The sequence below is a fragment of the Sminthopsis crassicaudata genome, chromosome 2 (assembly GCF_048593235.1).
Source record: "Sminthopsis crassicaudata isolate SCR6 chromosome 2, ASM4859323v1, whole genome shotgun sequence".
Lineage (NCBI taxonomy): Eukaryota > Metazoa > Chordata > Mammalia > Dasyuromorphia > Dasyuridae > Sminthopsis > Sminthopsis crassicaudata.
The window spans coordinates 274120936-275222886 of record NC_133618.1 but is presented as its reverse complement, the minus strand read 5'-3'; the positions used below and the strand labels follow the sequence as shown (position 1 = coordinate 275222886).

The window sequence follows — 1101951 nt, the reverse complement described above, 5'->3', positions numbered from 1 at the left end:
CAGCAGCCCTCTGAGCTAAATGCTATCACTCTCTCTGGTTTTCAGATGACTAAACTGAAGCCAAGAAAAATCAAGGGGTCTGGCTACAGCTTTTCGGCTACGGGTTTCTAGGGCTACTATGAGGAAGGATTAGAACATTTACCTCATCTTGGACAAGTTCCTTCACCACTGGCTTCCTATTTTCTCATCTGTAAAGGGGACTAGACTGGACAGTCTTGTACATTTCCTTTCATCTCTAACAAACATCCCGTGATTCTCTACCAAAAAAAGGTTACTCTGTTTCTTCTAAATCTCCAAGGAAAATGACAACCCAGGTTAAATCGCTACTAAGATCTAAGGAGGAGTTAGATGAGGATGCTAAAAAGAGAATACTCTTTTAGCAATGGCAGAGAGATTTGTGAGTTGCCTTAAAGAGAATTCATCCTTCAAAAGATGGAAGAAGCAACAAGAGAACTGTTCTTTTTGGTCTAACTCCAACCAACAAGAAGTTGGTTGCTGAAGTAGAAATTTCATAGTTTAGAAGAAAGATGAACAAGGATCCAATGACCTAGTACTTTGTGGGGGAAGTAGACACAAGAGGGATGATAAACTTTCAAAAATCAAATTTCAAACTCATAAATAGAAATTGTTCTAATAACAGGAAAAATGGGGAACTACCTAAAGAAGTCATCAACAGCTTCAGATTATAAATAGGCATTTAAATAAGACACAATAAGCAAAGGAAAGTAACCGAGGATAAATATGAAAGGGTAGCTTGATCTTTTTTTCTTTTGTAATTATTTCATTTTTTCCCGAATGACATGTAAAAACAAATTTTAAATCCTTTTTTTTTTTCAAATTTTGAGTTCCAGGAGTGTCTAGATGGTACAGTGGCTAGAGTACTAGCCTTGGAGTCAGGAAGAATTGAGTTCAAATATAGCCTTAGAAACTTGACACTTACTAGTTGCATGACCCCGATTGCATTAGGGGAAAAAACTGAGTTCCAAATTCTCTATTCCTCCCTACCCCCAACATCATTGAGAAGGCAAGTAATTTAACCTAAGTTATACATGTGTGTAGTCATGCAAAACTCATTTCCATGTTAAGTTATATAGTGTATCCTTCTAAGAATTGCATGAATAACACTAAATTCTGAATAGGTTAAAAGCTGGTGATGAACGCTGAGAGCAACAACAAAAGAACTTTTAAAAAGGCATTTTGAAGCCAAGATAAGAATCAAAGAAGGAATAGAACTGAAGGCTCACCAATTCTTTTGTTTGTTTTATTTTCTAAGTAGAATGGCTTTTGATCTGAGAAATACAGAACAAAAAATTGTTAGCAAAGAGTGGAAACCCAAGACAAGTAAGGTCACTGATAGGCAAAATATAAGTCATCAGATTCCCAAAAACTACTTCTTATGCAACTAAACAACTGGCAGATATTATTGAGTTTTTACCCATGGCCTTTGAAAGATCTTAAAGAATTTTTTATTAAAGCTTTTTATTTTTCAAAAGATATGCATAGATAGTTTTCAACATTCATCCTTACAAAATCTTAAGTTCCAAATTTTTTTCCTCCCTTCTCTCCATTCCCTCTCCTAGATGGCAAGTAATCCAATATATGTTAAACATGTGCAATTCATATATATATATATATATATATATGTATATATATACATATATATATAATATATTTCTATAATTATCATGCTACACAAGAAAAATCAGATCAAAAAGGAAAAAATGAGAAAGAAAACAAAGTGCAAGGAAACAACAAAAAAATGAAAGTTCTATCTTGTGATCTACACTCAGTCCCCACAGTCCTCTCTCTGGGTGTAGATAGATGGCTCTCTTTATCACAAGACCATTGGAACTGACCTGAATCACCTTTCTGTTGAAAAGAGCCACTTCCATCAGAACTTGCTGTTTCTTTGTATAATGTTCTCCTGATTCTATTTACTTCATTTAGCTAAGTTTCTCCAGGCCTCTCTAAAATCATCCTGCTGAAGATCTTAAAGAATTAAAGAGGTACTTCAGGACTGTACAAAGGCAAATGTCCCAATTTTCAAAAAAGAACATAAAACAAGCTTTACTTGTATTCCACACAAACTTCTAAAATATATTGCTAAAAGAGAATAGTTTGTAAAGATTTAAGGAAGGGGAGATGATTAAAAAGCCAGCAAGATTTCCACATGGAAGGTTTTCAAGCAGAAGCTAGCCACCCCTTGATTAGTAATGTTATGGAAAGTATTTTTTTAATTAATTTTTATAATTATAACATTTTCTTTGACAGTACATATGCATAGGTAATTTTTTTTTTACAACATTATCCCTTGTACTCCCTTCTGTTCTGAGTTTTTCCCCTCCTTCCCTCCATCCCCTCCCCTAGATGGCAGACATTTCCATACATATTAAATATCTTATAGTATATCCTAGGTTATGGAAGGTATTCTTAATCATCTGTAGGTTGGATTTAATAATCTCTGAGCTCCTGTACAACACTGAAATTCTGATAAATGTTCTGTTATGAAAGTCAAAGTTTAACTATTCAGGGAAGATTAACAAAGATTCAACTTATTGTTGAATCATATCTGACTCATATTGCCATTTGAAATTTTCTCAGCAAAGATACTGGAGTGGTTTGTTCTTTCCTTTTCCAGCTCACTTTAGAAGATGAGAAAATAAGACATATAGGGTGAAATGATTCCCCTAGAATCACACAGCTAGTGCTTGAGGTTGGGTTTGAACTCAGAAAAATTTCTTCTTGATTCCAAGCCCAGCATTCCATACACAGCATCACCTAGCTACCAAAGAAAATCATTAGGAGATAATATAATCATTGTTTTTATTTTTTTATAACAGCTGTTGTTTTTTTTCAAAATACATGCAAAGATAGTTTTTAACTTCCACCCTTGCAACACCTTGTGCTCCAGATTTTTTCCTCCCTCCCCACAAATCCCCTTCCCTAAACAAGTAATCTAGTATTAGTTTAAACATGTGCAATTCTTACAGATAATAATTCATAGAGATAATATTTTCTATTAGCCCATTTCAGAATTCAAGATAGTTGTTGATTGTTGTTGCAATGCCTAAAGTTATAAATTAAGACATCTCCTAATACTGTATAAACTTTTTCAAAACTTCTAGAATTCTAAACTCATGACTAAGTTGATTCCTAATTTGCCTAGAAATACTAGGAGATACAGCATTTTTTTTTATTTTAATTTTTTATTTTTAACAAATAAGGCTCTGGCTATTGTCATGGAAAAATTTTTTATATGTTTAAATGTAGTAGAAATAGTCCTGAACAATAGTTTAAGAGACCCAAATTTTAGTCCATAGAGTAATTGGAGACACAATAACAGTCCTAGCTTTAGAATTAACTATGTGACCAAATAAATCATGTAACCTCCAGTGTCTTTAGCTATAGGGAAGGACTTTGATTATCTGACCTTTAAGATCCCTTCTCATTCTAATTTCTTATGGTTTTATAATTTAGACTTTGATCTTTTATCTTAGAAGTTTATGTACCATAGAAGACACATAAACAATTAAATATACATATAATGAAATGTTTAGACCATAGAAAAAGATTTTATCATTTTATTTTTTGTCATGCTTTACTTTGATTTTCAGTCATGTAATGGGTGAGTGACTATCGTAAAGAGATTACATGAAAACATTTTATGGCTATTATTTTTCAGGTTAAAAATAAGAGGGCCAAAAAAGTAGGAAGAGAGGGAAAGAAACCAAAATTTAAAAAGAGCACAAGAAAGTCTAGATAGATGGAGTTCAACCTAGTTTTCCAGAAAAGGCCAATTCAAATTGACAGAGAAACCAAAAGGTTTGGGAAAAAAGTATAATGATTTCAGAGGCTTTTGTGGGAACTTAAAGGTATATACACTTGGATTTTTTGGTAATACCTCTGTAACAATGACAAGTTTTGAGGGCAGAGCCATAGAAGAAGAATGTGAGTGGGAGAGGGGAACTAAGACAATGCTTATGCAATATAATTAGAGAAGTTCAAAGAACCTGCTTGCCAAAAAATTCCTGTTTCATATTAAACTGCTATAGAGTTGAAATTCCTACAATGACACTCATTCCTTTTGAAGAAAGTATTACATCTCCTGAAAACCAATGTAGAAATACAATTTTTTTTTTTACAAGACCCATTAACTCACCAAGAAGCAAGCCAGTCTCAGGAGCAGGATGACTTTGGGTTAGCTGTATACTCTGGGTAAATCACAAACTCTCTAGACCAAAGGTTTTTTCTTAGAGGAAGTTTCCCATCTAGAAATTTCATGTATAAATGAAATCATAGTCTGCTCGTGAAAAAAATTAACTCATTAGCCAGGATATGCTTGATAAATATCCAACAATTTGGATATGGGGCCTGAGAGTGAGGAGTTTAGAATGACTCCAAGGTTGCAAACCTGAGAAAGTGGGAAGATAGTTTTTCCCTGTACACTTAATATTGAAAGGGAGTGGGATAGTCGAAGAGTTCAGGAGGAAAAAAGAATTCCATATTAGTCATCTTGAATTTAAGATGTCTTATGGACATCTAGTTCAAGATGATAGATTAGATTGTATTACTAATTAGCAATGATTAATTTATTGTATTATTTGTTACCTAAGATCAACACCTTCAGTGGCACTGAACTGGTAAATTCTGATGGCTAGAAAGGTCAAGGACCTAGACAGGGGATGGATAACATGGAGATAACTAGGTGCCTAATCTGATAAGTGTAACAAAATGGGTCCAGATCATTGATTTAATAGAAAGTTCCTTAGTAATCTATCACTTGGTAACTTTTTGCTGCAACTACCTAATAGAATAGGGAAGGATTCCCTTCCAAAAACCCTGGGACTTTGGTAGCCAGAAAACCCTTATAAATGCATAATATGCTCTGGAGAGTAAAAAAAATAATAATCATTTTTGTCCTCAAAAAGCTTATACTATATTGAGGGAAAGGGGGATGACACAGAAGAATTGTAGTGGAAAGGATAGACCTCATATTACAGCCTAGTGTCTGGAATATTCAATCTGGTTATGGAACAAATATTTAGTGGAGCACAGATCATGACTTTTTTCCACCCTACCTCTTTCTCATTTCCTTCTGATGCTCCCCAACTTTTCATCAGTCTTATAAGTAACATCAGTACATCATAACAAGGTCATGAGGAGATAATCTATAATTAATTACTTCCAATTGTGAATGAAATTGCATTGGTAGCCAAAAGGACTGAAGCCGGAACAGTCTTGTCAATTCTTAGTAATATAAAGTTCCAATTTGACTCTCTTCAGAAATTATATAAGAAAAGGAAATGGCAAACCTCTTCAGTATTTTTGCCCAAAAAAATCCCAAGAGGGGTCACAGAGTTGGACAAGACAAACACCTGACAACTTACATGACAAAGGATGTTGTGAGGATTAATAAAATGATGTACATAAAGTGCTTTGTAAAAATTAAAGCTATTATGGAATATTATTGTTCTATAAGAAACAACCAGCAGGACGATTTCAGAGAGAGAGGCCTGAAGAGATTTGCATGAACTGATGCTAAGTGAAGTGACCAAAACCAGGAGCATGGCAACACTAAGATTATTCAATGATCAATTCTGATGAATATGACTCTCCTCAACAATGAGATGATTGAGGCCAAGTCCAATGGTCTTGTGATGAAGAGAGCCATCTACACTCAGGGAGAGGACTGTGGGAACTGAGTAAGGATCACAACATAGTATTTTCACCTTTTTGTTGTTTTTGCTTGCATTTTGTTTTCTTATTTTCTTTCTTTTTGATCTGATTTTTCTTGTGTAGCATGATAATTGTGGAAATATGTATAGAAAAATTGCATATGTTTAACATATATTGGATTATTTGCTGTCTAGGGAAGGGGATGGGGGAAAAGGAGGAAAAAATTTTTGATTTCAAGATTTTGCGAGTGTGAATATTGAAAATTATCTGTGCATATGTTTTCAAAATAAAAGGCTTTAAGAAAAAATTTTTTTTAATTTAAAGCTATATATATGTGAGTTATCATTACCGGTCCAGGCCACATTTTCTCTATAAAATAGAACTAAGCTAATATAAGAATATTTCAGAAAGGAGTAACAAAGCTTTTCAATGTCTTATCTGGTATAATTAAATAATATTTATTAATTTTATTAATGCTAATATTTAAAAATTAATGTTAACATATAATTAAATAACATTCATAAGCATCCCAAGTTGGGAGACAAAGATCCAGAAACATGGCCCCTGCCCTAGAGAAGCATTTTCTAAGGGGAAAGGGGACACAGAGACAACCTGTTAACCACTTTGTGCATATAAACCTGAAAAGAAGCTCCCTCTCTCATGCTGAGCTGAAAACACCTCCTTCCTAGAATTGCAATCAGCAGTAGTACATTCCACTGAAATAATTTTCCCAATATCTGTTTTTATCTAAACTGGCTTGGCTGTTATCTTGTGACTCTGGGTATGCTGTTTTACTCTCAGACCTAAGTTTCTTTACCTATGAAATGAAATGTTTGTCTCTTAATTTCTTAAGGTCTCTTAGTGCCCCAGCAGCCTGTGATCCATAACTACACAACAGAATCTTTAATTTGATAAAAGAAAGAAGAGGTTTGGCATTTACTCACCCATTAACAATACTTGTCCAAAGATGGAAGGAGGTCTATATTTACATTTAATTAGACAGACACCATTAAAACAAAACAAGTCTATTCATGCTTCCACTCAGCCCTCCACAATCAGACTCCAATCTGTTATCTCAAATCATTGCCCATTAATGTTCTCCATATCCACTAGATAATAACCCCCCATTTCCACAGTGATTTAAGGCTTTGTCGGCCCTTTGTAACACTTCTTTCCCTCTCATATCCTAGTTCTGATCAAGTAATAAAAATAAGGCACATTTCAGTTTGTGTTAAGGTTTACAAAGCTTTATTCACAACAATCTATGATTTATGAAGACTAAATGTAAACAAAATTGAATTGTACATGTCTCAGAATAAGGGTAGCTAGCAGGTTCAATGGTTAGAATGCTACATGACCGGAGAGGAAGAATGTGGGGTAGTCACAGAGCCATGAGTTCCAACCCATCCTTTATCAGTAAATTAAGCATTTTATTAAGCATCTACTACGAGTCCAATGCTGATAAACTCTCAGCATACACAGACAAAAGTAACGGTCTCTAAGCCTAGCCATTCCAAAAAAGGAGAGAGCATGTATGCATATATCTATATATGTTCATGGACAGACACTGGGCTATGTGGTGCAATGGGTAGAGTGACAGGCCGAAGTTAGGAAGACTCATCTTCCTGAGTTCAAATCCCAGATACTTACTAGCTGTGTGATCTTAGTCAAGTCACTTAACCCTCTTTGCCTCAGTTTCCTCATCTGTCAAAAGAGCAGAAAGAAATAGCAAACCATTCCTGGTTTTGTTTGTTTGTTTGGTTGGGGTTTTTTTGTTTGTTTGTTTGTTTGTTTGTTTATTTTACCAAGAAACCCCAAATAGGGTCACAAAGAGTCAGACACTATTTCAAGAACTGGACAAATGAGAATAATGTAGCACCCAACTCTCAGAGGAGTTGTGACTCTCAAAGCTGCTTCACACATTGTAAAACACTACATAAATGTTAACTATTATTATGACACTTGCTAATGCTAGACACTAGTTCTGCAAAACCAAAGCAGGTCACTTAACCTCTTAGCCTTACCTGTAAAGTTTCCTTACCTGTAAAATGAGCTTAATAATGGCACCTATGTTCCAGGATTGTCCTGATGCCTAACTATATGGGATGCTGTGTCAAATGCCTAACTATATAACTGCTAGCTCTTATTATTATAAAGATTTGTTGAATGAATAAAAATAAATATACCAAGTTTATCACATTACTCTGTTATGAGTTAACAATTCTGACTTGCTTTATTACTTTCCAGGGACTTTCATGACTAATGAATAACATAAGGAGAGTGAGAGCACATGCAGTTTCACTTTCTGTATCCCTAACGTAGTGCTTTTCACCTAATAGGTGAATAATATTAATTCATTGATTTAGTTTTAATTAATTAATACTTAGGATGAGAGATTTAAACGCAGAAGGGACCTTAGAAGTCAGAATCCAACCCCTTCATTTTACAGATGAGGTATCTGAGAGAGGGGAACTGATATGCTCAGGATTTCACAGTAAATACATGTCAGCACAGCATTCAAATCCAAGTTTTCCTACGCCATGCTACCCTATATTGAATGAATGAACATACATAGACACAGAAGCCTTAAAAAGGGATCTTTTAGGACCTAAAAGAGATAAATTGATGAAATATAATAAGTATCTGTTTTTGGCCAATGGTATCAATCCAGCTTTTAATTCAACTTTAATTCAATTTTAATTCAAATTACCTCAATGTTATTTGCCTAACATAAAAACATATGCCTTAGTAATAAGCTCTGATCTATATAATACTTTAAGGTTTAGGTAGCACTATTACTTCATGAACAGAAAACTAAATGAAGCAGAACATACATGTTCAAAACCTGTCTTAGACACTTAGTACCTCTGTGAATCTGGCTAATTCACTTAAGTTTTCTTAACTTTATTTTCTATGTGTAAAATGGGGATAATAATACTACCCACCTCCCAAGATTGATGTGAGAATAAATAATATGTATAGTGCTTTGTAAACCTTAAGGAACTTCTTGTTATCTTAAATAATCTTCACAATGTTAGCCAACTTCTGTTGAGTTAGGCAATAATACAAACATGAATTTATGTATTACTTAAAATTTGTAAATTCCTTTATATATTTTATCTCATTTTTTAAGATGAGGCAACTTTGACTCAAAGAGGTTAATTTATCTATGTTTATCAGGCTTTTCTATGTGCAGATCAAGAGATGTATCTGCTATTTCATGATTGTTGGTGATCTTGAGATGCCGCCTCTTCTTTTCCCTCTGAAAATACTAATGGAAAAGGCTTCGGATTTATTATCTATCCACAGGGAAATCAATCCAAAAGTTGGATACATAGGTATTATTTTGAAGAAAACTACTATCTCCATACCATTACACATCTGTCAGATTGGCTAAGATGACAGGAAAAAATAATGATGAATGTTGGAAGGTGTATTGTGATATTAAAGGAAAGTTCGGATTCGCCTGTATAAATAACGCTCCACACACGTGAAATTGAAAAGTGAAAGGAAAGAAAAATATTTTAATTAGATAGGGCAAGGTATAGACAATTTAGACTTACACAACAAAAAAAATAGAAATAAGAACAATTAACAACATGACAATTATAGCAGATAGAGGAAGAGAATACATCACCAATTCAAGGGAACCTCAAAAACTCAAATGCCTGGGAGTCCCGTTTCAGCCTCAATCAATTTGAATTGTGTAAAGATTTTTCCGGGCGAAGGGTCCTCCCCACGGATGAGACTTGGTCATAATATGGGGCACTGACTTTTTATATGTCTTTAGACAAAGAAGGATTTTTACCAAAAAATTATATAAGGGTTTGGCACATACATCTGTGCAGGTGCGGGGTACGGGAGGGCTTCACTAGTTGACTCGTTCCGTATCGTCTGTATCTTGACAGTTCTTTATTAATTGTCTATGCTCAGGGAGGGAGCCACTCCTCTCTGAAGCACAAACATCTCTAGGAATGGCTAGTTCCTAGCATCTAGTGTCAAAAATATACAGAGTTCATGGAACGGTCAAGTTCCCATAATTTGGAAGTCTGTTAGATTTGAGTGAGCTTATAATTCTCATATGAAAATTTTAATTTCTTATTCAGAGGGGATGTGGGAAAACAGGGCACTGATACATTGTTGGTGGAGTTGTGAAAGAATCCAACCATTCTGGAGAGCAATTTGGAATTATGCCGAAAAAGTTATCAAACTGTGCATACCCTTTGACCCAGCAGTACTACTACTGGGCTTATATTCCAAGGAAATACTAAAGAAGGGAAAGGGACCTGTATGTGCCAAAATGTTTGTGGCAGCTCTTTTCATAGTGGCTAGAAATTGGAAACTACGTAGATGCCCATCAATTGGAGAATGGCTGAGTAAATTGTGGTATAAGAATGTTATAGAATATTATTGTTCTGTCAGAAATGACCAGCAAGATGATTTCAGAAAGGCCTGGAGAGACTTACATCAATTGATGGTGAGTGAAATGAGCAGGACCAAGAGATCATTATACACTTCAACAAAAATACTATATGAAGATGTATTCTGATGGATGTGGCTTTCTTCAACAAAGAGAAGATTTAATTCAGTTCCAATTGATTAATGATGGACAGAATCAGCTACACCTAGAGAGGAACACTGGGAAATGAGGGTGAACTGTTCGCATTTTTGTTTTTCTTCCCAGGTTATTTTTACCTTCTGAATCCAATTCTTCTTGTGCAACAAGAGAACTGTGCAGATCTGCACACAAATATTGTATCTAGGATATACTTTGACATGTTTAACATATATGAGACTGCTTGCCATCTAGGGGAGGGGGTGGAGGGAGGGAAGGGAAAAGTGAGTGCAAGCGATAATGTTGTAAAAAATTACCCATACATATGTACTGTCAATAAAAAGTTATAATAATAATAAAGAAAGAAAATTACTATCTCCAAATAGCTCTTACTCACAGAAGTGCACATTTTCAAGAAAAGTAAAGGAAGTTCTCCACATGTCTCCTGCTTGTTTGTTTGTTTGGGTTTTTTTCTTTCCCAGATGAGACTGTATCCACAGCTGTGACAAAAATAACTTGGTTAAATTATAATAGAGAAGGAAATCTGGGGGCAAGGTATTAGTCAAGTCTTGATTAGATGGGGAGGGCCCATCTGAATCTGAAACTGTCACACACCTGGATTTGTTTACACAGATACTACAGAGCAACAGTCGGTTAACTGCTCTCTCTTTTTTTTTAGGAAGCTTCTGCCTGTACAGGAAGCTTCAACAGCACCAGCACCAACAGGAAGCACTATCTTCTTCAGAGTAACTACAAAAAACCTTGTCTAAAACAGCTTAGCAAATTACTTTCAGAACCCTGAAATTCATTGTTTGGCTCCTTTCTCAAAATTATTAAAGTTACATTTATTTAGTATTTAAAAAACAAAACAAAACAACAACAACAACAACAAAAAAAAAACAACAAAACAGCTGAAAAGCAATTAGCTGAAGGTATTTAACCAATCACGATTTCTGAGAAAGTACATTTCCCATTTACTTGATTTTTTTTTTCTAGTTCAGATTTCTGGCCCTACGTAATAGAGTGGCCATACCCCCTAGCATACATGAATAGCTCTAGACTGCATCTTAATATGAAAAAAAAATCTCATTTTATTTCTCGCCACAGAAAAAAAATTAGTAATGTGTGGAATTTCAGCTGAGTACAAAGCTTGTAGTCACAAGAAAAAGCAGTTAAAAAGAAGTAGATTGTCTTCAGGTGGAGCTGTGGGTTTGATTATTTCCTGGCTCTATATATCTATTTCACTTATATCTTTAGGCATCTTCTTAAATTCAAATCTGGCCTCAGACATTTACTAGCTGTATGACTCTGGACAAGTCATTTAATCCCATTTGCTTTAATTTCTTATCTATAAAACGAGCTGGAAAAGGAACTGGAAAACCACTTCTTTATCTTTGCTGAGAAAACACCAAAAGGATATGACTTTAACAACCGAACAATAACAACATCTAGACACAACTCTCCATTGCTATTTTTAAAAAGCATGTTAAAAAGCATAATTAATGCAAAAGCCTTTTTTGAAAGTTAAAAGGATATGGCTTCCAGGCTCATTTGAGTAGTAGAAAGCACTGGTTAGAGATAGTGAAGCAGAAAGCATATTTCCCTGTGCCAGAGTCATGAAAATTAACCAGTTCTTCATAGATGCCTATTCTGTAATGATGGTTCCACCATTGCTAAAGTCAGGAACAGCTCCTCCTCACAATTCTATTTGTTGAATTGTCTCAATGCATCCATAACTTTTCTTCCTTCAAAAATGGCTCTCATTCTCTGAGGTACCAAGGATAGAGGGAACTACAAATTCTCCCTTCCTATCTCGTTCCAAACAAGCATGGACTTTGGTGTGCAGCTTCTAGTATAATGGAGAATGTAGGATTTAGAGTTAAAAGATCTAGGCCATCCCAAATCACTTAAATTTTGCAGGAGATTAGATAATCTCCAAGATTCCTCCTAATCTAAATCCTATGACCCCATAGGTTCTAGAGACCTCTTATTCTCAGGACACCCCATTTTCAGTCATACAAGTTTTTCCCCTATTTCCCACTACAAGGTATTTATTATCCCCTAATTACATTCCTATATTCCTACCAAAATCTCATGAGCAGGGAGTGCTGTTTCTTTAAGGAGAGAACAGAGTGTGGGATTGAGAACCTTTAAAAAGCTGGGAGCCAAAGCAGCTCTGCCCCAGAACAGGTGTTGCCATGGCTGGATGTGGTCAGGCTCTCACTAACAGCCAGGCTGTAAGTGGGAAGGGCAGAATAAAAGCTCTCTTAATTTCTTCTCATTGATAATGGTTTCACCGCTTCTTGTACTAGCAGAGAAGTGCCATTCAGCACCACCTTCTTCTTCCTCTATTACCTTCTCAGGATACCTTGGGTTGGTGAGAGCTATAGTGGACAGAGTTGCCCTCAAAGCCAGGAAGGCCCAGGTCTAAGCTCTGCTTCTGACAGACCCTGAGAACTTCACCTAACATTTTAGTGCTCTAGGTGTTCTCACTTTCTAAATTACAGAAAAGGTGATGACTTATATTGGTAGAGAGAATTTTCTAGTTCAAGAGTTCCCCATATAAATTTACTCAAAGGTCCATTTCCTAGGGCAATCTTGAGTTGAAGGTTGGAGAATAAAGCTTATTTATTCTAATCAACCATCTTCTCCCCATCCTCTCCCTCCTCAAATTTGAACCCAGGTTCTGCTGACTCCAGGACCATGGTAGTTCTTTCTTTTCCTTCTGCCCTGAGGATATGGTTAATGGTCCACAGAGACTGTTTCTTTTAGGCAAAGGCAAAGAGTTGCCTTTTTGGGGTGTTAAGCAACTTCCTCTCAGCCTGGCATCTCTCCTGGATGGGACCTGACTCTTTTCCCACTGGGTAGGGGTTTAATTTAATCCTCTGGTAGAAGAAGGATGTCCCTAAGGGTCTGCCCTGTCATAGGTCTTAAAGGATTACTTTTTGGAAAATGAGAGTCTGCCTGTGGAAGAGACAGCAGTTGAGGCAGTCAACCCATTTGACAAAATGGATTGTAACACAGGTATGCTGGGGCAACACATAATGTCAAGACGAAAAGCTGGGGGTCAAGGAATACACTAGGAGGAAAAGGATTGTTGGGGCAGCTGGAACTGATACCCAATTAAAGACACTATCAAGGTTTTTTAGGTGTGGGGAAGAGATGACGGATGTCTTCTTTCTATTTAGAAAGAAGACAATAAAAATGTTTGAAACGGGTCAGGTTTAGGGTATTTTAAGATAGTTAAATATTCAAGATATTTATTCTAAGGAGTTGTTTATATGCATGGGACATTCAGAAGAAGTGATTATCTACATAATGCAAAATATTTTGTGTATTAGGACATTAAGGATAGATTAGGGTCAGAAGCAGGCTGTGGTGGGAATAACCAGAAAGTAATTTTAGGCTGGGATATAATGACCTTCCTCAATCAGAGCTCTGAGCTGCCCTTTCTCTAGGCTCAAACTTAATGGAGCAAGGACCAGGCAAACCTGTTGGTCTCCAGATCCCTGAGAAGGCTAGCAGAACCCATGAGGAAGAGGACACCGAAGAAGAGGAAGAAGAGGAAGAGAATAATTTGGGAGATCCAGCAGTACTCAGTGCTATCCATACTGCCCAGGTGCTACTAGGGGAAAGGATCTTGTGTTCTCCCACACTCCCATCTCACTCTCATTTCTCTGTTAATTTTCATTGGCCTCAAATACTACTGAATTATACTAATAATATTTTGTTTAGGGGGGTAAGAAGCTATTTCTACTTAATTTTGACATTCATATCACCTTTCTGATCCATTTTTGTGGCTTGTTTTGCTTTCTGTAGTCAATAAACAAGAAAAGCATAGGAGAAGGGAAGATGGCACGGAGTTCCCAAAAAGGAAATTAGGCTCTTCGGATCCTACAGAGAATCTAAATTTCTTTAAGCCTGTCTTTGCATTTCCCTTCTTGTTCCCTGATTAGAAGGATAAAACCTGGATAAATCTGAAGTTTTTTATTTGAGGGAATTACCCAAGTAGTTCTCTTATAAGAGGGAGGATGATTCTTTTTGAAATGGACTTAATGTGAATAAAACTGGTGGGAGCAGTCAATGTCTGGCTAGCCTTTTCACATCCTGAGGAAATGAGGTAGACCTTGCAGAGGATGACATAAAGGTCCCAAATAAGAGTAGATTTTATTCTTATTATAGAGAGGACTCAAGAGCTCTTCAAGACTTAAGACCTCCAACATGCTTGGAATGTCTCCAGTATCCTTACACTTTCTGTGTCAGGTAAGTTAGCTACATTCTCAACCTCATGAAAGAGTTGGCTGAGTGCCTGAAAGAATGAAAACCTTAAACATGTTCAGCTGCTCCCTATTTCTGTAGCACTGAGTCTCCTGTGATCCTTGCTCTGGAGAATAATAGTTAAATTGGGTGACACACCAATGAGTATGCAGAGATAGATGTTCCTCTATCCTATTCCCAGTTGTTTTTCCACTATAATGAACTAACTTTGCAGTGAGGTGTGAGAACTGAAATAAAAGTAGTGGGAGAGAATCCTACTTCTAATTTCATTTCTATGTCGTATTCATTCCTTGAATTTAATAGTATTAGATTTAATAATAGAAAGGGAGGCCTTTAGGTTGTTGGGATAATACCTTAGGGATATTATTGTCTAAGAGATGGGGGACCTGACAGAAATACCTGGAGAACTATAGAGGAAAGAGGCCAGAGAAGCAGTAACCTTTCAGCTATGCTGAACAAATGACAAAGCAGCTGGTGTGACAAACAAAAGGGTGGGGAAAGAAAGAAAGGAAGTGAAAGGAGTATGCTCACTCTTGTTGGATTAAAAAAGGGGGGGGGGGAGAAAAAAGGATCCTGAAACTGGGAAGTCACATGGAAGGGACATAGACAAGGGCTGACTCACTGAGGTTAACAAGAAGAGAAGAAAATAACTATGAATGGAACATCTTATGCTGGTGAATTGTTATATCAGTCTTAGGAGTATTTATCTAGAAATGATTGTCAACTCTATTTCCCCTACACACCAAAAAATGAGTAGAATGGCATGTGGAATATCTTCCTGATAATGTTTTTTTTTTTTCCCTTAATTATCTTGAGTTTGTTTGTTTGTTTTTTTAAGATGTATAAATTTCCGGGGGAATTTATAAATATATTAAAATGATGTATAAACTCCTAGGAGGAAATGCTGTTTGAGATATAAAGTCTTGGGAAGATATACATTTCCCAAGAAAAAGAAGTCCATGAGGATGGTCTGCAAATTTTAAAACAAGAACAACCAAAAAAACAAAAACAAAACAAACAAACAAACAAACAAAAAAAACTACTTAAGGGATGAAGTGAATAGGAGAAAGGCTGGAAGACTTGGAATGGAAGTATGTGGTCAAATAAGACCCTTCTTTCCTAAGTCTTTAAATCTTTCCTCAGACAACAGATTGTTTTTCTCCAATTTCTTTCCGGTCTACACTCCCAAGTGCCAGTTCCCCAGCACGACATTTTGGACTTCAGCTGTCCTCATCAGACCCATCTCTCTTCTACAATCTACCAACATCGAGGCCCCTAAAATTCAGGTACTTTAGATTTTGGACATTGCCAGAACTTTAGATATGTCCTTCCCATGACTAATTCTTAGGAGTACTAGTTGTAGCTAAGATCACTGTATCCTTTGAAAAAAGAATTAAAATTAAAACTAGAAAGTGTGCTTGGGAATCTTTTCCGAATCCCTTACTTTTTGAAGCCTAGAGAACTCTTTGCCTAAGTTTACATGGCTAATAAATTATTGGCAGAGCTGGGGTTTAGACTTAGGTTTCCTGAATCCCAATCGTGTGTGTGTGTGTGTGAGAGAGAGAGAGAGAGAGAGAGAGAGAGAAGCAAGCGTTTGTGTTTCTAAACTACTGTATTGGGTGCAGAGGCTCAGGGTGCACACACCCACACACCCACACACCCACCACACTCTCCCTCCCTTGTATCTCTCTACTTTAAGACTGGGATAGATTCAAGTAGGAAGGGAGTTCATCTGGGACTTTGGAAGTTCTTAAAATCCCATTTAAGATCCATTCCTGTAGTAATGTTTTTAGATGCAAAAATACAGAGGATTACAAAAGAAACAAATTACATTGAAATAGTTGTTAAAATGTTAAAGAAAAAAAAAGTTCACAGACCCCAAATTAAGATCATTTATAGCTTTTTATTTTCCAAAATACATGCAAAGATATTTTTCAACATTCATCCTTGCAAAACCTTGTGTGGCAAATTTTTCTTCCTCCTTTCCCCCATTCCTCTTCTCTAGATAGCAAGTAATCCAATATAGGTTAAACATGTGCAATTTTTCTAAACATATTTCCACATTTATAATCTTGCACAAGAAAAATCAGATCAAATGAAAAAAATTAGTTTAAAAAAAGCAAGCAGGCAAACAATAACAAAATGACAAAGGTGAAAATACTATGTTGTGATAAGATCCTTTATCTTGAAGGAAGTTCTGGTAAATACTACCATAAGATAGCTGCTAAGAACTTGCTTGCTACCTTATCTGAGTTTTCTTTGTAGCCTTCCCAATCGTGGGACCCAGCTGCATCCCCAGCACCAGCGGATCTTGCAGAAGCAGCAGCAAGAACAACAACGGTGTGGTTCTAAACACCAGAGGTAACATTAGGCGGAATACAGGATAGAGAGATTTGGATGTGGGAGGTCCCCCCTCTGAGGGGTAATATGAACCCAGAATGTCTGCTTGAATTGGGCTCTCCCACCCTTGTCACCCTGTCCCTGCCCCCATCCTTCCCAGCGAGTTCTACTCCCTTCCCAGCCTCTTTTGGGAGAGTGAGGGGGCTAAGAGAGGGCCAGACATCAAAAGAATGTTCTTCCTCACTTAAAGTTCCCGTGTTGGGAAACTGTGGTCCCAGAAGCCAGATCCCTATGCTGGTCTCATGAATCAAAGGGAGAAAGACTGGGTGATCAAGGTACAGATGGTCCAGCTGCAAAGTGAAAACCCTCAGCTGGACGATTACTACTACCAGGTAAGTGGCCTAATTGTGTAGGAGTGGAGTGCAGTGGCAAGAATGTTAGATTTGTAGATGGAAGAGATCCAGATTCATGTCCTGGTTTTTCCACTTATTATTTGTGTGATTGAGCAAGTCACATCTCCTTTCTGGGCTTCACTTTCTGCATATATAAAATTAAGAATTGGACTGGATCACCTTCTAAAGTTCTGTCTATCTCCAAATCTATGATCCTCTGAAGTAAGGATTAAACAGGTGGAGCCCTGTCTTCATGGTACCAACTTGGATATGATCTTGTTTCCTAGTAGCAGAAATTTTAAACCAGGGGTTAAAGGATGAGGAAAAAAATTACATTTTTATTTTCACTAACTTCTACCTGAAATTTAGCATTCTATCTGATCACAAGGGTAAGCAACAAGCTAGTCATATTAGTAGTACCTGTAATTTTGTGAGCAATAGAAATCAGAGGTCTTTTCACATTATAGTTGTTATAGATGTCTTGAAATATTATTTCTGCTCATTACTACTTCACAGTGACAATAGTTGTTGGAATCACCATTATATCATTATCACAGTCTTCATTTCTATAGAGTATATTTTAATAAAATTGGTTTCTTTTGTAACCCCAATTTATTTATTTAAAAACATTAATCTGAGAAGGTATCCACAGGTTTCATCATGATACATACATAGTATCATTCATGATACTTAAAAAAGGTCTAGTATTCCTGCCTTAAAACATCTAATTAATGCATTTTTGATTGATAATCTTTCAATCCACTGTACAAGAAATGCAACAGGACCTTCATCCCTAAATTGACTTAGTTTATAAGTGAATGAACATCAGAAGGTACTGAATCAAAATGCCCGAAACTGAATCTTGGAACGTGATCTCTACCAATGCCCTTTTTGGGTTGGCTAAGGAAGAGTCTCTATTTACAAAATTGAATCACTTTTTGGTACCCTGTGACCTGTTAGGTGATGACAAACAATGATACCCCTCCTTTTTTCTCCGAGGCAAGTGGTATCCCAGCCATCTTTTTGCCCAAAATTATTACACTGTCTCCTCTCATTTCCCTAACCTCAAAACCAAAAGTCCTATATTTTTCCCATTACTATTTATTCTGAATTATTTCTAGGTCTTGATTTGCTTCTCACTTTCCACTTCTCTTGCCCGTTTTCATTTTTCATGCTAAAAGGAATCCTCCCTCTTTGGAATTAGGATATAAGGAAATGTTTTGACCCACTTGCTTCCCAGTCAGACATGGAACATAGTCCTATGTCTTTGTTTTCCTTCCCATCCTTCTGTATGTTCTTCCTGCACTCCCCTTGCTCTCAGGAATATTACCAAAGGCTAGAAAGAAAACAGGCAGATGAGGAGCTGCTTGGTCGAAGGAACAGGCTAGAATCACCTAAATTGGTGACCCCTTACATTCAGAAGGCAGAGGACTATGAATCAGGTAGGAGTAGAACTTGCCATATTGGCAAGGGTGTACTTTCAAGCCTCCTGGGAGGGATGGGCAGTGGTTAGGTATCATCTTGTTTGTTTTTTCCCAGTGGTTCGAATTGAAGGTTCCCTAGGGCAGGTGGCTGTATCTACTTGTTTCAGTCCTCGCAGAGCCATTGATGCAGTGTCACATGGTTCACAGGAGCAGGTAGGCTTGTTGTGTGCTTATAGCTTCTCCTTCTACTTATTATATTTTAATGTTTGGCAAATCTTAGTGTTAGTTCCTTAAACTGAATTCAAAAGTCAGGCCAAACCCTAAAATTGAGTTTTTTATTCAGAATTTACTTAAGATCCTAGGCTTTTTGATTTCTGGAAATCAGATCAGTAGCCAATATCCTTTTCTCCTCAGGACACAGCTATATATAATCAGAAACTTCAAGTACTATATCGGATTGAGAAGGTAAGACTGCTTGTTTAGCTCTTTATCAGCTCCTGAGGGATGAAGCTATGGGCTTCAAACAAATCCTCCACCAGATATTTCTAAACCTTTGAATCTGCCTTTTCACTGATTTCATGTTCTGGCCTACCTCAGCCTAAAAATCTTCCTTCCTAATAAAGTATGGAGATCCAACTATGATTTTTTTTTCTTTTTTCCCCTGAGGCTGGGGTTAAGTGACTTGCCCAGGGTCACACAGCTAGGAAGTGTTAAGTGTCTGAGACCAGATTTGACTCGGGTCCTCCTGAATTCAAGGCTGGTGCTCTATCCACTGCGCCACCTAGCTGCCCCCTGATTCCCCCCCCCCCCAGTAGTCATTCCTATTCATGCTAGTGCATATGGAAAATTTAGGGAGGGAAGTTTACCTGCAAGATGGGAGTATTCAGGGATTTATATTTCCCCTTCCTTCAGATGTTCCTTCAGCTGCTTAAATTGGAGGAGAATCAGAAGGATAAACCAGCAAAGTCCTACTTCTATGAGCTGCAGAGCAAACAGCTAGAGAAGATCTACCAGGCCTTGAGGACAGATGATGAAGACAATTCAGAGTAAGTACATTTGACCCCTCTTCATTCACCCTAGGACTTGTGGGATAGTTAAGAGTATTACCTACAATTCTGATGGATGGAACTCTATTCCACAATGAGATGATTCAAACCAGTTCCACTTGTGCAGTAATGAAGAAAGCCATATATACCCCGAGAAAGGGCTGTGGGAACTGAATGTGAAGCACAACATAGCATCTTCACTTTTTCTGTTGATGTTTGCTTGCATTTTGTTTTCCTTCTGTTTTTTTCCTTCTTTACCCGATTTTTCTTATGCAGCTAAATATGTATATATAGATATTGCATTTAATATATGCTTTATCATGTTTAATATATATTGGACTGCCTGCCATTTAGGGGAGGGGTGGGGAGAAGTAAGGAAAATTTGGAACAGAAAGTTTTGCAAGGGTCAATGTTGAAAAATTACTCATGCATATGTTTTATAAATAAAAAGTTTAAATAAAATTAAAAAGAGTAGGTAATAGTCCCATTCTGGAGTATGTAATAGTCCCATTCTGGGGGAAACCATACTTGGCTCATTTCTCTAGAATATCCTTCTTGACAATCATTTCTACAAACCTGAGGTGCTTGGATCTGAATCCTCATTCTGGTACTTATGAATTTGGGCAAGTCACATAATTTAAGAGCTCCATTTTGCTCTTCTGTCAAATTAAGAACTTGGACTAGATAGATGGCTGTTAAGTCCCATTTAGCTCTCAATTCTGTGTCCAACTCATTTGTAGGGAGACAGCAAATGGACTTCTACAAGTGCTATCTGTGAGGAAAGGAAAGGTCCTTGTAGCCCGGCTACTACTACTTCTCCCACGCGATCAGGCAGTCCACCTTGTCCTGTCAATCACCAGTCACTTGCCCTTCCTCATTCGAAGGGATACACCTGATCAGGTACAGTGGGGTTGGGCCGAGTGCCTAACGTGTTAGAGATCAGTGATGACAATCTTTTCGGGTGGTTTTCTAGAGGGATACTTCCATGGATCTGTATTTTTCCGTGGTAAGGACCATGGATGGGGAACCTTTTTTCTGCCACAGGCCATTTGGATATTTATAACATTCAAGAGTCATACAAAATTACCAACTTATAGAACCAAAACAATGGGAGGTTGTTGTACCTACCTTTCTTTTATGCCCTCCTGATGTTTCCCATCTTTGGTACATACCATAACTCATTCATGCCTTTATATAGTATAATTCTTATCCATGACCACCCATCAATTCTTCATTTCATGTGCTAAGGATTTTCATCCAGATCTTATGAAAAGAAAATATAGCGGTAATTATTCACCAATGCTATTTAGTTCTTTTCATGAGTTAAGGAATTAAGAACACAAATTCTGATATGATGGATCTAGTTAAGACACTCAGTGACAGTGCCATGATGTCTATATGCACAGAGTTGGGTAGGAAAGTCATGCCTGTAGTGGTAAGCTCCGGTTCTTCTTTCCTTTAAGGCATCATGGAAGAAATGGGCTTGGTGGGGGTGGTGTGGACGGCAGTCCTAGGGCTGGAGGAGCCTAAATGATAACAGAATTGAGTTGAAAGACATCAGGAATGGTAGCCAGCATAACCCAACTACAAAGAGCTAATAGGAAGGATAAAAAGGAGTAAAATGGAGAAGTTTAAATAAGTTTAGTCATGGAACAATGCCTTTTGAAATCTGTTCTTCCTACAGGCCCTACATATGCTGTTCAAGCCCATGGGAAAGTGTATCAATCTGTTGGCCTTTAGTGAGCTTCTCCAAGGACTTCAAGGGCTCATGGTACTACAACCTGGATCCCAAGAGCGGCCAATCACTGTAGTCCTTCAGAACCAGGTATTGCAGCTTATAAGCTAGAGAGACTTGCCTGAACATAGGTCATTTCTAATTTTAGTGACCAGATCCCGTTTAAGTGAATACCTCAGTGCCCCGGGCAGTAGTCACAAATTGGATACTTATGAATAATAAAATATCCTCTAAGTCCTTTTCACAAACTCCATGTTCCAGTCACACTTACTAGCAATGTGACCTTGGACAAGGCACTCTGTCTGCTTGAGTTTCTTTCATCTGCAAAATGGAACCAGTAATAGCACCTTCCTCCTAGGGTAGCTATGAAGATAAAGTGAGATATTTGTAAAAGACTTTGCAAATCTCAATGCATTATATAAATATATAAAGTATTATTATCTTGGAAAAGACCAGAATTTCTTCGGTTCTTGTAAAATCCTGACTATTTCCATAGAGGTTAAATGTCATTAGAGAGAAAACTTCCCTTGAGTTAGACAAAGGAAGAAAGGTCTTGGGAGCCATTGACTACCCAACATTATTTCTCATCTTTGCTCCATTTCTTACAGTTTGGGATCTCTTTGCTCTATTCACTTCTGAGCCATGGGGAACAGCTGGTGTCCCTGAATTGTTCCCTGAAGCAACAACACAGCAGCAATGATCTTGCAACTTGGTGAGACACACTATCGGATACAGCGGCTTCTTTAACACTGTGTTATCTTTGTTCTGGGTTGGATAAGATTTTTCCTGCCCTTATATTCTCTAGTCTGCGTAAAGAAGAGAGGAAGTTTGAGTGAGCTCAAGGTAGCTTATCTGTAGTACCTGAAGGATAGTGATAACTGATGGTCCCTTCTGTTTAGAAAAGTCTTTTGTTGCAGCAGACCAAGATACTAAGAGTAGGCAGGAGAGTCACTCTTGGGTCTGTATCCCAGAGATTATAAAAGAAGGAAAAGGCACCACATGTGCATAAATGTTTATAGTGGCATCTTTTTGTAGTGGCAAGGAAATGGAAATTTAGTAGATACCCATCAATTGGGGAATGTCTGAATAAGTTATGGTGTAGAAATGTAATTTAACATTATCATTCTATAAGAAATAGTGAGCAGACTATTTCAGAAAAGCCTGGAGAGACTTACATGATCTGATGCTGAGTGAAATGAGCAGAACCAGAGAAACAGCAAAATTATGTGATGATCAACTAGCTCTTCTCAGCACCATGGTGATGAAGACAATTTCAGTAGACTTGGGAGAGAGAATGCCATGTGTATCCAGAGAGAGAACTATGGAGACTGAATGTGGATTGAAGCATACTGTTTTTACCTTTCTGTTGTGGTAGTTTGCTTTTTTTCCTGTTTTGTTCTGATTTTTCTTTCACAATATAATTAATATGGAAATATGTTTGAAATGATTGTGCACATGTAACCTATGACAGATTGCTTGCTATCTTGGGAAGGAGGGGACAATGAGGTGTAGGGAAAGAGGAAAACAATTGAAACTCAGTATTACAGGAGATAATGTTGAAAACTATCTTTATATGTAGTTGGAAAACTAAAATTATTGAAACTTAAAAAAAAAAGTAAGCATGGGTCTTTAGGTATCTGTTGGCACCTGAGAATTTTAAATTTTCTTTGAGTGAATGAGTGATAGAGGCTTGTCCCTGGTTTGTTTTCCTCAAGTATACCAGGCTCTGGTTAGGCCTACCTTACTGAGAGCTTTCTTTTCTCTATAGGACAGACATGGTGGTTCTGATCGCCTGGGAGATATCCCACATGGCCACAGCTTCTTTGGCAGAGCCACTCATTGTCCCCAGCAACCTCCTCTCCCTGTTCTGCCGTTATGTGGACAAACAGATAGTACAGCAATTAGAAGCCAGAATGGAGTAAGTGGAGAATGAAGTGACATAATAATCTTTATTTAAACCTCAACACAGTTTATATTCCATTTGCCTCCATACTCCCATTTCTCCAGAGTTTAAGATGGGCTGGGAGCACTTGGCTATGAAGTAGAGTTCCACAGTACAATATCTCTGCTATTCTAACTCTTGTTCTATTCTATTTCCATTGTTCTCCAAACTATAACTTTACAAGAAAAAATGCTTCATCATGGGCATTCCTCATCCCAAGGGATTTCTTGAATTGGCAGGCCTTTTGCCATATACTTAGTACATGTGTTAAAGACCTAACTTTTGCCTCCCAGGAATTTAAGCCTTATGAGAAGTTTATGTAAAACATATTTAGGATTCTTATGGTTGCACCAGAAATTGAGTTAGTGGATCAGAGACTGTCCACAGATGGTTTTGTTTTTCTTTTTGCAGCTATGCCCCCATGGCTACCACCTGATTTGTTGGGGAAAATTATCCAGCCCACCTACATATGAGTCTATTAAAGCTGAAGTAGAAGAAGGGAAAATTCACTGAAGGAGCTGTGCCCTTGACAGTCGTATGAAGGCTTTTTTGATTTTCCTCAGTAGATGCAATGGAGATCCTGGGGTTTTTTTTTTACCCTTCTCCTAATGAGCACAGTAATTTAGAACCTTCAGGAATGGAGGTCTGGATAGTGCATGATTTAATTAAAGTGCTCATATAAAACTGGAACAAGTGGGTGTTGAAATATTGCTTTGATAAAGGTCATATTTAGCCCTACCTCTATTTCCAAAATAGCCTTTTCCTTTTTCTTCTGCTAAACATCTTTACTAGGGATAAATGATATAGTTTTTTTGTTTTTTTGTTTTTTGTTTTGTTAAATGAATGGGAATATAATAATAGTAAAGGGGTTTTCTCAGTAGTGCAGTGTCCTGACAAATAAAAACATGAGGTATTTTTCTCGTGATCATCTTGTCTTTTTCCTTGGCTTTAAGTATTAGTCTTCTTTCAGAGAGAAGTCATTTCCCCTAACAATTATGAAATGGATAAAATGGTTGGATATAATACCATAGGTCCTAGACTGCTGAAGTATTTTTTTTCCCTTACAAACAATGGGAAGAATTTTACTTTGTACTTTAAGGTTTGCAAAACATGTTGTCATAACAACTGCTAATTGTTACCCCTAGAAAGTGGGTGCTATTATTATTTCCTTTTTACAGATGAGGAAACTGAGGAAGTTAAATCCAGTGTCTAAGGCCAGATTTGTACTCATCCTTCTGACTATAACAATATCCTATAACACCTAATTATCTCTATTTACTTTTTATTAAAGCTTTTTATTTTTCAAAATATATGCATGGATAATTCTTCCACTTTAACCCTTGAAAAACCTTGTGTTCCAATTTTCCGCCCTTCCCCCCACCCCTCCTCTAGATAACAAGTAGTCCAATATGTTATACATAGTAGAAATATGTTAAATCCAATACATGAACACATATTTACACAATTATTGCATAAGAAAAATCAAATCAAATTGAAAAAAAAGTATTATTTAAAGGGCTTTCCTTCCCTCTTTATTCCAGCTCTGGTTTTATTAAGTATAAGTATCATAACACATTTATATTTCATCTTATATAAATCTATACATAAAGGTCTTCCAAAGAGACCCAGTGGTCTCAAGGCCTTCCTTTTATGTCTTGTAATGACACTTGTGTCCATCTATTTTATCCTTTGTTACAGAATAATATGCTATCCTTTCTCAACAATACATTTCTTAGATACTTATGACATCTGCTGAAGTTATTGTTTATTACAAACATTGTTTGTAATATTCTGAAGCCTGATACCAGTCACACACCTCTATGGTCTTCTGAGTTACCTATAACTTTCATTCTTCAGGGGTCATGGTGATAAATGACATTGCGATCTCTACACTATACTGACCTTCAATTACCTGGAAGGTAGTTAATTTATATGGAGTGTAATGGAAGGTTTTGTTGCTTGGCTGGCTTATGTAACCTTCCGATGCTGGGGAGAGTGCTGGAGGATGCTTTGGAGAGTAGTGGAAGTCTGCAAAGGCATAGGACATCTCATTACATTGCTAATATTCTCTCAGGAGAGCCTGAATTTTAGGGCATAGGCTGGTGTATTTATGCTAATCCTATTTAACTTAATTAGGGAAGCCCAATAGAATATGCCGTGTATATGCTTGTCTTTTCTTCTTGAAGAGGACCAAAATGACATCACTATATTAATCAATTTATGTGTGTTTGACAGTGGCTAATCAGACCAAAACATGCTTGGAATGTTCTAACACAGATTGGGCACAAATAGTCCCTGTGAACATTTGGGATAGGTTCTGTAATATATGTATCTTTATAATATATGTTTATGTATGTATAAAATATATATGTATAATATATAATATATATATAACATGTATTCTCATATGTGATATATATATGAGAATCTATCACATGTGTAAGTACACACCTAGAAACTGAAACAGAAATTATAGGGATAGCTGCTCCATTTCTCTCCTGTTCCCCTCCTTGCTAATTTGAACATCTACATTTCCCAACTAATACTCTTTGACCTGATTTATTATCCTTGTAACCTTTGTCTTTATATGCTTTGCTTGCTTTTCTTTCTCCTCATATTTGCTGACAAATCTCTTCAAAGACTTATCTTGCTTTCACTTTAAATTTGACATTTGTATAGGACTTCTGTTCAATAGTTCAATATGTCTTTTTTTTTTTTTTTTTTTTTTGCTATCTACCCTTAAACTACTTAGTTTTACATCTGCCAGTGTTTCTTAATAGCAAAAATTTATCTGTTGTCAATGATTTTGGCAGAAAATGACCTTCATTGAAGAACAGAAACTGAGTTATTGGATGGTTGGGGATATAGAAAAGTCAGTACAATGTGCTCCCTGCTCTCATACGACTTATCATTAGGTAAAGCAAATAAAGAGGAAATATGAGAACAAGAGAGAAATGGAGCTGGAAGTATTCTTAGAAATTCCTTATTTTACAGTCAAAAGTACCTGGGCTATGCCCATCCAGGTGACTTTCCCAAAATTATACGTAGATATCAGGTTCTGTTAAGTCCACATTTTAATAGAAAAATCACAGGATTTGGAATAGGAGCTGAGTTCAAATTTCTGCTCTGATGCTAACCTACATGACCTTGGGAAAGCCCACTTTCAATGGCTCTGCACTTCTACCCACACCATCTCTAACACTTCTGTTAACCTTGGATTAGGGTTAATTGTGTAACTTGTTTTCTCACCTCTTAGAAAAGGGCTATTCAACTGGAGAATCCACAGATAGATTTCAGGGGTGAATAGGTGGTATCTATGAACTTGCATTTTTTTTATTATAGCTTTTTATTTACAAAATATATGCATGGGTAATTTTTCAACATTGACCCTTGCAAAGCCTTCTGTTCCAAATTTTCCCCTCTTTCCCCTTACCCCCTCCCCTAGATGGCAGATGGTCCCATACATATTTAATATGTTAGTCCAATTTATGTACGCATATTTATACAATTATCTTGCTGTACAAGAAAAATTGCATCTAGAAAGAAAGGAAGAAAAAAAAACACCTGAGAAGGAAAACAAAAGTACAAGCAAATAGCAACAGAGTGAAAATGCTATGTTGTGGTCCACACATTTCCCATAGTTCTCTTTCTGGGTGTAGATGGCTCTCCATCACTGAAGAAGAACTGATTTGGTTCATCTCATTGTTGAAAATGGCCATATTCATCAGAATTGATCATCATATAGTATATTGTTGTTGAAGTGTACAGTGATCTCCTGGTCCTGCTCATTTCACTCAGCATCGGTTCCTGTCAGTCTCTCCAGGCCTCTCTGAAATCATCCTGTTGGTAATTTTTTACAGAACAATAATATTCCATAGCATTCATATGCCATTCTCCAATTGATGGGCTCACTCAGTTTCCAGTTTATGGCCACTACAAAGAGGGCTGCCACAAACATTCTTGCACATGTAGGTCCCTTTCCCTTCTTTAAGCTTCTCTTTGGGATATAAGCCCAGTAGTAACACTGCTGAATCAAAGGTATGCACAGTTTGATACCTTTTCGAGCATAGTTCCAAATCACTCTCCAGAAATGTATTCACAACTCCACCAACAATGTATCAGTGTCCCTGTTTTCCCTCATCCCCTCCAACATTTGTATGAACTTGCATTTTTTTTCTATGCTTTTAACATTCTGAAAAGGGGCTTTAGACTTTACCAGAATGGGACTTATCATATTAAAAAGGTTGAGTTCCTTTCTAGACTATAGATTGACTCCCACTCCCCCAATATATTTTATTCACTTTTAATGGTGCAGATTAAACTTTTTTCTTTTTTTTTTTTTCAGCTTTAAAAATTTTTTAATTTTTAGATTATACACATTTTTTTTTATCTATTTCCATGAGTCATGTTGGGAGCGAAAAATCAGAACAAAAGGGGAAAACCAGGAGGGAGGGAGGGCGGGGAGGGTGAAAATACTATGCTTCAATCCACATTTAGTCTCCATAGTTCTCTCTGGATATGGATGGCATTTTCCATACACAATCCCCCCACTGTGTATTTTACATATCTTGTCTCACTTCACCCCGGCAATGTGCTCTCCCATACACATAGAGCAGCTCCTTTTACAGTGTGGCTTCAGCTAAGAATGATGGTGTTGTTGAGGGTGGTAGCCCCTTTGGTATTCCTTGTTTGATCTCCAACTCCATTTGGGACTTGGACTTTGATGTGGTCAAACTAGTTGGGCTATCTGAGCTGGCTGGGGTTTTACAGCCCCCCCATTCTAATCTGTTCAGATAGACCAAATGCCATCAGGAAATTCCTTTTGGGAAGAGACTTCTGTCTCTACTCAAAAGATAAGAGAATCCTTATCTTATTTACATCACTCTCAGGAACCTCCTTACATCACTCTCAGGAACCTCCTTACATCACTGCATAAAAGAGGGAACTCAAAAAATCTATTCTTTGCAAACTGGCCTTGTACCATGCAGCCATTTTGCCCACCGGCTCTCTGGTGTTTCCATTCTAATCAATAAAGACTATGTTTCCATACAGCATTAAGTAGCAAATTCCTTTGCTGCCAAACCCGCCATTGGTTACTTTGGGGAAGGAAGGAGAGAGAGAAAAGGAACTGACCCATCTCTGTTTAGACCTCAGTTTACTCCTCATCAGTGTAACGTGTTATCTAGGGCAGGAGGTGGTGCTGAGGATGAGTGCTGGGCCTGGAGTCAGGCGGGTCTAATCTAGCCTCCCAGACTGTGACCCTGGGCAAGTCACCTAACCCTGTCTGCCTTAGTTTCCTCCTCTGTAAAATCAGTGGGAGAAGGAAATGGCAAAAGCACTCCAGCATCTCTGCCAAGAAAACTGCAGATGAACAAGATTGTGATGATCAGTTCTGATGGACGTGGCTCTTTCCAACAACGAGATGATCCAGGCCAGTTCCAGCGGTCTTGTGATGGAGAGAGCCATCAGCACCCAGAGAGGGGACTGTGGGGCATTTTGTTGTTTGCTTGCATTTTTTTCTTTCATTTTTTAAATTTGATTTTTCTTGTGCAGCAAGATAATTGTATGTAAATTAGATGTAACACATTTTTTGCCATGTTTAACATATTGGATTACTTGCCATCTAGGGGAAGAGGTGGGGGGAAGGAGGGGAATTGGAACACAAGGTTTTGCAAGGGTTAATGTTGAAAAATTATCCATGCATATGCTTTTAAAATTAAAAAGCTTTAAGAAAAAAACCCAACAACTGCAAATGGGGTCATCATGACTCTGACTTAACCAGTAATTTTTTTTTTTTTTTCAATTGTCTGATCACCAGCAAGCGAGCTAGGAGGCCTTATCCCCATTCTTCAAATTAAGAAACTGAGGGTTTCTAGTGAGTTGCTGAATTGCCCGAGGTCACAATGGATTTGAACTCGGATCTTTCTAGACCCCTAGATGCAGCCTACCAAACCACAGCTCTCGGCCAGCTGGCTAGTCACGTGACACCCTCTGTTTACAAGGCCCGGGGCAATAAAGTCCTAGGAAAGCCGGGAGAAGCTAAAAGGATCTTTCTTAGGCCCTCAGCCAGCCTTCCGGGAAAACACAGGCTTAAAAAAAACAAAACAAAAAAAGTGGGTGGGTCTAAAAGGGCTCCGGTTCTGTCACTGCGCATGCTCATCTTGCTAGGCTGGCTGCCAAGATTCCAGAGAGGCATGCGTCTTTCAGCTGACTGAAAGGGAAGGGAGTTCCTTTAGCAACATGGCGGCGCAGGAGGGGGCCGGAAGTAGCTGCGACTCCGGTACTGCTCCGAGCGGGGCTATGGAGAGGGTGCTGCCCGTGTTGTTGGTGCCTGTCCCCGCCGAGACCAGAGCGGGGCTGGGGCCCCGGGCCCAACTACACCGCGAGCAGGGTGCGCTGGGCAGCCTCACGGGCTCGGGCAGCCTCCAGCTTCTGTCACTAGCTCCCGGCGGCGGCGGCGGCGGCTGCAGCCTCGCGGGCCCCTTCCGGCAGTAAGTTGGGGACCCTGACGCCCCTCCTGAGGATGCCTTGGTTCGAGGCTTCCACCAGGCTAAATGAATGGGAGTTTTTGGGGGGTAGGAATTGGTACACAGTAGGTGCTGAATAAATGCTTGTTAATTGATTAAATGCCAGGAACACGTGCCGACTGGATAGTAGCGTCCAAGCCCCCACCCTTTGCTGTCACTCACCCCCTCACACGCGCCCTTTGCTCGCCGCTGACCCTTTTCCGGGCAGTGGGAGTCGGAACGGTGGCGGAGATGGCCGCCACTTTGGAGAGTCTCCCCGAGGCGCAGGTTTAAGCGTGATTTAACACCTGTTCCCCCGAGGAACTGCTCGGGTCGGAAAAGAGGCCCTGCCTCAAGGGGTTATGTTCTAGTGGAAGTTACTACAGTAGGTTCTCCTACTCCAGAACTTCCTGCAATGAAATACGCGCAGAGCCGAGTTCTAAACACACACGGAATAATGTCCAATCACGTTAAATGACAAGCGCCGGTTTGCTTTCTCTTTCTCCCCACTGCTCCCATTAGTCACAGTTTCCAGCTTTAGATGCCAAAATGGATTTCCTTTAATGGCATCTTGTCCCTTTCACCTGCAGGGGCCAGTCTCTTCATTAAAAGCATAGAGCTGTCTGTGCAGAGTCCAAGCCCACCTTTGGGATTGTTTTATGATTGGGCAACGCATTTATTTCTTTATTCCCAGTTCTGCCAAAGAGAATCCGGCTTGCGGTCCAGATCCAGTCTTTTTTTTTTTTTTTCTTTTTTTTTTTCTGAGGTTGGGGTTAAGTGACTTGCTCAGGGTCACACAGCTAGGAAGTGTTAAGTGTCTGAGATCAGATTTGAACTCCAGTCCTCCTGAATTCAAGACTAGTGCTCCATCCACTGCGCCATCTAGTGGCCCCCTCAGATCCAGTCTTTTAACAAGAATTTGTTTTTGTGCTAAATGCGAAGTGAAGATACCAAAGAAACTTAGAACCATTCGGGAACCTGCTAGAGTTTGTGAACCCGGAGAGGATGAAGGATGTAACACACTTGTATAAAAATGTATATATCTAAAAAAATTTTCTTGATAGTATTTTATTTTTTTTCCAATTACATATAAAGATAGTTTTCAGTATTCATTTTTATAAGATTTTTGAATTTAGATTTTTCTCCCTTTCCTTTTTTCCCCCCAAGACAGCAAGCAATCCGATATAGGTTATACATGCAATCACTTTAAACATATTTCTGTATAAAAACATTATTAATGGAGAAACAAGTGAAAATTTTACAAGTCTGAATCCAGTCTTAGCATTCATGCTGTGTTTTGGGGAATGTGATACTCAGCAAATGAAGATAAGATCATTTCATTGTTTTTAAATGTTAAAACTTTTTTAAATTTTGGATTTATTTTTAATGGGGGTATCATTGCTGGATACCATTTATTTCATTATCTTGATCTCTCTAAAATGAGTAGTAGAATTAAATAGTAGGAATCTATTCACAGCCCTTCTTCCTCTTTCTTCCAGCCTTTCCCTTAACTCTAGTGTTCAGTAAGTAAACTCAGCATGCTGTGATTTTCTTTAGCTTTGTTTGGGAGAATTCCCAACCCAGTGACCCACCCACAGACAAGCCTAAACTTCTGACTCTCAGTGATAATCATGAACTGCTTGTCCATGAGTTCAAGATGAAGGATGGAAGATGTGATGTTACCACATTATGTAGCTGCAGTGGGGAGATGTTAAAAAAGTTAATTGAAGACAAAAGCATTAGTAAGTATGTACTGGCTCTATAGCAATGCATATTTATGACAACAACCATGACATTTTATACTTTACAGCTATGAATCTGCTCCCTGCTGTAAGTAAATGGGAGTGGGACCAAGGGCAGAAGCTCTTTGGAGAATGCCTGCAGAGTGGCTAGTGATGGTCCAGATAGATTGCTGCTCAGAACAGATAATGGTATACTTAGATCAGGCATTTTTTTTGATGTAGTAGCAAGAATGCTACTTTTTTGGGGGTTTGAATCATGGCATTGACACTGTGGTCACAACAAATTATTTTATGTCTCCGAGGCCCATTTTCCTCACATGTAAAATGGAGTTATTGATATATGACCCACCACATAAGGTTTTTTTAATTAATTTTATAATTATACATTTTTGACAGTATATATGCATGAGTAATTTTTTTTTATAACATTATCCCTTCTATTAATTTTTCCAAATTTTCCCCTCCCTCCCTCTACTCCCTCCCTTGGATGACAGGCAATCTCATACATTTTACACGTGTTACAGTATAACCTAGATACAATATATGTGTGTAAATCCAATTTTCTTGTTGCACGATAAGAATTGGATTCTGAAGGTATAAATAACCTGTGTAGATAGACAGTAGTGCTCACAATTTACATTCACTTCCCAGTGTTCCTTCTCTGGGTGTAGTTGTTTCTGTTCATCATTGATCAGCTGGAAGTGAGTTGGATCTTCTTTATGTTGAAGATTTCCACTTCCATCATTATACATCCTCATACAGTATTGTTGTTGAAGTGTACAGTGATCTTCTGGTTCTGCTCATTTCACTCAGCAACAGTTGATGTAAGTCTCTCCAAGCCTCTCTGTATTTCTCCTGCTGGTCATTTCTTACAGAGCAATAATATTCCATCACATTCATATAGCACAATTTGCCCAACCATTCTCCAATTGATGGACATCCATTCATTTTCCAGTTTCTAGCCACTACAAAAAGGGCTGCCACAAACATTTTGGCACATACAGGTCCCTTTCCGCTCCTCACTATTTCTTTGGGATATAAGCCCAGTAGTAGTACGGCTGGATCAAAGGGTATGCACAGTTTGATAACTTTTTGGGCATAATTCCAGATTGCGCTTCAGAATGGCCAGATTCTTTCACAACTCCACCAACAATGTATTAGTGTCCCAGTTTTCCCACATCCCCTCCAGCATTCATCATTATTTGTTCCTGTCATCTTAGCCAATCTGACAGGACCACATAAGGTTTTTGTGAGAAAAACAGTTTGTAAACTTTAAAGCACCCTTGTTTATAACTTATTGAGGAAAAGGAGGATTTGAACCTAGTCTTTTCACCCCAAATGTTTCCATTGTTGCCCTCAGGTTCAGATTTTAATTACACTGCTTATTGTAAGTCACTTTTCTGGGTCTCTTTTTTTCCTCATATGTAACACCTCATCTGATGTTTAAATTCATGGTCTTTGAGATCTCTTATAAGCAGAAAGACTAATAAAGACAACTAGCAGATACTTGTTTAAAGGTAATAATACATTGATGTTCCTGGTATCTAAAATTCTTTCCAAATCTAAAACCAGTTCTGCAATAGTATGATTGCTTCTGGGTTGCTGTAATAACCCCTGCTGACATGCAAAGGGAAAGAGCACTTTTTTACTCTCTGTCATCTTTTCCAAAGGCATGAACACATATAATACTAGTACTGAGTATTTAATATGATACTTTTAAATTCAGTTAAGCAATTTACATATCACAACTCAGTTATTATAACTCATACTGGTTAGTTGGTCAAAGGATAGGTGACATATTGAGCATCATATAACTAGCATATGTTTGAGGAGGATTCAAACTCAGGTTCCTAACTGCAAGACTAGCATTCTTTTCTCTTTGCCAAAATGGCATGATGAATAAGGATATTTAATTTGTTCCAACTGAGTGAAATATGAATCACACTTCTGACCTAAGTAGAATTGTCATGAAATTTGTCTTGTTTTTGTCTTCTATTTTTTCACAAAAGCAAAATGTTACTAAACTTAGAAAGTAAAGATTAATGAATAACTTTCTGTTTTTCAGGAATTTCTTCTTTACTGTGCCTAAAAATTCTATCATTTCAAAACACCTCGTCATTGCTGCTCATCAACAGATGTATTGTCCTACACATTGCATTTCCTGAGAGAGATACTGAGGTCAAAACCCTCAACTGCTTCAGTCTGGCCTTACCTCCTCAGGTCTTGGAAAGGATAACTGATTCACAACTTTGCAGAGGATTTCTTTTTGTTTTAGATAGTTCTGGATGGATTTGTATCCTTGTTAATGGAAATAGCTTTTGAATAGTAAGGAAAGAATATTCTGAAAGGTGTTTCATTTTCTTAAGTGTTTGAGATAGCAGCATGGGAGTACTCTCTACAGCAGATCTATATATAGACTATTAGCAAAATTATATTAAAATTAAAAATAAATAAAATTAAAAATAAAAATATGTAAAAACTGATTTTTTTTAAAAGTGCTACAAAATTCTGGATAGTTGAATAGTAGTAAAGAATGTCAGCAATATATCAGATTTCTCCATGTCACTGTCCTGTTGTCTGTCTCAGTTTATACTTTTTCTCTTATCTATGAATGTCATTTTAGAGAAAAGAATCTCAGCCTTTATAGCTTTATCCTATTTTATATTTTGAATAGTTTATTAGATTTAGAGCAAATATTTTCGTTAACCCAGGCCCAAAGACGTTTTTGATGCTGCAGATGGCACATATCTTGCTCAGATGGATCTAACCCTTCATCAGACTAATATGTGTGATGATCAGCCAACTAACATATCTTCATTTACTACCATGAAGGTATCTCAGGAGCTTGATGTGGTAGTTGTTATCAGCTGTTCTGGTTCTGCAATTGCTGTTGACTTAAATGTCTATTTCAGGTAAGTGGATTAAGATTTCGTAGTCTAAAGGCACATTCCAGTCATTGATCCTGATGGGTCAGATTAATTTAATTTAATTTATTATAAGTATTTCAGATTCATCATGTCTAAGACAGAACTTTTGAATCTAAGCTCCTTGCTGTCAGGGACTGTCTCACTTTTGTATTTGTATCTCTAGCACTTGGTATAATGCCTGTTACATAGTAGATGCTTAATATATGCTTACTGATTGGTTAATGAAGCCATCTCCTCAGAATACTTATGACATGTCAGAGGGAGCATACAAACTACTGAGCCATTTTGGAATATTGAAGTATGTTTATATGTATGTATTTCCATGTACAGAAACATTTAGGAGGTTAAACTTCTAGGATTGTTAAGCACTTAAGATACTATTAGCTCTTCTTTAAGGTTGATAATGAAAGGAAATTCTGAATCAGTTGAGAACTAGTTTCTTTGCTTTGTAGAAGTACTGTTGATAATATAGTAGTAGCAAAAGATAAATTTTATATAGTCCAGGTATCTTTTTTATGATTATCCTAAATTCAGAGAAATTAATTTTCATGTGGCCATTAGAACTTAAAATCTTTGACATTTCCTTTGAATTGAATGGATTTTTGATGATGTATATCTGTGCAAGGTTGATGAGCATATTTGTAGATCATACACCTCTCTAAGGAGAAGCAGATTTCTGATCTGCTGCAACACATACATGTGATGGACTTTGCTAGGCTTGAGTCATCCATGAGAAATGTGTTGTGGGAAGCAAACCATGTTGGTGGGGAGGGCTGATATACTGTGCTTTCTTGTCCCAGTCCTTTAATTGCTTTAGCAAATGGATTGAAAAATATTTGAATAGGGACATGGGCACGTTTATTTGTTCTCTATTTCATCTTCCCCTGGATGGAACCTTACCAATCCCCTCCAACCTCCTCATTTACAAATGAGAAAACTAAAGCCAAAGTTAGGCCATTTAGTAGAAGTTACTTAGTAGAAGTTAGTAGTAGAGCTGTGGGACTCGCTCAGGTATCCTCATTCCTAGTACAATGCTCTCTTTCCTTTCTACCATACTGCTTTGGTTTCTAGTGATTTACAAAATGCTGCCTCTTCACAGGTAAATATGATGAGAATTAACTAGCACATTGTTGTTTTTTAAAGTGGTTCAGAAGTCTAAGTACATTATGTAAAACTGTTCAATCAAATATGGATGTGAAACCTCAAAAGACTTATTTCCACAACTGGGTTTTTGTTTATGTTTCCTTTGCTTTTTGTACCCTCTTATTGCTATGTTGCCTATTCAGATCCTACTTCTTCAAACTCAGCTCAGTTTCCATTTGTGAAAGCCTTTTCTGAATCTGTGAGATCTCTTTCAGCTTAAAAATTCCATAATCATTCCAGGAAATCTTTTAGCATAGTGAGAACCATAAAATTTAGCATTTAATTATCTAGGATCCCATTTTATTCTCTCATTTTTTTTTCCAACTACATCTAAATTATAATAAGTTAATAATAATTATAAGATTATAGTAAGATTATGTTTTACAGAGCCAGGACTAAGGATGGGCAAAGTAAATAGCCATCAAGGACACATCCTACAAGGATCCACTGAGGCACTTTAAAATATGACTTTTTATATATGTGTATATTTTCAGTGCCAGAAGACTCTAAAAAGCATGTTGGACTTTGTTTTGTGTTGTTGCTTATGTTTAGTGTAGGTTCAAAGCCTCTGGTAAATACACAAAAAGTATAATTTTATTTTTTTAATTAAAAAAAAATTTAATAGCTTTTTATTTTCAAAATACATGCAAAGATAATTTTCAACATATGCGTTTGAAAACCTTGTGTTGCAGATTTTTCTCCTTCCTTTCCCCCTCCCTTCTGCCCTAGACACTAAGTAATCCAATATAGGTTAAACATGTGAAGTTCTTTTAAATATATTTCCACAATTATCATACTGCACAAGAAAAATCATATCAAGAAAGGGAAAACAAAGCAAGTAAAAAAAGGTGGAAATACTATGTTGTGATCCACATTCAGTCCCCACAGACCTCTTTCTGGATACAGATGCATCACAAGTCTATTGGAATTGGCCCAAATCACTTCCTTGTTGAAAAGGGCCTTCAGAGCTGACTATCATGTAATCTTGTTGTTCCTGTGTACAATGTTCTCTTGGTTCTATTCACTTCACTTAGCATCAATTCATATTAATTTCTCCTGGCCTTTCTGAAATTAACTTGCTGATTGTTTCTTATAGAACATTATAATACATTTATATACAATAATTTATTCACCCATTCCCCAAATGATGGATGTCCACTCAATTGCTAGTTCCTTGTCACTACAAAAAGAGCTGCTACAAACATTTTTTCACATATGGGTTCTTTTCTTTCTTTTATAGTTTTTTTGGGGATACGGACCCAGTAGAGACATTGTTAGATCAGAGTTTGATAGCCCCAAAAGTGTAATTTTAAAACTTTGCTTAACATGTTTAATCAATATGAGATTGCTTGCTGTTTAGGGGAGGGGAGAAAGGAAGAGAGAGGGAGAAAAATTTGGAACACAAGGTTTTGCAAGGATGAGTGTTGATAACTATCTTTGCATTCATTTTGAAAAATAAAAAGCTATTAGTATTAAAAATAAAAATTTGTTTAGTTGGGCCAGATTCATCTTTTACTACTTTCACTGTTGTGTTACTAATAGTACCTATAGTAATATTGAATCAGTTGATGTATTATAAAGCAGAGGTCATCAAAACCTTTTGGTATTGGCTAAGAAATAGACTAGTTGATCAATGGAATAGGTTAGATTCAAAGGACAAAATAGTCAGTATCTATTGAAATCTAGTGTTTGACAAACCCAAAGACCCCAGTTTTGGGTATAAGAATTCACTATTTGACAAAAACTTCTGGGAAAATAGGAAACCTAGTATGGCAGAAACTATTCATTGACCCACACATAACATTGTATACCAAGATAAGGTTAAAATGGGTTCATGATCCAGACATAAAGAATAATATTATAAACAAATTAGAAGAACAGGATAGTTTACCTCTCAGATTTGTGGAGGAGGAAGGAATTTGTGATCAAAGAAGAATTAGAGATCATTATTGATCACAAAATAGATCATTTTAATTATATTAAGTTAAAACATTTTTGTACAAGCAAAACTAATGCAGACAAGATTAGAAGGGAAGCAATAAATTGGGAAAATATTTTTATATTCAAAAGTTCTGATAAATGCCTCATTTCTAAAACATATGGAGAATTAACTCAAATTTATAAGAAATCAAGCCATTCTTCATTTGATAAATGGTCAAAGGATATGAACGGACAATTTTCAGATGAAGAAATTAAAATTATTTCTAGTCATATAAAAAGGTGCTCCAAATCACTATTGATCAGAGAAATGCAAATTAAGATAACTCTGAGATAGCACTATACACCTGTCAGGTTGGCTAAGATGACAGGAAAAGATAATAATGAATGTTGAAGATGTGGGAAAACTGGGACACTGATGCATTGTTGGTGGAACTGTGAACAGATCCAATCATTTTGGAGAGCAGTTTGGAACTATGCTCAAAAAGTTCTCAAACTGTCCATATCTTTTTGACCCAGCAGTATTTCTACTGGAATTATTTCCCAAAGAGATCCTAAAGGAGGGAAAGGGATCCAAATGCAAAAATATTTGTGGCAGCCCTTTTCATAGTGGTAAGAACTGGAAACTGAAGGGATGCCCACCAGAATTGCTGAATAAATTGTGGTATGTTCTGTAAGAAATGATCAGCAAGATGATTTCAGAGAGATCTGGAGAGACTTACATGAACTGATGCTAAGTGAAATGAGCAGAACCTGGAGATCATTATACATGGCAACAAGACTATATAACGATCAATTTTGATGGATGTGGCTTTCTTCAACAATGAGATGATTCAAACCAGTTCCAATTGTTCAGTGATGAAGAGAGCCATTTATACCCAGAGAGAGTACCATGGGAACTGAGTGTGGATCACAATTTCTTTTTGTTGTTTGCTTTCATTTTGTTTTCTTTCTTAGGTTGATCTTTTTTTTTTCTTCTTGATCTGATTTTCTTGTGCAGTAAGATGACTGTATATATGTGTATATATATATATATACATATATATATATATATATATGGGGCTTAATATATACTTTAACATATTTAACATGTATTGGGTTATCTGCCATCTAGGGGAGGGGTTGGGGGGAAGGAGGAAAAAATGTAGAAGAGAAGGTTTTGCAAGGGTCAATGCTGTAAAATTGCCCATGCATATGTTTTGTAAATAAAAAACTTTATTTAAAAAAAAATTAAAAATTAAAAAAAATATTGAATCAGTTGAAATGTTCAGTAGTTATTTGTTCACTCATTGATCTTGATTAACCTAACTCATGGTTTTTAAGCACTTTTGGTGTGAAGTTATTCCTATAGTTATGGGTATCTATGCATTTGGACTGAATTGTCCATATAGGCATAGTCCTTTTTGCTGCTGGTGCATATTTGTGAAATAGAAGTGATGGTTGATGATATTAGGGTTTAATTTGTTGATATAAAATAATGTTTTTCTAAGAAATCAAACTTACAACCTTGACTTTCTTAGTATTATGCTATAGATACATAATAGTAGGCCTAGCTAAAGAAAATTAGTTATCTTGATGTTCCCTATGATTTGCTTTTTTTTTTTTTTTATGGAAATAACAGTGACATGGCTTTGTGAATGGAAAACAAATGGGAGAATATTTATCATTATATTTGAGGTAAACATTATTACTTTTACACAATGACTATTGCTCTGTTTTAAAATATAGGCTATATCCGGAACACATACTGTGTGAGAGAAAGCTAGAAAATCTTCCCATCAAAGTACCTGAAGGAATGGATGAAGATGACCCTGCCAATTCAGTTTACAACATGAAACTGACCAGGTTTTCATTCCAGGTTGATAGGTATGTAGAAAAACTTTTTTAAATTTATATTTTATTTTGATGTAGGCTAAATTTCCTGTTGTATGTTTTTCTCTCCTCCCAAAAAAACATTTCAGGTAACAAAGACTTTTTTTTAAAGAAAAAATAAAAAGGAAGAAGAGGAAAAATAAAATTACAAAAACTAACAATACATTGAATAAAACTTATATGGTATGCAATGTGGTATGGGACCTTCAAAAAAATTTTTGTTGTTCTGTTGTTACCTTTTTTAGCCTGGAAAAGAAAAGACAATAATCTGTGATGTTTCTCTTTATTCTTTTCTTGGCCCAAAAGGATAGTAGCCTAGGACTAATGATTAGAAGTCACACATCAATTAACAAGTGTTTATTAAACACTTACTATGTGCCAGATACTATTCTAGTCCCGGTGGGCCTAGAATAAAATATGAGAAGCATATTTTGACTCCAAGTAAGAATAAACTTCCTAATGACTAGAGCTTTGCACAAGAGAAATAGTAACTTTCTTATCTCTGATGGTTTTGGAATAAATATTTTGATGGTTACTTGTCAGCATTTCATAGAGACAGTTACTGTCTCAGGCAGGAGGTAAACTAGGTGACCTTGGAGTTCTCTTTTAATTGTGAGATCCCATGATTTATTAAATTGATGGGGTATCTTTTCTCTGAAGGACTGTCTCAGAATAAGGTTTTAACCTTATTTTAACCTCAAAAAGATCCATAATTTTGCCCACCAATATAGGGATTTTCTTCTTGCCTTAACAGAAAGTTTTTAAGTTGTTATAATCCCAAAAGGTTGCTCTTTGCTGGCAATTCTAGCAATAAACTTTTCTCAATTTAGCTATCCTTATCTCTCATATCTTATCTTTATATCCATCCCCAGGCCCATGTTCAGATGATAGCCTTTCTGACTCTGTATAGGACTTGCCAGAAGGCCTGCTTCACTAGCATTATCTTCAGAAAAACATGATTTCTTTCATGCTACAGAGAGGCATTCAATGAAAGGCAATTCCTATTCCTACTATGCTCATTTCTACATTTGAGAATGGCTGAATCAGAAGAGGGATTTAGTGAAGGAAGAAAAAGTATTTTTACAGAGTCTGCAGATAGGGACTGGATCTGGGATTTCACTAGTATAGGGAGCTCTTGGGTGAAAAAGCTCTCCCCACCAGTACAGATTAGCACCTTCTCTGCAAAATAGAGGCTTATTAAGTTGCATTGGACAGTGAGAGCTTAAATGGCTTATCCACAGTCATGTAGCTAGTATGTAAGCAGCAGGAGTAGAACTCAGATTTCTCTGACCCCAAGGCTGGCTGGCTATCTACTATACTATGGTACCTCTTATTAAAGAGAAGAAAGTTGATTGTTTTTACTCAGTGATTCTTACTGTAAAGAGTTTCTTCTTTTCTTTTCCCAGATCCTGGAAAACTCAGCTATCAGAATTGTACAACTCAACAAAGAAGCCCAGGTTAGAAGTTGTGAGTTGTGTGCCTTGGTTCCAGGATCTTCTTCATTTTGACCCTTCTGAATCTAGTGGCCATCCTACACAGGAACAGATTTGGACCTTCATTCCACAAGACCTAACTCGTGTCCAGCACAGCCACCCATGGAGGGATCATGTTAGGTCAGGTGATATAAAGAAGTTGTGGAAGGTAATGCCCATTGGAGAGCAGGAGGGAGTAGCAAAACTCAAGTGTGTGTCCGTGACAGGATTCACTGTTCTTTTTACATGGTTAATAGAAAGTACAGGCTGGACAGTTGTTCTGTGGGACTTGGAGACACAGAATGTACATCGTGTTTTCCTTGGCAAAAATTGCATTCCAGTGGACTGCAGTGGAAACCAGCAATTGTGTCTTGTTTTGACAGGTGAGATCAATTTTCTTTGATCAAATTGTCAAGTTGCTAAAGTCTTTGCATTCATTCCTTGCACTGCTATGGATGGATTTATGCTTCATTCAGTAAACATTTTCTTATGTACCCACTGTGTTTCAGGCACTGTGCTTAGCACTAGGGATACAAAGAAAGACAAAAAAATAGTCTCTTGTCTTTAGGAGCTCACAGTCTAATGAGGGAGACAGCATGTAAACAATTATGTATAAACAAGCTTGATGAGGTTAAATTGGAAATAATCAACAGAGGGAAAGAATCAGAATAGATTCATCCTGTAGAAAGTGGGATTTTCTCTAGGACTTAAAAGAAGATATAGGACAGAAATGAGGAGGGACAGCATTCGAGGGTCTGGGGCAGGGAGGACACCCAGAAAAAATTCCTGCAGTTCTGACAAAAAGCCACTGGAGTTTGTTGAGTAAAGGTGTGGCATGGTGACATGGTCAAACTTTTAGAAAGATCACTTTTGACAGCTGTGTTGAGGATAAAGTGGAATGAGGCTCTGAATTTTATCTAGTATAGCTGCCATCCTTCTGTTTACTTCTTTTCCAAATTATATTCCACATAGACATCAAGTTAATAGTCCTTTTTTTAAAAAGAAAATTAGTATCATTTTATTTTTCCAAGTACATGCAAAGATAGTTTTCAACATTCATCTTTGCAAAAGCTTGTGTTCCAAAGTTTTCACCCTTTCCTCTGCCTTTCCCCTTTCCTAAGACTATAAGCAATCCAATGTGGTTAAACATGTACTTCTTTTTACCATATTTCCATATTCGTGCTGCACAAAGAAAAATCAGATCAAAAGGGAAAAAAACACAAGGAAAAAAACCAAGCAAACAACAACAAAAAGGTGAAAATACTATGTTTTGATCCACATTCATTTCCGTAATTTTCTCTCTGGATGTGAATGACACTCACAAGTCTATTGGACTTGAATCACCTCATTATTGAAAAGAGTCAAGTTCATCACAGGTGATCATCACATAATCTTGTTGTTGCTATGTACAATGTTCTTTTGGTTCTACTCATTTCACTCAGCATCATTTCATGTAAATTTCTCTAGGCCTCTCTGAAATCATCCTGCTCATCATTTCTTATAAAATAATAATAATCCATAATTTTCTTGTACCATAACTTATTTAGCCATTCTCCAACTAATGGGCATGCACTCCAGTTCCTTGTCACTATAAAAGAAGCTTCTACAAACATTTTGCACATGGGGTCCTTTTCCCTTTTTAATGATCTCTTTAGAATACAGGCCCAGTAGAAACATTGCTAGATCAAAGGGTTCTGCAGTTTGATAGCCCTTTGGGCATAGTTCCAAATTACTCTCCATATTGGTTGGATCATTTCACAGTTCTACCAGCAATGTATTAGTGTCCCAATTTTTCCACATCCCCTCCAACATTCATCATTATCTTTTCCTATTATCTTAGTCAATCTGAGAGGTGTGAAATAGTACCTCAGAGTTGTCTTAATTTGCATTGCTCAAATCAGTAATAATTTAGAGATTTAGAAATGGCTTTAATTTATTCATCTGAAAATTGTCTGTTCATATCCTTTGACCATTTATCAATTGGGGAATGGCTTGCATTCTTATAAATTTGAGTCAATTCTCTATATTTTAGAAATGAGGCCTTTACCAGAAATACTGACTGTAAATGAAGTTAATATTTCTAAGACAAAGGTCTGCCTCTATCAGGACTTGCCTTTTCTAAATAGATTCTAGGCTCCCTATTGTATCTAGGATTAGAAGCAAAGTCTACATTCTACCATTTGAAACCTTTGATAATCTGACTTCAATCTCTCTTTCCAATCTTGAATTATATTACTTATCTTTTATACATTTTACATTTCAGATAAATTGACTTACATTTAGCTTCTTGGCATTCTGTCCCCTATCTTTGTCTTTGCACAATTCTGTTATGCTATCCAATCTCACCTTAGGCTTCTAGAATCCTTTATCTTCCTTCAAGATTTAGTTCTTGTTCCACTTCCCTGATTCTCCCAGTTTTTTGTTTTCTCTCTCAAGTTATTAGCTTTTTATTCATCTTTGTGCAGGTTATATTCTCTCTTTTCCCTGCCCTGTTGAAGGTAAGTTTTTTGAGAATGAGGAATATTCCATTGCCTTGCACATAGTAGCACATAAATAACGAATTGAATTAGAAAACTGAAAAAGATAAGGTGACATCAGATCATGGAGAACCTTAAATTCCAAAAGTTTAAACTTTATTTGGTAGGTAGTAGATGCCATTGAAGGGTTTTTGTTAGATGAGTTTATCATCATCATGAGTTTTGTTAGATGAGATAGTTTATTAGATAAGAAAAAGTCTAGCCACATGTCAGGAAAACCTGTCAGGCAGCTATTGTACTAATTAAGGTAGAGGGTATTGAGGGCCTGTGCTAGAGGCAAAAATAACTGCAAGATAAATAATAGACATGGATTTGGCAGGACATTATCCCTGGATTATGAGAAACCATGTCCATAATCCTAGAGGGAATTAATCCACTCAGCTTTGGAATTTCCGCCCTGGGGCTGAACTGGTTGAATGGTGTGTGAGCCTTCTATCTCTTAACTGGCCAGGCCAGACTGTAACATGCCTCCTGGCAATTACTATTACCAGTCTGTCCTAGGCCCAATAAAGTACCTTTGACCACTGACCTTTGCAGTGTCAATTCCACCAGGCTCGCCTCCTCTGAGGCCTTCAAAGGTTTCTGGCCACGATTTCTTGAATAGTAGTTTAATAACCGGTAACACACTCAAGAACAGCCATGTGTAATCTTAAAATCCTTTATTATACCTATTCACATAACGCCCTGACTTGTTAACTCCTTAGTGAACACCTGGTCTGAAGACCCACGTGTTCACTACCAAACTCCTTACCTCTCTCGGCTATCCATCAGCTTGGCTCGGCAACCCCAGGTTAGGGAGCCAGGTTAAAGAGCATGACTTGCTGCCTGCACTGGGCTTTTAAAGGGCCTGTGAGGTCACACACACAGCCAACCTGCGAGAGAGCCATCACCCATGATGAAGCTATCTCAATATGACCAGGATCCCACCCACAGGGCAGTCCTATGTCCACAGAGATTACTTCTGGGCCACTCAATCTCCTGTTGCACCGTGGCTGCCCATTTAAAGGACCCTTAAACCAGACCATGCTTTACTTCTCGTCCATCAGTTCTCTCAGGCCATCTTGACAGTCAGCTGCCAAGCTACCATGTCTGGTATTAGGATGATGTCATCTACAAAGATGAACAGTTAGAAAAGTTTTCTTTTATTTGGACCTTATGAAAATAAAGAAATACCTTTGCCTAACATAAATCTTGCATAAAGTTAATAGTCATTGAATTGTTGAACAAGTGATCTGAGTACCTGCTGTGAGCGGAATCTTGTGTGACTTTGATGTGAAACATGCTTTTTTGGAGCAAGGTGTTTTAAGGCTGCATTTTATTTTGCCAAGCCAAATCTTCTAAACTGTCAATAAACAATAAATAGAATGGGACTTAATTCTTTATTTTTAGCCATGTTTACAATTTTAAAATGTCATCCACTATAGAAAATTATCTCTGATAACCTGCCTGCTCTCATATTCAATTGAGAATGCTTTAGGTCATTCTCATAAAGGTTTTATAACTTCAATCCTACTTCAATGCCTTATTTGTTGGTGTTGAAGTAACCCAAGGCTTTCAAAGTTTCTTGCCAGTAGACTAGCTCTGACAAGGCTCTACTATGTCTGAAAGACTTCAGGTATGACCCTGGTAACATGCTGAGTTGTTTGTTTTTTTAGCTAGGTTCAGCCTTGTTAATTATAAAAAGTTACTTGTATTGTAATATTCAGTTACCTGCACACAAAGATGAGCATAGAATAAGATGATGAAAAATATGGTTTAGGTGCAAAGAATAAAACATGCCAAAAGCTAGTCAGCTGCTCTGATGCCTTGTGATTTTATATTGTGAATGCTCTGAAAAAAGTGTTAATAGGCCCTGGACCTTAGTGATCACTGAAAGACAAAAAACACAAAATTAACTCTTCTACCACACAAAAGTTATTTTTAAAAAAAGTGTTTGCAAGCTTTATTGTCATTTTGGAAGTACTTATTCTACATATAGGCAGTTCATCAGTTGGTTAAAGTAAAGATCAAGCTCATTAATCAGTGTTCACACAACACTATCACTAGTGTTAGGTTGTTTGCATGTACTGGTCATGTGCATGATAATCCTTCTGACTTTTAAAATGGTATTGGCAAAATAATTTGTCACATAAGTGTATGAGCTTCGTTTTGATGTATTTTACTAGAATGTGAGATCACAAACCTAATACATTGTTAGCACTTACTATGAAGTCATGTCATATCCAGCCAACAACATGTAAGGCTACTACATATCAGGCACTATCTAAATGTCAGGGAAACAGAAACTGCCAAAAACATGTTCTTGCTCTCAGAGCTCACAGTCTCATCAGAAAGACAGCATGCAAACAACTATGTACAAACAAGATCTATAAATTGGAGATAAAGCCCAAATCAATCTTTAATTGAATGTTGTGTTCTGAGTAATCTTTTAATTGTAGTGGGTATATAATTGTATCCCACTTGAATTTAATTATGAACTGTGTTGAGTAAGGTATAATTATTACTACATATTATTGATAGTAGAATTATGACAATTTGTAAGCAAGTTTTGGAAATAAGTTAAAATTTTGTACAAATATCAGTATTTTTTCCATTTAGCCTTTGCTAGTTGGCCCAGAAAATTAAATCATTCTTTACTTATTTGGCATGGACAAATAATAAGAATGTTTTAAAATATCATTTTATCTGAGACATTTGTCATCTTGTCTGAATTTGGAAATAATAAAATGGTTATGATTTTTGTGTTTTCAAAAAGTAGTTCTGGTAACCAAGTGACAAATGTTTAATTTTCTTGTTAAGATGATTTTTGCTTAGTTTAGACACAAAATCTTACAAATAATACAGTGATAAAAAAGATGGGGGTGAATTACATGGTGAGTTCTTTTAAGATCTCTAATTGGGTTTTGTGATTTTTTAAATTTTTATTTCAGTCTGTATCTTATCTCTGCAGTTACCATTAAAGCTGGAACTAGGGTTATGAAATGTAGGCAGCATCTGGGACCATGGCAAGAGACTGTTTGTTATTTGTTGCCCTTGGCACACAGGTGTTTTGTGATAAAAAAGTTTCCATTGAATGATCAAAAATTCTTGGAAACAAAGGCAGCCAGTTTCTATATGATACCTAGAGTACAAATATGCTACCAAATGTTTTGTTTCTACTGTTTTTCATGTTCTTCCTCTTGTGTACGTATATTTGGAATCCACAAATTCCTATGGATTAGAATTATACAGTACAGCAAACATTTATTAAATGCCTCTTAATTATGGAGAATTGTGATAGGTGATGGGGAATATATGATAATGCTAATAAATGTTTAAATGTTTTTCTTCCAGTAAACTTAAAAATCCATTATTTGTATAAATGTCTTACTGCCTTAGTCATTCATTCCTGAAGATAATAGAAAGTAGAAATATGAAAATTTATTAAGATATATTTGTGATGACAAGAACACATCTCTTGGCAAAGTTCTTTTTTTGGGTGTGATTTAAGAATAATTTTATTTCAAAATTGTTGGAAATTAGATTGATGGGTGACAAGTTCATTAGTGTATAGCATTATGCCATATACATAGCCATTTCACTGTTGATTATTATTGAAATATTGAATTATGTATTGAAATATTATTATTGAACTATTATATGAAATATCTATTGAAATATGAAATAATATTGAAATTATTATTGAAATATTAGACATCTTGTTTAAGCCAAAAGCAACCTATTAATGCAAATATGTCTGTTTTATTTTTAATAGAAAATGGACTCTCTCTGATTTTGTTTGGTTTGACTCAAGAAGAGTTCTTAAATAGACTAATGATCCATGGAAGTGCCAGCACTGTTGATACTCTTTGTCATCTCAATGCTTGGGGAAGGTGTTCAATCCCTATACATGCATTAGAGGTAACCTTGACAGTCATAGCAGAACCTTCATGTTAGACTTTTATAGGACTTGTTTGATTGAGCTCTACAAGATATTCATTTCACATGAATATATGAGGAATTTATCAAAATAAACATTTAAAAGGAGTATAATTTTGACTTAAATCCACAACTCCTTCCTACTAGCAACTACTTTTAACTCTACAGAGTTAAAAATTCTTGCTTTAAAAGTTATGGGAAGTTAAATGAATGATAAAAAGCAAAGGAAATGGAAACAGGGAAGCATAGGACACAATCACTGTTCCCTTCCCCCCCTACTTTTCTATTCCAGCCAACTAGGGACCATATATGTGATCACCTACTTTTAGTTGGTATTTTGTTACTTGTGACAGATACTGACTATTGTAAATTGTTTAAAAGGATAGAGACTAAATTGAAACTGGACCTCTGACTTCTTGAGTATGGGAAATTCCCAGGTGAAGAAACTCTATCAATACTGACATCTGCAAATTACAGTTTTAGAGAGTTTAGTCAACCAGTGAGAAGTTAACTGACTTGCCATTGTCACATACCCAGTTAGTGTATGATGCAAGGCTTGAAGCTAGCACGTCTTCTTTTCTTGGCTCTTTATTCTCTGCCACACTGCCTCTCAAGTAATTTACCATTTTTAAAAATTCTCGTCACTGGTGAACTCCATCAGTGCATATGGGCAACTCTTCTACAATTTATAGTCTTGGATAGATGTTTTGATCACATAGTTGTAAGCTTGAACCCAGTTTTTTCTGACTCCATGATTAGCCTTCTGTCCACTCTACTGTGTGCCCTTCAGTATTAAAATACTATATAGAATTTTTCCTCTTTAATAAAAAGTAAGCTTGATCATTCAGCAATCTGTTTCAACTTTATAAGAATACCTTAAAGCTATTAATTTTGATTTTCCATTGCTGGCTTATTTAAAACTAGCATTACAGTTATTTGTTTATATATGCCATAATATCCATATAACATTATAAGCTGTTTGTGTTTGTAGATTTTTAAAAATGGTCTTTAACAATTCTACCACCACTGATTTTTCAAAATCTAAGTGGCTTTTCATATATTTAGATGCAAAAAAAGAGAACCTAAAAGTAATCTAGTCTCCCTAGCTAGTCTAGCTCCACATTTTTTTCAAATATAGAAACTCAGGCTTGAGGTTTGATGGCTTGCAGAGGGCTTTTCAGAGGTGTCAGAAGTTTTTAAAGTAATAACTTCTCAACAATATGGTGATCCAAAGACAATTCTAATAGATTTGATATGGAAAATACCATCCATATCCAGAAAGAGAACTATGGACACATAGTATTTTTTTTTTCCAGTTACAAAATCTTTATTCTTTTTTTTTTTTTAATAATAGCTTTTTATTTTTCCAAATATCTTTTCCAAAGATAGTTTTCAACATTCACTCTTCTATAACTTGGTGTTTCAAATTTTACTCCCTCCTTCCTTATCTTCTCTTCTCTCAGACAGCAAGTAATCCAGTATAGGCTAAACATATGCAATTCTTCTAAATATTTCCACATTTGTCATGCAAAACATATTATTTTCATCTTTTTTTGGTTTATTTTTTTCTTACGTGTTTTTTCCCTCTTTTTGGTCTGATTCTTCTTGTATAACATGACAAATAAGGAAATATGTTTAAAGGGATTGAATATTATAATCTATATTAAATTGCTTGCTGTCTTGGTAAGGGAGGGAGGGAGAAAAAATTTGGAATATAAAATCTTATAAATATGAATGTTGCAAACTATCTTTACATCTACCTATCTTTACATCTACTTGGAAAAAATGCTTTTGAGGAAAAAAAATTTTAAATGAAAACTATCCCTTGTCTTGATTTAATGATTCCTTCCTTTGATCATTATTAGGTCTGTAAAAAAAATTTTTTTTTTTTTTGTTCAGGCCGGGTTAGAGAACCGTCAGCTGGATACAGTAGACTTCTTTTTGAAGAGCAAGGAGAATCTTTTTAATCCCTCTTCCATTTCTTCTGAACCCGACCACTCTACCAGGCTTCCATCTCACTTATATTTGAAAAGTGAGTAAAATCATCCTGATTTTAATTTTGCCATTTACCATTTATTCTTTTTCATAATTTCAGTGCTTGGGTCCAGTATCCTGAGTTATTCAGTCGGCATTTTGGGTTATTGTGTGAAGGACTTATATCAATATTTTAAGATTTTTTTTCTTTGTTGGCTATGTATTCCAACTGTGTGATTAAGATATATAATCTTTCAAAGTGGACAAGAGAGCAAAGCAGGTAAAAAGATGCTTTGAGAATTCCTGAACTATGTGTTGATCCTATTAAAGGAATATAACTATTAAGCTATGATTTGGAACTTATATGAATTTTGAGCCTGATTGCCTGCTTGCTTATGGGTTAGACTCCCTTTCCTAAGGCTTTGGCTTCCTCTTCTGACAAGTGGAGAGAATTTTACGTATCTGTTTTGTAAGAATTACTAGTAAAAAGAATCACGATAACCAGTGGAGAAGGTCTTTAAGCTCTTTGAATAAAAGTGCACACAAATCAATTTGACAATAGTAATATTCTAGTTTAAATAATCTTGTTAACTAGCCAGTGTTGATAAACATGCTTAACTCCTTCTTTGGGTTAAGTAGCATCAGGTCCCTAATTCTTTAGGGTGTTTGTGGTGGTGGTCTGGTGGTGGTGGTGGTAAAGAAGTGTGTGTATACATATCCTATTTGGGAACATTTAGGCCCCAACTTGAAGTTGTCTCCTATCTTCCCTGTCCTCCTCTCCTCTGATTATTTATTATGGCATACTTTTTTATGCCCAGTAATTATTCCTAGAGTACATAAGCATAAAAATGAATATTAAATTACTTTGTATGCCCCTGATCTACATCTTTTATCTAAAACTATTTATCTGGGTTCTTCTTAGGCGTGAAAGAATTGATCCCAGCTTTGGATTTGCTTTGTTCAGCTATACGAGAGAATGATTCTGAAACCCAGAGCAAACACTTTTCAGAACAACTGCTGAAGCTCACATTGTCTTTCCTCAACAAACAAATTAGAGAAATCTTTGCCCACACTGAAGGTAAATGTTACAAATATTGTCGCCTTTGCATCAATTCTGTGTTAAGTTAAGGGACTCTGACTTCAGAAATCTTGTGGGCATGAATGACAGTGAAAAAGCACATAGGCCAAAAGAAGTCCTTGGGTTAGAGTTGAGCAAAAGTTCATATATCATAGGACGGTTATTATTTAAGTGAATAAAAAAGATCTGATATTGAGATTCACAGCCCCAGGACATAGAACCAATTTTTACCTAAAGGGATAATAAAGTTATCAAAGTGCAGAACTGGTAAGAGATGATAAAAAGAGAAGTTTTGGTATTTCTGTCTCTAAGATTTTGCACAACTATTAAATCAAATAATGTCCACTGATATGCCTTTGCTTTTATTAAATTAGTTTATTCATTATTTTTGTAGAGTTAGATGAACACCTGCAGAATGGTGTGGATATATTGACCAACTACATTATTGAACTTCGAACCTTCATGATAAAATTTCCTTGGAAACCAGCTGATTCTATAAATGTATATATTGATGAAGATATTCCCAGAATAAATGATAATGAAATGTGGAGGAAGCTCACCCCTAAGGTAAATATATATGCTTGGCTTTCACTTTTCCCCCTTAGTTTACAATATTTGGGAAAATAAAGGAAAAGTAAAAGTTATGAATCTGCGTACCCATTATATTGAGAGTTGGCTAGTACATTCAGTGTATCATTGTACTGGCTATCCCTGAACCAAGACGAGGACTTTAGATGTTCTGTTGGCATTCAAAGTATTTCAGAGTAACCCACGTTTCCCGCTCCCCATTCTTTCCCCCTTTCCAGTCCCCATTGCAGATTGGGTCCAATGACCAGGACTCCTGGCTGTTTTCAGGAACAAGACCCCTCCATTTCCTTGGTTGTCCCCTACCCCTTTGTCTAGAAAGTTCTCCCTTCTCTGCTGCAACTGCTGACCTCCCTGGCTTCCTTTAAGCTCCACTAAGATCTCACCTTCTACAGAAATCTTCTCTGGCCCCTTTTTAATCCCAGTGCTTTAATTATTTCCTGTTTATCCTGTTAATACTTCATATTAGCTATAGTTTAGCAGCTTGTCAATGCTCCCTTTTGATTGACACATAACATACTTCTATGTCAGCTAGGCTCTACTTATCCCACCAACCTAATGATCGGTAGTTCTCTTTAGTCATTTGGAATTGTTGCCATTGACTGGACTTTAAGGCAACTATTTGAATCCTACTTCAGGTGCTAATCACTTCACTTCTTTCCTTCTCTTACATCCCCTATCATCATTTTCTAAATGTAGTTAGAGTAGCAAGAGGCATTGTTGTCAATTAGGAGATGAGGGTGACTTGAAAAGAGAGTAGAAGTCCTAATGATATGGAGCAATTCCTTTGATGCTCTCTACCTATATCTATTACCCTGGAGCACTACAAAGATTAATGTCAACATAGCTGAGCTGGATATCTAAAAGAGTAATACTGTGGTTGCATTTAAGCACAGCTCTGACAGCAGAAGTGATGTTCTAACGAATAGACTAAGTGGAGAAATGACAGATACATACCTTTCTGTTTTCCTAGATCCACACCAAAACATTTGGATTTATGTATAGGCACAGTGAACAATTCTGGTCAAAAGTAGCAATGAAAAAACAAACAAGCACAAAAAACTTAACCTTTTTTTTTTTTTCAGCAAGTTATTGCCAATGCCATTTTAAACAACAAAATACCAGAGGCTCAGACCTTTTTCAGGATCACTAATCATGCTGCTCAAAACCTTGAAGAACTGATTCAAATAGGATTACATCTCGTCTTTGACAGGCTGCTAAAGAGCAATATCAAAGAAGCTTCTGAACTCTTAAAGAATATGGTGAGTTACACCAGTCTGATTCTAAAGTCATTGAATCTAGGAGGAGCACTGGGTTTATTTACAATAATTTTTTCCGATATTTAGGGAGATATTAGTCTTACCATTGGACTCATCCCTGGACAGACCACATCTTGAGTATTGTGCTTGTATTCCATGTGCCATATTATAGGAAGGACATTAACAAACAAGAAAAGTTCTACAAGAGGATAACTAAGATCATGAAAGAGCTGAAAAAAATTGCCCAGTGAGGTTCAGACGAAGTAACTGGGAATGTTTAATCTGGATAAGAGAGCATTTAGAAGGGATGACTTTAAGTCAAGTCATAGCTGCTGTGTGGAAGAGCTATTACATATATTCTAACCCAACAGAATGTGAAACCCAGAAATGTGAGCAAGGACTAGAAGTTATGGAGGACAGATTTCTGATTGATGTAAATAAAAGCTTCTTAATAGAGGAATACAGATTTGGAATAGTTTGTTTTTGAGGAAGGGAGGTGCCATGTTATTTGAGAGTCTTAAAGTGGAGGCTACTTACTGTAATACAAAGAAGGAACACCTATTCAGATACGGTGTGGAATAGATAATTTTTGAGGTTCTTCCTACTTCTGCGATTTCTTAAGTTTTTCTACTTTTATGGCAAATTTATTTGGAAGTCATAAGTCAAAGTCATTTATACAAAGTATTCTCAGGACTGCTCTTAAGAAGAAAACACATTTTTGTAAAATGAATTTTCCTGAATAAACCTGCTAGGTATATGGGGTTAATCATCTTTTGCCCATTTTTGGGGAATGAGGAAGTTAGGATTCTAGTCCTTATTCTAATGCTAATTGCTTATGAGTTTAGGCAAACCATTAGTTTCTTCATTTATAAAATAAAGGGACAGGATTAAGTAGCTTCTGAGGCAATTGTGTGCTGGCAAATAAGTAACAACTGACTCTTCAGGAAAAAAAAAACAAACAGGATTCTTGACACACTTTTATGCTTAATCTGCATTATTAACATTTTCCCCCTGGTTTTTAAAATCTAGATATTGAATACAAAACCCCAATTTGTAGGGCTTGCTTCAGTTTCTGAGGTGTAAACACAATAAAAATTTAGCATCTATTTCCTTCTCAGTGGGAAGGGGAGAGGGAAGAGGAGAAACAATTCAGAATTGAAAATAAATTTAATTTTAAATTGAGAAAAGTTCATTTAACAATTGACTATTGCTAGCCTGTATTTATTGATCCTATTGATGAGGAGTAAATTGAGGCTCTAAACTGAGGTGGATTAGCTCTTCTCCCCCTGGGTCTGATGAAACCTCTCTCCTTCCCCAAAGTAACCAAGGGCAGGTTCGGGTAGCGAATGAATTCGCTACTCAATGCTGTATCAAAACAAAGTCTTTATTGATAGTAAAGGGATAGACTTGCATTTGGCCTCCAGGAAGGCCAAACTGCCTGGCAAAGGGACGCCAGGTGGCGGGCACAAGGCTGGTGTAGACCGAGTGTGAGGATTCCATTTTTTAGACCTTCCTTTTATACATAACTAGGGTCATCAAAACAACATTTGCACAGAGATGTTATCCAAGAGGTACCGGAGATATTTGTAAATAAGACAGGAATTTTTATTAATCATTTTGTATCTCAAATTATCTCCTTTTACCCCTCCTCAGACAAGAATTTCCTGTTAATTATTTTTATCTTGAACTATCTCTTTTTCGACCTTATCACTATCACACTTATGCTTTTAGTCCTAATGCTTTGATTCCTATGATTATTTAAAGAATCTCCATAGTTTACAAAATTTTAATCAGTCACTCTCTCTTTCTCCCTCCTTGTCTGTCTCTGTCTCTTTGTCTCTGTCTCTTTCTGTCTTCCTCCTTGTCTCTCTGTCTCTGTCTGTCTCTCTGTCTGTCTCCCTCCCCCTCAAAATGTTTTTCTCTCTCTTTTCCTATTTACTTAGTTTTACATTGAAGTCACCAGTTATCAAAGTATATAGTAATAAAATTTGAAGGGTCTGTGAATTCTGTTCTATGAATAGAATCTCTACTTTTTCATCTGCACAACATGTAGTTGGAACATAAATTGTAATTTTTAAAATAGTATTGTTGAGGGCGGTAGCCCCTTGATATTCCTTGTTTGATCTCCAACTTCCTTTGGGACTTGGACCTTTGATACAAGATCTGGTCAAACTAGTTTGGGCTATCTGAGCTGGCTGGGGTTTTACAGCCCCCATTCTAATCTACTCAGATAGACCAAATGGCATCAGGAAATTCCTTTTTGGGAAGAGACTTCTGTCTGTCCCCAAAAGATAACAAGATAATCCTTATCTTATTTACATCACTCTCAGGAACATCCTTATATCTGTAGCGTGCTGTTGTCTCCAGAAGCTGCTGATCGCTCTCTGGGAAGAGATCTGCTGTGTCAACTCAAATCTCTCGGACAGATTCTTCTTCCTGTAGAGAACTGTTGTCTCCAGGCAGTTGCCCTTAACTCTTGTCCAGAGAAGTGACTTCCCTTCCTGCAGAGAGCCCCGTCAAGCTTGATGTAGTGCAGAGACTCCTCCTATCTCTGGAGTGGTGTCCTCTTTTATCCTCCCAGAGAATGGGCGTAGGATAATGCAAGGGCTTCTGGGAAGAAGTACTCCAACCAATGAGCTTGCTCCTCTTAGAATTCCTAAGGTGTAAACTCCATTTAAAGGCCCAAGCCAAAGGTCTGAGCCAGAGAACTGTCAAGTCAACCTGAGTTCTCACCTTGTAATTGTCCAGACAACCTGAATTCTCATCTTATCACTGTCCAGACAACCTGAGTTCTCACCTAGTAATACTAACATCTCCCCCTTTCTTTTGATTTAGAACATAGGATATTCATGACCTTGAAACATAAATCCATCAATATGGGAGGTATTACACACAATTACATAAATTACATAAGCACTTAGTAACATAGTAACATAATACATGCTAGAAGTATATAACAAATAACATGATCAAATAATCATAAATTGAAAATTTATAAATGTCCATAAGTCCATTGTCCATTAGTCTCATCTTGTGTTAGGAAGTCCAATGATTCCTGCTGGTTTTTAAAGTTCTTTAACAGTCTTCTTATTAGCCATGCTCTTTCAGTGCCAGATGTTTCTTAGATTTTCTCCTTTATTTTGAGGTCTTTCTCTTTTTCTGTCTCTCTCTGATGGACAAGGCGAATACGACTCATTGGCACCCATCTGATTCCTTCTCCTGCTGAAGAAATACAAGCAAACCCTCTCCCCCAGGCAGTTAACCTATCTGGTCCCTTCCATTCAACACTTTCTGGATCTCTCCACATCACCTGGCGATTATTAAGGACAGTGGAGATGCTCGCACTGGACACTGCCCTTCTGGTGGGTTATAAAACCTGTCTGCCGGAGCCAGTGCATCTTTGTCAAAAATTAGAAAATTAATGGTATAGAGAACTAAATTTAGAAGTTCCCTAGGGCTACCTGTGGCCCCCCCTTTCTTTTGTTTTTGGAGGAGTGTCTTAATATCTCTGTTTCTTCTCTCTACTATTGCCTGCCCTTGAGGATTAAAGGGTATGCTCGTGGTATGTAAAATCTTATACTGTGCACAAAAGTGTGTAAAATGTTTGGACATATATGCAGGTCCATTGTCTGTTTTTATTGCTTGTGGCACACCCATAATTGCAAATGCTTGTATAAGAATTCAGTGACCACTCGGGCTGTCTCTTTTGCTGCTGGCATTGCAAATGTGAATCCTGAAAAGGTGTCTACCACGACATGAATAAAAGATAGACGACCAAAAGATTTATAATGGGTCACATCCATTTGCCAGATTTCATTGGGTCTCAAACCTCGAGGATTCTTCCCTGGAGGGAGTGTAGGAGCGTGGAAAGGAAGACAAGCTGCACAGCTTTTTACTATGCTCCTAGCTTCCTCTCTTGTGATTCCAAATTGTAAATGTAAAGCTCAAGCAGCCTGATGATATTTAGAATGAGATTCTTGTGCTTCCTGAAATAAAGGACTACTGGCTAACATGGTTAGAAGGCTATCTGCCTTTGAATTTCCATCAAAAATAGGACCTGGAAGTCCACTATGTGAGTGGACATGCAAGATATAAATCTTGCCTGGATGTTTTCTCACTTGCTCTTGAAGTTCCTTAAAGAGCTGATAAATATTGGAGGCTGCAAATTTTATTTGGGCTGTGGCAATTCTTTGTACTACACCTACTGAATAGGCTGAATCAGTAATTATATTTACGTCTCCTGGGTAATAAGTAAGAGCTAGCATGATAGCAAATAATTCATTCTGTTGAGTGGACTGAAAAGGAGTCCTGACTACTCTCTTTATGGTTAAATCATGAGAATATACAGCACAAATATTTTCTTTGGAGGCGTCTCTAAAGATTGTTGGTCCTTTAAGAGGAACCTTAGAAACCTTTTCTTCAAAAATCCATCACCAATTATGTAGTAGCCAGGTTATCTTTAATGGAGATCCATGTGCAAAATTTGGAGCGGTGGCCAATAAAATTTGCCATTCTGGGATGGTCTCACAGCATACATTAATTTGTGCATTAGTATAGAATGTGTATATTTTTTCAGGACTTATTACAGATAATTGTGTTACTCTCTTAATAGCTTTTAATAAAATCCTAGCCACAAGCACTGGGTAAGGAGTAAGGCTTTGTTCTGGTTGTGCTGGGAGGTTCACCCACTCAATCACACTGTCTTCTTGATGAAGGACTGCTGTGGGTGCCTCTTTTGTAGCAAAAACTGATATTTCCAAAGGTTTTTGAGTGACTCTTTCAACCACATTGGATAAAGCCAGTTCAACTTCTCTCAAAGCCTCTTGTGCTTCTTTTGTAAGCTGGCGTGGTGAATTTAAAGCACTGTCTCCCCTTAAAATGTCATATAGAGGTTGTAGTTGATTGGTAGGTAAGCCTAACACTGGACGCATCCATTGGATATCTCCTATTAATTTTTGAAAGTCATTTAAGGTGTTCAACTTCTCTGTTCTTAAAGCTTTTGTATTGTGAGTGTCTTAGGATATACTTTATATCCTAAATATTGAAAAGGAGCATGTCTTTGAATTTTTTCTGTAGCTACAAGCAGTTTGTAGTACTTTAGTGTTTCATGGTCTTTTGTAGACATGCTTCTAACATTTGTTCCTCAGGTGCACATCCCAAAATATCATCCATATAATGTAACAATATTACTTTTGGAAATGTTTTTCTTATTGGAGCAAGAGCAGCAGCAACATACATTTGGCATATAGTAGGGCTGTTTTTCATTCCCTGTGGCAAAACTGTCCATTCATATCTTTTATAAGGCTCAGCCAAATTAACACTAGGCACTGAAAAAGCAAATCTTTTCATATTCTCCTTATCTAGAGGGATAGAATAGAAACAATCCTTAATGTCTATAACCCATAGAGGCCATTCTCTTGGCAACTGAGTAGGAGATGGAAGTCCAGGCTGAAGAGTTCCCATAGTTCCCATCTGTTCATTTACTCTTCTTAGATCAGTTAACATCCTCCATTTCCCAGATTTCTTTTTCACCACAAATACTGGGGAATTCCAAGGACTTAGAGAAGGCCGCAAGTGTCCTTGGTCAAGTTGTTCTTGCACTATGTCTAATAAGGCCTGAATTTTATCACTTCTTAAGGGCCACTGTTCTATCCACACTGATGATCAGTCTTCCACTGAATAGGAATTGGTGAAAGTGCAGGTAGGCCTTCAACAGCAGCCCTGCCTAAAAAGCCGAAGTGCTTATTTGTAATCCTATCTGCTGTAAAATGTCTCTTCCCCACAGATTGATGGGGATTTTTTCAACCACAAAAGGAGTAAAAAATCCTGTTTCTCCTTCAAATAGCCATCTCAAAGGCCTAGCACTAACTTCTGCTGCTATTGATCCTCCCACCCCAGACATGTAGGTGTCTGCTTTAATCTTTGGCCAGTGACCAGGCCAATTGGCACCTCTAATAACTGTACGATCTGCACCCGTGTCTACCAATCCTTCAAATGGTATTCTGTTTATATAAATAGTAAGCATAGGTCGGTCAGCTGTCACAGCTGCTGTCCAATATATTCCTGGATTTTGTTCATTGGAGTCAAAATCTAGGCGACTATCACCAGGTTGCTTATTAGGGGTACGTAACAATAAACCTGATGCTACTACTTCTCCTGGTTGATAAATCACACATTGTCTGACTGTGTTAGTGACTGGGATATTAGCTACACGTTCTCCAGTTTCCCACATCAGTGTATGGATGGACACTGTTTTGTAGGCACTCTCAGAAGGTGAAATGGTCAAGCCTACTGTGCCTGGAGGCAAAGGATCCATAGGCTCAACAGGAACAGATTTCACTTCTCCAGGGAGTATCTCAGTAGTCTGTACTGCACATAACTCTATTTTTCTTAATTTCAATCCCTTTCTTCCATCTGATTGCCTTTTGGCTGATTGATCGTGTCTTAAAATTCTCTGGATGTAACCTCGGCTGCCATCGTGCCCCACTTGGGGGGCTGAAGCTGGGCCCCACCTGTCATTTCCCTAGGTCAATCTACATTTGGAGGCCCTTGTGACATTTAGGACATGGAGTTTTAGGTCCTCTCTCACCCTGTCTTCTCACTGTATCTCCATATCTACACTGAGCTCTTAGATGCCCAATTTTTCCACATTGAAAACATCGCCGAGTTTCTCTAGAAGTCCCTTGCCAGGAAGGACACTGTCTTTCCACATTTGTCATTGTCCGGGTTTAAAAAGCATTTGTTCCCACTGTAGCACAGTGTCTTATGATCTCCTCTAAAGGAGCATCTTTGTCTAATCCCCATATAATTCTTTTGCAAATTTCATTGGCATTTTCCTTAGCCAGATGTCGTCATTATTTCTGTAGCTGCATTTTTTCCAATAGTTCTTTTGACAGCAATTTGCAAATGTCCCACAAAATCTGCAAAAGGTTCATTGGGACCTTGCTCTATTTTAGTGAAAGCCTCTCCCCGATCTTTCTGTCCAGGAAGGACACCCCAAGCTTTTATTGCAGCCTTAGCAATTTGCTCATATATTGTCATGGTATAATTAATCTGTTCTGAATTCTCTCCATACCGACCTTCACCAGCTAAGTGCTCAAAAGTGAATTGTGTGTTAACTCCTATTTCCAAATTGCATCTGACTTGGATTTTACATAATCCATGAATCTCCGCAAGCCATAACAAATTTTCTCCAGGTTCCAGGCATGTCCTTGCTATGGATGGTTAGGACTTCATAAGACAAACCATCTAGTAACATTTTAACATAAGCTGATGTAGCCCCATAAAGGGTACAACCTTTTTTCAAATCCTTAATTTTATTCAAATCTAAAGGTGCATATCTTCTCCTTTTATGACCTACAGAGTCAATATCTTCAATCACAGGATATGCATGTATAAAATCACTTATATCCTGTCCTTCGCTCTTAGTTTTAACCAATGCTTTTTCTAATCTTGTCATAGGCTTAGGCTGCTTCACAGGCAATTCTGTTTGTGTTTCTGCCTCTTCCCCTCCTTCTTCTTCCTCCACCTCTGAAGGTGGAGTTGATGTGGGCCTGTCAATAATCTGCTCTCTAGGCAGGGTTGAAGCTTCTTCAAGAGAATCATACCCTAATTCCTCATTTAAATCCCCTTGCCCTTGGGCAAGATCTTGATCTTTCCTTTTTTCCTCACACTTCCTCCTCTGTTCATTTTTAAAACTTTTCCTTCTCCTACAACTTGCTTGATAGTTTAAGGCTAATTGAACTATGTTGTAGATATAAAATACTTCTGCAGAAATTGAATGAGGCCCATTTTTTGCATGAAATTCTTTCATTTCAAATCCCACTAGCTTCCATTTATCTACATCTATCTTTTCTTCCTCTAAGAACCAAGGGGATGTGCGTCTTAATGCAGCCAAGAGTTTAGCAATCTGTACCCAGGTTACAAGTAAACTCTGCTTCTCAATTATCTTAATTATACTCTCTATAGTACCACTCCTGAATGGGGGTGGAGCTGAGGTTGCTTCTGGGGCTGGGGTTGAGTCGGCTGAGGTCCAGGGATTGAATATAGCTAACATCTGCCCCATTTCAGCTATGAGAGATTGCTGGTTTAACCCTTAACAAGTTAAGTTCCTTATTTATCTATGAGCACGCTCACTTAATCTTTAACAAAGTTTCCTTGTTACTCACGGTTCTGGGTCAGAGAGACTGAGATCTGGATCAGAGGCTTTTCCACTGGAATCAGGATTGTGTCGGTCCCTGTTCAGGCGCCAAATTGCTATGGTCCAGTCTAGCTCCTCTGAAGGGCTCAGAATAAGTCCTTGTCAGGATAAGGAAAAGTCCTGGCCCCACGTGTGGACGCCAATTGTAACGTGCTGTCGTCTCCAGAAGCTGCTGGATCGCTCTCTGGGAAGAGATCTGCTGTGTCTTCTACTCAAATCTCTCGGACAGATTCTTCTTCCTGTAGAGAACTGTTGTCTCCAGGCAGTTGCCCTTAACTCTTGTCCAGAGAAGTGACTTCCCTTCCTGCAGAGAGCCCCGTCAAGCTTGATATAGTGCAGAGACTCCTCCTATCTCTGGAATGGTGTCCTCTTTTATCTTCCCAGAGAATGGGCGTAGGATAATGCAAGGGCTTCTGGGAAGAAGTACTCCAACCAATGAGCTTGCTCCTCTTAGAATTCCTAAGGTGTAAACTCCCTTTAAAGGCCCAAGCCAAAGGTCTGAGCCAGAGAACTGTCAAGTCAACCTGAGTTCTCACCTTGTAATTGTCCAGACAACCTGAGTTCTCACCTAGTAATACTAACAACTGCATATGAATGATTGTGCTCTTGTATAAAAGAGAGAACTCAAAAATCTACTCTTTGCAAAATTGGCCTTGTACCATGCAGCCATTTTGCCCACCAGCTCTCTGGTATTTCCATTTTAATCAATAAAGACTATGTTTCCATACAGCATTAAGTAGCAAATTCCTTTGCTGCCAAACCCGCCCTTGGTTACTTTGGGGAAGGAAGGAGAGAGAGAAAAGGAACTGACCCATCTCTGTTTAGACCTCAGTTTACTCTTCATCATTTACTCCTCATCAGTATTTTGTTTTTTCAAATACATACAAAGAGTTTTCAACATTCACCCTTGAAAAACTTGTATTCCAGATTTTTCTCCCTCCTTCCCCACCTCTCCCATTAAATACTATGTTGTGATCCACATGGAATCTGTCATTCTTTCAGGAAGCTTTTGTTTTGACTTTCTGCAAATATTTTGAGCACAAAAAACACTGTTTTATAAGATGTTTGGTCAATTTGTTACTTCAGCTGTGTAATAAAAAGCAACTCTGCCAATTTCTTCATTTGCTTTTTCAAGAACAATCTGTAAATCTTCCATTTAGCTGCAACATCTTTTGTCTTTTGAGCACACTCATAGTAAGAATGTCAAGATTACTATAGTTTCTTTAGAAGACTCTTATCAACAATTAATATTTACAGGTGATCTGAAATCTTTGTGATTCTTAGTCCTCCCTGCCTCCTTTGACACCATTCTGATACTTTTATCATAAAAGCACAAATTGGGGGAGCAGTAAATTTTGAAGAGGAATTAGGATCTGAAATGAAATTCATAGGAAGCCAGTGATTTTAAAAGGAGAAACTAAGGAGAGATCTTAGGTAGGCATAGAGATAGGAGATGGAATGTTTTCTACTCCTAATGCATGTGAAGTGGAATGTTATAAAACAAGTCTAGAAAAGTAGTAGGAGTTATATTGTAGAGAGATGAGACTCCTTTTTTCCTTAGAGGTAATTTTTGAGGAGGAGAGAAACATGGCTTAACTTACAACTTAGATATAGTATTTTTGTCATATGCATAAGTAGATTGGAGAAAGGGAGAAAATGGAAGAAGAGAGATCAATTAGGATTGTTAAAATAGTCCAATCAAGACTTGAAAAGACCTTGCAATTGTGCAAGATTATACTTTGCACAATAATTAAGGTAATTGTGGTATGAGTAGAGAAAAGGGGATTGTATGCAAAATATATTATTCAAGTGAACTGTTAAGATTTGGCAAGTAATTAGATGTGGAATGAATGAGAATGAAGGATTGAGGTTGACTCTTAGGTTAGGAACCTAAGTGTATTGGTTAGGGAAAGTTAGGGAAAGAAGAGACTATTTTAGGGGAAATATGAATTCTTTTTTTTTTTTTTAATTTAGTTTGAAGTACTGATGAGGTGAAGATGTTCAGCAAGTGGTCTGAAGAGAAAGCACTTTGGAAACTATGTAGTAATGAATTTGTAGCGAAATAGGATTTGAGCTGGGAACAATACCCATTAGATCCTTTTGTTGTAGTCTTTATAGTATGGTGATTTTTTGGAGTTGTAAAAGGACCAGGCCTAGAATGTGCCTTTGATCCTGAATGAATCATTTAATTAGTTCTACTCTACTTTAGTATAATACAAACACATCCTCTTCCTTTGATTTTTTTTATTTTTTTGGTTGAGTCAATTGGGGGTCAAGTGACTTGCCCAGGGTCACACAGCTACGAGTATTAAGTGTCTGAGGCCTGATTTGAACTTAGGTCCTTCTGACTTCACTCTTCTTTTGAATTTTAAGTGTTTATATGTATAAGAAATAAGAGGATGAATTCTTAGAAGTCTCTAAGTTTTGAGATCTTTTTTGATTTCTGTCATGATATCTGGCTATAATAGAATGTTCCTATATCTAGCCAATAGAAATTCGGGAATTCCCAGTATTGATTGTGTGTGTTTTGTGTATATTTTACAGGGCTTCAATGTAAAAGAGGAGTTACACAAAATATGTTTCTATACAGCTGAGAAAAACACACGGGACTTTTTGGTAAGTAAAGATTTTGAGAATCTCTAGCTAATAAGTCTTACATTGAATGATACTTTAATGTAAGTGTGTTCCCTTCCATTCATGTTATTACCTTTATGTTTATAGCATTCAGGCATGCACACATACACAAAATTTGAATTTTAGCTTACATATTCAATGTGCATAACTCGTTTGGCATTTCTGAATTTTGTGTCAAGATATAAAATGATTTTGATTTTGTAGCACCAGTTATTTAATTTGTATATATTTGATTCAAGGTTGGCATTTTGAAAGAAGAAAATTATTTTTCTGAAGAAGAGAAGAGAACTATAGAGTATGTATATCAGGTTGAAAAATTGTATTCAGGACCTCTCAAAGAAAATATAAAGACCCAGCCTAGCAGGTAATTTTTTCACCATCCTCATACTATTAATATTAACATTTTTTTAGGAAATTAGGTTTTGTTTAGTGTATTTGATACTTAGTTGTCAACATCCAGGATTTTCTGTAGTCAATAATTCTAAGTTTTTATTCCCCATGAATATAAAATATACTCCCAAAGGAGTACTCCTCACTAAAAAAGTTCTAGAGCTTTCCTTTATCTTGATATTTTTATAGTCATTTAGTCAACAAATTTTTTTGAATACTTTATGTAAGATGTTTCAAGCAAATAGATATTGTTAAAATATTGCCAAATTGAATATGTTGAATTGGATATTTTGTTTTTTTTTAATTTAATTTTTTTTAATACTTTTTATTTACCAGATAAATGCATGGATAATTTTACAACATTGACAACTGCCAACCCTTTGTTCTAATTTTTCCCCTTCTTCCCCCCCAGATGGCAGGTTGACCAATACATGTTAAATATGTTAAAGTATCAATCAAATACAATATATGTATACATGTCCAAACAGTTGTTTTGCTGTACAAAAAGAATCGGACTTTGAAATAGTGTACAATTAGCCTGTGAAGGAAATCCAAAATGTAGGTGGACAAAAATAGAAGGATTGAGAATTCTACGTAGTGGTTCATAGTCATCTCCTAGAGTTCTTTCGCTGGGTGTAGCTGGTTCAGTTCATTACTGCTCTTTTGGAACTGATTTGGTTCATCTCATTGTTGAAAATGGCCACGTCCATCAGAATTGATCATCATATGGTATTGTTGTTGAAGTATATAATGATCTCCTGGTCCTGCTCATTTCACTCAGCATCAGTTCATGTAAGTCTCTCCAGGCCTTTCTGAAATCATCCTGTTGGTCATTTCTTATAGAACAATAATATTCCATAGCATCCATATACCATAATTTATTCAGCCATTCTCCAATTGATGGGCATCCACGTAGTTTCCAGTTTCTGGCCACTACAAAGAGGGCTGCCACAAATATTCTTGCACATCCAGGTCCCTTTCCCTTCTTTAAGATCTCTTTGGGATATAGGTCCAATAGTAGCACTGCTATTTCAAAGGGTATGCACAATTTGATAAATTTTTGAGCATATTCCAAATCGCTCTCCAGAATGGCTGGATGTATTCACAATTCCACCAACAATGTATCAGTGTCCCTGTTTTCCCACATCCTCTCCAACATTGCCATTATCTTTCCCTGTCATTCTAGCCAATCTGAGAGGTGTGTAGTGGTATCTCAGAGTTGTCTTAATTTGCATTTCTCTGATTAATAATGACTTGGAGCATCTTTTCATATGGCTAGAAATAGTTTCAATTTATCATTTGAGAATTGTCTGTTCATATTGGATGTTTTTTTATAAATGTTCTTAAGCCAAAGAGAACAAATTTCCTTTTCACAAACCTAAAGTTACTATTAGTTTCAGGAGCTGGAGAAAGGAAGACGATATTTTAAAACACAGATCTGTTTTAGACTTCTTGAAATTCAGTGAAAAAGATGAAATTTATAAGCAAGAGCATAGAATTATACTAAGCTGGGCTCAGTGGTGGGAATCTCCAACCCGAGAAACCATTCTTCTTCCCAGGAGATCTACAGAAGGTAAATGTCACATGGTTTGAAATATGAGAAATAAAGTGTTCTGGATGAGTTATTGTTGTAGAAAGGATAGTTAATACATACATATATATAAAATCATGCTATGTTTTTATACTTATAATAGGATAGATATCTTGATTTTATTTTTTTTCAACAAGTAATTATCAAATTGTTTTCAAGCACAAATCATCTTGTTATCAAATAACCCAACTGACCCATCCGCAAACATTTATTAAGCACCTATAAAGTATTGAGCATTATGCTAATTAGGTACTTGTGATACAAAGACAAATCAAATAAATCCTGTTCTCAAGGAAGGTAGTGTTCTATTTGAAGAGAGAGAGAGAGAGAGAGAGAGAGAGAGAGAGAGAGAGAGAGAGAGAGAGAGAGTGTGTGTGTGTGTGTGTGTGTGTGTGTGTGTGTGTGTGTGTGTGTGTGTGTGTGTGTTCAAAAGAAATTTAAGTAGTTTAAGTTTAAGTAGTTTTTTGTGAGGAAGATCTGAGTATCTGGGGGACCACTAACAGGTATTATAAGGGTAATGAGAATAGCTTAAAGAGATATCCCATGTCAGGACTCTTTTTAAGGCAGTTCTTGCAGCAAAAGATAAGCAGAGTTTAGATAAAAGGAAGAAAAGGAAATAGCTTGATGAATAATATTTGAACCAGATAAATGATCACTGAATGATAAAGTTTATCTACAAAAATCATTCATTGCTAATTTAAGTATCATAATGAATTTGATGTCTTTTTTATTCAGAACTCAAATCTTGTTCTCCTCAAGTTCTCTGGATGTATATCACAGCTCGCCATGACTGTTTAAGCATTTTCTCATGGATGGAGGAATTGAAGATTCAAGATGGTTGTGTTTCACTTCAACAGGCTAAATGGCCTCATCTGACAGTAGATATTATTGATCAGCATACATGCTGCAATAACTATCTGAGGAATGAAATCTTAGATAAACTGGCCAGGTATTGTTACTAGTAAAGGAATCTCAGTTTAAGAGAAAGAACTAAATTTGGGGGTGTCAAAAATAAATGCACATTTTTTTTCTTCTAAATAGTGTTAACTAGAGTTAGTGCTTGCTGTATATTCTGTTGTCTGTATGGGAAAAATGCGTTAAAAATTACAAGTCATTATATCTTGCCATAAAGCTGAGATTTTACTTGTAGTTTTATATATATATATATATATATATATATATATGTATATAATTTTATGAGACTAGTTTATGATATGGTTATAATAATGTTGCAATTGATTGTCTTTCAAAGTTTGGGAAGATTCTATAAGATTTTATAGAGATTTTTCCTGGACTATGTAGTTAAGTTGAGGTCAAGATTCCTAACTTTCCTCCCCTGTATTGTGAACTCATAAATTTCTCTTATTCTTTTCTATTTTTATTGCTATATATGTGTGACTAAAATGAGCCAAAAAGAAAGTTGGTATATGAAATAATAGAAATAAGGTAATTTGATAAAGTTAAACAGTGTAGTTATCATGTGCTTCCTTAGTACTTTTGAGTATCCTGTGTTATCACTGGGGAGAATATTTTGTTTAAAAAAAAAATTAGACCTTTGATTGAGGAAGAAACTCAAGATTCTTAAAAGGACTGTAGTTTTCCCAAAGTGATCTAGTCTGCCCACTTTGTGGTATTCAACTCTTAAGTCCAACTCATCTGATTTACAGGAGCAGACTTGATTCTTTGAAATACAGAAGAGCTTCTGAAAAAAACAAGTTAATCAAGTCAATCCATTTTTGAATTAGTAAGATTTTTTTTTATTATAAAGCAGATAAATTGCATGACACATAGAAAGTGTAAAAGATTTGGAGTTTGAGCATCAAGTTTGAATCTGGGCTGCCAATGATTGTCAATATAGTTGTGGCTCAGTCACTTTATACACTCTCTGGGCCTTGGCTTCATCTTCTTTAAATTGAAGGGGTTGGACTAGATCAGGGCTTCTTAAACTTTTTCCCCTGTTTGCCCAAGAAATTTTTATGTTATCCTGGCTTTATAGATATATAAGATAGGTATACAAATCAAATATTTATTAATAATAAATCATAATTTTGTGATCCCCATATTTACTTACAATACCCATTGTGACCCATAGTTTAAGAAGCTTTGGACTAGATGGTTTCTCAAGTGCTCCCAGTTCTCAATCTTCAGTCCTCTGGTTCTAAGGGAATTTATTTAACTTTTTCAAAGAACTTTAATCTAGACATATATATTGTAGAATGGTATTGTACTTTATCCTTATATTTTGCAGTAGGTGTAGGGGTGGTGCTGAAGTCCATCCTTTACTCTGCATCAATTCATTTAAGGAAAAAGAAACAGATCTAGAGATGCTGTAGTTTACTTAATACCACACAGCAGATTAGTGTCTAAGCTCAAGATAGAACCCAGGGATGCTCTTGTCATCTGATTCTTCCTTGTCCTACCTACCTTCCATTCCTCTTTACTATGTGTTGAAGGATCATCTGAATTGAAGGTAGATGCATTTCTTCTTGTAATTCTTCTAATCAGGTGTACCCTGTGTTCTGAGAGCCTTCTTCTGGCTCTGTTAACATTAGTAAAAATACTAGTGAGGCATCTGGGTTTTCTCTATCAGTAATTCCTCCCTCTTGCCATGTAACCAGTCCAACTTTTTTTGTTTTGTTTTTGTGGAGCAATCAGGGTTAAGTGACTTGCCCAGGGTTAAGTGGCAAGTATCTGAATCCTATATTTGAACTCAGATCCTCCTGACTCCAGGGCCTGTAGTGTTCTATCTAGGTGTACCACCTGGATGTCTTGGGTCCTTTTTGCTAATCTTTCTGATGACATGTCCTTGGCTACTTTGTTTCTTAATACCTGTTTCTAAATGCTTTAAATTTGTTCAGTATAATATGATCTACATCAAACACTTTTTTTATAAAAATTTTTGACAGTATATATGCATGAGTAATTTTTTTTATAACATTATCCCTTGTATTCATTTTTCCAAATTTTTCCCTCCCTCTACTCCCTCCCCCCGATGACAGGCAATCCCATACATTTTACATGTGTTACAATATAACCTAGATACAATATATGTGTGTAAATCCAATTTTCTTGTTGCATGTTAAGTATTGGATTCTGAAGGTATAAGTAACCTGGGTAGATAGACAGTAGTGCTAACAGTTTACATTCACTTCCCAGTGTTTCTTCTCTGGGTGTAGTTGTTTCTGTCCATCATTGATCGACTGGAAGTAAGTTGGATCTTCTTTATGTTGAAGATATCCACTTCCATCAGAATATATCCTCATGCAGTATTGTTGAAGTGTATAGAACTGGTTCTGCTCATTTCACTTAGCATCAGTTCATGTAAGTCTTTCCAAACCTTTCTGAATTCCTCCTGCTGGTCATTTCTTACAGAGCAATAATATTCCATAACCTTCATATACCATAATTTATCCAACCATTCTCCAATTGATGGACATCCATTCATCTTCCAGTTTCTAGCCACTACGAAAAGAGCTGCCACAAACATTTTGGCACATACAGGTCCCTTTCCCCTCTTTAGTATTTCTTTGGGATATAAGCCTAGTAGTAACTGCTGGATCAAAGGGTATGCACAGTTTGATAACTTTTTGGGCATAATTCCAAATTGCTCTCCAGAATGGCTGGATTCTTTCACAACTCCAACAATGCATCAGTGTCCCAGTTTTCCCACATCCCCTCCAACATTCATCATTATTTGTTCCTGTCATCTTAGCCAATCTGACAGGTGTGTAGTGGTATCTCAGAGTTGTCTTAATTTGTATTTCTCTGATTAGTAGTGATTTGGAACATTCTTTCATATGAGTGGATATAGTTTCAATTTCATCATCTGAGAATTGTCTGTGCATATCCTTTGACCATTTATCAAGTGGAGAATGGTTTGATTTCTTATAAATTAGGGTCGGTTCTCTATACATTTTGGAAATGAGACCTTTATCAGAACCTTTAACTGTAAAAATATTTTCCCAATTTGTTACTTCCCTTCTAATCTTGTTTGCATTAGTATTATTTGTACAGAAACTTTTTAGTGTACACCAAACACTTTTTATTTGTCATCAAATTGATCCTCTTTCACTTTGTAGAAATGGAATTTTCCTAAAATCTGAACTAGAAGACTTTGAACTCTTGCTCTTAAGACTAAGCCGAATTGGGGGTGTGATGCAGGACCCATTTCCTGTTCAAAATTATGCATCCTGTGACGGTTTAGATTTCCATGCTCGCTTTCTTCTATATTGTTTAGAGCATAATCTGCAACATCTGCTCTATGTCTACCTTGATTATTACAAGTGAGTACTAGTATTTAATCTGTCCTGCATGATTTCTTAATGTTTCCTTCAACATGAATATAACTTTTTGGAAATGTTGACATTCATTTAGATGATGTTGATAATTCTGAAAGTAGTTTTCTATTTATTTGTACCACATTTAACATAGTGCCATGCACAAATAAGCGTAACAAATAGTTTTTGCTAGCACTGATTTTGTAACAAATATTTCTATTAACCCCTTAAAATACAAACTCAAAATTAAAGAAAGTGTATAAAAAAATTAATTTTTTAAGCAGAAGAAAAACTATAAAAGCTCAACTGAATTCTAGTACTTTCTGCTCTTTTAAGTAAATAAATGTTTAAATAGGTTTAGTTGTATTGTATTAACTACTTTTATAAATTTTTACCTGTATAAATGTTTCATTTACATAAAGCCATGTATCCATGATAACAATTATATTGAGGCAATAAGTTATATCTATTGATTTAATTGTTTTAACTCTGTGACATGTGGTTCTGAGGTTAGGACAGTCAGATATATTTGTGGCACATAGCAGTAAGGTTTACTTAGATATAGAAGAACTTTTCTCAATTCTGCTAGTTAAGAGAATTGAAATGTGATTTTTTTTTTTTCAGGAGTTAGTCCTGGACTTGGACTCTTCAGTCTGAACTTATTTAAAAATTGAGAAAGGATGTTGAAATTATATCTTATTAATTCTGTCAATCAAATTTTGAATTTCTTAGTTTTCCTTTTTTTAATTTTAAAATCATTTGAAACCTAAGATATTTTTTAAAAGTGGAAAGCATCATTTTTTTCAGTGGTAAAATTTCCTTTTGATTTGGGTTGACTGTACAGCTTGGTATATTTTGAATTTCCTACTACTCTTGATTCTTTCCTAACCTATTATCTGAACATATGTATCTGTAATATATCACATATGTTCATCATGCTAATCATTGTCATTTTTATCTTACTTTTAGACTTAATCCTTTGAATTGTCCCTCTTTGGAGAAAAAAGAATTGCATGAAACTTATCCTTGGTTTGAATTTTTGGTTCGGTGTCGACAAGTTACTGGTAATCTGACAGGTAGGAGTCTATTAAATAGGAAAACTTTGAAGAACTAATTTCTCTGTTGATGTTCCTTTACTTTAAAAAATATTTATCTTATTTTTTTGATACCTTTTGTTTTTTTATCACCTTCATTTCTGTGTGTGTGTGTGTGTGTGTGTGTGTGTGTGTGTGTGTGTGTGTGTGTGTGTGTGTACCTATCTTCCTTTCTTTCCCAGGGAACCATCCCTTATAACAAAAAAATTTTAAGAGATTATTTTCCTTTCTTTTCTCTCTTTTTTCATTTCTTCATTTCTCCCTGAGTATTGTAGAGGAGAGAGACATACAGAAATTAAGGTGTTTGGAAACAAAAGATTTTAATAGATTTTTTTTTTAAAGGAAAAAATATGTCCTACAAAGTAAAACTGACTTTGTCTGACAGTAGATGTAATATTTCACATTTGTAATCCTCTCCTACAAACTCAGCAGTGATTTCCCTTATTATTTAGTTCATTTAACTAGAGACAAATTGATAAGCTTTCAAACTTTATCCTTATTTAAGATGCAGGTTATGTGTATTTAGAAGGCCAAAAAGTGTTACTCTATTCCCTGTCAGAAAGAAATCAGGCAACTTGAAAAGAATGGTGGGTATGTCTTCTGTCTCTAAAGTAGCCTGTTTTCTTTGTATTCTTCTTCTTCTTCCTCTTTTTTTTTTTTTAATTGTAAAATCAAAAAAGCAAAAATAATTCTTGAGTGTAGAGTATATCAGAAAAGAAGAAGAGCCATTAAGATGACAGGAAAAGATAAATGTTGGCGGGGATGTGGGAAAACAAGGACTAATACATTATTAATTCAACCATTCTGGAGGGCAATTTGGAACTCTTCCCAAAGAGCTTTCAAATTGTGCATACCCTCTGTATCCCAAAGAAATAATAAAAGAGGGGAAAGGACCCACATGTGCAAAAATGTTTGTAACAGCTCTTTTTGCAGTAGCAAAGAATTGGAAACTGAGTGGATGCCCATCAATTGGAGAATGGCTGAATAAGTTATGGTATATGAGTGTTATGAAATATTTTTGTTCTATAAGGAAAGATCAGCAGGATGATTTCAGAAAGGCCTGGAGAGACTTACATGAACTCTTGCTAAGTGAGTAGAACCAAGAGAACGTTGTACACAGCAGCAAGGTTATGTGATGATCAATTCTGATGGACATGTTCTTTTCAACAATGAGATGATTCAGGTCAATTTCAATAGACTTGTGATAGAGAGAGCCATCTGCATCCAGAAAGGTCCATGGGGTCTAAATGTATACCTTTTTTATTGTTTGCTTGCTTTTTGTTTTCTTTCTCATTTTTTTTTCCTTTTTGATTTGATTTTTCTTATGCAGCATGATAAATGTGGAAATGTGTACAGAAGAATTGCACATGTTTAATCTATGTTGCATTACTTGTTGTCTGAGGAAGGGGATAAGAGGGAGGAAGGGAGAAAAATTTGGTACACAAGGTTTTGCCAAGGGTGAATGTTGAAAACTATCTTTACATATATTTTGAAAATAAAAGGCTATTATTTAAAAAAAAAAAAAAAAAAAAAAAAAAAAGAGGAGCCACTTCTTCCCTTTGCTTCAACACATTAAAGGACCATCTAGTCAGCATTTAGTGGGATTCATGATCAGGTGGTAGTAGGAAAAATCCATAGTATTTTTAACCTCAATAACCTAAGGCTTTGCAATTGTACTGATGATAAAGTACATATTTGTCTGGTGTCATTCCAAATATTCAGTAAAGAGTATGGTCTGGGAAACTATCCAAAAGAAATCTGCAATAAATTTTTTTTTCAATAGGGAATTCTCTGTGCTGATATATAAACTTGTTAAGAAGAAGGATTTTGATTTTTTTAAAAATCATTTTGCTTTTCAAAAATTATTTTCATCTAATTCCTAGTTTAGAATAGTTTCTTTTTTTTAAGAAAATAATTTTACTGACATGTTTTGTTTTTAAATCTAAGCAATTTAAAAACAAAAGATAATATTTTTTTCAAAGAATAGACTATCCCAAATTAGGATTTAAGTGAAAATATAAAGCAAAATGTAGCTTTACTTTCCCCTCTCCTAGAGATAACAAAGAATATTTTTAAAAGAAATAGAGAGAAGCAGATAGATGGCATGGTGAACAGAGTACTGGCCCTCAAGTCAAGAGGACCCAGAGTTCAGATCCAGCCTCAAGATACTTAATAGCTGTGTGACCCTGGGCAAATTACTTAATCTCAGTTGCCTTGCCAAAAAAAGAAAAAGAATGTTAAAAGAAACAGAGAAATTAAAGGAAAAAAACATTTTGATTCTATTTAATACAGTGGTGGTGGTACTTGGTGTTTTAAAAAAAAAATTTTATTCCCCAAATTCAAAACATTCCAGTTGTAAAACATTGAATCAGTATGTAGAAAAAAGCTTGAAAGCTTAGGAAATATTCCACATCTCTCAACCACTCATCTTTGCAAAAGAGGTACTTTCTCATATCTCATTATCTCCAGTGGATGCCACACTGACTTATTCTTTGTAATTTTTCAATTGTCATATTTACTTACCTTGCGGCAGTTGCTCTGTTTATATTGTGTTCATATATACAGACATAAACATTGTTTTCTTGGCTTATCTTCACTCAGCATCTTTTCATATAAATGATCTTTCCATAGCCTTTGTATTTGTTTTTTCTTATAGTACAGTAATATTCCATTATATTTCAATCCCATAATTTGTTTAGGTGTTCTCTAAGCCATAAGTATCTATTTGGTTTCTAATTCTTTGCCATAGAAAAAGTGCTGCTAAAAGGATATGTAGGATAGACTTTGTATTTTATCAGTGATTTACTGGGAATATATATATATGGAGAGAGAGAGAGAGAAGAGAGAGTGTGAGAGTGTAGTGCCATCTCTTAATCAAAGGATATGGACATTCTAATCACTTTATTTGCATATTTCTAAGTTGCTTTCTAAAATGATTCTATTGTTTTATAACTCTATCAATGATATACAACACTAGTGTGCCAATTTTCCTACAACCCTTTCAGCATTGGGTGTTAATATCTTTTGTTGTTGCCAGGATAGTTATTTCTTACAGAGAAAAACATGTTCTTTCTTTCCAGATTCCAAATTAATTTTCCAGGCCAGTCTCGCTAATGCTCAGATTCTGATTCCCAGTAACCAAGCCAGTGTGAGCAGTATGCTGTTGGAAGGACATACCCTCTTAGCCCTTGCCACAACAGTGTATGCTTCTGGAGGCCTCAGCCAGGTAATTAGCTATCATTTTCACCAATTCATTTTGAGAACAAACTTAGGTCAAATAAAAATATCTTGGCTTCTCTGGTCCTCAGTAGAATAGAAAAACTCAAATACACAGACTTTTAAGTACCTTTATAGATTACACAACACAAATTTTCTATTTTCTAATTTTATTTTCTCTAGATTGAAATGTTATTTAATTATTTTTCCCCCTTTATTTTGTTTCCTAATAATCTATTTTTAAGCCTTGTGACTTAACAGTTAACTGTTACTTTTTATATGGTTAGACAGTTTATGTGTGGGTTATGAGGAACCACATTTACTGCTGCTTTTGGAAATTCTGGTTAATGACCTAAAGGGAATTTACCCCATTTGCTTTGTGAAAAATTTGAATAATTAAAGGAAATTTTTATGTTTAAAACTTATCACTTCAAAAATTTTGAATTTTGACAAAGTTTTACATGGGTTGTTTGATTCTGTAAGCTACAGGGTCTTTTTTGTTTGTTTCTCCATAGATATAACTCATCTGTACTTTAGAGTCTGTAAAATTCGAGACCACCAAGAGTTAAGAGATGTTAGGTTCTTACTAAGTGCTAATGAGATAATGAGATATTAGGTTCTTACTAAGTGCTAAGTCAGTACTTAACAATTCTCTGGTCTTTACTAGGAGTTCAACCCCTTTGAATTCCTGGGGAAGAGCTTGCATGCTTAGGAGGAGCAAGTTCATTGGTTGAAGTAATTTTTCCCAGAAGCCCTTGCATTATCCCATGCCCATTCTCTGGGAGATAAAAGAGGACAGCTCTGGAGGAAGGAGGGAGTTTTTTCTGGACAAGACTTGAGGCAGCTCTCTGTAGGAAGGGAAGTCGGCTCCGGAGAGATTTGAGTTGACACAGCAGATCTCCTCCCAGAGAGTGATCGGCAGCTTCTGGAGACAACAGCACATTACAAAGAGTTTGCTTAGGTTCACAGTTTTTGTCAGAGATAGGACTTGAACTCAAATCTTGCCGATTCAAAGGTTGACTCTTGGTGCCCCTGAGGCCAGACTCCCTTTCTATAGCATTAGTCATTAATTTTATTTTTTTTTTAATTTTTGACCTTACTACTTGCCAGAAATTAAAGTCAAGAATTAAAGAACTTAAACATATCTCTTCGTTTTATAGGTGAGGAAATTAATGCCTAGAAAGATGTCACGTGACTTGCCCAAGGTCACACAGCTAGTTAATTGCAGATCGTGGTCAGAATCAGATCTCCTGACTGTGATCCACTCCTACTTTTTCACTATGTTGTATTACCTTCCTAGTGTCCTCTAATATTTGTTATTAAATAAATATTGTTTCACAGGAATGCTGAGAAAAAAATATTTGAAGATTTTAAGAAGGGAAGGTAATAGTTATTTGTTTTCCTTTATACTTAGGTTGTTCAGAAAGAAGAAGGGGAAACCTGTTTGGGGAAGGTGGATCCCCAGCTTCTAAAGATGGCCTTAACTCCTTACCCCAAACTCAGAGCTGCACTCTTTCCGCAGAATGCTGTCCCTAGTATCCTGCCCCATGACATCACCCTCTACCACCTTATTCAGGTGTGTAATTATAATAGCCTATTGTCTGATAACCAATGACAAACCCAGTTTAATTAACTATTATTTGGATAAGTTTTTAGTGTAAAGTCTCCCTGTTTAAAATCAGTTGACTTGGTTTACTGTATAGGCTGTCACAGGCAATGTCCCTGTTTCACTCTCCCTTTTGCTATCTTTCTGCCTTTACCCATCAGGTCCACATTTGGGTTTCAGATCAAAGCTACTCTTTCTTTAACCTCAGAAAGTCATTCTTTGCTCCCTTGGCTTCTTTTTTAAATTCCCCTTCTATAGGTCAGACTTTTCAGTGTTCCTAGATAAATTTCCCTCAACAATTACTTTTCACTCTCACACCTTTTCTAGATTGCATGCCCTTAATTAGTATTGTTTCACTTTTTTATTGTACCATCTGGCCTCAGTCACATTTCTTTGCATTTTTATTTTGTTTCTCAGACAGCTTTCTTTTTTTTTTTTTCTTTTCCCTCTTTATCATGTATCTTGGCAACTTAGCTTACATACCCATTGTGGTCATATTTCTTAGTCTTATTAATTCTCTTGTCTATCCCACCCAGCAACATTTTTTTTCTTTTCTTTTTTAAAATTAATGTGTTGATTTATTTAAAACAAATTCAGAATAGAAAAAGAAAAAAAAGCATTATCATGTGCACAGCACCGCATAAGGGAGGACTTAAAATCCAGCAATATTTGTAAAGCTTAGTTTTTTATCTTATAATTATGCTTGCCTTCCACAGGCAGAGCTGTAGGGTGATAAATCTGTGTTTTGGGAAGAGAAATTTTCACCATTTGATTATAACAAAATAAAAATGTGTTTAATACTGTTTTTTTTTAAAACTTCATTCTATTAGAAAGTCATGATAATTAGATTATTTTCTCTGAGAATTAGATGTCTGTTGCCTTAGTGTTTCAATTCTTAAATTCATTCCCTTGAATTTAATTCCACAAATATTAACTGCCTGGTTTCTATAAGGCACTGAGATTCAGAGACCAAAAAACAGCTTCTGCCCCTTGAGGACCTTACATGCTATTATATGAAATTGAAAACTTGTATTGGCTAAAAAATTCTTAAATTACCAAAAGAGAAGCGTTTTTAGGAACTCTGGTATTAGGTAAGCAGCTTGTCCCTGAAGCTCTTTTATAAAATACTGTGTTTGTATTGTTTTATAATTTGCTTATTTTAAACTTTCTCTCATTTGTCCATTTGTCTCTATTTCAGTCCTTGTCTCCCTTTGATCCCAGTAAGCTATTTGGCTGGCAGGCCACCAATACTCTTGCCATTGCAGGTAAGTTGATATAGGCAACCCTTACTTTAGAGAGATAGACATATTCTGACATAATTAATTCTAAGGTGATTTTCAATAAAGCACATTCTAATTTCCCTTTTTTTTTTTTTTTTTTTTTAAAGAAAAAATTCAGTCTTATAGAAAAACACATCCTTGTTGAGAAAACATTTTATAAGTTCAGTTCAGCAAGTATTTATTCAGTATCTACTATCTGCAAGCCCCTATGCTTTATATGAAAAGCAGCATAGCCCCACTCTCAGGAGACTGAAATATAAGAGACAAAACATAAATAACTTCATATGACATAAGGTAGAAGAATGTAATGGAGCAAATGAACAATTTAGTCAAGATTACACTAGAAAATTTGAGAAGAAAAAGGTTACTTTCATTTGTGGAGATCAGGGGAAGTAGAGAGTGTAAGTTCCCTTAGGCATAAAAACTTCTCCTTTTCCTGGGGATTTCTACTCTTTACTAGGGGAACTGTACTCTTCTATTTCTCCTTTTTCTCTGTTATCTTTTCCATTTCTCTTGTTATTAGTAAGTTCCATTTTGTTCTTTTTTTAAAAATTTATTTATTTAAAACTAAATACAAAATAAGAAAAAACAAACTAGAAAATAAGAAAAAACAAACTAGAAAAAGAAAGAATGACAGGGGGAAAAAAGGAAAAACAAAACATTGTCATGTCCAGCTGAACATCAGGGAAGATTTAAAATATGTAACAATAAATTTCCTTTTTCAAGAAAGCATGTACACTAGCAAAATAACTGTATGGATATGTATACATTTATTATATTTAACATATACTTTAACATATTTAATATGTATTGGTCTACCTGCCATCTGGGGGAGGGGGTGAGGGAAAGGAGGGGAAAAATTGGAACAAAAGGTTTTGCAGTTATCAGTGCTGAAAAATTACCCATGCATATATCTTATAAATAAGAAGCTATATTAAAAAAAAAAAGGAAGAAAGAAATTAAGAAAGAAAGAAAGAAAGAAAGAAAGAAAAAGAAAGAAAGAAAGAAAGAAAGAAAGAAAGAAAGAAAAAGAAAGAAAGAAAGAAAGAAAAAGAAAGAAAGAAAGAAAATTTAAGAAAAAGAAAGAAAAAGAAAGAAAGAAAGAGAAAGAAAGAAAGAAAGCATTTACACCAGCCTGAAATCGGGAGGACCTGACTTCAAATCTGGCCTCAGACACTTAACACTTCCTAGCTGTGTGACCCTGGGCAAGTCACTTAACCCCAATTACCTCAGCCAAAAAAAAAAAAAAAGAAAGAAAGAAAGAAAAAAAAAGCATGGATAATAATAGAAGATATTATATTCATGTCTGTCCATCTTTTCTTTTCTTCCTTATAGGTTATTCTTTTATTTTCTGCTGTGCACTTCTTACTTTATTCTTTTGTTCCCTTTTCATTCCTTTTACTTTGCCCAAGCAAGCTATAGTTAAACATATTTATGTATATACATATTTATATTTATGTATATACATACATTCATACCTATTTACCTACCTGCACACATATTTATATACTTTTGCATTTACACATACATAGACATTTATCTATATACATATACATTTAATACACATACATAGACACATCTAAAACAGAATTAATATGTCTGACATATACTGTAGATTTCTCTCTTGACTGAATCTAGTTTGACTTTGTCTGAGATCTGTGATTACTAGTCCTACCTTTTTTTCTTTTCTAAAAAATTCTACTACTGATCCTTGTTATTGTAGATCTTTTACTTCCTATCCCTGCTAATTCTACTAGTTCTACTCATTAACTTCCCTTGCTATTACTTGACTTCCCTCACACAGGATGCTTCCCTTATCTTCCTCCAGACCCTTTCCCTCCCTCTTTATCCCATTCCCTTTAATCTATATACTTTATCCCACTGTTAATCTAACATCTTCTATTCCACATCTTATCTTACTCCCTCTCCCCTCTATTTCTTTATAAGTTTTGGAAGGTACTATATTCTTCATGGAGTATATATATGTGTATTGTTCTCTATTTATTACCAATGTTGAGTAGGTTTTCAGAACTAACAGCTTCCATCCCTTCTATAATACCTCTGTGTCAGTTCTTCTGTACCTCATTTGTATAAAATAATTACTATTTACACCTTTTCTTAGGCGGTTTTGCTTTTTAGAGTCAGATCATACTCAATTCTGTCCCAATCTTTCTATTGGACTACCCAATACTGATATTAATCTTGGACATATTTACATCTCCAGATATAAAACATAAACAGTGTGTCCTTGTTTGATCCCTTGAAATTAGTCTTTGATGTTGGCTCTTATATGTTAAATTTTCTATTGAGTTTGAGTTTGGTTGAATCAAAATTCTGAAAATCTTCAAGTTCATTGAATATCCAATTTTTTTCATTTAATGTTATGCTTAATTTTGTTGGATATAATATTTTTGGCTTCTGGTCTATATAGATTGTCAATATATAAGATTATAGTTGCTGATAAATCTTTAAAAATTCTAATTGTAGCTCTAGCATATTTGAATTTGTTTCTTGCAAAATTTCTCTTTGATCTGGGAATTTCAAAATTTAGAAGTAATGTTTCTATGTATTTTCCTTGTAGGATCTTTGAGGTAGTGAACACTGGATTTTTTTTTTTTTTCTATTTCAACTTTCCCCTCTCATTCTCTCACTTCAGGATAAATTTCTTTTTTTTTTCTTTTGTGAGGCAATTGGGGTTAAGTGACTTTGCCCAGGGTCACCTAGCCAGGAAGTGTTAAGTGTCTGAGACTAGATTTGAACTCAGGTGTTCATGACTTCAGGGCTTGTGCTCTATCCACTGCACCACCTAGCTGCCCCTTTTTCTTATTGTATTGTGTCAGGGTTCTTTTTTGGCCACAGCTTTCAGGTAGTCCGATTATTCTTATGGTTTCTCTTTAAGTTCCATTTTCTAATACAGAATTATAGTCTGTTAGTGCTAAGATAGACTTTAGAGATCATCTAGTCCCATCTTCTCATGTTATGAATAAGGACACTGAGGTCCAATTCAACAAAGTCAGCAAACTCCATGTATAGCACTGGAGATTTAAAGACTCTCAAAGCTTAATGGTTCAATGACTTGCCCAAAATCATGCCCTGAGTTATTGGCATAAGCCAGGAATACAGGATTCCTGCCTCCCAGTTCAAAGTCAAAAGACTATTTGCAAATTGATAGTAAACTGTCTTCAAACACATACACACACACACATATACATAAATGTCCCCTCAGTATTAAAACAATCAAACTACAAACCCCAAATCAGGTTCTTCCAAAATGCCCCCCAGTATTAGGGAAGTGGAGTTAGGAAGGGGGTGGTAGACTCTGCTCTAATCTTCCATCTTCTAGGCACCTTAGTGACCTTAATTTATCAGATAATTATTGTGTGTCTGCTGTATTTAAAACCCTGATAGATGCTGAAAGGGACAAAATAAATAAAATACGATTTTTGTGTTGAAGAAACTCAGAGTCTCACATTAGATTCAGTCTTATTATGAGAACTCATTTGACGTTGTTTAACTGCCTACTGTGGGAAGTATAGGATACATGTGCTAAATAAGATTGATCATCATTGCTCAGGATCCCATTTGTGCCAGTTCAGCTCTTTGCTTGTCCCCAAGATTTGACTCAGAAACTTTTTCTTGATTTCCTTCTAGCTTTCTGATTACAAAAGAAGACATTGAGGTCTTAAGGATTTAAGTGACTTGTCCAAGAATACTCAGTTGATTATTTGCAGAGCCAAGACTAGAACCTCGGACTCTTGATTCTCTTGTCTAATACTCTTTTCACTGTATCCCCCATGTTTTACCTAATATTAGAGGCTTCAAGTTAATCTTTAAGTAGACTGCTATCAGTGCATCTGTGCAAACTGAATATCGATTATCAGACAGCATGGAGAAAAAAGATGGAAACTAGACCTTTGATTTCTTTGGTGGAGAGAATTCCCTCTCCCAGTGCATGTCAGAACTATCTCCATGCTCTACACTTGAAGAGAGTTGACTGGTATGCTTAAAAGTTAAGTGACTGACCCAGGATAGTCACAGAGACATTTTATGTTTAAGTAGGATCTTGTAATCAATCAAATATTCTTAACTCCAAGGCCAGCTTCTGTTCCACTAGCCAGTCCTGCCCCTCAGTCTTCAGGAAGGAAATTCAAACTGAGGTTTCTATATAACTGAAATGCTGAGTTTATTGAATCACATTTTGATGAAAGGTTATAGTATTATTATGAGGTTTCTTACCTTATCAGACCAATATTTCAAATATAAATGGTTTCATTAAGTTGTGTACTTCTTTTCCTAATGAAGATTAAATACCTTTATTCCTGAATCAATTCATCTTCATGAATTGCTGTGAGAAAAAGAATTCCTTCCCTTGAGGCCAATCTTCTGATTTACTTTCTTGAAGTTAACTAACTTAGATTTTAGATGGGTAATATGTAGTCTGTCATCAGACCCAACTTTTGAAGCCTTTTCATTTCAGTAGAATCTCCCAGAATGTCATTAGCACAGCTCTGTGGAGGAAGAATAATAGAGTATATATTGACCATCATTTAGCTTGGTCTGTTCCTGATTACTTATGGTTTTCAACATGAATACTAGTCATTATACTGAGCATGTATGTCGCTATAGTTCTAGATGCATATAGTATTGGATCAGAGTGTGAAAAGGCTACAGATTCTAGAGGATATTTGAAAATTTTTAAAAGCTCCTGGTGTGTCCCTTGGTCATCGGAGCTAGATATAGACCTGGAGGGTATTTTGGAGCACCTCTGGGTGGCATCTGAGTTTGAATCCTCTCTCAAGATCCTTACTAGCTGTCTGAGACCAATGTACCAGTCATTTAACCTCTCTCAGGCTTTGTAATCTGTAAAATGGAGAGCATAGATAAAAATATTATCTATCTGCCAGTGTGGTGGTAAGGATCAATGAGATAACATGTCAGGAGCTTCATAAGCTTTTATATGTTTCTAATAAAAGCAAAGTACATGAGTAGCTACTTAAATGAGTTCCAAGGCAATGTCATATAACTTTCATTAAATAAACATTGTCTGTCAGTAGAGTTATTACAGAAGCTCTGTTACTTACTAGCTTTGTGATCATAGATAGCTCCATCAGAGCTTCAGGTTCCTCATCTATATAATTAGGCTAGATTAGCTCTCAACTCCTATTTCTAAAACTTTTTGATTCAACAGTATGGAGTGTATTATGCAGGATACACCTATCAGAAAGTACATATGGTTCAATCTGATATCTTTAATTATAAAAGTCCTTTGCTTTTCAGTCAACATTGAACTTTAGAGATAGTTAGCTCTTTCTTAGAGTTTGGGATCCCAGTTTCATGGTTCTGTATTTTTTGAGGTTTTGTAACAGACCTTATTCTATTGTAAAAAAATACTATCCCAAGATCCTAGAATAAAATTTTAGCTAAGAAAAATTGAAGTCATTGTTTGTGAGATTCTTATCCTTAATAGACTGAGATCTGGGTCAGTAGTTTAAATATTTGACAAAACATAGGAAAAAATATGAGAAATTAATATTCTACTCCTTTGAGACAATTGCTATTTTCAAGTGAAGATTTATTAACATTAATGTTTCTTCCCATTTTTTCAGATACTTCAAGTGATCTTCTTCATTTCTCTAGCTCTGACCTTGTAAACAAATATGCTATAATGGAACGTCTGAATTTTGCTTATTATTTACGTCATGGTCGACCATCATTTGCATTTGGTACTTTTCTTATTCAGGAATTAGCCAAGAGCAAGTCTCCAAAACAACTGTGAGTATTTACAGAGTAATAGGAAGTAAGCTTGGTAAATGTCAAAAGAGTTATAAAGGGGATTACACAAATATCCTAAATTTTGAGGTTCATATCTATGTAACAAAATTAGAAATATTACTTGGAGATAATCAGTGAGTGCCATAGAAAATGACTTTTGAAATAAACTTCCTAAAATATTTCAGTAATAATCTTGGACCAAGGACCAAGTCCTTCATTCATTGCATATGAAGGTGCTGACTCTTGTTTCTGTTCTTGGGGAAGAAAGGGACAATATGCTGTTGAGTATGAAGAAACTCTTAAAAACATTCAGAAGACAGTGGCAAGAAAATGAAGTGAGCAAAATGCTAAAGACCAACTTTTTTTACTTTGTACTATGACTGGCAGCTAGTTGGTGAAGTAGTAGGTAGAGTGCCAGACTCTACTTAGAAGTTAGAAATATTTATCTTGGTGAGTTGAAATCTGGTCTCAGACACTATTTGACCCTAAGCGAATCATTTAATCCTGTTTACCTTGGCTCCTCATCTATAAAATGAGCTGAAGAAGGAAATGTCAAATCACTCCAGTACCTTTGCCAAGAAAACCCCAAATGAAGTCATGAAGACAAGATTGAAAAACAATTGAAGATCAGATATTGTTTAGGGCTGTAAAGAATGTGATAGGTCATTTAGTCTAATCCTCCCACATCTCTGATTTTGCAAATTAAAAACACTGAGGCCTGGTGAGGTTAAATGACTTTCTTAGGGTCAGGAAGGTAAGCAGATGGCAGCAATTGAATTCAATTCATCTGACTCCAAAAACAGCATTCTTTTCATCAGCATGTACTGTCTTCCATCTTAGATACCCCTGAGAGCCCTCTGTGTGCTTACGTTACATCAGTGATTTTCCAGTGATGTGCTGTGAATTTCACGAAACTCAGCCTTGAAAACAAGTGCATGTGTGAGTCTTCTGACTCATTGTATAAAACACCATAATGTGCCATGAGCACCAGGGTCCTCAGCAATCATGATTTCCAGTGTGCCTATCTAATTTTGATATCTATTTTCTGTTTTAGGATCCAGCAAATTGGAAATGAAGCCTACATGTTGGCACTTTCCTTTTTTCATATGCCTTCAGTAGGGGCTGCTTGTGTGTGTTTCTTGGAATTGCTTGGTATTGACAGCCTTAAACTTAGAGTTGATATGAAAGTGGCCAGCATCATTTTGAGCCACAAGTGTAGAAATGAAGAGGCTCAGCACAGCTGTATCAGGGAATCCTTGGGTAAGACATCTTCTCTGCATTTGGATAGATTTATGCAGTAGGAAAGGGACTTATTTGTAATACTGAATCAAGAATTTGTCATGGGGGAATGCAGACAGGTTACTATTATGCCTCATTTTCTGGATTCTTCATTAATGAGCTCATAAATGAAAATGAAACATTGTAAATAGAAACATGTTCTCCTGAAGACATTTCTTTTTTATCCCTTTAATTTTTGAACAATAAATTTTTGTTACTATCTTTTATTTTTCCATTATCTAGACTCCTAATATTCTCCCCCTTTTCCTTCTAAGAGATCCATTCTATATAATAAAGATATTTGTTAAAGAAAACAAGGAAGAAGAAAAAAAAATCAAAAATCAGTGCTTTGAAAAAGTCTGAAAATTGGCAATGTTACACAGTGTTGGACTTCCTACTTTTGCAAAGGAGGTGGAGGAAGTGTATTTTCAATTCTTTTGGGGGGCCATATGTGTTTTTAATAATTTTTCAACATTAACTTTTTACTATTTTCTGGTGGTGGTTCTTTTTATTTATGATTAGAGTTATTGTACACACTGTTTTCTTGGCTCTACTTCCTTTCCTGAGCATCACTTTATCTAAGTCTTTCCATGTGTAGTCATTGTCTTAAAGCACAATGATATATAAATTTCTTGGTGTATCTAAGTTTTTTGTTCTTATCAGAAACCTCCTTGGAATATATAACCAGGAGTTATTTCTTTGGGTCATGAACATTTCAGTCACTTTATTTTCATAATTTCAAATTGCTTTCCAAAATGATTATATTGATTCTTAGCTCTGGCAAAAGTGTACTAGTGTGCCTATCTTCCCATAACACCTCCAACTCATATGAACTACTTCCATTTTTCATCTAGTTAAGTGAAGTAGATTTGCATTTCTCTTCTTAGTGATTTGGAGCATTTTTTCACATTGTTGTTAATAATTTGCACTTCTTTGAAGAAATGTTTGTTCATATTTTTTGATCTATTAAAGAATATGTGTATGTGTTTTCACAAATATACATGTACATATACTCACATATATAAACATATATGTAATAGAAATAAATTAGTATAAATATGTTAGATATCCAATGTAGAAAAATTTGTTACAAAAATTTTTCCATCTAATCATGTCACTTTTTATCCTAGATATATTTTCTTTCTTCAGAAGCTTCTGATTTTTATTTAATCAGAATTATCTTTTTTTATATAAAATTGACTGTTCTTTATTTTATTAAGAATACATCTCCTTATGATTATATCAATAGATTCAGAAAAAACATTTGACAAAATACAATACCCATTCTTATTAAATATACTAGAGAGCATAGAAATAAATGGAATTTTCTTTAAAATGATAAATAGCAGAATACTTCTTCTACTCATAGTTTTCTGCTTCTTTTCTAATTTTTTCATGGAATTATCCTTAATATTAAGGTCATCCATTTATTTTGGATTTATTGTGAGTGAAAGCCTAATTTTTGTCAGATTGCTTTCAAGTGTTCCCAGCAATTCTTCTCTTTTAGGAAATTTATTCTTTACTAATTTATGTTTGGGGGTTTATTAAACACTGAGTTATTGAGTTCCATTGCTTCTGATTCTCTTATCTATTCTGACTCACCTACTACTTCCCTATTTTTTTTAATTTAATTTTTATTTTATTTTATAATTATAACTTTTTTTTTGACAGTACATATGCATTTTTTACAACATTATCCCTTGCACTTACTTCTATTCAGATTTTTTCCCTTCCTCCCCCAACCTCCTCCCCCAGATGGCAGGCAGTCTTATACATGTTAAATATATTCAGTATATTCTAGATACAATATATGTGTGTAGAACCGAATTTCTTGTTGCACAGGAAGAATTGGATTCAGAAGGTAAAAATAACAGTTTACACTCATTTCCCAGTGTTCCTTTTTTGGATGTATCTGATTTTGTCCATCATTAATCAATTGGAATTGGATTAGCTTTTCTCTATGTTGAAGATATCCACTTCCATCAGCATACATCCTCGTACAGTATCATTGTTGAAGTGTATAATGATCTTCTGGTTCTGTTTGTTTCACTCAGCATCAGTTGATGTAAGTCTCTCCAAGCCTCTCTGTATTTCTCCTGTTGGTCATTTCTTACAGAACAATAATATTCCATAACATTCATATACCATAATTTACTCAACCATTCTCCAATTGATGGGCATCCATTCAACTTTCAGCTTCTAGCCACTATGAAAAGGGCTGCCACAAACATTTTGGCACATACAGGTCCCTTTCCCTTCTTTAGTATTTCCTTGGATATAAGCCCAGTAGTAGTATGGCTGGGTCAAAGGATATGCACATTTTGATAACTTTTTGGGCATAATTCTAGATTGCTCTCCAGAGTGGTTGGATTCTTTCACAACTCCACCAACAATGCATCAGTGTCCCAGTTTTCCCACAGCCCCTCCAACATTCATCGTTATTTGTTCCTGTCATCTTAGCCAATCTGACAGGTGTGTAATGATATCTCAGAGTTGTCTTAATTTGCATTTCTCTGATCAATAGTGATTTGGAACACTCTTTCCTTTGAGCGGAAATAGTTTTAATTTCATCATCTGAAAATTGTCTGTTCATATCCTTTGACCATTTATCAATTGGAGAATGGCTTGATTTCTTATAAATTAAAGTCAATTCTCTGTATATTTTGGAGATGAGGCCTTTATCAGAAGCTTTAACTGTAAAAATGTTTTCCCAGTTTGTTACTTCCCTTCTAATCTTGTTTGCATTAGTTTTGTTTGTGCAGAAACTTTTTAATTTGGTGTAATCAAAATTTTCTATTTTGTGATCAATAATGGTCTCTAGTTCTCCCTTAGACACAAACTCCTTCCTCCTCCACAAGTCTGAGAGGTAAACCATCCCATGTTCCTCCAATTTATTTATGATTTCGTTCTTTATGCCTAAATCTTGGACCCATTTTGATCTAATCTTAGTATGTGGTGTTAAATGTGGGTCCATGCCTAGTTTCTGCCCTACTAATTTCCAGTTTTCCCAGCAGTTTTTGTCAAATAATGAATTCTTATCCCAAAATTTGGGATCTTTGGGTTTGTCAAACACTAGATTGCTATTTTTATTCACTATCTTGCCCTGTGAACCTAACCTATGCCACTGATCAACTAGTCTATTTCTTAGCCAATACCAAATGCTTTTGGTGACTGTTGCTTTATAATATAGTTCTAGATCAGGTACAGCTAGACCACCTTCACTTAATTTTTTTTTCATTACTTCCCTTGAGATTCTCGACCTTTTGTTGTTCCATATGAATTCTGTTGTTATTTTTTCTAGGTTATTTAAATAGTTTCTTGGAAGTCTGATTGGTATAGCACTAAATAAATAGATTAGTTTAGGGAGTATTGTCATCTTAATTATATTCGCTCAGCCTATCCAAGAGCACTGAATGTCTTTCCAATTATTTAAATCTGACTTTATTTTTGTGGCAAGTGTTTTGTAATTTTGCTCATATAATTCCTGACTCTCCTTTGGTAGATATATTCCCAAATATTTTATACTATTGACCGTTATTTTGAATGGAATTTCTCTTTGTATCTCTTGCTGTTGGATTGTGCTGTTAATGTATAAAAATGCTGAGGATTTATGTGGATTACTTCCCTACTTTTTAACCAATTCCAAATTATTGATTGACGTTTTGAGATCTGAAAATACTACTTATTTCCTAGGGGGAAATCGCTTTACTATACTATGCTTTAATTGTAATTTTTTACAGCTGAAAAACTAGTTAAAGTGGCAAATGGTAAAAAAGCAGCAACTGAAGAATTGCTTAGTCTCTTAGAAGAAGGCATATGGGATAGTATTCAACAACAAGGAATATCAAGGTTTGTTGTGTTTTGGTGCCTTTTTTTTAAAGGCAGTGATTGTGTCAATTTATGTTTCTCTAACTTTTTTTTTTTTTTTTTTTTAAAGAATTCAGACCACCTCAAGTGTTCTCATTAATTCTCACACTACACTTTGTTATGAAGGAGGAGCATGGTTGGCTCTTCCTCTTCCTAGGATGAAATAATCCAAACAGAATGAATGTTTTTTAAGTATGTCACAGTGTATCATTTAAGCAAACAGAAAAGAGGAACCGGTTGGCTATTAAGTTGATTTCTGTACATCCTGCTCTGATTCTGCCTGTTAGATTTCAATTATATCATTCTGAGAGCATGAGCTTAGGAAGCCTTTTCCTTTCCCCAATCAATCTCTTAAAGTCAAGTTCATTCATTATAATCCTAAAAGTCTGATTCTTCTGTGGTTATACCTGCTCATTTCCCTCTTCTGAACCTTTCCCCTGGGTCTAACATCCTAATCCAAACACTAAAGATGAGCAGAGTTTCAGGAGTATAGACAAGGAAGCCTGCCTGTCATGCTATTTTCATTCTTTCTCATGTAAATGGAAAAAGTCTGTTTTTTCCTATGTGTGTTGGAGTGTCTGTGTAGCAAAAGTACCATCTAGCCCTTGACCTTGGGAGATCAGTCACTCTTGTGAAGCACCAGACAACAAAAGCCTTCATTTGACCAGTCGTCTCAGTCTCTCCTGCCTCCAAGTGTCCCATATCAGACTCCTGGCTCTATCCTTCAATAGGCATCCGAGTTTTGACTATTAAAGTTAACTTTTGTTGCTTCGTACTAGTGTTCCAGTACTGTGCCTCTGTGGCACATACGTATACATAAAACAGTGTAGGTTACCAGCAGTAGGTGCCTGATAACTGCTTGATAATTGTTTGAATGATTGTGTTAAAGTAAAGAGATATACTATGTTGTGGGGGAGGTTAGTGACAACAAAAAAATTACAGACTTGTACTTGCTATTTATCCACAAAGCTTATTAGAAGTTGAGTAGCAGCCTGGATTCACTTTTACTGAATAGTTTTTCATGTCATCACAGGTCTGTGGGATTTGTAAATTTTTGTTCATTTGTCATTTTCGAACTATAGCTATATCTAATAAGATTTTATTTTTTCCATTTTTAATGTCAGGACTTCCAATGAATCAGGTCGCCAGTGGGCATTGGTGGTGCAGTTCTGCAGGCTTCATAATGTGAGGCTGAGCACAGCTTACCTAAAAGAGTGTTCTAGAGCCAATGAGTGGCTACCGTTTATTGTGCACAGCCAACTTCACAACTACCCCCTGGAGGAAGTAAGTAAACTACTGACCATCCTCAGATTTCTTAACACTGGAAAATGGGTGTTTTTCTTAGAGTTTTATAATGCAGATTATTAAACTTTCCTTTGAGGTAATATCATTATTACCTAGATTCTATTGGATCTGCTGAGGAGGTGGTAGTCCTGGTCAGACGGCATCCACAGGACCATGTTCTTTTGGTCTAGGCCCTACAGTTCAGCAAGCATGTTGATGATCTGGAGAATCTTCAGAGGAGAGTAGCTTAATTGGAAGGGCTTTAGAATCCTGCCACATGCATGATGATCATTTGAAGGAAGTTAGTATGGTTAGCTGCCAGAAGAGAAGATTGGGGGAGTGGGCTGGATAATAACTATCTTTTAAGTATTTTAAGAGCTGTCATGTGGAAGAGGAATTATACTTGTTCTTCCTAGCCCTAGAAATAAGAACTAGAAGGTAGAAGTTGTAAGATGACAAATATCTACAAAGAGAATCTAAAAGTAGCTTCTTTCTTATTGGAGGTCTTTAAACAAAGATTGAGTGATCCCTCCAATAGTACACTATAGAAAGGATTCTTCTTCAGATGGTAATTGATCTGGATGATTCCTGAAGGCCTTCCCTATTCTTGAGTATTTTTCGATACATAGTAATTTATGCAAAATAAATGAAAAAAAAAATCTATTAAAAAAGACTTATCCAAGCATTTGAAAACTAGTGATGAGCGTGGAAAACAAAAATGAACCCTATTTTTCGTCTTTTGGTAAAGAGATAGGGAGCCATGATAGTTGAACTTTGCACACATTACCAGATATGGGCACTTAGTGGGTTCCCCCTTCATAATGAGTTTTCTTTGGTTACTATGTTCAGTTTTTGCAGTGGTGATGGAGACTGGTCTAAAAATGTCTATGACATAAAAACAAAAAGCATCCATTAAAATTTACTTTTTTAAAATTCAGTGGATGGGAATAAAAGAAGGGGCTAGTTTTTAGATATAAAAAATATTTATGGCTAAAAATAAGTCATTGAAACACTGGGTATATCCAATGGAAAGGCAAAATGCAAAATTATATGATCTCCCCTGAAACAACTTAGTGTGAGAGAGAGCCATTTAGTCAATGCTTTTGTGTTTTTCCCCTTTCTGTAGCTTTTCTCTGACAATTATATTTTTTCTAAGTCAGTTAATTTTTCTTTTCTAGGTCAGGTCCCTCCTCTGCTACTTCAGCCCAATCCTTCGGGACCACTTGCAGTTGGCTTTTGAGAACTTGCCTTCATTTCCAAACTCTAAAGTACATGATAGACAGACTTGTGACAGACCCCTTCAAGAGACTCAGAGGAGACAAGAGGGGATCTCCATTGATTTATTTCAGATTCTGCTTCAGTGTCCTGAGGCACCAAATTCCTGGCGTTACCTTCTGGCTGAAGCCATGAGACAACGGGCTCCCATCCTGAGCATCCTGGCCTCTTGTTTCAAGGTTAGTAGGATACACAGGCTCAGAAACATGGAAGGAAGATGCTGCTGCTGTGGGGAACACAATATGTAACTTTGCTTTACCTCTGGTAAACCTTTTCTTCTCTCCTTCTTGAGAGGATGATGGTGATTCAAGGAGACTGAGAAGCAGTTGCTGTTCTCTGACCTCTCCACTGAGAGGCAGTTTCATTGTCTGACCTCTCTCCTCTTCCCTCTGCCTCCAATTTATTTTTCCAGTCCACAAACAACACCTGTGTCAGTAAAGGTTGTTTTGCAGCACCTTCAGATGTTCACAGTTGTGGAAACTCTTGGAGAATTGGCCTGCCTCTTAAAGTGCATGTAGGCCTGGTCCTTAACATGATACTAAGCATTTTTTTTAAATCCCCTCTCAGGTCATCCTCAGCCTTGTTTTAGTAGGAAAAGTCTCATTTTCGTGACTTTGTTGTCTATCCCTCATATTAACTGGGTTACAATACTTTGAAGGCACAATAGCTGATCCTGCTCAGCTTTTGATTCTGCTCCAGAGACATCTCTCATCTTGGCGTGTATACTTACCAGCTCTATCCCTTTTTAAGACCTTCATCCTTATAAACTTCCCTGCCTCACCTGTGAGCTTGGCCCTTCATCAAGGATGGACTTGCCAAATAGGCCCTGAGAAAGAGAGAGTAATCCACTGACTTCATCGTTCTCTTTTCATATCTCTAATTTTCTATCCATTCAGATACTTGTGCATGCCCTGGGCATAGTTGGGAGCTTATTTTGTCTTTAAATATTTTTCACATCAATTTAGCAAGTTTGGATCCATTCTGCACATCATTGTATCAAATATCAGATTTTCTTTGAACCTTCATCTGGGTCTGTTAGGCATTCTAAGTCCCATTTGGCTTTATTTTAATAGTGTTCTTTTCCAATTCCAGGATGCTAATGTTGTTCCATGTCTGAGTGTTTGGATCATCACTTCTGTGGAGGATCGTGTTGCTGCTGAAGCAACAAGTCACATTCAGGGCTCTGTAGAAGACCATGAATGGGATCTGGAGGACCTTTCACTTATCTGGAGAATGTTGGTAACAAGAAAAAAGAGTAGAACTCTTACCAGAAGTTTTCAACTTTTTTTGAAGGTATTTACTATCAATTTGATGCATTCAAATTTCAGAAAAGCATCTGCGTGGTATTGCTACTAGACAGGCTTGGGAAATCCTATTTTCCCAGTACTCCCATCCCAAGCTCATGAGCTGAATTTCCTCTACAAAAAGTGAGAAGAAAATGCAGCTTCCTGCAGCTAACCATATGTAGATCTTTCGATAAAAACAGGGAATTATCCAGGGAATGTATAAGAACATTTCCTAGAAGTGATGATGGTGCATATAACTGCCTTCTGGAATATTTCAAATCCTACTTTTTGGGCCATGGGTCACAAATAAAACAGAAAATGGAGAGTTGAATGTGTGGGAGCTCTAGTTTCAAATTCCGCTTTTCCCAAAAGAAAATGAAACATGACATTAAATATGCATCTGTTGTTTCTAACATTATTACTGGAGGGTGGGATGGGTGAGAAGGTGGGAGAGGTGGAGGTTAGATGTTCTTTTATCCCTTCACTTTCTTCAAAGGATTCTGCTTTGCTGTTGATGATGGAGATGTATGAGCTGTGTATGCTCTGGAAGAACTACAAGGGTGCCAAAGCCAAACTGCTAGAGCTCCAAAAAAATCTTGAAATGGTAAGCTAGACTACAACCTCCTGGACTTTGTGGGGATAACCTGTTGCTGGTGATGGGGGAAGTGACAGCAGAGAAGTCAGGTGCTGTGTGACCCAGGGCCGGGCTCTTCAGGAGGAAGAGAGACAGAATCAGAGCATCAGCTGGTGAGGACCCAGAGTAATGGATCGTGAGCAAAGTTGCAGTGGCACAGAACACAGATGGGGACTTTAGGGGTTTTTTATATGATCTTGGAGATTACAGTTTTGATTAATTATGATATCAAACAAATATGGCCTTTTTCATCAAGTCCCTGATGAAATTCTCTGGTTGACTCTAAACCATTGGGCACTGATGTTGTCTATTTAACGTGTTCAGATGCTTGGTAAGAAATGTAATAACAGTTCTATCTTGGTCAAAATATATTGGTTTGTGTTCAGTTCTGTGTGTCACATGGTAGAATAGACACTGGTGAGCAAAAGAATAGCAAGAGGAGGATGGTCAGCTTAAAGAAAGGTCTCGAGAGCTTATCAAAGGAAGATCATACAAAGAACACAGGGCAAGAAGAGAAGGTGCAGGAAGAACAAAATCACTGTCTTCAAATATTGGAAGGGCTATCACATAAAAATTCTGTTCTGCTTAAGCCAACAGGGCAGAATGAGCAGCTGCAAAGAATAGACAAGAAACATTTATTAAGTGCCTAGGTATATACCAAGCATTTACATTCACAGAGTTCCAGTTAGATTTGATGTCAGGAAAAACTTATATTTAGAACTCTCCAAAAAGTGTAACAGGATCTCTGGTTGTGAATGTTGTGAATGGGCTGTCATTAGAAATCTTCTAATGAAGTCTGGGTGACCACTTGTCAGACTTTTATAAGGGAAATTTTTGTTCCACTGTGGTTTGGTGTCCATGGCCTCCAAAGTCCTTTTCAAATTCAAGATTCTGTTTAATATAGGACTTGTATAATGTAGTACTGGAATTAGCTGGGGGGAAAAAAGATGCTAAGCACATTTGTCTTAGATTTGTAATCAACACTGGTAGTATTTATTTAGCATTCTGAATTTTTTTTGTACATGCTTTTATCAGTTTAGGTACACTCTTCACAGAAGTCCAATTAGTCATTAGCCATCTCTCTCTCGGGTGTGTGTGTGTGTGTGTGTGTGTGTGTGTGTGTGTGTGTGTGTGTGTGTGAGAGAGAGAGAGAGAGACAGAGAAAGAGAGAGAGAGACAGAGAGAGACAGAGACAGAGAGAGAGAGAGGAAGAGGAGGGGGAGGGGGAGAGAGAGGGGATAGAGACACACAGAGAAAGAGTGACAGAGATGGAGAAAGGGACAGAGAGACAGAGAAAGGGAGGAGGAGAGAGTAGGGAGAGGAGAGACAGAGGGAGAGGGAGAGAGACACACAGAGAGAGGGAGGGGGAGAGAAGATAGAAGGAGAGAGACAGAGAGAGAGACAGACAGAAACAGAGCAACACCAAGAGAGAGACAGAGACAGAGAGGCAGAGAGAGAGAGATCTTTACATTTGAACTTTTCAGAAAAAAGCAGAGAGGACATCAAGGACAGCACCTAGATTGTCACTGTCCTTTCCCCTACCAGTTTTGCACCCTTCTACTCTTCTCTCTTCTGCCTTTATCTATGGAGTAATACAGCACCTGAACAAAGATTACTACATGTTACTCCATTCAAAATATTTGCTTAGCAAAAGAACATTGAGCCATGGGAAGATAACCCCTACCAGATACAAATTTTAGATAAGATACAGTCATGGGATAAAATTTGGGGATTCCTCAGTTCCCTTAATCCCAAACTGGTGTTTTTTTAATTAGCTGTTTGAGCAAAATCACTCTCTGTAACCCTCTTCTTTTTTTGTTTAGATTGAAAAAGCAGATAATACCGCCACTCTTGCTATACCTGTGCCATGGCTAAAATGTCAAGTCAACTTGCTTTGGAAGCTTATGTTGCAGCAGTGCAAGACTCAGTATGAGCTACGTAAACTGTTACAGTTGTTTTCCGAAATAGGTCATTTTACTGATGGTAATAATGTTTGTGATAGCTGAGTTTCTCTTTTGCTTTTTTATCTTCATATCACTAATTCCTAACAGTGCTTTGCCCATAGTAGGTGCTTAATAAATGTTATTGAATTAAATTAAGTTAGCTTATAGGAGAATTGGATGGCTTTTAAGCCCTTGAAAAATCAGCTCTTAGGGCAGTTAGATGGTGCAGTGAATAGAGCACCAGCCTTGAAGTGAGGAGAACCTGAGTTCAAATGGGATCTCAGACATTTAACACTTCTAGCTGTGTGACTCAGGGGCACGTCACTTAATCTCAATTGGCTCAGCAAAAAAAATAAAAAATAAAAAATCAGTTTTTTTATTCCTTCTCAAAAAAAAAAAAGATATCTGAAAATGTATACATAAAGTAATTGGGTTTGTTTTTTTGGGTTTTTTTACTATCCTTAATTTTAGTAATTTTCTTTCTATTGTGGCACTGCATTTTTTTCACCTTTCTTGTATGGTCTTTTTGTGTATGTTATATATCTATCTGTAGATAGCACATGTGTGTGAAAACTTCAAACAGAAAATAGAGAGGGAAAAAGAATACTTCTTGTATAACAGTACCAAGCTAAATACTATAAGGCAGCTATTCTATTTAAAAAAAAAGGGGGGGGGGACAGCTAAGTGGCACAGTAGATAGAGCACCAGCCCTGAATTCAAATGTTGTCTCAGACACTTAATACTTCCTAGCTGTGTGACCCTGGGCAAGTCACTTAACCCCAGCCTCAAAAAAAAAATAATAATAATAATAATGGAGAAATGCTCATAACAAACAAAGGAAAAAATACAGGTGTCCATATCCAAATGCTCAAAGCATGATACGCTACAGATGATGAGCAAGGTGAACTAGAAATCCTAAAGCAGGGTGACTTCCAATGTAGTTGGAACTTGCTAGATTGCAGTTGTGACTAGAATATGACTCTGAAAGGATAGGCTTTATTTTAAAGTAACAATAAATAAAAGCAGGGAAGGGGCAAAATAGTATTATTATGTATTAAGTACATTAATTCCTGTGTGGAAACCTAGGGGATTTCCTAAGGAAAATTTGATGGATGACATTTGGCTGAGGAATAGTGGAGGGAGAAATAGAAGCAAGATTATAATTAGAATATATCACAAATCACCTGAATAGGAAGAGAAAATGGATGAAGATTTTTAAGAATTGGATCACAAGACTGGAATGTCGACATGATACTAATGACAGTTTTTAGCTGTCTAGATTTCTGCTCAAGCTTACTTTGTCTGCCAGAAGCAAAGGAATTAATAATTTCTTGACTTGCCTTTTTGATTTCTTCAAAATGTGGAAGAAGCAATGAAGAAAACTGAAATTCTGATTATGAAGGTTGATCACATATGTGGGTCTCATCGCTGAAATATAAACTTTGGAAACTTTGGAAAAAAGTGATCCCATCCATGTTTGAATTTTTAATAAAGAAAAAGAAAGGCAGAGTCTGATATGCACTGTAGTTTTTGGGAGAAAGCTACAGCAAACTGTTCTATCATCTAGTTCACATCTTTCCATAATTACAAGAGAGAATTTTTCAAATGCTTGGGCAAAATTCAGGTAAAATATATTGGTAGTGTTCCCTTAATCTCCAGCTTAGTAACCCTGTTAGAAAAGTAAATGAACTTAATCTGGCATGAATTGCTCTAGCTTTTAGAGATCACCATATCCCCTTTTTAAATGTTTATAAATTAGGCCTTTAATTAATAATACATCCTAGAATTTTTCCAGGAATCAAATGCAAGTCCATTAGACTTTGATTTGTAGATTTCATTTCTTTAACTTGAATTCAACAAGGGAAAATTGCTCAAAAATTCAGAGAAAGGTAGACTCTGATGTCCAAAAATTCAACAGCAGTATGTTGGCCACAGACGGGAGGAGAAGTTCCTAAGAATGAAATTGGGAAGACAAAAGGAAAGGAGCATTTCCATGAGGGGAACAGAAAAAATATTACAAGAGCCTCATGATTGTCCAGGAAATTTACTCAACAACTTAGGTTTTTTAAAAATATGTAATAGAAGAACCATACAAGGGTACATAACTAAGAATGAAGGCAGAAGCATGGTATTCTCCTGTAAGAATGCTCTGTGAGCCATGGTATAGAGTGGGCTAAAATGGGCGAGGAATTCTAGAGACAAGAAAAAAGTTAGGTTTAGCTTTGTAGAAAAAAAGAGGAGCCAAGAAGAGACTGGATCTGTACTCAATGAGATACAGAGTTGGTAATGTGGTGGAAAATTTGTAGAAGCACTGAATTCTTGTTTTTCATCCATTTTCTCTGCTGAGTCTCTTTGGATCAGAAAGAAAAGAACAAAAGTGGCTAACTGGAAGATGGAAACTCTAGTTAAGAAACAAGTGTCTCCCTTCCCTTGCTTGATGATAAAAGGGACAGTAATAAGCTAGAGAGTAACTATAAAACAGCTGTCATTATAGCTAAGACAGAGCAGACAAGGAGGATCAGTGGAGGGTTTTAATACTTATTTTAGAAAGGAAAAAATTTAAGAGAGATGCCAGCCAAATCCAAGTATTGGGAGGACTTTTGTGAGCTAGATGTATTCTTCTCAGGTGGTTGTGTCAGCTCAACATTGGAGAGGCAGATCTGGGCTTAGTACATTGAGGAAAAAGTACCTAAAACTTAGAGCTGTCCAGAGAGAGGATGACATTCCTCAGGGAGGAACTGCTCTTCCCTAGTATTCTTTAAGCAAAGGCTGGTTGAATACTGGGCAGGAATGTCAGACTGACTAAGTTGACAGGAAGAGACAATGATGAATGTTGGAGGGGATGTAAGAAAACTGGGACACTGATACATTGTTGGTGGCATTGTGAACTGATCCAATCATTCTAAAGAACAATTTGGAACTATGCTCAAAAAGTTATCAGACTGTGCATACCCTTTGATCCAGCAGTGTTTCTACTGAGCTTTTATCCCCAAAGGAGGGGGGGGATCCCCCCTTAAAGGAGGGAAAGGGATCTGTATGTGCAAAAATGTTTGTGGCAGCCTTCTTTGTAGTGGCTAGAAACTGGAAACAGAGTGGATGCCCATCAATTGAGGAATGGCTGAATAAGTTATGGTACATGCATGTTATAGAATATTATTGTTCTGTAAGAAATGACCAGCAGGATGATTTCAGAGAGGCCTAGAGAGAGACTTACATGAACTGATGCTGAGTGAAGTGAGTAGAACCAGGAGATCACTGTACATGGCAACATCAGTATAATAAAATATTATAAAATTCTGATAGACGTGACTCCAACAATGAGATGATTGAGGCCAGTTCTAATAATCTTATGATGAATAGAGCCATCTACACCCAGAGAGAGAACTGTGGGAACTGTATGTGGATCACAACATAGCATTCTTTCTTTGTTGCATTTTGTTTTCTTATTCATCTTCTTTCCTTTTTGATCTGATTTTTCTTGTGCAGCAAGATAATTGTATAAATGTTTACACATATTGGATTTAACATATATTTCAACATGTATAACATATTGGATTGCTTGGAGGGAGTGAAGAGGACTAGGGGAGGGAGTGAAAAGAAGGAGGGGAAAATCTAAAACATAAGGCTATGCAAGAATCAGTGTTAAAAAATTATCCATGCATATGTTTTGAAAACAAAAAACTTTAAAAATTTTTTTAAAAAACTGCAGTTGAGTTCAGGCTATTTGGTATGATTATTTTTAACAGTTCTAATGTTTCAGAATTATGAGGTTCCTATTTTTTTTTTTTTTTTTAGTTTTCTGCTAATTACATTCTTGAGTGATTAACAATATAAGCAGGTTCTACCTCCAGATTTCACATTACTGTATTCAATAAAATGTTTGCAATCCTTGACCCCAATTATCCTCAAATGCTATAGTGGTGTCCTTAACTCTCTCCTTTTTGTTTTACAGGTCCAGATGTAAAGAAATTGTGTATGCTCAGTGAGATTTTGAAGGACACATCCATAGCTATTAATCATTCCATTATAACCAGTTACAGCACTGAGAACTTTCAGGAGGAATGTAGATCCATTGTGGAAAGACTGCAGACAGAAGGGCAGTTTGCCCTAGCTAGGAAGGTCGCAGGATTAGCTGAATTACCTGTGGACAGTTTGGTTATTGAAGAGGTAAAGTTAAGTTGGTTAGTTATGAATAAAAACTTGTATTTTTAGATCAACATTGACTAAGGCAATACTTTTTTAAAAGTAAAATTAATTCTGTAAAACAGAATCATTCTAAATTCCATCCAAAAGTTGAAATGGAAACATAGCCAAAAACTTTCAAAAGAAACTTTACACAAATTAATCCATGGGATAAATCTTTTTTTTTTTTTCCTCAATAGTATTTTATTTTTCCAAATACATGTAAAGATAGTTTTCAACATTCATTTTCATAAGATTTTGTGTTCCAAATTTTTTCTCCTTTCTCTCTCCCATGGGATGAATCTTAAGGGCATTGTTCATAGAAAGGTCCTTGATACAAATTCATCAAGAATTGTTTTTCATGTTTATGAATGGACTTAGACCGTAAGATAAAAACTCAGATATAAGGAAAAACTTTTTAGATAAGGGAATTTGGAAACTAAAATGAACAATTAAAAAGTAATGTGAAATCTCTTCCTGATCATTCTTTTAAAATAGTTTAAGTGTACACTTTTCTGGGATGTCAGAATGAATGGATTAGATGACCTTTTCTGATAGGGATCTTCAAATTTCTATAATTCTGTTTTTCTTTTATTTTCAATGTTATACTGCTCATATTTTTCTTAAGAATTAGTATGACTAAAGATCCTTTTTAAAAAAATATTATGGTAAAACCTAAAGTAGCATTTGTATTTATTTTACAGATAACTCAGGAGATGCAGACCCTAAAACATATTGGTCAGTGGTACCTGAAACAAGCAAGAATTGAATTCTGGAAAAAAAGTCATGAGAATTTTAAGAAGAACACCATTTTAAAAAAAATAGCATCTGATTTTTTTTTAGCCCAGGCTACTGTGACATCTGAGTCCTCAGTTGATAAGAAACAGTGCAACATTATGGAAAGACATTTGCTGCTTACTCTGGCAGGCCATTGGCTTGCCCAGGAGGATCCTGTACCCTTAAGAAAGCTAGAAGAGCTGGAGAAGCAGATCTGGCATTGTCGTATCACCGAACAAATCCACTCTAGTGACCAAGAGGTGGTTGAATCAAGGCTTTCTCGACAGATATCAACCAGTGGTGACCTTACCTTCGATAGCTTAGCTGCTGAATTTTCCTTCTCCAAACTAGCTGCCCTGAATGCCTCAAAATACTTAGAGATTAATGGCTTTCCCTCTAAAGAAGCCTCTGAGAGTAGACTGGATAAGAATGAGGCAGAGTCACTAAACTTTCTAATTGGACATCTGTTAGATGATGGTTCTGTTCATGAAGCAAGCAGGATTTGCCACTATTTTCATTTCTATAATCAAGATGTTTTCTTGGTGTTGCACTGTAGAGCATTGGCCTCAGGAGAAGCTAATATAGATGATTTGCACCCAGAAATCCAAGCTATCCTTCGAGACGCTGAGCTGCTGCTAGAGAAGGAAGAGGAGCAAGTTGGAGTTCCAATTAGGAGGTTTCAGAGCAGTACGTAACTTGAACCTACTGTCTCCTGAACTTAGTATCAAGCACTGGAGAGCCCCTGCCCCATATTTCAAACTTTATCCACTCCCAGGGGAAAAAAAGAGAGTTTCTAATCTTATTCTGGGAATCCCAAGCTAGAATCCTAAAAGCAAATCATAATTGTTTAGATCAAAATTATTTTTCATGGGAAAAATGTTTTTGAATTCTAAATTGACTTAAAAATGAACTTATAAAATCCTAACTTTGATATTTTGACTTTACTCTAGATGTCTGGGATGTCTTTCTTTTATTTGATTAGCCATTCTCCTTTTGACATTTAGTATGAGGAGGGTTATCAGTATTACCTTGTGTTTATCTCATATAAAAATGAGAACTGGGTCTGTTTCTGATGAATTTATAAGACTAAGTGGAAAACAACATAATAAAAAGTACAATAGCTCAGGCCAGAATTGTTGGAGAAAGGATTGGAAAGGCATATGGATTTTGACTAATGAGATGCCTGGAAGTATATGAAGGAAATTTGGGAGCGGGAGACAAAGAACTCCAGGGTCACCAGGTGAAATGGCTTCTGTGTTTTGCTGTTTGTTTCCCTCATGTTTATAAATTGCTTCTAGCCTCAAGTCTGGATAGTCAGTCTTTCGTTATGTTCACACATGGTGATGAGATTGCACTCCATTTGGAGACTTTGATAAGCAGATGTCTTCATGGAAAGAACTACTGCCGGCAAGTCCTTTGTCTGTATGAACTTGCCAAGGTATGTGCACATAGTGCTCGTCTGTGTGGGGAATGAAGTGCGGAATGAAGGGAAAGAAGTGGAATTCAGGTTAGCTGCAAGGGAAGGGAAGGACAAGGAAAGTAAGCTAGAAAAAGAGTAAGGATTGACAAGGAGAAAAAGAATAGGGAATAGAGAAGAGTGCTTGGTAAAGCATGAGTTGACTTGGGGAAAAAAGGCACATGCTATGCTTCTAGTTTTTTAGGGAATTTAAAAAACTCACCTATCTAAAAAAAATTATAAATAACTCCTTTCCTTGCCCCTTTCCGAATGAAAGCTTTTTTTTGTCTGTTCATTTGGCTTGAGTTTGGGTCCCTTAGTGAAATACTACAGAGGAGAAACTTAATCCTTTTGGCTCAGTCTTCCAAAGATTCCTGCTTAGTCCCAATAGCCTGAGCTTATTAATGGAGAACTCTTTTGGGTCATATTTCCCTGGCATATATGTCTCAGCCTCAGATTTCACTGTGTTCTCCTTATCCCACAGGAGCTGGGCTGCACTTACCGGGAAATCTCTGTCCAGGACAGTACTGCTGTGCTCCAAGCCATCCTGGCCTCCCAACAGCCTGACCGCTGCAAGCGGGCCCAGGCTTTCATCACAACCCAAGGCCTGATGGCAGATCAGGTGGCTGAACTTGTGGCTGATGAGGTGATGAGGGAGCTGCTGGCTGCCTCAGCAGAAAAAGGTGAGGGAGGGTCCTGCTGCCTCTGGTGAGGCACTGGTGAGGTGCTGACACTTAGAGGTGTGACCTAGAATGTTTTTCAAACTCATATCTTGTGATTATTCCCCCATAGTTATTCTCTTGAATCTTCTTGAAGGATGACTCTGGGCTCTTGAAGTCTGGACCAGTGGGATATCAGTTTTAGCAGGTCCTAACAAGAGGTGGTTTTTGAATATACATCCCCACAATTGCCTGTCATGAAGACCAGCCTAACCAACTTTTAAAAAGCTCATCACCAGGCCAGCCACAGATGATAAATTTAGGGTCATAGCCTCTTATGAAAAGGTCTGATAAGGTGTGAAAGAGTTCTAATCTGCATTGGTGGAGGAAAGTCCTATAGTGAGGAAGTCCTAGATGTTTTGAAATAGTTAAACTTCCAGTTGAAAAATTCATGCTGTCTTTTGCAGAAAGCTGGCTACCTTAGATGAATTTTCATATTTGACATTGAAACTCAGTGCTGAGATTGAATATGCTTGATAGCTTCTAGAACTTATTCTAGGTATTAATTGCCTTTTTCCTGTGCAAAAAAACCTCTCAGAGTTCATCTCTCCCTCCCTCCCTATAGAGAAGTGCCATCCTGTTAGCTGTGCTTAGCTGGGGCCTTGTGCGTTTTTTCCTCATATTTACAAACAATAATTGTTTTTTCCTGTATCTGAACAGGGCAGAAACAAGTATCCAGTCCAGCAGAGGAAGGCCTGATGTTTCTCCAGCTGACAGCTCTCTGCCAGGATCGCACCCTGGTGGGCATGAAGCTGCTAGATAAAATTTCCTCGGTCCCCCCTGGAGAGCTGGCCTGTAGTAAGTCAGTGCTAGGTAGTTCCTGAGGACTTGGGTGTGTATGTGGTCTTGTGTTTGTTTGCCTGGAGGTTCATCACCCATTCCCCTACCTCCCTTGCCCCCACTATTTCATCAGTAGGACCAGAAGCTTTCCAGTTTTTCATGACTTACTGTGCAGACTCTGGAGGAACTGCAGACCAGGAAATTCTGGATACTTACACCCATTTCTGCTGCCTGGCTCCTTTGTTTCTGCTCTCCCATTTTTGGCCCATGGGGCCTGGATAGAAAGATAATTATGCTAACAAATAGCAAGTAACATTTGGCTAGGTCCTAGGTATGAGGACAGAGCCTACTGGGATTAATTAACCTTCCTTCTTTGCAATTTGTTTCCAGAGATTGGGTTTAGAGCTTTAGAAGATAGTGTGGCACATTGACCATCAAAAAGGCCACCTAAGTTTTTAGTTTGGTCTCTTCTCTACCTGTGTGACCTTGACTAAGATATTTTAAATTTTAGATCTCAGTTTTTTCTCCAGTAAAATGAGAATGTATATCAGAACTTCAGGATCCCTTCCAGCTCTAGATCTTGTGAATCTACAAAAAAAAATAGATTTTCCAAATTCCCATCTGGTGAAGTTTCCTTCCTGTATCTAAGATCCTTTGTGGAATCATTCCGGCCAAGAGAGCCCTAAAGTAGTCTTTTTAGAAAAATTAATTTTCCTTCTTAAGTCACCTACTTGTTATCTTTAGACATTTAATAGCAGATCTGACTATCTGATTTGTAGAGCCAGCAAAATCAGGGCATTCATTGAAGTAGCTAAAGAGATCACTAGGGTAAAATCCCTGTGTCCAGCATCTTCAGCTTTTTATTTTTATATTAGTCATGTTGTAAAAAGAAAACCAGGGGCAGCTAGATGATGCAGTGGATAGAGCACCAGCCCTGAAGTCAGGAAGACCTAAGTTCAAATCTGATCTCCAACACTTAACACTTCCTAGCTGTGTGACCCTGGGCAAGTCACTTAACCCCAATTGCCTCATCAAGAAAAGAAAGAAAGAAAACTAAGCAAAAATGAAAGGGGAAAATTTTTTAGATAGTGTGCTTCAATCGATCTGCATTCAGACTCCATCAGGTTTTTCTCTGAAGTTGGATAGCATTTTTCATCCTAAGTCCCTCAAATTATTGTACTACTGAGAACAGCTAAACACCCTTACCCTTTTCACTGATCTGTAGCCAAGGAAACATGAGCATCTCCATTCCCAGCTATCTCAGCAGCCTCTCCTCTCTTCTGTTCACAGCCACAGAGTTATTGATCCTGGCCCATCAGTGTTTCACTCTGACCTGTCATATGGAAGGCATTATCAGAGTCCTGCAGGCGGCTCGGCTGCTCACTGATAACCATTTAGCCCCTAATGATGAGTACGGACTAGTGGTAAGTAAACCCCCTCACAGCTACCTTGAACGTAGCTCAGGAGAACAGAAGTTCCATAAATTAAGGACTTGTCCTGTATAATTTTATATCTCTAAGTATCCAGAACAGTATTTTCCCATGTAGTAGTTATTTAATAAATTGTTTTTGCACATAATTTTTAAACTTAAGTCAGAAGAGTCAGACATGACTCAGGAAAAGGAAATGAGCCTCAAGTTAAAACCTAATATGATTTAAGGAAGCTTTGGGGTCATCTTAATTCAACTGATGACATTCCAGTACCATTTTAATACAACACAAGAAAGCAGGACCTATGTAATAGGAGCTTTGCTTTCTTTAAGGTATATTTCTATAAGAGTTTGGAATAGGTATAACTCTGATAGAGAAAAGAAATTCTCAGCACTCCAGCAGTTCATTTTAAAGGCTACATCTCCAAGCTTGATTGCTACATTCCCTTTAAAGTACATTGTCTTGAGATCTGAAAGCTGTGATCATTTTGTCTCTCTGCTGATGTTTATCTTTTGATTTTTGTTCTTTTTTTTTTGTTATTATAATTAACATTTCTACATCTGAGTCAAATAGATGGGTGAGGGGGAACTTATTTTTACTCCATTGTTTAATGGTGTAAGATTCTGTTTCCCCACAAGAAACAAAGCTAGTTCTTAATTTTGATCATATTAAAGACCATTCTATGCCTACAGTTTTTAATGTAAACGAGTACTATATTTTGGCAATTTTTTTCTTCATGTATTTAAATAATCATGGGTTTTGAACCTTTATTTTTGATTGTGTGCTAATTGTTTTATTAATGTTAACCCATTATTGTATTCCTGGTATAAAACAAATTTGGTCCTAGTGAATTATTTTGGGGGTATATTGCTGTAGTCTCTTTCCATTGATTATATTTGTAACAAGTGTTTGCATCAGTATTCATTAGTGAAATTGCTTTGTAATTCTCTTTCTCTGCTGTTTCTTCTACGGAGTATTTATATATCTTCTTATAAAAGATAACTTTGGTAGAGTACTTTCTGTTTTTAGAATAATTTTGTAGCTTAAATATTAATTTTTGTATGTAAATGTCAGTTTCCTTTAAATTCTCTATATGTTTACATATAATAATTTCTGGTGATTTCTTTTTATTTATTCTGAATTTACCTTGTTCATATTTTTATTTTGGTAATTTGGTTTTCCTCTTTTGATTAATTTGGCTAATAATGATGAATCTAATTTCTTATTCTCTTCAAAAAAAGTAGTTCTTAGCCAGTTTTTTGTAAAAAAAGAATTTTACTTTTTTTTTTTTCTCCTGAGGCAATTGGGGTTAAGTGACTTGCCCAGGGTCACACAGCTAGGAAGTGTTAAGTGTTTGAGACCAGATTTGAACTCAGGTCCTTCTGACTTCAGGACTGATACTCTATCCACTATGCCACTTAGTTGGTCCTTCTTTTATTTAAGGTTGCTGACTGATTTAATTTTCAGTCTTTTCAGTTGAATGCTCAGTTCCTTCTTCTGATGGATAGTATCCTCTACCTTCTGTCCACTAAGAGTGGATGTTCCTACACACTCTATCTGTCTTGGTCCTGGTTGACTTTATTCATTTTCTCATGCTGATTTCACCTGTTTCTTGTGGGTTCAACTATTATCCCTAAGTAGATGATTCCAGATTTATATATTTAGCCTGATAACTCCCCTAAACTTTAGTCATTTTCATTTTTAAACTTAACATGCTCCAAACAGGATAGATTATCTTATTTCCTAAGCATACCTTTCTCCAAATTTCCCTTTTTTTAATAGTGGGCATCTGCCACTTTCTGGTAACCTAAGTTTGTAACCTTGGTATCATCTCTCATTTTCCTTCCTCTCCTCACCTAGTCAGCTGTCACATATTGCTGATTTTCTTTCCACAACATATGTTGCATCTGTCCCTTTTACTTCATTTACACAGCTGGTTCAGACCTTCGATACCTCTTGTCTGGACATTTCTAATGACTTCCTAATTAGCCGCTGCAGTTTTTCTTCTCTCCCATTCAGTCTTCTCAAAGCTACCAGAAAATGTTTCCTAAGGCACAGTTCTGATCATGTCACTCTCTTTCAAAGATTTACCAATTTCCTCCTTATTACTTTAAAATGAAATACCAAACTCCTCAACCTGACTTCTTAAGCCCTCCACAATATGGCTCCCTTGTTTTTCCAGCCTTCCTTCATATTTTTCTCCTTTCTTCATTTTGATCCTGTCAAACTGAATCATTGTAGTGACAGTCTCTGTCACCTCTGTGCCATCCCACAAATCTCGTCTTCTCTTCATTTTCCAAGCTCAGCTCAGCTTCATAGAAGTGAAGCACTTCTCTGATTCACTCGGTTGCTGATTCAACACCCATCCTCATAGGACCTTGTATTTCTTTATTTACCGCATTATACCATGGATGTTTATTTCCCCTGACCACCTACCTCTTCCCCCAATAGGATGTAAGCTCTTTGAGGAAAGGATTATTTGAGGTTGTCTCTTTTCCCAGCAGCTTACCCAGACTAGATATTTCACAAGTGGTGAACCGAATTGGTGTGCCTGGAGTCTTTCAGATTGACAGGGCCTAGAGAATGAGTAATTCTGATGAGGTTTGCCCCCTTTCTCAGGTACGCCTCCTGACGGGCATTGGAAGATACAATGAGATGACCTACATATTTGACTTGCTGCACAGGAAACACTATTTTGAAGTATTGATGAGGAAAAAATTGGACCCGGTAGGTTCAGGGTGACTGTAAATTACATGTTTAATACATTCAATTGATACTAGAATTTTTAGGATGGGAGTGGTTTCTGCCTCAAACAAAAGTGGATCCTTTATTGAGTAAAAGGGGGCAGAGGATAATCTGGATTTTGGCCTGTGTGTGTCAGGGGTGGGAACAGCTGGCAAGCGTGCTTGGAAATATTTTGGTGGGTGGTACTTAAGATTTCTTTTGTAAAGGGAATCTCTGGATAAGGAAATTCTGCAATCACAATTTGGCCCTCTGTCTGCATTTGATAGTTTTGGAGAGTTACTAAACAGAGCCCTGAGAGGATAAATAACCAAAAGTGCAATGCCACACAGCCAGATATGTCAGAGGCTGTACCATGGTTCTGAGGCTGGCTCTTAGTCCTCTACTAGGCTGAAAATAACCCTCAATTCTTCACCTGGTTTCTTCTGATGGGTTTCCTGACTTGGCTGAATGCTATGAACAGTTAGTTCTGGTATCTCTCTAAGTGGTTGAGAGTACCAGGCTTTATTAAAGCTGTAAATCTGGTTTTTTGGGAGTCCCTTGGTTCATCCATGACCCTGAAAGCACAACTAAAATAATGGGTTTGTCTGAGTGTCTCCTTAAGAAAGGTTTCCTGCTGAAGGCATCTTGTTCCTTCTGAGCTCCCTAGTCTGCTAGCTACTGGTGACACAAAGGAGAATGAGGTAGGACTGGGAATCCTGCTAGAGAGGAGCACTCCTCTTGTGTGCTAACACTAACCAAGCCTCCGGACTGCAGGGCAAGGTTCTGTGATCGGGGCATGCCTCCTTCCCTAGGCTGAGGATGCTTGCCAGGCGTAGAGAGCATCTGGGTCTCGAGATAAGGGCTGCTTTCATTTGCTGGTGGTTCAGTGTGGCGGACAAAGTGCTGGAGCTCCCTTCCAAAAAAGAAACTTGTTCAGATGGTCTGGGGTTGTGAAAACAAGCAGGTAGCCAAGAGCTGGATTTGTTTTGGGATCAGCTCAGCTGCACAGCCATTTATGAGAAGGGTTCAGAAACACTATCAGTATTGACTTGGGCTAACAGACATTGGTGATCTATGTCACTTTTCTCTGACCCTGTGTTTGTAGGTACCATTTGACGGAAATTCTTTGACCCTTAGTAAGAGAAGTATAATTCAATTTCTGTGAGCTTAAGCTTTATATAAATAAGGGTAGGATTTTTAATCCAAGAAGAAACCACTGTCTTTTATTGTTCCCTCCCACCCCCACCTCCAACACAATTTGGCTTAAGAGCAAGCTGGCCCTGCCCTTGTTGGGATCTCCTGAGGGCTGAGCACATAGGCTCCCATGTGGAGTATTTCCATAGTACTTTTTTTGTCACATTTCAGAGTTAGCACTGATTTAGAGGAATGAGATTGGACAGTAGACTTATGGGAAAGGACTTGCTAATGCCAAAGTCCTCAAATCTCACCACAGTGGTTTTGAGATTCCCCTACAGCTTTTTGATCAAAGAACTCTGAAGCGAACGAGCTCCACGTCATTCTCTGTGCCATTTGATCCCTGAATTTACCCTTTCTTTCCCCTGGCAGAGTGGAACATTAAAGACAGCCTTGCTAGACTACATCAAGCGCTGCCGCCCAGGAGACAGTGAGAAGCATAATATGATTGCTCTCTGCTTCAGCATGTGCCGGGAGATTGGGGAGAACCATGAGGCAGCTGCTCGTATCCAGCTAAAGCTTATTGAGTCCCAGCCCTGGGGTAAGCAGAGGCCAAGGGCAGCACCCACACAATAGGGCAGTCTGGATGCTATCCTGGAGGAATCCTGAAAAGCTTCAGAGCTTAGCTGTTGCGTAGGCATAGGCTATGTTACAAGACCCTAAACTGGACTGTATCTATGGGATACTGTGGGAGTGAAATTTGGAAATCCTGTTCTCAGGGGAGCTATCACCTGTATTCATAGGACACTTTCAATCTACAGATAACTCAAACTGACTCAGCCCCAAGACTATGGTATGATAACCATCCTGGTACATCCGCAAGGGAAGAAGAAAACTTAAGTTACTAATTGGGAAGCTGAGTCATAATCACAGTAGAGTGTGGGATTCCCAGCCTTTCTACATTTCTGGCCAAAGGGCCTTTCTTGAAAGCACGAGACATTCTTATTCAGTCAACCCAGTGAATGAGGGCTAGGGCTTGAATATTCTCAAGATATTTGTGAGGTATCTTCCAAATTTTTCCTGCTGCTGTCCAGAGGAGGTGGTTGGTTCAGCATTAGGTAAGATAGAAATGATACTATGGAGGGATACTTTGTGGGTAAGATCAGATGATTTTGATCTTTCAAATCCAGAGGTTTCAGGAAAACACTGAGAGCCAAGGCAAAGGGTAATTCACAAGTCCCCTTTTCTTTGTCCAGAGGAATGTATCAAGGATGGGCCCCAGCTGAAACAGCTGCTGCTGAAAGCCCTGACTCTGATGTTGGATGCGGCGGAGAGTTATGCTAAGGTAACCACATGTGGCCCAACCCAGGCGAGTCTGAGAGCTGCCTGATGAAGCTCAGGACGGTCAGGGAACAGAGCCAGGGAAAGGGTTGTTCACTGAAGGACACACAAGATGTGATCTCTTTAGAATACCATCTTTTCAAGTCAAATACCCTCCATTTAAAAACTCACCGATTTCTTTCTCTCCCAATGCTGCATTTGACTCCAGGATTCCTGTGTTCGTCAGGCTCTGCACTGTCACCGGCTTACAAAGCTGATAACATTACAGATTCATTTTCTAAATACTGGCCAGAACACGATGCTCATCAATCTAAACAGACAGAATCTGACAGACTGTATCATGGCTCTGCCTCGATTTTATCAGGTGAGGGGGGGAGGTCAGGGAAACTTCAGGGTCTTCACTGCCATAATTATTGTTTAGTATCAGTATAGATCATGGCCAAGATGGTCATTTTGTTTGGGCTGAAATCTGTAATGAGTAGGACAATTTGCTTTGTTCTGAGCAAAAGTTCCAATGAGGTTGCTAGATATTGGTTAGATAAGGATGCTCATAAGGCTAGTTTGAGGTCTTAACTTTTCCAGTGCCACAAGCAATATTGGTGGGTTTGTCATTCCAACACCTTATGCATGTTGGTTTCTGTACCTCTTAATCCTTTTCCCCTTGTACCTTGACTTGCCCTTCTGAGACACCTTCCTTTTAACTCTCCCCGCCCCCCCCCCAAGCACTTAGTCCTTGGGGATGTGGAGATTTGTTGGTATCTGCTAAAATTGGCCTTCTGCAATTACAAACCCGAAAGATGGGGCATGTGCAGAGCTGGTTCTGGTCTAATTAGGAAAAATCTAGGCCTGACACTGGGACCTTAGAATCATCCTTCTTAGAATATGGAGTTCTCTCTAGCTACAGGGGGGATATTCCATCTGATTACCCAGTGTTGTTCTTGTACCCAGAATATCATTCCACTCTGACGTGGAAAAATATGAGGGGCCCCATCTGAAAATATTGCTGTTGTGAGGGTAGGCTAGGGGCATTTGCAGAGATTAAACTTGGGGGGCTTTCATGCCTTGTACAGGATGAACTGTTCCCAAAATTCTAGAACTAATCCAGTTTTCTTGGATCTCTTATGTCCTGTCTCTAAATCTATAAGCCTACAATTTGTTAAGCATTTCATTCTGAATTTATTCTGGGGGTAATTGTAACTCTTGTCCAGGAACCAAAAAGCATGGATTACAAGTCCTTTGCTTTTCCTTCTTTCCTAGTCTTGATATATCACTGCTTGTCTATACTTCCTGCAGAAAGAGATGAATTTTGCTGCTTAGCAATTGGACTAATGAGTAGGAAAGATAGGAAAAAGCCTATTGGATCAAGTAAAGCTGTGTTTTAACTTCTCTAGGGACCAGAAGTAGATCACCTTAAAGAAAGAACTAAAAAGGAATGTTAGAAAGTTCAACTTTGTTTTACACATCAAGAAATGAAATGACATTGAGGCTTTTATACTAAATGGACAAGCTAGAAGAGGGAAATCCAGTTATAGCTTATAAGTTTTAAAAGCAATCCACTATTTAGTGTCAAAATTATATGGGATAAAAATATTAGAATTGATTAATCTTTAGTTCTATACTTTTGATTTTTTTTTTTTTTTTTTTTTTTTTTTTAGGCCTCTATTGTGGCTGAGGCCTATGACTTTGTCCCAGATTGGGCTGAAATTCTTTATCAACAAGTGATTCTAAAAGGTGACTTCAATTACCTGGAAGAATTTAAGCAGCAAAGGTTATTAAAAAGCAATATATTTGAGGAGATTTCTAAGAAGTAAGTATTATAAAGCAGGCTGCCCTGTTGGTCTCAAAACAAATAATTAACAAATTATTTAAAAATATTCCTTTTGAGGCAAAGGACAGAAATTTGCTGAAAGAGCTATGATCTAGACTATCAAATATATAGCAAGTATTATGAATTGCATCTTGTAATTCCTTGCAAACAAGTAAAAACATTTTGTACTTAAAAATTAGGCAGTTTGTTGGCAAAGATAACGAACTGCTGCTAAATTATGTTAGTAATGGTGATTTTATCAAACAAATTTTAATTAAAGCCCATTTTCTAATTGAGTTGAACATTTTAGGTATTGATGGCATTGTCACTAATTTTTAAATGAAATCCAAGTGACCTTGTTAGTAAAAAAATACAACTAGTTTTCTCTTGATTGTGAATTTGTGAAAACACACACGTTACTCTTTCTCTTTAGATTTAAACAGCGGCAGCCAACTGAGACAGTCACAAAAAACATGAAAAGGCTACTCTCATACTGTGAAGATGTCTACCTGCATTATAATTTGGCATATGATCACAAGTTTTATGATGTTGTAAATAAGCTTCTCAAGGAGCCACAGACTGGATGTTGTCTGAATGACATGTTGGCAAGTTAAACCAAGGACAAGAATGTTTGTGTTTTGCAGTAGGCCTGTAATGGAAACAGGTTCTTTACAGATACAGGTGGCTTACCTGGAACTGCCCTGGTATGTCAACACAGAACAGTTTCTGTCATTTATATATATATATGTATATATATAAATATATATATATATCTCACTAATAAGACAGACACTTCTAATAATTAAGTTTTTATTTAAAGGTAAATTGTTCAAGTTGGGTAGGTATGCATCTTTGTCAGAATCTAGGAAAAACTATTTCCAAGAACCAGAGGATGTTTTATAGAATGGATCTAATGCTAAGACCCACAAACCATGTTTAAAAGGTACAATACTGATTAAGAATCTGTGTCTGCTGTTCAAAAGGTTTTCATACCTGTGAATAAATTTTATTCAGCTGAAAACCATCTGTACCTTGTATTGGAAATTACAGTTTCCCCGCAAAGACTAGAATGTCTTCCCATTTACTGCATCCTCTCACCCCATGTCTTAGGAGAAGCATGGGCAATGGTTTTCTTCATATCTATTTTACCAAAGGTAAGTCCTTGGCTCAGCTAGTTTTAAGGAGGAGTTCATAACCAAAAGTATTTAATAACTATTTATTTCAAGTTTTCTTTGTAGATACTTTCTGAGAAAACCATGTTAAGTTCCACCAGAGGGCCATAGGGTTCCATGACAAAAAAACAATTATAAACCCTTGCCTTAGAAGCTGGACTGTTATGGTCTCTTCCTAGTACATTTTGAAAAAAGGCCAAGTATGAAAAAAACATTCCTCCTGATACTTTCTATTCCTGTGACATTATAAAACCTAGAAACAACAGAACTTTTGGGTTCTACCCCTTGTTTACAAAGCTGTATTACAGTGAAACTCAATTCAGTACCACTTTGCTTCAATGGCTATAAAAAATACAGAAATTAAGCTTCTATCATAAATGTTCTTAGGCATTTAAACACTTAAATCATCCCCACAAAGACATGCTCATCCTTGCTGAGAGCTTCAAATTTAAGGGCTCCATGAAAGAATGCTTCTTACAAAATAGTAGAGACAATATTTAGGCATTTAAATTCTCCAACGTGTCAGAATATGAACAAGTACCCCACAACTGTAGAATTTTAATATCATATTAATGGCTTGATTCCATAACAAAATTGAGCCCCTCGTAAAGCAGCAGCAAACAAATCTTTGTTGGGCTTCTTTAACTACAGAAGAGAAATCTGTTCCATCCTCTCCACTTGATATACTTTCTTCAATCAAAAGTTAAACTCAGGTTGAAAAATCATCAGCATCAGGGCACTTAAGTGTTTCCTGGGAGTTCACACACAAAATGAAGTCCTCACAATAGTGATTTTATTAAATTAGTTGCTTTATAAAACATTGCAGATGTCATAATTGTTAACATAACAATTTACCAAACTGTAATAGTAACTGTTGCAGTTTGCTAAGCATGTTTGTAAGGAAAGGAAATGCCAAAACCCTGTGAAAGTTGTTCTGTTTCAGCCTAGGAGAACAAAGAAGGTTTTGTTTCTCAGACATTTTAAATCAGGCAAATAAAACAGGTCAAGAATTTCCCCCCCTCTTAAGAGCTGCATCAGTAGAAATATTCCGGTAAATATAAACTAGACTGTTTATACACTCGAAATACCTCAAGTTGGATTTTGTCAAATGCAATAATGGAGACATTACCTCTGCGGCTTCAAAGTTGGTAGTTTTTGGTCATTTAATTTTTTTAAAATGTCAAACTAGTAGCCATTTGAGGCACAGTATCCTTACTCTGAAATAAGCAGTCTTCTTTGCAATGTAATTTTAAAATCCTCACGCTCTACCTTAAGACAAAGCAATTTTAATACTAGGTGCACACCCACATGCCCTTGTTGCAAACTGCTTTTGTTGACAAGATATGAAGTAGTTCAAGGAGGTATGGTTAAGGCTGTATTATTGAATGGTGCTGGTAAATACTACACTTTTTTTTTTTGTCACGTTGCAACTATTGTTTCCAATTTAGTGACTCTGCTGCCCTGGAACCAGATAGCAACAATGACAACATTATTAGGATTTCTTTTACTGTGATTTAGTAGCAACCGAGTTTCCCGATTTTAACCCCTTGGCAACAAGAACCTAGTTCCCCATTGCATTAGCACCTAAGTGTCAAGGGGTTAAGTAAACCAGCACAAAGATACTGCACTTTTGATTGTAGCATTTGGCAGAACTGAAAGGAAAGGAAGTTGTGCTACATGTTGAAGGGACTGTGGGCAACAGAAGAAGACAATGGGGAGAAGATGAAATGTCACATGAAGTCTTCAAAGTCTTGCACATATCCTCCATCATAGCCACCATAGTCTGCAAGATCATCTTTCATTGTAGCCTTTAATCCCCCTCCAGGAACCACACCTTTCTTCTTCTTTTTGGCTTTGTTTTGCTAAAGATGAGAGAGAATTCAATTAGCTAAGTATTTGTTTTATAAGAATTCACTCAGAGGCAATTTCTACCCACCTATGCCCCAGATGTCTGGGGAAAAACTTAAGAGTCACAAACCCACAATTACCTAACAAAATACACTCAAACCCCATAACTATTCCAATTCACAAAAGAATGCCAGCTGCCATAAATTTGGACAATTTCTATTCATTAAGACCCTTGAAATATGTGCAATTTATAACAGAAGGCAGGCATTTACATTATGTTTTGATGCTTAGAGCTGTTAAACAGATACCATCAGGATATTTGAACATACAAGGAATTTCTGGCCAAAGTACCGGACTCAGCCATACCTGTAAACCAATTTTTACCAATATACATAGACTCCATACCACGGTAATAAACTGATAGAGAGCCTCTTTCCAATTTAAGACTTTCTGTTTTTATTTCTGGAAATAAAATTTTTTAACTGTTTTTTAAATCTTTAAGCATGTAAGAATTCAAAACTGCTATAATCCGTACTTTAAAAAAAAAAAAAAAGCTATCATTTTACTTACCTTTTCTTGTTTCTGTTTTTCACTGCATAGCACTGTCAATGAATTAGTAATCTTTTTCAAATCATCAATTTCCACTTAAAAAGAAAAACGAAAACAAACTTAATTTCCCCCAAAACTGAAGGTCTGAACAAGAAATGTCAAGCTAGGCAGAACAAGATACATACATTTTTGGATATGGTCAATTTGAGAACTTGAATGTTAGAAGAATTTTCTTTTGCTATTGTTTGAGGGGAAAAGTGCTTAATTATCAAGATCAAACTGGATACGAACAGAAATTATGTGACTCAGAAACTAAATCTCAGTCTGATTGTCTTTGAGGCTTCTTCCAATAGCATTAGAGAAAGTCTTCCACGCTCAGTAACTAAGTCTGCATCTTTCCTAAGCTAAAGTGATCAAATGTTTTGTGTCTAAAAGTTTGTTTCCAAAACAATGACTTATTTTATCTTATTACTTTCCTTTCTTCCTAAAAATCAACACAAGAGGCACAATTATATAAAAAAATAAGCACAATATTTTATTAGCTACTATGACAGACACCTAAATTTCTTTTCAGGAAGCAACTGTAAAACATTACTAACAAGTTGGCCTCAACAACATGTCACAAATATAGCCACCAGTTGCTCCTGGGTGTGTTTGTATAAGATTCCCAAAATAATCCCCTAACCAAGTCAGTTTTAAGTCATCAAAATCACTTCTATATTTTCATGCTACTGCTGTTTGATTAAAATCATTTTAATGTGCCAAAGATGTTACTTACATGAAATACACACATCTCGAACTAATGCTTCCAAGAAACTGGCATAATATAGAGATTTTTCATACTGTGTAATTTTATCTTTTAGTAACTTGCCAAATTCTGTGAAGTCATCTCTTGAAGAGGGGTTCATGGCATCTATACCACAGACTGTGTTATTAACACCTGTAAGAGAAAAGAACAGTGAAAATGCCAACTTGAGGAGCTGTCAGAAAAAGCTTGTCAGTTGCATAAACTCCAAATTAGAGGGAAAGGTTTATTCACATTGACTGAGTACATACAGCCCAAGATAAAAAAGGTAGAGCTAAAGCAGATTTTTTTTTTTAATTTATGGAAGAAGCATTTCCATAACAAAAGTACAATAAAAAAGATGACAACATGAAAATGCAGAATTGCTCTTCCTTTCATATATACAATGAAATTATGAATTTCTTTTTTTCCTTCCTTCCCCTTGCCCTAGTGATGGCTACCATGGAACACAAATAGTAATATGTAAAATTATGTTATATATTCTTCTATTTATCAGTTCTTAGGTAATAGGTTTCAAAAAAAAAAAAAAATTAAGGCAAGATCTTTTTTGCCTGTTCTCTGAAAACAAATATTACTTTTTCTAAAAGCTAAACAAGTTAAAAAAAAAATGGGAGGCAGAAGTGAAGACTATCATTTTATTTATTTAAAATTAAGAATGTATGAAATGACATAATTTGTAATCATTATTGTAAGCGAACATTTAAAAAGCTTTCACAAAAATTGCAATTTTAAAATGACAGTGGTAAATGGTAAATGTCTGACTACTGTACTAAATGGTTTTTTCCTACTATACCTCCCCATGCCTCCCTAAAACACCATACTTAGTGTGGACTTTTTTTTTTTTTTTTTTGCCTTTTACCTGTACCCCACCCCCTCAAAAAAAAAAAAAAAAAAAAAAACCCAAAACCCCAACATATTAGCAATCACTTTAAAACACAAAAATGCAGTATTCCTCAAGCCTCTATGTAAAACAATGCTGTACCCCTGTAATTAGATGGCGTTTTAAAGCTGCCACCCACACCATGATTTATAGTAGAGGTGTCAAATGAAGCCTAGTTGTGTCCTGAAACAGATTAAAATGTAATTGGGAAATCTTTTTAACAAAATAAAAAATCAACAACATAGACAATACTAAAGTGGAGTGTTCTTTTTCTTATTTTAAATAATTTATTATTAAAATATATGCAAAGATAGTTTAACATTCACTCTTGCAAATCCTTGTATTCCAAATTTTTCTTCTTCTCTTCTTCCCATCCCCTCTCCCTAGAGAGTTAGCAATCCAATACATGTTGAATATGTTAGAAAACTCTTAAGTCAGTATGCAGCCCACAGGGATCTTTAGTATGGCTTACTAGTCTCCATTTCTATTGGAGTTTTGACACCCCTGGTTTACAAGAATATCCATAACAATTCAGTTTAAATTATTACTTAATGAAGCATTTTCTATGGAAAAGAGATCAGTGACTGGCTCATCAACACCCTTTGCAAAATTCATGGTGTTATGAGAGTCAATAATTGAAAGGTTAACACTCACACAGCTCATTTATTTCATCCCTTTATTTTACAAAGAAAAAAAAAAAAAACTAAGGCTATGAGAAAGAGAAGTAAAGGTAGTTGAATGCCAGTTATAGAATTTAATCACAAACCTAGATTTCACTTCTCAACTTGATTCAAAATCCAATCACTGCTAGCCTCCAACTAACAAATCTTAAAGAACAGATATAAAAAGGGAGTGGGAAGGAGAGATATTAAGAGTAACAAGAATCCTAATAATGTACCTCATCCCACACTTATGGTGTGAAATTCCACATTAACTCAGCTAGTCAATTCAGCAACCATTTATTAATAAGTACTATCTATAGAGACAAAAATGAACAACTTTTATAATTTAATAAGAGGGGGTAGTAAGAAAATTCATTTTGTTTTACGATAATTTGTATGTGATAAGAGTTTCACAGAGGAACATCTCTGAACAATTCTTCTATTATCAAGACCGGTCAAATTCTTAAAAGTTTCAACAGGTAGAGATTAGGAAGGGATGTGATTAGGATATTAGGTCTAGTTTGGATAAAAATGTTTGAAGAAGAAAAATATGAATTAAGAATGGAAAGCTAAATTCAGAATCAAATTGAAAAAAGCAGTGATATATAAGAGAGACATAAAAGAATTTCCCAACTGATTATCTATAGAAGGTGAAAGAGAAGGGACTAAAAGATGATTCCTTTATTTTGGGCCACAGTGATTTGGTGGAAATCATTAGCAGAAACTCAAAAGTTCAAAGGGAAGTTTTCAAGAGGAAAATGACTTCATTTTTAGAAATATTAAGCCTGAAGAGATAATATATTCTCATATAATCAAATGAACTGCTTAAACTAGGCATACAGGTGGTGAAAACCTGCCCACAAGCTACAAGTGAGAAAAAAGGGAAGTAGCTGATTCTATAGCTGTTTGTTAATCTTATTCTTTCTATATTTCAATTTCCTATGCAGTTTGTTACAACAAAGGAATATAGGGAGCAATTCTTCTATAGGTTCCTGGACTATGACCAGTCACACCCGTGCCATATGGATTTGAATATTTATCTTCCCCTACCAAAAAAAAGCATGGTTAGCAAAAGGAGTAAGCAGAATTAGTAACAGAAATGGGTCAGAGATAAATTTCCTGAACTAATGGATTTTCATGTATTTTTCTTTCCCAGAAAACACAACAGAACAGGCTTGTTGACAGCTAAATATTTAAGACTTTAATCTACACACCTTCCATTTCATATATCTGCAATTTTAAAACAAGTATACAAAAATGAGATCAAAGCACACAAATCACTACATTTCAATCCTTTTTACTTCTTTCATTTGGTACACAATTAATTTGAAACTAGAGCACTAAATCTAAGAGATCTCAAAAAGTAGGCTCAACCTTTAGCTAATATTTAAATAAATTAGTTTCAAGTGCCCAAAGAAAGGATTGCTTCCATATATCACTATGTAAACGTTACTTGTTTTCCCTAGCATTATATCTAGTCTGATAACATGTAGATATATGCCACCAGCTTACCAAAGGTTTCTTTTGCTAATTCAAGGTCTGCCTCTTCCTGCAATTTCTTTAGCCGTAGTTTATCTGCTAATTGTTCTTCTGGTGTAAGCTCTTTAGATTCTTCAGGCTCTTCCAACTATGATGCAGACAGATGTGAAAGTATTATTTCAAAGAGTTCATATCATCCATGGATATCTATGCATCTATGGTTTACAACTCTTCAATTCAGAAAAGTGTCCTAGAAACACAATTGCAACATTTTGTTGCTAATGGAGCAAAGCAACAAGCCATAGGCAACTAAAATAAATTAGAAAATCTGAATATTTAATAATTTAATGATATTCAGTTATGCCACCGAGTGGGCCTGTCTAACTGAGTGGAATATAAAAGGTATTTATGGAGACATATAGTTGTAATCGATATGAAGTGTGTGTGTGTGTGGGGGGGTACCTACAAAGAAAGAGGGACAAATAATGATTCCACAACACCTGCTAGGGATTCTGAGCTACTTTTAAGAGGTAAGAGTATCTCATCCTAATTTAACAGTACAATCAGATTAAAAGTTCCTTCAGCATGTACTGTGATAGAGATGACATAAAATATCACAATAAGTTGGTTCTGACCTCAATGATGAGATGTTATGACTTTCTTCATTATTACATTACTTATTACATTAACATAGAGATAGTGCTAGAAATATTTTAGAAATGCTTTTGCATAATGACCAAAGAATAGCTACATCAATGTACATTCATCACAGAAATGGGTGCCTTTCACATTCCACTCAGCAAGCACAATGTAGATAATGAACAGTAAATGCTAGAACTACAGACAATGATGGCAGAGACCACTGAATAGTTAGTCATGACTTTTCCAAAAGGTCTGTAACAGGTTTAAATGTTTGATTCTGTGTTTTTCCAGAACTGATAACTGAGTTCAAGCAAATCTACTATCTAAAAGATCAACTTCAAATAAAGGGCTCTTTGTTTTCCTTAATTCAGTAGACATTTGAAATGATAGGAAAAATTTTGTTCTATAATACCAGGACTTACCCTTTTCTTAATTTCTTCTTGTCTTTTCTTCTGTTGCCGTTCTTTCTCTTTGATTTTCTCTGCTATTTTCTTCTTTTCTGAAACTTTTGTTTCTAAAAACAACACAAAGCTTTTATAATCAGACAATTCTTAAGTTTTAGAAATGTATACTATAGTATTATAAATACCATAATTTTCATTATTTTCACCCACACTGGGCACTATTCAAAATCAAGAGCCTAAAACCCTCTCCAGGCCCTAAGGATGAATTTATATTAAATGAAAATGTGGGGGAAAAAAAAAAAAAAAAACAACAACAACAAACTTGTTTTTCTGAAAGAATCAAACATCAAGCATTTGGAGAAGATGAGATTATTAGCAAGAAAGAATGGTGAGGAGATGGAGGGGGGGGGGAGGGGAGGAGGCGGCAGCGCGCTCCAAGAAGTGGCTGTTGTTTATATTTTTAGATTTTAAGGTTTTCAATTGAGTACTTTTTATTACAAAGTCAGTAAACACTGGAAGATCACCAAGACACCTCACCAAGAATGGAAGGGAGCCCCAATGGCTCACCTGGTTTTACCTCTGTCTCCTCTTTTTTTTCTTCATCATCATCATCCCAGTTTTCCTAAAGAGAAAAACCTCCATTAGCTGAATTATTAAGCTATGACATGACAATCAAACCAAAGTTAACAATGTCTCTTGAATTGATTCAATAGGTATTAAATCTTAAGAACCCAAACAACTTGCCTATCCCTAAAAATTCTGAAAATCAATTATGAACTTTTCATCCCATTAAAAAAAAAAAAAAAAAACCTGACATTTATACAGCCGACTGGACCAAATTCCATTATACCAAATCACATACACATCCCCTTCCTTAAAGAAGTCATTTCCAAATACTAAGCAATGATCATTTATTCAAAATATTTTAGAGGCTGGATATGTGCAGTTTCAATAAGTTCAGAGAAAACTTCACCAAGTTGGTCAGCTGGTGGCAATATTTTTTGGCTACAGCAACTCTCAAGGTGGGGGGGGGAGAGAAGAGAGACATTTTATATAATATAATTTGATAAAAAAGGTTATATTCTTCAAACTTTTAACCTATTTAAAAATAAATACTTAATTTGAGCTTGTGGTAGTATTTAAGGTCATACTATAATGCCAAAAGCTATTCATTATTTAAAAAACACTCCTAAACATAAATAGGATATTGGAAGGGCTCTTTGAATCTGTCACTTCCAGTCCCAGGATAGTCACTAAGCAAGCCTAGAACTAAAAATAGCATCATTATCTGACAGAATTAGGAGAAAAAAACCTGCTACAGAGAGCTTGAAGAACAACTATTAGTTTATACCATCTATTTCCTTGCTTTGTACCACCCCCCCAGCTGGACTTCTGATTCTTCCAACTTGTCCCCAGCAATACCATTTTTGAGAAATATTATCCAAGAATAAATCTAATCAAGCCTTAGTTCTCACACCTCCATCAGTACCCTCTAATTGAAGAATAGAGCCATGTACTTCTAGTAATCTCATCACTGGGATATAATAGCATCATCCAAGAAGATATCTAATCAGCCTTGGTACAAATTTCATCAGAACTGACCAGTGAAGCCTTGTATTTCTAAATCTCCATTTAGGGGGCAGTTAGCAACAGAAGAAAGAGCAACTAAGCTTGTTAAGACATTTTAAAATTGTATCCAACCTGTGATCTCATTTGCCATTTTCTTCACAGGGATACTGGAGTAGTTTGCCATTTCTTTCTCAAGCTCATTTTATAGATGAGGAAATGGAGGCAAATGCAGTTACTTGCCCAGAATCACACAGCTTGAAAGTTTCTAAGGCCAGATTTGAACTCAGGGAAGTTCTAGATTCCAGGTCATAAATAAAACAACTGAACAACATAGACATTTCATCTCCTACCTGGCTACCCTCCTTTTGACTCCCAGCATATTCCCAGAAAGCTTATCATTGAAAAAAGTAAACACAGGCATCATCAGTATCCTCTGCCCCAGAGACAAGAACTCCAAAAACCTATTTCTTACCCCCTTGTCTCAGCTGATTTTATTCCTCTACTGCTTTGATTTTTTATCATGCTATCCATCTTTTCTCTTTCCCCAGTAGATCCTATGCTTCTTGAGGACAGATTTTCTTTTGTGCATTAGTCTCAGCTGCTTTAATGTTTATTGACTAACTACAAAGTAGGCAAGTCTGTAAATGACCAACTTTCAAGCTGAGCAAACAATGATAAATCTAATAAAGTTAAGGAAGGTGAAGGACAAGGAATGGAAGGTACAATTAGCCAGTGTAAAAAGACAAGGGTAATTACTGGTAAAGGCTTAAACAAGCAATATGCTGCAAGTATGACATTAAGCTTGTTTTATAAGACAACTAAAAATCTAAATGCATTCTTGGAAAACAAGCCAAACAAGAGGAACTCCTTTTTCAAAGCGAGAGTTGGATGATCAAATAGTCTGATTATGAGTGGATGCCATTCAATTGTGGTGTGCTCAATTTAGAGGTCTAGTTTTATACTTTGTCACAAAAAGTCTAGTTTTGACAGATTTCAAAGCAAACTACTTGACCATTATTTAAACTACCCACAACATTCCACCTTTATATCACCCACTTTGTGGTAACTTCAGCTTCTCAAGGGCCCAAACTAGTATCCATGAGACCAAAAACAACTTAGCTAAACAAATCATACAATGAATTTAGGCAATGTCAATATGAAGAAGTTACATTTACCTCTAAGGGTTGCTAACATAATTTTCTATATATTACATTAATCCAAGGGCATAGGATGTGTTTGGGGAAAACTAATACCTCTGGGGTGAGGGCTGATGAGCCTTTTACAAGGCTGTTTTCCATCTCCGATGTCCACCTGAGGTTCCAAGATGTAGCAAGCACAGAGGCCATATGGGTCCCAAACTTTATGGTGAATTAGGGAGATGTCTACGCCTAATCATGTAAAGACTTCCCCTGGTGGAATGAGTGGATGGCAACAATTTTATTTCCAAGATATGAATCAGGTGTTGTGGAGCACTTAGATATAAGCATCAAAGACACCAAGGTCATCCATTGCATCTCAAGTCACTACCAGTCATCTTGTCTTAGTTCTACCAACTGGACAGTGATGGCTCTGGAAGAGAAAGTGAGGCCGACAACTTCATGCAACCCTGCCTCACTTAAATCCAATTTATGCATGAATCAAAAGACACCCATCCAAAAGTAAAGTTCTCCAACACCTTAAATAACTCAAATTCTGAATAGCCACTAAACCTTATAAAGTTCTTATTGAAGGATCACTGCAAACAAGTCCATGATGTCTCTTCTGAAGCTTAACTGGACACCCACATTTTATTGAAGATCCCCTGGCTTCACTATGCACTCTCTAGTTACAACTCCTCTACCCCATACAGTGTTTTTAAGTTTTATAGTAAGGCAGAAAATGGTTCATGAATCGGAAACCTTATTGGCACATTTCTGCTCCTTTTATTTAAATGTTAAATTGTAATTTCTATTTTCCAGATTTTAAGATTGGAAGTACCCACTGAACAGCACAGACAGTACAGATGGTATGTCCCCCTCCTTCTGGTGCCTCAGTCCTTCTATGTCCTCACAAATGTTAATGTCTCTAGCATGGATCTCTCTTTATTGATATAATCTAATTTCTATCCCCTCTATAAGCACTTCAAGTACTATAATATTAGGGTTCTAGTAAGATGGTTACACTTTTTTTTGATGGAGAAAAGTTTAAAGCAAAAGCTTTTGCAAATCTTTTCCATTTTCCATTTGTAGTCATCCTTCCATGTTTAGTCTTGAAAGTTCATGGAATGTTTTTGCTTAGTTGAATATCCTGTCACACTTTATTAAGCTGGGTTTTTTTTTTTAAACTCTCCATGCTTCTGTTTTGAGATAATAATGCTATAACTTTTAATTCTTCATAAACTCTTGTACATGAGTTTATATTCTAATCCAATTTGCTTTTGATAATCATCAGTTACTAATAGGCAAAAGTCAGATGTTTGGCTGTCTAAAGCACTTTCTTGACTTGGTCTTCTTGTAATAATTAACTTAATATTGGTTTAACTTCTGGATGAAATTATTACAGGTCAATATTAGTATTACTGTTGTCCATTTTTAAAATTTTCAATAGTTAAGTAAGGTTTTTGGTTTGTTTTGTTTTTTTTAAACAAATGCTGATCTTAGATCTGATAAGTCAAGGGTTTGTTATACACAGACACCTGGTTCAGGGATCAACTCCCACATTTAAAAAAAGCAAGTTCTCTTCATCTTTTAGAAGACCTCTTAACAAAAGAAATAATCCTGTTTAATGTACTTCTGATACTACAACATTACACAAGGTATAAAACAGAAATGTGTGTTCATTAAACTTATTTGCCACTGGTTTGGAAGAGATCCAGCAGAGAGTCCAGGATTAGGAAGAATTCCCTTTTGATAAAGTCCTTCAGATGTTAGTATTTGAGGATGAAATTATGATGATTATGCAAAGCCCTGGAATCCTGCAAAATCCTTGAAAGAGATCAGCTGTCCAACCACAAGTAGACAACATATGTCTACTGCCCAGATTTCAACACGCACCTTAAAAAAACATTTTAAAGAACTTGGGCTGGAGAGCTTTTGGGAGACTGCAAAGTTCTTTTACTAACATCAAGCTTCCCATGAAAGCAAAGGCTCATACCAGCATTTCATCAGTGGCACTGCTATTTAAGTAATGCATAGAACAGCACTGCCTCTGAAAAACTGAAGAATGTCATACAAGAGGCCCATGGTGAGCATAAGCAGGTCAACAGTATGACTAATGAGGTACTCCAAAGAAAAGGACATCATCAAGCAAATGTATAAAAGGAAGAGAAAATGATATCATCACGTGACAAGAGCAAAAGATTACTGATGCACAGTCAGTGCTTTAACCTGTGTGATACTAAAAACGAAGAAAGCTTCCAACCAAATGAGTGGATACTCTATGGCAAAGTTTTGGTAGAAAAAAGTAACAATCACAAAGGATGGACAAGCATGGATGGAATCTGTACTGCTGGAGAAAATTCCAAATGGATGAGATCACAGAACTATTTGAGTATATGAATTTTATCTACATGTGAGTTACAAGAACAGTTTTGCTGTACTGTGTACAAAGTGCACAAGAGTGTACTCTGTGAGTGCAAGGAGAGTAATACATACCAAGTCTAAACTGAGGTTGTCTAGTGTTTTAAATGCCAGGAATTTATATTTTAACACAGAAGAAAGAGGGAGTCAATGGAGTTTCCAAAGTAGGAAAAAGATTGTGTGACAAGTCAGACTTGCATTTTGGCAGGTATGTAGAATATTGATTGGAGTCAGGAAAGATCAATTAGGAAGCCATTGAAATAATACAGTTGTGGTATGGCAATAGCTGTTTAACAGGGGGGAAAAAAAGAGGAGAGATGCCAGAATGTAGAAACAACAAAATCTGGAAACTATTTGGATTTATGGAGTGAATGAAAGTGAGAAAATAACACTGAGGTTGCAAACTTGGGTAACTATAAGGATGGCAATGTCCTGGACAGAAATAGGAGAGTTCAAACAGGGGAGGTTTTTGGAGAAAGATAACAAGATCTGTGACACAGATTGAAATCTATCCATGACTGCTCATCTTGTTTAACTCACTGTTCCACTCAAAAATTTTTTATTTAATATTTTAATTTCCCAATTACATTTAAAGTAATTTTTACATTTATTTTTAAAACTTTGAATTCTAGATTTTCTCCCTTATCCCCACCCTCAGCTTCCATTAAAGAAAGCAAATGTGAAGTTATACAAAACATTTCTATATAAGTCATGTTGTAAAAGAAAACAAATCCCCCCCACTCTAAAAAACAATCCTCAAGGAAAAAAAAAAAAAAAAAAGTGACATGGGAGAAAGAATGTCTCAATCAGTTCTTCCTCTGGGTATAGATAGGATTTTTCATCAAAAGTCCTTCAGAATAGGCATGGATCATTGTATTGCTGAGAAAAACAAAGTCATTCACTTTGCTTGAGTTCACAGAATAGTTTTTCCGAGCGCATCCTGCTCTCATCATTTCCCACAGAAAAATAGTTACATACCACAATTTATTCAGCCATTCTCTAGTTGATGAACATCTCCTCAGTTTCCAATTTTTTGCTTTATCTACTCAAAATTTTTAAAAGGGAGGGGGTGTAGGGGAAAGGAGCTAGATTCTTTACTCACTACTCACAAAGAAAGCACAAAGCTAGGAGGATATATACAGACATGATAAAAGGGAATAGAGGGTAAATGGAGTGAGGCAATTTTTCTTTTTTTAACCAATCAATGAGGCAATTTTTCTAATAAATCTTTGGCAACTATGGCTATGAGTACCTGGATTGGGTATTAGAAAACCACAGCTCCTTTCTCAGCAGCTAATTCATTTCATCCCCTGGGCCTTATCTCCATTTAATATTCTACACTTCTATGTCAATTCAGACTTTATCCGCTTTTTATCAGGTTATATTATTCCACAGTGTGTAACAACTGAGATAACCTGCTTCTATATTTTCTACTCCAACAATTCCTTTTAAACAAATAGTATTGGTGGTATGTCCAAAATTTGCTGCTTAAGTCATAACATCATCCACCATCAATAGGCACAGCTATCACCTACCACTACTCACCCTAGGAGAGTTGTCCTGAAGTCTGTTTAAAGGATAAGAAAGAACAGTGATGATGGTGAGGGGCAATTTGGCTCTCCAATTCTGAACATAAGATTCAATCACTCTTTTTGTCTTTTTAAGTCAGCAGGTACAAGAAAGGATTTTTAAAAATTGAAACGAATGTTCTTTCTTGCTCTTACTTGGGTAACCACGATTTTAACTGCCCTCTTTTCTCTGGGACCCAAGATGAAGCTAAACCTGAAAAGCACTAAAAAAACCATCATACTGAAGGAAGTCTTCTAGAAGGGAAGGGTCAGGACAAGCCTGGACCTCTAACAAACTTGATTTCTTTCTTTTTCTTTTTTTTTTTTTTTGCTAAACCAATTGGGGTTAAGTGACTTGCCCAGGGTCACAGCTAAGAAATATTAAGTGTCTGAGGCAGATTTGAATTCAGGTCCTCCTGACTTCAGGGCTGATACTCTATCCATTGCCATCTAGATACCCCAACTTGATTTCTTTTTTCTCTTTTAAAAAATTTTATATTTTAATGAACAAGTATTTACTTTCTCTACGTTCCAGTTCACCTCTCCAATAGAAAAATACAAAACTTCTATAACAAATACACACATAGTAAAACAATACAAATTCCCACTTTGTCCACATCCAAAAAAATCTATCTCTCATTTGGCCTCTTGAATCCATCATTTTTTCTCAGGTTTAGGATGCTTCCCTATTAGTTCTCTGAATTCAAATAAAAAATCTTAGGTCTATCAAGGTTATTTGTCTTTACAATAATGTACCATATAAATTGTTCTTCTGATTCTGCTTAATTCACTCTGCAGAGTTCATGTAGGTCTTTCCAGGTTTCTCTGAAACCACCTCCCCTTTTCATTTCTTACTGCAAAATAGTTTTCCATTATGTTTATATACAATGATCTAATCCAGCCATATTCAATTGATGGCTTACCCCCCTTTTAGTTTCCAGTCTTATCACATCAAAAAGTGAAGATATATTTTTTGTACATAAGAGTCCTTTTCCTTTCTTTAATCTCTTTCAGGGTATAAATTGAGTAGATATATCACTGGATCAAAGGGCATGCAGGTTAGTTACTTTTCGAGCCCCATTCCAAATAAGTATCTTCACTTCAAAACAAAATGCTGTTGCTTTCCCTATTGTGAACTTATATTTTCAGAATTATTTATAACTATGCTGACCAGGAGGAGGTAAAGGAGCATTTCCCTTAATAAATTCTCTACTTGTAATTATTTCAACAAATACGTATGGAACTCCTTCCACATGTAAAATGCTAATAATATTAGACCCTAGGACTGCATAGTGTTCTACAATGGCCTAAATTTCTCACAAAAATCAAGTCAATGAACATTATACAAGTGAAATGTTTGAATAGGCCAGAACTGAAAATGTGATAGGTAAATACTGGTCCATAAAAATTTAATTTGAAATTTGGCTAAAGTATACTTTAAAATTATCTGCCTCCTGGCAGAGTGCCCAACCTTCCCTAGTATTTCTAGGTAATCTCACATTTCTCTGAAACACATCCCCCCCCATTTTCTTTAGAAACTTTAAAAACCTTTAAAATTTTTCTAATTCTAGCAACTTTAAAATTACAGGCTAATTGGAGTAAGGTTCTTGATTTGCAAAAGAGTTTAAGACAGACAACCAGAAAGAATATCTTATCCAATTCTTCATGATTACTTTAAGTCTTATTAAGGAAAAAAAGCACAGTGCTTGAGATGGTTCTATACACACAGGATAAGTTTTCCTAAATTAATGGTGGGAAACCAAATTTCTTGGGGCAGGGTAGACGATGGGGAACCTACTACTACTCAATAGACAGCAGATCTGCTGATTAAGAAGGCAGAATAAAGCACCTATCCTATCATACACCCACTCTATCAGCCAACCTACTCATCCACCTAGTCCCAGAAATACTGACCAAATCTCAACGACACATGTTAACCTGCATTTTTCTCCCTTGCCATCAAAAGATGGAATATGATCTTTTCTTCCTGGCCAGTAAAGCCCAGATGGCAGACATCAATGCACCAAAAATTTTGCATAAATGTTAAAAGGACCACAAGCTTTCCCTTTGTGAGTGAGACAGAATTCCACAGAAGTCTACAGGCAGTTATATGCAGAATAGGTTTTAGAAAAGACCAGACTAATATAATTTAATGTCTACTGTTAAAGCTGAGAATATTACCTACAAATCCCCAAGCTGCCTTTCTCAGGATGTTACAAAGTAACACTTAAAACCCCACATAAATCTATACTGTTAAACCCTAATTCTTCAATTAATAGTTCCAGTTTTACTACAGATGTTGGTTTAGAGGCCCATTTCACCAAAAAGTTAGGTTTTCCATATTTTAAGGATTATAATTTTCTACTCTACCAACTTAGCATTTATACACTTAGTCAAAAACTTACATTATACTTAAAAAAAAAAAAAAAAAAAAACCCTGGTTACCAGCAGAACCAATTACCTAACAGTCTTCAACTCTACTTTAATATTAGCAATAACCCTTATTTTTTCAGAGTGTCAATTATTTTCAGAGTAAAAAAAAGTCCAATATAAATGAGTGTATAATATAAGGACTATGATCATAAAAGTCCTAGATGCTCTTAAATGAGAGCTTGGCAAATTCTGTGAATTAGGTTGTCAAAAGCATTTAGCATACAAAGACATTTCTTTTACTAAGGTCAACAAAATCCAATGTCATTTCAACATTGCATAAAAAAAGGCCTATGATTTCTTCAGTAAGTGTGGGAAACTCCCTCCACCAACGCAGCGATCCATCTATAATTTAAGAGTCTTAGGAGAACGATTTGCCCAGTCAGGAGGCTCTAAATGCAGGTTTAACTGGAAAGTCCAATATTTTCTATCTCTGCTTTTCTATGACAGTCATGTGGGTTTTAAAGTCCTGTATCAACTCTGGGGAAAAATAAGCTAGTTCAAGGACATGCATCATTTTGTTTACTTCTCATTTTTTCAATTTTTAACCTTTATTATTCTTCTGACCATTCTTAAAATTCTTTTTTAACTCTTTGCTAACCTTGCCTCACTTTCACTGCTTAAAAATTTTCTACATTACTACATTGCAGAGTTAAATAACAGTAAAAAAAAAAAAAATCTTACAATATCTTTTTTAAGCGTTCTTGGCCATTTGGGGATATGTGTATGTGTGCACCACAGTGAACCTGAACACTGAAAAAGAGAGAAGCCAGAGAGTTCTTTATCAAGTGTATGCTTATTATGTTTCAATTTTTAAGGTCTGCTGAGAGGTAATGGGGAAACACTTAACTTTCAATTTCATACATATATAAAAATCTGCTAAAATATTTTAAGAATTCCCCAACTTTGTTAAGTTTTAAATCCTTGCCACTCTGGACATAAGAATTAAAAGCTTCAAAATAAAATACTTGGGATAGCTTCCTAAAACCACATGACTGGCCTCATGATTAAAATGGCACACTTTTCAGAAACCACACATCTGGTGAGAAGAGACAAAAGAAATTCAAATATATCTTCCTCACTTAAAAATCCTCATTGCCTTTTCAACACTCCAATATCCAAATAGCAAATGTCTTCATTCCATCTGGGTTTTTTTTGTATTTTTCATGTGTAGTGATAAATAAACCCTCCTGCCAATTCTCCATTTCTTTAGTTGCTCGTGTGGATTACTTGGAGCATTTACTACTTCTTCCAGCTGCTTGTATATTTCATTGCTAAATTCCTTCACCAGAAAAGTGGGTATTTTTTCATCTTAATGTTTCTAAATACTGGTGAGTGGATTGTCTAGGAAGAGAGGAAAGCTAACCTCCCAAAATGTCTTCATATATGTAAATTCATCGATCCCATCAGCTGCTCCTTAGAATCTGCTGCTAATACTATGCACCAACAGGACAGAACTGGAAACTTCAGACACCCAGAAGTGAGTCACAGACCGCGAGTGTGCAGAAAAAAGGCCAGGTGAGGACTGTTCCCCGGGATTCCCAGATGGAACATGTCCCGGGCCTCAACCTTCCAACCAAGCCCCTTTCCAGAAAGCCATTCGGGAGCAGATGTGTGGGCCGGGCTGAATGGGGAGTGGGTCACCTCCGCTGGCCCTGGGCGGGCGCCAGACACCCCAGGCCGAAGTGAAGGGCACTCGGAGAGATGGGGCCGGGAGGCCGCCGACCCGGACGCCAGGGCTGATGATAGAAGCAGGCCGCGGCCGCGTGCTTCTGGCCGGGGTGTCCGGGAATGAGAGGGGAAAGGACAGACCGGACGGCGCTCCCTAGCCCGAGATGGGGGCCTGGAGAGGTAAAGGCGCCACTACCCGGAAACGACGGCCCGCCTTGCCAGCAGGCCGGGAGCGGAACTCCACGGCCCAAAGGGACGGGGCTCCTCGGTAGCCCGGGTCTGGGCCTCCACCACACACCTCTCCCCTCCCCCCGCCGTCCCGCCCGGCCTCGCACCCACCTTGACGTCGTCATCTTCATCCTCGCCCTCCCAGCGGTCCCCGCCGGCCGCGCCCCCCGCCTTCCGCACCGGCTCCTCCACCGAGAACGTGTCCGCGTCTATGGAAAGGAGGAAGAGAGAGCCACGTTAGGGACTAATAGCGTACGGGCAAAGGACACTGAGGCACCCCCTCCCCCCACTGCCCTCCACCACTCAGCACGTCCCCTTACCCCAGGAGTCCGAGTCCCCCGCCGCCGCCGCCATCTCGGGCCGGGTGTATGTGAGTGCGGGAGGGAGAGAAGAGGAAAGGAGAGCGCGAGAGGGCGGGTGGTGAGTCACCGAAAAGCTTCTCGCTGGCCAGCGCGGGGCACGCCGGGACGGCGGCGGAGCGTCTGGCCCGGGCCCAAGACCCCGCCCGAGGCTCCGCCCCTTACAAGCCGCGGGAATTAGGCGCGCCGACCGGACTGAGCTCCGCCTCCCTCCTGACGCCACGGGGAGAGGGCGGAACCAGGCCGCACGGGAACTGAAGGCGGAGGTGGCGGGACTTCAGGTGGGCCAGGTGGACGAAGAGATTGAACCGACCAATATGCTATAGGGAGAGGGCCCGGGAAAGAGGAGAGACGTCACTGGAAACGTCCCTTTATCTATTCCACACGCACAGGAGGCTTGAGAAACGTCCTCTTGCACTCTTACAGTCACAAGGAATGACTTTTGCACCACATGCACGAGAAGCACTGCTTTCTTACACCTCCTCTGGTCTCTGTCCAGAACATGTTCACATACATACACACTCACTCACACACAGACAAACCTTTGCAAAGGAGGAAATACACCCCCATAAACACATTTTCACGTCCCTTACACATCTCTCTTTCTCAAACGCTCCCTCTTCATGAGAAACACCATACGCACGCACAGCCTTACTCGGGAAGAATGCCATCTCCGTCCCCACCCCAACCCCGTCTATACACATATACACCTACAGAGCCATGTCAAGGAGGACCAACAGACATCCACTTCACACACAACGTCGTCACTGGGAAGCCTGTCGCATCATATACACCCACCTCCATACCCCACAAGCTAGCCTACCTAGCGCTTGCAGTCTCGTTGTCTCTGTCTCTGTCTTTCTCTGTGTCTGAGTTCTGTGTATCTGGATCGGTCTGTCTCTCTGTCTCTCCTTCCTTCCCCCCCGCGCCTCCAAGGGGACGCCCCTTACACACTCTGTTTTAGGAAACGCGACCCTTCCTCACTCGCACAATCCCTCTTTCTAGGAAACCTCTTTCTCACACACTTGTCAAGGAGAGGTCCCTGGCACACACGGTCACCCTGACTGCTCCCCCGTTTTCCCACACGCTTAGTCCTCAGGAAAAATGACCTCTGTCTCTTACACACTCTTTTAACACGCCATTTCTCGAACCTGGGTCACCAGAGAATTTCCAGATCCTCCACATACTTTTACACATACACACACAAACACACACACACATTTTCGCATACGTGTCAGCAAGGAACTCTTTGGTCTCACGCACACATACCCATACACACCCTTTTTTTAAACTTATAGAACAAATGTCACCAGCGAACACCTTGCTCGTACACCCAAATACAATACACCTCATACACACACATACACACAAAGCTTGCACACAAAGCACTGGTACTTTCTGGCCTTACACACACACACACACACACACACACACACACACACACACACACACACACACACACACCCGTCACCCAGACCCTATCCTCTCCTTCGTGCATTCATTCGCTCATGCGCACGTAGTGCCCAAAGCAGCCGAAGGGGCTGGAGGTGTGAATGTTCTGAGCTCCAGGGCTGCCCCCTCACTCCCAGTCATCTCTTCCCTCTTGTTCCTCACCTTCCTCCTGGCTCCTAGACTCGCGTCCTTCCCACCGATTCCAGGCGGGAATAGAGAGAGAGCACTCCTTTTCTCCAGAGGTAAATCGAAGCAAAGAAGGGGTGGCAGGAGCATCGGCGCCGCTCGGGCCCGGCCCCTGTGCTGCTCCCGGGCGAAAGGCGCCGGTCCTGAGTCCGGCCAAGGCTCCGCCGGCTCTCCTGCGGGGTCCGGAGCGCAGTCACAATGGGGACCCGCGCAGAGTCATAAATTGGAATCCTCGGAGCGCGCTGCCTGGCCCCTTCACCTTTTACAGAGGAGGAAACTGAGGCCTCGAGAGAGGAAGCGACGTGTCTATCCTAAGTCTTACAACTGGGGTTGGGAAGGGGGGACGGAGAAGAAAACCCAAGTCTTCTCAACTCCTTGTAGTAGGTCTCTAACTGAAAGAGACCTCGGAGACTATCCAGTCCTACCCCTTCATTTTACAAGGAAGAAAACGGAGGCTGAGGTTGATGGGATAAGGTCAGCATTCAATTTAAGTCCTCAGATTCCAAATGCCGAGCTCTTTTTTTCCTTACAGCCTTCCACCTGATGCCCAAACAGCACCTCTAGTTTAGTTAACCAATGTACAAAAAGGTCCTGTGGTATCAAAACTGTGGAGAAAAATAGAAATTGACAGTCTGGAGATTGAATATACTGTCGCATTCATTATCTGTAATAGAATTTAGTAATTTGTCTTATACAGGGATTCCCTGCTACCTCCTGCCTATTACAGTTCTAGCCTGTATCCACCTTCAGGGTATTTCAGTTTCCAGACATGAAATCGAGAAACCTACGTTTGTTCATTTTCATTTATTTATACAATGATTTTAAAAGTTTCTATCTTTTCCGGGTCAGTGTATGAATACTATGTATCCTTGACTAGATCACAAGTTTTTTAAAAGCAATGCTTGTCTTCCACTGTAGTTCTTTGTTGGATAAATTTGCAATAGTTAGATACAAAATCATCCTTATTCAAAACACCTTTGACACATACTCTTTCTTTAATTAACATGTATCTTAAGTAGACCAAATACTGTATGACCCAAGTATCTAAAAAATGGTGTCATGAATTTTTTTCCTAACAGATATAAAGCAATGCTATTGGCAGATCACTATTGGGGGAGGGCTGGCAGGTATTTATAAATTTTGATAATTGATTTCTAATAATAAGATAGGCAGATGTACTAAACTAAAAGCCCCTGAAAATTATGTGCAGCTGTTTTGGAATAACATAATAGAGAAAATTTAACTTTTTCCCTTACAGTTTGGGTTAACTTATATTACAGAAATCAATGCAAGCAATCTGGTAAAATGTAGCTTAGTCTAGAGTCTAGAATGAGTTGAAGTTGGAGAGCTGTGTTGGAATTATGCTTCAGGGTTAAAATTGTAGGCATATCATTTAGCCTTAGTTTTCTCAACTTAAAATGGAGATAATACTTGCAACCACACACCAAAAATGAAACAATCTCTGCACTCAAAAGAGCAAAGAAACCATAGGCATACATATTACTAAATCCTTTTCATAAAATAAATACAAGGTTATTTCTTTAGGGGAGGGAAAGGAAAATATCAAGATGGGCCTCTCGTGGAAAATAGCACTTAAACTTTTTCAAGGAAGGTAAAGATTTTAAGAGATAGAGGCGAAGAGGGAGTGTATTTTAGTCTAGGGAGACAATTTATGCAAAGTAAGAGAAACAAAGGACAGGAAATAATTATGTAGTTATATAGCACCCGTGTGGTAGGTATTATGCCAAATCTTTTATGTTTTGTTTTGTTTTTTGTTTTTTTTTTACAAATTTTAAACAAGAGATGGACTGAACAGTAAGAGGAGACTAGTTTGGCTAAACCATAGATGAAAGGGAATTTATTACAATTAGTCTAGAAAGATAGGCTGAGCCAGAGAGTGAAGGATATTAAATGCCAAACTTGTGAGTGCATACTTTATCCTAGAGGTAATAATAAATAGGAAGCCCACTGGAGCTTCTTGGCAAGGAAATGTTATGGTTACACCTATGCTTTAGGACTATTACTGTGACAGTTGTGTAGAGGATAGATTGGAGAGGAGAAACCTGAATCAAGATATTAGGACCTCGATGTTGTAATAGTTCAAATAAGACCCTGATGTTGACCTGAACTAGAGTGGTTTGTCTAATATCAGAGAAAAAGAGAGGGTTAAGGGAGATGTAAAAGTATAATGAATTAAAACTTGGAAATTAATTATGGGGTAAAGAACAGTTACAAATTGAGAATAATTCTATGATTGTGAAACTCATTGACTGGATGAATAATTGGTGATACAATCAGCAGAAAGAGAATTTCAGTAGAGGGATGGGATGGGTTTTTGGGAAAAGATAATGAATTCTATTTTGGACATCGTTTTTGTGATGTCTATGGAAATCCAGTAGGAAGTGTCTAGTAGGTAGATGAAGATACAAAACTCACACTCAGAAGATAGTAAGAGGAGACTAGAGAGACTCCCAGAAATGTAAATTTAGGAATCATCTGCACATAGATGGTAATTAAATTAATATATTATGAAATTATTAGCTATTTGGTTTTAGGCAGAGAACTTTAACAGATTCTTGGATCAAAAAATCAAGAATTTTTGGATTTAGAAGGTAACTGAATGGCCATCTAGTCTAATGATACACTTGAATAGAATGCCAATATAACCAATCTGGTCATTCAACCCCTTTTAATACAAATCCACTTCACTTTTGGATAGCTCTAATTGTGAACAAGTTTTTCCTGACATCAGATCTAAATTTCCCTTTCATCTTGTGTTTTTGGTTTTTTCCAATGAAGCTAAATAGATTGTGTCATCCTTATTTCCCATGAAGTGCTTTAAATTTCCCTTTACATCCTTGAACACAGCTTTCATGTTCTCCTTTATTGTCAAACATTCCCAGTTCTTTTAACCAAAATTTATATGATTTGGACTAAAGGCCTTTCACCATCCTCTTTACCTTACCCTATGCCACCCTCTTTATCCTGCCCTATATAGTTTTTGGGCACCTAGTTGGCATAATGGATAGGGCACTGGACAGTCAGGAAGACCTGAGTTTAAATCTGACCTCAGATACTTACTAACTATATGATCCTGGGCAAGTCATTTAACCCTTTTATTTCAGTTTCTTCATCTGGAAAATGAACTGGAGAAAGAGATGGAAAACCATTTTAATATCTTTGTCAAAAAAACTGTAAATCAGGTTACAGACAATTGAACCCCAACTAAACCACAATATACTCTCCAGATTATCAGTGCTTTTGTTCAACTGTAGCACTCTGAATTGAACAGAGTCTTTTAGATGTAGTTTGGCTATGGCAGAGTATAGCCAGACTACATTTAAAAGACTGTTCAATTCTATTGAATATTGAATAAAACTATTACTTCCTCCTCCTGAAAAAGAAATTAATCTTTTCAGTACAGCTCAAAATTTCATTAGCTTCTTTGGATGCTATATCACTCAACTGATTCATTACAAATTTGAAATATACAAAATCCCTCAGATCTTTTTCAGACATAGATGGGAGATGATGTCTTGAAATTGTTTTAATTTGATTTTTCTAATCAATAATGATTTAGGGCATTTTTTCATATGAGTATGTAGTTTTGATATCTTCAAAAAACTGCTTGTTCTTTTGACTATCAATTGGAGAATGACTCATCTTCTAAGACTTTGACAAAGTACTCAATTTGTTTGAGATATAAAGCCTTTTTTTCTGAGAAATTATCTATAAAAATTTCCCCCCAGTTTTCTGCTTTCCTTCTAGTCTTGGCTACATTGGTTTTATTTGTACAAACTTAAAATTATTCACCCTTTTCATTTTGATACTAGTGATTTGGTTTTATTCTCTTTAAAAAAAACATTAGCCAATGGTTTATTTATTTTGACTAAATATAATTTAATTAGATTCACTCATTGCTTTAGCCTATTGAGATGTTATTGGATCTCAATTCTGTTATCCTGTATATAGGCTATGCCTTCCATCTATTTTATACAAAACTTCAGTGAACTTTTTACCCAAGTCTATGAAAAAAATGTTAAACAGCCTGGGGCAAGCACACATTACTGGGAAACTTCTCTAGATATTTGCCAAATAGATGTTGAAACTTTAACAATTAATTTTAATCTGTTCTAAATCCATTTAATTATATTATACTCTATTTTACATCTCTCTATATTAATACAAGAACTATTTTATCAAATCCTTGCCCTTCTCCCACAGACATTGAGCTTTGCTGACACTGCCTTCCCATTATTAGGGAGGTCTTTTTGCCTGCTGCTAGATATCTTTTTAGGATCTTCTGTCCCTTCCTGCTCAGTCTAGTGCTACATAGCAGAAACTGATCATTGAGTACACATCTGTGTAATGACCCCTGAACTCTCCTTCCAACCAAATTGTTATTTAAGTTTTTTATTTGGTTTAAAATTATTCCTTCATATATACTTGAACTCCACTGGTACTATTAACTGTGTGTCCCTGACATTTGCAAATATGACAGAACATCTTTGCTCTCTATAATTGCCAAATCTCCAAATCTGTGCGCTTGGGGCCTTGTGTAACAATGTAAACTGTAGTCAACACTCAAACACTTTTGAAGGTTTATTGATAAGATAAACCCTGGCATAACAGAGGAATGGAAACAAGTCATGAATAAAAAAAAAAAAAAGTTTTACAATTCAAAAAAAAAAAAATACTTTCAGGTGCTGTAAATCTACCTGATTATTATCCCTGTAAAACAACAAGGGACATAAGATTCTGTTAGGACCTGTTCTTAAGGAAGCTCTGTTGACTATTTGTGATACTGACTTCTTTTTCTGGTTGTTCACTATATTTTTAATGATATTTTCTACAATTTTCCCAGAAATAAAAGTCAAGCTCATGACTTAGAGTTGCCAGACTAGGTCTCTTCTGTTTTTTTGAAATTTGGAGCATAATTTGCTCTTCTCTAATCCTATGACACTTCTCCTGTTTTTCACAATCTTTTAAAATTAGAAAACAATAAATTTTTAAAATGTAGCATCCAGAACTGGACACAATACTCCAGATATATAGCTAATCAGCTAATAATCTGGTCCTTGATCCCATATTTCTCAGCACATCCCCAAATTGCATATCTATGGATATACATATGTAGGTATATTTATATTTCTCTCTATGTATGTATGTGTTGTATATCTATACTTACATACATAAATAATACATGTATGTATTAGGTATGTGTATACACATATATTATTTGCCTAGTGTTTTAGTTGACCAAGACTTTTTAAAAAATTCTGACTGTCATCCTTTATGTTAGCTATCCCTCCCAAATGTGTTATCTGCAAATTTGAAAAGCCCATCTATGACTCCATTCAAGTCACTCGTAAAAATATTAAATGGCACAGAGCCAAAAAAAGATCCTTGGGACAATTCACTATTACTGGAATACCTCCTTTCAAATTGACACTGAACCAACTCTAAACTCATCTAGCTCACATTTTTTCATCTTATCCAAAAGGAATAGCACAGGAAATTGTTGCTTTGCTAAAACTTGTGCATGTTTTTATTAAAAATAAGTTTTTATTGATGTCTTTTGTTATTTTTTTTTACATTGCTATGATTTTCTTCAGTATCCTATCCACTTTAAGAGAGCCACTCTATACAAACAAATAATATTTTACATATAAAATTAAATTTTAAAAGGAGAGGGGAAAATTGACAAAGTGAATGAATGTATCAAAAATATCTAATGTACAATGTTCCATTCATGGATCTTCCACCTCTTCAAATGTGCCTTCTCATATCTCTTATTTCTGGCCATGCTTGTTATTTAGTTCCTTGAGGAAAATAGCTGTTTGTGCATTTATGCATAGAATTTCGCAACATTCATTTTTTATTTTTTTATTTTTATTCTTTATATTTACATTGCTTTAGTCATTGTGTATATTATTTTCTTGGCTCTGCTTATTTTACTCAATCAATTTACATAGAATTTTACATGTTTATATATAGTATGTTCATCCTTTCTTATATTACAATAATATTTTATTATATTCATACATCATAATTTGGTTAGCCATCTTCCAATTGATGGACATTTACTTTGTTTTCAATTCTTTGCTTTCACAAAAAGTGATACCATGAGAGCTTTTTTCTTATCAATGGCCTTAGAGTATAAGCATAATAGAAGAATCTCTATGCTTATAGATATTTTAGAATCTTTAGAATTATCTGCATAATTCCAAATTGCTTTTCATAATATTCAGGTTCCCAGTTTACCAGTAAGGTACTAGTGTCCCTGTTTTTCTTACAAGCAGGTAGATAGAAGATAAAGTGCCAGGCCTGGAGTCAGGAAGACCTAAGTACAGATCCAATCTCAGACACTCATTAGCTCTATGACTATGAGCAAGTTACTTAACACTTTGAAATTTTCTTCTCTAAAATTAGCTAGACAAAAGGCAAACCATTCTAGTATCTTTGCTAATAAAACCCCAAGAGAAGTCATGAAGAGTCAGATATGACAACCACTACCACCACCCTATTTTTCCACATTCCAGTATTAATTATTCCTATATCTTTTGTCATATTTGCTGATTTGTAGAGTGTAAGGTGAAACTTCAATTTTCTTTTGATTTTCCTATCTCTTATAGATGATTTAGAACATTTATTCTTGTGGTTTTAAGTTTTTGTAATACATGCACACATATGCATAAATACTTATAATGTACTTATGTACACACCTTTATATTTTAAAGAACTATTTGTTCATATCCTTCCACTACTTAGCTTACTGGAAAATGATTTTTCATCTTATATCTATTAATTTTATGTCTTGAATATTAAACTTTTTATCAGAGAAATTTGAGATTAAGATTTTTTTTTCCCCAGGAACATTAATTTTGGTTGTACAGTAGTTTTTCAGTTTCGCATAAGAAAATTTAATTATTTTGTCTTGTAATTGCTGTTATCTCTTGTTTTGTTAATAATGTATATTACTTTATGATATTGATCTATTTTCTTCCATTGCTTTATAATTCCCTGATTTAGATAATTATATTAAGATTTTATAAGAAATTGTATTAAGAACTCTCATGTTCTATGATTTGGGTATTTTACATTTTTGTAAATAATACTTTTCCTTTAGATTCTCAATTTTGCTAATATGTATTTCTGTACAACAGATTCTGTTTTTTTTTTTTTTTAAGATTTTCTTTTCTATATTTATTTGGGTTTATTTTTTATTTTTAAAAAATGCCTATTTATTTCATTAATTCTTTTTTCTATTTTGTAATATAAGTTCTCAGGGATATAATATTTCTTCTTAGCATTATCCCAGAAATTGTGAAATGTTGTCTCAAAATTAGCATTCTCTTTAACATAGTTGCTAGTTGTTTCTAATTTCTTTTTTTACCCACTTATAATTCAGGATGTCATTATTGAGTGTCCATTTATATCTGTCTTTTACTTGTGTGCTCATGTAAATTACTATTTTTATTGCATTGTGATCCACAAAGGATTTATCTGGCATTCATACTTTGAATAGTTACTCTATGTCCTAGATCTGTTTTTGTGAGGGTAACAGGTGGTATTGAAAAAAATATATATTTAGTGTCCCACTTCAAAAAAGATCATAAATCTTTCAGCTTTAAATTCTCTGCCAGTTTACTCATAGAACATAGATCTAGAGCTGGAAAGGATTTTTTTTTTTTTTTTTTTGACTAGGTGGAAGAGTCCTTTTTTTTTTTTTTTTTTTTTTTTCCTCAACTGCCATCTAGAATTAATCATTGAATGGGTATAGCCTTAGTCAAACCCAAATCTGTTAATGACTGTCTTAAAAAGGTCAAGCTCTCCTTAGTTTATTAAAGACTGAATTATTGAGTCCCAGTATTTCTAATTCTTACTTATTTAGTCCATTCTTTTGATCTACTTTTTTTTTTTTTTTAAAGCAAATATCAGACACTTTTGATGATTGGTGCTCTGTATTGTAAAGATAAAGAGAAGTGTCATTCCCCTTTTATCTCTACTGCTTTTCATTATTTCTTTTGATATTCCAGTTCTCTTATGTTTTTTAATGAATTTTGTTACTTTTTATTATTTTATCAACTTCTATGAAGTGCAATTTTAACAATTTGATTAATGTAGTATTAAAAGTAAAACTTTGGTAAGAATATAATTTTTATTATGTTGGCATCATTTACCCATGAACATTGAATATTCTTCCACATATTCAAGTTGTTCTTTATTTAAGGAGCATTTTGTAATGTTTACATAGGTATTTTCTGTGTTTTGGTGGATTGATGCTGAAATTTTTTAAAATTATTTTTTATTATATATATTTTTTATAATATTATCCCTTGTATTCATTTTTCCAAATTATCCCCCCCCTCCCTTTACTCCCTCCCCCGATGACAGGCAACCCCATACATTTTACATGTGTTACAATATAACCTAGATACAATACATGTGTGTAAATACCATTTTCTTGTTGCACAATAAGCATTAGATTCCGAAGGTACATGTAACCTGGGCAGACAGACATTAGTGCTAACAATTTACATTCACTTCCCAGTGTTCCTTCTCTGGGTGTAGTTATTTCTGTCCATCATTGATCAACTGGAAGTGAGTTGGATCTTCTTTATGTTGAAGATTTCCACCTCCATCAGAATACATCCTCATACATTATTGTTGTTGAAGTGTACAGCGATCTTCTGGTTCTGCTCATTTCACTCAGCATCAGTTGATGTAAGTCTCTCCAAGCCTCTCTGTATTCCTCCTGCTGGTCATTTCTTACAGGATGCTGAAATGTTTTATGAATTCTGTTATTGGGGAAGAGATTTTAATTTCTATTACTGCTTCTTCAACTTTGTTATTATTATATCTATAAATGTGTTTTTTAAAAGAATTGGCATTTACTTTTAGTGATCATTTCTCTGTTTTTGGTTTCCAGTTTATTTCTTTTTAAATTTTTATCTCCACTTTTTATGCTTATTTTGTTTGCTTATATGATTATAAGCAACTGAACTGATTATGTTATAGTTTATAAGGAATGTTTTGTTATGTCTGCTTTTTTATATTTGTAATATCTGTTTCTTAATACATAGCTTTTGTAAAAATCTCAGCTGGTGCTAGGAAATATATTTATTCTTTCTCCACTATTTTTCCCAGTAATTTGTTCTATATCTTCCCTTTTGTTTATCTTTATATTTTTCCAAAACTAAGAGAGGAACATTAAATCTTGCCACTATTGTATTATTGTCTAAGTATTCTTGTAATTTATTTTTCCTTTATGAATTTGGATAATAAGGCATTTAACATATATAAGTTTACCAATTAAATTGCTTTGTAGTTTACGGTTTCTTTTTGACAAACTGTACTTTCCTTCACCATTTCTTTTTAATTTTAAATTTTTGGTTTTGTATTGTTTAAAAGCATAATTATAATTCCTGCTTTTGGAATTCACTTGATGCATACTTGTTGCATCAACCTTTTCTTTTTATTCTGTATATCTTTGGTATTTAGGTGTAATTCTTGGAAGCAATAGATGTTTTGTTTTCTTACCCAATTTGTCAGTCCTTTATTGTTTTATTAGATATTGTCATTATTATATACATTGTTCTGCTTCTGTTCATTTCATTTTGCATCAGTTTATATGTCTTCCCAGGTTTTTCTAAAACTATCATCTTAATCATTTTTTAGGGCACAATAGTATTCCGTCACATTCATATATTATAAATCCATCAGCAATTCTCTAATAATGGGCATCCTTTCAGTACAGAAAATTATCATTTTTGTTCAATGGGTTGTTCCTTTTCCTCTTTAATTTCTTTGGGGTCTAGAGGTAGGTGGGAGGGAAAATAGCATTTTATTTAAAAATAATTCATAAGATATAATATATAATAATTCACATTTGCATTACCCATTAACATTTATAAAACATTTTCTACACATGATCATGTGAATTAGATGGCCTAAAAATGTTATCTCTATTTGATAATATATCAGATTTCTTGCTGAATTGGGGTGGGGGGAAGTAAGGGAAGCAGAAATAAAAATTTAGAACACAAAGTTTTACAAAAATGAATTTTGAAAACTATCCTTACATCTATTTGGAAAAAAAATACTATTGGAAATGAAATAAATATTATCATCTCTAGCTTACAAATAAGAAAACTATGATTTGAATGAGGTTAAGTGACTTTGCTGTAGCTATAGCTTTCTTTTTTTCTTTTCTTTTTTTTTTTTTTTTTTTTTTTTTTTTGCTATAGCTTTCTGTCTGAAATCTGAACCTAACCAGACCCAAGGCTCTTTCCCCTACACATAATTTTGGAAAAAATTTGGGATGATTCTAATTGACTCAAAGACAGAGTTTGAACATAATCCTTTTTTTTGGGGGGGAAACATTACTTCCTATTACTTTCCTCTGAAAAATTGTCTTGTTTTATTAGATCACTACAAAGCAATTCTTTTCAAAATGTCTCTTATTTTTTCAAATGTGGCATCAAGTTAGTTTTATATGTAGATAGAGCCTCTTGTATTTTACAATTTTCCCTAAATGCTAAAGATGATTGATGGAAAACTGATTTATTCAAATCTTGGATTGAAACTTTATTTGTGAGGAAGCATACTGCTTCAGCATTTTAAAGAAAAGAACTTAAATGACTCCAGAAGATTGATGATGAAACAATCTACCCACCTCCTTTCAGAAGGGGTTTCATATACTTGACAAGGCAAATGTATGTATTTGTTTTGCTTGGTTTTACTTATTGTTACAAGGATTATGTTTTTCCTTCTTTAGCACGAAGGGGACAGGAGCAGAAAAAATAGGAATTAGACATAGTGTGATTAAAAAAATAAGTAAAAGAGACTTGTCAAAGCTTGTTTAAAATGAACAGAAAGAAAAAGATGACAGTTGAGAGGAAAATACAAACAGATAAGAGAGCTTTGAAAGTAGCAGGTTCCTCCTCACATCTCTCAGATTGACTAAGATGACAGGAAAAGACAATAATCAATGTTGGAGGGGATGTGGGAAAACTGAGACACGTGGTAGAGCTGTGAACTGACCCAGTCATTCTGGAGAGCAATTTGGAACTATGCCCAAAGGGTTTTAAAACTGGTTTTAATTCAGCAGTGTCATTATTGGGTCTGTATATCAAATAAAAAAGGGAAAATGACACACATGTGCAAAAATGTTTGTAGCATCTCTCTTTATGGTGGCAAGAAATTAAAAATTGAGTGGATACTCATCAATTGAGGAATGGCTGAATAAGTTAGCCTATATAAATGTAATGGAATATTATTCTCTAAGAAAATATGAATAGGCTGATTTCAGAAAAACCTGGAAAGACTTACATGAACTGATGCTAAATGAAGTGAGTAAAACCAAGAGAACATTGTACACAGTAACAAGAAGATTATTTGATGATCAACAATGATAGACTTAGCCCTTTATGGCAATGCAAGATCCAAGACAATTCTAATGAATTTGGGATAGAAAATGCTATCTGCATTTAGAGAGAGAACTATGAATGCAGATCAAAGAATACTATTTTCACCTTTTTTTGTTTGCTTTTTCTTTCTTGTAGTTTTTCCTTTTTGTTCTATAGAAGCCTATTAGAAAGTTCTTGTTCTTTTCTTCCTTCCCATCTCTCTCCAAGAGCTAGGAGTTATGGGGACAGATATAGGTTGAAAGAGCTAGAGATCCACATGGGTCTCCAGGATCCACAGTTCAGAAACCAAGACCTGGGATGGCAGCTATGAGAAATAGAAGCAGCAAGAGCAACAGAGGAGGCTTCATTCTCAACTTTAACTTTGTAAATATGTTGAACAGATAGGATTACATCAGCTGCATGGGGCCCATCAGGGCATCTGGTAGCACAGAAATTGGAGTACTGAGCTCAATCCGCTGATGAAAGATGACAATGTTGCAAAAAATCTATTTTGAAGAGAGCAGTGATTGGGAAAATTATTCCAAAAGATTGCTTCAAGCACATTAATGCATGTTGCTAGAACTCAATATTGGTCTGATCATTCTGAAAAGCAAATCATTAATCTACTTGTGTGACCCAGTGATACCACGATTAGGCATGTACCCCAGGAAATCAGAGACAGAGGGAAAAGACATGAAGATATATAAAGCCTATCACAGCTATATGGAGATTATATTTATAAATCTTTACAACGGTACTGTTTATAACATTACTGTAAACAAAATATATATTCATCAGGTGGAGAATGATTAACTAAATTGAGGTGTATGAATCTGATATAATTTTATTTCATTATAGGATAGGAGAAATATGATATTCAAAGAAAATTTGAGTGATTTGTATAAACAGATTCAGAGAATCAAACCAGAACAATTTACATGACGACCACAAGAATGTAAACACAACTCTGAAAGATCTCATAACTCTGTATGTGATGACATATGAAAAATATATTGATTTGTTTCACTTTGTTATGAAGAAGGGATTATGTATGGAGATATTAGGGGGGAGTAACAGGCATGTAAAACACATAAAGCATTATAAAAGATACACAAAGGGAAGGGAAGAGTGGTGCAGAGGAGAATCACTTAGAGAACTTTGTGATTATATATTTTTAAAAAAATTCTAACTAAAGAATTTCATGGTTTCTGGAATAATCTTTCCTTTTTATGTCTTAAAATGTTTATAACTGTTGAATTCACAAAGAAAAGAAAGATAATTGGCTATGAGACTGACATTAAGATATTGATCAAGACAAAAAACAAAAACAAAATCAAGATGGAAGATGGGAGGGATGAGGTTGGATTTCGGTGTCCTTTTTTGGTCTATAGGTGATTTCCTCCCAGTTTTGTTTTGCTCTCTCTCCTAATTTGTTCTTGAGACCTTCTATATGAGTGATTGGTTGGAGAATGTCCTCTATCCCTCTGTCTGACTGCAGCTACTGAGCTAGTAGTTCATGCTGCCATTCTGTTAAAGTTCCCACCAATGAATACAAAGAAAATGGAAGAGGGTAAGGGTCTAGTATGCAGAAGAGATGGCCTTTCAGACCAGTTTCCTCTCAGATGTCTCCAGACATCCAATATCCATATATGAAGATACTTGGACTATGTTCTTTGGAGACTTGTTAGAAATTGCTACCCCATTGCATTCAGTTGTGGACCATTTGGATAAAGAACTAAATCCTCTAAATTTAGAAATCCCATTAATATAATCCTTGATGGTTGCTTAGATTCTGAACTATTTTCTTAAATCACAGTTTTGCAGGGACATTTTCTCTTGGACAATCTTCCCGTGTGTGTGTGTGTGTGTGTGTGTGTGTGTGTGTGTGTGTGTGTGTGTGTCTGTTTTTCCTTTTTAATAATTTTGGGTCAGCTCTCTGAACTGTTAGGGTTCTTTGTTACATGTGTTACAGATAAAGAGCTTAAGGATGGGCTGGCCAGTTTAAGTTCCTAAAGAAAAAAAGTGCCCGAGTTGTTTGCCTCGTTACATGGATGGATGAAGGAAGAGCCATTTATGAAAACCCCCAAATCAGTATTCTACCATGAGTAAAGCAACATCCCTACCTCTGTATTTTGGATGACAGTTGGTATAATAAATTGGAAACTTCTAGTCAGTCATTCTTTCTGGCCCAAAGTTGCACTAACCTAGCATCTTTAGCAAATGGAATGTCACCTCACATAATTTATGCTAGCCACCAGCCAATAATGAAATTCAGGTTCCACTTATTCCCCTTTTTGCACAACAAATCAGATGCTGTTGATGACAAAGGTAGAATAAGTAAGTTATGAGTGTGATGAAGCAACACAAAATAAGTTGGCAGAGTCGTAAACTTGGAATTGAGAAGACATGAGCTCAAATCTTGCCTTGTATACTTAATTAGCTGTACCATCTTGAGCAAGTTGTTTAACCCCTCTGTTTCAATTTCCTTATCTATAAAATGAAGAATTTGGGATCAATGAATTCTAAGGCTTCTTCCAGCCTAAATCTATGATCCTATGATGGTATTTGGAAAAAGTGATAAATTCTGATTTAATATAATACAAGAAATTAAACTTCTTTACCTTCCTCCTCCCTTTTTTGTTCTTCCAGATGAATTTTTGTTGTTGTTGTTGTACAAAATAATTCTTTGGCAGTTTGATTGGTATGGCACTGCATAAGTAGATTAATTTAGGTAGAATTGTCATTTTTTTATATTAGCTTAGAATACCATGACCAGTTGCTATTTTTCAATTGTTTAGATTTGACTTTGTGTGAAAAGCGTTTTATAATTGTGTTCATATAGTTCTTGGGTGTGTCTTGGCAGATAAGACACCCAGATGTATTGTCTACAGTTATTTTAAATGGGATTTCTCTATCTCTTGCTGCTGGGCTTTGTTGGTAATATATAGAAATGTTGGTGATTTATGTAGGTTTACATTACATCCTGTAATTTTGCTAAAGTTGTTGTTTGAAGTAGTTTTTAGTTGATTCTCTAAATATACCATCATATCATTTGTAAAATCATATCATTTGTTGTTTCCTCATTGCCTGCCTTAATTTTAATTTCTTTTTCTTCTCTTATTGCTAAAACATTTCTAATACAATGTTGACTAATAGTGGTGATAATAGGTATCCCTGTTTCATCTCTGATATTACTGGGAATACTTTCAGCTTATTCCCATCACATACAATGCTTGCTGTTGTTTCTAGATAGATTCTACTTATCATTTTAAGGAAAACTCCATTTATTCTTATGCTTTTTAGTATTTTTATTGGGCCTGGATATTTTATTTTTTCTTCATCTATTAATTTAGAATTAATTTCTAGTTAAGTTTTAATCTATTTTTCCACTGGCCTTTATTACATGTAGTTTTTGTTGCATTATGATTTGAAAAGAATGCAATTACTGTCTTTCTACATTTGATTATGAGGTTTCTATGCTTTACAGTCACTTTATGTGTATATACTATATACCACTGAGAAAAATGTATATTCCTTTCTATTCCCATTCAATTTTTTCCCAGAGGTCTATCATACCTAACTTTTCTAAAATTTTATTTACCTCCATAACCTCTTCATTTTATGGTTAGATTTATCTAGTTCTAAGAGAGGGAGGTTGATATCCCCTAATTTTGCTGTCTATTTATTTCTCCAACTCATTTAACTTCTCTAAGAATCTGGATACTATACCACTTGATGCATATAACTTTAATATTGATTTTATTATCTTTGGTACCCTTTTAATATGATGTTTCCTTCCTTATCAATTTTAGTTAGGTTTTTGCTTTTGCTTTGCCTGAGATCAGGATTGCTACTCCTGCTATTTTACTTCCACTGAAGCATATAATGCATTCTTTTTTTTTCCCCCCCTGAGGCTGGGGTTAAGTGACTTGCCCAGGGTCACACAGCTAGGAAGTGTTAAGTGTCTGAGATCAAATTTGAACTCAGGACCTCCTGAATTCAAGGCTGGTGCTCTATCCACTGTGCCACCTAGCTGCCCCCAGAAGCATAATGCATTCTGCTCCAGCCTTTTACCTTTATTCTATGTGTCTGTCTGCTTCAAATGTGTTTCTTGTAAACAATGTATTGTATGATTCTGTGGATTAAAAGCCACTATTAATTTCCACTTCATGGGAGAGAACATACCATTTATATTCACAGTTTTTACTTTTTATTTCCATCCATCCTATTTTCCCCCAATTTATACTTCTCCTTTCACCCGGTCCCCATCTTCACTAGTGTTTTGCTTCTGACCTCCCTCAAACTAATCTTTCTTTTAACAGTCTTCCCTCCCATTTTTTTTTTTTTACCTCTTTCCCCTTCTTCTGTCCTCCCTTCTTTCAATCCTCCCTTTCCCTTTCCCCTCCTACTTCACTATAGAGTGAAATAAATTTCTATATCCAACAAGGTGCATATGTTATTCCTTCTTTGAGCCAAATCCAATGAGATTAAGGTTTAAACAACGCTCACCCCTTCCCTTCTTTCCCCCGTTATGTCTTTTGTAACTTTCTGATGTAATTTGCCCCATTTTATCTCTCATTTCCTTTTCTCCCAGTATTCCCCTTACTTCTACTCTTTTTATATCAGTCAACTTATACCTTTTATTGTATATCCTTCTACCTGCCCTAACAAAGATATAGTTTTCAAGTGTTACAAGTATTATCTTCCTTTGTAGAAGTGCAAACAGTTAAAACTTTTAAATTAACTTTTTTTTTCTTTTTCTGTTTATTTTTTTCATGCTTCTCAAGTCTTGTATTTGAAGAACAGATTGTTCAGATCTGGTCTTTTCATCAGAAATGATTAAAAATTCCTTTCCACTGAATTTCCATCTTTCTCTTGAAAATTAATGCTCAATTTTCCTGGGTAGTAGATTCTTTGTTGTAGTTCAAGTTCATTTGCCTTCCTGTTATATCATATTCCTTTGATCCTTTGATGTGGAACCTACTAGGTCCTCAGTAATCCTGATCATGGCTCCGTGGTATTTGAATTGTTTCTTTCTGGTTGCTTACAACATTTTTTTCCTTGACCTGATAATTCTGCAATTTAGCTACAATATTTCTTGGAGTTTTCATTTTGGGGTCTCTTTCATAAGGTAATAAATGGATTCTTTCAATGACTTAACTTTATGGTTCTAGAATATCAGAGCTATTGTCCTTGATTTTTTGACAGATATTGTCCAGGTTTTTTTTTTTTTTGTTTTTTTTTAATCATGGGTGATATATATATTTTAAAAACTTCATGTTCAATGCTATGGAATTTTGATGTTTGTTTTAGCATTACTATAGGTAATATAAGTGTAATGAAAATTAATTAGGTAAGAATTCTACTTAGCAGGAGCAATTTTGTCAGATGGGCACCTTTACTTGTTTACTTTCAGTAACAGGCACATTTGTTTTTTTAAATCTTGATTAAATGGATTTATGGCTATTAACTAGTTATAACTAAACTAATCCTAACAAAATAGATGACTTTTTTTTTAATTAAAGCTTTTTATTTTTCAAAACATATGCTTGGACAATTCTTCAACATTAGTCCTTGCAAAACCTTGTATTCCAATCCCCCCTTCCCCCATGGCCTCCCTTAGATGGCAAGTAGTTCAATTTTATTAAACATGGCAGAAATATGTTAAATCCAATATATGCATACATATTTATACAATTGCACAAGAAAAATAAAATCAAACCAGTTTAAAAAAACAGAAGCAAAATAAAATAAAAAAACAACAGTAAGAGTGAAAATGCTGTTGTTCCACACTCAGTTGCCACAGTCCTCTTTATGGATGTAGATGGCTCTCTTCATTACTGAACAATTGGAAATTGTTTGAATCATTCCATTGTTGAAGAGAGCCATGTACATCAAATAATCTTGTTGTTGCCATGCTCTTGGTTCTACTCATTTCACTCAGCATCAGTTTGTGTAAGTTTCTCCAGGTCTCTCTGAAATCATTCTGCTGGTCATTTCACAGAACATAATATTCCATAACATTCATATACCACAATTTATTTAGCCATTCTCCAAGTATGAGCATCCTTTCAGTTTCCAGTTTCTTGCCACTAAAAAGGGGCTGCCATAAACATTTTTGCACATGTGGGTCCCTTTCCTTCCTTTTAAGATTTCTTTAGGATATATGCCCAGTAGAAATACTGCAAAGGGTATGCACAGTTTGATAACTTTTTGAGCAAGAGATGACTTTCTCAAAAAGACTTCCTGCCAAAAAAAACCCAAAAAACAAGAAAAAAAAAAAAAAACCCTCAGATCGAAGAGAATACTAATAATGGGAGCACAAATAAGAAAATGACAGAGGACTGACAAAATAAAAAGTTTAATTAAATCTGACTATCCAAAAATAACACAAAATTATGACAATTGGTCAAAATGTGAGTTTACACCCACTATTGTTATTCATGAATCACACCTTAAGTATAATACTATTTAAAAAATGCTTGTTGACTAAGTATATATTGTGCAAAGAGATATTATTTAATCTAGAGTGCTAGTGGTATGATATGTTTTAAATAGCATTTACATAACAGTTTTAGATTTGCAAAGAACTTTTCATGTTATCTAATTTTGATTCTGGTAGTGTGTGGGGATTAATTACTCCCTTTAGCTGCCTTCCCAAACACTTTCATGTGAGGGGGTCTTCTTCCTTAGGGCCATAATTATTTAGTCAATACCCTTAACCAGCTCACCACTGCTCTAACTTTTCTCAATATTTATTTCCTATTATTAACCCTGCAGTTGGAGACAGAAAAATGCAAAAGGTTAAATTATGCTTAGTCTTATTTTGATTCTCTTAGGATCTTTAAATCCTTAGATCTAGAGGTAGTTAGGTGGTAGAGTGGATAGAGCAGTGGATCTGTAACCAGAAACACTCGAGTTCAAATCTAGTCTTGAAAATTTACTAGTTATAGCTGGACAAGCCATCTCTATTTCCCCTCAGCTTTCAACTGCAAATTAGGAATAACACTGACCTCCAGAATTATTTTGAGGGAGGAGGAGAAATGAGATCTCACTGAATGATATATTAAAATATGCCTGGGCACTTTATAAATGGAGACCTAATGATTAATATGTTATTCCAATATCTGTCAGCTCAGATTGAAAACGTAAGATTTCAGTCCACAGAAAGTAGTCTGATCCAGAGTGAAGTCTGAGCTCTGCAATTTCAAGTTTCAGGTTTGAATGTGAGCAAAACAACTATGAGCTTCATCCTACTTGGAGATTCAGTAGACTGCTGTTAAAACCCAGCCACACAAGGAACTCTGGAAACTGAGTGGCTGCCCATAAGTTGGAGAATGGCTGAATAAGTAAGTTATGATATATGAATGTTCTAAAATACTATTGTTCTGTAAGAAACAACCAGCAGGATGATTTTAGAGAGGCCTGGAGAGACTTACATGAACTTATGCTAAGTGACCAGAACCAGGAGATCATTATATATGGCAACAATAAGACTATACAATGATCAATTCTGTAGGAGTGGCTCTTTTCAGCAATCAATCATCTGATTGAGGCCAGTTCCAATGATCTTGTGATAAGGACAGCCATCTACATCCAGAGGGAGGACTGTGGGAACTAGGTGTAGGTCACAGAATTTTCACTCTTGTTTGCTTGTGTTTTATTTTTTTCCCTTTTTGATCTGATTTTTCTTGTGCAGCATAATTATATAAATATGTATACATATATTGGATAACTTGCCATATAGGGGAAGGAGTGGGGGGGAAACTTAGAATACAAAGATCAATGTTGAAAAATTATCCATGCATATGTTTTGAAAATAAAAAGATTTTCATTATTGAGCACAAAATAGATACTTTTGAGATTATATTAAGTTAAAAAGGTTTTGTACAAATAAAAATTATATAGATTAGAAGGGAAGCAATAAATAGGGAAAACATTTTTACATTCAAGGGTTCTGATAAAGGCCTTATTTCTAAAAAATATAGAAAACTGACTCAAATTTATTCAAGCCATTCTCCATTTGAAAAATATTTGTGGCAGCCTTTTGCGTAATGGCATGAAACTGGAAATTGAGTGGATGCCCATCAGTTGGGGAATGGCTGAATAAGTTATGGTACATGAATGTTATGGAGTATTACTGTTCTATAAGAAATTATCAGGAGGATGATTTGAGAGAGATCTGGAGAGATTTACATGAATTGATGCTAAGTGAAATGAGCAGAACCAGATCATCATTGTACATGGCAACAAGACTATATGATGAATCAATTCTGATGGATGTAGCTTTTCTCAACAATGAGATGATTGAGACCAATTCCAATGATATTGTGATGGAGAGAGCTATCTAACCATATGAGTGGGAATCCACAACATAACATTTTCATTTCTTTTGTTTGCTTGTATTTTATTATTCTTTTTTATATTTTTTTTGCAGCAAGATAATTGTATAAATATGTATGCACATATTGGATTTACATATAATTTTACCATGTTTAACATATATTGGATTACTTTTCATCTAGGGGAGAAGGTGGGGGGAAGGGGCAAATTGGAATACATGGTTTTGCAAGGGTCAATGTTGAAAAATTATCCTTGCATATTTTTTGAAAAAAGCTTCAATTAAAAAATATTCAAACCAGTTGGAAATCTCTGAAGATCTAGAGTAAAAGAAATGTAGTTTCCTCTTTGGTCTGGGTTTTTTGCCCTGGTCATTCCACAGCAAGCTTCAAAGTAAGCTAGATATCCTGCCCTGCACCCAGGCTTAGTAACGTATTCATCTGCTTCTGGATTTGTTCCTTGTTCAGCACAAGCCTTAAAGCCTGCAGCTGTTCCTTGACCACCATCATCCCTAGGTGTAGCTCCTCTTAGTCCACACTGAACCTGAAATTCAGCATGAGGGAATGAGTAATATGGTAGCAGGGACCAGTTCCTGCTCCCTGAACAAGATCAGGTCCCTCTGGGATCTTTTCTTTTCAGGTGCACCCATATTGGAAGTCTCCTGAGATGTAGGTTTCCAGTTTGACCATGTGCCAAATATCTTAGACCCCTTGTGTCTCTGTGCCAGTCTGGTCTGGAAAAATGATTCATTTTTGGTTGGTTTTTTTTCCTTGGGTTTTCTGATAAGGATGTAGTAGGATACATTTTTTCAGATCTTTTGTGAAGTAGTTTTGGCTTGATAACCGTTTCCTTAAATTAAAAAAAAAATCTTTGTTTTTCAAAATATATGCAAAAAGTTTTCAATATTCATCTTTGCTAAACCTTGTGTTTCAAACTTTTTGCCCTCTCTTCCCACCTCCCTTCTTTAAACAATAAGCAACTCAATATAGATCAAATGTGCAATTCTTCTATACATATTTCTACATTTATCATGCTGTATAAGAAAAATCAGATCAAAGAGGAAAAAAAAAAACAATAAAAAAGGTGAAAATACTATATTGTGACCCATTGATTTAGTCCCCATAGTCATCTCTCTGGATGCAGATGGCTTTCTTCAACACAAGTCTATTGGAATTGCCTTGAATCACCCAATTGTTGAAAAGAGCTAAATTCATCACAGTTGATCATCGTATAATCTTGTTGCTGTGTATAATATTCTCTTGGTTCTACTCTAATCAGTTCATGTTGGCATTTTTGAAATTACCCTGCTGATCATTTCTATAGAACAATCATATTCCATTACATTCATATACCGTAATTTATTCAGCCATTCTCCAACTGATTTGTATCGCTCAGTTTCCAGTTCCTTGCTGCTACAAAAAGGGATGCCACAAACTTTTTTTACACATGTGGGTCCCTTTACCTTTTTTTATGATCTCTTTGGGATAAAGACTCAGTAGAGACACTGCTGAATCAAAGATTATGCACAGTCTTGATAACCCTTGATAATCACCTTGGCTGGGTTTACTTTTGAAGGATAAAATAACTATTAAAGCAACTGAAGAAATTATCAGTTGTTCAGCTAGCTATTAAAGAGTTTTTAGCAGATTTCCTAATAGCTTATTTATTCATGACAGATGTAAAGTTTCTGCAACTTAATTCCGCATTCAAACTGGGCAATCTGGGAGATATTACTGGTAGCTACATATATATGCATACACATATATACACAGAGATACACACACATATACAATGTTAAAGCCTCCATTAATCTTCAGTGAAATGCTCTTTTATCTTCTCTTTACAGGAATCTCTTCTTGATGTGCAATTACTATTCCATTTCTTTAATCTGTTGTTGAAAATTTTTGTTTTGCATCTACCCAACCAAGTTATCAGTGAGATCTGTGTGATCTACTACTTAGGTTTAATATGTCTGGCTCACTATATTAACTATATTGTTTTCTACATACTACTGGGTTTTTCCAACAATATGCTTCCTGTATAACTGTTACATACTGTTATCATAAGTTACAGTAAAATCTGGCATTGTACTAATAGAGTTTCCCATTCCTCATCAGTTTAATGTCATCTTGATCAGTGGTATAGTGGAAAAAATTAAGACAGAAGCCCTCAATTCATATCACTCCTGGCACTTACCGTGTGGCTGTAGGCAAATTTTTTAGCTTCCTTGGGCTTGTTTTCTAATCTGAACTTTAAGAAGGCTGAATTAGATGGTCACCTAGTTTCCTTCCAGCTAAAACATATATATATATATATATATATTTCTTTGAACTGATCAAAAATGTGCCCGGTAAGAATCTGGATAAATATATTCTGTCCTTGTTTAAATGTATTCCAAAACTTCTTACCCACACCTTCCTCACAACATCTCTCTATATTATGGTGTGGGTACAGACATTTGAATCTTACTTTCAAACACTTTCCTTATTAAGCAGTTCACATTCCACAAACACCTCTCTATTCTGAAGGTCCTACACTTTTAGTCACAAGCATTGGTGGAAACATTATCTGTGACTTTAAAATCTTGCCCCTTCAGTATCAGGTCTAAAGACTTCATGATTCTATACTTAGGCTCTTCACCATATATAAAATATTTCATTGAATTATTCTCATTAAAAAAAACAGAGGAAACAAGTTATATTAAAATTGAAAAAGAATTCTCAGCAATGAAAGATGAAACCATCAGAAGTTATTTTCCCTAATTATATGCTGACAAAAGTGCTAGATTAAGGAATGAATATTTACAAAAATATATTCCAATTAACAGAATAAAAGGCAACTTAATATTTAAAAAAAATTCAAAACCCACCCAAACTGAATATGAATCATAAACTTCTAAAGAAAGATTTGTAAATGTAATTTACAGGTGCATTCTGTAGATAGTCAATGAACAATTCTTATATTACACAAAATGTTTGCAAAAACAAGAAAGATGCTTCCAAATTCTGTAATATATATTCTTGATATTTAAACAATGGAGAGACAAATCGAGAGAAAATTAAACCATCAGTTCTCAAAGTATGGTCCCTGACATAGTATTTTTTATGAAAACTATTTTTAACATATTATTTACCCTTTAGAATATTCCTCCCTTTTCTAACTATATATCTCTGAGCCTGATTTTCTTTTTCTGTGATCAACCAACATATTACAACAGATTGAATGCAGAAACAGATGATAATCTAGTCATCTTCATGAAGCCAAGCATAGTTCCCTATAGTTCTCTTTTTAATAAAGTTTGATAAAACTCTACCATAGATGAATATCCCTAATGAATATTCATGTAAAATATTAAATGAAATATTAGCAGAGCCTATAACAAAATATTTAAAAGGTTATACATGGGGGCAGCTAGGTGGTGAAATGGATAAAGCACCAGCCCTGAAGTCAGGAGGACCTAAGTTCAAATTTGATCTCAGACACTTAACATTTCTTAGCTGTATGACCCTGGCAAGTCACTTAACCCCAATTGCCTCAGCAAAAAAGCAAAAAAAAAAAAAAAAAAAAAAATACACTATGATCCAGTTGAATTTATACCAGGAATCCAAAGTTTGTTCAACATAAGGAAAATTATAAACATAATAGATCATATAAATAACAAAAATCACATAACAATAGATACTGAAAATGATTGTGATAAAACCTAACACCCATTTTGGCTAAAATCAAAACAACATACTAGAAAACATGAGAATAAATGGATCTTTTCTGAATATGGTATGAGACTTAAATTCTTCCTAATAAGATCAGTGTTAAGTAAAGCCAAGATATCCAATATCACCAGTATTATCTGATATAGAGAAATGCAAACTATAACAAGTTGTCAAGAAAAAAAGAGGAATAAAGACAGGATAAGAGGATCTGCTTTCCACAGACGATGTAATGGTCATAAAGAACAAACTAAAAATTTAATTGATATAATTTCATCAAAGTTGCAAAAATTAATCCACATAAATCAGTATTTTTGTATGTTATCAACCATGTCAAGCAGGATGAAGAGAAATTCCATTCAAAATAACTACATAATATATAAAATATTTGTATCTACCAAGAGAATACAACTACAAAACATTCTTATGTAAATACAGATCTAAATGTAGAGGGTTGAAACTCTGAATCTCTTAAGAGAGCACTTAAGGCTACCTATTTGATGTGAGACAATGATTCTATTAGCATATATTTGGATAATTTGCTTTCCTCACCATTAGTGCTTGCTGAATGTTTGGTAATCATATAATAATATGATAATCATAGGCAAGGATTGGAGGGTGGAGGGAGAGAGTCAGAAGGACTTGGTGGCAGGACAAGGAGGAGAGAGGCTGGTGACTCCAGACTTGAAAATCCATGCAAGATCTTTGGCAAGCCTCGTGGCAGCTTGCTTGCCCCCTTCACTTCTTCACCTAAAGATCAAGGATTTTATTTATCCTGACTCTGGTTGATCCTGAAGCCCTCCAGGGAGCTGGCCTGTACTTTACACCTAAATAACTGGAAAAAATATTACTTATAGGTAGGCCATGCCATTATAATGAAAATAACATTGTCCGAATGTTCTGCCTGCTTCAAATTTCTCCCCATTCTTAATTCATCCTCCATTCAAACTCTAAAGTAATTTTTCTAAAGTGCAGATGTGAAATACGCCAGTAGCTTTCTACTATGACCAGGAAGAAATGCAAAATGCTTTGACATTTAAAACCTTTCATAACCTAGCCCCCTCCTACTTTCCAGTCTTCTCATGCTTTATTTTTCACTATGTATTCTTTGGTGGTTCTTCTGGATATTCCGTGAACCAGATATTTCATTTCTCAGTATTTCCTCTGGTTGTTTCCCACAATTAGAATGCTCTTCTCCTGTTTCCAAGTAATGGACTGCCTAGTTTCCTTTAAGTCCCAACCTTCTATAAGAAGCCTTCCCTCTGTTAAGTATTTCTTCTTTGTTTACATAGCTTGCTATTTTATATTTGTTTGCCCACAATGCCTGATATACAGTAGGTGCTTTAACAAAGTTTTATTATTTAACTTAATCAGTACCATACCAATCTACAAAAGACCAGAGAACCAGAAAAAAAAATAATAAATTGCATCTGTAGGAACAAAGTCAAGAATTTCAAAAGAATAAAAATGTGGGTCCAACAAGACCAGATCTTGAACTATTCCACAAAACAGTAATTCATCAAAATCATTTGGTACAGGCTAAAGAAAATAGGAAAGATTATATACTGAAGCCAACAGACATAGCATGGTGTTTGATAAATCAAAAGATTGCAATTCTTGGAGGGAAATTTGAATAGGTTCAATAAACACTCCAAGATCAAGTATAAAATATAAACATAAAAAAAATCATTTCTGTTGGGTGCTCCTATCCCATAACTCCCCTTCTCATCTCTATCCCTCCATCTTTCACAATCTTCTGTAATTTTGTGTCTTGGCCTTCTTGCTATTTGTCACAATCTACTTTCCAACTCTGCATCTTCACTGGTTATCTCTCAGGCCCTAAATTTTTTCCTTTCTCATTTCTACCTCCCCTATTCCTTCAAATCCTATCCACAGATTTTTCCTGATCTCTTAATGCTCGTACCTACTTTCTGTTGATTCTCTGCAACTTACCTGTGCATATCTTGGTTTTGTAGTTTTCACCTTCAATTAAAATGAATTTGAGATCAATTTATTTAGGGATGGTGGGGATTATGCATTTCATATGCTTAGCACTGTGCCTGGCACTCAGTAGTAGGTTCTTAATAAATGCTTGTTGACTTTCTGAAAAGCAAATTAAGAAACTCATACCATCAGACTGGCAGAAATTTAAAAAAAAAAAAAAAGGAAATGTTGAGCTGTGAGAAGAGAGGCATATTAATACACTATTGCTACAGCTATGAATTTATCCAGTCATTCTGAAAAGCAATTTGAAATCATGACTAAAAAGTCATACGTACCCATTCTGACACAGAGATGACACATCTAAGTTTATACTCAGAGATCGAAGAAAACGGACCTCTATGTACCAAAAATATTTATATAAATTCTTTGTTATGGCAAAGTACTAGAAACTAAGGTCGTATTCTTCACTTGAGGAATGGCTAAAACAGTTATGGTACATATAATGAATTATTGTGTTAAAGACAAAAAGCATGGTTTTGGAGAAACCTTGGAATAGTATTATAAACTGATCTGGGTTGAGCAGGGCCAAAACAACTTATATAAACACTATAAAGACAAAACAACTTTAATATAATGATCATTTTCAGTTAACCAGTGATGACAGGTTGATTGACTTAAAATAAATGAAATTTTTTAGATATGGTCAATGTGGGAATTTATTATGCTCGCTCAGTTGCAAATTTTTGACAAAAAGGCTTTTATTTTTATCTTAATTTTTCAAACTTCAGAGCTCCCATTTTGGGGTCTCTTCAGCTCCTTTCCAATTCGTTTTTCATACAGACCTTCCTGTTCATCAGGAGGACCCCACTGCACTGCCTTTTCTCTGCTGTACACTTTTCCCCTTTATTCCCTGAAATTGTGATTACTTTATTAGCTTATTTCTTTCACATCACAGAAGTGACTTTGGATTCTTGAAAGCTCTGCCAGCAGAACACAAGCTCTTGAAATATAAGCCAACCTAGGAAGGCTTTACGTACTGACCAGTGACTTGGCTCTTGCTCAAAAAATCCCAGGTAACATGGGGAAGTTCACCAGCTTGGATAAAGGAAAATGAATTTTTCAACTATAACTCTTAAAAGCTCTTTCTTACCCTAGAGAATCAACTGAAAAACTATTAGAAGTAATCCACAATTTTAACAAAGTTGCAGGATACAAAATAAATCCATATAAATCATCATCATTGTTATACATCACCAACAAAATCCAACAGCAAGAGATACAAGGAAAAATTCCATTTCAAATAAGTCGATAGTATAAAATATTTGGGAATCTACCTGCCAAAGGAGGGGCAGGAACTATAAGAGCAAAACTACAAAACACTTTCCACACAAAGTCAGATCTAAACAATTAGAAAAATATCAAGTACTCTTGGATAGGGCGAGTGAATATAATAATGATGGCAATACTACCTAATCTATTTAGTGCTATACCAATCAGACTCCCCAAAAAACTATTTTACTGACCTAGAAAAAATAACAAAATTCATCAGGAAGAATAAAAAGTCAAGAATTTCCAGGGAATTAATGAAAAGAAAAGCAAATGAAGGTGGCCTAGCTTTATCAGGTCTAAAACTATATTATAAAGCAGCAGTCATCAAAATTATTTGATACTGGCTAAGAAATAGAGCAATCAGTGGAATAGGGTAGGTTCACAGGACAAAATAGCCAATGACTATAACAATCTAGTGTTGACAAACCCAAAGACCCCAGCTTTTGGGATAAGAATTTTACTATTTGACAAAAACTGCTGGGAAAATTGGAAACTAGTATGGCAGAAACCACTCACAGACCCACACTTAACACCATACACCAAGATAAGATTGAAATGGTTTCATGATCTAGAAATAAAAAATGGCACTATAAACAAACTAGAACATAAAGTAGTTTACCTCTCAGACCAGTGGAGGAAGGAATTTGTGATTAAAAAAGAACTAGAGATCATTATTGATCATAAAATAGATAATTCTGATATTAAATTAAAAAGTTTTTATACAAACAAAACTAATGCAGACAGGAATAGAAGGGAAGCAATAAACTGGGAACACATTTTTTTACATCCAAAGGATCTGATGAAAGCCTCATTTCTAAAATATATAGAGAACTGACTCAAATTTATAATAGTTCAAGCCATTCTCCAATTGATAAATGGTCAAAGGAATGAACAATTTTCAGATGAAGAAATTGAAATTTATAGTCATATGAAAAGATGCTCCAAATCACTATCCATCAGAGAAATGCAAATTAAGACAACTCCGAGATACCACCACATATGTCTCAGATTGGCTAAAATGACAGGAAAAGATAATGATGATTAGTCAATGTTGGAGGGGATGCTGGAAAACTGGGACACTGGTGGAACTGTGAATGGATCCATCCATTCTGGAGAGCAATATGGAACCATACTAAAAAACTTACCAAACTGTGCATACACTTTGACCCAGCAGTGTTAATACTGGGCCCAAAGAGATCTTACAGGAGGGAAATGGACTCACAAGTGCAAGAATGTTTGTGGAAGCCCTGTTAGTAGCAGCAAGGAGCTGGAAACTGAATGGATGCCTGTCAATTGGAAAATGGCTGAATAACTTATGGTATACAAATATTATGGAATATTATTTTTCTACAAGAAATGATCAGTAGGAAGATTTCAGAGAGGCCTGCAGAACCCAGAGATCATTATACATGACAAGAAGACTATCTGATGATCAATTCTGATGGACATGGCTCTCTTCAATAATGAGAGAATTCAAATCAGTTCTAATTGTTTAGTGATGAAGAGAGCCATCTACACCCAGAGAGAGGGGCTGTGGTAATTGAGTGTGCATCACAACATAGCATTCTCACTGTTATTTGCTTGCATTGTTTTCTTTCCTCAAGTTTTTTTTTTTCTTTTTGATCTGATTTTTCTTGTGTAGCAAGATAATGTATAAATATGTATACATATATTGGATTTAACATATATATTTAACATTTTAAACATATATTGGACTACCAGACCAGCTAGGGGAAGGGATGGTGGGAAGGAAGGGAAAATTTGGAACAAAAGGTTTTGCAAGGGTCAATGCTGAAAAATTACCCATGCATATATTTTGTAAACAAAAAGTTTTAATAAAAAAAAATATTACTATCACAAAAGATTATGTCAGTGGAAGTAACCTTTTTTTGATGAAATCATAGATCCTTTTAAGTACTGCCCTAGGCAATTCCAATAGACTTGTGATGAAAAGAACCATCTTATCCAGAGAGAAAGACTATGGAGGACTGAGGGTGGTTCAATCATAGCACTCTTTTTGTTTTTCTTTATTTCCCCCATTTTTATCCGATTTTTCTTGTGCAGCATGACAAATGTGAAAATTTATTTAGAAAAATTGCACTTGTTTAACCTATAGCTTGCTGCCTAGAGGAGAGGGTCAGGGAATAGGGAGAAAAATTTGGAATGCAAGGTTTTGCAAGGATGCATGTTGAAAACTTATGTTTGCATGTCTATTGGAAAATAAAAAAGCTTTTAAGTACTGTCCTAAACAATTTATGTATATTTGTACACATTTATAATACACATATTTTGTGGCACATGACAGCATAGACATTTCATTTGTTGTTGTTTAAATGTTGGATTATTTATAGAAAACACTGGGAGTCAAACTTAGGGTCATAATATCACTTCTATTAATTGCTGTCTAGTTTAGAATGGTTGTGTCTTGATCCAACTGCTAAAATTTCACATTCATGATCTCAATCCTGTAGATACTATACTCCTTTCAACAATGCAGGTCACAACCTATTTGTGACTTGTGTCAACATCCTGTGTAGCTTGTTTAAATCGTCCCATAAAACAACTTTTCTCTATCTTGATACTGTACAGGTATCAATGGAGCATTCAGGTCATCCATCCGAGTAACCCATAAAATAATTTTTATGTCTTACGATCAGCTTTGTAAAATATATCATGGCTAAATAAATAAGGTTTTCTTGCTTCATGGGAAAATGGCTAAATCATCTTACTAACAATGTTAAATAAAAACTGATACTAAGAAGTCATTTTGCTATTATTTATCTACATGGAGAAAAGCAACAGTTACTTTAGTACACTAACAGTCCCATGAAATAACTCAAATTTATTCTTTTTATTACTGCATGAACTAGAAAGTTCCTCAGATTTAGTCTATAGTTATATCCCAATTTATTTTTGTACTAAATGTATGTGAGTTTCGGGGCAGCTAGATGGCACAGTGGATAGAGCATGAGCCTTGAATTCAGGAGGACCCGAGTTCAAATCTGTTCTCAGACACTTAACACTTCCTAGCTATGTATGTGATCCTGGGCAAGTCACTTAACCCCAGCCTCAGAAAAATAAAAAAAATAAATGTATGTCAGTTTTATATAAACCATAAAAAAAAATTCCAAGCCATTTCTGAATTTCTTTTTGCAAATGGGCCAGAATTTAGGGTTTCATTGTTATAGATTCCATCTAAAAAGTAAAATCTTTGATGATAAAGTAGTTTTAATGTCCCTTTTCTCAAAGTACTAACTAACCTTTTATCTTTTATTACTTCTACTCAAAGCAACCCATTTCATTTAATATTTATATACCTTCATACGTATATAAAGGCTTGGGATAACTTAATGTAAAAATTCCTCAAAATATCCCTTCAAAATAGGTTGAAAGTTTTATTTTACAGATAAATATGGGCATTGAAATAAGTTGCTAACAGATAACAATCTTTAGCAAAAATACAGTCCAACTATCTAGTGTAGTACTTCAATCTCAAGTTTCACAAATGCCTCTCTAGTTCCATAATGTAATACTTTTTTTTCTGCCTATCAGTCATCAAAGAACTCAAAATGTTTGCATAAAAATCTTATTTATTTGAACATCATCAGTGTGAGGCAGAGTGACTTGAGGCCTTAGTTAATAGAGAAACCAACAAACAGCATGCTGTTTGCACCATGGAAAGTGTTGGCTCTGGACCCAAACTTCCGTTCAAATCCTACAGTTAACACTTAACTGCTCATGTGACTTTGGGAAGATCATTTAATCTCCTAGGGCCTAAATTTCTGCATCTGCAAAACAACAGGGGCAGAGAAGTAGAAGATTGTTCTAAATGACCTCTAACGTTCCTTTTTGATTCTAGACCTAGGACAACAAATCAATCACCATTATCTCTTACACAGTAAATAGAAATCTATGATTTTGCAGTGACTGATTTGAAAATCTACAGATGATGTACTGGTTAGTTTTACTGAACTGTTCCCCCCCCCCTCTTATTATTTTGTCAGAAGGGATGGTCCACTAGGTATGAGGAATAAGGATATATCCAGAAGTGAAGGTGCTATAAAAATGAAAAACTTTATCATTTTTAAAAAAGAATCTGCCTTTTCAAATAATACTGTCTTGCAAGTCAATAAAGATTTGTGTGCGCCCATGTGCATGACATGTCTCTTCAGTCAAACAAAAAGTCAAATTTTCAGAGTAAATAATGAAGACATAATCTAGAGCAGAAGTTCATAAATTATGGCACATGAGCCAAATCCTGCCTTTCACCCACTTTTTATATGGCTCTGATTTGGCCATTGAGCTGTTGCTGACACTCCCAATTAGACAACTGAAGCAGAAAGCTGAAGTTGCTATGTCAAGTTCACTTTTTAAAAACAAAAAGGCAGCAAAACAAAATGATATCACTTTAGACAATTGAAAAGATAAAGTAATTTCATTGGTGTATTGTTACTACCACCACTAATGTAGGCAATCTTTCCACATTTCATGTGGTAACTTGAAAATTTATTCCCAAAGATACGTCTTACCTTTAAACTACTTAGACAATTTCTATAACTATAACTCGGCCTAAAATCAGAGCCTTCCCAATTATCTACCTGAGCTTCCAACTGGCTTAAACTTAAAGAACTTAGGGTTGCCTCCCCCGATCCCAGAAAACGAGGCACTGGGTTGGATTTCAAGAGAATAGTCACAGTTTATAAAAATACACTCATGAGTTTCAATCTATTGCATGAAATGAAGTAGCAAATAAATTTATGCACTTGACTTTTGTAGTTATTGAGATCAGCTCATATTTTGAACATATTTCTATTAGTTTTCAAATAACAGAATAATTATGAAAATTAATGACATTTAAGGACACATTTAAAAAAATATTTCACTAGAATGTCTTCCCACACACTTTTTGCATTCTCTCCTGTTAGAATCAAAGTCACTGAGTATGAAGTAAACATTGATTACATTTGGATGGTACTGAGTTCTTCATGGAATTTCCACTTCCATAATTTCTATAGCTATTGGTTCTTAAGCAGCAGATGGCCAATGGAGCTAGATCAAGAACTGAACAGTAAAGAAGAGTGAGCTGAAATGCCACTGGGGAATTGTAAAGTTAGATTTAATGACTTGAAGTTTCTTTCAAGCAAAGGTCCATCTGGGGAAGGAAACTTTGTGACATCAATATTCTTCTGGTGATGCAAGTCATGAAATACCACAGACCAATTCCAAGAAATGAGAGTTGAGGGTCATCCAAAGAACAATGGAGACATAGAGAAGTGCATGGTGTAGTAGTAGGTTGCAATATATTACCATTGAAGAACTGCGCAGGAAGAGCAGTGTGAAGGATGTCTTCAAACAGATTTATTATCAAAATGGAAGGTGAGTAGTTGAGTACCAAGAGCAAAGGATAAGTGATGGAAAGCCCATGAAGTTCCACATGTAGTTCTCCACAAAACACCAGAGATCCAGAAGGTTCCTCCTATTGTTCTTTATATTCTCTTTGAATCTACTTAGATGAGATCTGGTTCTTATTAAGAATTCTCTGCTTACTGGAAAGTGTTTCATTATTCCAATAAATCTTAGGTCACAAATTGGTATTTACTGAATAGCTTGAATATAAAAATCACTGAACTTGATAGTCAGACACATGTGTACAAAAAGTTATCTGAAAAAAAAATCTCTAGATTTTAAACACATAATGGTTTTCAACATTCTATAGGAACTGGTGTAAGGTTTGAAGAATAAAACATATCAAATCAGAAATAGAAGGAACATAAAAGGAATACATATGTAATCTGTCAATAACAAATTAATCTTCCTGTGAAAATTGGCATTAAACGATAAATAATCAAAATTAGGAAAAGATTTACCATTTTACTAAATAAAACACATTCTAGATAATAAAATACTATCTGGTGGTTGAGATTTGTCATCACTTAAAATGTCTTCTAGGTTTATGCAAATTACATGGACAGAAATTAAAAATGCAACTTTGGAGAAAAAACATTTTCTAACAAAATTACAAAATTTTAAAAGACTGTACTGAAAGTCTAAGTACATGAAAAATGTGTTAATACATATTTTAGAACATTACATTGCTAGGCATTAATGAAATATTTTTTCCTGGATTTACAGTAGCTCAGGATATAAAATCTCAGATATTCTGCTAGTGTAAGACAAATTTAAATCTATAAAACGTCTCCTTTGGCTTTGTTAAAAATCAACAAGTTATTGCTTTTTGAAAATGCTACAAAGCAAAAACTGAAGGGGAAATTATATTAAACAGGCCATAGAATTTTTCAAAGGCCCTTCCAAATTTCCCTTGAGTCATTTATTCATGGTAACTCACTGTGCTTGATTTATTGGTTAATAATTTTAAAAGTATTTCCTACTGTATTACTAGACAACATATAGTTTTACCATGAATAGAGGGTGGTTAATTAAAAATTCCTATTTTAAGTGCTCAAGGTTTAAGTTATTTTTTCCCTTTTGTTATTGGAAAGCCCTTAGAGAAATCCTTCATTTAAAAATTACAAACGTTTCAGCAACGACATCAATGCATGCTAATCAGTTTGAAGTCTTTTTTTTTTTTTTTTTTTTTCCTTTTCCACAGGGCTTCCTTTGATTGTGCTGCTTAAGAATAAAAAGAACAACAGGGAATAATATCACCAGGTTCACAATCTTGCAAGAGCATATATAAAGGTAATGTTATGTACATTTTATTTCAATAAAGACAGAAGACAAACAGCGTAAAGATGCCCAGATGCCCTAAGATAAATACATTTCAAAGATTCTCATTAAAATGAATCTGTAGTATCTTTTCCTGCAAGCAAAATACCTTTCTTTAAATACAAAAAAAAAATCAGTATTCTGAATTGCAAATGCTTTTGCTTTTTTTGCAGAAAATCTGCCATGATTTTTTTTTAATGAATAAAGATTTTCCACAAAACAGGCTTTTTCTACATGCTAAATTTTAAACAGTTCAGTGACACAATGTGCTAACTACATACACAACAGATAATATAGTAAGAAAACACTCAACCTGATGAAAAGTTAAAATCTTCATTAATACACTGAAAATTGACATAACTCATGCCTTTAAAATCAAAAAATACAAAAATTAAATGTTTTCCTAAAAAGATTTCCTTATTTTAAGGACTCATTTGAAAATGAAGCTGCATGTAATTTGTACAATAAAGTTGTACAAGTAAACAGGTAATATACATAAAAAATTAATTGACATACTTCTCAATTATCAGTTGTCCACCTTTAATTTCCAATACTGTACTTTCTTAACAAGCATACAAAATATCAAACTTCTCTTTAGAAAAAGTGCCGTTCTTTGACATCCTTTACACAAAAACAGTCTGAGCCCATGGCATGTTAATGCAGTCGAGAGGCCATGCATACTAACTTTTACAAATTCTACCTTCCATAAAAAGCCTCCTTGAAAAGGAGATTACACACCATTATAAAAATATCAACCTCTTATGGTAGCTGCATTAGAGAACCAAGGCCTGAAGACTCTTTCCATATAACATAGAAAACCACTATGATAGCATATGCACAGCACTGGCAGCATGGGGGTGCTCTGCACCACAGGAGTGTGCAGAGCTCCTGTGAGGTACCGAGACTGTTACACAGGGTTTGAACTGATTGTTACCAATAGCATAACAGAGGTACTACCAGTCCATGCAAAACAACTGAAAATACTGAGCAACTGTGCAGAATACTTCATTCTTGGAGAAAACCAAAGGCAGCAGTAACCAAATTGCATCAAGCCCAATAGTTGACCAAACATATTCTCCTCAAAGATTTTTGTGCACAGCATAGTTTGAGGTATGACTTATCCAGTCACATTATGTGCCACTGCAAGATATTATCAACTGGAATACATGCCATCACAATGGTTTAAATCTTTTGAATATTAGTCATTCATATATTCTTATCTACCAGTCTCTTGATTTTTGAAAAGATTTCAACTACAGTAGAATATTACAGAAACAAAGTATAAATGCAGGTATTTCTAAATGAAACTTACATGGACTAAAACTAGAGAATATTTTTAAACAAATATACAGTATGCAGGCAGACAAAGCAGGAAAACGGCCATTCAATTGTATAATAAAAAACTAAAATTTGGCTATTTCCAGAAAACTATGAAGCGCCTCAACTAAAAGGAATGCATAATGAAATTCTATTCTAATACAGGTCAAAAATGTAAAAAGGTTATAAACCTTAACAGGAAAAATAAAACAACTTTTACTGGCCATTCCTGTTGAAATGAGAATCTTAAAGTAACAGAAAAGTGGCTACAAACCCACTTAGAGCACCAAACAGAGAGAAAATAAAAGTCCATTTTCATCTCTGTTATTATCATAAAATCCTGTGTTTCTACAGGTCAAACTGCTGGTGGCAGAAACAGAATTCTTTATAAACTGCAGATGTCCTGGACATAAAAAAAATTTCACTGGAGTTGCACTAGTTCTAAAGACTTTTCTGTTCTAGCCTACCTACTGTATGTATTCAATCTGAGATAGATATATATATATAGATATATATGGCTATATATGTATATATATATATATAAAGTCTCTTTCTGTAACCCTTGATTATTGTTGGGCACCAAAGATAAGAAAAGCAAGACGGGGTACAAAAATGCAAAATTTCAACAGTAATGGCAATGTTTTTGTTTTAGTCCATAAGGGTCCTGCATTTTCTCCCCCTTCAGTGATTTGAAAAAAATCTTCTTATTTAATCTGGGGGTAGCAAGTCATGCAAGCGAAATCTGTCTCTGATGTGAGGTCGAACATCCTCATTCTGCAAAAGAAAAAAAGAGTGTGTTTAGAAGCCAGAGAGCTATAAAAGGAACAAAACTTTGAAGGTAAGGTTTTCACAACTTCTATTTTATTATGTAAAATGAAAATGGCAAATGGCTTTCCCTCATCTAATCATTTGTGCTTTAATATTTAGAAGCACCACTGTTAATTTTCAAATTATAAAAGCCAAAGGTATCTGAGAAATGTGGAAGTTAGGGGAATTCTATTTTTCATAGTTAAGTTTTCAAATCAATAACTCTGTAAAATGTCAGAAGAAACCTCAGTTTCAAAAATGTATTTCTGAATTATGTAAAACATCAATGATTTTTGGTTTCTATGCAAATAACTAAATTGCCCACATTTTTTCCCGTGTTTTTGAGCATGTTTTGCAATAAAAAATATTCCATACTCGTTTAAAACTAAATTTTCCATTGAATGCTGAAACTCTACAATAATATTGAATATGACAAATCAACCTATAATTTATCTTGAAAATAAATAAGCACAATTTTCTTATTTACAAGCTTTGAAAACAGCAATAAGGATTTTTAAAGATTTTCCCCTATCTACCATACAATAAAATGCTGTTTTTTCTAATATAGAAATGGCCAGTTTAATTTAAAAAAAAAAAAAAAAAAAAAAAAAAAAAAAAGTTGAGCAGTAACTTTTAAAAGTATTTCTTTGTTGGGGCAGCTAGGTGGCGCAGTGGATAGAGCACCAGCCCTGAATTCAGGAGGACCAGAGTTCAAATCTAGTCTCAGATACTTAACACTTCCTAGCTGTGTGACCCTGGGGCAAGTCATTTAACCCCAGCCTCAAAAAAAAGAAGTATTTCTTTGTTAAGAAAGGCTTGTTCTAGTAATATTCAAATATTAGATGAAGAAGAAAAAAAGATGTATGATAGGATATACTCACCAGTTCTACAAGTTTTTCCAGAAAAGGAATCAATTTTAAGAGTTCATTGTCATTTTTATCCATGAACCAGCTCTCTATAGGGATTCCATTAGAAAGCTAAAATGATAAATACAGTTCTCTTATGTTATATTAATATATGACTTCACTTGGAAAAAAGCTCAAAGCAAACTAAATTTTTAAAGAATTATTCATAGATTCACAGGAACCCTCTTAAAAGGCAAGAAAACATGAATTTATATGTTATTTGACATTGCTAAATGCCCCAAATGATTAAATATTTATGCCTAATTTACTTTTAGCATAGCTTCTACTGTGTATTTTATGACTCAAACAAATGTAGTTCATCAAATCTGTTAAATTATTTATAATGTAATAATGATAAATCATAAGAACATAGCTACAGAGATTGGAGGTTTTCTAATCTGATTCACTTATGTAGCAGGTAAACAAACAGCCCTAGGAAGGGTGTGATTTGTCAATCACAAAGGCATAATCTGAATCCAGATCCTATTCCAAAGCCAGTTCTGCTTCTATTGTATCATGCTACTTTCTGAATCTCTCCCCAAATAAAAATGTAATCATTAAACAAATATTTATATGCATGTATTATAGGAAATTTATTATTCTAGGTCTTAGAATATGAAGAAAAATTAATCATTTGATAAGTATTAAATCTCTGAGTTACTGAGAATCCAAAGATTATCCAAAAGGCACTTCACATAAGATACATAAAAAATAATGTAGAATCAGTGATTTTCATAATAAATTGAGTCTAATAAATATTTCAGTGCTAGTTGAAAGAGAATAAGAAAATATAAAGTGCGTCATAATTTAAAAAGCAGGTAAATTGTTAGCCATCTAGGCTCTCCAAGTCATGTAATTGTGAAGCCTATGTGAAGAATGAATGTTAAAAATCTTGGGTTAGGAGCTGAGGAAATTATATAAAATAAATAAATAAATTATATTTAAAAGTCAAAATAAAATTCCATAAACTAAAATGAATTATAAATGTAACAATGAATAAAGGCGTACAATATGAATGGCATAGGTATTTATAAATCACACAGGAAGTTTCAAAATATTCATTTTAAGGGATTTATCTCTATTAAAGCTATGCTTCCAGGTAATATTAACAAAATTAAAACAATTGTTTAGGCAAATGTTTCCAAATGTCAAAATAAATAGTCCAGATGTATGTTGATCAATTTTTTAAAAGATGAAAAGATTAAAGTCAGCCAAAATAATTGGCTATTACACAAATTTTACATCCCTTAATTCCTTCATCTTCAAATCCTTAGGGTCTTTATGAAAGCTTATTTTCTATATTCTCAATATCAACTTAGCTCTTTTAAATTTACATTACAACCCTTCTAAATTGAACTAAAGTGACAATTTCCCACCCATAAAACTCATATAAAATTTATGTTTTTTTGCACAACTGTTTTCTACTTTAGATAAATATTTCCCAATTTGTCAAGTATCCTTCCAAACAGATTTTCCCCAATCTCAGTCTAGCAAATTTTAGACCTACCTGGTAGGCAAAGGCTTGTGGTGAATTGTCAATTATGATAGTTTTTGAAAGATCTCTTCCAAGGATGTTTAAGTCTTTTATGTAGTTTCCTTGTACACACACGCAATGTTCACGGAAAAGTCGGTGCCTAGGTAGAAAAAAATATAAATAGATATGTCAGAGAATCTAAAAAAGGATACAGACTGAAATATATACATTTTAAAACCTTAATTCTTCTTTCCCATATTAGGAAATAATGAAATATAAATATGGGCTTTTTCCTGTGGATCATCTTTTTTACCATCAAATGCTAAGCAATTAGTTAATATACATCTAAATATTACCATGCCTTTGTCCCAAACTGCTTTAATGTTTAAATTAAAAAAAGGGATTTAAAAAACTTGGTAAATTGTTTTTGTAATTTATTTACCCAGGAAAGCTCAGCTCAGATGCAGCATCTGGTTGTCAGCGAGGTCCTGCTTTTTAATCAATTTTCCAGTTGGGATGACTGAGGCACAAGGAGGTCAAGTGACTTGCCCAAGGTCCCACAGTAAGTCAGTGGTTAGCCCCGCATTGGAACCCAGGATCCTCCTGGCTCCCAGTCCTTTGATCTAACCAGTAGGACACACTCCCTATCCCTGTACATGCCAGAATAGAAAATATAAGAAGGAATGTTTCTGTGTTGGCATTTAAAAAAAGGTTTTGTTCTGTTTTTTAAAAGTTTCTCTTACAATTTAAGAAAAAGCGTTGAGGCCAAAACATTCCATCACTTCAACTTTTCTGCCCAATTCCCCTATTTCCTTTGAGTTGAGATTATTTGAATAACAGGGATAGAGCAAAAGGTGACTTTTGATTAAAGTATAAAAATTCAACTATTTTTTAAACCAATATGTTGGATACTAATTAACAATGAAAATACCTTGTAAGCATAATAAAAGATTACAAATATACCAGGATTTTGGTATTACTATGTGTTTTTTTTTCTTATGTTATCATTTCTCTCTAATTCTCAAAATTTTGCTTTGTTTTTTTGACATCATTTTTTTTGGACATTTCTGTCAAATTTTTAAACCTTTTTAGTCTTCCATTCTATGCCTTAAGAGACGCTATTTGGCTTCCTTGTGTCTTAATCCCATCACAGAATCTTTCAAGAAGAGCCAGGACCTATTTCTAATTTTAAACTCACAACTTGAAGAAAGGGACATTTTCTATATCTCACATCTCTTCTGTTTTATAGAAAAACTGCTAATCACAATAGAGACTGATGGTCAAAACCAATCCCTTTGCTTATGGGTGTCTATCCTGAGCATGCTCCAAAATTTCTCCTAATACTTAGTACTTTTTTTTTTTTTTTTTTTTTTTTGCTTATCAATTCAAAAGCCTACTGACGATATTTTCCCCAACTTGAATAGATAATATTCACTGTTATTAAACAGTCAATTTTTAAAAGCACAACAAGCAAAAGGCAAAAACAAAATTCAAATCTTAACCTTTTAGACAAAAACAGAGATAGAACTGATACAATTAAGAATATTTTTTTCTTCCCTTAGTTGAGGTATAGAGAGAGACAGGGAAATAGGAAAAGATTTAACAGGTAATAGAGAAACTAAAAATACAAACATTCAAGATTGATCTTTAACAAATCTGTTAAATACTATGCTTCGTGTGACTTCTGGTGTTCCTGAAGGAATATGGGTGAAAATCCTTTTGCAGAATCAAAAAAGTAAGCCAATTTCTAGGGTTTTCACAAATATTTTTCTTTATATAACTATATTATCTTTACCTATATATAGCTATTGTATTGCAAATATAAAGTCAACTTTAAAGCTGGTCAAACTGTAACACAATTTGTGAAATAAATGCTAAAAGTAATAACAATTATATACATATACACATCAATAAGGCATTGAATAAGTGTTTTAGAAGACTTCTGCAAAGATAGTAAGGATATCTAATACTGTATACATTAAATCACTGTGATGATTATACTCTTCAGAAGATTTAAACACAATTCTGTTTCAAAAGAAGCTAGACAAAAGAAGATGATCATAGGATCTTTCCTAGTATACGAAGTCTCTGATTTAATTTCTACAAATATATAATTTACAGATATTAGGAGGCACATGGTATAGTAATATAAATGTTATTATACTTCCCCTTTCTATTAGCAGCAAATTCCCTCAAATAAGACAGAAGACAGTAAGTGCAAGTGAATATTTATATGTAAGGTACTTTAAAATATTCTTTTCCCCCCCAATGGGTTTGAGTAACAAGCATTATTCTGAATCATTTTGTTGGAAATTTAATTTAATTAAAAAAAAATTCCTATTTCTAAACAAGTATACCTTTTTGAATTAAATTTCATAGATATTGGATTAAAAAAATAAACAAAGTTTGTGGCAAGGATTGAATAAGTGTGTCAGCATCATTTTTCTAACAGCACATGCTTATACATTCTGTTTCTCTATGTCACATTTTGGTAATTCTTGCTAAATATTTCAAATTTTTTCATTATTAAATAGTCATCTGTGACTAATGACCTTTGATGTTATTATTATACTTGTTTTACAGGGCCACAAACAGTGCCTTTATAAGACAGGCAACTTAACTGATAAATGTTGGTGTGTGTTCTGACTATTCCAGGAACCTGGTCCTTACCCTATTTCTCCCTATTCCCTGAGACACAACATCACTGAAATTATCCCAATTAGTCTATAATGGCTTCTAAATGTTCAAATGAAAGGAAGAATCAATCTATGAGGCAAACTTCATTGCTGTCTTATTTTAAGAAATTGCCATAGCCATCCCAACCTTCTGCAACCACCACTCTGATCAGTCAGCAGCCATCAACACTGAGAAGACATTTTACTAGCAAAAAGATAACTTGCTGAAAGCTCAGATGATAATTAACATTTTTAGTAACAAAATATTTTTTAATTAAGGCATGTGCGCGCGTGCGCACACACACATACACACACACATTCTCCCTTCCCCAAGATCTCATACTGTACAGCACACATAAAAGACTATAGTATAGGATAAATATAACTTTCATTTGCACTGGGAAACCAAAAAAATTCATGCGACGTGCTTTATTGTAATATTTCCTTTATGGCAGTGGTCTGACACTGAAGCTAAAATATCTCTGGGGTATGCCTGTATACATTTTCAATTAGAGGCTATAAAGGATTCTAGGAGTTTATCTAGTCACTGACAAAAGATTGACTATCCTCAATAACAATTACTAATTGTAACCAGTCTGTCAATGAAATAAAATTGTCCCTACAAAATCTTCCAGAACAAAATTGGATATCTTTAAACAGATCAATGTAAACAGCAAATTGAATGTGTTAAGAAGAATTTTAATGAAGGTTATAATTTAGGTTACTAATTTAATGGTGGTTTTTATAAGCTACCTACACAAATCAGATCTAAGTTAATCAAAGAATAATGGCTCATGCTTTAAGTCAATTCAGTGTCAATTACTTTAGCTTGATTCATGATATAACATGCTTGCACACTAAGATTATTACTTTTAAAGAAAAGTATTATTAAACTTCAATCTATTTTTGTGAAGAATAAATGCCAAAGAGGCAGGTTGCAAACTATGTTTGCTCCTGTAACTTCAGATTAAGGAGGTAAAATGAAGTTTACTTGTTTCTAAATCAAGTCAAACTATAGATATAGGTTCTAAGATCACAGTCATGGGTTTGGAACCATTTAGTACTATCCCCTTTTATAACAGAGGAGGAAACTGAGACCTATGGAGGTTAAACCTTATCCAAGGTTACAGAAGAAGTTTCAGAGACAGGATTTGAATCTCACAGCCAATGTTCTTCCCTCTGTCACGCTGCCTCCATATATAAAGATGAGCAAAACTAATTCTTTTAGTTAATTTCCAAAGAAAAAAGGAACACAGCATAGTCTCCTCAGAAAAATTAAATCCACAGATTTTTAAGTGGGAAAAATCTGAAAACTTGGGCAATATCAGAAAGCAGCTACTTGCACAAAAGCTCAAGCTAAATACCCAAGTGTATAAATAACTTATTTTTAATTGCCTTTTGAATCATAACTACTTAAAAGTATATACCATATATATCATATATCATAACTAACTTTGAAACTGTTTCTAAATTGTGCCAATACTTGCACCTAACTAGGAACACTTCATAACTGGTAGTTCAGGACAGAAGACAAAGACCTAAGGAGAATGATTTGTCTGTGACAGAAACTTTGTGACTGATAAAAACATCCTAGTGTTACTGAATCAAATCAAATTCGCTTACTATTTTTTATTAAAGGATAAACTTATTTCTGAAGAAGCAAAAAGATTAATTTGATCTTTTCTGCCAAAGAAAACTTAATTTTACTCTTAGTGTAAAAGATGACAGCATGCATTCAATAGCTCAGGGACATGTAGTGAAAACATCATGCACACAAATGAAAATTCTCTCTCCTCCCCAGCTCCCTTCTCCCAAAGAAATGGAATATACAGATGTCACAGTAAATATATACATTTTGTAGCCTGAAAAGAAAGTCTGTCTGGGGTTATTACATTGTTAGAGTTGCTTAAAGACTTTGAGGAATTAAGTAAATTTCATTCATTCCACAAATACAAATCTATATACATAGCCGTCTTACAAAGTGGCCATTAAAAATGAAATAGAATCAGACTTTTAATAGTAATTTCATAGATCAGTGTGACAGACATTTCCACTATTTTTAATCAAATTTACCTGACCAGCTGCTTTTTAGGGTCTAGTATGTTCAGTAACTTGTCTGCATACACCTTCTTAGAAGCAGTAAAAAGAATGATCTACAAATTCAGGGGAAAAGAAGTAATCATTATACATGATCTAAATATGGGTATTATACTGAATAAAATAAAACAAAAATGTAATCAATTTAAGCATTTTTACCTCATAAATTTGAGACATACGTTCCAGGAATTCCCTGAAGAACGGTCTTAATCGCACATAAACCTAGAGTAACACAAAGAAGGGCTTAAGTAGATGATTACATTTGGCATGAAAACATCTCAGTAACAAGATTCAAGCAGTTAATGATGTTATAACCAAAATAAACACATACAAATGTTGGAAACTATATATATATATATATATTAAAAAAAAAAATATATATATATATATATATATAAATATATATTTATCAAATAAGCGAAGTTACTTTTGAAAGCGTAACAATAGCTATAACCATTTTACTCAATAGTTGAATAGTTAAAATAGTAGGACACACTATAATTAGAAAATAATTTAATGAAACATTTTAACTAAAAATGGAAGTTTTCCCTCAGATTTTGATCCACCAATTAGCTCCATCTTCCAGCCAGGTAGTTTCCATCCAACTATAAGAGAGTCTTTGTGTAGATCTCTAGCTGATCTGTCTCAATGACCATCCTCAATAAATATTTGGTATTTCTTCTTGACAATTAACTTGCTAATAATATTTTATGTTACTGGCTAATTTGAATGAAAGGGGATATCTACTTTGGTGTATTTAACCAAAAATATTTCAGAAACTTTAATGTTACTTTTCCAATATATAATTCAGAAGTAGCATCTACATCAACCTAGGTAAGATTACTTTCAGACCCAGAAAAGCAAGTTACCATATACCACAGTACTTAATAACCCCATTACTATTAATATTAAAAAAAGGCTATGGGGTATCTTACACAACTTTTTTTTCCTCTTTGCCCACACTAAAAATAGCTTAATATGAACACACAGCATCCAAGAGCCATGGAACTTCAACTAACTTCTCCCTTCCCTGAACTATTTCTTTCTAATGTGGCTTTATGAGGGGGTATCATATGACTTCCCCAAAATTTGTCCATTCATTGATAATTCTTACAGGCACTATAATTTCTGTGAATCTTCTTTAACAATAGAGACTGTAATCCCTTTATATGATGATTTGGGGGAATTCTTGTGATCAGAATAATTCATCACTCTATATCCAATCTGGCAATGCATCTTTTGGATTTATTGAGTTCATTCTATTACCTATACCTTATACTCCACTGGCATAGTCTTTGAACATCTAGGATCATCTCCATGACACAGGTAGGATGCAGAGGTTTCTTTGCTAGTGTTGTAAAAAAGAGAAAGCCTTTGGAACCTATCTATGAAAAGATGAGATCCTAAAAGTTATTAGTAACAATAACCCCTCACCCCACCACCAAAAACAAAACAAAACAAAAAAAACTTTAATTGGCATTTACTGTGTTATATAAGAAAAAGTGGTAACTGCAAAATCAATAAAAAAATAGAAATGCTGAATACAGCATAAATTTCTCACTATGTAAGATTTTGTATATGTAATAAATTCTTTCAAAGGTGAAACAAATTCTACACCCTTGACCTCAAAGACTGGAAAGGATCTTTCAATGTTTACAAACTTTGTAAGTGTCTTATTACTTTGGCACTTGCATGGTGACTACAACTATCTTATAGGGTAGATGGTCAATAAATAGTAGTTGAATCAACAAATGAAATAGTACCCTAAAAGCTGAGACGGGTTCTTAGGACAACTGACTATTTGTTGTAGTTATGCAAAAATGTTTTTATTTAGGAAGTTTTAAAATTTCATACAAGTTCATAAAACGTTCCTAGGTTTGCTGCATCAAATGCTGAGCTAAGATGATGACAACAGTTTTGAGGTGAACTGCCATTTTCTCACTATGAAAAGTTGAGTCAGATATTCGAAAACTACAGTGATATATTACTGAAATCTGTGGAATTAAATGAGTGGACAATTTCATTAGTACAACCACTCCTCTGACCTAGTAATTACTACAGATTATTTATATTCATGCTCTAAATATAAAGAAATAAATTTACTTGTTTCTCAACAGTCAAAATATGATACCTCATCTGGATTTTATCTCCTTTCATTACGACTTTTCATTTTCCCCTGTGCCCTTCAGTCATCTAACCACAAAAGTCCAGATATTTAATCACTAGTTTTATATTTGTGGCCTCATTTTTCTCTCTCTTATTACTGTCTAAAATAACAGGAAAAGTTGGCTAAAGCTTTCAAGGCAAACACATTTAATCCTATTCCACATCTACTTCCCTCACTATTAATTCTTATCTGTACAAATCTTAAGAAACCAAACACTAGCACATTTCTGGCCAGAAAAAAAATCAGTGTAACTAATGTTACTTCTCCCCCCCCCCAAAAAAAAAAAAGATCTGGAGATATCTACTGTGTAGTCCAAGAACATATTCATCTTAGTTATGTCACATCCAATTCTTTATAGCCTCTCAACAAATAAGACTGTTCGCTGATAATGCCTTATCACCATTAACTAAAACATCCTGCTCTATTCCCTCAGACCTTATTTATAGAAGGATGGACATAATTGAGGAAATATATTATCTATTGTCAGTCTAAATAATCACCTCGGAAGAAAAAAGTGCCACTTAAAATGTAGGAAATTGAAATGGTCTCTTAATAGAATTTTAGCAAATTCAAAGCACTATTCAATCTGTTCTAAGAAATATAGCCCCCTTCTAGTCAATTCAGTCAACTAGTATTTATTTAATGTTTACCATGTACCAATCATCATGTTAACTCTCCAGTATAGTATGTTCTTAGAGTACACTTTAGTAACAAGATGGTTAAAATCATTTGTTTTTGTTTCCCCCTGCCTTATATTATAGATTGTACTAACAAAATCATCTCATGATGAAGTAAGAATCTTCTTACTAGTAATAGATCCCTGGTAACACATTGACCACGTAGCCAATAATTTCAACCTGCATTCTTAATTACATTATCTCTGACAGTAACATAACAATGTCCTACAAAATCTCTGCTGTTACTTGCATTCCGTCAAAAACAACAACAAAAAAAACCTTTTCTTACATTTGAATCAATATATTTTTTCAAATTTTTTATGTGTCTGTGTTATGCTGGCAATGGATGAACTGCTTGAAGGGTGATAGACAGAAATGCTCTTATTTATATTTTTTACACTACACAGCATTAAACTTAGAAATTATTGAACAAAATCTTATGCAAAAAATTCTCAAAAGGAATATATTTCACAGATGGATCATTCAATTCTATAAATCAATTGAGCTTTCTTTTTTTGACCTTAGATAGCGTTTACTATACCTCCTTAAAAGAGTAATCTATGGATAATGTTCAATAATTAACAAAACTTTTATTTCAAGTGCCTACTATGTAAGGCATTGTTCTAGATGATACAAAAATTAAAACAAACTCAGTCCCTGTTCTTAAGGAACTGACATTTTTGACAGTGATCCATTTAATAGTGACTTTTCAAATTTTTAAAAAATAAAGTCAATTTTTCCAATCTCTATTGGGAAAGATGTACAAATGTCTACTGTCTATTCTCTTTGACTAATTAGAATGTATGTATCAGGATCAACTTTAAATTTGACACATTTTTCGAAATTATAGTTTGTATTTCTTAATTTAGGGATTTTGCATATTACTGAGGATGGGAAAGAGGTGGAGAAGAGGAAAGGTTGTTAAAAGTGTTTCTTATGAAAAAAGGTGGAATGTTGGCTAGGATGTGAGTTTAGATGCTTCAAAACTTTTTATCAGGTTAGATGGCACATATGATTTTGTAGAGGATATAGGTTTGAAATAGATGAACAGGAAGTGAGGGGATATAAAAGAAGAGTTAAGGGGAAAAAAGTTGGATTGTTGAATGAGATCATAGAAGATCTTTAAACACAGAAGGATAGAACAGAAATCATGAAGAGCATGGGAAGAGATAGAGGCTTGAAATAGCAGGCTTTGTTTAAAGCAAGAAGAGATATACTTGGTGACAACAACAGAAAGAAACAGAGATAAGGTAAGTATTATTGGTCATCAATGAATAAGAACTAGTTAAGGAAGGAATTTGGAAGGAGAGGCACACCTGGATTTGTGAGACAATGTTTGAGACTGTAACCATTTATTAAACTCTAATTCTCATAGGTTAATCACAAAAAGAAAAACAATTCTGTTGTACATTAGGTCCATGGCCTCTAAATGCTTTATACCCCTAGAGTACTAATCTCTGTTTTCTCTCACTTACTTTAACTCTGAGCTTCAGCTGATTGGCTTCTCTCTATTCTCTTCTGATACTCTTTTTCACTCAACAGTTCATATTCTATCCAACTACTTCTAATTTACATCTCTTTGAAACGATGTTATCCTTTCCCAAAAGAAGCTGAGATCATGTCTCAGGATGGGAATTTAATTACAGTCATAATCCACCAATTCCCATAGAAACTACTTCCTTCAAAATATTTTTATTCCCTCCCCAATAAAAGTCAACACATGTGGGAAAATGTCACATTTTATTAATAGCTAATACTATTAAGTATATCCCCCCCCCCAAAAAAAGACATTTTCACTAAATAGATTTGATTGTTAAAAGGACAGGAGTTTCTGAAGGCTACTGTTAGGACTTCTGCTTCAATATCATTTGTTGTGTTTATATCAGTAAAAGAATATTAGTAATAAGGTGTCAACTGAGATATGGATGTAACATAGTTATGTAGAATTGACTGATATGATGGTAGTCATTAAACCTGGTTTTACTAAGATTTTAAAAAGAATAGGTTGATGTCTGTCCTGATTACTTTAAACTCAAATTCATTAGTCTACCGGACAATGGTTGGATTTCAAGCAATATGGCTGCCAATATCTGCTAAAGAATTAGCCCCCAAAAAGTAATTTGTCACAGAAAATATTTCAAACAGGTCTAGCTGACATGCCTAAAAAACTTTAAATGAAAGAAAATAAATAACCCAATAATTTTTCTACAAAGTTCAACTACAAGTTCTATGAGATTCAACAAGGTTCAAGGTTTATTAGAAATAAAAACTAGCCAATATTGGCAAGATGAGAAAGAAGGGAGCGGGAAGAAGTGACTTTAACAAGAGAAGAGCATAAACACAATTTCTAGGTGAATACATACATGGGTAATTGATATTAGAGTAAAATAAGCAGGATATTGAAATACTGGAGATATTAATAATATGACTGATCCAATGTTGTCAATTGCATAAGCCTTGGTATAAAATAGTCACCTCAGGCAATTAAAAATTAACTCAGATGGGATGTAAAAGAGATCCTATAAAGCTAAAGCAAACAGCCCCAATCACATAATAATAATAATAATAATAATAATAATAATAATAATAATAATAATAATAATAATAATAATAATAATATAAATATAAATATAAAACTAATGAGCAGGTTCTCTAAAAAGCTTAAGATGATTTTTTTAAAAAGTAGGTATAAACCTATATAATTCAGAATTAAAAAAATATTTTAATGAAACTAATAAAACATTTTTTATAGTATAGTTAATCACTAAGGTTCCAAATACGTAAAACATTAAACAAATTTAATAGTAAAAAAGTCTCACACAAGATGCTACTGCCATAAGTGTCACTAAGTTTAAAAGACAGATTCTTTCAAAAACAATAATCTTCTACAAAAACATTTTTTAAAAAGAAAAAGCCTAACATTTATACTTTTATTTTTGAGTAGATTGGATATCATTTTGATTTTAAGAAGATGTGTAATGGCTTGATTTGTTTTATTCATGCAACCAAATAATTATAAAGTTAAAAAACATAGATGAAACAAAAAATTTCAACATCAATAGTTATTAGTAAATATAGGGAAAACTTATTTCCCCTAAAATTTAGTTATAATTAACTACAGAAAGTTTGTTCCATTGAAATATTATTCATTTCTCTTCCTTACTTCCATTTTTCACAGCTTGAAATTGCCATTTCTGTGACCTGAATATTTGTTTACAAAATGAATTTAAGTCAATAATCCAATATTAGACATTTATATTTCAATTAAAATATGTGAGCCTTCAACATTAATCACAGAATGAAAGAGGCGCAAAAAATCCTTCTAGACTTCTTATAAATCCTCAATCTATGTTATGTTTGGACTATAGTGCATTCTCTTTAAGCAAAAATAAAATAAAATAAAACAACTAACCCTAATAGGAGTGACTACAGAGAAGAAACAAAGGCCAATCACTTTTATGTACTATGCTATTATCAAAATTATTCCAAATTGTAAGATGCTTATGCCCAAGAGGCAATCACTATATCAAGCAAAGAACAAGAAGTTGACTCCTGAGTGTGGCTCCCAGCCCTCCCTTTACCCCAACTTAACCCCAAAGTAACTTCTTCTAACAAAATAGATGAGTTCAAGAATAAAAAGCTTCCTCTTAGCAAGTAGCTCCCTATTGGATCCTATCTCTCCTTGAATGTGCTTACCACAATCTGATTTCTGGACAGCTGACCCAAAGTTTGTTGGTTTTACTGTTCTTCAGAAAGCCACTGGCTAAAGTCTCATTGGAGAACAGAGCCCAAAATTTCTGATGCCCCTGTCACACTTTACAGAATGAGAAGTTGGACAACAACACAGTTAGCTTTGGTTGCATTGTGGTAGAACATATGAGGCATCTTCTTTTTTTCTTCAATCAGCCACATGATTGGACTAAATAGCTGTAATACATCTTCAAAAAACAGAGCTCCAGTTCTTGATGGGAGAGAGAGGAAGGTCATTGAGGAGGTGGTTCAGCTCAAAAGCTGATTGAAAAATCTGTCTTTATATTCAATCAATCCTGCTTGTGGATAGAAGTCATCTTCTGGATGGAAGAGGGAGTGAGATGACCTAGAGTCTTGAATTGGTGGATCTGCAGGAACAGAAACTAAATACAGTGGAGACCTCTTAACTGAGTAACACCACGAGATGGATTTCCTGATAATGTGCCAATCTAAGTTAAATATAAATATGTGCTTTGGAACTTGAACATGCATTTCCATTTTCCAGATAGTGAATGCATTTATATAATCATGAATAAGCACATTTTCCAATTACTAACTAGGTAATCTGTTTTTTGAAAAAAACAATAAATACTGAATTTAAGAAAAAAACATGAACCCACCCAAATAAAACCCTATTATTACTTTTTTCCTTGGTGTGCTATATCTATACCTTGACTTTAAAAAGAGAAATACAGGCTTAATTCTGAATGATTTTTATTCCATAGATATTAATAATAATTCTACAATTTGACTGACTTAAAGCTGAGCTGGTCCACAGTACTGTCTGTAGCACATGTGTGGTATTTATGTTTGAAAAGGACCATAAAGGTCTCTTGCTCTCTGGAAGGAGAATTAAGGACTCTTTCAAGTTAAAGATCTTAGTTGGGCTGTTATTTGCTATTAAGCATTACCCTGCTAATCAATTCTAGTTTAAAAAAGAAAAAGAAATAACCTGAAACATACTCCTACTAATCTACCACAAAAGAACAGAGCATAGGGCAGAGTAATTTTTAAATGTTAATTAGCCATTTTAGATTTTCCTAAGAGTAAAGGGCTGCAAGACTACTTCTGAAAAGACTAATGAAGTCCACTAGCAGCTGGCTATAGAACTATTCCTGTCTCTACTTCTGAATAAAAGCTTTGATGAAAATGTGTATTTTATTTCCTTTTGTTTTAAAGGTGTATAAACTTATCTTTTTAAATTACATTTTTAAATAACCCCTTTTGGAAAGAAGAAAAGAAGGAAAGAAAGTGTATAGATAAAGTTAAATGCAAGGCAATATATAGAGTTTGGATATAATAAACTTAGAACAAGAATAAAAGGAAATTAATTTCAAATAGCAATCTACAATGTTAATACAGCTTTAAAAATCTAAATCAGAGGAAGAATTTAGTTGTATTTCAATACTATTTAATTTCAAACAAACTTCTGATTTATATGCAAAGGCATAGTCCTTCAATATAAAACTAACAAATTTCCATGTTGCTTATTTCTAATGGGCTATACTGTATTATAGTTGTTAAATATTTAAGTTATATCTTACCTAATAATGTGGTTTCTCCAAATTCTCCTAGATCATCTCACACCCTTGTGTATATTTTCTTCTTTGCCAGCAGATGGAGACAACACCACTGAAAGTTTAAAAGACATCATTCCCTGTTTAAAGGGAGCTTGCTGGTCTGAAAATTGTGGGGAACCCTAGCTCAAAGATTTCTCCAAACTGGTAGCTAAAAAACTAGGTGTTTCAAAAAGCAAATAACCTGACTACATCAAAACTGTAAAAATCAAGAGAAAGTACAGAATGGTCACTATGAATATCCTGAAAATATTTCCAAAGGGAACTCTACACATGAAGTAGTAACTAAAATAGTTACCGTTCAAAGGCTGCCAACCTCTCTAACTTTTTAAAGAATCAAGTCTCCAAAATTCACTGTTCCTACTTCAGGCAGAATATTTATTTTTTCAAATTTGAAAGCTCCTTAGTACACACTCAATTCGAAGGAAAATCTCTTTAAGAATGTCTAAAAAACCAATTATCCTTAGGGTTACATTGAGACAGGAAAGCAATCTTCAGATTTTTTTTTTGCAGTCATTGCTTATATTCACTTTCAGAATCACATCCAAAATATGACACAACATCCATATTCACACGGAATAACCTGAACTTTATAAACGTAGGAGAGGGGAAAAGATAGTTAAAGCAGAAATGGTAAGAGAAAAGAGACTTCAATTCAGATGTGTGAAATATAGAAAAGAAATTGAGGGGGAAAAGAGAGTCAAACTCCTCTACTTTCTACTTTCACTATTTCACCACTAAAAAACACACACATCAAAAATTACAATATTCTAGAAGGTCAAGATACAATGCAAAGCAACATTAACTCAAGTTTTTCAAATTAGGACCTTATTTTACTACAAATCTAATAAAAACCATAGTCAATCACAAAGAAAGAAAATTAAGCCACTCCTATGACATTTATCTCAACATTTCTTTTCTGGAAACATACTAACCAAAACCAATACCAACTGTATCAAAATTAGCTTATCTATTTGTAACTTTAAACAAAGTTTCATTTGCCAGATCTAAGGAACATCAGTTTAAAAAACAAACAAACCTTCAAAGGATCTCAGGACCTCAAAGGTCCTTTTTCCATTTCCAAAAACATCAGTAGTGGGCAATTCAAATTAAAAAAGGTTGCCATAATACCTAGGAATTATTTTAATATCAAGTACAATAAAGTAGCACTTGAAACAATTGATAAAATAAATCTTATAATCATTCCATGCTGTAAAGGTTTAGCAATTTCTGGACCAAAGTCTATTTAACTCAACCAATGAAGGATCTACTTGTGACTGTGTAAATAACTAATCAATTTCTGATCATGTATTATGTGTAAATAGCAATAGCTTCCCCCCCACCCCCTCAGATTAGGCAGCCTTTCTCCTGCTGTTAAGCATTACACCTGAGGTATCTTTTACACTTCCCAAGTCCATTAACTAGTACATACTCAGGGAAGGTTAATCCATTTTTAATATCACTTTATAGTGCTTCATCGTTTTCAAAATGTTTATAAATTTAATCTGAACTCCCAAACCAAATGCAGACAATTGGTTTTTTCCCCCCACACCATCAATGATCTCTATCACTAATACAGATGAGGAATATGTATCTATTTACAAAAGCCTTAAACAAACAAATCACTGACTACAAAACATACAATACCATAGTTAAAATTGCTAATTTAGATAATCACAGCTTCTAAAACTATATCACAGCAGTTTAAATATACTGACCAACAAAAATTATTATATTATTATTTTTTATATTTAGGGGATTAACAAAACAAACAAAACCAGGTATATTAACCTGGTAATTTTCTCTCAGGGGATCTATAATTTCAGTTGCTCCTGCCTCCACCTGCTGGCAAACAAGATTATAAAACTAAGCATAGGACACTGGTAAAAAAAAGAATGTTAGCATTTTTCTCAACAATTAATGGTTTTATATTACTATTTAGCAGTATTCATTTTTTAGTAAAGTGTTGTAAAATTCTTATGCAATCCAAGTCATAACACGCAGTTGTATACCGACCAATAATGTATTTCTCTTAGGAAGAATTATAATAAAACATCTCTTAATTCAATATGTTGTCTAAAAGGTCAAAAATAAAATAATAATTTAGAAATATTTTTAAATTACCTGATAAATAACATCTTGGAAAAGGACTGGAAAAGTGAGTGCAGCATCTTCTAGTTCATTTAGACTACAGTGCACTAGTGTTTCATCCTAAAAAACAAAACACATATATTAAACAAACCAAGAAAGACCACAAAAAAATTTTAATGTATTTTTTCATTATCACCAAAAATTAGCATTTATTAAACTACTTATAAATATGTAGAATTATTTAATTTGTAATTCTTGGTTGCAGAGTTTAAAAACTACTAAAGTTTTGCAGAAGTGGAAGTCTTTTTCAATAAGTAAGAATGTGTATGTGTTTAGAAAGTACATATGTACTTAATATATGTGTACTTTATCTGAGTAAACTGTAAATCACAAATATTTCTAGATGTATGATAAAGAGGAAGAAAGAGCAATGTGGATCAAAAGCCAGGTGACCTAAATTCTAGTGGTGGCTCTGCCACTAAGTAATTTAGCTGTGGAATTGAGTAAATCACTTTTTTGGTTGCAGTTTTCTCAGAAGGGAAGGAGAAAAGTAAAAGGCACTGAACTAAATGTTTCAAAAATATCTTCTAATTAAAAAAAAAAATCCTATGGTTATGTAAATTTAACAGTCAAAGTAGACTCATAATCTTGACTCTTAATTCCTTTCTGCTCAATGAAAGAAAAACGGATAAGGTTAAGATCCATTAATATTAAGACATGAAAATTTTCTTTTTTTCTTAAAGTTCAATTCTGAAAGATGAAAATAAGATTCCCCCCCCCACCAAGATACCATATGGCTATTCCACCCCCTTTTAAGTAGAGACAATAATCATAGGAAAAAATCCTTTAATGACCTAAATGAATTCCAACACTAATGTTCATCTTTTGATTACATGCAAGATTAGCTGATATATCCTTGTTAATTTAAAATCAACTGAATAAAGACAAATGGGGGAATTTGCTTAGGCTATTAACATTTCCTATCCCTATGACCAAATCATGACCCAATTTTGTTGCTTCTTCATCCACAACATAATCCATTCTGTTCTATCATCTTCTGAAAAATTAGCAAATTACCAAGTATAAATATCTTAACAAAATATTTCAAAATATTTAATAATTTTGCTTTTATGACCAAATAAGTTCTTACCATAAAATCACCTTATAGCTTCTATCTCCTAAGAAGTCTTGTATTATTCATGTCATTTAAAAATTCTCCATATATTCTCAGTCCTATCATTCCTACCTTCTCATCATTCTAGTGAAATTATTATTTCTTGGTGGATATAAAATTTTTCAAGCTATTGGACTTCTTCACTCCATCCCTTTAACACAACTGCCCACAACAAATTCTATTTCATATCCAATAGCTAGCTTCAAAACTTTGATCTACTTGTATGCCTTTAACAAGTCATTTTTGCCCACTATATGGCAGAAGTAAATAAGAATAAAATTGTTCGCCAAATTCTGAAATCTAGACTATACTAACAAAAAAAAATTTGTATCCCCTATATATGAAGTTTGTAGAAGGGCTAAGTCATGTCTTTTACATAATTCTGGGCATCAGACATGCTGTGACTTTTTAAGAGACAAATAAATGAAAACCTTCCTAACATACTGTATTTTGTTTGTTTTCCATATAGAAAAGATGGAAAGTGACTGCAATGACTTTATGAAAATAAGATTTGATCAATAATAGTGTGTTTGGGGCTATATTAGTTGTGGACTATCTTCTTATTAAAAAAATTAAAGTTTTTATTCATACCAAGAGAACATATGAAATATCAGAACATATGAACTGTCAGAGCAATGGGGTCATGTTCTGGGCCTCTATTATTAAACTCTTGGTAATACAAATTTCTTGGCATTCAACACTACTTAAAAATAAATATAGTGAGATGGATATAACCTTACATATTGAGTTTTACTAAGATAGGTTCTATATGGTTCTTGCAAGGAAAAATGATCTTCTCTAAAAAGAAGAAATCCAACATCTAAAAATTATGATTAAATGAAAAGAATAAAGTTAAAATTTGGGTGGAAGGAAAAAACTGGATTTTAGGGATAGGATTTAAACATTGACAAGAAACAAATATCTGAATGTTAAAAAGCTAAGACTCCTATTATCATGGCATATTTAGGTAAAGTTTCAGTACACTAGTAGATAGCTCTCTTATTTTGGGAAGTATTTTCATTTTAAGGAATATCAAATGAATGACCCTTTCCCTCTTCTAGAGATTATATACTCACCAAGTCTAAGACTAAGGAAAATTCTGGTGTACTCCTTGTTTTCAAAGGAAGAGCTGGCTTCCTATTTAGTTGTTCTTCAGTTAATGGGGGAACATGCTTGATAAAATAATAGCTATAAGAAAAAAATTTACAAGAATTATATCAACATTCTATTTGTACACATTTTTAAATAGGTAACTAAAATTTATACTTAAGTGAAACATAGTACATTAAACCTAAGAAAGAATTTAATCTGAAAGACAACTGATTTAGCAGATAAATAGGAGCTTTCATGCTTCAGTAAAATCATTTATACTTACGGGTCAAATACTTCCCAATCTTCTTCATAGGTTGCTTCTGCATGGGCTGAGGAATAACCACTATCTGGAGACACAGGTGCTAAAATTCAGTAAAGTAAAAAGAAAACCTTTTAGACAATGTTTAAAAACTTTAATAAAAGTAAACTTTATTTTATTTATATTTGCTGCTTTGGAACTTCTATATATAAAGTCTTGAAGCATTTTTCATTTTTAGGAGTTTAATTTTTAAGTACAAGAAACAATTTGTAAACATTTTAAAACAAATCAAATAGTATATTCTTATTTCAGATACCATGATATGATGAGAACAATATTTAAGCACTAATCTGGCATTAGTTCTTAGGATAGACTAGAGAGTTAGTAGAGACTGGGATCAAAGAGGCCTCCTGAGAGACTGTTCAAATCTGAAGTGATGACAGTCTGGATATAGATAGTAAAACTAGGAAAGGGTAAGAAAGGACAATTATAAGCCTTTCAAAGGACTAAACACACTTAGTAATTCCCCCCCCCCGCTCCCCCTTTTCTTCATACGGGGCAAGAGAGGCATAAAAATGAATATAATTTTGGGTAAATTGATAATTCATTATATTAAATTTAAATTCAGGATTATAAATAGAAACTATTCTATGCTAGTTACATATTGCCTTAACTGTATAAATCTTTTATAATTCAGCTGTGAGAAAAAAAAAAAATCATTAAACATCAAGTTAGTTTTGTACTTGCATTAAGTCCAAAATCAAATAATTTCAAACCCAGAAAAATACATTAGTAAGAAAATGTCTCAGTTCTATTTGAGAGTTTTATGTAAGTCACTGAAATTACGGGGCCGTCTTACTACATATCAGGTCCTAAGTCTGATTATTTCAGTAATAACTACTCATACTTTAAGGTATAAAGTTATCTTCACCCAAGGGACACCATTTTTGAAAGCAAATTTCTTGCTGGGACCCAGCTTATTTTTCCCTTTCCTCCCTAATCTTGAACCAACTTCGATAAAAGTGCTGGAAGCCATCACCTAAAACTTTGGGTTGGGGTTACACTATTTTTGTGTACTGTTTTCTTCCTTCCTACAGCTAGGTAGCAAAGCCCTTCAGTTTAATTCTGGAATCCCTGAACTCTTTTTATCTAAACTCTTACTGTTTTAGATACAAATTTCTTTTTCTTGATATGTACTCCTGATTTACTTCAATCTTATACCTCTCCTATGTCCCAATTGTCTATCTTTTGTCTCATTCCTTGAACTGGAAGCCTGCATTCTATTCCACTATAAGCACTTCATCTTATACTCCTACCTCCTCTTTTATTGTTTCTTTTCTTTTAAGCCTACTCTGTCTTCTTCTCTCCAAATACTCTTCCTTGGCTTCAGTTAACACATTTATAAGGTTGACTTATAAATCTTTATCTCCAACTAACCTTGAACCCTATGGTTCAACTAGAAGAGATTCCTTCCAACCCTAGTGCTATGATATCTTCTTCTTAAAGCCTTTATTTTTTCCTAGATTATATACATTTATGCTGATTGCATTACCACTCTCCTAGGCTTACAACTTTCAAGTCATCCTTGGCATTTTCCAACATTAAATCAATGACCATACCTTGTTAGTTTTATCAATGCAATATTCTTTTGTGCTTGGATCCTCTCCTTACCACTCCTGCTATTAACCACTGCTTTTCTTGTACTTTTGCTTTTAACAATGCAAATGAACTCCTACTGAAAGTCTGCTTCTAGTCACCCTTTCTCCAGATCACTCTTCACACTATCATCAAACCAATTTCCTCTAATGCCCAAATCTGATCTTGCCCTGTTTAAAAAACAGTAACAACAACAACTTTCAGTAGTTTTTCAATGTCTATAAATTAATTTATAGACTAATTAACTAATATGAGGTTCAAAATCCTCCATGTTCTGGACCTAGTGGATTTTTCTAGCCTTATTGGTACTATTCCCCTTTGTGAACTCAAGTTCTAGCCAAACCAGGCTATATCATGTTCCCCAGTTTATTCCAATCTTTTCCTATGCTTTTGTAATCTCTTCATCCCCTCACTCCTCACCCCACCTGCTTGGAATGGATTCCATGTCTATACCTTCTCTACCTGATAACATAATTAAAGTTTTTAAAATACTACTTCCTTTTAAAGAATTTCCTGATTCCACAATTAGAAATGATCTCATACCTTCTTTAATCACTTAAGACTACTTTATTTTTACTTATATATTCTGCATTCTCTTTATCTCCCAAGAGTTTTATAAAATTTAAAGTTAGAAAGGCCTTTGTAGAAATTTTAGTTTAATTTCTTCATTTGGAAGCTGAAGATTATAGAGGTTAAATAACCAAGGTCACACAGTTAATATAATGCACACTCAAGACTTGAACTCTTCTGATGATCTGAAATCCCATACCTTTTCTACTTTATTTCACTGCCTACTTTTAAATATTTTCCAAAATGAAGTTTGTATACAGTCTCATTTTCCTATTAAAGGACTATTGCTTTTTACTTGTACTCCCAGTGTCTACCTTAATAATGCTTTGAACTAATAATCAAGAAAAGGAAATGAGGGAAGGACAAATTATGTCTACACGAACAATGAAGAGGAGTTTGTAGTTATTTTTACAGTGATCCTAAGAGAAAGAACACTTTTTATAGGCCTAGTGAAGAGTTGGGCATGTCCTGATTCCAGTTATGCCACTCCTGAATTGCATTCTTTCCCTACTAGGACCCTTGGCAATCTCCCAAATTCTGTGGTAAACACTTTTTTTCCTTCTATTTTTGAAGCATGTCTGTTCAAACTTCTGTAGCCATACAATCTATATTCCTTAATGTCTCCATGCTTCTAAAGCTGCAGGAACCGTTTAACAGAACAGTCAAGGTCCTAGCAAGATTTAGTCTGAGGAAGGCAGTCCTTTCACTCTCTATTAAGAAAGCTTTATTTAGCAATTTAAAGTACTTTTAAAAATGTGTGTACTCTAACAGGCTCAGCTTGGTCCTGGAGTTCATATATGCCAAGTAACTTTAAGAAGTGTTCACACACGTATACAAATATATCTAGAGGCTCAGAAGTATTAAAACAATACTCATCAAAATATAACAGTGATTATGAAAATATTTAATTAGCAAGGTTGATTTTTATCACCAATTTTTAGCCAAGTATTATTTTTCAGCTGATAAAAAGTTTTCTAGATTAGTTACAATATGACTTCTAAAGTGACAACTTAAAATCTTCCTCTTGAAAAAGTATATACATTTTCTTGTTTACTTTAAAGTCTAGGTATCATTTGTTCTCTTAGAATTTGTAGTTATTTAAGGGATGTTTTTACCTGTAAGAGGTGGTATATCACGATTAGTTGCTTCTTCCACTTCTTCTAAACCATTATTTATTGTAGGTCTGACTTGGACTGCTTGATTTGAATAAGCTGTTCCATTTGTTGATGTCGTCGTACTGGTAGTGATTTCATCTACCTGTTCCATATCAAGTTGTTTTACTATTTCTTCGGCTTCCACAGCTTGTCCGGGGGAATCTGATCCTGATGTTCCTGAAATTATGATTCATTAAACTAAAAATCATTATTTTAAAAATTAAATTATCCAAAAAGATTATAATCTAGTTTCTGGGGCGAGAAAAGATATGAGGGAAAACACACTGAAATATTGTAAAATCTCGTTTCTGGTAATAGGTTTGATAAACAAATCCTTTCTTCAAAGAAAGTTCAATATTTTAACTCAATGATAGAGCAATTTAAAAATACCTATCAACAAAAAATCTCTTAAGCACTTAAAAATATTTTATTGGGATGGACAGAAATAACTACACCCAGAGAAGGAACACTGGGAAGTGAATGTAAATTGTTAGCACTACTGTCTATCTACCCAGGTTACTTATACCTTCAGAATCTAATACTTAATGTGCAACAAGAAAATGGTATTTACACACATATATTGTATCTAGGTTATATTGTAACACATGTAAAATGTATGGGATTACCTGTCATGGGGGGAGGGAGTGGAGAGAGGGGAGGGATAATTTGGAAAAATGAATACAAGGGATAATATTATAAATTTAAAAAAATATTTTATTGGTCTTTAAAAAAATAAGCATACATATATACTTATTTCCTAATAAATACTGCTCCCTCTCTGAATACAAATACCCTTGTAACAAAGAAAAATATTAAAGAAAACTGGTCAATTGTTTTCTGAGACCAATAATGGTCATTATAATTAGTCTACGTTTACCTACATTTTATTATTTCATATATATTATAATAGTCACTATATATAGAGGTACCCAGCTACACAGAAGAAACTTAAATACAACAGAAATAAAAACAAAATAATTTATATTGACTTAGTAAAGCAAATATAATATTTTAGTCAGCCCGGTAAGTTAATTAAGCTTGGCAAAATGATTTCCTTTTTTGAAAGTTATGCACATTCTTTAATCATTTATCTACTGAGAACTGGGATTTATATTTGTGAATTCTTATCATTCCTTATATATTTTAGATTCTGTTATCTATCCCATTAAACTTATTTTGCCAAACTGTTTTTCCTTCTAATTTTATTATACAGAAATTTTAAATTTTAATATAAATAAAATTTAAAATATAATAAAATAAATAAAATTTTATATAATGCTTCTAGAATAAAGGTTATTCTATTTAATAAATTATCTCCCCTACATAATTGATATATGATTTTACTTTCTTCCATCATTTTAAAGTATATTTGTATTGATAGCTTTTTTTATATCACCTACATTTCCCAGTATACTCTTCTCAGTCTCTTCACTGGAAACCATTCCATAAAATAAAAGATTGTATTTAAAAAAGAGGGGAGAAAAAAGGCCAGCAAAACCAATTAAAATGATCAAAAAGGGCTGGTATTATATGCAATATTTTATACACATAGTCTCCTATGTTTGCAAAGAAGTGGAGGGTGGGGTAGAACACTGATATGGGTCTTATGACTTTAGATCAGACTTGATCATGGCATTCAACGTCAATTATATTTACAGCTGTTCATTGCACCCACATTATCAAAGTAATTGTGTAGACTATTTTTCTGGTTCTGCTTTATAATGACTTTGCATAAGTTCACAGAAGTTGTTTCATGCTTCTTTGTATCATATTCATATCTTGCAGCAAAGTAACATTTTATTACATTAAAATACCACAATTTAATTAGCCAATCCTCAGTCAATGGGGATCTATACTATTTCCCAATACTGAACTGACTTTCTGTTCCTCACTCACAATACTTTCTTCCTATTTCTGTGACTGTTGTACTGACTTATCTCCCATGCCTGGAATTCACTACCTCCTTATCCATGCCTCACAGAGTCCCTTTCTATTACAGTATATAGTTAAGGCACCATCTTCTGCATGAAGTCTACTCTGATCCCTCTCAGTACTAATGTTCCCCCTTCTCAAACTATTTTATATTTACAACAACTTGTTCTATTGCTATTAATCTTATTTTTATAACATATTTTTATATGTACTTTTGTTAGTTGACACTAAGGACTATCTCAAGTTTTTGTACTTTATCCATAGAACACAGAACTAAATGTATCTAAATATAGCAATTAATAAAAACTTCTTTGATCAAAATGATTTATCATTTAAAAATGTTATGATAAATTATTTTATGAATATAAAAGCTTTCTTTCAATGATCTCTCTAAAGTATATATAGCAGTGTAATCTCTGGGTCAAAAGAATGGATGAGTAAGTCAATTATTTGCGTAACTCCAAACTTTTCTAGAATAGTTTCCTATATCATCTGACCGAATTCCCTTTTGTGAGATGTGTTTCTAAATTCATTTCCTACACAACTGTTACCATATTCTCTACATATTTGCTAAATAATGAATCCTTTTCCAGATTTTTCAAAGACTTGGAAAAAACCTCTCTAATCTTTTTAATGTATTTGATTAGTATCTGATATTCCTCTTCTATTTCACTGATATAACTTTTTTTAAACTAAGAAATAGTAAAATCAGGATTTTGATATATATATATACATATATATATATTTATTTAAAAACTGGATATCTGTAAAAAAAAATTATAGCAAGGCTATATTAGAGGTCTTTCTGATAAGATCAGCATGAAACAAGGGTGCCCATTATCATCCATATTACTCAATATTGTATTAGAAATTATAACAATAGTAATAAGAAAATGAAACTAAAGAATCACAACGGGCAGTGAAGAAATAAAACTACCTCTTTTTCCAGATGACATGATGATCTACTTGGAAAATCCTAGCCATTCAACTAAAAAGTTATTTGAAATTGTATTTAAACTAAACAGCAGGATATCAAACAAACATATAAAAATCATCAATATTTCTATATGTCTATATTGTAAATTGTATAGGATACCTGGGAATTTATCTACCAAGACAAACCCAGGAACTAAAGGAAAATAAACAAATAAAGTCAATATTTAAATAAATGGAGAAAAATTAATTGTTTAGAGATGGACAAATATAATAAAAATTTACCTATTTATTCAATATCATTATAATTAAATCACCAAAAAATTATTTCATTGAGCTAGAAAAAACAAAACAAAACAATTTATTTGGAAGAACAAAAGCTCTAGAATACCAAATTAATTAATGAAAAATATATAAAGGAAGAAGGTTTAAGCAACACTAGATTTTTAAACTATTTTAAAAGGCAAGGATTATCAAAACTATATGGTATGGGCCGAGAAAGATGAATCAGTGGAATAGAACAACAGATAATGCACAATAGCAAATGATTACAATAACCTTGGGTTTGATAAATGTAAAGATTTAAGCTTTGGGGACAAGAATTGACTATTTGATAAAAACTTGGGTTAACTGGAAGGTAATCTGGCAGACATTGGTGATTTACATCATTTACCAAGAAAAGATCAAAATGGATACATGACCTAGATATATTATTAGAAATTAGAAAACTATTAAGAACATAGAACACAGACTTATGGATTTGAGAATTTGTGAATAAAGAAGAGATAAAGCACTTATGAGAAAGAAAGTGTATATAACACTCCAACTCCATACCTTTGCATGGCTTTTCTTCATGCATAAAACTTTCTGTCCTTTGACAATAGTTTAGTTCCCCCTGGTATACATTTAAGTCTCAGTTCAAATCTCACATGTGTAGAAGGGCCTTCCTTCCTCAGATTACTATTCATCTACTAGATATATGTTATTTATATATAGTTATTTGTTAGGATTACAAGGTGAGAACTCAGGTTGTCTGGACAGTTCTCTGGTTCAGAATTCACCCCTTTGGTTCGGGCCTTTAAAGGGAGTTTACACCTTTGGAATTCTGAGGGAGCAAGTTCATTGGTTGAAGTGTTTCTCACAACCTGTTGAGTTCTCACTACAATCTCTGTGAGGATAAAAGAGGGCAGCATTGGGTCTGGAGAGTTAGTAGAGTCTGGGCCAGAGTTGGGACGACAGGCTGGAAGAAGAGAGTCTGGCTGGGAGATAGAGTTGAGACGGCAGTCCTAAGGATAACTTAGAGACGACCAGACCTTTACAATTCAGGACCCTTACAATTTGGCGCCCAACGTGGGGCAAAGACTTTTGCTTATCCTGACAAGGACTGACTCTGACCCTTTCAGAGGAGCTAGCCTGGACCTTGACATTTTGGCACCCACAACGTGGGGCAAGGACTTTTGCTTATCCTGACAAGGACTTATTCTGAACCCTTCAGAGGAGCTAGCCCGGACCTTCACAGTTATTTATATGCTATATTCCACTTTAGAATGTAAGATCTGTGATGGGCTACGATAATGTTTTTGTCTTTACTTCCCTAATGTTTATCAGAGTGACATTACAAATAAAGATTATGAAATTCTAGATAAGAAACAAATTTCAGTGAATCAGATACTATTTTCAAAAATTCTTCAAACTAAAAGTATTCAGTATTAAAAGGAAAAATTTGAAGTTAATAGCTGGTTAAGGAGATGATGGTACACAAATTAAATGATAAAAAAAATAAAGCAACAAAATTTAATGTTGACAGATTTATGGAGAAACAGGAATAGTCATTTATTGCTGGTATAATTGCAATCTTTTTAACAAATAAAAATTATAATCATTTATCTTAACCCAATAATTTCATTGAGGTTTAGGCTGTAAGGAATACTTTGTGGGATACAAAGGACTGAGTTATTTCCACTACAAAGAATACACTGGCTTTCCACTTGTGTAGTCAATGAGAATAATTTTCATGCAACAAAATGTTAATTAGGAATCTTGGCTGTATTGAAATATAGAAAACAAAATATGTGTCTCGGCAAAACTGTATTATGTAACTTTATTCTCCTTATAAGCTATGAACATGCCCTCCTAATAATTAGTCATTTGAATATTTTTTAGCAATTTTTACTACCATGTTCTACCTTATAGTTGTTTTATAGTTACTGAACTTCCTGCTATGTCCTTTATGATGCCCAACACAATGACTTATACACAATAGGTATTCAATTAAAATGCATCCCATGGAAAAAAATTTTACAGCTACCATTTCTGATAAAGGCCTCATTTCTAAATATATAGAGAACTGACTCAAATTTATAAGAATACAAGTCATTCCTCAATTAATAAAGTCAAAGGATATGAACAGACAACTGTCAGATGAAGAAATTAAAGCCATTTGTAATGATATGAAAAAATGCTCTAAATCATTATTAGAGAAATGCAAATTAAGACAACTCTGAGGTACCATCATACAACTCTCAAATTAGCTAAAGTGACAGGAAATGAAGATGACAAATGTTGGAGTGAATATGGGAAAACTAGGACACTAATGTGTTGTTGGCAATTATGAAATGATCCAACCATTCTGGAGAGCAATTTAGAACTATGCCCAAAGTGCTATAGAACTGTGCATAACCTTTGATCCAGCAGGTTGTCTACAGAATCTATATCCCAAAGAGATCACAAAAGAGAGAAAAGGACTCATCTGTGGAAAAATGTTTGTAGCAGTCCTTTTTTGTAGTGGCAAAGGGAATTGGAAACTGAGTGGATGCCCATCAGTTGGGGAAATGGCTGACTAAATTATGACATGAAATGTTATAGAATATTATTGTTCTTTAAGATAAGCAGGATGATTTCAGCAAAGCCTGGAAAGACCTATGTGAAATGATTCTGACTGAAGTGAGCAAAACCAGAAGAAAATCGTACATAGTAAAAACAAGATTATATGATGATCAACTGTGGTGGATTTGGTTCTTCTCAGTAACAAGGTAATTGAAGGCAATTCCAATAGACTTGGGATAGAAAATGCCAAAGAAAGAACAACGGAGACTGAATGTGGATTGAAGCAATGTATTTTCACCTTTTTGTTTATGTATTTGTTTCTTTTTTGTGCTTTTTCTTTTTTCTTTTTTTTGCCATCTGATTTGATTTTTCTTGTACTACATTAACAAATATAAAAAATATCTTTAAAAGGATTGCTTGTTTTTAACCTATACCAGATTGCTTGCTGTTTGGGGGAGCAGAGAGGTAAGGGAGGGAGAGAGAAAAATTTGGAAATTCTACAAAAACTTTTACAAAGTTTTATAAAACGTTTATAAAAGTTTACCAAAATATATGTTGAAAACTATCTTTACATGTATTGGGAAAAATAAAATACTATTAAAGAAGAAAAAAAGATTTATCACATGAATGCACTGGAATCAAATACAGTTATTTGTGTAGATAACAAAGTCAATGAAACTAATGTACTTTTAACAGATCTTTTACCTTAAGCAACATGGAAGATGCCACCAACCCAGACTGTGACTAAGTATGATTGTCTATCCCATGCAACTTTAATCCATGTCCTCTAATAAATTCACTTCAAGAAGTCAAGCTAACATGCTAAAAGACTTGCTCGTTATCTCCTGATTTCGTGAAGCTACCAGGCAGAGTACTATAATTGTCAGTCATGCTTTTTCCCTCAACATAAGACCAGCCCACCTTTTATTTCTATCATAAAATACTTTGATAACATCTTTTATTGCTGTTCCTATTTAATTTAAGCTGTAAAAGATGCAATTAAAAAAAAAAAACATATTTAAAAGTAAAAAAACTAGAAAAAACACCTGAAAATATATACTTACTTAATCCAAATTATCTTAAAATATTTGATGCTTACCATTTTTATTTGCTGGTGAGAAAAAGTTGAAGACAGGCGAAAAAATGGTCCCCAACAACGTAGTCCTTGGAGGACTCCCAGTGGCAGGATTATCTTCTAGTTTTCCATTTTGTTTTACATGTTGATTTGTCATTTCATAACTACCAGCTTCTGAGGAAAAAGAATAAACAAAGCTTCATAAACTATGCTGAAAATAAAAATACTGCTTTTTACAAAAGTAACTTAAAATTATAAAGGTAACACTTTAAATAAAGGGTTCTGTGTAAAACAGGTCATTTAAAGTATTTCAGAGCACTTGCATAAAGAAACATTGGGACAAAATCTTAGATAAAAGTGAATAATGAGGAATTTTTTTGTTTCAATTTATTTTTCTTGAAGTGAGGGTACATTTATATTTAAGATTCTTAAAGAAATAAAGATTTACCAAGCATACAACATATAAAAATGTTCAGCTTCTTAAGTTTCTCTGGATTCCTTCAGAACCAAATTCAAAGCAAAAAACCTTTCCTGGTTTTCTCAGATATGAATATCTTTCTCTTTCAAATCATCTTATACCTTGCATGTATTCAGTTATTTACAAATTGTTTCCCTTATTAGGGAAGACAGGAACTGGTCCCCTCCCCCTTTCTTCCTATCCCCAGAATTTAGCCAGTTCTTGGAACATATTAGGAGCTTAATAAATGCTTGTTAATTATTAACAATTTTAGCAAGCAAACAAAACCAAAAACAACCCAAATAATGAAACAGATTTTTCCATAACATAGGACAAACTTGATGACCCAAGATTTAGTACAAGTCATTCATATACACTTAAGGATTCTATTTCCTAAACATTCCCTGCAGTAATTATTATAAAGAAGGAACAAAGATTTAGCAGGACTCATGGGATTAAATGGACTTGACCATCAAGTTAAAATTGAGGCAAATTGGCAAGAGGCTTAAGACATTTTATAGGCCACAAACAAATCTGTGATAGAAATTTATGAATAAAATATTTTATTCTAACCACAGATAATGCCAACTTAAATAAATGCTTAAGCTAATTACATAAATTAAATTAGCATAAGTGCACAGAGTTGGAAAACTTAAGGATAAAGTAAAATCAAGTTAAGGGAGAATTTTTAAAGTTATTAGTGTCTGTTCCTGTGAAACAGATCTATATTCTTACTTCCTACTGGTTTCCTCACTATTTTAGCTCTTTAAAGATTTTCCTCTCCTTTTTTTTTTTTTCTTTGCCTGTGGTTTTTTTTTTTTTTTCTTTCTTGTCTGTTTTTCCTTTTCCCCTCTCCTTTGGTTCCCACCAGCACGAGAGGTACAACCTTTATTCGTGAACTTTTAAGATACTATAAAAATGTTGCTAAGATTGTATTTTTTTAAGCAAACTCTGAGGACAAATAAGTTATATCTCTAAGACAATAGGAGGGGATCACTGTGGTCATGTGTTTTGTACTGAATATCATCTCTTTCTGTTATACAAATAATTTCATTCTTGATCAAGAACCACAGATATAAATATACATATACCAGTGAACAAATTTTAACCTCTATAAAGGTTTATGAATAATTTTTGGAATCTCCATTCAATAAGTCATTATAATTTTGAATAAATGATCTGTTTGTCTAAGCAATCAAAAAAAGAAGCAGCAGTAAATATGATTGACCAATAGCTTTTAAATAGAGACCTATAGGTATCTAAGACCCTTTATCATCCCTTTCTGTTATACAAATAATTTCATTCTTGATCAAGAACCACAGATATAAATGCAGCAGTAAATATGATTGACCAATAGCTTTTAAATAGAGACCTATAGGTATCTAAGACCCTTTCTGAAAGTCAAAATTATTTTTATAATAATAATAATGCAAAGATATTTTAATTTCCAATACAGCACATAATGATAAATCCACACAAAAATTCTTACAAGGGGATGAGAGGAGAGTCCTCCATAATTTTTAAGAGTGTAGAGTCCTAAAGCAAAAAAAGTTTGGTAACTGCTTAGACAGTGTATGGGGGTGTTAGAAAACAAACCCTAAGAAGCTGTGGCTTCCGGCCTACCTCAATTAAGTTATACTACTAAGGAAAGACTTATCAGTGAGTGAATGAAAAACAAACAAACACATAAAAAACCACAACAAAAAAGCCAAAATAAAAATACTTCTCAAATTCAAAGTAGCAAATCTATGGAGGTAAATAGTAACAAGAGACACTCACAGTGCTTTTAAAAGTCTGCATAGTATTTATAAGTAATCTCAAAAGGTGAGAGAATAGCAGAAGCTAAATGAATTGCCCATGGCCAAAGTTTCTTTCTAATACAAATCCAGTGTTGGATTTGCCACGGTCTCTCTCATATAATGAAAGATACCTGAAATCTGAAATTAATGAAAACAAACTGGAAGTAGAAAGCACTCAATACTTTTTACAAAACTATGTATCTTTCTTTTCTAGTATGTCCATGAATATTATACTGAATGAGCCTTAAAGATTTACCAAAAATGACCTGGGGGGGGGATGGGAAATCTTTTTAATAAAAGAAAGGGAAAAGTAGTTGTACTGTTTCCTTACATTTCTTTCAATACTAAACTTTTGTGATTCTGGCAGCAAATTTAAAACAAATTTCAATATTTGATTTAAGCAATACTCTGTTTCAGGAAATTAAAACTTTGCTAAATAATTTAAAATGTTGGTCTGAATGCATTTTTAAGCCAACTCTAAGAGGTTATAATTAGTTTTTCCAACATTATTCATTTAATTAATTTCAACAAGCATTTAATTAAGTACTTCTTATGTGACAAGCATTAAGGAAACAGTCAAAAATGGAAATAGTCCTTATCTCTCAAAGAGGTAAAAGTGTATTGGGGGAAATTAAAGAATTCTAAGAATGTTAGCATGTTAGAGTTGGAAAATATTAGATTATATGTCAATTAATATTTCTCTCTCATTTTAGATATTAATCAACTTCTCTAGCCACAAATCCAATGCAGTCGATATATTTATTTAAAAGAAAAAAGTAATTTAATTACTTAGGGAACATTATAAAATTTGTCTTCTTGATCACAATGTCAATATCATTCTATGAAACAAAACAATAAATTCTTAAATGATTTCTCGTGTCCCCTTAAAAAAAAAGTCAATGATTTCCTCATCCTGACAAATGCAGGGTAGCCTGGAAGCTACTATTCTTATTTGAGACTCACAGAAATGTGGAGATTCATAGACTAGTAGAGCTTAAAAGGACCTTAGAAATAATCTAGTCCAATCTTCTCATTTAAGAATGGCACTATATTCTTTCATGCTCACATCTTAGATAAACACTGATATATTGAAGCAATGCATGAATTTTAAAAGGAGTATTTTAGCATCTATACGCAATGAACTAAAATTGGTATATAATGTAGAAATATGTTCATATAGGGTTTCATATTTTTTCTTTCAAAATAAATGCTCAAAAAATCAGGGAGAGCTTTCTATGATTCATTATAAGATCCGAAATCTCAAACTAGAAAATCATTCATGCTCCTTTTTTTTTTGTAAAGAAAGATCAAATATTTTAGACAAAGGAATAGAATTTCTTCAGTTTGGTAGATCTTCCCACCCATAAATTAAATATACAAATATAAACAAACCTCCATTTACTTGACTTTTCCGTCTTACTCGAGATATCTGTTTATTGGGTTTTTCTCCTGTCCGAGGTGTTGATGTAATCAAGTTGTTATCTATATCTCGTTCTATTCTACTCCTTTTCGAAGGATTTTCTCTCTCTTCCTTAAAAGGTAAAAGGAAAAAAAAAACTTACATTAATTAGGAAACTAAATTAAAGTGTGTATAAAACTATAAATCCCCTTTTCTGGTTTTCATTTACAAAAGAATTAATTAACAGACAAAAGATAGAATTTTCTTAATTCCACGTATAAGACAAATGCAAAAAGTAATGAATTGGTGAGACTTAAATTATTATTATATTAAAGCTATAATTACTACTATTAATAAAGTTCACATTACCATTACCTCTTAATAACATTCACATAGTCACCTCAATAACAATCTGGCTCTAATGAATGCCTCAATCTGGCATGACAGAAACACTAGGTTTTCCAAGACATAGTAGAGGGTCATTTCTGACAGGTTTGACAATGCCGGAAACATTAAATGTGTTCTCTGTTCTTTTTAACAAATTCTTTTCACTGTATTCTTTATGATTTCAAAAAAACTAAACTGGATGGTTATATACAGGGCTGGGAAAGGCACCTGAGGGTCCTGAGTGAGCTATAATGAAGCACTAATGAAGAAATAAGAAATAGAAACAATGAAAAGGATGTCATTAGAAACATGTAGTGGATTGGAAAACAAAAGAAGTCCACCAGAAAAGAAGGTAGATAGCCCTTGGCACCACAGTGATAGTTTACATGCTGTACTGGGTATCCATGCAATGCTATGAAATCTAACTAAAATCTCCATTATGTTGTATGGAACTGCTGTGGAGAATTTATTGGAGAATATGGACGAGGGATACAATAAAAGAGATGTCGAATGATTGAGATCAACACCATTGGAAACAATGCCTACATTGATATGATCATGGATCTGTTTAAATGTAGAGTACATAAAAAGGAATATGTTCGCTGCAAAAAAACAAAAAACAAAGAAACTGTGCACATTTTTAGTCTAGCTAAGTAGAAAAGTACTTGTCATCAGTTGATGCCTCTGGATGAGATTTTGTTCATAACAATTCATGAAACAAAGATTTAAAAGTGATGCTTAAGACTATGGCTACCTTTTGCTTTTGTAGTGACAATGAAAGAGTAGCACATAAAGGAAAAGAGGGTCCTCAAGATCTCACAATTCAATACCATCTTTTAACTTACTAAACAATCTGTTGGTACTGGAAATGAGATCTTTGTACAAAGAGCAATAAGTTAACATATTACCAAAGAATTTGGATCATACTAATATTGACATCTTCATTATAAAAAATCCCCAAAATATATTAAGAAGTTGCCATTAAAAGGTAGGTTGTCTCACAGGTTTTTCTGAAAAAACAAATATGCAGGCTGGTAAAATGTATCATTGTACACAAAAGCAACAATAAATATACCATGGAACATTTGACTGTCTTATTAAAAACAAACAAGTAAATAAATCGCCACAAAGGCAACTCTGGTTTATGTGCCAACCTATTCTACAAAGGAGAAAAGAGAGAAACCTACAAAGAATTCCATTAAGATTTTACAAATAAAATCAATAATATGTTAATATTTAATGACTTTAATGTAAAGGTAGAAAATGTAGAAAAAATATGGTTCAGGGTCAAGAAACAAAAGATGACAAAGATTATATATTACACACAAACATCATACCTATATATTTTAAATAATATTTTTAAGACAAGTGGAAAGTATCAAAGAGGATGAAATCCAAAAATACTAAGAGAAATCTATTACCTTTTAATAGACATTAAATAAAGTGACTATTGATGTAGAAGCAATTTTGGAATGAATTGTCTGAAAATAATATTTAGCATTCAATAGGTGCCCTAATGTTTGTAAAGTACTTAAGATATCATCTCATTTGATCTTCACAAAAACCGAGATAGGAGCTATTATCATCTCAATTTTAAAGAACATGGTGAAGAATCAGGGCCAATCAAATCATAGGAAACAAATAATTTTTACAAAAGAACACATTATATATTAAATGTTTTTTTAATTCTAAGATTCAATGCATAAAGCAATAATCATTTTATCACAAACTCTACAAAACAGAAACTGCAATCATCCATGTGGCAATGGAAACACCTGTGAAAGGCATAAATAGGCTTTAACACATTACCAATGACATCTTACACACAAGAATTATCATTAAAGATATCCAGAAACATATGGTTGAATATGTATACTTGGATCAAGTTGTTTTAAGGCCAAGGGATGAGAGTGAGTACAGAACTGATACCCATGTAATATAAAAGACCTAGAGAAAACTCTCTTAGAACACTAAAACTTTTTTGAAAGACATGGGAAGGAATTACACTGAATGAGAAAGTATGGATGAGTTTCCATTTGCATCTCAGGATACGTGCCCTATGAACCCACGGAATGAGGGGTGTGTGCGTTTTCTCACGTGTGTGCGCACACATAGGTACCCAAGGTCACACAGCTAGTATTGTCTGACGATGAATTTGAACTCAGGTCTTCCTGATGAGATTAAAAAAATATGAAATATGAATGTATAATGGATCCAACTCTCAGTTGCACTCAGCATCACTGAGTAAAAGCAACAGAGTAAGACATATATATGAATGGCTTAAAGTTGAGATGAGGCAAGCCAGTAATAGAAAGGGTAAAGAATAGTATATAGTTAAAGTTGTCAACTATAGATTCACTAGGAAATAAAATTACAGCAAAGATGACATAATATTATATTAGAGAAGAAAGGCTGGAAATGAAATCATATACAGGAGGACCAAATAACAAAGAACACAGAGTAATAATAGCCAATTAACAGTCTGGGAATACTGGTGATAAAAATAAAAAATAAAAAAACTGTATTCTGAATTCAAATGGTCAACTGGCTATTTGACAAGACAAAGGAACATGAAAAAAAAGCTATATCTGAGAAGGTAGAGAGAGATATAGTATGAAGAGAGGTTTCTACAAGAACAGAAGAGTAATCAGTCAATAAGCATTATTATTATGCTTGTACCATGTGTCAGATACTGTAGTAGATGCTGGGGATATAAAAACAATGAAAACAGTCTCTACTTGCAGTAACTTGACCTAATAAGGGAAAGAGAAAATAAACCTCAGAATATATATAGAATAACTACAATGAGAATATAAATATATTCAAAGTAATTAAACCCAACATAGTTTGGGAGGAAAATTACTATTAGTAGTTGGGGAAATCAGAAAGGGTTTCATGCACAAGTTAGAAAGAATGTAAGATGAAGAAATGTAGAATGAAAGGGAGTTTAATAACAATAGGACTAAAGTTCTAGATGATTCAACAGAATGTAAAGGCAGAGGAAGACAAGATATGGTTGTATATAGAATAGGCAAAACACAGCCCAGGAAAGGTAGTAGGAAAAATTTTTTTTTTACCTTCATATATGGGGGCTCAGTCATAGAGCTTTAACAAGTTTGAAATCTCATCCTAAGAAGTAATCTTAAAAGAGGAGAGAGAGGGATGTACAAGAGTATGGGTAGAGGAGAAAGATGAATTGCCCAATATCCCACAAGTAATGAAAAACAGAGTAACAGATTCAAACCCAAATCTCCTGTCTCAATTCTGTTGTGTTAGTGGTTTTTTCCCCTCTAGTCATGTCTGACTCTTTGTGACTCTATTTGAGGTATTTCTTAGCAAAGGAGTGGTTTACCTTTTCCCCCCCACTACTCTAGCTTCTTTTACAGATGAGGAAACCGAGGCAAAATTAAGTAAAAGTGCCCATAGTCACAGCTAATAAGGCACTGAAACTAGATCTGAACCTAGGAAAATGAATCTTCTTGATTCCAAGCTCACCACTCTATGCTCTATGGTGCCACCAAGCTGCTCTAATTCTAATTAATTGTACTACTTTCTTAGCTGTCAAAGAGGAATAATAATAGCTATGTGCTAGTTACCTCTCAAAGCTGTTGGAATAAAGGTACTTTATGGATTTCAAAGTGCAATTAAAATGTGAGCTACTATTATTTAGTAGCAAAGGAAAATGAACAGTTATTTTGTTCCTTTAATTCCCACCAGGCTTGTTACCAAAATCCACATAACTCCCAAACATCCCCAGCATGAAAGATTAGGAAGGATGCTATAAGTAGGCTTACAAATAATGGCTTCTCTCTTATTTTCCAAATTTATGAAAATCAGTTCAAAACAATTATTTTCCTAACCTCATTGTGCTACCTTGGATAAATAACTTTGGGTGAGCTTCACTTTCTCTTATCTCTAAAGGAAATGTAGAATAGATGCTCTTTATGTAGCTCTTTACTTCTGACAGGCCATGACTTTTCCTAAAAATGGCTGCTGTCTTTTATTTCTCTTAGGAAAAAAAAACAAAATAACAAAAAAAAACCCCAAAAAACCCCACAACTCCTATAATATGAACACTATGAACTCCTATAATATGCAACATTTAATGATTCTCCACAAGTTTAATGACTTAATCAGATATGATGCAGCTGCATGAAAATGAACCCCACAAAAGATACACTCTATTGATATTTTACCTGACAAAGAATCTCTGCAAATTATGCAAATAACATTAACTAAAATTTATTGTTTACTCAAAATCTCAATGACTAAGCAAAACACTAATGAAATCTAAGATGAAAAGACAAACTTTAAAACATTTTCGATGATGGTAATATCCACGAAATTAGATAATGATAAAATAGATATTTACATTTTTTTTTGAAGATTAGAATACAGTTTAACATTTTCTGATAATGATCAAAGAATAAGTATTTTCAACATCAACCTTACAAAACAAGTACCAATTGTTTTTCTTAAAAAGCACCTATACAACATTTTCTTACAAGAATTAGTTGTGTGTAGAGATATGGGGACCTTGTGGTTTTTAATTAAGTTTTAAGTACTTTTTATATAACCTAATAGAAGTATAATAGTTCAAACACTTAGAAGTTCATGAGAATTAAAATCTAAGAAAACAGTTAGCAATAAAACCCATGGTCCCAGAAAATCAAACACACATGCACAAATCATAACCAATAAGCAAGATGAACTAGAGATCCTATACTGAAAGAAGACAAGTTTGACTTGATGAGTAAAAAACATGAATTTGGTGAAGTGAGGCTTATCATTCATAAACAGAATATGGAATGGAAAGTTGATCTATTAAAAAAAAAGGACTGAATAGCACTGAATATTAAAAAATATTTTAAGTGAAGAAATCCTTGGATAAGGAGTTATTTACCTACTATTTGCTAGGCAATGTCATAAGCACTAGGGATAAAAAAAAAAAAATAAGAAAAGGAAAAAAAGATAGTTCCTGCTCTCAAGGAACTTACAACACAGAGAACCATGGTAAGAGATTTGGAATAAAAATTAAAGGAGGTAGAAACAGAAATAATTATGTTAAAAGAATATGCTGCAGACAACCAGTAGAAACTAGAATAGGCATGATATAGAAGTGTGGTAAAAGAGTTCAATTATCCAGACATCAGTCCAGGTCTGCTTCTCTCTCTTTCTCTGTAATTTCTTGGCTTGTCAAAATGATAATTTTCCTTCTTTAAAAAATAGACGACATACTTTCTCTACTACAAATCTGATTCTAGTAAACAGTTAAGAATTAGGTGCTGAGATGGAAACAATGGGAAGCTGTGGAGGAAGTAAACACTTTTATCTTAGAAACTGTGATAGAGTAAAGCCTGATATAAGGTGGCATGACCCTAGATTGGGGAGAAGAGATTTCCAAGGGTACAGGGAAAGGAAAAGTAAGAGCATATATACTAAAAATCTTCAAGGGAATTCAGAAAAAATGGCAAGCTCAAGAATGAAACTGGGAGCACATAAAGAACAGCAGTTCCAATGAAGAAGAAAAGGACAGTTGACTAAAAATAGACCTCCACTCTGTCTAAGAAGAGGGGAAAGGGGAGGGTAGGATGGGCAAAAGGAAAACTCATCAACCAACCTAGATTTAAAGTACACATGAAATAAAAATTGGAGCCAAGGGCAGACAACAGTATAAAATATAAAAGTGTGGCATAGTCCTTTAAGAATAGTATCAGGAAACACGCTAATCTAGAAGAAACAGTTAATACACTGGATCAAAGTTGAGATTCATAGCATTCAATCAGTATAGGAATAAATATTAAAGTTTTACATTAAAAAATCAACTTTATAAATATAAAATGGAAAATGGCTAGGTTCTGAAAAGGACTGTAAGCCCAATATTTTAGTGGACTGTAAGCCCAATAATTAATTAACAAAATTAATTAATCCAATATTAATGGATATGTGATATGGAAGAAAAGGAATCTTATCTTAAGTATACATAAATGAATATAAATATATCCAAAATGCTTAGTTCTTCATACAATGTTATTTATATGAGGACAATGACAGCTAGGAGAAAAATCTCTAAACTCATGGTATATGAAAACTAGTTAAAAAACAACAACAACAACAACAACAACAACAACAACAACAACAACAACAACAACAACAAAAAACCTGGTGTATTTAGCCTGGAGAAGAAAAGACTTGGGAAGGGACATGATAGGCTGCTTCAATTATTTGAAGAGCTGCCACATGGAATTGAAGTTTTTCCAACTGGTACCAAGGTATAGAACTTGGCACAATGGGAAGCTGCAAAACTAAATTTAGGTGTGAAATATTCAAAGTAGTGCAACAGATTATGTCAATAGAAGGTTTTCCCACATAGTCTTCCAAGATGAATGGTAATTTGCTGGATATATTGTGAAGAATATCCCTTTTCTGATAGAGATTGGATAATATTGTCTCTGAAATTTCATTCAACTCTGAAACTTTGTGATTTTGTATAATACTAAAAGAATGATTCTGTCACTACAAATATTGGGGGGGAAAACTAATTAAGCTGTCTTTTCGACTTTCAGTGATGCTTTATTCAGAAAATTTAAGTCTTAGGATTGTAATATCAGAAAATTTGACAATCCAAAACTGTAGAAGCATAATAACATTTTCAAGTTGAATTTTTATTCAGGGAAAAAGGCAGAGTCTAATACCCAGTGTGTAATAGATACGTATTAAGTGCACTTTAATGTGAATGTAATAAAATAGATTACAACTAATTAGGAAGCAATTTAAAAGGGAATTTCAAACAGACTTTCTGGTAACATCACACTATAAGAATTCAAATTGATAAAGTTAGAATTCAACAGTGAGTAAAAACACATTTTCCTTACATTTTCCCAAATCTCAACAACTTATCCTTCATAAAGAGGTCAATCTGTATGAATCTACTAGCTTAAAAAAAATACACAAACCCCAAAACAATGAATAGTAGAAAACACCTAGGAAATACCAAGGAAATGATGCCATTTACAGGCTTTTAAAAAGGATTATGGGCACTAGAATTTTTCATCAATATATTCATATATGCCAAGAACATGTATGTACACACACACACATGTAGATAAACACACAAAAAAAACCCAAAACACTGAGAAAATGGGGGGAAAGAGAAGTGAAGTATAGGGGAAAATCAAAGAAAGATCTACTAGGCAATATCTAGATTGTGAAAGGATATTAGGGATTTTGAGGTAAAGGTGAAAAGCAATTTCAGACAATGGCGTATCATTTGTACAAAGGTTTGGAATATAGAACATATTGTGTATAAGAAACAGTTGGCAGATCATTCAATTAAGACTGATTCTTTAGTAGAAACCTTCATTAGTTTTAATGAACAAATTAGGTCATACTGGTCTGTTACCCCTTTTCTGGATATTATGTACTGTAAGTTAGTGTCCACCTTAAAATGTGATATATTCAGAAAAGAACACATTACCTTATATGTGGCCTGAATGATGAACCCTAAAATTGTATAAGCTTTTAAACTGCTATATCACACTTTGGGTCATATATTAATCCGCTGTTTAGTCAACCAAAGTTCCAAAGTTTTTCCCCTCATTTACTACTATTAAAATGGAGTTTTCCTTTATCCTGTATTCTGGTTAATTTTTTTTTTTTTTTTTTACCAGAAATCTCCATTAAATTTCATTTATCTACTTAGAAACTTCCTGATACTGAATCAACTATATAAATTACACTTAAATCTATGACAGTTAAAGAGATTGCCAACCAAGGGAGAAAATTCCCAGAGAGAAGAAAGGGCCTAGGATATAATCTTGGGAGATAATTACATTTACTATATATGAGAAATTAAAGGAGATCAGATAAAGGATCATCTACTGATCCAGTAAGGGAGACTGAGGAGAAGTCAGGGAACTAGGAAAAGAATCAAGAAAGCCATGAGTCATTTCTATCCTTTAAAAACAAAGTCATCATTTTTATTTTTACAAATATTATTAAATTATTAACCAACACCTCTGTACATCTCTTTATGAGATGCAATTACAAAGGCCTTATATAGGATACTATTCTTGCTAAGGCAGTTCATTTGCATATAAAAGCTTCTAAATATTATTTTCAAGGCCTTAAATTCAATATCTCTCTTCTTTCAAGACACAGTTCAAGTATACTACCTTCTACATAAAGCCCAACTTTTTTCAACCACTTAAGTTCTTCCTCCAAAACTACTTTTTATTTACCTTGTATTTTTCTCTTTATCATATACATATGTAAAATATACACCCCACCCCACCCCAGCATTCCCTATTATAGTAGTTCACTGTGAATAGGGATTATTTCACTTTCTGTATTTGTATCCAACGATCTAGAACAGTGCCTGAGTGCCTGGTATACTGCTCAACAAATCTTTGTTGACTGTTTGATATGTAAAATGATTGCAAATTTTCAAAATGAATCACTAATTTTTAAAAATACCTTACATGTGATTCATCATAAAAATAATGGTAAAATTATTCAATGTTAAAGTTGCTGGGCTACAAAACTATTTTTCAAGGCTGCTATAAGAGTTCTGCCAAAGTCTGAATAAGAATGACTTTTAATAATAATAATAAAAAAATAAATGAAAAAGGTTCCAGAATAGCATTCTAAAAATATGAGAAACTGCAAGTATAAACTGAAAATAAAACTATTCCTCTATCACTCATCAAGAAGCAAGAGAAAAGATGCAATTGGAACAGGAAAAGAAAATGTCAAAGAAACACATAGAAATTTTGATAATGTAGCCATAGAATCTTAGAGCTGACTTGTCAAGACATGACCCATTTGACATGGCTGCCCTGACAGAATAGACACACTTGAAGACTACGCATAGCCTATGCTTCAATTACTTTCATACCAATCCAGATCTAAGGAATTCCTAGCATGCTTAATTTTAACTCAAACAAAAATGGTACAGACTCTCATATTCCAAAGTAACTCAAAAGTTTCTCCATTTCCCCAATGCTTGGTCTTATCCTCCTTAATCAAAGGGTAGAACAAAAATTACAGATATTCCTTGCAACTCAGTAGCAGACTTGTGGCACCAAAGGTTGAGGTTCAACATGGCTGTAGCCCAACCCCTGCCTAACAATAGATAATCAAGAAGCCTGAAAATGATGCTACTGGGAAATGGCTACTTTGGTCCCTCCCTGCTCCCATCCTCCAGGAAACTTCTCTGTGTTTACCTCCAACATCCAAGAAAACTTTCTACCCTTCTTCCATCAATCATAAGACAGTCCTTCACCTCTGAGATAAAACAAAAGCAACATGACACACCAATGCCAACACACACACCTAAGAGATTATGATCATTCCAACTCCTGAACAAAAACCAAAACCAAAAAGAAATTAAAATTTGGTGACTCAAAGAACTTTGGCAATTTAAAAAACTTAAAGGATAACCTTTCTCCTCAAATACAAGGTGAAAGATCAATGGGGCAGGAGGAGGAAAAATTCAAATTTAAAATTAATTTTAAAAAATATTCATGGGGAGAGGAAGTACACACACATATAAATCCTGTGAATAGGTTTTAAAAGGGAAAACAATATGGGCTCACAGAGAAATTGACAACATGTTTTCCTTTTTTGATCAGAATTACTAGAAATCAAGTCAGGAGGATATCACAGATGCATGGTACCTTCATTTTACCATTGCATCTAACAGTCTTCAATGTTATCTTTTTTGGACAACAGAGAAATACCACTGGATGACAGTACAGTTAGACGAAAGATTTTTAGATTAATAATAGTATCCAAAGATCACTTAAGATCTATTTCAACCTGAAGAGAGATTTCTATTCCACAACTCTCTCCTTGGTCCTGTTAAATGATTCTTGTTCATAAAACATAAAAACACAAAATCGAATCTAAATTTACAGATGATGCTATTTAATAGGCTCAACAATGGACTAACAGCCAATAAGATGAAATTTAACAGGGATAAATATTTGATAAAAAAAATTACCACAAATGTGTGATTAAAAAAATTACATTGGAGGGAAATCCCATCTTAATAGTGATTTAATAACAATTAATGAGAAAATAACTCAAATTTTGTTGATTCTGGAAACTGAGTGGATGCCCATCAATTGGAGAATGGCTGAATAAATTGTGGTATATGAATGTTATGGAATATTATTGTTCTGTAAGAAATGATCAGCAAGATGATTTCAGAAAGGCCTGGAGAGACTTACATGAACTGATGCTGAGTGAAATGAGCAGGATCAGGAGATCATTATATACTTCAAAAACAATACTATATGATGATCATTTCTGGTGGACGTGGCTCTCTTGAACAATGAGATGAACCAAATCAGTTCCAATAGTGTCTATGAACCACTACATAGAATTCCCAATCCCTCTATTTTTGTCCGCCTGCATTTTTGATTTCCTTCACAGGTTAATTGTACACTATGTTAAAGTCCGATTCTTCACATGCAGCAAAATAACTCTATGGGCATGTATACGTATATTGTATTTAACATATACTTTAAAATATTTAATATGTATTGGTCTACCTGCCATCTGTGAGAGAGGGTGGGAGGAAGGAGGGGAAAAATTGGAACAAAAGATTTTGCAATTGTCAACACTGAAAAATTACCCATGCATATATCTTGTAAATAAAAAGCTATATTAAAAAAAAAAAAAGAAATTTCATTGATTAAATTGCAGAGCAATATGAGTCAGAGTGTGACACAGAAATTAAAAAGCTTACACAATTTTAGTGCTCATTAGTCAAGCTACATTCAAGGTGGTGTGTTTCATTTCTAGGTGCCACATTTTAAAATGATGTTAAGAGCACAAGATTTCCAAAAAAGAGTTAACAATATGATGAGTCTATGTCACATGAGAGTCAACAATAGAAAACAGGAGGAAGAAATGATCAGGAAAAAAGATGTTCCTCATACTCTCTCTACTCTAAAGTTGTCAGGGCTTTCTCCATTTTAAAACAATGTACATACTAAAGTTATATATATCATATTATTTTTCTTTCTTTTCGCATCCCCAGTGCTTCACATAGCAGGCCACTTAATAAACTATTCCTTCCCCCCCTCCCCCCCCTTGTGTGACTCAGGGTCACACAAGCTAGGAAGTGTTAAGTGTCTGAGATCACATTTGAATTCAGATCTTCCTGACTTCAGGCCTGATTCTCTATCCACTGCGCCACCTAGCTGCCCCATTAATAAATTCTTAAAGAACTGAATGATAAGAATTACACCAAGTTTCAAATAACTGAAGACAGAAGCTACAACCAGATCTCAGTTGATTAGAATGGGGTTGGGGAGAAGATTGATAGACTTCAAGTCAAGGGCTTCTGGGACAAAGGAGGAAGAAAAAGGTCAATAATGATTGTTTAAGAGGACGCCTAAAAACAGCACATGCAGATCTCACCATTATTACTAGTCAAAAAGTGGGGATGCCTGGACATTTCTTCATTTCCATACCAAGACAGCTGTCCTCTCAATAGTGGACTTTTTATTTCAGATGGATAATTAATTCTAGAGCTCTCTTCACCAAAGGTATTTGACTAAGGCTCAAATAAATGTCTAACTTAATAATAAATGGGTAAGTTTTCAATAGGCAAAAACAAACAATTAAGAGGATTAGTTACAAAAATAAGTAAAAGTATCTTACAACCTTCCATCATCATGTTATATAATAAATATTTGAAAGAGCTTGAAATGTTTAACTTAAAAAAGAGAAAACCAAGGGAGAATATAACAGCTGCACTTAAAAAAATGAATTGTGGGGCAACTAGGTGGTGCAGTGGATAGAGCACCAGCCCTAAAGTCAGAAGAACCCCAGTTCAAATCTGATCTCTGATAATAAATGCTTTCTAGCTTTTTGACTCTGGGGAAGTCACTTGTCTCAGGAAAAAAAAAATTGCTGTTTCATAAAATCTTAAATCTTAATTTCACTAAATCCAAAAGGCAGAACACCAGAAAACAATTTTAAGAAAGCAGGTTTGGGATCTGGGTAAAGAAAAGCTTCTTAAAAATCACAGATTTTCAACAGGGAACACGCTGCTTAATAGAGTACTATTTTTGATATCATGACTTTGGTATAGACTGGAAATGTAATATATATTCTAGGAGGGAATTCCTTTATTAGGTGGGAAATTAAGCATAATATCCTTTCCAATTCTAAGACTGTGCAAGAATACTATAATAATGGACAAGAAGTTATAAAAATGGCTATCAATCTCTGTTCCACTTAAGATTGTTTTAATATTTTTTCCTTATCCCATATTATTTGAGAAGTCTACTGGTGGCCAAATAAATTATACAGAGGGCTCAATATTACAAAAAGTTCTTAAAAAGCACATTTCCAAGTACAGAAATCATGAAACACTAGTCAAAAGATCTCTTAATGTCCAATTCAACCACTAAATAACTGAGTAATCCTGAGCAAGTCACTAAACCTCTGCTGGCCTAAGTTTCCTGTTTGTAAAATGAAAGAATTAGATTACATGCTCCCTTTGGCTCCCTCAGATTCTTCAGTTTATGTCTTTGTACACATGCATGCATAAACACATAACACATACTTGCATACATGTATGCATCTTGTTACAACAAAATCTGCTTCCACAAATAATTCAGTTCTCTTCTTCAGGTTTTGTTTTTGTTTTTTTCATGAAATAACTTCTCAATATAACAGAAAAAATGCAATGCACCTGAAATATTTACTTAAAAGACTACTTCACTCAAAACTTTGAAGTCATTAAAATAAAATCCCATGACTGTGAAGCAAAAATCAAAATGCTTTAATTTGTACTATAAGGAGAAGTGATCAGTAATATCATTAATTGTATTCAATACTTTTGTCTAAAACTATACAAATAATGTTACCCTCTTATTTTCTGCATTTTAAAACCAAGTATCATTTTAAATTAAGACTTGAAACCATACCTTGGGTGTGCTTCCCTTAATGAATTTTTTAATCGATGATAATAAGCCAGTTTCATTCTTCTGTGTTTTTTCTACTCCCGAAGGTAAACTATCTTCAATCTCTGAATGTTTCCTCTTTGCCTTGACTGCACGTTGTGTATGTATTTGATTTGATTGCTGAGAAGCTTTCCGAGTTCTCAGCCTCATCTTTTATGGGTGCCACATGTAAAACTATAGTGGGAAAAAAGAGAAAAAGTACAGGTTACTAAAATTAAGAACAATCTATTTAAAAATCACAATACTTAAATGACATTATGTCTGATTTAGGTCAAATTTTGATGCCAAAGAATATCACTGCAATAAAAATCTCTAAATAACATATATTTCCTGATCTCTATCACTTATTTCAAGAGAAGTAGCAAAGCAAAAAAAAAAATTTATGACCACTCCTTGTAGTTTAGTGTAAAGGTCATTTGGCTTTTTGAATGATATTGACTATGTTTAACTCAGGCAACACTATCTCTTAAATGGCATATTGCTAATATTGGAAACATACCAAAACAAAAATAGAACACTATTAAGTAAAGGATTTTTTGAAAACATATTACTATTAAGTAAGGATGTAGTTAAATAGACTATAAGCTTTCCAAAGAATCACAAATTTGCTCTTCTGGCTACATTCTAGAGCCAAATCAACTCTGTCTTAAGCACTAAAAATAATTTACAGAACAGAGGTTGTCAATCTTTTTTGTGTTATGGATCTCTGGCAATCTGGTGAAAACCATGGACCCCTTCTCAGAATAATGCTTTTAAATGCATAGGATTTACAAAGGTAATGAATTATACTGAAACAATTAGCAAAGTAGTAAAAAGTAGTTAACATAGGTTAAGAACCTCAGAGCTAGAAACCACTAGGAAAAAAAATGAGCTAAAAGGTTTTGCATATCTTTATGAGGGTAGTTTTTAGAAAGGAGAAGCACATAATAGTTAAGCAGACCAGATAAAATGCCTCATAGGACAAATGTACATTAATAGTCCATTAGCACAACATCAGGCCAAGGACTATGTAGTCACAGAAATTAGAAATCTAGAACTGGAAGACAACACTTCAGAAACTCCTCATTTCATAGATGAGGAAACTGACTCCCTCCCCATGGAGGTTATGTAACTTGCCCAAGGTCACACAGACAGCAAATATTAAAGATAGATTATGGACCCAGGTCCTTTGACTACAGGAATTCAAAGGCTATACCACAATATGTGAATGCCTTTCTCCAATTCCCTGGCTTGTAGTCTCTAATGTTGCTTATTATTATGATTTTTAACGATAAAACACAAAACACAAAGCTCTGACCTCCACTTCCCCAATCTGCCTTCAGAAACACTCATACAAGGTTTTTAGGACTACTGAGGTAAATAGGGGATGGGAAGTTTGACTATTCTTAACCAAGTTCCAAAGGGGGATTTAAGGTGCTCTGTTAACCTCTAAACTAGAAAGAATTTAAAAAATGTTTTGAAACCCAAATATCAAAAACAAATTGTGAGGTGAGGTTTTAGTTTCCTCTTCAGTAATTCATCTACAAAGAGAGTCAAAAATATATGTCACTCTTATCAGAGTGACAAAGGCCCTGAACATAACAAAACAGATATTCAGAAGGAGTAGAAGTGACAACAGGAGAAAATAATTATCAATAAGGGGGGAATCCTCTGTCTGGCACATCTTTATTAGAGCTTGTAATCAGACTAAAACAACTCTTAAGGTATTTCCTTAAATTTAAAATACTCAGGGAAAGATCTGGGTAACTCTGCAAGAATATCCTAACAAGACTTTAGCTGAGGACAGGAACAAGGTCCCAAGTACAACAGCAGGAGCTATCCCATTATTTATTTAGTTTATTTATTTATTTAATTTTAAAAGAATTCTTATGTGGAAGCAAGGCAAGGCGACTACCATTTTAAGAAAAGCTCTTAGGAGACTCCCTTGAGAAAATTCTTCATGCTGAACTGATACAATGGGAAAAACTCTTTGTCAGGGTTACTAAAGTTTGCCTGACAGAGAATACATAATGTTACCTTTTCCTTTAACAAAAAAAGCTTTTCATCTGATACAATGTGGCCAATGACTTCACACAAGTGAGGAATTGATACCAGCCCACAAGATTCTGCAGGGTTAAAAGAGTTTCCACAGATTTCAGGGTGGAGATTAGAGCCAAAAAGCAATTACCACCTCTATTTCTCCAAAGAAAAAAAAAAAAAAAAAAAAAAAAAGAACATAAGCCCTTAGTTCCAGGAGCATCTGTGCCAACATGGGGTTACACATATTTACAGATTTTGCAGTGCAGAGTAAGGAACAATGGACTAGAATCAAGAACCTTGGCTTAAATATTTAAATTCTAGTTCTTTTATTAATTATCAGCACTGTCACTTGCCTCAGTTTCCTCACCTGTAAAAGGGTGAAAACTATTACTTCTGAGGTAAGCAGAACAAAAAACAAGAAAGGATGAAAAGTGCAAAGCCTATGCAAGTAATCAGCACTTCATATTTAGGAAGATTTCAGAGAAAGGGGTAGATCATTGAGAGAGTTCCAAAATAATACACTTATATACAATGCCAACTCTTCTTAATATGTCTGAGCTCCTGGGATGAAAAAATCTTAACAAGACAGGATTTCAATAAAACAACCAGGAGGTCAGTAAAGTTATAGTACTGGTATAAAAAATACAACTGCAAAAAAATTAGAGGTTTCCATGCATATATTTTCACTTCAACTATAACTCTTATTGCTCCCCCCCCCCCCCCGGACATCCAAAAATCTTTTCTAGATTACTATCCTTCTCTTTTCTGGATCCCAGCTCAGTCCCAAATAATCTGATTATATAACCATGTTATAGCCTCTCCACACACAAAAGTCATTTTTTCTTTTCATTTGTTACTATCAGTTCCAAAAGGATTTGTTATTTAAAATCTTTTCATTTTAAACACTGCATTCTGGTCTATAATTTCAGGTAAGTTCTTTATTCAAGATCTGGCTTATACAGACAAAATCTTTAAGATAGGGTAGGGTATACTTTTTTTTGTGTGACCATGGTAAGTTTTTTCTGATTCCCAGCCCTCCTCCATTTCTAGTTTTTATGACATCATTATTTAATATTTTTATTGTTAGATATAGTTTTATTCTCTACTAAAAAACCCAGACTCTAATGCCTTATAATATGGAGGTGACATGGTTTTCTTATTTAAAAGATTTTCTTACAGTAATGCCTATAAAAGAGAATTTGTATAACAAGGAATTTCATAGCCTTTTGGGAAAACTTATATTGGGTTACATATCAGCCATGCACTATAATGAGCTCAATTTTTTGAGCTCCTACTAAACAGCAAGAAGTCAGTGTTCACTTAACTGTCAAAGAGATGCCTAATTTTAGTTATCAAATATTCTATTTGTATCCTCAGAAATAACTAGAAATGATGGCCAAAATCTCTTTTGGGTAATATTTTTATAATTCTATAAGTGGTAGGAATAGATTTAATTTTTCATTTAATGCATTTTTCCAACTACAGGATACACTCGTAAAATGGCCTATCTTTGAAAGAAATTAAATGCTTAGTTATATAGTATAAAACAAAACCAATCTTAGGCCATGATTAGGTTTTTATAAAAGCTAGATTTGAGGAAAAAGGATAACTTATGTTCATACTAACAAAGTAACTATAGTAGTTTAAATATTTTATTAACTTTGATTAAAAATAATTTAGAATTATGATTGTTTTATTGTTGTTGAGGGGTGGGACACAGACCTGTGATTTCATTGTGAGGAAACTCCTTCCAACAAAGATCTGCGAATGCTCTACAATTTATAATCTTAAGAGATCTGCCTAGAACACTGATTATTAAATGACTTGGCCCATCAGAGAGACCTTATGTGTCAGAAGCAAAGACTTTAATTCAGATTTTCCCAACTTCAAGACTAGCTTTCTACCTACTACACTAGGTTGCCTCTCATAAGGGCTGATTATTGAAGAAAAATATCCTAACAATCAACGTTGTTTTAAGTAAATGTGTTTTGGGTGGATATTATCCACCTAATACATGTGACAAAAATATTCCCCCAAATATCCATGATTAACCTGTTGAATTGGAGATGGTTCACCTCCCAATGACTTCACATGTATCTGCTTCAATCAGCTTTGGTAAATAAAATAACCAAGTCATCCCGCTCAGATTTCTGATGCAGCTGCAAGAGTAATCTGAAAAAATAGCAAAATAAGTCACTGCTTTAAAATATACAGTGTTTACCTCCTAAAATAAAATCCTAAATCTATCAATTGTTTACAGAATACATATTAAAATTACATGAAAAAAGATTCTATTTTCCAATTAAAAAAAAGTTGATAAATTGAATCTGCCCTTGTGATTTTATGTCAACATAATTTAAATAAAATCCATGCTGGGTAGCCCATACTTGAACTTTTAGAATAAACAAAATAGCCAAAATATAAACTATAAAGAACACGTACAAGTGTACACAATCTATACATGTGAAAAAATACTATAAGTATTCCCCACTCCTTCATCTACATAAGTTCTAGAACTTAAAAGGCTTATTTTTACTTCATGTCTTCAACCAATTATTCCATGATTTCTATAGCAGTGACAGGATATCTTATTTTAAAATTTAATATAACATGTTTCCAAATAATCAACATTAAACACTCCCGAATTAAGTAGTTTGAGTATCTCTTCCTATCCTACAAACCTCAAGGGTGTAACTTACTATATTAGATTGCCCTTAAGCATTTGGGAATAGCAAAAAAAAAAAAAAAAAAAAAAAAAGATGACAAGGAAGGTTCAGATTCAAGAAACCCTATGGCTCTCCAAGTCCTTAGATTTTGAAGCCTCCAAATTTTAAGATATTTTTAGTTTATTTTTAAATAATAGGAACTTACATTCAAATAACAATTTGTGACTTATCCAATACTATTATAATTTTTAAAAGAATGAATGGAATTGAGAATGAAGCTATCCCCCCCCCCCCCAGGCTGGGGTTAAGTGACTTGCCCAGGATCATACAGCTAGGAAGTGTTAAGTGTCTGAGACAACATTTGAACTCAGGTCCTCCTGAATTCAAGGCTGGTGCCACCTAGCCGCCCCCGGGAATGAACCTAAGGACAAGATGATTATTTTGAAAAAATCTACAAAGTTTAACTGGAGGCAAAAGGACTGTAGAGGTCACTTTATTTGTCTTCAAATATTTAAAGGGTTTTCAAATAAGAAAAGAGATAAGATTTGTGCTTGCCTTAGGAAACTAAAAATTTCCTAAATAAAAAAGTTATTAAAAGAAGAATGGGCTGCCTAATAGGGCAATATGTTCTTTATCAACATTACAGATCTTCAAATGGAAGTCTACTTGTTAGGGAACCTATGACAGTTGGACCAAATGACCTGAAATCTTTTCTAACTCTTGTTGTAAACAATTCTCCAGATTCTCTTTGCTTTTTCTTTAAAGAAACTATACTTAAAATTTGAAGAAATAAATCCTATTCTAAAGTGGACTAAAGTTAAAATTTCTGTATTACTTTGCTCTCAAGAGAAAGCACATATTGTCAATAACTAAAGTATTCAAACTCACAAAAAATCAAAGATAGAAATTAAATTGTGAAGCACTAAACTGTATCAAAATCTTACCAAATTGGCCAAAATAAAGAAAAGCAGTAAATTTCAGGGTTGAGGAAAAATAGGTACATTCAGCCATTGTTAATGGAATCTCAAACTAAAAGAATTTTTTTAGTAAGCAATCTAACAGTAACAAAATTAAAAAAAAAAAAACAAAACAACAACATTTTTTGACCTACTAATCATATAATTATGCTATATATATAGTAGTAAAAAACAAGAAAAAAGCTCTCTTTAAAGATTTTCACAGCGATATAATTTTTAATAACAAAAGTAGAATTAATCTAAATGTCTAAAAGCTAAAAATTTAAAATGTATTCATAAAATGGAATACAATAATGCAACTAAATATGATGGGAAAATTGTATTTTTATGAATAATGCAAAATGAGAAAAAGAACGAAATGAACAACACACATGAAGATGAAATAGAAGCCAAGGAAAAGTAAATTGATGCTGGAGACTGAGGGAGGTGCTATAACATTTTGTGCATTGAAATTAATTTAAATGCAAATAACTATAAAATAGGTTTCATTTCATTGATGCTTGTAAAAATATAACAGCTAAGCTATTATGTATGTATAAAATTGACTTCAATTGCATTCAGAGAGACAACAATGGAGATTGAATGTGGATCAAAACATAGTATTTTCATCTCTTTATTTTTTTCTCCCCTTTTAGTATGATTTCTCTTGTATAACACGACAAATCATCTCAGAAGCATCCATCTCCCAGCCTACTATTTATCATATGCTGGTATCCTCTTATCCTTCAATTTCCCTGGTACTATATACTTGCAGACATGTATCACTTCAGGAGAAAGCAAGATCCTTGAGGGCAAGAAACCATTCCATTGGGGGTGTGTGTGTGTGTGTGTGTGTGTGTGTGTGTGTGTGTGTGTGTGTGTGTGTGTGTGTGTGTGTGTGTGTGTGTGTGTGTGTGTGTGTGTATATATATATATATATATATATATATATATATATATATATATATATATATCAATGCCAAGCACATTATTTTATACACAAGGAGCATATCCCTGTTCATTAAACTGAATTTTTGGGAATTTAAACAATAATTAGAATAAGATAATATGCAAAAATACTACTAAATTTTATTGGCCCCAGTACATAGTTATAGGTCAAATTTATGACAAAGTGAGATCTGTGATACTCATGTGTTTGTATAACATTATGTATGATAAACAAGGAACCCTTGTATGTGTGTCATGCATTTATGCTCACATTACAAATTTTGAAGTCGTTTTAGCATTTTTATTAATTTTAGATACATATAGTTTTATTTTCCTAAACATATAATGACATAAAAGTAACCTTGGGATCTCAAAGATCATGCCTACAGAATACAAACTTTAGTAGTATTACTCCAGCCAAAAAGAGGAAGTATGGGTTCAATAATGGACCAACCTTGCAAGGTTGTCAAATGTCAAATGCAAAATGTCAAAACTGCAAAACTACAGATTAGCTTATTATTAGAAGGTCTAAGATGAAGTGATGAAATATTTCAGCCAGGGCAACTCATAAAGATGATCATTTATGATATGAAAAAATTAATTTTCTATACTATTTGAAGAATAACCTTTATTTTGTGATTTAAATTACTGTTTTCATATCATTGCTTTTTGTGACATCACTTCTGTCCATATCTATTCTTTATATGATGTCAATTTCTTGGTCAGGAACTGCACAATCATAACAGTTACTATAGGAAAATACCTACTATAAAACATGGTTTAATACAACATAAAGCCACAAACAGTATGAACTGCCTACATATGGATGACTTATTTTTAGGGTACCAGATTTATATAAGTATGATCTAGACTGGTATTAGTTTGCATTCACTTAGCACATATCAACTGTTAGTCCAAAATGGCATTGGATATCAGGAAGGAACTAGGCTAAGAATATCACTTGACATATGTATTTGACAAAGCAGAAAATGCATGGATAAGTGAGTTAGTTATATCCTTCAAAATTCACATAGTTATCCAATAAAAGTTTGGGGACTAAGATTTAAAAGCCTAAAGTTCAAAAGGAAGAATAGAGACAATGTCCAAGTAATTAGATTCAGTTGGGTGCAATGGGCAAAAAATTCATTGTCTGTACAACATAGAACAAAGTGCAGTTTAAAGCCATTTGAAGAACATACAGAGGAATAAAATGAGGCCAAATTGCATGCTTAATCTAGCTATGGCATGGAGAACAGACTGAAGGGAAAAGGAATAAGGAAGTGTGAAGTCTTTAAGAGAGAAAATTATTTCCCCCTCATTCAAGTTTTGAAGCCAGTACCTGATTTACCACTTGTTAAAGTTGGACTAGGGCATCTTAAAGTTCATTCTATTAAGTCAATAAGCATTTGTTAAATAATTCTGCATTAAGTGTACAAAATGAAGCAAAAGACAGTTCCTGTTCTCCAGAAGCACACAATCCAATGGGAAAGACAACAAGAATACAAATATGCACTCATATGCTATGTAGGAGACAAAGATGGAAGGCTCTAGAATTAAAAGTGATTAGAAAGGGATCTGAAAAATAAAAGACAAAAAAGGAGAAGAGGGAGCTTACAACCAACGAACTCACTTTTTTTCTGTAAAATATGAGGCAAGGTTCTCTACTAAGACAGTGGGAATATGAGAACAGAGGAGAGGAATAAGCTGCTGTGGAGAATGTTACAGAGTGCTAAGGAAGACGGAGAAAGATTGCCAACCATCAGTGGCCCAGTTGAAGTGTGACAAGAACTGTACTGAACCCAGAATAGTCTTGTGATTTTCTCCACCTTCATTCACAAGCATGTGTTTTAGAAAAGCAAAGTTGGTGGGCAGTGAGAGGGACCCAAAGCTGACCCCTGGCTAGGCATAATTGGCAATATAAGAGTGAGGGATTTGAGAAATGACAGTGTAGAACTGAACTGGTGCCATGAAGTCAGGAAAAGAAAAGGGTAAGTATGGCTAATGCATGGTTAATGGAATTGGGAAAGAACTGAGGGATCATGGGACTGGAGGTCATGGTGTAGACAAAGAATAAGATTTGGTGAAGGAAAGGAGAAATGGCTTTTCCCCACCATAAAGAAATGTGGTTTTTTTTCTTTTCATTAATGTACATGGATAACCAGAAAAAAGTGGAAAAAAATATTAACTATATATGCAAAACTTACTTTCATATCAACCATGATGCAAAACAAATAAAAAATAGCAAGAAATATGGAGAAAATGAAAAAAGCATAATTCAATCTATACTCGAGAGTTTATCAGTTCTTTCTTTGGAAGAACTTTTCATCAAGGGACCTTTAGAATTGTCTTGGATCATCATATTAATTAGAGTAAAAGCTTTTCACAATTGGTCATCTCAAGTGGGGCTGTTTTGTTGTTGTTTTTTTTTTTTTTTTTTTTGCAACAGTGACTAATATGAAAATTTTTCCATGACTTCAGATGTATAAGTATGCTGCCTGCTTTCTCAATGGGTGGGGAGGAGTGAGGGAAAGAATTTGAAACTCAAAATTTAAAAAAAAATGAATTTTAAGAAAAAAAAATGATGAGAAAATCAAGACAAAACAGAAAAGAGAACTGAGAAGAGTAGGAAATATATCAAGATGTCAAGTGGAAGACTGGATATTTTAAGACATTGAGAAACAAATTGGGCATTTTAATCTTACTTGATTATTAATTATTACTTAATTTTACATTTTCCAGCTCAACGTAGTTTTTCCCAGGTTTATAACTTGAGCTAATGGACAAAATAAAGTCAATATTATTTCTTTTGCTTCAAACAAATAAGTGAATGGCTGCTTATAGGCTCTTAAATATTTAAATTGTCAGGAAATAGACCCAGGTTTTGCTTTACCATAGAAGTTTTTAAAAGTCAATAATAAAATGTTTAACAAGAGCTTTTTATAACCAAGAGTTCATGATGCTGGGTAAAGATGATTTCCCAAACAAAGACTGAGGACACCAAGCATAAACTCCAGAGATTCATTCTTTCCATCAAAAAAAGCTTAATTAACCTAGATTTGGGGCAAATTCAATTCAACCTACATTATTTGTCTAATATATGACAAACACTGTATTAAGCACTGGGGAAACAAATACAAAAAAGAAAAATCTTCAAAGAGCTTGCTATAATAAAATAGGGACAACATATAAAAAAGAAAGATTAAAAAGGATGGGGAGGAGGAAAGAGATAAGAAGGGCAGAGTAGAAGGATCAAAGATATCCAAAATTAGTGCAATATGGGTCAAAGACAATATGAGTTCTCTTAGATGGAAAATGAGATATATGAGGAGCTATTATTACACCTGCATTCTCTCCTTAAATGAAGTTTCAGAGTTCATGGTTCCAGTCTCCAATCTTGTCTGTATATTGTTGTTTTCAGGTTGCCTCTCCCATTACATTACGAGCCCCTTGAAAGCAGAGATTTGTCTTTATGTCCCCAGCAGCCAGTCAGAAAGAAAGTTCAAATTCTAAGGAGTCACAGTTGGGATTATACAAGATTTGGCAACTATCATTATAAAGAAGAGAGTTTGGAATATGCTGTTCTAAAAGGCAAAAGATAGTCACACAACCAAGAACAATTTGTGAAAAACGGTGACCTTCAATGAAACAGAATGCTTAGATTTCCTAATAGACCAGATTAAGTATTAAGAAATGTTAAAACAGTAATCAAGAAAAAAAATAAAAATAAAAAATATATTTGTGCAATTGGAAAGAACTTTATGGGTCTACTCAGCACAGTGATAGCCTGTCTTGCTCCACAGTGGTCAGCTTATGATACTCAATACTCGGTAACCAAGTCAAAGAGACTTGCAGTTGGCACTGATCTTGGAAGCAGTTATTCCTGTGTGGGTGTTTTTCAACATGTAAAAATGAAGTTCATTGCTAGTGAAATAGGCCTATCTCAGACCACATTAGACTTTCATAGTGGTTAAGAATACAAGAAGGCCTTAGGTTCAAGCAGAGTACAAAGGAAAGACACCCAAAGTTTCTATTCAGAAAAAGAAGCTTCTGTGGATTTGACCAAGATAAAAGAAATTGCTGAAGTCTACCTTGGGAAGACTTCAATGATTTTTAACATCAAACCACCAAAAATACTAAACTCATAGCTGCTCTCAATGTGCTCCAAATCATCAATAAACCAGCTATTGTTAATGCCGCATACTGCTGCTACTGCTTATGATTTGGACAAAAAAATTGGTGCTAAGAGAAATTTATAGATCTTTCATCTTAGAGAGGGGTAATTTCAATATCTTCATTCTCACCACTGAAGATACCATCTCTGAAATTAAGGACAGCCACTTGAATTGAAAAGGATTTTGATAATCATTTCAAGTAAAAGCACAAGTCAAGACAAAGGGGTTGTTCATTACCTACTCAACGCTTGCAAAGTTCACATTCTCTTCCAGTACCCATGCCAGTATTGAGATTAATTCCCTTTATGAAGGTATCAACTTCTGTGCCCATTTTGAAGAGCTAAATGCTGAACTCCTCCATGACACACTGGATCCTATGGAAAAAGATCCTAAGAGATGGCAAGCTAGATAAATCAAGATTCATCATCTTGGTGAATACTTGGATCACCCAAATTCAGAAGCTTCTGAGCACTTCAACAGCAAGGACTCTGCAAGAATATCAATCCTGATGAGATTGTTGCCAATGATGCAGATGTCTAGGCTGCCATCTTTTCTGTAAATAAATCGGGGAATATGCAGTATATGCTCCTATAAGACATCACTCGTGGATCTGAAATTGCTGGTGAAGTTGACATTTCTAATCAAATGCTCAGTACCACCCTCATCAAGCAGAAACAGACTTATCCCCTACTCAAAAAACTAGTCTGGTGTGCATATTCAGGTTTATGAAGGTGAGAGAACACTGATCATGAACAACAACCTGCTTGGAAAGTATGAGGTCAGAGAAATTTCCCTGCCCACAGAAGATTCAATTAACATTTGACACTTATTCAAATGATTTCTCTCTGTGCATGAGAGCACAGTAAGGAGAATAAAATCACCATCACAAATGACAAAGGTTGTCTAAGCAAAGAAGACATTAAGTGTATGGTCCAGAAGGCTAAGGGATACAACACTGAAAATGAGAAACAAAGAGACAGTGTCGTCTTTCAAGAATTCTCTTGATTCTTATACTTTCAACATGAAGACTACCATAGAGGATGAAAAACCCAAAGCAAAATTGGTGAAGGTAAACAAAGGAACTTGACAAATGTACTAAAATAATCCACTGGCTAGATAAAAGAACCAGACTGCTAAGAAGGAAAAAGTTGAGCATCAGCAGAAAAAACTGGAACAGGTCTGCAACCTTATCATCACAAAGTTGTAGTAGAATGCAAGGGGTTATAACAGTCAGATTTCCAGGGATTAGAGCAGTCCCATCAGGAGGTCCTTCTTCTGGGCCCATCAATGAAGATGTCAACTAAATGCCCAAGAAAAAAGAGCATTCCTTTACAAGAACAGAAAGGAATTTACCTCAACGATGCAAGGCATAACTACAAAAACCAATCATAAAAACCTCACAAACTCAGAAAAGCAGAAATATTAAACATATCCTTTATTGACATGATTAAAATTATATTCTGTAAAGGTTACTGAAGAAATTATTTTTTAAAAATTAGTGAATCAAAGAACAAATTATGGAAACAATAATTTCATCAAAGAAAGTAACAATGAATCAACACAGCAACATTTGTAGATTGTGGTCAAGTAGTTCTCAGGGGAGAATTAATAAACTTATCAATAAGAGAGTAAATAAAAGTCAATGAATTAAATATATATTTAAAGATATATAAAAACAGATATATACTTAAGATTAAAATTCTGAAAATCAAACAATAAAATTGAAAATTAAAAACAAAAACATCTATCCTGGTAGTTTTAGACATTTCCAGGACATTTCTCTTTCTTCCTCAACTCAACGAGTTCAGTACATGATTCACAATCTTTTCCTTGCTCTTCAATTCTTGCCCACATTTTCGGAGACTCTGACATACATTAATAACTCTCCCTTACATACCTTAAGGTCCCAGAGTTACTCAATTTACTCATTTTCCGTGACTTACTCTTCCAACTCACCTCACACAAAAAGACAGTCATTCTTCTGATCTTGCTATCATCTTCATGAGCTCTCAAAATCCTTTATCTGATCACAATACACTTGATTTCTTCTACTTCTGCTTTCACTATTTTTTTGTTTTCTACACCATGAGCTTTATTCCCTTGAACCTTCAATTCTCTTCCAAGCAGGTCACAATACCATGTACTAGCCACACTCCTTTCCTAATCTTCAACCCTTTGTGAATCAGTTTAATTCCATACTGACCTTTCCTCTTTAGAGTCCCTTCTCCCTTTTATATACTAGTTGTGCCCTGCCAAAACCCAGCCATTCATCACTCCCACCATCTGTTGCCTTACTCTTAGCAAGTACTGCTGATTGAAGGCCCCCCCCCCCCCAATCACATAACTGATCTGACTAGGTACACTACAAATCTGTAATATAACCTCAAATGGGCCCTCACTGATGCTATGCAATTCTTTATAACTTTCTAATTAATTCACAATCCTACTAACCATAGAGCCATCCTAATCCAGAGAGAGAAGTATGGAGGCTGAATATGGATAAAAGCATAATATTTTCACCTTTTTTGTTGTTATGATGTTTGCTTGTTGGGGTTTGTTATGATGTTTGCTTGTTGGGGTTTTTTTCTTTCTTGTCATTTTTTCCCCTTTTGATCTGACTTTTTTTTTTTTTAAACAGTATGATAAATGTAGAAATATGTTTAAAAGAATTGCACATGTTTAACCTATATTGGATTACTTGCTGTATAAAGGTAGTGGGAGGGCTGGGAGGGAGAAAAATTTGGAATATAAGATTTTACAAGGATAAATGTGGAAAGTACCTTTGCATGTATTTTGAAGAAGATAAAGCTGTTATTGTCATTTATTAATAATAGTAAATATAAACTAACACAAAAACATTTAAGAACTCTGCTCAATGAAACAATTATCCATCATTCCAAAGCACTGTGCATTTCCTAAAGGAGAGGTGGGACCCAAGATACAGAATGAGACATGCATTAATATGGCTAATATGGTTATTTATTTTGTTTGACTGAATATATTTGCCAGGAGTTTTGTTCTGTTTTGTTTTCTCTCTGCAATCAAGAGAATGAGGGAGTTGTAAAAAGCAAAGAAAGGAAATACTTGCTAAGAGAAAAAAGTTCACAAGAAAGATTACAATTGAATTTGAGTGTTGGTGGTAGAAAGTGAGACACACACAGTGCATATAATGCAAATTAGTTTTTAAATACAAGACACAAAGTAGCAGAGATGAGAGGAAGTGATCACATAAAAATTAGGACATCTTTAATGGAAGAAGCAGCAACTGAGTTGGTCCTTGGAGAAAAGAAGTTGTCAATACAAAAAATATTTGGAGAAGAGGGAATTTCTTTTAGAAATAGGGAATGGAATAAGCAAAAGCAAAGGAGAGGCAGCAATTAACTGAGGAAATAGTGAGTTTAGTCCAACAAGAGAATGCCTGAAGAAACTAGAGAGCTCAAATGGGAGGCTGCTACAGTATTATTAGGTGGAATCTCCAAATAGGCAAGTGATCAAGAAAGATTCATCTGGTCAAAAGACATGAAAAGTAAGTTTAGGATATTTCTTTTGAAAACTGTTAGACATCACATATAAGACTGCTATACTACTAAAAATGAGAGAAATGCAAATAAAGCTCTAAGGTTTTAGTTCACAGAACAACAAACTGGAAAAAATGGTAAAAGAGAGAAATAATCACTCCTAGAGAAGCTCCAGAAATTTCTCCAATACAAACTGTAAAGTAGTCCAACGATGTTAAAAAGCAATTTTTGGATTGATGTTAAAAAAGTGACTATAACATTGCTATCTTCTGAACCAGAGATCTTACTGAAAAGCTCAAAGACTAAAATTAATATTCCATACATACCAAAATATTAAATATGGCATTTTTTTGTGGCAGCCAATAAGTAGAAACAAAGTACATATCACTGACTGGAAAAAGTTACACTGTGGTACATGAATATAATGAAATATTGTAGTGTAAAAAGCAACAAAGAAGAAAAATTCAGAGACATGAAGTGATGGCAAAATGAAGGAAGCAAAATAGTAAAATAATATGTAAAATGACAACACAAGCAGAAAAAAAAGAATAAAATAATTATTGTGCAATTACAAAGATTGATTCCAGAAAAGAACTACAAAAAATGCAACTCCCTGTTTCTACATTGAAGTTGGGGAAGATGAGTATATGGATATAGAAGCAAATAGATACTGTCAGGAACATATTGCTTGGTTTTTTTGTTTTTTTCTTCCTTTTAAAGCTTTATTTTTAAAAGAAAGCTCAAGATGTAGAAAAGGGCTTTATAAAGGTCTTATGTTGTAATAAATGTGATATAAAAGCAAAACATAGCCATAAAATTTTTTAAAAATATGACCCTGGGAGGCAGCTAGGTGGTGCAGTGGGTAGAGCAAGAGCACTGAAGTCAGGAGGACCTGAGTTCAAATTTCATCTCAGACACTTAACAAGTCCTATCTGTGTGACCCTGGACAAGTCACTTAACCCCAATTGCCTTAAAAAAAAAAATAAAAAAAAAAAAAAGAAAGAAAGAAAAATATGACCCTGAGGTCACTTAAACCCAATAGATTCAGCAAAAAAATAAAAAATTGTCCTAGTACAAAGGAAGGTCTGAACCAAGTTGACTGCTCTGTAATTAAGAAGATATGATGGAAGGTGGAACACTAAGTGGAGAGAAAGGCATAGATTTAAAGCTTCTGAAAGAGAGAGAACTGACATTTATTCAATAAAAGCATTGCCATTAAAATGTTATTTACTTAACAATATTACTAAGTTTGGGACCAGTTTCTATTAATACTCCTCTTCATTCTCAACTCCTTTCTCAAGTCTGATTTTTTTTTTTTAACATTCCAATACAAATTTCATTCAAGATTTCAAAATTTCCTCAAAGCATAAAAGTAACACTTCAAAACCTTATGAATGGTATATTTCAAATGATATCAATCATTTTGTCTTTAACAACTAAGAGTCATCATTATGAATGCCAATTATTATTAAAATACTATCCTTTAGGTTTGGGATTTGTAGGATTATTTATCTTTATATACTAAATAGGTTCAGATTGTTTTTATTTTATGAGTTATTGTATCTATTTTTATTAGTTTGTTCCTCTCTTTGTTCTTGCTGTTGTCACTGTACCTGCCACTAGCAATCTTTCCTCATAATTTTCTAAGTTGTTGGTTTTAATCTCTTATAAATAAAAACACCAAATAACTAAATTATTTCTATACTTAAGTCCCCAAGAACTTTAGTATGTATAAGGAAAACAGCTATATTGACTTCTCAAAGGCTTTTTATTTTTAAACTTAAAAAAAAAATTTTTTTGGCCTTGTTCCACATGGCAGAAGCTAATCATTAAGTGACCTCCAGATGAAATAATATTTTTAAAAATATAAAGTAGCAAAGTTTATTTTTGTCATATTTCTTTACTCAAATTTTTTTTGAGGGTAGCAAAGATATCTTTGTCCTTGTTTACTGTTTCCTTGTACAAGATAAAAAAGGAAGAGTAATGACCACTCAATATTTATGTGATGTGAAATACAATGGACCGAGAATTATTCCTTTATTTTATAACTATGCAACTGTGAAAGTAACAACTTCAAAGAGCCTCATTTTCTCTCATTTATAAAATGGGAATAACACACCATATTATAGTATAGCTTTAAGGAAAGAATATCAATAGATTGTTATTTTATATTAGTTTTCCTTTTTATACATCAAGTCCTACTCCAGCATTTCATAGGTAAATACCCTTGAGTTTTAAAAAATAATGCCAGCCAGAAACTAGGCACTGACCCACACTTAACACCATTCACCAAGGTCAGGTCAAAATGGGTTCACGACCTAGACATAAAGAATGAGATTATAAATAAATTAGAGGAACATAGGATAGTTACCTCTCAGACCTGGGGAAGAGGAATGAATTTATGTCCAAAGAACTAGAGATCATTATTGATCACAAAGTAGAAAACTTTGATCATATCAAATTGAAAAGTTTTTGTACAAACAAAACTAATGTAGATAATATCAGAAGAGAAACAATAAATTGGGAAAACATTTTTACAGTCAAAGGTTCTGATAAAGGCTTCATTTCCAAAATATATAGAGAATTGACTCTTATTTATAAGAAATCAAGCCATTCTCCAATTGATAAATGGTCAAAAGATATGAACAGACAATTCTCAGATGAAGAAATTGAAACTATTTCTAGCCATATGAAAGGATGCTCCAAGTCATTATTAATCAGAGAAATGCTGATTAAGACCACTTTGAGATACCACTTCACATCTGTATCAGTATGAATATATTAAAATTTATGGAAATACAAGTCTTTAGAGAAGAAATAATTGCTAATTATTTTTAAAATTCAGAAGATTTTCAAAGGAATGAGAAAGGAGTTGAGAATGAAGAGGAGTAGTAATAGAAACCAGCCCCAAACTTAGTAATACTGATAAGTAAATAACTAAATCATATGAAAGAGTGAAGTGCTTATTGTGTGTCAAGCACTGTACTAAACAGGAAGGATACAATTATAAAACTGAGATTAGTCTTGGCTCTTAAGAAGCATTCTATTGTAGGAGGTGATGCATGCATATAAAGGATCCAGCTGAAAACCTGAGAGTAAGACCCATAGATCTTTATAATTTATTGTCAGGACAAATGAATGTCAGTTCTCTCTCTTTCAGAAGTTTTAAATCTTTCTCTCCACTTAGTGTTCCACCTTCCATACAGAGCAGTCAACTTGGTTCAGGCCTTCCTTTATACTGGGACAATTTTTTTATTTATTTTTTTGCTGGTCTATTGGGAATTAAGTGACCTGCTCAGGGTCATATTTTTCTTTCTTTCTTTTTTCTTTTCTTTTTTTTTTTTTTTTGGCAATTGGGGTTAAGTGACTTGCCTAGGATCACACAGTTAGGACTTAAGTGTCTGAGATGAAATTTGAACTCAGATCCTCCTGACTTCAGTGCTAGTGCTCTACCCACACTGCACCACCTACCTGCCCCCCAGGGTCATATTTTTACACATCTGACAGATTGTCTAGAATGACAGGGAAAGATAATGCAGAATGTTGGAGAGGATGTGGGAAAATGGGGACACTGATACATTGTTGGTGGAATTGTGAATACATCCAGTCATTCTGGAGAGCAATTTGGAACTATGCTCAAAAAGTTATCAAACTGTGCATACCCTTTGACTCAGCAGTGTTTCTACTGGGCTTATATCCCAAAGAGATCTTAAAGAAGGGAAAGGGACCTGTATGTGCAAGAATGTTTGTGGCAGCCCTCTTTGCAGTGGCCGGAAACTGGAAACTGAGTGGATGCCCATCAATAGGAGAATGGCTGAATAAATTATAGTATATGAATGTTATGGAATATTATTGTTCTGTAAGAAATGACCAACAGGATGATTTCAGAAAGGCCTCGAGAAACTTACATGAACTGATGCTGAGTGAAATGAACAGGACCAGGAGATCGTTGTACACTTCAACAACAATACCATATGATGATCAATTCTGATGGACGTGGCCATCTTCAACAATGAGATGAATCAGATCAGTTCCAATAGAGCAGTAATGAACTGAGACAGTTACACCCAGTGAAAGAATTCTATTTAATTAAGAACATTATTTAATACTTTAAATGATTTCTCACGTATCCAAAAACTAGTTAAGAACAAAATAAAGAATAATGAAAAAAATTGAAAGTCTGATTTTTTTAAACATAAATTTCATTCAAGATTTCAAAATTTCTTCAAAGCATAAAAGTAACACTTCAAAACCTCATGAATGGTATATTTCAAATAAATTTATAAGAATACAAGCTATTCTCTAATTGCTAAATGGTCAAAGCATGTGAACAGACAATTTTCAGATGAAGAAATTAAAATTATTTCTAATCCTATGAGGTGCTCTAAATCACTATTGATCAGAGAAATGCAAATTAAGACAACTCTGAGATACTACTACAAACCTCTCAGATGGCTACAATAACAGAAAAAGACAAGGACGAATGTTGGAGGGAATGTGGGAAAACTGGGACATACATTGTTGGTGGAACTGGGAATGGATCCAGCCATTCTGGAGAACAATTTGGAACTATGTACAAAGAGTTATCAAACTGTGCATTCTCTTTGACCAGTGTTTCTACTGGGCTTATATCCCAAAGTGATCTTAAAGGACAGAAAGGGACCCATATGTGCAAAAATGTTTGTTTCAGCCCTTTTTGTAATGACAAGAAACTGGAAACTGAATGGATGCCCATCAGTTGGAGAATGGCTAAATAAATTACAGTATATGAATGTTATGGAATGTTACTGCTCTAGAAGAAATGATCAGGAGGATGATTTTTAGAAAGGCCTGGAGAGACTTACATTAACTTATGCTAAGTGAAATGAGCAGAACTAGGAGATCATTGTACACGGCAACAATAATATTATACGATGATCAACTCTGATGAACGTGACTCTTTCCAACAATAAGATGACTGATGCCAGTTTCAATGATCTTGTGATGAAGATAGCCATCTACATCCAGAGAGAAGACTATAGGAACTGAATGTAAATCACAATTTAACATTCTCACTCTTTTTTTTGTTGTTCGATTGCATTTTGTTTTCTTACTCATTTATTTTCTTTTTTTGATCTGATTTTTTTTGCGTGTGTGTGCAGCAAGAGAATTGTATAAATATGTTTATACATGTTGGATTTGCCATATGTTTAAACATGTTTAACATATTGGATTGCTTGCCATCTAGGTGAGGGGATGGGGGGAAGGAGGAGAAAATCTGAAACATGAAGCTATAATGTCAAATTATCCATGCATGTTTTGAAAATAAAAAATTCTACAAAAAAAACAAAAAAAAGCAATTAAATAATGTAAAAAGACAGCAAAACACACACAAAAAAAGAATTTTGAAGTTTCTCTGATGGTCTCATTTCTCAAACATATAGTGAACTGAGTTGAAATTACCTAAAAAACAAAAAAATCCCCTAATGATAAATGATTAAAAGATATGATCTATGGCCCAAAGATTTATATGCATGAGTCCCAAAAGAAAAAAAAAATTTTAAAAAACAAAAAACTAAAAATATTTATAGCAGCTCTTTTCTCCAGGCAAATAACTGGAAATTGAAGGGATGCCTATTAATTAGGGAATGACTAAATAAACTATGCCATCTGATTATGAAGGAATATTATTGTTCTATAAGAAATGATGAACAGGATACTATCAAAAAAATCCTAGAAAATCTTCCACAAATTCAAGCAAAATGAAATGTACTACGTACATAGTAATAGCAAAGTTGTGGAATGATCAGTTGAATGACTTTGCTATTCTCAGAAATGCAATAATCCAAGACTACTCTGAAGGACATGCTATCCTTACACAGAGAAAGAAGTGATTGTGTTTGAATACAAACAAAAGTATAATTTAAAAAAAAATTTTTTTCTTGAGGTTTTTTGGGGGGTAGGGTGGGGTGGGATATATGTTTTCTTTTGTAACATGATTTTATAGAAATGCTTTGCACAACTTCACATGGGCCTTCTCAGTGGGAGAGTGAGGAGGAAGGAAGAGAATCTTGAACTCAAAATTTTAACCAGATACTGGGAATACAAAGAGAGAAATGAAATGGTTCTTGTACTCAAAGAACTTATGTGGGGTAACAACAAGGAGGAAGAGGAATAAAATTAATAGAGGCAAGTAAATACAGTATCACAGTTATTGGGTTATATGCAAACTAATGTTTGACTAATTAGGACACAGCTTAAAAAAAAAAAAAAATTTACACCAAATTCTAAGAATGAAGATGTGAAGGCACTGAAAACTGCAACTACATCAACTTGACCCCTTCAAATGAGCTACTAATATGGAAATTTTGAAATGAAAATACTGAAAAATGGGGAAAAAAAGGAATAGATGCTGACTTTATCATTTCTTGCAAAAATTTAACAAAACCAAAATTAGAAAGTCAATAAACTACTTTAGCTAATAAACCACTGATCTCTTTGGAAAACAGAGTCAGTTTCATTTTAGAATACAAATTCATTTGTTCAAAACAAAACAATGGACAAAGATGGCAGGTTATAAGTACTACTTTAATGGAGTGATGATATATCATCTTTGATAATAAGTACTTCCTTTAGTAATATAGAATGCAACACACACTGTCTTATGTTTTTCTTGTTCATTTCTTAACAATAAATCAAGAGGAAAACTCAATGGGCTGGAAGGCCTTCGTTTTGTTTTCTTGGTAATTTTTTTGATACCACTGGAGCACACAAGCTATTCAATTCAGTACTTCCCTTTCCCTCTCAATATCAAACTAGTCCTTCTCTCCTCCCTACTTCCTAATCATACACCTCACTGACAACTGTTACATGATTCTCATATGCAAGTCTTCGTCTGAAATGTGTTGCAATCGGCTTAAGCCCCTTCTATGTATCCCTATTGCCCCTGGGATGAATAATATGCTACAATTCATTTTTGTTTAAAAAATGGGGCTTTATTAACTGGAGAATGGCTAACTATACTGTGGCACATAAATATAATAGCATTTTTCGTTCCTGAAAAAGAAACTAATATGGAGAACAGCAAGAAGTATAGAAAACATAAAGAACTGGTATAAAGTAAGCAGAATCAGAAAAACAACATACACAAAAAAATACCAAACAAACCCCTGAAATTGATCATAGTGATTGTAAGTTTGTCTCTGAAGACATGTGAAAGTGCATTTTCTATTCTTCTTTGCAGAGATAGAGAATACTGCATAAACTGCCAGAAATGGTTGATATGTTGGTTTATTTTTGTCAGTCTCATTTGTATTCACTGTTATGAGATGTAAGATGTTATAAGATGTTATCTTGGTGTAAGAGAAGGAAAGCACACACACACACACACACACACACACACACACACACTCTCCTTATTTCAAGGAGAAGTTTATTATTGAAAACACTGTATTAATTTCCCAAAGTCAATCCAATCTTATCTCCTGTTCAAATTGTAATTGTGCTTTACTGTTCACTTACTGGTCTAAAATTTACACAGCACAGTTTTTTGCCTTTCTTTATATCCCAGCAATTAGCAATGTGCCCAGTGCAAAGTAAGCACATAATAAATGCTTGCTGACTTGACTGAATGGATTAGTCCTTGGCAATTTGTATTCAATTGCATATCATAGTCTTGATAATACACCTGGTCTTTTTCCTGTATGAATACTTAAACTAAACCCTTTTGAGTGATTATGGAACTCATTTAGGAGGCCCTAAAATATTCAGACACTGTGGTGCAATGGATAGACCTGGAATTAGGAAGACCTGAGTTTAAACTAGGTCTCAAAAGTTACTAAAAATAATAAACCTTTGAGCAAGACTTAGCCTCTGTATGCCTCAGTTTCCTCATTTGTAAAATGCTTTACAAACATTAAAACACTAACATTATATGATGTAATCAGAACTATCATGTGCAAGTGAAAGGATCTAAAATCAATCAACCAACAAGAATTTATAAAGTATCTAGTACTGAGCTGAGCATTGTGCTATGAGCACAAAAAATAAACTTCCTACTTGGAAAAAAGCTTATATACATATACAACTATCCATTAACTATATATATATATGTTACAAAGATGATGTATAATATGAATAAGATACTGTTCTGTATGTATGTATAGTATATTGTGTGTATCTTATTCATATTATACATCATCTTTGTAACATTATTCCAATACACTCCCTTCTCTCCTCTACTCTGCCACTATTCTTTCTGGTATAGGCCTGTATCATCTCTTACCTACATCATTGCAACAGTTTGCTTGGCAGGTCAGTCCTACCTCAAGTCTTTTCCCACTCCAATCCAATCTACTTTCCAAAAAGGCAAATCTAACCATGTCACTCCACCCTGTACTCAGTAAACTTCAATTGCACCTCTGTACATACAAAAATCTCTGACATTCAAAGCTCTTCATAACCAATGCCCTCCCCATACTTTTTAGCTTTCTTACATCTTATTCTCTACCACATATCCTTGGATCCAGTGAGAATAGCTTCTTTGCTATTCTGCAATCTAGACAACCTTTCTCGTGAATCCAGATTATTACCTCTGGATATTGCCCCTACATGAAATGATCTCTGTTCTCATCTCTGCTTCCCGAATCCCCTGGCTTTCTTCACATCAAAACTAAAATTTCATTTTCTACAGGAAGTCTTTCACAACTTCTCTCCATTCTAGTGCCTTCCCTCTCAATTATTGCCTATTTATCCTGCATATAGCTTGTTTGTACATATCTATCTTCTTGTCTTCCCATTATATTGTGTGCTCATTAAAGATGGGCACTAACCTTTTCTCCTCCTACACTATTGTCAAGGTTAGTATAGTGCCTGGAACATAATAGGTGATTAATAAAGGCTTATTGATATATTTAGCACATATTAAGCACTTAGTAAATGTCTAGTCATTAACTGACCTCATCCAAAAATCAATGTTGAAGAGACAAAAAAACACATTGCTGGTAGAGTCAATTATACCAATAAAGCAACTAAATGTTAATGTCCTTTAACCTAGAGATTTCACTTATTGGCATACACTCAAAGTAGTACAATTACAAAAAGATCCCATAAATACCAAAATATTTTGACAACACTTCAAGTAGTAGCAAAGAACCAGAAATAAGGTAGAGCTATTAATGAAGAAATGATTAAACAAGTTATGGTACATGAATATAATTCAATGTTATTGTGATAGAAGAGACAATAAATAAATAACTATAAAGAAGTATGGAAAGACATGAATTCATGCAGAATAAAGTAAGCAGAATCAGGAAAACAACATGCCTGTGCATGTTTGTGCATGTGATTAGTTATGTAAATGGAAAAACTACAATAAGGAAACAAAAAGGAATGCTATTAAAATATAAACTTGGTCAAAAAAGAGAGAACTGTGAGAACATAGGTGTAACAAACTATATAACTGATACTGTTAGATAAATTTTTTTATGTCCCTATTTTTCTTTTGTAGTATTATTTAAGATGGCTCTCTGGAAGAAGGGAAATGTAACATAAAAAATATTTCTATCAATAAAATTTTGCTAAAAAGTTATTTTCTTGTTTTGTTTTTTTTAAAGTTATTTTCAGTCATGTCCAACTCTTCGTGACCCCAGTTGGAATTGCAGTTATTTTATACTAATTATGAAGAAACATTTTGAAACCGCAAAATCTGTATTTAGGAGATTCAACATTATAGTAGATTAATCTTATTTTTAAAAACAACAGAAATTAAACAGAGCAACTATATGGCACAGTAGATAGAGAGTGGGATCTGGATGCAGGAAGACTCAACTTCTTGAATTCAAGTTTAACTTTAGATACTTAGCAGCTGTATGATCCTTGGAAATTCACTTAACCCTGTTTGCCTCAGTTTCTTCATCTCTAAAATAAGCTGGAGAAGGAAATAGCAAACCACAAAGAGTTGGACAAGACTGACAGACGACATCAAATAATTAACACTTCAATATTCTAAAAATATCCCTACTCTTTTTCCTACAAATACAATACTTTTTCATTTTCATGGTATTATCAATAACTGCCCTTATCAAACTTTCAGAAGAGGTTGATGGAGTATTCTGATAGCTGTTAAAAACTACAATGGCCGTACCTGGCTTGCAACTCCCAAGATTCACCTTTACCCAGAATTTTATCATGAAATTAACTTTTTCAATGATGTAATAACCACTCCAAAGGATACAAAGCAATCACCAGGGGAATGTTAAAATCTCAAGACTAATGTTTACGTGAATTTTAACCTTCCTTTTACGTTTCTAGATTTGTAAAAGGAGAAAATGTGGACCTGGATCATAGAGTAGTAGGCCCATAGTACTTATCCTCCTCTCACAAAACAGCTATTCTAAACAGATAAGGAAAATTCACTAGATCAAATCTTGATGGACCAGAAAATGATATAGAAATCCATATGTCCAACCTAGGTCAGCATAGGGAAACAGAAGAGAGGAAACTTTGTTTCTGGTTCTTTGCAACTAAAGAATTGCTACAAATATTTTAATGTTTGTAGGGTCTTTGGGTTATTTATTGTCCTACTTTGAATATATATACCAAGCACTGAAATTTCTGGCTTAAAGGGCATGGACATTTTCAGTCACTTTATTAGTATGATTCCAATTGTCTTCCAGAATTATATGAACCATTTGGTATTGGCTAAAAAATAGACCGGTAGATCAGTGGAACAGAATTATATGAACCAATTCATAGTTTCACCACCAATGCATTATTCTGCCTTCTTGCCATAATCCCTTCAACAATGATTTTTGCCAGTTGAAAGCTGCTTGACGATTAATCTCTGACTCTCCAGGGTATAAAGATTCTTTGTAGTGGGGTGCTTTGCCACTAACATCTGATTTTACTCCTTAATAAACTTTTCTATTTTCAACTCAGTTTAGACTCCTTTACATTTTGAGAGGTAGACGTCACCTGATTGATATTTTTCTAGGTGTAAAGTCAATTAACTGCCAAGCATTTATTGCTTACTCTGGCTACATGTATAAATTTATTAAGCATCTATTATATGCCAAACTCTGCAAAGTTTTGGACAAATAAAAGTAGGAAAAAGAAATGAGTATGCTGTCAGGCCAGGTTACCCTAAAAGCACTCAATAGCTGAGGTGAGAGGTTGTGAACCTACAGAGAAGAAATCCCAGACACAAGAAAATGACAAATGCCAACTGGCAGCTTTACTACATACTAACAAGTCCCAAGTCACAAATCCAGGGAGGACTGAGAGGGGCCATGTGCACAGCACATTGAGAAAGGAGGAAATTCAGAAGCAAATACCAGAGGTAGGACTCAGATCACAGGAGCAGAGGGAGAAATTCAATTACAGTATACAAACTAATCTGCAAGAGAATAACTGGGGCAGAAATCCCAAATTAAAAGGGAGTCAAGAATCTATAATTCTGTCACTGAATCAACATAACTTCTCAGCTGACTAATGGGGCTGAGTCCAACAGCAATATAATGGTGCTCAGACCCAAATCTAGGTGAGAAAGTTTGAAGAGTTTCCAGAAAGAAAACAACCAGATATTTCCCTGGATCAGAACACTCAGGGAGGCATTGAAAATTTGCAGGTCCTCCACTGATGCATTGTTGGTGGAGTTGTGAAAGAATCCAACCATTCTGAAGAGCAATCTGGAATTATGCCCAAAAAGTTATCAAAATGTGCATACCCTTTGACCCAGCTGTACTACTACTGGGCTTATATCCCAAGGAAATACTAAAGAAGGGAAAGGGACCTGTATGTGCCAAAATATTTGTGGCAGCCCTTTTCATAGTCGCTAGAAACTGGAAAATGAATGGATGTCCATCAATTGGAGAATAGTTGGGTAAATTATGGTATATGAATGTTATGGAATATTATTGTTCTGTAAGAAATGACCAACAGGAGGAATACAGAGAGGCTTGGAGAGACTTACATCAACTGATGCTGAGTGAAACGAGCAGAACTAGAGGATCATTATACACTTCAACAATGATACTGTATGAGGATGTATTCTGATGGAAGTGGATATCTTCAACATAGAGAAGAGCTAATCCAATTCCAATTGATCAATGATGGACAGAATCAGCTAAATCCAGAAAAGGAACACTGGGAAATGAGTGTAAACTGTGAGCATTGTTTTTTTGTTTGTTTTTTTGTTTTGTTTTGTTTCTCTTCCCGGATTATTTTTACCTTGCGAATACAATCCTTCCTTTGCAACAACAACAACAAAATTCGGTTCTGCACATATATATTGTACCTAGGATATACTATAAGATATTTAATATGTATGGGAATGCCTGCCATCTCGGGGAGGGGGTGGAGGGAAGAAGGGGAAAAACTAGAAACAGAAGGGAGTACAAGGGATAATGTTAAAAAAAAAAAAATTTACCTATGCATATGTACTGTCAAAGAAAATGTTATAATAATAAAAATTAATAAAAAACAAAATAAAATAAAATAAAAAAAAGAAAAGAAAATTTGCAAGTCCTCAATCTGTTCATGAGATACTGGAATAACACAATACTCAATGTCCTAAGAGAGCAGCAATAGAACTAGAAACAGACCCACCTTTCAGAATTGCAGCAGAGCTCAGCCTTATTATCAAGTCCAAAGTCAGGAAAAAAAAAAAAAAAAAAAGACTGGAAGTTTTGAGATTAGATTCAGGGAACCAAATTGATAAGATTAGGGTTCCTGGTGGTCAGTGGCAGGTTCAGGGTTCAGATGAAGAGGTTTGGTTCCCCTAAATCCCCTTGGGATTTGGCATAAGTTAGGGAGTTGTGGGAGAACCCCCTTCTGATGGTGCAGAGGTCCTTCTAAAAGGAATTTACAAATCCAAAAAGTTAGACTGATAAAAAGAAGTTTATTTTTGGCAATGGGAAGTCAGCCTTTGCTATGCATGCTATGCAATTCCTTAGTGGCAAGGTCTGACACAGAAGTAAAGTTTCTAGTAGAGAAATCCCAAGAGAGAAGTATAAAGTCTCATTAAGGAAATAGGTGAGGATAAAGAAAGGGTAACACTAAAAGAGAACATCATTTCAGCAGGTAGAGCTTTGCTGCTATGCCAAGAATAGAGAAAGAAAAAAATATAACTTGGCATGGTATATTAGATCCTCTGCAAGGACCCAACTTGGCTCTTTTTATCTACAAGCTGGGGGGGTAGTTCTTGATGTTGGCTGGGTACAGCCTCTTTGAACTGAATTGAATATAATTGAATGGGTGGTCTCTTCAATTCAATAGGGTTGGAATTCTCCAACTCCAGACTCAACCACAGCCACCTAGATAACAGAATGACCTACTTATCTTGTTTCCTTCAGATGCGCAGTATTTACAGAGGCAGGATTCAAGGAGATTTTCTCTCTCCAAAACATTAACAAAATCTCAAATAAAAATACTTTAGCACACACAACTAGAATTATTAGAAGATTTTAAAACAAACTGCCTAAGAATTATAATGGTTCAAATAGAAGTTAACAACTCCTTAAGACAACTAAAACAAAGTCAAAAGAAAAAAAAAAACAAAACCAGAATATAAGTATCTCACAGCAAAAACAATGACCTAGAAAAAAGAAAATCAAGGAGAAAAAAAAATTTTTAATCATTGGACAATCTGAATACCATGACCCAGAGCATAGAATACCAAGAACCTAAACATATATAATTTTTATTTCTTTTTTATTATTTTTATTAAGTGTTTTCTTTTCAAAAAATATGCATAAACAATTTTTCAATATTGATGTTTGCAAAACCTTGTGCTCCAAATTTTCCCTTTCTTCTCACCATCCCCCCTTTCCCTAAATGGCAAATAATCCAATATAGATTTAACACATTAAAATATACGTTAAATCCAATATAGTAAACATAGTTATACAATTATCTTGCTGCACAAGAAAAATCAGATCAAAAAGGAAAAAAAAAATGAGAAAGAAAACAAAATGCAAGCGAACAGCAACAAAAGTAGTGAAAATGTTATGTTGTGATCCATACTCAGTTCCTACAGTCCTCTCTGTGGGTTTAGATGGCTCTCTTCATCACAAGATCATTGGAACTGGTCTTAATCATCTCTTGTTAGATACACATATTTCAAGAAAAGTTAAAGGATCACACATAATTTTGCAGGCACCATTATGAAAAAGGATAGAATTTGGAATACAATATTCCAGAAAGCAAAGGATACATACAAAGGCCAGAATAACTTACCAAGCAAACAGAGTATAAACTCAAGGAGATTGGAGGGAAGAGACCTTAGATGAAAAAGAAGTATTTCGTTATTAATGTTCTGCAAGAAATGACCAGCAGGATGATTTCAGAAAGGCCTGGAGAGACTTATATGAACTAATGCTGAGTGAAATGAGCAGGACCAGGAGATCATTGTATACTTCAACAATGAGATGAACCAAATCAGTTCTAATAGAACAGTAAGTAATGAATTGAACCAGCTACACCCAGGGAAAGAACTCTGGGAGATGAATATGAACCATTACAAAGAATCCCCAATCCCTCTATTTTTGTCCACCTTCATTTTTGACTTCCTTCACAGGTTAATTGCACACTATTTCAAAGTCCGATTTTTTCTGTACAGCAAAATAACTGTATGGACGTGTGTGTGTGTAAACACACACATTTAACTTATACTTTAACATATTAACTTGTATTGATCAATCTGCCATCTAGGGGAAGGGGTTGGGGGAAGGAAGGAAAAAATTGGAACAAAAGGTTTTGCAAGTCAATTCTGAAAAATTACCCATGCATATATCTTGTAAATAAAAAGCTATTAAAAAAAAAAAGTATTCCAAGTATTCCTAATGAAAAGATCAAAGCTAGAGAGAAACTTTAAAAAAAACCCATGTAAACTAACAAGGTAGAAAAGAACAATAACAGGGGCTAAACAAGGATGAACTGTTTACATACAAATATGGGTAAATGACTATGTGTCCTGTCCTGATGATCTTAAGAATGAAAAGAAAAGGGAAGAGGCATATACTGGGGAGGAGGGGAAAGAAAAGTTAGGGATAATTATCCCATATAATCATGACACAAAAGTATCATCTATACAAACAAGAAGAAAGGAATGGAAGAGTGCTGATGACAATCCCACTTTCATCTTAACTAGTCAAAGTGTGTACTTGCCCATGTAGTCTTAAATTACTGTAATTATGAGCTCATTTTAAATTTGTGCCACTATAATAAAAATGGCAATAATACTAATTTATGTATTTAGTGCCCAACTATCAAAATAAAACAAAGGGTTACTTTAAGAAATTTGACAAATTTAACCAGAGAAATAAATGGTCAAGCAACTGAAAGGAGATAAAAAAAAGTAAGAAGGAAGCACATTGGAGAAACATTAGAACGAAAATTATACTACAAAGCAATAATGATTTAAAAAATTTTGGTACTGGCTAAACAAAAATAGAAAAATTAAAAGTTTTCCAGATTAGGTACACAAGACTCAAAACCAATCAAATTTGATAAAGGCAAAGATGATCACTCAACAGTTACTGTTGGAAAAAGTAGAAAGCAGTCTTGAAAAAAAAAATTAGGTTTGGAACAATACCTTACACTGTCTAGTACAATAAAGTTCAAAGAAATGTATGATGTAAATATTAAAGGTTGTAATATAACAAAAAAAAAATCAGAGAAAGAGGGAAGGAGATAACCCTTCATAACTATAGTTAAAAGAATTCTTGAACAAAGGACAAGGGTCACAGAAGATAAAACGGACAACTTTGATAGTAAAAATGATTTAAGTTTCTGCACAAATATAGACAATGTGATTGGATCTAGTTATTCTTGACCTTTTGTTGCTCCAGGTGGATATTTTTTAATCTATGAAGTAGTTAACTTGGAAAACAGCAAATTTCTCTCAGAAAGGTCTGATATCCTAACTCCATGAGAAATTAATACAAATATACAAGAAAAATGCCATCATTCCCCTAAATAGTCAAAGGATAAAAAAGGAAATTTTCAAATGAACATGACATTAAAAGGAAAATGATAACTGTTGAAGGAGCTGTGGAAGGACAAAATAGTTTATTAATTAGTAGATCTGTATTCCAATCATTCTAGAAAGAAATTTAGAACTACTTATAAGAAGTCACCAAATTGTACAAATATTTAGACGCAGGAATATCACTATTAAATGAGAGGAAAAGAAAAGAAAAAGGGAAATGACATATTGGTACAAAAAATATTCATAATAGCTATTTTTCCTCTAGCAAAGAGAGGAGGTTTTAATTAGAAAGGGAAAAGAAAAATGGGGGAAAGGAAAAAGTAATGATAGTGATATAATAAAAGACATCAATGAAGCATTTAAAGAAAATGTGTAGAAAAGATTACAAGATTCAGAGATCAAGACAAGTTTTATAACTGTTCAAGTGACAGTGCTAAAAAATAACAGTAAATAACTACAATAACACACACCTACTACATGAAGAAGAGTCCCCTTCCTCCCTAGCTAGGCAACCTGGAGGCATGATCTGATTTTATTCTGTTTTCTTCAAAATACTTCTCATTTATGATTCCCACTCACTAATTTCCAATCTCTCCTTGTCTTTGCCTATTAGCCATTTCCCTGCTGAATATAAACATGTCTCCCTAATCCTCAAAAAACTTTTCCTTGAACTGCCTCCCTCCCTCTATAATTAATATCTTTCCTTTCTCTCCTCTCACTTTTGGCCTTCTGGCCTCATCATTGAAACAACATTTTTCTTTCCAACATTAATGATGATTTTTAGCCAAATCCAAAGGTCTTTTTCTCAAGCTTCATCCTTCTTAACTTCTCTATAGTCTTTGACATTGTCAATCACCCTCTTCCTCCAATTCTTAGTTTTTATCACACAGCTCTTTCCAGATTCTAATTTTACCTATTTGACTACTTCTCAGCATTCATTACAAGATTTGGTCATCCATATTATCCCTATTAATTATAGGGATAACCCAAGGGTCTGTTCTCTTCTCCTTCTACACTGTTTTGCTTTGTGATCTTTCATCAGCTCCTATGGATTCAATTTTCACCTCTACTTAAATGATACTCAGATTTCTATCTAGCTGTAAACTCTCTCCAATTCTCCTAGATCCAAGTGCCTATTAGATATCTTGAAGGGGATATCCAATAGACATCTTAACTCATTATATCCACAAGTGGACTTATCTTCTCCCTACCCCCTCCAAAGGTCCTTATTAAACATATATCAATAGTATCCTCCCAGTCCTCCAGACTCAAAATCTAGGTGTTATCTTTGACTCCTCTCTCTCTCACCCCCATATCCAAACTGTTGCCAAAATCTGCTGATATTATTTTTGTAACATCTCCTTCAATGATGGTACAACTACCCTACCCTAGTGCCTCAAACCTTCTTGCATGAACTGCTGCAATAATCTGCTAGTTGGTCTGCCTGCCCCAACTCTATCCCCACTACAATTTATCTTCCATTCAACTACCAAAGTGACTTGGTAGTCACATGTAGGGCCTTAACCCTGCCTTCAAACCCCCTTTCCAATGGCTCCCATTACCTCCAGGATGAAATGTATCATTTCCACTTGCTGGTTTCCTTGGCCTTCTTCAAAATTAATTTCAAATTCTATCTTTTAAAAGAAGCTTTTCCCTCTCATTATTTGATTGTCCTCTTATCATTACCTTCCCAGAGATTATATTTACCCTATAGATACCTTATACATAGTTGTTTTCATATTGTCTTCCTCATTATTCCATGAGTTGGATTGCTAAGATTATTTTGCCTTTCTTTGTTTCTCCAGTCTTAGCACACAGAAGGTGCTTTATAAAAATGGTTGTTGAATGACTGACAAGCCAAATGTAATGAGATCCAGTTTCCTATTCATTCCTTTCTCCCCATTTTTTGAAATGGGTTTGCTGATGTTTTCTTATTACTGTAGAGAATTCCACTATTCTTCCTCTCACCTATGTTGGCAATCTCAGTCTTACTCATTCCACATGTTCTCTATCTCCCTGACATCATCTCTCACATATCTTTCATTTTCTCTCTACTCAACTTACACAAATCACTACCACCATTCAGGATTTCATTATCTATCACTTGGACTACCCAAATAGCTTCCTATTTGGTCTTCCTGCTTCAAGTTTCTCCTCTCTCCAATCCATCTTCCACAGAGCTTCCAAAGAAATTTTACTCAAGCTTAAGTTTTACCATACATATCACTCCTCTACTCTAGTGACTCAAACACAATCAGATATAAACTCTATTTGGCATTTAAAGTTCTTTACAACCTGGTCCCTGCATTCCTTTTTAGTTTCTTGTACATCATGTCCCTCCATTCACACTGTTTCAAACAACCATCCTCATTTGATTTTTCTCATGCACAATACTCCACCTTCAGTGGAGTGCTATGGTATCATGGGCATGGACCAAACCTAAAGTAGATTCAAAGGCTTAAAAATGTAATGAATTTGTGAGACAAGATCTAATTAAAATCTAATTTTATGATACAGAGATTAAAAGCATTCAGTTTTAAAAATAAAACATCTATTAAAAAAAAAAAAACTCCCCTTTAACTGATCAGGAAACTGCCTTTTATAATTCCACAGCCAGATGCATCAAATATTAGGGAGGGCTCAGCTAAGGGACTGGTTGATTCTGCCCAATACCCAGGATATGGAATGCTATTCTATTCCTCCTTATCTTTGCTTCTTAAGAATCCTTAGCTTCCCTAAAAAATTCAGATCAAGGGCCACATTCTACACAAAGCCTTCCCCAATCACTTTAGCAACAAGAGCTCTCTCTCTCAAAACTAAATTGTGTTTTATTTTGTATATATTCTGCACATACACACAAACACAGGATTTCTTTCTCTTTACAATATAAAATACTTAAAGGGACCGTTTCAATTTTCTCTTTGCATCCCCATAATTAGCACAATGCCTAGCACATGGTAATAAAAGACTTTAATATTCCTTTCCTAGAGCTACATTAAATCAACAGAATATAAAGGAAAATATAGAGCTAGACAAATCATTGAAAAACTAAATTTGACTAAACTATGGCCACTTCAGAATAGGAATATTAAAGAACATATAGCCTTGTTAGTATATATCTCTTTATGAAACATATAAAGTTCTAGGTATAAAAGAAACATGCAAAAAAGCGGAAGAAATAAATATCCCTTACAAATCATAAAGCAACAAAAATAGTAATAGTAATAAACATGAACAAAATATGAAAACCTATATGAAGCCTAAGTAATGGCATCCTTAATGAAAGAAAAAATCACATGATCAATAATGTCAAGCTTATCAACGCAACAATAAAATAACAAACACAAACTTAGACAAAGTAGTAGTCAGAGAAAAAAATTTAAATCTATGAGAATTTATGTTAAAAAGAGGGAGAAAAAAGGATCCATGCAGTTTATAAGTATATGAAACAAAATTAAAAACTAGCAACTCTAAAACAAGTGCAAAAGAGATGAAATCTTGAAAATGAAAAGAGAAATAGAAACCTAAAAGGCCTTTGTTTTAGAAATCCCAAACAAACAACAATAACAAAAAAAAAAATCACCTGTGCAAAGGAATTTCTCTTTTTCTTTCTTCCCTCCCCCCCCCACCAGGCTGGGGTTCAGTGACTTGCCCAGGGTCACACAGCTAGTAAATGTTACGTGGCTGAGAACAGATTTGAACTCAGGTCCTCCTGAATTCAAGGCTGGTGCTCTATCCACTGCGTCACCTAGCTGCCCCCCAAATTTCTCTTTTTCTGACAAGGTTTACATTTTCTTTTAATAAATATTTAATGTAAGACTTATTTTTGGGGGGGAAGGAATCTGGGACTGAGGGCTTAGTACACACACTAAACCTGTGATTTCATCTTTATAGACATTTCTTGAAGTTCTGTTCAAAGATAAAAATATTCTTAAGAAACTACTTGAACCCAACTAATGATTTCCAAAATAGGTCTCATGCACCCTACACTCACACCCGCATCCATGAGTGCAGCAAGACAAGGGAAAAATAATCTAAGGGTAGGAAAATGGGCTACATACTAACTTCACACTAAGAAATCCAGCTGCAGATCTCGTCCCTAACACAACTACCTTTCTCTCCTCCCACTGTAGAGCACACAATCCCAGAGCCAGGCTTATATAGCCCCATCCCATGCTTTTCCTTTCAGGTGAGCCAAGATGGAACAGTCAAGGTGGATGGATTGTGATTTATATTGCAGATCACATTACATTATCTTCTACTCTCCAAATCCATTGTCTTCCCAACTCCCCTAAGTTTTTCAAGTGTACCACTATCTTTTCTATCTCCCAGATTCGAAATATCATCATCCTTGACTCATCCACTCAACTGAAACTGCTTCATTTAAAGTTACCAATAATCTTTTTTATTGATACCTTTTATTTTCATCTCCCAAATGTTTCCCTGCCCTTTCCAATTCAGACAGCCATGACATACAATAGAGAATATATTGAAAAGGGTGGGTGTGGGGGGAAAAAAAAAATCCACAAAAGTGATTAACATACTGAAAAAATCTGAAGATACAAGCAATGTTTCACACTTGTAGACCACCTCCCACTTTTGCAAAATGTGGGAGATGATTTCTCATAACTTTTCTTTGGAGTCATGTTTGTTCTTTGTAATTTTACAACATGCAGTTTTAATTTTGAAGTGGTTTTTACTTTAATTTACAATATTTTAGTCATTGAACATCATTTTCTTGGCTCAGCTTAACTTGACTGCAACCATTGCGTTTATTTAAGTCTTTCCATGCTTCTCTGTAGTCATCATATTCCATTATATTCATTTATCACAATTCATTTTGCAGTCTCCTAATTGATGAGCATCTACTTCATTTTCAATTCATTACTACAAAAAACGGCTGCTTTAAAAATTGTTATATGTGAAGGCTTTCTTCTTAAATCTGAGTCAGAGTACATACATTTTAGTCACTTTATAATCATAATTCTAAACTCCCTCCCCAAAATAACTTAATTGTTAATCAGAAAAAATTTAAAGGCTTGTTATCAGTCTTACTTCTCTGTAACATTTGTCACTTTTGATCACTGTCTCTTCCAGTACTCTGCCCCTACCCCTGAGCAAATCTCTTAATATCACCACTCTTTTCTGGATACTAAAACCTGGAAAGTATGTCACTTATAAAAACTCATATTTCCATATTTTAAAAACTTGGAAATAATCATAACCTATTAAAATTCTTCCAAATAATATAAATTCTTCCATTGCAATAGGTTTTGAATTCATTTATGAAAACTACAAAAGTTCAAAATCCTCTGATTAGTTTTCAAAAAATTATTGACATCAAGGAAGAATAGAAATTTACTAGTTGAATTTCAACAAAAACCTCTGGATAATTTGCCTATGGGAATGAAAAAAATGAGTGTCATGATTTAGAAAGCACAATAAATGACACATTTCTTCCAGCTGGATCTTTGTGGGGTTTCTTTTTCAACAACAACCATTATTAAAAACAAGTATTATAAAGTAACTTACAAATATACCTTTGAATTACTGGATCAATTTTTAATTTTTAAAAATTTTGTGATGCAGATATTAAGTTAGGGATATGTATTCAAAAAAGTCTGGAGACCACTGGCCTATGGCATTGCATACTTAAGTCACAGAGCTAGCACCTATCAAAGAGTTAAACCCAGGTCTTCTAACTACAAAGCTGACACTTCCATCCATTAGTGACTCTCACAAAAGAAATTATAGAGGACTGATTACTTATACTACAAAGACACTAAAAATTTTGATTGCTTAGTTGATGTTCTTGATACCTTACCAGAATTATCAAGCTCCTGGAATGTATTTAATCTTAGTTGTTGGTTTTTAAATAAGTTGTATTTTATTATTTCATGTAACATTCACCTTTTATTATTTGTAAAGCCTTTATTTTATTTATTTATTTATTTTTAAATTATTTGTAAATTCAGAGGCAGAGGTGTCTTGTAAAAGACATAGTTAGCCCTAGCACAGACAGGAATCCTTTTATAATATCCACAGGCTGAGGACTATCCAGCTACAATTTGAATAATTAGAATGATTGGGAACTTATGTCACACTGGTGGGGTATTTGCTGAGCCACAAAACTACTAAACTGTAAATACCCTTTCACCCAGGAATGCCAATACTAGGTTTATATCCCAAAAAGATCAAAGAAAAAAAGAACCTACATGTACAAAAAATATTTATAAAAGTTTTTTTTTATGATAGTAAAAAATGAAAACTGAAGGGACCCCCATCAATTGCATAATGGCCTGAACTGTTTATGAATATGATGGAATATTACTGTTATACTCTAAGAAATCACTATGGGGATGGTTTCAGAAAAACTCTAAAAAGACTTGGATGAACCAAGGAAGTGACAATTTATATAATAACACTGTAAAGACAATTTTGAAAAACTTAACTCTGATCAACATAATTGATTAAACTCATGATTAAAAATGCTACTCACCCCTCCTCAAACAGAAATCAATATAACGATGACTCACATTTCCAAAGGACTAGAAGTAATAATAAGAGTACAAATCAAAGCATTTCTTTTCTCTCTACTCAGCTAATGCAGGATTTATTTTGCATCACTATCTGTATATGTATATGGTTTTGTTCTTGACTTCTCTATAGGTGAGGAATGGGCAAAAAGGAAAAAAAGAATTTGGAACTGGAAATAAAACTGAATTCTATTTTTTTATTATTATTATAGCTTTTTTATTTACAAGATATATGCATGGGTAATTTTACAACATTGACAATTGCCAAACCTTTTGTTCCAAATTTTCCCCTCCTTCCCCCAACCCCCTTCCCCCAGATGGCAGGTTGACCAATACATGTTACATATGTTAAAGTATAAATTAAATACAATATATGTATACATGTCCAAACAGTTATTTTGCTGTACAAAAAGAAATCAGACTTTGAAATAGTGTACCATTAGCCTGAAGGAAATAAAAAATGCAGGTGGACAAAAATAGGGCTAGTATTGGGAATTCTATGTAATGGTTCATAGTCCTCTCCCAGAGTTCTTCCGCTGGGTATAACTGGTTCAGTACGTTACTACTCTACTGGAACTGATTTGGTTCATCTCATTGTTAAAGATGGCCACATCCATCAGAATTGATCATCATATAGTATTGTTGTTGAAGTAGATAATGATCTCCTGGTCCTGGCTCATTTCACTCAGCATTAGTTCATATAAGTCTCTCCAGGCCTTTCTGAAATCATCCTGTTGGTCATTTCTTATAGAACAATAATATTCCATAATACTGAATTTTATTTTTAATATTATCTTATTTTTCCAAACATATGCAAAGAGTTTTCAATGTTAATCTTTGCAAAACCTTATATTCCAAAATTTTCTCCCTTCCCTCCACTCAAACAGCAAGCAATGAGATATAGGTTAAACATGTGCAAGTCTTCTAAATTTCCATATTCATCAAGCTGCTCCCAGAAAAAAAAAACAAAAACAGATCAAAAGGGGGGGGGGGGGGGAAATCAAACAAAAAGGTGAAAATACTATGCTTTGATCCACATTCAGTCTTCATGTCTCCCTCTGGCTGTGGATGGCACGTTCCATTACAAGTATATTGGAATTGCCTTGAATCATCTCATTATTGAAGTGTCAAGTTCATCACAAAAACTGCATTTTAAAAAATGCAAAATGAAAAGTGAAGAGGTCATTTGAGGAAAAAAGATTCAATAAGGTAAACTGATAACCTACAATATGACAAAGTTCTCCAAGTGGAACCCTCTATTGATTATGTATCAACTACTTATTCCTGAAAATTGGTAAATTAAGCATCTACTATTAACATTTTCAAGAAATCAATTAAACCAACAAAAACTGCTCTTAAAACCAAAGGAATTATAAAGAATATGCTATAATTCAAAATTTAAATAAACTTTTAATGGCCTTATCCAAATGTATTTAAATTTACTGAAGTTTAGAATTCCATATTATTTTCGTCCTCATTTTTGAACATGAGACTCTACGGCACTTTTCAATACTGACATTTTCAGTAAACCTAGTAACAAAACAAACAAACACGTTTTCCATATATTGGCTTACTTGCCATCCAGGGAAAGAGGTGGGGAAGGAAATTAAAAAAAAATTTAGCACAAGATTTTTCAAGAGTGAATTTTGAAAATTACCCAGGCATATTTTGAAAATAAAAAGTTTTAATTAAAATTTTTTTAAAAAAAACTACACACACACACACACACACACACACACACACACACACACACACACACACACACACACACACACACGTTTTCCAGCTGAGTATATTTTGAAAAGCTCTTTGTAAAAATAATTGTTGATTTTTTATTATTGTATAGTTGTTAATCTGCCCAACTTTGGGAAACTGAACTCCAGCCTAATATTTTCACAAAAACTCTAAAACAGATTATCTAGTTTATTCCATTTCTTGGACAAAATAGGATCTGCAAATGTCCCAAAGAAAACTGTTATACATTCACACTAAAATTGGTTAACTGCTCAACCATTTGAGGAGAAATAAGTACTTAAACTTATTTTCTCTTTTCTGAAAATTTAAATAATTGTTAATTCCAATACCATAGCTAAATAAAATTTTAATTCAGCATATTTTTATTAAAGATCTATGACATATGAGATATTATATGGTATGTCAAGAAAAACAATGGGGGAAAAGTATCCTAAGCATGGGGAAACTGGAGAGGAATGAAGAGAAAGGATATAATAGGAAATGAGAATGGCTAGTAGTTTAGTGTGACTGAGAAGATAGCTATGCTTAAAAAGGAGAATGAACTAAAGCTTATAAAGTAGATTCCAGTAGGCTTGAAAAAGTCCTTAAAGGCCAGTCTAATAAATTTCTAATTAATTCTGTGGGTTAGTCATAATGAACCACTGAAGGTAAGTTAGCAAGGGCATGAGAGACTAGCACATTAGCAAAATTATTTTGACAATTATGTAAAAGGATAAGAGAAAAGAGAGACTAGGGAAATACTAATTAGTTGGCTGTAACAAGACAGAGAGCCAGAGTCAGGTCTCCAAATTTAAGTTACTTTTCCCCAAAACAGCAGAGCTCAGAGGAATCTTACAGAAATATAAATTATTTCTGAATTGGAAAAGACCTTAGAAATCACCCAGACCAAATGATACTGAAACAGGAATCCCATTTACAGTATGTGGCCTACTTACTCTTGAAGTTCCTTCAATGATGGGGAACTCTCATTTACTTTTCAAACAGGCCATTCCATTTTTGAATAGTTCCAACTGTTAATAACTTTTTCTTTTTATCAAACTTCAATATCTCCAACTTCCCATTACTCCTAGTTTTATCTTGTAAAGCTAAGCAAAACAGTTCCAAAGTCTTTTCTATAAGGTGGCCCTTCAAATACTTAACAAGATATGTCATCCTTTATATAGTCCTTTATTTAGGCTAATTTCCCCAGTAGCCTACATTTTATCTCTGCATGAATTTATTAATGCCTTACTTAAAATGTAATGCTTAGTACTGAAAACAATACTCTAGATAGCCTCTGACCAAAGCAAATACTTCTAATGTATATAGGTTGAACTGAAATGTTTACTGAATTATTGATAAATAAGAAAGAGGGCTAAGTACTGCAAATTGGGTAATCATTGTTACTTTATCCTACCAACATATATGCCTAAACTGACAGAGAAAAAAAAAATCACCTTCAATCACAAAAACATGAATTTAGAAGTAGCAGGCCATCCAACCTCCTCATATTACAGAGGAAACTAAAAACCAGAGATGCCAAATGATTTGCCCATCACCTTAAAGGTATTAAAGTGGATAGGAATTAAAACCAAAATCCTTAGACTCCAAAACCAGAATCGTCGACACTGTACCATGTTGTCCTTTAAAGTTGCTCAGGAATTGCCTAGTACTCCTTACTTTCTTGATAATGCAATAGTACTTGAAGATCATCACATAAAAGAAAGTAGATACAAGATAAAAATCAAGACAGCCATAGAAGAAAAACGAGGTAGACCAATTCATGATATGCCTCCATCAACAAATTGCTAAAAACATCAATGAAAAGATTTATCATGTTTACAATAAAGTAAACTTACTTGGGGAGAAATTTAAAGTATTGTGAAGGACTTATAAAGAAGCATGACATTCTGTCAAATAGAAATTTAAAATATAACTTACAAGTAAAAGGAGACAATTACTACTTTAAATTATTGACAATTTTCTAAAGCAGTACTGGTATTTCATAGTTGTTCTATACTGAATAATCTAAGCTGCCCAAGCAGCTCTAGTTGTTGTCTATACCATAGGCTATTTTGACGTACCCACTACTTCAAATAAATAAAAATAAAGAAGGAAGAGGCTTCTTTAATCCTCCTTTATAACTTAAAAATCATGTAAGGCATAAACAGGCTGTATTATGTAATTTATTAGCCATCAATTCTATAAGCAGGGTATCTACCTTCTTTTAAATAATTATATAATAATCCTTAATTATTTTGAAAATTTTTTAAACATGGTAAACAATAGCAAGAAGAAACATTTGTGAAATACCATGATATAGCATTTTAGGGTTAAAAATTAAATACGATCAGAAACACTTGTCAAGAATTGTTTGTTTTGAAATTTAAAAAAAAAAAAAAAAAGGCAAATAACTTCACATTTTACAGCCGTGGTCCTCAAACTTTTTAAATAGGGGGCCAGCAGTTCACTGTTCGTCATACTGTTGGAGGGCCGGACTATAGTAAAAACAAAAACTCATACTATCTCCGCTCCTCAGCCCATTTGCCATAACAAGGCGGGCCCCATAAATGTCCTCAGTGGGATGGATGCATGTGGCCCACGGGCCGTAGTTTGAGAACCCCTGGTTACAGAAATGTCTGACTCTTTCCTCTGCTGTGCCTTAGTTTTCCATATCTTAACTGGAGAGAGCTGGAATAGATTGTCTTAGAGGTTTCTTTCAAGCTTTAAAATATGATTTTCCTTCAAATGAGATATTTTTATTTACTCACAATTTGTATGAGTTCAACTCAACTCATAATGTGTTAACTGCTGGCTTACTCATGACCAAAGAGCTTTTTGAAAACAATTATAAAAAATCTGGTATTAATCAATGTTATCTACATGATAAAAATGCCCTAGCTAGTCCATTTAGTCACAGTAATTTACTCTGTCATAGTACCATGTTCCCTCCCCTCCAGTATGTTACTAACAAGCAATTTATGAAATCTTTTCAACGGGATATTCCTGGCATCTCAAATACAACCCATTCTCTCCAATCACTTACAACCCAACCTGCCTTCTGAATTCCCCTTTTTTTGTCACGGATACTATCATCTTTCCAGTTACCAAAATTCCTAATCTTGGAGTCATCCTCAGTTTTTTCACTCATCATACCCCTCCCCCCACCCCACCCCACATGAAACCACTAGCCAAGTCTTCTTAAATCCACAAGTACTCTTACATCTACATCCAGCTACTATCCTACTTTTTGAGCCCTGCATTGCCTCTCATCCAGCCTACTGCAATAGCCTTCTAATTATACTTTGGACCTAATCTTTCCTCTCTCTAAACCATTCTCCACATAGTTACTAAAATGGTATTCTTAAAACACTGCATCTTTGTGACTTCCATATTCAAGATGATTCAGTGATTTCCTGTCACCTCAAAGGTCAAATAAAATTCTTTTGTTATGTGAAATCCTTTACAATCTAGCTCTAGACATTCTATGGTCCAGCCAAACAGACTTATTTGCTGTCCCCTCTTCCCAAACATTCCATCTTCCGGTCTATGATTTTACATAGATTTTGAATGTACTGTCTTCTCACTTATCTGCCTCTTAGAATCCATCATTTCAAAGTTCAGCTCAAGCATCACCTCCTATATGACGCCTTTCCTGATCTCTCTCACCTTAATAGTTTCCACCACCACCTTAAATTTTATTACATATTTATTTATAAAATATAAGTGTTATCTCTCTGATAGACTGTATGGAACTTAAAAACTTCCCTAGCACAGTACTGGCATAGGAAGTGCTAAGTAAATATTTCTGAATTGACAGAAAAGCAGCAGAATCTTACTAAAAATATCAAAATAACAAAAATTCTTATTCTAAGAAGTGTTAATTTGCTAGCTGCAAGAGATAAGTTGCATACAACTTTACTATCACATTAAGCTTCAAAATAAATAATTACTAATAATTTGGTGCTTTTGCAATCATAATTCCTAAACACACCTGCTAAATGACAAGTTATGTAAAAAAGGGCCTAAGTACATACTAGAAAATATATGCCAACTCAAAAGACATTAATTCAGCAAGAATAAAGAAATTTAAAGGAACTAGTAACTAGAGCTCTTTTTTTTTCCTCAAAAAAATTTATGTAAAATTTTGATAACACCATGCCACCTGTTTTCACAAACTAATGTAATAGGCTTCCTATTCAAGATAACTCGAAGTAAAGATTTTTGAACATATTTGAAAATTTAGAGTATTACCAATATATAAATTAACAAGAGCGAAAGTGAACTTAATTTCAAAATTTTTCACAAAAACAAGTGTTTTCCTACTTAAGTAGTTTTCAGCTAATCTTACCAAGAGGAAAAATATGACTACTAGTTCAATATTACCTTACAAATTCATAGATAATTTTCAACTTCAATCAATCAAACGACAAACATTTATTAAGTACTTACTATGTGCCGTACACCATGCTAAGGATCCATTATATACTAGAGCAATCATCACTTCAGAGCATTAAGGTAAGCTAAAAATTATAATTTTCTATAAAAATGTATATTTAACAATGATAGAATGCTTTTAAAGATAACTGGAGTGGACCCAGGTTCAAATCCTCCATCAGTCCTTTGTGTCTTTGAGCAAGCCACTTCTCCAGGTCAGATATTCCAACCTTAAAAAGGAGAGGGTTGGACTGATGATTTCTTAGGTCTAAATTTTTGGTCATATGATTATAATAGCAAGCTATAAAAGGAAGGAAAACAAGCAACAAACATTGACCAATAATTGTTCCTGATTTAAAAAATTCTTAAAGTCATTCAAAGTTTTAGATCCTTATCTAAGTTAACAAAATAGTTGAAATAATTTTCCACTATTAAATTTCATATCAAATAGTAAAGACCAGACATATACACACATGTACTCTCATGTCTCACATTACCAGCAAAGCAAAGAATCAACCCTGCTGCTATTTAAACTAAGTAGGAGATAAGAGTGGAAATAATAGATTTAAGTAATCGACATACATAGCTATTTATATATCATATTCATAATTGAGAGACAGATGTAACTTTTTATTTAGAAGCTACATAGTACATATCTGTTATATATCAGATTCATTCTGCAGCTAGCTTAGAAAATTGAATGAAGATTTTATTTCATTTAACAAAGGTTATGAGGTTCTTGGGAAATGAATACTTGAATACTTTCTAATTCATTAGGATAATCATGAACTTGTAAAAAGGGGAAATTAGCAACTATTATCAAAAACTGATGTTTTACTTAATTAACCCAAACTTACATAGCTTGAATAAATTTTTTAGCCAAAGAGCAGCAATAATTTTTTCAAAATATAAATATTTTGCAAAAAAAAAATGACAATTTACCTCTCTTCTTTGCAGAGGTAGAAAACAACTTACCACACCAGACTTGATTCATCTGGTAATTAGTTTTACACAAGTTCCACCCTCTTTTCTTTTATTAAAAAGGAATGGGGAGGAGGTGAGACATTGGAAAATGATTAAAAGATTAGGTGATAATTGAATTTTTTTTTCCTGAGGTAATTGGGATTAAGTGACTTACCCAGGGTCACACAACTAGGAAATGTTAAGTGTCTGAGACCAGATTTGAACTCAGGAGCTCCTGACTTAAGGGCTGGTGCTCTATCCACTGTGCCATCTAGCTGCCCTGTGATAATTGATTTTAAAAACTTAATTATTTGAAAAATAATTTTTTTAAAAATTCTTTGTTACATCCTTAAATGCTTTACAAGAATAAATAGATTTAACTGGAACAACAAAAATCAACTTAAAATCTTGACTTCGTCAACAGTCTTAACCTTTTTGACTGTGGGGGGGGAGAAGATAGTGCAAGTGTGGGAAGCAGTCCTGCTTTGTTTCGGACTATTTAGAGTAAGTTAATTCAAAAAGATAAAAAACAATTATTTCAATATCCATATCATCTGTTAGTAGATATGCACTTTAATAATAATTTCTAATAAATCAAAGGAAAAAAAAAAACCACCTGGTAATTCAGTGTTTTAAGTTCACTTAAAACCTTAGCAGCTAACATTTTTAAATGGTCCACTAAACATGCATCCCTGAAGTTTATCATAGTTGATATTATGGAGAAATGATAAAAATTTCCTCTAAAGATTAATGGCTTGTATACATATATACACACTCCCTTTCCCTTCATTCAAATTCTAAGGTGAGTTGTCATAATTATTGTTATCAAAATAAAAACTCTAAACTTTTATTTTCTGAATTTTGGATAACCAGAAAACATACCTCATATTTACAACTTAATGAATTAAGAACACTGTTGTTTCATCTAATTTGTTTTCAAAGAAATACAGACATCTCTCCTGCTTAGTTTTCTATGAAACTAAAAGAAAACTATGAAAATGCAGTGTTTCATGCCTTGAGAATCATCGTGGCAGTCAAACTGTGGGACTATATTACCTAAAGCTAATACTCCTAGGCAACACTACTATATAACACTATAAATTGTAAAACAGATGTTGCATTGAAGTTTTCTCACTGGGATTTCCCTATACCACTGAGAATGGGTACAGATTGAAAAAAAATGTTATCAGGTTCTTATGGATTAAATAGGATATGTCTACATATTAAAAGTCTATATATAATCTGAAAGATGCCTAGTGTATATAGTGTATGGCCCAAAGAGATGTAAAATTAAAGATTAGGTTGTGATTATATCGAATATTAATATAACCAGATTCTATTCCTACTCCACAATTAAAATATTAACATATTAATGTTCAAAGTCTCCTTTATATGGATTTTTAATCATTTAAAGTAACTTTAAAAATGAAAACAAATTTGCCTTTGTTTTGTATTAATAATGTATGTGTGTGTGTAAAACAATCAAAAAGATGGGAAAATAAAAAGGATCCCTTTCAGCTTAATATATAATTTTTGGCTACAAAAAAAAATGTATATATATATTTATATATATAAAATATGCGCAAAGTGGTAATAGAAAGCTTTAAGGCCAAGTAGCCATACTAAGTCAAATAGCTTATTTTTAGAAGAACTTTTATCCTAGTTTTTAAACCAAGTTAGCTGGCATCCAGCTATCTTGAGTCATTCCACTGAAGTAAAACTTATATCCCTTTCCCTACTTTTAAAAAACTCACCCTTTTCTCTTCAGTCCAAGTGCCTTAGAGCCCCTGCTATTTAAGCTGTCAATTAATTTAACAAAGTTGTGTTCAAATGTGTGCCAATAAGGCACAAGGGGACTACGTGGAGACTATGTTTTAGTACAGTTGTGACCAATAATTAAAAAAAACAAACATCTTTACATCTACTCTAGGGCTTGGTACTCCTAAAAGTGTACTTCATCCCTATCTATTCATATTCACTCTGCCTACCTGTTTGGCACTGACTATATTTAATCTAAACCATCCAACCATATATATCCATTGTTATTGATACCTGTTTTTTTCCCTATAGACTTTCTTATGGTAAATGTTAAGCAAAGCAAAGGACAAACTAGAGCTGTCTTTGCACTTCCTACTATCTTTTCATCCTCAAATTACAAAGCATGTAGTAGACAACCCAGCAGAGCCATATTTTCTACTTTCCTAGAAAATTTATGTAGAGCACTTTTTGGTGAAAAACTTTTAAACCTATATAGTAAAGTGTACTTTCAAATTTCTCAATTCGTGACAAGAAGGTAAACCATGGCTTTAAAAAAATAAATAAATCCTAATCTTAACTAGATAGTTTTCTCTCAAAGGGCCATAAATCACTTTATAATTATCTCAAAAATCCTTTTCATAATTTCATTCATTACACAAGAGACAAATTACTCTAATTTAATAACTAAGGTTTTTTTTGAACAGACAAAAGTTTTTTGTTTTTTAAACATTTCATCAATCTGGCACTGGTCTGGAAGAGGAAGTCATGAACATGAAATCAGAAACTTGAGAATTCTAATGCCTTCAGCTGTGTTACAGATTGGCTGGGTGACCTTGGGAAAGTGACAACCAACCTAAAGTTCAATTTCTTCACTTACTGAATGAAGATATCCTAATCTGAAATTAAATGCCCCAGAGTTTTAGAAGAAGAGTCTCTACAAAGAACAAAATTGTCAAAGTATAGCAAAAAACAAATCAAGCTCTTTGCATTTCTGTGTAATCCAACTGAAACCAAATAATATATCCTTCGAAACAATAATGAAAAAAGATTCCAATGTGAAGAATTTAATACCTCGATGACTATGAAATTCTCAAGAGCATCATTCTACAAGTTCATTCAGCTACATGTAAAATGACATTAAGTATATGAATGCCTTGAAAACTACCTAATGGGATCACCCAAGTACAAAAATAAAGTAAATGGAATACTATCTCCACACTAGACTAATATAACTCACTTTTAAAAACTCATTTAAACTTTTTTTAAATAAACATTTTAACAAGTGGCATAAATACTTCTACTACTTACAACCATGCTAGTTATGAATAAACACAAGAATCTCAATGTTTGGAAAGGGGGAAATTGAGGTTCACTTTATTTCTAAATGACTCTAATTAACACAACATGCACCTAAAGTTCTGTCAATGACTCACCATGTAACCTTGGGCAAACTTTAACTATGAAATAATAGGGATAATGATTTTTGCCACTTCCGATCTCTTAATAACATTCCTGTAAATGTGAGGTTTCATAGATGGGCCAGATAACATATATGTTTTCATTTATGCGAGCTGACTGTAATCTGACAAATAAAAAACTAGAATCTTATCACTAATTTCAATGGCTGTAATAAAAACAAAAACAAAACAAACCCAACACACACATAGAAATCACACATCTTGATTTTTACACTGTTACAAAAGGATAAAAGTAGAAACTATGACAGTCACAAACTAGTCAGTAATACCAGTTACAAAATTCATTGTAACTTGTCTTTATGAATTAAGTTTATATACGCCCTGCTGCAATATTTAGGAACATGTCAAATAAAGGCAGTTTAATTTGCCATTTGTAGTAATAGTACAACTACAAACCAGTTTTGAAATCTGGCAAGTCTTTTTTTTGGGTAAAGAGGGAACTGGAGAAGAAGAAAATAAGCAAGAGTGAGTGAAAAGACACGAGAGAAAAACATTACATAACTTACAGGTAAATTGAAAACTATACCAATAAACCTATCATTATTCAGAGTACTAATTTGTACATGCAAGGATGGGCAGAATTTGTGGGGTGGGGACCCAGAAAATATCTGCCTTGGGGGTGACTAATTATGCTTCACAATTAATAAGTACACTTCCTTTGGAAACATCCCGGCAGTTTTTACGAAGGTTCTTAACAGTAAAGGTTTTCCTAGTCACTCCATCTACCCATTACATTTATATGTTCCTAGGACTGAGAGAGAGGTCTTATTTAGGAGAGTTTGTCTGCTTAAGGGCTCAGAGATGAATCCAAACCCAGATATTTAATGCCGAAAGGCAGGCAAATACCACCAAGCATGAAACCACAGTGTCAGTCTAAAAAGCTACCTTCCTATCCTCACTTCCCAGCATACTGGTCAATGCTATTTGGTCTCTGGGAGGAGGGAACAGGAAAAAAAGAAAGACAATCTGAGAATGGGTTCAGTAGATAAACGGACTGGGAAAAACGATAGGTCCAACCCACCTCTGACCCCCTGGGGTTATGTTTATAAAAATTGAGAAGCCGCTGAGAGCAACGCCCCCTCCTAAAGCAAGAACCACAGGAGGAATGGATACACGCACACGCGCGCTCACACACACTTTTCTCTCCTATATATACATATAAAAACACACACACACCCTCACACTCACACTCACAACACTTGGGTCGAGCACGAAAGATTATTTATATTTACCCTCACTTCCCTGAGGCCTAGAACAGCAACCAAAGCTGGGGCTACAAGAGGTGAAGGGGCCCGCACATTACACATTTCTCCCCGTCAAACAACAACACAGGCCGCAGCCCGGGGGACTGCAGCTGGCGGGAACGGAGCTTTCCTACCCGATCCCCGGGGGAAAAGTCCAGAAGCAAGCGGCTCCACACACCGGAGGCACGAGGCACTAAAGCGCCTGCCTACGGAGGCTCCGGAGCCGCAGGAGGACCCGGGTGAGAGGGGGAGGAGACCCCAGCAGGAAGGGCCCGGGAAGAGGCGGAGGGCAGAGGTTGGGGGCGGCGGCGGCAGCCGTTCCCGGGGAGGGAGATTACCTGACTGTGACGGTAGAAAAGTGTCCTCGGACTCCGGCGGCGGTCCTGGCTGCGCACCGTGTGGTGTCTCTCCCGCTTCCCCCGCAACAGCAGCAGCAGCAGCAGCAACAGCAGCTCCTTCAGCCAGTCGCCATTTCCCGCCTACCGACCTGCTGCACCGCACGGACAGAGACCCGGATGGAGAGCGGCCTCTCCGCGCAGGCGCCTTGGCTCCCTCCTCCCCCTCCCGCCACAATTCCGCGAGGTGGGGGGAAGGGTTGGGAGAGGCCGTAGCAGCTGAGGAGACTCCGGTTTCCGTGACGGGAATCAGGAGCTACTACCTCTTGAAGGAACCGGCCTAAGTTCCGGACAGTAGTTGGCCGGAGGGTCCTAGGACCAAGGGAGCGGCAGGAGTACAGGACCTAGGACGGGCAGAGGGATTTGTACGTTAGGGGCCTCCGTAGCCGGCTGTGTTGTGGTCGCGGGGGGAGTAGGGAGTAAAGCGTTGGGGGCGAGGGGGCGGGGACCGGGAGGACGGTTTTTCCTCCTGCTGGTAACGGAACTGCTGGGGCGGGGAGGGGAGGAGAAGGAGAACGCGCCCTCGCCCTGTGGGCGGGACTTAGGGGGACGTCGCGCGCCGTGGCCGGGTGGCTTCCGAGCGAGCCCACGAGCCGGGAGGTGGGACCAGAGCAGCCCCGCGGGGGTGGTGCGCTGCGGGGGCGGGGCCGGCGCCTGGCGCGCGGAAGGAGGACGCCGACTTAAGAGTTCGAGTGTGCGGGTTTGGCAGGCTGGCGGCGGGGGGCTCCTAGCTCGGTTTGGGGCTGCCTGTGACTCGCGCCCTTTGACGTCTGTCCAGCTGGGTTGCCGTGGCGTCATAATTGCTTTGGGAATTCGTTCTTGGCTTATCCACGAAGTTGCCCTCCTTCCTTCCTCTGCCTGGGCTTGCTTGGGCCCCCGCTGAGATCGCATATCCCACTCCCATTACCAACCTGGCCACCAACTGACTACCTGATGCTCGACTTGCACCATTCCATAGTTAAACATTCGGGTAAACCCGCTTCTTAATCCGCCCTTCCCCCAACTCAAAACCATCTTGGAACCCAGACTCTTGCAAGTGTGCAAACATCGGACTTTGCAAAGCCACTCTGTGTTACCTACTAGAATGACACGAAAGCCTTGCATTTTAATTTTTTTAAGCTAATAGGGTGCATTTTTTAAACATCTATTATTTCTCGTGAACTTTGCAACTACCCCCCCCCCAGGGAGTCAGGATTAGTTGAATACTTGGAATTCTTCCTCTGTTCCTCCTACGTAGACGACCTAGCTGTTCATTTGATCCTTAAAGCCTTTCATTGATTAAAAAAATAAACGCTTCGCCGAGAAACCCTGTGTGATCAGGGCATTTATTGAAAGCTTGCTGTTTCGGTAATCCTTGTTTAACAGAAGAGTCTGGAGATCACAGACTGTCAGAATCCTAGTGATGGTTCCAGAAATCAGTGTTGAAATGTTTACCAAATCACCGGTGCTTCGGGATCTAGTAGGGAGAAGTTAGGTATAGGACCTGAGTTTGAATACTAACTCTAATACCTGTACTGGATTTTTGATGTTCCTTCTGTTTCTATCTGATCCTACAATCTTATTTTCTCATTATTTCTAGAAAAAAAAAAAAGCTGCAAGTACCTATAGGACAATAAAGTATGCACTTTTTCAAACTCTTAATGACTTTCATATGGAATTTTCTTGGCAAAGATACTGGCTGAGCCTTTCCTTCTCCAGCTCATTTTACAAACGAGAAACTGCTAGACAGGATAAAATGACTTGTCCAGGATCACACAGCTACCAATTTGTCAGTACTACTTCTGGTCCAGCTCATACTACCATTTTCTCTGAAAGCAACTCCTATAGAGAAGTCTTGGAACTGCATCACTTTCACCCCAGTGCCTTCAACCATAATCCTGGGAAGAAATACCTATGGAGATGCATCCAGGCAACTACACTTGCTACAGCCACAGGTATTGAAGAGCTAGAAAGTCAAGTTCCCGCTTCCGAATTTCTTGGCATTGTGAAATAGTTAAACAGCCCAAAATATACTCCACTCATGTACTCCACATCTCCCCCAATGTCTTTCATCCATCCTCACTTGGGAATCTGTGTCTATCCCAGCCCTCTAGTATCACTTTTCTTCTATTGTATCCATATATGACTCCAGGTTTTAGCCAGGTCCATGTTTCTCTCCCTGCTCTAACTTCTCCGTCCTTGGCCCCTGACATGTCCTTGAACTGGGTCCATTCTGTAGTCCACTGATCTCCACCTATCTTCCTTCTTCCTCCTTCCCTTCTTTCCCCTGATCCTTGGGCACATTCACATTATATAAAAATTGCTTTATGTAGAAGTCTGCTTAAGAGTCCATTTATGTAAAGCAAGTTCTGGGGGACATTGTAAATAATCATTTGTTAATCAGTTAATTTGATCATTGTAGTTAGCCAAGCATTTAGTTTTTAGATACTTTTTTATTGAAAGATCCAACAACAATCAAATACTAGGCCATAAGTGAACATAGCTTTTCAGTAGGAGAAAAGTTTCTCTCTCTGTGTAGATTACTTTCCACACATCATATAAAAACAAGCAAAAAGTGAGTTTATCAACTTGACTGAAGGTATTAATACAGATATATTCCCCTTTATTTTCTTTCACATGGTTTTGCTTAATAGTTAATAAATCTTAGTTTCCTATTCATGTTTGGATACTTTTAAACTATTTTTACATGAATGTGAAGAAAAACAAGGTCAGTTTAGCTGGACTTTAGAGATCCAGAGGAAGAGTAAAAAAAACAACAAAAAACCTGAATTGTCTGGAGCCAAGTTTTGAAAGGCTTTTAATGCCATACAGAAGAGTTTATATTTGATCCTAAAGTCAATAATGGGCCACTAGAATTTACTGAGAGGGGAAGGTAGCTGGGTAGAATGTGTGATATGGTCAAGACCTGCACTTTAGGAAAAATCACTTTGGCAGAGATGTGAAAGATTGATCAGAGTCTTGTGGAGAACCAGATCAATTAGGAAGCCATTGCTTTAGTCCAGGCAAGAGATGGTTAGCCTGTGGGTGGAGTAAAGGGGACTGGTTGGAGAAAGAGAAATGAGAATTGGAAGGTGATGAACTAGAGAGTATCAAACTTGTGACCAAAAGGATGATTGTGGAGCTAGAGCTGAAAAAGTTCTTGCAGGGCATCTACATCCAACCCTTTATTTTATAAATGAAGAAACTGAAGCCCAAGGGAGTAAAGTAGCTTGCCCTGGATAATATGGGGAATATTAGAAGCAGAATTTGATCCACATCTTTAGAATTCAGAGCTATGCTTCTTAGAGCTGCCCTCAAGAGAAATACAGATAAGTTCAGACAGAAGAGGGATGTGTTTGAGGGGAGAAAAGTAACGGAATCTGCAATATATATAGAAACCTATCCATGACCATCACTATCATGTGACTCACTCCCATCCAAATTAAAAAAGTTGGGGTGCCACTACTTCAGAACTCAGAGCCTGTGCAGCTAGATGATGGGAGTTAATGGGGAAAGGGAGGAAGAAAGAGGATTATTTATTGGAACAGGAGTTTTCCTGTAGCACAGGTTCAACTACTGCAGTATATGACTGGGTCATGGTTACATTGTAATTGCCCTCAGGACAATGTAGAAGGATGGATTCAAGAACTCTTGTGCAATTTAGGAAGTGGGGAATGTTTCAAGGACAGTAAGTAAAGGGGTAAATGTGGTTGAGATGGAGATAAACTCTCCAACTGATTGTTATAGGGCCTATGAGAGGGATGCAGCCCAGCTTATTTTCCCACCATGAGAGTAGTTAATGGTATGATCAAGTCTTTGATTTCATGCTGTAATTTTCCTTTGGAGATTATACTTTGGAGATATCCTGGATTAGAGAATAGTTAAATAAATTATGACATATAAATAAAATATGACTGTGCTTTAAGAAACAGTGAATATGAAGTAATTAGAGACTCCTTGGGAAGAACCCGAAAAAAATACAGATAATGACAATATAAATGGAAAAAACAAAAAGATGAAGCTTAGTGGTATACAATTAGGTTTTTTGTCAGAATTTGTGGTATACAATTAGGTTTTTTGTCAGAGTTTGTAGGCTATACACTTGTAATACTGCATATACTTTCAAACTCAGTTGATATTAAATTGGTTTTTTCCCACTTTTTAATTTTTGTTATAAGGAATGGTGCCCTGGGTCAATGGGGTTAGAGGGAGAATGAATTCGAAAATGAAAGTCAATGAAAACAGAAGCTAGGAATAGGGACTTCATTGAGATAGGGAGCTCCCAGAGAAGGAACCACCCAATCAATGCAGGCTGGCACCATATTTGTAATTTATAATCTTAGAGAGCTGCTGGTAGCATTGAGAAATGAGGTTCACTAATACACCATGACCAAGTAGGATTTATACCAGAAATGCAGGGCTGGTTTAATATTGGGAAAACTATTGGCATAATTGACTATATCAATAACCAAACTAACAAAACCATAAGATTCACTCAATAGATGCAGAAAAAACATCTGATAAAATCCAATATCCATTCCTATTGAAAACACTAGAGAGTATAGGAATAAATGGACTTTTTCTTAAAATAGTCAGTAGCATCTATTTAAAACCATCAGCAAACATGTAATATGTAATGGAAATGAAATAGAACCATTCCCAATAAAATCAGGGGTGAAACAAAGTTGCCCATTATCACCATTACTATTCAATATTGTATTAGAAATGTTAGCTTTGGCAATAAGAGAAGAAAAAGAGATGAAAGGAATTAGAGTAGGTAATGAGGAAACCAAATTATCACTCTTTGCAGATGATATGATGGTATACTTAGAAAACCCTAGAGAATCAATTAAAAAACTATTAGAAATAATCCACAACTTTAGCAAAGTTTCAGGTTACAAAATAAACTCACATAAATCATCAGCATTTTATACATCACTAACAAAATCCAACAACAAGAGATACAAAGAGATATTCCATTCCAATAATATAAACTATTTGGGAAACTATCTGCCAAGGGAAAGTCAGGAACTATATGAGCAAAACTACAAAACACTTTCCACCCAAATAGTCAGATCTAAACAACTGGAAAACTATCAAGTGCTCTTAGATAGGTCAAGTGAATATAATAAAGATGACAATACTATTTATTAGTGCTATACCAATCAAACTCCCAAGAAACTATTTTACTGACCTAGAAAAAATTACAAAATTTATCTGGAACAATTTCCAAGGCCAAGAATTTCAAGGGAATTAATTTTAAAAAATACAAATGAAGGTAGCCTAACTGTAGCAGATCTAAAACTATATTATAAAGCAGTGGTCATCAAAACCATTTGGTACTGACTAAGAAATAGAATAATCAATCAGAGGAATAGGTTAGAATCACAGGACAAAATAGGCAATAACTATAGCAACCTAGCAAATCCAAATACCTCAGCTTTCTGGATAAAAGCTCACTATTTGACAAAAACTGCTGGGAAAATTGTAAACTAGTATGACAGAAACTAGGCATTGACCCATACCTAACACCATATACCAAGAAAAAGTCAAAATGGGCTCATGATCTAGACATAAAAGAATAATATTATAAACAAATTCAAACAACATAGGATAGTTTATCTCTCAGATCTGTGGAGGAAGGAATTTGCAACCAAAAAAGAGCTAGAGATCATTATTGATAACAAAATGGTAGTTTTGATTATATTAAGTTAAAAAGTTTTTATTCAAACAAAACTAATGCAGACAAGCTTAGAAGGGAAGCAATAAATTAGGAAAACATTTTTACATTCAAAGGTTCTGATAAAGGCCTCATTATAGAGAATTGACTCAAAATTTATAAGAAATCAAGCCATTCTCCAATTTATAAAGGATCAAAGTATATCAACAGACAATTTTCAGATGAAGAAATTGAAATTTCTAGTCATATGAAGAAGTGCTCTAAATCACTATTGATAAGAGAAAGGCAAATTAAGACAACTCTGAGATACCACTACAAACCTCTCAGATTGACTAAGATGACAGGAAAAGATAATGACGAATGGTGGAGCAGTTGTAGGAAAAGTGGGACATTAAAACATTACTGGTGGAACTTGAATAGATCCAACCATTCTGCAGAGCAATTTGGAACTTATGCTCAAAAAGTTTATCAAACCTTTTGATCCAGATCTTAAAGGAGAGAGAGGGACCTACATGTGCAAAAATGTTTGTGGCAGTCCTTTTTGTAGTGGCAAGAAACTGGAAATTGAATTGATGCCCATTAGTTGGAGAATGGCTGGATAAATTATGAATTTATTCATTATTGGAATACCAATTATATGAATACAGATATTTATATAATTGGTATATGAATGTTATGGAATATTATTGTTCTATAAGAAACAACCAGCAGGATGATTTTAGAGAGGCCTGGAGAGACTTACATGAACTGATGCTAAGTGAAATGAGAAGAACCAGGAGATCATTGTACAAGGCAAAATCAATATTATATGACAATCAATTCTAATGGACATGGCTCTCTTCAACAATGAAATGATTCAAACCAGTTCCAATTGTTCAGTGATGAAGAGAGCCATTTACACCCAGAGAGAGGACTATGGGAACTGAGTGTGGTTCACAACATAGCATTTTAACTCTTTCTATTGTTGTTGTTTGCTTGCATTTTATTTTGCTTCTCTTTTTTTTCTTGTGTGGCATGATAATTGTACAAATATGTATACGTATATATTGGATTTAACATGTATTTCTACCATGTTTAACATCTAGAGGAAGGCATGGGGAGGGGGATGAAATTGGAACACATGACTTTGCAAGGGAAAATGTTGAAGAATTGTCCATGCATATGTTTTGAAAACTAAAAAGCTTTAATAAAAAAAAGAGAGAAATGAGGATAATGCCACTAATAAATTTTAAAAGCTGGAATGCCAGCTCTCTATACCCACTTTGTAATGATGACTCTTCTAAAAATATATCAGTTAAAATGTTTTTTAAGTTTCATCTCTTGGGAATAAGTCAATTTTTTTTATTACTACTAAATAACATCTTATTAGATGTTCCACTAGCTGTTATCCTCCCTCAAGATGACCCAGTTCCATTAATCATAGCTCTTTGGATCCAGTTTTTCAGCCAGTTCTGAATATATCTTAGAATAGAATCACTTTCAAATCTTTCCATCTTGTGCCAAAGGACAGAATGAGAAATCTTGCTAATGACCGTAACCAAAATTCAGTCAGTAAACATTTTAAAACACTTATGTGCCAGGAACTACTGTGAGTGCTTATTTTGGGATAGATGTGTACATTCTTAAGTAAATATAAAATAATGTAATCTGGCAGGGAGAGGAGTAGCAAGGGAGATCAGGAAAGGTTTTATGAAGAAGTTGAAATTCAAACAACTTTGAAGGAAAGGAGGAGTTCTTAGAGAATGTAATCCAAGAAGAAAAGATCTCCTGTGCAAAGGAACATTAGCAGAGATAAGTGTCATATGTAGAGGACAGCAAGGATAATTTGGCTGGAACATCATATGTGAAGGGGAATAATTTATAATAAGCCTGTAAAGGTAGCAAGATGTTGAAAGGAACATGAAATCATTACATGTACTTTGTTGGTTGATTTATTTTAGAGATATTAGGAAACCACTTAAATTTGTTGAAAGTAAGAAAGAACTACTCTTGTCCTTTAAGAAAATCACTTTGTCAGCTTTGTGAAGGATTGAAGAGGGAAGAAGACCAATAGTCTAAGAGGAGATAAGGAGAATCTAACTAAGATGATGAGGAAACAGAGAGAAGGTAATGGATGGGGAGACATATCATAGAGATAATATCAACCAGACTTGGCAGCTAATTGTCTATGTGTTATGAAGGAAAGGAATTGAGGATGATTTGCCAACTTGAGTTAACTACAAAGATGGTAGAGACCTTACAAAAAAATATTCATTTTTTAAAGAGAGTAGGGGAAAGATAATTGTGTTGGACATGTATGTTTTGAGATGCCTATGGAATATCAAATTGGAAGACTGATGATATTCCAAAGAGACTAGAGCTTCATAAATATAGATATGTGATATATTTTACAGAGAACCGTCTTGAGGAAGGCACTCACATGGTGGGCAGAAGACACTAAAAGATTACTCACAAGATCTCTCTGAAGAATTTTGGAATCAGTTATGTAGCATGGAAGACCCTGGCAAAAGACCATTTAGCATGATGTACCTGCATTAAAGAAGTCCATGTGCTCTAAAGTGAAGTAGAATTGCAATAGCTCAAAAAAAATTGAGATACTCCAATTTAGAGGCATTTCTACTCCAACTGTCCATGTGAACTATTTATGCTCAAGTTATGGTACAGTGTTACAAGCTTGCATTGGCTTGATCAGCCATAGTCGGACACATTGTAGCTTGATTTCAACATAATGATGTCATTCTGGTTCTCTTTGAGAAAGGAGGACAGCAAACTGCTCTCTTGCTCTCTCTCTGTATATTTATACCACACGTGCAAGTTTGTACATATATATCCACACAAAGAGCACATATATGTGTGTATGTATATATATATACACACACATGTATGTTATACATACATTGTATGTGTTTATACGTATGTTTGTTTATATCCATCTATATATATTGCTGCCTATCTATATGTCTTTACACCTGGGGCATAAAATTATAATTAAATCCATAGGTGCTGATGAGGTCACCTAGAAAATTTATATCCAAGTTGAAATACACTAGTTAGTCTAGTAACTCTGATAAAAAAAGGAGGTTTGTATGGCATAGATGTAGGACTCATGCTGCCTCTAACCAGATTCAGAGGGTAAAGTTTGAGATGAAGCTTTAAATGGTAACTTGGAAAGGAGTCCCTTGGATGCCCAGGACAAATATATATGAGTTCACAATTTCTTCATCTGTGAAGATGATTCTTTAGTGCCAATCTCACAGGGATGTTATAAGGATCAAATGAAATAGTTATATGAAGTACTATATTATACTATAAGGAGTTAGCTAGTGGGTAATAAATCCAAATTGTTTAGCCTGGTAGGAACATAAAGCAGAATTGGATGAATGAACCTGATTCTTTCTCCCCTTTCAATTAAATGGTATCTCTTATGATTTTGTGAGTTATGCTAATTTTGAATAATAGACTTATTACATGCTTGTCTCTGTACCCCATATACAAATGGGACCCATCTCTGAGTTCTGTCTTATTCTTGGCTTTGTTTTCCCTATTCTGATGTCAATGTGAGTTATTTTTTGGGATGTAGTAAAGTAAAAGTGAATGGCCCATTATGGTCCAGTAAATAATTAAATTATTAGTCGAATAATTTTGTGATCTATACCTATAAATCACACCTCTGAACCTAATGACAAATTACAGAAAGTATCTGGAACTGACAAATCATAGAAAGTATCTGGAACTGACAGATACTCACAGAATGACAGAATCTAAGGGCTGGGACTAAAGATTAAAGACCTCATTGGTTTTTTAGTCCTTATCTGTGTAGAGATTCCCTCTACAACAACCCTAATGAGTGATCATACAACCTTTGCTTAAAGACTTTCAGTGAGAGGAAGCTCATTGCTTCTTAGGGGCATCCATTCCACTTTGGAATTATTTTTTAATTTTAAAGAGAGTTTTCCTTTATAATTGTGTTACAAACTCTCTCTAGCTTCCTCCTATGTTCCTATGTTCCTCCTATGTTTCTTCGGGGCCAGACAGAATAAGTCTGATCCCTCTTGCATATGACAGAATTTAGGGTATTTGTAGATGGCTATAAAGTTCTAAGTGAGGCACAACACATGGAATATTGGGTTTGAAGTTAGAAGATCTGGGTTTGAAGTTAGAAGATCTGGGTTTGAATTCTGACTGGGTCCTTTGTGTGACTTTAAACTCTTAAGGTCTTCATTAGTTTCTTCATCTATAAAGTAAGGAGTTGGAATAAATGGTATCCGACTTCCTTTACAGTTCTAAACATATGATTAAATGACCTACTATTGCTCTAGGCTAGCTCACAGTGATCACATTTACATTCTAAATGTACATTCACCATTCTTTTAATAATGTCAGAATTTTACAAGGTATCCACATCAAGGCTCTGGAATACTGGATCTTAAGAATTCACTCTATTTTTTGGAAATCAGGAATTTTCCCATCATTAGTGTTATGACATCTCTCCCATTCTTCATTTTTTGATCATCAACAGTATCAACAATACTATCAACCAGCTCTTTTAGTACCTGAATTACCATTTGTTCGGATCTAATGACTTAAATTCATTGAGTCAAGCTATGGACTTTCTTAGGCAGCCAGGTGGCAAAATGGACAGAGCACCAGCCATGGAGTTCAAATCCAGCCTGAGTCAATTACTAGCTGCGTAATCTTGTGTTATGGGCCAGAACTCTGAACTTGAAACAAGGACCTAAGTCAGTGGAATTGATAGAGACAATGGTTATCTAGTTTAGCATGGTTCAGTATGATTGATTTAATCCTATAACAAATAATGGTTTCCTAGTGATATAATGATTGGTTTAAACTCAGTGTGGAGCATATAAGCAAGGATTGAGAGCCACAGAAATCACATTAATCTCTTTGGCTAGCCCTCTCTCCCTTTCACATTTGAATAAATTGTGTTTTCTCATTTTTGTTCTTGAATATATCTCATCCTTCTTAGATTAACTTCCCATATAGAATTCTATGTTATGGACTTACAGCTATTTTTTCCTTAACTTTCTTCTCCCCAAATCTAAGGAACTTTCTCATTCTTTATTATGAAGGAATGAAGTTATTATGGAAACCAAGTCATAGAACTAGTAATTTGCCATGTTATAAAAAGCCAGGACTAGAACCCAATTATTCTGTATACTAGCTTAATTTATTTCATACATTATTTGTTAAATACTTCTTCTGTGCAAGAGACAGTATGCTATACAAAGTCCAGAGAAGACACAATCTATTGCATTTTTATGATCCTTAAGCTTAGAAGGAATTTTGTATATATGCAAGACATCCAAGATGCACAACTCCTAATTATAAATTACATTATGATTATGATTATAATTTGGTTATCATCTAGTTAAATCATATATGATATTTTTTACTCCCTTATAGCATAATGTAAAAAATACTGAATTTCAGGGCAGCTAGATAGTGCAGTGGGTAAAGCACCAGCCCTGAAGTCAGGAGCTCCTGAGTTCAAATCTGGTCTCAAACATTTAACATTTCCTAGCTGTGACACCCTGGGCAAATCACTTAACCCCAATTGCCTCAAAAAAAAATTTGAATTTCTATTCAGTTCCCTTATTTACTAATCATGTTATTTTTTGACCTTTCTGTAAATTTTTAAGTGCTTATCTTTAAAATTGAAGCTTTAACAATGACTTCTAATAATCAAATGAGATAAGATATATTAAAATTCAGGGTTGTCATATATAACTTCTCACCAAGAGACTTGATTCAGGAATTTGGCTTTGTTTTTGAAGTCTACCTTCCCATGGTCCAGGAGATCTGGCCCTGGAATTCTATCTCTTGGTTGGAACCTTTCTGTTGTTCTAGTGCTAGACAACACACTGTTGTGTTTGGATAGACATAATGGAGATTTCTATTAATTTTAGCAGCTTCTTGGCTTGTCCTTCATAATCTGTCTTGTCTAAAGTCACATTCATGCCGGATGTGTAAAATTGGGGCAGTATTCTTTTCAAAAAGAGTTTTGGCTTTTCCTTTGCAAGCTGCAGAATTGAGAAGGATAGGGTTGAGAAGAAGCTTGGTTAGACAATCATATACTATGAAGTAAATTTAGCTATATTTCTAGTCAAAATCCTGAACTGGATGACATTATTTAGAATGGGACTTTAATAGGGAGATGACCTTGATATTGAAATATACCTCAAGCATTTTATATTATTGGGAATACAGATAGGTCCAAAATTTCATGAAGTGGCTGCATATTAAAATTTATAGTGTATTTTTATTGAGCAGAAAGTATGAATTTGAATAATGTACACAGTTGGGATCTGGTTGTAAGGGTACAGGAATGGGGCACAGTATAAACACTTCAAGGAACAAACAGCCTAATTAAGGGATAACGAGACTAGTTCAGTTAATGAAGAGGGGTTCTTTGAGAGAACAGTAAGAAATATGGATAGATAATATTCTTATAAAGTTTTAAGGTTTACAAAGAGATTTCCTCAAAACATCCCTTTGAAAGAAGTGGTAGTAGGGGCAGCTAAGTGGCGCAGTGGATAGAGCACCAGCCTTGAATTCAGGAGGATCCGAGTTCAAATTTGGTCTCAGACACTTAACACTTACTAGATGTGTGACCCTGGGCAAGTCACTTAACCCCAGCCTCAAAAAAAAAAAAAAAAGTGGTAGTATTTTTATCCATTCTCTAGTTGAGAAAATTGATGCTTCCAGAGGTTAAATGATTTACATAGAGTCACATAGTTAGTGGTATTGTTAAGGCTTAAGCTTAGGATGTGGGCTTTAATACTAAGTCTAATGTTAGGATAATTTTTTTTCCCCCTGAGGCAACTAGGGTTGTGACTTGCCCAGCTGTACACAGGTAGGAAGTCTTAAGTGTTTGAGGTCTGATTTGAACTCAGGTCCTCTTGACTTCAAAGCCAGTGCTCTATACACTGCACCACCTAGCTGCCCCTTGTTAGCACAAATTTCATGAGGAACTTGAATGGAAAATCTCAGTTTATACTTATATTCCAATAGGCAATAGTGGACAACTATGGGGTTTGGAGTAGAGAATGAAATAAAATCTGTTTTAGAAAGACTTTTTGAACATCTTCCACTGAAATCCTATTCTAAAATTAATATAGGCTCTCAAAGGCTTTGCCAACACAGCACAGATTCAATTACATTTTACCAAAAATAACTGTTTCCATTGATAATAGCACCTTCTGGTTTATAAAACACTTTCCTTACAACAAGCTTGTGTGCTAGGTGGGCTAGAGAGGCTGTATGATTAGTAACATATTGGTTGTCTTTTTAAAGAACCAGTTTAGTGTGAAGAGGCTCATCATCAAAAGACAATAGTTAATATTTTTGGCTACAGCAACTTACTTGAAAGACTATTTGAAAGGCATAGAGTTTTCAGTCTGTGTCAATGGAGGGAATATCCATATTGATGAAATAGTGGAGTCTTAATATATTTCAGGTATATATTTGATAGTAGTAGTGTGATTAAGGGAAGGAGAATAAAGGGAATAAATATTAAATACATACTTAAACCAGGTGCTATATTAAACATTTTTACAAATATCTGAGATAGGTGATATTACCTCTGTTCTGCAGTTGAGGAACCTGAAAGGCAGAAGTTAAATGACTTATGTAGGGTCATACAACTAGAAAATATCTGAACCCAGATTGATGTGAACCCAGGTCTTCCTGAGTGCAGGCCTCTCTACTACGTGTTATACCACCTGATAGGAAAAGCAGTGAACAAGAAGGTAGAACTAGATTTCAGCTGCTATCCATATTATATACTAGTTGTGTGCCTTTGAAGGACTTATAAGACCTGACTCTTACTTGATTCTTCTATAAAATGAGACTAAGAGCCAGGATAGATCATTTAGAAAATATTTGTTAAGCAATTAGCAGTATCTCTGGCATATAATAGATGCTATATAAATTCCATATAAAATTATTCCTTGAAGTTCATTACAGTTCAAAGATATATGATCTTCTGTCTTTTAAGAATATGAGTTGGATTTGAATAGAGAGAAAATATGGAAGAGTCTGATTCCCACACTCTAGGAGATTCAGAGTCAAGATTTCATTCCCATGTGTTGGCTGGAGGCTTTGAATTCAGAGGGAGCTAGAGACTGAAGCTGGCTGGAGATATTCTGACAAGAAAAGATTCAAGACTTTGAAGGACACAATATAGAATCTGGATTTTAACTCCTGGCTGCATTTTGGGATTACTGAACTGAAACTAAAACTAAGGCTGGCTGCAGAAGCTCTCCAAGAGATCTGCTCCCAGAGAACAATTGTGATTTAGAGACAACAGAACAAAATGCAATTGATTTAATAAAGACAAGAAATGTTATAAAGCTTACAATTGCAATTGGATGTGCAATTAAAAAGAAAAAAGTAAATGTGAAGAGACATTAAAAAGAATCATCAGGATTGGTTACTGAAATCAAAGGAGAGGAAAAGTCAATTTTAATTTCCAAGTTTTAAGCCTGGAGAATGTGAGAATACTGGAACCTTTAAAAAAAAACTTGATTAAATTAGGAATGGAAACTAGTTTAGAGGAAAAAATGAGTTCAAATTTTCATATATGGAGTTTCAGATTGATCTAAGTGATAATTTCCAGTAGGTAGATGGAAATGTAGATTAGGTTATCATTAGCATAGAGAATATTTGAAACCGTTAAGATGATAAACTCTCTTAAGGAGTGAGTGCAGAGGAAGAAAAGTGGTAATCTTAAAGCCTATGCCTGAAGAAGTATATTAGCTGAAGACAGAAGAAAAGATGAGGGGAAAAAAACAGCAAAGCTATGTTTAAGGAGGTCAGTTTCCAGAACTGAGATTGCTCAGAGGAAGCATGTGGTTTACTGGAACTAAGAATGATAAGGTTTGCCCTAACTTCCAAGACCAAAGAATATTTTAGAGCTGGAAAGGATTCAGAGGCTTTCAGTTCAACCTGTGTCTGAATAACACTAATAGGTGAAGAGGAGTTATCAGCTGTTGCTTTGGAGACCTCCAGTGAGGAAAGAAATCTCTACTTCTCAGTGTATTCCATTCTACTTCTTTACAATTCTAATTGTAGGAAGCTTATCCTCTCATCAAACCTACACATCTCTTTGCAACTTGTACCCATTGTTCCTCATACTGACTGCTTGGTACCAAGCAATACTAGTTTTATGGGAATGGGGTGGTGAACAGTTCAATGGTGCAATGGATAGAAGGCTAGGCCTAGAATCAGGTCCTAAGTTCAAATATGACTCCAGATACTTATAGGTGTGTGCTCCTGGGCAAATCACCTAACATCATTTTTCTCATTTATAAAATGATAATAGCAACAATAACTACCTCCCAGAGTTCTGAGGATCAAATGAGATAATTATAAAATGCTTAGCACAGTATCTGTCATATATAATAAACAGCATATAATGATCAGTTATTATTACAAGATAATGGCAGAAGAAAAATATGAGCTTTTCTACTCCATAAATTGCTCCATTTAAACTTTCTTTCTAAATCATATCCTTTCAAGTCCTTCTCACATTCCAGCTTCATGAAATCTTCCTTGATTATCTCAACTAGAAATGTAATTTCCCTCTCCTTGTAGCATTTATTGTCTCTAATTTTCATGAAGCAACAAGTAACATATTCTATTATTATTTATATATAGGTCTCATCTTTATTGCCTATAGGTCAGGGGGCATATGTATATTTTAATATTTTTTCACAGTATCGTGCCTTGCTCATAGGAATTTAGAATATATCCTTTGAATAACAAATGTTAATGATAAGGAAGATGTTTTGTACTTTTGTGTGTCTAGGAGGCATCAGATGAATTATGAAATATAAACATTCTAATGATGGAATTGGGTAGGAAAGTATTAGGAACAAAGGGAAAATAATGGGCTATCAAGACCATTTTGGGAGAATTATCCTAGAAGTTATGAGTCTTTGAGCCTCAGAAGGAAGCAATGGTATCAACCTTTTAAAATTAGTCTTAGTATTTCAATTGCTATAAAAACGCACAGTGAGGAAAACCTCTTTTATAGTTTAGAGACAGCTTGAATAAACCCCCTTAACTAGTCATTCTTTGATTTTCACTATTTGCAGAAGAACATGTCTAAATCTTTGTTCTAGGATTCATTTGAACAATTCTTACTATCTAGTTTTGTTAGTTTCTCAATTCTCTCTTCTTTGCTCTACTATATTATCCCTAGGGGAAACCTGAAGCTTGGGGGTTGATCATTTGAGTTAAATTTTTATCCAATCCCAAGGTTCTTTGCATTAGAGGTTCCTTCTTGACTCAATTAGCTTTTTATCATAGTTTTCTTGCAGTAAAAGCAACTAAATCCCTGAATAATGTCAGAGGCTACTAGTTGTCACAATGGGTAGAAGGATGGGCCAGAAGTTGGTAGAACTTGACTTGGACATTTATAGCTGTGTCTCTGGGCAAGTCACCTCCTTTAGCTTAAGTTTCCACATCTGAAGAATAGGGATAATGACACCTCTTTTCCAAGAGTTGTGGAGATAAAATGAAATATTTATGAAATACTTTGCAAACCTTAAAGTGCTATATAAATGTTAAAATATTATTTCATACCCACAAAAACATTTAACTATTGAGCTGAAGGCACTTAAAAACACCCCACAAACCATATTAACAAAAATTTTCATACTGCCATGTGCCTTCTCATAACAGATTATTTTAATAAATCTTGGCCTACTCAAGTCTGCCTACAGCTAATCCGGGTTCAGTATCACCACCCTACCCTTGTTAGCAAATGAACGAAATTCAGTTCCAAGAGGACAATCTTCCGTTGACATACAAATAAACAATAGAAACTTTACTTTGCAAAACTTGAATGAAGTATTAAAATACTTTATGAAATATGTCCTTAAGTTATTATACATAGCCTTACATTGTATCAAAAGCTTTTGCTCTATATCACTTTCAAATTTTCCTCAATATTCTTTACTCTCATAATGTGAACTTTGTTCCATGTTTGCCAGATGTACTGATAAGTAACATGAAACACAGTGTGATCTTAAATTTTTTCATAAATTTCTACTCTTAACTTTCTAATCTCTTCCATTGTTATTTCTTCTGCCAAAAAAAGTACATTCAGATTTTGGTGTCATAAAAGGAAGTACTTTGGCTTATTTCACCAAGGTAAAGGAGGACAACTTGGCAAGTATTGAAAAGGGAGTCAGAAAAGCATAATCTGCCAATAATGGTGGGAGTTGATGAAGATTCCACTGTGAGTAATACAAATGCCCCAGTGGACTTTATCATCCCATTAGAGATCTGGTCAAGCACACACATATGTTGACTAGCTGTTTACTAAATGGATGCACAGGGGAGTCTAGTTTACTCACACATTCCATTTTTCAATTATGTTTAAAGGGATATAAGATTTACACAATTATCATGGATATTTATTAAGCCTTCTAATATGAACACAAAATCTGATAAAACTTGATTACAAAGACATGGCCCCTGCTCAGTAGAAATACACAATATGCTTATTTTACATAGTATAAATTAGACAAATAAAGCACAGTATGCACAAAACATTCAGGTTCTTTTAAGTTTTGTTACTATATTGGAGTTTCTTCCTTATATTTTTGGTTGTTTCAAATTTAACTTGAGAGAACTGTATTAAAAGTAGGAAGATGATAAAAGAATGAGTTCTAATAGAACAAGAATGTTGATTCTTTATTTCTTAAGAGGGATAGTCCTTTAATGTAGATACTGGTGTCAAGAAAAGAGACATGTGGAGATGTATTTATTCAAAACCACTCACCCATTTAAATGCTTAGGACATTAAAGGTCCTAATGGAGCCATGGGATCATAACAGGTATGATAAAGGCAGACAATAACATATATATCATTATTGCCATCTTTAAGTTACTGTCACACACATCCTTTTTCTTTTCCACTGCATATGGAAAGACAATTTTTTTTGTTCTGTTCTCACCAAATATGCCTTTTCTCATATGTCTATATCTACATCATCCATTTAAAATATGAGCTCTCAGAGAGCAGTTAACTTAAACTTATTTTATACTGTATAATGTACAGTACAAATCATGTATGTACATAAGCTTCCAGTAGTAAAAATTCACTAAAATGGTTTTTTAACATTGACACAATATTAGTATACAGCCTCTCTCTATTGAGCCTATTTCATAAGCATGCTTTCTCCTGGGGATATTCTGTTCCTTTGTTCTAAAGGATGCTCTATGTTGCCTAACTACATAGTTCTAAGTTTAATCACATGACTGCAAATGACACAAGAGAAAATAGATATGAAATCTTAAGATGATTCTTTTTTTTCTGGTAAAATTATTTGAGACAGCATAACAAATGTAACCTACCAAAGAAATGACTAGTTGACTGCTTAGAAGTCCGTTCCAAATGTGAGAATTTGGTTATTTTTTATTCCTAAAAAAAGGTTAAAGATATGATTGTTCACAATGTCCCTAGGAATCATTCTTCTATTTTCATTTTGTATTCTGTATTCCTTTTTATCAATTCGATATTCCATGACCTGAGCTCTTGGATACCTAGATACAACTTTTATAAATAAGTTAGTAGTTTGACTGTCATAAGTTTTGTACTAGGCCATTGATTTCTGTTTTCTCTATTCTATCAACAGGAGTACTGGAGAAGGGCTTGATACTAGTCCTTTGTAGCAATTCATCACAACTAACGATTTGACTAAGCATCTACTATCTATCTGCATAGTACTGAGTTGGGCATTGTAGGGGAAATAACTATAAGACACGGTTTCTGCTCCTGAGATGCTTATAATCTAATGCTTGGGGACATTTTCTAAGACATTTAAGAATAAAAAGTTGAAGGATAAAAGGCAGTTTGTTGATTAGGTGCTAAAATGGTATACTAAATACAATGAGACTTTAAAGGAGGGAAAGATTATGAACAGGAGTTTTAATAAGAAAAGGCTTAATGGGAAAAAGGGAATTGAATTGGATCCTTAAAAAAGAGCAGGATGGGGCAGCTGGGTAGTGCAGTAGACAGAAACAGCTCTTAAGTCAGGAGGACCTGAGTTCAAATATGGTCTTAGACACTTTAACACTTCCTAGCTTTGTAACCCTGGACAAGTCACTTAACCTAAATTGCCTCAGCAGGAAAAAAAAAAAAAAAGCAGAATTTGGATGGCATGGGGATGAACAGAGAGGATCTAAAAACAATATGAGCAAAGACATAAGAAAGGAATAAGAAAGGTGATATTGAGTTGTTCAGTTTGACTGGAATGGAAGTTTTGACCTGGAGAGTACTAAGTTATTATACTGTAGTTTTAAATATCAGGCTAAAGAGATTTCCTGAAAGATAAAGCTAAGGGAGTTTTTTGAGCGAGGGAGTAACATGATCTAAATCATGTTTTAGGAAAGTGAATATGGTGGTGCAATACAAAATGAAATAGATGAGAAAATAAACTCAAAGTGGATAATTTAGATTATAGTAATAATTCAGGCACGAGGTAATAAGGACCTTATTAAACTGGTAGGCAAAAGGGAGGGGGCACATATGAAAAAAATTGAGAGGACTTAAAATAAAGTATATAGGAGGCAATGGAGAGTCAAATATGATTCCTAGCTTTCAAGCCTGTGTGCCTGAGAGAATAATGATACCTTTCATGTGTATAGCATTTTAAATTACACAATGCTTTCGCATAAATTATATCATTTGATCCTCATAATAATCTGAGGTAGGTAGGAACGGAGACTCTGAGAAGTCCAAATGATTTGATCAAGCTTACTAAGCTAGAATGTACCAAGAGTTCCAATTTCATGTCTTTAAATTCAAGGCAAGTACTCTTTTCATTACATCACATTATCACCACAACATTGGAAACAGAAAATTTAGAAGGGCAGTTGCATTTCTTTTTTTGGGGGTAGTGGAGTGTGCATGAATGCTCAGGCATTTGCAATCCCAACTAGGCATCCAAAGAAAATGCCTATTGCTAGGTGGAAAGTCATGAACAAAATGCAGAAGAGGCTAATGAGAGAAATATAGATTTGAGGGCCATGCATAAAAAGGTGACAACTAGAACTATGGAAATAAATGAATTATTTGTGAGGACAGAAAAAGAAGAATTGGGCAGTGGGAAGTAGTATTCTTGATTAGAGGAAGAAAAATATTGTGATAGTAAAACATTCTTTTCAAAAAAGCTCTATCAATACTCTATGAAAAGATAACTCACTTTTGTTTCAGGAATCTCTGAGTTTCATCTCAAAGTATGACATGGAAAATTTAGAAGGTAGCATGGAATGAAAAAAATGGGGAAATGTCACCCAGAATAATCACTGAAGTGTTTTGTCATGATGAGCTTAAGTTATTCCAATATATATTCGTTTTCATTCTTAGAAAAAAAATGGAAAAATTCTGACCATCTCTTAGGTGATGATTTTAGCCAACTCCTTTTATCTCTGAATTTTAAACATATATTTTAGAGTAAAAATTAACTGGTATTTGGGGCAGCTAGGTGGTGGATAGAATACCAGCCCTGAAATCAAGAGAACAGTTCAAAAATCTGGCCTTAGACTATACTTAACACTTCCTAGTTGTGTAACCCTAGGCAAGTCACTTAACCCCAACTGCCTCAGCAAAAACAAACAAACAAACAAACAAAAAAACACAGGTATTCCCAGTTTCTGATAGTTTAAAAAATCTTCCGCTTTCTTTTAGAAACATGTCCCTAACCTACTTTTCATTCTCAATGCCCTAACATAACAAAACTGAAATACATATGGTCTTTTTATTTTACTTGTTTTTGTAGATATATTATTGTATTTTGTAACATTATTTCAAAATTTCAAACTGGCATTAGATTGTAGTTATTTGCTATTACATATATATCATATATATAACAATATATATCATATATATCAGAGTCAGCACCGAATAAAATGAAAAAGTGTTTTTTAATTCATTCTTAATTTAGTGTAGGACCCAAAAAGTGGTGATTGCAATAGTAAAATTTCTATCAAATTAACACAATGTGGGGCAAAAATACACAAAAAATTAAACTTTAAGGTAGAAATAAACACAAAACTAACATTTCTAATAAAATCTGTAGAATATCAATCTTAAAAGATGTGTTTTTATAGTATTGAGAAATATCAATTGGATCTAGATTTCTAGGGTTATAAAAATTTTAGGTTACTGGTAATTTAACTGTGTAAATAAATAATGGCTACTAAGATGCCAAGGTGGTGACTGGTTTTAGACCAAAGAAACTAAGGCAAATTCTCATAAGATTGTACAGTATTAGATACACAGTATTACTAGAAGTCTTTTCAACCTCCCCCAACCCTACTGTTTCTTTAACAGTATTTAAATTGTTTTATGAATTATCTCTCTCCACATCAGGCTTTATCTTATTGGTGACAAAAGAACCAATCTTGGGGTGGTACAAAAAAATCTTGTTCATTGTCTAAATTACAGCACCTTCTCCTGGTTACAAAAAGATTTCCAAATAATCTGAAATAGTAATGAAATGAGTGAGCGATCATTTATCTCTATTATTTGTGATTTAGACTTCAACCTGAGTACAGAAAGTGAAAAATATCTTTTGTTTATGTGCTATTAACAGTAGCCCTTCTGAATAGCAGTTAGGATTAATATTCTTAATTTCTCCTTTAAGTGAATAGAACTATTTCTGCAAAATTTAAAAGTGCTTTAAACCAGATTACAAAAATTATCTTGATTTACAAATTCTAGTGAGATAGAAAACCAACAATGTCAAATAAGTCAGTCAAATGTCTTAAGATATCTGCATTTCAATTAATTTTGAGAAACTGAGATTTAAATATTTATGAAGCATATGGGTTTTTTTTTTAACAATAACATTAAGCAATAGCAAATTATATATATATATATATATATATATATATATGTGTGTGTGTGTGTGTGTATATATATATATATATATCTCAGACCTCTCTAATATAAACTTTTAAACTATTTGTAATAAAACAGGTGTAGACTTAATATATTTCTATTAACAGTTTGGACATTCATCAAAAATGTTTTAAAATTCCATATATATTTATTCTGATAAGGTATAGGAAAATACTGCATTGTGGAGAATTCTCTAAAACTATTGAGAGTTTGTGAAATACTGATTTCAGGTTTTCTATGAAGCCAATTTAGCTCCATCAAAAAATGTGGCATTTAAATCATTACTCATATAAATATTATCATTCTTAAATGGAGATATGGAAAGGGTGATCATTGTTGCTTACAGTTAAATAGCACTGATATTAAAAAGTAAAATTATAGCCATGCAGTTTTTTTCCCCTTCCAATTCAATTTTTTTTTGATTGCCTGAGATAAGGCATGTATTTCTAAGTTATTCTTGCCTTTTGTCAGAACACAAAACAGCACCCATGTAAAACAAAAGGGGATAGGGAGGCGATTTTTCATACATACCAATCTCCTATGTTCCCCCCCTTTACACTTAGGTATCTAGGTGTCATTTTCCAAAGAACTCAAAATGAGCAGAGGGATGGAGCAGAACATGTATTAAGCCAATTAAGAATAAATTTGTATATAAAAGAAAGTTTTCAGCTTATTCCCACTATTCTGAATATGCTATGATCAACATATAAACTATACAACCATATTTCCAGTTTACCAATTTAAGGAAACAATTTAAACAAAAAATCTGAAATACATTAGCTTGCTTTAAATGCAAAAATTACAGTTTTTGTTTGCTTGGTTTATTGGTTCAACTACAAAAGAACCAAAAACATCTCTGGGTTTCATAATATAATATGCAAAAGTTCAAATATATACATATGTACATTTCTCTATTAAAGTTCTCTATTAAGTTTCTTCTAGTTGTTTCTTTATAGGTGATTTTAAAAATAAAAGTCAACAAACAATGAAGCAGAAAAGGTTCCATTTTACAGCAATTCAGGGTTTTTTGCAGTTTTTCTTCCAGTACAGAATTTATAGGACATCATTGAAGCGTTGCTTCCCATAGTCTGCAGGGTCCATTTGAAGTTCACGTTCTTCATCATCTGTAAGTGAAATGTTTACATATCAAAAAACAAACTCTTCAAAAGAACACTGCAGAAATTCACTTTTAAGTCTCAGAACTCTTTTCCCCCCTCAGCTTAAGGACAATTGCCTCTGCTGAATTTTTTAAAAAATTAATATAGACATACAATTTTACATCACTTCCTTCTCCACAAGAAAATGACAGTGGGAAAAAGGCAATGAGGTACTTATGTTTTCCACCATAAACTCATAGCCTTGATTTAATTTTTCAAATATAGGTAACTGATATTTTATGTTTGGTTTTAAAAGACTGCAACAGAAGCCATCTAAAAACATTTTACAGTAAAATCTCATCTGAAACCTTTGGAGGATAGGTAGTTCTGGGTAAGTAACTTTTATAGTTAAATGAAGATGTACTCTCTATACACCAAAATATCTTTTATTTTGACTATTTTGCATAGAAATCTTTTAAATTACATCTTTGTCCTATATCCAAAATAATTTTTTCTCATTGAGTAAGGGAATCAATAGACTTTTCAGGATTATTAATATGTATTTGGAAAGGACTGCATAAGTTATCTAGTCCAATATCCTAAATTTTACAGATGAGGGAAATAAGGCATACATAGGTTAGGTAACATGGCTAAAGGAACAAAGCTAAGATTCAAACCCAAGTCTCCTGACTCTATTTCCAGAGCTGTTTCCACTGTACCATATTGTCTTACCTGAAAGGAAATATCATAAAATAACTTCATAACTTGGAATAGAAATTTCTAAGAGCTATACCATTGCTTCTCTCTATGATAGACCTACCCAAACTGAACATAGACGGGTGGTTATCTTTTAAAGCAAAAGAAATACACAGACTAGATACAGTATACTTCATTTCTGTAAAGGAAAAGTCTATTAAAAAATCTCAATAATATGAAGTGGCACTTGCAGGAAAGAAAACAATTAGAAAGCTATCCACTGACTGAAATATTTTGTATTGTCTCAATTCCCTTTGCAACACAAAGTGAAATATTTTAAGTATTAAGTATGGGGTATCTTCAGGACCTTGCTAATTTATTTTTTATTTTTTATTTTTTTGCTAAGGCAATTGGGGATTAAGTGCCCAGGGTTACACAGCTAGGAAGTGTTAAGTACCTGAGGCCAGATTTGAACTCTCATCCTCCTGACTTCAGGGCTGGTGTTCTACTGCTGCCCTCATGTTGATAAATTTTAAAGAACTGATTAAAAAAAAAAAGGTACCTACAATGCATTTTTAAGTTTAATATGCATCATTGGCATTTTTTCCTTCACTCTTTTAAGTCTAGTCAATCAATAAAACAGAAAATCAGATCCTGACTTAATGTTTGCAGATTCATGAAGTATAAATGTTCACACTAAAAATTTAAGCACCTTCTCAGAGCCAACTTAAGCTAGTTTTAGTACTTTTCTCCCTATCTCCCATTAAATGGGAGGGGTGTCTACAAATGTGAATAACATTTTTTTCTGGGCTAACAGTACAATGGTTTTCCTGCATTTTCCTTCTCAAGAGTACAGGTTAACCTATATCACCACTTTCCAAAGTTATGCAAATCTGGGTGTCATACACTTCTATTAACTGTTTCTTTTTTGCATACTTATTTCTATTTTGGACTCTATCAATTAAGGTGGACAACTCCATACAATTACTGATGGAAGTTATTTTGATTTGTTTATATATTTAATGAACTGAATGAAAACAAAAGGTACATCTAAGCACTTAGTGTGAAAAACCATGAAAAATGTTGGAGGGCCATGTGTTCTTAGTCTTAGAGCATTTTGTTACAGGTTTTGTTTTAAATGATGCTGGAATCAGTTCAGAGGAAAGTAAATGAAATCTCATGTAGGACTGTTTATATCACAGAAAGATAGAGTACACAATACATTATGAGTAATTATTCTTAAATGTGCATTAAATAAAATCAGTTTTTCCAGGGAAAGGCTCTTTGTTTGGTCTCTAAGAAACACCCAGTTTATGAATTACTTACACACAAACTGTCACCAGAGTCAGTTCTAAAGATTTAGTTTCCCCTGGAATACTAGCTATTGGAATTAAAGCTCTAAGCATTGGGAGCTAAAGTCCAGTAGTGGCTGGAGCAGTGAGGGATACAGTGTTCTTGTCTCCTTTGTCAGGGACTCTTGATTTGGTACTGGCTTGGATGGAGGGAGTTCTATCTGCAGGGTTAAGGTGAGAAGTGTTGTACTCAATAGTGGTTGTGGTGATATTTCTGCTTATGGAAACTTAATGAAAGTTCAGTTCCTACTGCTGGTGCCCCTGGTATATCTTGGATTAGAATCTACAACTTTTAAAAAACGATCAGTTATTGATGATAATAGTATGTAGCATTTATGTAATGCTTTAAAGTCTGCAAAGTATTTCATAAATATTATCTCATTATAACCTCACAGCAATCCTAAGAGACAAGTGCCATTATTCATTTAACAGATGAGGAAACTAAGGTAAGTTTGAAAGTTTAGTGACATGCCAAGGCTTACACAGCTATTAAGTGTCTGAAACTAGATTTGAATTCAGATCTTATTTCCAAGTCTTGTGCCTTATCCATTATATCACCTAGCTGCCTTAATGATGGTTAAATTCCAATGCATTATTAATATTATAATTCAGCTACTTTGTGGGTCAAGTAGGCCTTTATCAGCTGACTTTGAAACCTAAATATCATTTATAAAATGGTTTCTTTTGGAAAACATATGATGATATATTTAGAGTGGAAATGGAACTAGGGTTTAGCTTTTCCAGCATTATCACTTTACAGATATGGAAACTGAGACTAGAAGGAGAAATAAACATCAGAACCAAATTCAAATTTAAGTCTTCAAATTGCAATGTTCTTTTAAACCCCAGAAACACAAAAGATTTCACATACACACACATGCATCCACACCTAAACCCACATATCCTATTTCTCTTCAGAAAGGATGTCACAAAAGCTATTAGAAATTAGTTATTCCCCATTTTTGAAAAATCACTGTTAAATTTAGCCCTATTACTAGATAAGTAGGCTACAATTTTATGCCATAACTTTCCATGCATGCCTATGTTGTATGTGGTTTATGACCTTTGACATGTATTGTGATTCAGAATATGTACACATCTATAAGAATATGGGTCTCCTTTTCAACATTCATTATAATAACGTTTAAGAAATTTGTACATATTTGTGTACAAGATACATTTTTATGATAGCCAAGACACAGGAACTTACCTGTTCTTATAACAGTGACTTTAGAAAGTTCCATCAATTACTCAAAATTATATCTAAAGAAAGATTGTGCCTTACAGTTATATGATGGCAAATGATCCCACTATTCCAAAATACTACTTCTGCCATCTTAAAAATTATGGGATTAGCAGCTTTGCCTTTTTTTTGGCATTTTGCTACTATTCCATAATGTCAAAACTACCTGCCCACAAGAAATCTGCCACAAATAGCCTAGTCTTCATATATCCAACCATGATTCTTCTTCTTGAGTGTAACTGATATCTTATAGTTCTAAATCCAAAAGAATATTATTTTACTCAAATTTTAAGAGAATCAAGTTTTATGTGATTAGAATAGCAAAAAACTTTTTACTTTTTTCAAATTTATTCAATTCCAGATGGAATTGCCACTTAGGAATACATGACTGATCATCTTATGTCTCAGCTATCTTCTGCCTAATATGATTTTAAAATCCTGAAGTTTTATTTTCTGTTCACAATTACACTGTTGGGGTAATATTAGAGGTCCTCTTAAAAATGAAATAAACCTAAAAAAATAGTATTTTAGTTACTAACATCTGTTAATGAATTTTGCAGCTGTTTTATCTTCAGGTGATAGAAGAGAGACATTTACAAGAGAGCTGAGTATTTGAATAGTGCAGGTAAACAATGGAGGGGGGGAACAGAATGGGCCTATTTCTTAATTTTGTTTAGATCCAGCTTTGAATGAATATACTATTAAGCTGAAAAGTCACTGGGCTTCAGAAAGGTAGCACAGATTATTTAAAAAAAATTGTCACTGATATATGGAACTAAATAATGGATCTAGACAAAACTCCAGAATTACTTTAGATTGTATGAAAAAATATGAAAGCTATTCAGGAACAAAGCTATAAATAGAACTAAATGTAAACAGTTAATGAAGCCAGGAGTTAATGGGACATTCAACCAGATCACAGTTAGAAGCGTAAACCTCAGTGAAATAGGAAGAAGATATGTCACTCAACATTTATTTAGTTCTGGTTAGGGGAAGTAAGTGAAGATTGGAGAGACAAACAAAAGGGGAAAAAAAATGAATTCCTGCCCTCTAGCAGCTTACAATAGGTAGGCATGCAAGAAAAATCTTTGACAATTACAAAACACAAATAACTTCAAAATAATATGATGCAATGAAAGTAGAAAAAGGCTGAAGATACAGAATATAAATGGTCAATGGGATGAAGTTAGTTAAGGTAGCTTTTCTGGAGGAGATGGTTAAAATAAAGATAGGGAGATAGAAAAAGAATTATAGCAACTGTAATAAGACAAATGAAATTTACTCCCACAAGGAGTCTTCTTTTATGCCTCTTCAAATAATTTAAGAACCATGCATCAAAGATTTTACTCTTAGAAAGCTATGGTCATATTAACAAGCATAAGCCTATGTGAAATTTGGTGGCTCAAACTTTTGTTTTCTGTGAATTGTGGAATACTTTTAAAACCAAATTTCACAGCACATTTTAAAGTTAATGGCAGCAAGGGAAAAATCAAGAGCAAGTTAAACTGACAATCAGAAAATTATAATTTCCCATGCATCAATATTATAAGACACAATAAATAAATCACACATATGCCATTTATTTTCATAATCAACTTTTGTAAGAAAGAACAAAATTCCACTGGAAGCTACACTAAATTATCAAGAACCAGAAACCAGCCCAGGCAAAATGGCAACCAAATGACATTCCCTGAAATACATACTGTATTAAAACATAGAAAGGGCAGCATGCTCCCTGGCAGTTTCTGAACTTTCATTAAGTTAAAAGTCCAGAAGTAACACTTAACAAGGAAAATCTGTTGAATCTGTGTATTACACCAAAAATTTGCTAATTTTAATGAACAGATGAGTATAAACTGTTTAAATCTAAGGGAAAGAAGCCAAATATTCTCTTATTGTTTAACAACTATGAACTAAATAGATCTTCAGTGGAAAAGTGACCCATTCCCTTTTATGTCAAAAATCCCTGTAGTCCAAGGATTAGTTAGGTATTATTTACAAATAGGTCAAATATGCATCTTCAGCATTAGAATCCTCAAAAGAAGGTTTTTGTTTGTTTGTTTTATTTTTTGTGGATTTGCCTTAATAAAGTTTAGAGGCATGTGAAAGAACATTAATTCCTATTCAAAGCTTCTGAAGATTTTAAAGTTCCAAATTGTAACAAGATCATGAAGATATTTAAAGCTATAAGTCAAAATAACAATTACTAAAAATAATTTTCAGAATCCAAAACTACATTAAAACATTTACAACAAAAACTGAACTGGAAAATTATACAAGCCTCCTTTGTATTAAGGCAGTTTTGGTAATAAATGGGAAAAAAATTCTACACAAATTCAACTCAATAAGCCAAAGAGGTGGGTTTCACTGTCACAGCATGGAGGTTAGGCCCACGCTCACCTTGGACGTCTTCTTCTCCACCATCACCATCTTCTTCCTCATTGTAAGCCAGCTCAGCCTGCTTGTCTGCCTCATACTCACCTACGTTACCATCATCCCCATTATAATCCGCCAATTTAGAGCCATGTTGCGGATCAACAGGGGATTCATTTTCATCAAAGAACCGGCCTGTGAAGTAGGCAGAGGATTAAGTCAGAAGCAAAGAGAAAAGAAAGAAAGGAACCTACATAGAAAGGCAAGGAGAGGATATGCTAATGAATACTGGAGACTTTAGGGTACTGGTTAGGAAAAAAAAAACTATTTTGTGAAGGCTTAGTTTTACTTTAGGCTCGGTTACTTGATACTACTTTAAACCAAATAGCACCATTCATTTTTAACTTTGAAGACTTTCTTTAAAATTGAAAGTTTTTCTAGCAAATACTTGGTTACTTTATTACTTTTGATAAAAACTAAAATTATAAGGAAAATTGAGTATGATCATTATTTTGTTATTAGAGCAATAGTTGCATCTTTTCCCTTTTCTATTATTTTTAGGTAGTTTAAATTAGTCTAATTCTCAAAGTGTACCTTTTTCCTCCCTGGTATTATAGATTAGGTTAGTTTGTTTTGGAATTCCAAGAAATTTCATAAATGGAAACAAAACATTTTGAATTTGGACATGAAAAAGTCTAGAAGGTATACATATTGATCTTGTTCAGAAAAAGTATACACTTTGTGAATCACTCAGAGACAAGTGCAGTTTTTTTTTTTATTGGACATAATGAAAATCCATTGAAGGAGCTACTAAATTGGTAATGACAAGACAATACTAGGCATATCAAAAATGTATAGCTGATTCAATATATATTGAGATCCACATCAAATTAAATTAGAGGGGGTATTAAAATTATTTCTTAGTCTAAATACCAATTAAAAATGAGACTAAGGACTTTTTTTTTTTTTAAGGGAAGTCTATTTGTATTATTTCTGTGTTTTCCCTCATAATGCTTTCTGATTAATTTGAAAAAAAAGTTTAAACTTTATTTCAATTTAAATGTTGCCTTAAAAAGTGGCAAAGAAACAAAGCCATACAAAATTGCAAAATACGTGTAATTCATTATAAACTAAGTTTTCTTACTAGATATATGATTTATTTGCTAATATGAAAATGAAACAAAAAAAGTTTACACTATGTAATTATTTAGGGTTATAAAAACTATGTTTGGAGAAAGTAACAATGCATTAAGGCCAATATCCATTAAAACTATCACTAAGAAAGTTGTTAACAACTGCTTTGCTTGTGATAAAGGTAAAGCAAAAATGGAAAAAAAATTGGTGACCTCAGATTTCATTTTATAGCTAGTTCATCAGCTTATTTGTATTTCTAGTTTCTGGATAAGGGAAGATAAAACTAGTAAAAATAAACAGTAAAATTTTTTTTTTAAGGAAAAAAGACATGAGAAGATGAAGTCAATTTGGAGCCTCCTCCTCAAAAAAGATGACACAAAATAGAGTGAATAAGTAATTGAACAAAAAGAGAATTAAGAAATATGACAAGATTCAGACAGCCCACTTTCAAGAAATCCAGAGATTTCTTCACAACAGCAACACAATATTTTTGGCAGTACTGACTGTTCCTTTTCCCAAGAGTTACATAAATGGTACACATGCAAGCAGTGAAAATGATAATAGTTCTAAAAAGAACCAATTATATATTTGCTTTTCTTCAACATGCAACATTTAAAATTGTTAAAACAAAGTAAGCAATATTCTTTTTAAAAATTTAAAAATAATAATAGTTTTTATTTACCAGATATATGCATGGGTATTAAGCAATATTCTTAAATCCTATTATGGAATCAGAAATTCCTTACGTGCTTTAAGTAACTAATGTGGTGGTACCAGATGCAAACAACTCTTTATACATTCTTGTTATTAAAATTTGGTCAGTTCCGTGGAGTCATTTATTTGGAGTAATTGTTCTAAGAATGTTTTGTCCAGATTTATGAAAAGGAGAAAAAGTAAGAAAAGCAGAAAATCAAGTAACAGAATCACAAAATAAAATTATATTAATGCTACTAGAAATAGTATGTCCACTCTAGAAAGAATCAAATTAGGAACAATTGAGATGTCTTAGAAAATCTGAAAGTTGAGGTTTTAAAAAAATACATTTAATTAGCCTGGATTCATTCATAAATTTGATAACACCATTCTAAGATGATTCTAATAGGCAATTTAAAAGCTAACAAATATAGAAGATAATACATTATAACACGAAGTCCCTTTACTAAGAACTAATTAGTGCTAAGATATATTCAAACTTTTCATTTTTTAACAACAGCAGCTTTAAAATTCTGCTATTTGTCTTTTTTTTTTTTTTTTTGGTTGAGGCAATTGAGGTTAAGTGACTTGCCCAGGATCACACAGCTAGGAAGTGGTAAGTGTCTGAGAGCAGATTTGAACTCGGGTCCTCTTGACTTTAGGGCTGGTGCTCTATCCACTGCACTACCCAGCTGCCCCTGACATTTGTTTTAAACATAATTCCTTTTATTACTCTCAAGCAGGATATTAAGCTTAAAATACTGTTTTGCTGGAATTAAGGACATAAATGCTGAGAACAGGGAGTTGTATGGCATTTTTTTCATTTGGGATTAATAATTATTACAAAAGAGTTTAATATTAAATATCTCATTTTTTATCTTCATAAAAATTCTAGGGGGTAAGAATCACAAATATTATCCCTATTTTTACAGATAAGGATTAGAAATGTCAAATATCTTGCCCCTGTTAGAGGTAACATTTGAACCTAAACTTCAACTGACTCCAAAGCCCACAGTGTTTCCTCTATCTGTATTTGCTTTCTTCATATTAGTTCTTTTCTTTACCACACTTGTATATACTAATTTTCTTATATGAAATTTGTGATGAGAATTTACTAGAATCCCATATTCCTTAAGTATGGGTTGTAACTGTCAGAAATGTCACTGAATGGTTTGTCTACTTAGTGGAGAATGGAAGGAGGTATACTGACTAAGTAGGTAAATTCAACTCTTTTAAGAGAAAAAAATGACACTGTTTGTCTTAGCCTACTGTCTTATTTAATTTGCAGAGACAGAATTCTTAACCCAATATGAGATAGAAATGATCATGACAGATAAAAATAATTTTGGTTATTTAATTGAAAAGCTTTTGCATGAACAAATTCAGTGTAGCTAGAAGGAAGCTTTGGATGGGAAAAATCTTTGTTGCAAATATAAAGGTCTCATATCCAAAATATGTAGGAGATTTATATAAATATACCAGAAAAGCCATTCCCCAAGAAATAGGTTATCAAAATATATGAAGAGGAAATTTCCAAAAGAAGGAATACCAACTATCAATAACCATAAAAATGCTTCAAATCATTAAAAAAATTAAAATTGCAAACCAAAACACCTAAGGTTTTACCTCACAACCATCACATTTACAAAAATGATATAGAAAACCTAGGTAATATAACTACAAAAGATGTTAAAAAATTTATCGTTTAACAAATATATATCTGTAAAGTACTTTGCATATAGTTTCATTTGATCTTTAAAATAATCTTGTGACAGAAATACTATTTTTAATGCCCATTTTATAGATAAAGAAACTAAGGCTAAGATAGGTTAAAGGATCCACCCAGGGTCACACAGCTAAGAGTTACCTGAGGTAGAATTCAAATTCTAGTACTCTATTTATACCATGCTACCCAGGTCACCATATCTCCCTCCTTTTTACTTAGGTGATAACACTGAAGAATAGTCAGAAATCTACCAGCAACAGTCTAATTTGTTATATAGTTTCATCAATACCACCATACCAAAAATCATACCTAGATTCATTTTAAAATAGCTTTTGCAGCATTATGAGTTTTTAATGCTATCAAAGAATCTTCTAATTTGTTTTAAGTAATTAAGTTTCCTTTCTAAGACAGCTTAATATGCAGTATCTGCAAAGATAAGGAAAGCAGTGTATAAAGAAATGTGGCATAAACAAAAAAGATCAAATAAAACAAAATATATAACCTTCATAAAGGAAGACAAAATAACTCTCTCTCTTTTAAGCCATATGAACTAAAGTCAAATTCCTTATTTAATAATTAAAAAATAAAATTCACTGCCTGCCCTGTCAAGGATTTCCAGTAGTTCCCTGACATCAACAGTATTAAATATACATTCCTTTGTTTGGCAGTCAAAGCTTTTCAAAGCCTGGTTCCTTCCTACCTTTCCAGTTTGCTCCCACTCCCTTCTCTTCCATCCACTAAACAGCCAGTCATACTGGTCTATTTGCAGGTTCCTCAAAGACAAAAACCCTCCATCTCCCAACTTTGAATCAACTGTACAAGAAGGAATTCTCTGCTCCCTTCACCTCTTCCACTTGATGGGGGCTGAGGTCCCTTTAAGATTCCTTTCTGATTTCCAACCACCATTACCCCCCTGCTGAAGAAGCTAGGATCTTTTAATTCACAAATCTTGGTCAAAAAGCACCCTTTTCGAATTCTAGTGATATCAGGCTTTCCCAGCCCCCACTATCTGCTCAAGTTTCCCCAACCCCCACAAACGGCTTCTTCCTTATCTAAGGACCCATTGAATTCTATTCAAATTCTACCCCTGACTGAGGCTCAGGCTAGAGACCAGCCTGGGACTCCACCCATGGGCCCCTTCGGATTGTCCAAAGTCCCCTTGTTATAAAAAGAGCCAGACTGGAGTCCACTCTTTGCAGAGGTCCCAAACATGGCATCCTTATGCTGGTCATGTCAAGGATTTCTGCCCACCGGACCCACCCTGACTCTGGTGTTTTCCTGCTTTTTAAATCTTCCTTCCAAACCCTACAATAAACCTTTTTTATCAATCTAGGTTTTCGGGCCTGTAAATTCCTTTACAGGGGACTCTGCGCTGTCACTAGACTATCCTTACGCCGAACCAAAAGGGGATTCCCCCTTTCCTAACTCTCATTATACTCAGTTTCTTCAACTTTCTTTAAAATTCAGGTCAGATCCACCTACTCTAGGAGGTTGTCCCCTTTACCCCCAGCTGCTAATACTTTTCTCTCTCCTACCTCCTTCCATCTATTCCATATAGAATTTGAGTGTATCTAGTGGTTTATATGTTATCTCCCACATTAGAATCAAGGTCTTTGAAGGGAAAGGACTTTTTTTGCCTTTATATTCTTGGTAGTTAAAATAGCACCTGGCACATAGTAAGATCTTAATAAATGTTGTCTTGCTTAATAACTTCCAAATGTCATTAGATAGTATGTTAGATATATCATAGAATAAAATATATCAAGCATGTACATTTTGACTCCTCTCATTCCTCAGAGGAAAGGAAACCTAGATGTTACTCCCCATAGAATTAAACATAGATATGAGATAGAGAGTAAGAGACCCACAATAATATCCTTGCTCTGCTTACCACCTGTGTGATCTTGGGAAAATCACTAAGTAGGTGAGATTAGACCTCTAGCTACATTCCCTTATCGATTTGAATGTATGACTGTGTGATATCATCTATCCTAAAGCACAGAACCCAAAGGCAACATCACAACATTAGTATATTAGAATAATACCATGAAAACATGAGCAGGACACAATCCACCGTTTAATTTTCACCTGAATTTTTGCTTGTCATTATTTAAAACATTAGAAGTCCTAATATAGACATCTATTCAAATTAGGAGATAAAATGTTGTTGATGGAAAGACAGAAGAGAAATACAAAAAAATTTGTTTAAAAAAATGAAAGGATTATGACAAATTTGTCATTATCAAATTTCTCACACATAAAAAACTAGTGTAGCCTATAAGAGAGAAAAAACATTTCAAAGACTATTTCAGCATCATAATACAGGCTAAACTTTTAAAAATAACTAAATGAATCATTTCACTGCTTCATTAACTTGGGATGTTTATACTGTTTTTCCAACTATATTGCTATTTTTAATATCTATTTTTAAAATCTATTTTTAGAAATTATGTCATTCTATTTAAAGTATGACCACCACTATAGTCATAATAATGAGTTGTTCTCTGAATGGTTATATTAAAATAATTGTTGTAATGATTAATATATGAAATTAAATTTCATACTTTAAATACACAGTATAACTTATTATTAAACTAAAGGCCAATATTATTCAAAAACCAAATGTACATTTGCCAAAAAAGACTTTTATTATGAAGAACTCACACAGGGCGAGTGCTCATAAGATGTTCAGAAAAAGTGATAAAAGTACACCCTCAAGGTATCTCTTAAGAACTTTAGAATTGATTTTTATGACATGGGAGATACTGGCACAAGACTGCCTAGCATGGCATGCCCTCTTCAGAGAAGGTGCTGTACTCTATGAGCAAAGCAGAATTCAAGCAGCTCAGAAGAAATGCAAGATGTACAGAGTTAGAGAATTCACCCTCCAATGTTCATAGGGACTATTTGTATCTGACCTGTGGCAGAGCATTTTGAGCTTGTATTGGTCTGATCAGCCACAGTCAGACCCATTAACTTGATTTTTAACAATGATATCATTTTGGTTCTCTTTGAGAAGGATAAAAACTAACCAGATCTTTCTCAGATTACAAAAGGGGAACACTAATTAAATGTTAGTATCCTACTATTCAAATTAAAGGACACATCCCTCCACTAATATGTTGTTGGTGTAGTTGTTAACTGATCCAATCATTCTGGAGAGCAATATGGAACTAGGCCCAAAGGGTTATCAAACTGTGCATACCTTTTGATCCAGCAGTGTTTCTAGTGGATCTATATCCCAAAGAGAAAAAAGACGGGGAAAGGGACCCACATATGTGAAAATGCTTGTAGCAACCCTTTTTGTAGTGGCAAGAAACTTGAAATTGAATGGATGTCCATCACTTAAGAGAATGGTGGGAAAAGTTATGGTATATGAATGAAATGAAATATTGTTCTATAAGAGATCAGCAGGATGATTTCAGAGAGGTCTGGAGAGATTTACATGAATTGTTACTGAATGAAGTGAGTAGAACCAGGAGAACATTGTACATAGAAAAATTTGGAATACAAGGTTTTGCAAGGGTGAATGTTGAAAATTATCTTTGCATATATTTTGAAAATAAAAAGCTATTTTTAAAAAGGACACATTCCTCCTTTTTAATAAATAATGAATTTGCTTTCATTTAGGAAATGTTTCTTATTGAGTGGGGAGTGATATTACGTGGGTGTTTGTAGAGAAATTTGTTGAATCTCAAAACATTTTATTTTTAAAAATGAAAGTGAGATTTATAAATGAGAATTCAGAAATAAATCAACCATCTCAGTATGACCTATCCTTGCCACACGCTGCATCAGCCATGCATAGTTGTTGAATAGTAATTAATTAAATTAGTACCATTCTAGAAACACTATAAAGCAGCACCAACAGTAGCTAGAGTAATTTCCATTATTCAGTGATTTCTAAATTATTTTGAGCATGCACTTTATTAGAAAATAAATTTTTAAGTCTTCCTTTCAAGCCTTCCTTATAGATGAGAAAACTGAGACAAATTAGTAAACTGACTTGCCCAAAGTCAGCCAGCTATAAGAATCTGAGGCTAGAACTGAACTCCTATCTTTCTGACAATAGACTCAGGGGTCTTTCTACTGTGTCACTTACCCCAATAAGAGGCAAATGATAGATTGTTTGGGGTTGTGGAGAGGAGATAACTCTAGATCACAATTCTTTCATGTCTGTGATTCTCTGTCCCACTAAAAACAAAAGGAAAGGGAGGTGGGTGATGGGGGGAATTGTCTCTGGGCATCAATCCATTGCTGTGAGTAGTTTTTAGCTTGGGCTATAATTGCCACACGTAGGCAATGAAGGTGGGCCTGGGAGGGTAGGGTGGAGAAGGCTGGGAATTTGATTGGCAGCCAAAAGATACTATAGGAGGGGTGAAGAAGGAAGGGGAGAATGCTAAGAAATAAGGCTAAGTGTGATTTTTGCTGGAGTCAAGCACCCAGGGGACTTTCATCTCATCTTCTGACTGGTTGATCACATATCCCTTAGAGTCTACCAATAATTTGAGATGGCGACCTTGGCCTTAACTTGAGATGATACTGGAGTATTGTACTTACTGGTCTTAAACACTTCCTATTTTGTGAGTCAACAGGATTGTGCACCTCTGCTTTCATTTGTGCCTAACTGCATACATTTGTGGTTTTACTATGTTATAGTTACTTGTAAAGAGGGCATTAAGAGGCTTTAACTGTCCCATCCCCATATTTTAAATGGAAGACAATGACATCCCTATCACCCATGATCAAATTTGTCCCTCCTATCTTCACTTATAATTCCAACTTAACAAAGATATAATATGGACAACATTGTTACAAATCATTGTCCCATCTCTGAATTTTCCATTATAATTTGTTTTTCTCCTTCAATACCCTAAGCTTTTCAACTTTTATAACCCTCTCTCCCCCTTTTGAGCTAGTGAATGTTTTCGACCTCTAACCCATCTACTTCATTAGTCTTCCTACGGACTAGGTCTTTGGCCATTAGCACCAGCCTGCTCAATTAACACCCCTGTAGTACACTATACTTCTCTTATCTTTTCAAATGTTTCTAACTGTCCAACTCTCTCACAAAAATCCCTTCTTAACCCACCCCAGTCCGTCCTTGATTACTCTGGTTTCTTCATTCCTGTGGAAATGTTACAGTGGTATCAGAGAAAGTTTTATCATCAGGTAAGATCTAGGTCATGGGATTGGTTAAAGGTGTTCAGTTGCCCAGGTCACAGATCATAATTGGTTCAAATATCCTTTCTCTTCCCTTAGAATTGAGAGATTTGAAAGCTGGAAAAGGCCTCAGATCATCTAGACTTTTTTTTGGCAGGCTGGTGAAGCTTATAGAGCCTTTCTCAGAAGTTTGCTGTTGCCAAAAATTGTTGGGAAAACTAGAAAACAGTATGGCTGAAACTAGGTATTGACCTACACCTAACACCTTTTACCAGGCTAAGGTTGAAATAAATTCATGATTTAGACAAACAGCGAGATTATAAGCAAATTAGCAGAACAAAGAATAGATCTGTGGAGAAGAAAGGAATTTTTGGCCAAAGAAGAACTGGAGACCATTATAAAAGGCAAAGTAGATAATAATTATATTAAATTCAAAACTTTTTGTACAAACAAAACCAGTGCATCCAAGATTAGACGGGAAGCTGAAAACTGAGAAAAAATTTTTACTTTTAAAGTTTTCGACAAAGGCCTCATTTGTAGAATATATAAAGAATTGACTAAATTTATAAGTATACAACCATTTTCCAATTGATAACCGGTTAAAGGATATGAACAGACTTTTTTCAGACAAAGAGATTTAAGCCATTTCTAGTCATATGAAAAAATGCTCAAAATCATTATTGATTAGAGAAATGCAAATTAAGATAACTCTGAGATACCATTTCACACCTCTCAGAGTAGCTAAAACGACAGGAAAAGATAATGATAAATGTTGGAGGTTATGTGGGAAAACTGGGACACTAGTTAATACATTGTTGGTGGAACTGTGAACCATTCTGGAGAACAATTTTGAACTATGCACAAAGGGTTATCAAATCATGCATACTCTTTGATCCAGCAGTGTCTCTACTGAGTGTCTGTCTATCCCAAAGAGATAAAAAAGGGGAAAGGACTCACATGTGCAAAAGTGTTTTGCAACACCATTTTTTTTTTGTAGTGGCAAGGAACTGGATGCCCATCAATTAGGGAATGGCCAAATAAGTTATGGTATATGAATGAAATGGAATATTACTATTCTATAAAAGAAGATCAGCAGAATGATTTCAGAAGGGCATGGAGAGACTTACAGCAAATGAAGTAAGTAGAACCAAGAGAACATTATACATGGCAACAACAAGATTATGTGATGATCAACTGTGGGGGACTTGGCTCTTTTCATCCATGAAGTAATTTAGACCAATTTCAATAGACTTGTGATGGAGAGAGTCTTCAGCATCCAGAGAGAGGACTATTGGGACTAAATGTGGGTCACAACATAATATTTTCATTTTTGTTGTTGCTTGCTTGTTTTGTCTTTCTCATTTTCCCCCATTTTGATTTTTCTTGTGCAATATAATGTGGAAATATGTTTAGAAGAATTGCAAAAGTTTAACCTATATTGAATTACTTGCTAAGTAGAGGAGGTGGGAAGGGAGGGAGAAAAATTTGGAACGCAAGGTTTTGCAAGGATGAATGTTGAAAACTATCTTTGCTGCATGTATTTTGAAAAATAAAAACTTATTAGTATAAAAAAAGAAATATGTTGTTGCCTACATTCACAATTGAAGGAAATGCTAAATTTCATTCAGAGGGTAGTTAAAATAAAGATGTAATTTTTTTCCTTCCTAATCCAGATTCACAGAGCCCTGCAATCTACCCACAACTCACCCTTGGGTAAGCAGTCTATGGATTCTAAGTCGTCGTTAAGTAATCAAACCTCTATATTTTGCAAATGAAGAGCCAGAGATTCTGAAAGGTTAAGTAATCTGCCTACAATTACACAGAAAGTAAAGTAGCAGACAACACACTCAAATCCAGATCTTATGAATCTTAATCCAGTATTGTCTCTTAAAAGAAAACTTTGAAGAGATGGAGAATATTTTCCTTTCACATAGATTTAGCCTAAAGGGAATATAGTTTCCCATATAGTTTTTATATTATTTTTCATGTAACAAATGATTTCAAAATATTTGTTGAATTCATCAATAGGAATTTTATTTACTTTTCCTGGCCACCTTTTCTAGTCCAGCCCTCTATGAGCAGTGTCCTGTTATTGAAATAATCCTTCATCCTTCAAAAACAAACCAGGTTGTATATTTTATTTCTTTAAAATCTAAAGAAGCAAACAACATGCTCAACAATATATTCTTCTGGGAAGGTTTCTAATTGTAGGTCTGAATGAAAATTATCCAAAACAACATTTTGCCTCTTGGGAAAATGCCAAAATTGAGAATTTAAGGTAATACATTAAGAATTTATTTCTTGATTCAGAAAGATATAATAATAAAATTCATATCATGTTTTCATAAAATGCGTGCACGCATACACCTGTGTGTTTGTTGCCTACACTAATGAAAGGAAATGCTAAATTTCAGTTAGATGTTAGTAAAAATGAAGATGTAATTCTCCCTCCTTCTCCATTCTAACATTCAGTTAGAATAAAGCACAAGACGATGCATTTAGAACTCAACTATATGGCACTTTAGACATACAGCAGAACTTCATGTCTGGATTGATTGGGACCAAATGTTAATTGGACATTTGTTAAATCTATCAAATGTCTGTCATTTCTTTGGTGTACCCAAAAACAAAGATCACTAGCTACCTGTAATTTATAGCCTTAGGGTGGGTCTGAGGCTTATAGACTATTAAGCAACTTGCCTACAGTAACAAAGTAATTGACAGGAAATCTGAACCCAGATGTTGACTCCAAATCCTTCATTTTATTCACTATACCATGTTACCAGATAAACTATCAATACTGATGAAAAAGTCTGATAAGTAAGGCCTAGCTAAATATGTTTTTTAAAAACTCAAAGGGGAAGAAATAAGAAGATCTGATAAGTATGTATCCCCAATTAGTTTAAGATAAGTCAGGGTTTACTGAATAGATTTCTTTCTTAAGGACAAGCCTTTAAACTCAAATCATTGGGTCTCACTGATTGGCTAATAATAGGTCTCAAGTCAAGCTACAGTTAGTCACAGTTTGAGTCCAGATTGACTCAGAGATAATGTAAATAGCAACTGCTTCCATTTTGGCCAGAACCTCTCAGAGTCTTCCCTTCCCAGACTGATTTTTTTTTCTTTTTTATTAGGAAAAAAAGATAATTTCCCTCATATCTATCTTGTCTATCCTTAATCACTGAATGGGCATTGATTGGCTCAGTCAAAACAGACTCTTAAAAAGGCCAAGGTCTCTTATTTCATCCAGGGCCATCTCTAATCCTCATCTGTGTTTAGCCACTGGATTCCTGATGATTCTAGAGGAGAAAGTGAGGCAGGTGACCTTCAACAGCCCTTCCTCACTTAAATCCAATTCATTTCCATGTCATGGCATCATCCCTCATGTCATGGTGCTCTTCGAGAAGAAAGAACAAAGGACAACAGAACACAGAAACTTGAAACTATACACAAGATGGAGCTAGATAATTAAAATGATATATGGATATATTATCAGACATGCAATGTGGAGATCTCACAGAGCAAGTAATCAATGTAATCCATGAGATTTATGGTGGAAAACCAATACGTTTGGGACATGGAAAGGGTGGAGAGGCTTGAATGTCATTGAGCATAAGGAAAAAAAGCAAAAAATTCAGCATAATGGAGAGGAACTCTTCGCTGCTCAGGAACCCTTTAACATCTAGTTAAGATCTACCTATAGATAATAGTTTGAGCTTTAAAGAGAAAGAATCTATTTTCCACAGTTGGGATAGGTATATCTCATTTTCCCAGAGGTGTACAGAACAGTGAACAAGTACTAAACTCTTATAGCAATACATGGAATGGGGAGAATAGATTAAGGCTGGAGCAGAGAATTTTTAAAACCAAATTCTCCTAATTCTCTTTCTTCCATATCCTTTTTCTTCATCAGACTAGAGGAAAAATAAGGTCATTAAAGAGAGAGTGACATTGAACTTGTGGATAAATATGTTAAAATATTGTTAAGTTTAAAAAATCTTAAAATGTTTTATTTTTCTTCTCTTTTCCTTTGTATTTATTTTTCTTAGGTATTTTCCTTAGTGAGTAATCAAAGCTGGATGAGTTTTGGCTCTAGGGATTAGCAAAGAACTGATTTTAGGATGGGGCTGAATGTTTAATGTGAAATAAGGTAGGATATTAAGGCACATTTAAGTGGCATACTTCTCTATTATTGTAAAAAAATCATTTAATTCTGAGGAAGATTTTGTTATATGGATATTTTTAGTCCTTTTCTATGGACATAGTAAAGTATTAAAATGATTTTGTGGCTAAGTATATAAAAGTAAAGACTTCTCCCTTAAATTATTTTATAAGTAAAATCTTTTTTCACACATAAAACAAGACCAAAATGAAGTCAACTGACCCTGCTTTAGTTGAATAAAAATATTCTTTAGCTTTTCACAAGACTTACAATACTTTAAAATCATAATATAGTTTTAAGAATACATAGATTAAAAATTAGCCTATCTGAAGTATTTCAAAATAAAATGTAGCTTACGTTGTTATTCAGTAACATTTTAGTAAAAGATGATTTTTAAAATATTTGTATACATTATCTCTTCAAAAAGTGTGAAGTACCAGCTAGTTTCAGCCCTCTACAAAAAAGAAGACAAAAAAAGAAAAAAAAAAACTACATTGGAGGTTAAACAATCAAATACAAAAACAAAGGCAACTCTCTAAGGCCCTAATTGGCAGAGAAGGTGCTAACCTACTTTAGGAGAAAAAATGTCCTTACCAGAAAGTTCCTTATATCAATGAAATCAGAGATCCAATCCCTAACTCTTTGGTTACTAAAAAACAAAACCATTTATCAATATGAAGACAGCAACAAGGTTTATTTAAAAAGATTTATTTACAGAAAATAATGAAGCAAAATGAAAAATTATATTTTCTTATCCAATTACTATTTGTCTACCTAGAATGTTAGTCAAACATGAAGATTTAAGTAAATATATATAGTACTTAGTCATTATTTTTACAATACTGAGAAGACAAAGTAGGCAACCACAAATACCTAGGGGCAAAAGTGGGAAGAAAGAGGATCAAATAAATGATGTTTTAAAATATTACTTTTTATAAATATTTGTAAGGACTAAATTTCTGCTCTCCAAGCTATATTATGTATTTACTTTGTGAAGTCATTGTAAGTATAAAGGCACATGAGGATATCACAAATGATCTGTTCCATCTCTGATGAATATATGTGCTTTTTACATATTATTTTGCAAAAGATTAGCATGTATAGTTTTAAAATATCAAGGAGAAAAATCTATTGAAAAGCAGAGAAAATTAGAATAACTGCACAAGCATCTGAAATCTAAAAAAAAAAGCAATTATCACTAAAACAATGGACTCATAAGGCTCACAGCTAACACTCTGTAAATACTATTTTAAAATAAAATTCCAAAGATTTAGGTCAAATCAACAAGCATCTATTAAGTGTTTACTATAGGCAGGCTCAGAAGCTAGGTGAATAGAAAAAGGCTTAGAATCAGGAAGACTCATATTTCTGAGTTTAAATCTGGCTTGAGACACTTAACTAGCTGTATAACCTTTGGGCAAGTCACTTACCCTAGTCTGCCTCAGTTTCTCTTCTGTAAAACGAGCTAGAGAAGGAAATGACCAACCATTCCAATATATTTGCCAAGAAAATCTCAAAATGGGGTCACAAAGAATCAGACACCACAGAAACAGTTGAACAAGAAATGGGCAGGCATTATGCTAAGTGGTAGTGATACAAAAGAGGACAAAAACAGTCCAGACTGTACTCAAGGAGTTTACATTCTAATGGAGAAGACAACATACAAACACAACTATGTACATGCAAGATATATCCAGGGTAAACTGAAGATAATTTTAGAGGGAAGTTCTTAGCACTAGCAAAAACTAAGAAAGGTTTCTTGCAGAGAGTAGCATTTGAGCTAGATTGAAGGAAAACATAAAATTATATCTTCAAAAAATTCTCTCTCTTTTTTTTTTTTAACCTTTTCAATTTGCCAGCTCACCAAAATTTGGTTTTCTTGACTTCAAGACACAGTTAAAAATAACCAAAAGCAACAGGAAAAAAACTCATCTGAAATAAGTACCAGGGCACTAGTCTGTTCTATCATTTCATCTTTTTTTTTTTTTTTTTCCTTTCTTTTTGCTAAGTCAATTGGGGTTAAGTGACTGACTTGCCCAAGGATCACACAGCTAGGAAGGGTTAAATGCCTGACACCACATTTGAACTCAGGTCTTCCTGGTTTCAGGGCTAGTGCTCTATCCCCTGTGCCACCTAGCTACCACTGTTTGTTTTTTTTTTTCAAAGTTTCATAAATCTTTCAATTAATGTTATACTAGTCTGAATATAGGTAGAGCTTTTTTTTTTTTCCAAATCTTGAATAAAACCTGATTTTTTTCCTCTAGTATATATATATACATTTGTTTCTTTTTAAAGAGATCTCATTTTAGAGATATAGATTATATTTGGAATAATATGATAAAAAGCTAGAAAGAACCTCAGTTTCCATTTAATCTACTCCATTATTTTGCAGGTAAGAAAACTAAAGGTAAGAAAGGTTAAGGCATTTGCCCAAGGTCACATAGGCAATTAAACGGGAGAACAGGGATTTCAATCCAGACCCTTAGATTCTAAATACAAGACTTTTTTTTTTTTTTCCCCGCATCCCATGCTATCTCTGGATTAGAAGAGGATTCAAAAATGGAATACATAGGTCAGAGGAAACTCTTATCATGAATATTAAGATGCTAAAATTGACAATCACAATGAAGGCTGAGCTTCAAATTTGTGAAGATGCTAATTAATAAAGAAATGCATTTAAGAATGATAAATGATGGTAACAAATTGACTCTTACTTTGTTTCATCTTATGGAAGTCACCAGCTCTATCCTTTGAAGCCTGCTTTAATATATCTGTCTGAAACTTGTGTTCATTTTCATTTTCCAAGTTTGGGCCAGGAATTAAACGCTGAAGAGGATTGGGAGGAATCTGCTTCAAAATATCAGAGTTTCCAATGTGGCTAACATGCAAATCTGTGGCATAAAAACATCAAATTAATTTTATATTTTGAAAAAGCCCAGCATTTACAACAACTAATTGATTCTGAAGACCTAAAGAAAACTTGACTTCTTGAAGTTGGACACTAATGTGACTCTCTCATCCAGGTCTAGTTCCTACCTTCTGGACTTCCATAACCGTGGCTATTGCCTACTCCTGGAACTCCTTGGGAGCCTGCAGCTGTGGCCGCTTGGTCCTGAAATATCCAACCACTTCTGTAGTCTTTTCAACCTGGAATATCTTTCTGTAAAACTTGTATTCTTCTCCCCTAAGAAAGTTTCTACTGGCCTTCATTCCTCTTCAGGCTCTCATAACTATTTTCCATCCCCACCTCAGATGTTCAGCTCCCTTTTAGGTGTGGTTTTCCCCTCAGATAGCAAGGACTATCTTTTCTTTTTGCTTGTATTTGTTTCTTCAATGTCAACTGGCTTCTAACCTGTGAGTGACTAGAACCAAATGGAGCAGACTAAAGACTGAAGAATCAGGAATTCAACAGAAGTATAATTTCAAAGTGAGGGAAAGGGATTGTAAGCAAAGACCCATGTGCTAGGGGCCCCACCTCTTGGAGGGAGAGGGGGGAGAAAGAGTCCACTTTCATGTGGTGTAGTGAGTTGTACCCCTGACAAGGAGGGAAAACAGCAACAATGAGAAAAGTCTGATTCAGAGTGGGGCTTCATGACCAGCACATGAACACAGCAGGTACTTTTCTGAGTTCAGAGAGTACCTGGTCCTGATCAAAGCAATATAATTTTGTCAAAGGGGAAGATCATTCAGAGGCTGAGCACAGAGAACTGTTATGCCAAACTCAGGGCACAGCTTGTTTGCTGAACCTTAGCTCCAGAAAACAGGATATTTCCCAATATATTGATAGCACACAGTAAGGGTTTAATAAATGTTTGTTGCCTTCCCTCCTTTTTAATCATTTTATTATTTCTTGAGTTATTTCTAGCTACAAATATGCTTTTAGATATTCATAGAATACATATCTATCTTATTGATTACCAAAATTCTCTCAATACCAAAGATTAACATGGTAGAATACTTTTTCAATTAATGTAAATACTAGTTCATATTTTGAAGCAAAACTCAATCTGAAAATTAGATTAAAATTACTTGGATACTAAATAAGTCATCTGTCCTGATCAGATTAAGCAGTAGTAGAAAAAAAAAGATGTAATTTTTTTCCTATCCAAATTCTTGGATTTTTTGAAATCTAAGGACCTTATGGAACCCAAGAGTTAAGTATTCAGAGGAAAGAATGTATAAGAGAAATGGGAAGAAGGCATAAAAAGGTCTTTTTTAAAAAACAATTTTAAGAGAGACTATTAAATTTTTGAAGTTCTATGGGTAAAAGAGAAGTATATAAAGTATTTTATGAATCGATGACCATAAATATCATTTTTGGATGGCCATGACACTTTGCTAGTTTTTATTTTAAAAATTACTTTAAGTTAAAATACCATCACTCTCTGACTCATCAGTGATCATGCCTTTCTTTGTTTCTTGATCTAGGTGCTTTTCAATTAAGGTGTCAGCAACGAGCAAATATATGTCACATAATTTGATGAATTAGTATAGTAAGTGGTGAAGTAAATGATCTTTTAAAACTGAATTTTATATGCTAAATAAATATTCAGTCTTCTGATTTACAAAACAAACAAATCCTATAAGTAAACAAATCCACGTTGTGGATATGGATATTCCTCATGTTTTCATTCTTCTATAAAATAGTAGTTCCAAATAATTTTTGCACACACCAAAAACCCATTATAAATTTACTACTATTTAGTCTGCTTTTAAGTTATCATACCATTAGCCAATGGGCATTTAAAAATTCTAACAGAAGATAGAAAAATGTAAATGCTACCAGAAAGTGTGCCTTAAAACATTGTGTATAATTTCTAGTTCTCAAAAAAGTCGATTTCATTATAGTTTCAAAATAGGTCATGAAATATAATTATAAAAGTAAAAGTTCATACCTGGTGCCATATTTGGAGGATGAGGTTCTCCAGTTGGAGGATGTACATTTTCTTGATGACTTTCTTGCTGAGAAACTGAAATAAGAGGCTTCTTTAAAGCTAAAGAAAACAAATAGACAAAAACTTGATTTTTATCAAGCAACTAGATATGTATCTACTGTAGAAGCATTACATTCTCAGAACTGTGCCAAGAAGCTTGTTCTCATATTAAATCTTTTTTTTGAAATTTGATACATTTCAACATAATAGGCACTTCTCAACCAAACACTGAAATATCACATGACCCCAAATACCTTCCCCTATATAATCAATCAACTGTTAACAGGAAAATTTGATATTCATTTAATTCTGACAATATTATATAGTAATGTTAGTTCAATAAATATAGTAGACAATATTGTAGTACGACACTGATTTTTTATTGAATTTTTGTTACCGCATCATTCTTTCTTTCTTTACATTATTGTACTTTTATATACATATTCTTATTTGTCTTACTTTTACAAAGCTTATAGTGGAAATATTTAAAATTGCAAAAATTTGGATATTCATGTACTCATTCATCATATCATTTGCCATATGTAAGACAATCAAAAAAAGTAAATGTTCAATCACAGTGTTCCCCAGAGATCAATATGAACAATATAAACTGAACTCAAGGTCTTTTAACTAAGCAACCTAAGAAAGTAGCATTCTTTCTTATTCGAACTTTACATGAATCCTAAATTTGACAGTCTATCCCACAATGTACTCAGGTGTTTTAATATGGCTCCTATATTAAACAGTAGGCTCTCTAAGAACAAGTAGTGGGGTTTTGTTGTTGTTTTGTCTTTCTCAGTGTCCCCAAATGCTTTGTAAAGTGTCTGGCACATGGTAGGTACATAATACTGAGCCTTCTTATTGGTCAGATAGTCACTTACAGGTGACTGACACAATGTTCAAAGAATCCTGTTGTACTCTGTTCTGGCTACATCATACCTGGAATATTATATCCCAATATGACTGGGAAAATATTCAAAGATAGCAGATGCATAATATAGGAAAGGACTCTAAGTTCATATATAGAAGAATCAGTTGAAAGAACTAGGGATATTTAATCTGAATATACAGCTCCACAACATCTTCTGCATGCAAACCCTTCTCTCTACTCAGGTTTACTTTACCATCTTAATTCAGGCATTATCACCTTACACCTATTTTTAATGAAACATTCAAATTGGACTCCTACCTCAGTTTTCTCATCACTCCAGTCCACCCTACTTAATACTACTAGAGTGATTTTCCTTAAATACAAATCTGACCATGTGATTTCCCTCTGGAGCTCTTTATTGCAAGGACAGAATAAAATACAAACTTTTTTGTTTGGTTTTTAAAGTCCTGCATGATCTAATATCAACCTATATTTCCAGACTCACTCAATGTCATTCCCAATATACTCTGTGATCCAGGCAAACTTTCCTTTCTTCTGCTATTCCTCGCACAATAACACCATAACTTCCATCTTCATGCTTTTGCATTGACTGTCCCAGTGCCTTACCTGCCATGTTGTCTCCTCACATCTGCCTCAAAGAATTCTCTTCAAGATGTTGCTCAACCACCCACTTAGATATGAAGCTTAGCCCCTTATCTGTTTTCCAGGGTTGTTTTTACATAAAATAGTTTACATTTTCTTCCGTTTTTCAGACTTTTTGATTATGTTTTTAATATTTCTTGTTATTTCATGTAGTTATTAGCTTTGATTTGCTCTATTCTAATTTTCAGGGAGATGGTTGAATGGATAAGGTTTTGTACATCTTGTGCAACACTATTCTCTTTCCAATTCTTTATCCCATAGCTCTTATATATTTTCTAATTTCTTTCCTCTAACACTCATCTCAATTGTAAAATCTTTTTACATCATTTCCAAGAATTATAGTTGAAGTTGTGGTTTGTCTGTGTGTACACAGGTCTATATGTGTATTCAAGGCTTTGCTTATAGATGTTTTGGAGTTCTATTGCATTTATTTTTTGAGTATCTCTGCCACAATAATAGCTTTTTTATAGCTGAAAATTGTTTTATTTTCTTTTCCTCTATCCTGATTCCTAATTTTGGCCTTTATGCTAGGTTTGGACTCTGCTGGAGGAGATTCCTGGGCTGGTCCTGTTGCTTAATATCCTTGGGCTACTGAAAGTAGAATTATTTAAGCATCTCAGGGATAGCTTGGGGTAAGGACCTAAAAGCTTTCAGTGCTCTCAAACTGTCTGACACAAGAAAAAATTAGATATCTACCTACCTGGCCTGAGTTTTGCTAGTTATGGACCTGGGTTTGAGTCTGAGCAACATGCTTGTGGCCTTGTCCTTCATTTGAGTTTCAATAGTTTGCTGCTAGATTTAGCCTCTGTCAGTCAGCTGAGAAGCTCTATTATTTCAGAATAATAGAACTGTAGGGTGCCCTTTGGTCTGGTATTCCTGGCCTATTGCAGATTTCAGAGCAAGCCAAAGGTTGGAATTGAGACCTTGCTCTAATCCTTCAGTTGGAGCCATACAACTGCTGCTTGCTTGGGAATGTGTTCCTTTCTCAGTACCCAGCTAAGGGCATGCAACTGCTCTTTATCCTATAATGTCACCCCTGGTGCAGGCTCCTTCTCTGGATCTTATCCCTGGATCTATGACTTGGAATTGAGATGTAAGTAACAAATTGGCCAGAGAGCAGTTTTCTCTTTATTCTGTACAAGTAACTTCCTCTATACTGGATTGGAGGGTGAAGGGGACTCTTCTTGCCCTCATACACAGCTCCTTTCTGGGCCGGAATACTTTGTGAGACCTTTCCTGGCCAGATCCCATTCTCAATGTCCACAGACTTATTTCTCTCCTTATGCTGACCAGGACTGGCAAAATGACTCACTTTGGATTTTTTTCCTGGATTTCCTGATTAGGGCATGTTCTGATGGATTTTTGAAATCTGGAAGATCTGTGGGGTTGACTTAGGCTGTACTGGTCCTCCATTATCTAGGCTCCACCATTCTATATGTAATTGGAAATGTGGAAATGTACATGTTCTCCTCATTAAAATGTAAAGTCCTTACTGTTGACTAGGTATTATTTCATTCATTGTATTTCTATCCTCAAAACTTAGCATATTGTCTGGCATATAATAGGTATTGATCACTGTCTGATCAACTACAGTAGCTAGCCCAACACCAGGCTAGCCCCAACAAAAGAAACAGAAGAAAACTAAACAACATGTAATTTAATCCAACATTATGTGTATTATTCCATGCCTATAGTACCCCATTTCTGAAATGAAGGAAGGGAATTGGATTCTCATATCTTTTTTTTCCCCCAATGAAAACATTAAAATGGCTATATTACCATCCACTTTGTTATTGCACCCTAAGGATAATGGGACTTTTTCATTTGACCTACAGCTGACATCCTCCATGTGTTGTCTCCTCAATTACAACGTGAACTCATCAAGAACAGAGGCTCACTTTTCAGCATACTGCTTTGTATACAATGGATGCTTATGCTTTTTCTTCTAGGGGCAAAGGTTGGATGTTAATAATTTCTCAGCATTTACTCATTTTTTAAAACAGTTTTTTTATAAAGTAAGTTGTGATATCAGAAGGATTGCATGTATTGTGATAAGGCTACTTACAAAATTTCTTAAGCATCAATTGATAGTAGAAACTTTGGTGCTACCTGGAGCTAATAATATGTTCAAAATCATGTTTAGCAAATAATTAGCAAAGTACTTTTGGGTTGCTCCACTTTCAGATAACATGAAGAAAATTAGCAATATATCTGAAGATTTTTCTATATATTAGTTGAGAAACTAAGATCTTCCTATTTTTTTAGTGTAAGTAGTTCAAGCTACAGATGAAGTTAAATATTTACTAACTTGTATATGCTTGATATTAAGAAGGATGTTTGGAAGTTTTCTTCCCTTGAAAACCTTTTAATGCAATGCCACTATGATGAAAAAGAAAATTTCAATATAATCAAAATTTCAATATAATCAAAAGATTAAAAAAATTAAAATGATATAATTTGGGAGAACTGTAATGGATTTTTTATTGAAGGAATTCAGTTGATATCAGGCTAATCAACAAACATTTATTAAGTAACTTAATTCATAAGGGCCTTATTCATAAAGTCCTATGTTAGGTATTAATCATACAAAGTCAAATGAAAGAGTTTCTGTTCTTAGGGAGTTTATATTCCACTAGGAGACAAAACACATACATACCCATATATGTATGTTTATAAACAAAATAAATAGGAAATAGTTTAAGGAAGCTAGATTGCAGATTATGCAACGAATAATAAGGCTAGAAAGGTAGGTAAATGTTAGGTTATAAAGACTTTCAAAGTCAAACAAAGGAGTTTATGTTTTATTCTAAAGGCAATAGGGAGATATTGGAATTTACTGAGTGCTAATGTCAGACCTAGGGTAAAGAAAAATCTCTTTAAGCAGATATATGAATGATGAATTGAAGTAGGGAGGAACTTGAGGCAGGAAGACCAATAAGACAACCATGGAAAAAATTCAGTAGAGAGAGGATGAGGGCCTGAACCAAGGTAGTGGTTTTAAGAATAGTAAGATAAGGATAGGTATAATAGATATTGAAGTTGAAATGTAGATCTATAAGTAGTAGTTTAAAATGTGGGCACACATTATGTACATACATTTTTCACATACAATCACTTGTATTAACAAATAAAAGCTTCATGCAGGTTTTAAAAATTGTTACAAGAGTAATCAACTTTGTAAAAATCAGTTTATTAAAAGGAAGGTGCTTTTCAAAATTTCTTGAGCACATAGGGATATTTCCAAGTTATAGTACAAAAGACTAGCATTCTCATGCCAAAAAACTTTAAAGGATGTTTGAGTTTAAAAAGAAATTGCCATTTTTCTTAGTTAATAATAAAGAGAAGCAAATTTATTTTGTAATCAAAGTTTCCTCCTGAAATTTGTGTAGCTGCTGGATTTTTTTAAAATGTAGTATTATAAATAAATCAAGGCATGGTCCTCAAGTTCATATGTTATTCAGAGAGATTAAGTAATTGTAATTATAATTATACAAGTATTTGTACCCCAAATGAAAGAGAAACAAAGATTTCATTATTAATAATTTGATGCATCTAAAAGTAGCAATAATGAATATATGTGCCATGTACAAATATAACACATTTGGTATTACTGTCTTAACAAGAATGATTAACATATATATTATGACAGCATTATGAAAGAAACATTTAAATCTGAAAACCTCAAAGGTGTTTGTTTACAAGTGAATAGAGTTTTCCATCTTATCAAAGAAAGGCATAAAAATTTTGCTAATGTTCATAATATCTTTCATAATATATGAAATTATATTTTTCCATTGAAGTTGTTCTAATGACAAAATGACAATCTTAATAGTTTAAAAAATTATGAAATCAAGTAACTGATAAAATGGAATGTTAATTGATTTCTGTAAACAAAATTATGAACCAGATAAAAGCTAAATATGTAAAATAAGAAGCTGTATCCCAAGTAAGGTAAAAACCTTATGAGTAACTACCACATAATTTACATACACAAAAGTTTCACTTAAGCATGCTCCTCTAAGCAACTTCCATGTGGCAGCAAGCACAAACATTTGGGTAGGGACCTTCCAGACTTGTGAGGCTGCAATGGTTCCGCCCAAACATCCTCTCCACATACACACTCCCATCCTCCAAGTAACAACACACACAGACTTTGCCCAACCCCATATAAGAAAAAAGTAGAATAGGAATCAAATGGATTGAGGAGTTACTCATGTAGCAGCTGGGTTAGGCTTAATAGAAATGTAGCTAGAAAACTAACAAGTTTGGCTTCTTCCCCACCTAAGTTATTTAGAGCAAGGGCACAGCCAACTATGTCCTTTAATAAAAGAAGATGCTAAGGCAACCCTACAACCTAGTCTTAGAAATCGTGCATGAGTAAACCAAATGAAGCAAACTAGAGAGTGAGTGATGGAGAATATAAGAAAGAGCCTAAAAGACCATAGCTATCAGGAGAAATATATTTACTAAAAAGAATAAACAAAAATAATTATCTAAAGTTTATAGATTAAAATAAAAAGAATGACTAAACAAATGTCAAATAAAGAACACAGTGAATGACAAAAGATAAAAACCATAAGGAACTAGAGATTTAGAGGGAACTTAAGAATGAAGAGAATTGAAGGTGGAAGAGTTGATATAACAATTGATGTAACACGCCACATAGTCATTTATGGAAAGGAATTGTAGAATAGGAAGTTGAATAAATGGGGATGGGGAAGGTAAGGAAGAAAGGATGTATGTATACCAAATCTAAGAGTGAAAAATGAAGGAATGGTGATTCAGCAAAGATAGGTGTTGTAAGAGAATGGAAGGAAGGAAGGGAAGGGGAGATATGAGACCAAGACCTCAGAAAGGAAGGGGAATAGATAGTTATGAAGAACGTTACCATAGGAAAAAAAAGTATGTGATTGTGGTAAGAGAGGATAACCTTGCTGTGGGGATTTAGGCTGGGGGAGTTAGTCTTCAAAATTACCTTCTCTGACAATATTGTTTATCCATGGCAGGGCAGCTAGCACTCAGAATGATAACAGGGATAAAGTGGCTGAGTTAGGGTAGCATGAAAGCATCCTCTTTGAGAAAGAATTTTATTATAATGAAGGAAGGGGTTAGGAAGGAATTGCATGGTTTAGGACCCAGAGTAACTTATAATATGTAACATTGCTCTATAAAATATATTATTTCCTTCATAAATTAATGATTCTAAAAATGAGGCACAGAAGGACAAAATGGAAAGATAAACCAAAATCTACACAGTCTATAAAATAGAAATTACATAAAAGATGCTTTAATTCTATAAGTGACATTGAAAGAACAAATAAGGATATATAAATATTTAATAAATTTATTAAAGTTTATTATTTAAGATTCAATAAATGTAACAAACTAGTTTTAATTATTTAAATTGATTTTTGAAGAAAAATTTTAAGAACATTATTTAAATATTTAAATAATGAATGAATTTAATATTTGACAAAAAGAATAAAATTATTAATAAATTAAAAATGAAAATTCAATAAATTAAAAAATTTGGATAGTTAGCAAAAAGTCAGAATAAATTGGAAATGAAAAGTGGGAAGACAAAACAAAGAAAACTTTCTTGTAAAAGAGCAAATAAAAGAAATAATTTAAAAAGAGGCTGAAAATTAGGATGATATTGTTTGAGTGGGGAAAGAAAAAGGGGCAAAAAGCTAGGAAAGACTAAATAAAAAGAAAAAATAATCAATCAAGTAAAAAATAGCTTAGGAAAAGATAGTCAAGAATTGAGGAAGGGAATAGAGTCATTGAAAACAGACAAGAGTTCAAAGCAGTTTAAGCAAAATTAGTAACAGGGACAAAGTAATAACTTAAAAGATAATTTTTTAAAAGGCAATGCTAACAAAATAAGTAGAAGAAAAAACCCAAATAATTATAATTTTATATGTGAATGGATTAGCCAATTAAAAACCCAAAGACGGAATAAGAAAACATAACTAAACAATCTTATATATAATGAACACATCTAAAAAGTAAAGGTGCATTACTAATGAAAATGAAAGGATGAAACAAAGTTTACTATGGCTCATATAAATAAAAAAAAATTGCACAGGAGGGCAATTAAACTATCAAAGCAAAAACAAAGGCACTTAACTCCTGGGGCCCTCAATATTCTCATCTTTAAAATTAAGAAGTTGAATTTCTTCTTGTTGTTGTTTGTCCTTTGAAGACCATGACATCAGGGAGATGATGCCATGACATGCAAGTGATGGATTTAAGTGAGGGAGGGATGGGCAAGGTCACCTGCCTCACTTTCCCCTCCAGAGCCATCCGGGTTCAGTGGCAAGATATAGTTCAGGACTAGTGAAGATGGTCCTGGATGCAGTGAGTGGTCTTGGGCCTTTTTAAGCTCAAGTTTTTAACAGGTCTCAGCATGACTGAAGCTACACCCATTCAGTGATTAAGATTAGGTAGCAAATGAGGCAAAGAATGGCCTCTTCCATTTAGCAAAAAAAAAAAAAAAAAAAATTCTTTTGAGCTCTAGATCTATGATTCTATGAGTAAACTGGCAGAGAATTTAGAGCTGAAAGATTCATGACTTTTTTTCAATGAAAACACTAATATATATATATATATATATATATATATATATATATATATATTTTCAGTACCATTTGTGACTCTTAGAAAAACAGATCATATACTGGGACACAGAGTAACTGTTCAAAAGCATTAATACAAAATACCTTCTTTTTAGATCACAATGAAATAAAAATAGTTACTGACTCTAGCAACACAAGTAAAAGATAGATATAAATGGATACTCAATAAGGAGATCCAGAATTATAAGTGAACAAAAAAGGAGATCATAGAAACAACTAACAATTATGTTAAAGAGAATTCTAATAATAAGACAATATTTCTCACAGTTTCTGGGGTAATGCTAAAGTGGCTATCAGATGAAATAATATATCCCTGAGAACTTACATTACAAAATTTAAAAAATCATTGCACTAAATAGTTGCTTTTTAAAATAACCCCCCTCAAATAAAACTTCTATATAGTAACAACAAAATTTAGGACAGAAAAACAGAAAAGGAAATACTATTAAAAAAATTTCAAAATACAGGAAGTATGTGAGAGTCAACCTATTAAGGGACACTTAAGATTTTCTGAAAGGTTATTAAATCAGTGCTCATGACAGAGTTGTATTACTATAGTTAAGAAGAATAAAAGATTCAGAAATTAATGAGAAATAATGAAAAAAGTAAGAATATGGAAGAGGAACTTTTAGGCTTTAAATTATACCATAAGGAAATAATCATCAAACATTTGGTACTGATTAATAAAAAGAAGATCTTTGGAAAGCACTAGAATAGGAGGAATTAGAAACAATTCTATAACCTTACTTGTTTAACAAAAGTGCTAGGAAAACTCAAAAAGCAGTAACTCAGAGATTAAGTTTAAACGAACACTTTCACAATATATTACAACAAGCTCAAAGTAGTTATATATCCTAGGTATTATGAGTCAGGTCATCTAAAAAAAAATAGAAAAAAAACACATCATCATTCACAGCTATGGCTAGGGGGAGAATTCTTAAATAAGAGATACATAAAATAAATAATTTCAATTACATTATGGAAATGTTTTTGCACTAAAAGTCATTCCATGAAAATTTATTAAGCACCTACTATGTTGCAGATACTATGCCAAACTCTGGGGAGAAAAAGAAAGACAAAAGTCTTAAGAATCACACAGCCTAAAGTAAAAGATAATATGAATGAATCAAGCAAGCAAGCAAGCAAGAAAGCATGTATTAAACACTATGTAAAACACTGCTATAAGCACTGAAAAGACAGAAAAGTAGGAGAGCTCCTTCTCTCACGGAATGCACTTTTTTTCACTTAATAGTATTTTTTTCTAATTACAGGTAATGATAGTTTTTAATATTTACTTTTATAAGAGTATGATTTCCATTTTTTCTCTCCCTGCCCTCTCCAAGACAGCAAGCAATATGATATAGATTATACATGTTCAATCATATTAAGCATAGGTCCATGTTAATTATATTGTGAAAGAAGAATCGGAACAAAAGGGAAAAACCACAAGAAATTAAAAACAAACAAAAAAAGTGAAAATGATATTCTCTGATCTGCATTAAGACTCCATAGTTCTTTTTATGGAAGTGGACATCATTTTCCATCATGAAATCTCTTGGAATTTTCTTGGATAATTGTAATGTTGAGAAGAACCAAGTCTAGCAAAGTTGATCATCGCACAATGATGCTATTACTGTATAAAATGTTTTCCTGGTTCTGCTCTTTTCACTCAGCATCAGTTCATCTAAGTCTTTCCAGGTTTTTCTGAAATCAGTCTCCTCATCATTTCTTAAAGAATAATAGTATTCTATTACGTTCATATATCACAATTAGTTCAGCCATTCCCCAATTGATGGGTATCCTCTTAATTTCCAATTCTTTGCCACAACAAAAATAGCTGCTATAAACAATTTTATATATGTGGGTACTTTTTATGATCTCTTTGTGATACAGATTTAGTAGTGGTTACTGCTGGATCAAAGGATATGAACAATTTTCTACACCTTTGGGCATAACTCTAAATTGCTCTCCAGAATTTGGATCAGTTGGATCAGTTCACAATACTACCAAAAATGCAGCAATGATACAATTTCCCTACATCCTCTCCAACATGTCATCTTCCTTTTCTGTCACATTAACCAATCTTACAGATGTAAGGTTGTACCTCAGAGTTGTTTTAATTTGGCATTTCTCTAATCAATAATAATTTAGAGAATTTTTTCATGTGACTATATATAGCTTTAATTTCTTCATCTGAAAATGGTCTGTTTATCTCTCTAACCATTTGTCAATTAGGGGAATGACTTATGTTCTTATAAATTTGGCTTACTTCTCTATATATTTTAGAAATGAGATCTTTATCAGGCTGTAAAAATTGTTTACCAGCTTTCTGCTTTCCTTCTAATCTTGGTTGTACAAAATCTTTTTAATTTAATGTAATCAAAATTATCCATTTTGCATTTCATAATGTTTTCTATTTCTTATTTGGTCACAAATTCTTCTCTTGGGAGTGCACATTCTAACAGGAGAGAAGACACATGGAAGTTTTCAGCTCCAAGTCAGATGGGAGTCCAGTGGGCAAAGCAGATGATAATGCTTCTTCTTTAATATCATTTGCCTGACAAAATCATACCAGTGTCTGATGTCTTCGTATCAGTGTCTTGGTACTTGACCATACCAAGAACACTGGTGGCAAGAACTTCCTGTCTGGCTCTTCAATAGCTGTGGATTCAGCAACTTCAGGAGCAGATATCAGATCATATCTCCATAGGTGTTTGCCTCCCAGCAAGATGACTGAGGAAACTGTCCAATTTCTTAGTTATGAAAATTAGACATGACAACAGATATTGATTGAATCATTTGCAGATATGAATACTGATAAGATATGTGACTTGGACCAACATCTATAAGAGGATGGTAAAAACTTATATATTGCTCAGACATTAGCTAGTAAGATTAAGCATGTCTAAGTAGGAAAGCCTGCTAATGGTTATAACATACTCAAAGAAATAAAAGTGATATTTATATATAGTTCCTGAGGCATGTTTATGAAGTGACATCTTTTCAATCCTGGAGTTCTAAACATACAACAAAGAGAACAGAACCATCTATAGTCTTAATTTTCTCCCTTACCCCACCATCCTCAGGTAATATACTGATAAACTAGTTCAATAATCCACTTTTGGTTCATGTATGAACCATGGCATGTATATGCCAAGACATACGATATTGCTACAAGATTACAAATTTAGGTTATCTAGTCTAACTCTTTAATTCTTTTTTTTTTGGTTAAAGCTTTTTATTTTCAAAACATATGCATAGATAATTTTCAACATTCACTGGTGCAAAACCTTGTGTTCCAAAATTTTTTCCATCCCTTTCCTTACCTACCCCCTTACCTACATGACAAGTAATACAATAAATGTTAAACATATGTAATTCTTCTATACCTATTTCCACAATTATCATGCTGCATAAGAAAAAAAAATCAGATAAAAAAATGGAAAAATATTAATTCCTTAATTCTACAGAAAAAGAAATTGAGACTTAAGATCGATTTGCTGAAAATCATATAGGTAGGAAGTGGCAGAGCCAATAATCAAACCTATGTTCTTAGGACTAAAAATGTAGTTCTCTTTTCACTATATCATAATGCCTCTTTTAAAAATCTGAACTGTATAACAAATGTGGCATTAGATATTTGAATATTATTTTCATCAACATTTTAAAAATAATATCACTGAAATAAAGGATATATAGTTTAATAACTGTGCATTACAATCCAAAATATTTTCCAGACTAGCTGGAGGAATTCAATTTTGTTTTTTGTGGAAAATGTTATGAAGTAAAATGCTTATTTTGCATGAATTGATTTCTACAGGATGCTTTCCTGGAAGAATAATTTAAATCTAAATTCACTGACTATGATGTTTTTTATAATAGGCATTTTGTCAATATGTCAAAGACATACTGTGATTTTAATGGTATGGGAACAGTCTCTTCTGAATGCAGATCATAATATATTATAAATCATAAGTATCAGTTAACTGAGGCATAAGATTAAAAAAATTAATGTTATATATTTTCTTCTAGATCTGTGATTTTACATACATAGGGAACTTCCCAATGAAGCAACTCCTTCTAACAATGAAGATCAACTTGCTAAACAATTTGCCATCTTAGAGAATTGCCTAGGATACAGAGAAATTAGGTGACTTGACCAGAATCACAAATGTATCAGAAATGGACTATGAGTCCAGGCTGATACAAATACTGGTTCTCTATCCATATCACTTCTCTAAGTTGTAACAAACCAATAGAATGGTATTTTAGAACTTTGTAGAGAATGCTAGATACATACCACTTTCCTTCTTTATAAGTACTCTATTTTTTATAGAAAGAATGTTTATAATAATGATTAGCAAAATTATTTCTTTAAAAACAAATCTATTACATTTTATCTTCCTTGATTCACTTCCATCAAGAAAAGCATAAATAATATATCTTCTACATAATTTGGTTTTCTCATTAATAGGAAGAACCAATGTCCCTAGTTATTCTAGCTCTCTTCTTTGATTTTCTGATGTGTCATTCCATTTTTTACTCTAACCCCCTTGGAGATTTGCAGCTACTCCAGTGGCTTCAACCCAATTTAAGTTTCTTTAACCCCTAGTAGGCTGATTATAAATTGTTGGCTGCAAATACTCCATCATTAAATACATGCAGGACTCTTTTTAAAAGGTTACCACTAGGGGGAGGTTTTAACCCATGCTACAAATTTCATTACTTCTCTAGAGTGGGCACACATCAAAAGAATGGAATTTCCAAATAAGAAATTATGCTAATATATATTTTCTTAACTTCTAAGAATACAAAAAAAAAGTACTCTAGGCCTGTCGAGTATTATTGCAAGCAGTCATAAAATTACACTGAGCCAGAAGATTATAAATTCATGTTCTCTAGGAAAAAGTGTGACCTTTACTTCTGAGCAAACCTTTTTTGCTCTTATAAAAGGCCTCTAGCAATTTCCAAAACAACTGTTCCACATCTTTTCCTCTGTTCTCAAATCCTGTGATGGTCCCTTCCATACCAAACAAATGATCTCTTTCATTTTTTACTGACAAGAACAAAGCCATACAACACTCGATTTATGTAATGTCCTTCAAAACTTCTGTGACTTCACATATCTTTATTTATTTATTTATTTTGGAGAAAAAAGAACTTTTACCAAGACCATCAGCTGGCTCTTAATCCCATAACCATACAAGGTAGAGTGAATTAAATGTTGACCCTTAGAATCAGAAGACCAGAATTCTAATTTTGGTTTCTACTTTACTATTTATGTGGCTAAGGTGATATCACTTCAGAGGGGAGTGATCCAAAAAGCTTCTGAGGCCTCTCCTATAGCTCCAGACCTATTATGCTACCTCTCCAGTAATTGTGACTCCTTCAATCTTTCCTGCTTCTTGTTTCTTTTTGTTTACATATAAATATAGTTGGTTTTCCCCCATTTAAAATATTCTTTTCCTCAACTCTATTGAGTTACATCATCTCTCTCTTCTCTCTGGACACATTTCTTTCTTTTTTTTTTTTCTTTCACTTCATAGCATTTAATTTTTCCCCAACTACATGTAAAGATACTTTTCATTTTTGTAAGATTTTAAGTTACACATTTTTCTCCTTCAAGATAGCAAACAATCTGATATAGGTAATATATAACTTCAAGTAAGTTAAATGTATTTCCACATTAGAATGACAATTTTCTTGAAAAATATTTTCAAACTTCACTCCTTAATAATCCCTTACAATTTGGTTTCCACCCCCACCACTTTGCTGAAACTACTTATACTGAAATTGCCTTCTAATTGCCAAATACAATGGATTTTTTTTAGTCCACATCCTATTTTAAAATTTTTTAAAAAACTTATCTACAGTACGAATACCTTCTTCATAAGACTTTATTTCCCTGTCCTTTGGGATACTAGATTCCCTGGTTTTCCTGCTACTTCATAAATTATTCCTCTTTCTTCTTTAGTGGTCCTCCTTTCTTTAGCATACTTTCCCTAAAACTTTATGCTCTAAGTTGTTTTTCCCTCCTCTAGATCTGATTTTATGATCTATACACTTACCGCCTGCTAATTCCTATGCAACTAGATTTTTCTGTATCCCAAACTTTAGGCTCTGACCTCTAGACCTGTTAATTCCAATTACTACCTCAATGTTCTGCCAAAAGCTCAAAATTCAACATCTCAAAACCAAAGTTACTATATTTACTTCAAATCTAATTTTTTTCTCTATGGAAAAATCCAGTCTTTTCACATTCCTGTTAACGGCATCCACCACTATTTTGCCAGTTACCTACATCACTCAATATTTGTTGAATTAGTTCCCTTCTTTCCATTCTACATCCTCATTCCTACTCACCTTGCCTTGCCTAGCTTAACCCAACTAACTTCTGTTCTTCTTTTTATATAACTTTTTATTTTTCCAAATACATACAAAGATAGTTTTCAATATTCATCTTTGCAAAACCTTGTGTTCCAAATTTCTCTCTTTTCTTTTCCCCATCTCCTCCTTTAGACAGAAAGCAATCCAATATAGGTTAAATGTGCAATTCTTGTAAATATATTTCCATATTTGTCATGCTGCACAAGAAAAATCAGATCAAAAGGTAAAAGAAAAAAAATTAGGAAAAAAACACAAACAACCAACAACAAAAAAGATGAAAATACTATGCTTTGATCAGTTTGAACAGTTAATGTTTATTGATTGATTGACATTATTCCCTTTCATAAAACCTATATTTTAAAAATAATTATTCTTTCTAGAACTTACCCTATATTCTGTACTTTCATGCCTTTGCATTTCTTATTCCTTCAATGTCTTTCCAATACTTCACCTGCATGCATCCCTTTTGGAATTAACATTTATTCCATACTTTAAGCCCTGGCTCAGTTGGAAAATATTTTTCCTGAGATCTCACACAGCATCCCATATTTTTCTTATGTCCCCATCATATACTGTTCTGCAGTGTAATTTCTATTATTATTAGTGACTGAAAATTGATCTTATTCTAATTTGTAGCACAGTATTTGTGAGTAGGTATCATCTTCGCCATAAGCTATTTGATGGTAGTAGCTGATTCCAGTTAAGTTTCTGTATTTCCCACCAATATATAATTAGCACTTAATGACAAATGCTTACTGAGTTAATTTAACTTTATGAATTAACATTGTAAACAGAAAGGTACACTAATTAGCCTTAAGGTTCCTATAGAATCAAAGTGAATAGTTTCAAATCTACAAAGAAATTAAAAGCAGAGAAAATGGTACATTATACCAATTATAGGCACATATATGAATTGTCCCTCGGTTCTCTTAAGAATACAATTTAAAATAGGCCAGATCTATTTTGTTACATCTGTTGTGAGACTGGTCCAAGCTACAATAGTAATATTGAGATGGTTGAAAAAAATTTTAAAAAGTCTCTCCAGAAGGTAGTTAGGTGGCACAATGGGTAGAGCACTAGTCCTGAAGTCAGGAGGACCTGAGTTCAAATCTGATCTCAGACTCTTAACACTTCCTAGCTGTGTGACCCTGGGCAAGTCACTTAACCCCAATTGCCTTAGCAAAAAAAAAAGAAAAAAAAAGAAAAAAGTCTCTCCAATAAACAGTTGAGAAGTGTGCCATGCATACCCAACACTGGGAAGTTTTACTTCTGAATTCTGAGTGAAAGTTCAGACTTGAATCATGAGGTCATGATCTTTATAATCATTTTGGACTCTGTATACACGCTATGCTGACAAAATCCTATATTTGCTGTAGAACTGTTAATTGTTGTTGCACATTCCCACTCCAACAGAGATAGAAGGAATATAATTATCAGAAAATGGGAGTGGTTTCTGGGCAGTAAATGTGCTTAAAAACTTTATAAGACAAATAATTAAGTAACTTAGAATTTACATCTAAATTTCTCTTTCTTCAATACCTGATGAATCACAAAAGAAAATAATTCAACCCAGCAACTATATAAATACAGCATCAAAATATTTTCACATAAATAAAGTCAAATCTAAACAACTGGAAAAACATTAATTGCTCATGGGTAGGCTGAGCCAATATAACAATGATGACAATTCTACCTAAATTAGTTTACTTATTCAATTCCAAATCAATAAAACTACCAAAAATTATTTTATAGGGCTAAAAAACATAACATCTTAATAATCATAAAATTCATAACAGTCAAGAATATCAAGGAAATTAATGAAAACAAATGAGAAGAAAGGTGGCCTAGTTGTATCAAATCTCAAACTGTATTATAAAAAGGGATTCAACAAAATTTCATGGTATTGGCTAAGATATAAAGTGGTGGATCAGTAGAACAAATTGGATACATAAGACTCAGTAGTAAATGATCATAATAATCTAGTGTTTGATAAACCCCAAAATTCCTGCTTTTGGGACAAGAACTCACTACTTGACAAAACTACTGGCAAAACTAGAAAACTGTATGGCAGAAACTAGATATAAATAAACGTCTGATCTCATATACTAAGATAAAATCAAAATGGGTATATGATTTAAACTTAAAGAGTGATACCATAAGTAAATTAGGAGAGCAAGGAACAGTTTGTGAAGTATTATGAAGAAGGGAAGAATTTACAACCAATAAGAAATAGAAAAAATTTATTAGGTGTAAAATAAATAATTTTATTATAATGAATTTTAAAGTTTTTGTAAAAGCAAAACCAATGTAACCAAGATTAGAAAGACAGCAGAAGCTCTTTTTGTAGTGGTAAGGAATTGAAAATTTGGTGGATGTCCATTAACTGGGGAATGACTAAATAAATCATGGTATAAGAATGTAATGGAATACTATTGTTTCATAAGAAACGATGAGCAGGCTGATTTCAGAAAAGGCTAGAAAGACTTACATGAACCAATTCTGAGTGAAATAAGCAGAACTAGAAGAATACTTTATATAGTAATAACAAAATTATGTGATGATCAACTATGACAGACTTAGCTCTTTTCAGCAATGCAGTGATCCAAGACAATTCCAAAAGACTTAGGATAGAAAATGCCATCCACATCCAGAGAGAGAAATATAAAGACTGAAATGTGGATCAAAGCATAGTATTTTCACCTTTTTTTTGGTTGTTTGCTTTTTCTTTCTTATGGTTTTTCCCCTTTTGGTCTGATTTTTCATGCATAACATATGTAATAATATATATGTAAATATGTAATAATAAATATGTAAATATTTTTAAAAGAATTATACATGTTTAACCTATATCAGATTGCTTGCTGTCTTGGGAGGAGAGAGATAAGGGAAAGGAGGAAGAAAAATTTGGAACACAAAATCTTACAAAAATGAATGTTCAAAACTAAAAAAGAAAGAAGGAAAGAAGAAAGCTGGGGAAAAAAGTTTTATAGCAAGTATCTCTGATAAAGGTCTCATTTCTCAATATGTAGATAATTGAATAAATATATAAGAATACAAGTCATTCTCCATTTGATAAATGGTCAAAGGATATGAATAGGTATTTTTCAGACAAAGAAATAAAAGCTATTTATAGTCATATAAAAATATTCTAAATCACTATTTTTAGAGAAATCAAATTAAAATAACTCTGAAATACCATCTCACACTTATCAGATGAACTAATATGAGAGAAAATGAAAATGATAAACATTGGAGGAGATGTGGGAAAATTGAGACACATTAGTCTATTACTGGTGGAGTTATGAATTGGGTATAAGTATTCTGGAAAGCAGTTTGGAACTCTGCTTAAAGGACAATGAGATTATGCATATTACTATGTCTGTATCCCAAAGAGTTTTTAAAAAGGAAGGCGGGGGGAAAGGACTTATTTGTAAAAAAATATTTATAGTAGCTCTTTTTGTAGTAGCAAAGAATTGGAAATTGAGGGGATGCTCATCAATTGGGGAATGGGGGAACAATGGGGAATGACTGTAATGGAATGTCACTATGCTTTAAGAAATGATGAGTAGGCTGATTTCAGAAAAATCTGGAAAGATATATAAACTGATGTTAAATAAAGTGAGTAAAACTAGGAGGACACTCTACACAAAAACAGCAATACTGTATGATGATCAATTGTGAATGACTTAGCTATTCTTACTAATATAATGATCCAAGAAAATCCAAAGGCCTCATGATGAAAAATGCTATCAATTTTTAAAATAAATTTTTTAAATGTTAAAAATTATCTAACTGGGGAAATAGTAAAGAAAAATAAAATAGTTCTTTGTTATGGAACAACTGACAAAGATTCTCTATAATAAATACATTATCCCAAACTATTTTGAACAACTATTATGGAAAGCAGAAGGAATCCCTCTTCAACCTGGAGACTGTACTATATATCTCCCTCTAGCATACTGGTAAATATTTTTGATAACATACATCTCCCTGTTTGTTACCTGGCCTAATGGTTATCATCAAAGAGGCTTATCAAACAATATTATTTCTGTTCTTATATCTTCCAAGGAATATTGAGTGATCTGGATATATGAAATGTATATATCTTACTATGAAAAAGCCTAAATGTTTTACCAAGTTTTATGCTCTACCAACATGTTCTGTTTTCCCAGTGACAGTAAACATTTTTTTTTCCTGAGGCAATTGGGGTTAAATGACCTGGCCAGGGTCACATAGCTAGGAAGTGTTAAGTGTCTGAGGCCACATTGGAACTCAGGTTCTCCTGACTTCTGGGCTAGTGCTCTAACCATTGTACCACCTAACTGCCCCTAAAAGTAAACTTCTTAAAGAACTGAACCATGTCTTGTTTTTCTTTTGTAATCCCACAAAGTGTCAAAAAAATCATTAGCACATAACAGGCTTTCAACAAAAACTTATCAAATGAAACTGAAAAACTATTCAACTGCTCAGTTAAAGAGTCAGAAACAACTTCATGGCATTATTTGGATGAATTAAGTTCCAGTTTTGTGGCATGCAGGGTGAATTTTGAGTAAGTTATAAAAAAAATGAAAATATCTTGGAAAGGTAGGTACTAGCATTGATGATTATGCCCAGCCAAGCCTCAGCTTTGAATCACTCCTATCATTTGTTGCCTTAACTTCTATATTTGTATTGCTGAATGAATCAAAGTAGAGAAAAATATACAACCATTCTGATTATATCCAGGACAAATTTGTTGCATAACCTCAACTTCAATTCTCCAATTCCTTCCTTAACAATTATCATAATGGTTCTTCCAAATCTTTTTTTCTCTCTCTTGAAACTTCCATTGCTCTCTAAAGATGGACAACATCTTTCATCAAAAGTCCTTTCAAATTGTCTTGGATCACTGTATTGCTGAAAGGAGCTAAGTCTATCATTAATTAATCCTCAAATAATGATGCTATTACTGTGTACAATGTTCTCCTAGTTTTGCTCACCTCACTCAGCGTCATTTCAGATTAGTCATTTCAAGTTTTTCTGAAAACTGTCTGCTCATCAATTCTTATAGCATAACAGTATTCCATTATATATAATGATTTATTAGTTTCCAAATCCAATGGTCTTTTTCCATCTTCATTTGCTTTAACCTCTCTACAATCTTTGACATTGTTGACCACTCTCTTCTCTAGATTTTCCAGGATATCCTCTATTGGTTATCTTCCTACCTATTTGGCCATTCTTTCTATGTCTCCTTTGCTAGATAATCAGAGATTACATCCTTCAATCATAGGTGTCCTAAGGTTCTTTTGGTCCCTGTTTTCCCTCTGTAATACTTCATTTGGGGATCTTGTCAGCTCCTATGGATTTAATTACCATTTCTAAGCTGATGATTCTCAAATCCCCTATCTTGACCCTATTGACTTCTAATATGACATCACCAATTGCCTTTCAGGCATCTCAAACTGGATTCCAACAGACTTCTTAAATCTAGTGTATCTCATCTGTCTCCCTAAACTTTCTACCCTCTCTGCTGCTACAGAGGCCAACACCATGCCCACTTCTCTCAACCCTGGTCCCTCATGCTTGCAATCTGGGAGTCATTCTTGGTTCCTCACTATCTCTAACCCACCCTCATCCTGATATCCAATATGCTGTCAAGTCCTGTTGAATCATCTCTGCAACATTTCTCAAATATGCTCCCTTCTCTCCTCTAGTGTTACCCTCATCATCTCACTCCTGCTTGCTTGGTGAGTCTATATGCTTCAAATTTCTGCCCATTTCCATTCATCCTCTATTCATCTGCTTCTGTGATTTTCCCAAGCACAGGGCAATCATGCTAACCTACCCTTCACCACTCAACAGACTTGAGAGGCTTCCTATTCCCTCCAGCATTTCTTCACTGGCGGTGATCTTACTGATACCAAATCTGAAAAGCAAAGCAGTAGAGGAGATAAAAAGGATGAATGGAGAGAAAGAAGCAGGAATAAAGAGGTAGGGAGAACACAGAAGAAAACAGTGAACAACCAAATTGCAGAGATTAGAAGCAGAAATAAAGTTGGCAAAAAGCAGACCTACAATCATACAAGCTAAGGAACAAGAGAAATGGAATAAGAGAAGAAAATACCTTTAACAAACTGCTGGGGGGGGGGAAGAAAAAAATTCTTTTAACCAAGATATACAGAAAATTTACACAAAGATGCAAGACCCAGAGTCATTTCCCAATTGTGAAGTTATAATGAATTTGAACAAACAACATTAAAAAGAAAAAACTATAAAGTATCAATGATTAAAACATAATATAAATCAAAGAAGAAAAATGCAAATTAAAACAGCTCTGAGATTTTACCTTAAATCCAGCAAAGGAACAAATATGGCAAAAAAGCAGAAACTGTCAATACTGAAAGGGTTGTGAGACGATGGAGCTGTGAAATGATCCAATAATTCTGGAAAGCAATCTGGAATTATGCAAGAAAAGTGACCAAACTGTAGATTGAGTGATTACACTCTTAAGCACATGTTCTGAGGAGAACAAAAACCAAACAGAGTCCTATTATATAGCAAAAAATTTCTAATAGCACTTGTATGGTAGCAAGAAAATGGAAACAGTGAAAGCCCATTAACAAAGAATGGTTGAACAAAATGTGGTACATGAATATAATGAAATATGAAATAAGAAATGCTAAATGTGAGATATTTGGATAAACAAGGGAAGATACATGTATAATCTACTACAAAGTAGAACCAGTAAACAATATACATAGTGAATGGTAGCAAGAAAATGGAAATAGTGAAAGCCCATTAACAAACAATGGTTGAACAAAATGTGGTACATGAATATAAAGAAATATTATGAAATGAGAAATGCTAAATATGAGAGATTTGGATAAACAAGGGAAGATATATGTATAATCTACTACAAAGTAGAACCAGTAAAACAACATACATAGTGACTACAACAAAGTAAATGAAAAGAAAACCAAAAGGAAGACAAACTCCACTTAACCAAAAGCTAAAATCAGTTCTGAAGAAAAGAAAATATAACTGCCTCCCTGGCACAGTCAATGCTGGGGTCAAAGTGCTATCTATACTGTCAATATGGTCACTGTATTAGTTGTTTTTGCTTAACCATTTTTAATTGTTACAAAAGAGAATTCAGTTTGATGGGAATATGTATCTCCATGTACATTTACAGAAATGAACATGAAATAAACATAAAAGGCATAGATAAAATTTACTTTAAAATAAATATTTCAAAACAGTTAGTTTATGCAGTACAAATAATGAATAATTGAAATTACCTTTTAAAACCCCTTAAAATACAAATAAAATGTAATATGTATAAAAGTCCCAGCTATGAAGAGGTTAAGAATGTCTTTAAAAGAATGCAATATATACCAGAATACAGGGGGAGCTCAAATGGTCTGACATGGTAAAAAAAATGCAAATTATAGTTTTCATACCCAGGTAAAATGATTGAACAAGAGATACACAAAAACTAAGACTTCTACTCAAAAAGTATAAAGTAAAAACCAATAAATACTTAGTTGGCTGGAAAACTGATGATAAAGGAAAATAATACTCTTAAAAGAGTCTCACATAAAATTGTGATTACATTAATGCAGGGGTTCCTATCTTTTTTGTGTCACAGACCCCTCTGCCAGTCTGGTAAAGATGATGTATCCCTTATAAGAATCATATTTTTAAGTGCAAATAAAACACATAGGAATACAAGGAGAATTAATATTGAAATAAACAAGTAATTCTTTTCCCATCTAAGTTCATGGAATTCCTGAAATCTATCCACAGAGAAGTTCATAAATTCTGAATCAGGAATCTTTGTATCAGAAGTATGATCATATCAGCAGAATGATTTCAGAGTCCTGGAGAGACTTACATGAACTAAGTAAACTTACATGATGCTAAGTGAAATGAGCAGAATGAGCAGGAGATCATCATACACAGCAACAACATGATTATACTATATGATGATCAATTCTGATGCACGTGGCTCTTTTCAACAATGAGATGATTCAGGCCAGTTCCAGTGATCCTGTGATGAAGAAAGCCATCTACACCTCTCTTTAGAGGACTGCGGGAACTGAGTGTGGATCACAACATAGCATTTTCACTCTTTTTGTTGTTGTTTGCTTGAATTTTATTTTCTTTCTCACTTTTTTCTTTTTTGATTTGATTTTTCTCATGCAGCAAGATAACTGTATAAACATGTATACATATATTGGATTTAACATATATTTTTACCATGTTTAACATAAAAAGAAGTATGATCTTATTACTATATAATTGTTCCTTCCATGAAGCAATAGAGAAAATGGTCCTCCTAACTAATCAGGAATTCTAGGAAACCAAATTAAGGCTCCCATTTTCATTAGCTCTACTTTCCTAATCACAATGAATCTCTATGACAAAGAGAAGATTGTGGAACCATACTTGGGCTAAACACTTGGAGGTAGGACAATAAAAGAGATCAAGGGAAATTTCAGGGAGGAGATAGCATTTGCACCAAGAATCCAAGAGCATCCTATGAAGAAGGGAAATCACATACAGTACCACAGTTGTGGGAAAGCACTAGAATTATTCAGGCAATAATTATTAGTTCATTTCATCAGCAGCAAAGATTAAATGAAAAAAAGGAAAGGTTGTAAGCAGACATTAAGGAGCTTTGAATACAATCTAAGACTCTAGATTTCAACTTGGTAAAGCAACAGATATCTATTCAGTTTTTAGGGTGATGTGATCAAACTTTAAGAAAGTAAATGTGGTATCTAAGTATTGGATATGATTACAGTAAAGAGAGATTGTGGACTAGGAAACCAGTTAGGCTAAAATAAGAAATAATAAAGGTTTGAACTGAATTAGTGACAAAATGAATGGCTATGAGAATCCTGACTTTATCACAATATTATAGCATAATGAAGTAATTGTTCATAAATTACATCCCTGAAACATCAAGAAAAAGTTAAATTATAATTTTTACTAAGGCAGAAAAGTATGCATTAGATTATTAAAATCCAATATTAAAAATATTAAATTTTAAATATTAAATATTAAATTACAAGAGAAGTCTAATATTCAGACTACATTTCCAGATTACACTGGATAATTATTCTTACTGTATTTATCATTAATAAAATGAAAAAAAGTATTCTATTTTTATAGAAACATACATATTCTAGCCAAATTAAACTACATATCCTTATTATCTTATCCCTTCTCTAAAACCAAATCTGTCTCTTTTTAAATATATACTGTATCAATCAACCAAATATTAATTTAAAAACCTACAGTATGATATTATTTTTGTGTCTTTGATTGTGTCCTGTATACTAGGACATACTCCTTTCCCAACTCCTTCAAACTCCCAGCTGAAAGTTAATGCAATTTGTCACAGTATTGGGACAAGACCTCTTATACTTAGTCTTATTTTGTCTTACATTAGTCACCTGTGTTTATGTCTTATTCCTTCTCCTAGATTATAAGCTCCTTGAGAACAGAGCTTACATCTTACTTTGAATTTATCTCCCACACAAAGCCTAGTATTTTTTATGTAGCAGGTACTTAATATATGAACAGTATTTATGCTGTCTGTCTCAAATTTTTGACTCTTTTTAAGTTGTCACCAAATAAAAAAGCAGACTCACCATGAAAAACTTTAATCTTTTAAGAACATGTCTAGTCATTCTTACTTACAGGTAGGAAGATCATCAGCTTTTGCAAGGTCATTCTCTTCTATTCCAGGCATGCCTGCATCACCAGCTCGTTTAATTTGTTCTGCCCAAGAAATGACAAAAATATATTTCTGTATTTTTCCAAAGTAAATTGGAAACATACGAGGGGAAAGTAACCTTCTCCATCTAATGAACAATTTCATCTGCTTCCTGATGCTCTCTTTCAATGACTTGATATTTTGGATCATTACTCCTTGAAACAAGAAAACTTCTAAATCCTAAATCCATTTACTTTTACCAGCTTTTATCAAAGGAATAATTATTTACCGTTTGAGGGGAGAGGAAGGATACGATTTTGACACAATACTGAAAACTTTACAGGTATAGAGGCATAGTGGACAAAATACAGCCATGAAGTCAGAGCTATGTGGATCCAAATTCTACTGTGACATAAACTATTTCACCACTGGTAATACATATGTGTATATGTGTCTGTGGGTAAGTATATTTGTGTTTATATGACTATATATACCCATATACACATGTGTGGATATGTATATATATATATATATATATATTTATACAGAGACATACATACACATATATACATATTTTTGAAATTGATATTTAAAACTAAATTTATAAATTTGAATGGAAGATTTATAAATGGGAAGAGAAAAAAACCATACCATTAATATATTTTTAAATACCTTTCCCAAGTGAAAGATGATTGGTTGAAGGTTTCTCATTCTTATTTGCAGCATTCTCAACTTCATCTGGAATATTTTTGGATGCTTCCTGATCTTTTGTATCCAATTCAATTACATTATTCTGCTGAGTCTTTAGGGTTTCCTGCTATTGAAAAATATAGATTTGGTAATAGGGAATATTTTTCAATTCAAATTATGACTTACTTGTTTATTTCTTATATGTCCAGAAAAATTAACTTTTTCTATATATGCCAACTTTTGAACCCTATGTATAAGAAAGTATTACATGAAATATATCATTATACATTGAATGGGACAGGGAATTAGAAAAGCTATGTTCAAATCCTGGCTTTGACATTAGTATAACCAGAGACAAATCACAGGACTACCTGGTCTGTTTCCTCATCTGTATGTGTGGGACAAGTGGAGGAGGGGTGTAGACAGAAATAATATTTAAACTACCTTCTGCTCAGGGTTATGAGGAAAATGTTCTATACACTTTAAGACACTATGTAAATGTAAATTATTGTTATTGTTTAATAACAGAATAGTATAGTCATAGAAAGTCACAAAAGAATAACACAAGTATTTTTAAAGCCTCCAGTTTAAAAAGTGGCAAAAATGTTAGTTTTACCTAATTATTCAATTAAATATGATATGAAAAAATATATTTACTTATGTGGCTATTTTTGTAAAAACAATTTTTTAATGTATGTCCCATTAAAAGAACCAAAAAGTAATGGGAAGAGAAACATTCTCTCATACTGTTAATAGAAGCTTGAACAATGAGAAAAAATGTTTACCTGCCATTACTATTTATTTCACCACCCTGTTGTATTTTTGACAAAAGCATCTATTATTTCCTGTATTTATGGAGAGAATGGTACATGTACACACACACTCACACACACATATACAATATACACACTGGGTATCTCAAAAATCTTATTGCAGTTTTAATTTCTTTTTTAGCTTTAAGAGAAAAAAGCAACTTTGTTACTTTGTGATTTTCTATTACAATGCAATTTAAAATTTTATCAAGATTTTGGGGTCACCCTATGTACATGTATCTTCTTTCCTTATCTATAGATATTAGTATCTGGATATAGTGTATGTTAAGGTATAAAACATTTTCAGACAGAATGTTTAGCCTGGATTATAATCTGTTATACTTTTTATAATGGAATTATAAATTCTTTGAAGAGCTTTCTTTTTCTTTCATCATCTGTATTCATATAGATTTGAACATACAGAGCAATCAGAATTTATTAATAATTTTCTTAACAATTATGTTTACTCTAATAAAAAAGATCACCTTCTATGTTGAACAAACAGAACAAGATTACTCAAAATCCTTTTGCCCATTAGAGGATTATTTTATAACAGCAGAATTTCAGATGACACTATGTCACCCTAAAGAGCAGCTTGACAAATTTTGTAGTTCATTTCCACAAGGTAAATTTATTATAGGTAGGAATCTATTTTAATATACATATACATAATATAAAGTCTAATTCTATATAATAAGATCATTTCTAGGTTCCAGTTTTCTATTCTAAACATTTTATTCAATCCTTTCCTAATGAAGATATATAATAAAGATAAATTATATTTAATTTTTTTTTCTATTAAAAAAAAAAGCAATATGCCTGTTCCTAACAATCAGTATCAACAAAGATCTTCCCCAAATCACGAACAATTCTGATGCTTCACTGTGGCATGATTAGGTTTCTGGGCTATGCTAACAAAATACAATCTCTTGTAGGTTACACCAAGGTGGAAAGGGTTAGGGTGGAGAACCATACTACCTAGCTTAAGGGAGGTTTAATCAACAGACTGGCTATAGGAAGATGAAGTTTTTAGTCATAGTAACTCTTCAGACTTGTTAACCAAGTTAACAGGAGAAATGTAATCTATTTACACAGGTGGAAGAAATATTCACCCTGATAAAATCAAAGATTAGTTATTAGTAAAAAGTCTCATCACCATAGGATTAGTGCTGAATTTTTTGGCTAGAAATTTGTGAAATTGTCTATTAAGGCAAGGAAAGTATTGGATCTATACTGATGGAATAAGATCATATACTGATGGAAATCAAAGGGGTTTTTGAAAAATATTAGCTATCAAAGTATATGCTATTCTTCAGGTAAAGTATTTTTGTATGATACTGGTGTCAGAATATATAATATTAAATTTTCTCAATAAAATTTAATATTTCTCCACACCTATGAACTGTACTGGTAACTGAAGGGGATGGAAAGGAAAGAGATTTTATTTATTTCTAAGCATCCTTTCCTGGGTAATCAAAAAATACTGGTAAGAACATTTATGAATCTTTATAATAAATCTTTAAAATAAAAAGAATAGACTAGATGACTTCTAAGATTACTTACATATTTAAAATTTTATGATTCTAATTTCTCATCATGAGTTTAGATTATCCTCTGGTTAGACTATCTTGACAAAGATTCAATGTCAAGGCATATAAATTGCCTGTTCCCTGTAAAAATCTCCAAATCTAAAGTGAATAACTATGCAACAAAATATCTTAGAACCCATAATTTTGCTATATCCAGCTAATATTGAGCCAATCCATCATTCAAACAATAAGCAACTCAACATTTATTAAGCCTTTATTATATGCAAGACACTGATTTAGAATACTGGGATACCTCAATGAACAAGTGAGGAAGAGGCAGGGAAGCTTTTCAAATGCCTGATTTCTAACCCTAACCTTACTACCCTCTCTTCCAAATTAACCAAAACTGCTTCTACTAGGTTTTACTTAATTCTAAAATAATATATCTGATGATTATTAAATACTGAATTGTTCCCCAAATTTAAAAGGTTTATATTCAGTAGGATATTATTCAACATATAATCTGGCAAATATATTAAAGAAAAATATTTTTAAAAAACTTATAAGGAAATTTAAGCTAATAGTGAAGTAAAATTTTAAAACTCTAGACAATTGTAGCCATGTAAATATTCAATCTACCTGAAATTTAAAGTGTCACTATAAAATTGATGTTTGAATTTCCCAAATTTTAAACAAAATAATATATTTCAGTAAGAGAAAATACTTAGAAATGATTTACCTTTTGTTCTTGCAAAAACTGATCTGCTAACTTTTTAATATTTTCTTCATGCTGTGCTCTTAGTTCCTTGATCTGTTGCCCACACTGAAAACTAAAATGGAAACAATCATTCTTTCTTGTTACACTGACTTCCTCTCCAAGTTGTCTAGAAGTGGGCACACATTTGAAAAGGTGTGTATGGTTCAGCATGGCAATAGAAATGCAGAAAGCTAGTAGTAAGAAAAGTATCAGTTAACAAGTGACCAATAAAGCAGACTTCAGAAGGAGTGAAGTGTTCCACATCTACTATTATTTTTGTACTGCACACATTTTCTATAGCTAGCCTCATTAGCAAGAGAGAAAATGATGGCAGCAAGAGATAAAATTACTACCACCAAGAACCAGGAAAGGACAAGACTCACTAGCAAAGATTTAATAAGGATTTTCAGGAGGTATCTGTTTAAGAGTTAGTACATGCTTTCATTTTTAGCAGGCCTGGTAATCTGGAAAAGAAATTTAAAAGTTCAAATTTAAAGAGAGGAATGAAAAGAGGAAAAAGGATGAGGAAAAAAGAATGACCAGGGGAGAAATAATATGAAAGAAAAATAAAATTGTTTTTACAATGATCTAATATCTAATGAGAGAATTCTTGCCTTTGTGGACTTAAGCCTAAGCTGTATAAGTGTATTTGTAGGTATATTTAGGAACAACAAGTAACGAAGCAAGAAGAGTATAATGAGATAGTTTTATTCTAGTTTCCTCTGCTTTCTTCTTCTCTTATGACCTTCAGGTTAGTTCTACTTACTAGCTTCCCTTCCCAAAACTCAGTTTTCTTTTTTTTGTCTTTGCCTTTGATCTTCCACAAAGCCCTATTTTAGTGTGCTTATCTTGGCACAAGGATGACCCTGGCTCTCCAAGGATTTGCCAGTAGAATTCAAATATTAGTAGGTTCCACAAACAATGTAATATAGTGGTAGCACTTTCCTTCTTAAGAGGACCAGCCCATCTAAATCCATATCTTTATCACCTGTGAGATGGTCAATTAATGATGAATTCTTAGGCTATGATAACCCACAAGATAAAGAAAATTACAAAATAGCCTGTGTGGCACTCTTCTTTTGAAATGATAGTGACAACGTAGCAAAAAGGGGGACAAAGAATTCAATTATCCAAATTTAACTTATTATAAAATGCAAGATCTTTACCTAGTGACTAACATGAATATGTTACAGGGAGAAATGAAACATACCAATTCTTGATATTCTTGCTAAATATAAAACTAATACTAATTAATCAAACCAATTTGTTAAATACACTTATTAAACATCTACTATGCTAAAGGCTCTGCTATAGTTGCTGGGAATAAAAATGAAGCAATTCCTGCCTTCAAGAAACTTAAAACCAGGAGATAAAAGGAATTATAACAAAATAGAAAAAAATGGCTCTCCTAGCAAAGATGAGTTAATAAAGTGAATTTTATCTTATATTCAAGGGCAACAGGAACAATCATTTTGTAGGACATTTGATTAACTTATATTACAGTATTCACAATGAGCATGTGTAAAAAAGATTATATAGATTATTGCAACTTATACACCAACATCTGTTTAGAGGATGAAATAGAGAAATTTTTTATCAATAAAAACTTCCAAATTTAATCAACAAGTACTATAATACAAAAGTGTATATTGAGGAAAACAATGAAAATGTTTTGAAAAGATGGTTCATGAGTAAATAAGGGAAATTTAAGAGTAAATAAGGAAATCTAAAGACTCATATTCTACATAAAAGTTCCATGCCTTTATGTCATTAATACATTTTTCAAAGCCAGGAGTTGCTGAACAAGGGAAATAACAAATAATACCATAAAGATAGAAGTTGATTACATTTTGATAGACAGGATGTGTGACTGGTTACTGAAGTGGATGGCACTTCTGAATACATTATGTCATTCAGTGAACTTGATAAAGATTAAAAATCAGTGCCTAATTAGAAAAATAAATGTGAGAAAACATAGTATCTAAATAATACAACGTCTACCTGATCTATTTAAATAAATTATGAGCACAAGAAAAACCAGATGGACATCAACACAGGCTATCATGTTTAACTGTTACAAATTGACTCTCCCAAAAGGAGCTCAGAGAGTGTAAAACAAGCCTCAGCCAACACACAATCCACCTCCTTACAATTAGAATAAGATGATGGCCAAGGGCAACCTAATTCATTGGTAACATTTTGTGAAGAATATAGAGTAACATTATGAACAATGCCATTTCATCACAAGAAGCAATGGAAGAAACAAAAGTTTGCAGAAAGCTTGGCATCTAGAATGAAATTGAAAAGAAGGCAATACACAAAAATTGGAAAAATTATTCAAAAATTCTAAAATAAGTTCCTCCATAAATGACGAGAAAGTTATCATATCTGTGCAGTAACATTAAAGTAGTTCCTGTATACTAAAATAAAGAAACAGTTAAATGACTTTAGCTAGGTTTTTCTGAATTCCCTTAATGCTTGAGCATTCCTCTTTGGTTATCTCCAGTTCCTATCTTGTTTACATATAGTTTGCATGTTATCTCTTTCAAGTCTTGTGAAGTCCTTGAGAAAAGTCTTTGGCCTTTCTTTGTATCTTCTAGGATTTAGAGTATTGTCTAGCACATAGAAACTACTTTAAAAAAATGCTTACTAACTAAAGAAAACAAAGATGGAAAGAATAGCTATATTAGACCAAATATTAGATTAGATTAAGATTAGACCAAAAGAGGTCTGTGCTAGAGGCAACACAAATTTCTGTTGTAGAACAATCAATAATCAAGCTATCTGATATAGAGAAGGATGTTAAACACATGGGGAGGAAATCACAGAATTTATTATCTTTAAAGAAAGGAGACTGATAAAATATCAATAACTGCCCTCCATTTATGACTATATTCTCTTTTTTACAAAATTATTTAAAATTAATTCATACAAAAACAGAAGGCATCCTAGAACAAAGGTATGAAAAAGGACTAGAGTACTTTATAAATGACCTTATGTAGCAGGCCACATCTTCAGAGTCACACCAATGACTGAAAGGTGTAGAAAATATAAGATCCTACTAGAAATGCTCTCTTTCAAAAAGGTGTTTTTCATCCATATATCAAAATCACACAAGATTTTCTGAAAGTTGTAACAGCAAAAAATATTGTTATTAATATCAAGAAAGATAAAAGACAAATATGTTTTCCCAAAGGTATATATCACTGTCATGGAAGATGTCCAGAGCACAGTATAAGTGGAAGTGAGGTCCTCCATACATTTTTACTTGAAGATGGCACTGTACTCATTGCATCAAGCCCTAGAATAGAAATAGTTTTCAAATAGGATTTATAATCATTAAAAAGAGATTACTCTACCCACAGAGGAAAAACTAAGTGAAAAATAAAAGATTTCTGTTGTCCACACTATACTATTCAACTGGAGAAATAGTCTATAGACTGTGTGTGTGTGTGTGTGTGTGTGTGTGTGTGTGTGTGTGTGTGTGTGCGCAAATATTCACATAATATGACTAGATCTGGAAAACTGTGCTTTATGGCTTTGGCTTATGAAATAATACTGTATCTGATGAATTAAAGTTGCAGGTCATTCAAAAGTAAATGGAAATGTGCATAGTGGATGTGAGTAGTCTGGAACTCAAAATCAGTGAATATTTCTATAGGAGAAGTGGTGTAAAGGACATCATCAGAGAGAAAAATGTCTAAAGAAGTAGTGGTGTGGTTATGTAATGAGTATGAGGGATAGCTAACTGACAGCCTATAGGCTTCAATAGTAAGTATGTGATGTCACAAATTTGACAAAAGGGCCCTTAACGTGGGGTAAATCCCCTGTAAGAGATTTAAAGGAAGATATGGATGAAAGTCACATAGGACTATTCTTGTAGATGAATTGAGATATTCAGTAATGAAAGATACCCACATCAAGGGGTTCACTGATCTAAATGTAAATTTTTGTCAACTACTATTTGTTAGGTCTACTAATGGACTTTTCTGACTCATAAAGATGCATATGCTATGTTTTCTGAAGGTTTTAGAATCTAAAGGAGCTTGTCAGAGTAGAACTCTTGGGTTTATGTAATATGTAATATGACTTGTTAAGACAGAGAGAACATAAATCCTATGTGATCAGTAAGAAGGACTTCACTGTTTTACAGTGTGCTAAAATGGAAATGTGTCAAATATGAATTCCAGAAGAACAAAGTCAATGAAAGGAGAGATCTGAAGGCAGAAATAAGTAGATAAGTAGCAGAAAGAAGAGAGTAGAAGCTAAAAAGAAAAGTGTATTTAGGTTTCTAAATTAAGAAATGTGGATAAATACTTCTGTCCTCCTTACCTTTCATACTCTAATCTCTTCCCAAAGTAAGTATTATTCTTCTTGTAATCGTGAAGTTGATCCTCTTGTCGAAGGAATTCTTGACGAAGCTCAGCAAGTTGTTCTAAACCAAAAACAAATAAATATAAAATAAAATGGAAAGTTCACTCTTTTTGATCCTACAACTGAAAAATTCATCTAAATTGTAGCAGGTTTTTTTTTTCACAGTATATATGCATGAGTAATTTTTTTTTATAATATTATCCCTTGTATTCATTTTTCCAAATTATCCCCCCCTCCCTACATTCCCTCCCCCCCCCGATGACAGGCAATCCCATACATTTTACATGTGTTACAGTAAAACCTAGATACAATATATATGTGTAAATACCATTTTCTTGTTGCACATTAAGTATTAGATTCCGAAGGTATAAGTAACCTGGGTAGATAGACAGTAGTGCTAACAATTTACATTCACTTCCCAGTGTTCCATCTTTGGGTGTAGTTATTTCTGTCCATCATTGATCAACTGGAAGTGAGTTGGATCTTCTTTATGTTGAAGATATCCACTTCCATCAGAATACATCTTCATACAGCATTGAAGTGTACAGCAATCTTCTGGTTCTATTCATTCACTCAGCATCAGTTGATGTAAGTCTCTCCAAGCCTCTCTGTATTCCTCCTGCTGGTCATTTCTTACAGAACAGTAATATTCCATAACCTTCATATACCATATTTACCCAACCATTCTCCAATTGATGGGCATCCATTCAACTTGCAGTTTCTAGTGTAGCAGGTTTTTAAAACAAAAATGTTGCACATTTCCCAATTAATCTGTGCATAATTTTACAGGTGATAAATGATATCATTAAAATGGTACACTGATTCTCATATATAAATGGATAATGAAATTTATTTAAATTTTTTGTAGCTTAACTGTATTAGCTCATACTAAAATAAAGTCATATCTCATTTTATGTAAAATCAAAGATATAAATGAAAATATAGTACAAATAGTTCCTCCTTCTTCACAAATTCAATAATCTGTGATTTCATCAGCAGCTAAGTGGAATAGTAGAGACATTACAAAACCAGGAGTCTGAAAGACCCGAGTTCAAATCCTACTACATATATTTACTAGTTGTATAATTCTGGACATGTCTTTTGATACCTAAATTTCTTAAGAACCAAGCCTTAAACCAAAATCAATTTGATTTTGGCCACCTAGAGGTCCTTGGCCAAGCCTCATATGATTATTGTTTAGGTCTTGAATGACTCAAATTGAATGAAAATAGCAGTCATTTCTGCTTTGGCCAAAAATCCTGAGGGTTTTCTCCTCCCAGAGACATTCATTTATTCAGATATATTTTTTTGGGGGGAGGGCACTTGGTGAAAGAGATTCTTTTCAATTGCTCCCTAACCTTAATCACAAAATGGTACAATCTCAATCAAACTGAGACCTGTTAAAGACCTTAAAGAGGCCAATGTCTCCCATTTCATCAAGAGTCATCTCCAGTCATCTTGATCTATATCTTACTACTGGATCCTTTTGTCAGGCAAAACGAATTTATACATTGGTCATGTCCAAAAAAATACTTGTCTCATTCTGGATTCTAAATATTTCACTTCTTTATCATGGGAAAGGCAGCATGTTTCAGCATCAATATTCTAGAACTATGGTTGACCAATGCATTTGTTAAAATTCCTAATTCTTTCAGAGTTGTTTGTCTTTACTATATTGTTGTCACTGTATAAATTATTCTCTTGGCTGTGTTTATTTTATTTTGCATCTGTTCAAATAAGTCTTTCTAGGTTTTCCTGAAATTGCACCTGTTAAAATTTCTTGGAGTACAACAGTATTGTCAAATTTATACACCTTAATTTGGTCATTCTCCAACTTAAAGCATACTCTCAAATTTATATTCTTTACTATCACACAAAAGAAGCTAGATATCCTTAAAGTTTATTTTACTTAGAACTAATATTTTCTTTAATCTCCTCTCTCTTCTTTTTCCTTTCTCTTCTACTTCCTGACTGAATATTTTTGTACCTCTAACTCCATGTTTGTATGTTATTTTGTCCTCCTTTAGCCAGATGAGATGAGTATCAACTATTCTTCCTCCCCACATCTCTTCTTTTTCATTGAATGTAGAGGTTTACTTGTACACCTTGAATATGTGAGATAAATTTCCCTAACTTTCCTTCCCCTCCCAACATATTCCCCTTTCCTTCTATTTCTATCCTTTTCTTAAGATAAATAAGATATAACAGAACCGCTTCCAGGACTTCTAATTGGACTCCTTCTGTGATCCTGGATAATAAGGGTCAGAGAAGACACATTATCATTTCTTCATATTTGAATATATGCAATATATACTTATTTGATCCTTTTTCACTGTTCACTTGTGATTATCTTTTTATGTTTATGTTTATATTAGCTCATGTGTTTGAACTTCAAAGTTTCTCTCTACCTCTGTCTGGCCTTTTTATCAGCAATGCTTGGAAGTCTTCTATTTATTAAAGATCCATTTTTTTCCCTCTGTAGCATTATACTTAGTTTTTATGGGCAAGTTATTCATGGATGTAAGCCTACATCATTTGCCCCCCTCTGGAATATAATATTTTAAGCAAAATCAAATGTGATCCTTACTGTGACTCCTTAGTACTTGAATTTTCTGTATTACTAATTATTTTTTTCTTTGGTCTCAAATCTCTGGATTTTCACATAATGTTCCTGGAGGTTCATTTGGGATTCCTGTCAGGAGATGATCAGTGGATTCCATTTCCACATTGCTTTTTGGTTCTAAAAGACCTGAGCTTATTCAAAAGTAAAAAAAAAAAGGTATACAGTTTTACAGCTTTTGGGGTATAGTTCCAAATAGTTCTTCAGCATGTTGGACAACTTCACCAATAGTATATTAGTTTCGCAATTTTTCCAAATCACCTCCAACATGTGTTATTTTCCTTTTCTGTCATGTAAGTCAATCAATAAGTGTGAGGTGGTACTTCAGAGTTGTTTTTGTTTTTTTGCATTTCTCTAATACAAAGGAAATTAGAACATTCCATTCTAATTTTCAAGGAGCTTGTTACTTGAGTAAGGTTCTGAACCTCTTGTGTCAGGCTGTTACTTCCCTTTGTAATTCTTTCTTCTATTTTCTTTTATCCCTCCAATTTTTCTTCTGGTGCTTTCATTTCATTGATAAAAATTTGTTCTTAAAATTCCTTCTTCACTCCTTCCAAAAGTTCTAGTTGAATTTATGCACAAACATTATTTTTTCTCTAAGGCTTTACCTGTAGATATTTTGGAATTATTCTTTTCTGAATTTGTGTCTTGAGTGTCTTGTCACTTTAATAGCTTTTTATAGTGGCATCTTTGCTGATGGCAAAGCTGGACTCTGTGTGCTTCTGAAAGGAAGGTCTGAGCCAGTTCAATTCTGTTTTCTTAGGACACTGAATATAGTGTCATTCAACTGAGGGACAACTCAGGATGGGGACTTGAAGTTTTCAATACTCCCAAAATGGACTGATAACAGGGCAAAATCTGATTGCTATGTTCCTGGACTGTTTTGCAAGTTTCTGACCTGGGTTTGAATCTGAACAAGAGACTGTTGTTGAACTAAGCTCCTATCATCCAGCTGTGAAGCCTTGCTGGTTCTGAGTGACATGACTATAATCTTCCCTTTGATTTAGATTCCTGACCAGATTATTATTATGCTGTCACAATGGCTAGAATCTAGAACTGAGATACATCTTTCCATGACTCAAGTCTGAGTTGATTCTGCTTGCTTCTGACTTTGATTTTCTCTTGGCACACTGCCAGAGCCTATAACCTATTGTTCTCCTGGAATATTACCTCTACACAGAGGTCCCTTTCTAAGTATATCCAGATTTATAGACCTGGAAAGTGACTGACAAAGTTTAGAGTTGACATTAGTTCCCATACTCTAAAAAGGGTTGGAGTGAGCCAATATGGGTCTGGAACTTTATCTTGGCCTGAAGTGTTGTGTACAGTGTGCTCCCAGTGAAATTCTTTCCCTAGTGTCTACAGACCTCTTTTTCTGTTTCCCTATAGTGACCTGAGTCAGGAAGATCTGGATTTTAGTTCTGCTTTGGACACATCCTGGCTATGATAAGTGAAAGTAAGAGGGGGATGAAGTTGAAATTACTCTACTTCATTTTACCCCTAATACCTTAATTGGGTAAGAAGACATCTCAAATGACCAATAAATTAAAAGACCATGGACAAAGTGAAAAAAAAAAGTCTCATGGAGTACCATATTTTGACAAAGCAAATTAAACTGAGACGAGAGAATTGTAAGCATGTGGCTTTCCAACACATCCTTGAGAAGGAACTGCCTCAGAAAGTAAGAGGCCTTAGCTTTGGCCTTGGCCAAATCTTTGCCCTTTTTCTCTCCAACTTTGACTGAAGAAGGACTTTGCCAGCTTTAAAGAGTCTGAAGCCATTTTCCTTACCAACTTCCAATTCCTCTGAAAGGAAAGTTTAGGGTGAGTGATCCTGTTGCTATCTTTTGGAGGAATGGGTGTTTTATTATTCTAAGACCTCAGACCTGGGAATCTACAAGCTTTCAGTATTCCCAACATGGTCTGATCTAGGTTTGTCTGATTGTTGCCATCCCAGTCTTGGCTCTGCAATTTTATAACTTGGGTTTGAATTTGAGCAAAAGTAGACTGTTTTCTGGACCTTTAGCTCCAATCAAGTAGCTGAAAAACTTTGCTAAATCAGAATTGCAGAACTGTAGATTCAACTTTGGACTGGGATTCTTGGATTCTTGCCCTGGTTATTTCTCTGCAGGCTGGGGTTTATTCTAAAAATGAAACCCTACTCTGTGCCTGGGCTCTGTGCTATTTCTGCCAGCTTCTGAATCTCTCCATTTAGAATATCAATCTTGCATAGATTACCTTATCAGTCTGCCATGGATCTGAGACCTGAAACTGGGCAGCGACAACAAAGCTGTTAATTTGTATTTGTCTCCATCATAGTTCTCCAGTGTAGATCTGCGACTTCCTTTTTAGCTAATGTACAGTCTGTTTCTCAGTGCTAGGGTGCTCCACATGTGGTGTATTTCTGGCCCAACCCTATCTCCAGTGTCAGCAGATATCCTTTTCTATCTCCTTAGGCTGAGCTGGGCTAGATAAGTGACTCACTGTAATTTTTTCTGGATTTCTCTATTAGGATTTGGTCTGGCACATTTTTTAGATCTGTTTGGAGGAATTTTTGTGAAGGAGGTCTGGGATGTACTAATTCCTACCACTTCACTATCTTGGCTATACCTCAATTTAGTATTTTTTTTTTTATTTTGCTGGAAGCTCTGGACTTTTTTCCTTTGGAGGTTTCTCAGGACATGACCAAAAGATTCTTTCTATTTCTACTTTGCCCTCTTGTTCTAAGCGATGTGAGCAGCTTTCTTTTATGACTTCTTGAAATGTGGTGTGTAGGTTCTTCTTTTGGTCATGGATTTTGGATAGCTCCATGATTCTCAAATTACCTAGCTGATTTCTACTTTAGTTATTTTTGCTGTGAGATACCTGACATATTCATCTATTTTTCCCTGTCTTTTGACTACATCTGTAATTATTATATATTACTTTTCTTTTATAATTTATTATTGCTGGTTTTTATAAGTACAAAGGCTAACAAGCCTTGTGGACCCTTCTGAGATTTGTGAAATACTATTTGTGAAATAGTGAGGATAGGGAAAAAGCACTGAATTTAGAGTACTATATCAGGGTTCAAATGCCAGCTCTACCTCTTACTAACTGTATGTCTAGGGATCAATTACTTTACCTCCTTGGAACAGTTTCCTCATGTTAAAATGAGAGAATTAAAAGAGATAACCTGAGTACTCCTTCTAGTTCTGAACCCTTGAACCCTAGACCCAGTGCAGAAACAAAAGGAGATAAAATTCAATTTCTGACTTCAAACTTCTGACTTTATTCTGGAAGGATAGATATGTATATGGCTAGGTAAAGTGAAACAAACTACATTTTAAAATAAGATTCAGGCATCACCTAGGAGATGGCCTCCAATATAAACTATACCAAAGAATGAAAACATTCCAGACCTAGAGTATGCCATGTGCAAAAGCATGGAGACAGATGATGAATGTTGTAAAAGGAAAACATCCAGTTTGGCTTATTCAATGATTGGCAAACTTTCTCTTTTTCTACTCCAAATCCCTTTCTAAAAAAAAGTTCCTTCCATTCTCCTGATCAGAGAAAAAGAAAAAATCTTTGTACCAAATATTTCTGATGTGAGTTTTATGCTCAAATTATATAGAAAACTAACATAACAACACCACCAAGAGACATTCCCCAATAGAAAAGTAGTGAAAGGATTTGAAAAACAAGTGCTCATGAAAAATACAAAAAGGATGCTCCAAATCACTAATAATGAGAGAAATGTAAATTAATACAACTCTGAAGGTTTATAAAACTCAGAAAACTGGGGGGGGGGGAAATTACAGAAGATTCAAAATGTCACTATTTCTTTCTGGAAAGAAAAGCATAAAAACATCCTGTAACAGAGTTATGAATTGGTCTGACAATACTGTAAAGCAGTTTACAATTATATTTTAAAAGTGACTACGATCTTCATTTCCTTTAACACTAAATTAAGACCACTTACACCAGCAATCTCAATGGGGGTTTCCTGAGCTTGGGGAACTTAAAAATAAAGAAACTTGATCAATTCTCTTACCATTTCAGTTCTTTTATTTGGTGGCAAATATCTTTGAAAATAAGTGATTGTATGGTAACCCAAATATCTTTATTAGGTAGTGGGAAAAGAAACTCACATACAAAACTTTTATACCCAGAATATATATTTTTTCCAGACAGTAGGAAATAGGTCTAAGGTATTGAAAGCTTCCAAATCTGTATCCAGATTGGGGCGCTGAGGAAGTTTGAATGGATTGTGGAGTACCTGAACTAAAAAAAAGTACTTACACTAATGAAACCATTAACTATTGACATAATGATATAATATTTGAGTAAAATAAAAGGTACACCTGCCCAAATCATAAAAGTTAGATCAGAGTGGCCTAGTTAATAAAGCCCAGGAACAGGTCATTCAGCTCAGTCTAAAAAGCCTCTGATATATTCTAGTTTAAAACAACATTTAGAAACACATTTTAGGATACTGTAAAGTAGGAATGATATAGCTATATTTAGTTCTAAGACATTATGCACAAGGGTTTTGCCATTTATGTTTGTATGTGGATCTGATGGTTTTATTTTTCTTATTTAACCCACTACTTCTTGGATCTTAGTTTTAGACATTTAGTACCCATTTATTTATACTAAGTCCATAGTGAAATTTCTTACCCTTTAAACGATGTATGTCTGCCATCTGATATGATATGTTGTTCTGTAATTTTACCTGAAAAGAAAAAATTTATTTTGTTTTTACCAAATAAAACATAGCTATTCATATTTACCATGGGCTTAATAATAAAAAGCAGAGCAGAAAAAGTTTTGATTTTATAATTGCACAAATTTATTTTCTGTTTACATATAAAATATTCCATTCCATCAAGTGTATAGCATACACTACAACATACATTTTAAAAAAACACGAAATTTGTAATGAGTACTGCTCAATAACTTTTTAAAAGCCCAATGAGAGGGTATACTTCGCAACTCCAAATCATGATAGGAAAGATTAATTTTGAAAGGAATTTGTATTATAATAAGATGGCACAGAGATATATTTAAAGTATCTAAAAGCAAACTAAGAATATTTAATATGAATTATGTTTTATTATTAATTATTAGTAATCCTTAGGTTATTTTAATGTGTTCTTTTTGATGAACCAATTAATTTAGAAATGTAAATGAAGATCTAAGTAAACATAATACCAATTCATAAGTAATAATAATATATAACCCATGGCTCTAAGCCTTCCAAGTTTACAAGAATTGGGTATCCTCCTGGAGACCAAACCTTTAAAAAATGATTTTCTTTCTGGAATATTGCTTCCATTCAAAGTTACTCCAGAAAAACTTCCTAGTATACTCACGATGTAGTTAATTTCTGGGTTTCTCTGACTGTGAATAAAAAGGGTTCATCATCAATTCATATATATATATATATATATATGTATATGTATATATATAAATATACATATATACATGTTTTATATATACATACACACATATATAAATAAGTACATACATATATATGTATGTATGCAAGTAGAGTGCAGTTTTTGTTTCACCCATTAAAATGAAGATGCAAAAGACTAATAGAAGCTCACAGTTTTAAAAAGCACACAAAATGCTCAACTCTGAGAGGGTTCCTGAAGAAATAAATGGAAAAAGAAAATGTACCTACTTAGTTCAAGTTAGAAAATTCTAGGATTAGACCTTTGGTGGAAAGTGTTTTCTTTTTTTTTATTACTATATCTTTTTATTTATAAGATATATGCATGGGAAATTTTTCAGCATTGACAATTGCAAGACCTTTTGTTCCAATTTTTCCCCTCCTTCCCTCCTCCTCCCACCCCCTCCCCCGGATGGCAGATAGACTAATACATGTTAAATATGTTAAAGTATATGTTAAATACAATATATGTATACATGTCCATACAATTATTTTGCTGTACAAAAAGAATCGGACTTTGAAGTAGTGTACAATTAACTTGTGAAGGAAATAAAAAAAGCAGGTGGACAAAAATAGAGGGATTGGGAATTCTATGTAGTGGTTCATACTCATTTCCCAGAGTTCTTTCACTGGGTGTAGCTGGTTCTATTCATTACCACTCTATTGGAACTGATTTGGTTCATCACATTGTAGAAGAGGGCCACGTCCATCAGAATTGGTCATCATATAGTATTGTTGCTGAAGTATATAATGATCTCCTAGTCCTGCTCATTTCACTCAGCATCAATTCATATAGGTCTCTCCAGGCCTTTCTGAAATCATCCTGCTGGTCATTTCCTACAGAACAATAATATTCCATAACATTCATATACCACGATTTATTCAGCCATTCTCCAATTGATGGGCATCTACTCAGCTTCCAGTTTCTGGCCACTACAAAGAGGACTGCCACAAACATTCTTGCACATACAGGTCCAGAAAGGATTTTCCTAATGAAACATGTTCCTCGGGTTAATGAAAAGGATCATCTACATACTTCTTGAGTAGTGTCCTATTTAAAGAGCAAGGCCAATATATATAATGTATGTCCAGGAAAAAAAGGATTGTTTTCAACAGTCCCCAAAGCATATTTACCTTTACTAGGGATTTAAACCACATGATGATACTAGGAGTTTTGAGTTTTCTGGGACTTAACTGGGTTGTCAAAGGTCCATATCAAGTTTGTGTAGAAGCACATGCAAATCTACCATGTACTTCTACAGGAATCCTACTAATGCCCCAGGAATTGTTTTCTTTTTTTGCTATACATGTACACTTAGGTGTTCAGAATATAAGTAAGCACATGTAACATCAGAAATTTCCTATTTTCTTAATAATGTTCTAGTGGGCATGTCAGTTCCATGATAAGATACCTCTTAGATGTCTCCAAAGGTATCTCTCAAAATCTTGTTGGAGATTTATGTATGTATTATTGGAGATAATTGAAGAATTCATCACAAAAATGATTCCCCTGCTCAATCTTCCTTACTAAAAGGAAGTAAGTTAATAACAATTAACATGTGCACAGAATTTCATAAAATGTTTTACATAAACCATCTCATTTGACCCTCACAACAACCATGAAGTACATAGTGTATTTCCCTGGTTTTATATCTAAGGATTAAGGTACAAAAAGGTTAACTGACTTGTACCAGGTTATAAAGCTAAGAAGTAGCAGAACCAAAATTGGAAACTAGAGCCTTTGAATCCAAACAAAGTGTTCTTTCCAATATATTACAGCTGGCTCTCTAAGAATAATTGTCTAATTTATTTCCTTAAATTCAGATGCTTCATAGTATAAGGGACATAGGTTCACAGATTTAGAACTGGAAAAACTCCAGAGATCTTCTAACCCAAATCCCTCATTTTTACAGATGAAGAAGCTGAGATGTAGGAATGTCCAATGTCACAAAGGAAGTAAGCAAAAGAGACAAGATTTAAACACAAATCTCCTAAGTCCAGACTTGGGTTTTGTTTTTGTTTTTTTCTTTGTGTACTGATTAGTCTTAAAAGTCCAAGGCCTCTTTACAGAAAAGAGACCAATAAAAAGATATTAAACTAACTATTAAGTTTCAGGCATGAAGGTGATCTCAGGGAAGCCAATCATCCCCAACTACAATTTCTTACCATTTCAAGAAATGAAGCAGGTAGCTTTACTCTCTAAAACAGGTAGATTCACAGTGATCAAAAGTCAGACTCGCCTGAACAGATTAAGTAAGGAGGAAACGGTAAAAAAAATATTTTATAGCTATATCATATCTAATTCATTCAATTATGAATGAATAGCACCTACTATGTATAAGGTAATATGACTGAGCAGCAAATGAGGACACATTTGAATAAAGACAGTTCCCTGCATGCAAGGAGTTGACAATGTTTACAATCTAGTAGGAGAAAGATACCACTATGTACATAATTACAACACTAGTAATATGTGATGAATATCATGGACATTACTAAAAAAAAGTTTGGCATTTTAGTTGAGACAGGAATAGGTAAGATTTCAATAAGTGGATATATGGAAGAGAAATAAGGCATTCCAGGCAGTAAGATACGGCATTCCAAGCAGAGCACTGATATAGGAAAACCAGCAGAATGCAATGTACAAATGACATATAAAAGATGGCAATTTGAATAAAATAAAGAGTAGTTATGGGGAAATAGTGAAAAAGAAAATAGAAGGTAGACTGGAATTAGACTAGAACTTTGAGTGACAGGGATCTGGATGCTTTTCTGTAGAGTAATGAAAATATCTGAGCAGAAGTCTATGAAACAGTATTTTAGGCAAGTTATTTGGTGGTAATATACTGTACATATATCCGCTCAATCTCATTTGCTCCTCATAGATTTTTCAATTAAAAAGGCATTTATATGTTATACATTCTTTCTTTTAACATGGTTTTCAAAAGCTCTACATACCAATTACTTATAAACTTAATACATAAAAAATCAGTTTTCCTTTTATCTGTTTCACTCACTTTTATATAACACATTTTACTCTGACATTTTTCAAGTATACATATATACAACATATGTACATATGTTCAAAGGTTTAAGCATTTCTGCTATCCAATAGTCTTTGTAATACTGATTCTCTCATGTTTTTTCCCTTTCCTTTTAATAAAATGCTGTAAGCTTTTTCTGTAGCTTGTCTCTTCTGTTCTCACAATCATTTTAAAAATGTCCCGCTTAGATGAATTCCAAGACTAAATATTGCTGTGTTTCCTTTTCTCTATACTCTTTTCTTGGACATGTACTGTCTTTTCTATCATTTCAAAGAGGAATTTGTTACGTATACACTTCTTGTATTTCTGTTTTGTCCTAGTTCTGTTATCTGCAGTCTAATGATGTTTTCATCCTCAAATGTATTGATTTCCATTTTATAAGCAACTCCCCCATAATATTTCTTTTTAAACTATTCTTGCTTTCCTTTGTATTCTTGGATTTGATATTTCCCTCTGCTGTTTTCTTCATAGGTTAATTTACAATACTAACTGCTCAATGCTCTTCTCCTAAGACAATAGTTGAAATATTTTCTAATGCCATCCTTCTTATCAGGTACAGAAAAGACACTACATCCTTGAAGGAATATTTTACTTTCAAATTTCTTTTAGGGAATACACACATTTTCAAATCTGGTTTCTCCAATTCACAATCATACTTATAAACCTTCCAAACCAGAGGACATATTTTGGACATCTATCATATATATTAAATTTTTCACCCTTACTTCTGTAAAGTCAACTACACTAATACATTTTTTTGGTGGAACTACAAAGAGGTCCAAGTATTCTGGGAAGCAATTTTAAATTATACAAAGAGAATAATTTAAACATCCAAACTCTCTGATCCAGAAATTCTACAGCTAGACGTATACTCCAAGAAAGTCAACAACAAAAAGAAAGGTATCATATAAACCAAAATGTTTATAGTAGCACTTTTTGCCCAGCAAAGTAAATGCCCATTAATTAGGGAATGGCTAAACAAATTATGGTACATCAATGTAATGGAATATTATTGTGGTATTTAAAGTAAAATCTGAAGATATGATGAAGCATGAGAAAATTTATATTGACTGATGCAGAGTACAAAAAACAGAATCAGGAAATAAAAGATATTACTATACAATATAAATTGAAAGAAAACTGTAACCCAGTTTATAACCCAAACTAAATGTTGTGAAATGACAATGTGGCCTAAAGAGGAGATATGAAAAGCCACCTCCTCTCCCTCTCTACCTTTGCAGAGTGAAGGACTGTAAGAGTGAAACAATATATGTAATGTTAAATATTTTTGATATATATTGGTTAGTTTAATAAAGTAGTTCCCCCCTTTCATTTATTCTTTGTTATAAATAATTGCTCTGGAAGAGGGAGGAGAAAATTTTCATTGGGAAATGTAGATGATATAAGGGCAAGAGAGCAATAAAATTTTTTTTAAAAATCCTACACCATTTGGGATGAGATACTAACCACCTTTTTAGAGCACTTTGCTATGTCCTTCATGTGAGAAACTGCATTCTTCAGTTCTTCTAACATAAAAATTATGGCTTGACTTACCTTATAACTATATAGACTCACTTCTCTTTCTTCATTTTTTGCTAATTCTAAGATGCTTCTCCTTTAAAGCTTTATAATTCTAATTAGTCCTTCAAAGTTTCCTTTGAATTCTCTTTTTCCCCCTTCTACTCCCTTATCCTTGTCTTTATCTTTTTACTTATATTAGATTCTATTACTTCCCTTCTGCTTCTTCAGGGCTTTGGATTCTAGACATAATGAACCAGTAATTTTTGTTTTTTCCCTCCATTTATTTTTTTAGGGTGCTTTCTCTTTTCCCATCTTTCATTTTCTGTGATCTTAGTCCAGATCCATTCCTTCTGAAGCACATATTCCCTGTTTCTTTTTAGTGACAAGCTATCTTTTTACTATTTTTATTTTGCTTCTAGCACCTCTTATAAACCACAAATTACTTTCTGACTTTTCTTTTTCTTTGGCACTACATATGGAAACCTGTCTTCTTTATTTTCCTACAGCTTCCTGACACCCCATCTTATTGTCCTTAAGAGGCTTCCCTTCATATGGACATCCATTGCAAGTTCTGTTTCATTTTCCTCTTCATTGCTGAGTTGGTTGCATAAATGTTTTTTCATAAATATGTCCAGGAAAAACCACAAAGGTTACTTGCAATTCTCTTTTTATAAGCATTGTAGGGTCTCCTTCATCTGAAAAATTAGGATGATTTTGTGAACTGCATTTTTGTCTTTGATTAATGTTGCTACATTCAATTAAATTCAATACTAAAAGGAATGACTAAAAAGAATTTATAATCTCTTGGAGGGAACAACTATACCTAAGTAAGCAAATACAGACTCCTTTATGCAAGAAGAAAACCCTAATAGCAAAGAAATCAAAGAAGATTCCATAAAGGGGTACTAACTGAGCTGATCATTGAAGGAAGGATTCTAAAAGATGAAGGTGAGATACTGTGTTCAAGGCATGGCATGTCCTACATGAAAGCATGGAGGTAAGAGATGAAATGTTAAATAGAGGAACAATCAGTTGATTAAGTTTGATTCTAACACAGTAGACTGCAGGAAAGTGTTAGGTTCTTATCCTGACAAGGACTTATTCTGAGCCCTTCAGAGGAGCTAGACTGCACCATCGCAGGAAAGGAAGCAGAATGAAATAAAACTGGTAGAAAGAAAGGTAGGTTGGAGCAGATCATAGAAGACTTTAAATACCAGGTAAGGAGTTTTCACTTTATTCTAGGGCTTTGCTGAGCCACTAAAGTTTGTTCTTGGAAGTTTTGTGAAAAATGGATTGGAGAGAAAGAGCCCAGAAGCAGAAACACCAATGTGGTCATTTGTCCTTGTTTGTGAAGAGGATCAATGACATTATGATGTGATGGGTGATATCTTGACTTGCAAGTAAACTAGATTAAATGAGGCAGAGCTACATGAATTTATCAGTGTTACTCTGTCTTCCAGAGTATTAACAGAACAGTGTACTCCCTAAGTCTCTGCAAAATGAGGAGGCTGAATTATGATTTCCAAGGTTTCTTCAAGTTCTGGAGCCATATTCCTATGTTGTGGAGAAAAAATTAATGAGACTTGGCAACTGACTGAAGATGAAGCATGAGTAAAAAAGGAGAAGCAAGATTTTGGATTTCCTTCACGGGCTCAACGTACACTATTTCAAAGTCCGATTCTTTTTGTACAGCAAAACAACTGTTTGGTCATGTATATATATTGTATTTAATTTACACTCTAACATATTTAACATGTATTGGTCCTGCCATCGGGGGGGGGGGAGGAGGGGGAAAATTGGAACAAAGGGTTTGGCAACTGTCAATGTTGTAAAATTACCCATGCATATATCTGGTAAATAAAAACTAATAAATAAAAGAATCTTAAAAACTTGAAGAAGAAAAAAAAAAGGAGAAGTAAGGATGACTGAGCTTATGAACCTGGGTGACTGAGAAACAGTGATCCCCTCAGAGAGGAAGGTCCCAGGAAAGAGATTTATTTTTCAGTTTAATGCTCGCCTGTCAGATTCACTCACTGGATAATGTCCACTTTCTCAGCAAAGAAGGTCAAATGATCTGCTCTAAGTATGAGGGGATCAGGGTCTGATTTGAGATTGAGATGTGAAAAGTTCTAGAACAGTCACTGTGGGGAGGAAGGCAGTCAAGAAAGATAGACAGAGGGTTTACTGGACAGCAGTCAGGGTTCAGCAAAGCTATTCACCACACATTTTAAAAAATCACATTCCTCTCTGAATATAGCATTCTGTTCTGTGGTATACCTTGTTTTATAAAAGGAATATCTTATTAAAATTTTTTAAAAGGAAAAAAGAGGAGTTCCAGTAAAACACATCAATCATGTCTAATAGTATATGTAATATTCCATACCCATAGTCGTCCTCTGTAAAAAGAAGACAGAATTCCATATCTTTATTAAATCAATTTGACTTCATGACTTTTTCCAATGAAACTCTGCAACTCAAAAGATAAGAAGTTATATAGTAAATCTAACACAGGGTTCATGATTAAAAGATCATGTTTTATCAGTATTAGAATGATGGTTTCTAAAATAGTAGCTAGTAGACATTAAAGTGACAAAGGAAAGTAATCAAAGCTGGTAATCTAAGTTAGTGAAACCAAAATAAGAGGGACCTAATTGATTAACACAGAAATGAGAGAATGGGAAGGATAGAAATATAAAAGGTGAGGTCAGGGTGGATTTTTTAAAAATTTCTTTTTTGGGGGCAGCTAGGTGGTGCAGTAGATAGAGCACCAGCCTTGAATTCAGGAGGACCCGAGTTCAAATCTGGCTTCAGACACTTAACACTTCCTAGCTCTGTGACCCTGGGCAAGTCACTTAACCCCAGCCTCAGGGGGGAAAATAATTAATTGAATAAATAAATAGAAATTTCTTTTTTGTTATGGAGTCAATAATACATAAACACAAACATTTCAACAAAGAAGAGTGAAAGCGGATTATTTAAAAAATCATGAGCAGTTATCTAGTTATTTTAAATTATGTATTTTAATTATATGATGTTATAATTTATATATTTTAATAATTTAAAACATATATGTACACACAAATTTAAGTAGTGTAAGAGATGATCAATATGAATACTGAAATTCACTACATAGAATAAATTCACTACAACAGGATTCACAGGAAACATTTTTGAAGAATGCTTTAGAAGTGCAGTGAATCTAAGAAGCAGCCAATCTATTCAGCCCTGAGAATCAAGGGAAACTAGAAGACTTGTCTGTTAGCATTGACAATTGAGAAGTAGGGAAAATCAGATTTTAAATGGAGGAAGCAGAAGGGATATTAGATAAAAAAGTATCTGGAAGCAAGAGAGTATAAGAATAGAATGGACATTTTCAGAGAATCTAGTACCACAAGGCTAAGAGAAGGGCAAACCCAGCTGGGTTGGAGGAGGGATAGAGCTGGCTTGAAGAGGAATGAAAATATAGGAGGGAGCGACAGCTTGTCTCTCTTTTTGGTAGGGTTAAGGGATGATATACAAAGTGCTTTACATATATTATTCTATTAGAGCCCTCACAACAATGGTATTCCCGTTTCAAAAATAAAGAATCAGGCTTGGAAAGGTAAAATGAGTTGACCAGGCTCACCAAGCTAGAAAGAATTGGGGGAAGTTTCTGAATCCATGTTTTTTGACTCTAAATTCAGCACTTTATTCACTCAGACAGGAGAACCCAAATCATCTGATTCCAAATCTAGTAGTTCACACAATCTTGCCAGGAGCTATGGTGTATACACAAAGGAAATGAGCAGATCTGGCTTAGGAAAGGGGGAAAGAGTCAAGTTCAGAAAAGGCAAATAAGGAAGCAAAAATGACCTTGTTTTCACGGGTTTAGAACTTATTATCTTGTCATGATATGTGGGACAAACTGGCCTGAGAAAACAAAAGTATTAACCTGCAACTCAGGAGTAATCATTTGGATAGCTTCTAAATGCAATGGTAGAATTACTAACATGACATATAATAATTCTTTGTGTAAGAGAAAGGGGGGGGGAGAGACAGACAGACACACACACACACACACACACACAAGGAATAGACAAATATATGAGAAAGCAAGACAGAGAGATGCAGAAAATGGCATAATTCCACAGATAGTGAAAGACAGAGAGAAAGGAGAAAAGAGAGATAGAATGACAGACACAGAGTGACAATGATACAGAAAAAGACAGAGCCCCTCCAATGTTTTGGTTTTCCAAGTCTCACCTCTGAATTCTGGTAGTTTCTTTCTTCAGGTTGTCATATATAATTTTTTTTTCAAGAAAAGCAACAAATTGTGTCATAAAGAAAAAGAAGGCACTGCATCAAATCTAAATTCATTTGCCATGCAGATAAAGCTTTCCATGAACAAAATCCCACTTCTTCATGTTTTATTGTACCCATTCATAAATGACTAAATAAACAAAAAGCATTTTTAAAATATTTTGTGCTAGACACTGTGGCAAGTAGTAGGGATATAAAAACAAAAAATAAGATAGTCCCTGTTCTCAAAAAGCTTATAATAATTAAAACAAAGAACAATATGTTATGGTGGCCAGGAAAGGGATTGTCAGGTTATCCTTTTCAGAATCAATGGCTCTGTTGATTTGGGTGCTGTGACCTGAGCAAGAGGTAAAAAGAGGTGGTGCTGGAGGAAGGGTAGGAATAGTGTATTTGAAGGCAAGATGGCTAAGGTGAACTGTTCAATAAGATATGAAATATGGTTTGATTTGTTCAGGGGCTAGCTTAGTGAAGTGTGCATTTACTCAAAACAGATCGTCTTTAGGGTAGGAAATAGAATGGTGAAACTATTAACCTCCCCAAGGATTGAGTGATTGGATTATGAAGGTTTAATGTATAGGATACTACTGTAGGTAAGGAAAGCATGGCAGAAGCAATGGAAGGGGAAATGGAAAGATAAAATGTGAAGTAGTCTGGTTTAGTCTGGTCTGGGACTGGCTAGACATAATAAGTTAGCTAAGTTTATTTTCTTTCAAGAGTAATGGGAGTTCCAAAGCTGAGGGTCACTAAGCTGAGATCAGCCTAATAATAATTATAATAATCATAATTATAACTATCACTTATATATTATGTGAAGGTTAGCTAAGTATTTTACAATTATTATTTCCTTTGATTCTTACAATAATCTTGGGAAGTAAGTAGTATTATTACCTTCATTTCAGATATGAAGAACTGATTCAGAGACTAAATGACTTCCCCATGGTCACACAGCTATTGAGGGTCTGAGATTTGAACTCAGGTCTTTCTTCTTCCAAGTCAAGTGCTCTAAGCATAATTTTAAAGTACATTACATGCATCAAACTGGCAAGATAGTTAAAATAATAACGAGTAAGTAGATACTCAATAAGAGCCTTTACCAAATAGACTCTCCAACTAAATCCAACTAATACAATCCTTTCAACATCAGAACTTCCTTGATGTCAAAAGTTCCAAAACAGTGCCAATATAAATGCTACAACAAGCTTATCAAAGATCCACTTTGATTAAATACTGGAGACAAAATCAGAATAAAAAGAATAGCTTGTTCAACACAAGGTCAGAAAAAGGTAAGCACAATAAATAAAGAAAAATTAACAAAGTGCATATGAGTTTAAATTCCAAGTAAAATTTCTATCCCTTGGACCCTATCCTAAAGACTTTCCATTTATGTGTTTTTCCATATTTCTCTTTCACTTTTTATAAAGTTTCCCTGGTGGTGCCAGGGAGTTTCCTCTCTCCTCTTTGACAGTAAAGAAGATTGGTTCCTCCTGTTCCATCCTACTCCTGGGTAACACAACAGATTAAACTCTTATCTTTTATTTTCTTGGCATTTAAGTAACACAAAGTCTTTGAACCTGAATCAATTAAATTTCAATTGATACTATATGTCAATTTTTCTAATTCTATCATCTCTTACCCAATAAGAGTAGTAAGATGAACATGGTTATTGAAGAGTACTTTTAAATGACTGCAAAATGTCAATTCTTAGATTTCTTATAGTTAGGTAAAAAGGGCTTTGACATAAAGTTATAAATTAAAACAATTGCTTAAAGACCAAGAGATCATTAAACAACAATACTCTATGATGATCAATTCTGGTGGACATGGCCATCTTCAACAATGAGATGAACCAAATCAAGTCCAAAAGAGCAGTAATGAACTAAACCAGCTACACCCAGCAAAGAACTCTGGGAGATGACTATGAACCAATACATAGAATTCCCAATGTCTCTATATTTTTGTCCTCCTGCATTTTGGATTTTCTTCACAGGCTAACTGTACACTATTTCAAAGTCCGATTCTTTTTGTACAGCAAAATAACTATTTGGACATATATTGTATTTAATTTATACTTTAACATATTTAACATATTTAACATGTATTGGTTAACCTGCCATCTTGGGGGCAGGGAAGGAGGGGAAAAATTAGAACAAAAGCAAGTGTCAATGCTGTAAAATTACCCATGCATATATCTGGTGAAAAAAATTGCTTACCCAATTTTGCCCAAAGAGGCTAGAAGGTAGACTTAAAAGGGCCATAAACACAAGAAAGGAAGTTTGCATATCTGTAGCAGAACTAACAAGCATTAACTGCTACAATGCGTTCTATAACACTTTGATCTTTGTAGTTATATATTCTTGTTCCTGATGTAATATTTATAAAAGGATATATCTAATATTAAAGACTTTAAAAACCAAACTGGAAGCCTCTCACTACGAATATAAGCAAATTGATATTATGCCATCTTCTGCATGAAGCCTTCTTTGGTTTCCCCACTGGTTAATATCTTCCCCAAGATTATGTTGTCTATATCCTGAATGTGTTTATTTATATATATATATATATATATATATATATATATATATATATATATATATATATATATATATATATATATATATATATATATATATATATATATAATTTTATGTTGTCTCTCTCTGGTCCTCTACTTTGAATTTAAGCTCTTTAAGTGGAAAAATATTTTTCTTTGAATACTAATCACCAAGCACAGTACCTGGCACATAGTATGAACTTATGAAATGCTTGATGATTAACTGCTAGAGATTGCATACATTAATATAACTGTATTGGCAAGTTAAAACCTTTACTCCTTAACATTAAAATTCCTGTGAACTTCTCTGCCTTAAATACCTAAACTGGATACAACGAGGTGATGCAGTGGATAGAGTACTGGGCTTGGAATCAGGCATCTTCCCAAGTTTAAATCTATCCTCAGATACTGTAACTGCTGTATGAACGTGGACAAATTGCTTACCTACCCTTATTTACCTCAATTCCTCTTCTAAAACATTTCTTTTTGAGAAAGAAATGGCAAACAATTCTTTGCCAAGAAATCCAAAATGGGGTCACAAAGAGTAAGACACGATTAAAAAACAAAAACCTAAACTAGTGAGAAGACCTTTCCCTGTTTTTAAAACTATAACAATGACTGCCCAAAGCAGAGTTGTTGTTTTTTAAAGTGAATCAATTTTATTATTATATAATATATAATATTATTATTAGAAAAATATTTATAAAATGGATCCAGAAATAAAATCCATTATTATATACTTTCTACAGGAAACATATAAAATATACATCTAGATTAACTTAAATATAACTAGGTTATCTCTGCAATAGAATACCTCTAATGTTGAAGGTTTGTCTGTGCCCAAAAAGTTTTTCAAAATTATACACACAAAGCTTTTCACTTATGTGACTTCTGGGGTTGAATAAACATTCAGTCTCTGAATGCTTATCCTAACTCATTAAACACATAAGATTTTCTCAAGAGTACAAACCCTCTCATATTTAATAATTTAAGAGCTGTGATAGAAGACCCTCCTATAAGGATTACATTTGAGGGGTTTCTCTCCAGTACAAATCCTATGAAATACTATACTGGATGAGCACTGACTGAAAGTTTTTTTGTTTTTTTGTTTTGTTTTTTTCCCCCCACAATCACAATTTCACAATTCACATTTATAGTGTTTCTGTCTAGCAGGACTCCTCAGGTGAATAATATCCTGTAGGCCGTTCTGAATATTTTCCTACTTTTGTTTTGTTTACAAGTGTTCTCACCTAGGTGGATTCTCTGATTTCTAATAAGTTTTGTCTTCTCAAGAGAAGTATTTTCCTTTGTACAGTCTTAGTTTCTATAGATAATACATTTTGCTTCTTAAGCAGAGATAAGAAAGATTGCATCCTATTCTTACCACCTCATCTAGTCAATCACTGGGAACTAGAAAACTGAACAATTCTAAAGTATATTAATAATAGGAACTTTTTTTTGTTTTTAAAAAGGGAAAATTATAAGTCATCCATGATGCTACCACCCAGGTGAGCCAACATCACTCCACTTCATAACATAATAAACTGATAGGAGACTGCTAACTTCTGTGCTGCCCAAATAACAAGCATACAGCTATCTCTAAAGCAATCTTCCTGAGGAATTACCATCTAACTTCCCTAATATCCATTGGGAGAGTTCCCACCTTTCCCATCTCCTCTTTTCCTCCACTGGTCAACCAGATATTACAAGCCTCTGTGGACTTAGAGGACTTGGTGTAGACTCCACACAAGACACAAAACATTCTACTTCATCTCTATCTATATGCAAGTCTGGAGATGTCTATTAACTATACAATGAATATTCTGCAATAAAACTCATCAAAATTTTTAAGTTTTAGGTCAGCAGCTAAAATTTAATGTATCTCAAAATGCCTGATTCAGAAGGTAACTGTAAATGTAAAGTAATACTGAATATTTTTCAATAATTTTCTGTACCTTCAAAGTAATCTTGAATACTTTTCAATGATTTTCTGTATCCTCAAAGTAATCCTGTCTCATTTCCAAAAAAGGGATAAGGCAGCATTAAAACAATGGGCTGTCCTAGTACTGCATCCAACCATTTTATACCCACATTCTCAATCACAGTTTTTATACAACATAAGAAAGGTAAAGGCACAAATACATGCTTTTTCCACCATTTGGAGGGTCATTCAAATTCCACCTAGCCCTAGCTTCCATGACCAAAGGCCACTCTAAGAGTAGGACAAAAATAAAGTGACAAGAGAAAGAGCAAGAAAATAAGACATTGAACAAACACGGAAAGTATAGTGCATAGTTGACTAAAGTATTATTATAATTCTGTATTAAAGATCAGTACATATTAAAGATCAAATAAAAAACAACTATTTGGAAGAAAATTCCTATTTGGACATCAGGCAAATCCAATATATGAAAAACATTTCAGTTGAGCTAATAAATATTATAGTAACTAAGCAAATAAAAATATGATATATCTATTTTTCTTTTTTGGTTTGTTTTTGCTGAGTCAATTGAGATTAAGTAACTTGACCACAGTCTTGGGTCTGAGGCCATATTTGAACTCAAGTCCTCCTGACTTCAGGGCTGGGTGCTCTTCCTATGTCATGAAGTAGGTCCTTTGAGATATGATGATGAAATAGAAAGAGTATTCTATGGATATTGAATTAGAGGGTAATACTACCTATGTGACTTCATACTTTTTTGGTCTCACTTCAAGGAGAATAGAGTAGAAGGGAGACAGACAGGTGACAAGGAAATTAGTCATGGGAGTGTTGTAGTCATAAAAATTGTATTAAAGAGTTTGACTGGGATGACTGAATAAGGAACAAGGAGGAAAATATTAATAGATATTTCAAAAGAATGGTCAGGATTTGGTGATTTACTACACAAGGAATGAAAGGGAACAATAATGTTATTCTCCAATATTTAATAACAGTATCACCGTTAGAGATGAAAAAGTTGAAAATTGGAGCCAAATAAAGTGTAGGGAGAGGACAAGTTTTAATATAACACAAGAATTTTAAGATTTGAAAGCAACTTTAGTTCAAACTAATTTTGTATTAAAAAAAAATTAAGTCTCAGAGTTAAATGACTTGCCTATGGTCACATAGTTAAAAGTAGTGACCGTGCAGATTCTAGAATTCAGGTCACACTTCCCATTTAGAGTTCTACAATTCCATACTACAGTCATCTCTTGGCATTCTGAAGTTTCAGATTGATGGTTTTGATTATTCAAGGGTTGACCATTATATAATTAAAGGGGAATTTCTAGAGATTTGCAAAGTACTGAAAAAAATCACAGATGATGCATGTATGTAAAGAAAACTAATTTTTTTTAGTAAATCTTAAATGTGTAAATATATATTATTTGTTCCAATAAATATACTTATAAATTTATTACACAGTTATTTTATTAAATATTTCAGTACACAAAAGAACTATAGGCTACACACTCTCTTTAGCAACACTTTCTTTCTACCATCCAGACTAACATGTCATTTCTCTCTAATTATGATCCCTGTTGCACTTGGAAATTGATGAAGCAGTTGCTGCAGTTATACCACTGACTCTGATGACTGAATGATGTATAAGATACTAATCTCTGTTGCATAGAAATCACAACTTTTTTAGAGATATAATGTTGTTTTGTGAGTTGAATATGATCAGAATTATTAAAAGTAAAAATTTGGAGTGGGATCTATAGGGATTCATGGTTTTTCACATTTTGGGGGGTCCTATACCCCTTGCTCTCCCCCCTCCCTAATGTCAAAGGACAAGTGTGTTTGTTGAATTTGAGATACAGTAAGACATTCAAGATAAGATACTGGAGCTGAAAATTCTGATTCAAACTGTACACTAATGGGGGGGCGGTGCAGCTAGGTGGCACAGTGGATAGAAGGCCAGGCCGATTCCAGGAAGACTCATCTTTCTGAGTTCAAATCTAACCTCAAACACTTACTGGCTATATGACCCTGGGCAAGTCACTGAACTCTGTTTGCTTCAATTTCCTCATCTGTAAAATAAGCTGTAGAAGAAAATGGCAAACTATTCCAGGATCTTTGCCAAGAAAACTACAAATGGGCTTATGAAGAGTCAAACACAGTTAAAAAAGAACTATTAATATGGATGATATGTGAGGATCCATAAAGAGAAACAAGAGATCACTAAGAACCAACACAGTTTTCATACATTATGCTAAAATAACTGAATGGACATGTATACATATATTGTATTTAACATATACTTTAACATATTTAACATGTATTGATATACCTGCTATCGGGGGGAGGGGGTGGGAGGAAGGAGGGGAAAAATTGGAATAAAAGGTTTTCAACTGTCAATACTGAAAAATTATCCATGCATATATCTTGTAAATAAAAAGTTATAATTTTTTAAAAAAGAGTACATTATGCTAGACCAACTTCATTTCTGTTTTTTGAGTTTTTTGACATGTTCTTTAGTAGATTAGAGGAGTGTTTTGATGAATTTTAACAAAGTGTATGATAATATCTTATGTTATCATTATAGACAAAATAGAGAAATATACGGTAGACAAATTATAATCTGATGGATTTGAATTAGTACAATTTGGGCCCAAAGAATGGTTAATGGATCAGCATCAATCTGAAAGGAGATCTCTAGTGAGCACTCGAGGACTCTGTTTTTGGCTCTGTTCTATCTAGCATATAATCAATCACTTTGACATACTTCTCAAGTGCACAGATAATACAAGTTAGGAGAGATAGCCAGAATTTTGGATAATAAGTCTGAGATTCAGAAAGATTTCAAGCAGGTTAATACAATGGGCTCAATCAAATAAGATTAAACTTCAAGTCCACTTTGATTCCAAATACATAATTTCATATATATACAAATACACAAATTCAGAATGCAGGAGATGTACCTAGAAAACAGTTAAACAAAAAAAGATAAAGGGAGTTTTAGTACATTATAATAAGCTCAATGAACCAATCCCATGACATAACAGCCATATAAGTTAACATAATCCTTGATAGATTCTTGACTCAAGTCTTAATTATTCTTTCTACCAACACAGACTATAATTTTCTCAAGACATTTAATCTTGTGAATTCCATCCAAATATTTTCATCAATTCTCTGTAGAGGAAAAATGGTATTATGGGAGTGTTGTAACACTGAGCTTGAAATCAGGAAGAAATGAGTTCAAATCCCAGTTCAGTCAACTAAGGACATTTGGTTTGGAGAAGAAAAGACTGCCTTCAAATAGTTGAAAGGTTGTCATATAGAATAGTAAGACTTATTTTATTCATTATGTGGCAGAACTTGTGTATTGGGTAATACACAATAGCTGTAAAGGAGATTGCAAATGAAACTCAAAACTTCCTAATAATGAGAGATATTCAGAAGTTAAATGGGTGGTCTGAGGAGAGAATAGGGTTCCTTATTAATGGATGTCTTTAAGTAGATGAGAAATGCATATTTTTAAAAGATAAAACAGAAGATAAAAGTCGGACTAAATGAATTCTGAGATCTCATCCAAATCTGAAATTTCAAAGTTGTCAGCACAAAAATAGGTGAAACCATTAAAATATTTAGCTAGAATCATAGATCTAAAGCTAAAAGAGGGCCAAAAAAAAAACAAACTTTTATTCAGAAGATAGGAAGAGACATTAGTGCCATGAAAATAAAGAACAATTTGGAGAAATATTGAATATACCTTCTAAGAAACAAATATCACTGAAGGAAGAGAAGAAACAGTTTTAAGAAGCAAATAACAGTATTAAATACTATAGCGAGATGAGTAGAAAAAAAATTAAGATTTTTAATTTGTTCAGGAGATCACTGGTAGAAGAGATCAGTAGTGGAAGAGATTAAAAAAAATCATTTTAGTAGAGCAGTGTAAAGACAAATGATGCATTCCAGGGGATTAAAATGAGAATGGAAGACAAGGAAGTAGAGGTAGTTGTAAACCACAAATTCAAGGAATTTGGTAAGAATAATAAGGAGCAGGGTCAAATGTAAGCTCTTTCTAGGAGATGAAAAAGCTGTGCTTATATGAAGACAGAAGGGGCTGAAGGGGAGGGGAACAGAGACAGAGATATGAATGATGCTAGAAAAGGAGATGACTAGGGGAAGAAAGATGGGAAAAGATCCAAAATACAATTAAAATAGTTTGCTTTTGAAAGAAGAAATAGCACTTCCTTTGAAATTCCAAAAAGCATGGTACAATAGAAAGTGTAGTGGATTCAGTCAGAATATACAGACTGAAATTCTGATTCTAATTATATATGTGTCCTTAGAAAAGTCATTTCTCCCCTCTAAATTTCAATTTCCTCATCTGTAAAGTCAAAGTAGTGAAACTATAAGATATTTAAGATCTTTTCATATTCTAAATATATGGTCCTATAATATAAACAGCAATAGATTTTTGTGAAAAACAGAAGTATAAGGATCTCAATCTTAATGTTACAAGGGGTTAAGTTATATGACAAAGAGAAGGCTGGCTTAAAAAATTATTGAATCTAGTAAAATGACATATCTACTAAAGTTTTAATGTAATATCACAGGTATAATTTGTGGTTGGCAAAAAGGATCTCATAAAGCCCATTTATTTCAGCTATGGATTTCTGCTATGTGAAATCTAAAACACAAAATTATGAAATGGTTTTAAATATTTTTAATCTTAAGTCATTTATCACTTTCAGCATAAAATATAAATGTAAATAAAATATAAAACCCAGAAAACTAAGGAGCAGAAAGTATGGTTTGCTTCCTCCCTTCCTCCCAAAATCACACTGAGAAATACTTTCATAAAATGTTTAACTAGGCACTCAAATCTTTGACTTATCCTCCATGCAAATCTAACCACCAATCTGTAAAATAACGTAGATTAAATAGATGTGGAAGAAATACTTCCAGGTTATAAGTTAGATTCTGATAATATAAAAAGATGACATTTGGAAACCACCAACATACAGTTTTGTGGAAATGATTATCGCTTAAAAGATGTCTTGTATAATAACTCCTGTGGATGGGATGAGTCTGAAAAGGTACAACAGTGTTTTGTTGTTAAAAAAGGAAGAAGGAAAGGGATTGTCTTTCAGAGTGCACTGGATAAGGATGATAGCAATAAGAACGTACCAGATTTTGCCAGTCTCTGGATTTATGTGTTTTCTAGTGTGATGCTGCCACATAAGCCTGACTATTGCCCCAGCCAGCTCAGCAGCTGATCTTGAAGAAAAAGGTGGGAGGGAACAGTCCCTCCCATCCGTACAAGTCAAGCCCAACAGGAACTATACCTACCAGATCCAATCCAGGAGGGGCCAGGTGATGGAAGACGAGAGGGAATGAGGGACGTTTTAAATGTCAGAAGTAAGGAATCTGGGGGAGCATCAGGCCCTCGGAGGTGCTGGGAAGCCAACAGCATCCGTTCCCCTGGGCCCTGAGAAAGGACCGGGAGTAGAAGGTAGGGGCGGGGAGGGGGAGAATGGAAGAGAGGGTCATTCTTACCTTCTCGTCTTCACATCTCTTCCCCTGGCCTTCCCTGGCCTGCAGCCGGCTGCTGAGAAGGCCGTAGTCGGCCTCCTTCTGGTCCATCTGCTTCTTGTGGGAGTCCACCAGCAGCAGGAGGTCCGAGTTGCGCTTTTCCAGGTGACTGCGGGCGACCTCGGTCCTCTGCACCTGGCTCTGCAGTTCCAGCATCTCCTCCTGAAGTAGGACGTGGCGGGAGGAGACCCTCAAGTAGTTAAAGGCAAGGATGGCGATCACCACCAGCAGCCCCAGCAGCACCAGCGAGGGTAGGCGGCCGGCCCGCCGGTTGGCCCCGAATCCCACCATCCTCCCGGCTCCGACGCTGGCGGGAAGCGGGTGGGGGCGGGGGCGGGCAGGTCGGCGAGGCGGCTGCGGGACAAAGGCGGCCGCAGGGCGAAAGCACCTTAGTCGGACCGCAGCCGCCGGGGGTACCTGGCCCCGGACCCCCCAGGCAGGCGGGAGGGATGGAGCAGGAGCCGAGAGAAAGGGGCGGGGCCGCGAGGGGCAGACCCGCCCCGCTCTCCTGCCCCTGGCCCCTGACTCCCCTGCCTGCTCCCGGAGCCTCCTCCCGGACGAGGGCTTAACACCTGAGGAGAATCGCTACGAGACTGGCCGGGGCCGGAGCGCCTGCGAAATCCTCTCACGTCTACCCACTAAACCCCAGTGGGTCTGAGCGAGCGCGGAGTGGGGGGGAGGGGGAAGAGAAGAATCGGAAGGGGCGGGTTTGCCTTGGGCCCCGCCCAGTTGGACAGCTCCCGGAGATTGGGAAGGGGGGGTGTTTTTCCCGGTTTCCGTCGACGCCCTTCTCTCGCGAGAGGGCGGGCGCTTTCCCCTCTGCTGCTCGTGCTCTCCGGACCCTGGGAAGCCCCGTGATTGCCAAGGTGCGGGGCTCGTATTCCCGTGGCTCAGTCGCCCCGCGTTAGCCCAGTGTCGGGAGCTAAGGATGGCTCCGGGCTTCCCTGTTCCCCGTGTGGAGTTCCACGTCGCTTCACTTGTGGGCGCGCTCTTCTCCCCGGCCTCCTGTACAGGCAGCCTTTCCCCTAACGCCGCACGCTTCCCGTGTCTGCGGGGAATGAGAACTGGACCTGAGACGTGGCAGCGGGCGGCAGCTGCAGTGGCCCAGAGGGAGCAAAGCAAGCCTTTTTCTCGTCGTTTGCATTAAAAAAAATACAAGTGTTTTAAGAACGATATCTTAATCTTTAAGATCATAGTAACCTAGTTTTAGAGGGAAAAAAAGGTATTAATAATGAAATATTTTCAATAGATCGATCATTTTTGATTATTTTTAAATAAAATTTAAGCTTTTTTTCAATCAATGAAATCATCTTAGATTTTATTTTTATTTTTTCAATTGACGAAAATTCAACCAACCTTCTCTCTATTCCATCACTCTCGCCCCCAATTTAGAAAACAAGAAAGATTAAACCCTTGTAACAAATATGTATAGTCAAGAAAAATAAATCTACATTGGCTGTATTCCCCCCCCCCCCAAAAAAAAAGGTCTCAATTTGAATCTCACCTCACTTCTTCTAGGAGGGGGATAGTAGTGTAATAATGAATCCTTTGAATTCTGGGGGTGGTCTTTGTGTTAATTAGAATTCTTAAATTTTTCGAAGTGATACGTCATTTAAGTTCTCACTAGGTAACTGGGGATAAAAAAACTACCAATAGGCTAAACAGTTCTTACCCTCAAAAAGCTTACGTTCTAATCCGGAGAGGATCTAGAAAGAGTCCTTGAATCCAAGCTTCCAAGAAAACTGCGTGTTAGTGTGGGGTTTGCTCTCATTTATTACACTTCTCATGCAGAAGTCTAGTGGGTTTTTACTAATTAGGTTTAAACAAACATTTTAAGCACAGTTTGGATTAAGCACAAACAGAGGAGCAGCAGATTGCTACTCATTAGCCCTAACTACAGTGAATTAGAGAAAACCACCCAATTACTTTATCCTCACTGAATATACCCTAGTTCTTTCATCCTCTCTATCTGTGAATAAAATCCCTATGTAAGTATAAGGTATACTACCTTAAAGGGCACTGAGTTACCTTGTTTCCAAAACCTGCCCTTTTCCTATCTTTCCCATCTTTTTTTTACACCTTATTCTCTTCCTCCCACTCAACTTCCCATCAATTCTGGTATAACTTGTAGTTCCTCAGATTGGATGGTCTTTTCCCCAAACCCTCCCCTCAAATTGGCACCCTCACCTCTGCTTTTCTGACTTCCTTCATGTTTCAGTATCTCATCTTCTGGAAGCCTTTCCCCTCAGGGCATCTTACACCTATTCCATATATCTTTTATGTACCTTGTTATTTACATTGTTTCCCCAATTAGAATGTAACCTGGGAGTCAGGATTATTTTTGTACCTGCAGCATCTGGCACACTGTAATAAAAATTTGTTGGGGCCTTTCAGAGTAAATATTGAAGAGCTTGTAAGTACCAATGCAGGACTGTCATAGTAAATGGGATGTCATTTTATTCTGTCTGACCCCAAAAGTCAGGAACAGAATTAACAGGGTAAAGGTATCCATGGTTACAGATTTTAGTGCAGATTAAGGGAAAACGTATATCCATTCTATTAACTTCTTTTAATTTCCTCTATATCTTCATAGATATGGTCCAGTCTTCTATATCATTAAGGAGATTAAAAATACCTAAAAGAGGGGTAAAGAAATGGAGAATTCCTTCAGCCTATTCTTCCATTCCTCATAACTTCTCAACAATAGCATCCGCTTCATTCATTCTCTTTGGTGATAGAAATAAGAAGTATTTCTATTTTTCCCTTTCCTCTCAGTAAACTCTCCTCCTTCAAGATCCATAAAATTGACATCTTCTACCCAATGTACACACATGGAAACATATACACATATGTACATGCAAGTGAATAATGAAGGTCTTTTTCTCCTTGTTCAAATATTGATATAATGGAAGTTTATTTTTCCCTCCCTTATACAATTTGAATTGGCATTAACCTGTAGAATGCCAAAGGGAAAAAGCTATAAGGACTGTAATTAAAGAGCTTTGAGCTTCATTGTAGAAAACAATCCAAAGCCATTCTCCTGTCATTGGCCAGGCAATTTAGAAGCAGAACTACTCAAAAAATACTTGGGCTTATATGAATTGGCTATTATCCTTTATATCCATAGAGTTTCAATTATTTCTTTTCTTTCTTCCCTCCCCCCCCCCCAGGCTGGGTTAAGTGACTTGCCCAGGGTCACACAGCTAGGAAGGGCTAAGTGTCTGAGACCAGATTTGAACTCCGGTCCTCCTGAATTCAGGGCTGGTGCTCTATCCACTGCCCCCAATTATTTTTTCCCCCAAACTCAGATCTTATGAAAAGGTCTCCCCATTTTCCTCAATCATAGATTTCATTGATAACATCTGTGATCATAGATAAAATTGTTCACTTCTCCTTTGGTAGCTAAACTTAAGTAAATTGGAAAACATTCCAGTCCGAGGTTCTCTCATCCCCTTCAGGCACTCAACTCTTCTCAAAGATCCCATTGAACAGTTTTGGAAGCAGAGGTAACTGATAATACTTTGCTTCTCTCTAATCACCATCTTGGAACCACCTGTCAATTGTACCAGAATTAGTCTCTAACCTGTGGGTAGCCAGAGGCAAAATTGAGCAGGCTGGAGGTAAGAGAGTCAGGACACAAATAGAAATTTAATTAATTTCAGAGTGAGGAAAATGATACCTGAAGGTGAAAACACTTAGATACAAGAAAAGGGTTGGCCCTACAATACAGTCATTTTTAGAACTTGAGATAGTTTTCATGGTTAGCATTTCTTGGGGCAATACAGGTGTTTTTTGGTACAATGCGAACAATATTTTCTCAAATTTTTAAGGGTCATGGCTACCCTGCAGGGCATAGAACCAGGATTCTGTGATAGAAACAGGAGTGCAGTACCTGTTAGTAACAGGGAATAGGGTTTATCTACATGTGATAAACAGCCCTGGGAAGTAAGAGGAGCTAAAGTGTTGGTCTAAGTTAGTGATATCATCCTGAGTGCAAAGGATTATTACTATGTCAAGCTTAGGCCACAGTTCTGGGCCTTAGCTCTGGGAAACAGATATCTTCAAAATATTTTGACAAACCCAAGTATTCCTAACACATCAGAAATGGAACATTTCCTATAAAAAAGGAAAATCATTTAGGAACTATTACCCCACTATCCTACACCTCTCTATCTCTCTTCAGCACTTAGCATAAAGACTGGCACATTGTAGATACTTAATAAATGCTTACTGACTTAGGTGCAAACATGAAGGTCCACACTCATGTTTTATGCCTCCTTAATATATTTAAATGCTTATACATATATAACTTATATTGCTCACTATCTTGAGGGGCCAGGAGGGAAGGGAGAAACAAAATTGGAACTCAAAGTTTTACAAATGTGAATGTTGAAAACTATCTTCACATGTAATTGGAAAAATAAAAAAATAAAGAATGCCCTTTAATGAATCTTTTTTTGAACATAAGTTTTATGTATTGGTTTTCTCCTTTTCCCCTTCTTTTGTAGAGATGCTGAGCATAATTATTCATTTGCCGACAATGTGGGAATCACAGAGGGAGCTCCCAACTGCAATGGAGTGATCTCAATGTACCAATTTGCTTAAGACTACAAAGCCAATATGTCAGAGGCAAGACTTAAATCTGGATCTTCCTAATTCTAAATTCACTCCTTTGTTACTACAACCATAGGTAGACAGAGATTTAGAGGGATCAATAGATAGTTAGATATTCCAAATGGATAAAGTTATATGGATAGAGGATAAAGGAGATCATGTTGGATGACATTTAGAAAATTGTCTCATTACCCATGAGCTCAGGTTTTTCGTTGATTTAAAAACTTCTCTTTAAAATTAATACTGTGCTGATTATAACTATATTTATGGCTATCAATCATGAAACATCATAGCCTCAGACTCCACATTACTTACTTGCTATAAAAACTGAGGTAAACATCATCAAAGAATTGTAGTAAATCAGTCAACTTATTAAGCACTTACTATATGCTAGACAAAATGCTAAGTGCTGGAGATACAAAGAATGACAAGGGATAGTCTAGGATTGCAAGAATACGAGTCTAATGGACTTGTATGATTGGAAAATGAGATGGACTGATCTCAAGAATGAGAGGCAGTAGTTGGATACACTGAGAATCACACTCAAGACATTAAAAGAACCAAAAGATACCCTCCAATATATTGAGCAGATGTTAGTCTGTGAAGAATTAATAAAATAGAACACATGGGAATTGCTTAAGATTCATCTAAGTAAATTCTTTCTCCTAATCTAATGTATTTTCAGTTTCCTAAAAGTCAAAATTATGACTATTTTGGATTTAAAAATCCAACTTTTAGGAAAAAAATCATAAAATGAAGAAATACATAGGAATACATAGTTCTATATTCTAGCATATGGCCTATAGGAAATATTTGTATAGATTAACCTTGTTTAAAAAGCATTCTAAAATGAAATAATCTATGTAAAGTATTATACAAGTGTGAAGTGCTATGTAAATATTGGCTCTTAGTAGTCCAGTGGATAGAGATCTCACCTGCAGTCAGGAATACCTGAATTCAAATCCAGCCTTGCTCTTTGTAAAATGGTATTTGTTTTATGTCTAATGTAAGATCTTTGTAAGGAAAGTGTTTTGTAAATTTTTAAGATTTTGAAAATGTAATTTACCATTGTTTTTATGTATTCCTTCCATCTAAAGAGAGCTATCCCTAAGATAATTAAATTCAATAAATGTATATTAACTAGTTATGTGCTCCTAGGCAAGTCACTTAATCCTATTTGCCTCAGATCCCTCATCTGTAAAATGAGCTGGGGAAAAAATGGTAAACCACTCTTGTATCTTTGTCAAGGAAACTCCAAATGTAGTGAAAAAGTCAGACTGAAATGACTGAACAACAGAATATAAGAAATAATGTAATTAGGAGTCTACCAATCAAATTGGCAAGTGTTACTTAATTGAATTAGATAATACAAAATTTATATGGAAGGACAAAAGTTCAAGAATAATAAATTCATATATGTGTGTATGTGTATGTATATAAGAATGCACCAAACGTTGAGTGGAAGTAGGGGAAATATATTTGGAAGTGAAGATAATAAAAATTTTTTCAAAAAAAGAGATAATTCATGCCCTTTTTTGTAGTGGCAAGGAACTGGAAATTAAATGGATGCCCATAAATTGGGGAATGGTTCAATAAGTTCTGGTAAATGCATGTAATGGAATATTATTGTTCTATAAGAAATGATGAGCAAGCTGATTTCAGAAAGACCTGGAGAAACTTACATGAACTGATGTTGAGTGAAGTAAGCAGAACCAAAAGAATATTGTACACAGGAACAAAATTATGCAATGATCAATTCTGATGGACTTGGCTCTTTTCAACAATGAGGTGATTCAAGGCAATTCCAAAAGACTTGCAGATAGCCATCTGCATCCAGAGAGAGAACTATGGATCAAAGCACAATATTTTCACCTTATTTTGTTATTGTTTGCTTTTTTTCCCTCATGTTTTTTTTTTCTTTCACTTTTTGAAACTGATTTTTCTTGTACAATATAAAGAATATGGAAACATGTTTAGAAAAATTGCACATGTTTTACCTATATTGAATTGCTTGTTGTCTATGGGAGTGGGTGGAAGGGAGAGAGAGAAAAAATTAGAACACAAGCTTTTGCAAAGATGAGTGTTGAAAACTATCTGCATATATTTGGCTCAATAAAAAGCTTTTTTAAAAAGAAATGATGCATAATAGTCTAATGGAAAAAAATCTGAGCCTGAGGTTATTTATTTTCAACTCTTTACTCTGATACCTGCTAATTATGTGACCATGAGCTGGTCCTTTAACTTTGCTGAGTTTCATTTTCCCTTCTGTAAAACAAGATGATTAAACCTGTTGTATTTAACCTCACAGGGCTAATTGTAAGGATCATATGGAATCACATGTGAAAAATGCTATGCAAACTTAAGGGTTATTACAACCAAAGTACAAGAAATTAAGATATTTCTGGCAAGAAAAAGATTATTGGATTTGAATTCTCAATGACATTTATTTGTTGTATGACCAAGTAAGCAAGTCATTAAATTCTCTGTGCTTCAGTTCACTATTTGTGAAATAGGATTTGCTCTATATCTATTGTAAGATAGTTGTGAGGAGTGTCATGTAAATCTTTAAGATTTAAGAAAATAGGGGCAGCTAGGTGGCGCAGTGGATAGAGCACCAGCCCTGAAGTCAGAAGGACCTGAGTTCAAATTTGATCTCAGACACTTAACACTTCCTAGCTGTGTGACCCTGGGCAAGTCACTTAACCCCAACTGCCTCAGCAAAAAAAAAAAAAAAAAAATATATATATATATATATATATATATATATATATATATATATATATATATATATATATATATAATTTATCACTGTTTTTATTTATTCTTTCCATGTAAAAAGAGTCAACCTTAGGATAAATTCAATTCAATAAATATGTGTTAAACACCTACTATGTTCCGAGTACTTTACTAAGCATTGGGTATACCAAAAAGGTATACCCTTAATGTTTACAATCTAATGGGGGAAGTAATAGCAAACAAATATATGCAAAGCAAGCTATATACAGAATAAATAGGAAATAATTAAGAGAAGAAAGGCACTGGGAATAAGAGAGATTTGGAAAAGTTTCCTATAGAAGGTAGGATTTAAAGAAAATCAGGGAGACTGGTAGTTGAAGGAGAGAAGGGGGCATTCCAAGCATAGAGGTCAGCCAAAGAAAATGCCTAGAGCTGAGATGGATTATCTTCTTCATGAAACAGACAGGAGGCCTGAGTCCTGGATCAAAGAGTATGTATTGGGGAGTAAGATGTAAGAATATTGGAAAATATAAAGTAAATCACTGTAGTTGCCCCGGGTGCCATGGTAGGAGAGAGGTAGAAGAAGGGGAAAACATGTTGGGCAGTGATGGGATAAGAATGGGGGAAGAAGTGAATATAATGCTATCTGATCATTTTAAAAGGCCTTGAGCGTATATATGAATTTAACCTGTGACTCTGAAATGAAGCACTGGGTTTATAATGACAGGAGTCATTCTTAGGGGCATTTTGAAGATTTTTAAAAATTGGCTTATGCCCTTACCCAGGATCTCCCCTGGAAACAACTGAATTTGGCTCATGGGCAGGTTTCCACATCAAAATGCAAACACTTGGGTTAATAATCTCCTGGACAAACACTTGGGTTAATAAACCATCAAATGTAGACTTTATTTAACCTGACAAAAACTGAAAAATGACTTGCTCCTGAGCCCACTAACAGTCAATACAATTCTCTTTCCTCTCCAGTGAGCTTTCACCTTTCATAGAGACATAAAACCAGACTAACAATACTTGTAAGAAACTGAGAGGAAAAGTTTTAGCATTGGAGAACTGATCCCTTTCTTTTATTATCCTGGCTTGATCCAGTATTATCCTTTAAGCTTATGCAATGAGGGAATTGGCATATACCTAGAACCTAAGATGGTATCCTCTATGTGGAAGAAACAGGGACCTAACTACCAGAATGGAGGACAAGGAAAGGTAGAGGCCTTCTGTATTGGTTTGCCATGCTGTTTAGCCAGAAAGGTCACTATCTTTGAAATTACTTAAGTCAGCAACTAGAGAGGTTTTCCCCTGCTGTCAAGTCTGAAGGTGAAGGACTCTCTCAGTCACAGAAGAGGGGAAACTAAAGACTATCACTTTTCCCTCATGCCTTTAAAGCCTTATAGCTCTAAGCAACAGGCTTGTATCTTTAGCCTTTTCATTTGTGCTGTTCTATTTTATTTTTAATAGTGTGTTATTTTCCCCCAGTTACATGTAAAGACAATTTTAAATGTTCATTTAAAAATAATAATAGCTTTGTATTTTTATTTTTTAAAAATAATAGTTTATTTTCAAAATAGATGCAGATAGTTTTCAGCATTCATCCTTGCAAAACCTTGTGTTCCAGATCTTTTTCCTCCCTTGTCCCATCCCCTCTCCTAGATAGCTAGTAACCCAATATATGTTAAACATGTACAGTTTTTATATATATATAATATATATATATATATATATTTCCACATTTTTCATGCTGCACACAAAAAAAAATCAGATCAAAAAGAAAAAATGAGAAAGAAAACAAAAAGATGAAAAACTATATTGTGATCCACATTCAGTCCCCAGAATCCTCTTTCTGGATGCCGATGGTTCTATTGAAGTCTGTTGAAATTGGTATGAATCACTTCATTGTTGAAAAGAGCCACATTCATCACAGTTGATCATCATATAACCTTGTTGCCATGTACAATGTTCTCTTAGTTCTATTCACTTCACTTAGCACCAGTTCATCTAAGTCTCTTCAGGCCTTTCTGAGAATCACCCTGCTGGTCATTTCTTACAGAACAATAATATTCCATAGCATTCATATACCACAATTTATTCAGCCATTCCCCAACTGATGGGCAGCCACTCAGTTTCCAGTTCCTTGCCACTACAAAAAGTGCTGCCCCAAACATTTTTGCAGGTGTGGGTTCTTTTTCCCTTTTTATGGTCTCTTTCATAATGATATTCTTTCACAGTAGAGACATTGCTGGATCAAAGGGAATGCACAGTTTGATAGCTCTTTGGTCATAATTCCAAATAGCTCTCCAGAATAGATCCAGATTGGATCATTTCACAACTCCACCAACAATGTATCAGTGTCCCAGTTTTCCCACATCCCCTCCAACAGTTATCATTATCTTTTCCTGTCATCTTAGCCAATCTGACAGGTGTGTAGTGGTATCTCAGAGTTGTCTTAATTTGTTTTTCTCTGATCAATAGTGATTTAGAACTTTTTTCATAAGACTATTTATGGCTTTAATTTCATTATCTGAAATTTTTCTGTTCAAATCCTTTGACCATTTATCAGTTGGAGAATGGCTTGTATTTTTATAAATTTGAGTCTATTCTCCATATATGTTAGAAATGAAGCCTTTTGTACAAAACCTTTTAAATTTAATGTAATTATTATTATCCATTTTCCATTTCATAGCGTTCTCTAGTTCTTTGGCCATACTTCCTTCTCCACACTATTTTGCTCATAGTATTACTCTTTATGTCTAAATCATGAACACATTTTGATCTTATCTTGGTAAAGGGGAGCTTTTTATTTTTCAAAATATATCAGATAGTTTTCAACATTCACCCTTGCACAACCTTGTGTTCCAAATTTTTCTCCCTCCGTTCCCTCCCACCCCCCCTCCTAGACAGCAAGTAATACAATATAGGTTAAACATGTGTAGTTCTTATAAACATATCTCCACATTCATCATGTTGCACAAGAAAAATCAGATCAAAAGGGGGAAAATTGAGAAAGAAAAAAAAAACAAGCAAACAATTACAATAAAAAAAAACCCAATCAAACAAACAAGTACTACAACAAAAATAGCTGAAAATACTATGCTTTGATCCACATTCAGTCCTAGTCCTCTCTCTCAATGTGAATGGTTCTTTCTATCTCAAATATATTGGAATTGCCTTCAATCACCTCATTATTGAAAAGAGCCATTCAATCATCACATAAACATAAAATATATCAAAAGTGGAAAATAGTATGTTCAATTTGTATTCAGATACTATCAGTTCTTTGTCTGAAGGAGGATAGCATTTTTCATCATGAGTCCTTTGGAATTGTATTAGATTATTTTACTTCTGAGAATAGCAACATCATGCATAGTTAATCATCCTATAGTATTGCTATAACTGTGTATAATGTTCTCCTTGTTCTGCTCATTTTACTTTGCATCAGTTTATATAAGACTTCCAGGTTTTTCTGAAATCATCTCTTATGTGCTGTTCCATTTTATAAGTAGAACATAGTTATGGGGATATGTGCAACCAGGAATCTATTCTGGATCTTGGAGCCATCCTCGTGAAATTCCTTGAAGACCATTAACTCAAGGCCACAAACTCAGCGGAAGCTGGCTTTGGACTTCAATTTGGTGGCAATAATGCCATGTAGAAATTGAGCTAAACTTTGAACCTGATTCCACTCTCCAACTGAGAAACTATGGCCAGTGGCACTGGAGTGAATATTTATACATTTATTTTTGCTCTACCTTTGTTATTTATTTCACATAAATAACACTTTATAAAAATTAATATTTAGTGGTTAGCTTAGGTTGTTATTTTAGTGTACTTGCTAATATTTTATTTAAAATGTTTGTATCAATGCTCATTAGGGATATTGGGCTATCGTTTTCTTTCTCTATTTCATCTCTCCCTAGATTAGATATTAAGACCATAGTTTTGTCATAGAAAAAGACTGAAAATGTATGTTCTTTTCTTTTTATTGAAAAGAGCTTATGTATTATAAGAATTCATTGTTCTTTGGATATTTGATAGAATTCACTTGTAAATCTATCTGGTCCTAGAGGATTTTTAACTTGGGACTTTGTTTATGACTTGTACAATTTTTTTCTCATATTAGATTATTTTGATAGTCTATTCCTTTGTGAATCTGGGTTTTTTTATTTTTATAGGAATTCATCTGTTTTCTCCAAAGATATTGGTGTTGTTAGCATATAATTGGGCAAATAGTTTCCAATATTTTCCTCTATTTCTTTTTCAATTATTGTGAGTTTGTTTGTTTTTTTTTTTTGGTTTGTATGCAATTTGGTTTTCCTGTCTCTTTTTAAAAATTATACTATTTGTTACTTGTTAAAAACAATAGCTACTATTTTTATTTATTAATTCAATGATCTTTTTGCTTTTATTGATTTCTTCTTTAATTTAAAATTTTTATTTTGTTGCTTAACTGGGAATTTTTGGTTTATTGTTTTTCAAATTTTTTTTAGTTCTATGCCCAATTCATTGATTTATTAATTTGTTGAAGAAAAAGATATAAATTCTCCTCTCATAACTGCTTTAGTTGCACCATTTAAGTTTTGATATATTGTTTTTTTATTGTTAATTCTTTAATGAAATTTTTTATAATTTCTTCTTTAACCCACCAGTTCTTTAGAATTATATTATTTAATCATCAACTTCTTTTAAATTATTTCTTCACCCTGAGTTCAAATCTGGCTTCAGATGCTTAATACTTCCTAGCTGTGTGACCCTATGCAAGTTAAGTGACTTGTCAATTGCCTTATCAAAAATAAATAAATAAATAGTTTCCTCAAGGGCCCTTTATCAAATATGATTTTTATTTAATTGTGATCAGTAAATGATGCGTTTAGAATTCAGTTTATCAAAAGGTCCAATGCATAGGTGACAATTGCATAATTTTCTTTCTAGTCTCATTAAGTAATCATCATTACTAGTTACTAATAATACACTGGTAGGTCTAATTTTTTAAAAAATTTTATTTGAATATTTAAATTTTTCTTACCTTTTGGTTAGATTTCATGAGGACTAAAAAGGGTATGTTAAGGTTTTCCATAATTATAGTTTCACTATTTCTCCAATTTGACTGACTTTTTCTTTAGGTATTTAGATGTTATACAATCTAGTACATATCTACTTTGTATTGATGCTAATTTATCTATATTATCTTTAGTAATAATGTAATTTTTCTGCTTTTTAAAAAAATCATGTTTGTTAAACTATAAGGTCCTTTAAAGTATGGATTGCCTTTTCCCTTTGTTTTTATCCTCAGCATTTAGCACAATGCCTGGCACATATTAAAAGCTTAAGAAATGTTAGTTGACTAACAAAAATGTCTACATTTACTATAACTTTATTTGAAATCATGGTTGCTGTTTCTGCTTTTTTAAGTTCAGATGATGCATAACAGATTTTATTTTATTTTATAGATATTATTTTAGATATATAGATATAGACATAATAGATATTATTTTAATTAGCATGTAAGTATTTTTTGTTAAAAATAGATCAAATTCGTTATAGTTTTCTGATTTATAAGTGAGTCTTTTCCATTATGTTTGAGATTATGATTGTTAAATGTATATTTCTTTCTATCTTGTCTTCTTGTACTTTTTCCTCTTTTTGCTTCTAACTCTTTCCTTATAAATAAGAAGAAATTAGGAGGGAATTTGTTTAATACTTGTAATGTATAATTGAAATGACCTAATTTTTTTCTGTTATAACTTTTCTCTTCCCTTTGCCCCATTCCTGATTACAAATTTTGATTCTTTTTTTTCTGTTACTTTTATTCTTCCTTCTCTCCAACTTCCAAGTTTGTTTTGCTTATGACTAATATCTTACCTAACTTATACTCTCTCTTAAAAACCTGTTTCACTTTTCCTATTTCCTTTTGAACTTAACACATTTCTGTACTGCAATCTTTCTTTTATGTTGGTGTATATAATTGTATTTCATCTTCCTTTATCTGGTTCCTATGAAAGTGAAGTTCATGGAGTGTCCATTTTCTCTATCTCTCTCCATAATTATATACTCTTCATTTTATCTACTTTATTGTGTGATCATAATTTTCCTTTCCATTTTTCCTCATTTCTTCTCTAGTATTGTCTTCTATGACTCTCATTTCTGTGTTCTTCTGAAACCATCAAAACCATCCATAGACATGCTGTCATTTTATCTTTTCCCTACATCCCCTACAGATTAAAGGTTCTGAAAGAACATTTGTTCCTTATCTCCCATTATGATATAAATATTCCATGTTATATATTCCTGTCAAGTTAAACAAATATGTGTGTCTTTCTATCTTTCCTTTGGCACCTGAGTTTCCATTTCAAAATGTCTACTTAACTCTGGCCTTTTCAGTACAAATGCTTGTCAATCTTCCATTCCATTAAAGGTCCATTCCCCCCAATAGGATTATACTTAGTTTTGCCAAGTTATGCTTGAGTAAGCTTTTTATCTTTTGTACTTTGAAATAAAAGGTAAAACTTGCTTTTCAAGTTCTTATGTCTTCTAAAGCAGCAGCTGCCAAGAATTCTGTGATCTTTACTTCTGTGACTATTTGATACTTATACTTTTTATTTTTAGCTGCTTATAGTATTTTTTTTTTCTTTGACCTGGAAATTCTGTATTATTTTATCTATCACACTTCTGGGAGTTTTAATTTTGTAGTTTCTTTCAGGAGGTGACCGGCAGTTTCTTTTTGTGTTAACTTTGCTTTCTGGTTCTAAGTGTTCTGGACAGTTTTCATTTCTTGAAATATGGCATTCAGACTTATTTTAGTCTTGATTTTCAGAAAGTCTGATTATTCTTAGATTCTTTCTCCTTGATCTGTTTTCAGGCCAGTTGTTATTGATATATTTCTTATATTTTCTTCTGTTTTTAGATTTTTAAATTTTTGTTTAACATTTCTGGTTGCCTTATTGAGGTTTTTTATGGCTCATTCTAATTTTGGGGACATTTTGTTCTTTGGGTAGGTTTTCTACTTTCTTTTCTAAGGTATCAATGCTCCTTTTACTCCTAGCAATTCCATTTTGTATATCTTGTTTCATTTCTTCCAGGTACTCTTATAACTCTTGTGATCAGGAATTTTTTTTTTTCCTGAGGCTTTACCTGGATTTATTGTAAGGTATTTATCTTTCTCAAAATTTCCTCCTTGGGTATCTCTCAAACAAAGTATTTCCTCATGATATTTTCATTGTTTTGCTCATTTCTGCAGCCTCACTATCTAGATTGTAAGTCAAGTTCCACAACTGAATAGCACAGGTAGGGCTTACATGGTCCTAAATATAATAACCAAGAATAGGGGTCCTCTTTCAACTCCGGGACTGTTCTGGTACTAGTACCAGGTAGTCAGTACCTGGGGAATCACTTTTACCCTCAGATCTTTAAAATGCTGAATTGTAAAATACTGGAATAGTCTTTGCCTAGGACTTTTTTTTTCACCTCTGGACAATGACCACATTCTTGCACTTTTCTATCTATTGATGAAAGTGTTTATAAATGTTTCTTCTAAGTACTGTTTTCACTGTACCAAGGTTTTGGTATGTTATCTCATTTTTTGAAATTAAATTATCTATTTCTATGATTATTCTTTGATAACACTAATTCTTTTTTTCCCCTGAGGCAATTGGGGTTAAGTGACTTGCCCAGGGTCACATAGCTAGGAAGTATTAAGTGTCTGAGATCAAATTTGAACTCAGGTCCTCCTGACTTCAGGGCTGGTGGATACACTAATTCTTTAGGATTTAATTACTTAATATCCATGTATGCTTTATTCTTTTCTTCAAAGACTTTTTTTTTGTTTCTTTGATGAGACTTGCCATTACAGATTGAAGTTTTCCTGTTCTGCCCATTATTTTTGCTTTCCAGGTCATAAATTCTGCTCTCATAATTCTCCTTTATCTTTAAAGCCATTCAGAAACAACATGTTGCAGTCTCTTGTTCTCCTCAAATTCTAGTGCAACCTCTGTCTCAAATTTCTGTGTTTTGTAGTATTAATTTACAGATATATGAACTTTTTTCTTAACTAAATCTGCAAGCCATATTTCCTTTTTATGTTGGTTTCCTTGTAGATTTATTTGCTCATGTTTGTTGAATTTTCTTCTTCCTGAGATTTTTTTGTAATTTAAATCTTTCCCACCCCTTCCCTTTTACTTTCCTCTGCTATGAATTTTTATACTCTTTCCTCTGTGATGATGGTTTCTCTAGGAACTGGACTTCAAAGTCCATGGTGGGCAATTAATGGTTTAAACAGGGTAGAAAAAGAAAAAGAACCTGATCAACACCAGTAGTCTATAATTAAAATGGTCTATTACTATTCTGTATTCCTCTTTTCTTCCCCAATTCTACATCCAGAGCAATGGTTCTTACATATAATTTCACTTCTTGATCTCTCCTTTATGGTCAAACTTCCACAGTTATGACTTATTTTGTTTGTACCTATTTCCTTCTTAATCTACTCTCTCTTTAAAATATGCCTCTTCTCTTACCTGTTTCTCTGTTTAGTCTAATGTATTTCTAATCAAACTCCTTTTTTTTGTTTGTGTGTGGTGTTTGTGCATGTGTGATTTCATTCTCCTTTTATTTGTTTCAGATAAGAACGAATTCATGCCAACTCACTCAACTCTATTCCATGTTTGTATATATTTGTATACTTTAGTCCATTTATAGGAAATAGTGTTTTCCTTATCTTCCTGATTTAATCTCTATTTTAGTCTTTCTTTCTCCCTTTCCTTTCTTAAAACAAACAAAATGGAAAAAACTCAGGCCTTGTGTTTGCCTTACTTAATCTCCTTTGTGCCCTTGAAAATGTTAAAAATTCTAAAAAATAAGTGTCTCTTTTCACTTCATTGCAATGTAAGCGCTATTATCATTTTGTTCCTTTCCAACTGCTCAAATGTATAGTATTTACCTAAGTAGCTTAATATTGCCTCCAATGTTTTCTTTTCAAAGTTTGTACAAACTGACACCCCATTCCTTGTATTTATCTTATTTAACTCTCTTTATGACTCTCAAGGACATAAAGATTTTGAGGGGGCTCTTGTTCCTTCTCCTACTGTAGAATGTAAGCACTATGTAATTATTTAGTGCCCTTCCAATTGTTCACTAGGTTTCTTTTGGCTTTTGTGTTTCCATTTTCTATGTTTCTGCTCAACTCTGGTCTTTTCATCAGGAATACTTTGGTAGTCCTCTATTCCATTAAAATCAGTTTTTCCTCCATGTAGGGTTATAGTCAACTTTGCAGTATAAACTGTTCTTGGTTGTAAGCCTTTATCCTTTACTTTTATTTTTTTCCCCAAAGGCATCTGGTGGTTCAACAGGTAGAGATAAATCTGGAACATACTTACCAGCTGTGTGACCCTGAGCAAGTCACTTAATTTCAGTTTCTTAACTGTAAAATGGGAATAATAATAGCACCTACCTCCTCACAGAGTTGTGGTAAGTTTCAAATGATATAATATTTGTTTAAAAAACACCTGGCACAAAGTAGGTGCTATTGTAATGCTGATGCTCTTCCCTTTTTCCTTCTTTTCTGCAAAATTGTATTCCCCAATTTTTTCTCTTTTATGTAGTTGCTGCTAAGTCTTGTATGACCTACCTCCTCACAGGGTTTTGTAAAGATCAAATGACACAATATTTTCTTTAAAAGTACTTGGCACATAGTAGGTGCTATTTTAATGTTTATGCCCTTCCCTTATTTCTCCTTTTCTGAAAAATTGTATTCCAAAATTTTTTCTTCTTTATATAGAGTTGCTGCTAGAAGATCTTGTAGAATCTTAACTTTGGTTCCATTGTACTCAAAGTCTTTCTGCTGCCTTTTTTTTTTTTAATACTGAATTTTGGCTATGATAACTCTTTCACATTTTCAGTTTGGGGTTTTTGTCGGAAGATGATCAATAGATTTTTCCTACTTTTACTTTGCCTCTGGTTCTTGTATATCTGGTCAAATTTCTATTATAATTTCTTGTAATATTGTATCAATTCTTTTCTTTGCTTATGGTTTTCAGGGAGTTTGATGATTCTTACATTATCTCTCTTTGACATATTTGCCAAGTTAGTTGTTTTTGACAGTCAATACATATGCTTCTATTTTTTCAACCTTCTTATTTTGTTGTAACATTTGTTATTGTTTAAGTAATCATTGATTTCTGTTTTCTTCATTCTATTTCTCAGTTTGTCCACTATTTGGGTGAGTTTCTACCTTCTGATCTGAACTGTTTTCCTTAATATTTTTTTTTCTCTATCCATCTGTCAATTTCATTTTTTAAAACATTTCTTTTTTTTTCTTCCTTGTCAAGGTATTTTTTTTCTTTGAAGCTCAGTTTCTATTTGTTGTAGGAGTATTTCCTTCTCCCAGATTTGCCCTTTATGCTTCTCTTAACACACTGCATTTGTTCATTGTGTTTATTTGTTTCTTTCTTTTTACTCATATTATCAGCCTTAGTTCTTAAATTGGGATTTTGTATTCTGCCAAGTTTCCTGCAGCAATCCTGGATGGATCAGATAGATTTTGGTTCTGTTCTCTCCATAGTTTGAATTATGCTACAACTATTGCTATAGATAGAGTGACTGCAATTGGGTCCCCTTCTATACCTTTGTCCTTGACTTTTGCTTTAGACCTGATGATTCAGGTTCAGATCTCATTTTGTTTCTTTTGTTTCTTCTCTTTTCTCAGTTCTCAGGAGTTTTTTCTATCCGCTTCTATGTGGGATGTCTGAAATCTTACTAGTCTAAGACTCCTAAACAGCCCTTCTGGCATCACTACTCATGTATTTACTTGAACTTGAGGCTCCTTGTATTATGGATAGTATACAACATGGTCTTCTTATATAATGACACATTGGGGCTGGCTCTGTCCCTTACTTCTGTTCTGAGAGGCTAAGGTTAGGACCTGGCTTCCGGTGTCTGATTTTGGGAGCCATTTGTGGCTTGTGATACTCTTTGTCAGAGTGTGGGTTTGCTTAGATCCATTTATGGGTTTTGTCATTGGCTTTCCAACTCCATTCACTTCTGCTACCTTCCTGCTTCCTCTCTAGAGATTATATTGGTTTTTCTAGCATGACATTTCCTCTGCCTGTACTATCTTCAATTTTCACTAGAGATGACACTTGCTTTTCAAGTTTGTCTTTACTATTAGCCTTTGCTCTCTTCTAACCATCTTTTTCTGAAGTTCTGCAAGAACTTACAATATTGACAATTGCCAAACCCTTTGTTCCAATTTTTCCCCTCCTTCCCCCCCACCCAGATGGCAGGTCGATATATATATATATATATATATATATATATAGATATATATATAGATATATATATAGATATAGATATAGATATAGATATAGATATAGATATAGATATAGATATATAGATATAGATATATATATATAGATATAGATATAGATATATAGATATATATATATTTATATCTATATCTATATATCTATATATAGATATAGATATAGATATGTACATGACCAAAACAGTTGTTTTGCTGAACAAAAAGAATCTGACTTTGAAATAGTGTACAATTAGCCTGTGAAGGAAATCCAAAATGCAGGCAGACAAAATTAGAGGGATTGGAAATTCTATGTAGTGGTTCATAGTCATCTCCCAGAGTTCTTTCGCTGAGTGTAGCTGGTTCTTTTTTTTATTATTCTTTTTTTTATAATTGTTTAAAATGTTTTTTTCTGGTGGCTTTTTAAGATACTCATTGGGGTTTTGAAGTTAGACCTAGATTTCTCTATTACCATGTGTTACTGTCTTAGCCAGAACAAGACATTGGATATTATAAAATATGGGGGTAATATGTCACACCTGTGTTTTTTTAGCATACAAATTATATAGTAGCATTTGCTGTAATGATAATGACAATAACTAATGTTTGTATAGTGCTTATTATGTTCCAGGCACTGTGCAAAATATTGCAATGATTATCTCATTTGATCCTTGAAACAATCCTGGGATTGTTTCCATTTCCATTTTGCAGATGAGAAACCTGAGGCAAATAGAAGTTGCGACATGTCCAAAAATCATATAGCCAGTAAATGTTTTAGGCGAAAGAACATAGATCTTTCTGACTCCTGATCTAATGCTTTACCCACTATACCACTAAGTTTTCTTATCAATCAATAAATATTTGTTAATGATTACTTCATATGTTGGGTTCTGAAAATACAAATGCAAAAGTGAGACAGTTGTCATTTTGAAGTAGTGTATTTTTTTTTAGGCAATTGATATTAAGTATCTTGCCCAGGGTCACACAATCAGTATATTTGAGAATTGATTTGATATTTGAACTCAGGTCCTCCTAACTCCAAGGCTGGTTCTTTATCCCCTATACTATCTAGCTAACTCAGGATTATGCATTTTAAAAGAAGAAACACAAAATTTATAGAACTGTACTACTCAGGGAAGAGAGTTTTTGTCCAATTAGTCACTGGGATTATGAATGGAGCCATAGGGAAATGGATTATCACATTCTTTTTATTTTTAAAATTTTATTCATTAGTTTTCAACATTTACTTTTATAGTATTTTGATTTCTATTTTTTTCTTCCTTCCTTCCCTCCAATTCAGCAATAAATCTGATATAGACTATATATATACAATCATTTTATATATATTTCTACATTAGTCAAATCACATTCTTTTTAGTAGCAACAATAATATTTCCAGAATATAACGAGAGATTGTGAAATCAGTAGGCGATGAAGAGAAGGAAAATGGTAGGATGTCTGCAATGGGTCGGCTCTAAATATCCAGGTGGATGTCTGGTGGGATGTGAAACATCATCTGGAGTTAGCTAGATTTAGTAGATATTAATCTAGATCCAGATCTCACCATAAATATAATGTGATATAACATCCTGAGTTTCATAGACTCAGGAAAACAACCATCTACATCAGAGCCAGAATCTTTTTCTATGAAATAGGTCTTAAATAAAGTGAGAGAATGTAGACTAGGAAATAATTTTCTAAGAAGAGTTTGGGAGCAAGAGAGGACTTATTGAGTCAGCATGACCTCCAAACCATATGACATTTCAATATTTTAGGTACATAATGTACCATATAAAAATGCATAAGAAGGATCCCAGGAGATTCCTCTGTACTATCCTATTTTCCTACTTTTAGATGACACTTAATCTTGATAGACTCATATAATATAAAGTTATGTGGTAACATAAATGCCTCTTTTATTAAAAACTGTGCTTTTTCTTCAGACTTGAGCCTGCAATAATATATACCAAAATTAATATTTTAAAAACTATAGTTGCAATAATGTTTGTTGTCTGGAAAAACTCTTTAGCAAGAGCTATGAAAAGGTCATTCAAGAGGACTTTCACTAGAGGACTAAGCTTGAGGGCTAGCAGATTAAATATTCCTTCCAGACCTTCTAGATCCCACACTCCTATAATACCAATAGAGATGTTAGGAGCCAAGAAGTTAAAACACAAACTCGGGGCAATTTGAGTTAATTTTTACCTTTAGATAGATTATCTGGGACTCAGTTGTTAGTCCTTTGGGCAAGGAGAATATAGAATCTGATCTAAGACTTTTGTGAAGAGCTCTTGAGACCCTAGAGAACTTCCAAGCTTGATGTTTTTAACCTTCTTGTTGGCAGTATTTACTTATTTTTACTTCCTATGAACTGCTTTTTTAGCCACTTAGAGAAGCACTTTTTTTCTGGGGACATGTGAATGTGACTTGATTAAGGACATTATATTTTGCCTGACTTTACATTTACAATGAGTATCATATTGCTTGCCTTCTCAATGGTGGGGAAAGGTGAGAACTTGGAACTCAAAAAAAAATGAATGTTGAAAAATAAACAAACATGATTGATTAAAGATATTGTTGATTTGTGTGATCAATTGCACCAGATGTAGAATCATGACTCGAATACATTCCCAACACCTAGCATAATATTGCACACAGCTGGTGCTTCATAAACAATTCATTGAACTGGAGGTTCTTTGCAATCTTTTTGTTAATTAAGGACTTAGCCACACCAATAAAATTACAGGTCTTCCAAATTATAAAAGTGTCTTCTCTTATTCAAGAATTTCTAATGGATCTTTACCGCTTACAATGTAGAATCATGGTGTCATAGGTTAAGTCCAAAAAGTTAAGCCTGACAGTCAAGACCCAGCATGATCTAACCACACTAAACCTATCCATATGTGATCTAAAAATGGATAGCTAGTGTTTATATATGGCCTATTTTGCATCAATGTAAGCATTTTTGCAAATATTTCATTTGATTCTCACAACAACCTTCTGAGATAGGTCCTATTATTATTTCCATCTTAGAGTTGAAGAAATTGAGGTAAATAGATGTTAATGACTTTTTAAAGTCACACAGCCAATAAGTATGGGATTTCTCCTGAGGTCTTCCTGACTCTAGGCTCACAGTGCACTATTAACTGTGCCACCCTGCTGCCTTTCTTATTATTCCTCAACATAACCCTTTTTCCAATTAGACTAATTGCTTTACATTCCCATAAAAGCATCATGTACATTTTCAACTTTAAGTATTTGCCTCTACTTTTCCTCTAACCCAGAATGTCCTTCTTTTTTCTTCCTGACAATTTAAAATTTACCCATAATTCACAATCAGCTCAAATCCCACCTTCCCTTCCCTCATCAGGCTTTGTTTAATGCTCCAGTCCACTTCTACCCAGGTTCTGAAATCTATAGCAATTATATCTATGGTATTTTGGCAATAAATGTTCTGTGTGTCTGTCTTTTTTTCTCCTATTATAAAGCAAGCCACTAAAGAGAAGAGGTTATAACTTTTGGAGACAGAAGGAGAGAGACATACATACATATAGAGAGAAGCAGACAGACAGAAAGACACACACACAGAGACAGAGAGACAGACACAAATAGAGAGAGATTTCATTGATTTCATTGCTATAGAGAACTCCCAGGTGAGGAAATTTCTTCTAACAATATAGGTAAGCACCTTCTCTGCAATTTAATCTTAGAGAGTTGTCTAGGACACTGAAAAATTAAATAATTTGCCCAGGTGTCACATAAATAGTATATTTCAGAAGCAGAGCTTTAACTCAGATCTTACTGGATCCAAGGTCAGCTCTCAGTATATAGTAGATATTCAATATCTATTTATTAAATTAATTGAATTCAATGAATTGAAAACTCAGATTCTTGGCCACTAATGAAAAAGTGATTTTGTCTGCACAATCTGAAGAAATAGGATTCTTGGGGTGAGCAAAAAAAAAATCCAAGTTTTTGTTTCCTGTGCTACAGTTTTCCTGATTTTCTGTACCTTTAATGACCATGACAAGTAGACGTTGTTCAGCAGAATAACTAAATTAAAACTTGGCTCGTATAATTTCTAAAACCTTCATTCTACTTTTCCCTGTAATAGAGTACGTGATGCAGATACCAAATTGATATTACAATTAGGCTTCCTATCTGTTACCTCCTTTTATTCTGATCCATCATATGTGTACTTTTATTTACATGCTGTTTCCTGCATTGGTATGTAAGCTCATTGAAGACAAGAACTGTTTTTGTATTCCTAGTGTTTAGCACAGAGTACCTAACTCATAGTAAACACTTAATAAATGTTTGTTGATTGTCTAATGATGAAGAACTGGAGTCTTTACAGACTGACTTTAAACAGAAAACACCACTAAATGGCATTTGTGTCATATAGAGTCTTTTAGACAGTATCCCCCCCCTCAATGTCTACACAGTTAAAGGCTTTAAAAAAACTATGTACTTTTTCACAGATATGTGTGTGAGAGTATATGTGTATGTAAAAATATATGATATATATATACATATACAAACATATATATATGTGTGTATCTATCTATCTATCTATCTATCTATCTATCTATCTATCTATCTATCTATCTATCTATCTCTCTTCAAAGAATTCAGACTGACTTTACTTCTATACTCCTGCTCACAGTTAGTGTTTTAACTTGTTAGTGTCTTAGAGAATCAAAGCATGTTCACCAAGGCTTTCTAATTGGACAGAAATCAAAATTTTATAAAAGATATTAGTGTGTGCAATGACTTTGAAATACCTGCTTTCCATCAGATTACCCCTTGTTTGGAAGCCTATCTTTATCTTTTTTTTGTTTTCTACATGCAGAATGTTTTCTGGCCTAGAATCTGGGAATTCTGATTGTTAAAAATCTATAATAAAAGTGATTGGTCTTTCAAAGCAGATTTAATAAGCCCAGGACCATAGGAAACCACCATCGCTGAGAGATTTTAGGGAAAAAGAGGTTGAAAAGAGGCTTTATTTTGCCTTCTGATAGCTGATATTTGGCTGGCCCTCTGCACTCTAGCACACATAGGGAGAGCCTTAAAATGTAAGGCTTTTTTTCAAAGCAGAAAGGCTCCTGTGAATGCTCCATTACAGGCTTATCACTGGAATAGAACCAGAAGGCAGAACAAAACTGCAAAGGAAAAGAACAAATAGAAAAATGACAAGTGAAAATGTATCAGAAGAAACTGAGGGACATGGAAAGAGACTTTGAACTACTCTGAAGCTTCAGAGGACTTGGTGTGGGAAGTGGCCAAGAAATATCTTTCACCTCCCCTGTCCCTAACTCCTATTTGCTCTGTGGTTTATCCTTCCTATTATTCACCCAACTTTAGTCTATGACCCAGAAGAGGCAGAAGAAGGCTTGGAGTTCCCTTCTTTGTGAGAAGACATCTAAGTATAGTATACCAGAGTCCAGGTGGGGTAATGATACATATAAACATAAAATATAAATTCTATCCAAAGGTACAGTGTTTGATAAGGGTGGATGTCAGTGGAAAGAATTTTCCTATTGAATTCACAGTTGATGGCAACTGAACTTAAAAATATCTATTTCAAAAAATAATCCTCAGCAACACTAGTTAGACTTGTCAGGAAATAGAAGTGGAGGAAAATTATTCTGTTATTGCTCTTTTGCATATCTATAAATTGGGCTACCTGAGTTGTACCTATTCTTTTTCCTTCCTTTGATTTTACTAGTCACCCAAAAGGCAAATTCAAGATGCAGGATGAGGGTAAACAAGCTAAACATGCAATATCTTCTCACTACTGCCTCAGTGTGACATTCTACATGAAGCCTTTCCTGTCTCTCCAACTGCTAATGCTTTTCCTTCTCAAAGTCACATTATATCTATTTTACATATGTAATGCATGTTCTGGGGGGCTTCTTTCATTCATACAGGCAAGCAAGTTAAATTCCCTGAGAATAGCTACTATATCGACTCAAGGTTCTAAATATAACCCTCAGAAGAAGGGAAGTGATTTTCTAGTACAATCAGTTCTGCTCTAAAAGGCTTATGTTTTCCTCAAAATCATCACCCTATGCAAAATAATGCAATAAAAACCATAGGTAATGGTCACAACATTCCAGCTACATATGTTGCTTTTATTTTTGTGGAATAATCTTTGATAGATTCCTTTATATCTATTTTTGGAAGCTACAGTGCCAGGTTTTCTCTGCTTTCTTTCAAAACAATTATTACTTCAAGCTTTTCTTTAATACTTAAAGCTTTCCTATTGATAATATTGCTTGACTTTTTTGAACAAATCAGTCAATAAGCATTCATTAAGTGCCTTATATATGCCAGACGCAATGCTAACTATTACTGGGGATACAAAAAAAGGCAAAAGGTAATGCCTGCCTTTAGGGAGTTCACAATCTACTATAATAGGGCAATTAGATGTACTTAGGATGTTGAATGAGAGTTTTATTTTGTTTTAATGTAGAAAAATTTATAAATATGAAAGAATAGTAAAACACAATCTTGTCAGAAAATGTGGTGAATTGAGGTAGTTGATAGATGTTTGGGGTCTGTAAGTGTATGCATCTTGTATATCTTTTGTGAATCACTTCATTTGGGTGCGGTTTTCTGCATTCACTTAGAGTTCCTTATAGAAATTATAGAAAACAAACTCAAAATTGACATTATATTCAAAGTGTTTTCCATGATCTTAAATGTATTGGAACAAATCTATATTTTCAAAACAAGAATTATACCAAAACTGACTATTGAGTTCATGAATCTTCAAGGTGTGTTTTTCCCTTCCATAATTATCAATAGAGATCAATTAATCAACTAGACTAAATTAAAAAAAAAAGTTTTGATAAGGTGACATAACAACAGTTGGTATAAAATGTCCCCCTAAAGTCTCTTAACACAGTCTAGGAGAAAATGGGCTCATGCTTAGGAGGCACATGTGAAAAAGGAGTATCCCAGAATACATTGGAGACAATTTGTATTGGCTCACAAGACCTGATTATTAAATTTTCAATGTAGTTACATCTTGGGAATGGGCAAATGCTATAAATGAGGGCTTGATTTGTTCAAACTACTGTATAGCAAGTTGTTTATGTGGTTGGTCCCACATGGGTGATATATACTTGGCATAAGCCCAGTGTTGTTTTTGTTACATAAGGGCATGAGGGTATAAAAAGGGGAAAGTCTTTGAAATAAACAGACTCCTTATTTCCTTCATCCTCAGTTTAATCCCACCTCATCACTTCTCCATTAGGACGGTATATTTTAATCACCCCCAACTTGGGGTCTCTAGTAAGCAGGACACAACATTTGGCGCCTAAAGTGGGGCTCTAGGTAAAGTCCTATACACATCAGCTCAACTAACACAATAGGCCAAGTTCAGTGGAGAAGCCCCTGTGACCCAGAAGGGAACATATAAAAAATAGGCGAGCTGGAACAATCAGTAAGGGCTAATCTAGTCGCTTTTGTTTTTCAACCAAAATGAGGCAAATACTAAGAAATGAGCCTCCCTCCAGGGAAATATGAAGCATGCTTAGTTAGGTTAGCAGAGAAGCAAGGTTTGTTGGTAATTCAGAAGCAGATCACTGAGTTCTCAGATACTTTGGAGGGCACATCTCCAAGGATTTGTAAAAAGGAGTGTTTGGAGCCAGAGATGTGGAAGTTAGTGGGAGAACAACTAACTGAATACAATTGGTTTTAATGAATCCCACAAGTTTTAAAAAGAGGAAAGATTTTAATTGGGCAGCCAGACAAGGAAGTATGAAGAGAAAAACAATCAGAGAGTTGGTGTCTGTAGCCCCAGAGGGTACAGCATGTGGGGCAGAGCTAAGGAAGTCTTTTTTTTTTTTTTTTTTTTTTTTTTAAGCATTTTACTTATTTATTTATTTTACTGCTCTAGAAGATTTACAAGGCACAGCTAGTTGGTCCAGAAAATAGTCAAGTATCTTAAGTACCATTGCTGTTTGGGCAGAAAGGAATTAAGTACCTTAATTACTAAGTACCTTAAGTACTTTGCTTATAAGCTGGCTTTTCACCTTGAAAGCTCATTTTCAATTCTGCCTACACCTGAGAATGCACCCTTAGAGTATTCCCCATCTCCTGACCCTCCTCCCTCAACACTGCCTTCACAGGCTGGAGGAGGAGGAGTGTAAGGAACAATGACATCATCAGTGCAGCAGTTTTGTTATATTCTCATTATAAGAGGCTCCAGGGCCCCAGGCAAAAAACACTTGGGGCATGATGGCAACTGCTATTACACTCAAAGAATTTTTAAAGTGGGAGAAGGGGATTGCAGATAGGGAGATTAGAGCTGTATGCTGCTGGGAATTCTGAGATAGTGCCTGAAGAGCTGAAACCTTTCCCTGTCCAACCTATAGACCCCTTGCCTCCACACACAGTCAGCTTGACCATTTAGCCTTCTGAGAGTGCTTACAAAATAGTGTTTATCCATACACTGATTTGGGAAACTGGGGAATGTGTAGCTAATACCCCAGTCACTGTCCAAAGATCATAGCAAGCACTCAATATAAGTGGCATAAGAGGATCAATAGCAGCTGAATTTAGTGCTACCCCTTTGAGATGGAAATTTGAAGAAAAAACAGGAGTTTTTATTTCTTTTGTATTAAAAAAATCCCATCAATCTATGGGGAAGAGACATCTTACATCAGTTAGGGTCAGCTTTTTAGACAAGGCTGCTGTCAAAGGTCTGCCAGCATTCGCCTGTTTCCATTCAATGGAAAACTGATACACCAGTGTGGGTGGAACAGTGTCCCTTAACCAGTGAAAAAATTCAGGCCTTATTAGATATAGTACAGGAGTAACTTAACCAAGGACATAAATTAAAAAAAAAAAACATGTTGTAGTGGACACCTTTTCAGGATTCTCTTTTGCAATATCAGCAGCAAGAGAAACAAGCCTGAATGGTTTCTGAATTCTTTATACAAGTTTTGCAATTATGGGTATGCCATAAGCAATAAAAACAGATATTTCTAAACATTTTACACACTTTTGTGCATAGTATCAGATTTCACATGCCACTGGCATACCTTTTAATCCTCAAAGACAGGCAATAATAGAGAGGAGAAACAGACATCAAGATGCTCCTCCAAAAATAAAAGAAAGGGGGAACCACAGGTAACCATAGAGAACTTTTAAAACTTAACTCTATATATTAAAAAATTTTTTGATTTTTGATGGTGATGCACTGGCTCCAGCAGACAGGTTTCATAACCCACCATATTGGGCAGAGTCCAATGCGAGCAGCTCCAATATCTTTAGATAATTTTCAGATGATGTGGAAAGATCCAGAGAATGGTGAATGGAAAGAACCAAATAGGTTAATTACTTGAGGAAGAGGGTTTGCTTGTGTCTCAAAAGATGGAGAAGGAATGTGATAGGTACCAATGAGCTGTATCCACCTTATTAATTATAGAGAGATATAAAAAGAGAAGACTATAGAAATGAAGGAGAAGACCCAAGATGGTTCCATCTCTGACTGTGCCCACCACTGAAAGAGCCTGGCAGTTAACCCTATTTGTATGGCAATTAATTCATGAACATCAAAAATAATTGGCAATGAGACTGATGAAGGACTTCACAACCTGCAGGAATCATTGGATTCCCTAACACATGAAGATGGACAATAGATTGGCTTTGGACTATCTCTTGGTTGCTGAAGGAGGTGTATGTGTGGTTGTGAACTGATAGTTCCTTCCTTCTGGGACTCATGGAAATCTTTATAATATTTTGTTTATTCATATTATTTGTCATGTTACTACTTGCTTGTGTGATATTATAACTTGCCTATGTGATTCCTCCCATAGTGATGGGTTTAACCACTAATATATACCTGCTTCAATTAAAACAAAAGAAAGGGTGAAATGTAGAGGGCCACAGACAATGAAGAAACTCTGGGTGAGGTGTAAGACCCTTCAACCCAGAGGGAATCTGCTGCCAATGTCTGGTTTGGCTCCCCATCTCCCCTAAGGGCTCTCAGCCTTCCTGAGAAATCAGGGGTGTGACAACCTGTGTTGTGATTGAAGCAGTGATACCAGGTGGCAAAGAGTGATACCAGGTGGCAATCTACATACAATAGCAAGTTATTTATGTGATCCCATGTCACAGTATATACTTGGCGCATGCCCCAAGTTGTTTTTGTTACATAAGGGCATGAGGGTATAAAAAGGAGAAAGTCCTTGGAATAAACGGACTCCATATTTCCACCATCCTTGGGAGTCTGGCCTAATCATTTCTTCATTAGGACGGTATATTTTAATCACCCCAGTGTGGGGGCTCTAGAAAGCAGGATTCAAATTTCAATCACCCTGGTGTGGGGGCTCTAAAAAGTACAGTACGTTTTGTCACTACAATTTGGGGGCCCCAGAAAGCAGGACACAACAGATATTGGATGCAAAATTGATTCAAAACTAGCTTCCTGATACTATACAAATCCCACCACCAATCCCAACAGATTTTCAGTTGCCCCTAAAGAGTTATTCATAACTTGTTTGACCATCACCCCAGAAGACAAAAGCCACTCTCTACTTCCAAGAAGTTTACATTCTACATTTCCCCAGGGAAGAGAATTAAGTTCCTATTCAAATATAAACCCTCCATCCCTGACTACATTCTTTGATATCCTTGTGGGTCCCAGCCTCCTATTTCTTCCATTTTAATTTTCTAATTAACGTTTCATTTCTCCAATTTATTGTTCATCACTCTGTGGAAACTCAAATCCCTATCCAATTCTCACATAATCTTATTGACTCTTTATGAAGAAGTAGTAGGTTATTGGAAAATGGTTCAGAATGTGAAAAATTCACAGCAGGCATTATTATAGTCACAAGGCATATTTTATTGACATGAAAAGACATATGGACAAAATCAAAGTAATTTTAACAATGAGGATTTTTTTTAAGGTCAGAGGGGAAGTAAAGGTGAAATCTAGAGAGTTAGGAAGAAGTTAGGGAAGGTTTTAGTTTTGAACAAACTCCTATGTGCTTATTTCTATGTAAATAAATGCATATAAGACAGTTGAGTTGGATATCCTAACAAGACAGTCTTAGACATTTGTCCTCTCTTTGTGTGTGTGATACTGATAAGGTTCTGGGTCTCTGGATATAACAAGCAGAGAAACCCTGAAGCACTGATAAGATTACTCTCTGAGGCAAGCAGGGAAGGGCTTACATGGATCCAGCTCCACCTTACAGGCCCACCCCCTATGGAGGTCTTGGGTACCCCTTCCTATATCTAATCAAAAAGCCAATTTAAATCTCCAATTAAATTTCCCCTATAAATTTTTCCATAGCCATGCCATCTTTGCTGAAATCTTTTGGTTTAACTCATCAAGGCATTCTGCTTTGTGGTGTTTTCCTCCTGATCGCATCTCCCCTACAATGTCTCGTGGTGTCTAACTATCTGTGCTCTGAAAACTATTTCATATTTACCATTCTATGTATCTTTTATGTCTCTTCATTTTGTTTACAACCTCTTCTCCTAAATAAATGTCCCTTTTGGCAAAGAAAATAGCCATTGTGAACCCTTCACATGACTGAATCCTAATATTTAGTGCCAAACCCCAACATTTGTTGCCAATTGCTCTCCTAAATCTCATTAACATGGTTGGCAATGGGAACATTATGGGCTCATTTAAAGTCCACATTATTCCTGACCAAGAAGACAGGCTGGATTGGTTAAAGTTAAGTTATGTACAAAATTCTTCAAAGGAATATTTTCTACTGTTCTCAAGTCCCCAACTCCGTACTGTTGTTCTTCAGTTGTATTCTTTATGACCCTGTGGACCAACCATCCATGGGGTTTTCATGGTAAATATACTGGAGTGGTTTGCCATTTCCTTCTCCAGCTTTAGCAGGCAGCGGTAACATGACTTCTCCATGGTCACACAGCTGGTAAGTGTTGGAGGTAAATCTGAACTTTTTATTTATCCACTGTGTCACCTAGCTACAGATAATTTCCATCCTATTTTATTTTTAAAATGAAGTCTACTTCATTAATCTATGTTCCTTTACCTTCTCTCCTTTATTCCTCTAAGAATTTCTGAGTTAGAAGATGCTAATTGCCTTCTAAGTCAATCATTAGCTTAATAATAATCTTCTTTATATCATACCTGAAAAAAAAAAGTCATTCTTAATATTGAGATGAAGACCTCAAGTGAGGGGAAGCAGAATCTATTTTTAGATAATTCTAACTGGTAAGCAGGTGCTTTTTTTTTTTTTTCTTCTCTTCTGATAACAAACCTAAATTTGTTTCTATACATTGCTTCTAGTACTTCTGGGGTCAGTCTTTCCTCATAAAAGATCTTCAAGTACTTAAAGATAGCTATCATTTTTTGCTTGTCCCCTCTTCCCTCAGTCTTCTTTAAACATCCACTTTTCTTTCAACTCACTTTCCTATGGAATAAAGGTAAGGCCCTTCATTATCCTCATTGTTCCTTTCTAGACATTTTACAATTTATCACTGCCCTTTCTAAATTGTTATGTTTAGAATGGAATACAATTTGCTAGATGTGTTCTGAACAAGACAGACTATGACAGGACAATCACCTCTTTACTCCTGCATGCTACGAGTCTCTTGAGATAGCTTCAGCTTGAATTAGATTTCTTATTTTAAAAATTAATTAATTATAATTATAGCTTTTTATTTTCAAAGGTAGTTTTCATCATTCACAAACACAAATCTTGTGTTTTAAATTTTTCTCCCTCCCTTCCCTCCACCTTCTCTCCAGACAGTAATTCAACATAAATTAAATATGTGAAATTCTTCTAAACATATATCCACATTTATCATGCTGCACAAGAAAAATCAAATCAAAAAGGGAATAAAGTGAGAAAGAAAAAACACAAACAAAAAAGTGAAAATATTATATTGTGATCCACATTCAGTTCTCTTTCTGGATGCAGATGGCTCACTCCATCACAAGTCTATTTGAATTGGTCCGAATGATCTCATTGCTGAAAAGAGCCAAGTCCATCACAATTGATCATCGCATAGTCTTGTTGTTGCTATATACAGTGTTTTCTGGTTCTATTCACTTGAATTAGATTTCTTATTTCTTAATATTTTATTAATATGGTACATTTACATAATATAAATAATATACTATATTAATATATAATAGAAATATGGATTTCAATGTTTATCATATTAAACTTGTAACATATCAAAACCACTAGATTTCTTTCAGAACAGATTCTGCTTAGTTATGCAATCATTATGTATCTCTGAAATTAATTTTTTGACTGAGTAGAAGAGTTCACATTTTTCCTCCAGTGTCTGTCTTCTTCCATCCTTTTGTCTGAGAAAAGGTGATTTCTTCCTTGTCAGTGTTCAATCAGAACAGATTCTGCTTAGTTATGCAATCATTATGTATCTCTGAAATTAATTTTTTGACTGAGTAGAAGAGTTCACATTTCTCCTCCAGTGTCTGTCTTCTCCCATCCTTTTGTCTGAGAAAAGGTGATTTCTTCCTTGTCAGTGTTCAATCTAGAGCCTTGACCTTTTTCTTTTTATTAATCAGTCCCCTCCTCTTTGCATCCCCAATCATATTTTTTCTACTGTTTTCTTCCCCTCTGCCTACAAATGTGTTTAGGTGTCCACATATCAATTTTTTTTTTACTTGACTGTGGTACTATTTCTTTCTGACTGTAGTGTGGTTCCCTCTTTCCTTTCATGTTCAGACTTCAATTCAATTCAATAAACATTTATTAGATACCTACAATGTATGTAGGTAGCCTTTGCCTCATAGATCTTACAGTCTAATGGGGAAGACAACATGCAAACAAATATATGCAAAATAAACTATATACAAGACAAATAGGAAACACAACTGTAGGAAGACACTAATTAAAGAGTAGTAGGGGAAGATTTAAGGTAGGAGGTAGGATTTTTGTTTGAATTTAAAGGAAACTAGGGAAGTAAGTAATCAGAATGGAGGAAGGTGGGAATTCTGGGTATGAGAGACAGAGATATATAAATATATGCTTAAATACATGCTTCCATTTCCTCACTACCCAGTTATTTCTCAATCCCATGAAATCTAGCTTTCATTTCCAAGTTCACTTATAACTTCTTAATTACCCAATCTAACAGCAATTTCTCAGTTCTCAGCCTTTCTTCTGCCTGGGATTCCATGACAATAGTTTCCTCCTATGTAAGTGGTCATTTCTCTGTCTATCAATGGTTATTCTTCCTCTTCCCATTTCCTGTGTTAGTTTTTGATGGAGTAAGCAATGATCCTGAGCCAATGATGAAGAAATGGAGAAGGCATACACTGGGAGAGAATACAGATAATTCCAGCTGGGTATGGCTATCAATGAAACAATTACTGATTTATTGTATGTCCTTATAATTTTGTCAATATAGAAAGATTAAGCTCAGGAAAGTGGTGATGCCATAAATTCATAGAAAAGATTCATAGAGTTTTGTGCTCACCTTTTTTCTTTAGAGAGCCTATTATTCCTTTGATTATATTAATTTTTTTAAATGACTGTTTCCACTAGTGTTTTTTCCCTTACCCCAATTACCCTTCTCCTTTGTTACCCTTTTCTCTTCAGTTTCATTTGTTTATTCCTTTTTATTGCTTTTATCTGATTATATATTTCGATCATTTCTTTTTTCCTCTCAGTCAAGTAGATTTCTCCATCTCTTCCCCTTCAGCTAGTCTTGTTCATTCGTTTTAAAATTTCATTATTTTGTGCCTCTTTCCAAAAAGGATTTTCCTCATTCTCTTCATTATCAATCTTCTTTTTCCTAGACTCTCATTTACTGATTGATTATCTCTATTATCACCTAGTTTCTTTCCTCTCTATATTCTTAATATAATCAGTGCTCCTACTCTGGCCTTTGCAGAGCTTATACCATGAATTCCCCTTTTTCATTGTGCCTCTCATAGGAGAAATAGTTCTTTTTTGGATTTGTGTGCTAGGTTACTGCTGCCAAATAAATCCACCACAATGCAAAAATCATAGAGGTAAAAATCTATGTTTAAGCATAGGTTTATAAGGTAGACAAATAGCCTTGAATAAAGATTAGGATTCTAACATAGACAAAAATTGCATGAGAAAGAGAGAAAAACTTTTTGACATACATCAATCTTGTATATCCTTTTAGACCATAAAAGTCAAACAAATTTATTTAAACAATCAAATCTCATGCATCCCCTAAGAAAACACTCTAACAGATTCTATAGGTAAACTATATTAGGAATATTCACAGTCATTGAGAGGGGAGATTTATATTCCTCAAAAATAATTACAGAATCAGGGTACTCCTATCATCCATAAAACAAATCAAATTACTTGGGGAAAGCTTATCTCTTTTTGGCTTCTTATCTGAGGAAAGTTTTCACAGCTCCCACAATATATTTCAACAAGTTCAATAACCTCCCAATTAGGAAAAAAGCCTTTGATCCTCAAATTAAAAAAAATGATAAAAAAGAACAATCATCATATTGTGCTTCCTTCTCAGAACAATAACAATTATTTCAAGTGCAGAGAGGGCACTATCCCATTGAACCCTCCTTTCCCTTCCCTCCATACACTACATACTTTATTGTTGACCTGTTTCCCCCTACATTTGCCTGGAAATGCCCTCCGTGTATCCATGCTATTCTACACTTTTAGTTTCTAGTTGTCTCTTCCTTAGTATAAATAGATTTTTCAGGCACCAAATCCCTCAGGCCTCATCCAGTGTAAGGTCCTTATCTCCTTTCACTAATTGGAACATTCATTAGTAGAACCCTTTCCTTCCCTCCTCTTTTCAATCTTTCCCCCTTGGGAAAATGAGGTGCTCTCCAACCACTTCTCTATAGACTCTTCTCTTTCTGAGTTCACAGAGGCCATCTTCCCTCATTGCTAGCCTTTATTTTGACGCTGTGCCTCAGTCACTCCTCTCTATTCCCTGCTTTTCTACCCCTGTCACATATTGTCCTGTGTTGTAATGTAGTCCCACAAAATAAGCATTCATCTGTAGTAGAGTATTACCAAGTTCTATCCAAAATGCTCCCAGTCTACCTCTTCACTGCTACTTCTATCAGAGTTCCATCTTCACTTTTACTTCCTTGTATATATTTAGAGAGAAATTTCTTATTGGTCATATTTATTCACTCTTCTTGCATTTCTGTTACTTGGGGTGTACAAGAAGCAAATGATCTCTTTGGTTCTGGTTTTCTTTCTTTCTTTCTTTTTCTCAATAGTATTTTATTTTTCCAAATATATCTAAAGATAGTTTTCAACATTCATTTTTTAAGACTTTGTGTTCCAAATTTTTTTCCCATCCTTCCCTTATTCTTCCTCCTCTCCAAGACAGCAAAAAATCTGATATAGGTTAAATATATGCAATTCTGGTTTTCTTAAAAAATGTTTCAAACTCTTCTTTTTTATTAATGAAATCCATCTTTTGTCCTGAATAGTCAAGCTCAGGTTTGCAGGATAGGTAACCCTGGGTTGCATCCTGAGCTCCAATATTCTTAAGAAACATTCCATTTCCTCTTTTTTTCTAGTAGGTGCAAAATAATCTTGCATTATTAGAACGTTCTTGCCTTTGTATCTGAAGGTCTTTCTCCTAAAGGCTTGCTGAACTTCTTTTTGAACTGTTAAATTTAACTTGTATCTTGAATTTGCAACCTTAAGGCTTTTTTAAAATTTTGGTTTATTAGAAGAAATCTGTGAATTCTTCCAAGTAGAATATAATTTGTTGTATTTAGAAATTCTGGGCAGCTCTCTTGTATTATACCTTTCATTATGGAGCTAGTGTTTTTATTTAATGGTGTTCTACAATCCTCGTGTTGTCTCTATATATCCTGTCTTCAAGATCAAGATGTTTTGATTGTATAATGATCATGTTTACTTTTAATGTTTTGGGGTTTATTTGCTTTTTTGCTTCTCTTCTTCTATGTTGTCCTTCACTTGTGTGTATTTTCATTCACAATCTGTTGTTCTCTCTTATTTCTTTGGTGAGGTTTGCCTTTGACAATTCAAGATTTTCTACTCTGCTTATTATTTTTGCTGTGGAGGACATAAATTCTACTCTCATAATTCTCATTTCTCTTTTAATTCACTAAGAAAGAGCATGTTGTGGTTCCATGTTCTCCTCAAATTCTACAGGGTTCTTCCTGTCTCATCAAGCATTGGATTATTTTCCTTCAATTTGTATTATTTATTCATAGATGTTTGAACTTGTTTACTAGATCCAGAAGCCATATTTCTGTTTTTCTTGTTGATTTATCTGTTTCTATTCAAGCTCACTGAGATTTGTTTTTTTCTGAAATCTTTGGTATTTTCAGTTTCCATACCTCCTAACCCCCTTTAAAAAAAACTTACTCATTTCCTGGCTCCTTCCCCTCTGATTATGGTTTCCTTGGGGCTGGGTCTCAAAAGCATCTCAGTTTCCTACCATACTTAGCAATTTATGCTTTCTTGCCTAAGTCTCTGTTCCACTAACTTTTGGGTGGTCAGAATTGATCCTGTTGAGGTTGGGAAGGGGAACCCCAAAAGTTCCAAACTGGTGTCACGAGATGTCTCAAAAGAATTTGCAGACTTGAACCCATCTCCTAGTCAAGGGACAAAGTTTTATGAGAAGTAATGGTATGCCATTACAAAGTGGACTGAATTCTAAGGGAATCCAGTAAAGAAACAGAAGAAAGTCATTTTATCCAGCTTCTACCATAGATTTGCTAATTCTATGCCTCAAGGGCTAGAGACATGCTAATTCTATAGCCCAAGGGTAGGACTAGGAAGTAGTGTCCAGATTGAGGTTTGGTCTTTGATTATCACTGACCAGATCATCAGTCAGCAATGACCTGAGAAATAGTCTGTTCACAATCAGACAGATTGGGTGTAGGAGTTTCCTGAGTCAGACTCCAAAACCAAAAGTTTTAGGATTTCATTTTACATCAGTCCCATCCGACCATCATGCTTTTCCCCTCTGGCATGGTGGAGTATTGCATAGCTACCCACATACAGGGTATTCTGTTCTGTCCTACTCCCTCTGTTCCTTAATTCGCTGGCCTGGCACCAGCAGTTCAGAGCCTGCTTTGCCTGGCACTGGTGATTCAGCACTATCTGCTGATAGTGACAGTTTGAAGCTTTGTGAAACCGACACTTCCAGGTTGTAGCCTTCAACTGTTTTTTTACTCCTAAAGGACTGTGCCCAAGTTAGCTGTTGAGGACTGAGAAAACTTACTTCGTGGAGCTAGGGTCACTACAGCAATGAAAAGGGGGTGAGGGGCAAATGGGGTACAAAAGTGGGGTTTGCTATAAGTCTGTGTTGTGTCTTTGGATCAGCTAGTATACTTCACTGCCAGTAGTATGGGAGCTGGGGGAGGGGGACTGAGTAAGCTCAGGGTCAATGATTATCAAATTCCCTGGGTTAAGATTTTTGTTTATTAGTTTGTTTTTATTTTCTTTGGGACTCTGGGTATCTTAGACCATGGAAAAAGGAGAGATTGCTTTATATTTGCAGCACATTTTCTGTTCTGAAGAGATTTGAGGAGTTGTGGGAAATAGATAAACTGTCTAGTCCACCATCTTGTTGTTCAGATGGTTCAGAAGTCTGACATCCTGTTACTAAACATTTACTATTTCTATCTTCCTATAATGCTTCCAACATTGATTATTTCTATTTTTTATTTACTAAACTTATGAGTGTGAATTTAAATCTCAGAGTTGCTTTAATTTCCTTTTCTTTTGTTATTAGTGGTTTGGAGCATTTTTTATATTGCTGGTCTTTTTGAAAAATTTACATCCTTTTAACTACTTATCTATTAGAAAATGGCTTTATATACATACATATGTGTGTGTATAGTTGCATTGAAGTCTAATATCCAAAACATGGGAAATTGGTTGTGGTAGATTCTGTGAGATATATATTTTTTTACTTTCATTAGCTCATTTGTTCCTCACAACAGTCCTGAGAGGTAGGTGTTAATAGGAAACCAATAAAGTTTCCCAAGAAGGCGATGACATGCTCAGACCTGTGGTGTAGAAATATTAATTTGGAAATGGCAGAGATAATGATTTGGGAAGTGTAGACCCTGGATATGGGGAGACCAATTAGAAGACTATTGCAATACTCCAGGAGAGAAGTCCTGAAGGCCTGAATTGGGCTAGTGAAAATGTGAGTAGAAAGAAAATGGATATGAGAGATATTTGGGGGGTTGAATTGATAAGATTTGGTAAGGAAGATGAGGGAGAGGAAAGAGTTGGAGATAAGTTCAAGTTTGTAAATCTGGGCAATTACAAGTGTGGTAATATCTTTGACAGAAACAGGCAAATTGGAAAGAGAAAAGTTTTGAGGAGAGAATAGATTCTCTCAAGGATGACATGTTGAGCTTATTATGACTATGAGACATCCAGTTAGAAATGTCTAAGCGGTATTTGGCAATACAAGATGGAGACAAAGGCTCCTTATATAGATTTTGAAGTCATCTGCACAGAGATATTAGGCTTGTAGGAAATGAAGATTACTGAGGAGTATGGAAAAAAAGAAAAGAGAAGTGTCCAAGTCAGAGCCTGAAATAGATACCTGCACTGTGGGAGGGTCACGGATGATCCAGTAAAAGTACCCAAGAAGGAGCTGGCAAGTCAGAGTAGGTCCAAGACAGAGCAGTGGTATAACAAACCAGGATGGAGAGAATATTCTGGAAGGAGCTGATAATACTGTTAAGCACTGTGGAGAAGTTAAGAAAAATGAAGATTGAGAAAAGGTCATTGAATTTACCAATTAAAAGATCATTGGTAACTTTGTGGAGAGCAATTTCAGTTGTGTGGTGGGATAACAGGAAGTGAGAGATAAGGAAATGTATGGAATGAGCAAACAACTTTTTCTAGGAATTTGGTTGTGAAAGAGAAGAGAAACAGAGGATGATATCTTGAAGTCATCTTGAAGAGTTAAGCAAAAGTTTTCTAAGGATGTGATAGATATAAATGTTTATAGGCAGCAGGGAAGGAGCCAGTGGATAAAAATAGATTGAATGTTGAAAGAAAGGGGGGAACTTACAAATGATCATGAGGTGATGGGATCAAAGTTGAGGAGTACATCTTGGTTAAGCGAAAGATTATTTGCTTCTTTGAGATTGGAGTAGAGGAGAGAATGAAGAATTTGAGGAGGGAATATGAATAATAGAATGGAAAAGAAGAGGGAGTTCATATAAGATGGTTTCTATGTTTGGCAAAGTGTCAAGTGAGTTCTTCTACTGAGAGGAGGAGAAAAGGTAGTGCCAATGACTTTAGTGGGGAAAAAAGGTTTAAAACAAATGCTACTGATAGTTGACTAGAGTGTCAATTTGGAAACGGTAAAAGGATCAGCATTCAACAATGAGGGACCATATGATATTAGAGAACAAAAATTTGTAACAGAACCAGTCAGCAAGATTGTGATACTTCTTGCTTTTTCTTTGTACAATGTATTCCTACTTCTTGTTTCACTCAGCATCAGTTCATGTAATATTTTCCAAGTCTTTCTAAAATAAATTTGTTCATCATTTTTCATAGAATAATAATTTTTGATTAATTTCTATACCATAACTCATTCAGCCATTCCCCAATTAATGAGCATTTATTCATTTACCAATTCTTTGCCACCACAAAAAGAGCTGCTACAAATATTTTTGTACATGTGCGTCCTTTTCCCTCCTTTATGATTTCCTTGGGAAATCAATCCCAGTAGTGACACGTCTGGGTCAAAGGGTATGCACAGTTTTATAGGTCTTTGGGCATAATTCCAAATTGTTCTCCAAAATGGTTGGATCATTTCACAACTCAACCAACAATGCATTAGTGTTCTAGTTTTCCCACAGCTCCTCCAACATTTGTCATTACCTTTTTCTGTAATCTTAGTCAATCTGAAAGATATGAGGTAGTACCTCAGAGTTGTTTTAATTTGCATTTCTCTAATCAATAGTGATTTAGATTTAGATTTCTCTAATCAATAGTGATTTATGCATATTTCATTATTTGAAAATTGCCTGTTCATATCCTTTGACCATTCATCAGTAGGAAATGTATTCTTATAAATTTGACACAGTTCTTTAGATATTTTAGAAATGAGATCTTCATCAGAAACACTATTTATAGAAAAATTTCCTCCGTTTTGTACTTTTCTTTTAACCATTTTTTTCTGTTGGTTTTGTTTGTGCAAAACCTTTTTAACTTGATGTATTTGAAATTGTTCATTTTGCATTTCATCATGTTCTCTAGTTCTTCTTTGATCATAAACTCCTTCCTTCTCCAAAGATCTGATAGGTAAATTATTCCTTGCTCTACTAATTTGCTTATCGTATCACCCTTTATATCCAAATTGGATACCCATTTTGACCTTATTTTATATGGGGTGTGAGATATAGGTCTATGCCAAGTTCTGACACATTTTCCAGTTTTCCCAGAAATTTTTGTGAAATAGTGACTTCTTATCACCAGAAGCTGGAATTTGGGTGTTTATTAAATACTATATTACTATAGTCATTGATTATTGTATCATGTATATCTAATCTATTTCATTGATCCACTATTCTATTTCTTAGCCAGTACCAAATAATTCTGATGACTGCTGCTTTATAATATAGCTTTAGGTCTATGGTAGGCCACCATCCTTTGTATTTTTTTCATTAATTACCTTGATATTCTTGACTTTTTATTCTTTTAGATGAATTTTGTTATGATTTTTTCTAGCTCTAGAAAGTAATTTTTGGCAGTTTGATATGACAATGAACAGTTTAGGTAGAATTGTTACTTTATTATATTAGTTTAGCCTACCCATGAACAACTGATATTCTTCCAGTTGTTTAGATCTGACTTTATTTGTATGAGAAGTGTTTTGTAATTGTGTTCAAATAGTTCTTGGGTTTGTCTTGGCAGGTAGATACCCAAATATTTTATTTTGTCTATGGTTATTTTAAATGGAATTTCTCTTTCTATCTCTTGCTCCTGAGCTTTCTTAGTATATAGAAATGCTGATGATTTGTGTGGGTTTATTTTATATTCTGCAATTTTGCTAAAGCTGTTAATTGTTTCAACTGGCTTTTTGGATGATTTTCTAGGATGATTATGGGACTTTTTTCAGTAGCAAGTAAGTACGAACAGAAAAGGCAAATGGAGTAATATACTGTTGGTGATTTCAAAAGAGCAAAATGCATTAGGATAAAAAGGCAAAGGATTTGAGGGTAGGGTATGAAATTGAACTGGTGAGTTTTGATAAAGGGAAACTTTGAGAAGAGAAAAAAGTGAGTCAAAGGCAGAGAAAATGGACTGGGAAAATCTAGGAGGCACAGATTGAATGAAAAATAAGTTTAGAAGGGTGAGAGGTACTGGGCTTGATGGAAGGATAGAAGATTATGATCAGATAAAAGAATTTCAGAGTTCTTTATTATAAAGATGGAACACTTATGAGTGTTTATGAGACCAAAGTTAAGACTGTTCCTATATTTGGCAGAAGTAGAATAAAACTGTAGGTTACAGGATTTCATTGAATTTCTTAAAATTAAGGACAAGGTTTGAGGCCGAGAAGAAAGGAGAGAAGAGGCTACATGTGTTCTAGGAAAGAGACATCTTTTCCAAAACAATGGGACAGAGACAAGTACCTATTATTTTTAAAAGATAATACACTTACTCTCAACTTGTAGATTCTGAACTTGTATTGCTTCAGCCCCTAATAAAACTACAGAAATCATGATGAACAGATGTTTTACTAGAACTAGTATAGTGGTGTCCTAATTCTAATCCTCCAGGGTTAAAGATGCTCCCCTTCCCCCCAGTTTCTTTTTGGATCATTGAGGACCAAGAACTTAGCTAGGATCCCACAGAAGCTTATCCAACATAAGCCTGGCTCTCTGTAAGGGATGGCATCTTGCCTGGACAATGTAGGAGCAGTTGAAATGGTAATTCTTTCTGGGTTTCTTCGAAGAGTTATTTTAAAACTTTTTATTTTTAACAAATGGAAAAAATAATTCTCCAAACTTAAACCTTAGCTAACAAAAGCATTACATTTGAGGTGAGTGTCCAACTCAGTTATCTCTTCATTTTCTACATGGCTGAGCTCCTCTGGGCTTAGGCATCCTGTCCCTTTTCACCTCCACACCCCTGCCAACTTTCTTTTGTGTAATATCTTTGACTATTAGATTGTAAGCTTATTGAGATCAGGATTCTTTTTTTTTAATTTCCAGAGCATACCACAGAGCCTAGCACATAGTGGATTGTTTAATCAAATAGGTATAAAAAGTGCTTTTGTGATCCTCAAAACAAAAGGAAACAGGTTGGAGGAGCAGTATGCTATAATATATAATATGCTGTTCTTTGAATTAGGAAGCCCTGCTTTCAAATTCTTCCTCTGACACTTGCTACCAATATAATTGTGTAACTTCTTTGAACTTCAGCTACTTTATCTCTAATGTGGATATAATAATACCACGTTGTTGCAAAGTTCAAATAAGTATATAAAGTAATTTGTAAATTTAAAAATTATATAAATACCAGTTATTTTTTAGATGGGTTCAAAGTATCCAATGACTCATAAATATTTCACTAATTCACTAAAGTTCTCCATAATAGGTGAGGGTCAACTTGGGCAGATAGGGTATAATGTCCTCCTGGTGTGGGGTTTGAATTGGAATACCAGCAAGTATATAATGAAAATTTAAGCCAGATGTGTTTCAAAGATGGTTTGGAGTGTCAGATATCCAAAGTGTTGAAACAAAAGGTGGATACTGGTTGCAGAAATTAAGCCTTTTATGTCAGTTGTGTGTATTTCCCCCTCTAATCTTCCTCCAAATCTGTGCCAACATATTGCTATGATCATGAATAGTTTGCCATTGAGTTGGAAGTTGAATTAAACTCCTCCTCACTCAACCATGTCAATAAAGAAATGGGTTTAGACATCTTAATAAAGATATCTACTAATAACTTCATGACAATGAATATTTTGATACACCTGACAACAGTGAGCATCACAAGCTTAAAAAAAAAACTAGAGCAGAGCTTAATTTTATATTTAATGATTGATCTGAAAGGCTAGCTTCACCTATTTGTAGTTATTAAAAAATTCTTACTCACCTGCTACCTAATTTCTTATTTAACCATTCTAATATTCCTAAAATCTTTTCCTTTTACATTTCTTTGATTGGTTTACTGTTCAGTTGTGTGTTCAGAAGCCTGTTATAGACAGCTGCATATAGCTCAAGTATGTGGTTACTTTGCAGCTCATTAATGCTATGAAATCTGTGAACCTATTTATTTAGGCAACTTGGCAGGCAGTCATTTTCATCTTCAGTGCTATCTACACCTTCAAGTGCCTGTAAGCTTGGCTACATATGGCCTCTTACACTCACACACATACACACATTCAAAATGTCTTTCTCACACACAAAAAAGAAAAAAAGCCCACAGCTCCCATTTGATCCATCTACCATCTGGCCCTTCTGATCTATCCCCACCACACAACTGAGCAAAATGCTCACTATTATATACATTTCCCTCCTTAGTCCTGATTTCTTTATGCATGCAGGGATGGAAACAAAATGGGAGTGCAAAAAAGCAGCATGTTATTTTTTACCATATGATTTCCTTTTTTTCAGTGACATCGCTGTAGTCATTACACATGAGCGATCACAGAGATGTTCTTTTGTGAATACGTAGGATGGGAGGAGGATTCAGATTGAACAATTCAGAGGGAGCATCTCAGGGGAAGAAAGTGGTGATTATGATAGCTACTGCTGTTACTGCAATCATGTGTCACTAGGTGGCAAGAGTATATGTGCTGTCTGATTCATCTGCATATGTGAATTTTAATAGTGGCCCAATAGCTGACCAGAAAGGAGGAAACTAATCAGTTTTTATTTGTTGATCTTGTATATGTTAACTTCTTTTGTGAGAATGATAATACTCATTTGGTCCTTTAAAATTAAAAGATTTCTGCTTTCAGAGGCAGTTTATTATTATCTTAGTCCCTTATGGGTTAGGATAATCTTTTGTTTTTCCTTCTATAATCAGTTTCAGGACTTCTCTCTTGAAGAATATGTCACTAGGACTAAGAAATTCTATTTTTTAAAAAAGTTGCTCTTCATTAGAATAGTAATACTTTCCAGAGAGATATATTTCATTTTACAAAATGAGAGAATTATTAGTGTATTTTCATTTGCATGTAATTTGTATTAATTAATACAGGAATAAATTAATTGTATCTCTGCAGACTCTATTCTTAGGTACTTTGCAAGCCAAATTTTAATTACTCTTCTCCTGAAAGTTCTCAATCTTATATATGAATTACAATAAGATGAGCAATTAAGTCATTGTGTCTATTCAACCTATAGACATTCTACAATCTATTCTTTGGCAATCACTTTTTATAGTCTAAATCATGAACCCATTCCAACCTTATCTTGGTATAGGTGTTAGATATAAGTCAATGCCTAATTTCTGCCATACTAATTTCCAATTTTCCCAGCAATTTTTGTCAAATACTGTGTTCTTATCCCAGAAACTAGAGTCTTTAGGTTTATCAAACATTAGATTACTATAGACATTGACTATTATGCCTTATGAACCTAACATACTGTTAGTTACTGCTCAATCCACTGACTAACCACTCTATTTCTTAGCCAGTAGCAAATAATTTTGATGACTGCTGCTTTATTATATAGTTTTAGGACTGATACAACTAGACAGACTTCATTTGAATTTTTTTTCATTCATTCCTTTGAAATTCTTGACAATTTCTTAGAGGGCAGCTAAGTGGCCCAGTGGATAGAGTACCAGGCCTGAAATCAGGAGGACCTGAGTTCAAATATGATTTCAGACACTTAATACTTCTTACCTGTGTGACCCTGGGCAAATCACTTAATCCCAATTGCTTCAGCAAAAAAACCCCAAAATAATAATTTCTTGGGCGTTTGATTGGTGATTGGCATGGTATTGAATAAGTAAATTAATTTAGGTAATATTGTCATTTTTATTATATTAGCTCAACCTACCCATGAGCACTTGATATTTTTCCAACTTATTAGATCTGAATTTATTTGTGTGGAAAGTGTTTTGTAATTGTGTTCATATATTTCCTGACTTTGCCTTGCCAGGTAGACTCTCAAATATTTTATATTATTGACAGTTATTTTAAGTGGAATTTCTCTTTGTATCTCTTGCTGCTGGACTTTTGTAACATGTAAAATGCTGATGATTCATATAAATTTAGTTTGTATCATGTAACTTTGCTAAAGTGTGGATTGTTTCTATAGTTTTTTAGTTCATCCTCTAGGATTCTGTAAATATACCATCATATCATCTGCAAAGAGTTTTTAGTTTCCTCATTATCTACTCTAATTGCTTTAATTTCTTTTTCTTCTCTTATTGATAAAGCTAAGATTTCTAACACAATTTTGAATAATAATGGTGATAGTGGCAACCTTGTTTCATAGCTGATCTCATTGAAAATGTTCTAGACTATCTCCATTACATATGATGCTTGCTGATGGTTTTAAGTAGATGCTATTGATCATTTTAAGGAAAACACCTATATTTCTATACTCTCTAGTTTTTTTTAAAATAAGAATGGGTGTTGGATTTTGTCAAATAGTTTTTCTGCATCTTTTGAGATAATCATATGATCTTTGTTAGTCTGGTTATTGATATAATCAATTATACTAATAGTTTTCATAATATTGAACCAGCCCTGCATTCTTGGTCATGGTGTATTTTCCTGGGGATAACTTGCTGTAAACTCTTTGCTAATATTTTATTTAAGATTTTAGCATCAATACTCATTAGGGAAATTGGTTTATAATTTTCTTTCTCTGTTTTGACCCTACATGTTTTAGGTATCAGCACCATATCTTGTGTCATAAAAAGAATTTTCTAAGACTCCTTCTTTCCCCATTTTTCCAATTAGTTTGCACAGTTTGGGAATTAATTGTTCTTTAAATATTTGGTAGAATTCACATATAAAATCATCTTGCCTTGAAGATTTTTTCTTAGGGAGTTGATCAATAGCTTGTTCAATTCCTTTTTCCAAAGTGGGACTATTTAAGTAATTTTTTCCTCCTCTGTTAATCTGGGCAATCTATATTTTTGTACATATTTATTTCACTCAGATTATCAGATTTATTGGCATAATAGTTGGGCAAAAATAGTTTCTAATTATTGCTCTAATTTCCTCTTCATTGATGGAAAGTTCACTCTTTTCATTTTTGATGCTATTTAATTTTCTTCTTTCCTTTTTCTAATGAAATTAACTAAAGGTTTATCTCTTTTGTTGATTTTTTCATAAAACCAACTCATAGTTTTGTTTATTAGTTCAATAGTTTTCTTAATTTAAATTTTATTAATCTCCCCTTTTATTTTCAGAATTTCAAATTTTATATTTAATTGAGGGTTCAAAATTTGATCTTTTTCTAGCTTTTTTAGTTGTATGCCCAATTCATTGATCCAATTCATTGATTTTCTCTTTCTCTATTTTATGCAGGTAAGCATCTAGAGATATAAAACTTCCTCTAAGAACTGCTTTGCCTGTATCCCATAAATTTTGGTATGTTGTTGTCTCATTATTGTCATTCTCTTAGATGAAATTATCGATTGTGTCACCCACTCATTCTTCAGGATTTGATTATTTAGTTTCCAATTAATTTTTGGTCTATTTTTCCCTGGCCTTTTATTACATTGTAATTTTTATTGCATCATGATCTGAAAAAGATTCATTTACTATTTCTGCCTTTCTGCATTTGATTTTGAAGTTTTTATACCCTAATACATGGTCAATTTTTGTGTAAGTTCCATGTACCGCTGAGAAAAAAAATATATTTCTTTCTGTCTCCATTCAATTTTCTCCAAAAATCTATCATACCTAACTTTTCTAAAATTTTATTTATCTCCTTAACTTCTTTCTTATTTTGTGGTTTGATGTATCTAGTTCCGAGAGAACTAGTATATGTTTGCTGTCTAATTCTTCTTGCACTCTCTTAACTTCTCCTCTAGGAATTTGGATGCTATACCACTTGGTGCATATATGTTTAGTATTGATATTACTTCATTATCTATGGTTCCCTTTAGCAGAATCTAGTTTCCTGCCTTATCTCTTTTAATTAAATCTTTGCTTCATCTGAGACCAGGACTGCTACCCTTGTCTTGTTTTTACTTCAGCTGAAGCATAATAAATTCTGCTCCAGCCTTTTACCTTAATTCTGTATACATCACTCTGTTTTAAATGTGTTTCTTGTAAACCACATATTGTAGGATTTGTACTACTAATCCAGTCTGCTGTCTGCTTCTATTTTATGAAAGAATTCATCTCATTCACATTCAGAGTTAAAATTACTATTTATCAACATCTCATTTTCCCCAAGTTTCTATTCCCTTTTCCCCTTTCTTTTCTCCCCAGTGTTTTGCTTTTGACTACCATCTCCCTCAAACGGCCCTCCCCTTTTATAGTGCCTTCCTCTTTTTATTCTTTTCCCTTTCTAGTTCTGTTCTCCCTTCTATTAGCCTCATCCTTTTCTTTCCCCTTTCCCCTCCTACTTCCCTACAGAGCAAGACAAGTTTCTCTGTGAAGCTAAATATGTCTGATATTCTATTTGAGCCAAATCTGAAGAGAGAAAGATCCACCCAATGCTCCTCCTCCTCCTTTCTTTCCCTCAATTGTAATAGTCTTTTTTTTTTTGCCTCTTCGTGAGATTACCTCATTTTACCTCTATTTTCCTCTTCTTCCAGTACAATCTGCTTTCCATCTCTAGTTTCTTTTTTATATCATCACAATAAAATCAAATTATACCTACACCATCTAAGTATACCCATTATAGAGATGATACTGTCCTCAAGATCGAAACATATTAATCTTCCCATATAGGGATGTAAATGTTTTAACTTTTAAAAGAAATAATTATTTTTTCCCTTTCCTTTTGACCTTTTTATCTTTTTCTTGAGTTTTGTATTTGAAGATCAAAATTTTTGGCCAGATATGGTCTTTTCATCAGAAATAAATGAAACTCACCTGTTTCATTGAATGTCCATCTTTCTCCCTAAAAGATAATGCTTAATTTTTGCTGTATAGTTGATTCTTGGCTGCAATACAAATTCTTTTTTTAAAATTTAATTTATTTATTTTTTATTATTATAGCTTTTAATTTACAAAACATATGCATGGGTAAAATCAAAATTCTTTTAAAATATCATATTCCAGATGTTTCGAACCTTTAAAGGAGAAGCTGCTAGGTCCTGGGTAATCCTGATTGTGGCTCCTTGATATTTGAATTGTTTCTTTTTGGATCCTTGCAATATTTTCTCTTTGATCTGATAATTCTGAAATTTAGCTATAATATTCTTTAGAGTTTTCATTTTGGGATCTCTTTCAGGAGGTGATCAGTGAATTCTTTCAATGGCTATTTTACCCTCTTATTCTAGGATATCAAGGAAGTTTTCCTTGATGATTTCCTGAAAGATGATATCTAAGGCTCTTTTTTTTTTAATCATGGTTTTCAGGTAATCCAATAATTCTTAGATTGTCTCTCCTGAGTTTATTTTCCAGGTTAGTTATTTTTCTAATTAGAAATTTATATTTTTTCCTATTTTTTTCATTTTTTTTGGTTTTGTTTGACCGATTCTTGATGTCTCATTAAATCATTCACTTCCATTTGTTCAATTCTAATTTTTAGTGAATTATTTTCTTCAGTTAGGTTTTTTATTTCCTTTTGCATTTGGCCAATTGAACTTTCAAATTAATTGTTTTGTTTATTTTTTTCCATTTCAAATTTGGTTTTTCAATGAGTTGGCTCCTTTTTCCATTCCATCAAATCTATTTTATAAGGAGTTATATGCTTTTTCTATTTCACTAAATCTATTTTTAAGGAGTTTTCTTCAGATAATTTCTGTTTCCTTTTCCAAACTCTCCTGCAAAGTTCTCATTTCCTTCCCCATTTTTATTCTAAGTCTCTTTTAAGATCCTTTTTTGAATTTTTCCAAGACAGCCTTGTGAGATGGGGACCAACTCATACTACCCTTTGAGGCTTCATCTGGAGATGTTTTGCCTTTAGTATTTTTCAGAGTCTGAGGTCTCTTTTTTCTGTCTCCATAAAAGCTATTTATGGTCAGACCTCTTTTTGCTTTTTTGCTCATTTTTAAAAATTGAGGTCTGCTCTTAGGGAAAAGGGGAAATTGTCCCAAGTTTCCTATACAGATGACAGTGGCTTTATGCTGCTTTGGGGCTGATGCTGCTAATTTTTTTCCTGTGCTAGATGGGGGTGGCCATATCCTACATTTTTCTGGGTTCAGGGTCTCACTATTTGCCTTTTGTAGCTGTGTTGGAGGTCTCACAGCTAATTTGCTGATCCATTGACTTCTGAACCAAGACAGAGTAGCCAATGACACAAAGATTCTTCCTCTCCAAGGAAGCCACACCACCCTGGATCCCTGTGCTGTGCCTGCATTTATCCACCTTCCTTCCTCAACTGTGCTCAATTGAAACAGAATAGAAAAAGAAAAATGAAAAAGAATGACTTTTGTGATGTTATTCCAAAAAAAATCTTCTACTGGAAATTTGTTACACTTCATATATTTGTGGGTTCTGTTACTTCAAAACCAGTTTAGAGGTTTGATCTGGTGTTGATCTGGGGAAGGGCTCAGACAACAACCTGTCTACTCTTTGCTATCTTGGCTTGGCTCCTCCTTTGGCAGTTTTCAAGACAAATGTTTAGTACTGATTCATTGAAGTTTGAAATTTCTACATTTATTTCCTCTATTTCCAGCATCCAAATGCTATTATTGACCTATGACTAAAACATGTAAAATACAATAAGAGTAAGGTGCAGCAAAAACTTAGCATTTGATAAAGGGAATGGAGAATGTTTTTATCAATCCTATTTTACTATTGTGAATATTAAAGCACTTACTACCAGAATTGCTTGATCATGATTTTAAACAAAAATTATATTTTACATAGTGACCTATTCAAGATAGGATAAAGGATATCCATACTTGGATCATCCAAACTAATCATGCCCCAAATAAAATTATCTTTTCTTCTTTGCCTCCCTTCCTAACTTCCATTTTTCTGTAATATAGCATCAATTAATAAAAAACATGCATTTATTGAGCACTTATTATGTGCCAGACACTATGCTAAGTACTAGGGCTGCAAAAAAAAAAAAAAAAAAAAAAAAGACAAAAACAGTTCCTACCTTCAAGGAGCTTGCATTTTAAAGAGACATCATATTCATAAAAAGATACAGCTTGGTCTCAATTAGTATAAATAATGAATCCCTTGAAGTGGTCTCATTATTCAGAATTCACACTGCATATTTTAATGAGCTGGAACTAATTACCATATTTTATATAATTATTACTTCAAATAGCATTAATTGGACCACTTCAGGTGATTCATAGTATTTTAAAAAGCAAAGGGGCAAGAGAAGAGCATTTCAGGAATGGGAGATTGCTAGTACAATGGTACAGAGATGAGAAATAGAGTAAGGGCTGTGAAGAACAGCAATTGGCAATATTGTTCTTTCAGTCACTTAGATTTGAAACTTGAAAGTAATTCTTAAATTTTCATTTTCATTCACCACTATATCTAATCAATGGTCAAAATGTGTAATTCTAGCTTTTCAATCTCTCTCATCCATTCCCTTTTCTCTACTCACTACAATCATTCTAATATAGGCTTTTATCACTTCCCCCCACCCAGACCATTGCAATAGCTTCTGAATTGGTCCCTCTAATTGCATTCTCTCCATTCACAGATAACTACATCTAAAGATGATTTAATCATAGGAATTAAAATGGCATCTTAGACATGAAAAGTATTAATATGTTAACAAGTTGCTTTCACAGTAAGCCCCTAGCTGTGAAGTTCTCCCCAATGGAGGTAAAAGCACATTGGCTGATGAAGATTGGTTTTATTCCTGGTTACCTTCTTAAAAAATTATTGCATTTTTTTGAGTTAACATGCATTTATTTTCTCTCCCTCCCACCTTTCCTTCTCCAAAAAAGAAAACTAAATTCTGTGTAATAAATATGCATAGTCAAGTGAAACAAATAAAATGTGTCTCACTCTGCATATTTAATCTATCACTTCTCTGTCTGGAGGGAAGTAGCATTGTTTGTCATCAGTCCTTTGGAATCATAGTAGGCCATTGTGTTGATCACTATTCTTAAAATTTTCAAAGAGATATCAAAGAAAGAAGAAAAGAACACACATACACAAAATTATTTATAGGTCTTTTTTTGTGGTGGTAAAGAACTGGAAACTAAGGGAATGCCCAGCAATGGGACAGTGGTTAAACAAATTATGGTATATGAATATAATAGAATACTATTGTGCACAAAAGAATGACAAACCGAGAGAAATTTGGATGCAAAGTGAACAGAATCTGATCACTTTTTAAAAAGTGGTTTCCTAATCTTTGTAGGGAGTCAGATTCAGAGCAGCTCTGTTGAATGATCCCCTAAATCTACATCTATGCCAGAGGGCAGAAAGTGAGAGAGGGAATTTCTTCTTTCCCCACAACCACTTCCCTTTCCCTCATCTGCTATGTTTATTGAGCTACTGACCATAGGAGTGCAGAGATACATACTCTCTAGACAGACTCAGATACAGAGAAGAGGTTAAGTTGTGCAGCATGAGGCAGAAAGAGTTTTAGGAAATGAGATTTCTAACAGCAAACAAGAGAACCAACTATAGGCTCAAGAGAGAACTTGTATAATCCTTGCAATTAGGAGTCAGTTTTGTATCAAATCAGATGCTGAGAGCTTACCTGTAACCCATCCAATAGAGATCTTGCTCCCAAGGGAAACACTATGAAGTTTCCACAGTGAGAGAAAGAACACCAAAGTCCCATAGCATCAGAGAAATGAGTTGCCTTGGCTACATCAGTTCTATACATATGTGTCTCACTATAATTGTACTTTAAAGTCATATTTACTCTTCCCATGAACACTGTATTTTGGGGTGAGAGCAGTATGGGATTATAGAAGTAATTTTGTTAAGCTACTATTCTTACAATACCGTCTGAGTAAATGCTTTTGTTTTGAATTGTTTCTTCCAATGGACTATTAAGGGGAAGTTCCTGGTGGGGATTGTGGGCTTTAGTTTTAGGAATTCAGACCCACAAACTGTACTCTTATATCTGAAAATTTGCCCTCTAGGGAGTTAGTGCAAAGGAACACTACATGTATGTATACTGTATTTATTTATTTGTGAACATGTTGTATCCTCCTAACCATTCTCCCACCACCTGAAATATAAGTTTTTAAAAGACAGGGACTTTTCTCTGTCTCTCCAATGCTTAGCAAGTGACTTGTGCAAAATAAACATTTAATAAATGTTTGTTGGTGTATAGATTGAATGGATAATTGAAGTGATATTAGTTAAAAACTTAGCTTAGTAAACACATAATTTATTGATCTTATTTTATTTTATAGATCCATTCACCTAGAAAATTCAGAATTAGACAGCTCTAATAGGCATTTTCATCCATCTTTTCAACATAAAATGCAACGTTTGTACCTGTAAAATAAAATGTGTCAGAAGTAAATTATTTCATACCCTCCTCTCCTTCACAAAGCCTTCTCATATGTTACCAGGCCACCATGAACTGTTAAGTGAAAGCAAATCCCATTATAAAGTCTGAAAGCTGCTTAATGTAATCATTTAATCAATCAAGACAGTTAGCATTTTATGAGCACTTATTGGGGATAGAACACTCTTCCCTAGATAAAGTAACTGATGAAATCCCTATTCTGAAACATTTTAAAATCAAACTCAAAATTCCTGAACTCTGGAGCCTATGATAAAAATAGAACAGAAAGTCATTTCCTTTGTTCCACTCACAGCACCACCACCCTACTTCAGGTTTTTACCCGAGGTTTTTACCACTTGCTTAGATTCCTGCTTTTGTTATTGTCATTTTCTAGTCATGTTCAATTCTTCATGATCCCATTTGGGTTTTCTTTTGAAAAGATACTGAAGTGACTCATTTTGAAGAGAAAATCCCTGAACTCTGAAAAATCCTTAAAGGAGAAAACCTCCTTCCACTCTGCCTCAGTGAGGGGACTCCACCCTAAGCACAGTTTCATTTTTGTTATCTGGGTGGGTATGGCTCAGTTCTGAAATCCATTGAATTCCATTCAAATTCTAACCCCGGCTGAAACCCAGCCAGGAGTCAACCTGGGACTGCACCCACAAGCCCCCTTCAGCTTGTAGCCAAAGCCCTCTATTATAAAAGAGCCATCCTGGAGCCCTCTCTTTGCAGAGGTTCCAAATCCCTTATCCCTGGCACCAAGGATCTCTACCCACTGGAACACTGTTTCCGGTGCCGTCTTATCTCTACCTTCAACTTTACTACCTAGACTTTAATTTTACTTCCAAACCCCATAATAAACCTCTTTTATCAATCTAGGTTTTCTGGTCTGTAAATTCCTTTACAGGGGACTCTTGAGCTGTCACTAGATCTCATTTAACTCTATCTTTGTGCCGAATCCAAAGGGGTTGCAGAAGAGTTCTATTTGACTCCCTGTACTCCCTATTGCTACTAGACCTCAATTAAACCCTAATTTCATCTAGGTACCCCAATTCTAGACATCATCAATTTTACAGATGAGGAAACAGACAAATAGGGTTGAGTGACTTGCCCAAGGTCACACAGCTAGGAAGTGTCTGAGGCTGTATTTGAACTCAGGAAGATGAGTCTTCCTAAATTCAGATCCAGAACTCTATCCACTATACCACCTAGTTGTCTTTGTCAGGCAAGTACTTCAGATATTATTATTTCCATTTTATAGGTGAAATAAAAAATACTTTTTTTGAATGCTTTCTCACTTTTCATGACCTCATTTGGGATTTTCTTGGCAGAGACACTAAAGTGGTTTGTCATTTTCTTCTCCAGCTCATTTTACAGATGATAAAACTGAAGCAAATTGGGTGAAGTGACTTACCCAATAAGTGTGTGAGGTCAGATATTGACTCGGAAAATAAGTCTTTCAGACTTTAGGATCAGCACTCTATCCATCATGCCACCAAGATGCTCAATAGATTTTATTGATGCTGTTTAGTCATTTTCAATCTTGTTCAACTCTTTGTGATCCTTTTTGGAGTTTTCTTTTTTTTTTTATTTAGAATTTTTTTTATAATATTATCCCTTGTATTCATTTTTCCAAATTATACCCCCCTCCCTCTACTCCCCCCCCGAAGATAGGCAATCCCATACATTTTACATGTCTTACAATATAACCTAGATACAATATATGTGTGTAAATACCATTTTCTTGTTGCACATTAAGTATTAGATTCCGAAGGTATAAGTAACCTGTGTAGATAGACAGTAGTGCTAACAATTTACATTCACTTCCCAGTGTTCCTTCTCTGGGTGTAGCTACCTCTGTCCATCATTGATCAACTGGAAGTGAGTTGGATCTTCTTTATGTTGAAGATATCCACTTCCATCAGAATACCTCTTCATACAGCATTGAAGTGTACGGCGATCTTCTGGTTCTATTCATTTCACCCAGCATCAGTTGATGTAAGTCTCTCCAAGCCTCTCTGTATTCCTCCTGCTGGTCATTTCTTACAGAGCAATACTATTCCATAACCTTCATATACCATAAGTTACCCAACCATTCTCCAACTGATGGACATCCATTCAACTTCCAGTTTCTAGCTACAACAAAAAAGAGCTGCCACAAACATTTTGGCACATACAGGTCCCTTTCCTCTCTTTAGTATTTCTTTAAGCCCAGTAGCAGCACTGCTGGATCAAAGGGTATGCACAGTTTGATAACTTTTTGGACATAATTCCAAATTGCTCTCCAGAATGGCTGGATTCTTTCACAACTCCACCAACAATGCATCAGTGTCCCAGTTTTCCCACATTCCCTCCAACATTCATCATTATTTGTTCCTGTCATCTTAGCCAATCTGACAGGTGTGTAGTGGTATCTCAGAGTTGTCTTAATTTGCATTTCTCTGATCAGTAGTGATTTGGAACACTCTTTCATATGAGTGGATATAGTTTCAATTTCATCATCTGAGAATTGTCTGTTCATATCCTTTGACCATTTATCAATTGGAGAATGGCTTGATTTCTTATAAATTAGGGTCAGTTCTCTATATATTTTGGAAATGAGACCTTTGTCAGAACCTTTAACTTTAAAAATATTTTCCCAATTTGTTACTTCCCTTCTAATCTTGTTTGCATTAGTATTGTTTGTACAGAAACTTTTTAGTTTGATGTAATCAAAATCTTCTATTTTGTGATCAATAATGATCTCTAGTTCTCTTCTGGTCATAAATTCCTTCCTTCTCCACAGGTCTGAGAGGTAGACTATCCTCTGTTCCTCTAATCTATTTATTATCTCATTCTTTATGCCTAAATCATGGACCCATTTTGATCTTATCTTGGTATATGGGGTTAAGTGTGGATCCATATCTAGTTTCTACCATACTAATTTCCAGTTTTCCTTTTTGGAGTTTTCTTGTCAAAGAAACTAGAATGGTTTGCCATTTCCTTTTCCGGCTCATTTTACAGATGAGGAAACTGAGGCAAACAGTTAAGTGACTTTCCCATGGTCACACAGTTAGTAAGTGTCTGAGGCGAGATTTGAATTCAAGAATTCTTAACTCTTAAGTCAAGAGCATTATCCACTGAACCATCAAGTGCAGCAGTTTTCTATTTGGTCATCTTTCTCTATTATAATAATCTTCTACATAGCTGCCGAAGTAATATTAATTAGTTATGATTATTTATTATGTATAGATCATAGGATTATTGATTTAGAGCTGGAAAGTAACTTAGAGGCCATCTATTCTAACTCCTTCATTCAATAAGTAAGGAAACTGAAGACTAGATAAGGTAAGTTTTTGCATAAAGCAACAGACAGACCCTCACAAGTGAGATTTGAACTTACATCCTTTCACTTCAGAATCAATTTTCTTTTCATTGTATCCTGATAATGTTATTTCCTTCCACAAAATTCTCTAGTAGTGCACTATCGTCTATAGGGTAAAGCTAAAATTCCTCTCTTTGTCACTTATGATCCTTCATAAATTGACTCCAACCTACTTTTCCAAGTTATTTATATATTACTTCCTTATTCAACTTTACTTTTTGGCCAAGCATGCCTACTTACTATTTTCTTTGTATATAACATCCTATTTTATTTTATTTTCTCCATGTCTGGAATGAACTCCTTCTCATTTTTACCCCTTAGAATCTCCATTTACTTAACTCAAATGCTATCTCTTATATCATTTAAGTGTACTTCCTTGCTCCTGCCATGATTTTGTATTTATTGGGTATACATTTTATATTTATTTGTGTGTATATGTATATGCATACATAGATATACACAGAAAGAAAAAGTTTCTACTGACAGAAAGCAAACTCTTAGAGGGCAGGAATGGTTTCATTTAGGGTGCTAAGCATATAGAGCACATCACTTAGCATGTAGTAGGTTCTTAAAGACATATGCTCATTGACCAAACTTGAAATTAAAATAATTTTCAGGGACATATAATTCAGGAGACAAGCAGGAAATAGGAAAAGAGGAAATAAACTTAAGTCCAAGAGAGCTGTTGAAATGGCTTTATTTACTTCCTTTCTTTTCCCTCTTTCTCTTCTGTATTTGCCTGGTATCTCATTTTCTACTTCATATTCTCATTTTTTAAATTGGCCCAATCTTACTCTATGCAGAGAACAGATTTCACACATACCTCAGAGTGTCAATGATATTCTCTTACAGTTGTTCTTTTATACATTTTTCAAATCAATATATCCAAAATTGAAGTGATGTGTGTATGTATAAATCAATATACATATACTTACTTGCATATATATATGTATTATTTAATGATTACAAAGAATACATGATGTACCTGGTATTTTTCTGTAGTGATAGGATGACTCAGTAACTCAAAATGTTTTATTTTTATAGGAAAGGAAAGGCAAGCAGTCAGAGATATATGAACCAACCTAGTAAAGCCAATTAAAAGTCCTTCTTTTATTTCCTGGCCAAGCTTCACCTCCACATATTTTGCCCTCTGCTAACCTTCCTACATGATGAGTTTGATGGGACCATTATACGAGATATGATCAAATAAGAATTGGAAAGATTTTTAAAATAATAAATAACAATTTGGCAGTTGTGTAGACTGTCAGACTTGGCCTCTTCTTCCAGCAGAAGTGGGGAATAAACAACTAGAGGTATTGCTGAAGAAATTAAAATAACTCAGGTGTCCCTTTTATCTAGTTTTCTGATGATTGGGTTTTTCATAAAATGAGCCTAAGTTGCTTACTTATTCTTTTTTTCCAATTTTAAAAACATTTTTATTTAAAGTTTTTGAATTCTAAATTCTTCCTTTTCCCTCCTCCCTGAAATGGTAAGCAATCAGATAAAAGTTATATATGTTCAGTTATATAAAACATTTCTATATTAGTCATTTTATAAAAAAGACTTAAATAAAAGGGAAAAAATGAAAGTGAAAAATAGCATGCTTCAGTCTGTATTAAATCGATATCAATTCTTTTTCTGGAGGTAGATAATATGTTTCATTATTGTTCCTCTGGGAAGTCTTAGATCATTATATTGCTGAGAGCAGCTAAATTGTTCATAGTTCTTCAATGAACAATATTGCTACTACTGGGTTTTTTTTTATATCTTTGGGATATAGGCCTAGCATTGGTATCCCTGATCAAAGGGTGTGGCCATTTTTATAATCTTTGGGGCATAGTTCCAAATTCTCTCCAGAAAGATTGGATGAGCTTCTAACTCCATCAACAATGCCTCAGCATCCCAGTTTTCCCACATCTTCTCCAACATCCAACATTTTTCTTTTTTTTGTCATAATAGCCACTCTGATAGGTATAAGGTAGTATCTCAGAGCTATTTTGCTTTACATTTCTCTGAACAATAGCTATTTAGAATATTTTTTCATATGATTATAAATAGCTTTGATTTCTTTGTCTGAAAACTATCTGTTCATATCCTTTGACTATTTATCAATTGGGGAATGAATTTTTATAAATTTGACTCAGTTCTCTATATATTTAAGAAATGAGGCTTTTATCATTGCACAATGATCATTGCACAAATTTCTCCCCAATTTTCTTATAATTTTGGTTGCCTTCATTTTGTTTGTGTAAAACCTTTCAAATTTTATATGATCAAACTTAAATATTTTATATTTTGTAATGCTTTATATATCTTCTTTGGTTCTAAGTTCTTTCCTTGTCCATAAATCTGACAGATAAACTATTACCTGGTCTCTTAATTTGCTTACGGAATCGTTGTTTATGTGTAAATTATATATTCATTTTGGCTTTATTTTAGCATACAGTGTAAGATAAGATATAATCAATACCTACTTTATGCCATACTCTTTTCCAGTTTTCCCAGGTTTTGCCAAATAATAAGTTTTTGTTCTAAAAGCTTGGGTCTTTAAGTTTATCATATAATAACTATGACAATTTATTATAAAGTACTTTGTAACTAATCTATTCCACTGAGTTACCACTCTTTTTCTTAGCCAGTACAAGATTATTTTGCTAATTGCTACTTAATAGTAGTTTGAGATCTGATATAGATAGACCACCTTTTTTTTTTTACATTTTTAATTGATTCCCTTGATATACTTGAGGTTTTCTTTTTCTAGATGAATTTTGTTATTATTTTTCTAGCTCTATAAAACAATTTTTTATAGCTTGATTGGTATGACATTGAATAAATAGATTAATTTAAATTAAATTGTCATTTTTATTGTATTGGCTCAGTCTACCTGTGACCAATAATATTTTTTCAATTATTCAGATCTGACTTTTTTATATATAAAACCTATGCATGGGTACTTTCTCAATACTGACCCCTGCAAAAACTTCTGTTTCAACTTTTTCCCTTCTTCCCTCCACTCCCTCCTCTAGATGGCAGGTAGTCCCATAAATGTTAAATATGTAATAGTATATGTTAAATACAATATAGGTATACATATTTATACATTTATCTTGTTACACAATAAAGATCAAATTTTGAAAGAGATAAAAACAACCTGAGAAGAATAAAACTAAAATGCAAGCAAACAATAACAAAAATAGTGAAAATGTTATGTTGTGGTCCATACTCATTTCCCAGTGTTCTTTCTTCGGGTGTAGCTGGTTCTGTTCATTACAGATCAACTGGAACTGATTTGTATCCTCTCATTGTTGAAGAGAGCCACATCCATTAGAATTGATTCTCATACAATATTGTTGTTGAAGTGTATAATGATCTCCTGATTCTGCTCATTTCACTTAGCATCAGTTCATGTATATCTCTCCAATCCTCTCTGTATTCATCTTGTTGGTCATTTCTTATAGAACAATAATATTCCATAACATTTATATCCCATAATTTATTCAGCCATTCTCCATTTGGTGGGCATCCCTTCAATTTCTAGTTTCTTGCCACTACAAAAAGGGCTGCCACAAACATTTTTGCACATATGGGTCCCTTTCCCTCCTTTAAGATCTCTTTGGATTATAAATTCAGTAGTAACACTGTTGGATCAAAGGGTATACACAGTTCGATAACTTTTTGAGTATGGTCCCAAATTGCTCTCCAGAATGGTTGGATCCATTCACAACTCCACCAACAATGCATCAGTGTTCCATTTTTCCCACATCCTTTCCAACATTCATCATCATCTTTTCCTGTCATCTTAGCCAATCTGACAGGTGTATAGTGGTATCTTAGAGTTGTCTTAATTTGCATTTCTCTGATCAATAGTGATTTGGAACACTCTTTCATATGAGTGGAAATAGTTTCAATTTCTTCATCTGAAAATTGTCTGTTCATATTCTTTGACCATTTATCAATTGGAGAATGGCTTGATTTTTTTATAAATTAGAGTCAATTCTCTGTATATTTTGGAGATGAGACCTTTATCAGAACCTTATCTGTAAAAATGTTTTCCCGGTTTATTGTTTCCCTTCTAATCCTGTCCACCTTAGTTTTATTTGTACAAAAGCTTTTTAACTTAATATAATCAAAATGTTCTATTTTGTGATCAATAATGATCTCTAGTTTTTCTTTGTTCACAAATTTTTCTCCTCCATAGGTCTGAGAGGTAAATGATCCTATGTTCTTCTAATTTATTTGTAATCTCTATTCTTTATGCCTTGATCATGAACCCATTTTGATCTGATCTTGGTGTGCAGTGTTAAGTATGGGTCAATGCCTAGTTTCTGCCATACTAATTTCCTATTTTCCCAGCAGTTTTTGTCAAATAATGAATTCCTATCCCAAAGGCTGGGGTCGTTGGGTTTGTCAAACACTATATTGCTATAGTTATTGACTATTTTGTCCTGTAAACCTAACCTATTCCACTGATCAACTAGTCTATTTCTTAACCAATACCAAATGGTTTTGGTGACCTCTGCTTTATAATATAATTTTAGATCAGGTACAGCTAGGCCACCTTCAATTGTAGATCTGACTTTATTTGTGTGAGAAGTGTTTTATAGTTGTGCTCATGTAGTTCCTAGATTTGTCTCAGTAGGTAGACCTCCAAGTATTTTATATTGTCTATAGATATTTTAAATAGAGATTCTGCTGGACTTTGATGGTAATATATAGAAGTGCTAATTTATGTGGTTTTATTTTGTATCCTGCAAATTTGCTAATGTTATTAATAATTTCAAGTAATTTTTTAATTAATTCACTAGAGTTTTCTAAATATAACATCATATAATCTGAAAAGAGTGATAATTTTGTTTCCTCATTGCTTATTCTAATACCTTTAATTACTTTTTCTTCTAACATTTCTAATATAATATTAAATATTAGAGATGATAATGGGCAACAACAACAATAATAGCATTTTATCCCCATTATAGATTATGCTTGCTGAGGACAGCTCCTTTTATTCCTATGCTCTCTAGTATTTCTAATAGGAATGGATGCTGTATTTTGTCAAAAGCTTTTTTTCATATATATTGAGATAATCATGTGATTTCTATTAGTTTTGTTACTGATATAGTTGATTGTGCTGGTATTTTTCTTAATATTGATTAATATACCACTCCTGGTATAAATCCTACCTTGTCATAGTGTATGATTTTTGTGATATATTATTATAATCTCTTAGTATTTTATCTAAAATTTTTGTATCAACATTCATTAGGGAAATTGGTCTATAGTTTTCTTTGTTTTGGGTCTTTCTGGTTTGTGTATCAGCACCATATTTGTGTCATGAGCAACATTTAGTTAGAATTCCCTTGTCTATTTTTTTCAAATAGTTTATGTAGCATTGGGATTAATGGTAGAATTAGCTTGCAAATTCATTTGATCCTGAGGATTTTTTTGTTAGGAAATTCATTGACAGCATATTTAATGTATTTTTCTAAGATTAAGTTATTTACATATTTTATTTCTTCTGTTAATTGAGTAATTTATATTTTTGTAGATATTTATCCACTTCATTTAGATTGTCATATTTGTTGAGCAAAATAGCACCTAACAATTGTCTTAATTTCCTCTTCTTTGGCAGTAAATTCACCCTTTTCATTTTTGATACCAGTGATTTGGTTTTCTTCTTTCTTTCTTTTTAATCAAATTAACCAATGGCTTGTCTATTTTATTGTGTTTTCATAAAATCAGCTATTATTTTTATTTATTAGTTGAATGTTTTTCTAACTCTTCATTTTATTAATCTCTGATTTTCAGAATTACCAATTTGGTGTTTAACTGGGAATTTAAAATTTGTTCTTTTTCCATTTGCATTTAGTTGTATGCTCAATTCATTGATCTGCCTCTTCCTCCATTTTATTGATATAAGCAAATAGAGATATAAAATTTCCTTTAAGTAGCACTTTGGATTGTATCCCATAAATTCTGATTTTTTAATTTTTAAAATGAAATTATTGTTTCTATGATTTGTTCTTTGATCCATTTGTTTTTAGGTTTAGATTATTTAATTAAAGCATTTAATTAAAATTTAATTAAACTACTTTTAAGTTCTTTTTCCACTGTACATTATTGCATGTAATTTTTATTCCATTGTGATCTGAAAAGGATGCACTTACTATTTCTGCTTTTCTGCATTTGGTTATAAGATTTTTATGTCCTAATAAATTTTTGTGTAGCTGCCATGAGCAGCTGAAAAAGGTGTATTCCTTTCTATTTCCATTAAGTTTTCTCCAGAAAGTATCATTTTTTAGAATTTTGTTCACCTCCTTAATTTTTTTTTCTTGTTTATTTTTTGGTTAAATTTATCTAGGTCTGAGAGGAGAAAGTTGAGATACCCCACCAGTAGTATTTCCTCTTGTAACTAATTTAACTTTTCCTTCAAAAATTTGGGTGCTAAACCATTTGCTTCATATATGTTTAGAATTGATATGACTTCATTTACCTTTCAGGAAGATATAATTTCTTCCTTTATTTCTTTTAATTAGATTTATTTTTTGCTTTTCCTTTGTCTGAGATCATGATTGCTATCCCTGTTTTTTTTTTTTTGTTGTTGCTTCAATTGAAACATAATAGATTCTGTTCCAGTTCCTTATCTTCACCCTGTATGTATCTCCATGCTTCAGATGTGCTTTTTGTAAACAACATGTTGTAATATTTTGCTTTTTAATTTATTTTGCTATCTGCTTCCATTTTTATGGGAGAGGTCATCCCATTCACATATATAGTTATAACTATTCCTCCACTCTATTTTTTTGCTTGTTTATCTTCCTTTCTTAGACCTTACCTTTTACCTCCTCACAAGTGTTTTTTTTTTTTGTTTGTTTTTTTAACTTCTTTTTAAAATACTCTCCCTTTTATTAGTCCCTCCCTTCCCTTTATCTTGTCCCTTCCCTTTTTACTTCCTTATAGGGTAAGATAAATTTCTATATCCAACTGAATTTTTGGCTCTTTGAGCCAATTTTGATGTGAGTGAAGTTTAAGCTTTGCCTACTATCTCCCCTTCCCATCACTCTACATTTCCCCCTTTATTACAGTAACTCTTTCATGATTTTCTGTTTCCCTAGTACTTAGCACAGTGCTTGGCACATAGTAGGCACTTAATAAATGCTGGTTGATTGGTTACTTTACATTGTTTTAAAATCAGCTTCTGCCTTGTTACTAGCTCTGCATTCTACGTAAAAAAAAAAAAAAAAAATAGAACCCATTTTCATGCCTTTTCTCCATGGTAGCCTTTCAAATACTTAAAGACTTTCATGACCACCCCCTTCAGAACTACTGTCTCACCAATGCCTTCTCTTCTCCAAGTGTAATACATCTCAGTGGCTCAAGAGTAGGAATCGATAAGGTTTTATCAATCAAAATGCCACAGAATAAAATGTATTACTACCTGCTTTATCATTGTACCCTAAGGATCACTAGGCACTTCTCCCTTCCTCCCTTCCTCCTTTCTCTCCCTCCCCCCCTCTTTCTCTCTCCCTCCCCCCCCCTCTCTCTCTCTCTCTCTCTCTCTCTCTCTTTTTCCCTCTTTTCCTTTCTCCTTCCCTCCTCTCTCTCCCCCTCACTTCATCCTTCGCACTTTCCCTTCCTCCTTCTCACTCTTTTTCTCTATTCCTCTCCCTCCTTCTCTTCCAATAATCATTAAGAGGCAATATTGTATAATGAATAGAGTACTGGAGTTGGAGGCAGGAAGACCTGCGTTTAAATGTAATTCAGAAACCTACTAGGTGTGTGACCCTGAACAATTCAGTCTCTTTGAATCTCAATTTTCTCATCTCTAAAATGAAGGGATTGAACAAGAGAACTTTTAAAGGCTCTTCTATCAAAAATTCCGATTCTATTATTCAAAATCATTTATTTCTTTTATGGGAATCTTCAATAATATGGGTTGTTGGATTACAAATGAAAATGGGATAGAAATGGGTTTGTTGTGGTTTTGATTAGACTTGCTTTATCATTAAGTGGTTTTTAAAATTATCAATGAAACATTGACTAGACTGCAATTAATACAGAGCAGAAGTTCCCACTATGTTTAGGTAGTTACATATTGAACTTGATGTTATTCTTTTGGTAAATTTCTGAACAAATTCACATTAACTGTTCAATTAAGGAAGAAATGAAGGAAGTGACTTTTCTATGTGGTTGATTTACATATTTTCATTCAGAATACAATACAACTTTTTGTAAGGGATGATGATGGTAGGGAGAAAAAAATTACTTACTTATGTAGGTTAGATGTCAGATAGAACAAATAGTTAGCCTTTACTTCAATAAATTAAAAGACTATATTGTGAGCAAAAAGTATATTTCCTTTGAGAAGTGTGTTAAGTAAAGGCAATAAAAAGCATTATATACAAATCACCTGAGAATTCCATTTGAAAGAGCTTTAATTTTAAAGAAAACTCCAAAAGAAGTCTAGATATAATGTAGGTAACCATTGTGTTTTTATTGAGTAATAGCCTGTATCCCTGAAAAGGAATGTGTAAAGAATTAGTTCTGACTGGGATCCAGCTGAGATAAAGAATGAGAGAAGACTTACTATCTCCACTTGGTATTTGGGAGGTTATGTATTCTGCTGTTTTTAAAGGGGTAGCATAGATCTGGATGATTTGTTAGTATTTCATTTGCCATCTAAATTAAGGAGAGTAATTAATTACCTGATGTTATTTTTTTAATTTCAAAGTAATATTATTCAAAATCCCCCTGATACAGCAGATGGATGTGTTGGGTTGAAAAAGATAATTTCTGAAGATGGGAGAAGGATGTCTGTGATCACCTTCTCCTGCTAATTCTCAATTTTAGAGCATATATTCTCTCAACAAACAGTTAATAATGAGACTTACTGCCATGTTTCTAAAAGGTGGAAGCTACTGTTATCTCAAGGTAGACAGATTGACCCAAAATGGCTGAATAACTTAAGAATGGCCTAGAAGAAACTCTTTATGTTTTTATTTTTTAATCTTAAAATAAGCTTCCTGCAAAAGTTACATAAGGGTAAAAATCTTGAAGGTTTGTAGGCTGGTTAATAAGTTACAGTATTTGTGACCTACTTTAAATAAAATCATTAAATGTTCATATGTAAATAAAAAAGATACAAAATACTGAACACAAGTATTTCTATTTAGGAAGACTATTTCCCAAAATGAGAGTTTCACTATATTCTAGGTTATGAGCAAAATTTCAGGAATTGGAAATCAGGCTCTTCTATTCATTCCCCAACATTTAGCTATGAATTTTCTCTAAATTAATAGTTATTTGGTGATTATTATCTCCATGCTAAGATAAAAATAAAAATCATTCATAATTTACACATTCTTGTGAAGGGCTGAAACTCTTGAGTCAATGCACTGGGATCGGACAATTGAGCATTTGAAACTAATTATTGATTGGACAATACTCTATAGAATATGCTTGAAAAATAGCCCTTCCCACTATCCTGTGCTGGCCCAATCGATTTGGTGTATACAGAGAATTGTGGGAGGGACTAGGAGGTCCAATGAGACTAGCCTGAGTCACCTCTGCAAGAAAGATGAAGAGGTGAGGTCACAGAGATCCTATGTGTCCACTCTCTTCACTTCTACTGCTAAAGACCAAGAATAAAGATTTTTGCTTATCTTGACTCCAGCTGATTCTAAGGTATCCAGGGTGCTAATGTGGTTGCCATACATTCTGGAATCAAAAAGTGTGACTTACTATACATACATATAAATATATATTATATGCATACATACTGTCTATGGATAAGATTGACTGCATATAGAAGCTGTCCAACTATGCCTAGGATTAGAACCTGATATGAATAGCTTATATCTTCTCACCAACTCTTAGAGTATATTCCTTTATACTTAAGAGTAAACAAGGTACTTGGGCACACTTTATTAATACACATATCATGAATAAGCTAGATAAGAATGGATATCTGTATTGGTCTAAATTTCTCTATTATCTAATGGTGATTCCTAATGAATTCACAAGTAACTCCCTGGAGCAATGTTTTGTTTCATTAATTCTTATTCATGTCACTAATATAAAAAGTAATGATTGGACTTAAATTCAAATCTCAAAACATTTATTTGGGACAAAAAAGCTAGAGGTTTTCAATAAAACAACAGAATTTGGAGTTGGAAGGATACTCCTTACAAGCCAGTCAACAAACATTTATTAAGAGCCTACTATGTGCCAGTAATTGTAATGTGGTTATACTAGCATATAAGATAATGTTTCTCTTGATAATAGCTAGATGAGTTCAAAGTTGGCTTCAGGCACTGAGGCCTGTGTGACCCAGGACCAGTAACTTAACTTTTATCTAAGTCAGTTTCTTCAACTGTAAAATGAAGATAATTGTAGACAACATTATAGGTTTTCTATGAAGATCAAATGATACATTTTTAAAGTACTAAAATAAATATATATTTAAAGTACAGTGCCCAACACAAAATAGATTCTTAATAAATAATACATTCTAGGTATCTGTTCTTTTCCATTCTTGGAGAGTCTGTAGTTCAGAATTCCTAAGTATCCATCTTACCTGGATACAAAGTCAGCTTCAGAGTTTTAAGCTTAGATACTACCTAGTCCAGTGATCAGTGGATGAATAGCTTAACTAAGCTGCTGTGGACATTAAATTTTACAGTTTTATGGAGTTCATGGCAGTATTTCACTTAACCAATCAATCGACAAACATTTATAAAGCATGTATTATGTTTCAGACACTATGCTAGACTGGAAATGGAAGCACAAAGAATGAAGCAATCTCTATACAAAAAGAGCTAACATTCAAATGAAAGACCTCGTTGGTCTTTTCAAATACTGCAATCATCCTGCATTTTTAAAATATCCTAATCAATCACCTAAGTAAACTTCTGGTGGTAGCACTGCTGTATCAAACAGGAATAAGTTCCCTGGTAGAATTGTTCCACTGGGCAAATTATATGACTGGGTGCTACAACCATGGCAGCAATAGAATGTTATAAGACGACTTTCTTTACCTACACAATACAATTTCTTTTGCTTGGAGGAGGGGATCAAAACTGACTCCTTGATTAGCGAAATATATAGATAGAGGCACTGAAGCTCCTTTCATATATGTTATATTTTTAAAACATACTTTGAAATCCAACAAAGAATCAGCCAGCCCAGCACTAGAAAAAATTGAAACAAAGGTCTATATTAAAGAATATTTCCTTTAGTATATCCTAGAAATGGTTCCCAGAAGGAGCAAGGCTTTGAGGTTCATTTTTTTCTCATTTATAAAATAAAGGAGATAGGCTCAATGACTTCTACGTGGCTGTCAATGTTGTTGTGTTGTTGTTTAATCATGCCTGAACTTTTGTAACCCTATGGATCATAACACACTCTGCCTCCACTAATTCCCAAAGCCTGTCCAAGTTCATATTCACGGCTTCCATGACACTTTCTATTCTTCACATCCTCTGTTGTCTCCTCCTTTTTTCTTCAATCTTTTCCAACATTAGGTCTTTTCCAGTGAGCCTGGTCTTTTCATTATGTAGCCAAAGTATTTAAGCTTCAGTTTCACAAGTTGTTCTTCCAATGAATTAATTTCTTTATCTATAGTCTTCTGATCTCTTTGCTGTCTATGGGACTCTCAGAGATCTTCTCCAGCATAAGTTGGAGAAGGCTCATAAGCTCAAAAGCATCAGTTTTACAACACTCAGTTTTCCTTATAGTCCAACTTTCACAACCATATATTACTAGTAGAAAACCCAGAAATTTGACTATATAGACAATTCTCAGTTTTTAGTATGCTCTTCTGCTTTTTATATGCTGTTTATATTTGCCATAGCTCTCCTTATAAGGAGCTAGCATGTTTTAATTTTGTGGCTGCAGTGATTGAGCTTTGGATTATAAAATTTGATATTACTTCCAATTCTTCTCTTTCTATTTGCTGAGCAGTGATAAGATCAGTTGCCACAATCTTAGTTTTAAGATGTTAAGTTTCAAGCCAACTTTTATATTCTCCTCTTTCATCCTAATCAAGAGACTTCTAAATTCTTTTTTTACTTTCTGTCATCAGAAAAGTATCATTTGCATATCTGAAATTGTTGATATTTCTCTGATGATCTTAATTCCAGCTTTTCATTCATCCAGCCTGACATTTCACATAATATCCTCTGCTTATAAGCTAAATAAATAAGGTGACAACATACAACTTTGTTGTATCCCTATCCTAATCTTAAACCAAACAAATGTTCCATGTTTGCTTCCATTGCTTCTTGATCTATACAGATTTCACAGGAGACAAGCAAAATCATCTAGTGCTCCCATCTCTTTGCCACATTTTATTGTGATCCACAGTCAGTGAAGTGTAGTTAATGAAACAGAAGTAGATGTGGGTTTTTTTTGGAATTCCTTTGCTTTCTCCTTAATGAATGTTGGCAGTTGGTCACTAATTCTTTAGCATAAAAGTTAGAAGACATATGAACGAGGAGGAGAATGGAAGGATCAAATGAGTTTGGTTTCAGGATGGAGGAGACATGAGCATGTTTGTAGGCAATAGGGAATAAGCCAGTAGACAGAGAGAGATTGTAAGAATGACAAAGGATGGCAGTCCTTTGGAGGAGGCAGGATGAAATGGGATTGACTGCATAGGTAAAGGGGTTAGCTTTAGTAATGAGTAAAAGACTTGTAAGACAGGGCAAAGAAGGAGATAGTGGCAGAAAACATATGAATGATGAAAGATGAGGAAGAATTGAGAAGGGGAAGCTCGTGGTGAATGGCCTCCATTTTTTTCAGCCAGATATGAGGCAGATTTTTTAGCTAAGAGTTTGAAAAGAAAAGTTTGGGGAGTTTTGGAGAGGGAAAGTAGGTTAATAAGCTTATAAGGCAATTACAGTAGTATTCCTTATTCTTGTCAGACTCATTCACCTTTGATGTATCCATAAAGTGAGCCCAAGTAACTTATTTATTCTCTATTATAAAGGAATATATTCTGAAGGTTGCTGAGAGGAAAGCAGGTTATTCACATTAGTCTCTAGTCCATATTGAGATGTACAGCTTCTGATTAGAATGAGTGTATGCTTGGGTAAATCTTTAGATCTCAACTAAAGGAGTAGTAATGCCATTGAAGTGTAATTCTTTACTCCAACCTTTGATTTGACATCAATAGATATCAAATGTAGATATATAAATTCCCTAAATATGAATTGCAGCTCTTCCTAATCATTCCAATGACATTTCTTTTCCATCTAAAATGAATGATGCCAAAGGATAGTTAAGGACCTTGAGTCTTGTCAAATAAGAATCTCTTAAAGGAACCATACATGTTTAGTTCAAGAAGAAAAGAATTATTAGGTTAGGGAGTGGAGAGACATATGATAGTTGACTTTAAATATTTTAAACGATATTATGTGAGGAGAGATTTAGATTTCTGTTTGACTCCAGAAGATAGAGCCAAGAGTAATGGGGTAATGGTAAAAGCTATAAAGAGGCCACTTTGATTTCATGTTAAAAACAACAACAACAAAAAAAAAAACTTCCTAATGATTAGAATTGTACAAAAGTGGAATGGATTTCTTTGAAGAATGGTAGATTCCCCTTCCTTGAAAGTTTTCAGGAAGAAGTGGGATGGAATATGATAGTGGGTATTCTTTCAGGTATGTGTTAGACAAAATGGGCTGCTAAACTCTCTTCCAATTCTCAAATTCTGTGATTGGTTTCTGATAAAACATATAGCCAGAAATCAAAATCGACATACTTTATAACAGATAGTCTTTCCTTCCATCAAGGATTCCATACACTTAACCTGTGAAAGTCAGAGAAACTGGGTTCAAATCCTGCCTTTGATGTTTAGTCCTTGTGTGATTTTGGAAAAACCACTTGTGCTTTCTGGGTCTCAGTTTTTTCCTCAGTAGAATGAATGGGTTGAAGTAGACCTAAGGGTTCTTTCTAGCTCTAGCTTTATGATCTAATAAACTGTTCCTTGCCTCAGACTTCGAGAGCTTTTAGCCCTCAGAATTTTGAACCCCCAAAACCTGTGGACTGGAGAGGAAAAGTCCATATCACTCAGGAGTCAAAAATGAGTGAAAATATTGCAATTAGATTCTCTTTGTTCCCTCCTATTTTGTTAAAATATGATTAAAGCAATTAGGCTGCACTATGACATTTCAGCACTAAGTGGAGCTAGATATCCTACTGCCTTACAACTAACAATCAGCCATATAAGCACCTATAAGCTTGATTGCTGTATTATAAATAATGCTAGAGAATGGTACAGCATCCACTAGGGTCTTTGCAATATTTTAGGATATCTGAGCATCAGATGACAGATGAATACAACTTTTGTGCTTCTCATATGGTTTCTGGAATACACATAAAACAAAAGTGAACAAACTCAAATTTTATGTCACCATTTCCATTACCTTTTTGTGGGGAGAGGGGATGATCTAGAACTATTATCTTGAATTGCCTCTATTCTATCTCCCCAATATTTTTCTCATGCTAAAAGCTTTCAGAGGGACGGTGCCATGATGCAGTCGATAGTACCACTGGACTTGGAGTCAGGAGAACTTGAGTTCAAATCTGGCAAGTCACTTAACCCTGCTTGCCTCAGTTTGCTCATTCCTTATAAAATGAGCTGGAGAAGGAAATGGCAAACAATTCCAGTATCTTTGCCAAGAAAACCCCAAAAAGAGACACAAAATAATCGATTAAACAACAACAAAAGCTTACAGAGAATTTTTTTTCATATTGGATTTTATGACATGATATGTTGGAAGGAAAGAAAAGTGCACATAATAAATCTGATTCTGATTAGAGCTGATTGAGAATAAGTTCACATAGAGAAGGGCCAGGTCTGTGGGAAACTCTGACAGGGTTTGATTATTCCTCTCTTTGTAGCCAGGTGTAATTTACTTTAGTTCAAATAAAGTTTTGAATCAAGCTAGGGTATCAGTACCCCTGGTGAGCTCAGCTTTGAAGTGAGAATTAGCATAGTTGCATGAACATTTCTGGGAGACTGGTCAAGGAATATGAGGAATAATGGCAGATAACTCTTATCCAGAGCATTCCTAGAGACAGCACTTACAGAGCAAAGTTTTAAATCAATGATAGTTATTTGAATATGTGGGTAATTTGTCACTTCTATCTTAGCCTCTATAACTATTAAATGAGGCTAGGAATGCTGATTCACCCATACTTGATGTCTGAGGGCCAGGAAAAGATCCTTGAGCTTAGGATGTCACTATATAGTGGCTTATATGTCAGTCAGGCAACTCAGTGATGGAATAGATGGGATACTGGGCCTAAAGTCAGGAAGATTCAGCTTTCTGAATTAAAAACTGACTTCAGATACTCTCTAGCTGTGTGACCTTGAGCAAGTCACTCAGCTCTGTTTGCCTCAGTTTCCTCATCTGTAAAAATGAGCTGGAGAAGGAAATAGTGAATCACTTTAGTATCTTTATCAAGAAAATCCCAAATGGAGTCACAAAGAGTCAGACAATGACAAGTGTGGCAAGAATTATGATAAGTTCTGGGAATTAAAAAAAAAAAAGGCAAAAGCAATAAATAAGAAATGTATCACTTATGTGCCTATCTATTTATCTGCCTGGCACAGAAACTTAAATGTTTGCTGAACTGAATTCTAGATATATGTGACTGGAGAGGGGAAGAGAGCTTTTTTGTGTTATAGTATGATTGAATCAAGACCAATCATACCAAGAAGTATTTTTGATGTGTGCTGAAGTATAAAAGTTGCAGATACTTTAAGAATTTGGGAAATTAATTAGGAAGATAAGACACATTTAAATATATAAAGAATATTTTATTATAGTATAAAATCAAGTGGTATAGGTTTTGTGTGCTTTAGAAAGGATACTATTGTTTCACAATGAGGCTTTATTCAGGGGGTTTGGAGAGGGCATATGGAAATTTTATCATTCCTTGAGTTGAAAATCAAAGCAGAAACCAATAATGATAATGGTGTCAGATGCTAAGGTTGTGTTTGCGTAGTAATTGAGATATCTTGTCAATTTGGTGTCAGGGTGAGAGAATGAGATGAAAGACCTTGACCTTGATAAATTACTGTATACCACTTCCTATTTAGTTTCCCTTTTACTGCAAAAGTTTTGGAATTTGCAGTTTATTTTTACCTCTTCTACTTCTCCCATTGTTTTCTTTTTCTAAAATCTTAAAAAAATTATAAAACCAATAATAACCAACAAAATAACTAAATAAACATGCAAATAAAGAATAAAGCTAAATACTGTTAACATTTAACTATGTAGGGGGCAGCTAGGTGGCGCAATGGATAGAGCACAAGCCCTGAATTCAGGAGGACCCAAGTTCAAATCTAATCTCAGACACTTAACACTTCCAAGCTGTGTGACCCTGGGCAAGTCACTTAACCCCAGCCTCAGAAAAAGAAAAAACAAAAAAACATTTAACTATGTAAAACCAAATGAACTAATAGAAGAAAACAACAACAAAAAAAATTTGATTTATGTTCCCTTTACCTAAAGTCTTATTTCCTCCTGATTTTTATGTATATGTGCATGTGTGCAAGATAGAGTCATGCATATGTACATATCTATCTAGATATACTGTTATATCTATAGATAGATAGAGATATATTGCTATGCAGATGAATTCTAATATCTTCTCCAGCTCTGATCTCTTTTGCTTTTTCCTCATATTTCCAATTGCTTTTATAATATCTCCATTTAAATATCCCCCAATTTTCCTTCTTTTTCATTTTCACAGTCACTATCTTAGTGCCACAGTCATCCCTTCTAATCTAGATATTTAAAGAATCTCTTTAAAAGATCTTCCTGTTTCCATTCTCTTTCCCCTCCAATCTGTTCTCATACCTCTGTTGGAGTCGTTTTCCTTAAACACCATTTTTAAGAATTTAATTCCCCTATTCAAAAACGTTCAGTGGTTTTCCCATTGCCTGTATCATAAAATTCAAATTCTTTTGGCCAACATTCAAAGTTCTTCACAATCTGGACCCCATCTACTTTTTCAAATTTATCTTCTACCACTATTCTGTGTAAACTCTCATATTCATTCCCACCTCTGCACCATTGTTCATGATCTTTCTCCTGTTTATATGCCCTTTTCCCCCTAAGTTAAGTTCTACATTGTTTGTGAAACATTCTTTGAATGCATCAATTTGCTGTGAGGTCTCATTCTGTGACACTCATTGTTTATATGATAAGCATCATTTGGAATCTATCATGCCTGTGGTGCTTTGTGCTTATGTGTTTCTTATTCCCCCACTGGACTATAAGCTCCTTGAGATCTATAGATTCTGTTGGCTATGTCTGAGATTCTGTCTTTTTCATGTCTGTTTTTTGGGATTCCTGATTTCCTTTAAGATCTTGATAAAATCCTTCCTTCTACAAGCCTTCTACAAGAGGCTTCTACAAAAAGCCTTCTACAAGAGGCTTTTTCAAATATGTGTAACTTGATTGTACATGTATAATATATCACATTCCTTGCTGTCTTGAAGAGAGTGAAAGGAAGAGAGGAAGGAAGAAAAATTTGGAATACAAACTATTTTTAAATATACATATTTTTATTAATTTTATAATTATAACTTTTTTGACAGTACATATGCATGGGTAATTTTTTACATTATCCCTTGCACTCCCTTCTGTTATGAATTTTCCCCTCCTTCCCTCCACCCCCTCCCCTAGATGGAAGGCATTCCCATTCATATTAAATATGTTATAGTATATCCTTAGATACAATATATGTGTGCAGAACCGAATTTTTTGTTGTTGTTGTTGCAAAGGAAGAATTGGATTCAGAAGGTAAAAATAACCTGGGAAGAAAAACAAAAATGCAAACAGTTTATACTCATTTCCCAGTGTTCCTTCTCTGGGTGTAGCTGATTCTGTCCATCACTGATCAATTGGATCTGAGTTAGATCTTCTCTTTGTTGAAGATATCCACTTCCATCAGAATGCATCCTCATATAGTATTGTTGTTGAAGTGTATAATGATCTCCTGGTTCTGCTCATTTCACTCAGCATCAGTTCATGTAAGTCTCTCCAAGCCTCTCTGTATTCATCCTGCTGGTCATTTCTTACAGAACAATAATGGAATACAAACTCTTTCAAAAATAAATGCTGAAAATTATTTTTACATGTAATTGGAAAAAATAAAATACTATTAAGTGAAAAAAGCCTTTCTTCTTAATTTCTCCTTAGTGCCTTCCTCCTGTAAATTATCCTGTCTGTATGTTGCTTGTATTATTTTGAATGCTATCTCCCTCATTAGACTGTTAACACATTGGCAGCTGGAACTGAATTTTATTTGCTTTTCTTTGTATTGTGCTTAGCATAATTCCTACTTGCAGACTAATCACAACCCCACAGTATGGTCTTTTTTTCTCTCTTTTTTTAAAGTTACAGTATATATGACACTACTTAGCATGTCATTTTATATTAGTGTGTATTCCTCTCTAATGAATTCTGGAGTGATACTCCTTGACTCTCAAACTGGATTGTAAAGTTACAAAAGGTAGCAAACTTTGTCTTAAATTTCAGAGGTTAGTATAAAAATATGTACATGGTAGATTCTCAACATTCCCCCCCCAATTTCCCCTCAATTGATTTGTGGGGGCTCTTATTGATGTGGAATGTAGAGCCCTTTCTGATTTCAGGGCAAGGCAAAATTCTAAATAATTCCAGCTCACTTTGCGGGATACATATTGTTCTGTCTTAGCCTGGATTAACTAAAGAGTTAAACTAGGATGCAGTCAGTTTTGAAAAAATAAAGTGTCAAATAAACTGTAGACTCTTAAAAAGTAGAAGGAAGAGCATCTACTTCAACCCCTTAATTTTTCAAATAAGAATTCTAAGCTCCAGAAAGGAGAAATGATATTTGCATAGCTAGCTAGTAGCATCACCTAAACAGAATGCTGCTCCCCTGACTCTCAGGCCTGAGCTCTTTCCAATATGCTATAGTACTTACAGTTTTTCTCCAATTCACATTATTTATTTGGCTTTCATGCTCCAAGCAGGTTGCAGATGAGGATAGGAGAAGCTATAAAATCAAGAATGATATATAGCTTCTATTTGCTATGAAATGCTAGTTCAACAAGGAAATAAGCAGCAGTCATTTCATTGGCTCTAATGCTCACTAGCACTATGGACAGCTCATAGCATCTGTTGTAGCTGCAGAGTCAAACTGCTACTACCTTTTTCGAATCTTGGAAATTCTAAAAAGGAAAGAAAATGGAAAAGACAGATATCTAGTACAATAATATATATGGAGTAATTTACTGATGAAAATGAGCTATAATGAGATGTAGTGGAAAGAATATGTTATCCTTTGAGAAATTGAAGGTGCTGGATTAATTGTATTATACACTGAATTACACACTCAGTATGCTTCTGGAAATGAGTAGGGAGAACTAAGGTTCTCCTTTCCCGTGTAGAGAATTATTTGGGGGTGAGGATAGTAGTGGGAAGAATCATTTTTTAAATTGAGAGTGAAGCCAGGCAAAAAGGGCCTAGTTCTTATCTCTCTATCATCTAAAACTTATTAAAGCAATTTTTTATATGGATATACCTCTGTATTTTCAAATCTGAAAAATATGATTTGGGGATTTTTGACATTTGAGCTTTATATTAGGTAACATTTGAGATACATGGACAACAGGCTCTGATCAAGTATTTAAATACACCTCCACATAAGTTAAAATAATGAATTAATAGAGGTCTTCTCCTTTGGTTCTTCTGACTCTCATTATGTAAATGTAATTGTTGTATAGCTGTGAACAAAAAGCCTTGGCCTATGTTTCTAAAGCAGGTGGAATGAAAACTAAGCAGCAGGATTAAAGAATTCAAATATTCTCTCTTTTTCTTTTCTATTCTATGAGACTCTGTTTCTGTGGTGGAATATAGTCACAGTAGGCAGATAGCTATGTCCTCTTATAGAAGGAATAGCATTAGGAAGGAAAATTTCTGTGGAATTTTTAAAAATTATTTTTAAGGCTTCACCAAGCCTTCAGGAAAATTTAATAAAAACAGGCAATATAAATTGCATGTCTCTCTACTGTGTACATTGGGAAAGTTGTAACATAACATCTATGGACCACTTTTAAGCACCTTTCATTCCCATAGCCAAGAGGTTATTTTTTGAAGAGCTGACAAATTTTCTAAAATTATTAATAAATACCTGGACAATGTGCTAAAGGATAAGTAATACGAAACACCAGAAAAAAGCACTAGATTAGCATATAAAAGACTTGGGTTTTTATTGACTTTTACTTGCAAGTCAGTTTACCTCTCTGATTCTCATTTCCTCATCTGAAAAATGGAGGTAATTTTAGTTTAAATCTACATTACCCCTGCCTTACAAAGTTGTTTTGAGAAAAGTACTTTATAAATCTGAAAGTATTACATTATATATAAGTGTGAGTTATTACTACTGAGCCCCCCAGTGAGAACAGTTAGTGTCTTTCCCAATTTAAAATACTAAATGATAATCACATAGAGACTTCTCAGATTGTGAGAAGAATTTTGAAGAAATTAAGGGAGGAATTTAAATGACTAATAACTCACATTTACATAGGAAAATTCCATAATTCAGTATGCTTATTCTACTATCATTCATTTAGCATCATCTTTTCATCAGTCATTTCTATTTCTATATCTAGTTTTCTTTTGAACTCATCATGTTGAATATTTTTTAATCAAATAATACTCATTTACTTGAGTTATTTTCCCAGCTAAACTATCTATTTCTATTTTACCAATATTCCAATTTGGTATTTGGAGAATCTCTTTAAAATTTCAGTTTCTCAGCTAGAAAGTTGATAATGTAGTGGTATTACAAGGTAGCATGATACTCTGCGAATTGCAAAAATAGTCAGAAACCCTTTAGATCATGTGGCTTTTAATGTTACTCATTTCATTTGAGACAATTAAAAGGACAGAAACAGAAATCTGTATGGCATGGGATACTGACTAGAGAGCTGTTGATCCAGCTCACATTTTTAGATTTTGTAATCACATGGTTAGAATAGAAAAGTTTAAAATTATTATTGATTTCTTTTGAAATAGCAATAGTTAGCCTATATATAGTGTTTTAAGATTTTCAAAATGCTTTACAAATATTATTTGATCTTCATAATGAACCAGAAAAGTAGTTGATATTTTCCCTATTTTATAGAGGAAAAAACAATAAAAACAAAGAGTCTTTCCTAAAGTGAGCCATTCTAGAGCAGTCAGAGAACAGAGACTTGGAGTTTAATTTCTATATCTTCTCTTTTTTATCTTGATAGAAATTCTAGGCAAATTAATCATTTCTGAATTTCTGTATATCTAAATCTGTTCCTCCTCTGTCTCTAATAGTGGGCACGTAATTATTATTTATTAAATTGAATGATTAAAAAAGGGGGGATTAGTGATAGAGTCAGAAGCTTTCTTAAAAGAAATATTAATCAGAAATCAAGCACAGCACCCAATATTATGATAGATAAAGAGTACACTCATGATGATTCAAGATTCTCAAAGTAATTAATATCTAGGTGGAAAAACACAAGACTAAAACACACAAAATAGATAACGGACAGTAGTATATAGAGTTTGAACAGTTTTAAGAAATAAGTTAATCCAATCCAGACATGTTATGCATAAAGAGACTAAGGCCCAAAGAGGCTAAATAGTTTGACACTAGAATTGAGTTTTGAACTGTGGGCTTCTGGCTCTAAGATTCAATTGTCTTTCTACTACAATATACTATGTATATTCTTTAAGGATCTGTTTTTCACTTCTTTATGCCCTTCCTCAACTGATCCACATATCAATCATTTTATGCTTTGGTCTATGATTTAATGAGTTACTATGCTCATGAAATTTCATCAAATACTAAACTCTCTTCCAGTCTTAGCTTTTAATTTGGACATTCATCTGAAAAGGAGCTTCACTGAACATAGCAAGGCTGGTGTTTGGACAACAGACATTCAGTCTGTTACCTGACTTGTATTGAAAGCCTTTCCAACTAGGTAGAAAGTACCATAGCCTATATTTCTCTAACACATTCTTTGAGAATCCAGGGTGACTATCACAAAACAATGAGGCAACAGATTCAGATTTCAAGGGAGTTCAGTATGTATAACTAAGTAATAAAATTGCATGGACTAATTCTATGTGCTGTAAAAATTCAAAGAAACAAGTATTAGAATCAATTGAAATATTTATAGAAGACTTTATAATGTAGGGCATAAGCCAGTATTGAAAAATGGCTAAATTAGGTATTTGGATAGTCAGGAGAGAGGAGAAAGTAGAAGAAGGCATTTTGGTTCTTCATTGATGTTGTAATACATAGTTGTCTATGAATCAATAAGTATTTATTGAGCATTTACTATGTGCCCAAGCATTGTGTTGGGGACATAAGAATAAAGAATGAAATAATCTCTACTCCCAATAAACTTCCATTCTAATGAGGAAGATAGCAAGTACATATAAAATATACATGTTTCTGTATGTGTAATACAAAGTTAATAAATACAAATATATGCAAAGTAGTTAAATATAGGGTAGTTTGGGAGGAAGCATCCCAATATCTGGGCAGGAGCATGTGGAAACAAGAAAGGTTTCAAACAGAAGATGGCAATTGAGCTTTTTCTTAAAGGAAGAAAGGAACTTTATGAAGTAAAGAGGGAAGGCATTTCAGACTTAGGGGACAGCTAGTAAAAAAAAAAAGCATAGAGATGGGAGATGGAGGCTCATAAACAAGGCACAGAAAGAAGGCCATTTTGGTTGGATCACAAAACCTTGTAGAACGCCCATAGTAGTTTGAGGACATAATGTGAATGATGAACCAGCAAAGGAGATTAATGAATGACCAAATAGGTAGGAGGAGGGCCAAGGAGAGGTAGCCCAAAAATTCTAGAGGGGAGAATATCTGGGAATAAAATTGGTTGAAAATGTCAAATGCAGCAGATAAATTGTGAAGAATGAGGATTAAGGGGAAAAAATCATCAGATTTGACAATTAAGAAGTCTCTCACAAACACAGTCACTTGATCTGATGATATAGTAATACATAGAAGCATTCAGACTAATCTTTTTGACTGTCCCACCTAACTACTATTTCTTTGTTTGAAAATTCTAGATCATATTCTTTCTTTACATATAAATGTTCCTTTGCTTCTTTTAGTTCAGACTTATTAAAATTAAAAGAATACTCTAGAAAAATATTAGGGACAGAAATAAAAATTCTTTGGTACCCAAAGCTACTTTCAATGAAAACCCATTCTAAAGTTTGAAACATCCTTTTGGCTTAAGCTAAACCCCTAGGTAATGTGGATGGTTGCCTTCTCCCTCTTGGAAATGAGTATCTTCAGGGTTGTGCTGGAACCAGTTCTAACTAGCTTGTAAGAGCGATTATTAAAATTTCAGTGTGAACATTTACACCTCAGAAAGTTCAAGTTATAAACCAAAACTTACCTTACTGTTTTATTGATAGTCTAGGCTTAAGAAAGAGCTAATAACACCAACTATATTGATAAAAAAAAAGTTTTCACAGTGAGAGTGCCATATACTCATGAAATTATGGTTCTTAAAAACAAAAGAGGAAAAAACCGCTTTTCTAGAAACATCAATGTTTGTTGATTGATCAACTGATTGGCCACAAAGCTATAAGTAGTAAAAGCAAAGCACTGAAAAAATTTGAGAGTTCTTCTTTGGACCATTTCAAAAGATTTGTAAATCTTTTTTGTTTTGTTTTGTTTTTTATTAGTCTGAGAGCAAACTTTCTATTCAGGAATAGCAATTGAAATTTCTGTATTAAGAAATTCTGCAACTCAAACTACCCACTCAGTCTCATTTCCATGAGAAACTTCCCATAAAGTTCATTTGTTAAACATTGTTGAAGATTACAGTTCTTTCAGCTCTAGAGGAAAGAGCTCATTCTTTCTCATTAGCTGGTGCCAGCATTAAATGATAAAGCTCACAATTTTCAGATAAAAAAAAAAAACATCTCTCCTCTGGTCAATTGTAGGAGCATAAAACTTGAAATATTTATTTTTACAAGGTTAGAAAAATCAATCTAAATGTGATATTCAGCCTTCCTTTGTTAAAATGTTTTATATTTAAGTATCTCTCAAGTTATTTTAAATTCTGATTCAGTATTTGCTTTTTACAGGTATAAATGTTTGTGTGTGTGTGTATATGTATATGTGTGTGTGTGTGTGTGTGTGTGTGTGTGTGTGTGTGTGTGTAATGTCTGGTAAAGAAAAACAGATCAAGACAATTTCTAATAACAACATAATAAAGAAAGAATATGATTTGCCTTCAGAAGTTAGAAACCAATTACCCAGGCACACTGTTCAGGTAAGTGGATATCATTAATTTTTCATCCTTACCAAAGCAATGAACAAGTAGTAGCTTCATAGATCATGAAAGTTTATATTTTCTTTGATAACAGACATTGAATAACTGACTAGGTGTCTTTGACCACATCACATGAAGGAAGGGAAAAACATTAGAATTAATTAATTCATGTATGTATAAGGTTAAAGTAAATTTGTCAGTATAACAATCTACAGTGATAAAGACAAGTGATCGACTTATTTCTGAAATGGTTTAAAATTTCCTTTTTCTACTTTTCCACATCACTTTTTTGTGTATCTCTCATACATTTTCTGTATTCCATCTAATTTTTAGTATAAACTATATCCTGCCTCAAAATAAAGTTGTTTTTCAGTTTAATAACCCTCTGTCACCCTTAACTCCAACTTCCCATCCAGTCCTGGTCCTTCCCAAGTGTCTCATGGTCCCAAATGACTTTTTTTTCTTCTTTCTCCCTGTGAAAATTCTCATTTCTTTTTTGACATGGTACTCGATACAAACTGAAAATGTATTGAGCATTTTAAACTTGATTTTCTCAAATGGTTTTGAATTTGGAAAAAAAGAGCTTTTAAACATAAATTATAATTAATAAGATGAGGCTTAGGTGGTGTGGTAGGTAGAGTACTAGGTTCAGAGTCAGGACTCTTCTTGAGTTCAAATTACAGCCTCAGACATTTACTAGCTATGTGACCCTAGAGAAGTGACTATACTCTGCTTCAGTTTCCTCATCTGTAAAATGAGCTAGAAAAGGAAATGGTCACCACTCTGGTATCTTTATCAAGAAAACCCCAAGTGGTGTCATGAAGAGTTGGACATTATTGAAAATGACTGAAGAAGTAAAATAATTTATAGGATTTCAAACTGTATCAATAAAAGGAAAAAATTTCAATAAAATACGAATATTATATCTTACCAACAAGTAGAAATTTTTTTATACCTTAAATGATACCATATAGGTAATATTTACCTTTGAGTGAAAATGGTTATATAATATACTGTATTTCTTAAAATTAAGTTTTTACTTCTTGATTCAGTCTTGATTGATACTCGGCACCAATATTCATTGCTATGAGTTTGAAGGATTTAGGGTCCTAGAAAAAGATAGGACTCTTTAGAGAGGAAGGATAATTATATTGATTGTTAATGGACTTCTATGAATCTTTTTTATATTTTCTGAATTTTCTCTGGGGGAAATATTCCATGGAAAGTAGATGAAACAATGGGAAGATTTCTGGGCTTGGAGTCAAGAAGACCTAAGTTTAAATATAGTTTCACTATACTAACTGTGTGACCCTAGGCAAATAACTTAACCCTCCTTGCCTTAGTTTCCTCATCTATAGAATAAGCTAGAGAAGGGTATGGCAATGCATTCCAATATCTCTATCAAGAAAACCTCAAAATAGAATTGTAAGAGTAATAGGATTGAAAAACAACTGAACAACAAAGATTTCTCTACTCAATATATACATTGTTACCTTAAATGACTGCATTGTATCTGGTGTCTGTTTTAATTACATCTTTGGAAATGTAAATATAAGTTATATTCAGTTCTCTAAGACTATAAAACAAGATAAAAAACAGAATCAAAATTAGTTTTATTACAACAAAAGGAAGAAAAAGACTGAAGGGAAAGGAAGAAGCAGAAAAGAGGTGCTGGTGATGGGGAGAAATTCAGAGACAAACAGAGAGGTCTAATGGACAGGGTGAGGAAGGGCTAAAGCAGATAGAGATAGGGTGAAAATGTGTCAGTGAAAGGGACCAGATTATCATTAAGGTGGGGATCAAGGATATAGAAGAGAACACAGAGCAGGGAATTGCTAGAGTTTGCTTTTAGGCTGTGTAAAAATATTAGAAAAACTAGTATTCAAGCTTTCCACTTAATCCCACTGTTTCTTCATATCGATAAACTTTCCTTAAGGTGGTGGTAGCCGTATTACTTTACAATTTTCTTTGGAGTAGCAGTGGGATAGAGCACAGGGTCTGGAGTCAGGAAGCTCCCTTTTCCTCGAGTACTTACTAGAAATATGATCCTGGGCATTTTTAAGTCAATTTCCTTACCTATACATAAACTGGAAAAGAAAATGGCAAACCACTTCAGTATCTTTGCCAAAAATAAAAACAGACACCCAAGTGGCATCATGAAGAATTGGGTATGACTAAAAAGCAATTGAACAACAATCATCTGTAGAGTGAAATAAAAAAAAATCAAGGTATCTCCATGATTTGGGTTGGGAAGTACATAACTGAAATCTCCTAGGCCTCTGTAGGGTACTCATCAGGCGAAATACAAAGGAAAGAGATACCAGAATGAGTACCCTATCTTGGGCCTCAGAGACTTTAGGTGTGAAAAAGCTTTTAGAACTTTTGCACTGTCTGGCCCTGTATCTGATATGATGGAAGGCCAGTCCCTGGTGACACCTTAGTAGTGTGTGGAAAATCTCTCACTTCTTAAATGTTAGATATCCAAAAGTCAGCTAAGTTTACTGATGACTCAGATTGGTGCAGTAATGCCTAACCTTTTTTTAAAGGAGAAATTATTTTTAATTTTTCTTGAAGCCTGGAGAGTCTTGGTTTAGGAACACTGGCAGAGGGTGCAACAAAGAATAAAATCTCTGATTACATATGGGAAAGGGTGATACTACAGGCTGTGCTTTGGTCTAATGGGAATCTCAATAGATCATAGAGAGGGAGGGAAAATAGTAGCAATTGCTTGGCGATATCAGGTGAAGATTTGAGAGCTCTAATAAGATCTTGACCTACTGATGTGAGATTCTTAGATTAGATTTGTTTAAAAATTTTTCTTAAATAGAGGAAAGGGAAAAATATTTATTAAGCTCCTAGCACTTAGTATTTAGCACTATGCTAAGTACTTTACAAATGTCTCGAATGAAAATGTCATCTGCATCCAGAGAGAAAACTGTGGAGACTGAATGTGGCTCAAATATAGTATTTTCACTTTTTTTTGGTTTGTTTTCTTCTTTTCTCATGGTTTTCTCTGATTTTTTATTTGATTTTTTTTTGCACAACATGACAAATATGGAAATATATTTAAAAGAATTGCACAAATTTAACCTATATCAGATTGCTTGCTGTTTTGGGGACGAGGGAGGTAAAGGAGGAAGAAAGGAAAATTTAGAACACAAATTTTTACAAAAATGAATGTTGAAAACTATCTTTACATGTATTTGGGGGAAAAACACTTAAAAGTTAAAAAAAAAACCCAACCAAGTATTGTCTCATTTGATCCTCACAGTAACTTTGTGAGATAAGTGTTAATATTATCCCTATTTTACAGTTGAGAAAAGTGAGGCAGAGGGTAAGTGCCTTGTCCAGGATCACATAACAGCTAGTATTGTGTCTAAGGTCAACTTTGAACTCTGATTTTCCTGAATCCAAACCCAGTGCAAAAGAAATGAAATCAGCATCCCAAAAAGTTGGCATGGCCAATAAGCAGACCAGTATGACCAGACCAAAGAACAGAGGTATCAAATATGCTCTAATGCAAATCATACTAAAATATACTTGGGGAATATTTAACAAAATAAAAAAATATAATAGAGTAAAGATAATATTAATATGTGGTTTTCTAAGTTAATATGTGATCCCAAATGATCCTTATATACAGCTTAATAGCTCCCATTTCTAACTGAGTTTGTTGTTGTTTGTCCTTCATTCATTTTTTGATGGGGGAGTAGGCAATTGGGTTTAGTGACTTGCCCAGGATCACATAGTGTTAAATGTCTGAAGATGGATTTGACTTCATTTCTTGCTGACTCTAGGACTGATATTCTATACATTGTGCTGCTTAGGTGCCCTCTTTCCTTTGTTCTTGAAGAGGACCATGACCTCAGGGAAGTGATATCATGACATATAAATGAATTGGAGTTAGGTGACTGACCACTCCTGAATGGTATACAGAGGAGGGACAATGTGTAAACAAACACACTAAAACAATAGGAAAGGGTCAGGCTGTGAAGATCTTTAAGTACCAAACAAGTTTATAGTTGATTTTGAAGGTAATAGGAGGCCTAGAGTTTTTGAATAGGCAGGTGATATCCTTAGGAATATCAATTAGGCAGTTTAGTGGAGGATGTATTGGAATAGGGAGACTAATTAGAAGGCTATCCCAATAGTCCAGGCAAGAATGATGAGGGACTAAAGAGGGGAGCTATGTGAGTTAGAGAGATAGGGACTTATTCAAGAAATGTAGAGATAGAAACAAATTTAGCAACGGAATGGTTAAGTGATGTAAGTGAGTAAGGAATCACAAATGACACTGGTTTTAAAAATGGATGCCTGGAAGGATTGGCATTCTAGATAGAAATAAGAGTGAAGTTTTTCCAACTCACCCAGCACACTTCTACATCAACCTAGAAAACACTCCAGACTAAATTCTGAGTCATTTTTCCAGCCCAGGACAACTTAGTAGCATAATATGTGGGTACTGAGTTAGCAGATGGCCAGGGGTATAGAGTGGGTACAGGAACATGGAATGTTCCAGCTCCCAGGAATGGAAAGAGAGCTAAGAGAGAGTACCAAGGCAAGAAGTCCCAAGGAATAAAGATTCCAGGGGACTCCTGAATAACCAAGGGGACCCGAATGAGTGCCATGCCATAACCCAATCCTGGGTCTTAGAGCCAGGAAGAAGAGGTCACTTTCAGGGTCTAGTTGAATATTGCTAACCAAGGTATGAGTTCTAAAAATTTAGCTGTATGACTCTAGGAGCAGAGCAGTGTCTAAATTCTGACCTTTAGCCCAGTACATAAGCCTACAGTGGAATAACTAGGGCAGGAGACAAAGGGGAGCCAGCATTTCAGTTGCTCTGAATCTGCAGAACCTCCCAGTAGGTTAATGATGACTAAGTCCAGCAGCAATTGATTGAAACTCACCCAAACACAAGCCAACAAAAGTAATTTTAAAGGCTTAAACCAAGATAGCAATAAACAGACCTCTCTCTGGTCACAGCATGTTAGTAGCACTGAAAATGTGTAGGTCCCCCAGACTGATCTATGAAAGCAGCAGCAGGACATAAAATGTCAAAAGCTCAAGCCAGACAGGAAAGGGTGAGAAATCCAAAATTTCAACACTTCATCTTAAATTAGAGCAATTGTCAGTTTATTCATTCATTAAGATTTGTGATTATTAAATTTGTTCCTTGCTTTCATGTGTTAGTGATGTTAAAAGAGTGTTGTGTGCAAAAATCACTATCCTCAGGGATAAAATGCTACACATAGATCTAGTTCCAGTTTACATTTTCTGGGTTTGGTGCCAAAATAAATTCTTTATATCATAAATAATAAAGTAGTGAGAGATCTCTCTAACCTCAGATAGGAAATGTGAAATCTGGCCAAAGAGCCCAGTGAAAACACGCCTACACCCTGTGATGAACTCTGAGAGAGCCTTGGGATTTCTCAGGAAAAAAAGGCTCTTGTATGTGTACTACATAAGCAGAACAAATTTCCTGGCAGCTAGATAATGTGGATAGTGGCAAGGAATACCCACAAAGTCCTTAAGTACTGGTTGTGATCTCACCTCATTTCAACTGTGTGATTCCCCTAAATAGAAGATAGGGATGTATAATAAGAGGGAAATAGCATTGGCAGTGACTTGGCTTACTCAACTGTAGAGTCAGGCCCCCAGCAAGATGGAGAGATTTTCCTGAAGATCAAAGACAATAGGTGGCCCCTAGAGTGTGCTGTCCCCATCTTGATTGCATTGGATTGAGACTCCTTTTTTATTCTTTGTTAAGACTAGGCCTGATTCAGCCCAAGAGGCAAGGAGAAAAATGCTAGAATAACTGTATGAGCTAAGCACTCTGAAAGTCAAAGTAGCATTGCTTCCCCCAGAGAGAGGTGTGACACAAAAGCAGACAGACACCCGGGAGCATCAGAAAACACTGAATGAGAGTACAATTCGGGTACTGTCTTATATGGGCTATTAACATTCTAGCCCCACAATCTGGTGACAAAAGGCTGAATTCACAAAGAGAGTACAGCAACAACCAATTCCTGGTATTTTATCCTTAGAAATTCATGAATTGCAGTTTCTTTTTTAAAATTGTATCTTATTTTTCAATTTACAAATATTTTCTGATTCTACCCATCTTCCTCCATTTAAAAGAAAAGAAAGGAAAAAACACCATTGCAACAAATATTCACAGTCAATTAAAACAAATTCAATTTTGTTTTATCAATTATCAATTGTCTGTCTGTCAGACAGTTATTATCCCTGTCTGAAGATAAGTCTCGTTCTGCATCTTAAATCCATTGCTCCATTGTTAGGAGGTGGTTAGCATATATCAGTACCCTAGAATCATGGTTACAAAATTGATCAAAAATCAGAAGTCTTTTAAAATAGCATTTTATTTTTCCAAAATTTTTTGAGTTCCAAGTCTTCTCCCTCTCTTCTTTTCCTTTTCACCTTCCCTAAAACAGTAAGCAGTTTGACATAGATTTTATATATATATATATATATATATATATATATATATATATATATATATATATATATATATATATATTTCCATATTAGTCAATCATAAGGTTTTTTTATTGATCCTTTGTTCTTTTTTAAATGGAATTTCCCTCAAATACGTGCAAAAATAGTTTTCAACATTCACATTTGCAAAACGTTGTGTTCCAAATTTTACTTTCTCTCCTCTCTCTATCCCCCTCCCCAGCATAGCAAGCAATCCAAATCGTTCTCCTGGTTTCTGCTTACTCTGAAGTGTGATTTCAGATCTTTAAAAAATCTTAAAATTTCAGATTTAAAAAAAAATCTTTACTTGGAGAAACAAAATAAAAAATAAAGGTTAGGTTATTCCCAGACCCAGCAATCAGCTCTTCCTATATGAGATGCAATATAGAAATAGTTTCCATATTCCCTATGAATGTGTATATTCAGAGGACTTTCTGAGAATTGTGGTATCTATGTAAAAGTTTTTCTAATTAAAATTGAAATTGTACAATTAAAAAATTAGTAACCAGATCAACTTAAAACTCCTACTTGTTAATAAATAGCAGTCCAGAAAGGGTTGCTTTGGAAGGAAAATCTCTGAGCTCCAAGACATATGAAAATAGGACTCCTGTGATAAAAAATACAGAGAATTTAATCTTGCAATACGTAACAGGAAGATCTTGGTCTTGGCTAAATGGGTTTACAATGGGATCAACGTGGTTTAACTGTACACTTTGGTTTGCAATGATTTGCTCCTGGAGTTGTTACTTGGAATGAACTTTTAACTAGTTGATTTTGTTTTTGATGACAATATAGTCAAATGTTTGTTACAGCCAACTTTTACTGATTTGGGAGAGATTGTTAATTTTCTGAGTAAGCATTTACACCTTGAAAATCAATAAACCTTCGCTTCCAAATTTTCCCCTCCTTTTCCCCACCCTCTGCCGTAGATGGCAGGTATTCCAATAAATGTTAAAATATATGTTAAATATATCCATATATCCAAAGTTATCTTGCTGCACAAGAAAAATTGGATCTGGAAAGAAAAAAAAACCTTTGAAGGAAAACAAAAATGCAAGCAAACAACAACAGAAAGAGTGAAAATGCTATGTTATGGTCCACATTCAGTTTCCACAGTCCTCTCCCTGGGTATATTTGCCTCTCTTCATTACTGAACAACTGGAACTGGTCTGAATCAATTCATTTTGGAAGAAAGCCAAGTTGATTAGAGTTGATCATTATATAGTCTTGTTGTTGCCATGTGTAATGATCTCCTGGTCCTGCTCATTTCATTTAGCATCATCAGTTCATGTAAGTCTCTCCATACCTCTCTGAAATCATCCTATTGGTCATTTGTTACAGAACAATAATACTCCATAATATTCATATACCATAATTTATTCAGCCATTGTTGGGCATCCTTTCAGTTTCCAGTTTCTAGCCATTACAAAAAGGGCACAAACATTTTTGCACATGAGGTCTGTTTCTCTAGTGGAGCTGTTGTTAAACATTTACCAAAACACCCTTAGTCATAATTATAACCTATTAAGTAAACTTGTGTATCAATCCATGCTCCTCACAAATATGACCCAAAAGAGGCATAGCAGAATCAAAGGGTATGGTGTTCTATAGGCCTTTGGGTATGGTTCTAAATTGCTCTCCAGAATGGTTGGATCATTCAAAACTCCACCCATAATGCATTAGTTGTCCTAGTTTTCCCACATCCCCTCCAATATTTATCATTATCTTTTCCTGTTATCTTAGCTAATTTGAGAGGTATGATGTGATACCTTAAAGTTGTCTTAATTTTCATTTCTTTAATCAATAGTGATTTAGAGCGTTGTTTTTTGTTGTTGTTGTTGTTGTTGTTTTCACTTGTAAGTCCTACATCCTTAAGAAGCGCAGGATATTTGCATTGATTTTGTATATAAATAAATGTATGGATTCTCCTGACATTAGGCTGGGATAACTCACTCTTCCTTCTTACTCTTGCTTTGGAGGCAAAGGAGGTTAAGTAATACCCATGATCACACAGCTAGTAATTATTTGAGTTCAGATTTAAACCCAGAGCCTCCTAACTCTGAGGCCAATGTACAACCTACCAGTCCTAAAAAAACATTGACTTGAGAGGTACTTTCAAGTAGAACTTGTACACTTTCTCAAAACATGAAAATGAATTTTATTGGAAGTATCTGATTTATCCAAGATGACAAATCACTATAGGTAAATTATCACCATTTAGTTGGTACATTTGGTCTGGCACAGAAATGAGCAGACTAAAGCACTAAGGTCAGAAGTTGGGAGATTAGGAAGGGTCCTGAGGTAGACAAGCATAAAATCAGTGAGCTTAAAGGGTCTTTAGAGCTCTTTAGTTTTATCTCTTTTTACCTTGCCCAAAGTAAAAAAAAATGAGTTAGTGTCAAGAGTTGAGATTAGAATCCCAGATTTTCAGATTTTCTCTGCCTTCAAAATACAAATGAACCACCAGCTAACACAGGGTATCCCAAAATTCTGAGTGCAAGTTAAGACTGTATTAGTTTTGTTTTTAAAACACCAATAGTATCCACTTAAACATAAAGCTTAAGATAGAGGCCAAATTCAATGTAGAGATTCAGATTCTTTATTTTTGACTGAAATAACCTGATTAGACTCTTTGTGCTTGTGCTGGCCAACATAACAGATGTAATAACCATTGTGAACAAGTGAGTTACCAAGAAGTGTTGAATGACATAAAATTTTAGCAGTAATGAGCATAAGCACATCTGCCAGTACATACTACATAGTCTAAAGAGCAACTATAGACTTCAACATGAGAAACCTTATGGTTATATTTTCTTTCTTATAACCTAATTAAACTGTAGTAATCTAGCCAGACTTAAAGGAGAGATGAATAACACCCAATCTTGTTATTCTGAATGAGTTTCAAGAGTGACTACATTTCTGGATAGAAAATCAGCACCATCAGCCAGAGTTTCCATTTCTATTCCCCTTTTACCTTTACTTTAGACCCCTAACACCAATTATGTAAATTCATTCACACAGTGCCTGGTCATTTATGTATTGTAATTTAAATGGAGGTGTCATATGTAGACAAAGAGAAATGCATTGTCCTTTTTAGAATTTAGACTTGGAACTGATTCACTGGTTTTGTTCATGTCCAATTACTAGGCAGCTGGAGAAACAGCTGGACAAGTTTCTAAGCTCAACAAAAAACCTCAAGACTGAGCTTCAATGGTGATTTTCATCTGAATTCCATATTATTGTTTAATAAATACAAATCATACTTTGCTAGTAATTGGCTGCTTTCCTGTTTATATTAGTAAGTATGTTATGAGAAAGGAGCCAGCTTACTGGAAATTGCTTGGTTTCCCTAATAATTGTCAGGATCTGGGCCCTGAGAGAATGTAGTAATATAAACTATACCTTGAAACAGTGTTCCCAAACCTCACAACTACCCATCCACTCAGAAATGGAAAACCATATTGTTTTTTCAAGGTTTGGCTTATGAAAATTATGTTATCCAATTTAGCATCTCTTTAAATCAGAGGTTTCTTGGTCCATGGATAAATTTCAGGGGGTTTATGAATTTGTAGAAATTCATTGAGAAAAAAATGACATCTCTATTTTTATTAATTCTTAATTGGAATTTTTCACTTTCTTCAGTTAGGGACACTGGTAGTAAAACCTCAAAAAAGAGATCCCTGCTTTAAACTAATTCACTGATTTTTCATCACTAAATCACTGAGTCAATGACTTAAAAGTAGAAACCTTGGATTATATGTTTATATATAAAAGTATATGTATACATTTATATATAAACATTATATGTTTATAGATGGAAGGGCAAGAAGAGAGGAGAGTATTAGAGAAAAGGGTAGTTCTCCTTGCCATAAGCTCATAATAAGGGAATTCTATCCATGAATGAACACCATGGATAAGAAAGTACACAAATTCTACTTGAAAGTACCTCACTTAAAATGATATTAACTTGGGGCAGGGTAGGTGGAAAAGTAAATAGGATACTGATCTTGGCTTCAGGAGGCCCTGGCTTAAAATTTGACCTCAGACACTTACTAGCTGTATGATCTTGGATAAGTTATTTAACTCTGATTGCCTCCAAACCAAGGGGAAGAAGTGGTCAGAAAGAATGTGTTATCCCAGCTTAATGTCAGCAGAGTCCATGCGTAGTATATATTTGTAATAACCATCTGTGGACAAAACATTAATTGACTTGCCTAGAGTGACATGGCAATAAATTACAGAGACAAGATTTGTACAATCTTCTTGAATCTAGTCCCAGGAGGATATTCACTATACCGCAATGCCACTAAACCACTCCTAGATATGCTAAGATTTATTATGCTGTAAGTGCTACCTGCTCCTAGAGTATAGGAAATACCCTAAAGAAAATACTGTCCAATTTTCTGTCCAATTCTTCTTATGCAGGTTAAAGCAAGGGGCATCATAAATCTTCAAATTAAAATCATTGCTGGGTTAACTTGGAGGAAAAAGGAAGAAAAAATTTACAGTAGGGGAACTTATAGAATATTCTTAAGACAAATTAAAATAGGAATTTTCCCTTTCTTGAAATTTGTTTATCACAGGAAATAAATACAAATGGACATTCTTTAAATTATAAAACAATGACCTCTAAAAATCCTACTATTGCTTTTCTATGCATTTCTTTGGGTTATATAGAAAACAGAACCACAGATACTGGTTACATTCATCATCAATTTGGGTTTAGTGATTCTCCCTTGGAATCTAAATAATTCAGTATGATCATAGACCATAAGTTTTTAGCTGAAAGAAACCAAAGTCCTTACTTAGTCCAACTTTATCATTTTGAGGAAACTTTTCCAGAGAAAAAATGGGTTGCCCAAGATAATACTGCTTTTAGGAGAAAACATTAAAAGAACCTTGGAAGAGACTTTTTCCTCTCCCTTTGTGCTCAAGAAACCTCTTCTCCTGGAATCCCAAAATTGTATTCACTTTTTTACTTTTAAATTGTATTGATATTTTTGGTTTTTATAACATCTGCATTTATACATGTATGGGTACCTATTGAATTATCCTTTGTTATAAAGAACAAAAAATGAAATAGAAAAAAGCACTTCAGCAAAACTAACATCTTACAGTATATGATATCCTGCACCTATGACCACTGTCCTCTACAAAGAAAAGAAGAAAGTAGAATAATGTTTAAAAGATATTTAAATATAATGGATTAATATTTAATATAACAATACATAAATATGTTTGAGATTATAACTTGAATGTTTGTGATACTTGTAAACTGAGTTTTAAAATAAGAACTGCTCTGGTCCCAGTAGCAGATTATTTGGACCTTTTGACCCTCAGTTTTCTCTTCTGTAAGATGGGGTTAATTAGATTAGGTAATATTTATTGAGTACTTATTCTGTACTAGCATTGTGCCAAATGCTTTGCAATTATTCTCATTTAAACCTTATAAAAATCCTGGAATATAGATACTATTATTATCCCCCTTTTATGTTTGAGAAACTAAGTTTAAATGAGTTGTTCAGGGTTACAGTCAGAAAATTTCTGAGGCTGGATTTGCATTTAGGTCTTCTCCAGCTTAGGCCTATAGTTTTATTCACTGTACTACCTAACTTTAACGGTTGTTGTGAGACACAACTAGGGAAATACATGTAAAGTACTTTGTAAACCTTAAAGCAACTTATTCATGTCAGCTTATAATGAGGGTGGGGAAGTTGATGATTATTTGAGTGATAGATTGTGATTAAATGTCCAAGCTGTTCTTCCTTTCTCTACCAGCTACTTTCAGCATCACTAATCAGAAGATGTGCCTATTTTATTTGCCATTTTTGATTGTGATGAATAGAACTGTTTTTCAAACACTAAGTTCCTACCTTTAAGACAGAAAGAGGAAGAGAAAGACAAAGGATAGTGTCTGAACTGATTTTGTTTCATGAATCACTTCCCTTACTTGGTAAATATCTATCCAAACATAAATATGATGCCTAGCTGAGTCCTTCCTAAAATAGGGAATAAAAACTAATGGAGTGCTCCGTACTTAGGGAATGATGATAATAACAAGAATTAGAGGAAAGTGAAAGTGGAGGTAAAAGGGAGAGAAGAAATAAATGGAACTGTAATACTAAGACAGTTCAGTTTACCATTTGCCTCTGCTGTTCTGACAAAATATGGAGTCAATTTTCAATCATTCAGAGGATGATTTTCCAGTTTATGGATCACTTAGATCTTTTTGCTTTGCTGTATTATTTCTAGTATCTGTTTCTTGACTATCTATATTATGATGTATTAATAACTTCTCCAGAAAATGGGCACCAGGAACAAAAGGTGATGAAATTCAAAATACTCAGTTTTAAAGAATATTTACAATTATGGAAGAAAAGATGTCTGGTTAGAGAGAAGATTAAGACTAATGTGACATTTTTGGTTTGGGCTAAGTGATGCCCATTAGCAAGAAAACTGAGTTTCTACCTTTATTCCTTTTTCTTTTTGGATATATGAGAGAGAGTCATGGATTAGCATGCTTTTAGAATTAAAACTTGATTACAGAGTCAGAATAGTATAGCAGAGGACTGACTTATAGTCAGGAAAATTTGGGTTCAAGTTTGCTTTTGACATATACTAAATGTGTAACTATGGGAAGTCACTTTACTTCTAGTTGTTAGGCAAACCTCAAATTTTAGGTGAGTGGCCCATTTGCATTATAGGCGAGCATTTCTATACTACAAATTCCCTATGCTAATAAAATCATGGGTCAGATCAATCTCTGTTTCACAAAAAGAAAACAAAACTTTTCTTTAGTACTAGGATGAAACATTTATAAATTCCCTATTTTCTCATGTATCTGAAGTAATCTGGTAAAATATACTAAAGACTTTGGGATAAGATTTGATTCAACAAATGTTTATTAAGGCATTGACTGTGGAAATTACAAAATTTAGGTTTGATTCCTTACTTTCATAGGTCTGGATTTGGGATGTGACATATAAATGTATATGTTATACAAGGTATATGACTTGGAAAGGAGCTAAACAAAATACTATGAGAGGTCTAAGAAAGAAAAAGTCCTTTCCAACTGGTGTGGTCTGGTAAAGAAGGAGGTCTACTGGTAAGCAAAAGAGAGTCTAGTATGAGGTTGAGTTCAAAATCTTGTAGATAAGGAAGACAAAAGATTATGTTGTTGGCTATGGGTTTAAGTATGTCAAATTATAAGAAAATAGCAGGATCTCAATAAAGAAACTCAAACTCTGTGTGTGTGTGTGTGTGTGTGTGTGCCCGCGCACGCATGCGTGCGCATGCATGCGCACATGTGTAAGAGGGGAAGTGAAAATATAAAGAGGGAAAATACCAGTTACCCAGGTCTGAGGGTCAGATCTCTATTATAAATGATAGGGAAGCCTCATTGAACATTCTGTATTGCTCTCAGAATCCACTTTCTTTTGACAAAAAACAGATATTTACTTCTCTGCATTTCTGTGTAAAAAGTTAACTACCTATTTCAAGAAAAAATGCTGTTAGGTTTGTTTGGGGTTTGAATTGGGCAGTCACTTTCTTTTTTTAGTAATTAGCTTTAAAAAAGGGAAGAATTAGGAGAAAACAGAATCAATCATTACTTTCTTTTAACCAACAATAAATGACAAAAGCATAGGGTTGCATATACCCCAACTTCTTCAACTGTGGTTTGCAATCCCATATGTAACTGTAATGATCACGAAATTATGATTTCTTATCAGTAAATGTTTAATTTGTATACCTATTTTATATACCTATACACCTGAGGTCATGTAAAAATGAAGACCTGGTTATAAACAACCAATCAAAATCATTCTTTTGTATTATTTAACAGTTTGAAGAGAAAAGGTTTTTCTTTTTCTTTTTGTTTGTGGGTTTCTTAGATTTGTCCATTTTGTTAAAATAAAACCTCAAAAAAAATGAAATAAATCAATCCTCTTTTGTTAGTAGCTCTCATTATTCTTGCTCTCATAATTTCTCTCAGCTTCCTACTGATTCTTTGGTTTCATCTGTGATTATCTAATGGATAATTTTTCCATTTCCAGTTTTCCCCATGAGCTGTTAGGAAGTAAGATAGTGAGCTTGCTCTTTGAAATATGGTTACAAGAATTTATAACTCAGATTGTTGAGGGCGGTAGCCCCTTTGGTATTCCTTGTTTGATCTCCAACTTCCTTTGGGACTTGGACCTTTGATACAAGATCTGGTCAAACTAGTCTGGGCTTGTACCCAGCCCCCCACTGGATCTGAGCTGGCTTGGATAAAGCCCGCCAAAGATCTGGCCTTCTAGGAATTAACCTGAGCTCCGCCCATTACTTCTTCAAGCAGATAAAAAGAGCAAAGCTAGAACCATCTTTGGTTCAGAGATTTGAAAGATGCCAGCCAAGATGCTTGCATCAGAGATTCTCTGTCCCCGTTGCTTTCGGCGTATATCTTCCTCTTATCTAATGCCTTTTACTAACCAGACCTTAACTTTGCTTCCAAACCCTGCAATAAACATCTTTTACCCATCTAGGTTTTCGGGCCTGTAAATTCATTTACAGGGGACTCTCGCCGCCACTAGACCTGATTTAACTTTGTATCCTTGCGCCGAATCCTAAGGGGGTTTCAGGGGAGCTCCATGTGACTCCCTGTACCCCGAATCCTGCCACTAGACCTCACTTAATCCTATTGAGGTATATACCTCATTATTAGGTATTTATCTCATGATTTGGTTCAAGTTACCTCATCATTTTGAGGTTCCCTATTACCTCATCAACTATTACCTCATCAAGATGAGAATTTGGCTATATGCCTAACATCCCTTGTACTAAATAAGAATGGTGTTAAACTGGCATGGATGTTCTAATTATTCTTTGTTGATTGCAATATAGTTCTTCTCTTTAGTAATCAATTAGTTAATCAACACATATTCATTTATTAAGCCCTACCATATATTAGGTGTTAGGAATACAAATACAAAAATGAGATAATCCCTGCCCTTTGGGAATTTACATTTTACTAGGGGGAATCTTAAATTGTTCATAGATGAGTGCTAAATGTAAGATAAATATATAATGACTCGATGGAGGAGATCACTAGCAACAGGAATTAACACCCATCATGGCTGCCTCAGTTTTTGTCACAGCCTTGCTGCTGTTAACATCCCCTTTTTATTGAAGGACAACCTTAATTTCTTCTAACATTGCCTAATCAACTTGGTAGATTTGTTAAAGGCCTTTTCCCACCTGTTCATAGATTTAGTTCAACCCCCTCATTTTACAGATAAGAAAAATGAGGCTGAAAGATCAAACATTCAAGGTCACACAGTTGGTAGAGCCAAAACTCAAGACCAAATTCTCTGATTCCAAATCCAGAATGACTTTCCACAATACCATACTAAACCAAAGTATATGTCACAGAATAGTTTTTTAAAAAGATTAGTTTAGATTTTAGGAGACTCAAGTTCTAATTCCACCTACATTATGGTTGACTTTATGCAATTTTTTTCCTGATGTAATTGGGGTTAAGAGACTTGCTCAGGGTCACATAGCTAGAAGTGTTAAGTGTCTGAGATCATATTTGAACTCAGGTCCTTCTGACTTCAGGGCTGGTGCTCTATCCACTGTACCACCTAGCAGCCTCTTTATGCAGATTTCTTAATCTTTTGACCTCAATTTTTTTTCTTCTATAAAAATTAGTGGATGATTTCCAGGGTCTAGAAATGTATGATTTCATGATCTCAAAGATCCTTTACAAGTTCCAAATTCCCAAAGTCAAATGAATCTCTATGAGTTTTCTAGTGCTTCTTGTACCTAATTACCTGCCGAATTTAATCACATAAAAAATGCTACAATAGAATTGTGGGAGATAAGCTGGGACAAATTATTCCTGGACATTTTGCCTTTTTTTAGGACATTAGTTTTCCTGGCTGCTATATGACATTTTTGACTCGAGATTTTTAATGGTCAAAAATCCCCAGAGCTTGTTTTTCAGAGAACTTAATCCTACCCTCCCCATCATTTGCATATGAAACTAATTCTTTGAATCTAAGTATAAGCCAGTAATGGAGGCAAAAGAGAAATCTAGACAAAGGGCTCTGGAAATATTTGACAAAAGGGGTGTAGAAATGTAGATAGGGGGATGAAGAAAGTCTTCATGAGAAAGGTAGTGCTATAAGTGAACCTTAGAAGAACATGAGGATTCTGAAGACAGAAGTGGAAGAGTAAGTCAATTTTAGTTATAGGAGAGTTTGCAGGAATGCCTAGAGGCAAGCAATGGAATGTCATGTTCAGGCAACAGCTACCTTGACAAATGTAGGGAGGCTTGCATGAAAGGAAATAAAGTGAAATACCTCTGGAAAAGTAGATTGGAGTGAAATTGTGGAAGATTTTAAAAGCTATGCTCAAAAGATTGAATGATTCTGAAGTGTCATGCCTGGCTATTTGGGAAGATAAGATTTGGTACCATTGACAGAAATAGGGAAGTTAAACAAATGGACTGGTATAGGAGAAGATGATAAAAAATTCTATACATGTTGAGCTGAGGTGCTAGAAAAGACATCCTGGTGGGTATATAGGCAGTTATGTGGTATAGTGCAAGGACCTCTAGTCAGGGAGACTAAGTCCAAATGTTTCCTCAAAAACTTAGTAAGTGGTGTTGGGTAAATCACTTGATCTTTGTTTGCTGATTTGTAAAATGGAGATAATAATAGTACCTACTTCCCACAGTTGTGAGGATTAAATGAGATATTTATAATGTTTGTATGTGTGTGTGTGTGTGTGTATGTGTGTGTTTTGGCGAATCTTAAAATACTATACAAATATTATATATATATTGAGCAATTGGAAATGTGGAACTAGGAGCTCTGTAAAGGGTGGAACTTTGGAGAAGTATACTTGAAAGAAATATATTTGAAACAGTGTTAACTCAGTAGAATTGATGAGATAATTATTTTCTAGTTCACATATATCTAGTATGATATAATGATATAATCACTCTAGATTGGCTTATACACAGTATACTGTAATGATGTAATTGTAATAGGGTATTTAAACTAGGGACAAAGTCAGACTCAGAGGGAGAGAGAGACAGGTTGAAACTGGCAGACTTTCAGACTGCTAAACTGCTGGAGAAGGCTGGATCTGACTATGACAGAAAGCTAGCCCTAACATTACAGAGATGAAGGGAGAGATTACAGCTAGATACAGAAATTTGGGAATCATCTCTATAGAGGTGAGAATTGAATTTATGGGGAACAAATATGTAGAGATAATAATAACTAACATTTGTATATCAATTAACCATGTTCCAGGCATTGTGCTAAGCATTACAATTATGATCTCATTTGATCATAACATCTCTGGGAGGTAGATGCCATTATTATCCATATATTTTGAGGAAGATGAATAGAACAGGGATTAAATAACCTACTTGGGATCAAACTGGTAGTAAATGCCTGGGGCTGGATTTGTATTCAGGTTTTTAGGTACTGGGCTATGCCATTTAGAGAAGAGAACAGGGGCTGGATCAGAATTTGGAGGGGAATAACCATGTAAGGAGCACAGCAGTCTGAGAAATGGACAGAAAAGTTGGAGGAGAATCGGGAGATTCTGTAGTGTCAGAAAAGCCAAGAGAAGAAAACATAGATGAAAGCTAAAATTATCTTTTTGTTATATTGTTTAGGTACTATATTAGTGTCGTTTAATTCAATTCAACCATTATTTACTAAATACTTCCTATATTTTCCCTTTTTTTTGAGGAATGAAAATAAAAGTTAAATCCCTAGGTATCTCTGGTAACAGGTCTAGACTGTAAAATTAATCAGTGACCATTGGACTCAGATCAGTTGCTCTTCTTTAGAAAATAAAAGACCAACCACAATCACCTCTTATATGCACAATTTAGTAGAAAGATATGACCTATATATGTACATACATACATACACATATATATTAATAAACATAAAACAAAAATAAGACAAAAGGTACAAAGCTAAAATTAATTACTACTTGAAAGGATCAGCAAATGCTTTGTGGAAGGAGTAGCATTTGGCTCAGACTTAAAATTAAAAGATGGTTATGAATTGAATGAGCAAAAGAGTGGGGAATCTTTAAAGCATATGGAATTATGTGAATATTGGAAAGAATGGGTTGACATGGGGTCTGGAAACAGTTGATTTTGTTTGTTCTTTGTTCTCAAAGAGGGAATAAGTTAGGGAAAAGGAATTGTAGGAGATATAGCAGGCCAGGTAGATTGTGGAGGACTTTGAATGCCAAGTCAAATAGCGTGAACTTTTATTGGGTGGACTGGGGCTAGTGAAAGGTTTTGAGGAGAAGAGTTTCTTAACCACGGCCCTCAACAGTTTATGCATTAGAACGTCTAGTCTGTTACACATAGCCACCAGTCTGATAAACACTAATGGTTTTGTGAAGAATAAGGAGAGGAGGGGGAAGAGGGGTGGGTAATAAAAGTGGGAGTCGAATTTGAAAAACCTTTCATGGACTCCTAAAATTAACCCCCCCAAAAAAACCCCTACGGTGTCTGTGGGGGGAGTAGAAATTCCGTATAATTAGTGAAGCTTCTATAAAATATTGATAGTCTTTAGATATTTCAGTTCGTAAAGGACATAAACGAAGACTCCGTGTTCTGTACAGTCCTTAGGCAAATAGGGTACCAGTCTTTGTTCAGAAGTACGAATCGATTAGAATCAGTTTTAAAGGTTCAAGTAAAGGAAAGCAAAGGTAGAGCACGCCTCTCGGGCTATTTCCACAAGACTTAAGGGAAAGGGGTGGGATGTAAGGGGTGGTCGTGCGAGGATGGGTGAAGATAAGCCCTGATAAGAATAGCTGACGCTGACACTCCTTCAGACTTTGGCTGCTCTTGGTGAATAAACCAGGTGCCCTTCAAAGGGATGGGGATGGGAGGGGGGCGGGCCTAGCCTTTAAGGGGTGTGAGGGTGCAGTTTCTCGGGCTGAGAGCAAAAGGCAGCTGGAGCGCCTGCATCCCGCACCGGCTCGATGCTAGTTTCGTGTAACGGGACTCAGGATGGGGGCCGGACAGTAGTTCTGTAGGGGATCCTGCATCTCCTGCAGACGAGCCTCAGAACCGGCAGGTCAGGACAACGTACAGCTTACAGAACCCAACCTGGTCCCTTGCTCCTGGCCCGGCGGGAGGGACAACAGCGTTCTCAGAACAGCTAGGAGAAAAGCGCCCCTGGTTCGGGATGCCAGAGGGCTGGACCTGCTCGCCTCAGTCCAGAATTCCTTATTATCATTGGTTCTACTGTCTGTCTGTCACTCCCGGCACCTCATTTTATTAGCTCTTCCGACCGCCACTCACTCTCGCCGCGCTGGCTTTCATTGGCTTCTTTGTCACGAAGGCCCCGCCCCGCGATCTGAGCCCGGCAGAGGGGCGCTGAAAGGAGAACGGGGCGCAGAGCAGAGAGGAGCCGAGCAGCAGTCTTTGGGCTTGTGGCTGCTGGCGGGCGGCAGCGGCAGTGACCGAGGGGGAGGAGGAGGAAGAAAAGGAAGAGAGGGAAGGGAGAGGCAGCCCGGCCCGAGCGCGGGGATGGTGCAGGTGCCCGGCGCCGCGCTGCCCCAGTGAGGAGCGCCTGATCCGGTCCGGGGTCCGCAGCGCCGCCGCCGCCGCCGCGTCGCTCCCGGAGGCGGGCTGGCTGGTGGACGGGCGGGAAGATGCTGAGCAGGTTGATGAGCGGCAGCAGCAGGAACCTGGACCGGGAGTACAGCTGCACTGTACGGCTCCTGGACGACAGCGAGTACACCTGTACCATCCAGGTCAGCAGCCCCCGCGCCCTTACCCGCCCACCCGCCTTCCCGGCGCGGGCGCAGCCGTTGGCTCGCCCCCCTCTCTCTCACCCTTCCCCCTGCGGCGGCGGCGGCGGCGGCGGCGGCTCCGGGGTAACTTGGCTAGGGGCCGCTCGCCTCCATTCGCCTCCCTGGGCTTTGTCCGCGGACCGGCTGCGGCTCGGCTGGGGGCACTTTCCCGAGGGGAAGGGGGAACCTCTCCCAAAGCTCCTCCTCGGAGCGGGACGCGATGTCCCCTTTCTCTTTCCCCACTTTTGTTTCTCTGGGCTTTCCTGAACTGGGCGGGCGATCCCCAAGTGTGCAGCAGACTCAGGTGTGGGCTCTTATTCCGAGGACCCTCCCCAGCCCCTCTGCTGGTGCCCCTCCCCTTTTGAGTGCTCGGGAAAGCCGTGCCTCGCGCGGTCCCTGCCACTCTGGCTGCACAAAAAGCCTGCCCCGAGAGGCAGCTGTCCCCGGGCAGGGCAGCCTGCCGCATGCACTCGTGGGGAACAGGTCGCGAGCTGTTTGACCCGGCTGCCCCGTCGGAGCGGGGTTTGTTTTGTGTTTTTTGGTTTTAAGTCCGTGACCAGAGGCAGCAGACGCTCAGTCCTGGGGTAGCGGGCCGAGTTGCTGCGCCTGCTGTTGGGGAGGGACTCGGGAAGGACAGAAGGACTGGGGGGCCCTGCTCTGGGGCTGGTCGGCTTTTCATTCTATATGTTTCTTTGATGGGAAGAATAATGGTATATGCCATGTTTCAGCGTTTTGTGAGTCAGACTCGGAATGTGGGATTGAGCACAACAGTCCGTGCAGGGTGGCCTATTGAACAGAGGAAACGACTCCTCTTTCAGACATTTCTCAGCCCCCCATCCCTAAGCCGCTTCACACACACACACACACACCCCACCGCCATTCACTCCCAGTACGAGGGTGTGTTTTTAGCAGGTGTATGTATGTGGGTATGGAGGCGGGGTGAAAGAAAGAGGTTGTACATTTAGTACAAGTCTCAGCTATCGGGGGTTGGGGGGGGGGGCATGGTATAGAACCAGCGACTTAAAAAACAACAGCGCTGCACAGAATGAAAAGAATCCCGTCAGCGCCTGGTATGTTACGATCCCGTGCTCTTCTGTTCCTCCCCACTGCTGTGTGGTACGTCAGGAGTAGTAGTCGTTCTCAGGAATGCAGTAACAGCCCTTTCTCCTCCTCTCGTCAGGGATGAGAACCACTGAAAAACCCTCGGTGCCTATTCATGAGGAATTCGCCGCTGGAAACTGCCCTTTTTTCCCCCTCCCCACAAACAATCAGCAGAAATCAGGGGCGTGTTACCTGATTCCCACAGCCCTAGGTGAAAGCTCGAGAGCTCTGGGTTCCAAGATGTGGCAGACAGAAACTGTTGGCAGCAGCCCCAGTAGCTTTGGCCCTTCTCACAGCCTCCCTTTCCGAATTGGGATGTAGCAGTGTGCGGGAGGAAGGCGGTTGTGATAGATGCTGCTCTTTGCTGCCTTGGTTCTGGGTTCGGTCCTCAGTCTCTAATCCGGCTCTTTCCTCTTCCCCTTGTTGTCAGCATAACTGTTAGGTGCTACCAAAGTGCGTGAGTTTAGAGGAAAGAGTAGAACATCTATTTTAAAGACACAGAAGCACAGACGGAGTAGAATTTGTGATTAGGCTAGCCATCAAGTGAAAGCCCTGCTGTATTTGATGGTGATTATTTGAGGTGCTCGATGTTATTTCCTTTTCAGAGTGATGAGTTACTTTATGTTGTATTGTCATATCTCATGGTTAGATTTACAAAAATAATTTTTAACATTGTGGAAGGAAAAAAGTGATTTACACACCTATTCCATTTGGATATATGAAATAGTTATTATGGGCCGCTGCAGTACATGTTTTAAAGTAAGCATATTTTGGTTGGTTTTAAAGTTTAAAGCTTTTTCTAAAAACATAATTTGGGTGGTTTTGAGAACCTCGTAGGGGATCATAATATATACTGCTGGGATATGGTTTGTTTGAGGTGAATTTTTGAGAAGTTATTGACACAATTTTTTCATGGCATAGGACTATTAATAGTGTTTTAGTTTTTACTTAAATTGAAGGATTAATGACATCATCCATCTAATAGAAATGGCTGGCTATCAAGGATTTTTAATGAATCAAGATAAGTCACTTGATTATTTTCTCTATTAGCTGGAACAATGTCAAGGATTAGTGATTAGATGACTTCATATTATAAGTATTGGTAGTTTCTATGATCTATTTTGAGTAAGGAAATACAAATATTTAACCTTTAAGAATGCTGCTTATGATTTACTACTGAGTGCATGCTTACAAGATCATTTTATACTAGCATACTCTGTTGGTCTTAACTGAAACTAGTATAATCTGCCATTAAAAATCCAGGCCTTTAAAAAAAAAAAAGAACCATAGCATCACACAAAAATTTTTTGGTTTACTTTTGTGAGTTATAAAAATTAGGGGAATATCAAAACAGCATATCATATAAAAGGAATATATTCTGTGAACATGACTTATGTGCTTGAGAATTATTTTTTCCTTAGCAACTCTTTGCTACAATGTGATTTAATTTTTAATAGTATTTGGAAGCAATATGGAAAGGATTAGTGAAACATTTTTTTGTTATTGTATAAGATCAGTGATTCCCATCATCTTTGGAATTCTAATTCTTTGATTTTTCAATATTGCATTTTGTTTTCTAAAAGTGCCATATAATTCTTCATAACTTTTAAAAATTTTACATGAATGTGTATATACAGGTAAGTATGTCTACATACAAAGTATACAAATTCTTAGTATTTCATATATATTTGTATACAAATATACATGTATGTATGTTTAAACTTCTCTAGGAAATAAGAGCAATATATATATGAATATATACAATATGTATTTATAAAAAGATTGATCTATATACATCTACCTGTCATATTTTGGGGATTATGGAATTTAAAACAGTCTTTTACATTGCTGTAATTATGTTGAATTAGTTACCTTAATTTGCTAATTTTTGAAATGTTATAAAATTAACCCCCAAATTTTTATATTTCCTAAATGAAGGTTGCTTCGTTACCACTTTATTACAAGAATTCTTTCATTACTTATAATGTGCAAATGTATTGATAATCTATGAGAAAGGAAAGTATGTATTGTAGGATTGTAATATAATCATTCTCCTGTGAAGAACATTGTTAACAACTAGGGAATGCTGACTTGAATTTTGAAGGTCATTGCCTCATAAATGCAGATGTAGTCCGTATTTTTCACTGATCTATTTTATTTGTGCAAGTTTATATTTACCCACTATATTTGCAATCTTGCCTTGCTATTTTATTGGGAAGAAAATAAGATTTATTAAACAACTATGCATAACTCTAATGAACTGAATAGAAACACTAAATGCAGTGCTTGAACATAATAATATGCTGGAAAGTAGCTTCTTAGCTGTCTTTAAAAGAGTAATAGTTGATTATAAAATGTGAGGGAAGTATATTAGAATATTTACAGTAGAAATATAATTTAAGCAACCCTATAGCTTCTGTCATTTCAAATTTTGTTTTATTGAGAATTCAAACCCACCTGATAACTAACTTAATTTTTTTTATCAAAAACATAAATAATGTTTTATAAATTTAATTATTAATTTAACACCTGAACAAAATTAGCTTTTGTTATGACTTGTGAAGAACAACTATTAATAAGTACTATACTCTTTAGATTTATTTAATATATATTTCCCCAAGTAATTAAAAAGGTGAATTCATAAAATATCCTATTCTTTTCAGGAGAATATATCAGCTGGCTCTAGATTGACTTTAAGCTATTTCTGAGATTTAATTTTAATTTAAATTTTAAAAAGGCATCCCCGTTGAATTGGGTCCTAATTCAAGATTTTTAGTTTTCTTCTTTTGTCTTCCTCAAATTAACTATTACCTTTAATGGACTGTGTCTTTCCTAAGAATTTCCTTCTTATATTTTGACTGTAAACAGTTTTGATTTCATTAAGAAAAAGGAATGTTAGATTAATTTTTTTCACAGAAAAGAACATAAAGAGGTTGCAATTTAATAAATATTGATTTCTAAAAAAAGCTTTTATCTTAGCAATTATGCTATCTTAGGAGCTCTGTTAAAAAATAGAAGTCACAAAAAAAAATAGAAGTTACTTAGAATACATAATCTTTTAGGGAACTATTTTTGAGGGGAAGTCTTAATTTTGAAGTTAGTTTTATAACTTTTACACTAAACAAATTATATTCTAAATGAAAACAATTCATTTTCTTCAGTTTGTCAGGAAAATTCTGGAGTACAGTGCTACATTATTGCCTTTAAAAATTTTCTTCACTTAAGCATGAGGGACAGAAAGCTATAGAAAATGTATTAAGTCTTTTGTTCACACAGGTATTTGTATACATTTGTGCTTTAATAAATCTTTAGGACTAATTTACTAAGTAATACAATACTGGGGAAAATGTGATATGGAAATAGGTATACTTTTGCTCTTGTTTTATGTCAGTAGCTGCATGTTGTTTGCCATTACCTGATATACCATCAGTAATATAACAGATTTATTTGAAATACATATTAATATTTGAAGGATCTGTGATTTGATTGATATTGATTCTCCTTCTATCAGAGTACATCATAGCCTTTTGTAATATTGAGATCTTTAAGTATTGCTATGGGTGAAAAATTCATTACCTTGTTGTACTCAACTTAGTCATACAATTGCCCTAAATTTAGATAAGTTGGTAGTTTTAAATTTTTTTATTCTTCAATATAATAAACCCACCTCCAAAAACAGTACCACCATGCCTGTTCTTTGTTCATAATCAATTCAGTAATGGCTTCCATGCCTTAATAACATCTTACTATCTTTCCATTCCTAACATCTGCCCCGCATAACCACTTTGGGCCTGTAAAATGAAGGGGTTCAAATAGTTCTTACTAGTTTTAAATATATGAGCTTTGTTCTTAAAATTCTCTTATAATGTCATTTATTTGATTGTCCACTTATAAAATTTTCTATGGAGCTAACTTTTCCATATATTAGATACAATATATAATATTTCACCTAAGATAGTATACTTCTAAAATTATTTAAGAACTTTAGATGGGGTATGATGGTACTTATGTATAGGACCCCATCAGGAGTTACCTCCTCTCAATTTTCAGTTGTAGGTTTGGTTACTTAGATGAATAGCTGCTATTGTGGGTTTAAGGATTCCAGAATATCTTGTGGGAATCCACTCCTAAAAATATAGCTCATAAGCCTTGAGTGATAGATTTAACTTTAATAGTCAGCCAGTAGCACAGTTAGCTCAAAGTAAAGACATTTATCAAGAGGCCATAATCAAAATAGCTGCTATAGATTACAGATTTGTGACTCCTTGAAACTAATTACATTTTTTTTTGTTTTGTTTGTTTTGTTTTTTCCTGAAGCAGTTGGGGTTAAGTGACTTGCCCAGGGTCATGTGGCTAGGAAGCATTAAGTGTCAAATTTGAACTCAGGTCCTCTTGATTTCATGGCTGGTGTTCTGTCCATTGCACCACCTAGCTCCTCCTGAAACAAATCACTTTCGAACAATTCTCATATTAGGACACCATTCCTGCCTGCCTTTCTCTCTTCTCACTTTGTCTCCTTAGAATCCCTGAGGTTTACTGCTGATATTGAGAGGGCAGCTTCCAACCTGGAGTTCTCTTTCCAACAAATAAATACACACAGCATGGATGAGAAGATGTTGAATGCAAACTTAAAAGCACAGATAGGAAGCACATGTGGCTAGGACAACTGATGCCTCTGGTAAGGCATGGGATTCTAATGTCTTTTCTCTCTCTTTGGAGTCTTCATCCTGCTCTTTTCTAGGTTGTAGCATTCTTATGGGGTGAGCCATTCAGTGGACTTTCTGTATGTGCTACTTTTTTCAGCTGATAATCATAGCCCATTCTCTTCTCTGCTGCCAGAGGTTTTATTTCTTGAAGCTTTTTTTTTTTTTTGCCAGTGGCAGGGTGGTATAGTAGAGAGGCCTTGAACTTGACATCAAGAAGATGTAGTTTCAAATCCTATCTCAGACACTTGGTTTGTGACCTTACAATTAAGTGGAAGAATAGATTGGTCATTCCTGAGTGATCCTTAAAAACAATTTGAGAAAGAATGGGGGATAAATGAGACAGATTCATCAGGAAATAAATATATAAATATATATATATGTGTATATATATATATATATATAATATATATATATATAAATATATCTATATGTATATATATAAACTCTGTGAAAACAGTATATATATGTTACTTCTTTTTCCTCATCTGTAAAATGAGAGGTTTGGACTCAATAGTTTAAAAGGTCTAAACTTATAAACTTATGATAAAAACTTAGGATCTTCCCTTTGTCTTATGTTTCCATGCATGACCAATCCTTTTTTTCCTATCTAATGACCAGGTCTCAATTCTTTTTTTTTTTATAGCTTTTTATTTACAAGATATATGGATGGGTAATTTTTCAGCATTGACAATTGCAAAACCTTTTGTTCCAATTTTTCCCCTCCTTTCTTCCACCCTCCCCCAGATGGCAGGTAGACCAATACATGTTAAATATGTTAAAGTATATGTTAAATGCAATATATGTATACATTTCCGTACAGTTTTTTTTGCTGCACAAGAAGAATCTGACTTTGAAATAATGTACAATTAACCTGTGAAGGAAACCAAAAATGCGGACGGACAAAAATAGAAGGATCGGGAATTCTATGTAGTGGTTCATAGTCATCTCCCAGAGTTCTTTCACTGGGTGTAGCTGGTTCTATTCATTACTGCATTATTGGAACTGATTTGGTTCATCTCATTGTTCAAGAGAGCCAAGTCCATCAGAACTGATCATCATATAGTATTGTTGTTGAAGTATATAACGATCTCCTGGTCCTGCTCATTTCACTCAGCATCAGCTCATGTAAGTCTCTCCAGGCCTTTCTGAAATCATCCTACTGGTCATTTCTTACAGAATAATAATATTACATAACATTCATATACACAATTTATTCAGCCATTCTCCAATTGATGGGCATCCACTCTGTTTCCAGTTTCTGGCCACTACAAAGAGATCTGCCACAAATATTCTTATACATAAAGGTCCCTTTCCCTTCTTTAAGATCTCTTTGGGATATAAGTCCACTAGTATCACTGCTGGATCACTTTTTGATAACTTTTTTTTTTTCCTTTTTAAATTTTTTATTAATTTGAAATTAAATACAAAGACAAAAAATTATTTGTATGCAGCACAACATTTAAAAGAAGATCCAACATAAAAATCATAAATTTCCATTTAACAGTTTACTTTTTGGAAAACTATGTAAAAATAATTAGACTTTTCTATGCTTCTTTCTAACTTTTCTTTTGTTCTCTATTGTTTTTTTTTTATTATATATATATATATATATATATATATATATATATATATATATATATATTTTATAATATTATCCCTTATATTCATTTTTCCAAATTACCCCCCCTCCCTCTATTCCCTCCCCCCGACGACAGGCAATACCATACATTTTACATGTGTTACAATATAGTCTAAGTACAATACATGTGTGTGAATATCATTTTCTTGTTGCACAATAAACATTAGAATCCGAAGGTACATGCAACCTGGGCAGACAGATATTAGTGCTAACAATTTACATTCCCCTCCCAGTGTTTCTTCTCTGGGTGTATCTACCTCTGTCCATCATTGATCAACTGGAAGTGAGTTGGATCTTCTTTATGTTGAAGATTTCCACTTCCATCAGAATACATCCTCATACAGTATTGTTGTTGAAGTATACAGTGATCTTCTGGTTCTGCTCATTTCACTCAGCATCAGTTGATTTAAGTCTCTCCAACCCTCTCTGTATTCCTCCTGCTGGTCATTTCTTACCGAGCAATAATATTCCATAACTTTCATATACCACAATTTACCCAACCATTCTCCAACTGATGGACATCCATTCATCTTCCAGTTTCTAGCTACAACAAAAAGAGCTGCCACAAACATTTTGGCACATATATGTCTCTTTCCGCTCTTTAGTATTTCTTTGGGATATAATCCCAGTAGTAGCGCTGCTGGGTCAAAGGGTATGCACAGTTTGATAACTTTTTGGGCATAATTCCAGATTGCTCTCCAGAATGGCTGGATTCTTTCACAACTCCACCAGCAATGTATTAGTGTCCCAATTTCCCCACATCCCCTCCAACATTTGTCATTATTTGTTCCTGTCATCTTAGCCAATCTGACAGGTGTGTAGTGGTATCTCAGAGTGGTCTTAATTTGCATTTCTCTGATCAATAGTGATTTGGAACACTCTTTCATGTGAGTGGATATAGTTTCAATTTCTTCCTCTGAGAATTGTCTGTTCATATCCTTTGACCATTTATCAATTGGAGAATGGTTCGGTTTCTTATAAATTATGGTCAGTTCTCTATATATTTTGGAAATGAGACCTTTGTCAGAACCTTTGTTTTTAAAAATATTTTCCCAATTTGTTACTTCCCTTCTAATCTTGTTTGCATTAGTATTATTTGTACAGAAACTTTTTAGTTTGATGTAATCAAAATCTTCTATTTTGTGATCAATAATGATCTCTAGTTCTCCTCTGGTCATAAATTTCTTCCTCCTCCACAAGTCTGAGAGGTAGATTATCCTCTGTTCCTCTAATCTATTTATTATCTCCCTCTTTATGCCTAAATCATGGACCCATTTTGATCTTATCTTGGTATATGGTGTTAAGTGTGGATCCATATCTAATTTCTGCCATACTAATTTCCAGTTTTCCCAACAGTTTTTTCCGAATAATGGATTTTTATCCCTAATGTTGGAATCTTTGGGTTTGTCAAAGATTAGATTGCTATAGATGTACCCTTTTTTGTCCTTTGTATCTAATCTGTTCCACTGATCTACCGGTCTATTTCTTAGCCAATACCAAATGGTTTTGGTGACTGCTGCTATATAATATAGCTTTAGATCAGGTACACTTAGACCACCTTCCTCTGAGTTTTTTTTCATTAGTTCCCTTGCAATTCTTGACCTTTTATTCTTCCATATGAATTTTGTTGTTATTTTTTCTAGGTCATTAAAATAGTTTCTTGGGAGTCTGATTGGTATAGCACTAAATAAATAGATTAGTTTGGGGAGTATTGTCATCTTTATTATATTCACTCGGCCTATCCAAGAGCACTGAATGTCTTTCCAATTATTTAAATCTGATTTTATTTTTGTGGCAAGTGTTTTGTAATTTTTCTCATATAATTCCTGACTTTTCTTTGACAGATGGATTCCCAAATATTTTATACTCTCAACATTTGTTTGGAATGGAATTTCTCTTTGTATCTCTTGCTGTTGCATTTTGTTAGTGATATATAAAAATGCCGAGGATTTATGTGGATTTATTTTGTATCCTGCCACATTGCTGAAATTTTGAATTATTTCTAGTAGCTTTTTAGCAGAGTCTTTGGGGTTCTCTAAGTATACCATCATGTCATCTGCAAAAAGTGATAGTTTAATTTCCTCATTTCCTACTCTAATTCCTTGAATCTCTTTCTCGGCTCTTATTGCCGAGGCTAGCGTTTCTAGTACTATATTGAATAGTAATGGTGATAGTGGGCAACCTTGTTTCACTCCTGATCTTACTGGGAAAGGTTGCAGTTTATTTCTATTGCATATTATGCTTACTGACGGTCTTAAATATATACTCCTGATTATTCTAAGGAATAATCCATTTATTCCTATACTCTCAAGAGTTTTTAGTAGGAATGGATGTTGGATTTTGTCAAATGCTTTTTCTGCATCTATTGAGATGATCATATGGTTCTTATTAATTTGATTATTAATATGGTCAATTATATTAATAGTTTTCCTAATATTAAACTAGCCCTGCATTCCTGGAATAAATCCTACTTGATCATAGTGTATTATCTTGGAGATGATTTTCTGAAGTCTTTTTGCTAATATCTTATTTAAGATTTTAGCATCAATATTCATTAAGGAGATTGGTCTATAATTTTCTTTCTCAGTTTTCGATCTACCATGTTTAGGTATCAGTACCATGTCTGTGTCATAAAAGGAATTTGGTAGTACTCCTTCATCCCCTATTTTTTCAAATAATTTATATAACATTGGGGCTAATTGTTCTTTAAATGTTTGGTAGAATTCACATGTGAATCCATCTGGCCCTGGGGATTTTTTCCTGGGGAGTTGATTAATAGCTTGTTCTATTTCTTTTTCTGAAATGGGACTATTTAAGCAATTTATCTCCTCCTCTGTTAATCTAGGGAGCCTATATTTTTGGAGGAAGTCATCCATTTCACTTAAGTTATCAAATTTATTGGCATAAAGTTGGGCAAAGTAACTCCTTATTATTTCTCTAATTTCCTCTTCATTGGTGGAAAGATCCCCCTTTTCATTTGTAAGACTATTTTGATAACTTTTTTGAGCATAGTTCCAAGAATGGCTGGATGTATTCACAATTCCACCAACAGTGTATCAGTGTTCCAATTTTCCCACATCCCCTCCAACATTCTGCATGCTTTCCCTGTCATTCTAGCCAATCTCACAGGTGTGTAGTGGTATCTCAGAGTTGTCTTAATTTGCATTTCTCTGATTAATAATGACTTGGAGCATCTTTTCATATGGCTAGAAATAGTTTCAATTTCTTTGTCTGAGAATTGTCTGTTCATATCCTTTGACCATTTATTCATCTCTAATTCTAACAGAGAGAACTCCTTCATACTTTGTAAAGGGATAGTAGAAAGTTAATTGTTCTTTGTACTTTTAAAAATTATTAATAGTTTATTACTTCTTTTATCCATACCTTTCTTTCCATGATTATTTCAACTGGCTAGGGAAGGTGGTAAGGGAAGCTAAATCCCCCTTACATGTATTTTACTTGGTTTTACTTCTTCAGAAAACTTCCAGCCAAATAACTTTCCTTGGTGAAGAAAATCTGTATGTAATTGTTTTATTTAGTAGAGTCTTTGAAGTTGCTGATAATTCTGCTGATGTTCTGCAATTAACTTGTTGAATAAGAGTCAAAATTAATCTTGGGTTGAAAACCAGAAGTTCCTTGTCTTGTTTATGGATTTGAAATACGACATGAGTAAAACATTAAATCTTTTTGGACCTTAGCTCCATCTTTAAAAATGTGGATCACATGTGCCCTATCTATTTTATAGGAATAATGCCAATATTAAATGAGATATAAAATCTCACTTTTTAGCCATCCTTTGTTCCTTCTGAAAGAGCAGTCAGGGGCATTACTTTAGGAAGATAGATGAAATTATGGTGAAATTCCTAGTAAAAGAGGACATAAATTCTTCCTAAGGTCAGCTGTTGATTCTATTAGTTTTTCTTTGTGATGGTTTAGGAGCTAAGAGAAGTCAGAGGTCCTAAAACCTGAGATGAGGAAGAATAAACTCTCCTGAGCTGTAGGTTGTATCAGAAACCACATTCTTTTCTCCTGTGCCTTGACTGAAACATAACTTTGTATCTTAAGATTTCTATGTCTTCATATGATCATTGGTTCTGAGGGAAGTGTGAATTGAACTAATGTAACTATATTACCACAATCAAAAGGAGATAAACTATAGATGCATTTTCTCTCCCCTATTCATTTGTTCAAAATAATTTTATATAACTGTTAGAAAGGAAATAAATCATCATGTGTAACAAACAGTAAGTACTACCTAGATTTTCTTATATTATCTGTGACCACAGATATGTGGTCCACATATTTAACTTAAACTGCATTAAATAAGGAAGAATATGAAGGAAATGTGCATTGTGTTATATGTACAATTCTAAAATGCTTGTATTTATAATAATTGCACTTCTTCCTTCTTATCCCTCACCACATGATCACTACATAAAGGGAATTTGGTCATGGAAGGGAGACGATAGCAGCAAGAAGCAGAAGTAGTAGTAGACATGGCTATGAGAGTTGTTTTGGAGAAATGTAAGGCAGAATTTGGGGCAGCTCAGTGGCAGAATGGATAGAGCTGGGCTTGAGTCAGGAAGATTCAGCTTCTTGAGTTCAGATCTGGCCTCAAATACTTAACTAGCTTTGTGCCCCTAGGCAAGTCACTTAATCCTGTTTGCTTCAATTTCCTCACCCATAAAATGAGCTGGCAAAGAAAAATGGCAAAGCACTCCAACATCTTTATCAAGAAAACTTTCATGAAGAGTGAGACATGGCTGAAAATGATTGAACAACAACAAAGGCAGAGCTTGACAAATAGTGGTGTTGTTAATGGAAGAGGAAAGAGAAATACTGGGCAATATAGGTCCAGGCAGTAGAAGTGGTAGTGAAGATAATTGAAACTAGAAACAATTAGTATAGATGGTGGAGGAGAAATAAAAATGTTTTGTTTCTATAATTGTGATTTATTCAAATTAGAAAGCTGTTTGACGTGAAGGCAGCAAATATGATATATGGAAGTTCTGGTATATTAGTCTGAACTTTTTAAAATTAATTTTATAATTATAATTTTTTGACAGTACATATGCACGAGTAAATTTTTTTTACAACATTATCCCTTGTATTCATTTTTCCAAAATTTCCCCTCCCACCCTCTACTCCTTCCCCGAGATGACAGGCAACCCCATACATATTAAATGTGTTATAGTATAACCTAGATACAATATATGTGTGCAAAACCAAATTTCTTGTTGCATGGAAAGAATTGGATTCCAAAGGTATAAGTAACCTGGGTAGAAAGACAATAGTGCAAACAGGTTACATTCAATTCCCAGTGTTCCTTCTCTGGGTGTAGCTGTTTCTGTCCATCATTGATCAACCGGAAGTGAATTAGATCTTCTTTATATTGAAGATATCTACTTCAATCAGAATATATCTTTATACAGTATTGTTGTTGAAGTGTACAGTGATCTCCAGTTTCTGCTCATTTCACTCAGCATCAGTTCATTTAAGTCACTCCAAGCCTCTCTGTATTCCTCCTGCTGGTCATTTCTTACAGAGCAATAATATTCCATAACATTCATATGCCATAATTTACCCAACCATTCTCCAATTGATGGACATCCATTCATCTTCCAGTTTCTAGCTACTACAAAAAGAGCTGCCACAAACATTTTGGCACATACAGGTCCCTTTCCCTTCTTGAGTATTTCTTTGGGATATAAGCCCAGCCCAGCACTGCTGGATCAAAGGGTATGCACAGTTTGATAACTTTTTGGGCATATAAACTTTTTTTTTTCCAGTAAGGATGTCTAATATCATTGGGTCTGCTGAAAGATCAGCTATATTGTCCGGTTTTCACAGAATGGGAATTTTGATGGTTTTTTTTTTCTTTTTTTAATACTATAAAAACTTTGCCATGGGATAAAATAAATTTCTCTAGCCATCTGAGTGTCTATATTATTCCCTCTTTGAGCCAAACCTAATAAGAGTAATGTTCAAATGGTGCTCCCTCCCTCCCTCTCTTCTTTCCTTGTTCTGTAATGCCTTTTCTTTCGTGTGATATAATTTATCTAATTCTATTTCCTCCTTTCTTCTGATCTCAATACAATTCTTTTTTAATCCCTTAATTAATTAAAAAAAATCACATCAAAGAGGCCTTATACCATCCTCTGTTGAACATACCCCTTTTAGCTGTTGTAATAGAAATAAAATTCTTAAGAGTAACAAGTGTCATCTTCCCATATAGGGATGTAAACAGTTAAATCTTATTGAATGGTATGTTTTTTTTTTTCTTGTATACCTTTTTATGCTTTTCTTGAGGCTTGTATTTTGAAGATCAGATTTTTTTTGTTTAACTCTGATCTTATTACCAAGAAAGTTTGAAAGTTCTATTTCATTAACTTTTCATCTTTTCCCCAGAAAGATTATGCTCAACTTTGTTGGTTAGTTTATTCTTGATTGCAATCCAAGCTCTTTTACCTTCCAGAATATTATATTCTAAGCTCTCTGATTCTTTAATGTAGAAGTTGCTAAATCCTGTATAGTCCTAACTGTGACTCTGATATTTGAATTGTTTCTTTCTGACCACTTGCAGTATTTTCTCTTTGATTTGGCTATAATTCTTTGTAGTTTTCACTTTGGGATTTCTTTCAGGAACTGATCAGTGGATTCTCACAATGACTATATTATCCTCTGGTTCTAGTATATTAGGGCAGTTTTATTTGATAATTTCTTGAAAGATGCTGTCCAGGCTAATTTTTTTATTGTGTCTTTTAGGTCATCCAATAATTCTGAAGTTATTGCTCTTGTATCTATTTTCCAGGTCAGTTGTTTTTCAAATGAGTTATTTTACATTTTCTTCTATTTTTTCTTCTCTTGATTTTGTTTGACTGATTCTTGATGTCTCATGGAGTCATTAGCTTGGGCTTGTTCAATTCTAAGTTTTAAAGAATTATTTTCTTCTTTTGTTAGCTTTTGTATTTGCTTTTTCATTTGGTCAATTCTGTTTTTAAGGAGTTGTTTTCCTTTGTGCTTCCTTTTCCAAATTGTTGACTTTTTTTTTCATAATTCTTTTGCATAACTCATTTATTTTCCTGATTTTTCTTCTATTTCTCTTACTCGGTTAAAAAAATATTTTTGAGCTTTTCCAAAAGGACTTTTTAGGCTTGAGACCAATTCATATTCCTCCTTGAGGCTTCACAGATAGGTATTTTGACATTCATGTTCTCTTCTGAGTTTGTGTTTTGATCTTGCTGTCATGATTTTTCTATGATCAGGGATCATTTTTTGCTTTTTGCTCATTTTTTTTAAGTTGAGCTCTGCAGTTGAGTAATAGGAGGCACACTATTCCAAGTTTTTTTTTTTTTTTTTTTTTTTTTGCTTTGGGGACCAGGGGCCTGGTCACTGGCTGTATGCAACCAGTGGCTGTGGGGCAGATGACTTGTCTACTACACTAGGGAGGTATCTAAGTGTGCCTGTTGTGTCGTGGATTCTTGAGCTGGCAGTTTGCCTTCTGAATGGGGGCTGGAGGCCTCATAGTTGACCTTCTGTACCTCTGGCCTGATGAGCTAGAACCAAGGGGTCCTGGTTAATGATCTTTGATGTGGCTAATAATCTCTTTGCTAGATTGTCTGGGCACTGCCTGAGAGAGCTGGGCTCTCCTTTTACTCAAGTGAGATAGAACTTTCCTGAAATCTTTCTAATGTTTATTAGACAGGAAAATTGCTTCCTCCCTCTTTTTGTGGATTTTGTTACTCAAAGGCTTGGCTTGACATTGTTTTTGAGGGAAACTGGGGAGAGTGCAGGCAATTTCCTAGTTTCTCTCCATCATCTTGGCTCTGCCCCTCCATGACCACTATTTTGGATAAATGGATTATTTTCATCTAAAAATTTCTAAAGTATTTTTAAAATGCTAGTCAGTACTAGTACAAAGAACATCGTACCATAGGTCTAGAGTTGGAAGTCTATAATAGTATAGTCCCTTCATTTTATAAGAGTAGAGCCGAGGCCCAGGGAAGTTAAGTGATTTGCCCAAACTTATGCAAGAAGTGACTTGGAAATACATTTAATGAACAAAACAAAACAAAACAGGATCAGCTAAAGAACTAAGACTGGAATGTTCATTCCTGCTTTTCTACTCTTTGACTTGGTAGCCTTACTCAATAGAACATCATTGTTGAATTAAATATCTTAATTTGTGATTAATTTCATAATTGTGATTATAATTGTGAATTTTTTCCTGGGAAAGTAGGTCTCTGCTGCTTGTTTTACATAACTATTTCAGTTGAGATTTTAATTTGTATGCATGCCAAAGGAAAGATTTAGTATATTTGACTGTTTTGTCTACTTAGTTTGTCAGGTAATGTTAATTTCATTCTGTATAGTTAGAGCTTTTGTTTGAAAAGGGGCATATAAATATGAGGTAGTCATATTGTTTTGGGTAAGCGAGGTAACAATGAAATTAACCTTCAGAAAATAGCTAAACAACTATATGGTCCATTGGCAGAAACCTTACTATTGGAAGGTGGATGAACCTATTGCAAATCAGCTGATGAACTAAATTATAAACAGTCATTTAGGAACATTCAAAATAAACCAGTATTAACATTTTTTCCTAGAAAGAAGACTATTAAGAAGGATGTAAAACTACCAGCACGAACAAAGCAGAATAATTTTTAAAAAAATACACATTAGCAGGTATTTTTGATACTTTAAGACTGAGAACTAGCAGAATTAGTTTCCACAAGCAGGAACATATTTATTCTGTCTGTTTTTATCAGAGCTGATAATTCTAATGGTTCTGTATAGACTTAATTGTTTTCCCCTTGAATAAAGTTCAACAAAGATAAATCTATTTATACATAAGTATGTTTCAGAATAAGTATACATGTATCTATATTTAGATACATATAGGTGAAACAGCTCTTATTCAGAAAAAATTCAATTCTAATAATACAAACGTGATAAATTAAGGAACTTGAAATGAGATAGAAAAAAGGAAGGATTTAAAGCAAAATACTGTCTTTTTTTCTGGTGAGACAAATGGGGTTAAGTGACATGCAGAGGACCACAAACAACTAGGAAATGTAAAGTGTCTGAGATCACATTTGAACTTGGGTCCTCCTGACTCCAATGCTAGTGCTCTATTCATTGCACCATCTAGCTGTTCCCTAAGTTTCATTGCACAATCTCTATGCTGCTTCTAAGAATGTTTTCTAGTATGATGAATTTTAAAAAGATCAACATGTTTTCAAATCATATATCCAGTGTGTTACTATTGTCATTACATTGTATCATACCCAGTGGAAATATTTATCCAATTCCCTATGCCATAACAGTATTTTCAGCTCTCATCTGGCATTGGTCATAATTATTTGCCCTATTATTATATATTACTTTAATGTTGTGTACTGATAATTCTGTTGTGTATGTGTGTGTTATGAGCAAATAACATAAGTGATTAGCATGTAGGTTTGTTTTTTGAAAATAGAGTTCTGTAGTATGTACATGCTACTTGCATCTTTATTCCAATGAAAAATTTTTTGCTATACTCCTTTTGTGTCAGTCTTTTTATAAATACAAGGAAATATTTTAAAATTATGATACTATACAGAGCTCTGTATAGGGTGTCTTTGTTCTAAAATTCAGTAGGAATAAATTCTAGCACTTTGTAAAAAGTTTTTTTCCACAACCTTTTCACTCCTGTGCTTGTAATTCACACTTATTTTTGTAAATACTATTTTTTGGTATTTCTGACAATGCAGAGTTTCCTAATAATTCATTCTTAGGCTCAGGCAAAATGCTACAAAAAAGATTCTATGACTTGATTTTGCAATTGGTGATCCTTCTTCTGTCTACTGATGTATATTTGTCCAAAGGAAGAATTCTGATGAAATAGTTTGTTGTTTGAGATTTGTCAAAGACAACAATTTTTTTACTGCTTATTTAATATTTTTATTTTCCACAAACACATGTTCCACAGTTTCATGTAAAACAAATTTTTTTACATTTGTTTTTAAAACTGAGTTCCAGATGCTCTCTCTTCCTCCCCACCTCCACTCCCTAATAAGAAGGCACATGTAAAGTTATGCAAAACATTTACATAAAAGCAAAGACAACAATTTTAAAAGACTTAAGTAGTGAGAAATTGTTTGGGGGAAGTTTTTTCTTTCTGATGAGTTAGCTACTTTTGCTAAAAGAATGATTATCTTTCTCACATAGGAAACCAAATTATAGTAGAATGTTTTCTGAAATCACTGTTAGGTTTCTAAGCTTGGGAGAAATGTGGCACAGCTGTCATTTGTTATAAATGTTATAAATGATAATAGGTTACAGAAGTAGGTGAAGGAACAAGCAAAGGGATTTGCCATAGGAGAACAGGCATCATATTTTCTTATCGGTTTTGCCAAGTACTTGCAAGCTCATCAATGTTGAAAAGGTAAAAAAAAAACAAAAAAAAAAAAACTTGTATATGTACAAGTATTTGTGTGGATATGCACACATTACACACACACACACACATATATATATGTGTGTGTGTGTATATATATATATATATATATATATATATATATATATATATATATATATACATAAATATATATCATTAGGTGTAAGTCTAGTGATCAAAAGAATTTTTTAATTATTAAAAAGTCTTCATTTTTGATATCTGTCCTTTTTGCTTTGTTCCCCCTAGAAATTATCATACTGTTAAAATGGTTTTAAATGGCCATTTCTAGTATAACCTATAAAATTAAGTGAATAGTGCATGGTAATATCAAGCAAGATTGTAATAGGCTATCTTAAATGGAAAAGATCTGATTTTTGTCAGGTAAAGGTAAGTAAAACTGATTTATATGATTGAGGTGCATACATTTTTTCTTATGCTCTAATGGATTTTTCTCCCTCTTGTTTGGCAATAGTGACCAGTATTTTTTCTGTTTCAAATTACCAGTCACCCTTGCAACCATTATTTTTGGTGGGATTTTGCCTTATGGACCACATTTAGCCTCAGTCAATTCTTTATCTTTCAAAGGCATGATATAATAATATTCTGGGATCCAGCTTTTCTTTGAAATTGGTGACCTTTCTGTCCAGAAAGGTGGTAAGTTAATCAATTTTCAACTGCCCTGTAGTCACTAATTAATTCCACAAACATTTATTAAACATCTTCTATGGCTATATGCTAGGCATATAGCAGAATGCAAAGAGAATGGAATATAAAGAGAAAAACAATCCTTGCCTTCTGGGGGAAAACTATATGTATGCAGATAAATAAATACAAAATATGTAATTTCAGTGGATGAGTATAGTCATAATTGGGAGGAATTAGGATAGGCCTTAGAAAAGGTTGAACTTGAGCTGGGCTATGACAGAAGCTAACCATTTCAAGAGCAGGAGGTAAGAAGGAAATACATTTTAGGAATGAGTAACAGTTTCATGAAAAGACTCAGAGATGTAATATCATATAACAGTTCATTTCTGCTGGAATGTAAAAGTAAAATGAATAAAGCTAAGAAATAAGCAATTAGGCTAGAAAGGAAGTCTTTTGAATCCCAAACAGGAATTTGTATTTTATCCTAGAGATAGGAGGTAGTACAATCAGACCTCTTGCTTTAGAGGTAATGATCCAGCAAAAGAGACAGAGAAGGTTAGGTAGGGAAGAGGAGAACCAAGAGACAAGAATCATGAAAATGCAGTGATGGGTTGCTCAACTCTCCCAGAGAAATGGTCGTTGGCAGTATTATATATAATTGGAGAAAAACTTATTTTTGCCTGGTTCTTGTTCACTCAGTTCAGTTTTCATAACCTCTTTTGGGGTTTTCTTGGTAAAAATATTGGGATTGTTTGTCATTTTATTCTTCAGCTTATTTTACAGATGAGAAAACTGAGTGACTGCCTAGCGTCACACAGTTAGCAAGTGGCTGGAGCTGGATTTGAACTCATAAAGATGTCTCCTTGATTTCAAGCTCAGTGCTACATCCACTGCATCCACACTTGGTAGAAGTCATAACCATTAGTTTCATGGTTAAAGTTTAAAGAATATATCATTTAAGTTTTTATATTCTAATTTCTCTCTGCATATCTAACTCACTGGCAAGCCCATTTTATTCCCATAACTTTATTTTTTTTATATTCATTTTTCCAAATTATCCCCTCCCTCCCTCGACTCCCTCCCCCCATGGCAGGTAATCCCATACATTTTACATGTGTTACAATATAACCTAGATACAATGTATGTGTGTAAATACCATTTTCTTGTTGCACATTAAGTATTAGATTCCGAAGGTATAAGTAACCTGGGTAGATAGACAGTAGTGCTAACAATTTACATTCGCTTCCCAGTGTTCCTTCTCTGAGTATAGTTATTTCTGTCCATCATTGATCAACTGGAAGTGAGTTGGATCTTCTTTATGTTGAAGATTTCCACTTCCATCAGAATACATCCTCATACAGTATTGTTGTTGAAGTGTATAGTGATCTTCTGGTTCTGCTCATTTCACTCAGCAACAGTTGATTTAAGTCTCTCCAAGCCTCTCTGTATTCCTCCTGCTGGTCATTTCTTACAGAGCAATAATATTCCATAACCTTCATATACCACAATTTACCCAACCATTCTCCAATTGATGGACATCCATTCAACTTCCAGTTTCTAGCTACAACAAAAAGAGCTGCCACAAACATTTTGGCACATACAGGTCCCTTTACACTCTTTAGTATTTCTTTGGGATATAATCCCAATAACAGCAATGCTGGGTCAAAGGGTATGCACAGTTTGACAACTTTTTCCCATAACTTTAAGGAAAAACTTCTATATTAATGATTTTTTGTGTCCAGCCCTGACCTCTCTCCATGTTTTCAGATATCCTGCTCACCTCTACCATTCTGGCTTTTAAGACTCATATCAGATCTTACCTTCTGCATTTTTCAGCAACCCTCCTCAACTCCAGCTGCTAGAGCTCCCCGCCCCAAGATTATCTTTTATTTATTCTGTCATATATCTAATATGTACCTAGTTACCTCTTCCATTAGAATATGAACTCTTTGAAGACAGAGACTATTTTTTCCATTCTTTGTGCACTGGTTGACATATAATAAGTATTAATGGATGCTTGATTAATTAACTGGCATCTCAAAGTCAACATAGCCCAAAATGAACTTAATATCTTTCCTTGAAACTTTCTCCTTCTGACTTTACATTTGCCAGTGGTATTGCTATTTACCCAGTTTTAATTTTTTTTCTTCCTCATCTTTAAAATCCAATCAGTTAAAAAGGCCTGTCAAATTCATTTCTGTGATATCTTTTGTTTCTATTTCCTTGTATTTGTCTCACTGCCACCATCCTGGTAGACACCTGTTTCCTCAACAACCTGGACTTTTGAAATAGATTCCTATTAGGTTTTGCTACTTCTATTCTGTTTTTTCTCTCTCTTCTAATTTATACTTACAATGCTATCAGCCTAATCTTTTTTATGCATAGATCTGGTTATGCCATCCCTTAGAAGCTATTGAAAGGGTTTGACCTGCTGAATAAAGTTCACACTCCTTATTTTAATGTTCTGGATATTCCACAATTTGGTACTGCCTGACCTTTTCTGCCTACTCTTTCCCTTTGTCTTCTATGTACATTTGTTTCACTTTTTTTGGACAGCCAGGAGCTAAGAATGGGCTTTACATTTTAAAGTCATGTTTTAGTATACTTTAAAATGTGAAAATATTCTTAGCTCTCTGGCCACACAAAAACTGAAGGGTGCTAGATTTGGCTATTAGGTCATACTTGCTGATCTTCCCTTCTCTATGCCTTAACTAAATTGGACAACTGATTTTCCTTTGTACAGATGCAATACTTTTCTGACTTGATGCTGTAGCTTCTTCAGTCCTCTCACCTTGTCTCCAACCTACTGAATGCCTTTTCATCTTTTCAAAATTGCTGTAGTGGTGACATAGGATTCCTAAAGGCTATTTGAATGGAGCACAAACTCCTAACAGCTTTATCACACTGGAAAGGCTTCTAGAAGGGACACGATGACAGTCTTTGAAGGCTTAAACAAGTTTAGATATATATAGACTCTCATCACTGATAGCTTGGCTACTGAGTCATAAATTTTTTTTACATGAAGTAGTGAAAACACAAATGATTTCTTTCCATTCCTCATCGATAGAAGTGGTACAGGAAGCAAAGGTGCTAAGAATCACATAATTCTTAGTATTCTTAACTTATGGTAATTGTCTGGTTACCAGTGAGATGATATATTACTGAAAAACTGAACTATAGTCACTTTAACATTCTTGGTGTAAAAGAAACCAGAAGACATAAACAGAAGGATGGCTCATAGTTTTCTTTGGAGAGATGAATAAAGGAGTAGGGGAGAATTGATTTCATTATGAGCCCAAAGGCAACCAAGAATCATCATTTATAAGACACTTGATCATCTTGCCTTATAGAACTAGAAGGTTAGCAGACAGATCACCATGAACATAATTACAGATTGTGATGCATTTTGAAGCAGAAAATTTCTATGAATAACTTTAAAAGAACATATACTTTAGTTCTTGATGACTGATGCAAAGAAGGGCCCAAAAGAGAATGGCAACATTTTTAGAAAATATAATTTGGGATTAAGAAATGAGACGCTAAAGTTTGACTGCCTTGAAAGTTCTTACCTTTATATCATAAATTTTTTGTACAGAGAAAGATAAAAGACATGGTATGTGATAAAAGCAACTGAAATGTTGCAATTTCAATAGTTGGCAAATGATTGGTTTCTGATGCAGAGCATAATAAAATAAACCCAGAGTTTCAGGAGAAAGAGCAGGCTGTATTTCATTTGGAAATGGTGGAGCACTTTAATTCTAAATTCTTCATGGTCACAAAAGTCCATCCTATTAACATTTATATTCTGGTGAAGCTATGTATGGTGCAAGTTACATAATACCACAGTTTTAGAAGAATAAAAATTTTAAGTGATTCAAGTGGTAATGAAAAAATTATTGGTAGGGGCAGCTAGGTGGCGCAGTGGAGAGAGCACCGCCTTGAATTCAGGAGGACCCGAGTTCAAATTTGGTCTCAGACACTTAACACTTCCTAGCTGTGTGATCCTGGGCAAGTCACTTAACCCCAGCCTCAGGAAAAACAAAAACAAAATGAAAAGATTCTTGGTAGATCTAAGTAGGGTACCATATATTACTAATAGTAAGTGTCCTAGGGAATTGAAACAAAAGATATCATCAAGAACATGTATTACTGGAAAAGCAAGTGGTTCTACCATATAGTGAGGGATGATAAGTAGATAACCTAGACGTTGCCCTGGTATTCATAAAATATTTAAAGAATTAGAAAAAAGCCTTCAGCATATCAGGTAGATCCTTTGTGGAATATTTATGGAAAAACTTGGGAAAAAATTGCAAAGGAGTAGAGAACATAGACAAATTTGATCTATACACCAATGAGATAATTGGATCCTTTGGTTAACAGATCCATCAAAGTATCAAAGGAATTTCATTCCACAATTGTATACTGGCCTCCCCTTCCCCATTTGTGTGTGTGTGTGTGTGTGTGTTTCTATGTCTGTGTGCGTGTTCAGCCTTTTTATCTCTCTGTACTATTAGAACCTGAATCTTAAACTAGGTGAACCTATTTCTCATAGTGGAGAAAAATGGCGGTTAGAAAATTGTAAACCTAGTCTCACTTTCGCCCCAGAATACACATAATTAGTGGGAGGGATAAACAAACCCATTGCCTGTAGATCGTGGAGGAGGCAATTATGTAAGTTTTATCAAAAAGAATGGAGGTAAAATGGCTTTGTTGTTCTTTCTCCATTTTCATAGAAATTGACATCACTGATATATCTGGACATCATAGTTAGCTCACCCCCTCTGTATAAAGGCAACAATTTCAGCACTTCTTATGAAAATGGTCATTCTCCTTTCTTCTCCCTGGAGGAGATAGGTCATGGTTGTTTTAGATTTCTAAAATTCTGTGTCAGGTTGCTATTTCAACTTGTTTCCTTTCTTTTTTTTTTTTTTTTTTTTTTTATTATTTATTTTTTTTTTTTTATTATTTTTTCTTTTTTTTTTTTTTTTTTTTCCTTTTTTTTTTTTATTTTATTTTATAATTATAACATTTTTTGACAGTACATATGCATGGGTAATTTTTTACAACATTATCCCTTGTACTTACTTCTATTCAGATTTTTTCCCTTCCTCCCCCAACCCCCTCCCCCAGATGGCAAGCAGTCTTATATATGTTAAATATATTACAGTATAATTTAGATACAATATATGTGTGTAGAACCGAATTTTTTGTTGCACAGGAAGAATTGGATTCAGAAGGTAAAAATAACAGTTTACATTCATTTCCCAGTCCTTTTCTGGATGTAGCTGGTTCTGTCCATCATTAATCAATTGGAATTGGATTAGCTCTTCTCTATGTTGAAGAAATCCACTTCCATCAGCATACATCCTCGTACAGTATCATTGTTGAAGTGTATAATGATCTTCTGGTTCTGCTCGTTTCACTCAGCATCAGTTGATGTAAGTCTCTCCAAGCCTCTCTGTATTTCTCCTGTTGGTCATTTCTTATAGAACAGTAATATTCCATAACATTCATATACCATAGTTTACCCAACCATTCTCCAATTGATGGACATCCATTCATCTTCCAGCTTCTAGCCACTATGAAAAGGGCTGCCACAAACATTTTGGCACATACAGGACCCTTTCCCTTCTCTAGTAGTTCCTTGGGGTATAAGCCCAGTAGTAGTATGGCTGGGTCAAAGGGTATGCACAGTTTGATAACTTTTTGGGCATAATTCCAGATTGCTCTCCAGAATGGTTGGATTCTTTCACAACTCCACCAACAATGCATCAGTGTCCCAGTTTTCCCACAACCCCTCCAACATTCATCGTTATTTGTTCCTGTCATTTTAGCCAATCTGACAGGTGTGTAATGATACCTCAGAGTTGTCTTAATTTGCATTTCTCTGATCAATAGTGATTTGGAACACTCTTTCATATGAGTGGAAATAGTTTTAATTTCATCATCTGAAAATTGTCTGTTCATATCCTTTGACCATTTATCAATTGGAGAATGGCTTGATTTCTTATAAATTATAGTCAATTCTCTGTATATTTTGGAGATGAGGCCTTTATCAGAACCTTTAACTGTAAAAATTTTTTCCCAATTTGTTACTTCCCTTCTAATCTTGTTTGCATTAGTTTTGTTTGTGCAGAAACTTTTTAATTTGGTGTAATCAAAATGTTCTATTTTGTGATCAATAATGGTCTCTAGTTCTCCCTTGGACACAAACTCCTTCCTCCTCCACAAGTCTGAGAGGTAAACCATCCCATGTTCCTCCAATTTATTTATGATTTCGTTCTTTATGCCTAAATCTTGGACCCATTTTGATCTAATCTTAGTATGTGGTGTTAAATGTGGGTCCATGCCTAGTTTCTGCCATACTAATTTCCAGTTTTCCCAGCAGTTTTTGTCAAATAATGAATTCTTATCCCAAAATTTGGGATCTTTGGGTTTGTCAAAGATTAGATTGCTATTTTTATTCACTATCTTGTCCTGTGAACCTAACCTATGCCACTGATCAACTAGTCTATTTCTTAGCCAATACCAAATGGTTTTGGTGACTGTTGCTTTATAATATAGCTTTAAATCAGGTACACTTAGACCACCTTCCTCTGACTTTTTTTTCATTAGTTCCCTTGCAATTCTCGACCTTTTATTCTTCCATATGAATTTTGTTGTTATTTTTTCTAGGTCATTAAAATAGTTTCTTGGGAGTCTGATTGGTATAGCACTAAATAAATAGATTAGTTTGGGGAGTATTGTCATCTTTATTATATTCGCTCGGCCTATCCAAGAACATTGAATGTCTTTCCAATTATTTAAATCTGACTTTATTTTTGTGGCAAGTGTTTTGTAATTTTGCTCATATAATTCCTGACTCTCCTTTGGTAGATATATTCCCAAATATTTGATACTATCGACTGTTATTTTGAATGGAATTTCTCTTTGTATCTCTTGCTGTTGGATTGTGTTGGTAATGTATAAAAATCCTGAGGATTTATGTGGATTTATTTTGTATCCTGCGACTTTGCTAAAATTCTGAATTATTTCTAATAGCTTTTTAGCAGAGTCTTTGGGGTTCTCTAAGTATACCATCATGTCATCTGCGAAAAGTGACAATTTGATTTCTTCATTTCCTACTCTAATTCCTTGGATCTCTTTCTCGGCTCTTATTGCCAAGGCTAGAGTTTCTAGTACTATATTGAATAGTAATGGTGATAGTGGGCAACCTTGTTTCACTCAACTTGTTTCCTTTCTATTTCATTTTCGTAAAGCTGGATATGTTCAATGGGGCTGAAATTAATGTTTTTATTTAGAGAGCACTCATAACTAGAGATCAGTAATGGTTTCTTTGTCAGGAGACTTGTTTGTGCATCTTCATTGGGTTTATATCATTTTAATAATTACCTTTGGAGAGCAACTACACGAAAACATACTGTACTTTATGTGTCTTTTAAAAAAGAGCAAAGATTAAATTTTTGAAAGCCACTGATTATTCTAAATTAAAGTCAAGGAAAGGTATGACTAGAAAACATTCTGAATTTGAAGTTAGATGCTTGGGTTCAAATGCTCTGCTGTGTATTTCCTTTGTGTCTTGGAACAAAACATTTATTTCTCTTGGTCTCAGATTAGTCATCTATAAAATGAGATTTGGACTGGGTTTTTGTCTGAGTTCCCTTTCAGCCATAAATCTGTTCTCCTAAATAAATTTGTAAAATGTTGTAACACTATTTATTGATTTATGCCAATGCTAATTTTTACTTAAATAGCAAAAATTGTGAAAATGTAGGCATTAAAAAATATAGAATGTTTAAAAGCTGCATGAATTTATGAGAGAGCAAGGCCAACTTTATCATTTATAGGTATCTCTCCAGAAGAGGTAGAAAAAAGGTCATAGGATGAAAGACAGACTTTCTGGCTGTTTGAATTACTCAATGCAAATTTAAAGATAGCATGTATTTTAATCATTCATATCTAAGAGGAAATTGTATTATTTTGAGCACTAGGGAAAAAACTGATTTCTAGAAATACTTTGGGACAACATTCATTGGGTTCATTATATGCTGTATTATTAAGTAAAACAGTATTGCTAAATATAACTCTGCAAAAACATAATTTACATTTTTAAACTATAACTAAAGACATATAAAGTAAGGCTCTCATCAGTCTTGAAACATTCATAATCATTTCATTTGGGTTGTCATGATTTGATCAATGATTTTGTCTGGAAATAGAAAGATGTCTCTAAAATCATTCCAGACTAATTATAGTGGTACATATAATATAACTTTCATAGTTTTTCATGATTTATAAGTTGGCTATTTAAATCAATATCATTCTTTATCTTGCTTCCAAATTCTTAGTGAGCCTTTGGATGTTGTTATAATAAAAAGAATGAACTGGCCTTTCTTTTTTTTAAAAAGGATGTTCTTTTGCCTGGTGACTCAGGATAATTTTGAATCGGCATGTATAAATGATATTGCTTAGATTGTGTGTGCCATGATATGGTATGCCTTTTTCAAAGAACAATGTCAATAACAGTTGGATAAAATGTAACATATGAACATGATAGAATAATACAAATAAAAGGACAAATATGAAGGATAAAAAGAAACATGGGAACAATTATAAAGTGTTGTAAAATAGAATAATACAAAAACAACATATAAATTGACTACAATTATGACAGTAATAAAAGCAACAAAATTCAGAAAAACACAGAAGGGAGGGAGCTCAGAACATAGGTTGTTTTTGCAATTGTATTGTTAAAATTAAATATTTTTAAAACCAAATGGTAATTACATATTTACATTACATTACATATTTAATGTATGAATTTTTTCTATTTGCATGTTTGTATTGATGTAAAGTTTAGAATAAATGGAGTCATAACTTTTATATATTTAAAGATTAATTTGGTGATTTTAGTAGAAAGTAAGGGAATAGATTCTGTTAAATTCATGCTTGAAGGAAAGGCATCAAAATTTTAAAGTTGTATTTTAAAGCAAAAAAATTAGGAATCAAGGTAGTTTGGGAAAATTATTTTGTACTATATAAAGAAGCTCTGGAATACTACTAATAAGAGACCTTTGGATAGTATTGTAAGATTCTCAAAGGGCTTTAATACTTTATTTTACTCGATCCTCACAAAATCCTTTAAAATAGGTACTGATGGTAATATTATTCTCATTTTACAAATAAGGAAACAAATTCAGAAAAGTAGCATGACAAGATGATATTTGAATAGAGTTGCTGTGAATTTTGACAATGTACAAAAGATGATTTGTTATTGTTTTAGTCATGGACATTAGTTTCTTCCTATCTTAAATATTTGTAGCACATTTCTTTTCTACATTTTGAGATGGTATTACTACTATTACTTATTATGCAACAACTATAAGTTTTATTGTTTTCAAGGATCATGTCAAATGTTTTCAGAAATGTGTAAATATCTACATATTTATATCTATAAATAGGTAATTTAAATTTTTTTCAACTAACCAAAATCATCCTTCCCTTTCTACTTCCTCTTTTCCCCATATTGAAAAAGAACAAACCTTGTAGCAAATATGTATAATCAAACAAATTCCTGAATTGATCATGTTCAACATATGTGTGTATTTGTTTCTCAGTCTATGTTCTGAGTCCATTACTTTATGCTATGAAGTGAGTAGCATGTTTTATCATCAAGTCCTTTGAGATTATGATTGATTGTAACACTGATCAGAGTTCTTAATTTTTTTATACTTTTTTTTAATATTCTAGACATTATTCTCCTAGTAGTGCTTACTTATCTCTGCATTATTAGTTCATGCATGCCTTCCCATGTTTCTCTAAAACTATCTCCTTCATTGCTCCTTACAACAAATAGTATTATATCACATTCATATGCAATAACTTGGTCAACCATTCCTCAATTTAGGAATATCCCCTCACTTCCCAATTTTTTGCTACCATAAAAGAGCTAGTATAAAATTTTTGTTCATATGGGTCTTTTTCCTCCTTCTTTTATCTCTTTGTAGAATAGGACTATTAATGATATCACTGGGCCAAAGAGTATGCATAGCTTAATTTTTGGGAATGGTTCCAAATTACTTTCCAGAATGACATGATCACTTCACAGTTCCCCCATCAGTGCATTAATGTACCTAATTTCTCACAATCCCTCCAGCATTTGACATTGTTCTTTTTAAAAATTAATTTTAGTAATCTTTGGAGAACCTCAGAGTTTTTCATTTGCAATTTTCTAATTATTAGGGACTTTGGACATTTTTTTCATATGGCTTTTGATAACTTAGAATTCTCCCTCTTAAAACTATACCTCTACTTTGACATTTTATCAATTTGGAAATGGCTGTCATTCTCATACATTTAAATCAGTTCTCTATGTATCTTAGAATAAGACCATTATTAGAGAAATTTTCTGCAAGGATTTTCCCCTAATTTTAGCTAATTAGTTTTGTTTTTGTGAAACATTTTAATTTTATGTAATAAAAATTGTCTGTTTTACATTCTATGATCCTCTTTATTTCTTGTTTTGTCATAATTCTTTACTTATCTGTAGATCTGAAAAATATTTTTCTTCATTACTCCTCTAATTTATTGATGTCATCCTTTATAATATATGCAAAATTGATTAAAATTATCAGTAGAATCTATTTAATATTTGTTTGGGTACAAGGTGATGACTTTTTCAGTTACAGCCACTCTAAACTACCATCTATCAGGTCACAGATAAATTGCAATCTCTTTCAGTGAGAGATTTAGGGCACACTGATTCATCACATTGATGCAATCACTCTTTAAATATTGAAGTATAAGTATTTAAATTTATAAATTTCAATGACATTCTAATCATATAATTATGTAACAATAATTATATAAAAAGTAGGGAGTATAAAACTTTGATTATAAAATTTTAGTTGAAGGGTGACAACCACTGCCACATTTGTTTTCCTACCTGCATTCTCAGAAAACTCCACTATAAGAGTACCCCTGCAAATGATATAATATATGTAAAGTCTTTTAGACTTTAAAATGATATGTAAATGTGAGTTGGCAGTAATTTTTTTTTGCTGTCATCTCTTTTTGATATAAAAGTATATGGAATCATTTAAAAATAGTTTTTTCTTGCAAAAATGTTGTGGTCCACTGCCCTAAAACAATGTTACATTAAAAATAAAATTTATTTGGTACTTGAAATTTAGGAGAGTGGAAAATAATCTAGATACAAGATTATATCTACTTAAAGGAGGTTAGAGGCCAAAGACTAACTTTTGAAGGAATTTAGTAGAAGGTTATTAGATCAATATAGAAGGCTTGGAATGGATTAAGAAAGAGAGGGAGCTGAAATGAAGATACTATAATTGAGTGAGCAAATCTAAGAGTTGTTTAGGAGACAAAAATAAATAGGTTATTTAGAGTACTGGTTTTATTATACCTACCAGCTTCTATTGATTAAAATCAGAATAAGCTCAATTGGGGTCTATACAGCCTTATAAATACTTAACTATCCCTACCCAATAATATTAATGCCTGTGAGCACACACATGCAAGATAGGGACGAAAGGTTCAGGAAAAGATGAAATTATATTGATTGTAAAACCATGGGGAGAGAAGAAAAATATTTTAAAGTCAAAATAAGCAACCCTTGGTTGTAAAAAAAATTTTTTTTCCAGATTACTACTTCTCTTCTAATCTCATCTGCATTGGTTTTGTTTGCAAAAAAAAAAAATAAAATAAAAACAAAATACAAAAAACAAAACCAACTTTTTAAATTTAATGTAATCAAAATTATATATTTTGCATTTCATAATGTACTTTAGTTTGTCTTTGGCCATAAATTCCTTTCTTCTCTACAAATTTGAGAGGCAGACTATCCTTTGTTCTAATAATTTGTTTATAGTATCATTGTTTAATGTCTAAAATCATGAACACATTTTGACTTATCTTGATATACGGTATTAGATGTAGGTAAATGCCTCATTTTTGCCATACTATTTTCCAATTTTCCCAGCAATTTTTGTCAATAGTGAGTTTTTATCCCCAAAGCTTGTGTCTTTGGGTTTTTCACACACTAGATCACTATAGTCATTAACTATTGTGTCTTGTGAACCTAATCTATTCCACTGATCCACTACTCTATTTCTTAGCCAGTACCAAATGGTTTTGATGACTACTGCTTTCTAATAATAATTTTATGTCTGATAAAGCTAGACCACCTTCATCTGCATTTTTTCATTAAGTCCTTTGAAATTCTTGACCTTTTGTTCCTCCAGATGAATTTTGTTATTATTTTTTTCTAGCCTTATAAAATAATTTCTTAGGCCTTTTTGCATAAATTAAAATGCTTTCTCACACCTTCTCTTCCACTTCATACTTAGGATCACCCTTCTCCCTCATACTAATGCTTTTCTTCTGAGATGACTTCCAACTTATTTTGTAAATATCTTATGTGCACATTGTTTTTGCATATTGTCTCCCCCATTAGAATGTGAGCTTTTTGACAGTAAGGGCTGCTTTTGCTTTTCTTTGCATCCATAATGCTTAGCATAATGTGTGATAAAACACTTCTTATAAACTTGACTTTGTTAATTATCCAGCAAGAATGTGGATATCAAGCCACCAGCACTGTGCTAATGGATGGTCATTACAAAGAAAAGTAAATAGTCCCTGTCTTCAATGAACTCACATTCTAAAAGGGGAGAAAACCTACAAATGACTATGTGCATGCAAGATGTGTATATGCACATACATGTGCACACACACATGTAGAAATAGATATGAAAGGCATCAGCTTTAAGGGATACTAGAAGAAGGCTTTTTGCAGAAGATGGAATTTAACTAAGACTGGAAGTCAAGGAATCAAGAGACAAGACATTATCAGACCTATGCTTGGGAAGATTACTTTGGTAGCTATATACCTGAAAGCTAGTCTCCCTGATAGGATTGCTTGAGTGAATGGTCCACATAGCTATTTTATACAGCTTTGAATGGCAGTGTTGAGAAGTTTAAGCACTCCCATTCTACATTTAATGAGGAGATAATATTGACTATCACTCAGAATATACTAAAAATAGGAAATCTATGAATCTGCTCCTCCACCTTTTGCTTAGAATCTCCTATCCTAGTCTTCTGCTATCACTTTCACTCTCACAGTGATTTTCAGTGTCACAGTACATAGGCATTGCATTCATTTGGCTGTGGCCACATAATTTATTATATATCGTGGAAAATAAAAGAAAAAACAAAAACTTTCTGTCTAGCTGTCTTCCAAAATTGTGTTTGCTCACCTTGTTCTTTGGGTACATATGATCATCAGGACAGATTTTCTTTTTTTTTTTTTTTCTTTTTTTTTTTTTATTATATATATATATATATTTTATAATATTATCCCTTGTATTCATTTTTCCAATTTACCCCCCCTCCCTCTATTCCCTCCCCCCGACGACAGGCAATACCATACATTTTACATGTGTTACAATATAGTCTAGGTACAATACATGTGTGCGAATATCATTTTCTTGTTTCACAATAAACATTAGAATCCGAAGGTACATGCAACCTGGGCAGACAGATATTAGTGCTAACAATTTACATTCCCCTCCCAGTGTTTCTTCTCTGGGTGTATCTACCCCTGTCCATCATTGATCAACTGGAAGTGAGTTGGATCTTCTTTATGTTGAAGATTTCCACTTCCATCAGAATATATCCTCATACAGTATTGTTGTTGAAGTGTACAGTGATCTTCTGGTTCTGCTCATTTCACTCAGCATCAGTTGATTTAAGTCTCTCCAGGCCTCTCTATATTCCTCCTGCTGGTCATTTCTTACCGAGCAATAATATTCCATAACCTTCATATACCACAATTTACCCAACCATTCTCCAACTGATGGACATCCATTCATCTTCCAGTTTCTAGCTACAACAAAAAGAGCTGCCACAAACATTTTGGCACATATATGTCTCTTTCCGCTCTTTAGTATTTCTTTGGGATATAATCCCAGTAGTAGCGCTGCTGGGTCAAAGGGTATGCACAGTTTGATAACTTTTTGGGCATAATTCCAGATTGCTCTCCAGAATGGCTGGATTCTTTCACAACTCCACCAGCAATGTATTAGTGTCCCAATTTCCCCACATCCCCTCCAACATTTGTCATTATTTGTTCCTGTCATCTTAGCCAATCTGACAGGTGTGTAGTGGTATCTCAGAGTGGTCTTAATTTGCATTTCTCTGATCAGTAGTGATTTGGAACACTCTTTCATGTGAGTGGATATAGTTTCAATTTCTTCCTCTGAGAATTGTCTGTTCATATCCTTTGACCATTTATCAATTGGAGAATGGTTCGGTTTCTTATAAATTATGGTCAGTTCTCTATATATTTTGGAAATGAGACCTTTGTCAGAACCTTTGTTTTTAAAAATATTTTCCCAATTTGTTACTTCCCTTCTAATCTTGTTTGCATTAGTATTATTTGTACAGAAACTTTTTAGTTTGATGTAATCAAAATCTTCTATTTTGTGATCAATAATGATCTCTAGTTCTCCTCTGGTCATAAATTCCTTCCTCCTCCACAAGTCTGAGAGGTAGATTATCCTCTGTTCCTCTAATCTATTTATTATCTCCCTCTTTATGCCTAAATCATGGACCCATTTTGATCTTATCTTGGTATATGGTGTTAAGTGTGGATCCATATCTAATTTCTGCCATACTAATTTCCAGTTTTCCCAACAGTTTTTTCCGAATAATGGATTTTTATCCCTAATGTTGGAATCTTTGGGTTTGTCAAAGATTAGATTGCTATAGATGTACCCTTTTTTGTCCTTTGTATCTAATCTGTTCCACTGATCTACCGGTCTATTTCGTAGCCAATACCAAATGGTTTTGGTGACTGCTGCTATATAATATAGCTTTAGATCAGGTACACTTAGACCACCTTCCTCTGAGTTTTTTTTCATTAGTTCCCTTGCAATTCTTGACCTTTTATTCTTCCATATGAATTTTGTTGTTATTTTTTCTAGGTCATTAAAATAGTTTCTTGGGAGTCTGATTGGTATAGCACTAAATAAATAGATTAGTTTGGGGAGTATTGTCATCTTTATTATATTCGCTCGGCCTATCCAAGAGCACTGAATGTCTTTCCAATTATTTAAATCTGATTTTATTTTTGTGGCAAGTGTTTTGTAATTTTTCTCATATAATTCCTGACTTTTCTTTGGTAGATGGATTCCCAAATATTTTATACTCTCAACATTTGTTTGGAATGGAATTTCTCTTTGTATCTCTTGCTGTTGCATTTTGTTAGTGATATATAAAAATGCCGAGGATTTATGTGGATTTATTTTGTATCCTGCCACTTTGCTGAAATTTTGAATTATTTCTAGTAGCTTTTTAGCAGAGTCTTTGGGGTTCTCTAAGTATACCATCATGTCATCTGCAAAAAGTGATAGTTTAATTTCCTCATTTCCTACTCTAATTCCTTGAATCTCTTTCTCGGCTCTTATTGCCGAGGCTAGCGTTTCTAGTACTATATTGAATAGTAATGGTGATAGTGGGCAACCTTGTTTCACTCCTGATCTTATTGGGAAAGGTTGCAGTTTATTTCTATTGCATATTATGTTTACTGACGGTCTTAAATATATACTCCTGATTATTCTAAGGAATAATCCATTTATTCCTATACTCTCAAGAGTTTTTAGTAGGAATGGATGTTGGATTTTGTCAAATGCTTTTTCTGCATCTATTGAGATGATCATATGGTTCTTATTAATTTGATTATTAATATGGTCAATTATATTAATAGTTTTCCTAATATTAAACCAGCCCTGCATTCCTGGAATAAATCCTACTTGATCATAGTGTATTATCTTGGAGATGATTTTCTGAAGTCTTTTTGCTAATATCTTATTTAAGATTTTAGCATCAATATTCATTAAGGAGATTGGTCTGTAATTTTCTTTCTCAGTTTTCGATCTACCAGGTTTAGGTATCAGTACCATGTCTGTGTCATAAAAGGAGTTTGGTAGGACTCCTTCATCCCCTATTTTTTCAAATAATTTATATAACATTGGGGCTAATTGTTCTTTAAATGTTTGGTAGAATTCACATGTGAATCCATCTGGCCCTGGGGATTTTTTCCTGGGGAGTTGATTAATAGCTTGTTCTATTTCTTTTTCTGAAATGGGACTATTTAAGCAATTTATCTCCTCCTCTGTTAATCTAGGGAGCCTATATTTTTGGAGAAAGTCATCCATTTCACTTAAGTTATCAAATTTATTGGCATAAAGTTGGGCAAAGTAACTCCTTATTATTTCTCTAATTTCCTCTTCATTGGTGGAAAGATTCCCCCTTTTCATTCGTAAGACTATCAATTTGATTTTCCTCTTTCTTTTTTTTGATCAAATTTACCAAAGGTTTATCTATTTTATTGGCTTTTTCATAAAACCAACTCTTGGTTTTATTTATTAATTCAATAGTTTTTTTACTTTCAATTTTATTGATTTCTCCTTTTAATTTTTGTATTTCGAGTTTAATTTTTGGTTGGGGGTTTATAATTTGGTCTTTTTCTAGCCTTTTAAGTTGTAAGCCCAATTCGTTAATCTTCTCTTTCTCAATTTTCTTCAAATAAGCCTCTAAAGATATAAAATTTCCCCTTATTACTGCTTTAGCTGCATCCCAAAGATTTTGATATGATGTCTCATCATTATCATTATCTTGGGTGAAATTGTTAATTGTTTCTATAATTTGCTCTTTCACCCAGTCATTCTTTAAGATGAGATTATTCAGTTTCCAATTACTTTTTGGTCTATTAACCCCTAACTTTTTACTGAATGTAGCTTTTATTGCATTGTGATCTGAGAAGAAGGCATTTATTATTTCTGCCTTCCTACATTTAATTTTGAGATCTTTATGTCCTAATATATGGTCAATTTTTGTATAGGATCCATGAACTGCTGAGAAGAAAGTATATTCCTTCCTATTGCCATTCAGTTTTCTCCAAAGGTCTATCATACCTAGTTTTTCTAATGTTCTATTTACTTTTTTAATTTCTTTCTTGTTTGTTTTGTGGTTTGATTTGTCTAAATCTGAGAGTGCAAGGTTGAGATCTCCCACTATTATAGTTTTACTGTCTATTTCTTCTTGCAGTTCTCTTAACTTTTCCTTTAGAAAGTTAGATGCTATACCACTTGGTGCATATATGTTTAGTATTGATATGGCTTCATTATTTATGCTACCTTTCAGCAGGATATAGTTTCCTTCCTTATCTTTTTTAACGAGATCTACTTCTGCTTTTGCTTGATCTGAGATAAGGATAGCTACCCCTGCTTTTTTGGCTTTACCTGAAGCATAATAGGCTCTGTTCCAACCTTTTACCTTTACTCTGTATGTATCTCCCTGCTTTAAGTGTGTTTCCTGTAGACAACATATTGTAGGGTTCTGCATTTTGATCCAATCTGCTATCCGTCTCCGTTTGATGGGATCGTTCATCCCATTTACATTTACAGTTAAAATTACTAATTCTGTGTTTCCTGCCATCGTATTATCCCCAGATTATACTTTTTTCCCTTGACCCACCTGATCCCCCTCCCCGATATTTAATTTACAGACCCCCCTTGTGACGCGCAACCCTCCCTCTTTTTTTTTTTTTTTTAGGATCCCTCCCCCCTCCCTCCAAGTCCCTTCACTTATTCTCCTTTTCCTTTCCCCTTTTCCTCTCCCCCCTTTTAATGAGGTGAGAGAAAATTCTCTGAAAAACAAATATGTTAATTAATTACTCTTTGAGCCTCTTCTGATGAGAGTAAGATTCACACAATGATTCTCCCCCTCACTAAGTTCCCTCAGATATGGTGTATTTTCTATGTCTCTTCCTGGGATGTAGTTTCCCTCTTTTTATCACTCCTTCCCCTTTTTCTGAACCGACCTCCTTCCCTTTACCACACCCCCCTTTTTTTCTTTTATATCAGTAAAATCAAATTATCCTTGAGTATTTTTTATATACCCACAACAAAGTTACAGTTCTCAAGGGTTCTGTGTACCTTTTTCTGTTTCTCTTCAGTCTTGTGGATGTAGATCAAATTTTTTGTTTAAGTCTGGTTTTTTTCTTAGAAACATATAGAATTCCTCTGTTTCATTGAATGACCATCTTCTTCCATGGAAAAAGATGCTAAACTTAGCTGGGTAGTTCATTCTTGGTTGCAGTCCTTGATCTTTTGCCTTTCGGAATATCAGGTTCCAGGCCCTTCTATCTTTTAATGTGGAGGCAGCCAGATCTTGGGTGACCCTTATTGTGGCACCTTGGTATTTAAATTGTTTTTTTCTAGCTGCTTGCAGGATTTTCTCCTTTGTGTGGTAATTCTGCAGCTTAGCCACAATATTCCGTGGTGTTCTTTTTTTAGGGTCTATTTCAGAAGGAGTTCGATGAATTCTTTCCACATCTACTTTCCCTTCTGTTTCTATTATCTCTGGACAGTTCTCTTTGATAATTTCCTGTAAAATAGAATCTAGGCTCTTTTTTTGGTCATAGTTTTCTGGAAGTCCAATAATCCGCAGATTATCTCTCCTAGATCTATTTTCCAGGTCTATAGATTTTCCCAGTAAGTATTTGACGTTGTTCTCCAGCTTCTCATTTTTTTTGTTTTGTTTGACTGATTCTTGGGTTCTCTGTGAATCATTCATTTCTATTTGTTCCATCCTGACTTTTAAGGAGTTATTTTCTTCTTTCACAGTTTTTAGTTCTTTTTGTAAATGCCCAATTTCGTTTTTAAATGAATTATTTTGCTCTATTGAGTTTTTTTCCATTTCCCTAATTTTTTTTTTGAGAATTATTTTCTTTTTCCAATTCAGAAATTCTATTTTCTTGAGACTTTTTTATCTTTTCCAATTCAGAAATCCTACTTTCCTGTGTTTTTTTAACCTTTTCTAATTCACTAATTTTGTTTCCCTGCATCTCCTGTGAATTCTTTATTTTTTGCAACTCCAATTTCAGGACGTTGTTATTCTCTATCATAACTTCCCTTTCTTTTCCCCATTTTTCTTCGATCTCCCTCAATTTTTTAAGAGCTTCTTCTAGGAGAGAGTTATGTGATGGGGGGCAGGAATCGTTCCCCTTTAGGTTGTTATCTGATTCTCTGCTGTCAACTTCCTCGGGGTTGGATACCCGCTCTTTCTCTGTATAGAAGGAATCTATGGTTTTTCTAGCTTTTTTGCTCATACTTAAAAAAATCTTTTGGGGTCTGTCTCTGGGGTAGGAAATTATTTACTTCTTTACCAGCTTCCTCCCAGACTGGATGGATGCAGCGGCTCCTGAGCCTGAGCTAAGAGAGAGCTCTGGGAGAGAGTTCCCCACCCCCTCCCTGGAAGTGCCTCAGAGGTGATTAGCACTACTGTGCTTCGAGGGCGTAGAATAGTGAAGACAGCAGGAAGCCCAGCCTATGTGTCCGGGTGAGGAGTGGATGTCTGCAGCAGGTGACGTGAGAAGCCCCTGTGCTCAAACTGGAAGTGTCTGCCAGAAACCGCAGTCCCTAGTTCAAAGGTTCCTAGTTCAAAGGTTCCGCTTCTCTGGGACTTCCTGGAGCTGAGTTCCACTCCCTCCAGCTAAGCTAGGCAGTGTGTGTTGCCTTGGGCCGTATCCACCCACTTGTCAATCTCTTAACTATTCTCAGGTGGTAGCTGAGGCCACACCCCCTGGTGCCGAGTCTGTTGAGTCACCCCCAGGGTCCGGGGAAAATCTAATCTGAGTTTTAAAATATTTTGGCTTTCTCTTCTGAACTGCTAAATAATTAGCAGAGAAGAGCTAACAGCCTGTGCCAGATTCCTTTACCTCAGTGGCTTCTCTGATCCCAGAGCCCTTCCCAGCGCAATGGGCGCAGTGTGCCCCTACCCCACCGTCTGTGCTGGTCTTTCTTATTCCTCCCCTGAGAACTGACCTTTCCTGTTGAAACTCCAGATTCTCTTCAGCTGGTAAGTCGTGCTTCCAGTCCTTGTGGTATCTATCAGTCCTGAGCTAATTTTGAGACTTAATTTATCTAATTGGTTGTGAGGGAGTGAGGACGTTCACTGAGTCGTGTGTTTCTTCTCCGCCATCTTGGCTCCGCCCCAGGACAGATTTTCAAAACACATAGAACCACAGTGTGGTTGGTACAGGGATGTGTATCTAAGATGTGTATCCTTCCCCCCCCCCCTCCATCTTTGAGTCATGCCAAAAGGAAGATGGGAAAAGTGTACCAAGAAAAAGAGCCTTCTTCCTACCAAATCCCAGTAGTATTTCCACTGGGTTTTATAACCTCATTGGTTACACCAGTCTTCACCAAGTGAATATCTAGGTGCTCTGGATTAGAAAAGTGCTAGTTGAATAGTTGACTCCTTCTACTTTAGTGGTTTTTAGGCAGCCCTGTTCCCCAAAGTTGTTTATTGACATAGGAATTAGCAAGCCCAGTTTCCCCAACAGCCATTGAATGGCCCGATGCTCCACATGGTAAAGGAAAAGTCTTTCTCTAGGACAGAAAGGTAGGAAATAAGGAATCCTAAGATCTTGTCACTTTTTGATGTCTCAAAATTTTTCTGAGATTGGAACTCTTTATCTCTATATAGATAAAACACCTGCTACCCAGATTTTTACAAATACATTTGTATTGAAATTTTTATTTATTTTGGGAGATTGCACAGACTCCATAATACTTGAGTATTTATTCAATCATACTTGGCTATTTTCTTAGCCTTCTGAGTTAGTAGAGCTCATAAGCTTCAAGGACCACATGAAGATTTTTCTCAAAGAAAAGCCTGAATGATTCTAACAATAGAAGTCTTGCTGCCTTTTTGAGTCCCATCATTTTCTTTTTTCCTTAATTGGCAAATTTTGTTTCCACATATTACCCAAATTTCAACAAATTCTCAGTGGAACTTGCTATAGTCCTTGAAAACAGTTAAATAAAACAATATTTAAAGGGTGATTGAATGATACACACACTTACCCTCAAAAAAGCACTTGATCTTTTCACTTATTGGTGACAAGAGATTCTAATCATTTGCCTGATTAGCAGATCATATAGATGTTAATTGAGCTAACAAAAAAAAATCTTAAGCAGTGTGAAAATGGCATTATCGCCTTGGTTTCTTTAGTGTGGTTTTGCACTAAGTGAATACAAACAAGATTTGTATTAATAAGAGAATCTCAATTCCCTTGACTATCCACAGAGAGGAGTTTAAGTACACAATGTTATTACTATCAATTGAAATATTGAGTCCCCAAGAGAGAATTTTAAGGGGGTGTTAGAATAATCTAAAATATATTTGTAAATTAATTTATTAAATTTAAAGACATTGAAAGTTACTGAATAAATTCAAATGCTATTTGCTTTCCATTTATCATTTTGTTATTTAGCATTTCATAAGTGATGATGGAGTTGGGATGAAATAAAATAATACTTCCTTGAATCATTGGGCCTAGCTCCTGAAATATGCAGTTTGGAAAATGAGGGAGATGACTTTGAAGAGACAGACTTTCTGTCATTCCACCTTTGGTCAGACACTTGGTGGCTCTCCTGGGGGATCCAGAGGCTCGGAGACAGAGCCATAGACAGACTCAGAAGGGCTTGGAGAAAGACTCAGAAGGGCCAGACATGGACTCAGAAGGGACCTAGAGACACATTCATTCCATCGTCCACCTTTGTGGTGGCTGGAGGCTGAAGCATAAGCCCTCGGAGTCCATCTTCATCAGCCTCGTGGTGGCTGGCCTAGCCTCCTGTATTTCTGCACTGAAACCAAGACTCCAGAAGTCCTCTAAGAAAGCTAGCCCAGGCTCCAGGCAAGGAAACTAGATTGTGAAGGAAATAATAAAGAATTTGGACTTTAACGCCTGGCTGTTCTTGTGGTGATTACTGAAAAAAAAGATTGCTCCACAGACTTCCAGAAAACCATCAAGAACATTACAAGCTTGGGCCTGATTTTTCTCTATAGCCATTGGTACATGGACCCAATCAGCTTTGTTTCATCCATTTATTAGGATATATTAGGATTTATTAGAATGACTAGTACCCCTGTTCCATTTAACATCTTAGCTTTTACAAAGGAATATCTACCTCAAAAGTAATAGCAAGAACAAACACATAGAGTTCATGAATTAGATATAAAGAGTGATACTACAGGCAAATTAGGAGGGCAAGAGATAATTTACCTGTCAGACTTTTGGAGAAGGGAGTAATTTATGACCAAAGAACTAGAAAACATTATGAAATGTAAAATGGTTAATTCTGATTCATTAAATTAAAAAGTTTTTACACAAAAATAATGCTGCCATGATTAGAAGAGAAACAATGCCAGTGTTTCTGATAAAGATTTCATTTCTAAAATATATAAAGGACTGAGTAAAATTTTTAATAATACAAATCATTCTCCAATTGATAGTCAAAAGATATGAACATACAATTTTTAGATGAAGAAATTAAAGCCATCTATAGTCATATGGAAAAAATGCTCTAATCACTATTGATTAAAGAAATACAAATCAAGACAACTCTGAGGCACCACTTCACACTTCTCAAGATTGACCAAGATGACAAGAAAAGATAATGATAAATGTTGGAGGGGATGTAATAAAACTAGGACACTAATACATTGTTGGTAGAGTTGTGAAATGATCCAACCACTCAGGAGAGTAATTTGGAACTATGCCAAAGATGTAAAAACAGTGCATATCTTTTTGTCCAGACCTCATACTGGGCCTATATCCCACAGAAATCATAAAAGAAGGAAAAGGATCCTCATGTGCAAAAATATTTGTAGAAGCTCTTTTTGTAGTAGTATGGAATTGGAAATTAGTGAATGGCTGAATAAGTTATAGTATATGAATGTAATGGAATATTATTGTTTTATAAGAAATGATAAGCAGGCTGAATTCAGACAAGCCTGGAAAGACTTAAGTGAACTGATACAAAGTAAAGTGAACAGAACCAAGAAAAAAAATATATATATATGTAATGTATAGCAACAACCAAAATTCTGCGATGTTCAACTGGCTCTTTTCAACAATTAGGTGATTTAGGGCAAGTTCAATTAACTTGGGATGGAAAATGCCATCCACATCCATAGAGAGAACTATGTAGATGAAAGCATAATATTTTCATCTTTTGTTTGTTTGCTTGCTTATTTTTTCCTTGTGTTTTTCTCTTTTGATCTGATTTTTCTCATGTAGTATGATAAATATAGAAATATGTTTTGAAGAATTGCATGTTGGACATAGCTCTTTTCAACAATGATGTGAATTCAGGGCAGTTCCAATGGTGTCATAAAGAGAGTCATCTAGGGGGCAGCTAGGTGGTGCAGTCTGGTCTCAGACACTTAATACTGCCTAGCTGTGTGACCCTGGGCAAGTCACTTAACCCCAGCATCCAAAAAAAAAAAAAAAGAGAGAGAGAGTCATCTACATCTAGAGAGAGAACAGTGGGGACTGAGTATGGCTTACAACATAGTATTTTCATTTTTGTTGTTGCTTATTTGTATTTTGTTTTCTTTCTCATTTTTTTCCTTTTTGATCTGATTTTTCTTGTACAGCATGATAAATGTGAATAATGGATAGAAGAATAGTATATGTTTAACATATCGAATTACTTGCCATCTAGGAGAGGGAGGGGTAGGAGGAAAGGAGGGAGAAAAAAAATTTGGAACACAAGGTTTTGCAAGGGTGAATGCTGAAAATTATCTATGTATATATTTTGAAAATAAAAAGCTTTAAAAAAGAGAAAATGAAATAAGAAGAACTGCATGTATTTAACTGGATTGCTTGTTTTCTAGGGATGAGGAAAACAGGAGGGAAGGAGAAAAATTAGAAACACAAGGTTTTGTAAAGGTGAATATTGAAAATTTTTTACATGTAGTTGGAAAAATAAAAAGCTATTAAAAATTTTAATTGCATATCATTTGATATGTCACTACTGGGTCTATCTGTATCCTATGGAAATCATTAAAAAGGGAAAGGATTCACATGTGTAAAAATGTTTTTAGCAGCTCTTTTTGTAATGGCATGGAATTGGAAATTAGAGGATGTCCATCAGTTGAAGAATGGCTGGATAAGTTACAGTATATGAATGTAATTGAATATTATTGTTTTATAAAAAATGACAAGTAAGCTGATTTTAGAAAAATCTGGAAAGACTTATATGAATTGTTTCTGAGTGAAGTGAGCAGACCAGGAGAACATTGTATACATTAGCAGCACGATAGTGTGATGATCAGCTGTGACAAACTTAGCTCTTCTCAACAATTCAGTGATTCAAACAGTTCCAGTAGACCTGGGATAGAAAATGCCATCTTCATCCCAAGAAGGAATTGTTGAAACTAAATGTGGATCGGGACTTCTGGCCAAGATGGCGATGTGGAGGCAGACAGCTGCTTGAGCTCCTCGTTTTCTCTCAGAACTTACTTCATGACAAGCCTCAGACTTAATGCTTGACCCAGAAAGAAATCCACAAATAATCACCAAGGAAGACATCCTTGAAAGTCACCAGAAAAGGTCTGTGTTTGCTCGGGGGAGGGTCAATCAGACTGGGCACAGACTGAGGGCAGGCAAGCCAGAGCGAGACAGGCAGCTCACACAGCTCAGACCTGAGGGGGAGGGGTACGATCTCTGTCATTTCTACGAAAAGGCTTTTGCCCCAATATGGATACTCTGTCTTGGCAGCAAGCCAGGAGCTGCAGAGAGGGTGTAAACACCGGAGGTGAAGATTAAAACCCCCGGAAAGCTAGCGTCTCTCAGAACCCGACCACCCCAACCCCCACCTGGATTGACTCAGCACGTTCTCAGAGCCTCAGAGCACAGACTCAGTACAGTCATCGCTGTTCTGTTAGTGTCTCTCTGCTGCCCTACCCCCAGTCTGTAGAGGAAGCCCATTAATACCATCCAGCCCCATCCCCCCCCAAAAGAGACCTATTGTTTCTCTTGTCAATTTGTTTTCTTCCATTCCTACTCTGACAAAATGAACAAAAAATTCAAAAGGGCTCTGACCATTGACAGCTTTTGTATGGAGAGAGAGCAGACTTCAAACACTGAGGAGACTAAAAACAGACTGTCCCCAGAGGAATCCCCTAAGGGGGATATGAGCTGCTCCTCAATACATAAGACTCTCATAGAGGAAATCAAAAAGGCTCTCACAAGAGAGCTGGAAGAGAAATGGGAAAAGGAAAGGGAAGCTTGGCAAGAGAGCCTGGAGAAGTCATCCCATGCATTCAAAGACAGAGTGGATAAAGAAATCAAATCATTGAGAAACAAGATTAGTGAGCTGGAAAAGGTAAACAACTCCAAGGAAAACAGGATTAGTGAGCTGGAAAAAGAAAACAGCTCTCTAAAAAATAAAATGGATAAAATGGAAAGAAATTCCATAGAAGATAAAAACTCAATTGGACAATTACAAAGAGATATAAAAAAAAAATGAATGAAGAAAATACATCATTGAAAATTAGACTGGAACAAGTAGAAATGAATGACTCAAGGAGAAACCAAGAGGTAGTCAAGCAAAACCAGAGAAATGAAACAATTGAAAAGAATGTCAAGTACCTTATTAGAAAGACAACAGATCTGGAAAACAGATCCAGGAGAGACAATTTGAGAATAATCAGACTCCCTGAAAAATGTGAGGAAAAAAAGAGCTTGGACACCATTTTCGAGGGAATTATCGAAGAGAACTGCCCAGACGTTCTGGAAACAGGGTAAAATAGACATTGAAAAAATTCATCGATCACCTACTGAAAGGGACCCTAAAATCAAAACGCCAAGAAATATAGTGGCCAACTTCAAGAACCATCAGACAAAGGAAAAGATATTGGAAGCTGCTAGAAAAAAGCAATTCAGATATGGAGGATCCACAATAAGGATAACCCAGGATCTAGCAGCATCCACATTAAAAGAATGAAGGGCCTGGAACATGATATTCCGAAAGGCTAAGGAACTTGGTATGCAGCCAAGAATAACTTATCCAGCAAGAATGAGCATCGTTTTCCAGGGAAGAAGATGGACATTTAACGAAATAAATGAATTCCATCTATTTTTGATGAAAAAAACCAAACCTACATAAAAGGTTTGATCTTCAAATACAGAACTCAAGAGATTTCTAAAAAGGTAAAAAGAAATCTTGAGAACTATACTTCTGCCAAAAAATTATGTAAAGAACATATGTACAATTTGTCTTAGAAACTAGATGTGGAAAGGAAATTATATCATAAAAAAGTGTAAAGTGGTGGTACTACATTTCATGAAGAGGCAAAGGTAACCTATTATATCTGAGAGAAAGAAAGGAGGGAGATGAACATAGGGTGTATCAATAGACATATTTGATTTATGGTGAAACTTCTTCCACTTCATTGAAAAGTGAAAGGGAAGGAGTAAGCTAAGGGGAAAGGAATACAGAAATTTCGAGGAAAAGGGGTAAAATAAGGGGAGGAATTTTAAGGTGGGGGAGTGATCCCAAAAAGGGAGGGCTGTGAAAAGCAAATGGTGTTCACAAGCTTAATACTGGGTAGGGGGGTAAGAGGGAAGGAAAGGGGAAAAGCATAAGCAGGGGTTAATAGGATGGCAAGCAATATAGAATTAGTCCTTCTAACCATAAATGTGAATGGGGCAAACTGCCTCATAAAGAGGAAGCAGTTAGCAGACTGGATTAAAAGTCAGAAACCTACCATATGTTGTTTACAGGAAACACACCTGAAACAGGGTGAGACATTCAAACTAAAAGTAAAAGGGTGGAGCAGAATCTATTATACTTCAGGCAAAACGAGTAGCCATCCTCATCGCAGATCAAGCAAAAACAAAAATTGATCTAATTAAAAGAGATAAGGAAGGGTATTATATCCTGCTAAAGGGCAGCATCAATAATGAAGCAGTATCAATATTAAACATATATGCACCAAGTGGTGCAGCATCTAAATTCTTAAAAGAGAAATTAAGAGAGCTGCAAGAGGAAATAGATAGCAAAACTATAATAGTGGGAGATCTCAACCTTGCACTCTCAGAATTAGATAAATCAAACCACAAAATAAGAAAGAAGTTAAAGAGGTAAATAGAATACTAGAAAAGTTTGATATGATAGATCTTTGGTGAAAGCTAAATGGAGACAGAAAGGAGTATACTTTCTTCTCAGCAGTTCATGGAACCTATACAAAAATTGATCATATACTAGGGCATAAAAACCTCAAAATCAAATGCAGTAAGACAGAAATAGTAAATGCATCCTTTTCAGACCATAATGCAATCAAAATTACATTTAATAAAAAACCAGGGGAAAATAGACCAAAAAATAATTGGAAACTAAATAATCTTATACTAAAGAATGATTGGGTAAAACAGCAAATCATAGACATAATTAATAACTTCACCCAAGCAAATGACAATAATGAGGCATCATACCAAAATGTGTGGGATACAGCCAAAGCAGTAATAAGGGGAAGTTTTATATCTCTACAGGCCTACTTGCATAAAATAGAGAAAGAGAGGGCCAACGAATTGGGCTTACAACTAAAATTGCTAGAAAAGGAACAAATTAAAAACCCCCAAACACAAAACTTGAAATTCAAAAAATAAAGGTGACATTAATAAAATTGAAAGTAAAAAAACTATTGAATTAATTAATAAAACTAAGAGTTGGTTCTATGAAAAAACCAACAAAATAGACAAACCCTTAGTAAACCTGATTAAAAAAAGGAAAGAAAAAAAGCAAATTGTTAGTCTTGAAAATGAAAAGGGTGAACTCACCACTAATGAAGAGGAAATTAGAACAATAGTTAGGGGCTACTTTGCTCAACTTTATGCCAATAAATTCGATAACTTAAATGAAATGGAAGAATACCTTCAAAAATATAGCTTGCCCAGATTAACAGAGGAAGAAGTAAGTAGTCTAAATAGTCCCATCTCAGAAAAAGAAATAGACCAAGCTATTAACCAACTTCCTAAGAAAAAGTCCCCAGGACCAGATGGATTTACATATGAATTCTACCAAACATTTAAAGAACAACTAACTCCAATGCTATATAAACTATTTGAAAAAATAGGGATTGAAGGAGTCCTACCAAATTCCTTCTATGACACAGACATGGTACAGATACCTAAACCAGGTAGATCGAAAACTGAGAAAGAAAACTATAGACCAATTTCCTTAATGAATATTGATGCTAAAATCTTAAATAAGATATTAGCAAATAGACTTCAGAAAATCATCCCCAGGATAATACACTATGACCAAGTGGGATTTATACCAGGAATGCAGGGCTGGTTTAATATTAGGAAAACTATTAGTATAATTGACCATATTAATAATCAAATTAATAAAAACCATATGATCATCTCAATAGATGCAGAAAAAGCATTTGATAAAATCCAACATCCATTCCTACTAAAAATGCTTGAGAGTATAGGAATAAATGGACTATTCCTTAAAATAATAAGGAGCATATATTTAAAACCTTCAGTAAACATCATGTGTAATGGCAATAAACTAGAACCTTTCCCTATAAGATCAGGAGTGAAACAAGGTTGCCCACTATCACCATTACTTTTCAATATAGTACTAGAAACTCTAGCCTCGGCAATAAGAGCCGAGAAAGAGATTCAAGGAATTAGAGTAGGAAATGGGGAAATCAAATTATCACTTTTCGCAGATGACATGATGGTATACTTAGAGAACCCCAAAGACTCTGCTAAAAAGCTATTAGAAATAATTCAGAATTTTAGCAAAGTGGCAGGATACAAAATAAATCCACATAAATCCTCAGCATTTTTATACATTACCAACACAATCCAACAGCAAGAGATACAAAGAGAAATTCCATTCAAAATAACGGTCGAAACTATAAAATATTTGGGAATATGTCTACCAAAGGAGAGTCAGGAATTATATGAGCAAAATTACAAAATACTTGCCACAAAAATAAAGTCAGATTTAAATAATTGGAAAGATATTCAGTGCTCTTGGATAGGCCGAGCGAATATAATTCAGATGACAATACTCCCTAAACTAATCTATTTATTTAGTGCTATACCAATCAGACTTCCAAGAAACTATTTTAATAACCTAGAAAAAATAACAACGGAATTCATATGGAACAACAAAAGGCCTAGAATTTCAAGGGAAGTAATGAAAAAAAAAAAATTAAGTGAAGGTGGTCTAGCTGTACCTGATCTAGAACTGTATTATAAAGCAACAGTCACCAAAACCATTTGGTATTGGCTAAGAAATAGACTAGTTGATCAGTGGCATAGGTTAGGTTCACAGGGCAAGATAGTGAATAAAAATAGCAATGTAGTGTTTGACAAACCCAAAGATCCCACCTTTTGGGATAAGAATTCATTATTTGACAAAAACTGCTGGGAAAACTGGAAATTAGTATGGCAGAAACTAGGCATGGACCCACATTTAACACCACATACTAAGATTAGATCAAAATGGGTCCAAGATTTAGGCAAAAAGAATGAAATCATAAATTGGAGGAACATGGAATGGTTTACCTCTCAGACTTGTGGAGGAGGAAGGAGTTTGTGTCCAAGGGAGAACTAGAGACCATTATTGATCACAAAATAGAAAATTTTGATTACACCAAATTAAAAAGTTTCTGCACAAACAAAACTAATGCAAATAAGATTAGAAGGGAAGTAACAAATTGGGAAAACATTTTTACAGTTAAAGGTTCTGATAAAGGCCTCATCTCCAAAATATACAGAGAATTGACTTTAATTTATAAGAAATCAAGCCATTCTCCAATTGATAAATGGTCAAAGGATATGAACAGACAATTTTCAGATGATGAAATTAAAACTATTACCACTCATATGAAAGAGTGTTCCAAATCACTATTGATCAGAGAAATGCAAATTAAGACAACTCTGAGATATCATTACACACCTGTCAGATTGGCTAAGATGACAGGAACAAATAGTGATGAATGTTGGAGGGGCTGTGGGAAAACTGGGACACTGATGCATTGTTGGTGGAGTTGTGAAAGAATCCAACCATTCTGGAGAGCAATCTGGAATTATGCCCCAAAAGTTATCAAAATGTGCATACCCTTTGACCCAGCCATACTACTACTGGGCTTATATCCCAAGGAAATACTAAAGAAGGGAAAGGGACCTGTATGTGCCAAAATGTTTGTGGCAGCCCTTTTCATAGTGGCTAGCAACTGGAAGATGAATGGATGTCCATCAATTGGAGAATGGTTGGGTAAATAATGGTATATGAATGTTATAGAATATTATTGTTCTGTAAGAAATGACCAACAGGAGAAATACAGAGAGGCTTGGAGAGACTTACATCAACTGATGCTAAGTGAAACGAGCAGAACCAGAAGATCATTATACACTTCAACAATGATACTGTACGAGGATGTATTCTGATGGAAGTGGATATCTTCAACATAGAGAAGAGCTAATCCAATTCCAATTGATTAATGATGGACAGAATCAGCTACATCCAGAAAAGGAACACTGGGAAATGAGTGTAAACTGTTATTTTTACCTTCTGAATCCAATTCTTCCTGTGCAACAAGAAATTCGGTTCTACACACATATATTGTATCTAGAATATATTTAACATGTATAAGACTGCCTGTCATCTGGGGGAGGGGGTTGGGGGAGGAAGGGAAAAAATCTGAACAGAAGTAAATGCAAGGGATAATGTTGTAAAAAATTACCCATGCATATGTATTGTAAAAAAAAAGTTATAATTATAAAATAAAATTAAAATTAAAAAAAAAGAAACTAAATGTGGATCAAAGCATATTATTTTCACCTTATTTTTGGTTTATTTTTTTGCTTTTTATTTCTCATTTTGTCTGGTTTTCTTTCACAAAATGACTAATATGGAAATATGTTTAAAATGGTCCTATATATATATGTGTACACACACACACACACACACACACACACACATACACACACACACACACACACATATATATATATATATATATATATATATATATATATATATAGCTTATTTCAGATTCCTTGCTGGCTTGGGGAGGAGGAAGGTAAGGGAGAGGCAGAAAATGGAACTCAAAATCTCACAAAAAATGAATGTTGAAAACTATATCATTACATGTATTTGGAAAAATAAAATATTGAAATTAAAAAAAAAAAAGAAAGAAAGAACAAACATACATTCTTTCCCCCTTTACCTCAAGCCTTGGGAAAATAAATTCAGAACTTAACTCAGTTTTTACATGGCATGAGTCCTGCTAAGTTCATGTCCAAGTGCTACTGGAAACCAAATGAAATTGAGTCTTATCTGGGGTACAGTCCTGAGAATTACTCTCAGTTTCCTCCTTGAGGCTTGGATGCTATGCTAGCTGCATACTTGTCTGTGGAATGCTGGGGTGTCAATTACTGGAACATTTTTCTAGTCTTCTATATGATGAAATTATATAAATAGTATTAGTGAAAGCCACTTTTCTCTTTGGCAATGCATGATGCATGAATTTCCATCTTGATAAGTTCAGTATCACCTTGGTTAATCAGGATGATTTGAGAAGAAAGTATTCTGAATAACTTTATTTTTTTGGATTACTGGAAGATAATATTTTAAATAACTTTTTGTTTTAACTTTTTAATTGAAATAATTCTAAAATATATTTCCCTGCCTTAGTAAAGAGAGTACATTGAATTACATTTAATCCTTTTCTTTGTGAATTAGGGGCATTATAAATAGTCATGTGCTGTTTATATATATAATTTATTTTTGTTCAAAATCCAAACAATCATATCTTTAAAGGAACTCAGGAGGCTGGAAAAGTTCTTAATGGTATTTCAAAGCAATAATAATCACACCATCCTCCCTTCTCAGTTTTAGTACATTCTTATCTCCACTTGAATTTATTTGTGGTTGTGAAAAATGGAGGAAATATATCATTTTAGTCATCACACTGTCACATGGTGAGCCTTAAAAAGTTAAAAAGGATTACTGGATGGTGGTGGTGTTTTGTTTTGTTTTGTTTTGTTTTTTTAGTAACTATAAGCACGAATGGAACTTTGTAAGTTTTTTTCCTTGAAAATATAGCTGTTTTAACATTTCTTCTCTGACATTTGAGTTTGCTGCAGCAGTAAGTATTTGAGAGTAGGTAATCACTTTTTAATGTAGATTATTTTCTTTTATCTTTTGGTGGTACCATTGATTTCTAGGACTTAAAGGGATAAGGAACCCCTAGAAATCATCTTCTAGACTAACTTGGAAATGAGGAATTGAGTCTCAGGAACATGAAGTAACTTGCCTAAATTCATACAGTTAGGATTTAAATTTTTCATCCCTTGTTCATTGTACTTTAGCAATCTAACTTTCTTATTCCCTGGAACTTTCTTCTCATTTCCCTGTTTACATAGCTCGATACTCTATGGATAGTAGAGAGGAAGAAGATATCTGATTATAACTCTCTTAGGAAAAGTAACTCAGGAGACTGATTATTACACCTTAAATATTTTATGGTGTATTATCTTAAAACCAAGGCTACCATGTATTAGGAAATAAAAAAACCTTAAAATCAAATGCAGAAAGGCAGAAATAGTAGTAAATGTATTTTTTTTCAGATCACGATGCAATAAAAATTACATGCCATAAAAGGCCAGGGGAAAATAGATCAAAAATTAATTGGAAATTAAATAATCTGATCCTAAAGAATGAATAGGTAAAACAACAAATCATATACCACAATTAATACTTTCAATGACAATAATGAGACAACATACCAAAATTTCTGGGATGTAGCCAAAGCAGTTATTAAGGGAAATTTTATATCTCTAGATGCTTACTTGCATAAAATGGAGAAAGAGAAGATAAATGAATTGGGTGTGCAACTAAAAAAGCTAGAAAAAAATAAATTAAAAACCTCCAATTAAATGCCATATTTTAAATTCTGAAAATGAAAGGAGAGAATAACAAAATTGAAAATAAGAAAACTATTGAATAAATAAAACTAAGAGTTGGTTTTATGAAAAAAAACCAAAATAGATAAAAACTTTAGTTAATTTGATTAGAAAAAGGAAAGAAGAAACAAATTGTTAATCACAAAAATGAAAAAGAAGAACTTTCCATTGATGAAGAGGAAATTAGAACAATAAAAAGGAATACTTACAAAAATATAGATTTTCCCAGATTACAGAAGAGGAAATAAATTAAACAGTCCCATTTTAGAAAAAGAAATAGAACAAGCTATTAATCAACTCCCTAAAGAAAAAAATCTCTAGGACCAGATGTATTGACATGTGAATTCTACCAAACATTTTAAAAAACAATTAATTCCAATACTATGCAAACTATTTGAAAAATGGGGAAAAAAGTAGTCCTACCAAATTCCTTTTATGACACAGATATGGTGTTGATAAAAGCAGATAGGTGAAAACAGAGAAAGAAAACTATAGACCAATTTTGAAACAAAAATCTTAAATAAAATCTAACAAAGAGCTTACAGAAAGTTATCCCCAGAATAACACACCATGACCAAGTAGAATTTATACCAGGAACTCAGGGCTGGTTCAATATTATAAAAACTATTAGTATAATTGACTATATCAATAACCAAACTAACAAAAATCATATAATTATCTCAATAGATGCAGAAAAAAACATTTGATAAAATTCAACACCCATTCTTATTGAAAACACTAGAGAGTAGAAGAATAAATGGACTTTTCCTTAAAATGATCAATAACATCTATTTAAAACCATCAGCAAGCATCATAGGTAATGGGGACAAACTAGAACCATTTCCAATAAGATCAGGGATGAAACAAGGTTGCCCACTATCACCATTACTATTCAGTATTATATTAGAAATGTTAGCTTTGGCAGTAAGAGAAGAAAAAGAGATTAAAGGAATTAGTGTAGGAAATGAGAAAACTAAATTATCACTATTTGCAGATGATATGATGGTAGACTTAGAGAACTCTAGACAATCAACTGAAAATTACTACTAGAAGCAATTCACAATTTTAACAAAGTTGCAGGATACAAAATAAATCTACATAAATCATCAGCATTTTTATATATTACCAAAGTCCAACAGCAAAAGATACAAAGAGAAATTCCATTTAAAATAACTGTTGATAATATAAAATATTTGGGAGTCTACTTGCCAAGGCAAAGTCAGGAACTATATGAACACAACTACAAAACACTTTCCACACAAAGTCAGATTTAATCATTTGGAAAAATATCAAGTGCTCATGGGTAGGCTGAAGTCATATAATAAAAATGACAATACTACCTAAATTAATCTACATCAGTGCCATATCAATCAAACTCACAAGAAATTATTTTATAGATGTAGAAAAAATGATAACAAAGTTCATCTAGAAGAAAAAAAGGTCAAGAATTTCAAGAGAATTAATGAAAAAAATGCAAATGAAGGTGGCCTAGATTTGCCAGACCCAAAACTATTTTATGAAGCTGTGGTCATCAAAACAATTTGGTACTAGCTAAGAAATAGAATAGTAAATCAGTGGAGTAGGTTAGGCTCATTCACAGGACAAAATAGTCAATGACCATAGTAATCTAGTGTTTCATAAAGCCAAAGATTCCAGCTTTTGGGATAAGAACTCACCATTTGACAAAAACTGCTAGGAAAATTGGAAATTAGTATGGCGGAAACTAGGCAAACCCACTCCTAACACCATATACCAAGATTTATTGGTCATGATTTAAACAAAGAGTGATATTATAAGCAAATTAGAAGAACAAAAGAGAGTTTACCTCTCAGATGTGTGGAGAAGGAAGGAATTTGTGACCAAAGAATTGGAGTTCATTATTAAACACAAAAATAGATAATTTTGATTATATTAAGTTTAAAAAGTTTTATACAAACAAAACTAATGCAGACAAAATTAGAAGGGAAGCAATAAACTAGGAAAACATTTTTACAAAGATTCTGATAAAGGCCTCATTTCTAAAATATATAATTGACTCAAATTTATAAGAAATCAAGCCATTTTCCATTTGATAAATGTTCAAATAATATGAACAGACAATTTTCAGATGAAGAAATTGAAACTATTTCTAGTTATATGAAAAGGCGCTCCAAATCACTGTTATTCAGAGAAATGCAAATTCAGAGAACTCTGAAGTACCACTACACCTCTAAGATTGGCTAAGATGACAGGAAAAGATAGTGATAAATGTTGGAGGAGATGTGGGAAACCTGGAACATTAATGCATTGTTGGTGGAGTTGTCAAATTATCCGACTATTCTAGAGAGCAATTTGGAACTATGCCCAAAGAACTATAACATTGTGCACATCCTTTGATTCAGTAGTGTTTTCTACTGGGATTATATCTCAAAGAAATCTTAAAGGAGGGAAAGGAACCCACATATGCAAAAATGTTTTATGGTAGCCCTATGTGTAATGGCAAGAAACTGGAAACTAAGTGGATGCCCATCAATTGGAGAATGGCTGAATAAGTTATGGTATATGAATATTATGGAATATTATTGTTCTGTAAGAAATGACTAGCAGGATGATTTCAGAGAAGTCTGGAGAGACTTATATAAACTGATGCTGAGTGAAACGAGTAGAACTAGGAGGTCACTATACATGGCAACAAGATTATATGATGATCAGTTCTGATGGAAGTGACTCTTCAACAATGAGATGATCAGGCCAGTTCTTATGATCTTGTGATGAAGAGAGCTATTACATCAGAGAGAGGACTGTGGGAACTGAGTGTGTTTTCACACTTTTTGTTGTTGGCTTGCATTTTATTTTCTTTTTCATTTTTGATCTGACTTTTCTTGTGCAACAAGGTAATTATATTAAATATATATGCATATATTGGATTTAACATATTTTTACCATGTTTAATGTATATTGGATTACTTGCCATCTAGGGGAGGGGTTAGGAGGAAGGCGGAGAAAATTGGAAAACAAATTTTTTTTTGCAAGAGTCAGTATTAAAAAATTATTCATGCATATGTTTTGAAAATAAAAAACTTTAATAAAAATAAAAAAGAATGGGATAAATTCTTTAAACTTAAAAAAACCCCAAATTTTGCAATTAAATTATTATGAATCTTTCCCAATCTACACATATATGCCTGACTAAAATTAAAATGCAGTAATAAAAGCTTCTGGAACTAATATATATGGCATCACAATGTATCTTTTCTGATGTTTTATATTTGCCACAATATCTAGATCCTTCTGTATGACCCATTTTATGGGAACATTGCACACATTTTACCTAGGATTGCATTTTTTCCATTATTAATTAGTTGTGCACAAATGGATTAAATTAAAAACCTTAATAGTATTAGTTTAAACATCAAACCCTAGAAGTTATTTTTTTTATTTTCACATTTTAATTATGTTAATTATAAGAGGTCAAATATTCTCCTTGATTAGATCTACTAGAGAAATATTTTTAAATGATCTTGAATTAATAGGATTTCTATTTCTTTTTCATTTCTGACATTTCAAAATCCTATAGAGTTTTAAAAGGATATATTAGTAAACCCTCCTAACTCATAATTAAGATTATTCCCATTATGACTACAGGAAGATTGAAGCACAGTTCAAACTTCCTATAGTAGTAGATGTAAGATTAGAATTTATAGTCATCTGTTTCATAATTTGATCTTTCTAAGATGAGGGGACATATTTAAAACAAATTTTCATTTTCATAGAAACTCAGTTGACAGAAACCTGAAAGATAAAATTATTCATTGTTTCCACAACAAATTGGACAATCCAATCCAAATTTCATTTGAAAATTTGTTGTAAGGGGAAATTCACTTCCTGTCCCGGTAGCCCACTGCCCTTTGGAACAGCCCTAATTGTTAGGAAGCCAATTCTAATTTTATATAGCTCAAACTTTTGGGATAGTTGCCTATGAATTCTTCTTCTCTGCATCTTTTCCCCCACCATTAAGTCTGTTCTCTGAGGCCAAACAGAACAAATCTAATCTTTACTTTCTTTTTCCTTTTCTTTCCTTTCTTTCCTTTCCTTTTCTTTCCATCATTTGACAGGTCTTCAACACAACCAAGGAGAGCTATTTTGCCAATGCACACTAAGTTAAGTTTTTTGAATTTCCTTAGATCCTTTACCCAATCCTTGTATGGCATAACTCCAATTTCCATTCTACCATTGCCTTCCTTTGGATGTATTTCAGTTTGTTAATGGCATTCTTAAAATGTGACACTCAATATTCCATTATATTCTTAATACCACAATTTGTTTAGTTATTTCCTACTCAATGGACATTTACTTTGTCTTAATAAAGAACTAGGATACAAAAAGTGTTGCTATTAATATTTTGCTGTATGGAACCTTTCTGTTTTTGAGATTTCTGGGTATGGACATGTTAGGAATGTTTGCTTTGTTTTAGTATTATTCCCAGTTGCTTTCCAGAATGGTTGGACCAATTTACAGCTTCTCCAACAGAGTCCTCCATGTACCTGTCTTCCTTCAATCTCTTCTTTATTAATAATTTTATCTTTGTCAATTTGCTATGAGTGAGGTATGAATCAGAATTGTTTTGATTTTAATTTCTCTTATTGGTGATCAGGAACAGTCTTTCATATGATTGTTAATAGTTCACAATTCTTTTTAGAACTCTTCTTATCATTTGATTACTTACCTTTTGGGAAGTATTTTTGGTCATATGTAGTTGTATTAACTATATTTTGAAAAGCAAACCCTTATTCTGATAAGGATAAAGTGATACTTCATATCAGTTCCACAACATTTCTTCTTAGTTGCTTTAATTTTGCCCAGCTTTGACTTCTCTGTGGCTACTTTAAGAACTTTGCTGCTATTGTTACCTGTTCTCAACTCCATCTTTTATACACATAATTTTAAAATTACTTGGCCATGTTGTTGAATCACTTTGATTTCTTTACATATGTTCCCCTTTTTTGTGATCAGAATCACAATATTGTTTTCAGTATTTTATTGTTGAGATCTTCCTATCCCTCTTATTCTATTTTTTAAAGGTCTTAGGCTATAGGATCCTACTGTTGTTTGTCTTCCATTTCTTAGAGAATCAGTGATATCATGGGATGATGTCTTGACTTGTGCGTGAAGTGGATTTAAGTGAGGCAGAGTTGTACAAAGTTGTCAGCTTTCCTCTCTCTTCCAGAGTTGTTGAAGTCCAGTGGCAAGACAGAAGTCAAGATGAGTAGTGAAGGTCTGGGCTGCATTGCTTGACATTGATGTCCTTGATGTCTAATCCAACTCTCAGTACCCCACTGTACCTGTTTTAGCCACCTTCATTGCCATAGGAACAAATTGTTTTCATCTGCCCATTTCACCATGGAAAGTCTTCACATGCTTGGGGTAGACATCTTCCTAACCACTGACAGGTTTGAGACCTGCAATCTTTTCTCTGAACTCTTTGCTTTTCTAAAACCCAGGATATATATATAATATATATCAAGCTATGCCCAAACTTCCTGATCTATTAATGAACACTAGGTTATTACTTCTCAAAGTTCAATTTGTTACTATTTCACTAATCATATGACTCTTTAACGTACTTTTTCTGCATTTTGAAAGGTGAAATTGTCAGAAAAACAAATCAAAATATATCAGCTGTATGATAAGAAATGATGAGCAGGGTGATTTTATGCAAACATAGAAAGATTCATATGAACTGGTGCAAAATGAAATGAGCAAAACCAAGAGAACACCGGAGACAATAACAATAATATTATATTGCCGATCAACAGTAAAAGCCTAAGCTACTCTGAAAAAGACAGAGATCCAAGACAATTCTAAAAGACCCATGATGAAAAATGCTCTCCATCTCCAGAGAGAGAACTGATGAAATCTGTATGCAAATTGCAGTATACTTTTTAAACTTTATTTTTCTTCATTCTGTAAATGTTTCTTTTGCCATATGACTAATAGAGAAATATATTTTGTATGACTTCACAAGTATAATTGATATTGTACTCCTTGCCTTCTCAATCCATGGGGGAGGGGCAGGCTGGAGAAAAATACTGGGCATTTAAACTTAAAAATGAATATTAAAATTTTTATTTAATTGAAATACTTGACAAAACACTTAGAATGTATTTTCAAAAAGAATATATCAGCTGCTTTGATTTGCCTTGAGAGAGACCTCCAAATAATCCCTAAATACTTGAAGTTGTCTATAACTATTCTGTCTGGTTCTTATACTAGTTTTGTAATTCTTATGAGGAGCTGTTCATAGGTAGTCTTCCACTGCTATACAGCTTCTGTTAATCCATCAGCACCATAGAGATAAATTTTGCTTTATTCAGTTACTCCTTGTATGACCCTGTACAAATCACTTAATCTTGATGAGCCTAAATTTCCTAATTTTGAAAATGGGACTCTACTATATTTTTCTGGGTACATACTGGTCATGTGACCCTGAGCAAGTCAAGTCACTGAAAACGTTAGTGCTCTAGGTCAGAGGTATCAAACATGCAACCCTTGGCTGTGTAATACTCCCAGGGAAATCTGTAACAAAATAAATTTTAAAATACAACAAAATATGGATGTCATCACATTTTAAAAATTAAGTCAATATACTGCTTGCAATAATCCTTTATATATGGTTTAGTGGTCCCTTTTTTTTTCTATTAGAGTTTGATACCACTGCTCTAGGCAAGTGGTATCAAAGTGGCTTTTAAGTTTCAGAGGAGGGGATAACTTGAATGGGTATAAGAAGTTTGGCTATACAGAATTTCACATGCCAATGAAATCCCAAGTTCTTATCTTAATTATAATATTTATATAAAGGGTTGTTGTGAGAATCAAAATATACATAAAATGCTTTGTAAATCTTAAAATACTTAATAAATATCAACTATTGTAATTGTGTCACAAATCAGATTCTTTTATATTCCTCCATTAGCTTTATGAATTTTTCATACAAGTAAATTTTTTTTGGATATACAGTGCTACCCTATTGCATGCTCTACTTTATTTATTCCTCTGAAATATCTGCCATATCTGAAACCTAAGAACATATGTTGATGGCTACATAGAGCACTTCATTAGTATGAACCAAATGAAATGTTGACAAATGGACTCATATATTTCTTCCTACTACTATTCATCTGGCAAGGGAAAAGTCTTTCAGACTTTTGATTCATTTTTATGCTGTTCCCTCAGCATGGTTCTCCTTTACAAAATAGCAGAACTGGTAGGCCATAACAGAAGTTGCACAGATTGTAGACTGAGCAAGAGAAATCTCTCTTCTGAACTTTATTAATCCTCTATTATTGATCATTTCCAATAATATTCCTTTCTTTTGTTTATCCTTACTCTCTTTTTGTCAGTACTGGCACACCCCAATTTTCTTGGCACCTATTTCCTAATTTCCTTTATTAAATTTCAAAAGAGTTAAACTTATGGAAATAAAATCAGAAGAAGCTTCTGATTTTGAATTTTTAATAATTTTTTGGTCTTATGAGAATATCTTCCTTTATAGTATCAGTTCTTAGAAGGCAAAGTTTTTTTCATTTAGGTTAATTTCAATGTCTCTTTTAAAAATATTCTGTTATAATTTGAATTTCCTCCCTGTCCCAGATGTCATTTTTAACAGTATTTTTAGATTTCTAGTGCCAGGAACACATAGCTTTTTGTTATTTATTTCTAATTTTATCTCATATTCTGAAAATGTGATATGTATGTCTTAGAAGTGGAAATGTGGATATGATAGTGGAAAATTAATCAACAAACATTTATCAAGTACTCTTGGAAAAACTATTCAGAGCCAAAAGTGATAGAATATATGTCTTAGAAAATTTTGGCCCTCAAGGAGCTTATTGTCATGAAGAGCAAGAAACATATAAAAGAAAAAATAATGGCTTTTTAATGGAGCTTGTGAGTTCATTGTATTTAATTCAGTTGTTACCAAATATTAAAGGAATAGAGATAAGAACTGGGGTAAGGAGGATGGAAAGAGGAGAGAGGGGGAAGGGAGTAGAGAAGGAAAGAGAGGAAAAGAGAAAGAGATAGGGAAGGGGGAGACAGAGAGAGAAAAAAGAGAGACTGAGAGCCAGAGACATATAGAGATGGAGACAGAGAGACAGAGAGAGACAGAGACAGAGAGAAGGAACTCCTAAGAAAAGAAGTTCCTTTAATCAATGAAGTATGTGTCAGAGACAGGTCTTCAGCCTAGGTTTTCCTGGATTCAAGACCAGCTTTTTATCTACTATAGATGCTGCTTATAAGATAGTAAATAACTGACAAATTAATTGTAAAGACCTAAGGGTATTTGGGGAAATTTGATGCTGTTTACTACTTGTAAAACAACGTGGCATTTTCTAATTTTTAAAATTTTCTTCTTTTAAATTCTTAGGCATTTAAGTAATTGCTTTTCAATTTTGTTTTTAGTGCTCAAATAGGCTGTTAATGACATAATTATTTTTGTTTTTACTCCCAAATCATTTCACCATAATTTTTTCCACCCTCAATTGAATTCTCCTTTGTTTCAAAGAAAATCTTTTAAGTTAAACCAACTGATGCAGTGAATAATTTGATATAAAACTCTGCATTCATAGCATTCCCACCTTCTACTTAGAGGAGGAAAGAATCTCTTCATCGGTTCTCCAAGCTTGGGATGGTCCATTACTGTTAATAAGAACTCACCAAATTTTTGCTTTATTGCTTCCCAATATTAATTATATCAGTTTGTTGGATTTTATCATAGCCAGTGTTTGCCTGAAAGGCTAAATATTCTCCACCAGTGTTCAACCTTTGTAACTAATTCAGTAATGAACTTGGAATAAAAATGTAGAGAATTTTTATTTGACTGAATCTTTCTTATGTAAATCCTGAGATGGCTTTTATCCAGAATGCTAATTCTTCCCTAAATCTTTGGTAAAACTATTTCCTTTCAAGGTTGGCAAAATTGTAATTAGTTTCACAGTTATGGTTAGGTTTATTATATTTTTGTAGTTCTCTCATTCTTTTTTTTTTTAACATGCAAGTGTTCAATAGTGCAAGTGTTGGGTCTTTTGACTCGATTTGCGTTTTGTAAATACTTTGTTTCAAGTGTTATTTTTTACTAGGCTATAATTACTTCCTGAAATACTAGAAAAAAAGACTTGAGGAGATTTGATGAGTTTTAGGCCGCATGTATAATTCTGAGCAGTTAATTCATTTACTCTTGAAGGGTGTCTTCTCTAAAATGGCAGGAATTATACTTCTTTGCATCTTAGAGTGTGATGGTGAGGATCAAATGAAAAAGAATTTCAGAAAATATAAAATCCTGTATTAAAATATCATTAACTGGGGCAGCTAGGTGGCGCAGTGGATAGAGCACCAGCCTTGAATTCAGGAGGACCCGAGTTCAAATGTGGTCTCAGACAGTTAATACTTCCTAGCTGTGTGACCCTGGGCAAGTCACTTAACCCTAGCCTCAGGGTGGGGGGGAATATATATATCATTAACCTCCTTCCACCTTTATCCTTTCAAGAAGAGAACCCCTTCACTGCATTCGTTATATAGTGATTAGAAGAGAAGTGATGGCTTTCTCTATATTAACCTTACATCAGCAAAGTCACAGCTATGATGTATTTCTCCAATAATTTCTGAAAATTGATAATGAAACCCAGATTATAATTATTTATGACAGCATAAAAAACCTGCCATACTTTCTGTATGCTTGCATATGGGATAATAGAGAGAACAAAGACTTTACAGAAGCCTTTCAGACTTTTTTTTGAATTAAGACTACTTGAGAACTGCTTCTCATTTTTTTCATTTTAATAGATTTTTATTTTACTAAATACATGTAAAGATAATTTTCAACATTCACTTTGTTTCATCTTTTTCACCCTTCCTCTCCCTACCTCCTCCTATAGACAACAAACAATCCAATATAGGTTAAACGTGTGCAGTTCTTCTAAACATATTTCTATATTCATTATGCTGTTCAAGAAAAATCAGATCAAAAGGTGAAAAGAACAAGAAAAAAAAAACCAAGTGAACAAACAACAACAAAATAAGGGGAAAATACTTTGCTTTGCTCTATATTCAGCCTCTATAGTTCTCTCTCTGGATGTGGTTGGCTCTCTCTATCACAAGTCTATTGGAACTGCCTAGGATCGCCTCATTGTTAAAAAGAGTTAATGCCATCACAGTTGATCATCACATAATTTTGTTGTTGCTGTGTACATTGTTCTCTTGGTTCTACTCACTTCATTTAGCATCAGTTCATGTAAGTCTCTCCAGACTTTTCTAAAATCATCCTGCTTGTCATTTCTTATAGGACAATAATATTCTATTACCTTCATATTCCATTATTTATTCAGTCATTCCCCAACTGATGGGCATCCATTCCATTTCCAGTTTCTTGCCACTACAAAAAGGGCTGCTACAAACATTTTTGCATATGTGGTTCCTTTTCTTTTTTTATGATCTCTTTGGGATACAGTTCCAAGTGGAAACACTGATACATCAAAGGGTATGCACAGTATGGGAGAACTGTTTCTCATTGTACAAAAATATGAAACACTATTCCAAAGCAACTATCATAGAATGAACCAAAGATTGGAATTTGACAGAAGAGTTGAGAGGGTATTTTCTAAATAATTCCATTTACTACTTGAGTGATAAATCAGTTAATTTCCCTTGGTCTCAGTTTCACCATTTAGAAAATAAATGCACTTGACTACATGACCCTTGAGATCCCTTTAGCTCTAGATCCATGAAAGTATAATCTAGAATTCTTCAGACCAGTAAACAATCAACAAGTATTTATTGAGGATCTACTATGTAAGGCATTGTTCTGTGTACTAGGGGATGCAGGTATAAGGTAAACTTTTGTGTCCTTCAAGGAGCTTACAATCTAATTGGAGAAATAGTAGGAAAGAATAGCTATTTCAGGAAGCAGTTTAAAAATTTGTCTATTAGTTATTTCATGTTTATGAGACTTTAATTTTCTTGAGTACAGATCTTGTATCTTATTTGTTCATCCTTCCCCACTGGTCCACATAGAAATTGGCACATTTCCTTTTGTTCAATAACCACTGTAAAATGATTTTTAGCCCAGGTTTTTAAGTTCAGCATAAGGACTATAAAATGTTGCTATTTTAGAAACATTTACAATCACATTGATAACATAATCAATTGGTCAAACCATAATTAACATTTGAAAATACTAAGTTTATTATTAGTTTAGTTTCATCATAAATTCAAATCTCAAATATTATCATTAATTCCATTCCTTTGTAAAAGCCCTGAGACTTAAAAAGGGTGCTTCACAGAAGAACTAGACAGCCACTCAATGAAAAGCAATAGACATTTAATTGATGTTGCTTTATTTCAAAGGAGAGTTATATGGCTTGACTTGAGCTGCACAAGGAAGGGAAAGGGAGTTAAAGATAAGGGAAGGACATTAAGAAACTCTCTACCTTGGTCCCACCCAGGATGGCACCTGATTACTCCAAAGTGGAATAAGGAATATGGAAAGATTCAACCAAAGATATCATCAAAACACAATGGGTTTCATGTCACAGCAGGAATAGGATGTTCATGGTGATCCTGAAGAGGCTTCTCCTTGGGTTGGCATGTCATTATACCAAGTTCTTATCATTCTTCTTGGTTTTAATGGGCTGTCACTATTTTCACTCCTATCCATCAGGCACTTGAGGGATAGTGGTTTTATATGGAAATGATAATTTTTGTTGATATTTCAGTCGTGATTTCAACGTGGTATTTCAATATGATATTTTAATTGACTTTCTAGAAAATCAGAAGTGTTTGACATGGAAGTTTCTATGCATAGAATAGATTAAAAGAGAGAGGATACCTAGAAGAGAGTATGTATAAAAGAAGAGCCAACTCATTACAACCACAGATATCTTCATAAAAAATATGAATGGCCAGACCAACAGAAAAGAAATAATTTTAATTTTTTTATTTTGAACTTGACAAACACCAAAAACATTTTCATGTGCAAATAAGAAAAAAATATGAAATTTCAAATCTCTTAGCATATTTACCTTTTAAAAGTATGTAATAAATTCATTAAGTTTCAAAATTGTCCTGTGTGTCTATTTCCCTCTGAAGTTACTTTTTTCTCTTCTATTCATTTTAATAATATCCTTCAGTAATTCACTTTTCTTTCTTTTCTTCTTTTCTAAGTTTTTAAAAAGCCCTCCATTGTAACAAATATGCATACATAAGAAAAACAAATCCACTTATTGGTCACATCTTAAAATGTGTGTCCTATTTTGCACATTGAGTCCATCATCTTTCTTAGGATGTGGGAAGTTTACTTTGTTGGCCCTTTAGAACCACAGTTGGTTATTACATGGATCAGAGTTCTTATCTTTTAGGACTTTTCTTTAGAGTGTTTTAGTCGCTGTATAAATTGTTCTCTTGGGTTTTCTTACCTCATTCTGAATTAGTTCATACAACTCTTCTCAAGTTTCTCTGAATCCATCCTTTTCATCATTTCTTACAGAAGAAATACTAGTTTAAAAAAGGCTTTCCTAGGTAACTATGTTAAATGTAGTGAAAGATAATTTATTCTGGCAAAAATGTTGCAAGTTATTTTTTATTATAATAGCAAATTTCATTCATGTATGTTCAGATATTGTAGTTGATTTCTCATATAGTTTTGTTATTTGTTTGCACTTTAATTCTTGGTAAGGCTGTAAATGTTGAATTGTGATTTTTGTTCTAATAAAAATATTAGGCTTTTGCTCAGGCTAGGTTTTTATGGTTGGTTCAAATACGTTTTTGTTTATGTCTTTATTTGGTAGAGAAAAGTGATTGTAGCAATTGCTGGATGCACTAATGGATTTGAAAAGAACTTTTTGAGAGAAAGGACTATTTTTTTAACCTTTAGATCTCCAGCGTTTAGCACAGCGCCTGCCGAACACATAGTCGGCTCTTAATAAATGCTTGTTGATTGTTTGATGAAATTATTTACCCAAAATGCCTAAAGAAAGATCTAAAATGAGAAGGAACTTCAAAAGTAATCTAGTCCAATAGATTCACTTTCTAAATAGGAAATTGGGGCCTAATGAAATTATAACTTAACAGTTGTTGAGTTATTTCAGTCATGTCCAACTATTTGTGATCCTATTTGGGGTTTTCTTGGCCAAGATATTGGAGTGCTTCACCATTTCCTTTTCCAGCTCACTTTACAGATGAAGAAACTGAGGCAAACAGGGTAAGTGACTTGCCCAGTGTCAGGCTAAGATTGGATTTGAGTTCAAGTCTTCCTGTTTCCAGGCCTAGTGTTCTATCCACTTGTACCACTGAGTTTTACTGATAGTAACTGTACCATATCTTTAAAAATGATGGTGGATTAACTTTGTTGAAAGCTTTTTGATTATAACAGTTTTATTTTATTATAATATAATATATAATATATAATAATGGTGTTCAGACATAGTTGATTGTTTCTGGAGTGTTGTTACCTAGTTACAACTTAAATTCAAGAGATCACTGTTGGTGGAGGAGATTCCTATTGAGCAATTGAGATACTATAAATCTTGCCAGAAAGGTGTACACAACCTGCATTTACAGTTGTCCCAAATAAGGACATATGTTCGACCATATAGAAGAAAAAAGAGAACTAAAATAGTATATCAGATTCTATTGTCGGAACAGTTTGCACTTTACTTACTGGAGATGCATTCATTCCTTCATGCTACTAGGATGCCATTTAGGAAATCACCTGCCTCTTCCAGGTGCCTGTGCATATGGCACCTTAGTGGTTTTTTAAAGGAATTAATACAGCTCCAACCAATGATCAATTTACTTTTTGTTAATCAGGTAAGGCCATGTAGTAGCTTTTTATTTATTTGCACAAGGAGTTTACATTTCAGTACTCTGCAAATTGTCAAACACAGTTTACAGGCAAAGACTCCTCTCTCAGAGATAAGAACAAAATATCAATAATAACAAAACCATCTTTTTGTTACAGATGAATTTCTATGCAAAAGTAGACATGAAAAGACCCTGTCCTACATTAAAACTCCAATAGTTCATAAGGCTTTGTATCCAAAAAATGTAGAAACTCAGTGGCTAAAATTAATGTAAAATTTAACTTGAGAAACTCTGAATCTCATTTGCTACCCAATTTTCCCATTTTCAACCAGAACTGGTTAAACTTGATTTTTTTTGATGTGCCACATGCTAGGGCCTTTGGTGAAACCAATCACTATGTGGTTGCCATGTGATACTACTTTTTCATTTTGTTCTTACCAGTAAATTCCACATTCAACTTATTGGTTCATGTGCACCCCACCTCTGTGCCAGAGTTGTATGCAAATTAATACTTTCTCTCAAGCCCAAGGCTTCATAAAAAGCAGGCTACTTGTCTAAAAGAATTTGATGAATTTTCTTTAGGTATTCATAGAGTTTGATATTTGAAGGTTGATTAGGCATGTAATTTTGAAGCTTATATTCTTTTATCTTTATGATTTATAGAGCAAGAGGAAGGGTTGGACATGTCCAGGAGTATAGGGTATGTGGAGAATTGTGTAAGAAGTAGAGACAATATCTATTTTAGAGGCTAAAAAATGTTTTACTATACTAAAAATATAGTAAAAAAATTGACTATAGATTCAAAATAATCTGTCTGCAAGCTAGTTTTAGATAAATTCTGTAATTATACTTGGGAATGCTGCATCTTTTGCCAGGTTGTGAGGTAGGAAAGGAAAAAAAGAAATATGTCTCTCATTATGCTGTTGGATAGGAAACCAAAACAAGACGTTGGAATGAATCAAGAAGCTAGGTAGGGCTTGAGGGTACAGCTGACTCTTCTTTTTCCTTATGTTCAGTTTTTCTATAAACAGCAAAATAAATGAGAACAATTCTAAAAGGAAAGAGCTACTACTACCTCTATCTAGTAACAGTTTATGTCTCATTTTTGATTATACTTCATTTTGGTGTGATATGGTTGTATTTATCATATTTTAAAAGTTAAAGAAATACAAGAACATAGCTGAAATTCCTAGGATAAAATAAGGTCTGAATACTTGTCATCATTGAGGTTTTGATTTTATATCACATTAGTAAAAGAAAATTCTGACATGCCATTTAAATTTCAGCTTGACCAGCTGTTGATCTGAAAAGGTCAATCTGCATCATTTCTTTACACTAAGCAAACATATTTGCTGTGGTGGTTAAAAATATGAGATCAGAATCAAGCAATAAAAAATGCTCAGTAAAGTGAATCAATTGTCTAATCAGGCATATGATTTGAATGTAGTTTGAAGGGTCCTTGAGTTTTCTTTTTTTAAAGATGAAATCAGGAATATGCAATTGACACAAGATGACTCATGCAGATCTGATTGAAGTTCCCAGCATTTTTTCCCCTCTTTCAGCTCCTGAATTGAGCTCTTTCATTTTCTTCTCTATTTTGGATTCTAGTGAAAGGAAGTGACAGTAATTTAAAATGAAATTAGACTGTACATTTGCATATTGTAGAGCTAGTGCCATTTTGGACTTACAGTTTATGAAGTAAATTAGTAGTTTTTCACACTGGTTTCTGGAAGCTTTACATTTGAACACTTACATTGACTTTCTGGTGTAAATATACCTATTCAGAACTTTTTGAATAATCATTGCTAAGAGTTAAGTTCTTTCTGTTGTATGTGTGTGCCCTAACATAAACATTAGCCAAAACAACCTGGTTTGGTTTTTTTTTAATAGCTTCTGTTGAGATTGTTAGCTTAATTCATATATGGGATAGATGAAGCTCTGGCTTCATACATTGTGTGTGTGTGTATGTGTGTAACATACATATCATATATAAATATGACAAATTGTCTCTACTCTGACAATCCTGGCATAAGACATTTTAAAACAAGGCTATTTAAGGGTCCTTTTGTTGTTATGCTTAACAGCTACTTTATTATTAGTTTTCTGGATTATTTGAATAGACAGATAATATTGTTTTTCTGATTTAAGTTAGTAAACAAAGGTTTAAACTTCTGTATTTTTAGAGGAAAATACTTCTGAAGAAAGTAACTTGGCAGTGCTGCTTTCAGGACATCAGTTATACAGAAATATATTGAGGCCTTTCAAATAATTAAATGATAGTCATTTACTAAGGAGTAATTTATTTACTAAGGAGTAACTTTGAAACGTCAGTATATATCACAGATGTGGAAATATTACAGATATCACAGCTGGAGCAATAAAATGTTTTCTGCATTTACACTGTTGGATAATTTTCAATCTTGGCCAGGCAGAGAAAGTAAATTTTAAAAGTGGATCTACCTTAAGTAACTTATGCTGATTTTTTAAAAACACTTTTATTGGAATATGTTTTGTTTTGTTAAATATTCCCCAATTACATGAAATTTTTAAATTCATTTTTAAAAATTTTGAGTTAAAATTCTGTCTCTGCTTGAGAAGGTGAGTAATTTGATAATCAATTATACATGTGAAGTCCTAAAAAACTTATCTGTGTTATAAAAGAAAACACACAAACAAAAGAAATGATAAAGAAAAATATGCTTCAATCTGCACTCAAAGTTCATAATTTTCCTTCTGGAGGTGGATAGACTTTTCATCATAGATCTTTAAAATTGTCTTGGATGATTGTCTTGATCAAAGTAGCTAAGTCTTTCATAGGTAATCATTGTTACAGTGTTGCTCTTATTGTACAGTTCACTTCACTTTGCATCAGTTCATATAGGACTTTCTAGACTTCTAAAATAATTCTGCTCATCATTTCTCATACTATATTAGTCTGTCACAAGCACATAGTACAATTTATTCAGCTTTCCCCAATTGATAGATATCCCTTCATTTTCCAATTCTTTACCATCACAGTGAGAGTTGCCACAAATATTTTTGTACAATAAGTGCTTTTCCCTTTTCTCTTCGGGATACAAAATAATCTTCCAAAATCACAATTTTTCATAGACTTATTTCACGTCATTTTTTACAAAGTCAAGGAGGTAGGAGATAAGGAAATAATTTTGGAGAATATCAAATAGAGTTTGATAGGTCACTAGAATATTTGAAGAAAATAATATTAAATTAATCTATAAAACATGAGCACAAGTCAGATAGTAAAGAGTTTTAAATGCCAGCATAAAAAAAATTCTGTTGATTTTAGGGACAAAAGGAATCCACTTAAGATTTTTAGAAGATTATTTCAGCAGCTTATAAGAATAGATTGGAGGGAGGAAAGACTGGATGTAGAAAAAATAATTAAGCTATTGTAATAAATGAAGTGAGGAGTAATGAGAACCTAAACTAGGGCTGGTAGTAGTGTGGGTAGAGTGAATGGGACAGGTGCTTAGCTTATTGTGGAGACAGAGTCTATAATATTAAGCAGCTGATTGGATTCAAGTGATTCGAAGTAAGAGAGAAGGAAGAGTCAAATGTAACTGTGAGGTAGGAAACTTTCTCCACAGAAAGAGGAAAGTAAGAAGGAATGACAAGTTTTACAAGTACTGTGAAGAATCCTATTTCAGATTGTTATTTCATTTCTAGCTTGATTCATTACTTCCTTTATTCTTGGAAAATTAGACTTTACTTCAGGAACTATTCTGGCCTTTGATAGGCCCACTTTGGCATTAATTTGCTCATTTTCAGATCTCCATAGAACTTCCCCAAAATATCTCCAGTATTGTTGTCCTAAATGTATTACATCTTCCTTACTCCACTCTTTTCCAGCTCCTTTTTATGTACAGTCTTCCTCCATTAGAATGTAAAAATCTTGAGAAATGAAGGACCATCTTGCTTTTATTTGTATCCCTAGCATTTTCCACTTTATCATGTTTTCATTTAGTTATCTACTGATATTTATCTACTGATATTATATCTACTGATTGGTATTATTAAGCATTCATTGAAATATTCCATAGATGCTAAATAATGAATATAAGGCAGATACACATTATGAATGGCAATATTTCAGATAATCTTGTGTAAATGTGTACTTATGCATAGAAACATCTTTACTTATCTAAAGGCAAGAATTTTCAACTTTCCAGGAAAATTATGGGCAGCTAGGTAGCATAGTAGATAAAAGTACTGGGCTTGGAACCAGGAAGGGTCATCTTCAAGAATTCAAATCTGGCCTCCTTACCTGGGCAAGTCACTTAATCCTGTTTGTCTCAGTTTCCCCATCTGGAAGTTTCCTTATCTTCTCAGCTCGAGAAGGAAATGCCAAACCACACCAGTATCTGCTAAGAAAACCCCAAATGTCATTAAAAATTGGATACCTTTGAAACAACCAAACAACAATATTGATATTTGTTAGTCCATTTCTCAGCAGTAAGATTTTTGAAGGTGAAGAGAAACATCTTGATCCTCAGTTTAAGTGAATGCAGTCTTAGGGTCTTTTTTCTGCTATAATATTCACTTCATCTTGTGTATATCTCATTTATACATAGTTTGAATGTTGTTTTCACTATTAGACTGTGAATTCCTTGAGACTAGGAATGAGGTGGATGTTAGAGTTTTATTATTCAACTATCACATATAGATTTCTCCGCTAGGCTATTGTTTTCCTCATTCCAGTATATTCTAGTATCTAGCATTATCAATTTTATATTTGAATGATTTCATTCAATTTAGATTATAACTTAGTTCTCCGAATCTTTTGTATGAGTGACCTTGATATGCAAAATAAATGCATTCTAGCAAATTAAGATACCTCATCCATAGATAAATAAATAGAGGGATAGATAGATGGTCATATTACTACTGAATTCTGCTGGCAGAAAAAAAAAGAGTTGATTTAATGGTTTAAAAAATACTTATTTCATGCCTATTCTTTATAGAGCTCTGTGTACTGGGCTGTGGGATAGCTGATGGTGGTAGAAGAATCATAGAGTATCAAGCCAGAAGGGTTGGCAGACTCCTTCTAGTCCAGTCCTTTCATTTTTACAAAGAATGAAGCTCAGACAAGGGAATTGCTCACAGTCACATGGAACTTGGACTTGAATTTAGAGTTTCTGCAACAAATCGAATGTTCTTTCTACTCTCCCAACTCTGTGGAAGAAGTGGTTTTAGAGAAGGTTGTTTCATCTATTGAGATGATGATAAGGAGATCAGTATGAATGAAGGGTCAGGAAAATTTTAAGGTGGGCAGAGATTTTTTTTAAAAATGGATTTTGTTTTTTTCAATGAAGTATGATGTAATGTCCTAAGTTCTTATGTGAGGAAGGAGTAGGAGAGGCAAGCCTCATTAAGGAAAATAACACAGGTTTTAAACAGCCAGTGTAGAGATTCGGCTAGGGAATCATTGAAATAAGATTTGGTTTCATAATTGAGTGAATCAACATCATTTTATGATATCACTTTACTCTAGAATTAACTGTTTTAGGAAGAGTTTGCCTTAGAGCAAGTGATGATTTGTAAAAGTCTGGAAATTCTAAAGTTTTCACTTAATAACCAGAAAGGAGATTATTCTCAGAAGTTCTCTTTTCCAATGCAATATAATTGAATTGTCAGTACACAATCATAAATGTAGTAAAGAGTAATGTGCTATTTATTTTTAAACAAAACTCTTAAATACTGAGTGGTAACTTTTTTAGGGTTGGATTTCCATCAGTTGTAATCTCTTTCAGCTATATAGAATGAGTTCTATCCTCAAACTTTCTTTATTCTGGAGTTAATAAACCATCTAAAGGAATTTTATCATTTCCTACTGAAAAAAGCTGGCTCTAACCTAGAAGTTCCAACAAAAAGGAGGCAAATTTGACTTCAGAGCTATCACTGACTCTTGGTGTAGTATTAAACTTATAATTGTACTTTGGTTCAGAAGGGTATATTTTATTCAGAAAAAATAGGTTAGATAAAAGAAGTCAAGAGCTAAGTAGCATTGTTCATTAAGAAAAGATATGAAGTAAAAAAAAAAGAAAATATATGAAGTAAATGAAGTAGAGGAGGAATGTATGATGGAGAGAGATTTGACTGAAGATCAGTAGAAGCAGAAATAGAAATTATATTGTCATCAGTGTCTGACTATGTTGTCTTTAGAATTTGTGGTATAAAAAGAGAAGTTAAACTGAGAATAATCTGACATGTAACAGAAATTTTTAAAAAGCATATTTTAAAGGGTCCAGAAAGAGAATAGATAGAGCTTCTTGGATTAAAAGGGATATAAGCCTAGTAAAGATAGAAAGTTCTTAAAAATTAAAATATGAAGACATAAAGAGAAATAATTCAAACAAGAAGGAAACAGAGGAATAATCTAAAGAGACTTTTATAGATTCTTGGAATTTAGATCTTTTTTTTTTTTTTTTTTTTTTTTTTTTTTGGCTGAGGCAATTGGGGTTGTGACTTACCTAGGGTCACACAGCTAGGAAGTATTACCTGTTTGTGGCTGGATTTGAACTCAGGTCCACCTGACTTCAGGGCCAGTGCTCTATACACTATGACATCTAGCTGCCTTTTTTTTTTTTTTTTTTTTTTTTTTTTTTTTACAAAAGGAGAAAGCAATGATAGTTAACAGAGGATGGATGGATGCAGAGGTATGGCGCTGTCTTGTAAAAATAGTGCTGGGACAATTAGATTATAGACTAAACTGAGATTGGCAAAGAAGGGTAAAGACCCAAAAGCTAAGAATATGAGAGCTATATTGGGGAAAAGAGAAGTACCAAAAAATATATAGGATGCTTGGGATGTACAGGATGATAACAAAGGAAAAAAACAGAAATGTTTAAACATTTTTAAAAAATATTTTTTGAATTGGAGAATTATTTTTGAATTGGAAAGAATGTGATGATATGGGATAGGAGATATATTTTGGAAATGACAATGATGGTAACAGGAAAATTTTAGTTTTTTTAATTCAAAAAAGGAAAACAATTATTTTTTATTTTTTTCTTCTTAAAAATGATTAATATTTTATTTCCCCCAAATTATATGCAAAAACATGCTTTAGCATTCATCTTTTAAAAAATGATGAGTTCTAAATTCTTTTCCTTTCTCTCCTTTCCCTTCATTGAGAAGGTAAGCAATTTGATAGGTTCTACATGTGCAGCTATGAAAAAGATATTTTCAAGTTATCCATGTTGTGAAAGAAAACACAGGTTCTGTCCCCCTTTAAAAAAAACTAACAAATCAAGAGAGATAAAGCAAAGAAAGGGTATACTTTGATCTGCATTCAGACTCCATCAGTACTTTCTCTGGAGATGGATAGCATTTTTCATCGTAAGTCCTTTGAAATTGTCTTAGATTAAACAATTGCTTTAAAAAAACATATTATAGCAGATTAACCTTATTTTATTTTTTGCTAATATTACTAAATCATTAGATCAAAGGATTATAATTTATATTTTAGAAAAGTATTTAAATATTTTGTGCTATTTTTGAATGAATGAATGAAAAACATTTATTATATTTTAATGTACTGCCATACATTGTATTTTGATATAAACAAAGCATTCTGATATAAATAAAAGCAAGCAATATAGCTCCTGCCCTTAAAAAGCTTATATTTTAATGAGGAAGACGATGTATAAATAGGATTTAGAAAAGTGAGGGAACAACTAATGTATGCATGGTTTGGAAGTGAAGTGGTATAGGACTGATTCTGGGCAAGATAAGACAAAAGCCCAGTTATCAGAGCCCAGGTCTGATAGGAGAGAGGAAAATTGAAGTGTAGGTGGCATGGAAAAATTAAATCAAGTCTAACAAACATTTATTATGTTCTTTCTGTGTAACTAGCATGGTGCTAAGCATTGAGGATATAAAGAAAGGCAAAACAAAAGTGAAAAAAAAATCAACCCCATCCCTGCTTTCTGCAAACCATGTATAAATAAGACATATACAAAATAAATTGGAGATAATTGTGAAAGGAAGACCCTAAAATTATAGAAGACTGGGAAAGTCTTCTTCCAGGAGTGTCTTTAGCTGACACTTTAAGGAAGGCAGGAAAGCCAAAAAAAAAAAAATGGAAAGAAGAGGAGGGAGAGAATAGTCATAGGAGAATATCAGAGGAAAAATAGTATACTTAGGTAGATTCAGAGTTGGTTGAATGACTAGAATAGACTACAACTGAAGTATTATGTTCCTCTCTGAATACCACAGTTTGGAAAGGGCATTGATGAGCTGAAGCTTAACCAGGAGATTGGTAACAAGGTTGATGAAGGACCTCAGAGTCATTCAATATGAAGATCAGTTATTGGAGCTGATACCAACATATTTGGTATAAGAGGAGGTTTGGAGTAAGGGATAGGGATGTATACATGACAGTTAGTGTTAAGAATTTAAAGGTTTATTGTGTAGCAGAATATTTATTCTGCCTGGAATCTGAGACCAGATAGAAGTAGTGTGTGTCTAACTTCTGTTAGAGTGACAAATTTAAGCTTGATGATATGAGAGAGAGAGAAAAATAGCTTATCAATAAGAACTGTACAAAAGGGGAATGATGTGTTTCAGCAGGTTTGGATTCTCCTTCATTCACTAAAGGTCTTAAACAAAGGCTGGATCATTTTTTTCTCTGGGTTGGCTTAGATGGTCCCTGAGATCCCTGCTAACTCTGACATGACTTTATCCTTTTAAGTAACAGTTAGTTACAGAGAGATAAGTGTTCAGCTAGTCAGCTATATTGGTGGTATTATAAACAATAATAAGAAAGGCAAAGGGGCTGTTTCCTAACTTACATTGTTGCTTTTATCTACTGTGCATAAGTGATTGATTATTCCAGAAGCCAAGTTCTGAATAGCCCTGCTTTTATGATCTAACAAATATTGCCATGGTCCTCTTGTCAAAAAGAATGTGATTGCTGAATTTTATATAACCTCTAAAATATTATCCTGGAAATATTTTGTTTCAGTCTTGTGCTGAAAAGACAAGTTTATGCCCACATTATGGCATCCAAATTGGTAAACAAAACCATTTGGTCTATCAGAAATACATATTTTGGATGGATTATATAGATAGTGGCTGAATCTAGTAAGAAATTTGAATTGGATTGAATTTGAGAAATTATGTTTTGCTTTCTATCATCCTAAGTTACTCTCCTTGTTGTTTCAGCACTAATATTCAGATAATGAGAGATGTCTATGAACCTCAAAGCACCAAGAATCATAATTACAGTTTTCTGTAGCCTAAAGGGCAGTTGGAAAGGGAGTTTTTTTTTTGGATAATTTATATGGTTCTATCTCCTTTGCTGAAATATACATTATGAGATGTTAAGGATTTTTCTTGCATGTTTAATATGATTATTTTTGTTAATGTTAAGGACAACCTAAAAGATGTAGGATTTATTTAAAGGAATCTCTGGGGTTGGGTGAAAGAGGGAGGAGAATAGAGACACACTCTTTCTCTCTCTCTCTCTCTCTCTCTCTCTCTCTCTCTCTCTCTCTCTCTCTCTCTCTCTCTCTCTCTCTTCTCTCTCTCTCTCCACACACACACACACACACACACACACACACACACACACACACATATAATGTGTATGTCTACACAAATGTATAAAGAATAGCTGCTTGGAGTGAGTGGGATAATTGATAACAGATGACAGAAAGTGGAACTTCCCAATTCTATTTTTTGCTTCTGTTTTCCTCGATAGATTCTAGAGGTGGAAAGGATCTCAAAGATCATAGGATCATAAGCCCAGAGGTGGAAATTCATTTATTCTATTACCTACATATTTTTTATTTGGTTTTTAAGACTGGGTCTCCCTGGCTTGTACAGGTTGTAAAGTGTGGCAGCCCTCACTTGTTTGATCTATTAGCAGGAAGCTTTGACTTGCTCCTTTTCTGACATAAACCCATTAACCTTTCTGGAGGCAGCTCCCTGGGATTTACCATATTGATATGTACATCTGATCAGCTTTAGTTCTACTATAGTTTATAACTTCCAAACTCCAGGGATCCACCAGTGTCAACCTCCTTCACCTAGCAGAGATGACAGCTTTGCTCCATGCCTGTTTATTCTCTACATTTTTTACAGGTAAGACCTTTAGATTAGTTAAGGAGAATAACTTAAAAACTAGAGGGACCAGAGCAAACAGAGTTAAGAGAGAATTGAAATACATGACAGGTCATCTAATACTAGAATTCAAGTCACTTATCCTAGACAAATGACACCCCAAGAAATGAAAAATCTGATTTTTGAATGACAGAGTTATGATTTTTAAATATGGAAAATGGTACAATTACTACAATACTAAAGATGATGGTGATAATGCTGATAATAGTTCTTGTATAGTACTTTAATGTTTACAAAATGCTTCACAATTATATATGACAATCCAATAGATAGGTGTCATTATTCTCATTTTACAGATGAGGAAATTGAGGCAAGCAAATTGACTACTTAGAGTCATACAACTATTAAATTTCTGAGGCCAGATCTGATTTCAGGGCTTCCTTACTTTAATACTTTATATACTATGTCACCTAGAGAAAAAGTTGTAATTTTCAAAAGTGGGAACAAGGGAGATTCTACAAAAATAGCTTGGTGAGTTTGATGTCAGTTTCTGACAAGACTCTGGAATAGCTTACTAAATATCCCAAAAACAATTAGAGAGACTACAATGGTGTTTACTTTGAATTAGAATGAGTTTATTAAATCTTTTTCCTTTCATTAAGCCTTTATATAATTTCACTTTTTTTTGGGGGGGGGAAACAAGGCTATCTTTACTGAGAAGTAAAGAAAATCTGCTATATCAGCAGATATAGTATTTGTGGTTTCATGAAAGGCATTCAACAAAGTCTCTCATTCTTATAGATTCTGAGTAACAGAAGAGTTACTTGGTTTTGGACCTGGTTGAAGAACTCTATTCTAAAATAATCTCTAATGCCATTCCACAAGGCTCTATCCTTGGCCCTGTTTTTTCTATCATTTTTATTATTTATTTAGAAAAAGGCACAATATTTAAAAAAACATACTTATGATACTTGTAATCGATATGAAACTGTGAACTGTGGTTTATACTGGATAATGGAATTGAGAATCCAAAAATATCTCAATTAACTAGGATGAAACAAATCTAATGATGATATTTAGTAGGGAGATCTTGTTATATAGTGGTTAGACTCCTTTGTCCTATGAGTCAGAAATCTTGGCTCTGCTACTTATTAGCCAACCTTGGTCAAATCACTTAACCTCTCCCAATCTGTTTTTTCATTGATAAAAAGAGATAATTTATACTTATATTATTTAACTCATATGGTTGTGGTGAAGAGCAGTTTAATAGTTTTTAAAGTGCCTATTATATGGAAATCACAATATTAGATAAAGGAGATACAAATAGTCCCTATTCCTAAAGAGCTTGCATTCTGCTGGAGGAGAAGAGGAAAGATGTAACATATACACAAATGATTATTACCACAAGGTATAATATGCTAGGATCAAAGGAGAAATTCAGGCAAGGAACACTAGGAAAATTCTAGGAGGGAGAGATCAGATTAGATACCATACAAAAAGTGCTTTGTAAATTATAAAGCACTATGGAAATGTATGCTATTCATGATGTTCTTACATCCCCATGTTATGTATTATGAAGATGATGATGATATAGTTCCTTCACTGACGCCCCATTCAATTGCCACCTTGTAAGTTAGGACATAGGCCCACTGTAATCTTTTCTTGTCACACTTTCATCTGGAATATTTTTTTCAGTTCTAGTTTTTATGCAGGATATTGAGAAACTGAAAGGAAACCAGAGGATGGTACCAAGGATGAGTGGACCATCCAGAAGGAATGCTTGAAGAAGTTAGGGATATTTATCTAGAGAAGAGTTTTGGAGGTTAAAGGATGATTACTTATAAATATTTGAAGAATTGCCTTGTGGAATATTATTTTTGCTTGTCAAAGGACACAATTAGGGTTGGTAAATAGAAATTCTAGGTAAATGGATTTTGGCTCAACTAAAGGAAGAATTTCACAGGAGTACAGTGGAAAGAATGCTGAATTTAAAGTCAAAGCTCCTAAGTTCATATTGTGATTCTTCCCATTTACTTCCTATGTGACTTTGGAAGAGTTTTTAAATCTCTCTAGGCCTTTATCCATAAAAGGAGAGGTATTAGATTATATTATTTCTGAGGACCCTTCCAGCTCTAAATCTATAATCCTAATTAGAGGGTTTCAAAGATAGAATAGGTTGCCTTGAAAGACAAGTTCCATATCCATGAAGGTCTTCAACAGAGCCAGAATTCTGTGTTTCCCTGAGCCACTAACTCCCTTCCATGCCTGATGGATTCACAGGAACATTTTCAAGCTTTGTCATAATCTTTCCTAGCTTTGCCTAGAATAACTAAGTCCCACTATGTTAGTGGTGATAAATTTCTTTAAAACAAGATAATTTTCTCAGATATCCATTAATGTTCAGCCTTTCTATTATAATTATTTTAAGAAAATAGCAACTTTTGAATTAATAAATATTTGAAATCCCATCTGTAAACTTTGTTAAAACATGAGCAGGTATCATGCTGCAGGCAGATTAAGTACCAGAAAGAATGGAGCCACAAAAGCAATTCAGGGGAAAGAGCCTGTCCCTGAAGGTTGTTGCTACCTCCCACAAAAGATCTTTGCTGACCTCTTTTCTCCTTCTCTCCCATAGTTGTCAATAATAATAATGGCAGAAAATATTCACATAGTACTTACTACACAGCAGACATTGTGCTTAGTACTTTACAGTAATCTCACCACAACCTCACCACAACCTGGGGAAGTGGGTGCTATTATTATCTCTATTTTACAGATGAAGAAATTGAGACAAATAGAGGTTAACAGCTAGGCTTATGGGGTTAGAGCTGGAAGAAATCTCAGATACGATTCTGTCCCATCCTCAAGTTTTACAGATTTAAAAAAAATGAGGCTTATTGAGGTTAATTCACTTAGGAAATATGGCATCAAGGATAGAATCTGAGACCAGGTCCTTCAGATCCAGAATTTATATTCTTTCACCTGTTCTACATACTTCCTTCCCTTCTATCTTGAAATTCCTTTATGTGTCTTTATATATACTTTGTAATATTGACTCATCCACATGCATGTTGTATCGTCATAATGAACTCCTGGAGGTGAAGGATTGTTTTCCTCTTTATTTAAGTGTCTGAGGACAAATTTGAACTCATAAAGATGAGTTTACTTGGCTTCAGACTTGGGACTAGCTATCATGTCACTTAGTCGTCCTATTCCAATGAGGAAAGTTTCTGGCAAAGCATATTCAGTATCTACTTCTTAGCTCAACTCTTGTCAACTTGGGTATTCTAGTATTATTAGGTACTGGTCTTTTGTTATAAGGACTTTTTGGATGCTGAAAAATTATGTTTTTTTAAAAAATGACATTTATATTAAAAATATTGATAAAATAAGCTTCAGAAGAAATAGCCCCCCAGATAAAAATGCTTGATGAGAGATATAGAATTTTTTGAGGATCTGAGAGAAAACTTTTCCTCAGATAAATGTACTGAGAAGAACTGTGTGAAGGAAAGCAAATGGCTGATTGTGTTAAACATGGCTACAGGACATTGTGGTCATTATGGCTCATTTACATATAACTTTTCAGAGTTTTATAGTTATAACTTAGGTTATAACTGAGAAATTATAAATCAAATAACTGTCAATTATGGGACAATTATATAAAAACTGTTGAGATCATGTCTAATAGGTAGGTTTTTTTGAGTTTCATACAATATAATTTCACTTAATACAACATAGGGGTTACTATGTACAAGAGAGCCCTCATTTAAGGCATTAGATGCTATAGGAGGGGGATAGAGCATCAGCCCTGAAGTCAGGAGGATGTGAGTTAAAATTCAACCTCAAACACTTAACATGTACTAACTGTGTGACCCTGGGAAAGTCATTTAATCATAAGTGCTCCCCTCTCCTTCCCAAAAAAGAAATTATAGGAGGGAGAGAAGAGACCACTTGATGAAAATCAAAGCAGAAAGGAAGATGATATCAGAAATAGAAGCCAATTGGAAAGCCTCATTAACAAAAACAGAATACGAGAATACAGTCATACTATACAGCTGTTCAGTGGGAGTTGTGATGATTGGAAGAAAGACATCGCTTGGTTGAGAGCTGATTGACTAGAGAAAGCTTAGTCAGCTTGAGAGAGAGCAGCTTAAAGAGAGTAATGAGAATGGAAGTCAGGTTACAGGAAGTCTGAGAGGTAATAAGGAAAACGCTTTGTTAAAACTATGTACTACAGATGACATGATGGTATACTTAGAGAACCCCAAAGAATCTGCTAAAAAGCTATTAGAAATAATTCAGAATTTTAGCAAAGTTGCAGGATACAAAATAAATCCACATAAATCCTCAGCATTTTTATACATTACCAACACAATCCAACAGCAAGAGATACAAAGAGAAATTCCATTCAAAATAATGGTCGAAACTATAAAATATTTCGGAATATATCTACCAAAGGAAAGTCAGGAATTATATGAGCAAAACTACAAAACACTTGCCACAAAAATAAAGTCAGATTTAAATAATTGGAAAGACATTCAGTGCTCTTGGATAGGCCGAGCGAATATAATCAAGACGACAATACTCCCTAAACTAATCTATTTATTTAGTGCTATACCAATCAGACTCCCAAGAAATTATTTCAATGACCTAGAAAAAATAACAACAGAATTCATATGGAACAACAAAAGGTCTAGAATTTCAAGGGAAGTATTGAAAAAAAAAATTAAATGAAGGTGGTCTAGCTGTACTTGATCTAGAACTATATTATAAAGCAACAGTCACCAAAACCATTTGGTATTGGCTAAGAAATAGACTACTTGATCAGTGGAATAGGTTAGGTTTACAGGACAAGATAGTGAATAAAAATAGCAATCTAGTGTTTGGCAAACCCAAAGGTCCCAACTTTTGGGATAAGAATTCATTATTTGACAAAAACTGCTGGGAAAACTGGAAACTAGTCTGGCAGAAACTAGGCATGGACCCACATTTAATACCACATACTAAGATTAGATCAAAATGGGTCCAAGATTTAGGCATAAAGAACGAAATCATAAATAAATTGGAGGAACATGGGATAGTCTACCTCTCAGACTTGTGGAGGAGGAAGGAGTTTGTGTCCAAGGGAGAACTAGAGACCATTATTGATAACAAAATAGAAAATTTTGATTACACCAAATTAAAAAGTTTCTGCACAAACAAAACTAATGCAAACAAGATTAGAAGGGAAGTAACAAATTGGGAAAACATTTTTACAGTTAAAGGTTCTGATAAAGGCCTCATCTCCAAAATATACAGAGAATTGACTTTAATTTATAAGAAATCAAGCCATTCCCCAATTGATAAATGGTCAAAGGATATGAACAGACAATTTTCAGATGATGAAATTGAAACTATTTCCACTCATATGAAAGAGTGTTCCAAATCACTATTGATCAGAGAAATGCAAATTAAGACAACTCTGAGATATCATTACACACCTGTCAGATTGGCTAAGATGACAGGAACAAATAGTGATGAATGTTGGAGGGGCTGTGGGAAAACTGGGACACTAATACATTGTTGGTGGAGTTGTGAAAGAATCCAACTATTCTGGAGAGCAATCTGGAATTTACCTAAAAAGTTATCAAAATGTGCATACCCTTTGACCCAGCAGTGCTACTACTGGGCTTATATCCCAAGGAAATACTAAAGAAGGGAAAGGGACCTGTATGTGCCAAAATGTTTGTGGCAGCCCTTTTCATAGTGGCTAGAAATTGGAAAATGAATGGATGTCCATCAATTGGAGAATGGTTAGGTAAATTATGGTATATGAATGTTATGGAATATTATTGCTCTGTAAGAAATGACCAACAGGAGGAATACAGAGAGACTTGGAGAGACTTACATCAACTGATGCTGAGTGAAATGAGCAGAACTAGGAGATCATTATACACTTCAACAATGATACTTTATGAGGATGTATTCTGATGGAAGTGGATATCTTCAACATAAAGAAGAGCTAATCCAATTCCAATTGATCAATGATGGACAGAATCAGCTACATCCAGAAAAGGAACACTGGGAAATGAGTATAAACTGTGTTTTGTTTTGTTTTGTTTTGGTTTTTCTTCCCAGATTATTTTTAGCTTCGGAATACAATCCTTCCTTTGCAACAACAACAACAACAAAATTCAGTTCTGCACATATATATTGTACCTAGGATATACTATAAGATATTTAATATGTATGAGAATGCCTGCCATCTAGGGGAGGGGGTGGAGGGAAGGAGGGGAAAAATTTGGAACAGAAGGGAGTACGAGGGATAATGTTGTAAAAAAAAAATTACCTATGAATCTGTACTGTCAATGAAAATGTTATAATTATAAAAATTAATAAAAAATTTTTAAAAAATAAAACATAAAACTATGTACTATATAAAAACTAGAATAGTCAGAAAAGATAGAGTACACTTTCTAGATGTTTAGTAATAAAGAAGAATCGAAAGAATTATAATAACTTGGAAGGTATAAATAATGAGTTTGATTTTATATATTTCAAGTTTGAAGTACAATTATTGTCCAAGTAGAGCTGTCCAGCTGGGAATGCAGAGCTCAGTATCTATGACATTCCTTATTATTATTTTATATTAAAGTATAGTATACAATAGCCTAGTCAATTTATTAATTTCCCTGAATTGACAAGTTCTTGCTATTTCCAAATGCTATCATTCTCTTGAAAATGACAGGAGGAAATTTTTATTCCATTTGCAAATAATATATCTCATATTCCTTTATGCTACTCAGAAATATGACATTTGACTTTTACCATATCAAAACTTAGAATGTAGGCACATCTGTTTCCTGGTAAGATATGAGAGAGTATTTACTTAAGACTTGCAAGCAAACTGAAAGACCTAAGGAAACTTGGTAGATAGATGTGATATATTTTTTCTGTAATTTGGAGGTAATGAAAGGCTGTGTTCCTTGAAGACTGTGATGAATTAATACGGGTAAAAGTGGAAAACACCACTGAGCTATAAAATAAATCTTACTCTGCTCTTTCCTTTATTTTTTTATATTTTACAGTAGTAGGCTTGGCAGTTCTGTACCTAGGGAAATAAAGCTCTTGTCTAGGGTTTGCAGAATAAAAATAAATATTAACTTAGATATCTTTCTGAAAGAGATTTAGACTTGGATTTCTATCTTGAATGGCTTTGTTTTATTAAAATGTTATTTGCATTTGATTAAAAAGCAATACATTTCATACTTTAGCCCTGGCATGAGTTTTTTTCATATAAAAGTTTGCACGCACCAGTTCAATTTTTAAGCCTTTTTAGACACCTATTATTTGTCAAGACATTGGTGATACAAAAATAAAACAATCTTTTCTCACAAGAAGCATACATTCTACTAGCAAGTATGATGTAGACATGCATATAATAATTATACAAGGAAGAGTGTGATGTGGAAAGGAGAGATCAAGCAAAGCATTTTAAAAATGTTTAGGAAGGAAGATAATATTGTTAGCTGGGAGCATCATGCAATAGCTTTGCTGAACCTTGAAAAATAATAAGGAATCTGAAAGACCAAGATGAGTAAGTAGTTCATTGAAGGCTTAGGGGATGGGTATGAAAGTATACAGAAGTAAGAGTTATGTTGAGTTTGGAGACTAGCTAATAATCCAGTTTTTTTATTGATTTTATAATTATACATTTTTGACAGTATATATGCATGAATAATTTTTATAACATTATCCCTTGTATTCATTTTTCCAGATTTTCCCCTCCTTCCCTCTACTCTCTCCCCTAGATGGCAGGCAATCCCATACATTTTACATGTGTTACAATATAACCTAGATATAATATATGTGTGTAAATCCAATTTTCTTGTTGCACATTAAGTATTGGATTCCGAAGGTATAAGTAACCTGGGTAGATAGACAGTAGTGCTAATATTTTACATTCAATTCCCAGTGTTCCTTCTCTGGGTGTAGTTGTTTCTGTCCATCATTGATCAGCTGGAAGTGAGTTGGATCTTCTTTATGCTGAAGATATCCACTTCCATCAGAATACCTCTTCATACAGCATTGAAGTGTACGGCGATCTTCTGGTTCTATTCATTTCACTCAGCATCAGTTGATGTAAGTCTCTCCAAGTCTTTCTGTATTCATCCTGCTGGTCATTTCTTACAGAGCAATAATATTCCATAGCCTTCATATACCACAATTTACCCAACCATTCTCCAATTGAGGGACATCCATTCATTTTCCAGTTTCTAGCCACTAGGAAAAAAGCTGCCACAAACATTTTGGCACATACAGGTCCCTTTCCGCTCTTTAGTATTTCTTTGGGATATAAGCCCAGTAGTAGCACTGCTGGATCAAAGAGTATGCACAGTTTGATAACTTTTTGGGCATAGTTCCAAATTGCTCTCCAGAATGGCTGGATTCTTTCACAACTCCACCAACAATGTATCAGTGTCCCAGTTTTCCCACAGCCCCTCCAACATTCATCATAATAATCCAGTTTTTAAGGAATATAAAATGGATAAAAGAGAATGTGAAATGAGTGGAAAGATATATTGGGAGCTAGGTTGTGGAGGGCCTTAAATCCAAATTAAAGAGTTTATAAATTAACTTAGAGACAATAGGGAGCCCCTGAAAGTTTTTTGAGTAGGGACAGTGATGTGATGCCTTTCTTGTGCCTCAAGATTTTTTTTTTTTGCTCTATATAAAGGATATACTTTGCTTCTATACGCCAATACTTCAGCAGACTGATGATCTCATTTATGTGTGTATTTCCTCTAATCTGGCCCCTCCCTACACATTCATGCTTGTTTATCTTGTATAACTCTCACTTGAGTCTTCTCTGAAAGAGACAGAGACAAAGACAGAGAGAAATGCATATGTATGTATATAAATACATACATACATATAAGTTATGTATAGAGTAAAAGGAAATAATTAAGAAAAGAAGGCACTAAATTAAGAAGAGTTGGGAATGGCTTCCTGTAGAAGATGGAATTTTAGTTGAAATTTGAAAGAAACCAAGGAATCAAGGACGTGGTGATGAGGAGGGAGAACATTCTAGACATAGGGAACAACCAGAGAAAATGCTCAGAGTAGTGAGGTGAATTTCAGTAGATTGAAGATTATGTGGGAAGGAATAGATGTAAGAAAATTGGGAAGGTTGGAGGAGGGCTAAGTTATGAAGGACTTTGAGTGACAGAGGATTTTATATATGATCCTGGAGATGATAGGGAGCCTCTGGAGTTTATTGACTAGGAGAGTGACATGGTCAGACCTGCAATTCGGGAAAATCATTTTGGATGGTTTGGAATAGGAAGTGATTATTTTGCAGGCAGATCTACCAGCAGGCTATTGCAATAGCCCAGGCTGAGGTGATAATGTCCTGCACCAAAGTGGTGGCAATGTCAGTGGAGAAAAGGGGATATATTTTGGATAGATGTAGCAGTGGTCAAATCTACAAGTCTTAACCACAAATTGGATTGTGTGTGTGTGTGTGTGTGTGTGTGTGTGTGAGAGAGAGAGAGAGACAGAGGGACAGAGAGACAGAGAGTCAGAAAGTCAGAGAGAGAGAGAGAGAGAGAGAGAGAGAGAGAGAGAGAGAGAGAGAGAGAGAGAGAGAGAGAGAGACAGAAAGTCAGAGACAGAGAGAGAGAGAGAAAGAGAGAGAGAGAGAGTAGTCCAGAATAACACCCTGATTGTGAGCCTGAGAATCTGGGAAGATGATGTGTTGATCTTCACACTAATAGAAAAGCTGAGGAATGGTAGAAAGAGGATTTAAGGGAAAAGATAATGAGTTCCATTTTGGATATGTTGAGTTTAAGATATCTGCTAGACATATATAGTTTGAGATGTCTGAAAAGCAGTTGAAGATATGAGAGTGGAAGTCGGCAGAGAAATTAGATAGAATAGGTAGATTTAAGAATCTTCATAGCAGGTAGAACTGCTAATATTAATCCATTCTCTTGTTCTTTTGACAGTGTAACAATACTAACTGAGCACACCGGCTGTGTATCAATTATCTGTTGCATTTGCTATATGAATCTCTTTTCACTCATTTTTCCTTGTCATTCTTTACAAATCATCTTTTGAAGAATAATTTGAACAATAATAGTAGTATTTAAAGATTGAAAGATTTAGTAACTGATCAAGACAGTGACCAACTACAATTCAACTTCCCTCCCTTCCTCCCTCCCTCTTTCCTTCCCTTTTTTATTCTCTCCCTTCTTCCCTTCCTATGGCTAATGAGGGAATTGTTGTTGTTTTTTTTTTAATTTTTTATTTTATTTTATAATTATAACATTTTTTGACAGTACATATGCATGGGTAATTTTTTACAACATTATCCCTTGCACTTACTTCTATTCAGATTTTTCCCTTCCTCCCCCAACCCCCTCCCCCAGATGGCAAGCAGTCTTATATATGTTAAATATATTACAGTATAATTTAGATACAATATATGTGTGTAGAACCGAATTTTTTGTTGCACAGGAAGAATTGGATTCAGAAGGTAAAAATAACAGTTTACATTCATTTCCCAGTGTTCCTTTTCTGGATGTAGCTGGTTCTGTCCATCATTAATCAATTGGAATTGGATTAGCTCTTCTCTATGTTGAAGAAATCCACTTCCATCAGCATACATCCTCGTACAGTATCATTGTTGAAGTGTATAATGATCTTCTGGTTCTGCTTGTTTCACTCAGCATCAGTTGATGTAAGTCTCTCCAAGCCTCTCTGTATTTCTCCTGTTGGTCATTTCTTATAGAACAATAATATTCCATAACATTCATATACCATAGTTTACCCAACCATTCTCCAATTGATGGACATCCATTCATCTTCCAGCTTCTAGCCACTATGAAAAGGGCTGCCACAAACATTTTGGCACATACAGGACCCTTTCCCTTTTCTAGTAGTTCCTTGGGGTATAAGCCCAGTAGTAGTATGGCTGGGTCAAAGGGTATGCACATTTTGATAACTTTTTGGGCATAATTCCAGATTGCTCTCCAGAATGGTTGGATTCTTTCACAACTCCACCAACAATGCATCAGTGTCCCAGTTTTCCCACAGCCCCTCCAACATTCATCGTTATTTGTTCCTGTCATCTTAGTCAATCTGACAGGTGTGTAATGATACCTCAGAGTTGTCTTAATTTGCATTTCTCTGATCAATAGTGATTTGGAACACTCTTTCATATGAGTGGAAATAGTTTTATGTGATTTTATTTACACATATATTTTTATTGAGTTTTATTTTTCTTGCTTTCTCAATGGATTGGGAAGGGAGGCAAAAGAGAGGAATAAGTAAAATTAAAAACTCAAGTCTTCAATAATATTATTTGTAATGTATTTCATTTGCTTGAATCTATCATGTACCTAGCAAATAACAAGTGTATCTCTTTTGTCCTCAACTTCAGTTCTTTGAATAGAGTAGTTATTAGAAGCCAAGTAACATCACCAGAAGACTACTGGTGTTAAAAGAATGGGTCATTGTTTCTTTGAATGGAGTAATTTTAAAATTCATCAAAAAGGCATATAACAGCAAAGATAACATTGTTGGAATCATTGATTATTGACATCAAGTGAAGCACAAAATACACAGATGTATGCATACTCATAATTCCAGTGGAGTCCAGTTTGGAGAAAATTTCTATACAAATGGTATAGTCCTTTAAATCAGAAGTATCAAACATAGGACCTAACAACACTCCTGAGTGTGACTGGAAACAGACAGTTGGAAAATATCTAAAATAAATAAACATACGATAAACCATAGATAATGCTAATATGTGCGTTTTTCTAAACCAATGTGTGGTCCAGAGGGATCCTTAGTGCAGACTCTCTTTGACCTTGACGCCACTTTTTTGAATGCTTCAATTTGCAGATAAGGTTTTTGTTTCATCAAACCCTGAAACACTTCAGAGGCTTCTAATAAAATCCATAATCACTCAAAAGAATTTGGCTTAACCATTAACTAATTTATCAAGAATGAGTGTTGTTCACTCTATGATATACCACTGAATAGATGATCTATATCACTCCTTCATTAGGCTGAATTGCTTTGGGAAATTGCAAAGCATTGCAAATAAAAGGTATTTAATAAACATCCATTAAATTGAATGACTTAAAAAGGGAAGAATTTGGAGGTAGGAAGACAAATTAGGAGGCTATTACAATAGTCCAAAAGAAGGATGTTAAGCCCCAAGACTATTTTACTATCTATGTGAATAAAGGCAAAAAAGTACAGGGGTGAAAAACATTGAAGAGAAAGAACTGACAAGACTTAGCAATGAATTAGATATGTTAAGGAGTGAAGAGAAGGGAAGTCAAGAATGACTCTCAGGTTTGGAATTGAGGTGACAAAGAAATTTGATAACCTTAACAGAAATATTCGTGAAGTTGGTGAGATGATGAGTTCAATTTTGGATATGAGTTTGAAGAACATTATCCAGAATGAAGTACTTAGAATGCAATTGGAGATGGAAGATTGGAACTCCAAAAAGAGATTAGGAAACTGTCTGAAAAATAATGCATTTAATACAGTTCTGCAATAATCAGATTGCCTATAGATTTTATATCTCAGCTGTAAACATCCCCCTACTCTTTTCAGTTATCAGTAATTTAGGCATTCAATCTCTTAACTCATATAGTTTTTGCATTACCATCTTAATATGCTGTCATTTGCCAAATAATTTCAATTTTATATCATAGCATTACATATGTAACTCTCTATTCCTCATTACTATAGGTCAGGCCCTTGTTATCTCTTTGGCATATTATATCAGGCTCATTATCCCATTTTCCCACTTAAGTAAAGCCTGGAGAAGTTGCCAGACTACTTAACTATTATATCCCTAATTAAGTCTAAATTCCATTATCTGTCATTTTTAGATCCTTCAAAAATTGTCACAACCTACTTTTATAAAACATCATTTAAGCTCATTATGACTCCCTTCCATATACTCTATATTTTAGCCAAACTGGACTTATTCACCATTCCCCAAAAATGAACACTATTTTCCTACTCTTATAACTGTGGGCTGTTTCTTTTGTCTGGAATGCCCTTGCCATTATCCCTTCCTGTTCTTTTATGATGTAACTCAAATGCTATCTCTTCCATAAAATTTAAAAGGAAAAGGAGGAAATGTCATGTTAATTTTATGTGGTTTTTCTGAAGATTGGCACACTGTAGTATATTCTTATGCTTCCTTTTCTACTCTCTGCTTTATGTGGAGAGAGGTGAGCTAATAATGAAATAGACTTTTAGGTAGCCTGCCAATTGGCTTACAATCAAATGGCTTCCTAAATGGCCAAACGTGAGCCTGAAATTTTAGAACTGATGAATGAGCTCAATCCATAGTACCTAAGTAGGGAAATTGCAAATTGGCATAGAGCAGACTAGTGAAGTTTATGGCTCCCTTCCCAAAATAATGTTTTTAAATTCATAAAATAAAATTTATAAAAACACAAAAGAAATATGTTTGTCAAAAATATTTTTAAAACACAAACTCATGATCTCTTGTAATCTATCACTGTTTAGGCATTAAGAATCCCTGACAGAGGTATTTGGTTCTAAGTGTGCCTTTCTTGGGTTAAATTAAAGCAAAAATAACATATTTTTGTATTGTATATGTGTATTGAGGAATCATTTGGTTACATAGAGGTAGATCAAGTGAAAATTCAGCCAGAAAACATTAGCTTAATAATTAGGCGTGCTACTCAGCTCTTCCTGGGTAGTTTTTTTTAATTTTTATCTATACACTTTGAGGAGGCAGCATGGGCAAGGGAAAGGAACTCCAATTCTAGAATGAGAGGCTTTGTACTGTCCCTGATGTTTACTACCTATGTGACTTTGAAAAAAATGATTTAACCTTCTTGGGTCTCTAAAATAAGGAGTTTGGTTTAGGTGATCTTTTGACTTCTCTTCCATTTCTTTATAAGTCTCCAGATATTTCTATATACTGTTTTTTACCTTGTGAATAAACTTTAGAAAATTTAACTTTTTTTTTGACCTGGAGTATGTAGAATCCGGTCTCTCTTGAGTTTTTGAGAGGACTGACATGAACAGATGTTTGTGTAAGGAATACCATTATGTCAGTGGTGTGAAAGAATAAGAAAATAGAAATGGGAAAATCTGTTAGGAACTCATTGGAATAGTCTAGGTGGGTTATAATGAGGGATTTTATGGAAGTATGGTAGAGAGGAGAGATTGGATCCAAGAGATTTTGCAAAGCTGGAACAAATAGGACTTGAATAATTGAATATAAGACATGAAGGAAATGAGCTCAACATTGCAACTATGAAGATTGCAACCATAGAAAGAAATAGTAAATTAAAAACGAGGAATTAGGTGTAAGGTAAGAAAGAAGGAAAATTAACACAAAAGCTGTTTTGAATGGAAGGCTTATAGAGCCTAAAAATCTGATCTTAAAAATGTTCTTAAATTTGTTATAGAGGGTCAATATAGCTTCCTAAACTAACTAGCTTTTAGGTCTGATATTACCAGCCAATCTTACTGAAGTGGAGAGGTTTCTTAAAAGTACCCCTTGGGGCAAAAGGTAGAAATAAATTTGATTCTTCTGGGAAGGCTCTGGCACATTTAAAGATAACTCTCCAACCTGGTGTTCACCCTCCTACCAAGCTCCAGTTCTTGATGCTTTCAGATGTTAGTTCTTCACTCTTGCAATGCTGGATAAGATAGATATGACACAGCCCAATTACTATTTGTTAACCATGTTACAATACATGGTCTTACACTAGAAGTGAATCATGGGGGGGGGGGGGGGAATCTTTGGAGCTTAGCTAGGGAAGTCTTGGACTTGTTTGAATAAGAAAATTCTGTTCTATTTCTTGATACTGTTTGTAGGTGATTTCTTAGCTTCTCTTGTTTGGAGGCAGCAGAATGTTCTAACTTAAGTTCTTTAATATTATCAAGAGAATTCTAGAAATCTCTAAGGATTACTTTCACTTTTTGTTTACATTAAATAACATAATGCCTTTGAGGTATAGATTGGGGTGGGAGAAAAGGGACAATTAGAGAAATTGCTGTAGCTGGCTTATTTTGTCACAGAACAGGATTGTTGCTATGGTTCCTTACCCCAGGGAGAGTATCTGTCATTCCTTTGCTTACATTGCAAGGGGGTGGGGGGGAGGGAATAACATTTTCTATGATAGTAAGCCCCAGTTTACAGAAAAATCTAAGTTCTTAAGTTTTTATCTACTGTAACATATATTAGACCTTACAAAATTAGGAGTTTGATATTGGAAAAACAATTCTTCCTATCAGATCCTTCCACCTGCTCCTTTTTGAAGTTGTTTCCTCCTTTATTTAACTATTATGGAATCTATTGAGCCTTAGTACCACGAGAGTAAAAGATGATGCTTTTCAGGTTTTAGGTTGAGGAAGAAGTACACTGTGCTAGTGTACCTGAACTTGTAATTGGGTCAGGGCCATGGATCCCTCAGAGACCATTTTAGTCTGGTTTCTTTTAGCATTTAACACATTAAATCAATAAAGTAAATTTCAAAATGAGATTGGATATCTCTTATTCTTAGCCATTATTTTGAACAAGTGAATTAATGGAAAAACATTTTTAAGTCCTTACTGTATACCAAGCAGTAAGTATTTTGATAATGTCATCTATCTCCTTAGAAGGGAGAAAATCCTTTCCTACATTTCCCTATATAAATTCATATGTTCTGTAGCAGATCATCCCACCATTTGCTTTCTCTTTATTTCATTTGCTTTGATCTTTTCCCAACTTTTCTTATTAAAGATCTAAAGAATCAGCCTTAAATTAGTTCAGTTTCCTTTCTGTCATCCTAAGTGAAAATTGAAGGTTTTTTTTAATCATTAAAATATCATTCAGATTATGTTTTACAGCTCTTTTTCTTTTTCTTCTTCTTTTTTTTTTTTTTTTTTTTTTGGTTGGTATCATTACTCAATAAGAATCCATTTGCTTAAATAAGCACAGACCTTGAAATGTCTTAAATAACTCCAGGTTGAATGCTGCTGAAGTTCTGAAGTGATACTTAATTGTTTTGTACTTGGCTTGTCAACCAGCCAGCTTCATAACTCCATTTCTTTTCATGATTCCTTCATTAAGAACTTATTTTTTTATTGTTGTAATGCCATGTTTATACAGACAAGAAAAAAAATCTGCATTTGGGGATAGTTGGGTGACATTTTCCTTTTAGAAATGTTCAGAGGTGATTGAGATGATGCAATATTTACAGGGAAGAAATTTGATCTTTATACCCTTATGGTTGGCTCAAAAGAGAGAGTTCTGGGTCTGGAATCAGGAAGATCTGAGTCCAAATTCAGCCTCAGATATTCACTAGCTGTATGATTCTGGTCAAGTTATTTAACTTCTATTTGCCTGTTTTCCCATCTGTAAAAATGAGGATAATAACTGTACCTAGAGCTCAGAATTATTGTGAAGATCAAATGGGATATTTAAAAAAAAAAAAAATCTTTTAGCAAAGTACCTGGTATATAATTGGAGCTTTATAAGTTTTTAGTCCTTTCCCTTTCCCCTACAATGCTGAAGAAAATAACATTTCCTATAGAAGGAAATTGAGAGGAATGAGGAGGAAAAACAAACTACTCCAATTCAATCTTTAATCTCTTACATTATATTTGACATAGCTGTGCAAAAGATGTTATTCTGAAAATTACATTGATATCTAGTGTACATGTTTAGCTAATAAACTTTACAAAAAAAAGCAGACCTAAGAAAAGAGAAATTTAGATATTAAGGAATTGGAAAAATGGGAAGATAGTCATTAAGAAAAATGGGAAATTAAACCAGCTCTCCAGCTTTTTTTTTAATGAATTCTAGAAATTCTTGATTGAAACTTAGAAATACAACTCTTCCATAATTATTGATATCAAATAGTATTTATGTCCTTGCCTATATGTCCTATGTCTTAGAAATAATCAGAAGTATCAGAAGTAATCAGATAAATATCAAGCAGAAGTAGAAGGGTGATCTGATGGAGATGAATGGTGAATAGATTGACTTGAGTGGGGAAAAGGAGATGCTCAGGAGAGTAAGGGTAGAAAAGAGGGGGCAGAAATTGCATTAAACTTAGCAAAGGCCTGAGAAACTGAAAATGAAAAGCTTGTTCCTTATGAATATACTATGAAGTCACTATAGAATCTAATAGAACAAAAGGTGAAAAGGAAAGAGAAAATTAATTTATTATGATTTTGAATTATTGTGCTATACTAGTCTCTGCTCCATGTTTGCTTTTAAATATAACACTTCTGTCCTTGAGGAATGTATAGGATAAAGAATTATACAGGGCTATTACATGTGTAGTCCATATAACAAAACTACCAAAGAACTACATACACCTAGATAAGTATTACTTAAGGTTTTAACTATTTTTAGACTTGTTTATGTATATTTTAATCTTAAATTCTATTTTTTGCAAGTTAGAATTTTTTTAAACTTTTTTACTGAGCTAAATACAAGTAAGAAAAAAATAGAATGGAAAAAGAAAGACAGAAAAGGAAAATTAAAACAAAAGATTGTCATGACAGAATATCAGAGGGGATTCAAAATACATAACAATAAATTTCCATTTCAAGAAAGCATATATATAAATTCTCATTGACTAAAGTAATTACTATGGAGAACACTAAGATTTGTGGAAATTGAGATTCTTGATTTTATTTTATGCCCTTGTCCCAGATATTCAACTAGAATTTCAGAGTTGGCATTTAGATTCCCATTTCGGGAATCACCAAACCAAGTTGTGTTCATTTTTAATGTGGTAACACTTATCAGAGGAGTAGTTCGAGAAGGAGTATAACACTGATTGACATTTGCAATGAGGGTCAAAGAGGTGGATTTTAAATGAGTCTTAGAATAGATATGGTACATTTGTCCAAACAAAACCATTGAAATAGCTGACCTGACTTACACTGGATTCTTAATACCATCTGATTGCAATTCCCTTGGAATTTCTTCAAGTGAAATGCAATTTATGGAACTCACTGATAAGACTTCTTATATAAAAAAAGCTTTATTTTGCTTTTAGATACACTGTGAGAAAAGGTCATGATGCTCTAGAATTTGCTGGTTACCTTTGTGCCTTCCCTGTAGCTAATAAATAGCAGCAGTATAGTAGAGATACAATATTAAATGACAGTAATAGGAAGATTTTCTGTGGTGAAATTTGTGATGTATTCTTAGTTCAGTGAACATTGAAATAGAAAATATAACAGGAAAGAAGTCATTAAGATTTCTTTTATTTCTTTGGAATTTTGAAGATGATTGAGGAGTATCATTTCTCTCCACATTCTATCCTGTTTCTTTAGAAGCAAGAAAAAACATTTTACTTCAGCTGTATGTCAGAGATCAAACTAATTAATATTCATACTGTTTCCTTTTCCATTATTAAGAGTTTTCATAATAGAAAGGCTATGGATGGGATATTTATTCTTGATTTCCAATGCTTCAAGGTAAAACAATGCAGGTGTAAGCTGTCAGCTTAATGGTGACATTTAGGATGATACTTGAATAAATCATCAAACAATCAATTTGCTATCACTCAGAACAGCATAAGATACTACACAGAAATGATGACTTTGTGAAAAGCAGTTGTTTCTGACCAATTTAATTTCCTTTTATGGGAGAGTGAGTCTTTGTAGACAAGAGGGAGAGCAATAGATGTAATCTATCTTGATTTTCAGTATGGACTGTGATTCTCATGTATTGTTTTCACTGAGAATCTGGAAAAATATAATTTCATCTAGTCCACAGTCTCTCCGTGGCAAAGAGTGTGGTTGAGTGAAAGAATTAACTGGATGACTATCCTTAGGCTTAGTTCTAATCCTGGCTTTGCTATTTACTAGTCATGTGACTTGAAGGGGAAAAACCCCAACCTATCTGACCCTTAACTTCCTCACTTGTATAATGGTGATAACAGTACTTTGTCTAACCTATCTCAGAGAGTGTGTAAGATATGTAAATATGCTTTGTAAATTGTAAAATATTACATAAATATATTAATAACATTTTTAAAACAGTATGCTATTGTAGACTTTTAATATCATTGTAATTATTCTTATCCATTTGAGAAGGAGCTTTTCATAGAATTTCAAAGGTGGAAGAAAATTCAGGAATCCAAATTCCATTTTACCTGTAGTGGAGTAGGAGTCCTCTCTATCTCCTTCCATTCATAGTTTGAATAAGTGGTTATCTAGCTTCTACTTGAAGACATGCTATGTCCTGAGGTGTTCCATTTCACTTATGCATAGCACTTGTTTGATGTTTTTCTTTCCATGGAAATGAAATTTCCCTCTAAATTTCCACCCATTGTTCCTAGCTCTGTTCTCTGAAACCAAAAAGACCAAATCTAATCCTCCTTCTATATGACATCCTTTTACTTATTTTTCCCAATAGTTTAAATAGTATTGGAATTAATTGTTCTGTAAATGCTTACTAGAATTCATTTCTAAATCCATCTGGCCCTGAAGTTTCTTTTTTTTCTCTTAGGAACTTCATTGATGGCTTGTTCAATTTTTTTTTCCTAAAATGGGATTGCTTAAGTATTTTATTTCCTTTTCTGTTAATCTGGGCAATCTATATTTTTGTAAACATTAATCCACTTAATTTAGATTGTTAGATTTATTGGCATACAATTTGGCAAAATAGCTCCTAATTATTGCTTTATTTTCCTCTTCATTGTTGGCAAGTTCACCCTTTTCATTTTTGATACTGGTGATTTGGTTTTCTTTTTTCCTTTTTCTAATCAAATTAAAGGTTTATCTATTTTCTTTTTTTTTTTTTCATAAAACCAAATATTAGTTTTATTTAGTAGTTCAATAATTTTTTTACTTTCAATTTTATTAATCTCTCTTTTGATTTTTAGAATCTCTAATTTGGTATTTATTTGGAGTTTTTTAATTTGTTTTTTTTTTCTGGCTTTTTTTAGTTGCATGCCAAATTCACTGATCTTCTCTTTCTCTATTATTCATGTAAACATCCTAGAGATATTAAGATTTCCCTAAGAACTGCTTTGGCTGCATCTCAAAAGTTTTGGTATTGTTGTCATTCTCTTAAATAAAATTATTTATTGTTTTTATGATTTGTTGTTTGACCCACTCATTCTTTAGAATTAGATGATTTCATTTCTGACTAATTTTTGGTCAATTGTTCCCTGGCTTTTATTACACGTATTTTTATATATAAGTATATGCATATACATACATGTATATTACATATATTACATACTATAATATGAAAATGATGCATTTAATATTTCTGCCTTTCTGCATTTTATTGTGAGATTTTTATGCCCTAATAAATGGTCAATTTTTGTATAGATTGTCATGGAGAAAAAGATATATTCCTCTCTATCCCTATTCAGTTCTTTCCAAAAGTTTATCATATCTAACTTGTGTAAAATTCTATTCATATTCTTAACTTCTTTTTTGTTTATTTTGTGGTTGGCTTTATCTAATTCTGAGAAAGGGAGGTTGAGATTTCCTACTAGTATAATTTTGCTGTCTATTTCTTCTTGCAACTTGCTTAACTTCTCTTAAGAATTTGGATGCTATACCATTTGGTACATATATGTTTAGTATTGATGTTACCTCATTATCTATAGTACACTTTAGCAAGATGTAATTTGCTTATCATCTTCTCATGAAGGAATGTAAACATTTTAATCTTTAAAAACCATAATTGTTCTGTCCAGGGTCTTTTTTCCCCAGGTAGTCCCATAGTTCTTAGATTGACTCTCCTGGATCTATTTTCCAGGTTAGTTTTTCCAATGAGGTATTTTACATTTTCTTCTCTTTTTTCATTTAAAAAATTTGTTTGACTGATTCTTGATGTCTCGTTGAGTCATTCTTTTCCATTTGTCCAATTCTAATTTTTAGTGAATTATTTTCCTCAGCTCCTTTTTTTTTTTTACCTCCTTTTGCATTTGGCCAACTGTACTTTTTAAAAAAGGTGTTTTGTTCAGTGTTTTTTTTTTCCATTTAGCCAATTCTGTTTTTTAAGGAATTGATTTCTTCAGTATATATATTTCCATTTCTCCAAATTTATTAAGCTCTTTCTGCCCTCTTTTGGATCTGTGTTCTAATCTTCCCTGTCACCATAGTAGCTTTCTATGATCAAAGCTATTTTTTGCTTTTTTTGCTAATTTATAAAAGTTCAATTCTGCTCTAAGGACATGGAAGACTGTCACAAGCTTTTTTTTTCCAGGGGAACAGGAGTGCTTCACTGACTTTCTGCTGCACTGGGGTTGGTTGTACTACAGACTTTCCCACTGAGCTGGGTTGGTCTGGACTAGTTCTGCCTGTTATGCTTGGGTTTGGGGGCTTACAATTTGCTTTCTGTGATTGCCTTGGAAGTCTCACAGCTGGCTGCTGAGACACTAGCCATCTGAATCAGTACTCAGTGTTGCTATATTCTGACTAAGAGCCTTCCTCTGGATTCCCTGCACTGACCAAGTTCCCTCCTGCCCAATTCAGACAGACCTTTTCTGAAGTTCTTTCAAGATGTCTTAAGCTGGAAAATTATTACACTCCAAATGTTTGTGGTTTCTGTCTTTCCAAAATATGTTCAGAGGTTTGATCTATCATTGATTCTGAGGGAAGCTTGGGAGAGCTAAGGCAATGTCCAGGTTTTTTTCTGCCATTTTAGTTCTGCCTCCATATGATATCCTTTTATATACTTGCATATGGCTGTCATGTTCCTTTTGAGATTTCTCCTATCCAGGCTAAAAATCCCTAGTTCCTTCAACTTATTCATGTATGGCATAGTCTTCCATCATCACTTCGTATTTCCAGTTACCCTTCTTTGGATCTGTTCCAGCTTTCAATGGCCTTCCTTAAATGTAATGCCCAGAATTGAACATGAGGTCTCACTAAGGCAAAGTGGAATAGAAATATCAATTCTATCATTTCAGTATTATTCCTTGAAAGATAGTACAGGTTGTGTTGTCTTTTCTTTTTAAAAAGTGACTATAATTAATATTAAACATGAGGAAACCCAATTAAACTTACTTTAACATTATTTACATTTAAATGAATGTATCGTAGAATATTTTCCCCATCTTTCCTCATAGTCCTTATATTTATTGATCTAGAAATTGTTTTAGCTCAATCTCATAACCTAATTCTCAGTCAATTCCAGAGAGACTTAAGCATAAAAGGAAAATTATTTTTATAAAAAAACCTGGACCCATTCTGGAGAGCAATCTGGAATTATGCCCAAAAAGTTATCAAACTGTGCATATCCTGTGATCCAGCAGTGCTATTACTGGGCTTATATCCCAAAGAAATACTCAAGAAGGGAAAGGGACCTATATATACCAAAATGTTTGTGGCAGCCCTTTTTGTAGCAGCTAGAAACTGGAAAATGAATGGATGCCCATCAATTGGAGAATGGTTGGGTAAATTATGGTATATGAAGGCTATGGAATATTATTGCTCTGTAAGAAATGACCAGCAGGATGAATACAGAAAGGCTTGGAGAGACTTACATGAACTGATGCTGAGTGAAATGAGCAGAACCAGGAGATCATTATACACTTCAACAATGATATTGTATGAAGATGCATTCTGATTGAAGTGGATATCTTCAACATAGAGTTGATCAACATAGTTGATCAATGATGGACAGAATCAGCTACACCCAGAGAAGGGACACTGGGAATTAAGTGTAATATGTGTGCACTATTGTTTTTCTACCCAGGTTACTTTTACTTTCTGAATCCAATTCTTACTGTGCAACAAGAAATTTGGTTTTACACACATATATTGTATCTAGGATATACTGTAACACATTTAACATGTATGGCATTGCCTAGAGGAGGGGGTAGAGGGAGGGAGGGGAAAATTCGGAAAAGAAGTGATTACAAGAGATAATGCTGTAAAAAAAATTACCCATGCATATGTACTATCAAAAAATTATAATTATAAAATTAACAAAAAATATTATTTAAAAAAAAGAAAATTAAAAAAACCTGGACAAAAATGGAATAATGTATTTCTATCAATTATGGAAGGAAGACAAGGGAATCATTAGGCACAAAATAAATGAACCTGATTACATTAAAATAAATTACTTCTGTACAATAAAAACAGTATAATCAAAAGAAAGAGAAAGGTAATGGATTGGAGAAAATGTTGGTATCTAAAAGGTGCTATAAAAATATACATAGGTAACTTATGGAACATTGGGGATAAATGATCAAGAGAACAGACAATTTTCAGGAGTATAATGCAAATGCCATTAGGGTAAAGATTGTTTTGTTTTAGTTTTATGATCTTAGCATGAAGTGCAGTACCCAACAGATACCTGTTAAGTACTTAATAAATATTTGTAGATTTGAATTGTAGAGATGAAACACATCGTTTAGTAATCATTTGGGAAAAATGTTTAGTCTTAAATGCAAATTAAAATAATTTTAATATATCCCTTTATATTCACCAACATGCCCCCCCCCCAAAATCCCAAAGAAAAATATGTCATTTCATTGTTGGTAGAATAGCAAACTTTAAGACTCTGTAACCTCTCTCAATTAACAAAAATTTATTTTTTTCTGCTTCCTACATTCGTTACTCCATTTTGGAAAAAACAAAAATAAAACATTTTAACAAATGTGTAATCAAGGAAAACAAATTCCTCCACTGGTCATATCCAAAAATATAGCTTTTATTCTACATTTTCATTCTATTCTTTCATTTCTCTGTTGGGAGAAAAATAGCACAGTTAGTTTATCACTAGCTGTTACAGCATTGAGCAGAATTTAAGACTTGTTTTAGAAAACAATTTGATAGCTCACAATAAAAATTATAAAAATCATATACTTAGACTCAATAATTTCATTGTTGGGATCCTTGACGATGTTTCATATATATAAATTAAAGAAGTATTTGTTCCAAAATAGCCTTAGTAACATTATTTGTTTTAAGGATGAGGTTGAAATTATTCACACCATTTAACCCTCATCCATTTATCAAGAAGACTTAAACATAGAAAGTCAGTGCAGATTGGCTGAGTCATAAACATGTCTTTTGAGGTCTGTATAAAATCATCCTCCTAGTTAGAAGTGAGAGATAATATTGCTTGTGTAAGAGAATAGAGCCACACCTGAAACAGAATCACTTAGGGGTGAGCAGAGTTCTTTGAATCCCCCTGCTTTAATTTTGGATTTCCCATCAGCACTATCCCAGTTGATAGCAGTGAGCAGTGGTATCTGCATTGATAAGTGAAAATAGACTGGAATAGATTAAGGGCAGGAAGAAGCCACAAGGATATTAACATAAAAGCTATACCACAATACATGGTAAACATCTTGAGGACTCCAGCAAAAGCATTTCCCTCCAGTAGCTTTGACTTACTTTTTGCCACATGTTCTTGACACTTAGCTCACTTTTGTTTGGACTCTTTATACTTAAGGGAAAATATCAGAAACTATTGGGATAACGTTTGTATCAACTGTTCTTTCTATATCACCATAGTAAATATCCCTTTCTGAAAACTAATTAATTTTAGCCAATTGATTTCACTGATAATTATGACAGGAAGCACACCAGGGTGGGATTGTGAGACATAATAAAATACACCTTCTCCCAGACCGCTTAGGCGTTAAGAACTAGAAAAATGTAATTAGGAAATATTTCACAATGTAAATCAAAATACAATAAAACATAGATCACATTATATTATTATGTGACTATCAAGGATCCTGAATTCAGATTATTAGTCCCCATTTCTATTTGAGTTTTCATTCCTCCCTTAGGGTTACCCAGGACTTTAAGAGGAGATCTGTAATAGCCACATTTTGGAGACGTGATTCATTATGTGTTAAGATAGTTGCTATAAACAGAACATAAGCTAAATTTGTAATTGCAAAAGACTGAGCCAATTTAATTGTTCCAAAAATGGGGGAAAATATTCAACAAATAGTGATATATTAATGTATTGGAATAGTATCAGACAATTAAGATAGATCATTGTAAGGAATCATTTTATCTTTTAGGAACAAACATATAATAGAATGCCTAGAGGTACACTTTTCTCTCTTCTCTCTCAAAAAATATAGAATCAGGACTGAGTAGTTATAAATGCAGGAAAAAAACTGAGAGGTTCATAATTAACCAAAAGGTTAAATAAGAGACATTAATGTCAACTCATTAAAAAAAAAAATCAACATAGTAACTGCTGAGATGTTTCAAAAGAAGTCCGATGGGCAACCATCAAAAAGTAATTGTTTCATGATACTATCAAGATATTCACAAATTTATCCAGGCAGAAAGTTCTTATTGCAACTTCAAAAAGAAGTAAAGTTGGTTTAAATTTTTTAAAAGCAATTTACTATGATTGCTAACCCTTATCTATTCACTGTGATCTGAAACACAGTATTTGTTGGCATTGGCTCTGAAATTTGAGCTCAGATTTATTTTTCCTGATTCTACTCCTCAGTTCTTTGGTAACAACTATTTCTGTCTTTGATTTCTGTCTTAATTAGCTTATGATTCTTATATCTCTCCTTGATGCTTATATCTTCTCTTGATGATTAGTTAGCATCAGGTATCTTCAAGTGGTCATAGGAGCATAGCTCTAGAGTTGAAAGGACCTGAGACCATCTGATCCAACAACTGCATTTTACAGATGAGTAAAACTGAGGCCCAGGGAAATTATTACTTGCCTAACGCCACTGCCATTGGTTGTTTTTGTTCAGTTATTTCAGTCTGACTCAGTGGTCACATTTGGGATTTTTGTGGCAGAAATACTGGTGTGAATTGCCATTTCCTGCTCCAGCTTATTTTTATAGATAAGGAAACTGAGACAGACAGGAATTAGTGCCTTGACCGGAGTCACACAGCTAACTAGTAAGTGTCTGAGGCCATATTTTGAACTCAGATCTTCCTGACTCCAGTCCTGGCACTCTATCCACTGCTTAATCTAGCTGCCCCAAATACACAGGTGTGTTTTGGATCCTGCTTCTTTGGATGATGTTTCTTCTTTGGTTTCAAACTTAGGGTCTCTACTGACCAAGCCCTGATGATCAGGGTAGTCACAGATATAAATTAACAGGTAGTATAAGCTCAGCAGAATTGCAGTGTCTTCATGGATCATTTCTGAATAATGCAGTGCCTGGACTCAAGAGTGATATCTTAACCTGTCCTCAGGTAGACAAGGCATCCTGAAACATGCATATATGCTGCAGAGCACATGAAGAGAAAGGATGTTGAGGATTAATAACAAGGCAGTTAAAATGAGAGCCCAACCAGATTTTTTTGTTTTTTCTGTGTATTTGGAACATAATTACTCTGCTCTAATGTAATAGCAAGAAGCCTCAGCTAAGGTAGAGAGTGCTCCATTATTCTGGGTTTATGATTGTAGCTGTTGCCTTCCTAATCCCACCATCTAGCTGTACTCACTGGGTTGCTTCGTGAACTTTGATTTCCAAGGAATTAGATCCTCATCTGACTCACTTTCTTGGTATGAATCTCAGAGTTCTTCGCCACATCTTGTTACTCCTGCCTCAATCTTAACTGCTGCGTACTTCTCCCTGACTCTTGACTCCCCTCCAGTGGCCATTCATGGAACTGCCCCCACCTTGTACCCTAGGTTGCTTCTCTTTTGTGATGCAAGCGGCAATTTGCTGGGAATGAGATCTTGCTTGAACTTTACTAGTGTCGTGTATATAAGTTCACTGTGTTTCTGTGCACACTAGATGAAGAAATTGGTATAAGGTGAACATAGCTCTAGTAACTGGTAGCAGAGAAATAGAGCTTTAAAGTCTTCAATCCTAGTATGATTAGAACTAGAAAGGATCTTTGAAATGACCTATTATAGCCCTCAAGTTTTACAGATAAAGAAACTGAGAACTAGAGAGATGAACTTACTAAATCAAAGTCACAAAGATAGTAAATGATAGAGTTAGAGTTTTCATTAGAATAAGTGTTATTCCAGTATCATCTAATTTAGTTCCAGATAAGTATTAAGCATTTAAGTATTTGATTATTTGACATTCTTTGAAAAAGTTATGTTCTTGCTACTATCGTGATCTCCCTTACTGCTTCAGAGAAGACAGGATTCTGGATCTAGGCTTCTTCTGTGCTCTAGACCTATACAATTCTGAGGAACATCTTATCTTATCTCTCATCTTATCTCTCAAAAGTCAGCAAGACAAATAGATGGCTTGAACTATAGGCAAGCAGGTTAATATAGCAATGATTTGGTAGTAAAATGTATATAACCTACCAGGAGGAGTGAGCAGCCCAGCCGGGCCCAAAGGGTATGTACCTCTGCAGGGTCATTTTCTAGGAAGTTTTATCATGAGTGACTAGTGTTCCATGTCTGTTCATCCTTAGTATCTCTCCATCCAATACAGATGCTACAATCAGCCATTCTTTGACTAACATTTAGCTCTGACTGCTGATGGGACTTCTGGGTCTTCCAAAATCACAAAGTCTGTGGACATTCCCAGCTTGGGATATTTATTTTATAAGCTCAGGAAAGAAATACTACTACCAATATTATTGGTATTACTGAACCAAGCAGGAATTTGTATATACCCTGTATAATCCATGAGGAGGAGAAAGTCCAAAGATGTTCCCTCTGTTATATGTACGGCTAGAATTAAGGAGAAAAGTGTGCTCAGTTCATAGTCTACCTGTAGAATGGTCATTTACTTCCATGATTCTACTTAAAGTTTCAATATATAGCCTTTGGAAAACAATTCCCAGACCAATACACATTTCATATTCAGACTTGTGTGGATTCCCCTATGACAGAAATTTCATTAATTAATTGAGAACAAATTTCTATCTTTCCTAAGGAATTTCCATGGTGGTAGGGACCATTGTTTACTGAATGAGTGTTAATCTCATCTCATGTGAGGTCTGTCCACTGATCATTGCAACCGATATTGTTATATTCTTTGCTATTGCTAGAAGTGCCTTAGATAATGTTTTCAAGTGTATTTAACCTTGCTAAAGCCAAGGGTTAGACTTTCTTATAGAAGCAAACTCTTGCCAATTTATCTAATTTGAACATAATATATGTCTCTTTTGACCCCATTGATATTCAGAGGTTGCTCAGAGCTGTTCAGCTATATGAGGAATAGATAAATAGGACTTGACTCCTAAAGTTGATGAAGTTTGCAGAAAACAACAAAAACTTACATACAAAATAAAACTGGATCCCAATGCTTTCAGGAGCACGTGACCTATGCTTAGCCCTCCACCCCTCTCAACCTGCTCCTGGTTATTTGTGCCAATAATTTAATTGCTCTAATACCGTCAGAAACAATGAAACTTTGATAATTATTTTCAGTGATGAGTTTCTGATATAAAAGTGGACTTTTATAAAAATTAAAAGGACCACTTTTAAAAGTCTAAACACTTCACTTGAGCACTACTGGTATTATTTGAGTATCATTATTTGCTATTAACATGAACTATACTCTTCCAATGAAATAGTGGCCATGTCTAGCCATCAAATTGAAATATGCTTCTGACTGTTACAGGTATTGCAGTTGGATAGTATCACAGAGAGAGATCCACTTAGACATTGTTCATTCTTTCCAGTAGTCCTAGGAATTAGCTACTAAGACTAATATGATCTAGCCATGTCCTGAAAATCTTGGGGACATTTTTTTATCTATTTTTCTATCAACAGTACCCAGAAACAGCTAGCACTTAACAGCCAGATTGCTATCTAACTTGGCTGTTCCCGAAATATAGGGATTTAGGATGTCTTTAATTTTATTTTTATTCTGAATTTGATGAACACTAAGAAGAGGGCATTTCTATATAAAAATAGAACAAAATTATGTGTGGAACATCAAATCTTTATTATGATACAGCATGTTTTTTAAATTATATAATGAATTAAATATTATTTTGATTACTTTTAAAGTTGTCTTCCTTATCTGTTTCCTTCCGAATTTCTGTTCTCTTTTGCTCATTTTAAAAAAGTTATTTAAAATTGAGTGAAATTCTCCAATGACCTTCTTTGTTTTCTCTTCCTTGTTTCTTTTCCATATCTGAGGCAAAACCTTTGCCATTTCCAACCCTAGTCGTGTGCCTATGTCATAAGTTTTGACTTCTATTCTCAGTCTGCTAGACCTACTCAGGTTATGTGCTTTTTACGTGAAGCTGGACATCTGTGGGGCATACAACTTGGCCCTTGTTCAGGAGAGAAATGAGTGGAAGATAGCATTCTGAACCTGATATGGCTTTTTTTTTTTAAATACACCATTATGCATTTTGGACTCTGTAATGCCCTGGCTGCTTTCCAATGTTTTATGAGCATGATGTTCCAAGATTGTTGGACAGAAGCATCATTATTATATGGTTAGATGATATCCTTATATATTCCTATGACTCAGGACAACATCATGGCCTCGTCCAGATGGTCCTGGACTGCTTCCAGCATTACCAACTCTTTGCTAAACCTGAGGAGTGTGGGTTTGACCAGTTCTTGAGTTATGTAATCTACCCACAAAGTTTTGGGAGAGAAAACCTGAAAAGTTAGGATAGTTTTACATTGTGTAAAACACAGATTCTTAAACTGTGGTTTGCAACTCTGCATGTATTCTGAAAGTGGGAGTTTTGAAATTATGATTTATTATTAGTAAATATGTGATCTGTATACCTGTTTTGTATTCCTATGTACCAGGGGTTATGTAAAAATTTCTTAAGCAAAAAGGGGTTGCAAGTGGAAAAAGTTGGAAGAAGCCTTAGTTTAGAAGAATACACCAAATAACCCCCCAAAGATTTCCAGAATTTTTCAGGCTTACAGAGCATTTTGGAGTCATGATTCCTCATATTTCTATTTTGAATATCTTTTTTACAAATTTATTCTATAAAAAGAACCAGATATTTTAATGTACCTCTAAAGTCTAAGATGTTTTCATGGAATTGAAGTGTCAGTTTACTTACACCCCATCCCAGCATACTTAGAGCTTAAGAAGTTTTTGTGTACATGTATGCTTCACATTTTGGAGTTGGGCCATTTTAACTCAATTAAGTCATCTTTCACACTTATACAAACTTTTCATTCAAAATTAACTCCACCAAGCAGAACTATTTGATCTAACAATTCTTGGTAGCTGCTATCCTATATTTTATCTTTCCTTGAGAAAGCCATCTATATTAGATGCTGCTACTTCTTGTCCTCTCATTTTCTTCTAAACTCTATGCATTCTGGTTTCCAATCTAATCATCAGATTGAACTACTATCCATAATTACCAAAGATCACCCAGTTATCAAGTCTAATGACCATTTTTCAGTCATCATTTTTCTTGACTTTTCTGACTTCTTTGATACTATTGATTACCCTCTCCTCTTGGACACTCTCTCCTATTTCATATTGGGATTGGTTTGGGGTATTGTTTTTATTTATTATTATCTTAATATGGGTTCTCTTGTATTTTTCCTTCTATCTGGATGATTGCTCCTTAGATTTCTTTGCTAGTTCATCATTCACAGACTGTTCACTGACCTAGGGTTCAGTCCTCTGTTCTCTTTATTCTATATTACTTTGCTTGGTGATCTCCTCAGCTCCCAGGAGTTTAATTATTATCTCTATGCAGATGATTGCCAGAATTGTATATCCAACCTAATCACTTTACTAAACCTCAGCCTTTCATCACTAACTGCTCTCTTGGATCTTTAATTGGATGTCTCATAGACATCTCAAATCCCACATACTCAAAACAATGCTCACTATATTTTTCTCTCCTCTCTTCTGAATTTATTTTTTATTACTATTAAGTATAATGTCTTTATTACTATCAAGAGTACTGTCATCATCCAGGTCTTCTGTGTTCAACTTTTTAGTTACATTTACCCAACATATCTAATCTGTTGGCAGTTCTTGTCATTTTTTACCTCCATAACATCTTGTATATGCCTCCTTTTTTTTCACTCACCCAACCAACCCCCTTTTGCAAGCCCTCATTATCTGACACCTGAATCTGAGCTTTCTGATTGAGCTATTTGCTTCAAGTCTTCCCCTTCCAATTGCTCCTCCATTGGGCTGCCTAATTGATTTTTTAAAAGTGCAACCACATCATCCCCCTACCTAATTAATTCCAATAGTTAACCCCCAATCCTCTGATTTGGAACTCTTCATAGCCTGAATCCTTCCTATGTTTCCAGTCTTCTTATACTTTGTATATTCCTCCATACTATGTGATATAACTATACTGGCTTCCTTGCTGTTCTTTACACATGATGCTTAATCTCTCAACTTCATGCATTTGCAATCCATGATTGGAATGTTCTCCCTTCTTTCCTCTGCCTCCTAGGTTTTTCCAATTTTTTTCTTCAAGATTCAGCTCAAATATTACCTTTTCTGTGATGTCTTTTCTTCCCCTCTCCCAGTATTACCTTTTACCACTGCTAATTCTTTTCTCCCTAAGTTTGCTTTTCATTTACATTGTATATGCATATAGTTAATTGCATCTTGTCTACTTCCTTAGAATGTGAACTATTTGAGGGCAAGAACATAGTATAAATGCTTAACAAATATTTATTGTTGAGGCTTTGCTATATTATGTGGGGTGACCTTCCCTTACCTAATAGAGAGTTCTAACTGAAAAACTGATTTATCAGTTCAATTCCTGTTACTTGGTTTATTAATCCTGTATATTACAGTTGGTGACTGCATTCTGTACTTAGGATTTACTCTAGTTTTTAGTGATCTCTATTCTATCCTATATAATCTTACTCTGCTCTCCTTTTATGCCAAAGATTACTGTTAAAAGTGGTCCAAAATAGGTTAGGTTCACAGGACAAGATACTGAATAAATATAGCAATCTAGTGTTTGGCAAACCCAAAGGTCCCAACTTTTCGGATAAGAATTCATTATTTCACAAAAACTGCTGGGAAAACTGGAAATTAGTATGGAAGAAATTAGACATGGACCCACACTTAACACCGCATACCAAGATAAGATCAAAATGGGTCCATGATTTAGGCATAAAGAACAAGATCATAAATAGATTAGAGGAACATAGGATAATTTACCTCTCAGACTTGTGGAGAAGGAAGGAATTTGTGACCAAAGGAGAACTAGAGATCATTACTGATCACAAAATAGAAAATTTTTATTACATCAAATTAAAAAGCTTTTGTACAAACAAAACTAATGCAAACAAGATTAGAAGGGAAGTAACAAACTGGGAAAATATTTTTACAGCTAAAGGTTCTGATAAAGGCCTCATCTCCAAAATATACAGAGAATTGACTTTAATTTATAAGAAATCAACCATTCTCCAATTGATAAATGGTCAAAGGATATGAACAGACAATTTTCAGATGATGAAATTGAAACTATTTCCACTCATATGAAAGTGTTCCAAATCACTATTGATCAGAGAAATGCAAATTAAGACAACTCTGAGATACCACTACACACCTGTCAGATTGGCTAAGATGACAGGAACAAATAATGATGAATGTTGGAGGGGATGTGGGAAAACTGGGACACTGATGCATTGTTGATGGAGTTGTGAAAGAATCCAACCATTCTGGAGAGCAATCTGGAATCATGCCCAAAAAGTTATCAAAATGTGCATACCCTTTGATCCAGCAGTGCTACTACTGGGCTTATATCCCAAGGAAATACTAAAGAAGGGAAAGGGACCTGTATGTGCCAAAATGTTTGTGGCAGCTCTTTTTGTAGTGGCTAGAAACTGGAAAATGAATGGATGCCCATCAATTGGATAATGATTGGGTAAACTATGGCATATGAATATTATGGAATATTATTGTTCTGTAAGAAATGACCAGCAGGATGAATACAGAGAGGCTTGGAGAGACTTACATGAACTGATGCTGAGTGAAATGAGCAGAACCAGGAGAGCATTATACATTTCAAAACAATACTGTATGAGGATGTATTCTGATGGAAGTGGCTCTCTTCAACAAAGAGAAGATCTAATTCAGATCCAATTGATCAATGAGGGACAGAATCAGCTACATTTAGAGAAGGAACACTGGGAAATGAGTGTAAACTGTTTGCATTTTTGTTTTTCTTCCCAGGTCATTTTTGCCTTCTGAATCCAATTCTTCCTGTGCAACAACAACAAAAAATCAGTTCTGCACACATATATTGTATCTAGAATATACTATAATATATTTAACATGTATGAGAATGCCTGCCCTCTAGGGGAGGGGAGTGTAGGGAAGGAGGGGAAAATTCGGAACAGAAAGGAGTGTAAGAGATAATGTTGTAAAAAATTACCCATGCATATGCACTGTCAAAAAAAAGTTATAATTATAAAATTAATAAAAAATAAAATATAATAAATTTTTTTTTAAAATAAAAGTGGTTCAAATAGTGGCTGAATAGACATCTATATTGAAATGTATTAGACCATTGCTTCTAATATAGACAGAACTTGTACTTTATAGATTGGGAAGAATACGGCCCTGAAGGTTGGATATAAGAATCAATTTCCCATGTATATACCTCATAGTTCATTGTATGTTTTTTACCAATCCAGGTCCTTTTTTGTCTCTGAAGATGTCTCAAAGGGAAATATCAGGACTCTTCACAGCTACCCTGGTGAAAAAGGCTTTTAAAATATCCTTTAGCTAGGCAGTGGGCTTCTGATATTTCTTAACAAAAACACAGGCAATTCAACTTTATTCAAGTGATTTCCTATAACTGTCTTATTCTGCCGTATTTCCTGTTATAAGATGCTGGTATGTCAGATCTCTTGCCCTTAACCTGATCTTGACTGTTTCTGGTTTTGTCTGTTCTCAACTGACTTTTGACCCTTTTGATAAACATATTTGATTTTGGCTTTCATTTCAGACTTCCTGAATCTATGACTAATGAGTGAATAGCTTCCATCTCTTCCCTACTCCTTCCTTCAGTTTGACATCTTGGTGTAGTTATCCCTGTCCTCGTCCTATGGTCCATAACCCTGTGTTATTCTCTGTCGTTGAGGAATTATATTCTGACCTAGATTTCTTTCCTAATGTGCATATGTGGTCCTAGGCATTTTCCATCCCAGTAAATTACTAGGATTCCTTGTCTTATAATTCCGTGTCTTATAATTAGCTGTTGAGCACCTATCCCTGACTCAACTGCCCTTCTGTGGACACTTGTAGGCCATGTTTGCATATGAAAGAGGGGAGAGGAGAGGAAAGACAGAAAGAGGAGAGACAGAGACAGAGACAGAGGGAGAGAGAGAAACAAAGAAGAGGGAGGCAGAGAGAAACAAAGACAGAGAGAGACAGAGATAGCGAGAGTGACAGACAGGGAGGGAAGGAAAGATCTTCCAAAGAGAAGATGGATATCATTATTAGGTATATTGAAAGGGTTGGACTAAGTTACTTGTTAGGTACCTTCCAACTTTAGATCTGTGATCCTATAATTTCTGATCCCCAAAATATTTTTGTCTCAAAATCATAAAGCACTAAAGAGAGCTACTATGTAAGATTATGGGGGCTTTCTTAATGGAGATCTTTGAGAAGGTAATAGATTTTTCTAAACAGAATTTCCTAATAGGTTTTCCTATGAATATTCAGCTACAAAGAACTTTAGAGGACCAGGCTACATGAGGCTTTGTGGGCCCATATTCATCTCTCTTCCATTATGAAATGTAAAGAGGACTGAACTCTATAAAAGATGGTCTTAGCATCTCTGTTATTACCTCAAACTGAGACAATGATTGCCTGGCAGACTATCTCTTTCTTCTGTCTCTGATTATTCCCCAATGTCAACCATAGGCAGTCTGAAAGGGCAGAATGCAAATCGACTAGGATTTCTGTCCTGGGACTTAGAGCCCCATCTTGCAAGTTAATGCCATACTTTGCTACTTTTTTTGTTTATTCCTGTCTCAATTGACCTTCTTGGACTTGATAACTTTAATAAAATGTCAATAAAAAGGAACATGCTTTATATGAAGAGAATGAATTCTGGTAGGTAGGTCTTGGACTTAGTCACCTTCAGCTTTTACCCTAGCAACTCATATATTGAATGACCTTTAGTAATTAATTTTTTTCCTTATTGTCAAATGGAAAGAGTAATACTGTTTATTATACTTTCTGAGATCTTGTGAAGATTAGTGAGCCATTCTTGAAGATAGATACCATATAAATCTAAGAAATGATAATGCAAAAGTGCAATAGCTTAAAAAATATATTTTAGAAGAAAGGACTGTATAAATTCACAGTACTGTCATCCACCAAAATTGCTTTTTTTGGTATGAAATAGCAGGGTATATAGAAAGCACACTTATCTGGAGTTAGTAGACCGAGTTTTAGATCTTGCTTAAAAAACAAACTAACTAACTAACAAGCTCTATGTCCTCAGATAAGTCAGTTCACTTTTCTGGGTCTTGCTTTGTTTCTCTATAAAATGAAGATGCTAAATGAGATGATATGTATAGTCCCTTGCAATTCTAAAAATTTCATCAGTATAAAATTTTAAGGATAGGCATCATCAGAGCTTGACCATGTTATCCACTCCTTGTATGAAAAGCAATTTGATACATGTATACATTTAAAAATGCATGATAGATAAAATGGGATACACATGTGTGGTTAATAGTTAACTCTGTTGATGTTGAGATTAATTACACAAGGTTGGCATTAACCTTGGCAATAACATGCAGTCTTTATAAGGTACATATGCACTTTCAAATACTACAGAAACAATGTACACATGGAATTTTTTTGAAAAATTATTAGAAGTTTAAGACAATTGTATTATTTAATAAATTTTTTAGGATCATAAGATCATAAATTTAAATCATTGAGGAAATCTAGAAGCTATATATAGTGTAAACTCCACCCCTAATTTTGAAGATGAGGAAACTGAGAGTCAGAGACATTAGGAGTTTTGTTCAGTGTCACACAAAATAATTTACAGAGCTAGGATTTGAACCCAGAACCATTTATGCTAATTTAGCACTTTCAACTGTATGTATTTCACAATCCTTTGACAAATAAAAATGGCTATTAAAAGTCAAGAAAGATTGAAATGCATATCAGATGTGAAAAAATTCATCATTTTATTTCTGTCATAAGTTATGTTCTTCTCAAACCTATAACTAAAGTCTAAAAACTGGGCAAAAAATTTATACAGTAACACCAAAAATCCTATTTATAACTTTTTGCATAGTAAACTTTTTCTGATTTAATTATGAACCCTTGCTATACAATAATTGGAAGAACATGAGCAAGCGTTGCATAATATAGGCAGATATGAATATCATATAGTCTGCACCATTAGAAAGAATCCCAGAATTGATTCATTTTTGCCTTATGCTCATCCCATGATGCTAATCAATTCATGGTATACTAAGGGCATTGAATTGAACTGATGGTGGTCCAGGAGAAAAAAAATGGCAGAAAAATAAAAAGAGAATCCATGAAATTTTATCAGACATAAAAAGTATGTATAGACAAGAGCACAGGAAATAATTATAAATTAGTTCAAAAGGTAGGATTCATTATGAAAAATCCAAAATAATGCTTTTCTTTGGGAAAAAAAAAAAGATATGGCTTCTATACTGTAATTTGGTCCTATTTGGAGATAATAGAGAACCATTATAAAGACTCCAGGAGGGAAGTTTCAGTATTCACCTATACAAGTTTTCCTTTATATCATTTTATAACAGAGGTAGGAAATTACTTGCATATCTGAGACTTCTCACTCTTAATAATTTTCATTAGTATTTAAATTTTTCTGTCTATATGATCAATGACCTACATTGATACATACAATTAATTTTTTTAAAAATTTAATTTAGATTGATTTCTAATTTTACTCCTGTCCCTAATGAAGAATTCCTTCAATGATATGGCATAGAGATCAATAACTTTAAATAAGATACATATGTATTTGTGAGAGAATGCGGATGAATAGTTTTTGTAAATGACTTTAAAGTGCTATTATACTTCCAGTAGACTTTCAAGTTTTATCTTTGGGGTTTAATAATGTTTCATCCAGAACAAAAAAGAGCTAGACAGCTATTTCATTCCTCAGGTTTTTTTTTTTGTTTGTTTTTTGTTTTTTTATTCTTGTTCCTCCTTTTAAGGTTGCATGGAGGAATGAACAACTCTACATTCCCAGTCCAAGGAAGGTCAGATGGAGATGAGAAGGATAAGGAAGGAATTGGTTGACAGTTAGCTGGGTGGAATTAGGGGAGAGAGCACTTCTTTAGCTATCCTCCTACTCAGTTTCATTCACTTGTAAGCAGTTGGTTATTCTGTTAATCCTTTGGCTCCCTGAAAAAAGACTAATTTCTGGTACAGGATTGGTAACAGGATTCAAGGGAGAAAAAGTGTGTGTGTGTGTGTGTGTGAGAGAGAGGGGGGGGTGAAGGAGGGAAGAAGGGAAGGAGGGAGAAAGAGAGAGAGCGAGCACATGGAGTGGACAAACCCATTATACAGAGAAACATTTTGCTTAAAATTTGTGTCTGTACAAAATATATATAGTTAAAGAAACAGGTTTGGAAAATTACTGTGTATGGGACTGCATGTAGACTAGTGATGAGGAAGTTAATATAGTGTAGTAAGAAATAATCAGATTCTGAAAAATGGTTCTTTACATAATCATTGTCTAGAAGCTTCTGTACTTTCCTTTTCCCCTTGTCTTTCTCCCAGACTCAGGGTATATTTAATTCACCTCACTTTTTTTTTTTACTTATAGCCAGTATCTACTACATGAGACTCTCCAAACAAATTAACTTTTATTTATTTTTCATATAGTACCTATATACATGTTGTCTCCCTTCGTTAGAAATGTTGCTTACTAAATAAATTTATAGTAAAAATATAGAGGTCTTTTGATAGGAAGAAATAATTAAATCAAAATACTTAAGATAAATAACTGGCTTTCATTCAAATACTGGGAGAAATTTGTGATTTCTATGTTGTAAATCAGATATTTTAAAACTTGTGGGATTCATAAAGTAACATAACAATTTCCATTAGAATTCCAATTTTTTCTTTGTATATAGTTATATTTTAAAGTATTTTTTGAATTTAGAACCAGATTTAAATACAGTTAGATAAATGTTATAACCTTAATATAATTTGAAGTTGAGATTATTACCCCATGTTATGCTTCAGATTTGGGGGGTATTTTTGTCTTCCTTTAGGAAGAAATTCCATTGAAGTTGTACTCTGCTGCCTTATCCTGGCACAAAGGTAATCCTGTATTTTCCAAGTCCAAAAAACAGAAAAGGTCAATCTTTGGTAGGTGATAAATGGAAAGAACACTAGCTCTGGAGTCGGAGAACCTGGGTTCACATCCAGCTTCCAGTACTATTTGTGGGACATTGGACATGTTCCCCAAACCACTGTTTTCTTATTTGTAAAATGAAGGTATTGCCCTCTTTAAGTTCCCTTCCAGCTCTAGATATGTGATCCTGTGTGAGATCCTATAAAGCAGGAAACCCTTTCAAGTATGGCTCAGCAATAGATGTCATGTTTATTATTCAAAGATCAACTTAGCTAAATCTATAAATTCATCACCAGAAGGTTAGCTCTCATACATTTTCCTCAGCCTTATCAACATATTAGACCATCTACTGAAGCTTAAAGGGAATGCAGATTATGTTGGTAGAAGGAGTGATCTGAATTCATTGATGCTTAAAGTATATCTACGAAGGAATTATGCATTTTTTCTATGTGATTTGAATAATTCTTCCAGTAACTGAGAAGACATATGTCAAAAAACAGGACCTGAAATGTTAGAGAAGTAAAAATATTTTAAATTAACCCAACTTGAACTGATGAGCTATTAAAAATATGTCCAGTTAAGTTCATTTCTGCCATAATTGCATTGGAAATGTTTCAGTAAAGCAAGAAGGAAAAAATTCTTTGCTCTCTGTTACTGGTATAGGAACACCTTGTCCTTTTTTCAAGATGTTTACAGCACTTCCTAGGTATTATGGGAACTTCACATCTTTCAGAGGTGCTAATTGATGCAGCTGATAAAATCCCTGTTATTTAGTGGAATCTCATTGTAAGTAGTAGAGATCTTGAGTACTCAACCCCAGAAAACTTAGCAGTTTTAAAGTCCAAACCAATTAAATATCCTTGAAGTGTTAATAAGAAACAATATGGAGATGCCCAAGTTGGAAAACTAAAGGTCATGATTGCATAATTTTTAGAGATGCATAATTTGAATTTTTATAATATGTAAAAATGGACTTAAGTGTTCCTATTTTTAAAATGTCATTTTAAAATTCTTATAATTCTATGGAATGTTAAAACTGTATTATTTAGATTCCATTCATATAGTTTCCCTTCATTAAAGTTAATAGGTTTTTTCCCTCTTAGTGTATAAAATTTAAAAAGTTACTTTTAGAAAATTGTGTAAAGCTCAGAGGAATGGAGAACTTAGTAAAGGAGAGTGAGAACCCTGCGAGGAAGGGCACAGGGAAGCTGGAGAGGCAAAAAGAAAAAGATAGAAGAAAACAGGATTATCCAAAGAGTTATTTTTATTATGAAAAGTCAGGGGTTATTTTCTTAAGAATTTGCTTTCATTTTTGGTCCTTCGTGGCTGCTCTTAATTTCTTGGTTGTGTTCTTCCATTTTGACTTTCTTTTTCCTCCCATCCCAAATTTCACTTAGCATTTTATACCCTTTCTCTATTCTTCTTTGCTCCGTTCTCAGTAAGATCCCTCTGGCCAAACCTGGATATCCTATATATGGCTACTACCATCTATCTACTAACTTCCCTCTCTTCTTGTTCTCTCCCTAATGCCATTATTCTCAGATATATGCATATATTTATACTTTGATCTTTAAAACGGGACAGTGATCTCATAGAGATGTGTACTTCCCCCGCTAGTATACATTTCAGCTCTCTACATCTTACCTATCTATAAAAAAAAATCCATGTGGAGCCTAGACAAAGCTTTAAAAGCTTTCTCCTGGTCCTTTTACTTTTTTGTGAATAGTAGTACAGCCTCTGGGTTGTCTTCTTGTTCCCCATTCTCACACTTTTATTAAAACATGTAGACAGAAACTGCACAGTTAACTCACATTTCATTGGCAGTCCCCACTGATTCATTGACTTATTTAATTGACCACCCTTGGCTATTGCCAGTTGCTCCAGTTACTTAGCAAAGTGAAATTGACCAACATTCTTTCTTAATCTTGTTCTTTTTTCCACAGACTTTCCACAGCTAAAAGTTTCCTTCCCTTTTGTGTTACCCATAGGAAAGTTTTTGTTCTATTATCAAGTATCTTCTGTGTCCATTTACTTAAGATTCTTCAGGAAAATACAGTCAATTCTCAACATTCTTTTAACTTTACTGACTTCAAGCATTTGCATAATTTTATTACTAATCCCATCTTCATTTTCACTGGCTCCTGTACCCATTCAAGGGTATTTCAAGATTATGTGTAGTAGAGGGAAAAAAAATGCAAGATACAATTTTTGGAGGGGTTAGTATCCTACTAAGCCCTTCACTAATCTTGTTCACTTTCCTGTTGTAAAGATCTCCCTGTGCATTGATTGTGTATTTTCATTGTTTGCTTTTATAACTCAAATTTTGTGTTACAATTTTGTACCCAAAGTATGGTGTGAGTCTTCTGGGCCCTAAGCCCAAGTACATAAAGTCAGTGATGTAATTTAGTGAGAAAATAAAGGTGTTAGATAAATTTAATACTGGAATGTCTGCAGCCACTGTTGACCATGGGTTTGGTATTAACAAATCAACAATTTGTTATACAGTGCAATGCCTTCACAGCACCATTTGATACAGAAGATAAGATGCTTGTTAAAAGATGTTTTAGTTTTAAAAATTTTATTTGCTGTATAATATTTATGCTACCATAAATTTCGTATGTTACAAAAAGTGAATATTGTCAGAAACTATTGGTTTGTTTTTGTTTTGTAATGAAATGTTAGCACAAAGATCAGAGAATTCTAAGTAATTACTAGCAAGAAAAATGTTTTGCATGTTATCAATTTTATTTTATGTATGTCATTTTATGGGTCAGTTCATGGTTACGTGTTAGGAAAAGTATATATTATCAGAATTATTGTTATGAATAATTATATATAAAAGAATATATTTTCATCAATTTCTAGTGAAAGATTAATTTTTGGTGGTTTCAGGAACCTAACTTATTCCAGTAGACTCAGTGTATCAACCTTCACATTTTTTACTTTTGTACTCTTTTCTAGGAATGTTGCTCCTGCAAAAATTGAGGATTGACTATGTTTTATTTTCTTCCTTTGTGAAAATAAAATTAAAGCATAGTCCACTAACCCTGATTTTTAGCTTATCCATTTAATTTTAAAAGGCAGCAATGATGACATAGTTTCTTATTAAAGCTAATGAACACTAGAGGCATTACTTCTGACTGAAAGGATCCCTGGGGAAGTAGGTCTAGGACAAGGTAATGAGTAGAAGAAAAGCAAAGAACAAGCATAATTTACTTAAAATAAAGATAGGGAGTAGAACTTATTATGTAAAAAAAAGCAGGAGTAGTAATCATGATCTTAAAGTTAAAGCTAAAATAGATTTAATCAAAAGAGAAAAATAGAAAAACTACTATATGCCAGCTATATTAATTGTTTTAAACTATTTAAAATAATCAGACAGTATAAGGTTGGAATATGGGAAATGATGAATCGGTAGAGTTAGAAAAATATGGAAACACTTGGATTTATGAAGGAAGATAATATTTTCAGAGAAACAGAGGATAAATAAGGTTAGTGTACACAGTCTTTCATAGATTCATATGAATATACATGTGTAAGATTATTGATATCTCTATGTATATATATATATGTCCATATGTATATGTGTATATTTTATGTTATATGTGCATCAATATATCTATATGTGTTTATATATATATATATATATACGTGTGTATATATAGACACACACACACACATACACACACACACACACATATATACACACATATATCTCCACTGTTTAATTGTAAGTCTTCTTGGGGAATTGGAAGGGAAGGGGAGGAAGTAAAAAGTGCACAGCAAGAAAGCAAAATAAAACCTACAAGGAAATAAATATACTATGGAAGTATTTATTATATGAAATGAACTGAAAATTCATTGCCTATCTATTTTGAATCCTCTCTTGTGTTTAGTGCACATGGAAAATGTTTTCCCTCCATTTTTGCATTTAAGTTTAAAATAAATAATTCTTTTAACAATTTAGCTAAATTTCTGTAATTATAAAATTATAGGCTTCTAGAGCTAGAAGGTACCATAGAGAATTATAACTAGAAATTCTTTCATTTCGAGTTGAAATAGTTGGATAGGTTGTGTTGAAGGGGAGGGTACTGTTGTGGCACTGGTATAGTAGTTAATGAGATTGGATTAAGAAGTTGAGCATGGTTGCTTTGAAGACAATCCAACTCAGGTATATAGGAAAAAGAGGTGATATCATAGAAATTATAGCCCTCATCCCTGGGGAGGTTTCTGAGAAAGGCAAGTTCTGGAAAAGAGGTGCCAGAATGATGGGGCTCTGTGTAAGATTTATAACTGCAGCACATATCTTCATACATTAATATGAGTTAGCAGAAAAGATAAGGTGCAGGAACAGTGGTTATTATGAGAAGAAAGTTCCCTGATGCCCCCCCAAACTGGCTCCTTGAAACAAGGATCCATTTGGCCTGTGTGAAGTTATAATTTTGCTTATAAATAATTAACTTGAGTTCAAAAATCTATAGATGAAAACTGTATACTTACAAAGGAAGAAATGATTAACAGTGTATATAACAGAAAGAGCACTTAACTTGTCAGAAGACTATATTTCAAGCCCTTGTCCTGTCATTTACTAGCAATATGATATTGGGTAAATCATTTAATGTCTCTGAGAATCAGTTTGTTTGTCTATAAAACTGGGAAAATAATACCTGCCCTATCTACCTCATTCACTAGGTTGATTTGGGAATCAAATGAAGTAATGTATATAAAATATTTTGAAACTATGAATTGCTATATAAATTAAAGGAGTTATTGAATTTATAATAAATCAATTTAGACAACTAAATTTCTCTTACTAGGAAATAGATGATAAATTATGTAGCCAAAAAGAAAGAAACCACAACAAAAAACTCCATTGCTGTGTCATTATATTTTTATTTTATGATTATGTAATTTTATGGAAATTTATCCTGTAAATGGAACATTTGTTTTTCCTAAATTTGGGGTTTTCAGGAAAATGTGGAATAGTTTGACTAATAAGATAGAAAACATGACATATGGTGTTAATATGAAAGTTAAAAACAATTTACAGTCAAGAACAACTTCAGTACTGAAATATTTGAAAATGCCAATGAAAGAGAGGAAAAAAGAAAACAGACTTAATTACACAATGTGTTTAATCATGTCTATTATATGGAAACTACTCTGAAATTTGAGCAGAACTGTCTTTTCTGTGGAGAAGTAGCATTAACTACTATGTCCTTATCATTATTGTTTAGTTTTAATTTCCTCCTTTTTGGTATAAGTTTAGACTTTTGGAAGAATTCATTCTCTAATGATTGAACAAATTCCCAAAGTCCTCTGTGTCAGGGTGACCAACTCTAGTCCAGCTGATAGGGAAAATGATCACTAACCCTGACCATGTTCTTAGGGCAATACTTACGTCAGGGCAAATAGCAAAAGAACAATACTGCCAATTGAAGCAGGCACAAAGAGGCTTTTATTCCTGATTGAACACGAATGTCTTCTGGTGCTGGCATTTTCTTCAGATAATAGAAGGAATATCTTCCCTCCATTCATACTGGAATTCCCATATGACCCTTTCTTGGTATCCCAGGGCAGGGGTACAGGCTAGACTTTTGTTTTGGAGTAATCTCTCTTTTTTTCCCTCTCCCCTTTTTACCCAAAGGCTTCAGAGCAAAAGTTAGTGATTATTGACTTTGTCTATACTTCAATTAAGTCTTACAGGAATTCACATTAGGCAGCTGAGAACAGACTGTCACTTAGTCCTATAGGGTCATTTAGATGTTAAACTCAAGAAAATGTAGAGCAACAATTCTTTTTTTTTTCTTTCTTTTTTTTATTAATTTTATAATTATAAAAAATTTTGACAGTATATATGCATGAGTAATTTTTATAACATTATCCCTTGTATTCATTTTTCCAAATTTTCCCCTCCCTCCCTCTACTCCCTCCCCTAGATGACAGGCAATCCCATACATTTTACATATGTTACAATATAACCTAGATACAATATATGTGTGTAAATCCAATTTTCTTGTTGCACGTTAAGAATTGGATTCCAAAGGTATAAGTAACCTGAGTAGAAAGACAGTAGTGCAGTTTACATTCACTTCCCAGTGTTCCTTCTCTGGGTGTAGTTGTTTCTGTCCATCATTGATAAACTGGAAGTGAGTTGGATCTTCTTTATGTTGAAGATATCCACTTCCATCAGAATACATCCTCATACAGCATTGAAGTGTACAGCGATCTTCTGGTTCTGCTCATTTCACTCAGCATCAGTTGATGTCTCTCCAAGCCTCTCTGTATTCCTCCTGCTGGTCATTTCTTACAGAGAAATAATATTCCATAACCTTCATATACCATAATTTACCCAACCATTCTCCAACTGATGGGCATCCATTCATCTTCCAGTTTCTAGCTACAACGAAAAGAGCTGCCACAAACATTTTGGCACATACAAGACCTTTTCCCCTCCTCAGTATTTCTTTGGGATATAATCCCAGTAGCAGCAATGCTGGATCAAAGGGTATGCACAGTTTGATAACTTTTTGGGCATAGTTCCAAATTGGAGAGCAACAATTCTTAACCTTTTTTGTATTATGTTCTCTTGTGGCAGCCTGGTGAACTGTGGAGCCCTTCCAAGAATAATGTTTTTAAATACACAAAATAAAATATATAGGATTATACAGAAAACCAGTTATAATAAGGATTTTTTCCTTATCCAAGTTCATGAATACCTCTCAAATCTATTTATGGATCTCAGATTAAGAACCTGTTTAGAGGTTTTGTTTCTACTGTTTAAAAAACTCCATGTCTCTTATTGTGTTCATTGCCCTAGTTAGTGAAATGAGCTGGCATTTGAACCCAGTGATATCCTGAATTCTTACCTGTAACGTGCTGTTGTCTCCAGAAGCCGCCGATCGCTCTCTGGGAGGAGATCTGCTGTGTCAACTCAAATCTCTTGGACAGATTCTTCTTCCAGTAGAGAGCCGTTGTCTCCAGACAGTTGCCGTTAACTCTGGTCCAGAGTAGTGACTTCCCTCTTTTATTCTCCCAGAGTATGGGTGTGGGATAATGCAAGGGCTTCTGGGAAAAATTACTTCAACCAACGAACTTGCTCCTCCTAAGCATGCAAGCTCTTCCCCAGGAATTCACAAGTAAAAACTACCAGTCATGGCCAGAACTAGAGAATTGTTAAGTACTGACTTAGCACTTAGTAAGAACCTAATATCTCATTATCTCATTAGCACTTAGTAAGAACCTAACACTTAACCCCTGCTAAGTGAAGGTTTGACTTGGTCAGTTCCCTGTTAGTTCAGTGATATGGGAGTGAAAAGAGGCATCCATATGTCATTCATCATTTAATAAAGTGAGATTTACTTAGTCATAACATTAAAAGAATATTCAATATAGATATATCCCACTGGTAATTTTATGTGTGTATATATAGGTAATGCTCCATAAATAAACAAATATATACATACATATAACACACACACATACACATATACATATATGTATAAAAACTCCTTTTTTCCCCATGTCTATAGAAATATGTCTGGACAGTGCAGGATGTGATGAGTTGTGTGCAGTTTTAGGAAATCTGCCAAGTGTAAAGGGCCCCTATTCCATGTGGGTAGGCCTTTTCATGTTCTCAGATAACTAGGAATTCATGTCTACTAGGAAGGTGTGTCAAAGGAGATGCAAATTGACCCAGGATGTCCCAGGTCAATCAAGTCCCAGAGGTAGTCTTTTTCTGGGAAAAACTGACCCCGAAAATGTTGAAATCAGGAGAAACATGATGGTGGTCTTATCACAGCCTCTCTGCTAGAGGACTACAGCTGTCAGAAGGTAACTGAAAATAATTTGAGAGAGATTCAAGGGAGTAAGACCTTTGGTTTAAATCTGCTTGGCTTATACTGGAAAAACTTAAACTGGAAAATGGAATATTAGAGATATGGCAATATAATACAAGATACCTAAGTGGTGCAGTGGACAGAGTGCCAAGCCTGGAATCAGGAAAAACTGAGTTCAGATGTGACCTGAAACTTACTAGCTATGTGACCCTGGGCAAGTCAGGGCAGAAAACCCTGTTTATCTCAGTTTCCTGATCTGTAAAAATGAACTGGAGAAGAAAATGGCAAAACACTCCAGTATCTCTGTGAAGATAACCCCAAATGGGGTCACAACAAGTTGGACATGATTGAAATAAATCTATAACAACAGCAAATGTAATGAAAACTTCCTGCTAGGATTCACATGTCAGATGAGGATTGTGGAAGAAATTCTTGCTCAGATTTGACTTGACAGCTTCTGAGGTCTTTTACAACCCTGAAATTCAATGACTGATTCTCAGAAAGGATAAGAAGGTGGGGCTTAGGGACTCCATTTTGTATTTTTAACCTCTTTGACTACAGGCTATTGTTTAGTTGTTTTTAAATTGGGTATGACTTTTCTTGGCCCCTTTTGGGGTTTTCTTGGCAAAGATACTAGATCAGTTTGCCATTTACAAGAAATTGAGGCAAACATAGTTAAATGCCTTAAGCAGGGTCATACAGCTACTAAGTATCCAAGGTCATTTTTGAACTCAGGAAACAGTTTTCCTGACTCCAGACTTCGGTATCACCTAATTACCCATTGGCTACTTGGCTTCCCTTAATAAATGACCCCTTGTCCTGCATTTCCCCTTTCCTCAATTATTATTGATCCTGCCTTTGTCATTAATTGCCTTGATTCTTTGTTTTATCTTCAGTTTGAATTCCATAGTCCTGACATTCCTGATCTGATTTAGAACAAATAGTGGTTCTTTAAAAAAAAAAAATTTTTTTTGATAGACGTACCCCACTTTTATAATCCTAGATATTTTATTTTCCTCATTTAAAAACATTATTCTGATGAAGAGTTCAGAGGCTTCATCAGACTGCCCCTCCCACCTCTGCCCATTCATTACAAAAGAACAATTAAGGATCCCGAAATTAGTCTTATTAAACTGAAAGCCAAGCCTCTCTTACATATGTCCAAATACCTGGACTCCAGGTCACCTTTTTGTGCCTTTCTAGAACTTGTTACCTAACACTTAGACATAGGGGAAAGACAGGTATGTTACTTTTCACCTATCCCTTGTCTGGTGCCCTTAAAAGAGAAGTTGAAAGGTGCCCTGCCCTTGGTTCCTATGGTACACCCTCAATTTTAGAGGTCTCCTGTATCCCAATTCCATTTAACCACTCAACATTCAAATTAACTTTTACAAAGAAATATTTACTTAAATGGTATAACAAGAACAAACATAAACATCTTTTGTCTTACCTTGCCCCTGCATCATGACTTGGGTGGAATAATGCCTTCTTTTGCACCATGTCATGGGAGAGGAGAAGGAATTTGGGTTCACAGCATAGCTCAGTTCCCATGAACTATGGACCCAACCAAACTCCAAATCCAAAGCTTCCTTGGGTTGATGTCCCAGCACCTGGATTCTCAGGGCTTCCTTGCCAGGTTGGCAGGAACATTCAGCCTGGAGTCTTGCCTCCAAGATCACTATAGCTTAAGTCAGTGTCTACCATATCTTTAGAAAAGTACAAAATAAATAAAGTAAAGTCTTAGACATGTTCCTTGGAGTCATAGAGTCTAAAAGAGGGGAGGAAGAAGTAAATATCTCCCTTACTCAGCACCTGCGGTTCACTCACTCTGGATTCTGCTGGAAAATGAGAGAGTCTGTCCCATCATAGTATATTTAAGATATAACCTGTTCTGGTGACAGAGCTAATTGGAAAAGGTTGTTCCCATTCACATGATAAGGCAGTACAGACTGTCTTTTTCTAGAAGATTAGGTACCTAGCATTTCCCATGTGGGTACCTCCATGTTAAGTTGTCTGAGTCTGCTCCAAAGCCCTGTTACCTTCATTAATAGAATTAATAAATTATAATAAAAATAATAGTGATAAAACAGTACAAAAAAGGAGATAAATTTATTACATAGAATTTGCTTATTTTTATTGGGGAACTATGCACCTAGCATGATTGGCTCCACAGTAATTAATAAGCATGGAGAGAAATGATTAGTATTGTAGGCTGAGGTTTTCTTCTCTAGAAAGTGGCCAGTATCCCCATGAAGAGAAACAGAATTCATAACCAAAAACCCCTGATGAGTCGATTGACACTAATATAAGACAAAAACTTCTGAAACCTGACAATCTCATAGGATTTACCTTTCCACTTGCTCTTCTGGGCCCCAAAAGAGGTTTAGCTGAAGCCACTGGGAGTTTGCATCATTGCCTCTGTGGCTAGTTTTGGTGTTGTGACTTATGGTTTCCAAGTGTAGGCAGTTTTGCCCTCATAGAAGGTATAACAATCACATGGGAAATGCTCCCCAAGATACGATGAGTTGAATGAAAAATATCTTGTTACATTGTAAAAGGAAGATTTGTGATGATTTGGAAGACCCAAGATGAGCACTTTGCCTGGAGCCTAAAATTTAGTGTTTTAAATCAACAGTCTTGCTTGTTTGCTAATCTTTACCTCTGAAACAAATAAATTTATTACCTTTATGGCTTATGTATATTATATATTATAAGCTATATAGCTTACAATGTGAACATCTAAAAGGATTATGCACATTAGTCTTTGCTCTCCATTTATATCTTTGAAACATTTTTCATCATTCTATTTAATTTATGAGCCATTGAGTGTATATCTAGAAATTCCAAAATGAGTTAGCAAGAGGAAATATATGATAAATGAGAAATCTAATAAACTATTTTTATTAACAACAATACCAATGGGAAAAGGTGTAAGGGTTAAAAAGCCTCTAGAAGCAAGGAATGCAGTTCAAGGCATGTGGGAGGACCTGAGGGATGAGAGATTCTGAGGTGCAGGCGAGTCCTACGTGGAGGTGGGGCACAGCCCCATGAGGCGGTGTCTTGATTCCAGGAACCACACCTCCCTCCTTAGTGCTCTCAAGGTCTAGCACGCCTCCCTCCTTCTTCTCAGGACAATCACATTATGCCAGGTTCCTAGAAGACTTCCCCCTTTCCCCATATCATCAGTGGGGTATAAATATGTGCTATCTCAGAAAAAAGTTCTCTTTTGCTTCACCCCTACCTAATGGTGGTCTGTCTCTATGGGATCCGGGTTGGTGCCCGAAGATGGGTAAGTGTGGCCTAGCCATGCCGTCAACAGACAAGCATTAAGAGTAGCTCTAAGGGGAGCTACCAGGTTAGAGTAGTCCATAGGGGTGTAACAAAAAAGGGGTAAGAGGGGAAAGATCTTCTGAATTAAAAATGCTCAAAAATTATATCTGCAATTTTTCATATATGTCCTTTAAGTTAACAAAGCATTTTTCTCACAATGATTAGGTAAGTTTTACAGATGAAGAAACTGAGGCATAAAGCCATTAAGTGATTTGTCTGTGATCCCATAGTAAGGAAAATCTCTGACTCCATTGTTAGTATTGTTGTTATACCTGTTCTAGATAATATGCACACAATGAACAAAATGTACATTTTTGGATGTTGAATATCTTTTTCTTTTGTTTCATCTTATTCCCCCATATTTCTTTAAATTAAAAACCCCACAGTTTTATTATAGTTTGGCATAATGGGCATGTGTTTATTTAAATTAAAGAAAAACTGGGCCAAAAAAGAAGATATATGAGATCACAATCAGCAATGGAACCATAAGACCAATTCCAAAATAAATTTCCACAATGCTTTAAATCTGCATTGAGGGCCAGTTTACTTTTGCCTCTTCTCCAACAGAGTTAACTCTCTTGTCCAGGGTACTTAACATAAATAGTAGTTGTAATTCATAAACATTGGGCTTTTTTTGCTTAAAACATCTTATTCAGGGAAAAGACAGGAAAGAATCTTAGAAAAACATCCAATGCATCTCTAGATCCCTCTTGGCCATGCTACTGCATTTGGGGTGAAGAAGGGGGCTTACCTCCCCCAATCTGCCTCTTTGTGTTTATAATTAATCTCCATTGTTCCAAGTGCCCTGATGAGAGAGGCACAGGATAATTAATCTAGTGTTATGAGTTTTGCAAAAGATAAGAATTATTAGGATAGCAGTATGTTGACTAAATAAAGGTACAGTTTGTCAACAACTTGTCTTTCCTAAATGTTGTCTTGAGATTCTTGTCTGGTTAAGCTTTGTACTTCACTATTCTCTACCTTTATGCCTATTTGAATGTCTTCTAAGTACTTTTATTATTCCAGTATTGCAAACTCCATTGACTGCTAGTTGAACATTCTGAAATAGTAATTAAGGAGGCATCAGATATTCTGGTCATAAATAGATTTCAGTTTTTAGCATGTGAAGATTGAAATTGCTTCTTTCATTTCCCCTCCCTACCTTGTAAAATAAATGATATTTGAATATAATCAAAGATTGTATTTATATTGATTAGAATCAGATTTTCTTCTAATTTATCACACAACTTCAGTTACTAAAATTAAGTAAAGAAGTGGGTAACTAATTGTCATTTTTAGGAGCCATGTTCTGAGGTGTAGGTAGAACTGTTTGTATTGCTTATCTTGTTCAAATTATATCTCTAACACCAAAAATACTTTCCCATAGGAAGCCTGAAATCAACTATGGGTTATACTTTTACTGGAAGGTAGAAGACAGAAATGATGACCCTGATATTTGGTCACTGGGGTACATTGGCAAGAATCGTCATCTTTCTCAAGGGAAATAGGAGTAAAAGAAGAAAGAAGAAAGGATTGACTAATGATTTTCTGAGTCTAAGAAAAGAAATGAAACATTCTGTTATTTTCTTTATCTGGATGGAGAGGGTTCTACTTCATCTTATGCCTGTTTCTTCTTTTTCTAAGATCTCCCCCTCTTCCCTCTCTCCTTCTACTCCCTTTCCCCCCTTTTATGTCTCTCTCATGATCTGTACATAGTTGAATGATTTTGAGAGTTAATATGTTTAAGAACATAACTTGTAGATTGGAGAGGAGGTCAAGTCAGATGGCAAAGGTGATTATATAAATTTAGTTGATCCTTAGTCAGTGTTTCCTAATATTTTCCCATACACCCGTGACCTTGCCTAGGCCTGTGATGCATTGGGCGTGTGATGGAATATATATTTGTGTCTGTATGCAGAAGTAGTCCAATGTAAGTAGTTGTTCATGATGGCATTATTTCTGTCCTATGAATCTGTTGTATAATCCTGTTGGATTTAGGTATATAATCACTGTCCTATTACCTGTGTTCCTTTCTTCTTGAAAAAAATGTTTGCTATTAATAGAAAGATGCTTGGTTTTAAAAAAAAAGAATTGTTTATTTTTTAACATAATATTCTTTTTCATGTAATTTGGAAATGAAATAGATTTGTTTTTGTTCCTAATTTTAATGTCCCAGTTATATGAAATGCATGTTCTTTCAAGTAGGATTTATGAGCTCTAGGCTTTTATCTTTAGGATGAAGACTAGAAACCAAGTTCAACAACTATATGTAGCCAAAAAATTGGGCAGATAGGTAGCCTCTGGGGAAATCTGTGATTTCCTGACATACCCAGAGTGTCTTCATTAGGCATCAAAGTGTTATAACACACCAGTGTATTAGCAGTTGGGAATCCCTGATTCTTCCTAGTAGGTCACAAGTTGAAGCATTTGGCAAGTTCTCATTGCCACCTTCAAGGTGGCATGGGTGCTACCCTCTCTGTTCCTTTTCCTCTCCAAAGCCTCCTTAAATAGTGAATGTTCATTTTTTTATGAAGATTCTAATGACTGTCAGGAAGGTGAGCAGACAGTTTGTGAACTTTCTAGCAAATGCATATCTTTCCTGGGACATTGGATCCTAATAGCAAAAATCAGTTTCTAATGCTTGCTAATATGTACGAGTCATACTGAATTTTTTTTTGCATCTCCACATTCTTTGTCCTATAATTTTTAAAAAGGTGACATTTTGCATAATGCACATGGAGTTCCAAAGCAATTTTGCATCTCCTAGCCCAGTAGGGGTCATTGGGTTTTCTGTCATTACTGTGTAGTGAACAGAGGGGAACTGCTCAGGATACTCCTGATTAATGGCTCTTCCTCCTCCCCCAGCCTAATTGATAAAATCATAGAAAATAAAATAGTTTGTAAGAAAGATAACAAGATGTTATGACAGTAAGTGCAAAGAGGTGCCTATATCCCTTTATAAGGTGTGAGGAAATTCTCCAATTAAAATGAATGAAATCAAAGGTAGCTAGCTATAGTCTGCCCTAGGATCAATCATGCCTTCATTGTGGTCATTTAAAAATTGAGACATAATTGATTTTTCTTGTACAACATGACAAATATGGAAATATGGTTGAAAGATTTGAACATATTTAACCTATATCAAATTACTTGCTGTATTGAGAAGCAGGGAGGTAAGAAAGGAAGGGAGAAAAAATTGGAGCATAAAGTCTTACAAAAATGAATATTGGAAACTATTTTTACAGATATTTGGAAAAATAAAATACTATTGAAATTTTTTTAAAAATTGAGATATATTCTATAACAAAGCTTCTTAAACTGTGAGTTGCAATCCCATATGGGATATGTATAACTGAATATGGGAGTTGCGAAATTATGATTTAAATATCAGTAAATGTTTGATTTGCATACCTATTTTATATATCTTTATCTCCAGATCATGTAAAAATTTCTCCAGCAAAAAGAGATTCCTAAGTGGAAAAAGTTTAAGAAGCCTTGGCCTATAAGGAATTAGTTGTGGCAGGAAGCAGCTCTAGAAGCTTCACCTCTGGCATCAGAGAAGAAAGCCAGCAATGTGAAAGCTATGATCCTGAGAGAGAATTATCCCTTTTCTTATGAGTGTGAGTGGATATTTTTTCTTCAACAGTTGTCTGAGTAATCGCAAGCTCTTACATCTTCTGTTCTCCCCTATCAGCAGAGGAGAATTAGGAGTCAGCACCTAAAAGGGGCTGGGATTTTAGGCAGATGAAGAATATGAGGTCTTTGATCAAGAAGAGAGCCACCTTTGCCCATCAGGAGTTGAACTGCAGAAAAATGGAGAAAACCTAAGTGATTGAAACACCTAAACAGATACTGTGCCCAAGGAGACTAGCATGTGGATAGGACAAGAAGGAAAAAGACATTAGCACCTCACAGTACCAGAAATATATTTTTTGATATATCCCCTCCACTAGTATACCTCTCCAGTAGTAGACTCCATGTATGGCTCCATTCTTCCCCTTGATGCCATGGAGTACTGAGAGAAAGTGCCAGAGATTTGAGGTTAGGGAAGAGACTTCTTACAGTATTATCTCAGCAAATGCTTTTGCCTTCAACTAACCATGTCTGCTTATTTATTATTGAGGATAGAGGGAGTTTATGAGCTATAGTTTCAGAAGTCCATGGAATTCTACCAAATAGTTGGCTCTTGCTCCTTTCTCCACAAGATTCGACTTGAGAATATGATTTGGGAGGAAATCGTCCCAGAGATGGTACTCCACATGTAAAGAATTTAAAAAATAAAATCTCTTTACAAAATAGTTTGTCAGACTTATATCAGAATAAAACAGAACAAAACAATTTATTAAATTTGTTTATTAAATTTATTACCTTAGGGAAGGTAGCATTCTTCATTTTATGGAAACTAAGTTTTAGAGAAGTTATAAATAATGCATAGCTAGTAAGTGGCATATTTGAATAGCTGGTGATTGCTATTTTCAAATTCAGTTGAATTTATTAAACATGTTAAGTGCCTACTATATGCCTAAGGATGAGGGCATAAAGTTAAAAAAGAAACAACTTCTGACATTGTATTTGTCCAAGTAGATTATAACACTTAAATAAATGAAAAAAAAAAAGGATTTGAAAATAAAAAAAATATTTGATATAGGGTTTTGTTTTTCTTTTCTTCTCATTGGGATGGGGTGAGTTACAAAGGAAAGGGTTTTTAAAGGGGGGTTTTGTTAATTATAAAAATACAATTTAAAAAAGTACAGCTACAGGGATTTTACATTATATGAAAATTAAAGTTAAAATTTTGCTCTACTGTAATTAATAATAACAGATTTATTGGGTATTTTACAAAGTTTAATGCCATTAAAATTTTAGGATCTGGAATTTCAGCACTGCCTTTAGTGTAATCTTAAGTAGGAATGTTTACTCTTAAAAAAAAAAAAAAGCCCCAACAAAATAAACCTGGGGATATTAAGCTTTCTCAAATATAGCTTTTTAATAAGTAGAGTAAGGAGTAATGGTAAAAATCAAACCATTTTGGGTACCTTTTTATCCGTGACTTAGATGAAAGTATGTTTTTCAAAATTCAAAGGAAACAAAATTTGGAGAAATTATAATATATTGGATATCAAAATATCTCAGCAGGCTAGAATGATTATCCCAAATCTAATTTTAAAAAATAACAGAGACAAATATAAGACCTTGTGATTAAGTTCAAAAATTAAAGTGCAAAAAAAGATACAATGGCATAGAATGAGACATCCAGAGATTAGAGTTGCCTCAGTTGCAGGAGGTGAGCAGGCATTATTTCTTCAATAGATGTCTGACTGTTGCAAGCTCTTATACCTTCTGTTCCTATCTGCTACTGATCATTCCTTCTACCTTCATGTTCCTCCTCTCTCCTCCCTAATGACTCTGGTTTCCTAGTGACTAATACCAGTTTCCCAGGTTGGTAATATTGGATCAGCTCCCTTGCTTCCCTCAATGGAAACTCCTTGACAACAATCTGACTTTGAACTCAACTCCGGGAAGGTGAAAACCAGCTATGTGCCTCCCCATTCCTCATAATAAGGCTAGAAGGCTTACAACTTCACCTGCTGGAGCACCCAAAATGGTGGGCTTTGTTGTCTGCCCTGAGGTATTTATAGCCTGAAGTAAACCAGCATCATGGAAGTGCTGAGTTCCAGACTTATTTGGAGAACTTCCAATGAGAAATGCCAACATTTAAGACTTGAGAGTTACAGAGTTTTTGCCAATAGCTAGAACATATTTTCCAATTCTCAATTAAGTTGTTCAGTTCACTGGAGAAGTAATTTTGGTTTTTGATTAAATCATTCAATTCCTTAAAATCTGCCCACATTGGTCAGGATCAGGTGATAAAAGACAGGTTCATGATTTTTTTTTTGTATACCTGTAAAGGCTGTTGAGTCAGCAATGGCATTTTTTAAAAATAGTTTTTATTTACCAGATATATGCATGGGTAATTTTACAACATTGACAATTGCCAAACCTTTTGTTCTGATTTTTCCCCTACTTCCTCCCCCCCCCAGAGGGCATACATGTTAAATATGTTAAAGTATAAATTAAATACAATATATGTATACATGTCCAAACAGTTGTTTTGCTGAACAAAAAGAATTGGACTTTGAGATAGTGTACAATTAGCCTGTAAAGGAAATCAAAAATGCAGGTAGACAAAAACAGAGGGATTGGGGATTTTAGGTAGTGGTTCATAGTCATCTCCCAGAGTTCTTTCGCTGGGTATAGCTGGTTCAGTTCATTTCTGCTCTATTAGAACTGATTTGGTTCATCTCATTGTTGAAGAGGGCCTCGCCCATCAGAATCGATCATCATATAGTATTGTTGTTGAAGTATTACTCATTTTACTCAGCATCAGTTCGTGTATGTAACATGCCCTCCTGCCAGTTACAATTACTAGTCTGTCTTAGGCCCAACAGAGTACCTTTGACCACTGACCTTTGCAGTGTCAACTCTACCCGGTTTGCCTCCTCTGAGGCCTTCAAAGGTCTCTGACCACGATTTCTTGAATAGTGGTTTAATAACCACACTCTCAAGAACAGCCACATGTAATCTTAAAAGCCTTTATTATAACTACTCACATAATGCCCTGACTTGTTAACTCCCTAGTGAACACCTGGTCTGAAGATCCATGTGTTCACTACCAAACTCCTTACCTCTCTGGGCTATCCATCAGCTTGGCTCGGCTACCCCAGGTTAGGGAGCCAGGTTAAAGAGAGCGACTTGCTGCCTGCAGTGGGCTTATAAAGGGCCTGTGAGGTCACACACACAGCCAACCTGCGAGAGAGCCGTCACCCATTATGAAGCTATCTCAATATGGCCAGGATCCCACCCACAGAGAAGTCCTATATCCACAGAAATTACTTCTGGGCCACTCAATCTCCTATTGCACCATGGCCGCCCATTTAAAGGATCCTTACAATTCCCTTCTCTTGTTTTGTGGGAACCGCTCATCTCATCAAGCTAAATTTTTAGCACCAGCTATAGTTCACTTGATCCATGAGATGACAGTGTTATGCACAAGGAGGTACAAAGCAGCAGATCAGTAAACAGAAGTATGACAATGAGAACTAGGCTCAACAGTGGCCAAGTGTTCAACCCATTCATTAAAGTCATACTCACAGAGATAATAAGCCAAAGAGGTTGGATGCCAATGAGGTAGGATGTCAGCACTGAGGTGGGAAGTCAACAAGGTAAAACATCACAATTCTAATTAACAATTATTGCAATTCTAGTTCACTTACACACCTGACACTTGTCACAATTCTATTGCACTTTTCACAATTCTAGATCAATTCTAGTTTCACAGGTAAAGGTGCACATAAGCAAAGTCATGTCCAGTAACATTGTCTCAATAACAATGGCAGATGGGTGTGTTGGCTTTTCACCCACTAATTTAAAAGCATAGTCCTTCAATAGAAAGCTGAAAATTTGATCCTGAAAATGGGCTGAGAATGACCTACAATAATAGAATACAATATAAGGGAAGTCCTTGCTTATAGATCTAGATTCCAAGATCCTCTTTCCACCCCCTAAATCTGTGATTCTGATTGCTAATAAAGATTTCAGAGGACTGAGAAGACCATTTATGGTCAGCTAATTCCAAAGGAAGGAAATAAAGATTTATTAAATATCACTGTATTTCAGGCAATCTGCTGAGCTCTTTACAAATGCTATTGCAAACTTAATATGTTCTTCAAAACAACCAAGTACTGTTACTGTCCTCTCTTTTACACTTCAGAGAATGGAAACAGACAGAAATGATTTGCCCAGGATTTCACAGATAAATAAAATAGAACCTGAGATCATATTTGAACTCAAACCTTCTTTAGTCCAGTCCTAATTTTCTATTTCTTGCATCACCTAGCTGCCTCCTAATGACTAGAACAGTCCAAAAAAGTAGAATAGATTTGAGAAGTTGGGGGGTTTTCTGACCTTATACAGAAGGTTTTCAAGGCTATATAACTAGTCATCCACAACTGTTACTTCAGGGATTTGTGAGTCAGGAACTGGTTGGACTGGATAGTTTTTGGGATTCCATTTTTAAAAAAATTATCAACCCACACAAAACTACTTACTCTTCCAAATTTCCCTGCATCTATTGAAGGCACTGTCGTTCTTATGATTACACACATCTGCACCCTCAGAGCAATCCTTAGTTCTTTTCTTTCAACTCCTTCCCTTTCATCCATTTATCCAAACAGTTGCTAAGATAGGTAGATTTTATCTTCCACCCCATTTCTCTACTCAATCTGTCACTACTCTAAGTCATCCTCTTTCACTTAGATTGTTTTAAGTAACCTTCAAACTGATTTCCCTACTTTCCATCTTGGCTCTCTCCAGACCATATTACACACTGCTCCTGCTTCTGTGATAAAAACTCAGACTCCTCATCTTACCATTTAACTTTCTCTGCAATCTGATTTCAATCTACCTTTCCAGACTTCTTTCATATTATTCCCCTTCATATTTTCTACATTACTGCCACATTGACTCACTAGCCATTCTTCAAAGATAACATTCCATTTTTTCTCTCTCCATGTCATGACAAAGCTTGTCATGCCTGGAAAATTACTTCTTTGTTATCCCCACCTTTTAGAATCCTTAGCTTCCTTCTGTGCAGTTCACAGGTACCACCTCTTTTATTTCCCTAAGAAAAATGTAAATTCCTTGAGGACTGGTGCCCTCATTTTTTGTGTTCTTAGTGCCAAATATATTATCTTACAAATAATTGATATTTAATGTTTGTTGAATTAAATGGAAATAAATTCTTTAAACTCTATAAATTCTGTGGATGGAGACATTTGGAATGAAGAAAATCTTCTCTGCTACCATGCATGGAATATGCCCATCTTAAAATGCTATTATACTGATTTTTTTTATTCTCCTTTTTTTTCTGCCTGTTCTGACATTGTGAATGTATTCTGACCATTATAAGCAAGAAATAAACTTCTTAAAGAATCATGTAAAGGAAGCCTAAATGTCTGCTTATATCCTTAGAGCTCTAGTAATAAGTATTAAAAGAATGACAAAAGATGAAGACCCAAGGTCTGACAATAGAGTTTTAAAATATTTATTTTAAAAATGTATTTCCTTTTCATTTTATAACTGTGAGGACATATGAGAAAATGTAAAGAAAAGAATAACTTGTCTAAAGTTTTAGAAGGCCAGGGCCATCTTACCAAGAGAAGGGAAGGAAAGAACAAATCACACTTGGATATAATATTTAGAGATTCAGTAGGACAAAATCTTCCTTTTTCCTTTCCCTTGACCTTGTGTGATATTCATTATATTAGAGGAGCAAATAGGTTTTTGTAGGTGTATATCAGAGAGGCAGTAAAGTGGGAAGGAAAGGAAATTAAATTTGGAATCAAGGATCTAGATTCAAATTTACAACTCTGCTAGTTACTGTGTGTAAACTGAACAAATTGTTTAATTTATTCAGGCTTCAATTTTATCATTTGTAAAATGGGATTGAATTAGATAGTTTCTAACTTCTAGCTCTAAAGCTATACTAGTATGATGTGAGTTTTTTAATGGAAATCAATGTAAAACAGAATTTGACATAAAAATTTAGCATTAGAAAGAACTTCAAGAATCCACTTATTTTTAAGAGTTATGTACATGTATGCAAAAATGGATACAACTATATGTGCCTATGTGGATACTTATGTGTGTATATGTTTCTTAGTTATGACATGGTAAGGGGATAAAATGCCTAGAAAATATTTTCCTTCTTTATCCTTTCTTGATTCTATACCATTTTATCTATGCATACACACAGGTTTTGGGAATGGGAGGAGTAGCAAAAGTTTGAAGAGATGATCTGGAACAGTTTTTAACCTCATCAAAAGGGTGTTGGTGGAGGGAAATAAAACTTTATTAAGCACTGCTACATTTTAGGCACTGTCTTAAGTACTTTACAAGTATTTCATTTGGTTTTCTCTACATCCTGTAAAATAGACACTATCATGATCCCATTTTACAGTTGAGAAAACTGAGGTAGATAGAAGTGACTTTTCCAGGGTCACATAGCTAATAAGAATCTAAGGATCGATTTGAATTCAGGCCTTCCTGACTTCAGATGCAGTCCCTCCATTTACTGTACCACCTAGTTTGCAGATGAAAACTTCCAGAATAATTTGAATACCGTGCTTCCTTGTTAACGTTCATCATAAGCAAAATATATCAATTATAACTGTAAGCTTGGCCCAATTCTGATTTGTTCATGGATAGGAATCTATCAGTGGTGTCAAAAACTCAAATAAAAACGGGGTCTCCTAAATTAGACTGACATAGAAAACCATATATTAATATTATCTATGTTCTATGTATTTTTATTCATTTTTGTTAAATATTTCCCAATTATATTTTAATCTGGTTCCAGTGGCACTAGGACTTGAGTGTATGATACCTCTATTCTACAGAATCTTAGGGTTGAAAGGACTTAAAAATGATTCATAGTGACACTCATATACTAGCGTCTTGTGCAATCATTTACTGAATTATTTTGAGTTTTTAAACTTTTCATGTTTTTTAACAATTCGCTTCTCAGTTTTGAGATTAAGAATCAGACCATATACTCATAGACTTGAGTCTAGAAAGGAATTTAAGGACCTTTGGATCAATCCCTGATTTTTATGGATGAGGAAACTGAGATACAGAGAAAAGTTAAGTGATTTGACCAGAGTTACATATCTACTACACATCATAGGAAGAGCTGATTCCAAGCTGCCTCTATACTTTGTATTTTCCTCAGTGCCAGCCCAGGACTGTCTTTATGTTAGGTGCTAAATAAATATTTGCTAAACAAATGAATAAAATGTGTCCAAAGAAGAGAAATCCTTTGGGTAGAAAGCTTCTCCTTAATGGCCATTGTCCTTTTTTTTCAATTATTTACTCACATCCTACTATATTTTTACCTTATCTTGACAATTAGAAGAATTGTGAATTTTTTGGTTCCTTAGTTTATTTGAAATGAATGTATTTACTGATAAAGTTTGAAATGATTTTTGAGAAATTTTTTTTCTCTATTTTTTCCTCCACTTGAATACGCTCACAGTTAGAAAATGATGGTGAGTGCTTCCCCCTCTGTGTTGTCTAGTGTTATTTTAAGAATGCTGCACCAAATGACTGCAGTCATTAAATGAGAGTCTATGTAAACTCCAGCTGTTGGGTGAAGTCTGTGCATATGGAAATATTTCCGCTTGGCCATATTTTATTTCCATGGACAGCTCTGTATTTAGACTAACTCATATTGCCCTGTGTGCACTGGTCCCTTACTGTGGCTGAGGCATTATTTTCTCAGATTGTGTGTATTTGTAGAAAACTTCTGTAGAAGATTTGTAAATACAGTAAAATCTCATGAATTCAGGTTAAACATGGAAGTAAAAGATATGCTTTATAAGCCTAGAAGGTATTATGGAATTGTTCTCTAGCAACAACAAAAAATTTAATTTTTGCACCAATTTAATTTGTTAAAATTTTATTCATATTCATCTTATTTTTATCTTTACAATATTCCTATGGAATGATTAGGGAATTTATCATTATGGAGATGTAAAAGCTGAGGCCTAGAAAAATAGAATAGATTACTTAAAGTCACAGTTAAAGGTAGAGAGTCAAGATTATGATCCAAATCTGACTTTCAGAGATAATTTTTCTAGCATGATTCCATCATTGTGCTAAAAGCCAAAATGGACCTGTCATAAATGATGATGGAGAGGAGCCTTGGAGGGGGGGAGTCAAGAGGGAAAGAGTGTAGAAATTATACTAATACCTTGAGATAATTTATTATGCATATATCTCTAGAGTACTCTATTCCATTATGGATACCAAGAAAGACACAGAATTTTGAGATTAATTGGTCAGTAATGTATGTAGCAATAATAATCACTAAGGGAGACTATATTTAGAATATGTCTTTAACATTTTGAGATCAAGACTTTATAAAATAACCCTTATATTTGTCCATAAAACATTTTTCTGCTACTGTCAGCGATTTGAACTGTTTTGTATTACAGCTCCCTAATTTTTGCACTATACAAAGATTCAAATTCAGTGACTGATATTCTTATTCGACAACAGCTGGCACAGGGGATAGTGTACTGGGCCTGGAATGTAGAAGACTGATCTCTCTGAGTTAAAATTTGGCTTCAGATACTTACTAGCTTTGTGACCCTAGGCAAATCACTTACCTCAGTTTTCTCATCTGTAAAATGAACTGGAGAAGGAAATATCAAACCACTTCAGTATTTTTGCCAAAGATATCCCAAAAAGGATCACAAAGAGTCAGACAAAGTGAAATGACTGACCAACAAAAAAAAAAATTCTTGTTGCCAACGTGACTGACAATGTTATGAAGAAATTTTTAATTCTAGATTGTCCAACCCAAACTGGTCAATACTCAAACTAGACATAATGTTGACTCTTTACCATTTTCACTGTCTTATATCTCATTATTCAAAATTTATTCCCCAGTACCTTTATTTTATACTATGAACACTGTTTTTTCCTTTATTTTTATATCTATGATTTTGTTTTACTGTGTTTCATCTTCATATTCAGAGCTCTTGAATATTTAACACAAAAGGAAGGTGTTTTAGGTTCTAAAATATTCAAGACTTTTAACATCTAACCAGTAAAAAATAGTAATAAAATAAAATAAAACAAAAACAACAAAATTATTCAAGAACAGTGAAATAAGGTCATGGCTAAAACCACAGACAGAACTTAAGCCTTCTCTGGCTAGTGGAGCCTCAGACAATTTTGATTTGACTTCTCTTGACTACATTATATTGGTCAGGTTTGAATTGACAAGCCAGACCACAGCTAAAATGGTTCCCAATTAGACTGGGCCTTTTTCTTTGGGTAATGCAATCAATCAAAGGGTTGTAAAGGCTTTTAAAAATAGTATTTTAATTTTTCTAATTATATGTAAAGACAAATTTTAATGTTTATTTAAAAAGTTTATGTTCCAAATTTTTATCCCTCTGTCATCTTTCCCCTCCCATGGATGGTAAACAATTTGATATAGGTTATATATGTGCAGTCATGTAAAACATATTTTCATATTAGTCCTGTTTTGAAAGAAACAGACCAAAAGAAAAAAAAATGACAAAATAAAGTGAAAATAATGTTTTGATCTTCATTCAGACTTCACCAGTTCTTTCCTTTGATGCAAATAGCATTTTTCCTTATGAGACCTCTGGAACTATCTTGACTCATTGTATTGCTAAAAAGAGCTAAAGTCCTTCATAGTTGATCATCGTACAATATTGCTATTATTCTGTATGATGTACTTCTGGTCCTGCTCACTTTACTTTGTGTCAGTTCGTGTAAGTCTTTCCAGGTTTTTCTGAAATCTACCTGCTCATCATTTCTTATAGCACAACAATTCAGAAGCTTTTTGAGACAACATTTTAAACTGTTTCTTCCTTGAATAAAAGGAATGCAGATAATTCAGGACCATAAGAAATTACCCGTGTCTTTTACATACAGAGAGGCTATGTAGCAGAGCTACTAGCAAACTGGCATCAAAGTTAGGCAGACACAGGTTGTGATAGCTGTATTACTCAGTGTTTTAACCTACTAAATCAAAGTAGAAAATATGGGATAGGGGATCCATATACTAATGAAAATATATATCTAGTCCATACCCAACTTATTTGTATATAGTTTCAAAAGGTAAAATAAAACATAATCAGCATTAATATACAATATATAAAAATACAGTATGTTAAATATTTTAAAAATTGGTACCCACATAAAGGTGAACATAAAGAAATAAAAGACAATATTAGTCATTTGGATGTATCTATGCTTTTATTTTCAATATCAGCAAGGAAAAGTGGTTTGCATTTTTTTAAAGAAGCATTTTTTAAAGCTATACAAGTTCTTTGTATACAGAGAAATCTTGATGGATTCTTTGGTTCCCAATTATATTAGACTATTTTATTCTGCTGGATAGTGCAATTGAAGGAGTAATGAAACTTTAAAAAATCATATTTTAAAATTCAGTCTTCTTTTGAATGATGAGATAAAATTCTCAGTAATATGTTTATATGTAGACTGTGGGCCAAGTCAAAGAAGGGGCTTAAAATCCTGCTTTTTTGAGTCTGTAGTCAGATATTTGAAAAACTTAACTTGTGTATGAATGTTCTCTTCAGATAGTACTTTATAAGGTGTTTTGCAATCATAAAAACTGTTATTAAAATCCTTAGAAACCTAATTTCGTAATTGCATCATACTTCTTTGCTACCATTGTTGGATTCAGCAGTCACTTGGGGAAACACTAACTTAATTGCCAAACTTTATCTATTCTTCTTTTAGTACCACCTGCACAATGCTTATCATAATAGGAATTGCTCTTGATCCAAGGAGAGTCTATGCTTGTGAATTAACCAATTACTTGGTGTTCCTTATCTTATCATTCATTCCCAAACTTGGGAAATTTTCTTTCTAAGCACTGACACTTGTTTCTGAAGTTGCAAATTGAAATATGTCTCTTTCGTTGCTGTATGTCTCTTCACTGCTAAATTTGACATTCAACTGTGGTTTTAGTCATTCTTTGTGTGTCTGGTTATGGGGAGACTGTGATGAACTCGAGTCTTCTAAAAGATCTTTTTGACAAATCTCTCATTCCCAATGTACTTCTTTGCATTTAAAATAAGTTTTTTTCCCCACAGAAATAAAGGAGCATTAGACTGAAATTTGTAAGCATCTAGCTGCTGAAGAGTCAACAGATTTGGCTGTCAATTATAAATGAAATCACTAGAGACAGAACTGAGCCCCTGGAGTAGGAGAACTGATTGTTATATAGCAAGAACCACAGCTCAGTCCAGCACAGTTCAGTATGGGATTGAAGGATGGGAGTGGACAGATCTACTTCCCACTATATGGAAAATCACAGGACTTAAACAACATGGAAGGGTGATAAAACCCTGCTATGACCTTGGGCTATTCACTTTATAGGTAAAATTGAGATTTAGTTTCTTCTTCTGTAAAGTAAGAGAGTTCAGCGAAATATTTTCCAAGCCTTTCCTCCTCCAATGATTCTGTATTTCTTAAACATAAGAGACCTATAGTATTGACCCTTTCTATACAGACAGAATTCACTAACTCCAAAATCTAATATTTTGTTTAAGGCACTAATTTGCTCTATGACCTTCATAAAATCTTTCTATTTCTGTGTTTCAAAGTCTATATAAATGACAGAATGATCTGTACTTTTATCTTCAGGTTAACATGAAGATAAAATAGAAAGCATTTGTATACAAATTTTGCAGGAAAATGACTATTTGGAACTACGTAAATTTCCAAGAAAAATGGATGGAGGAAAATAGACTTCAAGATAATTTATAAACCCAAGTAATTTCATTTCTGAGTGTTACCTATTTTACTTTTGCTACTTTCTGAATTGTAAAAGACATTAAAAGATGAATGTTGAAGTTTGGGATTTACTTTTTCTCTAATAAGTGCTTTGAGGCTGTCCTTTTGCTCTCAATTGAGCAGAATATAGCAATCTGATTCATTAATGTTCATCATCATCATGACTGACTGATAATTATCACAAATCCAAACTGATTGTACAAAAATCCATACCAGTTATGAAAACAGCTAAAAATAAATTAATTCGTTTTAATACATATACATATAGCTTATGTATGAAATGGGATCATGGCAGAGTAAGCTGACCTCAGGATTAGAAGATAGGGCAAATTAAATTCTCAGTATACCAGTAGCCAATCTGGACCATAAATTTCAGAGTAGTTAATTATTCTCTCTTGGTAGAAGGGATTTCCTCATTAGCTGCTCCCTATTACCAAAGAAATCACAGATCTCCCCCCCCCAAAAAAAAAAAGTCAACTAGAATATCTATGAACTCTGTTTTTAGCATTTAGATTATATTTTGACATGAATCTCTTCTAATGAGAAGGTATGAAGGGATTGTGAAGTATACCAATGGAAAAGAATACACACATTAATAAGATAGTAGAACCTGCCGAGTACAGAGTGTCTCAAAAGTCTTAGTACAGTTTTAAGCTTTAATAACTATGTTAGCTTGTGGACTAGAAGATGAACTCATAATTCTTTCTAGCAAAGACAGTGAAATCTACAGGAAAAGTATGCTATGGGCAAAAAATGTTATGCTAGAGAATATCACCAATAACTTTTATTAAGGATTTTTTTATGTTCACTGAAGCATAGTTTTAGAATTGTTATGAATCACAATTTGTGACATCTTTATTTTCTGGGAGAGAAACTGATCTTAATTACATCTCAAAATTATCAGTGATATTTTTGTGGAGTAGTAACTAGGATAACTTACAGACTTCCATCATGTATTATAGTGAAAACTGTAATTATTCCTTGTTCATTTTTTCCAAAGGATAGTTTGAGTATTTTAAGCTGTAGGTAAAGGGAAACATTTTTTAAAGGAGTTAAAATCTAGAACAAGCCTGTTCAAAACTAATCAGTAAGAAAATTATGTAAACTTAATTAACTAGGTCACCAAGGGAAAGGCTATGGAATATAATGAAATATTTTAGAAATGAGACGGAGAAGGCAAACTAAAACAGGGTTAGTTGCAATGCTTCCAAAAGACAGTAAGGGAATATCCTTATCCCAAAGCTCTGCACAGGGAACATTAATTGACCTTGTGCCATATTTCAGCCTGTGTAGCTCTGTAATAAAATCGCTTGGAGTGGCAGAAGAGAATCTATATCTGAATCAACTAAGAATTGATATGTAATTAGATAGCTTCAGTTTTTTTATTTTTGTTTGATTGGTTTTAGGCAATCATAAGTACATTGAGAGAATTCTTATGGTTAATACATACCTAATTTGTTTTTTATGCGCAAGTGGGTCAAAACATTTAACCTTGATTTATAGAAAATCTATCAGATGTTCTAAGAAACAATGAATGTGAAGGATTTAGACAAGCAATAAAAGACTTACGTGAACTGATGAAGAGTGAATTAAGAAGAACAATGCTAAGCATGGTGCTTGGAACATGGTGGATACTTAATAAATGTTTAATGAATTGAATTCAGAACTAGCTAAATCAATAAATACACAGTGACTACAGCAATATAAATGAAAAGAGCAGAAAACAAAACTGAAGGCTATTAATTTATAATGATTCAACTTTCCTCTAGAGACTGAGAAAATGTACTGCTTGTCCTTTTTTACTTCAGTGAAGGACTATGGAATATCACATGTACTCTCTCTCAGATGTGGTTGATACATTGGCTGATTTTGCTTCACTACTTTACTTCTCCCTCTTTTTTGTTCTTCATCACAAGCACTGTGTTGCTAACAAGATACATTCAGAAACAAAGGTTTTATAGAAGCCAAAGATATCAATAAAATAAAAACATCTGGCAGAAAGTCTAGGTTTAGGCATCCCAGTTGAAGGGCTGTAAGGATCTATGATTTGATCTAAAATGTCAGAAGACCACATATTTAGTGTTCTGTTGAGGTCAAAATGGGTTCATGATCTAGGCATAAAGAATGAGATTATAAATAAATTAGAAAAACATAGGATAGTTTACCTCTCAGACCTGTAGAAGAGAAAGGAATTTGTGACCAAAGAAGAACTAGAGATCATTATTGATAACAAAATAGATAATTTAGATTATATTAAGTTTAAAAAAAATTTTACAAACAAAACTAATGCAGACAAGATAGAAGGGAAGCAATAAACTGGAAAAACATTTTTACATTTAAAGGTTCTGATAAAGGCTTCATTTCCAAAATATATAGAGAATTGACTGTAATTTATAAGAAATCAAGCCATTCTCCAATTGATAAATGGTCAAAGAATATGAACTGACAATTTTCAGATAAAGAAATTGAAACTATTTCTAGCCATATGAAAAGATGCTCCAAGTCATTATTAATCAGAGAAATGCAAATTAAAACAACTCTGGATACCACTACACACCTCTCAAATTGGCTAAGATGACAGGAAAAGATAATGCTGAATATTGGAGGGGATGTGGGAAAACTGGGACACTGATACATTGTTGGTGGAATTGTGAATACATCCAGCCATTCTGGAGAGCAATTTGGAACTATGCTCAAAAATTTATCAAACTGTGCATACCCTTTGATCTAGCAGTGCTACTACTGGACCTATATCCCAAAGAGATCTTAAAGAAGGGAAAAGGACCTGTATGTGCAAGAATGTTTATGTCAGCCCTCTTTGTAGTGGCCAGAAACTGGAAACTAAATGGATGCCCATCAGTTGGAGAATGGCTGAATAAGTTGCGGTATATGAATGGTATGGAATATTACTGTTCTGTAAGAAATGACAGCAGGAGGATTTCAGAAAGGCCTGGAGAGACTTATGAACTGATGCTGAGTGAAATGAGCAGGACCAGGAGATCATTATATACTTCAACAACAATACTATATGATGATCAATTCTGATCGACGTGGCTCTCTTCAACAATGAGATGATCCAAATCAGTTCCATTTGTTCAATAATGAATAGAACCAGCTACACCCAGAGAAAGAACTCTGGGAAATGAGTGTGAACCACAACATAACATTTCCAATCTCTCTGTTTTTGTCAGCCTGTATTTTTGATTTCCTTCTCAGGTTAATTGTACATTATTTCAAAGTCCAATTTTTCTTGTGCAGCAAAATAGCTGTATGGACATGTATACATATATTATATTTAACATATACTTTAACATATTTAACATGTATTAGTCTACCTGCCATCTGGGGGAAGGGGGTTGGGGGAAGGAGGGGAAAAATTGGAACGAAAGGTTTTGCAATTGTCTATGCTGAAAAATTACCCATGCATATATCTTGTAAATAAAAAACTATAATAAAAAATAGTAGTCATAATTTATATAACTCAAAGTTTTCATTACATTTTATAATCTCATTATTTATCCCCATTTCACAGATCAGGAAACTGAAGCTAAGAATGTTTGAGTCACAACTAGTAAGTATCTGAGGCTGGATTCAAATTCAGTTCTTCCTGATCACCGAGTCCAATAGTTTATAACATCTAACAGACTAGAGACAATAAGGCAAAAAATTGTTCTTCAGAGGAACACCAACCATATTCCCTACTGCTGCTTCTTTTTGTCTGAACCTATGATTTCCCAGGTGTATGAATCTTCTTTTGAATAAATTCCCTCTATTGCAGAATGGAAATTTTTCTGCAACTTACTGTTCTAAAGAGTTCCTTAAGAGGCACTAACAAGTTAAATGACTTGCCCAGGCTCAGTCAGTATATTTCAGAAACAGGACTTGAACCTAGTCCACGTTGTTTTGACTTTGAAAATAGTTCTCTGTCTACCACATCAAGAATGTCTCTCATTCAGTTCATATATGTAATTTAAAAAATGTTTTTATGTTCCATTTTTCTGTATAATTTAGGAATTTTTTGTAGTTTAAGATTTTTTGCCTCGTTCTATATATCCTTATTTTGAGAAAATGTTTATATGAAGAGAAAAAGAAAACATTTTCTTCTAATTAAAAAAATTATTATGAATTTAACATTGAACAAACATTTCAATATATAAAGAAAATAAAAATGTATTCAAAAGAGCCTCTAACCTCTTTGGTTCATATCTTTGAGGAACTTTGAGGAGTTGACACATTATTATTAGCACAACAGTATTGATAATATATTTGGCTCTGCATTACAAGTAATATAGTGATTTTTTAAAAAAGAAATATTTAAGTTTGCTTGAATTGTTAGCAAAGTCAAGAGGTTGTCACTCTAATGAACTCCAAAAGAAGTAGAGGCTTCAAATTAATTGAGCAAACAGCATTTTTTTCCAAAATTTCATTTTCTCCAAGTAAAAAGTACTCATTTTAAAATATCAAGATCAAGTTTCAGAAGTTTATGAGAAATTACAGTTGTTTCAGAGATAAAGTTTGTACAGCAATGCATGGTAAAAAGCAAATCCATTTTTCTTTTTTCAACCAATAGTATTTTTTTCAAATTACATGTAAAGATAGTTTCCTATATTCATTTTTGTAAGATTTTGAGTTTCAAATTTTTCTTCCCCCCCTCCCTAATCAAGACAGAAAGCAATTTGGCATAGCTTATACACATATAATCATGTTAAATATATTTTATATTAATCTTGTTGTGAAAGAAAAATCACAACAAAAGGGGAAAAACAAGAGAAAAAAAGAAAAGTGAAAACAGTATGATTCAATGTGCATTCAGTCTCCATAACTCTTTCTCTGGAATGGCAGCAAATACATTTTTCAAGGAGTGCCTAAAGAATAATAGGATTGTTCATAAACAGAATGGAGAGTGTTCTAAGCAACCAGACTGTCAACATCCCAGATAATGTTGACATCTTTTTAAAGGGTTTGACAGTTATTGTGAAGGAATCCTGCAAAAATATTTCAAGCATATCAATGTTGAGCTCAGTCTCCTTAGAAAGAAGGAAAAAAATATAAGTCCAGATTAGTAAATGTTGAAGAGAATGAAGAAATTTTGCAATAGTTTATACTACCTGTAATTTGCAAAATGTAATAAAAAACAGTATCCTAAGTTTTTGATACAAAAATGATAGATAACTCACTTCATAATCAAGAATGAGTTTTTGGTACTATAATGAGGCCTATAGATAACTCATTTAGTCATCAACATTGCTCTTCAAGAAAATGACTCATTTGCTGAAATTGGACGCAATGAGATCAAGTGCTGCTTGTGCTTTTTCTCAAGCACATAAGATGACTGATTTTTTTCAAGGAAATTATATTGAACATGTATCAAACTCAGCTCCCCTGGTCCAGCAGTCTACAACAGCAAAGATAAGGAAATCAGAAAAATTTTTGGATGGCATCTATATTTCAGAGAAAGGCCCAAACTGATAATAAGTTAGAATTTGCATCAATGCCAAAGACTGTGTCTTGAGAACTGCAAGCAATATTGTAAAGGTAAAAATGTCTAAGATTTGGCAACTGATTGGATGCATGGAATAAGGAAGTGTGAGAAGTCCAATATAATGCTAAGATGATGAACCTAAGATACTAAAAAGATGGTTATTGCCTTCAGAAGAAATGAGGGAGTTTAGAAGAGAAAATCAAAGAGAAAGATAATAGCTTCAGATTTAGATATGTTTTGTTTAAGATGTCTCCAAGGCATTGAGTTTGAAATGTCTGATAGACAGTTTTTTAAAATTAAATTAAATTTTTTTATCTTTTAACACACTTTGCTTTATGAATCGTGTTGGGAGAGAAAAATCAGAGCAAAAGGAAAAAAAACATGGAAGAGAGAAAAAAAAAAAAAACAGAAAAAAAGAAGTGAACGTAGCATGTATTGATTTACATTCAATCTCCTTAGTTCTTTTTCTGGATGCAGATGGCATTTTCTGTCCAAAGTCTGTTGAGATTGCTTTAAATCACTGAACCACTGAGAAGAACCAGGTCTTTCATAGCTGATCATGTCTGATAGATACTTGTCCAAGATTGAAGTTTTGAGGAAAAGATTAGAGTTAAATATATTGACCTGGGAGTCATTTGCATAGAGATGATAAAACCTAAGGGAGCTGAAGAGGTTACCAAGAAGGAGGATAGAAGGAGAAGAGAAAGAGGGCCTGGGAAGAAACCTTGAGGAATAGCCACAGTTAGAAGACATGATTTTGATGAGCCAGTGTAGGAGCCTGTGAAGGAAGGATCTATTAGGTAGGAGTCAAGCCAGGTAATAGTGTCATGAGAATCCAGAAAGAAGAGAACGTCTGAGATCAGAGAGTACTTGTCAGATGCAACAGATAGGTCAAAAAGGATTTGAATTGAGAAAAGATCACTAGATTTGCAACTAAAACATCATTGGTTACTTTGAACAGGAACATTATAATTGTGTGATGAGGTCAGAAGCTGGATTGCAAAGGGTTAAAGAATAAGTAAAAGAAGAAATAGTGGAGGTGATGAATAAATTCAGCTTGTTTCAGAAGATGTACCTTCAAGGAGATTGGCAAATAAAGGGAAGAAAAATAAAAGATAACACAAGAAAGTTTTATTTTTGTTTTTGAAGGATAGTAAGGATGTGAGCATATTTGAAGGCCAGTAAGGAAGGAGCCAATTCACAGGGAGAAAGTGAAGATTTAAGAGGCAAAGGGAAAGTTTGTTGAGGCAGTCTGTTGGAGAAGATGGAAAGAGATGTAATCAAGTGGATGTGTAAAAAGGTTGGCCTTGGCAAAGGGAAGTGCCACTTCTTTGTTGGAAACTAGGAAAAAGAAGGAGATGAGGACTTTTGAGATGAAGAGAAAGAGAAGGAGCTTGCATTGAATGGCCTCAATTTTATCATTACAATGAGAGGCAAGATCTTTAACTGAGAGGATTTGTGAACAATCTTTAATTTCTACAGAAAAGAGACATAGTTAAAACATCTGAAGTGGGATTTTTTTGACTTTGCAAGAATCCTATTAGAAAATACTCAGCTATTTGTCATTTATCCACCCTAAGTCTGACATTTCAATCTTTTACATATCCTGGTTGATTACCTTATTTTTCCTGGCAAGCAAATGTCATGTTTTATAGGTTTTAAAATCTAGGACATTAATATATGTAAGAAAATAACCTAAACCATAATATTTAACTCTGTGAGTTACTATTCTTTGGTATTTAAAAGTCCTAAAGCATTTCAACGTTTGGTCTTTTCTGTAATCAGTGTCTAGTACTTTTCAGATGGGGCTTTTCAGATATCTAGTCATGTCACTACTTAGAAAACTACAATGCCTCTAGAATAAATTAATACCCCAGTCTTCTAACAATCGAGCTCTAATCTACTGGTCCAGCCATGTTTCACATTATGCCTTTAAAAAAAAAATTCTTGACAAACCTGCCTTCAGCTCTTTAGACTAGAGTCCTGAGTTCTACCCGTGGTAGCAATCTTTTGCTGTCAAACTTTTTCCCCAGTTTGCCTTCCCATAGAGTACAGGGGAATCCATCTATGTCTCTGGCTGAGTTTGTCCCAGCTTATATACTCTGGTTTATACTCAGTATAGTATAATGATGTAATTGTAATAGAGTATCATTATATCACTAGGAGCCATTATTTGTTATAAGATTAAATCAATCATACTGAATTAGAGAACTAGCATGCTAAACTAGATAATCACTGTATTATCAATTCCACTGAGTTAACATCTTGTAAGGATCCTTGTTTTAAGTACATTTTAAGTACATTTAAGTACATGGCTGGATTCTTTCACAACTCCACCAACAATGTATCAGTGTCCCAGTTTTCCCACATCCCCTCCAACATTCATCATTATTAGTTCCTGTCATTTTAGCCAATCTGACAGGTGTATAGTGGTATCTCAGAGTTGTCTTAATTTGCATTTCTCTGATCAGTAGTGATTTGGAAAACTCTTTCATATGAGTGGAAATAATTTCAATTTCATCATCTGAGAATTGTCTGTTCATATCCTTTGACCATTTATCAATTGGAGAATGGTTTGCTTTCCTATAAATCAGGGTCAGTTCTCTATATATTTTGGAAATGAGACCTTTGTCAGAACCTTTCCTTTTAAAAATATTTTCCCAATTTGTTACTTCCCTTCTAATCTTGTTTGCATTAGTATTGTTTGTACAGAAACTTTTTAGTTTGATGTAATCAAAATCTTCTATTTTGTGATCAATAATGATCTCTAGTTCTCCTCTGGTCATAAGTTCCTTCCTCCTCCACAGGTCTGAGAGGTAGACTATTCTCTGTTCCTCTAATCTATTTATGATCTCATTCTTTATGCCTAAATCATGGACCCATTTTGATCTTATTTTGGTATATGGTGTTAAGTGTGGGTCCATATCTAATTTCTGCCATACCAATTTCCAGTTTTCCCAACAGTTTCTTCCGAATAATGAATTTTTGTCCCTAATGTTGGTATCTTTGGGTTTGTCAAAGATTAGATTGCTATAGATGTACCCTTTTTTGTCCTTTGTATCTAATCTGTTCCACTGATCTACCGTTCTATTTCTTAGCCAGTACCAAATGGTTTTGGTGACTGCTGCTATATAATATAGCTTTAGATCAGGTACACTTAGACCACCTTCCTCTGACTTTTTTTTCATTAGTTCCCCTGAAGGGACTAACTCTTAAAACAGGTATACATAAATCTATCAATATGGGAGATATTACACATAAGTACATAAATTACATAAGCACATAGTAACATAACACAGGCTAGTAGTGATATAACAAATAACATGAATCAACATATGGAATTATACATGTCCATATGTCCTAAAAATAATCCAAAAGGAATCTATTGTTCATTAGTTCATGTGCCAGGAATCCAATAATTCTGCAAGTTTAGAAGTCCTGCAATAGTCTCATCTTGTGTTAGGGAATCCAATGATTTCTGCAGATTTTGTTCTTAGATCTTTTCCTTTTTTCTTTTTTTTTCTTTTCCTTTGTTTCAAGGTTTTTCTCTTTTTCTGTCTCTCTCCAGGTGCTAGTTGCCACCGTTCTGTTTCCTTCTCCATCTGTAGGAATACAAGCAAACCCTCTCTTCCAGGCAGTTAACCTAGTCCCCTCTATTTACCACTTTCTAAATTTCTTCTCATCACCTTGCAATTACATTGGAGATGTTCATTATATTGGAGCTGCTTACACTGGACACTGCCCTTCTGTTGGGTTAAAAAGCCTGTATTCTCCCCAATTGTAATCCCTTTCTGCTATCTGATTGCTTTTTTGCTGATTGATCACATCAGAGTCCTGACCTTCTAAAGACTTTCTGGGTGTAAACTCAGCTGCCATCATTCTCCACCTGTCTTTTGTAAGATATCTTGGAGCTGGGCCCAGCCTCTCATTTCCCTGGGTCAATCTACATTCTGAGGCCCAGTGAAAATCCTTGTGGCATTTTGGACATAGGGGTTTGGGTCTTCTCTCACCCTGTCTGCTCACTTTATATTTATACTGAGCTCTTAGATGTTCAACTTTTCCACATTGAAAGCATCGACGAGTTTCTCTAGAAGTCCCTTGCCAAGAGGGACCCTGTCTTTCCATGTTCATCATAGTCTGGATATAATAAGCACTTGTGCCCACTGTGGCACAGTGTCTTATGATCTCCTCTAAAGGAGCATCCTTGTGTATTCCCCATATAATTCTTCTGCAAACCTTATTAGCATTTTCCTTAGCCAGTTGTCTGATCATTATTTCTGTAGCTGCATTTTCTCCAATAGTTCTTGTGACAGCTGTTTGCAAACATCCTGCAAAATCCACAAGGGGTTTATTGGGGACTTTGCTCTATTTTTGTGAAGGCTTCCCCTCGATCTTTTTCTGGGAGAGAACCCCAAATTTTTGTTGCAGCAGTAGCAGTTTGCTCATATGCTGTTATGGGATAATTAATCTATGCTGAATTTTGTACATACTGACCTTCACCTGCTAGTTGGTCAAAAGTGATTTGTATATTAACTCCTATTTGCCTGTTTTGTTGAGCTTGAATCCTACATAATTCATGATACTCTGATGAAAGCCACAACAAGTTTTGTCCAGGTTCTAAATATGTTCTTGCTATGGATTTCCAATCACAAGGGGTTAAGATTTCATAAGCCAAATTATTTAGTAACATCTTAACATAAGACAATGTAGCCCCATAAGGAGTGCAACCCTTTTTCAAATCCTTTATTTTTTCCAAATCAAAAGGAGTGCATCTTCTCCTTTTTTGACCTGGAGCTCTTCAATCACAGTGTACTCATTTATTAAATCAGATATATCCTGTCCTTCATTTTTTGCTTTAACCAGTGCTTTTTGTAATCTTGTCATAGGCTGCTTCATAGGTGGTGCTGAATGTGTTACTGACTCTCCCCCTCCTCCTTCTCCCTCCACCCCTGCAGGGTTAATTGAGGGAAGTAGGTCAGGGGATGGGGAATGACCTAATTTCTCCGGCTGTGAAGCACCACACTTAAAATTGTACTTAACTACATTCTTATCTAATTCTTCATCCTTTTCACCTAGTTTATTTGGCTCCTCCCCCTCCTGATCTTTCATCTTTTTCCTTATTCTATAACTTATATAATTTCCTAAAGCCAGTTGAATTAAATTATACGTATCTCTAAGTCTTTGGAAATTGAGTCAGGTCCATTTTCATTGTAGAATTGGCATAGTTGCTCTCCTACTAATTTCCACTTCTCTAGATCCAATTCTTTGTCCATAGAGAACCAAGGAGATGTGTACTGTACAGTTTCTAAAAGTTCAGTGATCTGCTCCCAAATGATAATCAGACCTTGCCTTTTCATAAGTTTGACAATGCTCTCTACACATTTTCCTTGAATTGGAAAAGAAAGCTGTTTTCTACACATTTGTCCCATTTCAGCTGAAATATTACTTTAGCCCTTAACAAAGTTTCCTTGTTGTACTCACCCTAATTTTTGGGTCACAGATGAAGGTTCTTGGCCCACCGTTGGGGGCCAAAATGTAATATTCTTCTCTAAAATATAATGTTCTCTGGGAGCAGTTTTCTTGCTGGGCTTCTGGGAGCAGTCTTCATTTCAGTTCAGAATAATCACCCCAAATGCAGCCAGGTATTAAAGTCCAAATCCCTTTTTGTCTCCTTCAAAATCTTGTCTCCTTCACTTGGAACTCAGCTAGTTTTTCTGAAGGCTTTTCTCTCTCCTTGGTTCCACCTGTCTTCTCTGGCTTTTAATCTCCTGGACTGAATCCTGGCTGAGGCTCTGAGAGCTTCTAGTGGGCTTGTCCTTTCTGGCCCTGAGAGCTCCTCTTTATATATTCCACACTGAGTATACGCTAATCTTTATATCACTAGGAAACCATTATTTGTTGTAGGATTAAATCAATGCTAAACTACATTTAACCACTGTATCCTCAATTCCACTTAGCACCTTGTTTCAAGTTCTGGCCCATAACACCTATTGAGGCTACCTGCATCTTTCCTTACATACCATGACACATGAAGTTAGAAGGAGTTTGCTATTTTAAGATTTTTCTCTTTCACTCTGACTCAGCAACCAGTTTTCCTCCTATAAAATTCATTGTATCCTTTTTAGTTTGTCATTGTGGTTATCTATGGGCTCTCAGGTCACTCTCTCTCCTCCTCAATAAGTTAAATACCTGTTTTACTGTTTTTTGTTTTTTTTTTATCCATACTTCTGCCCCACTCATACCTTGATCCAAACATCCTGTTTTCTTAGTCCCTTATGCTACTTGGCTTCCTTGAATCTATCTTCAACCCATTTCAGTCATCTTCAGATTTGGGATTCTCAGTGCTATTTTCTGCATATAAAAACATTATTCTGAGAAGGGATACACAGGCTTCACTTAGACTATCCAAGGGATTGTTCCCTTATATTAGAGAAAGATTTGGCTATAGTAGTACAGTATCCTAGTATTAATTTTTTCTTTTGGACTGGACTTTTCATTTTGTTGATGCAGAAAATTCCCTTTTCCAATCAATGCATATTGGGCAAATACCTACTCAGCAAATTATCTTTACAGAAACTTTCTTGGTAGGGGTGGGGAGTAGGGAGTAGAGGGAAGGTATTCAGTGGTTAAGTCACTTTCTCAGATTGTCTCAGGTAGGACTTTAACCCATGTTCTTTTGACCTTCTGGAGGGCTCATTACCCATTAGACCATGCTGGTTGCTTCCTATGTCCAGGGAGAGGGGGGAAAGCTCATTTTGTTATTCTTTAAAGATATAGCCTGAGAGAGTGAGGAGTGTGTGTGTGTGTGCTCTGACTTAAAATTTTTTAAATTATGATGCATTCATGGATAGGTCAATATGTAGAAAAAATCCTTAAAGACTTCAAAGAGTGATTTTTAAAAGTCAGTGCCTAAAATATCTGGGAAATGTTTAAGAATGGATTACCCATGTAACACATGCCCTTTGCCAGGGTCTGAAAGTCATTCAGACCTAGAAGGCCCTGCTGAGTACGTGCTGGCTTGGCTGTCACTGCCTGAGACAATTTGATCACATTCCCTGAATCATCTGAACTTTTCCTCCCTGAGTCATCTGAACTTTTCCTTCTTTTCTTTTCCTTTCCCTTCCTCCTAATTCCTTCTTCTCTTCTCTCTTCTCCTCCCTTTTCTCTTTCCCTTTTCCTTTTTTCCTTTTTCTTTCCTTTCCTTTCTCCTTAGGCCTTCTTAAGTATTCTCATCTTTCCTACTGCCATTTACAGCTGCAAGTTGACATTGCCTCTTGGAGAGAAAAGAGTGGAGAGATGGAGGACAAAATACTGCTTTATTGAAAGTCCAAAAGGGAAGAGAGCACTGGAAAAGAGTCTCAAAGTGGAAGGATCCAAAAGACTATTTTTACAGATTCTAGAAAGAGAAGGTTCCTTCAACTAGTAATTATTCTGATAATGTGCCTGAGTCTCTGGTGCATGTTTAATTTTCTAAAAAGTATCTCATTCTGTCACAGGTCTATTGCCTGTAATTTTATCCATTTCATTAGGGGAACCCATCAAATTGACCTGGAGTTAATTTGATCCCTTTGCTTCACTAGATGGGCAAATGCTAAATTTGTAATGATCAAATGAGATAATATATGTAAAATACTTGGCAAACCTTAAGGTACTATACAAATGTCAGCTATTTATTATGGAAATGTCAATATCTCAAAATTCAATCTATATGTAGAGATAAGAAAAATGATCTGGTCCCCATATTCAGAATACCACCAGCTTATTACCAAATTCTTTCTGTCTCAGTAACTGAAATTTCCATTTAATGTTTGACAGTTCTCAATGGAATTTCAGTTCTAACATCATATACTGATACAAGAAGTAGGTTTTTTTTAAAGGAAAAGTATGGACTATCCCATTGATATTAGACCCTAAATCACCCTGCAGTTTTTAAAGTGATGAATTATTGTTCTTTGAAATGGAATAGAATGTTTCTTTTATTATTCCTAAATATTAGGTTGTGATAACTTAATACCAGTTTTCCTTCTGAAGTATATTCAAGTTCACCATTGATATGGATGATGCCATTGCCTGTCATCCTTGACTTATAGTTCTCCCCAGGGAGGCTGTTCCAGTACAATGAACAGAGGAAATGTTTTAAGGGAGGGATGAATTGAGGTAAGAGTAACTATGATTTTAGATGGCCTAAGGTTTCCCAGTAGCAATGTACATCCTGGAGCAAATCTATGGTAGCCAAATAGATGAATGACAAATGACATTTCTGGAAGCAGATGTGATGAGTGTGTGAGGGATAGAAAATCCTATCCAAAAATGACTACTCAGAGATCACTCATAGAAAAACAGAATTATTTATTAGAATCTCGAGAAGCAGACCCCATCCTGGTCTGTGAGCCAGATTCACAGCAGGAGAGAGCCACACCCTTGAAGATGTTCACAACTTTTATACATTTCAGATAAAGAACCTCCAAAATCCCACTCTCCATAGTAATTTGATGAGGGAGATGATATTTAAGATTGGGGGATTGAGGCTTCCAGTAGGAAGTAACAGCTGAGTTGAAATCTGAATGAAGATAAAGATTCCAAGATGGGAGTAATAAGGAAGGATATATTCTGGGCATGTAAGATGACACAAAAGTAGGATACCCGATATTAAATTTTCCCTTCCATAGCATAAGAATTGTGGCACCCCCACAATCTGGAAAATTTATATAAAAATTTTTGACCTTCGTTTTATACTGAAATGGACAAAAGATTGGCCTCCTCTCCCCTCCCTCAGTTTTAGGTCAAAGGGTCTCTAGTTGGCAGAGAAATGTTTGCTCAAGTTAGATTAAAGGAGGTGTTTTGCACTTCAAAGTGGATTATCTATTCCATAAGGATGATTGCCTGAGGATGTTGGATAACCCTGATCTCTCTCAAAATAATCGTATGTTAAACATCTGCCATTGTAAGCCTCCTATCTTTCCTTGGGTAAGTGGAAAGTAGAGTCACTATTTAACAAACAACAAATGTAACTGCGAGACTGAACCGAGTGCTTATAAACCTGTCCCTACTTCTGTTCTGGACAGTACTCTACTGAGCCCATCCTGGACAAATATAGATTTGCTTATGAAAGTATTTTAGGCAGTTTTATCCCTTGTAAAAATCTTCTTTCTCCAATCATAGTTTAAGAGGTTGTTGTTGATCAGTTGTTTCAGACCAGGGCTTCATGACCCAATTTGGGTTTTTCTTGGCAAAGATGCTGGATGGTTTGCCATTTCCCTTTCCAGCTTATTTTACAGAAAAGAAAAAGGAGGTAAACGAGGTTGAGGGGCTTGCCCAGTGTCCCACGGCTAGTAAACTACAGTCCTGATTCTAGTCTAGGGTGCCATCTAGCTTTCCTGCATAATATGTGAAATATATATATCTTTTATGTCTTCTTTTTGTCCTCCACCAACTGCAGTATCCTCTCACCTCTCCTCCCCCCTCCCCCCATAGATCCCCTTATGGTCTATATCCTTGTAGTCCATCTCCTTAGCTTGTAAGGAACTTACATTCACCTTATTCACCTTAGGCTTGCTAGCATGGGATGAATTCTTACCTATGTTGTCTTTTTATTCATTATTGTTGAATGTCTTAGATCATGGGAACTAAAAAAGGTAATGGACAGTGTCTGTTTAAGAGGAGAATCCTAATGGATCTCTAATGATGATGACATGCTCTATCTCCATAGAAGTAGACTGAGATTCAGGCAGTTTAGACCCTGAAATGTTTGATGAACTAGTAACTGAGATTTTGCTAGCTTCCAGGTAAGGGAAATTGTTTTCAGTTTTCTGGAATCTTTACTGACTAGCTATGACCCAGGAACACCTCAAGCCAATTAGAACCTTCCTTCTCCTTCTGAAGTCATTTATACTTGAATTTGGTCTAGATTTAAAGGGGTACTTCTATTAATTCCACCTCACCCTCACTTACAGCTTAACACAATCTTGACTTATGATCTGCTTTTATAGGAATACATTCTCCAGAATTGCTCTTGGAATTTAGGGCACTGACTGTGGATATTTATTAAATCCATGTATTGGGAATATTTGATGCTTTGAGAATATGTCATATATAATGCTTCTGATTTTAACATCAGGAAACCTGGTTCATGACCTGGCTGTAGAACTTACTAACATGTGACATTGGACAAGTTGTTCCAAGGTATTTCTCTGGATTTCATCATCTATAAAGATTATCTAATCTCATCTCAATTTTAAAGGTTCCTTCCAACTCTAATATCATATGATTTTATGGTTATATAAATTAGGCTGATGTCTTAGTCATAGATGCCAGAAGTAAATATCCCTTGAGAATAAATTATATATATATATATGTGTGTGTGTGTGTGTGTGTGTGTGTGTGTGTGTGTGTGTGTGTGTGTATACATATATATTTAAAATACACACATACATATAAACACAAATAATGTATATGTATATTTTCTTCACTAATTACAGTTAAGAGGAATTTAGAGGAAATTTGAGCAAACTTTCTGTAGTGTAAAGGACTCTACATATGGGTATGTTTAACTCGACTGCCACCATCATTTTTGATGATGTCAGATGAAGTCAGGTTAACAACTCTTAATTAAATGCCTGATTTACTGAACATTGTAAGTGAGGAAGGCTATTGTTGTTGTGAGGTCTAAGGTTCCTAGCTCCTGATTCCAAATAAAAACTATTTGGATTATGTTAACCAAGTGATTAGGTATATGAAAATAAAAATCATGTTTAACAAATAACATAATATCTTATTATGCATAATAGGATTATTCCATTCCCTGACAGCAGTCTATACTAATACTTGACTGCTATAAATATAACAAATCCCATTAGATGAAAAATAATACATTACAGTGATAGTCACAAATCCCTGACATCTAGCAGTTTATTTAAGGAAGATATTGTCTTTTTGGTACAATATTTAAATACAGTAATTATATTTAAATATCTATAAAATGTAGATATTTTAAATAAACTATGATGTACTTGTATGTACAACCTCAGAGGTGCAAAGATTGTGTCTCAAATTCTGTGTATTTCTAGAATAAGGGTAAAGATTGGGGAAAAAATGTGTACTAGAAAATTAGAGGAGAATCCAAGATTTAACTGAAAACCTATCTTTATAATTAAATGGTATCTTAATGTAATGTAAATTCCTGAAGAGTAGGGATCTTGTAATTGTATATAGCAATATAACAATTTTTCTGTTTCATCAAGCCTGTGTAGAATTCAATCAATTGTTTAGTTAAGATGATCAAAAACTATTGTCTGAAAAATTCAATATTTAGTAATTCATTCAACAAACATGTATTTGTTCAGGATACTTTGGAGAGGCAAGAAAATCAGTCTTAATCAAAAAGTGAACTCTTAGTTCCTACTGTAAAGGCAGTACTTTAACATCTAAGCCAGAAGCTATTTTGATAATTAACTAGGCAGTGTGAAGTCATGTAGCTTTCATTGGAATGAAGATAATTTATTTTGTAAAGTTAGCATGGTCTGGTCTTGTTTATGCAGATCCTCTTTTTTCTCCTTAGGAATCTTGTATTTTTTATACTTGGATGCTAGGCCTCCTTCTTCTTCCATTGTACATTGGTTATCAATATTATAATGAAGGGTGTTTGAGCAGGGTGGTGCAATAGAAAGTTGTTTTTGGAATCAGGCTTTTGGTTAAAATCTTCTATTCCAGTATTTACTGTGTATGGGACTTTGGGCAGGTAATTTAGTCTCACGTGGACTCACCTATAAAATGAGCCGTTTAGACAAGGCCTCTTGTGTTCTTTTCCCATGATCCCATCTATTGGAAACTAGGACCTCAGCTTTAAGGACAAATATCAGTCACTTCCAGGTCATTCTGCTCTCACTTGAAAAGCTTATTATTGTATATTCAAACTAGGAGTTTGTGAGCCAATTCCCAAAATATGCTCAGAATCCAAAAGGATATGTACTGTGAGTAAAGGAAAGGTTAAATCTGAAATATAAATATAGAATATGAAAATCAGGGAGGTAAGGAGGAAGAAGAAACCAGTTACCTTAAAGCTGTTTTTGCTGGAGATGCAGCTCAGTGAGGCAGAAGTGAGTGTGAATGCATGCATGTGCATCATGGTGCACCTGAGGCCACTTAGGGATTTCTTCCTGCCCTCCCCCTTCCTCTTCTCTCTCCTCCCCTCTGTCCACTTGTGCCTTTTCTATCGTCCTTTTCATTCCTCTTCCTCTCTCACACACACTTGCTCACTATTCTTGCTTTGGTGGCAGATTGAGTTAGCCAAGGGGAAAAAAAAAAAGAGAATCAAGAATGGACCACAAAAATAGCCAAAGATATCAAACAAATGAAATTAAGAGAAATTATTTTCACCATTTGTAAATTATTCATTCCACAAAAACCCGGGAAATCTTTAAAGAAATGATGCTTCTATCTGAGAAAAAAACAACTGCCTAACACTAAATGTAAATAAGGAAGAAAAGCAAGTGTAAGATAAACATGGTCCTTAGACATCTGAAAAAGGCCATACTTCTCTGCAGATGTGGATACTATGGTCTGAATTGGGGATTGTGTATGCACCTTGGGTTACCTATTTTTCCCTTCAAATTTCCCAGTTGTCTCTTCTAGATAAAAAAGGACAGTAAGTCTCTTCTTCTTTCCTTTTCCTTCTCTTTCTCCTTCTCCTTCTTCTTCTTTTTTTTCCTCCCTTTTTTTTTCTCCTTGGATCCAGGGTAGCAAGGGTAGGAAGGACAGAATGCAGCAGTAGTACTACTGCCATCCACAGCTACCTTAGGGGTACAGCCAAAAGTATCTTCAACCCAATATCCCTGGCCTTTGACTAGCAGCATTACCTCTTGGAGACTGTTAGTATTATCATTTGTCTGATACTAATTTACTACACTTGGGCTAACAGTCTCCTACAAAGATGTTTCTCTTTTCATCCATTTATTAATCATCAATCACTTAGGAGCAATACACCTTAACTTAATTCCAAAACAGATTTTTTAAATTAGGAGATAAAAAAAGAGAGGGGGGGCAGGAGTTTTTTTAAAAATTTAATGAAATAGATCCACATTTAATTTGATTTTTAAAAAGAGAGGAAAACTAAATTTCTACTATAAAAAACAAAAAAAAAATTATTAACAGTTGAAGGCAAAATAAAGGAAGTTATCAATAATTGTTTTGTCCAGTTCTGTGACAATAAAGTGGATAAATTGGAATAAATGGATGAATACCTAAATATAAAATATGTATATTAATAGAGCAAGAAATAGAGAATTTAAATAACTCAATTTCAGAGGGGAAAATATTGGAAAACTATAAATAAACTCCCAAAGAAAAAAGCTCCAAGACTAGATGGCTTTACAAGTGAATTCTATAAAATATTTTTAAAAAGCTAATTCCAATATTACATAAACTTTGTAAAAACCAAAAAATAAATGATCCTCCTAAATTTGTTCTATGATATGAATATCATCTTGAAACCTAAACCAGAGAGAGAGAAAGTTAAGAAAAGTATGTATGTCATTATGGCTAATGCATATTAATACAAAAGTGTTAAATAAAATATTTACACAGAAGCAACATATTTAGGAAATTATGACTGGGTTGGATTTAAACCAAGAATGTAGGGACTATATTAATGTCAATAACAATAGAAACCAGGTAATTATATCAATAGATTCTCAAAAAGTTTTTTACACCATATAATACCAATTTCTATTAAAAACACTAAAGCACAGGACTAAATGGGCCTTTTGTTAGTATAATAAATAATACCTATCCAAAGAGACCTCTAAAAAAGGCCTTTTCATTTAAAACAAGAATAAAGAAAAGATATCCATTATTACTAGTATTTTATTTAGTGCTAGAAATGCTAACTATAGACAAAAACAAGAAAAAAATTTAAGAAGTGGAGGCAAAGAAAAAAAGACTTTTTTTTTTGTAATTGAGATGATGGTCTGTTTATAGAGCTTAAAAGGTTCAATTAAAAACTAATTGAAAGAATAATTTCACCAAAGTTGTAGGATATGAAATAAACACATAGGACATGAAATAATCATTAGCTTATATATATATATATATTTATATATATATATATATATTTATATATATATATATATATATATATATATATATATCATCAGCAAAACCCAACAGAAAGAAATAAATTCCATTCAAAATAACTACAGACTATGTAAATATATTTGAGTATCTACTCATGGAGTCAAAAATGGTAACTATATTACTATAGAAAAGAAAAAGAAAAGTCTAAAATAGTTGAAAGAAAAAAGAAAAAAGAGTCTCAAATAGTTGAAGAAATATTCATTGTTTATGATTAGGCCAGCCTAATACAATAAGTTATAATTCTATATAAATTAATTTATTTAACTCATTACCATACCAAAGTGACAAAAGGCTACTTGATTGATTTAAGAAACATAATGACAGAATTGATCTGGAGGAACAAAAAGTCAAGAATGTTAAGAAAAATAATGAAAAGGAGAAGGAAGGGAGCCTACCCATAGCATCTCAAAGTGTACTAAATAGTCCTCAAAATGGAAAAGTTGATCAGTGGGGTATGAAATATACATCATACAAAACCAATTTCCCAGTTTTTTCTTCTGGTCTTACATGCCTCAGTCTTCCTCACCTCCCATTCCATCAGTTGCCAAATATTGGGGGTTTCCATCTCTACAACATCTCTCTCACTTCTAAACCCTTATCTGTATACATGAATCCACTATCTTAATTCAGGTCTTCCTCATTCCTTTCTTAAATTATTACAACATCCTTCTCATTGGTTTGTTTGCCCCAAGCTTCCCTTTGCTCCATTTTGCAGCCAAAACGAGTTTCCTTAAGGAAGATTTGACAATATCACTCTCCTATTCACTTGATTCTTAATTAGGAGGTGGCAATGGCTTCTATTGCCTTTTAGATAAGAGATAAACTCTTCTGTCATTTAAAGCCTTCCTTCCTTCCCTCCTTCCCTCCTTCCCTCCCTCCCTCCCTCCCTCCCTTCCTTCCTTCCTTCCTTCCTTCCTTCCTTCCTTCCTTCCTTCCTTCCTTTTCTGAGGTAATTGGGGTTAAGTGACTTGCACAGGGTCACACAGCTAGGAAGTGTTAAGTATCTGAGGCCAGATTTGACTCAGGTCCTCCTGACTTAAGGATCAGCACTTTGTCCACTGCATCATCTAGCTGCCCCTATTTAAAGCCTTTCTTAACCTGGCCACAACCTATCTTTCCAGCCTCTTCATACATTTACTTTCCCCTCTTGAAATCCAGATAAAATAGTGTTTTCTCCTTTCTTAACACCAACATCATCTCTGTCCACCATGCTTAGAATGCAGTTCCTCCTTACCTATTCCTCAGGGATCTCTCTCTTCTTTTAAAATGCAGCTCAAACAACACTTTCTATATGAAGTCTTTCCTAATTTCTATTCTCAACTCGCCTCTATTTCAAACTACTTAGTATTATATTTATTCTGTTTATTCTTTTATACATATAAGCAAATGTATATTTGTATAGATGTGTATATTTATGGATTTTTATCTCTCCCTTTAGAATGTAAGTTCCTTAAATGGCTTTACATTAATTGTTTCATTCTTTGTATTTGTAGTCCCAGCTCTTAGAACAATATTTGACATATATTAAGTGTTGTCTTGCAACAAATATTAAGTATACTATATTTTAGGTATTATGCTACTGACTTACCATTTTCTTTGATTCAACTTCCATAGATATAATCATCAAAATCAATTTGAAATTTGTATTTTAACCAGTGTTTAAAACAGGATCTTAAAGAGTCATAATTATGTGGAGCAGGAGAAAGAATATTGGACAAACTCAGATCATTCTCTTCTAGCATTGCTTATGCTCTTCCTTATTTGGAACACAGATCCTTGAACATGCATTAGTATGACATGGAGGAATGTGACATGCTAGTCTGTAATGTCCTATAAAGCTAAAAATACTCAGAGCTGTCCACTAGAATTTTTGTATAATGATCATAAACAGACTCTGGCTTCAGAGCTTTCTGAATTTGACTAAATTGGCCAGGGCAACAAATTTCCATGTTGTTTTGTGAAGTTAATATGTTTATTCTTCCTACTTCAGGAGAGGTAGGTAGGTTCCATAAGCTTCAAAGTCCCCAATTTGAAAATAATTAGCAGGAAGAAGCAGTCATTCAAATACTGTTATGACAGGTTTTAGAGAAGGTGTAAAACATTTGCAAGGTTGTGTAGAACAGGGTACTCTCTTAGTGAAAGTTATCATACCTTTCTGAGAAGTATACACTTTGTTTTGACTACTTTATGTCACATTTTAAATTGTTTGGTTTTAAGAGTCATTAAAAACATGTTTTCCTCTCTACAAAAGCTTAGTCTCATTTTAGGATTACCTTTTTAGCAAATACCCAGCTCTAAAAATTAACATGGACTATTATAATGTAAATAAGCAATTATGTCTGTGTATGCATTGTACATGTGATGAACTGCTAAAGCAATTTAATTTTAAGATTTCATGATTGTCTAACAGAGCAATGTATTTTAGTTAATATGTTGGATGACAAAAATCAAGAGTCAGCGAAATCTTAGGCTGAATAATGGAAGAAAATTACATGATGAAATGAGTAGGAATAAATATAAAGGGTTTTAATGATTTTTTTAAATTTTCATTACATAAATATAGCATAGGGAAGTTCTGGAAAAAAAGGCCTAACAGTTGATTGTAAATGTGATATGAGCCAAAAGTACTGCAAGGTTTCCAAAAAAAAGCTTATGTGTACTTATAAATATAATATCTTGAGCAAATTAAATTATAGTCCATTTCTGCTTTTCCTTAGTCCAAAGGCATCTGGAATATTATGATAATTTCTGGGTACTACAGTTTAAGGACATTGACAAAATGGCATATAGTCAGTGGAGATCAAATAGAATGATAAAAAGTCTTAGAACCATGTAATGTAAGAAATGGTAAAAGTATGTAAGAATTGTTAGGGTTCCCTTCAGCTTTTCTGAAGTTTGGATCTGCCTTTTAGTAGCAATAAGCCTACAGTGTTGCCACTATATCTGACTGTTTATTTTTGAAATGAAAGGGATAAATCAAATGAAATAGTTTTGCTGTAAAAATAACTACAAGGTCACCTTTTCTGACAAATTATATTATCTATTCTAAATAAACCTAAATCCATGATCTCATATTCTCCTTCCTATTATAGAAGGTGGAAGAAGCAGGATGTAAGAACATTTTATTTCATGGATTATCATTTGATCTCATAAGGTTAAAAGGGTCCCCCTCAAAATAATTGGGTCAATTTATGTGTTAAATATAGTGACACCTGGAGAGCAGAGCTTCTTCTCAGCTTGTTGCTTAAACATATGTTAGTTAATATTAGGCTTAATGGAATTGGGACAACCTCCATTTGCAGCTTAAGCATAAAAGCTATATCAAAATTAAGAGTAACCTGTATTTTGTAAAGGCCAATGCCTAAATTTGCATTTTGAAAAATATATCAATTTATATTTTTGATTTTATTTATATCCACAATGCATGAAATCTTTTTTTTTTTTTTTACCATATATTCACTAAGTGCTAGTTGGACTGATAAAGTTTTTTACTAAGTTGGATTTGATGGCCAAGAAACCAACCTTCTAAAAAGGAAAAACTAGGTTCAGAAGAGACTGAATATTGTGAATGTTCCCCTTTGGAGATGTCTGTTATGATGTTAAATTTATAAGCTTTTTAAAAGCAGCTAGGTAACACAGTGGATAGTGGGCATGGCAAAAAACAAACAAACAAACAAACAAACAAACAAAAAAAAAAAAACAACCCATCTTCCTGAATTTAAACCTGACCCTGAACACTTACTAGCTGTGTGACCCTGGGCAAGACACTTAACTCTGCTTGCCTCAGTTTCCTCATCTGTAAAATGAGTTTGAGAAGAAAATAGCAAACCATTTTATTATTTTCACCAAGAAAACACCAAATCAGGATACAATTTGGAGTCAGATACAATGAAACTATTTAATGCTTTGTATTTTTTGGTATTGCAAGTACTTAACATGCTACATGTATTGCATAAATTTTGGTAAAATGATAGATAAATAGATAGCTAGACAGATATACATATAGTGAATGTTTTTTCTGATGGAAGTCCTTCCCCTTTCTTGGTGGACTTTTTTTTTTTTTGGCCTTTCTCATTTCTTTCCATAAAAATTTAAAAGTTTTAATAGTTGAGCACAGTATAAAATAGTATCTCTATTTTGTAACATGTAATTTGAAATTCATTTTGATGAGCCTATAACCAATCTTTATTAATTAAAATGGGTTGTGAATTCAGAAATAACATAAGGCTATTATGATTAAATGATCTTTAAACATCTTGGATCTTAAAAGGAACTTACTATTTGAATACTCAAATTAGCATTTCCTTTTCTGGAAATATGCAAAAATAATATCATTTAAGTTAGGATGAAATTTTTTTCCTCATTAAGCAAAAATTTTCATCAATCTACTTTATAAATATGTTATTTCAGAGATTCCTTTTTCACATATTAACATTAGAGATGTGAATGGCAGAGTGGTACTTCTCTCCAACCCTATCATTGGCTTCCAGAATTGGCACAGTGATATTGAGCTTCTGAAAAACTGACTTTAAATTCCCTATCTCAACCCCAAGTATTGTGGGACCTGAAGACCACAGATGTGCCCTTTCATATCCCCAGTTAAAAAAAATTGACTGTCCCTTTGAATCATACCAAATAGATGAGTATATCTGTAAGCACACATCATAAACATCATGTGTTATATAACTCAATCCTAGATAATTAAACTAAATATGTGGTACATATGCAAGTACATAACATGTACTCTAGACTTTCATGTACTAGACCAGATACATAAATCACATTCAGAAACCTAATACTGAAAGTAGCAAAGTTATATATGTTAGACAAAATGCATAGGACATACAAAATACATAATACATAGCACAGATAGTAACATAAGATTATACTTTGAGAGTAGAAATATTAAATATACAGCTAAGGAAGAAATGTAAGTCATGTGTTATTTGTCATGTATATGCATAACATGCACTCCACAAATGTGTATTGGCTGCCATTAATTGAATTAACCATCTCCTTTTCTTTCATGCATACATACATACATATATACATGTATTATGTAAGTATACATTATTGTTGTTACTATTCAATTGTGTCCAAGTCTTCATGACCTCATGGACTTGTCTGTGGGGTTTTCTTGGCAAAGAAACTGGGGTGGTTTACCATTTCCTTCTCCTGTATATCTCCATTTTATAGATTAGGACCTGAGTCAAATAGAGATTGAGTCATAACATGGCTGCCGGTTGGAGTTATAGTGCATAGAGTGCTGGGCCTGAAGTCAGGAACACTTGTCTTCATGAGTTCAAATCTGGCCATATACACTTACCAGCTGTATGACCCTGTATCTTTGCCACAAAAATCCTAAATGAAATCACAAAAATTTGGACATGACTGAAAAAAAAAAGACTGAACACAGCTAATGTCACATTTAAACTCAAATCTTCCTGACTCCAGTCCCAATACTTTATCAACTGCACTATTTAGCTGCCCATAATTCAATTGAAATTAGGGAATAGGGGACAAAAATACCTTCCAGTTTTCAAGTTAAGAAGTAAAAACAGTAGGACACAATACTTTATTCTACAGTACTAATCAGCCTCAAGCAACAATGTTATTGCCTGCAGGAAGCTTTAATTGTCAAGCAGTAGAAAGAAAATACAATAAAAACTAAATGATGCTTGGAAGTTTAACAATATTGTGGCCATCCATATGTGCCATAAGCTTTTAGAAGAAACCAAACTCTAATTTTTTTTCTTGGTTTATGACCTGAGCACTAGTGTAATATATTACAGAACTACTCTTAAATACTATTCCATCTCTCTCATCCACATCTATGATATTTATAAGTGAAAAGGGAATCTCTTAAATAACATGCTTATAAGGTAGATTGATGAAAATTCTTGCTTATTGAGAGAAAAAGAGAAGCAGAAAAGGCTGATTTGATGTATAAACCAATCCGCTACTATTTGTTGTGCTCTTGCTGCTTATATCTTTGTTTTGTATTGTTCTCTGAGACCCTGTAGCCCCTGGAAAAAAGTTTTTATTCGTGGCCAGTTAGTTCTTGAACTCTAAGGTTCAAGAGCTTTCTTAAAATGGATTCTCTTAGAAATCCATATATAATATTATTTTACACTATTATTTTGCTTCTGGGATAAATATGCTTTGTCTCTTCAACAAATGATTGGCTTTATAAGGAGATGGAATGTATCTTATTTACTTTTCCAGGATTATTGAATTAGCATGACTCAGATAGAGGTTCTTCTCTGCATCTTCACCAATATCCCTTTTATTTCTTTGGATCTTAAAGTAGCTTACTCACATTCTTGTTAATTATAGACTCTGCAAGTGCTAGAAATGATACCAACAATCATCCAATCCAACCCTCTCATTTTCCAGATGAAAGAAAAGGCCCAGAGAGTTTGTGACTTGGTGCTGGTCACTCCAGTCTTAGTTCTTTTTTCAAGCAAGTTTATAAGTGTTTGTCCTACTAGTTGTGCATCTATTAAAATATATGTTCACTTATTTAGGCTGTTATTAATTTTACAGATTTTAATCATGTTTCCTTTTTATCTTCGCCTTTCCTGAATTGTCCTAATTCTTATACAGCAAGATTACATCCCTCCTATCATTTTTAGTTTTTATTTGTAGATTCTGTAGTTTCATTATCTAATAAAACTTCTGTCTGGGATTTTATAGAAATAAGAGTTTTTTTAGATAAGACACACTTGGGAATAGATGTAGTAAGGGGCTCACATTGTAAGAGCATCCCCTTACACATAACATGGAAGTTTCATTGTGTGGCTTGAAGAGAGGCAGAGTAGATATCTCAGACCTCTTGTCTCCCAGCCCCACTCAGCCCTTCTTCTCTGAGGGAAACTTTAATTCCTAAAAGAAGGGAAGCAGAAAAATGGGGGTAGAGGCCACTCTGCTGTCCTCAGATTCAGGGAATACTAAATTAGAGCTATATCTCTCTGTTCCCTTTCATATTATTAGTCTCAGAGATTAAGTTTTCAAGTTCAAGTTAATTCTGATTGAGTGAAGGGAAGAAAAGCAGGACCCCAAACTTTGCATCCTAGGCTTTGTCCCTTGGCAAATAGCAGCTCCATAGTGAACCCACATAGTACTCAGTTAACAAATAGATTTATCCAAATCATAACAAAATAAAAATCAAAATATATGTAGAAAAATATATACCAGATTATGCAAAATTAAGGAGTTTTCCAATTGGAAGTGAAGTAACAAAATTCAATCAAAAAGAGTACTTGATCTCACTTAAGGGGAAGTTATCAAAAGTCTCTGGTGAAGGACAGGATCTTAAAGGAGACTGTCAGTTCTGCTCATGTTTTCCCAGTCTTTTTCTACTGCAAAGTGAAATGAGATTGGTCTCCTCCAAGGCAGCTAGGTAGTGCAGTGGTTAGAACACTGACTGGGGGTCAGGAGGATATAAATTTAAATGTGGTCTCAGACATTTGATACTAGCTGTGTGACCTTGGGCACTTAACCCCAATTGCACATTAGAGAGAGAGAGAGAAAGAGAGGGAGAAAGATAGGGAAAGGTTTCCTCCACCTTTCCTCTCAAAACTCACAAGTGTCCAAAGTTCAGAGTCTGGAAGAGAAACCAAAGAAAATCTCAACAAAAACTTGGAGAAGATTCTGTCCTCTTCCCACTCCTGATACAGGTTCAGACGATTAATCTCCACCAATAAGGAGAGAATCTTAATACCAAGAGGCTTTGAGATTGTGGTTATATATTCTTTGATCTCTTATCTACTGAGTACTGATTCTACTCTTTAATGGTTGTCACTTCACTCAGAGCCATGATTATAGATATTAATTGTACTTTGTTGTATGTTATTATGATAGATGTAGATAGTATTGCATGTTGGAATAAATGATTTAGATCAATACTGTAACATTTAATCTTCAGACTTCGGGACTGTTTAGCATACCTTCTGAGTGGCACTTGGAGGTCTTTCAGAGATGCAGAAACTGAAGTGTTTGTTAGCCTTTATTTCCTCTACAAGACAGAAAAACAAAAATATCCAAATGGGGCTTAAATAGTTCTTGCCTGTGTGTTCAAAGGTTTTTGCAATATAAGTGTTATAGTATATTAGAGCTGCAAAGAAAACCTCCAAATGACATCCAAAACTTTCATTTTACAGATGAAGAAACATGAACAAACTGATGGTGACTTGTCAAATGACTGATTGAGCCTGAGGAGAACCCCATCCTGACATATACAATGACTATATTTAGTTATTTAACATTTAAAGGCATACAAATTTAAGATTAACATAATAATCAATTCCTAATTCTAGAGGGCTGCCAATAAAATATATTTATCTCCTCTTTGTAGAGGGAGAATAGATTTTGGTTATAGAATACCCTGTCAGATTTGGTAGATAAATAGTGTTTGTTTGTTTTTCTTTTCTTAATAGAGGTTATTATTGGCACTCTGAGACCTTCTGACTAATAACTCAGTACTTTTGTTTCCTCTTTCATGTATCATGAAAGATTATTATTGATGCTTGTTTAAGTATTCCTATTTGTCCCCTCACTCCCCTGTAACTTGTTGGATTTCCTGATATAACTTTTTCTTCCCCATTCTAGGATGTAATATCTTTTGTAAGGATCTTTTGATCCTTAAACCTTTTTCAGTTCTAATTAGTTCCTAGGCCCAGCAATAAATATACTTCTATCAAAAAAAACAAAATAAAACAAAAAAAAACCAAACCTCCTCTGTGAAAATTATTATCTCTTTTCCGGGAAACTTTCCCCATTGGTTTCCTTCTCCCAACTGTATTACCAGTAAGTAATCCCACTAGCAAAATGCCCAGTATTTAACATTGTTTATAAAGGTAAAATAAACATTTTAAAAAGTAAACAGACTTTCTCTCCTTCTGGGAGAAAAGGCTTCAAGTTCCCATGAAGGAGCTCAAGCAGAAAAAGGTGATAGTCAAGTATTGTCATCTCTTATAGTCCAAGTAGATTTCATTCATTCACTTTATGTCCAGGCAAACTTCCTCTTCCCAACAGGCCCAAGCAACCTTGTTTCCAGCATTCTGTCTCTTTCTCTGGCAGATGCTTCTTCCTGTTTCTGCTTTCCCCACTCCATATGGCTCCTCAGAGCTTCCCTTTAAGTATAGAGAAGAAAGATAGTTTTAAAAGTGATGGCTTGAGTCCTTGAGTCATCCAGGTCATCATTTAACAGTGAGTATTCTCTTGATGCAAAGAACCTCACAAAATCATGTAAGCCAAGGGGCTCAAATAGCTGGGTGCACTTCAAGAACCAAGCTATCAAGGACATGCATATCTGAAAAGCTACCAAGTATTTACTGAAGAAACAATGTGTTCTCTTCTGCCAACATAATGGTGGAGTTGGCAGGTGTGCTCAGGCTAAGCAATGGGGATGAACACAGAGTTGGTAGCCCATAAAGAGTGCTGAGTTCTTACTGCATACACTTTAAAATGCAGAGAATAATGAAGAACTGAAGGGTTTGGATGTGGATTCTCTTGTTATTGAGCACATCCAGGTTAACAAAGCTCCCAGAATGTGATGGCATACTTTCAGGGCTCATGGTCAAATTAACCCATATGCGAGTTCTCTTTGCCTTATTGAGATGATACTTATTGAAAAGGAACAAATTATTCCTAAATCAGAAGAGGAGGTTGCTCAAAAAAATTTAGATATCCTAGAAGAAACTGAAGAAACAAAAGTTTATGGCATGAGAGTAAATATGACTATGCAAATAAAAGTAAAAAGGAAATGTTTTTAACAAGTGATAGGTTGAATTTATTATATCCTTTAAAAAAGCAAGTAGTATGAAATTGAAATCCATAGTTTCATATATAATTTTCTTACTCTGTTTTTATCTTTTATACAAAAATGTTTATGTGGAATTGGGTTTTTTTTTTGTTTGTTTCTTTGTTTTGAGTATTTGGTAAGTTCAGAATTTTTAAAAAGTTCCCTTCCTCCACCCCCTTTGCAACTTTGATTTTCCCTTTCAGAAGCTAGATAACCTTTTTGAGTCTGTCTCTTGAATTCACTATACTGACAGTACCGCAAGGCAGAGGCTACCTTTCTTTAAAATGTAGAGTTTGGACTTCTGAAAGCCAATGTGGCAGATTAAGCAGTAAATTGCTATAATTCTCCCATATTCATCCCCAAGCAATCACAAAATATTGCCTCAAAACAAAACAAACAAAAATTGGAACTTGCAAGAAGAAAGGATGAAACAGTCTTTTGGCCCAAGAAATTTGGAAGATTGACAGGGAAAGGTCTATCTTATTTATGTAAAAGGGGAATGCATTTCAGGACAGAAAGCAAGCCAGCAGCCACCTCAGCAACCCAGTGGGAAATCCTGAGCCCTATTGTGGTGGAGCATCATGTTCCCTCACATACCTTAGCATTACCAGGAGAATGTGAAGATTCTGGCTCTGAGAACTGCTACGTGCTTCAGTACAATCACAGGCAAACAGGTAGCTTCCTGCCATGTGTTTCAGTGTATCCCCAGGGAAACACAGATCCACCCCACTGGCCTCAACCAGGCACTAGCACTAGGACCCCAACTCAGCATGAGGTAAGCTGCCAGACCTCTCTATACAGCAGTGGCAGCCCCTCCCCACCTTACTCCTTCAGCATACCACCAAATATGAGGGTCTCCCATGGGCCTCAGAGCAGCATCGATAAAACACTAGGTAAATAGCTAGGGCCTGAATGAAGCTTGTGGCACAAGAACCCTAAGACAGTGCCCCTTCTGTCTGGAAGCAGAGCTCAAATTTAAATGACAGGAAAAAGCTCCTAAAAGATGAGCAAAAAATTACAACAAAAAAGAATATGATCATATACAGTTATTGTGGTGAATGGAAAGATCAAGACAAACTCAGAAGAGGGCAACAATGACAAAACACTTATGGGCAAAGCCCCAAAGAAAAATGGGAAATTGGGGCAATTAGGTGGCACAGTGGATAGAGTCCCAGCCCTGAAGTCAGGAGGTCTTGAGTTTGAATATGAGCTCAGACATTTAACACTAACTACCTATGTGATCCTGGGCAAGTCACTTAACCCCAATTGCCTCAGCAAAAAGAAAGAAAGAAAGAAAGAAAGAAAGAAAGAAAGAAAGAAAGAAAGAAAGAAAGAAAGAAAGAAAGAAAGAAAGAAAGAAAGAAAGAAAGAAAGAAAGAAAGAAAGAAAGAAAGAAAGAAAGAAAGAAAGAAAGAAAGAAAGAAAGAAAGAAAGAAAGAAAGAAAGAAAGAAAGAAAGAAAGAAAGAAAGAAAGAAAGAAAGAAAGAAAGAAAGAAAGAGAAAAATGGGAAGCCATCTCATTCAGAAAGAACACATGGATAAAGTCAAAAAACTGGTTAAATCACATAAGATAGATAGAAAGTTGGAAAAAGAAATGAGTGATACAAGAGAATTATGGAAAAAAAGACATAATAGTTTGGAAAAAAGAAAACAACGGCTTAAAAAGCAGAATTGGCTAAATGCAAAAGAAGATACAAAAATCCACTGAAGAAAACAACTTAAAAAGTACAATTAGCCATATGGAAAAGGAATTACAAAATCTGAGAAAAACAACTCCTTAAAAGTTAGAATTGGGCAAATGGAAGCTAATGACTGAGAATTAATCAAATTCAAAAGAATGAAAAAATAGAATAAAATCTAAAATTCTTCATGGGAAAAACAACGGAAGTGGAAGACAGATCCGGGAAAGACAATGTCAGATTCACTGGGCTACCTGAAAACCATAATCAACAGGACTATCTAGATAGCATCTTTCAAGAAACTTCCAAGGAAAACTTCCCTGACATCCTGGAACCAGAGGGCAAAATAAGTGTTGAAAGAATCCATCAGTCACTTCAGAAAAGCAATCCTACATGGTTATATTCAACAATGAGAGGATTCAAATCAGTTCCATTTGTTCAGAATGAAGAAAGCCATCTACACCCAGAGAGAGAATGGTGGGAACAGAGTGTGGAACACAACATAACATTCTCACTCTCTGTTGTTATTTGCTTACATTTTGTTTTCTTAGTTTTTTTCTTTTTCTTTCTTTTTGATCTGATTTTTCTTGAGTAACAAGATAACTGTATAAATATGTATACATGTATTGGATTTAACATGTATTTCAACATATTTAACATGTATTGGACTACCTACTGGCTATTGGTGGGGTGGGGGGAAGATGGGGAAAATTTGGAACAAAAGGTTTTGCCAGAGTTAATGTTGGAAAAATTACCCATGCATGTGTTTTGTAAATAAATAAATGAAAAGAAAAATAAAAAAGTGATCCTAAAATAAAAACTCTAGGGAACATTATAGCCAACTTAATGCAACTATCAGGTCAAGGGAAAAAAATACTACAAGTGACCAGAAAGAAATAATTCAAATAAATATCAGGAAGCCACAATCAGAATTACATAGGACTTAGCAGTTGCAACATTAAAGGATTAGAGATCATGGAACATGATATTCCAGAAAACAAAAGAGCTAAAATTACAAGAAAAAATCACCTACCCAGTGAAACTAAGTATAATGCATCAAGAGAAAATATGGTCATTCAATGAAATGGGAGGATTTCAATGTTTCACAAGGAAAAGACCAGAATTGAAATTTAAAATTTGATCTACAATATCAAGGCCCAAGGAATTGTTGGTTTGTTTGGTTGTTTTTGTCTCTCCTGTCTCCTGTCATTGCTCTTGTCAGAGAGTACAAAATGTTTGATTTTTTATAGATATTGCCAAATAGAATATTACTTTCCCTATGATCAAAAACACAAATCATAGCACATTGTGTATGGCCTTGGAGTTTTCTCAGTTGTTTTCATTATTCCCAGGTGCTCAGAGATTTTTGCTATATTGATAAAAAAAATTTTTTTTTCTTTGTCCACTTCCAAGTTTGGGGCCATTCTGGATGCTTGAGAGTGCATCCAAGATCTTGTCCTCATCAGGTATTGTGTTCAGTTATACTTGTATGCTGGTGCAGAAGCTCCATAATTTTATATAACCCAGATGGTAGTTAATATGTTGTTATTCATTTCTGATATAGCAATGTACTAATCCAGTGTACTCAAAAAGTAATTCAGTTCAATAGCAAACAATTATCAAAATTCCACCCTATGTAAAGTGTTAGGATTACTAGGTGAGAACTTAGGTTGTCTGGACAGTGACAAGGTGAGAATTCAGGTTGTCTGGACAATTACAAGGTGAGAACTCAGGTTGACTTGACAGTTCTCTGGCTCAGACCTTTGGCTTGGGCCTTTAAAGGGAATTTACACCTTAGGAATTCTAAGAGGAGCAAGCTCATTGGTTGGAGTACTTCTTCTCAGAAGCCCTTGCATTATCCCACGCCCATTCTCTGGGAGGATAAAAGAGGACACCACTCCAGAGATAGGAGAAGTCTCTGCATTACATCAGGCTTGACGGGGCTCTCTGCAGGAAGGGAAGTCACTTCTCTGGACAAGAGTTAATGGCAACTGCCTGGATACAACGGTTCTCTACAGGAAGAAGAATCTGTCTGAGAGATTTGAGTAGACACAGCAGATCTCTTCCCAGAGAGCAATCCAGCAGCTTCTGGAGACCACAGCTCGCTACAATTGGCGCCCAACATGGGGCCCTATATATGACATGCTAGAGAAATGATAACAATTAAGACTCTTTCTTTGCTCTCGAGGAAGAGAGATGATGTGCATAAAAATAACTACAATACAAGAGGGAATTTTGTGCAAAAGAAAAGTTAAAACAGAATTTGAAGAGAACTTATTTTAAGGGAATGGGGAAAATCAATGGAACTTTTGTGAAGAAAGTGAGACTTAACTGAGGCCTTAAAAGAAGAAAGGAACTAAAGTAGATTGGGAAAGAGCTCATTCTGGCCATGGGAGAATAATGAGAGCCAAGGCGCCCAAGCAGAAAAGTGCAAGAAGAGAATTGGGAATAGAACATATCTGAAGGGATATATGTAGGTTGTTAATGGTAAAGTAGGTTAGAAATAGAGAACAGGACTTTGAATGCTATGATCTGCCATTTATATTTTATTAGGTTATCCTTTTTATGGACACATGAAAAAAAACTTTACTTTTCTTTATTTGAATAGCAATATTACATGATTTTAGTGGTGCCTTAAAAAGATTATTCAGGCAGCAGTATAAAAGATGGGTACAGGGGATTTCATACAATTAAAAATGATAGGACCTTGGCAACTGATGGTATGTATGAGCTGAGAGGAGAGAGGAAAGAAGGCTCAAGAGTGACTACAAAGTTATGAATCTCAGTGTATGGGAAGATGGTGGGGCCAGTAACAAATACACAAGTTAGGAAGAGAACCAGGGTTGGGGAGGAATTCTGCTTTGGACATGCTAGTCTATCTTGGTATACCAGTAGAGCTTTTCAGCAGACATTTGAAATATAACCTGAAGTTTTTGGAGAGAATTTGGAGAATCACCTGCATAGCCATTATGATTGAAATCAGAGGAGTGGATGAGCTAATCAAGAAAGACAGGATAGGGAGAAGAGAGTCAAAGATAGAATTTTAGGAAACATCCTTGTTTCAGGACTGAAGAAGAATGAAGAGGCCAGCAAAAAGAAGGATCAGTCAGACAAATAGGCAGAAACCCATGAGAACAGAGTGGAAAGATTTGAAAGTAAATGAGAGAGAAGGAGGAGATGATCTATGGGGCAAGATACCAGAGCTGGTTAGAGAATTGGGCCTGGAGTCAATTCAAATCTTGCCTCAGACATTCACTAGCTCAGGCAAGTCACTTAACCAACTTAACCAACATTTTATAGCAATTTCTTTAGCTATAAAATGGGAATAACAATAGCACTTAAATCCCAGAATTGTTTTGAGGACCAAATGAGATAGTATTTATAAACTTAGAGCAGTGCCTGACTCAAACTTAATAAATACTTATTCCTGTTCTGTCCCAAATTGGAGGAGAAACAAGTAGGTACAGTTGGAGAGAAGTTAGCTTTATTCAGAATAAGGGTTTTGAGATCTTTCATATAATGGCAGAGAAGGAAAGAATGAATGATAACATCAAAAAGTATAGAAGAATGCCCCTCTTATCTAAAATGACTCCTAGATTTTTTTTCCCTGGTGTTTGACTCAATGACTCAAAGGCCTTCAGTTTATATAGCTGTTGTTGAAAATTTGTGTAATCTAAATGCCTTACCTGGCATACCTATATTCAAGCTCTTCTACATAGCTTTTCTTTGTTTTGCGCTGATTCCTAAGATCTCCCTACAGTTTGTCCCTCTGTCATTATCTTTGCTAACCCCCAGAGATTTTATTAACTCCAGATTTAGATTTTGTTGTGTGTTCCTTTTTCCAGATCATTGATAAATAATATAATAAATAAGCTTTATCCTCTCACTAATCTTTGAATGACACCAATCTTTATTCTTTTTCACCTAGAGAAATCCTCATTTATCTCTATCTTTTGTTTCCTGTCTCTAATCCAATTTGATAACCATGACAAAATACTCTCCCCCAATCCTATAGCAATTTTTAAAAAACTGTGTAGAATCTTGCCAACCATCTAAAAAAAGTATAATTAGATTATATGCATGAGGTTCCTTTTTTCTGCTTGCCTGTTTACACCCCCAAAGAACTCCAATAAATTGGCCTTGCATAATTTACCCCTTGCTGAAACCATGATGCCTTTCCTCTGACAGGTTATTTCTGTGTAAGGGTTCTGAACTTATCCTTAATTATAGATTCTACCAGTTTGCCTAGTGGTTTATTATTAAGACTAATAAAGAGTCTGTAATTCTCTGGGATCCCCTTTGGAATCTTTGCTTTGGGTAAAGGTCACCATTTGTGATTTACTAGTCCTCTTGCCCAGTAACTATAATGGCTAGTTGTCTTTTAATCAGTGATAACTCTGTTTCATTTTGGAGTCCTTCAGAATTCTTAAGGGGATATAGTCTCTGACATCCACCTATATTCCTAATATTAGTTTGTCTTGGAACACTCCTAAAATATATATATATATATATATATATATATATATATATATATATATATATATATATATATAATTCAACCTGTCAGCACCTTATTTTTCCTCCCAGAGCCCACAGCCTTCATGAAATGGATCTTGGCTTCATCTTCATGAGATATTCTAATTTCATTTATAATTTCACTGCTGATACAATAAAAAGCAAATGTGAATTGGTAATAAACATTTCTGTTGTCTAATTTAGTTGGACTTATGCTATTTAGAAAAGTTGCAAAATAAACCCTAACACATTGTATAACTTTGGCTGCATTCAGTAATGAAAATGCCCTTTGTTTCAGGGTAAAAGAAATTTTACTCAGAATGCATTATAGTCAACTCATAGAAGCATCTAAACTATGGGGTTGTTGTGGTCTAATACACCAATATTGTATATTCTAAGACTCAGTGACCATCATCTGAGACCTCTTTTTATGAATTATAGTTTCAGCTTTTTCTATTTCTGACTTCCGTTTATTATTGTACAAGCAAGACAGTTTGGTACTTGGAAAAACTTTAGAGCATTATATAAAAATTATCTCATTCCTCAACAACCTTTGACACTATTGATCACACTCTTCTCCTTGATATTCTTTTCTCTCTGAGTTTAAGGAACTATACTTGAGGATATGGAAAAATTGGGACACTAATTCACTGTTGGTGGAGTTGGAAAACAATCTTGAGGTGTGCCCAAAGAATTATAAAACTGTGTATACCCTTTGACCCAAAATGCCACTATTAGGTCTATTTTCCAAGGTGATTGGGAAAAAAAGGAAAACAATTTATATGTTCTGGAATATTTATAGCAATTCTTTGTGGTGTCAACTAGAAATTGAGGGGATGTCTCAGTTGGGGAGTGGCTAAACATGTGATATGTGATTTAATGAAATATCACTGTGCTATAAGAAATGATGGACTGGCTGATTTTAGAAAAACATGGAAAGACTTGCATAAAATAATGAAGGATGACAGGAGCAGAACTGAGATCAATTCATTGTACATTGTAACAGCAATACTGTTCTAAAAACAACTTTGAAAGGCTAAATCATTTTTAATATTATAAATACTTTAATTACAAAAGGCCTTTGAAGAAAGATGTTATCCATATTTAGAGAAGGAATTGATGAATAGAAGTAAGCATAGTATGATTTATATATATACATAAATGTCTAATAATAGCCTTTTCTTGGATCTAATGGGGAGGGAAGGAGAGAAAAAAACAAAGTGTACAGCAAAGAACAAAAGAAAGATAAAGGGAAGCACAGAAAAGCAACGTGGTTTTGAAAATGATGTCTAGTGTTTATTATATAATTTTTCCAAAAAAAGTAAACAGTATGAAATAGAAATTCATGGTTTCATATTGAATCCTCTTTTAAAATTGTGCTGTGTACATGGAAATGTTCCTTTTTCTCTTTTTATCTTGAAGTTCACAATGAATTAAAAAAAAAAATCAATAGTACTCTATCCCCCAGCTTCTTAAACTGTGGGTTGCAATCCCATATGGAGTCTTATAAGAGAGTAGCAAAATTGTGATTTATTATCAGTTAATGTTTGATTTTTATGCTTATTTCATATACCTATGTACCTGGAGGTCACAAAAAAGTTCCTTGGGTGAAAAGGGATTGTGAGTGGAAAAAGTTTAAGAATTCTGCTATATTCTGGTTCTCCTCCTACCTATCTAACTGTTCCTTCTCAGCTTCCTTTGCTGGATTTTTATTCAGGTCATGCCTGCTAATCATGGGAATTTTTTGAATCTCTGTCCTGAGCCCTCTTTTCTTTTTAATCTGAACTATGCACTTATTGATCTCACTTGCTCCTATAGACTTAGTTTTCATCTCCTTGCTGATGATTATAAAATTTACTTATCCAGGACTCACCTCTTTACAAGCTTCCAGTCTTGCCTCTCAAACTGCTTTTTCAGGTTTCCCTATTTATTGTTGAAGGTGGGATGGCCATCCTCCCAGTTACCCAGGCTCTCAACCTAGATATCATCCTCAACTTTGCATTCTCTCTCAACTCTCATATTCAATCTGTTGTTAAGGCCTTTTTTGTTTTACCTATGAAGCATCTCTTAACATCCCCCTTTCTCTCTTGTGACATTGTCATTACTATAGTACAGGACTTCATCACTTCACACCTGTATTATTGCAATAGTCTCTTGGTTAGACTATCAGAAGTCCCTCTTCACTTCAGTATATCCTCCAGTCAGCCATTAAAATTTTCCTAAAGTATAGGTCCAACCATGTTACTCCCTACTCAGCAAACTTCTGTGACTCCCTATCTCCTTCAGGACCAAATATAAAATCCTAATGTTTGGCCTTCAAAGCCCTTCATAATCTAATACTCCCTACCTTTTCAGTCTTTTTATATCTTAAATTTTGTGTCTCTTCTATCCACTTATTCTTTGATCTAGTAATGTTAGTCTCATTGCTTTTCCTTGAACAAGACACTATCTCCTGATTCCAGGAATTATCACTCATTCTCCTTTATGCATGGAATGCTTTTTCTCTTCATCTCTGACTTCAAGTCCCAGCTAAAACCCTCTAAAAGAAGCCTTTATCAATTCCTTTCAATTCTCTGTTAATTATTTCCTATTAAGTAACTTGTTTGCATGATGTCTCCTCCATTAGGTTGTGATTTTTTTTTTGAGCACAGGCGCTGTATTTTGTCTTTCTTTATATCTTCACTGCTTAAAAGAGTACTTGATGCATAATAGGTACTTACTAGATATTTATTGCCTGATTGACTTGTAATTAATTTTGTATTTCTCTGGATCAATTCTCTACAATGATTATTTATGAATAAAAGATAGATAAGTCTACATCAAATATTTTAACTGAGAGAGCCATCATCTCTAACAAATGTAAAATTTTTTTACCTAGATTTGATGAGAGTTAGGTAAGTGGTTACCTAGATGAAATTAGGATTAATTGAGGTCTAGTGCCAGATTCCGGGTACAGGGAGTCAAATAGAGCTCTCATGCAACCCCTTTGGATTCAGTGCAAGGATACAGAGTTAAATGAGGTCTAGTAGTGGCGCAAGAGTCCCCTGTAAAGGAATTTACAGACCCGAAAACCTAGATTAATAAAAGAGGTTTATTTGGGGGTTTGGAAGTAAGGTTAAAGGTATAAAGACTCCAGGGCCAGGGCTGGCACTGGGCAGACAGGAACCCTTGGCATAACCAGTATATGCTATGTTTGGGACTCCTGCAAAAAGTGGGCTCCAGGGGGTTCCCCTTTTTATAATGGGGCCTTTTGGTAATCTTGAAGGTGAGTGTAGTCCCAGGTTGGCTCCTGGCTGGTTTTGGCCAGGGTAAGAATTGAATAGAATTCAATGGGTTTTTAGATAAGGAAATGTTAGTGCTGGGGGTGGGGGTTGGGAAAACTTGAGCAGATCATTAAAGTGGGAGCTGGGACAGCCCAAGTTAGCTCAGATCCAGTGGGAACTGGGAAAACCCAGATATCTTCCATTGGGATTCATGGGGGCTGAGAATTAGAAAGGAATCTTAACCCATATCAGATTGACAGTTATATTTTTTCCCCAATAAGATCCTAAAAAGTAATGGTAGCATATTAGGTAAGTGTTTGAAGGATAATTTAGAACAATAAATAATAAGGATAATATAAAACACTAAAACTTGAGACTGGGGGAAAACATCACTGAATTTAAAAGGTTCCAATGTGAAATGCACAGAATTTGAAAGCTTTGTTCAAATCTTTCAAGATAATTTTACTTCTTGTCATTGCATATATTTCCTTTTAGGCTCTGGATCTTTACAGTACTTACTGTTTGTCATTAGAGAGTACCACATAATAGACAATTATGTTAGCAGCAGTAAGTTGTACTTTTACATCAGACTGAAGATTTATGAGTAGGTAGGAACTCCCTGATGTGATGTGTTATTTGGTAGCGATGACAGATCAGATCAGCAAAAATGTCATGGTTTCAATTTTCAAGAAAATATCTTTTTCAAGCTGATAAAAAAGTAAGGGTGAAATTTCCCAATGTTTGGGAAATTTTCAAAGAACATTCAAAAATCAAAAATAGAGAGGAGTAGAAGCTCTCTGATCAGAGACAGAGAGTGTATTTTTCTCCAAGAGTCTAGCCAAAGAGTATTAGTAATGTGGGGGACAAGTCTCTCTGGTTACTAAAGATTGTCTCTTCTTCATGGTGAGGATGACAGTTTGGGCTTAGTAAGACAAGAGATGGAACTATAGAAAGAGAAATCAGTCAGAATCTCCCTTGGCAATTTTGTTGCATAATGACATCTTTAACTTGGAAGTATGAAGATTGGGGACTTTATAATTTTTCCTTGTATTGCTTAAGGTTTTTTTTAATTATATGAGTTTTATTGATGACTTTTACTTTCATATCACAGTCATTACTGAATATAGCTCCTTCCTCACTGCTACCCTTGTACTAACCTTCCCTTCTAACAAAGGAAAACAGTTAAACAAGACCAACATTTCAATGACTACATCTGACAGCTTATAAAACATTCTACATCTGCAGTATACTCTCTGATAAAGGGAATGGACCCTGTTGTCATTCTCTGTTTCTATCCCTCCAAGATAGTTGTTTAAATTTTTTTGTTGTGTAAAAGTGTAATTTGCTTTTATAATGTCATGGACATTGTGTTTATAGTTCTTCTGGTTCTATATACTTCAGTCTGCATGCTGCTTTAGATCTTGATTACTAATGTAAAGCATATTCTTGCCCTTCAGTTATGTAAATCGAATAATGAGATATTTCCATTTTCAGGGCTTACTATCATAATAAGATCAAGTTGGCCCTGATGAATCAGGATGATATGAACTACAAGAACTTGGGTTTGGCAAGGTTGCCCACTATCACCATTACTATTCAATATAGTACTAGAAACTCTAGCCTCGGCAATAAGAGCTGAGAAAGAGATTCAAGGAATTAGAGTAGGAAATGAGGAAATCAAACTATCACTCTTTGCAGATGACATGATGGTATACTTAGAGAACCCCAAAGACTCTGCTAAAAAGCTATTAGAAATAATTCAGAATTTTAGCAAAGTTTCAGGATACAAAATAAATCCACATAAATCCTCAGCATTTTTATATGTCACCAACAAAATGCAACAGCAAGAGATACAAAGAGAAATTCCATTCCAAACAAATGTTGAGAGTATAAAATATTTGGGAATCCATCTACCAAAGAATAGTCAGGAATTATATGAGAAAAATTATGAAACACTTGCCACAAAAAATCAAGTCAGATTTAAATAATTGGAAAGACATTCAGTGCTCTTGGATAGGCTGAGAGAATATAATAACGATGACAATACTTCCCAAACTAATCTATTTATTTAGTGCTATACCAATCAGACTCCCAAGAAACTATTTTAATGACCTAGAAAAAATAACAACAAAATTCATATGGAAGAATAAAAGGTCGAGAATTGCAAGGGAATTAATGAAAAAAAAAGTCAGATGAAGGTGGTCTAGGTGTACCTGATCTAAAGCTATATTATATAGCAGCAGTCACCAAAATCATTTGGTATTGGCTAAGAAATAGACCGGTCGATCAATGGAACAGATTAGATACAAAGGACAAAAAAGGGTACATCTATAGCAATCTAGTCTTTGACAAACCCAAAGATACCAACATTAGGGATAAAAATTCATTATTTGGAAAAAACTGTTGGGAAAACTGGAAATTAGTATGGCAGAAATTAGATATGGATCCACACTTAACACCATATACCAAGATAAGATCAAAATGGGTCCAAGATTTAGGCATAAAGAATGAGATCATAAATAGATTAGAGGAACAGAGAGTAGTCTACCTCTCAGACCTGTGGAGGAGGAAGGAATTTATGACCAGAGGAGAATTAGAGATCATTATTGATCACAAAATAGAAGATTTTGATTACATCAAACTAAAAAGTTTCTGTACAAACAATACTAATGCAAACAAGATTAGAAGGGAAGTAACAAATTGGGAAAATTAAGTTAAAGGTTCTGATAAAGGTCTCATTTCCAAAATATATAGAGAACTGACCCTAATTTATAAGAAATCAAACCATTCTCCAATTGATAAATGGTCAAAGGATATGAACAGACAATTTTCGGATGATGAAATTGAAATTATATCCACTCGTATGAAAGAGTGTTCTAAATCACTACTGATTAGAGAAATGCAAATTAAGACAACTCTGAGATACCACTACACACCTGTCAGATTGGCTAAGATGACAGGAACAAATAATGATGAATGTTGGAGGAGATGTGGGAAAACTGGGACACTGATGCATTGTTGGTGGAATTGTGAAAGAATCCAGCCATTCTGGAGAGCAATTTGGAACTATACCCAAAAAGTTATCAAACTGTGCATACCCTTTGATCCAGCATTGCTGCTATTGGGCTTATATCCCAAAGAAATACTAAAGAGGGGAAAGGGACCTGTATGTGCCAAAATGTTTGTGGCAGCTCTTTGCATAGTGGCTAGAAACTGGAAGATGAATGGATGTCCATCAATTGGAGAATGGTTGGGTAAATTATGGTATATGAAGGTTATGGAATATTATTGCTCTGTAAGAAATGACCAGCAGGAGGAATACAGAGAGGCTTGGAGAGACTTACATCAACTGATGCTGAGTGAAATGAATAGAACCAGAAGATTGCTGTACACTTCATTGTTGTGTGAAGATGTATTCTGATGGAAGTGGATATCTTCAACATAAAGAAGATCCAACTCACTTCTAGTTGATGGACAGAAACAACTACACCCAGAGAAGGAACATTGGGAAGTGAATGTAAATTGTTAGCACTACTGTATATCTACCAAGGTTACTTATATCTTCGGAATCTAATACTTAATGTGCAACAAGAAAATGGTATTTACACACATATATTGTATCTAGGTTATATTGTAACACATGTAAAATGTATGGGATTGCCTGTTATCAAGGGGAGGGAGTAGAGGGAGGGAGGGGATAATTTAGAAAAATGAATACAAGGGATAATGTTTTTAAAAATTACTCATGCATATATACTATCAAAAAAATTATAAATATCTTGATTTGGTTCCAAAAAAAAGAACTTGGGTTTGGATAAACCCAACATTGAGCAGATTTCAACATTCTCTAGAGCAACCATCTACTTACAAAGGAAATCCTCATTTTCTTCCTTTTGCTTCTTCTCTTCCTCCCTGCGTGAATAGTTCACATGTCTTAATTCCACAAAGATATGTTTCATCTTTTATAGAACTTTGTGATTATTTTCTACATGATATTATTTATAACATCAGTCTAAATATTTAGAACATGATGCTTCATATACTTTGTTTCCATTTTCAACAATGTTACAGAAAAAGCATCATGTTCTAAATATTTAGACTGATGTTATAAAGTATATGAGAATAGCTGGTATTCCAAATATGAAGATAAATTTTCATAATAAATAAATAATTTTTAAAAAAATCTATGATCTGCAGATATGCTAAATTGATTATTCTGAAATTCAAACCATGCTACTTAGGAAAAGTATTTTTTCTGTCTTCTTTTGTGCTGATTAAAGTGTATATAAGTATATAAGTTTCTGTTTCTAGATTTATCCAAATGAGGTACATTAAGCCATTTTTGTCTACACATTGTTACTTAGCAGCTCACATGAATTTATTTATTTGTCATTTCCCCATGTCTATATATCCCACCTAAGTTGCTCTCCTGAGTTCTGTACCCACGTCTTCAGCTGACTAATGACATTTCAAACTGGATATCCCATAGGCATTTCAAACTCAGCATTTTCAAAATAGCACTCATTATCATTCTCTCAAAACCCGCTCCTCTTTCAAAATTCCATATATGTGTCTAAGTCACCCATTATTTAAGTTTGCAACCTTGGAGTTATTTCTTACCCCTTTATCTCTCTCACCCCATATTTTAGTTAGTTGCGGACCCTTCTTAACCACAAGGTAACAATATCTCTCACATAATTCTCTCTACTTTCATAGCCGCCTCATTACCTCTTACTTGGACTTTTGAAATAGCTTCCTAATTGGTGTTTGCCTCAAGTTTAGGTCTATTCCAATTCATTTTCCATATAACTGCTAAAGAAGTTTTCCTAAATAGCATGTTGTATCTTCTCAATAAACTGTATTTGCTCCCTTTGCCATCAAATAAAAACTTCTCTGCTTGGCATTTAAATCCTCTTAAAACCAGGTTTCATTCTACCTTTTAAGGCTTATTACACAGTACTCACCTTTTATCTACTAATGGTACAGCCAAACAGTTCTACTTACTGTTCTTCCTTACACATCACTCCATCTCATCTCTTTGCTTCTTCACTGGCCTTAATCCCTTAAAACAGTTTCTGGTCACTTTTGCCTTTTAGAATTTCCAGTTTCCTTTGAGAGTCAGCTCAAGTACCACCTTCTAAATTAAGCCCTCCACTGATTCTCCTCATTACTCTTAAGAGTTAGTGCTTTCCTCTTTTTCACCTTGTTTCTATTTTCTGTCTATAAGTTGTGCATACCCATATTTGTACATGTCTCTCTCCAATAAAATGTAATGCCCTTAAGGACTGGAACTAATTTACTTTTGTCTTTATGTCTTCAATACCTACCACACTGTCCAGCAAATAGTAAGCATATAATTAATTCTTGTTATTTTATTAATTTCTGATATTTCCCATATTATAGTTCGGCAATTATCAAATATCTAGCAGTTCTTTAAAAAGAAAATGGTTTTTAAATAACACACACATATATATTACCTGGGTAGTACCTCCCCATCTTATAAAATAGAAGCTCCATTTGATTTATCTTTAATAGTTTGCCAGAAGACATAATTAGTTTAAAACAAAAACATAATAAAATAGCATAGTAAGAAAAATAGTTAGAAAAATTTTCCCATAAACTTTAAACACACCTGCAGAATCAGACTTTAATAGTAGGAAGAATGAACAACATTCAAAGGCATCCTGCATTATGGCACACATTATAGGAAAAACATGTTACACATGTAAATGCATTCAAGTAACAACATGTGACCAGGATAGTCCTGTGACCAGATAGAGGGGAACACATATGGCCAACATATACATATATAGGGACAATTTCTCTCTCTACCACCTGTCCACACTAGGAGCACTGATGTTTTAGATGATATCACACTTCTCCCACTCTCTTCTCAGCTATGCTTTCAGTCTCTGTCTGATGCTGCTCCTCTGAGAACATAATCTCTGCTGGACATATAATTTCTGCCAAATTTTCTCAGATACAGTCCCACTGAGTAAATAGCTACAAAGTTTCCCTCTGCCCCCCAACTCCTGGCTTCACCTGAATTAATTGACTGTAGTTGCTATCTCCTCATGAAAAGTGTGGACTCTGCTATTCTCTTTCAAGTCCTGAGGCATTTTTAACCATTCTTTCAAAAAAAAATAATAGCCCTTCCTTTCTTCTCCATACTAACAACAAAAAATCTAATTATAAGGGGGGGGGAACTATATCAGCTTTTTTCTTTAAAGAAAGGCATACTGCTTCCCTTTCACAGTCTTGGTTAGAAAAAGCCCATTTTCAGTAGGATATTCTTTGCACCATGTCACAAAGAAGGGCCCTCCCAAATACTTATTAATCTCAGGCTTATTTTTTTTTTCCTTGGGACTATCTTTCCTAATTCAGGGCTTGCTTCTGTCCAACTTCACCCTTACTTAAAGTGAGCATTCCTAATGCCTAATGATTATCATTATCATCTATATAGAGCTACTGACACACTAATTATTAAAAAGTGACAGAGTTTTAAAATGTCCAAATTTCAACTCCAAAACATTTCCACTCTCTCATGTAGATGAATAGGTTAGAGGAAAGGTAAATCCAGGGTCTCTCTCACCCATTAAACTATATTCTTAGCCTTTAGTCCCAAAGGAACTCTGTGTTTACTGATAAGCATGATATGGTAAAGTGTGAACAAATCTAGCCTTTAAGAAGATTTGGTTTTTCCATTAATTAAGAACCCTGTTTTCTAGTTTGTGGATTATCCAGGACGAGTTTCCTTTTTTTTTTTTTTTTAAACTATTCTCAGGCAATTACATGGCTTGTAGAGACTGCCACCAGAGGGTGATGGAAGTACAGAAAGAAGAGAAAGAATTAAAATCATTTAAATTTGTATCACTTGTAAATAGGTTTCATAAAAGGTTTGCTGAGGGGAAAAAAGTTAAACTTAATGGTTAAGAGGTTTGAATATTACTTGTGAATTTCAGTTATTCATGAAACCATCCCTTTCTATACCTAAATTTATTATATGGGATGGGAAGTGATTAAGAGGAGGGATAATTTAGAAAATTAAGCTATGTAGAAAAAAAACCCCAATATTTTTAATTGGCCAATGGTGGAATTCCAGACATTTTTCAGAGGATTTTTTTTTCTTCTTAGTTGTACTTAAAATCCTATCAGAGGTAGCACAGTATTAATATTCTGTAGGTATAATTATGTTGCCTTTCATTTTTGTTTTAAGGTCTACTTTAACATTTGGACTTTTAGAGTAATAATTACATTTAAAACTATCAATATATGGTTGAATTTCACTAAGGACTGAAAATCATCTATTGTAATCTATGGAAAGATAACTTGTTAAATACTTTGATATAGAGTATACATACAATCATGCATAACATATTTCCATATTAATTATGTACCACATACATTCTTTATGGTTAGGGAAAGGGAGAGGGATGGATTGAGAGCTTCAGTTACATGCTCAGTTTACACAGTTGTCTTGTGACTTGAACTTGGGTACTGACTTTATGACCAGCTGTCTATACACTATGCTATGCAGTCTCTCCTGATATTCTCAAGTAAATTATTATTTTTTCAAAAACACCTTATATTTTGCTTTCCTGGTACATACATAAGGTAGCAAGCATCAGAAACATTGTTAAGAGAGGAAGATTAAAAGAAGTGTTAACTTCTCAGACTAATGTTGGTCTGTGGTTCATTGTATTTTTTATTTGTACTAAATAAGCTTTGGCAACTAAAGGTCAAATTAAGTATAAATATTATAAATATATATATTTTTGTTCCTTTTCTGTTTTAAAATGCTGAATTTTAAGATTATTCCATTTTAATATATCTTTGTTGTCCTTGACAATAATTGTTACCTTTTCCCCATTCCAATAATTTTATTTATTTTAGGCTTGTGGATTTAGAACTAGAAGGGAACTTTAGAGTCAAAACCCTCATTTTACAGATGATTAAACTAAGTTCAAGTGGATTTAGGGAGTTGGAGCAGTTATATGGTATAATGGATAGACTACTGATCCTGGAGTCAGGAAGATCCCAATTCAAATGTGACCTTAGACCTTACCAGTTGTGTGACCCTGGGCAAGTCACTTAACCTAAGTAGGATTTGCACAAAGTCCTATAGGATTTATGTCTGAGCAAGATTTGATCTGAGACCCTCTGATTTTAGATTCAGTCATCTGTTTTATTTTCTTGATAGAGCAAATTCAGTTCAGCAGATATGCATAACCTATCACATACAAATCACCATTGTAGACTTTGGGATTACAAAGATAAAAACAAAGTATTTCCTATCCTCAGTCCAACAAATAGACATAATTTCTTGTTCTTCAGTAGTATGTGGCTCTTTGTGAATCCATGGGGTTTTCTTGGCAAAGATACTGAAATCATTTGGCATTTCCTTCTTGACTGTGTCCCCATCTACATATGAGGAACTGAAACAAATAGGAATTAAGTGACTTTCCCAGGATTATACTACTAATAAGTGCCTTATTTTGGATTTGAAGTCAGATTTTAAGGTTTCCAGACCCAATGCTGTATTCACTGGATCACCTACCTGCCCCTTAAAGACACCAGAGACTTTTCTCATTATTTGAGCAATTAAAGAGTTAAAGAGAGAGGGTGAGGGGGAATATGAAAAAAAACAGGCAGTGAAATGAAGTACAAGCAAGGGAAAAAATACTGCAGAACTAAGCCCTGAAGTAGAACCTAAGGCCATATGACAGCAGCAGAAGACAGACCCTACTGCTGTAGGCACATGAAGAAATATAGTGTTCAGTTTGAGCCAAATTTTGAACTCTCTGAAGCCAAATTACAAAGTAGTAAGAATTGCAGTTCTTATAGACACTAATTATCAGTTAAAGTAAAGAATATTTTGCATAATAATACATTGATATAATGCCAAAGCTAGTTTCCCTCATGCAAAGGAAACAAAACTTATTACCATTGTGTTCAAACAGTTAAAAAAAAAAAAGAACATAATTATCATTTTTCTTTTCTTTTTTCATTCTAATCTCTTGTATACCTTTATTTCACTTTTGCTAAAAGATTTTCTTATCAATATTATTTGTTATAGAAATATAACCCTTTTTGTTTCATTGATTTTTCATAATATAACCTGTGATATATGGAATTTATAAGAACATATACAAGTACCCTAAGATAATATTTATTCTACTTTTTTTTCTCATTTTCCTATTCTCTCATTGCCGCATTTAACTGAGCTAACTATGGTTAATATGAGTTGAGTGGCCTTTTAGAATGAATCATTTGAAGTGTAGCCAAGAATGCAAGCTGCACTAGGGGGAAAAATGGCCCTGTCATAGCTTATTAGCCATTTCTCTTAAACTAGAGAAGACAGGAAAATGGGTCTTTGACATAAAATTCATACCAAGAGACCTAAGGTCAAATTGGAAAGGGTCTAAAGAAAAGGATGGAATGTGGTATGTTCAGACTGTGTCAACTTTGGCCATCAGAGAGTAGAACAAATGTTCCCCTGGTGACATCTGTCTACCACCTGACCATCTGAAATCATCAGGTCCACCCACATATATGCACACACCAACCTAATTGCTGCCTTTGTGTTTTTGCTCATGCTGTTCCCCAGTCTGGATTATTTCCCCATCCAATCTTCCTCCTATCCCATCCCTAGCCAAATACTATTCATCCTGCACTTAGAGGCATTAAAAATAACTAACAAATGCCAATAGTAATCTATCAAGTTCACTTGATTATTTTGATATTCAAGATTAAATTTTTAATAACACATTTACTTTTTAAATGCTCAAAGTCAATCTCCTCCAGGAAGCCTTCAGATTTTCTGTTATTACTCCTTTCCACTCCACCTCTTTCCAGGGACCACTCTCTTTTGGCAGACTGTTATGTTTTGTACCATAACTTGTGTGTCTTTGCCTCATGCCTTGAATTTTGTTTCCTCCTCACCTCTACCTCAATCCTAGCTCTTTCAAAGTTCAGCTCAAATGACATCTCCTATGTGAGGACTTTCTAATTGCCCCAGCAGCTGTTACTCCAATTATGTTGTTATCGTGTGTTTATTTTGTATGTGTTTTGTAGATTTTTATGTATAAATATGGTTTTCCTCCAATAGAATGTAAGCTTTTTGAGGATATTTCATTTATGGTACCTATCACAATGCTTGGCATACAATAATAATAATAATAAAGTTTGTTGTTTTATTATATGGCTGTTATTGCTGTTTTTTATTGCTAATTGTTTTAGTGTGTTGGCTTTAGCATCCCAACTAAATGTAGTTATTTACAAGCAGTGTGGTGGCTTTTGGAAAATGTAATCTTTCAAAAGATGATGAAAAGTGGAAGCCTTAGGGGACACGATAAGCCTGGGAATTTGCTCAGGAAAATTTTGAGCCTCACAGAAAAAATGGTACTACTACTCAAATCTGAACATGATCATGAGCAGTTGAAGCCTTATGTGTCTTCCTCTGAAGCAGTAAGCTACTCTCAGACAGAATTTGTAGTTATCTATCTATCTGTTATCACCACTGGGACCTGGCAAAATTCATCCCTTGTCCACTTCCATCTCTTTTTCTTGCCTCCTGACTATCTGGCAGATCAGCATCACTCAGAGTTCCTGCTCTCATTAAAATATGTTCATCTGCTGAATGTGCTTTTGCAATGAGTCTTGTCTTCAGCTGAAGATAATTTGTTTTTTATTGCATTCTGAGTGTTTGGTGTAAAATAACTGGACCGCACAGTTAGGAAGAGAGTCTATGAACTCATACTTCTAAACTTAGCTGTCAACCTGTATTGAAATTTATTCTCTTTCTTTGGAAGCTAACTAATATCTTATATTTCTCCTGTAGTCCTTACAATATTTAGCACATTGTTGAGCTCAAAAAATACTTTTTAAAATCCATGGATTAACATAATTTGCTGGTCCCTTTTACTAGAATAATTAGATCAGAGAGACTCAAGTATCTGAGAAACTGGACTTATGAGAATCCCTCCTCAATCTCATTCATCCAGTTTACAAATAATACAAAATGAAGCCTAGGTATTATTGGGAAATAGATGGTAATAGAGTTATATTACTTAATTAGGATTCTAGCACATTGGAAAGACTGATTGCAGGTCTAGAAAGTCAAATTATAAAGGGCATGAGTTAAGGATTTCACATTCTGTAAGGACCAGGATTGAGCCTTTGGTTTGAAAATTAGAGACAAGGTATGACTGATGGAGTACATAAGTTGGGACATACGGAACATCTAAGAAGTCATCAAATCATAAAACCAGAGATTGAGAGCTGAAAGAGACCCTAAAACTCAGTCCAGAACAATCCCTTAATTTTACTGTTGAAAAACTGAGGTTCAATGACTTCCATAGAGGAGAGAGACTCAGGTCTCATCATCTTGCTGGGCCAAGAATAATCTCTGCATTCCTCCTTAAGGAATCTTGGTATTATGAATTATATCTGCCTTCTGTCTATCTCGCTTATTCTAGGAGATTTTGATTTTTACCCTTGCATTTAAATAGTGCTATCTGCTCTCATGTCATGCTGGACAGTCAGGTCTGAAGTCAGGATGACTAATTCAAACTTCACCTCAAACATTGGCTAGCTGTCTGATCCTAGACAAGTCGCTTAATTGCTGTTTGCCTCAGTTTCCTCATCTAAAAAATAAGGGTGATAATCATATCTAGGGTTGTTGTGAGGATCAAATGAGATGATTGTAAAGTGCTTAGCTAATTGTAAATGAGCACCTATAATTGCTGTATAAATATTAGCTATTATTATTATTATCCCTTGTATATGGCATCTGCCCTAGATTTTATTCAACATGACCTAATAGGAAAATAGCATTTTAACATTTAAAAAAATAATAATATCACAATATCACTGATTTATGTTGTAAAGGGTCTAAAGGCATCTCTAGTGGAGGAGGAGATATTTTTTGGTTGTTATATTTTTTAAAATAGATCTTTCTTTCCCTTGAAGTGCTTGGGAAGAACCCACAAACTCCAACAGAGGACATTAAACTGACATTTTTTCTTCATAGACAATTCCTGAGGCATAAAGAGGAAGATGTGATTTGGTTTACTAAGTTACACTAGCCTCAGTACTAAAAGAACTGCAGGTTAAGTTGAGTAGGTTCCTCAGAGATAATAAGCAGTGGTCATTTGGAGAGGGTAATGTACTAGGTAAGTAGTTAACCAACTAGACTTGAAAAACAAATTGCCTTATAGAAAAGGGTAACTGGATAGCAAGTCATTGTTGTATGATCTATGACCTTTTAAGATCTTATTATAGTAAATTATATCATTCAGCTTTCTAGGTCAACCAGATTCAATTAGACACCTGCCTGAAGAGCATATTCTTCATTGACCCTTTATAAATAAGGTTAGATCTTTTTGAATCCCAAATCATTGCAAAAGAAACAAGAATGATTATTTCAGTTGTGCATTCTGTTAAGATTCTGGAGTCTATGGTCTTAAAGTCTTCTTGACAAAACTAGTTAAAGAAAGGTCCCCTTTTATTTTCTTTTTTTCTATTTAAGTAATATTTCATGAGAGAATACATTTGACTGAAATGGGAGTATGGATTTCTCCTTCAAACATTAAAAATAAAAACAGGACTAAAATAATTTTTCTAGGTTTATATTTTTTAAATATCCAGCATATAATGAGAAAAATTAAATAAGAAAAAAGTAAATGTAATCTTAAATGAAACATAATTGTCACTTAAATTATAGATCATTCTTAAAATATCAATCATAGGCTATTTTGGTGGAATCATAGGTTATTTGGGTGTATCACTTGATGCTGGACTTTGTTGGTAACAGAAGCGCTGATGATTTATGTGGATTTATTTTGTTAATTAGTCCTGTTATTGATATAGTCACTTATGCTAATAGTTTTTCTAAAATGAACAAGCCCTGCATTTCTGGCATAAATCCTACTTGGTCATGATATATTATCTTAGTAATAACTTGCTGTAATCTCTTTGCTAATATTTTATTTAAGATTTTTGCATCAATATTAATTAGGAAATTTGGTCTATAATTTTCTTTCTCTGTTTTGACCCTACCTGATTTAGGTATCAGTACCATATCTTTGTCATAAAAGAAATTTAGTAGGTCTGCTTCTTTCCCTATTTTTCTAAATAGTTTGGAATTAGGAATTATATATGAATTAATTGTTCTTTAAACGTTTGGTAGAATTCACTTGTAAATCCATTTGGCCCTGGAGATTTTTTCTTAGGGAGTTGATTTATAATAGCTTATTCAATTTATTTTTCTAAAATGGGACTATTTAAATAAGTTATTTCCTCTGCTGTTAATCTAGGTAATCTATATCTATTTACCTATCTATATGTGTATATATATTTCATTTAGATTATCTGATTTATTAGCATACAGTTGGGCAAAATAATTCCTAATTATTGCTTTAATTTCCTCTTCATTGGTGGAAAGATCACCCTTTTCATTTTTGATACTAGCAATTTGATTTTCTTCTTTCCTTTTTCTAATTAAATTAACTAAAGGTTTATCTATTTTGTTGTTTTTTTCATGAAACCAATTCTTAGTTTTCTTACTTTTAATTTTATTAATATCCCCTTTTATTTTCAGAATTTCTAATTTGGTATTTAATTGGGAAGTTTAAATTTTTTCATTTTCTAGTTTTTTAAGTTGCATGTCCAATTCATTGATCTTTTCTTTCTGTATTTTATGCAAGTAAGCATCTAGAGATTTCCCCAAAGGACTTTTTTGGCTACATCCCACAAATTTTGGTTGTCTCATAATTGTCATTCTCTTGCATGAAATTATCAATTGTGTCTATGATTTGTTGTTTCACTCACATTCTTTAGGATTAGATTATTTAGTCTATTTTTTAAAATTTTGATTATTTTGGTCTATTTTTCCCTGATCCTTTATTACATGTACTTTTTGTTGTATCATGATCTAAAAAACATGCATTTAGAAAGAACTCTGGGAGTTGACTATGAACCACTACATAGAATTCCCAATCCCTCTATTTTTGTTTGCCTACATTTTTTATTTCCTTCACAGGCTAATGAATGGTACACTGTTTCAAGTTCAATTCTTTTTGTACAGCAAAATAACTGTTTGGACATGTATACATATATTGTATTTAACTTATACTTTAACATATTTAACATGTATTGGTCAATCTGCCATCTGGGGGAAGGGGTGGGAGGAAGGAGGGGAAAAGTTGAAACAAAAGGTCTTGCAATTGTCAATGCTGAAAAATATAAAATTTTTATAAAAATTAATTAAATAAACTAATTTTTTAAAAAGACAAAAAAAAAGAAAAAGAAAAGGATGCATTTACTATTTCTACCTTTTTTGCATTTGATTTTGAGGTTTTTATGCCCTAATACATAGTCAATTTTTGTACTGCCAAGAAAAAAGTCTATTCTTTTCTGTCTCCATTAAATTTTCTCCAAAGGTTTGTCATATCTTTTCTAAAATTTTATTTATCTCTTTACCTTCTTTCTTATTTATTTTGTGGTTTGATTTATCTAATTTTGATAGATCAAGGTTGAGGTCCCCTACTAGTATAGTTTTGCTGTCTCTTCTTGCAGCTCTCTTAAGTTCTCCTCTAGGAAGATAGATGCTATACTACATATATGTTTAATATCACTATTACTTCATTGTATATAGTATCCTTTAGCAAAATATAGTTTCCTTCCTTGTCTTTTTTATTTAGATCTATTTTTGCTTTTGCCTGATCTGAGATCAGGATCACTTCTCCTGCCTTTTTTTTTTTTTAACGTCATGTAAAGCATAATTGATAGAATTCTACAATCTACTTCCATTTTATGGGACAATTCATCCTATTTACATTCACACTTAAAAGTATTTACTAGCACTTTATTTTCCCCAAGTTATACTTTTCTTTTTCCTTTCACCCTTTCATCTCCCTCAAACAGTCCTCCCCTTTTTTAGTCTCTCTTCCTTTCTTATTTCTTCCTCCTTCTACTTCTGTTCATCTTCTATTAGCCTCCCCCTTTCCTTTCCCCTTTCCCCTCTAATTTCCCTTTAGGATGAGACAAGTTTGTCTATCCAACTAAATATGTCTGATATTCTCTCTTTGAACCAAATCCAATGAGATTAAGGTTCACACAATGCTCATTTCTCCTTCTTTCTTTATCTCAATTGTAATAGGTCTTTTTTGCCTTTTCATGTAATGTAATTTATCCCAATTTATTTCCCCTTTCCTCTTCTTCCAGGACAATCCCACTTCCACCCCAGTTTCTTTTTTAAATCAACAGAATAAAGTCAAATTATACCTACACCCTCTAATTTTACCCCTAACAGATACAGTTCTCAAGAATTAAACATATCATCTTCTCATATAGGGATGTAAATTTTTAACCATTAAAAACAGGTTTTTTTCCTTCCCTTTTAACCTTTTTATTCTTCTCTTGAGTTCTTCATTTAAAGATCAAATTTTCTCTTCAGCTCTAGTCTTTTCATCAAAATTAAATGAAATTTACCTATTTCATTGAATGTCCATCTTTTCGCTGAAAGGTAGTGCTTAATTTTGCTGGATAGTTGATTCTTAGCTGTAGTTCAAGCTCCTTTGCTCTCTGGAATATATTCCAAGCCCTTCAATCTTTTAAAGTGGAAGCTGCTAAGTCCTAGGTAATCTTGATTGTGATTCCTCGATATTTGACTTGTTTCTTTCTGAATGCTTCTTATATTTTCTCCTTGATCTGATAATTCTGAAATTTAACTATGATATTGCTTGGAGTTTCCTTTTTGGGGTCTCTTTCAGGAGATAATCAGTAGATTCTTTCAATGACTGTTTTACCCTCTGGTTCTAGGACATCAGGACATTTCTGGTGATTTCTTTAAAAATGTTATCTACCCTCTTTTTTTCATTATGGTTTTTAGATAGTTTAATAATTCTTAGATTGTCTCTACTGAATCCATTTTCCCGGTCACTTGTTTTTCTGATAGGGTATTTTACGTTTTCTTCTATTTCTTCATATTTTTTGTTTTGTTTGACTGATAGTTTATATCTCATTGAGTCATTCACTTCTGTTTGTTTAATTCTAATTTTTATTGTATTATTTTCTTCAGTTAGCTTTTTTAGCACTTATTGCATTTGACCAATTGAACTTTTAAATTGTTTTATTTATTGTTTTTTTTTTTTCATTTCACCAGTTCTGTTTTTCAAAGAGTTGTTTTCTTTTTTCATTTCCCCATATCTATTTTTAAGGAGTTTCCTTCATATAATTTCTGTGTTTCCTTTTCCAAACTCTTTTGCAAAGCTCTCATTTCCTTTCCCAATTCTTCTTCTCTCTTTTAATGTCCTTTTTGAATTCTTCTAAGAGAGCCTTTTAAATTGGAGAACAACTCATATCACTCTTTTGAGGCTTCATCTGGAGACTTTTTACCTTTGATGTCCCCAGGGCTTGAGATCTGTTCTTCCCTGTCTCCATAATAACTATCTATCTATGGGCAGAGCGCTTTTTTGCTTTTTTGCTCATTTTTAAGGTTGAGGTCTGTTCTTAGGGCAAGGATAGATTGTCCTAAGCTTCCTCTACAGATGACAGTGGCTTTGCTGACCTGGGACCAGTGCTTCTGGCTTCCTTCATGCTGGATGGGCATAGCCAAGTCCTACATTATGCTGGGGTTCAGGGACTCACAATTTGCCTTTTGTAGTTGCATTGAGGGTCTCATACATAGTCTCCTGATCCGCTAACTTCTGAACCAGGACAGAGTAGCCAATGCTGCTATATTTTGGCTAAGAGCCTCCAAGTAGTTTCTCCTGGCATTTGGAGGCCTTTCCACCCTGTTTCCTTGCTCAGTTGAGACAGAACTTTCCTGAAGTTCTTCCAAAATATATTCTGCTGAAAATGTGTTACACTCCAAATATTTGTGAGTTCTGTTTCTCCAAAACCCATTCAGAAGCTTGATCTGGTTTTATCTGAGGAAGTCAGGAAGAGCTCAAAGATCTGTCTACTCTCTGTCATCTTGACTCCACCCCCAATCATACATTGGTTGGGACGAAATATGCAGAGATATAAGTAGAAGAAAGAGCCAGGATTGACCAATGGTGGTACATGTCTGAGCTGCTGGCTCAAAACTGATGAAATTTCCTTGGGTTGAGGAATTCCAAACAAAAAAATGTGTCAAAGCCATAAGGTGTTCTCATTAAGCCTTGACACCAATATGATTGATGAGTCCTTAAGAGTAGAAAGAACAACCAGGCTGCCTGTAGTAAGATAGAGTACATCAAAACTTCCACATTATTAGTAATTGGATTGGACCTGTGAAATAGTTCTTCTTCCATTCTGGACACAAGAAGGATGCCTAGGAAGGAAGAAGGGATGAATTTTTTTTATTATTACTAATTATTATTAATCAATTAATGATTATTAATCATGAATGATTTATTAAGTATTTACTATTTGTCAGGCCATGTGCTAGAGATATAAATACATAGAATGAAAAAAATCTCTGCTCTCAAAAAGTTTACATTCTAATGGGTCTAGGCTGAAGGAGGAGCTGGGGAAGAGAGAAAATGAAATACAAAGTGAATAAATACAAAATAATTAAATTTAAGGTAGTTTGGAGAGGAAGTTACTAACTGTTGTGAGGAGAGGGGTGATCACAAAAGGTGCCTTACTTATACAGCTTAAGGATATAAAGGGACTCTATGAGGCAAAATAAAATTTTTAAATGTACAAAATAACACACATAGGACTACAAATGAAGTCCATTATGTTGAAATATAGTTATCAAAAAAAAATTTAATTTGCATATATTAGGTTAAGAACCCTTACTTATAAGTGTCTCACGTGGAATCTTAGACACCATATTTTAAGAAGGGTGCTTACAAAGTATACTATGTCCTAAGGAGAGAGAACAGGTTGGTGCTATGTAAAAATAAGTTGAAGGACCTGGGTAACAGAAAGAAAGAAGACTGAGTGGGGACGTGACAGCTGTTTTCAAATACTTAAAAACTGTTATATGGAATAGGAATTAGGTTTGTTTTGCTTAGCCTTAGAGGGCAGAACAATTACAGTAAATTGAAGGAGAAGAGGAGCAGATTCTATCTTAATATAAAGACCAACAATTAGACTTATCTTAAAGCAAAAGGGGCTAAATTAAAATATGTATATATACGTATATGTGTATGTGTGTATATATATGTATATATATACATATATATATATATTTAGTCCTAATGATAAGTGGGTCTGTAAGCAGAGAATGGGGACCACTTGTGAAAGATGATATGACTAAATAATTCCCAAATAACTATGAATCTATAATACTTTCTTCTGAATACTCTTGTAATTACCAGAACTTTAGAATAAATGAGGGGGAAAAGCATTGGTAGTCTCCAGATCTCAGAAGAAATGGCATCAATGGAGCTTCACCATTTTCTTAACTTGACATAGGAATAATGCACTCCATCTGTCTACCAATTAAGAGTACAAAAGAAGATGCTTCTCTGAAAACAATATGTCCGTAGGGCTCTTGAGCATAATTATATACTCTTGATCTTTTCAAGGAATTCAAAGTCAAATATTCAGTTCCATTGTCTTAATGGATTTTTTTTTCTTTTTGTCTGCACAGGCAGGTAGCTGACTTGTTGCACCCATTTTCCCAGGAAGGAAAAAACCTGGAGTACTCTTAACTACAGTTCTGGAGAATGTGAGTGTCCAGTCACTCTGCTAGATTTCTGATTAGAAAACTCAATCAGACTAACAACCCTTCATCACTGCTTCAGAGCTTCTCCCTCTTTCGCTTATTGGAGTCTCTTTTGGAAAACCTATAGTCAAATTACTGTGGTGACCTCTAACAATTTTAACTGTGAGAATAGAGTTCTTTCTCCCTTTCTAGATGCAATATTATTTTCTGTCTTAGACTCTCATTCTTTTGTTCAATACCTCAATAAGCACTTGTCTTTACCTCCTCTCTCTGTATAATCTCTAGTCTATATCTACACAAAGGAGATGCTGCTTTGTTCTTCCTTAGTCTGTGTGGATTTCAAAACAAAACAACATTTTTGATCTTCCTTGTCTTTCTTTGCTTCCTTCTTTTACTCCTTTATTTCTTCCTAATGTTCTCAAGTATCTGTTGAATATCTCTTCTTTGCTGATGGGTAGGGCTGACCGACCCTTTCCCCCCCCCCAAATTCAGAACACTTTAGAGCATTTAAAAATTGTAAAAAGTGAAACATTTTTTTCCCCGTGTGTTATATTATTCTGGAAAAGTTCAAGAATTCTGTTTATAAAGTGTATGTCTCATTCATTCCAGGCATCATCAATATACATGTTAAATATTAAAGCTAGTTATTCTCATAAGGAGTGATGATTAGATCATGATTTATTAGTTTTATAGCATAAAATGTTAAAAACAAACAAACAAAAAAAAAAAACAACCTCCTGTTTACAATAATTTTCCCTGAGCAGTAAAAAATAAATGAATGAAAGAATCAAGACCTGAAAACAGGAAGTGATCATTTGCCTAGAGACCTCTGCTTCTTTCCATGGAGCAGCAATTCTCCATTCAGTTTTACTAATTTATTCCACAGTATAACCAAACCTCAAAAACTTTTCCAAATAAGATTAATTTTACTCACAAAATAGTCTCATTTTAATCATTCTCCTAAATAGCAGTGCAATTATTATGCAAGAGTAATAAATAAGGAGGAATACATTTACCAAATCAAGGAAAAAAGTGGGAAGCGAAGCCAAGAGAGGTTGTGATTTGTTCAAGGTATGTAGATTATATTAGTAGGTGAGCAAAGATTGAAACTAAGGTCCTCAGACTCCCAGGATTTTCCCAGTATATCACTCGTCTTCTCTTAGATTGGCCAGTTATAAATTGCTGTCAACTGCCGTACTTTTTTCCCTTCTATCCCCAAATGAAATGAAATATTAGTATTAACTTCAGTATGTTTTTGAAGTCTTCAACTGAGGTACTAACCCCAGAGATACAGATTGGGATATATCCATACTTATTTTTTTTCTCTTTTTCTTTTTTTTTTCTTTTGAGGCTGGGTTTAAGTGAATTGCCCAGGGAAGTGTTAAGTGTCTGAGATCAGATTCGAACTCTGGTCCTCAATCCATACTTATTTAACTTCTGTGACATTTGTACCTTCTCTTCTAAAACCTATTCAAAAAGAATCTATCTAGCATACTATGGAGGCCTTGCTCTGTATCTTTTAAAATTACATGACTACTGCTAATGTAGTTTATGGGTTATGTCCATCTGGGTGATAGGATGTTGTTTAGTTCTTTCAGTCCTGTTTGATTTTTTTTCAGACACCACTTGGGTTTGAGGGTTTTTTTGGCAAAGATATTAGAGTAATTTGCCATTTTTTTCCTTCAGCTCATTTTAGAGATGAGGAAATTGAGGCAAACAAGGTTAAAGGACTTATACGGGGTCACACAGTATCTGAAACTGTATTTGAACTCAAATCTTTCTGATGCCAGCCAGGCCTCCATAATACCTGTCTCTATTATGAAATACTTTTTTGGAGCTTTCTGAAAATGGAATAGACTGCCTTAAGAGATGATGAATTCTTTGTCACTGAGGTAATCAAAATGAAGTTGCTTAACCACTGGTTTAGGATTTTACAGGGAGGATTTCTGTTTTAGATAAGTATTTACAGAGAGGATTTCTGTTCTTGGACTGTTTGATCTTTAATCTTTCTTCTACATCTGGAAATCTGTAGTTTAGTTTATTTTTTCTCACAAAAAAATCCTTTAAAGATTTACCAAATCTCATATTGAAAGCTAAATGACATTTGAATTAAAATAGAAAACAAATTATTAATAGTTTATAATTGCTTTAAATTAATCTCTATTGCTTTTTGAATTTTTAAAATTCATATTTAAAATTTGAATAACAAAACATGTTTTGATTTATGTTATTATTCTATTGCCAAGCATTTCCAACATTATAAAGCTCTGTACAAGGTCTCCCATGTTGGTAATTTTAAATTGCCTCTGATGTTCCTTTCCTGAAGAAGAAAAAGATAATCCACTCCAGTATCTTTGGCAAGAAAACCCTATGGACAAAATTAACGGTACTGGCGTAATTGGCATTCAACAACAACAATAGTGTCCTTTCCCCACACTGGAATTCTGTGATGTTTTATAATATTTATTTTCTTTCTGAGGGTAAGAATCAAACTCACCAAAGCTACAAACTGGAAAAGTAGTTGAAATGATTGTGTTGTTAGAATACCTATCAACTAAACAGTTGCAATATTGAGATTATTACGTGGTAGCTAAACTTGAATTGCAACTGGGACATTTATAGTCATTGTTGACTTCCTCCATTTTGTATCTCTTCTTTGCTTCCTTAGTCATTCTCCTATTCTAATATTTAGTATAAAGGTGAATTCTGGAGTCTCTAGGTAGGGTTCTCAGCTGCCTTCTAGAAGAAAGCAACACTTATAAAAACATGGATCATATAAAAATTAAGCTTGGAGATTGGAACTACAATTTTGGGGTTAGAGCTTCTTCAGCAGGCCAGAGGAGGCTGGCTCAGTTTAGTGCTCATAACAAAAAAGGCTACCCTTCTCAATCCAATTTTCTGGTTTGATCTTCTGTTAGTTGGTTCTTAGCCTCAAATGGCAACTCATTTTCTTGAGCCTTATGACTGTTTTCTACCCACTTCCATCAGGATGTTCCTTATCTTAGCACTCCCAACTAAGTCACAGATGCTTTTTCATTCATATAGTGTCTTCCAAAGCCACAGTTTCTATCTGAAATTAAGAATTCATCAGTTTTACCTTCTGAATCCAATTCTTCCTGTGCAACAAGAAATTCGGTTTTGCACACATATATTGTATCTAGGATATACTATAACATATTTAACATGTATAAGACAGCCTGCCATCTAAGGAAGGGGTGGAGGGAAGGAAGGGAAAAATCAGAACAAAAAAAATTTTTAAAAAGGAACTCATCATTTTGATTCATAAATGATATTAAGTGACCCAGATACCCATTTACAGGCCACAATGTGCCACAGTGGATAGAGCATTAGACTTGAAATCAGAAAGACTCATTTTCATGAGTTCAAATCTGGCCTCAGACACTACTTGCTGTGGGACCCTGGACAAGTCACTTTACTCTGTTTGCCTCAATTTCCCCATTGTAAAATGAACTGGAGAAGGAAATGGCAAACCACTTCACTTTACTAAGAAAGCTCCAAATGGGGTCACAAAGAATCACAATTGAAAAACCATTTTTAGTGCTTCTTTTACAAGACATCATGTAGGGCATTTCCACTATGCAAAACCAGCTTCATCACACCTTTCTTTCATTAAACCCTACTCCACTTCTAGAGGCACAAGGACTGTATCCTTGTTAGCTTGTCATCCCTTCCCCTTGAGGTCTCCACGGTTTCAACTGAACCATCTCACTCAGATCTGTTCTCTCAAAACTTAAAAAATAATATATTCTCTCAAAAGTGAATCAAGGGTAGTGACAGTAGCTTAGTAGCTTCATTAGTGAGTGTGCAGATGAGTGGAGAGACAGGAAATACTTCCTTAGGGTTAGGCTTCAATTTTGGAAGTATGTGGTGTATACCTCAGATGATTATTTTTCTTTATTATCCAATGCAGAAATGATGGGGGAAGGATGGTACTAAGACTAGAACAGAGATTGGCAATGAATATAAAGGGGAAAGAAGCAGGGTAGCAGGCTAGAGATGATAAAGGAAAACATGGAAGACTAGGAGAAGAAAGGGTGAGCAGAGTTCTTCTCTATTTAGCTAGGTTAATTTTTTGTGACAACTGTAAAACCAGCCCTGGGCTATAATTGATTGACAGGTATGACTGAATCCCTCAAGGGAGTGGTCTCCTGGAGGATGGCTACTGTTGTAGAGCTATTTCTTCTGAGTAGTCCAGTAAGAGTTGCCTTAAGGCATCTCACAGTAACTATCTCCCTGAGCTATCTGGTAGCTAAGAGCTAGGAACCCTGATGTCTGTCCTGGAAGAAAAGAGTAGAAAGCTATTATTGGCTAGTATAAATCTGAATTTTCCCCTAAATAAAAAAAAAGGTAATTCAATAACTTAAGGTTAATTTTGAGTTCCAAAGTCCCTAAGAAATGGGCCTTGCAGGCAACAGCAATATATTTGGAAACTTGAAGGTCTAGAATGGATATTTGGAAAGGTCAGATAGTAGTTTGGGAACTACTTAATCGAAGTATATTTAATCTTCAACAAATTTCTACTTGCCAGATCATAGATTTGGAACTGAAAGGAACTCAGAAGCTCTATACAGAAGAATTCCCTGATATCACAGATGAGGAAATTGCGATACTGAGAAATTAAGTGACTTTCTGTGAATTACTCAGCAAGTGTCTGAGATAGGATTCCAACCTATTTCTTTCTGATAGCCTTTTAAATGCCCTATTATTTTTTATGTGTTATGGAAATGATTGGGGGAATCTCAAAAGCTATGCCAGTCCATCACAAGCTCTGGTAGGTCCTGCCAAGTAAGAAGGACTTTGAGTAAAGGTTCAATATGATTTTTGTCTAGACAACTTAAACTAGATAAGGTTCATGATGAATATTGGCCACTGATTACATTAATTTTATCAGCTTTAGGAATTTAGGAAGATTCTCTTCAAAAGAGAAGATTTGATGAGGTCCTGAATGGTGTGTTGGGCAGGGAGAAACTAAAGAACTAATCCTTGAAGCAAGCAGGGAGAAGGTACTGATAGAGATCAATTTAGCCTCATGATGCCACCTTTTGGGGAGGTCCTTCAGTCTGAAATCCAGGTTATATCTAACCCCTCAGACCCACTCGCTATAAAGATCCTGAGCAGTCTCATCTTGCCATGACGGGTCAAAAATCCCAGTCGTATCCCTATGGTCAAATTTTCCCTATAAAATACACTTTATGGGCCATCCCATGGCTGCTACCCTTATTTGGGTCAGTCCACCATGGCTCTCTGCCTTGTGGTATCTTTCTCCTTACCCCACATGCCGCATGGTATCTTCCCTAACTCCACTATGCTTCTCAACCTTACTTCCCCTCCTTATAACTAACTCTTTTAGAATGCTACGTCATTTTCAGGATTTAGCCTGCAGTTAAGAGCATGTCTCAGCCTCGTGGAGTGTTTCCATTCTCCTGGGTAGTCATAAATCCCACTGAGGAACCTGCCTTTCATATATTCACCCAACTCTATTTCATTTTTACCATTTCTGATATCTGTGGTATCCCTTCATTTTGTCTGTAAAATTCTTCCCCCTTCCCCTAAATAAATCTACAATTTGCCAAATGGCTATTGTGAATTCTTCACATAACCAAACACCACCTTTTTGGTGCCAGCCATTATCTGGTGTCTACATCACCCATATCAGAATAGTTGTAATCACCATTAGTAAAGGGAATATCTAGGAGGATGAAATCATGAATCTTTAAAATAGTGATGTAAGTAGCACCATTAGTCCTAAGAGACAAGTAGAATTATTAGATTTTCTCTGAATTTCTATAAAAAAGAGAAAACATTATATGAAGCATTTTTCCATGTAGCTACTAATATTTTGGATTTCTTCCTTACAAAACTTTGTGATCATGTCCTTTTAAAGTAGATTACAAGAGAATAGTTTTAGAATGTTAGAAAATAGAATAGTTTTAGAATGTTAGAGAATAATAGGAGAGCATCAATTAAGTAATTGTTCAAGACATGAAGAGATCATGTGAGAGGCATTTATCACATCACAAAGATTTGCCATTTCTTATGTGAAATAATTGGTGGACTTAACCAAATATGACTAAGTAAGGTAGAATCATAGATGATTGAGTAATATTCTTCCAAATTGGAAGATTTTTAATGTCTCAGGGGAGAAGAGAGCAAGGGCAGGGTATGAGGAGTAAGAGGAGAATCCAAAGAGGAGTTTAGTAGGAGCTAGAGAGAGGCCAGGAGGGATCTAGGAGGAGCCAAGTAGAGTTTATATGACTGACCAAGCCCCAGACTTGTCTGAAGATATGTTAATCAAGACAGTCTCAGAGTTTGAACTATCTTTGTGTAACAATAGAGATAGGATGGAGATGTTAGAGTTACTAACAATGGCGGTCAGATGAGCTGATTAAGAGTTCAGGCTTCACATCACTTTGACCATGTGTGAAATAGGGAATGACTTTTATTAATTTGAATCAGTTCTTTATGTGTCTTGTAAATGAGGCTTTTATTGAAGAAACATATTACAAAGATTTTTTTTCTTGAGTTGTTTCCCTTTTAGCTGTATGGATTTTGTTTATACAAAACCTTTGTAGTTCTATGTATGTGATCAAAATTGCCCATTTTCCTAATTTTTGTCATTCTCTCTATCCTTTATTTGATTATGAATTGTTTTCCTTTCGATATATCTGAAAGGTAATGTTTTCCTCCCTCCTCTACTAAATTTACCTATTATTTCTAAATCATTTGTCTATTTGGAGCTTATCTTATTATAACCACATTACAAATATTCTAAATCACTAATAATTAGAGAAATGCAAATCAAAACAACTCTAGGTTCTACCTCACTTCCATCTAATTGGCAGAGGTGGCAAATAAGAAAATGTTGGAGGGACTGGTGGGAGGGGGGAATAAGAACATCAATGAGCCAGTAGTTCTGAAAATTAATTTGAAAGTATGCCTAGAAAATTCCTAAACTGAGCCCATACACTTTGATCCAGTAATAATTGACCCATTCCTCAAAAAAAAAGATCAAAGAAAAGAGAAGAGGACTTATATGTGCAAAAATATTTATAGTAGTTCTTTTTGTGGTATCAAAAAATTAGAAACTAAAGCAGTGCCCACAAATAAGGGAAGGGATGGACAGGTTATGGAATATGAATGTAATAGAATATTATTATGATATAAGAAATGATGATGATTTGATAGAAATTGGGGAAGATTTTTATGAATTAATACAAAGGGAAGTAAGCAGGACCAAGAGAATCTACACAATTAAAACTACACTGTAAAGACAAATAACTTAAAAAACAAGATCAGCTCTAATCAGTACAATGACTAAGTAGGATTCCAATGGATGTCTGACTGATAAAGTATGCTACTCAGTTCCTAATAGAGAGGTAAGAGAATCATTGTGCAAAATGAGACAATTTTTGGACATGGCCAATGCTGCAATTTGTTTGCTAGATTATGCACATGATTAATAACATGAATTTTGGGGTTTTTTTATTCCAGTAGAATTGGAGGAGTGGAAAGAAGAAAAAATAGATTTTTGTTGACTAAGAAAAAAAAAACCTGACCAAAACTTTTTATAAAAGTAGAAAAGAAAAAAAGTCAGACTTCAAAATTTCAGCAAGCCATTATAGCCTATCTTATGTATATACCTTTGGTTTTATTCTAATTTGGCAAACAGAAAAGAGACCAAAATATTTAAGTTTTGTGCTGGTGCCATGAATTTAAATTGTAGCAGAGAAACTGGAAAATATTAACTCCCTTAATTTATTGAATGCTGCAGAATGAAATCACACATTTATAAAAGTCCTGCGAATAGCTGGCATTTATATACTACATTAAGTTTTGCAAGATTTATATATGTTATCTCTGACCCTTATGATTTCAACTTTTGAAGTAGTTTCTATTTTCCCCATTTATGATGTATGAGAGGATAATGAGGAGACTGAGACTTGAGTGGAGTTAAATGGCTTTCACAAATCACATAGAAAGTAAGTTTCTGCACCAGGATTTGAGCCACAGCTTCCTAATTCCAAGTCTGTGAACCAGAGATCTAAGACTTCCCCAAGCATGGCAAGATGCATTGCCATAATTTGCTGTGTGAAGTATTCAACATTTTATCTTGAGTTTACAATTATTATTTAGTAAATTTTTTTAATTAAAAAAAAATTCTTGTATATGCCTATCCCTATGGCTTTTTTTCCTTCTCTAAACATATCACTGCCCTGGATTGAAATTTTGACAGCCTGCTACCCATAATTAAAAGGAAAATTCCAGGATTCCCCCTAGCCACTCTGGAACATCCAGATACCTTAGACAAAAGCCCAACTTCTGAGTTCTGAAAATGATCCAAACCAAACTTATAAGTCCCTTGGGGGGGGGGGGGAGTAGCAGCTTTGTTTCTTCTCCCTGGTCTACAGTGAACACTGGATGCAAAGAAGAATATGAAGGAAAGAACAGAGAAAAGCTCACTTACTATACTTGGCCTCTCTCCCCTTTTTCTCTATTTCTCTCTCTCCCCAGATTTTATCTCTTCCCATACCATTCTCTTGTCTTCATTTTCAATTCAGTTCCAAGTGGAGAAAGTGAGGAAAGAAATCCATTGCTTGAAGAAACACAGTCTACTTAGAAAATCATGTAGGACGAGGAGGACATGTAAGCTTGAAAAGTTTTTGAAAGGCTCTTTACAAATCATCTAGTTCAGTCTTCTCACAGATAAATTTAGATCCAGAAAGTTTAAATGGCAGAACTTTTAGTAGTAGAGACAGGACCCAATGTCAGATCTCCAAATCTAGTACATATGTTATTTTACCAAATTGTTTCTTCTTTCTACATGATATTCCAAAAGTTTTAATGTGATTTCAAGCTGTATAGCTTAAGTTATTATTGTTGTATTTTAGTTCAGATTCTAATCTGCAACTAATTCTTCTACTCTTTTGTCCATAAACTTGGAAAGACTTCATAATTGAATGTATAAAGTAGGCAGGTTTTAGATTCATAGGTCCTAAGTTCAAATCCCAGTTCTGCCATTTACTATCTTTGTGACCCTGGGAAGTCATTTTAACTCTTAAGGTCTCAATTCTCTCTTCTGTATAATAGGAGAGGAGAGAGTATTGAACTACTAGACTGCTAAATTCCTTTATAGCTCAAAGTCCTTTATAGCTCTAAATCTGTAGTACTGTTAACTTTTTTTGGTGTGGGGAATTGAAGTGGGAATTAAAAAATAAATCCTTGGTGAAGCATTTTAGCTGATAAACGTACCTGCTATTCATTTTATTTCATGCCAGAGGCTCATTTAAGGACATATAGACAGCATCAAAAGAGCTATTGGTCACTGAATGATTATTTCAGCTATGGCTACACACACACAATGTGGTAATTGCCACCAGTAGAATAATATTTGAAAGGAAAGGGCAACAATATAGTAACATTACAAGTTTTATTTACTTATCTCTTAGAAATGCTTTCAGTTTTTCTAGGTCTGTCAAATTGGTATTTTCCTGCTGACATGGCTCATTTTGGGGCTTTGTATACAGAGTTATCTTCCATATTACTGTTTTAGGAAGAACCTTTCACACATTAGAGTCTGAAATTAGCTCAAAGAAAAGAAGCAGTTTGAATTTCAGCAGTCTGAATACACCCTACTATGCCAGATATGTGCAGATAAGGCAACAGTTTCTTGTAATTGATTTGTAGGTCAGGTCTGTTATGAATCAGTGGGATTTTAGAATGGTAAGCTTTTAAGGAAAAACACAGTAATTCAAGACCAAAGCATTTATTTAAATCACTGTGATATTAAATTGATAAGTGATCATATTTAAGTATATGATATTAAACTGAAAAAAAAAAGGAGAGGGAGTTGGAGAACTGGATGGGACATAAAAAATGAAAGTAATAAAAAATATAATATATTTTGTTATGACCAAATGCTATTTTTAATTGTGGAGTAGCTATGAAGATGGACAATTAATACATTCTCTTTGAGATAAAATGTGGGTTTTTTTAAGCCTAAGGCTATAAATTCTGCCTGCTCCTTTAAGGAATCAAACACATTAATCTGGGAGAAAACTGGGTACTTTCTGCCTTTTTCTGAGACAGTCAGATAAGGAGCCTGTCTAGGGATCTAAATCATGCCCTTCTCATATAAAGAAAGTAGCTGGTAAGCAACCACTTAAGCTGGCTCACCATGGTGACAGTTCATTGAAATTTCATTCCATTATGCATAGCTCCTTACTTTATTTACTCTAGCCATGTGTCTTTTTTCTTTAATCATGTGTTATACTTCTGGATAATTTTCTTTCACTAGTGACCCTGTCCATTCTATAATTATGCACTATTTCCTAGTTGCGCATTTAATATTCTGTTCTAGGCCATGTACTGTGGGTTGTTGTAGAAAAGTTGGTGCCTTTTTTTTTTTTTTTAATATCTAACATACCATTTGGTACTAATTTGGTCTGGGAGAATCTGACTCTCAGATTATTTATTTAATCCAATTACGCTGAATACTAGGTGGTGCCCAGAGTAAATCCAAGGCCATGATCCCACTTACATTGCCCCCCCCCACTTTCACATCATGTTCATCCTTCAGTCTTTTAATTTTCACATAGGCCATTTTTGTTGTCTGACTCTAAATGATCCCATGACACCCTAGGCCCATTTGACCTCCATTGGTCTATCTATTGTACTACCTAGATGCCCATAGGTCATTTTAGCATTATACAAATAAAATTTCTATTCAGTTCATTTGAGAAATTACATTTATTTCTCTTTAGATTCACCCTGACTAGACTGAATTTATATGTATATGATATGTACACAAGATTATATCTGCATAGTAGTACACTAAAAGTATCCTAATATCCTATGAGCATTACCACTCCTTCCCAATTATCTAAGAAAAAAGGGCTGAAGTGTTTTGGGAGAGGGATCAAGTTTAATAACTTAGTAATAAGTGAAGTCTAAACCTATTTCAAATGCTAGATTCTTAAAGCTTTTCATATTTAATATTACTCATGTAATACCTGGCTGTCAGAGATCAATGATGTTGGAAATTTTTATGAGATATGAATAGTTTTGCTTAGAGACATTTAAAATGAACTGTACTCTTTTTAATACTAAAAGTTAAAATTGTTGAGGTAAGGTTTTATTCTAAGCAAATGAACAAACGATAATGCTTTGAATTAAAATAGCATTTTTCTAATAAGAAGCTTAAATTGCCTCTCATTAAATACCATCTCCTAATCACTTGTTTCAAGGTTATATATTAGTTGTTTCCCTGTTAGATCGCTTCTCTCAATTACTATTTCACCTTAGCTAAGGCTATCTTCTAGTTAAACCAAACTGCAAGTCTATTTTCTTGGTTTTAGTCAAGACTTCATACATACCACTCTTCTTGTCTAAAATGTATTCCCAGAAGCAAATCTTAGAACCTGTATATAGTTCTGAATTCTGGATAGATTCTGGTACAGTCAAATGCTGTAATTATGAAGTAGCTATAAGGATAGATGATGAATTGAGTACATTTTGTTCAAGATAAACCTAATCTGATGAAACCTATTTCATACCAATGTTTTTGTATTTTGGGGGATGGCTCTAGGTATACTAGGGATCTCTTTATGATGACTTTCCTAACCCTCTCTCTGTACAATAGAAGCAGTTTGGGCATCCAAAGTCTTTTGAGCTACTTCTGGATACCTCAGCTCTTTTTAGTGCGCCACTTGGAACACTTGGACATGGGAGTAATAATTGGGAGATTAATAGGACATTTGATAGAGTCCAGAAGTTCAAAGTCCTTTTCTGTTTTCAGTATAATTATAGCTATAATCAGTCAAAAAAATATTTATTAAGTACAGGCAATGTGCTGAGCATTATGCTTTGTGCTGGAAATATAAGTGCAAACAAAACAATCTCGACTCTGAAGAAATTTGCATGATATTGTGGGAGACAATATGTACATATATGTTAATATAGATGAAGAAAAAATAAATAGTTATGTCTGACTCTTTGTGACCCCATGGATCCTAATAGCTGTGGGTTTTCTTAGCAAAGAAACTGAAAAGGTTTGCCATTTTCTTTTCCAGTTCATTTCACTGATGAGGAACTGAAGCAAACAGGGTTGTGATTTGCCCAGAGTCACACAGCTAGTAAGTATCTGAGACCACTTTTAAACTCTGGTTTTTCTGACCTCACTCTAGGTCCATTGAGCAAACTAGCTACCTCAAAAAAAAAAAAAAAAATACAGAGACACTAATAGTTGATAGAACTAGGAAAAGGCTTCACATTCGAAGTGAGATTTAACAGTGTCTCTACTATATCAATATTCCAAAGAGATCACACCTACATGTGCAAAAATATCTATAGACGACCATTTTATAGTGGCAAGGAACTAGAAACTGAATGAATGCCCCTCAGTTAGGGAATGGCTGAATAAGTTATGGTATATGCATATAATGGAATATTATTGTTCTATGAGAAATAATCAGCAGGATGATTTCAAAAAGGCCTGGAGAGACTTATTTGAAGTTATACTAAGTATATTTTCAACAGTAAGGTGATTTAGAGCCATTCCAATAGATTTGTAATGGAGAGAGTCATCTGCATTTAGAGAGAGTATTATGGGGACTGAATGTAGATTACAGCAAAGTAGTTTCACCTTTTTTATTGTTGTTGTTATTGCTTTTTTTCTTGTCATTTTTTCCCTTTTTGATTTGATTTTTCTTGTGGAGCATGATAAATGTGGAAATATGTTTACAAGAATTGCACATGTTTAACCTATATTGTGTTAGTAGAGGATGTAGGAAGGGGGAGGGAGGGAGAAAAATATGGAACACAAGGTTTTGCAAGAGTGAATATTGAAAACTATCTTTGTGTATATTTTGAAAAATAAAAAGTTATTATAAAAAATAAACAATATATAATAAAAAGAAAGTGATGCTTGAGCTGTGTTGAGGGAGAAGGATTCTGTGGGATAAAAGTGAAAAAAGAAGTACAGGTATAGAGAATAGCCATTTCTAGGACACTGAGATAGTTAAGTGGACTGGTGTGTGAGGAACAAAAAGAAAACCAGTTTGAATGAACTAGAGTTCAGAAAGGAAAATAATGTATTATGAGACTGTAAAGATAGGAGAGCTCAAGCTGACCAGAGAAATTTATCATAGAGGAAATAGAGAGCCTTTGGAATTTACTGAATAGGGGAGTGACATGATTAGATCTTCACATAAAGAAACCAGCTTGGTATCTGTAGTGAGGATGGATTGAAGAGACAAATCAGGATTGTTGTTGTTGCAATAGTAGGGCTGCTACGTGGTTCCATCACCTTCCAGAGTTCAAATCCACCCTCAGACACTGAGTGACCCTGGGCAAGTCACTTAACCTTGTATGCCTCAGTTTCCTTTTCTGTAAGAGAAAGATATGGCAAATCACTCCAGTATCTTTGCTAAGAAAACCCCCAAAGGAGCTGGAATGATTAAACAACAACAATAATTGAGGTAAGATGTGAAGAAGATTCGTACTAAGGCAGTGGCTTCCTTTCTCATTCTCTTTTATCAAATCATGTCCCAGAATGTGTGATGAAAAGAATACTGATTGGATTTGGAGTTATGAGGCTTGGGTTTGAATCCTGTTTCTGATACTTACTAGATATGTGATTACAGGAAAGAATAAGAAAAGTGGGCCATTATTATTTTTCAATTCTCTGGCGACAGACTTGGTCATATAGCTTTGTTTTGTCATTGTTGGTGTTTTTGTTCCTTGTATTTATATCATTGTAATTATTTTGCATGTTGTTGTCCTGGTTCTCTTAATTCACACTGCATAAATTCATTTAAGTCTTCCCATGCTTCTTTGCACTCTTCATGTTTGTTGTTTCTTATGGTGCTATAAGGATACATTATGTTCATGTACCACAATTAGTTTAGACTTTCCCCCAATAATAGACATTGTTTCCAGTTCTTTACTACTGTAGAAAATATTGCAATAAATACTTTGGTGAATATCTTTCTGTCTTTGGCCTCCTTTGGATATGTGCACAGTAGAATTATTTCTGTGTCAAAGGATATGGACCTTTTAGTCACATTTTAATACAATTCCAAATTGCCTTTCAGAATAATCAGACTAAATCATAGCTCTATCAACAGTGTATTAGTGTGTCTTTTTTCTGAAGCCTTGTTTGTCAAATCTCAATTGAAATCTTAACATTTTCAAGGAGTCTTCTCCAATCCCATCTTAATGTCAGTGCCTTTGCTATGAGATTACTTTCAGTTTATTATACTTTTACATAGTTGTTCCCATTTTGTCTCCTCCACTACATTTTGAAAGCAGAAACTATCAACATAGTATATGATTAGGTTTTTAATAAATATTGTTGACTATTTACATTGATTCATTATACATAAAATAAGGACTTCAGTCTGTCTTAACTTCACTTTTATGGGGGGGAAAGGAGATGAAATTGTTGAGAAAACCTTGCTCGGCCTTTTTAATGTAAAGTCCCTTCTTGAAGTCTTTTAAAATAAAATACATTCTTATTAGAGTTTGGGCATGATCCTATGTAAAAAATAGACATTAGAACTAACTCATTATAATCATCAAGCATTTATTGGACTGCTAATGTAGCAACATTGGACACAGTTGCTTACTCAAGGCTCCACCAAAAAAATGTGGAGCTTAATTTTACTGTCATATATGCAACCATGCAAAAGCATTGAAATAGTCATAAAATCAATCCCCAGGCTACTCTCTTAACCCTCAGAAGTCCTACATTTGCTTTATTTTCATGTCTCCCTCAATCAGTGGCCAGATCTGCTTGGTACCTTAACTCAGATTATCAATATAATTCCCATTCACTTCTTTTCAGCTTCCAAAAATTGCAGACTGAAATATATTTATAACAATTTTCCCTGCTACTTTGTTATTCTGAATTCCTCAACTATACAAACCCCCAAGGTGCCTCCTTAAGCAGGACATTGGGTTGATACCATTATATTTTCAAGGTTCCCTCACCACCTCTGAACTTTTAGGTGACAATTGTCTTATTCCCATGATCAGAGCAAATTTGTCAATATTTGTTCTGACCCTTCTGAGTTTCACTGATTTAGATTAGACATGGCTTCTTCCCCCAAGTGCATATTATCTTATAGGAAGATGACAGACATAAATATATTATGAATAATACACATCCATTAACAATGACTTTTTCTGTTTTATAGATTTGTCATATTCCACAAAGAAAATTCGTACCACATTTGATACCCTGAATAATTTTACCCAATGTAAACTCGGTCTTGGCCACTATACCAACCAAATGTGAATTTAGGGAGCAGAGGATAAGAGATATCATTGTATTCTTTAAGGAAACTGAAGAGAAGAGAAAGGAAGGAAATGATACTGGGGGAAAAAAGGAAAGGTTGAATCAAGGACTTTTCAAGTCAAAGTCTATTTTTTTTAATCAAATGGAATCCTCCTGGCCCTCCCATCTTAATCCTTGGGGAAAAAAAGACTTCAGTTCTGAAAATTCTAGTCATTCACCTGGTCCAGCCTTTTTTGAAAAGCAGTGGCAAGTTTGAGGAGGAAAGGGAAAGGAAAAGAAATGTTTTTATAATGAATGATTCTTGATCCCAGAAGTGGGCTATTTTATCTTAAAATTCATGTGCAAGAAGCTCTCTGCCATATTTCTTTGAAAAGAATTAGTTATTTGATCAACTCCAATTATATTAGACCTCCTCATTTCTGCAGATTACCATTAGAAGAAGCTCCATATTTTAAAAAAAAATTAATGCCTAAGTTCCAATGTGAAGTGGAACAGGTTTGTATTTACTGCTTAACTGTTCTTCGGGAACCTTTGTAGGATTTTATATTTACATATTCATTTTAAATTGCTTTTAGACAGATGTTTCTTTTGGAATTTTTTCCATTGATTAACCAAGTCCAATGTTGTTAGATTCTTTGTTCTAGACTGTAGCCAAGATTTAGATGGCAACCTGGTCTTTGAACATATTCATATATATACATATATATATTCTATAATAATTGATGTTCATTAGATCAGTTCCTCATATATATTATGTTGTAGGATTAAGAGCTGGAAGTAAACAACCATCATAAGTTTGATAGTTTACTGATGAAGATAGCCAGATTATGGTCTGTTGTGAGTAAATTAACCAAATAAAAAAATACAGGTAGAGAACATGCATTGTACAGAATCCAGTGAATAAGAATATAATTAAAATTCCATGAGAAGCATGCTGTTTAGGAAACAGAAATACTTTGCCTGCTCTATGAAGATTGCTATGTCCATTTAGCCAAACACAAGGATGGCAAAACCAAATTTTACTTCGGTTCTTTGGTCTAAATATTTGGAGTAGTTTTCGCGGATTGTTGATATTTTTTCCTCTGTTATTCAGTTCAACATCTCTGAGTTTATAGCTATTGCCATTTAGTTGGATCATTGGAAAATAAGAGAGCAGTTTGAACTCTATAGTACAGACCGAGAAATTGCTTAAATTTGAAACAAAAGAGGTCAGTGTTCTTTTGTGTCCTAAGAATGAGTGAAAAAGAGTGCTGATCCTTTCTAATATATACCAGTTCTAAACCTGGTAAAAGCCTTGCAACTGGGTTTGGCTTAGACTTGGACATTTTCTTTTCTGTACCACTGTATTATATTCGATATCAATAATATTATATATTTCAGTAATTCTCTTCATTATTTACTTAACACTACATTCAGTTTTTAACTATAACATTACATATGATGAAGTGATAGGTCTATTAATTTTTAATATTGGTCAGAGCCAGACCATTTCTAATTTTATTCTCTGTCTCTCATTATGATAAATTACTGTTCTAACCTTTTCTTTTCTTCCCAGTAACTTTTTGATTAGTCAGATCATATCAAGAGGCATGCAGATTTGGCAGCACAGCTCTGAAGTTTATTTCAGAAGAATTTTTGCAACTTATGCATCAAGATTCCAAATGTCAACTTTGTCATTTGTCTGGACAGACGCTTTTCTGTGATTTAAAAGAATGCCCTTATTTTTACTTAGTGGAATGAGAGATGTTTTTAACTTGAGTCCATATATAAAATCCTTTATGAGTTCTTCCAAGAAGACTCTTTGGGCTTGAGACCAATGCATATCCCCTTTGAGGTTTCAAATGTAGGCATTTTGTCCCCCTCTGATTTGATGTTTTGGACTTCCCTGTCACCATAGTAACTTTCTGTGGTCAAGGTTCTTTTTCATTTCATTCTCATTTTCTTTCTTTCTCTTTTCCTTCCTATTTTGTGACTTTTAAAGTCAAGCTCTATTCCTGGGGCACAAGGGGCACAGTTCCAAGCTTTTTGTGCAGAACTGAGCTTTGAGTATGAGGACCCTTTGTGTTTGATGATTTGCTCATAGCACTGTGATATCCCAATCTAATCCCCGCCTGTTGTTACCTGGTTTCCTTGGCTAGCAGTTTGCCTTCTGTGCTGAGATTGGAGGCTGCCTCACTGATCTGATCTGCAACTATTCTACTGAACCAGGACTGAGAGTGTAAGTTGTTGATCTGTACTGTGATTAACAACCTCCTTGCCCAGACATCTTCAAGGTAGGTGCCCTTTTCACCCCAGTAAGACTGATTTTTCTTGACCTTCCAATCTATCTTGAGCTGGAAAATTGTTTCATTCCCTCTCTTCTTTGGCTCTATCATTTCAGGCTGTTCAGAGGTTTGGTTTCTTGTTGTTTTCTAGGGAAACTGGGAGAACTCAAGCAGCTTCCTGGCTTTATTCTGCCATCTTGGCTCTACCCCCAAAGTCCATTATAAGGAAATGATAGTTCTGCTTCACTCTTATCATCATTGGACTACCTCCAAAGTCTTGTGTTCAAGTTCTGGGAACCATAGTTGAAAAAGAACATTAATAAATTAGAGTTTATTCAGAGAAACACCCAGGTTCAAGGCTTTTTCCTGATTGTCTTCGTCTCTTTGTAGTCAAAATGCAGAATAAGATATATAATTTTGGACCTGGTAAATTTGGAAATTTCCTTCCCTTGCCTATATTTATCTATTGTAAGATTTTTCTTTTTCTTTTTTTTTTTTTTGGTCCTTCAGAGGAAAGAGAAAAAAATTCACTGATCCTTTGGGCACTTATAAAAGGACTTTTATGACAGTTAGTTTTGTCATAATATTTAATAAGCACATGGAATTCTGGGAATTCAGAGACATATCCAGAAAAATAAAGTAGAGATCACAGAGAGAAAAATGATAAAGAAAAGACAGTTCTTATAAGATGAACTGAACAACTGATTCTTTTTCTCTTGGTGTTTCTGTTGTATGTATGAAAAGCAGAATATAGAGAGGGTTCTACAATCCAGCATCATGTTCCCATGTGCTGCTCTTTTACCAATATTACTTTCATTCATTCAGGTGTGTATTATTTTTCTGTCTACATTAAAGGAGAGGGGCTGACATGTTTTTGTCTGGTAAACTATAGTCCTGGAAATTATGGCTCCTATGAGACTACTCCGCTTTGTGTCCTGTATTGTGGTCTGGAGGAAAAAAGAAAAAGGAAAAAGGAAAAAACTACTTCTTACCCCACCAGGAATCTTGATGTTTTGTGAAGGGATGCAGCTAAGGCATCTGACAGTAATCTACCTCATCATAAACACAAAATATAAGAGACTTGGAGTCTGTTCTTGACTGAAACATGAATGTGTTAAAATCAGTAATTTTACCTTGCATCAACTGGTCTGTTGAAGGGGAATGTTTCAAAATTTCAGGTTTGGAAAGGAGCTCAAAGATTATAGAATCATAGATGTAGAGCTGAGGGCTTCCTCTAACCTGTGCCTGAGCAAGAATCATTTCTCAGCTTGCCTAAGAAATAGACATTAGAGACATTCAGTCTCAACTTGTAGATCTCCAATCATGAGAATTGAATTATCTACGAAGACAGCCTATTATGCTTTTTGGACAGCTTTAATTCTTAACTTCTATATAGTGTTGAATTAAGAAGCTTTGTATTAAAAAAAAAAGTGACCATCTTATGTAGGAATTTGGCTTGCCATTAGAAGATAATAGATTTAATGTTAGAAGGGATTGTAAAGGTCATCTAGAACAACCTTTTATTTTATAGATGAAGAAACCTAGGCTCAGATTAATGATTTTCCTAATGTTTACATAGGTAATGAGCAGCAAAGTTGGGTTTAAAACTCATGTTTAAATCTGTCACATATTCTTCCTTTTCATTCTGCCGAATTTTACATAACATCAAAAATAAAAGCCTTTTAGTCTTTTTTTTTTTTTTTTTGCATTCTAAAAAAGAATATAAGAAGAGGTTAAGTGTCCCAAGTTTTGGTTATGACCTGTGTCAGGGGGAAGGAAGGTAACTATCAGACATAGAAATGAGTTCCTCACACTGTGATCAGATTGGACAAATAAAGATGGCACAGAGATGAGACACTAGGTGGGGCTGTGATTGAATTAGATCAGAGAATAGAGAGGCTAGAAGGCTATGCTTGAGGGCATCAGAAAATCAGTTACCTCAATACAGGATGGAGATAGGAAATATTGGAAAGAAGCTCTAGATCCAAACACAGTATGAGTTAGTGTGATACTTCCAAGGATATGGGGTATGCTCCATTCATGAGATATTCCTTCTATTTGTGCAATTGCAACCCAACGCCCACATTATGTGCACGTAATTATGTCACCTTCATTGAAGACTGGCGGAGTTAATCTACTTCGCACTTTAGTTTTGTTTTCAATAGTATTGTGTCTCCATATTTTGTATCTAGGTTATACTGTAACACATTTAATATGTATAGGATTGCCTGTCATCTAGGGGAGGGAGCAGAGGGAAGGAGGGGAAAATTTGGAAAAATGAATACAAGGGATAATGTTATTTTAAAAAATGCTCATGCATATGTACTGTCAAATTTTATAATTATAAAATTAATAAAAAAAATAGTATTGTGAAAAAAAAAGAAGCTTTGTATAAAGTTGAATTATGACTCTTCTTCATATTTTACTGCTTCTAGTTTTGTTCTCAGGGGTCAAACAGTACCATCTAATCCCACTTCCACATGACAACCTTCCATATATATGAAGACAGTTATCATAGCCCTCCAATCTTCTCTCCTCCAATTTAAACATTTCAAGTTCCTTCAAACAGTTCTCAAATGGCATTGGTCACCCATAAAAGGAGTAGGCACTTTGTAGTTTGTCGTGTCCTCCCTAGCGTGTGATGCCCAGAACTGAATGTCATACTTGGGGTCTAAGTACAGTATAATACAATGGTGCTTTTATCTTCTGACCAAGCATGATGTGGAGATTATAAACCCCTTTGATTCCTTCACAGTATCTGCTTCACAAAGAATAATGGATTCTTCTTCCATAGCTGGCTCTCTTCTTTGCTGCCAGAGGTCATAATTGTCAGAACCATCTCTCACCACAACTACCTTTTTGCAGAATGTATCAGTTTTAAGAAAAAACTATCATTAGGTTAGTTGATCAGTCATTGCTTGCTTATTTTATCTACCACTCATCTTCTGTGGTTTCATTAGCTAATTGCAGGCTTCATTCTACAGAATGATACTCAAAGTTCTGTATTACATAACCACACAATAAGACTTTATTTGAAACTTTTGCAGAACAGTCCTTCAGAGCATATTTGCCCACTGCTTTTGGTCACTTATTTCTGACTAGACAAAAGCCACATTGTTTTCACTTCTTAGTTTTGCAACTTCTATAATGAGAAATTGTTTGGAAGTCATAATATGTTGTGTGTGTGTGTGTGTGTGTGTGTGTGTGTGTGTGTGTGTGTGTGTGTAGGGGAGAGATGATAGTAGTATTTAAAAATATAAGCAAGCTAACTATATGATCCTTGAAATTAGTGGTGATATCTATGTGTTCAACATGATAACAGCTTTGTTTCACATATTTTTCCTCATTGCTGTTTATAGCACAATGTTCTAGATTTGGTACTTATTTTACAATATTTGCAGGCTTTTATATTCTCTGTCCATTACCTAGCAACTTTTGGATTCTCAGTTGAAAACAAATTAATAATGATAAGACTCTTCAATGTAGCAACAGCCAAGGAATGGAACTGCCTTGTATTTTGTATTCTATACCTTCTTATCTTGTGCTTTTGAGAATTTTTTGAGCTTTCTTTTGTCACAAGTTTAGATGCCCAGTTCTCAGAATATTATTCACAAAAAAATGATCATATCCTGGATTCTTGTCTATATTGTGGGAGCTGAATTAATCTTGGTTGTCAAGTAAGCTATTATTATAGAAATGGGGGCTATCCACCACATAGTAGCAGAAAGTCTTGAGATCCAAATATTCTTTCAGTTAAACCACAGCCAAACATTATAATGTTGAAATATAACCCCCAACTCATAAATTTAAAGTCTGTACCAGAAATAGAAAACTCTCATTGCAAAGCAGCCTAGTCATTGTTAGGGGGAGAGAAACTTTATTCTAGCTCTTGTGTACATCAAAATATTGGACAACACGAGTGGTGAGTGGCAGTGGAGTTTTGTGGTTTATATTTCACATGAATGAGCAAAATAGCTTGTCAATCACAGCTAACTCTCTATGGTGAAATATCATGCTACATGACTACGTGTGTGGCTATTATTTCCAACCAGAAATAATGTGAAAGGTTATGTGTAATTTTGGCCTTGAACTTAAAGAAAAGAATAGAAATGAAACCCTATTAAACAACAAGGTAATTAAATGAATGGAATACTGAGCCAGGAGTCAGGAAGACCTAAGTTCAAATTTGGCTTCAGACATTTTTAGCTGTGTGACCTTGGTCAAGTCACTTAATTCCTGTTTGCCTCATCTGTAAAACAGAGATTACAACAGCACCTACCTTGCAGGATTATTGTGAGGGTCACATGAGATAATAATTTCAAAGCACTTAGCACAGTGCCTGGAAATTGGAAATGTTGCCTACAATAATTATTATTATTCTTTCTGAGGTATCTTTGTATGCCCTTTAATCTTTTCAAGTGTTTCTCTGTTAATGGTTTCTTCACTCTTCCATCCATAGAAATAATTTATTTGTTGCCAGTTAATAATTGATGAACTAGTGAACTACTACATGCAAGTAGTTGAGTTTTGTTGATTGTATAATCCAACAAATTTCCTCTGTGGTATTACACACAATGCCTCTTACAACAGACCCTGCATTCAGAAGGAAAAAAGTGGTAAGTATGATCTGGAGGAGTATATGACTCAGATCTCCTAGGTTTTGAGGAACTTAATTTTTTTTTAGTTTGTTACTTGAAAGCAATATAAGTTTTATGAGAAGACACAATATGTTTCTTGTACTGTGTATAGATCTTCTGCCATATGTATTATGAATAGAATGAGTGGTGACTTAGTTCTTCTTGTCTACCTTGGCAAGCATGGATTAGTCTTCAAATAGGTAGAAAGACCTAACATAAAGTATTGTCTTTTTTTTCTGAAGCAATTGTGACCCAGAGTCACACAGCTACAAAGTGTCTGAGGCCAGATTTGAACTTGGGTCCTCCTAACTTCAGGGCTAATGCTCTATCCATTGTGTCACTTAGCTGCCCCTAAAGTATTGTCTTAAAGGAACATAAGGGGAGTCATTAATTTTTGTAACAGAACTGTGTTAACAAACTCAGGAGATAGGGACAACTTATAGCAGTCAAATGGATTGCCAAGAACAATCAATAATGTGAGCATCCCAGGTTGTAAATCCTGGAGGGTTTATGTAGAACTACAAGAGATTTTTTTTGGTAAGAATATTTGCTTCATGACCACTGCAGAATGGGAAATTTCAGTTGTGGTTAAGCTTTGACAAGGTCTGGTCTCTCACTTCCCCAGCCTAGGACATTTGTTCCATGAATGGAAGCAAAATAAAAACAAAGGTGAAGGCTTGGTTTAATGGTCTGGAGCAAAGAAATTGTAGAGGCATGTACAATTAAAACTGGGTAGAGTATCTGCCATTGTGCAGGAAGCAAAGTGGATAAAATACTGAATCTAGAATCAGGAATACCTGAGTTCAAATTTAACCACAGATACTAGCTATATGACCCTAGACAAGTAACCCAACCTGTGTTTTCTTTAATCTACTAGAGAAGGAAATGGTAAAACCACTCCAATATATCTTTGCTAAGAAAATTCCATGGACACTGTGGCCTTTTGGGGTCACAGAAAGTTAAACATGATTGAACAACAAAAAAAAAATCTATCATTGAAGTTAGAATGAAATAAATCCTCAAAATTTCTTTTGAGTCTTTTCTCTCTGATGGATTCCACTTTCCTTCTATCACTAATCGTATTCATAGGTTATTTTAAGAGTGAGAAGAACCTTAAAGATCTTGAAGTCTAACCCTCTAATTTTACAGATGAAAAGAAGGCATTGTGGCATACTCTTATTAGCAGGAGAGCCAACAATAAAATCCAGGTCTTCTAAATTCCCAATTCCAGGTTATGTCCACCACACTGTGCCTTATGCGAGTTCAATTGCTTTTATCCCCAAAGGGAAAGATCCTTTCTACCCAGTTCTTTGGGGTAGGAGGTTAGCTCTTCTGCCTTCCAATATATAAATGATCTTCAGTCTCCCATATTGTGAAGGTTTCTGTGGAAAAATTTGCAAAAAAGGATGTATTTCTTGACAAAGGGAAAAAGGTAGTGCTCTTATTCTTGTTACCTAGACTTTCCCCTCCCCCCAAAAAAGAATAAAATTTCCAAAGAATATGATAATTATACAAATCATGCCATCACATTTAAACAGGTACACCTTCTGATATCTAAAACAATCTTCTGTGGGTCTGGATTTTGTGAAAGAAGGATATTCAGGATAGGCATTTCTAGCCTTTTTTGAATAGGTAATGTGGATTGTTTGACATTTTGTTATTTTCTTTAAAGATGCCTTTTCTCCTAAAGTACTGTGTGGTTTGTAATCATTCTTTGATTTAGAATGACCTTAAGTTGATTTTTGAGAGTCATATAACATCCTACAAGATAATCAGATGTATAAAAATGTCATAGAATCAGAATTGAGAATCCTGCTGGAAGGCCACTTCCCAAGATCAGAAACTCCAAGTCATTTGGAAAGAAAATTTCAGACCTAACTTCCAAAGATATTCCCTAGCACTAAGGTTAAAAAATCCATTTTAATTTAATCATAAAAGTTGAAGCAGCGTGCTTAAGTGGAAAGAACCCTGTATTTAGAATGAAAAGAACTAGCTTAAAGTTTCAGCTCTGCCATTTATTACTTGTCTGGCCCTGGGCAAGCAGCTAATTTCTCTGAACTTCAGTCCTCCACAAAGTGAATGGATTGGACTTAGGTGACCTAAGAGGTCCATTCTACATGGAAATCTATTATCCTGTTAATTTTCATTATCCCTCCAAAGCCAAATTTAAAATGCAATGTTTACTTTGTTCCTACTAATGAACTAGGTATTATTAGAAAATTAAAACAAAAGCAACTAGAAAATACAGTCCTTGCCTTTTAAAGTCTGGTAGTCTAGGCAAGGAACATCTGTGTTTATCATCTCAGACAATATGAAATGTTTATATATAATTGAGTTTGTTGTCACTGATTCTTTCCCAGGAACCCTAACAATTGGAGGCTTCGTGCCAGTCCAAGAAATTGCAGGCAGAGGTTAGAGTTTTAATTATTGTGCTGATCTCTGTTGTTGTATTGGATGGAGATAATCTCAAGCAGCACCAAGCTGAGAATTAAGAGGAACTTAGAAAATTATAGAATGAACAGTCAATCAAGATTCAGGTTAGAAATTGATGGTGTTTCCTGCTGTGTAGACCAGACCAGCTGAGTTTCTTTAGAAAAGAGATTAAAGATTGTTTGAAACTGAATTTGTCAGGATTTTAGCACAAAAGTTGTTTTCATTAAACTGGACTTTAAAAAAGATCTAGATTTGTACTCAGAGTAAACTCCTAGTTTGGGAAGAATGCTTGTGTGATCAATAAATCTAACTTAATTCTGCTTAATGAATATGTTTCTCTTAAGTCCATATTTCTTAGCCAAATCCCTAGATTATTGGTATAGAGTGACCCTGGTTTCAATGCACAGGGAGAAACTATAGAGATCCTTTCCCAGCCACTGGAGTTCTCATTTGTATGGATGCAGTGATGCTGTAGAAGCAACTTACATCACAACTACTGCAGTCTCCATCACAGAGCAGAGCTTCACTGATCAGGATTATTTTTTTCCTGCAGCTTTGCTTTCCCATCAGAGTTCTTCCATAATCTAATCCTTTTTAACTAGAAAGAATCTAGAGTAAAGGAAGTTGATATACTTATCAGAGAACATTTTAAAGACTGTGCTTAGGAGTAACTAGCAACTTATGGAGAGATATAGTCATAGAATCATAAATTATAGCATTCTGTCCTAGAAGAGACCTTGAAAGGTCACTTTCTCTCTCCTTCCCCAGCTTGTTTTCAGTGCTTAAACCATTTTATACAACTGAAACTTAGTTCATTTTTTTAAAGGCTTTCAAGGAAGAAGCTTTCACAACCTCTCTCCATAATCCATTCCAACATTTAACTGTTCTCATGGGGAGATTCTAATTCTTAATCCTGAAAAAGGACCTATTTTTCTTGCACATAAGTTCATTTTTATTTGTCCGGTATTTAGTGCAGACTTAATAGCTGATTTCCTTCAGGGGCTACTCTCTTGTGTCCTTGAAGATAGACTATTACCAACTTGTTCTCAGCTTTATCATCTCTAAATAAAATAACACAGTTCCTTTAACCTTCCTCCACAGGCCTAATTATTTAACACTCTGGGCATCTTTATTTCATCTTCAGTGTGAAAGGGTTGGAATAGATGATCTCTTTCAGCGCTTTCCATCTCTAAAGTTCTATGATTCTATGAAAGACCAAAGTTTTGCCTTATTTCTCTTCAATTCTCAATATCCATATCTAATAGTCCAAAACTGTATACCATGTTCTAATAAAATCTGCCTGATGTTGAGTAGGATGGAATAATTATCTCATAATTCCTAAGTATTTCATTCTTATCTTTCTACCTTCATTTCTGGTGCTTCCTTTAAAAAAAATGCCAAATTGCCAATGCATTTTGAGCTAGTTATCCACAATGACACATATCTTTTTCTGACATACTTATAAGTCCCTTTAAATTTTGCTTTCTACAGTTTAAAAAAAATTCTAAACAGTCTTAAATTCATCCTTATTAACTTTATGCTGAGAAACACTTTGAATTCTGATTTTGACTTCTTATGTACTAGCCATTCACACTCCCTATCCTTTCCCCCAAAATTGGCATCAAACTCAATGATCAAACTCTCTAATCTATTATTTAATAAAAATGTGTACTATTGTATCAGTAAAGAACCTTTTTAAAAAATCGATTATGTCTGGCATATTGACTGATTCAATCAGTCAGTCAGTTAAGAGGCTTTTAATAATTGTTACCATGCACCAATGTACTGAACTAAGCTCTGGGAATGCAAGAGAAAAATAATACAGCACTTTGCCTTCAATGGACTTATATTCTAACATGGAAACAACATGTACATATATAACTGTATTCAAAATGAATACAAGATAGGTTGAATGAGGAAATGTAAAGGCAATTGGAAAATAGATTTATTAACAATGTATTAATAATTATAATTTATTGAGAACTAATTCTTCCAGGAAACCAGGAATTTAAAAGGCTGAGAATGAGGAGGGAATACCTTCTAGAAATGAGGGACAGCTTGTGCAAAGACAGAAAAGAGAGATGGATTGTCATGTGGAATAAGGAATAGGCTAATGTGCATTATAGAATCAATGTCAAGGAATAATGTATTAAAAAAAACTGGAAAGGGAAGGGACTGGGTTAAATGTCAGAGGGATGTGATAATTACTTTCTTTATACAGTCTTAAAAACATATATTAGCTTATCTGATTACTTTGTAGAATATATCATGCTTCTGCAATGGACTCACAAAAACTATAGAACTGGAAGGGACCTTAAAAAGGTTAAGAAATTTACCCCAAGTTACACAGCTGGCAGAATCATTATCAGTACAATGCTTTTTCTTACCCTGCATCACAGAAGACTGAAAATTATTGACAAGCCATCTTTCTAGTCTATTCATGTAGGCAATTTTTTTTATTCTCTTTTCAGGGTATGAACATATCTATAGAATAATCTATTGAAATGAAATGTCCAAATTGTAATTCTCTGTAATGGTTGGATATAGATTAACAATCATACTAGGGATTTTTGAGGAGCTCTAGGCCTTGAAGCCATTTCAGGAGCCTCAGTTCAATCCTAAGCTCAGGTTTCTGCTCCAGTGGTCACCATCTGCCTATTCAGAGTTTGCCCACTGGTGCCTAACTCACTGTCACATCTGTGTGCTTAGATGTCTATCTGGCTTGCACATGTGCTGCTTCTAACTGGAGGCTGTTCACATGGCTCCCCATACTGTCTACTCAGAGATGCAAAGGAAGGGGAAATGTGCTGTTCCTTGTAGGCTTTTCTCTTACTGTGAAATATGTTTATAGTTAAATAAAGCAAGAATGACATTCTGGGCCCCAGGTGTACTGACCAAGTAAATTTAGTCTGTTGGAGATTTTGAGAAATGTATTAGAAAGAGAAATACTGTATTTATTCCCCTTTGATATTTTAGAAGCTCATGAAAAATGAGTGGTAAAATATAAAGGGTTCTTGATGTTTATATAGGAAAAGCTGTGAGTGTGTTTAAAAGACAAAAATATCTAAGCCAGACTTTTAGTCTTCTCATCTTCCTCAGCTCATCTGTCAAAAAGCAATATGTGTGTGTGTGTGTGTGTGTGTGTGTGTGTGTGTGTGTGTGTGTGTGTGTGTGAAATGTTAATGTCTTCTTCTTGGAGAATTCTAGTAATGGTAATGGGGATTCAAAGAGGATTGCCATGGCAAATGTATTATTTCTCACCTTCCTCATCATCCCCTTCTAATCTAGTGACTCTACATTATTTAAAATAGAGACATTGGGAATGGTATTCAAGGAATTAGAATTAGACCTTCCCTAAAGCTGGGGAAAAAACCTGATTCCTGAAAGGGAGACTGACTGAATGGGATATGTATTTATGTTTGTGCCCAGTATTTTTGGTTACTGATTACTTTTGATTTTAGTATATATTTGAGTCTGCCTTGCATGAGGATCATAATTTATTAAGAAAAAATTTTTGTGAAATGTCATTTAAAATAACTGTCAATAGTATAAAATATTTGGGGATCTATCTGCCAAGGGAAAGTCAGGAACTATATGAGCAAAACTACAAAACACTTTCTACACAAATAAAGTCAGATCTAAACAACTGGAAAAATATCAAGTGCTCTTAGATAGGTCTAGTATATATAATAAAGATTACAATACTACATAAACTAATTTATTTTTTTAGTGCTATACTAATCAAACTCCCAAGAAACTATTTTATTGACCTAGAAAAAATAACAACAAAGTTCATCTCCAAAAACAAAAGGTCAAGAATTTCAAGGGAACTAATGGGAAAAAAATCAGATGAAGGTGGTCTAGCTGCATTAGATCTAATACTATATTATAAAGCAGTGGTCATCAAAATTATTTGGTATTGGCTAAGAAACTAGTTGATCAGTGGAATAGGTTAGGTTCACAGAACAAAATAGTCAATAACTATAACAATCTAGTGTTTGACAAACCCAAAGACCCCAGCTTTGGGGATAAGAATTCACTATTTGACAAAAACTGCTTGGAAAATTGGAAACTAGTATGGCAGAAACTAGGCAATGACCCACACTTAACACTGTATATCAAGATAAGGTCAAAATGAGTTCATGAACTAGACATAAAGAATGATATTATAAATAAATTAGAAGAGCATAGGATACCTCTCAGACCTGTAGAGGAGAAAGGAATTTGTGACCAAAGAAGAACTAGAGATCATTATTGATTACAAAATAGATAATTTTGATTATATTAAGTTTAAAAAAATTTTTTTGCAAACAAAATTAATGCAGACAAGATAGAAGGGAAGCAATAAACTGGGAAAACATTTTTTACATTCAAAGGTTCTGATAAAGGCTTCATTTCCAAAATATATAGAGAATTGACTCAACTTTGTAAGAAATCAAGCCATTCTCCAACTGATAAATGGTCAAAGGATACGAACAGACAATTTTCAGACAAAGAAATTGAAACTATTTCTAGTCCTATGAAAAGGTGCTCCAAATCACTATTGATCAGAGAAATGCAAATTAAGACAACTCTGAAATACCACTGCACATCTGTCAGATTGGCTAAGATGACAGGAAAAGATAATGACGAATGTTGGAGGGGCTGTGGGAAAACTGGGACACTGATACATTGTTGGTGGAACTGTGAGCGAATCCAACCACTCTGAAGAGCAGTTTGGAATTATGATCAAAAAGTTATCAAACTATGATCCAGCAGTGTTACTACTGGGCTTGTATCCCAAAGATATCTTAAAAAAGGGAAAGGGACCTGTATTGTAAAAATTTTTGTGGCAGCCCTTTTTGTAGTGGCTAGAAACTGAACATTGAATCGATGCCTGTCAATTGCAGAATGGTTGAATAAATTAGGCATATGAATGTAATGGAATATTATTGTTCTATAAGAAATGACCAACAGGATGATTTCAGCAACATGAACTGTTGCTAAGTGAAATGAGCAGGACCAGGAGATCATTGTACAGGGTAACAAGATATATATTATCATATATGATGATCAGTTCTGATGGATGTGACTCGTTCAGTGATGAAGAGAGCCATCTACACCCAGAGAGAGGACTATGGGAAATGAGTGTGGACGATTCTTTTTTTTCACTCTTTCTGTTATTGTATTTGCTTGCTGTATTGTATTGTTTTCTTTCTCAGGTTGTTTTTTTTTCCTTTCTAGATCTAATTTTTCTTATGCAGCAAGATAACAGTATAAATATGTATACATATATTGGATTTAACATATATTTTAATATATTTAACATGTTTTGTTCTACCTGCCATCTAGGGGAGGGGCTAGGAGGGAAAGAGGAGAAAATTTGAAACAGAAGTTTTCGCAAGGATCAATGTGGAAAAAATTATCCATGCATATGTTTTGTAAATAAAAAGCTATAATGAAAAAGAAAAACTCTTTGTTATACCAGAAGATATCTGAAATAACTACTTAATAGCTCATACAACAGATAATGTTACTGAGACCTTGATAGAAATCATAGCTGTTACTGAAGATTTTGCAGCACATGATTGTCATCTTTAGATGTTCATCTCCCCTAGCTCAGCCTGTCCTCTGTTTCTGAAATGGATTCCTTCCTCACCCCTGCTTCTTGGCATTCCTAGTTTCCTTTAAGTATCAGCTCAAAATCTGCTCTGAGGGAAGGAAGGAGAAAAGGAGAGAGAGTGAGCACATTCTGGATCACTAAAAAAAAAAATGCAATTGAAAATATTGCCAAATTCTTCTTAGAGCTCCCATTCTAGGATACAATTATTATGCTGAATCCTACAATATAATCCTCCAGTCACTATTTGTGCAGCTAGGTAGTGAAGTTGATAGAGTGCCAAGCCTGAAGTCAAGAAGACACTTTCCTGAGTTCTAATCTGACCTCAAACACTACCTATGTGATACCAGGCAAATCACTTAGCCCTATTTGCCTCAGTTTCTTTATCTGTATAATAAGCTGGAAGAAGAAATGGTAAATCACTCCAGTATCTTTGCCAAGAAAACCCCAAATTTTTGTCAAAGAGTAGGACATGATTGAGCAACCACAATCACTTAAGTTTTCATCCACTTTAAATTCTTACCTCACTAATCTATTCATCAAAACCACAGGATGATCCTTTGAAAAACATTTATTTAACAAATGGGCATTAAGTGTTGATTTTATATGATACATTTACCTAAAATGCTATGGGCAATAGAGACTAGACTTATAATTTCTATGACTTATGGTTAACTGTTATGTGACTGACTCTATGTCTTAGAGAATTGCCTAGAGTTAATAAGAGATTAAGTAAGTTACTAAACTTAGAATAACACAACCAGGATGTGTCAGAGACTTAAACTCAATCCTTCTGGCCTTTGAGACCAACTATCTATCCATTAATATAGGTAATACAAAAATAAATAAGTTGTGATTCACACTTGTACTTAGATGACTGAGATTTTTACTAAGTTCTTCACAGAGAAAATCAAGTGATATTACCCTCTCTTGAGTCATCAGCCTGTATATTAATCAAAGTTTTTCTTCCTCTGTCATGATAAACTTCATTTTTTCTACAAACAAACCTGCCATGAATTGACCTATTTTGATAGAATTTAGGAACATCTAGGATTGCTAAATGTATATGAGAATAGGCTCTAGCAGATTGCTGAGGAATTAGTTTTTAATCAGTGTATCTAGGTTTCTGGGTAAGATATACAAGGTCATGATGAAATTCTTAGTAATCTGTATTGAAATATTCCCAACAAGACCCTGTTCAGCTGCAGTTTGTCAGAAGGACTGAATGGAAAGCTCTTGGTTTGAATTGCTTTCTTGTTTACAGGTCTCATGTTAGTGAGCAAAGAAAGACTACCTTCAAAGACTGCAAAATCTAGGGAAATGAAAATTTTAGATGAAGGTCAGTAGTCACTAAATGTTTATGAAGTATTTACTCTGTGCCAAGAACAATACTAAGTTCTAAGTATACGAAGAAATGAAAATACACTGTTCCTGCCCTCAAGGAGTTCACTTTCTACTGGGGGAAATAGCATGTGAATAGTTACATACATATATAGAGAGTATATAGAAGATAGTTTCAGAAGGTAGGGTGCTAGCAGTTGTGGGGACAGAAAAGCATCTTGAAGAAGATGGGTCTTGAAGCAAATTAAGAGAGGGAGGTGAGGAGGAAGATCATTTCAAGGTTGGGAGATAGCCAGGACTAAGGCACAGATTTCATAGACTTTAAATGCAGAATAGGCATTTGCATTTAAATTAATAAATAGTTGAAACATTAATCCTTATGGAAATTTCAGTCCTAATAAGCTGGGAAATTTGCTTTGTGTGATTTTTGAGCTAGCATAAAAAGTTCATCTTTAAAGGTAGTTTTATTTCTGAAGACTCAAAGTCTGATATAAGAACTTCTCTGTATGGTTGCTAACATTCCATTTCTCCCCTAATGAAGTGTGAACAATCAATCTACCAAATACAAAGAAGTATTGTTGGAATGCTCTACAGGAAATGTGCTATAGGAAAACATAGTCAATTAGCCAAGGACAGTTTTGCAATCTTGTTTGGAAAAAAGTTTCCACTTTACCTGGGAATGCTTACAAGTATGCATTGACTATGCTGAAGCCTATGCGTAATAATTAAAGACCTCCTTTTTCCAGTTTTGTACTCTGCCTAAGTCAGGTCTGTTTCATTCTAACATTCAAGTTTTTAGCTGATCTCTCATCCAAACATGCTAGAAAGCACCAACTCAAAAGAATGACTTATTCCATGATGAACCATGGAATTTTAGAACTAGACAAGAACTTAGAAATCAAGTCTAACCTTCTAATTTTACAGATGAAGAAACTAAGACCCAAAGAGATTGAAAGAGGCTTAGTATCACACCTGGAAATTAAAGCAAGAACTGGGACCTTAATTTCCTATTTCTACCTCTTTCCACTGTGCCGAGGTAGCTAAACAAGTGTTCCAAAGTGGTATCACTATTCTTCATCTTCTTTCAGAGGTATAGATCCCTTTTCAGATAGCCTTAATATTCTCAATGGATAAAAAGCAAGGGGAAAATAGATGAAGTCATATGGAGAGAGAGCAGAAATTCTAGGGCAGTAACTGCTAATGAATAATGCACTTGTGAAATGAAGAACTTGAATTAGATGAAATCTAAGACTTTTCTAGTACTAAAGTGACTTGAAATTCTCTATCTAAAGCAAAGACCATGATATTAAGACTAGGTTCTGAAAGCAAGTAAAGTCAGAATGAGTAAAGTAGATCTGGGGAATGGGGAGCTGGGGTAATAGGTCAATTTACTCAAGGATTTTCACATCTGACCAGAGTCATAAATCACAAAGAGGTTTTTTGAAGGGGAACAGACAAATAGAAAAAAGTTGTGATTGGAGAAGATTTTATCCATTTAGGATTTTAGAGGTATTCTAATATTGCTAGATGATGGTAAAGTTTTTCTGATATCAAGGTTTTAAAAGACTTTAATAAGATCATAGATTTAGATCTGAAAGGGGTTGTAGAGGTTGTTGTTGTGTGTCTTTCCTTCTCAAAGAGGACCATGACATCAGGGAGATGATGCTATGACATGCAAGTGAATTGGATTTAAGTGAGGGAGGTTTGTGTAAGATCACCTGCCTCACTTTCTCCTCCAGAGACATTTGGGTCTTGTGGCCAGATATAAATTAGGACCAAATAAATAAATCTGAGAGGGGAAGACCTTCAGGGTTTCTGGACAAAACAGAAATGACTGTTGTTTACATTCAATATGAGTTAACCAGGATCCCAAAAATGGCCATTTGGGTCTTGGCCTGGGATCTATTGTTGACCAATCTAGAAAAGATTGTTGAAAACATTCAATCCATTCCCCTGATTTTACAATAAGGAAAATGGGGCAGAAGATGGGAGTGTATGAGTTTGGATGAGAGGGGGCAATTAAATTACTTGCTCTGAATCACCCAATTAGTGTTTCAGACTGACCAGGTTTTCATGAGTCCCAAGTCCATCCCTTTCCAATGGTACCAACTTGCTTTACAACATTTGACAGTTTGGGCCTTGATTTTCCCAGCTGTTAATGAAATGAGAATAGAATTTGTGGAAACATCCTCAAGTTAGACTATGTTTCATTCAAGAAGTTTTCCCCTGAATCACCTCATTGTTGAAAAGAGCTAAATCCATCACAGTTGATCATTATATAACCTTGTTCCTCTGTATGATGTTCTCTTGGTTCTACTCCATTTAGCATCAGTTCATGTAAGTTTTTCCAGGCTTTTCTGAAATTAATCTGCTCATCATTTCTTAAAGAACAATATTATTCCATTACATATACCATATATCATAACTTATTCAGCCATACTCCAGCTGATGGGCATCCACTCAGTCTCCAGTTACTTGACACCATAAAAAGGGCTTCTACAAACATTTTTGCACATGTGGGTCTTTTTCCCTTTTTTATGATCTCTTTGGGATATAGATTCAGTAGAGACACTGCTGGATCAAAGGATATACACAGTTTTATAGGAGCATTACTTATTTTCAAGTGCAAAAATCACTATTCTTGTTGCCTGACCATAATCTCCTACTCGTTTTGTCTGAGGCTGGTGCTACCAACTGTTTAGTAGTCTCAGAGAGACAAATGTGGTTTATACTATGTGCATTGGGGCTTTAGCATTCCCCAATGCTTATCAGTTTTTAAGCTGAACATGATGATAAGGAACTCTTAAGAGAAAAGAAAGCTGAATGATAAAGTGGATAAATCAGGTGGTGTTAAGCAGAGGATACTGATGGAATCGAGCTAAGGGCCAGGCTCTAATTAAAATCAAAGGCAAGAAGGCGCTTAAAAGAACCAAATGACTTTAATTGAAGCAGAAAAGACATTAGGAGATAAAAAGGGAAATGTTAGTTTAAGAACAGAATAAGTAAGATTGCTTTATAGATACTTTGAGTTTTCCTAAATACCAATTCATTTCTAAAGAAATAAATATTTTTATTTCCCAAACTACTGCCTCTAAAATATGAGAGATTCAAAACTCATCTATTGAATTCACCAGCTCCTAGTAGTGTAGAAAAAAGGAGGTTTTATTCTAAGCCTGAATAGTTAAGGACCTCATTGTGCATATACCAAAATGAGCTCTATTGACTAGGCATTTACATTTAAAATGTTGTGAGATTGCTTATATGTTTGATAGTATAACATTTGCAGAATCTGAATACCTTATTAAGAGCAATAAGATATTCCATTAGAGAGTGAACAAGTACCCTGGAGTACTGAACTTATCATTAATTAAAGGGTCACACTAATATTTCACAAGTAGCAATTTGGGACATTTAAATTGATTATTCAGAATTCTGATCACTTATTTTTGGACTTAACATGCAACCAGCATACAACATCTATATCCCTAAGTCCTTGGATTCTGACATGCTTTTGATCCAGTAAGGTCACATTCAATTAAAAGTAACTTCTAAATATCAGTAGCTGTTGCTTTACTTAAGCAGAGATGGGGAACCTTTTTTCTGCCAAGGGTCATTTGGATATTTATAACCTCATTCTCAAGACATAGAAAATGATCAACTTATAGAACTCAATCAATAGGAGGTTATTTTACCTTGCTTTCAACTGAGCATCTCCTGTTTTGATCATGAGAATTATTTCACAGGTCTTATATATTCCATGCATCCTGAGGTTCCTCACCCCTGCTTTTTAGTTGGATATGGCCCAATCATATTCTTCTCTACCTTATGGATGAGTTTAAAAAATTTTAAAGACTAAGGACAAATCACATGGCAACCTACTATGCTAGAAAAAATGTAATTTGACATATAAAGTACCATCTTTGCCTGGGAGGTAAAAATCTGCCCCTTATTTTTGGTTTATCTGTGCCTATATTTCTTTCTACCTCAAAGTTATAGTCAACTATAAGAAATAGGGAAGAGGAAAGGAGTTATTTTAAATCTCAGAAGTTTCCCCTTTCAAGTCTCTACTGCTCACCTAATCTTGTTGACTAAAGGGTCCTATTTCAACTAGAGAGGGGAGCTATTCAATATTCAATAGAAATAGAAATAGTATAATTTTGGGCAGGTAGCTCCCAGTAACAAGAGCTAGATAAGCACATCAAAGAAAGCAGTTATAATTTCTCTAAACTGAAAAATGACACTGTTTCTATATTGGCAAAGGTAGGTATAGTAAAGAAAATACATGTTGACTGAAAGGTTTGAAAGGAAGGAGCAGATTATGAATATAGAGATACTTTTCATTAGGCAGCATATGAACAATGGAAAGTTCACTGGATTTGGAGTTAAACATTTGGGTTTGAATCAGTTTTCTATCATTTGCTTCTTATGTAACTTTACCTTTTCAGGACTGTTTTTTTCAAATGTAAAATGAAGGGGAGTTTACTTGATTGTAAGATTCTTTACCACTCTGAAATCCAATGATCATATACTTCAGTAGTGATAAGGGTGATTCTCCTTGTAAACATGCAGAATAAAACCCATCTAACCTCTACTGAAGACTGTCTCTCTAAGATCAGCTTTAGAAGTCTTCAAGCCCATTCTTTTTCTTCTGTAGTTGAGGAAATGGACCCGAAGTAGTAGTCTTGTCAGTGTTCACACAAATAATAAATGGCAGAGGTAGGATTTGAACTTAGTTCCTCTGATTCCAAACCTAGCTCCCCTTTTGACCTATACTGTTTTGACTCAAGTTGCTTTGTTAAGAAAATTCATCACCCCAGTGTGATGTGAACTTCTCTCTATCTTGCTATGTTATTCCTTGAAAGAAAAACATATAAGGGGGCAGCAAAATGGTGAAGAGAACCCCCATTCTGAAGTCAGGAGAAGCTGAGTTTAAATCAAAACTAAATACTTATTAGCTGTATGACCCTAGGCAAGTCATGTGCATGGTTATTTTTTCCCTCTTTTATTTCTTTGTTTTGTTTAATTTTGTTTTTGCTGAGGCCATTGAGGTTAAGAGACTCTCCCAGGGTCACATAGCTGGGAATGTTAAGTGTCTGAAGCCAAATTTGAACTCAGGTCTTCCTGACTTCAGGGCAGGTGCTCTATTAATTGTGTCACCTAGCTATCCTTCTCTCTTTTATTTCTAAGGAAAGTTGTCAATGTAAATGGCATAACAACAACACAAAGAAGGACAGAAAAGCATACAGTCTATTTCTAGGCTTATCTTAAAAACTTTTTTAAGCTTGGTTAGACCTCCCACTATATATAATATTACATAACAAAATAATATTATAATTATTTAAAATAATATAATAATGTATTATATTCTTTTTATTAATATTATAGCATACAATCTAATAACATACTCTTCAAGAATCCAGGGTCAACTCTATAACATAAGGAGATATCAGAATATGACTGCAAAGGTTTTTTTTAAAGCAAAAGAACACCTCTATATGTTATCTTTTTTGGGGATCTGGGTTTTCATGTATTATAGGATATTGTTGTATAGAAGAATTTATCAGTATATCAAAATATTTATGACACTTCTGTTTTTTTCAACAAGAATAAATGGAAAGTGAATGAAATACTCATTGATTAGGGAAATGGTTGAGTGAATTGTATATGAATGTAATGAAATATTACTGCACTATGAAAAACAATATGATAAATAGAGAGAATGGAAAAACTTTTATGATGTGATGCAAAGTGAAGTAAGAAGAATCTGGAATAATGTAAGTATAAGGAACCAACATAACTGTTTTAACCTAAATATTATTAAATTATAGGGACCCAACATGACTATTATGGAAATCTTTTCCGTGACTATTCACATATAATCTATATTGAATTATTTGCATTCTCAGTGGAGAAGGGGAAAGATGGAGGAAGAAAAAGAACTTGGAATTCAAAGTTTTGAAAATGGATGTTAAAAATTGTTTTTTTATATGTAACTGAGGGAAAAAATAAATAAATTATAGTGATCAAGGTTGGCCTCAATGAAAAAATATAAGGAAATATTTCCCCACTTTCTTTTTAGAACTAGGGACTTTTGGATGTAGAACATCACATAGCTGTCAGACTTTTTGATATTATGTTTAGTTTTATTGAACTCATTTCCCTCACTTTTAAAATTCTTTGTTTAAAAGGATGGCTCTTTGATTGGAGGAAGAAGAGGAAAGACAGGGATATGTAGGTGAGTAGGTGATATAAAAATAGATCAATAAAATTCATTTTTATTTTTTTGGGGGGGTGAGGTTAAATGACTTGGTCAAGATCACACAGCTAGGAAGTCTTAAGTATCAGGTTGGATTTGAATTCAATTCCTCCTGACCCCAGGGTTAGTACTCTATATACTGCACCATCTAGCTGCCCAAAAATTTATTTTTTAAAAAATCATTCATTATAGGTCTTCTCCAAAAAGTTATCTTAATGTATTAAAATTTAAAAGTTGACTTAATCTTTTCAGGAATTCACCTATCTTATAAATCAAAGTAGGCCTCTGCTCTACTTACCTTATATAGTAATGGTATTCACAGTATCATGTGCTATCCTAAGCTTTTGAGACATAAAAAATATAATTTGAAAAAAAAAGAACAAATATAGTTTGCAAAAGTCTTTATTTTGCTGGAACTTACAGAAATCATCCTTTTTTGTATAGATACCAAGTTACATGTCCATTGAAAGGGAAGGAATAGTTCTGAAAAACCACTGGAATTAAAGGTTAAAGGGCAGAGATGGATGAATCCTTAGGTGAATTATGCACTAGGATAAGGAGAGAGCTTAATGTAACCACACATTGTACAATATTAGTTTTCTTGAACTGTGTGGTTTTGACAGCTTGAAGACAGAATATGTAGTAGCTGTAAGAATGAATTAGGGGTCAGACACTTAGGTTCACTTAACATCTTTATCTGTTACTATAAAATGTGCAGGATAATTTTTCCCCTTCTATTTCTAAGAAAAATTGTCAATATAAATGGCATAAGCAAAGTAGTGCTTTGAGGTCTTTAGAAGACAGGTACTATATAAATACATGTTGGTGGTGTTATTATTAGAAAGGATATGACCTGTATTTCAGCTCTGTTGGAATACTATGCTTCCCACTCTAATCAAAGTCACTGTTCATCCATGAGGAATTGAAGTGTTATATCACTTGCCAAGCTCTATTCTTTATCCATCATTATGTCCATTTTTACTCAGTGTTGCTAGGCTATTATACATATACTATATACTAAGAATTCTCCCCTGCAATTCATTTATATTCATATAGTCCAAAAAGAAAAAGAAAGCAAAGAAGGAAGGAAGGAAGGAAGGAAGGAAGGAAGGAAGGAAGGAAGGAAGGAAGGAAGGAAGGAAGGAAGGAAGGAAGGAAGGAAGGAAGGAAGGAAGGAAGGAAGGAAGGAAGGAAAGGAGGAAGGAAGAACGGAGAAAAGACAGACCTATATCCATCCTAATTAATATTTTATCTCTAACAGAGCGGACCATGGGACATTTTGTGGGAATAACAAAGTTGTTTTCCCAGTGTTCAAAGCTATGACCTTCCAGTTAATCTTCTTCAGTGATCAAGGAATGAATTTAGTGATGGACAATCAGATCTTAAGCTCTCAGGTCACTACAGGTGATGTCATCACTACTCACTTTGGGATGTATTTGGTGTCTATGTTCTTAAGGAGCATGGAGGATGACTCTGGAGTACCTAAGATGGAAAAATATAAATAAAATATAAATAACATAAATATGCCATAGAAGCTTCTGACTGCCTTCTGCTTAAGTACATTAAGCTGTTTCCATGTATAAATCAACATCAAAAGAAATGAGAAGGAAAAATCTAGACTGTCATTGCTGAATTGCTGTAACTTCTTTTAATTTTTTTCCTAATTTTTCAGTCTTTAATATAGTATATGGTAAATCTTCCAAAGAGTACTTTATTACCAAAGGCAGTATTAAACTGGCTAAAATACTAGTCCTTTCCAAAATTATTACAGATTCTATGAAGCTTTTATCTGCTATATGACTTCAGTTATCCCTTTTTAATTCCTTGCTCATTAATAACATTATCTCCCCCTTTTAATGTCCTCCTTCCCATTTCCCAGAGGAAGGAGACCATGGACATTCTCAATATTCTTAGTAAGAAAATTTGGCTCAATACCAGAGCATTGTACATCTTTCATTTATTCTCATGTTTGGTCCTCAGGACTGTATCCTTTCTGGATTATTAGGTTTTATCCATGTTCTCCCCATCATTTGCATTCTGTGATCTAAGTAGGAATTTGTCATTTTTGTTGATGTGGATATTTATTGAGAGTGGTGCCAGTTTTGCAGTAAATTCTATAAATCTTAGGTAGTCCTATTTTGTGAATTTAAAAACATTTATTGAGTAAATTTGTGTTAGAAACTATGCCAAGTCCTGGTTATACAAATACATAAAGCAAGACAGTTCTTGTCCTCACAGAATTTATAATTTAATAAGATGAAGACCACACATATTTAGTGACTTATAGGAAACTTAGTGTATTTTGTTCTAGGAAATAATAGAGATTTGGTGAATAGGATTATGGGACAATTAATTGACCTGCTTTTTCCAGGATTGATAATGTTGGTTGATTATTGTTTCCAGAGCAAGAAAGGTAGGGAGAGAGATTGATACAGCATCATGGTAGAAAGATAGCCAGAGTCAGTCAAGACGCATTTATTAAGTGTTTACGCTAGATAGGGTCATGAAAAGTATGACATGACTAAAATGACTGAACCATAAAGTCTGCCAGGTACTATGCTAAGTTCTAAGAATATAAGAAAGGCAAAAATAGCTTCTACTCTTAAGGAGCTCATTTTCTAATTGTGGTGGATCTGTGGGCCCCTAAATATCATAAACTCTTACAAATCAGTAGAATAAGGTCCCAGAAAAGGATCTGGATTGCCCACTTGGAATGAAAGGTTGAAAATAGCAATATGACAGGGTGCCATTTACATTTCCTGGTTTTAACCAATGGTTATTGTAAAAAATGCTTATTGTGAGCTCAATAGTCCAATAAGTATATGTGGTCTCTGCAGACCTCTTATGTTACCAGCATGAGAATATCTATTCTATATCAGTTTGTTCTTTTGATCTTAAATCTGCGCCTGTAATCAAGACTAACTATATTGTTCAGCATCCCACCTATAAATTATATTTCTATGATACCAGGGTGCTATATCTCTGGAATGTCTGTTAAATTTAAACATAAGGCATGTCTACATGTAACTGAAGAGTCAGATTGTCCAAGTATCAAATGCCAAAATATGGCTCATTGTTGAAGACAGATTCAATCATGAGCAAATACCATGCATAATTCTACTTTAGATATATTGTCTATCAATGTAGCAACTATTTTTACTAACCTTTTCTGCTTAGTCTTGAGCTTGGAGGCAGGATTATTTTTTTTTAAAAAAAAAGCAACTAATCTCTTTTGGAAATCATGTAGAGTTTTCCATTAAACCCCTCTATCTTATATAAACAGCACCAAAAATCACCTGATTCAACAATACATGTTTGTTGAATACAATAAACTCTTTGGGATGCAGAGAGCAAATTTGAACATAGGATCAAGTAACACATTTATAGGAAGCAGTGTACCATTTTGTAAATGGTTATATAGCTCTGTCCTGAAATTAGCCTTATTCAGAACTCTTGTCATAAGGGAATTCATTCAGAATTGCTACATACTCCCTGTCTTTCAGTGGGACCATTGATGTTCCTGAATTTAACACATCTTTTTATATAGCAATGACTATCATATCCCCAATCTGGCTACCAGTAGCTATGACTGATAAATTCTCTTAGTTAAGTTCTTCCCTAAAAAACACCAATGTGTATCATATAACCTCTGCTCATTATTGTGGAGTCATCATCCCTTGGCCATTAGAGTATATAATGGACTTAATTTAACTGACCACAGAAACTCTTGATGCAGAAATCTCAATCCTTGCCTGCTTTTACAGAAGACTATGTTTTGGAAGAGGGATTCTGTCAGGGTATACTGAAAAACACAGAACAAAAAAAAAATGGGAGAGCAGAGGTGCCCACTATATAATAATGTGCTTTAAAAAAAGAAAAAGAAAAAAAATATATATGTGTGTGTGTATGTGTGTGTGTGTGTGTGTGTGTACACTATATTCTTATGGTAATTTGAGGATGACTATTTGATATGAAGCCCTTTCTAAGTGATATTGCCATGTCTTCTGAGCTACCTTAACTCTAGTGACTCCCTATCCATTACACTATAGTTGCCACTCATGAGAGTTAATGGAAATAAATAATAAAAATTAAACAAGCATAGAGTTTTATGATTACATCCTCCTTTTTCTTTTCAACCCTTTGCATAGATGCAAGGGCTCTAAGGGCTACTTCCAAGGTACATTTATCCACCACAAAAAAAAAAAAAAGTATTTTTAGGGCTCGATAACCATTATCAATGTCTTGCTTAAGACCTAGAATACTTTGCTTTGTTTTGGCTTCCAATAGAAGCTAACTAGTTTTTATAAAAATGAAGTCAGATACGTCATCTGTCTCAAATATTCTGGTATATTTGATTGTTAAAAATACACAAATACACATATATGTATATATAGACATACATGTGTGTGTATATATATATATATACATGTATTTTTTTTCTTCAGTTTCAAAGAAGTCAATTCCAGACAATCTGTTCTATATGGTCTGCACATATTTTGGATTCTTTTATCAGTCTATTTGGCTCTAAAATGAATACCAAGAAGATTACCTAAAGCTAGTGTAAAGGGCATTTCTCCAATTGACACATGCTAGACTACTATCAGGTCAATGTCTCTCCCTGTGGGAGACAAATTTCATCTTAAGATATAAAAATATCAAAATATCATCAACAACAAATTGATTCAGAAGATCAGCCAAGCATCATGAATGAAATCTGAGTTTGCTAGGGTGTTGGCTATTTAAAAGAAGCAAATGTGCAAAACTATAACAGAAGACTATTCAACCATTCAGCTACAATTCTGAGTTTTACAAGATTTTAAGCCTCCAATAAATTCACTTTGGTATAAATTTAGGGCTCCCTACATTTACAAGAATTTAAAATTATGGATATAGGTAATGTTTTTATCCTATCATTAAGCCCATTCTAATCAATACAGAACTTCAGGTCTTCATTCTTAGGGACATTATTCCTACCAAAAATATGCTAACAGAGTTCATTTCTCTTGCTTAAGTTGTAGCTCTATCCATTAGATGGTGATGTTACAGAAAAAAGGTATTGGGATAATCAAAATCCACTCTTTCCAAGGTAAATATTTCTTGCCAGTCATGTTACTCCAAACTTATCTGTCCTCTGACCCTTCAGCAGCCTTAGGATAAGTAGCTGACTTCAGTTGTAAGAGGCCCTGTTTTGGGATCCTACACAAACTCACATTCCATTTAATATGAGAATGATTTCATCCTCCATTAGCTCTCTCAAAAAGTTAACCTTTACTATAATCAACATGATCAACCTATCAGAACCTTGTTCTATTTATTTTGCCCCTTTGAAAACTACAGAACATTTCTATTGAGAGAGAAAGCAAAGTAAGAGAGTTCTCAAGTTTTATTCTTGATATCTGATGTACTATGCCATATAATTCTTCCTATATTCCCATCCTGTTTCAATTCTCTATATTTGTATGGGCTTTTTATGCCTGGGCAAGCTTTGTCTGCAGAGCCATTCAGGTGATTAGGTTCATGACACTTCAAAAAGAGTTTGTGCTATGCCATATATTTCCAGGCAGCTAGACTGTATGACTTACCCTCAGTTATGTCATCTCTGAGCTTTTGACACTCCCTCCACCCTACTTTTGATTTCTTTGACAAAACCACAGTCTTTCCTTCATGATTCCAATAAATCACCAAACCTCCAATAAACTCACCAATGGATCACTGTGAATTTTGTGGGTTCTGCTGAATCCTCTGGTTCTATTTGCCCTACTAAGTAATCACTTAAATCTTTCCCAAAAATCTCTATCAATTCTGCCTTTTCCTAGGCCAGGATGGCCTATCTCCAAACTTAAGAATGCACTCCATCCTTATCTTTATCTCATTAAATTTTCACTTTTCTTCAAAGCTGAGTTCAATTGTTACCTTTTTATGTGAGACCTTTCTTGATTCCTGCATTTGATAATGCATTCTTTTTCCTCAAAAAAAAAAAATTACCTTTTGTAAGATATTGGTGCCCATGTAGGTTATGTGTACATTCACCTGGTTTGCCTCATCCTTGTAGAGAAGCATGAATAACTGTCTAGAGTCTTACCTCTTCTTTTCTAAAGGAGATTTTGATTCTTTCCTAGAAAAGAGCAGGAAATATTCATGAGGTTGAGCCATACTATTCTCCTCTGGGAAATGAATACCATACTGCCTGCTCCCTTATTATTACTGGTCTAAAGAATTTATTTTTAAGGTTCAAGATGGATAAACACCTGATCACTGTTCCCGAAAGAGGATAAGCTATCCTCTTTTTCCAAATACAGACTTGACTCCTTTCCACCAAATGTAACTTACACAAAAAAAATCATCAAATATAGAGATAGTAAGCAAATCCATATATTTAAGCAAATAGCAAACATAAATCAGAGAAAATGTGCAGATTAAAATATAGTACAGGATATACCCAGTGAATGAGCTGTCCTACTAGAATTGAGATATCTCTGTTCTACTGAGAGATCTGAAAGGGATATTTCCTACAACTCTCTGGGATTTGTTGAATAGTTCTATTTCCCTTATATGTCTGTCTTCCAGAGACTTTTTTCACTATGTGTGTGTGTGTGTGTGTGTGTGTGTGTGTGTGTGTGTATTTGTCTGTCTTTGTCTGAACTCTGTACATGTTGTCTCTTGAAGGAAGAATGAATAAGAATATTTCCCCTCTCCAAAGCTCTTGTGCCAGTTCCATGCCTCATACAGGCAGAAAACATTGTCATCCTTCTCTGCACTAGTGTAAAGAGTTTTATACAAATTCTCCAGACTTGAAGCCAAAGTTACATTTATATTTATGTTTGTATTTGTTTTGCGTATCCTTACATGTGGATATGTTATCTTCCCAGTTGAATAGTCCTTGAGGACAGGGGTTGCTTTAAAAAAATCCTCAACATTAGCAGAGTGCTTGAAGAATTACTTAATAAATGTTCACTGATTGATTAACAATGAACTTTGGGGACACAAGAAAGTATAGTTTTTTCATGTTTCTTAGAGGTAAAGATTTACCCAAACTTCATCAGTTGCAAAGATTGTAGGATGAAATTTAAGAAATAATTAATTTAAGTCAAGAAAAGCTAATATATGTTCCCTTTGCACACCTACCCTTGCCCCATCAAAATAAGCTAAGTCACTAGTGGGCTTTACCAGAGGAAAGCCACTTATAAGAGATATGGAAAGATATGCACCATTACCTGCAGCCTGTCTTACTGTGACACTGCATGATTAACTCTTGTTACTGCTCTCCTAACAAGTTCCCCACTTAAAATACCCCTTCCTGGATAACCAAGTGAAGGAGGTATTACTCCATTAGAACTGCTGTATCTGTCACCAAGATGCTTGTTGTTAATCAATCTTCCTTAGTGATAGCAGGATGAGCTTAGTCATGAAGGAATCTATATAGGGCTTTCAGCCCAAATCTACAAGTCACATCCATCACTGCTCATATCCTCTCTTAGATGAATTGTCTCTTGATTCCAAAGCACTCTAGAACTTGACTGTGGACCACAAAGAGGAGCTGAAGAAGCACATATGTGCCATACAAACTCTTGATCACGTTTCCCAAAAGTACAACAGTTAGAGCCAGAGACATCACCATCAAGAAAAACAGGAAAGGAAAACTGAGTCTACCAGAAACAAGTTGGTATAAACTCCTTAGAGTCTTACCTACCTTTCACCCCTCTTTAATTTCCCATACCCTATACTGCATTTTTGCAAAGGGCAAGATGATCAGAGCAACATGTACCAATTCTGAAGACAGTGCAAAAATGACTTAAATCACTTCTTTCCTAAATTTAGTATACATAGAGAGCCCTTGCTAGTTTCCTATGTGAGCTTCTTCTATCCCTTTGCTCATTAATAAAACCCTGGTGCTAAAGCCTCAGAAGTTTGGAATGAACCCTAGAGAGCTTAGTTGGTAATTATAGTTGGTCATCTGTTAAGTTAGCAAAGGCATTTTTATTTATAAGTAAATAAAATATATTTATATAAATATAAATGCATACATTTATAATGCATTTATATATACTTTTTAATGTTTTCAGCACATATCAACTCTTGTGTTAAGCAGAATGTAGCACTTTTTACATGTTACCAATTTACTTCAGCCATGTGACTTAGAAGATAGGGCATGTGTTCCCTAAATCCCAAAGTACAAAAAATACTAAAAAAGCAGCCCACAAAGTCTAAAGGCAATTGGAAACAAAAGTTTTGAAATTAAATTAGACATTATAAAGAACCATTGCTGTACATCTCTGAAGTCCTTGAGAAATATAAAAAAAAAAGTCCTCATCTTACAAATAGAATGTGCTCTAAATGTCAGTTCTAAATTGGTCATTTGAAACTGGTGAGGTGCTTTTCCTTATGAACTGTATTATAAATATTGGTTAACTCATAAAAAAAGACAAAATCTCTCTACATATCACCAATAATGTAGCTGAAATATATTTGCAAAATAAGAATAGTTTACAAGATAATTTAAAACAAAAAAAAAAGAAATAGTTTTTTTTATTTATTTTGATTTGCTGATACTTGACAAAGATTAAAGAAAAATGAGATAAAGATTTCAGGAAAGATTCAGTAGGAGACTACTGGGTATTTTCAATGGCTTGTAGCACTGAATTTTTATTATATTGAATTTCACTTGAAAACTTATGACTTTCTTTTTCCTAGATGTGTCAGAGTACCACTCTCATGTGTTTCAGGCCAGGATTAGTTTCTTTTTTTGGTTCATAAATTGAATGAAGAGAGAGAAAAAAAAGAAAGAACTTTCAGGCCATTCTGCTGAAATGTCTTTATGTCATATGGTCTAATTTATAGTAAGGATATACATATGACTCTGGGTTCAGTGATTTATTAATTTGCTAGTCATTGGGAAAAGATCATATATATCTACCAGGCTGTTTCTTCACCACCTAAATCTGAGCCTCTAAAATTCTCTTAAAGTTTTTAATTTTTTAAGTGACAGAGTATACTATTTGGCTTCCTTCCTTATTCCTTGTATAGAAGTTCATTTATTTTATCCTAATCATATTCATTTCTGTACCATAGTTAAATATTTGTATAGGTATCATATTTTTCTTCATAAATTTGAAACTCCATGAGTTGCAGAAATAGCATATTAATTTTCCTTTCCTCAGTGTATAGCATAGTGTTTTACATATAGTAGTCACTTAAGTGACTGCTGAACAAATAAAACTAGTATTTACTGAGTATAATATATATGCAAGACATTTTACTAGGTATTTTAGGAGACTCAAAAATGAACAAGCCACTTGTCCTCAAGTATTTTACAATATAGCAGGATTAAAAAAAAGAAGTTGATGAATAACATCTTCTGCTTTTTATTACAGCTAAGTGTCACAAGAGAAGTTAAAAATATGGTGAAGTTTTAGACAAGGGAACATCACATTCGATTGGGAGCCTAGGGATTTCTGGAAGAAGGTTCTATCCATTACACTCTAAGTATACTTGAAATGTATTTTAAGACACTTAATTTACTAAAATGTGCTCCTGGAAATGAGCTTCAGGAACAGATTGGACTAAATGCTGTATCCAAAGGGAGTAAGTTTTCCCAGCTACCATGAATATTGAGCCAGGAAAATGGAGTAATGTATAAACAAAGAGCTGATGCAGTGTTCTTTACTCATATGCTGTGTTAAGTCTTCAAACCAAGGAATATTGGAATCGGAACATTTCAAAGACAAAAGAAAACCAGCATGGCAGAGCTTTCTTTCTATTATTACTAAGAATAAATTGTCAGAAATATTGGTAGCAATTAGGCATTGCATTTAATAAAACCTAGTGTTGTGAAGTATATTGAGGCGTTTCTGGGAATAGAGATCTCAAAATTAACCTGTTCCTAACTTTATTTACTAATTTGTTTTTTAATTTTGATCTCTTTCTCTAGGCTTCTTACAATACATACAATACATGCAAAAATTTAAGTTTCAGAGACTTTTTTCCCCTTGTTCTTTATAATCTCCTTTTGCCTTTATATTTGTGTAGGGGCTTTTACCTCAAACCAATTAATGAAATCAGAGAAGGCCTTTGATTAAATCAATCAGTGAATAAAAATGTAAACTAGATGTAAATTAGTCCTTAATTTGACAGGATTAAAGTGCTTTGATCATTGGATGAAAACAGATGCTACTACTCTAGAAAAACATTGTATAATTTGCTGAAAGAATCAGTCACATCCCTGAGCTTATATAGAAAATCAGCAAGCCAGTTTAGAGTCAGTCCAGCTGCAGATCAGTCTATAGAATGAAGAAGTTCTAACCAAGCTATTGAGAAGAAATCTTTTTGTGGAGTGGAGTTTCTGCTCTTTCCTTTTCCACAACATGATTTTGTAAGTTTGGGAGATCTTAAAGTGCCAATGGGCAGCTAAGTGGGGCAGTGGATAGAAAACTAGGTCTAAAGTTACATTATCTAAGTTCAAATGTGACGATACTTATCAGCTGGGTAAGGCACTTAAACCAGTTTACCTCAGTTTCCTCACTTTACAAAATGATTAGGATAAAGAAATGGCAAAGTACTCTGATATTTTCACCAAAAAAAAAAAAGAAAATCCCAAATGGTATCATAAAGAGTCTGACATGAGTAAGTAATAACAAAAGTCCTATCAGAAACTCCACTAGTGACCAGAATTGGTAGCAGGGTCCACTGGAATTGAAAACAGGAAGCCATTGGCACCAGCAGCAAACTGGAAATGGATAGCCACTTTTTGGGGCATTGCAAAGTCTGGAGAGATTGTGGGGTAGAAGCTGAGCAGCTTAGCCTAGCAACAGCTGTCCAACAGATGGCAGCTTCCCCTTCTCTGGCACTCAGGAAAACAGGAGCAGCAGCAGAATGTCCTATCTATAAGAAAAAAGAAAGCCAAAGGAATAGAATGATTGCATTATAAAACAATATGGGAATGTAAAGATCCCAGAAAGAACTTATTCAAAAGAGTCCAAGTTCTTATAAGCAAAAAAAAAAAAAAAAATTAATAATGATTTTATTTATCCCTATTTTACATGGATTTCTCTAATTATCTAGATTGGTTCCTTCTCCCTCCATTCACAAATTCACTTGTGTTCTGTATTATTCTTTAAAAACTTTTATTGGTGTATTTCTAAGGATTTCTAACTTTACAATACTATTTAAGTTAATTAGATAATTGGGTCATATTAGGTTGATGGATAAGTTACTGTAACTTGCAACCATTTATTAGCCTAGGACTTAAGTAGTACTTAACTAGGGAGCCTTTTTTGTGCTTCAGCTTATATATGGTAGTTTTCAACAATTTCTGTTATTGGTACTGGGAAAAGTTCAACACCTACACATTAGAATTCAACTCCTATGGAATCCTTGGATATTTTTAAAAATTAGGGCAATTTAAGTTGCAAGGGTATCTGGAGAACATGTAATAAGTAGAAACGGAACCTAAAACAATCTCCTTTTCTTTTAATTCTGAGGGTGTGTAAAAGAACATAGAGCTGATTCCATCAATCTTATTTTACTCTCTATTAAAGTTCTCCATACCATGCTAAACAGAGGCAAACTCACAATGAAAAGACTTGACTTACAGGATGTCATTAAAAACAAAAAGCTTGCAATTGCTAAATTTTAAATTCCAGGTAGAATTTGAAAAACCAGTGGAATAACAAATAATAACAAAATGATGATTGATATTGTTGGTCCAAGAAGTTTCTCTTATTGCTGCTGAAGGGAGAAAAAAAGCATCTGTTAGATTCAGAAATGGGCCTACCACAGAAGAGAGAGAAAAATTTAAAAAAATTTTAAGGTAATTTTACATGCCTTTCTATTCCATCCACATGTGTCCCCAGTGTTCTAAGGGTAACATAATGCTCTAAGAAAGCTATAAACACATCACACACAGCAAATGGCATATATTAAGACCCTAACTTAATAAGAACCAAACCTACAGAAATTACGAAAATTTCCCATTAATTTTTCATATGACCAAGTTAACATTAAATTAGAAACATCCTTAATCAGTATATATTGTTAACTGGTTCTGTCTCCAAAAAAGAAAAGACTAAGGTAATCTGCAATATGTAGCAGCTCCTTTTGAGAGAAGGGATATTTCTTTTCACCTCATACTCTGGTCAGAATTAAAAGGTAATAACAAATATTTTACCCAGTATTTCAAATAAATTAAACAATTGAGCATTTGTGAAAAAACCTAATCATTTGAATTTCCTTTAAGAGGATCATCAAGAATTTTACATTTATCAAAGTTTGAACTCAGTATTGGGCAACATACTTGATTGATTGTCTGGAAAAAATCTAGAGGAGGGTAGTCAGTTTGGGGAAGAGGCTTGAGAACACATTATAGAAGTGATAAGCTTGCAAAACTTCTGAATATTGCTTAAACCAAATTAAAATGTAATTGGGAATCATTTACTAAAATAAATAAAAGTATAATACATGGCAGTTGTTTTTCAGTTGTGTCTGACTCCTTGTGACCTCAATTGAGATTTTTCTTGGCAAAGATACTGGAGTGGTTTGCCATTCCCTTTTCCTTATTTTGCAGATGAGGAAACTGAGGCAAACAGAGTTAAGTGACTTGCCTAAGGTAACAGTTAGTCTGAGGCTAGATTTGGACTCATAAAGATGAGTCTTTTTGACCCCAGACCCCACAATTCTGTCACTGTACTACCTAGGTGCCAGATAATACATAATTCTAATTTGTGGTTTTCTAAATCAATATGAACTGCAGCCTACAGGATCCATTTCTCTAGAGCCATTTTAGAGAGTGACTAGATCTCCCAAACACTATATATCAATAATGCTAGTTCTATCTATTGTACCTGTATCACAGTCTCTCAAAAAATAATAACTAATGTTTATGTAGTAACTTACAATTACAAAGTACTATTCCAACACATTAGATACATTATTTCATTTGATACTTATATTATTTGATACTTAATTTACATGTCCCTGGTTATACACACATTTAACAAGTTGAGAGTCAAGAGCTGCACCCAAATCTCCTAACATTGTTTTGGCCACTATATCAGGCTGCCCACCCCATTATTTAATGGTTTTCTCTCTCAGCTCTGAGGTCAAGCTTTTCCTCAGATTTTTACTTACAGCCTAGGGAGATGATGATGGTTTCATTTGCTTTTTATATGCTTGTGTTTGCATTTAATATAAGCTTCCAGCATCAAACAGATGGACAGTAAAAGTGAAATTACTTAGGATTATAATGCTTACAGAGTTTTTGTTTAAGAGTCAAATATGTTTGATGTACTCTTTCAGAGGCATGGCTTCTAAGTAACCTTCCTATAATAAAGTAGGTTGTACGTGCCAAGAATACTCATCTAAATTGCTTAGCTTGAAATAATTGAGTTTACATTAGATGAAAAAATGTTTTCATACCTGAAGCCTTTTTTTTTTTTTTTTTTTTGGTTGCGTTTTCAAGACAAAAGGTTAGATTTCAGTGTCGTGGCTCGTTTAGTAATAGCCCTTTAGGCTACTATATATCCTGTGATGTAGATTTTGCTTTTATAAAAATGGACTCAAAAACCAAATTGTATTTAGGTTCTTACTCATCATTTCTCTTGATATTTTATCTCTTATTGGTTGTGAAATACTTCTAAGCAGAAATGGTTGATCTCCATTATTCTGATACATTTTTAAAAAAAAAATCCTCTTCCTGAGAGTATATAGTCAGTGCAGATGTAAATATCTTGCTCCTTGTTGTAACTCCAAGAAGATGGATCCTAAAATAAATATCTTTAAGTCATAAATTATACCTGGCAGCCATCTAACAGGCAAGGACAGTCAGTAGAAGTTTCACAAATGCTGAGAATCTCAGCCCAGATAATAATGTTGTCACTAAGGTCATTTATAAGCATGAAGGACAGCCAGGCTGTATCTTTGTGTACATGTCATGTATTCATAGAACTGTACTGACATTACTTTGATTTTTTCACTGGCTTTCAATTGGGCTGTTTAGAAACTGCATGCAATTATTTCTTAATTTTAAAGTCTAACAACTTTTTAAAACCTTAAAATACTTCATTTCCAAACCTAAAAAGCGCCTTATTTAGTCCATTATGAATATTTGAGTAGTGTTAAATTTATCATCCTGGCAGCACTCACGTTGTACTTGTCATTAATTGTGACTCATCAAAGAATGTTTTGATGTTGCAACCTGGCTAACAGATGGCTGTGCAAGAGAAATCAAGGGACAACAGTGAGATAGGAGGCCTAAGGAGAGAGACTTCTTATGTAATCAGACACTAGAGTTTATTTGAATGTGTAAGAAATAAGCAATGGTCTCTGGTGGAGATTGGTGAGTTGTTTATAGACAGGGGAATTCTTCATTATTCAATCTTGCACAGAGAACTGATGTGATAGTTGACAGCATTGTTGCTATTCCCAGTCTTAGCCAGAGGTACACAAATGGCTTACCCAGAAGCACAAAATGAAATAGTAGAATGTTTGTTTCTATGGCATCTGTCACCGTGGTAACTGCAGACACAGAGATCATCACATAGAGGAAGAATGGGAATCTGAACAATAATAGTAATAATAAGAATTCATTGACTTCGTGTAGAGACAGTACAATCTTCTTGGGGAGCATTCACCTTTGAGACAATAAGCATTCAAAACTCGTCCATTCATATAGCACTTTACACAGAAATATTGCTAGGTTTATTTTATTTTTTTCAGATAAAACATTATAATGCTTTTAGTTTTTATTTTAAAATAAAAAATTATAATTAACTTTTTCCTTGTTTCATTAACATTAGGCAATATTAATGTAATATTTGGAAGAAATGAATTGAAGAAAAGAGACAGGTTTGAGATATGATATTGATAAAGAGGTGAGAAGAAAACCAAGAAGGGATGGTTTTCCACATGCCTAATGCAAAGTACACTAGAGAGGGAGTAAGTAGTGACCTGCTTTCCAGTTTCAGCTTTGTTACTACCCATGTGACATTGAGGGACAGTGAAGTGGCTCGGCAAATAAAGCACCAGGCCTGGAATCAGGAGAACCTGAGTTCAAATCTGACCTCAGGTACTTAATACCTCCTATCTGTTGAACCTTGGCAAGTCATTCAAACCTGTTTGCCTCAGTTTGCTCATCTGTAAAATCAGCTGGAGATGGAAATAGCAAACCACTCCAGTGTCTTTGCTAAGAAAACAACAATTCAACAATAAATGTGACATTGAGCAAATCACTTCCCTCTAGGTCTTTAGAAAAATTCTCACTGTTAAGAAATTTTGCTTCCCATCAAATTAAAATCCTACCTTTATATAGTAATAAAGAGTTCATATTGACAAATACTCTCTATCTCAATTCATTGTTCCTAATTCTGTCCTCTGAGACCATATACCCCATGCGTTGTCTACTTAGTGGGGATACTTTCTTCTTCTAAGATTTTGTCTATGAACTCAAGTGGGCCAGCTTTATAACCTGGGAAGCTTAAGCCCCAAAGAAAAGAGATCAGAATTTTCTTACACTCACTGGATTATTTTACCTTCACCTTAGAGTAGAAATCTGGGCAGAAATCTCTAAAAATTAAGCTTAGGAATAGTTTGTGTCTAGAATCTCTCCAAAAGGGGTTAACAATATTTTTCCTATGAAGACATACTAGATTTAAGATATCGGACAGCTAATTATTGCTTCTCACTGAGAAAAGGTCAAAACACAAAAAACTTATGAATATGTATTGACAGATATGCAAAATTAAATTTAAAAATACAAAACTGCTATTATGCTCTTGTAAGAGATTGATACTTAAAACATGAAATACTATATGGGACTACTGAATAGGCATTAATCACTTTTATCTTCAGTCTGCACAATTTTAGCAAATTTGTTTGAAGTCTATATCTTCTGACAAACCAAGCCATAGCTTGAGCTTCCTTAGATCTTTCATCTATAGCGTCCTTTTGGTACTGATCATCTCTTCCAAAAAGTCTCTACAGAGACCATCTGAACAGTCACCCACCTAAACCTAAGTACTCAAGATATCTTAAATTCATTATATTGCCACCAACACTAGGAACAGCCATCTCAGGATAACTTTGGTCACCTGTATTCAGAGAAAGAAACACAAGATAAAAGTTGCATCTAAAACCTCAAGATTAGTCTGAGATGCACCTAAATGAGCACATGCTCTCACTGTAATATCCAAGCAGCCACCATAGCAATAGGATTAGATGGAGGAAAGAAAGATTCCCTCCCCAACTTGCTGGAAGTCTGAGGGAAAGCACTCTAAAAGCAACCATTTAAATCGATCATTGACAAATCAGAAAAATTAGAATCCATCACAGAACCACAGAATCAGGTTTGATAGGGCTACATCTAGGTGAATATGCATAAGGGGAGAAAACTAATTCTGTAGATAAAAAATGGGAAAGAACAATAGGAGAAAAATGTATTTTAGTTCACAAAGAACTATAGCCTGAATTAATAAGCAATAAAATTCTATTATTTTACAGGCAAATAAAAGTATATTTTAACAGTAAAGATAAGAAATGCTAAGCTCCAGTGCCTTCACCATATTTCACTGGAGTATGATTTTCAATTTGGAGCCTATACTCAAAGTCAATAGGGAAAAAAAAACTGAATTGGAATTCAGAAAAGAAAATAAACTACTAAATAAGTCCAAAACAGGACCTTTTAATAAAAAAGAATTTAGCAATTGGGATGACTTAACACTTCCAGTTGACAAGCTAACAACTATTTTCAAGTATACAGAGACCATGCTAGTACAGAGCAGACAGTGAATACTGTAGTTTTTTGTCATCTCCATGGATAGGGGGAAATAGACTTAAAACAAAATAACTACTGGTTATAGAAAAAGAAGAGAATTTTAATATAGTGCAGACTGCTGCACTGGACAATTCATAATCCTTTAGTTTCTCTAGGAAGTATATAGATCAGTTATATAAGCCAGTAATTCCCAACATTTTTAGTTGATGAAACACATACCAGATGCTGTGTAGCATATATTCTTATTCGACATCTAATTCAGAGACAAAGAGAAGAAATCGGAACAAAAGTAATTTCTGAGATCTCTTTGATTCTATGAGATTCCCACAGAAGGCCTGAATGGAGGAAAATGAACAAGGCTCATTGATCAGCTGAAACATACTTCTTAGAGGAGTGCTTCCAACTCTGAGGTGATATGATTCTGATTCTATATGTAAAAAAATCTAAAAAATGAAATTCCAGTCAATTTTTCTAATTTGAATTGATGTTTCTAAGTGTATGGTTCTGGGCATAAGATTTAATACTGAGGCAGAAAATAGTTCAGCTTGCATTTTAAGTGTTTTAATTGTTTTAAAGACATTTTCCTATAAAACAGTTGATAGTTAAAGAACTAAATGCAAAGGAAAATTTTAGACTCCTCTGATGATCTTGGTTGTATGATGGGTTACTTTTTAAATATGTTTATTTAGAGTTTTAAGTTCCAAATTCTCTCCTCTTTCCCTTCCCCCTCCCTAAGATAGTGAGCAATGAGATATAGGCTATACATGTGCAATTATGTAAAACATTTCCATATTAGTCATTTTTTACAAAAAGACTTGGAAAAAAAAGAAAAAAAATGAAACAAAGAAAGTTTCAAATAGCATTCTGTAGTCAATATTCAGTCATTATCACTTTTTTCTCAGAGACGGAAAACATGCTTCATGTCTTTTGGAATTGTCTTGTCGTTGTATTGTTGACTGTAACTAAGCAATTGACAATTCTTTATCAAACAACATTGCTAGTAATTTGTGTACTGTTCCCCTGGTTCTGTTTACTTCACTATGTATTAGCTAATGTAAGTCTTTCCAAGTTTTTCTGCAGTCATCCTGTTTGCCATTTCTATTATTCTATTACAATCATATATACCATAGCTTGTTTAGCCATTCCCCAGTTGATTGGTATCCCTTTAATTTCTAATTCTTAGCTACCACACGCACAAAAAAAATTGCTATAAATATTTTTGTACAAATATGTTTTCCCCCCTTTTTGGGTTGTCTTTGGGATATAGATCTAGGATATGCACAGTTTTACAGTACTTTTGGCATAGTTTCAAATTGTTGTCTGGAATAGTTGGACCAGTTAACAATTCAATCAACTACGAATTAGTGTCCCAGTTTCCCCACATCCTTTCCAACATTCAGTATTTTCCTTTTTTGTCACATTAGCCACTCTTGACAGCTCTGAGGTGGTACCCCAGAGTTGTTTTAATTTGCATTTCTTGATCAATAATGATTTAGAATATTTTTTCATATGACTATGACAAATTACTTAGTACCTACTAATACATGAAAGTACTTTTAGAAAGTTGTCTCAAGATTAACATTTTAAAAATAGAAACTTTAATTCCAAGATTAAAGACTTATGACTTACTTGATATTTGAAGTAATTTCCCACAAATAGTTTCTTTTATAAAGGTTTATACATTTTGGTGGGAGGGTAAGAAGGAAGTAAATTCCTTCATGCTCAGTGATTATTGCATCTGTTTAAATTTGTTAAAAACCCACAGGATTAGAAGAAATCAAAAATGGAAATGGGTATGCTTTCCATATTAGCTGAAGTATTAGTTGAATTTGAAGGAGTAGAAGGACAGTTATCCCTTTTCATCTTTCATTCTGCTGACTGAGATAACCACAACTGCCTATATTTCTAAACTGTCTTTGTCTTGTGTTATAATATGTTAACTTAAAATATCTTCCATTTACCTTGTTGTGGGAAACTGTTGACCCATTATTCTGAACTTCCAAATGGGACTGACATCAAGACAAATCTTGGATGGATGCCAGAAAGAATTTGATATCAGGACAGACTTATTATAACTTAGACCTGAACCTCCCATAATGCTTTCTGTTGATCCATTATTTAGTTGAAGCTAGGAAATGACTGGCTTGTCTAAACAATTCCCCCCTTCCCTGTCTCATCATCTTGTGTAACTCACCTAAGCCAAATTTCTTTCATTACTGTAACTTCACACTCTGATAAATATTTCAGATCAAATCACTTAGTAGCCAAGAACCACTTAATGTAATGAGCACTAAACTGGAAATCAAGAAACTTGGGTATCAAGGTGGACTCTACTAACTAGATATACTTTACAAACCTTAAAGCAAAATATGAATAATTTCTAGGTATCTTCATCATCACTATTATACCTGAAAACTTGGTGGCACAGTGGATAGAGTGCTGGTGTAAAGTGAGGAAGACCTGAATTCAAATCTGTCCTCCGACATTTGTTAATTGTGTGACCCTGGGCAAGTCACTTAACACCTGTGTGCCTCAATTTCCTTATCTGTAAAATGGGGATAATAATAGCATCTACATTTCAGGGTTATTGTAAGAATCAAGTGAAATAATAATTGTAAAGTGTTTAGCACAATGCTTGACATATAATAAGCTCTATATAAATTTTGGGTAGCTAGATGACATAATGGATAAAATGCCCAGTTTGGTGATTCATCTAAGTTTAAATCTAGTTTCAGACACTTACAAGATGTATGACGTTGGGCAAGTCACTTTATCCCATTTGCCTCAGTTTCCTCATTTGTAAAAATAAGCAGGAGAAGGAAATGGCAAACTGCCCCAGTATCTCTGCCAAGAAGACTTCAAATGGGGTCTCAAAGAGGCAGTTATGATTAGCAAATATAAATGTTAATAATAGCAACAATTATTATTATTAATTGTCCATATGACCTTAAGCAAGTCATTTACATTCTCTATGCCTTGAATGCTCACTTGTAAAATAAAGATCATAATACCTGTCTCACATATTTTATAAGGTTGCTATAACAATAAAATTAATAGATGTGAATGCACTTTGGGAAGAAAAGAGGGTACAAGTGCTATGCAAGTATAAAATGCTAACCATTATAAATCATCATTATTTTAAATTATTATTATTAATAGATAAATGGACACTCCTGAAAGCTAATAAATGAAAAGTGTGATTTAGAAATTTCAAAGTAGGCTGATATAAGGAATGTGAGAGACTGTGACATCTGGCATGCATTTTTGAGGGGCTGTGAAAGAAATATAAGGAAGATATATATCAACCAAGAGAAAGGGAGAGAACTTTCATTCAGGGAAGGCAAAAAATAATTGAGAAGAGATTTGCAGAATTCTATGGTCACTAGGGAATGTAAGTCCACTGTTTATCTCTACTACTGTTTCCTTGATATATATTTGGCCATAACCCTCCTTCCTTGTTTCTACTTCCTCATTTGAAAGAAACAATTGATCCATCCCCCTTTTAAGTATCAAATCAGAATAATTCTGCTTCCCCAGATTAATGAAGGACATGCCTTTTCCTGAAAGATGGTATGGTCAAAAGGATGAGTTCACCAAACAGTTAGAGAATATTTTATCAGTGTAAAATAGTACTTGGAGTGGTGCTTGTCTCAGAGGCTTCTGCTTGGCTTCTTGGCAGATCTAAGGATAGCACCAGAGCTATCAAGATTAAATTATTTCATGTTTTGCATTATGTTATATGTATGAAGGATATTATATCTTTTGCCTTCTCAGTGGATGGGGAGGAGGTAGAGGGAGAAAAGAGAATCTGGAACTAAAAATTAAAAAAAAAAGTCAGATTATTTCTTTATACTTGTAATGGGGCTTCTTTAGTATGGGTCATAATTTTAGAGTCATTTTGGAGTCATTTGATTTCTTCTCCCTGGGGTCAGGTCTAAGCTTTTTCCTTATAATCTGAAGGAAAATTCTGAACAGAGCTCTTGGAATCCCAAGATAGACCTCAGTGTGATCTTTTTTCAGATAATATTTTATTTTCCCCCATTTTCATGTGAAAAACAATTTTAAAAAAAAAACTTTTAAAAAGTTTTGAGATGCATCTAAAAGAGAGGAAAAGACTCCCATGTGCAAAAATATTTGTAGCAGCGCTTTTTGTAGTGGCAAGGAACTGGAAATTGAGTGGATGCTCATCAGTTGAGGAATAGCTAGATAAGTTATGACATATGAATGTAATGGAATATTATTGTTTTATAAGAAATGATGAGCCGGCTGATTTCAGAAATTCCTGGAAAGACTTACATGATCAGATGCTTGAGAGAAATGAGCAGAATCTAGAAAACATTGCACACAGTATCAACAAGAATATGCAATGATCAACTGTGATGGATTTAGCTCTTTTCAACAAAGAGGTGATTAAGTTAATTCCAAAAGACTTATGATGGAAGGTACTATCCACATCCAGAGAGAGAGTGGTGGAGACTGAATTTAAATCAAAACTTATATTTTCATCTTTTTTTTTTGGTTGTTCTTTGTATTTTTTTCCTTTCTTGTGTTTTTTATCTGATTTTTTTTTTTTTGCTCAACATGATGAATATGGAAATATGTTTAGAAGAATTACACATCTTTAATCTCTGTCAAACTGCTTGCTATCTTGGAAAAGGGAGAAGAGGGGGAGAAAAATGTATTAACACAAGATTTTGCAAAGGTAAATGTTAAAAACTATTTTTCATATATTGAAAAAATACTATTAAAATTTTTTTAATTTAAAAAAAGTTTTGAGATCCAAATTCTGTCCCTCCTTACCTCTCTCCCCCAGTGAACAATTTGATGTAAGCTATACACATGCAGTCATCTAAAATATTGCCATATTAGTCATTTTGTAGTACGAATTTTTCATAGCCAAGCCACTGACTTGTAAATGTCCTCCTGTCCATAAGGCTTAAAATTCTCTGCTTCCTAGGTAATGATATAACCCCAAATCAGTTAGTTTGGAGTTTGTTTGTTTTTTCCAGCATGACTTTTTTTTTTTTTTTTTTTGGTCTAAAACTTTGTTCCCAAGTGTAAAGTAGGAGAGCACTGTTCCCTGTCTCTGGTCGCACTAAGCTCCCTTCCCATTTGATTCCAGGGATGGAGTATTGTTCATTTTTATAGTTAATGGCAGCAGCTAACATCATTTCTTAAGCAAGCTTACAAACCGTTATGAACTAGCAGTGTCAACTCCTCTTGGGTCATAGTGATTACAGTGATCATAACCCCAGGAACTGGAAGCTTCCCCTTCTCTCCCTCTACTACCCTTCTTCTTTATTGTGACCATTACTAAATGAAAGCTACTGACTGATATTTTGTGTGAGGTTTCACTTCAATTCTGGAGCCTGACAAATGCAGCAGGACTGATCTACTGAGGTGTTCTTAGTTTGCAGCACACCGATAAGATTTCATTCCCTCATTGCCTTAGCTGGCAGAGTTAGAGTAATTACATAAGTACTGCTGTGACATTAGGTGGAATCTCATTAAAAACTGTATAAAGAACAATTGAGTCGAGGTGGTGAATATTCATTTTATTCCAGTTGACTATAATCCATATAATAGGACATTATCTTGAACTTAGCCTTGCTTCAGTTCCAAAATATAACATATCTGGGAAATATACTTGCTCCAGCTTTTGCTTTAAGTCATAACTTAAGTCTAACTTGATAAGGATCAATATGGCATAGCTACAAATTCTTTCCACCTGGCTCTGAAATTTCTTATCTACTAGAGAGATTGTAATTTGATTCTTCTTTCTCCTGGGAGAGCTTCTCATGCAGCTTTGGCACAACTTTTTATAGTATTCTGATGACTTGGCAGCTTTAAAATAGGCACCAACATGGATTTGGAGAAATCTTCCTAATAAGTTTAGGAAAACAAGCCCAAATCTGGTTGCCTGATCTCATAACTTCATCAGAGTTCAAATGAGTTCTGCTTACTATGCAAAGGCACTATCCTATTAGGCACATAAATATAGATACAACTTTGCTTTCAAAGATTTTACCATTTAATAGAAGAAATTTTATATATGCAAATAATATAAGAGAGAATGAGGAGAGAAGAGATCCTGACAATGAAAAATATGAGAAAGGAGAGATTGCTTCCACCTACGGGAGAATCAAGGAAGGTTTCATAGAGGAGTTAGAACCTTTGTATTGTTCCCTTTTTAGACTCAGAAATGACATTAATCAGGCTTTTTCACTAGAACAAGGATATTTTCCCATTATTATCAGTTGTAAAACTGCCATATTGCATGCCAATCACTGTGGTAATACAAATGGTATTCCCATCTAAGCCCAAAGACCAGAAAGCCTTAGGATATAACATTTTGGTTCAAAGCTGTCCCCACTAGTAAGGCAACTTTCCCTAGTCAGAGGAGATTGCATTCAATTCTGAAGGATCAGATAATCAGCTTTGAGGTAAATCACATCATTACATTCTTAAATGAACTCTCTGTCCCATTTCCAAAGCCATACAAGAACATACAAGATGGATCACACAAATCACCCCTGGAAAACAAATTTGCTACATAAGTTCTCACCTGACTATCCTCTCAGATGTTATTTTCTCCAACACTATAGAAGAACATAGGAGAAAATTTCAGACTATCTTAGCTTCCTTTTTCTAAATAAAACACAAAAAAACCATAAACAAGTTGGGCTGGTGTGTAACCAAAGTAGATCATCACTGAAGGTACTGCTAAACTGACTTAAATTTTTGCTAGAAATGGTAAGAGATCCTAATGTGCTGGAACTCTCTCTTCCCCGAAATCAGCCAGAGTCAGGATCACTAAACATCTTTATTCTTGATCTTTTATGGTCAAGGTCAGGGGAGTAAATCTAGCAACCTCCCCACACACCTTCCTCCCTCAAACATCAGGAGAGACTGACTCAGTGTCCGAGTCTCAATTTCCTCTCCCTCCGCCTACTCCTCCCACACACATCACTTCCCCCTCTTTGTCCCACCAATCAAGTCAGCACAGAACAGCTGGGGAGGGTCAAGCTTCAAACAAGTTAATAGGGAACTGTCCAATTGGCGATTAGTCTCACGTGCTTCATTATCCAAGTGCATTGCTCAGTTCTAGCCCTTTACACTAATGTCCATCTGCAGTGCACAACTTTGATCCACTCTTTCCCAGAGCCCTTCTTTTCTATTTAGTTGCAATATACAGCTCCAGCTAAGCTCTTTTGTACATGTTTGTCCTAATACATAATGGGTAGTATGTGAAAAATTTTATAATTATGACCCAGGAGCAACTGATTGTCTACAATGCTAAAAAATACTTTGTAAACCTTTAAAGATTATGGAAATGCAAGCTACTAATTTTTATATCTTTATATAATTTTACCATTGTCTTTTGATCATTCTAGATCCCAACTCTTCTATAACATAGTGAGTCTTTTCTAAATCCCTCATAGACAATCCAGTGCTCAAACTTTCTTCTTATTTTTGTACTAATAGCTTGTTCCCTTGCTCAGAAATCCTCAATGACTTTGTATTGCATATAGGATAAAATAAAAATTCTTCAGGTAGGCTTTTTAAAGCTTTCCATAATGTGACTACAACCTACCTTCTATTCATATTCCATACTACTTTCTACATTCCAGCTATAGTGAAGTGTAGCCAAAATATTGCCAGAGCTCAGGATTCTGTCAACCAGCACAATGCTGTCATACAAATTGACATTATAAGGCCTTTAGGCTTTGAAGGCACTCCTTCTTCAATTGTGCCTTTGAAAATCCTTATCATTCTCTAAGGCTCAGCTCAAGTGCCTGCCACCTTTCCTGAAATTAGTTTCTTTTCACATTCTTTGATATTATTCAAGTACCCTCTCTCATTAAATTAACTTGTATATATTTATCTATGTATGTGTTGTGCTCTGCCAGGAAAACACAGCTTCCTTAAGGGCAAGCTTTGATCATTGTTTTGATTCTGTATCTAGGATATTGTCTTGTTTAATAACTTGTTTGAATTGAACTGAAACTTGGGGGTATCAGTGTACCCTTTTCTCACATTTTATTTTTTCCTAATTACATGTAAAGACAATTCTAAACATTCATTTTTCTAAAAATTGAGTTACAGATTTTCTTTCTTTGTAGGTGGCAGGAGCATTTTTCATTATGAATCCTTTGGAATCATAATCCTTTGGAATTGCCTTGGGTCATTATATTGCTGAAAATAGCAAAGTCATTCACAGTTGATCATAGTACATATTGCAGTTACTCTGTATGGTATTCTCCTGGTTCTGTTCGCTTCATTTTGCATCAGTTCATGTAAGTCCAGGTTTTTCTGAAATCATCTTGCTTGTCTTTTCTTATAGCACAATTATCATTGTGGTATATTATCATATGCCACATCTTGTTCAGTCATTTCTCAAGGTGCCCTTTAGGGTACTTACCTGTTGTTATTCATTCTTATTTCATGACCTATCTCTTTTTTCTAGGTATGTGGAGAGATGGAATGGTAATTAAGATGAAAGAGAGGAATTTCAGAGTTCTTGGACATGAAAGTGGAATATACAGAGAGAGGCCAGATCAAGGATTTGAACAGCCCTCTAGGTAACTGAGATGGGGTGGAGGAGTAAGGTCATGAGAACTAAGCAAATTGAGGAACTAGGAAGTGAAGTATTTAAGGAAATATCCCAACTATGCATTCCTATTCATGATTTCTTCATCATTTTAGGATACCAGATCACTAGCTGAGCTCCCTTTGGTGAGTTTAGGTTCTACTCACCATTATGAAATTTTAGTTGAGATTGAGAGACCAAGATGATGTTTCCTTTATAAGTAGCCTTATAGTGAGAACTATATTTGTGCAGTGAAAGGGGTAGAGCTGGTTCTATGGTTGTAGAGAACTTCTAGTGTGGAAACTCCTTTTACCAAGCAGATTGGCAGCTCATCTTTAATTAATAATTTGGAGTATTTCTTAGAATACTGAAAAGTTAAATAACTTGGCAGTAGTCACACAGTTAGTATGTGTCAGAAGCAGAACTTGAAATTAAGAATTTTTCTGCTATCTACCTAAATTATACTATTTCTCATGATGTATATGCCTCTCCAAGTAAAGCATACCAGGAAACAATGCCACTAATTAGGTGGTTTAGGTACCAGTGAAAGGAGACAGAAAACGTTCACTTTTGATGTTAAGATATCAGTGTTAATTGTTCCCATTCAGGTTTGGATTCCAGGTCTCCATTTATTATTCAATTATTTCAGTTGTGCCTGATTCCTTATAATGTCATCTGGGCTTTTCTTGTCAAAAATACTGGAAAGGTTTACCATTTCAGTGGATCATTTTACAGATGAAGAAACTGAGGCAAACAGGGTTGAGTGATTTCTCCAGGAACTTTTCAGATTTGAACTCAGGTCCTGATTCTAGGCCTGGCACTTTATCTACTCTGCCACCTACCTGCCTTATATTTGGGAGGTATAGCCATATTGACAAACTCACATTTAAATATTATATTTATACTATTGTAAGTTATAATTTTATTAATTTATGTAACTTTTGTTCATTATGCCCTTTCTATATTAATTTATTTGAAATTAATGAATTTGAAAATATTTGAAAATAATGAATTTGATTAAACTCAGAAAATTGAATCTTCTTGACTCCAAGGTTGGCACTCTATCCACTATACTGTCTAGCTGCCCCTCCATATATGAGTCAGATATTTTATGGAGTAAGTAGCTTTCCCCACAAAAAAGAGGTTTGGTCTTCCTTTCCTCTGGGAAGAATAGGAACAGACTTGGAACTCTCATTAAAAGCATATACATATTTCCTACTCACATTTGTCTTTCCCTTCCTCTGACTTTTCTGTCCCATAGAATTATAGTCAGTGCTAAAGACATACTGTTCAAAGACTCAGCTAGATTTTCCTTCACAACCCATAATGCCAGGCACTCCTGTAAGATTTTAAAGTCAGAACGATTGAAGTATAGATGGAATCTATATTCATTATCACTAGTGTGACTGGAACTAGCTCCCAGGTCTTCTGACTGTCCTCTATTCTTTCTGCCACAGAGCCTATTTATTTGAGCTATCAAATAACTTTGTGAGTGTTTTTTTGTTTTTGTTGGTTTGGGTTTTTTTTATATCAGCAGAGATCCCAGCAGTGTACTTATTCTACAAATATGTACACAGCAGGACATAAGAGATCATTTCTTCCTGAAATAGATGCTGTGTATTCAGAGTCTTTCCCTGCACCCAACATGGCCCAATTTCAGATACCTAATGCATGTTTAATGTGTGTTTAAATAGCCAGTGCCTAATCTAACTGCTTCCTCTTTGGAAAACTGGTAAAGAGACAAATCAGACTGACTCACAGAGGATCTAGTTAGGCTCAGATTAATTCCAGATGTGTATCTTTTTACACTCCAGGCTTATGGAAATTAGGCTGCTTGCCTCTTTTGTAATGGGAAGGAACTAGAAGTTGAGTGCTTGCCCATCAGTTGGGAAATGGCTGAATAAGTTATGATATATGAATGTAATGGAATATTATTGTTCTATAAGAAATGCTAAACAGACTGATTACAGAAAACCCTGGAAAGATTTACATGAACTAGTGCTAAGTAAAGTGAGTAGCCCCAAAAGAACATTGTACACAACAACAATTAGATTATATGATGATCAACTGTGATGAACTTGACTTTTTTCAACAATGAGGTGATGTAGGGCTGGAGAAGAAAATGACAAACCGCTCCCATATCTCTGTCAAGAAAACCCCAAAAGGGATCATAAAGAGTAGTCAGACACTACTGAATCAACTAAACAATCAACTTTTATCACCAAAGGAATTTTGGAAGCCTTATGAAGAGTGATATTCCCTTTGCAAGGGCATCCTCATAAACAAATGAAATAACACACTTTGGCACCTGTACTCTTAAAATTGTTGGAGTCTGTCTTGAAGGAGCATATTCTCCACAAGTGCTGTGTCTCCATTGACCAATGACTTCTCAGCTTCCTAGACTGCTGCTCTAATAGCTCACTGTGGCTATAGAGATGAGGATTGTAACTGAGATATTATTGATATTTCATTGATTTGTAGTGAGATCCTTCCTCTTCCCTAGAACTCTAAAAGATTCAATGACTTTACCAGGATCATATGGCCAAAATTCATGTCAAAGGTAAGACTCAGGTCTTCCTAGTTACAAGACCAGCACTTCCAATAAACTGAGCAGACATAGCAGTCATACAAGGCCACATTGTATGACTCTTATGGCCAAAAGAAAAATCCTTCCTCCCCAGTTCAAATCTGAAAGAAAATAAATGTTGATGGACTTTTATGACTACTGAAGGAACATAAAAGAGGGAAGAACCACCCAGTGATACATCTATGGATATTTTGGAACTTTTTACTTTGATACTAGGAATCTGTGATCTTATTGATGTGGATAATCTCTATCTGTGCAGAGAACAACTTGTCTACATTCTGTCAATTGATATGACTTACCCATATCTTTCTCTAAAGCCTTCTTGGGGTCTATCTAACATAATAGGGACCCTCATCCAAGTCTTTTGATATTGCATGGATTCCATAAAATACATGAGCATGCTCATCCATTTTGCCTCTCTCACTATATTACAATCATATATCTTTTTGATATTGCGTCCACTTCAATTGTACTGTTGGCAATATGTTGCAACCTGTTTGTATTCTTAATTTGATATGTGGCGGGGGCAGACTATCCAACCCACTTTACCAAGTGTAAGGGGGAAGATTTTTCTGCCCAATTTATGCTAATTGGAGGCATATCCTCTGAGAGAATACTGAGATACTTAGAGAAATGATTATTTCTCTCATATATTAATAATCAATTATTGAATTACATTGAACTGAAGGACATTGTTGATGGAATCATCATGTCCTCTGGGGTATGTGTGGTAGACTACACCCAGCTAGAGAACCTTACAAAGAATTTAATCTAAGGTGAATTTTAGCTTTTTATGTTCCATGCAGACAGGCTAAATTTCTGAGGCTGGCAGATAGTCTGGCTTGAGACAATTTCTTTGTCCGTGAGTGACATAATTAGTAATGTTCCCCCAGCCCCTCATTAAATTAGGTCTAATTCTCATCATAATATTTATTCTCTCATTACTTCATAACCAGAGTTGATTATCACTCTCAGGAATACCTACCTTTCCAAGGGCATATAAATATTGAGGGTTTTCCATGGGGTCTTTAGCATCTGAGAGTGCCGCTGACCCCTTTTATTAATTATCTGCTAGCATGATTAATTAAATGATTAATTACCCAGAAACTATACCTCTCAAACTTTTTACAAATCACAATACCAAAGAAAGAGGGGCTTATACTAGGTTGACTATTAATAGATTTTATTAGGGTTAATTAGGTTAATTGGATTGTTTAAGGGAGCTTACTCACAAGAGGCCAGTTATCCTAGGTGTTAACAGGGCAAAGTAACATCATGGATCCCCACAACAACCCCAGACCAGGTCAGGTATTAAATAGAAACAGGAAAAAGAAGTCATAGTATCAGGATGGCCTAGGGTCACAGGCAAGTTTTTCCATGGACTAGTTGGAACTTCTTTCATTTATTAAAGGTAATTTACATTCTCTGTGAGACTCGAGGTCACACTCCAAGAAAGGGAAGGGAAGGGAAGGGGGAAGGAAAAGGAAGAGAAGAGGAAAGGGAAGGGGAAGGAAGGGGAAGGGAAGGGGGAAGAGAAGAGGAAAGGGAAGGGAAGGAAGACAAAAAGCGAACAGTTTTTGCTTTCAAGGAGCTGACAGTCTAATGTGGGAGACAACATGCAAACAACTGAATACAAACAAAGATCAGGAAAATTGGGCATAACCTCAGCACCCTCCTGCTCTCTTATCCACTTTTACTTTCTCCATTCCTGTTAGTGACAAGTTAGATAGCCAGTCATTTATATTTGTTGCTTCATTGAATGAATCTGGGGTTTTGTTGTTATTCGTTCGTTTATTTATATTTTAAACTTTTGATCCAGTGAAAATTTCACTCTTCACACTTGCTATTTCTAAATCAGTAAGTTCCCCACTAGATATTTTAGAGTAGGGGAATCCTACTTAACTTAAGGCCTATTTCAGTGAGTGAAGTGTATGGGAGGGGCAGCTAAGTAGTGGACATGGATAGAGTAGTGGATAGAGTAGCAGCACTGGAGTCAGGAGGGACCTGACTTGAAATTTGGTCTCAGACACTTAACTGTGTGACTTTGGACAAGTCACTTAACCCTGATTGCCTCCCTTCACTCCCCCCCAAAAAAGAAAGAAAAATAAAACATTCATGAAGAGGAGAGCAGGTATCCTCTTTCCTGGGGAGGCTTGGTAAAGCTGCAATTCAATGTCCTTCTACCTCTAGCATCTTCTAGGACCCAGTACTTATTCCTACCCTACCATGGCATCTACCTTCAACAAAACTAGGGACTCTTAACACATTTTCCACAACCTTCTTTGCTGGATCTCAGGCTGTCTCCCTTTTCCATTTACCCTAGCTTTAATATATTCACCTTCTCCTCCCTGTGCCTCACAAATCTCTGATAAATATTTTCTATTTTGAATCACAGTTGATATTATTTTGTTAGGATCTTTTTCTTTTTGCCATATTTGGTATTTTGGAATATACATTTTTTTTCCTCTTTTATTATTCTTCCCTGTAGTTTTGAAGCTTCTGACCAGTGTGTCATTAGAATGCATCCATTTTGTTTATAGAACTATTATACCTTATCAAATCATTTTTATTTCAAAAGAAAATTTGAGACTTCCTGACAATTATTATGTCTATTTTGCCCAGAGCTGGCTCTGAGCTTTGTGTTCCTGCTGATTCCTGGAGTCCATAAATGGTGTTTGTAAAATAATAAGTAGATAAGTAGGTAGATAAATAGACAAAAAGTCTAAAAGAAAAATCCTTAGTGACAATTGCTAATCCCTACTAAGATGAGATAAATGAAACTCCTTTGAGAAACTGGAAATCAATCATTCAAGCAGTAAACGTTCAGTAAATGCCTAATATGTGCCAGGCATTGTGCTAAACATTAGGGATATAAAAAGAGGTAAAACTCAGTCTCTGTTCTCAGTTTAATGTAGGATACACAAGCAAACAAATAGGTACAAATAAACTACATACAGTATAAATAAGAAATAACAGAGGGAAGGCACTTGTAGAAGATGGAATTTTAGTTGTGATATTTAGGCAAATGTGAGGAAGGAGAGCTCTCTAGGCTTAAGGGACAATCAGAGAAGATGCCTGGAGCCTAGAAATGCAGTGTCTTGTGGAACAGTGAGGAGGCTAGTTTCATTGAACTAGACTGTATATGGAAGGGAGTAAAGTATAAAGATTGAAAAAGTAGGAGATGGCTAGTTTATGAAGATCTACAAATGGTAAACAGATGCTTTTGCATTTGATAGGGAGCCACTGGAGTTTATTGAGTTGGGAGGTGGGAAGGGATAGGGGGAATCAGATCTGTCCTTTAGACAGATGCATTTCCCAATGAAGTGGAAGATAGCCTGGAATGAGAATAAGACCGAGTGGAGGTGAGGATGACATGTAGGTCACAAGAAGGAAACCTAACTTCTTTAAACTTAGACCTTTGTGGAATAGTCAACTATTTGTCTTTGTTACCTTGCTGTCCAATATCCTGTGTAGCTGAGGCTTCTATTTGGTTTAAAGACATGGGGTTACAGATATAGTACTGGAATGATCCATTCCCCTCATTTTGCAGATCTAGTCTTTTTTTGCAAGTGAAGCAATTCAGGCCCAGGGAAGTTAATGGACTTCCTCAAAGTCACACATGGAAAAAGCCTCAGGTGAGGATTTAAAACCCAGATCTTGCCTCCAGAGACAGTACTTTTTTCCACAACATACATTGTATAAGAGAGAAGAAATTCATCATAGTAGCTAAATAAAACTAAAAACTGGAGCATATAACCATACAATCCCAGAATGAATAGTATATGAGAAAGAAAGGAAAGAAGGTAGAAAAGGATAACTGAGGAAGGATGAGAAAACCATAGGGGTAGATATAGTGAATCAAAATAATGGGTAAAATAAGATTAAATAGAAATGAGGTCAAGTAAAAGCTTCTCATTTTTATAGTGAGCAAACCTTTTCTGTACTCCTCCTCAGTTCCTCAAATATGTTACCCTTGAATCTATAATCTCAAAATTCTTGGAGAAAGAATGTTATTCCCCTCATGACTAAGTGGAAATCCATTTTCCTTTCAATCAAGACTGAAAACACAGTCCTAGTCTAATATTTCTAAACTATTTGCTTCAGGAAGGCTCCAACTTCATGCAATATTATGATTCTCCATTGTAATTGTTCTACTTTTCTTCTCATCTTGATCATTTATTAAGCTCAGTAAATATAGCCATTTCTGGTTTCTGAACTAAAATTCTGAATTTTAAAGATTTAGAGAAGAATTGCAAAGGTAATTTTAAATGGTAGAAAAAAAGATTAGAGAAATGAAAATTAAATTAAGTATTAAAAATAAAAATAAATTAGAAAAAATCAAGGAATTAGGATTATTCAATCAAGGAAAATAAAGGTAGGATAGATATTCTTTTAAAAAAATTTAACTCATAAGTATTATCAGTCACATGTTTATGGAATGTCTACTATGAGCTTAACATGTTGGTAGATGCTATAAAGAACAAAAAATAATATGCTGTTATTTTTTCCTTCAGGAAAGTTATAATCTCACTGGGGAGAGAAAACATATATTTGGAACAGCTAATAATATAAGACAGTAAGTAATTTGTTGCTAGACATAGGTAATTAGATGCTAAAAGAATTAGGAGAAGGAAAAGACCAGGCCCCGGCATGGTCAGGAAAGGGTTCATAGAGAATAGGACTTAAATTAGGGCATAAGGGGTAGGTATGGAAATCAAAAGAGTTGTGAAGTTGTGGACTTCAAATTCTGAAAATTAAAAGTTAATTCTATCTTAAAGTGCTATTTATATTTATAATATATTATTAGTTAAACATGAAAGACCCATTTTTAAAAATACCAGTAAAGAGTTAAGTGTCATTCAACTATCATTGCTGAAGAATTAAAATTGATTGTTGTTTTATCCTTAGTTCTCAAAGAGGACCAATGATGTTAAGGAGATAATGTCTTTACCTACAAGTGAATTGGATTTAAGAGAGGCAGGGCTGTGCAAAGTCACCAGCCTTACCCTCTCCTCCAGAGCCATATGAGTCTAATGGCAAAATATAGATCACAATGACTGGAAATGTCCCATAATGCAGTGGGAAACCTTGGCCTTTTACACTAAGGTTTTACCCAGGTCTCAGCTTGTCTGATGCAGCATCCATTCAGTGACTTAAGTCTAGGTAAGAAATGAGGCAAAAGATGGCCTCTTTTACCTACTCAAAAAAATCATTACAGTAGAGGAAGACACCCAAGGTTTCTGATCAGAATAGAAACAATTGCTATTTACACTCATACTAAGTCAAATAATGACCAACAAAGATTTGAGCCAGGACTTATTATTGGCCAATCAGTGAAAACCAGAGTGATTTCAGTTTATATAATATTTAAATAACTCTATTTGTCTCCCAGTGGGTCTTTCCAAAGCCTGTTTTTTCCAGATCTCTATTTCAAGAAATCTATTTTCCTTTGGGCAGAATACCCACATGTAAGTGCATGATTTCCCATGTGGTTAGAGGAAGGAAGGAAGGAAGGAAGGAAGGAAGGAAGGAAGGAAGGAAGGAAGGAAGGAAGGAAGGAAGGAAGGAAGGGAGGGAGGGAGGGAGGGAGGGAGGGAGGGAGGGAGGGAGGGAGGGAGGGAGGAAGGAAGGAAGGAAGGAAGGAAGGAAGGAAGGAAGGAAGGAAGGAAGGAAGGAAGGAAGGAAGGAAGGAAGGAAGGGAGGAAGGGAGGAAGGGAGGAAGGAAGGAAGGAAGGAAGGAAGGAAGGAAGGAAGGAAGGAAGGAAGGAAGGAAGGAAGGAAGGAAGGAAGGAAGGAGAAGCAGCATTACTCAACTGGAACTAGCCAATTGGATCCTTAGTAAGGGAGCTCTATTACTCAAAGATTGTTGTTTGTCCTTCATTCTCAAAGAGGACCAATGAATCAGGAAAGTGATGGCTTGACATGCAATTAAATTAGATTTAAGTGAAGCAGAGCAATGCAAAGTCACCAGCCTCACTCTCTCCACTAGAATCATCTGGGTCCAAGGGCAACATATAGATCAGGATAAATGGAAATGTCCCTGACCTTTTTAAGCTAAGATCTTTCCCAGGTCTCAGTTTGTCTGGGGCAGGACTTATTCAGTGATTAAGGCTAGCCCCTTCTGGAATGGTTTGCTATTTCCTTCAATAGAAAATAAGGAAACTGAGGCAAAAAGGGTCAAGTGACTTGTCCAGGGTCATAGAGATTTGAACTCAGATCCTCCTGATTTTAGACCTGGTGCTCAATCTACTCTGCCAGTCAATAGAAGGTATAGCCATATTGACAAAGTCACATTTATGTAACATATTCATACTATTCTGAATTGCAATTTTATCAATATATGTAATTTCTGTTATTACCCCAATTATATATTAATTTATATATATTTGAAAATAATGAAAATTTATCAAACTATCATTTTCTTTTCCTGTTATTCCAACTTATGAAACTCTTCTGCATTTTTAATAGTATTTTGTTTCCAAATACAAGCAAAGATAGTTTTCGACATTTTTTTCTCTATTCCTCCCTCCCCAATTCAGCAAGCAATTCAGTATAAGTTAAACATGTAGAGTTCTTCTAAACATATTTCCATATTCATCATCCTGAGAAAAAATCAGATCAAAAGGGAAAAACCCCATGAGAAAGGAAATTTTAAAAAGCAAACAAATAACAACAAAAACAAAGGTACAGAAATTATGTTTTGATCTACATCCAGTCTCCATAGTACTCTCTCTGGGTGTGGATGGCACTTTCTATCACAAATCCATTGGAATTGCCTTAAATCACGCTATTGAAAAGAGCCAAGTCTGGGGGCAGCTAGGTGGCTCAGTGGATAGAGCACCAGCCCTGAATTCAGGAGGACTCAAGTTAAAATCTGGTCTCAGACACTTAACACTTCCTAGCTGTGTGACCCTGGGCAAGTCACTTAACCCCAGCCTCAGGGGAAAAAAAAAGAAAGGAAGGAAGAAAAGAGCCAAGTCCATCATCTTGATGTTTCTGTATATTATGTTCTCTTGGTTCTGCTCACTTCATTCAGCATCAATTCATGTAAGTCTTTCCAGGTTTTTCTGAAATAAGCCTACTCATCATTTCCTTGAGAACAATAATATTTCATTACATTCATATACTATAACTTATTCAGCCACTTCCCAGACGATGGTTATCCATTCAATTTCCAGTTACTTGACATTACAAAAAGAGCTTCTACAAAGATTTTACATATGTGGGTCCTTTTCCCTCTTTTATGCTCTCTTTGAGATACAGACCCAGTGGTGGTCTGCATTTTTGAAATAGTGAGATTATAAAGCATTCAAACAAAATCAGGTTGTAGAGTCTTAGGATATAGAGATGGAAGGAACATAGCAATCGTTAGTCCAACCCCTCACTTTACAGATAAGAAAATTTGAGGCAAGAGAGCTAGTGACTTGCAATGTTTGTGACACATTAGTGTCTTAAATATGAATCACAAGCACAGATTCAGGCATGTGACTCCAAAATGATGATTTTTTTTTCATTGTTCCACAAGATGTTTATGAACTGTCAAAATTAAGATTAATTTTAGGTTGCCAGACCCTATCACATCTGAAAAGCAGAATTAGAAAAAACAAGTTATTATGTGAATAACTTTAAAGTTGGATTTTGAAGAGTCTTCACTTTTGATAGCAGCCCTTCAGCTGGAGCATCAAGATTCTTGAAGATGTTAATTCAGAGCTTAAAATTCCACTTTTTGACTTCAAAAATCCCTTAATATAGATTTTAATTAATTAATTTAAAACCTTTAACTAAACTCAGGAGGGTCAAAGAGGAAATAATTTCATGTCATCTCTTCCCTATAACTTTGACTTTTAACTATAATCCTTAAGATTTTATATACACACATATGTTAAGATTTTATATATATATGTATATATATATATATTTTACATACATACATACACACACACGTATACATATATATATACATATATATATATGGATGATATTTCTGGATTTCTAATTAAAGATAGAACTGAAAGTATTCTACAAAGATAACTAGGTGGCACAATGGATAGAGAGCACTGGACCTACAGCCAATAAGACTTGAGTTTATATCCACCCTCATGCACTGAAATAGCTATATGACCCTGGGCAGTCCCTTGACTTCTGTCTGCCTCAGTTTTCTCTTCTATACAAGCAGCAGGATTCTCTCAGGATTGCTGTGAGGATAAAAGGAGGCAATATTTGTAAAGTGTTATGCAGAGGTCTATAAAAATGCTAGCCATTATTTTTTTAATTTTTTTATTAATTTTTATAATTATAACATTTTCTTTGACAATACATATTCATAGGTAATTTTTTTACAACATTATCCCTCGTACTCCCTTCTGTTCCAAATTTTTCCCCTCCTTCCCTCCACCCCCTCCCCTAGATGGCAGGCATTCCCATACATATTAAATATTTTATAGTATATCCTAGGTACAATATATATGTGCAGAACTGAATTTTGTTGTTGTTGTTGTTGCAAAGGAAGGATTGTATTCTGAAGCTAAAAATAATCTGGGAAGAAAAACAAAACAAAACAAAACAGTGCTCACAGTTTACACTCATTTCCCAGTGGTCCTTTTCTGGATGTAGCTGATTCTGTCCATCACTGATCAATTGGAATTGGATTAGCTCTTCTCTATGTTGAAGACATCCACTTCCATCAGAATACATCCTCATACAGTATCATTGTTGAAGTGTATAATGATCTCCTGGTTCTGCTCATTTCACTCAGCATCAGTTGATGTAAGTCTCTCCAAGCCTCTCTGTATTCCTCCTGTTGGTCATTTCTTACAGAACAATAATATTCCATAACATTCATATACCATAATTTACCCAACCATTCTCCAATTGATGGACATCCATTCATTCATTTTCCAGTTTCTACCCATGAAAAGAGCTGCCACAAACATTTTGGCACATACAGGTCCCTTTCCCTTCTTTAGTATTTCCTTGGGATATAAGCCCAGGAGTAGCACTGCTGGGTCAAAGGGTATGCACATTTTGATAACTTTTTGGGCATAATTCCAGATTGCTCTCCAGAATGGTTGGATTCTTTCACAACTCCACCAACAATGTATTAGTGTCCCAGTTTTCCCACAGCCCCTCCAACATTCATCACTATTTGTTCCTGTCATCTTAGTCAATCTGACAGGTGTGTCATGATATCTCAGAGTTGTCTTAATTTGCATTTCTCTGATCAATAGTGATTTGGAACACTCTTTCATATGAGTGGAAATAGTTTCAATTTCGTCATCTGAAAATTGTATGTTCATATTCTTTGACCATTTATCAATTGGAGAATGGCTTGATTTCTTATAAATTAAAGTCAATTCTCTGTATATTTTGGAGATGAGGCCTTTATCAGAACTTTTAACTGTAAAAATGTTTTCCCAATTTGTTACTTCCCTTCTAATCTTGTTTGCATTAGTTTTGTTTGTGCAGAAACTTTTTAATTTGGTGTAATCAAAATGTTCTATTTTGTGATCAATAATGGTCTCTAGTTCTCCCTTGGACACAAACTCCTTCCTCCTCTACAAGTCCGAGAGGTAAACCATCCCATGTTCCTCCAATTTAATTATGATTTCGTTCTTTATGCCTAAATCTTGGACCCATTTTGATCTTATCTTAGTATGTGGTGTTAAATGTGGGTCCATGCCTAGTTTTTGCCATGCTAATTTCCAGTTTTCCCAGCAGTTTTTGTCAAATAATGAATTCTTATCCCAAGAGTTGGGATTTTGGGGTTTGTCAAACACTAGATTGCTATTTTTATTCACTATCTTGCCCTGTGAACCTAACCTATTCCACTGATCAACTAGTTTATTTCTTAGCCAATACCAAATGGTTTTGGTGACTGTTGCTTTATAATATAGTTCTAGATCAGGTACAGTTCTAGACCACCTTCATTTAATTTTTTTTTCATTACTTCCCTTGAAATTCTCAACCTTTTGTTGTTCCATATGAATTCTGTTGTTATTTTTTCTAGGTCATTAAAATAGTTTCTTGGGAGTCTGATTGGTATAGCACTAAATAAATAGATTAGTTTAGGGGGTATTGTCATCTTAATTATATTTGCTCAGCCTATCCAAGAGCACTGAATGTCTTTCCAATTATTTAAATCTGACTTTAGTTTTGAGGCAAGTGTTTCGTAATTTTGCTCATATAATTCCTGACTTTCTTTTGGTAGATATATTCCCAAATATTTTATACTATCGACCATTATTTTGAATGGAATTTCTCTTTGTATCTCTTGCTCTTGGATTGTGTTGGTAATGTATAAAAATGCTGAGGATTTATGTGGATTTATTTTGTATCCTACAATTTTGCTAAAATAGCCATTATTTTTAAAATTAAATTTCAATTCTTTCCACTTGAGAAGGAAATACCAATATTTCACTTAATAATTTTTTTCTTGAAATAGCTAAGTATTAAAGAAGGAAATAGTGGTTTTATTAACCTTTTTAATGTATTGGATCCAAAAGTTATCTCATCTCTGATACTTGACACTAGAGCTGTAATCACACTGGGCCACTATCCTATTTTGGGATGCCCAAATTCAGCAGGAAGTCTCTTTCCCTCCTCTTAATCCCCAAATCAAAGAAAATACAAAGCAACATTCGTTAGCCACCATTTTCTTAATCAGCTTTTCTCTTCCTGGATCCACTTCATTTCAGTCTTCAAATCCCTACTTTCATTTGTCAGCACCTGTGCCCCTGAGGTTTTTAGTTTCTTGCCTAGGATTTCATAATCTTTAGCAATACTTTTTAAATTCCTTCTGGCAGTATTATTTCTCCCCACATGAATCCCCAAAATAATTCATCAGGTTTGACAAATTTCAATTGTCAAACACAAGTTATTCCATACTGGCACAAACTCAAACCTAAATATACCCTCTATAGATCCGCCATTTAGTGTGAACCCCCTCTTCTTTCCTCTTCACATATATCCTTTGGGATATATGCTTTTTACCTTCTTCCTCCTTCATCTCTGTCTGATATGATGTGGTAGCCTATTCCTTTATCAAGCTGAATCTCTCTACCTGGATAAGCAGTCTCATCCCATCTAATCTTCAACAGATTGCCTCCTTTTATCATCCCTACTCTCACTTATTTTCAGTCTTTTCTTGTCTACTGGCATCTTCTTTCTTGCCCACAAATAAACCCTTTCTCCCCCATTCCCCCCCCCCAAAAAAAAAAGCCTTCACACGTTTTTCCGTCCCTGTTAACTCTCACCTTAAATCTCTTCTGCCCTTTAAGGCTAACCTCCTTGGAAAAGTCATTTATAATAAGTGTCTCTACTTTTTTTCCTCTCATTCTTTTAGTTCTTTATAATCCAGATTCCAGCATTATCATTCTACCAAAACTGTTTCCTCTAAAATTACCAATGATCTCTTAGTAAGCAAATTCAGGGGTCTTTTCTTAATCCTCTTTATTCTTGACCTCTCTACAACCCCTGACACTGTTGATTGACACTTAATTCTCTCTTGTCTATAGGTTTCAGGACATCCCTCTCTTCCAGTTGTCCTACCTTTCTGACCATTCCTTCTTTTCTCATTTGCTGAATCCTTATCCTGATCATGCCATCTAACCTTAGGTTACCTTCAGGGTTCTGTTCTCTTCTCCTTCTATATTATGTCACTTGGTGATCTCATCATCTCCCATGGACTTAATTACTATCTTTATGCTGATGATTCTCAAATTTACTTACCTCTCCACTGACTTCCAATCTCCATCTGCCTTTCAGACATATAGAATTGAATGCTCAGTAGATATCTTAAACCAAAGATGGCCAAATCAGAGTCCATCTTTCCCTTTAAAACTATATACACATACTTTCCCTATTACTGAAGAAGGTACCACCATCTTCCCAGTCCTTCAGACTCACAACCGAGGGCTCATCTCAACTCCTCACTATCTTTCACCCCCTGTATTTAATCTGTTGCCAATGCCTGTCAAATTCGACCTTGCAACATTTCTTGAAAATGCCCCAGGATAGCTATATGGTGCAGTGGATAGACTAGTGGATATGTCTGATAATATTACTTCTCTATTCAATAAACTCCAATGACTCCCTATCACTTCCAGGATCAAATGCAAACAAAGCCCTTCATAATGTATCTCCCTCCTATCTCTCTGATCTTCTTATATCTTTCTCCCTCACCATATACTTTTTAATCCAGTGACACTAATCTTCTTGCTGTTCCATGAACAAAATTAACATTTCTCAACTCCAAGCATTTTCTCTGTTTGTCTCCCATGCTTGAAATGCTCTTCTTCCTCCACTCTGACTACTGACATCGTTGGCTTCCTTTAAGTCTCAGCTAAAATTACATCTTCTACAAGAAGTCTTCCCCAGACTTTTTTCATTCTAGTGCTTTCCTTCTCTTAATTATTTCCTAATTATCCTGTATATAAATTGTTTGTACATGTTTGTCTCTCATTAAATTGAAGGCAGGAACTGTCTTTTGCTTCTTTTTGTATCTTCAGTACTTTACACAGTACATTGCATATAATAGATGTTTAATAAATGCTTATTATTGATTCAATTTCATCTTTTTCTTTTCTACTTACTAGATAAGAGATTCTTCTGTATACAGTCCTAGCACTGTCTTCTATGAGATATTTATTATCATTATTAAATGTATTTTATTATATTTCTCCTCTCAATAAATGTTTAGTTAAAGTTACTTTGTTATGTGGTGTATATATGCCCCAGAAAGGAAGCTGACTTCTCTATTATAGAGTTATCTGGTTGACAAATAGCTGCTTGGGTAGCTTTCATCAGGGAATTATCAACCACCACTACTCTTATTTTGACCTTTACTGGATCTTTTCTCTTCTGATGCTACCAATGAATCTACATAAAATTTTCTGAGATCACAAAAAGCTATTTCCTCTGAAAAGGGCCAAGCTCCCTCATTTTATTTTATCTATTAGCTCCAAGTATTCAGCAATCCTTTTCCCCTTCCTCCTCTATGGAATGTTCTTCTACCCTTTATCCTTCTAACACAGATCAAGATTTCCATTGCCTTCTTTAAATTCTTGTTTTCCTTTGCAGATTTTTTTCTATACTTTCAAAACTCAAGGACAATTCAGTCTACTAAATGAAATTCATAATCACTAACTATCCACAGAGGAAAAACCAAGTGGATGAAAAATAGCTTATCTAGACCATGTTGTTCACTCATCTGGGCAGATCAAAGAGCTAATTAATCAGTACTTATACCTTAAATAGACCCCTACAGATGGACCTATAATTGAATAGGAGGGAGAGAGCAGACTACATTTCAAATCCATTTGGGAAATTGTGTAGTATTTAAGTGATTTCAAGTTTCTCTTTGAAACAAAATTTCATTTTTTAACACCAGTATTATTTCAATGATGTTATAATAGTCACAAGCTGTAGAATATCACAGTCTCCTAAGAATTTAAAGTGCAGGTCACCCAAAGGGTGAGAAATGTATGTTGCATGTAATTATGCTACAGCATGTTACCAAAGGAAAATTGCTATCAGAAGCTTTCTAAAAGATTTATAATAAGACAAGAGATTAATTGGTCTTGAAACAAGAGGGAGGGTTAACAGATGAATAGCTCAGATACTCATTAGTACCCACATACCATAAAAATAACTATAAGATACCCAGCACATTGGATAGATCCCCATAAAGCATTATGAAAAAGTCAGAGGACTATAAATTTGTTGCTGAATATAACAAAGCATTCTCCAAGATGAGAAAGCTTGGATTATTGGAGAGAATACCATGTTGATAAGATTACAAATCTATAGAAATATATCTAGGAAAGGGGGAACCCTAGTTTTAGCATGTTTATGTCCTCTTCGAAGAAGACAAATGTAATTTACACATTATTGCCTGAAACACAAACAAAGCATATATCCTTAAAGATCACTTAAAATTTCCCCTAGTCTCCATTTTTGTAAGAATGGAGAACTAGCAGATCACATACTTGTTTAATATTTTCTTCAGTGCAAAAGTTATCAATAGAAATAGATCAACTCTACAGAAACAATTAGTTACTGAATTGAATCCAGATACTTGATTAAACAAACATAAGTAGTACCTGAAGTAGCATTTTTAACGTGCTGTGTTTACAGCCTTGTGACTTGAAGTTAGAAGAGTTTGCAACTATTTATTTATGTAAGGATGATTTCAGCTTTTATATTAAATGAACCAACCCATACACTTAAGTTTGGGAAAGTAGAGCTAATCTAGAAAACATTACTTTTCTACAACAAATTTGCAAACGAGTCTATTTGCTCCAAAAACAAATCAATAAAATGACTGATTTTGTAAGATATTTTAATTATTTTCTTAATTAAAAGTGTGGTGTTCACAGTATTGGGAGAATTAATGACTCATTCATGAAAATCACAGAGACATTATCCAATTGAAAGCCAGCTCCTTTAACCTGTAATTTTCCCTGGACAAGCTAGTAACTCTCAATTATTGGTTCAAAAAGGGAGTAGTAGAGTTGTGATTAGTCAAAATGGTAGATAGTGATGAAAAAATTACCCTAGTCTTTAGCTTCGGAATATATATATATTTTACTTTGAGAGTAGGTATATCAACATTTGCTGAATTAGGTTCAGATGAAGTTATAAAACCACATACTGCAAAGATCTGCATTAAGAAGGATCTGGGAAGGTATCCATTTTTCCTTTCCTGATTCTGCTAAAATTCCCTATGCAACCCATTTCTTCTTGCAATTTGAAAGCTTTTCTCTCAGTTCTTCTTCACCAGTCTTGACTAATTTATCTTTGTTGAGACCGAGGATTGTTAATCATTCTTTGTGTCCTAGAATCCATTGGCAGTCTGGTGACACCTATGGACCTCTTATGAAAATAGTTTTTAAATGCATAAAATAATCTACATTGAATTTTAAAGGAAGCCAGATAAATAGATAGTCTAGTTCAGTCTCCTTATTTTATAGATGAGGAAACTGAGACCCAATGGGATTAATAGTGACTTAATCAAAGTCACACAGTAGCAGCTTCAAGGTTTGGACCTAGGACTTGACCTAAAACTCAGGACTTTTCTTACAGTTCCTGTACCTGTGCCATAGTGGTTAAGCATTTGTGTTGCTCCTCTGCTTGAAAATGCCATCTACTTGAAAGTAAACAAACAATTAGCTAAAGTTAGCAAATAATTCAGCAAGTTACCTAATATTTCTGAAGATCAATTGTAGCTAACTGAACTGTCTGCAATAAAGTGCCAGATAGTAAATAGATGTTATCAGATAATTAAGAAGAAAATTGCAAGCAATGATGGTCAAACTTTTAAAATAAGTTTTGCCCATAGTAGAACTTGTCCAAAATAGAAAAATTACATTTCTTAATTAGCATGTCTTTTCCTCTATAATCTGTTATACAGGTTTAAACTAGCAATAGCCTAAAAACTTGTCCCTTTAAATATTGTAAGGAGCTTTCCTCTCATCTTTGTTTTAAAGAAATTCATTCAACAAATATTTACCGTGTCTACTATGAACATTTCTACATACTAAGTAAGCTACAAAGAATAATGAGATTCTTTGTCCTCACTCAGCATAGTAGGGAAGATAAGATTATATTCAAATAATTATATTACAAGGCAGAAGGTGAAAGTGCAAGAAGGAAGAAATTACTTGCTTCTAGGAATTTTTTCCTTCTAGTAGTAATTAAGGAAGCCTTCATAGAAGAGTTGCCTTTGAAACGAACTCTGAAATATAGGAAGGAATTATTAGGGAGAACTGAAAAAGAATAGCATGAGAGAAACAATGAATGAAAAGGCATTTATTAGGTACTTGGTTATGTTCAAAGCATTGAGAATACCAATAGAAAAGCAAGAGAATCCCTTTCCTGCTCTTAAGGGCCTCACAATATGATAGAAGAGACAACACACAGAGCTTTCAGCTATAACTCAGATGGAAAAACCCTATAGTCCTTAGGGACGTTTGCAAATCTTTCTCACTTTAGTCCTGGGACTCTACTACTACTACTATTACAACTACAACTACATACACACCAATATCACTTGATAAAATCATTTAAAAATAATCTAATTCCCTTCTAACAATAATAATATTGTTATAATTCATGTTTACATAGAACTTTGAGATTTACAAAGTAATATAGAAGTTTTATTTCATTTGATCCTAACAATAACCCTGTGAAATAAGTGATATTAACCTTTTTACAGATGAGAAAACTGAAGCTGAGAAGTTAAGTGACTTAATGTAGGTCACACAGCTAGTAAGCGCTTGAAGCCATATTTAAAATTGTTTTTTTCCAACTCCAGGTCTAGCATTCTATCCACTGTACCATGTAGACACCTTGAGGCCAAAAGATTTGTGTCATCACAAATTGGGTATATTGGGAGGAGATTAGTTAAAGTCTCCACGAGGCCTTTTCAGGCTTTTAGAGTTATGGAGGTCTTTACAGACATTTGAAGTTTTCTTCATGTATATTTATGTCATTCTTAATCCCCTCAATTAGGGAAATTGAAGTAAAAGCACAAGATTTGCCTTATCATATAAAGAATCAAGAGTAGAATTAGAATATTCAATGAAGAATTCTAAATCATCTGACTAATTTCTAATCCCCATGGGTTGGATTGCCTCAGAGACAGGGGAGAATCCATATTATATGTTTCTATTAATTTAAATCTGTCAGCAATACTGGCCTGACTATTGCACTGGAGGTTTATTAGTATAAAGGTTCTAAAAGGAACCATGGGGCATCGAGGTGGTACAGTGAAGTAGCCTGGAGTCAGGAAGACCTGAGTTTATATGCCCTCAGACACTGTGTTACCCTGCACAAGTCATTTAACCCTGTTTGCTTCTGTTTTTTCTTCTATAAAATGGGCTATTAAGGAAATAAATGGCAAACCACTTCAGTATTTTGCCAAGAATATCTCAAATGGAGTTAGAAAGAATCAGACAGAATTGGAAAAAAGACTGAACAACAAAAGGGAATGATAGCAAATTGGTAGCTGACCATAACCTCTCCTTATTTTTCTCTTCTAAAAAATGAAATCTAAAAGTAAATTTTTATACTGACAGAGAAATTGCATTCTATAGCCTCTTAGTAACCTCAGATTTCCTGGTCAACCTTTCCTCTCTTTTTGGTAACTTTATAATTAAAAACATATAAGCATTTTCTTGAGTAACTTACATGTGATTCTGATTTTCATGAGGTAAATTACACTGGACTTCAATGAAAGGAATCCTGAGAGTTCATTAGTCCAATCTATACCAAAGAAAGAATCTCCACAAAAGAGTTTTAGACAAATGTTCATCCCCCTGACTTCCTAAAGCAACCAGTTCTAGTTTGGGACAATTCTAATTGTTACACAATCTTTCCTGATGTTGAACTGAAATCTGCCACTTGCAACTCTTTCCTATTCTCCTGCTAGTAATGAATAGCATTCATTTTCCCCATTCCAAAAGTTGTGTAGGGTAATGTCTACACCCAATCTCTCCCTAAACCCCAATCCTAAGACTTCTTGTCAACAGACATTCTTTGCAAGCTAAAACCAACATTTTATTTTCCTTGACTGTGAATAGTCAAGTGTCATTGAGTATCTAGTTAATCAAAGTTAGATCTAGTTCACTCTTTGACTTGAACCCAGTCAGGTAATAGAGCATTAAGGGAGTTCACTCACTAAACCTAGAAATTCCTCTGGCAATGGAAGTAAAGAATGCCTTCCTCAGACAGTGGAAGTATTTGAACAAACTGAAGAAAGAATAATAGCTGATTAGAGGTCATTCTGGTTCATTCTTTCTACTTAAAAGATCTAAAATTGCATGTTTTTCTAAGAGTAACATCTCTGATAAATTGAGAAAAGTACCCCAGAGAATAAACTGTAAGATACTCAGCTGGGGTGAGAAGCCTACAGGGCCAAATCGACTGAATGCTGCTGAATTTGTCTATTCAAACAGCAACTTTTTCTTTCATGAGCTAATGACTTGGTCTTCTGTTGGCTCATTTCTAAATAAGTTGGTCCAATGAGTTTGAGAAAGGAAAACAAGATTGGAAAATGAATTTTGGGACTATAAAATGGGTATATGAAACACAGAGATCTATCTATCCATATGAATATGTATGTGTGTGTGTTGTGTATGCGCATATATATATATATATGTGTGTGTGTGTGTGTGTGTGTATATATACATGTTCTTATTCTCTTTAATTCCTACCTAAACAGGATCCCAATTCTATTCTTGAGGGAATTGAGGGCAATAAAGGGTAATTTCTTTAGGTCATATAATCATCAGAAAACAACTCATTAGTGTGGATGTCAAAGAATACTCTGAACTCAGCAGAATAAGAGAAATAAAGCAGAAATCTGATTTAAAATTATGCTCATTTCCTAACTTAACTATCCTCAACACTGACTGTCCTGTAAATTACATTGCATCGCTTTATTTTTGAAGATAAAATTAGCTTCTCTCTTTTTTGTTGTTCAGTCATGTCCAACTCTTTTATGACCCTATTTGGGATTTTCTTGGCACAGTTAGTGCCATTTCTTTCTCCAATGAATTTTAAAGATGAGCAAATTGAGGCAAACAGGATTAAATGATTTGTCCAGGGTCATATAGCTAGTAAGAGTTAAGGCTGGATTTAAACTCAGGTCTTCTTAATTCCAGCTCTGGCACCCTATTCACTGTACCATCTAGCTGTTTTGTTCTCTCTTTACCTTCATAGAAAAGATTATCATTTGTGTTATTTAGAAAAGGTGAAGGCAATTAATTAAGTTTTCTGGCTGAATAAATCTATTGGTTTAAAAGATCCAAAGATTAGCTCCTAAAACAGCTGAGGAGAAGAGACTATAAGAAAGGGAATGTTTACCTATTCTTACAAACGGTATAAGAAATAACTAGTGATGTTCTTCTACCAAAAGCCTTAATTATTAGCATACTTTTCCCTTTGACATTTAATTTGAATAGATATTGTAGCTGCATAATTATATACATGTATCCTTTCAATAAAATGAAACATCCATGAAGATAGATACTATTGGTTTTGAGGTTTTTTGGGGGGAGGGGTTTGTTTTGTTTTTAATTCCCAGTGCTTTTTCAGAGTTGCTATTTAAAAGAAGAATCTAGTATACAATAGTCACTTAGTAAATTCTTATTGCTTGATTGATTAATAAATGTTCTATGTATTTAATTAAATGTTTCTGAAGTACTTAGAAGATGAAGTGTTAGATAAATTAATTTTTAAAAATGAAAGGAAAGGTGAAACAGAATTATTAGGGTTGATATTTTTTACATTTCATGGGATCTAGAAGTAGAAAAGAGCATGGGGAACATCTAGCTCAATTTCTTTATTTACAAATGAAGAAACCATCAAGTAGGTTAAATAACTTGCTCTCATGGACACACAAGTGATATGGAGCCCAACTTTGTAAACTGTGAGTCATGACCCCATATGAGATCTCACAGTTGAATGTGGGGATTGTGAAATTATGATGTTTTTATCAAAAGTGATTTATTTGTATGCCTGTTTCTTATATCTATATGCCCTGGGTCACATAACAATTTCTCAGGGAAAAAATGGTCATCAGTGCAAAAAGTTGTAAGAAATTCTGGTGCAGAGGTAGTAGATAAACTGAGGTCATTCAACTCCAGAATCAGTTCAAAGACTTAAAATTTTGACTAGCAAAACAGACCATAGCAATAGTGGTTCTAATTCCTAGTCCCCATTTGTTTACCTAGGGAAAAAAGGATGATGTTTAAAGAACTACTTGCCCAAATAAAGATGTTAAACAGGAAATTTTAGGAAGGATTGTACATATCTTCCACCACCCTTCTAAGACATGAAATAGGATTGAAGCATAATCAAAGCCCACTTAGAATGGGATTATCTCATTTTTGTTTTTTTTTAATATTCCCAATTAAATGGAAAATAATGTACTACAAAATCATCAGGCCAGTGGTAGCACACTCTTGCCCTTTCTCTTTATTTCATTACCTGTTGTTTCTCCTTTCAAATATGTGATTATATTAGCTTTTTTCTATATGAATCATCATTATTTAATGAAAAATAATTTTAATAAAGCATATTTCCTTTTTAAAAAAAGAAAAAGTGCTAAATTTAAGCTGTTTAGATTAATTTGAGTTCTAAAATTAAAGATGAAATATAAAATATGAACAGTATTACAATTAAGTCATTTCCAGATTTTCCAAGTCTGTTTTTGATTCTTTCTGAATCTATTCTCTGTTGTCACTATGATTTCCAGATCCTCTGCTCTTCCCTTTTTGCTTAATTAATCACTACAGCTCTGGCCTGACTTCCCTGGCTTGCCCCTGTTGGGTTGCCCTGCTTTTAAAGGTCCATCTTGCTGACCTATTTTTTAAAGTTTTTGGAAAGAAATTAACATACAACATTCTGATATTCCTAGATTTTCCTTCCTACTTATTCTAGACTACCCTCATTCTACAAAATAAGATGTTTGTAATTTGAATAAACTCTCTGTAGTCTTAAAGGCAACCACTGAGTTTGGTGGAAGGTTTTTTCTTCTTTTAGTCTAGGATCATTCAGAAGGTATGACATAAAAAAGATTAAGAAACATAATTACTGGATAATTAATCATTTTATTAATCAGTTGTTGGAGTCCAATTCTTATAGTAGATGAAGAATGTCACAACATACCTGGGCCAGGAGGAGAAGTTCTGTTTATGGACCCTTCAAAGTTTATTGAGCAAAGAGACATATATATACATAGGTTTGATACAAAGTACACTCTTTTAAAATTCCTATAGCCTAATAAAATCTACTATGTTATAAATGATTAAACCCCTTAAGTCCCGGATCTTGGTAACTTAGACAGACATGTAAATAGTTGAAATACTCATCAGAGTAAAGTTTATTATACCATTGTCTCAGGTAGCTTTCTCCCAAATACTTTTAGTCTCCTTGTGGACATTCTTTCCTGTCCTAAATTCAAAGGTTTAGCTTTTAATCCAAAGAGTAGTGTTTGCATTTTGCTTCAGTCACTAGATTTTTAATTTATTGACAAACAGTCTCTGGTATTTCAATAAGGGAGTTTTGGTGAGCCAAGTTACTGTAAGACTAAAAAATTGTAATGGAGTCTTACTTCCTGGTCCTCTACAATCAGTGCTACAGGATAATTAGTAAAAGGAATCAGTGGTAGTCTCAAAGGTCAGAAACTCCTCATTGAACCTATTCAATGCTTATATGCCTTTGGAAGAGTGGGTGTTCCTAAAGGTAATAATCAACTCTGATTGGTTAACAGTTAATAAAAAGAATGAATATTATAATGACATGTGGACTTATTCTAATGAGGGACTGGGGGATGTAACTGATCACTCAGTTTTCAACAAAAAGACTTATCCGGATAAAGTCTACATAGGGCAATCTAGACAAAAGGAAATCCACCTCTGCTCAGACCTGGCTGACTAAAACACAATGGGTTGGATTTCACCTTAGATTAAATTCTTTGTTACCTCATCATCTTAACAAACAATTCCAAGATTTCATTCCATCATCCACCCTGCCCTTTAGAAAAATAATCTTGGACCTAATGTCCAAATGAAAGAGGGAAAAAAATCCTGAATCTCCCCATTATTAACAATTAGCAGTTATTTAATAATGATTTCTTTGAAGGATATTTGAGAGGAGGTAGAGATATAACAAGTCTTTTTCAGCTAGAGATGACATAGGAAGGGCTTTGATAGCTTTTTTCTAGTATCTGAAGGTCTGAGGACATATTGGATTTATTCTGCATGGCTCCATAAGGTAGAGCAATTGGTAAATTTGCAGATTTCAGTTGACTATATGAGCAATAGTTAGAAAATATCTTAACTATTAAAGCTGTTCAAGGGTGTAATGGATCTCAGGAGGTTTCTCCATTTCTGAAAGTTTTCAGATGGAGGTAAAATGCTCTTATTGGGGCAAGACATGTTGTAGGGGGAATGTCCGCTCAGATTCAGATTAGATTATATAACCTCTGAGCTCTATTTTTCTATTGAGTGACTTATAATTCTGTTTCTGCAGAAAAGGCAGATTTAAGTTGAATGTAACTATAATAGTAAAAAATATCCTTAGGCCTGGGCATTTAATTCTTTTCACAACCAGCCACTGTTCTACCTCTGTAGCTTTGTCTTATTGTGCTCCCAAACATAAGAACAGGTAGGTGATAACATAGTGCACAGAGTGGTGGGCCTGGAGTCAGTAAGACATCTTCTAGAGTTCAAATAGGACCTCAGATACTTAAAAGCAAATCACTTAATCCTGTTTGCCTCAGTTTCCTTATCTGTACAATGAGCTGGAGAAGGAAATGGCAAACCATTCCAGTATCTTCGCCAAAAAAAAACCCAAATGAGGTCATTAATTCTAAACTGAAATGACTGAACAACAGTAACAAAATAATAGTTATCTGTATAAATATCATACACCCTTCTTATTTGTCTTAGAGGGCTTAACCCTTTCAGATTTAAAACTTTTGTACTAATATCCTGATGGGTAAGAACATCATAGCTCACAATAATAAGTTGGCTCCAGTCATGCTTCACTTTACATCCCAAGAATCTTCTCACCATTTGCCTTCCTGTTTTCCAGTTTTGGATTCATAAATCAATACTGAATTTGGTGCTGAAAGAGATGTGTCGATCTACATCTTTGTATTCCTGGAATGGTCTCACTAACATTCCAGACCAAGATATTTCTCCATGAACACTAGTTTCCTATATGTATTGTTTCTTCCCATTAGAATGTAAGCTCTTTGAAGACAGCAACTATCTTGATATATATTTTTATCTCCAACATTTAGCCTAGGGCTTAATGCATAGTAAATACTTAATACATGCTTTTTCACTCAATCACTCATATCATCTGAGAAGGTTGTAAGCTCTATAATAGTAGTTTAGGACTTTTTTTTAATCTAAATTTTTTCCATATTTTCCTATACCAGCCAAATAGGATCAAATATATATAAAGGAGATCATGCTGAAGAAAATAGAATTGTAAGGACTTTACAAACTAATATGTAAGGTATCTAAAGATGTGAAAAATATCTTGAACCTTCTTAATACCTACCCCAAAAGTGGCTGACAGAACATTAATAACTACAAGTCAATATGCCTACTCCCTTATCTGTACAAAAATCTTTATAAGGATCATTTCTATGAATTGAGAATATCCTCAGTGAGGATCTTAGTATGGAACAAGCAGGCTTTCACAAACAATTCAATAATGGACCACATCTCCACCACCTCACAATTGACAATAGAGAACATAAAATTCCATTGTGCTTATTAATTATTGATTACTGGGATGGAAACCCATTGGATTCAGGAGAATAAAATGCTATCTTACAAGCCCTTGCAACAAGATATATCCCATTCTTATTACAAGATCATTCAGGATTCCTGGGCATATATAACAAGACAAAGAACCCTATGAAAATAAATATCAGGTGAGGCATAAAACAAGAAATATATGCTCATCCAAAGTATTCACTAACTGTGAAAAAATCTAATGGAGAGTCTAGGTTGAAGAGGAATTTCCAGATGGTAAAAGCCTTCAGGCTGCTTTTATTTATGGATTAACATGTTAATAGCATCAAGCCATTAGACAGTCCAGGGCATCCTATAGGTTAAAATCTGTAATTACTCAAAAGAGTTTGGCCTGCCAATCCACACAAGGACCAGATAGAAATGTGTGTATGTGTATATGTATGTATGTGTTGTTTGTTGCTGAGTCATCAGGTGTGTCCAACTCAGTCATTTTCTTCGCAGAGATACTGGAGTGGCAAGCATAATTAAGTGACTTATTTAGGGTCACACAACTAGTAAGTGTCTGAGGCTAGCTTCAAACTCAGAGATGAGTCTTCCTGATTCCAGGCCCAGTACTCAATCCTTTGCACCATATAGATGTCCTTATCTCTATATCTTAACAAGTATTGTTGAATTGAAGTTGTTGGTTGTACTGGGTAGCAAATGAAGTCTTGAATCCAGGAAAATAACTGAAGTGGTCATAAAAAAAACCTCTTGCTCCATAATTCCATGGTATTTTTTGAGTAACTTGAAAAGAGACTATTCATTTAAGAAGAAGCAGGAACTGAAAAAGGAAAAGCTGAGTCAGTACCAGTTGGAGAATTAAAAGCTGCTGCCTAGGAGAGAAACTTTGGAAGTTTATGACCAGTCAGGGTGGAACCAAGACAAAAGAAAGAAAATCATATAACCAGGCTTTCCGTTGGCAAGATGAATGACCTAAAAAGTTTTATTTTTTAAAATGTTTTTTTCTGGCGAATGTAGATGGAAATACTCTAGCCAGTTCCAAAAAAGGGTTGTCATAGATATTCAAAACTTTAAAATCAAATATTCTTTTTCAGATAGGAAATCTGTTCATTTGTAGCAATTTCTGGACTTCCTCTTATTTACCTTGCTAGCAGCAAAAACAAACAAAAAAACTTCAACATGAAAATGCCAATCTTCTTATATTTTCTACCCTTCTTCCTTTCCCCAGGGACTTTCTCATCTAAAAGGAAGGTATCATTAGTAATAGTATTATTATTCTCCTGGTCAGTCAAGGTTTTGAACCTGAATCATATTTGATTCTTTTTTTCTCCTTCATCCCACACAAAGATTCTTCTTTATAGTTTCTTTTAACATCCAACCATTCCCTCTTACTTTAACTGATGACAGCTTGGTTCAAGACTTCACCTAACTCCTAACAAGAACTGCTGAACTAGATGCCCTACCAACATTCTCCTTACTTTGACTCTCTTATATCTTGAAACATTACTGCTAGAGTAATCTTCCTGAAAAGCTGCTTTTATCTTGTTACTACCTCATTCAAAAACTTAAGTGGCTTCTTTTTTGCTTCCAGAATAAATGCTAAATTCTTTATCCTTACATTAGGAACCTTCTACAATCTGACCCCAACCTATCTTTCCACTCTTTGTCTGCTTAAGAAAACTGGTAAAAACCTCAAAGTGAAATAGTATAGCATTCTGTGGGCTGGCAAATGAGACATACAAATAAATAAGATTTTGCCATTATAAATGTTAGGTCAAAGGAAATATCCATTAAGCTACAAGAGTTTTCTTTTTTCCAATGGAATTAAGGGGAGGTAGGAGAGAGAGAAAATAAATGCTTATCAATAGAACAAAAATTTAATTTAAAAAATTCAGTATCCATTTAGCCATTTATTTTGAAGTGATACGGTTCATTTTTATTTAGTTAAGCTTATCATGATCAAAGAAGAAGAAACTTGGAGTAAATTAATTTTTAAGTTTAATTCAAATTTTGGGAAAGGAGAACCTGGGCCTAGGATTTCATTTTGTCATTGTTCAGTTGTTTTTCAGTTGTGTCTGACCCCATTCAGGTTTGGGTTTTTTTGTTTGTGTGTGTTTTTGTCAAAGATACTGGAGTGGTTTGCCATTTTCTTCTCAGCTCATTTTACAGAATAGGAAATTGAGGAAAACAGGTTTAAGTGATTGCCCAGGGTCATCCAGCTAGAAAGTGTCTGAGGGCAGATTTGAACTTGGGAAAATGTCTTCCTGAGTCCCAATCTGGTACTCTGTGCACTGTGCCACTTAACTGCCTGTTTATTAGTATAGGAAACTCTAAGTGTGGAAACTTCACTATGCAGGTCAAAAATTTATCTGCAGTTCATAACCCTGGAGAATTGCTTGGAAGCAGGAAGACAGTTTACTTGTCCAGTATCATTCTACTAGGTATGTGTCCAAGGTAGGGTTTGAATCAAGGACCTTATGATACCAAAACCAACCTTCTCTCTACTACTGCCTTTCAGTTTTCTTTATCAATAGAAATAAAATCTTGAATTAGGTTTAGAACTGAGAACACCAAACTATTTAAGAAAAGACAGGCTTTATGTTTGTCTGAGTATACACAATAGTATCTGTTCTCTCAATCTCAGCAAGTCCATGATCAGTGTAGGGATTGATAGCTATCTAAATAGTGATTGATACAGGCAGTGATGAGGTAGGGGTTCTACAGGTTCCTCTAAAACACAAACTTAAATTTTTAAAAAATTAAAGATATTATCTATCTATACAAACATATACTCTTATAGCGCATCATTTTTTAGTGACTCATATAATCTCCATGACATTCCAGATGAAACCTGTCAAATAACTTATTTACCCAAGAAAATAGATGTTGCCCTTTTAATTTAAGGAAGGAATGCTAGAGGATGCAGTCCACATTTTCTGCCTGTTTACTGGCTCACAAAGGAAGATTTAGGGGTACTGCAAAATAGGAGGAAAACTACTTCAATTTTGAGTCTCCCAAACTAAATCTGCTGCAACTAAGCTAAAAACTTCCTAATTTTTTTCTTTCTTGTTCCATATGCCTTTCAAACTCAAAACACATTCAAGTTATAATTTCTCACAACATTGCCATAAACAGTTCAAAATTCATCACCATCATTATCCTTATCAGCATATTTAACATTGCCAGTCACTTTACTAAGCACTGAGGATACAAATAAAGGCAAAAACATATATTTCTGTTCCTAAGGATCTCACTTTCTAATGGTGCAGGCAACTAGCAAACAATTATGTCCACATAACAGGAGAGGAAATATAATTTCAGAGGAAAGCACCTCGAACCTTAACTATAACCTCTTTTCCTTTTCTCTTTTCAGTTTGTACTAGACCTAAATCATATTTAATGGTGATTTGGAATCAGTTAGAGAGATATGCATTGCCAGCAATCTGCTGGAGAAGACTAGAGGAGATAGCATTTCAAGCCAAAAAGGACACTTTGATCAGTCATTGGAATTTAATGATAATAATGTTTCAGGCACTGTATTAGATGGTAGAAATATAGAGACAAAAATGAAATAGTCCTTGTTCTCATGGAGCTTCTTTTCTAATTAATGAGACAATGTGGCTATTTGCAAACATATACATAATAATTAAAAATAAAAAATAAAATAAATATGAAATATTTTAGGAAAGGAAGATATGAGCAGATGGGAAGATCAGGAAAGGCTTATTGCAAAATGTGGTGATTGACTTGAGTCCAGAAAGAAATAAGGGCTTCTAATTGGTAGAAATTGGGATACTCTCTTTTTGGAGAAAGAGCTAGCTATTTATGTGGGGAAGGAAGAACAAGGTAAAGAGTGCATTTTTTAAAATGTTGAATATTGTTTTGCATGATTAAACATATATAATCTCTGTCAAATTGCTTACCATCTCAAGGAAGGGAGAAGAAAGGCAAGGAGGGAGAGAATTTGGAGACCAAAATTATTATTTAAAAAATGTTTAAAACAGTTTTTACATGTAATTGGGAAAAATAAAATATTACAAAATAATGTTGAATATTTTTGGTAGTAGCATGAGGTAAGATTAGTATGTGTGTTCTAGGCATGAGGGACTGTGACCAAAGGCCTCTCTGTCTTGAGATCTTCAGAGATACAAAAAAGAAGGAAAACTCAGGGGAGAAATTGGAGTAAGTAAAAGGAATTAGATATCCCACATATCCATATGACAGAAATAGATAGCTCCTCATTATAACCAAAAGGGAAAGTGAGAAAAAGAGTTTACTAGGGTGAAATACAACAGGAATGTTGAAGACAGAATATAACTTCCATTATAATTTTTCTCCTTTTAATTACTCCCTAAACAAAAGTAATATCTGCTGTTAAAGCTCTAATTTGTAAGATTCCTTGGCACTCAGACCCCCTGGGAACGGAGCAGTGGGTTGGAATACAAAGACCTGAGTATAAATACGAGTTTTGCCACTTACTACCCACCTGTGTGACTCACTTAACCTTTCAGGCAGCAATAATTACATCATAATATACTTTTTTTTTTACCCTGATCTATTTTTAAGGAAAAAGACAGGTTGGAGTAAATGTTCTCTGGTAAACAAATCTTTATGTGCTTGATTTTTTTTTGTTTAGAGTAAAAAGTAATTTCTCCATATAAAATTATGAAATCAAATAGATCACTCGAGCCTTAAAATTAAAATTAAAATTAAGGGGTTTGAATAGATCAGTGGTATCAAACTTAAATAAAAACTAATTCTTATGGGTTGTGTGGTGACTTATAAAGCCACACATAACCATTATGTTGTATTTTATTTTGTTAAATATTCCTGATAAGATTTTAATCTGATTGGGGGCTCTCAAAATGTAAGGCCTAGCAAATTTGTCTTCTCTGGACTGCATGATATTTTCCCCCCATGGTATCAGAAGGTACCTAAGTATATAATTGTGAATGGAAAAATAGAGGACAGAATCAGGTATTGGCATTTTCCCCCATTTTCATTTGTGTGTGAATTTTGAATATAAATGCAAGGACTACATTAATGCAGTCAAAAAATGTTTCCATAAACAAATTTCAGTGATTCAACTTTATAACAATTATAAATAAACCTGTTAAATTTTTCTGGACAATGCCACTATTTGGAGCTTTTTAAAAAAGTAAATTTCTTATTGACGGCAACTAAATGATGTAGCATTTTTATCATATGGTAGATTCCATCCATTCACTATACTTTTTCAATTAAGTTGTCCTACATCCAAGCACATGTTTTTAATGTTCTCTGTCTTCTACATTGTTCCTATAAGGTAGTAGCTCTGGGAACTTAGGCTTCCTTTTTTTTCTTTAAGCTTTCAAAAGTTTCCCAACATTGATACTGGTAGGAAGATGGATTGATAATAAGAAGGAAAGGAAAAAAATGGAAATTGAGGAAGGGAATAGAGTGAGAACACGAAGAATAGGGAATTTAAATAACCTCACCACATTTTTCTTCCAAAGTTAAAGATATTCTTGTAGAGGAGGAAGGAATTTGTGACCAAAGGAGAACTAGAGATCATTATTGATCACAAAATAGAAAATTTTGATTATATCAAATTAAAAAGCTTTTGTATAAACAAAACTAATGCAAATAAGATTAGAAGGGAAGTAACAAACTGGAAAAATATTAATTAAATATCAGTTAACAGAAAATATCAGTTAAAGATTCTGATAGAGGCCTCATTTCCAAAATATATAGAGAACTGACTCTAATTTGTAAGAAATCAAGGCATTCTCCAATTGATAAATGGTCAAAGGATATGAACAGACAATTTTCAGGTGATGAAATTGAAACTATTTCCACTCATATGAAAGAGTGTTCCAAATCTCTATTGATCAGAGAAATGCAAATTAAGACAATTCCACTACACACTTATCAGATTGTCTAAGATGACAGGAAAAAATAATGATGAATGTTGGAGGGGCTGTGGGAAAACTGGGATACTGATACATTGTTGGTGGAGTTGTGAAAGAATCCAACCATTCTGGAGAGCTATCTGGAATTATGCCCCAAAAGTTATCAAACTGTGCATATCCTTTGATCCAGCAGTGTTACTACTGGCCTTATATCCCAAGGAAATACTAAAGAAGGGAAAGGGACCTGTATGTGCCAAAATGTTTGTGGCAGCTCTTTTTGTAGTGGCTAGAAACTGGAAAATGAATGGATGCCCATCAATTGGAGAATGATTGGGTAAACTATGGTATATGAATATTATGGAATATTATTGTTCTATAAGAAATGACCAGCAGGAGGAATACAGAGAGGCTTGGAGAGACATGAACTGATGCTGAGTGAAATGAGCAGAACCAGGAGATTATTATACACTTCAACAACAATATTGTATGAGGATGTATTCTGATGGAAATGAATATCTTCAACATAGAGAAGATCTAATTCATATCCAATTGATCAATGATGGGCAGAATCAGCTACACGCAGAGAAGGACCACTGGGAAATGAGTATAAACTGTGAGCATTTTTGTTTTTCTTTCCAGGTTATTTTTACCTTCTGAATCCAATTCTTCCTGTGCAACAAGAAATTCAGTTCTGCACACATATATTGTATCTAGGACATACTATAACACATTTAACATGTATGGGACTGCCTGCCATCAAGAGGAGGGGGTGGAGGGAAGGAGGGAAAATTTGGAATAGATGTGAGTGTAAGGGATAACGTTGTAAAAAATTACCCATGCATATGTACTATCAAAAAAAAAGTTGTAATTATAAAATTAATTTTTAAAATGTTAAAAAAAAAAAAAAACAAAGTTAAAGATATTGATTTATGTATTCGACTCTTCATGATTTTATTTGGGGAAATTCAGCTTACTTTTTTTTTTTTCCCTGAGGCTGGGGTTAATAAGTGACTTGCCCAGGGTCACACAGCTAGGAAGTGTCTGAGACCAGATTTGAACTCGGGTCCTCCTGAATTCAGGGCTGGTGCTCTATCCACTTCGCCACCTAGCTGCCCCCAGTTTACTTTCTATTAACCAAAAAATCAAGCATATGTAAATGTTTGTTTACCAGTAAATTTTACTCCTTGGGATTTTTTTTCTTTAAAAACAGATCAATTTTGGCATTAGCTGTATGACTCTGAGCAAGTCACTTAACCCTAGTTGCCTCACCAAAAAAAAAAAAATCAAATCAACGTAAAAATAGTATATAATCATCTAATATTGCCTGCTTGAAATATCTATTGGTGGCATGTTTTTGATTAATTAATTTTTCTACTTTTAGTCATGAAGCAGATTCAACCTCAGAGTTATCCATGATTCTGTCAGTTCCTTCTGATGGTGGTTCCTCTTCTTAATCTTGTAACAAGAAATACAATAGAATATAAGCTACTTGAGTCCACTAATTATTTTGTGTTTTTTTTCCTGCATCCTTAGTGCCTAGCATATAGTAGGTTCCTAATAAATGTTAATTTTATAGAGTATTTTATTTTTCCTCAATTACATGTTGAAACAGTTATTAATATTTTCTTTTAAGTTTTGAATTCCAAATTCTGTCCTTCTGTTCCTCTCCCCCCTGAGATGGTAAGCTGTTTGATATAGATTATATAGTTATATATAATATACAATTATGTAAAACAATTTCATATTAGTTATTTCATACAAGACCACACAAATTTTTAAAAAGAAAGTGAAAAATAGCACGCTTCAGTTTGTATTCAGACAATATTAACTCTTTCTCTGGAGACAGCATACTTCATCATGAGTATTTTGTGATTGTCTTGGATAATTGCATTACTAAGATCAGCTAAGTCTTTCACATCTTCATCATAAAATGCTGCTGTTACTGTGTACAATGTTCTCCTGGTTCTGCTCACTTCATTTTTTATGAGTTCATATAAGTCTTACCAGGTTTTTCTAAGATCATACTGCTTGAGAACCAAGAAAACATTGTATACAATAATAGCAAGATTACGTGATGATCCACTGAGATGGACTTGTCTCTTCTCAGTAATGGGAGTGATTCAAGACAATTCCAATAGATTTGGGATGAAAAATGCCATCCACATCCAGAGAGAGAAAAGAATGAAGAATAAAGACTGAATGTGCATCAAAGAATAGTATTTTTACTTTTTGTTTGTTTGCTTGATGTTTCTGTCTCATGTTTTCCCCTTTTGGTCTGATTTTTTTGGTACATGACAAATATGGTAATATGTTTTAAAGAATTGTACATGTTTAACCTATCTCTAATTGTTTCTTGTCTTGGAGAGGATAGGAGGTAAGGAAGGGAGGAAGAAAATTTTGAAACACAGACTCTTAACAAAAATGAATGTTGAGAACTAAAAAATTAAGTCATTTCACTTGTCATTTCTTATAGTAATAGTCCATTACAATCATATGCCACAGCTTGTTTAGCCATTCCCTAACTAATAAACATTCTCTCAATTTCTAATTTTTGGCCATCACAAAAAAAGCTTCTATAAATTTTTTTTCTACAAATAGGTCTTTTTTATATCACCTGACGGTGATATTACTGGAGCAGAGGGTATGCAAAGTTTTATAGCCCTTTGGGCATAATTCCAAATTGCTCTCCAGAATGGATGTATCAGTTTCTCAACTCAAACAGCAGTACTTTAATGTCCCAGTTTTGCCAGATCCCCTTCAACATATACCATTTTCCTTTTTTGTCATATTAACCAATCTTACAGTTGTGAGGTGATACGTCAGAGTTATTTTAGTCAATAGTGATTTAGAACACTAACAAATCTTAATTGATTGATGGTGATTCAGACTTCTAACTTTATAATGGAGCATCCAATAAAATAAAATAAATAAAATGTATACTTCTCAAATAGAATGTAAGCTTATTGATAGGCAGGGATTTTCTCATTTTTGTCTTTGTATTCCCAATGGTTAGAAGAATACCTGGCACATAAACATGAATAAATGATTGAAATCTCCTTCATGTCCTTAATACCTCTTTCCTTATAAGGGCAAGGGAGCCAGATGTAAAATATCTTTCCAGGATCTGGGAAAATGGTAAGTTAATAGAATTTAAATAAAACATAGCAAAAATGAAATGGACTCTATGTCTATGAATCTGTCAGTTTATCTGTCTGACTATGTTGACTCTATGAGTCTGTATCCTTAGAAGCTTCTGCAGGGATTCTGCAGTAAAAAAAAAAAAATAATAATAATAAATTAAAAAAAAATAAATCAATAGATGGTTTGTGGTAGAAGGAATGTGGCTGCTATCCAATGTTGTCTTGTAATTCTTCATTGAACTGGGACTCAATAGTGTGCCAAGTACATTATGGCATTACAACCAGATAGAGACAATATTTTAGAGACTGAAAGATAAAGCATTAGAAGAATTATTTAAGGAAAAATCAAGTCTCCATAGATAGTTGGAACTTACTAAGAGGGCTTTTGTGATATGGTCCTAGTGGGGTTTTTAAGTCTCCAGGTCCTATTTTAATTAAGCTTTTTCCAGATTCTACTTCCTTTTTCCTCTAAAAATGCAGAATTTGAATATGAGATCCCATCCACTTACTCATTAAATAAATGTCTTGGATCTTTGTAGTGGTCAAATGTGACCATCCAGTCTGTGAATAATGTGCAAGGATCTTAAAATCAGATGGAGATGTTCTCCCAAAGCAAGGAAGGCATTTTTCTTTCCTGGAGTGACTGTTGCACCATAGGTTATGCTTTTACTGAATTGCATTGTAGATCTGTTTTTTTTTTCTGGGAGATATATCAAAATCTATCCAGTAATGGTGTAATTGAATGAATGTAGAATGAGACCAAACTCTGTTTCCCATTTCTGCCTCTTATCTAATTGTGTGATCTCAGACTCAAAAGAAGTTACTAATTCACATGCTGGTTACTGCACAATGCCATGAGGATCCAGTAAGATAATGTATGTAAAACTCTTGATAACTATAGAGCATTATAAAATGTAAGTTGTTATTCTTATTTTTATCCCTAATTAACCTTGTACCAATTTGTTTGTGTGTTCCTTGGGTAGGTTTAAAACTCAGCTGGTCACAAGTAATGTAGTGGTATACCAGAGCTCAATTTTTGGAATGGATTTCCAGGAGTCTGCATAAATTTTTTTATTCTGAGCTTGGACAAAGTTCCCAACCCCTGTTCTATCTCAATGCCTCTCTTTTCTTCTCTATAAAATAAAGAATAGTTTTTACCTCTTATGTTTTCATAAGGTATTTCAGGAAAGAGTAAGAACAGATTCAAAGAGTCCTTTGATCATTGGTTAGTCTATCCATAGTCCTTTGACTGGGAACATTCATTGGATACATTTATTGAGCACCTCTTGTACATAGACACTATAGGGCATACTTACACATATACATATATATATGTATATATACATGTGTGTATATATATGTATATATGTGTATATATGTATATATATGTGTGTGTATATATATATATGAGTCTCTGCTTGTATTTTTTCTATATGATACAACATAATAAATATAAAATCAAAGTTAAATAATATAAATCAATAATATAAAGATAGATGGATTGATCAAAAGATAAAGGATATTTATTAAATACTTATTATGTTCCAGGCACTGTGCTAAGCACTGGAGATATAAAAACAAGAAAGTCCCTGCTCTCTAGACAGCTTGCATTCTTAGTAGGGGGAGACAAAATACAAAGAAGACCAAAAGGCAAAGGGTGAGGTCAGGAGTGGAAGATGACTGGAAGGAGATAGAATAAATGGATTTGAGACAGACTGAAAAGTGAGAGTAGTGAGGCTTCCTATGATATGGAGGTTCCGTTTGGAGACTCATCAGTCAGTGGCATGGCATCAAGGTTGGGAGAGGGCAGGCAGCTGTTGCAGAGCTAAGCCAAAAGGGGAGAATAAGAGCAGTTGTAGCTAAGCTTTCTTATGATAAGAAGTTCCAAGCATGGTCTCTCCAATTATCACTGGCACCTGGAAGAAAGGAAGAGAGAAGGTGAATGATAGCAAATAGTTCTGAGATGAGAAGGGAAGAACAGGGAGCTCACTCCAGATGACCTCAATATTCTCCATAAAGTTCTCAGCTGAGAGAAAATAGGAAGAAGAGATGAGGGACGCTGGACGAGAGAAGAGATTTGGCATATAGTTTCTGTGGGAATTGACAGGGGGATCAATTAAAAAGATATAAAAGCACTTTCTGGGCCAGTTAAACGTGGATAATAGGATCAGAGAAAACCATGCAAATAGAATAAGAAAAATATTATTTAAGTTTCTCAGTATCCATCAAAATGAATTACAAGCACATGATTAACAACTTTTTTTCTTTTAGCATGTGATTTTTAATCACGTAATCCTCATTCATTTGAATTTGGGGAAAATTGGCTATTTCATTTTGTTTTATTTAGGCTGCATAGCAGTCATTTTGAGCAGTTATGATTCATCAAGGAAAGAAAAATCAGAAATGTTCTGTTAGTTGCAGCATGAAGGATACAAATTGCAGAAAAGAAAAAAAAAACTGTCTAATGGGGTAAGTAGTTAGATGTTAAGAATGGGATGCCCAAGAATGTCATGGAATTTTTCTTCCCTAGAGGGTATCCATGCTATTCAAGAGGATAAATGAACTGCCAAAGTCTCTTTAGCCTGAGATTCTATTATTTAAGATTTTTACAGTTCCAGAATGTCTGAGTTTCAAGTTTCACTTCCTTTGATTCTCTAGGAGTTAGTTGACTATATAAGTTGTGAATGATCCAGGTCCTCTCTACTCCTGATTACCCACAATTCATTTCCCAGATATTCAGCACCTCACTAAAAGGTAGCAAAAGGAAAAATAATCCTAAATCAGGGCTCAATCTTAGTAATAATGGGTCTTCTCTCTGAAGGGCTTAACAAGACAGACAGCATCACTTTTATCCTTACTGTCAATGAAAGCTAAGAAATCAAAGAAACAGTGGCTTGGGATAAAATGGGGTAGGAAATTTTTTCTCTTTAAAAATAACTGATTGAGAGAACCACTAATATTTAACCCAATTAGCCTTTGCAAAATATCTACAAAATACAAGATACTCTTTTATATACTGAAAATACAAAGATAAAATGAAGAACAGTGTCTATTCTCATAGATGCATATGTCAATGCTAAATATATTGACTTATAAGAAAATACCTTTAGGGCAACTAGGTGGTACAGTGGATGGAGCACTGGTCCTGGAGTCAGGAAGATCTGAATTCAAATGTGGCCTCAGACACTTAACACTTCTTAGCTGTGTGACTCTAGGCAAGTCACTTTAGTCCAGTTACCTTGGGGGGGAAAAAAGAAGAAAATACCCTTGTAGTTACATATTCTGTGCTAATAAGTACCATATGATCTAATAGGATTCTTCTGTTACAGTGAAATGTTAGATGTCCAGAATCATTGTAGAATGATAATTTTGCATTTAATAGTCTATATCTTTTGGGGATATTAGAGGCAGTTTCTAAATGCGGCTCTGTTCTGTTTAGTACTGGATATTCCCTTTCACCCAGCAGTGATATTAAGCCGAGGCTTATAACCAAAAGAGATCAAAAAAGAGAAAAAAATGTATAAAAATATTTACAGCAAATGTAATGACAAAGAATTGGAAATTAAAGTGTACTTACCAACTGGGGAATGGCTGAACAAATTAACGTAATAAAGTATTGTTGTACTATGGGAAATGACAAAAAAGACAGTTTGAAAGAAACCTGGTAAGATTTCATGAACTGATGTAGAATGAAGTAAACTGAAGAACCAGAAGAACAATTTATACAATAATAATAATATATGGTAGACAGACAACTTTGAAAAACTTTAAAAAGGTGCAGTGAATCAGTACAATAGTGAGGCACAATTCCAGGAAACTAATGATGATTCATGCTACCTACCTCCTAGCAAAAGAGAAGAGATACTCAACTTGCAAAATGAAACATATATTTTTGGATGTGGCCAACATGGGAATTTGTCCATACTTTATGTAAGGACTTTTTTATGGTGAGTCATGGAACTTAGGAGGAAGAAAAAATAAATGCTTATTTTTTATATTTATTTATTTATTTGCATCAAATATGGTAACTTTATTGATAGTATACAGATAGTGTACAGCATAGAGTTCTATATTTCTTCCCCCTACTACAAGGTACTTTGGGATAAAGAATGTAAATGAGATATGAAATCTCCAGTCCAAAGAAATAAGCTAGGGAGTAGAATCCCTAGCGATGTAATTCTTCTTTTGGCTAGGGATGAATTTCTACTTTACCCCTTAGAGGTCATGAATATCATAAACTCTACTATATAGTTTTTCTAACCATGCTCCTTGTACCAAAAAATGAGCTTGACAAAATGGTTGTTGAAGGCCATACCAGAGCCCCATCAAAAGCAGGAAAGTGAGTATACTTGTCAAAGCCAGAGAATACATCCTGATTCTTTATGTAGCATAAGGTAGGCACTCTTCAGGAGTGCCTCTGAGGCACTTTACCACTTTCTTGATGTTATCATTTTTGTTGGACTTCTCCAGATGGCAGGTAAGAAGTACAACAGATACATTGGGAGTAGGAACAAAGCTGTAAACTCATTCAGCTCACGTAGGATCTTGCCTATAGCCTTAGCAAGTACCAATAGGAGTAGGACTAATGGGCAAACACATTAATTTTAAAAATAAATTTAAAAAAATCTTTTTAGTTATTCATGTTTACTTTAAGCTGACTGATTTTTATAAGAAAATTATTCTTCTAATTTTATTCAAGAAAATTCATATAGCAGTCCTATCACAAATTCCTATTCCGCTATTACACACTTTTATGTCTAATGATCTGTAAACTATTGCACAGATATTTAAAGTAACTGCTTTTTGTCACTGAATAAAAATATTAGGATATGAGTTCAACTAATGAAAATTCACTAAAAGTATCTCTGGCACAACTCCAATAGCAGACAAGAAGATAGGAATGATGTATATCTTTTCCTCTTTTCACATGATTTTGGTTTCTTCTGCTAGATATTACTGCAAGTTTTTCATTTCATATATCTTAGAGATTATGAGTATTTGGTACAGTAACATGGTTTTAATATGTTATTCTTAAGTATTTATGGATCAATGTTATGTCCAGGTACTTGTAGGCAACAATTCTGTCTGTGATGATGCTCTGATTCCAATTCAGTTTATTGCTTGAGTTCTTAAGGGATACTTTGAGGGCTCTTGTTGGGATTACTAGGTGAGAACTGAGGTTGTCTGGATGGTGACAAGGTGAGAATTCAGGTTTTCTGGACAATTACAAGATGAGAACTCAGGTTGACTTGATAGAGGGGGCAAGCTCATTGGCTGGGGTGGTTCTTCCCAGAAGCCCTTGCATTATCCCACGCCCATTCTCTGGGAGGATAAAAAGAGACAGCACTGGGCGCAGGGAGCAGATCGGCCTGAAGAAGGATAAGAGTTGGAGGAGATTCAGAGCCAGGATTCAAGAGAAAGACTCTGCATTGCATCAGGCTTGATGGGGCTCTCTGCAGGAAGGGAAGTCACTTCTAAGGACAAGAGTTAACAGCAACTGCCTGGAGACAACGGTTCACTACAGGAAGAAGAATCTGTCTGAAAGATTTGAGTAGACACAGCAGATCTCTTCCCAGAGAGCGATCTGGCAGCTTCTGGAGACGACAGCTCGTTACAATTGGCGCCCAACGTGGGGCAAGGACTTTTGCTTATCCTGACAAGAGGAGCTAGACCAGACCTTCGCAATTTGGCACCCGAACAGGGACAGACACAGTCCTGATTCCAGTGGAAAAGCTTCCAATCTAGATCTCAGTCTCTCTGACCCAGAACCGTGAGTAACGAGGAAACTTTGTTAAAGATTAAGTGAGCGTGCTAATAGATAAATAAGGAACTTAACTTGTTAAGGGCTAAACCAGGAATCTCTTATAGCTGAAATGGGGCAGATGTTAGCTATATTCAATCCCTGGACCTCAGCCGACTCATCCCCAGCCCCAGAAGCAACCTCAGCTCCACCCCCATTCAGGAGTGGTACTATAGAGAGTACAATCAAGATAATTGAGGAGCAGAGTTTACTTGTAACCTGGGTACAGATTGCTAAACTCTTGGCTGCATTAAGACGCACATCCCCTTGGTTCTTAGAGGAAGAAAAGATAGATGTAGATAAATGGAAGCTAGTGGGATATGAAATGAAAGAATTTCAAGCAAAAAATGGGCCTCGTTCAATTTCTGCAGAAGTATTTTATATCTACAACATAGTTCAATTAGCCTTAAACTATCAAGCAAGTTGTAGGAGAAGGAAAAGTTCTAAAAATGAACAGAGGAGGAAGTGTGAGGAAAAAAGGAAAGATCAAGATCTTTTCCTAGAGCAAGAGGATTTAAATGAGGAATTATGGTATGATTCTCTTGAAGAAGCTTCAACCCTGCCTAGAAAACAGATTATTGACAGGCCCACATCAACCCCACCTTCAGAAATGGAGGAAGAAAGAGGGGAAGAGGCAGAAACACAAACAGAATTGCCTGTGAAGCAGCCTAAGCCTATGACAAGATTAGAAAAAGCATTGATTAAAGCTAAGAGAGAAGGACAGGATATAAGTGATTTTATACATGCATATCCTGTGATTGAAAATATTGACTCTGTAGGTAAAAAAAGGAGAAGATATGCACCTTTAGATTTGAATAAAATTAAGGATTTGAAAAAAGGTTGTACCCTTTATGGGGCTACATCAGCTTATGTCAAAATGTTACTAGATGGTTTGTCTTATGAAGTCCTAACCCCGAATGATTGGAAATCCATAGCAAGGACATGTCTGGAACCTGGAGAAAATTTATTATGGCTTGCAGAATTTCATGAATTATGTAAAATTCAAGTCAGATGCAATTTGGAAATAGGAGTTAACACACAATTCACTTTTGAGCACTTAGCTGGTGAAGGTCAGTATGGAGAGAATTCGGAACAGATTAATTATACCATGACAATATATGAACAAATTGCTAAAGCTGCAATAAAAGCTTGGGGTGTCCTTCCTGGACAGAAAGATCGTGGAGAGGCTTTCACTAAAATACAGCAAGGTCCCAATGAACCTTTTGCAGATTTTGTGGGACGTTTGCAAACTGCTGTCAAAAGAACTATTGGAGAAAATTCAGCTACAGAAATAATGACCAGACATCTGGCTAAGGAAAATGCCAATGAGATTTGCAAAAGAATTATATGGGGATTAGACAAAGATGCTCCTTTAGAGGAGATCATAAGACGCTGTGCTACAGTAGGAACAAATGCTTTTTACACCCGGACAATGATGAATGTGGAAAGACAGGGTCCCTCCTGGCAAGGGCCTTCTAGAGAAACTCGGCGATGTTTTCAATGTGGAAAAATTGGGCATCTAAGAGCTCAGTGTAGGTATGGAGATACAGTGAGAAGACAGGGTGAGAGAAGACCTAAAACCCCATGTCCAAAATGCAACAGAGGACTCCATTGGGCATCAGAGTGTAGAATAATTCAGGGAAATGGGATGAGGGGCCCAGGTCCAGGGCCCCAGGCAAAAAAGACTTGGGGCATGATGGCAGCTGATGTTACACCCAAAGAACCTTTAGAAGGCCAGGACTCTGATTTAATCAATCAGCAGAGAAGCAATCACATGGCAGAAAGGGATTACCCAATCAGTCAACCAAAAGGCAATCAGATTGCAAAAATGGATTACCCTTGGGGAGAATACAGGCCTTTTAAACCAATAGGGCTGTGTCCAGTGCAAACAATTCCAATGTAATTGCCAGATGATGAGAAGAGATTTAGAAAGTGGTAAATAGAAGGAAATTAGATAGGTTAACTGCTCCTCCAAAAACAAAAGAAAGGGGGAGCCACAGGTAGCCCTAGGGAACTTCTAAATTTAGTTCTCTATACCATTAATTTTCTAATTTTTGACAAAGATGCGCTGGCTCCAGCAGACAGGTTTTATAACCCACCAGAAGGGCAGTGTCCAGTGAGAGCATCTCCACTGTCCTTAGATAATCGCCAGGTGATGTGGAGAGATCCAGAAAGTGGTGAATGGAAGGGACCAGATAGGTTAACTGCCTGGGGGAGAGGGTTTGCTTGTATTTCTTCAGCAGGAGAAGGAATCAGATGGGTGCCAACAAGTCATATTCGCCTTGTCCATCAGAGAGAGACAGAAAAAGAGAAAGACCTCAAAATAAAGGAGAAGATCTAAGAAACATCTGACACTGAAAGAGCATGGATAATAAGAAGACTGTTAAAGAACTTAAAAACCAGCAGGAATCATTGGACTTCCTCACACAAGATGAGAATAATGGACAATGGACTTATGGACATTTATAAATTTTCAATTTATGATTATGATTATGTTATATACTTCTAACATGTGTTATGTTACTATGTTACTATGTGCTTATGTAATTTATGTAATTATCTGTAATACTTCCCATATTGATGGATTTATGTTTCAAGGTCATGACTGTCCTATGTTCTAAATCAAAAGAAAGGGGGAGATGTTGGGATTACTAGGTGAGAACTGAGGTTGTCTGGATGGTGACAAGGTGAGAATTCAGGTTTTCTGGACAATTACAAGGTGAGAACTCAGGTTGACTTGATAGAGGGGGCAAGCTCATTGGCTGGGGTGGTTCTTCCCAGAAGCCCTTGCATTATCCCACGCCCATTCTCTGGGAGGATAAAAAGAGACAGCACTGGGCGCAGAGAGCAGATCGGCCTGAAGAAGGATAAGAGTTGGAGGAGATTCAGAGCCAGGATTCAAGAGAAAGACTCTGCATTGCATCAGGCTTGATGGGGCTCTCTGCAGGAAGGGAAGTCACTTCTAAGGACAAGAGTTAACAGCAACTGCCTGGAGACAACGGTTCACTACAGGAAGAAGAATCTGTCTGAAAGATTTGAGTAGACACAGCAGATCTCTTCCCAGAGAGCGATCTGGCAGCTTCTGGAGACGACAGCTCGTTACAATTGGCGCCCAACGTGGGGCAAGGACTTTTGCTTATCCTGACAAGAGGAGCTAGACCAGACCTTCGCAGGCTCTCAGAAATTTGTTGTCTGTCAGTCCATGAAAAATAATGAACTTTTTGGTTTATAACTCTAACCATCAAGTCAAGTCTTATTAGATATTAGGTAAATTTTTACAACTTGTACCATTTCTACCATTTCTTTGCATAATCCATATTGTTCACCAAGTCCAAGCTCCTTAATATTAATCTTTCTGGTAGTGTTAACTTGAATTACCATCATAAATCCCAGTTTCCATAAACATATAATTCATTTGCATCCATCCATTTGAAATATACTATATTTTATGTCAGTTGTTTGTTGTGGTGTTGTCTGAAAAATAAACAAGCAGCATTGGGTGTACCAAGACAATAAAAATTCAACTTATAATGCTATCATAAGTACTTTTTTTCTTCTGTAAATAGATAATAGACCCTTTAGATTCTTTTACTAAGACAATTAAGATTAGTAGGACCAGAGATGCTTAGGGGGCACTATGTTGGGAACCACTTAAGTCACTGCATGAAGAAGTTTAGTTCTTCTGTTAATCAGAAAATGCTGAGACCTATGATTACATAAAAATGCCTACAGAAATGAAAGGTGGAATATGTAAATTTGTCAGGGGAAGAATGTTCCTTCTGGTAACATTTGATTTGTATGCCAAATACCACATCCAAGAACAAAAAGTGCTGACAAGTGGGTGATTGTGATGGGACTGAAATAATAATTCTACCATGTTGATATTCCTATAGCTCTTCCCCCAAGACCTAGTGGACAATGCAATTTGTACAAAAGTGGCATTGGAATAAGGAAGAACTATTGGCTTCTTTTCTATGTAACCAGCTGCTACTTAGAGTCTGGTCTCTATTTTCTCATTCTGTTTTACCCAGATAACAAAGCCCAAAAACAATTTTGCAGTTTTCTCATACCTAGTCTCCAGATACATCACTTTCTTCCTGGGAATCTTCAGTGGAGAATAACGCAGTCTCTTCCTAATACTGGGAAGGGAGGCATTAGTAAATCAGGCTTATCCAGTGGATATGTGGTCGAATTCATTCTTTCGGTATGGCAAACTATCAAGAGACCTTGCCATTCCTTCCTGTTTCAAGAAGAAAAAGCCTGAAATTTTGTGTTGAGAAAAATTGATTCTGCTTGCTGTTCTTGACTGCCTGTTCCTTAGTCCCTCTCTTCAGTGGCTAAGTGAGCAACTCTGCCTGATCTGAAAAGCTCTGGAACCAAGTAGGTTTTGAAACTCTTGTGTCTTGGGTTTTGACTTGCTCTCAACAACTGTTATCTTGATGTGCATTCATCTGAAAAACCCAAAGAAAGTCTGAGGCTACAATTAGCTCTTGTGGCATTAACTCTAGAGAGAAGCAATTATACCTTTTTTTATGAGGGATAGCAGCCCTGAGCTAATTTAATGAGACATACTTTGCCAAATGCCTTTTCTCTTCATTCTAATTAATGCCAAAGAACTAAAAGGTAGATCATCTTCTAAAATAGAATTCAGAATTTTGCTCATTTTCCCTCCCTTCTTCAGCCTTCTTTCTTGGGTGTTCGGAGGCTATCTGGGAATAAATGTCTTGGGTTCTAAGGAGCCAAATAATACTTCATAAAAAGCTATGGGCACTTTAATTTTCAGGTAGGTGACATGCAGCCCCTTTTTGTTGAGTTAAGGAATGGAAAAATCCCTATAAAATGTAGACAAGGTATATGCTCATGGTCTAATACTTCTTTTCTTTGTTATTGTTGTTAAGGTAGTCAGAGTTAAATGACTTTCCCAGGGTCACAGAGCTAGTAAGGAACTGAGTTCCTCCTAATTCCAGAATTGATTCTGGACACACTGTACCACCAAGCTACCCCCCTTTGCAGACTTTTTAACTACACATATGAACTACCATCATTCCAGTAATATCTAGGGTTGGCTCTGTGTTTGGAGCCAGAGAATAATTTGATTGTGATCAGTAAGTGCATTATAATAGTAAATATGAGCTTCTTGTTAGTAGGGACTTATTTTAATATTTGTATCCTTATCTGCACTCTGAATTTAAGCAGGCACTTTCAAAATATTTCTTGAAATGAATTGAATCAGAATCTTTATTCTAAGTGAAAGTAAGTGACAGAAGAATTTGCAGTAGTCTTATCTATTAGACACTGAATTATTTGAGGGCAGGGACTGGAGAATTAGTTTTTGGCTTTGCCTTTCTTTGTATCCCCTGTGCTTAGGCCAATGCCTGGAACATAGTTGGTGTTTAATAAATGCTTATCAGCTTTATTTTGTCATTATAAAAATATCTGAGATGGCTCCCCAGTCTTTTGCATATTTTCTTTTCAGATATCTTAAACAATTCATCATTGACACCCCACCCCCCCTGAGGCTGGGGTTAAGTGACTTGCCCAGGGTCACACAGCTAGAAAGTGTTAAGTGTCTGAGATCAAATTTGAACTCGTGTCTTCCTGAATTCAAGGCTGGTGCTCTATCCACTGCGCCACCTAGCTGCCCCTCATCATTGATCTTAAAACTGCTACCTCAAGTACTCTGTTTGCACTGTCTAGTCCAGCTACTCTTCCCATCTGTTTTTGTCTGTTTGTTGTCTTTGTTTTCTAGTGCCATATCTATTGCTTCGTTCAATACTCCAGGGACTATGATGTAGGTAAAAATGTGTTGGCTGCATTTTCATTGATGGAGAAAGAGTTTGTTATAAGAGTCTTTAGAGACCATTTTCTTTATTCACCTGTCTGTGTCCCAGTTTCATTCTTAAATGCCTACGGATGATATGTTTTAATAGGCATCTCTCTCATCAGGTTTTCTGTTAATTTATTTTTCCCTCCTCTACTTCTCATTGTTTTATGATGTGATGCTGATCTTAATCTTCTACTATTCTTCTTCATAAAATGAATTTATATTCTAAACTGATGTGGCCCTTGGCTGCCATATCTTCCTACTTGGGAAAGAGATCAAGTATTTACTGGCTGAAGCAATTTCTAGGCTCTCTTGCTCACTTCGTTATGATGATTTATATTTCTTTACTTCTTTTAGCACTGTCTTAGAACTGGTGTTGATATCCATGTTTTGATCCATTTTCCATACTTGTACCATAAATACCTTATTTAAAGAGCTCCAGTTGGCATTGTTTTAATTATACAACTTAACATCTTTCTCTCTTTTTTTAATACTGCATCTATATGGCTTTGGATCTTTGCTCTTATAGTTGCTTCCTTTTCTCTAAAAGATAATCAGGCATTTTATAGATAGGGAAAGAGTGCATAACTAAACAAGATATGTAGACTGTTTCTTCTTTTACAACTTGACTAATATGGAAATATATGTTACATGATTGCACACATATATACCTATATCAAATTGTTTATCATTTTAGGGTGGGGAGAGAGGAAGGGAGAAAATTTGGAACTCAAAAAAAATTTAAGTGGATGTTTAAAAAATTGGCTTTACATATAATTGGAAAAAATAAAATACGATTTTTACAATGAAGATCACAGATGGTAAAATGGCAATTTTAATTAAATAAACTAGGAAAATTTTTGCACAAACAAAATCAGCCAAAATTAGTAGAGAAGCAGGTAAATGGAGGGCAAAATAGCTAGTTTTTAATGATAAAAATTTCATTTCTGAGATATATAGGAAAAAGATTCAAATTTATAAGAATAAAATTATTCCCCAGTTAATAAATGGTCACGAGATAGGAACAGGAAGTTTTCAGAGGAAGAAATCTAAGCTATCAAAACTCACATAAAAATGCTCTAAATCACTATTAATTATAAACATGCAAGTTAAAACAACTCTGAAGTTCCACCTCATACCTCTCACATTGGCAATAAAAATGAAATAATAAAGGAAAACTTTAAATGCTAGAGGGACTATGGGGGGAAATATACATTAATGCACTGTTGATAGAGCTGCGATTGGTCTAGTTGTTATAGAAAACAATTTTGAACAATGCCCCCAAAAGGTATTAAACTGCATACCCTTTGATCCATTGGTTAATAGGTCTGTATCCTACAGACATCAGAGAGAGAGGAAAAGGACCCATCTATACAAATTTGTGTGTGTATGTTAAAATACATATATTTAAATATCAGCAGTAATTATTATCATCTTTATTATTTAACTTTTGGGGATTATATAGTTCTTGAGTATATCTTATCCTCTAAAAATGTGATGTACAAACTGAAGTTATTTTCGGTGTAAAGTTTTGGATTTGTTTATTTAGGGGGATTTTCAGTGTTCATTGGGAGTACTACAATCAATACAAAATGACCAAGTATCCTACCCAATGCTGTTTATTGTTGTTTGAACACTTAACTAAAAAAACTCCACTAACTCTTTTGTTTGTCTGGCCAATGAGAACTTGTGAGACATTTCTCTCCTTATCAGCAATATCCTTTTGTCTTATTTTATTAGTGGTGAAAATGTCAAGATTTATATGATTCATTTTTTCCAGTAGAAGGTCCACTAATCACTGCTCATTGATCAAAAATCTCATATGCACAGAACAATAAGCTAAATTAATGTTTATAAAGCAGTCAGACATGTGGCTCAGCACCACCTGTCTCCCTTTTCTCCACTTTGCCACCATCACTGCAGTATTAAAAAGGGACCCCACAAAGCTGAGGACCATTTTGTATTTTTCTTTGGTTCATGAGTTGCCATGACTGAAGAATTCATCACTGAGTGGTCAGGCTACTGGTGATGAATATTCTTATATTTTACTTGACCATTCCTTAGGAAGCCAACATATTCTGTTGCTAAGACCTTATTTGAACTTTTTCTAGCATGGGAGAACTTATTAAATATCATGTGAAACCTCTGCAAAATACAATTTTTTACTTTGCTTGTTTGTATCCCATTTTACTTTTCTTTTTTTTCTGGGTATTTTTAATGTTTAAATAATGCTCTTTTCTTTCTTTCTTTCTTTCTTTTTTTCTTTTCTTTTCTTTTTTTTTTTTTTTTTTTTGCATCATTGACACTACCCATAAATCCCTCACCTCAGCAAATAGAAGTCTTCCCTTGCAACAGATAAGTATAGTGAAGAAAACGAAATCAGTGTTGGCTATGTTTGAAAACATATGCTTCCTTCTGTCCTCTAGTCCATCACCCTTTGAACAGTGATTCATGTTATGCATGCAATTCTTAAGTTCAATTGCACAAACAGATACTATGCTAGCAAAAATACTCTACTTTTTAATGTAAAAGTCTAGGGAATAGTGAATTAGGGAGGGAAGAAAAGGTTACTTCTTTTCTGTGGCAAGTACAGAGTGATCCTTTGTTGGATTTGATGGCTTTCTGACCCTAGTTTATAGCCTATTCATTATAACAAGAGAAAGAATGACCAAGTTTTCCAAACAAATGATTTGTGCTTTTTACTTTTTTAGAAGACAGGACAATAAAATGAATTGTCATACTGACTCTGTTTGCATAGAGAATATATTTACCCTAAAGTGTGGGAACAAGCAATATTCTTCCCTCAACATAGCAGTGTTTGCATTCCGTATGTCTATATGTGTATGTGTACAAATATGCACGTACGCGCACACACACACACACACACACACACACACACACACACACACACAGAGTATAATGAGTGTTTTGTAACAGCCTGGATGAATTTTCAGTAATCTTGCAGCTGTTATGTGGTTAGTCCACAGAGAAATTCAGCATTGGCTGGAAAATCACAACAAAAACTTACTAAATCAATAGCAAGAAACAATGATGAGTTTTGGATGAGGCATCTTATTGTGAAACAATTCTAAACCTCACCTTGGGAAAGGCAGGGGAAAATGTTCGAAATGTAAGTGATCGGCTTTTCTTCAAACTGGATTTGATTTTTATTCTTCTCTGTAATTGCTTCCAAGTATAAGGAGTCCACTTAGGAATAAGAAAGCACCAGTTCTTCAGACATTCATCATTATGAATAGGGCAAGCCCTCCTTCTGGCAACCAGCTTGTGAAATGTGTAAGAGAATCTAATGTTTCTGCTCAGTGTGTCTTTTATTGCCCTTTTTTCTAACCTGGTATTGGCTGTTCATAATGATTTAGTTATGGATCATAGGATTATAAATTTAGAGCTAGATGGGACTTCAGAAACCTCATTTTATAGAGGCCTAGGGCAGTTAAGACAGCTAGGTGGTACAGTGAATAAAGTGCTAAATCTGGAATCAGGAAGACTCATCATCATGAGCCTTGCCCTCAGACATTTAGTAGTAGCTGGGTGACCCTTCACCTAATCCTGTTTGTCTCAGTTTCCTCATCTGTCAGATAAGCTGGAGAAGGAAATGGCAAATCAGTTCAGTATCTCTGTCAAGAAAACCCCAAATGGAGTCACAAAGAGTTGACCTACTCTCCTGTCACTGCTCATGATGACTTTCATATGGACACAGTGACCTCCAGTGCCCAAGATGAAATGAGATTCTCTCTCTCTCTCTGGTTATAGTTTTCTTTGTATATAACATTATATAGCAAAGAATTAAATCAGTTTTATGGCCAGTAATGGTACAGCTGCCAGGACACCCTAAGGTATTACAGCTGGCACATGGAATTATAAGCCAGTTACTTTTGTTGGACAAAAAGAGTGGAAGCTGTCAAAGTATTAGTTGGGATTTTAATTGCTGCAGATGCCTAAATAGGCAACTTTCCTCTCTGAACATTAACCCTATCCTTCAACAACTATGTCCCATCTCCATAGAACCCTGCAAGGTGTGGATACTCAGGTGGAGAATGTGATGCTCTCCATTCATGTGGGCTGCAATCACAGTCCAGAAGGCTGATGCTCCTGAGAATGAACAGGGTTGGGTTTTTCTGACACTGAGGAAGAGGAGTATTTTGCAGAGAGAGTTTTCCAGGAACTTCCTGCATGCTCTGGCCACCATTCTAGCTGCCACCTCAGCAATTCCAGAACAAATTGTGTTAGTTTACAACTCAGCAAGAAAAAATGTGCTTCAGGGCTAAGAGCTTGGCAGGTGTTCCCTCCCATCAGGGGCCATTTTTTTGGTAAAAAAGGGAAAAAAATGACACCAAAGCTAGGATAATATGGGACGGTGTGTATATTCTTGGAGCTATGCTTTTAGTTTTTGTATCCTGAGCTTTTTCTGTCCAACAGACTGCTAAGACTCAGAAAAGCAATAATCCAGTCCAAAGACAGGGGCCATTTACATAAGAAATGGCTTCATATATCTCTGAGGAGCTCAAATATAAAATTCTGTCCAGTAGCTGAATTAATGTGGATTTTTTCTATGGCATTAAAGGCCTTTTTACACAGCATCTATTCATGAATTTTGTGGGCAAACAGCAACAACACACCTGTCGTTAGGAGAGAGTTCTTTAGCAGCTAAGCAAAAGAATGAAATATTTTACCCACAAAGAACTTTAATTGAGTGCTAAATAGGAATAGAGATGCAAAATTCTGGCAGAAAATGAGCCCAAGTAGTTGAAAACCATTGGTTATTTCTATTGTTAGTGTCACTGGTCCTTCAGAGCTTTGGTTTCAGGCCTAGAAAGATAAAATTTTCAGGTCCTTCCTTTCTTCCTCCATATCCAGAGTTGAGATGAACCTCTTCTGCCTATACATGTTCTGCTTATAGATCCACAACAACAGAGAAGCCTACAATGCAGTTACTTTTCCCTGCCTCCTCTTTTTTTTTCATTTTTTGTAACAAGAATTCTTTAAAAAAAAAAAATTAAAAGGTATTTTATTTTCCTCAATTACATGGGAAATGATTTTTAACATTAATTTTCTTTAATTTTGAATTTCAAATTTTCTCCTTCCCTCCTTTCCTTTCCCTCTCCCTAAGACAATAAACACTGTGATATGTTATATATGCGATCGTGTAAAATATTTTTGTATTATGTATAAATAGGGATTCTTGATTGCCCATTAATTTTTTTAAATTTGTAATTCTATATCAGTAGTATTAACTTCTTTTGCAATCCTAGGTATTTTATTTTATGTATTTAAAAACATTGAGGTATCCCTTGGCTTTATTAGACTGAGAAGGGGGTTCCTATAACAAAAAAAAAAAAAAAAAAAAAGATTTAAGAAACCCAGCTCTATAAATTTGTAATAGCTATTTAGCAGTGTGTAAAATTCAAATGGAAACAGATCCCTGCAGATTACAGATTAGTTTAGAAAACCACAAATTATAGTTATTTATATTGTGCTGTATTTTTATTTATCTTGCTACATGTTTCCCAATTACATTTTAATCTGCCTTGGGCCCTACTTCTCTGAGTTTGACACCTCTGCTCTGTAGGACAAAGCTCAGGCCTATTTAACTTCTTATCATAATGGTTCAAGAATCGGGATTACTATGATGATGTATTTAAAAAAAACAAAACAAAACAAATCACCAGAATGCGTTTGCATTTTATTATTTTATTTCTTCATTTGAGTTTGCTATTGCTCTGAATGGCCTTGTAATTAAGTCCCCCCTAATTTGTCAGATCAGTTGTGTGTTTCTTCAGTATAATCAATGGTACTGACATTCAACACACAACAGAGAGTTTGTGGTGACTACAGAAAAAAGAAAAAAAAAAAAAGGAAACATCCTAGCAAGAGAGGGGAGTAACTGACACATTTCCAGTGTACACCTAATGATGAGGCACACCTAATTCATAGAAGCCTATCTCTGCTTCAGAATCTATCATCCATGGTATAATTCTCTGAACCACAGAAACCTTTAAGGATTTCCAGTTTTTTAAATCCCTTCCTTCAAGACCCAATTCAAATACAGTTATTCCGTCCACATCACAACTTTCTCTACTATAGTTTTGATTCAGTTCAGCATAAGAAATTACATGAGAATTTGGGAGGTAATTTTGTGGAAGCCACAGATGACATGTGAAAGCTAACAGGTGACACAGAGCCTATGACCAAATACTTAACCCAAATTGTACAATAAGATACTGTAAACATCCCATAAAAACAAAAGAAAAAATCCAGACCTCTTCTCTGCTGTAAAAGGAAGGCCAAAAAATTATATGCAAATATTCCACTGCACCCTTCACCCTTGCAATGTGGAAGGTACTACCTCCCTCATGAAATCTTCCCTGACTTTCCCCTGCCCCATCTTTCAAAACTTTCCCTCCTCAGATTTCCCATAGTATTTTGCTGGGAGTCCTTTACACTTGCATTCTCCTCTATGTCACAGTTACTTAGAACAAAACCTTCTCTCTAATAAACTATAAGTAAATTTTCAAAAATTCTATTTTATTTTAAACTAAGATTGAGAGCTCAGAACCTATCTCATTCTATTGTTTTCTCCCCGGTACATAGGAGAGTACAGTCAATCAATCAGGAAGTATTTATGAAGTCCCTGTAATGTACAAGACACTGTCCTAGGCACTGAGGATACAAAACCAGAAAATAAAACAGTCTCTTTCCTGTGCATATTAACTGCTTAATAAATGTTTGTGAGAACATGACCAATATGGAAATGCATTTTACATGATTACTTAGGTGTACATATATCAAATTGCTTACAGTTTCAAGAAGGAGAAGGGAGAGAAGGAGAGGAGAGAATTTGGAACTTAAGTTTTTTTACAAATATTAAAAAATTGCTTTTACATATAATTGAGGGGAAATAAAATATTTGGGAAAAAACATAAATGTTTGTGAGATCATATTGAATCAAACTGAATGCTTGGAAAGTCTCATGAAAATACAGTACAAATTACTCCCTCATGTCCCAAGCAAGGAATGTCAGGCTAGCGCTGAATAAGACAAGGGAGTTAGAACTCCCAGGAAATTGAGTCTGCTACAGTATTGCCATCCATCACTGCTTTGAGCTCTTGTGATTCTGCTGAGTGTTTCCTCCCTCTTCCCAAGGCTACAGAAGGTACATATTGCATGTCTGTGTTGAGGGAGAGAGGATGGACTTAGTATTGTGAATTGGCTGTCCTGTCATTTCCTTAATTATTCTGTCTAGCTTTAAATGACACTAAATGAGCAACATGGAAGAGCCCTCATCTTGCAGGTCCTAGTACCTTTGAGAGATTCTGGAGTTAGAAAGTAAAGAAAAATAGCAGTCTCTTTCTCCATAAATCTACTAAGCAAGTTTTCTCATAGCTCTCTGTTACACTGATCTTCCAGCAAGTGGGAATATTGTTGTTCAATTGTTTTGGCCTTGTCTGACTCTTCATTACCCCTTTTGGGGTTTTCTTAGCAAAGATATTGGAGTGATTTGTTGTTGGTGATTTGTTGTTGCCTTCTTCAGCTCATTTTACAGATGTGAAAACTGAGGCAAATAAGATTAAGTGACTTGCCCAGGGTCACACAACTAGAAAGGTTCTGAGGCCAGTTTTGTACTCAGAAAGGTGAGTCTTCCTGACTCCATCCACTGTACTACTTAGTTGCCTCTAAATGGGAAGGAATATAGTTATGCATAAGAGAACTTCATAAAGAGTCACGAGATAGTTGATGAATAATAAGCTGAAGATCTGACAATATTTAGATTGTGGGATATTTCCCTTAAATATTAAAGAAAAACAGGATCATCACCACTATCTTCCTACATCATTATTCATGGAATTATAAATGATTCTGCATTTTCAAAGGACATGTTGGTGAAGTACCATCAGTCAGCAAATATATATTAAATATCTTGTGTGTGTCAGTTACTGAAGTGAGGTACCGAGAATACAGATACAGAGAATGGAAAAATTCCTACTGTCATTCTGGAGGAGGGAGATAAGTGCCTAGAGAGACAAGTGTATATAGAGAGAGTAAATATAAGAGTTTGGGGGAGACAAGTGACACAGTGACTAGAGCACTGGCCTTGTAATCAGAAAGACTCATATTCATGGGTTCAAATCCGGCCTCAGATACTTTCTATCTGTGTGACACCAGGAAGATCACTTAATCCTGTTTGCCTCAGTTGCTCATCTGTAAAATGTCACAAAGAGTTGGACACAACTTAAACTCAACAACAATAGCAAAATATAAAAGTTTTATCAAGGTGGTATGGGAGTTATACACCAGAATTTAGGAGAATCAAGAAACATTCATTAGAAGATAGTACATAATTTTTTTATCCTGAAGGAAGAAAAAGATTCTTGAAGGCAGAGGGGAAGAGGGAATGCATTCTAAGCATGAAAGACAGCCAGTGGAAAGGAATGGGAAATAGCATATCATGTAGTAAGAACAAAGAGATAGAGAGTTTAACTTATGTGTATTGGGAGCTAGGAGGGAGGCTATTATATGGTAAGCCAGAACATCAGTTCTGACAGCTCTTAGAATCATAGCTTCATGGCCTCAGGGGACTCAAGAGGCCATCTAGTTGAACTTTTATATTTTACATATGAGTTAGATTCAGCTATGTGGTTCAATAGAATACTGGAGCTGGAGTCAGAAAGATCCAAGGTCATATGTGGCTTCAGTTACTTTTTAGCTGTGTGATTCTGGAAAAGTCACTTAGCCTTTGTCTACCTCAGTTTCTTCATCTGTAAAGTAGGGATAATAATATCATCTACCTCCTAGGGTTGGTATAAGGATAAAATTATAAAATGCTTTGGAATATGGTGGTTTTGTACTATATTATTTACATGTAACTTATATTTTATGTATAAATTATATATAATTTATAAATTTTACATATCAATATACTTTATTATTTTCATTGAATTATTAAGGAACTTGTCCAGGGTCAAACAGGATATTAAAGGCAGAATAGGTCCTACTAAGTCCATCATCTGTAAATCCTAGTTAAGTTGGAAGAGGCTTACCACCAGGTTGGCTACCAGGGTGATACATTTTTAATCATAATAACTCTTGAAGACCATCAACTAAATATTACAGGCCTTATGTTCTATGTTGGTAACAACACAACAAATACAGGGTTTATGGAATACTCTTGCTTTCTTTTTCCTTGAGATAAGTGAACTCTGAGAAGTCATATATGCTGAATATATTCAAAGTTTCTGTTCATGCATCCTCCATAAGGGAAACATTTTTAAATAGCTTTTATTTTCAAAATATATGGGAAGATAATTTTCAACATTCATCCTTGCAAAATCTTATGTTCCAAATTTTTTTCCTTCCCTTCCCCCTACTCCCTCCCCTAGATAGCAAGTAATCCAATATATGTTAAACATGTGCAATTCTTCTATACATATTTCTACATTTATCATACTGCACAAGAAGAATCAGATCAAACAAGAAAAATGAGAAAGAAAAAAAAAGCAAGCAAACAACAAAAAAAAGATAAAAATGCTATGTTGTAATCCACATTCAGTTTCCATAGTCTTCTTTCTAAATGCATATATATTTATATATTTCAGAAAGTAACTTTAGCTTCTCAAAATTAATTGCAGCAAGTCAAAAATTATCCTTGCGTGCACATTCCAAGAAGAAGGAGAAGAGAAGCAGTCTTCCTCTTACAAAAAGTCTTTTCCAATTGAGTGGATGCTGATTAACTGGAGAATCTCTGAATAAGTTATGGTATATGAATATAATGGAATACTATTGTTCTATAAGAAATAATGAACAGGCTGATTTCAGAAAAGCCTGAAAAGGCTTACATGAACTGATACTGAGTGAAGTGAGCAGAACCAAAAGAACATTGCACACAGAAACAAGATTATGTGGTGATCAACTGTGATTGACTGGGCTCTTCTCAGCAATGCAGTAATTCAAGACAATTCCAGTAAACCTGGAATGGAAAATTCCATTCATATCCGAAAGGGAACTATGGAAGTGAAGGGGAATAAAAGCATAGTATTTTCACTGTTCTTTGTTTGTTTGCTTGCTTTTTCTTTCTCCTGCTTTTTTTTTCCATTTTGTTCTGATTTTTCTTTTCCAACATGACAAATATGTAATAGAATAGTTTATATCAGATTGCTTGCTCACTTAGGTAGTGAGGATATAAAGGAGGGAGGCAGAAACATTCAGAAAACAGTCTCAACAAAAATGTTGAAAACTATCTTTACATGTATTTGGAAAAATTAAATACTATTGAGAAAAAAAAAATGTCTTTCCCAAATGTTGAGATTTTATTACCCTCAGGGAGATGAGGGTAAGCATTTTGCTGTTGAGAGTAAGCACTTAACTTCTGTGTCCTTCATGATGCCTTCTTGATCTCCCTCAGCTAGTTGCTAGTAATTATCTCTTTCCTCAATTAACTGGTATTTATTTGAATATATTTTGTATAATATATTGCAGTGGTATCATCAATTCCAAGCTTGGCTATGATCCAGGAAGACATGAGTTCAAGATTGATCCTTTTATATATATTAGTTAGATATTCCTGGAAAAGTCATTCTTGACCTTTCCAAAAACTCTCTTTTCTCTAGGCTACTGATATCAAATTCAAATAGAAATGGGGACTACAAAGGACCTCTAAGGGGTGTAGTTTTTAAATGTAATATTATTTGTTTTATTTTCTTTATTGATTTTGTTAAATATTTCTCAATTGCATTTTAATGCAGACAAAAATGAAACATTCCCTGCACTTAAGGAGTTTATGTTTGTACTAGGGAAAGCAACATGTACCCATAAATACAAAGTTAATTGGGAGTGAGGGAAGCATTTGTAGTATAGGAATGAAAAAAGCCTTCATGTAGGATGTAGCATTTGAAGTGAGCTGAAAGTCATTAGCACAATAATGGTTTGAGTCATATAACTTCCATTTCTATTTTTTCATTTCTTTATTTTTAATTTATGAATAAAACTATGTTTTTCCATAACTATGTTATTTCCATAACATAGTATATAATAAAACTGCAGATCTATTCTGTACAACTTGTTATTCCTTTTAAATATATAATAAAGTTGTTGTGTAGATTTATTGCCCTCCCCCTCAGAGATGGCTATCATTAGGCACAAATATATATTTGTGTGTGTATTTACATATATATATAATAACACATTTACACATATATGTAAAATCATTCTATACATACTTCTGTTTATAAGTTCTTTTTCAGTTTTATGAGTGAGTTTGTCCCATTCACATTCAAAGTAATAATTACTATTTGTGAATTTCCCTCCATCTTATTTTTACTCGCTATTATCCTTTTCAGCTTCTCTTTTTACCCTATCCTTGTTATCTTATCTTCTCTCCTTAAACCTCTTATTCTACCCACTCCTGTAAGTGTCCTTCCCTTAGCCTCTACTCTCTATCAGCCTAAATCTTACTATACATACTTTTCTAAAGGTTCTATGTCACTCCATCAGGATAATTCTCTACCCTTACTCTCTAATGTAGGACAAAGGAAATTAGGTATATTAACCTGAGCACTGTTAGATATGGACTGGTATGACATCAAAAAAGGACATTGAACTAAATGAACTAAGATTTACTGGCAGCTGGGGACATGAACATAGATTGATGTCTTATGTTATGTCTTATCTCTTATGCTTCATCCAACTCTTAAGTATCAAATTCTTTAAGGGTAGGGACAAATGTAATTTACCTTCTTTATATTCTTACCTCCTAGCACTCTTCTTTGCATAGTAGTACTTAGCAAATGTTGTTGAATTAAAGTATTGAAATGAACGGAGCTGGCAAGATCAATCTGGGGTTGTGTTGAAAGTGTCCAATCATCTCTCAATGACATGTCCTTTCTTTGCAGAGAGATGCCAAAGGCCAGTACCTGTTTGACCTTCTTTGCCACCACTTGAACTTGCTTGAAAAAGACTATTTTGGAATCCGGTTTGTGGACCCAGATAAGCAGAGGGTAAGTCTGAATTTAAAGAATAATAGGAGCTAAGAGAAATGATCATTCTCTTACTAGTATCTAGACTTTAACCCCAAGAATCAGGATCCAATAGTGCTTATCTTTCCAGTAGAACATTATCTCTTAGAATCATAGAATTTTGAAAGGTGGAAAGGATCTTCAAAATCAACTAATCCAATCCCCTAATCTTAACCACCAAAAAGTGCAGGTGGTTGGCAATCTGGTGAAGTCTAGGGACCCTTTTCAGAATTATGTTTTTGGATGCATACAATAAAATGCATTTAATTTTTTCCCACCCAATTTCATGGACCCTGGAAATATCTCAACTCCAGATTAAAACGCCTTGGTCTTAAGGGGCATAATGTGAATTTATCCAACCAGATTTTTAGTTTGAAAGACTCTTAAGCACTGGAGGAAAGTACAACTTTTCATCCCCTCATCTATCTTTCTTACATTTCAATGAAGATTACTCACAAAAGCAGCATTTTGAATATAGTACTTTAATCATATTATTAGAGAGGAATGAAGCTGAACATACTAAATTTTTCCCAAACAAAGCAGTCAAACCCTTCTTTGTGTGCAGACAATCCCAAACCTAGGAACTCAGCAATACTGTTCAGGTGCTAGTATTCAAGCCTCCCCCTGCCATTACTGCTACCATTCCTATAAACCTTCAGCTGGATAGGGTACTTAGAGGTGCTAGCTAGATCCTGCTATAGCTATAGCTTCTAGATAGCTCTGCTTCTCCTCAGTGTTCTCCACTTCACTTCCTGCTTTGTTCACTGCTACAGCTGCAGATGACTGTTCTTGGCAAGCTTCTTGCTTCTCCTTCTGCTCCCCACCTTTTATCTAACCTCCTTTTCCCTTGGGTTTGCTCCAGCTCACAGAGTGCCTAAGTGAACTATTAAAGTTCTCATGAAAACAGCTGGAGAGTGGATGGGAAGTATGGTTTCTTGCTGATTGCTAGTTTTTCTCCAGCCCCCTTCAATTCCCCCAAAGTTCATACCATCTGGCTTGTATATCACTTTCCCCAGATGCCTCTTTTAAATTTCCCATCCTTCAGCTTTTTTCCATCCTCTGTTAGCTCTGAAGCTTAGATGGGAACTGCATCCAGTTCCCTTCCTTCCCCATATGTCTGTTACATCAGAGGAGATCTCAAAGGATAAAGGAATCTGCCCATTGCTCACACAACTACCTAGTGTCTTTTTAGGACCAGTATTCTCATCTTGAAGCAGGGTTGAATCACTTTAGTGATATCAAACACATAAGAAAATTGTAGCCACTAAATTCTCCATGTGCTATTGTTGATTGGTGTTCAGTCTGAGACTTTGAGACCCTACTTGAGATTGTCTTAGCAAAGATACTAGAGTGGTTAGCCATTTCCTTTGCCAGCTCATTTTACAGAAGAGGAAACTGAAGCAAAGAGGATAAAGTAACTTGCCCAGGGCAGCTAGCAAGTATCTGAAATCAGATCTTCTTCATTCCAGACTCAACCCTCCACCAAGCCAACTAGCTAACTTCAAAAACTGACTTAGAGAACCAATATTAACATTATCTATATAATCTTATATTTTTATTTATTTTGTTGAATATTTTCCAATTATATTTTAATCTGATTCCTCTCTCAGAATTATTGGATGGGGCTTTAAACATCTATTGAGACTGCATTGTGGTCTTATCTCTTTCTCCTTTCTGTCTCTTTTTTCTTTGTCTCTCTGTCTCTGTCTCTGTCTACCTCTGCCTGCTTCTCTCTCTCTTTCTCTCTCTCTCTCCTTTTGTCCAATAAATTCAAATAAACCAACTGCTAGATATGTTTTTGGATAAGGGGAAATGTGTTACCTATGCAATACACAATGTCTTACACCATAGTAGGCACTCAAATACTTATTGAATCCAGTTGAAATTAATTATTCTTTGATAGTAAAATCTTGCCCTGAAGTCTAGGATTTCTCTTTCAGTATTGACAATTTACATGTTGTTTACTGATTTCAACATCTGCCTTCATTTAGAGCTCTTTCTGCCTTTCAAAGGTTAAACCTAGTGGGAGCTGTGATTGCAAATGTTGTATGGTGGGTTATAACTCTTAGGGGTAGTTCTCCCACGGGCCCAGATGTGGGGCAGGGAGACCTATGAGCAAAAACATTTACTTGAGTCAAGAAATATTTTGTTCTTTGGTGTCCTCAGCTGCAAACAGATTCTGCTACAGATCACATTCAGCATTTTTTCATTCGAAGGAACCAAATTTAGAAAGGAATAAAAGGATTGTATAAACCTCCTTCATTTTCCTTCCATCCCAGACCCTCCCCCTCTCAGAATTCACAACCCATATTTTATTAATATACTTCATTCTTCCTGGCCTTAAAAATATATCAGCTCAGCAATAATATTGAGGATGTTCAGCTATTTAGATGAGATGGCACTTTGACCATCACCCTGAACAGATCTCATTTATTATCCTGACATATCCTTCCTTAGGATTGGAACGTGCTACTGAAGCCATTTTCTGTCTTTTGTCAGAGCTTCATGTTCTCATGCTTTATGGGAGCTCAGTCCATGTCTGTTCTTAATGATGATGAAGATGATCAAGACGTTCTTGAAAATGTCTTGACAAATGACTTTTCATTTTAAAAAGCTGTCTGTACTAGTGCATGTCATTTTTGTGTTGAAGTGTGGAACAAATTGAGCATCTTGGCTCATTGGTACACTTGTTCAGAAATCTTATTTTATGTTTCTTGCAACAATTAGAATCCTCTCAATCATAATCCCTACCCAATTAAGAAAAATCCATCTGAAATACCACTCTTTCAGAAGGAACTAAGAACAGCTGCCCTCAGATTTTTATGTTTCCTAAGCAACATTAACTGAAGTGATATATGGAGATTTAAAGGCAAAATGTCCATATCTTCCATAGCTTTTCAGTTGGGTTGAAACCAGGACAGAAAGATCCAAAGATCACAGTGATGGGATTAAGACTGGAAAGGGGAAATCAGATTATGTAAATAGATAGAATGCTGGATTTAGCATCAGAAAGACAAGTTCAACTCCTGTCTCTGATGCTAACTAGCTAGGTAACTATGGGAAAAATCTCAGTCTCTTCTATTCTCTTTAAAATGGGAATCATAACAGCAGCCAACTCAAAAGGTTATTGTAGATTTGGAATGTACTTAGAGATCACTGAGTTTTGAGAAATTTTCTTCATTTTATAGATGAGGAAATTGAGGCCCAGAGATTTATCCATTAATGGGGGGAAAGTAGGTGCCAAAAGACCCGAGTTCAAATCTTCCCTTTGATACTGATTCTCTGTGTGATCTTTAACTTCCCTGGACCTCATCTATGAAATGAGGGAATTGGACCAGGTTCTTCTAACTCTAGGTCTGTGATCCTTTTTTTCCACACAACTACTAAAGGTAAATTTCAAAGTCAAGATTCAAACCCAGGACCTCTGACTTCAAATCCAGTGCTTTTCCTAGCAATCCATGATGCCTCACTCTGGGAATATAGATCTTGATTACATGCACCTTAATCTTTATTTCTCTCTTCAATCTCATATTATCAGAATAATTTAATGATACTAGTACTAAGATGCAACCAAACAACTCTGAAAAAGCGATGTTAGTGGTTTCCATTCTTTTCTTTAAAAGAATTTTATTTATGCAAATATTTATTAGCTGTCCTCTGCAACTCCTACCGAATGTTAAACAGTTTAAAAAATTTAAGATTTCATGCTAAATATGCATAATCCAGCAAAACAAGTTCCTGCATTTCCATGTCCAAAACTGTATTTCTCTCTTCAATCTCATATTATCAGAATAATTTAATGATACTAGTACTAAGATGCAACCAAACAACTCTGAAAAAGCGATGTTAGTGGTTTCCATTCTTTTCTTTAAAAGAATTTTATTTATGCAAATATTTATTAGCTCTCCTCTGCAACTCCTACCGAATGTTAAACAGTTTAAAAAATTTAAGATTTCATGCTAAATATGCATAATCCAGCAAAACAAGTTCCTGCATTTCCATGTCCAAAACTGTATGTCTTGTTCTTCATTTTAAGTCCATCAATTCTCTGACAATTAGGAGATATGGTAGATAGTACACTAGGCCTGGAATTAGACAACCACTAGATTTGTGAGCAAATTACTTAATCGCTGCCTGCCTCAGTTTCTTCTTCTGTAAAATAGGGATCATAGTAGCACCAACCTGACAGAGTTGTTATGAGAATGAAATGAAAAAATATTTCTAAAGCACTGGTAAATAGTAGGTCTTAATAAATGATGCTTGTTTCCTTCTGTCCATTCCTACCGGAAAGCAGTGATGTGTTTCATCTTCATTCTATTCTCTTTCAGATATTGAACAAATATATTCATCTAGTCTTTAAAAAGACTATTGGATGACTTTTATGGAAATGTTTTGCATAAAAATGTGCCTTCTTAAAGGGAATAGGGGTGGGGAAGAAGGGAGAGAATCTGGAACTCAAAGTTTTAAAAATACTTATAAAAATTGTTTTATATGTAACTGTAGAAAATAAAAAATATTAAATAAAATAAAAAATAAAAACACTGTTGGCCTAGATGTTTAGTATTTACCTCTTTTTTTTTTTTTTTATCCACCTCTCCCTCTCTCCATGATTCTCATTTTCTTCTAGGTTAAGTCCTCTCTCCACAAAGTTCATAACAGGGCTTCTAAATCGCTTTGCCCCAGTTAATAATATTTTTTGTTGTACATTTGTATTAGCTCTTTGCTGATAAAGCTTTTCAGTCATTCCTCTACCTGTTTGACTTTTTCTTTGTGTATTTGGATATACCTCCATGGCAGCTACTGTCCATGTATCTATTGGTCTGAAATAGTTTTGCTTCCCAGTCTTTGTTTGCCATTCTGTTCCTCTGACCTGGGAGTAGCCAAAACTCCCATAACATCCAGATTTCTCTGCTCTTTCCTTCCACACCTTGAAGAGCTGTCATACTTCTTAGTATTGAATTCCAGTTGTTTCCATGCAATTAAATCTTACAGCTTGGCTTCCTCTGTGAAGCCAGAGCAGCAGTGGGCTGTGTAATGTGAGAGGGACCTCTTAACCACATTGAACTGCTATAATAAGTTGCTTGCCTCACGGGAACTCGGTTCAGTGGAAACAAGAGAGCAAGATGTCAGTCCAGATTATCCATGTAGAGCTGACAGCAGAGCCGGCTCTTAGTGGGTCCATTAGCTGCATGACCCAAGCCCACAAAGGAGACATGTGGGAAGCCGAGTCCAGTATATGCCTTCCAGCCAGTCCAAGGCTTCAGCCAGAATGTTATACTAGATCAGGCTTGGGGAGCAGGCGGGGACGGGACACATTCTCCCTTTAAGGGCTTCCAAAGTCTGCCACTTAGAAGTCAAGGTTACAATTTGAACTGCTGTGGTCAAGACTTTTTGTGTAGAGCTCAGAAATCTTGGTAAATTGGTATGGGCACTAATTAATTAGCATTAATGCTGTACAGAAGGACAGCATGAATAATGGATGTTTATGGGGTGCCCTCTGGACTATAGAGCTGGTGATGGGAAACATTTATAAAATAACCTGTTTCCTCCTTTCTAAGCAAAGCAATGCTGAAAGATTGGGGCTGATAGTTCTACTGTTGATACTGGCAACTCCTACTCTATCAATCCAGATGAAGTAAATTCACTTTTCTGGAGGTTCCAGGCTCTATATGTATTTGTAAGAGTCCAAGTGTGTCGATTCCTGGAATGGCAGCATCCGCAGATTATTCTGGGGCAGCAGTCTGTGACTTTGGTGCTAGAGGCAGCACAGGCAAGGCACTGCTCAGGTCCCATCACTAAGGCTCTTCCCACCGCCTCATAGAGTGCTCGGTTAATGTGTTGGTTAGCTTTTGTTAAAATATCCTTTTCCTCACATCCCATACCAAAATAAGATCAAAATGGGTACATGATTTGGGCATAAAGGATGACACTATAAACAAACTAGGAAAGCAAAGGATAATTTAACTAAAATGTCCTTTTTAATCTCTTTTCTTTATTCTTTATTCCAAGGACTGGCTCACTAGATAGGGGAGGGGTAAGGGATATTCTCAGAAATGAAGGTGATATAAAAACAAAAATTATCTATAAAAATGAAAGGCTTTTTTAAAAAATATAATACTCCTGTCAGCACATTCAGGAGCTGTTACCAATAGCTGCTCTCATCCCCTTGAGGGCTGGTATGGACACACACACACATACACAGGCTTGCCACAAAAACAGGTTAGAACATTGACACATTACTTTTGGAAGGCTGCTGATTTGAGTTTTAATGTGTTCACATTTATAGATAAGCCCAAACATTGAGTTTGTGTGTGTGTGTGTGTGTGTGTGTGTGTGTGTGTGTGTGTGTGTATATACATATATGTGTAGCTGTTGTTTAGTTATTTTTTTGGTCATGTCTAACTCTTTGTGACCCCACCAGGGTTGCTACTCACCAGCTACCTGATCCTGCTTAGTTGTTCAGTCATGGGACTCTTCATGATCAAATTTGGGGGTTTTCTTGATGAAAATACTATTGGAGTGGCTTTCCATTTTCTTCTCCAGCTCATTTTATAAATGAGGAAACTGAGGCAGACTGAGTATCTGAGGCCAAATTTGAACTCAAATCTTTGTGTCTCAAAGTCACTGCATCACCTAGCTGCTGTGAATATAGAAAGAAAGAGAGAGAGACAGAGACAGAGAAAGAAACACAGAGAGAAAGAGACACAGAGAGGGAAAAGGAGAGACAGAGACACAGAGATAGATACATATGCATATATGTATACACACACATGTGTGTGTCTATATATATATATACTCTCTAAATCCACATATAGGGTAATGTGCGTTACTACATATATACACATAGATATGCATATGTACATATAGACATTGTATAAATATATATGTATATATATATACATATTCATATATATAATATGTATTATGTATGGAAAGAAAGAGAGCCATTCTCTTACATAGCTGGTTCCTACTTCCTGTCATCCCTTTATTTCTAAACCTTCATGTCCCAGCCTTTATGATAATTGTTACTCTCTATTTAAAGTGCTCAGAGCAGTTTGTACTTGCCACTCCTCATGACAATTATCTCGTTCTGTCTTCTCCATTTCAGCACTGGTTGGAGTTTACAAAGTCTGTGGTGAAGCAGTTGAGATGTAAGTATTCTTTCTTGTGAAGCTGGCATTGCCATTCATTTGTGAAAGGCAGGCTGGGGTGGTTTCCCTGCACATTCAACACGGACTTAAAGTGTACATCTGTTGTCTGTGTGTAAGCTAGCTCTAAAAGCCTGGATTTTTTTTTCCTAATAGAGTAATGGTTTGTGTATCATGGATAGGGGACACATTCATTTTCTGAGTTGTCATTCCTGATGGTCACCTGCTTTTTTTGCAGCCCAGCCTCCATTCACCATGTGTTTCCGAGTGAAGTTTTACCCTGCAGACCCAGCTGCACTGAGAGAGGAAATAACTAGGTGAGGCTGAATACAAGACTAATTAAACTGGAGTCTATGAACTTTTTAATAAATAGATAGACAGATAAGTGTATTTCATTACAGTTGTTTTGTATATCCTTTGTATTTTATTTTATGCATTTATAAATGTGATCCCATTGACTTCATAGAAGAGATCATAGGTTTCACTGCCAGAGGAGGCTAGGATACAGAAAGGTAAAACCCCTCACATTTGCAGATACCCTCTCTAGGGTCCCTGCTCTTTGAACAACCTGGGCCTGTTCAAAGAAGAAAGGAAAAGGAGGCACTCAGCCAGTTAAGCCCTTCGCCTCTTAAAATCAAGGATTCTTATTTATGCCTAACTTGAGTTCCTCCTTACTTTCATTTCAGTGGAAATGGAATTCATCTAGTTTCTTTCTTCTTGCTTAGTTTAGTGAATGGCTAAGGGGGATAATAATATTTAACCTTAGATTGATTGATAATACTGATACTTGAAGTGGCTGATTGATTAAAAGTGTTTCCTCCTGTGAAAGACATTTGTTTTCTAAAAGTAAAATGAACTCTCGGGCTATCATAATGGGTATACTTATAAAATTCCAATATATAGCCTTGAAAGACAATCTGGGAACTAGTTTATAATTTAAATCTAAGGAAATGAGGAATCTCCATGAAAAACTCTGTGTAATGTGATTATTGTTTCTATAAAAATGAAGAGAAATGTCTGGATTTAAGCACCTATAGGTGAGCAAGTTGAACAAATGACTCCTGGATTCTATCCTGTATTTCTCTTGACTGACTTCTCAGCCTTACAGGGTACCAGCCTACTTAGAGCTCTACCAGGAAAAACTTCAAAATCTAATAATATGGCTTAATTTCTTGGTTGGAAACCCCTGGTTTGTAGATTCCTTATCTTTTCTTGGCTCAGTAGAATTTAAGCTCCTTGAGGACAGACAGGAACTTTGTATGTTAGAGTACCCAGTACATAATAAGTACCTAATAAGTAGGTACTTATTCAAGCCCAGGCTTGAAGTGAAGGAACCATTCATAGAACCTGACTCTCTCAGATTAGCACAAGACCTTTGATCTCCAGCCTGGGCTGCTTCCCCATTCCTTAGAAACCCTCTTCCCAAGGGTTCACTGAATTAATTCCAAACACCTCATTGATTTAGCTCAAAATTTTCAAGTTGATGAGATCCTCCAGCCTGAGCCTCCCTAGTAGTGAAATTATAGGTGTGAGCCTCCATTGCCTAGCATTTCTTAATCTTGATTGAGTTGAGAGATAATGTTGCTGGCTTTACACCAGGTAAAGAAAGTACATTTCATATCAGAATTCTCAGTTTATTCTCAATTGTTTGGGATGAGGGGAGGAACAAAATTGAGAGTGTAGTGACAAGAAGGCATTGAACCAGAATTGATTGCAACCTCTGCACAATGTAGTGTAATCCTTGAGGTTAATGAGGCTAAAAACTCACCACCCTTAGGCCAAACTGTTGATCAATTTTTCTGAACTTCTCTGGGCTGTTTCTCAGATGACATACATACAACCATTCTAGTCACTGGCCCTCCGGTCTTTATAATCTTCCTCAGACCTTCCATAGCTTGTAGTGTCTTAGCATATCTTTCAGGCCCAGGATAATCTTCAGACCAGAACACATCAAAGCAGAAGGCATTTCCTGAGAAAGATAGTTTAAGTTCTAATGATCCACATAGTTGTGGGGTATCTGTGTGGTTCATTGTGATTATATTTATGAGAAACTTTCATAGAGAAAAAATTAGTGGTCTGGCATATTGCCGTAACCTTCCAATGAGTATCCCTGTCTCAAGTTTCTCTTCATCCAGCCTGCTTCATCCAGATCCCTAACCCTCATTACTTCTATCTTGTAGAATCCCTAGCTTCTTTTAAATTACAGTTTAGGCGTCACCTCCAACATGAGATCTTTTCTCATCTCTCCAGTTATTAGCACTCTAACTCTTAAAATTATTTTGTGTAAAGTACACATTTGTATATGTATGTTTTCCATGGATATCACATGGGTCTGTCTAGATATGACTTCCAAGGAAATATGAATAGATTTCTTTAATCTTTTCCACCCTCCCTTCCACAAGATAAACTTTAATTCCTGATAGAAGAGAAAGTATAGCCTATGTATTTTATTTCATGCATTTATAAATGTGATTCCATTGGTTTCATAGAAGAGATCATAGGTTTCACTACCAGAAGAGGTAATCTCTTGCTGCAGATACCTTCTCCAGGGGTCCCTGCTCTTTGAACAACCTGGGCCTGTTCAAAGGAGAAAGGAAAAGGAGGCACTCAGCCAGTTAAGCCCTTCACCTCTTAAAAACCTTTTATTGAAGGACATCACTGATAATGAGATTGCATTGACTCGCCTCTTCTTGGTCAGATCCCACCCAGCCTTGCCAATCTCCTGTTTCTCTTATGGAGAAGGGAGGGTAGAAGAGATTAGAGATATCCTATCTATTCATATCTCCTTGGAAGTCGTATCTCGACTGACCCATGTGGATATCCATAACCTACATGGAAAACATATAATATAGAATGGAAAAGCTCATTATGTTCTATTCAAGCATAAGTGCAGACAGATCCTTTTGTCTAGAAAGTCCAAGGCTAGAAGTGGATTGGTATAGGTGGGGATAGTCTGAGTAGAGATAATTTCTCTATTCAAGGATTACTCTCTGACCCACTGACCACCTATAAACCATAGGGCATCTAAACTGGGACTCATCACTATGATCACCTTTGATCTAAGAGAAATGATCAAATGACCATCCTTTTATTAATAATAACCTACTGGCCTTATTAACAAAGTGATTAAATTACCCAGGGGGGAAAAAAACCCCAATAAAACTGAAATTCTTGGCCAAAGTTTGAGATGTTTCACTTTGGATAGCTAAGAAATGATTCGATAGTTTCATAGCATACATTTTAATTATGGCTTTTGAGGTCATTAGAACTGAACACTGATGTAAATAAAGCTAATTCAATTCAGCAACTATTAAGAACCTTCTTTGTATCTGGAGTGCTTTGAATAAGGACAATGATCTGTGATTTCATTGATATAGGGAACACCCACCTAAGTTAGGAAACTCCCTCTATCAAGGCAGGTTGATACCTTCTCTGTGACTTAAGTGCATTAAAAAATTAAGGGAGTCAGTATTCAGTCAGCAGTCCAGTGCACAGAAATGTAGAAAGCATCATTTCAGCATGGGAAATGACCTCTTCAAGTACACATAAGAAAGAAAGGGGAAAATGAAATTGTAGAATATGGCTGAAATGCCAAAAATATAAAGGAAAGTAGTATAAAGTAAAACTAGAAAGGTAGTTTGAATTTGCTATAAATAGTTTTAAATTGCTGATATGTGTGAGTTAGTTTATTAGAATAATAGAATATCCCAGGAAAAACTTTGGAAATGATAAGTGGGGATGAATGTGGGAGGTGACCTATCTGAATTTGGTGGTACTACTTACCTCCTCATCCTTTCATTTGATCTTTTCATAAAAACAAATTTCAGAAATTCAGACAGATGCTAAGTTTGATGGCCTCAGAATCTAAAATGGAAGGTGATCCAAAACCTATAGGAGGTCTTAAAAAGCAGGATTTGTTCTGGGTTATATCAAATAATACCTTTGAGGAAAAATAGCTAAGTAAAAGGAATCTAGTAAATCCATCTGGTAGAACAAGGAATCCCAATAAACTTTGGATAGAAAACATCATCTGCATCCAGAAAAAGGACTATAGAGATTGAATGTAAATCAACATACCATGTTCACTTCTTTTTTCTGTTTTTTTTTTCTCTTTTTCCCTTTTGTTCTGATTTTTCTCTCCCAACATGATTCATCAAGAAATATGTATTTTAAAAGTTAATAAACATGTATTTAATAAATATGTAAAATTAAATTAAAAAAAACAGGGAACCCTTCAGTAAGATCAAATTTTGAAATTATTTATGCAAAAGATGGAATCAATTAGTCAAAAAGTATTTATTAAGCACCAACTATGTACTAAGGATTGTGCTAGGTGCTATAAGCTATATAGGTGCTATAATTACAAAGGAATGAAGCAATCCCTACTAAAAAAAAAAAAAAAAAAAAAAAAAGCTTATATTCTGAAAGATCTGCAATCAAAGCAAAATATGAATTTGTGGAACAATTCTATAAGAATAGGGTTAAAGGCCAGAATGATGAGGTGCTTGCAAAATAAAAATGCTAAAATCAAAAAAGGGCATTTAAAGTGTATTCAGGACAAAAAGATGAAAAAGAAAGACTTGCCCTGTTGCTTTGAGGGAGAAAGGACATCTCCATTTTCTATTTTTATTCCCATCTATTCTTCTCTTAGCACTGTAGTGAGAGAACTAGACCTCAAGTGAGGAAGACCTGAGTTCAAATTCAGCCTAAGACATTTGCTAGCTTTGCAGTTATGCAAATAATTTAACCTCTCCCTTAGTTTTCCCCTTTATAAAATAGAAATAATATAGTATCTATCTCCCTAGGATTTTACGAGAATAAAATGAAGTAATATTTGTAATGTACTTTACAAACTTTAAGATGCTATATAAATGCATGTTATTATGAAGGGAAAGAATCTTTAAACTGGTATGGTTAGAATAAGCATAATTAAAGGTAATTTTGAAGTTCAAGATAGATTAGGAGAGAACCCCATTTCAAGTGCCCTTTAATTAAAATAATCTATAGATTTTATTGTTGACCTGTCTTTTCTAAACTGAGGATGATGAAAAACATGGTGGAAGACGAGATAAGCTATCCCAATTTTCAAAAAAGAAGGAGGAAGTTATATTACAGAAACCATAGATCGATTAGCTTAATACTGACTCTTAGCAAATTTCTAAAACAGATTAATAAGAAGAATGACTTTTGAGTACCCAGAAGGGGTAATCACTAAGAGTCATCATGGATTCATTAAGAACAAATCATGCCAGATTAACTTTATTGGGATTTTTAAAATAGAGGTATCAGACTGGTAGATCAGAAAAATTGTATAGACATAATAGATAGACAAAATAGATTTCAGGAAAGCTTTTAAGAAATTCTCTCATAAAGAAAAAAAAAGAAATTCTCTCATGAAATGAAGATGGAGAAAGTTTGGATGGATAATGAGACAGTCCGTTAGAGGCAAGTAGGTGGTGCAGAAGACAGAGTGCTGGTCCTAGAACAGAAAGAACTCAGTTCAAATGCAGCCTCAGATATTTATTATCTGTATTATCCTAGATGAATCATTTACTTTTTGTCTACCTCAGTTTCCTTCTCTGTAAAAATGGAGGAAATGATAGTACTTATCTCTCATGGGTATGCCGATAAAATGAGATAATTGTAAAGTATTTTGTAAACCTTAAAGTGCTATACAAATATTATTATCATTGTTATTATAATTAAGCTTTGAAACCTTCTAGAAAACAGGGATTTCCTTTGTTTCTCTTCCAGTGTGTAGCACAATACATTCTAAGTGTTTAATAAATGTTTTTGTAGACTATATCTCTTTGTCACCTATAGTTAGTTGTGAAGGAAAGTCTATGATAAACTGCTATCTAAATGTGAGTGATTAATATTATTATTATTATTGTCTTTATAGACCAGGTGGGATATTAGCCAGATGATAGGTAGATTGTTACTGGTTGAACTACCATAACCCAAGCAAAAGTCTTTGTCAACTGACAATGAACTACTTCCACTCAGTCAACCAAATAGAATTCAAGGTAGATGTCCAAGTACAAGGCTTTTTTGTTTACTGTTTAATAAGTTAGTTATGTCTGACTCTTTGTGACCCCATTTCTTGACAGATATACTGGCGTGCTTTGCCATTTTCCTCTCCAACTCATTTTACAGATGAGAAAACTGAGGCAAACAGAATTAAATGACTTGTCCAGGATCACATACTTAGTAAGTGTCTGAGGCCAGATTTAAACAGATCCTTCTGACTTCAGAGCTGATACTCTAGCCACTGTACCACCTAGCTGCTCAAGTACAAGACTAAACAATTATAACAATAATAAATAATATGTATATAGCACTCACAACAACCATAAGGATTACTATCCCCATTTTACAGATAAGGAAACTGAGGTAAAGGTGAAATGATTTGCCCAGTCATACAACTATTAAGTGTCTGAAGTAGAATTTATGTCTTCCTATCCATTGCACCTTGGAAAACTGTTTATCGTCAAATTGAAATCAGGCTTCCAGTGTTATGCTGCAGAATTTTGTCCTTGGTCCTGCCTTGCCCCATATTTTAATTGATTATTTGGATGAAGACCTTTGTAAAAGACACAAAATGGGGAAAGATAGCTAATATATGGAATGACAAAATCAAGATCTTGTCAGGTAACAGTAATAGGTTTAAGTTAAACAAGAGGAAATTTAATAGGAATGACTTTAGTCTTATAATCAAATTAAAAATAACTGCAACAATATAAGATAAAGAAGATGTAGCTTGCTAGCAGCTTATATGAAAAAGAGGAATTTTAGATGACTACAAGCTCTAAATCTTGGAATGTATTTATGATAATAACAATAATAAGAGCTAGCATTTATATAGCTTTTTAAGGTTTAGAAAATACTTTAAATCCATTGTTTCACTTAGTGAATAAAAGAATAGTATGCTGCATATATTGTATTTAATTTATACTCTAACATATTTAACATGTATTGGTCAACCTGCCATCTGTGGCGGGGGAAGGAGGGGAAAAATTGGAACAAATGGTTTGGCAATTGTCAATGTTGTAAAATTACCCATGCAAATTCTGGTAAGTAAAAACTATTAGATATGGAAAAAAAAAGGATAGTATGCTGAACAGTAATAATAATAACAGCTCACATTTACAGGTACTCTTCAGTTTACAAAAGTGCTTTCAGTATAATTATCCTGTGAAATAAGAAGTGGAAATTATTATCCCTATTTTTGTTGTTGTTCAGTAGTTTCAATTGTGTTCAGCTCATCAAGATACTCTTTAGGGGTTTTTTGGCAAAGATGCCAGAGAAGTTGCCATTTCCTTTTCTAACTCTTTTTAGTAATGAGGAAACCGAGAGAAGCAAGATTAAATGACTTGGTCACAAGTCACACAGCTAGTAAGTGTCTGAGGTCACATTTGAACTCAGGAAGATGAGTTTTCCTGACTCTAGGCCCTGCACTGTATCCACTGAGGTACCTTAACTGTCCTATTTTACTAATTAGAAAATTGGAACTCACTGGAAATTGGGGTTGGATGACCATTTGTTAAGATTGCTATAGAGGGCATTCCTACATGGAATGAAAGATTGAACTAGCTAACCTTAAAAACCTAATTTCAGCAAGAAAATTCTATTATTTTACAAAAATATTTCCAGATTGTGACATTTTAGCCTAAAAAAGAAAAAAAGTACTTGCTTCTCCCCGTGCCTAGAAAGAACAACTTCCGATGAAATTGAAATTATATCTACTCATATGAAAGAGTGTTCCAAATCACTACTGATCAGAGAAATGCAAATTAAGACAACTCTGAGATACACACTACACATCTGTCAGATTGGCTAAGATGACAGGAACAAATAATGATGAATGTTGGGAGGGGATGTGGGAAAACTGGGACACTGATTCATTGTTGGTGGAGTTGTGAAAGAATCCAGCCATTCTGGAGAGCAATTTGGAACTATGCCCAAAAGTTATCAAACTGTGCATACCCTTTGACCCAGCAGTACTACTACTGGGCTTATATCCCAAAGAAATACTAAAGAAGGGAAAGAGACCTGTGTGTGCCAAAATGTTTGTGGCAGCTCTTTTTGTAGTGGCTAGAAACTGGAAGATGAATGGATGTCCATCAATTGGAGAATGGTTGGGTAAATTATGGTATATGAAGGTTATGGAATACTATTGCTCTGTAAGAAATGACCAGCAGGAGGATTACAGAGAGGCCTGGAGAGACTTACATCAACTGATGCTGAGTGAAATGAGCAGAACCAGAAGATCGCTGTACACTTCAATGCTGTATGAAGAGGTATTCTGATGGAAGTGGATATCTTCAACATAAAGAAGATCCAACTCCCTTCCAGCTGATCAATGATGGACAGAAATAACTACACCCAGAGAAGGAACACTGGGAAGTGAATGTAAACTGTTAGCACTACTGTCTATCTACCCAGGTTACTTATACCTTCGGAATCTAATACTTAATGTGCAACAAGAAAATGGTATTTACACATATATATTGTATCTAGATTATACTGTAACACATGTAAAATCTATGGGATTGCCTGTCATCTAGGGGAGGGAATAGAGGGAAGGAGGGGATAATTTGGAAAAATGAATACAAGGGATAATGTTTTTTTAAAATTACCCATGCATATATACTGTCAAAAAAAATTATAAATTAAAAAAAAAAAAAAAAAGAACAACTTCATCATGGGAATCTAGCTGGTACAATGGATAGAGTACTAGAGCCAGAGTCAGGAAGAATCAAGTTCAAATTCAGCCTCAGACAATAAATAGCTGAGTGACCCTGAGCAAATGACTTCACATGCACCTCTGTTTTCTTAGCTGCAAAATGGGGCTAATAATCCTCCCACCCAGGTGCTGTTATAAGTGCTATATAAATATTAATTAGCATTATTATTAATTTTTATTGTTTAGTCTTGCCACCCTGTTAGGCTTCCATGGCATGGACCTTTAGACAGTTTAGGTGAGATTATAGATGCCCACTTCAAAATAAAGCAAAGTTTATTTGGTCGTTTTATTTTGCATCTACTTGGGCACAAGGAAAGTTGCTTAACTCTATCACAGATATAAGGAGACTCTAAATGTGGAATATTGCATGGACTGTCAAATGGGTTTGATATCTAAAGTGATTTTGCTTAACTGCTGTTGTTTCCCTTTCTCTTTTAATCTTGGTTACTAGAAATGGCTTCCTGTAGAGGGGTAGAGAGGGATCTATCCAGAAATGGATGTGATGTACAAACAAAGGCATCAATATAAATAAGTTTTTAAAAGAAACTTACTGAAATGCCAGACCACATTTAACAGATTCTAAAGCAGGGGTTCTCAAACTACGGCCCGTGAGCCAGATGTGGCCCGCTGAGGATGTTTATGTGGCCCACCAGGTTATGGCAAATGAGCTGAAGGGAGGAGACAGAGTGTGAGTTTTTGTTTTTACTATAGTCCATCCCTTCAACAGTCTGAGGGACAATGAACAGACCCCTATTAAAAAAGTTTGAGGACCACTGTTCTAAAGGTTTGATCCAATCTTTTTGTTTGCCATTTCTTCCTTCTTCTGCTCCATCATTCCCTAAAATGTTGCAAATAAATAACCAGAAAGCTTGTCAGAGTGGTAGGAATGCTGTAGGAAGCTACTGGTAAAGCTGAGTCAACAGAAAGCCTCTCTTACAGTAAGCAGAAAAACAGCCGATTTCTCTTCTCCCCACATTCTGTCCCTCTAAGATCCCTCCAGAACAACCATAGAAACAAACACAATGTTACTGCCTGTTCCTTGCAAAATATAGTTCAATAGTTCCCCCAGGGAAGCCAAGGGAATGGGGAGCTCCTTCTAGCTACTGTTTCTTACAATGGAGATGTTCCACTAATGGAGAGAACTTTGTGGATTTATTAATATTTGTTTTTAGTTTTAGCGAAAACATCCATATCATGAGCTAACATAAGTTGGGAAGGGAGGTGGTCCACTCTGCAAGCCATTCTGCTAGGGACACAGATGAAGTGAGGTAGAACATATAGTTCTGCACTTTAAGGAGTTTAAAAGTGGAGGAAACATCTACATGCAAATACAGCTGCCAATATAAGTCAGGCATCAGGTGTTCCACCCACCGTGAATTGTGATCCCATAAGGGGTTACAACTGAATTGTAAAATTATGATTTATTATCAGTAAATGTTTGATTTGTATACCTATTTTATCTACCTATATACCCAAGGTCACTTAAAAATTTCTCAGATAGGAGTCTTGATTGGAGAAAGTTTAAGAAGCTCTGCTGTAGGCAGTAAGTGCCTTGGAATTCAAATGAAAGAGAGCTCTCTATGCTATTTTCATCAGAGAAGGCTTCATAGAAAATAATTGATCTTGGGCTGGACTTTTAATAAAGGACTCAATAAATATTGACTGATTGATTAATGGAGAAAAAAATCTTAACTAGTAAGCAGAAACTACCAATCACATTAATAAGGATTAGCCTCAAGATGCCTTTTATCTTTTCTCCCTTATGTGATATTTATCCATTAAAAAAAAAAAGGCATTTGGGGGGTATGGAGTGGTGGTGGCAATCAGGTTGACTTGCCCAAGATTATGTAGCTAGTAAGTGTCAAATGCCTGAGGCTGGATTTTTAACTTTGGTCCTCCTGATTACAGGATCATAATGCACTATACCACCTAGCTTTCCGTAAGGCATTTCTTTTCCAAGAATTTGCTACATAGAATCTTTTTTTCATAATAACTTTTTATTTTTCAAAATACATGCAAAGATAGTTTCTAACATTCGCCTTTGCAAAATCTTGTGTTCCATATTTTTCTCCCTCCCTTCCCTCCTCCTCTCTACCCTAGACAGTAAGTAATGAAATGTAGATTAAACATGTGCAATTCTTATTTCCTCTTTTGTCATGCTGCACAAGAAAAATCAGATCAAAAGGGAAAAAAGAGAAAGGGAAAAAAAAAAAAGTGATCTAACAACCATCAAAAGAGTGAAAATACTATGTTGTGATCCATATTTAGTCCCCATAATCCTCTTTCTGGATGCAGGTGGGTCTTTCTATTCACAAGTCTATTGGAATTGCCTTGAATCACCTCATTGTTGAAAAGAGCCACATCCATCACAATTGATCATCATATAATCATCTTGTTGCTGTATACAATGTCCTCTTGATTCTACTCACTTCACTTAGCATCAGTTCATGTAAGTCACCTCAGATCTTTTTGAAATCATCTGCTGATTTCTTGTAGAAAAATAATATTTCATAATATTCATATACCATATCTTATTCAGCCATTCCCCAAATGATGGGCATCCACTCATTTTCCAATTCCTTGCCACTACAAAAAGGCCTGCCACAAACATTTTTGCACATGTGGGTTCTTTTCCTATTTTATGCTCTATAACATCTTAAAGAAGTTAGGAAGAAACCCTTCAACAGGTAAATGACCAAAACAGTTAATCAGTCATCCCCATTTAGTGCCTACTATGTACCAGGCAGGTAGTAAGTTCTTGGGATACAAAGGCAAAAAATCCCTTCTCTCAAGGAGCTTATATTCTATAGAAGAAACAATATATATATAAGTTATATTAAGATTGAGAACACAGAAGGATGATATATAAATACATGTACATTTACAAATACATATATGCATACATCTATACACATATATTTGTATGTATAGACATGTACATACACATAATAAAATTCAAGTTAGGGATTTTTTTTAGGAAGGGAAATATCAGCTAGGGAATTGAGAAAGCCTTTTTGTGGCAGAAACTAACTGATATAGTAGACAGATTGACGGTATAGTGAAGAGAACCAAAGACTCAGGAAAATTTGATTTCAGATATTGCTTCAGACACTTATTAGCTATGAGGTTATTGATCCTCCCAGCCTCTATTTTCTTTTCTGTAAAATAGGGTTAATAATAGTACTTAATTAACACAGTTGCTGTAAGGATCAAATGAGAGGACATTCATAACTTGATCCCTTTCCACTTTTCTGTTTTCTTACACCTTACATCCTCTCTGTCTATTCTGTGATCTGGTGATACTAATTAGCCTCTTTGCTGTTTCTTAAACTCCATCTTCCCCTCTAAAAATTTTCCCTGGATGTTCCTCAAACCTGGAACTCTGTGCTTTACCTCCCGACTTAGTTGGGTTCCCTCAAGTCTCATCTAAATGTATCTGGTTTGTTCATAGTTGTTTGCATGCCGTCTCTCTGATGCGACTGTGAGCTCCTTCAGGGCAGGCACGGGATGTTTGAGGTTTGTCTCGTGTTAGGTTTGGACCTTTTTTGTGTACTTAGTGTCTGACACATAGTGGGTGCTTAACGAATGTTATTTGACTGACTGATATATGTGTGTTGTTCTTTAATAGTTTTTCAGTTGTGTCTGACTTTTCCTGACCCCATCTGGGATTTTCTTGGCAAAGATAGTAAAGTAGTATATAGCAGCCTGTAAACACATAAATGCTATGTATCATTACTGTAATGCAGCAGATGCCACTTGAACTGTTATTTTAAGAAATCTAAGTATTTATTGAGGCAGGGGTGAGAAAGGGAACACATTCCAGACATGGGCCAGCCTGTAAAAAGGCACAAAGTGGAAAGTTTAGAATAAATACTGTATGAACAGGTGTCCCACTTGTCTGGTCGAGACGAGAGAGAGAGAGAGAGAGAGAGAGAGAGAGAGAGAGAGAGAGTGTGTGTGTGTGTGTGTGTGTGTGTGTGTGTGTGTGTGTGTAGGATGGTAATGTATAATAAGTTTGGAAAAGTAGTCAGAAGTCAGATAATTATGGGATCTAGGTACAAACCAGAGTAATTTGTATTTGATCCTAAAGGGAATGACACAGTCAGAGCTGTTCTGTAAGAATATCCCTTTGGCAACCAGGTCCATTAGAAATTAAAGAAGAGAGAGTCTAGTGAAAGATGGATCTGGTTTTAATTCTTGGTGCCTATCCTTCTCTTCTCTATTGACCCAAACCTTAGGGCTAACAAGTTATTTCTTCTCCTTTCAAGTCCCTGATGAAAGTCACTGAAAGAAAAGTGGGTACCAGCTTTACTCAACGTCTCCGCTACCCCACAGCTTGGCTGTTGAACCAATATAGCTGTCAATGTGATCTCTGGGGACATTAAGGTTGAATGCCCATTCTCTGCCTCCATCATTACCTAATAGACTTGTAAAACTTAATTGAGATGGGATAAAGTGGGGGGGGGGGAATAAAGAACTGCTTTTTATTTTAGCACTTGGACTCTTCCCAGGTGATAAATTTAGTTGCCGAGTCCTGATTAATCTCTCTTTTTTTCCATTTTTAAAGTAATAAATAGAATTTCCCTATCTGAACCATAGAAAATAGATAATAGAGAAAAAGGCGCCAAATTTAACTCTCTCAGTGACTATAAGTAAAGAAAAGGGGCAGGTAGTTGAGGCACAGTGTTTAGAGTGCCAGTCCTGGAATCAAGCCCACAAGCCTGATATCGAGTTCAAGTTTGGCCTTAGACCCTTACTAGCTATGTGACCCTGAACAAGACCCTGTTTGCATCAGTTTACTCATCTATAAAAGGAGCTGAAGAGGGAAATGACAAATCATTCTGGTACCTTTGCTAAGAAAAACCCAAAGGGAGTCAAAAAGAGCTAGACACAGCTGAAAATGTTTTAAAAAAAAAAAAAAAGCAGCAAAAAGGTATTTGAAAGAGGTATAGAACAAGGGAGGTGGGGCACATATCAAGGATGTTCCACTCTCCTCAGATTCTGAATGAGTATTCAGAAACAAAGTTAAGAAGACAAAAATCAAAGGCTCTATTAAAGGGAAAAGAGGTAAAAGGTCCACTAACTTTTAGTACCCTAAGTAACCTGAAGAACAGTTTTAGATCTCCTTTGTTAAAGGGAGTTTCCTTGGAACTTCCTTACACCAGTAAAATCAGATACAAACAAAAAATATTTCTATCACTTAACACAGTTTATTGCACATAATAGGTATTTAATGTTTGAATTAAGTAAAGAAAAAACTGGTAGGCCAAAGCTCTGCATTGGCATCTAACTACTTTGGAAAATTATCTTGTATTCAAAAATACAATTTTTCCTTCCCTGGCTTGCTCATCCCATACTCAGTCTGAGCTAATACTGTGTAGGGCTTGATTCATATTCCCATAAGTTTGGAGCTAAATTAGCTTTAAAACAAAAACTGAAAAGGATACAAAAGCTTTCTGAAGCCAAAAAAAAAAACAGACAAAATCAGAATCCATTTCATAAGAAATGTTGCTTGTCTGGACTCTGTGACCTTCTTGTTTCTTTATGAAGATCACCTTTTTGAAGTTTTGTTTGAAAATCTGTAAAATTAATCAGTCTATCAATAAACATTTGTTAAGTACTTACTATATGCCAGGTAATGTGCTAAATGTTGAGTATGTAAATAAAAAATCACAAAACAGTTCCTGTCCTCAAGGAGCTTACAATCTAAAAGGGGAAAATGTACATAAAAGGAAGCTAAAAAGCAAGGGAGAAGGGAAGGCACCCAAAGAAATGATGGGAAAATCAGAGAAGTCCCAATGCCAGGTGAAAAACAAGGAGATAATACTTATGACTATTTACTTCATAGTCTTATTATAGAGAAGGCATACTACAAAATATATAGTCCTATAAAAAAACATAAATTCTTAATACCAAATTATAACTTGGACCATTTAAGGGCTTTTCCTTGATAATATCTGACTAATTTAGTTTCTCTCCCTAGTATGAGACTTTTTTTTTTCCTATGTGAATGAGCACATTAGATAAAGGGCTAGGAGTCTAAAGTCCTAGGCCATGGGCTTGATTCTGCCAATAGCTAGCTTTGTGACCTTAAGAAAGTCACTTAAATCTCTGTGGGCAAGATATATGGTTTTCAGCCATCCCACTTCTGTCACTAACTAGATATGTGATCTTGGACAAGTTCCTTAAAATCGGTAGGTTTCCATTTGCTCATTTGTAAAATGAAGCTGGTCTTTGATAATCTCTGAGATCTTTTCCAGCTCCAGCATTCTTGTTTTTGTGAGTGAGCTTCAGAGCTGACTCACTATTACTAGTTTGTACAGTGCAAACTAATGTTGGCAGTCCTGAGCCAGTACTTAGGAATCATAGCTCCAGATTTATTTCCTTTTCTCCTGTCCAGTCTTTCTGTAGGGTCAACTGGACTAGCTTTTGGGGTTAGAGGGGGTTGGAGGAGATAGCATGCCAGTATCTCTTCTAGTTATAAGTTACAGGGAATATTAGGGGACCAATGAACTGTTCTTACTAGGAATTGCAAGCAGTACGACCTAAGCTCAAATCCAGCCTCAAACGCTGACCTCAAAAAATAAATATGAAGTTGAAGATTGAATTCTTTGTTCCTTAAGATGTCATCAGTAGAATTGTGCAAAATGGCAGCCCCAATTTTTTTTCTTAATTCAAGCTGATGAAATCCAAAGAATGTTTATCAGGTCCTGTTCCTCTCCCAGGGACCTACTGACTTTTCTTGTGTCCTGACACTTAAATCTAAGATCTAGGATCCAGAAGGGTGGCTTTGTGCTCATTAGGAGAGCAAGGGGCACATAAACCTGCAGTTGCAGTCAGTAAAGATTTTGATGAGCCCATTTTAAATGGCTATCTTTCTATGTCGGTGGTTTAGGTTTCTTCCCCATGAGCCTGTGAAATTTTAAATAGGATCTTAGATCTAAAATTGAAAGAGACTTTAGAAGTCCTCTAATCTAATCCCTTCATTTCTAATTCCTTCATTTTACAGGTGAGGGGACTGAAGCCTAGGAAGGTTAAATAACCTGCCTGATGTCATGTTGTTGTTACTGTTCAGTTCTTTCAGTCATGTCCAATCATTGTGACCCCATTTGGGGTTTTCATGGCAAAGATATTGGAATGACCCCAGAGAAAGAAATCTCTAGGGCCAGATAGATTTACAAGTGAATTTTTTTTTAATTTTAATTTTATTTTATAATTATAACATTTTTTGACAGTACATATGCATGGGTAATTTTTTACAACATTATCCCTTGCACTTACTTCTATTCAGATTTTTTCCCTTCCTCCCCCAACCCCCTCCCCCAGATGGCAAGCAGTCTTATATATGTTAAATATATTACAGTATATTCTAGATACAATATATGTGTGTAGAACCGAATTTTTTGTTGCACAGGAAGAATTGAATTCAGAAGGTAAAAATAACAGTTTACACTCATTTCCCAGTGTTCCTTTACAAGTGAATTTTTAAAAACAGTTAATTCCAATACTATAAAAACTTTTTGGAGAAATGGGGAAAGAAGGAGTTCTACAAAATTCCTTTTATGACACAGATACTGTGCGGATATCTAAACTGGGAAGGGCCAAAACAGAGGAAAAGTATAGATCGATTTCCCTAATGAACATTGATGTAAAAATCTTAAATAAAATATTAGCAAAGAGATTACAGCAACTTATCACCAGGATAATATACTATGACCAAGTAGGATTTATACCAAGAATACAGGGCTGGTTTAATATCAGGAAAACTATCATCATAATTGACCATATCAATAACCAACTAACAGAAATCATATGATTATCTCAATAGATGCAGAAAAAAACATTTAACAACACATAACACCTATTTCTACTAAAAGATATTGGAGTGAAGCTAGATGGTGCAGTGAATAGAGCACCAGCCTTGAATAAAGGAGGACCTGAGTTCAAATGCAGCCTCAGACATTTAACACTTTCTGGCTGTGTGACCCTGGGAAAGTCACTTAACCCTAATTACCTAGGAGGGGAAGAAGAAGCTTGCCATTTCTTTCTCTAGTAGATCATGTTGTCAGCTAATCAGAGGTTAAATGACTTGCCCAAAGTCATACAGGTAGGAAATATTTGAGGCTGGATTTGAACTCAGGTCTTTCTGACTCCACACTCAGTGCTCTACCTATCAAGCCACCAGCTACCTCTGTCATATAGATATAAAAATGTCAGGACTTAGATTTGTCAAAGATTTCCAACCTCCTTCCCAATGAACCACTGTTTCTTGGAACTTACAGTATCCAGTGACAGTTCCTAAGTCTGGAGATCCATTATACCTGACATGGTAGCTTCCCCCTGAGGTATAATGTCTCGTCTCTGTAGTTGAACTGATGTTACCTATGTGTTTCTGGTTAACTGTCAAGTTTCCTTTGGTTCTCCTCCTGTCAAGCTCTATGCAAACCCTTTTGAGTGTTTCCATGTGGACAAAGGTGTGTTCCTCTTCCATGGGTAAATGTCCTGAAGCTTATATGTAGTTTTTAGAGGACTTATAGTCAATCAGGTCTGAAATCCTTTTAGAGGTGGCTTATCCCTGACTCTCACCTTCCTAAGTCTTCATAAGCAACATAATTTACAGCTTGAAAGGAAAGAGAAACCTGAAAGTATCCCTCTCCAAGGGCCGTTTTCCTTTCTCAGCGCCAGATTGGCTGAGATCCCTGTGGTCCAGACCAAACGGGGAATTAGTTGCTATACATTGGAAAAGCAATATCTTTTTTGAGTACTCTGCTACAGAGAGGGACTGACAGGTTGTCTTACATTAATCCATAAGTCAGATCAGGGCCAAGTACATGAAACAGACTCCATGAGACGGCAGATGTGCTTGGGGTTTTGTGTGTGTGAGGGGGGTGAGATGTTTTAAGTTTTCACTTAAGTGAAGAGAAAGTATTCTGACAGAGATTTTGGTTGTCTTGAATTATACATTTTATGTCTTTAAAACAATCAAAGAAATCCTTTATAGCTCATTTTTCATTTCCTCTCCAGGTATTTAGTCTTTCTACAGATCAAAAGAGATCTCTACCATGGCCGCCTCCTCTGTAAGACATCGGATGCTGCTTTGCTGGCAGCCTATATACTTCAAGGTAATGCTTTTTGACAGGATAAATTTGCTTTTCATGCTAAGTACTGATTATATTATTTCAGTTACAATAGATTACTGCTTCATGAATACAGATGGAGTTTAGCCCAAAACAGGATCCATTATGGAGGCCATCTCAGAAAGCAAACTTGACCACAAGTCCTACTCCCATCAATCTCATTAGGTTTTTTTTCCGCTTCTCTTTTAGGAACTTGGCCTTCTGCCTTTAGATCATAATATTATAAAATAACCTAGGAAGCCATCTAAGTTCTGAGAGGTTATGACTTGCTTATGGTCATACAGCTAGTAAGTGACAGAATTGGGATTCAAACCCAGATCTTCTCCCTCCAGATCCAGCACCCTTTCTGTTTGCCAGTACCTACCTGAAACAATGAAGTTATTAAACCACCAGAGAATTAATTGATCCGAACTACTCTTCCCTGCTCTCTAGTCCCTTCCTGTGAAATTTAGGATAGCACAGAATCCAGTATCCACTTAGAGGGACCTATTCCCTTCAAAGATGAAAATATTATTTGGTGAAAAGCATCTTTCACAACCTGAAAACCAATACTTAGGGATGCATACAGAGATTTCTGAAATTAACTTTTCTGGAGAATGTTGGATCCAAACTTTTTGTTTCATTTTTCATTTCTTCTATTTGACTCAGAGTTTCCAGGATGAACACTCAGAAAAATAGAACTTTTCTCTCTCAGATTTCTCTCAGATGTTAGACCTGAACAAATCTTCCAAAATTTCCCTTATACCAATCACTGAAGTCTTATCATTAAAGTTTTCATTAGAAAAACTGTTTTTTAAATTAATGGATGATTTGAAAATTTTAGACTCTCAGAAACTGCTTCCTGCAATGATTCTGGACGACTCGACTCACAAGAGACTGCCTCTCTGGCATGCAACTAAAAAGATATAGATCACAGACAGAAAGAGCAATCCTGTCCAATAATCTTGATTTCCTAGGAAATACTGAGGGCTAATTGGGCCTCTGTTAAGAATCCCCTAGGGAAATTTCTCAGACCATGATATCATCAGACAGGCTGCTTGCTCATATTCCCTGTGTACCCAAAGCTCTATCTTAAATTTTGAGAAAGAGAGCCTACTCTAACCTAGATGTTATTTTTAAATGTTTTATTTATATTACATATGATATAGTATTTTTATATTCATTTTTAAATATTCCTCTGGTAAAGAAAGTCACTCATATTCAATATTGATGCTTTCTCCATTTAGCATTTGAAAATTAAGCATAAACAATGAATCTAATAATTCATGATTGCATTGAAGTTTCAGCCCTAAAAGAATTATCCTAGGGGCAGCTAGGTGACGCAGTGGATAGAGCACCAGCCTTGAATTCAGGAGGACCGGAGTTCAAATTTGATCTTAGACACTTAACACGTCCTAGCTGTGTGACCCTGGGCAAGTCACTTAACCCCAGCCTCGGGGGGGAAAAAATTATCCTAAAGAGGGATTTCCTTTGCTAATAGCCATAATTTCATCAAAAATGAATATGCAGTGAAAATACAAGAATCAAACCCAGAAATTTGGGTTCTATTTGGCTGGGGGAAAAAAAAGGACAAATTTGCTTTATTTTCTACTACTTTCTGGTGTAATTCTGAGCTTTTTCTTCCCAGATGACAGGGACCTAGAAGTAAATGGCCTTCAAAATCATCGAATTTCAAGGCTAGACAGGACCTTGGAGGAGTAGCTAATCTAACTGATATTTAAAAAAAAAAAAAAAAAAAAAGTAAATGTACATTTACATACCTAACAAATCATCATTTACTCAAAGTCTTCAAATAAGGGGAAACCTTACTAAAGAAGCCTGTTCTACTTTTGCATAACTCTTAATTGTTTTTCTCAATATCAAATAAATTTGCCTCTTTGTAAGTTCCTCATGTTGCTCCTATTCCTGCCCTTAGTGGTTAAGAAGAACAATTTTAATGATAGCTTTTTGTATACTTGAATATTTTTCCCCCTCCATGACTTAACATCTTCAATAAAAATATTACTTATTTATTTCACTTAGCTTCATATGGCATGATTTCAAGCCCCTTAAAGCCCCTTTCTAATTCACTGTTCTTACTTTCTCGGTGAGCATTCAGACATTCCTTTAAACTCTACTTCCCACACAGTAGGTACTCAACAAGGGTTCATTTGATTTTATTTGACTTAAACCAACATTTAGGTTCCGGGGTTGAGTTTCAGCTCATTTATTAACTTACTATGTTGCTTTGGATCTCAAAATAGAGTCTTGTCTTTGCTGGCAGTTCACTTAACAGGCTTTAGAGTGAAAATTCTGCACTGCTAATGAAAGGCGACAGGCCAACACCTTTGGTTCTCCCTTCTTCCTTTCCCTCTCAGAACCTGAACTGTGTTTGGGAACTGAAGTTATTTATTAATCTCATTTGTCCTTTCATTATCACTGTTTTGTCCTGGTTGCTTGATGTTTAATTCCTTTGTTACTTTCTCTTCCATTTCAAACTAATGATTTTCTTGTCTCTCCCTTCTCCTTCTCCCTTATGCCTCCATTCTGTTTGGTTTTTGAAGCTGAGATTGGGGATTATGACCCTGGGAAGCATCCAGAGGGCTACAGCTCCAAATTCCAGTTTTTCCCTAAACATTCAGAGAAGCTGGAAAAGAAAATTGCCGAGATCCACAAGACTGAACTCAGGTATGTAGCCTATGGATTCATGCCCCAAGACACTGTGACTGAGCTGACCAGAGATCATTTTATTGCCCTGCCGAGTTGTTTTCCTGCAGGCTCCCCAGACATAGAAAGTACTGGTTAACAACTGTCTTTTCTTTGTGACATGACTTGAAACTTTTCATGGGATCATAAGCTTAATGCAGAAAGGAACCTCATAGGTCCCACACCCTTATTTTGCAGATGTGTAAGCTGAGATTTATAGACACCAATTAAATTGCCCAAGCTCACTCAGGTAGCAAAATAACAGAGGTGGAATGAACTCAGGTACTCTGATGCTAATACCGATAGTCTTTAATATATCACAAGCTTAGTGGACCATTTCTAGTCATTCTGATCTATATCTGGCCACATCTAGGAGGAGAAAGTGAGGGTGGTGCCTTTGCACAGCCCTCCCTCCCCTAAATCTAATTCACTTGCTTGTCATGGCATCACCTCCCTGATGTCAAGATCCTCTTCAAGAACAAAGTTCAAACAACAACAATAACAACTCCCCAGCACAAAATTTAGTATTTGTTTTTATTGGGGGTCTAAGCAAGAATCTCTATTCAGGTTGTTTAGAATTTCTTCGAAGTGGGAATTTAGGGAAAGGAGAGGAGAGAGAGACTAACCTGTAACATTTCCTTGGCTAAGAGAAGTGGAGACACAGAAATAAAGACAGGAAGAAGGAAAGGAAAGGAAGAAAGGGGGAGATGTATTAGATGAACAGAAGAGAAAAGAAAAGTTTAAAAGAAAGAAAACATTTAAGGGGAAAAATGAAAACAGTTATGGGCAAACTTGTACTGTTTCACTTTATTAATAGTTTGTGACAGTTAGCTTTTGCATAACTCCCTGTGAAGGTTCAAGGCTAGGGCTGAATGACAGGTGGGGCTCTTAGAGGAGGGCTTCTTAAGCCTTTTCCCCTAGTGACCCCTTTATGCCCAAGAAAATTCTATGTGATTCTTGGTGTATAGATATATAAAATAGGTATATGATAATAAATCATAATTTCACAATCCCCAGATTCAATTACAAGACCCTATTGGGGGATTACAGTTTAAGAATCTGGGGTTTACATACTGGACAACAATTTGGAATTATGTCCAAAGGGCTATCAAACTGCATACTCTTTGACCCAGCAGTGTTTCTACTGGGCTTGTATCCCAAAGAGATTTTAAAGGAGGAAAACGGACCCATTATGTGCAAAAAATATTTGTGGCAGCCCTTTTTTCAGTGGCAAGAAACTGGAAACTGAGAGGATTTCCATCAATTGGAGAATGGCTGAATAAATTATGGTACATGAATGTTATGGAATGTTATTCTGTAAGAAATGACCAGCAGGATAATGTCAGAGAAGCCTGGAGAGACATACATGGACTGATGCTAAGTGAAATGAGCAGGACCAGGAGATCATTATACACTTCAATAAGACTATATGATGATCAACTGTGATGAACATGGTTCTTTTCAACAATAAAGTGATTCAAGCCAGTTCCAAAAGACTTGTGATGGAGAGATCCATCTGCACCCAGAGAGAGGACTGTGGGGACTAAATGTGGATCACAACATAGCATTCCACCTTTTTGTTGTTGTTTGCTTTCTTTTTGTTTTCTTTCTCTTTTTTTTTCCTCTTTGATCTGATATTTCTTGTGCAGCATGATAATTGTGGAAACATGTAGAGAAAATTTGCACATGTTTAACATATATTGGATTACTTGCTATCTTGATGGAAGGCAGAAAGAAAAAAATTTGGAATACAATGTTTTGCAAGAGTGAATAAATGTTGAAAATTATCTTTGCATGTATTTTGAAAATAAAAAGCTACTATTTAAAAAAGGAAAAAAAAGCTGGGGTCTAGAGGATACTCTCTTGTTTCAGTTTCTTTTTTTTTTAAAACTCAGGTCCTTCTGACTTTAGGCCTGGTTCTCTATCCACTGCACCACTTAACTGCCCCTCTTGTTTCAAAGATTGTCTCTTCCCAGCAACCCATTCTTTTTTAGAGCTGGTGACCTTAAAGGTCACTTAGTTCTCCTCATTTTATTGATGAGGAAAGTGAAGCCCATAAGTTAAATTATTTTGTCCAAGGTCACACAAAAAATAAGCTTGAATGGAAATTTCAGATTCTCTTTCCATTATATCACACTACCTCCTTCCTCTATACTCAGTCTACCCAGTCTCAAGTCTGGACTTGAGAGTCCAGAGCTAGGGCTATGGATTCTCTTTTTAACTGTTTCTGAAAGAAAAAAAAAAAGAGAAAGGGAGTATTAATGACTGTCCTAAGCTTAGATACCTCTCAAAATAAAAACCTTCACTCAGTGGTTTTTGAACCTAACAGCAACTATCTCAGAAGGGCCCCTCAGAAGGCCCTCTTTTTAGACCCCTCTGTGTGCAGCAGGCTCTAGAGCCATATTTCCCCAATGACACCTTTCATTACTGCTCATCAGCCTCTATATATTCTGCTGTGAGAGAAATAAGATCTTATGTTATAGGTCAGAACTTAAAGTAGGCTCTTAGCTTTCAACTTGAATATAGGAAGAAAATAAACTCAATTCAACAAAAGTATATTTTAAAAATAAGCAGAGAAATCACACAAAGAATCAAGCAGTGCTTGGTAGGACTCAGGACCCTGGACAGTTAACCAGTCATGTATATTTTTAGACATCATAGTGAACTGAGGTCAGTTCTATACTGATGCAGTAAATGAAGCTCATTGTTGGGGAATCCCCTCGTACTGGTACTGAGTAGAGCAGTGTTAGGGAGTGGGGAGGAAGGTTGGTAAAATCACCATCTTTCAGAGTCAGGGGGAGCAGCCAAACAGTTGCTTGTCAGAAAGGCCTTGGTCCTAATCAGCCAGATTTTCTATCCCAGTGAGATCTACCACAAAAGGAGCATCCAGAAAAATAATACTAGTAGCACCCTCTGGTGTCCAGTCTAATGTTTCCAAGTAACACAACTCAGCAAATACAAGTAGTTCAACAACTTCAAATGAACACCTACTGTGTGAGTTTCACTCCACTAAATATTGTGAGCAAGTAAGGAACTCATGATAGCTCCTCCCTCTAAAGTCCTTTAAGTGCTTATTATTTAACACACATTTTATCCAGTTGGTCAACCTACTATAAGCATTAAGAAATGTAAAGAAAGGCAAAAGAAAGAGATCCTGTTCTCAAAGACCTCACAATCTAATGAAGGAGACAACTAGCAATCAGATATCTATCTATTTATATCTGCAGATCTATATAAATATCTATATATCTAGATATAGATATAAAGGATAAATTGGAGATAACCAGCAAAGTGAAGTCAGTAGTGTTAAAGGGGAAACTTTTTGTAGAAGGTAGGATTTTAACTGAGATGTAAAGGAAGCCAGAAGGTAGATGAGAAAGAAGAGTGCCAGATAAGGGGACAGCCAGTGTCCCTGAACGGCATGGTACATGGAGTGGAGTTAAATGAGAATGGAATGGTAGGAAGTAAGTAAGTTATGAGAGGCTCTGAATGCAAAACAAAGATTTTGTCTTTGATTCTGAAGGTGATGGGGAGCCATTGAATTTATTGAATGGGAAAGTGATATAATTACTTTAGGAAGATTCATTTAACAGGTGACTGGAAAATAGCCTGGGACAGGAAGAAGATGGACTAGAATGAAGAAATGATTTGATACCAATCATCTTGTCTTTGTTAGACCTTTACATCACTCAGTCACCAAGCATTTGCCAAAGGCCCACTATGTGCCAGCGGCTTTATAAATAATAGGTTCTTTTTTTTTTTTTTTTTTTTTTTTGCTGAGGCAATTGTGTTTCTGTGACTTGCCATGGATCACATAGCTAGGAAGTGTTAAGGTTTAAAGTTAACTTAAGGTTTAAGTGTTAATTCTGAGTTCAGATTTGAACTCATATCCTCCTGACTTCAGGGTTGGTGCTCTATCCACTGCACCACCTAGCTGCCCCTGTAATAGGCTCTTGATTTGTTTGTTGTTTGATTGAAGAAGAGAATATGACCCCTTCCCTACTCAAAAGAGAATCCTAACAAAATCTGGTCACATTTCAGATCACTGACATATTTTCCTATTTTTTGAGGTAAATAAGAAACTTAAGAATTAACTGCTTTCTATTCTGCCCATCAACAATTAGAAATACCTGTGATACAAAGATATTATTCTTATTAAAAATTCAGTTTTCTGATATGTTCTGTTATGCTATCAATCAACAAGATTTATTATGCACCTGTCCTTTAACCCACAAATATATCCACTACTAGGTCTGCACCCCAAGAGATAAAAGGAAGCAGAAAATGATCAATAAGTACAAAAATATATAAAGAAAAGTTTTTTGTGGTCACAAAAAATTAGAAAATGAGAGGATGCTCATCAATTGGAAAATGGCTGAAGAAGATTTGACACATGATTAGAATGGAGTATTATTGTGTTAAAAGAAATGGGACAGGTAGGTGGCACACTGGAGAGAGCACCAGCCCTGAAATCAGAAGGACTTGAGTTCAAATATGATCCCAGACACTTACCACTTCCTAGCTGTGTGACCCTGGGCAAGTCATTTAATCCCAATTGCCTCACACACCACCACCACCCCCAAAAAAAAAAGAAAAAGAAAAAAGAAAAGAAAAGAAAAGATGATGGGAATGGTTTTCAGAAAAAAACATGGGAGGATCTATATGAATTGATGTAAAATGAAGTGAAAAGAACCAGGAAATTACTATACAGTAATAGCAATAGTGTAATGATGAATGATTATAAAAGAGTTAGCTACAATGATCCAAGACAATTCCAGAGGAGTCATGATTTTTTTTAAATGTTATTCATCTCTAGAGAAAAAAAATGATGTATTCTGATTGCAAATTGAAGAATAATTTTTCACTTTATTTTTCTTGCCTTTTTCTGATAATTTCACATGTATATCTTATTGCTTGCCTTCTCAGTATAGGGGAGAAAAAAGGAGAAAATTTGGAGCTCAAAAATTTTTTAAAGAACATCAAAATAAAAAATAATTTTAAAAAATACGTATAAACTTTGCTACACACCACTGTCTGCTAGATAGGTAGCTCAATGGGTAGAACAGCAGACCTGGAGTCAGGAAGACCTGAGTTAAAATCTGACCTTGGACACGTATTAGCCACAGCTAATACCATGGCATAATAATAACCATGGGCAAGTCACTTAACCTTATTTGCCTCACTTTTCTTCTCTGTAAAAGGAGGCAGAGAAGGAAATGGAAAACACTCCAATATTTTTGTCAAGAAAACTCCAAATGGGGCCATGAAAAATTAAACACAATTGAAATGACTCAACAACAATATTTGCCAGATACTTGGCTCAAAACTGAAGATGCAAAGACAAAATGTATTTGTATTATTATATTTTTGTTCCCACCACAGTTGATTTTTATCGTGAATGTCATTCTAGGAATTCTGACCTTCCTAGAGAAGAATGTCTTCTTGTCTAGACTATACTCAAGATCACCATGTTTGGGTTTTTTGTTTGTTTTATTTTTCAGTTGTTTGTTTGTCTATTTATTTATTTGGTCATTGATAATAGCTTTTTATTTTTTAAAATACATATTTTCTCCCTCCCTCCTCTAAACACAAGCAATCCAATGTAGATTAAACAATTCTTCTAAACATATTTCCACATTTATCTTGCTGTATAAGAAAAAGCAAATCAAAAAGGGGGAAAAAGATGAGAGAAAAAACAAGCAAGTAAACACACAAAAAAAAGGTGAAAATACTATGTTGTGATCCACATTCAGTCTCTATGGTCCTGTTTCTGGATGTGGCTCTACCACAAGTCTTGAAATATTACCATGGTTTTTGACATAAACACTCCAGCTTAAAAAAAAAACAAATAAATAAATAAACAAAAAACATCCTTATGGAATTGTTTATAAGCATATTGAATTGGTTGTTTCTAGCTACCTTTTAATAGATATCACCTAAAAAATAATCTCATAGATGTAGAACTCAAGAGGATTTTAGAAGCCATTTACTCCAGCCCTAATATTTTAAAGATGAGGAAACTGAGACCCACAGAAGTCAAAGTGTATTCTTGAAGTCACACAAGCGAGTCAGAACAAGCATAGTTTGGGCAGGATCAGAACCTTTTGGGGCTCTAAGAAGACACAGCATTTAAGGAGATCTGTTGTAAAAGTACCTTTTTGTTGATTGTCTTTTGTTTAGGCCATCTCCTAGCCAAAGACATTTGTGCTTCTCATTATTGGGAAGGTGAGAGCCATGGATAACACCAAGGGGATAAGTTTTACTTCTGAAATGGCCTACCTTTCTTTTTTTTATTATTATTTAGAATTTTTTTTCACAGTATATATGCATGAGTAATTTTTTTATAATATTATCCCTTGTATTCATTTTTCCAAATTACTCCCTCCCCTAGATGACAGGCAATCCCATACATTTTACATATGTTACAATATAACCTAGATACAATATATGTGTGTAAATCCAATTTTCTTGTTGCACATTAAGTATTAGATTCCGAAGGTATAAGTAACCTGGGTAAATAGACAGTAGTGCTAACAGTTTACATTCACTTCCCAGTGTTCCTTCTCTGGGTGTAGTTATTTCTGTCCATCATTGATCAGCTGGAAGTGAGTTGGATCTTCTTTATGTTGAAGATATCCACTTCCATCAGAATACATCTTCATACAACAATGAAGTGTACAGCGATCTTCTGGTTCTGTTCATTTCACTCAGCATCAGTTCATGTAAGTCTCTCCAAGCCTCTCTGTATTCCTCCTGCTGGTCATTTCTTACAGAGCAATAATATTCCTAACCTTCATATACCATAATTTACCCAACCATTCTCCAATTGATGGACATCCATTCAACTTCCAGTTTGTAGCTACAACAAAAAGAGCTGCCACAAACATTTTGGCACATACAGGTCCCTTTCTGCTCTTTAGTATTTCTTTGGGATATAATCCCAATAACAGCAATGCTGGGTCAAAGGGTATGCACAGTTTGATAACTTTTTGGGCATAGTTCCAAATTGCTCTCCAGAATGGCTGGATTCTTTCACAACTCCACCAACAATGTATCAGTGTCCCAGTTTTCCCACATCCTCTCCAACATTCATCATTATTTGTTCCTGGCATCTTAGCCAATCTGACAGGTGTGTAGTGGTATCTCAGAGTTGTCTTAATTTGCATTTCTCTGATCAGTAGTGATTTGGAACACTCTTTCATATGAGTGGATATAGTTTCAATTTCATCATCTGAGAATTGTTTGTTCATATCCTTTGACTATGAAATGGCCTACCTTTCATAGGGAAGAATCCCTAAAGTTCTTTTGAAGAAGAAATAAAACATATGACTTCCTCTAAGCATTTCTTTTAATAGTGAGTCTGCCTCAGGAAACAATAAAATATGATAAACTAGTATTTTTGTTTGTTTTATCTTTATTCTAGTGGTCAGACACCAGCCACATCAGAGTTAAATTTTTTGAGAAAAGCTCAGACTTTGGAAACCTATGGAGTGGATCCTCACCCGTGCAAGGTAAAGCTTCCCATTGGCCTTTGACTATTCTTATTCACAGGCTACTCATTTCAAGAATGGATAACAAGGGCCCTTTCTGTCCATTTCATGTAATACCATTCCTCGCCACCAGCACCAGCATCCTCCTCCCATTCACATTTCTGGCAATCATTCCTTCAAGGCCTGACCAATGAGTTTCTTTTACTAAAAAGTTTCCCCCTCCCCCAACTGCCCCTGAAAAAGATATCTCATTTTGAAAATTCCTCCAGATCCAGTCATTTGCATAATTTGGGGGATGATACTTCATTTTGGGAACCTTTGAAGCAGTCAATCTAAATAACAAATTTAGAGACAACTCTATTCTGGCAGCGATGTGTAATTTGGCGGAAGTGAAAAAGGCAGTAATGTGTGCGGGAGTGCGACAGGTACTAATCGGAAGCAGCTCAGCAGACTGCCCACTCTTTCCTGACCCATAATCTCGTTTCCTTCCCAGCATGGGTTTTATTGACTTGCAGCAGCGTAAGTCACTGCGTGGAACTGCAATGGGGTCACATTTAATTCCATTAGGCGTCTTTGAGGGTGAAATGAGAAGCCAGCCTTAGAGGGCTCTGCCCAGAAGAAACCTCTGTGATTATTCACGTCTGCCCTTTCAGAGATGAACTTGAGCAGTCAGAGTCACTCACTGAGAGTTGTAAAGATGCCTGTACTCTTGAGACAGAGCTCTCTCCCCAGTATCTTGATCAGCTTCCTACCTGTGTCTCTTGGGTACTCAGCTTCTGCCTCTCTTACTCTCTCACTGGCTCTAGGACATAGTCTATATAGAGCAAGAGAAGCTAATGCTAAAAACCATAAATTGGGTAATAAGCTGAAGGAATGTATGTCTTCACAAATAGAGAGAAGGGATATATGTCTTTACTAATGGAAAGAGAAAGTCTCACATAAAGATGCTCAAAGAGCACACCTTTGTCTGTGAGGAAGCATAGATTTAGAGCTGGAAGGGACCTTAGAGGCCATTGAATCTACCTTTGTCAGTTTATAGATGAGGAAACTGAGATTCAGAGGGATTAGGTGACTTGCCCAGGATCACACAACTGGTTAATGCTTGAGGTGGAATTTAGACCCCAAAATTCTAATCCTATTTTGTGTGACTTACAGGTATATTTCCTTATCTAGCAATAGCAGAAGAGCTTTACTCTAATGGATTCCTCAGGTCTAAAAGATATGCACACCAACATATTTAATCTAAAAATAATTTGTGTAGAGTATTATGAGTAAAGTGAGAGAAAATGTACATAATTAAATGGATAAAAAATAATTAAAATATTTAAAAGTATTTGTGAAAGTATTAATTAAAAGTATTTGTTAACTTATAATGAATTAACAAATGAAAAAGAATTTACTGAGTGCTATGTGCCAAATACTGTGATAGGTGTTAGAGGTAGAAATGGACAAAGCTAGACGATCCCTACTCTTAACAAGCTCAAATGACGATATGGCAGATAGAATGGTCTGAAAGTACCAAGGGAACTGTCAAAAGGTGGGTGGCAAGGCCCAGAGGTCCCTAAATTACTTAAGTGTTTAAGGTAACATTGCTGGGAACCTTTATGGCATAGAAGTAAGGCAGAAAAGGAGGGTCTGGAGGATCTTAGAGGCAACAATAGCCAGGTGATAAGGTAATGGAGTTGTTGGCCCACCATCTTACTCAAACCCTGGGAGCAGTCAAAAATATCCAGGGTGAATAGACAGGGGTAAAGGGCTGGGCACCCCCAATGCTCTCATTCTTCCTGCCTGATTATCAAGGTAGATTCTGATACATGCTGGGGAAAGTGAGAAGACAGATCATGATAGTTCTTCCCCCTTAGTGCCTGAATGCTTAGAATGGGTTCTTGAGTACCCTGAGGCTGGAGGAAAGGTTGAGGGTAAAAGGGCAAGGAAGCAGGGTCCTCCTAGTTTGTGGTGATGGCTCTGGATTCTGGGACTGCCCTGACTCTAGGGAGAGGTGAAAGAAATAGGGCAAGGTGGGTTTGGTAAATACCAACTGTTATTATAAGTGGTAGGGACCTATGATTCCATCCTTGTGGGGGAACATCTAATGCAGAAGGCTCCTCTATTAAAACAGTTTTGGGTTCTATAGTCTTAAAAAGTTGTCTGGGCACATAGAGATTAATTTACTTGCCCAAGATCACTAAATGTGTCAGAGACAGGGCTTGAACCCAGGTTTTCCCCATCTCTCTCTTCATAGTAGTGCCCTCCGCAGTTTAACTAGTCTTTCTTAGAGACTCTTAGAACCCTCTTAGAGCAGAGGCGTCAAACTCATGATCCATCTAGAAGAGTCCAACTGAGACCAGATTAAGATTGGGGAAATGTTTAACAAAATAAATAAAAATACAGTAAAACATAGAGAAGATTGTGGTTTTCTGTGTCAATATGTTATTTCTATTCCATTTCTATTGAGTTTAACACCACTGTATTAAAGGATGACTTTGGTCTGTGGAAGGGGCCCAGATCACCTCAGGATTTCACATAGCACCTTCTACTTCAGAAAAAAAGCAGGAATGAGGAAGATTCTTTTTTTATTTGGTTAATTTTGGAAAATGAGGAATAAACCTACTCAGATATTTGTCCATTCAGGGACAAACCACTGAACTCAGTTAAAAGGGAAAGGTTGTACTTCCTTCTTCAGTTTCTACCAGCACCTATCCAAAACTTGGCTCACAATAGGTACTTTTTCATTCATTAATTCATGACAAATTGATAAATACTTTTAAATTAATAAATGCTTTTATAAACATTTTAATTCTTTCATTCATTAATTAATAATATGCATTTTTGGCTACCTGACTTATAAGTTACTGGTGCTAGTGCAAGTATAATTCCCATTAAGGTAATCTGAGCTCCCTGCCCTATTCTGTCATGTCTCTGGCACCTTACCATCTTGTCTTAAGAGATGCTCATCATGGCAAAAATGATGTGTGGCTACACTGGCACATATCCTACATGAGAGTGTTAACCTATGGGCTAGGGTATGTAGCCCATAGCTTTCTAACCTCTGAACACAGCTGTTGTCACTATTCCCCTTGCTTAGCTAATAGGGATTCTAGGTGCCCATAAATTAGGATTGTCTCATGTCTCAGATGGCTCCCTCCACTGTGCTCTTCACACCACATTCCCAGATTTATGGTTTCCTACCTTTGGACTATTGAGCATTAGAGATGAGTTGTAACAAGCGCCTTTGTTTGGTCTCATCACTCGATAGAGTCACTCTAACAATGTGCCTTCTCATACTCACTTTTATTTTGCTGCAGGGAGAGCTGGAACAAGCCCTAGCACTCTGTGTAATAAATACAGATGATTTCTATTAACAGAGAGGCAATTACTGGGCCCAGGGAATCTGGGGCATGCAGCCCTGGGGAAGGCAGAAGAAGAGGAATCGTTTTGATAATTAAATGAGAACAGAACAACATTTTGGCTGAGCTCTCTTCTCTCAAGCTGATTAAGAAACAGTAGCCCGCCTTGATCACACTGACATTTTCTGCCCATGTTATCCTTGGCTGGGCCAGAGAAGTTAAGGAAGAGTAGGGGCTACAACCCCTCACGGAACAGGAGAGCCACTTGGGTACCCAAGAGGGGCCTGCTGGATCTGTCAGGGCCAGCACATGTGACTTTTTCTCATGTTTCATTTCTGCAGGAAAGAGATCTGGGCATTTCTGGTGATGGCCACTGAATGTGTGTCCCCACTCTCTCCTTGGCACTCCCACCAGGTCAAGCCAGCAACAGCTAGAACAAGAGCATTTAGTTCTTGAGAGAGCACCAAAAAACCCCGGGGAATGTCACCTCCTGGGTATAAAGCGTGAAACTGGAAGACTTTCAGTGCTGAACTCTTCATGCTAGAGATAAAACTATGCTCCATCCTGTTGCGAGCTGCCTATTTATAGTCCAGATCTCACTCCTTTCTCTTCAGTTCTGTTGGATTCAAGGCATGAATGTAGTTGAGTGATGTGTCACTCTGTGTGTGAAATGGCTTAAGGTTGATCAGAGGAGTGTGGTTTGTCTCCCAGAGATGAATTTCAAACTAATCTGAGTTTGAATCCACTGCTTGAGATGCAGATTCTTTGATCAGGGAAATGAGCTCCTGTATTATCTCTAACAACTTTTTCTCAATGAATGTGCTTCTGTTTGCTGAGTGTCCCTGAGATGTGGGAGGAACTACAGTTTAGAGATTATATTAGTATATGTATATATTCCATATCGTGTGGATATGATGTGTGACCTTGGACATGTTACGTAACCTGTTTGCTTTAACCCATTTCTCTGTTCTAAAAACACACACAATTAAAATCTCTCAGCCCAGGGAAAAAATAGCAGTTTTTCCCAAAGACATTTACATTAAGGGGGGGGGGGAGCTGCAAACTGGCTCATCTAGTTGCTGATAACTATTGATCCCTTAACCTCTCAAGGATAGTCAATAGATGGAAAGAAAGCTACATACACCTATATCCTAGCTGTGATTCAGTAGAATCTGGTTCTAGAATGAGAGCCTGGGTTCAAATTCTGCCCATCACATTCACTGTAGTTCCTTCTTCTGCATTCCCATCTACAGTAAATGCAGCCTTTACCCACTGGGCACCCATTAAAAGCTCATTTCCCCAAATCAGACCTTTACATAAATCTGATTTCTTCCAGGAAGCACTTTTTGAGCACTCACCTGTCCCAAAGAATTGACCAAACTATCCCCAGCAAGCCTTTGCTCCCTAATTTCTACATTTCCCCCAGAGGCTTCCCTGCCCTGATCTATATCTCATGTCATGGGATCAAATATTTAGAGCTGGAAGGAATCTTAGAGATCAGTGAGTTTTCATTTGACTAAGTAATCTGAGGCAGAAAGCTATTAAGGGATTTCCTCATCTGAGAAGTGGCTGTAGTATGATCTTTATGACATTCAAGTCCAGCACTATCCATTAGGCCACATTCTCTCCTCAAGTCTTCCAGGGTTAACTGTTTAAGCTAGATGCTTCTTCAACAGAAACCAGCTATTAATAAAAGCAATCAAACAGTGACAGTCATTGTAAGAAACATCCGGATCTATGGCTTCCTCAGTCTTTATTCAGGTTATTTTAGGCAACAAGAAGCTTTTAGATTTATTCCATCACAAAGTATCACAAACTCAGCTCTTTGCTGTACCCATGGGCTGAATAGCATTTTGCTGGTCACCAGGTGACTGGGTCATAGTGAACTTCGAGTGTGTATGCAAGCATTATAAGAGGGTTAATGATAATAACAACTTGTTTTCTAATGCTTGAAAAAACACATTTGGTTCATCCAGCAGGCCCACACAGTCACACTTGTGGTCTTCTCTCCTTGGCAGAGTTTCAAAGTAAAACTCTATGAGAGAAAGAACCTATGAGGAGTTCTCAAAGAAGAATTATTTGGGGTTCTAGTCAGAACCCCTCATAACTCCTGTGAATGATCAGGTGTAACATTCTATATGGAATTAAATAATAATAATAGCTAACATTCATATAGTGCTTTAGGATTTGCAAAGTTCTTTATATATAATATCACATTTGAGTTGATTCTCATGCCCTGTGATGTATACATATTTTATAGATATAGAAACTTAGGCTGGAGCAGCTAAGTAGTACATTGGATAGAGCACCAGCCCTGAAGTCAGGAGGACCGGAGTTCAAATCTGGTCTCAGACACTTAACACTTCCTAGCTGTGTGACCCTGGGCAAGTCACTTAACCCCAATTGCCTCAGAAGAAAGGAAGGAAGGAAAGAAGAAAGAAAAACTGAGGCAAACAGGTGAGGTGCCTTCATTAGTAAATATCTGAGACAGGATTTGAACTCTCATATCTGCTTAGTGTTCTTTTCATTATGGTATAAGTCTCATTCACCGAGGTGCTACCCTCTGAATGAGCATTTTTTTTTCCTCTGAGGCTGGGGTTAAGTGACTTGCCCAGGCTCACACAAGTAGGAAGTGTTAAGTGTCTGAGACCAGATTTGAACTCGGGTCCTCCTGAATTCAGGGCTGGTGCTCTATCCACTGCGCCACCTAGCTGCCCCTCCTCTGAATGAGCATTAATAAAAATGTGTGGACTTGCTTGTTAGTTCCGTGATCCCTGTCTCCATATTGGTGGTTTTCTGGCCACTGGCCCATGTAACACTATATTGCACATAATAGGAAATTAATAAATGCTATTAAATAAATGTATAAATAAATAAATCATTGAACAAATTACATATAACGCTTTAAAGTTTATGAAGCACTTTATGTACATTATCTCATGTGACTTTCACTATAATCCCTATGAGGAAGCTACTATAAATATTATCTCCATTTTACAGATAATATCATTGAGGCTGCTCTAGCCTCAGTTTCTTTATCTGTAAAATATGTATACTTACATCACAGTAACTCAACTCAAATGTGATATTTTATATAAAGAACTCTGCAAATCCTAAAGCACTCTGAGTGTTAGCTATTATTATTTAATTCCATGTAGAATGTTATACCTGATCATTCACAGGAGTTATGAGTGGTTCTGGCTAGGACCCCAAATAATTCTTTTTTGGAAATTCCTCACTTTTCTATTGTCACACAGGGATTAAATGTCAGAAGTTATTCCACATCTAACCCTCTAACCATGATGCTATGCAAACTCACATAAATCCTTCCCCCAAGTTACTAAAATGAATTTCTGATCCATACCCCACCTCTTTCACCAGACTCCCAGTAACCTCAACATGACATTTCACATGAACTTACCAATAAGCATTAACCTTCAAGAATGCCATTGCCTCAGGACTACAAAAAAGGATTGCCCAACCCCCTACCTGGTATCCCTCTGGTGTGAATGCACTATTCTCACCATCTCCTCCTTGAGCATCTTCTGTATTCACATCTCAGTTAGCCAGTTATTCTTACGTCTATTGCTGAGCTTTGCTGAGAGTCTAGATCTATCAGGACCTTCACTGTCAACCCCTCCGTTTCTTTTTTTTAATTTATTGTATTTTCAATTCATGGAACAAACCAAGCATTTCCATAACAAAGTACAATTAAAAAGATGATTGCACATGAAACTGCAAGTCTACCATATTAACCTTGCTATTCCCTCTAAATACTCAACAAAGTTGGTGTGCAAATTTTATTATTCTTTTTTCCTCCTCTTTCCCTGTTGGCTATTATTGGATGCAAAAAGGTAGACGCATGTATATGTAAAATTATTCTATGTGTACTTCTATTTAGTGGTTCTCTCCCTGGATGAAGATAGCTGCCCTGCCTCATCTCCGAGGGGACATGATGGCCATTCACCAAACCCATGTCACCACAATGACTAAAGGTCTGGTTTTGTTTCAGGATGTATCAGGGAATGCTGCATTTCTGGCCTTTACTCCCTTTGGGTTTGTGGTTCTGCAAGGCAACAAGAGAGTTCACTTCATAAAATGGTGAGTACCTTTTGATCATTCCCAAAAGGTTCTGCAAATCTCAGCAGCAAGGGAGGGGAACCTAGCATCTGTCTCCTTTACCTATGGAGACCAGAGATGACACGGGTCATTCTCCAGAGTTGTTTTCGTAGCTGTAACAATTTTAGGCCATGGGCATGCTAAAGTCTGATTTCCTCCTCTCAGGCCACTAGAGACAAAAGGGAATGTACCTGAAAGTCTGAATTTGGGACCCCTTTCGATGAGACAGTTTGTCTAGGTTACCAATGGGAAAGGAAGCAGAGAACAGAGAAAGCAAGAGAATGATGCCCTTTATAGCAACAAAACCGTAGAGAGAACTGTGACCCTTGGGAATTGTCTACCTCTTTGGGGATAGAGCCAGCATTAATATGCCATCCTGGTATATCTCAGCAGTATACCCCGATTCCCTCCCTCAAACCCCTAACCAGGGAACAGGATCTGGATTAAATGTGAACAGTGGCTTTTTGTACAGCAGAAGCTTCCATTGCCCCGGCCAAAAACTCCATTTCAGACCAAGCCCCAAATCTGTAGCTCTGATTTCCTAAAGATAGGGTGTTCTGTCCCAGTTTTAGCTCTGTGGCAGACTGGTCTCTCTGACTTGGTCCCTAGGAACCTCTCTATTCATCCCCTCAGGAAGACCATCCACACCCATGCAAATTGCTTCTGCCTCAGTTGTGGTCCCAGTGAACCTTCCATCTCCCAGTTCTCCAGCCTCGGGGCTGACCATTCTCTTTAGTTCTTCCTTCCTACATCTGGCTCCTGAGGGCCGACATGGGTCAGACTCTGTCTTATTACAGCAGCCAGCCCCCAGCTCTGTGAGGGCACACAGGCTTCTCTAGACAACACCAAGCAGCAGCCTTCTTTCCACCTTATCAGCGCACAATTCTCTGCTGATGAGCTCACCAGCCATATCTCTGCTTCTCTTCCTGCTTCTCAGCAGAAAGTGAGCTGGCAAATATTATAAGTGAGCCAGCAGGGCCACGTCCAGGCAGTCCACTCCCCAATTTGCCATCCTTTGCAAAAGCTCCTAAACAGCTTGTGGGAAATTTGAAGCTCCCAGGTATTCTCTTGCATTATTATAAAGGTCAGACTGCTCAGCCCCCTCAACACTGCTCTCCAGTGGAAAGTGTACGTTCTTTCAATTTTCTCATTTTTGTACACAGAGATCTGATGAGCAATTCTGAATACCTGGGAAATCATCTGTCCCCCAGAGCGGGATGTTCACATTCAGAAGCTGCCTGGGACCTGTGTTTCCAAAACTCTTTCTTAGTCTGTCTCTGGATTGCCGGCCTATTCTTTTTAGGTGACTGTGGCGAGGGGTCAAGGTTTCTATTCAACCAAAGGGAGGCCTTATGTGAGGCAGAGAATGAGTTCCTCCCCTATACCTGTGGGTATGAGGGTCTTTTGGGACATACCTCATGATCTATCTTTCGATCATAGGCAAGACTGCAGCTTTCCTGATGGAGGTGACAGCTCCCTGCTTGAATATATTCTTGGATAATCTAGTTTTGTTGGGAAAAAAAGTTACAGCTCTGCAGATTAGTTGATATTATAGCTAATAAGACATCATACCTAATAACATGTAGCATGTTAAGGTTTGTGAGGTGCTTTACAAATATTGTCACATTTAATCCTCACAACAACACTGTGAGGTAGTGTTATTATTATTCCATTTTACAGCTGAGGAAACTGAGATTAAGAGTCTTTAAGTGACTTTCCCAAGCTCTTATACACCTAAGCATTGGAATCTGAATCTAGGTGGAATCTGAACCCAGATTCTCCTGATTCTACGACCACTACTCAATCCATCCATTGTAGCACACTGCCTTCCTAGAGTCCTGGGTTTCAAAGAAAGACAACCAGACTCTTTAAGAAGGGACTTCCTTTCCCTAAATGATCCACAAATTCCCAGAAGCAGTGCTGTTTTGGAATTTGGAATCCCTCAGACTGTCCACTCTCCATCCTTATTTCCTCCAGGGAGGATAATCCCAGCATCATTGGTCTTCCTCACCAAGTTAGTAGATGTCACTTTGTCACTAACCAATGAGAGTAGCTTCATTTTGAAGACAGGGATCTCTATCTTCTTTAGTAACCAGTGTGTTTCTCTATACATCAGTCATTTATCACCAATCTTTGCCTCTGTTTGTAAGAGCAAGAAAAAAATGAGTATACTCAGAGAGTCACATCAAAGCTGACAAGCAGATACTCTGAATTATAATTCTGGTGTAGTCTGTAACTGGACAACAATGAGCAATAAAAGTCCTCTCCACGTCCCCTCTCCAGATTTTTCCATCTGCAAAACAGGTGTATTAGTCCCATCTCTTTCTTCTTCTTCCACACTCTTTGGTTCCTTGGGTGTCAGAAATATCCAAAAAGAATCAATAGAAATTCTCCTACAAAGTACAAAAAGCAAGAAGTCAATGAATTAAGTCCTTTCTGTAGAATTGGTCCTTAGAGGATCTGAGTCATTGGATAATAAGGCCCCAGAAAGCAAATAGGCAAGCTGGTTCAGGAAGACAGCAATAATAGGAAAACACAGGGACACATCTGATGTAGAAAGGAATGAAAACAGCTGGATTCTTCAGTTCAACTTCATTACATTCCCTGGCATGTACCTCTAGGAGACTATGGCACTCTTTTTCCCTTTTCTAAAGTAAGCCAAACTAAAGAATTAATTGATTAAAAAATTAAAAATAATAAAAAGTAAAAAAAAAAAAAAAATAAAGTATACCAAACTGAAAACAGTATTTGAATATGAGGTCTGGACCATTTAATGTAATCGTATCACTTCTTTTGATGTGTATTGCATCCCACTGGTGATGTACCCCAGTATCCTGTTTGCCTTTTCACTGCAGCCATACACTGGGCTGATGGCTCCAAGGATTTTTCTACAATAACCCCTAAATCCCTTTCCCGGTCAGTACGCTGCATGACTGTTCCATGTAATCTGTACTTTCTCTCTCTCTCTCTCTCTCTCTCTCTCTCTCTCTGGTTTGTTGCCCCCTCCCCACCCGGATTGATTGTTCTACATGTGTCTGCATTAAACTGCATTTTCCATCCAGTGGCACAGTCACCTGACAGAAGCAGCTCCCTCAGGGCTTAGTGGCCCTGTTTTATCATTATTTGCTGTATTTGGAACTTGGGCCTCATCAGCTAACTGTGGCATCTGACATTTGATATTCTCATCCAGATAATGCACCTGTGTTATGAACCAAGTCCTGCAATGACCCCTGGACACTCCACCAAGAACCACTGTCCATCCAGAGATGTTCTCTTTGACAGCCACTGTGTTGAGCCTGAAATCTTTCTTTGGCCCTCCCTTCCCCTGGTTGAACAGAAAACTGTGGATTGAAACTGTTCCAGTAACTGTTCCTTTAGACACACTGCGCTGCTGTCTTGTTTCCGTTCTGAATTTGGCTAAAATTGTGTCTGTGCCTGGATGCTTCTCCAGTATAGGCAGGCTCTGTCTCCTCAAGATTCACCTATTGGACTGGTGACAGGGACTCTCTTTATTCTTTTAGGAATGAGGTGACTAAGCTGAAATTTGAAGGAAAGACTTTCTATTTATATGTAAGTCAGAAAGAGGTGAGTGACTCCTTCTTTCTCTTCAGGAAGGGTTTGGGAGTTGGGGTGGCTGAGACTCACCTGGCCTGGACAAGCTTAGTGGTCTTTATCTGGTAAAACCAAAGTGGGGATTCTGAGAGTGGGGGTAGATATGTGAATGCTGTGCACCCTCATCTGTTGGGCTGATGACACCCCAAAGTTTGCTGCAGAAGATCCTTAGTGCAGAGCCTTCTGTATGACAGGGGAATTTTTTAAACTTCTTATTCGTAGCCCACGACACAGAATCTTCTACCTTTATACAAGCAATTCACATTGGCTATCTATTGACCAAGGACTAAAAACTGGTTTGGTTTCTAGCCATTAAGATACTCTGATGATAATGATTCTTTAGATTCAGCTGGATTTTGACCTTGTCCCTGAGTTTCCTGATCCACTCAGTTGTTTCTATATGGAATTTTTTGTAGGAAAAGAAAATTGTTCTTACATATTTTGCTCCAACACCAGAAGCCTGCAAGCATCTCTGGAAATGTGGAATAGAAAACCAAGCTTTCTACAAGTGAGTCATCTTGGGTTGGTTGTGCTTTATTGGAGCCAGAGTTACAAAAGGTATTTCCAAAAGAAAAGAAGGTAGACTGGTAACAGGAGAAATGAGGAAGGAAATGACTTTTGGAAATCCCAGCCACCCATTTTGTGACAGTTCGGTTCTGAACTTTTACAGGTAGAAAAGCCTTTTTAAGATAGAAAGCCTTAGGCCAAAGATAGGCTGAGTGATCACACAGCATCTTATAGCTAGGTCTTTGATATCATTAGGTGGTATTACGTGTCTTGAGGGCTGCTTTAAAGATCAAGATTAATGGCCTATGGGATTCATCATAGCACAGTCACCCCTGGTTATTTTGCTCTGGTTTGACCTTTGAGTTTGTCCTCCCCCAAAAATAAAAGCTTCAAGAACAAAACAGTTCAGAAGATTATCAGAGATATTGTCTGTCTCAAGAGAATAAACCATGACATTTTTTTTACCCTTATGAACCATTCAGAGTCCCTGGACTCATTTTAGCTCTCCCAGAGATCAACCAGGACACAAAATATCAGGGCTGCCACAATAATGATCCAAATCATTAGGATCATCAAGGCTTTGGGTTTACTTCATACTTTAAAAATCACTTTCTTGGGACTAACACCAATATGTTCAATCTTGGCTGATACCAATCCCAACATAGTTTCAGGGCTAATGATACCCCCATGAGAAATCCTTTGAGGGGATCCTTGTATACTCCAAAAAAGTTAGTACTAATGTTTTTCTTTGGTTAAATCAGGTAGTTGTCTAAAAAAAAAAATCAGAGCACTAAGATGTTTCCCATCTAGAGAAAGGGGAGATGGCAGGTAAATTATGTTTCACAGAAACTCTTGGTCTGGTTTAAAAATAGAATGCAATGTCTTGTGTTTTAACAAGCTGCATTTTAATCAGGAAGATACAAGACAATGTATGTACTGTGTTCTTCCTGGGAATGTTGCTGTCGGCAGAGACACCTGCCAGGCAGGCTTTCTCCTTCTATTCACCTCAAAGGAGAGTCCAGTATTGCTTATGAAGACTGGGCTGGATCCAACTCCCTGGTAAAAAGAAAGGAACTCATTACCCTCACAATTTACAGGTTCAATGACATTTGACAACTGCAGTTGGACCCTCCAAAGTGACTTGCTCAAAGTCATACAGTTAATAAATGCCTGAAGTGGAATCTGAACCCATGTCCTTCTGACTTTATATCTTCTATGTTTGGCAACAGAATAACTGGGTATTCTTTGGATCCACCAGAGCAGTAGTATGTAGAGCTGTTTCTTGTTTGGGCTTTTATTTTTTTTTCTTTTGTTGTAAATGCTCAATTGTGTCTATGCATTTGGCCAGAGGACCAGAGATTCTTAAAAAGTACAGTATAAATCCTCCATTGGTTTCCAAGGCAGTGACCCAGTTACTTTATGCCAGAGAGAAGCTTCCCTTGACTGCTTTGAGGGTCTCCACTGACCAAGGAGAATGTACCTCAGAAAAGCTCAATAACCTTTATCCTAAAGTTGGCAAAAGGCTAACATATAATTATTAAATATTAATATTAAAATTAAATAATTAAGGACTATATTAAGATAATTATAATGTCCTTATTGCTGTTCCTTAATGGGAAAGGAAGGTCCCAAGTTATATATCCAAAACCTTATTCCCTTTTCACCAAATGCCAGTTAAACAACAAATACATATACACATAGTAAATAAACACATTTAATTCATTTGTTAGAGAAAAATAGAAATCATAGAAAGTACTCAGAGAATAATATATACCAGACAGTACAGAGTGAATGAGATCCCCTCTTGAGAGAAAAATAACTTAATTCAACCAAGGGAAAATTCCAGATCTCACTTAGGCAATAATTCCTCAAAATCTCTAGGATAGTAACCTGGAGTTAAGGACATGATTAGAAATCACCAATTCATCTATATTTCAGCTTCTTTCCAGAGACTTTCTTCCTCCAGAACCTTAAAGAGAAATTAGAATAGTGGATCTTCTTTTTCCTTTTCCATTTCATCAAATCTATTTTTAAGGAATTTTCTTCAGATAAGTTCTGTTTTCCTTTTCCATACCTTCTTGCAAAGACCTCATTTCTTTTCCCCATTTTTCTTCTAATTCTCTTTTAAGACCCCTTTTTGAATTCTTCCAAAAGAGTCTTGTGAAATGGGGGACCAACTCATATTATCCTTTGGGACTCCATCTGGAGTTGGCTTGCCTTTAGGATCCTCAGGATGTGAGGTCTGTTATTATCTTTCTCCATAAAAGCTATCTATAGTCAGTGTTCTTTTTGCTTTTTTGCTCATTTTTTTAAAGGTTGAGGTCTGCTTTTAAGGCAAAGAGGTAACATGGTGCTGCTGACTGATTTGCAGTGCTGGGTAAGCGTGGCCACACGTTCTGGGGTTCAGGGTCTCATAATTTGCCCTTTATATTTGCTTGTCTTACAGAAAATCTGCTGAACCACTAGTTTGTAACCAGGATAGAGTAGTCTAAGATTCCCCAGATGCCCTGGCTCCCCACCCCGGCTCCTTGCCCTGGGTTCTTTGAACTGTGGCTGGGCTTGGCAGCCTCTCCCCTCTGCCCAATTGAAACAGATCTTTTTTTAAGTTCTTCCACAGTATCTTCTTCTGGAAATTCGTTGTCCTCCAAATTTTGGGGGGTTCTGTCACTCTAAAACCAGTGTAGAGACTTAATCTGCTGTTGATTGAGAGAAGCTGGAAGAGATCACAGAAAGTCGTGTCTGCTCACTATCATCTTGGCTTTGTCACCACTGTATCTTCTCTTTCAACACTAGAAGCCCCAAGACCCTGAATCCCCTTTCTCTCTAGCTCTCACCAACTACCTGCCATTCAAGTCACACAGTATTGAGGAATCAGTCATCACCAGTGAGAAGACAGTCCCATACAATTGGTTCTGTGAGCCAAAAAATTATACTCATATAAGGTCTTCTAAGATCAAAAAAATATTTTTAACATGAAATATTGTCTGTACTCCTTTAACTTTGTACAGTTGATTTTTAGAGCCTAAATGTAGTACTTTACATTTAAAACTGTTAAATTTTCTTATTAAAATCAGGTCATCATTCTGGCCTTTCAAGTTTTTTTTATATCTTGGCTTTTCTTTCTAACATATTAGTTATCCTTCTAGCTTTGTGTCTGAAAATTCAAAAATGGAAGTTTGTGCTTCCATTTAAGTAATTGATAAAAGGTGTTGAACAGAATATATCCAAGGGGAAACCCTTGGGATACTTCACTAGAATCTTATTATCACTTATTAATCACTGTACTTTGAACCCATCATTCAACCAATTCTAATATCCACTTTTATTATTCTAACATTTGTTACATATGAAACTTTTATCAAATCCTTTGCTGAAAATTAAGTATACTACACCTGTTTACCTTTCTGAATACTCATAACCTTTCGTGTTCTACTCCCTAAGAAAAAATCTCCAGAAGCAGATGGAGTTAAAGTGAATTTACCAAACATTTAAAGAACAATTCCAATGCTATATAAACTATTCAAAAAAATAGGAATAGGAGGAGTCCTATCAAACTCCTTTTATGACACAAAATGACAAAACTTAGGTGCTGAAACCTAAGCCAGGAAGGATCAAAACAGAAAAATGAAAATTGTAGCCCAATTTCCCTAATGATTATTGATTCAAAAATTTTAAATAAAATATTAGCAAAGAGATTACAGCAACTTATCTCCAGAATAATTCACTGTGACCAAGTAGGATCCAGGGAAGGTTCAACATCAAGAAAGCTATCAGCATGATTGACTATCAATAACAAAACTAGCAAAAATTATATGATTATCTCAACTGATGCAGAAAAAGCATTTGACAAAATGCAATACCCATTTCTAATAAAAATAGAAGAGAAAGCATAGGAATAAATGGAGTTTTCCTTAAAATGATAAATAGTATTTATCTAAATCCATCAGCAAACATTATATGTAACAGGGATAAACTAGAAGCATTTCCAATAAGATCAAGACGAAACAAGGTTGCTCATTATTTCCACTACTATTCAATATTGTACTAGAAATAGGGTAAGAGAAGAAAAAATTGAAGGAATTAGAACAGGTAACAAGGAAGCAAAATTATCACTCTTTGAAGATGATATGATTCTATATTTAGAGAATCCTAGAGAATCAACTAAAAACAACCAGAAATAATAAACAACTTTAGCAAAATTACGGGATATAAAATAAACCCACATAAATCATCAGCATTTCTATGTTACCAATAAAAAAAGCAAAAGATAGAAAGAGAAATCCCATTTAAAATAATTGTAGATAATATAAAATATTTAAATAGTAAATAAATAAATAAATAATGAAATGATATCTGCCAAGACAAAGCCAGGGATATATGAATATATTGAATATATTAGAATAGCAGTTCTCCTTATTGCTTCTTCTACCTTGTGAATAATGAAATTGTTAAGATAAGCCAAGATATCAACTCCTCTGTTTTTATTAGACAGAGCTTTTATGATTGTCTAGGTATTTGAAAGTTTTGAAAGTAACCATTAATAATATGCCATGTCTCTGCGCCAAATTTGTAGGCTATTTAATGACATTATCCATTTCTTCCTCTCTGTTTTTCCCTCTAGTTTTTTTTTCTAATCCTTCTCTTTTTCCCTAACAAATGCTCTCCCCAATATTCTCTGATTAATGGATTTTCCCTGCAAGAGTTCAATATATGTTCTCATATATACAAAACTGCTCCACTATTCCTTTTGGCTAGTGAGTTCCTTTTCCAAAACCCTAATTTACAAATGCCCCCATCTCAGTGATACCTATAAAAAAGTTTCCTTCTTTGCAGCAATATCACTAATCCATTTTATTTTCCATATTCTGTATATTTGTGTATTTACAACTGACACAATGGCCCAACAAATTTACCTCTCCCAGTTTGTTCACTAGGAAGTACTTCATCTGGCTCTGATTACATGAACTCATTGAAGTCTCTCATTCATTTCCATCTTGTGCTTCAGCTCCCTGTTAGCAATTTTTATTCTATCCTTCATCCAAAGATTATTTTGCTTGATGATAGGGTAAATAGAAGCAAAGTACAAACTGAGTAGTTTTAGTTTCTCACCCTTGCCCATTACTGTTTTCCTATTCATCCCAAGGCCTAGCCATTAAGCACTCGATATTCTTCCAATTGTTTAGATCTAACTTTATTTGTGTGAAAAGTGTTTTGTAACTGACACTATAATTTTAATTACTACCCCCTTTTCTTGGACATTGGTTCCTGAAATTTACTAGTCTTTCCTCATCATTGATATTCTTCTTCCTTTATTTTATTTGACTTTGTAGTATCTGGTTTGGAAGATATATGGACAGTTTCTCCCTCTCCCTCTATCTTTAGTTCAAGCATATGTGTATATGCATATATATTTTACACACACACACACACACACACGCACACACATATATTTTATCAGCCCTCATTATATGTTCTCCATGTTTGAACAAGAGGCCATCATGAGGCCATGGAGAATACTAAGTCTGGATTCAAATCCTGTCTCAGACATTTACTAGCTCTGTGATTCTGAGCAAGTCTGTTAACCCTATTTGCTTCAGTTTCCTCATCTGTAAAATGAGCTGAAGAAGGAAATGGCAAGCCATTCCAATATCTCTGCCATGAGTACACCAATGGGGTCTTCCTAATTTCATGCCAGCATTCTATCACTATGCCACCTAGCTATCCTGGCTTTCCCATTACAAAAGGGAATTGTACCTGTATTTCAGAACTAAAATAATTTAGCTTTTCATAAGAACAGTGCATATGTCTTAGAGTATCAAGTTGTTTAATGTTTTATCAAAGCAAAGTCACCTAAATTAGTGAGTCCCTTGGTTTATTTCTTATCAAATAACTCAGTATAGTTTTTTAAATTAGTTTTTTTATTGACAAAACATTTGCATGGGTAATTTTTCAACATTGTCACTTGCACTCACTTCTATTCCAGTTTTTCCTTTTCCTCTCTCCACCTTCTCCCCTAGATCTCAGTATAGTTTTTTAAAGAGAAATCCCCATTTTATATTCAACTTCTAGTTTGTTTTTTACTTTGGATTTTATTTGAGAGCAGGACTAAGAATCCTGATTCACAACAATAAATTGTTAGTTGTCACTAACACTACTACTCTGGGATGGTTAGTTTGTTTTTTAAATCAAATATTTCCCATACTCTCATTACAAGTCTTCCTGTACCTGCTTCTGGGTACTTATGCCCCAGGTCTGGAACCTGGAATGTACTAGATTCCTTCTTTGTCAAACAGTTCTTGATTCTGTCATACCAAAGTTCCCAGTGTTTAAGGTTTGGTGTTTTTACTGTATGTGGGGAAAGAAGGAGGGAAAGTTTACAGAAGCTGGGTGAGACCTAAAAGATTATTTCAATCAGGGTTTCTTAACCTGAGATCTATAGAAGAATATGGACAGATCTCAAAGGATTCATAAACTGGGATGGGGAAAAAAATTAAATTTTACTTCTATAAAATTGACTTCCTTCATAATCCTTTGCATTTTATTTTATGCATTTAAAAACATTTTTTTGAAGAGGGTTCCATAGGCTTCACCGGACTACTGAAGAGGTCCATAATGCAACAAAAGGTTAAGAAGTCATTAATTTGACGATGAGGAACTGAGACTTCCCCAAAGTCACACTGGTAGTAGAGTAGTCTTGGACTCCAAACCAAGTATTACCCCCATTATGTCCTTATTATTGGGCTCTGGCTTACACATATTCATGGATAGCACTAGAAACAAATATCAAGTCAGGCAGCTGGGACTCTACCTCCTTTCTTCCTACCATGCATTTCCCTCTTTTCCTTGGCTAATTTTAGTTTTTCCTTTTGTGCCAGAAAGGATGAGGGAATAATTTTGTATAAGTCCTTGAACTTGGGCACAATAGAGGTAACTGAGCTAGGATCTCTTCTGTTCTTTACACACACACACACACACACACACACACACACACACACACACACACACACATACACACCCTGAAGATTATACCCAGATTAGGGAAGATACTTATCCCAAATATTTACAGATTGCATTTTCTTCAAGTGGATTGGAAAGGTAATACCTCCTTAGCATGAATTCTGACCACTTTCAGAAATCTGGGCTTTCTCTTGCTGCAGATTGGAGAAATCAAGCCAGGTTCGTACCGTATCCAGCAGTAATTTATTCTTCAAAGGGAGCCGGTTCCGATACAGGTAAATAGTGACAGTAAGTAGCAGTTAATGGACCTCTTTTCAGATCTTTCTCTGGAGAGCAGTCACTTGGTGTTCCTTGCCCTCTGAACTGAGAAATGAGACTTCTACTTAAAATTCTAGTTTTTCCCCCTCATTATTCTGTCCCCATGTCTCCAGATGGTCCCCTGACTCTTTCTACCCTCAAACAAGGCTAAAGGTCCCAGATAAAAGTGTCCCTTCTCCTTCAGCTTACAATTGTGTCTTCTGGGATCAATTCTTAGAATGTTTTCAGTTCTTAGAAGATCAATTCTTTTGGGATTATACATTTTTTATTTATGTTTTATGCCAGGCCCTATGCTAGACTCTGGAGATGTAAGTATGACAAATAAAACATTCTGTGCTTTCAGTGGACTAACATCCTAATTAGAGGGAATTTGGGGCTGTGAGAGGCAGCTTATTGTAGTGGATACAAATATTGGACTTCCAAATCAAGAAGACTTGACTCAAATCTTATCTCACCAGCTGTGTAATCTTAGACAAGTCATTAAAATTTCTTTGTGCCTCAGTTTCTTCAATTGTAAAATGAGGATAATAATAGCATCTGCCTCACTAGGTTCATCCTTGTGAGGATTGAATGGGCATTTATGTGAAGTGCTATATAAATGTTAGCTATTATTGTGAAATTTCGGGGGGTTGTGGGTATTTTTCTCCCAAAACTTTGCCTTGCTTTTCTGCAACCTATATGCCTACTGGAGAGAAGGTACAATATTCATTGGTGGGTCTGGAGCTTGTCATAGCTCCCAGGTATGGAAAGGGAAGGACCTCTCAATGGCTATCAGGATATTTTGAATTTCTGTATGCCTTCAAACAAGTCTTTCTCAGTGACTAAGTTGCTGCAAAAGATGCTATTACTCCATCAGCTTGATAGTCATTTTGCCTACAGTTCTGACAGTGGCAAGGATTAGGGGGATCGGAGTGGGATTTTGGATCCAGTCCTTACATGTGTTTTCAATTCTTGTTGCTATTTTTATTCTCAAATTGTTTTCAGTGGCCGAGTGGCAAAGGAAGTGATGGAATCTAGTGCCAAGATTAAAAGGGAGCCACCAGAAATACATCGGTAAGAGAAGCAGAAGAGTTAAATCTTAAAGGCTAACATGACTTAGAACGCAGCAGGGTCCTAGATCTCCTCCCCACACCCACCTAAATACAGGCCTCTGGGTAGAAAACAGTAAAGGAAGTCCAGGAAGATGAATGGACAACCCACCAAGGCAGATTCCATCTCCCAGAGAGTGGGGAGGCTCAGGCTCAATTGTGGATCACTTGAAAAGGCTAAAAAACTTCTGTCTTTTTGGAAGAGGGAAGGTTTTTCATAGTATTACTCCTAAAGGGGGGGTCTGGATTCATCCAGTACTGAAGGCATATGCTTTGCACACTCTCTGCTTTGGTGAAAACTGAGTCCAGACAAAGAGGATTTGTCTCAACTTGTATCCAACCTGTTTCAAGTCATAGAATAGGATGGACTTGAGAGGATCCAAGGAGTGGGAAGCTCTGAATTAGATATTCCTGGAGCATGTCCTGGGTGGAAAGAAGAATATTTTATTTTTAAGGAGCTTATAGAAATCCATAGTCCTTGCTATCACCCTTCTGAAACAACTGGTCCAGATAACATTTTCCAGGGTACCCAGAGCCCAAGTCAGAAGAATGCTTCAAAAAGGACTAGTCTGTTTCTCCAAGACCCAACAAAAAGGCATCTCTGTAGTCAGTTCATTTGAAAATCCTAGATACTGGCCCTCTCTAATTGCAGAGGTGATGAGTCAGGATGGGAGTACATAACTGGTCTGAGAAAGATGGAGACAGACCATATAAATCACACAGAAACGTTTGGGGATGTCCAGCTCTGAGAGAGAAGTACCCCTCCCTCCCCCAGGTTATAGTTTTTATGTGTTCTGCAACTATTCTAGAACCAATCAATTAATCACTCAGGTTTTATTTTATGCTCTTCATGTGCCAAGCTCTGGGAATACAAGCACAGCAAATAAAACATTGCCTGCTTTCAGTGAGTTTACATTCTAATGGAGCCAATAAGTACATGTTAAAATGTATACAGCACACACACACACACACACACACACACACACACACAAATTACATCTAAGATAGTTTGGTAGGGGGGACTCTCGGTTCACTGAAGTCTTAGGTAAAGCTTCACAAGAAAAGTGTGCCCAAATTGCAATCTTCGAGGAGAACTCAAGAAGATGGAGACAGGGAGAAAATGTGTCCTAACCATACGTATATCTTTCTAAGAATTAGAAGGATGGTTGTGAGATGTATACAAAGAGGCTAGGCTAGACTACAAGAGTTGGGAGCTGGGGAAATAATATCCAATGAAACTGGCCAGATAGGTTTAGGTCAGATTCTGAAAGGTGTTGGAGTTTATATTTTATCCTTGCTGCAATAGGAATTGACTAGTGCAAAACTCCCCGCTTTGTCTCTACCCATAGGAAAGATTGAGCAGAAGGTGATTTAACCATACATTTGTCTAAAATCTGAAATCAGTGAGAAGCAGAGGTGCTATGAATGAGATGTATGTGGCCAAATAATTGTAGCAGTTTTCTGATCTTCCTAACCCTTCTACCCACAATCCCTCCCTGCCCTTTGGTTTGGGGCTTAACAGGTTCTTCTTTCCTAACCTCAGGGCCGGAATGGTTCCCAGCCGGAGCTGCCCTTCCATCACCCATGGACCAAGATTGAGCAGCGTCCCCAGGACCCGCCGAAGAGCTGTTCACATCTCCATCATGGAAGGTGAGGTTCTCCTTGGTACTCACTGTTCACGTCAAAAAACAAAACAAAACAAAACAACAACAACAACAACAACAACAAAACAAAAACAAACAAAAAAAAAAAAACAGTGGTTTGATTGTGATCAAGTCACTTAACTTGTGCCTGGATCCACCTTTAAAATGACCAATATTGGTCTTGATGGTCTTTATAGTACTTTCCAGATCTAAGTCTATGACTCTCTGATCAATTTGTAGGGATTTCTCTTTTGAGTCTTGAGCTTCTAGCTTTTCTGAAAATGGGACAGGTGCCATTGGAAGCAGCTGCAAGTTTCTTTCAGTGGAATGAGACTATAATTGTTAAAGATGTCCCATGGCTCTGGGAAAAAATGGTTTGCGCGTCAGGCTGAGAAAATCAGTTTACACACACCCACATTTAATTTCCTCATGTAGAGCCAAATAAAATAAAATAAACAGGGGGAATGGCAACATCTCATTTCCCTTCCCTCTTTGAAAAAACGGTTCCTCCTAGCCCAGGCCCAAAGTTATGGGGATTTTCTACCTTTGGCTTTGGGATCTGGTTCAGTCTAGGAAATTGAGAGCCACTGTAGGCTTACCACAATAATGAAAATATACTAAGTAGTACAAGGAAATAGCTTCCTGTGAAACCTAACAGCACCAGTCAGATGCCAACAAGCTCTTGTGAATCCCTCTGCCTAGTTAGTAAAGCCAGAACTCAAGCCTGTCAAACCGTGGAAGGAAAGCTATAGGTCCCAGGGAGTTCCTGACTTATTTCTCATACTAAAGAAACTTCACTTGTTTTGCCTAATTTTGACCAAATCTCCACAACCTTAATGACACAACCATTGAAGCAGAAACCAAGGTAGAGTTTGGGGGTCTGTATTATTCAAATAATTGCCTTAACCTCTGGCTTCTTGGCTTCATTTGAGCTGAAGAGATCTAATTTCTTCCTACTTGCACTCAGCATTTTCCCTAGAAATCCAGCCTATTTTAGTCATTCCTTTTCTTGCTCTTTTATACTTCCCTCCTGTTAGAAGATAATGTGAAAATATGTGTGGGTGTCTATAGGTCTCCATTGAACTGGATGTTCAGATTACTAAGGCCAAAAGCTCTGTAGTCTCCTGGTGGTTAACACAATTTAGGGGGAAGCTCTGGCTGTTACTCCTTATCTGCTGCTGCTAACCTACCTCCTCCTGCCTGCTGAGGATAGGTGTAAGGTTTGGTACATTCTCCCTGAATAGCAGTGGGTTTTTTATAGGCTATTAGGAGGTCTCAAAGAACAAGACAAAAATAGCCAGCTAGCCCTGCTTCAGCTGTGGCTCTCTCCATAATCATAGAGAGCTTGGTGCTCTGTTTCTGGGAATTCCTAAAAATGGTGGTCTTCTCCACGAAGGTCAAACTTCTGGTGAGAAAAAGACCTCTCGAACTCCCCTCTATGATAGACTTACCTCTTCTCAGTAATACAATTATTCAAGGTCTGTTATTCCAAAAGATCCATGATGAAAAATAAGATGCATATTCAGAGAAAAGTCTATAGAGTCAGAATATAGATTAAAGCATACTATTTTCACTTTGGGGGGGTTGGTTTTTTAACATTTTTTCCTTTTTGTTTTTACATGACTAATGTAAAGATATATTTAACATGATTTCACATGTATATCCTATATCAGTTTGCTTGATGTCTTGGGAAGAAGGAGTGGAGGAGAGGGAGAAAAATTTAGAGCCAACATCTTATAAAAAAATGAATGTTGGAAACCATCTTTACATGTAATTAGAAAAAAATAAAATTCTATATTTACAAAAAAGAGAGAGATCACCTGCTACATCATAGAGAGATTTGCTCTTAGAAAGTTGAGAGATACCTCTTGAAATTGCAGATTATTTCAAATACTGAAATAAAATATGACATAAAAATTCAGAGATAGGACTTTGGATAGGCATTTCCTCTAGTCCAAATTATTTAACAACTTGTGAATATGAGGAGGTGAACCAGACTGATAGTTTGAGCTCCATCCACTGCAAAATGGGAATGAGAAGCTATGTAGATTGGTAGTCAAACTATGTCTGTAACTATGAACACATTATTTAACTTCTCTGATGACTTTTTGTTCTAAAATGAGACTAATAATAGATGTGGGTACTGTGGAAGAAAAATACCTTACTCTGCATTTTTGGGCACAAGGCTACTAGAGATAATTTTATTCATTAAATTATTCTAATTATAAGCACATCTGCTTAACCAGAGGAAATCCAAAGGGACAGATATTGATCCTGTAAATCTCTCTTATAAGCCATTTTCAGTCACAATTTTTAGTATAGCTAAATCCTGACTGTTGTGAATATTCTCTTCTCTTCCCCTTCCACCACCAGCAGTCACATATATTTGAACTGATATTATAAAATTTTTTAAATGTGTAACATATGGAAATATTTGGTAGAAATTCAAATTATATGCCACTTCAGGGGATTCATTTCTACTAATTAGAAACTAGCAGTATTTATCCTAAAAAAGGGCAAAATCCCACAATGTTAAAACATTAGTTACAAAGTTCATGTGAAAGTTTAGGTAACAATTTTGATTCATCATATATGAAACATGCAGCCTACAGAAGGATCATTTTCCTAAATCCAATTAAGGGTAAAGATAGGTTAATAACTTTAATTATATTCAGCATATTATACAATGTTCTAAATTGGCTACCATGCTTAGAACTAGAACTTGTGTTTTTCCTTAAATTTGTACTCAATTTCCAGAAAGTAGTTAGGTCTTTGTTAGAGAAGATATAGGCTATGGAGTCAGAACTACCTGAGTTCAAATTCAGCCTCAGACACTTATTAGTTATGTGACCCTGGATAAGTCACTTAACCCCAGTTGTCTCTCAAAATAAATAAATGTGACACACATATTTCAACACGTAGGTTGTTTCAAAATTGGTAATTGAAGAAAAATGGTTCCTCATCCAGACTAGATCAGAAACTTCAGATAAAAGGACTTTTCTAACAAAGGAACCTCAGTATCCTTCCACAAGACTTCCTCACAGAGTTGTTGTCAGGCCCAGATGAGATATTTTTAAGACGCTTGCAAGGTCTAAAGCACTTAATAATTTCAGTTATTATTATTAGCATTACCACAATGGGTGTATTATCCACATTTTTAAAAACAGAAACCCAGAACTGCTGGAGCCCAATTGATTTGTGGGTACACAGAGGATATGAGCTTTAAAACTGACAGTGACACTGCCCCAACTGGTATTGTGATGCTGGGAAAAGATTGTAAATGAACAAGGTGGAAGTCACATTGAGGGGATGCAGAATGGTTGTCATTGTCCTTATTGACAAGAATGAAACCAGTGATACTCCTAAAAAATAAATAAAAATAAAGCTGACAATGAAAAGAAGGTAGTTGGGGATCCTGGCAAGTAGAATGAGGGAAAGAAAGGAAAGGCAAAATGTGGACAGAAACTTGCTTCCTTGGCAATATAAGTGAATAAAAAGGAAAAGATTTGGGCTTTTAAATAGCTAAATAAATACAGCAAAAAGTAAGCCTACAGAAAGAATTTCCAGGAGTTCTTTGAAAAAAAAAAAAAATCACTTCACCTCTAGAATTCTGACCCAGAAACTCAATTGCTTTCCTTATTGTGGGGTTCTAAAAGGGAAGGAGGTGTGACAACCACAAAGAAAAGACCATTGATGCATCTCACCATGGGCTGAAGAACTAAGTCAGGTACTAACCAGCTAAAACCCCAAGGAGCTTGTGGATTTTGGAAAACTGAGCTGTGCTTTGTTCAGGATTTCCAGCAGTTCAGAAGTAACTTATCCCAAGTTTTGGAAGAGGAAGAAAGGAAGGATGAACCTACACATTCTGTTTTGCTAGTAGTTCTCAGAAAGGGAATTTTACCCCTGCAAGGAGCAAAGCCACCTCAGCTCGGCCAACCTGGGATGACACCATCTTCCAACGTATCAGGGTTGCCAGGAACTCTGAAAACACCATTAGGCATGTGGATGAGGCACCTGCTTTCTCTGGAGCTAAGGCTACTCTCATAGCCTCAAGAAAGCCTTTTACCTTATCCTGTCAAGCTCCATGACCTTCCCAGGACAAATAGTGACAGCTTGGCTGGGGTCATGTCTGATGCCCCCAAGATAATCCTGGGTGAAATTGGAAATTGGTAGCAAAAGGTAAATAACTTTTGCAGCGAGTGATAACATCATTTTAAGTGAAAAGGAACCTATCACAAAATCCTCAGGGAAAAACTGCAGTTACCAGAAATACTTCCCAAAGAGTATGTATAGTAACCCAGCTGACAGAGCAGGGCATGCATGTGCCCAGAGAATGCATCTACATGGGTTGAGCTATTGGTCTCAACCAATCCTAGCACAAGCCTGAAATCTGTTCCTAGTTTGCAACAAATAGCTCTCATGCCAACATTTATCTAAAACACTTATTATGAAAAAGTCAAACACAAAATAACTCAAGTCCTCTACCCATCCTCTGAAGTCCCTCAGAAGCCACAGAAGCAATACCGCTCTTACAGAGGTCTCTCCTTAAGGCACTGAGCATTCGCCTCTCCAGAGCTCTCCCCTTCACCATAGCTCTACGCTTTGAGGTTCTGTGGAAACCGGGGATGGAAGTCATGCTGTGGAGCTGGCTTCCACTCCATTCATTCCCTACATATGGACTGATTTTTCAAGCCTGAAGTGACCATCTGTCTCCCAAGAATCAGCATGGGGAAGAGCCTGATAAAGATTCAGACCAGAGTTCCAGTTCAGCTCCGGATGACTAACCATTGTCAGCGGTCCATGAGCGTGCGCGTCCTGAGAATGGGACCCAGACTACAGGGGAGGATTGTGGGTGTCGTGCCCCGGAACATTGTGAGGGCCGCTGCTGGCCACCAGGGTCCTCTGGAACACCTCCGAGGTAACGGCAGATAGCATCCTTTTGTCGTATCCTGTCGCAGCACCTTAGATCTTAGCTAGGACAAGCCGACACAAGCTCCTCTTTCTCTTTCTTCCTCTCCTGCCCCTCTCCCTCCTCGGTTTCCCACCTCAGGCACTGTCTCAGAATGCTGATTTGAACATGACCGTGAAGCCTTTTCTGAGATGGTAAAAATCAAACCCTCAATCCAGGGCTCACCTTAGCAGACACAGTGACATTATCACGGGGGTGTTCTGGCAAAAGTGAGAGTCAGCCTACCATGTAACTTGGACTTGATGCCTCTTTGCCCTCCATTCTTACCCAGATATTTAATCCCTGTTCCTTCCCCCAGCATTCTCAAAGCCCTATCCTGGGCCAAGTGGACCCTTTTCTGAAGTGGCTGCTAATCAGCTGCACTAGTGATGCTGGGGAAGCACAAAGGGGCTCTGTGCTGTCCTTGTAAGGATATGGGCACACTGCCCTGGAATGTTCCAGGGGATCAGGCCGTTGCTGCCAGGTACCTTCTGTACTAGGCAAGAATGGAGTGAGATGAGAAAGGAAAGGAAAGGAATGGATAAAATGGAAAATGGAGCAAGAGTTGATAACACGTAGCTATCAGGTCATTAGGACCATTCGTCATGAATCTATCACTGCCACTACCCCCTGCTCTCTGCTTGCCAAGCAGATGAAGTCAAGGAAACTATACTGAATATGCTATGTCAGGAAAACCATAGTCTAATTCATGACACCGGATGGGGCTTCTCACCTTCACGTTGTTTCAGGACAACTTCTCAGGCTGTACTGAAGACAGTAAGCTAGTAGTCTAGAGGATAGTTCATATCTCTATTGTCTCCCACTAAATTTAGAATCATTTAACACACGCAACTCAATCACTGATCAGTGCCATGCAGCAGGAAATAAAAAAAAATCCAGCTGAATGTCAAGAGACCTGAGGTTTAGTCCTAACTCTGCTGCAAATCACTGGGCCTGGAGGCAGAAAAACCCAAGTTCAAATCCCAACTCAGACCCTACTTACTAGCTGGGTGATCCTGGGCAAGTCATTTCACCCCCTATTTGCTTTAATCTACTGGAGAAGGAAATGGTAAACCACTCCAATGTCTTTGCTAAGAAAGCCCCAAGCCAGTATGGGCTATGGGGTCATGAAGAGTCAGACATAACTGAACGTCAATAATGATATCTACTCTGCCTAGCTCATAGAACTGTGAAGACAAGAGAGGGTAAAGATGCGGAAGCACTTTAAAAGGTATTAAATACCACGCAAATGTGAAACACGCCAGCTAGAAGCTACCATATAGCTTAAGACAGATATTAAACTCTGTCATATGTGCCAAAAGTAGATGGAATGTCAGAAATAGAACAAAATGACAAAATAATTGTAGAAGAAGCCTGACTAATTAATGTCTAACGCATGGCATGAGAAAAGAGACAAAAAGGGTCATTCTCTAACAACCTATCTTTCCTTTGGACAATTAGTTTTTCTCTTCTCACTTCCTCGCTCCTTCCTGGAACCTGGTCAACCAAGAACTTTCTTTTTTTCTTAATACTATTTTTCCAAATACGTGCAAAGATAGTTTTTAACTTTTGCCTTTGTGAAACCTTGTGTCCCAAATTTTTCTACCTCCCTCCCCAAAACGGCAAGCAATCCATTATAATTTAAACATATGCAATTTTCTCAACATATTTCCATATTTGTCATGCTGCACAAATCAGATAAAAATCAGATGAAAAGAGAAAAAAACCACAAGAACAAAAAAAAAAAAAAAGCAAGCAACAAGAAAAAGGTAAAAATACTCTGCTTTGATCATATTCAGTCTCATAGTCCATTCTCTGGATGTGGATGACTCTTTTCATCCAAGTCTATTGGAACTGCCTTGAATCACAACATTGTTGAAGAGCCAAGTTAAATATTACATAATCTTGCTGTATTACTGTGTACAATGTTTTCCGGTTCTGTTCACTCACTTCACTATGTATCAGTTCATGTAAGTCTTCCCAGGATTTTCAGACAGCTGCTTGCTCATTATTTCTTATAGAACTATTTTATATATATATATATATATATATATATATATATATATATATATATTTATTTATTTATTTATTTGTTGAGGCAATTGGGTTAAGTAACTTGCCCAGGGTCACACAGCTAGGAAGTATTAAGTGTCTGAGCCCACAATTGAACTCAGGTCTTCCTGACTTCAGGGCTGGTGCTCTGTCTCCTGCACCTAATAGCTGCCCCCACAATAATATTCCATAACAGTCATATACCATAACTTACTCAGCCATTCCTCAACTGATGGGCATCCATTCAATTTCCAGTTCCTTGCCACTACAAAAAAAGAACTACTACAAACATTTTTGCACATGAACCAAGAGTTTTCAAAGAGATCTTGTAGGATTTAGTTAAGCCATTCACACAAGCTCCTCATACGGCTATCCACAACCAGTCTCTCTCCAACAGATGAATAAAAGGTTGCCCTGAAGGAGAAAAAAAAAGTAACTATGGACCAATAAAACTGAATAGTAACTGCCATTCTTGGAGACTGCTTTGGCTTTAGATACAAGGGTTTGGATCTGTTCAAGGTGAGGTGGTAAAGTGGAAGACTTTCTAGACTGGATTTTTAAGAGGCTCCTGATTCTGTACTTGAGCTTCTTAGAGGGAGTTCTTTGCTTGGGCTCTTCCCTGCTAGCCAGGGCAATAACCCAAAGATTCAAGACTGAGCTATCACTGGTAAAATGAAAGTATAATCTAAGTCATTTTCTTCTTTATGATTAGCTAGCTCCTAGATTCAAATCAGACTTTTATTATTGATAATTCCACCAGTGTTCAATCTAGAATGTATTAAAACATGTTTAGATCTAGAGTAATCTCCAAGAATAGTATTTTTACTTTTCAATTTTATTGGTCCATGTGACTTTTTCCTTAATATGTCAGACATTATGCCTAAATACTAGGGATACAAAAGCAAAAATAATCATTGACGTCCAAGAGCTCACAATCTAAGGGTGGAGACAACATGCAACAAACAAGCTACATACAGATTAAATTTGAAAGAATCAGTAGAGGAAAGGCACCAGAATTAAAAGAAATCAGGAATAGCTTCCTGTAAAACATGGGATTTTATTTGGGACTTGAAGGAATCTAGAGAAGGTAATGAGGAGGAAAAGAATGGAAGACAGTCAGTGAAAATGCTCAGAATCAGAAAATGGGAGTCTGAAATGGGAAATTTCCAGGAGGCCCATATCACTAGGCCACAGAGTAAGTGAAGTATAAGAAGACTAGAAAGGTACGAGGATGTGAGGTCACGAATGGCTTTTAATGGCAAGCAGAGAATTTTATATTTGATCCTAGAGACAATAAGAAGCCACTGGAGTTCACTGGTGGCCAAAGAGCAGATGGATTGGAGGGGACCGAAATTTGAGGCAGACAGACCCACTGGCAGGCTATGATAATAGTCTAGGTATAAAAGGATGAGGATCTGTACCAGGATGGTGGCAGTATGAGAGGAAAGAAGGGGAATATTAAATGTTTATAAAGGTGAAATCTACAGGCTTTGGCAACAGATTTGAGTTTGGTGGTGCTCTCAACAATAATAGGGAAGTTGGGAAGAGGGGAAGGTTTTTGGAGAATGAAAGTAAATTCAGTTTTGAACAAATTGAGTTTAAAACCTTTACAGGACATCTACTTTGAGATATTCAATAGGCAGTAGGAGAGGCAAAACTGGAGGTCAACAAAAAAAGTTAGCACTAGGTAAGATTTGGGAATCATAAACTGAAAGGTGATCATTGAATCCAAGGTAACTGATAATATTGCCAAATGATACAGTAGAGAACTTTTATTCAAAGGACATATGTCAATGAAGATCCAGAAGGGAACCAAAAACCCAGAGAAGAGAGGATCAAGAAGGTTGAGGATTAAGAAAAGAAAAAAAAAATTAGATTTGCCAATTAGATCACTGGTGATTAATTTGGAGTGTGCCATTTTGGAAACAAGGCTTTAGCAAAGGAGAAAAATTTAAAAAGGACCAGAGGAGCAATGTAGATAGAGCAAAGATTATCCTATCTTTGCACAACCATAACAGAGCTCAGTACTCAGGAAGGGCAACAGATGCTTACGCATGTCCTATTTCCTGGTAAGGGAAATGGACAAGGTGGGTGCAATCCAGAGATTCAGTTGAGGACATCTTTCTTAGGAAACAGGAAAAAAGTCTGTGTCCACCATGTCTCTGAATATATACCCACTACTTAGTTCTCTTTCAACCTTTCTGATTTTCTTATGCTTACTCACCAATATATACTATTTGATCCACTGACATTGGCTTCCTGGCTGTTTCATGAATAAGACATTCTTTCTCATGGTTATTTTTTATGGATGTCCTTCATTCCTGGAAAGCTTTCCCTTTCTCTGCTGCAACTGCAGACCATTCTCACTTCCTAACTAAATACTGCTTCCTATAGAAAGCCTTCCTTAACCCTTCCTTATTCTAGTGCCTTGTCTCTGTTATTTCACGTTCATCCTGTATTTAGTTTTCTATGCCTATATTTTTGCCACATCATCTTTCCTATTAGATTATGTTCCTAGGACAGAAATTTTTTTGCTTCTTTTTATATCTATAATACATAACAGGCACTTAATTTTTGATTGATTACACAAATGAGCAGATGTAGAAATTACTCCAGAATTTGTGTTTGTCCATGAATTTGTCCAGTACCAGGAGTTTTAAAAGCTAGTGATTCCCTGCTAATAGCCTGAGTACTAGCCAAGGTTCCCCCAAAAGAATGTCCTGGCTCATCTACGCCCAGAGAGAGGACTTTGGGAACTGAGTGTGGATCACAACATAAAATTCTCACCCTTTGTTATTGTTGGCTTGCATTTTGTTTTCTGACTCATTTTCTTTTCTTTTTGATCTGATTTTTCTTATGCAGTAAGATAATTGTATAAATATTTATATATTGGCTTTAACATGCATAATATTAAAAAAAAAAAAAAAAGAATGTCCAGGCTCATGAACAGGTCATATATCCTTGTTCCAAAAGGAATGAGAAGAGAGCTATATACAGAACTCTACCCTTAAAAGGGCTCAAAGTAGTAAAAACCCTCATTGCCTCAGGGAGGGGGAATTGATTTGTTTGATCTGGCAATCACTCTATCAGTATCTCTCTCTATAAAAGGGAAGTACTCAGTAACGGGAGACCACAAATACCCAGCCCTCCCGTTGACTAGGCGTTGAAGAAACCGTGCTTCCGATGGATCGGGAACCTGTTTTGTTACGGCTGTCCTTTGGCTCATGGGCTGGCTCACAAAATCTTGTGCGCTGAAACTTTAGGCATTAGAGAAATGTGAGCTATCACGAGGACAATGAACAAGTAAGGTGTTCTTTGGGTCTATTTTCAAGAGAGTTTGAGGGGGCGTCAGTTCTCCGAGATACTTTTTTCCCAGTCCTGTTCCCCAGAGTCACAGTCGGAGGTATGAATCCCTTCCTGCCTGACTGCACAGATTACATTCCCAGTACTCCAAGGAAGGCGGCGACGAGGTACTGCAGGAAACAGCCCAGGCTGCGGCTGTTCTGCGGAACAGAATTAGTGTCCGAAGGCCTTCCTCTAGAACCCTAAGTGGAGAAGGAAGGCCCCTTGGGGCAAAAGCGTTCTTTCAGCCTCCTCTCACTAAGCGCATGCTCCGGGGCTCCCCCGCGGATCATGGATCCGAGGGTCCCGTGCTCCGCCCCAGCCCGGCGGCTGTCTCACCAATGACTCCTCTTTCTCCTCGCTCTTCTCGCGCTTAGGTCTGGAGTCCCTTCGGGACAGCGCCCACTCGACCCCAGTCCGATCCACCTCCCACAGCGACACCTTCCTGCCTCACGTGCGGAGCGGCCGGGCAGACAGCAGCGAGCGGGTGGCGGTGATAGCGGACGAGGCCTACAGCCCGGCGGACAGCGTGCTGCCCACGCCCGTGGCGGAGCACAGCCTGGAGCTGATGCTGCTCTCGAGGCAGATCAACGGCGCCCCCTGCAGCATCGAAGAGGAGAAGGAATCGGAAGCCAGCACCCCGACCACGGCAGAAGTGGAGGCGCTGGGGGGCGAGCTGAAGGCCCTGTGTCAAGGCCACAGCGGGCCAGAGGCAGAACAGGTGAATAAGTTTGTTTTAAGTGTCCTCCGTTTGCTCCTTGTGACTGTGGGACTCCTCTTTGTTTTGCTCCTCCTCCTGATCATCCTTACCGAGTCTGACCTTGACATAGCCTTTTTCCGTGATATCCGCCAGACCCCTGAATTTGAACAGTTCCATTATCAATACTTTTATCCCCTCAGGCGATGGTTTGCCTGCAAAATCCGCTCAGTCGTGAGCCTGCTCATTGACACCTGAGAAGGTATGACTCCTCCCATTAACTAGCCAGGTGGACCGAGGAGATACCTGCTACCCGTTCCCAGCAATGGGACCCATCGCGGAACCATCGGCACATATAAGTCCTCCTCTCATGACTCCAAGTACACTGCAGCCTAGGAGGGTTGTTTCCCGGGAGAAGAAAGGGATAGGCTTGAGTCGGGCCTAAATAAACTGGGGAAACTCATTTTCTTCCGAAGTTCTTTCAAGACTGCGGTTCTTTTTCATCTTTCCAATTTGCAGGATAATTTCTGGTTTTGAATTTTGATTTTCATAGATGTGTATTATTTTGAAAGTATCAAATAAAATAATTTATTTTATTATAATTAAGCATTATTCCATTAGTGTCACCCGGCAGATGGGACACTAGTCGAGGACTAGCACTGTTGTATTCTGCAGGAGCCTTTGTAATGGTGCTACTGAGTGCTAGCAGACTGGCCGTGGCAGCCTCAAAGGAATGTGGAGTGCAGCAGTTTCCAAAAAGGGGGATTGCTCGGACTCCTCTCCCAGACAGAATTTTCTCATTAACAGTCATCTGCTTTGAATAGTTTGGAAAGCTGGTTCACATAATCATCCCCTTTAGCAACTGGTCTGAGTTGGATTTATTTTTTTTTCCTTCCCCCCCCCCCAAATCTGAGCAGAGTGTGGGCATCTGAAGGGGCCACTGAAACAGCAGCAGCAGCAGCAGCAACAGGGGTAGGGTAAGTCTCTTCCCTTAGACTAGAGCTCCGTGCACATCAGGGTGTATCTTGTTATATGAACTCATCTGTGGATTTTTCTCCCTCAAGCTTCAAGCCTTTTTTATTGGTCCAGAAGTGTTAAAAGTACTAAGGCAAATGAAATTACTGGCCAAAGATTGCCCATTCAGGAATTTCAGACAAAAGCATAGCTAGCAGCAACCATAGTTTGTTTATGCAAAAGATATTTGATTCAGTGGTACATAATTTGTACCCACCCGAAAAGGACCCTTTCACAATGTATGATTTAAGAAGCAAATGCCATTTTGTTAATCACCTTTTTTTTTTTTTACTTTGTGGAGTGAGCAAATAGAATCTGATTACAAAATGGTTCAAGGAAGAAATTGATCCTGAGGATGAAAAGCTTCCAGAAAAAAACAGAATTTCAACATCAATATCCATGGAGGAGGCCAAGAGAATCAGCGGAGGGGAATTTCTAAGTCTAGAAGGTAAAGAACTGGACTAAATAGGATGGAGTCAATGCTGGGCCATCCTCTTCCTCAGGAAAATGAAGGCCCAATATCTTCACTGAGGGAATCCTCAGCAGCACCTGCCTAAGAACATGCAGGGAAGGCATATGCTCGGAAAGGCACAAGATCTTGCTTTCATCTCAGGGAAAGATTTCTAAGTTATATGGAGCCTAACAAATCTTATTAAGGAAGACTTATAGGGTCTGTGTTCCTGAGACAAATTTCAGGTGGCAGCTGTTTTTATCCCTTGAGGAGCAGAATGAGCAGTTTTCAAGTTAGATCTTCCCTTATTAGGTGCATACTTAGCCAAACCAGCAAATGAACAAGTGAATGAAATGATGAAAACTGGATCCATGATCTTAGCAGAAATCAAGGCTGTTGCACAAGCTTTTTTTTTTTTTTAATACCATTTTATTATTTTTAATAAAAGATGCTTTTTCATGTATAACATTAAAAAATCTTCTCCTGCCATTAGGTTGGCAATTAAATGCTAGGAGCTGGAGATATTTGTGACCATTTCCCTTCAGAAACCTCATGCTATGTGAGGATCATACCCTATGCTAGACAAAAGATGTCTGAACCTGAAAGAACAGGATGATCTGGTGGAATGGATTGTCCCAGAGCCTCCCTGCCAGCAACACTCTTTTTAGCATGACCTCTGGATAGGGTGGCAAACAAACAGACCAAGAATGATGGGAGAAGATATCGGTCACGGAATTTGCTTTCACTTTAAAAAGGAGATGCTGCCATTTGTAACAAGGCTTTTTAGCATAGGACTACAAATTAAAGGTAGACAATGTGAGAAGAGGCTGCCAGGAGCTGGGGGCTGGTTTTAATATGGATATCTACTGTCTTATGCAACATAGCAGATTAACTTTTAGTGTAGTGTTCCTACCTCAGCCTGTAGTAACATGGTGTTTCTATGCAGCAAGTGATAGTTTCAATCCAGACCATTTTCATTATACATGAAAGATACAGTATTTCATTTTCTAATGTGTTACTTGTGTCTAGAGTCCAAATGGTACAATAGTGCTTCACACCACTTCCTGTTGTGAGATTTTGTCCTTTGAACTGTTGTTTTTTTTTTTTTTAAAGAAGAGTTTAACCCAAAAACTATGGACAGAATTTTTTGCTTAGATTTACTTTTGAAATAGACTGAATAACAAACCTCCTTTGTCACTTACTAATGTCATATGGTGTCTCTGCCACACCTTAGTACTGGTCGTGTTTTTAACTCAGTTTTATTATGTGTTCCACAAGATTTCAATTTTCTCTTCCAATTAGTTTTATTTCATAGGAAAAGCATTGGTTTCCAGAGCTTTGTCCATCAGAGGAAACAAATCTTTTACTAAAGAATAGTGTACTGCGTCCTTTAAGCAGGTTAAATTACAGCAAATGTGAATTTCTTAGTTTCATAAAAATAGATGTTAACCCTTTCATGTGCCAAATCTTCAAAAGTTACATTTTCCTTCAATTGATGTACCTTTTTCTACATCCATAATATGTAGTTATCATAAAGTCATTGGTGCCATGAAGACTATTTTTAAAATTAAATAAATATTTAAATATCATGGGAAACGAGTGGATTTGTTGTTGTTTATTTAATTCTAGCAAGTTGGATAACAATGTAGTCAAAAATTATTTATCTCTCTTCCAAGTAGAACTTCACATCTAAACATGTTCAGTGAAGGAGAAGCACTATAAAATCCCCTTCCTTACTTACCCCCATAGCTTTTACTTTATGGCCCTGTCAGGCACAAATTACTAGAACTTAGGAGAAAGGGCACTTTACTCTGATGACACCTGGTTATGACTTAAGATCAAAATTAACACAGAAGAAAGATTTTACATGAACCAAGGAAATCCCCTATCTCTTCCTCCCTCCTTATTGCTTCCAGCACTGACTGGAGAATAAAAAAAAGCACAGGGACTGCAGTGATTTAGCTTGTAAATAGGAGAACAGAAAATATCATTCCACCCAGAATCCAGTGAAGGCCCTACCTACTTACTAGGCAGCATTTTGAGATGATGGTTGGTTGTGGTTCCTGGGATTCATTCAGGGAAGGGTGGTTAAAAAAGAGAAGCTTTGACTTAGGTCAAAGAACCTGGGCTCAGATTCTAGTGGCTCTTTATTGCCTGCTATGACCTGGGGGCAAATCATCTTCCTGGGGCTCCAATAAAGGTGAGATTAGATCAGATGATTCCTAAGGCCCTTTCAAGACCTAAATCTTTTAAAAAATGCCAACAGTTAACCTAGCATTCCCTTGATGTCCTGCTTGTGCTGCTTGAAGGAATACATACAGCAGCTGGGACTTAGGAGGAAATATATCATTCCATTCAGGACGTACTATGAGGAAAGACAGACACCATGTGCTCACATGCGTATATACACAGCTCCCCCTGCATTCACAGGCTACCACTATTCATCAATTTGATTTGGGCCTTTCTGCAAGGAACTAAGATAATAAGGCTCTGATGTTACCCATGAAACCCAGGAGTGTCAAACTATTCTTAACTTGATTTCAATGGGTTCTTAGAAAGGTATTTTTAAATGTTACTATAGACAAGACTAGAACACCGATGAATGAAAAAGACAAACACTCAAATATCAAGTAAAACAGCAAAAACAGGAAGGAGATTTAATTGTATAAAACTATAAATCCTACAGTAAGAAAGATTGGATACCAATTAGCCACCAGAAAGGAATCTGGATCAACAGCTATGCAGCCTCACTTATGCTCAAACAGGTTCTAAAAAGAAAAATCCCAACAAAAATAAATACCAGAAATCTTCCCCCACCTTTGTTTTGGAGGAGATGGTACTCTGTATCTGTCAAGACTTTTTCTGTGGGTCTTTTTTTTTTAAGACTTGTAAGGAGAAGGCTCTTTGTAGGAAAAGGGAGAGTTAAACAGGAAATGTAAGTGATGTAAAAATACAAGATTATCACTTTTTAAAAAAGTTTTAAATAGCATGAATAAACAAAGAGCCAAAGAGGTACTTAATCTGAAAGAACTCCCAATCCACCCAGATTCAGAGTGGTTCTTTTAAAAGGTTGCTCAATCACCCTTGGAAGTAATCAAATAAAAATTAAAGGACAGAGTATCAGACTATCAAACATCTGGAATGACATGTAATTCCACCACTAGAATAATTCTAATTAGAGGATAGATGATTTTTCAAGGTCCCTTCCAGCATCAATCTAGAAACAAATATGGAAATAAAAGCAGATCGACTTAAGTATTGAGTCACAAAAACTTTAATACAGTAACTTTCAAAACATTTAAGTACTTCAAAAACATGTCTATATAAATGCACACAAATCAACCCCCAACTTTTAGAGAAAAAAAAAAACCTCCAGATTTCTATTGCTTCTCCCCAAAAATGAAAAGTGCATACTGCTCATTTTGGCATTATCATATTTATAAAACTGTGTTATAAGACTAGAAATCAATGTTCTTAAGTACCACCTAAACTGAATAAATCAACTCTAGTCAAAGCCAAACCTTGGCAAGTTTTTTGGGTTTTTTTAACCCTTAAAAACATGAATTCTTCCACTAGAATTCCCCCCAGCCAAGATATTCTGAGTTGGGTGCATGACATTGATGGAACAAACAGAGGCAAGACACTCTTCATCAATAAAAGAGTGTACCAGTTCTCCACTCTCATGGAACACATCTATGCTTCTTGGACGAGCCATACTGCCTACAATAAAGCAGTCTTCTTGCTTTGGATCCCAGATAGCTCTGAACCTGCTCAACCACCGTCCTGTGTTGTTATTATGCCTAGTCAGAAAACAGAATTTTTCAAAGGAGATAAGTATATCAAATAATAAAATGAAAAGAATCCACCAAAGAGTTATCCTCTGTTATATTTCTCATTACACTCACTGACTTGTGTTGTCCTCATATAGGAACAAATGCCACATTTCTTTCATGAATATCTATCTGCCTCTTCTGAGCATCTTAATTTACTTCGGCTCATAGAGTAAGAGCTCTCTGTAATGGTGGTTCAAGACAACCTTAATCAGATGTTCAGGTCAATTTAATGCTTAGTGTTTGTATCCTGTAGCATTTCTATACATGATATGACTTTAAAATTGAAATATTTTTAGTGGATATAGAGCGCCATCCCTGAAGTCAGGAGGACCCGAGTTCAAATCTGGCTCAGACTCTTAATACTTCCTGGCTATGTGACCTTGGGCAAGTTACTTAACCCCAAGTGCCTCAGCAAGATAGATAGATAAATTTGAAATATTTGGGGAGTAGTGTAAAGAAATGTGGCATTTTCTTATTCCACACCAAGGTCCTTTATAAATACCCTTTTAAAAAATATGAACCAAGAAGACTTAAGATGACTATTCAATAAGCAATGAAAATACATAACCTCAGAATATCCACACACAGTAAATCTTAGGAAAAAGGAAAAGGCACATGGTGATAAGCATATAAAAGTGCTTGTTCAACAATTTAATGCAATTTAAAGAGGGAAACAGAGAAAGTTTCCCCTTTCAAACTTTCCGCCTAATATGTCTCTGAATTTTACTTATCTTTTTTTCCCTCCAGTAATGCAAGTCCAAGGCAATTTGTCTGTTAATTTGTAGTACAGAGAACTGCCTGGGACACTGAATGATTAAGTATCTGACTTATCTATAGTTCCCTAACTAGTAAAGCATCAGAAGCAGGATCTGAATCTGGGTCTTCCTGACTTCAAGCCCACCCCCTTTACTTAGCAAGAAACACCGTTGACTACATAAATAATCAAAAACCACACATGCAAATTACAGTCCTAGGGAACAGGATAGAAACATAAAACAATCAAAATAGCCTTTGCACTAAAAAAAAGTCACATTTTGTTGAGCGAGAGGAACAGAACAATACATGAACAAACAAATTTTTAGAAGCATAAAACAGACTACAATTTAAGGGAGGGAATCAGAAAGCAAGGACCATATATAAATAGCCTATAGCAAAACTTCTTATACTGGGTGGATCATGATCCTATATGGATTGAATAACTGATTGTGAGGATTGCAAACAATTTGGCAATGGCATTAAATATTCCACTGAGATTTAATTCTTTATGTAAAAACAAACAAGCACATATACCTCATTAGAATGCAAATTTGCTTTCACTTTAATAAATAATAAAATTATATGTATACCAAAGAATTGTTTTAAATTAAATTTCTTCATATGTTTAATTTATATACCTCCCTTATATACTTATATACCTGAGGTCATTTAAAAAAATTTTTGGGTGAAAAGAGGTCATGAATGGAAAAAGTTTTAAGAAGGCTTGGCCTATAGCATACCAAAAGACACTAAGTTAATAATTATATGACAATGTCTTACAACTTGAATAATCAAATAGTAATGTGTATATTCTAGCAATTCTGCAATGGCATTCATTACTGGCATACTATAACCTACCTGACTCTGGTCAGCAAAGGAATCTTGGAAGACATACAGCTAGTGTCAAAGACTCTGTGATTTAAAAATAAACAAATCAACCAACCAATGTTCCATACAATTTATCTCTAGATGTATTAAAACAAGTATATAGCATTTTAGATAAAATTTATAGATTACACATTAGGTAGCATTTACCTGTCTCACAATCCCATGACAGGCAGTTCTCCCCATTTTACATATAAACAAGCTAAGAAATGGAATTGATAAAAACCTCTAACTAGATTCTCCACCCCAGGTCTTAGAAATAGGAAAAAGAAACATAATAATAATATAAATACTTAGCAAATGACTGAATATAATTTGAATAAAAAAAAAAAAAAAAACCTAAGTAGATGGACCATATTACATGTTTTTTAACACACCAGTGTATTAGCATTTTTATATTTGCTTCAGCCAAGAAACTTAGTTTGTTTTTCTTCTAAACCAGGTTTCTGTAAACTACAGAAGTAAAAAGCTAAGATTTGTTTTAAGTGAAATTAAAAATATTAAAAATCATTCTTAGTTCCCAGGATACAAAAATACTTTGTTCTGAGTGTGGTAGTTTGCTGACCACTGATCTAGACCTACCTATATGAGGTATTCCCTGGTATAGAAACTCCCTTCACCGATGAACAGCAAGCAATTCAGCTTTAACATTACATAGTTGCCTGGGACACCAAATAATGGCCATGGTCACATACTAGGGTATTAGATGCAAGTTCTCAATTCTTTCTGACTTTGAGGCCAGCTCAATAGGTACTATACTGACAGGCACCAATGACCATGGAATAGTATCATATGAGTAACATTTTAAAGAAATACAATTAAAACAAACAAAATCCAAACAATATATACTTGTACATAGTGCTCCTCAAAATGTTTTTTTTTAATTAAGATAGATTGAAATAATATAGCATAAATCAGCTTTTCATATTGTCATACTTACATTAAGACATACCCTAACTCAGTGGTCCTCAAACTTAAATAGGGTGCCAATTCACTGTCCCTCAGACTGTTGGAGGGCCAGATTATAGTAAAAACAAAAACTCACACTGTGTCCGCCCCTCAACCCATTTGCTTTAATCTGGAAGGTCGCATAAAAGTCCTCAGGAGGCTGCATCTGGCCCACTGGCCGTAGTTTGAGAATCCCTGCCCTAACTCGTTCAGCCATTTCTCAATTGATATCTACTCTCTCAGTTTCCCTTTCTTTGCACCTCAAAAAGAGCTAACGTTTTTTGTACATCTCTAATGTTGCTTAAAACTATTTGATCCATTTAAATTTACAAGAAACTGGGCAGTTTTATGCTTGCCAAGCTGTTGATTCCCTTGCCTTTTCCCATGACTTTCATTTCTTTTCTAATTGTTTTTCTTAAAAGTCATTTTATTTATAAAAATTTTAACTCCTATTTCATCTCTTAAGAAATTCTAATTAACTTGTACCTAAGTTATGTTTAAGAGATTTTGCTTGCAGATATTCTGGGTTTGTGTCTTGAACATTCTTATCACTTCGTTATTTTTTTAGCCTAGCCATTCAATTTGTTGTTTTGTTGTTATTTGCTTAGTCTTCTTTCTGACTTCTTGACTTTGGACTTTAACTTAGGGCTAGGGTCTGCGCAATTGAGAAGGGAAAGTCTGGAATGGTCCTATTGCTATTTTCTTAGTGTATAAGATGTTGTCTCAGGAATAACTCAGAATGGAGACCTGCAAGCTTTCAGTGCTTCCAAAGTGGTCTAATGTAAGGCAAAATCCAATTGCTGCCTTTCTTGTCTGAGCTCCCCAAGTTTCTGATATGAATCTGAGCAACATGCCTTTTGGTTTTGCCCCATTTGAAGTTTCTGAATACTGCTGCAAAGTCTAGCCCCTATCATTGGCTGGAAAACTCTTATTTATTCAAAGTGATAAAACCGTAAGCTCCCCTTTGGTCTGAGATTCCTATCCAGATTATTCTTCTATAGACTTTAGACCAGAAGCTGGAAACAAGACTCTACTCTGCTCCTGGGGTCCAAGCCACACAACTGCTCTTCTCTAACAAAGCATCTTCTAGCCATGTCAGAATTATGCAAGATTCCCTAAAAGATGTACCAAAAATATCCTTGCTAATGACTTTATGGTGATTAGTACTGAATACGTCAAATGAGGCAGGAAACAGGAAAATATATGCTTACCAAATACACCTGCCACTTGTTTTTTTTAGTTGTGACCCTATTTGGAGTTTTGTTGGCTAAGATACTGGAATGGTTTGCCATTTCTTTCTCCAGTTCATTTTACAGATAAGGAAATGGAGGCAAACAGGATGAAATGACTTGCCCAGGATTACACAACTAGTAAGTGTTTGAGGTCAATTTGAACTCTGTAAGAGGAATCTTCCTGACTCCAGACACAGCACTTTATCTATCCACTTTGCCACCTACTTTATTGGTCACAGATTTCAAATTTAGATATTAAATAATTTAATATTTACAGGTGGCCTAAAAACAATTGTTCTTTTTTTTCAGGTCTTTTTTCCCCCAATATCATATTAATGTTTCAAAAAATATATTTATAGGAAGTGGCTATAAAAGAGAATCAAAGTTGAGCTCAGATTTATCCACTTCTTCTTGCCTCTAAGTCACAGGTGAGAAATATCTGGGTCCACAGGCCAGGGAAGGCCCACAAAATCATTTGCTAAGATGACTGCAAATGAAGAGGAAATGAAAGCTATATCTACAAAAATCTAAAGAAATGTGTCTACAACCACCTCCCACTTGTTTTGAGTGCTATAAGTTGGCAATTTTGTGTCCATGAATGACGCTATAAATATCCAATTGACCCTTGGTAGGGGAAAAAAAAGGTTCCCCACTGCTGCTCTAAGTTATGGGTTTGAGACTCTAAATGAGGTAAGTGGGATGGGGGTGGATTGATTCTAGAACCTCACTGACAAAAACAAACCCTATTTCATCCCTAAAGTAGTAGTAAACATAAAAATAACAATGTTGATGATGGTTATATAGAGCTTTATAAACAGTATTTCATTTTATTCTCACAACTCTGAGAAGTTATGAGGAAACTGAGAATGATGAAGTGATTTGCATAGAATAACTAAAAATCTGAGGCAGAATTTGTACTCAGGTCTTCCTGATTCGAGATCTAGCTCTCTCTTCACAATTCCACTTAGTATCTCCACTAAATGAATCTTTCAATACTAAAATAACTGTCCTTCCCAACTATCTGCATTGAATAGCGTTCATTATATGAAAAATAGTAAATAGAATCTCTTCAAAACAACCAATCTATTGGATAAAGGCTCATATTTAATCTCTCCTTCCCCAGGTCTCAGATGTCTAGTCTAGCTCAAGTACATAGTATCCTCCTTGGAGCAGTTAGTCACAGACCAATAGCTCAAATAATGCCCCAAAGTTTGGATCATTAATACTTCTAGTTTGGTATCATAGTACCAACATCTTTAGAACATCTTGTTATACAATAAGTATATAGAATAGGCAAAAATGCCTCCCCAATTTACCTCAAATTATCATCAGCACAGGTAGTCACTACTCTGTTACCAGTAAAAGGTGAGAAATATGCAGAAGCAAGGCTCTTCATGTGTTCAGTGATAGAGATCAAAGGTTTCATTTCTTTCGATTTGAGGTGCCGCAAATCATAAATATGAACATTCCTATAACATATATAATTTAGATGTTTTTTAAATCAATAAATGAGAACCAATAAAGAAAAAAATATAAGTTTTTATATATACTATATATTATATATACATATTTATTTAAAAGCCAATACATATGATATAAGCAACTGTTCATAAAACCCAATATAGTGCTAAGAACAAAGTTAAGTATACAATGAATATCTGTGTGGGGAAAAAAACTTGATATAAAACCTTTTAACCTTTAGTGTTATATTTGCAGACAATGGTGGAAATGAGAGGAAAAATAAGACAAGCAAAGAATTACTTAGAGGACTTCCATTTTGTGGATAAAGTCCATTTTTCACTCCCCTTCCAAATGTGCTTCTGACTCTATGGTCTTTGCTACAATGATCTCCCCCTGCTTCACCTCCCTTTTATTTGTTATTTCCCCTCATCAAAGTAATTTACAAAAGACAAAGAACATGAACAACACAGTAGGAGATGAGAATGGACCTCAAGTGACAGTGGTACCTGAGCCTAAGGAGCCTCGCCATTCTGAAAAGAGGTGAGAAGAGAATGTTCCTTTCCAATGACTAATATTCAAACAAGGGATAAATTAAAGATGAAAAAATGATTATTTTTCTAGAATTTATAATTATTTTCCCTAAAAAACTAAATATGCCAAGGGGAAAAAATTACTAAAATGCAATAAACATATTAAGAATCTACTACATGTACAAGACAGTGCATTAGGGAAGGAAAGGAAGGAAAGGAAGGAAGGAAAGGAAGGAAAGGAAGGAAGGGGCCAGGAAAAAAATGAGCAAATAATAATAATAAAAGAATAAAAATAATAAAAGAATAAGACCATAGAAAATTACTACAGTGACAGGGAAAGCAAGATATAAACCCAGAAGAAAACAATGAAATTTTAAAAAGCTACATGTAAAGACTAAGAGAAAAATGTGACTCAGTCACAGTCCTTTCCTTCCTCCCCCTCCCCCCCAAAAAAAGAATTTCTGGAAGAGTTCAAAAAAAACTTTTAAAAATCAAATAAAAAAGGTGAGGAAAATTTTGAAAAATAAAAAATGATACAAGAAAATCATGAAAAAAAGAATCAATAGTTTGGTAAAAGAGGCACAAAAGTCCACCAAAGAGAATGCCTTACAAAGCAGAACTGGACAAGTGGAAAAGGGAGTACAAAAGTTCACTAAAGAAATTAATTCCTAAATAAAATACTACTGAATTCAAAATAAAATTTTTATAACTGTTAAAAAAAAAAAAGAAAAGAAAAGAAAAGAATTCCTTAAAAATCAGAATTGGACAAGAGGAAACTATTGAGTCTATAAGACATCAAGAAACAATCAAACACAGTCAAAGGAATGAAAAAAAATAAGAAAATGTAAAATCTCTGGTGGAAAAACAAATGATTTGGAAAACTGATCAGAGATAATCTGATTAATTACTGAACTACCTGAAAGCTATGAACAAAACAATAACAAAAACAAACACAAAAAAAGAACCTAGACATCATCTTTCAAGAAATTATCAAAGAAAACTGTCCTGATACCCTAGAAGCAGAAGGTAAAATATTCACCCATCACCTCCTGAAAGAGATCCCAAAATGAAAATTTCCAGGAATACTACAGCAAAATCCCAGAGTTCACAGATCAAGGGAAAAATATTGCAGTCAGAAAAACAACAATTTAAATGTTGTAGAGACACAATCAGGATCACATAAGATTTAGTAGCTTCTACATCAGGATCAGAGGGTTTAGAATGTGATATTCTGGTGAACAAAGGAACTAGGATTACAACCAAGAATAACCTATTCAACAAAACTCAGTATAATCCATCGGGGGAAAAAAATGGATATCTAATGAAAATAGAAAACTTTCAAGAAAGCATTCCTAATGAAAATGCTGAATAAAAATCTTGACTTTCAAATACAAGACTCAAAAGATGCATAAAAAAAGAAAGAAATCATAATGGACTTGGTAATATTAAATTCTTACATTCTAATAGGAGAAAATATTATAACTCCTAAGAACTATTATCATTATGGGACAACTAATTAAGTGTAGTAGATAGGGCACCAGCCCTGAAGTCAGGGGAACCTAAGTTCAAATTTGACCTCAAACACTTAACACTTCCTGGATGTGGGACCTTGGGCAAGTCACGTAATCCCAATTGCCTTGGCCAAAAAAAAAAACAAAAACAAAAACAAAAACCCAACAATCTTATCATTATTAGGGCAGATAGAACAAATGAACAAACACAGGGCATGGGAGTATGTTGATATAATCAGAAAAATTTTTAAAAATAAGAAGTGAGAAAAAGGGATACACTAGAAGAGGGAAGGAAGAAGTTGAATGGGATAAATTAACTCATATAAAAGAGGTATAAAAAGAAGAGTTTGAACAGAAAAAAAGATTAGGGAGGTGGGGGTGGCAGGCAGTTTGAACCATACTCTCAACAGAATAGTCTCAAAGAAGGAATAATGTACACATTCAGTTGTGTATTGTCCTATTTTGCCCTACAGTAAAGTAGGAGACAGGGAAAAAACAAAAGGGAAAGAAGGGTGTAATGGAGACTAATAGGGACAGTGAATTGGAGGAAGCAGCAGACAGAAGCAAAATACCTTTGAGGAGGGAGAGAGGGAGAGGGGGAGGGAGGGAGGATGGATGGATGAATGGGAAAAAACAGGATAAAGGGAAATACCCAGTAATCAAAATTATGAATATGAATAGGATGAACTCATAAAATGTATAATGGATAGCAGAGTGGATTAAAAACCAGAATCTGATAATATTTTAATCATAAGAAACATGTTTAAAGTAGAGAGATACATAAAGAGTAAAGCTAAAAGGCTAAAGCTTTACCTTAAGGAAGAAAAGAGGTAGCAATCATGATCTCAGACAACAAAAACAGACCTAATTAAAAGAGCTAAGCAGGGAAACTACATATTGCTAAATGGTACTACAGATAATGAAATAATATCAACATCATATGTATTAAATGGTACAACACCTATATGCTTAAAGAAAAAGTTAAGTGAGTTACAGGAGGAAATAGATCGTAAAACTATGTGATAGTGAAGGACTCCTACTTGACAAAAACTGCTAAAAAAACTGGAAAGTACTTTGGCAGAAACAAGGTATAGACTAACAAATCACAACATATACCAATATAAGGTCAAAATGAACACGTAATTTAGATGTAAAGGATGACAAGCAAATTAGGGGGTGCATGAAATATTTTACCTGTCAACTCTATGAATAAGGAAGAATTTATGACCAAACAAGACTCAGAGCATTATCAAATGTAAAATGGATAATTTTAATCAGGTTGAATTTTAAAGATTTTGCATAAAGAAAACCAATGTAATCAAAATTAGAGGGAAAGCAGAAAATTATGTTGGAAAATTTTACATCTAGTTTCTCTGATAAAGGTCTCTTTTCTTAAATATATAGAGAACCAAGTTAAATTTATAAGAACACAAGTCATTCCCCAATTGACAAATTATCAAAGAACAGAAACCGTTTTCAAAGCTATCTATACTCATATGAAAAAATGCTCTAAATACTACTGAGTAGAGAAATGCAAATTAATCATACCTATCAGACTGGCTAGATAGATAGAAAAAGAAAATGATGAATATTGGAAGACATATGGAAAAATTGGGACACTAATGCACTGTTGGAGTTGTGAACTGATCTAACCATTCTAGAAAACAATTTGGAACTTTGACCAAAAGACTGTAAAATTGTACAGAAGCTTTGATCCAGCAATATTACTATTAGATTTATATCCCAAAGAAATCACAAAAAAGGGAAAAGGATTCATATGTACAAAATGCTCATTGAAGAAAATTGACTAGAAACTTAGCATGACTACTGTCTTTCTACCCAGGTTACTTATATCTTCAGAATCCAATTCTTAAGGTGCAACAAGAAAATTAGATTTACACACATATATTGTACCTAGGTTATACTGTAACACATTTAATATATATGGGATTGCCTGTTCTCTAGGGGAAGGAGTAGAGGGAGGGAGGGGAAAATTTGGAAAAATTAATACAAGGAATAATGTTATAAAAAAAAAAATTACTCATGCATATGTACTGTCAAAAAAAAATTTTATAATTATAAAATTAATTTAAAAAAAAAAAAAGAAAGAAAGAAAGAAAAGAAAACAAAAAGAAACTTAGCATGGTCAGAGATCTTAAAAGGCATCTAGCCCAACCACCTTATCTTTCCTGCAAAACCCTCCCCCCATTTCCTAATTTCCTCATTTCTATTATGGGTACCACTATTCTTCTAGCTACTTAAGTTGGCAACCTCAGGATCATTCTGGAATCTCCTCCCTCTTTTGCACCCCTCATATTATAATCAATTGTTGTTCAATCATTTTTAGTCATCATTTTTCATGATCCCATTGGGGTTTTCTTGGCAAAGAGAGTGACAGGGTTTTTCATTTCTTTCTCCAACCCATTTTTAAAATGGGGCAAACTGAATTAAATGACTTGCCCAAGGTCACACAGCTAGTATCTGAAGCAGATTTGAACTACTAAAAAAATGAGTCTTGATTCCAAGCTCAATGCTCTATCCACTGTGCCGCCTGGGCTGCCATCCAGTTTAGTCCCTAAATCTTGAGTCTATCTCCACAAAATATTTTGGAACCATTACTTTTTCTCTAGTCACAAGGTGAGCCTCTTCCACTTAATCACCTAAGCAATATTCCTAAAAAAGTAGGGCTTACCTCTCATAGTCAATAAATTATCTGTTCCAGGATCAAATATAAAACTATATTTAAAGTTCAAGGTCCTTTATAAATCTAGTGATGAGGGTCTGCAATATAATGGGGGCAATGTCAGAGTGGAAACAGTACATTTGGATGTAACAAAAGTGAAATCAATAGGTCTTGACAACAGACTAGATATGGGAAAGTAAGAAAGAGTAAAGGATACAGGGTGATTTCTAGATTGTAAACTTGAGGGATTGAGAGGACATTGTGCCCTTAATAATAAGGAAAATAGAAATTAGGAAGGGCTTAGGGGAAAAGATAAGTTTCATTTTGGACATGTTGAATTTATGGTGTCTACTGGACATTTCATACGAGATATCAGTCTGAAAGGCAAATGGAGATATAAAATTGAGGATTGATGACCTAAAGGTAGGACAAGTAGATTTTAGAATCATCAGCATAGATAATAATTAAATCCATGAGAGATAAGAGCCCACCATGAAAAATAATATGGAGAGAACCCTGAGACATTTAAGGTTACAGATCATGATTTGGAGGGCAAGGACTATCTTCTTTTTTGTATCTCCAGTGTTTAGCACAGTGCCTGGCAAACAGTAAGTTCTTAAGAAGTTCTTACTTACATTGAGAAAGGAATGAGAGTAAGCTGAAAGTCAATAGAAGACTGCAGCAAGGTTTAATCAGGAAGACAGAGATGGAGAGTGAACCCTAAAGAAAGAAAAGTTGCTGAGTGATGACAATAAAGAATCTGAAAGTGTGGGGCAGCTAGGTGGTACAATGAATAGAGCAGCAGCCCTGAAGTCAGGAGGCCCTGAGTTCATATGTGATCTCAGACACTTGACACTTCCTAGCTATGTGACCCTGGGCAAGTCACTTAACCCTAACTGCCTCAGTTTAAAAAAAAAAAAAAAAAAATCTGAAAGTGGAAGTGAATAATAAAGAATATATCTACTACTTTTCTTGGACCAATTTTCAAGGGGTTCCAGAATAAGGAGCCTCTCTAGTAATGGAAAGGGTAGCCAAGAACTCAATGTCTTCTAAAAGAAGCTAGAATTCTATTAGTGTGAGGAGATGGCAACTGCACAAAAGAGGTTTAGAAAAAAAGAGGGAGTTGCTAATTATGGAATAGGCATTCCAGAGGAATAATACAACTTCAATGAGTCATACAAAGAAAAAAATATGCTATTTGGCAAATAAGGTTCATTATTTCCCTTCCTGATAAAATATCTTTGGCAACTAAACTGAAAACCTTATATCAAAAGTTTAACTTATAAATATGATTGGGAAAAACTTACCTTGCTCCAGCAGCTACGAAATAATGTCTATTCATTGGGTGAACCTGAAGAGTTCTTATTAAGCTCATATTAGATTGGAAAAATTGCTCATATGAAGTTCCTGGTGTCCGTCTATCCACTAAAGCCACACTTGCATTCCAGTGCCCTACTATTAAAGTGGATGCATCATCAGCCAAGAAGTCAAAGTATGAAAAATTCTTTTCTTCATTTCTATACACCTAAAAATATAAAAACACTTGTCTTAATAGCAATAAATAGTTTGTTATCTCTAGTGCCCTTCTTCCAAGAAATTCTATGAATAAACTAGATACAAAAATTTGGTAATAGTATAAATAATTTTAATAATGATATTTTTAATACCCTAAAAAGGACATGTTGGCCATAAATTAGGACTCTTTTATAAAGAGGAAGAAAAATGGCCATTTAATAACTACATGATTTGCCTAAAAGAAAAAAAAGAATTTAATCCAAAAACTAGAACAAGATCCTCGCTCTTTAATTCAGTGAGTGATCATCGAACTTTTTGATTGTGCATCTAGCAGCAAGTAAAAGCTCTTGAGCATATCCACAAAATATGTATATTTACTTATTTATAAGTGTACATTTACATATACTTGTACCAATTATAAGCTTTTACTGGCTAAATTTCTCCTGCATAGAACCAGGCACCTGAGTTAGATTATAACCCCTGTGAGACTATCCATTCCAGAGCATATGCAGGCCAGTAGTGGGAAAGGATAGAATGGAAGAGTATTCAAAGGAGATTAGGCATTGCACAAGTGGTCATATAGCTCAATGAACATAAATCAAATCACTGAGTACACTTCCAGTTTATTCAGAAATTTTTTGATAAAAGTAGATCCTTCACTGATCTTGTTTAATTATTTAGAGTGCTACTAGGAAGAGAAATACCCAAGGCAAAATGTTCCAGATCAAATATAGGTCCTTAAACTTTTCTTAAACATATTTGACCTCAGTGTGGTCTTCTTAAACTAAAACTAGTCAAGGACTAAACTATAGAAAACTTGAGCTTTAGAAGCCTAGCCTAAGAATGCAAAAAGGCCCATTGTGTGGTAGAGTTTAAATGTACAATCAATATTTAACATCACCAAAATAAAAGCATACTAGGCAGCACATGTAGATGTGTCTGATGTCCCTAATCTCACATGGGGAGAATGTAAAAAAAAAAAAAATTTAAGTGTTGCTGTAAACTAGTCAAAAGATTTTTGCTATTTAGGAAGTGCCTTTATTTGTTAAAATTCATTAAACCCCAATATCATGCCTAACTTCATCCTCACCATATTTTTGCCTGAGTTAAAAATGAAAAAATGTTAATTTTCCTTTCCTTACAATAGGTAGTCACAAAATCACACAACAGGACAACATCTTTTATTTTAAAAACCTGCCAAAATGGTAATTTTTCTCACAATTTGGCTGGCATAATGACCACTTACATAATTCCACAAAGCAGCTGAACTATGACTTGAGGTCTGCAAGATATCACATTGATACTCACCTCTTCAAACACAGCTCTAGTAAAATCTCCACAGCGTAATGTCCCATCATGGCTCAGTGACAGCAAATGGGCTGGATTGGCAGGTGAAAAATTCAGACAGCTAACTGTTTGACTATGAAGAATAAAGGTAAAAATCCCATCTTCTCTAGGTTGCTGAGTCTGAAAAACAGATATTTTTTAAGGGAGGGAAAATAGTGAAAATCAGCAATATTTACTATATTAAGATTCCCTCTATTATACAATAGTTAAGACACAGAAATTTGAAGGTATTCTTAAAACAGACTTTTATCAATTTTAAATCCAACTAATATGACACTAAAAGGCTTACACATTTTCCCCTTACCCATGTCTGGCCTTATAAAAGTAGTTTACTTATAAGAATAGATAATCTTTCATTTCTCATTCAATCAGAAAAGATATTGTCTACTAGCTAATTCATTGATGATGTAAAATACTGCCCAATCAGATCCATTTCTATTTTGCTCCCTATATCCCTTTGGCAAAAAGCTAATATAACTTTTGGAGAAATCATTCACTGAATATATTTAAATCCAAAAATAACAAAAATTTTGTTCCCAAAATATACAATAAAGAAAACGCAATGTCAAAATTTATCTGTTAATATTACTCTAGCCAACAAATCCATGGATTAGTTCTTAAGTTGTTCCATTTATAACTACTGTCATCAATTCCTATAAAATCAATTTCTAGACTTAGATTTCACAAAATCACAATCTCAAAGTTAAAATTCATCTGCCAAAATCTGTTTCTCTATAATATTCCCACTACAATATCCTCATTATAGTCATTTAGTTTCAGCAGAAGCATTCTACTAACTCTTAACACAGCCTGTACTATTTCAGTATAGCTCTATTTGCAAGGTACATTTTCCTTATGTTGGCCCAAAATTGATCACTACAACTTTTACCACATATTCCTACTTTAGTCTTCTAGGACCAAAAAAGGGCAGGTCTAACCCTTTCCACATTATGGTCTTTCAAATACTTAAAGTGATCACATCTAACAAAAGATGTTAATAATAGTCCTTTTGGGAAGAACTATAAGCAGACAGTTTTACTGATGCCTTTTATTTTTATATTAAATGTATTTCTGAATGTTAGCCTTCACTACTACACAAGGAAGTGTTCCATGATAATGGACAAACCCAATCTCAGTTCAGGAAAACTAACATATCAACCATGTGCAAGCAACATTTCACACCTACAGTCCCTCACCTCTTTACCAAAAAGGGGAGCTCTTTATTTTCCTTTTTCTCCAGGGACAAATTTAGTCATTATAATTATATGTTATCATTCCTTCTGCTTACAAAATTAATGTCCTTGTGTATTGTATTCTCTTCATCTACTCTACTTTGAGTACTTTAATCTATGTCAGTTTATCTTTTATCTTTCTGAATTCTTCATATTGTTTCTTACAGCACAATAATATTCCAATATATTGATTTATCATTTGTCCAACCATTTCCAAGCTTACAAGCACCCAACTTTCTTCCTAGTTCTTTATATAGATGCCCTCTTCCTTTCTCTCCCTTCTTTTCTGTCTATCTCTCTTTCTCCCCCCCCCCCTTTTTCTTAATCTCCTTGAGATATCTTTCTACCAAGAGGTAGTGTTTTTAGTAAACAGGTAGTCAAAGAAAATAGACATATTAGTGACTTTTTTTTTTTGCTTAATTCCAGATTGTTTTTCAGAATCAGTGGGGCAATTCATAGCTCCACCAACATTATGTTATTGTGCCTTTTTTCCTGTAGTTCTTCCATTGTTAACTATTTCCAACTTTTGTCAACATCGTCAATTTGTTGGGCATGAAAATGAAATCTTATTTATTTTAAGTTGCCTGTTTCTTATTGTTAGGGATAGGTGCTAATATAAGTTACATCTTCTGAGGTATAGTCATTTCTGTCTTTTGACTAGCTACTAGGAGAATGACTCTTGATATATATATGCTAGTTCATTACATAGTTTAGATATCAGAATTTTATCAGAAGTATCTGATGCAAAAACAATTCCCCAATTAATCATTTTCCTTGTTATCCTAGCTGTACTCATTTTGTTCATGAAAGAAAATTAATTTTCTATTTCAGTTATGATTTTTCTATTCCTTGTTAGATCAGGAATACTCCTAACTTCTGAAAGTTACTACCATCTATTTTCCTCCATTTTCAAATGATGTGACCCTTTTATACTTTCATAACCATTCATATAGAGGTATACAGTACTGGACTAAATATTTTCTTCCCTAAAAACTTCTTTAATTTGCCCAGAAATTCTTGTTGAATATGAATAGCAAAGTTCTTTTCCCAATCATGATCTTAGATTACTGAATAAAGCTTACATGGTATTCAATCAATTCTATTGATCTAATTTTCTGTTTCTGTAACTACTACCAAAGAGTTTGGTTAATTACTGCCTAGTTTTAGTCTGAAAAGTGGCTACTAATCCTTAATTTCTACTATTTTTTCATTATTTTCCTTGAGATTCAAATTCTTTTATTCCTCCAAATGAATGCTGCTATTATTTTGTCTAGTTCCATAAAGTGAGCACTAAATCTATAAATTAAATTGGATATTTTTATCATTTTTATTATATTAGCAAACTTCACACATTAGTAATGCATATAAATTCAATTGCTTTGGTTTTAATTTATCTCTATAAAGAGTATTTTGTACTCAAGTATTTATGTCTCAAACTTATCTTGGTAGATTTATTCCTAGATATTTTATGCATTTTTTTTATTACTGCATATAGATATACTTGCAATTACAGTGGATTTATTTTGTATCCTCCTATTTTATTCATTAATCCATGGTTAGGGGAGAGGTGTCCTGAAAAAAACAGTTTGGAATTATACTGACAAAGTCATTAAATATATATTCCTTAACCTAGTGATAAGAGCATTAAGGCACAGATCTTAGGAAGGGCAAAAATGGAAGGAAAGTTCCCATATGAGCATGTGTATATACATATATATAGACATAGCTATAAAGCATTTTTGTGGTGGGAATAAATTAGCAGCAAAGTAGGTACCCTTTAGAAAATGGTCAAAAAAAATTTGGCATATAATGTAATGAAACATTATTGTACTGAAAGAAATAAAGAAACTCAAGGAAACTTTTACAGAATGAATTAAAACCAAGAGAACAAATTATATAATGATTACAACAATAGAAAGCAGAAAAGAATTTAAAGATATCAGGACTTTTCATCAATGCCATAATCAATTGATTCAAAAGACTAAGAGCAAAATATGCTTTCTCTCAAGAGACAGCCAAAAGACCATAAGTACCAAATGAGATATACATTGCCAGATATGGTCAATTGTGCTTGCTTAATTGTACTTCATAATAAAGTTCTATTGGGAGGAAAGGGCAGAGTCATTCAGAAGTGGCAACAATAGGAAAAGAAAAAATGAATAAAATATTACATATCTTTTGCTCTGTTTTAAAGATAAAAGAAGAAATAATCAGGATATCCCCTAAAGTGGGACACCATTATGAAAAGTCATTGTAAATTGTAACAGAAAATATTTATCGTGAAACTTTTAAGAACTTTAGATTGCTGAAGTTTGCTTGTTTCAAGTCTGTATACAATGTCACAATTTAGAGAATACAATTAATAAATATTTGTTGATATTCTTTTCACTTTAATATTATGCGGACAAATGCCATAAACCTGAAATTAAGAAAACCCAAGTTCAAACCTGACCTCAGACAGATGACTCTGGACAAGATGCTTAACCTCTGTCTCCATAATAGTCCTTCCATCTCAGGATTGTAAGGCTCAGACACATAACACTTCCTAGCTGTGTGACCCTAGGCAAATCACTTAATTGCAATTGCCTTGGAGGAAGGGAGGGGAAGAATAATCTAATACAATTTTGCTGTGCTATAAGAAAGAAGATATAAATGAACATAAAAGCATGAAAAGATTTACTTGATCTAATGTAGAGCAAAGTAAACAAAGCCAAGAAAACAATGTACCCAAAGACTACAATAATGCAAATGGAAAGAACCACCACAAAATAAAGGTGAATGCATTTTAAGTGTGAGTTCAGAGAAATAGGAAAAGATACATCAACCTCATTCCTTTGCATAGATGGGAGATCCACAGGGGGCTCAGTGCATATATTTTCAGACTTTTTCGATGTATCTGTTTCTACTGATTGTATCTCTTTTTTCCCCCCTTTAAAAATATTATTTAATGGTCTTGTGATGAAGAAAGCCATTTACATCCAGAAAGAGAACTGTGGGAACTGAGTGTGGTTCACTCTTTTTGTTGTTGTTTGCTTGCATTTTATTTCTTTCATCATTTTATTTTCTGGTTTGATTTTTTTTATACATCAACATAATTGTATAAATATATATGCACATAATAGATCCAACATATGTTTCTACCATGTTTAAGATATCAGGGGGTAGGATGGGGAAGGGTGAGACAAGAGGGAGAAAAACTGGAACACAAGGTTTTGCAAAGACTAATGTTGCAGAATTATCTATGCATGTTTTGAAAAATAAAAAGTTTTAATTAAAAAAATACTTTTTGTTATGTGCCCCTTCTGTGTGTGGCTGGAAGGGGAAGAAGAGAGAAGAGATACTGAGAGTGATGTTAAAGATATCAATAAAAATTTCCTTTCAACAAAGCTGAGCAAGAAAGCATCATTATGGCTGTTTAAGCAAAAAATGAAAATGTAAAGAAATCAAGGGATTATTGGCAAAAGGATTCACTTGAACAAGCATTTAAGCACTGACTACTCTACACAAAACTCTGTATGGTAAGTGGAAAACAAACCAGAATGAAATGAAGAATACTCCCTACCCTCAAGGTAAATTACATTATGATAATATAACATATATGTAAATTAATAAATATGGAATAATTTAATGAGGGAGAAAAGCCCCAACATTTAGGGGGAGATCTTTCAAGTTCCCATAGAAAGGGATAACTGTTGGAGGGACCATCAAGTACAGCACTTTGGAGAAAAGTAAGATTCCAAGATGTGAGGGTCAGGAAGGAGAGTGTTTCAGGCACAGAGAATGTGCAAAAGCAGCTCAGAGGAAGAATATTGAGGGAAGAGAAAAGCAGCTAGTTTCCCTGAAACAATAAACTTGGTAAGGGTTGGAGTCAGACTGTGAAGGGCTTTCAATGCCAAGATGAGATGACAGATGGGGAGAAGATGGGGAGCATCTAAAGATTCTCAGGCAGGAATGGACATGGTAAGACCTTCCACAAAGATTATTTTAGCAGTTGTGTAGAAGATAAACTGAAGCAGGTAGACAGTAGTAGTAAAAACAAAACAACAAAAAGAAAAGACTCTATAGATTAGAGGCTGCTACAATATTCCAGGCATGAAGTCAAAAGAAAGTGAACTAAGAAAAGAACCAAACAGACCCTTTTAAAAGAAGAATCAAAAAGACTTAATGATTGAATATTGGAAATAAGAGGACCTGAGACAAAGAAGGCTGTCTGACCATAGGGTTTCAAGCCAGCGTAACTAGAATAAAACAATGAAACCAGAAAAGGCAGAATATGATGAATTTTAGTCTTATATAACTATGAAATTGTCACCCAATTGAAAATGTGCAGGAAGCAGTTACAGATGCAGAGTTTGAAGAATGAGATCAGAACCCTCATTCCAAGGCAGAGAAAAAGAAAATGACTTCTTGTTTTTTCTTCCCTTTACAGAAGAAAATGTACTACTTGGCTTTTCTTCCAGTCTTGGCTAAAATTTCATCTTCTCCAAGAAGTCTTTCCTAGTGCTCCTTAATATTAGTGCCTTCCTGCTGTAATTATTTCCAATTAGATAAACAGATAGGTAGGTAGGTAGATAATTTGTACTGTTATCTGCATGTTGTTTCTCTCATTAAATTGTGAGCTCTCTGAAGGCAGAGAGCTTAGCACAACAGGACCTGCCACATAGTACATAATAACAAATGTTTCTTTAGTAGAAAAAAAAATTACTCCAGAACATAATTTATATTATATCATTACATAATATTCAGAGAAAAATAAAGCTACTTGTTTATAGATATTATAATTTCTATGTTCAGATTAACTTTAAATTTTTTTGAATATTGCTGCTATCTAATAAATATACTGATGATGTTCCAGGTTACAGGATCAGAGATTCAGAATCAGAAGAAATGTTATAATACATCTAGTCCAATCCCTTCATTTTAGAGGAACACTGAGGCCTAAAGAGATGAAATGATTTGCCAAATATAACAAAGGCAATAAATGGCCATGCTAGTTTTTCAGCCAGGTTCTCTAACTCAAATTCAATGTTCTATATACTGCATCAAAGTATCAAAACAATAGTAAGAGTAGGCAAGAGGAATTTAAGCTTTGAAATCTGAATAATTCAACTTGCAATCATAAGATTCAATTACAAATTGTCATATCTATAACATGTAGGTCTAGGGCATTTTCTTTTCTGGATTCTACTTTCTCATTTTCAAATATAAAATAGACAATAGTTTACCAAATCCCAAAGTCCAACGTGGCCAAGCTTGTCCCCAGCTGCCACCAATGTCCTAGTTTCTGATGGATGAATAGCCATAGAGCATATTCTGCTTTTAGTAACTTTGCAGATAGTATCTTCACTAATAACCATGCCAGTCAAATTTGCTTGGTATCTGAAAAAAGAAATTCATTTAAAATTTCAAAATATTTCTAGTTAAAGCAAAAATAAAATTGTTTGAATTTACCTTTTCATGTTAGATAACTTCTTAGTACTCATATTTCTTGGCTGCAATAATAGAGAGAAATTAGAGCAGTAAGATAATGCATCTATTCAAACTTCCTATTTAATATACTAAAAACCACATGGTTAAAAGTTCTGAAAATGATACCTGGCTTATTTTCATCCACATCTGCAAAATCCCTTTAAATATTTCATTTTTACCATTCTGATTTTCAGGTATCATCTCCAAAGGACCAGGAGGTAAGTGAGTCTGTCAGAAAAAAAAAAAAAGAAACTGGTTTTCCTTTGGGGCTTTAAAATCTTTTATACAATCTTCACTGTTATACAAACCTTTAGTCTATAATCTTGATGAAGTTTATCTTATTGAAAGCTCCATAAAATAATCAAATTCACCCATAGCAATATAGAACATATAAGCTACTTCCTAAGAGTAAAAAGTGCTTAATCATATAACCTATATGAACTTCTGAGAAGCATCTGAAAAACCAAACTCAAATACTTATCAAGTGCTTACAAAGCATTTAAAGCTTTTAATGTTGTTATTGTTATTTAGTGAAACTAAATAGAATTTTTTTTTTTCCTGAGGCTGGGGTTAAGTGTCTTGCCCAGGGTTACACAGCTAGGAAATATGAAGTGTCTCAGATCAGATTTGAAATCGGGTCCTCCTGAATTCAAGGCTGGTGCTCTATCCACTGCGTCGCCTAGCTGCTCCCTAAATAGAAATTATTAAATGAAATTTTCTCATAGATCTTGTTACTTGGAGGACTCCTTCATACCATGTGACTAATTCAAGTCAATTAACTACCTTTATGAAAAAGTAGTGTCAATTAATTAAAATCAGAGGGAAAAATATCGAATATAATACTCCAAAATAAAAATAAAACATCTTTAATAATTATATTGCAAGAACATAATGTTTTATCAACCTGAAAGCCCCAAAGTTGTTCTCTTACAATATAATTCCTTGCTAACTTAGGAATATGGTCTGAAAGCTAACAATAGGGAAAAAAAAATCTACTAATATCAAAAAGATTAATGTGAGAGAAAAACACCTTATTATGAACAACCCTTAATTTTCTTTCTACAGGCATAAAAGACAAAGCATATATAATTTAACCACTGTATATGACAGTCCTTTTTTCCCCATTTAATAAGTATTTTATTCTTCCCAAATACATGTCGTTTTTAACATTCATTTTTTAAGATTTGAGTTCCCGGGGCAGCTAGATGGCGCAGTGGATAAGAGCACCAGCCTTGAATTCAGGAGGACGCGAGTTCAAATTTTATCTCAGACACTTAACACTTCCTAGCTGTGTGACCCTGGGCAAGACACTTAACCCCAACCTCAGGGAAAGAAAAAAAAAAAAAAAAAAAAGATTTGAGTTCCATATTTTTTCTCCTCTCCCTTTTCTCCCTTTCCCCAAAATAGCAATTTATTATAAACTGCATATATACAATCATTTAAAACATTTCCATATTAGTCATGTTGTGAAAGAAAAATCAGAACAAAAGGAAAACACACACACACACACACACATATAAAATGAAAATAGTATACTACAGTCCTCATTCAATCTCCATAGTTCCATCTCTGAATACAGATAGTATTTTCTATCCCAAGTATGATAGCACTTTCTAAAAAGTTATACAAAGAGGAATATATATACACAGATGGATCAGAGCAAAACAAATTCTCTTTCCCTCTCCCTCCTATACCCTTTCTCTTCAATTTCCTTTCCCTCTATGTTCCCCTCTGCCCTTCACCTCTACTTCAATCTCTCTTTAATTCCCTTGTCCTTCTTTGCCTCTCTTCTTGCCAATCAGCTTAGTCTATAATCTTGGATTACTACCAACATTAAAGATAGTTCAGAAGAAATCAACTTTCTGATTCAACAGACATTTTCTGACAGTCCCAGTTAAGAAATAATTTTGATTTCTCAAAGGCAGTTGTAATTAATACCAGCTTCCCCATTTATGTATTTTTTAAAATGTTTTCTTTTTTATTTTTTTCCTTTGGATACTAAGTTTCTCTATCTCACTCAGACTAAAAGTACAGCAGCCACACTAATACAGCAATCCCACTGTGTATCTGACTAGACACTTTGACCTGCTATGATTCTAATCCGGGCTGTTTCATTATTCTCTAGGCAATTTAGTATCCTCACCGACCTCCCAAACTCACTACTCTGAAATGAGATATCTAATTAGCCTTAGACCCCTGCATTTCAGAACAATTGAGTTCAAGCTACCCACTAGCCTCATTCTCCCCCATGACAAGGGAGTACAGGTATGTTACCATGCCTAGCACTTATCTGTTACTTATCTATTTAAATTTATTACCAGGCTACTGTTAACTACCTTAAAAAAAAAAACACCAATTCTGTTAAAGGAAAGGAACTAAAGGGAATAAGCACTTATATTGTACCTATTGTGTGACAGGTATTGTGCTGAGTGCTTTCAAATAAGTTATCTGAATTTATAAAGTATTCATTATACTAGGGCAATATTAGGGTATTACTGGGTAAATACTAAGGTAAAATGTATTTTTATTACTTTCAAGTACATAAGTAAATGGAACACAGCTAATCAAGTATTACCTTGTAAACATATTCAACTAATCAACATTAATTCCACTTTATGCTCATTCAACTTGAGTAGTTTTATAGTTTAAAAGTTCACCCTCTTGAACAGATAAAGACATTCCTCTTAAACACAATTAAATATATTACATAATTAATTTCCTATGTAAGCCTACAAAAATCAACTTCAATACAAATCCATTCCCATCTAATATAAATTCTAATCCATATTAGTTCATTCTCATTTGATAATATTTTACTACAGTTTCAAAATCCTATGAGTTTTAAAGTTCTTTTTGTTTATTTGTTAGTGTGATCTATTTGCACTGTCACTCTTACATATTGATCAACTACTGATTCAGGCTGTGGTGAAGAATCTGGTAATGGGACTCCTGATGGATCTACTTTTAATAATCTCATGGATCTTCGACAAACAATCTCATCTTCTGCTTTCTTTGGCTTCTTTCTAAAGGAATTAAAAGTGTATGTTAACTCATAGCACAGATTAATAACTTTACTATTTCTAGTCTGAGAGAAGGTGTGACAATCAACTCTAATAACTTTGAATTTAATTTTAATAAAGTATGTTAATACTTTGAATGTATGCAAACATAACAACAGTCTACATTAGTTCAGAAATAAATTAATGGATTCTCTTTGTTGATACTGTACAAAAAAATCAGCAAGATCAGCCTCTAATGAAAACTATTATTTTCCTTATATAAATTATAATGCTACAGAGTAGCTGTTCATAGAACATTGCTTTTGTTTTTCTAATAGTATGAATGAATGTAACTGATTCATCCATATTACTATCACTCAGTCCCAATGAGTCTAATAATAAAATAGTTTTTTAGAGTTAATTAGACATGGTTAAAATAAATTTTCCTTTTTGCAAACTAAGTATATGTGGGGTAGAAATGAAAGGAAACTCACAAAGAAGTGACCACTCCCATTTTAGAATTTGTAAAGGTTCAAGAAAAAGAACCAATTCCAGGGACTAAAATTCTACAAAGTCAGTTTAAAAGGGGCAGGATACTGATATGAAATTCTGAATACACAAAGAGAATTAATTGTAATAAAAGTTAAAATAGGATTTCTCTAAAAATGATCAGTTAGGTAGCACAGTGGACCTTTACCAAATTTCCTATTGTTAAGCAAGTGAATTTACAATCTGCAGCTCACAGTTCTGGGGCCTTAAGTACAGAACTTTGATTTCTAACAAATTCATTAATATTAAGTGGAATAGAGTAGGGATCTAAATGAATTATTTCCTCTCACTAACACTATCCTCCCCTTTAGCCAAAATCAAAATTTGAAAGTGATCAACTTTCCTCTCCCTGATATCCTGTATCTAATTGGTTCCTAAATCTGGCTGATTTTACCTACACAACACAACTTTTCTCCATCCATTCAGCCACCATTATAGCTTAGCTCCATGTCAAACATCCTCTCACAAAGATTATGCCAAGAAGTTCCTAACTAGTCTGCAGACTTCCATTCTCTATCCTTTCCAAACCATCCTCCACACAATTCCCAAAATAATAATGCTAAAACATAAGTTTCACGATGTGGAAAGGTTGGAACATTTCCCTATTCAAGAATACTGAGTAGTTCTCTAGCCTCTAAGATAAAACTCAAACTCCTCAGCTGGACAATGAGAGTTCCACAAACTGGTACCCATCAAACTTTTATTCAGGTTTATTGTATAGAATACCTCTTTGTTTACTCTAGTGTTCCCAGCAAAGTGATCTACTTGCTATTCTCCAACTCTGCATCTAAGCTCCATGTCTTTGTTGGTTCAAAAGCCTAAATTGAACTTCTTCCTGATGAATATCTGTTAGAATCCTTAACTTGCACTAAGCTTCAGCTTATGTATTATATATTATAGGAAAACTTTTCAAGTCCCTTATTAGTTATGCTCTCTTTACCCTTATATTAACATGTTAAAAATCCTCACTTATCCAAATAGTTATCTAAATTCTCTTTCATCTGTTTTTTAACTACATTATAGGGAATTCTCAATGATGAAACTTCCTCTACCATTTCATTTAGAGCATTGAGAAAATAAGTGACTTGCCCATATGCATCATAGACCAGAATTAACCCCCAATAATTTTCTTCACACTGAAGTTATGACAAAAGTTTCATTATAAGAAAACCACTTATAAAATGTAGCCCCAATTCAAATATCCCACACTCCCTTTTAGCATTTAATTCCAATAACTAGACCAAGGGTCAACATCTTTTTGGTTAACTAAAAATATTCCAAGAAAATGATGTAAATCACACATATATTGTATCTAGGTTATATTGTAACATATGTAAAATGTATGGGATTATCTGTCATCAAGGGGAGGGATTAGAGGGAGGGAGGGGATAATTTGGAAAAATGAATACAAGGGATAATATAAAAAAAATTACTCATGCATATATACTGTGGGAAAAAATAAATAAATAAATTTAAAAAAAAAAAAAAAAAGAAAATTATGTAAATGTCCAAAGATTAAGAGACTCTGTGCTGAAATGGATAACTCTAGAAGGAGGTAAGAGGAAGGATGAGGGAAAAATGTATTTTAATTTAAAAAAAAAAAAAAAAATTAAGAGTGATTCATAGGAAACTGATGAAGCCCTTTATTTTTTTTATTTTTTGGCAACAATAACATTCCTATTACCCTGCTCCTAAAGTCAAAGACAAAATAAAGAACATTCTATCATGGTATCATATAATTTGTTGGAAAAATTATATGAAAATAATTTTATTTTTCAAGATCATGTACCAATCAAACTTTTTTCTTTACTTATTTACTATAAAATGTTGGTTCCTATTTTAAGCAGATTTACTTTAACTCCTTACCATTTTCTGGTATCATTTATCCTTGGATAATGTATAATACAACACATACCTTAGATAATGAGAAATCCTTACCTGTTTACATACTGTATTCCCTCTTTAAAAAGTAAGTTTCTTTCAATTCAGAAAAATTTATCAGTCAAGAGCTGATAAACAAAAATGAAAATAAATTCTGGACCCGAAGTTTACACACTATTGGAAGGAAACTACAAATAAGTTTATACATTGTAATGGGGGGCCCTAATAGTGCTTATAATTTAGGGTATCAGAAAAAGTGTCTCCAAACAAAACTAAAATTCCAAAAGACAAAAATAAGGACAGAAAATATTCCAGGCTTAGGTGACAAATGGTGCAAAAAGTTTAGTGTTGAAGATAAGAGTGCCACGTTCAGGGAAAAGGAAGTAAATTAGCTTGGACAGAATGGAGAATAGGCATATAGGAGTTTGGATCATAGATTTAGAACTGGAAGAAAACTTAGTGGTCATCCAGCCCAACTCTCTCATTCCACAAAGAAGGAAAGTGAGATACAAATAGATTTGACCAAATTCACATAGATATTAAGTGGCAGGGGCAAGATTAAAAGCCATGTGTTCTGATTTTAAATCCAAAGCTCTTTCCACAGTACCACATGGCCTCCTAAACCAGACCAGATTGTAAAAGGCTTTTAAATGCCAAATAAAGTAGCTTGCCTTTTATCCCAGAAGATCCACTAAAATTTTTTAAACAGAGAAATGACAAGATCAGACTTCACTTTAGGAACTGTCTGGCATCTGTGTAGCCAGAGGCAAAGGACTGAAGGCAAAGAAACCTATTAAATTAAATTATGCAGTAGCATAATAATGTGAAGTGATAAGAACAAGAATTTGAACCCAGGTCCTGACTCCAAATAAAGTGTTTTTTCCAACACTATGCTTCTCCAAGGATGACTTTCCCACATGATCCCTCCAAGAACATCAAAACGCACTTCAAGAGTTTCTAGTCTGTTTGATGCTACTTTCTCCAGTCTTTTAACTACATATTCCATAATATACCAGACACTCTATGAATCATAGACCTAAATATTACTTTACCTCTTGGTTCCATGAGAAGGTCTTTTAGCTATCATTTCACGTAACCTTGCAGCTGTCTGTAAAATATCCAAAATACACATGTAAAAACATTATGGTAATATACTCTACCATAAACACATTTTTTCAATTATACTTTTTCTGATACATAGATATAACTTATAAAGTGCTTTTGTCACAATAACGCTGAGGTCTCCATTTTACAAATAAAGAATATGACAAAGTTAAAGTGACCTGAATAGAGACAGCTAGGTAGAGTAGTAGAAGAGACTGTTCAGGGAATCAAGGAGATCTAAATTCAAATTCAGCTTCAGATACTTCTCACCTGTATGAACAGGACAAGTCACTTCATTTCTGTCTGCCTCAGATTCCTTAAATCTAAAATGAGGTTACTGATAGCACCTACCTCCCAGGGTTATTGTGAGGATCAAATGAGATATGTTAAGTGCTTAACATAGTACTTGGCACATAATAAGTATTTAATAAGTGCTTGATTCCTTCTTCACTAATATTTACTAAGTGTATAACAGGTTACAAGACACATATTAATAACAATGAGTATAAAGAATGTTTATGTATGGCATTGTTCCCAAGAAGCAGTACTCAAGGAGATATACTGTACCTTAATAATCATGATATTATTAATTCTGCCTTGTTTTGTCAACTGCACTCATTTTCTGGTAACATACTACGAGACTGGTATAAGATTCTACCATTTATTAGATTTAATAACTTTGAGTCTAAAGAAGATACATTTTGCTGAAAGTTCTGTTAATCAGGCTTTCATAAAATTAATCATATCTTTCACTGACTTGACACATTAAGAGTATAGTATAGCTTCTATTGAAATACTTTATCTGATTTGCATCTTCAAATGTTTTCTATTCTTCAATTTACAATAGTTTTCAATTTACCTTCAATTTTCTCTCTCAACTACCCATACATACTACCCATACATCCCAAGTAGTTAATCATTTCCAACCAACATTTAAGTACAATTGGAATCTGTATTTAAAGGAAAGTATCATTTAAAGAAATAAGTTCCCTAAAATTTAAACTCCACAGTAGACTTATAAATACTGATGAATTTTACTGAAGAATTCAGTAAAACCTTTCTTCTTGAAACACTACATTATGAAACAAAAACATTAAATATTTTTCCCTACTGTAGAACACATTTCTTCTTGTTATGTTCAGCCCAGGAATTAAAGTGACTTAAGAGTTTACAGTGAACAGAGTATAAATGGAAAAAACAAATAACAAAAAACCCATAACTTATCCAAACAGAGAATGTTGAAAAGCCAGAGGCTTTCACCACCAACTTAAAATTCCAAAGGACTGGTTTGAGGAAAGAATTCACTGTGGATCAGTTTACCTAGAGCAACACTTCTTAAACTGTGGGTTGCAACCCCAGAGTCCCAAAATTATGACTGATTACCAGGTAAGTGTTTGATTCCTATACCTGTTATATACCTAATATAACCAGGATTGCATAAAAATTTGAGTGAAAAGCATTCACAAGCAAGAAAAGTTTTAAAAGCCCTGACCTAGAGAATCTTATTAAGAAAAAAATGTCTTTGAGAGTTAAAATAAGTGACCCTATCATGTATATCCACTAATGGCAATGATATGCTCATTAGAAAGCCAAAGTGCAATCCTCACTTTATGAGCCAGGGAAGAACCAGAAGTGAGGTATGATGATATGAATGTAATGTATAATAATCAATTTCTTCCCAAGGGAGAGCTAGGAAAGAAGAGCTTTGTAAGACTGGCAATCTGGAGAAAAGGCTCTATCCCAGAGCTAAAGAATATTTTGACTAAACTATATTTTCTATCCAAAATAAGGCAATCTAAAGATCTAACATTAGAACAGAGGTTGTTCCCATAGGACCTCCTCCCTATGTTAAAGACATTCTGACTAGAAGACACTTTCCTCCCATTAAGCCTAAATCATACTTTTCTTGTTATATTTTATCCTCATCACTAAGATTGTTTAAGGGATAATATAAAATTAGATTAATGCAATAGTCATTTTTCAATAGGATGGAATTTGTGTATTTTCTACTTAAACTAAGAATTATACAAACCTCTAACAACTGAAGTGATGCAAAAAATTCAGCATTTTCTGATATGTTTTTTAGCCTCTTCTTTTCATAAGCTGATAGCTCTGTTGAACCATCCTATGGAAAAAAAATAACATGTACATTCTCAACAAGAACACCTTACAAAAACACAACTTAATTCCAATTAGGTCACCCCACCCTTCTTTTGAACATCACCTCCTACTCATTCAATATTATATTCAAGAAAACTGTCAAATAGTCAAGATGTCATATTCCAAACTTGGCAATTCCATTATATATTTTATAGCACCCTAAATCTTTTACATGTTTCTGTGGATTTCTGAAACAATGTGAAGTGTATTGAAAACTATTAACAAAGATGAAATTTACAAATACTTATTTCTTTACTTCTTCAGATACTAAGCAGCTGCATTTACAACTGTAAGTGAAGGCAACAAAGAATAAAGGGGGCCAATGTTAGGTTAGCTCTTCTTAAAAACTTTTTTTTTTTTTTTTTTTAAAGAAACAACATATATCAAAAAGAACATCATTAGCCAATTAGGCACCTACTATGTACTAAGCACTGTGCTAGTAACCAAGGATACAAAAACAAAGGAAGTTAATGAATTTACACTCTATCCAGGAACACAGCACAATACATACATACACATACATAAACACACACGCACTTACTTAAGGATGTGTTTATGTGTATATAATCTGGATTTACAATAGTTATCAATTTTCTCTCTCAACTACCCATACATCCCAAGTAGTTAACCATTTCTAATCAACATTTAAATATAGTTGGAATCTATATTTAAAGAAAATTATAATTTAAAGAAATAAGTTCCCTAAAATTCAAATTCCACATTAGACTTATAAATATTGATGAATTTTACTGAAGAATTCAGTAATAATAATAATACAGTAAAATTCAGTAATCACTCATCCTTGAAGGCCTCCCTAATATCTCCAAATAGAAGAGATCCTTTCCAAGCCAGTATATCATACCTGTTTGGCTAAGTTGTATTAATGTGTACATAATGCTCATGTCCTTACTATTAAGCTGTAAACCTCTTACAAAGACCGAGTAGTTTTTCATCTTTCTGTTCAGAGCATGTAGAGCAATTTTGCAAAAAAAAAAAAAAAAGTGCTGAATTGAATGTTACAAATAAAATACCCTGTAAAGCCAAAGTTTATCTTAAATGTGAACTATCACCATTTTAATAACTAACATTCTGGCTATTCAGCATGTAAATAATTCAAGTTAATAAACTTTTTGAAGCAGTACAATTAGTAACAATGTTTTTTCCTTCATGGTTTCCATTAGAGGACTCATGGTGTCCATTGTGAATATAAGTGATGTTCAAGACATTTTAACACAATTTTTATTTTTCAAATTATATGCTGCAATCATAAAATTACAAAATGGCAATATTAGAAACAGAAAATGTTAGAGCTTAAAGAACTTCAAAAATCATATTTAGCCCAGAACCTCTTTTATTTAACAATTGAACAAAATGAGATCAAAAGGTCAAGATATCTTACCCAAGATTATATTGTTAGTGAGTGACTTGCAATATCCCCTTCATTGTACCATATAAAAAAAAAATGTTTTCCCTCCTGAGGCTGGGGTTAAGTGACTTGCCCAGGGTCACACAGCTAGGAAGTGTTCAGTGTCTGAGATCACATTTGAACTCGGATCCTCCTGAATTCAAGGCTGGTGCTCTATCCACTGCACCACCTAGCTGCCCCTAAATTTGGATCTTTGAATTCAAAACCAAGTGCTTCTGCCAAAATTAATGCTTATAACGTAATAAATTCACCAAAATTTCAAATTTTAAAAGAGATAACATTTTCATTTCATAAGTCAATGGGTAAAACCGACAGACAATATATTTATTAAGTTGAGATACTTACCATATCAGCTGTTTCAATTTCATCACCATCTCCATCCTGACTGCTTTGTATTTCATTGCTGAGAGACAACACATCTTTAGTATTCCTGGTTATCACAACATTTGGTTCTACTTGAGAACCCAAAGCTGATTTTTGTAGACTATATTCTTCTTTGGGAAACATATCTTCTACTTCTGGAGTTGCAAGTTCTTCGAGTTTTCTTTTTACTTTACGCTTTTCTTCATCATTAGAATTATTTTGGGGGAGATTTTGAGGGCTCATCATTTGGGCCTGGTTCTTCTTTTTGACAACAAACAGAAAAAGGAGTACTAGAGCTTGCTTCTGTAAAACTGTAGCCTGTTTTGGTGTCAGAGATAAGCCAATTATGCTTTGGAAGATTTGAGATTCATTCACCTGTTTAGTTCAATGAAAAATGCAAAGTGTTAGAATTTGATTTTCCTCACAAAGTTCTTTGCTTGAACTAGTTTAATCTGATGGTGTTTTTCTAAAGTCGTACTATGGAGAAGATTATACATTTAAAACCTCACCACAGCTGTGTCTCTCAAAGCCCCCTTTCTTCCACATCATGCCTCCAATACTTAAACACCTCTGGTGTAACTTAAAAGTATGAAATTAGCAACCACTTAAATGGTCAGCAGAGGAGTCCCGAGTTCGGGAGGTCAGTTAACAGAACTGCAATCCCGGACAAGTATCTTCTTCACTGGGTCTTCTTTTTCTCCCCTAAAAGACTTCTGGTCACAAGTAACAACCAAGCCCAAGCAGATCCCGCCTACCCACAGAAGAACCAGGGTCTTCCTCTGCCTTCTCCCCATTCTCCCCATCCTCCCCGCTCAGGCTTCTGCAATTCATCTCCCTCCACAAAACCCCACACCTGAAGAGTCTGCCGCGAACCAAAACTATCCTCTCTGAGTTCCTGCTGCCTTCCCGCCAAGAGCTGGCGCCAAGAGCAGAAGGGATGAGAACCGAGGGGCTGGACCGGGGCGGAGAAGGCGGGTGCAGGGGGCGGGACCCGAAACAGGGAGAACAGGAACGGGGCGGTGCTAGGCCAGCCTTGAGTCCAGAGCTAGCTGGTGGTATTTCAGTCTTTTCCAGTGGCCTCTGACTTGGCAAAGATACCCGAGTGGGTTCAGATTCCTGCCTCCGAACTCTATCCACCGCGCCACTTAGCTGAAGAGGCGGGAACAGAGCGAATGTGGAGGGTGCTAGGGTGCCTGCGGGCATACTGGGGGATGGTCCAGCCTCTACTGGGAAGCTAATCCTCTTTCTTCTCCCTTCCTGATCAATGAGTTTTAGAAAGATGTCTGGACCTGGACTTGGAAAGCTGCACTGAAATCTTGAAGTACACACTTCATGCCTTTGTGGTCCTGGACAACTTTACTGGATCTCTGTTTATTTTTCCTTCAAATGGAAGTGTTCCTCTAGGTCACTGGTTATTGTGTTTTGAAATTCTCAAAACAACATATAAATATGAGCCACTGATGGCAGAATTGCAGATTCTCAGAATTGGAAGGGACCTCGATGTCTCCCTAGTCCAACTCACACCTGAAAAATAATTCCTTCTGAAAACACAAATAATAGATCAGCCTTTGCTTGAAAGTCTCTTCTTTGGAGGAACTCGCAATCTGCCCAGGCAGCCCATAACACTTCTGGATAGCTGTAACTATAAACACCAAATTTGTTTCTGCAATGTCTACTACTTACTCCTATTTCTGCCTCCAGAGTGAAGACTAAGTCTATTTTCTTTTAGAAATGACATAAAAATTAACATTGATGAGACTGAGTGTAGCCACCAAATGATGAGATTGAGGAGAGCAACTAGCACCAAATGTAGGGATCTGGCACCAAATGATGGAGTCCCGTCATGTGACAAATTCATAATGATCTTTTTTTTTTTTTTTTTTTTTGGGCAAAAGGTAGATTTATGAGAAGAGGTCACAGACAAAATGAAATTGTAAAATAAACACCAGAAGTGGTAAATATGAAATAGATTTAGGAGAGCATATAGTTATCAAGGAAAGAAGTTTTAACAATTAACAATGGACCAGACAAGTTCCCTAGTGGAACTCACAATTACCCAGGAGAAAGGGAATACACCATGAGGTGGGAATGTGCCATTGACTGGCAGGCTAAATAAATAGAAATTTAGGCTAAAATAGTGAATTAGCTATGAGAAAGAGAAAGATACCATGAAGCATGGAGGAAGGGATGGGAAAAGACACCTTTAGATATAACTTAAGAGTCTGCCTCTAGATATATAACTTAGAGACAGACTAACCCAAAAGGGTTTCAGGGTAAGCCATGTACAGATTTAGAAGGGAAATTTAACTGGGAGATTTGATATAACTTGGTTCTCTGACTTGATACAATAAAATAGGGTTACCCAAGATCTCTATGGGGGGATGAGACTGATCTCCTTCCTTCCAGGAGTAATCTTATCAGTTCTTCAGAAGTATTATCTCTGCCAACTTCACCTAGTGACCTAAGATATCATCAAACAAACTTCACTCAAAAAAGCCTTATTAGTAACAGTAACAACTCAAAAGAATTTTTAAGTGATTTTTAAGTTTCTTTAACTACTTGAAGACAACTATTGTATTCTCCCTAAATCATCTTTCTCCAGGTTAACTTCCATCAGCAATTCCTTTAACAAGCCTTTATATAATTTGAACTCAAGGCCCTTCAACAGCCTGGTCTACCTCCACTGGACATTCATCAGCTTATCAGTATCCTTTCTGAAACTGTGTGCAATTTTGTGCAGTATAATGTGGTTTTGGTAACAGTGCAGATAAGGTCAGACCATGATAAAATAAAAGAAATAATTGGCTTTAAAAAGATATTTATGGCAAACAACTATATTTTGGTAACAGCTGAGTTTTAGATATATAGAGTTTCATATATCAGTAGAAAATTAGATGGAGATATTCTGTAGACAGATGGAGATATGGTTCTAGACATAAAACAAGAGTCAGGTGAGTTATCTCTGTGTAGGAAAAGGGTGAAGAGCTTACAGCACATATTGATCAAGAGACTGTTAACTAAAGTAGATCAAGCCTATTAGGCCTCAGTTTTGGCTTCTCCAGAATCACGTGATTTTAGATAAGGTCTAAATAACATTCCATTGTTCAACTATATATCACCTTGTCTACTACATTCCACTGACCAACTAGGGGTACAGTAGACTTATGCGACAAATCACAACATATAGAGGGTGAGATTTTGGAGGTTCTTTGTTTGAAATGCATAAAAGCTGTAAGCATTTTCAAGGCTCTGGCCCTATCCTGCTGTGAAATTTGGCTCTCAGACCAGGATGGGGTTGGCTTCTGGAGATTCTAATAAATAATTCTGCTTTCTATGAGTGATCTCTGAGTAGTCAATTTATGTAGGTCTTCTTGTCCCAAACATCTCTGTAAGGGAAAGCTGAAGTAGTGGGGATTAATCAAATAGTTAAGGGAAATAGGGTAGAGACAAGAGAGAGCCAAAGATATAAAAACAGGCAATACCACAAATAGAGACAATGAAAGTAGAAAAGCCAAGAAAGTGTGGTATCCACAAGGTGGTACTCAACATTACTAATTTCTTATGAGGAGATAAAAGTTTTGAAAACTTTATTAGACTTGGCAATTAGAAAATGTGACCTATGTATTCTTATAAATCATAAAAAACTGCAAGAAAATTTTGCCTCAATAATGGAAAGGGAAACATTTTAAACCAAAAAAGATGAAAAAATTAGTTGACAAAATTCAGTGGGTTTGATTATGCAGAAATAAAAAGATTTTGCACAGGAAATTATAAAATGTCTAAAATAAAAAGGAAAGTCGGAAAAATAGATTTATAGTGGAAGTATCTGATAAACACTTGTCTTCCAGAATATAATAAACTGATGCATACCTATAAAATTAATTCACATTTCACAATGAGAAATGGTCACAAGTCATAAACAATTTTTTAAAATACAGTTAATTACTACATGAAAAGACCTTCAAATACCTAATGATAAAAAATAGACAATCAAATAACCTGGAAATGCCACCTGTGTGCCTTTAGGCAATTCACTTCACTAAGCCTCCAGCATCTCATTTATAAAATGTGGGTGTTCTCTTCCAGCTACAAAGCCTCATTCCTTACAACCACAAAAAAAAAAAAAAAAAAAAAAAAAAAAAAAAAAAAAAAAGAAAGAAAAAAGAAAAAAAGGGGGGGAGGGTAAAAATTCAGTGTGACACTGTAGATTTCAATAACTCGGTGTCTGACAACCAGAAAACAAAACTAATTAGCAAAAAACTTCCTACATGATATACATTTCCGGGAAAACTAGAAAGCAAACTAGCAGAAATCAGTGACAAATCAACACTTTAGACTCTATTCCACATTACATTCTATATCAGTATATAATTTTAATATCAAAGATCACGCCAAAAAGAAAATTAAACAAGAAACAAATCATATACCTTTGCCAGATAGAAAATGTATTTTGAACCAAAAAAGGGACAGAGGCAAAAAAGGAACAAAGGCTAAACATAATTTTGTTGACATGAAATTAAAAAGCTTCCACACAAAATAAATGCAACTAGGATAGGGAGGAAAGTAGTGATGTGGGAAAAAAATATTTTTTATCAAATTTATCTAATAAGGGTTGAGTATACACGATATGTAAACAATTAATAGATACTATGACCAAAAGCAATTTCCAACAGATAAATGTCAACGGATATAAACAAAAATCTCAAAAAAAAAAAAAAATTGCAAGCTATTAAGAACTACATAAAAGAATTATTCAAATCATGAATAATAAAAGAAATGTAAGTTAAAATCCAGGAGTTTTATTTTACTCACACCTTGCAAACTGGGAAAGAAGAAAACAAATAGGAATAGTCAATGTCAGAGATGTGAGAATTAAAAAACACTAATGCCTAATTAGTGGATCTATTTAACGATATAATCCTTTTGGAAAGCAATTTGGAATCATGCAAAACTGTCACTAAAATGTCTTCACTTTTTGACCCAGGGATTCCACTTAAATTTATATCTAGGCTTATATCCCAAAGAGGTGGATAGGAAAAAAGTTCCTATAAACACTAAAAAAATTATATCACTTGTTGTAAAAGCAAAGAATTGAAAACAAATTGGAAAATAACTAAACAAATTGTGAAATATGAATAATGTGATATTACTGAGCAGTAAAGAAATTATAACTCCAATAACTGTAGAGAAACACGGAAAGATTGCTCTGATATGTAAAATAATGCAAGGAGAAATAAGCAGAGTCAATAAAATAATAGACAAAAGAGAAAGGACAAAAAAAACCCTCAAAAATCAGAACTGCATGTTCCAAAATTACAAACAACAAACATTGTTCCAAAAAAAGACCCAATAGAAGATAACTCACCCTTTTGCAGAGGTAGAAGGTTCGCAAGTACCACTGTATATATTTCAGACTTTTTCAATCAAGTGATTGGTTTTACTGATTTTTTTTCCCCTTTTTTGTCTAAAATGTATTTATTGTATGAGAAGGGAAGAGGGAACTCCTGGAGGGAATTTTAGTGATTTAAAACAAAAAAATTTAATTCAATATGGCAGAGCTACATGCAAAGAAGAATCTATGTGTGGGATAGGAACAACTGTTTGAAAAGAGATGACAATATACAATAAAAGTCATAAAATTGATTAGGTTCTTTCATCTCCATATTTCTGCTATAACATCATCCTACAGACATCAAGGGGAAAAAATGACAGCAACTAATATTTATGTAGTACTTTTTAGTTTAAAAAAAACTATATGCACATTCTCATTTAATCTTGGGAAAAAAAAACTATCAGGTAAAAACTTCATGATTTATTTCATGTTACAGATGAGGAAAGGGAGACTAAGAAAGATTAAGGGACAAAGGCACAAACAGAGGACCCTTACCCAAAATTACTTAGAGATCACTCAAAATAGAAAGGAGAAAGGTCGTTTATTATGCCTCTGGAGGATGAGTCAGGCTATCACGAGATAAGGGAAAGAGAAAGCTTGAGGTAGGAGGGCTAAAGAAGTAGTAAAAATACATAGCTTTTATACCAGAGATTAAATCACAAGTAAGAGAGCATTCAGAAGGGGAGAGGGAGGCATCTAATTGATTGTTGCTATCCGAAGAGATTGGAATGGAAGTGTTTCCCGGAAATCACCTGATTTCTAGGAAACAGAAAATCAGGCGTTCAGGCTTCAGAAATAAATGGCCAAGGCTCAAGTACATGTGAGCTTGCACATATATTATACAGGTCATAGGGGAAATACAGAAATAATGAAAATAAAATACAGAAAAAGAATTCACACATTGCTGTAAATTCTTTACCTTTTCTCTCTAGTCCACACACAAGTATCAGAATCATGAACTGAACCAGGTTTCACCTAACTACAATCTGAATCTTTCCACCACACCAAAAACATAGCTGTACAAACTTCTACTCCTAACAACTGGAAAAATGGCTAATTACATTGCCATATAGTCATATAACAGATTATGATCCCATTAAATGATAAATATTTAGAATACAAAAAATATGAACATAACAAATGTTTTGCTTTTGCCAATTTCATTCACAATTTATAACTACTGCTATATTTTTTAAAATAGTAAGTGCATAAATTTCAAATCCATTAAGAGAGAAATCATCTTTTATTAATGTTTGACTTCCACTTTGTTAAAATGTATATTATATAAAAAAGTTGTGTGGTATGGCAAATCCAATTTACAAATACTCAGAGATAACTCAAATGAAGAATAGAAATATTTATTCTTAGAAACTTTCAAAAAGTGAACATCTCCAGACTGGACTCCAGCTTCAGTTTTGAGGAAAAACTGATGATGATAAAACATGGTATGTTTTTGACAAACTGAAAACAGAAGATGTTTAATAATTTTTAGCTCTAGCGTTTTCCCATTGTATACAAATATTAATTTTTTTAAATCTTCCATTAATCCTTTTACCTCATATTCTCCTTGATTCCCTCCCCTACATTGCCCATCTTACAAGTTATTTTTTTTTTACACAGAGATTGACATGAGTTATATAGTCATAACCACAAGAATAATGCATAGAAGTAACATGAACTTGTTAAATTTGGCCTGAATTTTATGAAGGTCAGTTTTACAACTGTTTACCCTATTTAATTCCCTAAATAAATTAAATCTCAATCTACCTTAATTTTTTTTAATTTAAATTTTTTTAATTTTATAATTATAATTTTTAATGACAATATATATGCATGAGTAATTTTTTTATAACATTATCCCTTATATTCATTTTTCCAAATTTTTCCCTCCCTCCCCTAGATGACAGGCAATCCCATACATTTTACATATGTTACAGTATAACCTTCAATCTACCTTAGTTAATGATTTTATAAGAAACCATATATTCCCCTCACAAAGATTTGTTTATAGGTAAGTAATCCATTAAACTAGGATAACCAAAGAGTCTCAGTTTACCTCAGGCTTCCCCAACAAATAGAGATTACCCAATTTACAGATTCCTTAGAATGTCTCCAGTTCATTAAGTAGTTAGCTTCTTCTAAGAAGTTAAGTAAAAGTCCAGATCAGAATTTCTACTAAAGGAGCAGTCTTCGTTCTCCTTTCCAGAGTCTTTAATGATTAACAGACCCTAGAAATTGGGTCTGGAATTATCAAGTGAGAGGTTTAAGTTTTGGGATTCTCTTCAAATAGCTTTCTTGTGGAAGTCCTCAGCTTCCCGGTACACTCAAAGTGAAAGAGAGGAGGAAGATAAAGTTCTCTCTAGAAATAAAAGGAAGGCTAAAAGGAATCGCTGACAAACAGGAGAGCCTGAAAAGTTACATGTTTAATATGTTAAATATTTTAGAGGGGAAAGGCAAGTTCTACACAATAGAAATTCTTAATTTAATGTACAATTCTCTCCTGTTTCAGAATGCATGTGGAAATGCTCATTTTACTTAATGTTTGTTAATTTAAAAATAAGATGAAATATGTGTAATGCTGTTAATAACTTTATAATAATATTATACTGATAAAATTCCATGTTTTGTTAAAAGGTTAAAAATTACAATAAAAAAAACTTTTTTAAAAAGCATCTAAGAATCACCTTTAAAAACAGTAGTTTCGGAGGCATTGGAGCAGTAAGCCAGATAGTCAAGAGTCTAGAGAACCATAAATGTTAAGTGAAAGGCATTAAGTGTAAAAAAACAAACAAGAAATAACTTGTAAGATGGGCACTGTAGGGGAGAATCACGGAGGATATGTCGCCTCTATCTTCTGATTTAGCCACAATTTTGAAATGCAGCTGAGAGCAATTTCTGAAATGGGAAAAACGTCCTTCTCTACTCTTCCTCAGAACGAACAAGAAGGACAACCCAGAGAGGGTATAATGCACCCGTGTGGGCCTAAAAGTGTGCCTTAGGTCACAAAGATAACCACAGGAACCACAAGATCAGCTTGGCTGAATATCAACAAAGGATCAAAATCTGTAGTCAACAGTCTTTACAACGGAAGATGGAGATTTGGATTAGTTTAAAACTATCTCCCATTTTAAAATTCTCCCTCCTGCACCCTTAAAGCTATTGCTCCTCACACCCAGGTCCTTTCCCACAGCTAAATTTATTTCAAACCATACAATCCATTAAAAAAAAAAAAGTGGCTGCTACCTCACTGTTATTGACTTCATCCTTATAGATGCTCTTCCTCTTAGGTTCCAGAAGGTTACATTTCCCTTCATTTTTCTGCAGCAGCTCTGAGTGTGTCTCTCCCCACCCCCCTCAGAGAAGGTCTGTAAGTCCTGTCTAAATTGATTCCAATAAAACAGAGTGAAGAAATAGACTTCAAGAAGATCGGCCAGAGGAGGCCTCTGGGGCCTAGTCTCCCTCCCCTTGCTCAAGTCACGAGATAGAGCCCGCCAGTCCCTAACGCTTGGGGACCCCCTGCTGGGAATAGAAAGGCTTGTCCTGAGCAAGGGGACAAGTGGAAATGTAGAAAGAGGCCGTAGTGCACGGGAATCTTGAAGTTTTACCACATTCAGACCGGTTAAACCCAAGAGTTGCCGGCCGCTGCTCCCACGCAACTTTCAGGGAAACTCGACTATCTCCTAAAGGCTTCTTACTCCTCAGCTTTAAATAAATAAATCCTATGATATCGAAAGCAGGTCGTGGAGCCGGGGCTCAGGTCCCGTCATCTCCTCACAAGCAAGACCTCGGCCAAGCCCCTGCCTTCCCCTTCCGCTGCGTAAAAGCGTATCCTACAGAACAACGAGAAACTACTATACGCTCCTCACCAACGCCCTTCTTTCAGACAACAAAGTCTCACCTCAGATTTCCGCTCCCTTCGTCCGAACTCACCAGAGAAAAGACTGGGGGTCCTCGGGAAAAAGCGAATTTCCCGCCCACAGTCTCAGGCACCGCCCCGATCTGAGGGTCACGTGATCTGACGCCTGCGCACAAGCAGCGCGTGACTCCCCTCCCAGGGCCGTCCCCTTAAGTCATCCACGATCCCAGAATCCACCAGTCGGGGGCTCTACCATGTACATCCGATTCCTCTCCTCTTGAACTCGTTGCTACTTCCGGAGGAGTGAAGAAGAGGTCGTTTCTGTTTCTGCGCTGACTGTTTTGCTCCTCTGATTCGGGTACTGCAGCCTCCGCTGCCGCTGTTGCCATCATGTCGGTCCCCAGCGCCCTCATGAAGCAGCCCCCCATTCATTCCACGGCTGGGGCCGTCCCAGTTCGCAATGAGAAAGGTAAGGGGCCCAACCCGTCCCCGCTGGATTTTCCGACAGGCAGCGCCCCTCTCTTCCCCAGCCCTCCGGTATCCCAGGACCCCCCCGTCAGCCCCCTTGCACGCTAAGCCCAGAAGTGGTCCCTCAGCTTTCCCTCAGAGCGTCCTCGAAACCCCCCGTAACCGCTTCTCATCCTCCATTTCCTCCTGAGCCCCCGGCACTCATGCTGCCAACTCTCCTCCCAGCCTCCCACCCCCCGATCCAAGTCCGGGTCCTCTCCGCAAGGGGTTGCTTATGAAAGAGCCGGGCAGCGCGCACACTTAGGAGAGGATGCTACCCAGGGGAAACGCGAGCCTCGCTGGGGCGGGGAGGGGGCGGGAGAGGGCATCGCACTACGGTACTAGAGAAGTGTCATAAGGACAGCGAAGTCTGAATGTAGCAGGGGGAAGAAGAGGAGACTGCTCTGCTGTGAGGTGGTCAGAGGAGGCAGCAGGAGAGAGGCGGAATTAACACTCCTGCTGTGATCTTGTCAGCAAGTGAATGAACGTTTATTAACCCCCTGTTACATGCCAGACACACGGCTAAGCCACGGGAATACAAAAAGTGACCCAAGCTGTCCCTGCCCTCGGGAAGCTTAGGTCTAAAGCAGGAGAACTTGCAAACAAATAAACACCAGGCGGTCCATGTGTAGGATAAATAGGAAAGGCACCGGAATTAGGGGTTAGGAAAGGCTTCTTGTAGAAGGTGACATTTTAATTGGGACTGAGGGGCGGAAACTGTGAGGTTTTGTTTTTACTATCGTCCGGCCCTCCCACAGTCTGAGGGACAGTGAACTGGCTCCTATTTAAAAAGTTTGAGGACCATTGGTCTAGGATATTGAGAGAAAAGTGATATTCTAATCCGTGTGTAAATGTATTTGGAACAGTCAGAAACTAAAGGCAAGCAAGCCGATTAAACAATTGTGGCAGTCCAGATAGAAGCTTGAACTAGGGTTGTGGCAATGGAAAGGAAGGGATGAATTCCAAAGATATTGAGGAAGGAAGAATTATGAAGACCTGGCTACTGACTTGAGGTATGAGCAAAGAAGAGGGAAGACTTTTAAGTCAGGGGTGCGCCTGAGTTTTAGACATACTGTGTTTGAGGATCTGGTAGAAAGTTTAGCAGCAAGTTAGAAATGCGGTACTCTTGCTTTCACCTAATATTTCCACATCCTTACATCCTGTCAAAAGTATGCTCTCAAAGACCACTCCTAATCCCCAAATCAAATGACAGTTTCCTTAAGTACTCTGCAACATTCATTACTAGTTAGCTAGTCCCCTCCTGTATAATTCTTTCTTCCCCTTATCATCAGAAACATCACTACTTCTCTGATTCTTTTACTAATTCCTTATCTCCTCCACCAACTGTTTTGAGCACTCTTCTGTTCTCTCTACAGTCTCTCACCTAACAATCTCATTCATTATTACCTGTACACATATAATACCCAAGTTTTCAGCTCTGCGCTCTAAACACATCTCTTTCTGTCAATAAAATATTTGTGCTTCAGATCGACAGATTTGAAAACAAACTTATTCTCCCTAAATCTCTTACTCTAGCTAACTTAATTATTTCAATATCACCACCATTTACCCATGTTCAAAACCACAATATTATCATTGACACTTTTTTAGCCTCTCATAGCCAATCAGAGACCAAGGCATGTTAATTCCATCTCTATATTCCTTCTACCTTTTTTTTTTTTTGGCCATTACTATTGTACAGTACAGACTTTCCATGGTTCCTGCTTAGCCTATTCAGGAGCTTCCTAATACATTTTCCAGCCTCCACTCTGTCCTATTAGGAGCCAATTCTTTACAAAATTCACAGACATGTTCTTTATGCATAGAAGTAGTTGTATAAGCTGTTAAAACTTCATATATCCATATCAATAAATCCATATTGTGTTTGTTTTTGTTCTTGGCAAAGCATCATGTTAAATGAGTTGCTTAGGTTCACACAACTATAAGTGTTAAGTTTCCTCCTGATTCCAGAGATGGTACTCTATCCACTTTGCTACCCACCTGCTCCAAGCTGTCTGTGGTTAAGAACTTCTGAGTTATGAGTTCCTTCTGGAATTCTATCCTATGAACTAAATGTATCTCTCCCTACCTCACCTAATACAGTGCTGGCAGACAAATAATAAATAAATTAAATGAATAGAATTGACTAGAGAGTAAGAAAGAGAATTAGTGTTATAGTTTTCTTGTTGTAGTGTGACCTTAGTCAATCAATAATTCACGAAAAGTCCTGGGGGGGTTGGAGAATTGTTTACAAAGAGTCTTTTGGAATCTAATGAGTTACTTTACTCGTTCAGGGGAGATTTCAATGGAGAAAGTGAAGGTGAAACGTTATGTGTCCGGCAAGAGACCAGACTACGCACCTATGGAGTCCTCAGATGAGGAAGATGAAGAATTTCAGTTCATTAAGAAAGCCAAGGAACAAGAAGCAGAGCCTGAGGAACAGGAAGAGGATTCACCTAGCGATCCCCGGCTTCGGCGTTTACAAAACCGCATCAATGAAGATGTTGAAGAAAGGTAATTGCTAGATCTGTGCTCTCCTCTATCTGAACTCATTCAAGTGCTATATGATCTAGAAAAACTCATTAAACACATATACATACACAACCTGTCCTGGGATGCTAATTAGCTTAATTAGAAGATGGAGTGAAGAAAAATCAGGTGTATCAGAAATGTTAAAGAATTAGGAGAACTCATCATGATGATTTACTTATCCACCTACCTTAAAGGTTATTGTTGGGGCAGCTATATGGCACAGTGGATGGAGCACTGTCCTTGGAGTCAGGAGGACTTGAGTTCAAAAACTCAGATACTTAATACTTACTAGCAGTGTGACCCTGGGCAAGTCATTTATCCCCAATCGCCTCACTAAAGTAAAATAAAAATTAAAAAATGGAATTGGTAAAATTCTAAAGTACTAAATAAAATAAATAATAAAAATTTAAAATGGAATTGGTAAAATTCTAAAGTACAAAGAAAAAGAAAAAGAAAGTAGTTGTTGTTTATTGTTAGAGATAATTACATTGCTTTTGTTTAGATTTGGACAAATAAAGGACATATAACAACAAAATCTATCAGCGAAGGTCTTTATGTATTCTGGAATATTACCTAGCAAGCTGCTTTTTGAAAAGCCACTGCTTCATCCCCTAAAGCTTGTGCATCCTAAGATCAACTTGATTGCCTATTTTCTCACTGAAACCTTGGGTAAAGCTTTGTATATTGTCTATGTCTCAGTTTACTTTTTGGATAATGGAAGTGGTGTTGATAATGATGTTCACACTAGCTGTTGAGGAAGGAAAAATTCTTTAAATAAAACATATCACTGATTTTGTAGCCCTGGGCAAATAATTTAATCTTTCAGTGCTCCTGGGAGCTCTCCAAAACAATTAAGGCTTGGAATATTTGCCATATTTCACTGGTACAATTCTTCATCATGCTTTTCCTATGTTGATGAAAACCACATATCTGGTTTTTAAAAAATCAGGATGGAACATAATGGGTGGTGAAATGCAAATATGTGTCTCCACTTTAAAATGTTGTTGGCATTCACATATTATGTACTAAAGGATATGATTCTCTTTTGCAGGTTGGCCCGGCATCGGAAAATAGTAGAGCCTGAAGTGGTAGGAGAAAGTGATTCTGAAGTAGAAGGAGATGCAAGACGAATGGAGCGAGAGGACAGTAGTGAGGAAGAAGAAGAAGAAATTGATGATGAGGTAAAGGAAGGGCATGGTTAGGGAAATAGAAGGTATCTCGGGCAGGTGAAGGCCACATTGGTGACCACTTGGTTTGGTCCTGACAGGAAATTGAGTGGCGGCGTGGCATGATGCGTCAGAGAGCACAAGAAAGGAAAAATGAAGAAATGGAAGTCATGGAAGTAGAAGATGAAGGACATTCTGGTGAGGAATCAGAATCAGAGTCTGAGTATGAAGAATATACCGACAGTGAAGATGAAATGGAACCCCGTCTCAAGCCAGTCTTCATTCGAAAGTAAGTACAAGAGGCAGCTAAGTGGCACAGTGGATAGAATACCAGCCCTGAAGTCAGGAGGACCTGAGTTCAACTCTGGCCTCAGACACTTCACACTCCCTGGCTGTGTGATCCTGGGCAAGTCACTTAACCCCAATTGCCTCAGGAAAAAAAAAAAAAAAGGAAAGAAAGTAATTAAGTACAAAACTCTCCAGGTTTGGACAACAGGAGACGAAGGACTAGTCTTCTGTGCCAGACCTTTTGAAGCCTCATTCTCTGACTTAGAGGAGCAACAGGCCAAAACATATACTCACCACAAGCTCAGAAACATTAGGATGAATGAGGAAAGTTTTAGAAGGATTCCTGCATCTAAAGTCACCTCACTTTCATCTTTGTGAAGGTTTGGAGAAAAGTTGGGTTATCCATAGTTTCTTACCATTAGTGGACAAAATTTAAGTAGAAATCCAAGTATCCTAATTCATAATTTCTTCAGCTTAACTACTAAATGAGTGTCTACTCCTTGAGGACCAGCAATTTACTAGTTGCTTGAGCTAAACATTGAACACCCTAAGATCAATAAAGCACTGCTTCTCCAAGGGCCCACAGTGACTGTGTTGCTTCCAGCAGGGAAGGTATGCTTGGATTCCTTGGCTTTGATAGGATGGGATATGTTCAGAATAGCTGCCTGCTGATACATAGAAGTTTTAGGGTATTAATAAGATCTTGTTGCTGTAGGAAGGACCGGGTAACAGTTCAAGAGCGTGAAGCAGAAGCACTGAAGCAGAAAGAGTTGGAGCAGGAGGCAAAACGTCTGGCTGAGGAGAGGCGCAAGTATACTCTCAAGGTGCCAACATAGGGTCTTTGGAGAAGCATTGGGTATGGGGCAGCTATATGGGGCAATGGATAGAGTACCAGCCCTGGAATCAGGAAGACCTGAATTCAAATCAGCCTCAGACACTTAACATTTACTAGTTGTGTGACTATGGGCAAATTACTTAATCCCAATTACCTCTCAAAAAAACCTTAAATTTTAAAAAAGAGAGAGAAGCATTGGGTAGAGGGCTGGACAATTAGGGTTTTCCCATGAAGACTACCTCATCAATTGTGAACAGTGGACTGACTGGTTCATCTATGTAGATCGTGGAAGAGGAGACAAAGAAGGAACTAGAGGAAAACAAACGTTCCTTGGCTGCCCTAGATGCACTCAATACAGATGACGAGAATGATGAGGAAGAATATGAGGCATGGAAAGTTCGGGAGCTAAAACGAATCAAACGGGACAGAGAAGATCGAGAAGCGTGAGTAACAGGATGGGCTTCCATTTTGATGTGGGACAGTGGCTTATGGTCTTAATGTCCTGTTGGCAACAGAACAGTTGCTACACATTTTGTCCAAGACCTATTCTTGTGTACCTTTACTGTAGGAACATTAGTCAGAGAAGACGAGCAAACCATGTAATGAGGGCATTGAATATCTAACTATATCCTTTATGTTTCTAAGTCATTCTACAGTAAGGGGTCCTAAATTTTTTTGTGTCACAGAACTTTTTGGCAATCTAGGAATCCTGTGGATCCCTTCTCAGGAAGTTTTTAAATGTGTAAAATAAAAGATATAGGATTACATGGTAAATCAATTATATTAAAATAGTTATCAGAAAATTTTTTTAAGCCAAAATAACAAACCCCACATTAACTCTGTTCTAGAGCAGTTATTCGTAACCTTTTGTGTAAGGAGATACCTTTTTAACATTAAAAAAATAAATAAATCACTTCCTCTTCTCCCAAAGTTACTATGAATTCAATAAGGCTGTTTTTGAAAATGTCTTTAGGGGTAGCTAGGTGGTGCAGTGGATAGAGCACCAGCCCTGAATTCAGGAGGACCTGAGTTGAAATCTGGTCTCAGACAATACTTCCTGGGCAAGTCATTTAACCCCAATTGCCTATAATGTCTGCAAAAAATGTTTGCTTAATTTATGGAATGAAGGCTCCTTGCCAATAACTCCATAGCCCATCAGGGGCCCTTACAGAGTCTTAAGTATTGGGCAGCTAGGTGGTATAGTGGATTGAGCACCAACCCTGAAGTCAGGAGGACCTGATTTCAAATCTGATCTGATACTTAACATTTCCTAGCTGTGTGACCCTGGGCAAGTCACTTAACCCCAACTGCCTCAAGGGGGGGGGGGGAAGACTAAAGTCTAAGTATTGAGATCCATTATTTTAGCAACTCATGGAGTGATAATAAAGTTTAAGGACTGATTCCTGAACTACTAGCTTTGTGATATTGAGACCTCCACAATCATTTTATAGGATGTCACCAAATTCTCATAAAATGTTCTAAAACTTTCAGGAACAAGAAGAATACATATTGTAAATAAATTAATAAATAGAGTAGACTGATTTTAAAACACTGGAAACCATTATATCCTAGGGAATGTGTTACAGATGGACATAATTCCAAGTGCTTTTTTTAAGCATTTCTTTCCATAATAGCCTAATTGTTATGACATATAAATATTTTCTAAATCTGAGTTTGGAACTTGGCTCACCAAAGGTAGGGACTAGGTGTTGACTGACTTTCTTGGAGGAAAAGAGTAGATAGAGATTTCATATTCTAAAGGTTAAAGTATACTGGACCAGCACTGATAATTTTCTGCCTTGATTAGGATCGAGAAGGAGAAAGCAGAGATTGAACGTATGCGAAACCTAACAGAAGAGGAAAGACGAGCTGAACTCCGAGCAAATGGCAAAGTTATCACAAACAAAGCTGTTAAGGGCAAATACAAGTTCTTGCAGAAGTACTATCATCGGGGTGCTTTCTTTATGGTAAGTAAGAAGAGAACAGGAGGAAATAGGATGAAACAGAGAGGCCAAGAGGTTGCTTCCAAAATTTAATACTCAATAGAGAAAGAAACTCTTGCTATATGGCATTATAGTGCCAGACTATTCCTAAAGACCAGAAAGAACTACTAATTAGATTGACAATTAATTTTTTTTTTTTTTTTTTTGGCTGAGATCACAGCTAGGAAGTGTTAGGTGTCTGAGACCAGATTTGAACTCAGGTTCTCCTGACTTCAGGGCTGGTACTCTAGCCATTATGCCATCTAGCTGCCCTAAAAGAATTAATTAGAACAAACTTGCTTTTCCATCAAATCAAAATGATTTACCTCATGCCAATAGATTGTTTTAATTTCATGAACAAATTAACTGGCTAAAACAGTTTTTGAATGGCAGAGATCCATTTTCTTTCATTCTTAACTATCAAGAAATAGTTCTGAGATTAAAAAGAAAAGGATGGATTTTATGGGACATAGTACCATTTTCCCCTTTGTAAAGGACAAAAATCATATCAGCAAATGAGTTGACTCTTTGTCAGATGGCATTTTATCGATGGCCACATTTCTGAAGCAGGTCTAACCAAACAGGGAATGGCAGTATTCAGATCATATAAGATATAATTTAGAAATTGCTTTCTAAAAGGGTAATATGGAACAATAGAGCTTTGAATTTTGTGTTCCAACAGCCTATACAGTCCCATTTGTACCAAAACTTACCCTCTCCAATCATTATTCAAACCAAGTGAAGTAGTTTCAGTGAAAGTTAGTTTGTTCCCCTTCCAAAATCAGTTTCAGCATTTGAGTCTACATTGCTTTATTGTCATTTTTCTAGCCATTGGGGTTTTGCCATAATTAGAGCCAGGAGATCATAGACCATTTTTTATGAGGTATAAAAATAATTACTGACTTCTATTCTCAAATTTTCGACTAATAGGCCAGGGCTAAATAAGTTAGAAAGTATTGATACTGTTATGAAAGGCAAGTCTTTCCTATACATTCTTACTTATTGCTTTTCAATATAGACAAAAAGTGACTCCAAAGAACTGGTCAAGCTGATTAGTTTTTGGGGAAATGATTGAGGAATAGTTGGGAGTTCTTGGAATCTGTGAAAATTTGACTATTGAGGTTGTTCAGTGGTTGGAGTCATATTCAATACATGATCCATATAAGGTGGGTTTTTTTTTTTTGGCAAAACTGCTGGAGCGGTTTGCCATTTCAATCTCCAGTTCACTTTACAGATGAGGAAACTTAGGCAGTTAAGTGACTTGCCCCTCATACAGCAAGTAGAGGCTGAATTAGAACTCAGGATGAGTCCTCCTGACTCCAGACCTGCATTAACTAGTGGCCGAGGTGCTGAGGGTAGTTGCTTATATTTATAATACAATCCAGAATTTTTCAGCTATTGCTCTTACTTAGAACCTTTAATAAAGATATTCACCAGGAAAGAGAAAGAAGTGCTAAGAAAACTTCCATTTGTTTGGGTACTTGACCCAAATATCAGGTCTTCTACCAAACTCCCCTTAAGACTAAATCTACCCCACTGTGATCTTTCCTTTTCTCTTTTAATTTCCAAAAACATCTGTAATCTGCATCACCTGTTTAGATGTTACCTCATTTATTTTGTTTCATGTCCCTATAAAGTTAATTTGTAAGCTCTTTTAAGAATATCACTAACCTCTTTGTCCTTCCATAATGATACTTATTAAAATGTATTTAGTGTTTAATGTTTTACTATTAAGTGGAATGTGTTGTCTGACTACAGACCTAATGTGGGCCTTTTCTCGCCTTCAGGATGAAGATGAAGAAGTATACAAGAGAGATTTCAGTGCTCCCACCCTGGAAGATCATTTCAATAAGACTATTCTTCCCAAAGTTATGCAGGTATAGGAGAGACATAAGTGGTAGAGAGCTCAATATATTAAGGGCTGGAGTGTAGTTTCTGCATTTAATGTTGTTTTCTCTCCCCTCAGGTCAAGAACTTTGGACGGTCAGGCAGAACCAAATATACTCATCTTGTGGATCAAGATACCACTTCCTTTGATTCAGCTTGGGGTCAAGAGAGTGCCCAAAACACCAAGTTCTTCAAACAAAAAGCAGCTGGGGTACGAGATGTATTTGAAAGGCCATCTGCCAAGAAGAGGAAAACTACTTAGGATTCAACCACTTACTTCCCTGACTGTGGACACATGGGAAAGTCTGTTTTTGGTGTTTTTTTATTTTTCACAATTGCTCATGCAGAATCTCTTTTCTGGCACTTTTTAAGCCTAGCACCCTTTTTTATGATTCCAAAGGGACCCTAAAGCAAGGGACTGGAAGAGGAATTTTTTTAATGCTGAAAAACAACATCCAGTTATGAGTCTAAGCCTGGGCTTGGTGGTGACTTGGTTTCATCACTTCTCATGTAAACTCTGCATTCTAAGTCTCAAAGTCTCAAATTGGAACCATGGATTACAAAGAAGTAATACTACCTATCTCCTTAGAGTTGAAAGAAATACTAATAGGGAACTTAAACTTATTAAAAAAAAACCCTGGTTTTGACACTTTGCTAACTTAGTATGTTTCTCTGGACTTGAATGTTATTTCATCTACTATAAATGTGATTTAACAATCTAATATATAGTCTCCCCACAAACCTTATGGCATAAAGAGTTTAAATTCCCCAACTTTATAAATGTTCTTTACAAGGACAGTTCAAGACACCCCCCCCTTTTTTTTCTTTGTCCCAAACTCTGGCCTCCCTACATTTAAGTTTCAGAGAAAACTATCCAACTTTCCAATCTTCAGTCTCTGAAATTTCTAGTGGGAATACTATAGGTACCTTTATCCTCCCTTAATTACACCGCCTCAAGATTTAATCCCCTTCAAGTCTAAAGTGGCTAGTAAATATTTAAATTGAGTTTTCACTAAAGTCTTTTATAAAAGTAGCCTATGTATTCAATTTTTAAACTGCATTACAACTTATGTAACTATGAGTTGGTGGCAAACTATAGAGAGAAGACACTTGTTACAGGAATGATATAAAGGGACACAACAACCAGAAATTCATTGCAGATCCCCATCAATGAAATACTACAAAGGTAGGTGGGGGAGCAAAACCTTTATTCCAATAAATAAGTCCATCAATGTGTGGCCATTCAAAGGTTAGTTGGTAAGTGTAATAAGAGCTTCTACTACATTGCCCATGTGTTCCCGTAAACTCCGTTCTGCTGCTGCCCGTGAGATTTCCATCTCGGTCATCTGCAGAAAAAGGAAGAATTATCACAAAGGCTCCGTTCCAGTCCATAGCAAAAACTAAAATCAGACTATTAGGCAAAAGATGTGTTATATTGCATAGCCCCTCTCACCCTTAAAATCATTACTGTCAATTTTATACTTGGCTTTGGAACTCTTACCAGCCAACTCCAGGCCAATACTTACTATTAGTTCAAGATCTTCCTTCTTGATTGTAACTTTTGCCAGTTCCTTCTCCCTGCAAAGTTATTTGTGAACATATTCGTTCAGGAAGGATTTATTGAGGGCAGGGCACTAGGGACAAAGAAATTGAGAATCTTAACAGAGTAGTTGGGGGAAGTAGGGCATTGACAACTCTGAGGATAAGGAAAGATCTCTTACCTCGAGGTGAGCACTTAAGGTGAGTCTTGAAGAGAGGTAAGGATGCCAAGGGCAGGATCAAAGGGAACCCAATTATAGGATGGAGTGAAACAAGAGTCATATCAAACGGGTGAAAGCCTGAATTCAAATCAGGCCTCAGACAAGGACTGACTGTGGATCACTAAACCATTGAGCCTCAGTTCCCCCGCATGTAAAATGGGGATAACGGCACATAACTACAAGGATAATTGTGAGGATTAACTGAATTACCAAACACAAAGCACCGTAAAAGTATTAGCTCTTTTAAGTGTCAACACTTATGTTTGTGAATGTAGGTAGTACTCCATAAATGTTTTAATGGAAGATAACCACAACTTCCAGTCACTCCGGGCTCAATCCCATTTTTCTGCACCAAGGATGGGGGGAAGCCTTCATCGGAGGGTCGGTGCTAAACACAAAGCTGGGGCACTCGCTTACCGCTCTTGTTTGGCCTTCTGCTCTCGAGACCGCCGATCTCCAATCACCGACATTGCCTACAACAGGAATATACACGGGGCAAGGGCGTCAGCTCCGCGTCCCGGAATCTCCAGGGCCACATTCGGAGCCGGACCCCTTGGGATACGCCCGGCTCCAGGCTGCCGCCGCCTTTCCCTCCCCTCCCCCCTGTCCCGAGCCTGGAGGCCCCTCGCACCCTCCAGACCTCCGCGACTCCCGGACTCCCTCACCGTCTCCAGGTTGGAGCTCTGGATTTCCTTCTCTTCTGCGTAGTCAGTCACTCTTTCCAGATCGGCCGCGCCACTGTCATGTTTCCGCGGCTTCTCCGGCGGCCGTTCCGGGCCACTCGGTTCGGTCTCCAGTTCCAGTTCTACATCACCCTCGGTCGCCATCTCGTCCCCGCCGCGCCGCCTCCCGCGCACCGCCTCTTCCGGGCCCATCGTTCAGCGACTTCCGGATCAGAACCCGTCCCTTCCGGGCGCATATTGGACCAAGCTGGGACTGTAGCGCTCCCAGTGGTCACTGCCCCGAGAACTCCTTGTGACCACGCCCCCTCCCTTGAAGGAGGCGGGGTCACTCCCGAGCTGGCTGGCTGGGGCGGGGTGGGGCTGTGGCTGTGTCGGGTGTTCCCGCGCTACCTCTGTGACCGCGTCACTCGAGGAGGAGGAGGGGACGTCTCGGCCCAGAAGTGCTAGTTCTTTACCCGCCCGGGCGCTCGGACTTGGACGGAAGGCGAGGGCCAGGCCCTGCCTATAATTTAACTCTCACCCACCCAGACCCCATTCCTCCGGAGCTCTCAACTCTTCCCAATCCAGACCCTTTCTCTTAGGGCCTCAGGGGATGAAGTCAAATCCTAAACCAATTAACAAAGTTAATCCAGCCCCAACCAGCTATGCAAACTGCCCACCTAATCTGTTGATTGAGCAGGGGCCAGCGGGGGCAAAGGGAGGTGACCACAAGTGGACCGCACCTACACGTTCACACATGCGAGTACACAGTCCTTGGCGATATGAGGTCGTCGGGGCGCTTCTCTCAGGGGTCCTGACTCTGGCCCTGCCGGCCTGCGCCTCCCGGACCAGCCCCGGTCCTGATGTTCCAGACGGTCCCTGGGGCGCTGAGAACAGGGCAGGTGGCCGCTTTTTTTCCTTGGCGGAAGCCTTAGACTTCTGGACTCTAGGACAGGGATGGTAGGAGTGAAGGCTCCGCCCAGGTGCCCCAGCTCATCTCTGGACCCGGAGCAGTGGAGTTCGATCAACAGTACTCTGGAAAGAACTATCCTGTATCAGGTGAGAGGGCGCACGCTGTGTATGTACCCTTAGCAGAGAATAACGCAAATCGGGCCAAGTTTTTCTCTCAACTATTTTCTTTTCCCGATTGTGAAACGGTGGATTCCCGTCTTCCTGCCTCCTGAATATCCCCCTCAAAACTCTTATCAGAAACTTCGGAGAGGGGTCGGGTATGGGTTGTAATTGAATATCTAGGTAAACAGCACTCTTGGGACAGGGTCTGCTTGATCTAGGTCTGAGTATGGAGGACTATCAGCAGCAGCAGCACTGCGCCCAGAGCATCCGAGAGCTCCACTGGAAAATAAGTCCAGAAATTTGAGGCCTGGGGAGAAGGGAAGATTTTCCTGAAGGCTGCTTCATCCATTAATGTTTCCTTTAACACACGTTCTAAATCTTAGCCCCTTCTGAGCAGAGCCCCACACCTCCCCTCCCCCCATCTAGATTTCTGCTTTTTACAATCCTCGAAGGAAATTTAGAGACGACTGTTCTCCGTCACCTTTGTTCTCAGGCATCATGTTGCTGTGGCCCTGCCCCCAGGACTAACCGCTGCTACTCCGGGTTGCCCCCTCTCAAGGAATCTACCAGCAGTCGCCTGCTCTATACCCTTATACATGTGGGGGCCTCAGCTACCAGCTGCCTGCTGCTCTCCCGAACAGTCCTGGACACCCTCTGGGGCAAAGTGGGTGAGATCAACAGATGAAGGGCGGTCAGTAAGGGAAAAACTGCAATGTGAAGGAATCTGGGTAGGACTTGGGGGATGTAGCTAAGTGAATAACTGGGAATGAAGCAAATTTTAGTATTGTGTGAAGAATAAAGTGCCTTTCTTTCCATAAAATTTGACTATCCCTGTTTCCTCTCCTTTTCAACCCCACACCCCCTACCCTGTAGGTACTGATCCCCTCTGGGTTGTGTACCACTCCCTCTGGGCAGGATGACTGCCCAGTACCAAGTGGTTCTGGGGCTGTGTACCGAGTATGTGCTGGCACAGCCACCTTCTACTTGCTGCAAGCTGTAATCCTGATTAATGTCAACTCTTCTACCAGCCCCCGAGCTCGGCTACACAATGGGTATATGGAAAATGCAATATTTTAACAGGAAAAAGGGAATATAACTCTGGGGGGGGGGGGGGGGTAAAGGCAAATTTACAAATCTACAAGTTGAGTAAATTCCAGGATGGGCTAAAATGGGTCAGATTGAGAAGGCTATACAAGGATGGGAGGAGAGGACAAAGTTCCAGAGATCTTTTATCTTCATTGTCTCTGTGTCTTGTAACCGTATCTCTATTCCTATGAGGTTACGACTTATCTTACAAAGCTATAAGGATCAAGTGATAAATGTTTTGTAAACTAACTATATAGTTCTATTAAATGTCAGCTATTAATGTTCCTGCTCTCCTGATAACTTTTATCCCTTCCTATTTCTTCTGCCTTGAGTCTATGTTCTCTCTCCTGTGACCCAGCTTCTGGTTCCTAAAGCTACTGGTATTGCTGGGGCTCTGTACAGCTGCCTTCTACGTCCCAGATGAGCATATCTTTCCAGGTAACCTTCAGGCTTATTCTAACCTTGGCTAGTGGTGGCAAAGGGGGAGAGGGAGAAGTACACCCAGTGATAAACTGGAGTTAAACTATAATACTTATCAGAGCTCACCCTGCAGCATGGCACTATGTGGGTATCTGTGGAGGCTTCGCTTTCATCCTGCTGCAGCTGGTGCTCATCACAGCCTTTGCTCACACCTGGAACAAAAACTGGTGAGTGGGAATATCCCTGGAGATTGTCCTTAGGATGCAGAGACAACCACTACACACAGACAGACAGCAATGTTGCAACTGCAGTGGGGGTGATGTAGTAGTACTCCCCAACAGTATCTGGGAGTTGGAATGAGATGGGATTCACTTAGGCAGTTAAAATCCCAGCAGATCTTCACTAGGAAGTCATGCTGATGATAATCTATTGGGGGATGGGAATGGCCCTGGCCATATGGAGCCTGCCTGCTGGGCTATTTGTGTTTCTCATACCCACACAGGCTGACAGGGGCTGCCCAGGACTGGCGCTGGTTTGGGGCAGCACTGCTGGCCACATTGGTTTTCTACAGCATAGCTGGAGTAGGAGCATTCCTTCTATTCCACCACTACACCCATCCGGCCGGCTGCCTGCTCAACAAGGCTCTACTCAGCTTGAACCTTTGCTTCTGTGGCATCCTCTCTTTCCTCTCCATCACCCCCTGCATCCGTCTCAGTGCGTACACCTCCTGCTCTAACCTATCTACCCTGCCACTAAGGGGTTGTTTTCCTGGTCCCCTATTCATTGTTTTCTAATCTAATGGGGGAGGAGGGAATTATTTTGTTGAATTTATACTGCCTTCAAGATCTCTGGGACAAGTGACAGATATTTCCTTGGGGATGGAAGTTATCGTTGCCTCTTTAAAAAAAAAAACAAAAAACACCACAGTAGTCTTTGGTGTCTCTTCTCAGAACAACCTTGTTCCGGTCCCCTACAAGCCTCCATCATTAGCTGCTATATCATGTACTTGACTTTCTCTGCATTATCTAGCAGACCCCCAGATAGGGGTGAGTAGAGAACTCAGGGTTCTGTGTGCCATTTTCCCATTCATTTCTACCTAATCTTTACACTTCCCTACTTCCTCTCCCAATTCCTCTCTTCTAACTTCATCCCCACAGTGCTACTTCGAGGACAGAATCGTACCATATGCCAGCCTAATGTAAGCAAGGTAGGGGCACAGACACCAGACACCTCTTTGGCCATTCTGAGTGCTGGAATTATGTATGCCTGTGTGCTTTTTGCCTGGTGAGTAAAGCTGTCAAGAGGGAAGAAGTACAAGAGGTAGAAGGGGAAAAGGGAACAGGCAACAAAAATATGACTAGAGGGTGAATTCAAGAGGTCTAGAATAAGAAATATCCCAAGATGAAGGGCAACTTCTGGAAAAAAAAGATGCTGTGAGCCAAAAATCAGGCCAACATTTTTGTGTCCAAGTTAACATCTGAGCATTTAAGTAAAGCACAATCAATTAAAAGCATTTAATTAGCTCTAGTTCACAGATCAAAGTGCCACACCAGGCAGGGGTTTCAAGGATACCTAAAGATACTCCTGATAGGAATATTCCACCCCTCCCCAATTATTATACCTGTTACAAATCCTTCTTCAATCCTACTGAATCTGCTAGTTAGCCCTCTTCCTCTCCACAGTAACGAAGCTTCCTCTCTGGCAGAAATGTTTGGCCCCTTGTGGATGGTCAAGGTTTACAGCTATGAGTTTCAGGTGAGAATGAACATCAATACCCTTCTGTGCACCTGTGAGGTCCCAAACATACATCCCTGCTTTTGTGGATCATCACCATTGCTCACCTCCTCCATCATTTAAGAAAAAATTTCTCTTACTTTGCAGAAGCCCTCGATTTGCTTCTGCTGCCCAGATAATCTATCACTAGAGGAAGGTGAGTGAGAAATTAGGAAAATACACAAGCACCCTGCAGTAGGGAGCTCTGGAAGGAGCTGGTGCAAAGAAACCTGAACTCTGCCTCCCTTCTCTCCAGGAGAGGAGACAGGCTCAGGTGCACCACAAAAACCTCATCAACTCTCCTACAGCTACTCTGCTTTCCACTTTGTCTTCTTCCTTGCTTCACTCTATGTCATGGTCACTCTCACTAACTGGTTCAGGTAGGGTGAATTCTGTACCAAAATAGCCTTGAACCCAAACCCCTGACTAGGAATTCCTAAGAAATGGGAAATCCCTGAGAGCCAGCAAGATGGGACTTGGGTTTGTCAGTAAGCCTAGGGTGATGGGACCCCTATTTAAGAGCCAAGAATCTGCTCCTTCTGAACAGAGATCTTGGTCCTACAGTTATGAAGGGGCAGAGCTGGAAACCATATTCACAAGAGGCAGCTGGGCTACTTTCTGGGTCAAGATTGCTTCATGCTGGACCTGTGCACTACTCTACTTGGGACTGCTGCTAACTCCAGTTTGCTGGTCAGTCACTGGACCCTCTCGACCCACCCGTGTTATACGAAGACGCTGCCGTCGAATCCACGTCTCTACTTAGGCTGGAGCCTGTCAGCTGTTCTGCCCCTGACAATGCTGGGCTCAGAAGACACAGCCTATTTAAAAAAAACAAACAACTTTTTTCTTTTTCTTTCTTTTTTTCTTTTTTTTTTTTTAAAGCTAGTTCTATCCTCTGGAGCTAAGAGCAGAATAGTGAACACTGTGCATTTGCTTGTTTTGGGATGATGGACAGGCCCTGGCCACAACTTGGTCCAGAAAGGGAGGTCTCTAATTCTCTGGGCCATCAGTTCTTGGCAAAGAATTGACTCCCCAGAGTCAGCAGCCAAACACCTGCTCTCCACCCCCACACTTAACACTTCTCAGATCTCTCTAGATGGAAGAGAGGAAACTGGTCAATAATACTGGGGGAAGGGAAACGGTGAGAGGAAGGAGATAGAGAAAGAGAGACTGAAAGAAAAATAGAGAAAGAGTACAACACACTGTCCCACTTTGGACAAAGGAAAGTAAAATTGGTTCTGGAACCAATGATATGGTCAAGGATTATAGCCCTCAAAAGCAGTTTTGCTAACCTTCAGTTGTGATCTTGGGGACAAAAGGATTATTCTCATCCTTGAAAAATGACTGCCACTGGAGGACAAACAACAGGTGAAGGAACAAATTAATATTCTACTGACCCGGCAGCCTGAGAAAAAGGAAGAAGAAAGCAACACCCAGAAAATTACCCTGAGATAATTAACTTGGCCTTTCTTTTGCCTTGAGCTGATTTTCAGGAGCTGATTTAGGAGGGGAAAAAAAAGTCAAAGTACAAGAAGAAAATAGGAAATGATTTCAAGCTTTGGGGGTTCTCAGGATACCTCCATACAGATTTCCTCAATGTAGTTAACAGAGAATAAAGGTAGTTTCTATAATCTACTTCCCCCATCATTTATCAAGCTTCAAACAAACTCTTCTAAATATTTCTCCTCCAGTGTGAAGTGGCCTCCCCCTCCCACCCCACCCACCCCACCATCCAAACCCCTTAGTCACACAGGCATCAGAGGAATTACAAAGCTACTTTTAATACTCTGGGGTAAGCCCCACAGGAATAAAAAACACTGGGAGAGGGTAGCCCCCTCGCCCCCAGGAATGCCCCGGAGGAGAGCAAGGCTGCCTGGGGAGGAAGGATGCACAGAGGGAACCCACTGCAGACACAGGGCGAAGGGAATGCCATCAGTTCTGGGACCTGTGAGCGCTACAGGAGGAGGCGAGAGCGTGACGGGACTGGCTCCAGGCACACGGTCGACGGACAAGAGAGATGGGCATGAGCCATAGAGTTACTTGGGCTCTTCCTTCTTCTCATTGGCCTTTTTCTGCTTCTGTTGCATGATCTCCGAGTCCCTGGAGGTAGAGATGATGGGGCACTGGGGGTACCAAAGGGCAAAAAAGGACAGGACGCAGGGGATAAAGGGCAGAGAGGATAAAAAGGATGTGGGCAGGGGTAAATTCAGTGTGCAGGTGAGACGCTCACAATGGTGAAGCCGCAGAGCCGGAGCTCAGAGGACAGCTACCTGGCTTTGCATGGCCAAAAATCTCGGCAGTGTGCCTCACCACACGTACAGCAGGAGCCAAAGGGGAAGGTGCGGGTGGGAGAGGGGTACAGGAGGGGAACATGGGACCCAGAAACACAGCACTACTTGAAAACTAACGGAGACTCTTCAGTCATTCTGATAGATCTTCCCTAGCCCTTCCAAAAAGATCCTAAACTGCTAATTCTCGAGCATGGCTTAGTCCTTCCCTGAAAGAAACGGATGGGTACCAGTCCCAGGCATCCTCGGCCCTCCTTTCCCCACTCCCATGCCCTTCTAACTCTCCTGGGCTCTTCCATCTCTCCGGTCCTCCCTCCCTCCCCTCCCTGGGGCTACCTCTGCTTTCGGGCAGCGGCAGAGAGCCCGTCATCCCGGCGTTTTCCTTTGCCTGAGTCGCTCTGCTTTTTCATGTTCTTCTGGCGGGCAAGCTCACGCTGGTTACCGCCTGCAGAAAGGAACAGAAAAAGGATGAGACCCTGGACACTTCAGAGAAGCCTCTCCCGCGAGCCTGGGGATCGGGAAAGCGGACAATCTGCGGACACTGACCACGGAAAACCGAGAAGGGGGGAGGGAAAGAGGAAGCAGAGAATGAAGGGGGGAGGTGAAGCCGAATCAAAGGTGGGGGGAGAAGGGGAAGTGCTGCTTTCACAAGGCACATTGGGGGCTGAAGGAGGGGGGTCTCTAAGCACACGTGTGCAGGGGGGTCGTCTACTTGGGGGCTTGCAGCGAGCAGATGGGGGAGGGGAGATTTCTGCGTGGCAAGGGGAGGGGGCTGAGCTCCTCAGACTGGGATCCCGGAGCTCTTGTTCTAGGCATCAAGGATGCAAGAAGGGGGTCCAGACGGGAGTGGGGGGAGTACAAGAGGGAGGGTCCTGGCATGCTGGGGGAGGGGGTGGCGATGCTTGGAGATCGCCACTCGGGAGCGATTCCGGAGCAAGGGCCTAGACAAGGGCTCCCCGGGAAGGCCTCGCGCTCCGGAAGACGCTTGGGACTCGCTAGGGAGGGGGCGGCGGTGCTCACGGGTCATGGCGACGGCAGCGGCTCCGGCTTGACTCGGTGGCGTCCGCTCTTTCCTCTCCGACGTCCCCGTCCCCGACCCCGCCCCTTCCCCGCCACGTGACGCGTTCGCCCAATTCCCCAGCGACCCAAACCACCCCCTCGCCATGTCCTCCAAAGATGCTTTTTATTGGTCAATAAGGATCACGTGGAGTCACGGGCACCCCGCGGACTCCTTCACCCGGGGGCGGAGAATCATTGACGAAGGGCACAGCGTAGGGAGGAGCTGTCTGATTCAGAGCGTGGGCGGGGCCTAAGGAAAATAGGCTGTGTCACGTGGCTGGGGTGGAGACCAGGCGCTCCCGGAAGGGCGGCCCCTCCCTAGTTCCTCGGCCCGGGAACCGACACGTGACCGGATGGAATGCCCCAGTTGCCTGCGTTGGCAGGAAAGGGTTCCCGTTTGTTGTTTCACTTGTTCCATCCCAGACCCTTTAAATGTGTGAGCGCCCGAGAGCAGACTGCCAAGATTCCTCATTGCGGGTATAGGTCAGTCTCTTGGGAAGGTACTGAGAGCAGCGCTTCCTATGGAGTAGCTGCTAAGGAAGGTCCGTGAATAAGTCCTGGATCCGGTTGTCGTCATCTGTAAAATCCCAGGAAAACGTACCCTTCGGCCGTAATTCCGTTCAATAAACACTTATCTATGCTCCACGTATGCCGGGCCTCGAGCCAAGGCCCGGGGGGCAAAAAAAGGCCGGCCCCGCCCCCACGGAGCTCCTACAAACATGCATTCAAACTTAAATACAGCTTAAGTGGGAAATAGCTAAAAGAGATTGGGAAAGTTCCAGGTGGGAGGGGATTAGGCTCTGTGGTCTTCAGGGTTCGAGATGCGGAAATGGACTCTGAGCCACTGCTGCCCTTTGTGCTCAGGACACTCACCCGTACTTGGGCCATTTGAGTAAGACACGGAATCAGCAGTTAGAAAGTCCAGAGTGACGGAACCATGTGCGCTGGAGCCCAACGAGAAAGATGAGAGAGGGAAGAAGCTAGAATGGGGGGGAGGGCGGGATTTTTGTAGCATGGTAGCCATGGCTTGCTCTTGGAGCTGTCACCCCGTTGTGTGTCCAAGAGCACAAAAAGCCTCTATGTTGATTAAAAGTCAGTACATGCATCTCCGGAAGGCGCTTGTAAAGTAACTAAAGAAAACTAAAGCCATTTTACATAAATCAGTAACTGGCTTGATTTTATTGATGACATGGTAAATTTGGACTCCTTTATCTAGCTGGCAGACAAGATCATTTTTGTTTGCCAAAGCAGGAAAAGGAATAAGGAACAGGGCAAGAATCTGACCCTTGGACCTCCTGCAAATACGGATCTGCCTTTGGTGCAGTTACACACGAGCTTGAAGTCGCACAACGAGCCCCGGGAGGTTTCTCTCAGAGCCGCTAGGTGGCACACTGAAGAAAGCCCTGGCCCTGAAATGGGGCGAGTTCAGCTATTTGAGATCCTGGGCAAGTCACCGGAAAACGAGCTGGAGAAAGAAAGGGCAAGTCCCTTCTACATCTTCGTCAGGAAAGCTCCAAACGGGGCCACAAAAAATCACTCAAAAGCGACAACCCCATGTGTAATATATTATATTGTTCCATTTGAAACCTCTGTCTCTTTTTCTTTATATTTTTTAAGTCCAACTTTTTTTTAATGTTTCTCTTTGGCCAATTAACTTCTGATTATCTTCTTTCAGGCTGTTCATTTCAGCTTTATTAATATACACTCTATTTGCCCTTCAGAGATAGCTTTCTAGTGTTACTATATGTCCTCGATACACAAAAACAGTAAAAAATATTCTTTGTGGGGGGTTTTGTGGTTTGTTTTTGGTTGGTTTTTTGTGTTTTTTTTTTTTTTTTTTTTTTTTTGGTGGAAGGGAAAAGACTAAAAACAAATAAAAAAAGACTAGACAGTGAAAGAAAAACCATAAGTTGGCACAGAAAAGCCCTTAGAACAAAGATGTCATGCATTAAGAGGTCCCGAGTTGTCTATCAGAAGAAAAACACTCAATTTAGATTAGGTAGTTCTTGGGCTAAAGGGGGAACCAAAAAAATCCCCTGCTCTTAACCCTAATACAGCGATTTTAAACAAGAGAATTGAGGAGGGAGAATGAGGGAACTAAGACTTCTTTGCAAGAAAAGGAAAAATTGTGGAAGGGAACTAGAACTTCCCCCATGTCAGGAGAGCTGTCGTAGCTGGAGACTTATCATTTGCATCCATAGAGACCCAGCAGCTGTTATCTGTCTAGCCTCCACAGCCAGTCTGGGGCACATTACTTTTCAAGTCGTCACTTCCTCTAACTCCAAACATCATGGGTCAACCAAGTGAGAAATCTGATAGGGAGATATGTCCTGGAATCTGCATCTTAGGAGGCACTGGCCAGGCCAGAGGAACTGATCATCAGGGCAAGGAACCATGTGCTCTGCTGCTGCACTGTACTGCTGTATCACCAGTGCCTGAAAGATGGCCCGAGGGAGCAAAACAGCTCTGTGCTTAGGTGTTCTGAGCCTAGAGGAAGAGCTCTGATTTCATTGGAATCGCCCAGCCCTGCTTTATTATTTTTTTTTTAATTTAAAATTTTTTTTTAATTTTATAGCTCTTTATTTTCAAAACATATGCATGGGTGATTTTCCAGCATTGACAATTGCAAAACCTTTTGTTCCACTTTTTCCCTCCTTCCTCCCACCCCCTCCTCCAGATGGCAGGTAGACCAATACATGTTAAATATGTTAAAGTATATGTTAAATTCAATATATGTGTACATGTCCATACAGTTATTTTCCCAGCCCTGCTTTCTTGACGGCTGCTTTGGTGATATCTCTGAGGTTTTAGCCTTTCCCTCCTAGAACTTTGCAAAGGGGTGGGGTGAACCTAGAAGGGAGGGAAGATTGGAAGAAAGAGAAATAAGGGATTCCAGGGGTAGATCCAAAATCAGAAAGTAACCCTATTGAGGAGAGCTGGGAAGAGGGAAAATATCCAAAGGGAATTAATTAGCGAATTTTGCCTTGTTAGTGGGTTCCAGCTTCAAGGCAGCCAGGGCTGGCAGAATATCTCTTTTCTCTGACAACAGCTAAGGATAGACATGGAATTTCCTCAGTGTGGAAAAAGGATAAAAGTATGAGAGGCCCTCAATTTAGGTTTCCTCTTTGTCAGAGGGCCTAGAACTTGGGGTTCTGAAATGGCCTTGCCTCTCCATTCCCATTTCAACGGGTTACACCCATTCCCAAGATTGTGCTGTAACAATCCTCCCTATTCCTTTGTCCTAATGTATTCCCATACCCCACAAATACACCTTACCCTTCCTGAACAAAGCTTGAACATTGCAAGGGTCCCAAATGACCTCAGAGCTTCTCCTGACAATCCCTTCAGTTGTGCTTTTACGTTGTTCAGACATTTAACTCCATCACCCAGCTGGTGTAAATTCTATCCTCCATGCTCTGTGGACTTGATGGAATATATAAGTATTATAGCGAACTCAGGCAAATTGTTCCCAAAGGTTGTCTCTAGGCCTTGCTCCTAAGGACCCCTCCTCCCCCACATCTTCCATCTCTCCTACTGTCCTCTGTATCCTGCTCCCTCAAGCCTATCCACTATTTACTAATACACCACAGAACTAGGCAGCAAGTACACAGCACCTGTCCTGGAGAGCCTGCCCTCCCCTCTCCATTCCCATCCTCATTGCAAGTGATCATTTCACCACTCCCACCAGCCAGACCAGGTTCAGGCACTGGCTGGGAACAGATCCCTGGGGTCCTGAATTGGAGCAATCTTCAGGAGCTTAATTTCATATAGAATCATGATCCTGGTGGCATATCTGGCTCCTTATAAGGTAAGATACCACAGAATATGGGAATTGGGACTGTGGGAAGACCCCTCTTGTTGCAAAGGGCTTGAAGAACTAAAACAGGGTTGTTATTTGTCCTTCATTCTCAAAGAAGGCCATGACATTAGGGAAGTATTGCCATGTCATGTAAGTGAAATGGATTTAAGTGAGGGAGGGCTGGGCAAGGTTGCCTGCCTCACTTTCCCCTCCAGAGCCATCTGGGTCCAGTGGCAAGATATAGATCAAAATGACTGGAGATGGCAATTCAGGTGATTAGTCATTCTCCCAAAGATGTCTAAGTACAGTAATAACACCCCCCAACCTTTATCCCTAGCTGTCTGGTAGGAGGAAAGGACAAAGGAATGCCTAAAGTCAAGGAGATAGATGGGATGACCTGTTCAATGTCCTGGCAAGCCCTGCAAGTATCTACAATCTTGAGAAGTGATCAATGTAATATTTCACTCTACTCTAACCCACAGTCTCTGTTTAAAAAAAAAAAAAAAGTGGACTGCAGGAGAGGACAGTGTCTGTGCCTATGCATGGAGAATGACAGCCCAGAACTGAGGGAGGGAGGGAGGGAGTTGTGCTCCATAGTGAGAGACTGTGAGACATGAAAAGCTCAAGGATCAGGAATACCAGTGGTCTTTGTGCCACCCTGGAAAGAAGTTCACCTGAGTCATAATGTCAAAGGTGGGGACAAGACATTCTTGCATTTTGTTTTGTTTTGTTTTGTTTTGTTTTTTTAAACTGGTAAGTCCCATAGATTTATTACCTTCTCTTTTTTTCTCCCCCCACCCAAACCCTACCAAAAATAAAGCAATGGCGGTACTAAGCCAAAAACAAAAGGCTTCTAACATTTAGAAAGCACCAAATCCTTTAGAGTTTCTATCAATGCTACGCAGCCTGACAATTTAGTAATTTTTCAGGCATTTCACCTTAAGGTCCTCTCCCAGCCTATCCCTAGCCTGCTGCCCACTTCCCTCACCCCACACAACTGTTTGAAAATACTAGGTGGGGAAAAAACAAACACCAAATCTACTTATGCCTCCCAGAAGACTACTTCCCATTCTCAGTTTAAACTGATTACTGTTCTGCTAATGGGAATGGCAGCACCTTAGTGTTTAGATGATCTTTACACTTCCTCTATCTAAAGCAAGAATTGGTCAGTATTTAAATTTGAAGATGATAACCTCTAGGATTTATGTGTCACTGTAAAGTTTGCAAAGTGCTTTACAAATACTACCTTATTTGATCCTTATAAGAACTCAGGGAAGTAGGTACTATTTACCTTTTTTACAGGTGGGAAAACTGAGGCAACAGGTTTTTTTGTTTGTTTTTTTGTTAAGGGAGTTATCAAGCATCATACAGCTAGTAAGTGACTGGGACAAATTCTAAACTCAAATCTTCCTGACTCCCAAGTGCCTTACAATTACTATCTCATTTGATCCTAACCACAACTCTGGGAGGTACTATCATCCCTATTTTGCACTTAAGGAAATGGAGGCAAACATGTTACATAACTTGTCCAGGCTCAGAGAGCTAGTAAGTATATGAGATGGAATTCAAATTCAGGTTTTTCTGATTCCAAGGCCAGCACTCTATCCTCCTGCACAACCTAGCTGCCTGATTCCCAGGTCAGGGCTATCTATGCAACATTGAAAGATACACTGGACTCTAAATTTTTCAGTCTGCCTTTTCATATTTGCTCAATGTTCCCTATATGTGGGATATACACATCTTCAATGTCATTTCCTTAGTGAGGCTTTCACTAATCCCACAGATTACCTTGTAGCTATGGGTCTGTGTACAACAATATAACTTGAGGGCCCAAACCTTTCTTTTCATTACATTCCCAAAGCCCCACATTGTAAAGTATAATAAACATCTGTTGAGTTGAAGTTGTGAATGTCTACAGGGTGAGGCAGGAAGATCCAGGTGGGTGGAGAGCAGGAAAAAAAACAGGCATGAACGTACTTGTAAGGGAACAGAAAGCAGGAGGCAAAATATCTGGATTACGACTCTTTAACACACCTGGATGGTTGCCTTAGACCTGGCTGAAAAATCAGCCTTTAAAATCTCCCTCAGCCAAGCTTCTATCCTCTAGGATCCCCAACAGCTTTGGCTTGTCTTAGGAATAAAGCCCTGTGCTTCTTCCACTAGCCACTTACAAACCAGCCTATTTATCTCTAGGGAAGAAAGCTGAAACTAAGTCTTGCCTTGCCGGTACAACAGGTCTCTAGTGGGGAGTGGCCTGAGCGAAGCTGGATTGTCTCCTTCCCAGGCCACTCATCTCCGGCACCCTTCACGGCTCACACCAGACCCGCTTACCGGTCAGGTACACCCAGCCTGACCCAGCCGAAAGGCTGTCCAGACTACCTTCCTATTCTCACCCCCAGGGCCCAGCCGTTGCTCCAGCCTTGGGGAAAGGTCAGCTCAGGACTTCAGGTGGCAGCTTTTGGCATGGTGTGCTGGGCAAGAGACGGGTTTTCGCACTTGGGATCCTAGCGGGATGCTGAGATCAGGACTTCTGACCTGCCATCTTCTAGCCCTTTAGGGGCTCATCTTAGCTTCCTGAGCAGCGCAGGTGCTTGCCCTATCTTTAGTTTAGTCCCTCTTCTCCCCAGCCCTTCACCTCCACCCTCTGCGGTGACCTCAATCCCCTAGGAGCAACGGCAACATAAAACTCCTCGGGAAGTCCACAATTCCGAGACTGAGAAAAGCTAAGCATTTTGTTCTACGTTAGGCCGAGGAAACTGAGGCAGGAACGAGGATTTTGCCTAAAAAAGCTGACTCTATCAGGACCCCTTTGCTCTTCCCTTCACTCTTTTTTTAGGAACTTTTCCAGAGTTCCTCAATGTCTAATCCCTTCCTGATCCCACCGCTTTCAGGCCAGAGATGCAAGACTTTCACTCTTTGGGAGGATCAGATTGAGGGACCAGGGATTCTAGCATGCGGGCAGAGGCCCGAGAGCCCTGGAGGCGGAGTCTTAGGAGGGGCGGGGTCAAAACCAAGGGGCTGGACTGGGCTGGGCAGGGCTAGGTGGATCTGGCAAAGACAAATTGGAGCGGAGTGGTGATACTAGTGGTCCTACTTCTGCAGCAGCCTCGATTGCTCTCGCCTCCAGTATCACTTCCATGGCGGGGCCACAGGAGCCTCTGAGCGGGAGGCTGCGGCTCTCTTTCACTCCTGGTCCACGAACTAGTCTCCTACTACTCCGACTCAACGACTCAGCTTTGCGTGCGCTACAGGACTGCAATCGGATACAGGTGCGAACCCTTCTCCCTGGTCGCTCCGGGACTGGTTCCCAATCACCCCGAGGTCTTTTTCCCCAGTCCTGCACTCCCACTCAGATACAGGCTTCTCTACAAGCTCTTTAACCCTTGTAGCTCTGGTCCTGGACACCCCCGGCCACACACCAACCCCCTACCCCCAAACCCTGCCTCTTCCCACTCCTCTGTGGACGCAAAGGTGCCGAAGACTTCTGCCGATTCCCGACTTGTCTGAGCCACTTAGAAGGCAAGTATCAGAGATCTCCTTACAACGGGGCTGAAGACACTTCTTGGTCCTCAGCTCTCCCTCCTTGTCTCCCTCAGGCCCAACCTGTGATCACCTTCCGGGGCAACCGAGGGGTGAGTGAAGGACTGAAGGGTATGGGAGCAAAAGGGCGTTGCCGAGGCTATGGTCCTAGGGAGACTATTTTGACTATGCCACAGAGTGATCAGAGAAATTGGAGCGGCACCACAACCACCAGGCTGCCTTCCCTCTTCTGGTGCAATAGCCTAACCAGAGCAGGCATCGAGGTGCTACTACCTCAGTGTAGGCACAAGGCTCTGGTGGGCGGGGGGAGGGGAGAGTGAGGCAGGAAGGACCCTAGAGATAGAGGAAGCCTGTGCTTCCAGAGGGAGCTCAGGTCCAGCTGCATTTGGTATCACTAACAAGCCCCCAGAGACTCTAGTTCCTTGTCACAGGCCAATTGTAGAAGTCCTAAGTGTTTACTCGATAAGTGATGAGCTTTAGCTTTCGCTGGGAAGATAGGTAACTTATTAGACTTATTCTTTCAGTACCTGCGACTTCCCGGCCCTGGCTGTTCCTGCCTCTTCTCTTTCATAGTGTCCCAATGTGGAGCAGATGGGCCAAGAGGTGGGCTGGACCTCGTGCGCCACCGCTTGGGCAGGTAAATGGAGGTACATAGCATACCAGATGAATGAGGATTTCTATATGTACTTTATATACTTTGCTCCCTTTCTTCCACTCCCCTTCAGATCTGGACCAGGCCTGCTTCGATGCCTTGGTCCTCTTCGAGAGCGAATTACTATCTGCTCTGCTGTAGATTCTGTACCAGTATCATCTTCACTTCAGGAAAATCAGCAGGGTGAAGGTGCTAGGGAAACACGGAACCAGCAGGGCAATGGATTGCATGTGGGACCTCAACCACAGCTGTTCGTAGAAGAGGTGAGGCCCAGAGTTAAGGGGTACTAGAATAAAAGATCTGGAGGCCTAAGAATGAAGGGGCTCCAGATTGACACTGCTGTCTCCAACCTCAGGCAGTATCACCTTTCCCCAAGGTGCTGGATCCCCTGGAGAACAGTCAAGAGTTACAGCCTATTCCAGGATCCTCAAGAGATCATCCGGCACAGTGGGTATTGAGGTACTTGGGGATAAAATGGGAAGGGCAAAAAGGAAAGGCAGTGTTGGCAACAAGAAATCCAAAAGCACTCTTAAATTTAAGTTCCAAACTACTTTTTTCCTTTTTCTCACACTATAGGGACCCAAGTCCTCACCCCACAAAAGGGCCAGATCAGAGACCCTCTTCCTTGTCCAGCCAGAGGCACTTGAACATAGTGAGTGATTATTTAGAGCTGAAAAAGGTCTGAGGTAATCTAATTGACACTCTCATTTTAAAGGGGAAACTGAGCCCCAGAGGCATGACTTAAAAGTCAGACTATAAATGAACCAAGTTGAAATAGGTCAACTCCAAATTCAGTGCTGTTGATCCAATGCTACCTTGAATAACTTACAGTAACATGGTGCTTAAGAGCACTTTTCTCTGATGACATAAGCATGGTTAATTTTACAAACAGGGAAACCAAGGCTCATACACTTTGATCTTCAAATACCCTTTTAAATAAAATCTGCTTCAAGAAGTAATCCTTCTTGTTTTGCTTGGAAACTGCAATGAACCCTCTTCTTGGAGTTTTAGGATATAAACACTACTGTTCTACTTCCAGAATTCTATTATATGGTACTAGTTGGGAAGAGGGAGGTATCTGCTAGGACTAAGTCTTGTTTTGAAAATCTGGATTTTAAATTCCTCTTAGAAGCGACACCCTTCCCTAGATCTACCAGAACCAGAGGACAAGAGGCCCAGAGGTCCCAGTACCCCACAGGAGCTTCCCAGCCATGATCCACAAGAGGGGGAAGAGTGGGAACAAGACCACAATGCAGGTGCCAGACAGGAACACAGTTCCTTACCACAAGCAGGTAAAATTTATGGGGGTGACAGTTCCTGCAGAGTTAAGAGAGAGATCTTTTCCTTTCATAGTCTTGTGTCTTCAACAGGCCCAGAACCATTGCTTCCTAGAGAAACACCAGACTACTTCCTGTAAGTATATTATCCCTTCGACACTTGTTCCTGACCTTATACTCCTGTGGCTGGTGAATGACTTTTGGGGACAGTTGAGTGATGATTTTATGGCATTGGCAGGCAATATGGAGTCATCCATAGTACTGAACAGTGTCGTGTCTATGAGCAAGATTTTGAAGCAGATTATGCAGAGTATAGAGCCCTACATGCACGTGTTGGGGCTGTCAGCAGAAGATTCATGCAGTTGGGAATGGAGATCAAAAGAGTACAACGAGGCACCCCAGAACACAAGGTAAACAGCCTTTTCAAAAAACACCCAAAAAACGCATTAACTAATAAACTGACTCACTAAATGACTATTTTGGGAGAAAAGTTTAGACTGTACACAATAATAAAAAAGTTATCTCCTTTTCAGTGAAGTTGAGGGTCAATTTAGGGCTGTTCATGCTTTTTCTTTTTGTTTCAGGTGCTAGAAGACAAGATAGTCCAAGAATACAAAAAATTCAGGAAGGTACGACTAGGGCTGGGGTAGATAAAGAAAATTTGGAAGCAAGGAAATAATCTAAGATATTAGCTTTGTCTCTGCAGCGGTGTCCAGGTTACAAGGAAGAAAGACAGCGCTGTGAGTACCTGCATCAGAAACTGTCACACATCAAAAGCCTCATTCTGGAGTTTGAAAAAAACGGAGACAGCTGAAGCTGCCAGGAGGGCCTCAGGCCTTCTGTCTGGTGAGATCTGGATAAACAGGGTGACTATGAAACAAATGATTTAGGCCTTTGACTGATCTCCTCACTGATGATGACTCTGGGGGGGATGGAGAGGAATAGCAGGTGCTCCTACAAATCCTTGAGGGATTTGGTTCTTATTGTTACCAAGATATTTACATAACCCCCTACTAGACAGGTTATGTTGGCCTAGTACCAATTTTTTCCAGCTGTGCCCAAGTACAACAGGGTTTCGTCATCCTTGCCACAACTCAGATAACTCAAGAGATTAAAACGACCTCTTAAGATAGAATACTATGGAAATAATGGTTAAAAACTAATTTTGTGATCACCTTGAGAGACCAGAATAACAGCTGCTTGGGATCTGTTTACAAACTCATTTCCTCTCAAATGTACTAAGGGAAAGGGTTCCATATGGAGATCATGAGAATGTTTAGAGATTTCTTTACAAATACTACTGGAAAATAAATGATGACTGCTCCTGTGAGGTCTGTACAAATTGATCTGTTGTCAAATATTTTGAAGGGGGAACAGGTGTTTGAAGAGGGGATATATTTGCCACCTACTTAACCCAAACAAAACTAGGTTCCTGAAGAAACCAGTCCCCTTTCTAAAAATAATGACATTCTTCAAGTCAGAGTCTCTAGCTATCATTTTTGAGTGATATGGAAACTATGTTGAGGAAGGGGTATCTTAGGTCTTACCCATAAAAATGCCAATATAATAAACCTGCATATTAGCCATAGCAAATTAAATGTATGACTTAGGTACATGCTTGTTTTACATAGCAATATGGCAAGAGGAAAAGGGATGCCCTGAGAATATTTTGACCATCACCAATTCTAACAAATAAAACAGGTTACTGTACCACACCCCAGGCTGTAGAATGCATAGAACTGCACCCATATTAGTGTCAGCAGTTCCAGTAACAGGCTGGAATAAACCCCAAACTCAAGCCACACCCAAAAGCAGGAACTGTAATAGCAGAATATTCTAGGGCTAACAGCAGCCCTAGGGAGGTATAAATAAGCCATGGTCTCAGGTGTCTTAACAAGGATAAATAGCAACCTACCCATGGGGCCTAAGTAGGTCTGGGAAGAATCCATGAATAATCTTTGATAATCACCAGAAAAGTGTCAAACACAGGGACAAATCTGGCTTTACCTCAGATTAGTTTTCTGGTATGGGGTAATGCTTTAATCTAACTGGCAATATTACCTCTCCCTTTCCCCCTATCCCCAAGAACTTCGTTTAAAGGGGGCTCATTTATTGTCACTGTTCCAAATGTACAAAAAAAATTAGAAAATAACCCCCAACTCAACTCCCTATCCCCTCCATATTCCCCCAACACAAATAATCCTCCCCCCACCCTCCATACCCCCAAACCACAAACAAATATCAACTGGTCCTGGTGTTTCCATTAACAGTGCACCTAAAGAAACAGCTTAGAGAAAATTAAACAGGATTCAAACGGCATCCACGCTGTCCACTCATTCCTAGGGCAATCACTGACTGCCCCATCACTGGTAAAAGAGTCCTTATACAAAGTGGTCTGTTTTTGGCTGCTACTTTAGAGATCTTCCTCTGCCTTCTTCTTTTTGGATTTTTCCTCTTGGATCACAGGAGGATTTGTAGCTTCTCTTTGTAGGTAGTTAATAAAGTCACTAACTTCACGGCCACCCTGAAAATAAAGAAAAATTATCTAAAAATCTAGTTTTATTTAAAACCTCAGGGAGGATCTTTTTCTTTCCAACACCAAGTTTGATTCAAAGCTAAGCAAGAAATTTGCTGCCTAGGGGATTGAGAATCCCTTTAGGTGGAAGGGGGGGAAAAAAAAGCTTCTATCTTATCCTCAGATGAAGAATATGGAAAGATATTAAAAACGTTCTTTTCTTTTTATCTAAGCAATACTGAAAAATAATCGACTTTTTCATAGTCTTATTTATACTCTGAAGAAAAGCATGTTAGACAGATGGGTGGGATCGGTCAAAACAAAGAAAAACGGCTTTAACAAAATATTTATTGTTCAGATAAAAAAAAAAAAATTACCTTTTAAGGATTATCTAAAGTTAAGGATATATTCCTCTCTCCTCCTTCCCCTGAAGGACTAGCATCCATCTTGTAAACAACTAATACTTTCATTACATCTCCCCTTCAATATGAATTCTTGAAAGAGTTCTATAGCAACCTTACTGATTCCACTAGGGAAGGGATATAGGAAGAAAATAGAGACTTGCCTGTTCCAACTTTGAGATGTCAGGCCAGACTGGATTTTAAGATATTAATGAAAAATTAAATTGTTTCTGGCAGAATGATGCCTAAACCAGCATTATCATTGTTATTTTCTTCAATTATGGTTATAGGAGTATTTGGGGAATAAATATATTAGGTACTCACTTCATATTTCCGTGGACTCTGCTTACTATTGGCTGGAGAGAAGTAGATGGTAGGGAACCTGGGGAAAGAATAGAATGTTGGCTTTAGAAAAACCCTGCCAAGATTCTTTCTCAATTCTATATACCCTGGAAATGATACTCTTCATGGTCTCTTATCCTACAAGCACTGGCAACCAAATTATACATACTAAGTCAAAGAAGAACTCATATAATACATTTTAAAATACTCAGCATACAATGAAGAACTCTGAACCAGAATAGAAAGTATTATAACAGGAGATGTGTTTTGACTTGGTATGTACATTAATAGTGCTCTAATCATAATAAGAATTTACAGTGAAGCAATGTAGAATCTAAGAAGATAGTATAAAGTCTTCAAAATCCTATTTCCCACATTTACATAACAGCTCAAAGCCAGGAATTAATCATCTGGGCAAATGTTAAGAAAGCATCCCTATCAATTTCAGCATTTTGAAATATTCATTCCAATATTTAATTTGTAATCTACTTACCCTCTGACTTCATATGGAGAAGGCACATCATTGGCTGTTGCATCCATCTTTGCTATGACAATATTAGGATCTTTGCTGAGCTATATAAACAACAACAAAATTTTTAAGTTCCTTACAAGTTCCAAATTGACGACTAATAAGCAAACTCAGGTTACATTTGTAGGTTCCTGGGGGAACACTCATCCAAACCATGGTAATGAAGTTTATGTCAGCTTAGAACTCCTAGTTTGTTTTTTGGGGGGAGGCCAAAAAAAGGGAGACATGAAGGAGAAACTACTTGCCTCTCTCACCTCATTAGCTCATCCAATGAAGACATGAAATGTCTAAACTTCAAATCTAACTGGCCTAGATAAGCAGCTAATTATATGGACTAAGTAGGTTAATTTAGAGGAAGAACTTATTATGTTCAGAGGTTAAACTGACTCTGAAATTACAGGTTACCTTTTTCCAAGTTTAAAGCTAAGCCTGAAGTACTCAAACATATAATACAAATTGAAAGAGTAGATAAAATCTGAATCACTCAGCAAAGTGAGGCAGTCATAAGAAACATGAAGTTTAAGTTAAAAATATTTTTAACAGGTATTAAGCACACTGAAGTAGCCAAGGATAGTCCTCCAAACTTTTAGCTCAATGTTAACTTTCAGAGTAAAGTCCAAACATACCTTTTCTCCCAACTCTTTGTATTTGGGCTCCAGATTTTTGCAGTGACCACACCAAGGGGCATAAAATTCTATTAGAACATCTTTATCGGTATTCACAATTTCATCAAAGTTCTCAGCTACCACTATCTAGAAAAATTTTTTACAAAAGAAACATTTTCCAGTTATTAAGATAAAAAAACCCTAACAAATATATATATATATATATTTTTTTTTACCATGTTTAACATATACTGAATTATATGCCATTTAGGGAGAAGGTGGGGGAATTAGAAAACAAGGTTTTGCAAGGGTTAATGTTGAAAAATTATCCATGCATGTTTTGAAAATAAATAGCTTTAATTAAAAAAAAAAAAAAAAAATCCAAGACTACTTTAATTTTGGATATGTGAAGAAACAATCCCCATCACAGAAGATGCATTACTGCTATATTGACCAATTACTCTCAAGATTGCCAAATGAACAATCTTCATGAAACATTAAAAATCCAGTCAGGAATATTTGAATTTTCAGGAAAAATCCTCCATGCCTTTCAATTTCTCATACAGGGCACTATCTCTACAACCCAACAAATACTGACTACACTTGTTATAAAAGAAGAGCTCATAGTAGCAAAAAATTATCAAAAGTATTGTTTCATACAGTATAATATCCCAAAGGGATTTGTAATCCTGATCTTAATATCTAATCCATTAGAAAGGGGGTATACTCCTAACCTCACAAGGCAACATAAACTCACTCAAGACTAGAATAAAATTTAGAGAGGATTGTCAAATCTCCACTGCTAAGTTATAAAAAAAGTGACCTTGGCAATGCCGTTTGGTTATGCTCAAAATAGTTTTATAAATATGAGAGACAGCTTCACATTAGTTTGGTCAGACCCAATAGCTCTCACCTTCACAGGTCCATCATTAGTCTCTGGGATAGGTTCAGACTTTAAGTATCTCCTCAGGTTGCCATCAAAGTAATTCTGCAGGAATCGCTCAAGAGCCTTCCCATCACGGCTAAAGAATGGAAAGACAAAATCAATACTCTTGTAACCACAAGAATCCGCTTTATAAACAGTTTTCAGGTACAGCTCCTCTTTCAGCTTTGATTCAAAGACTAGCAGAAGACAAGAAAAACAAAAAAAAAAAAAAACAGTATGCCTGCTTCTTGAACAGGTTGAAGAACTAGTGGTAGAACAGGGAAAAAAATCTATAGCCAGTTGGGCTTTTATTATACACTTCTTTTATTTCCAAGATACTTAATGTAGATTAGAAAGTTTGCAAAAGGAAGAGGAAAACTAGGGATTTTTATGTATTTGATATTACCCAGTCTTCAACCTGTTTAGCTAAATTACTCTTAACCCTAGCCTATGCTAAACCATGGGATCAAAGTGAAAATAAGTTAGGTTTACTCTTGTGTGGGACTATAAAGCTCTCAGACTAAATTTGCATCATGTCAAAAAAAAAAAAAAGTGGATGAATAGGGAAAAGTCTAAAATTGACTCAAAAGAGAGTGTGGATGCAAAACTCCTATTCTCTATTTATTGCTAGGTTGCTTCTGCTAAATAAGAAGAACTACCTCTATAAAGTAATTTAAATTGCTTAAGAATAAGTTCTTGTGACCACTCATAACTGAATAATTCTTCATTCTACTCAGGTACTCTTCCCTTTTGATTTTTCAATGAATATGATTTTCATCTTCCCTTTTCTACCCCCCCAAATTAAAATAAATCACCAACTTACGAGAACTCTTCTTGCATAACATATTTTTCTCCTTTTGCAGTTTTGATAGCAACAACAGGCACCTCTCCAAAGGTTCTTTCCAAGCCAAATTCAGAAAGTTCATGGCTAAAAGTTTTACGACTAGCCACAGCAAAGCTGAGTTTCTGCCCAGCTTCTAGGAATTTCTTTGCCACCATCATTACTCTGTTTAGAACAAGAGATATTTAATAGGTTAATACTCTGAAACAAGTAGCCAAGTGACAAATCTACAAGTCATGGTTTGATGTTCTTCTAAGATCACCTGATCCCATAACACATTAATTCTAATTCTATTTTGGCCTAGCAAGTTTAACATATCACTCAACTTTGCTATTAAAGGGTAGCAGTATCACAGTAGATAGAGGGCCAGGTCTGGAGTCAGTTTGAACCCAAGATTAAATCTAGCCGCAGACTCTAGGCAAGTTACTTAATCTCAGTCTGCCTCAGTTCCTCCATCTGTCTAATGGAAGTAATAATGGTACCTATATCCCAGAATTATTGTGAAAATTAAATTGTAAAGTTATATAAGGCCTGCCATAGAGTAAGCACTATGTGCTATTAGCTACTAACTTAATTTTGTGGTGCTGAATTTCCTTCCTACTGGCTTTTGTTACAATATGTTAAGACTCAAATCTTTCTCAGAAAGGGTCATTTATCAGCAATAATAAGAGAAAGGAACCTTCTTGAGGGAAGGAAAATCATAATAAGCGGGTTAATTATGTATGAAAGCACACCTTTAATTTTCTTTTATAGCACAAATGCTATTGGGTTTAGCTTTTTTCCAGACAATCTGCTGCCTGGGTATATCATTCCCATTTTTCACTTGAGTCCAAATAAAATCATTTGAAAGTCATTTATATAAACATATCCAGAGCACTGATAGAATTTAAAAGAAAAAAAAAATAAAGAGGAGGGTGAGTAACATAGCTATGATCCCATTTTTTGTTAGTTACCTGTTTCTCCAGTAGTTGGATCCCTTAGCATTCATTTCATAATCCACATCATAGTAAGCCACGAGTAGATCCTTGCCCTGGAGTAGGTCTTTGTTGTCTTCCGTCATGTGAGGGCAAATACCAAAGCTAAAATAATACATCATAATGGATTATTTGGAAGGAAACTAAAACACTCATAAGTGGCAGTATCTCACTATTTATTTTATTTGACTATCCATAACTGTAATGTATTTTTCTTTTTTTTTTTTTTTTCAATGGATGGGGAAAGTATTTAGAACTGAAAATAAATTGAATTGTAAAAAAAGGAAAAATAAACAAAAATACTTAGTAGTATATGATGAACCACACAAAAGTCTAGATGTTGATTATGGATTTGACTGGACTATTAGAACAAAAAGCAACTAAGACACCTGAATCAAGTTATACTTACATGTTCTCCTGAATAAATTTTTTAATTTTGCCACTGGTTATCTTTTCCTCTGTGTATTGTACAGTGTTTTCCTCAAATTTGTTCGCCAGATGTGGAGGCCGGAACAAAGTGATGCCCCTAAAAGAAAAACAATACCAAATCAATTAAATTAGAGGGGCTGAGCTAAAAATGTTTTACTCCTACCAGTGTTTATTGCAAAAATTAGTGTAGAATGGAAATACAGCAACTTTGCATAATCATATCGCATAACAAAACAAACCCAAATCAGGTTATCTGCTTTTGCTGCCATCACTTAAAACTATTTCCTAGAGTATATGACTTTAAGAACTTAGTTGTTCCCTCTGCCCCACCTTCAACTCTCCTCAGTGGGAGATCACAGGTGTGACTAATCAGGATACAAACAGGTTGGCAATTATAGGCACAAGGTGTAATTACTAAAATCTACTTATCTGGCTATCAAGAAAATCAATTTTCACTTTTTGGTTTTATATAATTTTATTGGTTTAATGTTTTTTTTTAATTCCTTGACTTCTACTTCCAGGGTCCTGAATTTCAAAATTCACCTAGTCCAAAGTGCTATCTTAACAAGAAGCTCTTTTATTGTATATACCCAAATTAGGAATCATCCAGTTGTATTTTAAGACTTCTAGTGACTTAGAACTCACTAACTCCCTCAGAAATCAAATTTTTTTTTGAGTAGCTCTAATTAATCACTTTTGCTAGCAAAAAATCTAAAATTGCCCCATCATCCACCTCTTGTAGTTCTGAGGCCAAGCAGACCAAATTCTAATTCCATCTCTATATCACAATCATTATGAATTATATCGATTCTCCAGGCTAAACACAACCCCACCCTCCAGTTTAGAAATGTCCGTCCTCCTTAAAATGTGATATTTAGAACTGAAGACGATACTTTTAAAGAAGTTTAGAATACAGAAAAGACCACCTTTCTGATCTTTGACACTATAACTCAATGTAGTCCAGGGTCACCTAATTTGGTTGCTTTTTTATTGCCATATTGCACTTCTGACTCATACTGAATATTCATTAGCTTTTTAAAATTGCCATCTATCTTTCCCATTTTGGGGGGAGGGGGGGTGTTACATTTCATTTAATAAAATATGATTCAACATTTTAGTCTAGTCAAAATCTTTTTTTGATCCTGTCATTCAACATATTGGTTATCAAATAAGCTATAAACAGATCCTTGCGTTGGAATGAGTTCGTATTGGCTTCCTTCATACATCTTCAAAACAAACAAAATAATATTACTAACTTCAGCAATCATGTCACTTGGAATAAAACCCCTCCTAGTTTTGTCTCATACAAATCTTCTTAATAAGCATGCTACCTATATTTTTGTCCAGGACACTGGTGTTTCTTTTGTTTTCGTTGGGAGGGGGGAAGGGAAGAAGAGAAGGAGCAAAAAGAAGGGTAGTAGAAACTAGACTTGTAGTTTAAATCAGAGTGTGAAGGATCTACCAATGCAGATCAACCAATGTACATAAGTCTTAATGAATTGAAAGTTAATTGACTTCCCCTAGAGTCATAGAGCTAGGAAGATTAATAAGAGGTTGGATTTGGACCCAAGTCTCCCTAAGACCAGCTTTCTATCCACTATGCCAGGACTCCTTAAACTTTTTCTACTCTCAACCCCCTTTCACCCAAGAAAACTTTAGATGACCTTGCGTATATAGATATATAAAATAGGTATACAAATCAAACATTTACTAATAAATCATAATTTTGAGATACCCCCAATATTAAATTACAAATCACACCTCTCAAAAGAGAAAGAAATGGTAAACCGAACAAAGTCAAGTCAAGATACCTGGAGACCTCCCTATTTTTTGAGTCTAATTATTCTATCAGTTCCAAACCTACTACATTCTATTCTATATATATTTGCAACAGTAACCTTGTTTACTAAAAAGACTTATAGTCATGGATTCAGTGAGAAATATTTGGTATATATATAGAGGTGAAAATAAAATTCCTCCCTAAAAAAGGTTAACGTATCACTTCCCCATCATAAGGTATTCTCACTAAATATCCTAGTGAGAAGTTATTAATAATAATACTACACTATGTAGGAATATCTATATAGCAAATACAAGGGGATTTCACCGTCAGTAAGAGAGTGAATTTTTCAAGTCCAACCATCTGGAAAAACTGATCATAAACAATGAAATTTCCCATAGTGTCAATACCTTGGCCACCAGAATTGAATATATTCCTTAAGTCACTTACTCTCCATCAGGATCATACTTCCTCACCAGAGCATCGACATTAGTATGTGCAAAGCGGTAGTTTTCTCTCAAGTTTGTAGCAGCTTTTAAGAATTCTGAGTGAGAGTCACTGAGTAAGTCACCAAAGAAACCTATATAGGAAGAAAAAAAAAAGTATCAAGAAAAGTACAGAGAGGCACTATAAACAATTCTAATTTAGAATGTTTTCTCATTTTCAAAAAGGGGATAAACAACTAAAGATTTCATTCTGTTGCGGACAATTAAGATTTATATTGATATACGCCTGAAAACCCACAAAATTGCTTTTAATGCCTGTCTATATATATATTTTACCACACATCTTTACATAAATGACACCAACATTTGTGGTCTAGCCTTTGTCCTCTAAGAGACAGGCAGAATCCATAAAAATCTCACCAAGAATTTATTTTCATTCAAATTCATCTATGGTGCAACTGGCACAAAGAACTAGAATGTTCTATGTACTACCAAATGACCAATTTGGTAAAGTCACATTTGAATAATCTCAAATATCCTGAGAAGATTAAAACTATAAGAGGGAAGCAGGTGAGAATGCCATGCCACTTGGTTAGATACTATGTCACTTTTTAAAGTTTTTCTAACTTCTTTCAAGATAATATAAAATCTTACCTATCCTAGGAGGTCTTTCCCTGTTCCACTCCCACAATGAGCTAAAAGTGCTTTCCCCAGTCAGTATCTTTTATCTACCCAATTATTTACGTTATCTTAATAAACTCCCAAAATTCAGATATGATTTTGTCTTTAAAACGTATCACTAGTGCTCAGCACAGCATCAGTCACATAGTAAACATTAATAAATGCCTGTTGACTGACTAAAACTTTATTATAAAAGATAAAGTATTCGGCTGGAGGTACCAAAGGACCCAAGTTGTCCCAGCTTTCTCAATGGTTTATTTAACTTTGGATAAATCACTTTATTTCTTTAAACCTGAGTTTCTTATAGGTGTTAAAATAGATGGGCTCCAAAATCCATTCTAGTTGTAAAATATTAAGCTTCTATGTTTAAGGTAACAAGATATCACATTGATCAGTCAAGCTCAAAGCACAGCTAAACATAAGTTGTGTGAAAACTTCACTGAACTTTGAAAATCAAGATCTAAATTCCATTTCCAACTTTGCCTCTAATTACTTACATTAAGTAACTTAGGTAGTTATTTAACCTTTCTAGGTTTAAGAAATTTAAAGTGAGAAAAACCTTTAAAAAAATCTTTTTCAGCCCCTTCATTTTATAAAGAAACAAACAAACAAAAAAATCTATTATAATAATTTAGCCAGTACATAGCAAAGATAGAAATAAAACTAGTTCTCCTGCCTTCAAATCTAAGGCCATACTGCACCTCCACAATCATTTTGCCATCTTTATTTATCTCACAGGAATAATTTATTCAAGTGTCAAATAAATGTAAGATATCCTTAAAGTATTCGTCTATACAATACACCCTGTCCTGTCCAAATATCTGTTCACCAATTTCATTTTTAACTTAACTTTTCCATGTCTGAGAGTCCTATACTAAATTGTGATCATATATATTTTGCTTAGAATGCAACTTTTAGAACATAAGATGTTCAAATAGCCCTTGGAATCAGGGTTAGGAAACTATTATTATCTTATACATTCACTTAAAAGCTTTTCTATTACTCTGACAGCTACAGAGAATTGATTAGCCTTAAATTACATTAATTGCTTAATAAAACAAGTAGAATCTTGAGGCCTGAATAAACAATAGAAACTAAAGGTATTATATCTTGATACCTAGACTAAAATAAAGTTTCTACATCAAATAAAGTACTAGGACTTTCCTTAGCTATATTAACTTTATTGCTCCTCTAATCAACTTAGTTTTTTACTCCAATTTTATTCTATGACCAACTTTTCAATACTCACCCACCACAGAAGCAGTTTTGTCACTAATGAACTTCTCAAAATCTTCTGCACTCATAAGAGGAAGTGAGGCAGGTCCCGCCTGCTTCTTCAGATGACTTACAATTCCATCTTGGAAGAAAAAGTAAAAGCTCACAGCAAAGTAATAAGTTTAATTAAATACACCATTTTCTATTAAAACAAACTTCATTGAGTGTTTACCACCTTCAAAAGAGATTTAAAAGGAATCATGGCATCTAACATGGCAATAAAATAGTAATATGGCTCATTATTACACATAGATTCAGAAATGTGGGTCAAAACATAGATCATATAGCTAGCTATATATAGCAAAAAGCTGACCATTAAATGGGCAGTTGATAACAAAAATGCCACACACAACAGCTTGATCAGATGCAAAAGCTAAATACTCAAAACAAAAATCAACAGATGTGTAAACTTTCCATTAGATGAAGAACTGTGAATTTGACACAGAACAATTTATTAACCACTCTACTCCATTCTAGAAGTGACATTCCAAAGTATTTTATACCTTTTCTCCCAAGATTTACAATTATTTTAAAAGAAATAAAGAATATTCTTTAAGTACCTCATAAGCTGAGTAGTTATCAGAGTGTCTAAGAGGCAATAAACAGTGACAATATCAGTAACTAAAAATATATCTCATCTGATGTTAATATTTGAAAGTTATGTATTATATAACCTAAATTTTATATGAAGAAATGATATGTGTATGTATTTACACATTTACATTCCCCATAATGGAAAAATTCATTACTACTTTAGATTCAAAAGCTCAGCTGTCTTTGACTCACTGTCTTTGCTCATTTGAAAAGGCCCAGGAGGGAAAAAATTATTTTAAGACTATCGCTCAAACTTAAGTTTAAGCACTTCCCACATTAATGTTTATTCTAAGATCTTTTGGTGTGTCATACATCTTTTAGTGTATGCCTTGCAACAATGAAACTTTTAAAATAGCCAGAGCTTAAGTAAACTTTTAATTATATGAGAAATTTAAGTTTGAGAAAATATAGCAGTAAAGTTTCCACCAAAGGCAAAAAAGGAAACTTAATGACAAGCACAATAAGTACAATGTTACCAACACAAAGTCCAATTTCCTTACCAGCTGTCCGAGGGCCATCATAAGCACCTGACTCTTCACCATTTCTAAATATTTTCAGGGTGGGATAGCCACTGACTCCATATTTATTACAGGTATTTGAGTTGGCAGTACAGTCAACCTAAAAATACAAACATATCAAATACATATTTTAATAGGAAAAAAAAACAGCCAGTTACCAATTTTGAATTCCCCAAGATTTGGGTCCAAATGACCTCTGACTTTTTTGAGCCAATTCAATAGTCAGGTACAACAGGGTTAAGCAAATTCAATTTACCTAAGAAGTATTGTAAAAAGACACAACAATTTCAATTCTGATCTTTGTGAAATCCAGTCTATGTTATCTTCAATAAATAAATGTAATAGCTGACTATGTTCAACAACTAAATTTGAACGCAAATATTAACAAATTCTGTAGAGCACAACTCATAACACTCTCCACTATCCAATCAAGTCAATTTGAGACGATCACTTAGTGAAGCCTTTGTTTTCTAGTTAAAAGTTTTACTCTTATATATTTAAAGGGTCAATGTCGGCAGTCAATTTTACTACTTAGTTTGGGTAAAGGCTACCAGGATCAATTCTTTCAATCTGATGCTAAATTTAATATGGTTGACCACAGAAGTTAAATACTCAAAACGAAACAGAAGTCAAAAGATTTGTACGCTATCCAATAGATCAAGAGCTGTGAATATGCTTCAGAACAACTAACCACTCTACCCATTTCTAAGAGTTAAGTAACATCAAGTATTTGGGGTTTTTTTGGTTTTTTTTGTTGAGGCAATTGGGGTTAAGTCACTTACCCAGGGTCACACAGCTAGGAATTAAGTGTCAGAGACCAAATTTGAACTCAGGTCCTCCTGACTTCAAGGTTGGTGCTCTAACCTCTGTACCACCTAGCTGCCCCCATAACATCAAATATTTAAGCATTCAAAAAGTTGAAGCATAAATGTTATCATGAAATCTACAATTAAGTCTATTCTATCCTCAAAACAACCAATTATCACCAAGAATGATTAGTCCTGCTTACATCCTGAGTTCTCAGGACTTGTATCACCTATTTGATCTGTGGTAGTTGAAAGAAATGTTACCATCCATTTCACAACAGTCCCTTTAACTCTGACATTTTCATCTTCATTTCCTTCCAGGGTACTTTTCTACTCCTTTTGCTCTAACACGTGCTACACACCATTCTTTCTACTTAGGTAAATTCTCTTAGGTAAAAAATTTTCCTCTGCTCTTAAATTATTAACCCATTTCTCATCAGTTACTATAACTTGCTTATTTTGTGGTCCTTAATGTAATTAACAATTATTTGTTTTCTATAACTTTAACATTAGATCAGTTTGCTAATGTCTCAAATTCAAAACACAAAATTAAGGGAACCATGTTATCATCAATTTCTAGTAAATCATTTTCATTTACACCATTTTTGTGATTATGTGATATAGGTGTGCTTTTATCCAAATGAACCAATATAACTTCCTTGTTTCTACGGAACATGGATCACAATCAATGATAATCTTGCTTACATAGCAGTACTGAGGTGACAGTAGAATAAAAATAGCATTTCCTAGCACCTTAGCCCTAGAACTCAAGGACTAAAATTTCTATAACATCATCATAGTCATTTATTGCAGAATCCAGTAGTGCTCACCTTTGCCAAAGGAACTATTCCTTTTAGCCTGGTTGCTGCAGCTTCATATTCTGGGGCAAGCCTCTTACAATGTCCACACCTAAAAAAGAAATAGCCAATGTTCAATGTGATCATTGTAATATGGTAAAAGAACACTGGATCTGGAGTCAGAGAACCTGAATATGAAGAACAGCTCTGCCATAATACCTATATGATTCTGGATGAAATGCTTAACCTTTTTAGGCCTCAGTTTCCTCCTTTTCTAAAATGAGAAGGTTGAATTTAATAATCTTTATGTTAGCTTTTGAGGCAGCTAAGTGGTACAATGGAGAGAGTGTAGGACCTAGAATCAAAAAAATTCAACTTCCTGAGATTTAAACTCAGACAGTTGTCCTTTGTTCTGAAAGTGGACATCAGGAGGGTGATGTCATGATTTGCAAGTGAATTGGATTTGAGTGAGGCAGGGCTGTGCAAAGTTGCTCCTCCAGAACTACCAGGATCATCCAGTGGCAAGATATATTTCAGGAAGACTAGAAATAACCCTATGGCCTTTTTAAGCTAAGGTCTCAGTTTGTCTGGATCCCAAGACACTCAATAGCTATGTGACCCTGGACAAGTCACTTAACCCTGTTTGCCTCAGTTCATCATTGCAAAATGAACTGGAGAAGGCAACAACAAACCACTATAAAATCTGTCAAAAAAATGCCAAATGGGTTCAGAGAGAGTTGGACACAAATGAAAAATGACTTAACAAGAAAATGTTAACTTATGATCCTATCAATTTAACTTTGTCCTCAAATAATTTCCAACCACTGGAAAGAGTAATCTACTACATAGTATTATTAACCCATTTATACTCATTACTCTAAGAATACAGCAGAGTTCCCAGAGGAAAAAGGCTAAATTTAATTTGAGGATGATGCCACAGGAGACGCAAAGAAGCATCATCAAAAGCAACATGCTCTTACAAAGAAAATGAAGAGAAAAACTTAAAAAGTCTTACAAGTCAATTACCTTTGTAGGTATTGATGATCAGTTTTACTAAAATGGCTTCTTCTCCCCTTTCTTTTTCCACTTTATTAGAGGAAATGCTTTTTGGGGTTGGGAAGGAACAGGGACATATATGAAGATGATGTATAAAGAGGTAAACATACGAACAGAATAAGAGTGATATAAAAACAAAATATGTCCATTTTTAAAAGTTGATCCTAACATACCCTGGTAGAATCACTGTGAAAGTGATTGTGATTTTAATCTTTTATCTAAAGGAGAGGACAATATAGAAATGTCAAAAAATAGCTCCAAAGGAATATGTCACTACATACCTTGTGGTTGTAAAAACATAATCAATAGACCTCTGTGGATTGCTATTAAAGGTGCTTATTCCTCCATTACTTTAGTCAGTGAGAATTTACTTATTGCTTATTATGTGCCAAGAACTGTGCTGAGTATCAAAAAGGCAAAAAAAAAAAAAAAAAAACTGGGCTTCACAATCTAATGAGGGAGAAAAACAAAAGTATACAAATTATACATAGGATAAACAGGAAATAATTAATGGAGAAAAGGAAGGATTGAAAAAGGCTTTCTATAGAAGGTAGGATTATATAGTTGGGCCCTGAAGGAAACCAGAGAAACCAAAAGACAGATAAGGAGAAAGAGCATTCTAGAAATAAAGAACCACCATAGAAAATGCCCAGATCAGCAATGAAATGTCTTGTTCATGGAACAGCAAGGAAACCAGTATCATAGGTTTGAATGGAGGTGTAAAAATTATCAAGTAGCAAAGAATTCTCTGAGCTGGGTAAGTATTGGGAAATGGGGTGGAAAAAAAGGGAAGAGATAATAACTGACATAAGGGAAAAATTAAGGTACTGGCCTTCTTTTGCTGCTCCTGTCATTGTACTAGTATAACATGACCCAAGTCCTCACCATATCTTTTCATAAGACTTTCAGGATCAAGAAGATTCTTGAAAATAAGCAGAAACAAAATCATTACCACTCCTCAGTGGATTCACATGGAAACTGAAAGATCAAACAGATCTAAAGAGATAATAAGCCAAGCTGGCTTATAAAGAATTACCAGGATGATGATATATACAGACCCAAGTCCAAATACCTAAATGTAGCCTTTCTGATAAGAAATGCCACACGTTTCTCGTTTTGGAAGCTTTTTGCTAAGATGGAGCAATAAAGATACTTATTTTATTGTAAAAACTTAAAAAAATTTTTTTTTTCATGCATTAAGATAGTAAGTAAAATAATCTTTTGGGTTTTTTTTTTTTTAAAGAAAAAGAAAATTAAAGCAAATTATGATCAGTTTGCAGAATCAGAGATGATGTTGAGCTAGAAAAGTCCTTACAGATCATATATTCCTTGTTTTAAAGAAAAAATGATATCCAGAAAGATAGTGACTTGCCTGAATTTGGGTTCTAGAATCAATGTTTTGTACCAAGGCTACTGTCTCAATTCCCATCAAGACTTCAATGACAAACATTACATGAGATTACATTATACTAGCAATAAACACTCAAAGAGTTTTCTTTCTCAATTGGGCTTTCAGTCAGGCATTAAAAAAAAACAAAACACCAATGTATTCAAGTCTGTTATCCTTAATTTCCAATCTACACTGCTCACCTAACCTGGCTATAATCAGAGAGGTTGTACTGTCAAGTAATTCTATCCAGTGAACAATTAGGAACACCTGCTCCTCTGCCCCAAAGGTACTCCTAGAACCCCCAACTGTACAATGAAATCATAGGAACAAGGTACACTTACCAACCTCTTTGCATAATCAGCCGAACATTAATAATCAAAAGTCAAAAGAATTACCAAGGGATTACTCAGAAAAGTTGATAATATTCTAACATTTCCCCTGATAATAAGAGCAGAAACAATTAGGAAAACAGGAAGGCAAAACAGTAAATGGAAACAAGATGACCACCATAAGCCTCAATTGCCTATAAATCACATTAAATTACCTAAAGAAATCATGATTCACCTTACCTTTCAAATATGTAGACCATTCTAAATATAAATGAGATCACATAAAACACTTTTGAAATGATCATGAAATGTCACTTAAGAGAACATGATATATGAAATTATAAAACTGGATCAAATAACAAATCTAGCCTATTACATCTGCCTTTTGAAATGCACTTTTGAGAACCACTTAGAATAATTAAAACCAACTAGGGATAAATAATATTCTTTCAAAATGGGTTTTAAAATAATTACCAATTTTGATTAGAATAAACTAACTTTAAACCCCCTCAGAAGGTACATATTAGACTAGACCAAAAAACGGGGTGAAGTAACTAATATCGATATGGAATTTAACAAATTACAAACCCAAGATCATTAATTACTTGGGAAAAACTGCCTATATGACAAAATTTGCTGGGAAAACCTGAGAGTAACTTGGTGGAAATTAAGTTTAGACAACATACTACATCACGTGCCAAAAACTCAAAAAGTGTATGAAAAATGAATATAAAAGGTCACATAAAATCAGGTCCCTTTCAAATACACAGCTAGGGGAAGAATTCTTAAGTGAACAAGGAATAGAGGCAATCATAAAAGGCAGTTAATTTTTAAATTTAAACAAAAAGTTAATTACATGTAATTAAGAAGGCACAAGTGAAACAACTTTTAAACATTTCTTCTTAGCTAGAAATTCCATTTATTCTGTTTTGTTCAAGTCAAATCTAATAGTCTTAATGATTTTTAAAGGGTACTTTCAGTCGAAAAAATAAGTATGCATATCTGCAAACATTTATTATCTCTGAATTATAAGCCACTAATATTCCTAGATTTTTACTACATAGAATGTTTAATATTTTACTAGTTATACTTTGCCAAACCAGGAAAACTAAATAGGTACTTGGAATTCTGTCTTATAAGACATTCTATTTCATTTTATTAAGTAGGATTTTTAAATTTTGTTTTGAATGCTGATAGAATACTAGGTCCTTGAGGGTAAGATCGATTTCTTTTTTGTCTTTTTATTCCCAAAGATAAGGAGTGTCTGGCACATAGTAGGTGCTAAAATGAGTTGACTGAATACAGAACTGAGTAGGGCACTGGAGAGATATAAAATAAAAAAAGATACTTTCTTTAAGAAATTTATAATTTCATTGAAGCAGGACTCAATGTATCCATAAGTGTTACATGATGTTGTTCAGGAAAAAAAAAAAAAGGCATTAAAGCAGAAATGAACATAGCTTGTTCAAAGCATCATGTATCAGATTTTTAGAGCTCAAGGGATGCTGGGTCAATGACTTCATCTAACAAAGCATTAAAAATGAGAAAATGGAGATTTAAAGTCACCTGACAAGCTTCATAGGAAGAGTCAAAATGTAAACCCAAATCTTTGAGTAGAAATACATTGCTCATTACACTGTTCCAAGCAATATAAATACATTTAACTTCCCAATTTTCAATAACTTAATTTGAATGTTTAGTTTCTGTTAGAAGACAATGTATCTGTCACATTAGAGAACTTAGCATAAAGTCATTTCAATTGCTACTAATACCTATTTTTTTAGCCCAGATTAAAAAAAAAAAATTTAAACAGAGCTACTTAATTCCTTACAGAAACAGAACACTACAAAGAAACTTGAGCAGTACTTTACCCTTACCTTCTCAATAAAGTTACTAACTCTTTATTAGGAATAAATTTCAATGTCATTCGGTGAAAAGAGACTTAAAGAGAGGGAAAGTGAACGAGAAATTCACAAAATAGTAGCTTTTGCTGAAGATAAGTCTATTTTACTCTGCTAAGAAACACTTAAGAATTTAGCAATAAGGCAATTGCTGACATTTATATATCACTAAAGTTTGCAAATCACTTTACAATTACTATCTTATTTGTTCCTCCCATAGAAATATGAAGTTCTATCCATTTTACACATTAGAAAAGTGAAACTAAATGGTAGCTAGTAGGATGTGTTTATAAACACACTACTCAATATTTCCAGCTGAAAAATTTTAAAATATATATTTTACTAATTTGCATTGAAAGTTCCATATAGGTTCCATTTAGGCATCAGCACAATTCAAGGATAACTACTTCAAGTTATACATAAAATTTATCTTTTCTGATGCTATCTTCTACCAATTAAAAACAGACACCACAGCATGAGTCCCCACCCAAGTTCCTGGGATAGTTTAGGGCATGATGGGAGATGTAGTCCTTAGGAAAAGAAAAAAAGAATGCCTTCAATTTATGATAGAATAGATGCCATCAGATATCACAATTAGAGGCAAATCTTAAGTTTTACAGTAAATACCTTCCACAAGGCAGAGAAGGACTCTGAACAACTAAATACATATAAGGTTTTAAAAGCCATCAGAGTAAATGAATACAGAAGACTAATTAATACAATTTCTGCTTTGAAACACAATCCAGAAATTCACTTTTGATGTTTAAACCCCACAAGAACCAAATTTTGATAGTTTTCCTGTTTCAGGGGAGAGGAGGAGTATATGTTAGGACTCATAACAACATAGGTGGTATGGCATACTATGAAGAGCTTTGAAAAGTCTAAAAGTCAATATGACATGGTCAAATCTCAGTTTCCTATTTGTAAAGTTCCGGTAAATAAGCAGTAATAGTTTTTGTTTGAAGCATCAAATGAACTCATGTATATGAATATATATGCATAGTCAAGAATTATTCAAGAGCTGGGCATTTATCATTAAACTGAGAAATGTTTCTTACAAAGAATAGGTAATAATCAATGTGCATTTTTTTATTAATGCTTGGAGTCTGCAACAAACATGAGACAAAGGGAACACCCCTTCTTTTAAAATAAGAAATCTGAGGTTTAGAGAAGTTATATGACTTACCCATGGTTATAGAGGCAGTATATTTTGGAGCAAAAATTAGGTCAAATGACAGAGGTCTTTCTGATAAACCATGATACCATCAATTAGTGTGAGAGTACAATATTTTTACAAATTTTAAGGCTTACTTTGAGTTGCAGCAGGATCATATTAAAAACTAACCCTTCTTTAAAAGGTATAGCAGAACTGCCTGGAACAATCACTGAATGGTTCAGACTTGCCCAAGGTCACAAAGTAAGTGCCTCTTAGGTGGGTCACTCTAACCCATATTAATAACCACAAACTTGCACAAAACAGGTCCCCAAAGACTGAGTGAGCTATTAGACATGGGTAATGTGATAAATGTGAACAAATCAAATCAAAGAGGTCAAGTGAAAGAAGTATGAATTTGTTATTCTAGCCTTAGGAATTCCAGTTAGCCTTTGCAGGATGTTTCTGGAAAAAAAAAAGAAAAAGAAAAAAGGTAAAGAGTTACTGAACTTATTGAACTAGCTACTCTGACTTACACTAAGATTTCCCTCATCAAAATCCACATTCTTTGGTAGCTGTGACTAAGGCTCCCAACCACTTGAAAAAGATCCATTCTCTTCCAACAGTAAGTACTGTACCAACGCACTGGTGCTACTCTGGGAGTTTCTTACAAATGTAACACCAATTTGCTTCACCAATTTTTATCTAAAGGTAAATGTCAGGCTTTTCCCCCACTAGCTCCTTCCTAAGTCTCTTCAGTGAAATAACGGGTCATCCAGGTAACAGGGAGGAAACGTTACACTTCTCAAGCCTTTTCCAACTCAGCAAAAGGCTCTATAAACAAACATTACCTTCTTATTTATTATACTGGCCAATAAAGGCCTTAAAAACTACTCAGGATAGTTCTGCAGCCTGAAATGACCTTGGTATGAAATCAGTGACTGCAGGGAGTGGGGCAACAAGGGGAAGAAAATACACCAGAGACCCAAAGGCCTTTTCTGAATGGGATCCATGCCTACTAGCATGTTTTCTTCAGCTGTTTCATTTATAGCAGAAAAAAGTTACTAGACGAAGTGTACGTAAATGAATTAGATGGGACTACAAGAAGGGAACGGAAATTGACTGAAGCACTTTGCAAGGAGGAAGTGCTGCAACAACGCCGTTACTGTGGTCCTGCCCTGCGCGCCCAGGGAGGCCCCAGAGGCTTCTCCCCCACCCCCACTCGTGGAGATTTGGACCAAAGGGGTGGTGGGAACCCTGGGGTCAGGCCCAGTTGGTCTCTCTCCCGGGAGGTCCCTCCAAAAGTGGGGATTGCGGGCTCAAGCCCAGGATTTGCAGGCGTGGAGGCCCAGACTGGCCTCGAGCTCCTAGCCTCCCTGCGTCCCTGCGTCCCTCCGTCCCCAGCCCGGTCCTCTCCCTCTTGTCTCTGAGTAAGCTCCGAGTCTCCTCACCAGGGCGCGAAGAACTCCACCAGCATGAGACCGGCACTGCCCGTATCGGCCACGCGCCGCTCGAAGTTGTCGTCCGTGAGCTCCAGCACATCGGAGGTGGCGTCAGCGGCCGGGCAGGCCGCTGCTAGGAGCAGCGCCAGACCCGGGAGCAGAGCGAGGCGGCGGCGCATGGCCATGGCGGCGAGCGGAATCGGCGAGCGGGGTCACGGCCGGAAAGGAAAGGGGTGGGGGGAGGCGGGTAGGACCGGTCCAGGCGTTGTCTCAGCAGCTATGCGGGAGGCAGCTCGCGTGATATGCCTCCAGAACCTCGCGCAGTCTGAAACCAGCCGCCCCGGCAGCCGGAAGTCTCAACCCCCCACCCGGAGCTCGTGCCGCAGTGTGGCAGCTCTGGATTGGCTGGGATCAGTTGGGCTTGAGCAGGCTGGGGCAACCTGGTAACCGCCGAATGGGTGAGAGAGAGGGGGCGGGGCGGAAAGGAGGGGACAAGGAGAGGGGGCGGGGCGGGACGGAGTGGAGGCGGGTTTGCGGCTGCGCGAAGCTTTGAGGAGGATGGGAACTGTGCTGTGCTGGTCCGGGTCTGGGAGCTGGGCGAGCATCGGACGAATCTAGTTGTGGGGCAGGGAGACTTAGGAAAGTGAAGGTTCCGTGGCGGGAGAAACTCCTCTGAATGAAATCGGAGAATTGTGGTCTGGAGAGAGCCGGGCGCCGAGTCGGAGCAGGAAGTGGGGACTGAGGGAGGAGAGCTTGAGCCATTGAAAAGTTCAGTATCAGGAAGTGATGTAGGCGCGGGATTCCTGCAGTTTATAAGTCTTAGCAACTGAAGAGCTTCCTCTGCTCTCAGCAGCGCTTGTGTTCTCCTTTCCGCCTCCTCGCCAGCGTCTATTTCTTCTCATACCCCCCACCTTCCCTTTCCCTTCCACTTAACCTGTCTGTTTCTCCCCCTTACCTTATTCGACCTCCTCTCTTTTCTGTCCTCATTGCTTCCTTCTCCCTCTCTTTCCTCCCCATCGCTGCCACCCCTCAATTTGGTCCAACTAGCATTTAAGGACCTGTGGGTAGGCGCTTTGGTAAGCGCTTGGGATTCAAAGAAAGGCAAAAACAAACTGAGGGCTCTCAGAACTTGACTCACTGCCCTTCTACTCTCACTTTTCTCTCACTTCCTGTCTGCTTTTCTCATTTCTTACCCCAGCCTCACCTGTTGAACCTTTCTGTTCCCTTTTTCCTTCTACCACTCTCCCTTTGTCTAGATATCCCCTTTCAGTTTTATACCTTTTCTCTGTCTCTACAATCTGCTGTCATTCTGTGTATCTGTCTCCGATATTCTGTTTTTCTCATGTTCACTTTTCTCTCTATTCACCATTCTTTCCATCTCTCAGCCTCCCCATTTTTTACTTTCATCCATCATTCCTCAGTTTCTCTACCCTCTGTCTACTTGCCTGGCACCAGTCCTAGAGTTCTGGGTTGGAATTGTCATCATATAAGTGATTCCTCAATCCTACTGGAGCGATTGCCATATCTTTGGTCTTTTGTTTTAGAACTCCATTCTCCATTGCTGTGAAACTGGGTGCCTTGAGTACTTGCACTAGGTAGGAGAGGTCCTGCCGTGTTTGAAAAATGGAGCTCAAGGTGATTGGGAATGAGGGTAAAATTTTCCCATCTCTTTATTCATCATGGTTTTTAAACTGGATCATTGTCCTTGCCTAATGTCTCTTTTTCCTCATAGTCACATGCTGATACGGAAGAGCTCCCTCAGATAACTGTGGTGAGCAGAGCTGAAGCTGTGCGGTCCAAACTCATTGACACCTTTTCTCTCATCGATCATTTGCGGGGTTTGAGCCAAGCTGTTCCGAGGCATAATCTTCGAGAATTCCTTGGTCAGCAGCCTTTATCTCCACTGGGCCCCTGACAGTCTGTCCAAACAGTCTACAACTTAGAAGGGGACAGAAAGGGAATCTAAGTGGGGGAACTTTAGAAATCAAGCAGGATGTTTGGCAGGAGGAGCCCCAATTTTGGTAAATAACTGGATTATTAAATTCCTGTGGGCAGACTTGAGGTTCATGAAGCCTCTTTAGGCAGAAATTGCATGTTACCTAAATATAGGCGCTAACACTAAAGGTTTTGGAAACATGAACCTGCTGTACATATTTGTCAGAGAATGAGCACTGCTACTCATATGAATAAACCAGTAAGAAAAAGCAAGCCCAATATTCTTGGTCCAAATAGTTTGATAGTAGCCAGTTGCCCATAAAGAGTAACATAATGAGCTTGCTGCCTCAGTTCAAGGAACTAAATCTGTCTAATAAGTGATTTGTCCTATCCTGAGTGCAATTCTACATAGCCATTTTACCCACTTTCCCCTGAAAATACAACAGATCCTTCCCGACAAAGAAAACTGATGCAAGGAGATCACCATCAGCTGGTTCGCTTCAGTATCAGGCCTAGACATGACCGAATCCTTTATACCCAGAGGCAACAGTGTCGACTCAGAGTGCGCTACAATCGGTGGGCCCCCATTTCTCTCTGGGCTGGCTGGGTCCTTGAAAGTATCCTTTTGGCTACTATAAGATATCTTTGATTCCCTTTTCCTGGCTATGAGACCCAACATATTCCCTGCACTCTTTTATGTATCCCTTAGATTCCTCCATTATACACATAGGATGGACTTAGTTTCCCAATAAGCCCCCAAATTAACCTGATTCCAATTCTCCTTTTTCCTGCCCTGAACCTCAATATCCCAACTCTACTTGGGACATTTTTTTCCTCAATGGTAAACAGGACCTTTCTTTGTAAACTTGATCATCTTCCTCATCTTTATGAATACTATTTTACTCATGGTTGAAATAGGTGAGACCCTGGAATGATTGGAGAAGAGGAGGGCTTGGGAGATGATTTCCCTTAAATTTGTTTAGGATTCCCTAATATAAGTTGGTATTAGAATAGGTCAGATAAACTGGAATGGGAAACAGAAAAAGAATAGTAAAACCATGGAGACCTTGAGAAAAGAGTAGAGATATTTAGGAAAGTAAAATGTATAATGTTTAAGCATAAGTAGCCTGTTGGGAACTGAAGAAAGGAATACCAGTTTGCTAAATTAATGGATATACTGCTGCAATCAATATAATCATTTGTTAGAATTTAATTTTTCACATTTTTATAAGCTATGAATCCCTGTCAGTGAATGATAATAATATTTTTCAGATTACCTAAATGAAATAGCCAGGGTAATTTAAAGTCAGGAAGAGAAATGGAAGTGACAAATTGATCCTGTTTGCTAAGAAAGCCCCAAAAGGGGTCACAAAGAATCAGAAAAACAATCACACAAGATTGAACAATAACAAAAGAGTAAAAAATTCTAAGATCAAGGAACATCAAAATCTATAGATCTCTCAAAAATCCCAAAGAATGGAATAACTCTAATAGGAAGTTCTACCTTACACTGAACCAAAATCTGCTTTTCTAAAAATTTCCTTACTGATCCTACCTCTGCTCTTTGGGGACATGAACAAATCTAACATTTATCCCACTGGACAGCTTTTCAGATTTTTGGAGTCAGGTATCATGTCCTTGTTAAGTTTCCTCTAAAATAAACATCTCTAGAACAGTCAGCCATTTCTTCATGGCCATACCAAAATGGGAGTCATTGGACAAGTCAAGCCTTCTTAGGCCTTAGTTTTCTCATTTTTAGAATGAGAGGCAATCCATTCAGGTTATTCCCCTCCAGATGTGATCCATTTTGCCAATTTCAGTCATGTTCAACTCTTTGTGAGCCTATTTAGAATTTTCTTGGCAATTATAGTGTAGTGGTTTGTTTCTTTCTCCAGCTTATTTGATTGATGATATTGAGCAAACAGTGACTTGCCCAGGGTCACACAACTAGTAAGTGTCTAAAGCTTAGATTTGAACTCAGGAAGATGAGTCTTCCTGACTTAAGGCCCAGTATTCTACTGCACCATCCAGCTACACCTAATTTTGTCAATTTTCTGACTTAAATATGGTTCTTGCAACTTAATATTGCCAGATATGATCAGATCAAAGCTCAATGCAATGGGACTGTCACCTTTGTTCTGGATGTTCTGTGTCTATTCACTTCTTTTTTTTATTTTTATTTTTATTTTTTTTTGCTGTCATGTCACATAATTTACTCATAATAAGCTTGTAATTTGCTTAGCTCTAGATCTTTATCAGATATTTGTTTAGTCACATGTGTACACCTATATGTATATAGTTCTTTATTATAACTCTTATGTGACTATATTGAACCTTGTTGAATTTCATACCATTAGATTCGGTCTATTGGGTTTGATCCTGATTCTTGTCATCCAGCATATTAGTTATCCTTTTCAGCTTCATATCACCTGCAAATCTGATAAATATCATCTATTCTTTCATCAAAAACCTGGGAAAAAATAGCAAATTGTTCTGTTACAAGGACCAAAGATAAATCACTCTACATTCAGTAAATGCTGATTCCACCTAACTTTACTTTTATCTAAACCAAAGTTCTCCATCTAGTCCAAAAAATATGGTGAGTTGCTGAAATCTAGCTATATTATGTCTACTAAATTTCCTTGATATCTCAGTCCATCTCAGTCCCCAACCCTCTCTCCTTAAATTACCAATTGAGACTAGTCTGACATGAACTCTTGATAAAATATCAAGATGAATTTTCTGTTTCCTTTCTGAATACTCATAAACTAATTCTTTAATAGTCCTAGAATTTTGCTAAGAATAAAATCAAGCTCATCAATCTGAAACTTATAGACTTTACCCACTTGACTTATTTGAAAATCAGGACATTTGCCTGTTTTTAATACTTCATTTTTTTTTTATTACTCCCATACATAATTCAGAAATCATTGTTTATAGTAATCACATCTGCCAGTTCTTTCAGACTCTGGAATGTAATTTATCCTGGCCTGATGACTTGATCCTATCCAGGGCAGTTTAAATATTCTATCACTTCATGTATCTTCAGTTCCACCAATACTTATTAAACCTATGTGCAGGGCTTTGTATAAAGTGCTGAGAAAACAGACAAATCTGAATCAATTCCTATTCTCAAGGAGCTAACATTTTCTCAGAAGATAAGTGGATATAATTTGAAGAAGAAAGCACTAACAGTTGTGAGGGTGGGAGGTGAGCGATTCAGAAGGAAGAGGCACATCAGACTTCCTGAAAGACTTCCTACTGGAGATGCTACTTCAGCTGACCCTAAAAAAAAAGCCTAGAGATAAGAGGCAGAGAAGAGAAGGACATGCATTTCAAGTATAGGAGACAACTAAGACATCAATTTGGAGATTGAGAGTGTAAAAGGGGAAAATAAACTTAGGAAGTTAGCTAGATTGTGATTGGGAGTCAAATTGTGAAAAGTTTGAATGCCATACTTTGGAATTTATCATTCTAGAAGCAATAGGAAGTCACTGAAGTCTTGACTAAGGAATCAGATTGTAGTCAGATTTGGGCAGCTATACACTGGATAGTTTAGAGGGAGGAGAAGAGACTTGAGGCAAGGAGATTGACATAATGACCACAAAAGGAGCAAAATACAAGAGATAACAGTGGTAGAATCAGTAAAAATAGACAACTGATTAATTTTGAGGAGTATTGGGCAAAAGAGTCACAGTTGACAAGTTGTGATCCTTAATGTCTAGAAAGATAGCATTGCCCTCAACAGAAATAGGGAAGTTTAGAAGTGAGCTTATTGAAGTAAACTCTTTTGGACACAAAATTTGAGATAAGACATCCAGTATGTAGAATTGTGGTTCAGGGAAGAGATTAGGACTAAATATATATTTGGTAATCATCCGAACAGATTTTTGAACCCTGGGAGCTAGAGTAGATTATAGAGAAAAGAAAAAAGGTCCTAGAGGACACATGCTTATTGATTGAGAGATGAATATGAGACTCAGAAGATCAGGCAGGTAAAAAAAGAATCAGGAGAGGGGATATTTCATGGAAGACAAAGGAGGAGAAATATATCTCAAGAAGAAGAGAGTGAATGAAGTTATAAAAGAGATCAAGTAAAAATAGACTGAAAAAAAATGGTAGCTCTACCATCATTCATAGTGAAAAGTGTGTGTGGTATTGATAAATGCTTAACCCGTTTTCTTGGCTGGGGATGGGTGGGGGAGAAACATGTACACGTTCAAACGTAATCTTCCTTATCTTCTTCATCACTCAGTCAAGAAAATCACAAAACAATAAATTCTAGTTTGTTTGATTTTTGAGGCATAAATGCTCACATTAAAAACTTTTAATCAACTCTGAATAAAAGCTAGCTCTAGTTCACCCTTGCTTATGTATCTTCAATTTTTGTCTGTTTTCTTTCCTAAAGTTTAATTATCATTAAAATAATTTTAATTAGTTGAATCTTTCACCAAAGTTTCCACAAAACTTGTTTTCCCACCTATTTTTTCTTGTTTCACAGGGCAACATAGCTTATAATCTTCACTTTCTTCCTCTAAGAATTTATAAGCAAGTTTGTATTCTAAACTGGCATTATTCTGGGCTAACAAATCTCTGCTTGGCAAGGAATTCAAGTGTTTGCAAGCTAATGTTTCTAAATTCTTTTGGCTTCATTATGGCGATTACATCAATTAAACTTCCTTAGTCAATGATAGGAGTCTGTATCAGTATCTTTTTTCTATCCATTCTGTTTTTCAGCATCAATAGTCTGATTAAATAGGTCAGATAGCAATTGGCTCAATTGAAGGTATTGTTATCCTCTCATTTTTATTCACCTACTTTTGATCTTTGCTATATAATACATCATTGGTCTGACCACATAGATTGATAATTCAGAACTAATTTCCACAGCTAGTTTTTTTACTTTCAGTTAAAATATAATCTGGTTCATTACTTATGATATTATTTGGTACTTACCAAGTAACTCTAGCACTTTCTGATTCTCTTCTCAAAGAAAGATGTTTTGTTTTTTAAAAACAATATACAGATAAAATATTTTTATGGGATATATACATCTTGACTTCTCTCTTGCTCATGAACCATATTTCCATCATATTTTTTTATTATCCTCTCTTGAGTTTACTTTTGAATAGACGTTAACAAGAATTTAAGAGTATGTGTTGAATTTAAAGTCTTATCAAGTTCCTTGTAGAATTTCTTGACTGTAATAGAAATTGACTCATAAGCTATAATTATTTTTGGTAGTCTTCTTGCAAATGCTTATCACAGCATGAATAATATTCAGTATGAAATTACCAAATGTCCCATGAAATGTTCTTGTCTTTGGATATACAATAAAATCAAATTGTCCACTTCCTTTATTTGACTCTAGGCAAGAGATATGGGCAAATCTTCCATTTAATTTCAGTTTTCTTTCATTTGTAATATAAGAATACCAAGATGAACAAGGTTTTGTTCTTACAGTAATATAGGTCTGCTTATTCATTGGTCACTGGACAAAAATTCGACATATAAATTACAAGTTTTATTAATGTTTACAGACACTCAAAAAACTTCTCTTTTTTTCTCTTCTTTGCCACTGCAGGAGCAAACTTGAGGGACATTTTATATTCTCCTTTATGATACCACTTGATTTGAGTACTCAGCATGTAGCACAGTGCCTAGGACACAGTAGATGTTTATTGACTAGTAAAATGATTCATCAGCAAGTACTGAATGTATCTGAGCTTACCTAGACTTTTTTTTTTTTTTTTTTTTTTTTGAGGCAATTGGGGTTAAGTGACTTGCCCAGTGGTAAGTGTCTGAGACTAGATTTGAACTCAGGTCCTCTATGCACTGCGCCATCTTGCTGCCCCACTTCCCTAGACTTTTAAAGCAGATATAGTTAGTTGCTTACACCATATTTACATTCCCAGCATTCACTTATTCAACAAACATTAGCACTCAAGAGAAACAAAAAGAAAACACCCTTACCTTCAATATATATAAGGATATATATTGTATATATATATATATATAGGGAAACAGTATGTACATGATACATGTGTAGCTGCTAGCATAGCCTTTGAGGACCCAAGATGATCTCCAGTCACAACAAGGTCTTAGAATAGAGTTTTAAAATCATAAAGGAGATAAAAAGGGTGAACAAAGATATAGTCACTGAATTCAGAAAGAAAGGTCATCTCTTTACAAAGGAAACAACTTTCTACAAGAAGTAGTAAACTTAAGTAGCTCTTCTAATAAGATTAATGCAGGCTAAACCTCAAGATGAGTTTAGATAAATCCATGTATGATTATAAAAGAAAACTAAAGACATTTTATATACATCTCAAATATATCATATGTGACATCGTAAAGAATACCCTACAGATGAATTATTGTTGAACAAAACAAGCAGAACCAGGAATAAAATACAGTAACAGCAAGATTGTGTGATGATCAACTATGACTATTCTTCAGAACAATGATCTAAGGTAATACCAATAAATTTGGAATGAAAAATACCATCTGCATCTAGAGAGAGAACCATGGAGACAGAATGTAAATTAGCACGTTATGTTCACTTTTTTTTGTTCTGTTCTGTTTTGTTTTTTTCTCTTGGCGGTCTTTCCTTTTTGTTCTGATTTTTCTTCTCCCAACATTATTAGCAAATATGTTTAAAATAAAAAGAATATAAATGTATAACAAAAAACTTATCAAATCAAAGAAGATAAACACAAAAATTAAAAACTATCATGATTTTTTTTGGGAAAAAAGATCCTTCACAAGAAGAGGTCACCATAAGAAACTAAATTCTAAATGGATTATGTTGTTGATCTGAGTAATGATTGAACTCCTTATGCTTTTAAAAATTTTTTTGCAAAATCAATATTTTTACACTAATAGAGTCTTATTTAAGCCAATAACATTATCCATCAAAATGTAAAGTAAAAACATTTTAATAAGTGAATTTGAAAATTGTTCTCTATGGCAGATTTTTAGAGTCCAAAGATCTGAATTTAAACGTCATCTCCAAAAGTATATTTCCTCATCTGTAAAATACAGATATTTACCTCTCAAGGCTACTGTGATTAAAAAAAAAAAAAAAAGAGAGAAAAATCCTTCAATAACTTTATAAACCTTAAAACATATAAATGCAAAGAATATTAGTGTGAGTTATTAGAAACTCTATAATTATGTGCTATGATCTCTCCACATCACTGTTGGGCTACCTGTCACCTTTAAGATCAGATATAAAATCCTCTGATGTTCTAAGAGCATTCAAAGTTCTTCATAATCTAGTATCACCACCCCAACCCTGCCTTTCACTTTTTTCTCACTATATATAGAAACTCATACTCTTCAATCTAGTAACACTGGCTACTTTGCTATTCCTCAAACAAGCCAACTACTCAAACTCTTATTTCACTGGCTATTTCACATACCTGGAATTAAATGCCTCCAAATCTCTGCTTACCTGATTTACATTCTTTCAAGTTCCAATTAAAATCTCAATACCTACAGGAAACCTTCCCCACTCCCTCTCAATTTCAGTGCCTTAAGTTGATTATTTCCTATTTATCCCTTACATAGTTTGTTCAGAGTTTGTATGACATTTCCATTGGATTTTGAGTTCTTTGAGGGCAGGCATTGCCATTTACCTTTATTTGCATTCCTAGAACTTAAACACATAGAAGGTGTTTCATAAATGCTTATTAACTGAGTGGCTGATAATCTCAGAAATCAATCTATTATTTGTCTAGTGTTCCCTGAGATAATTTTAATTTTTTTTTTACTTTTTTGTTTCCTTTTTATGGTTATACATGTATATTTTTTAAATACACATTTATGAATCATGCTGGGAGAGAAAAATCAGAACAAAAGGGGAAAGTTACGATAAAAAAACAGAAAAATAAAAAAGTGAACATGGCTAATGTTGATTTACATTCATTATCCATAGTTCTTTCTCTGGATGTAGATGGTGTTTTCTACCCAAAGTTTATTAGGATTGCCTTGGATCATTGAAGTGCTGAGAAGAACCAAGTCTTTCAGAATTGATCATCATTCTTGCTGTTACTGTGTATACTGTGTATGTTTATAATTTTTAATAGCATAATATTCCATTACTTTTATATAACATAACTTATTCACCCATTCCCCAATTAATAGGCATCTACTCATTTCCAATTATTTGCCACCACAAAAAAAGTTATATTTTTGCATATGTGGGTCCTTTTCCCTCCTTTTTATGATTTTTCTTGGCATAGTGACACTGCTGGATCAAAGGGGATACAAAGTTTGATATCCTTTTGGGCATAGTTCCAAATTGCTCTCCAGAATGGTTGGATCATTTCACATCACCTAGAATATAGGAAATCTGGTGTTTTGCTTTTTTTTTTTTTTTTTTTTTTCTGCACCACATTACTTCTCTTATGTGATCTTGAGCAAGAACTAGATGACTTCAGTTCCCTTTTATCTTTAAAAACCTTTTATCAAGTAACAGGCAGCTATAAACAGCAATGATCTATGTCTTCCCCCTCTCAATGTATCAGTAGCAGTATTGCAAATTGAAAGAGTGGGGGTAATAGCTAACATTTATATAATACTTATTATGTTCTAGAGACAGTAGTACTAAGTATTTTGCAATTATCTCATTTGATCCTCACAATAACCCTGTAAAGTAGGTACTATTATTATCCCCATTTTGCAGATGTGGAACCTGAAGCTGAGTTTTAAGTGATTTCTAAGGTCATAGCTAGTAAGTGTCTGAGCAAGTCAGAGCACCAAGCTCAACTATATGCTCTGCTATATATTATATACACCAAATTCTACCATATCCACAGTGCCACCTAGCTGCTTAAGCAAAGTGGGACAATGTTGACAAGAAGTTGGGTTTATGTTGACATCTATACATTTAAGTCATTTGGCAAACCCTTTTTACATCCTTCCTCTTGACCCTTACTTCTTGCCTCCCTCATATAGAGTTAGTGAATACTAAAGATATCAAAATGTTGCCAGTAATGCTGGCTCTGGAGGTGGCATCTTGGTTCATGTTGCTTATCTTCATCCTGGAGATTATTCTCATGTGGCTGTACAATTTCTTCCTCTTTTGGAAAAGTGCCTGGAATATCTTTGACTTGTTTGTCACCATATTGGTAAGATTAAAAGGGGATACACAAAGGTGAGTTTAGGAATGTAAGAAGCATCCTATAAGACTTTAGAGTGGGAGATGGATTTGGGCAGATTATGACCATTTAGGTTATACACAGAAAAGAAACTTGGAAGCTTTGCTATTTCAATTTTCCTACTTTTCTGAAAACTCAAGAGGTGGGTAGGCCATACCCAAGAAATGGTACTCAGTGGTTGGGGATGGGAGGGTGGGTAGGATGAAGATGAGGGAACAAAGATTGAAAGATAATATTTAGGGAAAAATAACATCAATTTGTGTGGTGTCCACAGTCAGTGCTTCCTGAGGTGGTGGTACTCTCAGGGGTCTCAACTGAAGCATTGTGGCTACAGTTGTTACGCATCTGCCGGGTGCTGAGGTCACTCAAACTCTTTACACGGTTCCGTCAAATTCGAGTCATCATCCTAGCTCTCGTCAGGGCTCTTAAGGTGACTGCAGAAACCAAGGGAGGGGGAAGGGGGGGAAACTAGAGGCAAATATGAACTAGAAGAAAGTGTAGGAAATGAATGGGCCAAATGGTCAATAGCTTATTGAATGAGAGTGGATGGTGACTGGATTGTAGTAGTTTGGGGGTGAATGGGTTCACAACTGGGAGTGAGGATTGTAATGTTCTGGGATAGACTGGATTGGGTTGTTGGAAGAGAGCAGTCTGGCCTAATTCAACTATCCTTTGATTTGTGGCCTCCAGACTATGACCTTCCTCCTGGTGCTGTTGCTCATTTTCTTCTACATTTTCGCTCTGACTGGTATCTACTTCTTTGAAAATTATACCCGTTCAGACATCCAGAACTTGGAATACCAGATGTACTTCGTGTAGGCAGGACCGGGGCAAACCTGGGGGAGGTCAAGGGAACTTGGGATGGGACAAGGGAGCAAAAGTAGGATAAAAATTGAGGTGAAGTTTGGATGCACAGTCGTAAAAACAAAACATAAGGTGGGTAGGGGAGGACTAGAGAATATAACAAATGGTATTGACTGTGATCTTGAGAACAGACAGACCTCCCCATAGAGAAAGGGAACAATATTCACTCCAGGCATGCTTTAGAATGCTAAGTTGCATACATATATACATTCCCTAGACATCCTTAGCAATCAAACATTATAACAAGATCCACTTCTAGATTTTTGGAGAAAATCAGCTCTTATCATTGTCACTCTGTAGGTATAGGGATTATATATCATATAGAACTCACCAAGCAAACTTCTTGACCTCCTCAGTTATATTCTTTTTTTTAAATTCAAGTTTATTAAAATCAAAACACATGGTCTGCCAAAAACAAACATTCCATACATAACTAACAAAGATTACTGTGTCAGATGTCTGTCACTATTAAGTGATTCTTCAATAATTGTAATTGGATTGGCTAGCATTACTTAGGAAAAGATCCACTAGTATGCAAATTTTGGCCCATAAATTTCACACCCATTGTTATAAAGATGAAAGCTAGGTGCAATTAATTTATAAAAAGATGTTGAATATAAATTTAGACAGTGTTAAAAATGTTTAGAAAACATTTACAAAGTTATATTAAAGGGGTTAAATTTTAAACAAGAATGGGTGATTGAACAAATGATACTTGTAATTCAAATATCCAATCCGATTATTCTGTTTCTCTCATAATGAATGCAGACGCCTACAAAAACCTTCAATTTCAACCTATAAAACTTTTGATCATATAAGATAACTTATTTTTATGAATTCATATTAACTTCTTCAGAAGATTCAATTATCCCCTCTGAAGGGGATAATGAATGTTCTCTGGTTGTCAATAGATGGTTCATTGAAATTCAGGGAAAGTTATCTTGATGTTAATTATTTATAATGTCATTTTCAAGTCATTAGACTTATCAAAAAGTAGTCATGGTTTGTCTCAATAGGTTCATAGTAGAGTTCTTTTTAATGTCCCTAATGATTATTTCTAAGTTATTTGTTTTTTAGTCATGATAGACTCTTTATGATCCCATTGGGGATTTCTTAGCAATAATATTGGAGTGGTGTGCCATTTTACAGCTGTTCCAGTTCATTTCACAGATGAGGAAACTGAGGCAAGCATGATTAAGTGTCTGAGGCCAAATTTGAACTTAGGAAAATGAATCTTGCTGACTCCAAGCATGATACCCTATTCACGGCATTACCAGATGCGTACTTCTAAGTTATTAAATAATTTTAAATATATTCCATAATATCTAAAGTATTTAAATAAAATAGTGCAAGTAAACCAAAATGCAACCTTTAAAAGCAATATATTGGTCTTAGTTATTATTAATCATTAAGATTAAAAGTTTTATTTTATTCAGTTTTAGTATTTTTAAGGAACCAAAAGAGAAACAAGGTGAAGAGTCATCTTTGTGAGACCTTTTGCAACTTCTTAGTAATATTTTTTGCAAACATGATATATACATTTCTCAAAGGTATATCAAACACATGTCTTCTTACACACTGAGAAGTTAAAGAGCAGGTTTTTAAAATTTGTAAGGATCCTCAGAGGAGAATGGGCAGCAAGGTAGATAAGAGCACTGGGTTTGGAACCAAGAAGACTATCTTCCTGAGTTCAAATCTGGCCTTAGACATTACATAGACTCTTGAGTGAGTCACTGAGCTGAAAAAGGAAAAAGCAAAATACTCCGAAATCTTTGCCAAGAACCACCCCTTCCAAGTGGGGTGACAAAGAGTCAGACACAATTGAATTGACCAAAAAACAGTTACCATGAGTGGAGAATAAAACTATAATTAAAAGCCAATTTGGCAAATAAGAGAAATAAAATGAATTTAAAATAGGATGAGAGCTGGATTCACTCAGAGAAGAAATTATAATTACACAAATACAAAATGAAAAATAAGTAAATTAAAATGTGGCAAAAAAAAAAAAAGAGGTAATCATAATGAACCACAATTTAAGAGTCAGAAATTTTCAAAAGTAAGCATAATTCTGGGCACCTATCTTTTTTTTCTTGAGAACTCTAACTTCCTGTCTTTATTCCTCATTCTATTCTGTTTCCCATTTCTTTTCTGTAGTGATATGCCCAACTCCCTGGTGACAGTGTTCATCCTCTTCACCCTGGATCACTGGTATGCACTGCTTCAGGATGCCTGGAAAGTTCCTGGACTAAGTAAAACATTCAGTAGTATATATGTTATCCTCTGGCTATTGCTTGGCTCCATCATCTTCCGCAACATCATAGTAGCTATGATGGGTGAGCAGGGGCTAGGTGGGATGGGGTGGGTCCAATGAGGTCAGAGAAGCTTGGGAAAAGCAGTGACTTGGAGGGTTAGGTTAGTGTTTAGGGTAAAGGCGAACTACATTGGAAAGTAGGAGTTGGGCCTGGGAGGGATGTTTCCTCTAGTCCCCCAGCATTCCCCAGCTTTTCTTAGTCTGTTTCAGCTTTCATCCGACCCAATTCTTTCATGACTTTTTGTGGCAGTTACTAATTTCCAGGCAATTAGGAGTGAACTGTGGGAGGAGGCAACACATTTGGTGGTACAGCACAAAGCCGACATATTCAAACGCCAGATCATCAAAAGGTTCACCACCCTGCCTCCTCATTCTCAAGGCCAACTTTGGCCTCTCAAGAATCCCTTAATCTACCTCCTTCTCTCAACTTCAAGTGATATTTTCTTCTCCTCCTGATCTCCCATCTCCTGCCCAGCCCTCAGTCCCCAGATTTTCCAATAACCTTGGTATAGACTCTTTCCCTGCTCTTCATTTTAATCTTATTCTGTTCCTTTCCTACCATCTTTACCCACTATCTCCCCCCTTTCTCACTTTCTGATTTAGTTCCATCCTTTATTCCTCTCCTTTTCCTTTTTGCCATGTTGGTTTTCTAACAGAGTCCAGTACAATTCCCTTTACTTTCTGTTCTCTGGTCAATAGGAGACAACACCAGAGAGATGGAAGAGCGGGGTCCAGAAGTTCTGGGTAAGGAATGTGCAATAATGAGTGGAGCAGAGATAAAAGGGCTGGTAAAGAATGGGGAAGTAGAAAGTAGTGTCAGGGCAGAGAGAACAAGATTGGAGAATGCAAAGTAGAAATGGAGCTTAGAGAAAAAGGTATGTGGGAAGAGCAGAAAATGGTAGGACTATGTAAATGGGAGAGAAGGACTTGGGTATATTGATGAAGATTGAAACACAGACACTGGGGGTGAGGAGAAAGGATATGATTATGAAGTTGGGATTTTGGCTGCTATTGATGGACTAAAATTCCAAGTCACGTGTGAATTCTATGAATATTTTGGACGTACCCTATCCCACCCATGGCCTAAAATCTAAGCTATCAGGTCTAGAGCTGGACTCAAGACAAAAAGTAAGAATACATCAGAAGTCATAATTCCTGGATAAAGCTAAAGCAATAAAAGTCAAATTTCTTCACAGGACTATCCATATGATACCCAATACTTCTCATCAGTTTCCAAATCCAGCCGTAAGTGATAAGACTTATCCTGAAAATGTAACCAAGACATCTGTCCCAAAAGATGCCCCATCTGCTCAAGAAAACATATGTGAGTTGTTTTGTCTTCATAATTCAGATTCAGATTCAGACATTCTAGCACTTTCTGAGCACTGACACTATGGTGTTACACCTCTCAAATTTCCCCCATTGTTCCCTCCACCACCTCTTAGTCATCCCTTTAAAGACTAACCTATCCCTGACTCCAGACATGCTTCTCAAAAACAACTCTTCTCCACAGTGAGCTCTGATAGCCCAGGCCTAGTGGACTGGGAGACTCATGTGCACCAGAATCTCCCTGGGCTGATGGAAATGGACCAGGATGAGCGGGTGGTTTGGCCCCGAGATTCACTCTTTCGATACTTTGAATTGCTAGAAAAGCTTCAATACAACATAGAAGAACGTAAACAGCTACAAGATTTCGCAGGTAGGATGCATCTGAGAGCCAGGAACAATTATCTAGACAAGAGATGCTTAGGACATTGTTTGAGGAATCACTGATCCCTTGAAAAAATTTTTTAAGTTCAAAGCAGTTGAATGCCACACAGAAATCAATAGAAAGATTGAGTATAGAAATTATTGGAGCTCACTTGATGGCTTACAAACTAGCTCTCTGCTGGCAGTTTAGCTTTTTAAGATCCCATTCCAGCAATCAAAAATCTCAAATCAAGCTTGGGACCAGAGCAGAGGTAAGAAAAAGAATAAGAGGAGTTGAGAATATGAGAATGTATAATAGCTGAATCTAGATGGAAGAACCTCAGAGGGAAAAGTGCCTATTTGGGGACATAATAGAGAATTTGGACCACACCCTGAGCATAAAGTATGGAAGGAGGGCCAGGGTCATTTAGTTTCTATACAACCCAAAGGAAAACAAGGGAACCTGGAGAAGTTGTGGGACTACAGGAGCAGATCATACAGCCAGAGGCCACATAAGGGTACTAGCCTACTCTGTAAGAAAAAAGGAGACACCAACAGTGAGAAGCTGTAAAACTTCAAAAATTTTGCATACATTTTGCCTCTATTCTTTTTTTTTTTTTTTTTTTTAGCTAAGGCAATTGGGGTTAAGTGACTTGCCCAGGGTCACACAGCTGGGACATGAAGTATTAAGTGTCTAAGATCAGATTTGAACCTGACTTCAGGGCTGGTGCTATCCACTGCACCACCTAGCTGCTCCAATTTTGGCTCTATTCTTTCAGAACTCTTCCAGCACTTTTATTTTGCTCTAAGGAGCTTGGGTAATTTGGTAGAGAGAAGAGTGTGATTAACTGGACACTAACTTGAGGTAGATTTCAAAAGATGGAACTAGGATTAGCTCTAGTTGACAAACATAAAGGGTAAGTGAATATATGGAATCATATACATACAGTTTAAAAGCAATTTTAATATGGAGACCCAAAACTCCACAAATGCAGTCCTCACTAGAGATTGATGATATTCAGAATCATTAGAGAACTCCATTCTCACAGTCTTTTTCATTTATAGTTAAGGCACTGATAAACCTGGAAGATAACTAAAAGACAACCTCTGATAGCTGCAATAGTGTCATAAGCCAGGAGAAAGATGGAAAAAGAATACTTGGAAGGAGATGGTAGCAGACAAAAGATGTTTGAATAAAGTTATCTAAAAGTTCTCCCTCGGCTGCCCTTTATCTCAATGGGCCATCAAAAGCATAGATGCAATTGAAGAACTGAGTATGGACACCACTAGAATTAGCTGCCTTAGATATCCTAATGGTCCCATGTCCCTAATAGTTCCATGGTCCCAACTAAATCCTACCTTTTCCTTTTTACTATACCCTCCCTATCCTGTTGAAGCCCACTTCCCAAAACCCCAGAATCTGTATATATCAATTCATTCACAGCAAGATGTGAATGGAGCATCAGAAACTGCTGGATTTCTCTGTAGAATACCAATTACCACTCATAGGCACTCACAGGGTACTAACAAAAGATATGTATTACATTGTATGGAATGCTATTGCTTTCCTGTACAGCAATCTTGGATCAGGATCCCAGGGCCAAATAATTTTCTGTCTTAACCCTTGGCTTTCTTCTCTCAGTCTCCTAATTCTTTTCTTGTTTCTCTTCAAGATTCTTGTAACCTTCTAAAGTAGGAGCACTGAAAACTGCTAAGCCTCTCATAGGTTTCTGAAATATGTAATTTTGTAGTAAAGACAGCAGGTACCATTCCTGGCCCTTCACCTTTATGTAGTCCTAATCTGTATAAGCATCTGTCATTATTACTGACCCAGAAGGAAAGCATCTCTGTTTTCTGCTTTCCTACCCATTTTTAGAGTAGTGGTTTTTAGCCTTTTATAGTTCAGTTCAGGAAATTTATTCCATAAATATGTGATAGAATTGAAAATGATCATTAAACATCATTTAAATTCATCCTTCCACCCAATGCAGGAATTCTGACAGATGGTCATAAAGCCTCTGCTTGAATCACCTCTTGTGAATCAGCTCATGAGATCACTCACTCTATTTTTAGAGAACCCTAGTTGATAAGAAATTTTGTTGAATGCTTGGATAAAAGGGAGAGGAGAATCTAAGGGAGATAACAAAAAAAGAGGTACCTGCCTTTTAAGGAGGAGTTCAGAGTCTTGTTGAAAAGATAAGATGTAAATATATGAAACAGATAAAATAATGAAACAATTAGGTATCAAAGCATATTGTTATGATCATTGTATATCTCATGTTGACTCAGTATATGTACATGTCATGGGCAAAAATCTAGTACAGTGGTTCCTTTGCTAAATATTGATGAGCTCCACATGATAGGAAGTCAGGACCTTCCAAGGTCAGAGATTACAAAATAGGTTTGAACTTGGAATTTTTGTATAACCTCATGAAGTCTTTGGCACATTATGTCCCATCCTGAGTTTAAGAAAATCTTAACATGCTTATGTGTAGGCTTCTATAAAGGACAAAAAACTTTCAGTATAAGCACTTAAGCTAACAAATGCATTCAATGGATTCAATGAAAACTTGATTTCACTCTGCAAAAAGTATTGAAGGTAGACTGTCACTCGTAAAGCTAAAAAGACAAAGTAGTCATTATATATAATTCATTATCTTCCCCCTCAGGTAGATCCTAGTTTTTCAGAATCCTTTCCATTTTGTGTCATCCTATGGTTTGGGTTACTGTGAAAGTGCTGGCTAGCTCCTCTGAAGGGCTTAGAATAAGTCCTTAAATGTTAAGGTCCAGGGTAGCTCCTCTGAAGGGCTCAGAATAAGTCCTTGTCAGGATAAGCAAAAGTCCTTGCCCCACATTGGGCGCCAAAGTGTAATATTCTGTTGTCTCCAGAAACTGCAGATCGCTCTTTGGGAGGAGATCTACTATCTCAACTCAATCTCCCGGCCAGATTCTTCTTCTTGTGAGAGCCATCCCAACTCTGACCTAGAGTAGATTCACTTTTCCGGGCCCAATGTTGTCTCTTTTATCCTCCCAGAGAAGGGGTGTGTGAGAACTCAAGGGCTTATGGGAAAATTATTTCAACCAATGAACTTGCTCCTTTTAAAGGTTGTGTAAACTCCTTTTCATATGTAAACTCCTCAGAATTTCAAAGGGGTAAACTCCCCTTAAAGGCTGGAACCAAAGGTGTGAACTAGAGAATTGTTAGCACTTAGCACTTAGTAAGAACCTAACAGGTTACCCTCAAAAGATATTGAATTTTGGGCTTATAAACAGGTTTTAGCTTAAAATTTTGTGAGTCCCTTTTTAACTGCAAAGAGACTCATAAAGCTATACTTAACCTTATGGAACTCATTTGAGGGTTTGGATTTAGAGAAGTAATCTGCCTTCCAAACCACCCATCCATCCAAATAACTTCACTAATGGTGAAGATCTAGTTCCCTTCAACATTCAGAGCCACCTCAGTAATCTTCTCTTTCAAATAGTATGGGGAAGGAAATTCTCTAAAAAAGAAGGCTATCAGCAATAAGAGCTGAGAAAGAGATTCAAGGAATTAGAATAGGAAATGAGGAAATCAAATGATCACTTTTCGCAAATGACATGATGGTATACTTAGAGAATCCCAAAGACTCTGCTAAAAAGCTATTAGAAATAATTCAGAATTTTAGCAAAGTTGCAGGATACAAAATAAATCCACATGAATACTCAGCATTTTTATACATTACCAACACAATCCAACAGCAAGAGATACAAAGAGAAATCCCATTCAAAATAACGGTCGATAGTATAAAATATTTGGGAATATATCTACCAAAGGAGAGTCAGGAATTATATGAGCAAAATTACAAAACACTTGCCACAAAAATAAAGTCAGATTTAAATAATTGGAAAGACATTCAGTGCTCTTGGATAGGCCAAGCGAATATAATTAAGATGACAATACTCCCTAAACTAATCTATTTATTTAGTGCTATACCAATCAGACTTCCAAGAAACTATTTTAATAACCTAGAAAAAATAACAACAGAATTCATATGGAACAACAAAAGGTCGAGAATTTCAAGGGAAGTAATGAAAAAAAAATTAAATGAAGGTGGTCTAGCTGTACCTGATCTAGAACTGTATTATAAAGCAACAGTCACCAAAACCATTTGGTATTGGCTAAGAAATAGACTAGTTGATCAGTGGCATAGGTTAGGTTCACAGGGCAAGATAGTGAATAAAAATAGCAATCTAGTGTTTGACAAAACCAAAGATCCCAAATTTTGGGATAAGAATTCATTATTTGACAAAAACTGCTGGGAAAACTGGAAATTAGTATGCCAGAAACTAGGCATGGACCCACATTTAACACCACATACTAAGATTAGATCAAAATGGGTCCAAGATTTAGGCATAAAGAACGAAATCATAAATAAATTGGAGGAACACGGGATGGTTTACCTCTCAGACTTGTGGAGGAGGAAGGAGTTTGTGTCCAAGGAAGAACTAGAGACCATTATTGATCACAAAATAGAACATTTTGATTACACCAAATTAAAAAGTTTCTGCACAAACAAAACTAATGCAAACAAGATTAGAAGGGAAGTAACAAATTGGAAAAACATTTTTACAGTTAAAGGTTCTGATAAAGGCCTCATCTCCAAAATATACAGAGAATTGACTTTAATTTATAAGAAATCAAGCCATTCTCCAATTGATAAATGGTCAAAGGATATGAACAGACAATTTTCAGATGATGAAATTAAAACTATTTCCACTCATATGAAAGAGTTTTCCAAATCACTATTGATCAGAGAAATGCAAATTAAGACAACTTTGAGATATCATTACACACCTGTCAGATTGGCTAAGATGACAGGAATAAATAACGATGAATGTTGGAGGGGCTGTGGGAAAACTGGGACACTGATGCATTGTTGGTGGAGTTGTAAAAGAATCCAACCATTCTGGAGAGCAATCTGGAATTATGCCCAAAAAGTTATCAAAATGTGCATACCCTTTGACCCAGCCATATTACTACTGGGCTTATATCCCAAGGAAATACTAAAGAAGGGAAAGGGGCCTGTATGTGCCAAAATGTTTGTGGCAGCCCTTTTCATAGTGGCTAGAAGCTGGAAGATGAATGGATGTCCATCAATTGGAGAATGGTTGGGTAAATTATGGTATATGAATGTTATGGAATATTATTGTTCTGTAAGAAATGACCAACAGGAGAAATACAGAGAGGCTTGGAGAGACTTACATCAACTGATGCTAAGTGAAATGAGCAGAACCAGAAGATAGCTGTACACTTCAACAATGATACTGTATGAGGATGTATTCTGATGGAAGTGGATATCTTCAACATAGAGAAGAGCTAATCCAATTCCAATTGATTAATGATGGACAGAATCAGCTACATCCAGAAAAGCAACACTGGGAAATGAGTGTAAACTGTTATTTTTACCTTCTGAATCCAATTCTTCCCGTGCAACAAGATATTTGGTTCTACACACATATATTGTATCTAGGATATATTGTAATATATTTAACATGTATAAAACTGCCTGCCATCTGGGGGAGGGGGTTGGGGGAGGAAGGGAAAAAATCTGAACAGAAGTAAGTGCAAGGGATAATGTTATAAAAAATTACCCATGCATATGTACTGTCAAAAAAAAAAAGTTATAATTATAAAATAAAATAAAAATTAAATTAAAAAAAAAATAAAAAAGAAGGCTAGATCAGTTGGAATAATTCAAAAACTAATCCCTGGGGCTAGGGTTGTCTGAGAAACAAGGAAACTGGATTCTGTGATCAGGCTGCCCATGCCTTCCTCCTAGAGCTATGATTATAGGATTCTCTAAACTGGGCTTGCTCCCAAAGGAAACTGGGATTTGGAAAAATTTAAATTATGCAGATTATGTGGTTGACCTTGTGCCTCTTTTAAAGCTTCCATTAATTGTTATTGAAATATTCACAGGATCTTTCTAGGATAAAAATGGGAAAGAAAAAAATCTAAAAGGTGTTGAAAGTCTCTCAGCTGTTTGATTCCCCAGAAAAAAAGAAATGACTCGTCCTGAATGAATCCATCTTCCTAAAAGTACAAGTTAGTCAATTCATCCAGGCAGCCCCAAGACAGTAACAATCATATAGCTGACTTTCTTGATTGCCTTAAAAATAGCTCAAATATCAATACTCCTTTTTTCTGAGTCTTTTTCTTCCCTGATCCTTACCATCTTTTCCTCCCCACCCCAGTGTCTTTCTTCTCAGATTACCTTCCATTATAGATATATAATTATTTGTATTTTTCTTCTCCTTTAGAATAGGAGCTCCTTGAGAGCAAGAGTTGTGTTTTTTCCTGTTCATTATGATGACAACTAGGTAAGGAGTATCTAAATGAAATTAGGTTTAATTGAGGTCTACTGATAGGTTTGGGGTACAGAGAGTCAAATAGAGTTCCCCTGCAACTCCTTTGGATTTGGGCAAGGATACAGAATTAAATAAGGTCTAGTAGTGGCACAAGAGTCCCCTGTAAAGGAATTTACAGACCCCCAAACCTAGATTGATAAAAGAGGTTTATTGTAGGGTTTGGAAGTAAAGTTTAGTTAGTAAAGTTGAAGGTAGAGATAAAAGGGCACCAGAACCACAGGTCCAGTGGGCAGAAATCCTCGACATGACCAGCGTAAGGATACCATATTTGGGATCTCTGCAAAGAGTGGACTCTAGTTTAGCCCTTTTTATAATAGGAGGGCTTTTGATAATCTGAGGTGGTCCTGGGTGGAGTCCCAGGTTGGCTTCTGTCTTGAGTTCCAGCCAGGGTTAGAATTTGAATAGAATTCAATGGGTTTTTCGAAAAGGAGGAAACAGTTTGTGCTTAGGGTGGGGCAGGGTCCCTGAGTCAGAGTCCAAGGAGATTTTTAAGAGTTTAGTGGTTTCCTCTTCATTTTCCCCCTCAAGCAGTTAAAACTTAAATTCATTTAAGAAAAAAGAAAAGACTTGGGGCAGTGTCCCTTATTGAGGCAGGGCTGAAGATTTTCTCCAAGGATCTTCAGAGTAGCGGGGTCCCCTCTTCATTTTTATCTCCAACACTTAGCACTATGCCAGCAAATAATAAATGATTAGTAAATAATTTACTTCAGTTTTTTCAAGAAGGTGCCAATGGGAACTACCTGGTTCTCTTTAGGAAGGTACCTTCAAAAATCCCATATAAAGGTTCACTAACCCATTTGAATAAAAACTTGAATTTAATCAAGATGAATAGTGAAGTCCTTTGGTCAACCTCTTATAATTCACTAATGCTTTTAAAGGATTGTGTATTAATACATTTATACATATTTGCTTCTATACTATTTCATGACGCTGCTCTCCTGGCTCCTAAATTATCTAACCACTCCTTAGTTTCATTTTCTAAGATTCCACTGAGATCATTCCCACTAATCCCACCCTTAAGGCTCATTTTAGTCATCTTCATCTTCTCTTTCCGTGCTGTTTCACTTGGCAATTTCACCAATTCTTAAGAATTCAACTATACAAATAGTTCACAACTATTTGCTAGCTCTTCTGATTTTCAGTCTCACTTCTAAAGCTGTCTATTAGACATCTTGATTAAAGGCCCTCTGGACATTTTAAATTCAACACATTCAAAACTGAACTCATTATTTTTTCCCTTGAAAGTCTTATCGGCCTATCCCCTTTTCTAACTTCCCTATTACTGTCCAGTAGTTACCCAGGTTCAGATCTTCTTACCCTCACTGCTTCCCCACCCCTAATATCCAATCAATCTTGTCATTTCTAACTTTTTTTTTTTTTTTTTTTTTTTTTTTTGGCTGAGGCAAAATTGGGATTAGGAGACTTGCCCAGGGTCACAAAAGTAGGAAGTGTTAAGTGTCTGAAACCATATTTTAACTCAGATCCTTCTGACTTCAGGGTTGGTGCTCTGTCCACTGTGCCACCTAGCTGCCCTGTCATTTCTAACTTATAACATCTACTGCATGTTCCCCTTCTTCTCCTCATACTATCACTACCCTGGACCAGGCTTTTATTACCTCATGCCTGAACTATTATAATTGCCCGCTCTTTAGTCTCCCTTCCTCAAGTCCCCTCCCCACTACATTCCAGTATTTATTCAGCTCTCAATCCAATATTTTTTTTCCCCTCAATAGTATTTTTATTTTTTCAAATACAGGTGAAGATAGTTTTCAACATTCATTTTTGTAAGATTTTGTGGTCCCTTGTCCCTTTCAAGGCAGCAAACAATCTTATATAGGTTATACATGTACAATCATTTTAAACATATTTTCATATTGTGCTGTGCAAGAAAAAATCAGACCAAAAGTGGAAAAAAAAAAAAAAACATGAAAAAGAAAAAGCAAATAAAAATGTGAAAATGCTATGCTTCTATCCTCATTCAGTCTCCATAGTTCTCTCTCTGGATGCAGATAGGTCAGTCTTATCTTCTTAAAACACAAGCCTAACTATGTTACTCTCCCACATTTAATCAACCACAGTGGTACCCTATTGCCTCCAAGATCAAATGTAGCATCCTTTGCTTGATTTATAAAACCTTTCATTAATTGATTTCTTATCTTTATCTTATTTAAATATACCCTTCCTCAGGAATTTATGACCAGAGGAGAACTAGAGATCATTATTGATCACAAAATAGAAGATTTTGATTACATCAAACTAAAAAGTTTCTGTACAAACAATCAATACTAATGTAAAGAAGATTAGAAGGGAAGTAATAAATTGGGAAAATATTTTTAAAGTTAAAGGTTCTGACAAAGGTCTCATTTCCAAAATATATAGAGAACTGACCCTAATTTATAAGAAATCAAACCATTCTCCATTTGATAAATGGTCAAAGGATGTGAACACACAATTCTCAGATGATGAAATTGAAACTATTTCCACTCATATGAAAGAGTGTTCCAAATCACTACTGATCAGAGAAATGCAAATTAAGACAACTCTGAGATAACCACTACACACCTGTCAGATTGGCTAAGATGACAGGAACAAATAATGTTGGAGGGGATGTGGGAAAACTGGGACGCTGATACATTGTTGGTGGAGTTGTGAAAGAATCCAGCCATTCTGGAGAGCAATTTGGAACTATGCCCAAAGAGTTATCAAACTGTGCATACCCTTTGATTGCTGTTATTGGGCTTATATCCCAAAGAAATACTAAAGAGCGGAAAGGGACCTGTATGTGCCAAAATGTTTGTGGCAGCTTTTTTGTTGTAGCTAGAAACTGGAAGATGAATGGATGTCCATCAATTGGAGAATGGATGGGTAAATTGTGGTATATGAAGGTTATGGAATATTATTGCTCTGTAAGAAATGACCAGCAGGAGGAATACAGAGAGGCTTGGAGAGACTTACATCAACTGATGCTGAGTGAAATGAGCAGAACCAGAAGATCACTGTACACTTCAATGCTGTATGAAGAGGTATTCTGATGGAAGTGGATATCTTCAACATAAAGAAGATCCAACTCACTTCCAGTTGATCAATGATGGACAGAAATAACTACACCCAGAGAAGGAACACTGGGAAGTGAATGTAAACTGTTAGCACTACTGTCTATCTACCCAGGTTACTTATACCTTCAGAATCTAATACTTAATGTGCAACAAGAAAATGGTATTTACACACATATATTGTATCTAGGTTTATATTGTAACACATGTAAAATGTAAGGGATTGCCTGTCATCAAGGGGAGGGAGTAGGGGGGGGTAATTTGGAAAAATGAATACAAGGGATAATATTATTAAAAAAATTACTCATGCATATATACTGTGGAAAAAAATTCTAAATTAATATATATATATATATATATATATATATATATATGCCCTTCCTCTAACTGTGCTGGTCTTCATATTGTTCCTTGAAAGTTACACTCAATAAACTGGGAAAAAAATTTTATATTCAAGGATTCTGATAAACATTTCATTTCTAAAATATATAGAGAATTGACTCAAGTTTATAAGAATTCAAACCACTCTACAGTTGATAAATGATCAAAGGATATGAACACAATTTTCAGATGAAGAAATTGAAACCATTACTAGCCATATGAAAAAGTGCTCTAAATCACTATTAGTCAGAAAAATATAAATTAAGATAACTCTGAGATATCATTACATGCCTCTCAGATTGGCTAAGATGACAGGAAAATATAAAGACAAATATCGGAGGGTTTGTGAGGAAAACTAGGACACTATTACATTGTTAGTGGAACTGTGAATGACGGATCCATCCATTCTGGAGCGCAATTTAGAACTATATTCAAAAAGTTATCAAACTGTACATATCCTTTGACCCAGCAGTGTTTCTACTGGGCTTATTTATATCCCAAAGAGAACTTAAAGAAGGAAGGGAAAGGGACCCACATATGCACAAATGTTTGTGACAGCCCTTTTTGTAGTATCAAGGAGAATGAATGAATGAATGATGGCACATGAATGTTATGGAATGTTGTTATTCTCTAAGAAATGACCAGCAGGATGATTTCAGAGAGGCCTAGAGAGATTTACATGAATTGATGCCAAGTGAAAGGAGCAGAACCAGGAGAACATTATACATGGCAACAATAATATTACACAATGATCAATTCTGTTGAACGTGGCTCTTGTCAACAATGATATAATCAGGCCAGTTCCAATGATCTTATGATGAAGAGAGCCATGTGCATCTTGCACAGAAGACTGTGGAAACAGAGTTTAGATCATAGCATTTTCACTCTTTTTGTTGTTTGCTTGAATTTATTTTCTTATTTTTTTCCTTTTTGATTTGATTTTTCTTGTGCAAAAAGATAATTATATAAATATTTGTACATATATTGGAATTAACAAATATTTTAACATGTATTGGTTTGCTTGCCATCTAAGGGGGAGCAGGGAGAAGGGGGAGAAATTTGGAACATGAGGTTTTTCAAGAGTCAGTGTTGAAAAATTATCCTTACATATGTTTTGAAAATAAAAGGCTTTAATAGAAAAAAAAAAGTGACACTCCATCATTTCCTGACTCCAAAGATTTTCATTGTCTGTTGGAATACATGGGAGCCACCTGACATTGTCTGCTGGAGATCCAACCCAGACCTGCAGAATGGATCTCCTCCTGTGAGAGGATGATACAAGGTGACTGAGAGTCAGCTGCTGTTCTCTGATTTCTCTAAGAGGCTGTTGCATTGTCTGACCTCTCTCCTCTTCCCTCTGACTCCAATTTATCTCATTCCCAGTCTGAAAGCAACACCTGTGTCAGCAAAGGCTGTCCTGCAGCTCCTTCAAATGTTTTAACTCACAACTGTGGAGGCTCTCGGAGAATTGACCTGTCTCTTAACAATTGTTTTATCTTCCACGCCTAGGATTTTTTCCCTCCTCATCTCCATCTCCTAGCTTTTTTGGCTTCCTTCAACTCTCACTAAAATCCCACCTTCTATGGGATGACTTTCTCTATGTTCCTTAATTCTAGAGCTTTCCCTTCTATTAAATATCTCCAATTTACCTTCTATATATCTTGTTTATACATAATTGTTTATTTTTTTGCCCCATTAGATTGTAAACTACCTGACAGCAGGAACTGTCATATCATAGGCATTTAATAAATACTTATTGACAAAAGGCATTTTCTTTTTTTTTTGCTCCTAACTCTATCATCCAGTATGTTAACTATTTCCCCTAGGTTAGTTACTTGCAGATTTTTTAAGGTTCAAAAAATTGTCACCTTAAATATTATAAACATGTTATGATCTGACACAATGTAATTAATAGAGCTAATAAAATATGTCTGTTTCTATCTTAACTAGCTGCAAAATCTTTGTGAGGGAAAAAAATGAATCGTTTTAATATTGGCTAGTTTACTTGTTTTTTGTCTCAACTAGGCCATTGAGGTGGGGGACAGAAGAGGAGTAAGGAGGGTCGAGCACCCCACTTTTCTTCTTCTTTCTTCTCTACATTTCTTTCCCACCATTCTCCTCTATCCTCTACCAACCTGCAGTCCATGAACCATCCTGAGAGTCTGACCTTCTGATGGGTGACCATTAGCAATATCTAACCTGAGCCAACCCTATAGATCACTTTCACATCATATTGTTTGTACATTGATGTATCTTTGTTGTTTTCCTCTGTTAAAATGTAAGGTCTTTGAAGGTTTGGGCTGCATAGCTTGCTTCTGTTTGTATCAGCACAGTGCTTGGCATGTCAAATACTAACATGTTAACACCTTAAGGTTTGCAAAGTGCTTTACATAAGATATTTGATCCTCACAATCATAGGAGGGAGATGCTATTACTATTTTTTTTTTTTTTTTTTTTTTTTTTTTTTTTTTAGATGAAGAAACTGAAGCTGAGAGATTAAATGACTTTTCCAGGGTCACACAGATTTTTTTTTTTTTAATAACACAGGTTTAATGTCTTATGCAATTATAGAATTCTAACAGCAAGGGTTGTCAGATCTGGACAATTCATGGGGTGAAATGTAATTTGTAAGCATTCTTTTACACTGTTTACACACACATACAAGACAAACATTAGCAACACATACTATAGCTTCATACAAAAAGGAAATGGGAAAAGGAAGAAATTTAAATTAAAATTCAGTAAAAAGGCGGGGAGGGGGAATGAACCAGACAGTATGAAAATGAAACAATGAAAAGCTCTATCAAATTATAAGGTTTAATAAGGTTTGACTCTTCAAAGTCAAATTCTTCCCTAGTCCATCATTGATAAAGGATTAAAAAAAAAAAAGGGAAAAAGAAGTTAAATCTATTCAAAGCAATTTCAGGAACCTTACCTAAAACTTGCAGAATCTTTAAAGACAATGTGAACAAAGGAAGAGATCCAATATGGACCAAAGTTATTTGTACACCCTTGTCAGGTGAAAACTAAAATATACACACAAAAAATCTGGCTGCTTGATAAATATCTTCAAATGTGTAAGTACAACCTGAAACAAGTTATGTACACACAAAGAACCAGAGTTTTAGATAGTGCATCCTAATAAAGTTGCACCAATAGCTGAAGGGTCACACAGATATTAAGTAGCTAAGGTTGTATTTGAACTCAGGTCTTTCTGACTATAAGTACAGAATTTTTCCATGCTACCTGTCCAAAATGAGAAGACAATGGCAAACCATCCAATATCTTTGCCAAGAAAACACCATCAATGGAGTCAGGAAGAGTCAGACACTATTGAAAGATGCTTTTTAATTCATTCCTTTGTGATTTATTTTTTGGTGACTCATCCCTAGAGAGAGTGTATTTATTAATTCAATCAATTTTATTGCATACCTACTGTGTACTTTAAACTGTAGGAGTTCTTGTTCCCAAGTGAGAAGGAGTAACTATTCTCCAGTTAAGGAAAATGTGATTCAAGATTGGTGGAGAAAATAACTCACTGAATGCTTGCATGAATGAGGGGCAAAGTTGACACTAGAACTTTGGAGAAGAAATAGCTTCTTTATTCCTTCTTTGACAGAGAAAAATGTGGTTCCAAACTCTCTTTGGGCAAAGCCTTGTTGAGAGAAAAAAAAAAGAGAGAGAGAGAGATGGAAAAACAGGTAAGGAGCCAGCCACTCAAAATGTCCCATAGCAAACAGATGAGTCCTACAGATTATAGTAGGAAAGAAAAAAACAAACAAGAGCAGATGAGCATTCACACTGGGAATGAGAGATCTCAGCTGACCTAAGTAAATGGCCTGTATCTCACCCTAGGGAAAATACCCTGAAATCTTTAACAAGGAAAGCAGGACACATTAAGCATTTCAGTATAGTACTCTTGCAGGTAAATGTGATACACTGGAAAGAGCCCTAGATTTCTTGAAAGTATAAGATGATTTGGGTTCAAATTTAACTTTGGCATTATTGGTTATATGACCATGGTCTAATCATGTAAATTCTTTGTGTCATATTTATTCTTCTGTAAACCATATATGTCAACTACTATTATTTTTACTATGCTTCAAGTGCATTGGGAATTAGTCAGTTATGAATTAGCCTGGGAATTTAAACACAAACATTCTTCCTATACAAAAATGAGCTTTGCTATCCAAATAGCCATCTTATAAACACACTTCTGGAACAAAATCCCTTTATTTTTATTTTTAATAGCTCTGGGCTTAAGTTTCTCATTTGCTCATCTGGCTTAGTTGCCTTACTCATTATTTTTTGCCCCTTCCCACAGCTCTCCATCATTCCTGTAGGTGCACCCCTTTGTGTTTTCCCCAGAGCTGAAAGCTTTCTAAATGTAATTCTTCTGTCCTTTATATTTATGAAAAGATCTAAGTTGACCCATAGATGGAATCCAAACATATGCTTCTGCTCAGTTTTTATTCAATAGGGCATTTGTAGAATATAATTCCCCTTTCTCACACATGGGGCCCCAGAAAACCTAAACCAGGTCCAATTTACTCCTTGGATCTACTCAAAACCACAATCGCTAAGACCCCATCTATTTGGTTTTTTTCCTCTAGTCAGCCTGAGGATACAATTAATTTAAAGCAAAGGCATTTAATGAAACAATATTCCAAGAAGAGTAGAAATAGAACATTCCTCCTACAATTCAGAGCAAATTCTGCCACAAGTATGATGGGGGGTGAGGTCCCTTTAAGATTCCTTTCTAATTGCCCAACCCATGGCTGACCTTGATTCACAAATCCTGGTCAAAGGCACCCTTTGAATATCCGGACCCAGCCCCACTATCAGCCCTAACAGCTCAGCTTCCCCCAGCTCTCACCTGATCTGAGCTAACTGAAAAGCCTGCCAAGAACTTAGGGGTACCTCCCATTATCTTCTAGGTATAAAAGAGGTGAGCCTGAAATACCCTCTTCGCTGGAGCCCTCCCGCCAACACATGGTATCCTTCCAGCCATGTAAGGGTTCCTGCCCGCCCAGCGACCACCTCTGGCCCTGGCGTCTTTCTAACTGAGCTTTACTTCCAAATTTCTACAATAAACCTTTATCAATCTAGGTTTTTGGGCCTGTAAATTCATTTACCGGGGACACTGTGCCTCATGAGATTATCTATGTGCTGAGAAAAGGGGTTCCCCCTTTCCTTTCCCTCATTAAGTACACATACCACCAGAAGGGAAGAGTAGAAATGAAGAGGAATTATATAGGTGGGGAACATTTGTGACCCTGACCACAAATGTCTTTTGGTAATCTCACTGTTTTTTTTTTTTTACCAATCCTCCTTATTGCCGAGGATATCCTCCATCAGTGACTGGTGCCCACATTATTTTCACTTGGGCATTGCTCCAAGCTCTCTGAGGGTTGCTGGGTGTTGTGCTGCTGTTTGCTTGGTCTCAGATGGCCTCCTGGAGCTGGCTGTGGAAGGTTCTCCTGGGAGACATTGGGTTTATCTTTTCAGAAACAACTACTGGCCACATCAGTCTTTTGTGATATTTTTTTCTAAATCCTCTTCCTAATAAGCAATGGGACATCCAGGTGTTACTGTGGACAGAAAACTGAGCCCAAAATCAGGAAGACCTGAATTCAAATATGACTCAGACACTTAGTAGCTGTGTGATCCTGGGCAAGTCACTTAAGCCTGTTTGTTCAGTTTCTTCATTTGTCAAATGAACTGGAGAAGGAAATGGCTAAGCACTTAGATATCATTTCCAAGAAAATTCCCCAAAACAGATCACAAAGAGCTGGACATAATTGAAACAAGTGAACAAAAATAAGAACAGACTGATGACTCTTCAACCTCAACTACCACATCCAACAACCAAAAAAGCCAGACAAAGTGCCCCCAGTCTAAGATTAAGTAACTTCTTTTCATACCCCTAGGTATGGGAGGAGGCTTCAGGTAACTATGTAATTTGGAGTAAAGCATTTCCAGGTTTGGTATGCAATTGGTTTGACTAAAATAAAAGATAAACTAAGGATGCAGTCCTTCACCTACAAGTCCTCATTCCTGTCTTTGTCATGCACAACAACAAAAGGAGCAACAAAGTTCCTTTTGCTTGGTGTTCACTTTTAGGTATATAAAATCTTTGCTGTTTCTTGATCCTACTATTATTTGATGTTGATATGTAATTTGAAATTTTCTGGAAATGTGATAGCAATAAGACAACAGAAAGGAATAAAGATAGGTGAAATAGAGATAAAACTATTCTTTTTGGCTAATGATAATTATGGTTTGCTTGGAACATCAAAGGGTATCAGCAAAGATATTGAGAAAACATAGCAAAGTTGGAGAGTATAATACAAATCCTCAAAAATAGCATTTTTACATAATAAAATACAAGATGTAATACTAGAAAGGGAAATCATATTCTAAATAACTACAAAATGCGTAAATATCTAGGGATCTACCTTCTACAACGCACAAAAGTTTTGTACAAATTCATTTATATAGCACTTCTTAAAGAACAACTTGAATGGAGGACTATTTAGTGCTTATGGATATTGTTCTTCTCAGTTACAGTTATGTTGTTCTTTGATCCCATTTGGGGTTCTTGACAAATATAAGGGAATAATTTGACATTTCCTTCTCCAATTCATTCTACAGATGAGTCAAGGCAAAAGTTATATATATATAATTTTTTTCTTAATTAAAGCCTTTTATTTTAAAAATATTTACATGTATCAAAGTGTGCATACCCTTTGACCCAACAGTATTTCTACTGTAACTGCATCCCAAAGAGATCTTAAAAGAGGGAAAGGGACCCACATGTGCAAAAAATGTTTGTGGCAGTCCTTTTTGTAGTGGCAAGACAGTGAAAACTGAGTGGATGCCCAGCAATTGGAGAATGGCTGAATAAACTATGGTATATGAATGTTATGGAATCGTATTGTTCTGTAAGAAACGACCAGCAGGATGATTTCAGAGAGGCCCGGAGAGACTTAACATGAACTGATGCAAAGTGAAATGAACAGAGCCAGGAGATCATTATATATGGCAATAAAATTACACGATGATAAATTCTGATGGATGTGGCTCTCTTCAACAATGAGATGATTCAAACTAGTTCCAATTGTTCAGTGATAAAGAGAGCCATCTATATCCAGAGAAAGGACTGTGGGAACTGAATGTGGTTCACAACATAGCATTCTCACTCTTTTTGTTATTTGCTTGCATTTTTGCTTTTGCTTTTTTTACTGGTTTGATTTGATTTTTTTTTTATGCAGCACAATAATTGTATATGTATACATACATTAGATTTAACATATATTTCTACCATGTTTAACATACAATGGACTACTTGCCATATAGGGGAGGGCATAGGGGAAGGGAGGAAAAATTGGAACACAAGGTTACAAGGGTTAATGTTGAAGAATTGTCTACACATATGCTTTGAAAAATAAAAAGTTTTAATAAATATATATATATATATATGGATAATTTTCAACATTCATCCTTACAAAACCTTAAGTTTTAATTTTTTCCCTCCCTTCCTCCATCCCTTCCCCTAGATGGTAAGTAATCCAATACATGTTAAACATGTGCAGTTCTTCTACACATATTTCCACAATTATCTTGTTGCACAAGAAAAATCAGATCAAAAAGAAAAAAGAGAGAAAACAAAATGCAAGAAAACAAAAAAAAGAGTGAAAATACTATATTGTAATCCACATTCAGTTCCTATTGTCCTCTCTCTGGGTGCAGATGGCATTCTTCATCACAAGACCATTAGAACTAACTAGCCTGAATCATCTTATTGTTGACAAGAGTTTTGTCTATCAGAATTGATCATTGTATAATCCAGCTCTTGCTGTGTATAATGATCTCCTGATTCTGTTCCTTTCACCTGGCATCAGTTCAAGCAAGTCTCTCCAGGCCTTTCTGAAATCATCCTGCTGATTGTTTCTTAGAAAACAATAATATTCCATAACATTCATATAATATAACTTATTCAGCCATTCTCCAATTGGTGGGCATCCTCTCAGTTTCCAGTTTTAGTCATTACAAAGAGGGCTGCCACAAACATTTTTGCACATGTGGGTCCCTGTCCCTTTTTAAAGATCTCTTTGGGATATAAGCAGTAGAAACACTGCTGGACCCAAGGAAATACTAAAGAAGGGAAAGGGACCTATATGTGCAAGAATGTTTGTGGCAGCCCTTTTCATAGAGGCTAGAAACTGGGAAATGAATGGAGGTCCATCAATTGGGGAATGGTTGGGTAAATTATGGTATATGAATATTATGGAATATTATTGTTCTGTAAGAAATGATCAACTGGAGGAATACACAGAGAGGCTTGGAGAGACTTATATCAACTGATGCTGAGTGAAACGAGTATTACTAGGGGATCATTATAGACTTCAACAATGATACTGTATGAGGATGTATTCTGATGGAAGTGGATATCTTCAACACAGAGAAGAGCTAATCCAATTCCAATTGATCAATGATGGACAGAATCAGCTACACCCAGAAAAGGAACACTGGGGAATGAGTGTAAACTGAGAGCATTGTTTTTTTGTTTTGTTTTGTTTTGTTTTGTTTCTTTTCCCAGATTATTTTTATCTTGCGAATACAATCCTTCCTTTGCAATAACAACAAAATTCGGTTCTGCACATATATATTGTACCTAGGATATACTATAAGATATTTAATATGTATGGAAATGCCTGCCATCTAGGGGAGGGGATGGAGGGAAGGAGGGGAAAAACTCGAAACAGAAGGGAGTACAAGGGATAATGTTGTAAAAAAAAAAAAAATTACCTATGCATATGTACTGTCAAAGAAAATGTTATAATTGTAAAAATTAATAAAAAAAAAAAAAAAGAAACACTGCTGGATCAAAAAGTATGCATAGTTTGATAGCCCTTTGGACATAGTTCCAAATTGCTCTCCAGAATGGTTGGATCATTTCACAACTCTACCAACAATGCATCCATGTCCCATTTTTCCCACATCCCCTCCAACATTCATCATTTTTTTCCTGTCATCCTAGCCACTCTGAGAGGTGCCAAACTGTTCAATGACTTGACTAGGGTCATACAACTTCTTAAGTGTCTGAGGCTGGATTTGAATTCAGAAATGAATCTTCCTGATTCTAAGCCCAGTACCCTACCCACTGGGTAGCTAAGTGGTTCATGGATAGGCCTTGCCTACCAATATCAATATATACTTTTAATGCTATACCAACCAAATTACCAAGAAGATTCTTTATAGAGCTCAATTAAAAAAAACAAAAACAAAAGTTGTAAAATATCAAAGGAAATGATGAAAAGAAGGAACAATGAAGGGGATGTACACATCAAATGATGTTGGCACCAAAAGTTAAAGTTTGGTCATGTAACCATTCTCTTTGGCAAAAGGTAGATTTATTTAAGAGGAGAGGTTACAGATAAAATGTATGGATACAATAGACACCAGGAATAGTAAATATGAAATAGAGTCCCAGGGATCAGGAGTGAGAATGGAAGCAAGTAGCTCAGCATAGCATAGCACACCAACCAGAATGAAAGGGTCCTAGTCTTAAAATCCTGAAGGGTGCCTTGAAGATCCATTACTCTGAACCTTTGTTCCAAGGACATCTAACCCTGAGAGAAGATCCAGAGCAAGGATGAGCAGAACCTACCACTCTACTCAAAAGCACATCAGAGTATAGAACCTCACATGAAGTATCATTTCAGAAAATAAAGCTGGAGAGAGAAGTAAAGCAAACAAAATATGTTTTATTTTTTAAAAAATTATTGTAGATCTAAAGATCTCTCAAAAGGTGGGAGTTTAACTGCAAGCAGAGTCAAAGGATTTTTCATAAGGGCTAGGATGAACAACTAGAAGAAATGAAACATAAAATGAAATAAAAGCTATGGAAAAAAGAATTAAGAAAATAAACAGCTTTTAACAGAAAGTGATAAACCTTACTCAAGAAATAGAATTCATAAAAAATAGAACAGACCAAACTGAATTAATGATTCTACAAATATATGAACAAAATTAAAAGACTGAAAAAAAGAGATACTGCCCAATGATAGGTAATTTAAGAATCGCTAAACTTCCTCAAAATCATGATTTTAAAAAAGAAGCCTTGATTCTACATTTCAAAAAATCATAAATATAAAGTGCCCAAATCTTTTAGGATAGAAGACAAAGACAGAAAGAATCAATTGATTGATTAGCTCCTGAAAAAAGCACCTTATTTCATTTAAATTGTTGGTTTTATTGACATGGAATTGGTCAAAATGTTTCTTTTTAAAATTTTCAATAATAGTATTTTATTTTTTCAAATACATGTAAAGATAGTTTTCAACATTCATTTTTATAAAACTGTGTTGTAAATTTTTATCTCTCCTTACCTCCCCCCTCCCCAAGACAGTAAGCAATCTGATATAGCAGATCTGAAATATATATATAAAGATCTGATAAATATGAGCAATCCTTTTAAACATATTTCCCTTGTCATGTTGTACAAGATAAATCAGACCAAAAAGAGAAAAAAGCATGAGAAAGAAAAAAAACAAACTATATTTTATTCCACATTCAGTCTTTGTCATTCTCTCTCTAGATAAGATGGCTCTTTCCATTCCAGGTCTATTGAAATTGTCTTGGATCACCTCATTGTTGAGAAAGATCAAGACCATCACAGTTGATCACCACACAATTTTGCTATTACTATGTACTATGTTCTCCTGGTTCTGCTCAATTTACTTAGCAGCAATTCATGTAGTTCTTTTCAAGCTTTTCTGAAATTAGCTTGCTCATCATTTCTTAAAGGCCAATAATACTCCATTTCCTTCATATATTCAGCTATTCCCCAAGTGATGAGTATCCACTCAATCTCCGTTCCATAACACTACATAAAGAGCTGCTACAACCATTTTTGCACATGTAGGTCCTTTTTCCTTTTCTATGACCTCTTTAGGATACACACCAAATAGTGTTCTTTGGACATAGTTCTTTGGACATAATTCCAGATTGCTCTCCAGAATGGTTGGATCATTTCACAACTCCACCAACAATGTATTAATGTTCTGGTTTTCCCACTTAGTTGCAATATTTATTATAATTTTTTCTTGTTATTTTAGCCAATATGATAGGTGTGAGGTGTTATCTCAGTTGTCTTAATTTACATTTCTCTGATCAAAAGTGATTTAAACCAATTTTTTTATATAGCTAGAAATGGTTTTAATTTCTTCATCTGAAAATTGTCTATATCATTAGTCAAAATTTTTCTAATAAGATCTCCCATTTCTTAATTTAATATGCATCCTCCTTATTATGCCCAAAGGACTATCTGTAAAGGGCTGAAAATCTGAGCTGCACTGAGTCCAACCACGCATTTCAGGCGAGTTACCAATTGGACAATAGTCTATTAACATATGCTTAGAGGATAACCTGGCCCAATTATTCTGTGCTGGCTCCATCTGTGGGTGTGTACAGTGAATAGTAAGAGGCATCGGAGAGTGGAGTAGGATAAGCCAGATCATTCTTGGGCGGTGAAGAGAGAGAAAGGAAGTGTGGAGATTCCTATGTCTAATCCCCTGAGGGAGACCCCCAAAGACCAAGAAAATAGACTTTTGCTTATGCTGACTCCTGCTCATTCTAAGATATCCAGGGTACTAACATGGTTATTACAATATCAAACTGTGCATACAATTTGATCCAGCAATAACATAGTCGATCTCTATTCCAAAGAAATGATAAAAGAGGGGAAAGGACCTACATGTGCAAAAATGTGACAAGGAACTGGAAATTGAGTGGATGCTCATCTTTTGGGGCATGGATGAATAAGGTAATAGAGAATTATTGTTCTATAATAAATGATGAGCAGACTGACTTCAGAAAAGCTTGGGAAGACTTATATGAACTTATGCTGAGTGAAATGAGCAGAACTAAGAGAACACTGTACACAGTTAACAAGATTATGTGATGATCAGCTATGATGGGTTTTGTAAAATGAGGTGATCCAAGATAATTTCAATAGAATATTCCATTCCCAGAGAGAGAACTAGAGACTGAATGTGGTTTGAAGCATAGGATTTTCATCTTTTTTGTTTGTTTCTTGTGATTTTTTCCCTTTTGTCTTGATTTTTCTTGCATAGCAAGATGAATATGGAAAAACATTTAAAAGAATTGTACATGTTTAATCTAAATCAGATTGATGATTGTCTTGGGGGAGGGGTGAAAGGAGGAAGGGAAGGAAACAAAATTTTGGAGCACAAGATTTAGCAAAGATGAATGTTGAAAATTATCTTTGCATGTATTTGGAAAAATGTGAATTCTCCTTTTAAATTTTTGATACTGTCAATTTGTTTTTTCTTTTTTAGGTCAAATTAGCATAAAGTATATATATATATATATATATATATATATATTATTGTTTCTTCTTCAAACAATAACATAATGCTCTAAATTCTTCTCAAGATTGTTTTAATTAAGAGATTTATAAAGTGCTTTGCAAACATTAAAGCATTAAATAAATACTAAACCTTTTAATGTTTTTTTTTGACTCCCGTATTTGTATTTAAAAGTTTCTCAGCTCTAGTCTTTGCATCCGGAATACTTGGAATTCTTTTTTACTGAAAGCCCTTTTTTTTTTTTTCTTTAGGATTATATTCAGTTTTTCTATGTAGATTATTTTTAGTTGCAAATTTATATCATTTACCTTTTGGAATTTGGAATTCCATGCTCTCTATTCCTTTAAATTGCAATTGTTGAATCATCTGTATTATTGACTGTGATTCCTCAGTTCTTGAATTCTGTTTAGCCACTTGCAGTGTTTTTTTCTTTTCTTTTCTTTTTTCTTTACTCTGGATTTTAACTAGGATATTCCTAGGAATATTGAGGTTTCTTCTGGGAAATGATTGGTGAATTCATTTTATTTTCATTGTTTTTTCTTGTTCTGATGTGTCTGACCATCTGACTTTCATGATTTCTTGAAATGTGATACCCAGGCTCTTTTTTTGTTTGTGGCTTTCAGGGAGTTAAATAATTTTTGAACAATCTCTCTATGATTTATTTTTCAGATAAGCTTTTTTAAAATATGAAATACCTTATAGTTTCTTCTATTTTTTCAATTGTTTGATCTTGCTTTAACATTTCTTGTTCTCTCATGTAGTCTTCACCTTTTTGATCCATTAACATTTTTGGTGAATCTATTTTTGGATAACATTTTATATCTCATCATGCTAAGCTATTTTTTTCCCAAGTCTCTCCTCCATAGTTCTCATTTCTTTTCCAATTCTTTCCTCTATCACTCTCATTTCATTTACAATATCATTTTGAACTCTTATAAAAACAACTTATAACTCATATAAAAACTCTTATAAAAACATCCTAAACAGACTCATTTCTCAGGACTTATGATCTTGCTTACCCTGATGGTTTCAAGAAAATTGGCAAGCTTGCAAATTAAGGGATGTTGACAGAGACCCCAGGGAAGGGGCTGAGCTTGCTATTGCCCACCCCAGTTATTCTTAGTGTTGTCATGGGCCGTGCTGTTTGATATCTCCCATTTGCATCATTTTTTCTCTAGGAATTCTAATTGATTTTGTGATCAAGCTATCTGTTTCTTTGAGGCTTTGCTAGTAGATGTTTTGGAATTCTCTTCTTTTGATTTTGTGACTTGGATATCCCTAGCATCATAATAGCTTTTTATTTATTGATGATGTTGTTTATCTATACTTCCAGTCTTACTTCCTAGAATGGGACTTTGGGGCTAGGCTCTGTGCACGCAGAATGGGGAATGTTTGGCCTTTGTATAATTCTGTTGTCCTGAGCAATAGTGCTGTTGAGGTTGGGAAGGGGACCCCAAAAGTTTGGGGTCACAGACTGGTGTTGTGAGGTATCTCAAAAGAATTTTCAGGCTTGAACCCATTTCCTTGTCAAGGGGCAAAGTTTATTGTAATTGTAACAACAATGACAAGTGGATTAAATTCCAACGGAATTTAACATAGAAACAGACACACATTTATCTAGCTTTCTATTGTTGATATACTAATTCTCTGGCCCAGAGGAGTAGTCTCAGAATTTGATTCTTGCTGCCCAGATTTGGTGTAGACCAGAGTAGTTTCCACTGGCTGGCTTCGGGATTCAGAGTGCTAGTTCTCTGGAGGTTATGAAGAAGCTTCACAGAAGGTGGTGTAAGGTGGTGACCTAAGGTAAGATCCAAAGTAGAAAACCACCGTGTCCCCTAGAATACCTGTATTGGGCTCATGGCTTCTACTGATCATTTGCTCTGATTATAGAAATTTACTGTAAGAGGAAAAAGCAGGGACATGGTTATAATAGCATCAAAACAGGTCCTTCAAGACTAAACCTGAGAGCACATACATGATAGGATAAAGCATCCTTAGATCTATTTGACAACCGATCATGCAGTAATAATTAGCCAGACTCAGAAATAATCAGGTGGGAAACAAAGAAACAGAACTGGGAAACTGAGTCAGTTAAGTAGAGAGAGGCTAAGGTTGTGTGCTCCCAGCTTTTGCCCAGATAAGTTGTCCACCTAAACATTTCAGGAAGACAGTCCCTGAGTAATTGATGGCATTTCTCTCTAATGTGAGCTACTGACCTAATGATCAGGCAATCAAAATCAGAACTCAAAAGAATATCAGTTACAGTCCTAAGAAATTTTATCTCTAATAGCAAATTCTACTAATTGCAGCTTAGGGCTAGATACATTATTTTAAAAGTTTACCAGGACATAGGAGATTTTGTTTAACTTGATTTCTATTTTTAAACTTATCCTGGTACAAAGGATCAGTCATTATACAGATTTATAAATTCTTAGTAAACACATTCCTTGTTTAGAAACTATAAATTCTAAACAGACTCATTTCTCAGAGCTGACGATCTTGCTTACTCTGATGGTTTCAAGAAAATTGGCAAGCTTGCAAATTAAGGGAAGTTGACAGAGACCCCAGGGAAGGGGCTGAGCTTGCTACTGCCCACCCCAATTATTCTTAGTGTTTTCATGTTTGATATCTCCCTCCAATCTGTGAAGGGGAAAAGGAGTTACACCTCATACTTGGAGGTGAACTGATAAGGTTTTCATGTTATAGCTCTTGTTACACACACAGTAATTACCAATTTTAGATTTAACATGATGACAATAACTCCAAATAACTTAATTAACAATTTTAGAATTTTTTCTAAGTATTAACTAAATAGTCTTAGCTGTAGCTTCCATTCCCTCAAATAAGTTTCCCTTTTGTTTTAGGGAGAAAACAAAACAATTCTTAAAATAGAAATAGACCGGATTTTAAAATTGACTTAACTTTAATTAATGAGATTCCCTAGATTCTGATTAAATATTTTAGACAAACTGAATTGCAATTTGGTTATTTTCCATTTACACAAATCATTTCTCTTTTGTGAACCAGAAAAGATGTCAGTTTCTGACAGGTCCTTTAGAAGTGTGACTCTAAATAACTGAAGTTTTTAAAGTAAGAGCAAATTGCTTTTCTGTTTTCTCAAAATTCTCAAATTCTTCTCTTAACACTATCAGTGCAAATAAATCCCTTCAGTGAGCTATAATTAAAACTTCTTTAAAACTGCTTTTACTTTCATATCTCAAACAAATTTCCAAATTGCTAGGGGCAACTAGATGGCACGGTGAATAGAGCACCAGCCTTGAAATCAGGAGAACCTAAGTTCAAATCCCACCTCAGATGCTTAACATTGCCTGGCTGTGTGACTCTGGGCAAGTCACTTAATCCCAATTTCCTCAACAAAAAAATTCCAAAAGTAATTTCTACATTTAGAAATCATTTATCTGTTGGCCACAAATTAAAAAAACAAAACCATAAAGTTATCAAATATGAAGCAATTATATCCAATAAAGTGGTTAACACTCACATAGCACGTTTTATGCTAAGCATTTTTGCAATCATATGGTCTTCACAGCAACAACTATTATTTTTCTTTACAAATCAGAAAACTGGGCAGAGGTAAAACGATTTGCCATAAACATTGACCCTTGAAAAGCCTTCTGTTCCAAATTATCCCCTCCTTCCCCCCATCCCCTCCCCTAGATGGCAAGTAGTCCAATAAATATTAAATATGTTAAATATATGAATATATGTATATATATTTATACAGTTATCTTGCTGCACATGAAAAATTGGACCAAGAAGGAAAAAACTGGGAAAGAAAACAAAATGCAAGCAAATAACAACATAGAGAGTGAGAATGTTCTGTTGTGTTTCACACTCATTTCCCATAGTTCTCTCTCTGCGTATAGATGACTTTCTTCATCACTGAATAATTGGAACTGGTTTGAATCATCTCATTGTTGAAGAGGGTTATGTCCATCAGAATTGATCATCATATAGTATTATTGTTGAAGTGTATAATGAAGTGTATAATTTCACTCAGCATTAGTTCATGTCTCTCCAAGCCTCTCTGTATTCATCCTGCTGATCATTTCTTATAGAACAAAAATATTCCATAAAATTCATATACCATAACTTATTCAGCCATTCTCTAGTTGATGGGCATTCACTCAATTTCCAGTTTCTAGCCATTACAAAAAGAGCTGCCACAAACATTTTTGTACATGTGGGTCCCTTTCCCTCCTTTAATATCCCTTTGGGATATAAGTCCAGTAGTAACACTGCTGGGTCAAAGAGTATGCACAGTTTGATGGCTTTTTGAGCATAGTTCCTAATTGCTCTCCAGAATGATTGGATCCATTCACAACTCCACCAACAATGTATCAGTGTCCCAGTTTTCCCACGTCCCCTCCAACATAGGTCATTATCTTTTCTTGTCATGTAGGCCAATCTGACAGGTGTGTAGTGGTATCTTAGAGTTGTCTTAATTTTGCATTTCTCTGATCAATAGTGATTTGGAGCACCTTTTCATATGAGTGAAAATAGTTTCAATTTCTCATCTGAAAATTGTCTGCTCATATCTTTTGACCATTTGTCAATTGGAGAATGGCTTGAACTCATAAATTTGAGTCATTTCTCTATATATTTTAGAAATGAAGCCTTTATCAGATCCTTTGGATGTAAAGATATTTTCCCAGTTTTTTGTTTCCCTTCTAATCTTATCTGCCTTAATTTTGTTTGTACAAAAACTTTTTAACTTAATATAATCAAAATTATCTATTTTATGATCAATAATGATCTCTAGTTCTTTGGTAACAAATTCCTTCCTCCACAGATCTGAGAGGTAAATTATCCTATGTTTTTATAATTTGTTTATAATATCATTCTTTATGTTTAGATCATGAAGCTATTTCAACCTTATCTCGGTGTATGATATTAAGTGTGGGTCAATGGCTAGTTTCTGCCATACTAGTTTCCAGTTTTCCCAGCAGTTTTGTCAAATAGTGAATTTTTATCCCTAAATCTGGGGTCTTTGGGTTTGTCAAACACCAGATTGCTGTACTTATTGACTATTTTGTCCTGTGAATCTAACCTATTCCTCTGATAACTAGTCTATTTCTTAGCCATACCAAATGGTTTTGGTGACCACTGCTTTATAATACACTTTTAGATCTGGTACAGCTAGGCCACTTTCATTTGCTTTTTTTTTTTTTTTCATTAATGCCCTTGAAATTCTTCACCTTTTGTTCTTCCAGATCAATTTTGTTGTAATTATTTCTAGGTCAGTAAAATAGGTTCTTGGGAGTTTGATTGGTACAGCACTAAATAAATAGATTAGTTTAGGGAGTATTTTCATCTTTGTTATATTTGCTTGACCCATCCAAAAGCACTTGATATTTTTGGTTAGATCTGACTTTATCTGTGTGGAAAATGCTTTGTAATTTTGCTCATATAGTTCCTGACTTTCCCTTAGCAGATAGATTCCCAAATATTTTATACTATTGGATGTTATTTTAAATGGAATTTCTCTTTGTATCTCTTCCTTCTGGGGAGAAGAATTTTTTTTTTTTTTAAAAACTGAAGGAGGAAGAAGTGAGGGCTTTAGAATGATTCTCACTTCAGAGGACCCATACTCTTATCTTAAACAGATAAAGCAGGGTTGAATACATACACAAAGAACAATTTGGTTTAGAAATAAAACAAACTCAAAATGGAAAGGAGCAGGAATTGGAGGTGGGGCATTGTTTGTTAAGAGGGAGGATAAAAATTGAGGAGAGAATGATGTAAAGAAAAAAAGCAAACTTCCTGATTCAAGAAGAGTAGGGTTAGAAACAGAAAGGGGAAAGAAAACCAAATAACTATATTTGAAAGGGGGGAGAGGTTCAGAGACTAAGACATTGCTTAAAAGATAGCAATGTTGTAAAGAAAAATCACTGAAATACTTAAAAATGCTGATCAAAGCAATGCTTAACAGGCTGATTTCAGAAAGGCTTGAAAAGATTTACATGAACCTATGCTAAGTGAAGTGGGCAAAACCAGGAGATCATTTTACATAGTGATAGTACATGTGATGATCAACTGTGATGGACTTGGTTCTTTTCAACAATGAAGTGATTTCAACAAGTAGGCTTGTGATGGAGAGAGCCATCTGCATCCAGAGAGAGGACTATGAAGACTGAATATGGATCAATGCATAGTATTTTTTCCTTTGTTGTTGTTGATTTGTTTTTTCTTGTGTGTTTTTTTTAATCTTTTTGAATGATTTTTCTTTTGCAGCATGAAGAACATGGAAATATGTTTAGAAAAATTGCACATATTTAACCTATATCTGCTTGCTATTTTGGTGGGGAGGGGGAGGAGGAAAAAATTTGGAACACAAGGTTTTACAAAGATGAATGTTGAAAACTATTTTTGCATGTATTTAGAAATATAAAATGCCATTAAAAAAAAAAAAAGCAATGCCCAGCCATGTCACCAAAAGAACTGTGATAAGGCATGTTACCTATATCTTGATTGAGAAGTAATGTACAGGGGCAGCAAGGTGGTGCAGTGGATAGAGCACCAGCCTTGAATTCAGGAGGACTGGAGTTCCAATCTAATCTCAGACACTTAGCACTTCCTAGCTGTGTGACCCTGGGCAAGTCACTTAACCCCAGCCTCAGAAAAAGGATACTGTGATACAGTATCCCTCAGAAAGGGATACTGTGATTGCTAGACTTTAAAAGTCTCCTCCATCCAGTGGCAAGAGACATTATTGTCTTGGGCATCAAGAAGCAGCCACACTTCTCAAAAATCTTACAAGAATTGATTACTTCTGCCTCGATAAATTGAGAGAGACTCCAACACAGCAGCTGAAAGCCAGACTGAAGACTGGGAGTCCTACCTAAGTGATACAGTTAAGTTCCACAGCAGACAGAACACTGGACCTAGACAGGAAGTCAGACATTCCAAGTGTAGCCTCAGCTACTGAATGTGTGACACAAATATCTTTCCAAGAATTCTACAGTTCCATTAATGAGTCCAGAAAAGGATTTTATTTTGTATTCTTGCAAGAGCGGGTGTCTAAGCTAGTAGGTGTGCTTAAAATCAATAAAACATGCTTTTTTTATGCCCTGTCCCTGAAAAACAGTCTCTTCCCTGATTCCCCATTAACTAGGTATTACAGTAGCTGCAGTTCTCCAGTTATCCAGAACACCTAATTCTCCCACATGAGTAAGAGTCCCCATCCCTGATGACATTTCATAGCATGTTTCTTATTGTAATTTATGGCTTCTTTTTATAAATTTGTAACCTTTATATTTCAGTTTCATTTCTCTAGCTTAACATTTTTAACTCTGAAAACTAAACCCTCTTCCAATTCTCACACTGACTAGCTGTGTAACACTGGGCATTTAACCTGTTTGTCTCAGTTTCCTCAACTGTTAAATGGGGGATAATAATAGAATGTACATCTTAGGATTATTGTGAGGATTAAATGAGTAATTTTTTATTAATTAATTAAATGAGTAAATTTTAGTAAAATGCTTAGCAGAGTGACTACTAAGCTCTTAATAAAAGCTTATTTTCTTCTTTCCTAACTACCTAAATGTTGGGAGTTAGGAATTTTGGGTGAAGTGGTTTGGGATGGTGAATATTTGTATTCAATACAAATTAATGCTTTTTTGATATATTACCGCTTTCATATTTAAGTAAATTGTTCTTATTTTCACTAGGATTTGAGTCATATGATAAATTGTGGCTGATCTAAAGGAGAGGACATGGATTTGGAACATTATGTTGTTGTTCAGTCATTTCAACTGGGTCCAATTCTTCATGGCCCTATTTGGGGCTTTCTTGGCAAAGATACTGGGGTGATTTGCCATTTAGTTCTCCAGTTCATTTTACAGATGAGAAAACTGAGGCAGACAGGTTTAGGTGATTTCCCCAGAATCACATAGCTAGTAAAGGATTCAAGCTGAATTTGAACTCAAGAAGATGAATCTTCCTGACTCCATACCTGGTACTCTATCCACTGCACCACTTGGCTGCTCTGGAGTACTGTAGTGAGCAGTTTTGAGTGGTAATCATTTGGGCCCCTGATATACATGGGCAGGGGTAACTTTTCTAGGATATATTTTATTCTTTTGAAATTTTTGGATTTTTCAAAGTGAGATTGTTTGGGGTGCTGGATCAAGCTAAGGATGTTTGTTCTAGCATGGCTAGTACCTCTTGAAGATTTTTATTCATTCATTTTTTTCTCCTCTCACTTATAATTACCAAAATGTTTTCCCCTCTCTAGCCCTTTCTGATCAGACTAATTGTGCTTATTATTATATATACAATCTCATTTCAGTGGTTTTTCACAGATCACTATAGCATGGTTATGTTACAATGCAATTGTGATTAGATTAAAATAGGACCACAGTTGTCCAGTTATTGGAAAATTGTTGTGTGATGGTGAGTGCAGGATACATGGTTATTAACCATTGTGATTACTGAAAACATTTTACATGGACAATTTGGGATAGATGTCAGATACTTTCTTTTTGGGGGATGGGTGGGAGGGGACTAGGGTTAAGTGACTTGCCCAGGGTCACATAGCTAGGAAGTGTTAAGTGTCTAAAGCCAAATTTGAACCCAGGTCCTTCTGACTCTAGGGCTGGTACTCTATCTACTATGCCATCTAGCTGCCTCTCAAATACCTTCTAAGGCAGGGGTTGTTAATCTGGATTCAGCTAATTTCTTTTTTTTTCCCTCAATAGTATCTTATTTTTCCTAATACACATAAAGATAGTTTTCAATATTCATTTTTTTATAAGACTTTGTGTTTCAAAATTTTCTCCCTCCCTCCCTTATCTTCCCAAGACAAGCAATGTGATATAGGTTAAAAATGCTTTTAAATATATCTTCATATTTGTTATGTTGTACAAATATAAACAGACCAAAAGGGAAAAATCACGAGAAAGCAAACAAAAAGGTGAAAATATTATTTTTCATTACACATTCAATTTCGATAATTCTATCCCTTAATGTGGATGACATTTTCCATCCCAAGTCTATTGGAATTGTCTTGGAACACTGCAATGTTGAAAAGAAACTGCCCACTTCAAGATCAATCATAACATTTATTAAGTACCTGCTATATTCCAGGCACTTTTGGTTTAGATGGAGTTTATCTATATTTTATTATCTTATATTCCTATAGTGTTAATATTGAATCATTATGAAACCAATCATATGCAAGTTTTTAGTATATTTGTGACATTATCTTTATTATTAGTACTGTTTTATATCTTGATATAGCTTATTCTCATTGTTAATATTAAAACTGTTTTGCTTTGCCCCAAGGCCTACAAAAAACTCTGCTTATCCTTTGATTGAGCAATTCTACTGCTGGATCCCAAACACAGATGTGCAAAACTGTTTGTAGCAATTTTGGTGGCAAGGAACTGAAAATTGAATGGATGCCCATCAATTAAGAAATGGCTGAATAAGTTATGGTATATGAAAGTAATGGAGTATTATTGTTTATAAAAAATGATGAGCAGGCTGATTTCACGAAGGCTTACATGAACTGATGCTGAGTGAAGTGAGAAGAACTAGGAAAACATTGTACATAGTAGCAAGTAGCAAGCTTGTGTGATGATCAACTATGATGGATTTAGCTCTTCACAGCTATGAAGTGATTCAAGGCAATTCCATCAAAGGAGAAAGGCAACAGCACTATTAGAGTGTAGCCACAAAAGTAGAACTATATTTTGCTAACACTGGACAAATATGTGCATACTGAATACACTCTGGAGGAAAACAGTGATTTGATTTCTTTTTGGAGATGGAAAATGCCTACTGCACCCAGAGGTGAGAACTGTGGAGACTGAAATATGGATTGAAACATAGTATTTTCATCTTTTTTATTTGTTTGTTTGCTTCTTTCTCATGACTTTTTTCCCTTTTGGTCTGATTTTTCTTGCACAATATGACAAATATGAAAAAATATTTTTAAAAGTTGCACATATTTAACCTATATCTAATTACTTGCTGTCTTGGGGAGGGGAAAGGTAAGGAAAAGAGGAACAAAAAAGTCTTACAAAAATGAATATTGAAAACTATCTTTATATGTATTTGAAAAAAATAAAACACTATTGATTGAAAAAATAATTAAAAAAGGAAAAGAAAGAAATGAAGAGCAGACAGATTTCAGAAAAACCTGGAAAGACTTACATGAACTGATGCTAAGTGAAGTGAGAAGAATCAGAGAAACATTGTATACAGTAAAAATAACATTGTATATTGATCAATTGGTATAGATTTAGCTCTTCTCAGCAATACATAATGATCCAAGACAATTCCAACAGAATTGTGATGGAAAATGACATCCATATCCAAAGAAAGAACTATGGAAACTGAAGGCAAATTAAAGCATAATATATTCTTTTTTTTTCCCTTCTAATTTTTTTCACAACATGACTAATATAGAAATATTTTAAAAATGATTATACATGCATAACCTATAGCAGATTTCTTATTGTCTTGGGGGGGCAGGGAGAAAGAAAAATTTTGAACTCAAAACATTACAAAAATTAATTTTGGGGAAGCAGGGAGGGGAGGAGGAGAGGGAGAAAAATTTGGAACACAATGTTTTACAGAGGTGAATGTTGAAAACTATTTTCATGTATTGAGAAAATAAAATACTATTTTTAAAAAAGAATAGAAAAAGAGAAAATGAAAAAAATTTTAAAATGAATGTTGAAAACTATCTTTCATATAATTGGGAAAAATATTAAATGAAAAAAAATTTTGTGGGTGGTCAGAGCAGACATTTAATACATAGCATCCTAGATGGCTTATGTTGCTGTGTTATCTTCATAGAACTTTCTGTACTGGAAAGTATTATTTCTCCCTTCTGTAAAAGCATTCCTTGTATATACTTACTTACCATGCACAGGGAATAAAGAAATGAAAAATGAAAAATTACTCATGATACAAAAAAGAAAGACAATTCCTGCCCTAAAGAAGTTTTTAATTTAATGAGGGAACCAATGAACAAAAGAAAGGAAAATGAAAAGTGGGGGAGACTGCCAGAGAGTAGTGTGGTAAGGGTATTAGAAGAAGGTGTAATGTTTGTGGAATTGAGACCAAACAAAGCAATTGTTGGAAAAAGAGGAATAAAGTTCTGAACCTTCCAATCAGAGGAAAAGGCAACAGCACTAGTAGAGTATAGCCACAGAAGCAGAACTATATTTTGCTAACACTGGACAAACATGCATACTGAATATACTGTCGAGGAAAACGGTGATTTGATTTATGTTTTAAATGACTAATTTTTTTTTAGGTTGTACGTGTAAATTCTTTTTTAAAAAATATATTTCCATATGAGTCATGTTGGGAGAGAAATATCAGAACCAAAGGGGAAAACCACAGGAAAGAAAAAAAAAAAAAGTGAAAATAGTATGCTTTGATCTGCATCCAGTCTGCATAATTCTCTTTCTGGATGTGGATGTCATTTTCCATCCAAAGTTTATTGGAATTGCTTTGCATCACTGAATTGCTGAGAAGAGTCAAGTCTATCATAGTTGATCAGGTGATTTGATATTATAGAAGCTAATGTACACTGAGCTGGTGATATTCTTCTAGTTCTTTAAAGAAATTGGAGTTGATTCCAATCAGTGCTTACATTCTCTTGAGATGTTCACTAGGTCCAAACATAATAATTATGATCCCATTGGGGCGGCTAGGTGGCACAGTGGATAGAGCACCAGCCTTGAAGTCAGGAGGACCTGAGTTCAAATCTAGCCTCAGACACTTAACACTTCTTAGCTGTGTGACCCTGGGCAAGTCACTTAACCCCAACTGCCTCAGGGAAAAAAAAAAAATTATGATCCCATTTCCATTTCCTAAAACAAGCCCAGGGTACATTAGCTGTGTGACCCTGGTCTAACCACTTACTCTGTGTTTGCTTCAGTTTCCTCAGCTGTAAAATGGAGATAATAATACCTATCTTGTAGAGGATCAAAAAAAAATATTTGTAAAGGATTTAGTGCAGTGTCTGGTACATAATGGATGCTACATACTTTCCCCCTTCCTCTTTGTGTGCTGAAGTTTATGAAAAATAGAGACCAGTGATTACAGAAAGTATCAAAGAATGGGTCACCTCTAAGAGTTTCCACTTAGGTGATTCTCTAATGCTTGAGGAACAGAAGAGAAACTCAATGGAAAGATTGGCTTATTCTTACTGTATGAATGGGGTGTGCCATGTGCCCAAGATACAGCATAGAGAATCTATCTTATTCACCTTGGTCTTTCTTGAAAACATCATGGGAAAAATTTCCTGTCTTCTGGTGGAAAGCCTAAGGAACCTCTTGACAAACCCATCAAATCATCCTGAGATCCCATAATTCATAAATCTCATCTACAGCTGTGTTAATGAAGGACTGGAAGGATCTGAATATATACATATTTTCACCTTTTGAACAAGTGACCAAAGTGGATCAGCATATAAGTCTACAATTTCAAGGTGCTCTGGATTTTTTCTATATTGTTGATGTTGGACCTGGGCTATCAGTTCTCTGTCACAGAGGAAGACAAGGAGAAAGCAGTCTTTGTTGCTCAGTTCAATTTTGCCAGCTTGAGTTCCTGCCACAAGGCATTTCATAGGTATTTTGCAATGGCTTGTGGAAAAAAATTGGCAATCCAAACTACCTGGAGGCAATGGTATATCTGGACAAATGATGTTATATTTGGATAGACTTGGGAACATCACGAGGAAAGGCTAATGAAATCGTTAGCTCAACTAGAAGATGTTGATTTAAAGCTATCAAATGACAAGTACTAATTCTGTAAAATCATGAGATGGGTTATGTAGCATATCAGCAGGGAATGAATATTGATCCCAAGAAAACAGAAGTCTTTTTTCTTCTTCAATTATATTTTATTTTAGTTTTAGTTTTCAACATTCATTTTTGCAAGACTTTTGTGTTCCAATTTTTTCTCCCTCCTTCCCTTACCTCTCCCCACCCTAAGATAGCAAGCAATCTTATATAGGTTAAATACATGTATATTTCCATATATAATATAATAATAATAAAAACATATTTTCATGTTTGTCATGTTGCACAAGTGAAAATGGAAAAAAAACACCATGAGAAAGGAAAGAAAACAAAGAAAAAAGGTGAAAATACTATACTTTCATCTACATTCAGTCTCCATAGTTCTCTGAATGCAAATGACATTTTCCATCCCAAGTCTATTGGAATTAATACATAAATCTTTTTTTTTAGATCTTTTTTTGTTATATATGTTAAATCCAATATATGTAAACACATTTATACAATCATCTTACTGCATAAGAAAAATCAGATCAAAAAGAAAAGAAATTGAGTAAGAAAACAAAATGCTAGTGAACAATAACAAAAAGAGTGAGAATGTTATGCAGTGATCCACACTATCTCTGGGTATAGATGGCTCTCTTCATCACAAGATCAAAGACAGAAATCTTATTACCTGAATGCACCTAAAGAGTTTTTTAAAAAGTTAAAAACTTTTTTCAAAGATTTTATGAAAAGTAGTGAAAAAATATCAACTTTTCAAAGTCATCTCACTCATGGGCATATGTTTGAAAATTAGAAATAAATGGGCAAATGAGGCAATATGGTCTGAAGTTTCTGGCACCAAAAGGAGATAACTGGGTCAAGGTATATGAACGATCCTAACTGCTCTTTCATAGACAAATGTTGACATGTATTTCCAAATAAGTTCTTTGTATTCCATGCTAACATTAACTTAAAGGTTTTAGGAGTATTAAGTGAGAAAGGCAATTTGCCAATAGAGGTCTTACCAAAAAATAGTGAGACTTTTTAATATCATATACAAATTTGAATTCTTGGATTTGAAGGGAATTGTTTCTGATAAGATTTTTTTTAATTAAAGCTTTTTATTTTCAAAATATGGATAATTTTCAACATTCATCCTTACAAAATCTTGTGTTCTAATTTTTCCCTTCCTTCCTCCTGCCCCCTTCCCTAGATGGCAAGTGATCCAATATAAGCTAAACATGTACAATTCTTCTATACACATTTCCACAAATATCATGCTACACAAGAAAAATCATATCAAAAAGGGAAAAAAAATGAGAAAGAAAACAAAAAGCAAGCAAACAACAAAAAGAGTGAAAATTCTATGTTGTGGTCCACATTCAGTTCCATTGATCTTTCTCTGGGTGCAGATGGCTTTCTTTATCACAAGACCATTGGAACTGGCCTGAATTCAACTAATAAGATTTTGTTATATGGAGTTCAATTTCACATAATGACACCAGTGCTTAGTTGTTTGCAGTTTTATCTAGAGATGAATCATGAATTCATTATGTAATATTGATGACAAAGATTAACATGGACTCAGATGCTATATCGTATGGTTTTATGTATCCAAGTTCCAAATTGATGCCCTAAAAATGTACTTAATTTGGGGTTAAAACTATTCATAATAAGACTACGAAACTAGGGGCAGCTAGGTGGCTCAGTGGATAGAGCACCAGCCCTGAATTCAAGAGGACCCAAGTTCAAATCTGAACTCAGACACTTAACACTTCCTAGCTGTGTGACCCTGGGCAAGTCACTTAACCCCAGCCTCAGGAAAAAAAGAAAAAAAAAAAAAAAGACTCCAAAACTCTCTCCACTGACTCTCTCCCATTAGACCAGCTGCAGTTGATCCTGGGCCTTTCTATCACAGTGAAGATAAGAATAATTTATTTAAATAAGAAAGTATTATGATATGAAGAAAGCATCAAATGGAGAGATGTTAGAATAGCAGGAAAAAGTTCAGTAAGCCCCTCTGCAAAATCCTCCAAACAGATCTATTAAGTACATCAAGACCAAATTTTGATAAGGAAATTTATCATAGGGAGTCACTTTTTCTGTCAGAATCAGTCTAGGAAGACAGGCAGAGAGGTCTGTGAATACTAGGGATGGAGTCTGGCAGGAGTACACACTACTTGGAGTACTCCAGTGGCCAGGAACTCTTCACCAAGGCAAGAAAAGGTCCCAGGTCCATACTGGGACATGATTATGTGTAGGTTTTAGGAACAGATGCCTAGTAATATCTTTGTCATATACTACCCAGTTCCAAATCACAAATCCAAGGTGGGCTCAAGAAGGGACCCATGTCCAAAGGTGAGAAGCACTTGCAGGCTGACTCCAAGAATGGAATGGATCTCAGTTCCAATGTCTAGCCAAGTCTGAAACTTGCAGAAAAATAACTAGGGCAGAAACTCCAAACCAAAAGGAAGCCTACAATCCTAATCCTACAACTCTGAATCTGTTTAATTTTCTGGTTAACTAACAGTGACTAGGTTCAGCAACGGTTTATTGTTGTTCAGACTCAAACTAAGTTTTATAACTTGCACAACTCAGATGAAGGAAATTGGGGGTGAGCAATTAGACTTTGCCCTGGATCAGACCACTGAAAGCTTCCACCTCCCCATCATGAATTTCCTTGAGAGCTTGGAATAACACTATTCAATTCCTCCTAAGAAAGCAACAGACCCTCTTTCCAGAAGTATAAAATTCCTGGCCCTAATATCAAGTCCAGAGTTAGGAAGTAGATTGGAAGAATGAGGAAATAAATCAACAAGAATATCCCACCATAAAAAGCTATCCTCAGGAGAATTCAAGATGCAAACCCTGAAGAAGAGCAAACATCTACAAGTAAAGTCTCAAAAACATAGCCTGGGCCCAAATTCAGTTAGAATTCCTGGAAGAGATAAAACAAGAGTTTAAAAAGGGAATTTAAAAAATTTTTTAAAATAAATCAAATGAGAACACTAGAGGAAAACATTAGAAAAAAAAAAAAGAGTTGTAGAAGAAAGAATTTGAAAGGGAATTAAAAATTTGACACAAGAGGTACAAAACCTTGCCCAAGCAGCACATTTCCTGAAAATCAGAATGGATCAAATAATAATCTCCAACACTACCACAACAACAATTTATATTTTATATATAAATAAATTTATATGTCAACTACTATTTGCCAGGCGTTATGCTAAGTACTTTAGAAGAATAATTTCATTTGATCCTTGTAATAACCATGTGAAGAAGGTGCTTTTATTATCCCCATTTTACAATAAGTTAAGTGTCTTGCCTAGGTCACAGATTTGAATGCAAATCTTCCTGTCTACAGGCTCCATCTCTATATACAAGTGTCAGTTTCTATGAGACAATAAGAAACTGTTGTATAATCACAAGACAATAAGAAACTGTTGTATAATCACAAGAATAGAAATACATATAAAGTTTCTCATAGCCTAAACAACTGATTTGGAAAGCTATTTGAGTAGGAAAAAAATTAAGAATTATTGGACTATCTGAAAAGAAGAAGAAGAAGAAGAAGAAGAAGAAGAAGAAGAAGAAGAAGAAGAAGAAGAAGAAGAAGAAGAAGAAGAAGAAGAAGAAGAAGAAGAAGAAGAAGAAGAAGAAGAAGAAGAAGAAGAAGAAGAAGAAGAAGAAGAAGGAGAAGAAGGAGAAGAAGGAGAAGAAGAAGAAGGAGAAGAAGGAGAAGAAGAAGAAGAAGAAGAAGAAGAAGAAGAAGAAGGAGAAGGAGGAGAAGGAGGAGAAGGAGGAGAAGAAGAAGAAGAAGAAGAAGAAGAAGAAGAAGAAGAAGAAGAAGAAGAAGAAGAAGAAGAAGAAGAAGAAGAAGAAGAAGAAGAAGAAGAAGAAGAAGAAGAAGAAGAAGAAGAAGAAGAAGAAGAAGAAGAAGGAGAAGGAGAAGGAGAAGGAGGAGAAGGAGGAGAAGGAGGAGGAGGAGGAGGAGGAGGAGGAGGAGGAGGAGGAGGAGGAGGAGGAGGAGGAGGAGGAGGAGGAGGAGGAGGAGGAGGAGGAGGAGGAGGAGAAGGAGAAGGAGAAGGAGAAGGAGAAGGAGAAGGAGAAGGAGAAGGAGAAGAAGGAAGAAGGAAGAAGGAAGAAGAAAGAAAGAAAGAAAGAAAGAAAGAAAGAAAGAAAGAAAGAAAGAAAGAAAGAAAGAAAGAAAGAAAGAAAGAAAGAAAGAAAGAAAGAAAGAAAGAAAGAAAGAAAGAAAGAAAGAAAGAAAGAAAGAAAGAAAAAAGGAAAAAATAGACAAAAAAGAGCCAACACATATTAAGAATTCTTAAAAAGAACCTACTTATATCTCTTAGAATCAGAAGGCAAAGTGGAAAAAGGAAGTAAACTCCAATCACCTCCTGAAAGAAAACAAACTCAAAACAAAAACTTTTAGAAACAGCCAAAATCCAGGCTTCTAGGTAAAAGAAAAAATACTGCAAGCATTTGGGAAGGAAGAATCTAAGTACTAAGGAGTAACAGTTAGGATCACATATTATTTAACAGCCACCACTCTAAAGAAGTAGAGAGCTTAGAATATATTATAGTAAGCAAAGGATATAGATTTTCAGTTAAGAATAACTTATTCAGAAAAACTGGATATTATCTTGTAGGGGAAACAATGGACTTTTTCTGAAAGAGGAACTTCTACTCTATTCTATTGGGACTTCTAAGCTTTCCTGGGGCAGCTAGGTGTGCCATAGTTCACAGAGTGCTGACATTGAAATCAGAAATTCAAATTTAGCCTCAGATACTTACTAGCTGTATGACCCTGGGCAAGTCACTTCACCCTGTTTGCCTCAGTTCTCATCTGTCAAATGAGCTGGAAAAGCATATGACAAACCTTTCTGGTATCTTTGCCAAGAAAATCCAAAATGGGGACACAGAGAGTCATATATGACTGCAACTACTGAACAACAAGCACTCCCAATGAAAAGACAAGAGCTGGGTGGAAATGTTGAAATTCAAACACAGAAAATAAGAGAATTATAAAAATATAAGCATGAAAATTAAGACAAGTGTGAGTTACCATTACACACTTCTCAGATTGGCAAAGATGACAGGAAAAGATAATGATATATATTGGAGGGAATGTGAGAAAACTGAGACACTAATGCATTGTTGGTAATATGAAATGATCCAACCATTCTGGAGAGCAATTTGGAACTATGTCCAGAGAACTATCAAACTGTGCATACCCTTTAATCCAGCAGTGTCTCTACTGGGCCTGTATTTCAAAGAGATCATAAAAAAGGGAAAAGGACCCGCAAAAATGTTGGTGGCAGCCTTTTTTGAAGTGGCAAGAACTGGAAACTGAATAGATGCCCATCATTTGGGGAATGGCTGAATAAGTAATTGCATATGAATGTTATGGAATATTATTGTTCTTTAAGAAACAATCAGCAGAAAAAAAAAGAAAAAAAAACAATCAGCAGGATGAATACAGAGAGGCTTGGAGAGATCTGCACGAACTGATGATAAGTAAAGAGAGCAGAACCAGAAGATTATTATACACGGCAACAAGACTATACGATGAACAATTCTGATGGACGTGGCTCTCTTTAACAATGAGATGATTTCAGTTCCAAAGGTCTTGTGATAAAGAGAGCCATCTGCACCCAGAGAGGACTGTGGGAACTGAATGTAAATCACAACATAGTATTTTCACTCTTTTTGTTGTTTGTATTCTTTCTCATTTTTCCCTTTTTGATATGGTTTTTCTTGTGCAGCATGATAATTGTATATATATATATATATATATATATATATATATATATATATATATATATATATATATATATATATAGAGAGAGAGAGAGAGAGAGAGAGAGAGAGAGAGAGCGCACATCCACGTAGTTTCCAGTTTCTGGCCACTACAAAGAAGGCTGCCACAAACATTCTTGCACATACGGGTTCCTTTCCCTTCTTGAAAATCTCTTTGGGATGTAATCCTAATAACAGCAATGCTGGGTCAAAGGGTATGCACAGTTTGATAACTTTTTGAGCATAGTTCCAAATTGCTCTCCAGAATGGCTGGATGTATTCACAATTCCACCACGTGTATATATTTTGAAAATAAAAAGCTATAATTTAAAAAAAGATCATATGATGATCAACTATGATGGACTTGCCTCTTTTCAACAATGAGGTGATTCAAAGCAATTCCAATAGACTTGTGACGAAGAGAGCCATATGCATCCAGAGAAAGGATTGTGGGGACTGAATGTGAATCACAACAAATTTTACTTTTATATGATATTGTTTGCTTGCTTGTTTTTTTCCTCTCATTTTTTTCATTTTTGATCTTATTTTTCTTGATAAATGTCAAAATCTTTTTAGAAGAATTGCACATGATTAATCTATATTGGATTATTTGCTGTCTATGGGAGGGAAGGGGTGGGGAGAGAGGGAGAAAAATATGGAACACAACGTTTAGCAAGGATGAATTTTAGAAACTATCTTTGCATGTATTTTGAAAAATAAAAAGCTATTATTAAAAAAAATTAAAAGAACAAAAGATGTAAGGGTGAACAAAAATAATAACTGCTTGTATTGTAATGAAGAAAGGAAGCAAAAAAGGAAGGAAAGAAAGAAGGAAACAAGCATTTATTAAATGCTCACTATGTGCAATATACTGTAGTAAGTGTTTTACAAATATCCCTTTTGATCCTCACAACAACTATGGCAAGTAGATTAAATTATTATTCTCACTTTACAATTGAAGATACTGAGGCAGATGGTAATTAAGTGTCTTGCCCAGGATCAAACAGCTAATGAGTATCTGAGGCCAAAATGAAATCAAGTCTTCCTGAGTCTAAGCTCAGAACTTTCTTTACAAAAGTGTATACATATATATATATATATATATATATATGTATATGTTTGTATAGTTTTATTTTAGATATAACCAACCTAGAAATTTGTTTTGCTTCATTCTGTGTTGGTAACAAGATTTTACTTTTCTTGCATTTTCTAGTTGGACAATAAGGAGTGGGACAGGAGAGAGAAGAGGGCAGATTTTTGGTTACTGAAAAAAAGTTAATTTTTTAAAAATTAATTTCAATTACTGTGTTGGAAGCACTGCCAGTCTTTGAGGCAGGGTAATGATGGTAGGACTCCTCAAACTTGACCACTAAAGGAGCTCCATCTTAATTCCCTTATAAGTTGGGATAATAAGTTCTGAAAAGCCCAGCAGCCACAGCATCCTACCTGAAGGGTGAGGTCTCAGGTGCTTGGTGACTGCATTAGGGCCTTGGGTCTGCATCAGCAAGTATGGGAAAAAGTTTCATTGGCCATAGCAAAGGGCCATCAAGTCTATCACTGGCAGTAATGGCAGAATATCAATAATAACATTCCCAAAGGAGGAGATGTAGGTCAGATAGTATCCTTTCTGTAGTGACATGTCAAATAGTAACATATTTGACATGATGACTTTCATCTACTTTTTTTTTTTTTTTTTTTTTTTTTTTTTAAGGAAATCAGGGTTAAATGACTTGCCTAGGAGCACCACAACTCATTTGAATTCAGGTCTTTCTGACTTCAAAGCTGGTGCTCTAAACTCTGTAAGACCTAGTTGCTCTATATCATCTTCTTTTAAAAAAAAAATTCATTCCCTCCCACTTCCTTCTCTCTTTTCCCTCCTCCCTATTCCCTACCCCCTCCTGCCCCAGCCACTTCCATTTTCTCATATTTAACTATGGCATTTCTAACTCCTGCATTTTCTCACATTAATTTGTGTCAGCCCTGTAACATATGGGAAAAAAGACTGTGCTAGAATCATTCCCTGAAAGCAGCTTCTAGAAATATGAGTTCAGAGTTCTGGGAGCAGTGAATCTTCAGTTTGTAGTCATTTTAAGAAATATCCCTTTGAGCAATCAACTTAAGATTTTAAAACGCCTACCAAGTACTAATCTACCTCCCTTTCCTAGGTCCCTCCCCTCCCCTCCCCTTGTTGGATCCTATGTCATTGCCTGCCTTATCTACTTCTAATCCCGGCTGTGAGCACAGAGAGATGGAAGGGTGGCCTCCCACATTTCCCTGTAATTCCCTGCACATTTCTTGGTCAGTACTTGGTCATGTTGTTTCTAACTTCCTAGTATACCCCATTCTCTATTTCTATTTATCCTGTATATAGATATTTGTTTATATATTGTCTCCCCATTAGATCACAAGTTCCTTGAAGTCGGGGGCTGTCTTTTGCCCCTTTTTGTATCCCCATTGTTTAGTATAGTGCCAGACACAAGGCAGGCACTTAATAAAAGCTTATTGATTGATTGATTAGGAGACTTTGTGTTAATATTCTCTGGATGCACATTTCTTTCTTCCATAATGCTATTTCCCTTACCTCCACTTGTATCTCCACTCTCCTGTGGCTCCTTCGTACCTTCCACTCAGTTCCTTTCTTTCCCTAAAATCTCCAAGCTTCTCTCTTCCTCATCCTTCCTTTCTCCTTGAGCTCTCCCTCTGGTTCTTGCAGCCCATCCCCTCTCCCTCAAGGCTCCCTCCCTGTCTCCTGTGCTCACCTTCTACCTCTCTGACCCTCTCCCTCCGGTTTTCTCTCTAGGCCCTCTCTCGGGTCCCCTGGCCTTCCCCATCACTCCACCTGCCTTCCGCTTTCCCACCTTTCCTCATGACCACAGGATCGGATGATCAGAGGCTCAGGTGACGACACCATGTAGGTTACCCATCTGTTAGGTTACAGATCTTGTTTCCTGCAGGTCTGAGTGGTGTTGATAGCTGGAGTCCATGGCTACTGTGTTCTGCCCCCATTCAGCTCCCCTTAGGAAAAGCACCTGCCCCGGTGCTTACCTCCTAACACCTAGAGGCTCACCCTGAATCATGGCTCTGAGCCTCTGGCCCTTGCTGTTCCTGTTGCTGCTGCTGCTCCTTCCCCATGCAGGTGAGGGAGGGGCTAGAGGAAAAGGTAGGGAGCGGATGGGGAAAGTGCTGGGGAGGGACTACAGCTGGAACTTAATACGTGTTTGTGGAATTGAATTGAAGGGTTGAAGGTGAAAGGGGAGAGGAACAGATAGATCCGGGCTAAGGAATCAACCGGAGAACATGAAGGCTCAGGAGTCGCCAGCCCTGACCATGGGACAGTGATAGAATATACCTTCCCCACCTTTGCCACTCCTTACCTTTCTGAGCAGAGAGAATAGGGACCTCGGAGCTGGACCCAAGGCGGGCTTTAGTCATTTCTGCCACAGTGACCCTTGACTTCTTCCTCCACAGTGATCCTGGCCCCTGTGGAGTCCCAGGACCCCGACTCTGTAATTTCTCTCCTGGGGTCATTTTTTAGGGGCCCTGGATATGGTCCCACCAAGCTTCTTCAGTCGTTCACAGTTCTCTGCCTTTCTAGAAAACATTTCTTCTACCCTGGAAGACTTAGAGGCTAGAGATATGGGGGGAGAGGAACCCCCAACCCTAAAGACCCCCTGCACTACGGCTTCATGATTTCCTGGTGACTTTGAGGGGCAGCCGGGATTGGGAGCCCTTGATCAAGCTACTAGGGGATATCCTGGCACTTCTAGGTCATGAGCAGACACCTCGGGACTTCCTGGGGCACCAGGCAGGCACCCTAAGTGGGCTGGCAGAGGTGCTGCTCAATGTCCTGCTTCCTGAGGAGTCCACAGTGCCTCCCCGGCCCCCCTGTACCCGAGACGGACCCCCCGACTGCGATCTGGCCGCTGACTGGTTACCTTCACTTCTACTGTTGCTGGAGGGCACCCGTTGGCAGGCATTGCTGCAGATGATTCCTGTGGCTGACGCCAATGTGACAGACCCTGGCTGGGGGGAGCCGCCCCCCTCGCCTTTTGCAGGGCCTCCTGGGCCTGATCCCCCCCCCTGAAGAACCAGGCGCTGAAGGACCCCTCTGGGTGGGCCTCCTACGCACAGTCGGGGCTCCCCTCTACGCTGCCTTCCAGGGAGGGCTGCTGCGGGTCACTCACTCCCTGAAGGAGGAGGTTTTCTGCCACGCTGGGGCAGCCGGAACTCGATGCCAGCGGGCAGTGCATGGGAGGTAAGGGAGCCTGTGGTAAGCAGCTGCAGCAGAGGGAAGGAGGGGGCTGGGCCGTGGGGCTATCAGCTCCCTTTCTTTCTCCCTTCTAGGGAACTTGAGACAGCTGCTCCTGTGGTGAGTAACCAAAGACCAGATCTGAGAGACATTGAGCCAGGCTGCCTAGCTGAGGGGTGCAAGCTGAGGGAGGCAGGCCTGGAGGGCATTAATGTAGATGGCCATGGGCAAAAGAGGGACGGGGTAAGCTGATTTCCCCTCCCCCTGTTGCTTCCCATGAACCTTTCCCTGGGCAGATCCAGAACTGGATTGAGGTCCTAGGCAGGAAGGACTTTCAGATTGGGGTGTGATTTTTTTGTTTAAGTCCTGAGTGCATCCCCACCAGCCCACCTCCTGTGGACCAATCTCGGTAATACCTAGATTTCCAGAGGACTTAGCCCAAGGCCAGGTGCCCCACAGCCCCAGCATCCCAAGGTAGGGTCAGAAAAGCCCTGAGGGTAAAAGACTGACCTCCCCCCCCTTTCTTACACCCTCCCTCTGCACCTAGGGGTGTGCTACACAACGTGTCCTGGGATGCCCAGGCCCTGGGGTTCCTGTCTGGGATGCCTCCCCCGCCCCCTGCCCTCCTGCACTGCCTGAGCACCGGGGTGCCCCTGCCCAGGGGCCTCCCAGCGCGCAGCCCGAAGCCATCCCCGCGCGGCCCCGAGCCTTCTCCATGGACACCATCTGCTACAACGAGTCGGACTCTGACTTGCCCTTCAGCATCTCCAATTTCTCCATCCACCTGTACTGCCAGGACTCCAAGCCCTCCACGCCCAGGCCCCCCTCCAGCATGGCGGTGACCTGCGAGACGGCGGCGTGGTACGTGACCTCCCTGGAGGTGAGCGCCCAGTTTTGGTTGCAGGCCTGCCACGATCAGTACCCGGAACAGTTCCTGGATGTCATCTGCAGTAATTTCTCCCTGAGCTCCCTGCCCAGGCCCAACCGAGGCCTGGTGAGGCGGCTCTGTGCCGGCCTCCTCCCTCCCCCCACCAACTGCCCAGAAGGCCTGCCTCCCATTCCCCTCACACCAGAGCTCTTCTGGGGTTGTTTCCTGGAGAATCAGACGCTGTGGGTGGAGCGGATGTGTGTGGAGGAGGGCCTAGAGGCAGTCCCCCCGCAGAACCAGGCCTGGGTGCGGCACGTGTGCCAGGGTCCGACCCCCGACGCAGAGGCCTTCCCCCCCTGCCACGTCGGGCCCTGTGGGGAGCGCTGCCCCAACGGGGGCAGCTTCCTGGAGATGGTATGTGTCAACGACACTCTCTATGACTCCCTCGTGTCCTTCTGGCCCTGGCTGGAGGGGCAGTGCAGAATTAGCCGTGGAAGGTAACGACACCTGCTTCCTGGAGGGGCTGCTGGGCCCCCTGCTGCCCCCATTGCCTCCTCTGGGGCCCTCCCCCCTCTGCCTGACTCCGGGTCCCTTCCTGCTGGGCATGCTGTCCCAGCTTCCCCGGTGTCAGGCCGCGGTGCCTGCCCTCTCCTACCCTTCCCGCCTACACTATTTTCTCCGTCTCCTGGCCTTCCTTCTGGGCCCAGGGGCTGGGGGGATAGAGGCCCAGAGACTGCTGGGCCAGGCTCTGCTACTCTCCAGTCTCCCTGACAACTGCTCCTTTTGGGACTCCTTCAACCCCTGGGGCCGGAGTAGCATGCTGCGGTCAGTAGGTGAATACCTGAAGCAGGAGCAGAGGCTGAGCCCACCTGGTCCCGGCCCCCCTGATGATGCTGTCCAGTACCCTGGCAAGCAGGAACTACTGGCCTGCTACAGTGTGAGTGCCCTGGCTTGTCAGCGGAGCAGGCCCGAAAGGGATTTCTCTTTGCTACTGACACTACCCCCCTTACACTAGTCTTCTTCCATAAGGCAGGGTGGAGAGATGGGTTTGATCTTTGGGACTGGCAGAGGAGGTAATTGGGGGCTAACAGGTCAGTGGAGTGTTTGAGGTGGGAATATCACTTAAAAGTCTAATGGTTTCTGATTTTTGAATCAGGAAAATCTGGATATATCCTGGCTGTGTGACTGGGCAAAACATTTACTCATTGTAGGCAATTCTCATCTTCTCACACACACAACATTCCCTCTTAGTATTCTAGGTAATTCTTCTAAGACTATAATTTATGGAGAAGGTACGTGCTTCCATTGGCAAGGGGAATTTCCTCACTAGGAAGCTCCTTATTTCAGTAAAATCATAGATTCATTTATTCTCCTAAATGGCTTCTGGATGTCCAAGTAGTATGAAATGGTACCTTAAATGCCATTTTTAAATGAAGTCTTCCTTATAGTCACCAGACACAACAAACCTGATCTGTAAACTTTCATAGCACTATATTTATGTCTTTCTTCTCTATTTATCTTGTCATACAGTATTGTATCATAACTATAACTATATATTTATATACATACATATATATACACACTTTTTTATCTCTCTTACTAGACTAAACTTTTTAGACTGCTTAGGATGGGAATCATATCTTATTTATCATATGACTTACAGAGTCTAGTGCCTTGCTTTTCACATTCTGGACCTTTAACATGTCATTAAATCAATGGAGGAATAAATCCAACCTCAAGGTAGAATGGGTAGAATTAGCCAAGTTTGTTCTAGGCCCAATTCTGTCAATAACTATTTTTCTGACCTGGAGCATAGCACTTTATTTACCCCAGTTTTCTTAGGTAGAAAAATGAAGGCATCATCTCAAAAAGTCATTCTGTTAAAAAAAAAAATTGTCATTTATGTCAGTCCTACTTACTGAACCCCAGGTGGCAGCAAGCAGAGGTGCTCTGGTTGGCAGTAATCAATTAAATTACAAATATTTATTGTGTCAACTTCATTTAGCCAATTATGCTCATTGGTCAAGGGAATTCAGAAATAAACAGGGGTTCCTACCCAAAAGGACCTTACCTTATAATTCAGAGTAATTGAGGAGACAACCCACATTTACAATTATAAATAGTAACGTCAAGTAGTACATTAAGGCCATTCCAAAGTGATGGGACACCTGGGGAATCTATGGGATGCCTAGGTGGGAAAAATTGCCTCTCCCTGACGTGTTCTTTTTCCCACTGGCAGCCTTTACTGTGGGAGCTGCTGCAGAGGGAGAAGAGTGCTTGGGTCTTACAGATCCTTGTTCAGGTAATGATCCAGGAGAGGCAGAGCAGGGATGGGAGCCTGTGGGGTTCACAAGTCAGTAGGCCCTCAGTCCCAGTGGAAGCTCTGGGCGTTTGCTCACTACAGTTTACCATCCATTTTTCTTCCCTTCCCTTCTCCCTCTGCCCTCCCCCAGGAGTACCTGCGCATGCCCCCAGAGAATCTCCAGCAGCTAGTGTTATCAGCAGAGAGCGAGGCAGCCCAGGGTTTCTTGGCCCTCATCCATCACTCATGGGCACAGTTGAAGGTGGGAAGCTAAGGGGGGTCACGGATCCAGAATGAGACACAGCAGGGAATAGAAGCAAGGGATGCTTTGGGTCAGGGATTCATGAACAGGGAGATTCATGGATGGTTTGGGTAGAACCTTAATTAATGGGAAGATGAGGAAATATAAATAAAGCGGGTGTTACTGAATAGAGCACAGTCAGGCTGAGGTCACTGATCATTATTGTGCTTCTGTTAGGTGCCCCCATCAGAGGAGCGGGCCCTGGCCGACTGACCGCTCTCTTGCTCCAGCGATTCCCCCGACTCACGCCTCAGCTCTTTATTGATCTGTCACCACTCATTCCCTTCCTGGCTGTAAATGATCTGCTTCGATTCCCACCCTCCCTGTTGGCCAATGAGAGCGTGTGAGATACTTGCTTTTGCCATGAGCTGTCCCCTTCCCCGGCCCCTTCCTCTTCCCCACCATTACCCTTGGCCCGGACCTAATCCTATCTCATCATGGCCCACTTCAAATTCATCCTTCTACCCCTGCTTCTCACCGTGGTCTTACCCACTTCCCTATTTGCTTCCTACCAATTCTGGGGTTTCAGCCTATCTTTCATTCATAGGATTACAGATTTAGAGCTGGAAAAGACCTCAAAATCCAACCCCTTCATTTTACAAATCTAGAGAGGTAGTATTTTGCCCATGGTCACACAGCGAATAGTAAAAACAAAATTTTGACACAGGTCTTCTGTCTCCTCACCCAGCATAGTTATCACCATACCACACTGCCAAGGTGGCAAGATAAACCCTGAATGACCTTAGTCAGTTGAATACTGATGTCAAAACTGGGGGTCTGGAACAGGGCTAGGGGGTGATACTCATCTCCCCTCTCAAGGCTGGCTGCCATCCGTGATCGGAGTCCAGCCATGAAACCTGAGCAAAAGGAAGCCCTGGCCCAGCTGCTGGTAGCCCCTGAACTATTTGGGGAAGTGCCTGCCTGGTCTCAGGAGCTGCTGTGGGCCGCTTTAACCCTTACTGCCCCACCTCCCCTTGGAACACTTCCTGCAACTCAGTCCCCACCAGGTACTAACTGTTCTTCCTACAAGTGAGAAAAGGCTTCTTCTCTTGACCTTGATCAAGACTTTGGCTGATTTCTGTCTCTGCCCTGCCTCTGTTGAATGAGATGGGAATTAGTGATCAGTATTATTTGGGTTTCTGTTCTCTCTTTCCTTTCTCTCTTCCTCCCGGAGACTAATGACTTTTAGGTTGAAAGAGGGCTTTCTGGCAATATGTTGGGAGAAAACGGGGCCCAATTGTTACCACCAGAATAATTTCCAACAGGACCCACTTGACCAAACAATGGCTCAAACTTCTTCATTTTAGATCCAGGCTCTGGAGGACAGTTGGCCAGCAGCAGGGCTGGGACCAGGACAGGCCCGGCATGTACTACGCAGTTTGGTGAATCAGAGTGTCCCAGATGGGGAAGAACAGGTGCGAAGGTGAGTGACTGTGGAATTAAGGGGAAAGGGCCCTGTAAGCAGAGCTAGAAATGGACAGAACCAACTAGAATTTCAAATTTTGAAGAATAATCTGGTGAAAGACAATAAAAGATCTACAAATAATAAGAACCTTCAACCTAACAATTCAACTATTAGGAATATTCCCTGAACGTGTCATCCAAAAACAAATAGGAAAAATTGTTCAAAGATTTTTGAACAGAATTACATGAAAATTTTAAAAACACACACACACACACACACACACACACACACACACACATAAACTGAAAGTAACATTACAACAATAGTTTGATAAAATGTGATATATATTATGATGAACTATCATAATTCATGAAGATTGACAAGTATAAGGAAATTTAAAAATCTAGAAAGAACTTTATGAAATAATGAAAAATAAAGAAAAAACTCTGAAATCATAAGAGGAAAAATGAATGAGAATGAATGAATCAAGAATCTTATGGGGACTTAAAATAAGAGAACAAAAAGATGTTATGATATTTTAGATGCTGAAATTGATTTAAACGTAAATAATACTAAACAAGTTTAGTTGTTTGTTCTGATGCTTAATGTTATGTTTCTAAAAAAGATTTAATTTCCATAAAAGGAAAAACAGTGGAACAAGAAAAGGCTAAAATGAAATTGTAGGACTCTGGGGAGGAAGAAAGGAGAACATAGTGCTCTCGAGTAATATAAATTTCAAATGATATCCTTACAAAGTTAGGTTTAGTACCACAGAGTAGCTGCATGTTCTGTTCTAGGGCCTATAATGCCAACATAGAGTCTGCTTAAGTATCTATAAGATTCTTCCCTTCATGGCTATGTTTGGACCCATACAGAAACTGGGTCTCTGATTTTTTTCAGGCTAGGGTCCCTTGCCTGCTTCCTAAGTACTGAGGAACTTCAGAGTCTTGTACCCTTGAGTGACCCCATGGGATCAGTAGAGCAAGGACTGCTAGAATGTGTAGCCAATGGAACCCTTAGCCCGGAAGGACGGGTGAGCTCCATAACAGAAAAACTCTAGCTCCAGGGCTCCCTTAGCCTCGTGTACTACCCCCTGCTACTCTTCTACCTTTTACTAGCCGTATCTCCCTCTGGTCTCAGATACTTCCAGCATCATTTCATCCCATTTTGGCCCACACCATTCTTGTCCTTCCTATTCCTCCGTCTCCTTAACTTCTCCATATTTTGGTTCTAGGCCAGGTCCTAAAAACCCCGAATAATTGAAGGTGAAATTAAGAGACTGGTCTCCCATTTTCTGCTTACAATCTTTATGTTTTGCAGGTGGCACATGAGCTGCTGCGGGTGCTTCGTTCAACTGGGGGGGCAGAATTGAGTCCCCAGGAGTTGCAAGCTTGGGGCCCCCTCTTCTCTCAACTCGGACTCAATTTCCTGGAGGAGCTGTCAGAGCTCCAACTCAGAACCATTCTTCCTGCTTTGCAAAGAACTGACCTCACACTTGGCCAGGTAAGAACATCCCTGATCTCCTAAAAAGCCTTCTTTGTTCCAGAGAAATCTTCCCTGGATTAGCCTATAAATCATTCTGGCAGAGATAATGAGCACTGAATAGGATGAGTTCCAGGATAGGACCAGGAAGTTTTAGGAGAGGGATTTTTAATCTTTTTGTGTGACGTGGTCCAATCTGGTAAAACTCTATAGACTTCTCAAAATAATATTTTAATATATACAGGATTGCCAAGGAACCTTATTATATTGAAATATAATTATTAAAATATTTTTAAAAACTCAACAAATTCACATATATCACATTAGGAGCCTTTCCTTTAGAGACTGGGACTTCATTCCTTTTCTCCTTCCTCACTTCAGGCTACCCTTCTGCTTGAACGCCTCCTCCCACAAGAAGATGTAAGTGACAGCTCCAAATATCTCCCTCTTCACTGACCCTCTTCCCCACATAGCCCTTCAGCTTCTCTTCTTCCTCAGTCTCATGCCCTAGTTTCTCCTCAGCTGACAGTGGAAGAACTCTGTGCTCTCAGTCCTCTCCTGCCTGGGCTTAGCCCACACACCCTCAGAGTCATTCCCACAGAGGTCCTGGCTGCAGCTTGTCCCTGCTTGTCACCCACACTGCCTAGGCTTTCATCAGCTCAGAAAGCAGCATTGTTGCAGGCTTTTCGGGTATGTACTTGTGTGGAAGGAGGAAGTGAGGAGAAATAATCCCAGTGACTGGGAGGGTAGCAGATCATCTGGCTTGATCCTTCTTGGGAACATGCACCCCAAAATGATGCAGATACAAAAACAGTGTCAGCAATTTTCATTCAGATGAAAGATGGAGTTCAAGGAGCAATGGGTGCAGATCCAACTGTGTGTCCTGCTGACCAGGTATGTCTGACGTTTCCTTATAACACTCCAGCTCCACAGATCTCAGGGCAGTTTCATTTATGTGGTACTGCCTTGGGAGACTTGCCCTATTCCAATGGTCCCTAAGAAGTCAGACCTGTTCTTCTCCCTGCCCTAACCTGCAACAGATCTTATTCATCCCTTGGGAGGGGTTCCAGAATCCTGGAGCTGGTCCAGGAGTGTCTCATGAGTTGCTTCATGTGTCTGAGCACCTGGTTGTGTTGGAACCTAAGGATCTCAAAGTCTCTATTGTGAGCTACAGAATGGAGTGGAAGGCTCAACAATGAGAAATCCTGAAAGGCTACTCCCATCCAAATGGACCATACTGTGGCTCTACTTCCTCTTCCCTTTCCCCCAATTCCCATGGTTCCTTTTTCTTTCCTAAAGGCTAAATATTACCCCTCTCGATTCTGCCCCAACCCCACCAGCCAGGCTCTCTTATCTGGCCAGAGTGCTTACTTCCCTTGCTGCCCTTAAAGCTGCTACAATTGGACACCCCTGTTCTTCTGGCCAATTTCAGGCCCTATCGGGAGCTGCCCTGGTCTGAACAGCAGGTAACACTTTCTGCTAGACATTTTCCTCTTTCACTTCAACACCCACTCTAACGTGATACTTATAATACCTCCCATACTGGCTCTCCCCACCCCTTCTTTGTTTCTTCTTTTGCCTTTCTCTGGAGAGAAAATACTAGGGAGACATAGAAATTTTGGGAAGGTGGGAGCTAGCTTTTGTTCTGGCCCTTAAGGAGGCAGATGAAATAAACTCTGGGTAACTTGAATCTTTGGCCAGTGTCCTGGCAGCAGCCACTTTTGCTTCCTTCCCTTTGCAGGCCCAGTTTCTCTGGAAGAAGCTGTCAATGACCACCAACCTGACACTAAGAAACTTGCAGTGAGTATCTCATGTCAGAAGCAGGAAGTTTCTTTTCTATTCCCTCTGGCCTCAGAGAGGTAGCCTTTCTTCTATTCTCCTGTGCAATAAATGACATTTCTACCCTGGCCCCTGCAGTGCTAAAGAGACATTTATGTAGGCTTGAGGAGCTCAAGCCAAGATCATTTAAGACTGATAGGGATGAACCCTCCCTACAAACATATATACATACATTTATGTTGTTGAGTTGTTTTAATCACATCCAACTCTTCATGACCCTGTTTAGGGTTCTCTTGGCAAAGATACTGGACATACAATTTACACACACACACACACACACACACACACACACACACACACACACACACAATTTTGACAGCATTCTAGGTGGCAAGCTTGAGGGAGTGGGCAGGTGGCAGGCTTAATTGATCCTCTCAAGTTGTTTTTTTTCCTTCAGGTCTCTGGGCACTCTGGCAGGAGGCATGACCTGTGAGTGGCTGCAGCAGTTCAGCTGGAGGACAGATTTCCTTAAAGTGGTGGTCTTGCTCTACCAGCTGCCTGGTGGGGTTCGAGGGAGCTTGGTGAGAGAATTTACAAAATGCATTATTGGAAAAACAGTGATACCAGAGACTGAGGGGAAGAGGGAGCAGCATTGGTATCATATCCAACTTGGGCTCCTGAAAACATTCCCTTATGCACTCCCACAGAGGGCCTGTATCTGGGAGGAACTCCAGAGGAGAATGGAAATGTCTGAGTTGGAGCTAGGAGGCCTTGGACCAGACCTGAATGGTCTGGAGCAGGAGCTGCTCTTCCAATTACCGTAGGTACTGGGATCCAATGTCATAGGTCAAAAGTTATAGTTCAAATTTCCAGAAAGCCTAGTGTGGGGAAGATTGGAGTTTTGTCCTTAGAAGATGCTGTCAAAAATAGTCCTTTCTTGCCTTATATCATAGTGCCTTTCATAGTGTCTAATGAGTACCTGTTGGACTGGGTTGGTTGGATTGAATTGGATTGGGTCACTCAGATTATTTCTAGATCAGTAGGTAATTCTGGTTAAAATTATTATTTCTAAGGGGCAGCTAGGTGGCCAATTGGGTCAACCAAATAGGTGGTCACTTAACCCCAGCCTCTTAAAAAAAATTATTATTTCTATTTGGTTGGCAACCCCAAAGTGCATCCCATAACTTAAAGAAGTAAAAAAATACATTGACATTATATTAAATTTCATGCTTCACTTCTACTGCAATATGTATGTGAATTGTGTTGCTAGAAATTTTGGAGAAGTGAGTGATAATTTCAGGCCTTTTTTTTTTTTTTAGGAATGAAACAATGGTAAAAAGTAAATTCTAATGCCATATTCCTGAACTTTTTCTTCAGCTTCTCCAGAGACTTCATTCTCACTATTATAACTATACTGTCTGACCCAATTACAAAGTTGTCATCTTTGCTTCTCTTTGATGATATTATTTCTACATCAAAGGAATAGGACTACTTCCAATGTCATTTTCATGCAAAGATGTAAGGATTCTATGATATCATTTTCTGTCTGAGAGACTGTGTCCTTCCTCCCCTCAACCCAATTTCTTAGTAGAATGGGAAAATAACAAAAGGCCTGGTTCCTAGCTTTACTTTTCCCTTTGTGCTTGGGACTTTTTGGGGCTGCAGACATGTAATTTGTAAAATGAAGACATTAATTTCTGCCTTGCTTACTTCAGTATATTGTTGTGAAGATCAAATTAGATAATGGCATACATAGAAGTACCCTGAAAATTTCCAAATGTTATAAAAATTATAAATTCCATTATTGTCTTCTTAATTGGTACATTCTATTATGTCACAGTCTTTTGGGGCCAACATTAAGTGGATTGCACTAGAGGGATGTCTCTATACCATTTATTTTTTGGAGGACCTGAAAACATCTTACTTCCATTCTCTTCTCACTCCAAGTATAATCTTGGAGAAAAAAGTCAAGGATGTTTAATTTCATCTCCTGTTCAGGAATAGGGATAAGAGATTCTGCTTGTATCACACTGTGGTTGTGGCCCATCTGATGTCACTGCCTATTCAGGGCCATTTTGCTCTGTCTTAAGACTATGGGGTTACCTGGTGTCACTTTCTAAAAGCTTAATTTACCAGGCTGCCCCTATTATTTAACTTTTGTAGAATCCAGCTGATTGACAGACTATCCAATGATTCTATTCTCTTGGTACTGGAGCTAGTACGAGGTGATCCTGAACAATTCCTAGTACTGCCCCCACTCCGTCGAGAAGCCCTGGCAGAGAGGGCATTACGCAGCCTGGTAAGGGCCTGCCCCTCCTCGATTTTAAAAGATGTTGTCCCCTGAACTACCTGAGTTTATTTTAACCTTCAGATTTCAGATCCCCTTAGACATTAGACTCCAGGGCCTCCCAAGACTGTTTCCTAGACCTACCCACCAATTCTGAACCTCACTTGTCCCCAGGTTCTATCCCTCCACAGTCTTCCTTTTGTCCTTAGACCCAGAAGAATCTTAGGAAGCATCTCCCAGTCTCTCAGACCAAGCTTTTATTAGCTGGGCTTATTATTCAAAGGTATCTTGAGAATCAGAGGAGAATGAAGACTCACAGGATTGGGGAAGTCGGAGGTTTTGGAACACCCGACAGTAATTATGATGTTATGAGACATAGGTCAAAGTGCCCCTGGCCTACTATTTCCCTCAGGCTCCACAGGACATCCCACTCTCAGGGGAGGTGCTGGAGGCATTGGGCCCCCTGGTTGGATCCCTGGGGACAGAGAGCGTAGGCCGAATCCTCCCACAGACTCTGCTGGCCCACCTCAGTCGGCTGCAGAACTTCTGCCTGGGAGAACCATTTGCCACAGAGTTGGGATGCTTGCTGTTGCATGAGTCTGCATTTGGGTATGAACCTTCAGAAGTTCAGAATTCCATCTCCTTGCTCTGAATTCTTGAACCCTAACTGTACCCCCAACTTCTAAATACTCCCTTGTAATACTGTTTGTTAATTAATCCCTAATCTTCTCTAGTTCTCCTTCCCTCAGGTTCCTGTTTTGTTTTGTTTTTTCTTGAGCTAAATCCCCTTGTCTGCCCTTTCCTTAGTCAAGCTTGCTCTAGTGCCTCACTCCAGATTACTGGCACTGACCTTGTCACAAATCCCCCAGGCGGCCAGAACTCTGGAGGCGAGATGAAGTGGAGCAGGCTGGACGTCTGGTGTTGACCTTATCCTCTCAGGCCATTCTCCTCCTGCCCAGGGTGAGGTGGGGAAGGGGAACAAGTGGGGAGGGCATGGAATCCCATCCACTAACAAGTAGGGGCTAACATCAGTGGGGTTTGAAGGATCATAGAGGAAGAGAAGAAAAAAAGAGAGAGGCATTAGGCATGTGGGAGGATGGTCCTAGAGAAGGCAAAGGCTTTGGAAGTTAGAACCGAGTCATTTGATTTTGGCTGCTTCCATGTCTTCTAATTTCTGTGGCCAGGAAGCCTTGGGGCCTGAGACCCTGGAACGACTCCTAGAGAGACAGCAGAGCTGGGAGCAGAGTCGGGCTGGCCAGTTGTGTGGAGTTCCAGAGCTGGGGCTCAGAAAAGCAGCCCTGGTGACTGGAGTTGTCCAGGCAGAAGCAGAAGATGAACCAGGTGAGAGCCCTTGATTTGTTGGGTTTCCAATGTGGTACAATAAAAGAATGCATGGAGGGGGTGGAGACAAATTCTAATTCTAACCATTAACTTGCTTTTTGACTTTGATCAAGTAACTTCATTTTGGGGGAACTTAAGCTTTATTTATAAATAGATTTCCAGCTCTTACCATCCTGTGATTCCATGATTCACTATAATCTTTCTACTGCTCCCTGGATTTTCTTAGCTCAACCTTCCACCACAGCTTCCCTCTCTCTCCTCAGTGCCTTCTGCCCCACCTTCCCACTTCCCATTGTTTTACTACATCATTGTCTCTAATTCAGACATGGCAACCATTCAAATGGCAGACTGTGATATCCCTCTCCAATCATAAAAAATTATAGGGGTTATTGCTTTCAGAGGAGCTCATTGGACCAAGTTTTTAGCTGTGCATTGCCTCTCTCTGGCTCTCTTTTATCCCTCAGATCCTGTGCCCACCTGTGCAGATGTTCGAGGGACATTCCCAGCAGCTTGGTCAGCAGCACAGATTGCAGAAATGACGCTGTCTGACTTTGAAGACTGCTTGGGGTTGTTTGCAAAAGACCCTGGTCTTGGGTCTGAAGAATTACAAGCAGCAATGGGCAAGGCTAAAGAGGTCGAGCAGAGGGCTGGGGATATATAGAAAAGCCAAAGGGAATGATCAATATTGGAATATTAATGTGAATACAAAGATATTTGAGAATGAAAAGGGAAAGGGGGATAGAAACAGGAAAAAAAGGGGCCAGACAGACCTGTTCTTGAGCGGGTAGACAAAATGAATAGAGGTTGCTATGTTCCCCTAGAGGAACCCTAAGTCTTAAACTCCCTTCCTCTTAGTTGTGGGGTCCCCCTCAAGGACTTCATCCTGAGCAGATCCTCCAGCTGGGTCGGCTGTTAATAGGGCTAGGAGATCGTGAATTCCGGGAATTGAGTATGGTTGACTGGGCAGTGCTGGGAGCCTTGGGACAGTTGGAAGGCTGGAGCAAAAATCAGGTGACTATTTTAGAAGGACTCAAGGATCCCAGACCTGTAGGTGTGTCTAAACTCTTAGATCTTTTCTTTGGGACTCTGTTTTCCAACCACTCTTCTCTTTTCATTTCCCCCATAGTTTCCATAACTCTGTGATTATGTGTTCTCTGTATAACAGGGTGTCCTTTGACTACTTTTTATATTCCTATCAATTTCTCATGTATCCCCAGACCTTGACCCTGGAGACTTAGGGCACCTATCTATCTTCTTAAAATTGGATAAATTTTTAAGGATCCATTCATTGACTCTATGACTATGACACCTTCCCCTTTGGATCCTGTACCCTCCAGCTCCAAGCCATCGTCTCCAGCTTTTTGGGTCAGAGTGGGCGGCATGTGAGAAACCTGGATTTTATTCACCTAACTGCTCTTGGCCATGCAATCTGTGGCCTTCGGCCAGATGAAATACAACACATCAACAATCGGGAGTTCAGGTCCTTTGTGGTGTGAACAATGAGGGGAAGGGTGGGTTCATTAATAAAGATCTTTAAAAAGGAGTCCTTAGGAAAACGTGGGCAAAAAGAAAAAATCTCAGTGCAGTTGCTAGATCTTGCTCACCAAAGGACTTCTTCTCTGCTCTGTAACCATGCCCCTGGTTTCAATTGTCCACAGCAAGGCCGTTCTCTTCCTGGGCTCCCTGCCCCTCCAGTGCTCTGAGGAACAGTTAGAGGCCCTGGCTCACCTGCTTGTGTTGCCTGGAGGCTTTGGACTAGTCAGTAATTGGGGGCCCGAGATCTTTACTGAGGTTGGCTCAGTAGCAGGTAGGAAGACAGGATGAGTTGGAGATAGGGGAGGGCAAAAGCAATGGGCACAGGCTCGCTGATGAGTGGGAAGGGTAACTTTTTAAGGGAATGAGGGCATTCTCAAGATGAAGAAATGGAGGGAGGTGTCTAGGTGAAAGATTTGGGGGAGTCTATAAATGGAGATTCAATGGGCCCCGTCCATGGCAGAACCTAAGTGTCTTCTTTCTACTGACTCTCCAGCCGGGCTCCCAGACTTGGTGCTTTCAGCACTGCTTCGGGGACAGATCCGGGGCCTCACTCCGCTTGCCATTGCTATCATGCCAGCAGCCAAGTTTGCTGTGAGTACCAACAGTGGGATTGGGGCCTGGAGAGAGCTGGGATTGGGGGTCAATGATATGCATTCACTGAACACCCCCAGGTGGTATTCAACCCTGTGCAGCTCTCCGGCTTCACCAGTGCACAGGCCCTGGCTATCACAACTGAGCAAATGGTCTGGCTGAGCTCCGAGCAGCGTCAAGCAGTCATCTGGGCTCAGCAAGAGGGAAAAGAGAGCCTACAACAGCTGGGTGAGTGACCACTTTCACACCTTGATTTCCCCATCACTATAATCCATTCTTGACTCCCAGGATCTGAGCCCTATTCTCCTGTGATATGGGTCTATGTCCTTCCTGCATAGTCTAGGCAGTACTTGGGGTGATGGAGTTCATACTCAGAGGAACTAGATTCCAAGTAGATCCCTTAGAAGTACAAATCAATCCTTTTTTCCCCCCCATCTATCTGCAGGGCGTAACACAGCTTGGGACTTCCAGGAACAGACAGTTTCTTTCTGGATCCCAACACTGGTTATCTTTCTACTTGACTGCTTACCCTGAAGCTAAGGGTCTGGGGAGCCAAGAAGGGAGACTGATGGAAGAAGGGCCTACGGTCACATATAGTAAAGTATGAATGGAAGTGTACCTGGTTGTATTTATATTTGTAACTTTTAATATATTACAGCCTATAAAAGAAAAATGTTTCTATCTGCCATCTACTGGAGGTTTAGCACGGCCTCATGCCCAAGCTCTTGTGTCCTCCTCCACCAACTTTCCCCCTCTTTCAGACCTCTTCCCTTTTTTCTGGGATTAGTTTCTAGTGACTCTATATGGTACCAGAAATTACAGACAACTAGAGCATAACAAGTGGGTTTTACTGGATCAAGGGTCAGATTCAGAGTTGGCAAGAGAGGGTATTGGCTGAGCAATTGGCTGAAAGCTTGGGAAGGTCTATGGGTGGTTGGAAAGCTAATTCTTAATGTTGACAATGGGTGCAGGCACTCGAATGTCCTGTCCTCTCTCTAGCCGCCGCTCACAGTCAATCAGGTAGTTGACCCCATCAATGACAAGTTGTACCAGCTCCACCTGGAAGGTATTGACTGGTTTTGACTCTCTTAACATGCACTAAGGAAAAAACCCAGATCTTGTCTTCCACACTCCCTATTCTTTACCTCCCTCCTATTAACCAGCCCCCAACATTTCATTCCCAGTGAATTTCCTTACCATCAATTTCATCTCAGATTGCACCATCTTCTTGGATTTTGTTTAGATTTGTCATTCTATCTTTCCTATGGCTCCACCAATCTTTGATACCCAAATTCCTTCCTACAGGTTCTTACCTCTGATTTTCCTAGTCGATCCAAGTTAGAAATGTCAAAAGTGCTGCCTGTGGCTGCTGTGTCTACCCCACCAGTTCCACGTTTTTGTAGTCTTAGGTTCTCTAAGATCTTAGGGAATCTGCTGTCCTGGAGGGAAACAGAGCAGGGAAGATAGAGTCAGGAGAGAAGGCAGGTCTTTTGGGGTCTGAGTCTAAATGTTCTTCCCCTTACTCAGATTTTTCTCATTATACCTCCCCCCCACTTTCCCTTAGGCCCCTACATGTGTCTACCCCAACATTAATTCACTCTTCCCCTCCCTCAGCTCTTTTACCTTGCTTAACAGCGGTAGTTTGACATGCACGCCTGCTCGAAGTCCAGTTCCCAAATTAGAAGGACAAGTCAGGATGTAACCTAAACGTTCATTCCACATGAATTCCCAGCCACGTTCTTGAATTAGACGTTCCACCTGAGACACACAAGACTCCCTTAGCTAAAATTATGGGTACATGAAATCTTTTAAACAGAATGACAGGAATTCAGTAATCTCTATTTAGAAAACTAGGAATACTTTCTTTAGCTAGAACCTTAAAGACAAAGATACCTCAGGGACTAGAACGTAGGATGGGTGAAGCCCCTCACTTAGTGTCATAGAACTATTTTGTTCAGTTAGAACCAGAAAGGCAGAGATCCTAACCCACTAACATGAAGATTATGAAGAACCAGAGACAGAAAAACCTTCAGAACAAAGGAAACACGGTGTCCCTTTGTCTTAGGAATGTTCTCCCATACTTTTTTAGAACCTGTGTAAGTTGTTCAATTAGAAACTGAATAATACAAGGAGTTCCTTTCTCCTTTCTGAAATTCTTAGCTAGAAGGAAATACATGGAAACATGCACATAGAATTTAGAACAGAGAGATACTTAAGTTAGAACTTAGCATGGGAACTCTGTTCCAAATAGAACTGGTTACTCTTCCTTCTCTAGAACTTTGAAAACTTTCTTGCACCTTTATAATAATTACAATGGTCACTTAGCCAGCTGGAACCTCAACCACACTATTCATTTGCTAAAGCCATAGACATGGAACCATAAGAAAAACAAAAGGATCCAGAAGTTAACTTATCTTGTATTAGAACAGGGAAGATGGAGTATTTTCTACTAAAATCACAAACACTAATATCCTTTCCCAGCATAGAACTAGGGGTTCTCTCTGGGTTGAAACTAGGGACATGACTCAAATTCTTCCCATTCTCTCATTCATTCCTTCCCACCAAGGCTTTGTCATTCTAATTCAGATCAATCACTCCTTCCCACCACTGACCTTCCAAGATTCCCACATATTTCCCTTCATATCTTTGTCTTTGGTTTCCCATATGCCCCCTCCCCACCAATTCCTCTGCCCACTCTCCTCCAACCTCCTTGAGCCCCCGGCAGAATCTCTCGAACACTCTTTTCATGTTGCCACCCTTTTCCATTGAGATGACCCGTGTGTGATCCTCCTCATTCACCCAGATCAAGAAGCTTTTTTCATTGTTGTGCCTAAAGGAGTGAAAGTATAGGATCAGGAGGCAGGAATAGGGTGAGGGTTGAGTGAAGGGTCATGGAAAAATCTAAGAACAAAGGGCAAAGGATTGAAGAAAGTAAGATGCACATTCCTTACCAGATTCCTCGAGCATCTGGCCAATCTCGGGCCATTCCTGCTGCTGTCAGCAAGGGAGATACAGGCTTGTCAAATAGGAAGTGGTCCTGGAGGGAGTTAAAGGGCATGATATAAACATCTTTGCTGGTCCTCCATCACTTTAGCCTCTGAGTCTGTCCCAGCCCTACCTGTCACATCTCATTCTTCCTTTCCCAACTCTTTGTTTCTCAGCCCACCCACACCCTGCTCCATAGGGCCCCTCACATCAATAAGCTGCTGTTGCTCAGCTTCAGTCATCTCACTGAGTCGGTAATATCGTCCAGCCAGATCACCCTGCAGACCACTCAGTGCATCCACTACAACTCGTTCTACCTCCCGTCGCTCAGCCCTTGTACAAGCAGGGGGTAGACTGAGTCCCCTGATGCTTCGGCCAGTTCGGACTCTTGAGGATAATACGTACCTCTCATCAAAGTGGCCAGTCCGAATCTAGAGAATTTGGAAGATTAGTTTAGGACACCAAAACATGGTGTAGTAGATGAACCTGAGAACTTCTAGGGGTAGGAAAGAGAAAGTCTAGGAATTAGAAGCATCCTCGCTGCTCTGTCCTATATACACATAAGGAAATAAAATGCATATAACATACCCCATAAGACATTTCCCCAAATTTACAAATTCCTTCAAAATACTCCTTTAAATAGTATGATTACTCTACCACAGGAATTATCTCGTTCTTCCAGCACTTTCTTTCCTTTAAGATGCTTCCTTCATCACATCAGTATGAGAATCTAGACACCAAAGTCTCATATGAGATCATGGAGGTCAAGAAATCAGGAAAGTCAAGGGAATAGAACACCAATAATTCAGGGGGATCATGGGACAGGAATGGCACAATTTAAATGGCTTACAATCTGAGTTTGGGTATTCAGTGTTCACCTTGCTGGCATCCAAGTCTGTGGTATGCTTCATTGTTCGGGGATCATAGCCGTTATGTCTTTCTTGGATCACTGGATCAAAGAGCTCAGCAAATACCTGGAGGAGTTATGGAGGGAAGTGTAAGACAAATTTTCCTGTTTTCCTCCAAGAACTGAATGTTAGATTGATTTCAATGAGACAGAAAATTGGAGAACAAGAGGATACAGAACCAAAGAGGAAGGTTTGGTTTCACTGGAAAGAAGGAACTAGAATACTGTGACAAAGGGGAGGAAATCACTGAATAGGTGTTAGGGTCATTGGGAGAAGCTGGGGGTGTCCACCCACCTCATAGGTCTCTTCATCTCCAGCTACCATGCCCACAGTCTTGATGAAAGGGTGACCAGGATTGTCCACACCAGTCTGGATACACTGGTCTAGTGTCCATCCTGTGGGTGTGGTCTTGTCGCAGAGCCGGGCATAAACAGCTGGAGTCAGGTGACTGGCCATGCAGTTATTATGTTTTCGAAGGTCAGGGTACTCGGCACTGAGGAGGGGTACAGGAGTGACCATCAGGGAGACAGGGGACAGGAACCAAACAAAGCCTTACTGGGATCTTCCTAGAAGCTCAGATTCTTGTGTGTCCTCCCCAGTGAGAAGGTGTGCAGTGTGGAGAAGGGAGGAATTAGAGAGAGGGGGATGCTGTAGAAATTGCTTTAGGAATCTTTTCTGCCTTGTTCTCCCTATCTTAGTTATATACAACCCTCAGCAACACACTCTAGATAGCTCAGTTTTCCCAAACCTACTCAATACCATTCTCCCAGGAATACAAAAGTAGGACTCAGGGAAGAGAGGAATCTGAATGAGAATAGAGGATGCTTTGCAAAAGGATTATAAATGCCAGGAAAAGATCGGACAGCCCCCAACTCGCCTGAGCAGATCCAGAGTGACCAGAAATCTCAAGGCCAGTATGGGGGCGGGGCAATTGGTTACAGGTCTCCAAGAATGTGTCCCACTACAGATAGCATTCCCATCACTGACCCTCCAATGACAGCCTCCCTGCTCTAGTGTCAAGGTTAATATAGACCCTTTTCGAACCCTGGTTCCCAATCTCCATCCTCTTCCCATCACCGCCCTGGGCACCCCATTCCTCAGGCACTGATACCTGGGTGGGTACAGCCTCCTTCGCTCGCCGGCGGCTCGTAGTGGGTCAGGGCGGAACAGATACCCAGCAGTCAGAGACCCTGCGCCGGCCACAGCAAGAAGCCTGAGTCCCGTGCGGGCAGAGAGTAATCGGGAGAAGGAACTAGCCATGGCGTGGGGGCCGGGTACTGGATCTGGGAGTTAGAGCTGGAGCAGGGCCCCAAAGAGAACCAGAGGCTGAAAGCTAGATCTGGAGCTGGAAGGGGGCCGGAGCTGGGCCAGAACCGATGCTGGAGCAGAAGGCGAAGTGGTTGGAGACCGGATGGAAATTGGAGCCAGAGCAGGGACTGGCACTCGAGCTGCGTGGAGAAGCGCAGTGAGCTAGGGGGGGTATGCGGGATAGAAAGGGTTGGGGGGGCGGTGTGGAGAGGCTGGAGCCGCAGTCCCTAGGGGAGGGTTTCACGGAGGCCCCGCCTTCTACCCTACCCCCACTGTATGGGGGGAGTGTTGTGTCATCTAGGAGCAAGCAATTGAGAGGGAAGGAGGGGCCCCTCAGTCTAAGGAACGCCCACAGGAATCCTGGGGCCCTCTTCTCAATTTCAGCACCAAACAGCGGACAGCGCTCGTGGGAGGTGCGGCACCCGGATACCTGCCAGCCTCTGGAACGCCCAGTTAAATTTGTAATCAGAGAAGTCTACACCGTGGGTGTGAAAGGGTGACATTGCCCGACAACGCCGACCTTTCCTTTTTGCTGAACCTGCCCTACCACCATCTCCTCCAAAGGAGAGGCGGCGCCTTAGAAACAGAGAGAAAAGGGGGAATCCACTCAGACGCCACAGGGAAAAGAAAAGGGTTAAAGATTGAGGTCGACATAGACTCCTACAAACAAACAGTCACAGAAATACACAGAGGGGACAGAAAGAAGCAAGTGGAGACCGGGCGAGGCATCCACTTGTTCAAGGTCACCCCTTCCTTAGAAACAGGAAGAAGATTCAGGTGTTTGGCTACCAGCCCTGGGCTTGCGTTCACAAAATTAGGGAAATTCAGAAGGACCTTTCTTCACCTCGGAAAGGGCATTCAGCTCCTACCCCCACTTATCCAGACACCTGCCCCATGGTCCAAAGCTGATGTCCCGGTCTTCCTAATCTCCCTGTCCCCACTCCTCGGCCCATCTTTCCCTCCACCCTACTACTGCCTCTCATTTTTCCTTTTCCCAACCCTGGACCTGATCACGTGGCTGAAGTCCCCGGCTTCTGGTCAGCTTCTCGTCAGACTTGGTTAGAAGTTGGTTTGCCCGGAATTCTCTTCCTTTCTCGGCTTTTCCTTTTCCCCAGTCTCTGTGCTGGAGGGGAGTGAATGAAGGGTGGAGTAAAGAGTAGGGGTGTGGTTATGAGATTGAGTATTTGGGGATAGAACTGGCAGGCACAGAGCTCTGGGCATTTCAACCCAACATAATCCTTTCCTCTCTTGGATCTTTAATGCTAATTAATCCAGCTTTTAAGGTCTCCTCAGGCATAAGGGCATGGGGTCATCAGGGGATCTGGTCCTCCTTCTATATACCATCTTCCAACTGTCTCCCTCTTTTCTCCTCCTTCTTCCCCTGAGTGACATTGAATGAATAACTGGCTTGGTCCCAGTAGTTGTAGGTGTGGCTCCAGGTGTGTCTTGACCTTCAAACCTAGCCTGTTGTATCAGGAAAGAGAGAAACCAGAAGTGTAGAGGAAAGGGAAGGGTGGGGTAGATTAGCAAGAAAAGCAGTCTAGTGATTCTTTTTCTTACTAGTATAACATTTCTGCAAATCTATATGAAAATCTTTGGGGAGAGAATAAATTGAGAAAGTGTTGTTCCCATTCTGTAATAGCTTTCTTTCCTGGTGCTGAGATCTTACCACTTACTTTCTCTTCAGGATCCTATTGTCTTCCTCTCCTCAAGGGTGGGATTTCCTCTCAGTGAGGTACCTTCTAAAACCACCAGATAAAACTCTTTCTCCAGCTCGGAGATCTAAAGAATCTTTCCTGGGATGGAGTAATTGTTAAAATGTGGATGAAGTTACTCCTCAGAAGAGGGTGTATATTACTTGTGCTTGTGGGATTGTAATTCAGATAAAAGGAGACAGGGATAAAGTTCACTGGAAATGAATATAATTGCTCAGGTTTAGGAAGGGAGAAGTTAATCAAGTGAAGTAAGAGAGTTTTACGTCAGAGTATGGGTAGTTATGAGAATTAGGGGGTGAAAGTAAAGATTGGAAGAAAGTACTACATGTGTGGGAGGATAGAAATTTGCCTGGGGAGCTGAGAAATTACCTAGATTACCTGGGTAATTACTCAAATTAGGATAATTACCCCATTTGGAGAATTGCTGATCAAGGGGATACAATTGTCCGGATGAGGGCACAACTTGCAATCAGAAAGGTATTTAGATCAATGAAGAGGTCATAGGGAAAGATGCCTAGAATATGTATAGGGTAAGTTGTTGTGGAGTCCTTTCTATCTTTCTTTAGGTCTTTAGGTTAGCATATTGTGGAGTCTGATAAAAACAGTGCAGTAAAAAGTGTCAGGGATCTAACACTTTATAGAGGAAGAAATCAACTTCCCAGAAGAAAGGAGAAGAAACCAAGAAAAGGGGAGGTGAGGTGATGGCCTTATGGAGAAATCCAATTGAAAATGGGTTGGTACAGATCAGCATTAGTGAAGTAGGGGGAAAGTTTGGGTTTTTCTCTCTACAAATCTTTCCACCTAGACATCTTTCTACCTCCATTGGTATTCAAGTTGCACTAATTTTCTCCGTATGAGAAAATTTCTCTATATGCAGTTCTGGTTTCTTCTCTGAGCCCCAATCCTGAATCACCAGCTGCTTATTGGACATCTGTATGTCCCCTAGGTATATATAAAAGTCAGCATGTCCAAAACTGAAATCATTATCTTTCCCTTTAATCTACCACTCTTCCAAACTTTTTTTTTTTTTTTTTTTTTTTTTTTTTGGTCAAGATACTCACCATCTTTCTAGTCATCCTGTTTCACAATCTTGGAATCACCCTCTATTTGTTGCTCTTCCTTACTTTAAATTATGAATTAGCTATCAAGTCTTGTGCAATCTGCCTTCAAGGATCTCTCTTGCCACCTAGGATGTAGTGAGGGCTCAAATAAGATAATAGATGTAAAGCATTTTGCATATTTTGCAGTTCTTGTCAATAATAAATATTATTATTATTATTATTAATTTATAGTCACCACACTCCTAATCTGATGATGATTTCATTCTCTGAGCTAAGGCTACACCTACTGAGCTCTAATAATGTTTATAGAACTACACTGAGGCAAAGGGAGGCCAGAAATAATACATTCTCTCATTCTCTTAAATTCAGTCTGTATTAAACACACTAAGTGGTCAGATAATCATAAATATCTAGATAATGAACAAAACAATAAACCAAGCCTCGAAACAGAGGAATTTCTGAGGGATAAGTGTCCAAACTAGACATTCAACAATCAGCTAGTTTGTATCTATACCCTTCTTTGTACTCACGGGGTCACTTGAGTTGTGGCCCTTTTTACCTCTTATCTTATACTTTTGAAACAGCCCAGGGTATAATCGATAAAACGCGGAGTATGGGACTCATTTCCCTGAGTTCAAATAAGCGCCTCAGTCTCATACTAGCTGTGTGACCCTGGGCAAGTCACTTAACCCTATTTATTTCAATTTCCTCATCTGTCAAGTGAGCTGGAGAAGGAAATAGCAAACCGCTCCAGTATTTTTGTCAAGAAAACCCGAAATGGCGTGTGAAGAGTAAATCAGACTGAACAATAAGCTAATTCGTCTTCCTGGACTTAAATCTTTCCTCAAACAGCTATACAAATGTCAAAATGATTTTCTTAAAGCAAAGCCCTCTGTCACTCTCTTGAATAATAAATAAATTCCAGGGGCTTTTTATTATCTCTAGGATTCAATATGAACTCTTTAAAATCCCTCACCATTTAGCCCTTTTAAAATCTTCATTCTCTCTCTATTATAACGAAAGTGGGCTCCTGGCTGTTCATCACAGAAAAACATTTCTTGTCTCCATAACTTTGCAACTGTCACTTATTAGAATTCCTAGGTTCCTTTCAAAGCTAAATTCGGTTGCTACTTTCTCTCCACCAAAAAAAAAAAAAAATACTTTGAGTTTGTTTTGTGGTATGTTTGCTTCTGTGTATGATTCCCTGGAACAAAGGTCTGTTTCACTTTGGTCTTTGTATTCTCTGAGACTGGAGGAGTGTTTAGTATGTAGCAGTCCTTCAGTAAGTGATTGTTTCCGCTTCTGTGTGTGTGGTGTGTGTGGTTTGTTCAATTTCTCTTTACTTCATTCTGGTGCTCTCCGGGCTCTGGTGCTCTCCTTGTCTCTGTCCCTGCTTGTGGTTTATTTTGTTTGTAAACATTGTCAGTCATTTATTCTGCATCCACGTATCCAACGTACACTATTTCAAAGTCAATTAGTAGCAGTTGCAAAACAGTGGACCTTTGCCCTTTAGGGGACACACGGCTCCGTATATTGTTGTTGTGGTTTTCCTTTCTCCGACCTCCTTTAAAAATTGTCTGCTAGTCACATTCTCTTAATCTGGCTCTCTGTCTTTATCTTTAATCCTGGGGTTAAGAGTTACAAGATGCTAGCTGGTGCTAAGAAAAGGATTCGACAATCTTAGTAGTGGGAGCAGTGATCAGCACAAGAGCTAAACTGCATTCTCCCCTAGACTAACACCAGAGGGCGCGCTTCCTCCGAGAGCACCGGCCAACGCAGCCTGACGCTGGGCCCCGAGCGCGCCCGCCTCTGATTGGCGGCGCGGGGGAGGGGAAGTCGCACTTTGATTGGGTCCCTGTCAGGTGCCCGCTGCCGGCAGGTTCGGCTGCGCCGGCTGAGAGAGGCGGGTGAGTGCGGGCCCGGGCAGTGGGGGAGTGGCTGGGGGCCGGGGTCGGGGGCGGTGTCTTAGGGGGTCGCAAGTCCCGGGCCGCCTGAGCTGGGGTCTTGCGGTCAGTAGGTCGTGCGAGCTCCGGGGTTGGAAAAATGCTTTAGAGAGACCGATCCGTGTCACCGAAGGCTGTGTGACCCGGGCGGAGGCGGGGAGGGGGGGGAGCAATCAATGTCGGGGGCGATGGGGGAGGGAGAGAGTTATCTGTGGAGCGGGGAGTCCTTAGGGGGCGGGGTCACTCGAGGGTCATTGTCAGGGGTTAGAGTGGAGCCCGGTGGGAGCAATCTCGGCTTGTTCTCTGGAACTGGGGGGAGGGGGAACGGCTCGGGAGGAAGAGAAGGGAAGCGGGGGTGAATGTGTGCAGTCTTCTGGAGACGGGCATGGATCTGGGGGAGGTTAGTGTCTGGAGGAGATGTGGGGCAAGGCCCCGTTGGGGGGGGAAGTGTTGGAATTTGTGAGGTGCTTCTGGTTTGGGGGCGGGGAGAATTCTGCCTGGAGCTTAAACTCATTCTCTTCCCATCCACGAAAACCCCAGGAAATCTTTTAACTAGGAACTGTTGCATGCAGCCCTAAATTCTAGTCAAAAGGGTTCCCGAAATGCTTTTGGCTCCGGGATGAGATATTTGGGTGCCTTAGGCAAGCTTTGGAAAATGTTGCTTCCCTCATTTGACGACTCCCCTCCAATCCTCCATCCTCCGTCAGCCCTTCCATTCTACTCCCCTCCCCCACACTGCCTCCCTTCTTCCTATCTCTATCCCCTACCCTAGACTCCCTTTCCCTCCCAAACCCCTTTCCTCTTCCTCCCACTTTCTATGGGAGGCTTTGAACCTTTCTTGTAGCAATGCACCTTATCACAAAACAAATACTTATGTGCAGTGGAGAGTAGAATGTTCTGGCAAAAAAGTGCATTTATGAAAATTAATATTAAAAGTACCCGTCGTTGTGATTCTCGGTATTTTTGTAATTTGGCTACCCCAGTCCCAGTTTTGCTTTCATCTCAAGGTTTTTTCCCTTGCTCCTTCACTGTCCCCACCTCTGCTTCCTCCCCTCCTCCTTTCTTAATCCAAAGCAGTCCTTTGAGAGGAGACTGCTTTCCTTTTTCTCTGTTGATTCTGTACTGAGTGAGGTTGCCTAAAGGTCTTAGAGCAGAATCTGAAGTTCTACTCTGTTGCCATCATATATGGGGGAGGGGGGAGGAGAAAGAGAAAGGAAAGGTAGTTTGATATGATGACCTAGCTTCTAGAAAAGATACATAGAAGTAAATCTCACTGTAATCAAAGTATATGCCTGTTCTCTCACACAAGCCTCTTTGCTAGGCTTATCATTGCTATGGACACTTTCTAGTCCCTCCTTCTTGATGTCCCCTAAGGCAAGGATTCTTTTTTTGTGCGTCATGGACACCCTTTAGACAGTCTGGTGAAACCTATAGACATCTTGGAAGAATAATTTACTTACATTCATAATTGAAGTAAATGATAGACTTCAATTAGATGTTAGTGAATAGGATGTTATTTTTTTTCCATCCAAGTTTATATATACCTTTTGAAATCTGTCTGTGAGCCTCAGATTAAGAGTCCTTGCTCTAAGATTTCAGAGTACTATCTTGTGGTAATTCTTTCCTAATCTTAAGAAGTTTCCCTTGTTTAGATATTTAGCTTGTTTACCCCTTTTCTATTCTTTAAATGAGGACATCTTGCTTTTTACTGACACATTTGAATATGTAAAAAATTCTCTTCTTTACCTCTTTTCAGTCTTCTCTTTGGGCTAGCCATGTGAGAGTTAAGACCCATCAGCTCTTTATTTATATTTAAAAAAAAAACTTAGTTAAATAAACCCTCACATAATCAAAGTGAATACTTATTTCCTCATGCAAGCCTTATATTAATAAAGCAATAATTATATAATGTAATCAAATAAAAAGACAAGTCCATTCTTATTGATGTTTATGGAACTTCTGAATATTTTAACTTATGGAACTATTCTGAATACATAACCAAGCACCCATGTTTCTGTCATTAGTATGAAATATGAAGTCAGGAAGACAACTGTTGTGAAGTTAGAGCAAGATCAGAAGGGACTTCATGAGTGGAAGTGCACAGAATCAGAAGAATCTTAAACATCAGGAAATTCTGATGTAGAGAAAGAACAGGGAGGATAGAAAAAAATCTAAGCTGTTTAAATTCAGAACTGTACAAAGACTTGGGAATACTTATAAGGCATGAAAATCAGGCCAGGTCACTGAGTCCAAAGCAATAACAAAATGATATAGGCAGAGAGGCATTCTACAAGATACACAAAAGGAAATGAGAAGATATTTTTAAGGCCTAGGAAGGGATCAAGGAAAATGAAGTTTCTCAAATCATGATTGAGGGATAGAAAAAGGAGGGAGATGATCAAAAAGATAGAGGTCTCTGTGGGAACAAGTCAATTATAATTACAGAAAATATCACCTGTAGTGGGAGGGTATAAAATCAAAATAGAAATTGAAGATTGAAAAATATTTTAAAAGGTTGGGTGAAGTAAGTAAAGTAAGTATTCACATAGAACTCATATAGCATTTTCCAAAGCTCTTCACTTATAAAAACACTATGGGGTAGGGAATAAAAGTAGGAGTATTCATATTTTGCAACTGAAGAAACTGAATCTGAGACAAATGGCTTTCTTAGAATCATACTAGAAAGTGGCAGAGTCTGGATTTGAACTCAGCTATTCTGATCCTAAGTTTGGTATTCTTTCTATAATGCCATTCTGCAGAACTTTCAAGCAGTTATTTCTGAGAATTTTTCCTGGCTATTGTCTAAGCAGAACCCTGTCCTTTAATACCTGGAGCTTAGGATCCCTCATGAGAGAAATGTGTGTGAAAGTGCTCAGCTTTCAGTCTGACAATATATCGGTAGAAGTGTGCCCCATAGGCTAGTCTCTCCAATAGTTTGATGGTCTTTGTTTAGACATCTAGTCTTTTGTACGTTTCTTTGAGTTGGAAAAAGCTATGGGTTAGATGGAAAATAGCCTCTGGGGCAGTTGACACCTAAGTAAACTTCTGGTTTGAATTGGGGATGATGATCTCGGGACCGTGATCTGAAGGCTTCTTTCATTTTTTTGTTAATACCTCTAAGCCTTTGAGAGTGAGGGAAGAGGTCTAAGAAAGTTCCAAATTTAGATACTTACCTGGTTTACCCATTTTCTATTCTGTAAGTAAGGGCATCTTGCTCTTTGTAGACACATTTGAGAATGTAAAGAATTCTCTTCTTCAAATTGAGTTCTAAGTCTAGAATTAGTCTTTGTCAACCATCTCACTTATCAATCTCCTTAAGAGGAGCTGCTCCTCCCATTTGTTACTGAAAACACCTTTCCACTGGAAGTACTGAAATGTCAGCACCATAAGAGTTAGCTCCCTGACTCTGGTCATAGTTTCATTCCTGGAATAACTGTTGACTTTTCCCTTTTGTTTACTTTTCTTATTTTTAGTTATTTGTTGCTTTCAGCTGGCTGCTTCTCCCTTACTTATTTCTCATCATCTTGCACCTGTAGTCGCAGTGTAACTTTTGTCTTGTTTCCATGCTTCCCCTAGTCCCCCATGCAGTTCCCTCTCCAGTATTCTTGTCCTCTCTCCACCATGGGGGCTGATGAGTGCTGTCTCCTGCAGATCGGGATGAGTGGGTCTCCTGGTGGGAATGTGGTCTCTGACGGCCAGTGAGATCGAGAGTGCCACGCCCCGCTTCTTCGTTGGAGCTGGGGATGAGGGGCTGGGCACCCAGGGAGCAGGCATGAGTGTGGAGGAGAGTGAAAGTGAGCTCCTTGAAGATGAGGAAGATGAAGTGGTAAGTACATGAAGAACAAAAGGTGTAATGTGGAGAGACTTTGGCAGCTTAGGCATCATTCAGTGGTAACCACCTCTTTCCTGTTTGAAGAGATGGTTCTTCATTTGTAGAACCTTTGCTCCAGTGAACTTGTTAGAATCTAAGGGGTTGCTGGCTAACTTGATGCCTGGTCTCAAAAATACCCTGCTGTGCTACTATGGAGAAGACAATATTCTATGGGCAGTGGGAATTCCTAAATTTGTTTTGGGGTGGGTGGAAAAGGGGGTGCCCTGTACTTCGGAACGTGTTCCTTAGGCTTGACTGTATCCTCTAGCTTATATATGGGAAATCCAATGTTCTGGCAAAAGAGGAGGCTTTGTATCCCTAGGAAGTCCTGCCACAGGTTTTCTGACAACATCTTCCACATTGCAGCCTCTTGAACGGCAGATTATTGTTGGCATTTGTGCCATGACCAAGAAGTCCAAGTCCAAGCCAATGACCCAGATCTTAGAACGACTATGCCGCTTTGATTACCTAACTGTGATTATTCTGGGTGAGGATGTTATTCTCAATGAGCCTGTGGAGAACTGGCCACCTTGCCACTGCCTCATTTCTTTCCACTCCAAAGGTGAGGACTTTAGGGAGAAAAAAGTAAAATGGGATTGAGAATGGTGGGGTTTAGAAATTTAGATTATTAGCCCTTCACTATTGTATCACATGGGAAGAGTGACAATGCATGGTGGTGTTTAATTACCCCTGACATTTTTTGGGGGGAAAATACCATCTTAGGGTAGGGGGAGGGGTTATGCATTATATCTTAAGACAGTTGCACATCAAAAAGTTTGAGCTCCTGGAAATAATTCTAAAGGATCTTTTGAGACTTTGGGAAATGAGTCAGGAATAGTGGTAGGGTTAGTAGATAGAGGGATACTAAAAACTGAAAATTCTTCTTTTTATAATATTTGTGTATTGTATTCTGCCTTTCTGCTAGGTTTCCCCCTGGACAAAGCAGTTGCCTATGCCAAGCTTCGAAATCCCTTCCTCATCAATGATCTAACTATGCAGTATTATATCCAGGACAGGTATGGCTTTCTACTGGCCTGTCAAATATGTTCAATTGAGTCTTTCTTTGTTGTTGCCCACAGATTTAACCACTAGCATTTGGGAATCCCATTTGGGCAAAGGGCATAATTAGAAATGTGCTTCTTTTTCACATTGTGCTCCAATACCTTTTATCTCCACTGAACTCCCATCCCCACCCTTCCCCTCATGCTTTCTCTAGCTAATAGTTTTGGGGTTGCAGGAGGGAAGTATACCGAATCCTGCAAGAGGAGGGTATTGATCTGCCTCGATATGCTGTGCTTAATCGTGACCCTGCCCGGCCAGAGGGTAAGTATCCAGCTCCATCCTTTGCCCAGTCTAATCCTAGCTCAGTATCCATCCAATTTTCTGCTATTACCAGTTAAGTAGGGTTTTTGTGTTGTATATAAGGGAGGGCTAGGGATTTTGAGGTAGAACTTCTGGGATGGTTCCTAGGATTCAGGGCTTGTGAACTTGAAGATTGCAGAGACTGAGGCGCTGGGAGGATTTCAGTGATAGAAGAGGTGTGCCCAAGGCCCCCAAAACTGACCATATTCTACCTCTCAGAGTGCAACCTCATAGAGGGTGAGGACCAGGTGGAGGTGAATGGAGCTGTGTTTCCCAAACCATTTGTGGAGAAGCCAGTGAGTGCTGAGGATCACAACGTCTACATCTACTATCCCAGCACAGCTGGTGGGGGGAGCCAGCGCCTCTTTCGTAAGGTGTGGGGGCAGTCAGGGATATGGGGAGGGGCAGAGAGATGGAAGAATAGGGATGGAATTGTGGGGGTAAAAGCTGAAAGATTCAGGAACAAAATAGTGAAGGAAGATGGACCCATGTGTTTTTTAATTCCTTTCCTTTTTGTAGATTGGTAGCCGAAGCAGTGTGTACTCTCCTGAGAGCAGTGTCCGAAAAACTGGATCTTACATCTATGAGGAATTCATGCCCACAGATGGCACTGATGTCAAGGTTGTAGAGGAGGGAAGAGGGTGGGAGTATTACAAGTTATACAGATCATTCCATTTTGGAGGCAGAAGGATCCTCTGAGGCCATATAGTTCAGTCCTCTCATTTTAGAGAGCTATTTCCTTTCCTTTAGATATAAGAAAAATGAGAATTTAAAGTGAATTACCCATAATCAAAGGTTAAGAAGTTATTAAGGAGGGGGATTGGAATTATAAGGGGAGGATATACAAAATGAAGGCTGAATATAGATTTATTAATGTACCGGAATTACAAGGTAAGGAGTATAGATATGGGGTCTGAGTCACAATTTATGATGTCTGTAATAACTGTACTTGTGAAAGCATTTGATATATTGCAGTTGGAGTTTTTTAAAGTAGAAAAAGAAAGATAATGTTGGGGTGTTGATGGAGCAGCACTTATGCCCTGATAGCCTTAGGTGGATGAATGTTAATTTTCTCAGATTTAGGATCTTTATTCTAAACCAAGTCTAAAGATAATATTCAAAGTCACTTTTTAAAAAATGATTTATTTCTCATAATCTCTTCAAATATGTATGTCACGAATGGTCTGAGGGAATTGTGTGATGTGAATTGTCTCAGGAATAATATATTTTTGTAGGTGTATACAGTGGGGCCAGACTATGCCCATGCTGAAGCCCGAAAGTCTCCAGCATTAGATGGAAAGGTGGAAAGGGACAGTGAAGGGAAGGAGATTCGATACCCAGTCATGCTGACTGCCATGGAGAAGCTAGTGGCCAGGAAAGTCTGTGTTGCTTTCAAGGTAAAGGAAGATCTAAGATGGTGGGATGGTGATGGTGGTGAAGGGAAATAAAGGCTAAAGGGGAAAGGGATGGGAAATTGGGGAAGAAACTTTTCTTCCAACCTGGTTCTTTCACCTTAACTCTTCCACAGCAAACAGTCTGTGGGTTTGACCTTCTTCGTGCCAATGGTCATTCCTTTGTCTGTGATGTCAATGGTTTCAGCTTTGTCAAGAACTCAATGAAATATTATGATGACTGCGCCAAGATCTTGGGGTATGGTATGGAAGACATTGGTTTGGATGAGAGGAGTGGGGTTACCCTTTTTTTCCCCTGTTTAACAGAGATCTCTTTTGCATTTTTGTTTTTTATCGTTATGAGTAAGGTTGTTCCACTACTTTTTTATATCTTTCTAGGAATACCATAATGCGGGAGCTTGCCCCCCAGTTTCAGATTCCTTGGTCTATTCCTACAGAGGCTGAAGACATTCCCATTGTCCCTACCACATCTGGTACCATGTAAGAGAAAGAGAAGCTGTGGATTCCCAGGACTCATTGATAAGCATCTATCACCTCTCCCCAGACTAATAAGGGGATCCCTTTTAGGCAGTTTCCATAGCCACACCTCTATTTCTTTTCTCTCCCAGGCATTCATGAAGGGATTTGCTAATTGAGATTGCTCTAACATGTTCCTTCTTTCCAGGATGGAACTCCGTTGTGTCATTGCCATCATACGTCATGGGGATCGAACTCCCAAACAGAAAATGAAGATGGAAGTTACACACCCTAGGTAAGGGGAGAGTCCATATACCAAGTGAAGAAAAGGGAAGGCAGATTAAAATAGCTTGTTCCTACAGTTTTTGACTCTCTCACTTATGTTTTCTTTTACTCATTCATGCTCAGGTTTTTTGCACTGTTTGAAAAACATGGTGGTTATAAAACTGGGAAACTGAAGCTGAAAAGGCCTGAGCAGCTGCAGGTGAGTAACCTAAAGAGCAAAGGCGTGAAGGGGAGGGCAATCACCATAAGAGGACGGAATATGAGTTTAGGAAGTCTGTCAGGGAAAAATATAAAGTGATCCTAAGATGGATGGGTGAATACCAAGAGTTGTGAACACATTCCATTATTCCCCCTCTTCAGGAGGTGCTGGACATCACTCGGCTGTTGTTAGGAGAGCTGGAGAAGGACCCTCGTGGTGAGATTGAAGAGAAGATAGGAAAGCTGGAGCAGCTGAAAACTGTATTGGAGATGTAAGGAATGGGATGAGAATAAGGAAGCCTGACATGGGCTGTCAGCTGGAGTCTGTCCTGGGGTTAGAAAGGACAGTGAACTTTGTTCTTGGCAGGTATGGTCACTTCTCAGGCATCAATAGAAAGGTACAGCTGACTTACTATCCTCATGGAACCAGGGTCTCTAATGAGGAACAAGGTAATATCTACAACCTATTCTAGTTCTCTGAATCTCTAGACCAGGGGTTCTCAAACTATGGCCTGCTGAGGACGTTTATGCGGCACACTGGGTTATGGCAGATGGGCTGATGGGCGGAGACAGAGTGTGAGTTTTTGTTTTTACTATAGTCCGGCCCTCCAACAATCTGAGGGACAGTGAACTGGCCCCCTATTTAAAAAGTTTGAGGACCACTGCTCTAGACCCATAAAATACCCATTTTTTGCCCACCTCCTTCCTGCTTTTCTAGTTTCATCCCCCAGCCTCTTCCCTTCCTACTCAGATTTGTTGAGGTTGATATTCAGATCTCCACATTATACTGTGTTCCTAAATGGTTGTCCAGGCCCAATTCACTGCTTTTTTTCCCCCTTATGCATTGTTTATTAAAAATATAGTACCAAATGGCCAAGCCAATGGTTTGTCCACCCTGCAGTATGTCACTATCTGAGCAACATCTATTCTTCATCCACTTGGTGTTTCTAGCATAGATGGCTACACTGATTTCTTATTAATTCATTAATTCATTTATTTTTTTAAATTTTCCAAATTTTCCAAATGCATGTAAAGATAGTTTTCAACATTCTTTTTTTAAAAATTAAAACGTTTTATTTAAAAAGCATATGCATGGGTAATTTTTCCAATATTCACCCTGGCATAAATTTGTTCCAAATTTTTCCCCTCTTTCCCCCCCACCTCCTACCCTAGGTAGTCCATTACATGTTAAATATGTTGAAATATATCAACATTCATTTTTGTAAGACTTTGTTTTCCAAATTTTTTTCCCTCCCCATGAGAGCAAGCAATCAATCTGATACAGGTTAAATGTGCCAATTCACTACTTTCTATTACCCTCAGATCAACAGCAAAAGACTCTTGCTCCATCACTGCTGCTGGTGTTAAAGTGGGGTGGGGAGCTGACTCCTGCTGGTCGTGTCCAGGCTGAGGAGCTGGGACGAGCTTTTCGCTGCATGTATCCAGGTGGCCAGGGTGAGTTTGTTGAGGAATAAACTTATGGTGGGTTTGGAACAAAATATGGGATGAGTAGCAAGATTGGGGGGAAAAATCACCCTGACAAGGAAATATTGCAGGGGGGAGGAATAAATTTCCTCTTCCCTGCTCTAGGATCCTGACAGATGTCTATTTGTGGTCCTCTTCACTCCCAGGGGACTATGCTGGCTTCCCTGGTTGTGGGCTTCTACGGCTCCATAGCACTTACCGCCATGACCTCAAGATCTATGCTTCAGATGAGGGTCGTGTACAGATGACGGCTGCAGCCTTTGCCAAGGTGTCCACCCTAACCCCAAACTCATGGACATTGGCAGTTGGAAATGCTGCTAATTTAGATGGAGGGTTAATACAATAAAGGGATTTGGGGTGCTCATCTCAATAGAATAGATTGGTAGCTGGATGACTTTATCTGACCCTTTTCTGCTCTTCTGGGAGTAGGAGGTGGGATGTAGGGGCACCCCTGCCCCAACCAAATCAGCTCTGTGTCTTCTTTGTATCCCCTTATGCCCATTCCACCCCTCCACCACCAGGGCTACTGGCCTAAAGAGGGGATTAACAATGCCCCCACTCCTCATGGCTCTTGTCATAGGGATTGCTGGCACTGGAGGGGGAGCTGACACCCATCCTGGTGCAAATGGTGAAGAGTGCCAACATGAATGGGCTTCTGGACAGTGATGGTGACTCTTTGAGCAGCTGCCAACATCGTGTGAAGGCACGATTACATCACATTCTACAACAGGATACATCCTTTGGCCCTGGAGACTATGAGCAGGTCTGAGCTCCTTTGTGCTCTATCCTCCAACTATCTCATCTTCTAATCACCCAGTCACTGCATTCAGATGGTTGTATCCTGTTTTTGTCTTTCGGCATTTTTGGATTCTCAGGGTTTCCTTAAGGCTTTGCCTCCCTTTTCCTAGTGGCTCTGTTTTATGACTGGATGAAATCTATTCTGGTGGACTCAGATTACATTTATATTATAGACTGGAATCAAGACAGGAGACCTGCTTTGCTTTTGCATAAAGAGCTGTCTTATACCCAGCCTGATAAAGGAGTTCCCCATCTTAAGACCCATTCAGGGCTAGATAAGAGTCACTCTTTCCCTAAGACAATCTGATTTCCAGGGTTAGTCTAGGCTTTGGTAAGAAGGGGATCATTTGCTAAATTGAAGTTGAACATCATCTCTCCATTTCCTCTTTCTATTACTGTTTGTGTTATTCTTTGGGGAAGTTGAGTGGATTGGATAACCAAATATTTTTTTCTGTGTTGGTCCAAGGAGAGGTAAGTGACTGTTGGCCAGGATGTAATGAGGCTTTGCCTACTTCTCTGCACCTCACTAAGTTTTGCATTGGATAGAATTGGCCCTTCAACCCTTTTTCTATCCTGCATTATTTACTATGAGTTAGATGTGGAAGATTCTAGGTTATGTGAATTGTCTCCATGCCCTTGTAGGACTCAGTTACATGATCAAGAACATTTACCTTCACTGACAATTCCTTCTTCATTTATGGTGACCTCAGGGCCTTTCCTCCTTCTCAGCCCCTTTCTCCACTCCTTTCCCCCTTTACTGACCATAATTGTCTCAGATGAAAGAGAATTCAGGCTAGTATCTCCAAATCAGGTTGGTTCTGGAAATGGCTCATGACTAAATTTAAGTTATAGATCTCCACCAAAAAATGTCCATCAGTTGCAGGAATCTGGTGAGGAGCCCTGAACTCATGATACTCTTTCTCTCTTTGTTTCCCTCAGCTGGCCCCTACTGGCAGCCTTTCCCTGCTTAACTCAATGGCCATAATTCAGAATCCTGTGGAGATTTGTAACCAGGTATTTGTCTTGATTGAGAATCTCACACACCAGATCCGGGAACGGCTGCAGGACCCCAAGTCAGCAGGTGGGTAAGAACACTGCCATCTCTTCCCTAAGATGTTGTCAAGATTCTGTTGTCTCTTCCTCTGAGTGCTGGGGAGATCCTAATCTTCCCTCTTGCACCCAGTATATTTGGAATATTGTTTGCTCTCCAGGAAAGTGATGGTGTACCAAATCATAGTCCTTAGCTCATTGCTTAATATGGCTTTTCCCTGTTACCTGTAGACTTGCAATTGTACCACAGTGAAACTCTGGAATTGATGCTGCAGCGCTGGAGCAAGCTGGAACGTGATTTTCGACAGAAAAATGGACGCTTTGATATCAGCAAAATCCCTGACATCTATGATTGTGTCAAGTATGATGTGCAGCACAATGGGAGCCTGGGGCTCCAGGGGACAGCAGAACTGCTGCGACTCTCCAAGGCTCTGGCTGATGTGGTCATTCCTCAGGTTGGTTCTGGAAATGGCTCATGGTTAGAATCTGGAAGGACAGGAGAAAGGAAGTTCGAGGCAGGGTGGGATTAGTTGAACTGCTACAACTTTCTCTGCTGACCAACCACATTTGATAGGTACCCTTGGTAAGAACAAAATAAAAAGAATCTTGGTAACACAGGACTGCAGGAGCAATAATGGGTTTGAGGAGAGCTCTAAGAATGAGAGGAAAGCAGGAGGATAGTGTCGGGTTTGGGGGGGGGGGTCAGTGGGAGTAGGCAGAAGCAAAAGGCTGTCTTGAGTGCTTACTTAGCCTCTGGTTCTCTAGGAGTACGGCATCAGCCGAGAGGAGAAACTGGAGATTGCTGTGGGCTTTTGTCTCCCATTGCTGAGGAAGATTCAGCTTGACCTACAGCGAACCCATGAGGATGAGTCTGTCAACAAGCTGCACCCCCTGTGAGGGAGGGTTAAGGGGGCACTGGCTGGGGTGGGGCATGTAAAGGGCTCTTGGGGAAGGTCAGATCTGGAACATTTAGAGAGGTTTGGGCCCAAGAGGACTACTGAATATGAGAAAAAGATCCTCTTTGGGGATGAAAGAAAGACATGGTGGAGGGGTGGTATTATGACTACCTACTTATGAATGATGAGGTAACTTTCTCAGGTACTCCAGAGGGGTGCTCTCCCCAGGCCGCCATGTCCGTACTCGTCTCTACTTCACCAGTGAGAGCCATGTCCATTCCCTGCTCAGTGTCTTCCGTTATGGAGGGCTTCTTGATGTAAGGACCTTCTCTCTCCACCTACCTGTCATCCTGGGAAGCTCCATTCCTTAGCTCTCCTTGTTCTCTAAACAAGCCTTTCTTTGGGTTTCCTGGCCCTCCCCCATTCCAGCCTCTGGCTCATCACCCTTCCCTATCCTATTTTATCTCCTGCTCTCAGATGTCTTTCCTTATCTTTGATAGGAATCTCAGGATGCACAATGGCAGAGGGCTCTGACTTATCTCAGTGCCATTTCAGAGCTCAACTACATGACTCAGATTGTCATCATGCTATATGAAGACAATACCCAGGTAAGGAGATGTAGGATCAGGTAAAGATCTACCCTCTCTTCTCCCAACCATTGTCAGAGAAGGAAGTTCTTGCCCATCCCCATGATCCATGGGTCACAATGTGGAAGATCATTTGGATTACAGAGTATTACATTATCCAGGACAGTTAGGAGCTTCCTGGTAAACAGAACCAGTTTTAGAAATTAATAGTGCCAGAGGGAATGATGTGGAACCCAGCCACTGGACCAGCTGCTAGAGTGAGAGAAGAGCAAGATCTAGATAAGTCTCCTTTCTCTCTGAGCTTTATAAGTGTTTCTTTAAGTGGATTCTGTAATGACCCAAGTTCCTATGGGAGGTAGAGGAATAATATTTATATTTGGTCACTTCACATGAACAAAGGACAACAGGATTGGGGGAGGCAGTATTCCTTGACCTTAGAGACTACAGTAGAAGAGGGTTTACAGCAATTTGGTACTGGAGAAAGAGGCAGCATACAGAAACCTAAGAATTAGGTGCCTTTCTTCTTGGAACCCTTTTCATCATTATCACCCCGCTTCTTACCATCCCATCCTTCTACATCCTCTCATCGTATCCTCTAGGATCCCTCATCGGAGGAGCGATTCCATGTGGAATTACACTTCAGCCCTGGTGTGAAAGGTGTTGAGGAGGATGGTAGTGCCCCTACTGGCTGTGGCTTCCGTCCAGCATCTTCAGAGGTAGGAAAGGTGCTGGAATCTGGATCTCAAAACTTGGGATATAGAGCATTGGTGGCAGAGGGTAAAGGGGCTAGAGAAGGAGGTCACTTTTTCTTCTCTTACACATAATGCAGAATGAGGAGCTGCAGACAGACAAAGGCAGTATGGAAGATCTGTGCCGTAGTAAAGAGCAAGATGAGCCAGATCGGGTGTTGCAGACATCACCCCAGCCTTCTGAGATCTCTGGTCTTCCAAGAAGATCCCCACTCATCCGCAACCGTAAAGCTGGCTCAATGGAGGTAATGGGGAGAGGACAGGAGAAAGGATGGGGAAGGGAAACAGTGGACATTATTCATGTGTTCTCAACACTGCCCTTCTTATCCCTCATACTCAGTGACTTTTGAAGCTCTACAGCAGCAACTTGTTTGAAGCTAGAGAAATCCCAATGATGGAGGGCCAAGAGTGGTGATGCAGAGGTTAGGAACATTGAGATGTGGGACCTGGGCAATATGAGGAAAGGCAACTTTTTAAAAATCAGGAGGCTAAAGATGGCCACTTTACATTCCTATAGGACCTTCACAAAATTCTTATTCCAAATGGCAGTTCTCTTTCCTAGAAAAAAAGAATTTTCTTCATTGAACCATGTGAACCCATTTTTGGGTTCTGGAGAGACAATGTATTTGGACCTGTGATTGGTTTCAGAGGCTTTTTCATACCTGGATCCTATTTTTTGCAGTGGACTATTTTGTTTTTTTGTTTGGTCTTGTGTTTTGATGAATTTTTTTCTGGTCTTCAGGACCCTATGAAAATCTCTCAAGATGACTTAAAACTAGCTTTTATAGTCAGTCCATGATTTAAAAGTCTCACTAAAGAGGTAACTAGAGAACCTTGGAATCCTTTTCCTTGGAATCATTCCTTATTTATCTTTTTTTTTTTTTTTTTTTTTTTTAAGATTAAATTTTTTTTAAGTCAGCAAAAATCTGCTGCCTTTTCTCCCTCCTGTCCCATACACCCCTTCTCCCCATAGAGAATGAAAGTAAAACAAAATCTTTTAATATGCATGTGTTGTCAATCACAGCAAATTTTCATATTGATCATGTCCAAAAAGAAAGAAAAATACTCATACATATATGTGTGTATACACACACATACACACACACATTCACAAACCACTTACCCTGTATATGTGTATGTATAACACATACACACAAACACTTCTTCTACACTCTGAATTTTTTCACCTCTATCAGGAGGTGAGTATCATGTTTCATAATTAATACTTTGGAGTCATTTGTATAATGCCTGGCAATTATTTGTTTATATACATATTATTGTACCATATACATTTTTATTTATTTGTATTTATCCATGTTTCTGTTCTGTTTCTAGAGTTGAAGTCAATGTATATATTACTTTTTTTGGATCTGCTTTCTTCACTATTGCTTCATATAAGTCTATAATTTATGTTCCAAATGTTTTTTATTTTTTAAAAAGTTCTTATTTTTAGTTGTGTCTTTTATTTTTACAACATTTTTCCAAATATGTCTTCCCTCTCCTTTTTCTTAAGAGGAATTTTATTCAGTGCTTTCTAATTGCCAGCAATTATACAAAGCACTTTTTTACATATGTTATCTTTTTGATTCTCATAATAACTCTGAGGTAGTTGCTTTTATATATCTCTGTTTTACAATTGAGGAAACTGAGTTAAATAGATTGAGTGACTTGACCAGGGTCACAAAACTCATAAGTGTCTGAAATCAGATTTGAACTCAGGTCTTACTGACTTCAGGTCCAGATCTATCCACTCAGCTGCCAATTAGCTATTACTAAGAGTAAAGATTTAAAAAATAAAGAGAAAAAAATTCATTGAGAAAAACTAAACAGTATACCAATCATGTCTGACAGTATAATATGCATAATTTTGTATCTTCTGCAATGAAGGAAGAGAAGTATGTTTTCTAACCTTTTTTTGAGTGTCATTATAATATTAACAGAGATTTTTTTTTGGGGGGGTTCTATTTACATTGTTGTCATGATGTATATTTTTTTCAGGTTATGCTTCACTTCTTTTAAACACATATTAAGTCTTCAGCTTCTTTGAATTCTTGGTTTTTATCATAATTGTCATTTATGACATAATATATTTTTATTTCTCCGTTTGTTCAGCTATTCTCTAATCAGATATGGTCTCCCCACTAGTTTTTATATATTATAAATATCCTTGCTTGGAATATTTTTGAACAAATAGGTCTATTTTTTAAACCTGTCATGTAACAGCTCTATGATATAATCTAGTAATGGAGTCCTAGGACCAGAGGTGTGAAGTTTTATAGCTGTATCACTTAATGCTATTTTGAGAATCCTGACCTGTGATTTTATTAATGTAGATTATTACTGGTTTATATATCATCTCCATTAATGCAAATCAGCCATTTATTTGTTGCTTAGGCTTTTTGTTGCCTGGGATATTAAGTTGTTAGATTCATAATTATACAGGTATGTGTCAGAGGGACTTGAGCCCCCATTTGTTCCTTATTTCATGGCCTGTTTTCTCTTCTTTGTACCATTCTGCTTCTCATATAATGCCCTATTGCCTAATAAAAGAAAAATAAATTTTAAAAAAATCACGCCAATTTTTAGCTCCACCAGTGATGAACCGGTGAAGCACACCTGTTTTTCCATAGTAGTGTCAGCATTTAATTTTATCATATTTAATCATCTTTGTCAATTTGATAAGTGAAGGGTGGCAACTCAGAGTTGTTTTTAATTTGTGTTTCTTTTATCATTAGAGGATTTGAATACTTTCGTTTGTTAATTGATCACTTAACTTATTATAAGCCTGTAAGGAACCTTCTCCTTAACTATGTTTTGCCTAAGAAGGACTCTTCTCTTCCTGGCCTACCCTGATGTGTTCTTTAACCTGGTAGGAAACTCCTTTCCTCTGCTTTCTAGTTCTATAACCTTGTCATTTAATCAATCCTGTCTCATTCTACTATTTGCATTCTACTTTTTTTCTCTATTTTCCATGCCTATTTTAGTATGGGGAATATATGACTCTGAAACTTTATGTTCCTTAAGTAGTCTATCCAACTCTAACTAGCTTTGCTCTTTGAGAGCTGGAGATTAGAGAGGTGGCCTTCTGCAGTCCTTGAACGATTCTTTATCTGGCTTACTTTCAGGCCACAAATATGCAGTGCTTGGCTAGGCTGACCAAATAACCTTTTGGGATAGCCAATGGAGACCAAGATCTCCCCTGGCTTCTCCCTGCTGTTGGACTACTTGTTCACAACCTACCTGGCATTCTGTGTATAGGTTCCCCCTCCCTACCTCTTTTCCTTGTCCTACGTTCTGTCTCTGATGCTTGGGACTAAGAGCTTTGCATCTTCTAGGTAGGGCAGGGCATGGTGGTTGGAGGAAACAATCAAATGTGTCTACTTGAAAAATCTATTTTGAATTTTGAGGGAGAAGGTGGGAAACAGGGAGCTCAGGAGTGTGATTGTAGGACAACTGAGCTTTCTCCCTTCCCTATGTAAGTAGAGTTTGGAGAAAGGAGTCATTAGCACAAAAGTGAGGGGAGGGGGTCATCTAGATTTTTCTGTTTATGACTGAATTCTTGCAAACATGAATCTTAGGAAGGAGGGTATAGGGAGCTCTTCTGTGCTGGATCTGTGGAGTAGGAGAAATGATTGTTTCTCAGCTGGAATGGAAGGGGCATTGGGGAAAGGGAACAAATTGGTCTCCATTATGGAAAAAACCCTGGGCATCTTGGTCTTTCCCTTACATTTTCCCTTTGATGTCCTTTTGTCCCTCAACTATTCTGAACTTGGCTGCTTGACTTTATAGGGAACCAAGAGTTCAGGTCCTGGGTTTTGGTTTTCTGGCTTTTGTAGGAAGATGGTAACATATGATCCTTTCCCCACAGGTGTTGTCTGAGACTTCATCTTCCCGACCTGCTAGTTACCGTCTATTCCAATCTTCACGTCCACCCACAGAAATGAAGCAAAGTGGCCTGGGTATGGTTTCCCAACCATTGTTCTTCAGTATTGGGTAGGGAGGTCAGATCTATGACTACAGCCATCCCCAACCTTGGAAATGGGGTATATCTAAGTTTTTTTGTTGATAAATGGGAATGGAATTGGGGAAAGTAGACTTTGGATGTGAACTTTGATCTCTGGTTTCTATCTCTGAAATACCACTCTCTTGATTTTCTTAATCAGTCTTCTTCCCTAGGTTTCCTCAGTCCTTCCAGTCCAAACTGGATCATAAGGGAACTAGGAGACTCTGAGCCATCAGAGTTATTAGAGACAGAACTCTAACCAAGGACACTTGGAATCCTAGAGTTATTCCATACTCTCTTTGGAGAACTAAGGCCATCTTCTGGAATCCTAAGCCTGCTTTTTTTCTTTCCCAACTTCTATACTCTCTTCCTCTGTCCTCTTTTCTGTTCTCTTATTTCTAAAAGTAAAGGATGAATCCTAGATCAGATTGCCAGGGGGTGATACTTCCTGGATATGAAGATTACCAATGTATGGAGTTATGGGATAATGAGGAAGGCAAACATGAATGTCTCTTAAAGATACCTTGGACCAAAGGATGCTTCAAATCTTAGGGTTTGAGAGGTGGGGAGGAGGGAGTATTATTGAGTAGGAGGGAGATGCCTATCCACTCATTATGTCCTTTATCTGCAGCTAGTGGCTTCAGGTTGTGTCCAGGAACACATGTTGGGATCTCTAAGCTTGGTCTCCTGATCCCTATGCCTCTTTTTATCCTGCTTAATTTCATTTACCTATCTCTGTGGTCTTATTGTATTTGTCCATGGAATCCACCCTGGCCCTAGACAAATTAGAACTTGATCAGAACACTAGATAAAGGTATTCATTTGCCCTATCATCCTTTGCTAGAAAGGATGCATCTAAAAGCTCTTAAAGGTAGAGTATAGATCTGTTATTTCGGGTACTTTTCTCCAAATGCCTTAGAAGAGAGGCTATTCCTCCCAGAAGAAATGGAAATACTAGCTAAATCGTGAAATAACACAGATAGAGTAAGAAGAGGGAAATTAGATTTCAACAGAAATCTAGCGGGACCCAGAAATTATGAACCCAAGGCTGAGCAGAAAAAGATTGGAATCTTTGCTATCAGTAGGGTGGGTCTAACTAATGGGGGAACAGAGCTAGTGAGGCCTGGAAATGAGCTAACTTATTTTGAGAAAGAGTGTAGAGATTGTTGAGATCAGATCCATTTCTCTTCATCTTAGAGCCTTCATCTTAGAGCCTACTTCAAATATGAAGGATGTGGACAAACCATTATATCAGAAATAGAATGTTGATTTAAAAGTTCTTCATTTGGTTCTGAGGATAACAATCTGTCATCTAAACTATTTTCTTTTATTCCTTGATCTGGGTAGACTTTTTCTCCCTGTGATCCTGGCCTCCTCCTTGTAGACTCAAGGGAAACTCAAAGATTCCCCAACAGGTCTGATATTAATCTCTCCTGTAAATGCAAGGAAGGAGCTTGACAAAGTATAATAGGAGCTGTCGATTACAGGAACTTAGGCAGCTGCTTGAATTCATCCTCTCTCTAAAGTCATTGACAGGCCGAAAAAACTATTCAGAGCAGAAGACAGGTCCATCTTATTTCCATTGTGGGACAGATAGATCTTAGGGGTAATGACCTTTTTGTCTTTCCTTTCCCTTGGGGATCCTGTATCTGATGGACCTCACTAAGATCTTTTCTCTTTTTTGGCATTATGATTCTGAAGTTTCCCCTTAGAAGAAAAGTGTTGTAAAGGAAAGGGCCATGAGTGTGGAATCTGAAGACCTGGGCTCTGCTACTTTTACCCATTTTTACTATCTAATCTTGGGAAATTATTTTCACTTCTTTGGCCTTCAGTGTTCTCATTTATAAAATGAAATGATTGACCTAGGTAATGTCACAGGTCCCTTAAGCTTTAAAATCTTATAAATCCCTAAGGCTATGTCTGTCCCTATCATGTAGACATCTGACTTTCAGTATTGTATTTAGGTAAGGTTGTTGATTGATAGTAGGCCTATTTTTTTGGTCAGTAATGATATCTTTTATTTTTGTTGTTCTTTTCCTCTGTATCCCATAGCCCAGAGTGATGGTCCTCATGTAGCAGGTATTCAGTATAGTGTTCATTGATCTGGAACTCACTATGGTGCCCTATAAGATTTTTTTTTGAGTGGGGGAGGGGAAAGAGGTAAGAGGAATGTGCCAGCTTAAACAGGTGTAGAGGATTCTATACCATTTCAAAGAGTGAACTTTCTTTTTGCTTGTTGGTAGAATTGAACTGACTGTCAGGAAATCTGTACAAGTGAACATAAGGTTTCAAAGTCTTAGTTTTCTCTTTTGTAAAAGAAGGAAGCTGTGTATGGTGATCTCCAAGGTTCCTTACAATCTGAAATCATTTGAGTTCCATGATTCCTTTCTTGGAGAAACTTTAAGGCCCTGAAAACTTGGATGGGGAGGCAGAGGAAAGAGGAAGAGAGGCATTAAGACCTTGGGATCTGGTCTCTGGCTTCACCCAAAGTTCTTCTTCTCTCTGCCCCTAAGGATCTGGGGTGCCTCAAGCTCTGTTCTCAGGATGGGGGAACATCAAATAGGTATGGAGAATCTGGAGAAGCTTTCTCCCCTGGCATTTTAGGGAATCATCTGAAGGAGGACAAAGTATAATTTATTCCTCCAGGTAGCTTTGCCTCCCCTAAAATGACTAAACTGCATGGAGTAGCAACTTTACCCCCTTGTCACAGGCCTGTGCACAAGGACCCTCTCCTTCATTAACTTGCCAAATGTGTGGCAGTGAAGGCTATATGTGATAGTGTGGCACTTATGAATGGCCTTGCCCTGTGTATTTTTTTTTTTTTTTTTGTTAGTGTGTAGTAGTTGCAGCTTTGTTTGGCTGCTAACATGCTTCCGGCTTTGCAGGCTCACAGTGCACAGGGCTGTTCAGTACCACAGTGCTGGGTGGCTCATCCAGTGCCCCGAATCTCCAGGACTACGCTCGCAGCCATGGCAAAAAACTCCCACCTGCCAGCCTGATGCATCGAGATGGTATGTGGGTTGGGGGCAATAGTCCATATCATTAGCCCACCCCATCTCCCTTTCATCTCCCCTTTGAGCCAGATGACTTTGCAGCAGAAGTAGCCTACTGTGCGGATGAAACAAGTGCTCCCCTGCTAATATTAGGTACATTTCACTCCATATAGCTATCCAAGTGCATTCTAATCATTCTACTTCTCCCTTGTACCCCTACTTTCCTACCTTCTAGACAATGTGGGTGGATAACAAGTAGTAGGGAGGGATGTGACATAGTTTTGGCTGGAACCCCAAAAGATCCAGCTGAGGTAGCACCTGGGGTAGGGACCAAGAGTCCCACTGAGATTTAATGTCTAGATCAGAACAGACCCCTGATGTAGTGATGATGAGGATATAGGGAGTAGGCTCAAAGTAGGAATGGGATGTGATTTCTCACAGAGACATTATACAAGGGGAAAGATTTATATAACCATTAGAGAGGTGTTCATATGGTAGTTGGGAAAGGGTCAGGTTTGGTTGTAGAGGACAAGAGGGTATGTTGTTGGTAGAGTTTAGTTGTGTAGGGGGAAGGGACAGATGCAGGTATAATCCCCATGATGTCTTTTCTCCTCAGAGTTCTTGTCTGTCCCGGCTGTAAAGCGATTTTCTGTGTCGTTTGCAAAGCATCCGACTAACGGTACGTTTGCTTCTGACTTGATGTCATACCTTGTCACCTTCACTGACTCAGATACTTACTTCTGCCCCTTGCCACTGACCTCTCCTCTTTTCTTGTGTGTCTACACCCCGGTGTATCCCTCACTGGGTCCCCTGCCTGAGTATTCTCTTGTTCTGACCGTGACCACTTTGGCTGTGCACCCCTCACACCAGTCCTATCTTCTTGACTAGTCTCAGTCTTACTTTTCATCACTATCACCCTCATTGTCATCTTTGTCACCATCATCATTAAAACTCTGTTTAAGTCCCTCTCACAACATTCCCAATTTGGGGCCTTGTATGAATATGAAAAATGATTCCTATCCTCAGGGAGAGTACTATATAATTCCTAAACCCTCTCACCCTTTTCCTTCTCCCTACAGCTCATGTAACTTGAATTTTTTAATGTCCCTTCCTTCCTTTTGTGCATAGAAGAAAAGACTAATTCCTTCCTATTTGGAGACTGTGCTCCATCCTCACCCTCACCTCCACTCACTCCCATTCTCCTCACCTTTAGTCCATGGGGTGCAGAGTTTCTTCCCATCTTCTTACTCTCTACCATTGTGTGCGCTGCGTGGTTTGTGTGCTCTTGCCATGTGCTTCATGTTGCTACTAACCTGGCATCTGGGCCTGGAAGGCAAAAACCCAAAGTGGTTTGTAAGGGGTACCTGTGGTAGAGGCAAGGAGAATGAAAGGGAGTCAGTTCCAGCATCAGACTGAGAGGAATAAAAAGAGCAGTATTATACCCTCCGTTTATCAACACCCATTCTATACAACCCAACCTTATCCAGGGCATAACTTGCCCCAAAGAATCTGGGACTAGAGGGTTTAAGTCACAGTTTCCAAGGGAGTTGAAGAGCTAGGATTACAGATACCTGACCTGAAGGGCTTTGGGGCACCAGTCCAAGGACTGGCTAAACTGTGAGTTCTTTGTGGGATTCTGGATGGGAGGGAATTGGGAAGGGAGTGGCATCTCAGCAATGGAGTTTTATCTTTTTGTATGCTTGTTTTTATCTTCTGGATCTGTGTTTAAAGTAAAAGAAATTTTCTAGCCACAACCTCTTTCCAATGACTAAGAGCCTTCAAAGGAATCAGGGCCAAGCCTGGATCAAGCTTGAGGGGATCTTCCAGTTTAACCCCAGTGCTTCCATTTAATCCTACCCCATCTATCACTGTGACCTTAGCCTTTGTGCTGGGGCCTCCCTCTCTGTCTCTCCAGTCTCACCACCTGCACCAGGCCTTGTTGCCTTCTCTTTTGGGGCTTGAGAACCCCTACTTTCCCAATCAGAACATGCTCCAGCCTCCCTGAGAATTTGTGGCAGAAATGCTCTTGTTCAGGATGCAGAAGCCAGGCCAGCAAATGAAGCTGAAGAGTAGCTTTCCTAGATTATCTGAATCATGGTCATCTTTAGAACAAAGCTTAGAAACTACTTTCCTGGAGTATGGAGCCCCAAGGAATCCCAGCTTCAGAGTATGAAACTTAGAAATCATAGGCAAAACTTCCTTCCAAACCTAGAACATGAAGTCCAGTATCTGAAATTTCCTCTCTGGAAGCCTGAGGTAGACAGCCCCCCCGCCCCCAGAAAAGAAGGCAAGGTTGGAAAGAATACAAGGAAAGCGCTGTTGTTGTCTTCTCTTTGGCTTATTTGCCAACCCTGCCTTTAGAGCTTTAATGGCGCTAGTTGTTCTAGCCTTTGAGCGTGGAAGGCTAGCTGAGAGGCTCTTAGAATTTGATAGCTTCTAGGTAGCAATAAGAAAAGCCAGGAGTTGCTGTACTGGAGTGAACAGTTTAATTTCTGCTGGCCTCCAGAGTGTCCCCAAGGCTCTGGTAAAACCACGCCGTTGTGTGCCTGATGGCATAGACAGAGAGGTAACGTGTATCTCTGTTGTTCATGGCAGCACATTCAGCACATGGGCGCACTTAGCATCATCCATGATCTTGTCAGAATTCCTGGCTTCAAAGCAATGCTTGGAAAACTTAGACTTGGAGCAAAGGCAGAGCCACTTTTTTTCCTCCCTAACATGTGGGGCCAGTATGTAGCCCAGCTCTACCTCTGAAGATCTTAGCCTTCACTTCTCTGTCCCTTGTGGGGACAGTCACATCATGTGAACGCGTCACAGAGTAAAGCTGACCGTACACGTAGTCATTTACCAGACCACAATCTGAAACTATTTGAAGAAACCAAAATAGCATGAAAGAAGAGACCAGTTCTGTGGAATGGCTATAAACTGTTGTCAGTGTGTGCCGAAAAGTTCCTAGGATCTTTGCTGGTGACCACAGTTATTGCCCTTCAGATCAGTCTCTGAGCAAGATCACACCTGAAAATCCTCTGAATGGGAGCTCTAGTGGTACTGGTAGCCCATCTATATAAGGTCTCAAACCTAACCAAGCATGCTTAACTCACACATTTGCTTCTCTATTAGGTCCTACACTCAGCCTCCACTCAGCCATCTTTACCCACCCCTTGGGTCAGGCCTCTATGTCTATGATCCTCTCTTAAGAATCTGTCGTATCTCCTGCCCCACGCCAACCTTTTGGGTTTTCCCATATCTGCAGTCCTTTGCAGCTTCATTTCAGAGATCATCAATCAACAAGGAGCAATTCATCAAAAAAGAATCAATACAGCCAGCACATGAATGGAATTAAATTGAAATTCCCATTCACTGGCTGAATAAAATGCAGTTAGACTTAATAGCTATAGGATAAAAATGAAAAATAATTCCAAGTCTGGCCAATGTAATGAATTTGGGGCAGGCTGACTCCCTTTCTCTGCACCAGTTTCTGGGGCATATGCAGAACTGCTTTTCAAATCATTCTTACTGGTACCAGGTTGGGGGAGCATGGTAAAATATGTCATAACCAACAGTACCAGTTGATCCTGGTGTTTGTATTCAGTGACTTAATTGAAACATAAGTGGCTCAGCTCCATGCTTTGTCAGCGTTCTTGTACTTTTCCCCAGTCTTCTGGACCTAGCTGTGATTCTCCTGGAGTGTGGCTCAGAGAGGCCAAGCATGAACCGTTGGAAACAGCTCAGGCTTCCGTTTCAAACTTGATGAGGCTCATCTCTGATCTTTCTTGTGTGTCCCTTGGTCTTCATCACCTCCATCTTATCTCCAAGAACCCACAGTTTTCATAGCAACCTTTTGTCAATGCTGCCCAGCCGAGATCAAGACTAGGATGCTCAAGCCAGGACCCTCCCTACTAGCAGCTTCTCCTGGCTGAGAAAAAATTCTGCAGGCATTTGAAAAAAAGAAAATTCACAGAGCTGGACCAAGAGAGGGCAGTATCTTTGTTTGCCCCTTGGGCTTCATTTGGTGTTCCTGTTGTTCCCCCCTCGCCCCCCCCATACCTTTTTTTCTTTCTTGCTGGAGATATCTTGTGACCTCATCCATCTCTCCTCTTTTAGCCCATATTTGGAGCTTGAAAGCCCACATACATTGGGGTCACAACCCCACCTTCTTATGCTTCTGTTAGCCAGTACCCTCCTCACTGTCCCTCTTGTTTCTCTGTCTCTCTCTGCTTTCCTTTATGGCCCTGTCCTCCTGCAGAGCTGCTGGATGACCAGCACCCTGTGGTCCAGCTGCTGCGCAGTTTCTCCTCCGACTGCCCAGGGGGCTGGCCAATCTCCCTGGATGCCACGCTGGCGCATCACCTGCACCAGTGCTCCTACCACCTTCGTCTCTTCCGGAACTGGCTGCGCTCAGGCCAGGATGATCCTGAGTGCCTCTACGGTATCCCCTCCCAGCTGGCTGCTTTGCTTGTTGCTATATTAGCAGGAGAGCCTGCTTATTTACCTCTTCCTTTCCTGAGGCTATGTACATTGAGCAGCTTAGATGGTGCTGGGGCCAGGCTGGTAACTGTAGCATTGGCTGTTCTTTTTTCCCCTCACTCCCTAACCCTGCTTTTTCTTAATTGCCTCCTTTTCTGTTTTCTCCATACTGTCCTTACTCGTAGAAGTGATCTTCAGACCATTGTTCCCCAGGCACCCAAATCTATACAGCATAGAGGAATTTCTTTCCTTCTGTTCCCATAGTTCCTTCTGCCCCCCTATTACCATCCTCTGACTCTAGAAAAGAATGAAACTCTCCTCTCTGACTCCTCATTGAAAAAACAAAATTCCTTTTGGCTACTTGTTTCCTTGATCTGAAGAGCTAAAGCACATCACCCAAGGTCAAAGAGATACCACCACTTTCTGGTGTACAGTAGGAAAAAAATAGACTCAGTTGTTGGAAAATGCCTTCCTTGGTTTCTTTAGCAAGACTTGGGATAATGACAGGGCCAAAGGCAGGGAGAAGGTAAGCTAAAGTTGCAAAGAGAGGACTGAATTCTTTGAGCTACAAAGTTTATGGAAGGGGAGATTGGAGTTGCAAGGGTCTTTTATCCCACTCTGTCTCCAGTACTCTAAGGGATGTATAGACTTAAGGGAAGGACTTGGTGTTCCAAGAGAGAGAGTTGGCCCCTCATCAGACTGTGGGTTTAAAATCACAAATTATTTAGCTTTGTTCTTCTCACTATCCTGGGCAGTGGGTATAAAGAATGACATTGAACTTATTGGGAAGGGAATAAGAAAGTGATTTTCCTTGGAGGGAAACTGACTCATTCTCCTGATTGGCAAACTGCTGTCTATAGGAGCTGAGGCCTCTCAAGGAAGAGATTTTTGATGTGACGAAAATTAACCAAGGAAGAACTCTCATCCGCCAGCGTGCTCATGCATGTGGTTTTGCTAGGCTGAATTCTGTGTGTACTGCATGCTCTTTCAACTTCTAAAGATTCCAACTCCTATCTACTTCCTGTATCTGCATGTTCCACCCATTCTTTCACCTCCAACTCTGAACATTACCCTTCATGTAATCCTATTGCCTTTTCATTCTAGACTCCTCTACTTCCTTCCAATCCTGTGATCTCTCCTCATGCCAAATACTAGAAGTCTTTTGCTCTACACTCACATCTTTTTCTCCTAAAAAACTTTAGGGGTTGATTCTAATAGAATTCCAATATCCTCCTAAATTAGGCATTTGTAGATTAGGGTTTCCTAATTATGGGTCTTCAGAAGCAAGTTTTTTGGGAGGCAAGACTGTCCAAGGAAACTAAAGGAAAAAAAGGTAATCTTAAACAAAAGACTTGCAGAATTTCCTCTCCTAGTAATTCTCACTTTTCTAGTGGGTTCAGTGGTGTTAGTTTTTGAGAGATAGCTCATTATCCTGGTGCCTTAGGGACTCATTTTCCTAGCTTCCTTGAGGCCTGGTCAGGTGTCTTCTGCTGGAATTTTTACTTTGTTCAATTCAAATCTTAATCCTGGCAGGATTTGAAGGTTGTTCCATGGTGCCCACCATCTACCCACTGGAAACTCTGCACAATGCCCTCTCCCTTCGCCAAGTGAATGAATTCCTGAGTTCAGTCTGCCAACGGCACACAGATGCCCAAGTATCTGCAGGTATGAAGATTCCCTTTGACCTCTCCTTCTTCCTCCAAGGTATGGTCTGAGCCAGAGAACCATGACAGGATAGGCTGGGCAAGGCTAGGAAAGAACACCTGACCTATACATAGATCTCTGCTGACCCCTACCTTCTCTGGAAATGGTTCCTTCCCAGTTTTTCAACATGAGAGGGCTGAGAAGGGATACAATAGCTGAGACCTGTGAGGAAAGGCCTTGGACCCTCCCCACTCCCGCCACACTCAAACTCCCACTCATGTGTATTCTTTCTTCCCTCTCCAGCTCTGTTTGATTCCATGCACAGCAACCAGGCTCCTGGGGGCCCATTTGCTCCACCCCAGACCCTTCACTCACCCCCTTTGCAGCTCCGGCAGCGCTCTGAGAAGCCCCCATGGTGTGAGTGCTCTTGGGGGGAGGGAATAGGGGCATAAGGGGTAGGGGATGAAGGGATGGGAAAATAGATGAATGGGGAAGGGAGTAGGAGGGTTGTGGGATGAGAAGTAGGTGGATGAAAGACAGTAAAACAAGGAAGATGAAAATAGTTAACTGGTAGGGTGAGGAATCCTTATCCACTATGCTTAAGGTTTGAAAGTTGGAAGGTGGGAAGATGTCTGCTCCCTCTTCACTTCTACCTTGTTAGCCCACCTTATCTCATCATTCCTTCTCCCTGGAGGTAAGCCTGAGAGATGATGAGGAAGGCCAGCCAAATCAGAGTGTGTAGAGAGAGGAGAAGAGCCCTGTGAGGAGGAAAGAATAGAAACTTGATCCCTTTATATTCCTAGTTGGACTATTTATCTCCTTCCAGGAACATATGCCGAGGGAGAAGAGGTGGATATATAGAACAGACAGGAATAGTATATCAAAGCCTTCTATTGACTGTTCCATGTTCAGCTTTCTTAAAGCTCATTCTTAGGCAGTACCAATTCTTCTGTGAATGTGAAGGACACTGGGGAAGAGGAGGAGGAGATATCCTGCCTATCCTGATTCCTTATTCCACCCTTGGTCCTTGGGGATAGTATGTAGGTCATCTTGTCTCAGGCGTTTGTTTCCTTGTGGTCAGGTCACTAGATGTTCTTTTGCCGTGGGGCAGTGAAGGAGAAAAAAAATGACTTTGGGTAGAAAGATCACTGGATAATCTCTTTGGGCCATAGATGTTGATATTATAGAGACCTCCTGAATGAATGCTTATCTTTCGCTTAATGACTGAAATTAGGCATGTCTGCTTTCATTATTTTGCTTGGATTACTTTAGAGCTGAGGGAGAAATTCAGGTTTTGCTCAATGGGTTATAGTAACCAGGGTTGTGGAGTAGCACTTGCCATCTGAGACTATTAGAATGTCGGGGTTTGGTGGAATCTCAAAGGTCTTCTAGTCCAACCAGTATATAAACATCTATTTTTTCTACAACATGGCCTAGAAGTGGTAATCCAGATTTTGCTTGAATGTGTTCATTGATGGGGACTCACTACTCTTCTGAATAGCTTATTTAGTCTTCAAATAGCTCTGGTAGAAGTGTTCATCTTATTAAACTGTAATAGTTGTCAGAAAAGTGTGTTTTTTTTTTTTTCATACTATTTTATTTTGCCCAATTATATGTAAAGATAGTTTTTGACATTGACTTTGATAAGATTTTGAGTTCCATTTTTTTCCCTTCCCTTTCCCTTCCCAAGCAATCCGATGTAAGCTATAAATACACAATCATATTAGACATATTTCCACATGACTGGAAGAAGAATCAGAATAAAAGAGAAACACCATGAGGGGAAAAAAAAATGAATATAGTATGCTTCAATCTGCATTCAGACTCCATATTTGTTCTCTGAATGTGAGTAGCATTTTCCATCATGGATCTTTTGTGGCAAAGTGCTTTGTTAACGTGAAAGCTCTCAATATATGTGATTTATTATTGTTGACTTGTATTGAACTTGATGTTTACTACAATCTCCAGATCTTTTTAATACATACTGTTGCCTAGCCATTTTTTCCAAATATATGCATAATTTTCAACATTCGCCCTTGCAAAACTTTGTATTCCAAATTTTTTCTTCCTCCTTTCCCCCACTCTGTCCCTTCAATAGCAAGTAATCCAATATGCTAAACATGTGTAATCCTTATATACATATTTCCACAATTAACATGACACACAAGAAAAATCAGATCAAAAAGGAAAGAAAATGAGAAACAAAAAGCAAGCAAACAACAAAAAAGGTGAAAATATTATGTTGTGATCCATATTCAGTCTCCATAGTCCTCTTTCTGGATATAGATGGTTCTCTTCATCATAATTCTATTGGAATTGGTCTGAATCACCTCATTGTTGAAAAGAGCTATGTCCGTCAGAATTGATCATCACATAATCTTGTTGTTATATGCAGGGTTCTCTTGGTTCTACTCACTTCATTTAGAATCAGTTTATGTAAATTTCTCTAGGCCTTTCTTAAATTATCCTGCTGATTGTTTCTTGTAGAAAAATAATCTTCCATAACATTCATATACCGTAACTTGTTCAGCCATTCCCCCAACTGATGGATAACTATTCACTTTCCAGTTCCTTGCTACTACAAAAAAAGGATGCTAGAAGGTCCTTTTCCCTTTTTTATGATTTCTTTGGGATATGGGCCTAGTGGTGAAACCACTAATGATGCTTTTCTTATTCTAAATCTGCAAAATTTGTTTGTTTGTTTTTTTAATTGAAGTGGAAAACTTTACGATTATATCTATTAAGTTTCTTCCTGTTAGATTAGCTCATAGTTACAGCCTGTCAACATCTTTTTGAATCTTGAGTCTGTCATCTAGTATATTGTCTAATATTCTTAGTTTAATATTTCAGGAGGTTCATGATCTTATTGTAAATATTCCTTCCAGTGTATAGATTGTAATTCATTCAAACCTTCTCATTCTGTATAATTCTTGCCTGTGTCCTCTCATATCCTCCTTGGAGAATGAATTGTTGGGAGACCTTCCACAAGCTCTTTTAGCATTCAAGAGGTTCCAGTGTTATATTCTGGCTTTCTTTTTCTTATTCTTTGCTCTTTGCCACATGACTAGCCATTCTGCTTAAGAAAAATTTACATTGTTATTTAAACTTTTGAATTTCTAATTCTATACTTTCTTCCTCCCTTCTTCCTTTCTCCCCTCCTTGAGATAGCAAGCAATCAGATATGTTATAGATGTGCAATCATGTAAAACATTTCTATATTAGTCATTTTGTACAAGAAGACTGGAAAAAAAGAAAAAATTAAAGAAAGTGAAAAATTAAAGCTTCAGTCTGTTTTCAGTTAATATCAGTTCCTCTTTCTTTTTTTTTTGAGGCTGGGGTTAAGTGACTTGCCCAGGGTCACACAGCTAGGAAGTATTAAGTGTCTGAAATCAGATTTGAATTCGGGTCCTCCTGAATTCAAGGCTGGTGCTCTATCCACTGCGCCACCTAGCTGCCCCTAATATCAGTTCTTTGGGGGTAGATAGTATACTTCATCATTAGTCCTTTGGGATTGTCTTGGATCATTGTTTTGCTGAAAATAGCTAAGTCATTCACAGTTTTTCATAACAGTATTGCTGTTACTATGTCCAATGTTCTCCAGGTTCTTGTCACTTTACTGTACACTAATTCCTATAAGTCTTTTCAGGTTTTTTTTTTTTTTTTTTTTTTTTAATTATCCTGTTTGTCATTTCTTACAGTACAATTATATTATTATAATCATATATCACAGCTTGTTTATCATTCCTCAATTGGTGACATCCTTTTGATTTCTAATTCTTAGCCCCCGTAAAAAACAAACAAACAAAAAAAGTTTTTGTACATATCCTCTTTTTTGTTTTTTTGGATGTCTTTGGGATCTAGACCTAGCAGTAGTATTGCTGAATCAAAACAAATGCACAGTTTTATAGCCCTTTGGGTATAATTCCAAATTGCTTTCCAGAATGGTTGAATTAGTTCACACCTTCCCCAACAATTCATTAATGTCCCAGTTTTCTCATGTGCTCTCCACAACTTACATTTTTCATTTTTGTCATATTAACCACTCTCCCTATCTCCTTTTTAATAATACATTTCCTGGATGATAACTTTTGTGCCACTTCTTGGTTACAATTCATCATTGGTAACATGTTACAACCTACCATGTACCTCTCCATTGTTCTTTAGGTCACTTATGATTTTGATTCTTTAGTGGTAATGGTTTTTCATTATTCATGGCCATACAAAATTTCTGGAAGAATACTTTGATACTGTGGTCATATATTGGTGGTTTTTTTTTTTTAAAAAAGGTTTTTGTCCGGTAATATATATTGCATGGCATCATTAAAAGCATGGTTTTATATCCCTTTATTTTTAACATTCATTTTTCAAAAATTTGAGTTCCAAATTCCCTCCCTTCAGCCCCTCCCCTACCTATTGAGAAGGCAAGCAGTTGTGTAACATCTCAAATATAATCCAGCTTGCTCCCTTCTTTACAATTTTTTGCCCATCTTATGTTCTGTGTACAGTCCTTATACCAGATGTATAGATAAACCAATTCTATGGATTGCTTATTTATAGAATCCTAGAGTAGAAAGGAACCTCAGCAGTCCTCGAATTCAGCCTAAACTTGAAAGAAATCTTCACTTTAATGTGGTATTCCAGCCTCTGCCTCTTCTAAAGGCAGCCTGTTCTACTTAGTTTGTTGGACAGCCCTATTTTTAGTAAAAATTTTCTGACATATCAAGAAGCATGGAGTGTAGTGGCTAGAGAGTGAGTCTTAAAGTTAGGAGTACATAAGGCCCATTTCTGTCTCATTACTACCTGTATGGACCATAAGCAAGTCACTTAATACTTTAGTAAACCAGGCAATTCTCTAAGTTGTAGAACTGTTGGAGACTTTGTAAACAGCAGATGAGTTGCTAACCAATGTAGACCTTCAAGAAGTTGAAAAGTTAATCCAAATGTGATGGTTTTAGCTATTACATACATGATTTAAACACTGGTAAATCTTATTTCACTTTTCATTTATTTGTTCTTTTCCCAGTTTTCATATGTAAATGCTGTTTGGTGATCTGGCTCAGATAAGTTTTAGCCCAAGCCTTTTGAAAGATTAATTTTCCACTTCTTACAGATTTATTACCTGTTCCGCTACTTTTTTGTCAGAATAAAAAACTGCTCTTAAGCTTCCTCTTTTCCTTCTCGGTATTGATTTTATATTCTAAACTTGTATTTCTGGCTTCCATGTTTGTATGGCAAAGGCATTATGTTTGATAACTTAGATTGTTTTATGGGCTTCTTTCAGTTTCCTTACTTTACTATATCAACTAAACTTTTTAAGGAAATGGTGGTAATCAATGCATTTTCAATTATTTGTTTCCCAGTTTTTGACATCAGTAGTTTGTTTGAATAAGTTAGGTAGGAGTTATATTTGACTACAGTGCCATCTCATATATTCATCCTTTTTTTAGTTTGGTGTTTTTTCCCTTTCATCCAACTAGTTGATTATCTAATTGCTTATAGACCCATAATTCATAAATGACTCCCAATATCATTAGCCAGTCATTTTCTGTCAAGGTATACCCTATTTCTGATGCTGACTTTATGGCCATGAACAAGTCTTTAATTTTCTCATCTGTATTATGAGAATAATAATACTTATATGCCTGTTTTATAGGATTTAATGAGGCATAAATGTAATAATGGAAAATGTTTTGAAAAATGTAAAGTTACTGCTTAAAGTATCAGTTATTCATTATTTCATTTTTGTGATGTTATTCAGGCTTATGGAAGGCAGTTAGGAGGTGCAATGGATAAATTCAGAAAGACTCATTTTCCTGAGTTTAAATCTGCCCTCAGACACTTACTGTGCATGAAAATGAGTATGTTATTTATTCCTGTTTGCCTCAGTTCCTCATATGTAACATGAGCTGGAGGAAGAATAGCAAACTATTTCAGTATCTTTGCCAAGGAAACCCAACATGGGGTCACAAAGAAAGAGTCAAATGTGACTGAAATGACTAAACAGTAGTGACATTCAGGTTCATCATGTCCTATACCTTTTGGTTCTCATCATAGAAGATTTTATATTTAACCCTAAATTCAGTTTTTTTTAACTTCATGCTCTATTGATGCATAATCTATAATTATTTTTACATGAATCTCTTTGCTTATGTTCATCATGAGGAATGACAGCAAAGTGAGATCACTAAGTATCTTATTGTCCTTAGATTTACAATGAAACCAAATTTGTAGACTCTTCAAAGAAATGCTGTTCTGTCCTATTTAGCTGTGACTCTCTTTTGTCCTCTGAACATGTTAATAACCTAAATGTTAATAACCTAAAACTTGTGTGATTCTTAACACCTTTTTGCTCTTCCCCCATTTTGCTACTCTCACAGAAGAAGCTGCCAAGGTAGGGTGGGGCACCTAGGACTGAAGGCCATTTTGTATTTTTCTTTGTTTCTTAGGTTGCCATGGCCTGAGAATTCCACACCTAGCAGCCAACCTAGTGATGATGAGCTTCTCCATATTTAGCTAAGATAAAAATAAAAACAGCAGGCAGAATGTCATAGGGCACATATTCAAAGCCTTTCCATCTTAGTAGGGCATGCCAGTGCTTGTGCTTCCTTAATATAGCCTTTAAGAACCAAGAATTACTGCTATATCATAGCAAGGTATATATAAATACATAAAGAGCATCCCAGAAATCTTAATGCAGCTTTTAAGTCTGACAGTTTAATCCTACACTAAGGTTTTGGGATGCTCTGTATTTATGGCCAAACCTGTGATTTCATCACTGTAAGGAACTTACAAATGAAGAAGTCCACATCAAGTCTGACAGTCCTCAGTGTCTTTGCAGCTTAGTCTTAAGAGAGTTGCTGAGAGTACTGAGAGATTAAGTGATTTGTTCAAAATTATACAAACAGTATGCGTCAAAGGTCATGTCTTGCTGACATTTTTCTACTTGCTTTGCTATCATGTCTATTATTTATATACACATACACACACATAATCAGTAAAAAAAATTTAAGTACCCCCTGAGTACCAGACATTGTGCTAAGCTCTGGGAATACAAAGAAAGGTAAAAGACATCCTTACTCTCAACGAGTTCATAGTCTAATGGAGGCTATAACCCTCAAACAATTATATACAGACAGTTATCCACAAGATCAATTGAAAATAATCACCAGAGAGAAGGCTCTAGAATTAAGCAGCATTGGGAAAGACTTCCTGTAGGTGAGATTTTACCTGGGACTTGAAGGAAACCAGAGGAGCCAAGAGGCAGAGAGAAGGAAGAGAATGTTCCAGGTTCTATGGGGAACAGCCAATGAAAATGCTCACAGTAGGGAGATAGCATTTCTTAGAGGAAGAGGAGCATGAGTGGATCACCTCATATGTGGAGAGATATAAAGTATAAGAAGAGTAGAGAGGTAAGAGGAGAGGACCAGGTTAGGAAAGGCTTTGAACACCAAATAGAGGATTTTATGTTTGATCCTGGAGATAATAGGGAGACACTGGAGTTTATCCAGTGGTGTAGGGGGCTATTGCAATAGTCTATACATGAGGTGATAAGGGCCTGAAATAGAATGGGGCAGTGTCTAAGAAGAGAACGAAGCACATATAAGAGATATTATGAAGACAAAGTCAAAGCCCTTGGCAACAGATGGGATAGGACGGTTAAGAGAGAGCGGAGGATGTGAACGTGAGGTACTGGGAATATGTGGTGGTTCCCTGAGCAGTAATAGAAGGAGTTTGAAAGAGGGAAAGGTTTTTAGGTAAAAGATTATGACTTCAGTTTAAGAAGTCTATAGGACATCCAATTTGGAATGTTCAGTAGGCAATTGGAGATACAAGTCTGGAGATCAGCAGAGAAATTAGAGCTGAATAAATTAATTTAAGAATCATTAGCATAGAGATCATTAAATTCATGGGAGCTGGTGAGAGTAACAATTGAAATAGTTTAAGAGGGAGAAGAGAAGAGAACCCAGGACAGAGAAGAGTGGGATCTCCACTCTTAATAGATAGGATCTTGATGAAGGTCCAACAAAGGAGAGTGAGAAGGGCTCCTCAGATACTTTAAGAAGAGAACCAGGAAGGAATAGTATTTCCAAAACCTAGAGAAAAAGTATCAAGGAGAAGAGGGTGATTAAAGGCTGCAAAGTGGTCATGAAGGATGATTGAAAAAGGGCCATTAGTTAGGAGATCCTTAGTAACTTTGGAGAGAGCATTTTCAATTGAATGATGAGATTGGAAGCCAGAATGTTGAGAATTAAGAAGTTTGAAAGAAGTGGAATTGGAGGCATCTGTTACAGTTTTCTCAAGTTCAGCCACAAAAGGCAGGAGAGAGATGGCATAATAATAATCAGTGATGAAAGGGTCAAGTCAGGGATGTTTTTGAGGATGAGAATATGTGGTCATATCTGTGGACATTAGGGAAGTAGCCAGTGCTTTGGGAGAGTGAAGACGAGGGAGAAAGAATGGTGATGGTAGAGGGGGAAAAATGTTGGAGAAAATGGGATGGAATGGGATCACTAGAAGTTGACCATAGCAAGGAAAAGGATCACCTCTTCATGAGATTGGGGTGAAGGAGACCCTCAAAGCTAAAAAGCATTTGGGTGTGAGGAAGAGAAAAGAGCTATCAGTGAATTACCTCAATTTTTTCAATAAAATATATGATAAAGTATTCAAATGAGAAGGTCAGTTTTGGGAGGACTACCAAAGTGATCTTTCTAAAACAGGGATCTATTTTTATTTTTTGTCACAACACAGACATCTATGTCACAAATATACCCTACCTCCCACTCAGCAATCTCCAGTTGAATATAATATCATCTGGTCTTCAGAGCTTTTCACATGTATATGTATCCATACTCATCCGTATATAGAACATACTCTTTTCAGGAGTGAAGTTTCAGTTGATATTAGGTAACAAATTATTCAGCAGTACACAAAGAACAGAGAAACAATATAGTGAAATGTGGGGTATAGGTATGAGATGTGACAGATGGGCAAGGAGCAAAGATGGGAAAGTAGAGCAGTGGAGTGACTTCAGGTTATGGTGAGGTCAAAAAATACATTTAGAAGAGAGGCTAAAGGAAAGATACAAAGATAAGTGTATGTGATCCAAGAGAGAATTTCAAAGTTCTGGATAATGAAAGTACAATAATGAGTAATGGGTGATGTCAATATTGCTGTCGCTGGCAGAGGGTAAGGAAAGTGAGAAGTAATTTTTAAATGTGGACTGTGTGTCAGGCACTGTGCTAATATCTCATTTGATTTTCACAATAACCCTGGGAGGGAGGTATAATTATCCCCATTTAAGCTCAATGATTCAATTAGTAGTTCAATTAGAATGAAGGTGCAGGTTGTGAGAGTTGAGGTTGATGAACTGAGAAGTCAGAGTTTTGAGGGAATATAAACTTGCATATTGAAGTCCCTGAGTATTAGTATAGGACATAGGGTAGATGGGAATACTGTGACCCAGGTGCTAACATCATTGAGAAAGAATGACTTCAGACTTCAGATACATAGAAGATTGCATCAAGGATGTTGAAAGTATGATGTAGAGCAGTCGTCCTCAAACTTTTTAAATAGGGGCCAGTTCACTGTCCCTCAGACTGTGGGAGGGTCGGACTCTAGTAAAAACAAAAACTCACACTCTGTTTCCACCCCTCAGCCCAGTGCCAAAAGTGTGCATTGCTAATGCTAGTTTAGGTCCAATGGCACTTCGGGTCTGATTTTGCCATAACCCGGCAGGCTGTATAAACGTCCTCAGCGGGCCGCATCTGGCCCGTGGACCTTAGTTTGAGAACCCCTGGTGTAGATAGTATGGAGTGAACTTCCAAGGTGGGCTTGTTAAATGCTAGAAGCAACCAAAGGGTCTGGAAGTGAATGCCAACTCTTCCTGTGGGTCAAGGAGCATAAGATGCAGTGTCTCATAGGGTTGGAGAGAGTGGCAGATGCCACTTGAGTGCAAGGAGATGGAAAGGATATGAGAAGAAAAGAGGTCTTGGTCTCTCTCTATATATCTACCTATCTCTTTTAACAGAGCAACTTATCAAGGATTAAGTATTACAGTAGCAGTAATTTTGCTAACACAAGAATGGGAGTTCAGAGGGCATGATGGAAGGGACTGGACAGAGTCCAGTGGAATATTGGTGGAATATCAAGAGAGATAGGGCTAAATGGATGCAAATGAGAGAGTAGAGACTGGTAGCAGTTGAAGGGGTTTTTATTTGTTTTTGACTAGGCAGCTAGAGATTCTAACAGAGAGAAGTAAGAATTTGCTAATCATTAGGGCAAATACCATTGGGCTAGGGCTTCAACCTGCAAAGGTCATACGAAGATAAAGGGCATTATAAATTTGTTTTTTTTCCTATGCCCCAGGCAATTTAGGATATCAAATTAGGTCTCTGGGTCTGCTGTCTTATATCTGGTGAACAGATCTTCAGGAAGATGAACTTATTTTCAGCACTATTTCCTTTGATTCATTGCAATATCAAGAGACATTGCATAATGCATTCCTTGCACAGAAAATAGGTGAATGACTTCTGATCAGATTTGATGTCTGAGCCATAGACAAAGCCCCATATCTGATTCTGATCCTGGGTGACAGATTTGGCTTACAGGTTCTTGATGGTTGTTGGAGGTCATAGGAAGAGTGGGAAGGCATTATTGCTTCTTTTTTTTCCTGGGTAAATATTGGTAAGGAAGGTGTGCATAGTTGTGTTGATGAGAGGACAAGGCAGATACAGTTTACACAACATGCTGGAACGAGGTGGCTTCTAAATCCAATTCCTAAGAAACATAGGAGTTCTAGCCCTACTCTCCCAGAATCAGCAAGGGAAAGGAAGAGTTAGTGTTAAAAGGAAAGTTTTAGTGTTAATGGAAGTCTCTACCTCCCTTGCTGCTAAATGGAGGATCCAGTAGGGGCAGCCTCCACGTTGGGCATTGGTCAAGGGCAAGGGGGCAATTTATAATGATAAAGAGTCCAAAGAGAGGTAAAGGTTGGGGCAGAAGCTTTCCTGACAGGTAATGGAGAGTTGCAGTACTTTTGTAATGATTTGGATGCCATGGAAGAGAAGAGGCTCCCATAAAGAGGCTGTCTTTGCTTAAACCTAGCAGTTCCACTCTGGTTTCATGAGAATTTTTTTTGTTGTCATGACCTGGGATAAAATAATATTTTCCAGTCTGATTCCCCTTGAAGAAGGGCTTCCAAATCCAGTCCTTGATGGGGCTTAGATTATAGTCTCAATGATCAAGAGATAGCAGGGCCTAAATCCCTAACTTCTCCCTTCTGCTAACATGAACTGGTCTCAGATACTTTTCATCTTATTAGATTTACTCAAATGTTCTAGCCTATTATGATCTTTTTGGGGTCTGGGCTCAATAATTAATTCATTCTGTTTACTGTTCCCTACTTCCAATTTGGTATTATCTGTAAATTTAATAAAGCCTGCCTTCATCCAAGTCACCAATTAAAAAATATCAGAGCAGTGTCAAGAACCAATCTCTGGGATACTCCACTTAAGACTAACCTCCAAGGTTGGCCTCAGGATATTAATACTTTGGGTCTAACTACTCAGCTAGTTATGAATCTGCCTAAATGTACAGATCTCTCTATCTTGTTCATAAGGAGAATCAATGACTTTTTTTTATTATAGCTTTTTATTTACAAAATATATGCATGGATAATTTTACAGCATTGACAATTGCCAAACCTTTTGTTCCAACTTTTCCCCTCCTTCCCCCTCCCCCCTCCTCCAGTTGGCAGTTGACCAATATATGTTAAATATGTTAGAGTATAAATTAAATATAATATATGTATACTTGTCCAAACAGTTGTTTTGCTGTACAAAAAGAATCAGACTTTGAAATAGAGTACAATTAACCTGTGAAGGAAATAAAAAATGCAGGCGGACAAAAATAAAGGTATTGGGAATTCTATGTAGAGTTCTCCCAGAGTTCTTTTGCTGGGTGTAGCTGGTTCAGTTCATTACTGCTCTATTGGAACTGATTTGGTTCATCTCATTGTTGAAGAGAGTCACGTCCATCAGAATTGATCATCATATCGTATTGTTGTTGAAGTATATAAATATCTCCTGGTTCTGCTCATTTCACTCAGCATCAGTTCATGTAAGTCTCCCCAGGCCTTTCTGAAATCATCCTGTTGGTCATTTCTTACAGAACAATAATGTTCCATAACATTCATATACCACAATTTATTCAGCCATTCTCCAATTGATGGGCATCCAGTCACTGGCCACTACAAAGAGGGCTGCCACAAACATTCTTGCACATACAGGTCCCTTTTTCTTCTATAACATCTCTTTGGGATATAAGCCCAGTAGTAATCTTGCTGGGTCAAAGGGTATGCACAGTTTGATAATTTTTTGAGCATAGTTCCAAATTGCTCTCCAGAATGGCTGGATGTATTCACAATAATCAATGACTTTTCAAAAGCTTTGCTGAAATCCAAGTGTACCAACTCTTTAGCATTCTCCTGATCCACTAACCCTAACAAATGGAAATGTGGTTAGTCTGATATGACCAGTTATTTGATCAATTTATAATCTATATAATTCTCAACTAATCCAAAACTTTCTCATAGCACATTGAGCTGTATTTATGTACCTGTTTTTATTTTAGCTAACTTTCTCCTCCCCTCACCTAAGGAAATTCAAAGGAATCCAAATAGTTACAATATTTCCTTCATCTCAGAAAAATCCGAATTCAATCTAACATATCTCACTGCCTGAGTTTTATTTTTTAATCCCTTTCTTTATAACTAACTGTGGAGTTGTTAGTCCAGAATAAATAAAATCTTATCACCAATTGGCATGGCCTGTAGCATACATCTGATTCCCGAACTCAGTTCCTCATTTTCACTTCATTCCATTTTGGTGTGAGAGAGGATGGATGTTCAAATGAGCTCCTCAGAAAACAAACTCGGGGCAAATCTGGGTTGGCAGTGCTGCCAGTTCTGGAGAGTGAGGAGTCTCCACTAAAACATGTTCCTTGTATCACAGATTGTTGTGAGGAAAGTACTTTTTAAACCTTAAGTTGATGTTTCTTTCTCTCTTCTCTTTGATATATGGGATTTCATATATGAGTTACATATGATCACAAACACCTGTACATTATATGCACATATGACTAGATGAACTATGTATACACACACACACATATATATATAGGTATATCTATACACATTGGTATGCCTGCATGGGGACCCCCAACTCCTACCTCCATCCCTTGCTTATGACACATTTTTACTCGGCAGCTGCCCCAAGATTTGCAAGTTTTTCCAAGGTTGGGGAGAGGGTGGGTCAGAGGTAGGGAACAAGCATTTATTAATTGCTTATGTGCTAAAAGCTTTAAAAAAAATTATCTCATTTGAAAACATTTAAAGGCACTTTCCTATATTTCTTATTCCTTTTTCCCCATATATCTTATATTTCTTAAACATTCCCAGTCTAAGCCTTGAGATGGCGATATTGCACCAGATTATCTCACTTCTCTTTTGAAGGGATGGGGTCAAGCTCCTGAAAATTATATATTCTTAACTTATCTCTGATCTCTTTCATTCCTTCACCAAGATGTTTAAGAAACATTTATGTAGTGCTGCTGTGTTGGGTGCCCTGTGCTGGGCCTTTAGGAGAGCGCAGGAGTTTAAATAAAACGTGGTCCTTGCTCTCATTGAGTTTACAGTTTAATAGGATGGAAAAAAAGCAAACATACCAAATACTGTCTCTGAGAAGTTCAGACTCCCAAACCTCTGGGCCCATCCTCCCCAGAACAAGGCTGGTCCTGGCCCACCCAGTCTGGCAGTTCTAGCTGCATGTCGAGGGTGGTGCGTCATCCTCTGGCTGTCCTGACTCAGTCCTTTGTTTTGCTTTACAGATAGCAGTGGCCCCTCCAGCACTGTATCTAGTGCTGGCCCCTCTTCTCCCACTTCAGTAGATGGAGGCTCCCATTTTGCCTTCAGTGACCTGAGTTCTCAAGTGAGCGAAGAGCATCGGAGGTATGGGCAGCCTCAGGAGATCCCTGAGGATGGGGGCAAGGAGGCCACGGAGATGGGAAAAGGGCCCTCCAAAATCCTCCAGCCACCTCAGGAAGTGCCTGGGCAGAGGGGCCGGCCGACACAGGAGGCCCTGGAAGAGTTGGGCCAGGCCCCCCAGCAGGTTCTGGTGCAAGCGGAGCCCCTGGCGCAGAGAGAGGGTCCTCTCGAAGATGATCAGCCCTTCCAAGAGAATCCTGTGAGTGCTGACGCCCTGTCAAAGGAAGCCCCTGAACTCAGCTTCATGTTCCAGAAGATTGCTGAGGAGGCTGCCCAGCCAGGCCAGGAGGATGGCCAGGGGGTTGGTCTGCTGTCCCAGGAGGCTTCTGAGAAAGCTGAGCTGCTGTGTCAAGACACTCTGGAAGAAGTTGGTCAGCCAACCCAGGAGAGTACGAAGGCCATCGATCATCTATTTGGAAATAATGTTCTTCAAGACCAGCATCTGTCTAGTGACCCAGACCCTTTAGACCAAGTCTTGACCCTCAGCCAGCAGCCTCCCTTTCCACCAGCGCCACATGACTAAGTGCTATGTCATTAGTGGTCACTGCACTAGTTATTTGAACCAGCAGCAATTCTGCTGGCCAACTTACCTGCCAGTTAGAGGTCTTGGCTCCAACCAGAGGGCTCTGAGGAACCTCTCCCCTTAGAAAGAGGGGCGTGATTGGGGCAGGAGCTGGGCCGGGATAGAGCCAGCTTTGCCAAGGGCCCCCTGGGTCTGGCTGCCTAATTAGCGTCCTCAGCTCCTCAGAATAGAGGGTTCTAGGTAACTGGGAGTTGAATGAAATGTCCTTTTGTTGCTAAAGATGATTGAGGATTAGCACAGAGAAGAGAAGGGATCCCAGGTGAGGGTCCTGGATTTTGACAAATGCCCTAGCAAAGGGTAGATAGTCTCCCAAGGTCCCTTGGGCCCCCTGGGCATTCAAGAGGTATAGCTAGTGTTCTGTGGGCAGTTTTAGGATTGCCCATCAAATTAGGAGAGGAAAAGAGAATCCCATTCCCCAATTGACCATCTTGGTGGCCACGGATACTGAAATTGGGCTATAGATATTCCCATATTATCCCCAAGTGCCCCCTTCCTATCCATCTGGACAACAGCTCTGGCATAGGATGGGTATCAAACTACTCTAAAAAGAGTAATCACTTAAAGCTGCTTTAGGGGTATCTTGCCTTCAGGGGACCCTTGGCCAACAGCTGAGGGGTATCTTGGCTTGGTGTGGGGAGGGAGTCTATAGTGGAGAGAATCAGGTTTTATTTTAAGCAATTAGAGATCACTATTGTACAGACAGGAGCAAAAATTTAATATATATATATATATATATGTTTGTGAGCGTGTGTGCGCGTGTGTGAGAGTATGTGTATACATATATATACATATATATATTATATATACATATGTGTGTATGTATGTGTATGTATATATATATATATATATATATATATATATATATATATATATATATGTCTTTCTATAGTGAGGCCAGAGCCAGGCCCACCAAGGACCAAGCACTCTAGGGTCCCTGTGAGGTTTGTTCTTGCTTATCTTGTATTCTTAGGGCCAGGTGTGATTGTGAAGCTTTTCCCAAAGATGGTAGGGGGAGGGGGGTGGGAAGGGTGGGCAGGGAGATACAATCATTTGAATTGGGTAAGGGCAGGAACATCATGAGTGCTCAATAAATATGAAATAATGACAAGTGTGATGTCTGAGTGTGAACATTGATACTGTGTGTAACTGGGTGAGTGATAATAGGTATAAAATTCAGTGTTGTTGAGAACTAATGCACTTGGATAGGAAGGCAGTAGATCCCTGTGGACCAGTGGATCTGGGGAAGCCTTGAAGAATTTGACCAGTAGGGTGGGCAGGGAAAGACTGAGTCACTAGAGCCCTGGGTTTTTTACACAGTTTATTAGTTTTGTGGAATCACCCTCCTCTGGATCATTACCCCTGAACTTGGTTATGATTCTCTAAGAAACATTTTGGGGAGAGACTTTGCCCATTTTGCCACCTCTTTCAATCCAAGTGTAGAAACTATTCCCAGGATAGGGAGAGTTCCTATAGCTGTAGCCTCTCTCCCTGCTTGTTGCAGTCTTACCACTTATTGTAATAGGCCCATACAATCACAGCTTCACTGGGGACCCCAATCAGCTCCTCACTGAACTGTAGTCTGTTTTGTAGGTGTGAATTTTCACAGTGGGATCTGAATCCCAGGAGATTCTGGATTTTGAAGATAGGGTCTCTACAACCAGTCTGTAATTCTAGTTCAATTTTAACCATCGGTCCCTGTTTCCTTACTCTTAAATCCCTTTCTTAGGAATTCTCTTCGAGTTGTCATTGACTGTTTTTCCCTCCTATAAACTCTTGTTTTCTGTGCTTAAGCTTTTCTCCGTTCTCTGAAACCAGCACAGTGGGGCATAAGGACATCCCATCCCTCCCCTGGCACATACATGATCTTTTGGAGGCTTCTGGTCACCCTCCTCCGAATCTATAGTGAATCATGAAATCTCCCATGGGAATAGGGGCAAGGAGGGAGGAGCAGGGAGGGAGAAACCGGTCCAAAGACCAAGTAGTATGTGAAGTCAACAAGAGCTTGGCCAGCCCAGGGGGTAACTGCCACAAAGTTGGTTTATTGTTAATGTTCGAGGTGGCTCCTTTACAACAGTGGGAAGATGAGTGTGTGAGGAGCCAGAAGGAAGGTTGGGCAGGGATGAAGAGCAGAGCAGCAAGGGAAGGGAGCAAGGAAAATAACTTATTTTGGTTTCTTCCCTTCAGGATAGGAGCTGAGCCCATTCAACCAACTGTCAGGGTCTCGGCCTCCCAATCTGGCAGCAGACAAGCAGGGGGACACATGGACTTTCTGGGGGAGGAGGGGAAGTCCCTTTTTCTAAGGTGCCATGTTCAGTCTTTTTTGATCCTACAAGGATGAGCTGTAGTTTAGCTTCACCTCCTCCCTTGTATTCCCCACCTCTCCCACCTCACTCTTCCTCTGCTGTGACTTCCACCTCCCAGCTTTAATTTCTGAGAACTCTGGGCTAGGGAGGAAGTAGGTATTTCCCATCTCAGCTACAGGAGGGCAGTAGGGTATTGGAAATGTTGGGGGTATTGCACAATGTTGGGGTGTCAAATGTTAGGGTCAGGCAGTGGCGTATTTTCACCCATTACACACCAGGCCAGCATAGATGGCCACATGCATAGAAGCCAAGCAGGAAAGATTTGTGCAGTAGCATGGGAGGGAATATGCCATGGAGTCCGGGGGGCTCGGGAAAGCTCTGGGATTGGGCTGGTCTGGTTCCTCCCTCATCCCCTCTGCTGCCCAACAGGCCTGACCTGGGATTTAGGCCCTTGGCATATGAAGAATAGGATTAGAGGCAAGATCCCTGCCTTTGCTGCCTACCGATGAGGGGCAGAGGCTGATAGGGGAAAGTAGAACTTCCCCTCTTCCCCAGTTTGGCCCATTGGTCAAAAGAGCTTCAAGTTTTGGATTGAGACATTCAGATGTGAAGAAATCCTGGGGCAGGGTAGCAGCAAGATAGCCCCAACTCCTGCCAGAATCGGGGTGTAGGAAACAGGGTTGTAGCTCTGGGCATTTAATTGACAGTATCATGTCCCCAGGTCATACAATAAATTATAATTGGAAATCCTGGGATGAAAAATAAATACTTTTGAGATGAGGAGGTCCCTCAGGAGTGGGGAGTGACCTTCATGCTAGAAGACAGAGAGCTCTCCATGAGAATCCTGGGTTCTATACTTATTCCCACTCCGAAACCCCAGCTTTTGACAGTTCCAGAAGAAAAAGTTATTAAAGGTCTCTGGCCAGCAAATGGCCTTCCCCGTCCCCATTTTGATCTTCTCCTACCTCCCTGTGCTCCCTTTGGTTCTGGGGAAATCCTTTGGTTCTGAGACCTCTCTCAGGTCTATGGATAAAGGGGAAGGAGGCATTGTGTAATGAGGGGGCAGGAATGATGCCTCCCACTCAACAGCCCCTAGAACCCAAGCTTCTTGCCCCATTCAGCCTCCATAGCCCCCCACTCCCAAAGGACTCAGCCTCAGCCATTCTCTGGGAAAGCTGGGGAAAGGGGTATGAAAGGGAGGGGAAAGCGGTCCCTTCAGAACTCGATCTTGCAGGCCGGGAAGGACTCATCCTGCATGACCACAGTGCTGCTGCTGGCCAGGACGAGGACATTCAGCTGCTGCTGCTGCTCATGTGTCTGCTGGTACCATTCACGGGTCACTTCTGTGTCATGGGTAGGGATCAGAGTAACCTGAATGCGGACAGGGTGGAGGGGAGAAACATGCCAAGGAGAAGTAAGAACATGATAGGGGAACCCCCCCCCCCCCCCCCCCCCGGTTTTTCCCCCCAGAGGTCCCCAGAGAGACCCAGAATTTTGGTCTTGGCTTCAGACAGAGTTGGGCACAGCTCTTTGCCAGCTGCTGCTTCCACTCACCTGCAGATTCTCTCCCCACTGGGCCTTGCCCTCCAGCAGTGCATCCAGGACGGCCCTGCTCGGCTCTCCATTGGCGGGGTCATTCCCACTGACCACATAGTAAGCTGCCCGCACACGGCGGAAGAAATCAAGATCCGCAGTTTTGCCACTGCAGTGATTAGGGATGTAAGCAAGGTCCACGTACACGGGAGGGCCCGACCCACCTTTCTGGCCCACGGCAGCTATAGATAAAGAAACGCCAGAGTTCTTGGTTATAACAAAGGGGAACAATAACAGATTGCCCCCTCTCCCTTCTTCCCATTACTTCTCCACGTCTGCCATACCACCACCTCGTTTCAAGTGTCAGCCAAGTTCTGTCCCAAATCAAACTCTCCACCTCTTGTTTTTGCTACTTACTTGAGCCAGTCTTGAGGCCATTGACCAGTCCCTTGGTCAGAATGTTGTGTCCGTCCTTTTCTTCGGAAGACGGCATCTGGCCCGCGGAGGCGCGGGGCCGGGGTGGGACCCGGGAGGTCCGTTCGATGGGGCCCTTCCCAGGAGTAGGGGAGCGTTTGCCTCGGAGATCCAGACGCCTGGCAGGGGAGGCTGGCTTGGCCCTGCCTGGGGCCCTTCGCCCGCTCCGCCCCTTCTCCTTCTCCCGGAGACGGTCGGCCCGCCCAGCCTCGGCACTTAGCCCCTCGGGGTCGGCCATGCACACGTCCGGGCGTGGAGGGGGTGGGCGGGGGTCAGGTTGGGGAGCGGGGGGTGGGTCGTGGACAGGTCGGGGATGGTGTGCCCCGCTGACTCCCCCCGCTTTGTCCACGGGGAGGAAGTCGCCGTCTTCGTCCGAGTCCAGTGCTGCCTCGGCTGTGATGGAGGGACACTCCTCAGTCTCTGGGGGGACATCTGAGTCTGACTGTGAGGAGCCCGAGTCACTAGCAGAAGTGGGAGGGGTCTCATCAGCCACGGGGCCTGGTCCCCCAGCGCCTCCTGGCCCCCCCACCCTGCGCGGTCCCCCTCGCCCAACTAACCGTGCCTCTTCGGTAGAAAGATCGCTGTCATCCACGGAGGGCCTGGGCAGGGGAGGGTTGAGAAAGGACGGGGACAGCTCTCCACAGCGGGGCCACGGCTCAGCGGCACACCCTTGGGGCCCGGACTCCGGCTCGGGGGAGGCGCTGCGAGGCCGGCTCCTCGGGGACCCTCCCGGACACGAGGACCGCTCTGGAGACGGGAGGGTGGCCGGCCGGGCGCACTTCTCCGCTCCCGCGGGCCAGCCTCCGCATTCCCAATCGGGGCGAAGCTCGCCTTTCTCTCGGACTTCTTTGGCTGTGAGGAGCCCCGGGGGGCTGGGGCTGGTCTCCGTGGGGCCGTTAGCCGCACAGTCCCTGGGCGGGCTTGAGCAGGATCCCAGCGCCTTGGTGACCGCTCCGGAGCACTCCAGGCGGCAGGGCAGGGTGCCATCATCCATGTCCCCGGGCAGGCCGGGGGCAGGGGCGGGGGCGGGGCCCAGGGTGGCCGGCGGGGCCGGGCTCAGGGCCGTCAGGTCCCAGAGGCTTCTGCCCGCCGCTTCTGCTCCCGTTTCCATCTCCCCAGCTGCCAGGCTCAGGGGGAAGCTCTCGGCCACGCTGGTGATGACGGGAGTGGTAGCCTCGGACGAGGAGCCCTCCGAAAGGGCCGGGGAGGCAGGCCGGGGCAAATTGGACAGGAGAGGAGCCCCGGGAGAGGTGGGGGATGGGAGCTGGGGAAGTGAGGAGTCCAGGCTAGGCGCCTTGGTCACCTCCAGGTACTCATCATGCCGTGCCCGCGTTGGGGGTCCTGGGGTCAGAGCTAACGCACGATCCCCGGAGAAGGCGAGGGAGCCGCAGGGTGCAGAGCGAGGCTCTGCTGGGGAGGGCAGCTGTGGGGCAGATGGCTGCAAGGAGGAGAAACCAAAGGCTGAGGCGGGAAAGTCCAGGCTGGGCCGAGCCGGGGCGGGGGGCGAATCAGAGGAGGTACTAGGAGGTGCCTCCGAGCCTGCCTCAGGAACAGAAGGCTCGGCAGCCGTAGGGGAGGGGGGACTTAGGGGCCGGGCCTCCTTCTCGGACGGCTCTCGAGCCCCCTTCTCCAGCTCGGAGTCGCTGGCCTGCTCGTCCCAGCACTCTGCCTGCTCTCTGCTTGACTCCTTTGGGCACAGGGTCACCCCTTCTGGTCTGCAGCTCAGGAGGTTTCCGTCAGGAAGGGGACTGCGGCCCTTGCCTGGAGCCGCAGAACGGGGAGGCACAGCGGGAGGGCTGGGCCGGGGCTCCGGACCCCGCTCTGGCTCGGACTCCGGCCTCGGCGCTCCCTGCCCGGGGACCGTGGCGTAGTGGAAGGCCGCGTCTGCACCGCGGTCCTTGGGGGAGGCTGGAGACGACAGCTCCTTCTCTGCGGGGGTGTGCCGGCCGGCTGCCTCTTCCTTGGCTGAGATCCGAGGGGGCCAGTCCCCTGCTGCGCCCAGGGGGGGCTCCCTGGTGGGACACGCCGAACTGAAGCCCGACAGAAGCACCTGCTCATAGATGTCTGCGTACTGGAAGCTCCTCTCCTCGGGATACGGCGTGGGCTCCCTCTGCTCGGGCTCCGTCCGCTCGGGCTCCTTGGCTGGGGAGCACTCCCGGGCCTCGGAGGCCTGCGGGCCTGGAGGGCCTCGGGCAGAAGCCCCGTCTTCCCTGCCACTCTCTCTCTCCCCTTCGGCCTTTCGGTAGTCTTTTCCTAGGGGCGAATAGGGCCCTCCTTCCAACTCGGCGGCCCCCTCCTGCACCGCGGCCACCACGCTGTCATACTCCGCCATCCCCCAGGAGAAAGGGGCCGGAGGAAGCGGCTCTGGGGCCGGCGTGGGGGGGGCCGGAGCGGGGGAGTGAGGCGCCGGGGGCAGGGGCCTGTCCTTGGGGACCCACGGGGGGATCTCAGCCAGCCACGAAGGGGTAGTAGGCTCTTTTGGAGGAGTCGGCACGGGCTTGGGCTCTGGGGCGGGGGTCTCTTTACCTAGGACCGAAGGAACAGCGGCACGATCCAGAACTGAACAACCCATCTGCCCGGCCAGCTCCGGTGGGGAGGCTGGAGGGGAGATGATCTCAAAGGGGGAACGAGTTACCCTGTCTTCCTTTGGTGGGAGCCCAGTAGGGGACTCGGAGAGCCAGCGCTCCATTTCCAGTTCACCCTGTGGTGACGACTCTTGGAAACTCTTGTAATCTGGGATCCAGGGGCTCCTGGGCGCATGATCCAGGGGGAGCACCTCTTGATCATCCGCTCCCTCATCGAGGAAGGTGCTCTCGCGTTCCTCGCTGTACCGTGGTCGGGCCCCTTGGCCCGGGGCCCCGTCCAGCTCATGTGGGAACCAGACCTTCCTCTCGCAGCTCAGTTCTTTCCAGTATGTCTCCTGTTCCGCCAGCTCATCCTCGGCCTCCTGCCAGTACCTGTCAGGCTCTGGGGCCGCGCCTTCCCACCTGGGGGCAGTCTCTCGTTGCTCTCCAACCGCAGCCTCCCTGGCCGGGGCTGTGCCCTGCCATTCCCGGCTCCCCTCTTCCTGTTTGGTCCAGCACTCCTCCTTCTGCTCTTGGGACTTGTATCCCCAGACGGAGACCCTGGCCTCCTCCTCCTCCAGGGCCTCTCCTCCCAGGACCCTGCTTCCTTCCTGGGTTTTCTCCTGCTTTGGGGCCACGTGTGTCGATGTTAAGTCTTTGTCTCCTAGGACCTCGTCCTTTTCTGCTGGGGCTCTGTCCTCCCTCACTGGGCTCTTGGGCGCTAAGTCCCCGTCTCCCTCTAAGGCCCTTTGCTCCCCTTCTTGGAGCCTGTCCTCTCTCAGGGCCTCCACCTTGTCCTGAGCCTTATACTCCTGCAGTTCCCCGCTCTTCGCCAGGGCCTTCTCTAGGGGCTGGCCCTTCTCCAGGTCTCTGCCCTTTTTCACCAGAGCCTTGTCCTTTTCTTCCAATAATTTGTTCTTTTCAGAGGTCTCCTGCTCCAGAGCCGCCTCCTCGGGGTCTGGGGATTTCTCCTGTTCCTGGGCCTTGGTGTCCTGCCCTGGAGCCTCGCCCTCCCACCCCGGGGGGCCATCTTTCACAACGAGGCTCTCAGGGGGCTCGGGGCCTTTGGAGAGAGAGCTGTCTGGGACCTTGGTGTCCGGGCCTGCGGTCACTCCAGGAGGAAGTCTGGAGTCCCTCGGCACCTCGGTGCGAGAGGAGTGACTGGCGGGGCTCTCTGGGGTGGGGCTGCCGTCTGCGACGTGGGTCCGAGCGCTGTGGGTCGCGGAGGTTTCCGTGAGAGGAAACCCGATGGCTGAGTGGTCAGGGCGGTGAGCACCATGCTCGGCCGGGGCTTCGGGGACGGGCTCCTCCTTTTCGTGGCCCAGATCCCCAAGCTGGGGAGTGCCCAGACTGTCTGGTGACAGTTGCTTAGAGGAGATGTCTAGGGAGGTCTCCTTACTGGGACTCTCCTCTGAGAGAGAAAGGGACCTGGTATCCTCAGGGGAGACTTCTGGCCAGTGGTCCTTGGGCAGGCCTCGGGGGGACTGGGAAGCGGGCCCTTTGCCGGCAGAGCCTGGGGAAACCGCCTGGGATATGGGGAGAGGCTCAGCGTCTTCTGGTGAGGGGACTCGGCTAGAGCCATGGGGCGGCTCACCCTCGTGGATCCCGTCCGCCTCTGGGAGTGGCGTCCACGGGTCTCCAGGAAGGCCCTGGGTCCTGGGAGTCGGGCCCGGGCCCTTGGGCACCTCCACAGTTTCCAGCACGGCGGCTCCGCCCTGCTCTGGCAGCTCGGGCCCTCTGTTCCCGGCTGCCGCTTGGGTGTGAGGGCTCTTGGGGAGCAGGGTGCGCTCTTTCTCCTTTTCTGGTTCTCTTTCCACCGTTTCCGGTTTGGGCTTTTCCTTGGAACTGTCTTCTTTGCCAACTCCTGGTGTCCGTCCAGCCTCTCCCCAGGAAACAGCCTCATCAAAATCCTGAGGTTCAGACTTATCCTCCACGGGAGACTGGTGGAATGGCGTGTGGGCGGCGCTGGGGGGGCCCGACGGGGGTGGAGACGCCATCTTGACGGTGCTGTCGTCGGGACTGAAGCAGCGCTCCTCCGGCTCCCCGAGGACGGGCTCCCCCGGGGGGAGACTGGGTGCGGGCATGTCGAAGAGTGGGGGCCCGTGGCAATCCCGCAGCTTCTCTGCCAGCGCCGCGCCGGCGGCCTCCTCTGCCTCCTCTCCGTCTGCGGGCGGGCCTCTTCCCGGGGCCTCCCCCTTCCTCTCAGCCTCTCCGGGCACCGAGAAATCCTCACACGGCGGAGACTTGAAGCCTTTGTCCTCCTCCAGGGACGAGGTGGGGGAGATGGTTCCGGCCGACGGCACGTAGTCCAGGCCCTGAGTCGCTTCGGTGCGGGAAGAAGGGATGCTGGTGACCGTGTCCAGCAGCAGGGAGCTCTTGCCCGTCTCCTCGGTCTGGGGAGCCGTGAGGGAGGCCACCGACTGGTCCTCGGCCACTGACGTGGCGAAGGAGGACAGCTTGTCACACTCGGTGATGGACGTGGCCGAGGACACGTGCTCCTCCTCGGCCAAGGGTGCGGCCACCATGTTGGGAGGGTAAGGGAGCAGTTCCGCGTCTGGGGGCCCGAAGCCTTTAGCAGGGGGGGAAGCCGCGGCGCTCTCCATGGGCTGGCTGGTCTCAAAGGAGCCGGGAGCATCGGGCCCTGAGAGGTCATAGGCCCCGGGAGGGAACCTGGAGGGGGCGGGCCGCTCCTCGGGCTCGTCGTGGATCTCCTCGTCCGAGATGGTCTGCTCTGTCTCTGAGTAGCCGGGGATGGTTTCATCCTGTATGTAGGAGACGTGCTCTGTGGCTCCTGCGGGAGTGGCCAGGCTGCTGAGGAACGATGACGTCTCCTTCTCGGGGGCCTTCCCGGGGGGGCCCAGTTCCCGACCCCCCAGGGCCTCCCTGCCCTGGGAGCTGGCCCTCACGGTGTCCTGCAGATGGTGCTTCTGGAATAAACCCTCAGCCTTTGTCTCCTCCTCCTCCTCCTCCTCCTCCTCTCCATCTGAGGGATGCACTTCTTCCATCTCTTCCAGCTCAGCTTTTTCAATCACATCCTCCTTTATTTCTGGTTCGCTGTCCTCTCTGGCATCTGTTCCTTCTAGAAACCTCTCAGCTTCCACTTGCTTCCCACCCTGAACTTCCCCAGCATCTTCAGCCCCCTCTTTTTGGGTCCCAGCACCAGGGCTCCCAACCTTGCAGGTGGGCCCTCCAGGGGCGCCCAGGGCAACGTCTTTCTCTCCCTTCCCAGCCTCATCCTGATCCAGGGCCGGCCCAGAAGGCGAAGCCTCCAGAGCCGCCGTGCTGGGCAGCCCCTCCTCCCTAGTTTCAGGAGGGTGTGAGCTCACCTCCAGGTCACTGTCCTTTTGCTCCAGCAGAACACTCTCTTCACGCCTCATCTCCTCAAAGTCCCGGGTGAGGTCTTCGGGGGAGGATAAGAGCAGCTCTCTGGGCGCGGGGACCACTGGCGGGGGCGCCGCCTCCTTCTGGACCGGCGGTGTCCTGGATTCAAGGGGGGCCTCCTTCTCACGGACCCCGCGGCTCTTGTCTGCTTTGATCCTGCCTGGAACCTTAGCTTTGTAGAGTGTCTTTCGTACCTCAGGAGTAAAGGGTTTCAGGTCTGGCTTAGAAAATTTCTTGGGTTCTGGCTTAGCGTCTTTCTTCTTATCCTCCTTCTTAGCATCCTTCTTCTCTTCTTTCTTCCCCTCCTCCTTCTTGATCTCCTTCCTCTCCTTCTTGATCTCTTTCTTCTCCTTGTCCTTTTTCTCTTCCAGTTTGGACACCTTCTCCTTCAGGTGTTTCTTCCCAGTCTTATCTTTGATCAGCTTCCTCTTCTCAGCTTTCAGCATCTCACTGGACTCGGTGCGAACCCTGTCGGCCTTGGCCGCCTTCTCCGGAGGCTTCTCCGGGGGCTCCTTGGCCCGCTTCTCGCTCTTGGCCAGCTCTTTGGCCAGCTCTGAGCGGGCCTCCTTCGCCCCTTCCTCGGGCACCTCCTCCCGCTTGGCCAGCTTTCCCACAGCGGGCTTGGCAGAGGCTTTGAGGCTCTCCTTGCTGTCGGCCCGCTGCTTGATCTTGCTGGGTTTCAGGTTAGCCGGTATGGAGCCCGAGGCCAGGTCTTTCTGGGTGGCCACAGGATAGCGCAGGAAGTCCAGGTGGCGGAGCTTCTCCAGCCCCTCTAGGATCTTGTTCTGGGGGGCATTCCCGGGGAAGAGCACGCGCACGATCTTCTCTGTGGGACTGGCCGGGAGCCAGACCACCAGGGCCGTGATGGAGGTGAGGTAGGGCACCGAAATCTCCCCCTCTTTCCCATTGGCCAGCACGATGCCCGTTTTGGCCTTGCTGTTGCCGGCCCACTTCTGCATGAGGAATTGCATTTCCTTACTGTCTTTGACGGGATTGAGGACGTACATGTCCAGCCGGCCCACTCCCATTTTGTGGAACAGGGTCAGCGGCTCGATGGTGTTGCTGACCACCCGGTACAGCGGCTCCGCCTGGATGCCCAAACGGTTCAGGTGCTGCAGGGTCAGGCAGGCCTCCTCAATGCTCCGCTTGGCTTTTCGGGCAGCATCGGGCAGGCGCAGCTTGTCGGGGACATTGAAGAAGACCACTCCGAGTTCCGGGGAGATGAGATTCTTGACCCAGTCGCTGTAGCTGCTGGAGCCCTGGCTCTGCTCCTCCTCCTGCTCCGCCACCTTGCGCTGCAGCAGCCCGTTGATGCCGGGCAGGTTATCTGCACCGATGTGGGTGAGCAGCACCGAGTCAATCCGGTCTAGGTGTCTCACCAGCTTCCAGAAGCAGGACTTCCGGTCGGAGCCTCCGTCCACGAGGATGTTGAAACCATTGACAGCAAAGAGAGCCGAGTCCCCCCGCCCGCCAGGGAAGATGTAGCAACAGGGCTTGGAAAGCTTGAGGAAGCCTCCAGAAGTGGGGGGCTCCAGAAGGTCAAAGGGAGACGGCACATCCACAGTTTCAGAGACGTATTCTGCAAATTCGGCCACACCATCCATGGTGGGCAACGTGGGTTCCGGGTTTAGCCGAAGGTGCAAGGTTTCCTGGGAGCTGTACTGGCCCAGGCGGCTCCAGTCACCCTCACCCAAGCACGACACAGTGAGGGAGGCCTGAACACTGGGGTCTCTGTTGCTGAGCAGTTGTGCAACCTGAACAAACAGGATAAAAACCCGGTCAAGATCACTGGGGCCCGTGTACCTCTCACTGGGTGTGGGTTCCACCTCCGGGCAGGGTCCCCGCTCCCGTCCTTCCCAAGGCGGAGGGCGCTAACATAAGAACCTTTCGAGGCCTGGCCCTACTTCTTTCTCAGCCCCGGTTCCTAGTGACCACCCACTCTTAGGCTCCCTCACCCCAAACTCCCAAAGGAAGCTCACCTCTGGATTGTGAAGGACCTGGGCAAAATTCTGATAGGAGTAGGTGCCACTCTGTAGAATGAGGTCTCCGCCAGGCTCCGAGCTCTGCCCACTCAGGATCAGCAGCTTGTGAGCTGACGGGCTGCTAAGGAGGGAGAACACCTAGAAGGAGGTAAGGAAGGCACAAAAAGACAGCTGTCGTTTCCTTCCTCTTATTCGTCCTTAGGGTGATTTCCTCATCCCATTTGTGCACATCCTTTGGATTGCGCCTGGGATTGGTATGGAACTGCTGGGAGAAGGATCCGGACACAGCGGGAAAAGGAGAACTGGGGCCAAGTGTGGGGACTCAGCCACGTGGTAAAGAGTGGGGAGAGGGTCTTCCCGCATTGGGAAGGAGAAGCGCCGAGCCGCGGCCTCACCTCAGAGCTGATGCTCCCTGCATTGGGGTTCACTAGGATGACCGTCTCGAGGCTCTCACTTTGATGACAGAGGGTCCGCTGGCCTGTGACAGAGAGAAGTTTTGAGACGGAAGGGGCCAGAATGAGGGGGGAGGGAGGCAATGTGGGATGATTAAGTGAAAAGATAAGTAATAGGCTGGGGGAGAACAGGGCCGGAAGGAGTGAGATACTCGGAAATGAGTTGGGAAGGAGAAGAGGCTGACTAGATGAAGAACAGGGCATGATGGGCCTCCTTAGTTGGCCCTTTCTCTACTAGAAGTAGCAAAATAGTGTATATAGAGTACTGGGCTCAGTCAGAAAAACTTGAGTTAAAATCTGACCCCAGACATTTACCAAGTATTGACTCAGTTTCTTCAACTGTAAAATAAAGATAATAATAGCAATATCTCCCAGGATTAAATGAGATATTGTTTGCAAAGTTGTGAGGACTAAGTGATATACTATTTGTAAAGTGCTCAACATATCTGCCTGTGTTTTTTATTGTAGTTTTTTATTTCCCAGATATAGGCATGGGCAATTTTCCAGCATGGACAATGGCAAAACCTTTTGTTCCAACTTTTCCCCTCCTTCCCCCCTCCCTCCCCCAGATGGCAGGTGGACCAATACATATTACGTATGTTAAAGTATATGTTAAATTCAATATATGTACATATACATGTCCATATAGTTGTTTTTCTGCATACATTTAAAAAGAGAACACAACCTAACATTTATATAGTACTTACCTGTGGGCACTGCTCTAAGGGTTTTACATTTGAGCCTCACAACAACCCTGGGAGGGAAGTGCTATTATCGTCCCAACTTTACAGATGAAGAAACTGAGAGAGCTATTCAACACAGTGCCTGGCACGCAATAGGTGCTAGATAAGTGCTAGCTCTTGTTACTTTTACTTTTAATCATCCCTCTCCTTTTCAGGGATTGCTACGCTCCCTCTCCTTCAGCTCACCCCTTCCCAACTGGTTATGATTTCTCCTCTAGTCACCAAGCACCCTCCCCCTCTACACTCCCACCCCGATGCTCTGCCTACTGGGACTCTTGCCTCGGATTCCCTAGTTGACAAGGAGCCTTTGTCCAACTCGAGCCCTGGGCTCCTGGTGCTGCCTGGGAGTAGGGGGCCCAGCTGGGAGGTCCCCGAGACCATGATCCTCACTCAGCTTCCCTGCCATCGGTTGTATCTTCCCCTGGATTTTTATGCCTTGGATGGGACTAGGAATGAGAAGATGGTACCTTCTGAGCAGTGCTGCTCCCTCCTCCCTCCCTACCCCATCCCACTTCCAATTCTTTTTAGAGAGGCTCGGAAAAATCCAAAACGTCTATATCCCTGAGTTTGACTGTTCAGATATAGAAAGTTGGTCCTTTCCGTGCACATACTGGACATCCCAAATCCCAACACACACATTTCCCTTAGCGCCAAGCAAAGTGGCCGCGCTGTCCTGTCCGGTATCACTTTCTGAAAGGCCTCCCTGAGGATCCTGGCGAGGGGTGGTCCCAGAAGGCAATGTGGGAAACAGAAAAATTCTCCAGACTAGGAATGAGGAGACCTGCCGGTGAGAGCAGTATGACCTTGGAAAAGTCAGTAAAATGAGGGAACAGGAACTGGGTGATCTCTAAAGGCTCTTTTAGTTCCAAAATTTTATGTGACGGACCCTCCCTACGCTGGGTTCCCTGTGTCCGGGCACAGCAAGCAGAGTATTGTAGAGCGATTAGAAAGCTACCAAAGGAAATATGGAAAGGAAGGAAAATGATCCAAACTCCCTCCCCATCCTCCTCCCCTCCTTTTCCAAATTCATATCCTTTCTCATTTCTTGGACTCTTAACAAGAAATCAAACCATGGGGCAGAAAAATCAAATGATGAGTCAGGCTGATAAAGGAGTCCCCTCCCCCTCTTCCCCTTAGTCTTTTAATCGCATATTTCAAGGTAACAGAGGAGTTATGGGGGGTCTAGATGGCAGGGGACACGAGGGTGAGATCCTAGCCCCAGTCCCCCTTGTCCCCTCCTGCATCTCCCCAGGCCAGAGTGAGCCGAAGTTGGGGGTTTCTGAGAAAGAGCGTCTGACCCCAAACCCTAACTCGGAAGGGAGGAGGAGGATTCCCGTTTGGACCACACCGAATGAGGGGAAGGGTGGGAATGCAGAAATGTGAAGGGGATAGGAAGCCCAGCGTCATTGAGGAGTCGAGAATCTTAAGAGGAGAAAAGGGACCTGGAGTAAGATCTGGCCAGCTGTTGGGGAGCTGCTCGGGGAATAAAGGGTTGGATGCTTGGGAGACGTGAGGGGTCACCTGTAACTTAGCTTGATTGAAAGCCCTGAGGTTCCCCCACCCCCGCCCCCCCCAGATCACCCATTCCTATCAAAGAGGTAAAAGCAAGCAGTCTGGGGGGCGCTGCCCGGCAGGATTCCGTTTGGTCCTGGGCAACCTGTCCCTTTGTTCGTCGGGCTTCTCCGAGACCCCTCCCTCCCAGTAGCACCAGTCACCAAACAGCGCTTTACCTGCCTCCTCGCCCCGTGCTCCCCACGGCCTCTCTCCCCTCTCCTCACAGCTGCTTCCAGGGGAGTGAGGGCCCAGGTGGAGGACCTTACCCCATTCTTCCTCTTCCCTTGGGAAAGACCCCCGGGAGCCCCCCGGGCTCGGGGACAGGGCCCTTCCTGGTGGGAGGTGGGGCGCGGAGCCGGGCAGCAGAGGAGGCAGGTGGCTCCGCGGCGAGGCCGGGTGCGTGTGGGGGACGGCTCCGGCAGCTGCAGTGTGCCGCAGTGTCTGTGCGTGTGTGTGAGTGCGCGAGTGTGTGTGAGTGTGAGCGTGTGTCTGTGTGCTCAGCGCCGGCTCCTCCCCCCACCATGACAAGTCATTTTCTTGGCTTCTCTGCAAGGGGGGTGGGGTGAGGGTGGGAATGTGTGGGAGCAGGGACGGCGTGTACCCCTCAAAGCAAGGACCCTCATTTGGGGAGTGAAAAGCAGGGATGGGAGGGGGCCGCAGAGACATCCTAGGAAAGAACCGCTCTGGAAACCTCAAAGGCTCAGTCGGGCTGATGGGGCGGGCGAGGCTCCCGTCTCAGCCGAGGTTCCCGGCGGTCCAGGGGCAGGGCCTGGGGGGGGTGCAAGTGAAAGGGGGTTCTAGAAGCCCGGAACTGGCATTCGCTGACTAGCAGATATTGGCTGCAAACTAGCCCTTCCCGGGGGCACTCATGCCACGTTTCGATGGCCCCCTCCCCCGTCGGCCCCCCAAACCCCCACATATTCCCTCTCTGCAGAAGCACATTGCAGTGCCATCTCCTCTCCCTCCCTGCCTCCCCCCTCCCAAGCAGCTGGGAAATCTGGCAGCTGAGGCTCAGGGACCCTCCCACCAAGACCTTCCCTACACCAGCTTTTGCCCCCCACCCAAAAAAACCCTCTCCCTTTACACCGAAGATTCTGTCCTCTATGTCTGTGTCACCCCCGGCGGCTAAAGGATGGGGCGAGGGGAAGGCGCAGGCATGAGGTCCTGGCTCATCAGGCACATCCTCAGACTCAGGGCCCCTAGCTCCACCCGGTCCACACCAGGACTGTCACAGACTGCTTCCCTGCCCGGCCCCGGTCCTTCCTGCCCTCCGCCCGAATTCCTCCCTCTCCCGACCGTCCTGGGGCCTGTCCGCTCCCCCTCCCCCAGGTTCCAGTCCCCAATTTTTTATCCCTACCTTGTCTTCCCCTAGCCGCCTTCCCTCCTGGGGCCACTGTTCCCCCATCCTTCCCCGTCCTCAGCCTCCCCCTCCCTTCCCCTTCTCCAGTCCGGCTCCTACCCTGAGGTGTGGGAGGGGGGCCTCATGGAGGCGGGCGGCTCCGGCCCCACCGGCGGCAGTGGGGAAGAGTCTGCTGCACTTTTGGGGGGAGGGCTTGGCTGGTTGGGGGGAGGTAGGCGGGATCAGGGCGGGGATGGGGGGCTGGATCCATGACGAGGCACTTGAGTCTTAACTCTTTCCTCACCCTCACTATATTCTACGGTTTCGGAGCTGCTTTTGTGCCTCCACTTCTCTTTGGGAGTCCTTTGGGAAGATTCTGAGGAAAAAAGTCTGAGGGAAGACTAGGGGCCATAAAAGAGCAGCCCTCCCAGTAAGGGCTTTTCTCCAACTTTGTCAATTAAGACAGATTTATTGAACTTTAATATTTGGAATTTATTGATTTTAGTAATTTTTAGTATTATTAATAAATTTAATAATTTATTAAACTTTAATAATTTTCTGTTAGGCATGGGGCGGCAGTAGGGGGAGCAGGAGATGAATGTCCCTTCCCCCATTCTGCCAAGCACCATCTGCTCTACCCTTGGTAGGTACAAGGGGACTCTCCCCGTGTCCCAGGAGGAGCAAGAGACAAAGAGGCCGGAGGGGAAGGGAGGGTGAAGGGGAAGAGAAACAGAGCCCAGCGACGCCGGGGCGGTGAGAGGGGGCCAAGTGCGGAGCCCTGGGCCTGCGGCTGAACCGAGGGTGAGGAGAAGTAATTCTCTCCTGAAGCAGAGGCCTGAGACTTCCCACTGACGGGGCAGAGGGACAGCTTGTCTCAGACAAGTGTGGCAGGGGCAGTGAGTGCTCCGGGACTCACCATTCTCCAGTTCTGAACGGGAAGACAGCAACCTCTCAGCTGCTGCTGCTGTGCCCTCCCTCTAAAATTTTTTGGTGGGGTTCTCGATCCAGACCTGGGATTTAAACGAAGGGCCATGGACCTAGAGCTGGAAGGGACTTCCTTCAGAGGCCACCTAGTAAAATCCCCTCACTTGACAAATGGGGAAACCGAGGCCCACGGAGCTTAATTTATTCGCCTAAGATCATGAAAGCAAAATTCCCAGTCTGGAAACTCTCCCTACTGATGGATATTGCCACTCATCTGTAACAACAGTCCCAGAGAGTGTCCGAGAGCACTGAGGTGCTAGGCGGTTGGCCCTCCACCTTTCCAGAGGAGAGACTTGAACCCGAGACTAGGCCAGGCATTAAGATATATTCTTTCTATTCACTTAAAAATGACACAAGCTTTCTGACCCTGATGAGAACATCACTCCCTGCCTTTCTCCCACTAGGTGTGCCCCTCTTCTCGGTGGTTTGTTTGGCATCCTACGGCCCTTTCTCCGTTTCACTTTTAGTGAAATGTTCTAAGTAGTCAGAGCCTTAATGCTTCCGTTCCATTTGCAGTCCTCAGGCTCTTCACCGAGCTGTTTCCTCCCCGTTTCCGTCCATCGTTCCTCCTTCCCGCCCCTATCCAGGTAACTGTGCCCATTTCCCTGCATCAGGTCCCCATCCCCTTAGCCGCCTTCCACTCTGTGTATCACCCGGACCTCAGAGAGTAAGCACTAGAAGGTCAGAGAAAGCAAACCAGTCCTTGGTCCTGGACAGCCAGCGTCTCCCTTCCCCCTCTTAACTATGCAGTAAGAGGAGGAGCTGAGTCATGGAGTACCCTAGTAAGGGGGAGGGGTTACAGTTCTGATCGGGGAGGTAAAATAGCCACTGTACCAGGGTGGGGGTGAGGTCGACCTCACCCCCACTCTCCAGGAGTACCAGGGGGAGGGGGGACTCAGAAGGATCCAGAACATGGAAAGTTAAGGCAAAAAGCTGGCTAGCTAGGTTCTCAGCATCAATAGGAATACCAGCAAGAAACGCCCTCTGACAATCCTCCCTTCCTATTCCCCAATGGCGTTTAAAAGGCATTCTCTGCCCACTCCCTGCTCCACTCATACATATCTCTAGGGATCTTGTGTTGAGAAATGAGTGAGGGGGATACTCTGGGGACACAGTTTCAGCTCTGACAATAGTTTTTCCATAGCTCTTCCTCTGCTTCCACCCACCCAAAGAGTCCCTGGCCTGTTTTGGGAGTGACATTTGGAAGAGAGCAGAGCAAAAAACCATAACCTGATGAAGACATATGCCTACATAAGGATGATTTTTTAAAAGCCCATTATTCCAGCTCTCTTTAAAGGGAAGTAGAGAATATTACAGAGAGGTCCAAAAAGGCCTGTGGTGAGAACCATGATTCCGAAGGGGCAGGGGAGTGTTGGTGGCCCCCCACTTTGTGAGACGATAGCTTCGGCCTTGTGGTCCCTGGCTGTGGTATCTGAAGAGCAGATAAGTCTACCTGCTAATAGCTTGGGAGAGAATCTGAAGCCTTTCTGGCTCTCTCAGGCCCTAAGGACCATCTGGGCTATTTGGAAGTGGTTCAGGGTAGGTCCCTATCCCAGATAATCAACCTCAGAGTTATGTTCTTTTTCTTCCCCTCCCTGCTCCCCAGCCCACACCCCCCCAGCCCCGTGCAAATACTCCGTAACTCTTATTTAGTTCTGGGTTTGTGCTAATAAGAATAAAAAAAAACCTCAACCTATTGGTGTGTAGTGGAAAGAGTGCTTATGTTTGTGGCCAGAAGACCACCCTGGTCTTGCTACCTTACCTGTTTAACTCTGGAAAAGTCACTAGGGTTCAGTTTCCTCCTCTAAAATTAGGGCCTTGGACTACATGACCTCTAAGGTCTCTTCCAGGTCTAAAGCTATGATCCTATGAATTGTCATTCGTCAAGATTCTGAAGGACAGACAGATGTCAGATGGCTTGGCAGGTGACTGTTGTTTCCTTGGGAAAACCTTCCCAGGAAAGACCATTCCTCCCAAACAGTCTTCCCAGGAGCAGTAGGGGTAAAGGGGTGCCCTTCCCTTATCCTATTCCTGGAAAAAGAATGTTCATCTTTTTCAGCAGCTTCTTAGAACAGGGTTGTGTCATGGCCTTGTGGAGAGAGGAGGACAGGGAAAAGGACCAGGATGTCTTTGGGATAACAGACACAGAGCAATGTTGAAGGGTGATGTGCTGCCATGGAGAGACTTTGCCTTGGGGTCAGGAACACCCGGGGGAGAATTTCCTCCTTTCACATTTAGCTTTGTGACCCTGGGCTGACAGTCCCTTAAACTCTCATATGTGTGTGTGTGTGTGTGTGTGTGTGTGTGTGTGTGTGTGTGTGTGTCTGTGTTTACTTCATGGGGTGATTGTGAGGTTCAAATGAGATAATATAGAGTGATTTGTGAACTTAAAGCAATACATAAATGAGATAATTCATTAGCCCTGGTTGGACCGGCAACTTTCACTGTATGACCTTGATTAAGACAGTTCTTCACTTTCAGATGAGAAAAGGAGAAGGCTGGATCAGATGATTAACCAGGTTTCTTCTATTTCTATGACTGTACCTTGCTTTCCCACAAACATCCCCAAGTGTTTACAGCTGCTCTGGCCTGGCTGGTATCTCTGAGACAGCTGAGGAGGATGTAGTGTGTATCTCTATTGGTATTTGAAAGTGGCTTGGAGGAGAGAAAGGAGGGGAAACAGCAGGCTGAGTGTCTAGGACTGTCTTCAGCAGTATCTTTTTTTTTTCCTGGAAATTCTCCAGGACACCCCACCCCTATCCTCATGGACATTGATCTGCCACGAAACAAATGTTGATGTCTAAAATAGTACCAGTACACTGGCACTTTCTACAAGGGTGGGGGCAGGCTTTGATCCTGGGATATATGAGTCCAATTCCCAAGACAAGGCTTGTAGTTGAAGAAACCTGGGCTGGGCTTCATTTTTGTCTGAGAGTATCTGAGCATGACAGCAGAATATTCTTTGTGTTCCTCTGTGCCCTGACTTAAAAGTATGATTCAATTGCCTGGTTTAAAATTTTGATCTGCATTTCTTTGCCTACTATTAATGCAGAGGACCAGGATTCTAATTCTTAGTTCTGTGACCTTGGACAATTTAGAAATCAGGAAACTGAACTTGTCTGTAAAATGGGGATAATAATGCCTGACTATTTTATTGGGTTGTTGAGAAGTTAAAAAGAAAAACCATGTGAGAGCACTTCGTGAAATGTAAAGTAAGAGACTGAACATCAATTACAATGGTAGATAATCATGGACAGTTAAGATAGAGAGAGAACCCCAAATCTCCATTAGGTGTTAGTTTTCCTTTTTCCCTCCCACGAAGTTTTTATCAGAGCATGATGCAAAAAGTGGTAAATCACTTTTTCTTATCAGTGCTAACAGAGGAAGTGAAGATGTGGATAATCTAATTTAAAAGGCTATCTAAAAAGTATTTGTGTTTGATTTCATAATACATTGTTTTATTTTTAGAAGAAAAATGTATCTAGTAATGTCTTGCTTATTTAGCCTGGGATTAAAATTAGTTGACACTCCAAAAACATCTGACAGTGCAGGGAGTATATGGCTCAAAAGTATGCTGGGTGTCCAAGGGATGTCAGCCTGGGATTAAAAAAAAATTACTGCAGATAATCCACCAAATATACAGTCCATATGGAGATAATGGGGAATAGATTATATTAACATTCTTCTCTCCCTTCTCCAGCACTATCTCTGGAGGTGTCAGTGAGCAGGTAGTAGGAGGAAAGATTAGGAAAAAGAAAGAAGAGGGGGAGGAAAAAAGCACTATTTCTAGAGGTGTCAGTGAGCAGGTAATAGGAGGGAAGAGTAGAAAAAGGAAGGAGGAGAGGGGGAGTTTTTGGATAATCCACATGCTAGATAATTTAAAAGCTGACTAGGGTGTGAATATAATCAGATGAAGGGATTGTGAAACTGATGTTTTGTACCTATGAAGCCAGAGCTACTTGAACTCAATATACAATAATTTGCCAATAATGTGCCGACTCATGCTTTTTGTGAGCTATGACTTTGTGCTTTTATATCCCCATCTCTATCCCCGTCTCTTTATAGCCATGGCCTAGGTGCTTCCTAATAATCTATACAAATGCCTTTGCAACCAAGAATCAGAGTTCCTAAGATTATACTTTCTCTAACCTTCACTCCAGTATAAGGTGAGAACTTGCAACGTTCTATAATTTAGCCAGGATGTGACTGGCCTCGTAGTAACGGACCTAAGAATCTCTGATTCACTCAAGACCTCTTGGTTCTCAGTATTCCACCCTGACAGGAGCTGAGCCAGCAAAATCCAAACCCAAGGTATGAGGAAATTGGTTGAAGGCAGGGACTATTTTTTGCTCCTCTTTGTATCTCAAGCGCTAAACACAATGACTGGCACATAATAAACAATAAATGATTGTTGACTGACTGTTAGATGGACTTTGCCCAGAAAAAAAATGTTGAGCAAAGAAATGGGGAGAGATTATAGGAGCTCAGAAGAAGGAAGGGGAGAGAAAGAGAAGCGTAAGGTAGTAGGAGAAGGCAGGTTTTTCATGGCAAATTAATTTTTAAAAAATGTAGCCAGTCCCTACATAGAGAACTAATGAATGTCATTCTGACACATCACCAAATTATCCTTCTCTTCTGGTTTAGCCAGATCTCCACTGCCCTTCCTTTTTCCTCTACTTCCACCCCCCCCCCCCATAAACCCCTGGGCTCCTCCTCCCCCATCAGTTTTAAGGATCCTGGAATTCCCAGAAAGCCCAGCCCTTTCTGATCTGATAGAAAGATCCATGTTCTCCCCATCTGTCCAGCCCTCACCCAAAGGATATAGACAATTGCGGATGGGCCTGACCTTTGACCTCTGAGGAGAAGTGAGCTAAGTGCCGGGTAATGAAGAGTCTCAGCTGCTGATTCAGGTTGCAGACGGATAAGTCAATGTTCCATGAAAGGATTCCTGGGAGACAAAAAGAGAGAGGGATGGGGTCAAAACGGTCAAGGTTTGAAAAGTAGCAGATGCAGGATGGAAAAAAGCTTCAGGGCATGCAGAAGGGGTAAGAATAGAGTCTCTGAGAGCAACTTCACTAGTCTATCAGCAAAGCTAAAAAAAAATTCTCCTGCCTGTTCTCACTTTCAGCTTCTCCAGGCTATTTCAGGAGGGTATAAACTTTGTAAAAAATGTTTTTTTTTTTCCTAAGAATAGCTCGTAAAAGTTTTCTTAATGTAGGAAGCTAAAGGACCTTTCTGTCCACACTTGGCTGTCCTTCCTGCTTCAGACCTTTCAGCTGTTTAAGATTCTAGACTCCCCTTCCCCTGCTCCACCCCACAGCAGCCCGAGAGTCCCCGCAGGTGGTGTCTCCGCAGTGCTGCGCCACAGGCCCCAGAGGTCGCATCACGGTCCCTGACTAGCACCTTCGTTCCCAGAGGTCGCATCACGGTCCCTCACTAGCACCTTCGTTCCCAGAGGTTTGGGGACCTGTCTGAGCCAACTGAAAAGCGCCCTATGTTTTCCCCGGGGCCATGACTGAGGAGGCTGGCGCAGGACCTGGTGCTGCAGCAGCTTAAAACTCTCCAGGAGGGGAAAGGGACCGTTGGGAGGATTCGAGCTCCTGAGGCACTGCGGGACACTGGGGGGGGGGGCAGAGCCCCCTGAAGACTGCGGGACAGCAACGGGGAGTGCGGGAAGGGCGTAGGAAGCCAGGCGTGATTAACAGAGGGCGGCTGGGGTCGTGTGAAGTAAAGGGCGCACAGGACGCAGGAAGCTGGCTGAGGTAGATGGTGTAAATGAATGGAATCCCCGGGATGCTGGGGAGCGGGAGACTGAAGATGAAGGATGAGGATGTGCGGGCTAGACGATGCAGACAGGACTAGCCACAGGGGCGAAGGATGCACTGAGCGCAGCCCGGACCCTGGTTCTCACCTTGCTCCAGGTGGAGCCGAACGGCCCGAAGCTGGCTCTCGGTGCCGATGTCTCCGATCACGATGAGTAAGGAGTGCTTCCGCGGGTCCCAGCGTGCGGCCGCCACCCCAGCCTCGCGCGGCACCTCCCCGGGGCTCTGAACCAACCGCGCGCCGGGGCTGCAGAACCCCAGCCCGGGAGTTGTCTCCATGGCAACGCCGGCAGGCCTCCCGGGCCCAGCCTCGGTCTCCATGGAAACCTCTGCAGGCGCGCTAGGCCGGCAAGAGCCAGGCTGCGGCGGGGAGAGTGCGCGGCTCTTAAAGGGCTATGGGGGAGGTCGCTTATTGGCTGAATCTCGTCAGGGGGCGGAGCCCTAGCACTGCAGGGGCGGGGACGAAGCTCTAGTCAGAAGAGGGGGCAGCCTGAGGCCCCCCGGCTCTGTATGCGCAGGGGCGGGGACCTTCTTCCCCTCTTCCCCCACTCTCCTTCCCTAGAATTCCCCTCCCCCCTGTAGCTCCCTTCCCCCTCCCCCCACCTGCCTCACTCGAACCTGCTGCGGCTGGACCAGGGCTGAGGCACGAGGCAGGGGCGGAGGGAGGTAAGGGACCCAAAGGAAAGGGTCAGGGGTCCGGCTGGTCAGCTAGGACCTTTTCCTGAGGCCCACGGGGGTGCCATCTTGTTGCTCTCCGAAGTCTGCCCCTGAGGCTGGCTCTTTCCATCCCTGTCATTCTACACTGGGCTAGGCTAGTCTCGTCCCCGGACGCCCGAGGTGTTCGAGGCCTGGCTTTCATCACTCCTATCCCTTTCCCATCCCCCCACCCCCACCTGAACAGGGTCCCCCCTCGTGCGCCTCCCTCAGCCTCCTCCTCCTCCAGCCTCGGGGGTCTCCGCCCCAGCGCTGGAGGCAGGGCCTCCCCTCCGTCTCCACTTTTCTGTACGGACTTTGTGGTTTTAGAGGAGAAGCCGGACACCAGGGAGTGAGCTCAAACTGCAGCGAGAGCGCGTTAGCTGCGGCCCAAGGAAGGCCTTCTCCTGCAGACTTCTCCAGACTGTGGGGGAGGGGTCTCTGACTGCGGGAAGGGAGAAGAGGTGACCTCTGCAGGTCCCCAGCAACGGTATAGGACGGCGGGGAGTACACTGGCCTTTGAGGCTGCACTGTGATTTTCCTACATCCCTGCGTGCTTCCTCTTCTTCCTCTCTCTGTTGGGCGCTCATTCTAATTCAGCTTCCACACCAGACTCTAACTAAGCGTTCATGCTGTGGGAACTAACCTGGGAGACTCATCCAACCGCAGTGGTCCCCCTCTGTCCCATGTGCCTAACATTGCGGGGGGTGGGGGGTGTGGGGAAAGGGGACCTTGAGGGTACAGAGAGGCTACCGAGTATTTCTTTTTTATTAGTTTAAATTTATGCATTTCTGGCAAGAAAAGCAAAACAGGACAAAAAAGGACTGTATATGTAACTATGACTATTTTTTTTTAAATTAGATTTCCCAGTCCCATGGAAAACTCTAAGGAAAGGGGGTCAGTAGTTTAATAAAAAGCTTTTACACGCCTGAGATGCACCAACCTTGCACTTGGCCCTTAGAATAGTCCTCTTAACATGGGGCATCCATGAGGACCAATACCAGTGAAGCAAAAATTTAAAAAGTGGTATTTTTCATCATCACTTCATCTATAACCTTAGTTCTATGACAGAATAATCAGTCATCATAGCCAAAAGGGTTTTTGTCAATACCCGGATGACAAGATAGTGGGTATGTAGTAAAACAGTCGTCCGCAGCCAGACAGAGGGTTACAGGGTAATCAATAGAGTCAGTGATGGAAGGTAGGAAGGAGAGAGGGAATGTTCTGTGT

General features: G+C 36.2%; 18 protein-coding genes and 2 long non-coding RNA genes across 65 annotated transcripts; 9 read left to right on the top strand and 11 right to left on the bottom strand.

Moving 5' to 3' along the window:
* Positions 1 to 12414: 12414 nt before the first annotated feature.
* Positions 12415 to 24313, top strand: PATL2 (PAT1 homolog 2). Of its 2 annotated transcripts, XM_074289509.1 has the most exons (16): positions 12415 to 12468; positions 13159 to 13255; positions 13690 to 13850; positions 14414 to 14494; positions 15653 to 15795; positions 16775 to 16870; positions 17100 to 17241; positions 18563 to 18683; positions 18781 to 18878; positions 19080 to 19130; positions 19578 to 19711; positions 20452 to 20611; positions 21396 to 21536; positions 22055 to 22158; positions 23215 to 23364; positions 23800 to 24313. In XM_074289509.1, the coding sequence occupies exons 1-16, from the start codon at positions 12430 to 12432 to the stop codon at positions 23822 to 23824; spliced, it is 1743 nt and encodes a 580-aa protein (XP_074145610.1). In that variant the 5' UTR covers positions 12415 to 12429; the 3' UTR covers positions 23825 to 24313. The 2 variants fall into 2 exon arrangements, with proteins under 2 accessions (XP_074145610.1, XP_074145611.1); XM_074289510.1 differs by lacking the exon at positions 23800 to 24313 and having other exon boundaries at positions 12416 to 12468; positions 23215 to 23368.
* Positions 24314 to 29595: 5282 nt separating this feature from the next.
* SPG11 (SPG11 vesicle trafficking associated, spatacsin) lies at positions 29596 to 113266 on the top strand. The gene is made up of 40 exons (XM_074289507.1): positions 29596 to 29879; positions 31452 to 31636; positions 33702 to 33929; positions 34356 to 34548; positions 39373 to 39510; positions 40923 to 41371; positions 47280 to 47425; positions 49343 to 49475; positions 50340 to 50495; positions 50890 to 51062; positions 52166 to 52342; positions 63084 to 63155; positions 63413 to 63537; positions 64958 to 65136; positions 65890 to 66103; positions 69234 to 69437; positions 70401 to 70507; positions 73606 to 73751; positions 75156 to 75317; positions 76546 to 76612; positions 82234 to 82399; positions 83454 to 83659; positions 87418 to 87526; positions 88669 to 88828; positions 90007 to 90282; positions 91196 to 91396; positions 91886 to 91993; positions 93847 to 94006; positions 97919 to 98133; positions 98853 to 99612; positions 100224 to 100363; positions 100866 to 101064; positions 101761 to 101898; positions 103171 to 103304; positions 105930 to 106037; positions 107601 to 107769; positions 108425 to 108513; positions 108718 to 108873; positions 110165 to 110316; positions 110750 to 113266. The coding sequence occupies exons 1-40, from the start codon at positions 29629 to 29631 to the stop codon at positions 110928 to 110930; spliced, it is 7332 nt and encodes a 2443-aa protein (XP_074145608.1). The 5' UTR covers positions 29596 to 29628; the 3' UTR covers positions 110931 to 113266.
* EIF3J (eukaryotic translation initiation factor 3 subunit J) lies at positions 112265 to 130415 on the bottom strand. The gene is made up of 8 exons (XM_074289508.1): positions 130101 to 130415; positions 129892 to 129989; positions 119325 to 119379; positions 118776 to 118867; positions 117745 to 117859; positions 114664 to 114825; positions 113907 to 113980; positions 112265 to 113350 (listed from the first exon to the last, which is right to left on the bottom strand). The coding sequence occupies exons 1-8, from the start codon at positions 130132 to 130134 to the stop codon at positions 113219 to 113221; spliced, it is 762 nt and encodes a 253-aa protein (XP_074145609.1). The 5' UTR covers positions 130135 to 130415; the 3' UTR covers positions 112265 to 113218.
* Positions 130416 to 165205: 34790 nt separating this feature from the next.
* CTDSPL2 (CTD small phosphatase like 2) lies at positions 165206 to 263359 on the bottom strand. 4 transcript variants are annotated; one of them, XM_074289498.1, is made up of 14 exons: positions 263205 to 263357; positions 218542 to 218661; positions 214435 to 214644; positions 201094 to 201232; positions 197470 to 197619; positions 190641 to 190856; positions 187324 to 187402; positions 187025 to 187136; positions 184808 to 184894; positions 174672 to 174734; positions 174489 to 174568; positions 169774 to 169900; positions 168243 to 168338; positions 165206 to 167328 (listed from the first exon to the last, which is right to left on the bottom strand). In XM_074289498.1, exons 3-14 carry the CDS (start codon positions 214618 to 214620, stop codon positions 167263 to 167265), a joined length of 1401 nt encoding a protein of 466 aa, XP_074145599.1. In that variant the 5' UTR covers positions 214621 to 214644; positions 218542 to 218661; positions 263205 to 263357; the 3' UTR covers positions 165206 to 167262. The 4 variants fall into 4 exon arrangements, with proteins under 4 accessions (XP_074145599.1, XP_074145601.1, XP_074145603.1 ...); XM_074289501.1 differs by having other exon boundaries at positions 167175 to 167328; positions 197470 to 197616; positions 263205 to 263344; XM_074289500.1 differs by lacking the exon at positions 218542 to 218661 and having other exon boundaries at positions 165384 to 167328; positions 263205 to 263359.
* Positions 263360 to 285656: 22297 nt separating this feature from the next.
* GOLM2 (golgi membrane protein 2) lies at positions 285657 to 369212 on the bottom strand. 4 transcript variants are annotated; one of them, XM_074289503.1, is made up of 10 exons: positions 368821 to 369212; positions 349139 to 349193; positions 341816 to 341918; positions 337466 to 337556; positions 334368 to 334512; positions 333680 to 333760; positions 309392 to 309490; positions 307211 to 307387; positions 291646 to 291813; positions 285657 to 285981 (listed from the first exon to the last, which is right to left on the bottom strand). In XM_074289503.1, exons 1-10 carry the CDS (start codon positions 369145 to 369147, stop codon positions 285911 to 285913), a joined length of 1317 nt encoding a protein of 438 aa, XP_074145604.1. In that variant the 5' UTR covers positions 369148 to 369212; the 3' UTR covers positions 285657 to 285910. The 4 variants fall into 4 exon arrangements, with proteins under 4 accessions (XP_074145604.1, XP_074145605.1, XP_074145606.1 ...); XM_074289504.1 differs by having other exon boundaries at positions 334368 to 334509; XM_074289505.1 differs by lacking the exon at positions 291646 to 291813.
* A 97969-nt stretch (positions 369213 to 467181) lies between these two features.
* Positions 467182 to 859338, top strand: FRMD5 (FERM domain containing 5). 12 transcript variants are annotated; one of them, XM_074289484.1, is made up of 16 exons: positions 467182 to 469006; positions 788319 to 788423; positions 795550 to 795592; positions 795828 to 795906; positions 813360 to 813457; positions 816016 to 816139; positions 823581 to 823668; positions 831007 to 831095; positions 834635 to 834698; positions 835142 to 835233; positions 842390 to 842464; positions 843492 to 843560; positions 845139 to 845245; positions 855958 to 856301; positions 857195 to 857254; positions 857593 to 859338. In XM_074289484.1, exons 1-15 carry the CDS (start codon positions 468905 to 468907, stop codon positions 857207 to 857209), a joined length of 1494 nt encoding a protein of 497 aa, XP_074145585.1. In that variant the 5' UTR covers positions 467182 to 468904; the 3' UTR covers positions 857210 to 857254; positions 857593 to 859338. The 12 variants fall into 12 exon arrangements, with proteins under 12 accessions (XP_074145585.1, XP_074145583.1, XP_074145586.1 ...); XM_074289489.1 differs by adding exons at positions 666622 to 666699; positions 678786 to 678848 and having other exon boundaries at positions 468270 to 469006; positions 855958 to 859338; XM_074289482.1 differs by having other exon boundaries at positions 834635 to 834683; positions 856481 to 859338.
* LOC141556031 (uncharacterized) lies at positions 842414 to 851895 on the bottom strand. The gene is made up of 3 exons (XR_012486410.1): positions 850024 to 851895; positions 845134 to 845267; positions 842414 to 844018 (listed from the first exon to the last, which is right to left on the bottom strand). It is a non-coding gene; the product is annotated as an uncharacterized LOC141556031 (long non-coding RNA).
* A 1662-nt stretch (positions 859339 to 861000) lies between the features above and the next one.
* Positions 861001 to 901044, bottom strand: WDR76 (WD repeat domain 76). Of its 5 annotated transcripts, none has more exons than XM_074289475.1 (13): positions 900917 to 901044; positions 891609 to 892001; positions 889710 to 889802; positions 887626 to 887681; positions 884041 to 884167; positions 881271 to 881372; positions 881127 to 881167; positions 880901 to 881054; positions 874405 to 874563; positions 872889 to 873106; positions 866713 to 866865; positions 863190 to 863243; positions 861001 to 861542 (listed from the first exon to the last, which is right to left on the bottom strand). In XM_074289475.1, exons 2-13 carry the CDS (start codon positions 891870 to 891872, stop codon positions 861287 to 861289), a joined length of 1677 nt encoding a protein of 558 aa, XP_074145576.1. In that variant the 5' UTR covers positions 891873 to 892001; positions 900917 to 901044; the 3' UTR covers positions 861001 to 861286. The 5 variants fall into 5 exon arrangements, with proteins under 5 accessions (XP_074145576.1, XP_074145578.1, XP_074145577.1 ...); XM_074289477.1 differs by having other exon boundaries at positions 900949 to 901034; XM_074289476.1 differs by lacking the exon at positions 900917 to 901044 and adding an exon at positions 892480 to 892589.
* A 5-nt stretch (positions 901045 to 901049) lies between these two features.
* On the top strand, positions 901050 to 910731 carry MFAP1 (microfibril associated protein 1). 2 transcript variants are annotated; one of them, XM_074289495.1, is made up of 9 exons: positions 901050 to 901343; positions 903676 to 903895; positions 904965 to 905094; positions 905181 to 905368; positions 906083 to 906191; positions 906485 to 906645; positions 908010 to 908169; positions 909972 to 910061; positions 910151 to 910731. In XM_074289495.1, the coding sequence occupies exons 1-9, from the start codon at positions 901265 to 901267 to the stop codon at positions 910331 to 910333; spliced, it is 1320 nt and encodes a 439-aa protein (XP_074145596.1). In that variant the 5' UTR covers positions 901050 to 901264; the 3' UTR covers positions 910334 to 910731. The 2 variants fall into 2 exon arrangements, 1 of the variants encoding a protein (XP_074145596.1); XR_012486409.1 differs by having other exon boundaries at positions 901053 to 901343; positions 908010 to 908262; positions 909943 to 910061.
* Positions 910732 to 911258: 527 nt separating this feature from the next.
* Positions 911259 to 912713, bottom strand: HYPK (huntingtin interacting protein K). Its single transcript, XM_074289496.1, has 4 exons — positions 912497 to 912713; positions 912249 to 912304; positions 911598 to 911649; positions 911259 to 911417 (listed from the first exon to the last, which is right to left on the bottom strand). Exons 1-4 carry the CDS (start codon positions 912704 to 912706, stop codon positions 911322 to 911324), a joined length of 414 nt encoding a protein of 137 aa, XP_074145597.1. The 5' UTR covers positions 912707 to 912713; the 3' UTR covers positions 911259 to 911321.
* Positions 912714 to 912810: 97 nt separating this feature from the next.
* On the top strand, positions 912811 to 918477 carry SERINC4 (serine incorporator 4). 3 transcript variants are annotated; one of them, XM_074289492.1, is made up of 12 exons: positions 912811 to 913552; positions 914061 to 914231; positions 914441 to 914619; positions 915012 to 915091; positions 915207 to 915300; positions 915576 to 915787; positions 916024 to 916119; positions 916231 to 916357; positions 916756 to 916828; positions 916955 to 917003; positions 917103 to 917226; positions 917411 to 918477. In XM_074289492.1, exons 1-12 carry the CDS (start codon positions 913451 to 913453, stop codon positions 917607 to 917609), a joined length of 1506 nt encoding a protein of 501 aa, XP_074145593.1. In that variant the 5' UTR covers positions 912811 to 913450; the 3' UTR covers positions 917610 to 918477. The 3 variants fall into 3 exon arrangements, with proteins under 3 accessions (XP_074145593.1, XP_074145594.1, XP_074145595.1); XM_074289493.1 differs by lacking the exon at positions 916024 to 916119; XM_074289494.1 differs by lacking the exon at positions 917103 to 917226.
* Positions 918478 to 918607: 130 nt separating this feature from the next.
* Positions 918608 to 920293, bottom strand: SERF2 (small EDRK-rich factor 2). Its single transcript, XM_074289497.1, has 3 exons — positions 920155 to 920293; positions 919471 to 919579; positions 918608 to 918946 (listed from the first exon to the last, which is right to left on the bottom strand). The coding sequence occupies exons 1-3, from the start codon at positions 920159 to 920161 to the stop codon at positions 918883 to 918885; spliced, it is 180 nt and encodes a 59-aa protein (XP_074145598.1). The 5' UTR covers positions 920162 to 920293; the 3' UTR covers positions 918608 to 918882.
* A 6006-nt stretch (positions 920294 to 926299) lies between these two features.
* Positions 926300 to 931985, top strand: ELL3 (elongation factor for RNA polymerase II 3). 12 transcript variants are annotated; one of them, XM_074289462.1, is made up of 11 exons: positions 926300 to 926579; positions 927095 to 927261; positions 927382 to 927624; positions 928057 to 928169; positions 928258 to 928447; positions 928540 to 928643; positions 928761 to 928836; positions 929314 to 929597; positions 929700 to 929871; positions 930046 to 930090; positions 930168 to 931985. In XM_074289462.1, exons 2-11 carry the CDS (start codon positions 927130 to 927132, stop codon positions 930273 to 930275), a joined length of 1467 nt encoding a protein of 488 aa, XP_074145563.1. In that variant the 5' UTR covers positions 926300 to 926579; positions 927095 to 927129; the 3' UTR covers positions 930276 to 931985. The 12 variants fall into 12 exon arrangements, with proteins under 12 accessions (XP_074145563.1, XP_074145567.1, XP_074145571.1 ...); XM_074289466.1 differs by lacking the exon at positions 926300 to 926579 and having other exon boundaries at positions 927019 to 927261; positions 929314 to 929476; positions 929555 to 929597; XM_074289470.1 differs by lacking the exon at positions 926300 to 926579 and having other exon boundaries at positions 927019 to 927261; positions 929314 to 929476; positions 929538 to 929597; positions 930168 to 930260.
* PDIA3 (protein disulfide isomerase family A member 3) lies at positions 931555 to 951864 on the bottom strand. Its single transcript, XM_074289460.1, has 13 exons — positions 951200 to 951864; positions 943953 to 944031; positions 942299 to 942416; positions 941179 to 941286; positions 939253 to 939382; positions 937003 to 937119; positions 936573 to 936698; positions 935602 to 935784; positions 934767 to 934875; positions 933875 to 934000; positions 933213 to 933292; positions 932702 to 932759; positions 931555 to 931985 (listed from the first exon to the last, which is right to left on the bottom strand). The coding sequence occupies exons 1-13, from the start codon at positions 951373 to 951375 to the stop codon at positions 931875 to 931877; spliced, it is 1521 nt and encodes a 506-aa protein (XP_074145561.1). The 5' UTR covers positions 951376 to 951864; the 3' UTR covers positions 931555 to 931874.
* On the top strand, positions 951657 to 968366 carry CATSPER2 (cation channel sperm associated 2). Its single transcript, XM_074289459.1, has 14 exons — positions 951657 to 951958; positions 952735 to 952825; positions 952923 to 953073; positions 953572 to 953742; positions 953975 to 954043; positions 962087 to 962259; positions 962564 to 962719; positions 962980 to 963104; positions 965308 to 965486; positions 965715 to 965814; positions 966164 to 966208; positions 966661 to 966788; positions 966978 to 967163; positions 968219 to 968366. The coding sequence occupies exons 2-14, from the start codon at positions 952814 to 952816 to the stop codon at positions 968248 to 968250; spliced, it is 1527 nt and encodes a 508-aa protein (XP_074145560.1). The 5' UTR covers positions 951657 to 951958; positions 952735 to 952813; the 3' UTR covers positions 968251 to 968366.
* A 42929-nt stretch (positions 968367 to 1011295) lies between these two features.
* On the top strand, positions 1011296 to 1026718 carry STRC (stereocilin). The gene is given in 35 exon segments (XM_074289457.1): positions 1011296 to 1011616; positions 1011618 to 1011977; positions 1011979 to 1012164; positions 1012166 to 1012214; positions 1012304 to 1012328; positions 1012756 to 1012876; positions 1012879 to 1013571; positions 1013573 to 1014013; positions 1015316 to 1015378; positions 1015530 to 1015640; positions 1015857 to 1015878; positions 1015881 to 1016022; positions 1016499 to 1016631; positions 1016633 to 1016686; positions 1016987 to 1017102; positions 1017985 to 1018117; positions 1018405 to 1018587; positions 1018948 to 1018986; positions 1019089 to 1019256; positions 1019401 to 1019460; positions 1019907 to 1020032; positions 1020308 to 1020366; positions 1020803 to 1020926; positions 1021053 to 1021165; positions 1022509 to 1022644; positions 1023045 to 1023241; positions 1023502 to 1023592; positions 1023817 to 1023973; positions 1024438 to 1024607; positions 1024829 to 1024984; positions 1025311 to 1025453; positions 1025632 to 1025780; positions 1026003 to 1026100; positions 1026181 to 1026328; positions 1026546 to 1026718. Coding segments are annotated over 35 exon segments (5166 nt in total). The 5' UTR covers positions 1011296 to 1011505; the 3' UTR covers positions 1026635 to 1026718.
* On the bottom strand, positions 1015043 to 1016516 carry LOC141556018 (uncharacterized). The gene is made up of 2 exons (XR_012486408.1): positions 1015536 to 1016516; positions 1015043 to 1015414 (listed from the first exon to the last, which is right to left on the bottom strand). It is a non-coding gene; the product is annotated as an uncharacterized LOC141556018 (long non-coding RNA).
* Positions 1026719 to 1026927: 209 nt separating the features above from the next.
* On the bottom strand, positions 1026928 to 1032605 carry CKMT1A (creatine kinase, mitochondrial 1A). Its single transcript, XM_074289456.1, has 10 exons — positions 1032308 to 1032605; positions 1031105 to 1031441; positions 1030288 to 1030486; positions 1029964 to 1030059; positions 1029295 to 1029516; positions 1029052 to 1029137; positions 1028807 to 1028930; positions 1027724 to 1027858; positions 1027414 to 1027539; positions 1026928 to 1027159 (listed from the first exon to the last, which is right to left on the bottom strand). Exons 2-10 carry the CDS (start codon positions 1031251 to 1031253, stop codon positions 1027043 to 1027045), a joined length of 1254 nt encoding a protein of 417 aa, XP_074145557.1. The 5' UTR covers positions 1031254 to 1031441; positions 1032308 to 1032605; the 3' UTR covers positions 1026928 to 1027042.
* Positions 1032606 to 1035907: 3302 nt separating this feature from the next.
* Positions 1035908 to 1079946, top strand: PPIP5K1 (diphosphoinositol pentakisphosphate kinase 1). 6 transcript variants are annotated; one of them, XM_074289449.1, is made up of 30 exons: positions 1035908 to 1035984; positions 1039672 to 1039846; positions 1040258 to 1040453; positions 1040817 to 1040907; positions 1041129 to 1041214; positions 1041473 to 1041627; positions 1041773 to 1041874; positions 1042489 to 1042650; positions 1042782 to 1042903; positions 1043044 to 1043145; positions 1043330 to 1043416; positions 1043530 to 1043605; positions 1043767 to 1043876; positions 1043972 to 1044054; positions 1044928 to 1045059; positions 1045236 to 1045357; positions 1045670 to 1045852; positions 1046827 to 1046968; positions 1047169 to 1047392; positions 1047703 to 1047830; positions 1048036 to 1048150; positions 1048334 to 1048441; positions 1049020 to 1049136; positions 1049250 to 1049414; positions 1053038 to 1053128; positions 1056058 to 1056183; positions 1056782 to 1056844; positions 1062166 to 1062297; positions 1062580 to 1062693; positions 1076158 to 1079946. In XM_074289449.1, the coding sequence occupies exons 2-30, from the start codon at positions 1039700 to 1039702 to the stop codon at positions 1076835 to 1076837; spliced, it is 4161 nt and encodes a 1386-aa protein (XP_074145550.1). In that variant the 5' UTR covers positions 1035908 to 1035984; positions 1039672 to 1039699; the 3' UTR covers positions 1076838 to 1079946. The 6 variants fall into 6 exon arrangements, with proteins under 6 accessions (XP_074145550.1, XP_074145552.1, XP_074145553.1 ...); XM_074289450.1 differs by lacking the exon at positions 1035908 to 1035984 and adding an exon at positions 1036066 to 1036086; XM_074289451.1 differs by lacking the exon at positions 1056782 to 1056844.
* Positions 1078917 to 1100365, bottom strand: MAP1A (microtubule associated protein 1A). 5 transcript variants are annotated; one of them, XM_074289446.1, is made up of 7 exons: positions 1100118 to 1100365; positions 1099053 to 1099154; positions 1089530 to 1089612; positions 1089132 to 1089272; positions 1081151 to 1088906; positions 1080755 to 1080975; positions 1078917 to 1080571 (listed from the first exon to the last, which is right to left on the bottom strand). In XM_074289446.1, exons 1-7 carry the CDS (start codon positions 1100347 to 1100349, stop codon positions 1080416 to 1080418), a joined length of 8691 nt encoding a protein of 2896 aa, XP_074145547.1. In that variant the 5' UTR covers positions 1100350 to 1100365; the 3' UTR covers positions 1078917 to 1080415. The 5 variants fall into 5 exon arrangements, with proteins under 5 accessions (XP_074145547.1, XP_074145546.1, XP_074145549.1 ...); XM_074289445.1 differs by lacking the exons at positions 1099053 to 1099154; positions 1100118 to 1100365 and adding an exon at positions 1092060 to 1092750 and having other exon boundaries at positions 1081151 to 1081668; positions 1081765 to 1088906; XM_074289448.1 differs by lacking the exons at positions 1099053 to 1099154; positions 1100118 to 1100365 and adding an exon at positions 1093343 to 1093438.
* Positions 1100366 to 1101951: the final 1586 nt, after the last annotated feature.

What these genes read in the sequence shown, in the direction of transcription:
- SPG11 (XM_074289507.1), top strand. Translation starts at nt 29,629, where the DNA reads ATGGCGGCGCAGGAGGGGGCCGGAAGTAGCTGCGACTCCGGTACTGCT. An exon ending in AATCTTTGCCCACACTGAAG is followed by an intron (nt 50,496 to 50,889) that starts GTAAATGTTACA and finishes TTATTTTTGTAG; the next exon opens with AGTTAGATGAACACCTGCAG. An exon ending in AATTAGGAGGTTTCAGAGCA is followed by an intron (nt 99,613 to 100,223) that starts GTACGTAACTTG and finishes AATTGCTTCTAG; the next exon opens with CCTCAAGTCTGGATAGTCAG.
- HYPK (XM_074289496.1), bottom strand. Translation starts at nt 912,706, where the DNA reads ATGGGCCCGGAAGAGGCGGTGCGCGGGAGGCGGCGCGGCGGGGACGAG. An exon ending in AGAGCTCCAACCTGGAGACG is followed by an intron (nt 912,305 to 912,496) that starts GTGAGGGAGTCC and finishes TTCCTGTTGTAG; the next exon opens with GCAATGTCGGTGATTGGAGA. An exon ending in CAGAAGGCCAAACAAGAGCG is followed by an intron (nt 911,650 to 912,248) that starts GTAAGCGAGTGC and finishes ATAACTTTGCAG; the next exon opens with GGAGAAGGAACTGGCAAAAG.
- CATSPER2 (XM_074289459.1), top strand. An exon ending in CTCTCGTCAGGGCTCTTAAG is followed by an intron (nt 962,720 to 962,979) that starts GTGACTGCAGAA and finishes TGTGGCCTCCAG; the next exon opens with ACTATGACCTTCCTCCTGGT. An exon ending in GCGGGGTCCAGAAGTTCTGG is followed by an intron (nt 966,209 to 966,660) that starts GTAAGGAATGTG and finishes ATTTCTTCACAG; the next exon opens with GACTATCCATATGATACCCA.
- CTDSPL2 (XM_074289500.1), bottom strand. Translation starts at nt 214,620, where the DNA reads ATGAGGCTGAGAACTCGGAAAGCTTCTCAGCAATCAAATCAAATACAT. An exon ending in TGATATACCACCTCTTACAG is followed by an intron (nt 187,403 to 190,640) that starts GTAAAAACATCC and finishes ACTGAATTTTAG; the next exon opens with CACCTGTGTCTCCAGATAGT. An exon ending in GTATGTCTCAAATTTATGAG is followed by an intron (nt 174,569 to 174,671) that starts GTAAAAATGCTT and finishes CTGAATTTGTAG; the next exon opens with ATCATTCTTTTTACTGCTTC.
- GOLM2 (XM_074289503.1), bottom strand. Translation starts at nt 369,147, where the DNA reads ATGGTGGGATTCGGGGCCAACCGGCGGGCCGGCCGCCTACCCTCGCTG. An exon ending in AGACATACATCGTTTAAAGG is followed by an intron (nt 341,919 to 349,138) that starts GTAAGAAATTTC and finishes TTTTTGGTTTAG; the next exon opens with AACAACTTGCTGAGCTTCGT. An exon ending in AAGAGATTAGAGTATGAAAG is followed by an intron (nt 337,557 to 341,815) that starts GTAAGGAGGACA and finishes TTTCCATTTTAG; the next exon opens with TTTTCAGTGTGGGCAACAGA.
- FRMD5 (XM_074289479.1), top strand. Translation starts at nt 468,905, where the DNA reads ATGCTGAGCAGGTTGATGAGCGGCAGCAGCAGGAACCTGGACCGGGAG. An exon ending in TGGACCCAGATAAGCAGAGG is followed by an intron (nt 788,424 to 795,549) that starts GTAAGTCTGAAT and finishes TCTCCATTTCAG; the next exon opens with CACTGGTTGGAGTTTACAAA. An exon ending in TGTGGTGAAGCAGTTGAGAT is followed by an intron (nt 795,593 to 795,827) that starts GTAAGTATTCTT and finishes CTTTTTTTGCAG; the next exon opens with CCCAGCCTCCATTCACCATG.
- SERINC4 (XM_074289492.1), top strand. Translation starts at nt 913,451, where the DNA reads ATGGTAGGAGTGAAGGCTCCGCCCAGGTGCCCCAGCTCATCTCTGGAC. An exon ending in AGATGAGCATATCTTTCCAG is followed by an intron (nt 915,092 to 915,206) that starts GTAACCTTCAGG and finishes CTCACCCTGCAG; the next exon opens with CATGGCACTATGTGGGTATC. An exon ending in CACCCCCTGCATCCGTCTCA is followed by an intron (nt 915,788 to 916,023) that starts GTGCGTACACCT and finishes GTCTCTTCTCAG; the next exon opens with AACAACCTTGTTCCGGTCCC.
- EIF3J (XM_074289508.1), bottom strand. Translation starts at nt 130,134, where the DNA reads ATGGCGGCGGCGGCGGGGGACTCGGACTCCTGGG. An exon ending in ATGAAGATGACGACGTCAAG is followed by an intron (nt 119,380 to 129,891) that starts GTGGGTGCGAGG and finishes TTTTCTCTTTAG; the next exon opens with GAAAACTGGGATGATGATGA. An exon ending in ATTAGCAAAAGAAACCTTTG is followed by an intron (nt 114,826 to 117,744) that starts GTAAGCTGGTGG and finishes TTTCTCTTACAG; the next exon opens with GTGTTAATAACACAGTCTGT.
- PATL2 (XM_074289509.1), top strand. Translation starts at nt 12,430, where the DNA reads ATGGCTGGATGTGGTCAGGCTCTCACTAACAGCCAGGCT. An exon ending in CTCTCACTAACAGCCAGGCT is followed by an intron (nt 12,469 to 13,158) that starts GTAAGTGGGAAG and finishes GCCCTGTCATAG; the next exon opens with GTCTTAAAGGATTACTTTTT. An exon ending in GATGATGAAGACAATTCAGA is followed by an intron (nt 19,712 to 20,451) that starts GTAAGTACATTT and finishes ACTCATTTGTAG; the next exon opens with GGAGACAGCAAATGGACTTC.
- PPIP5K1 (XM_074289449.1), top strand. Translation starts at nt 1,039,700, where the DNA reads ATGTGGTCTCTGACGGCCAGTGAGATCGAGAGTGCCACGCCCCGCTTC. An exon ending in GCCAGCGCCTCTTTCGTAAG is followed by an intron (nt 1,041,628 to 1,041,772) that starts GTGTGGGGGCAG and finishes TCCTTTTTGTAG; the next exon opens with ATTGGTAGCCGAAGCAGTGT. An exon ending in CGGCTGCAGCCTTTGCCAAG is followed by an intron (nt 1,045,358 to 1,045,669) that starts GTGTCCACCCTA and finishes CTCTTGTCATAG; the next exon opens with GGATTGCTGGCACTGGAGGG.
- CKMT1A (XM_074289456.1), bottom strand. Translation starts at nt 1,031,253, where the DNA reads ATGGCTAGTTCCTTCTCCCGATTACTCTCTGCCCGCACGGGACTCAGG. An exon ending in CCAGATGCTCGAGGAATCTG is followed by an intron (nt 1,028,931 to 1,029,051) that starts GTAAGGAATGTG and finishes TCACTCCTTTAG; the next exon opens with GCACAACAATGAAAAAAGCT. An exon ending in AACTACCGCTGTTAAGCAAG is followed by an intron (nt 1,027,540 to 1,027,723) that starts GTAAAAGAGCTG and finishes GTTTCCCTCCAG; the next exon opens with GACAGCAGATTCCCTAAGAT.
- SERF2 (XM_074289497.1), bottom strand. An exon ending in GCCGCTGCCCGAAAGCAGAG is followed by an intron (nt 918,947 to 919,470) that starts GTAGCCCCAGGG and finishes CTCTACCTCCAG; the next exon opens with GGACTCGGAGATCATGCAAC.
- WDR76 (XM_074289474.1), bottom strand. Translation starts at nt 892,429, where the DNA reads ATGGGGAGAATGGGGAGAAGGCAGAGGAAGACCCTGGTTCTTCTGTGG. An exon ending in CATCACTTCAGTTGTTAGAG is followed by an intron (nt 887,682 to 889,709) that starts GTTTGTATAATT and finishes GATATTTTACAG; the next exon opens with ACAGCTGCAAGGTTACGTGA. An exon ending in CCTTCTCATGGAACCAAGAG is followed by an intron (nt 884,168 to 887,625) that starts GTAAAGTAATAT and finishes TAATTCCTTTAG; the next exon opens with AAAGAAGCCAAAGAAAGCAG.
- ELL3 (XM_074289462.1), top strand. Translation starts at nt 927,130, where the DNA reads ATGGCGGGGCCACAGGAGCCTCTGAGCGGGAGGCTGCGGCTCTCTTTC. An exon ending in CCGGCACAGTGGGTATTGAG is followed by an intron (nt 928,644 to 928,760) that starts GTACTTGGGGAT and finishes CTCACACTATAG; the next exon opens with GGACCCAAGTCCTCACCCCA. An exon ending in AATACAAAAAATTCAGGAAG is followed by an intron (nt 930,091 to 930,167) that starts GTACGACTAGGG and finishes TTGTCTCTGCAG; the next exon opens with CGGTGTCCAGGTTACAAGGA.
- MFAP1 (XM_074289495.1), top strand. Translation starts at nt 901,265, where the DNA reads ATGTCGGTCCCCAGCGCCCTCATGAAGCAGCCCCCCATTCATTCCACG. An exon ending in GGCGCAAGTATACTCTCAAG is followed by an intron (nt 906,192 to 906,484) that starts GTGCCAACATAG and finishes TCATCTATGTAG; the next exon opens with ATCGTGGAAGAGGAGACAAA. An exon ending in TTCTTCCCAAAGTTATGCAG is followed by an intron (nt 910,062 to 910,150) that starts GTATAGGAGAGA and finishes CTCTCCCCTCAG; the next exon opens with GTCAAGAACTTTGGACGGTC.
- PDIA3 (XM_074289460.1), bottom strand. Translation starts at nt 951,375, where the DNA reads ATGGCCATGCGCCGCCGCCTCGCTCTGCTCCCGGGTCTGGCGCTGCTC. An exon ending in GAATAGTTCCTTTGGCAAAG is followed by an intron (nt 942,417 to 943,952) that starts GTGAGCACTACT and finishes TTGTATTTTTAG; the next exon opens with GTTGACTGTACTGCCAACTC. An exon ending in CAAAACTGCTTCTGTGGTGG is followed by an intron (nt 939,383 to 941,178) that starts GTGAGTATTGAA and finishes CTTCCTATATAG; the next exon opens with GTTTCTTTGGTGACTTACTC.
- MAP1A (XM_074289444.1), bottom strand. Translation starts at nt 1,092,549, where the DNA reads ATGTCTCTGCGGCCCCCTCCCATCCCTGCTTTTCACTCCCCAAATGAG. An exon ending in CAGGGAGCATCAGCTCTGAG is followed by an intron (nt 1,089,273 to 1,089,529) that starts GTGAGGCCGCGG and finishes ACCTCCTTCTAG; the next exon opens with GTGTTCTCCCTCCTTAGCAG. An exon ending in AGTGGGGAGAGAATCTGCAG is followed by an intron (nt 1,080,572 to 1,080,754) that starts GTGAGTGGAAGC and finishes GTCCGCATTCAG; the next exon opens with GTTACTCTGATCCCTACCCA.